This window comes from Tursiops truncatus, chromosome 8 (genome assembly GCF_011762595.2).
Source record: "Tursiops truncatus isolate mTurTru1 chromosome 8, mTurTru1.mat.Y, whole genome shotgun sequence".
Classification (NCBI taxonomy): Eukaryota; Metazoa; Chordata; class Mammalia; order Artiodactyla; family Delphinidae; genus Tursiops; species Tursiops truncatus.
Genome location: NC_047041.1, coordinates 32,727,086 through 33,880,518, shown reverse-complemented (window position 1 = coordinate 33,880,518; position 1,153,433 = coordinate 32,727,086). Strand labels below are relative to the sequence as shown.

The following is a 1,153,433-nucleotide window of genomic DNA, read 5'->3' as shown; positions in this document are numbered from 1 at the left end:
TGGACCAGGGCACGAACCTGTGTCCCCTGCATCGGCAGGCAGACTCTCAACCACTGTGTCACCAGGGAAGCCCATGAAATTATAACTCTTTTACACAGAATTTAGTTGACTTACCTGTCCATGTGGAACCTTGTACGTGAACTGCTTTCATGGTTTGTTTTCCAGGACAGCATCCAATAACTCTGGCCCCCTTTTCCATCATTCACACATTTTGCCCTTCACTGAGACCCTATCATTGTAAGAAACCAAGTTTCAAGTCACAAGTCATTCCACTCATTTTTTCAAGAAGAACCTCTCCTAAAATATATGAAAATGTATTCTGTTAAATTCTACAACAACTATGAATTTAAAATACATTTTCTCATCAGTAGAAAATGGAAAAGGCAACTTGCAGATAATATGTAGCTCTCTAGACCAGGAATCAGAAGACAGGAGTGCTAGTCCTGTTGTTGGCATTGAATTATGGAGAGGTTAGGCAAGTGCCATCACTTTTTCACACCTGTTGTCCAATCTGTAAAAACAGAGTGTCATGTGTTCCTGTGTACTCTGTATGGCAAAATTAGATATTATTGGAAAGTATCTGAGAACTTTAGAAATTGAATTATGTGATAGGAATAGTTTATATTTATCAAGATGATGTTTATAATAAAATTCAAACTCCTTTCTCAAACCTATGAATACTTTGAGATCTGGTCTTATGTAACTCACAGATTTGATTCCCTGTTTCTCCTTCCTGAGCATTAGTGTGCAGCCATTCTGGCCTTATCACTGCAGCCTGATACCCCAAATACACTCAAATTATGACTTTTGCATGCCCTTAATTAAGCAACTTAATAATTTATTTTATGCCTTCCTAGATATTTTCAAATAAGGAATTTTATGCTGAGGAATGTGTGGGTAAGTTTTCCTGGAAGATATACAACAGGAATTAGATTTGCAAAGGAAAAATTATTTCCATTAGCTGGGCTCCAAAATGTTTGAGGTGGAGTAGTAGAAGATATGACAAGATGTGTACTTTGAGTGAAACTGTGGAGAGCCTCTAATGTTAGACTAAACAATTAAGGTTTCTGTTTTATAGGGCATGCAGAAAGTTGTGTATGTGCTAAATTCTGTGTAAGAGTTTTAAATATAAAAGTTTTCTTCATTATTAAACAGTAGGAGATGGTAAATATTTATACTGAATATAAATAGATTCATTTTCTGACAAATTTCTATTTTGTTAGCAGTTAAATTAGAAAATTTAACGTTGACATTTTATAAAAAAATTAAATTAGTATCTTACTTTCCTTCTGAATATACATAAACTGTTGAACTATTTAACTTCAGTCACTTCTCTCCAGATTTTTTATGCTACTTCATGTATTTTAACTTTATTTGCCTTACATTTTAACCCTCAAGACATGATTATTGTTGCTTAATTAAAACAATCTTTGTTTTCCATTTATTTTTTTTCCTTCCAATTTTATTGAAATATAATTGACATATATCACTGTATAACTTTAAGGCATAACAATATGATGGTTTGATTTACATATATTGTAAAGTGACTACCACAAGTTCAGCTAATATCCACCATCTCATCTAGATACAATAAAAAGAAAAGAAAGAAGAAACAAAAGAAAATTCTCCCTGTGATGAATACTTTTAGGATTAACTCTCCTAACAACTTTCCTATATATCCTACAACAGGGTTAACCATAATCATCATGTTGTACATTACAGTCCTAGTAGTACTTATTTATCTTAAACCAGAAGCTTTTACCTTTTGACCATCTTCCTCTAATTCCCCCTATCTCCACCCTCTGCCTCTGGTAATCACACATCTGATCTCTTTTTCTGTGAGTTTGTTTTTGTTTTAGAGTTCACATATAAGTGAGATCATACAGTACTTGTTTTTTTCTGTCAGACTTATTTCACTTAGCATAATGCCCTCAAGGTCCATCTGTGTTGTCACAAATAACAGGATTTCATCATTCTTTATGGCTGAATAATATTCATATATATGAGACATAAGTTGTGATTATATGTATGTTGTGATACATATCCTATATATATCATATATAAATATATAACATATATATATCATATATAACATATATATATTTATATATATAGCAATATATATAAATATAAGATAATATGACAACTTCCTTATCCATTCACCTATCAGTGGACGTTTAGGTAGTTTCTATGTCTTGGCTATTGTAAATAAAGCTGCAGTGAACATAGGGGTGCAGATACCTTTTCGAGTTAGTGCTTTTGTTTCCTTTGGCTATATCTCAGAAGTGGAATTACTGAATCATGTGGTATCAGGATCCTCCATACTATTTTCCATAATGGCTGTGCCAATTTACAATTCTACCAGCAGTACACAAGGATTTCCTTTTCTCCGCACCCATGCCAGCATTTGTTATTTGTCTTTCATGATGGCCCTTCTTACATGTATAGGGTGATATCTCACTGTGGTTTTAATTTGCATTTCTCTAATGACTAGTAATGTTGAGCTGCTTCTTGTATACATGTTAGCCTTTCAAATATCCTCTCTGGAACAATATCTATTCAGACCCTTGGCCCATTTTTTAATTGTTTCTTTTTGTGCTATTGAGTTGCATGAGTTTTTAAATATATTTTAGATATTAAGCCCTCATCAAATATATGGTTTGTAAATATTTTTTCCCATTCTATAAGGAAGAATCAGAAAATATTTTCACTTTATTGAAAGTTTCTTTTGCTGTACAGAGCTCTTTAGTTTAATGTAGTCCCACTTGTTTATTTTTTATTTTGTTGCTTGTGTTTTAGGTGTCATATCCAAAAAATCATTACCAAGGCACATGTAAGCCAATCTTTTCTTAAATTTTCTCTCATACCATATTTTTTTCCTGACTATTTTTTCAGGCAGTATAGTGTGTTGTTTAAAGTCATAGGCTCTGTACCCAGACTATCTAGATATAAATCTCAAGTGTACTCTATAGCTGTGTAATTTTAGAAAATTTACTTAACCTCTTTTTACCTCACATATCTCATCTTTAAAATGAGAATATTAGATTTATCTCATAGAGCTCTATGTATTAAATGAATTCCCAAGGTAAGGTACTTAGAACAATACCTGGCATATTGCAAATATTATATTATATGAGTTAGCTTCTGTTATGTTCCTTTTATACATTTCAGAGATTCCCTCTGCAATTACTTTTTGTCCTTCTATTTGATAAATATCATTTATTATTTTTCTCAATAAAAGTTTATTTTTGACAAATTCAGGTGTTTCCCCAGTTTTATTAAGATATAATTGACCTCTTGGTTATTGATTGAGTAGAAAGAACTTTATTTAACTCATGTCCTTTAAGACATTTTCACTGTTCAGAATTATACATTGACAATTATTTCTTTTTTAGTGAAATACAGTCAACATACAATATTATGTTAGTTTCAGGTATACTGCAAATTGATCTGACATTTACATACATTACAAAATGATGCTACAATGACTTGCAACAATGTCCCCATACAAAGTTATGTAATATTGGCAGTATCTCTTGTGCTGTATATTGTTTCCCAATGGTTTATTTACTTTATAACTGGAAGTTTGTACCTCTCAATCCCCTTCACCTATTTCACTCACCAGCCCCACCTCTGGCAACCATCCTTTTGTTTTCTGTACCTATGAGTCTGTTTTGTTTTGTTTGTTTTGTTGGATTTTTTTAGATTCACATATAAGTGAGGTTATATGGTATTTTTTTCTCTGTCTGACTTGTTTCACTTAGCATGACACCCTCTAAATCCATCCATGTTGTTGCAAATGACAAGATTTCATTTTTAATGGCTGAGTTTATATATATATATATATATATATATATATATATATATATATATATATACCACGTCTTCTTTATCTATTCATCTACTTGTAGGCTCTTAGGTTGCTTTCATATCTTTACTGTTGTTAATAATGCTTCAATAAACATTGAGGTACATATATCTTTTCAAATTAGAGTTATTGTTTTCTTCAGATAAATACCCATAAGTGGAATTTCTGAGTATTATAGTAGTTCTGTTTTCAATTTTTTGAGGAATCTCCATAATGTTTTCCATAGTGATTACACCAATTTACAATCTCACAAACAGTGCACAATCATTCCCTTTTTTTCATATCCTCACCATTTGTTATTTGTTGTCTTTTTGATGATAACCATTCTGACAGGTGTGAAGTGATATCTCATTTTCGGGTTTTTTTTAATACATTTATTTATTTACTTTTGGCTGTGTTGGGTCTTCGTTTCTGTGTGAGGGCTTCCTCTAGTTGCGTTGAGTGGGGGCCACTCTTCATCGCGGTGTGTGGGCCTCTCACTGTCACGGCCTTCTCTTGTTGCGGAGCACAGGCTCCAGACGTGCAGGCTCAGTAGCTGTGGTGCACGGGCTTAGTTGCTCCGTGGCATGTGGGATTTTCCCAGACCAGGGCTTGAACCCATGTCCCCTGCATTGGCAGGCAGATTCTCAACCATTGCGCCACCAGGGAAGCCCTCATTTTGGTTTTGATTTAAAGTTTCCTGATGATTAGCAATGTTGAGTACCTTCTCAAGTGCCTGTTGGCCATCTGTATGTCTTCTTTGGAAAAATGTCTAACTCAAAATGGATTAAAGACTTAAATGTAGCACCTGAAAACATAAGCAGTATGATCTTTGACATTGATTTCAGCAATATTTTTTTGATCTGTCTCCTAAGACAAGGACAACAATGCAAAAATAAACAAATGGAACTGCATCAAACTAAAAAGATTTTGCACAGTGAGGGAAACTATCAACAAAATGAAAAAGTCACCTACTGAAAGGGGGAAAATATTTGCAAACAATATATCTAATAAAGAGTTAATATACAAAATATACAAATAACTCATCAACTCAACACCATGAAAATGAAAAAAAACAATTAAAAAAATGGGCAGATGACCTAAATATACATTTTTCCAAAGAAGACATCCAAATTGACTATTCCTTCTTACTGACACATTATTCCAATTTTTTTTGGATTCCATTACTACTATCATTAAATCAACTGAGAGTCTGATTTTCCACTTTTATAATTAATGCTTTTTTTTTTTATCTCTTGCTCTTTTTTTTTGTCTTTGGTGTTCACAGTTTTCACTATGATTTATCTAGGACTTCATTCTTCTTGTTTTTTTCTGGTGTTCATAAATCTTAAAGTTGATACATTTCATCAGTTCTGAAAATTTTTAGAAATATATATCTCTTCACATATTGCATTCTTTGCCTCTTTCTGGAAATTTGATTAGACATATAAGATATTCTTACTATATGCTTCATTCTCTTTACCTTCTTTTCATATTTTCCATCCATTTGCCTTTTTGAGCTGCATTCTAGGTAATTTCTTCATCTCTATTTCTTCTTTTGCATAATGTTAATTCCTTTATGTTTAAAATCAGATCGTATACATTTGTTTGATGATTTGTGTTGAAAATGTCAAATATCTGAATTCTTTGCAAGTCAGATTCTGACCTTTATTGCTTCATTTCCTTCTCATTTATACTGATTTGTTTGCCTGTATATTTTGTGAATATTGATTATGAAGTTTTCACTATGAGACTTTTTTTTTCTTTCCGTTCAGTCTCATTGTTTAAGACTTAATTTTTTCTTTTACTCTTCTCTGGGTAGAGTATCTCTCTGGAGACATATTTCTAATTCACCCTGACTATAATCTTGAAGTTTTTTGGAATCCTAGTTATAAGGAGTTTCCTATTTGAAGATCCATCTTATGTAGACCCTAAGCTTTGATTTTGGTCCCACTCTCTCAGAGAAGCCATGAATATCAATCTGAAGTTCACTGGGATTTGATGAATAGCCTCATGGTGAAAGTTAGCTTCATTGCTCAACTTGCTATTTTTATCTAGTTTTGATATTTAATAAGTTTTTCCTTCTAAACTAGTTCATTGAGGCATTTAGAAGTATTTTATATTATTTTAAAAAGGTCATGTATTATTTGTCATTGTGTCTAGTTCCCAATTACCAGAAAGGGAATCGTACCTAGAATCCTAACACAAGTCTTGTCAGAATTTACATGGAGGCTGGTGTCAGGCCGAATGAGCCACAGTTCTGTCTTCACCCTTTCCTCATGTCTATCACCAGGAACAGGAATCATGGAATATTTCTGACACCAGATTCCTAGAGTCACTGTCTTTTTTTTTTTTTTTTTTTTTTTTAGTCCCTGTCTTGATTAAGTACACTATGTACTATTAAATACTCTTGAGTCATATCTTTTCTCTACATTTGTGTTTTAAATAAAATTACAAAGTTGCCTTGAAGTGTCAGAAGACTAGTGCTGACCCTTTTTAAAACTTTACTGTACCCTTTTCCACAGGGAGGGTCTGTTGAGATCAAGAGTTCTTAGATTAAAAAAGATGAGAGAAATAGAACACACTGTAGAAAACTGTGTTAAGGAATATCTTCATGATACGTAAACACTATGAGCTCAGTCTTCCATCTACAACCCATACCACTTTGTCCAGGACACAAAGTATAATTTATTTTCTTGTGATTCACAATATCATGATTTACTCTGGTTATGTTTGAAAGCGAGAATTCTGTGTATCCTGCTCCTGACACTGCTGCTGTGTCCTCAAAAGATATATGATAGCAAACATAACAAGACCAACACACATTCTTTTTATTTGTTCTTGCTAGATCTTTGGCAGCATTTTATTATCTATTGTTTTGTTCAGGTGCATTGGGCTAGAAAACTTTAAGAGCATCTAGAATACAACGTCCCATAAAGTTTTTTGTTTTTTTTTTAATGATTCTTTTCTGTGAGTCCCATCCTGGCCTTGCTCAACCTTTAAAGGGTATCTTCCAAACAAAAGTGTCACTGGCTTCAGTCTTAGCAAGAGTCATTGTTGAGGTGGAGAATAAGGCACACAGAAAAAGAGATATTTGATTATCTTACTCCTTTCATTAAAATTTACATCCAAGTCCTTCATATTGCAGCTCTGTCACATGCTAACTGGAGCAGAACACTTTTACTCAACCTCTATTGTTCTAATTTGCCAAGTAACTAGCAACCTTTATTGTCTCCATAAATGAAAATAATGCAGAACTATTTAGATGTTGATGGTTAAGTAGGCTCACCTCTAGTTTACTCACTGTCACTGCATAAGTTGTATACTTACCAAGATTCAGGTGTGTAGTGTCATCCATCTGTGGAGGTTGTACATGTTGATGTAATTAGGTAATTCAAATAAACATTATGCAGATCAATACATATGAGTGTACCAAGAGTGAGAGCATTTGGTTCTAAGAAAAAAAAAGGATGAAACATAAAATAAAACAAAAGGTAATAGTCTTAGACAAACAATAAAATGAGTGACTTAGGATATGCTATAAAATTAAATGTGTGTGAAACTGTATAAAAATAATAAAAAATCTCAAGGATGTTGTCATTAGACAACTTCACATTCTTATACCACTCTAAAGAAATTAAAAATTGTATATTATGCATTAGACAAGACTTTCATTGAAAAAGACTCATGATGTTGAGATAAAATAATTTTTCACCAGAATATTGATGATAAAAAAAAATCTCATTCCTATATACTAAGATAGGCCAAAGAATATAGAGTTAGATCATATTAGTTAAATGACAACATTTCAGGTATATGTGTAAGATTTTTTTTAATGATTTTTTTTCTAACTCAGTACTAGTTCCAATTGTGTCAGATAAGAGGGTTTCTGGAGACTTTTGTAGAAATAGCTGTGGAGTTCTGTAAGAGATGATGTAATTTAAAAGTCAACCTTATGCTTACCCCAGTCCTTTTACTAGTTGTGTGTTTTTGGGAAAGTTATCTTCATCAATAAGAGATGTCAAGTTAGTTAATAGAGGTTGTGTAAGTAAAGTGCATGACACAATGCCTGGCACATAGAATTTCATAAATGATAGCTGTTGTTAGTATTATGGAAATTTAAGGGACAATAATTTTTCTATTATCTTGTGCCAAATAATCTACTTACTAGAGGCTCCAGTTTATTCAATAATTATTATTCAAAATAGTTATTGAATACCTGCTAAAAACAAGCAGATTCTCTTCTAGATGCTGGGTATACAAAGATGAACAAGACAAAAATTCTTGCTTTCATTGATATCACATTCTAATAGGAGAAAAAGATAATTATAAACAAATAGCATAACTTCAAGCACTGATAATTGCTAAGAAGAAAAATACAGTAGGTACTGAAGGGCTTCCCTGGTGGCACAGTGGTTGAAAGTCCGCCTGCCAATGCAGGGGACACGTGTTTGTGCCCCGGTCCGGGAAGATCCCACATGCCGCAGAGCGGCTAGGCCCGTGAGCCACGGCCGCTGAGCCTGCGCGTCCGGAGCCTGTTACTCCGCAACGGGAGAGGCCACAAGAGTGAGAGGCCTGCGTACCGCAAAAAAAAAAAAAAAAAAAAAAAAAAACCACTGAAACAGGGAAATGATGAAGCCTGATTTATGTTTTAAAACGTAATTCTGTTGTGTGAAAAGCCAGTAAGAGGCCAAACTGAAGGAAACCGTTGCTATAAAACAGGAGAGAGAGTTTGGTAGGCATTAATAGAAATCTCTCTCTCGACATTTCCCTCTCATTATGCACACTCACATACACATGTCATAAACAAGGCGGTTTCCTCTATGTATCTTTAAGAAGAAAAGCTAACTTGCATTCAGGTGGCAGCATACTATCACTTGATTTATTTTAACATATGTTTAGCAATCATATTTTAGACTCCAGTTAAGGAGTGATGTTTTTAAGTACTTGCCTATGCATTCAACTGCACAATGCATGTATTGTTTCTAATTTATGACTTAGTACTAATACGATGCTCTACTTATTTTACTTTACTTGCAAATATTTGCAATAATTCAGGAAAAAATGCAAAGTAATATATCATTTCATATATCTAATTTGATTATCACAGATGATGATAGGTATATATTTTAAACATTGAAATAAGCTCTTTCAAAAATTGTTTTTTTAAAAAATAATATATCCAATTAGTAGTATGCAACTTAGTAGTTCTGACTTTTCAATCCCTTGATAAATAACAGTTTAATGTCAGTTTCCATTAAGGTATTTCTAAAATATACATCTTAATATGCTTTAGTAACATTTATTAACTGATTATAATTTAACTTGGCATGCAGTAGGACCTTAATGTATGTCTGATTAATTACATTATTTTATCACTTTGATACAAGGATTTTATTAAAGTCATGGAATAATTGTCTTTTCAAGAGAAGCATATACAAATTTACATATTTCAGAACCTAAAGATTATTTTATTTACTTCTTTCTTTACTTGAGCGATTTCTTTACTTTCTTTACTTGAGAGAGCGATTGAGAGAGAGAGAGAGAGAGAATGAGGAGAAAGTAAGCCAGTAAAAAGAAAGAATCTCAGTTAGACATCTTAGAAAGAATGGCTTTTGAAGAACTATTATTTTTTGCATTTAGGCCCCAAGGACCAAGCACTGATGTTTGAAAATGAAAACACACACACACACACACACACACACACACACACACACACACACACACAATCACACACATGCAGGCTTTTTTCTCTTTGAAAAAGTTTTAATGTAAAGTGGATTATTTTAGTTATAAAATTCACTGTACTATTTTTATTTGAGAACTGAAAAAAATGTGCCTGGAATATAAGGCTTATTCTACAATGGTATGTTGAAAACATGAATACTGAGCCCAAATGTCATCTTATCAGAAATACCTTCCATGAACCCTTACGAAAATAGCCTTGTCTATCCTCTGGCAGCTGGCTGTCCCTTTACTCTGTGTTGATTTATTCGGTGTGGATCACTCTCTGATAACGACTTATTTATCCATGTGCTCACGGCCATTCCATACAAAAGTAAGATATCTGTCTAAGCTTAATATCTTATTGAATTTTTGCTAAAGATGCTTCTGTACTATTCCCAACTCTTGTCATCCTTACAAATATATTCCCCTTTTGACAGCTCTGTATCTATGTTACACTTACATTGTCCTGTTTATTTGGCTTGTAGCCTATGGTTAACTTCTGTGTATGTGTGTGTGTGTATGAGCATGTGCACACACGTGTGTATTTTCTCTTTGACATTCCCAGTGTATAACATTTAAGTGCTCTGAAAATATTTGCATTTGTTGATGAAGAATATTTAAGACAACAGAAGACATTGTAAATAGAGAGGGAAAGTACCAGTTTTCAGGACGTGGACTGAGCAGAAGCTCATCAAAAAAAGTTAAGCAAAACTGCACTAATGTCTTAGAACTCACAGTCTGTGAAAGGCCAATTTCATCAATGGATTAAGAATTCACTAATTTAAATATGCAGTTTTCATGAATCATAATTGTTTTTCTAGCAACTTTAAGTTTCTAATTGTTATGTGTGAAGTGCTGATTTTCTTCTTTTCCTTTCTGGTAAAAGGCAGTGTATAAATAATAATGTTTTAAACTGTAAAAAGTAGTGATAAGGTCTTTTTTGTGCTTCAAATTGTATTTATTTCTGATATTTACTTGGAAGAAAAACGATTATGAAAAATATCTTTTTTGAAGGGGGTGTCTGTGAACCAACCATTATTAACTCATTAACTTTCTTTTCCATTAGTAATCCATAACCTTGTAATTAAAGTAGGTTTTCAAGGCTTAGATTTTAAAATATAAATAAAATGGAACTAACATTCAGGTGGAAGACTCACTAAGAAAAGCTTTCCCTCTTTGGGTACGTCTGTATTGAATTATGACCTAACTAAGGGAAAAATGCTTGTCTATATTTTTAAGATATTTCCTAAAAGATAGAAATAACCTGAACCTCTAAGTCTATTGGGAGGAACAAGTTGCAAAGAAGCAATTGTTATTTTAAATCATCAACACACTGTACAATTATTTCTCAATTTAGTTGCTTTTGGCCAAGAAGGACACCAGTAACTGACACCTGAAAACTCAGAAGTTACTTGTCTATTATAGGAATTTCTAGTACACATTTGTCAAGTTTTTCCATATTAATTTTCATGCGAGAATTTTGTATTTTTATGCTTATTGTATCCTTCAGGATAGATAAAGGAATCAAAGGACATTAATGTGCTATAGTGGTTATTGTTATAAAAGTGGCATTAGACAAAAAATGTTAAATATTCATGAAAATCCTTATTTCCCTTAGGTTCTGGCTAGCAAAGGATGCTGAGAAAATAACTCACAGAAGGAGGGAACTATAACACAGTACAGATAATCACAGGAGTTATAAACAAAGGCAGTTGACATTAATAATTAAATGAGAAAAATTCCCTGTAGAGGTTTAGATGAGCTACAGACACAATGTGTAAAATCACTTGCTTAACTGATAATTAGTTATGTTCTAGACCAGAGGAGTATATATTGATGTAACTGGTCCTTCTACCCTATTTTTCTAGTCCAATAATTTGTTTAACGTAATAAATATAACTATTATACATTCCCTGTGAGGAAAAATCATCCCCATTAGAACCTGATGTTTTTATTATCTGTAAGGGAGTATTTATTATAAGTAAATGTGACAGAGAAAGTTTATCACTTTTCCGAAGTTTTTGTGTTGTGCATTAAATTAATTCCAATGGAAACTCTATTATGGTTGTCAATGTCCAAGTATATATTAATCTGACGTTTGCAATGAAAGTTATTTATCATTTTATTATGAGATTTTTGATTTGGTTTTTGTTTTTTTACCTTTTTGTTTGTTTATTTTCTTTTCTCTGTTTTTGAAAATTGTTATCTGTCTCAACAGGGCATTCTTTAATGAAGAAACGTCAGAGCTGCTAAATACACTGGGACTCAGGTGATCCTAGTCACCAAGGATGGCCTCCTCTTGGAAACTTATTCTGTTTCTGTCAGTCACTGGATGTCTTTCAGGTAAAAAACCCGCCTTACGTATCAAATAACAAAAATATATAAAGGTCTTCATTAACTATATCCTCCTGTGTTCATTTAAATTTATATCAGGATTCATCTTTTCAACAAGAAAAAGAGACAACAACCCTTAAACCTCTGTTAGCACCACAAAAAGTCACATATAATAAGGTGCTTATAAAAATACCATATAAATGTTAACAAAATAAGTGTCCATCCCATCTCATTGACTTTCATTTACAATCTAAATCATCATTTTATATATATATATACATCTCTATAAAATATGGGTAGAGACATTTGTGAAAACATGAAAAATAAGTGAATAGTTTCAGAGACAGTGAAAGTTAAATGAACATCCTGGTTTATCATGATTATGGTCACTTATAAAAGAAATAAAGAGTCTTTAAATATTTTATCCTATCTTACATTCTTTCTGTGCAGTATTACCATCTTCCATGATGATCTGGTCTCTCTTTTATCTTCTCAGTGCCATTCTCCTCTTGAACTCATAAACTAACTGAGGGGAATGGAGGTAGGTTTGCAAGATGAAATGAATGATGCTCAGTTAAGATTGAATTTCAAATAAACAACATATAATTACTTTATTTCTAGTATGTTCCATGCAATATGTTATTCTATTTTATCTAAAATTTAAATTTAACTGGTGTCCAGTGTTTTTATATATTAATCTGACAATGCTAGGTGGAGGAAGAGTGATAGATTGTAATATCGCTCCAAAGTTTTATTTTCATGTGCTGGCCCAACTTATCTCCCCGAAATAAACAGTCACTTCAAAGGAGGTATTATATAATGGTGTTGAAAGACAAAAATACTCAGCTTGAGTTGGTATCTGTGATGCCTAGATTTGTAGCTCATAAGGGAATCTAGGTGCTGCTCTTTCTGATGAAACAAGATGATGAGTCTGGAGGTAAGTTGTTTTTCAAATACTATAGACAAAGACAAAAAAAAGTCAAAAGCAAAGGACGTTTCTAATTTTTACATGGGATCTGATTTTTAATCATCTGCATTTAATATGAAGCATATATACACATATTAATGATATTTAAAACATGAATTTATTTGTTGTAGATAGCTGTTTAAATAAAATTGATTAGATATTGAAAGGACCACTTATCAAGGATAATTATTTTCAAAACCTTTCTCCAGGGGATTCCCTGGTGGCACAGTGGTTGAGAGTCCGCCTGCCGATGCAGGGGACACGGGTTCGTGCCCTGGTCCAGGAAGATCCCACATGCCGCGGAGCGGCTAGGCCCGTGAGCCATGGCCACTGAGCCTGCAAGTCCGGAGCCTGTGCTCCGCAACGGGAGAGGCCACAACAGTGAGAGGTCTGCGTATCGCAAAAAACCCAAACAAACAAAAACCTTTCTCCACCTCCTTATTTAGCGAATTATTCTAGAAGTACGGCTTTTATTATGCTCTTGTTACTTGGTGATACTTACATTCAATATTTACTATTTTATTTTATTATTAATGTTTTCCCTGGTTATTTGTCTATGAGTATTACCTAACAGGACCTATTTTGTACACTAACTTGATTACTATTACAGAAAATGTGGGTAATTAAGCCATAGGTCATAAGCACATTTTATATTGTTGATGCTATTTGAACCAACACCAATTGAAGAAATAAGAGAAGACCCAGACTGTATTTCTTCTCTGTTTTATTTATTCATTTTTTAATGGGTGGATTATCTTGGGTGTGTTTAACTAGAAAATATAGAACTCTTACACAACCTTAAGTTTAAAAACTGGCTATTCAGAGCAATGAAACTTTGACACCATTCACAGGAATATACAGCCTTATATTAAAAATGCACTCAAAATTAAAACAATGAGATACCATTATACATATCAGAAAGGCTAAGATCCAGAAAAAAAAAGAGGAAGTAAAAGCAATACTAGTTACTCTTGAGGATGCAGAAAACAAGGAAGTTCATTAATTGCTGGTAAGGAGGCAAAATGGTACAGCCACCTTGGAAAATAGTTTGGCAGTGTTTACAAAGCTAACTGGTTTTACCATCTAATCAAGCATTTGGTTCCTAGGTATTTACCTAACTGATTTTAAAATTTATGGCACACAAAATACCTACACAAAAAAGTTTATACGAGCTTTAATAATAATCACCAAAAACTAGAAATAACCAAGATACCCTTCAATAAGTTAATAAACCATAGAAATTCCATATAATGCAATACTACTCAGTGATAAAAATAAATGAACTATCAAGTTATTCAAACACAGGATGAATACTATATGCATATTGCTAAGTGAAAGAATCCAGTCTGAATAGGTTACATACTGTATGATTTTATATATATGACCTTTTGGAAAGGGAAAAACTATAGAGAGTGCACAGATCAGTGATTGCCAGGGGTTGGGGTCAGGGGATGACTAAATGAGTGAAGGAAGCTTAGGCATTTTTCAGCTTGGTGAAACTATTCTGTATGATACTGTAGTGGTGGAAGAATAACATTATGCATTTATCAAAACCAATAGAGCTTAACAGCACAGAGTAAACCTTAATGTACATAAATTAAAATAATAATAATCTAGGAGGTTAGAGGCTCCCTGGATGAAACGCAGAATGTGACAAAGAATCTAACAGTATTACAAATGTATGAAACAACCTCCACTTTAGGGGAGTGTGGGAAAAATGGTACCAACTTAAGTAACTTTGGAAATGAATCTGTAAAACTAAAGGCAAAAACAAACAAACAAAAAACTGTACTTTGACACTGTACTCTAGTTAAGAACTTTATTTCTCTGTGTTAGCAACTCTAAAACCCCTATGCATGGGATTGAACAATTAAGTCAATGCATGGTGGATGGTGGGAGCCAACTGTCTCACTGATGGAGTGGGAGGTTACAGATAAGCAAGAGAAGAAGGCTAGAATTATCCATGTGGTAATGGATTAGAGTTGGAGACTTCAATATGAAGTCATGTTTAGCTTAATGTAGATACATATAGTTACATATGAAAAGTATTCATAGATATGTATATATACATGGCTAGGTGTACACACATATATTTACTTTTCTCTGTCATCTGAGAAGGCCTAGAAGCAATGTACTGCAGTAGAAACCAGCACACAAAGTGCCACGATCTTGGTTTCTAATACCATTCTCCAATTAAAAGAATCAGGGTTATTTGGAGATATGGCTGATTCTAGGACTGGGGCAGGAAATATACTTGATTAGCCTAGAATATCTTGTGCCAGAAAGTGAGGAGCTGCTAAAGCAAACAAACCAGTAAACAAAAAACAAACATATGAGGAACCAATGTCAAAGGGACACAGGAACTAACTGAAAGAGAAAAATAATTACCGTATGCTAACAAGTATATATGGAATCTAAGAAAAATAAAAAAGTCATGAAGAACCTAGGGGCAAGATGGGAATAAAGACACAGACCTACTAGAGAATGGACTTGAGGATATGGGGAGGGGGGAGGGTAAGCTGTGACAAAGTGAGAGAGTGGCATGGACATATATACACTACCAAATGTAAAATAGATAGCTAGTGGGAAGCAGCTGCAGAGCACAGGGAGATCAGCTCGGTGCTTTGTGACCACCTAGAGGGGTGGGATAGGGTGGAAGGGAGGGAGACGCAAGAGGGAAGAGATATGGGGATATATGTATATGTATAACTGATTCACTTTGTTATAAAGCAGAAACTAACACACCATTGTAAAGCAATTATACTCCAATAAAGATGTTAAAAAAAAAAAAAAAAGAGTTCCCAATGGCCCAAACTGGAAAAATTTGAGCAAGAAAATAAAGAAGTATTGAGTTACAACCCAAAGAATAAAATTTAAAAGTCCATATTGATATAAATAAGTGATTGAGTAATGAAAAGAATAGACAAACTTCCCATGTAGATGAATTTCAAATAATTTATTTAGATGCTTTGTTTTCAAGGAGGTGGAGTGTAGTTCCCACTTCCTTAAGTGTGGACTGCACATAGTGACGTGTCTCCAAAAAGTACAGAATAGAAAAGCGGAATAAAGAAAGTAGCTTTACAGCGGAGGAGAGTGATAAGGACTACATCAACCTAGTGATGAACAAGGTCAACACCAACCGTAACAGCATTTACCCAAGATATAATGTGACAAGAATGGCACCTCACCTCTGTAGTTTTCCTTCCTAAAGCCTGTGTCTCTATATCAGAAAAATCCCAACTGAGGAGCATTCTATGAAACACCTGGCCAGTAATCCTCAACATTTTCAAGGTCATCAAAAACCAAGAATATTGGAGAAACTGTCACAGAAAGAGGAGACTAAGGAAACATAATAAATAAATGTAATGCATTACCCTGGATAGGATCTTGCAACAGAAAAAAAAATATTTAAAAATTAAGGAAATCTGAATAAAGTATGTACTTCAGTTAAAAATAAAATGTCAATATTTGTCCATTATTTGTGGCAAATGTTCCATATTAATATAAGATATTAATAAAAGTGGAAACTGGTTTGGGTTTATGGAAACAAAATGGATTAAGCATAACAGTAGTGAAGGGCATCAGGAGCTGACAGATTCAAACGTTTTTTGGCAATAAAATATATAGAAATTGGTAAATGATTAAATATTTTGTTTTAGAGGAAATAGCAAGGTCTCAGTTTGCTTATGGAGTAGATGATATTGTCATTTGCTTGGATACTGAATAAAGTAGGGGGTGCAATTCAGAGTGGGGAAATACTGAACTCAATAATGCACATGTTGAGCTTCAGATATCTGTGACACACTCAGATGGAGATGTTTAAAGAAAGATGACTGAGTTAAAAGTAAATTTGGGGTTCATTATGGGGTTCATTATTGTATAGATAGATTTGAAGCTCTGGGGAGGAAAATAATCACCCAAGGATTATGTAGGTAATGATGAGTCATAAGGCAAGGAAGAAATTCTGAGAAGCATGAATAAGGGGCAAGAGAAAGTATAGGTTGAAAAGCAGGGATGGTGAGTTGGGAGAAATTCTAGGAAAGAGTGATAACAGAACAGGTTCTGAGAAGGAGTGGTCAGCAGTGGCAATGCTGTAGGAATGTTACGTGAGATTAGTACTAAAAACATTTCCTCTTAATGCTAATGATAATTGCCTTTAACGAAGTAGTGGGAACGTCTGTCTTATGATAATGAGCTGTGAAATGATTAGCAGAGGAGGAAAATAATACAATTACTATAAATTTTGTTTTATGAGAAGTTGAGCTGAGGAGGAGAAAGAGAAAAAAATGACAAATAACTTGGAAAAGAGAAATTCAGGAAGGAATGAATTTCATCTGTACATTTCTGGGTGTGTGTTTCAAGGTTAGAGAAACTACTGTTTATAGAAATATAATCCACATAATAGATTAAATAGATGTCAATTGTATATTGTGCTAATTAGCTTTAACTCCATAAAAATCATCCTCAAGTTTTTTAGCTTAAACAAAAACTTCAAAAATATTATTTCTCACAATTCTGAAAGTCAGTTTGGTGGTTCTTCTGATTTGGGAAGGTTCAGCTGATCTCTAAAACTTCCCATGAGGGTTGAAAGAATAGGACTTGATGGTGTCATGCGGTCTCACCCATGCTGCTGGTTACTATCTCCTACTAGTAAAGGCAGTGGGAATGACCTTGTCATGTCTCTGATCATCCAGTAGTCTAGCCCAGGCTCTTGGCTGTGGTTGCGGGTTCCTAGGTACAACAATAGAAAGGGTAGGTGCCAATTTGCAAGCATGGTTCAAGCCTGTCTGTCATGTTTACTAATGTCTCATTGACAAAAGCAAATCACATAGGCCAAGACTGATTCAAGGATTGGAAAACTATATTTGACCTCGTAAAGAGAGTAGCTGGAGAAGCATATTGTAAAGAATATGCAGTACAGTATTACAAACTATAGGCACTATGCTCTATAGTAGATCTGTAGGAAGTATGCATCTTGCATAATTGAAACTGTGCACCTTTGACTAATACTCCTTCCGTCCCCCCTCTCTACAGCCCCTGCAACCACCATTCTACTCTGTTTCTATGAGTTTGATTATTTTTGCTTCCTCATATAAATGGTACCCCTTAGAAATTTGCTAAGAGGGTAAATCTTATTTATTTTATATACTCTTACCACTAAATAATAATAATACTAATAACAGTAATAATAATATATTGTCAAGAAGGCAGATGATAACTTTTGGAGTTGTTGGATATGTTTATGGCATAGATTGTGGTGATGGTTTCATGGGTATATACTTATTGCAAACTCATCAAGTTGTATATACTAAATATGTATAGCTTATTATAATAACACTTCAGTAAAGTGGTTTAAGGGTGTGCATAAAGCCATAAAAATAGCCATGCTCAGTTTTGAGTTCTACCACATGTTTATTGATATCTATAAATGTTTAACATGCAAATAATAACAATCCTGTTTTACTTAACAATAAAGAAAATGGAATTTCTTTGTATCTTTATTTCAGAAACAGTGACAGAGACAGCACTGTGATCTAATAACCTCATTAGCTGAGCTTAAAAAGCTTTAAAAATCAGTCAAACTATTTTTATCCATATGAAATTAATTAAGTTCAATAAAATTTAAGCTTTTCATGATAGAATGAGTGAAATCATTTGGGGAAGGAATCATAATTACTAAAGCCTAGTTATGAACGTATATGTGACAAGAAGCATCAACATTTCAACCTCTACTGTGCCAAAATCCATGTTATTATATTCTTTAAAAGTGATTCTTCAAGGATATATTATCCTTCAAATATGTGAAGAGATAATGATTGGGAAGAGACAATAAGGTTCAGGATTTATAAGCAACTTGACTGGCATTTCAAGGTTCTTTGTGAATTGCTTTTCATTCAGTCTCCATGTTGAAGTAAATAAATAATAACAACAACAAAAGCTAAAGGGTTTACATTTTTCTGCTCTGTTATACAGAATATCCTATTCAATGGATTTCTTACTCATTATATTCCTTTTGAAATATGGCTAGTTTCTTTTGAAATGTTTAACAATGGGTGAAATCTATTACAATGATATTTATTACAAATAGATTTCTTTCTGTGAAATGTAATAGAATAGCCTTATAGGACACTGTCATATACAAATATTAATTTTAATATGTATTATTAGAATATCTAGAAAGCAGCTATTATTAGACTCATTAACACACACCCTTTTCTTTGAAGATTTTTGAAAGTGTTCTTTTTGCACTCCCCAGTACCAGCCTATATTTGTCAACATCACAATTCTATTTATATATTTCTATCAAAGTTATAACTTAAAATAATATTTAATTAGATTTATTAAAGCTAGATGTATTTATATCTCTTCTAAAATGAAAAAAATGTATTTCTCTAACTGCATTTATAAATCTTAGAATTAAAAATAATTTGGAGATTGTGAAGTCCAGTTCCTTGTACTTGGGCAAGTAAAATACTGTTTGTTCTCAATAGGGATGAGAGGCTCAGGAAGATTCTGTCATATGCCCAACATCATATAGATGGTAACTAGTGGAAGAATAATGAGAAAGCTGCCTCCTACAACAATTCTTTCAGCATAGCAGGTGACATGAAGGGGAGGCAAAAGAGGAAATCCAGTTGCTCAGAGCTACACTGACCTCCTTCCTACATAAGTACATCTAGTTACCTTCCTTGGCTTACTTTCAGATGCTTTCAATATAAGCTGTATTGCTTCAAAAACAAGCCTGCAAATAAGGCATTTTTTCTTTACTTTGACCCCATTCTCCTCCACTGGGTTAAATCCATTTTATTGGAAAGGTGACAGCCTGCTTCTTCTGCCAAGAGGATGATATACTATTAAACAGAGAATGTCTGTCATTGATAAGCTTATACAAATACTATCCTTCTTCTTACTGGCAGTGTGGTAAATAGCACAGAACTTTGTCACTGTCAGCTAGTGCTGCCTAATAACTTTAAAAGGAAATGAAAACAAAAGTGTTACTGAAAACAGGTGCCTGATAATATTAAGTCTGACTGGGCTACTGCAGATGAGAAAGAGAAATGGATTATGGCTCCTCTGTGATCATTTTGAAATTATGTATGTGCACACTGTATTGGTCCCCCAGAAAGTCATGATGATAATGGAGCCTACCTCAGTGCAGAAAACCAAGTTGACTCTTATCAGCTGTGCACTGGTGGTATTAGACATGTAATTAATCAGAATATAATTTAATTTCTCCTGTGAGCAAGGTGGAGGGCAGCGGGGGGAGGGGAGTGCATCATCTGAATTTAGAGAGTTTTATTTGTTATTTTTATCTTAAAGGCAAAGGAAATGTTAAAAAGTATCTGAAATTGGCAGCACTTCCTGGAGTGATATAAAATGAAACCATCAACTAAAGAAAGCATCCTAGAGAATTGAGGATAAATATGTGTTCTCAGTGTTTTGAAGATTAAAGAGAGAATTAACTAATTTATTAAGTCATCTAAATGTTATTTATCTTACATAAAAAAAAATATTAAAAATATATTTCCCCTTGAGTTTGGTTAAGGAGTAAGCACTATACATCAAAGTATGTTGTAATCCAGAAAGTGCCATGAAAGTTATCCCATGCTTTTTACACTGGACTGGCATTATTATTTTTAATGATGACAAATATTTGTTGGTAAAAAATGAATCATATACTACATTGATTCTCTTTGTTATTTTAAAATAATGCTCAAAGAATTTGTATTGTATCAAGTGCCCACAAGAAAATGTAAATGAATATTCACAGTATCATTCTTTAAACAGAGATAAATTTCTACCACAGTAATACTACTGTGAAATATGTTTATTTATGGCAGAGATTACTAACTGCTTAGTATGAACTTCTGGGGAGCTGCCCCCATGCATTAGCTTGAGCCATTGTCAGCAAGAAAACAGCTACTTTTTTGTAACTCATTGGTTCAAATACAAGTCAATTCTGTCTGTAAAATGGAGAGACATACACTGAACCCCAAGGAAAGCTGAACACAGTTGAGACGCAGAACAAATGCAAGGAAAAATTTCTCCTCTCCTTGACTTTAAATAAATTGTATAGGTTTATCAGGACACAAATTCTGTAAATATACCATGTGTAAAATAAACCCTATATAATTAGTTGTGAGAATGGAAAAGGGTTAAGTGCTGTATAATTTTATGTTTATTTTAGCTCTTTGGGAACATCTTATTTTTCTAACCATTAATCAAGTTAACTACAGATTTCTTGAAATTTAGTCATCAACTTCTATATTTGATAATATTTATTCGATATAGATGTCAACACAATAAATTTTTCTTTCTAGCATTTGAAAAAAATGCTTTCCATTCTAATTCTCAGTGTTGGTTTAACACTGAAATTTGTTAGATAACTTAATTATTCCTAATGATCTGTTTATGATGCTGGCTATGATTGCAGCATGACCTTAACTACTGTGGATTTAGAGTATGGTGGAACCATCCAAATGGTGACAATCAGGGATAAATTTGGTTTTAAGTGATGATTTTTCCTTTTTAGTACTTGCATATTTTGCAATTATTATTTTTACATGTTTAAATAAAAAATTATAAGGCCATCTGCTCTATAAAAACAGAGGTGATACCTATTTTATTTGATGTTTCATACACAAGTTCTAGCATAATATTTTCTGTAAGTACAGGTACCTATTTTTAAGTGAATTAAAGGAAACAATTAATTGTTTGATTTGTTTCTTCTGTTAAGAGGGGCATAAGCTATGCTTCTGGTTATAGCACTTTCTGGCTAGAAAACATCCAAAAGGAATGAATGATTTTGTATTCTCTAACTTGATTGTTCTGATGTGTGTGTTTTTTAATTGAAGTATAGTTGATTTAAAACATTATATTAGTTTCAGTTGTACAATACAATGAATCCATATTTTTATAGATTATACTCTATTTATAGTTATTACCAAATAATTGCTATATTCTACTCTGCTGTACAATATATCCTTGTTGCTTATCAATTTTATACTAGTAGTTTGTGTCTCTTAATCTCATACCCCTATCTTGCCCATCCTCCTTTCCCTCTCCCTACTGGTAACTATTAGTTCATTCTCTATATGTGTGCATCTGTTTCTGTTTTTTTATACTCATTTGTTTTATTTTTTAGATTCCACATATAAGTGATAACATACAGTATTTGTCTTTCTCTGTCTGACCTATTTCACTAAGCATAGTACTCTCTAAGTCCTTCTCTGTCTGACTTATTTCACTAAGCATAATACTCTCTAGGTCCATCCATGTTACTGCAAATGGCAGAATGCCATTCAGTTTTTATGTCTGAGTAATATTCCATTTTATGTATATACCACATCTTCTTTATCCGTTCATCTATTGATGGGCACTTAGGTTGTTTCAATGTCTTGGTTACTATAAATAATGTTTCTATGAACATTGAGGTACATATATTTTTTTATTTTTTGCATATATCTTTTTGAATTAGTGTTTTTGTTTTCTTCAGATATATACTCAGGAGTGGAACTTCTGGATCATATGGTAGTTTTACTTTTAGTATTTTGAGGAACTTCCCATAGTGTTTTCCACAGTGGCTGCAGCAATTTACATTCCAACAAGCAGTGTCCATTTTTTCCACATCCTCTCCAACATTTGCTATTGATGTTTGCCATTCTGGTAAGTGTGAGGTGATGTCTCATTGTAGTTTTGATTTGTATTTCTCTAATGATTAGCATGGTTGAGCATCTTTTCATATGCCTGTTAGCCATCTGCATGTTTTCATTGGAAAAATATTCAAATTCTCTGCCCATTTTTAATCAGGTTGTTTATTTTTTCAATATTGAGTTGTATAAGCTGCTTATATATTTTGAATATTAACTCCTTATTTGTCTTATCATTTGCAAATATCTTCTCTCATTCAATAGGTTGTCTTTTTTTTTTTTTTTGATGGTTTCCTTTGCTGTGCAAAATCTTTTAGCTTAATTAGGTCCCACTTGTTTATTTTTGCTTTTATTTCTTTTGCCTTAGGAGACATATACAAAAGAATATCGCTATGATTTATGTCAAAGGATGTTCTGCCTATTTTCTCTCCTAAGAGTTCTATGGTTTCAGATGTTACAGTTAGGTATTTAACCCATTTTGAATTTATTTTTGTATATGATGTGAGGAAATGTTTTAATCTCATTATTTAACATGAAGTTGTGCAGTTTTCCCAGCATCAGTTATTTAAGAGTCTATCTTTTCTCCATTGCATATTCTTGCTTCCTTTGTCATCGATTATTTGACCATAAGTGTGTGGGTTTATTTCAGGGCTCTCTATACTATTCTATTGATCTATGTGTCTATATTTGATACAGTACCATGCTGTTTTGATTATTGTAGCTTTGTAGTACATGTGGGGACTAAGCAACATGTTATTAAAAAATCAATGGGTCAATGAAGAAATCAAAGAAGAAATCGGAAAATACCTGGAGACAATGAAAATGGAAACACAGCTTTCCAAAGTCTTTGGGATGCAACAAAAACATATGGGAACTTCTAATAAGGAAGTTTATAGCAGTATAGGCCTACATCAAGAAACAGGAAATATCTCAAATAAACAACCTAACACATCATCTAAAGGAATTAGGAAAAGAAGCTCAAAGCCCAAAGTCAGCAGAAGGAAGGAAATAATAAAGATAAGAAAGGAAATAAATAGAGACCAAAAAACAACAGAAAAGATTAATGAAACCAAGTACTGGTTTTTTGAAATGATAAACATAATTGATAAATGTTTAGTCAGGTTTGTCAAGAATAAAAGACAAAGGGCCCAAGTAAACAAAATAAGAAATGAAAGAGGAAAAATAACAACTGATACCGCAGAGATACAAAAAAATCAGAAGAGAACACTATGAACAGTTATACACCAACAAATTGGAAAACCTAGAAAAAATGGACAAAGTTCTAGAAACATGCAACCTGCCAAGACTGAATCAGGAAGAAATAGACGTTCTTAACAGAATCATTAGTAGTGAAATCGAATTTGTAATTAAAACAAAACAAAACAAAACAAAACAAAAAACCTCCCTGCAAACAAAAGTTCTGATATGTTTTCAATACCAAGAACTATGCTGAGCCTTGTTTGGACATTCTGAAGTCTTGAGTTAAAGAAGTAGCAATTATCTTAGGTTAGATTAGGGGACTGTGAAAATAGCCTGTAAAAATTTGAAAGAAATAAAGAGGAAAAAAAAAGAAATGAAAAAATAAAGCAAAGAAAAATAAATTAGGTCAAATTTTTAAATTATTAGTGCATTTGATCAGGCTTCTCTGGTCTCATGTCACCCATTTCTGCTCAGCATGTATTCTGGCAGATTTTGTTTCAAGAGATTCTAAAGTTCCCCAAGAGGACACTTGGCTTATATACTCTTTACTTGCTCTTTTATAGTGATTCAGAGAGATGTACTAGCTGATATCTTTGCTGACATAGAGCTGTCTTTGTTTAATGCCTAAATTGGTAAGAGCTATTTCAAATTGGGCCCTGGATCCATATTTTTTTCAGTATAACTCTGAAGATAGTAACTGTTTTTTTTTAATAGGATTCAGTAGAACTTTTGGTGCAGCATTGTTTTATTTATGGTTTGGTCTGTCTTATAAAAAATATCATAGCTGTGGATAAAAAGTTCCAAGTGGGCATGACATATATAATGTGTCAAAGATGTTGTTTATTGGGGGTAGAGATTACAGAGATAAAAGGAATTTAAAAAATAATAATCTCATTCTCAGTTCCAGTGGCCTAATAAATTCCAAATACCTTTCAGTCCAATTTATTTGTTTGTTAATTTAACAAATACTAATTCAGTATCTACTATATATTGCTCTGTTCATCAAGGATATAGCAGTGAACAAGACAGACAAAATTTGTGTCCTTAAGGAACTCACTTTCTAGGAAGAGAGACAACTTAGCAAGAAATGAAATAACACAAGACCTAAAAAGGATAATTTTTATAAAGAAACTAAGTGGAATAAAGGGATAGTAAGTGATGTGTATGGAGATGGGGTAGCAAGATGTTACGTTACACAGGGTGATCAAGAAAGGTCACTCTGAGTAGGTCTCCAAGGAAAGACCTAATAAAAGTGGAAAAGGAAACCAGGTGAATATCTGGGTGAAAGTGTTTCAGCCACAGTGTCAAGTCATCAGGGGGAAACAGGGGCTTCCCTGGTGGTGCAGTGGTTGAGAGTCCGCCTGCTGATGCAGGGGACACAGGTTCGTGCCCTGGTCTGGGAGGATCCCACATGCCATGGAACAGCTGGGCCCGTGAGCCATGGCCACTGGGCCTGCGCATCCGGAGCCTGTGCTCCGCAATGGGAGAGGCCACAAGTGAGAGGCCCGTGTACAGCGAAAAAAAAAAAAAAAAAAAAGAGGAAACAGACTTACTGTGTTTGAAAAAGAACCAATACAGAAGAAGAGAGAAAACCAATATAGATGAAGAGAGTATATGACAAGAAAAGTGATAAGGAAAAATAGAGAGGCAATGACCAGATCATATTTTAAGCAGAGGAGAGATGTAACTTGATAACATGTTAAAAGATTGTGCTAGGTTCTTTACAAAAAATAGATTTTAGAGCTTAGGAAAGAATGTAGGCGGGGAAAATAGGTAAGTTACTACTGCAAAAGTCTGGAAGAAAGAAGACAGCAATGAGGATTTAGAACTGCAAGTATTCAATGGATATTTATTGATTTCATTAGAAGTCAGCAGTGGTATGTGCTTACCAAAAAGGAGTTAGCATGATCTTCAGCTGTATTAACAATGTCTAGAATAAGGGAGAGGTTAGATCTACTTTGCATCTGTTTGCTAACAATGACTATAGTACTATGTTCAGTTCTAGGCTAGATCATATTATGGAAACATGGATAAATAAGAATGGGTTCAGTGGAGGGAAAACAAGTGATGAAGAAAAATTTGAAACCATATTATAATAGAAAAGATAAAAGAAATTAAAGGAATGAGAACTAAATTAAAGATTCAGCTAATGTTTAAGGTAATTTTTGACCAGATTCAGGGGAAACTTCCTTCTTTTTGCAAGGTCTTCCATGAATTAATTAATGGATACTTTTCTAAGCTAATGAGTAAAATATTCAGAACTCCAATATACAAATGTCTTAGGAGAGGCAGGCAAAAGTATTTTTATAGTTGAACTCTGGGTATAGAACCTGGTCTATATTACAGAATGATTTACAGAATCTGGTCATGATTTACAGAATGATTTGACCTGCCTGTATTATATCCAGATTAACAGTAATGACTTTCAATTGCAAATTATCTTCTGTATTTGGGATATTGAGAGTTGGCCTTTGTGTATTGTCTAGTAAACAAGTATAATTATTCATGGCATAAAACAAGCTGCAAAGACTGAAAAAAATAACCTTTTTTCCCCTTAATGTATCATATATAAATATCATTTTCAGTATCCTGATATCTTGGTGAGATGCATCAGCTTATTATTTCCCGTAGCAAGAACGAATTCTCACATGGCAAATAAGCCAGAATCTCAGCTCAAAAGACAGATTTTTTTAAAGGTCTAACAACTGTTATCTTTAAGTAGCTAAAAGTTTGTTATATATAAGCAGCTTACACTTATTCTAAAGAAATCCAAAGGGACAAACCAGTCAAAGTACAGTAAAATGAGAGGTACAATTAATTTGTCTAAAAAGAAGATCACTCTAAGCAACCAGTGTCTGCCTGTGGTAGAATCAACTGTATCTCAAGAGAGTCTGTCAGTTCTCAGGCATGAGCTAAATGATTATTATATAAAGATAATTTTAGCATCAAAGGGCTTGCTCAATCAGATGATATCAATTTTTCCTCTAATCCTTAAATCTATGATTCTGAAAGTTGGACTTTAAGGAATAGTTACAAGATTTTAATTTTATTTTATCATGTTTTTAATAACAGAGGATGTTTAATAATAGAGGAATACCAAATGAGAGAATGGTGAATAGTTATAGGTAGAAGAACTGGGAATGGAAAGAATAGGTTGGAGTTTAGAAACAATATATGGATACATCCAGTGGAGTTGACACTTACTGGACATAAGGGATAAAAGAGGAGAAAATAAAAAATCCTCCAGTCTGCTATTTTGAGCCAGTATGTGGGAGAAGAGTGGGGCCAACAATAGAAATAAAGACCAAAAAAGAGATTAGTTTGAAATTAAAGATAGCAAACTATGATGTAATATTGAATTTAAGGAACAAACAGTTGTTATTGTCAAATAAATGCAATGAATTGGGGAAAAATAATGCACTAGAATCTCATTATGTAGCATAAATTGGCAAGAACCTAATCTGTTCCAGATTCCATCCCAGGAGATTTATTTTTTTAGAGCAATAAAATAGGTCTGATTATAAAAATGGTCTTTTCATGAACTCAAATGATTCCATTCTATGAAGCTATTCTGTTTGGTCAGAACCTTGTTTTAAATAAAGTTTCCTATAAGTTTTCAGAATGATTCCCTCCAGAATGCAAAATAACGCATTCGACGAGAAATAGACTAGAATTAGGAGGGCCGTGTGCTAATTTAAACTTTGCCACAAATTGTGAATTTCCTCATTTCTTTCTTTGTGACACAGCGTCTTAGGCTATATTATTTTAAATCTCCTTCTATATTCTAATATTGTTTTCCAATCATCTCAGAACTTTTACTACAGCCTCAAAGGTGAGAATAGACACTGTGTCCCAATATTTGAAAGAAATATTGCTGGACACATGGGTGTGTTATTTACTAGAAGATGCCAAATACAGTTCTGCCTAAACAATCAGACAATAAGAAATTTAAGGAAAGTTAAAAGAAGTTAAAAAATCATCAGACTATATAAAGCTGACAGAAGTGGAGTGAGTTTTCTCTTCCCATCACTAAGGGGAAAGAAAGAAGATATTTTCCTCAAGCCAAGAGAGAAGGCTCCAGGGGAACTCTTTGTAGCAATGGGAATGTCTGCAATAGAAGAGACCTGTCTCTCACTCCACCACTAAATACTTGCTAAGCTACAGAAACTCAGATGTCCCTTACAAAGAGAGGGATGGAGCCAAACATGCTAGAAAAATCTTCAGAAAGCCTGAGGTGCTTTCCCTAGACTTTGAAGGTGGGTGATATGGTAGTCAGAGTATAGAAACTAACTCCTGTTGCTTAAAGTCATGAAGCTGGTAAGAGTTACCCTTGAAGGCTGAATGAGACGCAAAGGTCACAGAGGATGCACTAACTACTAGCATTTGGAAGGGCAAAAGTTCGTGAACTTCCTGGGGGACAGAGGTTGATCCTGATGGGCTTGACCCATCTCAATGGATTCTAGTCAATGCCATGTGATAGGAGATGAACTAAGAAAAAGAAAAAGAGGTAGCCTCCTAGAGGCTAGAACTGGGAGGGAGGCATCAACACAGGACATCAGTCAGAGGGTAGATTGTCATATCCAGGAACTGGGCAGCATGATGGGTTATAAGAAATCTTTAAAGAACCATCATGTGCAAGCCACTAGAGAATCAGCATTTTGTCATCTGACATGCAGAGAGCCTTCGTGACAGTATCACAACAGTGCCAGTCAACTAACATTTTTGGCCTTGATCTTTCCAACAACATCTGAAAGATTCATCAGGAGAAAGGATGACAGGAAAAAAACCTCCACTTTGGCCCTACCTCAGGTCTCCTTTTCACAGGGCAAACCTAATCTGGGGAGAAGAGGGATGACAGATTAAAATTTGGCTTTGGAAGGGCTGGGTATATTAGTATACTAAAAATTAGTCACAATTACCAAAGCATACCTTGTTTTAATACCTTAAAATATATGGAAAGCTGATGACTCATTGAGAATGTCATCTAGGGCAGAAGAAGGAAAATCTGTCAGTGATTGGAGAAAAATAAAACTTTTCAGTTTCAATCATGAGCTCATTCTGTATCACTGGATATTCTCTCCTTATTGACATATAAACCTGCTGGTAGCCTTTCACTGGTATTATTCTTCCAGTAAAAAAAACATTAAATGCTACTCTGAGTCAAACAATGTCCTGGATGCTGTGAATAAACCAGAGGAAAAAGCATCCTACACATTCTTTGTTCACTAAGGTTACAGACATTTGGACTGATGAACAAATCAGGAACTACAATGAGGGAGGAAACATGTCCAGGAGTCTCTATGGTATAAAGCATTCCTAATATTAATCATAGTTGCATTAGAGATCTTCTGGAGACCCTCTCCTGGCACACTTATTAATTCACACCAAAAAACTTCAGGAAAAGACAGGGCTTAAGTGGACGGTGAGGTGTTGAGTGTATTTGAATGAGTGGAAGGAAAAGTATATTAAAGCAGAGGAAAGGTACTAGCATTTCACACAGAGAGCCCTAGCTTTCCCTGCTTTTATCCTTCAGTACACAATTGCTTCCATTCCCCCCAAACACTCATATTCCACAGCCATATGCTCTAAATGGACTCTTCACAGAAAGGAAAATAAATTCAGAGTGTATGACTTGAGTATCTACAAGTGATTAATTTAAATGTTTAGAGAAAGCATGGAATTAAGAACAAATAGATGTTTTTACTAGATTACTGTGCAGAAGTTATGAACTGTTATTCAAGCTTGTATCCTTGGCAGATATTTTCTTTAAAATGAAGTAAGTAGGGAGACCTTCAAAATGGCAGAAGAATAAGATGTGGAGATCAAATTCCTCCCCACAAATGCATCAGAAATACATCTACATGTGGAACAACTCCTACAGAACACCCATTGAACACTGGCAGAAGACCTCAGACCTCCCAAAAGGCAAGAAACTCCCCACATACCTGGGTAGGGTAAAACAAAAATGAAAAAAGAGAGGCAAAAGAATAGGGATGGGACCTGCACCAATGGGAGGGAGCTGTGAAGGAGGAAATGTTTCCAAACATTAGGAAACCCCTTCGCGGGAGGAGACTTCGGGTGGCAGAGAGGGGAAGCTTCAGAGCCACGGAGGAGAGCACAGCAACAGGGGTGCGGAGGACAAAGCAGAGAGATTCCGGCACAGAGGATCAGAGCTGACCAGCACTCACCAGCCCCAGAGGCTTGTCTGCTCAACCGCTGGGACAGGTGGGGGCTGGGAGCTGAGGCTTCGGCTTCAGAGGTCAGATCCCAGGGAGAGGACTGGGGTTGCCTGCGTGAACGCAGCCTGAAGGGGGCTAGTATGCCACAGCGAGCCGGTAATATGTCCAGGAAAAGGTCTGGAACTGCCAAGCAGGCAAGATACTTTTTCTTGCCTCTTTGTTTTGTGGTGTGCAAGGAGAGGGGATTAAGAGCGCAGCCTAAACGAGTTCCAAAGACAGGTGCGAGCTGCGGCTATCATCGCAGACCTCAGAGACGGGCCTGAGACACTAAGGCTGCTGCTGCAGCCACCAAGAAGTCTGTGTGCGAGCACAGGTCACTATCCACACCTCCCCTCCCAGGAGCCTGTGCAGCCCACCACTGCCAGGGTCCTGTGATCCAGGGACAACTTCCCTGGGAGAACACACGGTGTGGCTCAGGCTTTTGCAACATCAGGCCGGCCACTGACACCACAGGATCACCCTGCATCTGTATCCCTTCCTCCCCCAATCCTGAGTGAGCCAGAGACCCCTAATCAGCTACTCCTTTAACCCCGTCCTGTCTGAACAAAGAACAGACACCCTCATGTGACCTACATGCACAGGCCGGGCCAAATCCAAAGCTGAACCCCGGGAGCTGTGCGAACAAAGAAGAGAAAGGGAAACCTCTCCCAGCAACCTCAGGAGCAGCAGATTAAATCTCCACAATCAATTTGATGTACCCTGCATCTTGGGACTAGCTGAAGAGACAACGAGTCATCCCAAATTGAGGCAGTTGACTTTGGGAGCAACAATATATATATATATTTTTTTCCTTTTCTCTTTTTGTGAGTATGTATATGTATGCTTCTGTGTGTGATTTTTTCTGTATAGCTTTGCTTTTACCATTTGTTCTAGGGTTCTGTCTCTCCGGGTTTTTTTTTTTTTGTATAGTTTTTAGCGCTTGTTATCTTTGGTGGATTTGTTTTTTGGTTTGGTTTCTCTCATCTTTCTTTCTTTTTTTTAGAATTACTTTTTTTTAAATTTTTAATAATTATTTTGTATTTTTTATTTTAATAAGCTTATTTTATTTTTCGTTCTTTCTTTCTTTCTTCTTTCTTTTTTCCTTTCTTTCCTTTTTTCTCCCTTTTATTCTTAGCTGTGTGGATGACAGGGTCATGGTGCTCTGGCTGGGCGTCAGGGCCTTTGAGGTGGGAGAGCCAAGTTCAGGACATTGGCCCACCAGAGACCTCCCAGCTCCATGTAATATCAAATGGTGAAAATCTCCCAAAGATCTCCATCTCAATGCCAAGACCCAGCTCCACTCAACGACCAGCAAGCTAAGTTTCAGGACACCCTATACGAAACAACTAGCAAGACAGGAACACAACCCCACCCACTAGGAGAAAGGCTGCCTAAAATCATAATAAGGTCACACCACCCCAAAAAACACCACTGGACACAGACCTGCCCACCAGAAAGACAAGATCTAGCCTCATACACCAGAAAACAGCCACTAGTCCCCTCCAGCAGGAAACCTACAAAACCCACTGAACAAACCTTCCTCACTGGGGGCAACACCAAAAACAATGGGAACTACGAACCTGCAGCCTGTGAAAAGGAGACCCTAAACACAGTAAGTTAAGCAAAATGAGAAGACAGAGAAACACACAGCAGATGAAAGAGCAAGGTAAAAACCCACCAGACCAAACAAATGAAGAGGATATAGGCAGTCTACCTAAAAAAGAATTCAGAATAATGATAGAAAAGATGATCCAGAATCTTGGAAATAGGATGGAGAATATAAAAGAAATGTTTAACAGGGACCTAGAAGAACTAAAGAGCAAACAAACAATGATGAACAACACAATAAATGAAATTAAAAATTCTGTAGAAGGAATCAATAGCAGAATAACTGAGGCAGAATGGATAAGTGACCTGGAAGATAAAATAGTGGAAATAACTACTGCAGAGCAAAATAAAGAAAAAAGAATGAAAAGAATAGAGGACAGTCTCAGAGACCTCTGGTACAACACTAAATGCACCAACATTCGAATTATAGGAGTCCCAGAAAAAGAAGAGAAAAAGAAAGGGACTGAGAAAATATTTGAAGAGATTAGTTGAAAACTTCCCTAATATAGGAAAGGAAACAGTTAATCAAGTCCAGAAAGCACAGACAGTCCCATACAGGACAAATCTAAGGAGAAACATGCCAAGAAAACTATCAAAAATTAAATATAAAGAAAAAATATTAAAAGCAGCAAGGGAAAATGAACAAGTAACATAAAAGGGAATCCCCATAAGGTTTACAGCTGATCTATCAGCAGAAACTCTGCAAGCCAGAAGGGAGTGGCAAGACGTGTTTAAAGTGATGAAAGGGAAAAAACATACAACCAAGATTACTCTCCCCAGCAAGGATCTCATTCAGATTCGATGGAGAAATTAAAACCTTTACAGACTAGCAAAAGCTAAGAGAATTCAGCACCACCAAATCAGCTTTACAACAAATGGTAAAGGAACTTCTCTAGGCAGGAAACACAAGAGGAGGAAAAGACCTACAATAACAAACCCAAAACAATTAAGGAAATGGTCATAGAAACATACATATCGATAATTACCTTAAATGTAAATGGATTAAATGCTCCAACCAAAAGACATAGACTGGCTGAATGAATACAAAAACAAGACAGATATATATGCTGTCTACAAGAGACCCACTTCAAACCTAGGGGCACATACAGACTGAAAGTGAGGGGATGGAAAAATATATTCCATGCAAATGGAAACCAAAAGAAAGCTGGAGTAGCAATTCTCATATTAGGCAAAATAGACTTTAAAATATAGACTATTACAAGAGACAAAGAAGGACACTACATAATAATCAAGGGATCAATCCAAGAGAATATATAACAATGGTAAATATTTATGCACCCTACATCGGAGCACCTCAATACATAAGGCAAATGCTTACAGCCATAAAAGGGGAAATTGACAGTAACACAATCATAGTAGGGGACGATTTCACTCCACTTTCACCAGTGGATTGATCATCCAAAATTTCCTATATTGCTATTCATTTTGGTCTCACGTTTATAGATTCCACAGAAGGTGATAAGTATCTTTCACCTCTTACTCCATTAGAAAATTAGGTTAATAATGGGTTTGTTGATCGAGAGCAACACAACTGACTAAAACGTACATGGAGAGAATAATCAATAAACAACATTTCTAGAAATAAATAAGGAAACACAAGCTTTAAATGATACATTAAACACGATGGACTTACTTGTTATATATAGGACATTCCATCCAAAAACAACAGAATACACTTTCTTCTCAAGTGCTCATGGAACATTCTCCAGGATAGATCATATCTTGGGTCATAAATCAAGCCTTGGGAAATTTAAGGGCACTGAAATCATATCAAATATCTTTTCTGACCACAACGTTATGAGACTAGATATCAATTACAGGAAAAAAATCTGTAAAAAATACAAACACATGGAGGCTAAACAATATACTACTTAATAACAAAGAGATCACTGAGGAAATCAAAAAATACCTAGAAACAAATGACAATGAAAACACAATGACCCAAAACTTATGGGATACAGCAAAAGCAGTTCTAAGAGGGAAATTTATAGCAATACAATACTATCATAAGAAACAAGAAACATCTCAAATAACAATCTAACCTTACATCTAAAGCAATTAGAAAGCAAAGAACAACAACAAAAAGCCCCCCACCAAAGTTAGCAAAAGGAAAGGAATCATAAAGATCAGATCAGAAATAAATGAAAAACAAAGGAAGGAAACAATAGCAAAGATCGATAAAACTAAAAGCTGATTCTTTGAGAAGATAAACAAAATTGATAGACCATTAGCCAGACTCTTCAAGAAAAAAAAGGAAGGAGACTCAAATCAATAGAATTAGAAAAGAAAAAGGAGAAGTCACAACTGACAGTGCAGAAATACAAAGGATCATGAGTGATTACTACCAGCAACTATGTGTGCCAATAAAATGGAAAACCTGGAAGAAATGGACAAATTCCTAGAAAACCACAACCTTCTGAGACTGAACCAGGAAGAAATAGAAAATATAAACCAACCGGTCACAAGCACTGAAATTGAAACTGTGATTAACAATCTGCCAACAAACAGAAGCCCAGTACCAGATGGCTTCACAGGAGAATTCTATCAAACATTTAAAGAGCTAACACCTATCGTTCTCTAACTCTTCCAAAATATAGCAGAGGGAAGAGCACTCCCAAACTCATTCTACTAGGCCACCATCACCCTGATACCAAAACCAGACAAAGATGTCACAAAGAAAGAAAATCACAAGCCAATACCACTGATAAACATAGATGCAAAAATTCTCAAGAATATACTAGCAAGCAGAATCCAACAGCACATTAAATGGATCATACACGATGACCAAGTGGGATTTATATCAGGAATGCAAGGATTCTTCAATATACACAAATCAATCCATGTGATACACCATATTAACAAATTGAAGAATAAAAACCCTATGATCATCTCAATAGATGCAGAAAAAGCTTTTGACAATATTCAACACCGATGTATGATAAAAACCTTCCAGAAAGTAGGCATAGAGGGAAATTACCTCAACATAATTAAGGCCATATATGACAAACACAGAGCCAACATTGTCCTCAATGGTGAAAAACTGAAACAATTTCCACTAAGATCAGGAACAATACAAGGTTGCCCACTCTCACCACTGTTATTCAACATTGTTTTGGAAGTTTTAGCCACAGCAATCAGAGAAGACAAAGAAATAAAAGGAATCCAAATCATAAAAGAAGAAGTAAAGCTGTCATTGTTTGCAGATGACATGTCCTATATGTAAAGAATACTAAAGATGCTACCAGAAAACTACTAGAGTTAATCAATGAATTTGGTAAAGTAGCAGGATACAAAATTAATGCACAGAAACTCTTGCATTCCTATACACTAATGATGAAAAATTTGACAGAGAAATTAAGGAAACACTCCCATTTACCATTGCAACCAAAAGAATAAAATACCTGGGAATAAACTTACCTAAGGAGACAGAAGACCTGTATTCAGAAAATTATAAGGCACGGATGGAAGAAATTAAAGATGATACAAACCAATGGAGAGAATTACCATGTTTTTAGATTGGAAGAATCAACATTGTGAAAATGACTATACTACCCAAAGCAATCTATAGATTCAATACAGTCCCTGTTGAACTACTATTGGCATTTTTCACAGAACTAGAAGTAAAAATTTCACAATTTGTTTGGAAACACAAAAAACCCCGAATAGCCAAAGCAATCTTGAGAAAGAAAAACGGAGCTGGAGGAATCAGGCTCCTGGCCTTCAGACTATACTACACAGCTACAGTAATCAAGACAGGATGGTACTGGCACAGAAACAGAAATATAGATCAATGGAACGGGATAGAAAGCCCAGAGATAAACCCATGCGCATATGGTCACATATATTTGATAAAGGAGGAAAGAATATACAATGAAGAAAAGACAGCTACTTCAGTAAGTGGTGCTGGGGAAAGCTGGACAGCTACATCTAAAGGAATGAAATTAGAACACTTCCTAAAACCATGCACCAAAATAAACTCAAAATGGATTAAAGGCCTAAATGTAAGTCCAGACACTATAGAACTCTTAGAGGAAAACATAGGCAGAACACTCAATGACATAAATCACAGAAAGATCCTTTTTGACCCACCTCCTAGAGAAATGGAAATGCAAACAAATGTAAACAAATGGAACCTAATGAAACTCAAACTCTTTTGCACAGCAAAGGAAGCCATAAACAAGATGAAAAGACAACGCTCAGAATGGGAGAAAATATTTGCAAATGAAGCAACTAAAAAAGGATTAATCTCCAAAATTTACAAGCGTCTCGTGCAGCTCAGTATCAAAAAAAAACAAACAACCCAATCCAAAAATGGGAAGAAGACCTACATAGACATTTCTCCAAAGAAGATATACAGATTGCCAACAAACACATGAAAGAATGCTCAACATCATTAATCATTAGAGAAATGCAAATTAAAACTACAATGAGGTATCACCTCACATCAGTCAAAATGGCCATCATTAAAAAATCTAAAAACAGTTAATGCAGGAGAGGGTGTGGAGAAAAGGAAACACTCTTGCACTGTTGGTGGGAATGTAAATTGATACAGCCACTATGGAGAACAGTCAGGAGGTTCCTTAAAAAACTAAAAATAGAACTACCATATGACCCAGAAATCCCACTACTGGGCATATATCCTGATAAAACCATAATTCAAAAAGAGTTATGCTCCACAATGTTCATTGTAGCTCTATTTACAATAGCCAGGACATGGAAGCAACCTAAGCATCCATTGACAGATGAATGGATAAAGAAGATGTGGCACACATATACAGTGGAATATTAGCCAGCCATATAAAGAAACGAAATTGAGCTATTTGTAGTGAGGATGATGGAACTAGAGTCTGTCATAGATAGTGAAGTAAGTCAGAAAGAGAAAAACAAATACAGTATGCTAACACGTATATATGGAATTTAAAAAAAAAGGTCATCAAAACCTAGGAGCAAGATGGGAATAATGACGCAGACCTACTAGAGAATGGACTTGAGGACACAGGGAGGGGGAAGAGTAAGCTGGGACAAAGTGAGAGAGTGGAATGGACATATATACACTACCAAATGTAAAACCAACAGCTAGTGAGAAGCAGCCGCATAGCACAGGGAGATCAGCTCAGTGCTTTGTGACCACCTATAGGGGTCAGATATGGAGGGTGGGAGGGAGGGAGATGCAAGAGGTATGGGGATATATGTATATGTATAGCTGATTCGCTTTGTTATAAAGCAGAAATTAACACACCATGGTAAAACAATTATACACCAATAAAGATGTTAAAAAAAAAATGAACCAAGTAAGTCTGCCACTTCAAGGGAGAATAACTGACAGTAATTACTGCCAACAGCAAAATTCATTATAGGTTTATTGTAGTTATTTTTAAATATATTAATACATATTATAAAATTTCTCAATTTTGATTTCTAATATAGTAAAAGTATAGAAGATATATCTCACCTAAAGGAACAGTCTTTGAGAACCTCAAAATTTTTTCAAATTGCAAGTAAACTTTAAAAGCAAAAGGTGTGAAAACAACTACCCTACTACAAAGTTGAAAGCATTGTAGACACTCAGACATATCTGTTCATTAAAATAGGAGTAATAAAATCTGGAGAAGTAATCATGTGCACGATCATGAAGACCATGTCTGAAGAACCTTGTAATCCATGATAAGGAATTTGCCCTGTATCCCATATGAACTACTGATATATTAAGTGAGTTATTGGAATTTAAGATTTCCAAGATGAAGCAGGTGAATGACAATGGAAACAGAAGATGTGATTGAAAAATTAGTTGTTCATCATTTCTTCCTTCTGAATTCAGTCAGTTATCAAGTTAGTTTATTTCTTCTGTTATAATATCTCACATCACTTATCTCATCCTTTCTATTTTCATTCATTTAATTAAGTCCAGGCCCAAATCATTTCAGGTCAAATCTGCTCATTTCTATCTGGTTTCTGTGCCATCAGTACTTTGTTCTTTCATCCCATCCTAAAATCTGCTGACAGAGTCTTGGCTACAACATCATCAACCTTTAAACTCAATCGATGTAAAATAAACATCAGTGAGATGATTAATCTTAAATTTCTCAACATAATGGCCAAGGACCCTAAGAACCTCTCAGTATATAATTTATTCTTTCTTTAAATAAAAAAAGAGAGAGAGAAAGGAGCAGAGAAAATATTTGAAGAGATTATAGTCAAAAACTTCCCTAACATGGGAAAGGAAATAGCCACCCAAGTACAGGAAGTGCAAAGAGTCCATACAGAATAAACCCAAGGAGAAACATGCCGAGACACAAAGTAACCAAATTGGCAAAAATTAAAGACAAAGAAAAATTATTGAAAGCAGCAAGGGAAAAATGACATATAACATACAAGGGAACTCCCATAAGGTTAACAGCTGATTTCTCAGAAGAAACTCTACAAGCCAAAAGAGAGTAGCATGAGATACTTAAAGTGATGAAAGGGAACAACCTACAACCAAGATTGCTCTACCCAGCAAGGATCTCATTTAGATTTGATGGAGAAATCAAAAGCTTTACAGACAAGCAAAACATAAGAGAATTCAGCACCACCAAACCATCTCTACAACAAATGCTAAAGGAACTTCCCTAGGTGGGAAACACAAGAGAAGAAAAGGACCTACAAAAGCAAACCCAAAACAATTAAGAAAATGGTCATAGGAACATACATCTCGATAATTACCATAAACGTGGATGGATTAAATACTCCAACCAAAAGACACAGGCTTGCTGAATGGATACAAAAACAAGAACCATATATACGCTGTCTAAAATAGACCCACTTCAGACCTAGGGACCCACACAGACTGAAAGTGAGGGGATGGAAAAAGATATTCCATGCAAATGGAAATCAAAAGAAAGCTGGTGTAGCTATACTCATATCAGATAAAATAGACTTTAAAATAAAGAATGTTACAAGAGACAAGGAAGGAAACTACATAATGATCATGGGATCAATCCAAGAAGAAGATATAACAATTATAAATAAATATGCACCCAACATAGGAACACCTCAATACATAAGGCAACTGCTAACAACTATAAAAGAGGAAATCGACAGTAACACAATAATAGTTGGAGACTTTAACACCTCACTTACAACAATGGACAGATCATCCAAAATGCAAATAAATAAAGAAAGAGAAGCTTTAAATGACACAATAGATCAGATAGATTTAATTGATATTTATCGGATACTCCATCCAAAAAAGAGCAGATTACACTTTCTTCTCAAGTGCGCACGGAACATTCTCCAGGATAGATCACATCTTGGGTCACAAATCAAGCCTCAGTAAATTTAAGAAAATTGAAATCGTATCAAGCATCTTTTCTGACCACAATGCTATGAGATTAGAAATGAATTACAGGGAAAAAAACCCATAAAAAACACAAACACATGGAGGCTAAACAATACATTACTAAAAAACCAAGAGATCACTGAAGAAATTAAGGAGGAAATCAAAAAATACCTAGAGACAAATGCCAATGAAAACACAATGATCCAAAACCTATGGGATGCAGCAAAAGCAGTTCTAAGAGAGTAGTTTATAGCTATACAAGCCTACCTCAATAAACAAGAAAAATCTCAAGTAAACAATCTAAACTTACACCTAAAGGAACTAGAGAAAGAAGAAAAAACAAAACCCAAAGTTAGCAGAAGGAAACAAGTCATAAAGATCAGAGCAGAAATAAATGAAGTAGAAACAAAGAAAACAACAGCAAAGATCAATAAAACTAAAAGCTGGTTCTTTGAGAAGATAAACAAAATTGATAAACCATTAGCCAGACTCATCAAGAAAAAGAGAGAGAGGACTCAAATCAATAAAAATTAGAAATGAAAAATGAGAAGTTACAACAGACACCGCAGAAATACAAAGCATCCTAGGAGACTACTACAAGCAACTCTATGCCAATAAAATGGACAACCTGGAAGAAATGGACAAATTCTTAGAAAGGTATAACCTTCCAAGACTGAACCAGGAAGAAAAAGAAAATATGAACAGACCAAGCACAAGAAATGAAATTGAAACTGTGATTAAAAATGTTCCAACAAACAAAAGTCCAGGACCAGATGGCTTCACAGGTGAATTCTATCAAACATTTAGAGAAGAGTTAACACCCATCCTTCTCAAACTCTTCCAAAAAATTATAGAGGAAGGAACACTCCCAAACTCATTTTATGAGGCCACCATCACCCTGATACCAAAACCAGACAACGATACTACAAAAAAAGAAAATTACAGACCAATATCACAGATGAATATAGATGCAAAAATCCTCAAGAAAATACTAGCAAACAGAATCCAACAACACATTAAAAGGATCATACACCAAGATCAAGTGGGATTTATCCCAGGGATGCAAGGATTCTTCAATATATGCAAATCAATCAATGTGATACACTATATTAACAAATTGAAGCAGAAAAACAATATGATCATCTCAATAGATGAAGAAAAAGCTTTTGACAAAATTCAACACCAGTTTATGATAAAAACTCTCCAGAAAGTGGGCATAGAGGGAACCTACCTCAACATAATAAAAGCCATATATGACAAACCCCCAGCAAACATCATTCTCAATGGTGAAAACCTGAAAGCATTTCCTCTAAGATCAGGAACGAGACAAGGATGTCCACTCTCACCACTATAATTCAACATAGTTTTGGAAGTCCTAGCCATGGTAATCAGAGAAGAAAAAGAAATAAAAGGAATACAAATTGGAAAAGAAGAAGTAAAACTGTCACTGTTTGCAGATGGCATAATACTACACAGAGAGAATCCTAAAAATGCCACGAGAAAACTCCTAGAGCTAATCAATGAATTTGGTAAAGTTGCAGGATACAAAATTAATGCACAGAAATCTCTTGCACTCCTATACACTAATGATGAAAAATCTGAAAGAGAAATTATGGAAACATTCCCATTTACCATTGCAACACAAAGAATAAAATACTTAGGAATAAGCTTACCTAGGGAGATAGAAGACCTGTATGCAGAAAACTATAAGACACTGATGAAATAAATTAAAGATGATACAAACAGATGGAGAGATATACCATGTTCTTGGATAGGAAGAATCAATATTGTGAAAATGACTATACTACCTAAAGCAATCTACAGATTCAATGCAATCCCTATCAAATTACCAATGGCATTTTTTACGGGACTAGAAAAAATTATCTTAAAATTTGTATGGAGACACAAAAGACCCCGAATAGCCAAAACAGTCTCGAGGGAAAAAAACGGAGCTGGACGAATCAGACTCCCTGACTTCAGGTTATACTAGAAAGCTACAGCAATCAAGACAATATGGTACTGGCACAAAAACAGAAAATAGATCAATGGAACAAGATAGAAAGCCTAGAGATAAACCCACACACATATGGTGATCTAATCTATGACAAAGGAGGCAAGGATATACAATGGAGAAAAGACAGTCTCTTCAGTAAGTGGTGCTGGGAAAATTGGACAGCTACATATAAAAGAATGAAATTAGAATACTCTCTAACACCATACACAAAAATAAACTCAAAATGGATTAAAGACCTAAATGTAAGACTGGACAGTATAAAACTCTTAGAGGAAAACTCTTTGACATAAATCACAGCAAGATCTTTTTTGATCCACCTCCTAGAGTAATGGAAATAAAAACAAAAATAAACAAATGGAACCTAATGAAACTTCAAAGCTTTTTCACAGCAAAGGAAACCATAAACAAGACAAAAAAACAACCCTCAGAATGGGAGATAATATTTGCAAACAAATCAAAGGACAAAAGATTAATCTCCACAATATATAAACAGCTCATGCAGCTCAATATTAAAGAAACAAACAGCCCAATCCAAAAATGGGCAGAAAACCTAAATAGACATTTCTCCAAAGAAGACATACAGATTGCTACGAAGCACATGAAAAGATGCTCAACATCACTAATTATTAGAGAAATGCAAATCAAAACTACAATGAGGTATCACCTCACACCAGTTAGAATGGACATCATCAGAAAATCTACAAACAACGAATGCTGAAGAGGTTGTGGAAAAAAGGGAACCATCTTGCACTGTTGGTGGGAATGTAAATTGATACAGCCACTATGGAGAACAATATGGAGGTTCCTTAAAAAACTAACAATAGAATTACCATATGATCCAGCAATCTCACTACTGGACATATACCCAGAGAAAACTGTAATTCAAAAAGATACATGCATCCCAATGTTCGTTGCAGCCCTATTTACAATACCCAGGTAAGGGAAGCAGCCTAAATGCCCATCAACAGATGAATGGGTAAAGAAGATGTGGTATATATATATACAATGGAATATTACTCAGCCATAAAAAGGAAAGAAATTGAGTCATTCATTGAGACGTGGATATATCCAGAGACTCTCATACAGAGTGAAGTAAGTCAGAAAGAAAAAAACAAAAATCGTATATTAACGCATGTATGTGGGACCTAGAAAAATGGTACAGATGAGCTGGTTTGCAGGGCAGAGTTTGAGACACAGATGTAGAGAACGGATGTATGGACATCGAGGGGGGAAAACTGCAGTGGGGTGAGGATGGTGGCATACTGATTTGGGCGATTGGGACTGACATGAATATACTGATGTGTATAAAATTGATGACTGATAAGAACCTGCAGTACAAACAAACAAAACAACTAATACTAAACTTTCTTTGGGTTATTTGTATGGAAATATGTTAATACAAATGTTTCAGATATTACATGAAATTTCTAAAAAAAAGAAAAATACCAATGGCCATTATTGTTGTTATGTTATATACTGTGTTTAAACATAGACCAAAAAGTAAACCTCCAGGATTGTTAAAAGAAAAAAAAGAAAGAACCTCTGAGTATATATTTTATTCTTTCTTTAAATAAAAACTACTCCAATGAAAGCAAATTATTCATTTTCTCTTTAAATATACTAAATCTATTTCAACCTTGTTACTTTCTTTACATCATGTTCTCCAGCCTGAAATATGCATAGTCCATGCCTTATCATCTTATACAGATTTAATGAGGTACTCTAAAGCAATTAGAACAATGCCTGAAAAGTCTTTTTTATTCTTACTATTAACATTACTAGTATAATGTAAGAACCTAGAGGGCAAAGACTATGCCTTGTCTCTTATTGGAGTCTCCATCATGTATTAGACATTTCTACATATAGTACCTGTTCACAAAAGGTACTGTATGTGGTTGATAGTAATTCTTACCCACATGTTGACTAAGTTTCTTTAAAGTTTGGGAGAAGAGCCACTCTTCTAAGAAATCTGCTTAACAAGGGATAAAACTTTTAAAAAGGCAACAAAATAAAGTACAATACTCAAATTCAGGGCATCATAAAGTGTTAGACATGTAACATGTTAGGAGTATCAAATATCTTCATCACCTAGACAGAAGAATCATCATAAACAGTCTAGTAATTTGCAGAAGTCTCATTAATCAATTTTTTCTAGGTAAGTGAAGTTCAATCAGAGTTCAGGTTAACAATGTATGAAATTTATATCATATATTAAAAACTTGGTAGTATCAAAAATAAGAAGGTTACATTGGCTATTAAGAAATAGTTGCTCAGAACTGGAGAGGTTTGATAATTCCTCTGACATTGTGCCTCTAACACTAGAGAGTGAAGCAACTGTAGAAGAAGCCTGCTCTATTGCACCCAGTGTATTCAGGTAGACTAGAAATCAAAAACACACCTCCATTTGTTAACATCACAGGGAGGATGAACATTTTTTGGAATAAAATGTACATACTGAGGACCTAAACAGAGTAATGTAGAAGGGGAATTGGCTGACAGAAAGAATGTCTCCCATAAAGTAGACAGAAATTCAATAGCAGATAAAATGGAATATGGGGAGCTATTGCCCTGAAAAGAAGAGCAACCAGATTCAGTTACAGGGTACCTGGGAGCAAAACCCACAACCTGATGCCATTTGACACCAATGAAGAGCCAATCTTTCTGTAATCAGTCTATGTAATAATATGTGTAGTTCTATTAGATGGTATGCTTCATCTCTATTCAAATGCCACTCAGAGAATTTAAAATCTGTGAGTGAGAGAGGGTGTATGGTCTCAAGTTAGAAGTCATTTTCAGGTAATATAAAGATTTTGTTAAAGGAAAACTATAGAGGGAATAAAACAAAATAACAATCAGTTTAAAAACTGGTAGCAAAATTCTCTCTTAACAAAAGAAATGCCATGTGTCCACAAAATGCATTGATGGACAATTTTGGTTTTCAAAAGAGTGTGTTTAAATCTTTGCTAAAATGGGCCAACCTAAAAGACAGAAAGAGCTGAATTATTCTCCTTTATAAAATGGGAGGCATTTAAAAATTTTTTCATGTAACCAACTTAGAGAAGAAAAAGCAGAGAGGAGCAACAGAGCAAGAGGACAAGAACTGGAAGAAAATATTTATCCAGTGAGAGTCCTAAGACTACTATCCCTTCTCCACTGTCAGCCCCAAATCTATGACTTAAGACTATATACCATACACAATCACTTTATGTAAATGGTATTTTGCAGAAGTCAAGGAAAAATCTCTCTGTTCTATGTTTGTGTCATTTTAGGATGAAGACAAGAAAAACAAATTATTCATGGACGAAATTAGGAATTGGGGGGGGAAATAGAACTTTGGGAACAAGATGTAATGAGAGACATTAAACTCCCAGTGAGCTCTCAGAGACATTGCAGAGAGCAGGTGGTGGAGGTAGAAGAATTTGAACTTTACACAATTTGTGCAGTACATCTACAAGCCAATTTATTTAACATACTAAAAAAAAAAAAAAAAGAAGAAGAAGAAAACTTTCTAAAGCTGGAGGACCTATAAGCAACCAGCAGTTGACATCTGGGATCATGGCTGTTTAGCTTCAAACATTAGGAAGATGTAGGATGGTAAAAACCACATGAATATGACACAATGAAACAGGTCTGAGTACAGACCAACATGGTAGAAGTATTCCTGCCTGTGTTAGCAGCTAAATAATTGGATCAAGTTTCTGTAACGTGATTAGACTTTCTTAGAATGAGTAATTGCCACAGTTGCTGTTGTAGAAAAGTAATTAATTATGTGAAGTAATTATAGTTTTCTCTCAAGTATACTTAGGTTTGACTTTTTTTCCTGGAAGTTAAAAAAGCAATATTGTTTATATCTTGATAGGTAGTATGCTATTTGGGGACAGAATTTCAGAGTACAACATGGCATTGACAAAATGTGGAAGCATGTCGGTGAAACTAAAGCAGTGATAGAGTGGAATGTTAACATAAACAGTATCTTAATCTTAGGGAATGACTTTGAAGAGGCAGCTTAAAATGAATATCATTTTTAGTAGAAGGAAATGCTTTACAAAACCCTGTATGCCTGAAGAAAATGATTGGAATAAACCAAACATAGTCATGCCACCTGTGATTTTGTAATTTCAGAAGAAATCACGGTGAATAAGGTGCAGAAGTGCAATAATTTGGAAGTGTGTTAAGTGTGCATATTTAATTATTTTGATTAATTTAAACCTAGAATTCAATAAGTTCCACCATGATCATTCAGTATTCATGTATTCAACATGCTAAACTACCAAAATGAGAAAAAAAATACTTCTTTGGAAAAAGGACCTGAAATTAAGCACATGTGTATTTAGAATATTGACTTGAAATGTTGTAATGGAAATTGAATCAGGGGTGATTATGGGAATATGTTGTCTACAGTGAATTTCTCACATATTAATTAATATGATTATATATGTCAAGAAAAGCATAATAAAGTCAGTTACATAAAGTATGATTTCAAAAGCTGTCATTAATAATAAAAACAAAAATAAAATAGAAAAGATTGTTGGATACAGAAATGAGAAAATCATGAATAATCTCAGAGATTAGTGAAAAGAAGATTTAGAATTAGAAACCCTGGGTTTAAACCTTGGCATTGCTACTTATTAACCCTATTATTTGCACAAGAAATTAAACCACCTTGAATTTCCTCAGCTCTAAAATGGAAATAATGTTAGTGAACACAAGTTTGTATGCCTGATGCACAGTGAGGCCAAATGAACCAAAACGTTTGAGTTTGGAGCAGGGCCTTGCAAAAACCCCGGACTCCCAAAGGGTGTCAGCAAAGCATTTTTAAAGGCCAGGTGAGGGAGGGGCATCCCAGGGTATGTGATCAGCTCGTGCACAATTCTCTGATTGGTTGATGTTGAGGTAACAGGGCGGTTGACATCATCAGTCCTTAGGTGCCAGTATGTCGGCGGACTATGGGCATGGTCATCAAGTAGTTAATTTCTTCCATTTGATGGTGGTTTTTAGCATCTGAAAAACTCAGGAAATATGCATGAGATACTATTATCTGGGTACTTCAGAGAGGAGCTACAGCAAAGGATACGGGGGAAGAGTCTGTCCGAGGCAGGTCCCTTAGGGTCCTGCTCAGGTACAACAATAATTAATTCACATGTGGAGATGTTAAGATAGAACAATATTTCTCAGATTATATAACATAGTGTCTGACATAATTGAAATACGTGTCAAATAAATGTTGAATGTGATTCTGGGAAGGAACTTTGGGACTGAGGTACAAGTTGTATGTTGTAGACATGTGTTAGAGTAGAAAAAGAAAGAAGTAATATTAAGGAGCTCATGTGGTAAAATATATTTGATGATTTGGTTTGTTTCCCAAACTAGCATAAGCAAGCATGTGTGAAATCAGCAAAGGGCCCCTTCAAGAAAGAGACAGAGTTAGAGCAAGAGCAAGGGATAAAAGAAAGGAAAGAGAGAGAGACACACATTATAATAAAGAGGAACAGTTCTTCAGAAATTGGAAAGTAATAAGAGTGAAGACACATGGGTAGGAAGGAATATAATTTCCTTTGACATGGGAAGGAAAAACATAAGGATATGGGATAAAATACAGATAATGTTAATTCAGGTTTTTGATTCAAATGCCTTCAATCTTAATGTCATTGAGTTACTTATTCAGAGTCAAAATAATGGAGGCAAAATGAGGGTATCCAAAATTGCTACTGACCAGTTTGCTTGCCATCATTAACAGGTGATTGACAGGACCATTGAGCAATGGCAAACATACTACTGAGATATGTGTCAAATTGTCACACAAAGTTTAGGTTGTTTAATTCCTGTTGTATAATCTAAAGGAGCAATATTGATATGGAACTGAGTATCACCTCATCTACAAGGCTTTTCTTGACCATCCTGTTGACTGAACAAAAAATGCACAGCCTAAAAGTTGAGAATTATGTTTCACTCAGTGGATGTTCTGAGGACTTTAGCCCAGAAGACAGCATCTTAGATCGCTCTGAGGGACTGCTTCCGAAGAGGTATGGGAGGAGCCATATATATAGGAGTTTTTGCAACAAAAACAAGGTAGTCGGAACATCAAAACATCACTGTTAATTAAAGAAAACTAGACATCTAAAGTTACCGAATTTAGCACTTTTCTATCTATGGGAAGATGAGAGAGTTTGGGCTCACTGCAATCATTACTTTGATATGCACCTTAACTATCTAGGGCCAGTATTCTGCTTTTCTCCATCCTGAATCCCTTCAGAGTGAACAGCTGGGGGTGGCTGCAGTGGCTGCTGGCTTGATGGCCAAAACATCCTTTGTTTGCTGATATGGTAGGTGACATTCTTGATCCATAATCCTGTCTAAGTAATACTGTGTCCACCATCACTCTCTATTGTTACTGCTTAACTGTCTCCATACCATATATTTCCAATGACACATTTACTTGCTCTGAATCTTATCTCCCCCACCCTCCTAACTTATAAAATCCACAGGATCTTAGATTTTATTCATATTGTTCACTGCTATGTGCCCCACATCAAGAAAATTGCTTGGAATGTGGAGGTCACAATGTAAAATGTTGAATGAAGGCTTATATGTTTTCATTATTTTATTTAAAAATATTTATTGTGATAATACTATGTGTCAGATATCACTCTACATTCAGGAGATATGATGGTGAATGGGAAAGACCAGATACCAATATTCATCAGATTATTATTCTAGTCCTAGAAGTGAGATCATGAATAAGTACAAAACAAACATAAGAAAACATATATCAAAATGCGATAGGGTGGTGGGTTGGTAGTGGAGTGGGGGTCTGGGGAGTACTGCTTAGTTAGGGAGATGACATTTAAATGAAACCTAAAGGGTGCAATGTAGCCACTATGCAAAGAGTCATGGCAAATACATTCCAGACAGAAGGAACAGGAAATATAAAGCCTGAGACAGGAAAGTGTTTAGAGTCAGAAACAAAATGGAGATGAACATGGAAAGAATATAGTGAGCTAAGAGGACAGTGGTTCTAGATGATTATAGAAGCAGGCTAGTGTCAATCATCTTATTGATCATTTATCCTTTAAAATACCATAGTATTAATTTTGTGAAATACCATAACACTAGGAATATCAATGTTATGGTATATGTAATGCATTGTGTCTATTAAGAAAAAAGTGTTCAAAATGTATTTTTCAAAGTGCCTATAAAATTAAAATTCACTATATTTCAAATAAAAATATAAGCACATTTCAAAACATCAAGTAAAACAGAAACTAATATAACTATAAATGCAAAGAATACATTATCATTCTAACGTAAATTATAAGCCGCTAATGGCTCTATGCTTCCTTTGACTTCCATCCACTAACCCTAAGGACCACTCCAAACTGCTGCCTCTAATGTAACTTCTCAAGGATGGCTCAGGCCTTCCTGCCCTGTTTGAGGCCCTTAAGAGGAAGTTAGTATATCTCCTCTACTAAGGAACTTCTCACTGGCCACCAAATTGATTTAACCTTCTAGCAGGAAGGGAGCCTTACTCAATCAATCCCTTTCCCTCCCCACCAGACATCTGCTAATTTCAAAATGTTCTTTCCACATTACTAAGCACAGTCTTATTATTTAGTAAGAGGAAGAAAGATAAGAAGATGAGCAATGATATGAAAATTATAAGAGTTATGGGGTAAAGAAAGTCTGAGAGGCTTGAGATGAAGATGTCACGGGTATGGGTAAAAGAAAGCAGCAGAAGGGAAGAATAAGGAAATTCTACAGAGTGCCAAAACTTGCTGATAAAGGCCTAAAATCAGCCATTACATAAAGAGAGATATCAGTATTTTAACGTTTAAAAATTATCGAATATAATGGAATAATAAAATCAATATTAAAATCACCTGTAGAGATGAAGAAAAGAGGGTAGATTTGGTTTAAATTTTGTAGATGGGTACGAGAATAAGGCAAAAAGGAGAAAATATGGATGACTCAAGTTTTTGCCTTGAGTATTTGAGCATACTATATATATATATTTTTTTCACTAAGTTCATTTACTGAAATTGTGAAGGCTTGGAGAGTATGAAACATAGGGAAAAATTGAGAACTCTGTTTGGAAGATCTTAAGTTTGTGATGTCTTTATACAGAGGCTGATTAGGTGGTTGAATATAAAAATCTGGACTCTCAGGGAAGTCAGGGCTAGAAGTATACAGTTCAAGTAAAACCTGAAGTGAGGTTTAAAAATGTGGGGGAAACAGGTAAAGATGGAAACTTAGGAAGAAGTAGTCAATGAATTAGAAAGAAAACCAGGAGAGCAAAAGTCAGAGACATGAAGAGAAGAAAATGACCCCTAAATTAGGAGGAGGTTCATGTATCAAACGCTGCTATGATGACAAACATGGCGGAGACAGAGATGTGCCAACTTGGGCTTGATATCATGGAAAGAAGACAGGTTGCCATTGTGAAGAAAGTGAAATAGAGGTAAAGAACTGGAGCTGATGGGCAGAGGCCATTCTCCTTAGAAATTTTGGGTTGAAGGGCATAAAAATTTAGAAAAAGAAAAAGTGCAAGGACATGAGGGTAATTAGAGAATGTGAAATGAAAGATTTTTGGTTTTGGTTTGGTTTTTAATTTTTTAAATGTTTGTTTATTGGGGTATAGTTGCTTTACAATGTTGTGTTAGTTTCTGCTGTACAACAAAGTGAATCAGCTATACGTATACATATATCCCCTCCCTCGTGGACCTCCCCCCCATCCCATCCATCTAGGTCACCACAGAGCACCGAGCTGAGCTCTCTGCGCTATACAGTAAGTTCCCACTAGCTATCTGTTTTACACTTGGTAGTGTATATATGTCAATCCCAATCTGCCAATTCATCCCATCCCCCGTGTCTACATGTTCGTTCTCGATGTCTGCATCTCTATTCCTGTTCTGCAAATAGGTTCATCTGTAACATTTTTCCACATATACGCATTAATATACCATATTTGTTTCTCTCTTTCTGACTTACTTCAGTCTGTATGACAGACTCTAGGTCCATCCATGTCTCTAAAAATGACCCAATTTCATTCCTTTTTTATGGCTGAGTAATTGCAGCACTATTTACAATAGCCAGGACATGGAAGCAACCTAAATGTTCATCGACAGATGAATGGATAAAGAAGATGTGGTACGTATATACAATGAATTTTTGTTTTGTTTTGTTTTGCTTATTTTTTTAAATGGAAGTAGAACAGGATCATATTTCTGTGTTAATGGCTATTCTCCAGTAGAAAGGGGGAAATTGATAAAATGCAGAAGACAGTGAAAAAGTACGGGAATAAAATCCTTGATAAAGACAGCAGGATAGGATTCAACACAAAAGTGGAAGAGTTGGCATAAAGTAAGGAAAAAGACTTCTCTTAAATTGTAAAAGGACTAAAAATAGATTACTAGTAGAATTGCATGAATGCAGATGTGGTGGTAGATATAATTGCTTCCAATTAACTGTGAGTAGGAGCTGTAAATAAAGTAGAAACTCACTGTGGAGAAAGAGCACATGGCAATTTGAGGAGACTGAAAAAACATTCACAATAGCCATTTTAAAGAGTGGGAAAACCATACTATGTAAATGTGTTTGAGTGTAAATTTGAAGTTTAAGTTCTGGAATTTAAAAGTAAATCAATCAGTCCAGTTGTGTAGTTTTCCCTAGGGTTTTCCGCCTAGTTGTTGCATCTGTATGCAACTATAACTATAGTAGTTATTGGAATTAACTGGGGCTGGAAATCTGATGGGCAAGTACAATAGGAGGAGACTGAGGGCGACAAAGGAATGGTGATTCCTGATACTATGGAATTTATGCCTGGAAAAGAGGACAGTAAGGGAGAATGAGGGCATGCATAGTGAAAAATAGGTGGGTTTGATAAAAGTAGAGGCCAAAAATTCTTGAGCCAAGGGTTTCAGAGCAAATCAGTTGGAAGGATTGGAGGTGCTGTTAAAAGGATGTTGCTGGAAATTGATGTTTTGGTGGGAATATAGTTACTAGTCATAACAAGTTCTGAGGTATGACTGTGAAATCATATTGCAGATTTAGTATGGAAGAATAGACAACACTTATTTCCTCAACATTTTTCCTGGTTGCAGCCATTCCTATTAGGTTTTTGTCCTCATCCCTGACTCTTTCCTGGTTTTTTGTCTGTACCAAATATGTCATCCACATTCCCACAGCTACCACTTGGAACTTTCCAGTGCTCTCCCCTCACATGCTCTTCTCTTATTTTATTCTACCTATTCAGTCCTTATTCATTCTTCAAGAACCTTGACTATCATTCAGGTGAATCTTCCCCTAATCCATCCAACCCTGAGCAATATTACCCTCTTTCAAGGACACTGAATGTGTAGCATACAGAATTTGTTTGGCACAAATAATATACTTTCTTTCAAAATAGCTTGTGTTACCTTTATATATCATGGTTCTTTACTCAGGGTAGGCTAAATACTGGAAAAATCCAGAAAATATCCCAATGGTTTAACCATATTATGTCTATTTTTCATTCAGTTTACTATCCCATCACTGCTGTTGCCAAGGGGAGGGGGGCATTCAGGGGCCTAGGTTCCTTTCACCTAGTGGCTCCTAGCTTTGTGGTCTCTTAGGGCCTGGGAATCCTCCAGAGAATCTTGGTCATCTGACCCACACAGCACAAGAAAGTAAGGAGGATTGTGTCCAAAGCTGATTGTGTAGGGCATTGGAGTTACTGTAAAGACTTCAGCTTTTACTCTGATTGAAAAATAGTGCCATTGCAAGGTGTTGCCAAAGAAAGTACACAATTAAACTTTTGTTTTTAAAGGAACTCTAGGAGTTAAGTGGGGAGCAGTAAATAGCCCAATAGTAGTTCCAGGTAAGCAATGATTGGACCAAAATGGTTAACAGCTGAGGTGGTGACAGTTTCTGGTTTTATTTGAAAGTTACAACCAACAAAATGTCCCAATGGTTTTCATGTACAGTGTGAGAGATAAAAAGGGAATCAAAAGTGATAGAGATGACAACATCTAGAATATGACAACATAGGCGTTCAACAAATCAGTTCAAAAAATGGAAGTAAATAATTTATTTTTTTCCTACCAAGACTGGTTTTTACAACTAACTTTGATATCTCTCTGACTTCTGGCCTTAGATTTTCTTATATTAGTGAGGAGTGCTTTTTCCTCCAGTACAATCCTGAAACCCAAATGCATATTTTCGGTATTTATGCATTAAGAGCAAAAAAGATTTTTGATCTTCTCTTGTAATATTCCCTTGATTGCTAGAATGCCTGAAGGATACATAATAATAATAAAAAAAAAAAACAGCTTTATGCTACAGGCCAACAAGACACATAAGACATAAAAATTGAAAGTAAACCCTTCTCACTTGTAAGAAAGGGACTGTCAGTTGTTTACTGATTTTTACGTGATCCTGTCACACACTGGGGACCCCCGCCAGTGCAATTTCAACCTTTAACTGCCTTTATTAAAAGTGCATGTTATCATGTGGCCACAAAAGCATGATATATCAGAATTCCATTTCTTTTATTTTCACTAACTGCAACATAGTAAAAGTTGTATTTCTATGGTTGCAGGAGCTAATTAATTCTATCTGAAGCAGATTTTAAAGTAGAGAAGACTTTTTAGATATGGACAAAACTAAGTTAATATTTCAACATATATTTAGGCTGCTTTTACCTTCCTATCAGCAATATCCCACCATATAAAACAGTTTCATGTATTATTGTTTTTAACCTAATGTGTTCTCCCTTATCTATGTTCACAAAGATCTGGACCAGAATATGCAGCTTCCTCCAGATCCCCATGATTTGGATTATGTCCATCCCTATTTTTGAATGTTTTCCAGAATCTCCCTCTTATTTCCAGCATAATGCCAAGGTGAAGTCAATCACTGGAGTGTGCAATTAATTTAATATATGCCTTTGCCAGGGGTCCATGGGATGAAGTAGATCCTCTCTTTTATGTACAAAGATTGTGGGGTGATTAAGAATATGTCTCTCTCCAATATTGGTACACTTTAACCAGAATTTTCTATAGAAGTATCAGATGATTATAATTGTTGATCTACCTAGCATAGTCTCATTTTTTTATGCACAGTGTATCCAGTTTACTTTTTATTGGTTTCAGCAGACAATTTTACTTTATCATGAAGAAGCATTTTGGTTTCAAACTTACATAACCCAGCCTTGTTCAGTTTTCTAGCACTGTAGAAGGTAGTATTTATTTTATTTGCTGTCAGCTTTTGACTGGGAACAGCTTTCCTGAGTGGAGTGCTTTGGTTGGTAGCTTTTTTCATTAAGTGCACTAGTATGAAAAGCTCCAGCTAATTCAGTCAAGTGAGGCTTTAACACTCTGCCTGTCTAGGGGATGTTGCTGATGTCTGAACAAAGCTTGAACTTAGAAGGTAGCCTTGGTCTGTTTCATTGTGTTCAGATCCTTATGTAAGGTCCATTCATATCATGCAGTTGTTCTTCACCTGTGTACTGTTAAGAAGGGCACTGCACTTTAAGAGCAGGTAAAGGTTAACTATTAGAATCCACTCACCATATAATAGGATTTAGTGGGTTATTATGTTTGCCTTGGCCTGTTCTATCAATCTGAGCTCTTGACTTGGAATGCAACTGTGAAAAGAAGTGCTTTAGTTACAAAGCAATAGGTAGTGTCAATTTTGCACAGCAAAATCTGTAGGTGGTTAACAATGGCTTGTCACACTGCTGTTAGTGGTACCACTTTAGATCCATACAACCCTGTAAGTGACAACATTTAAACTCTGCACAACAATGTAAAAGGTGGTGCTTTCATTTCATTCAAAAAGACTCTGGGGCTTCCCTGGTGTCGAAGTGGTTGAGAGTCCACCTGCTGATGCAGGGGACACGGGTTCATGCCCCAGTCCAGGAGGATCCCACAAGCCGTGGAGCGGCTGGGCCTGTGAACCATAGCCGCTGAGCCTGCACGAACGCAGTGTGTTCTCCGCAATGGGAAAGGCCACAGCAGTGAGAGGGTCCCGCGTACCACACACACAAAAAAAAGACTCTGGAGAGTTATCTTCACTTTCCAGTTGATTTTTTGATAAGACCCATAGGTGATAATGTAGACTATTTCCATTACCATTCTCATCAAGTCACAGGGCATTAATTTAATATTAAGTGAAAATATTTGTAGAAATTTCCTCAGTATCAATGATTTCCTCACATAAATAACTCATTCTTTGTTTTAAAATAAGTAAATTCAATGTGAAAATAATCTAAACTTCTCAAACATGTCTCTTTTAAACAAGTACTAACTTAAAATATTAGTAAAAATAGTAGAGTGCAATTTTGAAAAGCAGTCTACAGGAGAGCAAAACTGAATATACAACAGGACTCAGGACTTTATGATAAGCTATAGTGTAGATGGGAAATGTATGTATTACTCATCTTTTCTCCCAAATCTTCTTCTAAATACAGAATAACTAATAACACAGAGGTTGCGTGCATGATAGTCAATTTCTAAAGCGTCACTGAATTCCTCCCTTTTCTTCCAAATATACACTACACTCTATATATATTGTTAATTGCAAACGACATTGTAGTTTTTATCAGCAAAGTTAATAAATACTGAACTTTAATTTGGTATACTTCATCCCTGAAAAGTCTTAAGCCTATTAAAACCTTGCTGCTCAAAGTGTGGGTCCTGGCTCATGCCCATCAGTGTCACCTGGGAGCTTAGAAATGCAGAATCTTACCTCCACAATCTACTGACGCAGAATCTGCATTTTAACAGGATCCCACTGAGTCAGATACATTTAAAGTTTGAGAAGCACTGATCTAAATGACCTAGATAATTTTTAGAGTCCAGGCCCAAGCATTACAATCAAAATTAGAGCTTTTTCAAAATAGGTCAAGGAAGCTGTTAATTAATTACACCAGAGTTCTTAGTTTCACTTTATGGAGCCACTTCAGGACTTTTCTAAAATTTCCAGAAATCACTCACTTCCTGGCTGAAAAATGCTGCCTTGTACCAAAAGATAAGATTAGGATATCATTAGTTCAAGTGAGTAATCTGAAATCCTACTCAGAACTGAATTCAATCACAGACTGTCCTACAGTTAGACAATCAAGGAAGTTCTCCTGTAAACTCCTGGAGATTCTGTCCTCATAGATGAATTGTGAACAAAAGATCCTAAAGATGTTTGAAACAAATTAAAGCAAAGAAATATTTTCTTATATATCTTTGTTCAGAATTAAAATTAACATATCATGCTCATTAGTATACTTAGAAACCATGGAGATTGGCATTAAACAAGCATGCAGGTGGGAGAAAAGACTCATTCCAATTATATTTTTAGTGTTAGTGGATAGCAAATTTTTCTATTCAGAATTTCCTTGTCAGAATGCTAGAAGTTGACAGATTATTTCCATGAATTTACAAAATATGCATTGCTTTTCTACGTTGGGGAAGCACCATTTCAACAATATAAAAGGACTTCTCTTTGCCAAACTGAAAAATCAAAGATGTTCATCAGACAAAAAGATTCAAAATTTTATAAATGGACAGATCATAATAATCACAGCTAATTATATTGGATTGAAATAGTCATGTATAAAACTAATATAATTGAAAAATGATTACGTGCTCTGGTCTATTACTAAATCTGTTATACATGAGAAGTTTTCCTCAACCAATAATAAGCAGGAAAAATAAATAGCACTTTGTCCTGAGAGACATTTTCTTTGTATATCTCAATTTTCAGAAAATTACAAAGTTCTTGCAAACCTCAACTGCATGATGCATTAAAGTTAAGAAATGGTTTCTGATCTAGAAGACTATTCTGTTGTTATAAAAGGATATATTAAAAAGTACATAAAGTATGAATCATAACAAGTATGATTCATGTTCAAGTAACAAGTATAATTGAACATTTGCCATCAGATATAAACAAATATAAAACTTGAGTTTCATGAACTGTTCTTAGCCCCAAAGCCTTAGTCTTCCCATGTAGCAAGTGATTTATTCTAATCAAATCAGTTAAATTTAGTCTACTCCAGTAATATTTTCAATCCTTTGGATTTGAATAAATCTGAAATTTGAATATAGAATAGACATTGGAAAATTCAACTGTTTCTAATCTATCTTCTTCCAATAGGAAGAAGACTCTAAAACACTTCAAGCTCACAAAAGGAGGGCACTGATGGCAGCTTGTAGGATCTGTTTACGTTTAAGACTTTCTGAGGAAAACCAGAGATTGTTTGATTAGTTTGTCCTCAGTTACCTACAGGCAATCAATTACTAACTGCTAGGGGCCTCACCAGTCTGTTTTCTGGCACTAGCTGTATCCAGATGCTAATTTTCAGGTGCTTGGCTTCTCAGCTAAGGCAACATCTTATCCTGGCTCCTCAATGTGGCACATTTAAGTTTTCCTCAAGTGCCCAGCTGGCCACCCCCTCCATAGACTCCTGTACCAGGAATTTTCTGGAGTAATGACCACTTTTTCCCCAGATCCTCAGTGGGTGGTCTGCCCTGCAGATTTGTTGGGTATTTTTCATTTCTGGATGCCTTCTTGAGGTAAGGTTAAGGGAGAGGCCACCCAGAAAATATCCTAGCATATTTCCTTAGCTCTCTGGGTCTTGGCCCAGTGATTCCTTCCTAGGCCATCTAGTGTTTCAGGAATAGGAAACTCTCCTTGATGTCTTTCTCCTTGCTATTGCAACCTGCCTTCTCTTTCTGGTGTGCACCCATAGTTCTGAGTCATTGGGATGCATATGGAGAGTCTACTGGTTGAAAGAGTTTGTGTAGAGAATATGATGCCAGTCTCCCTTACTTCCAGATATTCTGGAATATTGTGGGAGGTATGTCAAGAATCAAAATATTAGACTCTCCAATAATTCCTCTCTAAAATTCTACCCATGGCATTCCTATTTTGCAGGGCTTTTTCATATAGTGTGTGTGTGTGTATATATGTGAAGTCTTTTTTACCTCTTTAATAACTTAGTGGCAGATTAAGGAAGTGTGCCCTTTGGAAAGGTGCTTTAAAAAATAAAGATTAGAGTCCAAAATACAGTTTATTTTTTCTCAGGTGTGAGTTAAAAGTCCAGCACTTCCCATTTAGCACTCAGATGGGAAGGGACAGTTGATAACTTAGGGGAGCAGGAAAGGACATGTCTAGGTGATGCTTCACATCATCACATTATATGAGATCATAAAATATTTCTAATATTACTGTAGAACCTTAGGATGTTCACAGAGAACAATTCATATTTTAATATACATGAAAAACATCATTTTTACTGACAAGCAATGATATATTTCATTTTCATCCATGATAAATGTTAAAGTCAATTTTTAAAATGCTATAAAACTTGAAATTATGTCTGTGATATATATGTCTTTAATAGTGTCCTTTATTAATCAAACAAGATGAGAAAAATTGGATACAATTAGGTTACAAGAGGTAACACTTAAGAAAGTTAAAATTATGAGTCATAGTTTTTCTTCTTTGAATCTATTTCTAAAATGCTCCAGGTAGATGGTTAGTGGTTTTCAAAGCAGCAGAACACTGTATCCTCATAATATAGACTGTGTCTAAAATAAGCATCTTTAAATATCATTGGCCATTTTGAGATTTTTAATGTATAAAAAGGTACCTACATTCTGGAGGTATTGAGAAAATTGGATTTTTTTTTTTCAGATAACCATAGTAACCCTCTTCCATCATTTTACTGAGTTGTTTTTTTTTTTAAATACATCCACCTTTCATAGACTGCATATTAACATGTAACTTTAGAACAGAACTGTTTACTGACAGATTTTTAACACTGATTCACCCATGTAAAAAAAGCATTTTAATCTGTTATTGATTTGCCTATTATTTTACATCTTATAACAAAACCAAATATGTCTATTAAGTAAATCTCAATTTGAGATCATTTATTTCCAAATATGGTGCTTTGTCCTAAAGAGCACAGATCTTATTTTAAGGAAAAGAAAGATGTTATACAGATTCAATGCAATATCTACCAAATTACCAATAGCATTTTTCACAGAATTAGAACAAAAAATTTTACAATTTGTATGGAAACACAAAGACCCTGAATAGCCAAAGCAATCTTGAGAAAGAAAAAGGGAGCTGGAGGAATCCCTGCCTATATTACCAAGCTACAGTAATCAAAGCAGTTTGGTACTGGCACACAAAAAACAGAAATATAGATCCATGGAACAGGATAGAAAGTCCAGAAATAAACCCACGTACCTGTGGTTAACTAATCTATGACAAAGGAGGTAAAAACATATAATGGAGAAACAACAGTACCTTCAATAAATGGTGCTGGGAAAACTGGACAGCTACATGTAAAAGAATGAAATTAGAACACTCCCTAATACCATACACAAAAATAAACTCAAAATGGATTAAAGATCTAAATATAAGGTTAGATACTATAAAACCTTTAGAGGAAAACATAGGCAGAACACTCTCTGACATAAATAGCAGCAATGTCTTTTATGATCCACATCCTAGAGTAATGAAAATAAAAACAAAAATAAACAAATAGAACCTAATTAAATTTAAAAGCTTTTGCAAATCAAAGGAAACCATAAACAAAACAAAAAGACAACCACAGAATGGGAGAAAATATTTGCAAACGATGTGACCAACAAGGGATTAATTTCCAAAATATACAAACAGCTCATGTAGCTCAATAACAAAAAAACAAACAACCCAATCAAAAAATGGGAGGAAGGTCTAAATAGACATTTCTCCAAAGAAGACATTCAGATAGCCAAAAAGCACATGAAAAGATGCTCAACATCATAATTATTAGAGAAATGCAAATCAAAACTACAGTGAGGTATCAGCCCACACCAGTCAGAATGGCCATCATCAAAAAATCTGCAAACAATCAAGTGTTGAGAGGTATGGAGAAAAGGTAACCCTCTTGCACTGTGGGTAGGAATGTAAATTGGTAAAACCATTATGAAGAACAGTATGGAAGTTCCTTAAAAACTAAAAATAGAGCTACCATATGATATAGCAATTTCACTACTGGGCATATATCTGGAGAAAACCATACTTCAAAAAGATACATGCACTACAATGTTCATTGCAGCACTATTTACAATAGCCAGGACATGGAAACAACCTAAATGTCCAATAGAGGAATGGATAAAGAAGATGTGGTATATATATATAGTGGAATATTACTCAGCCATAAAATAGAATGAAATAATGCCATTTACAGCAACATGGATGGACCCAGAGATTGTTATACTGAGTGAAGTAAATCAGGCAGAGAAAGACAAATATCATATGATATCCTTTATATGTGGAATCTAATTATATATAGAATATTTTAAATCTCGTATTGAATTTTTCCCTTCCTCCCCCACCAAATACCAAACAAAATATTCTTACATCCAGACCAAGTCCTATGCACAAATGTTTCTCATAATCCTTAGGTGGACATCTTCAATACCTCAGTCAGACAATAAGAATTTATTGCATGGTTACAATACATTAATGGTGTGTTACTTAATTTATTAAGCAAACATTGTGTCAAAAGCTTAAAATCCATATGGCAAATGGTAGACAGAAAATATTTAGAAATCAATAAAAATAAATAATAAGGAAACTCAGTAATGGTTTTACTCCTTTAAAATTAAGGAGAAAATAATATCTTCCTGATGATGGCAGGATTTAAGATTGACTTTTAAGAACTGATAAGTAAAAACTAATTTCTCTAAATTTTAAAGGTATTAACAAATTGCTTCTTATGTGGGCAAATTAAGACCAGCATAGAAGGTTCATGTCCCCTCCTGAAATAAAATGTTGTGAGCTACTGCAACTTACCACACAATTAATATAGCACATTTAATGGTTTGCATAATCATTATTATACTTCATGTTAATTAATTATGAATTGTAATGGATAACAGAAAAGCCAATGACTAACTCTGCCCCCTTCAAATTTTGCCTGAGCATAGGTGCACTAAGGATCCAGTCACTCTTGAGTCTACCCCAGCTTCCCAGGGCAAACTCTCCTTCCTCAACCCTAAGATGAATGGTTAACGCAGGAGGATTAGGGTACCTTACTCTGGAATCCTCAGCCAGCCTGCTGCAACTTTAAGACCAGCTCAAAAGGGAAATGAACAGAAGCCAAATTTTTCAAACAATCTCATAAACAGAGTTTTCCTAGATTTGAAACATCTAGATGATTTGAAGTAAGGTTCTCCATCTCATCAGAAAGATGGATGAAAATGGTATATCGTTTAAGTTGTAGAAAATCAAGAGGGAGTTTGTATGTTCTGTCTCATTCCATTTTTCTGCCTCGTAAAATGTGGGGCAAACAGAGACCATTAAAACGAGCTTAAAGAGAAAGACTTTGTTGCATTGGGGTATAAGTTATGCTCTCTAATGAGGAATTTTCCCATTTCCTCTCTTTGCCCACTTCTACCAGAAAACTTCTACTGTTTAGCACAGAAATGAAATACAGAACCAACCAAACAAACAAAAAAACAACTGAGGATGATACATTTTCAAGAAGATCAAAGGGTTTTTTTTAAATCTAGTTGATCATTGTTGATCACCAAGAAACTCTTCACTTAGTTTTCCTTGATGCTGAACTTGTACTATATCTTGACAGCATTTGTGTTTACTAACAGGATAATTGTCCCAGTGCCCTTCACTCTATATATTCTCTCAAATATTTATTTACATTTTTGGGTATTTGTCTCCCCAGTAAACTAAACAGCAGAAACCATATCTTATTTCCTATTTTATCTTCAATGTTTAGGCACTTGATAGGTATTTAATAAATATTTGTTTAAAAAACTTCTGATTTCATCCATCAACTGCCTATAATTTATTCTCAATTCTACATTCTAGTTTTTATCTTTATTCAATATGTTGAAAGTGGAACTTATCAATTCTTATATTTTCTGTTTTATAACCTCAAAATGTAGTCATTTCCTATGTTTCCTTCCTCCCTAAGTTGATTAATTCAACACAGTCAACCATCAAGTATTATGTTTTCTTTTTTTCTAACTTTCTTGTGTATACCTCCTTTTCTTTCTACCTGGCTCTTAAAACCTCCTGCCAATAGTTTCTTGCCCCTCAAGTACCTTCTACAGATCAATAACAGAAAAGCTTTTCAAAATGCCTTCTTCTAAGCTTTGCTCAGAAATGTTCCTTAGTAATAAGAAAAGAATCTAAATGCATATGATATTCAAGGTACTTCATAGGAATTTTTACCACAACCTTCCAAAATCTACTATACATATACTCTTCACCACAGCAAACTTTGCTAAACAGCTAATCTATATTTCTCCTTCTTTGCTCACACCACACACTAAGAATTACTTTCTTAAGTCTCATCCTACAGTGAAAGTAATCAGTCCCATCTTCTCCCTGGAATTCTTCTTGATGTCCCAGAACAGTTCTGGCTTCCTCATTACACTACTGTGCTACTTTCTCTCTCAGCCAGCCATTTGGCAAGGCTGCATATGACATTTATGCTTATAAACGTATAACATTTAACTTTTACCCTTAAAGTTAATTTGCTTAAGGATAGGGATCATGTCCTATACCTTTATAATCATACCACATTACAGACTAGCTTATATCTATGAAATGCAATGTTGTTTAATGTATATACTAATAAATGTTTTGAATATCACAAATATAGAGATATGTATATGATATATAATCATTATATTACAGAGATTTCAAATTTAACAGATGAAGTACAAGCTCTCAAGAATCTAGTAATAGTTACAAATCACATAGATAAATGAAGAGATGTAGACCAGAGAATTATCATGAGATAGAGACAAATTCTCATAGGAATATATATTATGTATAAAAAATTTGGAAGTCTGATTTTGTATATTCACCTCTAGTTTCTATTTGATTATTTACTTTATCTATTAATATTAATCAGAAGAGAAATATATTTTTGTTTGAAAATAGATTTAGTTGATAGAACTAAAATGTGTTAACTTACTGAATTCAAGGGAAATATTTAAGGGGAAAGCGAAGCATTTATACTTTTTGATCCCAAGGTAAGATGAGCCAAGAACACAGCTGAAGTTCCAACAAAAGGAGCAGAAGGGCCAGTGGAGATTATACTTATCAGGAATAATTTTTGGTTACCACAGTTGAAAGCCCTATCCATATGTTAATGATACTATAGTGAAGAAAAGCCATCTACAAACCAAGGAGAGAAACCAGGAACAGACACTTCTCTCACAGCCCTCAGAAAGAACAATATAGTCCACACTTGGATTTTGAACTTCTAGCTTCCAGAACAGTAAAAGACTATATTTCTGTTGTGTAAGCCGCCCAGTTTGTTCTTTGTCACAGTAGCCCTAGCAAACTATGCTTTCCATTTCCTTATGCATATATGTATGCAGATTATTATGACAGGAACATTGTGCTTCTGTGTGAGTTTTAAGTCTCAAGACAATAACTATGAATATTCATTAAGTGGAGATCATAGAACTGTAGGGATATTAAAATCTTGAAATGGGTATAAACATGTATTATGACCAGTTAAAATTAGTTTCAATGCTATTCTCCTCCCTCACTGATAAATATATGGCTCCATTTCTTAAGCCTGTCCTTCATCTTTCTATGACAGTTTCACATGATTATTCCCAAATGTCCACCTTTCTTCCCAGACTTGACATTGGTGTGACAGATGATGCAAATAGCTTAGAATGGATTCTTTTAGATCAATGAATGTATGAAAATCCAGATAGAATTTAAATTTTTGTCCTCTTGCCTTTTGTTTATTCATACTTATAGTTATGTAAACTAGCCTTGTGTTACAATACTAATATCTATCTTTAAGGCATTTATTCTTTCTGACTTTGAAGTCTTAGGCTTTTTCTTTCCCTAAAATGCTCAGCTGTCTCTAAATAAATGTGGAAGACTTGTTGAAAAACAAAGAGCATCGAAGCACAAAGCAACATTTAAGAGGAGTATGTAACAGCTATTTTTGCTTCTGTAGGAACATATATTGTTTTAGACTAGAAGTTTAAAAAAATGTTTCTACTTGGAAATGATAAGAATATGCTTTCCGTATGATAATCTAGTGCAGAAATTTTAGTCAATGCCATTAAAATGTTTTAGTAAGAATTTTGGAATACTTTTGTGAAAGGAAATGTCTTGGACGTACAACTCTGTATAGAAATGGGTATTAAAAGACATTACATGTTCCAGAAATACTAATTTCTGGTGGGCTGTCCATCACCTCTGTATATGTGTGCCTGTAATGTCTCTACAATCCCAGGATTTCCCATGCTTATTCCTTAGACATTTTGCACCTAGATGTGGGATTGTACTCAAAGAGTATTGATGATCTGTTTATTGTTAGCAACAAATTATATTCCAGAGTACGTAATCCAAGATTGGAGATCATCAAATCGCATTTCTGCACTGGCTCAGGTAGTGTTGTGTTAAGGCTAAGCCAGAGAAAGGAGAAATCAGGAATTAGCAGAAATCTTGTCTTGCAAGATTCTAAAACTTCAAGATTCGATTAAAGTAAAATACAAATATCACTATTAAAATATCCACACCAAATGCAGCACCCAAAAAAGAAGGGTATATGAAGTAAATATAATTGTTCATTGCTTAACTTCAATAATGTGAGGTATCATTAAAGATGTACTGTGTGATAGACATGTATTAGATAATTCAACTCTTACATATTGTAACCCTCACAATCTTAGGAACATCATTATGTGACTTATCTGGAGCTGTTTAAATCAAATTCTGCCTAACTTCAAAGCTGATGTTTTTCATGTACCAGGATAATAGAAGGGAATCAAGTAATCAGTAAACATCCAAATGGAGGTAATCAAGTCTAGGTAAGCATCTTGCTACAGATTTGCTCTGACAATGGGATATAAGGGCAGAAATCTTATAATGGGATTGGGTAAGGCAGACATTGGTTGTAGGTCCAGTGATTAGCTATGGAACATTCCAGGGAGATATTCTTGTCACTGGTTTACCTGAAATGATACAAGATGAAGAATCTTTTGTATTTGAGAAAAGAACAAAAACACAGTACAGATAAAGAGGAATACATAGACTCAAATAGATGAGTGGTAAGCAATTAGGCTGTACATCTGACTAAGAGCTTCTTATGAAACTAGCGATTATAGAAATATCTATACAGATCAGAAAGACCCTACCTATCCAGATTATTTTTTTTCTTTCGTAAGGTTATAGCTGGTGCTTAATATAATCATCATTGTATTCAGGGTACTGTGGAACATATGGAAGTTAAAGACAACCCAAGTAGAAAATTAGGAATTGATTGTTAAAGAAACAGGGAGGAAATTGAATTGTTGATACTTCTATCCTGGCTCATGCCTATGCAGCATGTAAAATTTAGGGACAGATTTTCAAGGCTGTCCACTTAAGAACTTTGGATTGTTGAGACAGGATATGTGTCATCATCTCTCAGAGCTTTTGTAGAAGTTGCGTCCATATTGGGTAGATGATTATAGTGGAAAGAACAAGGGCTTTGAAAACAGAAAAAAATAATATTAATATTCTGGCTTCACTGTTTACTAGTCATTCTTTCTTTAAGGTCTTTAATTTTATGGAGTGCCATTTTCCTTTTCTTGAGGTTATTGGAAAGAGTAAGTGAGATAATGGTTAACAATCACATATCATGTACTATGGGCCAGGCACCGTGTGCCCTGAGATGTATTATCTTATTTATCCTCATAACATTCTTATACCGCAAATTGTACTATTATTCTTTTAATACAAATAAGGTAATTTACATTTGGCGACTCATTCAATACTACAAAGATAGTAAGTGGAAGAGCTTAGGCAGTCTTATTCTAAAGTCTAAACACTTAACTCTGCATTCTAATGTGTGCAAAGCACTTAGCACGGTACTTGACACTCAGAAGCATTAAATAAATATTAAATCTCTTCTTTCCAAGTAATTCTAAAATATTAAGACTGTAGGACTCTTGTTAATGATTTCTATAATCTGTTAATAGGAAAATTTCATGGATATAAAGGTCTGATTTTGATTCTGAAACATACTATTATTTATGGCTGGTACTATTTCTCATCCAGGTATAGATGCTCAGTTCTATACCAAAATTTAAGAACAGTCTTGGGCATAGATACCATGATGAGGAATAATGAGATTTAAATGCTTAATTTATGGAGGAAGTTGAATATGATTCCTAAAATATATTTCACTTTACCAAATAGTGCTATAATCAGGTTCAAGGACTGGAGGCAAACTTAAAAACAGTAGGGGGTTTAGAAGAAAAACTGGTTTACAAGAGATAAGACCATTACTTTGGGAAGTGGGTCTCTGTGAGAAAGGTCAGTGACACTTGTTTTATAACCAGATGAAAGTAAAGTATATGGTTCTGGTGATGAGGTGAAAAGAACTACGAAGAAATGTGATAACACCTGGCAATAAATAAAGCAGGGGTTCCAGTGGCTACATGTTAGAAAATAAAGGAAGGCGGATGGAGAGTTATAATGAAAGACAGTGCACTTAGTTTAGATGGTTTTCATTGTATGTTCCAGGTAATGGAAGCAGATATAAGAGGTTTTCCCAATGTAAGTGTATAGCAGGGAGGGTGAAGAAATGGTTAAAGAAACAAAGTAGGAACAGTTGTTAAAAAGAGCAATAAAGAAGTAGAATCATATACCTACAGAAAAGCAGGAGGTGGGCACATAACTGTTAAGTGCACAAGTATGCATGCACACATAAGCTCAAGATTGAAACTACTTATTACTGTAGTTGAACCTCCTTGGTTCTTTTCTCCCCTCCCGTTTTACTGAGATATAATCAACATAAAGCACTGTATAAGTTTAAGGTATACAGAATAATGATTTGGCTTACATATATCATGAAATGATTATTACGATAAGTTTAGTGAACATCCATCATCTCATATAGGTACAAAATCAGAGAAAGAGAAAAAAATGTTTCCTTATGATGAGAACCCTTAGGATTTACTCTCTTAACAGCTTTAATATATACTGTTTAGCAGTGTTAATTATATTGGTCATGTTGTACATTACATCCCTAGTACTTATTTATCTTATTATACCTGGACGCTTGCACCTTTTGACCACCTTCATCCAATTCCCCCTCCCCACACCCCTTGCCCCTGGTAACAACAAATCTGGTCTCTTTTTCTATGAGTTTGTTTGTGTGTTTTTGAAGTATAATTGACCTACAACACTATGTTAGTCCCTGTTACACAACATAGAGATTCGATATTTCTACACATTTTAAAATGATCACCACAATAAATCTAGTTATGATATGTCACTATACAAAAAAAATTATGTAGTTAACTATATTCCCCACACATTTCATTCCCTTGATTCATTTGTTTTGTAACTGGAAATTTGTACTTCTTAATCTCCCTCACCTATTTCATTCCTTCCCCTCTGGCAACCATTTGTTTGTCCTCTGTATGTCTACCTCTGTTTCTGTTTTGTTAGGTTTGTTCACTTGTTTTGTGCTTTCGATTCCATATATACAGTATTTGTCTTTCTCTGTCTGACTTATTTTACTAGCATAATACCCTCTAGGTCCATTCATGTTCTTGCAAATGGCAAGATTTCATTTTTTTATGGCTGAGTAATATACTGTATATATATTTGTGTGTGTGTGTGTATATATATATGTGTGTGTGTGTGTGTGTGTGTGTGTGTGTGTGTATGTATATCACATTTTCTTTATCTGTTCATCTATTGATGTACACTTAGGTTGCTTTCATATCTTGGTTATTATCAATAATGCTGCAATTAATATAGGGATGCATATGTATTTTTTAATTAGTGTTTTTTTTGGATAAATATTAAGGTGTGGAATTGCTGCATATGGTAGTTCAATTTTTAATTTTTTGAAGACTCTTCATACTGTTTTCCATAGTGGCTGCACTAATTTGCATTCCCATCAACAGTACATTTGGATTTCCATTTCTCCAAATCCTCACCAACACTTGTTATTTGCTGGTCATTCTGAAGAGGTGTGAGGTTATATCTCATTGTGGTTTGCATTTCCCTGATGATTAGTTATGTTGAGTATTTTTTCATGTGCCTGTTGGCCATTTGTATGTCTTCTTTGGAAAATTGTCTATTCACATTGTCTGCCAACTTTTTAAGTTAGTCTTTTGGATTTTTTCTTTTCTTTTTCTTTTATGATACTGAGTTTATTAGTTATTTGTATATTTTGCATGTTAACACCTTGTCAGATATATCTTTGCAAATAATTTTTCCCATTCAGTAGGTGGCCTTTTAGTTTTGTTGAAAGTTCCCTTCACTGCACAAAAGCTTTTTATTTGATGTAGTCCCACTTGTTATTTTTTGCTTTTGTTTTCCTTGCCTTGCCAGAAGTTACATATCCAAAAATATATTACTAAGACAGGTGTCAAAGAGCTCACTGCCTATGTTTTCTTCTAGAAGATTTATGATTTTTGATCTTACACTTGTCTTTAATTCATTTTCAAATTATTTTTGTGAATGTGTGAGAGAGTAGTCCTGTTTAATTATTTTGCATGTAGCTATCCAGTATTCCCAACAGGATTTGTTGAAGAGGCTATAATTTACCCATGGTATATCCTTGTGTCTTTTGTCATGGATTAATTGCTATATAAGTGTAGATTCATGTCTGGGCTCTCTATTCTATTCCATTGATTATGGTGTCTGTTTTTGTGCCACTGTCATACTGTTTTGATGACTGTAGCTTTGTAGTATAGTTTGAAAACAGGGAGCTTAATACCTCCAGCTTTGTTCATCTTTCTCAAGACTATTTTGACTGTTCAGTGTCTTTTGTGTTTCCAGACAAATTTTAGAATTAGTTTTTCTAGCTTTACTCCTTTCTTTCCAATTTGGATTTTTAAAATTTCTTTTTCCTCTCTGATTGTTGTGGATAGGACTCCCAATACTATGTTGAATAAAAGTTGTGAGAGTGGGCATCTTTAATTTGTTCCATCTTAGTGGAAACATTTTCAACATTTCACCATTGAGTATCACATTAATTGTGGCCTTCTCATATATGGCCTTTATTATGTTGAGTCATGCTCCCTCTGTATTCACTTGGTTAAGAGTTTTTGTCATAAAAGGATGTTGGCATTTGGCAAAAGCTTTTCCAAATCTGAGATCATATGATTTTTATTCTTCAATTTGTTATTGTAATATACCACACTGATTGAATTGTAGATACTGAACCATCTTTGCATTTCTAGAATAAATCCAACTTATCATGCTGTATGATCCTTTTCATATATTGTTGGATTAAGTCTGATAGTATTTTGTTCAGGATTTTTGCATCTATGTGCATCTATGTCTTTTTTTTTTTTTTTTTTTTTTTTTTGCCTAATTTTGATATCAGCATGATGCTGGCCTCATAGAATGAGGTCAGAAGTGTTCCTTCCTCTGAAAATTTTGGAATATTTTGAGAATGATATGTGTTAACTTTTCTCTAAATGTTTGGTAGAATTTACCTGTGAAGCCATCTGATTCTGAACTTCTGTTTGTTGGGTGTTTTCTTTTATTTTATTACTACTAATTCAATTTCAATTCTGGTAGTTGGTTTGTTCATATTTTCTATTTCTTCCTGGTTCAGTCTTGGGAAACTGTCCATTTCTAAGAATTTGTCCATTTCTTCTAAGTTGTCCATTTTATTGGTGCATAATAATCTCTTATACTACTTTGTATTTATGTGGTTTCCTTTGTAACTTCTTTTTCTTTCTGATTTTATTGATTTGGGCCCTCTCTCTTTTTTCCTGATGAGTCTAGCTTAAAGGTTATCAATTTTGCTTATTTTTTCAAGAAACAACTGTTAGTTTCATTGATCTTTTGGGGTTTTTTTAGTCTCTATTTCATTTATTTATATTCTGATTTTTATGATTTATTTTCATCTACTAACTTTGGGTATTTTTCTTCTTTTTCTAATTCTTTAGGTGTAAGGTTAGGATGTTTATTTGAGATTTTTCTTCTGTCCTGAGGTAAGCTTGTATTGCTATAAAGTTTCTTCTTAGATCTGCTATGTCCCATAGATTTTGCATCATTGTGTATTTGCTTTCCTTTTTCTCCAAGTATTTTCTTGATTTATTCTTTGATTTCTTCAGTGAACCATTGGTTGTGTAGTAGCATATTGATAAGTCTCCACATTTTTGTGGTATTTGCAATTTTTTTCTGGTAATTGATTTCTAGATTCATAGCATTGTCAGAAAAGATGCTTGGTATGATTTCATTTAAAAAAAAATTACTGAGGCTTGTTCTGTAGCTTAGCAAATGATCTATCCTGGAGACTCTTTCATGTGCACTTGAAAAGAATATGTATTCTTCTGCTTTTGAATGGACTGTTATATATATATAAAGGCCTTTCGGTCTTATGTATCATTTAATGCCAGTGTTTCCTTATTGCTTTTTCTGTCTGGATGATTTATCCATTGATGTAAGTGGGGTGTTAAAGTTCCCTCTCATTATTGTGTTACTGCTGATTTTTCCCTTTATGTCTGTTAATATGTTCTTTATGTATTTAGGTGCTGCTCTGTAGGGTGCATATATATTTATAATTGCTTTATCACTTTCTTGGATTGATCCCTTAATAATTATGTAATGAACTTCAGTGTCCTAGTTACAAGCTTTGTTTTAAAGTCTATTTTGTCTGAAATAAGTATTGCTACCCTGGCTTTCTTTTTCATTTTCATGGAATACCTCTTTCCATTCTCTCTATTTCAGTCTGTGTGTGTCTTTAGATCTGAAGTGAGTCTCTTATAGGCAGCATATATATGAGTCTTTCTTTATTCATTCAGCCACTCTACGTCTTTTGATTGGAGCTTTTAGTCCATTTACATTTAAAGTAATATATTGATAGGTATATACTTATTACCATTTTGTTACTTGTTTTATGGTTGTTTTTGTAGTTCTTTTTTGTTCCTTTCTGCTTCTTTTGTTCTCTTTCCTTGTGATTTGGTGACTATCTTTAGTGTTATGTTTGGAGTTCTTTCTCATTTTTTCTGTGTTTATCTATTATAGATTTTTTAGTTTGTGGTTACCATGATATGTATATAATTATTTTAAGTTGCTGATATCTTAAGTTCAAAAGCATTTAAACAGCTCTGCATTTTTACTACCATTCTTGCCATTTTTACTGTTTTGACATCACATTTTATGTGTTTTTCCCTTGTCAGCCCTTAACTACTTATTGTAGATATAGATGATTTTACTACCTTTGTCTTTTAACCATCCTACTAGCTTTATAAGTGATTTACTGTTTTTACTATATATTTGCCTTTACCAACCTTTCCCAAGATTTTTCCTTTTGTAATTTTCATGTTTCTAGTTGTAGCCTTTCCCTTTTTGCTTAGAAAAGTCCCTTTAACATTTCTTGTGAAGCTGGCTTGATTGTGTTCAACTCTTCTAGATTTTGTTTTTCTGTAAAGCTTTTGATCTCTCCATCAAATCTGAATGAGAGCCTTGCTGGCTAGAGTATTCTTGGTTATAGGTTTTCCCCTTTCCTCACTTTAAATATATTGCTCCCCTCCCTTTTGGCCTGCAGAGCTTCTGCTGAAAAGTCAGCTGATAGCTTTATTGGAGTTCCCTTGTACATAATTTGTTGCTTTTGTCTTGCTGATTTTAATATTCTCTCTTTAGCTTTAATGTTTGCTATTTTAATTACTGTGTATCTTGGTTTTATCCTCTCTGGGTTGATCCTATTTGGGACTTTCTGTGCTTCCTAGACCTGAATGTCTATTTCTTTCCCAGGTTAAGAAAGACTTTAGCTATTACGTCTTCAAATATGTTCTCTGCCCCTTTCTATTTTCTCCTTCTGGGACCACTATAATGTTAAGGTTAATATGCTTCATGTTGTCATCTCTTAAACTGTCTTCATTTCTCTTTATTTTTTATTATTTTTGTTTGTATAGGTTCAGTGATTTCCACAACTCTGTCTTCCAGCTCACTGATCCATTCCTCTGTATCATCTAATCTGTTCTTGATTCCTTCTAATTTATTTTTCATTTCAACTATTGTATCCTTCATCTCTGTTTGGTTGTCCTTTATATTTTCCAGGTCTGTAATAAACTTCTCACTGTGTTCATCCAATATTCTCCTGAGTTTTTGAGTATATTTATGATCATTAGTTTAAATTATTTATCTAGTATATTACTTATCCCCACTTCACTTAATTCTTCTCCTGGAGTTTTATCCTGTTCATTCATTTGGAACATAGTCCTCTGTCACCTCATTTTGGATAATAAGCTGTTTTAATTTCTATGTATTTGGTAGGTTACTTACATTTCTCGATCCTGGAAAAGTGGCCTTTTATAGGAGCTGTTCTATGTTCCCAGTAGTGCACCCCCTTCTGATCATCAGAGCTATAGACACTAGGGTTGACCCCTGTTGGCTGCATCTGTCCTTCTACTGTGGCAGGCTAAAATCTGGACAGTCTGAAGGACGTGGTTGGCCCACCTTCTGGTAGGTTGCCAGGTATTTCCTTGTGCAGAGGCTGCTGGTTGTAGGTGTGCTGGGCCAGGTCATGAGTCAGCTGGCTGCAGAGCCCCAGGGAGTCCTGAATCTAGTGTTGGCCCACTGGAGAGTGAAGATGGGTTCTTGGGTGGATAGTTTTAGGGCCAGGGGTCCCAAACACAGCTGGTGGTTGGGGCTAGTTCCAGATTGACTGTAGGCCTGAAGTGTCTCAAAGATGATGTTGGCCTGCTGGTGAGGGGGCCTGGATCCCAGGGCAGCTGGTTTAGGGGTCCATGGTATCTTAGAGTTTGTGTTGGCCTGCTACTGGGCAGGGCCAAGACCTGGTGAGATCTCAGGTTTGTTGCCAATCTGCTGGTGTGTGGGATGGATCCTGACATGGCAGGCTACAGGGCTGCCCAGTATTCCTGGTCCTGTGTCCATCTGCTCACGTGTGAGGCCAGGGTCCAGGGGATCCCATGGCTGGTGCCTGCCTACTGGGGGTTGAGACTGGGTCCTGGGGCTAGTGCCAGCCCATGGGTTGGTGGAGCTGCATCCTGGGGTCACTGGCTGCAGGGCCTTGGGTTTCCCAGTGTGAGTGCTGGCCTGCTGGTCAGTGGGCCTGGGTCCCAATGTCTGGCTCTAGGACCCTGAGGGGTTCCCACAGCTTGTGCTGGTGCACTGGTGTGTGAGGCCAGATCCTGAGCCCTCTGGTGGACAGGACCAAGTTTCTGGGGTGGCTGTGGGCTGAAGGGGTCTTAAGGCAGCCCACCTGCTTGTGGGTGGGAATGTGTTTCTTCCCAGCTATCTGATTGCCTGAGGTGTCCTAGCTCTTGTGCTGACAGGCTGGTGGACAGAGCTGGGTTCCAGTGCTAATAAGCTAGAGGGAGGATTCCAAAATGGCCCTTGTCAGCACCACTGTCCACGTGGTAGACTAAGCTCCCAAGAATGCCTGCCACCAGTGTCTATGACCCCAGGGTGAGTTCTAGTTGCCTCCTGCCTCTCTGAGAGGCTCTCCAAGATCAGCAAGTGGGTCTGACCTAGAATCCTTTCAAATTACCACTTCTCCCCTGGGTCTCAGAGTGTGTGAGTTTTTGTGTGTCCCCTTAAGGAGTCGGGTCTCTATTTTCTACAGTTCTCTGGCTCTCCTGACAGTAAGCCCTGTTGGCCTTTAAAACAAATTCTTCTGTCTTCTCATTTTGCTTAACTTTCTCTGTCTCTATGAAATTAGATGAAACTATTACCTATCCCAGTCTTGAAGGCATGTCCCTGTGCAGTCTGCATGTGCCCAATGGCTTTGGTGGAAGAGCTGCAACTGAAGTGAGCATAGGTCAAATCTTCCCCAAGGGGTGCTGGCAACTATGACCTTGGTGGGAAGTGGGGCTGGAGCTGGAGTAGCTAGAGACAGAGCTAGGCGTGAGCCAGGCTTCTCCTATGCTCCATGGTTATCCCTGCCCTATGAGGGGCAGGGTGGGATCCCAAAGTGCTGAAGCAGAAGCCCTGAGGGTCGGGTCTGAGCTGATTTCATTTCCTTTAACTTTGTGCCCTCCCTACCCCAGAGGGGAGCAGTGCTGAAACAAGAGGGCCTGGAGCAGGCACCTGGTCTGGGCCGTGTCATTCACTGGCCTGGTCCCAGCATGCCAGTCAGAGCTCAAGACAGTTCCCAATCTGCCAACTCCATGAGCACCAACCAGCAAAAGCCACCCTCACCCCGTTCAAATGCAGTGCTGGGTCTGAGCTGGCTCTGCCCCATCTAAGTGTGTACTCTCCTTAGCAATAACAACAGTAGCCTTTGCTCTAGTGGGGAGCTACACTGGAGCTAAAAGGGATGGGGTAGGTTGGAGCAGTTGAGGTGACTAGCCAGAGCCCCAGGCAGTTTCAATCTGCTTCCTCCCTCTGGCCTTTAAAGCTAAATATTCTGGAGGCTTGTCTTTTCAGTGTAGGACCTATGGACCAGGGAGCATGATGTGGGGCTTGGACCCCTCACTCACTGGGGAGAATGTCTGCAGTTGTAATCATTCTCCCATTTGTAGATCTCCCACCTGGGTTATGGGTCTTGTCTGTACCATGTCTCTGCTCCTCCTACCTGTCTTGCTGTGGTTCCTTCTTTATATCTTTAGTTGTAGATGATCTTTTCTGCTGGTCTTCAGGTCTCTCTCATCAATAGTTGCTCTATAAATAGTGGTAATTTTGGTGTGGCTGTGGGAAGAGGTGAGCTTAGCATCTTCCTATTCCATCATCTTGGCCCAACAATCCAAACCTCCCTGGTTATTTGATGAATGATCAAAAATAAGTCTCTTTCATGCATTTTTTAGGATAATGTGAACTATTTTGTATCTTTATTTCTCAAGGTGCCAGCAAACACAATGTAGATGATCATTTTCCTATAGATGCTTCTGTACTTTTATACATCAGAAATTATATTTGAATATTTAAACCTCATGAACATTGTGAAATAAAACATCCATCTCTTCGTATACACAATATTTCTTATCACAGGAATTCTCTAACCCATAATAACTATACCAAATGAATACCGAACTATATACTGTATTGCGTTTCAGTAGTGTAATCGGTTCAGTAACAGGTACATTCTAAAAGCTGTTTAAACCCACCAGTATTTAGACATCCCAAATAGAGATATAATTATCGAAGTAAAATATATACAGCTGTAATTTATCAAGTTGACTCAAGGGAGACAAATCATATTAAAGACATGGAGATAATCACAGCACTTCTTATATTTATCTGGCAGTTTAGAAAAGTTAAATATAAAATAAAATTTGGTTCAGATTCTCTAAACATGCTGTTAATAGAGTCTGTGGTTGAGAGTAAATATATAGTGGAGAATGGACTTTCATTCAATTTATTTAAAGTAAAACTATATTTAAACAGTAGTCCTATTCAATAGCTATGAATCTGCCAATTTCAATTCTTTCATGATTAATGTATAGTATAATCAACTCAAGCAGGTGAAAACAATGTGGAAGGAAATATACATAGTCTTCACTCCAAGGAGATAAGCTGCTTCCTTTATCCAGGATTATTCTAACATCTTCATTTGACCAGGAAACAGCACTATAGACAAGAAAGTCATGTTTATAGGCAACGATCCAGCATGGCAGTTTTGTACCTTATGATGCTATAACTTTAAGTAAACATTGAGAAAAAAGACATCCAACTTTTTACAAGTATGGATATAGACTTCTATTACTCTACAATATAAGGGGTGCTTTGTGGAATTTATTCTGTGTGAGAGAGTAAGAGGCAGAAGTTAACAAGGGTTATCATCCATACCCACTATTGCATTCTGCATTTTTAAGGACTTACCAGAGTGACAACCTTCCAAGAAGATAATAACATCATTCAGCCACTAATATGTAACAGCCACTTGCATTAATATTTTCTCAGACATTATGAAGTAGATCATATTATTTAGGTTTCCCATATGAAGGAAACTGAAAGCTCATAATTGTCAAGTTGAGTGGTCAAAGTCATAATGCTACTAAATTGCTCAACTGAGATTCATACCTAGGTTTCCTAATCTCAAGACCAGTGTCCTCTCTACTTGAAGCAAGATGTAGTAGAAAGAGCATGGGTCTTGGGAGTTTGGGATCAGGTGAACTTGTGTTGGAAAGATTCTTCCACTTACCAGTTGTGGTCGCAAGGTCAGTAACTTAATCCCTCTGATATCATAGAGTGAAAATAGCAATATATCCCTTGCATAGCTGCTATGAGGTTTATAGATAATGAGTACAAGATGCCTAAAACAGCATCAACATTTAGGTGCTTTGGATGGACTAGGTAAAAAGTTAATATATTGTGAAATGTTAGCAATCACATTACATCATCTGTACAATGTAAATACTCTAGTGAATTTTCTTCTTAGTATATTGAACACCCTTTTTAGTGTATAGTTATTAAACTTACATTGTCTTCTTTAGTCTTTTTGAATACTTTTGATCTGGAGGATCTTTTCATAAATTGACAATGTTCTAGCCTGGGCTCTCGAATGCAGCCTTTACAAAATGAAAGATATGCTTTATTTTCTCAAAACATAGGTATTATAATTTTAATCATAATTTTGTCAATATTAATTCCATGCATTCAGTCAGCCTTTCCTTATTTTTTATTATTTAGCAACTATTTATTATCTATTACTTGAAAGGTACTCTGCCAACACTATAGTAATTCAAACTGCATAAACAAAATTCTTGCCTTGGAGACAACAGCCCTGTCAAGAGGTTGACACATAAGTAGATGCATGAGCGCTATAAAGAGGAGTTGATGAAGAATTGAGAGTGCTAGACCTATGGCTAAGACAAAGACTGAAGTTAGAAAGTCAATATAAAAATTTGGAATCCAAGGAAATGGCGGGTGTCAGAGCTGACTAGACTCTAGGAAGTTTGAAAGCTGAATAGCAAAGCATAGCCCGAGTTTTGGCTTAAGGTCATTAGTCCAGAGCAGTGATGTTCACAGGTACCATCAGTAAGAATAACAGAAGACCAAAGAAGGATATTGCAAAAAGTAAAGCAAGAATAAAGTCAGGCAAACAATAACCAAGAAATAAGGATAACTGACAAAAGAAGAGAAAGAAAAATAATATTGAGGAAAGGGAGCAAAAAAGATGAAAATTGTCCTTTGATTCCAGCATCAAAAAATTAAAAAAAAAAACATCCAGAACAACCAACACAATATTGAAGGAAAAAAAATCAAAGTTGGAGGGCTGACACTAAGTTAATTTTTACTTTATGTTTGCTTAATTATAAATCTGCAGGTTTCATTTAAATCTCCAGATTTTGCTACAAAATATTGAAATAGGAGCCAAAAGAACTGTTGCCTGAATTCTGTTTTCTACATTTTTACAACTGTGAAATGATTATAAAAATCTATTATAGCTACATAGCAAGTAATTTATATTTTCATAAAACCAGCATTAAAATTACATATGTGTTTGAAACATTACTCTTTGTTGGTTGAAACAAACTTCTTGCAAGTGAAGAATTTAGGTGAGGCAGTTTTCCTACAGTTTCCTTTTATCCAAATATATTAGCAATTCTGTATTTTCATATAAGCATTATGATCTTCATATCCTTGTTTTTTATATAAATTCTAAATACCTACATCAAGTGTTTTCATCCATTATTTATTTTTCTGTGTAATATGATCATCTCTCAATTTTTGGAATCCGTCCACAACAGTGAAACAGACAATATAAAGTATAATTCTAAGGACGATAATAATACATCTTCAATGAATATTTGGTACAGATGTTCTTTATATGATTTTAGACTTATAAAACATGCATACTTTATCCATTGTCTTCATGAAGACTCTCAAGAAGTTTCTATAAAGCTGAGCTCTATGAATAGATAGAAAATTGGGAGATAAATTTCAGTAAAGATTAATGTCAAATTATCCTTTGAAAAAGTATTCTAACTCTTATTTTCATCATTGAAAACCTAGGAAATGGACCTAGGATCCCTAAAGCTCTAGAAGACTGTTTCCTGATATGCTGAGCAATACTAATACCCACGTATCAGCACTCTAATCTTGTGCATTAACTCATGAAGGAAAACCAAAGAAAATATGAATAAATTAATTTGTAAAATGAAGTCACTGGGACTAGTCAGTCTGGTGAAATGAATGTTGAGACAAAAGAGAAAGCAGGGCATCCCTGGTGGCGCAGTGGTTGAGAGTCCGCCTGCCGATGCAGGGGACACGGGTTCGTGCCCTGGTCCGGGAAGATCCCACATGCCGCGGAGCAGCTGGGCCCGTGAGCCATGGCCGCTGAGCCTGCGCGTCCGGAACCTGTGCTCTGCAACGGGAGAGGCCACAACATTGAGAGGCCCGCGTACCGCAAAAAAAAAAAAAAAAAGAGAAAGCAGATCTAACAGTTCTTCCATAGCGCCCTATGCATAGTTTAATTACAGAAGTGTATCACTTGCTTTGTTCATTATTGGCTAACATTTCTGTGTTCTTTACTAGAGAACAAGTTACTCAACAACAGAGTCTGCATTATATTTATCTGTAATTATAGCACTTAATATAGTGTCTCACACAATAACCTAAACTTGGCAAAGGCCAATTTAGAATAACAAGAACAAGAGTCAATAATTGAATAGTCTCCATGAAATTGTTATATTGTAAACTAATTGAATGTAAGGGCATGATAGGTGGAATTGGTTTCCTTTCTTTGCACTTGGAGCAATGATTTCCTGTGCCAATCATTTTACAAATATATTGGCCTTTTTGATTCTTCACTCACTTTTTCATGTGTCTAATCTTCATCTGCTCTGTAATCTCCATGAAGGCAGATACTATTTTTAACAATTCTCTGACACCTATCAGAAAGGGAATTGGATAATATCTTTAAAAACTCTATCTTTAGCACACAATTTCACTCAAAACATGTTGCTCTTATTTTTTAATCAAAGTGATTTACTAAGGAAAACTAAAGTAACTAAGCATGTCACCAGTTCTAAAATATGTCCCATAAATAAGGTGAACATATAATCTGGTTTACCTGAGACCACTCCTGTTTGTGTCTCTTATACAGGGTAGTTATTAATAGCTTTTCCTTTCACTCTCAAAATATCTGGGTTTGGATAATAAGTTATTTGGTTAACCCTACCATAGTGCATGATGTCAGAATCTGAAATAATCAATGAGTCTAACTTTGCATTTCAGATGGGTATCTATGGTACCTAGATTATCCAATTAAAAAAAAAAGGTAGATGTTTTAGTTAAAGCTTATGAACTCATTTAATAGTCTGTATTAATATCATAAAATGGAAAGACAAAAATGTGAAGAACTGTAGATAGAATGCTTGCAGAGATATCACCTCATTTGTCCCATTTAAAGTGCTAAAACTGACCCTATCAAAATTCTTAAAAGCAAAGTCTTTTTCTTGACCGAAGCAAAAAAACATAAGACTATTTAGATTTTAACAATAGTTTTATAGACCCTAAAACAGTGCTAGTAAGAAATCAGTATAGTCTATATCAAATTCTAGGGCTTCCCTAGTGGCGCAGTGGTTAAGAATCCGCCTGCCAATGCAGGGGACGTGGGTTCAAGCCCCGGTCCGCGAAGATCCCGCATGCCACAGAGCAACTAAGCCCTGAGCCACAACTACTAAGCCTGTGCTCTAGAGCCTGTGAGCCACAACTACTGAAGCCGGCACACCTACAGCTCAAGCTCCACCACAAGAGAAGCCACTGAAATGAGAAGCCTGAGCACCGCAATGAAGAGTAACCCTCGCTCGCCGCAACTACAGAAAGCCGCATGCAGCAACAAAGACCCAATGCAGCAAAAAATAAATAACAAATAAATAAATTTTTAAAAAAACAAAATTCTAAATTTGTCACAGAAATATAAAATTTTGGTTTATTTGTAAAAAACTACTTTACATCTGAATAAGTAACAAATTAATTGTTATGATAAATAATGTAAATTTCTGTTTGTTGCTTTCTTAAATTTTTAAAAAATATTGTGGTTAAATAAACAACATGAAATTCCTCATTTCACCTTTTTTAAGTGTAAAATTCAGTGGCATCGAGCACACTCACAATGTCATGCAACCATCACAATCATCCATTTCCAGAACTATTTCATTTTCCCAAACTGAAGCTTTTACTTTTAATAATAAAATATTTTTCTTTATTACTACACTTCTTTGCATCAAAATGAAATTTAAAAAAATAACTCAAGAAATAAAATGTTTTAATTTCTAAACTCTGCGAAGTTGGCCTAAAATGCTCAAGAAATGATTTTGTTTTTCATTAGATTGAGTTTTATAGATTATTATATATATATATATATATATATATATATATATATTCTTTCAGGTTTTAAAAGCCTGTAATAAGTAAAAAACTAAGAAATGAAGCACACTTAGATTAGCTCAGGGACCTGAGAAATTTTAATCTATAATTATTTTGCATTTGCACTTAAATGTTCATAATCTCTTTGCAAATGCTGAAAGAGAATCTTCAGGATAACCTTGATTAAAGGCTGAGAAGAATTATTCAGCTTTAGAGAGACACCACCTTTAAACATTAGGTCTGTCCTCAAGGCTGAGCGTAATCTTCCCAACCCCTTGTGCTCATTGTTTATCTTATCCATAACGAGCTCTACAATCTCTTTTATAGTATTTCATAATTGTCTTTATCTCAAAATATGCATTTTAAAATAAATAGTTCATAATTAAATGAAGAGTAAACATATACATCATTTGCCAGTATACATTTTATTATAATACTGCCAAAATCTTATACCCTTCTTTTGAAATTTCAGAATTATTTTGCTGAGTGAAGAGTTATTGACTTAGCAGGATTTTAAAGCTCCCTTATTTCGTTTGAGCTTTTGCCACAGAAAACCATGAAGTGAATAAATAAAGCTATGCTTAAAATAGCTAACTACATGCCTAGTTTTAAAGACTGATGACCCAGCAGTTAGTACCAGCAGAAACCCCAGGAAAGCTATATGTAGCATATCAAATTGTGGGCATGGAAAAGCCAAACAATGGAAAGCTAGCCTCTCAGCAGCATACAATCTCACGGTGCCTTTCATTCTATAGACAGACATAGGGAACACTCAAGAATCAGAAAGCACATTCCTGAGCCTATGAGTTTATCAACTTATAAAATTGTGACTCCACTGAAGAAAATACTAAGTGTACACTGATCAGATAGAGAAATAATGAAAACTTGATTAAGATTAGAGAAATGTAAGCATCTAACTACACTTAGAAATATTTTTCCCTAATTCTTCCTTTAAATTTTCTTCTAGTAAATTCAATAAGCATCTGAATGCCTATTTGTTCAAGGCACTGTGCTAACAGAAAGAGATACAAATGCCAGACAAGGTATATTCTCTATTTTCAAGGAGCAGAGTCTGTAGGTAGAGATCAGATAATGTAAAAGACATTTACTGAAATATATAAATGTATCAAACCAACACATTGTATACTTTAAACTTACACAATGTTATATGTCAATTACAACTTAAGATCTTTATCATAGTGTAAGGACTATGATAAGAGTAGGTACAGCCTACTGTGATGTATAGACAGAACTGGAACCATTGTTCAATCATGACCAGTATTGAAGGATCTCAAAAATTGCATTTAAATTGAGGTCTTAAAGTTTAAGTTAACCAGACAGAGCAAAAAAAGAGCAGACCAGTCAGAGGCAGCATGATGTGCAGTAAGCCTGGAATCAAGAGATGTCTTAAATATTAGAGCCAAACAAACAAAAGAGCAAAACCCGTGTCCTTGACAGATTGAGAATTTGATTAAAAATTGTAAGTTATCTACGAAAAAAACGGCATAACAAAGGGGTGACTGTCTGTAAGTTTAGAAAAAAATGCCAAAATTATCAAAAAAGGCTCAAGTAATAAGGACATTTTTTTCATTTCAAGAATAATGAATAACATATATTGATAACATGAAAACAGGTATTGTATGGTCAATACATATTTACTGTTTAATTTTCTTTTATAATTTGGGGAATAATGCTTTTTATACTGCTGTATATTCTATTTAGAGGTCTTCATTCAGGCAGGTAAATACTAATCAATCCTTTCTTGTTTTTTGCATTGCTTATATAAAAGAACATCATAATATTTATGATTAAAATGTTTTATTTCTTCATTAGTTATCTTTCTCACAATAAGCAAGTTATCCTGAAAATTATAAACGATAATTAGACATGCAAAACCATTTGCCCAATATTCTTATCATTGCCCACATATGTCTAGAGGAAAATATTATAGAATATTTATCAGTAAATATGGAATTGAATGGTATGGTTCTATGGCATAATTTTCTTTAAGTAACTGGAAATATTGACAGCATTTTCTCTCTAGGCACTGCTATTCACTCAGCATTTGAACATTATTATCTTCTGCTATTTCTTAAATAGCTGACTGATTTCTCTAACATGATGGATAAAACCTGACTCATTTTATCTGGAGCGCTTCAGAAGTATACACAATTGGGTGGTTTACACCTAATTCGGTATAGGCACTCACACAATGAATCTTTTTAAGAGTGTTCTGTTGTACTTTTCTCCCCTATCAAGGCACTAATTGAACAAATCTTATTTCTGCTGCTTAGTTCCTGAAAAATGTGAAAATCCTGCTTCATTTACATAACTTTTCATTGGCCTGTGGGATTCAGTAAGTTAGGTTAATAACTGTGTATTTGCAACAGCAGGAGACTTTTTCCCCTTAATTTTGTTGGATCATATATTCCAACCAGTTAAAATAAAATTTACAACATCCTGTTATCTTAAATGTAAACGAGCTTGCAATCAATTTGGTTTAATGAAATTAAAGCCATATTCTATGCCTAGAGAGAAGAAAGCCTTTGGTCCTCTGCTGAATACATAATGGAAAAAACTTGTGGACTAAATAGATCATGAGAAACACGGTTGTTTCAAAACACTAAAAAAAGATTTATTCTGTATTAATCAACAAAGTAGAAAATTCTAATTATCTTATCTGGGGAAGACTTAGAGATTGCATTTTCAACTGATGCATTTTGAGGCACTTTGTATGCCTCCTGTACATTTAATTGAGCTGTGGAAAAATATCAATCACTCTTTCAATGAAAAGATGTTTCAAGAATAGATGCTGACCCAACTTCTCTAAGCTTTGTTTTTAGTAGAATGCTAATTACCAGAGATGGCAATCTAAATTTGATTGTGTTCTTAGATTTGGGAACAGGTGTTATAGTATTGATTATTCAATGAAAAGGCCAGTTCCCTGGAAAGGTTATACACATGACTTTTGCTAACTTGTTAATTGATTTTCCCCTCATGGTGTTCTGTTTCACCTTTTTATTGAAAGATTAAGAAAACCAAATACTAAATGAACACACATGTGTACACCCTAATGCTCTTTTTAAAAAATTTTAACAGTTTTCCAAATATAAACCTGCACTATGATTGAGGTCCAACCTAGTCCTCCAGTTTCAATTCCCATTATTCTTTAAATTATCTCTGCATTGTCCAATCAGAACTACTTACCATTCTGTTAAACACTCCCCCTACTTCCCTGACTCCTTCTTTCTGGTTGGAATTGCCCTTTGCCATATATATAGTATGTATATATATATATATATATATATATATATATATATATAATCTCAGTAAAATTTATTCATTCTTTAAGATCCAGTTCAAATGTTACCTCGACTCCACTTGATCAAGCCTTACCGAATAACCTTTCTTTACCAAAGTATTCAGTTTTCTGAGTTAGAAGTGTTCTTGGTACCTATTTGCTGATTAAAATTATGTTAGAGTTCTTTCAGCTGCAGGTGACAAAAATCCCAGTCAGAATAGTTTATACAACAAAGGAAGGGCAGATCGTTGGTCCCAGTAAGTTGGAAGTTCAAATAGTGGCAAAGATTTTAGGCTCAACTGGATCCAAGGCCTCAGATTATATAGCCAAGGCATGCTTTCTTTGATTTAGTTTTCGTTTTCTTTGAATGGGCTTGACTCTCAGTCTCTCTAACTCCAGTGGGAGGGAATTAATACCTACCAGTCCCTCCAAACTTAAATTATTTAGAAGATAGCACTCTTTTTTCTTTTTTAACTGTTTCAACAATGGTTCCAACAAAATTTATTTTCACATTGGCCTATTTTGAGGCAGATAAATCACTATGAATAAGAGAATGGAGAAATCCTGTCCTTACCCATAGGCTCAATGGCTGAGGGCAGCCTCACAACCACCATATGGATTGTAAAAAGGGAGAGATAGTTACTTAAAAAAAATCTGTACTACTTTTACCAAAAAAAAAAAAAAAAAAGAGAGTGGTGGAGATGGAGAGATGGGACGTTTAGCTGAGAAAGAAAAAAGATAAAAGCTGTGCACTATATCTATATTTGTGGTAATTTGTATATATGTAGTATCTGATTTATAAACTGAAGTTGTGACGCATATTTTACTAACCTGTATAGCCATCAAAATCTTAGTTTCTAATAAATATTCATTTAAATAACTGGAGTTCTCATTTTAAAAATAGCGTTAAATAAAGGTTAATAAAACAAAGGATGAATGACACCGTATTCACTCAAACTTATAAATTAAGGGTGAGAGGTTGATACTCGGTCTTCAACTGTTAAATCTAGTGATCAAAAGACAAAAATGTATCTCAATATATTACATTAAGAACTAAAGAAAAGTCAAAGGGGAAATTTCATGGTAATCTTCTGAACTCTCATTTCATAATAAATGAAAGACATTTATTAACAATGTCTTTCAATTGGCTTTTTCTCCTGACAATAGTGTAACGAGCATATTATGTCCTGTATACTTGACAAGACCAGGAGCTTCTTGATGACAGAACCTGTTTCCTTGGGCCCCTTTGTGTATTCATTATCTCAGTGCCTTACATATAACAGTTGCTTTAAAATGATTGTTTTGATTATTATAAAACTAAAAAATACTATCCCTTTTAAAATAATTTTCTACTTACTTTGACCTTAAATAGTCTCACTGCTAACACTTGAGCAATACTTTCTTTACAAGCTTTCCTCCTGATTGACTAAATAGTTATTTCATGTCTACTGACATTTGCAAGTTGAATTTGCTTTTTGAGCTCACTTTGAACAATCTATATGGGTTTCTAGGTGAACATTAATCCTCCTTGTCAGAGGATAAATTATTGTTTTTACCTGATAGTGTTCAATAAGAATTGATCTTTTACAAACAACCCAATCAAAAAATGGGCAGAATACCTAAATAGACATTTCTCCAAAGAAGATATACAGATGGCCAAGAAAAGAAGCTCATGAAAAGATGCTCAACATCACTAATTATTAGAGAAATGCAAATCAAAACTACAATGAGGTATCACCTCACACCAGTTAGAATGGGCATCATCAGAAAATCTACAAACAATAAATGCTGGAGAGGGTGTGGAGAAAAGGGAACCCTCTTGCACTGTTGGTAGAAATGTAAATTGATACAGCCACTATGGAGAACAGTACGGAGGTTCATCAGAAAACTAAATAATAAAACTACATTTGATCCAGCAATCCCACTACTGGACATATACACAGAGAAAACCATAATTCAAAAAGACTCATGCACTCCAATGTCCATTGCAGCACTATTTACAATAGCCAGGTCATGGAAGGAACCTAGGTGTCCATCGACAGACGAATGAATAAAGAAAATGTGGTACATGTATACATTAGAATGTTAGCCATAAAAAGGAACAAAATTGGATATTTGTAGAGATGTGGATGGACCTAGAGACTGTCATACAGAGTGAAGTAAGTCAGAAAGAGAAAAATAAATGTTGTATACTAACATATATGTGGACTCTAGAAAAATGACACAGATGAACTGGTTTGCAAGGCAGAAATAGGGACACAGATCTAGAGAACAAATGTATGGACACCAAGGGGGAAAAAGTGGGGTGGGATGAATTGGGAGATTGGGATTGACATATATACACTAATATGTATAAAATAAATAACTAATGGGAACCTGCTATATAGCACATGGAAATCTATTTCACTTTGCTGTACAGTAGAAACTAGCACAACATTGTAAAACAACTAAACCCCATTAAAAAAAAATTGGTGTTTTACATCTATTTCTATATTTCGGCCTTCATGTACCCTTTCTGAAACATCATTTTTTAAAATATAGTGTACCATCATTTACAAAATTCTCTCAAGGGAAGTTGGTAGATGAGATAGTAAGTTGTGAATGTGAGAACGAAGGGATTTAAAGAATAAAACCAAATAGCCTTGACCACACATTGCCAGGACAGACTTTTACTTTAGTCAGTGCAGTCTAAAAGACATTAAATGGGCTCCCCTGGTGGCGCAGTGGTTGAGAGTCCACCTGCCGATGCAGGGGACACGGGTTCGTGCCCCGGTCCGGGAAGATCCCACATGCCGCGGAGCGGCTGGGCCTGTGAGCCATGGCCGCTGAGCCTGTGTGTCCGGAGCCTGTGCTCTGCAACGGGAGAGGCCGCAACAGTGACAGGCCCGCGTACCGCAAAAAAAAAAAAAAAAAAAAAAAAAACATTAAATGGTTTTGTGGAGTTATAAGTCAAAAATAATTAGTTATCTTTTCTAATTTTCAACAAATTCCTCTAACGTTCTTTATATATGAGAAAGCATAACATGGTGAAATCCATTTCTGACAGCATCTTGCTATAGGCGGTAGTGACTAGACTACTGGGCTAATGTAATACTGACAGTGATACTTTGTTCCATGTACACAAACTTCATCCTTATGCAAATATAGACCATTATTTCTGCAAATACTGTCCATCAGTTACAGAGTGAGAACATGAAGATGGTTTAGAAATTCATCACCACTAAAGGAGAAGTGTTTAAAAATAGTTCAAACCCATGCCTGCTGGTACTGTTATTTTCATTTGACAAGATCACCATGCTGTTTCAGTTACCTGAAAGTTTTGTTTTGTCTCTGTAATAATTGCCATTTTATTCTCCCTTACATCTAGTCCAGGGTCTGATACATGGTAGGATACATGGCAGGAGAGGTAAATAATTGTTCCAGAATTAATGAATAGATACTTAATTATTAAACCATTATGAGGGAAGGGAAATGGACTCCTAAGTGTTTTTTGTTTGTTTTATGCTCATCTAGTATTAAATTTCCCAATGATCTGATGTTTACTCAAAATCTACTTCTTATTTGACTTCTTTACCAAATGATAGGAATTAAATTAACGGAAGAGAGCAGGTATATGCCATGAGTGAATTAAGTAGAACAGTACTTTTATTCCTCTTATATGCCATGAGTGAATTAAGTAGAACAGTAACTAAGGCTCAAAGCAATGGTGTTTCATGGAATGAACATTTGGAGAGTCATGAGACTAAATAGGACAGAAACATCACCAGTATCATAATTCCTCTTTCCCCAGGAGAGGCTGTAGAAATGCTACATCTTTCCTACCATGTTTGAATTACCCTTTAATTTATACTTATACTATGAGTTTCAAAATAGAGAAAGGAAATGTCAATTTACACTAATGTAAAGATTGCACTAAACTATTTTTTAATTCATGGCCCAAATACTTCAAAAGTATCCTCATATGTTATCTATATGCTGAGAATCACTTTCATATTCCCCAGATACTTAACAGCTATTATAATAATAAATTATCATAGAAATACATCATTAAATCTTATAAAGACCTCCCACCCTACCTACATCCCACTACTCTCCTTCATGGAGGTAATGAAATAATGACCCCCTTTATGATAACATATTTCAGTTCAAAAGATATTTTCTGAGAAGCTGTTCCATAAAAGACCCATTCTTAGATGTTGCATGGTGAGGTAGGGAAGCAAAGATGGATAATATATGATCTTTTCATCAAGTATCAAATGAGATCATGGCAGGAGTAAGATATAGTTACAAATAAACCTAATCAAATTTAGAATGAATAAGCATTCTCAAAACACAAAAGGGGAGTCCGAAGCAGAGAAAAATATAGAGCGGGGACAGGGAGAGGCAGACTTCATAGAAATTTGAAGTAGGCTGAGAAGGAAACACAAGGGTATGCTATGTGTAATGTAGAGTAGCAGGAAGAGGTGTAGCAGTTGCAGTCAGAGAGAGTCCCATAAGAAAGGCCAGGGTGTAGAGCAAGACTGAGGCTGATTCTGTATATTGGGATTGATTTGGCCTGGTAAAAACATAATTTTTGTGTAGGAGATTAATGAGAACTGGCAATGGAAAGGTTGGTTGGATCTGCATTGTGCAGTGCCTCAGACCTGGTGAGGAGTTTATAAGGAATTTTTTGGGACATGAGAAACTATTGAATGCTTTTAACATCACAGAATGATATGATTAGAATGACACCTTTGGGAGACTATTTTAGCAGCAGTATTAAGAATATTTATAGGACTTTGCCTTGTTCATTCAGTTAATGCAGCTGAAATGCCTCTTCTTTCCATCTCTGTCTGCAAATCCTGTCTATCTTTGAAGTTTGGTGCAAATGTCACCTCCTGCAAAAAATCTTTCCTCACACTTCCAGACTAAAGTAATCACTCCTAGCAATCACACTGCTGGTTTCCTGGGTTTAGTCTTTAAAATTTTCAGTATGTCATGGTATGTTCTAATACAAGAAACTATTTTTGTGTTAGAGTAAAACATATATAATCTAAATCCTGAAACATCTACCTCTTAAGAGACACCTAGGAAGCACCACACTGCCTTAAAATTTCAAGTTGAGAAAATGTGCATTTATTTAGAAAGCTACAATAATTCTGCAGCCTCAAGAGGATGAATAAAATGATGATCAATAAAGCACTGTTTCTGTCCTACATTATCTGTGGTCAACTCAGCATTGTTATACATTGTTTCACAGCCTCTTTAGCATTGCAAAGAATAACAATGGAAGGAGATTTATTAGAATCCCTTTTCCCCATGTAGATCCAGAGCAGAATCTGCCAAAGAAAAGCACTTGTGCAAAATTTTAAAGACAAAAGAGGTCAGTCAGTTGTAGGCAGATTTATTGATAGAAGACCATCTCCATAAAGCCTCCACCTCCATGTTGCAAGCAGCAAAAACTGGTGGTGCTCACTCTTCTTGAGATTGCTGAGATTCGGCACACCTCCCTTGAATCACCAGAATCTAGCAGCTATTTCCCTGGCCTTACTTGCCCAGCCCTTTCAACATTTAAGAATGCTTGCATTTCCCTATTTTGAACATTACCAATTTGCACTACCTAGAGTAGTTTTTGTTTTCCTGATGAAAACTTGATTGATGCAGTTTCCATTGCAAGAATAATTCTTAGTCTAGATAAAGATTGACTTAACAAGTAGAATACAACCTTGGTGGTACCAAACTTAATTAAGATTATAAAACAGAAAATATGTTTTTTTAAATTGAGAAAAACAACATTACATTAAAAAAAATAATCACAACAACATAAAATCACAGTTCCTACTAAAAATTAAAATTATTAAAAAAGAGCACCTCAAAGTTACCAACGAAGAGCTGTGATTGACTGAAAATAGATTCATAAAAAAATATGATCAGAAAGAGGGCTTAGACCAAATGGTAACTTTACTGCATGAAAATACACTCATAACTGGAAGATGACACCACTGATAGAGTTTTTAATTTAATTTTATTTAATTTTTAAAATTTTATTTGGAGTATAGTTGCTTTACAATGTTGTGTTAGTTTCTACTTGTAAAACAAAGTGAATAAGCTATATGTATACATATATTACCCTGATGTCCATACATTTCTACTCTATGTCTGTGTCTCCATTTCTGCTTTGCTGATAATATCATCTATACCATTTTTCTAGATTCCACACATATGCATTAATATACAATATTTGTTGCTCTCCTTCTGAATTACTCCACTCTGTATGACAGACTCTAGGTCCATCCACATCTCTACAAATGACCCAATTTCATTCCTTTTTATGGCTGAGTAATATTCCATTGCATATATGTACCACATCTTCTTTATCCATTCCTCTGTTGATGGACATTTAGATTGCTTCCATGTCCTGGCTATTGTAAACATAACTGCAGTAAGCATGCGGGTGTATGTGTCTTTCTGAATTATAGTTTTCTCTGGATATATACCTAGGAGTGGGATTGCTGAATCAAATGGTAGTTCTATTTTTAGTTTCTAAGGAACCTCCATACTGTTCTCCATAGTCATTTTATCAATTTACGTTTCCACCAACAGTGCAAGAGCGTTCCCTTTTCTCCACACCCTCTCCAGCATTTACTATTTGTACATGTTTTGACAATGGCCATTCTGACCAGTGTGAAGTGATTCCTCATTTAGTTTCGATTTGAATTTCTCTAATAATTAGTGATGTTGTGCATCTTTTCATGTGCATCCTGGCCACTTGTTTGTCTTCTTAGGAGAAATGTCTATTTAGATCTTCCGCCCATTTTTTGATTGCGCTGTTTGGTTTTTTGATATTGATCTGCATGAGCTGTTTGTATATTTTGGAGATTAATCCCCTGTCAGTTGGTTCATTTGCAAATATTTTATCCCATTCTGATGGTTGTCTCCTGGTCTTGTTTATGGTTTCCTCTGCTGTTCAAAAGCCTTTAAGTTTCATTAGGTTCCATTTGTTTATTTTATTTATTTATTTATTTATTTATTTATTTATCTATTTTTGCAATATGCGGGCCTCTCACTGTTGTGGCCTCTCCAATTGTGGAGCACAGGCTCTGGTCGCACAGGCTCAGAAGCCATGGCTCACGGGCCCAGCCGCTCCGCGGCATGTGGGGTCTTCCCAGACCGGGGCATGAACCTGTGTCCCCTGCATCGGCAGGCGGACTGTCAACCACTGTGCCACCAGGGAAGCCCCCATTTGTTTATTTTCATTACTCTAGGAGGTGGATCAAAAAAGATCTTGCTGTGATTTATGTCAAAGAGTGTTCTGCCTATGTTTTCCTCTGAGAGTTTTATAGTGTCTGGCCTTACATTTAGGTCTTTAATCCATTTTGGGTTTATTTTTGCATATGCTGTTAGGGAGGGTTCTAATTTCATTCTTTTACATGTAGCTGTTCAGTCTTTCCAGCACCACTTATTGAAGAGGCTGTCTTTTCTCCATTGTATCTTCTTGCCTCTTTTGTTATAGATTAGGTTAACATAGTGTATGGGTTTACCTCTGGGCTTTGTTCCATTGTTGTGTATTTCTTTTTGTGCCAGTACCATACTGCCTTGATTACTGTAGCTTTGTAGTATATTCTGAAGTCAGGATTCCCTGACTGTTTATCTCTGTTCCATTGATCTATATTTCTGTTTTTGTGCCAGTACCATACTGTCTTGATTACTGTAGCTTTGTAGTATATTCCGAAGTCAAGGAGCCTGATTTCTCCAGCTCTGTTTTTCTTTCTCAAGATTGCTTTGGCTATTTGGGGTTTTTTGTCTTTCCATACAAATTGTGAAATTTTTTGTTCTAGTTCTGTGAAAATTTCCAGTGGTAATTTGATAGGGATTGCATTGAATCTATAGATCGCTTTGGGTAGTATAGTCATTTTTCACAAAGTTGATTCTTCCAAACCAAGAACATGGTATATCTCTCCATCTGTTTGTATCACCTTTAATTTCTTATTATCATTTTCTTAATTGTTTTGGGTTTGTTTTTTTCAGTCTTTTTCTTCTCTTTTGTTTTGTGCCTAGAGAAATCCCTTTAGCATTTGTTGTATAGCTGGTTTGGTGGTGCTGAATTCTCTTAGCTTTTGCTTTTCTGTAAAGTTTTTGATTTCTACATCAAACCTGAATGAGATCCTTGCTGGGTAGAGTAATCTTGGTTGTAGGTTTTTTCCTTTCATAACTTTAAATATATCCTGCCAGTCCCTTCTGGCCTGCAGAGTTTCTGCTGAAAAATCAGGTGATAACCTTATGGGGATTCCCTTGTATGTTATTTGTTGCTTTTCCCTTGCTGCTTTTAATATATTTTCTTTGTGTTTAATTTTTGTTAGTTTGATTAATATGTGTCTTTTTGTGTTTCTCCTTGGGTTTATCCTGTATGGGACTCCCTGTGCTTCATGGACTTGATTGACTATTTCCTTTCTCATGTTAGGGAAATTTTCGACTATAATCTCTTCAAATTTTTTCTCAACCCTTTCTCCTTCTCTTCTTCTTCTGGGCCCCCTATAATTCAAATGTACATGCATTTAATGTTGTCCCAAAACAGTCTCAGAAGTCTCTGAGACTGTCCTCATTTCTTTTAATTCTTTTTTTCTTTATTCTGATCTGCAGCAGTTACTTCTACCATACTATCTTCCAGGTCACTTATCCTTTCTTCTGCCTCAGTTATTCTGCTATTGATTCCTTCTACTGTATTTTTAAATTCAGTTATTGTGTTGTTCATCACTATTTGTTTGTTCTTTACTTATTCTAGGTCCTTGTTAAACATTTCTTGTATTTTCTCAATCCATGCCTCTTTTCTATTTCCAAGATTTTGGATCATCTTTACTATCATTACTCTGAATTCTTTTTCAGGTAGATTGACTATTTCCTCTTCATTTATTTGGTCTTGTGGGTTTTTACCTTTCTCCTTCATCTGCTGCATATTTCTCTGTCTTTTCATTTTGTCTAATGTACTGTTTTCGAGGTCTCCTTTTCACAGGCTGCAGGGTCATAGTTCTTCTTGCTTCTGGTGTCTTCCCTCAGTGCTTGAGGTTGGTCCAGTGGCTTGTGTAGGCTTCCTGGTGAGAGACTGGTACCTGCATTCTTGTGAGTGGAGCTGGATCTTGTCCCTCTGATGGGCAGGGCCATGTCAGGTGGTGTGTTTTGGGGGTGTCTTTGAGCTTTTTCCAAATTTAGGCAGTCTGTCTGCTGATGGGTGGGTTTGTATTCTTGTTTTGTTTGTTGCTTGGCCTGAGGCATCCAGCACTGGAACCTGCTGTATGGAGCCAGGTCTTAGATTCAAGATGGAGACCTCCTGGAGAGCTCTGGCCAATTAATATTCCCTGGAGCCAGGAATTCTCTGGTCCATCGTCCTGGACTCAGCGCTCCCACCTGAGTCTCAGGTCTGACCCCCAGCTGGAGACCAAGGCCTTGCAAGCCACATGTCACGGCAATAAAGGGGGAGAAAAGGTGGGGGGAGAAGAAAACAAATGAAAATAAACAGAGAGGCAAAACTCAAGACAAATAGTAAACACAGAATCAAACAAACACCACCACCACCAACAACAACAACAAAAATACAAACAAAACTCCAGACAAATGGTAAAAGCAAAAGAAAACAAACAAAAACAGACACACACACACACACACACACACAAGAAACAAAAACAAAACCAAAGAAAACAAGAAACAAGAGAACAACTATGCAAACAAATGAACCCCAAAATGAAATCAAACAATTAAAAACAAAACTAAGAAAAACACAAAACAAAAAGCAAATCCAAAACAGAATGCAAACTGAAGAATAAAGGAAAGAAAGCAAAACAAACACACAAAAACTATTTTAAAAAGATAAACACAAAACAGCACAAAGAGAAAAAAGTAAAAACCAAATAAAACAAAGAAAAGGAAAAAACACAGAACAATGTAAAAGCAAAGTAAAAATAGGATATAAAAATTTTTAAATATTAAAAATTTTTAAAGGGAAAAAGAAAAAAAAACTCCCCAAAAACTAAATAAAAATAAAAAATAATTAAAAACAAACCAAACCAACAACAGAACGAATCAAAACACAGTCAAAATAATAGTAATAATAATATTTTCCTGGGGTCTCAGCTGTTGGTCTCTATACCCACTGTGGGCACTGAGGGGGAAGCTCAGACTTTGATCTGGCCCAAGTCCCATGTGTGCTTGCTCACAAAGTCCATAACTGCCAGACGTAGACAGGTTTCTTTTGTGGGAACACTCTTTGTTCGTTCATATATTCCACAGATGCAGAGTCTACCAAGCCAATTGCTGGGATTTAATCTGTGGCGTGTGCAGCTGCATGGAAAGATTTTTGTTCCTCTTGCTTAGTTGCCCTGCCCCTGGGACTCAGCTGTGGTTTTAGCCCCACCTCTGCATGTGGGCCACCCACAGGTGTCTGCTTCCAAGGCTGTCATGGAGCACTCAGGTCTGCCCCAGTGAGGACAGGGCGTGGAGGTGGCATGACTGCCTGGATTGCTTGAGCTCCGGTGGTGACAGGTGTGTGGTGAAGCCAATGGCCATGGGAATGAGAGATCCAGCCCTAGTGGTAGCCTTTTCTAGTCCCCAGTGGCAGGCCTGCTAGGGCCAGCCCTGGCAGGGGCTTTTTCTAGTGCCTAGGAGGCAGGGGCTGGTGCATGGAGAGAGAGAGGCTGCAGTGGTGGCTCCACCCTATGTGCATCACTCCACAGTAGTGCCTCGCTTCCATGGCAGTCTGGGTTTCCTCCACAGGCATTCCCATTTGTTGATTTCCTCCCTCCCGTCCTCTCAGGTTGTCTCCTCACAGCCAACAGCAGTCCTCCCCCTGGCTATGCTCTCCAATTCCCACATTCCAGCTCTCGGACCTATGTGCACCAGAGGACACATGTCCCAGTCTGGTTCATGAGGGATACTGCATGGACCTTCTGTGTAGTTCTCACTCTGTCCTGTGGGCCACGGACCGGCCGTTTCACTCTCCTCCAACAGCCTCAGATGCTTCCCCTCTATCCCAACTGATTTCCCCATCGGTGAGGAGGTTTCCCTGATGCGGGAAACTCTTCTAAGCTTCAGCTACACCCCAGGGGTGCAGGTCCCATCCCACTTCCTCTCCTCGTCTTTCTCACTGTTTTCTTTCATCCTACCCAGTTATGTGGGTATCTTTATTGTCCTTTCCAATGTCCAAGGTCTTCTGCTAGTGTTCAGCTGGTGTTCTGCGAGAACTATTCCATCTGTAGATGTATTCTTGATGCATCTGTGGAGAGAGATGAACTCCACGTCCTCCTATGCCTACGCCATCTTGAAAACTTGAGGTTATTTTCTTGAGAGTGCTTTTTTAAAATTGTTAAAATATTAACTATTATTATTTGATTTTTACTTTTAAGATTATTTTTTAATTTCACAGTTTAGCTTTTTTGAATAATTCTTTATTAATTTTACTAACATATTAGAATAATAATGTGTGTTTAACTTTTATGTTTTCATAAATGTATATTTTTCTTAATATTTTATGATGCCCTTATGTATTTTTGTATTTTAAATATATTAAATTATTGGTTTTACTGATTTCTAAAAAAAATTAGGGCTTATATTCCTGTTCTTATATGTTAACTCTTTAGTAACAATATCTTAGTTTGGCTTCTTCCAAAAGAAGACTTAGAGAAAATTTCAGTTCAAGTGGTTTATATAGTTTATTTGGGAGGTGATTACATGTTTCCAATAGGAGAAAGTAGATGTAGCACAGTAAGGGAAGGTGGTCAATAAATACGGGGGAAGAACGTGTTATTAAGTGAGTTACCACTGTGTGTACCTGAGCATAATCTTACTGGGGAATTTTGGAAAGAACACATTCCTTAGAATTAACTGGAGGGGCAAGAAGGAGGTGGGTACGTACCAACTCCTGCCAGTGATTAAGGTTATAGTTAATGAAAACATAATATCACTATTTCTGGTACTTGGAAAATTATGCCACTATTTTAAAGTAAAACAACTGTTATTCTTAAGATATTGGTGCATGATTCAATCAGCATCAATGGTTTGTGATATGATAAACTGGTCTCCATATTGTCCACAATGAACCATGTATCAAATATATTAATAAATGTTACTAATTTAACCAAAATAGAAATGGAAATCTGCATAAGAATTTGAATTATATCTACCTACACACATTGCCATGGACCCAGAAATGGAAGATCTAAATATTTCATATATATGTGTGTGTGTGTGTGTGTGTGTGTGTGTATGTGTGTGTGTATAAATACAAACATATATGTGGAAACAGAGAGAGCAAGAGAGAGAAAGAGAACACATCTACAACAATTAAGTAATTATTATAGGTAAGGAAATATTTAGAGAGCTAACAAAGGGCATAGAGAAAAGTTAAAATACATAGGTATCAATTACTTTTGTTTCTTTTTTCTGCTTTTTCAATGAAATGGAATTGCATCTGAATAATGAGTGACCCTTAAACTTTAGAATCAGAGCTGTTTACAAAAGTTCAAACAAGTAAAAGCTGTGACCGTTTAATTTGTAGACAGTTTACTGTTAAGATAATTGAGATAGTACCTCTTGCTTGTGACAACATAATTGGAAAAATCTGATAGACTCAGCACATATTCGCAAGTACAAATTGAACACTAAAACAAACAAAAAGTCAACTTCTTAAAACTATTAACTTCTCCTGAAATTTACCTTACTAAATACTATTAGATTAAATTACAAATGTAAATATATTAGGACTATGCAGGAAAAGTACATGCCTAGTAATGAACAGAACACAGTCTATTACTATTAGGAATGCAAATGGCCCAAGTGGTCATCACCTTTTATTTTTTGACCACAGAATCATAGAAAACAGTAGTTAAAGAACATAGCTCAAGAGATTGAAAGTATGAAGGCATTTGGATTGTTGTTTAGCTTTGGGAATTTAAGAAGTAAATAATTTAAAAACAATGATATTTTATTAGCATGTTGAATGAGATTTTTCCTATTGTCTCTATTTGGGCTAGAGTCCCAAGGTTGAAAATTTTAATGACATTCCTCTAAATTCTGAAAAAGTATCCATTGTTCAAGGAATTTGCTCTTTGAGGGCAGATATTTCCCTAGGATCTATTAAGAAGTGGCTTAAATGGCTCTATTACTGCTCTATCATCTTAACATCCTTCTCCCCAGTTTATATAGTAAAACATTAATATATCAATGGAATTAGCTGGGAGAGGAGTCATCAGAGGTGCAGGATTTATGGGAAAAGAATATTCAAATAAAGTAAGGATGGTCTCACTAAAAGAATAATTTATAATTTTTAGTCATGCCTGCAAGAAGGGAAAATAATATCTCATTCTCTTTGTTGAATCTCTAATTTTGCAACCAATTTACTTATTATATCTGTAAATTTATTTAATTAGAATTTTTAGAGGAATAGAAAGAAGTGACTGAGCAGAGAGAAGGGTCTATAATGAGGCAAGCCTATGCTTCCACCATTAGGCGACACGTAGAAGGGAGCTACATTTGTGCCACTGTGCAGGTCACTACCCAAAAAGACTGTATTTGGATGAGTAATCCACTAGCAAGACTCTATGTAATGAACTTCCAAGGGTTGGAGGTGAAAAGAGAAAAGTTAGAAGTAGTCAAAGAGCAAAGCTGACTTCCCACATCAGGGAACCAGTCATTGAAGAAGCCCCCATAATCCCATCTGAAGAAAGCTCATGTGTATCCCATAAGACATCCAGGAATCCTGTGCTTGCCTCTTGGAGGGCATCAACAGCTAGAGAGGGCTATATTAGCACCCATCAGTGGAAAAGCAGCTATCATTTTTTCTTCTACCTCTTTCCTACATCCTCCCAGAGAATCTGAACATTTAAGAGAATGGCAGAGAAGGGTAAGAGAGAAGACTCTCTCCCGGTCCTATGGTCTCAGGACAAGGCTTAGCTGGCCTTGGAGATTAGAAGATGACCATTACATTGGAAATGAAATTGAACTTTACAACTTGACCAGACTTTTTATACTTAAAAATATTCAGGAACCCCAATATGTCAAAAAACATGTCAGAGAGATAGCTTAGGTGAAGGCTGTAATTAGAATAAATAAATGAATGAACAAATGAAAATTTCCATTTTGTACCCCAATAAGTTCAGAATATCCAAGGAGCTGATTGTAGTCAATAATCAAACTTCAATATATTAGGCAACTACTTAAAAATATCTCACCTATAACAGTTTTCAGAACAATAAAATAAAATATCTAATAAAGCACTACATCCGTGGCTTAAGAAAAACAACCCAAACCTCTCCAGATCCCAACAGGGCCCCACTGAGGTATCACTCAAGCTCTCTTCAATGGCCATTAATACCTCTTCTTCTAAACTGCGGCATGTGCCTCCTCTACCAGTTCTGAAATCATCAAGCAGCTTTTGCTGTCTGTAATAATGGTCTCTTTCTATTTTGACCCCATGAGTCACTACCTTGAAGTGGTGAGAAACAGTTTCCTCTTCCTGTGTTTCACTTCATTACAGTCCCCAAGGCACAGCTCTGTCAATGATGAGATCCTCATGATGCCTCTAGTAATAAAGCATTTTTATTTGACTAATTTTTTCAATTCCTCTCTACAAGTCGATAATAGGTTCTTACCAATACTATGTCTTGTCCTGAGTGTATCACCTACACTAGCTTCACTTGTGAAATTTGTTTATTTCGTTCTCACAACAACCCTTAGTGACAGGTGTTTATTATTCCCTTTCTTTGAGAAAAAGGGAGACAGAGAGGATAAACAACTTCCTGTAGGTTACATAGCTACTAAACAGCAGAAGTAGAACTTAAACCCAGGCGGACCTCCAGTAAAGACCCAGTTATTGTCTCCTTGGGGCTAAGTCAAAACATATGTCAGTCTTACCATGCTGCACTTAAACCTGCTTTTTGCTCTGAACAGCAGATTGGTCTGCAGACCAAGCACGGTCACCATATATCTCTCTATTTTGCACAAGTTCTCTTTTCATAATTCAAGATAATTTGTGGACTTTACGGAGTCTCATCTTCAACTGTCACTTATATGTAAAATTCTTCGGTTCTTTAAGCAAATATTTCCCTGGACAGTTGAATTCCTTTGGGGTGAAGATTGGAAAGCCTCCTGGGCTAAGTTTTGCAAAAGCTTTTTAAGTCATTGGAGGAGGGGAGAGTTTGTGGAGGAGCTGTGGCAGGGTGTGTGAGAATCACTTACAGGGATGTTAAGGAGATGAAGAACAAATTTTTTAGGATCTTTAGACTGGGCAGTATGCACATACTCACCCTTAGATGGTTTCTTAGAGTGCTCTATCTAAGAGTCAAATGAATTCCAATTCCTTCTTTTCTACCTACATGACATTTCTTTGAATGTGATACTGTGATGAGACTAGACCATGTAGGGCTGGTTTTATGCAAATTACACTAATAGTTAATATGTGCTTTTTAGTTTTGATCCTTAAATTTCTTATCACATTGCTGTTGATTGACTAGACTGTAACAGCCTCTCTGCATAGTGGTTTTGGCTCTATCTTTATGTAACATATGAAGGGTAAGAGGTGGATATCAGACAATTATTATTGAAAAAGATTGGAAGAAGTAGACGTTTGCAGTGTTTCAAGCTAGTGTAGCCAGCTTATATTTATTTCTCCTTAAAATTGTGCTTGGCAGATTAAATATTGAGCATTTTGGATGTCTGAATCTTAACAGAACAAGGTTTTAAAATGCAGATTTTCATTTCTTGCCAGTACCTAGGTTCATATATTAAGTTAAAGGGAAAAAAAGCCTAAATTTATTTTAAATTTTATTTTGTTTGCACACACAAGTGTACAAAGGGAGTAGGTGTGCATCAAGTCATTAATCAGCTGTATAAGAACTAGGCAAGAAAATGAGAAATTAAAAATAGGTGATTTGGGGCTTCCCTGGTGGCATAGTGGTTGAGAGTCTGCCTGCCAGTGCAGGGAACACGGGTTCGAGCCCTGGACCAGGAAGATCCCACATGCCACGGAGCAACTAGGCCCATGAGCCACAACTACTGAGCCTGTGCATCTGGAGCTTGTGCTCCGCAACAAGAGAGGCCGCAACAGTGAGAGGCCTGCACACCGTGATGAAGAGTGGCCCCCGCTCGCCACAACTAGAGAAAGTCCTCGCACAGAAATGGAGACCCAACACAGCCAAAAATAAATAAATAAATAAATAACCTTTCATTTAAAAAAAAAATAGGTGATTTTTTTTGGCTAGGATGATATTTTTATTTTAAAAAAGATCCTTAACATTGTTGGAGACGTTAAAAAAATGCCTAAGAGAGAAAAATGATACAAGTTAGGAGTCTTTAACTCAGTAAGTTGATCAACAGTTGCAGATAAAATGAGGGTGAACTCAATTTAGCATCCTTATGCTCTGTAACACCTGCAGCATCCTGGCCCCTAAACAGTTTTAATTTTATTGATTGCTGAGTTAAGTCAATGAGAATATGAAGATTTGTGATTTCCCTGGACAACTTGTTTGATGACACATCCTGTTCAGAAATAGACATTTCTTATTGTTAATACATAAAATTACAAAAATTAAAAATTTAAGTTCATGAAAAGAGAAATAGAAATAATTGAAAAGTTTTTAGTCATTTAATAAATGTCTGAAATAATTTTAAAAGAGTTATCTGTACTCTGCCACTATCAGTGTTGGCTCTGACTTTTCTCCTTAACCACTGTCCACACATAAAATTATGTTAAAGTTGGCTAAAATTAAGACAGATATGATCATTTTAAAATAGAATTACCACATGATCCAGCAATCCCACTACTGGGCACATACCCAGAGAAAACCATAATTCAAAAAGACACATGCACCCCAATGTTCAATACAACACTATTTACAATAGCCAGTACATGGAAGCAACCTAAATGCCCATTGACAGATGAATGGATAAAGAAGATGTGGTACATATATACAATGGAATATTACTCAGCCATAAAAAGGAATGAAATTGAGTCATTTGTAGAGATGTGGATGGATCTAGAGACTGTCATACACAGTGAAGTAAATCATAAAGAGAAAAACAAATATCATATATTAACACATATATGTGAAACCTAGAAAAATGGTACAGATGAACTCGTTTGCAGGGCAGAAATTGAGACACAGATGTAGAGAACAAACGTATGGACACCAAGGGGGGAAAGTGGTGAGTGGGGTGGTGGTGTGATGAATTGGGAGATTGGGATTGACATATATACACTAATATGTATAAAATGGATAACTAATAAGAACCTGCTGTATAAAAATATAAATAAAATAAAATTCAAATAAAATTAATAAAATACAGATTTAAAAATATATAGGTATTTCTTTATATTAATAATTTATATTAATTACATATTATATTAATAATAGAAACTGTGATAAAATTTTTTAAAATGTTAAAGATGTATGAAGGATTTATAATACATTTATTTTCAAGATGACAGAACGTCAAATGAGCATGCCCAGATTACATTATAAACAAATAAATCTTCCAGAGTAGCTATAAATAAACATTAAATCTGATGAGTCAAACAATATTTTGTCCAGATTGTTGAGACAATCTTTCAAGTTATTCATGTATATTTTTATGACATATAAACACACATACACACATACATATATAAATATATATATTCCAAAAGTACATATTATGATTCTGATTATGGGGTACATAGTAGTTTACAGAAAAATACAAATATAATGTATAGATAAAATGTTTTTCTCATTTTATATTGATATAAATCCATAAGATGTGTACTCATTAAAAGTTAAAAACTAAAGCCAGATAAACCTCACAAAATAACAAAATAAAATGGTAAATTTATTATCAGAGGAAAAATAGAAAAAGATAAGTTGACTGTAGATTATATTGAGAAGGGTAGTCAAGAATTCAGAATATTTACTCTTTCCTTATTAACATATGTCTTTAGCCAAGCACTTTACCTGTCTGAACCTCAGGTTTTTGCCCACAAAATGAAGTCAAGAAGTAGAGAATTAAAAAACATTTTTAATGTTTACTTCTTAAAAAATTTGATATATACTTTATTTAATCTTTGCTTAAAGAATAAGCTTACTTTTGAATTAAATGTGACATCTATTTTACATAAAATTTTTAAAGTATGTAATTTTATGCAGTGAATTGTTATAGAGAGATTAACAAGTACCAGATAGGTCTTTCATCTTATTGGAGAACATGTATTTTCAAACACAGTATTTTATTCATCTGTATTACTTTTGCCAGACAACTCAATGGACTGAATCATCACCTGAGACTCAAGAAATCTTATTTCTAACATCAACTCTTTCATTACCCATGTTGTGTCTTGTACATATTCACGTTTAAAATGAGTTTTGAGGCTCTCTCATAATATCATCCACATCTTATACTGTGGACTCCCTGTGTCATTAAAAACTGAAAGTATTTAATTACTAAAAATTACTCTCTCAAATTATAAAAAAATCCATTAACAATCTTTTATTTACTTATAATTTTTAAGAAATAATCACAATAACATTAAGTTTATATAAATATTTTGTTGACACAATTATTCAATTAGGTACTATGAAAATATAGAATGAATTTCCCAATCCATTTCTTGACAATTTGTATATATTGTTCCAGACACATAAAGGTTAAAGGGGTGACTCATTTTGATTAAATTTGAATATGGTAATATTTGATATAAAATCTCTATCTTGAATATTTAGATTATTGTTATTAGATAATAAAATTTCAAGAGACATTTTCAAATGGGATTTAGTTGAAATGGTTGATGATATATACACCTCTACACTATGGGAGATTGGGAAAATGTGATTATAATTCATACTTTCTATTTAAAACTGAAAAAACAAGTAATTTAAATGTCCATCAATAGATTATTAAATTATATTACACTCAAATAATTAAAAATAAATTAGATGGTTTTATACTGGTAAAAATAATAATCACCAAAATATTTGGCTGTATTGAAGACAAGTTTCAAAACATTGTTTGTTTGTTTGTTTGTTTTTGGATGCATGTATATATGTCTAGAATATTGCTGGGGAGAAACTTAAGAAAACTGTTAACAGAGATTACTCCTGGGGAAGGAGTAACAGGACACCAAGGTGGCAGAAGTGTGGGAAAGACTTTGCACTGTATACCTTCCCTTTCTCTATCGTTTGATTTGTTTTAACCATGTGAACATGGTTTGGATTAATTTTCTTGTTATGGTTTCATCAGTGATTCAAATAATTCCTCTAGCTGTCTTTACATACACACGCACACACACAATCAACACCACCATGCCTCACTCGTCCTTTCACACAATTAACGTATATGGTCACACATGGTAGAGAACATGAGTTTTTCTCAAGATGAAATCTTCTTATTTCTTAGTTACAAGTTAGATCTGCTGTTAACACTTAGCTATTAATACTGTGTGTTAGAGTTGGCACGTTGCTTCAGTGATATAACACAGTAGCAAATTTCCATATCCAGAAGTATACTCCTGGGTCTTAGTAATTTATAGATTAGATGGTAGAAACTTTATATCAGGTCCTTGACCAATTTCTTAATTATTTACCATGTCAAAGATTCTTTAATGTTGTTGTTTTTTTTTGCACCCTTTCGGACAGTTTGCTAAAAAGCAATTTGCTATTTTGGAGATAAATTAGCTTTATTATTTCCTGTTCGTGTACATTGAGAAGCACTGTGGACTGTAAATTTCCCTACTCCATCTCCTACCCTCGGCATCAATGCACCTATTAAAATTAAAATACTTTATTTTTCATATCATAGAAAGGCAGAGTTAGGGTTTTTTCTCCTGATTATATGCACAAAATATTTTTGCTAACTTATCCTGCAGAATCGCTGATTTTTCTTTCAGTAAAATTAATCATACAAAACCAGCAGGGGAGGAAACACTGAGTGCTTTTCAGAAAGGTGAAAAAAAATTAGCTTTTTAAAATGTATATGGAAGATAAGAGCTTGAAATTTAATACTACACTAATAAATGTCCACAGAGAAAGAGGCACGTGGAATTCATTTCACTTGATTTCAATAAGAAAAGAAGACAGGAATCGAAAGAATATTCTTCTTGCCTTAAATAACTTTGATATGTTTTAGAACCACATAGGTGAGCAATTTACTTAAGTGTAGGGTAATATTAGCATATAGTGATAGCATTAGAAAAGTACAGAATGGATTTTATAACTTTTAAGGATACTTAAACTGCTTAAGTTAATAAAGAAAAACTAAATCAGTATAATAAATATTTTTCAATAAAAGCACTTTTAATAATTATATAATTATAATGCTATAAGGGGAGTCAAATCTATCTGTTTTTTACTACAGACTAGAAAAGGTATAATGTTCTATTCATATTTATTTTCTTTAATTCAGTTATACTTATATTTTTATAATTAGTAATGTGATATGGCTAAGCAGTATTAAGTAATTGGTCTATCTGTAATACAAACTAAAGTTTGTCTGACTGCATAAATCATCCTATTATGAACTTCATATGAGTATTTAATTTTACAATTTGGCACTGAATGTAATGGGATATAAAATATAAATATGTACGTATAATCTAATATAGCTAAATATATATTTAGATTAAATAATCGTAGTTATTGTAATCATTAAGTTTGCAATAAGGCAAGTAACATTTTACCTTTACTCCAACTGAACTGCAACTAGAGCTCTGTGATTGCTTTTAGGGTGAACATGTAATCTTTCCTATGTCACAGCTGAAGTCCAGGGGTTGGAACACTCTGCCCAGGTCGAGAGAGGATTTAGAATGATTCCAAAGGCCCTAAATTACACAAACATCTAGGAGTTCTTCTATTCTTGGCATCCCTCTCATTCTTGATTTCAAAACTGATTATTACTCTAGACCTGAGACATCTAGGCTTGTAGATGTCTGAAAGTATTTTTAAAAATTAAGTATTTTAAAAATTAAAGAATTTTTAAAAATTAATCTTATACAGATATTTAACAATATTATTATTAACAGCTAAGTTAGGAGGCTGTATGTGTTTAAACGACACAGAATTTAATAATTCTTAATGTTCCCAATAAATGCAGGGAGAGTCTCAGGGATCCTGCTCTGCCTTGCTCATCACTACATTTTCAGGTTCAAAACCTATTGGTTCTTCAGGGCTTCCCTGGTGGCGCAGTGGTTGAGAGTCCGCTTGCTTATGCAGGGGACACGGGGTCGTGCCCTGGTCCGGGGAGATCCCACACGCCGAGGAGCGGCTGGGCCTGTGAGCCATGGCCGCTGAGCCTGTGCTCCGCTAACAGGAGAGGCCACAACAGTGAGAGACCCACGTACCGCAAAAAATTATTGGCTCCTTAAGTTCTTAACTTTCTCTGCATTCAGAAGGATTTTGTTTAAATCATCACTAATGTGCATACTCCTTCAGGTATCTTCTAGGGACCACAAAAATTACCACCTTCTTTTAGTTCTGGGACAAAGAGTATATTGCAAAAGTAGTTATTATATTCTTTACCTGAATGTGAATGGAAATGTAACTGATTGCATACTAAGAAGATGTATCCCTCCTCAGGTAGTTCAGAGTTTGTACTTAGGACTATAAAAGAAGTATGGGTCAAATGTTGGTGGAATGGGCAACCAGCTCCAATTTGAAACCTCCAGAAATTACTCTCCCCAAGTAAATGGCTATAGATTCTTAAAGAAAAAAGAAGGGAAAAAGTTCTTCAGTTTCTCAGCAACCATTTTTCAGTGTATAATGAATCTGACAAGAATAGACTCCTATTCCTAGAATTGCCAATGTAACACATTTTATGAATACAAAGTGTTCTATTTAAAACCAGCACATATAGACTTTGCCCCTGCTTATGTCTGTGTTCTATAGTAATAGCATACCTAGAAATATTGTAAAGTAGAAATATTTCACTAATTTTCAGGTCTAAAAAAAGGCTATTTGGGAACTCCCTGGCGGTTCAGTGGTTAGGATTCCATGCTTCCACTGCAGTGAGCTCAGGTTTGATCCCTGGTTGGGGAACTAAGATCCCACATATGGTGCAGTGTGGCCAAAAAAAAAAGAAAAAAAAAAGTCTTTTCTTGATAGAAAATGAAGAACAGAATTTTACTGCATATTTAGTCAGAAATTGAAATTTACTCGTACAATACTTTGGTCTTGCAATACGTATTCATCAAGCAGCTTCTATAGGCCAGAGCATCTTCTAGGTACTTGCTCCTGAAACGCGAAGACAGACTCTCGCCCCTCAAGAATTTGAGTCTGGTGTAGAAGATAAGACAACGATAATAACAAAACCAGTATCATTCAGAAAAGTAAACCCTTTAATAGAGATATGCCCTCAGTGATGGAAACTGCAGAGGAAAAGCTCACTGCTTTCTCTTAAATGGGAGAGAGCAATGATAGGAGGATATTTTAGAAAATATTTCATTTAGAATAGGAAGTTTAGATCCTTTGGAATATTGTGAGGATGAATAGGCAAAGCAAGCTAGTCATAAAGCATCTAAAATGCATACAGGCAAGGGAGAGCATGACCCATTGGGAGACATGTATTTCAGTATGAGGCTGGGGAAGATACAGGTCAGGCAGAAGAGGAAGGTGAGACGCAGATCAAGGAAAAACTTTTGACGTTGCTCAAGATATTGGCATAAACGTTGTCTCAATCCAAATGACAAAGAGCTTCAAGCAAATATTTGTAATTTAGATAGTTCATCAGGTAATAATACACAAGATACATTGGAAATTGGACTATAGGGAGTTTAAAGGCAAGGAAATGCTCTTAGAAGGTCATATGCAATGTTTAAAGAAAGAGTTTTAAGGGCTAAAGGCAAAACCTGATTAACATCTGTACTTAAAGATGGAAGCTGAATGCCCCCAAATAAAAGCGAGAAGAAATGGCTCAGAGACAAGAAAGGAAAACAATGAAAGTCAAGAGATAAAATAATGTAAGAAGATATTGTATGCACCAGTGCAAATACCACTAAGAAGTCAAATTAAATAAAATTAGGATGGCATCATTAGATTTGATAATTCTGAGAGCATTAATTTTTTTAACATCTTTATTACAGTATAATTGCTTTACAATGGTGTGTCAGTTTGTGCTTTATAACAAAGTGAATCAGTTATACATATACATATGTCCCCATATCTCTTACCTCTTGCATCTCTCTCCCTCCCATCCTCCTTATACCACCCCTCTAGGTGATCACAAAGCACTGAGCTGATCTCCCTGTGCTATGCGGCTACTTCCCACTAGCTATCTATTCTACGTTTGGTAGTGTATATATGTACATGCCACTCTCTCACTTTGTCCTAGCTTACCCTTCCCCCTCTCCATATCCTCAAGTCCATTCTCTAGTAGGTCTGAATCATATTCTCATCTTGCCCTTAGGCTCTTCTGACCATTTTCTTTTCTTTTCTTTTCTTTTTTTTTTTTTTAGATTCCATATATATGTGTTAGCAGACGGTATTTGTTTTTCTCTTTCTGACTTACTTCACTCTGTATGACAGTCTCTAGGTCCATCCACTTCACTACAAATAACTCAGTTTTGTTCCTTTTTATGGCTGAGTAATATTCAGTTGTATATATGTGCCACATCTTCTTTATCCATTCATCTGTTGATGGACACTTCAGTTGCTTCCATGTCCTGGCTATTGTAAATAGAGCTGCAATGAACATTTTGGTACATGACTCTTTTTGAGTTATGGTTTTCTCAGAGTATATGCCCAGGAGTGGAATTGCTGGGTCGTATGGTAGTTCTATTTTTAGTTTTTTAATGAACCTCTATATTGTTCTCCATAGTGGCTGTATCAGTTTACATTCCCACCAACAGTGCAAGAGGGTTCCCTTTTCTCCACATCATCTCCAGTATTTACTGTTTTTAGATTTTTTGATGATGGCCTTTCTGACTGGTGTGAGATGATATCTCATTGTAGTTTTGATTTCCATTTCTGTAGTGATTAATGATGTTGAGCATTCTTTCATGTGTTTGTTGGCAATCTGTATATCTTCTTTGGAGAAAAGTCTATTTAGGTTTTCTGCCCATTTCGGATTGGGTTGTTTGTTTTCTTGATATTGAGCTGCATGATTTGCTTGTATGTTTTGGAGATTAATCCTTTGTCAGTTGCTTCATTTACAAATATTTTCTCCCATTCTGTGGGTTGTTTTTTCATCTTGTTTACAGTTTACTTTGCTGTGCAAAAGCTTTTAAGTTTCATTAGGTCCCATTTGTTTGTTTTTATTTCCATTTCTCTAGGAGGTGGGTCAAAAAGATCTTGCTGTGTTTTATGTCATAGAGTGTTCTGCCTATGTTTTCCTCTAAGAGTTTGATGGTGTCTAGCCTTACATTTAGGTCTTTTATCCATTTGAACTTATTTTTGTGTATGGTGTTAGGGAGTGTTATAATTTCATTCTTTTACATGTAGCTATCCTGTTTTCTCAGCACCAATTATTGAAGAGGCTGTCTTTTCTCCACTGTATGTTCTTGCTTCCTTTATCAAAGATAAGGTGACCATACGTGCATGGGTTTATCTCTGGGCTTTCTATTCTGTTCCATTAATGTATCTTTCTGTTTTTGTGCCAATACCATAGTGTCTTGATTACTGTAGCTTTTTAGTATAGTCTGAAGTCAGGGAGCCTGATTCCTCCAGCTCCTTTTTTTTTTTCCTCAAGATTGCTTTGGCTATTCAGAGTAATTTGTGTTTCCATACAGATTGTGAAATTTTTTGTTCTAGTTCTGTGAAAAATGCCAGTGGTAGTTTGATAGGGATTGCATTGAACCTGTAGATTGCTTTGGGTAGTAGAGTCATTTTCAAAATGTTGATTCTTCCAATCTAAGAACATGGTATATCTCTCCATCTATTTGTATCATCTTTAATTTCTTTCATCAGTGTCTTATAATTTTCTGCATACAGGTCTTTTGTCTCCTTAGGTAGGTTTATTCTGAGATATTTTATTTTTTTTGCTGCTATGGTAAATGGGAGTGTTTTCTGAATTTCACTTCCAGATATTTCATCATTAGTGTATAGGAATGCAGGAGACTTCTGTGCATTAATTTTGTATCCTTATACTTTACCAAATTCATTGATTAGCTCTAGTAGTTTTCTGGTAGCATCTTTAGAATTCTCTATGTATAGTATCATGTCATCTGCAAACAGTGACAGCTTTACTTCTTCTTTTCCGATGTGGATTCCTTTTATTTCTTTCTCTTCTCTGATTGCTGTAGCTAAAACTTCCAAAACAATTTTGAATAACAGTGGTGAGATTGGCAACCTTGTCTTGTTCCTGACCTTAGTGAAAATGTTTTCTGCTTTTCACCATTGAGGGCAATGTTGGCTGTGCGTTTGTCATTTATGGCCTTTATTATGCTGAGTACAGTTCCCTCTATGCCTACATTCTGGAGGGTTTTTATCATAAATTGGTGTGGAATTTTGTCAAAAGATTTCTCTGCATCTATTAAGATGATCATATGGTTTTTCTTCTTCAATTTGTTAATATGGTGTAGCACGTTGATTGATTGACGTATATTGAAGAATTCTTGATTTCCTGAGAAAAACCCCACTTGATCATAACTTACATTCCTTTTAATGTGCTGTTGGATTCTGTTAGCTAGTATTTTGTTGAGGATTTTTGCATCTATGTTCATCAGTGATATTAGCTTGTAGTTTTCTTTCTTTGTGACATCTTTGCCTCGTTTTGGTATCAGAGTGATGTTGGCCTCATAGAATGAGTTTGGGAGTGTTCCTTCCTCTGCTATATCTTGGAAGAGTTTGAGAAGGAAAGGTGGTAGCTCTTCTCTAAATGTTTGATAGAATTCGCCTGTGAAGCCATCTGGTCCTGGGCTTTTGTTTGTTGGAAGATTTTTAATCATAGTTTCAATTTCAGTATTTGTGATTGGTCTGTTCATATTTTCTATTTCTTCCTGGTTCAGTCTCAGAAGGTTGTGCATTTCTAAGGATTTGTCCATTTCTTCCCGGTTGTCCCTTTTATTGGCATATATTTGCTTGTAGTAATCTCTCATGATCCTTTGTATTTCTCCAGTGTCAGTTGTTACTTCTCCTTTTTCATTTCTAATTCTATTGATTTGAGTCTTCTTTCTTTTTTTCTTGATCAGTCTGGCTAATGGTTTATCAATTTTGTTTATCTTCTCAAAAGAATCAGCTTTTAATTTTATTGATCTTTGCTATCGTTTCCTTCATTTCTTTTTCATTTATTTCTGATCTGATCTCTATGATTACTTTCCTTCTGCTAACTTTGGGGTTCTTTTGTTCTTCTTTCTCTAATTGCTTTAGGTGTAAGGTTAGGTTGTTTATTTGAGAGTTTCTTGTTTCTTAAGGTAGACTTGTATAGCTATAAACTTCCGACATAGAACTGCTTTTGCTTCATCTCATAGGTTTTGGGTCGTTGTGTTTTCACTGTCATTTTTTTTCTAAGTATTTTTTGATTTCTTCAGTGATCTCTTGGTTATTAAGTAGTGTGTTGTTTAACCTTGATGTGTTTGTATTTTTTACAGAATTTTCCCTGTTATTGATATCTAGTCTCAGAGTGTTGTGGTCGGAAAATATACTTCATATGATTTCAATTTTCTTAAATTTACCAAGGCTTGATTTGTGAAACAAGATATCATCTATCCTGGAGAATGTTCCATGAGCACTTGAGAATAATGTGTATTCTGTTGTTTTTGGATGGAATGTCCTATAAATATGAATTAAGTTCATCTTGTTTAATGTATCATTTAAAGCTTGTGTTTCCTTATTTATTTTCATTTTTGATGACCTGTTCTTTTGTGAAAGTGAGGTGTTAAAGTCCCCTAGTATGATTGTGTTACTGTCGATTTCCCCTTTTATGGCTCCTAGTATTTGCCTTATGTATTGAGGTACTCCTATGTTGGGTGCATAAATATTTACAATTGTTAAATCTTCTTGGATCGATCCCTTGATCATTATGTAGTGTCCTTCTTTGTCCCTTGTAATAGTCTTTATTTTAAAGTCTTTTTATTTTCTCATATGAGAATTGCTACTCCAGCTTTCTTTTGATTTCCATTTGCATGGAATATCTTTTTCCATCCCCTCACTTTCAGTCTGTATGTGTCCCTCGGTCTGAAGTGGGTCTCTTGTAGACAGCATACATATATTAGTCTTGTTTTTGTATCCATTCAGTCAGTCTATGTCTTTTGGTTGAAGCATTTAATCCATTTACATTTAAGGTAATTATCAATACTTATGTTCCTATTACCATTTTCTTAATTTTTGGGGGTTTATTATTGTAGGTCTTTTCCTTCTCTTGCATTTCCTGCCTAGAGCAGCTCCTTTAACATTTGTTATAAAGCTGGTTTAGTGGTGCTGAATTCTCTTACCTTTTGCTTGTTTGTAAAGGCTTTAATTTCTCCGACAAATCTGAATGAGATCCTTGCTGGGGAGAGTAATCTTGGTTGTAGGTTTTTCTCTTTCATCACTTTAAATTTGTCCTGCTGCCTCTCTTCTGGCTTGCAGATTCTCTGCTGAAGGATCAGCTGTTAATCTTACAGGGATTTCCTTATGTGTTACTTGTTGTTTTTCCCTTTCTGCTTTTAATATTTGTTCTTTGTAGTTAATTTTTGATAGTTTGATTAATATGTGTCTTAACATGTTTCTCCTTGGATTTGTCCTGTATGGGACTCTCTGTACTTCCTGGACTTGATTAACTATTTCCTTTCCCATATTAGGGAAATTTTCAACTATAATCTCTTCAAATATTTTCTCAGTCCCTTTCTTTTTCTCTTCTTCTTCTGGGACCCCTATAATTCGAATGTTGGTGCATTTAGTGTTGTCCCAGAAATCTCTGAGACTGTTCTCTATTCTTTTCATTTTTTTTTTTCTTTATTCTGCTCTGCAGTAGTTATTTCCACTATTTTATCTTCCAGGTCACTTATCAGTTCTTCTGCCTCAGTTATTCTGCTATTGATCCCTTCTAGAGAATTTGTAATTTCATTCATTGTGTTGTTCATCACTGTTTGTTTGCTCTTTAGTTCTTCTAGGTCCTTGTTAAACATTTCTTGTATTTTCGCCATTCTATTTCCAAGATTTTGTATCATCTTTACTATCATTATTTTGAATTCTTTTTCAGGTAGACTGCCTATTTTCTCTTCATTTGTTAGTTCTGGTGGGTTTTTGCCTTACTCCTTCATCTGCTGTGTGTTTCTCTGTCTTCTTATTTTGCTTAACTTACTGTGTTTGGGGTCTCCTTTTCGCAGGCTGCAGGTGCATAGTGTCCATTGTTTTTGGTGTCTGTCCCCAGTGGCTATGGTTGGTTCAGTGGGCTGTGTAGGTTTCCTAGTGGAGGGGACTAGTGTCTGTGTTCTGGTGTATGAGTCTGGATCTTGTCTATCTGATGGGCGGGTTCTCATCTGGTGGTCTGTTTTAGGGTGTCTGTGGCCTTATTATGATTTTAGGCAGCCTCTGTGCTAATGAGTGGGGTAGTGTTCCTGTCTTACTAGTTGTTTGGCATAGGATGTCCAGCACTGTAGCTTGCTGGTCGTTGAGTGGAGCTGGGTCTTGGCATTGAGATGGAGATCTCTGGGAGATTTTTGCTGTTTGATATTACATGGTCTTTTGTGGACCAGTGTCCTATATCGTTGCTCCCAAAGTCCGCCTCCTCAATTTGGGATGATTCGTTGTCTATTCATGTATTCCACGGATGCAGGGTACATCAAGTTGATTGTGGAAATTTAATCCTCTGCTCCTGAGGCTGCTGGGATAAATTTCCCTTTCTCTTCTTTGTTCACACAGCTCCTGGGGTTCATCTTTGGATTTGGCCCCGTCTCTGCATGTAGGTCACCTGTGGGCATCTGTTCTTCACTCAGACAGGATAGGGTTAAAATAGCAGCTGCTTTGGGGGCTCTGGCTCACTCAGGCCAGGTGTTTGGGGAGGGAGGGGTATGGACGCGAGGCGAGCCTGCAGCGGCAGAGGCTGGCGTGACATTGCACCAGTCTGAGGCACGCCATGCATTCTCCCGGGGAAGTTGTCCCTGGATCTCGGGACCCTGGCAGTGGCGGGCTGCACAGTCTCCCGGGAAGGGAGGTGTGGATAGTGACCTGCGCTCACACACAGGCTTCTTGGTGGTGGCAGCAGCAGATTTAGCATCCCTTGCCCGTCTCTGGGGTCCACGCTGATAGCCGTGGCTCGAGCCCATCTCTGGAGGTCTTTTAAACAGCACTCTTAATCCCCTCTCCTGGTGCACCAGGAAACAAAGAGGCAAGAAAAACTCTCTTGCCTCTTCAGCAGGTCCAGGCTTTTCCCCGGACTCCCTCCCAGCCATGGTGCACTAACCCCCTGCAGGCTCTGTTCACACCGCCAACCCCAGTCCTCTCCCTGTGCTCCAAACGAAGCTCGAGCCTCATCTCCCAGCCCCCACCTGCCCCGGCGGGTGAGCATACAAGCCTCTCGGGCTGGTGAGTGCCGGTTGGCACCTATCCTCTGTGCGGGAATCTCTCTGCTTTGTCCTCTGCACCCCTGTTTCTGTGCTCTCCTCCGCAGCTCTGAAGCTCCCCCGCTCAGCCACCCGCAGTCTTCACCCACAAAGTGTGTAGAAACCTTTCCTCCTTCACAGCACCCTCCCACTGGTGCGGGTCCCGTCCCTATTCTTTTGTCTCTGTTTTTTTCTTTTTTTCTTTTGCCCTTCCCAGGTACGTAGAGAGTTTCTTGCCTTTTGGGAAGTCTGAGGTCTTCAGCCAGTGTTCAATAGGTGTCTGTAGGAGTTGTTCCACGTGTAGATGTATTTCTGATGTATCTGTGGGGAAGAAGGTGATCTCCACATCTTACTCTTCAGCCATCTTGAAGCTCCTCCATCACTAGTTTTAGTGAAATTTCAGTGGAAAGGTGTAGAACGATGACTACATGCAGTGGGCACGATGAGTGTTATAAATTTATTTTGCACACATGAAGAAGATACACTAAAATATTTTGCTTGCATTCTAATGTTGGTCTTATATTTAGTACTTGATTCTTTCTAATTGGAAGTGTGAACAGATTAGGGTTTCTTAACACTCTTGTTAGGCAGAAAGAGATATTATTAATATCTGGTATTGTGACAGCTGGAGAATTTACCCAAAAAGCAGTAAATAGGTAAGTATTTTCTATGTAACTATTACAGAAGTATTCTAGTATGCTTGAGAGTGTGGGATCAGGGGCCAGATTGCCTGGATTTATATTCAGTTTCTGACACAGTGATATTACTTTGGACAAGAAATGTAATCTCTCCTTGAGATTTCAGAAGTGATAAAGATATAACATTATTTAACTAAAGGATTGGTGTGAAGTTTAAAAACAAAAATTGGTGGTAATAGTGAGTATTATAGAATTCTCAATTAAAGCCCTTGCATTTACAAATGCTGTCTTTTCAGGTTATAGCATTTCCACTGGGGATTTCTTAGCAACAGTTTTTATCAACAGTCATAGAATTCTCAGATTAAACTCCTGTTCTGAATGCTTTCAAACATTAATTCCCAACCCTAACTATCTTCTGGGCAGTTTTGGCCAGATATACTAGTTTTTTAAGATTGCCATAACAGAGTATCACAAACTGGGACTGGGTGGCTTAAACAACAGAAATTTAATTTCTCATAATTCTGGAGGCTCGAAGTATGAGATCAAGGTGTCAACAGGGTTGGTTTCTTCTGAGGCCTCTCACTTTGATTTACATATGGCTGTCTTCTCTTGTGTCTTCAAATAGCCTTCCCTCTGTACTTGTCAGTGTCCCTCTCTCCTTACTTATAAGAACACCAGTCTTTTGGATTAAGGCCCATCCTAAGGACCACATTTCAACTTAATTATCTCTTGATACTTGGGAATACAGTCATGTTCTGAGGTACTAGGGGTTAGGACTTCAACATATGAATTTGGGGAGACACAACTGAGCCCATAACACTGGATATCCGTTTAGCAGATCAAATTTAATAGACCCTTCCCATATCTTCTCCTCACTTGATAACAGTGCTCATCAAAATCCATTTCCTAAATTTTGGAATACTTTGATGATCTTTGGTGTTTCTCTCTCTTGCACACTTATATCTGATTAATTGCAATGTCTTGATTCTGCTGCCATACTATTTCTCATTGTGTTCACTTCATCTTCAGAATGGTATCCACTCAGCTCATGGAAGCTGTTGATACTTCTCACTTGGATTATTACACATTTCCTATCATTTTTCTCTGTCTCTAGTTTTTCTTATGCAGTCTAATCTATACACTGCTTCTCAGAGAATTATCTTAAAGCACCCTCCCACTGTCAAATACCTTCCATTTTTTAATGTATTCCTAAGGATAAGGAACTCTGGCAAATCACTTCCCTGTCACTCAACCTTAAATTTCCCCACAGTCAGTAGTGGCCAAGAACAGTAATGGATTGGGAAGAGAATTAGGCAAGATAAAAGCTCTCCCAGGGGGAAGTCACCATTGTCATTACCACTCCCCTTAAACAACTGCTTGCCTCACCCTACTGCCAAGCAGGTGGAAGCTACACAACTTGAAATCTTCATCCCTTACCACTGTAATGAAGGATTTGTTCATCACAATGTAATTAGGAAATAGATGGATAGAAGACATTTCCCTTTATTTGGGGGAAAAATAAGAAGGTATATTTAACCATACTATTAATAATAATTCTCAGATGGAAATGGAGAGGGGGAATGAGTTGGCCATGAAGAGAAGGATACTTTTACTTCTCACTTGGTGTAATTTCAATGTAGTGTTTCAAGGAACTTTTTTGTCTTTTAAATTTTCAGTATGTTTCTAATGAGGGAATATTTAAAATATTGCTTATGTATGCCACTATATAATGTGAAAGTCATAGAGTTTTATGATACTCCAAAGCAATAAACTCAGCTATCACAGAGATCAGCACATCCTCATTAGATATTAGATTTAGCTGTTTTTGCCTTGTGTATATCAAATTCTTTGAGACCCAGTTTCTTCTTTAAGATGAGTATAATACTACCAAAATTTCACCATTATTTTAAGAGTAGAGATTAGGTATACAGATTGAGAAGCATAGAGTAGGATCTCAGTGCTAGTCGATGATAAAACTAGAAATCATCATGATAAAAGCCATGTAAAAATTTAGCCCAGTATTTGTTATTACTATACTCCCCGCCTCTCCACCAGCCAAGTTCTGAGTCTAGGAACATTTTTGTTTTCTGAGATGTAACCTCTGCTGGGAATTCCAGAGATGTGGTAGCATTTTTACTTTTACAAATTTATTTATCAGTTGTTTGTGTAGCTGTAAAAACAAAGAGGAGAGAGGAAACTGTCCTTTAAATGACAGCATACCTAGGGAAAATGACAAGCTCAAGGTTGGTAAATAAATTATGTTTATATATTTGTATACTCATGTCAGTTTTGTTACTATTTTCAAGCTGGCACTTGGAGGTTCACAGCTTTCATTTTATTATAGTCACTTTATATATAAAAGTATAAAACCCAGGGAAAAACAATGTCCCAAGTGGTATGCTGTTTCAAACACAAAACGGTGTTTTGAAACAAGAAAAAGCTTTTGTCTGCTTTCTTTGACTGCTTTTCAATAGAAAATAAACTTAACAAAATTTAGAAGCCCTTTAAAATGGATAAAATTCAATTAAAATTTATTTTTACTCTCTTAAATATATTTCTTCTTTAGAAAACTAAACTAGAAAGCTATATAAATAGGAAAGACTTTTTTATGTTCCATAAATTCCTGAGTTAGGAAAACAGAGGCACATGTGCTTATACCAATTAAACATTTTATAATTTACCTAAGAACAAAAAAGATGGGAATTCTATTTTTATTGTTAATTATTTTTATATTTTTAGTTCTGTAGCTATTTTGGGGAAAAGGATGGCCTAACTAAACTAACTTCCTTACACTCTACCAAAATATTTAGACCTATTGTGACACAAGCACACAAGAAGACTGTTAATTAGAGAAGTTTTTTTTTTTTCTGGTGTTTTGTTTGTTTGTTTGTTTGTTTTCTCTATTTGCTCTTTCAGATCACCTCCCCACTGTTGTCTGTCCTGTCCCAGCTCTGTGTTCTGGGAGGCTGAGTCCTTGGGTTGCACCAATGGCCTTTCTTTTTTTCCAGATTCTGTATGGGTTGAGACCATTAGAGACACATGTAGATGATAGGAGAGAAAAGGAAAAGTGACATTAGAGTAACAGTTCCCTGGTTTCTTCCCAGCTAGGTCTCTGGCAGTCACCTGTATTCTTGTACCAAAGGCCACAACTCTATCAGGCAGCTCTCATGCAGCTGCCTTTCCCAGTACAGTAACCTGGTAAGTTAAATGGTAAATGACTCCCCACTGCCGCTTTCTGCAGAATATTACACTATTGCTTTGATGGTTTCTGAAACTCTGGTAACTCTTTGGTAAACTGTCCAATTATTTAAAAATAATAACAATCCATCTAATTTAACTGTTAAGTGTCTTTTCTGATCCTATCCAAACTTTAAGTGATACAGTTTATAATAGCAAAATTTTGGAAATCACTTAAACCACTATCAATTAGATATGAATAGATAAAATATGGTACTCTCATGTGAATAATATATAGCCATAGAGAATACTCTATAGCATTAAAATGAATAAATAGGATCAATGTAAATCATTGTGGATGAATCACAATGTGAAGGAAAAGACAGGAAATTACAGAGTGTGGTACAGAGCATGATAATATTTATATAAATTGAATAAACACAAACTGATATCACATAGCATTTATCTACATGTATATGTAAAGGGTGAATTGGAAGAACACACATCAATTTGTGATAGCAGATATTTTGGAAGGGGAATAACAGATGGTTAGTAAAGGAGAATATGTGTCTTTTATATAAAAAAAAGTTATATACAGGGAAAACTGAAACATAATAAAAACAAATAGCAACATTTTTTTCTGTTGGTGAGAAAAGCACTGTTTCTTTATATTATTGTTTATACTTTTCTGTTTTAAAATTTCTCAAAACTAACCTGGTTCAGATATACTCACATCATAGTGGCAAGACTATAAAAGATGCTCAAAAATTTTGTAATTATTATTATATTGTTACTTTAAAATGAACTATTATATCAATCTTCTGTACACTTCTTAACTTCTTCATTATACTCATTATTACTTACATACTTGTATTATACACTTATATTACTCCTTATATGCTTATTATTCAAAGGACGTCATTTACCATTTATAGCTCTAGTTTTTATCCTCCTATGTCCCTGGACTAGCCTCTGTGCATTTCCTCTCCTTGGCCTCTTATGTAAGAGTTAAGAGTGTTCTTTTAGATTGTTTTTTTATTTTTAATTCATTTTTAATATTTGGTGTTGGATATGTCTGTAAGAAGAACTCTGTTCTCAAAGATTTGGTCTCTTTTATTTGTCTGCCTTGATGTTCCTGTAACTGTGTTTGCCTAATAATATCAGAATCACACTGATTCTTACAAGTGATTGAGTGAGAGGCACTCACGTATAAATTCAAGACTTGTTTTAGTCTTTTGTGCCTCTGTCTTACCTCTCTCATCTCATGAACTCTGACAGAAAGTTAATTGACAGTGCCGTTGATTTTTAAGCAAAAGGTCTAGAATGAGTCACATTTTTCTTTTACAGTTCGTAATCTCATTTGAATATAATATGATACTAAAAATTGTTTTTTTAAAGAAAAAGAGCACTGCAGTGTGTCCCAAGGATCTAGTACTGTGTTTAACATATGATGATGATTAAATAAATATTGAAAAATGTATTCATTATTTTCATGTTTAAATAAAGGAATATTTAAACATTTAAACACAATATATTTTAGTGACTTTAAGGAGTTTAATTTTAAATATTTCTATACATAAATGTTATCTTAGCCAACACACACACTGGACAGACTCAGTAAGATGGCAATTTGCTTGTTGGAGTTTGAGAAGTGCTCTTGAAAGCAATGCCTGAAAGGAGTGAGGGAGGCAGAACTGGGCAGAGAGGGGATTTTGAAATGCTGTCACAGTTGCAACAGAGACTTCAGCTGATCCTACAGAGAGCCTTTGAGCTGGGATGGCTACTTAGATTTGTCTTCAATTAGGGAAGGGCTGAATACTGGAACTCTTGCATACAGCAGTCATTGGAACTGGGCTAACCTACATCCATCTATTCAGCCGATCACAATTCCCAGACAAGAACACGCAGAGCCAGGAAAGGAGTGCCTCAGTCCTGAAAGCTGGGGAAAAAGTAAGGAGAACTAGAAAGTAAGTTCTTCATTAAGAATAGTGAAGAACTTGATTTCAGAAAACTTGAAATCTTTTGCCAGTGAGTGGAGTGTGCAAATTATCAGGATGTAGCCATTAAAGTTTTAATAATCCAGCTATTAAGATTTCTTAAGAGATGCGGAGAAAAAGACAATATACTGAGAACTTGGACCAAAGTACTGAGTAGAACATGAGAGCCAAGGACTGCTTTAACAGACAAGAGTCAAATCCATTAATAAAAATATAACTACAAAAACAAAGCAAGCTGTAGCAGTCCATAACAACTTAATTCTAATTATTAAATTGTGAATTGGTTCCAGTCTACCTGGGCCAGATTCTCAAAGAGAATAGGCTAAAGTTCTCACCTCTGTATGGGGAGTAGTGAAGGGGTTTTTAAAGGAGAGGATAGGGGATGGTGTGTCCTGGAGTTCATGGATAAGAAATTGCAAGCAACCTATCTTGGGAAGTAGAAATTCAGACAATGAACCTGTAACTCTTAAATCTATTACCTGTGATCTGGCCTATGAAAGAGATGCCTACTGACGGGGAGATTTCTGGAGTCAGTGTTACCATCTCCAAAATCCTAGCCAGTCATAGGGCCCATAATATTTCCATCAATATTTAAGCTGGGGAGGTAATTGCTCCTAAGGAGCACCAAACCTCAACTGAAACCAGGGCAGATTTGATCTGAAGGTCAGCTACTGGGACAGGATTTTCCTCAATCCCCTTATCCCTCAACTACCCTTCCCACTACTCAAACCTTTATTAAATGCACAATAACAACAACAACTAACATTTATTATTTTGTTTGTCATTATCTACTATCTTTGAGAGAATTACTCGTCCCTCACCCCAACTCTTTGGTTCAGTTGAAGGTTGCCAGTCACTGTACCAACTCTCCTAACCACAGGAATGAGCAGGTGACTTCATTTGTTTGGGCATAATTGTTGGGGCAATGATGGGCAAGAAACTCAAATTAGATTATTCAGAATCCTACCCTGGGATTTTTCTTTCTTTCTTTTTTTTTTTTTTTTGCGGTACACGGCCTCTCACTGCTATGGCCTCTCCCGCTGCGGAGCACAGGCTCCGGACGCGCAGGCCCAGCGGCCATGGCCCACGGGCCCAGCCGCTCCGCGGCACGTGGGAACCTCCCGGACCGGGGCACGAACCCGCGTCCCCCGCATCAGCAGGCGGACTCCCAACCACTGCACCACCAAGGAAGCCCCGGATTTTTCTTTTTTAAAGTGAAACTGATGGGAGATATTTCATTCTGTTCAAAAGAATGGAAGAACACCACTCTTGAGTAGCCTCTGGTCATATTTGTTCCTTGCTGTGCTGGAAAAATCTCATTTGATGTGCTTTATGTAATTGTAAAGGATGGTGCTGACACAGAGAGACAAGACTTAGAATGATAATGAGAGTCCAGAGAGTATCCAACTTTCTTGTCTCTATTGCCCCCAAGTGACAGATTCTACAATAGTATTCTGTACTTTTGTTACATGAGCCAATAAATACCCGATTTTTTTTTTTTTTTCTATTCTTAAGCTGGTCCAAGCTGGACTGCTGTCATTTGCAATAGAAATGTTCTTATATAAGCACTTCATATGCTCCAAATGATGGATTAAGCTTTTAAAATGCACTATATCTCATGTAAAACTCAAATAATCCTATGAGAACAAAAATTAATTTATTATTATCCTTAGCCATTCATTTTAGGAAACTGAAGAAAGGATGTGGGAAATATTAATAATAAGGAACTGGAATGAATATGTATATATGTATATATATGTATATACCTATGTGTATTGTGTGTTCATATGTCTGTATACAATGTATGTACATACAGATATTAGATAGGTAGATAGATACATAGATAGACAGATAAACAGATAAGAATATAGCTATGTAAAGAGGCAATACCTTATGGTGATTAACAGCATGGATTTGTAGTTGTATCACATGGGATAGAATTCTGTTTCCAGCACTTGTAATTCCAGCAGTGTATTCTTCTGGACTACTTTGGGTTTTAGTTTTCACACATAAATAAGGATAATAAGTGTACTCACTCCATAGAGTTACTGATGATTAAATACACTTATATCATTTAGAACAATGAGTGATACATAAATATTCAGTATAAACATTTTCTATATCTTACTTTAAAAGAATATATATCTCAATATATATGTAATTACAATGCATGAGACACAAGTGATAGATATAGATTGTACAGACTGTTAATAATAATTATAATCACAATGACAGCTACCACTGCCTGAGTTCTCACTATCTGCCAGTTGTATGTTAAGCACACCTGGTATAATTTGTGACTGTAAACCACACAGATCATATATAGATGCCAGCTCTATGGCCCTTTGAAAGGAACTGAGTTTCTCCAGTGACACAACATTATTTTTTAATAATATTTTAAGTATTTAAATTCAAATATTTATAGTTTAAAACAAATTTAATTAAAATAACTTCAAAAAGAACAATATTAACTTTTTGAAAGTTAATATATGTGATCTTAATACAATTCATTAATTTTAGAAACAAAGAATTTCTAAACATTTCAGAGATCTGGATCTCATTCAAAGCCTATATTCTATACATAAGTGATTTGTTCTTAAAAATGTTTTTGAATAAGAGGTATAAATGTTTCTTTACATAAAACATATATATATATCTTCACATATAAAACTATATATAAATTCATGTATTTTTGCCCCAAACGTGCCCATGTCTCTACTGAATCTCTGAACACCATTTCCAGAAAATTTCTCAGAAAAAAAAAAAAAAAAGACTAGAAGTTGATATGCAACAAGGACCTACTGTGTAGGACAGGGAACTCTACTCAATATTCTGTAATAACTTATGTGGTCAAAGAATCTGAAAAAGAATGGACATGTGTATATGTATAAGTGAATCACTTTGCTGTACACCTAATACTAATGCAACATTGTAAATCAACTATACTCCAATATAAAATAAAAATTAAAAAAAAAGAGTAGAAGTTGATATTATATATTGTTCTGAAACATAACTTACTGCTCATTATGCTATGAGCTCCAGCTGAGAACTTCTGAGCTCACTTGGGAGGAAGAAAACTGAACTCATTTTTCTTTCTCTTTATATCTTTCTCTTTCTCTTGTATAGATGCCTAACAATTGTCAAGGTATTTGTTTCTGTCTTGTATTGCATTTAGACTGCACTGTCATTGAGATCTGGGAAGAGCTGAAGAAGATAGGGTAGGAAAAGGATAGGGCCAGATTCTGCCCTGTACCACCGTATATCTCATAATTTAGAAAATAATCTAAAGTCTAATAATTAATGTGCTATAAATAATTTATTTTATCTATGGTATTTCAAATAGACAAAATGACATTATTAACACTAGAATTTGGACTTTTAAACATTTTTCAGTCACATTCCTATCAATATTGTGAAATTTTTTCAATAACATGTTACCAATATTAGGACAAGAAAGCAGTTAAAATTAGCCACTTATGGGCTTCCCTGGTGGTACAGTGGCTGGGAGTCCACCTGCTGATGCGGAGGACGCGGGTTCGTGCCCCGGTCCGAGAGGATCCCGTATGCTGCGGAGCAGCTGGGCCCGTGGGCCATGGCCACTGGGCCTGCGCGTCTGGAGCCTGTGCTCCGTGACTGGAGAGGCTGCAGCGGTGAGAGGCCCGCGTAATGCAGAAAAAAACAAAAACAAAAACAACAAAAAAATGGCCACTTATAACAGTTTTTTTGCTTGTTGATAAATTGAACTAAAGTTATTTCAGCAAATCTTTATTAAACATTCACTAATTTAACAACTGAGCAAAACACTATAAGTTATAGATATATTAGAACATTTCCCTACTTTAGTAAGATTATAACTCTTTTTTTTTCATTTTTTGTGATACTAGAAGATAGAAACTAAAGGGAATTACCAAAGAAGATTCCTTTTAAAACACTTATTTTCTTTCATCTAATAATAAATGGATAGTCATACATTCTCAGGTTCTTAGATGTAATATTCTGCTTTGCAGTTTAAATACATTCCAGAAAGTTTGTCCCAGATACTTTGACATTAAAAACAAACAAAATGACAAAAACAACAAGAACAATTTGGAGATAAAAGTGTATGGGTTTTTGAAATTTATACTACACTGAGGTTTTACGTGCTATGAAGTTTGCTAATGAAAGAATCAGTTAAATCTATAATCTATTCCTTGATTGGATTGCTCTCACAAGAAGGGTTAAATAAGGGTTAATAAGTGTTAAACAACATCAGAACAAAAGTTCACAGAACAAGTCCAAGTCACTAGCGCAGTTAATTTGTTTTTGCGGAGTCCATTTCTCAGTATTGATTTTTGATCTGGGCAATACATTGCCAGGAGCTGGAGCTATTTGCAGTTGAAAGGATTTGCTCCATTTTGTTTATTTCATTGGGCAGCTCATGTCTATGTACATTATTTCGTTGGGCAGCTCATGTCTATGTACAATCACTGCTTGAAAGAAAAATTGGAAAAGCATGTCAAAAGTATAGGTGCTTGATAGCAAGTGGATTAATACCTATTTTCTGGGCTTCCCTAGTAGCGCAGTGGTTGAGAGTCCGCCTGCCGATGCAGGGGACACGGGTTCGTGCCCCGGTCTGGAAGGATCCCACATGCTGTGGAGCGGCTGGGCCCATGAGCCATGGCTGCTGGGCCTGCATGTCCGGAGCTTGTGCTCCACAATGGGAGAGGCCACAACAGTGAGAGGCCCCCATACCGAAAAAAAAAAAAAAAAAAAACGATTTTCTATCTGGAGGGATTACATCTACCTTAATATGCATATACAATGAACTTGATATCCCATTTTTCCTATCAGTTGGATGTGGAAAACTCATTCTATTTGTATTGATACTTTTCATGTGTCTTCAGCAAGAGAGATAGATGTCTTTATAGGAATGGTCTTGCTATACCCTATAAGAAGCAAGGATCAACCAAAAGGTAGCATGCAAAAAATCAAGGCAATATTTTCCCCATCTGTGCAGAAAATGCAATGGATCTGCTCACAGACATGCCTAGTTGACTGTTCAATATGATTGTTATTTAAGACATAAAGTTGTCATGCACTTGTTTACTTATATATGTCTTCTCCAGTATACTGGGAGCTCTTTGAAGAAAAATATTGTATCTTATTTATCTCTGTAATTCTCCATCAGGTATATTTTCTAACACATAAAAGATAATCAAAACACATTTGTTGAATAAGTGAATGAACCAATGAAAAACATTAACACTTTTCATTGAATTGATAAATAATTGGGAATATTTGACAAAGAATAAAAGAATGTATTTTTTACAAAAGGCTTGAAGTCTTTTTGTTAATGTCAATTATCTTACCAAAAAAAAAAAAAAAAGAGAAAACTCTCTCATACAAATAGTTTCCCATCTTTTCATAAAATTATTTTCCAAATTACTTCTATTAATTTAAACCTATTAAAATATTCTGGATATATATTCATTCAATCATTTAATTTTTTCCTGGGCAAAATTAATAAGCATCCCTCTGGAATTCTGAAACAAAAGAAACATGAATATGGTAGAATTGTTCTTGGTAGAAAATTCAGAATATATGAATATATTAACTGGGCATTATATAAATATCAATATGGCAACTTTATTTTCCCTAGAATCAACTTCAAGTGTTTTACAAACAGAAATGGACACAGAATTATATGAATAATAAACAAATACTGAAAGACAAATATTTATTTCTGGACTGTAGAACTACCAAAATTGCAGTATGTGTTGTAGATTTACTTTGGTCTCATATGAATAGCTACAATGTTACAAGATATTTATTGCTTAAAATAGAAAAAATGAAAACAGCAAAGCTATGGGTCAAATATTTTACCTCCATTAGGAAAGGAATTTAGTATCTTTGAAAAGGGAGCTCATTCAGGCAATTTTTAATGGAAAATGAAGTTCTCTTTTTCTATAGTGAGAAGAAAGAGATTTTGCAGAATGGTCTGGAGATTTCATTCATTTGATTCTGTTTACTCCAAGTTATCTGAAGTACTGCCAATATTTTATGTTGATTATCACTACTTGATCACAAGATTGAATTTTCAGTAATTTTACAAATGAATATTCCTTATAGCAAACACATACTATTTTTCATTCCTATAGGTGTGATTTCTGGAACACATATGTGTAGATCAGAATCCTTTTCTGTATCAAGAACATTTGTAATCTACCTGAAATATATCTTTCCTTTCATTTGGAACATGCCAAGAATACAAAACATATTTTTTATTAACTGGTGAATAAATCTGAAAAATGAAATATATTTCTATAATAAAGTTTTTTGGTATGGAACATTTTTATTCAAGTTGAAACATTATTACAGAGTCAAAAGACAAGTATAAATACCATGATTTCAATGAATTAATTTACACTGCGAAATATAACTGTCAAATAAGCTACTCATGTTCAGGGTCAGTGTTTTCTTTCCCTTTCAGCAAATCTATTGGGAATTCAAATATTATCCAGAAGGATGTTTAGTAAGCTTGAACTCTGAGCAAGTAAATCTACTTCATTCATCTGAATAGTTGATTACATCAAGATAAGGTAACACAATGCATCCATCTCTATTATAATAACATCCGTGCTGCAAGAATAAGACCCAGGCTTTAGTGGGCCAGGTTACTCTCCCCAAAGAGCAGTATAAGAAGGCCACCAATGTTTTTGTCCTGATTATAGATTTACTGTAGACTACTCACTTTCCTTTAAGCCTCTCTTTCCTTAGATATAAAACAAGGCAACTTTCTGGAATATTTTTCTTAGTTTTAAGTATTTAGTTACTCTGAGTTTATACCATCTTTCCTTACATGGATTTTGGATGGCAATCTCCTAGGTGATCCTTCCACTACAAATGAGATAATACCTGGTAGTGTTTAAAAATCCTAGCTCTGAAATCAAATTATCTGAGTTTAAAGCTGGGGAATCTTAGACAAAATAGGGATAATTAAACAGTCTATTTAAGGAGACTATGAGCAGGACATAAAAAGTGCTCAAAAGTATTATGTACTTTTTTTCATAGTTGTGAATAGTGAGAGAACATGGATTTTGGAATCAAATAGATATTTAATGCATTTAGGCAGTATACACTTGGAAGCCTCCATGTGCCATTTAAGGAAGAGAGTGATAGGCAAAAACAATGAGATTTGAAAAATATTTCAGAGGGATTCCTACATTTCCTCATTGGCAGATAGTTTATCCCAAGACTATACAAATAGAAAAGAAGCAGATTTATTTTTACGTTTTTCCTCCCTCTATCTCTTTAAGCTAGAGCAGGGAAAATAGCAGTGGAGGAGGGAGACAGTTCTGCATCTTTAGCAGCTCTACGGACATCAGGGTTAATCTTCATAATACCACTTCACTGAGCAAAAGTCACTGTTCTTCACCTTAGAGTGACTGCTTGAAACATTAACATATTCAATTGGGAGTTCCTGTGCCCTGAGGAATTGACACCCGTGGGTCCCAGGTGATGGCATTTCAACCCAAAGTGGTATTCCAGTCCTTCTCATGCAGCTTCTCTCTTATCTGGAAACTCTGCCTTATTTTTTTTTTTTTTTTTTTTTTTTGCAATTCAGCTCAGGATATCTTCAATTACTTAGAAACTGTTATAATAATGATTTTTGGATCTGTCTTCTAAAGTAAAAGAAATAAAAGCAAAAATAAACAAATGGGACCTAATTAAACTTAAAAGCTTTTGCACAGCCAAGGAAACCATTAACAAAACAAAAAGACAACCTACTGAATGGGAGAAAATATTTGTAAATGATATAACCAATAAGGGGTTAATATCCTAAATATATAAACAGCTCATACAATTCAACAGCAAAAAACCAAACAACCCAATTAAAAATGAGCAGAAGACCTGAATAGATATTTCTCCAAAGACGACATGCACATGGCCAACAGGGACATGAAAAGATGCTAAATGTCACTATCATCAAGGAAATGAAAATCAAAATCACGATGAGCTATCACCTCACACCTGTCAGAATGGCTATCATCAAAAAGAACACAAATAACAAACATTGGTGAGGGTGTGGAGAAAAGGGAACCCTTGTATACTGTTGGTGGGAATGTAAATTGGTGCAGCCACTGTGGAAAATTTTATGAACATTTCTCAAAAAAGTAAAAATAGAATTACCATATGACCCAGCAATTCCTGGGTATATATCTGAAAGAAACAAAAACACTAATTCGAAAAGATACATGCACCCCAATGTTCATAGCAGCATTATTTACAATTGGCAAGATATGGAAGCAACTTAAGTGTCCACCAACAGAAATGGATAAAGAAGATGTGGTATATATATACAATGGAATACTACTCAGCCATAATAAAGAATGAAATTTTGCCACATGCAACAACATGAATGGACTTGGAGGGTATTATGCTAAGTGAAATAATTCAGACAGAGAAAGACAAATACTGTATATCACTTATATGTAGAATCAAAAAAATACAACAAGTTAGTGAAAATAACAAAGAAACAGACTCACGGATATAAACAACAAACTACTGGTTACCAGTAGGGAGAGGGAAGAGGGGAGGGGCAATATAGGGGTAGGAGATTAAGTGGAACAAACTATTATGTATAAAATAAGCTACAAGGATATATTATACAACACAGAGAAGATAGCCAATATTTTATAATAACTATAAATGGAGTATAACCTTTAAAAATTGTGAATAACTATACTATATACCTGTAACATATAATATTGTATCAACTTTACTTCAATAAAAATGATTCATCTTTAAATAACATTTTCATAATAGTCTCACTCTAAAGGTTGGTTCTCAAAAAAAATGTGAATAGGTAGAAGAATAAATATTTTTCTAAAAATGTATTTGGTACAAGGAGATAAAATAGTCATCAATTTGCTTACCTCACAGGCTCCTTGAAGCATGAGCTTATCTCATCCATTTCTTGGTACTCTTTGGAGAACTATTGCTAGAGTTTGTTTAGAGAGCTGGTTCTGACACTGCCTCGGTAGAAATTAGTGTGTCACATCCTGAGCCTGGGCCCTTAGAGCACAGCAAATGGGAAGACACTGTGCTCGGGAGAGTTGTCAGTCCTGCTTAGCATGTTGGGAAGGTTTGCCAATAACAAGCAAAGGACAAAAACACAGCTCGGCTAACATTCTTCTCTACTCCTCCTTACTTAAAGCTTTGAAGGAACCAAGTTTCTACCTTCAGAAAAGACACTAAATGGAGAGAATAAGAGGAATCTTCTTATCTTTCTTGATTTAATTTTCAAAATAAGCTTCAACTCTGGAAGTAAAGTTTAAAGAAGTTACTTATTATTTAGCATGTATAATCAAATTGGGATCAGCCTTCCTTAAAAAGGAAAAGTTGCTTCATATAAAATACTAAGATTGTATAGGTGAATAAATTGAGCTCATATATCTTAGCTGTTGAGGTTTGAAACTTGAATGTGAAACAGAGATGCCATAAACGATCACAAATTCAGTAATTTTTATAAGATATCTTCTTAGATCATTCTATGAAATACTGATTTCTGATAGTAATTGGATAGTTCAGAAAGAGGAAAGAAGTTGAGGAGTTAAAATATGGAGAGTGAAAAAGGTGAAGTGACTTTAAAAAGAACAATATCTCTGCTAAAACCAGTTCACCCTGGAAACTCTGATAGAAATTCAAACTTGTAGGCAATTTGATCCAAACACATTTAAATTTAATATCGTAGAACAAGATCTTTTCACACCCCTAGTAAGAATTGAAGTGACAAATATAAAGTGTTTTAGCTATTAGACTTTCATGAATGATATTCCAAATTGTAAAATATTGTGTGTTTTGTTTTGATCAGATCTGTGTTTCATCTTTGAGAACAGACTCATTCCCAAAACCCTTCTAGTTAAAATAAAACAATGTGTTATGTAAATTAACATATAACATATCTCATCTGAAGTGTTATGTAAATTAAAACTGAGTCACTTTTTTATTATGCTCTTATCAGAACATTTTTTTTAACCTCATCCACTCTCTGTATTATATATAAACTTTCTTTAAGATGACAAGCAACTCTAAAGTTAACGTAAAAATCCTCATTTCAAAGTATCTTTTTTTCTACTTCTTCATAGAACTGAGACAATGACTTAGTAAGAATTGTAGAAAATGGGTTAGATTGTGGTTAAGAATCTGAAAAAAGCTTTGAATTGGAAAGTAATACAATTCACTTATTGTATTACTTTTCTGATGCTGCATAACAAATTACTACAGTCATTGCAGCTTAAAACAACAAAAATGTATTTTCTCACAGTTTCTGTTGATACAAAGTCCAGCCACAGGTTAATTGTTTCCTCTGCTCAGAGTCTCATCAGCTAATATGTTGGCAGAGGCAGCACTCTCATTTCTCATCTGAAACTTGGGGTCCTCTTCTAAGATCATTTAAACTTTTGTCAGAATTCAGTTCCCTGAGGTCTCCATTTTCTTGTTGGCTGTCCAGCATGGTGGATTTCACCTCCTAGAGGCTGCCCTCAGGTGCTAACCACAAGGCCCTCTTACAACATGACAGCTTACTTCTTCAAAGCCAGCTGGACAGTTGCTCTTCTAGAGGCTATGACAGAGTCTTATACAATGTAGAATAATCACAGGGGTGACTAACTATCCCATCACTTTTTTCATTAAACATAATCTAATCAAGAAAGTGCCATCTCATCATATTAACAGGTCCTGCCCACATTCAAAAGGAGAGCCTATACACCAGGGAGTGGGATTTTCTGAGTCCATCTGAGAATTTTGCCCACCATAGTGATTTATTACAAGTCTACAGTCACTTATTCTCAATTATACAGTTTAAACGTTCTAAAAAGTGATATGTCCTAACTCATTTGCTGACAAAATCTGAGCAGAACTGACAAGTAACTTACAGAATGTATTTAATCAATTTAGTACAAATACACATGCATATTGCCAAAATATTAATATGCCTTGTATAAAGTGTATTATGTATACACTGTTATATAAATATGTGTCATTATGTGTATTATGGAACTCTCTGCTGGGGGTATTTATTAATAACCAACTATGTTCAGCATTACTTTTCTAAAATCCCCAAAATCCCAAATCCTGAAACACATCTGCCCTCAAGGGTTTCAGATAAGAAACATTTAGATTTGGACCAAATCTCTCTGACAAGGAGCTGTTGAGAAAGGGATTATTTCAAAGATATAAACCTTTGGGTAAGCTCAACATTTGTTGAATTAAATTGACCTTCATCAAGATAAGGGTGAGAAAAGGCAGAGAAGAAACCACTGTTTGTTTTTATTTCAACTCTAAATTCACTGGTTCATTTCACTGATGACACCTTCGAAAAACAGGGCAGTATCAACAGATAGGGATGTATATTACATAAAAACGTGAGGGAAAAGATTTCTTTTACTAATTTGTTCAAGTTATTCAACAAATGACCTCATAAGGGGAAAGATTAGATTTGTACTACTAAACTGTAGAACAGAGGAGAATTGTCTCTTTATTTTTTAAAAAATCTATACTATATTAAAAGTAAGACATTTTAAAAAATAGGTATGTTTATCTCATTCTTCACCCTTAGGCAGAATATCTGGCTCTCAGGGCAAAACTTGTTACACTAAGAGTCTAATTTATCCATCCAGATTTTGGGTCAACTAATAAAAATTTTATGTTTATAGCTTCCCCCTTTGCTACAGATTTTAATCTTAAATCAGTAATCAATTATATTTACTAAAATAATTACCATATTTTAAAGGAGCAAATGTATATCTTGTTGTTGACAATAGCTAGGAAAACAAAAACCCTCAAAATGTATCAATGTTAAATGTGTAATGTGAGAAGGAAAAAAAAATGCTTATAGCCAAGAAAGAAATGTAAATTGGACTGCCACCAAACTCTCTCTCCTCTAAAATATCTTACAATTTACACTTAATATATGTGAATTTACAAGCAACACCATAATGCATACTTAAAAGCAATGCTTGAGTTAATTAAATGAGCTCCTAGGAGAGCACAGATCTCATTAGTTCTTTGCTGTAGTCAGGTTGGACTTCGAGAATTTCATTCAGGATATTTGATTCCTCATAATGAGCTGAGTGATCTTACAGAAGTTTTTTTTTAATGTCATTTCTGCAATGGATTGTTATGCAGCTTCTAAACTGCTAGTTAAAATGATATATCCCTCTTTGTCTAAATAATGCCAAAGCAGTCAGTCAATCAACTCAGTTAAATCAAACTACTGTTATTTCCATTAAAAAAATTAATAAATCCACCAGATTAAGTACAAAACAAAACAAAAGGCTGTTAATGGATTTTTTTTTTCACTCTTCAATAGTCATATAAATGCTTCACTGTCATGTAAACAAATCAGGTGAAAGCTCTAAAGGAAAGTTATCAGAGCTGGGACTTTGCTTTCCAAACAACCACCCTAACTCATCTAAAGAGTGAATTCTAGGTCATTACTAGGTATTTTTTAGAAAGCACTCAGTCTGATGGAAAATATACCTTCTTCTTTTTTTTTTTTCATTTGAAAATAGCATGTATCCACAGATACTAATGTATTAGCATTGTTTAGTTTATGGAGGTAAAACATGTGGTAGACAAAATCTGAATAGTGATAGAATTTTGGGGTTGTTAGCCTCCCTTTCTTAAAAAAGCAGCTTGGTAAGGAATCCATAAGATTTTTACATAGGCTATTGACATTTTACAGAGGACTAACATGGGTGGAACTGTATAAAGGTGGAGTTCCATTTAGGAGTTCTGATAACGTAAGAGACAGTGGAAGAGGCAATTGGTATGTGAAATGGTGCTACAGGCATGGTATTAAAGTATTTTAGGTTTCAATTGGATCAAATTTTCTCGTAGAGAGTTACTGTGTTGGGTGGGTAAAAATGAAAACCTGAGTTTTATAATTAAATGGCTTGTTCTGTAAGGAAATTCCCTACCTAAAAATGACGCCTACAAATGATTGAAAAAGTGCCCATTAACTGCATTTTCTTCAATGCTTTTTTTGGATTAGAAGGAAATTAATTGTATCGAATAAATCTTGGAAGCTGGATTGCATTAAAAAAAATCTCAAGCCCTTATATGTAGACCTTAAATAGAGATTTTGTAGCTTAAAAACTAAATATGTAAACTTACAAGCAGGACCTTTCTCCCTGGGAAAAATCTCTTGCACGCTTCCTTCAAGGCTAATTGCCCACCCCCTCAAGGCTCCAGGTTCACATCTAGTTATAAAGGTCTGTGTCCTTTTGGAAGCTGGCAATTGCAATGTCAATCAGTGACCCCTTTAAAGTGATGTTGGTCACTGTAAGTTTAAATTGGCCTAAGAGTCTACTGAATTATCAGTCTTAGTTCATCCAGGTCTGGCTGCTCACTGCTTGAAAATCAATACTTGAGAGGCAAGTGCTGGTAGAAAAAAGAAAACATTGCTTTTTCAGAAATGCTTTAATCAGAAAGATGGCAATCTGGGGAGAAGGAGGACTCATGTCCCCAAAACCAACTCTGAAGAGCCTGCTTGGCCATGAAAGTTTTTAAAAGGAAAGGGGCAGTAATCTCAGTTAATTGTTGAGTTAGGGGATCAGACTCATCACCATCCACCACTGTGTGCAGGCTTATCGACTTCTTGTAATCTTTCTTTAGATGGTGTCTTGTTCACACAGTTTGTTCACACAGTTTGTTGATGAGTTTACCCAAGGAGAAGCTAGGGAAGAGATCTGGTCATCTGTTAATTACTTGTTCTTCATTTCTACTTCTTTGATCTACAGAAAGAACCAACATGTTAGGCAAGGTATTGTGTGATCAAAAGATTTGAAAGGTGTGCTTGGGCCAGAGATGAGTAGAGCATGGAGGCACCTGATTTAAAAGTTGATCAAATTATAGCTTTGCTAAAGTGACAAGACAAAAGGGGTTTCTTGCTGAAGACGGTTTCCTGAAAAGAGCTGCATACAACCGCATAGCCAAATGAAATATAAAAACACAAATTTATTTGGAATCATGAATAAACTTATCCCTTTCTTCCATCCTATGTTTCTATCCTGCTATGACCTCTTCATAATTTAAAAGTGAAATGTGCATCACAAAATAGATAGGTAAAACAAGTGTGTCTGGTTAAGCTTTGGGACGTTAGTTTGCATTTTTCCTACTATCTTCCCTCTTTCAATTCCAAACAGTTAACTAGACCTTTTATATTTCCTTCCTTCAGGAAATTTTACACAACACAAAATAGAACATTCTGAAAGACAAAAGTTCCACCTGTCTATAAATTTAAGGTCATTGAAAAGATGATGTAAAGTGTCAGATGTAGGCGGGAAACTGGATGGCTTCTTTTAAAGCAATGCTTAAGAAAAGAGGGATTCCTGGATGTTGGGAAGAGTGGAAATTTAGGAAGTTACTAAAACTGTGCCTTGGTATATGGGTGGCAAAAATGAGCTGGTAAAATCTCAGAGGGTGCAAGTTGTACAGGATGCCCAGATAAGTTAGAGCCTCTGCTTAGAGATTCTCAAACTCAGTTGAGATGCCTGAGCTCCATAAGAGACATGGAAAACTGGAATCCAAAAGAAACATGGCCTCAAAGGACCACAAAAACAGGAGCTCAGCAATGACCACAGTGCTTTGGAAAGCAAAGGCTCTTCCTTAGGTTTTCTGACCTCTCTGGTTCTATACTGGGTCTCTAAAATACCCAGTAGAACAATTTTCTGCCCTCTCAGGAGGATAGGGGTTCAGCATCTAATTTAGCTTAATTTTCTTTAAGAACAAGTTTTCAAAGACAATGTTTCTTGCACAATTACGTTTGTGGACTGCAAAATATACTCTCTCAGAAAAGTCAAAGATCAAATAAAGAAACACCCTCAAATAAGTATACAATAAATATAGAAAGCTTGATGAAAAAACACAAACCCCCAACAACAACAGAAAGCCCCATCAAATCTAAATTGCCAAAAAATATATATATATATGTATGTATATATATAAATACATATATATATCCTTAACACTCTCTATGAGAGTTACTGGGGGTAGGAGACAACGTAAATGGAGAATCTTTCCAGAAATGTTAAAAAAAATCACTAACATCACCACAATCACATAACTGATTTAATAAGTAGTACAACATACTTGTAAAAATATATGCCTTCATCTATTTGGGGCATCTGGAGGTTTAGGATTTTTTAAATATCTAATTCATAGATAACCTAGGAACTGGAAGTAAGCATCGGCCAGGGGCTGCATGGGATCCATTGAATCAGTCTTGGTGGTATTCATGATTGCTCTGTAGGGTGACAAAAATTCCTTCTATATCATTAGAACCTGAAAATGAGCTTCACTCCATTACTTACCCAGTAATGATGGTTTCTCTTAGAAAAATATTTTTAATTTTCCTGTATATTCCATAGGAATTTTTTTTTAAAACTGTGAAATCCCTAAAAAGAGACCTAGAATAGTTTCTAGGTACTTGAAAAGTTGCATGGATGTGCTGTCAATTATGACATATTATAATGAATAGTAATACAAATGAAACATATGTTTGATCACTCACTGATTACATCTGTTCTGTCACATTTGACACATTGATCAGGAGTACATGAAAAATTCAACGAAAATTTGTAAACGTGAGTGCTAGATCACTGATTTTGAAGGATGAGATGAGTTAAAATGACCAGACCCTTTCAGAATGTATTATAAAAGTGCCAGATCCTCAATTGGTCTTGTTTCAGCACTCAGACCCTTTTATTAATGGACCCTATCTTTGTAAATGCATTATATTCTTTAAACACAATGCCAAAACATATATGATCATAACATATATTTTATTACTGCATCAAAAATTTACACCAAACACATTTTTGGTGTTGATATAGCCCCAGCTCTTATGGAGTTTACATTCTTAAATATGAATGTGCAAACACAAAACAAACAAACAAAAAACACACAGAAAATAACAAATACTCCAAGTTGTGACAAGTAATCTGAAGAAAAACAAAGTCAGATAAGGAGAGGAGGAGGAAAGAATGTACCAATTTATATAGGGGAGTCAGAGCTCTACATTAGCTCCTGCAAAACTTTTAAAAGATTGATAATGCAAAATGAAATCAGGTCCACTCTTATACAGAACAACTGAATGGAGTTGGATCCAGAAGTCTGATTTGGAGGGAGGAACATTTTGTATAGACTCTCTGGATGATCAGATTGAACTTAAATTTTGTATTCTGATTTTCTCTTAATGTCTCAGGCAGACAGGGTTTCTACTAGAAACTAGAGAGTTTGCAATACATTATTTACTCTTACCTTACTTTAGAAATTTAGATTTGTTACTGCTTCTGAAAATAAATATATTGAATGTCATTTGCCTGTCAAGAATCCTCTTCTTTAGGGCCAGTTTCATCCTGCATATTATCTACATGGTTCCAGCATTAACATCCTTGTTACATTTTGCTCCCACTCATAGCCATAACCCAGGGATGGGCACCTTACCCAAGCTGGCCAATGAGACTCATTCATGGATTCTCAGAATTGGGAATGGAATACATTTGATTAGCCAGCAGCCGTTTCTTTGCAATTAGGGTATTTCTGAAAAGTGAGAGTCAGTCTCTCCGAGTGAGAGAAAAAATGAGAAAGAGAAAACTAATGAAAGGAAGAGAGTCATAAGAAGTGTAAAGAGTGCTCTGATGGTATTTGAAACCCCGACTCCAACTGTGCCTGATGCCAGCTGCATTTCCCATTTTTGGATACCATGAGATACTATTTTTTTGCTTAAGCTACTTTGATTAGATTTGGTATCTGCAAGCAGTATTCTAATTCACATAAAAAGATCGTATCACTATATTAATCAAGGTTCTTCAGAGAAACAGAGCCAATAGAATGTGTATATACATTTCTGTCTCTTTGTGATAAATATCAGTATATACCTCTCTCTATTCATTTATTTATTTATTTTAAGGAATTGACTTACATGATTATGTAGGCTGGCATTTCTAAAATCTTCAGGGTAGGCCTGTAGGATGGAGACCCAAACAGTTGTTACTATATCTGGAGTATCAAGGTAATCAAGAGGCAGAATTCCCTCTTCCTCTTGGAACCTTATTCTGTTTTCTCTTAATGCCTTTGACTGATTGGATGAAGCTCACAAACATTATGGAAAGTAATCAGTTTTAGTCAAAGTCTACTGATTTACAGTTAATTTCATCTAAAAACAGCCTCTCAACAGCACCCAGACATGTGTTTGATTAATTGTCTTGATACCATGTCTTAGCCAAGTCAACACATAAAATTAACCATCACAATCACCGAATCCAGTAATTATGAGATTTTACTGTAATTTGAATGAATAAGAAAATGGGCAACTGATTTTTTACAAAGGTGCAAAGGCAATTCAGTGGAGGAAGAACTATCTTTTCAAAAAATTGTGCTGAAAAAACTAGATATTCATATGTAAAAATATGAACTTGATCCATACTTGTATATGTACATGTATATCCATCCAATATACAAAGATTCACTCAAGATATATCTATAGATATTGACTTATATGTAAAACCTAAAACGGAAAACCTTTTGGAAGAAAAAATAAGAGAGACTATTTGTGAATTTGGGTTAGACAAAGAGTTCTTAGATACAATACCAAAGACATGATTTAAGAAGAAAACTAATAAATTGGAATTTTGAAATTGAATCTCAGCTATCAAAGATGCTGTTAAAGAGTAAAAATTCAAACAACACACAGAGAAAACATTTACAAAGCATGTATCTGATAAAAGACTTGTATCTAGAATGAATAAAGAACTCTCAAAAATCAAAGAGAATAAAGCAAACAAACCCATTTTTTTAAAAAAAAAAAAGGAGACAAAAGATTTGATACATATTTTATCAAAGAAAATATACAGATGACAAACACAAAACAAGATGTTTAATATCATTTGTCATTAGGAAAATGCAAAATTAAAACCATAATGAGGTCGCAATACAAACCTACTAGAAAGTTTAAAGCTTAGATGACTGACCATATCAAATGTTGGTGAGGAAGTAGAGGAAATTTAACTCTCATGCTGTGCTTATAGGAAAGTAAAATAGTACAACTATCGATACTTTGGAAAAGAGTTTGGAGGTTTCTTAAAATGTTAAACATAAACCTACCACAGGATCCAGGGGTTCTACTCCTAATATTTACCTAAGAGAAAGAAAGCATATATTCATGTTAAGACTTATATGTAAATGTTCATAACAACTTTATTTGTAATACTACCAACTTGGAAAGTACCCAATGTTCATCAGCAGGAGGCTGGATGAACAAATTGTGGTATCTTCATATAATGGAATACTACTCTACAAGGAAAAGGAAAGAACTATTCATACACACAACAACATTGAAGAATCTCAAAATAATCATACTAAGTAAAAGAATCCAAACTAAAAAATTATACACTATTTGATACTATTTATGTAAATTTGAGAAAGTGCAAACTAATCTATAGTGACAGGAAGTAGAACATGGATTACAGGAGGTATTGAGAGGTGAGACCAAGGAGGACTACAAATGAGATGAGGAAACTTTAGGGGGTGATGGATATGTTCGCTATCTTCATTATGGTGATGGTTTCACAGGTATATAAATATATCAAAACTTATCAAATTACACATTTTAAATATGTGCAGGTTTTTTTATGTCCATTATACCGTAATAAATTTGTTACAAAACATAGAAAGCCTATCATAGTCTAAATGGTAGACGAATTAGGGTGGTGACAGGGGTCATGGAAAGAAATTAGTGGGCTAAGGATTTACTTTTATGGTAGAGCCAGCATGAGTTGTTGGAAGTGAAGGAAACAGTGGGATAAAGGATGACTCCTAGGTTTAAGCCTTGAGAAGCTAAGAAAATAGTGTTTCCACTTCTAAAATATTTATTGTATTCTTTGGAATTCCAAATTCTATAGAGATGCCTCAATAGTAATTACAATGGAAATAAATAGAAGCTCAGTGAATAGAGCCCCACCTAGTTGTTGCTGTATTCTTGTCTGCCCTACAATGATTATATCTCATTTTTGGTCATGTTTTCTCTATTACTTTGCCACATAAGGTTTTATTTGGAAAATTAATTTCCCTGCTGAACAAGAAACCTGAAAATCATTTCACTAGCATCTGAGAAAATATATTGATTATTCTTCCATTCTTCCTTGGAAAACTGAGAATAAAAATATGAAAATATTGGTATAATATTTTAATAGTGGGCAGACTGATGTCCATTATTTGTCAGACTCTATTTTCAACCATTTAAATTCATTACAGTTTACTCTTATAATCCTGTAATATGGATAGTAGCAACCCCAATTTATAAAGGAACAGGATCAGATAGGTTAAATAACTCCCCCAAGACCCAAAGCACACAGATAGTTGAGATGATATTTAAGCTAAGTCTAATAATTAAGTTTATGTTTTTCCCTGTACTGCCAGCAGAAAAAATCCCCCAAGATTTTCTCCAATCATAGAAAAGTTTAAACTATATTTCCTAATATGTATTTTGCTGCAAATCTGTAATGGAATTAAACAAGAATTTAGTAAAGTGTCTTACAGAAGGATCATGTTAATTTCAAACTTCCTTGAAGTTATTAGTAATTAATGGAAAGTACATGCATAAAGTTTTACAATTCATTAGTAACTACTTGTCAAGAGTAAATGATAGTTTAATAACTGAGATTGTTTTTAATATTTTTAATACATGTATTATAGGTAAGATTAGAGTGTACTATTTCCTTTAGGGTTATTGTATATGTATATGAATGTGTGCATTTGTTTGGGGGCGTACAGGTTTCAAAGGTACCTAGAAAATTCTTCAGAAAACTAGTGTATGTACTCCAGGATCTAAGACTTTGAATTGGAAGGTCTAGTATGAGCACATATCTAGGTTTGAAATAAATACACTACCATGTGTAAAATAGGTAGTGGGAATCTGCAGTATAGCACAGGGAGCTCAGCTCGGTGCTCTGTAATGACCTAGATGGGTAGGATGGAGGGGTGAGAAGGAGGTCCTAAAGGAAGGGTTATATGTATACATATAGCTGATTCACTTCATTGTACAACAGAAACTAACACAACACTGGAAAGCAATTATACTCCAATAAAAAAAAAAAGAAGCAAGATATAAAGTTAAGTAATAAAATATCACAGATGTAGACAGACTATCTATCATGAGAATAATAGGACAAATTGATTATTAGTTCATTTTTTTCTTATTTTCAGAACACATAATACTTTTAAGCTTATGGGCATTATCTAAGTAGTTCAAATTTTAATGGAGGGAATTAGATTTATATATATGAATATTATCTTTCATAATTTTCTGTTAATGGGTTTTGCTATTCTGAACTGTATACTTATAAGCACTAAAATGTTTACTTCATTAGGTACTGAAAATATTTCAAAGATATAGCAGACAAAGGTGTTCATCACAACATTGTTGATAACGTAAAACTGGAAGAAATTCTAGTGTCTATTAAGTGAAATTAACTAAGAATATTTGGTATGTCCATATGATAGAATAATAAGCAGCCATTAAAGACTGTGTAGACAATATTAGGAAATTATGAAATATTTACAGCATAGGATGATAAAAGAAACTTTCAATACAGTGTTTATAATGTTATCAAATTTTATTAAAATAAACTAAATAGAAATACTACTAGACACAAATATGTAAAAATTCAATGATGGTTATTACTTGGTGGAGTGATGGTTGGTGATGCCCATTTTCTTGTTTGCTTTTTCTTATTTTCCTAAACTGTTATAGTAAACATTCATTTACATTCAGAAAATATTCTTAAAGAAATAAGTATTTGAAGCTAAATATAGTAATAATAGTAATAAAGTATTAGTTTATAAGTGCAAATACTTCAGCATATGTATTTAGCATTATTATTTTCTAATTTGGGGAACTCAGGTACATTGGAACACCTCTGTCATCTAGAAATCTGCAGCTCAATGTGTAGTCTCCAGAGCAGCAGCAGCAGCAGCATCTGGGCACTTGTTAGAAATGAAGAATCTCAGGCTCCATCCACAGTTACTGAGTCAGATTCTGAATTTTAAAAAACTACCTATATGTTTACATATTACAGTTTAAGAATCGCTATTCCAGAGGACAAAACCTTCCTTATCAAAAATATTGTTTCCTGATTTTGACTAAATGAGTATGAAGGAGACGATGCAGCATTTAACAAAATATTACATAAAACAAACTCTAACTAGATAGTATTATATAAGAAAAACTTGTTGATTCACATGTCTGTTTGCATATGAGGAATTGCATTTTGAGTTATCTTTTAGCAATGTAAAGTATGTTTATTATTCATATAGACCAGTGTTATCCAATAGAAAGACACAATGTGAACTATATAGGAAATATTTTTATTAATAAAAATAGAGGAATAAAAGGATCCTCAAAGACAAATTTTGGTTTGATTAACTTTTGGTTTGAGATACAAATTATCTTTTAATATAACACCATGTAAACAAAACACTAGCTAGATAGTGGATTATTTTATTGCTTTTTATACAATCCTTTTGCTTTCTAGTCATTCCATTTGGTACTTGGGAATGAAGGCTTCATCTTATAAGAGGGAGCAAAACCCTCAAATTCTTGACTTTTAACTTCAAAAGGTATTTTCCAGGTCCAAAATAGATGTTGTTTGGAGATACAAAGGGGCACAACCAGTGCATTTAGTCTGCTTTTGTTGACTTTTTTGCTTGAGAGTAAGGCAGAGACACTTAGAAATGAGCAAGAGACATACATTTCCTCACAAGTACGTTTGGATTCTGAGCTGAACCCTGCTTCCTTTGCTTTCCTATTGCTTCTGGAAAAAGGAAGCGTAGTGAATCCTTCTCATGTGTGGTGAAACAAGAGTAGATTAAAAAGCATCAAGCCTCGCCATAGGTTCATGCTGCCCAGTAGCACGGAAAGGTTTCTGACAGAGCCTTACAACGACTCCATGCACCTCCGGTGGGGGTTGGAGAGAAGCAATAGTGTCATGGATACACCGTCAGAGGACATCCAGGTCTTGGATTGTAGCATTAAACTAAAGAGACGGTGTAGAAAGGTACTGAAAAACTTAGTGGAAGCAAGGGTATGACTGAGAAGTGGACTTTCTCTCCCCATCTTAGCTTAGCATTGGCTCCAGGAAGAAGAGAGAGCTGCAAAAACAAAATTCCTAAATTTGACTGAGAATAAGTTTCTAGGGCTATTAAGACTCAAATTCACTATGATATTTATTACAGGCATTTTAATTGTTTAAAATTAGTTTTTTCTCTTTGAAAAGGTATGTTTTTAATTTGATTTTTATATTAATATCTCTTTGAAGGACTACCAACCTTTTCTAATAATAGAATTATTATTATTTAATAATAATTAGAAAAATAATACAACTATCATTCTAATAATTTTTTTTGGTGTTACTAGAATTTGAAACACTTGGAGAAGGGGCGGGGGGCGGGAAGGCCTAATTCTCCAAAAATTGTAAATTGTATTCTTCTGTTTGTTTAATATACTTTACTCTTATTTTTTAAAAACAAGTGGTCAGCTGGATAAATTTTTAATTGTGTGAGCTTGATTTTCAATATTTTATTATATGAACTATTTTCTTTGTAATTGCCTGCAACTTTTCTTGTTTTGTTGCTCTTTTTTATTTTAAAGTATAATTAATGAATTTTAGTAAGTAATCAGCTTTCCTGGCACTACTTTTCAAACTGTGTTTATAAAACACAGTCTTGTGAAAATTAATTTTTAATAAAAATTGCTCATTTGTTTTTACACATGTCAATAACTAATGTCAAGTTTAGGGCAGTTTTAAATACAAGTTAAGTCAAATTTTAGCTCTGTTTATTGTATCCTTGTTCTAGGCATGATGCCTGACCCACAGTGAGTACCCAAGAAATGTGACAAAATGAGTAAAACTGAAAGTTATTAAAATATTGGCTCTTGAGTTTTGCAATTATAAATTCTCTGTTATTTTTATAGTAGAATTGGCAAATGCCTGCCATGATACCCCTTGGCAGATCTTACTATATTATTACCCCGACCTGAGCATTGTTTCACCCAGAATCCACACTGCATTCCAGCCATTTCTAGTTAAATGGCATTGCCATTTTAGATAAGCCAGTTTACCATCCTTGATCTAAAGGAAAGGGGAAGTAAAGAGACGGCTAGTAGGACAAAACTAGAGACAGTGTCCAGATCCAGAGTAAAATGGTTACTGAAGAGGAAAGGGGAAACCATAGCTTGTATTCTTCTCTACTGTGTCTCACTGAGACAGCAAAATATGGTGAGGAGCGAAGTATGATAGTGCGGTATGACATCTGGGGCCAGGAGTTCCTGTATCCTTCATGTCAACCAGAAGGAAAGAGATTCTGACCAACACCTGTGGGGAAGAGTGGACAGCTTGTGGACTGTGGCAGGGCCCAATCTTAAGTCACTCAAGGATGATGCTAAAATCAGGAGATTCTGGAAGAAGCTGGTTTCTTGCCATGCTGCAGGTGGGGTATGAACTAGCAAAACACTATATACTGTATTAGTTTTCATTACCACATTTATTATACTCTCAGACGCCTACAATATAACTATGTACTATCTTACAGGGTGGCATTATTTAGGATAAAAACATGAGATCAAAGTAAATTTTCTCACCTAATTTCATGTTGCGTGACTCATTATCGATTTGAAGATGTTCCAACTGAGGGTAAAAGTTAACTTTCTATCACCATACAGATTACAATTTTAGAATGTACTTTCCTATTTTTGTGAAATTTGATGCATATATTAATATTTATATATTTATATATATTTAAAGAATATATATTTAAAATCATTTATACTCTAATTTTGTCTAGTTTTACAGGGAATCTTCAGTTCTGCCAACTTCTACATTTATAATTTTGTTTCTGTCATATGACATGGTTTGAAAATACTTTCTTTGTGAAAAGAGACATTAGGAAAATAAGACTAGAGTGAACCTTAGGTGAGAAAAGGTCAAAGAGATTGAGTCAGGGAATGAAGATTGGAAAATTAATTCTAGTCCTATTATGGCTACTTAAACGATCATAGTCAACTTCACTTTTCACAACCTTGTTATTTCTTATTTCTAAATGAAGAGTGGTTTGGCTAAGTTAGCAGTTCTTTTTTTTCCCTGGCTATAACTTATACGTGTCAGATGACATTCATAAGCATGATAAACTTCCATGAGACCAGGAAATTTTATGCATGTAGAAAGGTGAGTGAGAGAAAAGATAATGGAAGAATAACCCTATTTGATTTATATTTTTAAAGTGCAAATAATTGACAAACTTAATGATAACTTATTGTTGATAAAGACCTACAACTAATTCTACCACACTTTTATGATTTAGCTCCACTGGAATATCTGATCCCTACCTCCTTACAAAATGTTTGAGCCTACACCGTATCTTTAAAGTACTCCTAAGAATTGGTGGCATAGGAAATACCACATCCTTCCGCAGCACCCTGTTCCCCATGTATTTAATGAATATGTTATAAGCAATAATGAAATATTTAGTTGCTTATTTCCATGGAAGTTTTGGGAATACCACAAGTAAAATCTACATGCTGCTTTGAAAATTTAAGAAGATTTTAAACCTCATTCTTCTAAATTCTTTAAGTTCATCCTTGTGAAGATGTATGTATTGTTTTATGTTCCATGTTTGTGAAAATTAAACTTCTTAAATAGTATATAATAAATGTCTCCAACCCTTATTTTGGCATTATAGTTGCCAGTTTAAAAAAATCCTCTGAGGAGGTATCATTAGATATTTTCTTGATCCCACTGCCCGCTACTTATGTATTAAGTTAATGAGAATTATTCTAAGGTTGTGGAGTCTCCCTATTGCAAATTCAAGTGTAATCCATCACAGTAAGGTAGGTAGAGTCATGACAGAGTGCAAGTTTTTAATTTCTATTATGCTCTTTAAAAAAAGTATCTATAGAAAAATTATGACCCTTTACTCTCCCAGAAAAACTAGGAGCCATACATTTATCTCCATTCCTAGATCAGGCCACCAACATTTCTCACCTTGATAACTGCAAAGACCTCTTAACTGATGTCTCAACACCAGCTTGATCACTCACCTCATCTGACATCTGCACTGCAGCCAGGGGATTCGACTGCAAACATTGAGCTTACTCTGTACAAAAGGCTTGAATAGCTGTAGGATAAAGACCAACTCACTAGGATCTAACAGTCCTTCCTCATCTAGGTTCTGCCAATCCCTGTGCCCCAGTGACTCTCACCTCCTTTCCCTCTACCACAGCCAGACTGAGTCAGGAAGATTCCCACAAACACACCACATACTCTCAGATTTCTGAAGTCCTGGGGTGCAAGGTGATACTGCAGAGCGGCAAAGAGCACAGTCGCTGGATCTCTATTGTATTTGAATCCTGGCTGTGCCACTTTCTAATTATGCCACTTGGTCAAGTTTTGATCTCTCTATGTCTCTATTTCCTTTTCCAAAGAGTGGTAATTAGTATTTATCTGATAGTTCATGCATGTAAAGCACTTGGAATTCTGTCTGGCATACAGTGGCCACTATATAATTGTTGTTACTCTTATTTCCCTTATTCTGGAACACTCTTCCACTCCCCATTGACTAGCTTTAACCTTTTGATGCTTCCTTTAGCTGTCATTTTAAATGTCCTTTTGCTTTCTCTTTTTTGTGAGGAGGGGCAGCTCTCCATCTAGATTAAGAGTTTCTTTTTATTTTCTACCCATATTTACCTCTACTTATACTATATGTCAGGACATATTTTTACTTACTTGCCTAGCCCAACAAGCTGTAAACTTGTGAACACAGAGACTGTGTTTATCTTGCTCATATTGGTCATTCCAACACCCAGCACAGTGCCTGAAATGCATAATAGTTAATAAATATCTGTGGCTAAACAAATAAATAATTAATTATAACAAATAATAATTTGTTATAAATAGTAATTTGTTATAAATAACAAATAATAATTATTATTTTATTAATAGCTATTGAACTTTAAAAAACAGTGCGAGCATCCATAGAGGCACTCATGTATAATTGCACCATCAGTGAAGCATTGGTGAATCTGTGTGTGTGTGTGTGTGTGTGTGTGTGTGTGTGTGTGTGTGTGTATCTGCTAGTGGAACAGATGCATATGGTGTTAGTATAAAAAATATCCGAGGTCACCTCATATGTGCAAATAGGAATTAGGGAAGATTTTTTAAAGTCCAAACAGAAATGAAGAAGCGTACTGTGTGAAAGACTTATACACACTCCTGAATTCTCATTTTACTGAAAACATAAAAAATGCTGTCAGGAAAGTACCTTGCTGAAAATATTATTTTTCTATTACTTAGCTTTTGTCCCTTCTCTAAGGTGCTCCAAAGAAATCTATAGGATCAATCTATTAAATACTTCTGGAATAAAAATTAAAATTACTTCTGAGAATTTCAGATGCTTATTGGTAATAATAATATATTATTGTGGAAAAAGAAACTTTAAGTTTAGAAGCATAATATTGCCTCTCCAAGTTAAAGAAACATTATGTGTGTGTGTGTGTAATAATCTATACACTCACATATACACAACACCTGGTTTACTGAGAACTCTCAATCTTTGAAGGTGTACACGTGAAAAATATTGATTTCCTTGAAACCATTTTCCAAATATGCTGTCACAATTCCCTTTGATTCTGGACAGCAATAATCTAAATAACAATGTAATCAGATTCCGTAACTGTTGTCACTTGTTCTTATTCTAACATTCTTTTTCTGATTCTAATTATCAAGTGTTGTTTATTTTAAGAATTTAATGTCATACCTATTTCAAAGTTCTTCTCTGCCCACTCTCAAGCACCTGTTACACCTGGTTGTGGTCTGTTCTTCATTCAAACTTATTTCTCTCTGCCCCTTTTATTTGTGCTACTTCTTCTGGTCTTAGGGCAGAGAAGAGGGAAAAGAAAAACACAAGTGTCTCCATCCTTAGGGTCCATTCTTTCCTTGTCAGGCTTGACTTGTTCATCTAGTTCATTGCTTTGTCTGTGGGCTCATCATAAGTGAGGCTGCAATGTGATGACAGGGCCCTCCCAGACGTCTTGTGTGGGCTTTAAAATGTCCTGGGAAGTTTGTCCCCCAGAGGGAGGCTTTAAGATTCATTCCTATGATATGCACCTCAGGCATGAGCAGTCCAAACAAAGACCCACTCGCAATCTCACCTACACAGCACAAGCCAAAGAGTATACCCAAGATGCATCTAATGTTAAGAACTGAGAATTCTAGCAGAATATTCCTGGACCCTTGCAACCTGACTGACCCTGCCATGCCGTCGCTCCCCAATTCTTTCCTTCCTTTTCTGGTAGTATCACAAAGAAGAGTCATCAAGTCCTTTGACTATGACTAAGCAAAATTCATGAAACTGTAGCTTCTTCTTGGAGGTTTGTACATTTTTACTATTCTCTTTCAGCCCAGTCGCTTTGCTATGCAGAGGAGAAACAATCCTAAAAAAGAAAGGGAAGGAGTAACTTCTTTTTACAAATGCTACACTTTACAAAATTTTAGTTTCCCTCTTCTTATCCTTCTTTTATATCAGTCTACTAGATGGTGGTAAGAGCGGGCTCAGAGGGCTGGTGATTATGGTGGGGCTCATTCTCTGAAGTTGGGATGCTTGGGAAGCCCTTCAGAGGGGTGCTTGATCCCAGCTGGGAGTGGCTCCCTTAGCATAGAGTTTGAGACACTTAAGGACCTTTTTCCTTAGCTTAGAGCTTTAGCTGCAGTTCTAGGATAATAGGAAAGATCCCACCCAATAGCCTCCTATGCTTTCCAGGGACAGCCCTATCAAAAATTGAAAAATATTAGAGTCTTATCTCATGCACAGCATAGCATAGTGACTGGACACAGAGACACTAGAGCCAGATGGCCTCGGCATGTACCACCAATTCTATAATCCTTTGTAAAAGAAAGGTAATAATAATAATGATTGCCTTGAGTTGTGCTAACAATTTGTACAAAGCACTAAGAACAGTGTCTGATACTATATGAGTGTTTCTTCTGTTTGTTATTATTGTTCGATTGGTTACTTGTCAGTCATATGTTTTGCTCTGTTCCCAAGATACACAGCCCCTTCAAACCAACCTCTGGTAGCTATGGACGCCTCTGCAGCATCCTTGGCTCTGGGTGGATAGCTCCACTGTTTATTCTATCAAGTAATTGTTGGAACCAAAATTGCTTCATGCCCTGAAATACTCTGAGAGGTCACTAACAAGTGCTTATTTAATAGATGCAATCTTTTAGGATACTCATTTTAACAAAGAGCAAACTCTTAAACCCAAGTTAGAATTTTCACCCACAGTACCAGGTTACTCTCTTTGTAGATTTCTCAGGACTTTGAAATCCTAGACTAGAGAAATCATCTGTAAGAGGGGAAAAAACTAGCCCCATGTCATCCTAATATCATGAATGCATTTTGGTAGAAGAGTAAAAAAACAAGCAACTGCCAATAAAAATAGAAACACATTATTCCAAATGGAAGAATTCTTTAAAATTAAAGTTATATAAAACAATGGAAGGAAAACTAAAGAAGGAACATAACCCTTGAGTACTAAATTGTAACTGCCAAATACTAGTTGTGGAATTTTAAGGATATCATCTCAGCTCCTTGCAAAATGGAAATAACTGTATTTGATTTCTTACCACACAGGACTGCATAAGATTAAATGACATACGAGAAAATATTCTGAAAATATAAAGTTCTCTGTAGATATGGTTAATAATAATTTTCAGCACATCATCTCAGAGCTCTGACAGAGTTTGAAGATGTTACACTTGTCTCATTTCTGCCTCCCAGGGATGTTGTGGTTTTTGAATGAAAAAATAAATATCTTATTTGAATATATCTGAAAAAATATCTTAACAAAATGGCCAGCATATAATAAACAATAACTGATGACTTAGTATTCTGGTAATTTGTAATTACTATTTAATTGCCTGATTCCCATGCTAGACTATGAATTCCTACACAACAGCTACTCTATTTTAGTTAGTGTTGCACCACTAACGCCCAGAATATTGTAAAGACTTAATAGTCATTAAATTAATTTATTATTATTAATAATTATATTAATACAAAAATACAACATAAAAACAAAACCTCTAGTATCACAATGGAACAGTAGAGAAGGTAAAAATTCAAAAGCTACCTGGAGTTGAACAGCTAAAACTGATGGAGAAATAAATCTATTATACGCTTTTTGTCAAGTTACAGGATTTTTCCAAGAAATATATTTCTGTCTCATAGGCCCTTTCGCAGACTGCTGCAGTTGGTATATGTAATGCTGGCACGTGTAAAGAGCCTGCCACAATAAAATTACAAGGGCCTCTGCCTATAAAATTTTATATACTGCAGACTTTGAATCTGCATTACTTTGCAGAAGCAATAGATTTTTTTTTTTTAAACTTGGTGGTTGTTAAGAAAAAAGAACTTAAGAAAAAAATTAGTAAGTTCTTAAACTTGTCACTGTGAAAAATGAATCTATAGATCAAAGTCTTAAACACAAATCATTACAAAGGAAAAATGTATTACTTAAATAAAAGTGCTATAAATTAAGGAATTCTGCAGTATATAAAATCTTATGGCCATGGGATCTTGTTGTATGCTAATCACACTGCTTAAAGCTCTTCACTCACGTGCAAGAGTGGTGCTAGATCTTCAAAATATGCATATGACACGTTTGACTACACATTTAGAAACTCAAACTCATTATCAAGCTGAAAATTTGTTTAAATTTCTGTTTCCTGTCCAATGTTTTCCATTTTTTTAATAAATTAAAATATAATAACTTCAGCAGAACAAGTTTTTATGAAATAAAAGTATGTTTTATTATGTTGCACAGCAATAAATTGATACTAAACCTCCTAGATTGTTAGGCAAAAATGTGCTTGTTGAGTTCCAAAATCATTTATGTTTTATTGACCGTTGCTCAGAGAAAAAAAAAGGGTCTTCATCTCTTTAATTATCTCCTCTGTTCAAGCTTAGCTCAGAGAACTAAAGCCACAATGGTAAGTGTAGTGAAGCAAGTTTCTTTATGTTTATGGGAACAGTTTTTACAGCAAGCATCTGAGATCATAGTTGCTGCTGCAAACATCAGTCCAATGAATGTCCTTCTGATACAAAGGGCAAGTACATGACTAACAGTTGGACACCGTCTACCATGTGAGCAGTGATGACATTGACCTCCAAAACAATCAGTCAAGTTGATAGCATTTAATTTATTCCACAACTGTATATATATATTTTTTGGGGGTGGGATTTCCAACATGTAATGCCATACTGCTCTAGCTACTTATGCAGTAAGGATATCTTAATTCCATTTCTTTCTTGTTCTGAATCTATTATTCAAAAATTCACCAAAACCAAAAGAGACCTCAAAGACTACATTGAAATCTAGATTATATTTCTTAAAAGTAGGTTTCCTTACTTGTTAAAAACTATGTTGATTTGTTCCTTAGAAATGGGATGGGTACTTTGTTTTTATGTTTTTTGGTACTTATACTTTCTTAATTGTGTTATTGTTATGTGTATATATTCACCTACTTCCCACAGAAGAGGTACACAATACATAAATAATTATTGGATAAATTATATACTTGGACATACATGTTATAAAAATATTTGTCTGGTTGATTTTCTTATTATTCAATTGACTTTTGAATATATCTTTTCTAAGAAAGAACTTAACTACTATGGTTATCCAGCAAATGAGCTTTTCATAAATGGTGAAGTTAAAACATACACTAAAAAAACATTAGGTAAACATTGTGACAAAGAGGGATTATGGAATCTAGAGTGGATGATTCTTATATCTGGCCGAACAAAAGAATCATTGCAACACATATTCAAAAATACCTATTCCTTAATTGTAGCCATTTAAATCCACTCTCTCAACACATCTTTTCCCCCAAACCAAAAATTTAGCAATACATGTAAAGAAAACCACATAAGATCAACCATAACAGCATTTCTAAGAGAAGGAAAAAAACATGAACTTCAAATTATCCATAAACAGAGAAATAAACATGAAATCCCAGCAGTGCTTTGACCAGAGGTCTAGTGGCCACTCCAAGCCTGTGGGCATGGAGAGTGGGAAGGAGAGTTTAAGAGACTCCATGAAAAGGAGAATAAGGGAGTAAAGGACTTTGAGTATAGAGAAAATTATCCCTAGAAAGATAAAGTCCAATAGGAAGAGCTAAATTACTAAACAGATTTCTGAAGCATGGTTCAGAAATAATGGCTCATAGCATCAACTTCAAGAAAGAAATAAAAAAATAAATTACTAGGTGCCCAAAGGAGAAGAAAAATGAAAATTTATACATGGGGAATTGAAGAAAAGCATGTAAACAACCAAGAGAATGAAATTGAGATATATAACCTTTTTTTGTCTATATTCCTTATCATCCACTATCTCTCTGATCACTTTCTTTTTGTCTCACTTTCTCTCTCTCTCTCTCTCTCTCTCTCTCTCTCATTGTTATCCTTGGTGGAAATTACATGTATTCTCCCCAAAGGATGACAATGAAACAGAACTAATTATATTTACTTTATAATTTAGTAAAACTTGGCAGAACTAAGAAAAAATATACCTTAGATCTATATATTGTGTGCCTGAGCTAAAACAAGTAACTCCAAGACATATCTTACTAAAACTATTAATCTTTAAAGATAATAAAAATACTTAGTATCTATAGGAAAAAAGGTAAAATTACTTATAATTACTTACAATAGTAAATAATTATAGACTGCTGTAGACTTCTGAAGAACAATACACAAAGAAAGGAAGCAATGGAACAACAATTTCAAGAAACCTAAGGAAACAAAGTTTGAGTCAAAGACTTTATGCCCAGCAAAACTTTTCTTCCTCAAGGATCAAGAGTATAGAATAATAAACATGCAAGGACCCAGGGAACACTATACACACTGGCTATTTCTGCAGAATCTATTATATGGGTAGCTTCATCCACTAAAATATAATTCAAAAAATTTCAGCAAGAGAACTGCTGATGTGCATTTATATATTTAATTCTAGAATTAATTTTAAAATAAGGGCAAGGATATGAGTGGATGAACAGTATGAAAATTTTATATGCTCTGGCAAAGCAGAGAGTATTCAACTATAAAATGAAAGCAGAAGGGAGGGAGAAAAGTAAAAATAGAATGAGATAATTAAATGTTGTGTATCTAATAGATGTGAGTTAAAGAACACTACCTAAAAATGAAAATCAAATAGTAAAGTGCTAAATAAGGGGGGAAAAAAGCAGGGGTGGGAATTTAGGGATTATGAGGTATAAATACAAAGATAAAAAATGGAAGATAGATCCTAAATTTCCTAACCGCCAAAAGAAATTTTAAGAAACAAAGAAGGCACAATAAATTGAGAAACACAGTAAATAAAATACTGAACACACAGTAATTATACTAAAAATGGCAGTTAAACCCAAACAGATCAGTCATATCAATAAATGGGAATAGGTTTAACTCATCTTTTAAAATAAAAAGATTTTTAAATTGGCTTATAAAGAAAATCCAAATCTATACTGTATACAAGAAACACATTTAAAGCACAGTCATTACAAAAAATAAATGAATGGCAAAAATGTATCTGGCAAATGGAAACAATAGGAAAGATATCTTAATATGAACAAAGTAGAATGCAGGGCAAAATGCATTAAGGGAGACAAAAAATGCTATTTTATATTGCTAATAGCTACAGTTCATAAGTTATGTAAAAACATAGTGAGTATCTATGCACAAATAGAACAACCACACACATAGAATAGAAACTTCAGGTGACACAAGGAGATATAAATAGAAAAACAATAACAATAATGTTGTCTACTTTCCTGTTGAATTGTCTGTCTTTTCTTACTGATTTGAAAGTCTTTGTTTTATATATAAATAGTATATAACTCTTTTGTCAGTGTCATGCATTACAAATATCACTCATAGGACTAGTCATATGTATATTTGACTATATGACTTGTATTTTCACTGTGATAATTGTCTTTTGATGACAAAATTTCCTAATTTTATTGTAGCCCATTTTATTTTTTTTTTATTTTTAGTGTTTTTGTATCATGTTTTAGAAATCTTTCCTTACCATATTTCAAGAAGATATTTTTCTGTGATATATTTTGGAAATTTTGTTGTTTTAAAAACCTTTCACTTTTTGTTCTACTTTCCACCTTACATTATGTATGATGTGAAATAGGAGTCAAGTTATAATTTTTTCTCATATGGGTATGGAACTAATTTACTATTTCTTAAAAAGACTGTACCACCACTCTGTATTACATATTTTTAATATATATATCAGGGGCACATACATGTGAAAAATTCATGTATGGTTTCTTTATTTTATTCCATTGGTTTATTTGTGTATCGTTGTGTCAGTATCACACTGCCTTAGTTACTGTAACTTTATAGTAAGTTGTGGTACCAGGTAGCCCACTCTCAAGCTATGTTCTTTTCTAAGGTTATCTTGGCTAATATGAGCAATTTGCATTTCCATATAAATTTTTGAAGTTTGTCAATGCTTACCAAAGACATGAGATGAGATTTTGATTGGTAGAACATTGAGTCAATATATCAATTTGGAAAACAATTGACAGTTTTATATTTTTTAATTTTTTATTGAGATATAGTTGTCTTACAATGTTTTGTTAGTTTCTTTGCCGTACAATGGAGTTCCCTATGCTACACAGTGGATTCTCATTATTATTTATTTTATACATATTAGTGTATATATGTCAATCCCAATCTCCCAATTCATCCCACCACACTTTCTCCCTCTTAGTGTCCATATATTTGTTCTGTATGTCTGTGTCTCTATTTCTGCCTTGCAAACTGGTTCATCTGTACCATTTTTCTAGATTCCACATATATGCATTCATATACGATATTTGTTTTTCTCTTTCTGACTTACTTCACTCTATATGACAGTCTCTGGGTCCATCCACATCTCTAATAATGACCCAATTTCATTCCTTTTAATGGCTGAGTAGTATTCCATTGTATATATATATACCATATCTTCTTTATCCATTCTGTCTACAGGCACTTAGGTTGTTTCCATGTCCTGGCTATTGTAAATAGTTCATCAGCAAACATTGGGGTGCATATGTCTTTTTTTTTAAATTTTATCTACTTTTTTATACAGCAGGTTCTTATTAGTCATTCATTTTATAGGCATCAGTGTATACATGTCAATCCCAATCTCCCATTTCATCACAGCCCCACCCCCACCCCCCACCGCTTTCCCCCCTTGGTGTCCATACGTTTGTTCTCTACATCTGTATCTCACCTTCTGCTCTGCAAACCAGTTCATCTGTACCATTTTTCTAGATTCCACATATATGTATTAATATATGATATTTGTTTTTCTCTTTCTGACTTACTTCACTCTGTATAACAGTCTCTAGGTCCATCCACGTCTCTAATAATAACCCAATTTCATTCCTTTTTGTGGCTGAGTAATATTCCATTGTATATATGTACCATATCTTCTTCAGCCATTCTTCTGTCTATGGGCACTTAGGTTGTTTCCATGTCCTAGCTATTGTAAATAGTGCATCAGCGAACATTGGGGTGCATGTGTCTTTTTGAAGTATGATTTTCTCTGGGTATATCCCCAGTAGTGGTATTGCTGGGTCATATGGTAATTCTACTTTTAGTTTTTTAAGGAACCTCCATAGTGTTCTCCATAGTGGCTGCATCAATATACATTCCCACTAACACTGAAAGAGGGTTTCCTTTTCTCAACACACTCCCCAGCCTTTAACAATTGACAGTTTTAAAATTGTGTTATCTCCTTTCCTGTTTTTGCTTTATATATTGAGAATAAATTATCAAACACTAATTTAGAGTTATTTCATGTTTTAATTTAATGATCATTTCATGAAAGTTCCCTATTTATTTCTGAGAATGTCTACCATTTGAAGTCTACTTTCTGATTTTAGTCACTTTGTTTAGTGTTGATATGGTGTACATTTCATTTCATTCTTCGATCATTTAATTCTTTTATTTTCAAGCTATCTTTATTATTATAGTTAGGTGTCTCTCTTGTAAGCTGTATATAGTTGCATTTTGTTTTGTTTTTCCAAGATGACAATCTTTGTTTTATAATTTTTTATTCAATTTAAGTCCTAAAATATTTAGATATAAATCAACTATTTTACTGATTTACTATTTGTCCCTCCTGCTGTATATTTTGTTTCTTTCTGTTTGTTTAAATACTTTTGAAGTATTTTTTATTATTCCATAGTTTTTCCACTTCATAGTTTATTATGCATTGTTTTACTATTCTTTTTTTTTTTTTTTTTTTTTTTTGTGGTACACGGACCTCTCACTGTTGTGGCCTCTCCTGTTGTGGAGCACAGGCTCTCGACGCACAGGCTCAGTGGCCATGGCTCACGGGCCCAGCCGCTCCGTGACATGTGGGATCTTCCCAGACTGGAGCATGAACTCGTGTCCCCTGCATCGGCAGGTGGACTCTCAACCACTGCGCCACCAGGGAAGCCCTGTTTTACTATTCTTTTAGAGATAATCTAGAGCTTAAAACATGTCCTTGACTTGTTAAAGCTCAATAAATATTAGTACTGTTACCCCATCACAAGCAATGTGAAAACTTTAGAACATTTTCTCTTCATTTACTTCACTTTGTGTGTCTGTGTATAGCATTGTTTCCATATATTTCATTCTGTATATATCGTTTAATCTAATTATATTGTTGTTATTGTTTTATACAGTCATTATTTAAATAGATTTGCCCATCTATTTATACATAGCTTTTTATTTCTCCCTGCACCTCTGATTTCTTTTATGATATTTTTCATTCTGTCTGAGGAAATTTCTTTAGTATTTCTTTTATAGACCTGCTGGGATGAATTATCTTAGTTTCTGTTTGCCTAAAATATCTTTATCTTGATTGATTTTTGAAATGTATATATGTGTGTGAGTGTATATATATATATATATATATATATATATATATATATATATATATCAATACATATAATGTTTTCCTTGGGAGAGGATTTCTCTGAGTTTATTATTGTTTCCTTTGTTTTCTGTCTTGGTGCTTTGGTGTATGTCTTCACCTAGCTCTTCTAAGTCAATAACAAACTAACATAGTCTCCTTTTAAAACAACTACAGAATTTTTCAGTTAGAAAATCATGTTTTTCTAACCCCAAAATCCTTTGGAAATTCTGTTTTTAAAATATTAGTCAAGCTACCTTTTAGCTCTCATTGCACTCACTGGAATATATAACTAATTTCCTTCTTCCCAACTTAGAAGGGCTGTTACTGTTTTGTTGGCTTGATGGGGCTCTGATGTATGTTCTTGGGAACTCCAGGTGTCAGCAGACACACTGGTGAAGGGAACATGGAGCCTCTATTCCTATGGCCAGTAATGGAGAGCGTGAGGGCTGCTGCTTTTCTACCTAAAATTCTTATACCCTCCCAGAAAACTGGAGGGCTCAACTCATTGGTTCAGACCCTTCTTGGTAGCCTGGGACAAATATTAACCCTCATCTCAACCAGCAAACTCTTTCCAGTATCTTGACTCCACAGCTCGGATAGTGGCCTGCCTCACTCAACCCAGAGGTGAGTAATCCTCACACCAAGTATTTCTGCCCAGGTTCCCACAGAACTCAAGCAAGACCTCAGAAACCATTTTACTGAGGAGAAGTAAAGAGAGTGGTATTTTTTAGTCTATATGAAGAGCTCTGTTAAGGTCATCAACTTCCTAAACATCTCCACAGTTATTTACATAAGAAGAGCTTGAAGGTTAATGTACTTACATCTGCAATTCAAATTCTGCACTTTTTTTTTGCACATTGTTATAACTGACCTTCCCAGATGGGGAATTGCACCCAAGAACTCCTCAACTCATAGATACTAATTATTATAATAACAAGGTCAATAAGATACCATTCAGTGTATTGGAACTATAATTTACTAGATGACTGACAGTACACTATTCTTTGTAAAAACAATAAAAACAAAGTTTTGAAGTAATTTTCTAGCTAGTTAGGTTGTTACCTATCCAAATTGGTATTCATAGCTCTCAATTTATGGTACATCTTAAAGGTCAAGATCAGAATGCACACGTTGAATTTTCAAAATATTCCCTTAAACATACTTTACGGTGTGTAGTTCATTCTAATTGCTCAAGTTACATAGTAGTTACGTCACAGTATTCTTCCTTGGGCTTTATGAAAGTTAATACTACATTTAGGTAGCTCAGTGATAATTGATAACACCAGAGACACAGATTATAGGGAACATAAGATTCTGCTGCCTTTATGTACATGTACATTTCTCATAAAATAGATTTAGTTACATGCAAAAGTCTTCATAATATGTCTTGATGTAACATATTGTATTTCAACAAAAGCAAAAGAAAAATCAGGTGTTGGTCTGTCCTGTGACACAGTTATACTCCTATTTATACTCCTAGTATTATTTGTATAAATCCTTATGCCTGTGTTTAAAATTCAGAAGTATATCTTTGGTCAGCAGCATTCTGAAATATAGCTTTGAATAATCCTCTGGCTACTTGGGTTATTTTCAGGATTTCCAGGATCTATAAGATAAATTTAAAGTGATATCTTGATTGGTTATTAAACTGCTTATTTGTTTTATAAATCAGCAGTGGATTCAGGCTGTAATATATTCACCATGATTATTCTTTTCTTACTTGAAAAATCTCTAATTTATATGGATATGTAAAATGGAACAGAAAAGCTGTAATGTATAATAAATCAAAATAACAGAAAAATCTACTAGAAATTTATTTTGAAAAAAATTCTTAGAGCATTTGAAATCAAGTTAAGAATAAAAATGTATTTGAAAATGAATTATTTACAAAGTCTTGTAACAGGTGTGATAGGGATAAATAACATAATGTAATCTACTTTCAAGTAGTTTAATATGAAGTAAGGGGTCAGTCAGGAAAATTACTATATGTAATAGGTAGAAAGACATAAATTGTAAATAGATATGTAGTTAATAAATTGTCCTCAATTAGTTTGGGAAACATGAGTTTATTTTTTTTTTGGTAAACTCAAAAAACACATTAGTACACTAAAGGCTCTTATACTAAGGAAAAATCTGTTACTTATTTAACATTGAATTTCCTTGATCATTGAACCCTAATCACACCTTATTCTTTTCCAAAACACCTACTAATGTCCTTTGGAAAACCCTTTTGTGGAACAGTTAATTAGGTACTTATTATATCGAGCAGAAGTAATGAAATGTAATGAATCCTGATTGAGGGAACTATGAAAATATCACAGAGTCAGTGGTCTGGGGCATGAAAGAACTAGAAGGATATTTCAAAGGTGAACCTATAAATAGGAGCTGCACATAAAAATATGGAGAAAATAAATGTTTCAAGCTTTAATAATCACATAAGCAAGCACTTAAAGCAGCATTTCCGAAATAAGGGGTAAATATGTACTTCCAGCTATTTTTGAAAAGTAATATAGTTATCAGATGAAAAAATTATTGACGTGTGTATGTGTTTGTGTGTACACAGCACTGAAAACATACATAAGAATAAACTATTTTCACATGAAAGAGGAAATAACAGCCTCTAAATAATGTTGCTTCATGGAAAATAGCTCAATTATTTCAATTTTAATAAAATTATGATAAGCAAAACATTACAAGGATAAATCAGATCATTCATTTATGTATGCAACACATTTGTTTAGTTTAGATACATCAGGTAAATTCTGAGGGTTAGAGATACCTAAGTGAGCCAAAATAAAAAATTCCTCCCTGCATGGAGTTGAGACTATAGTTTATCTTTTAATCAGATAATTATAGAAATAAATTTAAAATTACAGTACATGGTTTAAATGTACAACCTCTGATAATTGTGTTTAAAAGGAAGAGATGTTTGAGTTGAGGTTGAAGATGAGCAGGAGTTGACAAGGTGAAGGTTATGATATGAAGCATGTCAGCAGAGGGCACAAAGACCTAGTGGAGGGGGAAACATGGTGCCTTCAAGGACAGAGCAAAGACCAGTGGGGCTGGGACAACGGAGTGGTGTGGCAAACATGGAATCTCTGTGCGCATAATGCCCAATTAGTAGTTGACAAGAAAATGATTTCATTTCTTAAATATAAATAACAATATGTTAACAGGATTTTGATAGACTAGATTGTTCCTTTGATTTACACAACTATGACACCAATGCTTTTTGGAATGAATAGTATCTGACCACATGAAAGTTCAGTTTAGCTGAACAAATATTTCTTGAGTCAGGTCCTAAAGGTAAGAAAATGAATATGATACAACCCCTGTTGTTGAAGGAGACAGGCACATAAATATCTGTTGGTACCTAAGATCCCTCAAAGGCTTTCTGAGTGAGGTGAAGCCTGAGCTGACACATGATGAATAAACAGACAGGACTTAAATCTGGAATAAGAAGGGTGATCAAGATAGAGCTGCATAAGCAGATATGTGAGGCTTGAGAAAATAATGTTGCTGAGAACCTTAAGTAATTTAATGTTAACTAGAATATAAAATGTGAGAAGGGAAGAAAAGGGAGAGGAAGTCAGGAAAAACAAAAAGCAAAAAGAAAGTGTTATATTACAGTAAATCTCTACAAAAACCATTCTGAGGGATGTGGATTTTTTAGATCAGGGATTGAAAACTATGACCAGAGGCCTAATTTTGGCTTACTGCCATTGTTTGATAATAAAGTTTTATTAGAACACAAACAAACCCATTTGATTAGGGTTGTCTATGGCTGTTTTCATATTCCCAATGGCGGAGTTTGTAGTTCGCTAGAGACTATATGGCCCGCAAAGGCAAAAATTATTATCTAGATTTTTACAAAAGTTGGCTGACTTTCTATAAATAATGAGTCATATACAGTATTCAAGCAAGAACATTTCACCTTAGATTTTATTTTAACTGAAATATATATGTATATATATATATATATATGTGTGTGTGTGTGTGTGTGTGTGTTATGTGTATATATTTATATACCACTTTTTGAGTCTCTACTATGTGTTAGACCCCAGACTATATGATTTACACGTATTCATCAAATCTCAAAACTAATTTCCTAGGTAGACAGTAAAATCTCCCATTTTATTGATGTGAATATTGAGATTTAGGAAGATTAAGTAACTTGCTAAGGCCCAATAATTTTGACATTTTGGAATTGGAATTAAACTCGTTCTGTCTTGCTCAAAAACATATTGTTCTACAGTCTGGCAGCAGATCGGAAAAATGAAGTCAAGAATTACATGAAGTCTGGTGTGAGGAATTTGTTGTACAAAATCTCACCAAGCCATTATCTGGGTAGGAATTAGGTGGAAGGATGACAAAGATAAATTCAATAGTTTAGTATGAAAAAAAAGCAGAACTTCTAGACTGAATTATTGATAGATTAGGTAGAGTGACTAAGGGAAAAGGAGGAGTAGGAAATAACTTCTGCTTTCTGGTTTGGGTACTTAGAAGGATGATGGATTCATTTATAGAGATGGGTAGTTCAGGACAGAAAGCAGATACATGGGTGAGGCAGGAATGATAAGTGATGTTTTGTACAGGGTATATATTTTCAAGTGCCTGAAATAGATCTAAGGGAAGGACATCAGGCTCTTGACTAAAAGGCTAAAACTGGGAAGAGACACAGGGCACATGCTAGACATGCATTTGATTTCAGCAATGAGTACATAAATAGCAGAAGTTTCCCTTTATATAATTTTATGAACTTTTATGAAATATATATTTTATATATTTTGTAAAAGTCCATTAGATTTAGAAAAGAGCACTGTAATATAATGCTTAAGAACACAGTAGAAGCAGATTACCTGAGCTCACATCTTGCTGCTACCAATTCCTGTAACCTTATACAATTTATTTGATTTCCCTATGCTTCTGTTTCATATTCCCTCAAATGGCAATTAGTAACAACACTTATAAGAATTCTGGGAGGATTAAATGAGTTGATACATGAAAAGATTTTTAAATAATGCTTGTAAATGGTAAGAACCATATAGATGTTAGCCTCCATTATATTGTTTATTTTTTAAAAATCCTTAACAGTTAGCATTCAAATAGGATTTTTCTACATAATTTTTGACTACTCTATACACTGATGTTTATTCTAAAATGCAAAAAGATGAATATGAGGCTAGAAAAAGAGGCTGACCTGAATCCAGCATTTTCTACAAACCTGTATATATACAAGTGTATAATTCATCTGTTTACACATCTCTTTTTTAAAAAAGCAATACATTCAAAAAAATGAGCCATGGCCCTAGAGCATTGTATAATGTTAGAGTGAAGAAAGTGCTCAAAATGAAAACAAAAACAAATCCATAATGATTGGGACATGTCAAAAGGATGCAGAAGTCAACAGAGAGAGATCCCAATGGCCAAAACTGGAATAATTTGAGCAATAAAATAAAGTAGTATTGAATTAATACCCAAAGTATAAAGTAAATATCCTTGAGTCTATATTAATATAAATAAATTATTGAATTAATAAGTAAATGGAGGAGAAGAGACAAATCTACACAGAAGATTTCCAAATAATTTGTGTAGTTATCTGCACTTAAAGTGGTGGAGCAAAACTCTCTAGTTTGACTGTGGGCTGTTCTAGTGACTTTCTTCCAAAGGGTATGGAAAGAGAGGGAAAAAAAGAGTAATTTGTGTTGGCGAACTTGAAAATACTACCTGGGTCAATTGATCAAGGTCAACAACAACAGTAAGTCATATTGGTACTATATACCCTTGATTTGGTGTGATCAGAAAGGTACCCTTTCTCCACAGCCTTCCTCCTGAGAAACATAAACCCAGGCTAATCATAAGAAAAATATTAGACAAATCCAAGTTATTCTACAAAATACCTGTTCAGTACTCTTGAAAACTGTCAAAATCATAAGCAATAAGGATTAGCTGAGAAACTATCACAGCCAAGAAGAACCTAATGAGATATGATGAATAATATTATATGTTATCCCATATAGGATCCTGGAACAGAAAAAGAACATTGGTAAAAACTAGGTAAATCTGAATAAAATGTGAACTTTAATTAATAATATATCAATATGGGGCTTCCCTGGTGGCGCAGTGGTTGAGAGTCCACCTGCCGATGCAGGGGACACGGATTCGGGAAGATCCAGGAAGAACCCACATGGCATGGAGCGGCTAGGCCCGTGAGCCATGGCTGCTGAGTCTGCATGTCCGGAGCCTGTGCTCTGCAATGGAAGAGGCCACAACAGTGAGAGGTCCGTGTACCACAAAAAAAAAAAAAAAAAATATATATATATATATATATATATATATATATATATATATATAGATTCATTAACTGTGACAAATGGGGTATATGGAAGTTCCTGTCCTATCTTTATAATTCTTCTGGAAATCTAAAACTATTCTGAAATAAACAGTTTATAAGAGAAAATAATCAGTTACATTATGTAAAATAGCAATCATGAGAACCTTCATTATAATCTAACATTCTCCTTCTTTTGGCCAAGTACTCTTATGGCAATCTGTTCAGCTATGCAATTCATTTGTTTTTCTTAAAAATAAAAAATGACAATTCAATATTAACTATCATCACCTTTGTTTCACTGAACTTTTTTCACTTTATGTGCAGGACATTATTTCATACCGTTAAAACTTCTGGGATAAATTACGGTATTGGGTTTTTACTACATAATTGTATATTCTTAAATTACTGTTGCAGTAGCCACTGAAATCCAGGAGCTTTCTAAAGTGTGTTACTTTTTCAGCAGTTAAACAGATAAAATAAAGGAGAAGAGAACTCAAGGGTAATTTTTGTAATTTGATTCTTTAAAATGATCAGGTAAGGGGAAATCTATAAAGGGCAAGTACTCACTAAATAGTTTTCTAAAAAAAAAATTCAGAAATTTAAATCTCTGGAATCACTTTCTAATAAATTATATTTACTTCGAGTATATAAATGTATTATCATGAATATTCACAATGTAGCCGCTTACTGATCTCCTTTGGGCAAATGAATTTACCGACTGTAGTTTTACATACATGAGGTGAAAGGACACTTTACACTTTAACATCACATGCATATTTACACACTATATGTCAGCACCTCTAAAATGCCTTTCCTATACCAGTTATTCCGTTTGAACACATTGTTTTAGTACTTGCATGATGATGTTTCCTGAGAAAACAACAGTTTTATTTTATTTATACAAAAGTGTCTTTACAATTAACTAGTTTATTACATTCTTCCATATGTTATAAAATTAGTGGAAAAATAGAAAAGTGAAATTACTGATTCTTGTGATACTACAATCAAGATAATGATGAAATTATTCTGTATGGCAAAGCAGTGAATCTTAATCTCAGTTGGATGTTCATTAAAATTAAGTTGTATAAACAATGTGCAAAGGATAAGAACACAAAAAATATATACAAAATACTTGAAACAGTGTTGAAGAGAAATTCTAAAGTGGGGACTAACGTTGTGAGCACAAAAAACAAGTGTAAACAACAGTTTTTCTTCTGAGTCAAATGCAAAGAGAAGTTAACAGAGACATAAAACTGTTGAAAAAGTTAGATCACTCTTTAATTTTCTTCTCACCAAGTTTTGGAAATACATAATAAAATAATTTTTATGTGCTTCCTGATAATTCCCCTATAAAATCTCTTACAAAATCACTCTAGAAAGACCTCTTATTTACTTATTTTTTATTGGAGTATAATTGCTTTATAAGGTTGTGTTAGTTTTGGCCATACAACGAAGTGAATCAGCTGTATGTATACATATATCACCTCCCTCTTGGACCTCCCTCCTATCCACACTGCAATCCCACCCATCTAGGTCATCACAGAGCACCAAGCTGAGTTTCCTGTGCTTTATAGCAGGTTCCCACTAGCTATCTATTTTACACATGGTAGTGTGTTTATGTAAATCCTAATGTTCCAATTCATCCCATGCTTCCCTTCCCCCACTGTGTTCACATGTCCATTCTCTACGTCTGTGTCTCTATTCCTTCCCGGGAAGTAGATTCATCTATACCATTTTTCTAGATTCTGTTAATATACATTAATATGTGTATAACTTAATATACAATATTTGTTTTTCTGACTTACTTCACTCTGTATGGCTGACACTAGGTCCATCCACATCTCTACAAATGACCCAATTTCACTCCTTTTATGGCTGAGTAATATTCCATTGTATATATGTACCACATCTTCTTTACCTATTAATCTGTTGTGGACATTTAGGTTGTTTTCATGTCCTGGCTATTATAAATAGTGTTGCAATGAACAATGGACTACATATATCCTTTTGAATTATGGTTCTCTCAGGGTATATGCCCAGTAGTGGGATTGCTGGGTCATATGGTAGTTCTGTTTTTAGTTTTATAAGGAACCTCCATATCATTCTCCACAATGGCTGTATCAATTTACATTCCCACCGAAGTGCAAGAGAGTACCCTTTTCTCCACACCCTCGCCAACATTTATTGTTTGTAGATTTTTTGATGATGACCATTCTGACCAATGTAAGGTGATACCTCATTGTGGTTTTGATTTTCATTTCTCTAATAATTAGTGATGTTGAGCAGCTTTTCATGTGCCTCTTGGCCATCTATATGTCTTCTTTGGAGAAATGTCTATTTAGATCTCCTGCCCATTTTTTGATTGGGTTGTTTGTTTTTTGATATTGACCTGCATTAGCTCTTTGTATATTTTAGAGATTAATCCTTTGTTAGCTGCTTCATTGGCAAATATTTTCTCCCATTCTGAGAGTTGTCTTTTCATCTTGTTTATGGTTTCCTTTGCAGTGCAAAAGCTTTTAAGTTTAATTAGGTCTCATTTTTTTACTTTTGTTTTTATTTTCATTATGCCAGGAGGTGGGTCAAAAAAGATCTTGCTGTGGTTTATGTCAGAGAGTGTTTTTCCTATGTTTCTCCTAAGAGTTTGATAGTGTCTGGGCTTACCGTTATGTCTTTATCCACTTTTTAAAATAAATTTATTTATTTTATTTATTTTTACTTTTGGCTGTGTTGGGTCTTTGTTGCTGTGCGAGCTTTCTCTAGTTGCAACAAGAGGGGGCTACTCTTTATAGCAGTGTCCGAGCTTATCATTGTGGTGGCTTCTCTTGTTGTGGAGCATGGTCTGTAGGCACACGGACTTCAGTAGTTGTAGCACACAGGCTCAGTAGTTGTGACTTGTGGGCTTTAGTGCACAGGCTCAGTAGTTGTGGTGCACAGGTTTAGTTGCTCCGTGACCTGTGGGATCTTCCCAGATCAGGGCTCGAACCTATGTCCCCTGCATTAGCAGGTGGATTCTTAACCAGTGCTCCACCAGGGAAGCCCGTCTTTAATCCATTTTGAGTTTATTTTTGTGTATGGTGCTAGGGAGTGATCTAATTTCATGCTTTTACATGTAGCTGTCCAGTTTTCCCAGGACCACTTATTGAAGAGGTTGCATTTTCTCCTATGTATATTCTTGCCCCCTTTTTCATAGAATAGGTGATCATAGGTGTTTAAGTTTATCTCTGGGCTTTCTATCCTGTACCATTGATCCATATTTCTGTTTTTGTACCAGTACCATGCTGTCCTGATTACTGTAGTTTTGTAGTATAGTTTGAAGTCTGGGAGCTTGATTCCTCCAGCTCCATTTTTCTTTCTCAAGATTGCTTTGGCTATTCAGGGTCTTTTGTATTTCCATATAAATTGTAAAAAATTTTGTTCTAATTCTGTGAAGAATGCCATTGGTAAATTGAAAGGGATTGCATTCAATCTGTAGATTGCTTTGTGTGGTACAGTTATTTTCACAATATTAATTCTTCCAATCCAAGAACATGGTATATTTCTCCATCTGTTTGTGTCATCTTTGATTTCTTTCATCAGTGTTTTATTGTTTTCTGAGTATAGGTATTTTGCCTCCTTAGGTAGGTTTTTTCCCTGGTATTTTATTCTTTTCGTTGCTATGGTAAATGGGATTGTTTTCTTAATTTCTCTTTCTGATCTTTCATTGTTAGTATATAGGAATGCAAGAGATTTTTGTGCATTAATTTTGTATCCTGCAACTTTACCAAATTCATCGATTAGCTCTAATAGTTTCCTGGTGGCATCTTTATGATTCTCTGTGTATAGTCTCTTGTCATCTGCTTTACAAGTTACAAGTGACAAGTGACAGTTTTATTTCATTTCTGATTTGAAGTCCTTTTATTTCTTTTTCTTCTCAGATTCCTGTGGCTAAAACTTCCAAAATGATGTTGAATAATAGTGGTGAGAGTGGACAACCTTGTTGCGTTCCTGATTTTAAAGGAAATGCTTTCAGTATTTCACCATTGAGAATGATGTTGGCTGTGGGTTTGTCATATATGGCTTTATTATGTTCATATAGGTTCCCTCTATGCCAATTTTCTGGAAAGTTTTTATCATAAATGGGTGTTGAATTTTGTCAAAAGCTTTTTCTGCATTTATTGAGATGATCATATGTTTTTTATTCTTTAGTTTGTTAATGTGGTGTATCACATTGATTGATTTGTATATATTGAAGAATACCTGAATTCCTGGGAAAAATCACACTTGGTCATGGTGTATGATCTTTTTAATGGGTTGTTGGATTCTGTTTGCTAGTATTTTGTTGAGGATTTTTACATCTATGTTCATCAGTGATATTGGCCTGTAATTTTCTTTTTTTGTCATATCCTTGTCTGGTTTTGGTATCAGAGTGATGGGGGTCTCGTAGAATGAGTTGGGAGTGTTCCTTCCTCTGCAATTTTTTGGAAGAGTTTGAGAAGGATAGGTGTTAGCTCTTCTCTAAATGTTTGGTAGAATTCACCTGTGAAGCCATCTGGCCCTGGGCTTTTGTTTGTTGGAAGATTTTTAATCACAGTTTCAATGTCATTGCTTGTGATTGGTCTGTTTATATTTTCTATTTCTTCCTGTTTCATCTTGGAAGGTTGTACCTTTCTAAGAATTTGTCCATTTCTTCCAGGTTGTCCATTTTATTGGCATGTAGTTGCTTGTAGTAGTGTCTTATGATCCTTTGTATTTCTGTGGTGTCAGTTGTAACTTCTCTTTTTTCATTTCAAATTTTATTGATGAATCCTTTCCCTCTTTTTCTTGATGAGTCTGGCTAATGATTTATCAATTTTGTTTATCTTCTCAAAGAACCAACTTCTAGTTTTATGGATCTTTGCTACTTTTTTCTTCTTTTCTATTTCATTTATTTCTACTCTGATCTTTATGATTTATTTCCTTCTGCTGACTGTGGTTTATCTTTGTTCTTCTTTCTCTAGTTGCTTTAGGTTTAAGGTCAGCTTGTTTATTTGAGATCTTTTTTATTTCTTGAGGTGAGGTTTTTTTTTTTTTTTTTTTTGGTACACAGGCCTCTCACTGTTGTGGCCTCTCCAGTTGTGGAGCACAGTCTCTGGACATGCAGGCTCAGAGGCCATGTCTCATGGGCCCAGCCGCTTTACGGCATGTGGGATCTTCCCAGACTGGGGCACGAACCCGTGTCCCCTACATCGGCAGGCAGACTCTCAACCACTGCACCACGAGGGAAGCCTGGAGTGAGATTTTATTTCTATAAACTTCCCTCTTAGAACTGCTTTGCTGCATCCCATAGGTTTTGTGTCATTGTGTTTCTGTTGTAATTTGCTCCTAGGTAGTTTTTGATTTCCACTTTGATTTCTTCAGTGATCTCTTGGTTATTTAGCAGCACAACCAAGGTTGTTTAGCCTCCCCATGTTTGTGTTTTTTTTAATATTTTTTTCCTGTAATTGATTTCTAATCTCATTGTGCTGTAGTTGGAAAAGATGTTTGATATGGTTTCAATTTTCTTAAATTTTCTGAGGCTTGATCTGTGACCCAAGATGTGATCTCTCCTGGAGAATATTCCATGTGCACATGAGAAGAAAGTGTATTCTGCCACTTGCAGGTGGAATATCCTATAAATATCAATTAAATCTATCTGGTCTGTTGTGTCATTTAAAGCTTGTCTTTCCTTATTTGTTTTCTGTCTGGATGATCCGTGCATTGGTGTAAGTGGAGTGTTAAATTCCCCCACTATTATTGTGTTACTGTTGATTTCCCCTTTTATGGCTATTAGAATTTGCTTTATGTATTGAGTTTTTCTTATGTTGGGTGCATATATATTTATAATTGTTATATCTTCTTCTTGGATTGATCCCTTGATCATTATGTAGTGTCCTCCCTTATCTCTTGTAGCAGTCTTTATTTTAAAGTCTATTTTATCTGATATGAGTGATGCTACTCCAGCATTCTTTTGATTTCCATTTGCATGGAATATCTTTTTCTATCCCCTCACTTTCAGTCCATATGCTTCCCTAGGTCTGAAGTGGGTCTCTTGTAGACAGCATATATATGGGTCTTGTTTTTGTATCCATTCAGCAAGTCTGTGTCTTTTGTTTGGAGCATTCAATCCATTCACATTTAAAGAAATTATATATATGTATGTTCTTATTACCATTTTCTTAATTGTTTTGTGTTTGTTCTTGTCGGTCTTTTTCTTTTCTTGAGTTACCTGCCTAGAGAAGTTCAATAACATTTGTTGTAAGGGTGGTTCAGTGGTGATGAATTCTCTTAGCTTTTGCTTGTCTTTAGAGCTTTTGGTTTCTCCACTGAATCTGAATGAGATCCTTGATGGGTAGAGTAATCTTGGTTGTAGTTTTTTTCCCTTTCATCACTTTAAATATATCTCACCATTCCCTTTTGGCCTTCAGACTTTCTGCTGAAAATTCAGTTGATAACCTTATGGGGATTCCCTTGTATGTTACTTGTTGCTTTTTCCTTGCTGCTTTTAATATATTTTCTTGGAATTTAATTTTTCTTAGTTTGATTAAAATGTGTCTTCATGTTTTTCTTCTTGGGTTTAGGCTGTATGGGATGCTCTGCACTTCCTGGTCTTGGGTAGCTACTCTTTTTCCCATGTTAGGAAAGTTTCCTACTATAATCTCTTTGAATATTTTCTCAGATCATTTCTCTTTCTCTTTTTCTTCTGGGACCACTATTATTTAAATGCTGATGTGCTTAATGTTGTCCTAGAGGTCTCTGAGACTGTTTTCAATTCTTTTCATTCTTTTTTCTTTATTCTGCTCTTCGGCAGTTATTCCCACCATTCTATCTTCCAGCTCACTTATTTATTCTTCTGCCTCAGTTATTCTGCTATTGATTCCTTCTAGTATATTTTTCATTTCAGTTATTGTGTTGTTCATCTCCGTTTGTTCTTTTGTTCATCTAGGTCCTTGTTAAACGTTTCTTGTATTTTCTCGATCCATGTTTCCATTCTATTTCCGAGATTTGGGGTCATCTTTACTATCATTACTCTGAATTCTTTATCAGGTAGGTTGACTATTTCCTCTTCATTTCTTTGGTCTTGTAGGTTTTTACCTTGCTTCTTCATCTGTAACTTATTTTTTGTCATGTCATTTTTTTGTTGGGTGGGACTGTGTTCCTTTCTTACTCGTTGTTTGGCCTGCTTCCAGCACTGGAGTTTGTAGGCAGTTGGTTAGAGCCTTGTGTTGGTGCTGAGGTGAGGACCTCTGGGAGACCTCACTCTGATTAATTTTCCCTGGGATCTGAAGTTCTCTGTTAATGCAGCGGTTCGGACTCAGTGCTCCTGCCACAGGCGCTCTGGCCCAACCCCCACCCCATGAACCAAGATTGTGCAAGGTGCATGGCATGGCAAAAAAAAGAAAAAAAGGAGAAGAACAATAACAAAGAATAAAAAATAAAGTAAAACTAGAAAACTAACAGATATATTAGAAAAAATAAAAAATATAAATCAAACAACAACTGGAAAATGAAACAGAACGGCAATACCAAAAAAAAAAAAAAAAGAGAAAGAGCCAGAAGGCCTTTGGCTGTGGGGTGGCAGTGGTTAGGCAAGGGAGGGGCCTATGTCAGGACCCCTGAGGCCAGAAAATATCCTGGGGGGGTGGGTGGTGAAGCTTAGGCTCAGCATGGTCGGAGGGAGCCCCAGAGTTCCTCCAGCCTTGGAGGGTGGAGGGCCAGGCCCAGGACTCCAGCAGGCTCCCTGAGACTGAGTAGGCAGGGGAAATGCTAACTGTGTTCCTCTCCAATCCTCCAAACCCCCGAGGGTCTCCCTATTTTCCATTGATTACCTTGCAGTGAGTGGACCTCTCCAGGTGTGGTAATCCCGCTCCTCCCCCAGCCACCCCTCAGGGGCACCAGTCTCATCTGGCCTCCACCTCTCCTCCCCCCTTTCCCCCCCACAACCTACCTGGTCTCTTGGGGGTTCCTCCTCTCCCCTTGGGTGTTGAGGTCTCCCACCAGCATCTGGTAGGTGCCCTAGTTGTGAGGTGACGTGAACTGTGCATCCTCCTACTCCATCATCTTGGCTCTGTCCCCCCAAAACCTTTTAAATTTAGTATGTTCTTTAAAAAAAAGTCATTTTCAAATTGATTAAGTGAACTAAAATTTGAGGTAAAATTTGTTATCTAAAAGTATCATTTATTAATTATATTTAATGTTTATCTGTGCTTCTGTTTTAAAGTTCAGGGAACTTTTTAAAAATCTAAAAGCATATATTAATAGTTAGAAAGATTCGATTATTATGTTTTATGTCTAGGGTGAAAAAATATATAAAAGCATGTATGTTTCAAATTTGTCCTGAAATTTTGCATATTGAGGTTTCTTGTAAGATTTCTGGATTTCTTTATGGATAAAAATGAGAGTGTGTAGTTGCAAAAGTCAGTGAATGATAATATTCTTATTTTTCCTATTGTAAAATAGAATTATTATAAAACCTGGAAATAATGCAGGTAATATATTCAGCACAATATCAGACACAAATAAATGGTCTACTATTAAAATCTCTCCTATTAAGACTGTGTCCACTTCATTTAAGTAGACAGTTTAAGTACATTTACCGTGGATAGATTTGTGGGATCCAGTTGAAGAACTTTAAACATTTTACTAACCACTCCCTGTAGAGTCACACCCCCACCCTGTAAAGAACCAATAATTGTCTTCTCTTCTTATCCCTGTGGCCTTTAGATCTCATTTCCACAAATCCACCTCCTCCATTTCTAGTTGTTCTACATAATATTTCCCTTTGGCTCATGTGTCACAGCATTCTACAGTTGCTTTATGACACTTAGGAATTACACTTCCTTCAAAGTGAACACATTCTCAATCCCTAACACCATAGGCTGCCACATATTGGGTAAGTGAATGAATGAATGAAGTATATAACTACCTGAGTAAATGATTATTCTACTTACTACCAACTTGATTATCTTATTGTTCTCCAGGCTTCCAGAGGTATAGCCATAAAAAATAATGCAGCACTACTAAATCCTACCACAACTGTGCACTCTCCTCAGCAGCGGCAGCCTTTTCTGTAGTGTGGGGCTGCACTATGGAGCAAGAGGGGCTGGAGCAGGCACTGGGGCTAGAGCAGAAAACCAGCCAGAGTCAGGGCAGTCTCAGTGTGCTTCCTCTACCTTGTTTCAGAAGCAAGCAAGCCTGAGTTTACTCTACACAAGTGGAGTCCAACTTTCTCACAAGCCTCCCCTGCCAGTCCCACTGGTCTTCAAACTAGACAAGGGGACTCATCTTCCTGGTGTCAGACCCTAGGGCTGGGTGCCCAATATGTGGTTTGAGCTGCTTACTCCCCAGGGATGATCTGAGCTCAAGTAACACCCCGTCTTTTGTGTCCCCTCCTAGAGGTTCAGGTCCTGACCTAATCACTTCTCTTTCCTTTCTACCCAACTCTGTGTGGATATTTTTTACAGCCTTGGTTGTATAAGAGTCTTTCTGCCAGTCTCTGTTTGTTTTCGGTGAGAACTGCTTCATATGTAGAAGTATTGTTTACCTGTTCATAGGGTAGGGGAGGTGTGAACTCAGCAGCCTCCCACTCCACCACCTTGCTCTCCTTCCTCTTCCCTCTAATCCTCCCCTTTGGCTACACCTAAAGAATTGAATATGTGGCATTTTTCAGCTTCCACACGAGGGTGACAGGAGGTAGGCACAGAAAGAGTGGTTACTGGGGAAGCAACTAATAGCAACTTTGATGACACCAAATTAAAAACTGAGTAAGCTGTGAAATGCCTATTAAAGGATTATTTTAATTTACCATTTTGAAACATATGTGTTCATTCACACATTTACTTTGTTTATTCTATAAACATTTATAAATGCCATACCTCTACACTGAGTTAGTGATGAACATATAGAAAGCAAAAGGAAAGTCCTGGTCTACTCCAGTAGGTAAACAGAACACACACATAAAAACCAATCAAACTTAGGCACAAATAATGCCAATGAACTTCAGAAGTGAATATAGTACAGTGAGTGTAACCTGAGAAGTCATCTCACAGAGCCGAGTTTTCAAAAAAAATTTATAGTTATTTTTGTATACTATAGTTAGAGTTCATTGATGTAACAACTTATTTTTCAGAAGATGTTAGAAAACAAGCAGCTCTGCTAGAATAAGCAAGCAGAATTAATTAATTTTGGACATTTACTCATTCTTAATATCCAACAATTTTCAATGTGATACACATACTAGAAATTTTTAAAGAAACAAAGCAAAAATAATTTTATTATGAAGAATAAAGCATTCCAAACTTGAATTCATATTATAAATCTGTATGTAATATATTCTGCTTTAAATATGCATTTAAAGATCTTCGACATATTTAAAATACAACATGGTTACCTACAAAGGAAAGAAATAAAATATGTCTAATTTTCACTTCTGTTTTTATTTTTTTTACAATAAATATATACTACTTTTAAATAATAAAAATCATTTTCTAAAAATTTACTTCATTATCTATAACTGTTCTCTGAATATTATAAACAGAGTTTACCAAACATATAGTAAGTATTAAGATAATTAATAGATTCTGTTGCCTTTGTCTCTTATCTTTGACTTGGCTTTTGAAATCACTTTGTTGATATAGCACTTTCACTCCTAATTTTTTCATACTGCTTTCTCTGATTCTACTGTTTAAGAGCATTCCAGAGTCGCTTGGTACAAAATAATTTACAATATGAACAAAATCACTTTGCTCACTATTTACTGTATTTTTTGTAAGTTTTGGTTTTTTGGTAGTAGAGGTACAGCTATAAATAATAAATAGTATGTTCCTATTAACTTCTCATTTTATGAAAGTTCACAAAATTGTGATATTTTCAAGGACAGGTGTTATGAGAATTCAGGTTGAAGAAGTCTAAATATCCATTTTTATCATGCAAAAGTTATTTGCAGCAGCAATTCATTATAAAATCTACTACAACTACCCAACCATGTGTTTTAAGGTATATATTTCAGATGGGCAGCAAAAACTAACAATAATGAAAAATTCAGGAATATGGAGTATCATTTTCTACTATTAGCCTTGCCACCAATGAAACACACAGTCTTGTGTCTCAATTTCCCATTTTCAACTTACCTGCAATGCAATATCAAATGTTAAATGAATAAGATGTTATAAAGTACTTCAGTGGAAAATATCCTATACATTTAAAAATGGCATGCTTATTAATATCACTATAAATTATGAAACTGTGATATAATTATCATTACAGTGATTTTTATTATATTATCTTATATTGTCTTTCTCTAATTGAAAACTACAGATATACAGATTAATTCTCCTGACATTTACTATTGTCAGCAATAAATGTTACAAAATTGCCTGGATTATATTCAAACAACCAGTATATAAGCACTATTTATCAATATTATTCAGGATACTTAAGTATTCAAAATCCATCCTTGTGTCTTCATATCCAAGTTGTTTGATCTGTTAACGTTTGAGTTAATTTATGGATTCACCAGAAGATCCAGATGTCTTTCCTATTCAAGTGTTGAAACATTGGTTTGAAAAGCTGTTTGCTAAGGTTAAAAGTAGGCACCATCTGTATAGGAAAGAAAAAATACCCTTGTTCACTTTTGTTTCTGTGATGACCTCTGAAAATTAGGTCGAATCTGTGAAGTATGTAAGTATGAAGTGTGCTGTAACTTTCTCTTCCTTTTAAAACAAAGAAACTTCAGTACAATATAGCAACTTGTAAATATAATTTAAAGAAACAGAGGATCCTTTAAAAGGATGCAAGAAGAGCTTTGCTTCTATACACTAAATGAAAATGTCTATGTCAAACAGCAGGCCTATAATTCATATTGTAAAACTCTTTAAAAATGTTCATTTTCTACATTTAATTTTTACAATAATCATATGAGATAGGCATGATTATTTCTACTTTGAAAATGAGGAAATCTGAGGCTCAGAGAGTTTAAGAAACATACAAAGATTGACACAACTACATAATGCTCAAGTCATAATTAAAATTCAGGTTTATTTGATTCCAAAAGCCACATCCACTTTTAAACACACATTTCATCATTCTGTGTAATGTTTACATTGACAGGACTTCAACATATAGAGGTATTGTTCATTAATTAATTTTACCATTTATTTAGCAAAGGTATCAATCATTTGAGTAACTCTACTGGAACCCTTTAACTGTAATTAGATTAAAGCAACTTTGAGATTTTATTACCAGAAATGATCATGTATGATATTATCCATATACAGGATTGTAAATACAGTGAGAATGGAAATAATTAATCCTGAACAAGTTGTCATGGACACAGAAGGAGCTGTGGTTAGCTGCTGAAACACCCTTATAAGTGAAACAAGATACAAAATTAGAATTTGGGAGGTGAAAATTAGATGACTTTTGTTCCTTCCTAGCATATTAAAAAGTGACTTTGATCAGTAGACCTAAGTCACATCCTGTACAACTCAGAATAGCATAGGTGGCAAATGGAACAAATTGAGTGTTATTGTTATCTATCAAGATAAAAATATATAATAAGAACAAGAAAATATTTTGTCATGTTTTTTTACTCTCAAATGTTGATCAATACAGATTTTCAATATACCTAAAATGGTGTAAAACAAAAAGAGAACGAGATTTTATCTCAAATTGTCATTAGTAAAGAAATGTTTGTGGTGTACTTATCATATTTAAAATATTATATATTACCACTATGCTTTATCTATGTACTTATCTGTATATTCCTGGAAGGATATGCTACTTCTGAATATGAAATAATTCTGGTTTCAAAAATACAACAAGGAGGAGTAAAAAATTAAAAATGCAAAAGTTATCCCTATGAGAAGACTCCTCTCTTTTTAAGTAGTAACTCAGTCTTTCTTGGAAGATAACCTAATTCTTTCTTTTAAAATGTATACATATTGCTCAGAAATTCTTGAACTTAGAGAGTTTCTAGTTATTCCAGTAATGACTTCCAAATATCATAGTTCATTTTAATAAGATTTAATTCAATTTAGGAGATGATTCTGCATTTGACAGTATTTGTGGCTTATTAGGTGAAAAGGCAATGAATCAATAACAAAAGTGAGCTGTAGTCTCAAACACTCTGGGTTCCATTAACTATCTACTTCAGAGCTATCATTTAGCAATGTGCACAAATCTGTCTTGAACACATTTATGTTATTTTTCTATCCTTCCTAGAATTTTATGCTTCATTATCAATTATATAAAGTAGTAGTCCCTTTATGTGTTCTTCAGAATTCTAGGGTTACCTTCCATTTCTGGTGTCCTAGAATGGGGTCTGTGATCCAGATGTGCTCTAAGAAGAGTTGTTGAAATTTTTTGAATTCTAGTCATATTCAGTCTTAGCTTTCACCATTACCAACTAAAGACTCCTAAAATTTTTTGTTCTTTCTTCCTTCAGAAGTAATTCCATGCTTCTGATCAATTTAATGATACAACTTCAGAGGTGGTTGCTCAATGTGTGTATTTAAATTCCTATCACCGTGAATGTATTCATTCTATACTTGGTAGGTTATAAGAATCTTAATTAACTTAAACAAGCACATGACTCCATTTTTTGACTTTAGGAAAGTTTGCTTGTTCTAGAGCTTTTCATTTTCCTTGATAAATAGACACCTAGACAAAAAGGAATGCAGTTATTCATGAGGTCATAAATTAGTATGCTTAGAGGTTGGAAAAAGGAGGACCTATATATAAGGCCTGGGAAACAGTGTAGTTTGGCTGCAAAACAGAATGAAGAAAGAGGAGCAGAAGGAGATGAGTTTGAAAAGCTAGCTTTTTAATTAGAATAATAGAATTGTCAAACTAAAGCAAAGTGCTTTGAAAGCTCAGCCAAATCATGCCATACCAAGGGTGGAGAGGGATGTAATAAAACTTCCAAAGAGAAGACTTTTGAGGGAAACATATTAATCATTCATGAAATAAGTAGTAATTGAGTTCCTTTGGTTGTAGGGATTAAAATAAAGAAAGTTCAAGAAAATGACAGTTTCTTTTAATACTGTGTGGTTAGAACTGCCACAAATTTAAAAAGGGAATAGATATAGAAGGAGGAAAAAATTTGGTAGGAGGCAATGGGTTGGGTTTCACAAATGCACATAGGTGGAAATTCATCCTGCAAATTGGGAAGTGCTAATAATGAAGCACTAGATCTGGAGAGTTAGATATGCTTGAAATTAAAGGGCATAAAAAGCATAAAAGCATATGCAATCATCTGGGACTATGTATAATGAAAAAAATGAGATCAAGAAAGAAAAGAACGATAGTAATATTTAGGATATAAGTTAAAATAATGTCAATAGTAATAATAATAATAACAATAGAGTTTACCTTTGTTTGTGTTATGTAGAACTTTATGAAAAGCGTGTTGCTGGAACTTGATCTCACATCTAAGCAATTACTTTTATTAAAATATTTTCCTTACTACAAGACACTTGCAGTAGTCTTCACTTGTGCACTTATCTTAATTCATTCAAAATAAATATTTAATTATTATCATTGAATAAGAATTAAAAACTAATGGGGTGATTAAGTAGCTTTCTTGCTCTTTTGTCAGTCATATCAGTGTTTGGGAATACCATGGAAATTATCCATTATTTAAAGGAGTAAACCACTGTCTCTATCAATTTTTGCAAAATAACAACAAAAAATCCTCTCATTATTAATTAAACCTCTTGATTTAAAATTCTTTTTTCCTAAATTTGTATGTGTTGATGTCGGAAACTTTTCTTTCCTGAGTAAAGTTCTATTCAGTAACATGCATAATGATGGAGTGAGTTTCAAAAATTTCAAAATGCGATTTATCTGTCGATTTCACTATCTACATTTTTTTAAAAAATTCTTCTCTCTGGAAGACTTTTAAATTCTATATAAGCAACCTGTTTAATGAACTAAGGAAAGAAGAGTTCTTGTCAAAATAGAGTATTGATTTATTTGTTTGTTCGTTTAAGGATACAGAATTAACTATGCAAACTGTGGCATAATCAAAGTTGCTTGTAATCCACTAGATGTAATCATGTGCTATATATCTCAATTAATCTTTCAGGCTCTGGCTAATCACATTCCCACCAGGCAGGATCACACAACTCACAGAGCCAGGATTATTAAAATCCATATTTCACATTAATAGCCACGTGGATAAGATTAGTTCCTAAGTAGTAATGCACCTGCCATAAATTCCTCCCTACTGTTATCTTCTGAAATACTGCTCTGTCAGAAGATGAAAACTACATCATGTGCATTCAGAGCCGGTTTACAGGGTTTTGTTCTTTTGTATTGGTCAAGTAAACTTTATCTTCATCCCTCACTATTTTAAATTCACTATAGAATACAAAGGTATTTAAGCCTCCTATGCAAAATGTGGTAAAGGTCAAAGTGATCAAGTTGTTTTTTTCTTTAAATAAAGCATAAGTATTTTCATTTTAACTTATTGTCCTAAATGAACTTAAAAATCATTAAGGATTATAACTTTAAAAATGTATGGCTCATTTGAGTACCTAAATTAATTTTCCTTCCAAGATTATTAAAAATTAAAGACTCCTGAATAACCTACATATTTATTTGTGCATGAATTTCAAATGAAATGAAATACACTAGAGTGAGATAATATTGAACTAAAAATCAAAATGCCCAAGTCTTAGCCTTGGTTCTGTTATTAAGTGAATAATTTAGAGCTAGTCACACAGTGTCTCTCTTTTTCATAGGACTGGTGTAAAATTTACTTTTGGATTTGTTTTCTTCAATCTGAAAGCTAATCACTTGGAAGAAAATGAAAAATCAAGTTCAGTCTTATATTTACTTTTTAAAAATTTTTTGGCTGCATTGTGCGGCTTGTGAAATCTTACTTCCCTGACCAGGGATCAAACCCAGGCCCTGGCAGAGAGGAGTCCTAACCACTGGATCACCCAGGAATTCCCATTCTTTATTAATCTGAGTTTGAAATATGATTATGTGAGAGATGTCAGGAAAAATTTATTCTCCTTAAAACTTATAGTAACCCCACGATCTCTCAGCAATCTTATCTAAAATATTTTGTATTATTTGGTGAACATAAAAGAAAGTTTTAGAAATATCCCCATTTGGGCCAAAATGCGAAACATTATTTTTGTCATTACTAATAAAATAATGGCATATATAAGTACTCTAAAAGATATAGAGCCCTTTTGCCAGCGCTTTGTAAGAGAATCTTTGAAATGTGTGTCCTACATAGGTCTGGAGCTATTATTAATATATTTGGTTTGGCACCAAATCTTTCTGTACCCTTTTTTTAAAGAGCTTTAAATATGGAAGTGAGTAACCTTCAGAGGGCAAATTTGAAAAGCTAGAGAATAAATTATGACCTAGACCACTATCCTTGATGAATAGCTACAGAGAGATATTCCCTGGATTGGTATAAAATTCACATTTTTTCCCTACTATGTGAAATACAGAGAAAATATTGCAGCTATGAAAAATGGATACTGCTGTATAACCTAAATTTTTAAACCTTTTAAGAAAATAGATGCTAATCGTTGTTATTGAGTTATTATAGTTTTAACATACACATACATAGAGACGCCTTAAACAAATTTACTCCTTTAATAATTTAAATGTTTTAAATGCATACATTTGATATTTGCATGACGCACACAAATATACTCATACCACTTTGTAATGCCACAGAGTCAATCAATCAACATTAAACTAGAAGATTAAAAGACCAAAGTCAATAGAAATATAAAAGTTGACAGATGCTTTAATGTTTCTTTCTGTACACATTGTTTATAACTCACATTGTTCAAAATTCTAATTAGGTATTAGAAAACAGCAACAACAACAAACCTCTGATTTGTTACAGCTTAAGCATTGCCAAGCAATCAAACATAACTAAACATTACATTATCCTTCATTTATCTTCTAAACTTGCTTTTCTTTTCTTTCTCACTCTGGTGAATGCATCTATAATTGAAGGTAAAGAAAGAGGTGTCAGCCTCCCTGCTACCAGTGTCACCATTCTTGCAGTCAGTGGGGCTGAAAAGCTCTGGGGTCATATTGACTAATCCCTCTCTTTTCTTTGATTCAAAGAGTCACAAGTGCTGTCAAATCTGGGTTATCTCCTAAATTTTCTATTTCCCCTTTTTCTTTATACTGTCCCTGTCCATTCCACACTGTTTAAAATGGAATCTCAAGTAAATTATGTAAAAGCCTCCTACTAATCTTTTTGTCTCCACTCCTCCCTTATTCAAATTCACACTCCTGGACACCTCTATTGGTAATGTTTTTCACACAAAAAACTATTTTTTCATCCCCTCCCACTTAAAAACTTTCAATGTTTTCTAAATGTTTCCAAAAATAACATGCAAATGACTTTTAAGCTAATCTTAATTATCACATCATCCTCTTCTTTTCTGACATAAATTGGGTGTCATTACTAGCATTTTGTGTACAAGGAATTCTTTTACGTATTTGTACTTTTTTTTTTTTCCTATCTACAATGCTCAATTTGCCTAGGCTCTTATACCTAAATTGGCTATTCATCAGACTTCCTTAAGATGCTTGTTAAACATACAGAATGTCAAGGTGTTGTCTGGGAATCTGGTTTTAACAACTGTCAGAAGAAATTCTGATGTAGTTGCTATGGCATTCAGGAATCACAGGTGTGGATCATCTTTTGCCTTTTCAAAAGCCATATCTATTCTTCCAAACAGAACAAGCACTCTTCTTCCAGGAATTCCTTTCTGATCCCATAGTATTTCCGGGTGGATCAGCAAAGTGCTTCTATAATTAAAGATTGGCATATTTAAGACTGAAACTCTTGTCAACCTGACTTCATAATCCATAGCCTTTTTGTGACTATACATAATCTACCTGTGCCCAGAAATTGGGTTTCAACCCCAAATTAGTGTTTGGACCAAGTGGTAATAGAAGAACAGCCCCCTAGATGTTCTAGAATTTCCATCTTCTCTCTGACCTCCCAACTTTTGCAACTTACTCTAAAAAGATTTACTTTTTAGAAATTTCTTATTGCTCCATAATACTCCTCAAGTCTGTTTCATTTTCCTTTGACTCCCCTCTATTTTCAAAATCTAATTCAGAAAATAGAATTACTGGTTTCTAAATTAGTTTTGTCAATATTTTTTTATAATCCTATACCTTTAAATTTTGGAAAAAACACAGAAATTCAGTACAAGTATTGATGCTTTTTAAACTTTTATGGGAGAAAATGTAGGAATGATTTGTCGTATCATAGAGAACTTGTCAACTAAGATTTTTGGTTAATAAATCAGGATCATTTACCTAGAGACATTTAAATAAAAGGTGGTAAGTTTTCCTGGAATGAGCTCCATGCACATGAGTTTGATTCCCATCTTACCAGACAATATATTATCAGGATATACTTGGGTAAATTACTTAATCTTAGCCAAATACGTTCTTCTGTGAATGTAAATGATATCTACTTTGAGATGTGGGATTTGACAATTTATATGAAGCATCTTGTACAATAGTAGGTCCTTTAAAATGATAGCTATTACAACTTAGGTGAAAGAAGAAATAGAACTCACGTTGTGTTCTTCATAGTTGCAATGATTTAAATATAATAACTTTTCATGAGCCTCTGGCAGAGTAAATCTAAGCCTTGCCTGTAATGCTACAGGGCACCTTGCATTACAGAAAGAGTACTGAAATTAAAGTCAGTGGGACTGGGTTTGAATTCAGGTTTACATTTTTTAGCTGTTGTTACCCCCCATAATTCTCTTTATTTCTCTAAGATTCAGTTATTTTTTCCATCTGAAAATTAATGATAATATATCCTCACAGAGTTATTGCCTAAGTTGGGCAATATTTCAATTAAAACAGGACTATTACAAATTAACAGGTTTTTAATAAGCAAATAAAGCTTTTTATGGTTGGGGTAAATCTTAATGGAAATTTGAAATAAAACTTATTAAAGTGTACAATACATCATTGAATTTGGATTAGTTGGATTTTTATTAAGGAAAGGATACTGAAGCGAATTCATGCCCTTTGAGAGTCTTTGCTGAGGAAAGGGATTAGAGGAGCATCCTTAGGTGTGGAGTTATATATTATAAAAATATCTAACAAAAGTTTATTGCTGAGAAGTTTTCTTGGTGTTTATTTTACATTTACATCAGTGATAGAAGTACAGCTGGGATTTCTGCATTTGCCAAATCTTTACACAAAGCACTCTTGTTTTCCTTTCTCTTCCAGAAGTGTTTCCTTTCATGTTTTACTTTTATTGCACTACTAGTATTTTGGTGGTGTTCTAAAAATAGAGAATGTACATTCTAGGCATTTGCTGATTTTTATGTCTGGCTCACTCATAAATGTCCCACATGCTTCCCTGGCTGACACTTTTCCATGTATAGTCAGGGGACCTTCTGTAGCTCCATCCTAGGGCCACCAATGTTGCTGTTTTTGTCACCATCACTGCCCAGCATCCCTACTCTGGCAAGAGTCCCATGGGTACCCCTTCACAAAACCACCTTCCAGTCATTCACTAACAGTCTGCACTCTAATAGTCAAGGGTGCAAGCAAACAAACCTTTCTACACACTTGTCTTTATTCACTCTCATAAAACCACCACAACCACACTTCTCTAACAGAGAGAAAGAGAGAGAAAGTTGTGTGTTACCGAATTTGATGTGTTCCTGATTCATAGAGAAGCCAAACCAACCTAAACATTGAAGTCTGCAGCAGAGAAAGGTTTACTGCAGGGCCATGCAAGGAGAACAGGTGTCTCATGCCCCCCAAAATGAGCTCCCCAAAAGGTTTCAGTGAAACATTTTTAAAGGTCAGGTGAGGGAGGGGAGTCACAGTGTATGTGATCAGCTCCTGTACAATTTTCTAATCAGTTGATTGTGAAGTAACAGGGCAGTTCACAACATTAATCCTCAGGTGCCAGTAGGTGTGCTCAAGATCATCAAACAGTTAATTTCTTCCATTTGGTGGTGTCTTTTAGCATCTGAAAACTCAGGAAATGTGCATCAGATACTATTAATCTAGGTACTTCAGAGAGGACCTAAAGCAGAGGATATGGGGGAGGGGTCTGTTCTGGGAAGGCCCCATAGTGTCCTGCTCGGTTACAGCTGTTGTTTGTGAATCTGTGTTGTAAAGGATGGGAGGATGCCGAGACTGAATAGTGAAAAAGTGCATCTATGTAAGGAGGCATACCTGCCCCAGATCCCCTGTTCTAGACGACGTGTGTGTATTAGGATGGATGACAATTGCCTACATCCCAAGTGTAACACTTTTTCCTAGAGAAGCAGTCTCACACTCTGGAGAATGAAATAATGCTAAAACAAGTTCACTATTAGAGAATTAAGAATATATTCCCAAATTAGCAAAGTACTCTGGATTTTTAAAGGAGGAATTGGTATGTTTAACAAAGGACAAGAGGGGAAAAACAGAGACTGATAATTTTGAATAAATAAAACATTCTTTAAAAATGCACTTTGTTTATAAATTGATTTGTTATAAGATATTTGGAACACAGCTAAAAGATAAATGAGAATTTAGATTTGTTATATAAAATACAGGATGCCCAGTTAAATTTGAATTTCAGATAAAGGAGATATATATATATATATATATTAGTTAATATATCCCATATAGTGTATGTGACATATTTAAATGAAGGAGTCCTTTATTTATGAAATCTGGCAATCCTACTTGGATATATCCCATATAACTTATAAAATTTCCAAATGGGTCTTAGAAAGCTATTTTTGAATTGTTTTTCCATTTTATAAATAAGCTTTGATTTTTTAAAAAAAAAAATCTTTAAATAGACTTTTGTGTAAAATAAAAGGTAATGTTGACCAAAGCAATTTTATGGAGATGGGTGATAATGATAAATCTTTTGTTCAACATTTTTAATTCCTATAGTATACTCTTAAAACAAAATTCATGAGGTGAATATGATTTTGGTAGCTGTATTGTTATTCCATGGTTCAATCCCAGGTATAACTCCTAACATATTTATTTTTTCTTGGAATTCAGTAGATGTATAATAAAATAATTTTAGTTTATACAAGATATTCCTCACAGAATAAATATTCTCTATTCTGTTAGTCATCTTTTCAAGAGATATGTTTTGAACCCATCCTCCATGTAAACACTAGGAGTGACCTACAGAAAAAATTTTTGGAGTGAACATTTCTTTCTATATCATAAATGTGTATATATGTCCACAGATAGAAATATGGAATCCAATGTACTGTTAACTATTAAGATTTCATCTTTTTCATTCAAGGGCATAAACTACAGCCGGGGCATTTTATTGTAAAAAATAAACAATCCATTTTTCTCCCTTCATTTAGAGAATGCATTACTGAAAAAAAAAAAAGGATTCTTGCTGTCTATATACATTACAAAGGAACAAAAGCTGAGAAATTGAATTATCTGCATAGCTGAGATAAAAATTGCTATTCTGTGCTTGATATGGTCAAATATTTTTAATAGAATACTTACATTTTGTGAGCAGAATTAGGGCCATGCATGACATTAAAATGTCCCCTGGACATGGAATAACTTGTATTACAGCTGACCCAGAACTCTTTGGGAAGACATTTTTTTTTTCAGTCTTAGAGTTTAAGAGTTAAGTATTATATCATCCATGTAAAAATTATATTTGTACTTCTGAATTCAAATATAATCATGGTACTATTATTAAGTAAATAAAAACTATTTTAATATAGTTATACAAAAATGACTACATAAATTATAGAGCCTTTGGTTGCAGTAGCTCTGTAGTATTTTACCAAAGGGAAATGTTACATATCTTCATTGTAGATTCTTTTTGTGCTCTACAGATCACCTGCATACTCACTCCAGAAGAAAAAAACAATCAGCATTTCAACTTTTCAACTAGCATAGCATAGATTTGAGTTTTAATTTTTACTGGTAGCTTATAGCAGAAAATTGTTTTACTATGTACAACATTTAGAATATTGAGCAGGACCATTTCACCACCTTGTGCTCTACTTTACAAAAGGAGTCTACCTAGTGAAGCAAGTTATATGACGATTTACATTTCTTATATTCTAGATAGGGAAAAAAGAAAGAAATTAATACTAAGTGGCTGCTTCCAAGTGCTCTGTGTATCATGCCTGCTGCTTACACACATTATCTCATTTATTCAAAACAGAATATTCCTAATTTAAAGATAGGCATTATCATCCTCTTTTACAGACAGACATGGGAGCTCAGGGAATTACAGTAAATAACCCAGAATCATACCAAAAAAAAAATGACATTGAAGTCAACAGCCAAGTACCATTTGATTCACAAATACCTTATGTTCACTATATTCTGCCTGATTGATAAGTGATTATCATTTGTTTGATGAAAATATACTTATACATATTATTAATGTATCTAACCATTTCATCTGGTTGAGCTACATCTCACGTAGGGAGCTGCCTTCAAGCTGCCTCACTCCTCAAGAATATTTTTTTTAATGAGAGGCACTCTTGACAATGATTAAGAGCAAGGGTTGTAGAATTTGAAAGACTGCATTTGAATCCAGGCTCTACCATTAGTTAATCTTTTTAAAGTCTTGGTTTTCTCACCTGCAAAATGGAGAGATAATCATACCTAACTTTGTTTAGGAATGAATGAGATAATACAAGGTTTTTAGAATGACTCCTAGCATATAGTAAATGTTCAGTAAATATTAGCTAATTGATTTGCATACAAAATTTTATTTTGTAAAAGCAGAAAAAAGGAAAGAACTTTGAAGAGAGAAGCCTGAATAGATTAGAATAGAATAGAATAGAATAGAATAGAACAGAATAGATTAGTCCCTGGGATCTAGTGATTACATGGTGAAGGCCAGCAGTTGGAAAATCTCTGTTTTTTGTTTTGTTTTGAGAGACTGTCCATAAAATCAGCAGGAGAATTTCTCTATATCCAGCTGACAAAGATAAGGATAAGGCCATCCTTCCCACCCCTACATAAATCTAGAACCTTCCAATGCTATACAGGTTGGCAGCTTGAGGGCACCAAGAACTAGAATAGTCAGTGGCTTTTTTAAATAATGGCACTGGTGAGGCTCCTTCAGAAGGCTATGAATGTTGTCCACTGGAGTCAGAGCAAGAACGGAAGTATAGGGTAGACCCCAAAATCTGTTTTATGTCTGTCTAGTTTCAAAAGCCTCATTGAATACTCCCCAAAATGCCTGAAGTGACCTTGACAGAAAGAGGACATGTACAGAAGGCAAGAACAGGTGTTTTAGATTATCAATTCTAACTTGGTATAACACTGTATGTTCAGGTTGGGAAGATTTTAAACTATTTGATAGATTTTAATATTTATATTATATGCATACATGAATTGGCCCCACCCCCAAAATAAAATTTATTTTTAATGTGTCAGGGAAGTGGAATTTTGTCAAGCAAAGATATATTTACATGACAGAATCATTGACTCACAAATGATTTTTGTTGTCAGAAATAAAGAGAAAAAAATCATTAGCACGAGTATAGAAATTCACTTCCCAAATAATCGTAACATTATTGGTTTCCACATGTGACTTTAGTCATTTAACTTCAAAGAAACTTATTGATTTGAAGACATTCATTAGCAAAGTGGCCCTGAGAAGTTATGTTAGTAGTTATACTCTGTATCTTAGAATTTAACATTATATTGCAATCACTCAAATTTTATATAGTTTTCTTTTGTCCTTCAACTATGAACTCTCTTGGATCAATAACTATTTTGTTTATTCCTTGTGAGCTTATAACAATCCCTAGTGGAGCAATATGCCCATGGAAAATAATTTTAAAGTATTTGTAACAAATTGAGATAGTATTCAATTTTCTGTCCTTCTTACTAGACTTTACAGGGGCATTTTAAACTAATGAATGTTCCTTCCACAAATTCCCTCCTCTCTGAATGCCTCCTGTGGCTTCCATGATATTTAGGGTTATCTTTGTTTTCTATTCCTCTGCCGATCCTCTTCAGTATCCAGAGTGAGCTCATCTTCTATCTCCAGCCAGACTTTTGTCTGGATGCTAGCATTTATCATCTGCCTTCCCAACTGCTCCTATGCAAGTCCTACAAACCACTTACCCTCAACACATCCAGCTGGACTCATCAGCTTCAACCACTTCCCAGTTCCTCTTTATATATACTCTATCTCAAATGACATGCAGCCCCTATAGCTTGTAATAAACCTCCCTCCCTCAGTGTTCACAGAATTAATACTGCAAACCAACTCTTATATGGTAAGGCTAGAACTCAAAATTTTTAGGGGCTATATTTAAATAGTTTATGTCTCCTAACTCTAAAGGAAGAATATATCCCAAGAACATGTTAGTAGAATGAATAAAATTGTGTTTCAGATATTCATTCATTCAATATTTTTTTTAATGAAAATGTTTCATTTTTATGTATTGTTCTAAATGCAGTGTGTTATTGGAGAAAATAAAAAACATGTTTAAGATGTAATTTCACACTCAAGAAGCATACCAGGGGAGTAGCTAAGTGAATCAACTATGCTTTCATTTCTGTACTATTTTTTTAAATTTAGTAGCATTGGCAATATTAAAATGGAGCATTCCTTCTACCAATTGTTTTTCCCTTTGCTTATTACCCTGTAGAATTGGAATCCACACGGTGTACATCTATATTTGCTGTTTTTGGATAGCTTGCCAATTATTTTTCTGTCCTTTTGTAATAACACGTGCAAGCCTGTACTATTTGTAGTTTTACTTTTTAACTTTGTTATGTGTGTTGAACTTTCTAAAGGGAGAGTAAATCCAAGGTTGTCACTATTCTTCTGAATATAGAAGACCAAGGAAAGGACTGGGATATAGTATAGTTTAATAATAATTGCCAATATATTGTTTATTTCTAACTATTTAAAATGTTATGATAAATTTTCAGAATTGCTGTACCTGCTTATAAATACAATATAGGGGAGTTATTGCTAGAGAGTATGCATGTGCATTACCAATACAATGCTCTTAGAAGTATAAAACATAATATAGGAAAAAGTTAAGAATATAGTTTTCTATTGTGTCTCTTGGATGAGGAAGAGAGGTATGTGGTTTTTTTTTATGTTTTTATTTTTTAATTAAAGTGTTCTGAACTAAACTTTTTATTTTATTTTATTTTATTTTTTATTTTTTTGTGGTACGCGGGCCTCTCACTGTTGTGGCCTCTCCCTGTTGTGGCCTCACCCGTTGCGGAGCACAGGCTCCAGACTGGGGCACGAACCCATGTCCCCTGCATCGGCAGGCAGACTCTCAACCACTGCGCCACCAGGGAAGCCCTGAATTAAACTTTTTAAATTAAACACTTTTAATCAGCATTTCTTTAGTTAAATGCAGATAAATCAGAGGTAAGATGTGGATATATCCAAAATCTGGTCCTAAAAGTGAATGATAGTAAGAAGATAGAAAAATGTGAAAACCCAGGTGTTCTTCAAATGCATATACAGAAAAATAATTGTCATAATTCACACCAGTCATAAGTACTTTAAATATTATACTGTATGAAATGATTCTGGGGAATATTCAAAATGATCCTGAAATTTGAACACCTTATTATTCAAAGAAAATTATAGTTGGAGAAAGTATTTTGAGTTGCATGGATCCAATACAGCCATGACAAGTCAACACTCAGAACTACCCTAGAACTTTTCCTACCTTGTTCTGCTATCCTTCATTGCTAATTCCCACCCCCATGGATTTTTTTCTTCATTTTATTGTTTTTCTCACTATGAAGTGCCAAACTTTTTCTGAAGAGTATTATTTAACTTTTAGTGGACTTCCATTTGATCATGCCAACAAATCATGTTCAGGAGTCATCAAGCATCTTCAGGAGTTATTTCATTTATTTGCTAATAACCTCATTCTTCATGATTATTCTTTTAAGCTTTTTCCATTGTCTTCTATATTGTATGAATTATTCATTTATTCAATCAATAAATATTTATTAATCACAACTGCACTGTTAGGAGCAATGGGGAAAAAACAGAAATGCACTTTTGACAAGCTAATTAGTTCAAAATATATATTATTAGTTTCTAAATCTGTCTTAATATCAGTATAAACAGATGCTGTTCTCAGAGATTCTGATCTGAGAGAGGATCCAGGATGTTTAGATTTCCTTAGTAATTCTGATATATAGCCAGTTTCAGAACCAAATATATAAATGAGTAAAATGTATTTTAACCTTGGAAGAGAAATTTGGGAATCTTCAGCTTGGGGATGCTTCTTGTAGCTGTATGAATGTGTAAAGCTGAGAGAAAGAGAAAGCACAAAGGGAAAAAAGACTAAGACTGAAGCTTGGCCTGCATCTCTGGACTGGTCAAGATCTTGAGACGAACAAAACATGAGAATGGTAATCTGTAGCATCAAATGCTCTAGAGAGCTAGCAAGGTGAAAAAAAGTAATCTTAATTGCCATTCACTGAGATCTTTCTATGTACCAAATACGTTGTCATAGACTTTGCCATGTTTAATTCTGCAATAGCTATATAGAAAAATACTCCTCATATGTATTAAGTGACTTGCCCAAGGTCCTACAGTAGTAAGGCCAGGATTCAACCCTCTTTCACCTACACTACCAATGTACTAGTTTTTGAACATCATCAACCTCAAGGATTGTCACCTATAATAGAAAAAAATAGCTCTTAAACTCAAAAGAAAGAAAAAACGATTGATAGAATGAAGTTCCAAAGAAGAGAGTACAAAGTAAGATTAAGATCACCATAGAGTGTCTTATTTAAGAAGGTCACTTAAATGTGTCACTTAAATAAGGTCACTTAAACTCAGAACTTTATGTGAAGATATATTGAAATGTTTGTAAAAAAATGTATTTGTAGTGGTAAAATGCATACAAATGTAAAATATGCTTCTTATGATGTAACAAAAGTAGAAGGGAGAGAAAGTATGAAGATGAAGCAAGATTTTGAGACAAGGGATTGGAAGTTTAAGGAAATTCAAGTCAGTCCTAGTCCTTTTAAAGTATGAGGAAGAGTAAACGTGCTGAGAGGTAAGAAACAGGTTTTGGCCAGAGAATTACAGGTATTCTTGGTAAGACCCTATCCTTCATTGTACCCACAACCCTCAGACCTCCAGTCCTACCCTCACACACGTATTATGTATTTGGAGTCTATCAGGATTCCCAATCATCTATCATCCTTGCATTCTGATCCCCATAGGGACATCGACACCATTTTATTTGATCCCATTTCCCACCTACCTACACTCCTGAAACCCTTTAACCTCTGGAACTCAGAGTCAGAAGCAAAACCCACAAATCCTGCACTTCTTTTCTCAATACTATTCACTCAAGCTTTGTGCTCTAGCAGAAAGCTGCTCCTCTCCTAAGACATTCTGTCATGGAGATGAAAGAATTGTCCTCCTTACTTCTCTTTGCTGCTTTCAGATTATTCTCTCTATCTCTCTCTAGGAAACACAAACTAACAAACAAAACAAACAGAAAAACATAAGCTTTGAATGTCATGACATCAGACAATATATTGATACTATCCATTACTTATTGCAGTCAACTTTCAACTCCTCATTTACTCCTTTTGATACCTTAAAGATTTAAGCTCCTTGCTCACTGTTGTTTTATTTCCAACAATACCCTTGAAACCAAGTGGGGCCCTGTGGGGCTCCTGGGCACAGAAGCTTTTTTGTCCCCTGTTTCTAGTAGATAAGACTCTAGCCTCCATGACCTTCCCTGAGTTCCAAAATGCAGATATGAACAGTTGCTAATCAAAGGAAGAGCAGCCAAGAAACCACCACCTGAGGCTAGATTAAAGGAACCAGAGAAGGTCATCAAGATTAGGAGACTGACCACCTGAGACCCTGCACACACCCTAATCTTGTCAGCAACCCCACCCTTCAACTATGGCTATAAAACTCCTCATCAAATCCTCCCAGGTTGGGACACACAGTTTTTCAGGGCAGGAGCTTGCTGTGTTCCCCTTTGCCTGGCAAAGCACTAAGACTGTCCTCTACTTCACCCAAAACTCTGTCTCCGAGATACGATTTAGCAATGGAGTACAGAGAAGCTGAGCTTTTGGCATCACTCTTGTCATAATCTTATATCCACATACTGACATCTAGCCCTATTAGTTCCTCATTCTCTCTTTTAATGGTCTCATCTTCTACATTTCCTCAGATACCCATTCCCTTTGTCATATCCTAGATGTTGTCCTTACCAATAACCTTAATCACTTTCTAAATACACACACTCTCCTATTGTTTCCCAAATAATACACTCTATCCTTTCCTTTCCAAGTCTTTTGACTTCACTGGAATCTACAATCCATTGTTTCTATCACCTTTTTGCTGTCCAGGGTAATCATTCCATATCTTCTTTTCTTTAATCCAATCTCCAACTCCTCTATCCCCATCATCACTCACAGCTGATGACTCAGCTTCCTATTTCCTGGATAAATTAAAAACAACAAAGAACGTGTCTCCAAGCTTCCACCATCATACCTGGGTTCTGCATTTGAGCCCTATTTTTTTTATTCCATAGCACTCACCACCATCTAATATGCTATATGTTTTCCTTATGTATTTTGTCTATTGTATATTCTTTGCCCCTCTGCTGTCATTACAAATTTCAAGTGGGCAAGGTTTTTTTCTTTTCTATTTATCACGGTGCCTATAATATCTACAATAATGTTTGGCAAGGGAAAGACACAATAAGTATTGTCTGTGTGTGTATATGTGTATGTATACATGGAAAAATAATTTTTCCTCTACCATTCTAGGTTCTTTGCTGAGACTTCTCCCTCCCCCATAAATAAAAAAAAGGAAAGATTAATAGGAGAACAGTAAATAGAATTTTAATAACATGTATAATTCCTATATACATGGTGACATCCAGGGAAGCTGAGTAACTCTCCAAAATATTCCAAGCCACCATCTTAAATACTATCTTCAGCTAGACCAAAGAGATGTTGTTGTTGAGGGGTAGGGAGAGACCAGTTATGGGAGATACCAGGAAAAACACAGTAAACAAGGGTATAGTTGTTCTGCAGATATAAGTCTGTGCCTCTCCATTGATAAGAATTTCTAGAGATTTGGTTACTCCTTTCTTCCTGGTACAAAGAGGAGGACACCTTTACAAATGGAGATTTTCTTTATCAATGTAAATTTCTCTTACGAAAATGTAACTTCTACTCAGCTTTCAGAGCTTCTCTTGTGTCTGCTATTTCTTAAAAATAATCACCCTAAAATGAAAGGGGCATATTTTGGGGTGACAAATTCTGCTCCCTTTCAGATTATATGCACACATATTTTATTTAAATAATTTTATGAGGTAGTTCTTAGATTTTATGAGGTAGATCATTTTAGAAATGATAACACTGAGGTTCAGACAGTTTTTGACTTTCTAAGGACCAGTGATCCATCAAGTGGTGGAGCCAGAGTTCCAGCCTGTGTCATTCTAAACCCAAAGCTAAGTATGTGCCAACTTAAACCCAAAATATTAGTTCTAATTGTCTGAATAATTGATGTCTGTGCCCCAGAATATCTTTCCAGGTTTATCTCCTCTACCTTCTTACACACACCTTAGACTCATTAATCAACCTGGAAAACTTCCTGTCCTTCAACATGCCCTAAGCTGGGCCAGCCCAGCAATTCATGTGATAGGTGTCCTGTCCCAGCATCTGCTCTGTCTTCTGCCTGTTGAAATTGTATTTATTCTTCAGAACAGATACAAAATACTTCCTCTCTTTCTCTCTCTCTGTCTTTCAAATTCCTCTCAACTGGATTTTCTCTTCCCTTCCCTTAACTCTCAACAATGTCACAATCTACCTTAAAGCACATATTTGAAGTACAAAGCAGAGAAAGATATCCATCTTATCTGTGTTTCAACTTTATCCAGGCACCCTAGCAGATAACCAGCTCCTTGCAGTGCTTATTCATTTTTATATTTTCCATACAGCAACACCACTTGATGTTTTTTACCTGATAATTATAAGGCTCTTCGAATACTTACTGCCAAACATTGTTCCCAGCCATTACATTTGTTAATTAATTCACTCCTCACAATTCTGTGACAATAGTTACTATCATTATCCAAAATTTTCAAATTGAAAATGAGGTACAGAGAACTTTGACAGGAAGTTACTTATCTGAGAGTATGAGGTCAAAATCTCATAGCTAGTGATTTTTTGAGCTGGAATTTGAACCGAGGCAATCTGGTTCCACAGGACTTGTACTTTTTAGCCATGAAAAGATACAATATTTCAGCTAGTGGTTGGTAAATTTACCATAAATATTGGTTGACTCCAATAGGCTGACTAACAGCATCTTAAAAATATTATAAAAACGCAGGGATACTAAAGGAATGAGTGTCATCTTGTGCTATCTTATCTGGCTTTAGATGACAAAAGCAGGTCATTGTAATTACAAGCTTTATATATGTTCTTATTAGGAGCAATCATAAAGGGCTCATTAAGGCTAATTGTATTGAATTAAGATGGAATTTGCATTGTACATCAAGTGATAACAGTTTGCATGCACCAGGCAAGCTAACTTTTTTAAAGCATGCTTCCAAGGTTAAGTAGAAGACTTGATCATGTAGAAATCAACTGAAGTCTATTGTAGAGTCTCAAAATGGTCCAGCAAAGAGAAGAAAACATCTGAAATTTTAGTTGCATAATTACCTGTGTAAATTGATATGAAATTTGCCTTTCACAATTTTTCCTCATTCTGGCTGGCCTCAGCAAACAGTGTTGCCATTGTTGGGGAGGGAATTTTCCTCTACATTTCTAGGTTCTACTGGGTGATCTAAGGGTTAAATTGATATGAGACAAATTGACAGGAGAAAATCAAACAGAAGTTTAATAACATGTGTACACGGGAGAGACCCAGGAAAACTAACTTGCCAAAATGACAGAAGACCTCATCTTAGATACTGTCTTTAGCTAAAGACAAAAAAGATGTTGGGAGTAGTGGTTTGGGACTTCAAAGGGAGGAAGGCAGCTCACATGGAGATGGAAAAGCAAGTGTTTGGTAAACAAAGGTTTGCTGTGCCCTGCAGAGACAAGGGGACACAGAGCAGACTCTGATCTTTAGGCTCTGCCTAGAGTTTCTCCACCACCCCTAGCTCATGTTCTTTGCAGATATCTCTGGTGTTAGCTTTATTCCAGGAATAGGCCCTCTATGTAAAGTCTTTTATTTTTTTTTATTTTTTTTTAGTTTTAAACTGATTTATTTCTATTTTTCTGAATTTTATTTTTTTTATACAGCAGGTTCTCATTAGTTAATCTTTTTATACATATTAGTATATATATGTCAATTCTAAACTCCCAATTCATCCCACCACCACCAGCACCTGCTGATTTTCTCCCTTGGTGTCCATACATTTATTCTCTACATCTGTGTCTCTATTTCTTATTTCTGGTAGAGATGGTTCATCTGTACCATTTCTCTAGATTCCACATATATGCATTAATATACGATATTTGTTTTTCTTTTTCTGACTTACTTCACTCTGTATAACAGTATCTAGGTCCTTCCACATCTCTACAAATGACCCAATTTCATTCCTTTTTATGGCTGAGTAATATTCCATTGTATATATGTACCACAACTTCTTTATCCATTCGTCTGTCCATGGGCATTTAGGTTGCTTCCATGACCTGGCTATTGTAAATAGTGCTGCAATGAACATTGGAGTGCATGTGTCTTTTTGAAGTATGGTTTCCTCAGGGTATATCCCCAGTAGTGGGATTTCTGGGTCATATGGTAATTCTACTTTTAGATTTTTTTTTTAACATCTTTATTGGGGTATAATTGCCTTACAATGGTGTGTTAGTTTCTGCTTTATACCAAAGTGAATCAGTTATACATATACATATGTTCCCATATGTGTTCCCTCTTGTGTCTCCCTCCCTCCCACCCTCCCTATCCCACCCCTCCAGGCTGTCACAAAGCACCGAGCCAATATCCCTGTGCCATGTGCCTGCTTCCCACTAGCTATCTACCTTACTACGTTTGTTAGTGTGTATATGTCCATGATTCTCTCTCGGCCTGTCACAGCTCACCCTTCCCCCTCCCCATAACCTCAAGTCTGTTCTCCAGTAGGTCTGTGTCTTTATTCCTGTCTTACGCCTAGGTTCTTCATGACATTTTTTTTTCTTAAATTCCATATATATGTGTTAGCATATGGTATTTGTCTTTCTCTTTCTGACTTACTTCACTCTGTATGACAGACTCTAGGTCTATCCACCTCATTACAAATAGCTCAATTTCATCTCTTTTTATGGCTGAGTAATATTCCATTGTATATATGTGCCACATCTTCTTTATCCATTCATCTGATGATGGACACTTAGGTTGTTTCCATCTCCGGGCTATTGTAAATAGAGCTGCAATGCACATTTTGGTACATGACTCTTTTTGAAGTTTGGTTTTCTCAGGGTATATGCCCAGTAGTGGGATTGCTGGGTCATATGGTAGTTCTATTTGTAGTTTTTTAAGGAACCTCCATACTGTTCTCGATAGTGGCTGAACCAATTCACATTCCCACCAGCAGTGCAAGAGTGTTCCCTTTTCTCCACACCCTCTTCAGTATTTATTGTTTCTAGATTTTTTGATGATGGCCATTCTAACTGGTGTGAGATGTTATCTCATTGTAGTTTTGATTTGCATTTCTCTAATGATTAATGATGTTGAGCATTCTTTCATGTGTTTGTTGGCAGTCTGTATATCTTCTTTGGAGAAATGTCTATTTAGGTCTTCTGCCCATTTTTGGATTGGGTTGTTTGTTTTTTTGTTATTGAGCTGCATGAGCTGCTTGTAAATTCTGGAGATTAATCCTTTGTCAGTTGCTTCATTTGCAAATATTTTCTCCCATTCTGAGGGTTGTCTTTTGGTCTTGTTTATGGTTTCCTTTGCTGTGCAAAAGCTTTTAAGTTTCATTAGGTCCCATTTGTTTACTTTTGTTTTTATTTCCATTACTCTAGGAGGTGGATCAAAAAGGATCTTGCTGTGCTTTATGGCATAGAGTGTTCTGCCTATGTTTTCCTCTAAGAGTTTGAGAGTGTCTGGCCTTACATTTAGGTCTTTAATCCATTTTGAGCTTATTTTTGTGTATGGTGTTAGGCAGTGATCTAATCTCATACTTTTACATGTACCTGTCCAGTTTTCCCAGCACCACTTATTGAAGAGGCTGTCCTTTCTCCACTGTACATTCCTGCCACCTTTATCAAAGATAAGGTGTCCATATGTGTGTGGGTTTGTCTCTGGGCTTTCTATCCTGTTCCATTGATCTATCTTTCTGTTTTTGTGCCAGTACCATACTGTCTTGATTACTGTAGCTTTGTAGTATAGTCTGAAGTCAGGGAGCCTGATTCCTCCAGCTCCTTTTTTCATTCTCAAGATTGCTTTGGCTATTCGGGGTCTTTTGTGTTTCCATAGAAATTGTGAGATTTTTTGTTCTAGTTCTGTGAAAAATGCCAGTGGTAGTTTCATAGGGATTGCATTGAATCTATAGATTGCTTTGGGTAGTAGAGTCATTTTCACAATGTTGATTCTTCCAATCCAAGAACATGGTATATCTCTCCATCTATTTGTATCATCTTTAATTTCTTTCATCAGTGTCTTATAATTTTCTGCATACAGGTCTTTTGTCTCCTTAGATAGGTTTATTCCTAGATATTTTATTCTTTTTGTTGCAATGGTAAATGGGAGTGTTTTCTGAATTTCACTTTCAGATTTTTCATCATTAGTATATAGGAATGCCAGAGATTTCTGTTCATTAATTTTGTATCCTGCTACTTTACCAAATTCATTGATTAGCTCTAGTAGTTTTCTGGTAGCATCTTTGGGATTCTCTATGTATAGTATCATGTCATCTGCAAACAGTGACAGCTGTACTTCTTCTTTTCTGATTTGGATTCCTTTTATTTCCTTTTCTTCTCTGATTGCTGTGGCTAAAACTTCCAAAACTATGTTGAATAAGAGTAGTGAGAGTGGGCAACCTTGTCTTGTTCCTGATCTTAGTGGAAATGCTTTCAGTTTTTCACCATTGAAGATGATGTTTGCTGTGGGCTTGTCATATATGGCCTTTATTATGTTGAGGAAAGTTCCCTCTATGCCACTTTCTGCAGGGTTTTTATCATAAATGGGTGTTGAATTTTGTCAAAAGCTTTCTCTGCATCTATTGAGATGATCATATGGTTAATTTGTTAATATGTTAATTTGTTAATATGGTTCAATTTGTTAATATGGTTTATCAATTTGTTAATTTGTTAATATGGTTAATATTAACCATATTAATATGGTTAATATGGTTAATTTGTTAATATGGTTTATCACATTGATAGATTTGCGTATATTGAAGAATCCTTGCATTCCTGGAATAAACCCCACTTGATCATGGTGTATGATCCTTTTAATGTGCTGTTGGATTCTGTTTGCTAGTATTTTGTTGAGGATTTTTGCATCTATGTTCATCAGTGATATTGCCCTGTAGTTTTCTTTCTTTGTGACATCCTTGTCTGGTTTTGGTATCAAGGTGATGGTGGCCTCATAGAAGGAATTTGGGAGTGTTCCTCCCTCTGCTATATTTTGGAAGAGTTTGAGAAGGATAGGTGTTAGCTCTTCTCTAAATGTTTGATAGAATTCACCTGTGAAGCCAACTGGTCCTGGGCTTTTGTTTGTTGGAAGATTTTTAATTACAGTTTCAATTTCAGTGCTTGTGATTGGTCTGTTCATATTTTCTATTTCTTCCTGATTCAGTCTTGGCAGGTTGTGCATTTCTAAGAATGTGTCCATTTCTTCCAGATTGTCCATTTTATTGACATAGAGTTGCTTGTAGTAATCTCTCATGATCTTTTTTATTTCTGCAGTGTCAGTTGTTACTTCTTTTTCATTTCTAATTCTATTGATTTGAGTCTTCTTCCTTTTTTTCTTGATGAGTCTGGCTAGTGGTTTATCTATTTTGTTTATCTTCTCAAAGAACAAGCTTTTAGTTTTATTGAACTTTGCTATTGTTTCCTTCATTTCTTTTTCATTTATTTCTGATCTGATTTTTATGATTTCTTTCCTTCTGCTAGCTTTGGGGTTTTTTTGTTCTTCTTTCTCTAATTGCTTGAGGTGCAAGGTTAGGTTGTTTATTTGAGATGTTTCCTGCTTCTTAAGGTGGGCTTGTACTGCTATAAACTTCCCCCTTAGAACTGCTTTTGCTGCATCCCATAGGTTTTGGGTCGTTGTGTCTCCATTGTCATTTGTTTCTAGGTATTTTTTGATTTCCTCTTTGATTTCTTCAGTGATCACTTCATTGTTAAGTAGTGCATTGTTTAGCCTCCATGTGTTTGTATTTTTTACAGATCTTGTCCTGTAATTGATATCTAGTCTCATGGCGTTGTGGTCAGAAAAGATACTTGATACAATTTCAATTTTCTTAAATTTACCAAGGCTTGATTTGTGACCCAATATATGATCTATCCTGGAGAATGTTCCATGAGCACTTGAGAAAAATGTGTATTCTGTTGTTTTTGGATGGAGTGTCCTATAAATATCAATTAAGTCCATCTTGTTTAATGTATCATTTAAAGCTTGTGTTTCCTTAATTATTTTCATTTTGGATGATCTGTCCATGGGTGAAAGTGGGGTGTTAAAGTCCCCTACTATGAATGTGTTACTGTCGATTTCCCCTTTTATGGCTGTTAGTATTTGCCTTATGTATTGAGGTGCTCCTATGTTGGGTGCATAAATATTTACAATTGTCATATCTTCTTGGATCGATCCCTTGATCATTATGTAGTGTCCTTCTTTGTCCCTTTTAATAGCCCTTATTTTAAAGTCTATTTTGTCTGATATGATAATTGCTACTCCAGCTCTCTTTTGGTTTCCATTTGCATGGAATATCTTTTTCCATCCCCTTACTTTCAGTCTGTATGTGTCTCTAGGTCTGAAGTGGGTCTCTTGTAGACAGCATATATAAGGGTCTTGTTTTTGTATCCATTCAGCCAATCTATGTCTTTTGGTGGGAGCATTTAGTCCATTTACATTTAAGGTAATTATCAATATGTATGTTGCTATTCCCATTTTCTAAATTGTTTTGGGTTCATTACTATAGGGCTTTTCCTTCTCTTGTGTTTCTTGTCTAGAGAAGTTCCTTTAGCATTTGTTGTAGAGCTGGTTTGGTGGTGCTGAATTCTCTCAGCTTTTGCTTGTCTGTAAAGGTTTTAATTTCTCCATCAAATCTGAATGAGATCCTTGCTGGATGGAGTAGTCTTGGTTGCAGGTTTTTCTCCTTCATCACTTTCAGTATGTCCTGCCACTCCCTTCTGGCTTGCAGAGTTTCTGCTGAAAGTTCAGCTGTTAACCTTATGGGGATTCCCTTGTGTGTTATTTGTTGTTTTTCCCTTGTTACTTTTAATATGCTTTCTTTGTATTTAATTTTTGACAGTTTGATTAATATGTGTCTTGGCATATTTCTCCTTGTATTTATCCTGTATGGGATTCTCTGTGCTTCCTGGACTTGATTAACTATTTCTTTTCCCATATTAGGGAAGTTTTCAACTATAATCTCTTCAAATATTTTCTCAGTCCCTTTCTTTTTCTCTTCTTCTTCTGGGACCCCTATAATTCGAATGTTGGTGCGTTTAATGTTGTCCCAGAGGTCTCTGAGACTGTCCTCAGTTCTTTTCATTCTTTTTTTTCCTTATTCTGCTCTGCAGTAGTTATTTCCACTATTTTATCTTCCAGGTCACTTATCCGTTCTTCTGCCTCAGTTATTCTGCTATTGATCCCATCTAGAGTAGATTTAATTTCATTTATTGTGTTGTTCATTGTTGCTTGTTTCATCTTTATTTCTTCTAGGTCCTTGTTAACTGTTTCTTGCATTTTGTCCATTCTATTTCCAAGATTTCGGATCATCCTTACTATCATTATTCTGAATTCTTTTTCAGGTAGACTGCCTATTTCCTCTTCATTTGTTAGGTCTGGTGCATTTTTATCTTGCTCCTTTATCTGCTGTGTGTTTTTCTGTCTTCTCATTTTGCTTATCTTACTGTGTTTGGGGTCTCCTTTTTGCAGGCTGCAGGTTCGTAGTTCCCGCTGTTTTTGATGTCTGTCTCCAGTGGCTAAGGTTGGTTCAGTGGGTTGTGTAGGCTTCCTGGTGGAGGGAAGTAGTGTCTGTGTTGTGGTGGATGAGGTTGGATCTTGTCTCTCTAGTGGGCAGGTTCACGTCTGGTGGTGTGTTTTGGGTTGTCTGTGGCCTTATTATGATTTTAGGCAGCCTCACTGCTAATGGGTGGGGTTGTGTTCCTGTTTTGCTAGTTGTTTGGTGTAGGTTGTCCAGCACTGTGGCTTGCTGGTCGTTGAGTGAAGTTGGGTGCTGGTGTTAAGATGGAGGTCTCTGGGAGATTTTCGCCTTTTGATATTATGTGGAGCTGGGAGGTCTCTTGTTGACCAGTGTCCTGAAGTTGGCTCTCCTACCTCAGAGGCAGAGCCCTGACTCCTGGCTGGAGCACCAAGAGCCTTTCATCCACACGGCTCAGAATAAAAGGGAGAAAAAGTAGAGAGAATTAGTAGAAGTATGAGGAAAGAATGAAGGAAAGGAGGAAAGGAAGGAAGGAAGAAAGAAGCAAAGAAGGAAAGAAGGAAAGAAAGGAGGGAGGGAGGGAGGAAGGAAGGAAGGAGGGAAAGAAGGAAAAAAAACAGAAAGAAGGAAGATACAGTAAAAATAAAATAAAGTATAATAAAGTTATTGAATTAAAAAATACTTATTTAAAAAATAAAGGGGGGGATGGATAGAACCTTAGGACAAATTTTGGAAGCAAAGCTATACAGACAAAATCTTACACAGAAGCATACACATACACCCTCACAAAAAGAGGTAAAGGGGGAAAAATCATAAATCTTGCTCTCAGAGACCACCTCCTCAATTTGGGATGATTCGTTGTCTAAAGGAGGGAAGGAAGGAAGGAAAGAAGGAAAGAGAGAAAGAACGAAGGTAAAGTATAATAAAGTTATTAAAATTAATTATTAAGAAAAAATTTTTTTAAAAAACCATGGACGAATAGAACCCTAGGACAAATGGTGGAAGCAAGACTATACAGACAAGATCTCACACAGAAGCATACACATACACATTCACAAAAAGAGGAAAAGGGAAAAAAATCATAGATCTTGCTCCTAAAGTCCACCTCCTTAATTTGGGTTGATTGGTTGTCTATTCAGGTATTCCACAGATGCAGGGTATATCAAGTTGATTGTGGAGCTTTAATCCGCTGCTTCTGAGGCTGCTGGGAGAGATTTCCCTTTCTCTTCTTTGTTCTCACAGCTCACAGGGGCTCAGCTTTGGATTTGGCCCTGCCTCTGCGTGTAGGTCGCTGGAGGGCGTCTCTTTTTTGCTCAGACAGGACGGGGTTAAAGGAGCCGCTGATTCGGGGGCTCTGGCGCACTCAGGCCGCGGGGGGGGGGGGGGGCACTGCGTGCAGGGCGGGCCTGTGGTGGCAGAGGCCGGCGTGACTTTGCACCAGCCTGAGGCCCGCCGTGCGTTCTCCCGGGGAAGTTGTCCCTGGATCCCGGGAACCTGGCAGTGGCGGGCTGCACAGGCTCCGCGGAAGAGGGGTACGGAGAGTGACCTGTGCTCGCACACAGGCCCCTTGGTGGCGGCAGCAGCAGCCTTAGCATCTCCCGCCCGTCTCTGGGGTCCGCGCTTTTAGCCGCGGCTCGCGCCCGTCTCTGGAGTTCCTTTAAGCAGCGCTCTTAAACCCCTCTCCTCGCGCACCAGGAAACAGAGGGAAGAAAAAGTCTCTTGCCTCTTCGGCAGGTGCAGACTTTTCCCCGGACTCCCTCCTGGCTAGCCGTGGTGCACTAACCCCTTCAGGCTATGTTCAAGCCGCCAACCCCACTCCTCTCCCTGCGCTCTGTCCGAAACCGAAACCCAAGCCTCAGCTCGCAGCCCTGCTCGCCCCGGCGGGTGAGCAGACAAGCCTCTTGGGCTGGTGAGTGCCGGTCGGCACCGATCCTCTGTGCGGGAATCTCCCCGCTTTGCCCTCCGCACCCGTTGCTGTGCACTCCTACGTGGCTCCAAAGCTCCCCTCTCCGCCTCCTGCAGTCTCCGCCCGCGAAGGGGCTTCCTAGTGTGTGGAAACTTTTCCTCCTTCACAGCTCCCTCCAGGTGCAGGTGCCGTCCCTATTCTTTTGTCTCTGTTTTTTCTTTTTTTCTTTTGCCCTACCCAGGTACGTGGGGAGTTTCTTGCCTTTTGGGAGGTCTGAGGTCTTCTGCCAGCCTTCAGTAGGTGTTCCGTAGGAGTTGTTCCACGTGTAGATGTATTTCTGGTGTATCTGTGGGGAGGAAGGTGATCTCCGCGTCTTACTCTTCGCCATCTTCAAGGTCCCCCCCTACTTTTAGATTTTAAGGAACCTTCATACTCTTCTCCGAAGTGACCGTATCAATTTACATTGCCACCAACAGTGCAAGAAGGTTCCCTTTTCTTCACACCCTCTCCAACGCTTGTTGTTTGTAGATTTTCTAATGATGCCCATTCTAACTAGTGTGAGGTGATGACTCATTGTAGTTTTGATTTGCATTTCTCTAATATTTAGTGATGTTGAACAGCTTTTCATGTGACTCTTGGCCATCTGTATGTCTTCTTTGGAGAAATGTCTATTTAGGTCTTCTGCCCATTTTTTAATTGGGTTGTTTGTTCTTTTAATATTGAGCTGTGTGAGCTTTTTATATATTTGTGGATTAACCCTTTGTCCATTGATTCATTTGCAAATATTTTCTCCCATTCTAAGGGTTGTCTTTTTGTCTTGTTTTTAGTTTCCTTTGCTGAGCAAAAGCTTTTAAGCTTCACTAGGTCCCATTTGTTTATTTTTGTTTTTATTTCCATTAATCTAGGAAGTGGGCCAAAAGAAGATCTTACTGTGATTTATGTCAAAGAGTGTTCTTCTTATGTTTTTTTTCTAAGAGATTTATAGTGTCCGGTCTTACATTTAGGTCTTTAATCCATTTTGAGTTTATTTTTTTATTTAGGGAGTGTTATAATTTCATTCTTTTACATGTAGCTGTCCAGTTTTCCCAACACCACTTATTGAGGAGACTGTCTTTTCTCCATTGTATATCCTTGCCTCCTTTGTCATAGATTAGTTGATATATAAATTATTTTAGGCAGTTAAGGAGAAGGTCAGGTATTGGGCCTGGGTCTATACTTTTGGTATTGAGTCTTTTGGGCCTTGATTGTTTTCAGCTTGAAATGATACACATGCCAAAGAGAAAAGTTGGGGTAGCAAGTTTTGCTCCCCTACATCATACTCCCTTCACACTTGGCACAGAAGCACTGATATTTGTATGAGAGGCACAGTTTGAACTTCAGAGAATGAAAAGAAAAAATTAGATGCAGTAAAATTGTGTGTAGAAACTGAATTTTTTAAAAGAAGAGAGAGATCATTTGAAAACTATGCTAGATAGCCATTTTCAAAGAATATATGCTAAAGAACCTTTTTCAAAATATTCCCATAAAGATATATTTTTAGTGTGTCACTGAGAAGGATTTTCCATTTTTAATTATATTAAAACTTGATTCTTAAAAAATAATTTGGGTGATATTTATGTGCTGTGGGTGGTCCTTTGATCCAAAACTAAAATGTTCTATTAAAATCACAATGAAATAAGTATTCACCATTTAATCTAATCCTTGATAAGTTTCTCTTCCCTTAATTTATTGGAAAAACAAATAGGAAAGGAATATATTTATCAAAGACTTACTATGGTCAATCTTAATTCATTAAGGTTTTAAAATGATACATATTTCATGTATTTCAGAAACATGCATTATGTAAAATGAGTTCCCCTAGTATATCTTCATGCCCCTCAGTCTCTAGTGTTTAGCAATTCCCTCTCAGGTCATTAGTTGTGCCTATTTTTTTGACCACTTTGAAGAGTCTAAGAGTAAATTTGTACAATCCTTATTAAACACAAACCACACAGACTGTAGATTTTGATGACCAGGACTTCTGTAATGATGTGGCCTTTCAAACCTGATGGTTGGGAAGCAATCTCCAAATATTTCCCATTAGTCTTTTTAAAGACACAAGACTATTCCAGAATAGTCACATATATAAATCTAGGGCATACCCTGAGTTCAAGTAAATGTGAAGCTCTTTTTGGCATTATTCCCTTTTGAACATGATGTCAGTGGCACTTCAAACCTCTCCCTTCATTTCTGGGACCAATGCTCTCACCACTTATTTAATCATTTATGAATATACTCTGGGGTAAACTGAAAATAATCCCTATTTCCTCATCTAAGAGTCCTGACACAGTAGAAGGAAATAGAAGCAAAACAGGAAGCTATATGTCTTGGCCCTCAGATTTATGGTCTATACTTTTGGTGTGTGCCAGTGTTAACAGACAACTAGAGCAAAATATTTTATATAAAGACATCCCTCAGTACCTGAGGAGATGGGTTTCAGACATGCCATGGATACCAAAATCCATGGATGCTTGCATCCCATAGTCAGTTTTATCTATGAGTTTTACATCCTCAGATTCAACTAACAAACACCATCTATGATTGGTTAAACCCACAGATACAGAGCTTGAGGAAGTGGAGCGCTGACTGTATTAAAACTTCTTATACAGTTGCCTCTTGAGCAACATGTGTTTGAACTGCATGGGTCCACTTACACGCAAATTTTTTTTCAATAGTAAATATCATAGTACTACACAATTCACTGTTGAATCCATGGTTGTAGAGGAACCACAGATACCAAAGAACAGTGTGTAAGGAGGGCCAAAATCTAAGCTATAAGTAAATTTTCACTGTGTGGAAGGTTTGGTCGGTGCCCCTATCCCCATGGTGTTCAAGGATCAACTGTAATCTATGGACAAAGTTATGTTTACCTCGGTGTTGTTTTATTGTTTATTTGTAGAGTCTGCATTTAGTGTCTGAAACAAGAGTTTGATAACACACAAAGTACCACAAATTTTCTTCAGCAAGAAATAGAGCTATTCCTTTGAGACTCATTCTGGAATATTTACTTGAAGTTAAATTTTTATGTGATATTATTCACTAACACTGCTTACTTTACTTCAGGCAGTATTCTAAGCATTTTAATATATTGTCTTATTTAATCCTCACAGTTTCTAAAACATAGGAAAAATTATTATCTCCATTTTACAGATGGCAATACTAAGACAGACAAAATTAGTTAATTGTTTAAGATCATACAATTAATGAGTGGAGAAGCCAAGATTTTCACACAGGTTATTATTTTAGACATTTTAGAAGGCTGTTAAACATTGTGGACAGCACATGTAACAATGATGCAATACCACACCTCTCCTCACTCTAACTATATAGTTTTCCTGTAAGCAGATAGGGTAGGGGTTCCCCAGAGAAAGAGAACCAGGAATGGGTTTCTTGATAGAAGGGACACCATTTTTGGCCTAAGCCATTTTGTGATCTAAGCCTGCCCAGAATGATTGCCCTTGAACAATAAGGATCTTAAGGGAACAAAAGAACAAACTGTCATCAAGCTAGAGAAGTAACAGCAAAAAAGACAACAAATCAGTTGAAAAAACTCCCATGTCTGTTTCAATGGTAAAGACTATCCTGAAGCACTTTCTTGAGCTGTTTTGTAGAATTCAAACTCACCAGGTGGTCAACCACCAGACCAACTGGAACCTAACAGATGATGATATTAACCTCTTCTGACCTTCATGACTTCAATCAACTAAAGCTTGGACTCTGTCAGCCTCTCAAGCCCCTGCATGAATATGCATGTACCCTTAGCTTAAAACTTCCCCAATTTTGCTGCTTGGGCAACACTACTTTGGGAAAGATCCCCAGTGTTCTCCTTACTTGGTGTAATTAATAAATCCTTCCTTCTCCTGATCTGATCTTTGGCTTGGTTCTGTCTTTTAGCTGGACACCCACCAAGAGGTGAACCCAGTTGTTTTGGTAACATTTCCACTTAATCAAAAAATGTATTTGTGACAAAATTTTGTGAATTATAATAATTAAAGCTGGCAAGAACAATAAAATTTTGTATTGGAAACAACTTTGAGAAGATTTTACATTAAAAAATAGGCACTATTGGGCTTCCCTGGTAGCACAGTGGTTGAGAGTCCACCTGCCGATGCAGGGGACACGGGTTCGTGCCCCGGTCCAGAAAAATCCCACAGGCCATGGAGCGGCTAGGCCTGTGAGCCATGGCTGCTGAGCCTGCACGTCCGGAGCCTGTGCTCCGCAACGGGAGAGGCCACAACAGTGAGAGGTCCATGTACCGCAAACAAACAAACAAACAAACAAAAAACAAAACAGGCATTATTTATACAGAAATCTTGGCCTCTGTGCATTGGTGCCAAATTGAATCTCAGAGACAGAGTTTTGGGTGACATAGAAAAAAATAACTTTATTGCTTTGCCAGGCAAAGGGGGACATTTCGGTCTCCTGCCCTGAAAACCTATGTGTCTCAACCTGGGAGGATTTGATGAGGAGTTTTATAGCAATAGTTCAAGCATGGGGTTCTTACAAAATTAGGGTATGTGCCAGGCCTACACTTCTCTAATCTGGTCTCAGGTAATCTTCTTGATGAGTTTCTCTGGTTCCTTTCATCTTGCCTCCGATGGTTCCTTGGCTGCTCCTCCCTTGATTAGCAACTGTTCAAATCTGCCCTTTGGAATCCAGGAAAGGTCATGGAGGCTGGAGTCTGTTCCCTATAAACAAGAAATGGGGAACAGAAAGGCTTCTGTGCCCAGGAACCCCATAGGGTCCTTCATGGTTTCAATATCTTGATCCGTTCTTTGTTTTACAAGCTCTATGTCAGGATAAAGCATGGCAAAAACCCAAACTATGTCATTGAATATAAGTGATATAGTTGGTTTCTTTTGAAAACTGTTTTAGTGCTGTGTGCATCAAATGTTGCCCCAAACTAAATTGTCTCATTTTCAGGTTGAACTTAAATTTATTCTGTCCTTGAAAGAAAGAAGTCAATTAAGACACATTACTCATTTTCCAAATCTCCCACCACAAAAAAAAAAAAAAAAAATTGGAAAATATTAAAATATGTTTGAGTTCACTGATCGTGACTAAGAATGTTTAGTGATGCCAGCCACATAAGTGAGTTAATATAAAATACAACCCTGTAGGGGATCAAAATTGCCCACTCCAAAATGTGTCTCTGGCAGGCATACAGATTACTTCAAACTGAAAACAAACAAGGCCCAAAAGACTCAAGAAGAAACTTTGACCTTTTCCCCACTGCCAAAAAACTGTAGACAGAGTACCTGTTCCAGGAAGGAAACTATTACCATATATATCTATAGTATGAACTAGTTGTGGTAAACAGGGAGGAACCCAGCAAATTCTGTTTGTTAAAATTCCTCTCTGTGTCTCATTGTGTCTGCATGGCCCTGAAAACATTTGTTACTACACATTTGCTTTTCCATCTCCATGTGAATTGCCTCTTTCATTTTGAAGTCCCAAAACACTTTGCCCAAAGTCTTCTTTTGTCTTTAGCTGAAGCCGGTATCTAAGGTGAGGTCTTTGGCCATTTGGTGAGTTACTCAGTTTTCCTGGGTCTCTTCTATACATATATATAAAATTACATTTTGGTTTGATTTTCTCCTGTTACTCTGGCTCATGTCAGCTTAATTCTTACACTAGCCAGTAGAACCTAGAAAGACAGAGGAAAAATTCTTCTTCCCTGACAACACCATAAAGTTATTTTAAAATGATACCAAATTTAGACCATTTGTGGTTTTGTACATTTAAAATAAAATATTAATTTGTCTTTTTCTGTCTGACTTATTTCACTAGCCGTAATATTCTCTAGGTCCATTCATGTTGCTGCAAATGGCAGAGTAATATTCCATTATATGTACGTATATATACATATATACCACATTTTGTTTATCATACAGTATGATATCACTTATATGTGAAATCTAAAAATAATGCTAACAAATATACATAGCAAAACAGAAACAGATTCACAGATATGTCAATTGAAAGAAAAATGCACAACCTAAAAGTCGAGAATTATGTTTCTTTGGCAGACTTTCTGAGGACTTCAAGCCCAGGAGGAAGCCTCTCAGATAGCTCTGAGATATTACTCCAAAGACGTAAGGGAGAAGCCAGGATATATAGGAGTTTCGCAACAAAAAACAGGTAGACAGAACATCGAAAGTTTACTGTTAATTAAAGAAAACCAGACATCTCAGGTTAATGAATTATCACGTTTCTCTTTATGGGAAGATGCAAGAGTCTGGTCTCATTGAAATCATTCCTTTGATATGCACCTTAACTATATAGGGCCAGAGTCCTGTACTTTCCCATCCTGATTCCCCTAAGGGTGCACCATTAGGGACAGCTGTAGTGGCTGATGGCTTGATGGCCACAACATCCTTCATTTACTGATATGGCAGGTGACATTTTAGTCCATAAATACAGAGAACAAACTAGTGGTTACCAGTGGGGAGAGTGTAGGGGGGAGGAGCATGTTAGGGGTATGGAATTAAGAGATACAAACTATTAGGTATAAAATAGGTAAACATGGCTTCCCTGGTGGTGCAGTGGTTGAGAGTCCACCTGTCGATGCAGGGGACATGGGTTCATGCCCCAGTCTGGGAAGATCCCACATGCCGCAGAGTGGCTGGGCCCGTGAGCCATGGCCCCTGAGCCTGCACAGCCGGAGCCTGTGCTCCGCAACAGGAAAAGCCACAACAGTGAGAGGTCCACGCACCGCAAAAAAAAATAATTATAATAGATAAGCAAAAAATATATATTGTATAGCACAAGGAATTCTAACTATTATCTAGTAATAATTTTTAATGAAGTAAAATCTCTAAAAATACTGAATCACTATGCTGTACACCTGAAACTAATACAATATTGTAAATCAACTATACTTCAAAAAAAAAAGGAAAGAAAGAAAAATAAGTTTTAAGATAACACTGGAAAAATAAAGATATGAGATAATTGATCCAAATAATAAGCAGTACCAATTTTCAGAAACAAAAGTTTAAAATAAAGCTGAATTTATGTTTATGTATTATGTTTAAATGGTAAAAAATATATATATTAGCTAATGCCTGTATAGTACTTACTACTTGTAAAGCACAGTTCTAAGTGTATATTATGTTTATTAACTTATTTAATTTCCACAATCATTTGTCATTATCTATATTTTATGTATGAACAAACTGAGTCTTTTGCCCAAGGTTTCAAAACTCACCCAGTTTGATTATTTAACTGCTATGGTAATCTACCTCTGACAATTAACTAAATCAATCATTTTATTCATTCAGGCTCAATAGAATTAAAAGTGAAGACATTTAAGAACTCTGCCTTCTTATAGATTAGAACCAGTGGGGAAAAGAGAGATTTTTTTTTAAAAGGAGTATATTTTCAAATACATGGATTAATATGTAGTTTTCAATACAGGTTAAGAAACACACAGCTCAGTCTGATCCTGTATGAGACAGAGACAAGATACAAAGACACACACACACACACACACACACACACACACACAGAGAGAGAGAGAGAGAGAGAGAGAGAGAGAGAGAGAGAGAGAGAAAGGGAAATTGGAAAAATTTTCCTATCATTAGCAAAGGAATTAGAGCCTTTGGCCAGATGGTGTTCATGGATCTCCAAAACTGAATAATAAATTAAAGACTATACAGAAACATTAATTAATTTTAAGAGAATCGTTAAAGTTATCTATACACAAAAATGATGGCTTTAAACAGGAAGAGTCAGCAAGTTGGTATTTTGAAACAGTTTTTCAATGGTTCCAAAGATAAAATCCTTAATGGATTTAATTTCTGAACACAAATATAATATTATATTTGTGAATACATTTTACTACCAAAGGCATTATGAACCATTAACAGATAAACTAAGGCATATTACAATTTTTAAGAGTTTATTTGAGCAAAAATAAATTTGAATTGGGCAGCATCCAATCTAGCAGATAGAAAGGAGCTCCAAGAAACTATACAAAATGGAAGACTTTTATAGGCAGAAAGGAGCAGGAACAAGAAATTTATACTAGGTAACAAAGTGGGTTTGTTATTCCAAGGTTACTTTCCTTTAGGGGATGGCAAGGGTCTGTCAGGCAGATTACCTCACTAATGCTGATTAGGCGATTCCTGATTGACTGGTTTCAGATTCTATTGATATTTCTGAGAAAGCAAAACTGTAATTAGGTTAAATCAAAATTTGGTGACATGAAGCCTAGCATATGCAACTCCATTTGGGACCTTTTGTTTTTTAACAATACAAATCATATATACGATATTTCTGAATGATTTGGGGGCTTTTGAAGCATAAATTCTAACTAAGATTTTTTAGATTAGAACCCAAATCCTGCAAATACTGCAACTCTTGTAAAACTCAGGTTAATTAACCAAATTACTATATTCTGAGAGTGTTACTGAACTCAGGTTTGGCTGCTTGCCACTCCAAAGCCAATACTTGAAAGACAAGTGCTGGTAGGAACAGAAAGCTTGCTTTATTCAGGAGGCTTGCATCCTGGGGAGAAGGCAGACGCATGTCCCAGAACCAACTCTGAAGATTCTGCTCGGCCTTAAAGATTTTTAAAGGGCAAAAGGGGAAGTAATCTCAGTTAATCATTGAGGTAGGGCGTCAAATTCTTCACTATCTCCCACTGCATGCAGGCTTGTTGACTCCTTGTGATCTTTCTTTAGATGGTATCTCATTCAGACAGTTTGCTGGAAAGATAACTGAAGGGGAAGCTGGGGAAAGGATCCAGTCGTCTGATAATTACTTTTTTAAAAAAAAATTTTACTTCTTTAATCTAAGAAAATAATCGACAGTTTAGGCAAGACATTGTGTGATTGAAAGATTTGAAAGGTGTGCTTGGGCTGGAGGTTAGTTAAGCATGGAGACACCTGGTATAAAGGTTAAGTTAAAATATAGCTTTGCTAGATTGACAAGACAAAAAGGCCTCCTGCAGAGAGCTGCTTTCTGCCAAGAGTGGTTTCCTGCAAAGAGCTGCCTACAAAGAGTTGCTTACAAATCCCCACTGTCAGACATCATTCCATCTATGGGATTATGAAAGAAGGTACATCTTCTGTAACTTCATGCTGACATAGGGCACCGTATTCTTAAAATGGAGGATATCGACATGGGTCTGTGCTTATCTCTTTGCTGACAATTTTAGTTACACACTTACATATATGGGCAGAACAAGCCACAATAACTTTGATGCCCACAAAGATATAAATTACTAAGCACAATAGTGTTATCCCATTCTCTTGAGGCCAGTTCTTGGAATTGTGCTTGTCATAGATTTAGTACTGTGCAAGATGTAGCATCTTATGTCATGGCTACAGCCTGGTCATCACACGGTTAGCTTTTTCCATCTGGTAGCAGTTATAGTATCTGCAAAACAACTCAAGAATGTACATCACACACTGAAAGATTCTGTGACTCTATTGTCCTAATTATTATTATTATTTATTTTTTATTTTTTTTGCGGTACGTGGGCCTCTCACTGTTGTGGCTTCACCCGCTGAGGAGCACAGGTTCCGGACGCGCAGGCCCAGCGGCCATGGCTCACGGGCCCAGCCGCTCCGCGGCATGTGGGATCCTCCCGGACTGGGGCACGAACCCCTGTCCCCTGCATTGGCAGGCGAACTCTCAACCACTGCGCCACCAGGGAAGCCCTGTCCTAATTATTAACTGTTTGAGCCTGCTCTTTTATGAATGAGGGGAAGCCTCAGAGACTTCAACTTTTCTACAAACAAGAGACAGGGGGACCTGGTGAGGAATTTGTACTTGGGAAGGTTCTGCTTGGTTTCAAGAGGGTCATTAAACCACTAGCAAAGACAAGAGCACCTTTTTTGTTTTAGTCATTATCGATTATAATATAGAAATCTAATTGATTTTCCTTAATTTGTGAGGGTCTATCTTACAGAAATCATCTTTTTTTGTTCTTTTTCTTTTTTTTTTTTTTAATAGATTATAATCGGCTCTCACAGGCCTTGTTTTTCCTTCAAGAGCAGCTTCATAGTGATGCACAGCAAATGTGTCAGAACAAGAAGTTGTATAAATGGCTTGAGCTCTTCAAATCATGACCCTAGGAGGGATAGAGGAGACAGTTAACACTGCAAGAGGGTGATTCGTGACCATGAGTCACTGAATCAGAGTGGATACAATTGGTCTTGGATATAAGCCTTGACTAAGGGAAGAAAAAATGTTTGATGTCTGAGGAGTCAGTAATCAAGGCCTACCTCAGGCAGGAAAGGACAGAAGGAAACATGGTCAGAATACATGGGAGGCAAAAGTAAACTTGTAACTGGAGGATACAGCTAAGTGGAATACAGGTGTCGTGCCTTAAAGAACAACATAAATTTTCGTCTAAAGAGCATGGGTTTTTGAGCCAAACCACCTAGATCAATGATCTGTTCCTGGCCTATAACTTCAGCTCACCACTCTCTGGTTTCCCCTTTTTGTTTAATAATACAAAACCGCTCCTGGAAGCTGATCACTGCTTCATGCCTCTTAGGACATGTCTGCTATTGAACTAGAGAGGCATTTACAAAAGCATTCACACAAGTATTTATAATATAGAACCAAATTTATGTTTATGTTAGGGTATCAAGCTCACCAATATATCTCCAATATATCACCTGCCTATTTTTTAATGATAAATAAATGGCCATATTAATTATTATTGGTTAACCATAATTTGTTCCTCATTATCAAATGAGTATTGAGTCATGTCTTTAAAACTTATAAACATCTAAGCAAAATGGAGAGGGAAAAACAACTATATAGAACTAAATCTGAGCTTCCTAAAATAGAAGTGGGATTTTATTTTCTGTTACAACTCTTACTTTATACTGGGGAAAAGTCATATTAGTTGACTCTCTTTTTTAGGCAGTTAGAAGTCAGGTTCCTATTTTTTTTATTTTTAGGATGGCTCAAATCAAAATGCAAATACTTCACCCTGGTCTTTAAGCCCTCATCTAGGAACTCAAAGTTCCATGGGGGCAGGAAGGTGGTAGTGTTATTTGTGAAAGAATTTTTTTTTAATGTAAAGAGTTGATTGAAGTTATTTCATTAAAAATGGACACATTCATTCCTACTAATACTACCATCCTCATTACCTAACCCTAATTTAATTCACAAGTTAATTTCGACCTTAGATGAGATCCTCCTTTCCAGGAAACCTTCCCTAATCCCACAGGCTAGGATGGATACTCCATACCCCACTGTATTTCTTTAGCATCCTTAGAGCCTTTTAGAGGCTGGACTACACATTGTCACCAAATCACTTCTACCACATTATTGGTTAAGTTTAGCATAAAACCATACATCCAGCATAAGGCCAGATTTAACAGGAGGAGAAATAAAATACCTCTCCAGGAAAAGACTAGATAGAGCAATAGGAGAAATGGTTGGTGTGCCCATTGTTAGGTACAGTCTATATGAATTCCCACTTGAAATTTGAGATCACAATTAAAGTTAGCATAGATTTTGTAATTTTATTTTCCAAAATTTTATTTATTTGAATATAGACATGGAGCAGGCAAATAGTTGACTTACCTATCATTTGAGTTTTATCAGGCAAGGAAAAAAAGATGTGGCAGGAAAGGATTTAAAGGTATATACAAAGAAGCTTTTATAGCAAATAAAGAGCCAAGAAAAGAAATGTGGGGGAGAGTGGATAATGAATAACTGCATATGAGGGCATTTTTAGGTAAATTACTGGGATGGAAGTAATAGCGTAAGTGAAGTGGATGGTTATTTAGGGTGATCATGTTACCACACTGAGGTCTGGCAGCTCACAACTCGAAAATCAATACCCAGGAAAGAGGCAAATGTTGGTGGAAAGGAAGGTTGCCTTTAATCAGAATGCCAACAATCTGGGGAGATGGTGGACTCAGTGTCCCCCAAAACCATCTCTGAAGGTTCTGCTTGGCCATGAAAGTTTTTAAAGGGAAAGAGGAAAGTAATCACAGTAAATCACTGAGATGGCGGGGGGGCGGTCAGAGTTGTCGCCGTCCCCCACCGTGTGCTGGCTTGTTTACTTCTTGTGATCTTTAGGTGCTGTCTTGTTCACAGTTTGTTCACACAGTTTGTTCATGAGATAACTGAAGGGGAAGCTAGGGAAGAAATCTGGTCATCTGTTAATTACTTATTCTTCATTTCTACTTCTTTGATCAATGGAAAGAGCCAACAGGTTAGGCAACGTATTGTGTGATCAAAAAATTTGAAAAGTGTGCTTGGGCTGGAGGTGAGCAGAGCATGGGGGTACCTGGTTTAAGGTTAGTTACAATATAGTTTTGACAAGAAAAGAGGTTTCCTGTGGAGGGCAGTTTCCTGCAAAGAGCTGCTCACAAATCCACTCTCCCCCCACCCTGTCAGGTATCATTCCATTTCTGTGAGATTAGGGACAAACGTTCATCTTCTTAACTTCTTCATGCTGAGAAAGGGTGCTAAGGTCTTAGAGTGCAAGATATGGGTTTGACATGGGTTTGAAGCATTTCTTTGCTGACAGTTTTAGTTGCCCACTTACATACACAGATAGAGCAAGCTGCAATGACATAGATTATTATGAGGAATAGTGTTAATCCCATTCTCTTAAGGCCAGTTCTTGGAATTGTGCTACCCATAGGTTTCAGTACTGTTCAGGATGGAGCAGCTTATGTCATGGCTGTAGTCTTGTCATCATGCAGTTAGTTTTTTACCTCTGGTGACAGTTATAGTATCTGCAAAACAACTCAGGAATGTGCATCAGACACTGAGTCTGTGACTCTATTGTCCTATTCATTAACTGCTTGAACTGCTCTTTTGTGACCCAGGGAGGCCTGGTAGATTTCAGCTTTTCTAAAACTAAGTGGCAGGAGACATGGAGGGACCTTTGTACTTGGGGGTGGGGGTGAGCAGGGTTCTACTCAGGTCCAATCAGAGGGCAGATATAAAGAAGTGTAGAGTTAATCGCTATGATAAGGAAACAGAACATAGAACCAAAAATAAATTAAACCAGAAACAAAAACAGCACAATGACCAAATACATAGTACAATTTTTGAAATAAGCCTTAATTTCAGAACAAAGAGAGCTGTCATGGGAAGCTGCACTGGAATAGAAAGGTTCCATGCAGGAGGTGAGAACTGAACTGAATCTAGGAGAGAGGCAAGAATCAGTTAAAGAGGGGTGCAAGACAAGACACTGCAAAGACTTGGTAGCACTATTCACATGAAGTGCTTAAAGAATTAAGGGTGTATGAAACTTTCACACTGTCAGGAAAGGAGTTTAGAATTTGATCTTTGGAAAGTGGGAGTCACTGAAAACATAATTTAGTAAGAAAAGGTTATGATGAAGATAATAATTTAGGAAGATTAATCTGACAAGAGGAATACTGTACAAGATTGACTTCAGTAGGACTGAGAGAAAAGGGACCAGTTAAGGGTCTAGTGTAATAAGCCATTGCAATGAAGCATTAGCAGGTGCTTATTAGTTTTGTAGAATTAAAAGCTTTGCCATATTATTAATATATCTGATTGGGCATAAAAAAGGAGAGGTGAGAACTCTCAAGAACTTATTAAATGTATAATAAAAAGCACATGGTCAGCAGATGGTCCTGTAACAGTGAAAGGCCTCAATAGGGCTATTTCCTGTGGACATTCCTAGCAGTTTGACTGTGTCCTTTAGATCCTGATATTTCCCCCACAAAGACCTAGAATGCTCTCTTCTACATGGTTTGAAAGCCAGTTGAGGAAAAATCAAAATACAAGTTCAAGAGTCTATAGAAACAGAGTAAAGAAGGTTGCTGTAGCAGTAAGTGGGCCCATTTCAACTGTGTTGTCTCAGGAATCTCTTTGCTAACTGGAGAAACAATGGAGTTGTCTCCAGAATGCCTATTTACAAAAATGCAAGTTGCTGCAGTAGTACTTATGTCACAATTCACATCACCAGATTCCTAATTTGCTTTAGAAAGAGACTTCTGAAAGGCATTGATTTTGTTTTCTGTACCTAGTGGCTTCCAATGGTTCCCAGCCCTGGAGGCAGGATATGTCCCTATTTACATTGTTTATTATTATGTGGATTTCTTGCCTGTTTCCTACTGGGAATCAATAATCTTTAATTCTACATCCAGTTAGAAAAACATTATCTATTCTATACTCTCTTTAAAAGTTTTCTAATCCTTTATGTTGTGATATAATGAGAATGAAGCTGTCAACATCGGGATTCATTCATTCATTCAACGTATATTCACTTTCACCCACTATGCATCAGACATTGTTCAAAGATCTTGAAGTTTTGGAGCTTACTTTATAAAAGAGCTTACAGTCCGAGATATATCAGGTTAACACATTGTCCCCTGAAAAAGCTATTCCAATAAAACGTTGTATCAGAATTCTCTTTCTTGTACAACATAAAGAGTAAACAGTGGCATGATTCCTTAGGCTGTCTTTGGTTGTTTTTCCTTTATTTAGATACCACCTTACATATTTTCTCAATAGTGAAAATTGAGAGACCAAGTAAATCCTTTTCACAAAGCAGAAACTATATGCTTATTCTGTACAGCTGCTCATAGACTACACTATTTCATAGTTTTGATTAAGAAGACTGAACAATGAAGACTGAATTCATTAACTCACAAAATTGTTTGATGTCTAGTTTGTGTTAGGACTTGTGGGCCAAGGTCATCATTGATACTCAGTAAACATAATTATTTGTAAAGTAAAATGCACCAAATTCTTGTATAAACGGAAAGCCTGTTTTAATTATTATTTTTTTTTTATTTTTCCTTTTCCTCGCTCTTCTTTCTTTAAATGTCCTTTTTTCTTTCCTTGTCCCTTCTCTTTCCTTCTTTCTTTTTTCTGTCTCTTTTATTTTCTTTCCTTTTTTCTTTCTTCTTTATCAATTATTTCTTTATTAATTTCTTTTTTAGCTACTGAAAATACTAGATGGGTTTATTTTATAAGATTTAAGGATTTTATTTGCTGTTGGGACACAACACATTGACACTGGGCAGATGAAAGGCAGACTCTTTATTACTTACAGATTTGAAAGAGAGAAGGCTGCTAGGCAGAAGCACACAGGTGTTATACCCAGAGGTCATGTAACAATAAGCTGGAACTGTAGGGGGCAACTTAATGTTTTTCAGGTGGGGTGGTGTAAGCTAGGTTTCTCAGACTTCCTGAGGATTGTCTAATTCCAATATTTTCAGCAGGAGTATAGAAGTTCTAGTTGTGTGATACCTGCCCCTGGGACAATTAGGGTTGGCACATTGCAGCCCAGAGCATAAAAGTCTGTTAAATGAAGGGATTGGGAAGTGAACTTAATCAGGTATTCAAGAAGGGGAACTGACTGGTGTCTAGGTAGGGACTAGAAACTGGGTCAAGATAACATTATACATATGTATATATGTGTATATATATGTGTGTGTATGTGTATATATATATATATGTATATATATATACACACACACGTATATTATATGACTGTATCTAATGTGTTTGATTTAGATAAGGTTTATGTAAGATACCATTTTCTTTCACTCAAGATCTAGCAGGGTGACTTTATTACTTGTTTCGAGTTCAGGGAACCACACCAGCTAACCATGCACATGAGATCATAATCATATTTCTTGGAATGTAAAAACAATACTACAAGGATAGATTGCCATTGATGTCTACCAAATATTTTAATTTTCTTATTATGTATACTGCACTAGTGTGGGTGTATGTGTGTGTGTGTGTGTATATATATATATAGTCTTATTTAATTCTTAAAGTAATCACTTTGTGAGATATTATTTCAACCTGGATGTAGAAGTCGTGCTGAGCAAAGGAAGAAGTGGTGAGTTAGAAATGAGATAAGAGGTAAACAAGGGCTAAAAGGCAAATGACCTAGAGCTTTGGACTCTACCTCATGGACCACAGAGAGTTTTAAGTAAGTGAAAGAAAATTAAGTAACAAGATATGTGTGGCTTTGTTCAAAACATATGTCAAAAGTGGCCTTCTTCCTTTGCTAGGAGGCAAATTATTAGAATCTTCTGTAGCCTACAACGTTTGGCACATGCATGAGAATAAATAATAAATTGTGTGTGTGTGTGTGTGTGTGTGTGTGTGCGTGTGTGTAAGGAACTGGCTGTTTTACAGGGTTCAGATATAATAAAAATAGATGATAGCTTAAGAGCTCAAACATTTTTAGTCTCCTAGAGACTAAAATTTCTCTTTTAGTTTTACCACCTTTTTCTGTGTTGCTCACTCTCATTTAGATTTTAAGGTCATTATAGTTATTCCCCATACATTTTTCTTACCACTCTTCCCACATTACCTAATTGTTATTCCTCCATTGACTTTAAAAGTTCATTTATAAGAATATAAATTTGGAAGTTCACATAATTGACCCCTTTTGGAAATCACTAGTAGGACCTTTATCAACATTTTTTATCACTAAGTAGTAAAAATGATGATGATGATGCAATCAATTATCAAACACCATGTACACAGACATACATATACATATGCATTTACATATATATATTAGATAAAATTTAGTTTTTACTTTGAAGAAATACATAATAGGGAAAGTGTGGATAGTAACATAAAGTTTTACTTCAAAGCAGATTGCATTTTGGGGGAACCTTTTACACCTCAGATTTACATTTATGTTGTCCTAAAGATCTGGCAAATATAGTTTGGAAGATATAAGTATTCATTCATGTTGAATGAATAAACAAACACAACTCTCTGAAAGATGCTGGGATTCCCATTTGATCTACGTGTACATCTTATTCCTAAGAAGAATGGAAAGGTGAGGGGCTGTTCAACAGTACCCCCTGACAAAGACAATGTCAACAGAAATCCAGCCTACATCTGTTTACCAAGTCAGGATTGCATGACTTTTTCTTCTTTGTTGCTTCTGTTCAAAGAGATTTTTGTAGGGATGCCTCAGTTTTATTGTAGAGTCTGGTACACAGTAATCACCCAAAATATATAGATAAATTGAATTGAAGTATTAAGTCTAGGCAGGAAGCTTTTTAAAACTTCAGCTGGCATAAGTGACGGTGTGTATTAAATGTGACCATAACCTTGGTGTGTTTTCTGTAGGTTAAAATATATTGATCTTTATATTTTAGGCATTTGGCAAATGCTATTTCCCTTAGCAATTTAACCTTACTTGGTGATAAATACACTCTCAATTTTCAAATATTATGAAATACTATAAGATTGTTTCAAAAGTTGGAGGATAATATAATTTGGTCATATTAAATGACCTTGAGAGAATAATTCCAATTGTAAAGCAAAAGTGTTTTTCAAGGAACAGGAAAGGAAAGAGTTTTGTTTAGTTTTCTGTTCTTCCATAGCCTTACAAATATGAAATACAAGAAATGAAGTTTTTCCTTCTTTAAAGGGGTATAGGAATAAGAGATAAAGGATACTAAAAAAGTAAGAAAAGTTAGTAATCTAAACCCCAGAGTAGTTACATGGAAAGAATTTGCCCATTGCTAAGGTCTGAATGTTGTGGCCCACCAAAATTCATATGTTAAAATCCTGATGTCCAGTGTGATGATGTTAAGAGGTGGGGCCTTGTGGAGGTGCCTTTATAAAAGAGACTCCAGGGAGCTAGCTCGTCCCTTCTACCATGTGAGGACACAAGGAGAAATTTGCAACCAAGAAGAGGGCCCTGATCTCTGACTTCCAGCCTCTAGAACTGTGAGAGATAAATGTCTGTTGTTTGTAAACCACCCAGTCTGTCGTATTTTGTTATAGCAGCCTGAACAGACTAAGACACTCATCTTATTAATTGCTATGTGTGCATGTTCAATAGAAGATGACCTTACTTGTTAAGGCTTAAACATTGTAACAGCATTGCCAATGTAGCTCATAAATAAGATTTATTTCATATTCTGAGAAAGTCAGATGAAGAGAATAGGAACAGATATATCCATTTTTGAAGTAAAAGAGAAGAAAGAAGCTGAAGAGCATATTTGTGTCAGGGCTGCCTCTGGCACCTCGGGAACTTGGGGGCAATTAGAAGGGGCTCCCTTCCATCCTAGGGCTTGCAGTCCCAGCTTGAAGAGCTGACACAGGCTGGATTTCAGCCCCTGGCTGTACCCTCAACAGACATCATGTGTAGTGCATAACCTGTATCACTGAAGTGGCAGCAAATGTCTGCTGGATATGTACCAAAGGCTGAGTGAATTTGAAGTGTTCTTAACTGAAGATACATGAATGTCTAGTATTAATAATACTTAATCTCCCCTGACTGCCCCTCCAAAGAAACCATCAACCCGTACGGAATGGCCTGCTCTTGCCTTTCTGAATATGAGAAGTAAGCTGGCAAACCCAGTTCTAGGTGGTTTTCTGCTCACCAGCAACACTCTATATTTCATATTATTTTATTTTTTATCTATTCGAACTCTATCCATTTTATTGTTTCCAACTTGAATTCCACATTTGCTAAAAGCATTTTAGCCCAGGGTATTATCTTTGTTTTTGGAATTCTGTGAGAGTATTATGCCTGGAATATTCATGTGTGTTACATTATTATTTATTTTGCTTATTAATGTATCACTCAGCCTCTTTCATAAGGATTTAGAGTGGTTTACAGTTTAACAGGTTAAAAATTCCTAGGTTCATAGGTTTGGGGGAATATGGGTAGAAGAGATATTAGTCAGGGCACTCCAGAAAGACAGAATAGGTTTTGTATATGTGTATGTGTTATAGTATATATATATATATATATATATATATATATATATATATATACATAGAGAGAGAGAGAGAGAGAGAGAGAGAGAGAGAGAGAGAGAGAGAGATTTATTTTAAGGAATTGTCTCATGGTGTCATGTGATTGTGAGGACTGGCGAATCCAAAATTTGTAGATCAGGTCAGCAGTCTGGAAAAACAAGCAAGAGTTGATGTTGCAGTCTGGAGTCCGAATTCCGCAGGGTAGCAGGATGGAAACTTTGGCAGAGTTACTATGTTGCAGCCTTGAGGAGAATTTCTCCTTCTGTGGGAAACATCAATCTTTTCTCTAAGGTCTTCCACTGATTGAATGAGGCCCACCTACATTGTGTAGGGTAATACTCACTGAGATAAAATAATCAAGAAATAATATCATGTGAAATAGTTTAACTTTGAAATTCTAATTAAGCCAACAACAATTATAATAGTTTTGTATCTATCAGAGAAACTTATGTAAATCACTAATTTCAGTATGTTGGAAGTTAGCATTAAATGGTCAGAATAACCTGTTTCTTTTTCAGTGTAACTATAGTATTATATTTTGTCCAAGTCAATTGCTGATTTTTTTTTCTTTTTATATTACTAAATTCTGGTATTCTCTATATTATGAAAATCTCTTCTGTTTCCTTATTCACCTAGTGTTACTTAAGGTGATACAGGCTACATAAGTATGCCTGAAACTTACAGGACATATTTCTGCTTTACCAGAGTTTATTTTAGAAAAACCAAGTTCACCTCTAGTTTCCTAGCTACCTCATTGACATGTGTAAACAAATATTCTTACACTTTTACCGTGTATCAGAATAGCCACTTACCTTACGCAGTGAACTTGGCCACTAAGAGATAAATTTGCCCTAAACCTAACCTATCAGGAGATTTCACCTCTTAGACCTAATTCATAGCTTAGAAATAAACTCTTAAAAACTTTTGACTTTTTGTCAGATTGGAAATTTGGAATTTGGAAAATTTTACTGAAAGAGAATTCCACAAATTTTTCTACCTTAAGGCAGGTTAAGTATTTTCTTTCTATTACACTTATAATATTGTATCCCGCTGCTATGTGAATGTCTGGTATTATAAACTGTTATATATTCCATTGAATTAATTTTGCAAAAATATGCCTAGTAAGACTGAGACATTTCCTCTGTTTATGAATCCTCCATGCTCTCCTCCACTAAGGGTACAGCTTTTTACTAAGTAGGAGAAAAATAGCTTAATTTCATGGTTTACAAGTGATGAAAATAATACTTTCAATAGCAAAAATTAGGATCTATGAATGTAAAAAAAAGGAAAATTTTACTCCTAAATGTTATGGGAAGCAATGCCAAGATTAGCTCATTTAATTAGAATATAACACAACCATGGTATTCAGCAAGTACTTCAACATCTATTCAAAGCTGAACAAAGTGTAAGACAGGATAGTGAGTCCAAGTCCTAGCTCAGCCCCTTGTGAGCTGTGTGACTTTGGCTAATTCATCCTAAATTTACTGAGCCAATGTTTTCTCCTGTAAAATGTCAGAATGAGGATGGGTAACCTATAGGGCGATTAGCAGTTATGCAATTGTTTTGTAAATTCTAGAGTATGTTTCAAATATATACCTCATATTTGGAACATACTCTAGAAGTTATATTAAATTCTAAATAATCTTACATTAAGTAAGATTGTACTTATTTAACATGTAATTTTTTTTCCTGGTAAGATAATACAGTAAATATAGAACTGGAATGAGAAGCAAGAAATCTTGGTTCGATAACTAATAATTTTCTCTATTTTGTCAGCTCAGTATTTTTGGATGGCAGCTTTAAATGGGGTTGTGGTAAGAAGGAAGAATTCTCTTGGTTCTTTTCTAACTGTAAAAGATTTTAATATTATTATTTATAACTTTATTTTAAATAGGTAGGCAGATATTTTTACATTTATTTGATAGATCAACAAGCTATAAATTCAAGAAAGTGTTAGTGACTTGTGCAAGGTCTCGTAGCAAGTCAGCAGCTGTGTTGAGATAAAAATTTAGCCTAGAATCTGTCACTCCTTTTTAGTGTTCCTTCTTCTGAAATTCTCTGCCTTGATAATACTTCTAGTTACTCTAATTTGATTGATTATGTTCATGTAAATTATTATGGGAAATATTGACATATTGGGCACACTCCTGTTCAATGTTTCAGACTGTGTTAATGGACTGTAACAACCAGAATGATAGCTTCTGCCTTCAGGAAACTCACAGTCTCACAGAGGACCTTACATACTGCCACTTTTATATGAGTCTGTGTGGCTAAAAGTACAAAGTGCCTTGGGTAGTAAGAATTAGACAGCTACCTTCAACATTCACTGTGAAGCACCTCAAAGGGAAGGATAGGAGAAGTTCATTGCTTTGCTCGTTAACAGTATGGTGAGGAAAGTGATACATCATTTTGAAAGAACGCTGAAGAATCCAATTACATCAGGAATTTATACATTAGATGTGACATTTAAAATCCTGTGCCTGATTATGTATGTGTATATAACAAATATAAATCATTCCCCTCATACACATTTTTTATTTAATCTTTATGACAAACCTGTGGGATAGATTTATCCTAGTATTACAAATGATGAATATAATGTTTAGATATTAAGAAGTATAACTGTATAATTTTGCTGTTTGTCTTCCTCCTTAAATTGTAAGTTCTTGGGAGAGAATAGTGGAAAAAACTTGTTTCTCTTGAATTTTTTGCCCCATGAAAGCCGTGGATACCTGAGCAAGTTACTTAACCTCTCTAATCTTGGTGTCCTTACATATAGTAGAGAATTATGTAAAGAGCCTATAAAGTCTTGATAGGGTCTGGTTCACATTAGTTATACAATGGTTGTTTCCTACATGTAGGACACCATTCTGTATGGTAGGTGGCCCATGAATAGGTTCTTTGTAATTGTAAGGGATTGATGCCATTCAGTAGTGTTCTGCATGGGAGCTGTGATACAACTGGCTATTTGGCAGCGCTAAAAGAATCAAACCCATTTATTAGTTATTTGTAAAATCATATATTAAGGTGTAGATAACTTGCAGATGATGGGGTAAGTTACTTTAATAATTCAATGAAAGCTTAGGATTAACAGATACACACTACTATGTATCAAATAGCTAAACAACAAGTACCTACTGTATAGCACACAGCACTATATTATATATCTTGTAATAATCTATAATAGAAAAGAATGTGAAAAAGAACATATATATATATATATATATATATATATGTGAATCACTTTGCTGTACACCTGAAACATTGTAAATCGACTGCACTTCAATTATAAAAAGCTTAAGAGATTCTTGCCTAAATCCAGGATAATATTAAAGCCTTCCACTTCAACAGATATTTTCTTTTTTTTTTTAACATCTTTATTGGAGTATAATTGCTTTACAATGGTGTGTTAGTTTCTGCTTTATAACAAAGTGAATCAGTTATACATACACATATGTTCCCATATCTCTTCCCTCTTGCATCTCCCTCCCTCCCACCCTCCCTATCCCACCCCTCTACTTGGTCAAAAACCACCGAGCTGATCTCCCTGTGCTATGCGGCTGCTTCCCACTAGCCATCTATTTTATGTTTGGTAGTGTATATAGGTCCATGTCACTCTCTCACTTTGTCACAGCTTACCCTTCTCCCTCCCCATATCCTCAAGTCCATGCTCTAGTAGGTCTCTGTCTTTATTCCCGTCTTACCGCTAGGTACTTCATGACCTTTTTTTTTTTTTTTTCTTAGAATTCATATATATGTGTTAGCATATGGTATTTGTTTTGCTCTTTCTGACTTACTTCACTCTGTATGACAGACTCTAGGTCCATCCACCTCACTACAAATAACTCAATTTTGTTTCTTTTTATGGCTAAGTAATATTCCATTGTATATATGTACCACATCTTCTTTATCCATTCATCTGTTGATGGACACTTAGGTTGCTTCCATGTCCTGGCTATTGTAAATAGAGCTGCAATGAACATTTTGGTACATGACTCTTTTTTTTTTTTTTTTTTTTTGGAGGGCAAATGACTAACATCTATTTAATTTCACATCCTTATCTGCAGAATACTGTATTCAGTCATTTTTCGTCCATGTCTTTGTTAGGAGGAACTGCCAACATACCGAAAACTTGAAAACATAGTACAAAATGCACCACATGCCATCCCTCCCCCGCAAAATCCTTAATAGAACGTTTTGCTACATTTGCTCTGTCTGTATGTTTTTCTCTGTTTCTGAAACTAAAACATTTATCTCTCATTTTGATTCAAAAGAGTACAGAACTTAAAAGCTTACAAAACGAAATCAAGTAATAAAGTAATTTGATATATTTTCAAATCATATATTCAATCCTGAACATTTTAAGTGGGTATTTCTTTTTTTTTCTTTCATTCTCCTTTTTCTGAACCCCTTGAAACTTTAAACTACACAGCTCATAACCTAAATATTACAACACACATCTCCTGAGGATGAAGACATCCTTTTACCTAACCAAAATGACATTATCATACATAAAAAATACACAGTAATTTCCTAATATTATCTACTATGCTGCCGTATTCAAATTTCCCCAATAGCTCCAGCATGTCTGTTACGGTTTTCTTTTCTCCCCCTGAAGCAGCATCTAATCAACATTCATGCGTTGCTGGTTTTGTCTTTCTGGAGTCTTCCAATCTGGCGTAACGCTCCACTTTTGTGATTTTCTTTAGAGACACCAGGGCAGTCATCGCAGACAGTTCACTTACCGCAGAAAGAGGTCCAAGTGCTGCCCATTGCTCTTCCAAAAAATCCGGCTGTTTCTGCGCTCCATTCTCACTTCCACCGGTCTGGGACCAGTGCCCACATCCACCACCCGGGCTGGCTCCATCCACACCACCCCCAGCGCTGTTTCTCTTCAACAACGGTGTGGGGATTGTACGTATGGAGGCTACAGGGAAGGTTGGAACTCTTCCGTGGGAGCTCAAGCTTCCATGTGTTCCTGACATGACCCCCTGTCTGACCTCCCCAACCCCCCGCATATCCCAGTACCTCAACCTCCATCCACACGTACTCTTTCCTCCACCATATGTTGGCCATGCTGGGACACTCTTCTTTCCTTTTCTCCTCGCAACACCCTCTGCCCTTTCTCACCCAGTTATCAGCTGTGCCCTGTCTCCCACAAGATTCGCGGTATCTCTCTGCTACAGCACATCATGCTGCACTTCATTCCTTCTGTACAAGTGCGCCCCACAGGGGAAGGGCTTCTCTGGAGGCTGGGCCCAGGCTTCCTATGAGCAGAGCTGCAGAGAGTAGTCTCGGATGCATCTCCTTGGGCTGCCGTGCAGGAGTGTGGCTCAAACACAGGAGCGGAACGTCCAGCACGATGCAGGCAGCTCCTGCCGGGGGTTCCACCGTACACTCCCGCTGTCTGAGGTTGCCCCTTTCTCCACTCTGTGATCAGCTTTTGGGACCGTCACGCCTTTTCATACTGGCCGAGCGGATGGATGTGAATTGCTGTCCCGCTGTCGTTTCTGTTCACTTTTCCTGATTTTCAGGGAGGCCGGGCAGCTTATACTTTCATGGCCACTCAGTCTCCCAGTTCTCAGAATCTCCTGTGGGTTTTTGTGCTGTTGTTGTTGTTATTGGAGTATTTGTCTTCTTCAGAGGAAGGCTCACATGCAGTTTATCTTTTCCTCCTGGTTCATGTATGTCGAGCACCTGCAGTATAGCTGCAGCTCAATAAACATTTGCTCAGCAAATGTGTTCACGTTGGAAATCCATGGAGTGCATGATAGCAGAGGTTCAGGAGTGTGTGATGGCAGAGGTCCAGCCCTCAGGTCCAGGAGCTACAAAACTGTTCTCTTAGTAGAAGGCTGTGATTTACATTGGCTTATCATACCTTCAACTTATGTGAGGGATTCTGTCGCACAGTTTGTAAATCAGTGCAGGTGAGAGGTCACTTGGTAGAGGTCAGAGAGTGGGCAGTCACAGGGAGAGGTCATTCTTACTGGCTGCGTGAGTGTCAGGGAACACCTGCTGTGGAGCTGCCTCTGGAGGCCTTGGAGGGTGGGCAGGTATGGAAAGAAGGCTCTCTTTGTCTCTCTGTCTCTCTCTGTTGCCACTTCATGCACATGAAACAGGAGAAGCAAAGGCAATGGGAAACTCCCATGGAAAACAGGAAATACTTCTATTTGGCTGGACCCGAGGGACAGGTCTGGAGAGGAATGGGAACAGCAGCGGACAGAGCAGCTGGGGTGGGCCTGCAGAGAGCCTGCGTGCGCCGACACATGCACGCTGAGCCGTCAGAGCCGGGGCCTTGTTGCAGTCTGCGGTGTGCCCCAGCAGGGACGCGATGGGTCCCTCCATTCTGGTCTTTGCCCCATGAGGGAATCCTGTGTCTGGGTAAAGCCAACTGCTTTTTTTTTTTTTTTTTTTTTTTGCGGTACGCGGGCCTCTCACTGCTGTGGCCTCTCCCATTGTGGAGCACAGGCTCCGGACGCGCCACTGCGCGGCATGTGGGATCTTCCCAGACTGGGGCACGAACCCGTGTCCCCTGGATCGGCAAGCGGACTCTCAACCACTGCGCCACCAGGGTAGCCCAAGCCAACTGCTTTTATACCTGCCAGGTATATCAGCTCCAGGGTGAGCTGGCACCCGTGCTTTTTTTTTTTTTTTTTTTAAACATCTTTATTGGAGTATAATTGCTTTACAATGGTATGTTAGTTTCAGCTTCACAACAAAATGAATCAGTTATATATACACATATGTTCCCATATCTCTTCCCGCTTGCGTCTCCCTCCCTCCCACCCTCCCTATCCCACCCCTCCAGGCGGTCACAAAGCACCGAGCTGATCTCCCTGTGCTATGCGGCTGCTTCCCACTAGCTATCTACCTTACGTTTAGTAGTGTATATATGTCCATGCCTCTTTATCGCTTTGTCACCGTTTACCCTTCCCCCTCCCCATAGCCTCAAGTCCATTCTCTAGTAAGTCTGGGTCTTTATTCCTGTTTCACCCCTAGGTTTTTCATGACATTTTTTTTTTCTTAAATTCCATATATATGTGTTAGCATACGGTATTTGTCTCTCTCTTTCTGACTTACTTCACTCTGTATGACAGACTCTAGGTCTATCCACCTCATTACAAATAGCTCAATTTCATCTCTTTTTATGGCTGAGTAATATTCCATTGTATATATGTGCCACATCTTCTTTATCCATTCATCCGATGATGGACACTTAGGTTGTTTCCATCTCTGGGCTATTGTAAATAGAGCTGCAATGAACATTTTGGTACATGACTCTTTTTGAATTATGGTTTTCTCAGGGTATATGCCCAGTAGTGGGATTGCTGGGTCATATGGTAATTCTATTTGTAGCTTTTTAAGGAACCTCCATACTGTTCTCCACAGTGGCTGTATCAATTTACATTCCCACCAACAGTGTAAGAGGGTTCCCTTTTCTCCACACCCTCTCCAGCATTTGTTGTTTCTAGATTTTTTGATGATGGCCATTCTGACTGGTGTGAGATGATATCTCATTGTCGTTTTGATTTGCATTTCTCTAATGATTAGTGATGTTGAGCATTCTTTCATGTGTTTGTTGGCACTCTGTATATCTTCTTTGGAGAAATGTCTATTTAGGTCTTCTGCCCATTTTTGGATTGGGTTGTTTGTTTTTTTGTTATTAAGCTGCATGAGCTGCTTGTAAATTTTGGAGATTAATCCTTTGTCAGTTGCTTCATTTGCAAATATTTTCTCCCATTCTGAGGGTTGTCTTTTTGTCTTCTTTATGGTTTCCTTTGCTGTGCAAAAGCTTTTAAGTTTCATTAGGTCCCATTTGTTTACTTTTGTTTTTATTTCCATTGCTCTAGGAGGTGGGTCAAAAAGGACCTTGCTGTGATTTATGTCATAGAGTGTTCTGCCTATGTTTTCCTCTAAGAGTTTGATAGTTTCTGGCCTTACATTTAGGTCTTTAATCCATTTTGAGCTTATTTTTGTGTATGGTGTTAGGGAGTGATCTAATCTCATACTTTTACATGTAGCTGTCCAGTTTTCCCAGCACCACTTATTGAATAGGCTGTCCTTTCTCCATTGTACATTTCTGCCTCCTTTGTCAAAGATAAGGTGACCATATGTGCGTGGGTTTGTCTCTGGGCTTTCTATCCTGTTCCATTGATCTATATTTCTGTTTTTGTGCCAGTACCATACTGTCTTGATTACTGTAGCTTTGTAGTATAGTCTGAAGTCAGGAAGCCTGATTCCTCCAGCTCCATTTTTCGTTCTCAAGATTGCTTTGGCTATTCGGGGTCTTTTGTGTTTCCATACAAATTGTGAGATTTTTTGTTCTAGTTCTGTGAAAAATGCCAGTGGTAGTTTCATAGGGATTGCATTGAATCTATAGATTGCTTTCGGTAGTAGAGTCATTTTCACAATGTTGATCCTTCCAATCCAAGAACATGGTATATCTCTCCATCTATTTGTATCATCTTTAATTTCTTTCATCAGTGTCTTATAATTTTCTGCATACAGGTCTTTTGTCTCCTTAGGTAGGTTTATTCCTAGGTATTTTATTCTTTTTGTTGCAATAGTAAATGGGAGTGTTTTCTTGATTTCACTTTCAGATTTTTCATCATTAGTATATAGGAATGCCAGAGATTTCTGTGCATTAATTTTGTATCCTGCAACTTTACCAAATTCATTGATTAGCTCTAGTAGTTTTCTGGTAGCATCTTTAGGGTTCTCTATGTATAGGATCATGTCATCTGCAAACAGTGACAGCTTTACTTCTTCTTTTCCGATTTGGATTCCTTTTATTTCCTTTTCTTCTCTGATTGCTGTGGCTAAAACTTCCAAAACTATGTTGAATAAGAGTGGTGAGAGTGGGCAACCTTGTCTTGTTCCTGATCTTAGTGGAAATGCTTTCAGTTTTTCACCATTGAGGATGATGTTTGCTGTGGGCTTGTCATATATGGCTTTTATTATGTTGAGGAAAGTTCCCTCTATGCCTACTTTCTGCAGGGTTTTTATCATAAATGGGTGTTGAATTTTGTCAAAAGCTTTCTCTGCATCTATTGAGATGATCATATGGTTTTTCTCCTTCAATTTGTTAATATGGTGTATCACGTTGATTGATTTGCGTATATTGAAGAATCCTTGCATTCCTGGAATAAACCCCACTTGATCATGGTGTATGATCCGTTTAATGTGCTATTGGATTCTGTTTGCTAGTATTTTGTTGAGGATCTTTGCATCTATGTTCATCAGTGATATTGGCCTGTAGTTTTCTTTCTTTGTGACATCCTTGTCTGGTTTTGGTACCAGGGTGATGGTGGCCTCGTAGAATGAGTTGGGGAGTGTTCCTCCCTCTGCTATATTTTGGAAGAGTCTGAGAAGGATAGGTGATAGCTCTTCTCTAAATGTTTGATAGAATTCGCCTGTGAAGCCATCTGGTCCTGGGCTTTTGCTTGTTGGAAGATTTTTAATCACAGTTTCAATTTCAGTGCTTGTGATTGGTCTGTTCATATTTTCTATTTCTTCCTGATTCAGTCTTGGCAGGTTGTGCCTTTCTAAGAATTTGTCCATTTCTTCCAGGTTGTCCATTTTATTGGCATAGAGTTGCTTGTAGTAATCTCTCATGATCTTTTGTATTTCTGCAGTGTCAGTTGTTACTTCTCCTTTTTCATTTCTAATTCTATTGATTTCAGTCTTCTCCCTTTTTTTCTTGATGAGTCTAGCTAATGGTTTATCAATTTTGTTTATCCTTTCAAAGAACCAGCTTTTAGTTTTATTGATCTTTGCTATCGTTTCCTTCATTTCTTTTTCATTTATTTCTGATCTGATTTTTATGATTTCTTTCCTCCTGCTAACTTTGGGGTTTTTTTGTTCTTCTTTCTCTAATTGCTTGAGGTGCAAGGTTAGGTTGTTTATTCGAGATGTTTCCTGCTTCTTAAGGTGGGCTTGTATTGCTATAAACTTCCCCCTTAGAACTGCTTTTGCTGCATCCCACAGGTTTTGGGTCGTTGTGTCTCCATTGTCATTTGTTTCTAGGTATTTTTTGATTTCCTCTTTGATTTCTTCAGTGATCACTTCATTATTAAGTAGTGTATTGTTTAGCCTCCATGTGTTTGTATTTTTTACAGATCTTTTCCTGTAATTGATATCTAGTCTCATGGCGTTGTGGTCAGAAAAGATACTTGATACAATTTCAATTTTCTTAAATTTACCAAGGCTTGATTTGTGACCTAAGATATGATCTATCCTGGAGAATGTTCCATGGGCACTTGAGAAAAATGTGTATTCTGTTGTTTTTGGATGGAGTGTCCTATAAATATCAATTAAGTCCATCTTGTTTAATGTATCATTTAAAGCTTGTGTTTCCTTATTTATTTTCATTTTGGATGATCTGTCCATGGGTGAAAGTGGGGTGTTAAAGTCCCCTACTATGAATGTGTTACTGTCGATTTCCCCTTTTATGGCTGTTAGTATTTGCCTTATGTATTGAGGTGCTCCTATGTTGGGTGCATAAATATTTACAATTGTTATATCTTCTTCTTGGATTGATCCCTTGATCATTATGTAGTGTCCTCCTTTGTCTCTTTTAATAGTCCTTATTTTAAAGTCTATTTTGTCTGATATGATAATTGCTACTCCAGCTTTCTTTTGGTTTCCATTTGCATGGAATATCTTTTTCCATCCCCTTACTTTCAGTCTGTATGTGTCTCTAGGTCTGAAGTGGGTCTCTTGTAGACAGCATATATAAGGGTCTTGTTTTTGTATCCATTCAGCTAATCTGTGTCTTTTGGTGGGAGCATTTAGTCCATTTACATTTAAGGTAATTATCGATATGTATGTTCCTATTCCCATTTTCTAAATTGTTTTGGGTTCGTTATTATAGGTCTTTTCCTTCTCTTGTGTTTCTTGCCTAGAGAAGATCCTTTAGCATTTGTTGTAAAGCTGGTTTGGTGGTGCTGAACTCTCTCAGCTTTTGCTTGTCTGTAAAGGTTTTAATTTCTCCATCAAATCTGAATGAGATCCTTGCTGGGTAGAGTAGTCTTGGCTGCAGGTTTTTCTCCTTCATCACTTTCAGTATGTCCTGCCACTCCCTTCTGGCTTGCAGAGTTTCTGCTGAAAGTTCAGCTGTTAACCTTATGGGGATTCCCTTGTGTGTTATTTGTTGTTTTTCCCTTGTTACTTTTAATATGTTTTCTTTGTATTTAATTTTTGACAGTTTGATTAATATGTGTCTTGGCGTATTTCTCCTTGGATTTATCCTGTATGGGACTCTCTGTGCTTCCTGGACTTGATTAACAATTTCTTTTCCCATATTAGGGAAGTTTTCAACTATAATCTCTTCAAATATTTTCTCAGTCCCTTTCTTTTTCTCTTCTTCTTCTGAACCCCTATAATTCGAATGTTGGTGCGTTTAATGTTGTCCCAGAGGTCTCTGAGACTGTCCTCAGTTCTTTTCATTCTTTTTTCTTTATTCTGCTCTGCATTGGTTATTTCCACTATTTTATCTTCCAGGTCACTTATCTGTTCTTCTGCCTCAGTTATTCTGCTATTGATCCCATCTAGAGTACTTTTAATTTCATTTATTGTGTTGTTCATAATTGCTTGTTTCATCTTTAGTTCTTCTAGGTCCTTGTTAACTGATTCTTGCATTTTGTCCATTCTATTGTCCATTCTATCTCCAAGATTTCGGATCAACCTTACTATCATTATTCTGAATTCTTTTTCAGGTAGACTGCCTATTTCCTCTTCATTTGTTAGGTCTGGTGCATTTTTATCTTGCTCCTTCATCTGCGGTGTGTTTTTCTGTCTTCTCATTTTGCTTATCTTACTGTGTTTGGGGTATCCTTTTTTGAAGGCTGAAGGTTCGTAGTTCCTGTTGTTTTTTGTGTCTGTCCCCAGTGGCTAAGGTTGGTTCAGTGGGTTGTGTAGGCTTCCTGGTGGAGGGGACTAGGGCCTGTGTTCTGGTGGATGAGGCTGGATCTTGTCTTTCTGGTGGGCAGGTCCACGTCTGTTCATGTGTTTTGGGGTGTCTGTAGACTTATTATGATTTTGGGCAGCCTCTCTGCTAATGGGTGGGGTTGTGTTCCTGTCTTGCTAGTTGTTTGGCATAGGATGTCCAGCCCTGTGGCTGCTGGTCGTTGAGTGAAGCTGGGTGCTGGCGTTGAGATGGAGATCTCTCGGAGATTTTTGCTGTTTGATATTATGTGCAGCTGGGAGGCCTCTTGTGGACCAGTGTCCTGAAGTTGGTTCTCCCACCTCAGAGGCACAGCACTGACTCCTGGCTGCAGCCCCAAGAGCCTTTCATCCACAGGGCTTCTTAATTTGGGATGATTCGTTGTCTATTCAGGTATTCCACAGATGCAGGGTATATCAAGTTGATTGTGGAGCTTTAATCTGCTGCTTCTGAGGCTGCTGGGAGAGATTTCCTTTTCTCTTCTTTGTTCTGACAGTTCCCAGGGGCTCAGCTTTGGATTTGGCCCCGCCTGTGCGTGTAGGTCGCTGGAGGGCGTCTGTTCTTTGCTCAGACAGGACGGGGTTAAAGGAGCCGCTGATTCGGAGGCTCTGGCTCACTCAGGCCGGGGGGTAGGGAGGGTCACGGAGTGTGGGGCGGGTCTGCGGCGGCAGAGGCCGGCGTGACGTTGCAGCCTGAGGCGCACCGTGCGTTCTCCCGGGGGAGTTGTCCCTGGATCCCGGGACCCCGGCAGTGGCGGGCTGCACAGGCTCCCCGGAAGGGCGTGTGGCTAGTGACCTGTGTTCGCACACAGGCCTCCTGGTGGCGGCAGCAGCGGCCCTAGCGTCTCATGTCTGTCTCTGGGCTCCGCACTTCTAGCCGCGGCTAGCGCCCGTCCCTGGAGCTCTCTCAAGCAGCGTTCTTAATCCCCTCTCCTCGTGCACCAGGAAACAAAGAGGGACGTAAAAGTCTCTTGCCTCTTCGGCAGGTCCAGACTTTTCCCCGGACTCTCTCGCGGTGCACTAACGCCCTGCAGGCTGTGTTCACGCCGCCAACCCCAGTCCTCTCCTGGCGCTCCGACAAAAGCCGGAGCCTCAGCTCCCAGTCCCGCCCGCCCCGGCGGGCGAGCAGACAAGCCCCTCGGCTGGCGAGTTCCGGTCGGCCCGATCCTCTGCACTGGAATCTGACCGCTTTGCCCTCCGCACCCCTGCTGCTGTGCTCTCCTCCGCGGCTCCCAAGCTCCCCCACTCCGCCTCCCGAAGTCTCCACCCGCAAAGGGGCTTCCTAGTGTGTGGACACTTTTCCTCCTTCACAGCTCTCTCCCGCTGGTGCAGGACCCGTCCCTATCCTTTTGTCTCTGTTTAGTTTTTTCTTTTGCCCTAACCAGGTACGTGGGGGGTTCCTTGCCTTTTGGGAGGTCTGAGGTCTTCTGCCAGCGTTCAGTAGGTGCTCCGTAGGAGTTGTTCCACGCGTAGATGTATTTCTGGTGTATCTGTGGGGAGGAAGGTGATCTCCGCGTCTTACTCTTCCGCCATCTTCCCGGAAGTCCATGACTCTTTTTGAATTATGGTTTTCTCAGGGTATATGCCCAGTAGTGGGATTGCTGGGTCATATGGTAGTTCTATTTTTAGCTTTTTAAGGAACCTCCATACTGTTCTCCATAGTGGCTGTATCAATTTACATTCCCACCAACAGTGCAAGAGTGTTCCCTTTTCTCCACACACTCTCCAGCATTTATTGTTTCTAGATTTTTTGTTGATGACCATTCTGACCAGTGTGAGATATCTCATTGTAGATTTGATTTGCATTTCTCTAATGATTAATGATGTTGAGCATTCTTTCATATGTTTTTTGGCAATCTGTATACCTTCTTTGGAGAAATGTCTATTTAGGTCTTCTGCCTATTTTTGGATTGGGTTTTTTTGTTGTTGTTGTTATTGAGCTGCATGAGCTGCTTGTAAATTTTGGAGATTAATCCTTTATCAGTTGCTTCATTTGCAAATATTTTTTCCCATTCTGAGGGTTGTCTTTTGGTCTTGTTTATGGTTTCCTTTGTTGTGCAAAAGAAACATTTAACAAGGACCTAGAAGAACTAAAGAGGAAACAAGCAACGATGAACAACACAATAAATGAAATTAAAAATACTCTAGAAGGGATCAATAGCAGAATAACTGAGGCAAAAGAATAGTGACCTGGAAGATAAAATAGTGGAAATAACTACTGCAGAGCAGAATAAAGAAAAAAGAATGAAAAGAACTGAGGACAGTCTCAGAGACCTCTGGGACAACATTAAATGCACCAACATTTGAATTATAATGGTCCCAGAAGAAGAAGAGAAAAAGAAAGGAACTGAGAAAATATTTGAAGAGATTATAGTTGGAAACTTCCCTAATATGGGAAAGGAAATAGTTAACCAAGTCCAGAAAGCACAGAGAGTCCCATACAGGATAAATCCAAGGAGAAACATGCCAAAACACATATTAATCAAACTATCAAAATTTAAATACAAAGGAAACATATTAAAAGCAGCAAGGGAAAAACAACAAATAACACACAAGGGAATCCCCGTAAGGTTAACAGCTGATCTTTCGGCAGATATTTTCTTAAAATACATGTAATTCTTCTCATTCTATTACTCAAACACATACAGCATAGTGATAAAGAAATGGTGAATGATGAATATAACTTAAACTGAAACAGACAAATGAAAACATTTTTTAATCCTGATTTTTATATCTTGGTCAAACCTAGCATGTAATATGAAAGCTTCCACCTCTAAAAGAGAAAAAAATTCACATGTTACAACACAGGGGTTAAAAAGCACAACATTTCCAAAGATTTCTGAGTTGACAAAAGCAAAACCTCATCACCAGGATAGTACCTAACAGACCAGAACATTAGAGCTCATTTAATTACCATTTGAAACCAAAGTGACCAACTGTCAGTTCTACTGCTTATTTCCAATTGACCTCTTTTTCACAGAGGCGAGATAAGCATTAATCACTCTTCAAAACAAAGTTGCTCTGATTTACAAAGATTATAATGCTATAACAAACTAAACCAACAGATTAAGAGAGCAACACATTTCTTATGGAGGTAGGACACAGAGTGGGTAGTGTTTCCTTTAAACAGCATTGGAGAGGTTCATAACAGCTATAATTTTGAAATGGAGATGTTAACCCTGCATTCAGAAAGCCTGAGACTTTTTAAGCACAAGATAAGTACGCCAAATACTGTCCCTCAATGTGGAGAAAGTGAAGAAAAGTTGACATACCTGCCAATGTAAAAGTTTGTTTTTAGACCTAAATTCCAAAAGTTTAAGGGAGGAATTATTTTTAGCCTTCTATGCCTTTATTTCCCTTACTATTCAATTTCACAATTACAGAGATCAATCTCTGCAAGTAGCTGATTGATTGCCATCATTGATCTTGTACACCGAAGGTAGGAGAAAACACACATAAGTCTTTCTCGGCATTTCAGCAAATTTTCTTCATTAAGTGTTTATATTGGCAAACCTGAAATGTATGTTCTTGGTTTGGAAATGGTTCCCTGATGAGCATAGATTGCTGGCCATCCCACTACTCACTCTTTTATAAATTTCTTAATTAGGACAGTGGTGAAACAGAATTGAAGAAAAGAAGGTATAACTTTCTAAATGCTAGAGGAAAAATAGAACTTCACTGGGATCGATGTAAAATGACTCTAAACTTTTATAATCCTCCCGGAAGTATCAGCAACTATTTTTTATCCCAAATTTCTAATCTTTTTCTTATTTTCTTCTAAAGGCTTAATATTCTGTTTTCTATGGACCTTCTTATACGGGTACATCAGTGGTCTTAGTGTGAATTGAGACGCTTTGGCTAAGGATCGGAAACCATATTGCTGTGCTCAACCAAGCAGTTTCTGCACTGCTGACCTACTGTGGCTGCCTTGTGAAATAGCTTTCATTTTTTGGTCAGGTTCTAATGATAGATAGCACCTATCTGTGTTAAAGAGGATTCTCGGTTTTGCTCAAAAAAATATGATGATTTTTCTGTTTTATGTCTACTGCTTCCTATATGCAATAAAGACATTTAATTCAATTCAATAAACATTTATTGAGAATGTTCAGTATTTTGTTAGGCGCAGGGAGCACAAATTAAAAAGACATGAGCAAGGCTTTTAAGGAACTTATAAACTATTAAGGAAGACAGTCATGTAAACACATATAGTCAAGTGTGATAAGTGAAAGGATGGGACCACACCGAAGTTGGAGGTAGGAGAGGGGAAGCGATGATGAAGTCTTCCATTGGTGGAGGTGAGAGACATTATCAAGGGCATTGTCAGAAAGGCAACCCAGGACGAATTTTGAAAGGTTAAGAGATCTTGCTTTTTTTAAAAATCAAAAGTGACCACTACTTGGTCAAGTTTTCCTAGAAATATTTAATTTTAATTTAAAAGAACAACTGTGGCTTCATCATGGAAACTTTTCTCTCTTCAAAAAGAGTAACTCTGACCCAGTCCTGCTCTTTGCCTTGTTACCTTTTTTCATATTTTATGAATCACATTTTTCTCTGCTCAGCTTGACAGCCAACTCTGCTATTTATTACATTCCATTGATGTTTTCCAAAAGGCTCCTATACTAAACTAGAATCTGTTATCTTATTGCCTCATTCTCACTTTTTTCTTGCTTTAATTCTGTCTCAGAATTAACAGATTTTATTCCTATATGCTTCATCAACTTCAGTTATTAAATATTTCATATGAAACTATTTCACCCCACTAAGTGTTAATCTCTTCATCCCTAATATGGCAGTAACCCTTCAAAGGGTCTTTGTGAGGATAAAGTTAGTTACTGTGTGGTAGGTACTTAGAACAGAGCAAGACACATTGTAGATATTCAATAAATGTCAGCTGGTATTAAAATATTCAAGAAGAGCACCTAAGACCCCAGTGGTCCAATATTTTCTTTTCAGATAAATTTTCTGTGTCTCTTCCTAGGATACTCCCAGATTGACACTAGATCTTTTAAAATTTAGTAAGCATTTTGAAAGAAGGTACAAGGCTGTGTGGACCAGATAGCACTCTTAAATCTAGAAGAACTTTCTCAAGGGTGGGTCAAATGGATATTAAGTTTATTTTTCCAGCTATCTTTTTATCTAACATGCATTTTTTTTAATCTAAAGCAAGTATATTTTAGTTATATATATATTATTTAATGTTGGTTCCCAGTGAGAGTCATCGGGGTCTAGCTTAGAGGCTGCCACCACACCCAGACTCCCTCATAGCTAAGTGTAGCCATATAACTATATTCTGGTCAATGAGATATGGATATGGTTCTTGACCTTAAAACTGTAGGATGTTGACTTCCCTGCTCCCTTTCTCCTTCCTACTAGCTGGGAGGTGGTAGAAACTGAACCACCTGCCACAGATACACAAGTGAAAGTCAAAAGTCAAGGATAGTACACCCAAGTAGCCTCAAAAAGCCTGCTCACCTTTGGATGGATACATTGGAAAAACAAAAAACAAAAAACAAAAAAACAAAAAAACTTTAATTCTCACATCTCAGTTACAGTGGTTTAGCCTGTACCCAGAGAAATGAAAATCTTTTTAAATTTGCATAGAAATAATTTAATTTCCCTAGTAAGTGTAAATCTATGTTGAAATTATTTACTTTGAGAAATTTTCCTCTCTACACTAATATTCTGAGTCTCTTCACTACAAAATATTTGGAGCTTTTAACATAATGTTAAATATTGATCCTACATGTAAATACGAAATGTTTCCTTGAAAGTGAGAGAAAAGAATTTCAGTCCTTATATTTTTTATACCTTAACTACGATTTCAGTTTAGCTGTAGAGCACAAACCTGTAAGCAGTCATTGTAGCAATATCATAACTCCATCAGATTGATATACGGGCTCCCGAAATTGTGTGACTGAAGTTTGACAGACTGGAGGGTGTTCTATTCTACCTGGTACCTAAGAGCCACTCTTACCTCTTCCATTAGTGAAAAAAAAAAAAAAAAAGATAATATATTAAATTATGCTTCCCTAAAAAGACTGCTTATTACCAAAATCTAACTAATTATGCCATATAAACTATTCCTTAGGAGACAGAAGAAATAGAAATATCACTTGCAATAAGTGAAACTGAGTGTGAGCATTTATGCTCATACAGGAACAATATCTTTCTAAAGATAATCTCTGAGAAAATTCACTCTTAAAGCATCAGAGATAAGGTGCAATTTATATTCATACATTTTCATCTCATTAAAATCTTTTGTGAGCAGTCTTTAGCCCGGAGCATCTGTTTCTGCTTCTAGAAATGTGGTTAGCAAGCTGAATTGAACTATTTGTGCTATCAAAGTTTGCATTGAAGCTGGCCTAGACAAAATTCACTTTGGCCTTTCAACTAATTAACCAGCTTATCTATTAACCTCACCTCTTACAGTGTAAGTGAGGTGTTTGTTTCTCACAATTATAACTTTAAGCTCCATATTTGCATGGAACAAGATCACAGTTTTCCATATCGACTTAATGCCTTTCCCCACAAAAGAAATGTGCATTTAAATTGGAAATATAGAATGTATCAAATGTAATATGGCCAAAGACCATATATAATATAGTAAATTCTCTTGGACTTTTCAAAAGAGTTAGGCCCTCCTTGGGGAGAAGCTCGGCCAATAAAGCAATGATTAGGTGCCCTTTTCATTTTTACCCTAAGGGGAATTTACCAATCTTTCCCTTTGTAAATTGGGTGGTAAAACCTTTCTTGTACAACATTATTTAGAGTTTCTGCACTCCCACATCCTTACAGCAGCATATTAAGATATTACTGTCTAAACACTTTCTGACCTGTATAATAATATAGGCTGCATTTCAATTACTGACATAAATATTTTTGTGTAGTTTTATTACACTAGCAATAAAAAAGCTAAATATACTGGCATAAATAGTTTTACATTTTTCCCACAAGTAAAGTGCAGTTGTCCTATATATATAATTGCTCTTTCCATGCCACAGAAATAAGTTAAGATTTTGTCTTTCATGTATTTGAAGGTGATCCTGATGACAAACTTTATTGAGGAATTGTTTTAAGTTGTTTGTCAGGAAGTTGTATGAGGCTGATCCATGTCAAATATCTTACTTACTCCTCTGTGCAGTTATTTAAGACCCACCCACGACCCCATTGAACTGAGCTTTTTTCTCTTCTTATCCTCTAGAGATATTTAAATTGCAAGTTAATCATTAGCAACCTTTCTGAATATCTGTATAAATAACTGAATGAATTAACAAATAAATTGATCAATAGATCAAAAGCTAACCAAGTATGGATTAAATTATACACAAAATGTCAGACATTCTCAGAGTATTAGGTTCTTGGAATATAACACTCCAAGATTGAACTTAAAGATCTAACAAATCATAAATGAAATCATAAACATCACAATTTGATTTTTAAATATTCTGCTCTTGACTCAACAGACTAAATATTTTCAATATTCTTAAAAATATTATTATTTAAAATCCAAGATTAAGTTTTGGGTTTGCTCTTTATATTCTCATAGAAGAATAAAAGACTTCATTAAACTTCTGAACTTGTAAGTAACTATCCTTATACACACAGGTCCCATGGTATTGTAAACCAATTGCCACTTCAGAATTTTAAAAAGCATCATTCTGTTAAAAAATGAAATATAATATTTGAACTAAATTAAGAGTCTTGGAATCAAGTATTAGCCATGGCATAGTCACGCAGTTCCAGCTTTCAAGAGAAGAAAATGTAAATAGTGAAGTATGGGGCAACACGAAGGACAGGAGAATATATAGAAGATGGCCATCTAGGAAATGATGGAGGTGGGTCGGTACTTGTCTGGCCTACAGAAAGTCATCTTTAAATTTACTTATTTTGACTCTAATATGGAGGAAACCCAGAACTATGCAAAATGTTCTATATATTCCCTTTTCTATTGTAGAGACCAAATAAAAGATATTAACCAATGGATGTACAGATTCTGAGATCCTCTGGTAGATTTAAAACATTCTAAGCAGTATTCCTCTTGGTGTTTTCTTTTTGTAATAATACTTTTTTCAAATATTGAGAAAGAAAGTGCTGAAGTATCTTGCATATGGGCATAGCATGTAATCCAGATGTCAGCTACTTCTTGTCTCTTGAGATGTCAGAAAGATAGACTGGAACCTCCAGTTTCCATGCCCTCTAGACTCCTGTGCCCTCTCCAAGATTCAGCAGATTCATAAGAACTCAACATTCTCAGAATTTCCTTTGGCTTCTTCTCGTACTACTTCAGTTAATTTATCAGTTCATGGTCCCACATGTGCTACCTCAGCATCACCAGGTTTCAAGCATATATGAATCTCAGCCCAATTTTTCACTTAAAAACAAACAAACAAACAAAGTCAAGGGAAAAAAACCCTCTTGATACAGACATTTTTGGAGGTAAGTTCAGGGCTTTTATTCTGGTGATATGCACTGGTAAGTTCAAACTGTTTTGATAGCTGTTGCCCAATCTGATTGATGAGTAGTGAGCCCATGCCATACCAAGTTGTTAAATATTTTAAATGTCATCCCTGGATGTGGTAGGTTGGGAAGAAAGATGAAGATCTTGAACACTTCAAGAATACAAATGACTTCAAAGAACATACAAGTCTAGTCTAAGAGCTCTTTAGGCACTTAACTATTTAACACACCCACCCCAATCCCTTCTTGCTCACAATTTTTTTTGACTCTCCTCTCCTTCATTCCTAAATTCTGTTCATTTATAATGTTGAGCAGCTTATCCATTTCTTTCTCTCATTTCCTGATTTTCTTTAACCCATGTCTCAAGGTCACAACTCCTACTCCCAAATAGTTTATTAATTTATTTTCTTAATTAGATACAGTTGTCTCCTTAAAAGTAATTGCTATGTCAGCTACAAGGATCATAATTTGTTTGTTTAAATAGATATTTTTAAAGAGCAGTCTAAGTTCGCAGTAAAATTGAGCTAAAGGTACAGAGAGTTTCCATCTACTTCCTGCACCTCCCCTTCTCCATACAGAGCCACTCCCACTATCAACATATAATCTGGATTTTGATATAAAAAATCATAATTAGGACTATGGTAACAAGAAAAACAGTATAATATAAAGTAACCATGGCTATTATTATTTAGTTACTTTAAGTGAGTCAGTATTCATATATATATGTCTGTGCATGTGTGTGTATATGTATATATATTTATTGTTATTCTGAAATCATTCTCTGAAGTCACCAAATAGGTAAACTGCTATTAGTCCATGGCCCCCAACTATTCTCACATGTACCTCAAAATAAGGACTTCAGAATTAGCATAATTGTGACATTTCTGCAACACAGGACACAGGGAGAAATCTGTTTATTTCAATTTTTTTTTTATTTTAACCACTCCTTGAGAAAAATAAATCAGGGACTTCCCTGGTGGCACAGTGGTTAAGAATCAGCCTGCCAGTGCAGGGGACATGGGTTTGAGCCCTGGTTGGGGAAGATCCCACATGTTGCAGAGCAACTAAGCCCGTGGGCCACAATTACGGAGCCTACATTCTAGAGCCTGTGAGCCACAACTACTGAAGGTGGTGTGCCACATCTACTGAAGCACTTGTGCCTAGAGCCCATGCTCTGCAACGAGAGAAGCCACGGCAGTGAGAAGCCCTCACACCACACCGAAGAGTATCCACCACTTGCTGCAACTAGAGAAAGCCTGGGCATAGCAATGAAGACCCAACACAGCTAAAAATAAATAAATAAATTTATAAAAAAAAAGAAAAGAAAAAGAAAAAGAAATCAGACTTCTCACACTCCAAACCACCCATTAATTTAGAACAGATCCTATGTGTTAGGATTTGCAACTCTTGGAAAAATATTCTGAGAAAAAAGGAGACACAATTACAAGTGTGTTATTTCTCTGACTACTGCACATTTGTATTAATGATGTATTTGATTCATATGCAATACCTAGAGCTACTGGATACGCCGTTTGGATATTTCACTGTTATCTCAAACTCAGTGTATCAAAAACTAAATGCATCATCTCACTGCACTCCCTGTAAACCTCACTAACTCAGATTCCTTTAGTAAAGTTCCTGTCTCTGTCACTTATATCCCTATTCTTAGTCTTACATGGCGTGAAATATTTTAATCTTTCTTCATGTTCTAATATCCAACCAATTTTAAAATTAGAAACTTTCCTTACTTTTAAGGTTTCTTTCTTTCCTTTTAAAAAAATGCTGTTTTAGTCCCAATGCCAAAAAACCTTCCTTCCTGTACCACTCCTAATCTGACGCCAGATTTGGGGTCATCACTTTGTACCATAACTGGTGTCATAGTTGCTTCCCTGCTAAAGTTTCCTGTTCAGTTATCTCAGGCAAATAGAACTGACCTAACATATATTTTTAATAATTTCACTATCTTCCTAGGAAATCTTCACCATTCTCAATTTTCATTCTCTTCAAATCTATCCTAGAGTTTACACTTATATGTCTACATAATCTTACTGCAGTCTATATATCCAGATTTATTTCGGTAGTTTGGCCAGTTATTTCACTGATCCTGTAACTATGTCATATGAATTCCATTCTACAAATCCCTTCTAAGCCTTTTTTCATAGTACTTAAGTTCAGCCCTGGCACACATCTACTCCTCATGATGTTGGCATTGCCATTTATTGGGTGGGCCATAAAGTCCCTTCGGATTTTAAGTAAAAATATGACACATTTTTCATCTTCACCAAGAACTTTATTGAACAACCTATTCATCATTTTGTTCCACTACCTTCTGCCATTTTTCAGGTAATTTCATAACTCCGTCTTCCCAAAACTTTTTATCTTTTTGAGCAAAGAACTGTTCCAGGTGCCTTTTACAGTCTTTGAGGGAACTGAATTTTTTTCCATTAAGAGTATTTGTAAAGACTGAAATAAATGGAAATCTGAAGTTGCAATGTCTGGTGAATATGGCAGATGAATCAGAACTTCCCATCCAAGCTGTAACAATTTTTGCTTAGTCATCAAGGAAACATGCAGTCTCACATGATCCTGACGGAAGATTATGCATCTTCTGTTAACTAATTCCAGACTCTGTTGTCAAGTGCTGCTTTCAGTTGGTATAATTGGGAACAGTACTTGTTGGAATTAATCATTTGGTTTTCTGGAAGGAGCTCATAATAGAGAACTCCCTTCCAACCCCACCATATACATAACATCACCTTCTTTGGATGAAGACTGGCCTTTGGTGTGGTTGATGGTGGTTCATTTCGCTTGCCCCATGATCTCTTCCATTCCACATTATTGTACAGTACCCACTTTTCATGGCCCATCACAATTTGTTTTAAAAACAGAATGTTTTCATTACGTTTCAGTAGAGAATCACATGCAGAAATACAGTCAAAGGTTTATTTCTCTTAACTTACGTGGAACCCAAACATCAAAGCGATGAACATAACCAAGCTGGTGCAAATGATTTTCAACACTTGATTTGGATATTTTGATTATGTCGGCTATTTCCCACATGGTATAACATTGATTGTTCTCAATTAACGTCTCTACTTGATCGCTGTCAACTTCAACTGGTCTACCCGACCGTGGAGCATCATCAAGTGAGAAATCTCTAGCACGAAACTTCGTAAACCACTTTTGACACGTTCGAACGGTGACGGCACCTTCTCCATACACTGCACAAATCTATTTTTTGCGTTTCAGTTGCGTTTTAACCTTTTTTGGAATAATAAAGCATAATATGCCGAAATGTTGCTTTTTTTCTTCCATCTTCAAGATTAAAGTGGCTACACAAAAATTCACTAATTTGATTTTTTTAATGCATGCTGATATGACAGCTGTCACAACACAACCTAACAAAATTCTTTCAAATGAAGTTAAAGGCAACTAATTGCTACTACAGCCAGCTTACAGAAAAAAAAACAAACTTGTTGGCTAACCCATACCTGTGGGAAAATGTCTTAATATCTTTGACCCAGTTTTCTTCTCTGCAGAATGGACTTAACATTCATCTTGCAGATTTGCTATATGGATTACATGAAATAATGTATATAAAATCACCTCTACATAAATGGATCCAATAAACGTTAATTTCCTCAGTTTTCCAGCCCTCCAGAAATTCTCTTGGAACTCTATTGCAATTCTGTTTGTCCACACAGATACTATGAAATCAAATCCAAATAAACTGAAAACTCTTTAAGATCTTGTCCTTTATTTTCTCAAGACTCATTGCATAGCCTCTCCCAACAGTGCCTTTTAATCCTACTGATCTGAGCTATGAATAACTTCAAAATGCTCACAAATCTTTTGCCTCACAAACACTGTTTCCTCTTTCTCAAAATTCTTGTCCTGTCTTCTGTAATTTCTCTAAGGGACTACCTACTGCTAGTCATTCAATAGTCAATTCAATGTTAAGGGACTACCTACTGCTAGCCATTCAATAATCAATTCAATGTCACCTTCTCCCAGAGCCTTGGCACACTCCTGATTTGATCTAGTATTCATCTCTGTGTACAGCACTCTCAAAAGTTTATCATTAAACTTACAATATTCTACAGAAATGATCTATTCACTCATTTGTGTCTCTCACTGGTCTGAGAGGATCTTGAAGAAGGAATCATTTTCATCACCTTTGTGTACCTAATACCCAATATGCTGCCTGACCCAATACAAGGATTTGAAAAATATTTGTTAAAGAAGTAGATTTCTTATTAAAATTACGATTAATTTGTCTAAGTAAGCTTGCTATTTTATATGTTAGTTTGCCCTTTTAAATAAACTATAAGCTCCTTGTGAGTATGATCATATAATATTTCTGTGTTATTTATATTACCTAGCATAATACTTAACATATAGTAGATGATAAATAACTATTGATTAGTTCATCACAAACATTAAAAAATGATTTTTTTTTTTTTTTTGCGGTACGTGGGCCTCTCACTGTTGTGGCCTCTCCCGTTGCGGAGCACAGGCTCCGGGCGCGCAGGCTCAGCAGCCATGACTCACAGGTCCAGCTGCTCCGCGGCATGTGAGATCTTCCCAGACCGGGGTATGAACCCGTGTCCCCTGCATCAGCAGGCAAGCTCTCAACCACTGCGCCACCAGGGAAGCCCTAAGAAAAGATATATTTTTAAATTAAAACAATGTCGTGTTAGTTTCTGGTGTGCAGAAAAGTAGTTCAGAAAAAAAATATATATATATATATATTCTTTCACATATTATTTTCCATTATGGTTGACTACAGGATATTGAATATAGTTCCCTGTGCTATACAGTGGGACCTTGTTGTTTATCTATTTTATATTTAGTAGTTTGTATCTGCTAATTCCAAATTCCTAATTTATCCCTCCCCCACCCCCTTTCCCCTTTAATAACCATAAGTTTGTTTTCTGTGTCTGTGAGTCTGTTTCTGTTTTGTAAATAAGTTTATTTGATTCATATTTTAGATTCTACAGTTAAGAGATATCATATATTTGCCTTTCTCTTTCTGATTTATTTGACTTAGTATGATGATCTCTAGGTCTATCCATGTTGTTGCAAATGGCATTATAACATTCTAAAAAAAAGATATTTATAAAGAGAAAAAGAGGAGGGTAGAAGAGTTCTTTTGAAGTGGTGTAAAGCACTATAAAGTGTATTGTCATCAAGATCAACCCTGAGCTCACTGTATTTCTATGTACCTCCCACAAAGTCACCTGAATCTGAGTACACTGTTAGCAGGCCAAAGGAAAAATGAGTATGTTTTAACATCAAGGCAATAGTGTGACAATTTTACAAAATTCTACATATGTTTTGGTAACGATTTGTATTTCTTTTCTAGAATTCTACTCAAACAATTAAGTATTCATGATAGAAAGCAGCTTCTGTGATCCTTTAAACAATAATTATAAAAATAATAACAGTTGATATTTTAGAGTCCTTTATGTGTCAGAGAGTTATTTGACAATTTACAATTATCATCTCTAAACTTTAAAACAACCTGGCAAATTATTTATTATAATCCTCATATATAAAGAGACTGACATATAATTAGAAAGATTAAATAACTTTTCTTAGATTATATAGCTAAGTAGAGTCAGAACTCAGATTTATATTGATCTGTATCCGAAGTTCATATTATGTTTTTTACTGAATTGAATAAGATAGACCCAAAATTCATGACCTTCTTGAGATCTCTTATTTGAAAATAAGATCTTTGCTCATGTTGTCAGGTGAGATAAGATCATACTTAATTAGAGTGGACCCTAATCCAATACAACTGGTGTTCTTATATGAAGAGAAAACAAAGTGAGATACAGCAAGAACTCCATGTAAAGGAGGTGGAGGAGATTTGAGTGATGTGTCTACAAACCACAGAATATCAACTGTTGTCTTTAACACCAGAAGCTAAGAGAAAGGCATGGAACAGATTCTGTCCTAGAGCTTTCAGAGAGAACATGGTCCCAATGACATCTTGATTTGGGACATTTTAAGCTGTACAGTTTGTAGTAATTTGTTACATAGCCCTACAAAACTAATATACAATGTGATAAGTAATATAAAAAAAGAGTTGCTCCCAGAAACTTTGGTATTAGCAGATGTTATTTCAGTCACATACATCACAGAAAAAATAAAAACTATTTCTTTCCATTTTACTTCTGGCTATATTAAATTTTAGAATTGCTAGAGTTGTTATTTCTTCTTTTTACATAATACATAGCTTAAATAATTTCAAACATCTCTTTAGTAAGGAAAAATTATAATTCTATAATAGGTGATTTGAGCATCGTTTCTTTCTTATGTAAAATAATATGCTTGAAAGAGTTAATGAAAGTACTTCTATAAGATCTGCAAAACTGTAAAGTTTAAATACCTTGAGAATGGGTGACAATGCTGAAATTTACCTAAGCTGCTGTGTAAATGTTCAAAAGTCTTAACCACACCAAATCTGGTGAACAGACCATTCTTTATGTGTTTATTTAATGGGACAACTCTGATCTCAGCAGAGAGAAATGTCTTCAGCTCACTCATTGTACTTCGATTTGTGACAAGATGCAATCTGTCTTTCCTTAAGTTTCTTCTTATGTTAATAGTCTTTGGTATTTATATTGACAGGAAAATAATAAAAAATGGGCTGTGAAAAGGCTAGGCTAATCTATGCAAATAATACAAAACTGATGTGCCTATCTGTGTGGCCTTCAATCATATGCTCAGAAGGGACCTATAAAAAAGTATAGGTAGAGATCTTACTTAGAAAAAAACCAACAATCAAATATAATTATTCTACTAACATTTATTTCACAAAATACTTTTATAAGTCCCATTCTATGTTCCTTAGGTAGAACCAACACTTCATCACTGAGAAGAACATTCAGAAAACTAAATAGGACATTCTGATTTTATTCATAGTATTCTTATTTTTCACAGTTTAATAATGACAACCTGAAAAGGTTACAATAATCTGTCAAACCATAGACTTTCTTTAGCCCAGACTGTTCTTGTTAGTCAAGTTGTGTACCTTATGGTTAATTGCATGCTAGGATCTAATAATGTACTAATACATGGGGGAAGGATTTTTGTTTTAATTTTGTTTTCTTAACATAAAACCAAATCTTGAAAAACTCAACAGGCTATTAAATGCTTTTACATGTCCATGAGTTGCTAGTTTATATTCGTATTGATACACTTTGTGATAAGTTGTTGATGTCAAAATTCCATTTGAAAAATACACTTCTTGACGTGTTAAGAGTTGGAAGACAGATATAATCTAGGAACATTCTCTCAGGATCTCTAATTCCTGTACAAGCTACTACAATGCAACTGCGATAGTGTGGAAAAAAAATTTTTTAAATGTTGGCAGTAGAATGATAAGACAAGCTACAGACTGGGAGAAAATATTTGCAAATGATAAATGATTGTTATGCACAGTATACAAAGAACTCTTAAAACCCCCAAATAAGAAAACAAACAATCCAACTGAAAACTGGGCAAATAGATATATCACCAAAGAAGATAAAAAAATGGTAAATAAGTATATGAAAACAAGGTCAATATTATATGTTACTAGTGAATTACAAATTAAAACAGCAATGAGATACTTTTTATACATCTAGTTGAATGGTAAAAATCCAAAACACTGACAATGCCAAATGCTGACTAGGATGTGGAGCAACAGGAACTCTCATTCACTGCTGGTGGGAATAAAAAATGGTACAGCCACTATGGAAAACAGTTTTGCAGTTTTGTACAAAACTAAACATACTCATGCCATATTATATAGCAATTGTAACCCTTGATATTTACCCAAACAATTTGAAAACTTTTATAGGGACAAAACACAAAAACCTGTTTAGGGATGTTTACAGAAGCTTTATTCATAAGCGATACATTTTGGAAGCAACCAAGATGCCCTTCAGTAAGTGAATGTAGAAATAAACTGTGTACGTTCAGACAATGGAATGTTATTCACTGATAAAAATAAATGAGCTATCAAGTCATGGAAAAACATAGAAGATACATACATACACATTACCGAGTGGAGGAAGTAATCTTAAAAGGCTACATACTATAGGATTCCAACAATTTAACTTTCTGGAAAAGGCATAAGTATGGAGATGGTAAAAGGATCAGTGGTTTCCAGGAGTCAGGGAGGAAGCAGGGATGAATAAGCAGAGCACAGGATTTTTAAGGCAGTGAAACTGTTCTGTATGATACCATTATAGTGCATATGTATCATTATACATTTGTCAAAACCCTTGGAATGTACAACACCAAGAATGAATCCTACTGTAAACTACAGACTTTGGGTAATAGTAATGTGTCAGTATAGGTACCTCAACTGTGATAAATGTATCACTCTGGCATAAGATGTTAAGGTAAGTAATAATATTATTTTTAGTGTATCATTTTAACCACAACTTGATAAAAGGAATCTAGTATATATCACTGCATATATGAGTCTTCTTTTATTTCAAATTTAGTTTCAAAAGAGAAAAAAAGTTAAAAGTTCCTAACAATCTGTTTTTGTTTTTTTGCAAAATGTTTACCCATTATCTCAATTAATTCATGAATTTATGAATAAGGCGGACTCTAAATAAAGATAGATGAGTTACAAATGGTTCAAACCCACAGCTAACTTTCTTGTAGTACAAGGATAATACATGTATGAAAACAATTATAATATGGGTAAAAAGTGATAAATACAATAAGAATTATAAAGACAAAGTATTAAGAGTATTCAGAGATGAACATACTTTTTTTTTTTTTTTTTTTTTGTGGTACACGGCCCTCTCACTGCTGTGGCCTCTCCCATTGCAGAGCACAGGCTCCGGACACGTAAGTTCAGCGGCCATGGCTCACAGGCCCAGCCGCTCCGCGGCATGTGGGATCTTCCCGGACCAGGGCACGAACCCGTGTCCCCTGCATTGGCAGGTGGACTCTCAACCACTGCGCCTCCAGGGAAGCCCTGAACATGCTTTTAAGTATATGAATGAAGTAAAGTTTATGGTAAAAAATTTCATATAGATTAGTCAATGAAGACAACAATGAATTTCTTTCCTCATTTCCTCATTCATTCATTTTTTTCAGTGATTTGGGAAGGAAACCATTTTAGAGATGAGGTTTCCAAACTGGAATGTCTGTACACAAACACTTTCCAAGTGGCAGGCCGATGAAAGTTTTAAAGCTAAAAATTTTCCAGATCTTTGTATTCCTTATGAACTTTTTCCTAAAATTGATCTTGGGATCACTTCTGATATGGAAGCCTCATGCATAGTCTCCCTGTCACAGTCTCCTATGTGGCCCTTCATTGAAGATAAAGAACCTCCTTAGATCATCCTTAACCTTACAAAAAAGGTACAAAGGCCAAGGGTAAAAAAAATACCTGAAACACTAAACAAAAGGACAAGACTCTAATGCACCTACATTTGTAACTGATGCCGAAAACTCGGCCTCTGTGCACCAGTGCTGAGACACAGTTATGGGTGAATAAGAAATAAAAAAGCTTTATTACTTTGCCAGGCAAAGGGGGATATAGTGGGGTCCTGCCTCAAAAACTGTGTATCCCCACCCGGGCGAGTTTGGTGAGTTTTATAACAATGGTTCAAGGGCAGGGTTGTTGATAAGGATCAGAGTGTGTGCAGGGCCTACACTCCTTTAATATGGCTTCAGGTGGTCTGATCAGTTTCTATGGTTCCTTTAATCTTCCCTCAGGTGGTCTCTTGAAGAGCTTCTCTGATTCCTTTAATCTGGAATGAAGAATGCTAACATCTTCATTTATTGTGGGTTTTAGTTCTATAAAGAGCTCAAAGATATTGTTATGCATATCCCTTGAGGTGGAACCAGCACCCTGCCCCAAGACTACACTACTGTTCCTTGGCTACTCCTCCTTTTTCTCTGTTCCTTGGTTTCATGTGGAGGGTCTGGTCAGTACCCCTACCCCCATGGTGTTCAAGGATCAACTGTAATCTATGGACTATATTATGTTTATCTCAGTGTTGTTTTAACTTTTATCTGTAGAGTCTGGATTTAGTGCCTAAAACAGGGTCCTGCTCCATTTCATAACTCACTGTTTTTTCAATACTTCTTTTAAAATAAACTTAAAGGACAATCAAATTGAGTCTTTTGCTGACAAATTAATAAACATTATTTTGATTATAGATAACTGTGCTTTTTCTAATGTAACTTAGAAAGGGTTCAAAGTATTAAGCATCATTGTCAAAACACTTCTCTTCCTATCTGCTTTATATGGGAACAAGTTTTTATGTATATTTAAAAAGTGGAAATGAAATAGTCACACCCATCTCATTAAGAGACATATTTCCAATAACATTTTTTTGTTTATTTAAACATATTTCTTATGTATTTATTTTATCAGCTGTGTACAAATAAGTACCGTGATAGTTCAATCCAGAAGAAAAAGATTTTTACACTCCAAGTCTTAAGATCTGGGAAATTCTAAGATTTTGTTTTATAACAGACATTTTTTACAGAGAAATATTATAGGATAGTCATAAAAGATTTTTAAGCATGACAGAACTAAATGAACAAAAGATTATGTAGTTCCTAGAATGCTGAGGAGTCATTGTCTAGGCTAGTGCTATCCAATAGAGGTACAACATGAATCACTTGTGTAATTTCACATTTTCTTGTAGCCAACGATAGTTTAAAAAAAATTGAAGAAGAAACAGATGAAATCAGTTTTAATAAAATATCCACTTCATATAAAATATTCAAAATATCTTATTATAACATGTAATCAATATAAAAATGTCTTTGAAATCAGTGTGTATTTTACACTTATAGACCATCTCAATTTATACAAGTCATATTTCAGATGCCCAATAGGCATATGTGGGTAGTGGCTACCTTATAAGACAGCTCAGGTTTAAGCCAGTGTTTCCTAAAGTTTACTCATACACATGCCACTGCTATGATTTTCCATATCTCTGTATTATAATACATTTTGTGGTTTTTGCCATTTTCACATATTACATTTACTATATTGACAGTATTTTTCCCTGAATTGATTTATCATTTTTAGTAAATTTACTTATATTAATTTTTTTAAGTGTATCTTTTTTCATTTGTTACATATAGATGATAACCATAAAGCAAATACAATTTAAAATAAAATTACCTTTCATTTTACTTATATGTGGAATCTAAAAAATAAAACAAACAAATGAATATGACGAAACAGAAACAGAAGCATAGATACAGAGTACAAGCTAGTGTTACCGGTGGGGAGAAGGGTAGGAGGAGGGGCATGATAGGTGAAGGGGATTAAGAGGTACAAATTACTAGGCGTAAAATAAATAAGATACAAGGATGTAATGTACAGCACAGGGAATATAACCAATATATTACAATAAATTTAAATGGATTATAATCTATAAAAATATTGAATCATTATGTTGTACATGAATGTTGTACATTATGTTGAAACTAATATAACATTGTAAATCAAATACACTTTAATTAAAAAAAAACATTTCAGATAGATATTTTTGCCTAACAAACTGAGACTGAGGCTAGCTTTTCTGGTGGAAAAATTGAGGAACAGTTGTTTAAAAAACATAAAATACATGAAAACTTTAAAATAATCAGGATAAAAGAGAAAAAGAACAAACGACTCACTCCAGTCTACTCCAATGTCCCCACACCACATGAAATCATCCTGATGCCATCAGCATCAGGTCCCACCCTGAGATTTAACCACTGAGAACATTTGCCAATTCTCCAGTAGGGACTATAGGATCAAACTATATTTTATAACTTATTTAGGCTACTCTATAGTTTAAGTACTCTAATTTGATTTTACAGAAAGGATTAAAATCTCAGAACACTTTTAATTCTGTGATTTTTTGCCATTTCTTTGTTATAACTGAGGAGGACCCTATGGGACCTTCCCCATATCCTCTGGTTTAGCTCCTCTCTGAAGTACCTAGATAATAGTATTTGATGCAAATTTCCTGAGTTGTTTTACAGATGTGAAAAACTCCCACCAAATGGAAGATGTTAACTACTTGATGACCTGAGCACATAGCCCCAGGCCTCCTGGAGCCCAAGGACTGATAAAGTTAACCCCTGTGACACCACCCTGTTCCCTCATCGTCAGCCAGTCAGAGAATTGTTCAAGATCTGATCACATACCCTGCGATGTCCTCCCTCACCTGGCTTTTAAAAATGCTTTGCTGAAACCGTTAGGGGAGCTCGAGGCTTTTTAAGTCATGAGCCACATCTCCTTGCATGGGGTTGCAATAAACCTTTCTCTGCTCCAGCTCCAAACTCGGATGTTTGTTTGGCCTCACTCTGTGTCTGGCACACAAACTTCCATTAACATTGTGTTAGTGAACTGTATCATATTTTATTGGGCTACCAAGCTTATGTGACTTTTTAGCCTCTCCAATCATCTGAGATATTGTGACAAAGAGAGGAGCTAAGGATTCTGAAATTTTTAATATAAATGGCACCTATAGAAGAGAATGTGCCCCTTCCTTTCTTTCTTTCTTTCTTTCTTTCTTTCTTTCTTTCTTTCTTTCTTTCTTTCTTTCTTTCTTTCTTTCTTTCTTTCTTTCTTTCTTTCTTTTTTTCTTTCTTTCTTTATCTTTCTTTCTTTCTTTCTTTCTTTCTTTCTTTCTTTCTTTCTTTCTTTCTTTCTTTCTTTCTTTCTTTCTTTCTTTCTTATTTCCTTCTGACATATAAGTCATAGAGAAGGCTCAAGAAGGATATGGAATAAGAGGCTTTGAAAATGTTTGAAAATTACTCATCTCTACTTACCTGTAGGTGATCAGATGTCGAGCGCAAAGACTTGTGCTTTTTCTGGTTACATTAAATGACAGTAGCCCAGAGCCAAATACCACATAATATTAAGATGAAATAGTTCAAGTACATTTATATCTGTCAAAAAACAACCTCTAGGCACCTAGGTTTTTATTACTCTGAATAATTTTACTAGCATCTTGAATGTCATCCGTGATTAGGGAACATGAATATTTCCCCTGGTAATCAAATACAGTTGCAAATAATATAGTACTTCTCACTGACAACATATTATTTTATTATGATTTACCTGTTAGATAAATATATTTGTAGAAATTTAAAACTTCATAGCTTTATGTCAGATGATAATTATTTTATTAAAATTAGAGACAGCTCCATAAGATCCTTCAGGAAATCGGCTTCAACAGAATGAAGATAATATTTATCTCTAGAATATGTCTCCAATGTACCTAGCACAGAGAAGACTTCCAAAAATACATTTTGGGGCTTCCCTGGTGGTGCAGTGGTTGAGAGTCCATCTGCCGATGCAGGGGACATGGGTTCGTGCCCCAGTCCGGGAAGATCCCACATGCTGCGGAGTGGCTGGGCCCGTGAGCCATGGCCGCTGATCCTGCACGTCCAGAGCCTGTGCTCCACAACGGGAGAGGCCACAACAGTGAGAGGCCCGTGTACCGCAAAAACAAAAAAAAACAAAAAAACATTTTGAATGAATGAAAAAGTCCATTCGCATTTGTAGGCCTTTAAAATAAAATACTTACAGTGTAATAGAAAAAAAAAAAAACAAGATATAAAATTTTATGTGCTGTATAATTTCTGAAGTAAAACAAATGCAGAGATGAATTGTATTAGATGATAACAATAGTCCTGTGCATCTGGGAGGATTATAGGTAACTATTTTCTATTCTCTTGAAATTAAATCATATTATTTTATATTTTAAAATAATATACAGTTTTAAAAGACTACCCTGTTTCCAAAGAGGATGCAGTTTGAGTTACTTCAAGAGTGTGAGACTACACTACCTGACAAACATTACTCCACATTGCCTTGTCTTTCGATAATATCCCCATCACTTTTGTCTAACTTCTTTCTTCATTGTTTCCCTGTCGGATGTACCTGTTGAATTGGGTTTACATGAAGCTTTTCTTGATGTAGAAGTTATGCCTGCAGTAACTGAGGTGTTTCTAAAACCCACATTAGTTAATTCTTTCTTTATATAAAGGACAACTCAACAGTACTTGAGAGCATTTCAGTTTCCTAAAAAAAAAAACCCACTATGAGCCCTACTGATTTATCTCAGATACCAAATTTTCTGTTTTAAAAAAAGAAATTGTGCTGTGAGCATCCTTCTCTTTCTTTAGATACTTGCGTATCTCTTAATGTCTTCATGTAGCCCTAGATATTTTCAATGCTTGTCATCCTCTGAAGCCTTCCCTACCTTCTCCTACTGTTTAGTCAAATGTAGCTATTCTCTGGGAAATTTATCAAGGATCTAGTGCTAGGTGACAAAGTATACCTTTACCTTTATCTCTACCTCTATCTCTCACCTGTCTATATCTGTATCTATCTGTCTAGTTACACATATACATGTGAGTAGATAATACATATTAAGTATATAAAATTCCATTTTAAAAAACTAGTAAGCAAAGAAAATGAAGTAAAAATTACTTGCAAAACTAAAACCAAGTGATAATCATTAAATTATAAAGAGAGAGAAAGAGAATAGAACAGTGATGGAGCAAGCATTTGCTTTTTTGTATATGAATCACATCTGCTGAGGCAGCTTAATTTTTAAAAAGTCTTCAAGGAAAAAGCTAATGTTCATAGAGTATGTATTGTGGTGTGTTATGTACCACAAGGTTTGTGAGTTCACATATAATCTAAGTAATCAAATTTATTTTCCTATAGCTAACATATTTTTTTCAGATTTATTGGTTAAAATGTCTAAGTTTGAGATTCTAATAGTTATATTTCTCTGGAAAGGTTTTTTTTCTATTACCATTCATTACTTGAAAATTTAAGTTTATGAGCAAAAAACCAGGATCAAGGAATGAGCAGTTTAATATTTAGAAATCTTTGTTCTCTCTAGCTAATGATCCTTTTTGTTTGTATCTAATGACCTGGATCTAAATCATCTCTAACTTTCTTCTCTTTATCTTGCTGAGAAGGGCAATGACATCACAGCAATTAAAGTCTAAATGACTTATTATTAAAGACTGTTCCCACTTTTATAATATATAACATCAAGTAAGTAATTTTTGTTCTAACAGAATCCTGCCTCCCTCCACTTTTTTGTGGGGTTTTGACTATTTTCAATCCTACAAGAAAGTAAAATAAACACCTTTATAAATACTCACTTAGATCAGGGGTCTGCAAACTACATACAGTTCCATGGAAAATTCCAGCTTGTTACCTGTTTTTGTAAGTGAAGTTTTAAGAACAAAGCTATGCCCATTCATTTGAGTATTTTTTTATTGGCTGTTTTTGCATTGTAATGGCAGTGTAGCAGTTGTAACAGAGATCACATGGACCACAGAGCCTAATTTGTTTACTATCTGGCCTTTTAGAGAAAAATTTTGTCAACTCTTGATTTAGATTCACTGGTTATTAACATTTTTGCTATATTTGCTTCATCTCTCTACATAGAAATAGATAGATAGATAGATACATACATACATGCATACACACACATATATACACACACACATATATATATATTTTTTCTGAGCCATTTGAATATAAGTGGCTTATGTTATGACACTTCAACATGTGGCTCCTATGAACAAGGACAATCTCCTACATGGTCACATTATAATACTCAAGATATTTGACAGTGGTGCAATAATGTATGTAATATTCAATCCATATTCAAATATCTCCAGCTGTCCCAGTTCAGCATTTAAACAAGGATCATGTAGTACATTTGATATCATAGTTCTTGAGATGCCTTTATTCTATAATGCCTTTTGATTTATCTTTCATGATGTTCACATTTTTACAGGTCGAAAACAATTGTCCTATGTCTCATGATTTTGTTTTGTATGATGGCTTCCTCTTGAATACCTTAAATATATTGGTAAAAACGTTACACAGGAAATGATGCACATTTCCCATTTCATCATACAAAAGGGCTTATGATGTCGATTTGTCCTATTATTGGTGAGTTTGATTTACTTGGGTAAGATGGGATTTGCCAGACATCAATTCTAAAGGCATATTTTTTCCTTTGTTATTGATAAGCAATGTGTAGAATGACATCTTGAAACTATGTGAATATACCCCTTCATCACAATTTTATGTCATAGTTTTAGCATACATGGATGATCTTTGCCTGAATGAATTATTACATTTGGAAACATAAAATGAAAATTTTCTAATTCAATAGTTCCTTCTACAATTATTGCCTTGCCTTCCTTTTTGTAAAAATAGAAGTGTTTATGTTTTAAAATACCATTATAGATTCATGGATTTTTATTTATTCAATGTGAAATTATACATTACTTGTTATATTTTTTTAATAGTTACAAAACATTTTCTTGTGATGAGGACTTTTAAGATATATTCTCCTAGCAACTTTCAAATATGCAATATAATATTATTAACTGTAGTCACCACACTGTACATTACAGCCTGTTGACTTTATTTTATAGCTGGAGGTTTGTACCTTTTGACGCACTTCACCCATTTCATCCACTCCTGCCTCTGGCAACAACCAATTTGTTCTCTATACCCATGAGCGTGTTTTTTGTTGTTGTTATACAAATACTGTACGATGCCACATATAAGTGGTATCGTACAGTATTTGCCTTTCTTCATCTGATTTATTTCACTTAGCATAATGCCCTCAAGGTCCACCCATGTTGTCGTAAATGGCATGATCTCATTCTTTCTAAGGCCGACTAGAATTCTGCTGTGGTGTGTGTGTGTATAAACATCTCCTCTATTCATTCATCCTTCCATGATGTTGTTTCCATATATTTGCAACTGTGTGCATGCATTTTTTCAAATTAGTATTTTAGTTTTCTTCAAATAAATACCCAGAAATGGAATTGCTGGATCATATGGTAGCTCTATTTTTAACTTTATCAGGAACCCCGTACTGTTTTACATAGAGCTGTACAAATTTACATCCCCACCAGTTGTGCACAATGGCTCCTTCATCACCATACTCTCACCATCTCTTGTTATTTCCTATCTTTTTGATAATAGCCATTCTGATAGGTGTGAGGTGATATCTCGTGGTTTTGATTTGCATTTCCTTGAAGATTAGTGATGTTGAGCATCTTTCATAGACCTGATGGCCATCTGTATATCTTCTTTGGAAAAAGTATCTATCCAGAACTTCTGTCCATTTTTTAGTCAAATTGTTTGTTTTTTGCTATTGAGTTGAATGAGTTCTTTATATATTTTGGGTATTAACCCCTTATGAGATATATGATTTGTAAATATTTTCCCCCATTCCATAGACTGCCTTTTCATTTTTGTCAATGGTTTCCTTTGCTCTGAAGAAGCATTTTAGTTTGATGTAGTTCTATTTTTTTATTTTTGCTTTTCTTGCATTTGTTTTTGGGGTCAAATCCAAAGAATCAACACCAAGACTGATGTCAAGGATCTTACTGTGCATGTTTTTTTCTAAGAGTTCAATGGTTTCAGGTTTTCTGTTCAAGTCTTTGACCCATCTTAGCTTGATTTTTGTGTATGGTATAAGATAGCCATCCACTTTCATTATTTTGCATATGGCTGTCCAGTTTTCCTATCACCATTTATTGAAGAGGCTGGTCTTTCCTCATTGAATATTCCCAGCTCCTTTGTCATAAATTTGTTGTGGGTTTATTTCTGGGCTCTCTATTCTGTTCCATTGATTTTTTTGTCTGTTTTTATTTCAATATCACACTTTTTTTTTCTTTTTATACTTAAATTTTGCCAGAGTGGTTATTGGAAACCTCTTCAAACCAGCAACTTTGTTGATTTGTCTTCTCTGTACATTCATTATTTCTTTGAATTCTGAGACAACAAAATATTCTAGGATCAATTTACATTTCCTTCTCCCAAACATGGTGTCTTCCATTCCTCCAAAGAGTCCTAGTTTTAGTGACAAAGATATTTAGACACCAAGATCTAGTGTTAGGTGTGTTCATTGCTACTGAGGATTTAAACAAAAACTAGAAAATTCATAATCCTAGTTACATTTTCTTAATTATAGGTTGTCACCTCTAATTCAAATCAATTGATAACTGGTTCTTCCTCACCTTTCTTCATTCTATAATTTGATCTCCCTTTTCTTATTTTGAGAATTTTGATTCTCAAAAATTCAGTATATTTACTTATTTAGTTTACCTTACAAGGTAGACAAAGTAGATTAAGAATCATGATATCAATACCATTACAAAAAGCAAATTTATTCAATAAAGTTTGAGATTTATTGTGCAGCTGCTTTTGTTCCTAGAACATGTTTCACTGAGTCTTTACAGACAGAGGACTCTTTTCAAAGGTTATTTGAATTCATTCTATACTTTCTGTGTGATTATGTTATAAATTTGATATTAATTTGTTTCTGTTAGTGCACAATATTAGAGTTTGCTTTATTGTTTTTTAAAATTTAATTTTACTTTTTTAAAAATGTAAAACATTTACACAGTTCAAAAGTCAAAACTATAAAGATATACATTCCAAGAATTCTCCTTCTCATATATATTCCTTCCATTTCATCCACACATTCTCATAAGTGAACATTTTTATTAGTTTATGCTTCACTAGTCTGTGTTTCTTTAAAAATAAACAAGAAAAGAAACATCCTGTTAAGTAATAGAAACATCTTGTTATTAAGTGATAGAAACAAGATTTGTTTTCCTTTATTCCTACTCTCTTGCATTATTTTTGATCAGCTGAGTTTTTATGTGATTATTCTAATTTATAGTCTAGTATCATATCATTTATATACTCTTTTGCATTTTTCTTTTTGAGGTTAATTTATAGATTACAATATGCATATTTGTTTCATTACAGCAACCTTAAATTGGTTCTTTTTTTTTTTTTTTTTTAAATTGGTTCTTTTATTACTTCCTAAATAATGAAAGAAATGTACAGTAGGTTAACTCCATTTATCCTCTTTATCCTCTGTGCTATGGTTGTCATACATATACTTAAATATGTGTCATAACTTCACAAAACATTGCATTATTATTACATTACTATTACTGTGACCAATATTATTTTATTTGTATACATATTTACTCTTTCTAGTGCTTTTATTCCTTTCTGCGATGCAACACTTTAATCTAGGATAATTTTTCTTCAGTGTAAGGAACTTCCTTTATTTTTTATAGTGTGAATCTGCTTGAGCTACAGCTTTAGTCTTTCTAAAAACAGTTTTATTTTGCCTTCATTATTAAAAGATTTTGGGGAGAATATAGAATTTTGTCTTAAGTGTTTATCTTTTAGCAGTTTATAGATGTTGTTTTTGTCTTTTGTTATGCCTTTTGAAAAGTCAGCCATAAGTTTTACCATTGCTTCCTTCAAGTAAGTTTCTTTTTGTACCTGGCTTCTGTTCCATTATTTTCTTTGTCTTTGGTTTATAATAATTGACTGTGATGAGCTTACGTATGCTTTTATTTGTATTTGTGCTGCTTTGGGTTTATTGAGCTTTTAAAATCTGTGAGATATCTTTAGTTTTGGAAATTTCTCAGGCATCAATTTTCAATATATCTTCTCTCCCATTCACTCTTTCTAGGACTCCAAATATAACTATCTAGATTCCTTGACTATGACTCATGTGTTTATTATGTTTTATTTCCTTTTCCTTCCATGCTTATCTTTGTTGTTCTGTCTTCAAGTTTAATAACATATCTTCCATTGTCCAATTTGCTTTTAGATTCTCCAAATTTTTTCTAATTTCCGATATTTTGGGTGCTTTAAAATTAGAATATCCATTTGATTATTGAGATTCAAATTTTCTGTAGAAGCTCTTCAATCTTTCACCCATTTTTACACTCTTTACCTCTGTTTTATATAAATATTTATTATGCTTATTTTAAAGTCCTTGTGTGCTAACTCCAATAACTAGATCTATGTTGGGTTTGCTTTTATAGTCTATTTTATCTCTTGGTCAAGGATCACATTTTCCTTTTTATTCATATGCCTCATAATTTTTATTGTATGCAACAGAAGATGCTGGAATTGATTTAATTTTCCCCAGGAATGGTTCTTTCTTTCCTCTGTTAGGCACATAGGGCAAAGGGGTAATTATCTGCATCTAATCCAGGATTTAGCAGTGATTGAAAAGAGATGTAGTTTTAGTAAAACTCAGTTTACCTTTGGTTCATGTCCATTCCTCAGGTATGAACCTGCCAATATTTTGCTTGAGAACTTGATGGGTCTCTGGCTTATTGAAAAAAATTGAGATATTCAGTTATGTCCTGTATCAGTTTTGAGCTTGCTTCTTTATTCTCTTACTCTAATGAAGATTTGGTTGATAATAAATATTACAAGAAGTAAACTTTGCTCAAGATGAGCTTAAAAGGGGCTTTCTTAGAAGGATATGGGGTAATTCATAGAAGTAAAGGAAAAATTATACAGCCAAGCCCTAGAAAAATATCCAGTCTTAGTCCTTACAGTGTTGGCCATAAGACAAAACACTCCAACAATTTTAATCTCTGTATTTCTTTGTTTAAGTTTCAAATTATCAAGGAAAAGAATCTGACTGGTCCAGCTTGGTATAGGTCACACACTTGGATCAATCTCTTTTATCCAGGCCATTGCAATTATTGTACACAGACATGGTAACTAGTGAGCATGTCCTGTATGTTAAAAAAGATCCCAAAGAAAGGGAAATACTTGAGCTTCAACTAGTATCTATTATATCCTCAAATTTTACACATTTATATGTTACCTGGGAATGTCTGGGTAAAACACCCTGAAGAGAGTCTCTACTAGAAATTTTAGGCACTCAGGGAACCTGTTAAATAAAGCAAAAATGATTTGTGATAACCGAGCCTTAGAAATTTCTCAAATATGATTTTTTCAACACCTAGGGTGATTTCTGTGAAGAATAACCCTTGGACACTTTGAAAAACATTGTTCTGATGCATTATTTACTTCATTTTTTCTTTTAACATAAACATTGGTTGAGTCATTGGGGATACAAAGATAGGTGATTCTAAGATTATTGATCTTAATCAGCTCAAGGTTAATAAAGTGTAGTCAATCAGCCATATCAACTAAACATTTTTTAAAATCATTTTACTATTATTATTTTCTCTTTTTGGCCGTGGCTTGTGGGATCTTAGTTCCCTGACCAGGGATCAAACCCAGGCCCCTGGTAGTGAAAGCCCAGAATCCTAACTACTGGACTACCAGGAAATTCCCTCACATCAACTATTGTAATGTAGTGTGATACAGGTAAGTCCAGGGTTTAAGTAAGTCTGTTTTTGTTTTCTTGTTTGTTTTGTGCTTTTTTGTTTTATTTACCAGAGGAAATGATAATTAACTGTCAGGAAAGTATTCTTTAAATATTTGTTACTTATGCTAAAACAAGCTCCTTGGCTTTGCTCCTGACGTATTCCTCTAAGAAACCCCATTGATATCCAGGGTTGACTCAGCTGATCAGGCTGATATGCAACATGTACCCTTCCTATTTCACTGATCCAGAAGCTACACTTTGTCAAAATAGACAAATTTGCTTAAAAAGGACAACTATCCTAACATATTCTAAAGATACTTTTGAAGGTCAACTTGTTTTGCTAAAGAAATGGCTTTTTTTTTTCCATTTTAACATGTCCTAATACATTTTAAATACTAGATTACTACTTAAGTTAAACAAGGAGTTCAATTCTCCAATCTCTAAACCTGTAAAAGTTTAACAACAGTTTAACAAAAGGAAGTAAGGAAGAAAAAGGCAATGATCTCCATCCCCAACTGTGATACAAATACAAGACCCAGAGAGGCAAGAAGCTAGATTGGAGTGCCAAGTCTATAGTTTGAAAATAACTCAGCCTTTGTTTAATTGATGTGTTGTCTTAGTTAGGATTTTAGAATTTGCTCCATATTTATAAATAAACAGTTACATAGAGATAAAGCATACATTAAAAATGTGTATATATTGGGAATTCGCCAGCCGTCCAGTGGTTAGGACTCAGCACTTTCACTGCCATGGCGCAGATTCAATCCCTGGTTAGGGAACTAAGATCCTATAAACGGTGCAGTGCAGCCAAAAAAAAAAAAAGTATATATATCGTGTACAGCTTGGTGAATTGTTACAAGTGATCGTAACTGTGGAACCAATGAGCAGACAGGAAATGGATCATTATCAGCATCCAAAAAGACCCTTTTGTGCCCCTTCCAAACATTGATCCCACTAACTAAGGGAAGCCACTCTAGTCAATATACAGTATCTGAATTATAATTTAAATTCAAGGAGAGCATAGTTATTTATCAAAGATGACATGAGGTTTGAAGTTTAAAAGACCCCAGTTGTAAAGGAAAATCCTAGGCATCCATAATTGAACACAAGTTCAAATCTCCAAAGAAATTATCTCTCTTTTGATAGAGGTCTTAAAATTATTGATTAGAACATTTCCACTTAGAGTTTAGTTGCAGAACTAGAATATTATAAGCTTTGAGATTTTGAAAATAAAATATTCTCTGAACAGTTTTTCATTTATGGACTTTTAAAAATTGTTAGAAATCCATTCCTGGGTATCATGAAATTCTTTGGTTTTTAAGTTCATTGTGCTGTATACCTCTGTGTATTTTATTACTACTCTAGGGTACTTTAGAATAGAAATTAATTTTTGAAGCCTTATTATTAAAATGATATCCAAGATCACTCAACCTTTCACATAAAAATATAAGTAGCCATTTTAATTTTCATTTTATTGACTTTATAGGATGAAAAAAACACACAACATTTTCTTAAAAGCTGATATTTATTGTTTTAGAAATTTTCTTACTACTACAAATTCTAAGTATAAACCAACATTTAAAGTTGATATCTGATTATGATTTTCCTTGTAAAGCCCCTCCATTCTGTAGTGTGAATCCATCAACAGGGTAGAATTCAGGCTCCTTAACATGATGTAAAATGTCCTTTATGACTTAGACCCTGTCTTCCTCTGGATCTTAAATCAACACACTTCCTTATATTACAAAAAATTGCAAACTACTGGTAGTTTTCTAGTAAATAGTGTAGCTTTTCATGACAATATAAGTGCTTATTCTGATGAATAGAATCACATTTCCACTCTTTGTATGATGTAAAGTTCCACTTATCTTTCAAACCCCAGCTCCAGTTGTTCCTTCACTAAGATGTGATGGCCTATGGCAACCAATTTTAATCTCTTTTTCAAGTTTGTTGCCTCTTACTTTTTTTTCAGAATTTTTTCCCTCCAAGTTTTAATGACTTGAATTTCTGAGTCACTCGTATAGTATTTGAGCTTCTAGGGAGCAGGGAGTATTTCTTAATTACCTCTACCTGGTATAATACATGCACTTATCAAATATTTGTTTATGTATAAGTAAATCTTGATGTACTCGGCACAGTGATGGAAAAATAGCAATACATTTAGGAATTTAAAATAGTTTTGAAGAACTCTAGGCTGTTTTCTGGTGTTAAAACTAAATTTAGTTTGTCCCAAAAATATAATGAATCTGATTTCCCCTCTTTTGTTTCTAAAGGTTACCATGTTTCATGAACTCATAGAGCTAAAAAAAAAAAAAAAAAAAAATCTTAGTGACCCAGGCCAAAATTTTCAGCAAATTGATAAGAGAAGTAAGGAAATTGGTTCTATGTTTTAGAAGCTATTTAAAAACAGAACACCATGTGTGCCTCCATGAGAGCTATGAAGCCTTTAAAAAAATTTTTTTTATACAAGTGCTTATTAGTTATCAATTATATATATATTAGTGTATATATGTAAGTCTCAATCTCCCAATTCATCCCAATACCACCACTGCCCCCTTGGTTTTCCCCCCTTGGTGTCCATACATTTTTTCTCTACATCTGTGACTCTATTTCTGCCTTTCAACCCTGTTCATCTGTACCATTTTTCTAGATTCCACATACATGCACTAGTATATGATATTTGTTTTTTCTCTTTCTGAGTTACTTCACTCTGTATGACACTCCGTGGGCTCATCCACGTCTCTACAAATGACCCAGTTTTTTTTTTTTTTTTTTGTGGTATGCGGGCCTCTCACTGTTGTGGCCTCTCCTGTTGAGGAGCACAGGCTCCGGACGCACAGGCTCAGTGGCCATGGCTCATGGGCCCAGCCGCTCCACGGCGTGTGGGATCTTCCTGGATGGGGGCATGAACCCATGTCCCCTGCATCGGCAGGCGGACTCTCAACCACTGCGCCACCAGGGAAGCCCCCAGTTTTTTTCCTTTTTATGTCTGAGTAATATTCCATTGTATATATGTACCACATCTTCTTTATCCATTCATCTGTTGATGGGCATTTAGGCTGCTTCCCTGACCTGGCTATTGTAAAGAGTGCTGCAATGAATATTGGGGTGCATGCGTCTTTTTGAATTATGGTTTTCTCTCTGGGTATATGTCCAGTAATGAGATTGCTGGATCATATGCTAATCCTATTTTTTGTTTTTTAAGGAACCTCCATACTGTTCTCCATAGTGGCTGTATCAATTTACATTGCCACCAACAGTGCAAGAAGGTTCCCTTTTCTCCACACCCTATCCAGCATTTGTTGTCTGTAGATTTTCTGATGATGCCCATTCTAACTGGTGTAAGGTGATATGTCATTGTAGTTTTGATTTGCATTTCCCTAATAATTAGTCATGTTGAGCAGCTTTTCATGTGCCTCTTGGCCATCTGCATGTCTTCTTTGGAGAAATGTCTATTTAGGTCTTCTGCCCATTTTTTGATTGTGTTGTTTCTTTTTCTAATATTGAGCTGAATGAGCTGCTTGTATATTTTGTAGTTTAATCCATTGTCCATTGATTTGCTAGCAAATATTTTCTCCCATTCTGAGGGTTGTCTTTTTGTCTTGTTTATAGTTTCTTTTGTTGTGCAAAAGCTTTTAAGTTTCATTGGATCCCATTTCTTAATTTTTGTTTTTATTTTTATTACTCTAGGAGGTGGGCCAATAAAGACCTTGCTGTGATTTATGTCAAAGAGTGTTCTTCCTTTGTTTTCCTCTAAGAGTTTTATAGTGTCTCATCTTACATTTAGCTCTTTAATCAATTTTGAGTTTATTTTTGTGTATGGTGTTAGGGAGTGCTCCAATTTCAATCTTTTACATGTAGCTGTCCAGTTTTCCTAGCGCCACTTATTGAAGAAACCATCTTTTCTCCATTGTATATCCTTGCCTCCTTTGTCGTAGATTAGTTGACCATAGGTGCATGGGTTTATCTCTGGGCTTTCTATTCTGTTCATTTACCTGTATTTCTGTTTTTGTGTCAGTACCATGTTGTCTTGACTACTGTAGCTTTGTAGTATGGTCTGAAGTCAGGGAGTCTGATTCTTCCAGCTCCATTTTTTCCCCTCAAGATTGCTTTGGCTGGGACTTCTCTGGTGGTACAGTGATTAAGAATCCACCTGCCAAAGCAGGGGAGATGGGTTCGAGTCCTGGTCCGAGAAAATCCCACATGCTGTGGAGCAACTAAGCCCATGCGCCACAACTACTGGGCCTGTGCTCTAGAGCCCATGAGCCACAACTACTGAGTGCTCGTGACACAATTACTGAAACCCAAATGCCTAAAGCCCATGCTCCACAACAAGAGAAGCCACTGCAATGAGAAACCCATACACTGCAACAAAGAGTAGCCCCTCCTCACTGCAAATACAGAAAGCCCGTGCCCCACAATGAAAACCCAACACAGCCAAAATATAAATAAATAAATATATTAAAACAGATTACTTTGGCTATTTGGGGTCTCTTGTGTTTCCATACAAATTTTATGATTTTTTGTTCTAGTTCTGTAAAAAATGCCATTGGTAATTTGATACGGATTGCATTGATTACATAGATTGTTTTTGGTAGTGTAGTCATTTTCACAATATAGATTCTTTCAGTCCAAGAACATGGTATTTCTCTCCATCTGTTTGTGTCATCTTTGATTTCTTTCATCAGTGTCTTATAGTTTTCTAAGTATAGGTCTTTTGTCTCAGGTAGGTTTATTCCTAGGTCTCCTATTCCATTTGTTGCAATGCTGAATGGGAGTGTTTCCTTAATTTCTTTCTGATCTTTCATTGTTAGTATATACAAATGCAAGTGATTTCTGTGCATTAATTTTGTATCCTGCAATTTACCAAATTCATTGATTAGCTCTAGTAGTTTTCTTGTGACATCTTTAGGATTCTCTATGTATACCATCATGTCATCTGCCAACAGTGACAGTTTTACTTCTTATTTTCCAATTTGTATTCCTTTTATTTCTTTTTCTTCTCTGATTGCCATGGCTAGGATTTCAAAAACTATGTTGAATAGTAGTGGAGAGAGTGGACATCCTTGTCTTGTTCCTAATCTTAGAGGAAATGCTTTCAGTTTTTCACCATTGAGAATGATGTTTTCTGTGTATTTGTTGTATATGGCTTTTATTATGTTGAGGTAGGTTCCCTCTTTGCCCACTTTCTGGAGAGTTTTTATCATAAATGGGTGTTGAATTTTGTCAAAAGCTTTTTCTTCATCTATTGAGATGATCATATTGTTTTTATTCTTCAATTTGTTAATATGGTGTGTTACATGGATTAATTTGTATATATTGAAGAGTCCTTGCATTCCTGGGATAAATCCCACTTGAACATCGTGTATGATCCTTTTAATGTGTTGGATTCTGTTTGCTGGTATTTTGTTGGGGATTTTTGCATCTATATTCACCAGTGATATTGGTCAGCAATTTTCTCTTTTTGCAATATCTTTGTCTGGTTTTAGTATCAGGGTGATGGTGGCCTCATAGAATGAGTTTGGGAGTGTTCCTTCCTCTGCAATTTTTTGGAAGAGTCTGAGAAGGATGGGTGTTAGCTCTTCTCTAAATGTTTGATAGAACTCACCTGTGAAGCCATCTGGCTCCTGACTTCCGTTTGCTGGAAGATTTTAAATCACAGTTTCAATTTCATTACTTGTGATTGGTCTGTTCATATTTTCTATTTCTTCCTGGTTTCTTGGAAGGTTATACCTTTCTAAGAATTTGTTCATTTCTTGCTGGTTGTCCATTTCATTGGCATAGAGTTGCTTGTACTAGTCTCTTATGATGCTTAGTATTTCTGTGTTGTCCCTTGTAACTTCTCCTTTTCCATTTCTAATTTTATTGATTTGAGTCTTCTCCCTCTTTTCCTCAATGAGTCTGGCTAAAGGTTTATCAGTTTTGTTTATCTTCTCAAAGAACCAGCTTTTAGTTTTATTGATCTTTGCTACTGTTTTCTTTGTTTTGTTGCCTATCTCCACTTCATTTAGTTGTTTTTCTAGGGTCTTATCTTGTTCCTTCATCTGATTTATAGTCTCCTTCCTTTTTGTTTAGTCTATGTTTCTGTGGATGTGGTTTTCTTTCCACAGGCTGCAGGAGTGTAGTCCCTTTTCCTTCTGCTGTCTTCCCTCTGGTGGATGAGGCTATCTAAGAGGCTTGTGGAAGCTTCCTGAAGGGAGGGACTGGAAGAGAGCTATGAAGCTTTAATTGTCTCCCTAACTGCCCCAAAGGGAGCCTGGGGTAGGCAATCTTTGGTGATCATCTTTTTTGTCCTTTTGTTCCCTGCATTTACTTCTTTGCTTTATGCTTCCCTGTAACTTCTTATGTTGTGTAGTGCCATTCCTCTCTGCAAATAAGTATGATTTCAGCTCCATAAGGAACATGAGACTGTTCTTGCTCTCCATAATAAATCTACTCTCTAGATACTTCATTTAAGCCATTATATTCAAATATAAAATAAGGGAAATAACTTTATTTTTAAAATATCAATAACCCAACTATCTATTTCCTGGTGATTTGGCTGCAGTTTTAAGACATTTATTTGGGGATGTATTTTTAAATTGCTTGAGTGTCACTTTGGCTTGGATCATGCCTATAGAGCTGAAATAAATTAACCATGCTTTAGCAGAGCCATCAGAAAGGAATTGTGGCCAATTCTCTAAGTCTCTTTAGATGCTCTATAGCTAAGTCTATCCAAACTGATTGTTGTGGCCACACTGAGTGGTTTTACTGTGCCATTTTTGTGGTGCTTGGCTGTAAAAAGATTTGCCCTTGAGTGATAACATTTTCATATTTTCTGCTAGCATAGTCTCCCATTTCCAATGACATTGGGAAGTAAAACGTCTTGCTTTTTTAATATGGCCATTTTCATTTATGATTTTTTATTGTCCTTTAAAAATAAAAAGCCAGGCAGAATGATATAAAACCTCTGAGATGCTGAAATCCTGGAAATAAATTGTTGGGTTGATTAAATATCTGTTGGTCAGACTATTCAGAATGACTCTTCATGTCATTTTGTAAATGAAAGTAGGTTAATATTTAATCTAGCTAAAGGAAAATGAATGCGTATAGTGATCTGTGTTTCATCTACCAAAGTGTTTTTATCTAAGAAAAACCCAACAATTTTAAAAACATAGCTAAATCATATAAGAGAAAGAAACAGGAAAATAAGTATTTAAAAAATAATTTTAAGAATTATTTTAAAAATTATCATACTGGTTGCAATCATAGATTTCAAAAGTAGTTTCCTTTGGACATATGCATAATAGATAGATTTAAATCTATATATGTATATATATCATATTCGTGTGTATTTTACAAGTAGAATCTTGAGTTGCTGTTTCGCATTATGGTAATTTATAGTGCTAAGTATTAAGCTATTTTAAATGAAGTTTTCGTAGGAGGGATTATTTCTTCATTATCTTTCTTCCCTGTTTGGCATTCCATTAAAAAAAAAGTCAAGAAAATGGAAAGAAAAAAACTTCCTTAAAATCCTAAATAAAAATACAATAAATAAAACATCAGAATATGTATTGATAATGAATCATTTGCATCTGTCTATATTCAGGGTTATTTGGAGAAAATTCAATAGTCTCCTTAGTTATACCTTTTCACAGAATTTATATTTTAATTGCTCATTTGGCATTCTAAGTAAAAACCTCTTGAAATGATTTTCAGTTTTGTTAATTAACCCCTTGGTCATTTTTTCAATTCATATTTGTTGAGCGAACACTCTGTTCCAAGCATTGGTAGAATAATAAGAGGAGTCTCACCTCATAAAAGCCACAATTTAGCAGAGCCCTAGAGCATGTATATAATTATGCAAACTAAAAGAGCCACATTGTCGGGCACAGATAAGAAACTAATATTCTCATGAGAGGTAGAAATGTCAGGGAAAATTTTTCGGTAGGTAGGGGTATTTAAGTGTTAACTATAATAATTCAATTTCAAAATTAATGCCAAATTTTTCCAAGTCACTTATAGAAAAAAATTCTCTCTAAAATCATTGTTTTCTTTATTGTTATCAAATGTGTTTTAATTCTCCCAGGTCCTCTTTGGGGAAAAGAAAGTGGCTAGTAATTTTTAAACAATTCATGCTGAGATTAAAATATATATTAATATTGTTATTTAAAGGTAAAATGTTATTCTTAATGTCCTTTCCCTTTCTCTCTCCTTACTTTCCTCTGTGATCCCAATTTCTTCATTATGATAATCCACAAAAAAGCATTTGTCCTGTAAAATTTTATTTTCAAGTTTTAATGGCCAAGCAGGGCTTGGATAAATATACAGCAGTGCCCTCTACTGGACAGAAACCCATCAATTCACATAGAAAATTTTTTTTTCTTCACAGGGGAAGAGTTGGGGTGTATATTTTATTACAGGAAACTCAATGACCAATTTTAAAAAAAATTCAGAGGAGCCTGCTAAAAGTAGTATCTTATAACTTTACTACTTTGACCTGCTTTCAGTGCCTATTTAAGCTCAAGTACTGAGCACAGCTTGGTATCCAATATGAAGATAAGGTATGAGCAAACTTCCTGCTTTCTCTAAGAAATTGTGTTCTTTCAGGAAAGTATCCATTTCTAACTAAAATACTGTGTTCAGTTTTTTAAAATTTTATTTGCTTTTAGAATGTTCTCCTTCAGTGGAACAACTACCATTCAACTTTCTAGGTAGCCAGATTTTGATGATATTAAATATAACTTTAAAGGTGTCAAATTGAGCAGCTATTTATCACAGTGAATATTACAATCACTGCAATATTTATACTTTTGACAATTTTATATTCAAGAAGTGTAAGGTTTACAGTAAGGCAAGAATGTATTTTGAAGTTCATCATGTCCTTTAAATAACACATTTACATATTGCCCATTGATATTTGCATTTTTGCACATAGATAGAAAAGTTTTGCATCTCTTTTTCACAGAAATGAAAGCCCTGTTCTCGCACTTTTTTTTACATTTAACCATAAAATTTAGTACTAAATGAACTTGTCTGACAAATAAATTATGAATGTACAAATGCAAAAGTGAAGAAATAAATGATGCCACAAGGTGGTCTCAATTTCAAAAAGGACGTGTTTGAAATTTATAGTTTGCCACTGAACTTTTCCATTACTAAAAAACTGCATCTTAGAGATATATGGCAATTTTTTTTGCAAGTTCAATCAAAAAGTGTTAATTCTCAAGAGAAAATTTAAAAAAAAATGTTCTTGACCATTTTGTTCTACTAGAGTAGTAAATGTGTGGTTACCGAAGATATGTTTCTAAATTGAGAACTTCAAATGTCCCTTCTTTGAATGCTAAGGAAACCTCAGGTGTAGCACAGTTGATTTTTACTGCCAAAACGTTTCAAACTGAGTAACAATAATAGTGCTAATTATATCGTCTTGCATTTATATGACATTTTATAGTTCACGGATCGCTTTCGCATATGTATATACATGTATACATAATCACTCCATACTCAGTTATACAGATTATATATAATAATATATGTGAAAGCAATTTGTTAACTGACAGCACCATCAGACACAGCGAAGAAATAGTAACTGGGTTTTCTGTGACATTGTTAAGCAACCCTAATAAAATACCCTCATACCAGCTGGATCCCTAGTATCTTAAATTGTATAATCATATATGGCTTTATTGGTTAATTCAGCTTGAGTTGAAAATTTTCTTCCTTGCAAACCAAAGCATCTTGCCAAAAGCAGTGTTCAAATCTTGGGCAATAGTTGGATCAACCTGGCCTTCTATTAGAATAATCTCCTTCACAAAACTATTGAAATCAAATATGAGACTCTTTATCAGTAATGGATTTCTGGGAACAGTTTTTGGATAGGTCCTGATGAATACACCATACAGGTTTTCAGATTTGTTTAGCTGAGTCTATTAAATACTGAGAAATATTATTATCTTGAGCAATGAGCAATGATTAGATATATGTCTATGACTGTTTTATTCTAAAACCAGAGTTAATTAAACTATTGTTTTTACTATTCTATATGCTTAAATAAATTCATATTTATGAGCATCTAACAGAATCTTTCTATCTATTGTATTCTTTAAAAAATACTGGACTTCCCTGGTGGCACAGTGGTTGAGAGTCCGCTTGCCGATGCAGGGAACACAGGTTTGTGCCCCAGTCTGCGAAGATCCCACGTGCCGCGGAGCAGCTGGGCCCGTGAGCCATGGCCACTGAGCCTGTGCGTGCACAACCTGTGCTCCGCAACGGGAGAGGCCACAACAGTGAGAGGCCTGCGTACCGCAAAAAAAAAAAAAAAAAAAAAAAAATACTAATATACATTGGAGTAGATGAATAAAAGCTTGTATGCCTCTGCTCTAGGAGTGGTGGCTTGATCTTATTAACCCACATTAAATTGTGGAGACAAATAACTACTCTCTTGAATGCTATAAAAATAAATTAATCTCCTCTTCTTATCCATAGTTATTGTGATTATGTGTCACAAAGAGGCAGCCAAACTAAAGTTCACTATAGGTTAAGGCCCTAATTGAGAAAATCTTTTGTTATGCTACCTGAGAACTTCTCCAAGGGCAGGTAATAAATGAAAAAATAATTAAATATATTATTATAATTAAAATTATTATTTTTGTATGGAGTTGAAGAATGGAGATTTCAAAAGCAACTAAATTAATGTTTCACTATTTTTTGAATTTTTTGAAATTAATCTCAATGGTTTTAAGTCTTTATTTGATAAATGTATAAAGAGATTTGGAAATTAATTTTATAAGTTTTTTTGGCTCAGTCTCAAATAATTCTGGATAGGTAGATATGTCATTACTCTCAATATCCAGGTGAAGAGGAGAGACTATAAAACAAAACAAAATAAAACTACCATTTTAAGTCTCATGAGAAAATAAAAATACCTATTACCTTCAAATCACTAAATCCAACTTCTTAAAGCATTTCTTTAATCTTAGTTTAATATTGCATTATGAATACTTTAAATCTATAAACATATACACATGCAGAAAAAAAGTTTGTTTTTGTACATTATTTCTCCATTTTTTTAATCTGCAGACTTTAAGCCAACAGATAAATAAAATAAAATAATTGAGCGCATCACTCTTGAGCAAGATATTCATTCATTTTCTCTATAATTCCAGCTGAATTTAGATGTGAGAAAAATAATTTTGGATCTATTTCATTTAGAGTAGTTGTAAACTAAACTGTCTTATGACTACAACACTAAGACTTCCAAATTCCCCTTCATATGGAGCCGAATAAACTGGCAATCATTCTTCGGTCACATTTACTTAGAATGTGTGATTCACAATCTGATTCAAAGTTAACTTTGCAGTATACTGGTAAATTCCCAGCTTGCTTTAGAATAATAATAGTGATAGCTGAGATTTTTTGCCTGCTTTCCGTACGCCAAGCATTATTTCTGGTTCAAGTGCTTTACATGTATTTTTTTTCCTTCAAATTCTCAAAGCAACCTTATAAAGAACAGGGTTATAATTCCTACCATACAAATGATGAAACCAAGGCATAAAGGATAAGTTACTTAATCAAAACATCTGACAGCTACATGTAAACAGTTTACTGCTCAAAGGAAGTTCTTACTACATCAATATGCGGCCAAGAACAAAATCCCTGCACATGGCAAAAAAAAAGCAAACTATGCAGAACTATAACCTTGCTGAGCCATGCAATGCACCACAACCCCTTTCTCTTTACCTGCATCCTCGTTGATGCAGCAGACAGCTCAGCTGACACCCATTTATGCAGGACCCTCACTATATTCTAGAACATATTTTCATGGTACATTGATCCTTCCCTCCCCACATTCAAATTCCCCAGTTCCTTGAAGTATATGTGTGGGGAGGGAGAAGTTCGTTGCTTAAGACAGAAGGAATCTGGACATAGATATTACAGGAATTTCCATGATCCTTAAAAATGTTTTGCCAACATTGCCTTTTCTATTATGTTGTGGATATACCACTGGTACTTTCCGTAACTATTGTCTTAAAGTTCTCCTTCTTATAATTTTGGTTTCTTTTGGGGAGATTAATTATGCCTTAAGTATGCAATCCTCTTTTCTCTTGACAGATATGTATTATTAGTACTTTACATATTACAAAACATGTGAACAAAGCTATGGTAACATATGTTATTTACCAATGCTGAGGATGTTCACGGTAAGAGAAGAATATGGCTAATAATAATAAAAGATTTCATCAAGTGAGGATAATTAGAACTGGACTTACATGAGATGTTGAATTTAGCTGGGTGGAAAGGAAAGGCATTTAAAAGACATTTTAAATTAGAAATGTGTGAATAAAGGATGGGATGAGCATGAGTTGGTGTGTTGGATCTTAAGACTGGAACTCTCAACTTATTTAGCAAAATATTCAAAAGAGCAATAAGATTGAATCCACTTCAGTGGAATATCATTGAGCTCACTATGAGGACTAGCTCTGAAATATGAGCAATCTTAAAATTTTAAGAAAAGTTTGCCTTTCTATTTCATTGTTCATCTGATTTTATTATAATAGAAAAATAATACTTTAACTTTGTGAACACTTGTGCTAAAATCTTTGAATAAAATTGATGCCCTCTGAATGTGGGTTTACTTCATTGTTTGTTTGTTTTTATGAAATAGAGGCACACACTGTGCTATGTTGTTAATAACTGTTTTTTTAAAATTATGACTTCAAGGAAAATATGCTAAGGGCATGGTAGGAAAACATGAGAGATAATCTTTGGTGGGTAAGATGAATTTAATATACAGAAGACCTTGAATGTTAGGATTAGGAAGGGGAGCCATTAGAAACACATGTAGCATCTTAGGAAATCTGAATATATAGTATTTCAGGTGTCCATCAAGTCTTATGACAAAAATATTAATAGATGCTAATCAACCACATTAAATATCTTTGCATTTACTCCTCCAATTTCAAAATTTTGTCTTAGTCTAGCATAAGTGTGTCATCTTGAGAGGACATTTTAGTTTAAATAATATTTTTTAACTCTCAAATAGTATTCAGGGGTAAAATAGATTGTGAACTGCCTGAGGACATGGGTCATGTCTTTTCATTGTCCCCCGCAAAAGTTTTACATACGTTTAGTACTGAATAAGTATATCTTTTTCATGAATATTTGCATTGAGATGTGTTTAGACAGTGGAGTAAAAGATTAATGGTGCTTGGTTTTTGTAAAATGCCTATTATTTCACACATATTTGACTCAATGGCATCATTTGTTTTAAGGTGCAATTGTAATATTTGTACCTTAATAAAAGCTTTTTAAGATTGATAAATGATAAACAATCCTTCCACGCCAAGTGACGTATTGAAGTTAACATCACTCGTTATTAGTATTTTGTTTAACCCCTTCTCATTTTGCAGGTCCTTTATTATATGAATTTTGCATGGCCTTGTATTATAGTGAACATACGTACGTGTTTATCCTCTCCTGTTCCCATCTGCCTGCTCTTTAATAACTGCATTGTGCTGGAGCACTTAACAGAGTTCCTGGCACCCAGGAAATACTCAAAAAAAATTTATGTTTCAATTGAATCAACATACTTTCAACATCCAAGAACATTACATATCTATAAGCAAGTGTTTGGAAATATTAAGTACTTAACTGTTTTCGTGCGGCCCAGGTTCTCATAAAATTCTGATAAAAGCTATGAATTCAGCCTCGTCTCTCCTCAAATGCTTGTATGCATAATATTTTACAGATGATTTCAGGGGTTTCAAAATGCCTGAAAGTTGATAAATGATCAAGTTTAAAAACTTTCATACAGGGCTTCCCTGGTGGCGCAGTGGTTGAGAGTCCGCCTGCTGATGCAGGGGACACGGGTTCGTGCCCCGGTCGGGGAGGTTCCCACATGCCGCGGAGCGGCTGGGCCCGTGAGCCATGGCCGCTGAGCCTGTGCGTCCGGAGCCTGTGCTCCGCAACGGGAGAGACCACAACAGTGAGAGGCCCGCGTATGGCAAAAAAAAGAAAAGAAAAGAAAAAAAATTTCATACAGTTTATTTCTGAATGCTGAAAAATTTAGAAACGATCTGTTTACTAATTGATAAATACTTATTTAAGTATCTTACTTATCAGAAAACATATAGATATAAGCATATGAAAAAGCTAATTTGGTGGTGATTGTCAAATATGTTTATATGTATTTAAATATTATGGAATGATAGTAGTTTTTCATTTGTTTCTAAGAAACAATATGAATATTGATTTTAAGATGATCATTGTAATCAGGGAAGAACTAAAGGCAAGAGGAGTGAGGCATAGAGTAAAATATGTGCATAAATGCATTTTTAAGAAGGGGAGAATGTGTTTCATTGAATAAAAACCAATCAGTTTGTTTATTCCTTTAAAGAGACAGTGACCATGAAATTAAGATCAGTTCAAGATTCCATAAATTATGTTATTGCATTTATTTTCCATGTTAAAAATCTCTTTATCATGTGAGATGATTTTTTCTAAAAATATCACTTAGAAGGTATAATGTTAAACTTGTACTCTTAGCAACGAGATTATATTTGAGGTTATGACCTCAGGCTTTAATTCCAAACAGAAAATAGTTTTTACCAGAAAAAAAAGATGACCAAAGAATGATTCAATATTGCATTGTATCACAGAGTTGACCTTTCTAATTAAGGAATTGTAATTGCTAGTAAGCTGAAGAAAAAAAAGATTAGACATGTTTTACAACAATTGCAATTCTGTTTTCTTTTTGAGAAGAAAAATACATTACCAGGTGTAAGAATCAAAATAATGCAGATATACATGATTTGTGTCCACTAACTTTGTCCAGAGCCAGTAGAAAAATAAATCACATATGCATTATACCTATAATTAAGACTTTAATACATAACTCAAATTTTCACTCATGATCTCATTCTATATGACTTATCCCTAAAGAACTTATCCCCAACCTTTGCAAAAATATGGAACTAACAGACCATAGGCAGATATGATTCCATTTTAATGTGTTTTTTTTTTTTTCATTATAATGTTGGAGCGACTAGGGATGATGTCTAAATTAAACAGCTTTACTGAAATCTTAACATAACTTGGCTATGTCTCCCTGATTTGGAAAGTTTGTATGGTTTCCCCTGATATAACTTATTTTCAGTTCTCCTAATCTCAATATTTTTCACTCTAAATTTCTCCTTTAATGAATACCATCCACTCATTAAGTTTCACTGCTTTTTATTATTGTAAATAAAGCTGTTTTTTTAACAATGGATAGCCATAAACTCATAAGTCTATGGAGGCCATTTCAAAATAGGAGTTCAAAAACTGTCTTTGGCAGTAAAAGCCAGTATCACTAATAGAAGCAAGTACTTTAAAAGATGAGACTTATTTGGTTATAAAAACTTTTATACAGCTATAGGACTGTCTCTTTAATTCATTATAGGGCTCATGAGCAAATTATCTTTCTTATATTCTTTTTTAATGAGAAATTATAGAAAAATCAATCATTCTTTTGGCTTTTATGTTTCTTTTCTACTCAACAATACTTATCCTCAACTGACCACATCCAAAGCACTGTGGTAGGCCCTGTGGGGAGGTTAATTCAACTTTTTATATTATTGCAGCAGACAAGAGCCTTACCGCTTATGCAGATTCTGCTAAGGACTCCTGTGAGAAAACACATAAAATCACTATTACTAGGAACTGTAGTTATTCAAATTTTTATTCAACCACCTCTTGGCCTGATTAAATTTCTCCTCAATAGAGGTAGAAAAGAATTCAATTATATCATGTATATATATATTTTTAATCTTTTACTTCTGAAAAACCTATTTTAGATGTAGGGAATACTTTTAATAAGGGAGCTCAATTTCAGATTTCATCAGCAGAGATCTTTGAATAGTATATTTTAGATCACTTTCTAACTAAAATTTTCAATTAAAGACCCCCCAAAATTTAGTGCTTTAATGTTTTCTTTTTTAAACCTTTTCTTTAATATTATGATATAAAATCTAACACCTCCCTCAAATAGTGCTAATTAACCTGAGAATCTCTACTTTCCTAAGAATGCAAAAATAATAATAATAAATAGTTCCACATTACTTTGAAGAATCAGTACACATATATCGTACTGATTTTAATTTCCAGTTTTTGTAGTACAATACTATTAGATTTAGTAACAATAATAAAAAGAATGACCATGATACAATTTGTAAACTTCCTATTTTGTATCAGACAAGGTACTTGACAATTCATACATTATTATCTCAATCTTCAGAACAGCCATTGTGAAGTAACTGATATTATCCTGATTTCACAGATAATTAGAGATTCAGTTATTTATCTAATATCAGGCAGGTAATGAACAACAGAGTTGGGATTTGAGCTTGAGAAAAATAGGTTTGAAGAGTCAGAAATTGTCTTCAGAAATATTGTTACAAGCAGTAATGTAAATTATAGAATACAGCACACTGAGTAAGGAAATTGTCAACAAAACCTTGTACACTTTGCTGTAGAATTAATGGGCAATTGAATAATCATCACTTACTTTGTTTCCAAAAAACTGTATAAGATTTCTTCTAGATTCGATGAAATTCTTATAATTTTATGTTGTATTTTGGAAAACATTTTTTCAGTGTTGAACTATTACATAGTTTAAAACATTTTATCTCTTAAATATATTGTCTTCCACCCATCAGGTCACACCATGGTAGTTCCTCAACCACAATGTAACATGTTTCCTCTCTTGAGATGAGAAGCTAGGCAAGCTGTTAGCTGGGGTTTTGAAATCTTTTTCCTTCATCTGTGCCATGAAAATATAATGGCAGCATCCATTAGAAAACATCTGAGTAAAAAAAGCCCTCAGACTTCTACTTTTACCTAAAGTTGGTAGTCTCTCCTCTATATAGTTACACTTTATTGAATCAGAAGAATAATTAACAAACTTAAATGTGGCTAAGAATTTAATATTGTTTACAATATGGTAAATACATCCTTTGGGGAAAATATTTTGATAAATTGACCAAAGAAAAATGAATTGACTAAATGTATGCCCTAGTTTGCAAAATATCTCTGCTTCTAGTGAAAATCTAAACTTGTCTCAGCTGTTTTACAAAGCAATACTGTGACATTTGGGAATAGTGCAACTTATTAAAAAAAGTTAGATTGTTGCTGCTCTTCAAAAATACATTTTAAACTCTAAAATTATACCTAACATATCTATTATCCCAATTCTATGTGTTCACCCAAACATTATTACATGGACATGTGTTTTGTAAGGTAAAAAAGTCTTAGTAAAGTATACACTTTGACGTTGTGATAGATTTAATTGTATATTTATAATCTCATAACTACATGCAAAGTATAGTTTCAAGAGAACAAAATTCTTTATATCAATCCTACAATATTTGCTTAATAAAGATAAAATCTTTTAATATGGGAGTATTAAAATATTTTTAAAGGCATATAATAAACAGTAAATGGATATATTAAATGTGTTTGATTCTATCTTTGAATTCGAATTATATTTTATCAACCAAGATAAAATGTTTCATTAACCTTTAGTTCTATGAATAACAGTGATGAGTTATGCATAACTGGAACATCCCCCAAATTATGTTTTTATAAACTATTCATTGCTTCATAATTAACAGCAGTAGGGAAAGAGCAAGTACAAAGGCTGAAAAGGAAATATGGTCTGATTCCTTTGAGAAACTGTAGATAATTCATTATTGATTGATTAAAATTTTAGAGAAGGAAGACAGGAAAGAGAATATATGAATTTGGACAAATAGATAAGAAGGGCCTTCTCTCTCAGAAGAAAAGTTTGCTTTGCCTTGCAGGTTTAAAGGTTTGCTTTGCCTTGGCAGGAGTGTACCACAATCATATTTCTGCATTAGAAACATGACTTTCATGAAGTTGTGGAGCATGCACTGGAAGGATCCAGGGAGAATTAAGGAGAAAAGAGTTAACTAGAGCAGTGCTAATGTGTATGGAGAAGGTAGGACTCGGAAAGTATGGAGATTGGGTAAAGTGGCAAATATCTGTGGAACATTCAGGAAGAGAATTCATCTGGCAATTAGATAGAAAGATCCGAAAAGTGAGAGGAGAGATCTGGGCTGTTTTTATGGAAAATCAAAACAATTGAGGCTATGCCGTGAATCCCTTATCTGTATAGAGAAAAACAAATCAGAGCTATTGTTTGGCATCATGAAGGCAAACCTACCTGTTAATTTAATGAATTTTCACTTTTCAGCCAATTATTTTGGCAGCCTGTAGACACAACCTTGCAATCACTGCTCATTACGGCATTGGAAATATAGCTCCCCACTCCCTAGGGAAGCAGTGTGATTTCATAAACCATGGTAACTGAAGAATGAACACTTTCAATATGATATAATTAAACATTATGGGAAAGAATGGATTAGGGTTCTTTGTGACATTTGGCTAAACATGCTAGCTAGCAAAAATACACAAATGAAGGTCACATTTGCAATTATTATAAAAGAGTCTACATTTTAATTAGGTAGCTGATAAATGTCACTGAGCCTTAGCTACTGACCAAGTATCATTAACAAAAAAGAAAGAAAAATGTCATCCAAAAAGTCAGAATTTTTTGCATTGTCATGAAATTAAAACTTGTAGCCACAACTAAGTGTGTTCAGAACTAAGGTGTTAAGTGAGCTTAGTGACAATCTCATATAAAATTTAAATAAGAAATATTTTGACAGCATGTAAGATGTCACTAATAATACAGTTTTGTTTTGTTTTGTTTTTTTCGGTACGCGGGCCTCTCACTGTTGTGGCCTCTCCCATTGTGGAGCACAGGCTCCAGACACGCAGGCTCAGCGACCATGGCTCACGGGCCCAGCCACTCTGCGGCATGTGGGATCTTCCCGGAGCGGGGCATGAACCCGTGTCCCCTGCCTCGGCAGGCGGACTCTCAACCACTGCGTCACCAGGGAAGCCCAATAATACATATTTTTAAGCATTGTTTTGTAAAGCAGGTTTGCCTTTACTGTAAAACCACGTGGGGCCACACTGGTCTCGAAAGGTTCTTCTTAGTGCAGTTTAAATGTATTTTTTGGCCTGTGGGTTTGGTTTAAATTCATTTTTTATTAATTTGGATTAAATATTCACTGAATTTCTCCATCCCATGGTGAATCAGTCCTCTTTATCCCAGGCAAATTTTTTTACCTGACATAAGAATAAAAGAAATTGATATCACCTGTTAGATATTCTAAAAATTTTTGAACTTTACAATAGTAGTTACAAATTTGTTGTCCCCTTCTTCTGAAAAAATAATAAATAAACTTTGCATCATCTTAGGCTAATATGAAATTTCTTTTAAATTAGCATTTGAAAAAACACAAAGAAAACTAAATATATGTGCTGTTTTTAGGGCCAATCTGACTAATATTTCTACATCTGGATTCTTAAAATTGTCACAAGTAAATTAAAAAGAGATTAAAAAGGAGAAAAAAGAAAGAAAGAAAGAAAGAAAGGGAAAAGAAAGAAAAAGTAAGGAAAGCAAACCATAAAGAAAATAATCAATAAACTTGCCTACATAAAAATATCAATTTTATTTCTATAGCATATTATCATCAAGTTAAAATGAACACTACAGCAAATGCAATAATTAATGATCATAATACACAAAATGCTTTTAAGAATCATGGAAAAGAAATCACAACTCAATAGGGAAAAAAAGGATAACTATTTTATAAAACATTCAATAAGGAAATATGTACATATGAAAAAATGAAGCATATAACTCATAACCAAAATGCATGTCTAAGCTATTGATGAAATAGGATTTTCCACTGTCATATTTAAAAGGATAATTAACATTGCAATCATCTTATAAAATGGAATAAAAATACTATAATGAAATGTTAAAAATTACTGCTGTCTTATGATGCTAGCAGGAATATAATTAAGTCAAATCTCTGAGAAAAAAATCCTAGCCAGAACTATTTTCATATTCAGAAATTCCACCTCTACAATATTCTTCTAAGGAAATTATTAGTCAGACAAAGATTTATGTACAAAGATATTCCTGCATTACTATACAGATATCCTCTGCTTTGAGAAAGTGGCTTTATGTCACTTTGCTTTTACAAAAGACTTACATTACTAGATGTTTTCACTAGAATAAAAGATATCTGAATATTTTCACTTTTGCGAAAAAAGTCAAAAAGCGAAAATGGCAGTCAGCATTTGTCTTGCATCGAGACTAGCAGTTATAGAGGCAGCGCACCCAGAGCGTTGAGAGTGGCACCCCCAAGCTCCTTGCCTGGGAACTACACTCAGCATCTTAGCATCAGGTCGCCACAGCTTTGAATTGTGTCTGTGAGTGTCTGTGCCTTATCTCGATTTGCTTTGTATATCCATTAACAAGTTGTGTCCTAAGGTAATTGCTTCTTCACTTTACGCCATTTTGGCTTATGAAAGGCCTTAGAGGAATGCTCTACTTTCCAATAGCAAAGAAAACCTGTATATGACAGATAAATTAATCTAATCACAAGAACATAGTTAAATAAATTAAAGTAAAACACATTATTGGGACCATTTTGTAGGCAATAAAATTATTTTGAAGAACATTTGTGACAGGATAAAAAATCATAGTATTAAAGAAAAATTAGAAGAACATCTATAAACTGATCTTAGTTTCCTTCAAGCAAAACAAAAAATAAGCATATGTTTTTGTTGGTATATCTGTCTGTACCTCAAATGAGAAAACATCAGTGTCTCTTGGTTTTTGCAAAAGGTATACTTATGGGTAGCAAGATAAGAGATAATTCTGATTCTACAGTGAGCACATATTTCTTTTATAATCAGAAGGCTTAAAATTAGATTTCATGGGAAACTTAAATACCACTATTCCTTTGAATCTGAACACTATAACTTATTCCGTAAGGAAAATGATTAATAAGAGAAGGACTCTTCTGATCCTGAAGGCAATACCAAAAGAATAAATTGTATTGCCATACCAAAAGGAATGAACACTCGAAGATTTAGAAAGGTACCAGATGGCTATTCCTTCGAAACTTCATTCATATGTAAGTAAAACTTTCGAGTTGGAAAGTAGTAGGGTTTGTGATCTGTAAGTACCTGAGAGATAGCAGTTCCACACTTGGGCATTGCTTTCTGGAAATAGAGTTTGCTAGATATTGAATAAGTGACACAGATGAAGCAAATGTGGAGGCACTGAAGGTGAGAGTGACATTCTGAATCAGGCTGTAAGATTTTAGCCTGTCCGATGTCTTTATCATTATTTAACTCAGTAAATAGAACAAATGAGCTGTCAGTTAAGGTTAGAGTACTACAACCACTGCAGATAAGTGAATTTAAGTGATTTGCAGGTATTTCTTCTCTTAAATGAGAATTCACATAACTTTGCTAAATTGTCATTGAGAAATTATCTTTTGAGCTCTTTGAAGAAATTGCTGTTTGTTGTACAGTTTCCACATATTCCAGTATGTGCCTCACTAGCTTATGGTTACTAGGGTCAAAGCTGTGGTACTGCCTTTGAAGAAAAATTGCCTTATATTGAGGTCATTTGGGGACTTAATAACAAATTCCCTTTGAAGGGATTCCCAGCAATTTTTTCCTGTGCTAAGTAGCAAAATAAAAATCATGAACAAATTTCCAAAATGCTGATTTTCCATTTGTAAGATATGAACAAAGCTCAATTCAAATTTCACATCTAGTGCCAAACCCTTTTTGATTGGTATCAACTGCATCTTTCCTAGGTGTTCCCAAACAAGCTAGATTGAACAGTAATTCTATCATGCACCTATTTCAGTCTCTTTTTTTTTAACATTGTGGTTTGTGGTTTGGACATCACAATGAGACTGTGATCGCTGGGAAGGCAATAACCAACAGCTAAAGAAGATAAACATGGGGATGTCTTTAACTGTAAAATATAAGGAAATTGACTTGCTCAGAGCAGCTGCACAAAGCAGGAGCTGGCACGACCACCCAAGTGGGAAGGTAAAGTTTCCTTGGACCCTACTGGCTTCCTTACAGAGAGACACATGTCTACCCAAAACAGTGCCCATGTGGAGTGAGGTTCCACCTGGCCTGAGAGAAACCTTTATTTTCTTAATGAGGGAGGGTGTCATTGTACCCTCTTACTACTACTATATGGCTTCTAGCCTATGCAAGTGTAAAAATCACTTCCCAGGCATCCTCTATTTAAAAAACAAAAAAACAATAAAACTAAACCTTGTGAAGACATATACTCAAAAACCGTGATTATGTTTTTATCTGAGTGTCTATCAGTGTCAGACTGAATTTTGTTCAAATTCCATGATTATAAACTGGTTTCCCTGAAATTTACATTACTCTGCTCTTAGATTGTAAGAACTCTTTGAAGGCAAAGATTACACATTTTATTGCTTTATGTATTTCCATAGTTACCTTTCAATTTGGGATACATAATTGTTGATCATTTTGTATATACTGAAAAAATGCTAAATCACACAAATGCATTATGTGTGCCTATGTAGCCCTCACAATTCAAGATTATTCTTAGCTATCTAAAATTCCACTGATATAATTGGCCACCTTGAATTCCATCACTAAATCCACAATGGACTGAGTGCATCTATATTTTATAGATTCTAGGGTCTATACTGCATCATAGAAACACTGGACATATATGTTTACTTTTTCATATCACTGCATATAATGAAAACATAAATTTCCCATAGACTATTTTCAGAAACAGAAGAGAAAGACATTTAGTGTTATAATTTTTTGTAATTGTAGTATTTATTGCTAACTAATTTCAGCTTTATTTGATTTATTATTAAGTACTATCTGATCTACCTTAAACACACAGAGAATAGGAAGGAAAAGCTAATATAATCATTACAAAGTTAGAACTTCACAGAAACTTTACCCCAAACAAGAAGGAATTTTTAATCATTAAATTAATTTGGTTATATTACATAACTAGCTCTTGCCTTTATTAATTTCCTGTGATTAGAAAACAGTATTCATATTATGAAAGAAATATCAATTTAATTCAATCACACATTATGCTTTTGGCAATTTAAAGAGACATCATCTAAACACTATAAACTTCTTTTTTTTAGAATTTAATTTTCTTAATTTTTTTATATAGCAGGTTCTTATTAGTCAACCATTTTATACACATCAGTGTATGCATGTCAATCCCAATCTCCCAGTTCAGCACAGCAACACTCCCACCCACCGCCACTTTCCCACCCTAGTGTCCATACGTTTGTTCTCCACATCAGTGTCTCAATTTCGGCTCTGCAAACTGGTTTATCTGTACCATTTTTCTAGGTTCCACATATATGCATTAATATGCGACATTTCTTTTTCTCTTTCTGACTTACTTCACTCTGTATGACAGTATCTAGATCCATCCACATCTCTACAAAGGAACCAATTTCATTCCTTTTTATGGCTGAGTAATATTCCATTGTATATATGTACCACATCTTCTTTATCTATTTGTCTGTTGATGGGCATTTAGGTTTCTTCCATGACCTAACTATTGTATATAGTGCTGCACTGAACATTGGGGTGCATGTGTCTTTTTGAATTATGGTTTTCTCTGGGTATATGCCCAGTAGTGGGATTGCTGGGTCATATGGTAATTCTAGTTTTAGGTTTCTAAGAAACCTCCATACTGTTCTCCATAGTGGCTGTATCAATTTACATTCCCACAAACAGTGCAAGAGGGTTCCCTTTTCTACACACCCTCTCCAGCATTTGTTGCTTGTAGATTATCTGATGATGCCCATTTTAACTGGTGTGAGGTGATACCTCACTGTAGTTTGGATTTGAATTTCTCAAATAATTAGTGATGTTGAGCAGCTTTTCATGTGCTTCTTGGCCATCTGTATGTCTTCTTTGGAGAAATGTCTGTTTAGGTCTTCTACCCATTTTTGGATTGGGTTTCTATTTTTTTTTAAATATTGAGCTGTATGAGCTGCTTATATATTTGGGGGATTAATCCTCTGTCCATTGATTCATTTGCAAATATTTTCTCCCATTTTTAGGGTTGTCCTTTTGTCTTGTTTATGGTTTCCTTTGCTGTGCAAAAGCTTTGAAGTTTCATTAAAACTAGGTCCCATTTGTTGATTTTTGTTTTTATTTCCATTACTCTAGGAGGTGGGTCAAAAAAGATCTTGCTGTGATTTATGTCAAAGAGTGTTCTTCCTATGTTTTCCACTAAGAGTTTTATAGTGTCTGGTCTTACATTTAGGTCTCTAATCCATTTTGAGTTTATTTTTGTGTATGGTGTTAGGGAATGTTCTAATTTCATTCTTTTATATGTAGCTGTCCAGTTTTCCCAGCACCACTTACTGACTAGACTGTCTTTTCTCCATTGTATATCCTTGCCTCCTTTGTCATAGATTAGATCACCATAGGTGTGTGGGTTTATCTCTAGGCTTTCTATCTTGTTCCATTGATCTATGTTTCTGTTTTTGTGTCAGTACCATATTGTCTTGGTTACTGTAGCTCTGTCGTATAGTCTGAAGTTAGGGAGTCTGATTTCTCCAGCTCCGTTTTTTTTTTTCCCTTAGGACTGTTTTGACTATTCGGGGTCTTTTGTTTCTCCATAAAAATTTTAAGATGTATTGTTATAGTTCCATAAAAAATGCCATTGGTAATTTGACAGGAATTGCATTGAATCTGTAGATTGCTTTGGGTAATATAGTCATTTTCACAATATTGTTTCTTCCAATCCAAGAACATGGTATCTCTCTCCATCTGTTGGTATCATCTTTAATTTCTTTCATCAGTGTCTTATAGTTTTCTACATAAGTCTTTTGTCTCCCTAGGTAGGTATATTGCTAGGTATTTTATTCTTTTTGTTGCAATGCTAAATGGGAGTGTTTCCTTAATTACTCTTTCAGAATTTTCATCATTAGTGTATAGGAATGCAAGAGATTTCTGTGCATTAGTTTTGTATCCTGCAAATTTACCAAATTCATTGATTAGCTCTAGTAGTTTTCTCGTGGCATCTTTAAGATTCTCTATGTATAGTATCATGTCATCTGCAAACAGTGACAGTTTCACTTCCTCTTTTCCAGTTTGGATTCCTTTTATTTCTTTTTCTTCTCTGATTGCCATGGCTAGGACTTCCAAATCTATGTTTAATAATTGTGGTGAGAGTGGACATCCTTGTCTTGTTCCTGATCTTAGAGGAAATGCTTCCAGTTTTTCACCATTGAGAATGATGTTTGTTGTGGGTTTGTCATATATGGCCTTTATTATGTTGAGGTAGGTTCCCTCTGTGTCCACTTTCTGGAGAGTTTTTATCATAAATGGGTGTTGAATTTTGTCAAAAGCTTTTTCTTCATCTATTGAGATGATCATATTGTTTTTTTTCTTCAATTTGTTAATATGGTGTGTCACATTGATTGATTTGCGTATATTGAAGAATTCTTGCATCCCTTGAATAAATCCCACTTGATCATGGTGTATGATCCTTTTAATCTGTTGTTGGATCCTGTTTGCTAGTATTTTGTTGAGGATTTTTATATCTATATTCATCAGTGATATTGGTCTGTAATTTTCTTTTTTTTTTAGTATCTTTGTCGACTTTTGGTATCAGGGTGATGGTGGCCTCATAGAATGAATTTGGGAGTGTTCCTTCCTCTACAGTATTTTGGAAGAGTTTGAGAAGGATGGGTGTTAGCTCTTCTCTAAATGTTTGATAGAATTCACCTGTGAAACCATCTGGTCCTGGACTTCTATTTGTTGGAAGATTTTTAATCACAGTTTCAATTTCATTACTTGTGATTGGTCTGTTCATATTTTCGATTTCTTCCTGGTTCAGTCTTGGAAGGTTATACCTTTCTAAGAATTTGTTCATTTCTTCCAGATTGTCCATTTTATTGGCATAGAGTTGCTTGTAGTAGTCTCTTATGATGCTTTGTATTTCTGCAGTGTCTGTTGTAACTTCTTTTTCATTTCTAATTTTATTGATTTGAGTGCTCTCCCTCTTTTTCTTGATGAGTCTGGCTAATGGTTTGTCAATTTTGTTTATCTTCTCAAAGAACCAGCTTTTAGTTTTATTAATCTTTGCTATTGTTTTCTTTGTTTCTATTTCATTTATTTCTGCTCTGACCTTTATGATTTGTTTCCTTCTGCTAACTTTGGGTTTTGTTTGTTCTTCTTTCTCTAATTCCTTTAGATGTAAAGTTAGATTGTTTACTTGAGATTTTTCTTGTTTCTTGAGCTAAGCTTGTATAGCTATAAACTTCTCTCTTAGAAGTGCTTTTGCTGCATCCCATAGGATTTGGATCATCGTGTTTTCTTTGTCATTTTTCTGTAGGTGTTTTTTGATTTCCTCTTTGATTTCTTCAATGATCACCTAGTTATTTAGTAATGTATTGTTTAGCCTCCATGTGCTTGTGTTTTTTTTTTTACTCTTTTTCCCTGTAATTGGTTTCTAATCTCATAGCGTTTTGGTCAGAAACGATGCTCAATATGATTTCAATTTTCTTAAATTTACTGAGGCTTGATTTGTGAACCAAGATGTGATCTATCCTGGAAAATGTTCCATGTGCACTTGAGTAGAAAGTGTAATCTGCTGTTTTTGGATGGAAAGTCCTATAAATATCAGTTAAATCTATTTGGTCTATTGTGTCATTTAAAGCTTGTGTTTCTTTATTAATTTTCTGTTTGGATGATCTGTCCATTGGTGTAAATGAGGTGTTAAAGTCCCCCACTATTATTGTGTCACTGTCGATTTCCTCTTTTATAGCTGCTAGCTGTTGCCTTATGTATTGAGGTGCTCCTATCTTGGATGCATACATATTTATAATTGTTATATCTTCTTCTTGGATTGATTCCTTGATCACTATGTAGTGTCCTTCCTTGTCTCTTATAACATTCTTTATTTTAAAGTCTATTTTATCTCATATGAGTATTGCTACTACAGCTTTCTTTTGATTTCCATTTGCATGGAATATTTTTTTTCCATCCCCTCACTTTCAGACTGTATGTGTCCCTAAGTCTGAAGTTGGTGTCTTGTAGACAGCATATATATGGGTCTTGTCTTTGTATCCATTCAGCAAGCCTGTGTCTTTTGGTTGGAGCATTTAGTCCATTCATGTTTAAGGTAATTATCAATATGTATGTTCCTATTGCCATTTTCTTAATCGTTTTGGGTTTGTTTTTGTAGGTCTTTTTCTTCTCTGTGTTTCCCACTTAGAGAAGTTCCTTTAGCATTTGTTGTAGAGCTGGTTTAGTGGTGCTGAATTCTCTTAGATTTTGCTTGTCTCTAAAGCTTTTGATTTCTCCATTTAATCTGAATGAGATCCTTGCTGGGTAGAGTAATCTTGGTTGTAGGTTCTTTTCTTTCATCACTTTAAGTATATCATGCCACTCCCTTCTAGCTTTTAGAGTTTCTGCTGAGAAATCTGCTCTTAATCTTATGGGACTTCCCTTGTATATTATTTGTCATTTTTCCCTTGCTACTTTCAATAATTTTTCTTTGTCTTTAATTTTTACCAATTTGATTACTAGGTGTCTTGGCATGGTTTTCCTTGGGTTTATCCTGTATGGGACTCTCTGTGCTTCCTGGACTTGGGTGGCTATTTCCTTTTCCATGTTAGGGAATTTTTCAACTATAATATCTTCAAATATTTTCTTGGGTCCTTTTTCTCTCTCTTCTCCTTCTGGGACCCCTATAATGAGAATGTTGTTGAGTTTAATGTTGTCCCAGAAGTCTCTAAGGCTGTCTTTATTTCTTTTCATACTTTTTTCTTTATTCTCTTCTGCAGCAGTGAATTCCACCAATCTGTTTTCCAGGTCACTAATGTGTTTTTCTTCCTCAGGTATTCTGCTATTGATTCCTTCTAGTGTATTTTTTCATTTCTATTATTGTATTTTTCATCTCTGTTCTTAAATTGTTCTAGGTCTTTGTTATACATTTCTTGTATCTTCTCGATCTTTGCCTCCATTCCTTTTCCGAGGTCCTGGATCATCTTCACTATCATTATTCTGAATTCTTTTTCTGGAAGGTTGTCTATCTCCACTTCATTTAGTTGTTTTTCTGGGGTTTTACATTTTTCCTTCATCTGGTACATAACCTTCTGCCTTTTCAACTTGTCTATCTTCCTATGAATATGTTTTTTGTTCCACAGGCTGCAAGATTGTCATTCTTCTTGCTTCTGCTATCTGCCCTCTAAATACTATGGATTTTGAAAAACTTTTGACAATAGTGAAAAAAATTTACACAAGAACTGTAAGAAGCTCTCTCTCTCTCTCTTTTTTTTTTTTTTTTTTTTTTTTTTTTTTGCAGTAAAAGCATATATACTTCCCAGATTTAGGTGTAACAGCTTTCATGATCTATCTGTGCATATAACTGAGAATTAATATTCAGAAAAGAAAATAAAGTTCTCCAAATTTGAAATCATTATGACCTCAAATCCAAACACAGTGTACCTAAAAAGGAGTGATAGAAATAATTTAGAGTTATGTTTCTTTTTTACCCTGTAAGTATGTCTATTTTTCCTTCATATGTAGAGAACACTAGAAATGCAATGCTGTTAAAATATTTTTCTTACGTCAGTAAGAAAAGTACTACAGTTTAGATGCTATACTTTGGTGCTTTAAAAATGGTGAATTCATCCTCTGCACTCCCTTCTTACTCTTGCAGCTAAAACACTGTAAAATTTACACATAATACACTTCTTGAAGAAAGTGCTGAGTTGAGACATAGAACCCATGTGACTCAGGCTCTATCAGACTGTCCTCTGCCATAGATGAAGACAACCAAATTGAAATGATGCACATTATTTATAAATTATTAACCAGTTCTAAATATGTTTCACATGACTGGCTTCACTGAGGTGTTGCATCCATCCTTGCAGGCTTCATAAAACAGTAGCAGGCTAAAGTTGCACAATTAACATTAATTCTTATTGAAGAGAGGACAGCCTTAGCAATTACCTTGAAAAAGATCAGATATGAAATTTCTTTATGCTGACTTTGATGCCAAATTGAGTCACACTGTGGGCATAGATATTGTATGACTTCTGCTCTTTCTGTACACAGTGTCATCAGTAGATGGTGGCACTCTTTGTTCCTCTGACTTATGAGCCAGTGACTAAGCATTAATATTCTTCAGAACATCACATATCACTTGCTGCTATAGTTTACTTATATTTATAAGAGTTTAAATAAATATTTAAAATCAAACTAGAACTATAGGAAATAAATGAATTTATATAAAGACCTGTCATTCCATAAATTTTTGCTGTTGCTTATCCTTGTTTGGCTATAAAAATTAACAGCACTCTATGGATAATGGACAGAAAACATTCAAATACAGAATCCAATAGTGATGGTCTAGTTTTTTCATTAAGATTTTAAGTGCTTTCAGTTCCTGGTACATATGTTTTTCACACTTAGTAATAGAGATAGAATTCTGAAGTATGGTTGGTACCAGAAAATTTCAAATATGGTAAGAGATTAAATATTTTAAAATGCATCCTTTATCATATTGGCATTTTCATTTTTATTTATTCACAAATATTGCCATAAAATTCTAGTGCTGCCAATTCTAATCCCTTATTTCTTGAATATTACTTACATTCAATAGCAATGTCACATCTATAAACTGACCTTTTAATTAGTGAAAAAACAGTGCTTCTAGTTCCAAGACTGAAGTGGTGGCAATGCCATTCTGACTTAATAGGCTACAATTTTATTAAATAATATAAGTGCAGTTGTCCTGGATCAGATAATATTCAGGGTCACTTTATTAGGAAATATTTAATAAAGGTATTAATATTTACTCATACCTAACCTCCAGCTGGAATTCCATGGTGTGAGAGCACCAGGTTAATTGAGTTTTATCACAAAATCTCTAGACCACTTAATAACTGTAATGCACATTCCCTAAGGTCTGATCTATAAGAATTGGGAAAATAGAAGACAAAATGATTAATGTATTCATTAATCATTATCCATTAATGTATAATAAAGATTCTGCTGACACTTTCAGCATAAATATTCATTAAAAGTTTGAGCAACTGATGAAGATTTCTCTCGAAAGAAATTATGAGTCACTTTTCCTTCCAAACCCTGGACAGGAATAGGGAAAAAAGATAGATAAGTATTGATATAGCCAATATAAACACAAGAATTTATCAGCTTTGAGTTTTCTGTAGATCTATGGTTTCCATCAGTGGCCACAATTTTTTCTTAGGAACTCACTCATGGGAATACATCTGTCAAGGTAATAGAAGTCTAACTATTCCCCTTTCATTTTTCACGCTTTTAATTCCTCAGAGTAAAGTGAGTATTAAAATTTGGTATTTATACTTTCTCTTTGTAACCCAATCAAATCTGGAAAGAGTAAGTCCAATATTCAATTAAGTCCACCAGATGGGAATGTAGATTGGTGCATCCACTATGAAACACTAAATTGAAAAGATATATGCAGCCTTCTGCTTACTGAAACATTATTTACAATAGCCAAGATATGGAAACAACTTAAGTGCCCATCAAGAGACAAATGAATAGAAAAGATATGATATTATATATATATATATATATATATATATATATATATATATATATATATATATATGAATATTACTCAGCCCTAAAAGAGAATGAAATTTTGCCATTTGTGACAACATGGATGGACCTAGAGAATATCATGCTAAGTGAAATATGGCAGAAAGAGAAAGACAAACACTGTGTGATTTCACTTGTATGCAGAATCTAAAAAAATAAATGAGAAACTGTTCAAGCATAACCAAAAAGAAACAGAGTCATAGGTACAGAGGAAAAACAGGTGGTTGCCAGAGGGGAAGGAGATAGGGGGAGGAGAGAAATAGGTAAGGAAGATTAAGCAGTATAAACTTTCAATTAAAAAATAAATGAGTCACAGGTATGAAATGAACTGTGTGGGGAATATAGCCAACAGTTATGTAATATCTTTGTATGGTGACAGATGACAGCTAGACTTATCATGGTGATCATTTTGAAATATATAGAAATATTGAATCACTATCTTGTCTAACAAGAACTAAGAGTATTGCAGGTCACTTATACTTCAAAACCAACCAACCAAACAAACAAACAAACCCATGAAAAAGGAGATCAGATTTATGGTTACCAGAGATGGTGGGTTGGGGGAGGGGAAATTGGATGAAGGTGATCAAAAAGTACAAACTTCTGGTTATAAGATAAATAAGTACTAGGGATAGAATGTACAACATTATAAAGATAATGAACACTGCTGTATGTTATAAATGAAAGTTGTTAAGAGAGTAAATCCTGAGTTCTCATCACAAGGAAAAAAGTTTTTTTTCTATTTATATGATGTTGTATCTATATGAGATGATGGGTGCTCACTAAACCCATTGTGGGGATCATCTCATGATGTATGTAAGTCAAAACATTATGTTGTACACCTTAAACTTATACAGTGCTGCATGTTAATTATATCTCAATAAAACTGGAAAAAAATTATGTCCACCAGAAAGTAGTACAGGTTGTTAACTAAAGTGCAGATAATATATAGATAGATAGATAGATAGATAGATAGATAGATAGATATAGATAGATAGATATAGATAGATATAAATAGATATAGATATATATCATATGTTAAAAAGTACAGATAATATATTTATTATATATTGAGTTCTTACTGTGAACCAGGTAAAACTCTAAAGTTCTAAGTGCTTTATGTGTATTGATTTATTTAATCTCTACAACAACCTGTGAAGGAAGTACTATTGTTATCCCCCATTCTAAAGACAAGGAAATTGGGGCACAGAGCCATTTATGTCTTGCCCAAAGCCACAGAGCTGCTGTGGGGTAGAGTCCAGATTAAATGAGGCCATCTAACTTCGGAGCCTATAATACAGACAGGTTTACTGAAAGATCCAAAATTCTCATTCAATAAAACGAGTGGCCAAGGTGTAGGAGGAAGATGTACACACCACAGCCAAGAGAAGAGATTTTGTTCCCAGTAACTCAGTCATGATGTCAGCAAAGAAAACTAAATGTTGTAGACAAGCTTCCTCCTGGGACACTCTGCTTTCTTTGTTTTCCTTTTTCTTCATTCTATGTATCATAGTTCTTGGTTTTATATATTTTTAAGAATAATTTTTTTTGTTTATTTAATATTCCTCTATTAATGCTTTACTCAAGTGTAATCTTCTACCAATACTCCCAGATTGTAAATTCCATGAAGTCAGGAACCACATGTGATTTACTTGCAACTGTATCCCCAGTTCCCAACACTTAGTAGAAATTCAATGAAGAGATGTTGAAAAAAATCAATGAATGTTGAGTGAGAAAATAGTGAATTTGGGAGAAAATGATGTTTGAGCTTGCTGAAAGCAAGCAAGGAGTTATGTGTGGAAGGAATTCAGTCCAGAGACCACTGGATTGTCACTTAGTATTTATATTTCACTAAGCTTCTTTGAAATCCTGGGCTCAGAATTTAGACCCAACCTACTCTCCTATTTCTTAAATAACAGTTCTTGAAGTGATGACCAAAAACAGATTCTGAACCCTGAGTAATATTTACCAAATGATCTATTTTGAGAGATGTCTTTTAGGACAGAGGTCAGGAAATTCTTAGGAGCTGAGGCAGAACCACTAAAGGAGAGTGAGCAAAGAGACATTACTTAGGAGAAGGAGTTAAGAGTAGGAAATATTGGAATATCAAAGACTTGGAGCGGGGACCAAGTAACTGAGACTATAGGAAACGTGGAATTCATTTGGGAAGGAGTTGATGTTCATGAACAAGAGCATTTAAGAGCTAGTGTAAGTGGAGAAGACTTTTTTTTTTTATAGTACACTAACATTTAGAAGTTGAGGAGACAAAGAAGAACTAGGCAAGGAAATAAGGAGTATCCAAGGAAATAGGAATAAAAACATGAGATTGCAGTATCCCAGAATCACATGAAGAAAATATTTAAAGAAAAAAGGAATCGTTATCCATGTTGCACATGGCTGATAGGCCTAGTAGAGTGATAATTGATCCTTACATTTAGCAGTGACCTGGTCACTATTAACTTGGAAGAGAGTCTTTATTGTGGAGTGGTATAGGCAAGGCTGCTTGGAATAGGCTCAAGGGAGAAGCGGGGGAGAGGAATTGAACACAATGACCATCCATAGCTCTTCTCAAGAAGTCTTGATGTAAAGGAAAATAAGTGGAAGAAATGGTAGGTCAAGGTGGCCCTTTTAAGGTTAGAGGAATTTCTGTACAGTTATGGGAACGATCTAACAGGGAGACAATGATTGATGCTGAAGGAGAGAGAGGGAAATTTCTAGAACAATGTCCTTCAGGAGTCAAGATAAGATGGAATGAGATTCAATGCACACAACTGGCCTTTAATAGGTGCACAGACTATTTATCCATAGCATATCAGTGAATGCAAGGCAGGGTATATGAGTGTACATACAGGTGGTGGGAGCATGTGAAGGACACTTTCTTCTGATTTCTTCTAATTTCTCAGTGAAATAGGAAGTAACATCATCAGGAGATCCAACAAGGTATGGAGCTTGAGGACAGAAGATAAGATGTAAATATAAAAGTCCTGTAATTGAAACACCATTTCCCATTTATTTATGCTAATATATCTATTTTCCAGAGCTGAGGATCCCCAGAACTGGGATTGCGGAGTGGGAAAATCAGAGATGTCAGAAAAAAAGCCTGGGCAGCTAGAATGACATCAGGTAGAAGAATTAAAGATGCCCTTGAGAGAGGGATACCTCACTGAATTAATAATCAGTTGCTCTCAGACCAGGAGACTAATGGAGGCTACCAGCTAAGTCTAGGGTCTTTACATCTAATGCAATGGAAATGGCAGTTTAGGGGTTTGAGACTCTCTCCAGGGCCTGGAAAGTCCTCTTTAGCTCCTGACTCTGACCCCACTTTCACATACAACTGTGCATTATATGTGGAGCAGTAGGGCAGCTTTGATACTGCTGGGCATCCCCTCTTTTCAGGGCAGCCTCTCTACACTGATCTTTAAACACTGTCTACTGCTCTCCCATTTGCTTTGAAAGACTCTCTTCCCTTCCCTTCCCTTCAATGACGTCCCACTTTTCTGCTTTTCCTCTTTCATTTCCAGGTTCTACTACCTCTGCTTTTATTTGAAATGCTGGTGCTCCTCAGGTTACCATTTTAAACACTTAAGTTTTCATTTTACCTATTTCATTGGCAAATTTATCAATTCTCATAGTTTTTATAACCACCTCTTTGTTTACCATTTAATAATCTCTCATGAGCCTTTATGTTTACAGAATTTTATAATCAACATAAATGCGTTAGAAGCACCTCTAACTCTCTACCTGCCCAAAACTGAATTATTGAGCTTTCATCTCAAGCATGTGCTTTTCCTGCATTTTTATCCATTTTTTGTAGCACAGACAATCCTTAGTTTCTTACTTTCCCTTCCTTGCCTTCAATTCAATCTGTCAGTAATTTTATTTATTTCCTTCCCATACAGATGATCACCTTCTCAGTTCTGACTAATCTTTGCTTTTTTACAGTTTTAGGCTCTTGGGTAGTCTTTTTTCCTTTTGTCTTAGTCCAAATGGCACTTTAGCCAGAGTGATCTTTCTAAAATGCATATTGTTTTCTTTCCATTTTCGCATGACATACATTTCATCACTGGTCCCTTGCTTAATTATCCAGCCTTACCTCTTCTCTCATCTGTATGCCTCTAACCCTGGGTTCCAGACTATTTTAATCTACCAAGTATGACATGCTGACTTTCCTTTCCAGTTCTTCATATACTTTCTCCCCTTTGTATAGAATATCTTTATTTTCCTACACAGAGTTTTGGTGAGCTAATCACTAACAGGCTTTCAGGGCTCAGTTTGGATAGTATTTCATCTGAAAATCATTTTCTGATGTCCCTAGGCTGAATGAGAGGATTCTGTGGCCGTGGATGAGAGTCCATAGGTTCCTGAATTTACCTTTCTCTCACACTAAAGTTGCACACATAGTTACCTTTCTTCTCCACTAGATCATAAGCTCCTTGAAGGCTGATGCAATACTATTTTCTCTCAGAATCCATGGGGCAATGGTTCCAAGATTCCTTTGGATACCAAGATCCGAGGATGCTCAAGGCCCTTGTATAAAATGGATTAGTATTTACATATAACTCACACACATCCTCCTGAATACTTTAAATCATCTCTAGATTATTTACAATACCTAGTTCAATGTAAGTACTATATGAATAGTTGTTGGTGTGCAGCAAATTCAAGTTTTGCTTTTTGGAACTTCCTGGAAATTATTTTCCGTGAATATTTTTGATTTGTGGTTGGTTGAATCTGTGGATGCAGAATCTGCAGATATGAGGGGACAACTATATTTGTTCATCCTTGTATCCCTCACACTTATCCCCTACTGAGTTCTCATTACACGCTTTTTGAATACATGAATGAATGAATAAACTGTTAAATTTCTAGTAGCAGATTTGGAGTCACTTTAATTGATGAAAAAGTAATTTCTACAGCAACAGATGCAACTGATTACATAACAAATGAAATCCTGTTGTGAAACACAACAACCAAATCCTAATTTGGTTCATCTCTAATTACATGGAGTGTCATAAGCCAATTATTGTACCACTTGGACAGTATGCATTTTGTGTATATATATATATATATATATATATATATATATATATATGTTTTACAAGCATTATCCTGGCTTTTTTGAACTTCACTGTGGCCTTTCTAGTTTTCCATTGATTATCCTTATCTAGTTTTAAGAACTATAAGCCACATTCTCATACTCCATTTTAATTTTAAACACTAGCATGGGACAGTTCTTTATTTCTTTTGTATATGAGCAAGGTAGGCAGCTAAAACAAAAGCAAAAGACTACACAGAGAAATGAGTAGTTTCAGAGACTACAACTACAAAATACTTTAAAGAAACTCATTCTCTTTTCATTACCTTACACCTCTAGGTGCCAAAACTTGCATTTAATTTCAGGTTTTAAAGGAGATTTTATGTCTACCCATAATCTGTTCTCATATAGTTTGCCCAGGAGAGCCTAGCTATTTTCAGTTAAAATTGATCCATCTTTACCAGACTTGTGGTTGAACACAAAGACTAAAGGACATGAATCTCTTAACAGCTCCTGATGGGATTGGACTACACATATCATGCTCATTTTAAAGGTGGAGTGCATCTAAAAATATACCTTTTTGAGTTTCAGAGAAATCATATTTACAATTTCACAGAACAGAAAATGTTAAATTTGATTTGATGCTTAACACCTAAAGGGTTATTTTCAAATCACAGAAATGCTTCATGCATTCCAAAATATCTCTATGAGACAGGATAATGATTCTAAATAATCTTAATTGTGAGAAAGCTTACTCACAAATATAAATTATTTTTTATCCAAAATTAAATTAACATCCATTAAGTTGAAATGTCAAATACCCTGACCAAAAATGTCTGTCTCCTAAGGGTACTTCCAAAATCAATGAATTGTCAAATACAGCCGATATTAGACATAGAAAAAATCCAATTCTTAATTGTTTTTCAGAATTCATCATAATTAGTTTGTGTTTTTAAACGTTTGATCTATACACCAAATTGACTTCCCTGTGGTCGTAAAGGAGAGTCAGTACAATCTACTTCAGGCAATATGCATATCTTTTCTAATGAAAAATCTTGGAGATTAAAGTAAAATATGGGCAATATGTTTCTCAATAATCATCAAAGGTAGGAATTTCATAATAGTATTCCTACTTAATAATATTGTTATATAGATTATATATAACAAACTCTACAAAACAAATTCCATCTATTTTTTTTTTACATTCCATAATGGATTTGACTGCTTTTCAAGAACATGAGGCATAACTTACAGTCTAGTGCAAATATATATGCTTCATTAGACACATTTCCTACTATATGATAAACTTTAGGTGATGAAGATCCGATCTATATTTGTAGAATGTAATTGATAATGCTGTTTTCCTCTTCTTCTCATTTTTAAATAATAAAGAACTGATTTAATGTGTGTGAATGGATATTTTAATATTAAGACCAAATATTCCTGACAAAGAAAATAAAAGAAATGAAATTTGGACAGATTGCGTCCTTCTTCCCTCCCTTCCTTTCTTCCTTTTTTCCTTCATTCCTCCTTTCCTTCCTTCCTTTTTCTCTTTTCCTTCCTCCTTTCCTTTTCTTTTTTTAAAAAATTAATTAATTTATTTATTTTTGGCTGAATTGGGTCTTCATTGCTGTGCATGGGCTTCCTCTACTTGCAGCGAGCAGGGGCTACTCTTCGTTGTGGTGCACGGTCTTCTCATTGCGGTGGCTTCTTTTGTTGTAAGCACAGGGTCTAGGTGTGCCGGCTCCCGTAGTTGTGGCACGTGGGCTCAGTAGTTGTGGCTCACAGGCTCTAGAGTGCAGGCTCAGCAGTTGTGGCACATGGGCTTAGTTACTCCACGGCATGCAGGATCTTCCCGGACCAGGGCTCAAACCCGTGTACCCTGCATTGGCAGGTGGATCCTAACCATTGTGCCACCAGGGAAGTCCCTCCTTTCCTTTCTTTTCTTTCCTCCTTCATGTCTTTTTTCTCTCTTTCTTTCTTTCTTGCAAAACACCAACTTTATAACTAGTAGAGTTTTCAGAAAATGTTTTAAAATATATTTTTAATATTTTATTTTTTCCGTTCCCACTGTAGTTTGCATTTCATTGCATCTCCAAGGGAGATTTTCAACAATGTCTTCAGAAGAAAAATTTTCATTAAAAAAAACCAGTTTCCTCAGAATTCACTTTTCATTATTATTATTTTACAGAATACTCTGGAACTCTTCCTAGTCTCTCTACTTCATATGCTACTTTGCTAAGAATTAAGAAGAGTTCATCTTCATCCCTCTATGGTTCAAAGACTAGACCACGATACAGCAGTCCTCCATTAGGAACACTGAGTGTTTCTTCACCGAACTGGCGAGGGGCAGCTCAACATTATTATTCCCCCATCAATCTTTATCATTCCTCAGATGCCTTCAAACAAGATGGTAAGTGTCAAAAGAAAATTGCACCTGTTGGAGTTAAGCAGGGAAAAAAGACTTTATTCAAGACTATTGCAGTAGGAGCTAAGCCTATTGCAATAGAGGAGAGAGGTTAAACTCACTTGTGAAACAGAAAGTGAGTTTTTAAGATCTGGAAAGGTGGAGGACATTAAGGAGGAGTTTGGCCAGTGTGATAAGACCATTGGTGCTTATTGAAGTTAGCCTCTTACCATCTTATAGAGTCTGGGAAATAGGAACCCTCTCTTTTTTGATGATTACATTTCAAAAAAAAAATGGCTCCCAGGTCCTTGAGAAAGACATTCTTGGGTTTTAAAACTGGTAAGAGACTGGGTAAAGATTTACATTTCACAGAAGCAAAGAAGGAATTTATAACTGCAGTTCTTATAAAGTAAATGCTCTAAGAAAATGGAGGTTAGGGGACCATAGTCAGGAGGAAACCTGTCAAATGTTAAGTGAAGCTGAGGAAAATGTTAAGGCTATCTTGGTCATAAGTTAGTCTTATGTTCCACACCTATTTCAAAATTTTTTTAATGTATTTAATTACAATTGCTTCCAATTCTGATTTAGGATTAAGACTAAATAAATTCATATACTGAAAGCAAAAATATTAAATTTCTGAAGGACAATTTGACAATGAAATTCAAGAACCTCAAAACAGTCATATCCTTCAATCTCATATTTTATTTCTAGAAATGTGTTTTGCATAAGGAAATAATACACAATGTGCACAGAGATATCAGCATATACTTAGCATTTATGAGTAGAAAATAAGAAATTATTCAAATGTCCAACACTAAGAAATCAGTTAAATTCAGGATGACTATGCAGCTATTAACATTATGGTTTGAACATTTTCTAAATGTTCTCTAACTTTGTCATTTTTGGATATATCAACAAAACAGTACAAGGCTAATTAACAGAGAGAAGCACTAGTGCTTGATTATTACCAGGTTCTGTGCCAGTCTCTTTTGCATAGCTTATATCAATAATACTGTCAACAAACATTTGAAGTGGATATTATTACTGTCTTCTTTGGAAACGGAAACTCAGGGGGCAGATAAGTATCTTTGACAAGGTCACACTTCTAATAAGTAAACAATTTCATTCATATATCTACTGATTGTAAGTACAATACACTTTGGGCTATATTTCAATTATGATTGATAAAAGACTAAATATTTAGAGAAACATTTTGTAAGAACTAAACTACTTGGAAAAATCCTAGAAATTTCAAATTAGGTTGTGGTACCAAACCCAGGCAAACTCATCCCTCATGATTATGCCAATTGTTGCCATGTGGAGCATCATCTCATAGTGCTGGCATTTAAATTTTATTTAAGTATGGTGTTCGTTCCTTAAAGTGTTTTATTTTTCAACGTACTTATAAATTTTTAAGTTTCCATAATATATTCTGTGAAAAAAAATCAAGAGAATTAGGAGACAAGCCACAGCCTCGATGAAAATATTTGCAAAAAGGCACATCTGATAAATGACAGTTATTTAAATATACAAAGTACTTTTAAAAATCAACATAAGAACTTCAACAACATGAGTTTAAAATGACCCCAAAACCTTAACAGACATGTCATCAAAGAAGATATGCAGACGGCAAATAATTATATGAAAAGGTACACCACATCTTACGTCATCACAGCAATGAAAATTAAAACAACAATGAGATACCACTACACACTTATTAGAAGGATCCAAATCCAGAACACTGAAAACACCAAATGCTGCTGAGGATGTGAAGCAGCAGGAACTCTCATATCTTGCTGTTGGGAATACAAAATAATACAGCCTCTTTGGAAGATAGTTTGGCAGTTTCTTATAAAACTAAACATACTCTTATCATATGGGAGAGATGGATAAACAGAGTACAAATGATTTTTAGGGCAGTGAAAATACTCTGAATGATATCATAATGATGGATATATGTCCTTATACATTTGTCCAAATCTATAGAATGTACAGCACCAAGAGTGAACCCTAACATAAACTATGACTATTGGTGATTATGATGTGTTAATGTAGGTTCATCTTTGGTAAAAATGTGAGTGATGTTCATTCTGTGAGTGATGAATCATTCTGGTGAGTGATGTTGATAATGGGAGAAGTATGCATGTGGGGGGAAGGGAGGTAGATGAGAAATCTCTGCCTTCTCATTTTGTTGTAAATTGCTCTAAAATATAAATTCTTTTTTAAAAATCCATTACATTAACTCTAATGTCATACTCATCAGGCAGAGATGTGTTGGAATTTGTCTTCTTTAGGCCTTATTCATTATTTTATAGGATGACACCAAGAAAGAATGTATTGACTGAGTGATCAGAACTATGGGATACTATTGTATTTGGTATAATTTGGTATCACCTCATGTTCTACTCCTTTGTTCTCTTGTTCCAAATATAAGTTAATGTGGTTTGCAATGATACATAGAATACAGCTAGAAAATGTGAATTAAAACATATGAAAATGATGAAAACAGCCAATATTGAGACATAAAATGGAGCCAAGTTTGAGACTAATTCAAAGTGTCTGTATGCCTGTCATAGGTTAGTCCCATTTGTGGTAATTAGTTAAAGAAAAAGAAACTCTGATCAGTTACACATTTCCCACTCTTTCAAGGATGAAAATGAATCAGTTACTCAGTAGAAATGCAGCTATTTCTGATGCTAGATTAGACAAATTTTTCTGGCAGGTCCTCATTTACAGTTTAATATTTGATGTAATGGTCAATGACCTGAACATTATTGTTATTGTATACATAAAAATGAGTTTCATCTGCTTCAATAAAGGCAGATGAAACCCAATCATCAACAACAAAATTAGAAGTAATTATCTAAGACTGTGTTCTTCCTTTAATCTTTAACATACATACAATCCCTTGAGAGTCTTGTCAAAATATGCCCCCTTTCAACAGATCAGGAGGGGAAGGCTATATAATCTGCATTTATAAAAAGCTTCCAGGTGATGCTGCTGGTCCGTGAACCATAATTTGAGTGGCGAGGCTCTAGGCTAGGGACCAGTTTGATATAATTTAAATCCTTTGCTGCTCTAGTTTAATCCATATTTAGAGTATCAGGCAGAATGGATAGTCTGAGTATTTTCCAAGTAATCTTCCATAAGTATTGTTTTCCCATCTGAGCATTTGATAGATCTTGGCTAGATGTGACTTTGAGTTTGTTCTCTCTGACAAGAGCCTGACATACAGCTTTTGTCAGGTAATTCCCTTTAGACTTAATAGAGAGTAAAGCTGGAGTTGACATGCTCTTGTGAAAAATGAGAAAACTAACAGAGCCTGAATAGAAAGTTATCCCACTTCTGCTCAGAGTGAAGCCCCAAAGTACCCCAGATAGAGTTAAGATTTTTCTGAGAAACATAAAAGTGGTGTTTGCAGATCAATTTGGGAAAGCAATTCTACTTCTGTATGCAAAACCTGGATAAACTCTCCCACACATGCACAAGGAAGTATAAAAGTACTTCACTGCAATGTAAGTTTAATAGCAAAAAGTTGGAAACAACTCACATGTCCATCAGAAGGGGAATAGATACATAAACTGTGTTTTTCGTTCATTGAAAAATTAAGACTGTTAAAGTGAATAGACCATATCTTTATGAAAAGAAATGGATATACCTCAAAATATAGTAGTGAGCAAGGAAATTTACAGAATATTACATATGATGTCATTTATGTAAAAAATAAAAATATAATATAATATTCATGGATAACTATATATAATGCAATTTTTAATATATGAACTTGAGAGAGCAAGTGACTATAGCATTTACCTCTGAGGACAAAGGGGAAAGGAGAGCAGGTAAATGGTACCAGGATAGGGAAGACAGATTACCTCAACAGTGTGATAATTTATTTCTTAAAATATAAAATATGAAAATAATATGGTGACACCTGTAGTAGGTAGACTATAAAACAGGTCACAGTGATTCCCACCTGCTGGTATTTACAGTGTAATCCCTTTTCTTCCACTGTGGGCTGAAGCTAGTAACCTGCTTCTAGAGAATAGATTATGACAAAAGTAATGGAATATAACTATATGACTTCCAACATTAGGTTACAAAAGACTCTGGTTTTCATATGACTTCTGTTCCAAATGAAAATGTTTAATTTGGGCCTGAGTAAACAAAGCTTGACTGATTATAGGGACTAGATGCCTAAAAAGAGTACCAACCTGTTAAAATAATTGCAAGATAAAACAGAAAAATAAAATAGATGAAACTTATAAAGAAAACCTTAAAATCATAATATTGTGAGAAGAATGCTCTGTAGCAAATATAGAAGTATGGTGAGGCTATCAACAAAATGAACAAAAGTTATATGTTTATTATCTCACAACCTTTGTGGGTCAGGAAAACAGATGTGGTTTAACTTGTCCTCTGGTTCTGTGTCTTTCACAAGATGAGACTCCTGTTTTATCTCAAGGCTCAAATAGGTACAGATCCACTTGTAAGCTCACTTACCTCACACAATTGTTCACAGGACTTGGTTGATGAGGGCGGTTGGACTGAGTGTCTCAATTATTCATTGGCTTTGGCCAGAGGTCATTCTCAGGGGGCCTCTCTATAGGGTAGCACAAAATATGGTAGCTGATTTCCAACAGCAGGAGCAAGTCAGAAGAGAAGGCAAACAAGGTGGCTACCAGAAAAGTACAACAGTGAGTCATTGAATTTTGGTTGAGGTGAGGAAGTAGAGCCAGGGAAATAAATAAAAAAATTTGAGCTGGACTCAAGAAAGGGAGAAGAGAAACGGAGAGTACCTGAAAGAGAGAATGCTGTTCATTGGAGCTGAGCAATCAGAGAAGTCATCTGATTGTCATTTTTCTTTCAACCTGATATTGTTATTTTGGATAATGACTATGATCACTTCAAATTATGCCAGTGAAATATTCCCTATACCAAGAGGTATTATGTAGTTTTAAAAAATTTAGTTGTTAATAGTTACTCTAAAGTCATTGTTTGAATGCAAGCAATGTCATTTAATTGATTTAAAAAATTGACTAAAGTTTAAATTGGAAATTCTCATGGTAATATAGGTTAATTGAAAGCCCTTATGAGTCAGCACCTCAAACACCTGCAAAACATGTCCTAGTTTTGGATTTTGCAATGTAGACAAGGGCTATTAACCACTGCTGACACTATACCTGTTCCTCCCATTATAAATGAACATCCAATAACTTGGTCTTTGACTTAATCTATTCTTGTTATTGTGGTTTTAGTGGGAGTAAACTAAGTGTAGGGTGCATTTTATTCTTCCATATGTGATGAGATGGTTAGGTAAGATATTTTATCTTCCTTGCAGAGAGACAGTCAGGATTAAGAGTGATTCTTACTAGAAAGTTTAGGCTTTTACTGGTGAAGCGCATTCTTGAGATTCAGAGACTACAAATGTTACCTCAGGTGGAAAAACAATGTGGTTCTTAAAAGTAGCTGAAGCAAGTTATTTTTCTCTAAGTTTAAGTACATAATTTTGGATATATTTAATTCCCTCAATGATAAGTACCACCTGCAATTTATGTAGCACTCTGAGTCTACCCAGCCTTTGGAGTTTCTACCACTGGCTTCTGACGTCTGGAACAGCCCTGCAACCTACCAGATTTGTTGCCTCATGTTCTCAATACCTTTGGCTGAATTTCATTGTTGATGTGGCTTATTTCCAGATTAGACTTGGAACGTGAGCAATGGCATCATGACTCAAAGTGGTCTCTGTGTTGACAATTTTCTGTTGTTTCCTCAAAGTACCCTTTGCTGATAAATTGTCTTGGAGGACTAAATAAAAAAAATTAAATGATCTTTTATGAGAATAGGAATTCCCTCTGAGCCGGGAAAGAGGCATTTTAGTTGGATGATATACTCCTATATAAATCAGATGACTCCAGTTTCTCTCAGTTTAAAAACCATCTTTTAATAAAAGACTTACCATTTCATGACTATTCATTGAAACTTTGATTTTATTGTTTTATGGTTTCTTAATTTTTAGAGCTATTTCTATTAGTTTCTGTTAGTATGCTTTTCTCTCCAATTTAACTATATTCCATTTGAGGAAAGATCATCTTGTATATTCCTCTTTTTTTCTCTTTCAGCACTTAGAGCAGTGCAAGCTTAGTTGGAGCTTAACAAATATTGTTTAATTAAAGAGGCATGCACTTAAGGAATTTGAAATCTGAATTTAGGCTAAATTTCTACACCATGACAGAATATTTGCCTGAAGATTTTTAAGCTAAACTGTGTTTATTTTTATTACAAATGAAGAGGGAAAAACAATGTCTTCCATCTGTTGACAAGGTGGCTTTGTGGTTTGACATCTTCTGAATGTTGTATGGGGTCAGTACATTTTGATTGTTCTCATAAGTGATAGCATCTCTGAATCAGCTGACCTTTCTTTTATAGCCACATTAAAAATGATGAAAACATCTATTAGACTCTCAATGTATAGTATGTGCACAACATAATACTACTACTCATGAAACATTCATCACAAAGCTTTTTAATAAATCATGCTCTTCAGATCTTAGGAATCCTTGAAAGTTTTATAATGACAGTTTATACTTGTTTATCTTTCATAAAGAAACAATTTCAGTGTTAAAAGGCAACTTAAAGAAAGGTTTGGATATTTTTGTTAAGAATTCATCTTATATTCTCACAAACTGTGAAAAGTTTTACTCACATTGTAACTGTGGATGTCATCATAAAATGCAATTTCTAATTAAACATTTCAAAATTTCTGGAAATTATCACATAAAATATATCAATGATCATTAAAAGTGAATTTGGTTTAATTGTATTGGACATGACAGGTTGTTATTTCCTCTAGACCATAATACCAATATGCTTAGTTCACATTACATGAATAAGCTAGATGAGGCCATTTATTAGAGGTAACCAGTAGGTGGAGAGCATTGGGTCTGGCACTAGGCCTAATCTTTGAGAAAAATGGACACAGAAATAATTGTTTAAAAGAGGATTTAAGTCAGAAAGGCAAGTTTAGAATCTAGGTAGACATGGTAATGGCTGGTCATGATTCAGGAAACAATTGAAAACATAGTGTTTCAATACCAAGAAGCAAGGCTTCCCTAGGGAACCTGGCTGTAGAAGTCTCAGATAAGGTGATACTTAAAACCCTCCTGCAGGAAGAAAATTAGTATCTGGGTAGCCTATCAATAAGTGACAGAAATTTCAAAAAGGGTTAGAAGAAATGAGATATCAGCTTGATCCTAAGACAGGACTCTACAAGGGAAACCAATGTCTCCATAAACAAAATGACATACCAGTGCTTCAAAAGCTCCACTGGAATTAGGGTAGATGGACTCCAGGGTCATCATTTCACAGTAGAACTTTGTCCTCCTATTTAGGCATCTCTGATGAAAGACTACTGTCAATACAGTGCTAACTTTAGGCTCTGGTTTATTGCTCTGGTCTGATTCTAAGAAGGGGTTGTACCTCCACTTTAGAGGTGTTTTTAAAATTTGTGGAGTAGTTTTGATTGTCTTAATTTTGATTCAAGGATGCTACTTTAATTTAGAAAGTGGAGAATAGGAGTGCTAAATGACCTATAATTACAGTACTCTTAAATGTCCTTCTAAACTTTCACATTGGTGAAAATTCTCTTTAAAACTTTCTGAGGCAAGAATCTAACTCTGTACTTTATTATATGCAAGGTATTTTTGGTACATAATGGAAATGTCAATGAAAAACACGTAAATTACAGCAAGATTATATTTAGTTTTGTTAAGAACTTTAACAGAATTTGTTGACCATTTAGAAAATCACAACACCTAACACCAATAACACTCATAAAATTTGATTAATCTGTACTACACTTAGATCAGTTTGCCTTTGTAGCTGCTATATTCATGAGGGTTTTATCAACAAAAACAAACTTTGATTACTTCTTTATGTGTCCTATTACAATTGTTCTTGAGAATTTACATATTGAATTCAATACTGTTTTATAATGTTACTTATTTTTTATTTTATCCCTTCATTAGATTAAAAAATGCATATAGGTAGGCTAGAATATCCATTAATTTAAGAATCATGAGGAAAATTATAAAATACTTGTTATTAAAAGAATTTGATAACCACAAACCTAAAGATGGATGTGCAGCACTTTTTCCTAAATTTTACATTGTTTTTCTGGACATGGTGAGACCAGAAAGGATGGAGTTGTTACTAAGGCTCAGGAATAACAGAAGGGAAAAGGAGAAAGAAAAAAACATATATATGATTTTATGATTTATAAGTATAATTTAAACATTTGCAATTTATGTTACTCTACATAAGTGTCTCCAAATCTAGCCCCTGGCTTCCCCCCATAGGTAATGCCATCTTGCCCAAATAATTTGGATGATCTCATAGCATATCTTGTTTTCCTGATATAAACCTAAGAGAAAGCTATCTAGAGAAACTCAGGAGTTACCTTTCTCACATGCCTACCTTACACATTTTAGTTAACTGTCTGAAGATATATTGCTTCTATGGATGCAAAACACTTGGAAAGAATATATGCTTCCCTTATAGAAGACTGTCACCTACCCAGGTAACTGAGCCTTAAATTGCCATGTGATTTTCCTACAGATCAATATCCCATAACAAAAAATTGGTTCAAATGTAGAGACTAATAATGCTATACATATACCAAAAAGTGTTTATTATTCACATCATGAAGCTTTCTGATGAGAGCAGGATAGGCTGGTAGGAAAATGGCTTGAGCAAGAAATGAGTTGCATTAGTTTTTGTTGTGGTTGGGGAGTGGGGCTGGGGTGAGAGTTCTTATGTGGGCTTGGGTTTTCGTGTTATGAACTTTCCTACCTGAGTCAAGGGAGGGATGCATATCATCTTTCCCTGAGGTGAAGCAAAAGGAAAAAAATGACTGGTGGGGCTTGAAAGCCATCTACAGTCAAAGATCAAAAATGAAGTCTGACTTGATTACATGACTGTACAGTGCAAGTCAACCATGTAAAAATGCAAAACAAGAAGCATAACATCCATATAATATAAATGTCTAAATAATAACACTGGACCTTCTAGAAAGGTTAACGATATAGGATTTAGAAATAGAGACACAGGATGAAAACCCATTTTCAGAATTTGGGCATGTGAAGAAGGACCGGGACTAAAGGATTAAGTAGAAAACTAGTTATAAAAACTGGAGTACCATAACCTGATATAGCTAGATATGGGGTGGAATGGTTGAATATCTCCTGTCATAGGCCCATGGCCTGAGACTGTACTTAACTAAGTAGTAATCCAAAGGCCTGAACTTGGAAAGGAGAATATAAGCAAGACTCTATAATCTAATGATATATACTTCAGTGACCATTGCTTCCTAATCAAATTATATCTTCATTAAAAGCTTTAAAATTATGTTGCTTTTAAATGTAATATTAATCAAGGCAAGGTAATTTTGTATGCTATAATCAACAATTTGACACAATAAATGTTTCTTTTCTATTCACATCCCATTCCACTTCATTCTTCAATGAATAGTTCTCCATGTGGACAGTTTGGGAACCATCTAATATTTTGATATCTATTAGGATCTCGCTGGCACCTACTGCTTTTTTACCTTCAGCTAATTTACAGGTGAAGAGAGAGGGTGAGGGCCATGCATGATTTTTGTGACGAGTTCTGAATTTCACACATATTATTTCAGTCCAGAAGCAAGTCACATTGGAGTCCCAGTCCAATCATAAGAAAGGTTACAAAAGTATTCCAGTGTTCTTAGGAAGAATAAGTGGGATTATTGAGCATCTAACCAGTTCCTGTCACACATGAATAGACAAAACCTATCAAATATAATTGTGTGCTAATGATGACATAAAAGTTCACTGTAGATGAACATTTTGACATTGAGTATAAGTATATGCTTAAAATACTCTTCTTCATTTATTAATTGATTATGATTCAAATCGTTTAAGGTCAGTCTATTGGTTATATTAAAACAAATTTGTTTTTCAATAAATTAAAGTTTAAAGTTAAAAATATCATTTTGGTTAATTTCTTATTCTACATAATATTCTATCAGAGGAACATAAGATATTCATGGTACAGCCTTCATATTCTAATCTTAATGGCAATTTCCATAAATTAAGCAAGGTATTATTGATGTGCTAATCAACTCAATTATGATAAAATCTTGAGTAAAGTGTATTTATTTTAGAACAGAATTGAATCAAAAGATGTCTTCATCTAGGACATAAACTTATGTTACTTATTTAAGACATACTTTATTTTTGAGAATCCTAACAATAAAACAGTAATTTGTTAAGACTTCATACATTACTAGAAGTGATGAAGCTAAAACTGGATAAATATCCTAGAGATTATTAGAATGGAAAGATTATACTTCTAATTCTAAATGTTTAAGGCTCAATAAAACTTAAATAAAGCATTTTCATTCTCCCAAGTATGATTATTTGTAAATGATATTTTTATTCTTTACTTTTCCTGGGAAGTTCATAGATTTCATAGTTATGTCTTGTCTTAAACACCTTTTCATATAAGTAATATAAGGAGATAAAAAATAGTTTGTTAATTATCTATTCCTGTGTAAAAATTACCTCAAAACTTAGCAAATTAAAACAATAATCTTTCATTTTCTCACAGAGACTGTGGGTCTGGAATCTGTGAGTGGTTTAGGTGGGTGGTTCTGGCTTAAGTTCTCTCATGAGATGAAATGTCAGTCAAGCTGTTGATTGTAGCTGCATTCACCTTTGAAGGACTAACTGAAGGAAGTTCCACTTGAAAACACACTCGTGGTTGTTAGTAAACCACAGCCTCTTGTTGATTGTTGGCCAGGCCAGAGATTTCAGTTTGTCTTGTGTGGATCCCTCCATAACCTGAAAAATTGTACTCAGGATATAACAACTGTCTTCCTCTGAGGAAGTGACTGACAATAACATTGGAAGAACAGTTTAAAGAACCCATACATGAAATCAAAGTACATATGACAAGATAACAGAAAATGATAAGAAGTAATCCTTAGAGCTCAGGAAACAAATGGAAGAGACAAAGAAAACCATTAAAGAGTTGAAACCCTAATTATTGGTAATATAAAGGCAACTAGAGCTCAGGAAACAAGTAGGAGAGACAAATAAAACCGTTAAAGAGTTGAAACAATCATTATTGGTAATATAGAAGCAACTGAAAAGATAGGAGCATAGCAAACAAATTAGAAGTCAAACAAATAGGAAAATAATAAAAATATAAAACTTGTTAGAGAGATGATAGAGCAGACAATTTTTTTAAAAAGCCAACATATGTTTAAGTAGTATGAGGAGAATAAAACAAATGAAGAAGAAATATTCCAAAAAAAGAAATTTTTGAGGAGGGAAATAAAGATAGTGGATTAAGAATATGTGGAGCTTACCTCCCCCAACAAATACACAAAAAAGTACATCTATGTGTGGAACTCACTGAAAATGAACTGGAAGCTAGCAAGACTCCGATACAACCAAGGATATAAGAAAGATGCAGATGCAGTTGGGTAGGAAGGGAAGACAAGCAATTGGGTCAAGACCTTTGCCCCTGGAAGGGACTCAGAGGACAAGGGAGATTACACGGGTATACACCCACCCTGGGGAGTGAGCAGCTCAAGCCACAGACTGGGTGTCCCCGTGCTGAAGTCCCACACAGAGGAGACAAGCCCCCTTGGCTGGTTGGAAGACCTTTGGATCAGATAGAATGTCTGGAAAAGCCTGCACTCCACTTGTGAAGAGTGTGCACATTCTAACTAGCCCCCAAGGCAGAGCAGAGAGGGTCCTGCTCTAGTGGCTGCAGGTTTCCCATGACTGACCACCTCGTGGTTCATACCACAGCCCAAGTCAAGTAAATGCTCTGGCCCCACTTAATCCATGGCACAGTGCAGTGCTGGATCTGGAGCAGCTTGACCGGGGAAAGGACTCTACCATGGGATGCAGAAGCTATCTGGTCCCAGGGCAGAGCCCAGGGAGGGTGGCAGCAGTCATAGTAGGCATTTCCTCAGGCAGTGTCCCCAAAGCTGCCTAGATCTCTGAAAGTGACTGCTCCACTACAGCTAATCTCCCAACATGTGCTGAGAGTCCATGTGGGTTCTCCCAGCACTGTGAAGTGACTCCACAACAGTGAGAGGGTGATGGGAGAAACAGAGGCAGGGGGCAATGATTGGCTGTGAGAGACAAAGGGAACTTGCACACAAGGTTGCATCTGAGCAGAGCCACATTCGCCTACACAGGCAGCACATGGACCTCTTTTTGCACATGGGCCCCACTTGCTTCAGCACTCCCCTCTTCTAGGGCAAAGGCCCTGGTGTGGGGAGAGAGAAAAATACACACTGAGGGAACAGAGCCACTTTGAACTCGATCCTCAGGGCTTCTGCTCCAGTAACTTGGAATCAGACCCTACCCCTGACAGTGTGGTGATAGCCACTGATCAGAGAGGAGGTCTTGCCTCATACCCAGTGCCACCTTTAGCTCCTCCATCTCCAGCTCCACTCCCTACCAAGGTGACAGCTATCAGCACACCTTGAGGAAAGATGTGACTGGAGTCCACTTCAGATCCAGTCATCCTACCAAAGGCATTAGGCATACACAGTCTGCATAGGGAGGTTCCCACATAAGAACAGCACTTCAAGACTGTAGTAGGTAATTATTTCACCTAAATTCATAGAGACAGAGAAAATTAAGTAAAATGAAAAGGTAGAGGAACTATTCTCAATTGAAAGAACAAGAAAATACCCCTGAAAAACAAATAAACAGAAATAATTTACCAGTTAAAGAATTCAAAGTATTAGTAATAAAAATGTTAACTGAATTAGGAAAAATAATTGATGTAACCACTGAACATTTTAACAAGGAACTAGAAAATATAAAAAAGACCCAATCAAAAATAAATAGTTCAGTATATGAAATATAAAACACCTTAGAAGGAATGAATAGCAGACTAAGTGATACAGAATAACAAATAAGTTATCTGGAAGGTAGAATAATGAAAATCACCCAAATAGAACAGGAAAAATAAAAACAAATTTTATAAAATGAAAGCAATTGAAGAGATCTCTGACCCAAATAAACAAAATAGAAATGAAAGATGAGAAATGACAAATGATATCACAGAGATACAAAAAACCACAAGAGAATGCTATGAACAGTTACATGCCCACAAATTGGACAACCTAGAAGAAATGAACAAAGTTTTAGAAAGATACAAACTGCCAAGATGGAATCAAGAAAATCAGACTATTTGAACAGACTGATCACTAATATTGAAATTGAATTTGTAATTTAAAAACTCCCAGCAAACAAAGACCATCAAGGACTGGATGGTTTCACAGGGGAATTCTACAAGACACATAAAGAGGAACTAATACCTATCCTTCTCAAACTATTCCCAAAGCTGAAGAGGATGGAACACTCCAAAATTCGTCATATGAGGTTACAACAACCCTGATACCAAGACCCAAGAATAACACTACAAAAAAAGAAAATTATAGGCCAATATGTTTGATGAATATACCTACAAAAATACACAACAAAATATTAGCAAACTGAATACGATAATATCTAACAGAGATCATACACCATGATCAAGTCACATTTATCCCAGGGACACAGGATGGTTCAACATTTTCAAATCAACTTTTTCTACTCTAATTGCTGTGTTTAAAACTTCCCAAACTATGTTAAATAATAGTGGTGAGAGTGAGCATCCTTGTCTTGTTCCTGATTTTAGAGGAAGTGCTTTCAGTTTTTCACCACTGAGAACAATGTTGGCTGTGTGTTTGTCATATATGGCCTTTATTATGTTGAGGTAAGCTACGTCTATCCCTACTTCTGGGAGTTTTTATCATAAATGGGTGTTGAATTTGTCAAAAGCTTTTTCTGCATCTACTGAGATGATCATACAGTTTTTATACTTCAGTTTGTTAATATGGTGTATTACATTAATTGATCTCAATATATTGAAGAATCCTTGAGTTCCTGGGATAAACCCCACTTGATCATGGTGTGTAATCCTTTTAATGTGCTGTTGGATTATGCTTGCTAGTATTTTGTTGAGGATTTTTGCATCTATGTTCATCAGTGATATTGCTCTGTAGTTTTCTTTTTTATATGACATCTTTGTCTGGTTTTGGTATCAGGGTAATGATGGTCTTGTAGAATGAGTTGGGAGTGTTCCTCCCTCTGCTATATTTTGGAAGAGTTTGAGAAGGATAGGTGCTTGCTCTTCTCTAAATGTTTGCTAGAATTCACCTGTGAAGCCATCTGGTCCTGGGCTTTTGTTTGTTGGATGATTTTTAATCACAGTTTCAATTTCAGTGCTTGTGATTTGCCTGTTTATATTTTCTCTTTTTTCCTTGTTCAGTCTCAGAAGATTGTGCTTTTCTAAGAATTTGTCAATTTCTTCCAGGTTGTCCATTTTATTGGCATATAGTTGCATGTAGTAGTCTCTCATGATTCTTTGCATTTCTGCAGTGTCATTTGTTACTTCTCCTTTTTTCATTTCTAATTCTGTTGATTTGAGTCTTCACCCATTTTCTCTTGATGAGTCTGGCTAGTGGTTTATCAATTTTGTTTATTTTCTTAAATAACCAGCTTTTAGTTTTATTGAAATTTGCTCTTGTTTCCTTCATTTCTTTTTTATTTATTTCTAATCTGATCTTTATGATTTCTTTCTTTCTGCTAACTCTGTTTTTTTTTTTGTTGTTGTTGTTGTTCTTCTTCTTCTTCTTTCTCTAATTGCTTTAGGTGTAAGGTTAGGTTGTTTATTTGACATGTTTCTTGTTTCTTGAGGTAGGATTGTATTGCTATAAACTTCCCTCTTAGAACTGCTTTTCCTGCATCCCATGGGTTATGGGTCATCATGTTTTCATTGTCATTTGTTTCTAGGTATATTTTTATTCCCTCTTTGGCTTCTTCGGTGATCTCTTGGTTATTTAGTAGTGTATTTTTTAGCCTCCATGTGTTTGTATTTTTTACAGTTTTTTCCTGTAATTGATATCTAGTCTCATAGCATTGTTGTTGGAAAAGATACTTGATACGATTTCAATTTTCTTAAATTTACCAAAGCTTGATTTGTGACCCAAGATATGATCTATCCTGGAGAATGTTCCATGATCACTTGAGAAGAAAATGTATTCTGTTGTTTTTGGATGGAATGTACTATAAATATCAATTAAGTCCATCTTGTTTAATGTGTCATTTAAAGCTTGTGTTTCCTTATTTATTTTCATTTTGGATGATTGGTCCATTGGTGAAAGCGGAGTAAGTCCCCTACTGTGATTGTGTTACTGTCGATTTCCCCTTTTATGGCTGTTAGCATTTGCCTTATGTATTGAGGTGCTCCTATGTTGGGTGCATAAATATTTATAATTGTTATATCTTCTTTTTGGATTGATCCCTTGATCATTATGTAGTGTCCTTCTTTGTCTCTTCTAACAGTCTTTGTTTTAAAGTCTATTTTCTTTGTTATGAGAATTGCTATTCCAGCTTTCTTTTGATTTCCATTTGCAGGGCATATCTTTTTCCACCCCCTCACTTTCAGTCTGTATGTGTCCCTAGGTCTGAAATGGGTCTCTTGTAGACAGCATATATATGGGTCTTGTTTATGTATTCATTCAGCCAGTCTGTGTCTTTTGGTTGGAACATTTAATCCATTTACATTTAAGGTAATTATCAATATTTATGTTCCTGTTACCCTTTTCTTAATTGTTTTGGTTTATTATTGTGGGTCTTTTCCTTCTCTTGTGTTTCCTGCCTAGATAAGTTCCTTTAGCATTTGTTGTAAAGTTCGTTTGGTGTTGCTGAATTCTCTTAACTTTTGCTTGTCTGTAAAGGTTTTAATTTCTGCATCAAATCCGAATGAGATCCTTGCTGGGTAGAGTAATCTTGGTTGTAGGTTTTTCCCCTTCATTACTTTAAATATGTCCTGCCACTCTTTTCTGGCTTGCAGAGTTTCTGCTGAAAGATCAGCTGTTAACCATATGAGGATTCCCTTGTTTGTTTGTTTTTCCCTTGCTGCTTTTAATATTTTTTCTTTGTATTTAATTTTTGATAGTTTGATTAATATGTGTCTTGGTGTGTTTCTCCTTGGATTTACCCTGTGTGGGACTCTGTGCTTCCTGGACTTGACTGACTATTTCCTTTCCCATGTTAGGGAAGTTTTTAACTATAATCTCTTCAAATATTTTTTCAGACCATTTCTTTTTCACTTCTTTTCTGGGACCCCTATAATTCAAATGTTGGTGCATGTAATGTTGTCCCAGAAGTCTTTGAGACTGCTTCAATTCTTTTCATTCTTTTTTCTTTATTCTGCTCTGTGGTAGTTATTTCCTTATCTTCCAGGTCACTTATCCATTCTTCTGCCTCAGTTATTCTGCTATTGATTCCTTCTAGAGAATTTTTAATTTCATTCATTGTGTTGTTCATCATTGTTTCTTTGCTCTTTAGCTCTTCTATGTCTTGTTAAATGTTTCTTGTATTTTCTCCATTCTATTTCCAAGATTTTGGATCATCTTTTCTATCATTACTCTGATTTATTTTTCTGGTAGACTCCCTATTTCCTCTTCAGTTGTTTGCTCTGGTGTGTTTTTACCTTGCTCCTTGATCTGCTATATATTTCTGTGTCTTCTCATTTTGTTTAACTTACTGTGTTTGTGGTATCCTTTTTGCAGGCTGCACGTTCTTAGTTCCCATTGTTTTTGGTGTCTGCCCCAGTGGGTAAGGTTGGTTCAGTGGTTTGTGTAGGCTTCCTCATGGAGGGGATTTGTGCCTGTGTTCTGGTAGGTGGAGCTGGATCTTGTCTTTCTGTGGGCAGGGCTGCATTTGGGGGTGTGTTTTGGGGTGTCTGTGAACTCAGTATGACTTTAGGCAGCCTTTATTCTAATGGATGGGGTTGTGTTCCTGTCTTGCTAGCTGTTTGGCATGGGGCATCCAGCACTGGAGCTTGCTGGCCTTTGGGTGGAGCTGGGTCTTAGTGTTGAGACAGAAATCTCTGGGAGAGCTCTCATCAATTTATATTATGTTGGGCTGGGAGGTCTCTGTTGGTCCAATGTTCTGAAGTCAGCTCTCCCACCTCAGAGGCTCAGGCTTGACACCATGCCAGAGCACCAAAACCCTATCAGATACACAGCTCAGAAGAAAAGTGAGAAAAAATGAAAGAAAAATAAAATTAAATAATTAAAATTTAAAAATAATTAAAATAAAAAAAATAGAAAATAAGAAAAAAAGAAGAGAGCAACCAAACCAAAGCACAAATCCACCAACGATAACAAGCACTAAAATCTATACTAAGATAAACATAAAAATCAGAAATAAGTCAGTCACAGACAGCAACCCCCAAGTCTACAGTTGCTCCCAAAGTCCACCGCTTCAATTCTGGGTTGATTTGTTGTCTATTCAGGTATTCCACAGATGCAGGGTATACCAAGTTGATTGTGGGGATTTAATCCGCTGCTCCTGAGGCACGGAGAAATTTCCCTTTCTCTTCCTTGTTCACACAGCCCCTCGGGTTCAGATTTGTTTTTTGCCCCACCTCTCGTGTAGCTTGCCCCCAGGCTTCAGTTCCTGTTAAAGCAGAGGCTGATTAGGGCATTGTTGCTAATTCAGGCCAAGGGGAAGGGAGGCGAACGGTAGTTAAAAATAGAATGTGGGGCGAGACTGCGGCAGCAGAAGCTGGCGTGACATTGCAACAGCCTGAGGCATGCCATGTGTTCTCCCAGGGAAGTTGTCCCTGGGTCACAAGACCCTGGCAATGGCGGGCTGCACAGGCCCCTGGGAGGTTGTAGCTAGTTACCTGTGCTTGCACCCAGGATTCTTGGTGGCTTCAGCAGCAGCATTAGCGTTTCATGCCCTTCTCTGTTGTCTGAGTTGATAGCCGTGGCTCACTCCTGTCTCTGGCGGTCATTTAGGTGGTCCCCTGCCTTCTGTGGGCAGACAGGGAAGGAATCCCCTCTCCTTGCTCACCCTGAAACAATGGTCTCTTGCCTCATAGGCAGGTCCAGAGATTTTCCCGGACTCCCTCCTGGTTAGCTGTGGAGCACTAGCCCCCTTCAGGCTGTGTTCACACAGCCAACCCTAGTCCTCTCCCTGGGGTCTGACCTCCAAAGCCCGAGCCTCAGCTCCCAGCCCCCACTCACCTTGGCGGGTGAGCAGACAAGCCTCTCAGGCTGGTGAGTGCTGGTCAGCACCATTCCTCTGTGCGGGAATCTCTCTGCTTTGCCCTCTGCACCCCTCTTGCTGCGCTATCCTCCGTGGCTCCAAAGCTTCCCCCACACCCACCCCCTGTCTCTGTCAGTGAAGGGGCTTCCTAGTATGTGGAAACTTTTCCTCCTTCACAACTCCCTCCTAGAGGTGCAGGTCCCATCCTTTTTATTTTGTCTCTGTTTTTTCTTTTACCCTACCCAGGTATGTGGAGATTTTCTTGCCTTTTGGGAAGTCTGCAGTCTTTTGCCAGCATTCAGTAGGTGTTCTGTAGTAGTTGTTCCACATGTAGATGTATTTTTGATGTATTTGTAGGGAAGAAGGTGATCTCCACGTCTTACTCCTCTGCCATCTTAAGGTCTCCTGCAATGCATCATTTTTATCAATAGATGGAGTCTACTACTACAGGTGTATGTATCAAATTGTCTGAGTTTGTCTATAATAATACCTTGTTGGTTTGGAATTTTAAAAACGAATCCCTTCAGAGATAGAATCATCTTTGATTACTCTTTGCTGGGGACTGGAAAGCTCTACAGAGACCCAGGCTCTTCCACCCCTTACAGTGAACTTTATTTCTAAGAGAAAACCAAGAGAAAGAGGAAGGAGAGAGAGAGACAGAGACAGAGAGAGAGAGAGAGAGAGACAGAGACAGAGAGAGAGAGAGAGAGAGAGAGAGGAAGAGGGCTCACTGAGTCACTAAGATGCTTTTGAAGTGACAATGAACAAAGATATCTAACAGAGCACAGGCAGTCAGAATACATGTTTTTCAGACTAGTCCCTTATTTTCCAGTCTGTGATTTACCAGTTCTTAACTCTTTGCTTTTCCCCAGTCTGGGAAGCCTTTATTTCTCTTGTCCTGTTTTGACAATTTTCAGAATATAAGATTTGGAACCATAGAAACCTAGTTAAAATCAACTATTTACTACGTGGCTAATTTTGTGGAAGTCTCCTCTCAGAACCTCAGCATTTTCAACTTTGAATTACAAATAATAATAAAACTCAACTCAGATAATTAAATAATAATATATGAAAGTGTTTGTAAATGTTGTTTAAATGTATAATAATTATTATTATAAATAATAGTAATAGTAGTAGTAGCAATAGTGGTAGTGGTAATCAGGTTCTATATTCCAAAGCCCTGGATTTGTGTCCCAAAGTTATCATTTATTTACTATACAAATTTACTTAATTGATTTCAGCCTCAGTTTGTCTCCTACAAAATGGAAAATTAAATAGATAACTAAGAGATACCTACCATATAGCACGGGGAATTCTACTCAATATTCTGTAATGGCTTATATGGGAAAAAAAAATCTAAAAAAGAGTGGATATATGTATATGTATAACTGATTCACTCTGCTGTACACCTGAAACTAACATAACATTGTAAATCAACAATACTGCAATAAAAATTAATTAAAAAATAAAGGGCACTACTGCTAAAAAGAAAAATTAAAAATCACTGCTCTATAAAAGAAATAAAAATAAAACGAGGAAATTAATTCTAGTCACATTGCTGTTATGAGTGTTACATGATATATTGCATATAAATTATTCAGTATAATGTCTGACATATAGTAATTATAACACAAGTAAACTTTAGTTATTATTCTTATTAATTATAATTTACTGAGTACTTGTGACATACTAAGTATTTACAAATGATCGATACTCATAATAATATTGTAAGGAGACATTGTTATCCACAATTAATAAATGAAGCAGCAAAGGGTAAAAGTAGTTGGCTCAAGGCTAGAAAATGATGGTACTAGAATTTAAACCCAAGTGTCTGACTCTAAAGCTCAAGAATTTTAAAATATATATATAAATATAAGATATATTTATTAAAAGTTAATCTTATGCATTATAGATATTTATAATATTAATTTAAATAATTGTATTTTAATGAGTAAAGACCAGAAGGAACTCTTTTTTCATGACTTGATTGTGCAGTTTAATTCTAACTGAGATTTTGACAAGGTTTCATGTGCTTTTCTGAATTTTAAAAAATTCATTATGATGCAACAACATGCAGTATAATATTTTGACAATAATTTACTCAAGTTATTTATTTATCAAATCACTTATTTTCCTCTTTTAAAATAAAACTTTAAGTAACAGCAATACAATTTGGTATACAATAATACATTTTAGTTATTTTCATGTAATTTTTTTTGGTTGTAGCTAAGGAAAAAGCTGCCTTCCTTTTTATGCCTCTTCTCTTCTGATTTCCTTATTCACTTTATCTACCAGCTGGTAAACATTTAATTGTATACAGTTTTGTCATCTTTATTCAATTATTTGACTTATTTTGAGGACATGTCTCATTTATTCCGTGAGAATGTGTGTACTTGCATTACATCATTTTCCCCTTACAATCCAGCATCATTAAGCACTAAAAGTCCTTGATTGAATGAGTGAAGAAAGGAATATGTGAAAAATGCATGAGGACGAACATTTTCATGTCTGTAGTACCCAAGTAGTAACACTATATTAGTTCATGATTTTCCTTTATCAAATATTATTTTTAACATTCTAAGACATTTACAAAATTTGGGTATTTTAAAATAATGTTTTTGTTTAATGTTATTCTCCTTATCTCCTCTTTTGGTGAATTCAAAGATATATATTTTAAAATGTACAACATCTATGTTTGAGATGTGTTTTTTCATTTCATATATCATATTTTTAAAAGCAGTCTTGGTCAATGACAGAAAAAATCCATTTAGGTCTCTGCAATTTTCTAAAACAATGTAATTTGCTAGCTATACCTGTCTTTGGTAATATGCCTGTTTATTATGAGGAAAGTGCAAGAATTTTGAGTAGGAACATAGTGGAGAAAAAATATTTCGAGAAATTTCGTTTCCTTTTGGTTCTTACAGAAAGTGTGGACTACGGGCCAGTGTTTGTGCAAGAACCAGATGATATAATTTTCCCAACGGATTCTGATGAAAAGAAACTAGCACTGAATTGTGAAGCTCGTGGCAGCCCAGTTCCCAATTACAGGTAGAAATTCAATGTTAATCATTTTTCTTAAGTCTTAAAAATTCCTTTCAATGAGTTTCTGACACTCCCTGGGAGTATTATAATGTCTCAAGTAATTTTTATGTACTTGTCTTCTGATTTTTCCTAAGATGGCTTCGAAATGGAACAGAAATAGATTTGGAAAGTGATTATCGCTACAGTTTGATAGATGGGGCCTTCATTATAAGCAATCCAAGTGAAGCAAAGGATTCTGGCCATTATCAGTGTTTGGCAGCCAACACGTTTGGAAGTATTCTTAGTAGAGAAGCTGTACTTCAGTTTGCCTGTGAGTAAAGTATTGCTCTTTCCACATATACATATATATAGTGTGTTTGTGTAAATATATATACATATACATATATATAAAACTTTAAAGTTTAGTGAGGCAATAGCTTATGACTTCAACTTTTAAAATCATGGTATAAACTGGTAACGATTAGAAGTATGAAAACAATGTGTTTCTTCCTGAGATATTTTCAAATTCCCTGAAATGTTTGCCCTCTTCACATAAATAGTAGTCTGGGGAGGTTAAAAATTCTGTTCATAAAAGCAGATAAAGTTTTAGAATTGAAATATCCTTTGAAATCTAGTAAGAAATAGATTTTTAAGTTTTTCTCTCTGCTTTAAAATATACACTTAACTGCTTTTATTCTTCCACTGTCTATTATAGTCACTATTTGCTATAGATTCTTCTGTACATAAGATAGCATACACTAAAAATTCTGCTTGTAGTCAGGTAACCAAAGAAATGCCTCTGAAATGCTAATCTCTCAGATTCTGATTATAACTTCCCTCCCAAGTGTCCCAGGTTTTTTTATTAGAAAAAAGACACCACATGTAATCATTCATGTATACTAGAATATATACATTTTAAAAAAATAGATCATATATCTAATTAACTAACTGTAGAGATTTCTTAAAACTCTTGAAATCATTTCATTTATGATGGGGTCTTACACCAAATTAAGGATAGGCTACTGGGTGAGATCATTTCTTAGTAGGTAATCCTACTTGAATTAAATTCTTGAGGATTATAATCTCTAAGAAATAGAAGGGCCAGTGAACTTTGTGCTAATAATTCATATGTAACTATAATGGCTATGTAATTTGTCACAAAAAGAATTTTTAAGTTAAAATTACACCCTGAAGAATGGAATAATTGATTTTTGTCTGTATAATCTTCATGTATTATGTCTAATTAACCCCAAACCCAGACACCCTATTAAAGGAGTGTGAAGGAGAAAAGGAAAGAATAAAGTAATGATAATGGATTCAGTTTCGAGAACATCGAGTTAGGTATTAGAAAAATCAAAATATTATCTTTTAAAGTATAATTGGCTAAGGAGTTTAGACTGGTACTTTACATACACCAAATATACCAAGATAGGGACCTAATTATACTCCTTTTGTTTTTGAAAATATTATGTGGTGTATCACAGAACCTAATACTTTTCAGTATGTACATTGAAAAAATCCTAATAAACCAAATAAACAACCCTCCTAATTGCTCCTCTCTTCAATAGAGCAGTCTTTTCAAGACAGATACAGCAAATCCAGAAAACACGATGTACTAGTATTAGTGGCTTATACCTTTCTCTTTGGTCTATACTCTCTAACACAAGTACGCTAATTCTCAATAGCCTGTAGATCAGTTGTTTTTCTCCCAAATCAACAGTGGTGGCAAAATATGCAAAGTTTTCTGTATTATTCAGAACAGAAATCTATTTACTGAAAGATCCTAGATGTCTATATGATTGTGCCTTTCTAGATTTTTGCAAAGACCTGTCACAGCTATCAAATAGTCAATTCCACCTACCGTGAGCAAGTTGGCACCAGAATTTACAGTTCAATGACTAGGCAAGGGAAGCTTTATCTCTCAATCAACCTACCTACCTACTTAATTATCTTATCTATTCCACATCAAGCTGTCCTGAACTTAATTTAGAGCAATATTTGCTTTATTTTTAACTTAAATGTATGGGTAGACAGACATATGCAATCATTGGTAGTGTCTTATTACTCTGCCTTACCCCAACCCCACCCCACCTGACTCACTGCTGTGTTCTGGAGGCCATACGTATGCATAAGAGCCTGTAAGATGCCTGGTTGAAGCAGTCAGTCACTTACATAGGGAAGGCCACTTCTGCCTCAAAATTGCTCCCCTAGATTCCATTATGTCTGTGTTGATGATATAAAAATTAAGTCTGTTAGGCTTAGTTTTATTTTTTGCCAGGTGATATTTGGGAAAAAAATGCAAATACAGGTGATAGAGAAGATAGGATGAAGACAATCAATTTGCTTTCTAGTATACCTGGGTGCGAGCATGGGTGCTAGGAGTCACCCATGCTCTAGGAATCAGGGTAGTTTTATGATTAGGGGGAGAAAATGAGGTAGGATGCTGGGGAGAAAGAAAAGAAGGGGCTTCTGAAAGGAAGTGAGAGCATACAAATGTAAAGCAAGACTACAAACTTGGTGGCAACTTTCCTTTACATCATGATTTTCTATGACCAGCCTCCGAGATAGAGAATGAACTCACTATTTGTTGTTCATAGAATGTCTAAAGGACTTTTGTGGCTACAGGAACTCTGATTACTTTTTATACATTTTGAAGCTGAAATCATTAACTATCTATATCCATCAGCCACTATTTATGCAAAAATTTAAATATGTATTACATAACTAATATTTCAAAACAAGTATATTTAGTAAGTTTAGATAATTATTAAAAGAGATTAAATTAAATAATTAAATCTAATACAAGTCTGTTCAATGTTTTAAATGTTATATAATTAGACAAAATTACAAATTACCAAAATGATTACAAACTTATGAACTCAGTTTACAGTTATTTTATTATATAAATATTTTTACCTTTATATCTTAATTTTATCATGTATTACACAATAATTTTATCAGCTATGGTTTTCTACATTGTGTAGTGCAATTGTGATCTAAAATCAAATAGAAAGGAGGATCATATTACCTAATCCAGAGTAGTTTCTGAGTTATCAACCAATTGAATTCAGGTTGCTCCTTTCAAAGTGAGACTGTTAACAGACTTGACCTCTTTTATAATTTGAACATTATTTTTGTTATATAAATAATACTTTAAATAATAATACTTTAAATAATAATAATACTTTAAATCTATAGCTTTTACATAGGTTTTCACCTTTTGAAATATGACATATTTGCCTAAAATAATGTGATTTTAAGACTTAATTGGACAATGTTAAATAGGCATTAAATGTGTCTTCCCTGATTATATTCATAGAAAAAAGTACTGATCTATATTTTATAAATAGGTACATATTTAAATGAAGAATCAAGATATTCATATATTAACAATTCCATACTTATTAAAAGTAATAAAATTTAAATATATCCTACTAGAATTATCTTCCTTTTGTATGAAATTATATATATTATATACACACATGGATCATATTAAACGTTCCAATTTTGAGTATCATTAAAGTTGCATGAGATTTTGCAGATTTACCTTATTCATATACATATATAAATTGTCACAATTTGACTATTGGGAATCCCTGAATGTTAGCTTCTTTGTCCTCTTATTAACCAGAAATATATTTTAAAATATTCTAGCTTTCCTCCAATAACATCTTGATCTTGTGTCCACCCCCCATGTAGATTCAGCTACATTTCATTGACCGTAATGCATAATGTTATTTATAGAGACTAAAATCTAGGTGTTAGAGGTGCATATAAGATTGATCCAAATAAGTTCTGGTGCTGAGGAGGATGACATTATTGCCAAACCAGTTTAGTAAAAAAAAGATTTTTAAAAACAAAAACTTTTAGGGTCTCAAGTTCATATAAGTAGTTTATATTTATTTAATGCTTACTTCTATGGCAGACAACGTTCTAAGTGTTTTAAAATATGTTAACTCATTTCATCCTCATAACCAACCTATGAAGTATTATGCTGTTAAATGTAAACACATTTTACAGATGACACCTTATTTAACTCTAATAGTACTCAGTCTTTTCCTTATATAAATATGTATTATATTCATTTTATGGCATACCCATTTTGTTTTAATTCCTTTCTCAAACAATAATTATATTGTAATCTTTCAAAAAAATCTTTTTATGTTTGCTTCATCAACCATCATTTTATAATCAATATATTAATACCTATGTGTAAAACAAAAATAAATACTGGGATAAAAAATAAGTATATAATCATTCTGCATTTATTCTCATTGTTTAAATTAGTTAATAAATCACTTGCTTAATTTTCCTTATGGAAATTTAAGAGCTTAAGACACATTAAGTCTCCTTCTAGATCTAGAATTTGGGGATTTATAGTACTTTTGGTATGTAATTTTTTTTTTTCTTACCATATTTTCTCTTTTATTTTTAATAAATGTATTTATTTTTTATTTTTGGCTGTGTTGGGTCTTCATTTCTGTGCGCGGGCTTTCTCTAGTTGCGGCGAGCGGGGGCCACTCTTCATCGCAGTGCGCGGGCCTCTCACTATCGCGGCCTCTCTTGTTGCGGAGCACAGGCTCCAGACGCGCAGGCTCAGTAGTGGTGACTCACGTTTCTAGTTGCTCCGCAGCATGTGGAATCTTCCAAGACCAGGGCTCGAACTCGTGTCCCCTGCACTGGCAGGCAGATTCTCAACCACTGCGCCACCAGGGAAGTCCATATTTTCTCTTTTATTATACCTTTTTCTCTTAATTTAAAAAATTTATTAGACAATCTATAGTTAGGACCTGGAAAACTACATTTTCTAAATAATCTTGAGACAGGACATGGATGACTGTGGCTGTTATCAAAAACTGAAACTATCATCGTAGATCCTGGCTTTTGAAGAGAATGGTGATTAGGAAATGAGTGTTGGCACTTTTACCTGCTGATGTAGCAATAATAAAGGACATATCTAATGTATACTAAGTGTAAAACAAATTTAGTTTCTTTAAAGTTTTGTTCCTATTCACTTGTCACTCAACATATCAAGTGTATATTTATATAATAATTATTGTAATTTACTAATATATTTGACGTTAACCTCATTCCAAAGATGATTTATTTGACTTGCCATATAAAATCATATACCATAAAGGATAAATATGTAAATTAGTAAATACAACACCAGGAAAAATGTACATTTCTTCATAAGAGGTCAAGATAGTATAAGCCATATGTCTCATAATTATTATGGTCAAGACACAAATATTTCCTTGGGACTCCCAGTAGTCAGAGAAAAAGGAGAAATACAAACATTTAAAGGATGTTTGTTTGAGAAAAAAATTTTTTCTTGACATTTAATTCTCATAGAAATTTCTCACCTTAGGCTTTATATAGAGATTTTAACATCTCTACATCAACTCAATAGCACGTTTAATTAGCCTGACTTAAAACCAAACCAAATTTTAAAATGTAACTAGAATTTAATCATGAAGCTATTCACTTTGTTCATTTAAAAATCTTTTTTTTTTTTAAATTTTGATTTGAACAGCTAATGGATTTGAGCAGCTGCTGCTCCTTTTAACCCACCTCTCACATGTATAAATGTCTACCCATGAGGATCTTTCAATTTAAGCTCTTCCTAAATGAATATTTATAAACATGGCTCAGCTTAGTTAATGTTAATAATATACATTAGCATTAATAAATATATATCTTATAAGGGTGTAGTAAAAATTAATGAGGTGGAGAAGTCATGTCTGTGAACTGATTTTTAAGTTCAGAAAGACATAAATAAACACAAAGTTGGAGTATTATTGCTAGTAATGATTGTTACTGATTATCAATAAGATTATTTTTGACAGAGTATATTTTACTCCTGTAGCTTATGTTCATCATGAGTATAATTTCCTCACCTAGTATAGTGATTTTTCTTCAGTGACAAGCAAGAATACACCATAAAAAACTTTGTCACTCTATTAGCTTATTACCATGCTGATGAGAATTTTGAATTGATAATGTGACACTACACACTTCTCAAACATCCTTCAGAAAGCTAAGGCTCATAACAGTTTCTCCAAAGTTTGGATTTTTAGAAATAATTCATACCAGCAATTCAAACATAAAATGAATCAAGAATAAAATCTCCTTATGCTGTCTCTTGCTTCAAAAAGATCTTTATATGCCATCCAGTAAATTGATAGTTCATATCTAAATTCAAACATATTGCTTTTCAGGGCATTTAAGATGATGTAGATCCAGAATATTCCATTAGTTTTCCTTGAAGCAGTTGATTAAAATAACCCCCTTAACTCTTTGAGAGATTATATGAGTTTTGTAGACTTTGTATTTAAGCAGTTTAAATCAACCTTTCATTTGCATATAAAACTCAAAAATTACTTCTCTAGTTTTTTCTTAACTTTTTCCCCTAAAGTAAAATTGATCCTAGACTTTAAAATCACATTTTACTAGCATTTAACATCTAATGAAATTATTTGAATAGTTACTAACTCTACAGTATATTCGAAGCTTTATCCCATTAGTCTATGAGGTTTAGTTCATAATAAATTTATTAAATTATTTGAATATTAACCTGAATGAGTCACTCTGGCATGGATGATTTTACTAATTATAAAATTATCTGATTTTATTACAGGAGAAGTTATTAGTTTGTAATTTTGTCTTCTATAAACAAAGTAACACTGTTTTACTTTTATAAAACCATTACTCAAAGAATACGGTTTAAGTTTTCCTTTAAAATGACAATTATTCTGATCATAATAGATATGGTGTCTGTACCATATACCCCTTGGGTATGGTACCATATGACCCCTTGACAAACTATAGTATGAATTCTTTGACTGAGATCACAGAAAAAAATTTTAATTAAAAATAGTTTCACATCCTGCCGACTACACCACCCTCTGCTTATGGTGATCCATAGGCACTTCCCTGGGGGACCAGTGGTTGAGCCTTTGTCTTCCAATGCAGGGGGTGCAGGTTCAATCCCTGGTCAGGGAGCTAAGATCCTACATGCTTTGTGGCCAAAAATCCAAAACATAAAACAGAAGCAATATTGTAACAAATTTGATAAAGACTTTAAAAATGGTCCACATCAAAAAAAATCTAAAAATATTTAATTTTATGCTTTAAAGGAAAGTTATGAGTGAATCAAAGTGGAAATCTGTGGCCGATTGTCCTCAAATAATTAATTCTTAATTTTATTTAAAAATTTGCAAGAGTTGTGTTTATTAAAGTTCATCCAAACACATATTTTCATTATTTATGGAAATCATGAATAACTCTGGCCACATGTGAGAGATACAGTGAAATGGCTTGACGTCGGGTACAAGAGCTCCTCTCAGTGATCTCAGTGCTCTGCTTCTAGTTTTTAGAAATTCAGAAAGGCAGTTATTCACTCACATTGTGTGAAGTAACCCAGAAAGACCAGGTTCAGGGAGCATATAAATCCTCTGACCCTTAATGCCCAAGCCCATTTACCTAATTCATTGTTCCCTAATCCTTAGCAGAGTGTCTTTAGAGATCTTTTCCCAGCACAAAAAATCCATGGCATGAAAGTACAATGGAATTTAAATCTCACTACTAGTGCCGCTTTTACTTGATAAAATAGCAGTTCCATCTCAGGACATTCTATAGTCCTGATGAATAGAAAGATACTAATATACAACAAGAAGCATAAACAAAGGGGCAGATATGAGTCTTTTCTAAATTTATTTCACTCCAAAAAATATTTTATTGAGGGACAAGTCCAAGTGAATATGTATTACACAGTCTAGCGTTCTCGTAACCTCATTGCCATTTCCACACATGGCTACTCTTCATGTATAACAATAGATGGATGGATAGATACATAGACAAATAGAGATGTGGATGTATAGATTTGTATATGTATGTATGTATATGTCTGTCTGTATGTATGTACATAAATTTAATAACACTAACACAGGAATAAGCAGCAATAGCTATTGAACGCTTAAAAGCCAGGCAAACTGTTAAATGCATTTAATACATTATCACCCTCTTTCACCTTCCTATCAACCTTATGAGGGAAGTTCTATTTTTGACCTAATTTATAAATGAAAAAAAGTGAAGCTCAGGAATGTCAAGTTATTCTCCCAAAGTCACACAGCTAGTAAAAAATAGAACAGCAGCTCCAATTCATATCTAACTTCAAATTTCATACTTATAATCTACCTTGTTCTACCCTACACTGTACTTAACCATACAGTTTTTCTTCAGCATATCTGTAGTTGTTTTACTCATAGAGCATTTACTCAATCTCTACTCTCTCGGGCATTGTTCTAGAAGTCAAGGAGCCCATAATGAGTATCTCCCCTTGACCTACAAGAAAAATTGCCTACTTGGAACTCCTGCCCATCCTTAACATCTCCCTTCTCCACCCTACCTGAGCCCCACTAAAATACCTCTGTATTGTTTTCTGAAATGATATAAAACACAATTATGACCATATTGCCCCTGCATAAATCCCTGATGTTTTACCATAATTAAACAGAAGTTTGTAACTTACCCTTTAAGTACATAAAGGGCAGAGAGAATCAGGGCGTTGCTCTGGAAATGTGTATGCAGACAACTCTGTAGGAAAAGCCAAATTAAGAGGTCATTTTGATAACCTAGGTAAAAAGGATTTGAAGGTCCTGATGTATTGGATATGATAGATATCTGTAGGATGCTCCAAAATGAATGAGAATTTGCAAATGGCTGAATAGAAAGGGGTGGAAATGTAAAAAATATGGAGGAGTTAAAATATCAAAATTCTGAGCTTTGATCAATTCAATTATGCAATAATAAAGTCACACAGAGAAGAGGAACCAGTTTCTGGCAGAATAAAGTGATTTCAGATGAGCTAGTTTTATTCTGATTTTCAGAAGAAAATACCCAACATTGAAAAATATTAGTTAACCCTCAGGAAAGGCAGGCAGGAACAGAACATATTGAATGAAACCATAGGGATGGTTCATCAAGAGAAATTATATTAGGAAGAAAACAGGACTAAGGATTAACCTTTAGGATTATACACATTTCTCTGATAGATAGTGAAAGATAGAAAGAAAGGAGTTAGTAAAGAAGATAAGAAAAGAATGATCTGAGAGGTGCAGCAGAAACCAATAAAATAGAGTAAAATAGAACTGATATTCAGAATTTTAAGGTAGGAACTGTCATTCATGTCAAATGTTGTAACACTCAGAAAAGACCTTAGGATTTTGAGTCTTTTAAAAATCAATTTTAGTAAAGATCGAGACAGAAATCAGAATTGAAGGCATTTAAGTATAAGATATTATAGTGGGTTATGATTTTGACCATAACAGTAATGAGGATGTTTAACAGAGTTTTGCTGACATGACGTGATAGTGAAACATAGTGTTATTTGGTAGTAGAAAGAAGGGAGTCAGTGTAGAGGAAGATGCTGAAAATACAAAATAGAGAGTGTCTAATTAGTGAAACGAATTTCTGCTTTCCAACTAAGGCATAGGTTTCCTTTAGATTTTAATTTTCTTCTAGGGAAATATTATGCCACACAGAAGATACTCAATGTTGTAAATGTATGTGGGACTAGAAAAAAACTTTTTTTTTTCAATAAAACACAACTATTATCTCAAGAGAAATAGAAACAACTTTACTACCATCATAACTTTGTAACACTCAGTGGAAGAACCACATGGTAGTTAGGTTTAACTGGTATTTTTCCCATTCCCAAAGAATGTAAAGAAGAGGAACTAAGCGTATAATCCCTAAGCAAGACCAAATAATTAGCTGTGTGCTGCTCAGAAGGGCTCTGCACCTGTGAGTTCATGGTCCTGGTTTCTATATGAGCTTTCTGCAGTGTTTTTATGTCTTTTTTCTTTTTTGTTTTTAGTCAAAATTTAGTAGTTTGGGAAAATTATGGAAGCCCACATGGGTTTCTCATTATAAATCCTAACAGGCCTACTTGTGTATCTGAAACAAGAGTTTTTTAAACTAAAAGCCTCTTCAACTTATTGCAATAAAGTCTTGTTCAACTGTAAATGATGCTGTATGATCTGTGTTGGATCTCATATTAAAGTATGATAAGCATCTTCCACAACTTTGTTTAGGATATCCTTACACATTGGACATTTAAGCTAGTCTGTAAGTTTGATAAGATTGTATCTCTGAGGTATGTTTATTGGGCTTACAGTCTAAGTTTACACTAAAGTGGGATGAGGATGATTTTTCTATGCCAAGGTTATGTTCTGTCCATTCTGTGGGACTTAAGGGCCAAGCACAGAGTTTTTTGGGTCATGGGAATCACTTCATAAACCATTAAGCCTATCTCTATGGACATATATGTATGTATGTATTTATTTGCCTTTCTTTTAAAAAAAATTTAAAATTTCATTTATTTTTGAATTTAAGGTACAATTGATGTATAATATTATATTAGTTTCAAGTGTACAACATGATTCAAAATTTGTATATGTTGTATACTTATTGGTCACCCCAATAAGTCTAGTTAACCTCTGTCACCTTACATACTTGCAAAAAGCCTTTTTTTGTGTGATGAGAATCTTTAAGTTCTACTCTCTTAGCAACTTTCAAATATTCAATAAGCTATTATTAACTATAGTCACCATGCTGTACATTACATGCCCATGACTTATTTATTTTATAACTGGAAGTTTGTACCTTTTGACCCCCTTTTCCCATTTCACCTATCCCTCACCTTCTGCCTTTGGCAACCACCAATCTGTTCTCTGTATCTGTGAGCTCAGTTTTTGTTTAAAATTCCATATATAAGTGGCATAATAAGCTATTTGTCTTTCCCTGTCTGACTTATTTCATTTAGCACAATGCCCTCAAAGTCCATCCATGTTGTCACAAATGGCAAGACTTCATTAATTTTTATGGCTGAATAATATTCCATTATATATGTACATCATATTTTCTTTATTCATTCTTCCATCAGTGGACAGTTAGGTTGCTTCCATGTCTTGGCTACTGTAAATAATCCTACAATGAACATAGAAGTGCAGATACCTTTTCGGGTTAGTGTTTTTATTTTCTTCAGGTAAATATTAGAAGTGGAATTGCTGGATTATATGATAATTCTATTTCAGTTTTATTGAGGGCACGTCACACTATTTTCCATAGTGACTACACCAATTTACATTCCCACCAGCAAGGCATTAGTGTTTCCTTTCCTCCACATCCTTGCCAATACTTGTTAGTTCTTATCCTTTTGATAATAACCATTCTAACAGTTGAGAGGTAATATCTTATTGTGCTTTGGATTTGCATTTCCCTGATGATTAGTGATGTTGAGCATCTTTTTATGTCTCTGTTGGCCATCTGTATGTCTTTGAGAAAATGTCTATTCAGATCTGTCCATTGTTCAATTGGATTGTTTGGGATTATTTTGCTATTGAGTTGTATGGGTTTGTGTATATTTTCAACATTAACCCCTTATCAGATATATGATTTGCAAATATTTTCCCTTATTCAGTAGGTTGCCTTTTCATTTTGTTGATTGTTTCCTTTGATGTGCAGAAGCTTTTTAGTTTGATGTAGTGTCACTCTTCATTTTTGCTTTTGTTGCATTTGCTTCTGGTATCAGATTCAAAAAATCATGACCAAAACTGATGTCAAGGAGCATAGTGTTTATGTTTTCTTCTAGGATTTTTCATGGTGTCAGGTCTTATATTCAAGTCTTTAATCCATTTGGAGTTAGTTGTTGTGAATGGTATATGATAGTGGTCCAGTTTCATTCTTTTGCAAGTAGCTGTCCAGTTTTCCCACCACCATTTATTGAAGATACTGTCCTTTCCCCATTGTACATTCTTGACTCCTTTGTCATAAATGAATTGACCATATATGTCTGGGTTCATTTCTGGGCTCTCTCTTGTGTTCCATTGATCTATGTGTCTCATTTTATGCTGACATTTTCATGTTTAGACAAAAAGTTACTATTCTTTATTTTCTTCACTTTTCCTCCTACCCTCCTAACACTAATATGATAAGCCTGCCCTTCTTCTTAAAACGCTTAAAGTCTTCCCATCCATTCTAGAATAAAGTGCAAACTCCTACAAATGACTACAAGGCCATTTATTATTTAGATTCTGCCTGCTTTTCCAGCTTTCTTTCTAATTCTCAGGCTATACTAAACTATATACAGTGTTCAAAACATTTTATTCTTGTTCATGATATCATATTTTTACTTGTGATATTCACCTTGACTTCTGGGCTATTGTTCAATCACCTCTCTCTCTCTCACTCTCTTTCTCTCTCTCTCTCTCTCACATATGTTCCTTCTTGTATTTGTTTCTTGATACATTGCATGGCAACTATTGCTGACAATCATCTTTGGTTCCCAAAAGCCATTCCAAACTTGAGCACACCATTGATTCTACAGGACTGTGAATTCATTGAGGGCAGATTTCATGCCTCATTCATTTTTTTAGATTAATACCCAACTGCTAACATGCAATTTCATAGTCAACACTCAGAGAATGTTTGTCAAATGAGTAAGGGAATTAATGAACACCCTCCAGCACCACAGTGGCTGTTACCCTCAAAAAGAATCCCCTCCTGGGCTTCCCTGGTGGCGCAGTGGTTAAGAATCAGCCTGCCAATGCAGGGTACACGGGTTTCAGCCCTGGTCTGGGAAGATCCCACATGCCGCGGAGCAACTAAGCCCGTGAGGCACAACTACTGAGCCTGCACGTGTAGAGCCTGTGCTCCACAACACGAGAAGCCACGACAATGAGCAGCCTGCACACCGCGAAGAAGAGTAGGCTCCGCTTGCCGCAACTAGAGAAAGCCCACGCACAGAAACAAAAACCCAACACAGACAAAAATAAATAAATAAATTTATTTTAAAAAATTAAAAAAAAAAGAATCCCCTTCTGAGACTATAAGAATAATTATTTCTTAGGAGATACATACACATTTTCCCTAACATTGCAATAGAGAATCAAAACAAATAAGACAGTTTATGCAGAAACATTTTATAAATTATAAAGGTCTACATAGATTGTAGTTAGTGAGATTATTACTAAATTTAAAATATATATTAATACCTATAAGGGTATTCAGAGATATAATTGATATTAATATCAAAACAGGTACTGATACTCATTTTAAAATTAATAATATCTTTATATACTATTTTGCTTACTATTGGTATTACATTTCATATTTTAATAGATATCTAAGACAAACTAAAGTAGCTCAGAGAAATATTGAAAAGTTGCCCTTTTAAATGTAACTTTACATATGTCCCTGACTGCAGACAGAAGAAAATTCTGACTTTCTTTTCTAAACATGATTCTAGAATTCTAGCAATATTTCTCTATTGATCCTGGTAGCAAAGAAAGTTTTCTAATTATTTCATAGCCTCATTGGGTTGCAAACATAGTCAAGAATATAGTGATAGAATTTGTCAACCTAAGCAACAAACCTTGCTCTTAAGTTCTTTGAGAATGTATGTGCAAATGTTACTCTATAGCATTCAGTGACAATGCTAATAATAATAATAATAGCTAAGATTTATTGATTATTCAATCGCAAACAAAAATCCCGTAAGTTAGGCATATCCACATTGTATTGAATGTTAGGAAACTGAAGGAGGTAATTCACTTGACATAGTTAATAAGAGATGAAACTGAAATTCAAGTCTTGTTTTATCTGACTATAGAACCAGATCCTTTAATAAAATAAAAGGAATAATAATCCCCTAATGTTTGTAGAGTTTTGCATGTGATATCACATTGAATCACCTGAACAATACTGAGGTTGTGCTGGGTGGTCTCATGACCTCTAATTTTGAGATCAGAAAATTGAAATGATAAAGGTCATATATCCTACTTGTGGCCATACAGCCCAGATTAAAAATGAACTTCATACATGTGATACAGCCATGTACTTAGGCACATTCATATCATCTTTGCTTTTAGTTTATACTGCAGTGTTTTCACACAAGACCACTCCTTGGTTTATTCTATCCTAGGAGCTTATTTATTCACACTGATTATTCCAAAACAATGCCACACAGAGAACATGAACACCAACTGCTTTTACTCTAATGTTATTGTTTCAATAAATCAAGTGATGTATAATTTCATATTATATTGAGGACTTCATGTTGGTTTTTATTAATGTCCAGGTGAAACTCAAAATAGCCCTAATTATAAGAGAGGTAAAAAAATTGTATTCACTCACTTCTACTATCAATATTATCAGGTCACATTTGATCAGAAGATACATGGAGACCATGGAGATTTCAGTAATGTGGTCTAGGGCTTACCTTCTAAAATAAGCCTAATTCAGCTTACTGCAATTGTATGCACCTTAGAAGGCCTAGCCTTAGAAATTTGGGATATACAGATATTCTACTTTAGTTCAAACTGTTTTCTAGCACCTGAAGTTTATAGCTACTGTTACTAGGCCTAAAGTAAAATCAGTTGAATAACTAGCAATAGCAATATGTATTTTTCTACTTTCAAAATTAGTTTTAGATGCAAGCTTTAACTGCAGTCAAAATTTTATGATTTGAGTTTTCATATTTTAGAAGTACTAGTAATATAAAATCTATAACATAATTTAGTTACATACAATGCATTTTCCCTAACATAATCTGGATGGCACTGTAAATATGGATAAGGCTAAATGAGCATTTAAATATACAGCATAAAAATTAACTGTCAACCTAATCTTGTTTACCTTTACAACCCTGACACTTCTTCATCATTTTGAATAATGAGATTTTCTTTGATGTTGCCAAATATATTTCAGCATAAATAGCTCAGGACAAATAAAATATTTCAATACATACATTTTTTTACATGGTCTTGTTGAACTAGAAATACTTGTCCTTGCCCAGGATCCATTGAAACTCCTCTGCCACAAAATGATATCCTTCATCTTTGCTTATAACAGATGTTATTTTTTACCCCTGGCCTCTGCCATGGAGACAAATTATCATCTCTCTATAAAACTACAAAACAGAATTGCTTTTCCTTATTCATAGATTATGCAGACTTTGTAGGCATATCTCATTCTCAACATTTACAACCTTGCACAAGGAGAAAAGAAAGAACAAAAAAACTCATGTTTTTAACACATTTTAACACAACCCTGTACTAAATTTTAACTTTCCTAATTATCTTTCTTTTAAAATGAAATTTAAAATATATTTCATTATTTAGTTTAGAAAATAATTATTGATTAATTGTTAATCATATATAACTAGTAAATGAGTCACTAGTAAATGGCAGTGATAGAAAAAACACAGGGACAGACAGATGATTCAAATCCTTTAAAACGATTTTAGAGAAAAGCAGCTCAATGGGCATTCTACTCTTACACAAATATAATAGCTTGTTAGAGAAATTTTCACCCTCTAAGACCTAATTTAGCAAATGAGCTGTTTTTTCTCAATAGCATAATAAAGGCATGTAACCTGGTGATTCAATTTACCTTAATGCTGATGAATGCTAAATGTTGATGTGCAGATATGTGTGTTTGGTTAAGAAGTGGTTTTGCTTACACTAAAAAGACTGAATACTCATCAAGGCCATAAAATTGTACTACTTTATTATAAAGTATTAATCATAATAAAAATTAGCAATCAACATTAGCATAAGAAAGACAATTGAGGGTTAGATTAGCCGGGGGCCCTTTGTTGTGTTTGAGATATATCTATCCTTTTACGACTGCTCTCCTAGAAAAGGATAAGGTAGAAAGTCTGTTAGTTGTTTTTTCTTTCATCAGAGTGGAGCCTTATACAATGAGAGAGATGGGATAAAGCAGCTTCTTTGCTCTGCTTAGAAGGACTAAGTCAGTGAGTGCAGTAACAGGGTTGGAAGTGGAGAAACTGAGTAAGTAGAGTTATGGAAAACATGGAGGAGAGATTTTCAACGGTTTGTTAACCACATCAAATTCCATTGAGTTATTTGCAGGTAAAATGGGCAAAGTAACTGCATCTGTCAATTAAGGGAACACTGTTGAATATAAGGACAGTACTTCCATTACAGGAGTGAGGTAGAAGTTAGTATATGGGATGTCAAGAAGTGAGCATATGGTAAGAAATTGGACACAAACATTTGCTTCTTTAAAAGTTAGGCAGTGGGGGCTTCCCTGGTAGCGCAGTGGTTGAGAGTCCTCCTGCCGATGCAGGGAACACGGGTTCGTGCCCCGGTTCGGGAAGATCCCACATGCCGCGGAGCGGCTGGGCCCGTCAGCCATTGCTGCTGAGCCTGCGCGTCCGGAGCCTGTGCTCCGCAACGGGAGAGGCCACAACAGTGAGAGGCCCACGTACCGCAAAAGAAAAAAAAAAGTTAGGCAGTGGATGGATAGTGGAATTTACAATGATAAGAGGGTCGGAAGGTACACATAGTAAATCCTATATTCTACTGAAAAAAAATAATTTGAAATGGCTTTTATTCCTCGACAGTAAAATGCACGGGTGTTCTTCTAGCTTCATCTTTCTCTTCCTTTTACATCCAATTAATTTTAACAACATCAGAGTCTCCTGACCATATCTAAATTGAGCATTTATTCCTGAAATAGGCTTTCAGTGTCAGTACTGTACAGAGGATAGGTCCTTCTTTGAATTATACTCATATGCCAATGCCAAAATTTACAAACATTTCATCTTCATCCCATTTGAGGCTTACTAAAATATCCCTGATAGCTCAAAATTTTATCTTTGCAGAGAGAGCCACAGTAGAAATGCTGGTTGTGATTTGATTTACCAACTGCCTGACAATGTCACTTACAGCCCTACCCTCACATTTCTTTTGATTTGATGCTCAGATAGCTTAACAGCACTTAATCCCTAGATGAGCATTTCACCTATATGTGCCTCATTAGTTGGAGAGAATTTACTTTTACATAACACATTCTTTAAAGTCATTGCTGCCTACCTCATTTCTTATTCAGTATCTGTTTTCTTTGTTCTGTCCTTATTTTGTCCCTATTCTGTCCCTGTCCTGTTTTTCACTATGTGTAGGTATTCCCAAGTTTTGGGCAACTTCATCTCTATCTCTTTCAATCTCTCTCTCTCTCTCTTTCTCCCCCATCTCCATAAACTACCTCAGACACTCTCTCTTTTTTAACTATTTTCCTTATGCAGGATAAATTCATATCTCCTAAATCCATGTCTTTATTTTTGACTTTATTTCTAATATCTAGTACTACATCATTTATTGAATATCTCATTCAGCATCATAATTCTAATTCACCCTCTTTTCTATAAAAATCTTCTAGGCTATGAATTTCCCTATTGTAAATTGTACCAATGATGACAAATTAGAAAACTTGAGACCATCTCTGATTGCCCCTCCTCATTATCCTTTATCCCCATAGCCAATCAATTTCCAAGTAACTGTCACACATTGATCATTTTCTTACCAAAGTGCAACCACCCTAGTTGAAGTCTTTAATGTACTTTTTACCTGGACTATTGTGGTAGCTTCCTGATTCATTTTGTCATCTCCATCCTCTCAAATCACCCCTTGTGTTCCTACCTCAATTCTTATCAAGACTCCCCTCTGCTGCTACCATCAATGTTCCACTGAGTCCTAAAATAAAAATTAAAAGCCACCACATCTGGACTCAGGCAATCTTTCTCAGGCACTTTTGTACATATTTGCTATTTTACTGCAGGGAATCTGTAATATCCCTTCTTCTCTTTGCTTCATACAGTTATGCTGACCTGGAGTGCCTTCTTCTTTCTTGATTATTGACTTTTCAACTCTCCTTCAAGTTATAAACTACATGTTATGTTTTCCAAAAAGTTTTTTCCTGATTCTTCCCAGAGTGCAGTGACCTCTCTACAATGACAGATTCTTTGTACTCTGTTTATGTGACTTGAAGTCCAAAAATCTGGGTTCAAATACAAACTCCTAGCAGAAAAACTTGGGGCAAGTTACAGATTGTTTTCTCATGTGTAAAATAGGAAAAAAATCACAGACTATGGTTTTGATGCCACAAAGCCTCATTAGGGTCTTGTTATCTTTTTTGCTTAGAATGCTCATTCTCTGGATCTTCCCAAATCTCCCTCTTTCTCAGCTCTGATGATATTTTCCTCAACGAAGCTTACTCTGAACTCTGTAACTGATTAATTTTAAAAATATACTTATTTTCCATTATGACATTAGTGTGTCATTTGCCTCGAAGTTTCTGGAATTGCGTATCACATCAATACATTAGCAAACTAATGAAAAAAGGCAAAAGAATCTCATCTGTGTTTATTATACAATGATTCACATGGGAAAGTGTACACTCTTCTCTTGAAGCAGTTTCATACACCACAATTTTTGTTTGTCTCCACTGAGACATAAATGCTTCAAATATTGTGAGAATATATGTGAATCTTTAAGAATAAACACAATCATTGGAATAAAATAAACATACATTAAGTTAATAGGAGAATACCAGTTACAACAAGTGGAATCAGCTTCCTCTACCTTGGTTTATACAACAAATCTTAGTAAAATCAATTTTGTGCCAGGTATTGCAGTAGGCGTCCTTCCATCTCTTTATTGGTCTTCAGATGTCCCTTTTACTTTTATACCCTCTCTGTACTCTTCTCACCTCTGTCCTTCAGTAGTATATTATACCTTGTTGTATTGTTGCAATTTTCATATGGACTATTATATATTTTCACTATAAGAATACGAATACCTAAAAGGTTGAGACAATATCTTTGAATCCTTAAGAATAAAAACTGTCACTAGGACATAATAAACATATACTGGATTAACAAAAAAATGCAAGGTACTGGAAGAAGAATTCAAATAACCTCTCTATATATTGAAGAAGTGAAAATTATAGTAATATAGTCTCTAAACAAATTATTTCCTTTTACCAGGAGAAAATTTTTGACTTAGAGGTTTATAATTATAACCATATTTATATATCAAAATGAATATAATCTGATATAAAATATTTGAGAAATGATGTGTAAATATAATTTAAGTAATTGAGAAAATATGTATTTTAAGTGATCTGAATAATAATTTACAATGAAGGGAAGTCTTTTATAGCCCATTAATTAACAGCAATGTGTGATTTGTTTAGTTTATTGCATTTTCCACAACTCATTAAATCTGGGCTTATATGTAGTTGTAGCTCGCTTTGGTTTCACTTGTTTTAATTATTTTTTGATCATTTAAGACAATAGCCATATGGATTCAAGGTTTGATGTTTTTTTCCCTGCACCATACCATAGTGGAACTATTATTGTTCTTATTTATATATTTATTAAAATGCAATAGTTTTTCTTGAGAATTTGCTACTGGTTTTCACATTACAGTGAACTATGAACTATGGTTCAGTAGTTTCACACATTAGCAGCATCTAAGAATATATGAGGGTGGATATTCTAGCTTTGGGAATGTTCTGACAATATAATTTTTATTAAAAAGCAACGTGATCTCACAGACTATTTGGGTGGTTTCCAAGTGGCTTGTTATTAGTGGTCTTGCTCTGAAGTGTACTTCTGAGGATAGAAAACCAATAAACTGTTCTTTTTTCAGGAACTCAAAAAATTTAGGGACTTGCACAGCTCAACAATTTCCTTTGCACATTTTGTAAGGGTAGTGGTTCCTTCTCCTGGGTTATTAGTATTTGCTCCATTTAAAGTAAAATCTTATCATTTATTAATTACCTACATTGTGCCTGGCACATTATTAGGTGTTTAACATATATAATTTTAATTCTCAGTATGACTCTGCAAGAAAGCTATTTTTATTATATAGATAATATGCTACTGAGAAAATTGAGGCTCAAAGAAGTCTAGGTTGTTTTCCATGGTGTTTAAAGTCTCCTTCAAACTCAGGGTACCTGTCATCCTGGTGGATTTAAGTTTCTTGGACACTTGGCCCTGATACATACGTCTTGTGCCTCATAACCCCTCAATACCACCATCAGAGCTGAAGTTCAGGAGCTAGTACTAAAATGAGTCAATTTTCTATTTTTCTGTGAATCAGAATCAGGACTTTTAATTTGCTGCCATGGTCATTTGTAGGGGGTCTTACCAGTTGGATTCAGCCCATGGGTACTAAGGCCAGGTTGTATTTCAGCCGCTTGGGCTCCCCTCCACTGTGGACATGTCTCTTCCCCCAGTGGCACATGGTAGTGCAGATTTTATCAGCCCCCACCACAGCTTCCTGTAGCATCTGTGTAAAGGAATGTGGTTGCCTGGTGGGACAGAAATTCACAGATCACTGGGAATTGTGCAGATATTTGGGGGCTTTTACAATTTTACATGGGTAGAAACCACATAAGGCAATGCAATTGCCACATAGAACATATTGAAGAGGGCTCCAATCCCAAAGGTCATACAGATATTTAGAAGTAAACCTGGGATTCCACCCCTGATCTTGGTGACTCCAAAGCTTATGTCCTTTCAACTAATTCCCTCTTCTAAAAACAATTCAATACACGTCTTCCATCTTGCAGTCAGGATCACCGTTTTCTAAATCCAAGAGCTATGAAAAGATACTGCCCTCTTGTCTTTCCCACCCTTAATACACTTTTGCTTTTAGCATGGTGAGGAAGCAGCATAAGGGTGGGGTTTTAAATAAACATGCTTTTATTGAGCACCGCCTATGTGCCAGCGTCATATTGGTTGCTGCTATGGAGAACTGGTGTATTGGTTTTCTTTTTCTGCTGTGACAAATGACCACAAATTTAGTGGCTTAAATAGCACACATTCATTATCTTTCAGTTCTGTAGGGTAGTCCAACATGGGTCTCAGTGAGCTAAAATCAAGCACTGGCAGGGCTGCATTCCTTTCTGGGAGACCTAAGGAACTATCAGTTACCTTGTTTGTTCCAGTTTCTAGAGGCTACCTAAATTTTTTATCTTGTGACCCCTTTCCTCCCCCTTCAAAGCCAGCTGCACAGCATCTCTCTGACTGCTTGGGGCATCACCTCTGAATCTCTGCTTCTGCCTTCTTTCTCTACTTATCAGATCACATTTGATTACATTGCGCCCACCTGGATAACCCAGGAGACTCTCCTTATTTTAGGGTCAGCTGATGAGCAACCTAATTACATGTACAACTTTAATTCCCTTTTCCATGTAACCTAACATATTCAAAAATTCCAGGGTTCACATAAAGATAAATTTGGGGGAATATTATTCTGCCTACCACATGGAGAAAGAGGAAAGCACCCAAGATACACCAGACATGGTATACAAGATAACATTCAAGAAGTGTACGTGAAACAGAGAACAAAGCATCGTGTAAGAAGTCATAGCTAAAGTCAACAGTTAGTGAAAATTTATTATATACCAGGCACTCTGCTCAGTGCTTTTCATACAGTGTTTAACTTTACAAAACAACTTTTAAAGGCAAGAAATACTGATCCTATTTTGATAAAGATAAACAGACTTAGCTTGCCCAGGTTCTCCCAGATAATAAGTATTGAAATGAGATTTAAATTTAGGTTTCTAATTTCAAAGTCTGTGCTCCAATTTATAGAATATTCATATCATGCAGCAGGATTTATAGCAAGATGATTCCAAGTCAATACACAGTGCTGAAAAATGCACTTAATATGTAGTTTGCAGAAAAACAGTGAAGGCCAGCTAAAAAGGATGAAGATAAAGTAGTCATCACAGGAAGTGATAAGTGGCACAATATGAGGTGGAGAAGGAGATCAATTGTCCTGGGGCATGTGATTGTTTGTGCTGGGGAACCAGGGAGATAAATATTCATAGGACAAACAATGGAGATTTGGGCTGTTCTGAAATCTCTTGAGCACACACTTGAACTGACAAACAAGAGGGGACACATTTAGCTCTTAAATAAGTGAGAAACATGATGAGATCATGTTTTAGGGACTTTAGTTTGAACAATACGAAGGATGATCAGGAAAGAAGAGCAGAGTAAAAATAGAGTTAAAAATGCCAACAAGCGGTTGTGGTGATTTCAACACTAAATGACAAGGGACTTTCAGAGCAAGGGTCCGGTGACCAATAATCACCCTACAACAGCCTCTTTATTGAGCATGACTTTATTTATCTACACAACATCTCAAACTTAATATTTTGGAAACTTATTTTGAAAACTCTTATTTTAACTGATAAAACATTGTTTCAAGGAAATTTAAGAGGTTAATTTTCTTCATAATTTTCTCTAGGTTTAGGCCTTTAAATGTTTACAAAGTATTTCCACATACATTTTCATATCTGGGCCTGTGAATTCAATGACGTGCAGTGTGTCATAGAGGTTATAGAGTGATAATTGAAACTGAGAAATTGATTAGTCAAAATCCAGTGATGATTTCAATCCTGACTTATTGCAAAGACCTTGCTCTTTCTTCTACAGATGTTGGATAGTAGATAAATACAAATTTTTAAAATTTAAATATTAGGATATCTTACATGAGAGAGATCCTGAATTTTATTTCTTTCTTATGAAACGGGCATAATCTTAAACTGTGATTCTTCACATAAGAACTTTAGCAAGTCTAAAAATTACCTCTTCAACCATCTACTCCTTAAATCTCTTTTCCATCTGCCAAAATTGCTATCTTATTCTCTTCCTCAGAACAGAAATATTTATTATAAATACACAGCTGAAATCTACTCATTTCTTCAAACTACACACCAGAAAACAAGATTAGCAGCTGCAACTTCCTGACAGGGCAAAACGTGAGGTATTAATAATACATAATCAATTGATCTGGATAGAGCAGAGCGGAGCTTAGACTATGTCTCCTTGATTTTCATAGAATTTATCTCTATTCAGTTTTCTTCTGCATTTAAGCTATTAAATTCAGATCTATGTGGCAAAGATGATTAGAAAAGTGTAACTACTCCCTTAGGGATCTATTTTTAAATGTCACAATTAAAATTTTCCAGAAAGTTTCAAGTAACTTTAGCCTCCGGGCTGATGCAAAATATTGAGCAGTGCTGTTAGCTTCAGGAGGCTATCTGGAAATGGAAATGCTGATTTACCCTCACCCCCTGCCATGCTACCTAATTGGAAGACAGCACTCTCAGTGGTAGATACGCTAATAAGTGATTTTGCCAGTGGAACTGGGAATGGCATAGTAAATGGCTTTGTAGCAGGAAGGGGAGAGGTGGAATTTTTTTGTTCCCAACAGAGAGTGAAAAGTATAATCATTCAACCTCCAAGTTCATAATTCATCTGTGAGAGGTAACCTTACTCTTCCAATCCTTACTGCTTACCCCCAGCCAAAGACCTTCAATATGTGTTTGACAACAATTATTAAATCTGTATAATAGAAAGGACACTTTTCTTTTAGAGGAAGCTACCTTGGGATATTATTAATGTAATTTGAATGTTTTAAATGTTAACTAGATATGATAAAATATGGCTAAACTGATAAAAGAACAGAATTTATTCATGGCAAAATCAGAGATATATTTATTGTTACTTTGTAACCAATCAGACTAATACTGTTAATCACCAGGTTTAGTCAGAAGTGAACATGCTACCATCAAGTGTTTAGGCATAGATCTCTGGGTCAGAAAATTGAATTTAAATTTCAAGTGGCAATTTTTCTCCCAGCCTTTTTTCGGTAATTAAACAAATGGGAAGCTCCTTTCAGGACAAAAAAAAAAAAAAAAAAAAAAAAAAAAAAAAAAAAGATGATTCTACCAAACCTTTCATACTTATTCCCTGTAAGTATAGAAACAGGAGTGACTTACCTGTTAACCTCCTATACTTTTAGAAGAGATTCAATGACTTTATTATATTCGACAAGGCTTACCTGGTTTCTCAAACTTGTCAGTGTCATAGCAATAACATAAATTTGAAGTGAATGTATTTGGAACGATTATTTAGGTTCTTAATGGCCAACTGCATTATTTCTTTAGGAACTGACCTAACTCTAGTTATAACTAGCCTAGATTGTCTTTAAAACATGGGAACACAGGTTATAAAGCCTAATTTCTTTGTACGTAGTAATTTACTAACAACAGGAACAAAGCAACCTTAAAACTACTGAGTATAAGAAGCTACCAAAGAATTTTTAAATTATATGCCATTAATATTAATTCCTTGAGAACAGAACAAAAGAGAATATACTCTCTAAACATTAAATAATAGGTTCAAATTCTTAAAGAAAATATAAGTAAAAAGGAGAATAGTTTTCAGTTTATAGAACACTGTTAACCTACTGAATTTGTAACTACTAGAGATTTTAAAAATCACACATCTTCAATTCCTTAATGAGCAGTGTAGATTGATTAAAATACAGACCCTGACTAATAAAATCATTATTCAGATGATCTTAACATTAGCCAGCCTGGATCTGGATTGATTAAATTACAAATAATTGCTGGACTTAATTGCTATTAACTTAGAAAAAGATTTTCTTCTTTCAAAATTGATCATCAGCCTGGTGTTAAGAGCTGGAATTTTGATCTTGGTGCAACAAATACAGAGGTGTTTCTATCATAGCCACAACTATCCATCATGAGCTTAATGTTAAGCACTGGAAAAGATGTTTCATACACATTTATGGTCTAGAAAAAAAAAGAAGACATATACACAAAGTTGAGGGGAGAGGAAATACAATAAAACTTTTGTGGATTTATTACCTTTTTTTTTTCTGTCTGGGACAGCTTTTGATATTTCCACCAATGGAAAAAAAACACCCGGAAAAAATTGCCATTGAAATTTAGCGTTGATTTTCTCATTAAGAGATCTATGTCTACATATCTGATGTTTACTTCTGAATAAACCTAGTGATTGAAATTATTAGTTTTGTTGGCTTACACATTAACATAATAGTTATATTTCTGATCTTGCCTTGATGTGTAAATACCATTCTTTATATATTTAATATAAAAATAATATTACTATGAAAAATGGCATAATATCATTAAATAAATTACTTAATGTGTGATTTAATTAACTAATGAAAGATACATAGTACTTAGAGACAAACTTGAAACAGTAGTTACACACAGTAAGATAGGACAACATTTTAAAGGACATACTTGTGAGTACTGTCTTTTTTTAATTCTCATTAGCCTGTCATCTGCATAGTCACAAAAGTCTCCACTCGTCTATATAGTAAGTGATTTTATTATTTACCAAAAAACCCCAAAAACTGATAGACAAATACACTGTGGAATGAAAAAATAACTTGAAACTTTGCTTTTATTTCTCTGCTTTAATGTAAATATGTTTGCTGACTGGTTTCATCTATCTGAGTTATTTTTCATTTGCAATAAAACTATTATAGTATGCGTTTGATTTATAAATTTCTATTCTGATTTCAAAGGCACAACATGTAATAAAAATATATAAAACAAATAGAGCCATGACCTGTAATATTAAAATATTAAACACCTATTTGAAAGGAAGTTTCTTGCCTCATGCTCTAAGGACAGCTGGGTTTGCTAAACAATTGTAAGTAAAATATATCACAACTGAAGATACCTTATAGAATTAAAAATAAGTCCTGCCCTTCAGCTCTCTGAAGATGAGATCTCTAAACTGTTATCAGTAGATCTCATTTTGTGAAAGAGCGGAGGTAATTCATAGGGTCGGTGGGCTTTCTGGTGGAATCATGATTTTTGGTTACATATAGTCTTCTACTAATAAACAAGTTGGGTCTTGAACAAGTATATACCCCAGGTAACATTCAGTATACAAGTAACATGTACCAGTTTCTCAAAACATTCAACTTAAAGTCTTATTTCTGCTTTTATGTCTGTCATATGACTCTTACAAACAATCTTAATACTGTGCCCTTTTTAAAATTATCACATATTTGAGATTAAAGATTTTCATAAAACACCTAAAAAAGGAGAGTAATCAAAAATAACAAACCATATACTAAGGAACAATATAGTCTGGCTTAATAGCATATTTTGGTAGTATGTTATGTAAATTTGATATTCTATTTTATTTTTAAACCTATAAAATAAAATACAGACACAAAAGACAACAAAGAACATTATAACTTAATGAGTTATTATAAAGTGAATTCCCTTGTAACTATCACCCAGAACAAGAACTAGAACTTTGTGATTCCAGAAGCTGTGCCTCATACCAGTTTCAAACCTCTCTCTCTGTACACATAAAAAAAAAATTATGAAATGTTTACTTCCTTGAGTTACTTTAGTTTTATCACCCATGTATTTATCCCTATAGCTTGGTTTTGCATATCTTTAAAGAAGATGTGTCTTTTTAGTTCTCTTTTCATCCTTTTCCTTTACTTACAACTCAGTTGCTGAAAAATCTAGGTCATTTGACCTGCAGAGTTTCCTAAAGTCTGGAATTTTCTGATTGCACACTCACAATGCAGTTCAACATGTTGCTGGACCTTTTGTGTTTCCCACAAATTGGCAGCTGGATCCAGAGGCTTGATCAGACTGAGGTTTGATCCCTTTGATGGTGGTGGTGCATTCTTTCCACAGAAAGTAAACGATGTTTGGTAGCCTTTTGTGCTGTTAGTAGTTCTTGATGAATGGTTTCTATATCCATTAATACACTGAATTTGCAAAATGATAATATTCTAAATCTATCATTTATATGTTATTTTTTAGTTGGAATGCTTTAATAAAGAGACACTTCCTTCTTCTTTGGTATTAGTTTACCTAATGGTAGAATTCATACTGACAAAGCAGGATAAATATTTGATTCTTTGCCTTTGTTTAATTGCCAAATTCCAAGTTAAGAAATTGGTTCTCTATCATTCTTTGAAGATAAACAATTAGTTTTTTGATAACAAAGGAATTAATGAATTTAAACATATTGATATAGTTCAACCAATTGCAATTATTATCATTTTTGAACCTCAAATTTCCCTGTTTTGGCTAGTGGAAGTCCCCTTAAGTTGGCTCCTGGCATCTTTCAATATGATCCTAATTGTGACCACCTGGTATGACAAGCCCCAGATCTGGAGCTGATCATTTCTCCTAGGTGCTCTGATTTCTTTTACTGGAAATGATATATCAGGAACACAAGGTGGGGGAGGGATAAATTAGGAGTTTGGGATTAACATATTCATACTACTATATATAAAATAGATAAACAACAAGGACCTACTGTATAGCACAGAGAACTATACTCACTATTTTGTAATAACTTATAAGAGAAAATAATCTGGAAAAGAATCTCTCTCTCTCTCTCTCTCTCTATAGTTGTAAATGTATAGTTGTAAATCAACTTATCAATTTATAGTTGTAATCAACAATCAACTTATAGTTGTAAATCAACTATACTTCAATTAAAATTTTTTTTTAGATCATACCACTGAAATGGGAAAACCTGATGACTTCATCCACATCAATGGGAATTAAAAGTACATGGGACTGAATGAACTGATAAATATGATTTATAACCTAAAAAAACAAAAACATAAGTTACTAGAATCACTCATTGCTTCAGTATTAGTAAGCATAAAATGTCTCATGAGTAGATCATACTGATACTTACAATCCAAATCCAGGATTGTAGTGCTTTTTACTTAGCCTTTTCTGAACAACATCTTATCTCTTCTTCCACGTTGAGAATCCCAGTTCTAACTGCTACTGGGGATGATAGAATTAGAATAACTCCTAATTATTCATTTACTTCATCCCATATCATACACAAGAGTCTCAGAATAACAATGCTATTGACCCTCAAAAATAATTACTGCGAATAATTTTTCTTTTCATATGTTGGTTCAATTTTGATTTAGTTCATAATTTAGTTTAGTTTGAATCTAGATTTATTCATATATTGAAAGTTGATTATTAGAGAACTTTCTGCATTTGAAGGGGAGCTAAGTAGCAAACTATTAATTTTCTTCTATTTGATTATTTTCATGTGCTTCTTTTATTACTACTGAACAACAAAAAGGTCATAAATTTTCCTATAGCAATAAGGGATTAAAAACTATGGCTGTGTAATCCAAGGGTTTTTTTTTTGTTTTTTTGTTTTTGTTTTTTTTTGCCATGCCACGTGGCTTGTCGACTTTTACTTCCCCAAACAGGGATTGAATCCCGACCATGGCAGTGAAAGGCTGAGTCCTAACCATGGGATTGTCAGGTGATTCCCCATGTGTATTCCTAGTTTTAACTGCACTATATTCTTATAATATTGCTCCTGCCAAGCTTCAGCTTTCTCATGTATATGTACTTCTCTAACCTCTTGCATTATTTTGTACATTCGAAAAATGTGCTGCATGTAGTACTCAACACATTTCTAATCATTCATTCCAAGTAGTCTCTCTAAAAGGCTGTAAACTCAGATTATCTTCCTTGAATACATACCCGGCACAGAGTAGATACTCACTGTATATCTACCGAATGAATGATTGAATGAATAAATGAAGCAGCTTCCTCATGTTTTAAATAAATGTTAAAATATTAGCTTAGTTCTGTATTTAACAAGCACTATTACACAAAGACATTCCTATATACAAATATATAATATTTGCTAAGTGATTTTTCACCTAAGAAAAATAAAAAAAAAAAGTTTAACATATTCTTATTTGATGTCCATTAACACTACTCCCTTTTACCCCTCCAGGCTGGACATTGATAAGGTATCAATAATACCATGACAAAACTATGAATAGTGAAAGACTCCATATGATCCCTCATTGAAAGAAAGCTAATAAGTTTTTGACACCCCTCTCTGGTTTTAATATGCATAGTTGCTTTTGTCTAGCCTATCCTGTACCTTTAACTGAGCGCAGGATCCCTGTACTATGCAGCCAACTTCCGTGGAAATCCTCCTGGCCTCTTATTCAGGACCTGCATCTGGAACCCTATTTCTTCACCGTATTTTGCACTCTTTCTCACTATTATTATTTAGTACCCTCAAGTCCTGACTTATTGCTCTATCTCCTAACTATGCCTTTATTCTCTCCCCTGATATCTCATGATTGATTTTATTCTAATCCTGACATTCCTTTCCCCTCAGTTATTGTGCTTAGAACACAGACTATGTGGTTCTCTTCTCTGCTCTAGGCAACACATGAGACCTATTCAGCTTTATCCTCCACACTATTCTTACGGCTGGGGTCTTAGTTGCATAAGGAATGTAATGGGGAGATGGTCTGAATACATATATATTTAAATTGTACTATACAAATAAGCATGAAACATTCAAACTTTTTGGTCCAGGTATCAGATAAATAATTTATCCTTCTTGACAGACTGCAGTAGAAGAGTTAAGAATACAACATTTTATAAATGTAGAGTTTGATAACTTAACAAACCTTCCAATATAAATTATTTCAATGCCCCTGAAACTTGTAGTAACCCCAAATAAGGAAAATTATTCAGTTTTACACTGAATTAATGAGACTCAGAGACATTAAGTTATTTTCCAAGATCACACAGAATATAAGTGGAAGAATATGATTGAACCTCATTACCTTATTCCTACATCAAACAATAAATTTCATTTCTTCATCACCAATTATATAATAGTGACCAAACTTCTTAACTTTTATGTGCCTCAGTTTCTTTTATCCTGTTAAATGATTTTTGCTGTTAAAGTGACTTAACTATGTAAACTGCTTTGAACTCCCAAGGGAAAAAAGAGCTGTAGGAGTGATAATTAGATGCCATGGTATTATAGATGTTTCTAAATGGAGTTGAAAGGTTCATGGAATAAATTTTTTTCCATATTTTCATTAATATGGATTTTTAATACCCTTTGGAAGTTAACCTGAAAAGTGTTTTCCTTCTTTTATAACTAAAAAAGGAACTTTATTCTCATTGACTCTGAAATTCTTTATAATAGCAAATGCTCAAGTTTCATGAAATCTAAAAAGGTAGGCAATAGTTTAAATAGATCATTTGGCCAGTGGACAATGGAACTACTCAGACAGACGTCATTGGAAATAAAAATCTAGTCTTTCAAAGCCATTGGAAATTTTGTTTCTGAATTCAGGTCCACTGGCTCAATAGTCATGTGACCAAGTGGAAACTAGTTCTGCTCATTTAGTCTGCCTTTTAAACTTACTGAAACCAACTTCTCTGCTCCTAAAGGACAGACAAATTCCTTTCTGTGGATTTGGCAGCATTAAAAAAGTCTAAAATCAAGGTAATTTTATATTTCCATTTCTAATCAACAGTTTAAAATGAGTTAATTTGTACATTTATCTTTTAATAGCCTTAATTATTTAAAAAATGTGGACAGTGCTATTTTACCATAGAGAGAAGGCAGTTTTTCACATGCTGAGTCTAGCTTAATTGCTTAAAATTGCATGCAGTAGTAGTGTAAACACCATTATACATGCAGCATTATACAGTACAGTATCTGCATTGGTATTTCAGACTTTTAGTCTACCTATTTATTAAACTCATCTCAGGACTATTGAATCTGTTCAAATTGCCTATTGACTTTATAAATAATGTGCACCTTTTCCATGTCTGTAAAATACGAATTTATTTCACCATTTGCCATCAAGAGTCTTGAGAATATGCACAAAATTCTCATCTTCCATTTTATTACTTTGAAGGGTAGGATTCTGTGACATTGCATGGTAATGAACTTCATATTGAGCAGTCTACTTCAATGCAGTCTACCTTAATAATTACTTATCAAGGAGTTCCACAAGTTCCACACCAGTTATTTTCTGTTAAGTAAGTAGCATACATTATACATTACACCAAAATATGATGGCATTTAGAATCATAGAACGGAAAGGAACTTTGAGATTTCTTCTTCCAACCCCTTATTTTAGAGGTAAACAAACTTATATCCAAGAAATGCTTTTCTAAGATGACAGAACTGACTGGTGAGAGTTTTGATATTAGAGTCAAATCTCCTGGCTCCTATTCTTGTCTGCTTTCTGCTTTTTCTTTTACACTGCCTCTCCTCTGTGTTTTGTTGTAAAAGATAAATGAGCTGATTTTACTCTGATTAAGAGAAAGCTATTAATGACCTGGTGGAAAAGAACCAAAAGCAGGGATGAATTATTGTTACACAACTTAGACTGTTTTCAAATTCTAAACAACAATGCAAGCTAGTGATGACTTACATACAATAAGTGACTATGCACTGTAAAAGAGCAAGGGAAACATGACCAAAAAAGAAAAATAAAAAAACCCAACAGACAAAGAAACACCTTTCTGCTCCAATCCAATATTTTGGTTGCGATTATTTGAAATAATACTTCCAGAAATGCTGGTGATGATGATAGCTGATTAAGCAGTGAGGAAAAGCAGGGACCTAGCTAAATGCAACAGTAAGAAGTCTTCCTAAAAGAAAGTTTAAAAAAAATTTGTAAAAGTTCTTCTGCCCTGTCATTATAAAATTCAATTTTTCTTGGTACTGATGAAATATGTCACCAGACCAGATAGTGCACATTGGTAGCTTTTAGGGGATGCTGGGAATTTTGAAATTGGACAGGACAGATAAACATAGATGAAATCTGACACCATCCAGAGATTTACAGATGCTGCAGGTTTAAGAGACTTCTGGATTATTTCCACACACCGACTTGGCAAGAATTGTTTTTTTACTTTTATTTAACTCATGGCTCTGTGTCCTAAATTTAAAAAATACAACTAGCTACCATTTTTTTTGAGTTTATTTATGTGCTAGCTGTACTTTAATACTATGAACACTTCATTCCATGTAATGCTCATGACAACTTTATGTGAGCTGGTAAAAATTATATATTACAGTGAATTACATAGATGAGAGAGTTTAAGAAACCAGCTCAAGATCTAGTAAGTGTGGGAGCTGGGATTTGATGCTCAGTGCATTTAGCAGAAGTTTATGCTCTTATTGACTCCACAGAGCTGCAGATGATGGCAGCAACCACTGGTAACTACACTTGCTTTCAGCAGATGCAATATTTATTTGCTTAACTTTCTGACCGTCTTAAGGGTAAAAAGTAAAAACTGAAACTAGGGCTTCACTGGTGGCGCAGTGGTTGAGAGTCCGCTTGCCGATGCAGGGGACACGGGTTCGTGACCCTGTCCGGGAAGATTCCACGTGCTGTGGAGCGGCTGCACCCGTGAGTCATGGCTGCTGAGCCTGCGTGTCCGGAGCCTGTTGCTCTGCAACAGGAGAGGCCATAACAGTGAGAGGCCCGCGTACCACAAAAAAAAAAAAAAAAAAAAACAAAAAAAAAAAACTAATTGCATACGTGAGAACTTATCTTAATATAATGTACGTTCCTTACTGGCCAGCCAGTTTTCCCCTTCTTCTTTTCACTGTTCTTAAATTCAGGTTCATTATATTTGGTTATATATTACATTTCCCCACATATGCATTGCATGTGTCTATTAATATCGCAAATAAAATCAATGAAGTAATTGAATATATTGTCAATCATGAAAAACTATTAACTCAAAATATAAATAGATGAGATAAAGCATTGATATTGTCACTGCTCTATTGGCTCTCTTTTTCTCCAAGAATAAGTTTAAAAAAATCATGGAAATGTACTCAGGCAACATTTTTTTCTGCAATAATACTCATGGAATGAGAAAATTCAATGTAAACACTAAGAAGAATCACTCTCTTTTACTGCATTCGTATTCTTTTCACTCACGACCAATAAAACAGAAACAAAAAGGCCCCAAAAGACTGGCACCATAAGTGATATAATATCAATTAAAATAAGCTTCAAAGTTTTTTCAGAGTTGATGACATCCTTACTTCATGCCAGAAGCATGTCTCAAGAGAATAATATTTGAGCTGTTTGCTCAACTTTACAAAAATACTTGAAATTGAGGCTTATAAAAAATGAGACTGCAGCATCTTGTATAATATTATGAATTGATTTTGACTTTTGCCAAATGTTCTCTGGTGTGACATGTAATCATTTGCTTAAATCACCTTCTCAGTCAAGAATTCCAAGGACATTATTATACAATATTAGTAATAATAGAATTGTCCTCTCTGTTTAAGTATGGAAAATGTTATTTCAGAGATAGAAAAAAATTATTTCAACCATCTATTTGTGAGAGAGCGGAAGGAAACTTTATGAATTTTTCTTAATGTTGAAAAAGTCTCACTCTTTGAAACAAAATTTGTAAAGTACACCTAAAAATTGTCATGCTTCATAAGAAGCTATTCAGTGAGAAATTAAGGCCATCTATGAAGGTATTAATTGGGTTTAAGAGTTGCAAGCTAGTTTTAATTACAACCGGCAGTAATTATTTAGCACACATCTGTGACTTATCAGACATTGTGACAGACTGTGCAGCAGCAGGAATATGGCCAAGTTCTTGGAATTGTAGGTGTGACTAGTGAGAGCCCTTTGCACCAAAAGCTGTCTAGAAACAAAAGATGCTGGAAGACATGGATTTGATCTTCAGGCTCCAGACACTGCAAAATAGGAAACACAATAAATGAAACCATTTTTAAAAAAAATTTCAACTGTTGAATTACAATGATTACTCAAAACAAAATTCCTGCCCCAAACTTTTAAAAATTAGAGCCAGAAAGGAGAATGTTTTTAGGTCCTTATGAAATGATTTATATAACTGCTATTTACGTTTTTTCATGGGAAAGCTCATGGTGCATTTCCCAGGGAAAGTCACTTTGATTCTACATTAGTTATGCTTTTTTAAAATTCATTGAAATCCATTATTATGAATTACAGCATCATTATTCTTTAATCAATAGTGTACATTATGTCAGAAAGGATTTAAGTGATGCTAAAAAAAATCTTGACTCCTCGGGTAGGGTATACTATGTCATTATTTTTAAAAGAAAATAAAGGAGAAACTTGCTTGGTAAGTGCTAGGTATAAACTAAATCTGCCCTGAGGCAGTGATTTTTTAGTGTTACAGAAGCTGCTGGTGCTAGGTTTTCGGTCATTACTGTGATTTGTAGCAAAGGCAGATCCCCCTCCAGCCATGTATTGCAGAGTTTGCAGTTTATTTCACAGACTCCTATCTGAGAGATGCACAGCATTGTCTCATAACGTTCTATAGCTTCCCACTTAAGTTCCTTCTATCTCATCTTGTTCATCACAGAGATCACAGTCCCAGTTATTACTGGTGATCAAACACAGCACTGAGTTTGTCACCATTCTGCTGAGCCTGAATGGGGACAACAGAACCCTGACATATAGGCTTAGATAGTACAGTTTAGCACTGAAATTGTAGATGGGCATACAACCTGACACAAAGCCATCAGAAATGACTTCGCTTATTTTAGCAAAGATGATTTAGGTACTGTGAAGTCCCTGAACAAAATGTTAACAATGTCCAGTGCTGAAGATAATTTTAACTGTAAAGTGACTTCATACATAGATCACACGCTTAATCGTCATAGTTTATAGTTTAGATAAGAGTTTTCGTCAATAAGTGCTCCGGACACTCCCAAGAACCTCTCACATTAAAAGATAAAGTACTCTTCCTAAAATATAGTTAATGCTGAACTTGCATAAAGTGGGATAAATCTCTAAGAATGCATTCCTTCTAAGCCACTCACCCCCCTATGAAAAAAAGGAGGAGGAAAGACTTTGCTAAAAACAAGAGCTAGGCTGTGAGCATTAAGCAACTAATAACAGAGATTTGGCTTGAAGGCAAATGCCGCAGTCAGTAATACATTCAAAACTATAATATGTTCATAACTACGGCCCAGCAACCAGACCTCCTGAAGAAATCTGGGAAGAAAAAAAAAAAACTTTGAGAAAGAACAACCTGCAACTTACTCATTCCTGTATAAAGGGATGCTAAAAGTAATGACCTACCTGGACGTAGCTTCCTTGTAAACATGCTTATGGTGTTTACTAACAGAAAGATGATGGAGAGTACCTGTCAAGAACAAAAACAAAAGCAAAAAGGTGTCTAATCAGTTAAGATATACCTGATCTTTCTAAGTTATTTATTATAAATGAACCTGGAATTTCTGTGTTTTTGAAGCACGGGTGGCTGGAGAATGAGAAAAGTCAATATTTTCCAACTGTGCCATTGAACGTAAGACTGGGGAACCCCCAAAATGAATCAGTTTCCTTTAAGAACAGTGTTTCCACACATTTTTCAGACTCACAGTCTGTTAATAAGAAATCATAGATGTCTTTTTGAAGAAAAAAAGAGATGATATTAATAGGAAACTGTGTCTGACATACTCATGCTTTTTCAGAAGGAAATGCTAATTCTTGGCAGGATATTACTTATATTGTTTGAATTGTTGGCAAAGGTTGGTATCAGGTAATATCTGCAATTCAAATGGTCCTGCTACATTTTAACCCCTCTTCCAAGTTGTTTTAACACTAAAATAACTTAGAAGCCGGATTGAATGACCCCAAAGCCGGTTTACCTCTTGGTTCAGAACAGAAGCAAATGGAAATCTCTCTGGAGGAAACCATCCTGAATATAGTCCTTCAGAGTCCCAAAATTTAACATGAACTATACATGAACTAACAATCAAACATCACCAACCACAGAGGAAAATGTTACAAGTAAAAGGCCAAATAGGAAAAATATCAGATTTTTACCCTTAGAACTTAAAATAATACAAATTACTTCAGATACAGAATATAAAATAACTATGAATTTAAATTTTTAAAGAAAATGATAATATAATAAAAAATAAATGAGAATCCGTACACTATCCAGATTGACCAAAGAGATTTAAAAAAGAAATAAATATGACTTTTTTAAATGAAATATATTCAGTGAATTGATTAAAGTATAGAATTGCCATTACTGAAGTATAGAAGGGAATAGAAATGGTAATGAAAGAAAAAATATTTGAAAATACAGTAGCTGAGAATTTTCCAAAATTCATGAAAATTATGATTTCACAGACACCAGAATACCAAAGGTGGGATATATACAGAACAGCATGAATAAGAGAGAACTCCACACCTGGACACAATGCAGTGAAACTACAGAGCATGTATTACAAAGATCTTAAGAACAGAAAGGAAAGGCAAAGCACTAACAGAAGAATGACAACTAAATTCTTCAACAGCAACAAAAGAAGCCGGAAGATAAAATCCTCAAAGTACTAAACAAAAAAATAGCTCTCAACCTAGAATTGTGTGCTCAGAAAAATTACCCGCCAAGAATAGGAGATTAGAAAAAAAAAAAAAAAGACTTTGTAACTTAACAAAAACCTAGAGAATTTACCACCAATAGTTTTACATTAAAGGAAGGATTAACAGCATATTTCAGGAAAAAAGAAAATATACTCAAAAGGAAGATCTAAGATGCAGGAAAAAATGGTGAGCAAGATGTTGGTAAACTGATAATCACTTAAATGTACATTACCGTACAAAATAACAATGGTAACATATAATTATTTGAATTATAAAATATATAAGCCCCTAGCAGGATTAATGAACAAAAGAAGAGATAAGGTAAAATATATGATCTTATTAATGAAAAACAGGACATATAAAGCAATAAGATACCACTACAAACTTAGTAGAAAGGACAAAATCTGGAATACTGACGATACCAATTGCTGGGATGGATATGCAGCAGCAAAGAACTCTCATACATTGCTAATAGGAATGCAAAATATTAGAGCCTCTTTGAAAGACAGTTTGGCAGTTTCTTACAAAGCTAAACATATTCTTACCAAATGATTCATCAATTATTCTTCTTAGTGGTTACCCAATAGAGTTGAAAACTCAAGTCTACATAAAAACCTGCACACAGACGTTTATAACACCTTTGTTTATAATTGCCAAATCTTGAAAGCAACCAAGATGTCCTTCAGTAAGTAAATGGATGAATAAACTGTGGTACATCCAGAAAATGGAATATCATTCACCACTAAAAAATAATGAACTCTAAAGCCATAAGACAACATGGAGGAACCTTAAATGCATATTACAAAGTGAAAGAAACCAATCTGAAAAGGCTACATATTGTATGAATGCAAAAATATGATGTTCTGGAAAAAGGCAAAACTTTGGAATGGTTCCTGGGAAAAGAGGACCATGAATAACAGAGCACAAAGAATTTATAGGGCAGCTGACTTTAAATCATTTCTATAAAATTCAAAATTAAATAATATATCTCATGATACGTATATGTGAGGAAGATTGTTAAAGGAAGGAATGATAAGCACAAAAATTTAAATATGTATTATGATGGGGGCAGTAATGGTACAAAGGCATAGGGAGGGAAAGGAATAGAAGAGCCCAATCACAAACTAAAGTTCTGCTTCTTTAAATTAGTGGTTGGTATATGGGTGTTCATTTGATACTTTTAAACTCATAGTTATGTTATATATATAATGTATTTATATATAATTTTGATTATGCCAAATATAACAAATTAATGTGTGATTAAAACATCAAATTTTTAATTTCTTTTGACATTCATATGAATTAGACATTCATCTCCACATTCTCACATCCATCCTGTTTTCACCAGGGCAGTCGATAACATAGCTCTTGAGGTTCTCACCATGGTTTTGACCAATGCTGTAGTCTACGATAGTGGGACCAGAGACGATGACTTTTGAAGACTGGCAGAGGAGGAAATTCTCAAAATGTGAATTGAGATTTATAAATGCTTTAAAACGGTTGTTCCGGCAGTGATAACGATACATAATGATTAAGTGAGTGATACATAATGATTAAGTGAGTGTTATATAATGAGTAAGAGAATGGAAAAGAATCAAATAAATTTGACGGGAATTCCAGCTCTGTAATTTACCAGCTGAGCATCCTGAGAAATATTATTTATTTTCTTAAGTCTGTTTTCTCCTCTTTATTTTTTTTTTACATCTTTATTGGAGTATAATTGCTTTACAATGGTGTGTTAGTTTCTGCTTTATAACAAAGTGAATCAATTGTACATATACATATGTTCCCATATCTCTTCCCTCTTGCACCTCCCTCCCTCTCACTCTCCCTATCCCACCCCTCCAGGCGGTCACAAAGCACTGAGCTGATCTCCCTGTGCTATGAGGCTGCTTCCCACTAGCTATCTACCTTATATTTGGTAGTGTATATATGTCCATGCCTCTCTCTCGCTTTGACACAGTATACCCTTCCCCCTCCACATATCCTCAAGTCCATGCTCTAGTAGGTTTCTGTCTTTATTCCTTTCTTACCCCTAGGTTCTTCATGACTTTTTTTTTCCCTTAAATTCCATATACATGTGTTAGCATATGGTATTTTTTTAAACATCTTTATTGGGGTACAATTGTTTTACAATGGTGTGTTAGTTTCTACTTTATAATAAAGTGAATCAGTTATACATATACATATGTAACCATATCTCTTCCCTCTTGCGTCTCCCTCACTCCCACCCTCCCTATCCCACCCCTCCAGGTGGTCACATAGCACCGAGCCGATATCCCTGTGCCATGCGGCTGCTTCCCACTAGCTATCTACCTTACGTTTCTTAGCGTGTATATGTCCATGACTCTCTCTCACCCTGTCACAGCTCACCCTTCCCCCTCCCCATATCCTCAAGTCCATTCTCCAGTAGGTCTGTGTCTTTATTCCTGGGTTCTTCATGACATTTTTTTTCTTCTTAAATTCCATATATATGTGTTAGCAGACAGTATTTGCTTTTCTCTTTCTGACTTACTTCACTCTGTATGACAGTCTCTAGGTCCACCCACTTCATTACAAATAACTCAGTTTTGTTCCTTTTTATGGCTGAGTAATATTCAGTTGTATATATGTGCCACATCTCCTTTATCCATCCTTCTGTTGATGGACACTTCAGTTGCTTCCATGTCCTGGCTATTGTAAATAGAGCTGCAATGAACATTTTGGTACGTGACTCTTTTTGAGTTATGGTTTTCTCAGGGTATATGCCCAGGAGTGGAATTGCTGGGTCGTATGGTAGTTCTATTTTTAGTTTTTTAATGAACCTCCATATTGTGCTCCATAGTGGCTGTATCAATTTACATTCCCACCAGCAGTGCAAGAGTCTTCCCTTTACTCCACACCATCTCCAGCATTGATTGTTTCTAGATTTTTTGATTATGGTCATTATGACTGGTGTGAGATGATGTCTCATTGCAGTTTTGATTTGCATTTCTCTAATGTTTAATGATGTTGAGCATTCTTTCATGTGTTTGTTGGAAGTCTGCATATCTTCTTTGGAGAAATGTCTATTTAGTTCTTCTGCCCATTTCTGGATTGGGTTGTTTGTTTTTTTGTTATTGAGCTGCATGAGCTGCTTATAAATTTTGGAGATTAATCCTTTGTCAGTTGCTTCATTTGCAAATATTTTCTCCCATTCTGAGGGTCGTCTTTTGGTCTTGTTTATGGTTTCCTTTGCTGTGCAAAAGATTTGAAGTTTCATTAGGTCCCATTTGTTTAGTTTTGTCTTTATTTCCATTTCTCTAGGATGTGGGTCAAAAAGGATCTTGCTGTGATTTATGTCGTAGAGTGTTCTGCCTATGTTTTCCTCTAAGAGTTTTATAGTATCTGGCCTTACATTTAGGTCTTTAATCCATTTCGAGCTTATTTTTGTGTATGGTGTTAGAGAGTGATCTAATCTCATACTTTTACATGTACCTGTCCAGTTTTCCCAGAACCACTTATTGAAGAGGCTGTCCTTTCTCCACTGTACATTCCTGCCTACTTTATCAAAGATAAGGTGACCATATGTGCATGGGTTTATCTCTGGGCTTTCTATCCTGTTCCATTGATCTATCTTTCTGTTTTTGTGCCAGTACCATACTGTCTTGATTACTGTAGCTTTGTAGTATAGTCTGAATTCAGGGAGCCTGATTCCTCCAGCTCCATTTTTCATTCTCAAGATTGCTTTGTCTATTCGGGTTCTTTTGTGTTCCCATACAAATTGTGAAATTTTTTGTTCTAGTTCTGTGAAAAAGGCCAGTGGTAGTTTGATAGGCATTGCATTGAATCTGTAGAATGCTTTGGGTAGTAGAGTCATTTTCACAATGTTGATTCTTCCAATCCAAGAACATGGTATATCTCTCCATGTATTTGTATCATCTTTAATTTCTTTCATCAGTGTCATAATTTTCTGCATATAGGTCTTTTGTCTCCTTAGGTAGGTTTATTCCTAGATATTTTATTCTTTTTGTTGCAATGGTAAATGGGAGTGTTTTCTTGATTTCACTTTCAGATTCTTCATTGTTAGTGTATAGGAATGCCAGATATTTCTGTGTGTTAATTTTGTATCCTGCAACTTTACGAAATTCATTGATTAGTTCTAGTAGTTTTCTGGTAGCATCTTTAGGATTCTCTATGTATAGTATCATGTCATCTGCAAACAGTGGCAGTTTTACTTCTTCTTTTCCGATTTGGATTCCTTTTATTTCCTTTTCTTCTCTGATTGCTGTGGCTAAAACTTCCAAAACTATGTTGAATAAGAGTGGTGAGAGTGGGCAACCTTGTGTTGTTCCTGATCTTAGTGGAAATGCTTTCAGTTTTTCACCATTGAGGATGATGTTGCCTGTGGGTTTGTCATATATGGCCTTTATTATGTTGAGGAAAGTTCCCTCTATGCCTACTGTCTGCAGGGTTTTTATCATAAATGGGTGTTGAATTTTGTCTAAAGCTTTCTCTGCATCTATTGAGGTGATCATATGGTTTTTCACCTTCAATTTGTTAATATGGTTTACCACATTGATTGATTTGCATATATTGAAGAATCCTTGCATTCCTGGAATAAACCCCACTTGATCATGATGTATGATCCTTTTAATGTGCTATTGGATTCTGTTTGCTAGTATTTTGTTGAGGATTTTTGCATCTATGTTCATCAGTGACATTGGCCTGTAGTTTTCTTTCTTTGTGACATCCTTGTCTGGTTTTGGTATCAAGGTGATGGTGGCCTCGTAGAATGAGTTTGGGAGTGTTCCTCCCTATGCTATATTTTCAAAGAGTTTGAGAAGGATAGGTGTTAGCTCTTCTCTAAATGTTTGATAGAATTCACCTGTGAAGCCATCTGGTCCTGAGCTTTTGTTTGTTGGAAAATTTTTAATCACAGTTTCAATTACAGCACTTGTGAATGGTCTGTTCATGTTTCCTATTTCTTCCTGATTCAGTCTTGGCAGGTTGTGCATTTCTAAGAATTTGTCCATTTCTTCTAGGTTGTCCATTTTATTGGCATAGAGTTGCTTGTAGTAATCTCTCATGATCTTTTGTATTTCTGCAGTGCCAGTTGTTACTTCTCCTTTTTCATTTCTAATTCTATTGATTTGAATCTTCTCCCTTTTTTTCCTTGATGAGTCTGGCTAATCATTTATCAATTTTGTTTATCTTCTCAAAGAACCAGCTTTTAGTTTTATTGATCTTTGTTATAATTTCCTTCATTCTTTTTCATTTATTTCTGATCTGATTTTTATGATTTCTTTCCTTCTGCTAACTTTGGGTTTTTTCATTCTTCTTTCTCTAGTTGCATTAGGTGTAAGGTTAGGTTGTTTATTCGAGATGTTTCTTGTTTCTTAAGGTGGGCTTCTATTGCTATAAACTTCCCTCTTAGAATTGCTTTTGCTGTATCCCATAGGTTTTGGGTCACGTGTCTCCATCATCATTTGTTTCGAGGTATTTTTTTATTTCCTCTTTGATTTCTTCAGTGATCACTTCGTTTTTAAATAGTGTATTGTTTAGCCTCCATGTGTTTGTATTTTTTTTTTTAACATCTTTATTGGGGTATAATTACTTTACAATGGTGTGTTAGTTTCTGCTTTATAACAAAGTGAATCAGTTATACATATACATATGTTCCCATATCTCTTCCCTCTTGCGTCTCCCTCCCTCCCACCCTCCCTATCCCACCCCTCCAGGCTGTCACAGAGCACCGAGCCAATATCCCTGTGCCATGCGGCTGCTTCCCCCTAGCTATCTACCTTACTACGTTTGTTAGTGTGTATATGTCCATGACTCTCTCTCGCCCCGTCACAGCTCACCCTTCCCCCTCCCCATAACCTCAAGTCCGTTCTCTAGGAGGTCTGCGTCTTTATTCCTGCCTTACCCCTAGGTTCTTCATGACATTTTTTTTTCTTAAATTCCATATATATGTGTTAGCATACTGTATTTGTCTTTTTCTTTCTGACTTACTTCACTGTGTATGACAGACTCTAGGTCTATCCACCTCATTACAAATAGCTCAATTTCGTTTCTTTTTATGGCTGAGTAATATTCCATTGTATATATGTGCCACATCTTCTTTATCCATTCATCCGATGATGGGCACTTAGGTTGTTTCCATCTCCGGGCTATTGTAAATAGAGCTGCGATGAACATTTTGGTACATGACTCTTTTTGAATTTTGGTTTTCTCAGGGTATATGCCCAGTAGTGGGATTGCTGGGTCATATGGTAGTTCTATTTGTAGTTTTTTAAGGAACCTCCATACTGTTCTCCATAGTGGCTGAACCAATTCACATTCCCACCAGCAGTGCAAGAGGGTTCCCTTTTCTCCACACCCTCTCCAGCATTTATTGTTTCTAGATTTATTGATGATGGCCATTCTGACTGGTGTGAGATGATATCTCATTGTAGTTTTGATTTGCATTTCTCTAATGATTAATGATGTTGAGCATTCTTTCATGTGTTTGTTGGCAGTCTGTATATCTTCTTTGGAGAAATGTCTATTCAGGTCTTCTGCCCATTTGTGGATTGGGTTGTTTGTTTTTTTGTTGTTGAGCTGCATGAGCTGCTTGTAAATTTTGGAGATTAATCCTTTGTCAGTTGCTTCATTTGCAAATATTTTCTCCCATTCTGAGGGTTGTCTTTTGGTCTTGTTTATGGTTTCCTTTGCTGTGCAAAAGCTTTGAAGTTTCATTAGGTCCCATTTGTTTATTTTTGTTTTTATTTCCATTACTCTAGGTGGTGGGTCAGAAAGAATCTTGCTGTGATTTATGTCATAGAGTGTTCTGCCTATGTTTTCCTCTAATAGTTTGATAGTTTCTGGCCTTATATTTAGGTCTTTAATCCATTTTGAGCTTATTTTTGTGTATGGTGTTAGGGAGTGTTCTAATTTCATTCTTTTACATGTACCTGTCCAGTTTTCCCAGCACCATTTATTGAAGAGGCTGTCCTTTTTCCACTGTACATTCCTGCCACCTTTATCAAAGATAAGGTGTCCATATGTGCATGGGTTTATCTCTGGGCTTTCTATCCTGTTCCATTGATCTATCTTTCTGTTTTTGTGCCAGTACCATACTGTCTTGATAACTGTAGCTTTGTAGTATAGTCTGAAGTCAGGGAGCCTGATTCCTCCAGTTCCTTTTTTTGTTCTCAAGATTGCTTTGGCTATTCGGGGTCTTTTGTGTTTCCATACAAATTGCGAAATTTTTTGTTCTAGTTCTGTGAAAAATGCCAATGGTAGTTTGATAGGGATTGCATTGAATCTATAGATTGCTTTGGGTAGTAGAGTCATTTTCACAATGTTGATTCTTCCAATCCAAGAACATGGTATATGTCTCCATCTATTTGTATCATCTTTAATTTCTTTCATCAGTGTCTTATAGTTTTCTGCATACAGGTCTTTTGTCTCCTTAGGTAGGTTTATTCCTAGATATTTTATTCTTTTTGTTGCAATGGTAAATGGGAGTGTTTTCTTGATTTCACTTTCAGATTTTTCATCATTAGTATATAGGAATGCCAGAGATTTCTGTGCATTAATTTTGTATCCTGCTACTTTACCAAATTCATTGATTAGCTCTAGTAGTTTTCTGGTAGCATCTTTAGAATTCTCTATGTATAGGATCATGTCATCTGCAAACAGTGACAGCTTTACTTCTTCTTTTCCGATTTGGATTCCTTTTATTTCCTTCTCTTCTCTGATTGCTGTGGCTAAAACTTCCAAAACTATGTTGAATAAGAGTGGTGAGAGTGGGCACCCTTGTCTTGTTCCTGATCTTAGTGGAAATGCTTTCAGTTTTTCACCATTGAGGATGATGTTGGCTGTGGGCTTGTCGTATATGGCCTTTATTATGTTGAGGAAAGTTCCCTCTATGCCTACTTTCTGCAGGGTTTTTATCGTAAATGGGTGTTGAATTTTGTCAAAAGCTTTCTCTGCATCTATTGAGATGATCATATGGTTTTTCTCCTTCAGTTTGTTAATATGGTTTATCACATTGATAGATTTGCGTATATTGAAGAATCCTTGCATTCCTGGAACAAACCCCACCTGATCATGGTGTATGATCCTTTTAATGTGCTGTTGGATTCTGTTTGCTAGTATTTTGTTGAGGATTTTTGCATCTATGTTCATCAGTGATATTGGTCTGTAGTTTTCTTTCTTTGTGACATCCTTGCCTGGTTTTGGTATCAAGGTGATGGTGGCCTCGTAGAATGAGTTTGGGAGTGTTCCTCCCTCTGCTATATTTTGGAAGAGTTTGAGAAGGATAGGTGTTAGCTCTTCTCTAAATGTTTGATAGAATTCGCCTGTGAAGCCATCTGGTCCTGGGCTTTTCTTTGTTGGAAGATTTTTAATCACAGTTTCAATTTCAGTGCTTGTGATTGGTCTGTTCATATTTTCTATTTCTTCCTGATTCAGTCTTGGCAGGTTGTGCATTTCTAAGAATTTGTCCATTTCTTCCAGATTGTCCATTTTATTGGCATAGAGTTGCTTGTAGTAATCTCTCATGATCTCTTTTATTTCTGCAGTGTCAGTTGTTACCTCTCCTTTTTCATTTCTAATTCTATTGATTTGAGTCTTCTCCCTTTTTTTCTTGATAAGTCTGGCTAGTGGTTTATCTATTTTGTTTATCTTCTCAAAGAACCAGCTTTTAGTTTCATTGATCTTTGCTATTGTTTCCTTCATTTCTTTTTCATTTATTTCTGATCTGATTTTTATGATTTCTTTCCTTCTGCTAGCTTTGGGGTTTTTTTGTTCTTCTTTCTCTAATTGCTTGAGGTGCAAGGTTAGGTTGTTTATTCGAGATGTTTCCTGCTTCTTAAGGTGGGCTTGTATTGCTATAAACTTCCCCCTTAGAACTGCTTTTGCTGCATCCCACAGGTTTTGGGTCGTTGTGTCTCCATTGTCATTTGTTTCTAGGTATTTTTTGATTTCCTCTTTGATTTCTTCAGTGATCACTTCATTATTAAGTAGTGTATTGTTTAGCCTCCATGTGTTTGTATTTTTTACAGATCTTTTCCTGTAATTGATATCTAGTCTCATGGCGTTGTGGTCAGAAAAGATACTTGATACAATTTCAATTTTCTTAAATTTGCCAAGGCTTGATTTGTGACCCAAGATATGATCTATCCTGGAGAATGTTCCGTGAGCACTTGAGAAAAATGTGTATTCTGTTGTTTTTGGATGGAGTGTCCTATAAATATCAATTAAGTCCATCTTGTTTAATGTATCATTTAAAGCTTGTGTTTCCTTATTTATTTTCATTTTGGATGATCTGTCCATGGGTGAAAGTGGGGTGTTTAAGTCCCCTACTATGAATGTGTTACTGTCTATTTCCCCTTTTATGGCTGTTAGTATTTGCCTTATGTATTGAGGTGCTCCTATGTTGGGTGCATAAATATTTACAATTGTTATATCTTCTTCTTGGATCGATCCCTTGATCATTATGTAGTGTCCTTCTTTGTCTCTTTTAATAGTCCTTATTTTAAAGTCTATTTTGTCTGATATGAGAATTGCTACTCCAGCTTTCTTTTGGTTTCCATTTGCATGGAATATCTTTTTCCATCCCCTTACTTTTAGTCTGTATGTGTCTCTAGGTCTGAAGTGGGTCTCTTGTAGACAGCATATGTAAGGGTCTTGTTTTTGTATCCATTCAGCTAATCTGTGTCTTTTGGTGGGAGCATTTAGTCCATTTACATTTAAGGTAATTATCGATATGTATGTTCCTATTCCCATTTTCTATATTGTTTTGGGTTCGTTATTATAGGTCTTTTCCTTCTCTTGTGTTTCTTGCCTAGAGAAGATCTTTTAGCATTTGTTGTAAAGCTGGTTTGGTGGTGCTGAACTCTCTCAGCTTTTGCTTGTCTGTAAAGGTTTTAATTTCTCCATCAAATCTGAATGAGATCCTTGCTGGGTAGAGTAGTCTTGGTTGCAGGTTTTTCTCCTTCATCACTTTCAGTATGTCCTGCCACTCCCTTCTGGCTTGTAGGGTTTCTGCTGAAAGATCAGCTGTTAACCTTATGGGGATTCCCTTATGTGTTATTTGTTGTCTTTCCCTTGCTGCTTTTAATATGCTTTCTTTGTATTTAATTTTTGACAGTTTGATTAATATGTGTCTTGGCGTATTTCTCCTTGTATTTATCCTGTATGGGACTCTCTGTGCTTCCTGGACTTGATTAACTATTTCCTTTCCCATATTAGGGAAGTTTTCAACTATAATCTCTTCAAATATTTTCTCAGTCCCTTTCTTTTTCTCTTCTTCTTCTGGAACCCCTATAATTCGAATGTTGGTGCGTTTAATGTTGTCCCAGAGGTCTCTGAGACTGTCCTCAGTTCTTTTCATTCTTTTTTCTTTATTCTGCTCTGCAGTAGTTATTTCCACTATTTTATCTTCCAGGTCACTTATCCGTTCTTCTGCCTCAGTTATTCTGCTATTGATCCCATCTAGAGTATTTTTAATTTCATTTATTGTGTTGTTCATCGTTGCTTGTTTCATCTTTAGTTCTTCTAGGTCCTTGTTAACTGATTCTTGCATTTTGTCCATTCTATTGTCCATTCTATCTCCAAGATTTCGGATCAACCTTACTATCATTATTCTGAATTCTTTTTCAGGTAGACTGCCTATTTCCTCTTCATTTGTTAGGTCCGGTGGGTTTTTGTCTTGCTCCTTCATCTGCTGTGTGTTTTTCTGTTTTCTCATTTTGCTTATCTTACTGTGTTTGGGGTCTCCTTTTTGCAGGCTGCAGGTTCGTAGTTCCTCCTGTTTTTGATGTCTGTCTCCAGTGGCTAAGGTTGGTTCAGTGGGTTGTGTAGGCTTCCTGGTGGAGGGGACTAGTGCCTGTGTTGTGGTGGAAGAGGCTGGATCTTGTCTCTCTAGTGGGCAGGTCCACGTCTGGTGGTGTGTTTTGGGGTGTCTGTGGCCTTATTATGATTTTAGGCAGCCTCTCTGCTAATGGGTGGGGTTGTGTTCCTGTTTTGCTAGTTGTTTGGCACAGGTTGTCCAGCACTGTGGCTTGCTGGTCGTTGAGTGAAGCTGGGTGCTGGTGTTAAGATGGAGGTCTCTGGGAGATTTTCGCCGTTTGATATTATCTGGAGCTGGGAGGTCTCTTGTGAACCAGTGTCTTGAAGTTGGCTCTCCTACCTCAGAGGCAGAGCCCTGCCTCCTGGCTGGAGCACCAAGAGCCTTTCATCCACACGGCTCAGAATAAAAGGGAGAAAAAGTAGAGGGAATTAGTAGACGTATGAGGAAAGAAAGAAGGAAAGGAGGGAAGGAAGGAGGGAAGGAAGGAAGGAAGGAAGGAAGAAAGAAAGAAAGAAGCAAAGAAGGAAAGAAGGCAAGAAGGAACGAAAGGAGGGAGGGAGGGAGGGAGGAAGGAAGGAGGGAAAGAAGGAAAAACAAAAAGAAAGAAGATACAGTAAAAATAAAATAAAGTATAATAAAGTTATTGAATTAAAAAATTCTTAATTAGAAAAAAAAAAAGGACGGATAGAACCTTAGGACAAATGTTGGAAGCAAAGCTGTACAGACAAAGTCTTACACAGAAGCGTACACATACACCCTCACAAAAAGAGGTAAAGGGGGAAAATCATAAATCTTGCTGTCAGAGACCACCTCCTCAATTTGGGATGATTCGTTGTCTAAAGGAGGGAAGGAAGGAGGGAAGGAAGGAAGGAAGGAAGGAAGAAAGAAAGAAGCAAGGAAGGAAAGAAGGCAAGAAGGAACGAAAGGAGGGAGGGAGGAAGGAAGGAAGGAGGGAAAGAAGGGAAAACAGAAAGAAGATACAGTAAAAATAAAATAGAGTATAATAAAGTTATTGAATTAAAAAATTCTTAATTAGAAAAAAAAAAAAAAAGGGACGGATAGAACCTTAGGACAAATGTTGGAAGCAAAGCTATACAGACAAAGTCTTACACAGAAGCGTACACATACACCCTCACAAAAAGAGGTAAAGGGGGAAAAATCATAAATCTTGCTGTCAGAGACCACCTCCTCAATTTGGGATGATTCGTTGTCTAAAGGAGGGAAGGAAGGAAGGAAAGAAAGAAAGAAAGAAAGGACGAAGGTAAAGTATAATAACGTTCTTAAAATTAAAATTGATTATTAAGAAAAAAAATTTTAAGAAAAAACCATGGACGGATAGAACCTAGGACAAATGGTGGAAGCAAGACTATACAGACAAGATCTCACACAGAAGCATACACATACACATTCACAAAAAGAGGAATAGGGAGAAAAATCATAGATCTTGCTCCCAAAGTCCACCTCCTTAATTTGGGATGATTGGCTGTCTATTCATGTATTCCACAGATGCAGGGTACATCAAGTTGATTGTGGAGCTTTAATCCGCTGCTTCTGAGGCTGCTGGGAGAGATTTCCCTTTCTCTTCTTTGTTCTCACAGCTCACAGGGGCTCAGCTTTGGATTTGGCCCTGCCTCTGCGTGTAGGTCGCTGGAGGGCGTCTGTTTTTTGCTCAGACAGGACGGGGTTAAAGGAACCGCTGATTCGGGGGTTCTGGCGAACGGAGGCCGGCGGCGGGGAGGGAGGGGCACGGAATGCGGGGCGGGCCTGCGGCGGCAAAGTCCGGCGTGACTCTGCACCAGCCCGAGGCCCGCCGTGCGCTCTCCCGGGGAAGTCGTCCCCAGATCCCGGGAACCCGGCAGTGGCGGGCTGCACAGGCTCCGCGGAAGAGGGGAGTGGAGAGCGACCTGCGCTCGCACACAGGCCCCTTGGTGGCGGCAGCAGCAGCCCCAACGTCTCCCGCCCGCCTTGGGGTCCGCGCCTCCAGCCGCGGCTTGCGCCCGTCTCTGGAGTCAGCGCCCTCAGCCGCGGCTCGCGCCCGTCTCTGGGGTCCGCGCCCTCAGCCGCGGCTCGCGCCCGTCTCTGGGGTCCGCGCTTTCAGCCGCGGCTCGCGCCCGTCTCTGGGGTCCGCGCTTTCAGCCGCGGCTCGCGCCCGTCTCTGGGGTTCGCGCTTTTAGCCGCGGCTCGCGCCCGTCTCTGGAGTTCCTTTAAGCAGCGTTCTTAAACCCCTCTCCTCACGCACCAGGAAACAAAGAGGGAAGAAAAAGTCTCTTGCCTCTTCGGCAGGTGCAGGCTTTTCCCCGGACTCCCTCCCGGCTAGCTGTGGTGCATTAACCCCTTCAGGCTATGTTCAAGCCGCCAACCCCAGTCCTCTCCCTGCGCTCTGTCCGAAACCGAAACCCTAGCCTCAGAGCCTCAGCTCGCAGCCCCGCCCGTCCCGGCGGGTGAGCAGACAAGCCTCTCGGGCTGGTGAGTGCCGGTCGGCACCGATCCTCTGTGCGGGAATCTCCCCGCTTTGCCCTCCGCACCCGTTGCTGTGCACTCCTCCGCGGCTTCGAAGCTCCCCCCTCCGCCTCCCGCAGTCTCCGCCCGCGAAGGGGCTTCCTAGTGTGTGGAAACTTTTCCTCCTTCACAGCTCCCTCCCACTGGTGCAGATGCCGTCCCTATTCTTTTGTCTCTGTTTATTCTTTTTTCTTTTTGCCCTACCCAGGTACGTGGGGAGTTTCTTGCCTTTTGGGAGGTCTGAGGTCTTCTGCCAGCCTTCAGTAGGTGTTCTGCAGGAGTTGTTCCACGTGTAGATGTATTTCTGGTGTATCTGTGGAGAGGAAGGTGATCTCCGCGTCTTACTCTTCCGCCATCTTCCCTTCAATCCTGTTTGTATTTTTTACAGATCTTTTCCTGTAATTGTTATCTAGTCTTATAGTGCTGTGGTCGGAAAAGATACTTGATACAATTTCAATTTTGTTAAATTTACCAAGGCTTGGTTTGTGACCCATGATATGAGAATGTTCCATGAGCACTTGAGAAAAATGTGTATTCTGTTGTTTGTGGATGGAATGTCCTATAAATATCAATTAAGTCCATCTTGTTTAATGTATCATTTAAAGCTTGTGTTTCCTTATTTATTTTCATTTTGGATGATCTGTCCATTGGTGAAAGCGGGGTGTTAAAGTACCCTACTATGTTTGTGTTACTGTTGATTTCCCCTTTTAATGCTGTTAGTATTTGCCTTATGTATTGAGGTGCTCCCATGTTGGGTGCATAAATATTTACAATTGTTATATCTTCTTCTTGGATCGATCCCTTGATCATTATGTAGTGTCCTTCTTTGTCTCTTCTAATAGTCTTTATTTTAAAGTCTATTTTGTCTGATATGAGAATTGCTACTCCAGCTTTCTTTTGGTTTCCATTTGCATGGAATATCTTTTTCCATCCCCTCACTTTCAGTCTGTATGTGTCTCTAGGTCTGAAGTGGGTCTCTTGTAGAGAGCATATATATAGGTCTTGTTTTTGTATCCATTCAGCCAATCTGTGTCTTTTAGTGGGAGCATTTAGTCCATTTACATTTAGGTAATTATCTATATGTATGTTCCTATTCCCATTTTCTTAATTGTTTTGGGTTCTTTATTGTAGGTCTTTTACTTCTCTTGTGTTTCCTGCCTAGATAAGTTCCTTTAGCATTTGTTTCAGAGCTGGTTTGGTGGTGCTGAACTCTCTCAGCTTTTGCTTGTTTGTAAAGGTTTTAATTTCTGCATCAAATCTGAATGAGATCCTTGCTGAGTAGAGTAATCTTGTTTGCAGGTTTTTCTCCTTCATCACTTTAAATATGTCCTGCCAGTCCCTTCTGGCTTGCAGAGTTTCTGCTGAAAGATCAGCTGTTAACCTTATGGGGATTCCCTTGTGTGTTACTTGTTGTTTTTCCCCTGCTGCTTTTAATATGTTTTCTTTGTATTTAATTTTTGACAATTTGATTAATATGTGTCTTGGAGTGTTTCTCCTTGGATTTATCCTGTATGGGACTCTCTGTGCTTCCTGGACTTGATTAACTATTCCCTTTCCCATATTAGGGAAGTTTTCAACTATAATGCTTCAAATATTTTCTCAGTCCGTTTGTTTTTCTCTTCTTCTTCTGGAACCCCTATAATTCGAATGTTGGTGCATTTAGTGTTGTCCCAGAGGTCTCTGAGACTGTCTTCAGTTCTTTTCATTCTTTTTTCTTTATTCTGCTCTGCAGTAGTTAATTCCACTATTTTGTCTTCCAGGTCACTTATCCATTCGTCTGCCTCAGTTATTCTGCTATTGATCCCATCCAGAGTACTTTTAATTTCATTTATTGTGCTGTTCATCGTTATTTTTTTCATCTTTAGTTCTTCTAGGTCCTTGTTAAATGTTTCTTGCATTTTGTCTATTGCATTTCCAACATTTTGTATCATGTTTACTATCATTATTCTGAATTCTTTTTCAGGTAGACTGCCCATTTCCTCTTCATTTGTTAGGTCTGGTGGGTTTTTGTCTTGCTCCTTCATCTGCTGTGTGTTTTTCTGTCTTCTCATTTTGCTTATCTTACTGTGTTTTGGGTCTTCTTTTTGCAGACTGCAGGTTCTTAGTTTCCATTGTTTTTGGTGTCTGTCTCCCGTGCCTAAGGTTGGTTCAGTGGGTTGTGTAGGCTTCCTGGTGGAGGGGACTAGTGCCTGTGTTCTGGTGGATGAGGCTGGATCTTATCTTTCTGATGGACAGGTCCACGTCTGGTGGTGTGTTTTGGGGTGTCTGTGGACTTATTATGATTTTAGGCAGCCTCTCTGCTAATAGGTGGGTTGTGTTCCTGTCTTACTAGTTGTTTGGCATAGGGTGTCCAGCACTGTAGCTTGCTGGTCGTTGAGTGAAGCTGGGTGTTGGTGTTGAGTTGGAGATCTCTGGGAGATTTTCACCATTTGATATTATGTGGAGCTGGGAGGTCTCTTGTGGACCAGTGTCCTGAAGTTGGCTCTCCCACCTCAGAGACACAGCACTGACTCCTGGCTGCAGCACCAAGAGCCTTTCATCCACACAGCTCAGAATAAAAGGGAGAAAAAGTAGAAAGAAAGAATTAGTAGAAGTAGAAAGAAAGAAAGAAAGAAAGAAGGAAAGAAAGAAAGGAGGGAGGGAGGGAGGAAGGAAGGAGGGAAGGAAAAAGAAAGGAAAGAAAGAAAGAAGATAAAGTAAAATAAAATAAGATAAAATATAATAAAGTTCTTAAAATAAAAAATAATTATTAAGAAAAAAAATCTTTTTAAATAAATATATAAAATAAAATGGACGGATAGAACCCTAGGACAAATGGTGGAAGCAAAGCTATACAGACAAAATGTCACACAGAAGCATACACATACAAACTCACAAAAAGAGGAAAAGGGGATAAAATCATAAATCTTGCTCTCAAAGTCCACCTCCTCAATTTGGGGTGATTCGTTGTCTATTCATGTATTCCACAGATGCAGGGTACATCAAGTTGATTATGGAGCTTTAATCCACTGCTTCTGAGGCTGCTGGGAGAGATTTCCCTTTCTCTTCTTTGTTCTTACAGCTCCCAGGGGCTCAGCTTTGGATTTGGCCCTGCCTCTGCGTGTAGGTCGCCGGAAGGCGTCTTTTCTTCGTTCAAACAGGACGGGGTTAAAGGAGCAGCTGCTTCGGGGGCTCTGGCTCACTCAGGACGGGGTGGGGTGGGGCAGGGGGAAGGGGCACGGAGTGCAGGCGGGCCTGCAGCGGCAGTGGCCAGCGTGACGTTGCACCAGCCTGAGGCGCGCCGTGCGTTCTCCCGGGGAAGTTGTCCCTGGATCCCGGGACCCTGACAGTGGCGGGCTGCACAGGCTCCCCGGTAAGGGCGTTGGATAGTGACCTGTGCTCTTACACAGGCTTCTTGGTGGTGGCAGCAGCAGCCTTAGCGTCTCATGCACGTCTCTGGGGTCCGCACTCCTAGCCGCGGCTTGCGCCCATCTCTGGAGCTCCTTTAAGCAGCGCTCTTAATCCCTCTCCCAGGTACGTGGGGAGTTTCTTGCCTTTTGGGAGGTCTGAGGTCTTCTGCCAGTGTTCAGTAGGTGTTCTGTAGGAGTTGTTCCACGTGTAGATGTATTTCTGGTGTATCTGTGGAGAAGAAGGTGATCTCCGCGTCTTACTCTTCTGCCATCTTCCCCCTATTCTCTGTTTTCTCCTCTTTAAAATGCGGTTCACAATAGCTCCTACCTCACAGGGCTGTCCTTAGGACTAAAGGAAATAATGCATATAAAGCATCAAGCACAGTGCCTGGCACATAATCATACTTAGTAGATGTCAGGTATCATTATCATCATTTCATGCATTAATCTATCGTATGATAAAAGAGAGATGCTTACTCTTCTCTTTTCCTCAATTGCTAAGGGGAAGGAATGTGCAGCTGCAAAGTTTTCATTTTTCTTTTCAACTAACACTACTTGACAAGATTGAAATTTTGATATTTCTGTAATAATATGTTAACTTAGATGCCTCAAAAGAGCCCAGAGACTCAGATGTTAAAAAAGATTGACAGTCAACTGACAACAGCAGGCTGCCTAATCAGCCCTTGGCACTGGTGACAACATGGCTGGGCACAGTGAAGGAAACATCTGGGGCACCAGGAAAGAGAGCTAGAATAGGCTTATTTTTATTTCTAAGTTCAAAGACCCTGAAGCTGAATCTTATTTGTTAGGCTTTGATTCATTCGTAGTTGTGAGCTTTCAGCAACAGACACCACGTAGGAAAGAAAACCTGCGGAGAGAACAGAGATAAAGGAAAAAATACCTAAAAGGACATTATCTCTAAATGTGCAGAGATGAGGAGTTATGGTGTGAGTATGTGTGATCTGAAATCAGAGGGGCCTGGGTTTGAATTCTGCCTGCATCACACATTTAGCTGTGTGACCCAAAGCAAGATTTTTAATGTCTCTACGTTTCCACTGTATCATTTATTTAATTGGGGAAGGTGCTTACATTTTGGGATTGTTGAGAGGATAATTCATGTAAAAAGCTTAACACTATCACTGGCAAAAACAAGCATTGAATATATTTAGATATCATTATAGTCATCCTTGTTATTATCATCATCTTCAGTCAGTATTTTTAACGGATTTATGTAGAATTTTACAAGAATATAAAACAGAAAAAAATAAAGCGTTTTGTCCAGCAAAATCTTTTCTTATGTAGCAACTTGAGAGAATAAGTGGATATTATTTGAAATGTCATCTGAATATAAACCTATGGGCATTGATATAACCTGCATACATTATATTCTCTAAAAGAAGAAAGCTTGGATGATGTCAGCATGGGTTCCCGTCGTAATCTGATTCTTTTCCCAAAGATAGAGATAGATATTTGAAAAACCGTAAGAAAAAAATATACAGTAAGCAGTAAAATATTGACACAAAATTTGAAACTCTGAACTTGGAAACATGTTTGATTTTCCTTTCTACCATAAAAGAAGTCCATCAAGCTCAAAACAATGTTTGATATATTGGCAAATTTCACTAGACATTTTATACTTCCAACATAATACTGAGGTTGGTCTTTTGAAGCAATAACAACAACAAAATACCTCATTTAAAAATTTTTTTTTCGGGCTTCCCTGGTGGTGCAGTGGTTGAGAGTACGCCTGCCGATGCAGGGGACGCGGGTTCGTGACCTGGTCCGGGAAGATCCCACATGCCTCAGAGCGTGAGCCATGGCCACTGGGCCTGCGCGTCTGGAGCCTGTGCTCCGCAACGGGAGAGGCCACAGCAGTGAGAGGCCCGCGTAACACAAAAAAATAAATAAATAAAAAAATATATTTTTTCAAGTCACATTCTATATACTAATTCATTGATCTTCACCTTTATAACTCTTTTCCATTGCCAAATACAATGACTACAATTAAAGACCACAATTAAATGGTCACATTTAAGCTTTTTTTCATAAACAACCTTTCACTTAGCATAGATCATCATAATAGAACAAATAATTAATGCTCACCTATTATGTGCAGGGAATCAGAAAAATATAGTCTCATTCTTATCTCAGTGTACAATATATTTCACATGAAAAATTGAATATAGAAATAAAAAGGCAATGTAAGTGCAAGAAAGTGGTTAAAAATAAAAGAAAAAATCCACAGTAATGGAGTTTCTCAGCAAGGTACAAAATTCAACTGAAAGAGCTATAATTGCAAAAATTAGAATATGTTGAGCAACAAAATAAGATAGTACTGGGTTATAAAGCATAAAATAAATATACATTCATATTATATATAATACATATTCATAATTTATGAATAAATATATATTCATTCATTTCATAAATTAATAAATGGTAGAGAAAAGACACATCTCCCATGCAGAATTCCAAGTATTTTATGATGATATCCACCCTCACAGAGGTGGAGCATAACTACTCACTGCCTAATTGTGGGCTGTCCTTAGTGACTTACTTCCAAAGAATACAGTATGGAAAGGGAAGCTAAAAGGAGTAACTTCTCAGAGGAGAAGCCTGGCAAACACCACCTCAGTCAGGAGATTAAAGTCAACATCAGCAGCGATAAATCATGGTAATATGTATAATTAATATGCAGTGTGCAAAATGACACTTTAGCTCTGCTGTCTTCCTCCTCAGAATCCATAACTCCAGTCCAATAATGAGAAAAATGACAGGCAAATCTCAGTTGAGGGACTTTCTAAAAATACCCGACCAGTGCCCCTCAAAACTCAGGGTCATCAAAAACAAGGAAAAATTTGAGAAAATCTCACAGTCAAAAGGAATATACAGAGGTGTGACAGCTATGAAACATGGTGTCCTAGATGGAATCTTGGAACAGAAGAAGTACATTAGGTAAAAACTAAGGAAATCTGAAAAAAATTATGGCCTTTTATATAATAATATGTAAATATTGGTTTATTCATGGTAAGAAGCACACCATACCTATGTAAGATATTAACAGTAGAGGAAACTGGGTGTGGAATATACAGGAATTTTCTTTAATAGCTTCTCAACTTTTCTATATATATCAAACTGTTTTCTATATATCTCAAACTTGTATTGCTTTTGTAAATATACTTTATTTACAAAAGCAATATAAGTACTAAATACATGATATGAGCATTAAGTGCTGTATTCAGAGGAAGAATGAAACCTTTTCAGCTCCCAGTCTTGGCAAAAGTTACTGGAGCTATTGAAGATTGGGCCACTTCACTGGGATTTGCATTTTAGCAGGTGAAATCTTGAACATCAGAAGACCTTTAAATCCCATTTTTTCATGGTGACGTCTCCAATCTGAGCAAGAAATACGAAGGTGCCACTTTCTGCCCTAACTACATATCAAGGCACCCTTATGAAAACAGCAATCACACTTATTTGGCATTACTATAAAATTACTGTTAATATTGCAAACTAAAGCTTAAGTGAATGTGCAAATAAAAGCTGGACAATTTGGACTACATCAAGAAAGATGGTGAAATTTGATACTTCTCAGTGAATCTTAATAAAAATTATCAATAATAATACTTTCCTTGCTTTTTGATAACATCACACTAATATATTCCTTTATTCAACAAGCATTTATTAAGCACATACTATACTGCAGAAAAGTTCATAGGCACAGAGACTACAGTGATAAATAAGGAATGGGAATCTCCCACAAGCTAGTGCAACAGTTTTGTAGGCAAATTGTTGTAGTAAGGACACAGGGAGACATGAACAAGTACATCAAATTCTTTATGGTTCATAATTGATAATGAAATTAGGAACATTCTTGCCATTCCTTCACATCAAGCTAGCCAACATCACATTGTTTTTATATATCTCAATATATATGTTGGTGTATATAAACATATGTATATATAAAGAATTTTAAAATTTACTTTGCTAAATCATATAATCCATTAAAAATATGTATGGTTTTACACAGTTTAAACATTTGGGGCTGGAGATCAAGAGAGAGAACACTTCTCTTTGTTTTCTGGTATTTGTGCAGCTGTTGCCATTGCCTTGCCAGGGATTTTTTTAGGAGGGAACTGCTGGGAACTTTGATGCCAGCCAGTGGCATTCTATTATTAAGTGAGATGAAAGCAAAATTACCTCTTCCTACTGCTGTTGCTATAGTGACTGCTGTACTTACCATTTCCACCCAACACCTAATGGGTAGTAGGAAGGTTTTCCTGGAGTCCAGATAGACCAGATATACTCTTCATGGTGGCATATTTCACATTTAAAATAGATGCTTCATTCACCAGTTAACTTTTCAATATTTACAAGCAAGGTGATCTTTTTTATCCTTACTTTCAAAGAAACAAGGTTTTAGGCTCAGCAACATCGATCACCGAAGTATCAGAGTTTAATTTCAATGTTGTTAATCCCCATTTAATCTAGAGACCTGTAAAGGTGCCAGAGTCATGAATGTGACATGAATAGCTTTGGCTATCCAAAACCTAATGAAACAAGTAGGGAGTTTCAAATTTTACAGGTTGTTTTTTTCCCAGCCTTTCTTTGTGTTCACCACCTGCAAAAATGTAACTAAAACCGAAAAAGAAGAGAATTCCAGTGTATTATGACAGGCACTGGCAGCAAGAAAAAGCTTGTATTCATAGCAGTTGGATCAATAACTTGAAAACTGAACATTTATAAACAGACACAAATGTTGAAAACAACTGTTTACTAGCTATTTCTTGAAAAGTCTTTCTCACATTACTAGTAAAAAACTCATTATTATGTAGAAAAACACAAATGCCAGCTATAACTCTAATGCCATAATAATCTGAAAACCTAATGTCAAAATGTAGAGAAATTTATAAGAAATATAAGCAACATGGTGTTGGATTTAGGAAAACCTAAGTTTTATTTCATAAAGTAAAGTGGTCCTTCTCACTGAGAATAAGAGAGGAAGACATGCTGCCCCTTTCCCATGGCATAATGTTACTATGTTGGTACTGCTGTCCAAAATTATCAGGATATTTTTCTACCCCAAGAGTTTACAATAATTCGTAGACAGCATCTTCTGTAAATGTCTAGGGTAGAAGTAGACCTAGAGGAGGTACATTGTATCTGAATTATACAGTCTTAAGGATAAAGTGATTATGATGGGACATAAGAATATTATGAACCTTGATAACATTGGATATTAAGAATTGTCAGTTTTCTGCTCCCAATCATTTCAGAGTCAGAACTAGCCAGCCAATATAAAAGATGTCACCTTAGTCCAACAGAGGTACCCCAAATGAATGTCTCCTAGGCCTGGGAATTGGAAAAAGTCCTGTAAACATTGACTTTCCCTATGGTAACTAACATAAGAAAGAGACATAATCTTCACATGAGCAATGTTCCAGTTTTCAAGAAAATTGTAACCAAAGAAATATAAACCAGAAGAGTTAATATTCATATCTGGATGTGACAAAAAGATACCTCAATAGTGAAAAGTTCTGAGATTTATCACATACATGGACTTGAAGTTCAAGAGAAGAATCACATAAGTGTTGAAGTTTTGCTGTGAAGAGTTAAATATTTATTTTTAAAGCTAGTTAGTCATAAAAATTACTTGAGAAGAAGAGTGTCAAAAATGTTGAAAGTAGAGATATCTAATACTATAAAGCATAACAACTTAATAAAAACAGTTTGGGCTCTAAACCAGATTATATTAATAATGTTCCAAAAAGGAAATGAGTGGTAATGATTAAAACACCTACTAAGTTTCTCATTTTGAATAGAGAGGAGATTAAAAAGTTCTCACACCACTCTTTATTAATAAGAATGCAATTATGTTTTCTCTTGAAAAACATAAGTAGGTTTTTAAAAGAATATAGATGATAAGAAAGCTAGCCAGATAGATATAACTATATAGAATACAAATATATTGTATTATAACAAAGTTAAGACAAATAAAATTTTGCTATATTAAAGGGAACAGAAAAAAAATCACTATGAAAGCTTAAAAACAGAAATCACACATAAAATGACAAATAAGATCAGACATATCAGCTATGACAAATGTAAATGCATTAAATTACTATATTAAAATTCAAAGAATATCAGATTATTAAATTTTTTCTATGTATATGAAATTTTTATGTCCAGTTACACATACACATATAAATACAAACAGATTATATGTGAAAGAATAGACAAAATATGTTCCAACAACAACAAAAATACAGCAGAGTTGATTAATAGTAATGTTAGATAAAGTACAAACAAAAAGACGAACATTCCTTCACTGGGTTCTCATTATGTGCAAAGTGTTTTGTTTTGTTTTGTTTTGTTTTGGCGGTACGCGGGCCTCTCACTGTTGTGGCCTCTCCCGCTGCGGAGCACAGGCTCCGATCGCGCGAACTCAGCGGCCATGGCTCATGGGCCCAGCCACTCCGTGGCATGTGGGATCCTCCCAGATTGGGGCACAAACCCGTGTCCCCTGCATCGGCAGGCGGACTCTCAACCACTGTGCCACCAGGGAAGCCCCAAGGTGTTCTTTTAGATAACGGGCCACAACACTAAGTAACACAAACTTGGTACTTGCCCTTGCGAAGCTTATTGAAGGGAGCCAAGTATTTAAAAAGTAATTGCACAAAGTTATTTACACTTAAGATAAAGGCAAAGAGAGAAATAGTCAGTGTGTGAACCTATAATTTTGGGAGATTGGATTTGTGTGGAGGCATGGCTGAAGAAGTGATATTTAAGCTAATAGCTAAAAGATTAAAAATTCCATATACATATACTAGTCTATGTGTGTTGTGCTTGATCATTTGTGCACACATATGTGACTATTGGGGGATAGGTTGGTGAGAAATAACATCACTGCAGGCAAAGGAAATAAGAGTGAAGGCTCCAAGCAAGAAAGGAGCTAGTGATTATATATTTATAAAAGGTATAGTCAATAATGGAAACATAAAAATTGTAAACATTTATTCATTAATATTAAATTTAAAAAGCAAGCACTATTGGGATCTCAAGGAGAAACTGGTAAAAGAGCAGAAGTAAACAACTTTATCATATATCTTCTAGTCTTTTGTATTTCTCGGAATCAAAAAATAAATTAGCATTAGGAAATCTATTTAACATAATGTAGCATGGAAATAGATACATTTAAATTTGATTTTCTTATCAAATACTGAAAAGTCTATATTTAATTTTAAAAATAGTTGAGTGAAATATAAATTTTTAGTGAAACTCTCTTAGTTTCATTTATTCTATCAAATTTGAAGCAAATATTACCATATTATTTAATAGAGAAACTTCTGAGACATTTCCATTAAAGAAGCAAAAATGATAAGGTTTCTTACTTTGCCATCACGTAACATAATAGTGATCTTAAAATTCTAATTGAGTCACTAAAACAAATGAAATAAGAAAAATTTAAGATATAATATTGTTAAAAAGTGACAAAAGTTAACAGTATTTTGAAATGTTATGTTTTTATGTCTAGAAAATTCAGAACAATCAGAATAAAGAAAAAAACATATAAGATTTAATATGGTAGCTAGGAAAGAATTGTAAAAGAAAAGGAAATGATTGTCACTACACAAGGAAAATATACAATTCTTCAGAATATTCTCTAAAAACAAAATAAAACAAAATAAAAACAATGACTATTATTTGAAAGACAAATTCAATACTCATTGCTATAACCTCAGTGCCTTTAAGTGCCTGGAAGATAGTAGACATTTAATTTACACTTGAAAGAAAGAGTGAGTGAGTGAATGAATAAATGAGCTTCTTGAAGCAAGGACTGTGTTATTGATCCTACATTCTAGGTATTCAATTAAAGTTTATCAAATTAATTAAAAGTTCATAATATTAATATACAAATTAATCTCCAGGGATTTTCTTTTGCTTACTAGCTGTGTGATGTTGGGCAACTGTATATAATTTCTGTGAGCCTCAAGTCCTCATTACAAAATAAATAAGCAAAATTTCGAGTAATAAATGTATTTAAATAAAAGGATATTTTTGAGAGAATTAATTGAGATTAGATTAGAGACCTAAATGTAAGACCAGACACTATAAAACTCTTAGAGGAAAACATAGGAAGAACACACTTTGACATAAATCACAGAAAGATATTTTTTGATCCACCTCCTAGAGTAATGGAAATAAAAACAAAATTAAACAAATGGGACCTAATGAAACTTCAAAGCTTTTGCACAGCAAAGGGAACCATAAACAAGACGAAAAGACAACTCTCAGAATGGGAGAAAATATTTGCAAATGAATCAACGGACAAAGGATTAATCTTCAAAATATATAAACAGCTCATGCAGCTCAATATTAAAAAAAAAAAAAAGTCCAAAAATGGGCAGAAGACCTAAAGAGACCTTTCTCCAAAGAAGACATACAGATGGCCAAGAAGCACATGAAAAGCTGCTCGACATCACTAATTATTAGAGAAATGCAAATCAAAACTACAATGAGGTATCACCTCACACCAGTTAGAATGGGCATCATCAGAAAATCTACAAACAACAAATGCTGGAGGGGGTGTGGAGAAAAGGGAACCCTCTTGCACTGTTTGTGGGAATGTAAATTGATACAGCCACTATGGAGAACAGTATGGAGTTTCCTTAAAAAACTAAAAATAGAATTACCATGTGACCCAGCAATCCCACTACTGGGCCTATACCCAGAGAAAACCATATCAAAAAGACACATGCACCCCAATGTTCATTGCAGCACTATTTACAATAGCCAGGTCATGGAAGCAACCTAAATGCCCATCGACAGATGAATGGATAAAGAAGATGTGGTACATATATACAATGGAATGTTACTCAGCCATAAAAAGGAATGAAATTGCGTCATTTGTAGAGATGTGGATGGATCTAGAGACTGTCATACAGAGTGAAGTAAGTCAGAGAGAGAAAAACAAATATTGTATATTAATGCGTATATGTGGAACCTAGAAAAATGATACAGATGAACCGGTTTGCAGGGCAGAAATTAAGACACAGATATAGAGAACAAATGTATGGACACCAAGGGGGGAAAGCAGAGGTGGGGGGTGGTGGTGGTGGTGTGATGAATTGGGCTATTGGGATTGACATGTATACATTGATGTGTATAAAATTGATGACTAATAAGAACCTGCTGTATAAAAATAAAATAAAATAAAATTCATGAAAAAACCAACCAAACAAACAAAACACAAAAAGACACTCTATGGAATGGGAGAAAATATTTGCAAATGATGCAACAGACAAGGGCTTAATCTCCAAAATATACAAACAGCTCATACAACTCAACAACAGAAAACCAAACAACCCAATCGAAAAATGGGCAGAAGACCTTAATAGACATTTCTCTAAAGATGACATACAGATGGACATCAGGCACATGAAATGATGCTCAACATCACCAATTATTAGAGAAATGCAAATCAAAACTACAATGAGGTATCAACTCACACCAGTCAGAATGGCCATTTTTAAAAAGTCTACAAATAACAAATTCTGGAGAGGGTAGGGTGAAAAGGGAATGCTCATACACAGTTGGTGGGAATGTAAGTTGGTACAGTCACTATGGAAAACAGTATGGAGGTTCCTGAGAAAACTAAAAGCAGAATTACCATATAATCCAGCAATCCCACTCTTGGGAATATACCCAGAGAAAACTATAATTCAAAAAGATATATGCACCCTTATGTTCATAACAGCACTGTTCACAATAGCCAAAACATGGAAACAACTTAAATGTCCATCAACAGATGAATGGGTAATGGATACATATATATACAATGCAATACTACTCAGCCATAAAAAAGAACAAAATAATGCCATTTGCAGCAACATGGATGCAACTAGAGATCATCATACAAAGTGAAGTAAGTCAGAAAGAAAAAGACAACTACCATATGATATCACTTATATATGAAATGTAAAATATGGCACAAATGAACCTATCTGCAAAACAGTACAGACTCACAGACATAGAGAAAAGACATGTGGTTGCCAAGGGGGAACGTGGGAGAGAGAGGGATGGACTGGGAGTTTGGGATTAGTAGATGCAAACTATTACATTTAGAATGGATAAACAATAAGGTCCTAATGTATAGCACAAGGAACTATATTCAATATCCTGGGATAAACCATAATGGAAACAAATATAAAATAAAGAATGTATGTGTAAAACTGAGTCACTTTGCTGTACAGCAGAGATTGGCAATACATTGTAAATCAACTATACTTCAAAAAAGAAAAGACATAAGAAAATAAAATATAACGTGGAAAAAAAAAAGAAAACATATATAGAGCCCTTAGTACAGTGATTAACAGGTAGTGCATATTCAGTAAATGTTAGCTGTCATCATCATCATCGCCATCATCATTATCATACTTCCATTTTACATATTTTTTAAAGATTCAGTTTGAGATGCCATTTGAACTATAAGCTGCTAAGATAATCACAATATTTCTGAGAACTATTATTGGTATGTCTTCTCTGTTCAAGAACATAGAATGACTTACTTTTTCCTATACCTATAATCAGCTCACCAGTCAAGGTTTATTCATTCAACAATAATTATTAAGTACATAACATGGTGCCTGACACATAGTAGACATGCAATGAATATTTGTTTAATGAAGGAAAATGAATGAATAAAAAACTGAACTGCTATTTAGTAAACATAGTGCTAGATGCTGGATATAGGATGAATGTGCTAACTCTTCATATAAAATAGTAATAGCTAACATTTACTGAGGATTAACTATAAGTTAAGGCCTGCTGCTGGATGAATTGCAAGCATTGTCCCCCTGATACTAATTTTGTAGTATTATTATTCCTATTGCACAGATAGGGAAACTGAAGCTTAAAGGAGCTTGTCCAGCATTACATGGGCAATAAGTGGAAGAGAAGTCAAATCCATTCCTTTCTGATTCTAGAGGCCAAGCTCTTCTACCATGCAAATATCTTACTTCTGTAAAATGATTTGAACAGGCTATGTAGAAAAGTCATTGACTCTCTAGCAGTAGAAATTTATTAAGTCTTCCTATTCCTACTAATTTCATCAGACTAGACCAGGGGTCAATAAACTACAGCCACAGGCTAAATCTTTGTTTTTACAGAGCCCACAAGCTAAGGATTTATTTCTACATTTTTAAATTGTTGAAAAATTTAAAACAATAATACTTTGTGACATGAAAATTATATGACAGTATCATATAATATGCTCAGTTTTGCCTTTTGGCCTATGAAGCCTCAAATATTTACTAACACTTTACAGAAAATGTCTGTGAGCCTTGGACTAGATTATGTGGGATGCCTTTCAGCAATGTAAGCAATGCATATGCCATAGCAGATTTAAAGAAAAATGTACAATGAGTAAATAGTCATCTTAGCCCTACAAAATTTCTGGGAAGTATTTTCTTGTACTTTAATTCAAAAGAACTAGAGCAACTACAAAACAGAAAAAAAATCACGAGAATACTAGTATATTGAACTGATGCTTAATGTGAAAAGTGATTTCATTCTGTCAAGAATTTCTTCATATAATTGATGAAAATTTCTACACAAAAGTAGTGTTTTCAATAAATTATTTAAATGTGTATTCTGCCTTAAGAAAAAAAAATAACTCTTCTCTTGTTTCATGGAAATAAATCAAATAGGAAGAGAGTAGTGTTTGACATTTACAGAGATCAATTTGTAGCAACTGCCCTTTTAAGTGTGCATCATTTATTCATTCATTCATTCAACCAGTAATTTTTGAATGCCAGGCACTGGACTTACTAAGCATAGGTGATATACTGCAAATGACCTGAGATTTGACCTGAAATAACTTGTTATTTATTTTTTTCTCACCATTGAATTGCTGTATAATATGAGTTGCTGCACATAGTAAAATCAACCCTCCCTAAAATTTGAGCATTACCCAAAATCACTTGCCATATTAGTTCAGCCTAAGTGAAGATCACAGATTAAAACTTCCTAAGATAACTGAATGCTGAAAAAGGAAAAAAAAACAAAACAAAAGAACTGCTACAAGGTCAGAGGAGATTTAGTCTAAGGCAAGGCATGAGGTTTTTCACAAAGATCTAAGATAAGTTGAAAATTGAACACTAGTCAGCTGAGTTATGAAATAAAGTAGCTCCCTAAGATTTTTTAATTAAATAGGGTGTAAGTTATTTAAATAGAACTAGTGAGGTTATAGCTTGTAAAAAAATGCAAATCCATGATACTTGATTTAACTCTACAACAGCAAATGAGCTAAGAGAATCAAGAAAAGCCAGCAATTTACATCTTGAAGAATTTGCTCAGGGGGCCAGGACCTGTTCTAAGTGCTCTGCAATACGCACAGCAGTTGAAAACAAATTTGGCAGAGCAAAACACTCGAACACACACATTAGTCAATTATGGAAAGAACTGGTATAACCAAAGCAAAATTCAAAAGAGACCAATACAAATTTTCTCATGCAGTTTGGGACTGGGTTGGATTTAGGAGGGGAAAATCTATTGCCTTGCTGAAATGTTTAATGCTCAAATTCAAAAGTATAATTTATACTTAGAGTGAAAAAATTGTTTAAAAAATATACTCACCAGTTAATTATATATTTTCAGTAGATATATGGAAAAGAAATAATTGTGTTGTCCATTGAAGCTATTCTAAGTAAGAGCTAGTAGAACTAAAAATTGCCTTGTAGGAGTGGAGAGATATACAACAGAGAGGAGTTTTTCTATAAAAATATGGTAAGGTCTCAGAAATTCTTGATATTAATAGAAATAAATTAGATCTTTAAAATAAGAGTCATCCTGAGTTTGCACAAAGTAGAAGAGCAGACATTTCTGTAAAACTTAACTTCTGCTACAGTTCTTCAAACTGCATAAAGACATCTGTTGGCTTGGGGGTATTATTACAATCTAGTTTTCATATTCTACAAATGAGGAAGGAAATCATGATGTCTACTGGCCTATCATTTACCAAAAATATAACTTTGGAATAATTCCTCTAAGTATTATCTTCTACACTACAATGACTGGAGCTTCATATGTACACACTAAAATACATTTTACTTTATTTTTTTAAATTTATTTATTTATTATTTATTTATGGCTGCGTTGGGTCTTTCTTGCTGCATGCAGGCTTTTTTTAGCTGCAGTGAGTGGGGGCTACTCTTTGTTGCGGTGTGCGGGCTTCTCATTGCGGTGGCTTCTCTTGTTGTGGAACATGTGCTTTAGGCATGTGGGCTTCAGTAGTTGTGGCTTGCAGACCCTAGAGTGCAGGCTCAGTAGTTGTGGCTCATGGACTTAGTTGCTCTGTGGAATGTGGGATCTTCCTGGACCAGGGATTGAACCCATGTCTCCTTCATTGACAGGTGAATTCTTAACCACTGTGCCACCAGGGAAGTCCTTTACTATTTTAAAACACATATCGTCTTTTATGTGTCAGACACTGTATAAAAGGCTTTAAAATATAATTCATTGTGACTTGAATATAAAGTCTCCTAATGTATAATTTAGAAGATAAGCATGACACATTATAGCAATTATAATGGCAGAATGTTCATTTCAGCAACTTTTTTCTATGTTTATTTTTCTTAGATCAATCATGATAAAACTACAGAAAACTGTAGCCTTGTAAGTAAATGGTGTACAATTTTACGCTGATAACAATATTTTCTTATTTCAGTTGATTATCAAGTCAATCATCAAAATATAAATACAAAATATAAAAAGTGTTTCATTTGATATTCAATGTAGTAATGGAGACTAGTTAGGAGTATTCATTCATATATATTTTATTTTTTATATATGTATTTATTTCATAAATATGTTTGCAGATTGAAATAAGTTCTGAATGATACGTAATATATAACTACACATAAAAATTAGGGTCTGAAAAAAAAAATTGGTTCTGAATGATAGCTTGAAGTTAGAATCATAGGTGGTAAGTTAAATTCATGGTGTGTTTAGCATCTTAGAGATCATCAAAACCAAGCTTGAAAAGCTGTTCTCCAGGAAAAATCTTACACACAAATGTTTCCTTTAGTTTACACAGTGTTTATTAAACACATGTAAATGACTTTGTGTGCATACTCTCTCCATTTTACCTAGGTCCCACCATGATTATCATTTTTTACACAGTTTTATTGATATAAATGACATACGACGCTGTATAAGTTTAAGGTATACAGCATAATGATTTGACTTACATACATCATGAAATTATTATCACAACAAGTATAGTGAACAACTATCATCTCATATAGATACAAAATTAAAGAAATAGAAAAAAAAAATTACCTTGTGATAAGAACCCATGATTTACCATCTTAAAAACTTTGGTGTATAGAACAGAGACAGCAGTGTTAATTATATTTATCATGTTGTACATTACATCCCTAATACTTATTTATCTTAAAACTGGGAGTTCGTACCTTTTGACTGCCTTCATCCAATTCCCCCTGCCCCACACTCCTGCCTTTGGTAAACACAAACCTGATATCTTTTTTTTATGAGTTTGTTCATTTGTTTTTGAAGTATAATTGAAGTACAGCATTATGTTAGCCTCATGGTACACAACATAGTAATCTGATATTTCTATACATTTAAAAGTGATCATGATGATTAGTCTACTTGTCATCTGTCACCATACAGTTATCACATAGTTATCAACTTTTACCCACACTGTACATTTCCTAACTGTGACTCACTTATTTTGTAACTGAAAGTTTGTACCTGTAAATTTCCCTTACCTATTCCTTCCCTCTCCTGAGGCCCTCCTCACTGACAATCACCTTTTTGTTCACTGCTTTTATGACTCTTTCTGTTCAGTTATGCTTATCAATTTGTTTTGTTTTGTTTTAGATTCACATATAAGTGGGAATCATACAGTATTTGTTTTCTATGTCTGACATTGCACTTAGCATAATACCCTCTAGGTCCATCCATGTTGTCACAAATGGAAAGATTCCATTCTTTTTTATGGCTGAGTAATATTCCATTGTGTGTGTGTGTATATATATATATATATATATATATATATATATATATATATATATATATGCCATTTTCATTACCAATTCATCTATTGCTGGGCACTTAGATTGCTTCCATACTTTAGCTATTGCAAATAATGCTGCAGGGAACTATGGTGCACATATTTTTCCTAATTAGTGTTTTTATTTTCTTTGGGTAAATACCCAGGAGTGGAATTGCTGGTAGTTCTATTTTTATTTTTTTTCAGGAGTCTCCATACCGTTTTCCACAGTGGCTGCACCAATTTACATTTCCACCAACAGTGCCTTCTCTAAATCCTCTCCAACACTTTTTAATTTGTTATTGATAATAGCCATTCAGACAGGTGAGAGTTGATATCTCACTGTGGCTTTAATTAGCATTTCTCATAGGATTAGTTATGTTGAGCATCTTTTAATGTGCCATTTGACCATCTGTATGTGTTCTTTGGAAAAACGTCTATTCAAACCCTCTGCCCGTTTTTTAACCTGGTTGCTTGTTTTTTGGTGTTTTTTGATGTTGAGTTTTATAAGTTCTTTGTATATTTTGCATATTAACACACTATCAATTTTCAAATTGTTTGAAAATATCTTATCACATTAAGTAGGTGGTATTTTCATTTGGTTGATAGTTTCCTTCACTGTGCAAAATCTTTTTAGTTTGACATAGTTCCATTTGTTTATTTTTACTTTTGGTTTCCTTACCTGAGAAGACGTATCCCAAAAAATTACTAAGACCAATGTTAAGCAAGTACTGCCTTTGTTTCTTCTAGAAATTTTATGATCACTGGTCTTACATTAAGTCTTAAACCATTTTGAATTTATTTTTCTGCATTGTGTGGGAGAGTAATCCGATTTGATTCTTTTGCATGTAGCTGTCCAGTTTACTCAACATCATTTATTGCAGAGGCTGTCGACAAGACTGTTTTTTCCCCATTGTATATTCTTGCCTCCTTTATCATAGATTAATTGTCCATGTAAGTGTGGGCTTGTTTCTCAGCTCTCTATTCTGTTCCATTGATACATGTATCTGAATTTGTACCATACTGTTTTGGTTATGGTAGCTTGGTGGTATGGTTCAAAATTAGGGAGTGTGATACCTCCAGTGTTGTTCTTCTTCCTGAAGATTGTTATGGATTTTGGAGTCTTTTGCGTTTCCATACAAATTATAGAATTATTTGTTGTGGCTCTGTGAAAAATGCCATTGGTAATTTGACAGGGGGATTGCACTGAATCTATAGATTTCTTTGGGTAGTATGGTCATTTTAACAATATTAATTCTTCTAATTGATGATCACAGTATATCTTTCCATCTGTTTGTGTCATCTTCAATATCTTTCAACAGTGTCTTACAGTTGTCTGAGTACAGGTCTTTTACCTCCTTAGTTAGATTTATTCCTAGGTACCTTATTCTTTTTGATGTGATTGTAGATGGGTTTTTTTCCTTAATTTTTCCTTATGACAGTTCATTGATAGTATCAAGAAACACAACAGAGTTCTGTATATTAATTTTGTATCATGAAACTTTACCAAATTCATTGATGAGTTCCAGTAATTTTTGGTGGTGTCTTTAGGATTTTCTATGTATAGTATCATGTCATCTGCAAAGGGTGACAGGTTTACTTCTTTCCAAGTTCAATTCCTTTTGTTTCTTTTTCTTATCTGATTCCTATAGTTAGGAACTCCAATACTATGTTGAATAAAAGTGGTAAGGGTGGGCATCCTTCTCTTGTTCTTGATTGTAGCTTTTCATAACTATGATGTTAGCTATGAGTTTGTCATATATGACCTTTATTATGTTGAGGTATGTTCCTTCTATACTCAATTTGTGAAGAGTTTTTATCATAAATCAATGTTGAATTTTGTCAAAAGATTTTTCTCCATCTATTGAGATGATCAGATGACTTTTATTCTTCAATTTATTAATATAGAGTATAACATTGATTGATTTGTGGATATTGAACCATCCTTGTAGCCCTGAGATAAAACTCACTTGAACATGGTGTATGATCCTTTTTATATATTGTTGAATTTGGTGTGTAAGTATTTTGTTGAGGATTTTTGCACCTATGTTCATCAGGGATATTGGCCTGCAATTTTATATTCTTGTGATATCCTTGTCTGTTTTTCATATCAGGGTGATCCTGGTCTCACAAAATGAGTTAGGAAACATTCCTTTCTCTGAAATTCTTAGAAATTGTTTGTGAAGAAAAAGCATTTAGTCTTCTTTAAATGTTCTGTAGAATTCAACTGTGAAGCAATCTGGTTCTGGACTTTTGTTTGTTGTGGGACTTTTTTTATTACTTATTCAATTTCAGTACTAGTAATTTGCCTCTTCATATTTCTTTCTTGTTCTTTTCTAGGAATTTGTCCATTTCTTCTAGGTTTTCCAGCTTATTGGTGTAGAATTATCCTCTTATAATCCCTTTTTATTTGTGTGGTTTTAGTTGCAACTTCTTTATTATTTCTGATTTTATTGATTTTGGTGTGCTCTCTTTTTTCTTTCTTGATGAGTCTGGTAAATATTTATCAATTTTATTTATCTTTGCAAAGGACCAGCTCTCAGTTTCATTTATCTTTTTCATTGTTTTTTTAGTCTCTATTTTATTTAATTTTACCCTGATCTTTATGATTTCTTTACTTCCACTTTGGATTTTCTTTGTTCTTCTTTCTCTGGTTCCTTTTGTTGTAAAGTTAAGTTGTTTACTTAACATTTTTCTTATTTCCTGAAGTAGGCTTGTATTGCCATAAACTTCTCTTTAAGAACTGCTTTTGGATTGTTTTGTTGTAGTGCATTTATCTACAGATAGTTTTTAATTTCTTCTTTGATTTCTTCAGAGAACCTTTGGTTGTTTAGTAGCATATTGTTTAGCATTCACATGCTTGGGTTTTTTGTAGCGCCCAGGAAACACAGAAATTTAAGATATCTATATCTATATCTTGATATAGATATATAAAGACCATCTGGTCTAATGTGTCCTTTAAGGCCAGTGTTTCCTTATGGATTTTCAGTCTGGATTTTCTGTCCAGTGATGTAAGTGGTGTGTTAAAATCCCCTTTTATTGTTGTGTTACTATAGAAGATATAACAATTGTAAATATATATGAGCCCAATATAGGAGAACCTAAATACATAAAACAAATATTAACAGACATAAAGGGAGAAATTGATAGTAACACACTCCCATATTGCCTGCAGAGTTTCTGCTGCAAAGTCAGCTGATAGCCTCATGGGTGTTCCCTTGTTCATAACTTGTTGCTCTTTAGAATATTTTCTCTTTATCTTTAATTTTTGCCATTTTAATCACAATGTGTCTTGGTCTGGTCCTCTTTGGTTTAATCTTGTTTGGAACTCTGTTTCCTGGACCTGGATATTTGTTTCCTTTCCCAGATTAAGGAAGTTTCAGCTACGAAGTCTTCAAATATGTTCTCTGACCATTTCTTTCCCTCTTCTCCTCCTGGGACCCCTATAATGTGGATATTAGCATGCTTGATGTTGTTGCAGTGTCTCTTAAACTGTCTTTATTTCATTTTATTCTTTTGTCTTTCTCTGTTCACTGCAGTGATTTCCACTGCTCTGTCTTCTAGCCCACTGATCTGTTTCTCTTTATCATCTAATCTACTGTTGATACCTTCCAGTGTATTTTTGCTTTCAGTTATTGTATTATTTACCTACATTTGGTAAATAATACCAAGCAAAGGTAAAACCAAACTATGTTTGATTCTTTTTTATGTTTTCTTACACTTTGTTAAAAATTTCTAACTTCTCACTCTGTTCATCCAAACTTCTCCTGAGTTCTTTGAACATCTTTACGATCATTACCTTGAACTCTTTATCAGATAGATTGCTTATCTCTGTTTCACTTATTCCTTCTTCTGGGGTTTATCGTCTTTATTAGGAACATATTCTTCTGTCACCTCATTTTGCCTAATTTGCTGTTTTTATTTCTTTGTATTTGGTGGGTTGTCTATATTACCAGACTTGGAAAATTAGCCTTTTATAGGAGATGTCTTATGCTTCCTGACAGTGCACTCATTCTGGTCACCAGAATTATATGCTCTAGGGTTGCCCTGCTGTTGCTGCAGGCTGACTATGTGGGTAGCCTGGTAGGCATGGCTGGTCCTTGGTCTCATTGGTTACCAAGCCCTGATTTGTGCAGAGGCTGCCAGCTGCTGGTGGGTAGTGCTGGGGTAGGTTGTGGTATAAATCTTGACTACACTGTGTCTCACCTCTCCTACCTGTCTTGTTGTTTTCTTCTTTAAATTTTTTATTTGTAGAAGATATTTTCTGCAAGTCTTATGTTCTTTCTCATCAATAGTTGTTCTTTAAATATCTTATACTTTCAACTGCACAGGCATTTAAGCTTATTTCTCTTGAGTGACCAAAATCCCTGATTTATAGATGAAGAAGAAAACACAGGAAGGTTAAACTATTGCTGAAAATTGCATAGCTAAATAATAGAAGAGTTAAGTTTAGCATTAATCTCATGATTCTCACAACAGTGATTTTTTATAACAAGAATAATAACAGTTATAATTGCTTTAATTTATTGTGTTGTGCCATGTGTTGTACTAATTGCTGTGTATACATTATTATATTTAAGTCTTAAAAATTTTTATGAGATAATTTTTTTAGCCTTCATTTCACAGATAAAGAAGCTGAGACATGAACAGAGAAGTAGCTTGTTTAAATTTGGCTCCACTCAGCTGCCTCTTTTACTTAATGAGTGTTATTTCCTCTTTTAATTTGTATAACTTTGTAGATTGTCCTCAAATATTAGAATTTGAGAACCTCTTATACTATAGCTCAAAGTATTTAGAAAAAAAAATATTTAGGTTTATAATTAGAAGTTGATAAGATATATCTTTCTGAAATTAAAGAGGGAAATACTCGTGATTAAGTGCTTTTTAATTGGTCAGTTATGTAACATAATTTTATATGTCAGGGAATTTTTCACAGTAATCTTATAACATATATATAATTAATTATCTCATCTTGCCTGGGAAGTAAAGCATAGTGAAGTAAAATAATTTGCCCAAGGAGGCCATTAATAAATAGGGATACTAGAATTTGAACCTTGGTCTTTTGCTTTCAAAAATCTCATTTTTTATAGCAATATTTTAAAATATATTTTTAGGATTCTACTCTAGATGGAGAGTAGTTCAGGCAGAGAGAACAGCTAGGGCAAGTGCCTAAGAATATTACAATGAACATAGCAAACAAAAATCCCTTCTCTCATAGACCATAAATTCTCTGTGTGGGGGACACAATAGACAAAACAAGTAAATAGTTTGTTAGCAAATAAGTGCTAAATAAAAAAAAATAGGGAAATGGAATAAAGGATGTGTAGAGGGTCATGGAGGTCATACTTTTTGATAAGTTATCCAGGAAAGATCTCTCCATGAAGGTGACATTAAAATAAAGACCTAAAGAGGGAAAGATGACAGTCATTATTATATCTGGGGGGAAGGTGTTCTAGATGGAGGAAGCAACAAGTACAAAGGCTCTGAGGCAGGATAATACTTGATATATTTGATAAAAGGCAAGGAAACTAGTGTGCTAGAATGGAGGGAGGGAAGATGTATGTAGTTGTAAGAGATGACATCAAAGAGGAAATAAAGTCTAGATAGTCTAGGGCCTGTAGGGCATCGTAAGTCTCAAAAGTTTGACTTTTCCTCTTAGTGAGATAAAAAGCCATTTAAAGCATTTGGTATATATAACTTTATTTTAAAATAACCAGCTCTGACTACAGTGCTAATAAATAGAAAGAAAGCAAAGGAAGGAGCAGTGACACCAGTAGGGTGATATCACAACAATCAAGGTGAGAGAGGCTTAGATGAAAGCTGTAGAAGAAGTTAGATGTTGTTGGATTCTGGATATATTATGAAATAATATCAGTAGGACTTGCTCATGAATGTATGTAGGGTGTGAGAGACATACTGAATTACAGATTATTTTTGTATTTTGTTTTAATAGCTGGAAGAATGGAATGATTATTTACTCTGATGGGAAATATTATGGCAATGATAGGTTGGCAGGTGAAAATGGGAGTCCGAATAGGATGTGTTATGTTTGCAATGCTTATTAAACATTTAGATGGAAATGTCAAATTGTGTGTGTGTGTGTGTGTGTGTGTGTGTGTGTGTGTGTGCTGCCATTCAAGGGAGGTGTCCAGGCAGGAATAAGTTTGGTAATTTTTTGGTTTATACATGATTTTTAAATACAAGGGCTAGGTAAGATAAACTTGGGAATGGTACGGACTGAGAAATGAAAAGATCCAAGGAGGGGCCATGAAATGTCTAGATATTGGGAAGATGAGGAAGAACAAGCTAATGAAAGTGAAGGGGAGGGCACAGTGAAGGAGGAGAAATACAAGTGAAGAAAAATGTGATCAACTCTATCAATACTACTGAATATAGGTCAAATAGATGAGAACTGAGCAATTGATCATTAAATGAAACAATGTTGAGGTCATTACTTTCACAGTAACATTTGGACAGCGGTAGAGAGACAGCTTGATTTGAGAAGCTTAAAAAAATGGGAGTTTTTCTTTGTGTGTGTTTTTTTTCTTTTGCGGAAGGGGTGAACAAAATGTGTTTGTACCTAGAGGGAAAAATGGGGTCAAAGAGATACAATTTTGCCTTCCACATTTTTTTTGTCAACTTTGGAGCAATACCCATATGAGTGCTACTGATGATGTCTGAAGTGGAGATGGGTCTTTGATTAGATCACAGATAGTTACAATAAGAAGATGGGACACAATATAGATACAGATAAATCAATAGCTATTGTGGTAGTGTTACAGATTGGCTTCCCTGGGAATCAGACTTGGTGAGATGGAGTTTAGTGTAGATAATAATTTTAAGAAGTGCCTTTGGAATCACCCACCAGAAGGGAAGAGGAAGGAGCAGATGTGAAGAGAATAATTTGAGCTGTGATACAGGCCCAGCAACAGCCCCAGCTAACACTAAGTATGATGTCAAAAGCTAGAATGGCTTGCCAGTATTGTCTGGAGTTGGGCTGAGGTGGTCAGTGCTCTTATCGAGCAACTGTTGGATGTTGGCTGTTGTGCTACCCAAGGAAGGGATATAACCTCAGATGAGCTGATTCTCTGTAGCAAAGGCAGTCCCTGAGGGAGCTGAAAGTTGGAAGCTGTCTGTCAATGTAACTCCCAACAGTTCAGACAAGTCCTTCACGGAAGGGAAATATGTGGCACACACTGCAGTGCCCCCATAGATGGAATACATGCATGCAGTTTTTAGAATACTTCTATTTTCTTCAGGAATTATAAGGAGAGAAGTGGGGGAAGGGGCAGGAGGTTGTTTTGAAAGAGAGTAATTGTAAACTTATTGTCTAGAGGATTAAGAGAAAATGGACTCCATAAATGTACTGGAATTACCAGGCAAAACAAAGGGCTTGTCTGAGATTAATGGTCATAAATTTAGAGCAAGACTAGTCATCATTGTTGATGTTTTATCCACTCACATTCCCTTACCCAGAACAGAATAGGAAGACAGTTCAATTTAACCAAAGTTGAAGTTGTACTTGAATAAAATGGAAGGAGAAAGGGGTAAGGAGTCATGGTTGTAGATCAGGAAGTGATTATCTATTTAAATATTATAAAATGCAAAATAGCTGAAGAGGATAGTTGGGCTGAAAATTTTGAGAGACAATAAAAAGATCTAATAGTTTTAGGAATTAATGTGTGTACTAAATGACTTGCTGGTTTTACTAAGTGACACACAGGCCCCATCTCTATTGGTCTATAATACTCAAACTCCCTATACATGCTCTATTACTTCCGTTGTATATATAAGTTTCTAATACTTAGCCTTATAATTTCCTGAGAATGAATTAAGACTAATTTGAGTTTGGAAAAATTGTAAACTTAGAAGCAAGCAAATAAGGATTATTTATGTAATTGTTTACCCAGAGTGGAGAAAATTAAGTCAAATGTACAAAACCCTCTGCCAGGGTTCATAGACTATCATCACATTAGTTAAACAAATTTATATACAACTTTAACATTTGAGATTATTTCACCATATATATTATTCACAGTTGAAGTAGCTTTTTATAACATACATCAAGATACCAAAGAAAGGACCTAAAATCAAAAACATTTTTATCACATTCTTTGGATAATTTATCTCTTACAAAAGCATTTGCAATTTACTATTTCACTTATAATGTAGTTAAAATCATCTTTTTCAAAGCACACATACACAGGTGTGCTTTGGTTTCCTCTTAATCAGTGAACACTTTGGCTGGATGATTTGGGTTTGATAATATGTAAAGTGAAAATTGTAATCCATAGCAAGAGATTACTGACCTGTTAGATATAACCAAAGAAAGAATGGGAATGAGGAAAATTTCATTATTATAAAATCTACAGGTCTCTTGTAGATTTACCTCACCATGTCTCCAACTGTATCTTAATTCAATTCTTATCTCCGTGTAATAGATGGGACTGTATTTTTTGAGATACCTCTAATTAGCTCCATTGATATTCTCAAAAGACTAATTTTATTAAATAATATACATTTTCAAAAGGTGATATGCTGTCCCATTTACAGATGACTTATAACAAATATATTAAAGAATTACTTCATGTGATATAATAGGAAAATGTTTTTAAAAATCACATTGATCAACATATTCTAAATTAAGAGTATCAGAACAACTCTAGATTAAAAACATGCTAGTTCCCAAAATGAATTTGTCATCTTGGATGCCCAAATCCTTATTGGCTGTGAGTTTTTATTCTTATTACTTAACCTTAGTGAATGACAGTGTCCTCATCAATAACTGGGGATAATAAGCCCTGCCCAATCTGCTTACAAATTGATCACAAGCTCATGAACTCACACTTGCCAATAAAAACCCACAAAGCTTCATGTTTCTATGGCTTTTGGTCAAGGTACCATTCAATAATCAAATTTTTATTTTAAATTTTATTTTAGTTTAATTTTAAACTATTATTAAGAATCTTGCTTGTTGTAGAGTATCTTATGAAAGACTTCGTGCAAACAAATAGCTATGTATTAAAATGCTAATTTAATTATCTCTCAAAATAAATGTATGAATTATTTTATCAATTTTTCACTAATTTTCTCATCTCTATATCTGTCAGAAAATGATTTTTAATAATAGGTGCTTATGAAGATTATTTTTAAATTCCTAAAACCAACTATTGGTTGGTTTTAACTTCCAAATATTGAATTGCTTATTTCCTAATACATTTTTTAAAAACAACCACATTGAGTTTGATTTGCCAACTCACTACTTATTAACTGTATGACCAAAGTCAAGTGTTTATTTGCTTTTCACATACATTTAGGAATCTTTAAAACAGAGAAATTACTATTTCATTTCCAGGAAACTTGGCATATAGTAGTATGCTAGTAGCTAGTGTAATTATTATCCATCCATTCTTTTATTTGCCCTTATATTTTTAACATTTTACAATGTCAAAGATAGTTTCTGAATGAGGTCTGACCAATTTTTATTACAGGATATTTACATTGGATACACAAAAAATCTGACAATAATCTGAATTATCTTGATGATAATAACAGGAACAAGAACAAAACTGACGAAAGACTTCAATATGCAATCTATCAGTCATTTTTGTAGAAATCGTAGAAGTTAAATCCATGAGTCCCCTCAGATATATCACTCATCTTAGTTCCTCAATCTTAACAATCTTACATATGAATCTGATACCCCAAAGTTAGTAATATTTAATAAAGCTTGTGTCTGACACCTGGTCTAAAGTGTTTTGCCTTTTTCAATGGTTTCACTTTTTGTAAAAATTCAAACTCAACTTTAAGAATTTTTGAATTCATAATGAATTATCTCTATAGTCATAGCACTTTTAACATTAGAGAATCAATTGAGCATGCCTGGAGCATTGACAGTCTAAAACTTACGGCCCCACCTATAGGGTGAATGTATAACTGAGTGCAATTCAAAATGATCACCCCATTTCCATTCCTTCTTCCAAATGCATGACTCCCATAAGCCAAGGATTGCCATTTATTTGGAACAGATCTAAGACTAGGAAATTAAAAACCAGAAGAAAGGTGAACCTCAGCACTTCATTCCTAATTATATAAGATTTATCTTCTTGCCTTGACCATTTTCCCTCACTTCTCCCCAATAATTAACCAATCTCTTATATTTAGCATACATAATCGTAAAATTAGTATCCAAAACCCCTGTCACTCTCCAACACTTTAAAATAATTCACCATTCTAGGGAATAATTTCTGAAATATTTTTACGTGTGTGTGTGTGTGTGTGTGTGTGTGTGTGTGTGTGTAGCTCACACTACACCTACTTAAAGTGTTTCAGTGGGTGAAGAACCTTTCTAATTGACTTGAAAAGTTGCTCAGCCTACTATACCACCCACTGTGATCTTTATGAAGTCTTGCAGAAGAAATCCCTCTTGAACCTTAATATCCAGCGACACTGTACTTCTCCTGAGTTACTAGAAAGTTTTGATCTTAAAATAATCATGAATTATAAAACTGGGGACATATGCATGTTTGTTTTGACCGTCTTAAGTTTATGAGTCAAATTTTATGGCCAACTTCCAATAATTTACAAAAGAAGTCTATGACATATTTTCTTAAGTCCTCATGTTATGCTACAGGATTTTTGCCATACCTATTTTGCCTTCACCTGGAATTTGTCAACTACCAATTTTATATTTTGTATTATATACATATATATCTAAGCTACCCCAAACCCTTTGTGGAATAATGAAGGAAAGAAAAGAAAAGATGGAAAACAGAAAAGCAGGCAGGTAGGCAAGAAAGTTTGAGGAAGGAAGGAAGGAAGGAAGGAACCCAAAGTGTATGTGCAGTGTATGTATGTGTATGTGTTGGTGTGCATATGTTTGCAACATACATTTAGGGGAATGGCATGTAGTGCTATATGGTACATGCACATGGTATGTACTAGTTACCCATAAGTATGGCTGTGACAAGCTGAAGCAGTGATGGTTTGGGCTCATGCATCTATTTGGTGGCATAGACTCATCTGAGCTGGGTCTATGGACAGTTGGCCCAAGTAAGTATGATTAGTTCATTTATATACATCCTTCCTTTACAGCTATTCTGTATCATCAGTACCTAACATAGTATTTGGTGTATAGTTTGCATTGAAAAAAATATTTGTTAAATGAATAAAGGAAATGATTTGTCTTATGTATGGTCAATATGCTTCCAATCACACATTCTAACTATATTCTGTCATGTGAGTCTCTCAGTCACATCATTAATTGTATACCTCTTTTTCTTTGTATGGTTTACCTAGGATGAATAGGTGTAATAATTCTGTAAGCCACAGTTCTAGTTAAAGCTCCACTCTCAAACTCTGCATGAGTTTCTGAACTTGGAAAAAGTGTCAGAGAAAAGACAAGGCCTGAGGCCCTGTGATTCTTGATCATAAACTTTCTCCTCCAGATTATTACTTGTCCGTTTGTCCATGTGTTTTATACTAAGTCCAGAAAGAAGTTTACTTCAGTTTATACTTTGAAACTGAATTTTAGAGTCCTTGTATTAAGATTTTTATTTTTACTCATTTTTTTCCCTTAAAGATCAAAAATAGAACATAGGAACAGGTATTTTTTCCCTTCTGTAGGTGACAAAAAATAATCAAAGTCACATCCATAAAATCTCTTGTTCTCTTTACTTTCATTTCTCTCCTAGATATAATAGAATGTTTACTAAAATAATGTGATAAGCACTCAAACTAAGTTCTATGATGAGTACCTCCAAAGAAACCAACTGCTTTCTGTTCACACTGAGATCAAAATAACTGGCTGTATTTTTACTCAGACTATTCTCTCTAGTTGCCATCCCCACTCCAACCAAGAATTTTTTCACATCAGTCTGGTCTCAGATCAACCAGAATCTTGCCTGACACGAGGACCACTTTTACATTATAAATAATAGTGTTTTACCCTTTTTCTTTTTCCTAAGAGGAAGGATTTAAATGAGGAAAACACACTCTCCTTCAAAGTGCAGGTTTCTTTTTAGTATTTCTCTATATGTCTTTATGAAAAAAAAAATCTCTTCACAGTTGAAAAAAATCCATTTACCTTTGTACTGCTGGTGCTATAGCTCCTAGGAAATAATGACACAGAGAAAATTCCATGAGAAAATGTTAATTGTACCTGTATTAACTGATGATACAAAATAAAGCAATTAGAGCTGAGTGTTATCTTTTGGGGCATTGTGATCTCAAAACACAATTCAGGTCATAATTATTGTATAATCTTCTTTTCTTTTTTTGTGTCTAATTTCTAGGCCATGCTTGTACTTCAATTTATCAGAAATAGGCCTTCATTTAGGACTGTTTGCTATTAAAATATTTTTTAGCTACCATAGGTTGATTTGAAATATAATAAGCACAATATAAACTTGTAGTAAATGTATTGGAAGCTATATATATACTTTTCAGAAAACATTTAAGAAACTCAGTTAAAATAAATTGATATCCAAATTGCTTTTCAGAATTTATAAATTCAATGAAGATGAAAAGAGGACAATAAAACCATATAATCTCTAAAGAGATATAACAGCCCCACTGCAACCACTGCCTCACTGTGCTGTGTTTCTAAGAGTAGTCAAAGGAAGTCAAATGGGAAACCTTGTCATGCTTTGTTATCAGACTGAGGTCATTTGTTGGAAAAAAAGGCAGCCTCTATCTCTAAAGGTCAATGCACATTAGTTTAAAGCCATGAATCATATAAATTTGAAAACGAATGAACTTGACTTTTATTAGAAGTTAGTGTGTATGTTTTTCAAGCCACCAAAAAAAGTAAAAATAGAATTATTCTTTCTCTTTTGTATTGTCACTTTATCTATTATTTATATTAACTATTAGACACTTAACTACAGTGAAATGCAGAATTGTGTGTAAATTCCTAAACACTTTCTTCAATAATGAATTCCTCTCTTTTTATTCATTATGCCCTTACTGTTTATTAGTCCTTAATGACTTTGAATGTATTTTAAAAGGTTTGATTGTAAATTCAGCAAATAAGTAAATTGTAACCCATATCTCAAAAAAAATAAGTTATACGATCCCTCTTATAATATTAAAGTTAATGATTTATCTCTTTCATATCCATTCAGTATATTTTCTTAACTGCTTACTTTCATCATTCGTCAGTTTAACAGACATTAAATTTTAAGATCTACATTGTATTATTATGAAATATACTATTTTAGCATGAAATGATGAAAAGTTTGAAAAAAATCTCTTTTATGATTGGTAAATAATGACAGGAAAGGCAGAACATTTTCAAGAAGCATTTCTCACCAGGAGAATATGGTTTTACAAACTGGGAATTCTGGGACAATGTTTATTTATAAAAATATTGAACTCCTACCATTTCCAAGAAACTAAGAATCATTTCTTTGACCAGCCTAGCCCAATAAAAAAGGAAAGGTACATATGTATTGAGTTATGAATAGATTAATAAATGATAAAAGAAATATAAATAATGCCTATCATTCTTTTTTTAAGGCCACTTTATTTTTAGGAAAATATTTTAAATTGTGCAAATGCAACATAATTTAAGGGAAGACAATTGAACCCCAATCCTTCATACATACAAGTGAGTGTTTTGATAACTATAATACTTCTAGAATAATCAAAATGGATGAGTATAATTAATTTATACACACTATTCCAGGCTTCCATAAAATAAAAGTAACATGATTTTTTAAACTTACATTTATAGAAAAGAACACCTTATATCTTCATTATGTTTTGCTTGAGTGCACAAGTCTTTCTAATTTGGCAAATTCATGCTTGGCTTTACACACCGTTCCTAGCACGACAGATAATGAAGCAGCAGGTTGGACGCCAGGCACTCCAACCACTTCTATTTCTGTTCTTACTGTGTATCAGTGGGTTCAATTGGTGGTAGAAAAATTAATATGCAGAAAGTATTATAAAGATGTAAAATAACTACTTAATGAGTTATAAAGGTATTGTTTAATTTATTCCTACACTGGCAACTTGTATGCACTATACACAGAAATTAGGAGTGTACATATAATCTGAAAATTGTGGTATTTAAAATTGGATGGTAGAGATTTATTGTCAAAGCCTTCCTATCACTGCTTGACAAACAAAAAGAAACCTTCACTGAATAATGATAGAAAAGTATGTACAAGTTACAAAATAGTAATTCTTTAAGCTCCTTTTTGCCTTGCATCTAAATGCTGTGTTATGTTGACAGATCTGGGAAATTTTAGTGGCCGGACAAGAAGTGCAGTCTCTGTGAGGGAAGGCCAGGGGGTTGTTCTGATGTGCTCTCCTCCGCCTCATTCACCAGGTACAGTCGGATCCCATTCTATATTGCTGCTGCTCTCTTTTACTATATGCTCATTCTTTTAGACAGGGTATTGACTGGGGAACATTCAGGTGAAATGTGCATGGTTTTTGTGACATGTATCAGAGTACCAGATGAGTAATTAAAGACCATAGAGTCTAAATGCCATTGGGCAGGAGACTTAGCTCCTGTGATAAGATTGTTTCATTGTCTTTCTAAGTGTTGACTGTCCTGGTTATGTCTCTGCCTGCCACCAGTGAGGAATATACTGCTTGGAGTACAAGGAAAGTGATAAGCTGAAAGAGTAAAAACTATTCAAAATTATTTGTAATGTCAGAGTTGAGTTAACTAAATACCACTGTGCATCTTGTTTCAGAAGATAAGCTGGAAACTGGGTTGTTTATGGTGTAGTTTTTCACACTGGAACAAAAACTGCTAAGAAATTTTTTTGTTCATACAAAACTATAATTTACTTGTTCTTTTCTTGCTACTTGAGTTTTTTTTGTAAAAGTCATGGTAATAGGTAAGTACTTCTTGGGGTTTGGAGTAACAGAATAGTAAACAGTGCTCAGGTTAATTATCTTACCTTTTGCTAACTCACAGAAAAATATACCCATTATGTTTGAGTCCTATAATTTGAGATGAGTGCCTCTTTGTACCTCAGTATAGTTTTCCTATAATACAATTTAAGAAAGGACAGCATCAATTAGAGAGAGAGAGAGAGAGAGAATCAAACATCTATTTCTACCTGAGAAATTATGAAGATTTTAGAGTTAACAACTGTAAACAGAATTCAGGATCCTGGTAACTCAACCAATTTTTCTTCTTTGTTTAGCGTGAAAGCAAGCCATATTTGTTTCTAGGTTGTATTATTAGTGTAGTGTTTGGGCTCAGTTTTGTTCTACCATAGATAATCCTTATCATAAATTATGATTAGACCTCAATCAGTTTTCTTAAAATTTCTCATCTTTATCTTACCCTCCTAACTTTCTTTTTAATTGAAAGAAAAGTAAACTATGTTTCAACAGGAAAATATTTTTGAAAACATTCTGCTTTGAAACTCAGAGGAATCACTATGAGGAATAATTTCTGAGTTGTACCAACCTAATTCTTATATGACAATTCAGTCACTCCAATCCTTTTGTGAGCAGTTTCAGAAAACATATCTAGTCTTACCTATATGTTTTACCTTTTTTTTTTTTTTTTTTTTTTTTTTTTTTTTGCGGTACGCGGGCCTCTCACTGTTGTGGCCTCTCCCGTTGCGGAGCACAGGCTCCGGACGTGCAGGCTCAGTGGCCATGGTTCACGGGCCCAGCCGCTCCGCGGCATGTGGGATCTTCCCGGACCAGGGCACAAACCCGTGTCCCCCGCATCGGCAGGCGGACTCTCAACCACTGCGCCACCAGGGAAGCCCTGTTTCACCTTTTTAAAAAGGATTTTAGTAGGTTTAGGAGACTCCTATAGAATTAATACATGTTATGTCTAATGTTGGGTCATTAGATTTGAAGAGAAGTATTAGATAAATAAGTGTTAGAGATAAAAAAAAAAAGAGGGGAAGATGGAGGAGGGGGAGGAGAGAAAGGAGGAGGAGAAGAAGGAGGATGAGAAAGCAACAGGCTCTACAGAGGATGAAGCTGTTCATCACCAGGCTTACAGGGGTTAACAATATGCAGTGACCCCTGTGGAGAAAAAGTAAGATTTTTCTGAGGTACAATCTATATTGCAAGGCTGTTGGAACATGTGTTAAAAAATGAAATGAGAGAGGATAATATAAGAAACAAAGCTGCAAGATTACACATAGACAAATTATCCAATTGGCAGAGAAAACTATATACAGAAGCTTTCTAATGGGAAAAAATAGTATAGTGAATTGCATACATGATAAGCATAAGATAAGAATATGTATTAATAATTGATTAAATAAATAAAAATGCAATATCTGATTGAGATCAACAAGAATAAAGTCGGCAAGAGCAAAGCCAGCTGATTGCTATTGTATACGTCATAAGAAATATTAGACTGATTATATAATTTAAAATTGTAGGAGAGGTTATATTCTACCAGATACTCACGTTGAAGGGTTATGCCGAATGACCTACTCAAACATCAGTGTTAGCACAGCAAAGTTTTGGGGGACACATGAATGACACAGAATAACAGGAGTAGCTCAGCATCTAGACCAATGTTTAACACTTACCAGATGGGTAATTATCCTCTGATCAGCCAAATGCTATAGCATATCTTTAGCTTTTTTGTTGAACATGGCATTTACATTCTGGCTCCAATTGAAATCCCTGAAGACATGGTTCCCACTGCAGCTCTTTAAAGTTATGACTGTTTATTCTACCAAATTGTATGTGCCATTCAGTGTGAGATTGGAACATATATCCTCCCTTCTCCTCATTGCCCATTCTCCTTTCTTCCTCCTTACAAAAAAAGACCCCTCAATTTTTAAAATTTCAAGTCATCAAACTCTACACTTTCTTGTTGCTGTCATTCTTCTTCATTTCCTGAAGATTTTACCTTCTTTTCTTCATTCCCATGGTCTTGTTTTACAACCAATCTCAGCCACTTATCTGTTATTACCAACAGTTACAATCTCATAATTACCTCATTTGCAAGCATGTATTCTCTGAGTAGCATGAACTATCTTCTGCACACTGCTTATAGTACCCTGATTCCAGGAATCCTTTAACCTCATTGAAATCTACAAATCATTGATCCTACCTCCTTTTCACCCTTCTTCCCCTCCTTTGATCCTTACTTTTCTCCTTCAATCATTATCATTTTCTTGCATACAGGCTTGCTTTCTTCATCTCTCTTTGCTTCATCACACTGACTCGACAGTCAGCAAAGCCCTGATCCCGATGTAAATCCACTTTTCAGCCTACTGCATGCCTGAAACTACTCAGCTTAATATGACTGTAGAAAAAATAAAGAGTTATGCAGACTAGTCTAAATCTAAAATACAAACTATGAATTTCAAGTGCGCTTATGATGACCAGGAATTAAGGGGGAAAAAAAACCAAACGTAGTCCTTTCACTGTAATTTTGTCAAACTTTCAATGTCTCCCATCATTCAATTTTTCTCCCATCCTCATTTTCAGCTGATAACCATTTCATTGTAAAAGGAAAGCGATTAGAAGATAACTTCCACAAGCCTTCATCACCAAGTCACACACTCATTAACATGTGTATTCACACTCTAACTTCTCTTTTTTAGTATAGATGCATTGCTGTGCTTCTAAGGCCAATCCCTCAACTTGTGCACTGTAGTTCATCCTTTTTTATCTACTTAAAGAATCGCTTCAGTAATTCTCTTTCCTCTCTTCTACATTTTTACCAGAGATTGTTTACTTTCTTCTGCGTCATTCCCAACAGGGTGCAACCATACTGTTCCCTACTTCATCTAAAGACAAAACAAAGCAAAGCAAATGTCTCCTGACTCCTGTCCTCTTTCAGCTACTACCTCATTTTCCTGCTCCTCTCCATAGCGAACTCTTCAAAAGCTCTGTCTGTACATGCACTATCCAATTTAACTCCAGTGCGGTCTCTCTGTCTCTTTCTGTCTCTCTGCCCTCTTTCTCTGTCTTTTTCTTTATATTTTTAACAGATTTATTGAGATCCAATTTATATCCCAGGGAATTCACCTAGTTTAAGTGTACAGGTCAATGAGTTTTCATATATTTAATACAGTTGTGTCACTATCACCACAATCCAGTCTTAGAACTTCCATTATTTCACAAAGGCATGTCTGCCCATGTCCCCAATAACTGATCTATTTTCTGTCTCTATAGTTTTACGTTTTCTAAAAATTTTATTTTGCTGGAACCATACAATGTGCAGCCACGTGTGTGTGTGTGAGTTTGGCTTCTTTTATTTGGCTTAATGTTTCTTTACGTTTCATCCGTATTGTGGCATTTATCAGTAGTTTGTTACTTTATATTGCTGAACAGTATTCCATTGTGCAGATATGCCCCATTCTGTTTATCCATTCCTCAGTTGATGGCATTTGGCTTATTTTCAGTTTTCATGTTGGTCACTCTTTCCTTTATAAAATACTTTCTTGCAAGATTCCACACACTCTTGCTTTCCCCTTACCTTACTTCGTAATCCCTATGCTGACTTTGCCCCATTTTCTCAAACTCTTAATCTTGCAGTCCCCCAAGTAAGTGCTTGTCTTTGAACTTCTTTCCTTAATATACCCTCACTCCCTTAGGTTTCACCTCACAATGATCTTTAAGTACTGACATCTCCCAAACATATGTTTCCAACCAGGAATCTGGGTTGTATATTTAACTGTCTATTCAAAATTTCCATTTGGATGGCTAACAGGCACCTCAAGCTTAACCATGACTAAAACTAAACTCCTGGTTATATCTTCCCCAAATCTGAGGTCTTTTCCACCTCAATTAATGGCAATTTCATTTCTTACAATTCATCAGCCTTAGAGTCATTCTTAACTTCTCACTTTCTCTCACACCTCACATAGAAACCATCAGTTTTATTGGCCCTACTTGAAATTTTATCCAAAACCTGACCATTTTTTATACCCTCCACTGATAGTTCTCTAGTATAAACTACCATCATTTCTTACCTGGGTTTTTGCAGTAGCCTCTTAACTAAGCTCCCTCATTTTGCCTTTACCTTTTTTCAATCTATTCTCAACATACTAGCTAAGAGTGATTCCTTAAAACTAATTTGTATCATGTCACCCCTCTGCCTAAAACTCTCCAAAAACTTCTGCTAAAGACTGAAGTGAGTTACCCCAAAATTCATATGAAGCCCCAACTCGCAGTGTGATGGTATTTGGGAAGTAACTAGGTGTATAGAAGGCCCTGAGGGTGGGATCCTCATAATGGGATTAGTGCCCTTATAAGAAGAGATATTAGAGAGCTCACTCTTTCTCTCCTCATTATGACAACATAGTGAGACAATGGCCATGTGCAAGTCAGGAAGCAAGCTCTCACCAGAAACCAACTATGCTGACACCCTGATCTCAGACTTCTAGCCTCCAGCATCGTGAGAAAACAAATTTCTGTTGTTTAAGACACCCAGTCTGTGGTATTTTGTTATGGCACCCCAAGCTGTCTAATACACCATTTTATTCAGAGTCAAAGCCAAAGTCTTTACAGTGGGTTAGAGAGTCCTTACCATTTGACTCCATGTAATCTCTCTGACCTTATCTACTATTCTCCCTCCTATTTTTTCACATGTAGTCGTGGTCTCCCTGATGCTCCACAAGTAACTACACATGGTCCTGCCTCAAAGCCTTTTCAGTTGCTATTCCCTGTGCCTGATCCCTCTTATGCTTGGCATATGAATGTCTCCCTCACATTCATATCTTCCTTCAAATTTTACATTCTTGGTAAAACAGTTTCCTGATTTTCCTCTTTTGATATTGCACCTCCACAATTCCTTTCCTCTTCCTCCACTTTCTTTCTCTCCATAATGCTCATCACTTTCAATATACTGCACAATTTTACTTACTCATTTATTCACTGTCTCCTTGATTTAGAATGTAAATTCCATGAGGACAGAATTTTTGTAGTTTTTGTTCAGAGTTGAACTCCATACCTAGAACAGTGCCTCACACAGAGTAGGAGCTCAAAAATTATTTGTTGAGTAAATATATGCATAACATTCATAAATAAGTTAGCCAAGGATTTTAACCCATACATAACTCTCAGAAACCTTGAGAAAGAAATCATAAACAAGAAGAAGTAAATATAGATCAGCCATGTATTCAATAGTAAGAAAACTTTTCTTACCATTCATCTTTTTCTTGATTGATGCTGTGAATTGTAGAACAGATAAATGAAACATGATTCACATCATCAGTATGGAAGAATAAAATGGAACATTTTATATTTTTGTCAAAAGAACAAACTGTAACCTGAATGATTGGATTTATTAGTTGAGATCACAATCACACTGTAAAATAGTGAATTAATCTTAATGCTTTGCTTAATCAATTAAAAGGAGAACTTTGAAAATGTCTTGGGGAAGTCAAGTCAAAAATTCTTGCTGAAGAGGCAGGGTGAGTGTAGAAAGAATAAGCCAGGTCTACTCAGTGAGAGAGGCCTTGTGATTGCATCCCTGGTCTGGCGCCAGTTAGCAACAGCCTCTACAACTGCCTTTGTTTTGGTGGGATGCAACTGTGCACTGTGAAATGAGTAAATACCCTGAGATGTACTAGAATCTGAGACCCAAATTTCTGTCAAGTCCAAATAGCCATGTAGATCAGCACAGCATACCTGGTTAACTGATGCTTGATTCTGCTTTGTTCCCCACTCTTATTTTACTTCCTTCTTTCAAATCATAATTAGTTTATTATTTTATTTTATCAGAGCTTTATTAAGTGAAGTAAAGTGTTGGAAGTAAAAGTTTCCTAATATTTTTATCTCCTCTAGTAGATTATATGTTCCTTAAGAGTATGAAACTTTCCACCTCATATTTGTATCTCTAATATTGAGTGCACTACCTGACATTTAGTAAGTATTCAGTAAATGCATGTTCAATAACTGAATAAATGTGCTGATTCTAACAAGAGTTTTATAAGGCTTTAGACAGTTTCTATTAGCCTCCTGTGATTAGTTTATCATAACCAACTCACATTTATGACAGATATTTGGGTCACATAATATCATATTCAAATATTATTACAAAGTATAACAGTTACTAAGATTTAGTAGCAACTATATGAAATTGTAAATAGTTTATACATCAAAAAAGATTAAATAATATTCAGAAATAGCCCCAAAATCCATTTACTCATTATCTCAAATGGACATACATGCACATTTTTTTTTCTGTGAATAAAAGCAAGAGCTAGGATTGACTCATTTGCTAAATTCCCCTGTTTACTTCCCAAGAGAGCAATATTAATTCCTGTCAGTAACATCTGTGAATAAAAACATCTTGATTGGATACTGAAGTAGTTATTCATTTACCAGGAAATAGATATATATTTCTAGACTGTTAAGCACATCTGCTGAAAATGATTCTGGTTGCCAAAAAATCACCTCTGTCAGTTTAGAAATTTTGAAATTCAGGGTTATACTATAAAAAAAAAAGCTCTGTGAAAATGTAAAAATAAGCCTCATAAAACCTGTAACCAAATACAGAAATACTTTAAGGTTTAGAGGTTATCACCATAGATACTTTTAAATAAAAAATCAGTAATTACTATTTTACTTTAAATATTTTTTATTCTATTTTGTCCATAAGCATTATCTCAGAAGTTTACACCAAAGTGGAACTTAAAATTCTTGTACAAAGTGTTAGGTTGTAGTTAAAAATATATATGAATATAGCATTTTGCAATATAACAATCACATTTTCACATTTACTATACCATGTAATCTTTGCAAAATATCTGAGAGTTAGCAATTATTTATCATCCCTGTTGTATTGATGAGGAATCTACCCTTTAGAAAGATTAAGTGAAACCCTTAAGCTCTCATCTTTAATAAATCATGGAACCAGGATTTCAGTCTTTGTTATATTTTATACCATATAATATATATTTTGGATAAAGCTATACTAAAACTTTTATACCATGAACACAAACAAGAGGTTTTTTTTAAACAATGGATTTATCAGCCTTTCAAAAAATGCTTATTTTATTATATCAAATATTCTACTTAGTTTTTCATTCAGTGAATGCTTACTGAGTGCCTACTATGTTTTTTTTTTAAATTGGGGTATAGTTGCTTTACAATGTTATGTTAGTTTCTGCTGTACAATTAAGTGAATCAGCTATAGGTATACATATATCCTCTCCCTCTTGGACCTCCCTCCCCCCACTTCCCCCATCCCACCACAGGGCACTGAGCTGAGCTCCTTGTGCTATACAGCAGGTTCCCACTAGCTATCTGTTTTACACATGGTAATGTATATATGTCAATCCCAATCTCCCAATTCATCCCACCCCCCTACCCTACCATGTCCACACATCCGTTCTCTACGTTTGTGTCTCAATTCCTGCCCTGAAAATAGGTTCCTTTGTACCATTTTTCTAGATTTCACATATGTGCATTAATATACGATACTTGTTTTTCTCTTTCTGACTTACTTCACTCTGTATGTCAGACTCTAGGTCCATCCATATCTCTACAAATGACCCAATTTCGTTCTTTTTTATGGCTGAGCAATATTCCACTGTGTATATGTACTACATCTTCTTTATCCATTCATCTGTTGATGGACATTTAGGTTGTTTCCAAGACCTGGCTATTGTAAATAGTGCTACAATGAACATTGGGGTACATGTGTCTTTTTGAATTATGGTTTTCTCCAGATATATGCCCAGGAATAGGATTGCTGAATCAAATCAAATGATAGCTCTATTTTTAATTTTTTTAAGGAAACTCCATACTGTTCTCCATAGTGTCTACCAATTTACATTCCCACCAACAGTGTAGGAGGGTTCCCTTTTCTCCACACCCTCTCTAGCATTTATTGTTTGTAGATTTTTTGATGATGGCCATTCTAACTGGTGTGAGGTAATACTTCACTGTAGTTTTTATTTGCATTTCTCTAATAATTAGTGATGTTGAGCATCTTTTCATGTGCTTCTTGGCCATTTGTATGTCTTCTTTGGAGAAATGTCTATTTAGGTCTTCCAACCCTTTTTAGATTGGGTTGTTTATTTGATTTTTTTTTTATATTGAGCTGCATGAGCTATCCTTATGTTTTGGAGGTTAATCCCTTGTCAGTTGCTTCATTTGCAAATATTTTCTCCCATTCTGAGGGTTGTCTTTTTGTCTTGTTTATGGTTTTCTTTGCTGTGCAAAAGCTTTTAAGTTTAATTCAGTCCCATTTGTTTATTTTTGTTTTTATTTTCTTTACTCTAGGAGATGCATCACTGTCTTTTAACTAATGAATTTAGCCTATTTATATTTATTTCTACTATCTTATTTTATACTAGTTACCCTGCTTTTTCTATGATTTATTTGCCCTCATTTCACTTTCATGGGCTTTTTTTTTTTAATTAATGGAAGGTTTTTAAATGCATATTTCCTTCTACTCATTTCAAAATTACAATTTTATTTCTGTTATTTCAGAAATTATTTGTAAAATGTTAATATGCCTATTTAAAATTATTTTGATCACTTTATATATGATTGTTTTGCTGATTAATTGATTCACTCATTCATTCACTAGTCAAACAGAATCTGAATGCAAGTGTATGGCTAATATATAAAATTGTTTTATAATAGAATACGTTTAACTGAGTCGTGGATATATGAAGTGTTAGGTACGTATAGATATTACAGAAAACTTCATATATAAGTCTGAAATCTAGGAAAGGGGTCTGGGCAGGAGACTATAATTTTAGGCATAATCAGCATAGTTGTCTCAGGATTGATTATGAGATTGGTTGGGATCTCTCAGGGAGATTGTTTACAGCGTGAACAGCATGATTTCTCTTGCTATAGTAAATAATATGGGGAAAAAACTAATAAAACAAACAAAAAAATAGTTGTTCTGTTTCTATGATACCAACCAGTTTAAATAGCTGTGAATTACTGACAGAATTTGTGATTTTACTGGCACAATTTCAACAGATTAACTTGAAATTAAAAATATCTACAGTTCACACTTTTTACCTCCAAATGTTTGTTAGGATTAAGTTAACTGCTTAGATGCAGAAGATTCATTGACTATTTAAAGACTGCATTGCTGTAGTTTTCAAACATATAAGATCTAGAATACTCAATGTTTAATGCACCTTCTATATGCCCAGGAACACCAGAGACTCAATTGTTGAAAAAGAGAAGAACTTACATCCTCAAGAGAAGAGAACCAGAATCATTATTTGGCATCTCTATTACTTGCAAAAATCTCTACTAAGTCCTGAGACAGGTGTAAGAAGAGCTTAAAAGATGCAAGCCAAGTCCCAACAAACTTGACTTAAAATAAGAGAAACACCACAGTATATAAAGTCACCTGCATCTAGATAAAAAGCATAATAATTAAGAAATTTATTTGCCAAAAACATTTTATCATTTTCCTTATTCTACTGCCTAGACCCTTAGCTTATTCTCAATTCTACTAGCCTAGTATCATTTTGCCTTGGTAATCTTGTAAAATTATGTGTGATTGAGTCCCAGGCAAAATAAATGCCTGATCTGATATATCTGGCTCCCTACAAATTCAAAACCATAGACACAGGTCCAGTTCCCCCAAACATGTTCTCCAAACCTACCCATCCCTCTACTGTCCCTCCTTCAATCGCAGAATTGTGGTGACTCCGTGACACTCATGGGGAAATGGGGAATACTAGTGCTGAATGTATCCTGAGTCTTAAAGTGAAGGAGAATAAAATATAATAATTGGTTATATAGGAAGTGCCAAGGAAACTGGATTAGAGGCATTACATGAAGATTTACAGACTAATATTTTATGTCTGCATGTGTGTTTTGAATCATCATAGAATATAGGTGAATTTATAATTAATGAACTATAACAAAGCTAATGACCTGCACACAGCAAACACAAGAGAGTAATATACTTCATTGTCCCTTAAACACTCTCTTTGTACACTCTCTAGTAAATAAGTTACTCATTTCAGAAAAATACTCAAACAGCAATGGACGCTGAATGACTAAGGGCCCTGGTCCTATTCCAGATGCTAAGTCAACTTAGCAACTAGGTTGCTAAAGCAACCCTGCATTTCCTCTAGCTCTGTGACTCCTCTGTGAAGTTTTAATTAGGATAGAGCAAAGGAGGCCTTTAGTACTTAAGTCTGAGCTGTAAAACTCCAGCAGAGACACTTAGTATTAAAGAAAAAAAATTTTGTTTTTATTTTCTTTAGATAGAAAATATTTTGATCTCAACTTAATTTAAGATGAGTAGACAAGGTCACCAGCCTCAAATCCACTGTGGAACTGGATGATGTATAAGTTAACAAATCCAGAGAATGCAACTAGGTGGCCATCTAGTATGATAAAGGAATTACTAGGTAGTCTCTACTTCCAAATAACTATACTATAGCAGAATATTTCACCTAGGATTTAAACTCAGACAGCCAGGGATTCCCAGCCTGGCTCTGACACTTACTGTTGACTTTGTTAAAGTAAGTCTTATCTTACCTGTAAAGAGAGGTAATAAAAACTACGTCACAGGATCATTGTGAGAATTAAGAGATAGTTTATGTAAAGCAATTAGCCCAATGCTTGGATGATAGTAAGCGTTAAATTCAGTTTTGTCCTGTGGATCTGTCCTCAAGAATCCTTTTCAGAATGAAAATGCCTGTGAGAGAGATAACACCTCAAATCATTATGTACTAACATTAAGTACCAGTTTGCAGGGATTTATTGACATCAAACTGACAACAAGGTAACTGGAAGATGAGTGGCACTTGGAAATGTGAATCTGAGGGTTTGAAATGGGAGAGGAATCAATGAATGGAAAAATGAACTCTGTCAATGAAGCAAAAGGTCACCAGGACCTCTATCTTTAAAGGACCTCTGTCTCTTCTTTTTAATTGAGTTATAATTGACAAATAACACTATATTAGCTTCAAGTGTACAATATAATGATTTGATATTTGTATATATTGCAAAATGATCATCACAATAGTCCAATTAACATCTGTCACCATATATAATTACAAATTTTTTTCTTGTGATGAGAACTTTCAAGATCCACTCTCCTAGCTACTTTCAAATATGCAACACAGTGTTAATAACTATAGTTATCAGGGTGTTCATTACATCCCCATGACTTCATTTTATTACTAGAAATTTTTTACCTTTAGACCACCATCACCCATTTCATCACCCACCCCCCACCTCAGCCTACCACTAATCTGTTCTCTATATCCATGAGCTTGCTTTTGTTTGTTTTTAGATTCCAGGTGTGAGATCATATGGTATTTATTTTCTTTCTGTCTGACTTATTTCACTTAGCATAATGCCCTCAAGGTCCTACCATGTTGTTGCAAATGGCAAGATTCATTCTTTTTATGGCTGAGTAATATTCCTTTGCGTATATGTACCATACTTTCTTTATCCATTTATCCATCAATGGACACTTAGGCTGTTTCTATGTCTTACCTATTGTAAATAATGCTGCAATGAACATGGAGGTGCATATATCTTTTTGAATTAGTGTTTTCATTTTGTTCAGATAAATACCCAGGAGTGGAATTGCTAGATCATGTGGTAGATCTATTTTTAAATTTTTTGAGGCACCTCCATACTGTTTTTTTTATAGTGGCTACACCAATTTACATTCCTATCAAAAATGCACAAGGGTTTCCTTCCTCTACCTCTTTTTTTTTTGTTGTTTTGTTTTGTTTTTTTTGTGTTTTTTTTGTGGTTCATGGGCCTCTCACTGTTGTGGCCTCTCCCATTGCGGAGCACAGGCTCTGGAAGCGCAGGCTCAGCGGCCATGGCTCACAGGCCCAGCTGCTCCGTGTCATGTGGGATCTTCCTGGACTGGGGCACAAACCCATGTCCCCTGCATCGGCAAGCAGACTCTCAACCACTGCACCACCAGGGAAGCCCCCATTTTCTCTACATCTTGCCAACGTTCTTTCTTGTCTTTTTATAATAGCCATTCTCATAGGTGTGAAGAGACATCTCACTGCAGTTTTGATTTATATTTCCCTGATGATTAGTGATTTTGAACAGATTTTCATGTACCTTTTGTCCATCTGTATGGCTTCTTGGAAATAAAATATTCAGATCCTCTGCCCATTTTTTAATCAGATTTTTTTTTTTTTGCTATTGAGTTTTATGAGCTCTTTATATATTTTAGGTATTAACCCCTTATCAGATATATGATTTGCAAATATTTTCCCCCATTCAGTAGGTTGCATTTAATTTTGTTGATGGTTTCTTTTGCTATGCAGAAGTTTTTTAGTTTGATGTCATCCCATGTGTTTATTTTTGCTTTTGTTCCCTTTGCTTTTGGAGTCAGATCCAAAAAAATAATCATCTCCAAGACCTATGTCAGGGGGCTTACCCCCCTATGTTTTCTTCTAGGAGTTTTACAGTTTCAGGTCTTATACTCAAGTCTTTAATCCATTTTTGGTTACCTTTTGTGTGAGGTTTAAGATAGTGTTTCGGTTTCATTCTTTTGCATATAGTTGTCCAATTTTCCCAACATCACTTATTGAAAAGGCTGCCTTTCCCCATTGTATATTTTTGGCTCCTGTGTCATAAATGAATTGATTATATATACCTGGGTTTATTTCTGGGCTCTCTTTTCTATTCCATTGTTCTATGAGTTGGCTTTTATGCTTTTATCATTTTGTTTTGATTACTATAGTTTTGTTTTTTAGTTTGAAATCAGGGACTGTGATGCCTCCAGCTTTGTTCTTCTTTCTCAAAATTGCTTTGGCTATTCAGGGTGTTTTGTGGTTTCATACAAATTTTAGGATTGTTTGTTCCATTTCTTTGAAAAGTGCCATAGGAGTTTTGACAGGGATTTCTTTGAATCTGTAGGTTTTTTGGATAATATGGACATTTTAACAATATTAGTTTTCCAATCTATGAACACAGAATATCTTTTCCTCCTTTGTTTTTTCTTTTTTTTTTCATCAGTATCTTACAGTTTTCATTGTATAGATCTTTCACCTTCTTGGTTAAATTTTTACTAGGTATTTTATTTTAATGAAATTATAAATGAGATAGTTTGATTAATTTATTTTTCTTATAGTTCGTTATTAGTATATAGAAATGTAACATCATTTTGTATATTGATTTTGAACCCCATTCAGGGGGACTCTTCATCTTTAGTTGGTACCAGAAATCACTCACTTAAAGCAACTCTATATAAAACAGGAACACAATTTCACAGAGTTGAAAACAAAATATTTTGGTTGATATTTATTCTTTAAAAAATGAAATTTTACATTTTAAAATCTGAATCTCATAACTTAAAAATTCTGCAATAACTACAACTCTGAGAAAAAAAAATTACTCAAAAAGGTATTTTTTAGCATCTTTTTCCTACAAAATTGTAAGATAGCATGACACCCCATGCTCCATATTTAACTTTTGTACCTACAAAGATCACAAAAAATAATTGTTCCCCAAATACTTGAGGAATTCAGCAATCTTCCCAAGGCCTCTATCAATATTCAATTTCAAATCACTATATGTTCAATCATGTAACGTCCACATTCTTGCAGAGTTTCTGGGCACTTCATCACATCTTCATTTGTTAGTAACTATGCTCTAATGATCGAAGCCATTTTTCAAATTTGCCTTGAAATCTACAACTTTTTCAAGATTTGCAGTTTAACTTTGCAATATATGAACGCTGTATCCTCATTTGTTATAAACAACTGACAAAAAAAAGAGATTGGCAAGATGGAGAAAGGTAGATTTTAGTACTAAGAAGGAAAGAGTATTGTTGGGACTAATTTTTAAAGTGATGAATTAATTTGTCATTATTGTTATGTGATTATGATTTTTCTTCCCTAAAATCTCTTGTTATCAAGGGGGCATGACTTACATTATTTGGACACAGACACAGAGAACTACATTGTCAAGTTCTCATGAGGGTCATCCACTTCTTTAGAATAAAGAGAAGGAAAGGAAACCAATATTTTACACTTTCTATATAGTATCTTATTTCTTCTTTATCACTGCTTTGTATGTTTATTATTGTTACCTCCTCTTTATAAATGAGGATGTTGAAACTCAGATAGAAATTTCTCTAAAGTCCATGTCTAACAAACAACATGACAGAGATTCACCCATGTGTAATCCCAAGCCCAGTGTCCTTTTGTTTACATAATATGGGCTTTCCACAGCTTCATTCTGAAATTTCATTGAAAAATTCTATTTTGTGTATACATTGGTCACTGTTCAACCTGTTTGTTACACCAATTTAAATGAATAAGTAGTTTCATCAATTATTTTTACCGACTTGACCAAATTGTTAACTGAATTGAACATTCAGCACTGCCAAAATCAACTGTATAAACAATATATGAAAGTAAATAGTATGAATATAGAAATTTTAATATTTTTACCAAATAGAATAATACAATGCTCAAGTTTGTATCTCAACAATTATTTAGAAGCCAGACCGGATACGTGATAATAGAATCATATTGAATGAAACGATAGAGAAATAAAGGAATCATGTATTTTTTACTATGCATGCTTTCCTATGTGAGTCAAATAAATAACAATACATATTTTATACCCTTAAATTTATACAGAAAAAGTCTGTTTCCACCCAAACACTGATAGCCAGTAAAACATTTATAATAAGAGCTTTACCTGGTTGCTTAATAGTTTCTGAACTTGGTTCTTATCAACAGATAAACTTTGATATTCTTTTAAAATCTTTACAAATCAGTTTTAAAATATATGTTCTTATCATGCACTCTGTTGTACTGTGTTCTCTAGATGTCACTGGAAAGCTAAGCTCAACGTGTTTTGGAATATTTTTTTTTTTAAACTCCATCTGACAAAATTTATACATAGAAAGCTAAATATCACAAAGCAAACACCTCAACCTGGAGTTTGTTTTAGAATATTTAGACACAGTAGAAGAGAAAAAAATGTAGAACATTGCAATGACCCTCTTTTTCTCTTATTATATTGATTTTGGTTTCTACATATAGCAGCTCAAGTTTATTTGTTTTTGGTTGTTAATCATATTTCACCATGTATTTCCAGCTCCTTTAAAATAGTCTATTTTTCCCCCTTTTTATAAGTTACTCTACACGGAAGAGTGTGGGAAATCGTGGGCCAGGAAATCAAGCTGCTCACTCCTTTGGTTATTACTTTACTGGAAATAACTCGTGTTTTCATGTTGTGCTGATATAAATTCCCACTTTGATTTGGGCAAGGCAGTTGAACGAGTCAAATTAATGTGGTAAAATGCAGCCAAGGTAGACTGAATTGATGAGCTTACAAATTAAAAGTCCTCATATTTTTTGAAAAATTTAATACTTCTTTCCTCTCGTGTGCTTTGATATACCAAAGAAACAATATTTTCTCATTGACTCTGATCCAATAAAGAAGATGATAAAAAGAAAAACACACATAATGGAGTCATGTAGTTGAGTGTGGATCCTAACTATACCATAACTAGAATGTTGATTTACAGGGCAAGAAATACAACTTATCTTAGCCTCAGTTTCAACCCTTAAAAATAGGAATACAAAGAGCTCTGATCTAATATAATACTTTAAAGTAATATTTTGGTACTACTTTTCCCAAACTTCTTCTCAAGTAATTAAATAGTACCATAGATCTTTGAGAGAAACAGACAGCAATCACAGTAATTCAAAACAGAAAAGCCAAGGAAAGTAAATAGCAGGTGCTGGCTTTAAAATGAAAATTGATCATCACAGAAAATAATAGGGTCAACAATGCCATAGTCCAGTTCTTTGCTTCCTACTCTGAGAAATCTTCCTACTTGCATTGAATTTAGCTTACTTACCTAAGCATTATCCCACCAAACTTAAATTCCTCTCAATCTAAGTTCAGCAAACTTTTTCTGTAAATAGCCAAATAGTAAATATTTTTGTCTTTGTGGGTCGTATAGCCTATGTCACAGCCACTAAATTCTGCCCCGTAGCATAAAAGTACCCATTGACCATGCAAAAAACGAATGAGGGTAGCTCTGTTGTAATATAGCTTTATTTATGGACACTAGCATTTGATTTCTATATGCTTTTCATTGATCTTTTCAATTTTTTTCAGCTATTTAAATACATAAAATCTATTTCTAGCTCACAGTCCATAAAGAATCAGGTGACAGGGCTTCCCTGGTGGCACAGTGGTTGAGAGTCCGCCTGCCGATGCAGGGGACATGGGTTCGTGCCCCGGTCCGGGAAGATCCCACGTGCCACGGAGCAGCTGGCCCCGTGAGCCATGGCCGCTGAGCCTGCGCATCCGGAGCCTGTGCTCCACAATGGGAGAGTCCACAACATCGAGAGGCCCGCGTACCGCAAAAAAAAAAAAAAAGAAAAGAAAAAAAGAAAAAAAAGAAAAGAATCAGGTGACAAATCAGATATGGCCTGTGGGCTGGAGTATGCCAATCCCTGATCTAACCCAAAATTCCCTTCCTGCACCTTTTTTTTTTTTTTTTAACTTTTGCACTCTGGGGTCAGAAAGGCTCAACTCTGTCATTTACCAACGGTGTGACTTTGGCAAAGTAATACAACTTGCTCTTATTCTAATTCCTATTTTCAAAATTCTACATGTATATGGTAGGTGAAAAGATGCAATGAGATAATGCAAGTAAAGTGCTTAACCTGGTAACTGATAAATAGTAAATATTCCATAATAGTGATTCTGATGATGATACCTCCCTCACTTTATCTTCTTCGGATCAGCTAAGAAACGATTCATCCTTCTCTACTCCCACTCTCTTATCAGATTTCCTAAGTGCCTACAAACAAGTTTCCTTCTCTAGTCTAATTCTTATCACATATTCCACTGTGTGACAGTCATTTCTGACATTTTAACTTTTCTACTTGATGGAGGTAGTCCTTGCATCTTTGTATCTTTTATAATCTGCTAACACAGTCCTGAATGTATCAGCTGCTCAATAAATACTACTAATTAATCTTATTAAAACAACTTATAAGGTTGTCCAACAAACCCATCTTAAATAGCTCATTTCTGTATTTTTCAGAAGATAAAAGATCATTCTTTATAATTTTATTTTCAAGGAACTAAATGTAGTGATATAGTTATTTAATCACACAATATAAATCTTACTGTAGAGGAATAGAAATAAATAGAAAATGTTATCTTCACCTAGGAATTTAAATATGCTCTAAATTAGAAAATTAACATTTTAATCATTAATACTTTTTATTTTATATCACTTATTAAATATGGATGATTTTAAATTAGCTTCACATATAATGAACATTAGCATTTTTAAGTGTACAATTCAATGAGCTTTGTGACAAAAGAATAGAGTCATATAAACACAGTCATAATCATGCCATAGAACATTTCCATTATCACAGGAAGTTCCCTAATACCTCTTTCCAATCACTTTCCTCCCCCAATGCCCATCCCTAGCATCCACTAATGTCTACCTTATATACCTAAGTGTCGTCTTCTCCAGAAATTCTTTTAAAGGAAATCATGCAGTGTGTTGTCTATAAGCTTGGCTCTGTTCACTTAGCATAATGTTTCTGAGGTCCATACATGTTACTGAGTTAGTAGCTAGTTCCTTTTGATTGCTGAATAGTATTGCATAGTTTCAATGTATCACAGTTTGTTTATCCATTCGCTAGTTGATGATGGTGGCTGTTCTCAAATTTAGGCTATTATGACTGAATCTGCTGTGAGCATTGGAGTATAAATCTTTGAGTGAAGAATATATGTCCTCGTGTGATTTTTAAAATTTTCATATTACAAGTACATACATAATCTTCATTTTCTCCAGGAATGTAGCTTGCTTTTAGCATGTATATATATATATATATATATATATATATATATATATATATATATATATATATATATGTATATATGTAGCTGTATGAAAATCTTGTTCCTACTCTTGTTATATTGCTATCATTCTATGAAAATTTGTACATAATTTTAATGCTAGTATCTATTGTTTCTTTCCTTTTGGAATGATAAATACATTTGTCTTTTCTGTAAATATGGAGTCTTTATAACACACATATTTGCTTCCTTTCAGAGTTAAGATTCCTTTCCATGTCTGTAAAAAAAATAGATCACTAATGCTGATGTCACTGAAATGATTATAAAAATAACAGTGGTTGTATTTCTTTTTCTTTCTTTTATTTGAAGAATCTTTTGAAGAATCTGAAGAACACAGAGTGTTTTAGCTATATCTATGCAGTCTCCAGACAGAATCATTTGAAATTTTAACCAGCTGCACATATTTCAGATATATGTATATCTTTCAGTTTGAATACCAACTGATAATTAGTAAAAATCCCAATTTATCTTAGAGCACCATGCATACATGACATAAAACATCAGAATTTATATTCGTCCCATGTAAACATTATCTAAATTATTATTAGCACTTTCCTCCCTACCTCCATTCCTTTCAAAGAAGTAGACGAAATAATGGTTCAAACAAAACTGACATAATCTATGATGAAATTGAAAAATAAACTAAGGATAAATAATGTAAAGTTTGTAAATCCTGAAAACATACAAATGTTTATGTTGCAAAAGTCATAATATCAAGAAGGATAAACTACATCTCCAACCCATATTTATCTTCATATATATCTATATTTATATCTATATCAGTATCTTTATAATTTATTTAAGATATAAGGAGATTAACAGATCAGCAACTTCCTGATATTCTTTAGAGTTTATAAAAAAATGTGACCTGGAAGTAGTGTATTAAAGCTAGCCTTTTTCAATCAGAGTTCCACAAGGAAATTAAATGCTGCAGAAGATGATTTGAATGGCTGTTTTCTCAGTTCTTTCAAGGATAGTACATAGCTAGTATAATTCTAATGAATAGGATAGAAGTTAATTCTTTATATACAGTACATGATTTAGGGCATTAGAGATTAGATTTTTTAATAAGCAATATATTGGAAACATTATGGCATGTCTAATCTCCATTTTTATTTTAATAGCTGCACAGTATTTCAAAAAATAATTTGTTTAACCTCTACCCTGATGTTTGACATTTGAGCTTTATAAAAATATTTATTTTGCTGTAAATAGCCTTGCCATTAACAGTTATAGATATCTGCAGATATTCTAAATTATTTCTTTATACTAAATTCCAAGAGATGGAATTTCCTTGTGAGAGAATCAGCAGTAAGGTGGTTGACAAGTATCGTCAAAATGCTCTCCAAAAATACTGCAACAATGTAAATTAGCTTCATCTAGTCACCCCTGCACTAGTTGTAAAGCTCTCTCCTTAGTCCACTTGAGTTCTATTTAGTATTACTCTTTGCAAAACCTCTGAACTTCAAATTGTTGGTCTTTGTTAGACCTCTGTAGAGTAGGTCCTGTGTGGAGCAGAAGGTACAGCTATATTCCCTGGCCCCTCTTTCATCCTGGCTGGCTGGAACTCAGTTCTCTCCTAGTTTTGTAAAGGGCATTCATTGCCTTTCCCTCACATGTGCTCTGACTGCCTTTCTCTAGTTTCATTTTGTCCTTCTAACAGGAATAAAGATTCCTATTCCTCCATCAAACCCATTTCAAGAAAGATACTTTACAAAGTAGAAGGGCTCCAACTTCACAGCTCCAGTCTCTTCACTGTTCAGAGGCACCGTCATTATTTTTACCTCCTGCTGAACACATTTGCAGAGGTTAAAAAAAAATCTTTACCAAGGATGAGAAATAGCAGGGGGGGAGGAAATAAACATTCTCCTGCCCATTGGCTGATTCACTTAAAATACAGTTAGCACTTTGCCTAAGCAAACATATTGTCAGTTTCCATTTAGTAAAGTTCTAAGACTATATCTAGTTTCCTTTTTTTTTTTCTTCAGAGAGTAATAGGAGCTAGGCAAGCATTATCTAATTAGTCCTTTGAATGCCTTCAACTTTTCTTTTTCCTTTCTTCAAAAGGACACTGCCTGCTGCTAGGTGCTTAGCTGCAGATAACATTTTTGGACTAGATGAGAAGAAATCCAGACTCTCCTGTAACAGTGAAAGGGTTATATGTGAACCTTGTTAAAAAGTCCGAACAATATCAGATCTCACAGCCTTATTTCTCTCTAGCCCACTGTTAGGCTGGCATCCCAGCCAGGGTCAGGGAATATGGAGGATGATAGTCTCTATGGATCAGCAGCCAGATGTGACTAAGGAAATGAAGAAAGTAAAATCTCAAGCACTGCTGTCATTGTTGTCTCACCGTGTAAATAACCAAAACAGCCTAGGCTGGGATAGAAGTCCATTGTCTTAAGTGTGGGCTTCTCCTTAAACATTAAGCACATGTTAGGCGGGGAAATGTAGAAAACTATTCCTTCATTAAAAACAAGCAAAAGAAAACAATATTTATAGAATTCTTACTGAATAAGAGGCACGAGTCTAAGCTCATGCATGGATTAATCAAATTAAAACAATACCTATAAAATAGGTCTTTATATTATTATTTTATTTTGTAGATGAGGAGAAAAGGGTAAAATAATTCTTTAGCTAGTTCTATGATTTTTCTAAATTTGTGTATTTAAGATAAACTATTCAATTTTTTTTTTAGTATCTTATTAAGGAGAATTCCCTTAGACCCATAAAAATATAATAAGCAGTGTGACTGATTAGAATATGCCCATGTATGTTGGGGAGAGGACAAGTCAGCTGCTAAGAGCTGCCGTCCCAAAATTGTTCTGTAAAGCTGGTCTGGAGGTTACTGATATAAATGGTTTCTCTTACGCTGTTCTTACATATTGCAAAGAGGCATTAAGCTAACAAGCCTCGAAAATGCGTGCCCTTAGACATGGCAGATCATTCATTGGAACCGTTCTTCCCCTTGGGGAGAATGAAAGTCTGGAGAGAGAGAGAACTGGCTGACCTCGCCCAATTAACACAGTACCGATACAGGCAGAACAGGCTGGCAGTGACAGGGCTGTGCTTCAGGGATGTATGTTCCTGGTCTGTGATCCAGGTTATGTCAACATCATTCTGGGTGCCATTTCAGCGGCTCTCTATTGGACACAAGAGAAAGAAGGGGAAAAGACAAAGGAAAACTATGGACTTTTTAAAATTTTTAATGTACTTGAGAACTTTGCTTTTCCCTTAGGAAATGAGCTCTTTCTAAGCCTGTGTGCAGCTGCAGTCTGAAGCTTGACAAACAGGTCAGGAAGATAGGAAAATGCTATAATAGCAGCACACCTTTTTCAATGGAAACTGATACTCCTAAATGTTACAGTGCTTCAGTCTGAAGTTTAACTAATCGAATGTCTTTAATCTAGAAATTGAACCAGGCAGCAGTAAACTGCAGAAGGTTTATCCTGCACTGAAAATACATACCATTCATTTTATATCTTTCCTTGTGTTTAATAAATGAAAATTTCCAAAAACCTATTGTTAAAGATATAGAATTTTGCTTTCTGTTTTGGGTAAGCTGGTATCATGCAATTGGTCTCTAAAGCTTTTAAAATAAATATTGTCACCTTTTTCTAAGAACAGTATTGAAAAGAAATCAACAAAGAACTCAGATTTTGAATGATTTTATGGAGGAGGATGGTACTGAAAAGAAATCAACAAAGAACTCAGATTTTGAATGATTTTATGGAGGAGGGGGTGTGATTTGTGCTAATATAGTTTCTGTGCTAATAATTAAAGCTTGCAAAACTGCTCTCACGTAGGCCGAGGGACTCCCTAAATTAGAGAAGTCTTCACAGTTTCAGTTACTTCCTAAGATTCTAGTTGGAACTATATCCCTTTCTGTCTGTCTTGTACAAAACAAACAAACAAGCAAACAAACTAATTTTATCAATTCTCAGTTTCAATTCTATAAAACTGAGATAACCAATAATATTATTACAAACAATAGAGAATGGTTAGCAAAATGCCTGGCACATAGTAAGTGCTTAATATATTTATAGGTACTAAAACACTTACTACGTGACATTTAAGAGAAAATTTCATTCTTTGCAACAATAGGATCTTGTGTCTCCTTGGGGAATAATCCCTGAATTATTTTAAGCCAAGCCAAATGGGAAAAAAATAGGTTATTAATTCAATACCAATTGAGTTAGGATAACCTTGTAATTTTTGTCCTTGTATATAGATTTGTCCTGTCTTAAAAATCTTCTTTAGCTAAAAGACATTCTGAATTAATAACATAATTTCATTTACTAAATGTTTTCTAGGCACCAAGCATGAAGCTATGTACTTTGCTTAAGTTACTTCTATTTAATCTTTACAAAATAATATGAAGCAACGTATACCTCCATTTTCAAAAGAGGACAATAAAGGCTGAGGAATATTTGGTAACTTGCCCAAGGTTACACAGAGAATAAATGGTGAAGGCAAGGCTTAAACAATCAAAAACTAGAAATCTAGGTGAAAGAAAAGATCTGTCTTGTCTCTGAGTTAGTGTGTACTTGATTTGACTCACTCTGGATTGTGAGTTCTTAGGATTTATTACCTCTGGTAAACACAGACATTTGTGTAGCTTTGCCTTGAGTAGACTGCTTTCAACTGAACTGATTTACCAGCCATCCAGAATTTCTACAGTAATTTCTGTATTCAAAAAAATGTAAAAAATATGGAATCTTATGAGTCATGCCAATAATATGCCTTAAAACAGTGATTTAATGATCTGGAAATTTCTCTAACAATATAAGAAACCTATTTCTTTCTTCTCTGATTAGTTCAGACCCCATGTACCTTAAATATTCATGCAAACTCTTTCCTCCTTTTTTATTATTTCTACTATAAATTTGCATTTTGTTTCCATTATCTTGAATTAATTTATATGGGCTTCATTTTTAATACAATCAAATAAGTTCTGGAAATACATATTTCACTATTTTTTGAATGTGGGGAAAAAGTAATCTCAAATGACTGAGTAAAAAGAAGTAAATTAAATGCATTGTTTCAGATTTCACACACAACTTACAAGTCTGTATGCTTGCAAGGTGAATTATTTATGCAGAATCAAACAACTGGACTGCTTATGAAACTGAACTTCCTTCTAGACCCTTCTACCTTTTATATAAGGAATAGAAAAATGACAATCTGATAGTGTCTATATTGTGTCATTGAGTCAATATATAGTCAACCCAGTCTTTGACATTTTTTTCAATAATTTTGACAGTTAATAGGGAAAAAATAGCCTGGAACAGTATAAAACTTTTTGATGTATTTTGATATATTCAATCAAAAGTAAACAATAGCTTCTCATCGTTCTGTGCTATGGATATGATTGTTTCCTAATTCTAATTCAATTCAGCAAACTGTGCTGATTACCTAGTCTACATATATATATTATAGAACTAAAATCATGAAGGAGGCATAGTACTCTGCCCTTAAAAATAAAACTGAAATTAAAGGAGCTAGCTTTAATCTTTCTATCTCTCTATCTATCTCTCTATCTATCTAATAATTTATAAAATGAAATAGAACTAAATACAATAATTACCAAATAACTCAAATGGTTGGTTAATCAGAATATATCACTTCTAGATTAATCTAGAGCAGTGATTCACAAACAGGAATACTTTCCCACACAAGGGACATTTGGCAATGTCTAGAAACATTTTTCATCATCATAACTGGAGTGGGGACAGGCAATGGAGAGGGACAAGATGCTATTGGCAACTAGTGGGTACAAGGTAGAGGCTAGGGATGCTAATGAGCATCCTACAATGCACAAGACTGTCTCTCACAAAAATTATCTGGCCTCAAATACCAATGGTACTGAGATGCAGAAGCCTAGATCCAGATAACAGGAAACTTACTGCATCAAGATAATATTTTACATTGGTAATATGTTTATACAGTTTATACTCTTTAGTTTTTAAGATCCTCAAAATATCAGTATTACTGAAGAGGACTCACTCTCAGAAATAAAGATATTGAATAAACTAATGAACTACTCTTTGACAAAAGTACAATTGGAAAAGAAAGCCAAAAGGGATAAGTAAAAAAAAGAGTATGGTATTTCAAAGTTATTAAAATTGGAATGGCCCCATATAGGCCAGCACCCTAGTGTTCTCATAAAGATACTATGACACTATCTAATCATAAATATTTATTAGGTATAGTATTTCAACAATGTCAATATTATTAGGATTTCCTTGGTCACCTTCCACATATGCATTTTCATTTTTTCCCCTGCTGCAATCATTGATGGAAATATTGGTATAGGATAGTGCTTGGCCACTTGTAAAGCATAACTATCAGGCTGAGCTTTAAAATTTTGACAATTCTATCTGAGGACTTCATTAGAGAGTTAATAAAATCAGTGCTGTGTTGCTGTCATTCTATAGCAAAGACCCATCACTGGAAAGCCTGTGCTTTTTCCCTAGATAGATTAAAACATTCATTCTGGTGACATTTCTTTGTCATTAAAGTAAAAGCTCAGGCTGAGTTAAAAGTAATAATGCAAAAACTGTACAAAGTGGCAAAAATCGCAAAATGTTGGTCTGATAGCAAAAGAACTAATTTTAAAAAAAAGGATGACATGGTTTTTATTAACAAGTCTTCACCACAAATTTTGAATCAGTAGCCTCAAATGAAATAAACAACACAAAAGAAATATAACAGAGTTGTGCTTACAGGTTCTCCTAATTCATCATTTAAAATTTTAGTTTCATTTTCTCTTCCACTTCTAACATTTGTGAAAACAACTAATAATTATATTGTTACTTCTATAGATTTTATTTACTTTGTATCAACCTAATTGCTCCTATAAAATCTAGCCAACACAGCATTGTAAAGCAACTATACTTTAATATAAATAAATAAATACATAATAAAATAAAGGAAAAAAAATCCAGCCAAATGGTTAGAATGTTGGTATTTATTCAAGTCTCATGTCCTTATCATAACATGTCTACGTGTATAATAAAATACATACATTCCCAGGGGTTCTTAAAAAATTTCCTCATAAATCGTTTTAATATTTTCCTTATTATCTTATAAAAGGGAAAATTGTACCCAATAGCTTAATTTCCAAGAGATTTATGTTATGACACTTAGTAGAAAGCATTTTCACTATTGTATTCATTCTCTATTCATTCAGTCATTACTTATTGTGTACCTCACACTTTTTACAATACTGAGGAGTATGGTGGTGAACAAAATAGGTAAGGTTCCCACTGTAAGAAAACTCATAGTTTGGTGCAGAAGACAACCAATAAGAAATATATATATATGAGGATGGAGAGAGAGAGAGGATTGTTAGGGCTCATTTAGGTGAGTTGGTTAGCGAGGACTGCCCAGAGGAAGCTATTTGAGCAGAGACCTGAAAGAAGTTTAATAGTGAGGCACACAAGCATCTGGAGGAAGAATGTTTCAGGCTAAGGTAAAAATTAATGTGCATGTCTTTGGTTAAAAATTAACAGCAAGAAGGCCAGTGTGGCTTGGGTCAAGTGAAGAAAGGAAAGACAGTGTTAAGGCTAAAGCGATATCCAGGGGCAAAATCATGTAGGGCCTTATAGGATTTATTAAAAAACTCTATTATCAAGGGTTAAATAAATAATATAAGAAAGCATCTTATTTTACTAATGATGAAATGACATAACACTACATTCATCATCAGAAAAGGATTTATAAACTACTCACTGGACACTATAGTGAGTTGGACACTATTTTAGACAACTGGAAAATGACATGCAAGAATACTCTGGTGCCACTCAAGATATCCCCAAGTATCTTTAGTGGCAACATGACATTCTTTTAAAGTCTCTAAATATAAATTAATTTAAATAATTTTATTTTTAATTTAATTTTTTAAATTAATTTAATTGATGCCACATTTGTTCAGTAAGCATATGACACAGCCCCTGCTCTATGATGAATATATAATCCACATAGAACAGAGAACAATGAGAGAGCATAGTCAGTACCAATACAAGAGGAGTTTCTTTTGTGGATGATGTGTGGGGAGGTGGGAGACCATATAATATATTTAATATATAAACTGGAGCATTTTTTAAAGTTAAAGGGGAGACTATTAATAATCCTGCTGGGAAAAAAATAGTGTAATTTGTCACAGTTTCAAGCAAATCGGGACACAAGTTAATGATATGTCCATAGAATTTCAGAAAAGAAGAGTTAAAAGTGACTCCTGACACCTTCTTCAAGAAAATAGCACCTGCACTTGACTTGTATGTAGGCATGTGACTGGGCAGAAGGAAGGTGGGAATGCATTCTAGTCCAGGGAAACGACATTATGAGGCATACTGATATGAGAATCATTTTATCTAAGATGAAGCATTAATGATTATAAAGAGTGGGAGATAATATTGGATGGTTTAAGAAAGAGATGTGTTGAGGTGTAAAAGCAGAGCAGACTATAATATATTTTAAGTTCCATGAAAAGGAGTCTCATACAAGAGAATCACTTAAGGTCTATTGGTAAGCATGTGGCATGCATAGAGTAAAAATACTCCTAAACTCCAATTTGATGTCAGATGAGAATATTATGGAGCCACATATATTATAAAATGTACAGATATTTTAATTCTGCATAATCTATATATTGTTGTATGATAAATTGGAACAAGAATAGCATATGGGTATGTTACTGACATGTAAAGTCAAGCCACTCTTTTATGCATGTGTGTAAAGAGACACATTATGAGGATTTTAGTGACTGCTAGATTGATTTGACAAAGATGGTAAACATAGAAAAATTTATATACATGTGTGTATATATATGTGTGTGTGTGTATATATATATATATATATACACATATGTTAGTATTTTAGATGATAATGATAATTTGTGAACACTCAATATAGTCCTGAAATTATGTTAACATTTTTGTAAATGTTTCCCCCAAATCCTAAGAGCTTGGTGTTATTTTGATTATTTTACAGATGAATAAACAGAACTGAAGAAGTCAGGTAATTAGCTGAAGACTGCATAGCTGCTAGATGCAAAAGTTCAAACGCAGTTTTGCATTGGTATGAATTCCATGATTTTGATTTTGGTGCCACCTTACCTGCATGCACTCACTGAGTTCAACCCCATGTGGCTCAGTTCTTGCACAGAGGTCCCAACTGGAATAGGAAGCTGGGTACTTAGTACACATCTCATGTCACTCTACTATATTTGGATTCATGCTAGTATCACTGGTGTCTTAAGCACTTCCTTCAACTAAGAATAAGTACTTAATATTTATTTTTTTAAAAAATCAAATTTCCTGCTCTACCCAGTCTCTGATGTGGTATATCCTGATATTTCCTGATTTTCATTTAAGCAATTTGTGTGCATCCAGTTTCTTTAGGTGATCCCTATAAATCAGAATCTCTCATTTTTCACCTTTAACAATCAGCTCCTTAATCAGTGGTTTCTGAGTAAATTTATCTATCTAACAACTGGTTTACATTCTTGAGATTTACAGTAATCCCTACAAACATACAGTTTTCCTATTTCTAAAACTATAATATTGATTAATCCTCCCGGGTTCCAAGAAAATTATTATAGTGTTTTTATTTTAGCTATTATAGTTCCTAGTATTCTTGTGATTTTAGAAAATATCTTGAATCAATCATCAGAAACCTTAATTGACCAACAAACTAGGAATAGAGGCTTATCAGGAAAGATACATCACAGAACCCACACTTGTGGAGAATACTCAGAATACATCTAAGTACTTGATACTCAATAAAGAAGTCTGAATAAGTTTGGTTTTTAAGAAGTAAAATCCTCTGTATCCAGAAATTATAAAAAGTGTTAAAGATTCAGGCAATATAGGAACTGACCAAAGAATAGTCAGTTTAAGAAACTGAAGTCTGGAAAACTTCTGGGCAAATTAAAAAAAAGAACAAGGCAAACATGAAAAAATAATTGACTCAGGGAGAACCAACATATTTTTTTCCACTGAAATCTTTTATTTTCATAGTTGATACGTACTACATATCTCTGAACACCTAACATTCATATTTAACATGAATATTAGGCTCAAAATAATGGCCACTCTTAATTACTGTAAATATATCAATTTTAAAGGCATAGTTCTTCTTTCTTAATGTGTACTTTCACTGTTCAAAAACCTCTATTAATCATTACTGGACTTTATCATAATTTCCAGTTCATTAAGTTTATTTTGATAATAATTATAAGATAGGAAAGATATAAACACAATTATAAAAATCAAAAACAATCTGATTTTTGCAGAAAAATCTCTTGTAGAATTAGAAAAAGAATAAATTCTAAATAGTTTTTTTATACCATTTGTATTATTAGTATAGCTCATACCAACTTTTCTATTTTTTTCAAAGAAATCAACTAAAAAAGTTCTAGCCAGAGTTCTATGCTATGTGGATTCATATGAGTAGGAATTTGAAGATTTATTACAGTGATTACATATCAACAGGTATAAATATGTATTTTTTGATTAGGATTTTTTTTTTTCTGAAGCAGGTGAACCATAGGGACAAACCCCCAGAGCAGAAAATATACCATTTCAGTGCCTCTTGATAAATAGATAATATCGACTATTTCTATATGATGCATAGCAATGTGACAAATAAATTACCTTCATTAAAGATTTGCATGAAGGACTAATGAGCATTAGTTAAGCAGTTAAAGCACAAAAATGTTTATGAAAAATTACATTGAATGTAAGAAGAAGTTGAGCATCAGAGAATCTCATTATAATAATTTATCTTATCTAAATATTCTCTCCTGCACCTATATGATAAATGTAACCAAAAGCAACCAAAGTTCCACATTTAACATGTGAAGCTTAGGCTAATCACAACTCTAGAGGATTTTGTCTTCTGTGAACTCATCTACCTAAAGGAGGGATAATTTATTAAACTCATATTTGTTTCCTGTTATTATTTATCCTGCAATAAATCTTCAAATTTAACTATAAAATTTGCATAGCATGAAATTAAAAGAAGTAAAGATATCTCTTAAAAAATTCACTGTCAATGAAAACTGTTGAGTGTTTTGAATATGTACTTTATGAATTTTCTTTTGCTTTCAATGCCTACAGCTAAATTAAATTTTATTTATTTTATTTTATGTACAAATGACAAATACCTTTTGGATAAAAGACATTTTACTAAATAAAACACAGAAAAATGAGAAAACATTTTTTTTACTAATCAAGATTTCCATTTTCCTCCCTTTGGAATATTGCCCAAGATTAATGCTTTCTACTCATCAAGCACTGCCATCTTGTGGACTCTTGTTAATTCCAGAAAATATTGGATTATTTATGTATGGGATTTTTTTTTTTTTTGGTTAAATATTTGGAAAACTCTAAGTCTTAATGTAAGAGGAGAGCAGGAATAAATATCCTTGTTGGCAGTTGTACAATAATATTGCTTTTATCCCTAGGAACATCTGCATGTAAGGCAAACTGTTCTTCCATTTTACAGTAGGTTTCTGTGCTAGCAGGACACATTCTTACCTTTTTACATACTTAAGGCTCTGACCACAGTTTAATTAAATTGTGACTCAGTAGTTAATAGGAATATCTAGAAACCTGCTTTTGTCTGGTGAGTGGGATTTAGACACTGCTCTGATTAGTTGCTATTTGAAACATCAAAGTTTTAATTGGCAAAATTAGACCCCATAATATACATAACTCAATTTAATAAATACTTGAAATAACTATTAATCAGATTTTTCTTTTTTCAAATAGAGATCTGTGCTCAACAAGGCTTCTTGGTCAAGTTTTTGATCTTTGTATCTTAGTTCCCTCATTCATAAAATGGGGTTACTTATCCCTGTAGAGATTAAATAAGTTAATATACATAGAACACACTGTCTGGAGCCCATTAAAGTGCTATAGAGGTTTACTAGATCCTATTGGTGTTACACCCAGTTCTCTCTCATCTGGTTAATGCACCCATCTGGCAGCTGCACCTTCTCCAGAGTTTTCCTTACCTAGGAAATTATGCTCCCTGCCCTAATTGCACCTCACTTCCCCACCTGGTAGACAATAACCAACTGATGCAGGGGAGGTGAGTATAAAAGACTGGTTCTCTTAACCTTCTGTTGACTTACCAAATCTACAGTGAAATTTGTATTCCAGAGCCGTAAGAAGGATTAGTCTTAAACCAATCTCTGGAAGGGACCACATCTTTGCTTAGGTTTTTTTTTTTTTTCCTTACCCAATCCTGCTTCCCTTATTCCTTCTCCTGGGAACACTGTCAATAAATCACATTCAAAAGAATCCCCTTCTCAGACTCTGTTTCTAGGAAACTGACCTAAGACCATAAAATGTTCACTGTTACTGTTGATGTTGTTATCATTAAGCTGTCTAATGTTTTGATTTAATGAGGATAAACTTTTAGATTACCTTGGTCATATCTAATTGATTAACTACACAGTCTTCCAGTAATTCTCCATGCATCTTTTCTTTCAGCTAAGCTCTTCATAATTTTGATAGGCACAGAATGCCAGGTCATATTTCTTGGCAAGATTCTAGGAAACAGATATTCTGTTGTTCATTAAGCGCTGAGATCTGTGTATTTTAACAAGGAATTGTCAGAAGTGTAACATGAATGCTTTTTAATGCAAAGTTTGAAGCCTAAGGTGAACTTGTGCCATGGACCATCACACCCTGCTGAGAAAATGCTGGTCTCTGACTTGATGAAGTTTGCAGTTCAATAAAAATAATTTTAAAACCAATTAGCAGAGCAAGAAATTTAGGTTGCATTTTGAGAAGAGTTAGCAATGACCTTTACATCTAGACACAGGGCTCCTGGGTTTAAAAAAAAGTCCTCTGTAGTGTGAAACATTCCCAAAGGAAAATAAAAATAGATACTGTCACTCAGTTGGTATAATCACTTGAACTCTAGAGCTTGGAATTCACTTACTTGGAGTCATTTGAGTTGTGGATCATGAGAGAATACCAGTTTACTACTGTTTCTATTATAAATATTATTTTCTTTATCTTTTGTTTTACTAAAGGTGTTTTGAATTATAGGCACATAAAATTTTATTTTGTCTCAGTGACGTTATAATTTTTAAGCAGAACTCTGTTGTTTCTGACTCTAGGTAATAAACATATGAAAATACATGTCTCAAAACCTTATAAAAAGAAGAATTAGTACTTTGTTTTGTTCAACCAAGATAACTGAAATTTAATGTAATAATACAGCCTGCCTTTGTATTAAGGTAATTTGATTTTTAAAACATACAAATGTCCTCTCTTGCATTCTTCACATCTTTTAAAATATCTTGATTCTCCCGGTGCTAACCAAGTGTCAGTTAGACAGCTTTACTCTTTTGTTACTCTCAGGATCCTTGCTTCTGGCTATGTTTTAGAGGTGAAATTTTTGACACATGTAGAAATTAAACCAAACTGTACAAGGTTCAAGATGAATCTGAATTGTACCAAATACTACTGCAATATATTAGGTAATTTATCTTAAGCCAATAGCTATCCTTACTGAGCAGTTTCTGCATGTTGAACACTCTCATTTAAGTGGCATATATAATCCCCAGCACAATCACATCATATAGATATTATTATTCCATTTTAAGGATATTAAAATTGAGGTTCAGCAAGATTAGAATATAATAATCAAAGCAGAATAATACAATGATAAAATATAGGCTTAGAGTGAGTCAGACAAGTTGGAATTTTTCCTCTGAAAGTTATTAGCTATAATTTTCCACTGGTTCACCTGTTTGTGCCTCAGACCTTTAATGTTGAAGATGATTGTAATAATGGTAATAACTACATCAAGTTCTGTAATACTAACCTTACATGTAATATCTCATTTAACCTACAATTTCCTCCATTAAATTGCATTTTACAGATGAGTAGACTAATTTAAATAGTTTGCCCAAAGATACCTAGGTCAGTGGATCATGCAGCCATCTCTGTAACTCTGGTCTTTGTGATTCTGAAGTCCATGGTCTTATTCACTCACAATGTTGCCTTCTAATCTCTGTGTATGTGTGTGGCTGGGAGAAGTGGGAAAATGTGCAAAGTGTGTGACTCATAGTAAGCTCTCAAGTTAGTTCCTTTCCCAGCCCCACCTTACATCTCCATAATATCTTAAACAGTGCTTTGAATATAAAAATGTATCACTACCTACTTGCTGATACTCCCAGTTGTCTTGATCTTAGTCCCCATCCTAAAACCGGCAGCCAAAATAATCTTTATATATGATCTGTTTAGTAACCTGAGCTGCCAAATCAGCTTCCTCAACAGTGTCAGTGACATGTTCAAGCAGAGGCTAAATGACTGACCACCATGGAAGCTGTTAACCTGAGAGGGAGTTTGGATCACATTTAATTTAATGCTCCCCTCAATCTCTGTCCAATTTACCTAGTAGAATAAATCACAAAACTACTTCATAGTAACTTTGTAAGCAAGACTTTCTCTCTTGTCCATTGACAGTACATTCCAGATTCTTAAAACTGCCTGCATTACTTCTCAATGCCTGTTTTTAGATCAACTACAAACATAATCTTAGATTCATATTCTAAAGGCCAAAATAAGTTCATGTAGAGCTGAGAAAATTTTCAATGAGAACATTAAAGTGAAAAATATCTACTCTTATTCTTAAATTTAGAAAGATTTATAAAAATACATATATAGATATTTTATTCTATTTATTTTTTCATCAAATATGTATTAAGCAACCACACACCAGGCATCCAGCTGGGATCTAAGGATATGGTGGTGAAGACAGTACATTTAGTCTCTACCCTGCCAAGAGTACTTAATGTGGCTAATAGTGACATTTTCTATCACAATGCAGATATAAATCAGCAATGTAAAAAAAAATTGCCTTCTAATTTCAGGTGTATCCCCTTATGCTCAGTAGTAATGGATAATTAATAGTACAATTCTCTAAAATTTCCTTCATGATGTCCTTAATTCCAAAACTCAAAATGGTAGCTAGCCATCAGCTAAAAGTTTTATATAAACAAAATAATCATAGTACCAATTTTTAAAGCAGTACTGTTTCGGCCAGTAACTTACTAATTTCCACTATTTAATTATCTTCATATCAATTAATTCATCAAAACAGGAGGCAAAGGAGTCATAACGGTTAATGGAATTGTAAAAACAAAAATGATTACAAAGCAATTAGTAAATATTAAAATGCTTATGACATACACTCTATAAAGCAGCATCCAGTAAAAATTAACAAAAAAAATATCAAACTACATACAAAACTTAAATTATTTAAAAAACAAACTAAAAAGTTACACTTGTATAATAAATCATAATTATAGCTATTTGACAGATATAACATTAAATCTCACATTACAGGAATAACCAAAAATGGAAAAGACCAGGGATTTTGGTAAATACAGCCCATTAGGTGAAAATTTTACTATAAACCATGAAATTGAGCATATGTTAAAAATAGGGAAGGTTCTGATTTTTAGGTTTTCCTTTTTATAGCTGACAAGGGTAAAGAAACTAGGTTCCCTGGGAGAGTTGCATTATTAATTGGGTGGTGAACAAATCAATTGCTACATCCATCGTGTTCTCTCCAAATCTTTTGACCCAAAGCTTCTTCTGTAACAGAAGCAGAATAATGTGTGTTCCTAATAACACACATTATTAGGAAGAAAAATGTTTATTTTCTAACTTGTAGTTATACTAAAGAATGTTGAAATGAATTGCATATGATTACTCATTGAAATTGTTTACAAAGACTTCAGAGACTGCAGTATCCAGTTTCATTCCCCTTTCTCACCCTTTTTCTTTTTTTAAATTAATGGCACTACAGTTATGAGAAATGAACATCATTGCCCATACAGTTAATACTGTTTTTATACCCTATAGATGTAGAAATATGTCATTTAAGTAATCATCTTATGTGTCAAGGGAGCAAAGGCAGGGTAATCTGCTTTGTGACACCAAATCAATTACAGCAATTGTGATGAAAGTCTGCACTGCATAAAGTCATGAAACCTAGACATTCAATTAGTACAATAGACAGAGTCAACCCAGAGACTTTCCCAAAATTTAGAAATAATAAATAAATTAAGTTCAGTATACAGCCAAGCTCACAGGAAAGAAAAAATATCCCAGGTATCAGAAACAAAAAAGAACTAAAATCCTAACTGAAATCTAGGAAAACTGTTAATCCCGAGGAAATCTTGGAAGCAAGGTAGATTTGTTTACATGTCATGGTAACAGACCCTAGAGTCTAGGAGCTTAAGGATGACTATTTATGCTGGTATAAAGGACAAGTCTTTGGGTCTGCTTGAGAGGGGAAGTTAGAATAGCATGTCTGCAACAGCCAGGACCTTAATGGCCTATTCTTTCAGTGAACTTGAATGGCTCTCACTGACTCAGGGAGAAAGATAAAATAATCTCCCATAAGAAACCAAAACCTTGGGGACTTTCCTGGCGGTTCAGTGGTTAAGACTCCCATGCTTCCAATGCAGGGAAAGCAGGTTTGGTCCCTGGTCGGGGAACTAGGATCCCACATGCCATGCATGCAGCTAAAAAACTTAAAAAAAAAAAAAAAAAGAAAGAAACCAAAACCTCAAGTCAATACAGCACATGCGTTTGTAGGCCAAATGTATGTTACAACACAATATAAAAATGTACTAGAGAAATTTAACATAGAAACTTTGGGGAGTACTCACTGAAGAATCGTATCAAGAACTTCTAAAACACTTTTAATTGTCTTAGCTAAACATGCTATTAAAAAAGAACCTTAGAAGAATGGGAAAATCACAGTTGACTAAACAGTCTCAGTATGCTTCTGATAATGAATAATAATATTAAGATTTTAGTACTTAATATATCAGCTTACCTTAAAATATTTTTAGGCCAAGCACAATTGGTATGAAACAATGTGTTATATGAGACTAAAGACTAGACTCCAAAGCCAATTGTGTTTTACTACTTTCCTGAATCATTTTATAATCCTCACACTCTGACATACTAAAAATATAATGAATGCTTGTTTTTTATGAGAGTAAAATTTGAAAAGAATTTTAAATAAATGATGATAGAGAATGAAAAACCATATAGGAGAAAGTAAACAGTGATTTTAAAAGGGATTTAGCCCTGTTCAATAGATGCATTTTTGGCAGAGGTAGAAAATCCAATTCAAGTTCAGACTGTCAGCTTTTCTATTTTGTACTATTTCTACTTTTTCATTCTTCTTAGAATTATGAAATGCTTTGCTATGTAAACTTATTTTAAAAGCTAAATAAGCATTTTTGAACCCCAAATACATACTTACCTGTAAAATTTGAGAAAATGCCAATTTTGTGTAAATACTTTCTTCTTATTCTAAAATATTTTACAAAACATTGACTCAACAAACACTATCAGTATAACAAAACTGGTATTTCAATTAATGATAGTCTTTAATGTGATTGTTTGTTGCTTTCTTTTACTCCAAATTTCTAATAATACAAAACAAAAATTGAGGTAACTCCAGTAAAACCTAACCTAAAGTAAATTGCAAAAATATAAAAATGCCTGAGTGATGTTTGAGCAACAAATGAAACTCTCATTATAACAATTAGAATAACTCATATACTTAAGGGAAGAAAAGAAGGAAGGGAGGGAGGGAGGGTGAGAAGGAGGAGGAGAGAGAGAGAAAGAAAGAGAGACAGGAAGAAAAGAAAGGCATAAAACAAGGCTTCCCAAGCCTCACTGTAGATTAGAATCACATTTGAGCTTTATAAAAATTCAGGTAATAAGTGTTACTAAACAAATGACTCTGTGGAAAGGGGACCTTAGAATCTGCTCTTTTAGCCATAACGTAGGTAATTCTAATGCCTATTGAGATTTTAATGCTATTGGCCTACACATAATTCCTTCAATTTCTCATATTCTATTAACTCAATTGCAAGCTGGTTTTGATTTTCACTCATCTACTGAATCTTCTATTCAGTGATTACCACATGTCAATCCTAAGTAACATTTTCCTTTATTATATTTATAAACATTCCCATTAAGTCCTTTTTGCCTTATTTGGCATTATTTAACCCTCTTGAAATTGTTAAGGCATTGGTCTCTGTGACACTGCATTTTCTTTATTCCCCTTGAATATTTCCAATGGTTCCTTCTCTCTTATCTTTTGAACATTTTCCTTCCTTTATTTAGATGTTTGTGCTTTCCAGAAAACTATCTTCTCACTGTATTTATTCTCATCTACTTACATGATTCAGTTACACCAACATACCAACAACTCTCAACCACAGATTTCCTCTCATGGACTTCAAACACATATTTACCAATTGCTGGAACTACTTATGTAGATTTGCCTCAAACTCAAAATGTCCTGAAAGTGAACCAATGATCTTTCTTCTTAAACCAGTGTGACTTCATTTATTTTCATCCTGAACTTCATGTGTCATCCTCTTCCCAGTCATTCAAGGGAGATAATGAAAGTGTTCCTGGACTATTTGTCTCTTCATTTGTCTTACTCCCTATATATTTCTTGGGCCAATATCCTTCTCATTGCTATGATTAGGTTCTGATTCAGATTTCTCCAGCTCTTACCTTCAGTATGCAATATCGTCCTATTTTTCCCTCTTTCAACTTGCACTTGCTTAAATCCAACCTTTGCAGAATCACCAGAATACCCTACTAATGTACATCTTTATGTCAACCCTTTGCTAGAAAACATCCAGGATAGAGCATAAGCTCCTTAATACAACATACAGACCATGTTAATTTGTGTTTAGTAATTTGGGTTAATTTCCACTTTCTCTAACCTCTTCTCCTACTACTCCCTTTCTTGGATTTTTCACTCTAATAACACAAAACTGTGGTGGCCCAAAACCTTACTCCTTGACTCATTTTTTTTTCCTTTTCACATTTCATAATCAATCCATCAGCAATTCTGATCAACTCCACTATCACATTTTTACTAGAACCAGTCACCTCTCATCACTTCACCACTACTGTCACTGCCACTACCATTATAGTGCAAATCATTTATATATTTCATGGCTATTTTGAAAATAGCCGCTTAGACGAGGGGACATTATTCTTCCTGCTTCTCCTTCTCCTGGTCCCTGCTTTGTCCTCACGCTGTCTCATCTGTAACCAGTAGACAGAGAGAGTTTTTAAAATATAAATTCATGCATCTTTCTCACCCCTGCCACTCTCTAGCTGTCTTACATGCTTTAGTTTTCTTCATAGCACTTATTACCACTTGACAAATACTTGTTTGTGTATTCTTGTACTTTCCACTATAATGGAAGCTCTATGAGAACACAGACTTTTTTTTCCACTTAGAGCATTCCTGGCCCATCAAGACCCACAACTAGTATTTGTTGAACAAATGAATAAATGAATGTAGCTCAGGCATCTCTTAACTTAAGAAGTTTTTGCTGATCAACATGATGGCTTAAGTGCCCTTTTCCATTGTCTTCTTTACAGTAGAGTATACATCTCCATTTCTTTATTCCACATTGTTTCATAGGTTTGGGTAAATCTTTACCATCAGACCAGTCTTTGAGAATGCAAAACTGTCTCTCTCATCTTTTTAATTTCAGTGCTATCATAGTGTCAGGCATCTAAAATACATTAAACACACATTAGAACTGAATGAATAAGTACATGGATGAATAGATAAAGGCTGAGCATCCTTAAAAAATATTTCATATCTTCATGTAGTCATTAAGAGCAACAGTTCATTGAACATAAAATACAAAATGATATAGACATCTGGATCAAATACGGATGATCTTGCAACCTATCTAATACTTAGTAAAAGCTTTGTTGTTTGAGTTTTTTAGTAAAATAATCTGTCTTTCAACAATTGAATTTTGTGTATTTTCAGAGATCGTCTATAGCTGGGTATTTAACGAGTTCCCTTCCTTTGTGGCGGAAGACAGCCGGCGGTTCATTTCCCAGGAGACAGGCAACCTTTATATTTCTAAAGTCCAAACATCAGATGTTGGCAGCTATATTTGTCTGGTGAAAAACACAGTGACGAACGCTCGAGTACTTAGTCCTCCAACACCACTCACTCTCCGTAATGATGGTAAGTTCCATGGACTGGATTGAAATGGTCAGCCAACTCAAATGTGAAAAATTGAGTATAATCTGGAAAAATACTGAATCACTATGCTGTGCATCTGAAACTCATACTATATTGTAAATCAACTGTACTTCAATACAAAAAGACCTAAAAAAAAGATGTATTAGTGTTCTTCTAAGCACTTAAACCTAGCACAAATAAAATAAAAAGGCATTTGGCATATTTAGAAACTCTACACTTTTAGTCTAAGATCATGCATACCTTAGAATAAAATTTTTCACATAGGAAAGTGATGATCTATAGCTAAGAAATATTAACCTTAACACTACCCTAATGCCAAAAAGGGAGAGGGATTCCAAAAAGATGAACTGTAATAAAGACTCCACAGTTCTTTTTTTGCTCTTTAGGGCCTCTATATAGCATATGTGTATGAATTGCAAGTATTTTACAGGTTCATTTTTCATCACTTTTTAATTTTAGATACCTTCAAATTGAATATTCAGCTTTTAATACTTCATGGCATAGTTATAATTGTTATTATTACTTTCCAATAATAGGAGCAGTTGGAACTTTAACTTTTAAGTGCAATTTAGGTAGAAATGATGATTCTATAAGTATAGGTATTGCCATCTATCCAAAGTGTCTTCAAATTTAAAAACTCGATTTGTAGTTATAGACATTTACAGTTAAGCATTGCATTAAAGAAGTCAAGTACTATATTAGAGTTTATATATGATATATGGCTTGCTCTGTCATGCAATAAAAAAGCTATGAAGGTATTATTGAGAAGTGAGCTCGAGAATCCTGATGGATTGTGAAGCTTAAAAAATAATCTATTTCAACACTAGTCTTTTATATGCTTAGTTTTAGAATATATACTGCAGTAATGTATAGCCAGAGTTATATATATATATATATATATATATATATATATATATATATATATATATATATATAACATTAGTAATAATCCTATAATCCTATCAGGTAGAGAGTACAAATGCAATATCTATTTCAGAGATGAGGAAGCCAATTTGAAAGAGATGAAGGGACCTCCAAATGTCACACTGCTAGGTAATGGCATGGAGGAATAGATGGGAAACAGGGATGAAAAATGGGAAACCAATTTAGAGGCTACTGAAACTAACCAGTCAAGAGGTGAGGAGGTGAGGAGAGACAGAATGAAAGCAGTGGTAATAGCACTGAAGGGTCGAAAACATGCCTGGGATATTAAGAAGGTAGAATTATCAGAATGTGATGATTAAACATGAGGCTCTGGAGTAGGAGAAAGCTTTCACATAGTTCAACGAATGGATGATGATTCTTTTCATGAAAAGTGATAAGACAGATGAAAAAATAGATTGAGAAATTGATGAATGTGACAAATTCAGTTTTGGCTATGTTGAGATAAGATATCCATGGGAAATCTATGTGGAAATATGCAGTAGGCTACTGATACATATTCCTAATATGCACAAGAGAGGACTGGGCTAGAGAAAGAGATTTAAGTGTTATCATTGTGTATTCCATCAATACAGTTAAAGCTATGATTGTGTGTATATTATGCCAACTTCAAGATTATATAAGAATGTCTATAGGGTGAAAAGAATAAAGGAAAATAGATATGCATTTAGAAAACTTACCTAGTTAATAGTTTAGAATTGAGGTGATTTTCTATAAGCCATTTTCATAAAGTTTCTGAGTATTTTCTCATTAATTACGCAATAATTTGAAGCATCTTTGTTGGAAAATTGTAACATTTTGCTGACTAGTTCCATTTACACCATCCATTTATGTAATAATACCATACATTCAGATAGTGCCTGAGGTTGAGTAGGCTATTCTGCCTTCTTTTCATGCACCAAAACTAAACATTACATTGAGCTTCACAAGGGAGAGGAACACATGTAAAGTAAGAATACAAAAATTGACACCACCTTCACCAGTGATTTAAAAGCTCAGGACCCATGTTCAACAGTCTCTTGCACTTCTTTGATTTCATGGCCCAAATGTATCACTTAACTTTACCTTATACCTTCCATAGTCAAACATTTCAAGAATAATTAGAGTAATTTGTTTGCTGCTATTTAAACTCCTTTGCCCTTCTGATTCTATTGCTTTTCCTGGGCAAAACCCCACTCCCAATGAACTCACTATACCCTTAATTTGTGACTGCCTTGGAATCTGAAAGCTGCTAGAGAGTTACACCTGCCAGGGATTCATGATCAACAACTTCAATACTGCCACTCAATCCTAGTAAGTTTCTGTGGATGGTTAATTTGTAACTGTCCCAAAGATTTTTGGAATCTTCTCTGCATTTCTCAAACTGGACAGCCTCCCTCCTTCCCCACTGCTTTACAAAACCTATTTAAGTATCAAATTTACTTTCCTACTAATGGAATTTCAAATCTAACTATTGATACATCTTCATCCATACTGTTCTTCCCTTATGTAATTTCAGTAGAGATACCCTCAGTAGAGTCCCTCCTACTATTAAAACCAATTCCTCCATCCTTGACTGCTGATTTTCATTCCCACTGGCCTTTTCAGAACATCACACTGTTAGCCATTGTTTCTTATGTAACCAATACTGTGTCAGTAAACTAATAAATATTTTTAGTCATGTTAATTGAATTTACTGAAGCAGTTGAAACCGTTGACTTATTTTTATTTTACAAACATCTATATTTCCAAAAAATCATTATTTGTGCAGTACTATATGAAAGGTTCAATAAAGCAATGCACACAAGTAAAATAAAACTGTTATTTTAAAGTTAACATTTAAGTTAAAAAGAAACAGGTGGAAAACACCTGCTAAATTTCAATTACATCATTCAATGACAGTCTTATTTAAGATTTTGTGAGAGAAGTTAGAAAATTCATATTTCTTCTTTCTGTAAATTATCTGAGATTATTTTTTCTTGGTGATTGTCTACTAATTTTTACTTTTTATCATAGTACTACACACTTATCAAAGGAATATAGTGGTTTATAAGTGCTGATAAGAAGGGGAAAGAAAAAGCAAACCCACACACCTCCCTTCCATCCAATCCTACTCCCTAAAGCTAACTTTTTAATTTCTCCTATTTTTCTTCATGAGTTTCTCATATAATGCTAGGAAATATCTGTACTTCTTGTTTAATCAAGTTTAGACAATAACTCATATGATGTACATCTGCTTCTTCTATCCTCCCCTCTTTTATAGTTAAACAATATTTTTCTGTTGTTTCCTTTTTAACCTTGACAATGTGCTTAAATCTCTTATTATCCTTTTAACTCTTGAAAATAATTCTTGACTTTCTATTATATAAAGTGATAGTTTTAGTCCTACTTTTTTCTTTACCTTTCCTATACTACTTTTATGTCCTTTTGTCTTCCACATTTACTCTGACATTCTCTCCTGCAAATGCAACCAAGTGTTCTAAACTTTCCCATAGACTAACTGTAAAAGCTTAAAACAAATAGATGTTAACAAGTTATTACTATATAATTATCTTTCAATACATATTGTTACAGATTTTTAAGCTATTTGTAGATATGTGTGCTCTACTAGACATGCTTTTCATAAGTGAAACTTTGAATATAACAAGAAAATAATATTGTGATACAGTTTGGATGTAATTTCTCTTAAAATTTTGCTCTATAAATACAATTCATCGTTTCAATAATAGTGTTGAAATATGAACATGAGTCATCACAATGCAAATGATAAATTAAACCATTATTGTAGTTAAGAAAGCCCACAAAATGCATATGAAAGAGAAGTGAGCTTAGGAACAAGCCTTGAGTAGTCCAAATCGCTTTGGAAAGGTTAAAAATGAAAACCCTACAAAGGATAATGAGAAGGAAAAGTCAGAGAGATAATAGGAAAAACAATAGTGTAGTATCAAGGAAGCCAAGAAAAATGAGTGTTTCAACAAGGAGAAGTGGGCATGCAGCTCAAGATGGTGGACTGGGTGCCTGTATTTGTCTCCTGTCTCCCTTCTGAGACCCTGTAAGAAGAAATTCATGTCATCAATGAGTAGAGGAAGCATTTCATTAACAAATGAGACACTTTGATATATTTCTGGAAGAATAAGGAAGGACGTGAGTTTAAGGATTAAACAGGCAGAGTAACTAAAACCTAGAATAAAGTTTAAGGGATCTAAGGAAAGGGCTAAAAACCATGTGCCCAGTGGAAGCCTGAAAAAGCTCTGAAATCACAGTTAGCTAAGGGTGAGCATAAGAAATGGGGCCAAAGGGGGACTGAAAGTATATATGCTGAACATCTGTTTCAGTGAAATATTGGAATCCGTTCTCTTCCCTGTCCTTACGTGCAAAAAGACCAAAGGCTCTTAACAACTCTTTTAACAACATGAGTGAACTTTCCCTGGAAAGCTAAAGTTCTTAATGTGAATAGTGGCACAGAATGCAAAACCTTCTCATTCTGGCACATGAGTGTCCACAGCCTGACAGCCAGTTCCTTGCCCTCACATCAAAGCAGAGCTGACTGTCGACCCACCTCTCCCAGCCACCCGCACCCTCACCTCAAAAGGAAACCAATTCTACAGAACTGGGAAACACACAGCAATGTCCAAGCTTCTCAGACTTAACGTTTATATGCAATGCTAAATTAGCAGTTTCTATTAAAAATTACTGAGCTTACTGAATGGTTATAGAATTCATATCAGGATAATATGCAAAAAGCAGAAAAATTTAAATTATTCTAGGAAGGCATCAATTAGACTAGAATTGTTCTTAATTCAAAAAACGTCTATTATTACTATTTGATCTCTCTTCAAAAAAAAAAAATTGAAGACTATGTTTATAGGAAGGACATATTCTTGAATGCTTTCCCAAGTAGGTGGCTTATGTTAAACACTTAGTCTGAAAATAAAAATAGAATATGATTGTGGATGATTCCAGTATTTGCATCACAGTCAGCTACAATTCCTGCTGGGTTTTACAAACCTCTCATTGCAGAGACAGGCATTATAATGGTTATTCCTTCAAACTTGACAAACACCTCTACAGGGGTTTAAATATAAAAGTTACATTTAATCTGCTGTGACCATAGAGTTAGCTATAAAAATCATTTCAGAATATTGTGTTTTTACACTTCTTTGAAAAAAAGTAGGCCTTTCTAAAAATAACAGAGGTTATATATATAGGCAAATTATTTCCCTTCAAGGACAAATAAAATTTTACTATATAAACTATTGGAAAAATGTCTTGGCTTGGATCCTCTTAAAGCAAAGCTTGAAACTAAATTCGCTTGTAGGTAGTTTATTTGAAATTTATCACAGAGAGCAGGAGTGTGGAATGGGGTGGGTTTGAGGAATGAACTAGTGAAAAGGGAGGTTGCATTATGGAGATGACCACTTCTACAGGCAGCTGGAGCTTGGTCGCACAGGACCAGAGCCTCATGAAATAAGGCTCAGAATAATCTCCTTGGCAGACATATCAATGGTCTTCCATCCCTGAAGGTGACTCCACAGACAGTTAACTCCCGTGCATTTACAGGATGCCCTCAAGTTGCAGCTGAGTGAAACTGGTTGCACCTACACAGACCTGGTTGCAGCGGTCATTGCAGGAGTAAAAATTTTGGCCAAGATCATTCAAACACACAAAAGTTGTCCAAAATACAGAGCAGGGAGCTTTAGAAGATTGGAAGTACATGAGTGACATGATCGGCTTTTCCTCTGCTGGCACTATGAAAAACTATCTTCACACATTTACAAATGTATATTGCATACCTTTATGTGTCAGATAATTCATTAAGTAGTGAGGATATAATGGAGGGCAAAACAAATGCAATAATTGTCCTTAGGTAGCTTACAATATAATACGAGGGAAGATATTACCCTAAAAACTGAGTGTAACCAAGCATCCTAGGATCTGTCTGCTTGTCCAGTGCCCCATGGAGCCAATCTCACAGGTCATTGCATTGTAAACAAAACAAACAAATCTAGCTCCAAAACTATTATAGGTAATACAGAATTTTACTAATGGTTTGGAGGGTAATGAACGTGGAGGCAGCATTCTGCAAAACAGAAGAATTTATTAAACACCCGCCTTTAACAACTTCTCTCTTTTGCCAAGTTTTTATTCCTACAACTCTATATCTCTCCCTCGACACACCTCTGCCTCTCCTTCAACACTACTGTATTGGTCTCCCTTCAAGGTCTCACTATCTCGGTCTGATGCATAGCAAGTTCATACTTTCATTTCTGCTCTCATTAGAATTCTCAGCCCAATTCTGAAGACTTTTTTATTTTATTTTATTTTTAGTCAATAAACATTTATAATGAATTAGTACATGTGAGACATTGTTCTAAAAACTTTACAAGTATTAAAGTGAAAAGAATGAAAACATATAGAAACAAATATGAACTAAAAACCAAAAGAAGTTTAAATTGGTCTATGAATATCATACAAGATATTAAATGCATCTCTAGGGACAGAAAAGAACATTACATTCTGATAATAGGTTCACTTTTTCAGGGAGATAGAGCAAAGCATTTTCCCACAATTCACTGTGTACAGCACCAGGTTCCCCACTCCTCTTCTGGTCCAGATGGAATCTTCTCCTGTAAAATCTCACTCCTTCCTAAGGCAGCATTTTTTCAGACCCTTCTCTAGGGCTATAGTGACTCCAAAGTGACACAGAGGGTATAATAAAAAAAAATGAAAGAAAAAGAAAAGAAGGAAAAATAAAAACAGTCCTTGGGGCCCTTTGCCACCCCTGGAGTTGGATAGGGCAGGAGCGAGAAAAAGAATTGAGGAAGTAACTTGGATAATGAATGGGAATAGATTCAGAATGTATGCAGAAAGATTGACCTTTGTTAGAGAATTCATCAGTTGTCACAGTGGGGAGAAAAGTAAAAAAGACTATAGATGCAGATAACCTAATATTTGGTGGTGGGAAGTCTGATGGCATTTATTTTAAATGAACTACAGACAAAGTCATCAACTAAGAATGTATATGTAGACAACAGGTTTATTTTTAAACTAAGAATTGTGTCGGGGGAATTATGCACAGAATCGCATACTTACATAATTTATGAATCAACCCCATTAATTCACTACTGAATAAGACAGGTCCTAAGAGCAATGGAAGAATATAAAAAATGGTATACCCTTGAAGATGGTGGTGGGTTGAATAATGACCCCAAGTTGTCCATATCCTAATTCCAGGACATTTTGAATGTTACCTTATATAGTAAAAGGATTTTTGCAGATGAGATTAAGGATCTTAATACAAGGGCACAGAAAACTAATACAAACATCAAAGAGAAATCTGAAGCAATTCAGTTTTCTTACTTATCTTTTGGAATATTCATGGCTATTCTAGCAGTGTATTGGAACTGGCTTGTTCCTGCTTACAGGAGTTGGTTGTGTATCTCTTCACATCTTGGTAGCTTGAGATCAACCATGATGGGAGTATCTACAACATAAAAAGTAGCAAAGGCTACATATCAGAGTTCTCACTGTCCTCCAACCCCAGAGAACTGGCTGTTAAACAGCATTCAGCTGGTAATTCAGCACCCAAGATCACAGTCACTGAATCAGAAATAACAACGTTTGATGGAATAAACATCAATTAAAACATATACCTGCTTCACTCCAATCCTCTCTGTTTTCTTTGCTCCAGATAAAGTACAGACTGAATGGATCCTGTGCTATTCTCTCTATTTCTCGTACCTGAATTGATTTTGCCAAGCAAACAGTGAGATGCAGCAAAGTCATTCTTATTTCCTGATCAGTTTATCACAGGAGATATGGCAATTGGAATGGCCTTGAATATTCTTAGATTTCCCTTTTCTCCTCTAAATTTTTTAGTGGGTATTAAATGTTATACCCTAAACCCAGGAGACTTTTTCTTCTTTTAATCTTTGTTCAGAATTTTCAATTTATGGATTGTTCCAAAGGAACTGGGAAAGCTTGTGAAAGAAAACTCCTACTAGAATATATTTATCTATGTGAAAGAAGCTGAATAGCATTAAGGTTTTTTGTCAAGTTCTGCAGGAATATAAGAAACTTACTTGGCTTTTATTAATCTTTTATTTATTTTGCTATGCATCTCTCTGGAAATCTTGTAATCTTGATATGCTACAAATTAAATAAAAACTTCAAAAAATCATTGGAAGATTTCTGAATAAAATGAATAATTTTCTCAGATGTCCTTGACAATCAGTCATTTCACACAATTCAATTTCTCCTCAAGCAGACTTATGAAAACAATTTGAACTTCTATCTATGGAAATAAGAATTTTTATCAAGAAAAACGATGTGCATCATTTTATTAACTCCCTTAATATGTCTTAGAAACTTTGAAGAATTAGTTAATAAGTGCTTACAAATAATAAGATAAATTTCTTAAATATGAATCTAATTTATGCTTTTTCTGGTTTCCCACATGAAAACTTGTTATTGTCATTCAGGAAATAAAATCCCAAAGGATGTAAAGTTTTGATAACTGACATTGTAATGGTGAATATATCATTCTTAACATAAGAAAGGTACCATGAACTTTGAATTACTTTTTAAGAGTGGAAAATGTATGTTCAGTAATTTAATCTGACTTCCTTTCCTATTGTCAGACTAGTCTACACACACTGTCTCCATTGCTATACTTCCTTTCTTCATCTCATGGTCTGCAATCTGGCATTTAACCTCACCACACCGCTCAAGGTGTTTTCTCAAAATTCATCAAGTATCTGTTCATCAAACTCACCAGCTTTTTCTCAGTATTCTTCATTCTTGACATCTTATGAAAATCTGTTTAAACCTGAAAATATTTTATTTTATTGATTTACCTGGGTGAAGACTTCCCTGAATAGGTTCCTCTGTACCTTTCACTGTCTCTTCTCAATCTACTATACTACAAAGCTACAGTAATCAAGACAGTATGGCACTGGCACAAAAACAGAAATATAGATCAATGGAAGATGGTAGAAAGCCCAGAGGTAAACCTATCCACATATGATCAACTTATCTTTGATAAAGGAAGCAAGAGTGATGCTGGGAAAACTGGACAGCTACATCTAAAAGAATGAAATCAGAACACTTCCTGATACCATACAAAAGAATAAACTCAAAATGGATTAAAGACCTATATGTAAGGCCAGACACTATAAAACTCTTAAAGGAAAACATAGACAGAACACTCTATAACATAAATCACAGCACATCCTAGAGAAATGGAAATAAAAACAAAAATAAACAAATGGGACCTAATGAAACTTAAAAGCTTTTGCACAGCAAAGGAAACCATAAACAAGATGAAAAGACAACCCTCAGAATGGAAGAAAATATTTACAAATGAAGCAAATGACAAAGGATTAATCTCCAAAATATACAAGAAGCTTATGCAGCTCAATATCATAAAAACAAACAACCCAATCCAAAAATGGGCAGAAAATCTAAATAGACATTTCTCCAAAGAAGATCTACAGATTGCCAACAAATACATGAAAAGATGCTCAACATCACTACTCATTAGAGAAATGCAAATCAAAACTACAATGATGTATCATCTCACACCAGTCAGAATGGCCATCATCAAAAAATCTACAAACAATAAATACTGGAGAGAGTGTGGAGAAAAGGGAACCCTCTTGCACTGTTGGTGGGAATGTAAATTGATACAGCCACTATGGAGAACAGTATGGAGGTTCCTTAAAGAACTGAAAATAGAACTACCATATGACCCAGCAATACTACTACTGGGCATATATCCTGCGAAAAGCATAATTCAAAAAGACACATGTACTCCAACGTTCATTGCAGCACTCTTTACAATAGCCAGTACATGGAAGAAACCTAAGTGTCTATCGACACATATCGATGAATGGATAAAGAAGATGTTGCACGTTGATACAATCGATATTACTCAGCCATAAAAAGAAACAAAACTGAGTTGTTTGTAGTGAGGTGGATGGACCTAGAGTGGGTCATACAGAGTGAAATAAGTCAGACAGAGAAAAACAAATACCGTATGCCAACACATATATATGGAATCTAAAAAAAAATGGTTCTGGTGAACCTAGGGACAGGACAGGGATAAAGACACAGACGTAGAGAATGGACTTGAGGACATGGGGAGGGAGAAGGGCAAGCTGGGGCAAACTGAGGGAGTAACATTGACTTATATACACTACCAAATGTAAATTAGATAGCTAATGGGAAGCAGCCACATAGCACAGGGAGATCAGCTCGGTACTTTGCGACCACCTAGAGGGGTGGGATAAGAGGGGTGGGATAAGGAGGGTGGGAGGGAGATGCAAGAGGAAGGGGATATGGGGATATATGTATACGTATAACTGATTCACTTTGTTATACAGCAGAAACTAACACAACATTGTAAAGTAATTATACTCCAATAAATATGTTAAAGGAAAAAAAAAACCACAAAAAACTGTCCCCTATATCAATCATTCTACTTAGCTATTGGTTTGGATGTGTCCATTCACCCATTTGTCTGGTTTGTTTACACTTAACATTTTTCCCTAAAGGACTTAAGAAAGCTTATCCTTCCAAATGTAGGTATTCCTCCAGAATTCTACTCCTGTGCCCTATCTATATTTCTAAATATTTGTCTTTAGTGGACACTTCTATTTCTGTTTCCAATTTAGAATTTCCCACAAACTAACTTCTTCAGCAGATATCTGTTGTTAGTGAGATCACTTTTCTTCTAAACATCTAATACAAATATTTCTGGATCAATTAGAATCCTCCTAATCTTGTGACTGCATACATAACCCATAGGCTTGGCAAGCCCTATGAATTCTACACCTGCAATTTCATTCTCATTTATCCCCTTCTTTATACTTCTAATTACAACACTTTTTGCCTCTTGCTTAGATCAGTGGCTTTCAAATGACTTTTCCTACAATTCACAGAAGGTGAATAGTGTTACTATCCAAAATTCACTTTCAAGAGCTTTTCTACATTCTAGGCTATAGAGCACAAGAGAGGCTTTAGGTGCAATGCCAGTGAACTAGCTGGAACACCATTTCCTTTACCATCAATCAAGGAAGCTTTCAGAAAGCAAGTTCATGAGAGTGGCATCATTACAGAGATTTAAATTAGAATGTACTTTTATTAATTTTGTTTAAAGTAAATCAGTCACAAAGTTGGGTTTGATTTACCACCTACTTTATCCCTGGACAAGAGACTTAACCTGCCTGTGCTTCAGTTTATTCATCTGAACAGAGGATAGCCTGGATACTTTTCTCATAGGGTTATTGTGAGGATTAAATGCATTAATAAATGCAAAGCGATTAGAACAATGCCTAATACATAGTAAGTTTTAGTAAAAATTAGTGATTCACACAGTATTTATGACACAAGGGCCACTGCATTTCACTAGTGTGTGGGTAGTTGCAGTAAGGAATTACTTTCCTAGACTGTTTCGATTACTGTATTGTTTGTGGTTGCTGCTGTTGTTTACTGTGTAAATTCAAACTCAATTCTAGAACTGAGGTTTTAATAGAGGTTGGGGTGAGGGGTAGTAGCACTGGGAGAAGTTTTATATTCTATCACTTGTCTTCAGTCATATCTCCAATCAAAAACTGCTCCAGAATTTTCTGACTCAATTCCTTTTCTTTTTGTTCTCTTTTTTTGAGATACGCTTTTAATTCCTAGCTCTGACTGCATATGTTTGAATGACTTGCCTAAAATCACACAACTTTTTAGTTACAATAAACAGGAATAAAATGTACCTGATAATAAGTATGGTTTAGATTTTATTCTAAAAGAATTTTCTTATGTTTGTCCATATTGAAATCCATCTGCCACTTTCATAATACCCACCCACAACTTTATGATATCGTCATGCAAATGATATTTGCCAGCTTGATATTTCAATACCCAGTAGAGCTCAGTGCCATCTAAAACTTTGGAATTTTATTATTCTAATATTAATTTACAAAATAGTCAGCAAATTCCAGCTCTAACTCAACCCCAGAGGACTATTCCATTTTGCCAACATGTTGCTTCCCATACCTAAGGTATTTCACCAGCCATGACAAAACATATTCCTTCATATTATTTCTATTCACTGTCTGTTTAATTTTAAATAATATTTATTAATAAAATTATCAAAAGCTTTTGGAAATCTATAAAATTACATCTACTAGGCCAGCATTTAATACTGTGATTCTCAAACACTTGAATGAGAATAATCTAGGGTTCTTGTAAAAAATGGAAATATTGGGCCATACTCAAGATCTATACAATCAGAATTTCTGGAGTGGTCCTAAAAACCAGCATTTTTAATGTTATACTAAATGTTGTAAGGTGTGGACTGTGCAGTGTCTTTAAGAATTAAGGCTGCATCCTTGAGAGGTCTCAGGAGAACCTGGGTCTTCAAATGTACCACCTGGACTCCATTAGTGGGGTTGTTCTATTCCTGCTATTCCTTCAGAGACAGGATTAGGTGAAAGATGTAATTTAAGATCTACATGCAAGTTGTCCTCAGCCTATAAATCCTAGGAATCTGCATTTTCATGACATATCCCAGATATTTCATATATTAAGAACAATTGAGAACTGTTGCACTAATCATTACTTGCTAAGTATAATTTTTTAATGTTACATACCTCTTCATATATTTTAAGCTCTTCTTTGTACCTGACAGGATTTCCAGACAAAAGGTGGATGAAAGACTATACAGAATTATGTTAGGAAGAATCTTGGTAAAAATTCAGGTTCCTGGGTCTTTCCCTTAGATACTCTGATTTAGTAGGCCTGCAGTGGAGATTGGAGGTATTTATTTTTGACTGCATCACTAGGAAATTTTATGTCCAGGCAGGTGAGGGAACATCTGGCATTTTCTTTTATCTCCATAAGCAGCTGTGACTTTATAGTGATTGTCAGTCACAGTATTTTTGCAGTTGGTCGATTGTTTCTGGAATAATTTGAAATGTATTTCATTCATAGTTTTAGATCACCTTTAAGGTAATTATTGAAATTTAGATTAATATGCTGTTTTTGTAGGAGTGTTCTCATAATTGAGCTGTCATAGGTGACATAGGTCTTTTCACTTTATTTAGACAATCTTCCTATTATTAATAAGATGCCTATTATCCTACAGTTACCATTTCTCCTTATCTTACTTTGCACTGCTATTCTTAATATGATCTACCTGATTTTTCTCTGAGCATCAAATAAGGTATTTAAAAATAACCTTAAGTCTCTTTATGAATCATTTTAAATGATTTCCTTCCATTTTTTTTCTCCTGAACTAATTCTCACATTTTGTCTCAGTTAATTTGTCTAAAACTGAATAACTCTACAGTGGATATTTTAAGATTCCCCTTATCCTTCAAGGTTATTGAATTTATATCCTTATTTATATCTTTCTTTATTGAATTATATTCTTATTTTGTGATCACTTTTATCATCCAGTGCTAAAAATCACATCCAGGATATTGTGGGCTCTAAAACTACTGCTTCTGGAAAGTCATTTGTAATATTTAGAAGTGTTTCTTCCACAGTTCACTCCAATGAGATATTTTGCAAATTTATCATAAAATAACAAGACTTTTTTTTTTTAAACAAATGTACTGGAACTCATATATTCAATTGAGTGTTATGTTCTTCAGAGTAGACATACTGGGAGGCAATTTACTTACACCAATATAATCTTGCCATTATTTAAAATATTTTGAAACTGAATGATTCATCTTACTATTTTATAACCCTTGTATCACAGTGCTGTGTCAGGGAGATAGCTGTTGCATAAGTGGAAGGCTTGAAAATGATTAACATTCTTTCTATGCAACAGGCGCAGTGGTGAAAGCATTTCATACATCCTCTCATTTAATCTTCACAACAATACAGCATTTGAGTTTATCTTTCTATTACAGTTAAACAATCTGTCATACAAACAGGTAGCAAGTCCTCTTAACCTATGTGTCTATGACTCTAAAGAGTAACCTGCTAAATATTATACTTTATTGCTCAGTTACCAACTGGTTAAGGGACCCTCCCAAGGTCGTAGTGTTGTTTCCACTGTATCATTATGCCTTCCTTATGATTTCAATGCCAAATTGGGGTCTTGGATTACTTTATCAATATTACCTAAAATAAAATTTAAAGGGTATGGTTAGAGATGATCCTCTGTATGAATAGCCCACCTATCATAGAAGCAATCTTTGCTTCTTTCCAATTTCATCCCTAGATGATGTGAGGATTTTTTTCTCAATTTATCAAGAAAGAGAGTATCCATCAAATATATGAAATTAGATAGCAAGAAAGGAGTAACCCGTTTCAGTAAAATTGGGGTTATGCTCATCTTTGGGAATGACAGAATTCATCTATAGAGAATGTAAGGTTGCCTGCTATATTGTATGTTAATTATCTATCAAAATAGCTGTCAAGAGAATACATAGCCTAATTTTCTTAATAATTAGTTGGTTCTACTTAATATTATAGCACACTTTTTTCATTAAAGGTAGGTTTTTTTTTTTTTTAATGTCAGAATGTTAAAAATTTAACTATAAAGGAAAAGAAAATGAAGACTTCACCAAATCCAGGATCCTAAAGAATATTTGTGTTACTCACTGGCTTAATAAATAAATTAAAGCCAACATAGAGAAATATTTTGCTGTCACCCTGACAACTTGATGATCAAATACATGTAGTACAAACCTTACAGATGACCAACTTGAAAATGATTCATATGTATAAATAGCTGTCCTACCATAAGTTGGTCACTGCCATAGGCCCTTCTGATTTTTGCCTTTGTTTAAGCAAAAGACATGTCCTCAAGAAGTTTTTAGAGAATTTGAAATTCAGAAGTGAGTGAAAGCAGAAAACAATTTAAAAAGAAAAAAGCAGTGGGAACAATTTTGAGGCTCTAACCTCAGAAATGGATTCTCAGACAGATTTGGCCAAACACAGCAGACCCATTGTCTACAATGTCTTCCTCCCCTGTGGCATAAAACGTATACCACGTGAGATAAATTCCACTAATTAAACAGTCATTTAAGTGAATAAGCATCATGCTTTAAAAAATAAGATGCCACAGAGAAAATCAGAGATCAGTACTTTTTACTTTAGTATATATCAGTTAAATCGTATCATTTTGCTTTTGAACATCTACCTGTGATAATTTCCCAGGAAGAAAGGAATAAGTGTTATTTGGGGAAAGAGTTGGATAGGATGTGAAGGATAATAGGAAGGAATTTGGCATCACTTAAAAGAATGGGGTCAGACAGAGAGCTATTCTGGCAGATTTAATTATTTTGTAATCCCAATTCTGCCTCATTTTTAACTATGCCACCTACCCTTTCTAAACCTTAGTTTCTTTATTCATACAACAGCCTTGAGATTGTTGTAAAGATTAAAATAATCATGAACCTAAAGTCTCTGGCACAGTTCACAGTATTTTTGGTGCTGAGGATTCAAGAATAACACACCCTCTGATCCTCAAAGAACACTTGGTCTAATAGGGAAAATAGACAAGGTGATGGTTCTGACATCACAATGTGCAAAAAGTAAAATCAAGAAGCATCATATGTCAAAGGCACCAAGAGGACAGGCACTAACTCCACAGGGCCATCCAGAGAATTTTCAGTGTGGAGTTGACATTCGAGTGCAGTGCTGAAAGAGAATAGGAGTTTGTCAATTGCCTCAATTCTGGGCTGGCATTATGGACAGAGGGAAAAGCATACCCAAAGGAACAAGAGAAGAAAGGTAAATAAAAAGAAGTAGAATATAAAAACAGTACATCTTTCAATTTTTTGTCTGAGGCTGGCTCTGAAACTATGAAAAAGCATGTGTAGGGAGGAGAAGTAATTTATCTTCTTGTGTTATGTCAATCATGATCTAAATTTATTTAGATCACATTTTATGAACTAGGTAATATTTTGTGAGTTAAACTAAACCATTACTTAACAATTTTCTATGGAAAAATATCTTTGCCTCCAAAGTGCTGATTTATGGCAAAACACATGGAATACAATTCACAAATTACTTAGCATTATGGAGAACAGCATAAACTCTGCAGCCAGATGTCATGAATTCAAATCCTGGATGTAACATTTAATAGCCATGACTTTGGACAATTTTTTAACCTTTCTAATTCAGTCTTCTCAGAGGTAAAAAGAAGGTAATTATTAGACCAGTTCAGGGGGTTGTAGGGATCAGAGTTGATACATCTAAAGGACTTAGAAAGGTACCTCGTATGTAATAAATCCCATATATGGATTAGGTATTATTTTCATTGCTATATTATCATTATACTTTCAACAGTGATTAATGCATGACCTGAGTGCCATACTAAGTCTCTCATTGTAGTTTTAGGTTTTAATTTATCTCTACAACTTTGGAAATCTTCTAAAAATGTGACAAAAAAATCTTTCACAAATTCAGTTATTGGCAATATGAAAAAATAATACAACTAGAATTAAAAAAAAAACAAAGACTTTACAAATCATAATTGTATCTATCAATAATTGATTACTTCCCCAAACCTTGACTTACCAAACATATTTAAGCCTGTGGAACAAGCAGATTTGTTGAACTGGGATAAGGTGATATGTAACTTTAAAAAAAAGCAGATTTCCAAAGACTTTTCAGTGTTAGAAATGCAACATTTGTGTAACCAGCGTGTTTGCAGTGAACACTTAGCTATAGGTACAGTCCTACTTCAGGTTCGCTTCTAAAAGCATTCACTCACACCCGGACAGAACTAGGACAATTTGCAAAAGAGGGTCCCATTTGTATTATGAATCCTCTTCTGACTCACTCCCTTCTTTTTCAAAGGGAGGAAAAGTGTATCTTTTACAGTCTATTGAATACCAGTTTCTGTTGCTTTTTAATGTGAACAGTTATATTCAATAATTATTGTTACCTTGTGGTCAAAATATTTTTGTCCTCTATTTTGGCTTAATACTGGCTAATATGTTCAACCATAAAGGATAATAAGGAAATGTATTAATATTTTTCTACTGTTGTATGTTGTCTAGTCAAATAGGTTATTTTGTGAAAAGAAAGGCATGAAAACTCAAATACATTGTGATTTATTCATCACCATTAACAGTTCATCATTAAGACAGGGTCTCTTTTCATCAGTGTTAAAGATCTAAGATAAATCTCTTTAGTGAACAAGGAATAAACAGTGCTATAATATATTAATGGGTTAATCCATTTAAAAATATTATATCTTTTTTTGTCATATACACATGTATACATCTATATAAAATCAAAAACTGAAAAATTAAATTTTTCTTCCCAAATGACATTGAAATCTGAAACTACCTATGAGGATTTGGAGGAAATTCTGGAAGCTTTATGATATTTTTCCAGTCCTGATAAATGATAAATTCTGGAAAGAATTTGAAGATTAGTTGTCATTCTATGCCTGCATATATAGTTCGTGCTCAAACACTAGCCCCTATCACTTGGCTAGTGGTAGACTAAGACTATTAATGTTCATGAACCTCCCATGATCCAAACCTGTATGACCCAAAACTAAGTGCAGGGCATGGCTCTAGCCACCAATAAATTATCTATCTCATTATAGAGAAATAAGACATGCAAACACAAAACTTTAAATAAAACATGACTAAGTAGAGATGGGAAGTGTAAATAGTATATTTATATAATTTTGAATGCTTTAAGAATTTATAGGATGAATCCATCATTGTGGTCTACTGTGAGAATAGAAGATATTCTTGAGGAAAAGAAATTCAATCCAGCCTTGTTAATGGAGAGTCTTTGAGTGTACATATGGGTTGATAACTTCAATATAACAAATGAGTTAATGTCCCATTTCAGAAACAGTTTAATCAAAGCAGTGGACTTATAATGGTCAAGAGGCAACTAAGATTGAAAAGTTAGCTTTGGAGCAGATTTTTAGCGCTTTACATGCCAAAATGTAAAGGAGTTTGAATTTTACCCATAAGGTAATAGGAGATTTTTTAAAGAAAGGAAAATATGATGATAACGGTGTTTTACAAAGATCAAGCTGGAGTCATTGTACAGAATAGATTAGATGGAAAAGACTGCAGAATCAGGGGCCAAGAATACCAATGATCAAGATCAAGGTAGTGAAGCTTTGAATTAAAATTAAGATTATGTCTGTGGAAAAAAACAGGAAGAGATACTAGAAAGATACAAGAGATACTAGAAAGAATATTACAAAATTCCTTACTTTGCTCCTGAAGCACTCTCATATTCAAATAAGAAGTAAAGAAACTGTTTCTTAGAACCAATCCAAGATAGTAGTAGATCAAAATTTTCATAGGAAAATGAAACCTAGTATTCAATAGGAGAAACTTATGGGCCATGAAATCCAGGCTGACCCAAAGAGTGAAACGTAGCCATAACTCTAGTAGTAGTAGAAAAGACAGACTAACACATTCAAATGTTGATCAGGGTCTTGAATAGCTTTTTGGAGAAAGGAAAGTATTGACAGTATACCCCAACTCTATTCTTCCATTGACTAATGAAAGTCAAATGAATACAGTAGGGGGAAAATGCAGGTTTCTTTTTGACAAAGAGATAGAGTGAGGAGTTAAAACAGCTGTACAAAAATATGTTTGCTTATAATTACCTGGTATTTCAAAGGACAAGTTACAAAGACATCAGAAAGAAAGACAGACTAAAGGAGAATTAGGGGTAGGACTGGGTTAGATAGTAAAGTTTATTCAGATTTAATGATGATGGTTTTGACCAATAAGATAATTGGAATAATACAAGGTAGAACATAATTAGTATCATAAGAAATAAAATACTATGGTAATCCAGAAGTAGGGGACAAAATTTCTTGCTGGAGGAATTACAGAAGTTTTCTACACTAAAATAAAATTTTCTGCACTCCCCCTCTCCCTTCCCTCTCTCCCATTCCCTCTTCCACTTCTCCTTCTTCTCCTTCTCCTTCTTCTCCTTCTCCTTCTCCTTCTCCCTCTTCTTCTTTTTCTTCTTCTTCTTCTTTTGATGAGATAGAATTTGAAGTGAACTTTATCGATAAACTAAGATTTAGATAAGGACCAACAACATGTGTGAAGGTTCAACATCAGTTAAGGATGAATTATGTTTTGAAAATACAAAGCATTTCTGTTATATAAAATATTGGATGCATGAAGGGCAAGCGTGAGAGTAAATTTGAAAAGATAACTTAGGACTAGAACATTGAAGTCTGTGAGTGGAAAACTACAAAATATTGACAATAAATAAAGAGAAAGGATCCAAAGCATGCTTTTCAGGAGTTGCAATCAACTCTAATGCAATAATCTCTCATCTTTTTAGTTCAGTCTTTCTCGTTTACAGAAGATCTTATATTCTGTCTTGGTGTCATCTGTATTCACATCAATGATCCTTTCAGCGTCCTGACCTCTCAGTGTCTTAATCTCCTTGCTTCCCATGAACTTGTACTCCTTCCCACCTTAGCCACCCATTATGAAGGTAATAGCCAGAATTTTTCCATTACCAATCATTCTGCATTCATCAAAATTTCAATTTTAAGTAAACAGCTCTTTGCTCATAGCCTCCTTTCTGTCCAAATAATTCTGTTTATCACTTTCCATGCAAACAATTTTTCAACCCCTCAGGCTCCCCAGTCCTTTGATTAATCCACTATTTCACTGTCTGCCACAGCTTCGTGGCCTCAGGTGCCTTCCCTCTCTAGCTTAGATTACAGAGTCACCCATTATAAACATTTTCCCTGTACGCTCTTAAATCTGTTTCTCCCCAATCTATCTATCATATTTTACTCACTTGCTAGTAAGTAAGTAACACACGCTTCACAAAGTCAAAGAAAACTTGAGAAAAAAAAAAACAACCATGAGTTTTAAATAATGGACTTATTATAAAGCTATATATATATATATATATATATATATATATATATATATTTGTTATGTAGATATATTTACAGAGAAGTTTCTGCAATTTTATTTGTGAATACAAATTTATAAAAATAACCAAAATTTTTTTTTAAGGAAGGACAACTTTTCAACATACTTCTGATTCAAAGTGAATATTCAACCTTTAGTTATCAAAATTTTAAGTTTGCTCTTTCTATCCTATTATTTTAATGCTAGGGAGCTCATATGTTTTTTCATATATATATGGTTGTTTCTTTAGACTTTACTTTCATAAGTTATTTTTCCAAGTTATTGATGCACAGGGAATGAGCCCTCAGATGGTGATGGTGAGAGATGGGTATATTTCCCTAAGTCACTGTGGCATAACCTGCAGAAGAAAATATGCCTTAAAATTCAGTAATCAGAGGAAAGCGATTACAATAGGAGGCAACACCTTGATTGATATATTCTTGATGGTTGGGTAGGGGAAAAAAAATCTATTCCAGATTTTTTTCACTGATTCTGTTCTCTGATTTTCAGAATATACATAATTGTGATGAAAAACATCTTCTAATAATAAACCTCTCTGAGTCTTCTTAATGTCCCCAGGTAAATAATGCCATAATTGTGCATGTATTTGAAGACAGCGTAAGTTATTTATTTCCTTTTGCCAAGAGATCCTTCAATCTCTTTATTTACCTAACAATGACTCACCTCGAGAAAGTATGATTCAGGGTAATATAAAATTTTTGAAGTGAGAGAGCAATATGTTGTCTATCTATCTAGGCTTGTGAAATTGTTACTTAGGGGCTCATCAGGGAATTGAAAAGGCTTCTGGACACGTGTTTAAATGATTAAAATTTCCACAGATTATAATTTTTAACTTATTTGAGTACAGTAAGTAAAAAGGGATCTGTTAATGTGTAACATATATTCCCTGACACACCACTACTAGATTTCTAAACCCACAATACCAGGTAGGATTCTCATTATACGTGAGAAAATGGACCCACAGAGGCTCTGTCATTGCCTCCGTGTTTCAATAGAGTCAGGAATGGAGTTGGGATTTTCATCATTTATCTACAATCACAGGTTGATATTTAATATTTCCTGAAAAGATGAGTACAGTATTGTGACACAATATCTGTAGGCATAATGAGAACTATTTAGTCATTTCCTTTCTCCCCCTCTCATCACATATATTTCTGATGAAATAAAGGGAAATCCCCAAGACATTTCATTAAGTCATTTCAATGCATTTAAATGTTCAAACCATATAATGTGAAAACTATATTTTAGTTCATAAGGCCTTCTTTTTGATACTTATCCTAGGTACACCTTCATTACACTTATTGTGTTCAATTTACCAACATGTAATCACTGATAACAATGAGTATGGAAAATAATAACTCCAGGTGCTATCTCTAAATAAAATCCAATGCCTATCAATTGTTGCAACTATTTTTCCAAACAAGTGCTTGTGCAAATTTATCAAGACTCTGCTGAGTCATTCTAATACACAAATGATGAAATACAACATTCCTTGATATTATTTATCATCTAGCTCCTACTTATGTTTGAAATTTCTCTCTCACTCTTACTCCTTCTCACATCTTACTCTTTTACTCCTTCGTACTCAATCCAATAAAATTAAATTTCTGATAAAATTCCAGACAGAATCTCACTTCCATGTCTTTGCTAATAGTCCCTTCCACTTGAAAGTCACTAAACCTCCACAGCCACATTTTCAACTCCAATCCCACTGTCACAATACACTTAAAGCAGTTCCCCATTTTTCTCAATAATCTCTCCTTCCTCTCAACTTCCATAATACTTTATCTTGTGCTTTTCTAATTTCATTTATCCTCTTTTACTAGGAGATAGGTAGATATATAGATATAGAATATTTGTATCCTCTATTAGAATTTACATTCATGATTAAATGGTACAATGTTTTAAAATAGGACACATTGTATATATTGATTTGTCTTGGCCCCTATCCCTCCACCACTCCATCTTGCCTTTGCCTAATCTAGAGTATGATAGACTCAGAATCAAGATAAATTATGAGATAGAACCTGACAAAGGGTCACCACTGGTTGTGCTGAGCTCAATGAGGTATCAGCCAGAACTCTTTTTGGCTGTAACTGAGAAACCCAACTTGAAATAACTTAAACAAAATAGGGAATTCATTTTATTTAACTGAGAAAAGGGAAAGAAGCTAAATCCCAAGTAGAACTGACATGCTACTAGTACTCTTTTTTTCATCTCTCCTCTATCTGCCTTGGCTTAATCCTATCTAAATTGGCTTAATTCTCTTCAATGACAGATTACCTCCTTCCACTTGTGGAGGTTCCAGTGGCTCTCAGACATGCAGGCTCTTTTTTGCCATGAAGGAGAAAGTGAGACTTGGGCTCCTGGTCCTTGGCTTAAAAATGCCAACCTCAGCCGCCCGTCCATGAATCAAATATTGTGTCCAGGACAAACAGGTAGTCTAACTGGTCAGATGCCCATAACAAGTTAATAACAACAGCAGAACTTATAGGAAGATAGTGGCTCCCATTTAACTTTCATGGTTAGAGAAGATGGAAGAAGCACTTCCCCAAAAAAACGTTGAAAAAATAGTTGCTATTCTTGGAAGACAAGAAACAGTTGTTGAGTACAATTGGCATAGGCAATGAAGACAAAAATGTAAATACTCATTATTTGAACATAAGAAGATTACCAGCCAAACCTTTTTAGATAATTAGCTAAGTCAAATTTTTAAGACCTACTGAGCATGAATTCTTGACCCTAGACATGACATTACTGTGAGTGTCAGATGGAAATGTCATTTGAAATATTTATTTAACAAGTGCTATCTCCTGGACACTGACCAGTCAGAACTGATGTCTAGACAATCAGGGAGAAAAACAGCTCTAGTGTGAGTGCCAGTACAAGTTAAATATAATTTGTATTACTGTTAGGGCAAGCCATTAATGAATACAATATGATTGTAGACCCTCCGTATGCCATTTTTTTAGCCATTTTAGTCTGCTACACTCTAATCCCCGCATGACAAGTAACATGATAAAAATCAGAATCAAGGTAGGTCCAACTTTGAATTTCTTTAATGTACATAAAATCATCAAGAGAAATATCTTTGTGTATACACAAAGATTATGTATCACTAGGCTTGGAATTGAAACCGATAGCCTGAAATTTTAGTAAATTTTCCAGATTATTCTGAAGTCATTGGCTCTTTATTCTACCAATGCACTTGGAGAAACACTGCTCTAAATTGCATTCTACTTAGGGAAAAGCACCCTAGCTCTTTGTAAGTAATTGGAATAAATAAGAAAAGCAACAACCATGAAGACATGGGAGAGTAATGTGCTCTCAGATGGAAGGCTTCTCTTTATTAGGAATTAGAGTAATTTGAGGTCATCTTCTACTGGCATGTAATTCCAAAGTAGTGCAGCCAATTAAGCCAGAAGAAACAGGTGTGGGGAAGGAGATGAAGACACAGTATAGTGTCTGTTGAGCATATTTAGCTTAATACTGGAGTGATCAAAAAATAAAAGAGCTATCTTGATTGAAGAGATAAGCCTAATATTTTGATCTTTACCTATGTGTCTTATAAGACTATTTCCCTTTCCTTTCACCATCAAATAATACCAGAGAAAAAGAAATTATGAGCTAAGCTGTATATGACTTGAGATATTAAAAATTACAGCTGAAATAAACCAAATATCCATGGCAGGCTGTTAATGATTGAAATAGTACATGTGATATGCCTGTACTCTTACACTCTGTGATTGAAATTCCTCAACAGAGTGATGTCAAGAAAATAACTGGAAACTTAAGGTGAGAAAACACCTATTTTGCCCTATTTCCACTAACAGCTTTCAATAGGACTTTGAACCAGTTACTTGACCTTTTTGACTCAGCCCTTTCATCTTTGAAAGAAAGAGGTAAATTATATAAACTAAAGTAAACATTATTTTTTTCTACATACCACATTTTATTAAATTTTCTTTTATCTTATCACAGATCCAAATGATAGGTTTTATTTATTTATTCATTTTTGCTAATAAACAGAAATTTATTTTTCATAGTTGTGGGAGATGGAGTCCAGGATCAAGGTATCAGCATGTCTGGGGAAGGCCCTCTTCTGCATTGCAGACATGGCACAAGGGGCAAACGGACTCTGTTGGGCCTCTTTTTTTTTTTTTTTTACTTATCTATTTTATACATATTAAGTATAAATGTCGATGCCAATTTCCCAATTCATCCCACCACCACCACCCCCACCTCCACTTTCCCCGCTTGGTGTCCATACATTTGTTCTCTACATCTGTGTCTATATTTAGGCCTTGCAAATCTGTTCATCTGTACCATTTTTCTAGATTCCAATGTATGCATTAATATACGATATTTCTTTTTCTTTCTGACTTACTTCACTCTGTATGACAGTCTCTAGGTCCATCCATATCTCTACAAATGACCCAATTTCATTCCTTTTTATGGCTGAGTAATATGCCATTGTATATATGTACCACAACTTCTTTATTAATTCATCTGTTGATGGGCATCTAGGTTACTTCCATGACCTGGCTATTGTAAATAGTGCTGCAGTGACTATTGGGATGCATATGGTTTTCTCTGGGGATATGCCCAGTAGTGGGATTGCTGGGTCATATGGTAATTCTACTTTTAGTTTTTCTAAGGAACCTCCATACTGCTCTCCATAGTAGCTGTATCAATTTACATTCCCACCAACAGTGCAAGAGGGTTCCCTTTTCTCCACACCCTCTCCAGCATTTGTTATTTGTAGATTTTCTGATAATGCCCATTCTAACAGGTGTGAGGTGATACCTCAGTGTAGTTTTGATTTGCATTACTATAATAATAAGTGATTTTGAGCAGCTTTTTCTGTGCCTCTTGGCCATCTATATATCTTCTTTAGAGAAATGTCTATTTAGGTCTTCTGCCAGTTTTTGGATTGGGTTGTTTGTTTCTTTAATATTGAGCTGCTTGAGCTGTTTATATATTTTGGAGATTAATCCTTTGTCCGTTGCTTCATTTGCAAATATTTTCTCCCATTCTGAGGGATGTCATTTCATATTGTTTATAGTTTCCTTTGCTGTGCAAAACCTTTGAAGTTTCATTAGGTCCCATTTGTTTATTTTTGTTTTTATTTCCATTACTCTAGGAGGTGGGTCAAAACAGATCTTCCTGTGCTTTATGTCAAAGAGTGTTCTTCCTATGTTTTCCTCAAAGAGTTTTAGAGTGTCTGGACCTCAGTTTAGGTCTTTAATCAATTTGAGTTTATTTTTATGCATGATGTTAGGGAGTATTCTAATTTCATTCTTTTACATGTAGCTGTCCAGTTTTCCCAGCACCACTTACTGAAGAGACTGTCTTTTCTCCATTGTATATTCTTGCCTCCTCTGTCATAGATTAGGTGACCATAGGTGCATGGGTTTATCTCTGAGCTTTCTACCCTGTTCCACTGATCAATATTTCTGTTTTTGTGCCAGTACCATATTGTCTTGATTGCTGTAGCTTTGTAGTATAGTCTGAAGTCAGGGAATCTGATTCCTCCAGCTCCATTTTTCCCCCTCAAGATTGCTTTGGCTATTCAGGGTCTTTCATGTCTCCATACAAATTTTAAGAGTTTTTGTTCTTGTTCTGTAAAAAATGCCATTGGTAATTTGATAGGGATTGCATTAAATCTGTAGATTGCTTTGGGTAGTACAGTTATTTTCACAATATTGATTCTTCCAATCCAAGAACATGCTATATCTCTCCATCTGTTTATGTCTTCTTTGATTTCTTTCATCAATGTGTTATAGTTTTCTGAGTACAGGTCTTTTACCTCCATAGGTAGGTTTAATCCTTGGTATTTTATTCTTTTTTCTGCAGTGGTGAGTGGGACTGTTTCATTAATTTCTCTTTCTGATCATTTGTTGTTAGTGTATAGGAATGCAAGTGATTTCTGTGCATTAATTTTGTATCCTGCTAATTTACCAAATTCATTGATTAGCTCTAGTATTTTTCTGGTGGCATATTTAGGATTCTCTATGTAGAGTACCATGTCATCTGCAAACAGTAACAGTTTTACTTCTTTTCCAATTTGGATTCCTTTTATTTCTTTTTCTTCTCTGATTGCCATGGCTATGACTTCCAAGACTATGTCAAATTATAGTGGCAAGAGTGAACATCCTTGTCTTCTTCCTGATCTTAGAGGAAATGCTTTCAATTTTTCATCATTGAGAATGATGCTGAATGTGGGTTTGTCATATATGGCCTTTATTATTTTGAGGTAGGTTTCTCTATGCCTATTTTCTGGAGAGTTTTTATCATAAATGGGTGTTGAATTTTATCAAAGCTTTTCCTGCTTCTATTGAGATGATCATATGGTTTTCATTCTTCAATTTGTTAATATGGTGTATGACGTTGATTGATTTGCATATATTGAAGTATCCTTGCTTTTCTGAGATAAATCCCTCTTGATCATGGTGTATGATCCTTTTAATATGTTGTTGGATTCTGTTTGCTAGTATTTTGTTCAGAATGTTTGCATCTATGTTCATCAGTGATAGTGGTTGGTAATTTTCTTTTTTTGTAGTATCTTTGTCTGGTTTTGGTATCAGGATAATGGTGGCCTTGTAGAATGAGTTTGGGAGTGTTCCTTACTCTGCAATTTTTTGGAAGAATTTGAGAAGGATAGGTTTTAGCTCTTCTCTAAATGTTTGATAGAATTCACCTGTAAAGCCATCTGGTCCTAGACTTTTGTTTGTTGGAACATTTTTAATCACAGTTTCAATTTCATTAATTGTGATCGGTCTGTTCACATTTTCTATTTCTTCCTCTTTCAGTCTTGGAAGGTTATACTTATCTAAGAATTTGTCCATTTCTTCCAGGTTGCCAATTTTATTGGCATAGAGTTGCTTGTATTAGTCTCTTATGATGCTTTGTAGTTCTGCAGTTTCCACTGCAACTTCTCCATTTTTGTTTCTAATTTTATTGATTTGAGTCCTATCTCTCTTTTTCTTGATGAGTCTGGCTAAAGGTTTATCAATTTTGTTTATCTTTTCAAAGAAGGAGATATTAGTTTTATTGATCTTTGCTACTGTTTTCTTTGTTTCTGTTTCATTTATTTCTGCTGTGATCTTTATGATTTCTTTCCTTCTGCTAAATCTGGGTTTGTTTGTTTTTTTCTTCTTTCTCTAGTTCCTTTAGATGTAAGGTTAGATTGTTTATTTGAGATTTTTCTTGTTTCTTGAGGTAGGATTTTATTGCTATAAACTTCCCTCTTAGAACTGCTTTTGTTGCATTCCATATGTTTTGGATCTTCATGTTTTCATTGTTATTTGTCTCTAGGTATTTTTTTTATTTCCTCTTTGATTTCTTCAGTTATCTTTTTGTTATTTAGTAATGTATAGTTTAGCCTCCATGTATTTGTGTTTTTTACTTATTTTCCTTGTAATTAATTTCTAACCCCATAGCATTGTTGTTGGAAAAGATGTTAGATATGATTTTAATTTTCTTAAATTTACTGAGGCTTGATTTGTGACCCAAGGTGTGATCTATCCTGGAGAATATTCCATGTGCACTTGAGAAGTCACTGTAATCTGCTGTTTTTGGATGGAATGTCCTACAAATAACAATTAAATCTATCTGGTTTATTGTGTCACTTAAAGCTTGTGTTACCTTATTAATATCCTGTCTGGATGATCTGCCCATTCATATAAGTGATGGGCTAAATTCCCCCACTATTATTGTGTTACTGTGTATTTCCTCTTTTATAGCTGTTAGCATTTGCCTTATGTATTGAGGTGCTCCTATGTTGGGTGCATATATGTTTATAATTGTTATATCTTCTTCTTGGCTTGATCCCTTGATCATTATGTAGTGTTCTTCTTTGTCTCTTGTAACATTCTTTAAAGTCTATTTTATCTGATATGAGTATTGCTACTCCGGCTTTCTTTTGATTTCCATTTACATGGAATATCTTTTTCCATCCCCTTACTTTCAGTCTGTATGTTTCCCTAGGTCTGAAGTGGGTCTCTTGTAGACAACATATACATGGGTCTTGTTTTTGTATCCATTCAGCAAGCCTGTGTCTTTTGGTTGGAGTATTTAATCCATTCATGTTTAAGGTAATTATTGATATGTATGTTCCTATGACCATTTTCTGAATTGTTTTGGGTTTGTTTTTGTAGGTCCTTTTCTTCCCTTGTGTTTCCCACTTAGAGAAGTTCCTTTAGCATTTGTTTTAGAGCTGGCTTGGTGGTGCTGAATTCCCTAGCTTTTGCTTGTCTGTAAAGCTTTTGATTTCTCCATCAAATCTGAATGAGATCCTTGCTGGGTAGAGTAATCTTGGTTGTAGGTTATTCTCTTTCATCACTTTAAATATATTGTGCCACTCCCTTCTGGCTTGTAGAGTTTCTGCTGAGAAATCAGCTGTTAACCTTATGAGATTTCCCTTGTATATTATTTGTTGGTTTTCCCTTGATGCTTTTAATAATTTTTCTTTGCCTTTAATTTTTGTCAATTTGATTACTATGTGTCTCAGCATGTTTCTCTTTGGGTTTATCCTGTCTTGGACTCTCTGAGTTTCCTGGACTTGGGTGGCTATTTCCCCTCACATGTTAGGGAAGTTTTCATCTATAATCTCTTCAAATATTACCTCAGGTCCTTTCTCTTCTCTTCTCCTTCTGGGACCCCTATAATATGAATGTTGGTGCATTTAATGTTGTCCCAGAGGTCTCTTAGGCTGTCTTCATTTCTTTTCCTTCTTTATTCTGTTCTACAACATTGAATTCCACCATTCTGTCTTCCAGGTCACTTATCCATTTTTCTGCCTCAATTATTCTGCTAAAGATTCCTTCTAGTGTATTTTTCATTTCAGTTATTGTATTGTTCTTCTCTGTTTGTTTCTTCTTTAATTCTTCTAGGTGTTTGTTCTTTAATTCTTCTAGGTCTTTGTTAAACATTTATTGCATCTTCCCAATCTTTGCCTCCATTCTTTTTCTGAGGTCCTGGATCATATTGACTGTCATTATTCTGAACTATTTTTCTGGATGGTTGCCTCTTTCCACTTCATTTAGTTGTTTTTCTGTGGTTTTATCTTGTTCCTTCATCTGATACACAGTCCTCTTCCTTTTCATGTTGTCTATCTTTCTGTGAATGTGGTTTTTGTTCCACAGGCTGAAGGATTGTAGTTCTTCTGCTTGCTGTCTGCCCTCTCTAAGCTAAACTGAACTTTAGCTGTAACATAATTATCCCATGAAAGACAAAGCAAAACTTAATCCCTGAATGCAATCATGTGTTTAAAGAACAAGACATACCTAAGGAGCTTTCTAATCTGTCCTTATATCACCACTATGAGAGTAAAATTTAAAAGAACTAGTTATTACTTACAGTGTAGTTCAAATTAGGTAATATAATTTGAAGCCTTGTACTTAAACCTTTTAATTTTATTTTTAGTATCCAGTTCAGATATTAGCAAACCTCTTTGGCCCTGGAGTGAGGCTTAACAGTGTCTTTGGATATAAAGGAATCATTTAAGTAGCACCAGAAGCCACTACATGGGCAAAAATTACTTCCCAAAACCCTACCAGGAATGCCTTTCCTTTGAATCATCCTTAAGAATTAAAGCTATAAAAGAATGTCTTCTTTGCAATTCACAAATGTTATCTGGAAGGGAATTTGAGAGAAGACATGGGTCTGACTCCTATTGGCCCCTAATATCAGTAATATCTTGGTATTCTTTTGAGGCAGATCCAGGTTTTGAAGGGCTTAAAATTTTGTACAATTATTGGACTTTCTTTAATATAAAGAATACAAAAGTATTAATATAAAAGTGGATTCTAAAGGGAATTTTTAGTTAGGTTAGGAAAAAAATAATCAAAAAAAAATTACTGGAGTTTGAAGATTCTGGTTCTTTTCTTCTGAGATGTCTTTAAACAATTTACTAGAAATAATTATATAGAAATATTTTCTAAATTCAGCCTGACTTTCACTGCCTTTCTACAACATTCTACAGAACTCAACAACTGCCAGCACTCACAGGGACCTATGCAAGTAAGGCATTGAGTTTAATAAGCTTAAGCTTAATAAGCATCACAATAAATCATGTATTATTAAATCATCAGGTTAACAGGCAGACAGGAACACGAATACTACAGAATCAATGTTAAGAGTGGATGAGGCGATCAGAAGCTGACTTCAGGGACTGCTTCAGGTGGGCAGTCAAGGTAGCCACTGAACAGGATGCCTAGAAGTCCTTATATGAGAGCTTCCAAGTAAGACAGCATTAAAGATAAACTCGTCATCATTGGATACACTCAGCCAGGCAACACTAGCAGGACAAATACTGTCATTCAGGAGATATACAGGAAAAATATATATATAAAAAAGAGAAAGGAAGTTGGAAAATATATGGGTGGGGCAGAAAGATATAGGAAAAAAGAAGTAGAAGAGAAAAACAATATTGAGAAAGAGATAGAGAAGTGCTTAAACATCTGTTTTGAGTATTACTGTAGTACTAACCTCTCAATTCACTTGCTGTGTATCAGGAACTTGGTGCTCAGCGAACATTAGGCTTGGAAGGAATCAAGGGAGTTAGCCTGACAGAGCAGGGTATTACATTAATGGTAGTTTTCTTCTATTTCCTCAGTTTTCAGATTAGAAAATGAGACACAGAGGTCACTGACCTGTCAGAGGTGCTGTAGGCTAGTCATGAGCAGAGCCAGTGTACACAAGCCCAATCTCTGATGAAAACATCAGTAATATTTTCTTTATGATTGCTTTGCAAAAAAACTAGGGAAAGAAAACAACAACAACAAAGCAAAGATAATATTCTTGTCCTCAGTGAACTTAAACATTTTCCATCTAAAGTTGTCTACATTCTTTATTCCTTCAAAGACCATCTCAAATCAAAATTTAAAATAAAAATAATAATAATAAATGAACACATAAGGGTTTTCTTTGCCAAAGGTAACCATTTCTCCCTTTGCATGCCCAGTGCATCTTGCCTTCATATCTTATGACATTTACTTCTTCCTCTGTCTGGGTTTCTTCCTCCTTTCTCCCTCCTGATAACATACACACACACCAAGGAATTACACATAGAGCTATACACATATGCAGATCTCTATGTGCACATATACCCCTATACAGAGACATCCCCCAAAACACACACACAAGGTCCTCAGAGAAGCATCTGTGCTCAATCACAATTGTGTCCTCTGTGGTACTTTACACATAGGGATCTGCTAAAAATTATTTTCTGGGGGAAATTAGCTCCAGGGCTGCCTGAGGACACAAGCACTGGAATTCACCAGGCATCACTAGTGTATGATTTTTTTAAGTTGAAGTATAGTTGATTTACAATGTTCTGCTAATTTCTGCCATACAGCCAAATGACTCAGTTATAGTGTATTGTTTTTTTGATAGGTGAAAGCCCTCTGCAATCTCATGGCTTTAACTGCCACCTGTAAGTGATGATATTAAGCATATATCACCTGTTCAGAACTCATCTCCAGGTTCATCCTCTCACTGCATTCTAAATATCTTATAGGTATCAAAGACAATACTCCCAAAATAGAAATTATCAAGTTTCCCACCATAGCTGCACACTTTTCTTTCACTTACATCACCCACCCCTCTCCCAAGCTGGAAATCTTACTGTTGTTATTGATGAGGCCCACAACCTTATCTCCAGTACCCCTATTATGTGCAAAGTTCAAGTCTTTCTTGTTTTTTTTCTCATTCTAATGCCTCTTCTCTTTTTTTGATGTATAATTCAAGTCTACGTTTTCATTATTTCTAACTTGCATTATTGAAATAATATAATTGATTTACTGGTCTCTGCTCCAATTCCAGTATATACATCTCAACAAAATGTCAGTTTCCTATTCGAAATTCCAAATGCTCCAAATTACTTACAGATTAAAATTTGAATGTCTTGCTCTGATAATCAAGGTCCTTTTTTTTTTTTTTTTTGGCTGTACGCAGGCCTCTCACTGTTGTGGCCTCTCCCGTTGCGGAGCACAGGCTCCGGATGCGCAGGCTCAGCGGCCATGGCTCAAGAGCCTAGCCGCTCCATGGCATGTGGGATCTTCCCAGACCGGGGCCCGAACCCGTGTCCCCTGAATTGGCAAGCGGACTCTCAACCACTGCGCCACCAGGGAAGCCCAAGGTCCTCTATTTTTTGGAGTCCATTTGTATTTCCAAATTTTCCTAGTATGATTTCCCTTCACATACCAAGGAGCCAGAAAAACTAATATTCCTATTTCTGGTGGTTTCCTATCTCTTTGTCTTTGTTCCTGCAGTTCCATTTACTTTCTCCTTTCTCTCACTTATACAAATTCTAACTATTCTTATAATTCCCTCAAATGTACATAATACTTTAGGGATACCTCATTCAGGGCAGAGCACTCATCCCTTCCTATCTTACATTACAGTGATTTTGATATATAGCTCTTCTCCCATCCTTGAGTATATGCTGTTTTTTTAAGAATACACTTGTTGAGTGCTTGAGGGCACAATCCATGGCTGATTTATCTTTATAACTCCCACAATGCCTAGCAAACTGCATGCATATTATAGATATTCAATAAATATATGTTGACTTAACAAATAAGCATTGATTTATCTGAAAATGATGAAGAAAGTTCTGAGACATTTACTTATTAAAAAAAAAAATCAACACCATTATTTACCATAGGATTTGTTCATAGTTATTTATTTCCTCTGAAATATAATCAGTAGCTAAACTACCAATGTTGATTAGTAGTTTCAATAATTATTACTTTAAATGGTATTGAATATACATGCAATCCAATCCTTAAGGGAAGATTAAGATTTCATCATAATGATTCAGTCTATGAGTACTTCTTATTTCAGTACATCGAAAGTTTAGCAGTCTTCAAACAGATATGGACAGCACAGTGCTTTCCAATCTACAGGACTGGAGAGAAATTGTGACATTCATTTAATGTTTAAAGACTATTCTTTATTTCCCAGGTGTGATGGGAGAATATGAGCCGAAAATTGAGGTCCATTTCCCTTTCACAGTTACAGCTGCTAAGGGAACAACTGTTAAGATGGAATGCTTTGCACTTGGCAAGTAAGTACATATCCTTCTAAAATTAGACACAATTGTTTATTAAGATGTGACATATCTTATTTTTGGATCACTTATTTTGCTAGGTTTTATTTTCCTTGAATGAAACCTTGAAGCTCCTTGGTGGTTATTCATTTTTTAAAAGAAGGGCAAATGGGAATTGATGAAGTAACAAATTATCATCTTTCTGGTTATTTCTATGAACAATAATGTGTATAGTTTTGCTATTTTAACATAAAGGAAAAGTCTTTAAATAAAAGAAGAGCTTTACATCTCTTTGCTTACTTGTCTTAAAATTTCAGTATCATTCTTAAATTTCCTTCAGCAATGATGAAATAAAATGAAATGAAATAAAAAGGGGATAAGGTGCTATCCCTGACAAGATATAATAAGACAAGAGTATAAAAATCTTAAATAATTACACTGATGCAATTGATTACTTCAGTCTCTCCTGAAATAATGATAACATGATAGCACCAGCTGTCAATATGTATAACATGCAATCATTCCCCAAATCAGAAAGATGATTTACATCAAACTCTAATGCCTGCTGTGATTAATGATTCTACTTCTGAGGTTTTAAATCTCACAATATATAATCACTTGTCAATGATGTTTACAGTATAAATATTGGGCATAGGAACAGGAGTGAGATTTTGATTATATTTGATTAGAGTATTATGATTTATTTTAAATAGAGTGTTGTAGTTTTGGGGTTTTTTTAGGGTGATAAGACCTCAGAGTCCTTTCTAGACTCTGTAATTATAATTTGCATAAATGCATCTCTATCAGAGTTACTAATCATTCAACCTCAGTCGTGGTGAGCTAACTCCCACAGCATAACTATAAAGTACTTGGAGATAAAACATGCTCTATAAATGTGTTTGAAGTAGGTGTAGTCTATGGGTGAGAAAAATATTAATAAATATGAAAAATTCAGCTAGTAAGAGGAGGTTTAGGGCATGACAATAGTAATCACCATGTTTTCTAATATTAGGACTGATTGAAATAATATATGTGCAATTCTGTTTAAATCTGAGTAGGAGCAAGATCATAATAAACTAAAAACAAAATAAATTGTTGTCTGGTCTATTAAAAGTGTTGAGTGGTCCAACAAAAGATGTCTATAAGTAGAAACATATTTCAATAATTTAAAATTCATCCAGGAGTTATTTGGCAGATATCTGAGGAAGATTTCCAGACTCATATATATTAGATAAATGCACGAGATTAAATAATATCTTAAAAGAAATGTTTTCACCATTTGCCCATGTTGTGGTACCAAGTATGCCTGAAAAGTCCCAAGTGAACTGATCAATTCTGAAAAATGCAAAAATAATTATTTGGCTTGATGTCAAAGGTTTTAGTATATCCTACAGTTAAATAATTCTTAAATGCTGGAATTTGCACTAAAGTCGCAAACAAAAGGAGGGCATACTATAAAACAAATTAGAGAACTAGATTCATGGAGAAAAAACAATATGTAAAATTTCCCCAGGCGGGCTTATTTAATAAGTTTGATGTGTTTGCTTTTGTAAGTCTTGAAATATGCTTACTAAATTGATCCTTAAAGTCCCTTTCATTCTAGGTAGGATCCAACTGTCAAATTAAGTTCTTTTAATACTTTATTTTTTTCAACTTCTCCACTCCTTCTTTGCTACTCCCTCTCCCCTCATGAAAATAAATAAATAAATAGGAAGATGAACAAAACACACAGCCTCTCAAGAAGGTCTCTGCTGCCCATTTGATATTCTTTATGTGAAGTGTCACAATTATGAAAAAAAAATCATGTTACGAAGAGATTTATCTGTACCTAAAGGCTAACTTACCACTCTGATGAAAGTAAATAAGATCAAAGAAATAACATCTTTATATGTGTTAATTTCTTTACAGCACTTTATCATGTGGAGTAGATCATCATTGCATCCCAACATGATCACAATTTCAAATAAATACCTGAGCATCTGCTTCATTCCCACAGCTCACCTGAGCTGCTTTCCACTTTAACAAGTACATGGTTCTCTGGCAGACATTTGTCTGTCCATAATCTTCAGTATCTGTCACTAGATATTGATCCACACCTTGCCACTCAAGCTGATTTGTCCCCTCAGTCTGTCCACATGGAATGGTTTAACCGAATGTTCCTCATAGAATATCATAACCAAATTCTGGCACAGAGCACGTCAAGCTCTTTTCTATCTTATGGGCCTTGCACTTGCTGTTTCCTCCATCAGGACCATCTTTCCCATTCTTTCTATGCTGGCTCCCACTTATTCTCTGGCCTCAACTTAAATATCACCCTCTAAGAGTTCATCTGTAATACTTTGTTTAATTCACACCCATTACACTGTATCTCAATACTTGTATTTGTTTCTTCATAGCCCTTAAGACAGTTCTAAAATATTTACATATGTGTTTCTCTACATAAAATTAAAAATATATATATTTTATATATTCACTGTATCAGTCAGGAATCCAGTTGGAAAGACTCCGATGGCTCAAAAGAGTTTAGTAAAGGCATAAATTGAAATTCATATCCTGACTTTTTCCCCATGCCTTCTGATGGCCTCTGGTGGTTCTCATGGCTAAAGGCAACCAGAAGCCAGCTTGCAAGCCCAGAGAATGCAGTTGGCAGTACAGAAAAGAAGACAGAGAGTCTGGGGGAAGAGGAGCGTGACAGGAAAGGGAGGCAAACAGAATAACCAGCAAGTCACCATTGTTAAGTTTTAAGCTCCATGAGGGCAGGAGTCATGACTGCATTCTTTACTTGTATGTTCCTATTGCCTACCACAGTGCTTGGCACAGAGCACTCAGGAAATATTTGTTGAAGGAATAAATGAACTCAGAGAATACTGTGTCTACTTAATCCAATCAACACTTTATTAACAGATAATAAATAATAGCCTTTATTTTCACATGTCAAAATATACTTCCATTGCTCACAAAATGTTTGTTTGTTTTTTTTACTCCTTTTGAAAAGTACATTTACCTCTGTATATAGTCTGTCCCTAAAGGCATTCAGTTCTTGTAACTTAAAGGATGTAAATTAATGCAGTCATAGTTGCACAGATAATTTAAAAATATATGAATGGATATTTTTTTCTGTATTCTTAAAGGAAAATAACAGAAGGCAAGTGATTTTAGGTTATTAAATTTTACTATGTCTTAATATCACACAAGTTCAGCAACCTGCCAAATTTGAAGTTAAATAAAAAGTCAACAGGAAAGTTGTAAGCTGAAAGTTTTCTTCTAAATAAATCTCTCTAAATTAAATCTGAATTTAGAAAAAATCAAATGGTTTCTCTTTAAGCTACTGCAGAAGAATACAACAGGAGTGTGCTGGTTACACCCTGAGAAATCTCTCAGGAAATAGAATTACACAACACTGAGTACAGAAAGAATGCATAAAGTGACTGTCACATGCTATGTTTAGTATCGGTCAATTCTGCAAAGGTATAGGTTGGCCAAAAAATGTCTTCGGTTTTTAAGTAAAAATAAAAGACACATTTTTCATTTATACCAAGAACTTTGTTGAACACAATATTCACCCTTTTGTTCTACTACCTTCTGCCATTTTTCAGGCAATTTCATAATACCACCTTCCCAAAACTTTTTACCTTTTTGAGCAAAGAACTCTTCCAGGTGCCTTTTACAGTCTTCCAGGGAATTGAAATTTCCCTGGAAGAGAATTTTTTAAAGACCGAAATAAATGGAAATCCGAAGCTGCAATGTCTGGTGAATACGGTGGATGAATCAGAACTTCCTAGCCAAGCTGTAACAGTTTTTGCCTGGTCATCAAATAAACATATGGTCTCGCGTTATCCTGATGGAAGATTATGGGTTTTCTGTTGACTAATTCCGGACACTTTTCATCAAGGGCTGCTTTCAGTTGGTCTAATTGGGAGCAGTATTTGTTGGAATTAAATTAATTATTTGGTTTTCCAGACAGAGCTCATAACAGAGGATTTCCTTCCAATTCCACCATATACACAACATCACCTTCTTTGGAATGAAGACCAGCTTTTGGTGTGGTTGGTGGTGGTGCATTTCACCTGCACTGCAATCTCTTCCATTCTGCATTATTGTACAGTATCCACTTTTCATCGCCCATCACAATTTGTTTTAAAAACGAAGCGTTTTCATTACATTTAAGTAGAAAATCACATGTGGAGATACCATCAAGAAAGTTTTTTTTGCTTGACTTATATGGAACACAAGCATCAAAGCAATTAAAGTAACCAGGATGGTGCAAATGATTTTCAATGTTTGATTGGTATAATGTTGATTGTTCTCAATTAATGTCTCAATTTGATCACTATCAACTTCAACTTGTCTACCCGACCGTGGAGCATCCTCCAGCGAGAAATCTCCAGCACAAAACTTTGCAAAGCACTTTTGACACGTTCGATCAGTCACATCACCTTCTGCATACACTGCACATTTTTTATTTTTGCTTTTCAGTTGTGTTTTTACCTTTCTTTAAACAATGAAGCATAATATGCCTAAAATGTTGCTTTTTTCTTCGATCTTCAATATTAAAATTCACCAATTTTGATGTTTTTTTTTTAAATGCATGCTGATATAATAGCTGTCAATACAATCTAACAAAATTGTTTCAAATGAAGTTAAAGACAACTAAGTGCTACTAGTGCCATCTTACAGAAAAAACTGAATGAACTCTTTGGCCAACCTAGTATAATTTCCCCAGAAAAATGGGAAATGCTTAACGAGGATCCATCAGGAAACAAAGGTGTGTAAAGGCAAGGGACATACAGCAAAGTGTAAAAAAGGGGAGGTGGATTAATTACTTTGGAAGAAAAGGCTGTTTTAGACATATAAAATATTATTATCAAGAGATCACCCACAAGCTGTTCTCCAGTTTCAACAAAGTGGGAAGAGGGTGAAATTCCAATGTTATGGGATTAAACTAGCAGAATTAGATTGGGTGTAATGTAGAAGTTCTCGAAAAAAGTTGTTAGAGGGAAAATGGGTTATCCACAGAGGCAGTAGAAGCTTTTCTCCCCACACTGCTGTAATAATATAGTAAGATCCATTTGTCTTCTAATAATTTAGATTTAATGTTTTCTGAAAGGAGAGAAATGATCTGGGTCAGGTTGGAAATGAACATTTTAAACATTCTCTTTTGCTGGCCACTCATCCACCCACTGGGGCTGAATATTAAGAGTAGAAGGCTAGAGTCAGGCAGACTTAATTAGCTGTCTTTTTGCAACTACATTATTATGCAACGTTTTAAAGTGGTTGGTGGTATGTGCAGGAAACAGAAAGGAAGAGTGTTGCCTTTTTTTACTTAACATTCAGCTCAGTGACTTTAGTTTGGGAAGAAAGTGTGTCTTTGATATTTCCCAGGTTGGCTTTTAAACACTGGACACAAAATTCTTGAAAGGAAATGAGAGGTAAGAGGTCAAAGGACAATGCAAGTAAGGAATCTCTTAGGACCCTAATAAATATTTCATTTCAGTGGCTCTCTCTGAATGTGGTATGCCTAGAGATTATCATACTAACTGAAGTAAGTCAGACAGAGAAAGACAAATACCCTATGATATTACTTATATGTGGAATCTAAAAAAGTGATACAAATGAACTTATTTACAAAACAGAAACAGATCCACAGACTTAGAAAATAAACTTAGAGTTACTAAAGGGGAAAGTTGGGGGGAGGGATAAATTAGGAGTTTGGGATTAACATATACACACTACTATATATAAAATAGATAATCAATAAGGACCTACTGTATAGCACAGGGAACTCTACTCAATATTCTGTAATAACCTATATGAGAAAATAATCTGATAAAGAATAGATATATGTATATGTATAACTGAATCACTTTGCTGTACACCTGAAACTAACACAACATTGTAAATCAACTAAACTCCAATATAAAATAAAACATTTTTTTAAAAAAGAAATGCAGTAAATAAGAAAAACCAGAAAGTTGGTGATGTTTTCAACTGGTGGTACTCGGTGTTTAAGAATAGTCTATATAAGTTGTTAGCAAGGTCACACAGAGCAAAACAAGAACTTTAAAATATGGAGAGTTAAAAAGTGCAAGAAGTAGCTACCATCTCTTAGGCAGAAGGAAAAAAAGGAAGACTTGGAATCATTAAAATTTAGAAGTTTGGAGGCACTCCTCTGGGACTCAGACCTCTGAGGAGTGAGCACCAGCCAGCTGGCTGGTGCTAAGTTTTCCAAGGTGGCGGTGTGATGCAGCTCGAACTACAAGTGTTGGAAAAACTCAAATTGGTTCCTTTGCTGCTTTGGGAAGAATGCCCCACTGAGATGCCATTCACAGGACTCTCAAGCAGACAGTGAGCAACAATGAGTACGTCCCTTCTCCCTCCTCTATCCTTGCAGCCTCTCTCCAGTGCCCCCCTCTTGGCAGGGCAGAAATGTGGTTTCCAGAATCCTAGCCCTTGTATCACAAAGCAGAGTAAGAAGAGTGAAGCTGAGAGATGGTAATTTAATAACCAGCACAAGTTCCACTTTACATTTTCAAACTCATCTTTATTTTATTTTTTATTTTTTTTTTTTTTTGCGGTACGCGGGCCTCTCACTGTTGTGGCCTCTCCCTCTCCCGTTGCGGAGCACAGGCTCAGGATGCGCAGGCTCAGTGACCATGGCTCACAGGCCTAGCTACTCCATGGCATGTTGGATCTTCCCAGACCAGGGCACGAACCCGTGTCCCCTGCATTGGCAGGCGGACTCTCAACCACTGCGCCACCAGGGAAGCCCCTCAAACTCATCTTTTAATCAACCACAGACACCCCTTCCTGTATCTTATGCCCACATGCTTTCCTGCGTCTTATGCCCACATGCTTTCCTGCCTATGTGGGCCTGCAACTCGGATACTTCAGTCTAAAATACCCTGCCCTCACAATCCTTGTTCAGTCTTCAGGGTTTAGGTTTAGGTCAAATGCCACTTCTCTATTAATTCCCACCTGTTACTCGAGATTCAATATCTTTTCTTTGGAACCATATGAGCACACATATTTCACTAGTTAGCCTGCCCCACTGGACCAGCTGTGTGTATCTGTCTACTGTGCTAAATTTTTGGATCCCTAGAGTATTCTTATATGCAGCAAGTATTGAATATGTTTACTGAATTGAATTCAGATATGAGAAATATGGTCAATTATTTGTAACAGGATGTATATTATTGCCTTGGTTTGGTCAGACAGAAGTCTCCAGATGCCTTTCACATGTCTTGGCCCTGAAAATTCAGACCATTTTATATTAGCTACAGTTTTCTGGCAGGTTTCATTTCACCATATGACCTTTTGCAGACCCCAAAAAGATCACTAGATACGTCACATGGCCACCAACAACAAAGAAGTAAACTTTTGTCACTGATGCTTAAATGACCCCTTACACAAGGGCAAACTTCGGGTTGTTCTGTAATAAAAAAGCCATATGCTATAAAACAACATCAGTTTATCTACTATGACAATCTTACAGGCAGATTTTTTTCCTTTACTTTACCTGTTCCTTATCTTGCTTTTGCAGCCATTAACACAAAATCAGATCAGCTGTGCTCAAAAGGCCTTGAACAAGTTACTGTAATAATTATGTGAATGACCTTTCCAGACTCATCTGAAACCTGGTGGTGAGGTGGGAGGGAAGAACACATTCAATTTCCTGCCCTTTTTAGTTCCTGCTTATCTCTCTTTCAGATAACATTAACAAATCATCTTTTGTTACACTCCATCAAACGCCTATTAGGGAACCAGGACATTAAGTAATTTTTTTCTCTTTTTATATGTTTATTGCAAATAAAAAAGCACCAGTTATCAATTCATAAAGTCATTTTTGATGTAGTTTATGTTTCATTTTCCTTGGTCCTTAGCCAAGCTGTCTCATATGGCTGCTCTTATGGCCCATTGTAACTGTGAGAATGACAAATATTCCCCTGAGACTTCCCACAGTCTGCAATTGGCAAAGGTTCCTCAAAGAACCGGCTCTTTAGTTACAGACTGATGATTTATTAATACTGTTTATTTGGAACTGCCAGTCACTAAGGGCTGTAGGAATTAAAAATAAATTGGAGTTGTGGGGTATTTTTCTATCAAACCAAAATCAAATTACTTAATCGTTAGATTGACGGAAGATCTGGGGAGAGGAATTAGTCACTGGGTCTAGGAATCAATAAATGTTTAGATATCATAGGAAAGTGGTACGTTATGGATTCAAGAAAATTACCCTTGTGAGCTACTGGTTGCTTCAGTATTGTTGAAACCAAGGATGCATCCTCATTTCAGATGGTACCCAAAGGAAATGGGTGCTGAAAGAACCTTAAAGATCACATAGACTGTTATCAATTTGTAGGTGGGAAAATGAGACTCTGCAGGGAAAGGTTAGACCAAGACATGTAGGCATGCTGGCCAGACTAATTATCTGCTGCTTCATCATTTGATGCTCTTTATATTTTCAACATTCTTCCATAGTGCCAAGTATGGAAGGGAGTGTTTTATTTACTTATTTACTTTTGCACTCAGAAGTGTTATCTATTTCTAGGGACACCAGACCAATTTATTATTCACATTTGGAGTCACAGGTAACAGGCATCATATTTCTAACTTTTCCAGAGCTGTCTTAGGACCACTTAATCTGTCTTACCAAAAAACCGCATACCTGTACCAGGCCTCATAGCTAACATGCTATAGAGGAAGAACTAGGTATTCTGATTCTAAAACTAATGCTCCTCTCAACTTACCATACCACTTTTCAGTTGCTGGGAGTAATTTCCATTTTTATCATAGCAACTCTTTTTCTAGATGCATTCAGGTATCTCAGTGATTAGGAATATTAGTATAGAGTATAAGTCATGAAGAGCATAAAGCAAGAGATCATTCCAAAATGACTGAGCTTTTTACTTGGATTATTTTAGACTCATCGAACAGCTTTATTTTGGATGAATTTCCCTGGAGTTTCATAGGATAACCTCTTCCACTGGAAGTTGATTGAGGGATTAGAAATTGGTTGGCCATTAACATTCATAAAGAGGATATAAGGAATCAGTATCTCCCTCAGGAAGATAAAATATAGAAAAAGAATTGTAGAGGCTTCCCTGGTGGTGCAGTGGTTAAGAATCTGCCTGCCAATGCAGGGGACACCAGTTCGATCCCTGATCTGGGAAGATCCCACATGCCGGGGAGCAGCTATGTGCGTGTGCCACAACTACTGGGCCTGCACTCTAGAGTCCATGAGCCACAACTACTGAGTCTGCATGCTGCAACTACTGAAGCCCATGCGCCTAGAGCCCATGCTCCACAACAAGAGAAGCCACCGCAATGAGAAGCCCATGTGCTGCAACTAGAGAAAGACTGTGTGCAGCAAAGAAGACCCAACGCAGCCAAAAATAAATAAATTTAAAAAAAATAAAATAAATAAAAAAAGAATTGTACTTGAGAGATTTTTAGGTTTGAGGGAGGTCAATGATGATGTCCAGGGTTTGAGGTAGGTTACTTGGCTATTAAAGTTAGGGAGAGGAAAGTGTAAAGGAAGGTGTATTGTATTAGTAAGTCATACTTGATCATGACACATTCAAATTTTCAGAGTTGCTGAAATGAAAAATATAAAATTTTAAAATGTATAAAATACTAATCACATGCATTTTACCAATGTTTAGTACCTAAATTACCAATTTAGTATCAAATCATTCTAAAAATTATATATGAAAACATCCTAACATTCTAAATTCCTTTATCTAGTGGACAAGTTTTGATACTCCCCTAGCTCAAACAATATCGATATGACAAAAATAAACATATGACAAGTAGGCTTTATTCATAGTACAATGAATCAATAAGAAACATACCACTTTTAAGAGTCTCGTTCCACAAACGAGACCCTGGTGGGTCCAGGCTGGATTCCTAGAACTCCAACTCAAATACATCTCCCACACCCTACCCCCTCATTTACCTACAAGAGGAGTTTTTACTGCCACTGGAGGTGAGACAGCCACTCAGAGTATAAAGTCATATCTTTCACTCTTCCTTCCGTTTCATCTTCACCTGTTTAATCACCATAAATGTCTCTTAAATTCATTCCCACTTAGTTGGTGCAAAGTGAACCTTCATGGATTGAATTAAATCATTCATTAATACAACAGGTATTTATATATTATCAAGAGAAATCAAGAATAAACTAATATATCAGAAAATTCTAAGCCTGAGACCACATATGCATAGGTATTCAGACTGTAAAATTAAAAGTGGCTCTATTAGTCTGCACCTCATAAGATGGCTTCACCATGGTAGGGCCTCATACAGTAGTGTCTCTTCCTGTATGTATAAATATCAGAAACATATTTTTTACAAGTGATATATGGGTTCTAGCATGATAGAGTTGTCCTACCAAAGTCACTCTGATAAATCAGAAAAATCTGTGATAATTTGCTAGTAACCAGAACTGGTTGTCTATAGAAATAAATAATGCCCTCAGTAGAAAACATGAGTAATTAGAAAGTAGGTGGCTTCTGAGCACAGAGCTAGAACAAAGAGAGTGGACTTCCCTATGGGCTGTAACTATCAAGTCATTGCAAGTTGTTGTATTGCCCTTCTCTTCTCAAAATATTTCTGTATATATACCGCCTGTCAAGATTAAAAACATCTCTTCTCTGGGTGGTGTTAAAGAAAAACTAATTTTATTTAATTATTACTATAATGATCATCATTATTGTTATTTTCTACTTTCCCAATACGATTTATCAATTTACAAAAATAATTAATACTAAGTTTTTACAATACAAAGGTTTTTAGTATTATGTAACCTCATGACTATGTATAACAATTCTCAAAAACAGTTTTCCTTTTATTCATTACATATTTAAGTTGGTGGTTTGCTTTGAGTTTGTAGGGAGACATTTTTGCCTTAGTAATCACATGCTTAGAAATCATATTCCAGGGTCTGGACAGAAATATTTCAATGAATGCCTAATCTCACCAATTCTAATGTATGTCTTCTTCTTCTCAATTCAGAATTTATCCTGAGATTCAGATGATGAATCATATCTGTATGTCTTTAATCTTTTTGCCAGATATTTGATAGAGTAGAAAACGTTCTCTCATATTTCTGATGTCAGTGAAACCCAGGACACATAAGACCACATATAAAGTTCATTTGTTCACTCTCATATTCTTACCAAATGAGTAACCAGGGACATAATTCCATCTCTGTCTTTGGAATATCTGTTTCAGTGCATCATAAAACTTGGAAACAGGTGCCACTGAGATGAGGTGGGGAGGGTGAATCACGGGGAAAAGGCTGTTACTTGAACTGTATTTTTCAAAGCCATCTCCTATGCCTTTACTGTATAGGTAACATTAGCTAAGCTTTTATTTATCCTTGCAATAATATTTACTGGAAAAAAAATTACTGTGAAGTTAAAACATTACAACTTCATATTCTTTACTTCTATGCTGCGAATATAATAGTATTCTTAAAAATATGCAATTAAATGAAATATATCTACATGCATAATGTATAATCAAAGTGGTTCTGAATTGTCTTATAGCTCATGCTTTGTTGCCTTAGATAATTTTTGATTCTCCATTATATCTAAGCATTTTCTATTTCAGATGACAGTAGAGGGCCTCATTCTCTTTTGGTTTGGTACTTTTTGCATTCATTGTCCCTGGCTGTGTACTTGATCTTCAATGGTAGAGTCACATGCACATGGTAGCATTTGCTGCAATTAAGCAATTTACGTTGGCTGTACAAGTGAAATATGTAAGTGTGGGTATGTATGTATCTGTATGTGAATAAATGGTTAAATCCACAGAAAGAATATATCAAGATAGAAAATGTTAAGAAAACTAAACATCTGTCATCATGATTTTTCTTTATTCATTTTTTTTGTAATGTAATATAGCAGCACCTACCTTCTGTTCCTGTCACTGTTTTTGTTAGTAGCTATGTGGTACAGAATAGTTTTCATGTCAAATCTTTATAATAATATTTTGTAGACTGAAGAATAATTTTAACTGATAGCCAATAGACACAAAAATGATACTCAAAGGGGACCTGTGTCAGCTGCTGTTTCATAGTAGAAAAGCAAATGAAAAGTACTTTTGACCACTTCTATTCCCTACTTTTCTTTTGGGGATCTGGTTACAACTTTTAGAATGTCTTATTTATGGCCATTTTTTTCAAAGGAAGGTACATTATGAAATCAGTTCACTTGCTTTACACATCCCTGCAGAGAAATGTAGCTTTCTCAACATTTCTGAAAGAACACACGACAGGGTTTCCTACACAGAAACAAAGGGGAAGAACATCTTCCTGTCTCCACCTTCATATAATCCCATTACATTTAGCCACATTGCATTGAAAGAAAGCATAGATATATACGCTCCAAAGTACACATTTAAAAATAATTTTACATCTATGAAATCCAGATATATATTACAATTGATGGTGTGTTGTGTTTAATTGGCAATGTTTTCTTAGTTATTCTTAAAATAATGATGTGTCTTACAATCAGAGGTATCTTGGATGTGATGAATTAGAGCAGCAGTCCCCAACCTTTTTGGCACCAGGGACCAGTTTCGTTGAAGACAATTTTTTCATGGATGGGGCGGGGGATGGTTTCAGGATGATTCAAACACATTACATTTATTGTGCACTTTATTTCTATCATTATTACATTGTAATATATAATGAAATAATTATACAATTCACCATAATGCTGAGAGGAGGTGGAGCTCAGGCAGTAATGTGAGTGATGGGAGGTGGCTGTAAATACAGATGAAGCTTTGTTCGCTCACTAGCAGCTCACCTCCTACTGTGTGGCCGGGTTCCTAACAGGCCACAGACTGGTACTTGTCCATGGCCTGGGGGTTGGGGACCCCCAAATTAGGGTAACTAAGGCTAAAGTGGTATATGTTAAGTCTTAACTTAGTGATCAAGTCAATCAGAACCTGAATGATAGCATATTCTCCCTTCACTTATATGAAATTTAATTTTAAAAATCTGAGTTAATAAACAGAATATCTCCCCTGTAACATTGCAAAGCTATTAGAAAAATGGTTGTTGACTGCATATTTTTATCTTATTAAGTAAACAAGAGTTATGCTAGCATCAACAATATCAGTTACTTCCAATCATGTCATCTATGAGATTCCACATACAAACAGATTTTTAAAGAGGGGATTGAATAAAAAGGAAGCTAGTCCATGAGAAACCCTCTTCCCATTGCTTCATCATTTCTTAACTCTCTGGTTGTTACTGAGTCTGTGTCACAATAACAGAAAATAGAAGAAACATAAAGAATGATATCTAAAGACATTATACATAAGATGATTACCCCATGAAGTTCTTGTTTTGTTTTCATTTGCGGATTAAAAGAGTAAAATGGAAAGGATAAATATTCATATATTTTCTTTCTTTTTTTTTTTTTACATCTTTATTAGAGTATAATTGCTTTACAATGGTGTGTTATTTTCTGCTTTATAACAAAGGGAATCAATTATACATATACATATGTTCCCATATCTCTTCCCTCTTGCATCTCCCTCCCTCCCACCCTCCCTATCCCCCCCATCCAGGTGGTCACAAAACACCGAGCTGATCTCCTTGTGCTATGCAGTTGCTTCCCACTAGCTATCTACCTTACATTTGGTAGTGTATATATATATCCATGCCTCTCTCTCGCTTTGTCACAGCTTACCCTTCCCCCTCCCCATATCCTCAAGTCCATTCTCTAGTAGGTCTGTGTCTTTATTCCTGTCTTACCCCTAGGTTCTTCATGACATTTTTTTTCTTAAATTCCATATATATGTGTTAGCATATGGTATTTGTCTTTCTCTTTCTGACTTACTTCACTCTGTATGACAGACTCTAGGTCTATCCACCTCATTACAAATAGCTCAATTTCATTTCTTTTTATGGCTGAGTAATATTCCATTGTATATATGTGCCACATCTTCTTTATCCATTCATCCGATGATGGACACTTAGGTTGTTTCCATCTCTGGGCTACCGTAAATAGAGCTGCAATGAACATTTTGGTACATGACTCTTTTAGAATTGTGGTTTTCTCAAGGTATATGCCCAGTAGTGGGATTGCTGGGTCATATGGTAGCTCTATTTGTAGTTTTTTAAGGAACATCCATACTGTTCTCCATAGTGGCTGTAACAATTCACATTCCCACCAGCAGTGCAAGAGTGTTCCCTTTTCTCCACACCCTCTCCAGCATTGATTGTTTCTAGATTTTTTGATGATGGCCATTCTGACTGGTGTGAGATGATATCTCATTGTAGTTTTGATTTGCATTTCTCTAACGTTTAATGATGTTGAGCATTCTTTCATGTGTTTGTTGGCAGTCTGTATATCTTCTTTGGAGAAATGTCTATTTAGGTCTTCTGCTCATTTTTGGTTTGGATTCTTTGTTTTTTTGTTATTGAGCTGCATGAGCTGCTTATGAATTTTGGAGATTAATCCTTTGTCAGTTGCTTCACTTGCAAATATTTTCTCCCATTCTGAGGGTTGTCTTTTCGTCTTGTTTATGGTTTCCTTTGCTGTGCAAAAGCTTTGAAGTTTCATTAGGTCCCATTTCTTTATTTTTGTTTTTATTTCCATTTCTCTAGGAGGTGGGTCAAAAAGGATCTTACTGTGATTTATGTCATAGAGTGTTCTGCCTAGGTTTTCCTCTAAGAGTTTTATAGTATCTGGCCTTACATTTAGGTCTTTAATCCATTTTGAGCTTATTTTTGTGTATGGTGTTAGGGAGTGATCTAATCTCATACTTTTACATGTACCTGTCGAGTTTTCCCAGAACCACTTATTGAAGAGGCTGTCCTTTATCCACTGTACATTCCTGCCTCCTTTATCAAAGATAAGGTGACCATATGTGCGTGGGTTTATCTCTGGGCTTTCTATCCTGTTCCATTGATCTCTCTTTCTGTTTTTGTTTCAGTACCATACTGTCTTGATTACTGTAGCTTTGTAGTATAGTCTGAAGTCAGGGAGCCTGATTCCTCCAGCTCCGTTTTTTCTTCTCAAGATTGCTTTGGCTATTCGGAGCCTTTTGTGTTTCCATACAAATTGTGAAATTTTTTGTTCTAGTTCTGTGAAAAATGCCAGTGTAAGTTTGATAGGGATTGCATTGAATCTGTAGATTGTTTTGGGTAGTAGAGTCATTTTCACAATGTTGATTCTTCCAGTCCAAGAACATGGTATATCTCTCCACCTATTTGTAGCATCTTTAATTTCTTTCATCAGTGTCTTATAATTTTCTGCATACAGGTCTTTTGTAACCTTAGGTAGGTTTATTCCTAGATATTTTATTCTTTTTGTTGCAATGGTAAATGGGAGTGTTTTCTTGATTTCACTTTCAGATTTTTCATCATTAGTGTATAGGAATGCCAGAGATTTCTGTGCATTAATTTTGTATCCTGCTACTTTACCAAGTTCATTGATTAGCTCTAGTAGTTTTCTGGTAGCATCTTTAGGATTCTCTATGTATACTATCATGTCATCTGCAAACAGTGACTTTACTTCTTCTTTTCCGATTTGCATTCCTCTTATTTCCTTTTCTTCTCTGATTGCTGTGGCTAAAACTTCCAAAACTATTTGGATTAGAGTGGTGAGAGTGGGCAACCTTGTCTTGTTCCTGATCTAAGTGGAAATGCTTTCAGTTTTTCACCATTGAGGATGATGTTGGCTGTGGGCTTGTCATATATGGCCTTTATTATGTTGAGGAAAGTTCCCTCTATGCCTACTGTCTGCAGGGTTTTTATCATAAATCGGTGTTGAATTTTGTCTAAAGCTTTCTCTGTATCTATTGAGATGATCATATGTTTTTTCTCCTTCAGTTTGTTAATATGGTGTATCACACTGATTGATTTGTGTATATTGAAGAATCCTTGCATTCCTGGAATAAACCCCACTTGGTCATGGTGTGTGATCCTTTTAATGTGCTGTTGGATTCTGTTTGCTAGTATTTTGTTGAGGATTTTTGCATCTATGTTCATCAGTGACATTGGCCTGTAGTTTTCTTTCTTTGTGACATCCTTGTCTGGTTTTGGTATCAAGGTGATGGTGGCCTCGTAGAAGGAGTTTGGGAGTGTTCCTCCCTCTGCTATATTTTGGAAGAGTTTCTGAAGGATAGGTGTTAGCTCTTCTCTAAATGTTTGATAGAATTCGCCCGTGAAGCCATCTGGTCCTGGGCTTTTGTTTGTTGGAAGATTTTTAATCACAGTTTCAATTTCAGTGCTTGTGATTGGTCTGTTCATAGTTTCTATTTCTTCCTGTTTCAGTCTTGGCAGGTTGTGCATTTCTAAGAATTTGTCCATTTCTTCCAGGTTGTCCATTTTATTGGCATAGAGTTGCTTGTAGTAATCTCTCATGATCTTTTGTATTTCTGCAGTATCAGTTGTTACTTCTGCTTTTTCACTTCTAATTCTATTGATTTGAGTCTTCTCTCTTTTTTTCTTGATGAGTGTGGCTACTGGTTTATCCATTTTGTTTATCTTCTCAAAGAACCACCTTTTAGTTTTATTGATCTTTGCTATCATTTCCTTCATTTCTTTTTCATTTATTTCTGATCTGATTTTTATGATTTCTTTCCTTCTGCTTACTTTGGGGTTTTGTGTTCTTCTTTCTCTAATTACCTTAGGTGCAAGGTTAGGTTGTTTATTTGAGATGTTTTCTGTTTCTTAAGGTAGGATTGTATTGCTATAAACTTCCCTCTTAGAACTGCTTTTGCTGCATCCCATAGGTTTTGTGTCGTTTTGTCTCCATTGTCATTTGTTTCTAGGTATTTTTTGATTTCCTTTTTGATTTCTTCAGTGATCACTTCGTCATTATGTAGTGTATTGTTTAGCCTCCATGTGTTTGTATTTTTTACAGAGTTTTTCCTGTAATTGATATCTAGTCTCATAGTGTTGTGGTCAGAAAAGATATTTGATATGATTTCAATTTTCTTATATTTACCAAGGCTTGATTTGTGACCCAAGATATGATCTATCCTGGAGAATGTTCCATGAGCACTTGAGAAAAATGTGTATTCTGTTGTTTTTGGATGGAATGTCCTATAAATATCAATTAGGTCCATCTTGTTTAATGTATCATTTAAATCTTGTGTTTCCTATTTATTTTCATTTTGGATGATCTGTCCATTGGTTAAGCAAGGTGTTAAAGTCCCCCACTATTATTGTTTTACTGTCAATTTCCTCTTTTATTGCTGTTAGCAGTTGCCTTGTGTATTGAGGTGCTCCTATGTTGGGTACATATATATTTGTAATTGTTATATCTTCTTCTTGGATTGATCCCTTGATCATTATGTAGTGTCCTTCCTTGTCTCTTGTAACATTCTTTATTTTAAAGTCTATTTATTCTGATATAAATATTGCTACTCCAGCTTTCTTTTGCTTTCCATTTGCATGGAATATCTTTTTCCATATCCTCACTTTCAGTCTGAATGTGTCCCTAGGTCTGAAGTGGGTCTCCTGTAGACAGCATATATATGAGTCTTGATTTTGTATCCATTGAGCAAGCCTGTGTCTTTTGGTTGGAGTATTTAATCCATTCACATTTAAGGTAATTATCCTTATGTATGTTCCTATTTCCATTTTCTTAATTGTTTTGGGTTTGGTTTTGTAAGTCCTTTCCTTCTCTTGTGTTTCCCACTCAGAGAAGTTCCTTTAGCATTTGTTGTAGAGCCAGTTTGGTGGTGCTGTATTCTCTTAGCTTTTGCTTGTCCGTAATGCTTTTGATTTCTCCATCTAATCTGAATGTGATCCTTGCTGGGTAGAGTAATCTTGGTTGTAGCTTCTTCTCTTTCATCACTTTATGTATATCATGCCACTCCCTTCTGGCTTGTAGAGTTTCTGCTGAGAAATCAGTTGTTAAACTTATGGGATTTCCCTTGTATGTTATTTGTTGTTTTTCCCTTGCTGCTTTTAATAATTTTTCTTTGTCTTTAATATTTCCAATTTGATTACTGTGTGCCTCAGCGTGGTTCTCCTTGGGTTTTTCCTGTATGGGACTCTCTGTGCTTCCTAGACTTGGGTGGCTATTTCCTTTCCCATGTTAGGGAAGTTTTCAATTATAATCTCTTCAAATATTTTCTCTGGTTCTTTCCTTCTCTCTTCTCCTTCTAGGACCCCTATAATGTGAATGTTGTTGCGTTTAATGTTGTCCCAGAGGTCTCTTAGGCTGTCTTCATTTCTTTTCATTCTTTTTTCTGTATTCTGTTCCACAGTAGTCAATTCCACCATTCTGTCTTCCAGGTCTATTATCTTTTCTTCTGCCTCAGTTATTCTGCTATTGATTCCTTCTAGTGTTGTTTTCATTTGTTATTGTATTGTTCATCTCTGTTTGTTTATTCTTTAATTTTTCTAGGTCTTTGTTAAACATTTCTTGCATCTTCTCGATCTTTGCCTCCATTCTTTTTTCAAGGTCTGGATCATCTTCACTATCATTATTCTGAAATCATTTTCTGGAAGGTTGCCTATCTCCACTTCGTTTAGTTTTTTTTTCTGGGGTTTTATCTTGTTCCTTCATCTGTTACATAGCCCTCTGCCTTTTCATCTTGTCTATCTTTCTGTGAATGTGGTTTTTGTTCCACAGGCTGCAGGATTGTAGTTCTTCTTGCTACTTCTCACCAATAAAGTTTTTTTTAAAATTAAAGTATGTACATTGTTTTTTGGATACAATGTTCTTGCACACTTAATAAACTACAGTATATTGCAAACATAACTTTTATATGCACTGGGGAACCAAAAAAATGTCATGACTGGCTTTATTGTAATATTTGTTTTACTGTGGTAGTCTGGAATTGACCCCACAATATCTCTGAGGTATGGGTGTAATTATCTTGAGATTCATATAAGTTGTTAGATGTGTAAATAATTCATTCATTTATATTGCTAAGTAGTATTCCATTTAATGACAATACCATAATGTGTTCATATATTCACCCGTTGATGGACATTTGGGTTGCTTCCAAGTTTTAACTGTTGCCAATAAAATTTCTATAAACATTTGTTTACAAGTCTTTGTATGTACATAAGACTTTATTTTTCTGTAAGTAACACGTTAAATATTTCCTCTATTTTTTTGAACATATGTAATATAGTTGCAATAGCTGTTTTAATGTTCTTGTCTATTAGTTCTATCATATGTGTCTTTTTTGTGTGTCAGTTTCAGTTGATTGATTTATTTTTCCTCCTCATTATGAGTTATATTTTCCTGATTCTTTGCGCACCTGGCACTTTTTCATTTGATGTCAGATATTTGAACTTTACATTGTTGGATGTTGGGTATTTTTGTATTCTTAACCTTTGTTCTGAGATGTGGTTAAGTTAGTTGGAAAAAAAAAACTGATCAAGTTTTTCTTTTACACTTTTTTAGACCAGACCTGAGTGCCATTTAGTTGAGGTTTAATTTTTCCCTACCCCTGAGGCAAAACTTTTCTTAGTACTCTAAACAATGACTCTTGAATTTTGAGATTTTCCACTTAGGCTATTAGGGTAGGAACTATTTCTGGCCTGGGCAAATTCTGAGTACTGTTTCTTCCAGTCCATTCAGGTTGTCCTTTGCCATCTTTAAGTATTTTTCTCAAATGCATATGTTGATTCATTGTAAACTGAATAATCAAAGGGAATCATCTGTAGATCTCTAATGTTCTCTCTCTTTGCAACTCTCTTCCTTTGAGTACTGTGAACTCTAGCTGCCTTAGTTCCCTAGATTCCCAAATATGTCTCTTCAACTCAGGAAGACAGCTGGTCTTTGCCTGAGTCTCTGCTACCTGGAAACTTTGTTCAGGGAGCAAACTGAATCAGTTGTGTGGCTCAACATGCATATTTAAATTATTTCAGGGATCATTGTCCTTCACAGCCTGAGGTCCAAAATTTTGAGATCGGTGTTCTCCTATATTTTTTCTAGTTTTCAGCTGTTTTCTTTTCAGTCATTTTTAGTTTTTTGGCAAGAGTAACTGGAAGGTCAAAAGTAAAGGCACCCTAACCATATTTATCTAACCAAGAAGGCAGAAATAAAGCATGTGGGATATAGCATATTTTACCTGACTTTATTAGCAAAAAGTATTGTATAAATTCTGGCAGTAGAAAGATAATAAAATGGTTCTTTCACTAAACCCTCCTCAGAAACAATTTGAAATAGGAGAAGCACAAAGCAAAGGTAATTTTATAATGTAACCCTATAATCCTCAAAAAGAAATATGCCAGATTAAATTCATGGGAACCTGTAACTTTTCTATAGTTTAATAAGTTGTATTTTTAGTGCCAAGTGATAAGACAAGAATGAAGGCTTGGTAGTTTGAGATACCTAATTTCAAATATCGATTGACCCAATCATTTACCAGCAATATGACATCAGATGAGTTATCTTCTATATCAAATCTCATATTCAAAATCTGTATAGTAGGAATAAAAATATCAGCCTCATAAAACTGCTATTAGATTTCACTGAGAGACTCAAGAGTAAAGGCTTGTAAATTACATGTTAATTCCCTCTTTCACCCTAGTTCTCTGGAATATTTGTGAAATATTGTTTATTTCATGAAACATTTGCCTGTAGTTTAATGTTTTGCTTCTTTCTGAAATACCATCCAACACACAGTCCATTTCTCAAGTTTTTCTTAAACTAGGAATGCCAATGTTCTATAAACCTCACACTCTCTACTACCATTCAGGTTTTCATGGTTTCAGATGAAAATAGAACATAGAAAATCCACTCTCTGGCTTTCTGCTTATAATATACATTGACATGTGCCTTAGTAATCTAAAGATATTCTGAATCTACAAAAACATTTCTATACGTACAAAATACTGGGAATTTTTTGTCAGTTTTGTCTTTCCCAAATATTCTTTCAGGTTAAAACCCTTCTATTTTCCCCATAAGTTTAAAGACTATTTCTTTAGAGATGATTTTGCATGTTAAGTCAAGGGTGAAATTTTACTGGCTGCTGTTAATATTTTAAATATTTTATATGATTATTTGAGCATCAAATTTGACATACAGATCTTAAAGAATTCCAAGAGGCCACAAAATTTGCAAAATATAAATATCAAGTGTCAAGTATTTAGGAATATATATATATATATATATATATATATATATATATATATATATATATATACGATAAATACTGCTCCACCATTAATTTTAATGGCTTAATAACTATTGCTATAAAATCCATATGATATGGATACAGAAAAAAATGTTTAAGCAAAATAGCTTGAGTTATATTCTAGTTTTTTTTTAAATTTATTTTTGTGGTACACGGGCCTCTCCCTGTTGTGACCTCTCCTATTGCAGAGCACAGGCTCCGGACGTGCAGGCTCAGATGCCATGGCTCATGGGCCCAGCCACTCCATGGCATGTGGGATCTTCCCGGACCGGGGCACGAACCCATGTCCCCTGCATCGGCAGGTGGACTCTCAACCACTGTGCCACCAGGGAAGCCCTATATTCTAGTTTTAATTACAATATGGGCTAGAATCTTCTCTGCTTAAAAAGGTCCTCAGTGACTCTAAAATCTGTAGGGTAATTCAATTATAAAAAGTGCAAGTGCAATGCAGATAGAAATATAACACAAGAAAAATGACACTGAAGGGCAAATTTGAACCTCTGTTCCTCCATCGCAAGATACAGACTATGGTGTAATCTACTCCTTATATGAAATGTTTTATAGGCTTTTTGTGCCCCCTTGGCTTTTGTGGGCTTTATTCAGTTTAAAAAATGTCTTTAATAAAGAATATAAATTTTAAACATGTAAAAATTGAGAATAAATCTTCACAGCACTTTCATTCTATCTTTATCGCAAAATAATATTGTCTGTTAATAAATTGCTCAATATCTGCTTATGTCCTATATTTGAAAAGTTAGAATCTTAAGGCTTGTTCTGTACTTTATTTGAATGGAAATTCATTCAGAACATTGTGCTCCATAAATAAACTGAATACTAGTTAACATGTAAACTAAATACATGTTAACCTTCATAAGCTGCTCTGGGTTGTACTTGGAACTATAGTGTGCTACGTTTTGGATTCATGGTATACATGAGGATAGGGAGAAATAGATAGAATTAATTTTTACCAGTACAGTCAAATTGTCATGCTTGATATAATTTTGCAGTAACCACCTAATGGTAAAAAAATTCAACTGTAGTAGAGAACAGAATTTACTATATTAAATGTAGATGAAAGTCATAGCTTTCTCATTAGCATGGAATATCACTAGCGTAGCATCTTAACCACCTGAGAGATTAAGCTATGCCATAGATTTGTATAATCTACTGTGTACAAATACTCAGGTATGCCACATATTCTATCCATTTCTCTCCACCTCTTCTCACTATGTACCCTAAAGAGCCAAAGGAGTCATGTTCATGAATATGTTTATTGAACATGAATGAGAATAATGGCTTCAGAGTTAACTTTCTTTTTTTTTTCCTAGCTAGAGGATTATTTAATGTCTTTTTCAGTTTACTTACCTGTAAAACAGAGAAAATAAAGCATACTTCTTAGGCTTCTGTGAAATTAAATTACATACCAAATAAAAATCTGAGAACAAAGTAAAAGGTCATTTAGTAATAGCTATATAGTTTTATAGTCCAAGAATCATAGATGAATCAAGAGTCAGGAAAACCACGCTTCCCAAACACAATCTTTTCACAAATTAAGGCTTAGATAGAAATTAAATACCTGCAAGAGTTTCCCTTGAAATCACAAAGCTGGGTCTAGAATCCCTATCCCAGTACAAATTAGCTACAGTACTTTCCATTGCATAGTGTATAGACACTAGCTTTATAAAACTCTTGTGGCCCCTAGCAGCAACTTTAATTTGTCTCTAACTTATTGATATAAAGATATACAAGAGAGCAGAGATTTTATTTTCCTCCTTTACTGACAGAATTTATAGCGTCAACCATGAACATATGAACTATACACTTCAACATATGAACTATACACTTCAGAACTTCATAAGTTCTGGTGCACCTAACTATATACTCAGTTCAACTTGAAAAATATTTTGGGAACCTGGGTGATGGAGGAGAGTAAGGATAAACCTTTATTTTGGTATATTTGTCCCATGAAGATTCTGAGAGGGCAGTCATTCTGAAAATGTTACTGTAGTGATATCATCAGATACAGCAAATCAGGTTATCTATTTGAATGTTCTAAATGCTACTTTTCAGCTATGGAGTTTAGTTGTATTAATGTGGATTTAGTTTTAATATATTAAGGAATTATATTTTATTTTACTATGGATTATTTTCAGTATTATTATCAACTTCAATTTTAACCTTAACACTAGAGAAAACTGGAAGTAACTCAAAATGGCAGGGTTTTAAATAAAAACAACCTGAAATGTTCTAGAGAAAAAAGGCATTAATGTTTCTTATAGCATTGTAAAGTTAATTAGCAAGAAAAATATATTAAGTAGCTTCAGGCTTCCTCTTTGTAAGCAGTGTACTACTTGGAATAACCATTAGTGGGAATCTTTCACAAAGATAAGTCTAATCCTATGGATTTATTATGATTATATGTTTATCAAAAACGAAAGTTTAAAGAGTATTAAGAAAGGACTATCTGCCAATGTATACCAGCACTATTGAACCAAAGTAGAATTCTTGCATAAATTTGTCATGAAAACTTAGGGTGATATTAATCTGTCTCTGAATGTTTGTTTTTAAGTACTGAATGTTTTCTTATTCCTGCCCACATTTAAGAGGAAGAAGTTTACACATACCTTTACTAAAGGAGAAATATTTTTTCATATGATCCCTACATAGTCCTTGAGTATAGGAATAGGTAAAATCAATATGAAAGAATGATGTTTATTTCTCACATTAATCTACAAATATGAATTTTTAATGAATGAAATTTTTGGTCGACTTCCAGCTGCAGTTTCATTATTTTGATAACAGAACACAGTTCTTAAAATTTTATCCAACCTTTTGTTTTAATAAAATGCATATTGCTTTGCAATATTTTTAAAAGCTATATACTTTCATAAAATTCTGTACAGATGAAAATAGGATAAAGATTTTAGGTAGGAAATTAATATGTAGAGCAGATGATCACAAACTGTGGTCTTTCTGTACAGCAGACCCTTTTCCCATGTAAATTTTAATCCAACATATCCACTTTCTACAAAGCACATACAAAGTTTTTAAGGCAGTACATTGCAATATAAATCCAGAGAAGCAGGCTTTGCAATATATAAACATAAACCTCAAATTTGGGAGGGGTTCTAGGAAACAAATCAGGTTTTCTGGCAGAAACTAGAAAATTGCAGTAGAAGGTGAGAGTTCAGGACTTCCCTGGTGGTCCAGTGGTTAAGACTCCATACTTCCACTGCAGGGGGCACAAGTTCGATCCTGGATGAGGAACTAAGATCCCACATGGCATGGCCAAAAAACTTTAAAAAGTAATAAATAAGTAAATGAAGGTGAGAGCAAGGTAGAGTATAAAATAGGAGACAAAGTTTATTGTTTATATATGTACATACATATATATATATATATAAAATATATCCATATGTGGAATTATGTTGCACTTGAAATAGTAAAATCAATTATAACACTTTTTGACTGTGACTTCCCATCTTTACAAATATCTTACTACATTATTTGCAAGCCCATTCAGTCTTCAACCACATCAAAACTACCTTATCCATGATCTCTAATTTATTCCTTTTTATTAAGACCTCTGTCTTCATCTCTTACGTTTTATGAACTAGAGTATATGGTCCCCTGCTTTAGTCACTCTGTCTCATATCTTTAAGTTTCTTGCCACAGTGTTCTTTCATTATACCAACTCTTCAAATCCTTACTGAATTTAATGCTCCAATGTCTGTGTGCCTCTCCTCAAGCTGCTTAGCACTACTGAGGAAAGAAGAGAATTCTATAAAATGGTCCCACTATAAAGGTATCATCCTTAATCTTACTTAGGCTCTTGATGCTGTCACTAGCCTGCTTATGTCTTCATAATGGCTAATTCTAACACTCACTACTCTCTTCAAACCTTCATCTCCTGCTTCAGCAGGCTGTGTCAGATGCTACTTTACAGAAATAATCGAAACTATTGGACAAATAAAATTACTTCATTCCTGGCTACCAACCTACAAACCTCCAACACCCTACATGTCCTTTTTCCTAACATCATTTTAGAACACGAAAAGGCATCTTTATCACTAATGCAAATCTACCTTCATTCTGCATTTTATCCCCTTTTGTTTCCTTAGCGTATTCCCTCTTCTTTTTTTAATTAAAGTAGGGTATATTTGCAATATCGTATTAGTTTCAGGTATATAGCAGAGTAATTTAATATTTTTATAGATTATAAGCTAAAATTATTATAAAATAATGGCTGTATTTCCCTGTCCTGTACAATGTATCATTGCTGCTTATTTATTTGAAACAATACTTTGTATCTCTTAATCTCTTACCCCTATCTTGCTCCTCCCCACTTCTTTCTCCTCACTGGTAACCACTAGTTTGTTCTCTATATCTGTGAATTTTTTTCTGTTTTTTGTTGCATTCATTTATTTGTTTTGTTTTTTTGGATCCCACCTATAAGCGATAACATACAGTATTTGTCTTTGCCTGAGTTATTTCACTTAGCATAATATAATCTAGGTCCATTCATATTGTTGCAAATGGCAGAATTTCATTCATTTTTATGACTAATATTCCACTGTGTGTGTGAACATATATATATATTCATATATATATATATATATATATATATATATACCACATCTTCTTTAACTGTTGATGGACACTTAACCTTGTTTCCATATCTTGGGTATTGTAAATAATGCTGCTATGAACATTGGGTTGCATGTGTCTTTTCAAATTAACATTTTCATTTTCTCAGATATATACTCAGGAGCAAAAATTCTGGATCATATGGTAGTTCTATTTTTAGTTTTTTGAGGAACCTTTATACTGTTTTCTATAGTGGCTGCACCAATTTACATTTTTACCAACAGTGTACTAGGGTTCCCTTATCTCCACATTCTTGCCAACATTTGGTTTTTGTAGGTATTTTGATGATAGTCATTCTGACAGGTGTGAGATGGTATCTCATTGTGGTTTTGATTTGCATTTCTCTGATGATTAGCGATTTTGAGCATCTTTCCATGTGCCTGTTGTCCATTTATATATATATATATATATATATATATATATATATATATATATATATATATATATATATATATATATTCTTTGGAAAAATCTGTATTCACGACTTCTGCCCACTTTTTAATAGAGTTGTTAGATTTTTTAATATTGAGTAGTTTGAGCTGTTTATATATTTTGGATATTAACCCCTCATCAGTCATATTATTTGCTAATGTTTTCTCCCATTTTGTAGACTGTCATTTCATTTTGTCAATGGTTTCCTTTGCTGTGCAAAAGCTCTTACATTTAATTAGGTCCCATTTATTTATTTCGGCTTTTATTTCCTTTGCCTTAGGAGACATATCCAAAGAAAAATATTGCTACAGTTTATGTCAGAGAGTGTCCTGCCTATGTTCTCTTCTAGGGGTTTTACAGTTCCAGGTCTTACATTTAGGTCTGTAATCCATTTTGAGTTTATTTTTTTATATGGTGTGAGAAAATGTTCTAATATCATTCCTTTGCATGTAGCTGTACAGTTTTCTCAGCACCACTTATTGAAGAAACTATCTTTTCTCTGTTGTATATTCTTGCCTCTTTTATCATAGATTAGTTGACCATAACTGTGTGGGTTTATTTTTTTCTATTGCTGCCTTTAGAATTCTCTCTTTATCTTTAACTTTTGCCATTTTTATTATGATATGCCTCGGTGTGGGTCTCTTTGGATTCATCTTGCTTGAGACTTTCTGTGTTTCTTGTACCTAGATATCTGTTTCCTTCTTTACGTTTGGGAAGTTTTCATCCAGAGTCTCATCAAATATATTTTTGACAGTTTTCTCTCTCTCTTCTCCTTCTGAAATTTCATAATGAAAACACTGGTATGCTTGATACTGTCCAAGACATCCCTTAATCTGCTGTCACTTTCTAAATTTGTTTTTCTTTTTGCTGTTCTGATTGGGTGATTTCCATCATTCTGTCTTCCAGATCACTTATGCATTAATCTGTATCACCTAGTTTTCTGTTGATTCCTTCTAGCATGTTTTTCATTTCAGTTACTGCATTGTTTGGCCCTGACCAGTTCTTTTTTATTTTTTCTAGGTCCTTGTTAAAACTTTCACTGTGTTCAAAGAATAAAATCTATTATTTTCTCTAATTCAGTTAACATTCTCATTACAACTGCTTTGAACACTTCATGTAGTAAAGTATTTATTTCTGTATTATTAGTTGTTTTTCCAGGGGTTTTCTCTTGTTCTTTCAGTTGAAACAAATTCCTCTGTCTTCTCATTTTGCTTAACTTTCTCTGTCTCTGGGAAATTAGGTGAAACAGTTATCAGTTCTTGTCTTGAAGTGGTGTCCTTGTATGGGAGCATCCCTGTACTGTCTGTGTGTGCCCAATGGAAAGCTAGATCTGATGTGAGCATGAATCATGTCATTCTGGGGTGTGCTGGCAGCTATCACCTTGGTAGGACATGGGTCTGGGGATAGATGGGCTAGAGTCAGAACAAGGTGTGAGCAAGGGCTTCTCCTCTGTTCAATGGCCAACATCAACTTATTGAAGACAGAGACAGGCCCCAACTTGCTGGGGCAGAACTCCTGAGGGTTAGATTACTCCATTTGCTCTAAGTGTCTGTTCTTCCCACTCCCAGAACTGGCACCTTCAGTGGAGAGGGAAGTGGTGCTAAAGCAAGAGGGGCTGGAGCCAGTGCTTGGCATTGGTCTGCATATGAGCTGTAGTGGTCCTGACCCCAGTCAGAGTCCTGGACCACTTCTGAGGCACTGCCTCTGTAAGTGGCTGTAATGGCTGTCCCTGCCCCTTTCAGATGCTATTCTGGGTTCAGTCATGTTCCGTCCTTCACAACTGAGCAGTCCCCTCAACTGCTGCAGCCTTCGCCCTAGTGTGGAGCTGCTTCACAAAGCAAATGTGTCCAGAGTCAGTGCTCCACTCAGGCTGTGGAGTGTGCCAGAGCAGTCACAGGAAACAGACCAGCGTCCCTTGCAGTTTAAATATGCTTTCTCCATCTTGTTCCAGGAGTAAGCAAGTGTGTGCATGACCTTCATTATCAGAGTCTACGTTTCTTAGAGCCCTCTTTTTAACCCACTGGTTTTCTAACCAGCTGTGGGGTCTCATCTTCCCAATGTCAGACACTAGTGCTGAGGTACCCAATATGTGGCTCAAACCCCAAGGAGGATTTCTGCCCATGTAATCCCCCTCCACTTCTGTGTCCCTTCTTAGGGGCACAGGTCCAGACCGGATCACTTCTCTTCCCTTTCTACATGATTCCATGGGGATCATTCTTAGAGCCTTGGTTGTACAAAAGTCTTTCTGCCAGTCCTCAGTTAGATTTCAGTGAGAATTGCACCACATGTAGATCTATTTTTGACGTGTTTGTGTGGGGAAGTGAGATCCGTGTCCTCCTACTCCACTGTATTTATCTGTCTCCTCTCTTAGTATATTCTCATGATTGTTAACCTTTCCAGTATTTTCAATATCTTTCCTTATACTGGCTTTTTTTTCAAGTGCATTTACATATGATCTTATTTCCCCCCTCTTAAAATAATTCATTCTGTTCTCAAGTTCCTTAATTTCTCGGTACCTCAGACGTAAACTAGACAGAATGATAATTTTTACTTCATATAGTTGTTATAAAAATAAATTCAGGATAGTGATGGCAGGTATATGGCAGAATAAAAAACACTGGACCTTCATCCATCTCCCCCAGACATTGATTCAACAACAGTACATAGAATGATTCAATTTGTGAAGAATCCAAAAACTAATTGAGACCGTTGAATCCCATGCAAGAACAAAATGAGCCACATTGAAACAATAGGGATATTTATGATATTCTCTTTCCATAAACCCTACTCCTGATGTAGCACCATGCAATTGGGAGGAAAATCCTATTTCTCAGCTTCTCCCATGGGAAGGAAGGGAAGGATTGCAACATGCATGCAAGATTCTAATTTTTCTGTGGGCTTCCAAGATACTTCTGTATCACCTGTCTCAGAGCATTGACAAGACCCAGAAAACTCTAGATACATGTGGGTTACTGAAAACAAAGACAGAATTTTGAACTATCACTAAGGTTTGAGGGGTCCCTAAAATCTCTGGCTGGGTTGATTCATGAGATTTGCCACCTGTACAAGTCTAGGCTTTGAAGACTATGAGAGGTGACCAATTTGTCTACTGTGCAGACACTAATAAAAAGAGTCAAGAAAAATGAAGGAACAAGAAAATATGTTTCAAACAAAGAAATACGGTAAATCTCTAGAACTCTAATGAAAATAAGATATACTATATACTGACCAAGAACTGAAAATAACAATCATAAAGATGCTTAGTGAGGTTAGGAGAACAATGCATGAACTAAGTGAGAATTTCAACGAAGAGAGTAACAACAATCATGGAGCTGAAGAATATAATAATTGAACTGAAAAATTTACTAAAGGCTTTCAACATCAGAATAGATAAAACAGAAAAAATGTATCAGTGAACTCTAAGACAAGTAATTGGAAATTATCCAAAGAAGCAAATAAGAAAAGGAATAAAAAAGAGTGAATAAAGCTTAGGTGACATATAGGAAATACAAAGCCAACCAATACACATATTATGGGAGAAGGAGGAGAGAGAAAAGGGGTCAGAAAATTTATTCAAATGAATAATGACTAAAAACTTGCTATATCTGAGAAAGAAATGGACATCCAGATATAGGAAACCCAGTGGACTGCAAATTAGATGGGCTCCCAAAATTCCAAGCCAAGAGATATCATAATGAAATTGTCATAAGTCAATGACAGAGAGAAAACAGCAAGAGAAAAGTGATTTGTCATATACAAGGGAACCCCCATAGATTATAAGCAGATTTCTCAGCAGAAATATCACAGGCCAAAATGCAATGGGATGAAATTCAAAGTGCTGGAAGAAAAAAACACCCAAGCAAGAATACTTTATCCAGCAAAACTGCTAAACGCTGAAGAGGTGTTAAAGAAAGTTCTACAAATTCAAATTAAAGGATTCTAAACAGCAATACAAAAGGATATAAAAGTATAAAACTTGTTGGTAAAGGGAAATATATTGACATGTACAGCATACTTTAATACTGTAAAGGTGGTGGAGGATAAATCTCTTTAACCATAGTATAAAAGTTAAAAGACAAAAGATTTAAACAATTATGACTAAAAAATATAAACACAATATAAACAGATGTAAATAAACAAGGAAACAGCAGACTTGAACAATGCTATTCCAAATGGAACTAACAGACATATATGGAACATTCTACCCAACAGCAGCAGAATACATTCTTTTACCACCACTGAGACAAATAAAAAATATATTTTTTTATTTTTTATTGAGGTAACATTGGTTTTTAACCATATATAAGTTTCATGTATACAACCTTCTACTTCTATATACACTACAGTGTGCTCACCACCAAAAATTTAGTTTTTATTCATCACCATACACTAGATTGTCTTTATCAACTTCATCCTCTCCACTCCCCCTTCTCCTCTGGTAACCACTACTTTACTCTCTGTATCTATGTGTTTTTTTTTTGTTTGGTTTGGTTTGTTCATTTATTTGGTTTTTGTTTTTTTTTGTTTTTTATATTCCATGTGTAAGTGAAATAATATGGTGTGTGTCTTTCTCTGTCTTATTTCACTTAGCATAATCCCCTCAAGGCCGTCCATGTTGTTGTAAATGGCAAAATTTTATCTTTTCTCTGCCTTAGAAATATTCCATTGTGTGTGTGTATGTATGTATGCCACATCTTTATCCATTCATCCATTGATGGGCAATTTTTTTTCCATTTTGTGGCTATTGTAAATAATGCTGCAATGAACATAGGGGTGCATATATTTTTTGAATTAGTGTTTTTGTATTTTGGATAAATAACCAGAAGTAAGACAGCTGGATCATATGATAGTTCTAGTCTTAATTATTTTGAGGAGTCTCCATACTGTTTTCCACAGTGGCTACACCAATTTACATTCCCATCAATAGTGTATGAGGATTCCCTTTTCTCCACATTCTTGCCAATGCTTATTATTTCTTGCATTTTTGCTAATGGCCATTCAAACAGGCGTGAGGTGATATCTCCTGTGGTTTCCATTTGCATTTTCCTAATAATTAGTGATGGTGAACATCTTTTTATGTGCCTGATAGCCCTCTGTATGGCCTCTTTAGAAAAATGTCTTTTCAGCTCCTCTGCTCATTTATGAATTGGATTGTTTGCTTTGCTGTTGTTGAGTTGTATGAGTTTTTACATATTTTGGATATTAACTCCTTATTAGATACATGATGTGCAAAATTTCTCCCATTTAATAGGTTTTCTTTTCATTCTGTTGACAGTTTTCTTTGCTGTGCAGAAGCTTTTAGTTTCATGTAGTCCAATTTCCTAGGAGACCTATATAGAAAGATGCTACGACAAAAGACAAAGAATATATTGCCTATGTTTTCTTCTAGGAGATTATACTTTCAGGTCACATTCAAGTCCTTAATCCATTTTTAATTCTTTTTGTGTATGATGTGAGATACTGGTCTAGAATTTTTTTTTACATGTGGCTGTCCAGTTTTCCCAACATCATTTTTTTGAGAGAATTTTATTGTTGAAGAAATTACAAGCATGTTTTTTGTCAAAAAGCCTATAATTCTTCAAACCCCAAAACATCTCTGGAGCTCCATGTATACTAGGAGGAAATGACCTTTGAAATCTGCACCCTCCCTCTTCAAGTTTCAATCCCTTATGCCCACTTAATATGTATTTTTGGAGAACGATGGACAAGGAAGACCCCCCTAGAGGCAAAGCCAGGACTCATGGAGAACAGTGGATAAGAAAATTTCTCTAAAAAATGAATTGAGAAAGTGAAACATTCAGCCTACCATCAGCTTCTCCCTTCATGGCTAAACATACACATCACATACCACTGGCAGGAAAACACCTTGCATCCTGAGAAAACCACCCATGAATTGCACCTTGTCTTTTCTTTCTTTCTTTTTTTGGGGGGGAATTTTATTTTATTTTTTTAATACAGCAGGTTCTTATTAGTTATGTATTTTATACATATTAGTGAATATATGTCAATCCCAATTTCCCAATTCATCCCACCACCACCACACCTCCTCTGCTTTCCCGCCTTTGTGTCCATATGTTTGTTCTCTACATCTGTGTCTCTATTTCTGCCTTGAAAATGCTTCTTCTGTAGCATTTCTAGATTCCACATATATGTGTTAATATATGATATTTGTTTTTCTCTTTCTGACTTACTTCACTCTGTATGACAGTCTCTATGTCCATCCACATCTCTACAAATGACCCAATTTCATTCTTTTTTATGGCTGAGTAATATTCCATTGTATATATGTACCATATCTTCTTTATCCATTCATCTGTTGATGGACATTTAGGTTGCTTCCATGACCTGGCTATTGTAAATAGTGCTGCTATGAACATTGTGGTTTATGTGTCTTTTTGAATTATGGTTTTATCTGGGTATATGCCCAGTAGTGGGATTGCTGTGTCATGTGGTAATTCTATTTTTAGATTTTTAAGGAATATCCATACTATTCTCCGTAGTGGCTGTATCAATTTACATTCCCACTAACAGTGCAAGAGGGTTCCCTTTTCTCCACACCCTCTCCAGCATTTGTTATTTGTACATTTTCTGATGATGCCCATTCTAGCTGGTGTGAGGTGATACCTCATTGTAGTTTGGATTTGCATTTCTCTAATAATTAGTGATGTTTAGCAGCTTTTCATGTGCTTCTTGGCCATCTGTCTGTCTTCTTTGGAGAAATGTCTATTTAGGTCTTCTGCCCATTTTTGAATTGGGTTGTTTGTTTTTTTAATATTGAGCTGCTTGAGATGTTTGTATATTTTGAAGATTAATCCTTTGTCAGTTGCTTCATTTGCAGATATTTTCTCCCATTCTGGGGAGTTGTCATTTTATCTTGTTTATAGTTTCCTTTGTTGTGCAAAAGTTTTAAATTTCATTAGGTCCAATTTGTTTATTTTTGTGTTTATTTCCATTACTCTAGGAGGTGGGTCAATAAAGATCTCGCTTTGATTTATGTCAAAGAGTGTTCTTCCTTTTTCTCTAAGAGTTTTATAGTGTCCGGTCTTACATTTAGGTCTTTAATCCATTTTGAGTTTATTTTTGTGTATGGTGGTAAGGAGTGTTCTAATTTCATTCTTTTAGATGTAGCTGTCCAGTTTTCCCAGCACCACTTATTGAAGAGACTGTCTTTTCTCCATTGTATATCCTTGCCTCCTTTGTCATAGATTAGGTGACCATAGGTGTATGGGTTTATCTCTGAGCTTTCTATCCTGTTCCATTGATCTATATTTCTCTTTTTGTGCAAGTACCATATTGTCTTGATTACTGTAGCTTTGTAGTATAGTCTGAAGTCAGGGACTCTAATTTCTACAGCTCCGTTTTTTCCCTCAAGTCTGCTTTGGCTATTCGGGGTCTTTGGTGTCTCCATACAACTTTTAAGATATTTTGTTCTTGTTCTGTAAAAAAATGCCATTGGTAATTTGTTAGGGATTGCATTGAATCTGTAGATTGCTTTGGGTAGTATAGTCATTTTCACAATATTGATTATTCCAATCCAAGAATATGATATATCTCTCCATCTCTGTGTCTTCTTTGATTTCTTTCGTCAGTGTGTTATAGTTTTCTGAGAACAGGTCTTTTACCTTCTTAGGTAGGTTTATTCCTAAGTATTTTATTCTTTTTGTTGCAGTGGTGAGTGGGATTGTTTCCTTAATTTCTCTTTCTGATCTTTCATTGTTAGTGTATAAGAATGCAAGAGATTTCTGTGCATTAATTTTGTATTCTGTAACTTTACCAAATTCATTGATTAGCTCTAGAAGTTTTCTGGGGGCATCTTTAAGATTCTCTATGTATAGTATCATGTCATCTGCAAACAATGACAGTTTTACTTCTTGTTTTCCAGTTTGTATTCATTTTATTTCTTTTTCTTCTCTGATTGCCATGTCTAGGACTTCCAAGACTATGTCAAATAATAGTGGCAAGAGTGGACAACCTTGTCTTGCTCCTGATCTTTGAGGAAATGCTTTCAGTTTTTCACCATTGAGAATGATGTTGACTGTGGGTTTATCATATATGGCCTTTATTATGTTGAGATAGGTTTCTCTATGCCCACATTCTTGAGAGTTTTTATCATAAATTGGTGTTAAATTTTGTCAAAATCTTTTTCTGCATCTATTGAGATGATCATATGGTTTTCATTCTTCAATTTGTTAATATGGTGTATGACATTGACTGATTTGCATATATTGAAGAATCCTGGGATAAATCCCACTTAAGCATCGTGTATGATCCTTTTATTGTGTTGTTGGATTCTGTTTGCTAGTATTTTGTTGAGAATTTCTGCATCTGTGTTCATCAGTGATATTGGTCTGTAATTTTCTTTTTACATAGTATCTTTGTCAGGTTTTGGTATTGGTGATGGTGGCCTCTTAGAATGAGTTTGGGAATGTTCCTTCCTCTGCAATTTTTTGCAGAGTTTGAGAAGGATGGGTGTTAGCTCTTCTCTAAATGTTTGATAGAATTCACCTGTGAAGCTGTCTGGTCCTGAACTTTTGCTTTTTGGGAGATTTTTAATCACAGTTTCAATTTCATTACTTGTAATTCATCTGTTCATATTTTTGATTCCTTCCCGGTTCAGTCTTGGAAGCTTGTACCTTTCTAATAATTTGTCCATTACTTCCAGGTTGTCCCTTTTATTGGCATGTAGTTGCTTATAGTAGTCTTCTATGATGCTTTGTATTTCTGTGGTGCCCATTATAACTTCTCCTTTTTCATTTCTAATTTTATTGATTTGAGTCCTCTCCTTGTTTTTCTTGATGAGTCTGGCTAAAGTTTATCAATTTTGTTTATCTTCTTTACACCTTGTCTTTTCTTAAATTGCTCAAAAGTTTTGCTCAGCACCAAACCCAAAATAGACTATGTATTGGGACCTGTGTTAGGCAGCTTCTGACATTGTTTCCAATGGTCCCTATCTCCTGGTATGCACTCCCATGTGTTACCTGCTCACCTGAGCCCAACACCATTTATTGAAAAGACTATCCTCTCTCCATTTATGTTCTTTACTTCTTTGTTATAAGTCAATTGTCCATATATGTATCAGTTTATTCATGGACTCTTTAATTCTGTTTCATTGATCTAAGTATCTGTTTTTAAGTCAGTACCATGCTGTTTCAATTACTATACCTTTGTTATGTAGTTTGCAATCAGGGAGTGGGATACCTCCGGCTTCATACTTTTTTCTCAGGATTGCTTTTGCTATTCAGTGTCTTTTGTGTTTCCATATGAATTCCATTCTATTTCTGTGAAAAATGTCCATGGGATTTTGATAGGGATTAAATTGAAACTGCAAATTATTTTAGGTAATATGGACATTTTAATTCTTCCAATTCATGAACATGGAATTTCTTTCCATTTATTTTTGTCTTCTTCAATATCCTTTAACAGTGTTTTATAGTTCAGTCTACACGTCTTTTGCCTCCTTGGTTAAAATTATTCCTAAGTATTTTATTCTTTATGTTGTGAATGTAAATGGGATTGTTGTCTTAATTTCTGTTTCTGCCAGCTCATTGTTAGTGTATAGAAACACAGCAGATTTTTGTAAGTTGATTTGTACCCTGCAGCTTTACTCTATTAAGTTATTATTTATAATATTTTTTGTTATCACTATGTAGTGTCCATCTTTTTAGCTTTTTTGGCTTGACGTCTATTTTGTGTAATATGAGTATGACTACACCTGCTTTCTTTTTGCTGCCATTTGCTTGGAATATCATCTTCCATCCCCTCACTTTGAGCCTCTGTCTTTAGAGCTGAGGTGAGTCTCCTCTAGGCAGCATATAATTGGGTCTTGCTTTTAATCCGGCCAGCCACCCTGTTTTTTGATTGGTGAATTCAAACATTTACATTTAGGATGATTATTGATAAATGAGGATTTAGTACTACCATTTGTTTTCTGGTTGCTGTATATCTCCACTCTTTTTTCTTGTATGTCTGTCTGCCATTTTAGTTTGGTGGCTTTCTATGACATTTTTTGTAGTTGTGTCTTTTTTCTGTTTTGTGTTTCTGCTCTAGATTTATGTTTTATGGTTACCATTAGGTTTTTATAAAACCTCTCATTGATAAAATAGTCCTTTTTCCTGATGATAGCTTCTAATCTTCATTCACATATATGGGTTCCAACCTTTTCCTCTTCCCCTTTTATATGTTTTCTTCTTTCTTTCTTTTTTTTTTTTTTTTTTGTATCAAACTCTCCCTTGTATGTTGTGAACTTGTTACCAACTCTTAGTAGATATAGCTGTTTTTTTTTAACTTTCTCCCCTTTAACCTTTATGCTATAATAAAGTGTTTAAAACCTATTCTGATAAAGAGTGACAATTATCTGATTCTGTCTATTTATCACCTTACTCTTTTACACTTTTACCTAAGGCAACTTTGTTGATTTGGGGATGTTTTATTGGTTGTAGATAGAGAGAGACAAAGGGAGTGTTTCACTCCTCCATGCTTCTGACTTTACCCCTCCTGAATATACATTCTTATCAAGCACACATGGAACATTCTGCAGGAGGGATAACATGTAATACCACAAAACAAGTGTTAACAAATTTAAGAAGATTAAAATCATACCAAGTATTATTTCTTACCATAATGGAATGAAAATAGAAATCAATAATAGAAGAAAAGCTGGAAAATTCACAAAGATATGGGAATTAACCAACACACTCCAAACAGTCAAGAAAAAAATCAGAAGAAAAAAATGAAAAATATATTGAGACAAATGAAAACAAAAATACAACATATGGAAATGTATAAGATACAGCAAGTGTAGTACTAAAAGGAAAATTTACAGTGATAAACATCTAAATAAACAACCTAATTTTGTACCTCAAAGAACTAGAAAAAGAGAGCAAACTAAGAGAAAAGATTAACAGAAGGAAGGAAATAAACTTAGAGCAGATATAAATGAAATAGTGAATAGAAAAAAATAGAAAAAATAAACAAGACTAAAGGTTTTTTTTGTTTGTTTGTTTTTAAGGATAAGCAAAATTGACAAAACAATAGCTAGGCTCACTAAGAAGAGAAGAGAATAGATTCACATAAATAACAGAAAATGAATGAGGAGACATTATAACTGATGCCACTAAAATTAAAACAATCATTAGAGACTAATATGAACAATTATATGCTAAAAATTAGATAGCATAGAATAAATGGATAAATGTCTAGAAACATACAAGCTACCAAGACCTAATCATGAAGGCATAGAATATCTAAACATATCTACAGTTAGTAAGGAGTTTGAATCAGTAATCAATAGCTTCCAAACAAAGAAGAGTCCATGTCCAGATGGCTTCAGTGGTGAATTTTACACTTAATGAATAATTAATGCCAATCCTTCTCAAACTTTTCCAAAAATTAAACAGGAGGAAACTCTTCCAAATTCACTTTATGAGGCCAGGACTACCTTAATACCAAAGTAAGGCAAAGACACTGCAAGAAAAGAAAACTTACAGGCTAATATCCCTGCTGAAGATAGATGCAAAAGTCATCAATAAACTATTAGCAAACAAAATTGAACAGTATATTAAAAGGACTACACACCTCAACCATGTGAGATTTATTCTTGTGATTCAACAATGGTCCAATATGTGAAAATCAAGTACTATGACACATTACGTCAACAGAGAGAAGGACAACAGCCACATGATCATCTCATTAGATGCAGAAAAAAATATTTGGCAAAACTCTACATCATTTCATAATAAATACTCTCAACAAACTGAAAATAGGAGAAAATTAGCTTAACATAATAAAGGTCATATAATAAAAATCCCACAGGTAACATTATACTCAGTGCTGAAAACCTGAGAGATTTTTCCTCTAAAATCAGGAACAAAGCAAGGATACCCACTCTTGACATGTCTATTCAACATAGTACTGGGAGTTCCAAATCAGTTAGGCAAGAAAAAGTAATAAAAGGCATCAAAGTAAGATGGGAAGAAGTAAAATTATCTGTTTGCAGATAACATGATCTTAACATAGAAAATTTTTAAAACTACACACATTCATACACACACACACACACACACACACACAAACTGTTAGAACTAATAAATTAACTTAGTAAAATTGCAAGATACAAGACAACATACAAAAATCAGTTGCATTTCTGTACACTAACATCAATCTGAAGGAGAAATTAAGAAAACAATCCCATTTGCAACAGCATAAAACAGAATAAAATGCTTGGGAATAAACTTAATTGAGGAAGTGAAAGACATACACTGAAAATTACAAAACACTGATGAGGCAATAAAGAAGACACAAATAATCAGAAAAACATCTTATGTTATAGACTGAATGATATAATATTGTTAAAATGTCCATACTTCTCAAAGCATTCTACAGATTCAATGCAATCTGTGACAAAATTCTAATGGCATTTGGAAATTAAAAAAAATAAAAAATCTTAAAATTCTTATGGAACCACAAATGACCTCAAAGAGACAACATTTTTTGGGAAAGAAGAACAAAGCTGGAGCCATCACACATCCTGATATCAAACTATATAACAAAGCTACAGTAATTCAAACAGTATGGTATTGACATAAAGACAGACATGTAGACTAATGTAACTGAATGGGAAGCCCAGAAATACACCCACACAAATATCAATTGCTCTCAGACAAGAGTGCCAAGACCATACAATGAAGAAAGGAGAGTCTCTTCAACAAATGTTGGGTAAACTGGATATCTACATACAAAAGAATAAAATTCAACCCCTATCTTACACCATACAAAAAAATCAACTCAAAATGGATCAACAACTTAAACATACAACTTGAAACTATGAGACTCCTAGAATACATTGGAGAAGAATTTATAACATTGATCTGGCAATGATTTCTTGGATATGACACCAAAAACACAAATAATAACAGCAAAAAATCAACAAATGAGACTATATCAATCTGAACATCTTCTCCACAGCAAAGGAAACAATTAACAGAATGAAATGCAATCTACAGGGTGGGAGAAAATGTTTGCAAACCATATATCTGATTAGAGGTTAATATCAAAATATATAAGGGACTCCAACTCAATAGCAAAAATAAAAAAAATAATAATGATAATCTGATTAAAATATGGACAAAGAACTTGAATAGACATTTCTCCAAGGAAGACTTACAAATGGCTAAAAGTTATATGAAAAGTTGTTCAATATCACTAATCATCAGGAAATACAAATCAAAGCTACTATGAGATATCACCTTATACCTGTTAGGATTGCTATTATCAAAACAATCAAAAGACAGCAAGTATTGGTAAAAATGTGGAAAAATTGGAACCTTTAGACATTGATGGTGGGAGTGTAAAATGATGCTGCCACTATGGCAAATATTATGGAGGTTCCTCAAAGAATTAAAAATGTGACTACCATATAATCCAGCAATCCCACTTCTCAGCATTTACTCAAAAGAAATGAAATTAGTGTCTTGAGATTTTTGCACTTCATATTCATTGCTGCATTATTTACAAAAGCCAAGATTTGTAAACAATCTAAATGTACATTGATAAATTAATGCATAAAGAAAACGTTATATATCAATAAAATGGAATTTTATTCAGCCTTAAAAAAGCAAGGAAATCCTGTTATATGGATGAACTTAGAGAACATTATGCTAAATTAAAAATCCAGTCACAAAATGAGAAGTACTGCATGATAACCACTTAGATGAGGTATATAAAATAATCAAACACATAGAAGTAGAGAGTAGAATGATGGTTGGCAGGGGATAATGGAGAGGGAAAATAGGGAGTTGTTATTCACTATGATAAAGTTTCACCTATGGAGAACAATTAAGTTCTAGATCTGCTGTACACAACATTGCACTGATAATCCAATATGATACCTTATTGAACACTTAAAAATTTGTTAGGGAAATTGATCTCATCTTAATGTGAGGGGAGGGAGGAAGGAATTCAGTGAGTTGATATGTACAAAGACAAAGTACTTGGAACAGTGTCTGGCCCATATCAAGAGCCCAATTAATATTGTCTCTTGTTCTCCAGTTATATAAGCCAAAAACCCAGTGACTAACATTGCAACCTTTTTTCTCATTGTACTCAAGTTCTGTTATTTCTACCTCTTAAATATTTTAAATATCCATTTCTTATTTCTACTCCATTACCTTTGTCTAGACCAGAGTCATCTTTCATATAGATATCTTCATCAGCCTCCTAATTTTTCTCCCTACCTCTAATTTTACTTATTCTCAATGCATTCTATTTGCTGCAAATATAATATCCTAAATAGAGAGTTGGTAAACTATGAACTATGACTGATAGCCTTTCTTCATAAACAAAGTTTCATTGGAGCACAGCCATACCCATTCATTTATATATTGCCATGTCTGCTTTCTCACTACAATGGCAGACTTGAGTACTTAAAACAGAGACCATCTAGTCTGCAAGCTTAAAATGTTTACTATATCTTGCTGTAAAAAATGTTTGTAGAGCCCTGTCCTAAACTCACATATGAACATCACACATCTGCTTAAAATGCTTCAAAGCTTTTCAGTAGCCATTAAGAAAAGTCCAAGCTCTTTAAAATTACTTTTATTGCACTTCATGCTCACTCCTGCCTACCTCTTCAGGCCTGTCACCACCAAACATACTGAATTTTTCATTTCCTTAAATACATGATTTTCTCTTACAAGGCAGCACATGCTACTAACTCTTCCTTGAAAATTTTTGCCTCTAACTGGACAACTCCTGCTCACCTTCAAGAATGAACTTAATGTTACTTGCTTAAGGAAACATTCTCCATCTCCCACCACACTGCCTTGGGTGTTCCTATCTCTGTACTTCATCAAAATCATGCCTATTATTCTTTAAAGTCATTACCTAACTAATTGTATGAAAGTTCCATGTCTATCAGGTTTATCATTAAAGCCCCCATATCTATTATAAAATCTATTACAACATATCACATAGTACATACATCATATATAATTTTTTAATGAATGAATGAATGAATAAATATATCATTATTCCAGACACTTCCTTCAGCTATCTACAAACCTAGTCTTGTTGTTTCTTGGCAAAAACAGTTTAGCATGTGATTCTTCCAAGTCCTCATTTGGCTGAATTTAAGAGCCTCCTCTGATTTGGGGGCTAAGAAGCACCTGGGAAGAACTACATGTGGAAAAGAACTCCATGTCTCATATACTGGCATCCAATTGCCAATATATGAGACATGGACTGACCTCAGAATTCACTGTTACATTACTTTCTTTAAAGGAAAGAAAAGTAGTAAGTTTTATAAAACAATGATAAAAATGTTGGGCTGGCCAAATAGTTCGTTCGGGTTTTTCCATTACATCTGTGGAAAAACCCAAAAGAAGTTTTTGGCCAACCCAATATAAAGACCATGCCGGACCATAACCTCACAGAGACTACCAAGATTCTTTACCCAAACTTGATTACTTGCCTAAGATAGACATATTCTGAACTGTGACTCTCAGTTCCTAAGCGGAAAAAGGCTATGAGTCAATACATTAGTCAAGAATCAGAAAGCAGACAGATCTAAAGTTTATACGTAAGTTAGATGCAATTAATTTATCCTCCTTAAATGCTAACTAGTCCAATTGTTGGTGACTGTGACACTTGTTTCTTGCCTCAAAGGTGAAACCCTCTCAAGAAAGATCTGGGCATCATGCTCACTGTTGCTGAAAGTTTCTAAACTTTTACATAGAAAACTTCTGCCTTCAAAGATTTTGCATATTATGTAGCTAGTAGTGATCACCTACACTAGCAGTTGAGCTTTATTCTTTTTTTTTTTTTTGAGTTACAGGATCATAAAAGAAAAAAGTACTTTAGCTCAATACCTTTTTTTTTTTATGATGGCTTTTTATGTGCTTTCTTAGAGAAAAGTTACAAAACTTAGTTTTTTCAGTTTCTATCAAAGCTATACAATGTTTCCTTCTTTTCTGTGCAAGTCACAAAGGAGCCATAACTGTGTATATTTTCAAATCAGATGTAAAATTCATATCTCACTTGTGACTTATGTAAGGAAAATAGGAAGCTCCATTAGATATACCTACAGTTTGTCTATGTATGGTGATTTGCAGTTGGGGAGTACTTTCCTTTGAAATCATTAAATCTTTACAGCTAAGTATTCCTTCTGCCTTGACAGATTCCACACACTACCTTATCATATGTATAAAAATGATCTTTAAAAAAATATCTTTAATGAATTCAACAATGGCTAAAGTTCATCCAACACTTTCCTTACTTTCTAGATCTACATTTGGAGGCACTTTTTATCTTGTCACTTTGACAGCGCATAACAAAAAGCATGTGTCAGAATTTCAACGTAGCTTCACAATCTTTTACTGTTGTTAGCAGGGGTATTTTTGAGCCAAATGAATAGTGCCATTCTCAGTACAATATTAGTAAGAAAAAGCTCCTTTACCTTCTTTAAGTTGCGTTGCTTATTCTACATGAAAATAAAATGTATAGTTGAACAGATATAAGTTCAACAGTCTAAAACAAGGAAAAATATAACTGTCTCTGCTTTACCATCAAAGCTGACATTTCTACTCATTTTCTTAGTGTAGCTAAAATAAGTCCTCTTTTTAAGCAAAAACCCCACTTCAGGTTATTATTGAAAAGAAATTTTCTTTGAATAATATTATAATATTAAGTAGATTCAAATTTTACCATATTCTCAGATATTTAAAAAATCCTATGTACCTACAAAGAAAAATGAATGAAACATACTTAATTATAAAGAAGTCATTTGAAAACAGCAAAAATTATTTTCCCTAAGGTGTCATGAACAACATAAATAAATATGAGCTGTCCAAAATGCCTGTAAAAAGTTAGAACTGCTACTAGGCTCAGGATCACTATTTCATTTAATAATAGCTTGTGCATATCATTGCATACAGAAATCTTTCCAATTAAGTCTTCAGCCACTCCACGCATACTTTTTGAAATTTTTACTTTCCAAAGCTTCTAACAACTTGCAGGCAAAAATTTTAGAATATTAATCTTGAGAATATAAGAAAGTAAAAAAGGAAGTAAAGAGCATTGAAAATTTATTGAATATATCTTTGTTTCTGAAGGGAAAACATGCACTTTTCATAAACTTACCAGCACTTTCCTGCACACATCATGCAGTGTAACATACATTACATTATGTGATGTTCCATCAATCTGACATGCTATCTCCTGCTTTTCTGTGTTTATGCACATGGATTTCACTGCCAGGAACATACTTTTGCTGCCTAGATAAATTTTCCTAACCCTCAAAGCTCACCTCATGTTTCATCTCTTCTGGACTACATTCCCTCACTTTCCAGTCTAATATAAACAGTCTTCTTGACTATGTTCTCTTAACACCATCTCCTTTTGTATTTCAATCATTTAGTTCATTTTTTGGCCTTTATAATTGTTAGAAATTCCCTAATGCATTCTATCAGTTATTTCATTAATCTTCACTTCTAATATAGTTCTGGTATGCAGTAAGAACTAGGAAAAAATTTATTGAAGGAGTTAATGAACACACTTGAAACTCTTGAAACTTTGACCATAATCACTCTTAATACTGAAGTTCTCTTTATTTTTTCCTTCCTAGATCTTCCTTCTTATGCCATCAAAGTGCATTTTTTTCTTCCTACTTTCAGAAGTGTTTTCTCACGTCCCCTTCAATCTCATAACCTGAAACTACTCATCACTATCCCACAGCCTTGCCTTACATCTCACATTTTTTGTCTATTAATGCTGAGTTCTTTCCCTGGGAGATTGAAAGAGATGCTGCATAGGAATTAAGATTTTGTTACAAAATAAAGTAGCTAGAATGATTCAAACAAGAGTCAGAAAGTCTATGAATATACTACTGAAAATTAAGGCATTAAAAACTTAAGAAAGTAGAGAATGGCAATTTTAACTTTGGCCATTACTATTTGAGGTAATATGTTCTTAGATAAATAATTAAGGGTCAGCTATAAATAATTAAGGGTCACCTATAAATAATTAAGGGTCAGCTATAATTCTATTTATTAAGGCCCAAACACAAACTAAGCTAGAAATGATGTAAAGATTAGAGACAGAAAAAATATGTCATGCAAGATAAGTGTTTAGTTCAGTAATTTTGTATTTTACTGAGGAGGAAATATAGAAATCTTGATGTAAGAAAATAATATCAAGAAGGGAATATTCTCATATGAAAGAACCAAGCTTTCTTTTCAGTGGTACTTCTCTACTGCATTAAATTATTTATGTGTAGATTATATAACTGGTAGTAAATGTAGAGATGAAGAAACTTAAAGTGTCAGAAATGAATTGACCTCCAAGATCGATTTGAAATTCTATATTACCATATAGATTGGTAGAAAAATATGAATGACTTCATGTAAATTCTTTTAGATATACATCTATTATTAAAAAAAAAGAGCTGTACTAGAAATGCCATCACATAAGCAAATAGTGATTATAGAACCTGATGATAATAAAATGAATAGAAAAAGAAAATTAGATGTTAAAGTAGGTTTATTTATCCAACACATTTTTATTTGGAAAAGGATGACAATTATGTCTGAGAATACATGAGTGAGAAATAAAATTATCAGTCACTTTTGATCTATACATTTTAATATAACATATCTTTAATATAAAAGAATTCTTAAGAACCCTGCAACGAACATAAGAATCAAAACAGTGCCAAGAGTAACAATAATCTTAAAGTCATTGTGTGGTCTTCATCAATCTCACCTGCCTTTCCCTATGAGGAACCAACAGCCTGAAGTATTTGTTTATCATCTTTGTGATTAGCTTTAACAAAATTATCTTATAACATGTGGATATATATCAAAATATTCTTAATTTTTCTTAATTTTAAAATATTGCTAAATTCATATTATAATATATGTAATCATTCATGTCTTCCTTTTGTTTCCACAACCTTTGTTGAGGGTATGTGTAGTTTATTTACTTTGTTTAATAAATAGAAAACTAATGTGTATCATTCCAGCTTTCTGCCAGGAAGCATTTACCACAAACTGACCTAGGGAGGAAGAACCCAAGAAGAGCACAACAGTCTCAGTGAGCTGAAAAGACAGAGAAAGGGTAGCAGAGAGGCTGAGGTGACTGAAATTTATAAGGCAGAATAACAGAAAGGGAAAGCAACACAGAGGATGATTTGTTCAAATCTACATTGGGATATCATTGAGTACTTGACCAAATAATAAGCAGTGTATGTATAAAGTGAAACTTCACACCCTAAGAAAAATTACTGGAGAAGAAAAACCACCAGGAAGCTGAAAAAATACTGGACATTGCACAGAGTCAAAAGAAATGAAAACCCCAACCAATCAAAGTGATAAAATTTTATGAACAAATGGTTAATTCACCAGAGAACCTAAAAAAGACCAGACCTTAGGACAAGGGTTAACCTAGTCCTAAAGTAAAGACTACTCTGAACACATCCTCACAAAGATTACAAACAATCCTCATAAGGATTAAGCTGAGCTACAAGTAAGTTTGCATGTCAGAACAAAATCTACCAATTGTTAAGGAACAAATTTAAAAAATCAGGTACCTGACAATGGATAGGATGTAACAAATATTGCTAGAAATATGAAGAAGCAAAAAAATGAACTATAAACAGGAGAAAATCAGTCAAAAAACACAGAGAAATATCAGGTATTATACATTTACAAAGAACATTTTAAAACAGCTCTTACAAATATATTAATGACTAAATTAAAAAATTTACTTGTTTGGCTTAATATCAGGTTAGACACTGCAGAAGAATAAATGAGTGAACTTGAAGATAGAGCAATAGAAACTATATAAAATATATAGAGAAAAAATATTGAATTATGCCTAAGAGATCTATGGAGCAATCATTAAGTTATCTAATATATATGGAAGTTTAGTCCCAGAAGATAGGGATAGGCATAAAAATATTTGAAGATTATAGTCAAAAGTTATCACATTATTGAAAAACATAACTCCACAAATATCCAAAGCTCAATGAAATGCAAGCAGTATAAGGCACACCATAATCTAATTGCTAAAAAATTATTAAAAGAAAAAATTTAAAGATAGTCTATCCAGAATTATTTTTCCAGTGAAAATATTCTTCCAACATGAAAGCAAAATAAAACCATGGTCAAGAAAAAACAAAACAAAACAAACAAAAAGACAAATCCTGAATAACTTGTTGTAGTAGACAGCATTATAAGAAATGCTAAAGAACATTTTTTTAAGCTGAAGGAAAACTAATATTATTTGGAAACTCCAATCCCCACAAATGAATGAAAAGCTAGAAATCACTTTTTTTCTTTTTTAATGTGTGTAAATAGAAAATATATTTCCTCTTTTTAATTTCTAAAATTTCTAATTTCTACTTTTTTCTCTAAAGTAATAATAGCAACGTGGTGGATGGTTTATAAAGTATGTAGAAATAACGTATATGATAAAAATAGCACAAAATATGGGAAGGGAAACAAGTTAGCATAATATTGTCAGATACATATTCCAAGCTTTAGAACAACAATACATACATAAAAAGAACAAAGTGCTATAGCTAATGAATCAATAGAGAGGCTTAATGAAATAATAAATAATAATAAGTAATTAAAGGAAAATAAGGAAAAGAAAGAGGTCAAAAAAGGAACAAAGAACTGATGAAGTAAAAAGAAAACTAGACTTCAAACCCAACCATAGATAACTGTTTTAAATGTAAATTCACTAACACACACCAAAGGTGGACATTGTCAAACTGGATGAAAAAGCAAGACCCTATAATACTATAATATACTATCTGCAAGAATCCCATTTTAAATGTGTGTTTATGTCTATCATCTATCTATCTATCTATCTATCTATCTATCTATCTATCTATCTATCTATCTGTCTATCTATCATCAATCAAGAGTATATATGTTGAAAGCAAGAGGATAAAAAAGATATAAACATTACTCATAAGAAAGTTAAAGTTACTATCTTAATATCAGGTAGTATACTTTAGCACAAGGAATGTTACCTAATATGAAGATAGGCTCTTCATAATAATAAAAGATTAATTTCTCAAGACGATATTAGAAATCTAAAATGTATATGCACCTAATAACAAAGCTTTAAAATATAAGAAGGAAAATTTGATATTAAAGAAGAAATTGACAAATCCTCAATTATAATTGGAAATTTTAACACTCTTCTCTAGTAACTTATAAATTACAAGAATAGCAGGATGGAAAATCAATAAAGTAACATTCTTCTCCAGTAATTTATCAATTACAAGAACAAAAAGACAGAAAATCAGTAAAGTACGGAAGACTTGAATACAATTATTAACCAACTTGACATAACTTATATTTAAAGAACACTACAGCCACTAACTACAGAACACACTTAAAAAATCTACTCATGGAACATTCACAAAGATTAACTATATGGTAGGCCATAAAAGAAGTATCACTCCTTATTACAGGACTGAAAATTTAGAGAGTATATTCTTTTTTAAAAAAAAATTATTGGAATATAATTGATTTACAATTTTGTGTTAGTTTCAGGTGTACCGCAAAGTGAATCAGTTATATGTTTACATATATACACTCTTTATTTAGATTCTTTTCCCCATAGGCTATTACAGAGTATTGAGTAGAGTTCCCTGTGCTATACAGTAGGTTCTTATCAGTTATCTACTTTGTATATAGTAGTATGTTTATGTCAGCCCCAGTCTCCCAATTTATCCTTCCCCAGTTTATCCTGTGGTAACCATAAGTTTGTTTTCTACATCTGTGACAATACTTCTGTTTTGTAAATAAGTTCATTTGCACCCTTTTTTTTTTAGATTCCACATATGATATCATGTCACACTGAATGAAGTAAATCAGACACAGAAAGACAAATATCATATGATATCGTGTATATGTGGAATCTTTAACTGAAACAAAATTAAACTGTACATCTATAACAAAAGTATACTTGAAAAGTCACTAAAATATTTGGAAATTCAAGAAAACACAACTAAATAACCAAATTGTCAAAGAAGAAATCATAGGGGAAATTAGAAATATTTTGAACTGAATAATAATGAAAACACAATGTGTGATATAGTTAAGGTAATGCTTAAGTGTAAATTTATATGTTTAAAAAAGGGAAAATTTGAAAATCAATGGTCTAAACTTCCACCTTAAACAATTAGAAATGTCAATCACTTTAAAATCAAAGTTAATACAAGGAAAGAAAGATTAAATAGCAGATATCAATGAAATTGAATATGGACAGACAATGGGAAAAAATGAAATATCAATATATTGAAATATCAATATAATTGATAAACATAAAAAAGAAGAGATAAAATTCAAATTATCAATATCAAGTAGGAAAGAGGAAACTTCACTATATCTCTACTCTAAAGCATTAAATGACAGGAAGGGAATGTTTAACATTTAATTTTACAATTAAACTAAATAAACTCCTTAAAGGACATAATTTGCATAATTGGCAAAAGAAGAAATAGAAAAAACTGAATTATCCCATATCTATTAATGAAATTGAATTTGTAATTAAAAACCTCCCCACTGCAAAAACTTTAGAATAGGATAGCTTCACTGATGTATTTTGTCAGGCACATAAGGAAGAAATGATACCACATGGCCAAGTGAGGTTTACCTCAGGAATACAGAAATGGTTTAACTTTTAAGAATCAATTAATGTGAGCTTCTTTGGTGGTGCAGTGGTAAAGAATCCGCCTGCCAATGTAGGGGACATGGGCTCGAGCCCTGGTCTGGGAAGATCCCACATGCCGTGGAGCAACTAAGCCTGTGTGTCACAGCTAGCAGCCTGTGCTCTAGAGCCCGTGAGCCACAACTACTGAAGCCCGTGTGCCTAGAGCCCGTGCTCCGCAACAAGAGGAGCCACCGCAATGAGAAGCCCATGCATCACAATGACGAGTAGCCCCTGCTCGCCACAACTAGAAAAAACCTGCACGCAGCAATGAAGACCCAATGCAGCCATAAATAAATAAATAAATTTAAAAATCAATTAATGCAACTTGTCACATGAATAAAACAGAAGAGAATAATCTTACATTCATGTTTGTTAGTGCAGAAAAAGCATATGACAAAATTCAACATACTTAATGAAATGCTTAACAATGTAGAATTAAAGGGAAGATTCCTCAGCCAGAAAAAGGGTATCTATATCTATATATATCTATATATCTATATCTATATCTATATCTATATATCTATATCTATATCTATCTATCTATCTATATATATATATATATATATATATGTATTCAACATCATACTAAGTGGTAAAAACTAAAATATCCCCCTTTCTTTTTTTCTCTTACTACTTATGTCCAACATTTAATGGGAATGGATCCTAGATAGTAAAATAAACCATAAAAAGAAATAAAATGTCTTAGAGACAGGAAAGGAAGAAGTAAAACAGTCTCTGCAGATGCTGTAGATATGTATGTGTACTTTGTTGAGAATCTACCAAAAAGTACTAAAGTTAATATTTAGGGATAAACTATACAAAATATACACATGACTTGTACACTGAGAAATCACATAATATTGCTGAGAGAAATGAAAGAATATCTAAATAACTGAAGAGATATACCATGTTTATGGATTACAACACTCAGTAGTGTTCAGATGTCAGTCTTCCCAAACTGACATATGAATTCAACATAATTCAGTCAAAATCCCAGGAAACTTAAATTAGCAAGCTACTTTTAAAATTTACATTAAAATTCAAAGAATATAGAATAGCCATAATAATTTGGTAAAAAAAAGAATGAACATAAAAGTCTTAACACACTTGATTTCAAGATTTTCTCTAAAAGCAATAGTAATCAGGAAAGTGAGGAACTGGCATAAGACAGGTTTACAGATTAAGGGAACAGAAGAGAGTCCATAAATAGACCCACACATATAAGATTAGTTTGTCACAAAAATGCCAAGTAATTCAATGGGGAAAGAGTACTATTTTGAGCAAATAGTACTGCAACATGTGGATATTCATATTGAATAAAATTTAAAAGATTGACAATACCTAGTATTTTTCAAGGATGTAAAACAGCTGGAAATTTTATACATTTCTGGTAGAAGTATAAAATTATATAGTTATTATGGCAAATAGTCTGGCAGTTTTTTATACAGTTAAACATTTACCTTATCATATAACATAGAAATTGTACTCCTAGTTACTTACCCAAGAGACATAAAAATGTATCCACCAAAAACTTGTACAAAGCGTTTTTATTCATAATCACTTAAAACTGAAAACAACCCAAATGTCCAATAGTCAAGACTGGGTAAACAAATTGTGGCTTATCCATGTATTAAAATACTACTCAACCATTAAAAGAAATGACCTATTGATTCGCACAACAACATAGATTAATCTCACAAATCTTATGTTGAGAGAAAAAGCCAGACTAAAAAGGGTACAGACTGTATAATTCAATTTACGTTACAGACTAAAAAAGACAAAGTAATCTTAAATTATGGAAGTCAGATAATTGATCACCTGGGACAAGGGTGAGGGTGATAGGGAAGGGGCATAAGGAAACTTCTGGGGGTGAAAGAAATATTCTACATCCTATTAACCTAATTAAGGTGATGGTTGAATAGGCATGTACGTTTGTCAAGACTCTTCAAACTGTACATTTAAATAGATTTATTTTATTTTTGGTAAATTATATCTTATAAAAAGGTTTATTTTTAAATGCCACTATAAAAAATAGTGTACATTATTCTTTGTGGACGTGTGCAAGAGTTTCTCTGGGGATTGTAATTAGTAATTCCATTCCATCTCATTAGTGATCTTCCAGATCATAGAATATGTAATTATTCTCACTTGTAAGATGATTCCAATAGTTTTCCAAAGTTGTTGTACAAATATAAAACCCTACCATGTGTATAAGACTTCTTATTGATTGACATCCATGTCTACAATTACCAGGTTTTTCAAAGTACTACATTTTGCAAATCTGTTAGGCATGAAATAAAATTTCATTGTAATCTAAATTTGCATTTCCCTGATTATTAATGAGATTCAATGTGCTGTCATATGTTTCTTGATAATTTATGTTTTTTTCTTTTGTCTTTTTCTCATTTTTATGAGTTGTTTTCTTATACATTTGTAAGAGTTCTTTATTTAATCTGTAGGCTTTGTCAGTTATTTGTGTGGCAAGTAACTCCTCCACAGTTGTGTTCTTTTAATAAAAAGAAATTGTTAATATTAACGCAGTCAAATGTATAAATATTTTTATGGGTAGCAATGTTTTATATATTGCTTTAAAAGTTAATTCCTCCCTACAACAAAGACATAAAAGCATTTTATATATACCTATTTCTGCAAGAGTTATCATTGACATTAACATCTATCCAGCAGACCCAGGAAAACTGAAAATGGAGGATCATGTGGAAATTTCGTTCCTGGATCACGTTTGGTACATTGTTCTTTCCGTATTCTATTGACCAGAACTCAATCCCATGCCCCTACCTAAGGGATGCTGGAAAAATGAGGCGTAATTATGTGTCCAGAGAAAAAGGAAAATGTGGTTGTTGAACACTTAGTTAATCTATTCTTCTGAAGAATATTTTGGTTCTTCCAACACATTGAATGCACTCGTTCCTTTTCCCAAGGGAGACAAACCAAATCTCATCTGGCCTCTGCATCCAGTCAAGTCCAAGATTTCCAGATTTCCATCAGGTCTAGATATGGATCATCTTGATTCTGTAACATATGTACTTAAAAGATAAGTTCATTATCCACAGAAAAAAAATATTCCACTCAGAAAAGAGATGAACAGGAGCCCCAAACTACTCACTGCTCTATCACAAATATGAAATTCTCCTGTAAGATCATTCATTGTAAAGCTTTTCTCTCTTGTGTGTGTGGGAGGAATGAGAGAGTTCTTAATTAGACACTGATATTACTCTTTGTAAGAAATTACCTTGTCTATCCTCCAGGGTATCTTGACTTCCCTCTCTGACAACTTTTTTGTTTTATTTCATGGCCACAGTTGAAATGTGTATTGAGGAATATACCCTCCTTGGGGGCTGTACAGATTTTGTAACTCAAATTCCTGTTGATCTACATTTGGAAGCTTAAATTTTGTTTTAAGGCTCAAATGCTCAAAGATTTGTTGCTGCTTTAAACTGAGACACTTGGTCTCTTTGGCAATGAAGTCATCTCAAAATCTAATTGGTTTCTGACTTGTTTGCTTCCACTCAATTCCATGTACTAATAACTTCATTGAAAATTGTTCAATAAATAATATTTGAATTAAACAATTAACAAAAGCTATCTAAAAGCTAATTTTAAAACATTTATCAAAAATAAAATATACCTTCTTTTTCCAAAGGACATATAACTTTCACAATAATTCATTCTGTATTTAGCTACAAAGCTTAATTTAACAAGTTCCAAAAAGCAGAAACTACGTCACAATCTCTACATGTCAAAATATATGGCATGTGGTTACCTCTGGTATCAGAGGTAAAAGCAGTCATACTTTTATTATTAACCATAAAAAATAACTATATCACACCTCCAGCTAAAAAAATTAGAGTACAATAATAAATGTGCTAATCAAGAGACAAGAATAAGGAAATAAAAAATAGAAACTCTAAAACACACACCAAAAACTTAAAAATTCAAAATGTTTTTTTAAAGACCAGTAAAAGAGACAAACATTTGACAAAACTGATCATTGTCAGTAACATTTATTGGGTACTCACTACTTACAATGTATTTTGCTAAGCAGTTTATAAGAACTTAGCTCACTTAATGCTCAAAGTCATGTTATGAAACTTATTCATTCATTTACTTCATAAACATTTATTAAGTACCAACTATGTGCCCAGCACTCTATGAGACACTGTGGACATAGTGCTGAACAAGAGAAATGATGTCTCTGCCCTCAAGATATTTGCATTCTGAAAGAACAAATAAATACCCTCATTTTACAGTTGGGGAAACCAGATCATAGAACTTAGATAACTTTCTTAAGGTTACATAACATTCTTTGTGTTTGAATTTTATTGTATTCCCTGGTATATCGTGACCCTAACCAACACAGAATGCTAAAAAGGGGAGGGGGAGATTGAGAAAGCACATACTCAAACCATTAAAATTGTAAATACAAATTTAAAAACAAGATACAAATATTATCACCATATTATTGTAAACATTTTTTTTTCACCTACTTGCTCTGTGCCAGGTAGTACTTTAAATCATTAAATGTTTATAATTACCCTCTGAACTACGTATTATTATTTCTACCATATTTTACATTTTGGGTAACTGAAGAAATGAAATTAGATATTAAAAAACTTGTAGTTGCATGCAAATCAAACTACAATGAGGTATCACCTCACACTGGTCAGAATGGCCATTATCAAAAAAGCTAGAAATAATAAATGCTGGAAAGGGAATGGTGAAAAGGGAACCCTCCTACACTGTTGGTGGGAATGTAAATTGATACAACCATGATGGAAAACAGTATGGAGGTTCCTTAAAAAACTAAAACTAGAACTACCATATGACCCAGAAATCCCACTACTTGGCATATACCCTGAGAAAACCATAATTCTAAAAGAGGTATGCACCACAATGTTCATTGCAACACTATTTACAATAACCAGGACATGGAGCCAACCTAAATGTCCATTGACAGATGAATGGATAAAGAAGATGTGGCACATATATACAATGGAATATTACTCAGCTGTAAAAAGAAATGAAATTGAGTAATTTGTAGTGAGGTGGATGGACCTAGAGTCTGTCATACAGAGTAAAGTAAGTCAGAAAGAGAAAAACAAATACTGTATGCTAACACACATATATGGAATCAAAAAAAAATGGTACTGATGAACCTAGTTGCAGGCCAGGAATAAAGAGGTAGACATAGAGAATGGGCTTGATGACATGGGGTGGGAGGGTGAAGCTGGGATGAAGTGAGAGTAGCATCAACATATAAACACTACCGAATGTAAAATAGTTAGCTACTGGGAAGCAGCAGCATAGCACAGGGAGATCAGCTCGGTGCTTTGCCATGACGTAGGGGTTGGGATAGGGAGGATGGGAGGGAGGCTCAAGAGGGAAGGGATATGGGGACATGAGTATGCATATGGCTGATTCACTTTGTTGTGCAACAGAAACTAACACAGTATTGTGAAGCAATTATACTCCAGTAAAGATCTATTTAAAAAAAAAAAAAACTTGTAGTTGCAGAGCTGTATTTATCCTGGGAAGTCTGGATGTAGAATATAGGCTTAACTACTACTAAAACATGTGACCACTTATGATGAAAGAATTTTTTTAAACCTTTAAACAATTGACATTTATATAACTCACTGCTAAAACATTGTAATTATGGATGAAATACTTGATTTTCTAGGGAAACATGAATCACCAAAGTTGACACAAGCAAAAATTTATATACAAATAATTAAAGAAAACATGGAAGAAATTGAAAACACTTTCAAAAACCTAACTCTGCTGATGGTTGGCAGGTTCAGGTGAATTTTTGTGAGTCCTATCAGTGTTCTAAGGAACATATAATTTCTCTACTATTTAAGCTATCAGAATAGGAGATAGGAATGTTCTGACATGTTTACCAAGCTATCACCCATCACTATGATACCAAATCTGTCAATGCTAACTTGTAAACAAAGCAACCACCAACTCACTAACAAATATGCACACATGCAAACCAAGAAACCTAATGAGTACAGACAATCTCACCTTTGAATATAGATGCAAAAATCTTAAATTTAAAAATATATCAAATCCATTCTTGTACACATTAAAAGAGTGATATATCAGGCCAATGTAAGTGTTATTTGAAAATGCAAGGTTCAGTTTTCCTGGATATTGAAGCAAAAATTGTCAACTCTAGTACAGCAATTTCAAGTCTATATTTTATTCCTAAGAAACAATTAAGAAAAGTGTTAAAAAATAAACAGGGTGTTTATCATAACATTGTTTATAATAGTGAATATTGCTATTGCTCCAGTCAGGAAAATTATTGGAAAATATCCTACATTTAGCGATTATAATCCATCGTAAAATGTTACAAAACATCCAAGTAGTATACACAAAGCACTTTGATGTTTAAAAGAAAAAAAATCCCAGCCGACTGCACAAATAAGGGAAGACTTTACTGAAGAGGAAGCATTTAGAATGGGTCTCAAAGAATTAGTAGCATTTTAACAGATATGACTGGGAACACACAAAGTTGTGTTTCTGGGTCAGGAGATATGGAAGGAAGTAGTGAGAAATCGAACTGAAAAAGCAGACTGTGTCCAGAGCATAAAGTACATTAAATGTAGATAGTAATAAATAAAACAGTGGAACAGAACTGTGAAGCCCAAAAAGATTTAAGCATGTGAGAACCAATTATATAACAAAGGCAACATTCCAAAAATTGTCGGAAAAGGAGTTTTAAGGGTGCTAAAATAATTAGTTGCACTTCCTATTTCACATCAAAAACATGAATATAGTCCAGATGGATTAAAGATCCAACTGCTAAAAAATAATTTTTACAAAATGCTACCAGAAACGCTGAAGGAAATATGGACATAAACTTGGGTTTACAGATAATTTTACAAGAAAACAAAAATTCAGAAGTTATGAAGGAAACTACAAATATGTTTGTTTCTCCCAAAAATATTTATAAACTTGTATCACAGATACCATAATAAACTATCAATACACTGAGAAAGAATTTTTCTGAGAAACAAAGTCATAATAGCCCTAATACACAAAGAACTCTAAGAAATTAAACAATGCAAACAGGCAAATAGAAAAGTGAAAGAAATAATTGCAAAATAATATAAGCAAACAATTCACAGAAAAGCAGATTCAAACAGTCAATATAATTATGAAAAGATGTTCAACTTTCTTAGAGTCCAGAGAAATTTTAACAGAATGCCACTTTTAACCTTTCAATGCTGACAAAAATTAAACAGATTGATCACATAATGCGGTGGCAAAGATATGGGAAAACAGTCTCATATATTACTTATACGTGTGGAAACTGCTACTCTATTATTGGGAAACAATCTGGCAGTACTTATTAAAATTAAAAATGTGCACACCCTTTGATCTATCAATTCCACTTTTGTGAATGTTGTAGAAACTGAAAAGCAATGGTATATGATATATGTACAAGGTTGTTTATAGAAATATTATTTCTTAGTAGCAAAAAAAAAAAAAAGGAAAAAGGTTGGGACTATGCTGAATGTCTAAGTATAGGGGATGGTTGATTAAATTCTGATACATCTATACAAGGGAATAATATGCAGCTATTAGCCAGAATAAGTCAGGAGTTGCTCTTGGATTTGATATTTTATTAATAAAATAACTCATCATATGTGTTTATATATGCATTACTGCGACAAGGTGGGAAATTACTTGCTAACTGTATTTCTTTTTGCAGAAAGGAGATACTTGAAGGGGTGGGAACCAAAAAAATTCTTAATTCACTTTTCCTGACTCTTTTGTTCAACATTTGTAATAAGCATGTATTATTTTGTAATTTATCCAAGTTATTTTTGCCATTTAAACAAATTTACAAAGTTACAAAAATAAAGTATAATATATATATGAATATATATATGTATGTAATATATATATATGTAAAATAGAGTCTCTGAATTGCTTTCCTGAAATAATACGAAAGAAAAGGAAACTATCCTCCGTGTAATCTAACTACTTACCAGACGATCCACATGGAAAGTGAAGTACATCAACCAGCACACCGTCCTTAATTGTGATGACACTTTATCGCACTCAGCCTATTAAGTGCTTAAATTACCAGATAACAGAATCTATGTTCTTAATAGTGGAAAGTGTATTAATGGTATTTTCCTTCCTTATTGTAGCCCAGTTCCAACAATCACATGGATGAAGGTTAATGGTTATATTCCTGGTAAAGCACGTCTGCGTAAATCTCAGGCAATACTGGAAATACCCAATGTGCAGCTGGACGATGCAGGCATATATGAATGCCGAGCTGAAAACTCACGTGGAAAAACTTCCTTTCGTGGACAATTACAAGTATACAGTAAGTGTTTTCAGCAAAAATGGATGCTCTAGTCCCAAGAGTCAAACTGAAAATACAAACTAATTTGAACTAAATATTGCTTGTTAGCTACATTAGAACATGAGTAATAATTTATAATCATGTTTCTTTTACATGGCAAAGCATCAGGTAAAATTACCCTATACACAGAACTGCTTTAAATTAAAAATGAATGGGAATTATAAGGTTCTTTGTACAACATAAAGAATTGATAACCTTAAAAATGAGATACGTTCCCAGCACCAAAGCTATCGTCTAAGTTACAAATCTTGTAACCTTTATTAACTTATTCTGCCCTTGGTCTGAATCAGAAGTCACAATTAATGCCCATGAACCAAATCCTACTTGTCTTTTTTCCTTGTAAATTTATTGGAACACAGCCTCACCCCTTTGTTTACATATTGCCTAGGTCAGCTTTTGCACTGATAAGGCAGAATTAAGTAATTGAGACTGAGATCAGCTGACTTGCAAAGCCTCAAATATTTGCTATCTCATCCTTTACAGGCAAAATTTGCTGCCCCTACTCTAAATTAATGCATCTGTATAATAAATGAACTTCACAGCCTACAAGTGTTTATATTGTCCAAAAATTTCAGAGATAACAAGTCATGTGTAAAATTGGGAAAATCTACTTCAAAAATATGTACAATATCATCTTTACTTCTATGAATCACAAATTGTACTTTTCATATTTACTACTTTTCATATTTGCTTTTATAATGTACATTGTACATAAAGGGTAAGCGATAATACTCGTATTTCTCAGATGAGGGCACTAAAAAACAGAGGAAAACTATAATGCAGAGCACTGATACAAGCAAATACAGATGTTTCCAATATGAAATTAAACAAATTTCATATTCAACTGAATCAGCCAGCAGCTATAACTGTCACTGTATCTCAAGGTCAGTTCTTCTAAAAAACTGAATGTTCTTCACAGGGACTTTAAAAAGTATTTTGAAATATTAATATCTGAATTCAACCAGTTTTCCTTTTCTTATTTGTAACAACTCCTTTAGAAATTGAGCACCCCAACCAACTTGACTATGCCATGCACATTTTGTTCATTCACTCATTAATTCAACTAATGTTTATTTAGTGGCTATTACTGCACTACATGCTAGTAATAGAGATCTGAAGGAGCTCTTGGTCCACTAGATCAGATGAAAAGCAAGCCCCACATAAGGCAGAGCATGCTATCTGCTGTGATGAAAGCATGTGCAAAGGACTATGGGAGCACAGGGTCCACTGCATTCTACTGAGATGATTCAGGAAAGCATTCCAGAGAATTTGTACTTTAAGGGATATCCCACCCACCAGTGGTCTGGCAGCCAGCTGGGTCAGGACCCAGCCTCTACCATCAGCAGGCTGGCCCCAGTCCGAGGACCCCCCAGGGCCACATAACCAGCTACCAACCAGTGGTCAGTGCCAGCCTTGTGTCACCAGGCCATGAAGCCAGCCATGCTGGGACCCAGGCACTCACTCCAGCAGGCCAGCAGCCACTGTATTAGGTAGGGCCAGACAGCAAATGAGGCAGAAATAAATTAAATAGAGGCTAGAAAACAATTTTTAAAAATCAATGAAACTAAGAGCTGGTATTTTGAAAAGATAAACAAAGTTGATAAACCTTTAGCTAGACTCATCAAGAAAAAAGGGATCCCATATAAATTAAATCAGAAATGAAAGAGAAGTTACAGCCAACACCACAGTAATACAAAGGATCATAAGAGATTACTACAAACAGTTATATTCCAATAAAATGGACAATGTAGAAGAAACAGATAAATTTCTGGAAATGTCCAATCTCCTAAGAATGAATCAGGAAGAAATAGAAAATATGAACAGACAAATTTCCAGTAATGAAATTGAATCAACAATTTAAAAAATAAAAAAGAAAAGAAAGCTTCCAGAAAACAAAAGTCCAGTACCAGATGGCCTCACATGTGAAATCTATCAAAAATTTAAAGAAGAGTTAACATCTATCTTTCTCAAACTATTCCAAAAATTTGCAGAGAAAGAAATTCTTCTGAATTCATTCTTCAAGGCCAATATCACCCTGATACCAAAACCAGACAAAGATATCACACACATACACAAAATTTTAAGCTAATATCATTGATGAACATAGGTGTACATATCATCAACAAAAAATTAGCAAATTGAATTCAACAATACATTAAAAGGATCATACACTCTGATCCACTGGGACTTACCCCAGGGATGCAAGGATGGTTCAACATCCACAAATCAATCAATATGATATACCACCTTAACAAATTAAACAATAAAACTCAAATGATCATCTCAATAGAAAAAGCTTTTGACAAAATTCAACATTCATTTATGATGAAAACTCAACAGAGTGGGTATAGAGGGAACATACCTCAACATGATAAAGGCTGTATATGACAATCCCACAGCTAACACCATACTCAATGTGGAAAGCTAAAAGTATTTTCTATCAGATCGGGAACAGGACAATGATGCCTACTCTTGCCATTTTTATTCAAAATAGTGTTGGAAGTCCTAGCCACAGCAATCAGACAAGAAAAAGAAATCCAAATTGGAAAAGAAGTAAAACTTTGCAAAAGACAGGATACTTTATAGATAAAATCCTAAAGACACCACTCCAAAACTATTACAGCTCATCAATGAATTCAATAAAATTGCAAGATACAAAATTAACATATAGAAATCTGTTGCATTTCTAAGTAAAAACTAACTGCAAACTCTCAGAAAGAAAAATTATGAAAACAATCCCATTTACCATCACATCAAAAAGAGTCAAATACCTAGGAATAAATCTAACTAAGGATTTAAAAGACCTATACGTGGAACATTATAAGACACTGATGAAAGAAATTGAACATAACACAAACAAATGGAAAAGTATAACATGCTCAAAGTTTGAAAGAATTAATATTGTTAAAATGACCATACTACTCAAGGCAATCTACAGATTCAATGCAACCCCTATCAAAATATCAAAGGCATTTTTTACAGAACTAGAACAAATAATTCTAAAATTTGTATAAAAACACAAAAGACCCCAAACAGCAAAAGCAATCTTGAGAAAGAAGAACCAAGCTGGCAGTATCACAATCCTTGATTTCAAACTATACTACAAAGCTCCAGTAATCAAAACACTACAGTACTGGTACAAAAACACACACCTAGATCAATGGAACAGAATAGAGAGCCCAGAAGTGAACCCACATGTATATGGTCAAGGCCGCTGAGCATGTGTGTCCGGAGCCTGTGCTCTGCAACAGGAGAGGCCACAACAGTGAGAGGCCCGTGTACCGCAAAAAAAAAAAAAAAAAAAGAACTAAATCAAACTAAAAAGCCTTTGCACAGTAAAGGAAACTATCAAAAAGGTTGCCAACTGAGTAGGATATTTGCAAATGATACATCTGATAAGGAGTTATAAACCAAAATGTACAAAGAACTCATACAATTCAACATCAAAAAAACAAACAACCCAGTTAAAAAATGGGCAGAGGACCTGAATAGACACTTTTTCAAAGATATGCATATAGCCAACAGGCACATGAAAAGATGTTCAACATCTCTAGTCATCGGGGAAATGCAAATCAAACCAACAATGAGCATCACCTCACACCTGTCAGAGTGGCTATTATCAAAAAACAACAAATAATTGTTGGTAAAGATGTGAAGAAAAGGGAACCCTCATGCACTGTTGGTGGGAATATAAATTGGTGTAGCCACTGCGGAAAACGGTATGGAGATTCCTCAAAAAATTAAAAAATAAAACTACCATATGATTCAACAATTCCACTCCTGGATATTTATTCAAAGAAATGTAAACAATAATTTGAAAATAAATATGCACCCCTATGTTTATTGCAGCATTATTTATAATAGCCAAGGTATGGAAGCAATCTAAATACTCATTTATAGATTAATGGATAAAAATGATGTGAGATTTTATATATATATATATATATATATATATATATATATAGAAAAGATGGACTAATAGCCTAAAAAAAAAGAATGAAATCTTGCCAACTGCAACAACAAGGGTAGACCTAGAGGGTATTATGCTAAGGGAAATACAACATAGAAAGACAAGTAGCATATGATTTCACTTATATGTGGAATCCAAAAAACAAAATAAATGAACAGACATAAAACAGAAACAGAGTCATAGGTACAGAGAACAAACAGGTGGTTGCCAGAGGGAAGAGGGGTGGAGGAATGAAAGAAATAGATGAGGGAGATTAAGAGGTACAAACTTAAAAAAAATATTTGACAATAGAGGAAAGACACTTTAACCATATCTTACAGATTTCATACAATTGCATTGTCATCTTTCTGATAAAGAAATTTTTCTCTGTTGTAATTTTGAAAGCTTATATATTTACATACATATTTATAATGCACTAGAATGCTAGTAAATATAGAACAATTTTATAGCAAATGAAATTTGAATTTACAAATTATTTTCCCAAAGCTATTCAGGTTCTATCAGAAAAGAAAAAGCAGAGCAGTTATTCAATAAACTGACATGTTTTAGTACTTCAATCCATGCTAAAGCTGCTTTAGTATTTGGAAGAAGTGATACCTCTAAGCCTTCTTTACTAAACAAGTTCCAGTGCTCTCCATGGGGAGAGTCTAGCCACTTACTGCAAAGTGGGTAAAACAACAAGATTTGCTTCACTTAGATTATCAGAACATTATCATTGCTATATTTTTTTACACAGGAAATAGAGTGCTGTGTGTAATGTAATGCTGTGTTTCTTCCAAACACCAATAGTTAATGCATAAGAATTTGTGAATATTCCATATGAATTTTGAGCTTGGTGAAGTATTTGAGAAATGAAATCACCCTTATTTAATGCCTAAACTCTTACAGCATACCCACACTGGGTAGCAAAACTGAATGATACTCAGTTAGACAGCGGGAGCCCTCTCCGATGGGAATGTAAGGCTACTGGAAAACCCAGACCCACATACCGTTGGCTGAAGAATGGAGTACCCCTCTTGCTTCAGGTACTGTTGGTAACCTTAGCCTGTTCCAGTGTAATTTTAGATGGATTTCACAAAGGATAAGCTATCTTCCTTTAGTCTTATTGAAAGCCATTTCTTACGTATCCCTTATGTTTGGAATGAGAAAAATAACATATATAAACAAGATTTTCTTTTAATTTTAATTGCCTTATTACTTTTTTGAGTAATATATCACTTCTTTAAACATTATTCTATCCTATAAATTCTTTCAAAAATATCAATGATTATCATAGATGTATTGCCATTTCCAGCAGACTTTTAGACATCATCTAGTTTATTGCTGTCACTTTGCAGATGATGGAGTTATCTCCAAGAAGTAAAGTGACTTGCCCAAGATCATATATCTAGTAAGAGGTGAGACTGAAAGAGAATCCTAGTCTTCTGTGTCCTGGGCACGTTCTTCACAACATCCTGCTACATATTGAAAAGTTTATTTTTAGTAAATCTATTGCATTCTTTTATTTTACTTTTTATTTTTTAACATCTTTATTGGAGTATAATTGCTTTACAATGGTGTGTTAGTTTCTGCTGTATAACAAAGTGAATCAGCTATACATTTACATATATCCCCATATCTCCTCCTTCTTGTGTCTCCCTCCCACCCTCCCTATCCCACCCCTCTAGGTGGTCACAAAGCACCGAGTTGATCTCCCTGTGCTATGCAGCTGCTTCCCACTAGCTATCTATTTTACATTTGGTAGTGTATATATGTCCATGCCACTCTCTCACTTCATCCCAGCTTACCCTTCCCCCTTCCCGTGTCCTCAAAACAACTTAATACCTACTGAATTTGAGAATAAATCGGTTACTATTTAAAATAAGAATAATTGTTATAATTTCAGCTCTTTCCCTTGTCGTGGCCTTTCCAGGAAGGAGGACAAAAAGGGAATAGTTCACTATTTATGGACAAAAGAGAGAGAAAGTTTGAAATTCCAAACACAGCTTCTGCCCAGGTCCTGTCATTACCAAAGGATCTCGTCTGACATTTGCCTCTTTGGGCTTTGGTTTGCTCTTTTGTAAAATGAAGAGATTGGATCAGATCACCCCCACAGTCCCATTGAGCTCCGATATTCCCTTATTCTAAAACCAGTTAGTCCAAAACAGAACACAGTTACACAAAAAAACAGACACAAATAAAAAGAACAATAGAGCTGTTAAGGAAAACTGAGGGGGAGAGAGTGGGAATCCTGAGATACTGGTTCATTGCCTGTCTCTCTCTAATTCTCTGGGATATCAGGTAAACCTTGAGATGGGATCTGTGCTAGTTATATTTTCAACTGTCACATCCAAGTAAAGTGAATTCCACTGGCAGATAATAGTCTGTTAAGTGAATGGGTTAATTTTTAAAATGATGTCAAATTTCTTGGCATCTTCGTTGATAGGTAATCAAAGCACTGCTCACTAAAATTAAAAGAATGATTTGTTTGACATTAAGTAGATAAGACACCTGGTTGTTTAACAGCATTTTAAATTTAAAATTTGCTTGTCAAATGTGTTCTTGGCCTCAGTTTACCTCAGTTTGCTCATGCTCAATCCTCTGTTTCCTGTATTGTTTCATCTGACCAGTTTACATTTTCTGACCAATAGTTCTATACAGAATCCAGTTGCAAGGCAGTTTTTTGATTTGTGTTACTGTGTTGGGAAGTGAGAGAAAAGGCAAATTTCTGACCGGATTAATGTAGTAAAGAGATTCTTGTGATGACCTGGTCTGTATTTAACCTTGATCCCATGTATATACAGTCTCGATCCTTCTACCATTTGAACTCCTGCTTCTCCTTTGTAAAATGAATTCAAATAAAAGCAGTATCAGCTGATTGTATTTCATAAGCTTAACTAGTATACCAAACAAAAGCAGCTTATTTTAAAAACATAACTAAAAGTAAAACTCATAACTACAGGAAAATATAGTAATAATTAGGTTTCTGACTGAGAAATAGTTGTATTTTACATAAGATGTTATATTAGAATAATGAACAGAAGATTTGTGTTCCTAAGTTGTCAAATAATGTTCAATTGCATTAATCAGAGGCTTTTCTGTCTTGATCTAGGAGAGAGTAACTGTAAAATCTCTATGATTTGTTCACTTGCTATATCTATTTTTTTTTTTATTCCATTACAGAGTAGGGTTGAGATGGTTAATGGAGTATTGATGATCCACAATGTGAATCAATCAGATGCTGGAATGTATCAGTGTTTGGCTGAAAATAAATATGGAGCCATTTATGGGAGTGCTGAGCTGAAGATCCTAGGTATGCAATTTCTAAGTAAATAAAGAGGAAAAAAATGTTGCTTCTTTTCATGCTCTAATTCTTACTATACTGAAGGTTTATGATGTGATCATAAAAACCTATTTTATGGTTTGAAAAGAAATACTATGTCTTGCTGATATGTATTTTTTAAGCTTGAGGAGACAAGTATACATGGTGTACAGTTTATCCCGTAACTTTCTATAAGATTTTCTCTAATTTTAGTTTTAACCCTAACAGGTTTATACAATATGTCTTTTCTATGGCATTAAAAAAAATCATATAAGAAAAGTATGCTAACTTTCAAGGAAGAATGCTTTAAGGGTAGGAAATCAGAATGTAGGTTTTCAACACAGCAGGGCTTAATATTCTCCCAAGCAGCTCCTACCTACCAGTAGGGGTGTGGCTCCTGCAAGGTGGGACTCCTAAGTAAATCACCCTCTCTTGAAGTGTCATCAACCATTGCCACCCTTCCAGGTTGATGAAAGCCTTTCTGAGGCCAGGCCAGCAAGCTCCTAGTGTTACACTCTTGAGAATATAACCACAACACAAGCACTACTTCACTCTTTACTACAAGAAAAATTCAGTCCAGGGGAATAAGCTACCCAGATTGAGCATGGTTCAGTTTCTGGAATGGATTTTACTTTTTCCCACTCGCATGATTTTCTAAGCTTTTGTTCTGGGATGATTATAATACAAAGAGGGAGACTTAGATGGTCTTAATGCACCATCTCCCAAATGTGGCAGGAGCCTAAGTGTGCTTTGTACTTTCCACTGACTCAAAGTACAACATTAACAGAAACACCCAAGATCTCTGGAATCTGAAAATGCACCATTCACATATCAGCTGTGTGATAAATCAAAAACCATAAATCAAATTGAATAATGAATGTTTACATTTGAAATTTCTTCACATTATCACAAATCCATCCAAAATAGATATAGGAGTCCACATTTCAATGTCGTACATACTAACCAATCAAATATTAATGTACTTTCCTGTCAGCTCATACTCCAACATTTCTGAATTAAAAAGCTGATTCAGCTTTCACCTAGTTAGTGTTTTATCCAGAAACACTCTCAAATGTGTCCCTTTCTCATTCACCAGACATATTTTCAAAATTATGTTTAATAAGGTACATTCCCAGCAGGCAACCAAAAATATCACCTGCAATCTTCCTTTAAATTCCTTAACTTTTCTTTCAATTTTTTAATCCATCTCAATTGGTACCTTTTTTGTGTGTGTTGTGTCTTTTAATGTTGTGTGCCATGCATTATACCAATATGTGATGGACATAAAAAACTTATGAAATATTCATAAAATTGTCATATTGGTATAAATAAATGTCTCAGATACAGTAAACCTGTATACATATTTCCAGTTTCTCTTTAAGATTCAAAGGTGACTTTTTTTTTAATTTGTTTTTGTCTCTCTGTCACGTGTTGTTTTAGTCCAGCATTCTCAACCACAGCTACCTACTGGAATTTCCTGGGAAGTTTAATCAAAACTGTCTTAAAATGATCAGGCCTAGATGAATAATTGCAAACAATGAAATAAAATTTTAATTGAAATTTAAATAATTCAATTCCTTAAAAATATATTTCTTTTAAAACTACATTTAATTTTGTATACTATTAAAATAAAATATGCATTGAGACTCACAGATAGGAAATGGGCTACACAGGATTGCCTTCTATACAGATAACCTCCATTTTTCCAAAGGAAGCCCAAAATAGACTTCTGTGTCCAGCCCCTTCACCTTTTGTCCAAAATGCTCATTAGTCTTTCACAATTAAAGTTGATAATCGTAATTAAAGCATCTCATTCTTTGAAACAGCCTTTGTCTCTGGGCCTCACAATTGTACGGAACTATCACCTGCTGATGGAAAGAAAAGCCAATAAGATAGCTACTAAATAATAATAAATTAAATTTCAAGTTAGTGCCTTTTACATGTGTAGATATCCTATGATTTTATTAGAAATGCATTCCAAAGATAAAGTTGCCAAATCTTGGTGAATCATCGATTAGAGGTTATTGTCATTGCTTGTGGTAGAACTAACCTTTTACTTTTCCACAGCTTCAGCTCCCACTTTTACACTGAATCAACTGAAGAAAACAATAATTATTACTAAAGACCAAGAAATCATCATAGAGTGCAAACCCCAAGGCTCTCCAAAACCAACCATCACTTGGAAGAAGGGAGACAAAGCAGTTAGAGAGAATAAAAGGTTAGAAGTCTATTTCATAATTCAAACTCTTAATATCAGACTTTTTCAATGCAGATGATACAAACAAAGTATATGTCTTGCCATAATTGTGAGATATATGTCATGAACTGACTGAACTATGGTTTTGTCTACATAGTGATTAAAAAAATATCAAATGATTTATAAAGAAAAAAGTTATACCTCAATATAGCCAGACTTCTTTGCTTCAGTGGTATTTCAGCACCAGTTGGGAATTTCACCAGGTTATGAAGAAAGCAAGCACTTTCATTAAGTTAGTAATTTTTGGTTTTCATTTGGGTCTGCCGATTTGAAGACCCACAAGTTATCTATGATAATTTTTAGAGATTGGATTCTCATTTCAATCTTAATATTAATAATAATATAAATATACCCTGGATCTTCTGGATAATCACTTTATGACAGAATACTTCCAAGTGAAATTTGTGCTGAAGTTTGCATTTTTGTTTTCAATCACACTGATGCAAAATACTATAGAATTATTTCAATTGCCACAGGCAAATGAGAAATGTTCAGAAAACTATTTAACGTGTAAAGGTTTGTCTTTGGTATGTAAAGCCAAAGGATACCACAGGAATACAAATGGGGAAAAGTGATGAGAGAATCAAATAGTTGCATGACAGTCTATATATGGCAAATTTGAAAGTCCCATTCTTTACCAATCATTATCATGTGGTGTTTTAGCTTTGGCAAAATATTATCCTCCATTCTGTTAAAATAATGTTGTGTATGTTGTTTTACAGTTTTGTTTTTCATTTGATCTATAAAGATAAGGAGTTTATGTTTTGTTTTATGTTTGGGTCTCTGTAAACATATAGCTAAAATAATTTAAGTCATCATTAGGGGTCCATTTAAGCAATTCTTTAAGTAATTTTGGAATATTTTGAAATACTTGAAAAATTTCTTTAGAATATATATATATATATATTTTTTCCCATTCAATTCTGAGAAACACTGTTTTAAATTGCTTGTCTCTGATGAAATAATTTATGAATGATTGGATTCCGTCCAGGCCCAAGGACCTATGCTGCCTGGAAAAGGTGATAACCTAGAATTGACATGGGTCATAATGGACATTTTGTTTTGAAAAAAATTTCTCTTTCTTAGTGGGGGTAGGGTTGGGCAGCAAATCACACACTGTGAGATCAGTGTTGCATTTCGTTGAATTGCCTTTGGTTGAATTACATATGGTCAAATTGAAGATTTTTGGATTATTGCTCAGAAATATGAAAAAAAAAACTGACACAAATCTTTCATTAAAGCAGAAGAAAATTAATTCATCATATACCAGTAAGAAAATATTTACATTGTTTGGTTACCATTTTTTCTGAACGTATTAAATTTTTTCATAATATCATCAAAATATATATGCCATATTAGTACAAGCCATTCCATTTGAAATGCATTACTTTGTTTTATGTTTGTGGATGGCATATCAGCTTTGTCTTATTTATTTCAGTTCACCATAGAATGTTCCTCATCAACTATTCATAGACATCACATTGAGTTTAAAAATGTGGCATCTCTTTTGTCAAAGCAAAAGTACTGAGAGAGGAACAGGATTATGTGTTTTCTATTACAACAAATATGAGCATAATAAATTTTTATTTTCCAGAAGTTAAAAAGTATAGTTTGTGAATTTTCCATTTTTCTTGCTCACTTTTCTATTCACTGCTAACCCCTTGGGTTAATGAGACAAATACAATGGCTTCAAACTCAGATCACTCAATTTTTCCAGATCTAAATATTTCTGGTCAAAGTGCTATTTAGGAAAAAGGCTGAAAGGTGTTTTTATTTAAGTAAAAGGAAGATTTGGACACAATTACTTAGCATTGTGTTACCCTGATATGTTTATATCATAATAGGTCTGTAAACTGGTTTAATTTAATAACAAAGATCAAAGATAATAGTGCATTTTTATTTTTTTGGCCGCATCTGCACGACATGCAAGATCTTAGTTCCCTGACTAAGGATTAAACCCGTGCCCCCTGCAGTGGAAGCAGAGTCTTAACCACTGGGCCACCAGGGAAGTCCCAAAAGGGCATTTTTATTCTTAAAACTTGACAGGACCACTTGCAAAATATAATTTTTAGTTGTGCACAATTTACTACCACACTGAGACTTCAGGTTTCACAAAGAATACAATCTAGTTGGGTATAAAAAATATAAATGTTCAAATATTAAAATAAGAGGCTAAAATTTAATTAACAATAGAAAGAATTCCACAAAGTAGTATAAGAAGACACACATAGATATTTGGACAACTACATTCTAAAAATATTAATGGAAACTTGAAACTTAAAATTTTAATTATATGTATTATACATTCTTTAAAATAGCATCTCAGTTACACATGACAACTTATTTCCTTACATATATTTATTTTAGATCGTTTGTCTCTGTTACAAAGAACCTCAACCATTTGTAAGAATTGTAAATATAAGCTTAAGTGGAAAGGGAGATGTTAGAAAACTGTTAAGGCTTTGAAAAGTTTGGGTCATATGTATTTCACATGGGGCTACAGATTCAAATCATGGTTTATTTTGTTGTAATATAAGTATATTCACCATTCATGTGATCTTCATCAAGTATGTCCCCCACTCATGCAACCTACAACTGGAAAAAAAATGTGAAACGAATAGTTTTGCCCTTCATTCATAATCCTCACAGTTATTTGGTGTCTTTCCAAATTAAAGATTGAAACAGCAAATGGCAGTTTCCTACATGGGCAAATAAAGACTAGTATTACATTGGGGAAAAGGTTTTAAAGTAATAATATATCATAAGAGGAACATTTAAGTGTGAGAAACATATCCCAAAGCATAAAATTGTGTCCAGAGCAATAGCATAAAAATGTAATAAAAGCTTTTAATTGCAGAAAAATATGTTACCTAATCATCTGAAAACATGTCAGAAACTCAAAATGGTGAATTTGCATCTAGCATTAATTTCAATTTAACTCTAAACTGTAAATGCAATGTTATAACAACTGGAGGTTAATAGTCAGTCATTTGTTTTATCAATAGAGTGTCAAACAATTTATTAGCTTACCTTTTCTGCCACATTTTCATGGAATGTTCCCAAATCCAGTTTCATTTTGTTTGTTTTGGGAGGGATACTTCAAAACACAGACTTCTTTGAATTTATCTGTTTCACTAAAGAAATACATAAACCATTATTCTAAAGTTTAAAATTTAGTAAGGAATAACTAGAACACAACATGAATCTTAGAAGAAATATGATTAACAAATAAGTTGTCTGATTATATATTACAAAATATTTCATTCATTTGGCCCTAAATGATACATCTAAAGTATGTAAGAAAATGGATTATATTAGAGTTTGTGAGTTGCTTGTAGTCATTTGTTGTTTATATTACAGAATGAGTTGTTTATATCAGAAAATGATCAGTATCAACTGCTGTTCAAACATTAAATCATATTATTACTAATAATGATGATAATTACTCATAAGTCTGTAGCATTTATAATTTACAGAGCACTTTAACATTGTGGGTAACAGAACCCAGTGTGTATAACAGGAAGACTATGAGTTTTCAACAAGTTACTTAATTTTCTTACTTATAAAATTGGAATCTAAAAGAGTAACTTTGTTAGGTTCTGAAAAATAAATGAAACTTTGTGTGTAAAATACATTGGCTGGTGTATGGCATTCAGTAAGTGCTCAATGAATGTTACCATGGTGACGAAGTTGTTGCTGCTGAAGTTGGCAGTGGTGGTGTCGGTGATGATGATGGTATCATCTGAGGCTTTGAATCTTTGCATACTGGTCTCAATTTTTGTTATCAATAGTTCTGAAAAACTTTAACACTTTCCTATCCTTTCTCTACCAATTAAGGGAAAGATACCTGAACTAAGTTATTATCTGGCATTAAAGGAGTCTTTGGGGCCTTCCATGTGACAAATTTGTTAATCTGTGTCCCTAAATTGACATTCTTTGTCCATCACACCCCAAACCTCCACTTCTTGGCATCTATTCCTGGTGTGGCCATTCTCACCAATCTTACCTACTCCTAGTTCAGTATCATTGAGATAATTTCTGAACTAGCAGGTTGAATAGTTGCTTGTTCCATGATCAGTATTTTAGGCCATGTGAATATACATATAGATAAATACACATGGGGAGTTAATGGAAATAGAGAAGAAGATTTTAAAACTATATTTATTTTTTTTCTTTTAAGGAATCTCTTGGTTTTGCCCCATTGTTTTTAAAGATCACCAGCACATATCCACTTAAGTTCCTTTATCAATCATGTCCATTTTCATACTAAAAGGAATTTGCTCCAGGAGTACTAAGACATGAAACAGTCCATGGGGATTTTCTCCTCTAGTATACTTTCATTCAGAATGTTCTGCTTATCAAACTCATATTAGATTTTCACTTCAGCTCATTATTTCCATTACTTGGCCATTAACTTTTGTTAAAATATAATCACCCAGAGGCACTCCAGCTGTGCACAGATATTAAGCTTGCATTATTCCTTGTTCATTTCCTGTACTTTTTGTGGACAAAGACAATTTTGGCTGAAATGAAGAATACATAGTTTTTGGTAAAGGCATGATTTGTTTCCTTTCCATCTGCATGTATATAAACTGTTATTGCAATGCATAGAATATGCCATAACTGTTTTAAAAAATATTCACTATTATTGAAATAAGTACCAATTTTCATTTCTAGATGGGGGCGGTGGGTACCAGTTACAGAGATAATAGACTATAATTCAGATGGGTGCTAAAGAAACCCTGCATCCCAAAATATAAAAAGTATCCTATGGAGGGACAGTATTATAGCATAATTTTTCTTTTATGGGTCTATAATCTAAGGAAAGACTTGTCCAAAATCCCTTGTAATAATCCCCTCCTCACCAAAGGAGCTTCAGAACGGCAAAGTTTCCAACTTACTCATTTAACACGCACAGAAAAATCGCACTTGGAGTGCCCATTAGTTGACTTCTAGTGGGAATTCATGTTGTGTTTATTAGGCAACAATGATCAGGCTCACATACTGACTCACAGACATATGGAAAAATATATTCTTAGCACAAGCCCTGAAGGACACTGTTACTGAGGGGAAAGCAGGGTCTTCTTTCATTTTCTAAGGAAAAAGAGGAATTCATGGGTATAATTAAGGTCTTGTTTCTGTCCCTTTGTTTCCTTCTACATGCTGTGTCTGCTAATGAACAAGCTGTTTCGTTGTTTCTTCTGCGACAATGTCTTTTACATATTAAGAACATAAAACAATATAGACCTTAGGTGTCTTGCTTTTTTCAGGGTCTAAGAAATTGTATAATGAGGGAACATGAGCATTCATATATCAAGAATATATCAGTTGACTTCCTTTATTAATTAAAATCTATGTTTTCAAAGGAAATAAAATAAAATAGCATTTATCTAAGGGAAGAGAAGGTTAATAGCTGATTTCATAAGTTTTAATATGTGTGAACTGCTTGCAATCTACAATGTTTTATCTACAATGTTTATCAGGGACTGTGACATCCCCACCAAGCTTAAGGGGATGAGGAGGAAATGGCCTTACATTCATTATGGTGGTGTTAGGATGCTGACTTCCTGGTTTCAAAAGCTAACTGCAGAAGGTCCTGCCTAATTAACCTTCTCTTTAAAATGTTAGCAAAACACTAAAGAGGAAAAAATGCAAAGCCATAGGAGCATTGGAAATTAACCAATGTAGATGAACAAATTTTTGGCCTCTAGGAGGAATCATGCCTTCAAGTAAAAATGGGCTCAATTACGAAATGCTCAAGGGCTATTAAAACCTAGGTCCCTGAAACTACAACTAAATCAATATAAGAAATCAAAAGGGAGTCTTCCACTAACTGCCTTCCACCCTCCAAAATATTTTATCTTTAATTACACTGGACTCTCATAATTCCCCAAAGCAGGTTATTCATTTTCTCACCTTGTAAACTTTACACAAACTTCTCCCTTCTCTCTCCTCCCCTTCCTTGTAGCATGCTGGTCAACCTCAATAACACTTGAAATCCTAACTCAAAAGACAGAACTCTCTTCTTATGCTTTCTCACCATTGGAAATGCTCAAGCAGATACAATAATCAAGAAGTTGTAGTTAGTAGGAAGTTAGATAAATGATGTCACTCAACTTCTAACTTTTAATTTAGTTCCCAACATGTTGCAATTCACAACCCTCTGATTTAGATACTCTCATCTCTAATATACCAATTTTGAAACTTAAAGAGATTAAATGACTTGTTCAAGGTCATCCATCATAAAGCTGAGCTTTAAAAATCAGTCTGATGCTAGTCAATGATTCTGTGATAATCTTTAATAGTCAGTGACAATCTACATGGAGAATTGTGATTGAATTCCTTCTTAGTGTCCATGATGTTTCTGATAATTCTGATTCACCTTCCCTGTCTATACTCAAAAGCTGCATGAACAACTTCATAGGCAGTTTTCACACACACACACACACATACACACACACACACACTCTGACAAATATTCAGAAAATCCTCCAAATAAAGAACTAAATTTGAATCTAACAAAAGCCTTCCAACAAAAGCCATGGAGCCAAACTAAAAACCAAGAGACACAGTGGTCAAAATTTCACCTTGCTTTTATTTTTTTCTTTCTCCATCTTACCTTATGATAAACTAGACCACATAGGTATTGATTGACAGTCCAGTTATAAGAAATATTATGTGTTCTTTAGTTTCAGTGACACATTGATCAATTGATCAAGTGTTATAGAAAAAATAATTCTAAAGGTGCCATTATTGTGATGTTTCTGGGCTGTGCTCAAATATTTTTCCCATTGTAGATCTCCCTTATTTTGAGGGATACCCAATATTTCTAAACTTGGTCTTCCTCAGACAATGAATAACCCCAAATTATTCAAATTTATTGAGTAACAACGTGCTCACACTACGACAAATAGTTGAATGGGAATGGAAGATCAAAAGAATTCTCACATTTTCAGATGATTCCATTTTCAAAAGTATGTTTAGATAACATAATAATGATCATGAATATTCAAATTAATGACATTCATTTAAAGACAAAACATGCATGTAAGAAAGCTTCAAATTATTTGTTCCTAACATTTCCCAAATTTAAGGTTGCAGAAAATCTAAATGTTTCTCTTCAAAGGTCTTCACACTTTTTTTCATGATCTCACCATCAGTTTGTTTCATTTCCACTTTTTAAAAAAATTGTTAAATATAACAAAACATGCCTCAGTTCCCAAGGGGAGGCAACACTGAGGAAGTCAATTAATTTAACCTGCAATGACAACAAAATAATTCTGGCTCTGTTGTGCTATGAAAACCTCCAGTTTGTGGCTTTACATCTCTAGCTAATTACTAGTTTAGCCAATACTTCATAAATTCTACTTCTAATTATGGTTCATTTACCCCAGTTAGTATAAATTGCTGCACAAGTTCCTTAGTTATGCTCTCCACACAGGCACAACTTGAACAAATCATTAATTGCTAAAAGGTTTTTCTTTTCCAAAAGCCCCCCAGACTACAACGTTCAGCTTAATTTGTCCTTAATACAAACAACATCTAAAATACTTGGGAATTCAAGCATCTAAGTACATACTACTGACTGATCCTACTATCTCACCAAATGACTCTTCAGTGAATATAAAATAGTGAAAAGAGACGATTCCGGGGATGTTTAGAAAAAAAGTATTTTATGACAGACATTTTTAGCTTCCTCTGAGAGTTACAGAGTCACTTCTGTTCAGTTTTTGCATAAATCAGCATCTAATTTAACTATGGTTGACTCATAATGGGAATTAGTGGGCTGGTTACAAATTAGGGCATAGATACAATAACCTTGACAACAATGAAAAACAACCCGCAGATCATTTCTGTAAAAGATAGCATACACACATGTAATCATTAGCGTGCTTTCTTCTCTTTGCTCAAATAACAGAGTTATTTATCAGTTAAGGTTAGATAGATAGATGGATAGATTGATAGATAGATAAATAGATGATAGATAGAAAAATATAAGATGATCACTATGTTCTTAGGTGTATTTAGAGGTTTCAGGGTACCAATTTATTTTTGTTTGTCTCTCTTTTCAGTTGTAAATAGGAGCTCATGCCAAATTGCCGAGACACTGTTCTGTTTAATTCAATTTATTTTAGGGAAAACAAAACTTTATTCAACATATACTGAATGTAAAACACTATGCCGGTTCATACCAAAACAAGTAAGACAGAATCTCAACCCTCAAGGTGGCACCTGTTTAAAGGACAATAAAATTAACTCATAGATAATTATAAAACAGGATATTTAAGGTAATAATAACATAGGATTATTAACACAGGAACCTTAATAGATACTATTTAGGTAATATTAACAGGATAATTAAGACAACAATAAAAATAAATACCTTTTATTGAGAATTGGTTCTTTTATCTAGGCAGTACTTAATATCAATCCTCAAAATAAGGTACCGTTTTAAGGGACATATAATCAACCTCATTTTAAATAGAGTTATTGACTCACAGAGAGATTGCCTAAAGCCACACACATAGTAAGTTACAGAGTCAGAAAGAAAGTCCAATTCTCATTGGAGCCAAACCACTTCTTGGTGTATTCCATTCTGTAAAAAAAACTTTTGCGATTTAAGAAAAGGAGAAAATGAAATCTGTATGGAAGATGAGGGAAAACTTGGATGAACCGCCATTTGAAATAGTCCTTAAATAGGATTTGACACATAGAGGTAGAATGTATTTTAGAAAGAGTTTAGAATTTGCAAAAACATAATCATGAATCCAGCACACTTTTGTGAAAAGTAAATACTATTATTTGGCCAAGGAATAGATTCTGTGTAAAAATGTAAATAAGCAGGAAAGATTGAATAGCTAAGGACAAATTGAGGAGAACTTACAAAGACAAATTGAGTCTATGCTTAATTTAGTAGCCAAAGGGTAGTTTTTAAAAGCTCACATCTATTTTGGAATATTTACTTTTATTTTACAGTTTTTTAAATTAAATTTAAGTTTTCTGTAACAGGAAAAAAAATATGCCCGAAATATTACACTAATCTTCCCAAAAGAAAAAAGATAAAATGATGACAAATATAAAATATGTAAATAAATATTATTTAAATATCTTGATTTTATCACTGAGTTGACAAGAAAGTTAGGAGGAAATGCTAAGGCCAGGATCTGAGCTTACCCTGGAGTCATGTGCCAAAACTGGCTTTTATCTCAAGGGCATTTACTGACCTTAATTTTTATGTGTTGCTGGGCCAAGGGGGAAGACAAAGCCCAGAGCATGCCCCCTATAAGACTGTCTCACAAGTGGCTACCCATGCAGAGTAAAAGTGACTTTAATACTAATCAACCTGCTCGGAAAAATCACAAGGAAAATCATGTCTTGTGTCTGAGTTCTGAATGGAGGGAGGAGTTCTTTCACTGAGGTTTTGTAATTAAGAGTCAGAAACCCTAAGGTATAGTACCTGGGCAGCCTGAAGAATTCAGTGTAAGAATGTAGTTAAGGTCGATCCCAACATGAAGTGAACCCAGACACTTAAGGTACAACAAAGAATTAAAGGTTATGAAAGTACCCATATGTAGGCAATTTTTGTTTTATATTGCCGTAAAAAACAATAATATTTTTTAATGTTACAAAATAAGAAAAAAATCAAAACCTCAAAAAGCATAACATGAGAGGGTATTTGGAGTTAAAGTGTTCCAAGATGCTTGAATTATTTGGAAACAGGTAAATATATTTATTAATTTTAGAATTTGCTAAGTTTAAGCATGTCTAAATTTCTAGTACAATGAATGAGAGGATTGAAATTAAGTGTGCTGTTTCCAAACTAGTTGAGGAAATAAATATAATGAAAATATTAACTAATTGATGAACAGAGGAGAATGAATATATATATACACGGACACATATGGCAAATGAGGGACAAATAGGAAGTATGAAATAAATTAGTAAAATAAACCCAAACATCAGGAATGACTAGAAATATTGAACTAAAATAAAAATCTGATAATCATATGTTTACAAGAGATATGCTTAAAGCATAAGGAAATAGGAAAGCTGGAAGTTAAAGAGTAGGAAAAGATTTATCAATTAAATAATAACCCCTCCCAAAACTTAACTCCATCCATATCATAAAAATAGACTATGAAAGAAGAAATATAAAGATGGTCATTATATAAAAAAAGCTTGAATTGATCAAGCAAACAATTTAAAGCCTGTACATCTCTTATAACTGCTTCAAAATATGCAAAATAAAAATTAACCATTTTATAAGAAAAAATAGGTGAATCATAGTAGGTGAATTTAACATATATTCCTTGTATTTCAGAACTTAGAGGAAAATTTATATCTTTAAGGCTTATATTAGAAAAGGAGAAAGCTGAAAATGAAAGAGTTAAGTGTCTATCTTAAGAATTTAGGAAAAGAACATGAAACTAAACTTACAGAAAGTAACAAGAAATTAATAAAAGCAAAAAATTAATTAAACTGCAAACAAATATCAAACATAATTTAAGGGTTGACCAAATATTGGTCCTTTCAACAGTCTAAGACAATTGGCACATCCCTAGTGATCAAGAACAAGAGAGAAGACATAAAAAAATTTAAGAGAAAAAATGAAAACATGAGCACAAATTTTGCAGACAAATTGAAAGCATAGTAAGAATATGAGGAAAAATTGAATGTCAACAAAGTTGTACGCTTAAATGAAAAGGAGAAATAAAACATAATTTCCCAACTAACTCAAGAAAAATTGGAAAATCCAAATAGTCAACTAATTATTATATTAATCGTTAAAAACCTTCACCTCTCCCACCACACTCAAACTCCAGGCTCAGATACTTTTACCTAAAAGTTCTACCAAACAAAGGATAAATGATTCCAATCTTACACAGTTGTTTTATAGTAGAGAAAAGAAGGAAAACAACCTAACTGAAGCTGACAAAGAGAGTATGAGAAGTAGAAATACAAACCAAGCCCTCTCATGATCATAGATGTAAAAATTCTAAACAAAATATTTGCAAATATAAAACAATAGAATCTAAAAAAGATACTACATGACCAATTTGGGTTTCACATAGGAAACCAAGTTGATTTAGCACGAGAAAATCAATTTATACAACTTACCGCATTAAGGATTAAACAAGAAAAATCTTATTGTCATCTCAATAGAGCAGAGAAAGCATTTGATGAAACATACCTGTTTATGATTTTTAAAAGTCTCTAGCATCTGGGAGGAGGTGCGGGGACATTCTAAACCTCTGAAGGTATCAACCATTCAATCAATAAACTAAGAATAGCAAAATATTAGAAGCATCCCTTTGAGACTGGGAAATAGACAAAAGTTTCTGCTATAGCCAAATTCAGCATTTTATTAGAGGTCCCAGTCAGCAAAACAGCATGCTTCTGGGATTAGTAATGTTCTAATTTTAAAATTTATATTTAGTTAAAATATACAATTTAATTTATCTATGGATGATAACTTTTCCAAAAATATAGTACAACCAGGACCCAGTATTCTAGAAGCTTCTTGTTTATTCCCTCTTTTCTGATGCCAGAGGAGCATTTTAAGTGTCATATTCTCAAAGGCTTTTTTGAAAGAAACTCCTTTTTAAGATTCCATGCAAAGCAGTTACAGAGACAAGTGGCTTGAGTTTGGGATTTTCCCATAGCAATTTAGATATTTTTGTACTCTTCATCACTGTGTGCACCAGCAGTGTCATTGGACTGAGATTACTAATAACAGTGATTTACTAAACACCCATTGTGTACCAAGCTATGTTGCTTAATACTTTATAGATGCTGTTTCTTTCAAAGATGTTTTCTATGTGTTGTGTGAACAAGTAAGTAGAAATGGAATAAGAGCAGACAATGTGAGAATGCCTGAGTATAGATCTGACTATATTGTTTGTGCTTTTTGAGAAAAATATATAAAATATTTATGGTTTACCTATAATTTTGTTTTTGGTACAACTGGTTTCTCTGCTGGAATGGATCATTTTGTACACAGTTTTCCCAGGGTATCGGAAGGTCATTGCTTTCAGAACCCTCTGCATGGATGCTCAAGACCCTTATATAAAATGGCTTGTACAGTTTGCCCTGCATATCTCTGTGTTCCGCATCTGTGGATTCAACCTTCTGTTGATCAGTCTTCTAGGTATGTGCCAGAAGATAGAGAGGGCTGGCTGTATATGCATATTCTTAAGCTTTTCTTGTAACATCTATTATGACATACTGGTTGACCTGTACATTATAAAATTCAATTTTAAAAAGAATTAAAGTACTGAAATAGTATTTAGGAAATCCTCGGTCTCACATTTCATGATAGTTCTTGGTAAGTAAATTAAAAATGAAAAACATTACTTATTTACTTGTTAGATGTTTGGTTGTACCCCAATTTTTTCATATACTCATTTTTTGATGATTTAATCATTATTGGAAAAAAAGAGAGAAGTGAACATCACCACTTGCTAGCTGTGTGAATTGATCAATAATAATAATTGGTAACATTTATTATGGGCTTACAGCAGGACAGGAATATGTGAAAGCATTACATATATTAGCTCATTCACTCTCACAGGTTGGTTTTTGAATCCTTCCCATTTTACAGACAAAGAAATTGAACTCTACAAGCATGAAATAATTTGACAAGTCACACAGTTAGTATGGGGTCGATGGTGACAGGCTTCACATCTAGAAACCCCAGCCCCACTTATGCTCTTAAGCACTTAATAAAGAAATACCATCTCACATATACTGAGCTTGCCTAACTATCTTTCTAAGTCTCAGTTTTGTCATTTGTAAAGTGAAGCCAATGATAATTAACTAAGATTTTTGTGAGACTTTAAGATTTTGCATATTGACTTTTTTATTATTAAAGTATAGTTAATTTACAATGTTGTGTTAGTTTCAGGTGTACAACAAATTGATTCAATTTTCCATATATATATGTTTTTTTCTGATTCTTTTTCATTATAGGTTATTACAAGATATTGAATATAGTTCTCTATGCTATATAGTAGGTCCTTGTTTTTTGTATATTTTATATATAGTAGTATATATCTGGTAATCTCAAACTCCCAGTTTATCCCTCCCTTCTTTCCCCCTTGGTAACCATAAGTTTGTTTTCTATGTCTGTGATTCTATTTCTGTTTTGTAAAGTTCATTTGTATCACTTTTTAAGGTTCCACATATAAGTGATATCATATAATATTTGTCTTTTTTTGTCTGACTGACTTCACTTAGTATGATAATATATAGGTCCATCCAGGTTGCTGCAAATGGAATTTCATTCTTTTTTATGGCTGGGCAATATTCCATTCTGTGTATGTGTGTGTGTGTGTGTGTGTGTGTGTGTGTGTGTGTGTGTGTGTGTGTGTATACATACATACATATCACATCTCTTCTTTATCCATTCATCTGTCAATGAGCATTTAAGTTACTTCCATGTCTTGACTATTGTAAATAGTGCTGCTATGAATATTGGAGTGCATGTATATTTTCAATTTAGACTTTTCGTCTTTTCCAGATATATGCCCAGGAGTGGGATTGCTGGATCATATAGCAATTTTATTTTTAGTTTTTTAAGGAAACTCCATACTGTTTTCCATAATGGCTGCACCAATTTACATTCCCACCAACTGTGTAGGAGGGCTCCCTTTTCTCCACACCCTCTCCAGCATTAATGATTTGTAGATTTTTTAATGATGGCCATTCTGGCTGGTGTGAGGTGATACCTCATTGCAGTTTTGACTTTCATCTCTCTAGTAATTAGCAATGATGAGCATTTTTTCATGTGCCTGTTGGCCATCTATACATCTTCTTTGGAGAATTATCTGTTTAGGTCTTCTGCCCATTTTTTGATTGGGTTGTTTGTTTTTTTGATATTGAGCTGTATGAGCTGTTTGAATATTTTGGAAATTAATCCCTTGTCAGTTGCATTGTTTGTAAATATTTTCACCCATTCTGAGGGTTGTCTGTCTTGTTTATGTTTTCCTTTGCTGTGCAAAAGCTTTTAAGTTTAATTAGGTCCCATTTGTTTATTTTTGGTTTTGTTTTCATTATTCTAGGAGCCAGATCCAAAAAAATACTGCTGCAGTTTATGTCAAAGAGTGTTCTGTCTATGTTTTCCTCTAGGAGTTTTATAGTATTCACTCTTACATTTGGGTCTTTAATTCTTTTTTGAGTTTATTTTTTTATATGGTATTAGAGAATGTTCTAATTTCTTCTTTTACATGAACCTGTTCAGTTTTCCCAGCACCACTTATTGAAGAGACTGTCTTTTCTCCATTGTATATTCTTATCTCCTTTGTTATAGATTAATTAACCATAGGTGCATGGGTTTACTTCTGGGTTTTCTATCCTGTTCCATTGATATGTATATATATATACATATATATATATATATATATATATATTTTGGTGCTAGTGCCATACTGTTTTGTTACTGTAGCTTTGTAGTATAGTCCAAAGTCAGGGAGCATGATTCCTTCAAGTCCATTCTTCTTTCTCAGGATTGTTTTGGCTATTCAGGGTCTTTTGTGTTGCCTTACTAATTTTAAAATTTTTGGTTCTAGTTCTGTGAAAAATACTATTGGTAATTTGATAGGGATAGTATTGAATCTGTAGATTGCATTGGGTAGTATGGTCATTTTAACAATATTGATTCTTTCAGTGCAAGAACACGGTGTATCTTTCCATCTGTTTTGTCTTCAATTTCTTTCATCAGTATCTTATAGTTTTCAGAGTACAGGTCTTTTGTCTCCTTAGGTAGATTTATTCCTAGGTATTTTATTCTTTTTGAGGCAGTGGTAAATGGGATTGTTTCCTTAATTTCTCTTTCTGAGAGTTCATTGTTAGTATATAGAAATGCAACAAATTTCTGTATATCAATTTTGTATCCTGCAATATTACTGAATTCATTGATAAGCTCTAGTAATTTTCTGGTAGCATTTTTAGGATTTTCTATGTATAGTACCATGTCATCTGCAAACAGTGACAGTCCTACTTCTTTTCCAATTTGGATTCCTTTTATTTGTTTTTCTTCTTAAGCTGTGTCTAACACTGGAAGATTCTCAGTAAATAGCAACCATTTGCCTTACTATCAATATCGTTAACGACAGCAATAGTGGTCATGTCAGGGAGGGCAGGCATTATCATTAGCTTCTGGGAAGGAGTGAATCTTCACATTTTATCTTTGAATATTATCTTTAAAAATATGAATGAAAATTGATTCATTTATTTTGTCTTTAATATATCACCTATTTTTTTATTTACATCTGTGCTCAATCATTAATCATTTCATGCTACAGAAATAAAATCTTCTGAACTGCTCAAAGTAGTTTTATCTCCCCAGCAATGCACAAAATCCACACTACATTGTCTAGCCTACCCTCTCAATAGCCTCTGAACTGGCTTCTCTTTATCTGCATTTGTACTAGCATTCTCTACCCAGCAACTAGAGTTTTCATTTAAAATATAACTTGAATCACGTCAGTTTACTTTTTAAAACTTTCCAATGCTCTCTCCTCTATTTAGAATAAAATTAAAACTTCATACCATGTCATGTGAGACCCTATATGAGCTGACTGCTGCCTTCTTCTTTCTCCACATCTCATTACTCCCCTTCCTCTTACTCAAAAAAGTCCAGCTCCACAGTCCTTCTTCCTGGTCTGTGCACGTACTACTTATTCCTGCCTCAGGGTAAGACACCTCCTATTTCCTCAGTTTGAAACACTATTGCCCCAGGGTGTTAGCACTATTGTGTCCTTATGTACATCTAAGTCTTGGGTTGAATGTTACCTTCTCAGAAGCATTCTTCACCCTCTATTTGTAATAGAACCTCCATCTCAATTATCCCTCTCATTTCACCTCATCTTGTGCTCTTCAAATCACTTACCACAATCTGAAATAATCTTGTTTGTTTATTTTATGTACTCTATAGTTATCTGTCTCCCTCCCTGGAATAGAATCTCTGGGAGGCAGCGACTGTGGTGGTTTTTTATTCAGTAACCTCAGGGTCTAGAATGGTGCTCTGCACAGTATAGAAACTAATCAATACCTTTAAATAAATCTGTTGGAACAACACAGGAGCCCAAGTCCTCTGCAGTCTTACCTTTTGTCTCCATGACCCAGCCTCTCAAATGTGAGTGAAGATGGTAATATTTCAAGCTAAATTATTAAGGATATTATGAGGATTAGAGGAGACAGCATCATATAATACTCTAAATTTCTCTGAAGAAAGACATTATAATAGAGGAAGTGATAGTATATTATTATTCTATTCACATAAAGATCTGACACTTCTCTCTTAAATGGTAAAATTAAAATAGTGTGGGATTATATTAGGAATTTGTAAGAAGAACGGTCAGTTCAATTTGTTTTTTTAATTTAAGAAAATTAACTAAATGGAGTTGCATTTCCAAGGTAGCTTCTTTTATGCTAGTTTAAAATCTGATTCTCTAGTCAACCCAGTTTACATGACTATCACTGGATTAAAAGTGGCAGCCATAAGGTGTGAGCTTTCCCATCTCTACCTCATTTACGCAGTGAAGCATCTGCAAAGCCTTTGTGGGTGGTTTAAATGCTAATATTCAGAAAAGCAGTCTTGGAAGCAAACACCAGCTGTATTTAAGGCCTGCATTTTCCTGGTGAATGTGTCTCTAGGGATGTAACTTTCCGGTGCCCAGACTTTTAAGCACCATCCATATTAAGCACAAATCAGAACACGTTTCACAAACCACTTAATACTGTTTAAACCTCACAGGTAAATCATTTTAACTAAATACTTTGATATAGCTTTGCTCTCCAAACTGTCCCTATCTGGTTTTAAACACTATTATGAAATTGTTTTAAAAATTTAGAGGGTGGCATACGATATTAGAGCTGTTATATCTATATGAATCATGTGTGTGGAATAAGACTGTGTTTTTCTCCCATACTGAGATCAACGCTTAAAATTTTATGTCATTGTCCTCTCTGTATGTGTGTGCTGGGGGTGCACCCACCTGTGCATCAATTTTTAGTGCAGTGATTTCCAACTTCCATTCTCTGGAAGTTGGTTAGGAGCCCTGATGCTTAATATGGAACTGAAACAAGATGTGTTCCTTAACTGTATAGGATGTAAATGGCATTTTGATCCTTAGTCATTAAGCTTCTTCCATCAAGCAGAGTTCTTGGGGTACACAGTTATGTTTGAAGGAAGAGACTCAGTCCCATCCTTCTGCCTCATTTTATGTGTCATTTACATGTATATGAGCCTCTTCAGCAGTGACATACAGTACCTGCCTCCTCACCCAGGGACCATCTCTGAGTTGAGTCCACATGTTTTGCAGCACTGAAGGGTTTGTTTACCTAAAGCCCATGGTGATTCATAGGAAAAGAGGAATGTCTCTTTCCTTCCCCTGGTTCAGGCCTCACAGAACCATCTTAGGTGCTGGCAGCCCTGTGTTCCCTCAGGTTTTTTCCAAATTATAGCATGTGTTTGTTGACGACTTCTGGAAGCTGCAGGCTTCTAAGTGCACACCTCCCTTTAAATTGTGCCTTTCATGAAAGTAGAGATAATAAAAGAAGTCTGATTTTTCTACTTCTTTCTGCAGTTTGTACAACCATAACTTGAGTTTGGGGGCACAATGAAGAACTCATGATCATTGCTCAATAATTTTTTTTCATAGTGGTTTAGTCATAAGGATTATACATAAATCTTATCAGGAATACAGAAGAATAGACCACTTCCCCTTGTAATTCTGATGCAGCGGAAATGGGGTGGGTCTACATGATCTAGAGTTTTTATTAGGGCATGGGTGATTTTCATGAGCAGGCAGGTTTAGAAACCACAACAGTTCAGGATTATCATTTTTCCTCAAACAGGGTGAACTGGACAGAGTTCTACTCTCCTGGTTTGTATCAAATAGTTCCAATTATGCAATTTATTCATAACTTATGTCAGGTTCTTTTGTTTACATGATATCAGATGCAATTAAGCTTTCTCAAATAATGGGGATTATTTGTATGGTAACATCTGGCAATGAGAGAGAAGCAGACACCATTCAGATAAAAAGGAACAAAAACAAGTAGGGAAGCCAGACCTCCAAGAGACTGAACTGAACAGTTATCCTGGATCAGGCAGAATCAGAAACATTATCAGCCCTGGTCCATGGACTTAACTCTAGTGTGCTCCTATTTGGACTAGAATCTTTCTCCTTTCTCCACCTCTGTATCTCATTATGTGTCTTCTTGCTTCTCCTCCTGACCAGACTAGACCACTACTCACTCTCCCCTCTGAATCATATACTGAGAACATGACAACTCCAACCTATCTGCCTCTCCCACACCTGCTGCATAAATAACCATTTAGACTAAAGTGGTATTTTCAAATCTCTGTTATATTTCTCATGATCCTTGATTTCTAAAGAGTCAATCTATTTTTAAGCACTTTAAAACTTAGATTTAGTTTTATGAAATGTTTAAAGCATAGTTATTCTCCTAATCACTGGAATAAAGACTCCATGGTGTGCTGGGAGGAAGGCGAGGTGATACGATGTTGTAGGTTCTGATGCATCTCTCTGCTAAGGGGTGTCCCTCACCTCCAGCATCCCCACCATCCTCATCAAAGAGAGAGAGAGAGAGAGAGGTGGATAGGGGAGAGAGACAAAAAAAAAAAAAAACTCTTCATCATTTGGCTTCATGTTTGTTTGACAACATATTTTTTATGGAAATTTATTGCTTACCTTGCATAAGTAGAAACACTAGTGTACGTCAAGACTTATGTTTGGAAACCAATTTTTGTTTAAATCCCTCTTGGCAAATATATTTAAAAATTAGTGGAGTAAAGCAAATATAAAACACTTTCATTTCAGTGACCCAAATATCAATTATTTTAGAAAAGCATCCATATCGTAGCAAGATTTCTCTAATCTGCTTATTAGATGAAAATATTCCATAAAAAACTAATAAACTTAAAGGATATAAAGTAAAAAGCAAGATTCCAACTTGGAGAATAGATATATACTATCAAAGTTTTCTTTCTGAAATTACAAAGTGTCTGAATTTACACTGAGCTTCCAACAGAACCCAGAATGTGTTTTGGGGTAGAAGCATCTAGAAATGTTTCTACAATTGTTCTTTGTTTATTAAATATTCATAATGTGTTTGAAACCATCTAGTGAACACCCTTATTTACTTTCCTGGTGTCTAGAAGCGTTTGAATAAAGACAATATCATACACATCACAGTTGATGTTCATACTACATATGCAAATACATCTGCATAGGTAATTTCAAATTTGTCTCTCTTTTTTAAAAACTCATCTTAAGTAAGAGGTTTTGCTTGAACTTTACAGGGTAAGATGATGTTTGTAGTGGTTTGACAAATGTGGTATTACTTTTTCAGCACACATTCTCCCCAGTCAATACTTTAGTCTCAAATTTAGGATCAGACCAGGTTTATATGTAAGCCTTTGTGTTTTAAACTACCAAGCTGTATTTCTGATGGCTTCTCAAGCTTGTAAGATAAAAAAATTACAGAAAATACTTCAGTTGGTTTTTGTCCACATGTGTACCTTTGATGATATATTTAAACATTTCATCAGATAATATGTCTCAATAATCTTCTGGCAAAGAGCTATTGTCAATATCTTTATGTCCAGTTATAATAGCTCTCCTAAACTTTCATCAGAATGGTTCTGCCCCCCATTCAACAAGAACCAGGATATGAGGTAGAGGTCACAAATATCAACTATGATAGGACTGGGATTAACTATTGGTAGACAGGGCTGGCTTCATGTGTGCAGTTGCACAGAGCACCATACTTAGAAGGGTTCCATTCTTGGTTTGGTGTTTTGCTGTCACGAGATTGAAATTCTTAATGATTTTTTCAACAATGGGTCCTGTGTTTTTATTTTGCACTAGGTAACCAGTCCAGTCACTAGACTGTTTACTTGCTGTGTGGTCCCAAGCAAGTTATTTAATGTTTGTAAGCCTCATTTTCTGCATTTATAAGAAGGAGAGGCTAATCATATCTATTTCACAGATGCTCTCAGAATGTTTACTGCAGCACATGGTTCACGTTCAATACCCATTATGCATGCATTGACTGATGTACACTTCCATTCTGGGGTGGTTCTTTCACTTGGAGCTCTTGACATTGCCTAATGTGTAGACATCACCTACACATCATCCCTTGAAACCTGGTCTCTCTCCTACCTGGAGCTCTGTCACTATTCCCATCATTCTTCTACCAACCATAAGCTTTAAATAATAGTCCTCTGATCGATTGCTCTCCTAAGCCATATTAATCACCAAAATCTCTAAATCCCAACTACCATATCACTCTTGGACTACCTCAGCCTACTGACTTAAATCCAGTTTCCGATTTCACCTATACTAAAATGTAGGCTACGTATCCTACCATGAAAAATTAATATACCTAGAAAGTCATTTTCTGTCAGTATATTAGTCTGCTCTAAAACTTTTACTGGTCTCCCAGAGCAATAATTCCCTATCATTTATCATGTAACTCTTTCTTGCTATGCAACTACATGGAGAGAGAAGGGAGAATGTAAATATAATTTACAAAAAAAATATGCTTATTTGAAAGCAAATTAAAAATCTTCACAGTAGATGGGAACAGCTTCTTCAAGCTGCTAAAGTAAATGCAGTAGCCAGGGAAAAGCAGAGTGTCCAGGATGCTGTTTCCCCAGCCCAGAAATCCAGCTTTCCCCAAGGCTCAGCTCTTCACTTTATTCATTTTCAACACCAGGCTAATTCTCTAAGGAAATTAGAATTAACAAATTTTAACTGAAAGAAAAAAAAAAGTAGATTATTTTCCTTTCACTGTTAGATATTATAGAAAGTCACTTTTTCTTAAGTCACTCTGTGGTGGGAAATACCTGTATAAATCGACTATATCATTATAACCTCAGTGCCTTCCATAATACTGAGGAAGCAGATGTACTTACAGATGGAAGGAATCTTGGATATCATTCAGTCCAACTTCCTCATTTTATAGATAATAAAAATAAGGATAAGAGAAGTAAAATAATTTGCCCAAATTCACTAACCTGCCTCTCCTAAATTTCAGCCAAGGGTCCTTCCCAAAATGCCATATTGCCCTTATATTATGAGAATCAAGTTTATTTTCCATGAGAACAAAGGAGGGTAGTGTTAAAAGGAAGAGGTTGACTGGATGCAGTGTCATTATGCCTATATGGAGGAATGTTAGTGAAAATGAAAAAAAACCCACACAGAATAAAAGAAGTTATTCTTGGCAATTGACTGAAAGGAGAAGAAATCAAAGAAGCTTAAATGACAGCCAGATGAATAATGTGATGAGATAAATAAAATTTTGGTACTATGGTGATCAAAAGGAGGAATAAAGTATAGGGAATGAAAAATGATGTCTAGATTTAACATTCACCTGAAAATCATTTAGAAATCTTGAGATGAAAAGTTCTCTAGAAATAATAAATGTAGTGTTACTTAAATTTTTATGGACTGAGAGATTTATGCATTGTCAAAAGATGTCATTAAAAACAGCTATTCTTTTTTCATGTAATGAGACAGAATATACATTCTATATTGGGGGCAAAATTACACTTTCAGTCATTCCCATGTATTTTTCTTCAAGAGCAGGTCAATTGAAATTGTGAGTGAATATCAAAGGACAGAGTTGAACACTGTAAAAGAAATTTAATTGGGAAGCATGTAAAAAAATTCTTCCATTTGTCCCATTGTTAGAATTACCAACATTGTGTAAGAACTCGCTGAGCTAAAAGTCATCTTCTATTAAATGGACTGCGTATGCTCTTTCTGGCCCATTTGCATTAGTGTTTATTTAAGTATAGAGAAACTACTGCAGCATTTTAAAGCTTGAGTCCAATTACCCAGGGACATCACAGCATGAATTATAGCTATTATAAGCAAAGAGATTATGTGTAATCAGACTATAAAATGAGTACAATAGTATTTATCTTTAATTATATTCAAAGATGACAACAGGAGAAGTGATTACTTATATTATGTAGTTACAAATATCTATCATTACCCCTAACTTGCAGTATACTGCAAAATGTGAATAATATAAGGATCCCAGGGATATGATCTTTTCAGATAAGGGAGTCCTCCTCTGACTAAGATTCCCATATTCCCAACAGCTTTTTTTGTTGTGTTGTGTTGTTTTGGTCTGTTTCTTTGTATTTTAGAGTTACTCTTTTAAGTAAGAAACATTATTCCCAACCCTGGTCCTTACAATTCTCTGTGCTGGAATATAATCCATTTCCAATCAGATTAGTGTCCCTTGGCACCTCCTTTAGCTTGAATTTATAAGTAATCTTTTAGACCTATCTGTTGCTGTATAATAAACACACTTAAATACAGTGGCTTCAAATGATAGCCATTTATTATTGTTCAGCAGTTTTTTTGGGTCAAGTTGGGTGGTTATTCTGCTGGGTTTCCTCATTTGTCTGCACTTAGTTGCAGCTTGGGTCAGGGATTTTGCTGGTCTTAGTTGGCTTCTTACACATTTCTTGTAATATCTATCACATCTGTCTGGCGCAACTGGGCTGACTTAACTCTGACCTACGTATTCTGCCATTTTCTATCAGATTAGCTAGGCTTATTTGCCCAGTGGTGGGCAGGGTTCCAAGAGACTGAATGGAAATCTTGCAAGGTTTCTTAAAGCCAGCCTCAGAATGGATTTAGCATCACCTCGCTGCATTCTATTGGTCAAAGCAAGTCATAGAACCAGCCAGACTCAGAGTGGGAAATAGATAAGTGGAATGGACTCAAAGTCTCATTGCAAAACAGAATGGATAGAGAGAGGGGAATGTTTGCAGTCAGTTTTGTAAATAATGTATCACAGACCTAGAAGAGTTTCCACGGAGAATTTATTTTAATTAGTTTGATTAGGGTTAAAAAAACAAACAAACAAGAAACCAGTGAAGCCTTTCCAAGGTCAAATGACTGTGGCAAACTGATGGCAGAGTTAAAGTGACTAACCACCCTAGCTTGCCCAGAACTATGTCAGTTATAGAACTGAAAATCCCACATCCCAGACAAACTGTGATGAGTGGACACCCTAGACAAGGACTAGCATTTTCTGATTCCTAGTCCAGTCTTTTCTTCAACACACTGAAACTGGCCTAGACACTTGACCTACGTGACCAAGTAGCTACTAGCATAAAAGCACCTACCCTATCACCTGCATCCTCCACTCACATACTTGCTTATGTTTAATTAGTTGGTTTGTTGGTTATACCCTGCTTTGTTCCAAGAGCATTTAAGCCATCTTACAAAGCACGTTATATCACAAGGTGATAATTATACAAACCTCTATCGCCATTCTTCAAATATGCCATGTACTTTAATGTTTCTGAATGTTTGTTCTTTCTGGTTTGTGCTTACTCTGTCCCTCTCTCTGTCTAGAATGGCCTTCACTTTTTGTTCTTTGCTAAAATCTTTCAATTTACAGTTCCCCATTACTTTCTCTGTGATGTCTCCCTCCACCTGAAGAATTAATCACTACCTCCTCTGTGCTCCCAGGATATTTGGCCCATATTTTGTTCACAGCACTTATCACATTATTCCTACCAAGTTATCTGATTACCTCACTTTATTGGGTTTTTCACCTTTTATCTCCTTTATTTAAAATAATCCACCATATCCAGTAGGCACTCAGTAATTTCTTTTGTTGTTATGTTTTTTGAGTAAATAAATGAACAAACTATTTTCTTGGGGCTTACTGCAATATGAGGATTTTCTCTTTTGTCACTAAAATGCCCTTGATTGCTTTTGGCTTGTTTTTAGCTCCAGTTATGTATTTTATACATTTTTATCTTTTATCTCAGTGTAAATCCTGCCCTAAGCAACACGGCTTTCCCTTTCTGATTTGTTGATTTTTAATTGGCTGTAGGTTCCAAAGCTAGGAAACTAGCTAGGAAACTAGCTCCAGTGATATTGTTTCTAACTCGTCACCAAATAAGGATTCAAAATAAAATCTCTGGTTAAAGGCTGAGAGACTTGAAAGTAATTGACCCAGATACACTGAGATGCAAATAGATTACAAAGCATAGAGCAGAGTTGGAAGAAATGGCTGCATTTTTGGAAGGAATGGAAAATGAAGAATTAAAGGCTGTGGAAAAAGAGAGGTGGGGAAATGTAGTTTCCCAGAGGTCAAAATAAAAGAATTTCAAGAAGAAAAGGGCTAAAGTTGTGCCAAATGTAGTAAAGAGGTCAAAACCTGAAGAAAATATTAAGTTAGGATTCATCAAAAATCTGATCATTGATAGGAGATATTTAAGGAACAGTTTTAGGAAAAACTATTGTTAAAATGTATGCTTTTATTATATATTTTATTTACCTGAGGTGATAAAATGTTTACTTAGGAAAGGAGAAATTTTTAACTACTGTCAGTGATCTTTGGTCATAGTATATAACTTTCCTCCCTTCTATATTACCAGCAATCTTAACATTAGCACCAGACATGGGATTAATTAAGAGACATGAATTCTATCTCTAACTAGTTGTGTGATTTTGGACAAAACATAGAGCAATCAAATCTTTAAGTTCTAAGGTCATTTTATTCTCATCCAAGAGAAGAATTCCCCTACAGCCTCCTTGGCAATTAATTTGTTTCACCTTTCTAGATGACAGCCCCATTGTCTCTAAAATAATACACTTGAAAGTATGGTTCTTAATTCTGATTAAATGAACTAGAAAATAAAGTCATTGAGTCAGATGCCTTCAACTCATATTCACCATAAATACTGTACAATATTTTAATCCATATTTTATGTTTAAAGTGAACATATTTTTTAATGTTAGTAAATGTTTAAAATCAATAAGTAAAGAGTAATCAGGACGGATACCTTCTTATTGTCCTCTAAACTTTACTTAAACTTAAGAGAAAGTTCTGTTAAAAAGTATTAATATTTGTATTGACACTTCAAATGAGTTGCAAATAAGTCCTTGCCAGCTTTCCTCCTGATTCTAGCATTTTGCCTAATTCTGATTTCACACATCAGTAAATTCTGAACAATCCGTGTCTTGGAGCGCATCATGCACTAATTTTCCTCTGACAACCTTGTAATGGGAATTTAAACACTTATTACATTTTTCTTATTAAACTAGAAAAAAAAAAAGTATTCCAAGTGTTTACAGCTCTCAAACCTTGCCTTACTGAGGTGAAGTTTGATGTAGCTATTTCCTTTTTCTTTGAAATCTCTTTTTTTTTTTTTTTTTTTTTTGCAGTACGCGGGCCTCTCACTGTTGTGGTCTTTCCCGTTGCGGAGCACAGGCTCCGGACATGCAGGCTCAGTGGCCATGGCTCACGGGCCCAGCCGTTCCGTGGCATGTGGGATCTTCCCAGACCGGGGCACGAACCCATGTCCCCTGCATCGGCAGGTGGACTCTCTACCACTACACCACCAGGGAAGCCCTGAAATCTCATTTTTAATAACACTATCCACACTTGGTACTGCATGTTTCATCTGTGAACTCATTCACCTTTGGAAGGAGTAGCCATAATCCTATAACAATCCTATTTTGCTCCAGTCAGTGAGGGGTTGAAAAGTAGAGTCTATTTTAATTATTATATTCTACCTATCAGTGCCTGGATATGCTAGAAGGGACCTGGAAGTAATTATTATACTCTTAAGTTTTGGGGAAATTTCTACTAAAAAGTAAAAAGGTGTTTGTCCCTTGAGGAGCCCTTAATCACACTTAGCAACTTCCATAGGCTAATTATGATATTCTCTAACATATCTGCAAGGGGTTACAGAGATCTTTGACTTATACCAGATAAATAAAAAAGTATGAAATCATGAAGTAAATAGAACTTGTGTAACTCTTTTTAAGTCCCAGAATTTATTTTATATTTTATTCTTTTTGTCAAACAACTCGAAATCATGAAATTATCCACTTCTCACACATAACTTTAAAACAAAACAAACACAAAACTCTCAGACACAAGGTACAAAATGTCATGTTTAAAAGGAGTAGTTTTCAAGCATTAGAGTATAGTCAGATATAGGAGCAGGAAGTTCCAGAACAAATAGTCACATATAATAGCTTTTGTTAAGTACTTGCTGGAAACCAAGTGTTGTACTAAACATTTTGCATATATCATATAAATTAATCCTGACCTCATTGAGGAAAGTTAGGAATGGTTACATCAATTTTACAGATATGGAAATGGAGATGAAGTTGCATAACTGGAAATTAAGTGGTAAAACTTGTTAATGGCAAAACTCAAATTCAGTGCTAGGTTGCCTGAAAAGCCTGTACACTTTTTAGAACATCATATAGCTTTGTCTGAGTAGGAATTCACCAGACAGACAAGGGAGAGAATACACTTAATTCAAAAACTGAAGCATAAATTGCCAAAGCACAGAAGCTTGAGGGAAGCTGGAGAACAGGATATGAAGGAGCAAGTTTGGGGTGAGGAGATCTGAGGATTGAAAGATTGGCAAGAACCTAATCTGAGGGTACTTAGATATCATGCTAAGGAGTTTGGGCATTATCTTGATGGCTAAGGTAAAACCATGGAAAATATTTACCCTAAATATATAGGAAGTTTATACAAATTGAAAATTAAAACACTAATACTTTGGAAGAAAAGCAAATAAAGCATATGAATAGCCAACTTAAAAGAGAAGAAATTAAAACAATCATGAATATACCTAAAAACAAGTCTCATGTCCATTATTATTCAGGAAAAATTAGATACCATTTACATTTACCAAATTAGAAAAAAAAATTAAACCTTAGTGCTTAGTTGCTGGTGAGAATGGCATTGAGATAGGCCCTTTTATCTTCTTAGTGAGAAATTACATTGTTAACACATTGCTGCAAATGCAGCAAGATGACGGAGTAGAAGGATGTGCTCTTGCGAGAGCACGGGAATCACAAATAACTGCTGAACAATCATCGACAGAAAGACACCGGAACTCACCAAAAAAGATACCCCACATCCAAAGACAAAGGAGCAGCCACAATGAGATGGTAGGAGGGGTGCAATCACAATAAAATTAAATCCCATAACTGCTGGGTGGGTGAAACTGGAGAACACTTGTACAACAGAAGTTTACTGATTGGAGTGAAGGTTCTGGGCCCCATGTCAGGCTTCCCAACCTATGGATCTGGCAATGGGAGGAGGAATTCCTAGAGAATCAGACTTTGAAGGATAGCAGGATTTGATTGCAGGACTTTGACAGGAGTGGGGGAAACAGAGACTCCACTCTTGCAGGGCACACACAAAGTAATGTGTGCATGGGGACCCAGGGGAAGGAGCCAGGACCCCATAGGAGACTGAACCAGACCTACCTGCTAGTGTTGGAAGGTCTCCTGCAGAGGCAGGGTGTGATGGCTCTGTCACACCATGAGGACAAAGACACCGGCAGCAAAGTTCTGGGAAGTACTCCTTGGCATGAGTCCTCCCAGAGTCTGCCATTAGTCCCATCAAAGAGCCCCCATAGGCTCCAGTGTTGGGTCGCCTCAGGCCAATCAACCAACAGAGAGGGAACACAGCCCTACTTATCAGCAAAGTGGATTAAAGTTTTACTGAGCTCTGCCTACCAGAGCAACAGCAAGCTATACACACCACCAGTCCCTCCCATCAGGAAATTTGAACAAGCCTCTTAGATAGCCTCATCCACCAGAGGGCAGACAGCAGAAGCTAGATAAACAACAATCCTGTAGCCTATGGAACAAAAACCACATTCACAGAAAGACAGACAACATGAAAAGGCAGAGGGCTATGTACCAGATGAAGGAACAAGATACAACCCCAGAAAAACTACTAAATGAAGTGAAGATAGGCAACCTTCCAGAAAAAGATTTCAGAATAATGATAGTGAAGATGATCCAGGATTTCAGAAAAACAATGGAGGCAAAGATCGAGAAGATCCAAGAAATGTTTAACAAAGACCTAGAATAATTAAAGAACAAACAAACAGAGATGAACAAGACAATAACTGAAATGAAAAATACACTAGAAGGAATCAATAGCAAAATGACTGAGGCAGAAGAACAGATAAGTGACCTGGAAGACAGAAAGGTGGAATTCACTGCTGCAGAACAGAATAAAAAAAAAATGAAAAGAAATGAGGACAGCCTAAGAGGCCTCTGGGACAACATTAAACACAACAACATTCAAATTGTAAGAGTTCCAGAAGGAGAAGAGAGAGAGAAAGGACCAGAGAAAATATTTGAAGAGATTATAGTTGTAAACTTCCCTAACATGAGAAAGGAAATAGACCCACAAGTCCAGGAACCACAGAGAGTCCCACACAGGATAAACACAAGGAGAAACACGCCAAGACACATAGTAATCAAATTGGCAAAATTAGAGACAAAGAAAAATTATTGAAAACATCAAGGGAAAAATGACAACATACAAAGGAACTCCCATAAGGTTAGCAGCTGATTTCTCAGCAGACAATCCACAAGCCAGAAGTGAGTGGCATGACATATTTAAAGTGATGAAAGGGAAGAACCTACAACCAAGATTACTCTACCCAGCAAGGATCTAATTGAGATTCGATGGAGAAATCAAAAGCTTTACAGACAAACAAAAGCTAAAAGAATTCAGCCCTCAAACCAGCTCTACAACAAATGCTAAAGGAACTTCTTTAAGTGGGAAACAAGAGAAGAAAAGAACCTACAAAAACAAACCCAAAATAATTAAGAAAATGGTAATAGGAACATACATAGAGATAATTACCCTAAATGTGAATGGATTAAATGCTCCAACCAAAAGACACAGGCTTGCTGAATGGATACAAAAACAGGACCCATATATGTGCTGTCTACAAGAGACCCACTTCAGACCTAGGGACACATACAGACTGAAAGTGAGGGGATGGAGAGATATTCCATGCAAATGGAAATCAAAAGAAAGCTGGAGTAGCAATACTCATATCAGATAAAATAGAATTTATAATAAAGAATGTTACAAGAGACAAGGAAGGACACTACATAATGATCAAGAGATCAATCCAAGAAAAAGATATAACAATTATAAATATATATGCACCCAAGATAGGAGCACCTCAATACATAAGGCAACTGCTAACAGCTATAAAAGAGGAAATCGCCCGTAACACAATAATAGTGGGAGAATTTAACATCTCACTTACACGAATGGACAGATCATCCAAACAGAAAATTAATAAGTGAAACAGAAGCTTTAAATGACACAATGGGCCAGATAGATTTAATTGATATTTATAGGACATTCTATCCAAAAACAGCAGATTACACTTCCTTCTCAAGTGTGCATGGAACATTCTCCAGAACAGATCACTTCTTGGGTCACAAATGAAGCCTCAGTAAACTGAAATCATATCAAGCATTTTTTCTGACCACAACACTATGAGATTAGAACTGAATTACAGGGAAAAAAAAGGTAAAAAAAAAAAAAAAAACAGACACATGGAGGCTAAAAAATACATTACTAAATAAACAAGAGATCACTGAAGAAATCAAAGAGGAAATCAAAAAATACATAGAGATGAATGACAATGAAAACACGACCATCCAAAACCTATGGGATTCAGCAAAAGCAGTTCTAAGAGGGAAGTTTATAACAATACAAGCTTACTTCAAGAAAGAAAAAACGTCTCAAATAAACAATCTAAAGGAACACCTACTAGAGAAAGAAGAACAAACAAAACCCAAAATTAGCAGAAGGAAAGAAATCATAAAGATCAGAGCAGAAATAAATGAAATAGAAACAAAGAAAATAAAAGCAAAGATCAATAAAATTGAGAGCTTGTTCTTTTGAGAAGATAAACAAAATTATTAAACCATTAGCCAGACTCATCAAGAAAATGAGGGAGAGGACTCAAATCAATAAAATTAGAAATGAAAAAGGAGAAGTTACAACAGACACTGCAGAAGTACAAAGCATCCAAAAGACTACTACAAGCAACTCTATGCCCATAAAATGGACACCTGGAAGAAATGGATAAATCCTTATAAAGGTGTAACCTTCCAAGACTGAATCAGGAAGAAATAGAAAATATGAACAGACCAATCACAAGTAATGAAATTGAAACTGTGATTCAAAATCTTCCAACAAACAAAAGTCCAGGACCAGATGGCTTCACAGGTGAATTCTATCAAACATTTAGAGAAGAGCTAACACCCGTCCTTCTCAAACTCTTCCAAAAAATTGCAGAGGAGGAACACTCCCAAAGTCATTCTATGATGCCACCATCACCCTGATACCAAAACCAGACAAAGGTACTACAAAAAAAGAAAATTACAGACCAATATAACTAATGAATATAGATGCAAAAATCCTCAACAAAATACTAGCAAACGGAATCCAACAACACATTAACAGGATCATACACCATGATCAAGTGAGATTTATTCCAGGGATGCAAGGATTCTTCAATATATGCAAACCAATCAATGTGATATGCCATATTAACAAATTGAAGAAGAAAAAGCCATATGATCATCTCAATAGATGCAGAAAAAGCTTTAGACAAAATTCAACACCCATTTATGATAAAATCTATCCAGAAAGTGGGCATAGAGGGAACCTACCTCAACATAACAAAAGGCCATATATGACAAACCCATAGCAAACATCATTCACAATGGTAAAAAACTGAAAGAATTTCCTCTAAAGTCAGGAACAAAGCAAGCATGTCCACTCTCACCACTATTATTCACATAGTTTTGGAAGTCCCAGCCATGGCAATCAGAGAAGAAAAATAAATAAAAGGAATACAAATTGGAAAAGAAGAAGTAAAACTCTCACTGTTTGCAGATGTCATGATACTATACATAAAGAATCCTAAAGATGCTACCAGAAAACTACTAGAGCTAATCAATGAATTTGGTAAAGTTGCAGGATACAAAATTAATGCATTGAAATATCTTTCATTCCTATACATTAATGATGAAACGTCTGAAAGAGAAATTAAGGAAACACTCCCATTTACCATTGCAACAAAAAGAATAAAATACCAAAGAATAAACCTACCTAGGGAGAAAAAAGAGCTGTATGCAGAAAATTATAAGACACTCATGAAAGAAATTAAAGATTACACAAACAGATGGAGAGATATATTATGTTCTTGGATTGGAAGAATCAATATTGTGAAAATGACTATACTACCCAAAGCAATCTACAAATTCAATGCAATCCCTATCAAATTACCAAAAGCATGTTTTACAGAACAAGAAAAAAAAATCTTAAAATTTGTATGGAGACACAAAACACCCCAAGTAGCAAAAGCAGTCTTGAGGGAAATAAATGGAGCTGAAGGAATTAGACTCCCTGACTTCAGACTATACTACAAAGCTACAGTAATCAAGACAATATGGTACTGACACAAAAGCAGAAATATAGATCAATAGAACAGTATAGAAAGCCCAGAGATAAACCCACACACCTATGATCAACTAATCTATGACAAAGGAGGCAAGAATATACAATGGAGAAAAGACAGTCTCTTCAATAAGTGGTGCTGGGAAAACTGGGCAGCTACATGTAAAAGAATGAAATTAGAACACTCCCTAACACCATACACAAAAATAAACTCAAAATTGATTAGAGACCTAAATGTAAGACTGGACACTATAAAACTCTTGGAGGAAAACATAGAAATAACACTCTTTGACATAAATCACAGCAAGATCTTTTTTGATCCACCTCCTAGAATAATGGAAATAAAAACAAAAATAAACAAATGGGACCTAATGAAACTTCAAAGCTTTTGCACAGTAAAGGAAACTGCAAACAAGATGAAAAGACATCCCTTAGAATGGGAGAAAATATTTGCAAACAAATCAACAGACAAAGGGTTAATCTCCAAAATATATAAACAGCTCATGCAGCTCAACATTAAAAAACAAACAACCCAATCCAAAAATGGGCAGAAGACCTAAATAGCCATTTCTCCAAAGAAGACAGATAGATGGCCAAGAAGCACATGAAAAGCTGCTCAACATCACTAATTATTAGAGAAATGCAAATCCAAACTACAATGAGGTATCACCTCACACCAGTTAGAATGAGCATCATCAGAAAATGTACAAATAAGAAATGCTGGAGAGGGTGTGGAGAAAAGGGAACCCTCTTGCATGTTGGTGGGAATGTAAATTGATACAGCCACTATGGAGAACAGAACACTATGGAGAACAGTATTTTAAAATCTAAAAATAGAATTACCATATGACTCTGCAAACCCACTACTGGGTGTATACCCAGAAAAAACCATAATTCAAAAAGACACATGCACCCCAATATTCATTGCAGCACTATTTACAATATCCAGGTCATGGAAGCAACCTAAATATGCCCATCATCTGACGAATCGATAAAGAAGATATGGTACATATGTACAATGGAATATTACTCAGCCATAGAAAGGAACAAAATTGGGTCATTTGTAGAGACATGGATGAATCTAGAGACTGTCATACAGAGTGAAGTAAGTCAGAAAGAGAAAAACAAATATCGTATATTAATGTATATATGTGGAACCTAGAAAAATGGTACAGATGAACTGGTTTGCAGAGCCGAAATTGAGACACAGATGTAGAGAACAAACGTATGGACAGTAAGGGGGGAAAATGGGGTGGCAGGAGTGGGATGAATTGGGAGACTGGGATTGACATATATACACTAATATGTATAAAATGGGTAACTAATAAGAATCTGCTATATAAAAAAAATAAATAAAATTTAAAAATTAAAAAAAAGAATAAATGCACATATGGGTATCAAAATAAATCTGGTATATTCAAAAACCAAAAGAAAAAATAATTGCTTGAATTAGCAATATGTATCTATTTGTATCCCAACAATTTTCCTTCTAGGAATTCATCCCTGAGAGCACAAACCAGGTTTTATTTCAGTGTTTATTGAAGTATTATTCATTATAGGAAAAAGTGGAACAACTAGATGCCCAAGAATAGGGAGATGATTGAATAAAATTATGTGACTGTTCGGCCATTACACTGACGTTTTTTGAAATACATTTAAAACAGAGACAGTTAACTGGAATTATAAAGCTCTAATTGGTTCTTGCACATATTTTGTTTAGTTTTCACATTGTTTTTAGAAAAAAAAATAAGTAACATTTAAAAATCAGGAAATTTTTCATAAAATTTAGATTCCCCCCCTTATTTATTTATTTATTTTGAACAGTTTAAAGACCCAACATGGCCACAATCGGCAGATCTGTGTAGTGGCAGTGGCTTTTTTCTTTCAATAGGTCATGATCTCCCAGTTCACCAAAAAACTTTTTGACTCCCTGTTGTTTCAAACACAATTATGCCTGGTAGTTTTACATTTTTTTTAAACTTTATTCACGTGGCCTCATAGGAATTTCTTCATAATATAAGTTTATATGAAAGAAACAGAATTTAAAAACTGTATTTGAAATGTGTATAATTTCAGATATATATGAGGGAAACAATAGCAAAATATTAACAGGAATAATCCTTAGATGAAGATACAGTTGACTTTAGACAGATTAGGTGGATGGATAGATAGATGATAGATAGATAGATAGATAACCGACCTTAGGTGTTTTCCTTTGAGAAGAATGGGTAGGTGATAGTATCTATCAGGATAGTTTGATCCCTCCATTATTACATCTTACCTCTACTAGTTTCATATCTGAATCTGGTAGTATTACTCTCTTTCTAATTAAGAGATCTATGGTATCGTTCTACAAACATATATTTTCCTCCAGCCTTTTTGTCATATGCAATTCTTCTTCACTATACTTGCATCCTATAATCTTCATGCTATATCTTATATAAACTAGAAGTAGAGCCGCTATTTAACATAGGCAATAATAAGAAGAGAAGGATGCATGCTGCTGTACCCCAGTGATAAAAGCAGGGCAGTGAAGAGTTAGTTTTGATATAACACATTCTTTGTATCTTGCACTAATTTAGGCAGATATCGATCCCATCACAACTAGAAAGGCACATTTTATAATATCTGTTTTGCATTAAGGAAACTAACACTCTGGGGTTAACTTATCCAAAGGGGTTACTTGAGCCAAAAGGGTTTCATAAGTTTGCCCAGGGTATTCACAAGCTTGCTGCTAAAGGGTTGAGATAGGATTGGAACTCAGGGGTTATTTGACTTCAAACTCCTGCTACTTCCATCACATCCCTGTCATGAAGAAGATTCCAAGCAGCAGAATACCTAGCTTTAGCTGGTGCTTCTAGAAGAGATGCATGAACTGAGGCCGCGAGCAGAGAATATGTTGCATGTGTGTGGCCAGAGACATAGTGCTTCATTTACAAGCAAGAGGCAAATGCTGACCTCTCTGAGATTATCAGCAAATCAAAGAATCCTTTGGATGGCTGTCTTCTGGAACACCTTGTATACCTCATAGAAACGGACCTCAAAGTGTCATCTTGGCGTATGCATCTCCTCAAGTATGCCCGCAAAGTCAGAAGCGTTTACAGGTACAAACCTCTACCAGAAAGAAAAGAAACGTACCATAAAATGACCACAAACAGAAGACTTTACCTACTGGATCATCTGTTGTTCTGAGTCTGCATTCCATGAATATCCAGGAGTTTATTCTTTACCTGGCCTCCTTCCTTCTTCGTCTTTTTTTAAAATTTTTTTTCTTTTATTTAAATTAGGTACGTTATATTAGCTTCAAGTGCACAACATAATGGTTACATATTCGTATACATTGCAAACTGATCACCACGATAAATCTAGTTAACATCCATCACCATATATAGTTACAGTTTTTTTTCTTATGATGAGGACTTAAGATCCACTCCCTTAGCAGCGTTCAAATATGCACTACAATATTATTCACTATAGTTACCATGCTATACATTACATTCCAAGACTTATTTATTTTGTAACTGGAAGCTTGTACCTTTGGCCCCCTTCACCCATTTCACCCACCCCCCACTTCCTACGTCTGGCAACCACAAATCTGTTCTCTGTATTTATAAGCTTGTTTTTCTTTTGTTTTTGTTTAGATTCCAATTATAAGTGACATCATACTGTATTTGTCTTTCGCTGTCTGACTTATTTCACTTAGCATAACGTAATGCTAAGGGCCCATTCATGTTGTTACTAATGGTAAGATTTAATTATTTTTATGGCTGAATAGTATTCTATTGTGTGTGTGTGTGTGTGTGTGTGTGCGCGCGTGTGTGTGTGTATCACATCTTCTTTATCCATTCATCCATTTAGGATACTTAGGTTATTTCCGTATCTTGGCTATTATAAACAATGCTGCAATGAACGAGAGTGCATATATCTTTTTCAATTAGTGTTTTAATTTTCTTCAGATTAATACCCAGAAGTGGACCTGCTAGATCATATGGTAGTTCTAATTTTAATTTTTTTGAGGAAATGCCATACTGTTTTCCATAGTGGCTGCACCAGTTTACATTCCCACCAATAGTGTATGAGGGCTCCTTTTTCTCCACATTCTCACCAATTTTTGTGGTTTCTTGTCTTTTTGATAGTAGCCATTATAACAATTGTGGGTGATAGTTCATCGTGATTTTAATTTGTATTTCCCTGAAAAGAAGGAAGGAATATAGCATTCTTTCATGTTCCTGTAGGCCATCTGTATGTCTTCTTTGGAAAAATGTCTATTTTGTCCTTTGCTCATTTTTTTTTTATTGGATTGCTTGGTGTTTTGCTATGAGTTGTATGAGTTTTTAAATACACTTTAGATATTAACCTCTTATCAGATATACGATCTGCAAATATATTATCCTATTCAGTAGGCTGCCTTTTCATCTTGTTAATGATTTCCTTTACTGTACAGAAGCTTTTTAGTTTCATGTAGTCCCACTTGTTTATTTTTGCTTTGTTGCCTTCACTTTTCAAGATTTCTTCTTCTTTTTCCTCCTCCCGATTGTACTCATCCACCAGGTCCCCTCCCTTCAGACCTCTCAGCCCCTTAGCTGGTTCCAATTCAAGACAAAAATCCCCACAGCCAGGACTTTATGTTTCCAAGCAGTGCCCAAGGATCCACACAATAACCAATTATTGTTCTTAAAGGCAAATCTGTGAGACATTCAGATTCTTCAAAGGGAAACATCTCTATGTCAAACAATCCTTTCCCTCACAATATTGCCCACCTTTTATAGATTTTGATGTTAAGTGTGCTAACAAAGTGTATTATTTAATGGAACACTAGCTACATAAAAGTTTAGCCCTCAAGTCACAAGGCTTACATCAATGAATATGATTTCAGCTCATATAAAGTTCAAACCAGTGTTGCTGATCAGAAGGCAGCTCTTCCACAAATGGTAATTCACAGGCTCAGGCCCCTTGCAAGTTGTGCCACAGCCATCCTTACATCCAGCTACAAAAAAGAAAGTGGCATGGGAAGTTTGAATAAGCCACACCTGGAATGGGAGCTTTCACATCTACTCACTGGCACTGGCCACACCTAACTGCCAGGAAATCAGACAATAAGGGCCACCAAGTGGCACGACATTGTATAAAATATATTCTTAGTCAGAATATACCATCTAACTGGGTGCCCAGGAAAAGAAGGAGAGACGTTTGCTAGAGATAGGTTGACTTTGCAACACAAAATTTTGTTTGTTTCAAAAGCCTTATCAAGACTCTCTTTCCTCAGGTTTGGGGCATTTTACAAGGGTGGGGAAGGGAGTGTCTGGAGGGGAATAGGGAGGAGAGGGGGAAAAGAAGAGATGGAGAACACTCATCAATATTGAAACAGTGGCATATACACTAGAATCCCTTTATAAAGTAAATTTGTAGTTTAGATTGGACATTATATTGGTAAAACCATCATATAACATGGTAAAGATGGAGTCCATCACTGCCTTGAAAATGTAAAAATAAAATGTATTTGTTTGGATGATGATAAGACTATCCAGAATCGACAACAGGCATTTGTATATTTGCCTGTGAAATCACCTTAAATTGTCTGTTTCTTGGGACAAGATGAGGAAATGATAATGGCTTCCATCTCTCTAACAGAGAACATCATAAGGTGATACAGTATTTATATAAAATGGTGTCCCCACCTGGACAACAGGAAATCAACTGTAGTCAGAGGCACATGAAATATTCTGCATCACATCTTACTTTCATGGGAGTTCTCTGAGCACCATTGAAAGTCAGTCAACTCTGAAAGCAATTTAATATTTAGGCAGTTGAAAGACATACTAACTACCATCATATCTATTTATGCTTAAGGCTAAAAGTTCAAAAAATAAATAAATTCACCCAGATTTAGTAGATTTGGAAAGTGGATTTAGTGGATTTGGATTTACTATTTTCGGAACATAGCTTAAACATTAATAAAGTAGACTAATAATAAGCTTAGACTAATAAAAGTATCCCCAAGACCACTTTTCCCTCACTCCTTGCTGACACACTTGTCAGTAAATTATGTTTTATTTCCTTCATGCCAGGTATCCTGTAGATTTTGAGGAAAATAAAGATCCCTAGTGTAAAATACAAGTTTCTGATAGTAGATAAATTCTTATTTATTAAAAATAATTTCTTTCTTAGCATGAGGTCAATAGACAATGAAAAAAATTTATGCTATAAACAATATTAAAGTATGCTAATTATGACACTTCCAGCAAACCCCATAGTGCAATGGATTATAGAATAAAAGGCTTATTTCCAGATGCTGCAACTATAGTTTTATCCTTTTTTACCTAAACATTTTGGTGATTCTTAAAATCAGGGCAAAGTACAATAGAATTAAATGTCTGAGAACCACATTGACAACCGATTTTGAGAACTGAACTGTAGGCTAATTAAAACAAACAAGCAAGAAAGTCACTTTATTATATAGGCAGATTGAAATGGGACTCTATAGTAATTGGATAGCTGATAATTGCACTTCTTTTCCTCTCCATTACCATGTATTCATCATTTAACAAATTCTTAAGGAAAACTTTTGTATAAAACAATAGAGTTTATAGAAGTGAAGTCTTCATTTTCAAAGACCTAAGTATCTATCTACCTATCCATCTATCTACATATATATATATATATATATATATATATATATTTCAACATGTAAGCTAAGTACATATATATATATATATATGTGTGTATGTGCTTTTAATGTCAAATTATTCCAAAATGGTAATATTATTAATACATACTTTATAGGAAGCAAAGTTTGTTTTGAGTGAAACCTGGAAAGCTGAGTAAGATTGCCTAAACAGAGAATAGTGGGGAGACCTCTACTTGTTAAGAAAAAGCCTAAGTAAAGTTATTAAAGGACATTCTGAGCAGATGGGCTTGACTGTGGTGGAAGATTTGTGTAGGAATAAAGGAGTGAAAAGATTAGAAAAATAGGTCGAGGTCACACTAGGGGGAATGCTGTAGGCCAGACTGAGGACTGCATTTCATGTAAGATGAGAGATACAGGGAACAGGGAGATACTATAGGATTTTCAGCAATGTCTAACAAATGTTATTGAGCTTGAATAGAAGTCAATGGGGTTAGTGCTGTATAGCAAAAGGAATACATAAAATGCAATAGACAACTGGTTTTATGAAGACATCACCAAACAGCTACATGTGGGATAGACAGAGTGGAGAGAGATTGGAGGTAGAAAGCTGATGCAATAATTCAGATGTGTGGTGGGCAATGTAGTTGGCAGGAAGTATCAGAAGAAAAAGTCAAATGAGAGAGACACATATTTATATCACAAAGCTCCAATGAATTAATAAATCCATATATTATTTCAACTCTTTACATATGCAGTGTTTCTTAGTTATATCAAGACCTGTAAAAAAACAAACAGCCTGAGTATGAAAGTTAAACTTTGAGACAGTTCTCCTGAGTCCCTATCATATGGTCTCATATGTGCTCTCCTTGACTCCACTGTTACATATTTTCATAACACTTTATATTTTTCTTTTGTAGCACTTATTACCATTTTGATTAATTAATGTTTACATTACCTTGAATGAAAAGTGGTTGACCCCACAACTAGTCTACAAACTCTGTAAAAGTGCAGACAACGTACATATTCTCACCATTGTATCTAACACTTTAAAGTTTAATAATTTTTGATTGGTGATCTATTGTGATTTAGAGGACCAGAGTCACTTGGCAGCATATCAGCTCTACGTTTCTTGCATAAATTTATCATAGGCAGAACTGGCTCTAGGGAAAAAAATGCAAAATCATTGTGAAGACTTCTTCCCCTTTTGTAATGATATTCCAACACCCTTGACCAAATTCTTATCCCCAGCTTCCAGCACTTTCATGCCACTAAGGTCTTCTCTCCTCACTAAAGAAAAGCCTATAGAATTAAATCACACATAATACTAGGATTGTTTGCCTTTTAAAGATCCCCAAATAATGCAATAGATGACTAGATGATGGTAGCAGGGACATGCCTCAGGCATCCACTCCTGCCACCCATCCATGCAGCTATTGTTCCACTTATGTAGCAGAACTATATTCCTGGCTATTTTCTCTCCTACTGTTTTTTCTTCCTTATAATAAAATAAAAATTACTAACTAACCTTACCTCAGTAATTCCTTGTAAATATGAAAGCGTAAAAGATGGTCTGTATTTCAACTTATATTTCAGATAGATTTTACTCCTTGAATGAGCATTCAGAACGAAAGGCAAAATGTAGCAAGAGCACAGTTTACCGATGCAGCGTATAAGAAAAAATATGGTAAAGATCTGCTTTCTTTATCTTTATGATGGGACCTAAGGAATTCATCTTATGTTTGTTTTCAGCTTTGGAGTCAGCTCATTCATTTCCATTTTCTAGCTGTCTATCTATATAGAAAGATAGAGCATAAGCTGAACAGAATTTTCTCTGTAAATCCTAGACATTTAAGAAATAATGCTGAAATTTTATCATTTAAGTAAATTATATTAAGGTGATCAGTTTATAAAGGATCATTACTTGAATGTAAACATCCCTGAAGATACATGTAGCATTATAAGTGCAGTTATAAGGAGTTCTACCCAAATTGATATTTTTCAATAATATAGGATGCCTATTTTTCATGATACAGGCTTAAACTATTTTCTGAATGTTTAAAAAGCAAAATGTATCCTGGTTCATCATGAGAACGTGAGCTTAGATATGGGTTTTCCCACTAGATATTATAAAGTACATTACAGACAGAAAAACACAGAACAATCTATTTATAAACCATATAATGTACACAAAAGTGCTCTTAATCTAATTTGTGATCCATGCCAGAGGCTATAATTTTCTACAGTAGGATAAAAATGACTCATATTTGTTCATAAAGAGTATGTTGAAGGGCTCCGTATTTAAGTAAGTGTCCAATGACAAATCTGATTGCCCTGCTTGCATCTTCAGAATCAGAGATCGCTAGAAGGCACAGGGTCAGGGGAACCATTTACCACGGTGATAGTGAAATGTGGGATTGATGTCGCTTCAATCTGGAATGTTTTATTTGAAGATGCTTAGTCTCTGGGAGCATCAACAATGACATTTTATTATCTTTCAGCATGTGTGCAAATGCTCTTGAAGGTTCAGCAGCCCACTGAGTATTGAATTAAAGAGGGGATTTCAAGCCATATCCTTGACTAGAATATAGCTCTTCCCAAAGTGTCAATGTGAAAAATGTAAAGTCAAAGTAAGTTTGTAACCCTAAATTTCTGCATAACAGAACGTGGTTACATAGATGTACCAAGGGAGAGAGAAAGAAAAATACATTATATTTATATGTAAGACCTGTCAATAGCAACACTGGTTATAAATGACACCTGAGGTTAGTTATTTTGAGGGTGCAAAGGGGGAAGTTTAGACCAGTCTTTTTCCACTTAAGTGATTTTTGTTGGACCAAGTGGTTACTGTTTAAAAACTGGTACCATTTTCAGTTAAATTATTCAATTAATAATTCACTTTAGAAAGTGGTAAAATTACAAGGACAGAGAGACTGAATAAAACAGACTGATGAGGCAACATCTCAAAAAGACGGAAAGGATGAAAGGCATATGTCAGCCAACCAAGTTATCTTTGTGATCCAGAGGCATGGCAAAGAGATAGATTTGTCCCTGAAGCAGTCTTCAGAATGAAAAGATACGTTCATAAAGAGAGTTTAACATCCCCAACCTTCTTCTAGTATTCATTATCTCCTTAAAAGAAGAGACAATAATAGTTTTTCTGTTTACCTCCTGCAATGTCATTTTATCTTTTTCTTTCTTGACTTGCCTTTTATTTATGAATTAAGTAGTTTCCTACCTTATCTCTTTCTCTTATTTTTATACAAAGTTGTATAGAGAAATATTGCCTAAAATGCTGCATTTCCCCCCGTGATAGTCATTCTGGATGTTCATAAATATTCAGACTCTGTCTTCAGCCCATGATGGGACTGTACCTCCCTGCTGACTTGGAATTAGGTTCAGCCATGTGACTTGCTTTGACCAATGAAATGCGGGTAGAAGCTGCTGTGTCACTTTTGGAGAGGAGCTTTAATAGACTTAATAGCTTTAAAAAGACTGTTTTGCCATGTTCTCATCCTCTCTGCTACCAAAATAGACAGGAGCCAATCCAACAGCCAAGGTCATGAGGTTAAAACAATGAAAAATAGGGCCACCAGCTGACCTTCAATGTACATGCTCAGGAGTGACAGGGGAAAGGCCTGGTGTGCTTTATATATAATGAGATTTAGAGTTTGTTACTGCAGCCTAGTGCATATCATTGGTGGTAAACACACTGATGTAATGAAGAGTAGAAGAATATATGCATGAACAGTAGAGAAATTCTATTTTAAGACATGAATTTGTGATACATATTACTAGACACCACAAATGCAATAAGCATCTCTGAATTGTCTTAGTTCCTTCTAAATTATTCCAGTTTTAGAAATGAAATATTTTGATACCTGTTCAGAGAAGTGTTAGGCTACTTGTTACAATTAACTTCTTTGTATGGCATTATGTAACTCTGGCAATCACATTTTCATTCCTCATAACTAGGGTAATAGAAACATGAGAGGATAGAATATAGACAGAGTGCATCTTTCTTTACTTGAAATCATTTGACTCATTTTGAGATTGATCAAATGGCACAATTAAGTCTAAAGATGAAGCACAAGTGAAAGTTTCAAACCTATGGTTATGACATAATTTCAAGCTGAATGTAAAAGAATATAATTAAGGAAGAAAAGAGTTCCTTTATGACACAGATCATTCACTAACACCTTCCCTTAACGATACTCTGACTGCAAAATTAAGAGCACCATGATGCTCAAGTGATATATCTACCTGAAAAAGACAGCAAAATCAAAACAGCCGTGTAACAGAACTTTTTGATCACCTCCATGTTAGTCATTAGAGAAAAACATGGAGGACCAAATTCTTCATTTAACCTGATTTAAATCATTTATTATTGAAGTCAAATCTCATCCTCTCTCCAGTGCTATCCAATCAATCTTTGTGATCAGAGCAAATGTTCTATATTTGCTCTGCTCAATACAGTAGCACTTGGAGTGTGGCTAAGTGCCACCGAGAACCTGAATTTGTAGTTTTATTTAAATTGAAATAGCCTGTGTAGCTAATGGCTACCATATCAACAGTGCAGCCTGTACCTCCATGTAACCTGAAAGTAAGGTTGAGTCTTCAAGGTCACAAATAAATTTTGGAAGGGACCAACACCAAACTCTTAACATTCAGAACCTCAGCACCTTCCATTAAGATTACTAAAGGGGATGAGGCAGCACAATGAAAGGAGGCTTTGCTACTAGAGAAGTGTTATATTGCAAATAACAATACTAATTATCTCTTGCTTCCTGAAATTGCTTTGGGTCTAGAATTTAAACTGTGAACATAAATTTTCCCCACTTCTTTTTAATCCAAACAGGCCATGTCCCTGTCAGAAAACAAATTCCAATAGTCGTATTACAATTTTTTGCACACCTAACATCACTATAAATGTTTCAAATTATTTTTACTTCAAATAAAAATTATATCAGTTCCCCAGGTTTTGCTTCTATGCAAGTTCAAAGGTTTCCATTTATGTACAGTTGGGGGGTTTAATTTTTTTAATTTTTAGCATTTGTGTAGCATTGTGTCATCACCAAATGAACATCATATATTTCTGAAACTTACCATTTCCATACCTCCCAAATTTTCAAGTAGAGCCAGTTGAGGTACATCTACCCATCTACCCTCTAGTTGATCTTGGATACATACATATATATATATATATATATATATATATATATATATATATACATACATACATAGATCTATATATATGTATGTATGTAGTTTATTTACAATATTGTGTTAGTTTCAGATGTACAGCAAAGTGATTCAGTTATGTACATATTTTTCTGATTATTTTCCATTAGAGGTATTATAAGATATTGAATATAATTCCCTATATTATACAGTAAATCCTTGTTGCTTATCTATTTTATGTATAGTAGTTTATGTATGTTAAGCCTATACTCCTAATTTATCCCTCTCCACCCTTCCCTTTCCCCTTTGGTAACCATAAATTTGTTTGCTGTTCCTGATCTGTTTGGGATCACCATCAAGGTGAGTATCTACCCTATTCTTCCATTAAAATGTTGAAGGATAGGTAAAAGTGTTTGATCTTTGGGTATACATCCAAGGTTTTATGTTCTAGAATTTAAAGCAAATTTCTAGTTTGTGATGCATGGTATCACATCAAAATTAGACATCGTTATACTTGTGAGGCAATACCAAAATTTTATTGAAAACACAACATTCAGATAAAACTTTTTTTCTTGATTAATTATTGTTGTGGGTAAGCACAAAGAAAGATTTTGGCAATTCGTAATCATTAATTCTAGACCTGCAGGCTGTAATTGATCTGGCACTAATACACATTTGCCAATATCAGTCCAATCTTACTTATGCGTATTTGGATCCTATTCCAAAGTGTCAGTTTTATGAGATAGTCAAAGCAGTTTGTGGCAGGGAGAGTTTTTAAATATTTTTTTCTTAATCTCCACCTGAAATAACTTGATGCTTTAAAAATCCTATCACGTGTTAAATTTTTATTTTGTCTCTTTTTTATAGAATTTTGATTTGACAGAATGTCACATTAACTAGAAACTGTCAGTGGCTCCCTCAATGCCCATTGTTTAAACTACTTAATATAATGTGTAGAAAGTTCTTTAAACTTGGGGCCAACCTTACTTTTCAACCCCCTCTTACAGCAGTTCCATCCTTTTGCCCAGAATTTACTTGTCAGTTCTGAAAATTTTTCTGTTCCAACTGTTGAAAGAAATATATCTATTTCCCCAAATATCAAATTTCCTCTCATCTTTTAAGACTAAGTTTATAAATCATTCACTCATTTATTCAACAATTAGATAATAATTATTTGCTATGGGCCAGGCAGTATGCTTAGTGCTGTATAAATTAATTCACTTAATCCTCACAATTGCTGTATAAAACATATTAATGATTTTGTGATTTCACAAAGACAGATGAGGACTCCTCATCCTTTGGTTCCACCTTCCAAAGAGCCAACCCACTCCACCCACCATTCTGACCAGCTGGGCAAGCTCTCCAGATATCGTGTCTCCATTATTGGACAGCACTCACATCATCAGCTTCCATTACCAGTCAGTTCCTCTAGGACCTCTCTTCTTCAGTGGTCAAGTCTCAAAGTAGAAACAAGTGAACCTCATAGACTGAAATAGATTTAGAGTAGGAAAGAAAGCTCTGATTAACAATGGCACAAATCTGTTTTCATCCTGAAAATCCCAGTTGAAATTTAGGTCATTTTATTAGCAAAATGACTTTGGTTACTGCTGTGCCTTTTGTATACAATAATTACAAGCTGGTCTTTTCATTCCAATCAACTATTAAGGCTACTTGAAGAATAGATATTATAATTTGTATTTTGCTCACATCACAGTTAGTGGCAGAAAACATTTATTAAGTGACTACTATAAGTACAAGGGCATCAGCAATTTATATATATATATATATATATATATATATATATATACACACATATAAAACTTGATTAACAAAAAAGAAATCAGAAGTCTTGAAAGAGTACTGTTTTGAGAGGATTAACAAAAAAGAAATCAGAAGTCTTGAAATAGTGCTGTTTTGAGAGGAGAAATTGAGAAGTATGTTTTGAGACATGTTATTTCTGGACTGATACAGCAGATCTAACAAATGGTGATGCCCAGCAGATATAAGCGTAACAGAAGGATGGGAGCCAGAGACATAGCATGCTCTATCTCGTTTTTGTTTTTTGTTTTTTTCTCAAAAATGCCAGGAAACTGTAAAAATTTACTGTTATAACCAGTAATGTTTTGGTAGAAGATTAATGCTTTTAAAATATAACATAATTTTTAAATCATATAATTTTAGTAGAACTTGAGAACTTGTTCTTTCTTTATACATGATTTAAAACTATTATTTAAATGGAAAACTGGACATTGTATTAAGATAATATTATAAAGTATTTTTTGTTTTTGAAACTCAGAAGCCAAGAAATCTATCCATAGATAGGTCAGTCAGTGAGGTTTTCATGGAGAAGAACCTGGTTCTACATTCACATTTTACCTCAAGCCATTCATATGAAAAATTCAGGCCAATGGCTACCAGAGAGATGAGAGAATGTGTTGGAAGGATCTGTTGCAACTGATTACCACTTTTGAAAGGGAACGACCTCTCCTTATCTTCCATTCTTCTAGTGCCCTAAGATAGTCCCTCAGACAGTATAACAATAAACACTCCTGGCATCAGACCCAAACTTGGACTCCAGGAATGGACAGTTTTTTTTTTTCCATGGATAATTCTTATATCAAAAAGTCACATATGGGATCCATCAGAACCAGCAAGCAGAGGAAACAATGTAAGAGCATTGGTCCCCCTAATTGTTGGGTCAGTAGAAGTCATCCATAATTCATTCAACATACAATAGTTTTATGTAAAAGAGAAAGCACATTGTACATTTTACATTGCTGGGAGAGAAACTAAGGTTATTAATGAACCATTTAAATAAAAAGAAGTCACCTCTGTATTTATGATATAATTGCAACTTGTAAATATCCCATGAAGCATGAGAGATTTCTTATCAAATAAAAAATTAAGTTTGATGGTTATAACTTGGATTTGGAAGAGTGCAAACATACATAATATATTCAGATATCACTGGCTTGTATACCAGAGTGAATTAGAAAAAAAAAGAATTTGTTATGAACTTGGTTACCTGAGAGGAGGAAAAAGAGAGTAAACCCACTTTTTTTCCTGGGAATGAATAAAAACAGCTTCTGAGAGCCAAGTAGAAAGTATAATTGCCTATTACAAGTTTACTTTTCTCTATATAATGGTAAAATTATATCTATATTTTATTATTCTTATTCTATTATTCTTGACAAATCTCATCTTTGGAAGGCAAGTCTTATTTTATATGTGGATTTTGCACATTTCTTCTCGCAAGTTTGAATTGCTGATAGAAAGTAAAATATAAGATTTAAGGTAACTTTAAAGAGAGTGTTGGCCTACAGCAGAGAGAATGAAATACTGAATAACAGCTTTCAAGAAGCTCTTTTGGGATAATAATGCAAATGGATTTGGCTGCCTTGAAAGTACTTTACAGGCGGCAGGTGAGGAAATCCTCAGCTTCCTTGAATTTTTTCCAGTAAATGTGTCCATCAAAGACACATGATCAGCACCACTTGCTTGTCTTGGATTGTATTCAGGAAAAAATAAAAAGTAAGAGGATTCTGTGATAAGCACATGCTTGTTTTCTCCTGGCCGAGGAACTGCTGTCTTCTGAAGAGATTTTAGGCAAGAACATAGTGTGCCTGTTAGAATCACTACACACCATTGCCTTAAGCATTTTGGGAGTGAGCTTCCAGGACCTGGGTTCTAGTAGGTCTTGATCTGGCATAAGCACCAACTTGCTTTGTGACCTTGAGTAAGTCACTTCCCCGAACTTCCATTACTTGTCCTGCAAAACGAACAAGATAAATAACGCTCTTCCCAAATGACATGTGTTATGATAATACTGTCTTATTTATATCATAGAATTCTGCTATGAAAAGAAAAATATCAACCCACAAAACCTATGAAGTGTCCTGACCTGATACTATCTATTATAAAACAGTGTTCCTGAGAGTATAACATGAAATAGTATGTCTAAACTGTCTGACCCCTAGCATGTGTTCCACGAACATTAATCTCTTTGCCCCAGGGTCAGTCCCAGTATCTCACTCCAGTAAAATCTTCTCTACCATCTGAAAATCTCTTTGTGCCAGGTATAACAGCTGCCACTATGATTACTAGGGTTGAAATAAAAGGATTTATGAGTACCAGAGTTTAAAATGATTATTGGAAAAATAAGTTCACTAACTTTTGCAGGACATTTTTTTAAAAGAAAGGCATTCTATTTCAACACTCTGTTATGTTGCATTTATACTTAACACAACATCTATTAGTTATTCAGTAAGTGAATATTATTCACTTGGATAAATGAATGAATGAATCATTTGAATAGAGTGTGTCTCCACTCTAGCATTAATATATAATATATTTCAGGCTGTGTGTTTCATTAGACTACATATGAGAACCAGACTCTCTGTGATATTGATTTGGACTGTGTAAGAGAATCCTGTTGTGGAGTCAATATGAACTGGGGGAATTAGTCTAACTTGTTGAAACTCAGAGGCTTTTTTCCCCATCCACGTAATGGGCATAATAATACCTAAGTTACAGAGGTTTGTCAAAACTGAAGATAATATCTCACATGGCAAAGCTATGATATGAACTAATGTGGTAATTACCTTTAACATTTGTATTACTTTGAGAATATAGTGTGGCTTTCAAAAAAACTACTTCAATTTATTTATGTAACTATATCTCTGATTGTAGGCTTTTGAGGGATTGCAGGAGATTCTCTCACTATGGTTAGGCTGAACTGTTACTCACTATAGCAGAATGAAATCTGCTGACCTCCACTCTGATTCTGAATTTCTTGCGATCAACAGAAAACAAGATGAGAAGGGCCATAAAAGCTGGTGTAAAGGCATTACTGCTTATTACACTCTAGTATCTTTTAACCATGCCTATCTGTTATAATTTTGTGACAGACAAAAGGAAATGCTATTGATATAAAATGCAAATGACTATATGAGTCAATAATAATTTGCTGGGTACAAACTATTCAATAATAGGGAATTGATTTGAAACCAGGAAGCATTTTCAACTTTTCTATTGTCTTCAGCTATGCTAAGTTAATGAGGATTTGTAATTGTTTTGAATTTTAACTAATACATCTTTTTCATTTGGAAGCTGATTTTATTTCAGTGTCATATTTTATGGTTTGCAAAATTACCTAACCACATAAAAGTTGACAGAATTGACAGTAATCAAAGGCTTTGGAATACAATAAGCCATTTTAATAGGTAGAATGTGTTTTGCCTTTCCAAGAATATCTGTCTTGTCTTTAAATGTTTCTTATGTATAATCATTAAGAACTTCTATTTCAAAATTGTAAAATGGACATGGAAATAGCTTTTAGTAACTAAAAAGCATTATTCATATATGACTATTTTTATTTTTCAAATTACATCGTTTACCTAGAAAAAAATTCAAAAAGCTGTGGCTAGCATTTTAAATCTCTATTTCACAGAAATTTTCTACACTAACCATATCAGAGTGTGATAGACTTTCTCTGAATTTCACTCACCAAGTAACACATATACCACAGAATGATCTATTGTGGAAAAAAAAAAAAAAGAAAGTGGCACAAGAACACTCTCTAAAGAGATTAAACTGTTATTTGGCTCGGTTCGGAACTGGCCAATAGCATGAACACAGTATTGCTCGATTCTCAGGGACAAACAGGTTAAGTTAGAAACACATATTACTACAAAAGAGAAAAAAGTTTGATTTGTCCATGGTTATTCATTTACATTTCTCCTTGGGGGTCCCTAAGAAGCAAATGATATGCAAACAGCTGCAAGATTGTTGTTATGCTCTTGTTGCTATTTGTTGATTGCTATTTACATGTAAATTACTACTTAGAAAAGTACAACTTCTTCTCTTCACCAGTAACCAGACAACAGAACAGTTCTTACTAAGCTGTCCGAGATTGATTTCTCAAGAATACTTCCTAAAGGAATCATTCTTTACTTTTCACTTCTGCATTTTCTAAGAAAATAAATTTTGGAATGAATGAAATAAAAGGGAACAGCCTCACCCTGGTTCTGAGGCAGTGTCTATATAATAAACAATTTTAGAAGAATATGTGGAAGAATACGTAAGAGTAAATTTCTTGCTGTGAAGATTGATTTTTTTCAGAATGGAAAGGAAAAGAAAACCATGAAGCTAGAAAAGATGCTTAAAGACAGATGAGAATATATCAAAGATAAAGTTGATTTATCTCCAGATTTTATCTCTGGATCAAGCTAGATGAAATTCCTCTACACCTTTAATGTGTTCATGCCTGAAGATTGTCCTGAAAGTAAACTGCCATGAATTAAGCAAATAAATATTTTTAAAAGTTCTGCATGTTATGTCAATTAACACTTTGATGCTTTTTTGACAAAATGAGAGTTCTTTAATTTGAAAATATGAATACTGATATATTCACAAGTGGAGCATACTCTATATTCAGTTATGCAAGTTTTTCACCTAATATAATATCAAGGCTCATTTTCCATATTAATTTATATAACCACTGCAAAGTTCTAATGTCTGTATAATATCTCCTTTTATGCCTGTACTATTACTTACTTAACCAGTCCTCTATTTTAAAATGTACATTATTTTCATTTTTCACTATTTAGGCCATTTTGAGATGGAAATACTTAAGCATTTACTTTTGCCTTACTTGTCCAGTTACTCTCTTAGAATTGGAACTTCTGCATTAAACAATATGTAAGTGATTGAGGGTTTTTATACATATTGACAAGTTGCTCTCCAGGGAAGTTGATCAAATTTATACCACCATGATGAGTGTAAGAGAGTATCAGTTAGTCCAATTGGTTCCATTGAAACTGATCAAAGTGTCAGTAGTCTAGCTAAAGAATGACTTTTTCTTCCTCCAATTCCATGTTTCAGAACATTTTAATCAACACAAAGGAGTTCAAGCTGGATTAGTACAGTCAAGAAAAAGAGAAAAATGGAGAATACATGATTCCACAGAAAAATCATAACCCATTTAATTCAGGGATCAGTCTGGCTTTTCAATACTGGTATATCAATGACTATAAACCATAGATCTAGGGGGAGAGAAAATCAAAATTTAAGAATACTCAAAATAATGTGAAAACAAGGCTTATTCTCAAGTACTCTTTATAGAGTTTGTAGATTTGACTGATTTGTTATTGGTTTGGATGTAGAGTGGCAGAGAAATAAAGTGCATTATTCAAAAATATAAACTTGATTCCAAGGTAATAGTTTAAGGACCAAAATATTATATAAATAGCTTTATAGAGATATATTCCTACATTATTTTTATTCTTACACTCACAGTTTTTTTGCATTTTAACATTTGTAAAATGAAATATCTCCTCCTACCCATCCCACCCTCCACCCCCTGTTAGAAAATATATTTGCTTAAAACTGATCACTATTGCTTCAATAAGCTCTTTTCCCAGCACACCCAGGCCCAGTGTTAGATGAGGAATAAGTTAGGCAGAGATACAGTCACAACTTGGGGTTTTTTGCTTTACCTTCTCTTCTTCACCCATTTGTCTGTCTTCCTAGATCTGTGTTGAAGGATTGTTGCATATTTCACTGAGTGAATCTGATAGTCCAAAGATGGGAGATACCCCACTGTGCAGTACATACAATGTGGAATCTATGGATTTTTATGTAGATACCATCAAGAGACACTTCTTAAAAAGTACATATTTTTCTCTCAGTCACTTTTTAAAGTTAATGTGCTTTTATTTGTTACTTTACTTAATCCACAATCCAGTGAATACACTACAGGATAGCCAAGAATTCAGTTCACCGTGGCCTTCCTGAATAAATTTTATGAGGCCCATTCCTTAATTTAGCTTCTAGCATAGTTGGAGACTAAAAGTAGAATCTCCAGCTCTTGCCCTGGGTTGTTTTCTCCTGAGAAATATATTCACCTTTGTCTCATATTTCAGAAGTTTGACAGAACTAACTATCCAACTTTAAAGTTTGTGAAATAGTATTAAGTAAATCAGTCTATCACAATTTCTACCCTTTAAACATGAAATGTTTTTGCCACAAGATTTTTCTATTACTATTAGATGAAAATCAGCACTTCTCTTTACATCTCTATATATCAAGCCTTAATATTTCATGCAGAGAGAGGAATCAAATTTATAAATAATACATCTCAACCTCTTAGGTGGAATAATATGAATATAGTGACTTGTCATGCTAATCACAAATGTAATGTAATGCACTTTCATGTCAGATGCTCTTTGATGCTATTTAACTGAATAAAGTGCCAATAATCCTTTTAACTATTGAAATTAATCATCATCACTAATTTAAAATTTTTTCCCTAAATTTTTAATTTTACAATTAGTCAGCCAAATTCCTAAGGCACATGGAAATCATTTTTGTACTCTAATATAGAATGGGTAATTGAAGAAAATTTGGGGACTGGAGATGCTTTGAGGGACAGAAAAGATATTAGGCACAGAAAGGTGTCCATCTCTAAGAGTATTAATATTCAAAGTTAATAACAATGAGTGATTGAAATGTAATTAAAATGGTTCATTGGATTGTAAACTGATTAGAAAAGTGTCTCTAAATAAAAGTGAGTTAATCAATATTTATTAGTACCCACTAGGGTAAAAGTAGTTTTAAAATTATTTGCTATAAGAAAAAAATTAAAGTCTGGAAATTACTATGTCATCACCAGCTTAATTTGAATCAACAGTGAAGAGCTATTAAGTAATAAAGGAGAATTTCTCCAGGACATATCAAAGTGGGCTTATAAACTGCTATCATCTGAATGTTTGTGTCCCCCCTCAAAATTTGTATGTTGAAAGCCTAATGCTCAAGGTGATGTTATAAGGAGGTGGGGGCTTCTGAGAGATGATTAGATCATGAAGGCGGAGTCTTCCTGAAGGGAATTAGCGCCCTTATAAAAGAGGCCTCAGAGAGCTCTTGAGCCCTCTTTCTGTTATGTGAGGACACAGTGAGAATTCTGTAACCCAGGGCCTTCACCCGACCATGCTGGCACTCTCACCTTGGACTCAACCTCCAGAACTGTAAGAAATATATTTCTGTTGTTTATAAGCCACCTGAGTATTTTGTTATAGCAGCCCAAATGGACTAAGATATAATTCAAAAACCCATTGCCCTTTTTATAATAAAGCCAATATTTATTGAATATTTATCATGCACCAGGTACTATGCTAAGTACTTTATGTGCAATGTCTTGTTTAATTCCCTCAGGAACCTTCTGAGATCAATGCTATTATTGTCCTCATATTGAAGATAGAAAAACTGATCCTCAGAATTGTAAAATAGCTTAAGGTCACACATGAAGCAAGCGATAGATGTAGGATTATGAGTCAAAATTTTCTGACTCTAAAGCCCATACTCTTGAAAATCGGACCTTGAAACATTGGTAAATGTAGAATTCACATCCCCTTTCCTGTTGTATTCAAAATATACATTTTTTTTCTATAGATAAGAGCCATTTTACATAAATTAAATAAAAGGACAAAGGCTTGTAAATATGTGTCAAGAAAATTATTATAGACCCTGGCAGAGAAGTCAGAGAACAGAGAAAGTTAAATAGCATGAAATGAAAAGGTAAAAAAGAAATAAAGATGAGAGAGAAGAGGAAGCCACTGGGGAAATCTTTAGAGATATCTGATAAGATCCAAGTCAGAGAGACTCCTGGCTCTGAACCCTGGGAAGAAAAGCAGCTAATTTGGGTACATCACTCATCTGTACAATATATTATATTGTGATTTAGACTGAATGCAACAATAGTACTTGTAATATTAACTAAAGAGGAACTGTAATCCTCACTTTTCAAGGGTCCTGAAAAAAATAGTAATAAATCTGAGAATGTGATTAAACAGGGTGAGATCATGGAAAGAAACCCATGACCATAGGACACAGACTAGAGATGCATCAGGGTTAAGAAATGACACTGTGTACCAATAAGTTGCTCACTTGGGTTCATAACCCAAGGTTCTTCGTGTGCTAATAAAGTAACTCTTACACTGTAAACCAGTGGTTCTCACACTTTAGCATGCAGAGAAGTCACTTGGACAACTTGTTAAAATACAAGACTTCTGGGCCCCATTCCCAGCATTTCTGATTCTGTAGGTCCGGGCCCCAAGAATTTGCATGTCTAACAGGTTCCTAGATGATTACAAATGCTGCTGGCCTGGGAAACCACTGCTCTAAACAGCTGGTTAAGTGTTGCTATTGCTGAGGATGCAAGATAAGAAATGCTAGAGAATACAGTGGGAAATGTTGTTCCCCACTCCCTCATTTATGCAGACCTCCCTTCCAGATGTTAGAAGTGGTAATAACAGTCCTTCCTTGAAAGCAGTCATAATTTTCTGCTTGACAATCCTCTGGTTATCATCATAGTTTGCTATGTTATTTTGCTTGGAACATAAAGTAACCTACCTTACATGAAGGGTTAGTCATGTAATTGAACAGCCAGAAAGATTTGTGTTAGTTGTGGCAGAAGTTTCACTCCCTGGAAGTTATTGAGATCAAGATAAATAACCATTTTTCTAAAATATATTACCTGAAATTCTATCTGAGTCATGGAAGGAGAAAGCTAGATGAATCTTAATGGTCCTTAAATAGACTTTAGTATGGTAGAAATGATGGCCACTCTCAGACCTAGGCACTCTTCTCTTATATTCTCTCTGCAAGTGATCTCTGTTACATCAATTATCATCTATGCATCAGCCACTCAAAATATGTATCTCCAATCTAAACATCCACTCTGAGTTCCAGACCCAATTGTCTGTCTCCACTTGGCTGGCTATCTCACTTTAACAAACCTAAACCTGAACTCATAATCTCAACTTCATTCCTAAACTGACTCTTCTGTTCTTACTATATTCGTAAAGAAAGCACCATATTTTCATATGCTTAAAACAGAAATTTAAAAGACATCCTTTATACTTCCATTCTTATTTTCCACCACATCTAATCAATCAGTAACTCCAGTTTATTCTCCTTCCTATAGCTCTTTCATGACTGTAGCAAGCAGGAAAATAGATCCCCCAAAATAAACAGGTTCTAATCCCTTGAATCCGTAGGTACATTACATTACATGGCAAAGGGCTGCAGATAGGAATGAGATTATGAGTCAGTGGATCTTAAATTAGGGAACATATCCTTGGATTATCCCTGTGGGCACAATACAATCACAAGTGTCCTTAAAAATAGAAGACATATTAACAGTAACCAAGACATGGGAGCAACCTAAGTGTCCATCAACAGGTGAATGAAAAAAGATGTGGCATATATATACACAGTGGAATATTACTCAACCATAAAAAGAATGAAATATTGCCATTTTCAGCAACAATTGATGGACCTAGAGAATATTATACTTAGTGAGGTCAAAGACAAATATTATATATAACTTATATGTGAAATCTAAAAAAAAAAAATACAAATGAATCTATGTACAAAACAAACAAACAAACAAAACTCACAGACATAGAAAACAAATTTATGGTCCAAATGGGGAAAGGGAGATGAGGAAAGATAAATTAAGAGTATGGGGTTAAGAGATATACACCACAATATATAAAATAAATAAAACATTTAGAGAAGACCTAACACCTACTGTTCTCAAATTCTTCCAAAATATATCATAGGGAGGAACACTCCCATACTCATTCTATGAGGCCATCATCACCCTGATACCAAAACCAGACAAAGATGTCACAAAGAAAGAAAATTACAGGCCAATATCACTGATGAACATAGATGCAAAAATCCTCAAAAAAATACTAGTAAACAGAATCCAACAGCACATTAAAAGGATCATACACCATGATCAAGTGGGGTTTATCCCAGGAATGAAAGGATTCTTCAATATACGTAAATCAACCAATGTGATACACCATATTAACAAACTGAAGGAGAAAAAACATATGATCATCTTAATCAATGCAGAAAAAGCTATTGAAAAAATTCAATACGCATTTATGATAAAAACCCTGCAGAAAGTAGGCATAGAGGGAATTTTCCTCAACATAATAAAGGCCATATATGACAAACCCACAGCCAACATCATACTCAATGGTGAAAAACTGAAACCATTTCCACTAAGATCAGGAACATGACAAGGTTGCCCACTCTCACCACTATTAGTCAACATAGTTTTGGAAGTTTTATCCACAGCAATCAGAGAAGAAAAAAAATAAATAAAAGGAATCTAAATCAGAAAACAAGAAGTAAAGCTGGCACTGTTTGCAGATGACATGATACTATACATAGAGAATCCTAAAGATGCTACCAGAAAACTACTAGAGCTAATGAATGAATTTGGTAAAGTAGAAGGATACAAAACTAATGCACAGAAATCTCTAGCATTCCTATGGACTAATGATGAAAAATCTGAAAATGAAATTAAGAAAACACTCCCATTTACCATTGCAACAAAAAGAATAAAATATCCAGGAATAAACCTACCTAAAGAGACAAAAGACCTGTATGGAGAAAATTATAAGACACTGATGAAATAAATTAAAGATGATACAAATAGATAGAGAGATATACCATGTTCTGGGATTGGAAGAATCAACATTGCAAAAATGACTATACTACCCGAAGCAATCTACAGATTCAATGCAATCCTTATCAAACTACCACTGGCATTTTTCACAGAACTAGAACAAAAAATTTCACAATTTTTATGGAAACACAAAAGACCCCAAATAGCCAAAGCAATCTTGAGGACGAAAAACGGAGCTGGAGGAATCAGGCTCCCTGACTTTAGACTATACTACAAAACTACAGTAATCAAGACAGTATGGTACTGGCAGAAAAACAGAAATATAGATCAATGGAACAAGATAGAAAGCCCATAGATAAACCTACACACATATGGTCACCTTATCTTTGATAAAGGAGGTAAGAATATACAGTGGAGAAAAGACAGTCTCTTCAGTAAGTGGTGCTGGGAAAACTAGACAGCTATATGTAAATGTATGAAATTAGAACACTCCCTAGCACCATACACAAAAATAAACTCAAAATGGATTAAAGACCATTTTCATCAAAATGTCATGCCATACACTATCAAACTCTTAGAGGAAAACATAGGCAGAACACTCTATGACATAAATCACAGCAAGATCTTTTTTGACCCATCTCCTAGAGAAATGGAAATAAAAACAAAAATAAAGAAATGGGACCTAATGAAACTTAAGAGCTTTTGCACAGCAAAGGAAACCATAAACAAGACCAAAAGACAACCCTCAGAATGAGAGAAAATATTTGCAAATGAAACAAATGACAAAGGATTAATCTCTAAAATTTACAAGCAGCTCATGCAGCTCAATATCAAAGAAACAAACAACCCAATCCAAAAATGGCAGAAGACCTAAATAGACATTTCTCCAAAGAAAATATACAGATTGCCAACAAACACATGAAAGAATGCTCAACGTCATTAATCATTAGAGAAATGCAAATCAAAACTACAATGAGGTATCACCTCACACTGGTCAGAATGGCCATCATCAAAAAATCTAGAAACAATCAATGCTGGAGAGGGTGTGGAGAAAAGGAAACACTCTTGCACTGTTGGCGGGAATGTAAATTGATACAGCCACTATGGAGAACAGTATGGAGGTGCCTTAGAAAACTACAAATAGAACTACCATATGACCCAGCAATCCCAGCACTGGGCATATACCCTGAGAAAACCATAATTCAAAAAGAGTCATGTACGAAAATATTCATTACAGTTCTATTTACGATAGCCAGGACATGGAAGTAACCTAAGTGTCCATCATCGGATGAATGGATAAAAAAGATGTGGCACATATATACAACATATTACATATATAGTAGAATGGCACAGAGAGATATAACTTTGCTCACTTTAAAAATAGAGGAAGGGAGCCTAGAGCCTCTAGAAGCTTGAACGGGCAAGGAAACTGTAATGGCATCAGGTTCCTTCCTGCCTAGGATGCTTAATAAACTATCCTCTCTTTTTAGAATACTCCTCCTCCCACTTAGATAATTCCTATTTGGCTACCAGCTCTCATATAAAATATTACTTGCCCAGAGAAGAAATTCTCTAAATTTGAATCAGGCTAGGTTGGAGCCCCCCTCCCCATGGGCACTCTAGTACTATTCTCTAGTTATCCATTATAGCACTTGCTACAATTTGAATTAATATTTATGTAACAATTTGTTCAAGACATATGTGTTCCCAAATAGACTATAAGCACTAGGAAATCTGAGGCCAGTGAATATATCTTTCTTGTTTGTTATTATATCTTAGTAACTTGCAGAGTACCTGGGATCAAGTCGGTTCTCAGAAAATATCTGTGAATCAGCAAAAAACTAAATACATGTATCTATGTAGGAGTTTGGGGTGTATGGGTGGAATTGCAAAATATGCTGATGGTGAGTCATGCTATTATAATGTCGCTGTACCCCTGTTGGTTGGCCTTTTTTTCTATTCTCAGCTGGAAATTTGCTAGAAACTTACAAGATGTATTTTCTTTTCTTTTCTTTTCTTTTTGTGGTACACGGTCCACTCACTGCCGTGGCCTCTCCCGTTGTGGAGCACAGGCTCCGGACACACAGGCTCAGCGGCCATGGCTCACGGGCCCAGCCGCTCCGCGGCATGTGGGATCCTCCCGGACCGAGGCACGAACCTGCGTCCCCTGCATCGGCAGGCGGACTCTCAACCACTGCGCCACCAGGGAAGCCCCAAGATGTATTTTCAATGTGGATTTTTCTTAATCCTGACCAATTGACCAGTAAAAGTCCCAATCCATGAGAGTCATTTTCCATTCTACAACCATTTTTCTTGATTCCATTTTTGTACTTATGCACAGACACTCATCAGATCAAAATTCCCTTGAAGACAGAAAAGCGATTGCAATCACAAATAAAACTGCAGTTGCTTAGAAGTATTACCAAAGCTCATTTTCATCAGGCCTTCCAAAGAGTGACATAAATATATAGCTCTCCAAGCATGAATATTTTCTGAATTTCTTGGGAGCTACAGAAGTTCTTTTGCCCCTATATAGGCATTTAAATTTACCAGTGGAAAAAACTACCCCCCCCCACAAAAAACCCAAACAGTTGAAGACCGTGAAGTTGCAAATCACGGTATATTACCATATTGCTGAAGAAAATACCACAGTTCAGATCCTCATCCTTTTCTCATAATCACATACCACACCTACAATTAGGATGTATCAAAAAAAGAATCCTATATTCCACCTCTGAAATTTATATATTTATTTTTATATGTGTATTTTATATATATATATATATTTATATTTATTTATATGTGATTGATACAATTTTCCAAAACAAAAATCCTAAAAGTAACTCATGAATTGAAAATATAATTTTCACAGATGTTGTCCCATTGGTTCAGAACAGGGCCAAGGATAAAGAATTTCTTCTTGGGCAGGGGTGCGGGGAGGGTGGAAGAGGAAGTACCACACATACAATACATAACACACATCCAAACCCACACTTTCTTATTGACATTTGCATTTTCCTTAAAGAAAACAATGAACAATAAAGCTTATGTGCAATATATATATACTCATGATGGAATACTTCTCAGCCAAATCTTGCCATTTGCAACAACATGGATGGGCTTTGAGGGCATTACTCAAAGTGAAATAAATCAGATCTAGAATGACAAATACTGTATGATTTTACTCATATGTGGAATATTAAAAAAAAAGACAAAAAAGAAAGGAACAAAGAAAACAAAATAGATACAGAGAACAGATTAGTGGTTTCCAGAGGGGAGGAAGGGTAGGGGGAGTGAATGGGTAAAGGAGTCAACTGTATTATGAGGGACTGAAGTTAAACTTTTGCTGGTGAGCATGCTTTAGTGTATACAGAAGTGCAAATATAATGTACGCATGAAAATTATATAATGTTTAAAACTGTTAACTCAATTAAAAATTTAAAAATAAAGCTTAAAATACAAACATCCAAGGTCTTATCATGCAGGGCTTTGCAGGGCAGGTGTGGCTGGGTGAACTAAGGTTCTTCCAGAACTGTGCTGGATGACACATAGAGAGTGCTTTGAGAGTTAAGATCAATGCTTACTCAGCTTTCTAATAACTCTGTAATCATGAGTTATTTACCTCCCTCCTGGACCTGTTTCCTAATCTTTAAAAACAGTACCCATTACTATGGTCTGAATGTTTGTGTCCCCCCAAAATTCACATTTTGAAAATCTAATGCCCAAGGTGATGGTATTAGGAAGTGGACCATTTGATAGTGATTAAGTCATGATGATGGAGGTGTCATGAATGGGATTAGTACCCTTGTAAAAGGCTAGCTCACCCCTTCTGCCATGTGAGGATACAAGAAGTCAGAGGTCTGCAATCTGGAAGATGGCCTTCACTAGAACCTGACCATGCTGGCATCCTGATCTTGGAATTCTAACCCTCAGAACTGTGAGCAATCAATCTCTGCTGTTTATAAGCCCTCAGTCTATAGTATTTTATTTAGCAGCCCAAATGGTCCAAGGCACCCACTTAATAAAATTATTGTGAGAATTAAATAAAAAGTGATAATTGATGTAGCACATCTCTATGGAGCCTGCCTGGCACATATTAAAAGCACAATATGTGGTAGGTGCTGGTAGTGATAGGGGAGTGCTAATAGTGGGGCAGTAGAGTGGTAAATGTACTACAAGTTGAAGAAATAGAATCAGCTGCTTTTGCCTATTTAATGTTTTCTCTGAATTTTGGAGTTTTTAAAATATAGTTTTTTGACATTCATACTTTATTTTTACATAAAGATTTCATGGATTGATCCATTATGCACATTCTTATAATAAACTTGCAAGTGAAGACATTTTTAGCAATTTGCATGAATCATATATCCTTTGAGAAAACCATGTAACATTATGCTTAAATTTTGTGTAACTAAGCAATAAAATCCCCAAATGTTTCATATTTACTTTTTATAACTGAAACCAAGTGATGTTCTGTTATTAATGCACCAAAGAGTCTAATACTGAAGAAAGAGGACCATTTTTCAAAGACGGCATTTTGCTTGAAAACAACCTACTTGCCTTGATAAACCTAATATTTATGAATACCCCAATTTTTACTTTAAATATGGAGCAGAACCAGTGTTTTTGATTTATCCTTCCTTTGCAAATACAGAAGTAACCCATATATTTTTATTTTTACTATTAATTTTCTATAGGCTTATTATAGACTTTATGTACTATAAATTAATCACCTTTATAAAATAATAGAAGTGTATTTTATTATTAATTTTAATTGTATTATAAAATGGACAACATAAATGAAAGATGTTTGGAAACTCTTCAGTAATTTCTCAATTATGGCCACATAGATTAAAAGAAATTATATACACTGAGGTTTATGTGCCGTTATTGGCAATAATCTTAATGATGAATAGCAACCTACATATGAAGTTAATGGCCAGTTCAACCCCTGTCACCCTTCACACAGACTGTCTGCTCTTAGATATTCCCTACACAAAATGTACTGTCACCAACAGATATGGAAAGAATTGCCAACGTCAGAGGATTAACTGTTTCATTTAGGAGGTCCAGCTGGCTAATGGGATTCACTTTGGTTTGTTGTCAAATTCAGCCTAACATATTTAATTTTTCTTCCCTTGAAAATATTGTTTTTCATAGAGATTCTGCACACATAATGCCAATGAAAATGGTACAGTAAAAAGCTGAAAAATCCACACTCCCTGTTTATCTCTAACAACGCAGACAGCTACAAAGAAAATATCATCATACTTTTGCATAGAGAATATATTTATAAGAGCTTATGGGACCCAGGATGGATAATTTGACCATGATACAGTTCACCAAGAATCATTTAAAATTATAAATGTGGTCACAAAGCCCCTCCTTCCTTCATTTCTTTCGTACATACTTATTCAGCTACTCTTTGTTCTCAGCAGCAATGAGCTTGTTCCCTTTACCTTGTAATCTGGGAGGAGAGAAATAATTTGGCCCTCTGTTAGTGATATTAGTTCCATTGGGAAGTTATCAAGGGCATGTAATCAGCTATTTGCTGGTAACTGGAGTTAAAAATTGAACAATTCAATTTTGTACCTAATTTCAAAGGTGGTTCTCCCTCAAATTCAATTTATAATTTCATTTGATTTTGATTATTTTTTAATGACACCAAAGATGGATTCATAGATAAGAGTACCACCAAAGCAAAAGTTGGTCTAGAGGGTGAAATGTCAGAAAATAACAAAGGATTGCCAGGATAGAAATCAGAAAGCTAAATAGAAAAGTGAGATAAAAACTGCTAAAGACACAAATGATATTTTTAACTCCCTAAATGTATCAACAAAAAAGATAAAGGAAATATGTCTTTTCAGAGATGATAGAAAAGAAGAGCTCATAGCTGCTTCCAATAATTCACTTACATACAAAACTGAACTTATTGAGCATGACTTTTCTTTTTAAACTCAGTTTTTACCAAAATAAATGAAATATGAACTTGGAAGGGCAAGCTATCAACCCTCCATAATCTGTTTAGAGAATCCCTTTTTCTTCTATGTTCCCCTTAAAGGGTGGTATTCCCTCATAAAAATTCAGCCTCTGCATCTTATTGGCTATTTGTCCTTGAGCAAATTAACTTTTCCAAGCCTCTGTTTCACAGTACTATGAAGTGGGTGGTGGAGATTTCATGAGGTAATGAATATAAAGTGCCTATGCCAGTCCCTGGCATATGGCTAAATGTTTAATAAATGATAAATTGTAATTTTATTTTATTAAAAAGTACCTGTTTATCAGTCAATTGACTTCATTGGAATAGAAATTCCTGTAAGTCAAGGGCCATCTGTTATTCATATTTGTATCCTTAACCTGTACTGGTACATTGAAGCTACTCATAAAATGTTTGTGCAACAAAACTGCACATTCTGATCATCCATCAGCCTGAAATGCCCTTACCAACACCTGCTGATTTGCCTAACTTTGACTTAATTTTCAAGATCCAGTTTAAATGACTTTTCCCCAGAAAAGCTTTCCCATGGCCTCATGTCCACCTACCCAACACAAGCAAAGTGAGTTGCCTCTCCTACTGTATTTCAATAGTATTTTATTTTCTACACTTTTCCAAATATGAGGATATTGCAATTATTTGTTTATGTTGCCCCCCCAACCTACTCATCTCTTTGTAGTTAGTACTTAATACAGTGTCTGACACAGAGAGAATTCTCAATACATACTGGTTTAATTAATTGTTCATTGGTTCATTGATTCATTTTTTACTTTTATTGTAAAAATTAATTACTGTATTTTCTCTAGGGGTACTAAAGACATAAAGAGACAACATGGTTCAAGTTTTAATGAGGAATATGTATGTTTCCATGTTGAATACAAGTTCTTATGTTATGTTGGATAGACGAGAGAAAAAATTATTTAAATCGCCCAGATAAAACATGTGCTTCTTACCAAAATGTTGTGAGGACTAAGCTTGATCATTTTTCTAATTCCCTTCCATTGCTAATCTTCTCTATTAAACAAGCAACATATTTATTAAGCACCTACTACTTACTCAGCACAGGCAAATGTGGCTCGTTATCTTAAAAAAAGAGTAAACTTGCGCATGAATATTACCCTTACTACTGCTTTTTAACATTGGTTACAGTTTCACTGGGCTCTTTTCTGACTAATATGGTTAATATCACACTTGCAGTTGCTGGTGTTGTTTCATAATTTTTTTTCTCTCATTTAAGTTCATAAACTCAAATAATACCAGCAATCTCTTGTTCCAGTTGGTTCCAATCATAACTTACAGGCTGGTTCTAAATAATGGTCCCTCATCCACTTTGTTAGATATATCTCTGCTGTTCCCTGAGTTAGCTCTAGCCTCATCTCTGCTTGTAATTTATTGAATACTGGTATGTGACATTATTTGGCACCTTTATCTGGAATTTCAGTATATGTTCAGGGCATATAAAAATGATACTCTTCACCTATAGATTATTCAAAAGAATAGTCTTTTGCTGAATTAGGAAAATAGATGTGGCTAAATCATCCATAGCTCAATAAAGATCAGATTAAACCCAGGATTGTCAAAGTAAAGATACAAAATAACAACCATCATTATAATACTGGCCTTAGGAATTTGAGATACCTTACTCTTGAATATGGTATTCAAGATCTGCATTTCAATTCGTCTATTCAATATGAATGGAAATAAAATTTCTTCATATATCACTCCTTATGACAGTGGCATTTCCCCATCTTCTTTAAAGATCACATATTCATCTGTATTTGTACTTAGAGCCTGCCAAAAGTCTGGTTTATGCCAGTTCTTTTGCTTTTCTCTCAATTTACTTTGAAAAAGTAAAATGAACTTTGTTCTACTTCTATCGAGGTTTATATAATTCTGAAGAAAACTAATTTACATGTGCAGTCTTCTTTTATTCTTTTCTGTTATTTTTATGATTCTCATTAATCAATCTAATGATAAATTATATCAAAAAATAACATATAAGTTAATACTTTTTACTGCCTGGACAGTCACAGGTATGTTTTCAGCTCTTTTAAAACTCCTTCCAAAGAAAGATAAGAGGATGATCACTTGTTCAATCAAACAAAATGTATATCTTTTAAACCAGGAGAGATTTATGTTGACTGACACTTTTCAGTTATCAAAGGCATGAAATTAACATGTTCCTGGTTTGCTAAACTTAAAAAAATATTGAGCAATACACAGAAACAAACAATTGGGAGAACAAGAGAAATGTTTTTTTCATCTTTCCATCCTTATTTAGGTTGTATACCAAGAAGGGCCTATGGCGATGTGACTCCATGTCTAAACCTGAAAGAAAAAGTGAAGAAATTAAAAATGAATACAGATATTCTGATCAAGTTAACACTTTTACTAATATATATATTTCCTTACACATATAAATATATATAATATATAATTAAAATATATATTCCAGTAAAAATGACATAAAATATATATGACACATAAAAGATTTTGAGTGGAGAAACTTTATGTTTTACTAAAGATTTCCCTATTTTCCATTTTGCTTTTATATATAGGCATACCTCATCTTATTGCTCTTTGCTATATTTATGCTTTGCAGAGATTGTATTTTTTACAAATTGAAGTTTTGTGGCAACCTTGCATTGAGCAAGTCTATCAGTGTTATTCTTTCAACAGCATTTTCTCACTTTCTCACTTCTGACTCTGTGTCATATTTTAGGTATTCTCTCAATATATCAAACATTTTCATTATTATCATATTTGTTATGGTGCTCTGAGGTAAGTGATCTTTGCTGTTACTATTGTAATTGTTTTGGAGCACCATGAACCTCATCCAAATAAGACTGCAAACTTAATTGATAAATGTTATGTATGTTCTGACTGCTCCACCGACCTGCCATTCCCCTGTCTCTCTCCTTTTCCTTGAGCCTCTCTATGCCCTGAGACACAACAATAATGAAATGGCTTCTAAGTGTTCAAGTGAAAGGAAGAATTGCACGTTTCTCACTTTAAATCAAAAGCTAGAAATGATTAAGCTTAGTGAGGAAGGCATGTCAAAAGGCAAGGTAGTCTGAAATCTAGGCATATTGTGTCAAACAGTTAACCAAGTTGTAAATGCAAAGGGAAAGTTCTTCAAGGAAACTGAAAGTGAACACATGAATAATAAGAAAGTGAAACAGCCTTATTACTGATATGGAGAACAGAAGATCAAACCAACCAGAACATTTCCTTAAGCCAAAGTCTAATCCAGAGCATTCTATGAAAGCTTCCATTCTATGAAAGCTGAGACAGATGAAGAAGCTGCAGAAGAAAAGTCTGAAGCCAACAGAGATTAGTTCATGAAGTTTGAGGAAGGAAGCCTTGTCCACAACATAAATGTGAAAGGTGAAGCAGTAAGTACTGATATAGAAGCTGCAGCAACTTTTCCTGGACATCTAGCTAAGATAATTAATAAAAATGGCTCCACTAGCTGACTGATTTTCAGTGTAGATGAAACAGCCTTCTATTGAAAGAAAATGCCATCTAGGACCTTCATAGCTAGAGAGAAGTCAATGCCTGGCTACAAAGCTTCAAAGGACAGGCTGACTCTCTTGTTAGGGTCTATTAAAACTAGTGATTCAGTTGAAGCCAGTGCTCATTTACCATTCTGAAAATCCTGGGACTCTTAAGAATTAGGCTAAATCTGCTCTTCCTGTGCTCTATAAGTGGAATAACAAAGACTGGATAACAGCATATCTGTTTACAACATATTTTACTGAATAGTGTAAAGCCCACTGTTGAGACCAGCTGCTCAGAAAAGATTCCTTTCATAATATCACTGCTCATTGACAAGGCACTTGGTCACCCAAGAGCTCTGATGAAGATGTATAATGAAATGCTTGCTATTTTCATGCCTGCTAATACAACATTTATTCTGCAGCACATGGACCAAAGGATAATTTCAACTTCAAGCCTTATTCTTTAAAAAATGCATTTCATAAAACTATGCCATAGAAGGATCTGAGCAAGTAATGTAAATTGAAAACCTTCTGGAAAGATTTACCATTCTAGATTCCATTAAGAACATTTGTGATTAGTGGGATGAGCTCAAAATATCAGCATTAACATGAGTTTGGAAGCAGTGGATTTCAGCCCTCATGGATGACTTTGAGGGGTTCAAGAATTTAGTGACAGAAGTAACTGCAGAGGTCGTAGAAATGGCAAGAGAGCTAATTTAGAAGTGGAGCCCTAAGATGTGTCTGAATTGCTGCAATTTCGTGATAAAAATTTAATGGATGAGGAACTGATTCTTATGGATAAGCAAATAAATTGTTTTCTTGAGATGGAATGTACTCCGAATTAAGATGCTGTGAAGATTGTTGAAACGATAGCAAAGGATTTAGAATATCACATAAACTTAGTTAATAAAGCAACAACTGGGTTTGAGAGGTTTGACTCCAATTTTTAAAGATCTTCTACTGTGGGTAATCAAAGAGCACTGCATGCTACCAAGAAATCATTCATGAAAGAAAAAGTAAATTAATATGGCAAACTTCATTGCTGTCTTATTTTAAGAAATTGCAAAAAAAAAAGTGTTATTATGGAATTATATAAAATCACGTATGTGAAACTTTTGAGAATTGTAAAGCACTCTAGAATTTAAAGAATTTTTCATTCAATAAAAAAAATTTAAAGAAAAGAAACTGCCACAGCCAACCTTCAGCAACCACCACCATGATCAGTCAGCAGCCATCAACTTCAAGGCAAGATACTCCACCAGCCAAAAAATACTCCATTTGCTAAAGACTCAGATGATGGTTAACATTTTTTAGCAATAAAGTATTGTTAAATTAAGGTATGTACATTGTTTTTTTTTTAGATATAGTGCTATTACACACTTAATAGTCTACAATATAGTGTAAACATAACTTTTATATGCACTGGGAAATAAAAAAAAACATTCATGTGACTCACTTAATTGGGATATTCTCCTTATTGTGGTGGTCTGGAATAGAACCCACAATAGCTCCTAGGCTTGCCTGTATAAAGCACTATCTCAACACATATGTATACCAGGGAAGTTATATAAAATAAAAATTAAATTTCCATTTAAATATTCAGGCTGCCATACCTTTATGGGAAGCTTAGATTGTGAAATTCCTCATGTGAACTAATAAACTCACAGAGTTTCAAGTATAAATTTCATTTCAAACCAGAAACATTAGAAACTTTTCACTCACTTATTCATTTGTTTAAAAAGTATATCTTTTGAACACCCAAGTACTATTCTAAATACTGAAACTCTCCTGGGGAATAAAGCAAATAATTACATAATAAATACATTCTCATCTGAAATATTCAGATGATTAAATCAAAAGACGAGAATCTTTTTCTGGTTCAATAACTATCTCAGTTTATCCATCTAGTGTTTCTTAAATAAAATCTTCCTCATTCAAACAATATATTTATATGAATGAAGTGTCCTGGAGTAGAAATTGCAAACCTGGAATCTAGTCACTTACTGGGAACTTGGGCAAATCACTTTATCTCTATGAGCTTCAGTTCCACTGATAAATGGAAACAATTAATTGAAATACACTGTGAAAACCATTTTAACAAAAGTATGCAAAAAAAAAATGGTATGAGTGTAAAGAGAGCAAAGCAGTGCCTGTATTTGTAGTAATTATTTTGCAAATAGTATGAAGGATGGATTTAAGAGTTGGGAAGAGAGCCAAATACCAGTTAAAAGGGTATTATAAATATCTAGGTGACAAATAATGAGTCCCTAAACATTGACACTAGCAGTGAACTTGAAGAATAAAAGACTGACTTGAGGAATATTGAAGAGGTAGAATTGGGACTTCCCTGGTGGTGCAGTGGTTAAGAATCCACCTGCCAATGCAGGGGACATGGGTTTGATCCCTGGTTCAGGAAGATGCCACAGAGCGACTAAGCCTGTGCACCACAACTACTGAGCCTGCACTCTAGAGCCCACGAACCACAACTACTGAAGCTAGTGAGACTAGCGCCTGTGCTCTGCAACAAGAGAAACCACCGCAATGAGAAGCCTGCACGCCGCAGCGAAGAGTAGCCCCTGCTGTCTGCAACTAGAGAAAGCCTGCGCACAGCAATGAAGACCCAACACAGCCAAAAAATAATTAATTAATTATTTTTTAAAAAAGAGTGAGTACTTGATTTGTAAAAAAAAAAAAAAGTAGAATTAACAGAACTTGGTTGATAAACTGTATTATGGAAAGTGAGATTAGGGAGAGATAGTTATGCAGGTTCAGATTGGATTGGGGTGCCATTACCTAAGGAAGAAATAGGAAAGAAAATAAAATATGAGAGATATGAAGGAGAGCAGGCTAGGGAGGGATTTGATTTATGGGTGAATTTGAAATACCCATCTGTAAAAATCTTGTAGTCAATTGGTTATACATAGGTCTGGCTCTAAGGGAAAAAGATGGTGCTGATGATAAACATTTCTGAGTTGTTATTCATTCATTCAATAAATATTTATGGAGTGTTCACTATCAGACAGGTATTTTTCTCAATGGTGGGAACTCAGCAGTGAATAAAGTCTCAAACAATTTATATTTTATTGGAAGAACCCATACCAAAATGTTTAAAAGTGTGCAATTTGTCAGATGGTGTTAAATATAATGAAGAGAAAATAAAGCAGGGTAAATGGAATAAAGAGTGCCAGAAAATAGGGGTAAACATTTCTAATTCATATAATATAATTAAAAACGCCCTGCTCATCTGATAAACAGCAAAGAGATTAGTGTGACGAATGTTGAGTGAGTGAAAGGAAGTGTGATGGAAGATGTGGCTACGGTGATAGTAAGAGGCCAGAATACATAGATTCTTACCACTCACTGAAGTACTTTGGTTGTCACTATGAGTGAGACTAGAAACCTTTGGAGAGGTTGAGGAAAGAAGCATGATTTGACTTATTTTCTAAAGGATTGTTATGACTTCTGTGTAAAAAATGAGCAGCTGTAGTGTGTAATGGTAGAAGGAGGGAGACAGATTAGGATGCTACTGTATACATTTAGGCAAACAAAAGTCTGGCTTGGACCAGAGTGTTTGGTAGTAGAGTTAGTGAGAAGTGGTATGTTTTGAAGATAGAAAGGACAGGATTTTCTAACTGATCGAAATTGAAGCATCAGAGAAAGAATGTGGCTCTAAGATGTTAACTTGAAAAAACTGGAAGAACTAGGAGAATGGATTGGTCCTTACTCCTTACTGAACCAGAAAGATTGCAGAATAAGTAAGTTTGGGAGCCTGGGGAATTTAAATGAGAACCCTATGCAAATAAAAATATCTAAATACAGTTGGATATCTGAGATGGTAACAGGAATGAACTAGGGCCAGAGATTTGGAGTCTTCAACATATAAATTGTAATTAAATCCATGAGACTTGATTAGCTCATCATGGAGTAAGTGTTGGTGCAACAGAGTTTTTAGAAGTAGAGCACTTCAAAATTTGGAGGTCTTCAAATAAAGAAAGAATCAGAAAAAGAAAGTAGGCACAGCCATTTAAGTTGGAGAAAGAGATAGCAGAGGTCAAGAAAAGAAAGTGATACCTCGTGTAAATGATGCTGGTACATTAAAGTGAAATGAGGACAGAGACTTGACTCTAAAACTTTAGTAACATGTAATTCAATGGTAACTTGACAGGAGCAGTTATAGTGTTGGAGACAAAAGTATGATTGGAGCAGTTTCAAACAAGAATGAGGGCTTCCCTGGTGGCCCAGTGGTTGAGAGTCCGCCTGCCGATGCAGGGGACACGGGTCCGTGTCCCAGTCCGGGAAGATCCCACATGCCGCGGAGAGGCTGGGCCCGTGAGCCATGGCCGCTGAGCCTGCGTGTCCGGAGCCTGTGCTCCGCAACGGGAGAGGCCACAACAGTGAGAGGCCTGCGTACCGGAAAAAAAAAAAAGAAAAATAAAAAAAAAAAGAATGAGAGGAGAATTATTAGGGAAAGCAAGTACAGATCTTTCTTGATTTATGATGGAGTTACATCCTGATAAACCCATAGTAAGTTGAAAATATCCCAAGTCGAAAATGCATGTAGTACACCTAACCTACCAAACATCATAGTTTAGCCTGGCCTGCCTTAAATGTGCTCAGAACACTTGCATTAGTCTACACGTGGGCAAAATCATCTAACACAAAGCCTATTTTATAATAAAGTGTTGAAAATTTCATGTAATTTATTGCTTGCTGTACTAGGGGTACAGAATGCTTTTAAGTGTATAGGTTGTTTACCCGCGTAATGATGTGGTTGAGCAGTGGCTGCTGTTGCCCAGAGTCAGAGAGTGCTGTACTGCATACCACTAGCCTGGAGAAGATCAAAATGCAAGATCTGAAGTACGGTTTCTACTGAATGCATATCATTTTTACACCATTGTAAAGTTGAAAAAGCATAAGTTGAAAAAATCATGGGTATAATACCCAATAATTTGTAATAACCTATAAGGGAAAATAATTTGAAAAAAATAGATATATATGGATGTATAACTGAATCACTTTGCTGTACACCTGAAACTAACACAACATTGTAAATCAACTCTATTTCAACAAAAATAATAATTAAATAAAGAAAAATTGTTAAGTTGGGGAACATCTGTAACAGAGTTTTCTGAAGGAGTTTTAAACAGGAAGGGAAAGAAACTGATGGTTACACAGGAGTAGGAAAGAATTATTGAAGCAATGCTCTTGAGTATGTGGTGGCCCACTAATCATGTTGAAGTAGGTAATAGTACCTACTTCATAGAGTTCCTGTGAAGAATAAATGCAATTATGCATGTAAAGGGCATAGCAATAAAACTGACACTTAATACCAAATAAATATTAGCTATTGTCAATGTTATCATTCAGGACAAGACAATTTGTGTTCCAATCACCAATCACACGTGTCCTTATTGAATCACACATGTGCTTATTGAAAAGAGCATGCACTGGGATGGCATTTTCAGACCTCTGGCCCATTTGCTGATGATGGGTTTAAACTTCTGAAGAGTAACTCTTACCCTAGGAAGTATCTGTGTGATGCATGGGAGGCATGTGTTTGTATTTAGATGGAAAGTGTGACTTGACAGGAGCCTCCTGGGAGTCATCACTGCCTAATAGGCTTTCTTAATGACCAGTCAATTAAGAACTTGTATTTGCAAAGTGCTTTGCCATCATTGCTTTTCTTTCAATTCTCTGAGCCATTACTATCATCTTACTGATGAAACAGATAGAGGAAGCCTTATTGACTTGCTTTTGGCTATACGGTGGGTCTGTAATTTCAGGCTCTCTTGGGATTTGGATCTCAAGAAGCCTGCCATTCTAAGAAAACAGGGTTAGGCTCTCTCAGTAGATAAGTACTCAAGAGACAAGGAAACTGCAGGTAGTCTGATCACAAACCACGAGAGGCCATAAGGGCTTTTGGTCTGTAAAACAGTTCTGTGATTGTCCCCAGATCACTCTATTCATAACCTTTCTCTAACAATCATGATTTGCTCATTAAATTATTGGCCAGTATCAGAATCAGACACCCTGGAGTAGAAGGGTTTTAATACATGAGTTATTCCAGCACAAGCATCATAAGACCTAATCTTTAAGTAAAAAGGAAGAAATGTCCTTTACCTCCTCTGCAAACATAGTAAATACAGTGGTGCAGATAGAAACATAGTCATTTTGTAGCCCATAAAGGGGGTTTTCGGTTCCTTATAAGAGAAAGAGCTAATAGTAATGTTTAAAGGTTCAGAATTTGGAACTTGCTTAAGAGTGACTCTATTACAATTTTTTTCTCACATAAATGCCTTTCATTAAATACTGGAATAAAATAGCCCCAAGTGTAGACAGTGATTATATCTAGATGGAGAATTGTTTAAGACCTCTATTTTCTTCTATGCACATTTTAATTTCCATATATATTATACTGAATATACAGCACTTCTAAATTTTGTAAGCAGGAATACATACATGCAACCTTTAAATATTCTTTATGTTTTATTATTTTTATTATCAGAAGGGCAGAAACTGTAATTATGGATATACAGATTCTCCTGGGAAACATTCCCTCGTTATTTGAAGTTTTGGTCTCTACTCTTGTATCTCAGCTTTGTAATGACAAAATAAGGTTTATGTCAGTGTGTTACAAATTTTGCTGTTCAAAATAAACATGTCACAGAATATGGAATAGTAATTCCTTAGTAGATCCTTTAGTAGATCATATTCAATGTGGAAAATACCATGATATACTTAGAAAGACTGTTTGATCATTTTATGTACAAGATAAATTCATTTTTCCTAATATATTTTTACCTTTAGGCTAATATGAAGGAATATAAAGGTAGCTCTATACTACATTCTACACTATACAATGTGCAAAATAAGATGTAAGATATGGTCTCTATCCTCACCATTGCCTATAATCTAGGTCTTCCTCATGTTTTGCTGGGCTATTTCAGTAACTCTTTAAATAATCTCCCTAGTAGAATATTGCTATAGTATTTGAAACCTAAACATGAGTATGTCTTTAAAAGTCTTATAATCTCTCCCTCCCTACAGAGTAAAGTCTAATCTCTTTAGCATGATAAACAAGATCTTCTCCGATCAGTCCCATTTTTTCATCTGCATCTTTTGCCAGCCCATCTCAAAATTAGCTCTGGAGCAAGGCAGGACTTCTGGAACTCCTAGTCCATATTTCCTAATTGTTTAAAACCTGGAGGGAAGGAGGTATGTGTTTGGTACCCTCAAAACATCCCCTGGCATTTTAAGCTCAAAGTACATTCTGCTAAATGGAAGAGGCTGGTACACCAAGAGACAAAAGCAAGATTAATGGTTGATTGAATTCACCCCCAAATGGGATTTGTATATGAGGTATAATTAAATGAGAGACAGACAAGGGTGTGTTTACAAAAAAGTGATTGTAATGGATGACCATAAAATTAAAGTTGAGAGAGGAGGAATGTGAGGAAATAAAGGTGGCAGGGAATGTGAGAAGGTGGTGGAATCAGTGTATTGTAGATATCTACGCATTTCAAAAAAGTGTAGGAATTTTAGAGTGATTGAGCTGGAAGGATAAGAAATGGTGCTCAGAGGGTTGTTTGCCTGAAATTGAAATTATGGGGACCAATAGCCCCTAGAGGATTACGGTAATGAAGATTACTGTAATAAGCCCAGAGTGCAAGCCATCTAATGAGCACCACTTTTAAGAACGTTGCTTAAACTGGATTTATTCCTCACTGGGCAAGCTACTTCGTAAAAATAATTGCACAATTCTAAATGGTTTCCCCATATTAATTTAAGCAGATGTTACCAACTTAGTTTTGGATGCCTAAAGTATTTTGAAATACCTTCAAACTCATTATAATAGGTTTAGGTATCTCTTAGCTTCCTGGGTATAATATGTCTTTATTCCTATATGAAAAGTGCTTGGCAGGTGGTTAAATCCAGCCCTCTGGCCTGGCTCTGTTTAATAATATCTTTAAGTCACCATTCTCTCCTGAGCCTGTGTGCTGTTTTTTTCTGAAACTCATAACCCTTCACAATATGACTTTAACCACATATCCTTTAGCCACAATTTTATTCCTGGAGGAAATGAGCAATCTTTGGCCTTGACCCTCTAAGTGGAATCACCAATCAAGCTTCTACTGCTCTCTGCCCTGGCTGTGACAGGGCCGCCAGCCTGAATCGTTGCGACTTCTACAGCTACTCATTTATATTTTTCTCCTCCTTAACCCCGAAGGTTTCTTTTCACTTGGTGCTGTTTTTCAGGTGAAGTTCATGCAACAGGGCTCAGTGTACTGTGTGAAGTTACAAGGTAGCATTATCAGAAGTAGAGATACAGATGCCTTAATGTGAGCTACTTAAAGCTGGAAGGTTAATTACTGGCAGAGCCGGACCTGGATTTTGGGTCTCTGACTCCCTGTTCCAAGCAGTTTTGAATGTATTTACTGCCAAAAAACAAAACAAACAACAACAACAACAACACACACACACACACACACACACACACACACAAACCAGCTAAACAAAAAGTACTTACCCATGGGCACAGAGAAGTGATCCTAACGTCAGTGTGTTCCTGAAGAAGACTGACAGAGCTCTAATGAAAGTGCCCAGTGTATGATCGATATATATCTATTGATTGAAAAGAATTGATTTATCATTCCCTGAGACGTTCACACAGTGAAAACTGCATTTTTAGTCCCTTTGCCTAAATGCATCTGAATGTCTTCAATACTTATAAATACCTGTCAGAAGTTTTTGCACTGCTTTAACTAATGTTCATCCATTATTATTATTGTTATTTTTATTAATGACTATTTTAAAATGACTGCTCTGTATGCATAATGCCATCTATAATCCAAAACCCTTCAAAGTAAGTTACAACATTCCTGTTTTACCGATGAGGAAACTGAGGTTCAGAAAGTTAAGTAATCTGCCAAAGGTCAGACAGAAACTAAGGATTTATTACATCCTCCTGCATGTGCATGCTTTTCCCAAAGAATGAGATTGCTGTCATGAAGAAGATATTGTGGATTGTTTTTATACATAAAGTATTAATTTTTAATGTCTTACCACAAAAAATATTCTCATAAAAATGAGCACCAAAAAAAGTCATAAAAATGTAATTTTCCATTCCATCTGATTTATGAGAAACAATAAGGGGCCAGGGCAACTGAGCAAACATTCTAAAATTAGAATCCAACTAGAATTTCCAGTAATCAAACTCTAATCAGCAAAATTGTTTACATATCTGTTTTATTTTATACAGGATTTCAGCCTTAGCATTATTAGATAGTAAATCTGCACAATCAGTTAAAAACAATCATTTTCTCAGAATTGCAGACTAAATTAAATGTTACTTGTGACTTCCTGGATAATAAAAATAATGTTATTTTCCTGGATTATAAGTACTTTTAAAATATTCATTTTTAAACAAAAAGTTATGTAACATCTTTGGTAATATTCATTTAAAATTTTCAAAATTCCATTTATTTAATCAAATATAAGGCAATGCTGCTATTTATCATCTTACCCCCAAATTGGTCAAAATATGTAAATCAGATTTAATTGCTTTGATCCACCTTATATTCATTGTTTAAAAGAAATGATAAAGATTTCCAAACTCTATAGACAATTATAAAAGCAAAGTGGCTTTACTATCAATCAAATCATATAAATACTAACCTTTCTTCCTTGACCGATAGATACATCGGTTTTACACATGAAAAATGGGCACATAATTTTAATGGTGTAAAAAGTGTTTGTTGAAGAAAACCTATGCCAACATATTTTATCTGGTATCAACAGTCACTGTATTTTCTAGTATCAAACTATTTTAAAGATCCTAACCAATAATTTGATAATGATATATAAATTAGATTAGTTTATGCTAACTTTTGGTCAAATATGGAAGAACGGTAGCAAGTAATAAGTATTACTTCTAGTGCATGTAGATTTAAAACCTGTCAGGTACATGTCTAGTTAACATTGAAATGTTTATCTGCCACTGAACTAAGCACTATTTAGCAATCTGATTATATTTTAAAATAGCAATTTTACTATATTTGTTAAATGAACCTTACCATGAGTTTCTTAATTTGCATATTAGTTGAAGCAGGATTAAAAAAATAATTGTCTTCATAATGACATATTGCTAGTATATAATATAGTATAAAGAATGCATGAGTGAAAGAACAAAACTCTCATTATTTTTGTGTTATATATTTGCCTATACTGAAAACCAAAAGAATATATAGATACATTTTTAGAAATAAGAGAGTTTAGCATGATAGTACTTCTATATAATAGTAAAAACAAATAGTTGCAAAATAAAAATGTTTTAAATGGATTCCATTTAATACAAAAAATAAAATATATAAAATATATTTATATATTTTATATATTCAATATATAAAAAATCTTGAACTCACTATTAAATCTAATTAAAATTGGCAAGACTTTATTGTAGGAAAATAATATTTTTTCCAAAGGCAATAAAGATGTTCCAAATAAATGTGATATACCGTGTTCATGAATCAAAAAACTCAATTTGTTAAAGATAACAATTCCAGTAAATATCTTAATCATATTTTAATATTGGTCGTGGATTTTTGCTTTTGTGGAACTTGACAAGCAAATTCTAAAAATTATATGAAAGTACAAAAAGTCAAGAACTGTAAAGATTCACATGAACAAAAAGAAAAAGGAGAAGAACATGCCTCGTAAAATATAATGACCACTATAATACAGTCTTATTCTTACAAGGTTATAGAATTTAGATAATCAAATCCTGACACAAATTAGCTTATAGACAAAAGAAACAGAATAGAGAGAGATTAAAACAGAGCTGTATATTTATGGGTACTTAAGGCAGAGGAGACATTGCACATCAGTTGAAAATTGAAAACCATGTAGAAAAACAAGAAATTTTATCCCTACCTCACATCATATTAAAAAATATATTCAGGTGAATTAAAGCCCTAAATACATAACATTTTATAAGATAATATAGGAGAATATCTTCATGACCTTAAAGTAGATAGGAATTTCTTAAAAAAAAAAAAAAAAAGATTGAAAGGGAGGGGGAAGCAACCATTGAGGAAGATTGATTTTTAAAAAATATGTTTTAAAATTATGCAATTTGTTCTTCAAAATATACCATAAAGAGCGTCAAGGCAAACCTTAGAGTGGAACAAGATATTTAGATATTTCAAACACACAGCTAAAAAAAATCTTTTATCCAGACTTAAGATCAAACAAATAAACAAAAAACAAAACAATAAAAAAAAAAAACAAAGTAGAAAAACTGGAAAAGTCCTGAACAGGCTTTTGACAAAAGAGGAACTCCAAGGGGAAAAAGTGCTCAATATGATTAGTATCAGGAAAATGCAGATCTAAAAATAACATAGTATGATATCCTTATATATCCTCCAAGTTAGGAAAAATTTTAATAATCCGACATTACCAAGTTACAATGGAGCAAAGGGAAATCTTAAACCTGCTGAAGAGATTGTATATCTTCAGTACTCTTGAAATAATATCATTATGTAGCAAGGATGCCTATACCCAAGAATTTTGCCATTCTGTTTCTGTGTAGATAACTAATCTCTTACACATGTGCATCAGGAGATAAATACATTATTCATAGAAACACTGTTTGTAATAGAGAAAACGAAAAATGACCTAAATGTCCATCAACAATGAAATAATAAATAAACTACAGTATATCCAGATAGTGAAATGCCTCTCAACAATGCAAATTAGTGGACTACAGTTATATCCTACAATATAGATGAATCACTTAAACATAATATTAAGTGAAAAGAGCAAGAAACAAAAAAGTATATATACTGTGATTTTATAAAATTAAAAAATGGGCAAAACTAAACCATATTGTTAAAAAATGCATATATAGATGTTAAAACTAAAAGAAAAGCCAGAGAATGATCATTGCCAAAGTCAGAATGCTGGGTATGGCTGTGATCATGGTGGGCCATGCAGTGTAGTTTTGGAAGTATTGGCAATACTTTAGTTCCTGACCTGAATAATCGTTAACATAAGCGTTCACTTCATAATTTTTCTTTAAGGTGTACAAAATGGTTTATGCACCGTTCTCTTTGATATAGTATAACTAATTTTTTTATTATTATTTAAAATGTCTACCTTTCACCAAAAGCACTCTACTACTGATAAATCACCTAGGTTGTAGAGTGCCCATGTGAGTATGGCTTTTTACACTTTTACTGCCATTTAGCTTTTTTTTTCTTGAACTTTTTTTCTTATTGCAGAAGAAACCTTGTGACAAAGGTCATTAGGTTTCCTTTCTAAAGATAATGGGTTGACAGTATAGTACACACAAGTTAATGCTTATTCCAGTGAACTTGCTGAATATTTGTAGTATTTCTTGGGTTCAAAAGACCTCTTGGATAAACATAATTTGGAGTGATGGGCAGATCTATGGGGCACTATTACTTCAGGCAGGATTTTTTAAGTACTCTGAATGCACTCACTTTATCACAACATGCATATTTCTAAGAGATAAAGAAAGATGATTATTTAAGGCCTCCAGTAGAAATGAAGTTTCATTGAGCATGGGGGAGGGGAGAAGAGGGTGGGGAAAGAAATTTAGGCTTATCATCACCCTTTAAGAAAGACAATCACTATCACAAATATGAACATCAGAAATGTGACAGAAACAAATGAGACAAGTAAAGTGGTCAAACATGCTATTCCATTTATTGTTTTCTAAAGGAACAAATTTGTTTTTATCCTTAATATCAATAGTAATAAGATCTTTGAATATAATGTATGTTTCTTGATAACGGCCTTTTTGTCTCCAGTGGCTAAGTAAGAATTCACCTTTCATCAGAAAAGATAAATGGTACTTAACCTGCTTTGCAATCAGAGTACCCAATAACTCAGTTCCTTCACAGAATGCTAAATGAGTTTTTATTCTCACTCAAAACAACCAAGGGAGTGTAAATAAGACACAAGTTCATTATTGTCTTCATGCCTCCTACCACTTTAATAAAGTGCTAATGTATTAAATTTAAAAGCAATATTATTTGTAGAGCATTTGACAGAAATTGCCTTCTAAAAGTTCTGTACTAAGCTTTGTTATTTTGACAAGTTGAAAACAAAACACAAAACAGATATCTAGCTTAGAATTTAACTAGACACATCCTTTGTTAAAATTAATTTGAAGAATTTTGAATTAAGGTTGAGACACAATAGCTAATAAAAATAAGGAATTGAGATATAAGCCATCTCATAAAGATTATCTATTTATTACATTTATAATTGTTTATATTATTTACATTAAAATTGTTTATTTTTTAATATTGTGTCACTCAATACAGAGCACTCTCATTGAAATGTTAGTGGTTTAAATGAATGTTTTATACAGTAAAGCAATATGTTTGATGATACAGATATTCTGGATAGATAAAGACATAGATAAGTATGAAAATATTTCTTGGAGAAAGAATTCCCCTGGACATTATTACTACTAATACTTATCAGGCAACTATCATCCTAACATCAACAAATACAAAATGCAACTTCCTGCATTATTGCCTTAAAATTTACTTTCAATACCACAGGTCCTGAAATCAATCTCCTGGCCTGTTGCCTACCCCATATTTCTTATTTCTCCAGGCCTTGTTTCCTTATCTGAGTTAATTTACTTACCCTCCAACCAAAGAACCTCTTCTCCAGCTCATTGATCATTTCACTTTCTCTCATTTAGTTTTCTCTGGTTGAAATAGTTTGCCTCCCTAGGACCTTCTATTATTCTGAAGAATATTTTCAAGTGAAAATAGTCATGATAATTAAAATTTATTTTTATGAACCAGACACCGCAAGAAGCATTTCATATACTTTATGTCATTTATTCTTCAAAATAAAGTGAGGGTTGTTATTATCATTCTTTTTCACTGATGAAACAACTGAGGCTTAGAGAAGTTGCATAAATTATCCAAGATCAAAATGCTATCTAACTCAAATCCACACTCCTAACCAAAAGACTAAGTTTAGAAGATCCTCTAGGGCTAGAACTAGCCTACTTCTGTTATCCTAATCTAACAGATTGCTGTGCTCATTGCTGTGACTCTCTGTAGATCCTTATTTCAATTTTATATATATTGATATACTTTTTTCAGTTATTTTCTATTATAGGTTATTAAAAGACATTGAATATAGTTCCCGGTGCTATGCAGTAAATCCTTGTTGCTCACCTATTTTATGTGTAGTAGTTTGTATCTGTTAATCCCATACAGTACTCCTAAATTATCCCCTCCCCTCTTCTTTTCTCCATTGGTAACTGTAAATTTGTTTTCTATGTCTGTTAGTCTATTTCTATTTTGTAAATAACTTCACTTGTACTACTTTTTAGATTTCACATATAAGTGATATCATGTAATATTTGTCTTTCTCTGATTTACCTCACTAAGTGTAATATTCTCTAGGCCCATCGACATTGCTTCAAATGGCAATATTTCATTCATTTTTATGGCTGAGTAATATTCCCTATTCAATTTTAAATCATGAGCTTGAGAGATTAAGTTTGTGTGGTTCTCTATGTCCAACACTTGGCACTGATGACAAACACAATCAAAGCTAAAAATCCACTTCTGAATATAATGAATATAAGGATAGGGCAAAGTATCAATTAATAATTTTAATGTTATTCTGTATTTTTCAATTTTTTGACTCTTACTCTGTCTTTAGATTATTATTTGCTGTATCTTTGCTCTAAATTAAAATACAATCTTATTTAAAGTGGTAACTATATCTTCTTTATTCTATATACCATTCCTCATATCACACTGGACCAATGAATAAATGGGAAAAATAATCCATATTTTAGTTATACCTAGATAAATTTGAAAAACATGGAGAGCATAGTATAAATGAGAAATCCAAGTGAGGTCCCCAAATAAATGTCAAGAATATCCATTTCCCTATTCTTATTTTCTATAATTTATGATACTATAAATTATAAATTATGGAAAAAATGATAATACTTTTGATAAAAATAAAATTAACTGGATAATATGATTTTTGTAGAAATGTATCAGAAAACCAATAGGTAGCAGTGGCAAGAGCATAGTATTTAGCCAGAAGATTCTGGGGTGTTTTGTATTATCTAGTTACTTGCCTGCACAAGTCACTTAATTTTTCCAACTAATTTGTAAAGGAATCTGGTAATCTCTAATATACCACAAGTTTAAGAATCAAGTGAGATATTGTACATGAAATTAAGTCATAAAACCACAAAATGTATAAATGTGCATTTTTATTTTATAATTGTTTAAGCAATCTACATTCAATCTCAGCTTCTAGCTGGGTTTCAGCCAAAGAGTAGCCTAATAAAGCAAATCTGTAGGAAGAGGAATGGGGTAAATGATGAAGTGATGAGGGTCAGTAAGGTTGGTGGCAGCAGGATTGGAAGAAATTTAAAGAGGCAATATGAGGCAAATGAAAATTCTACATACTATAGGATTCCAACCGCCTGATGAAAAGGCAAAATGATGGAGATGGTAAAAATATTAGTGGCTGCTAGAGGTTAGGGGAGTAGTAGGGATGAATAGGCAGAATACGGAGCATTTTCAGGGCAATAAAACTACTCTGTACAATTTTACAGTCTTGGGTACATTACACATTTCTCAAAATCAATAGAATGTACAATACCCAGAGTGAACCCTAATGTTAACTATGGGTGATAATGATGTGTCAATGTAGGTTCATTAACTGTAACAAATTTACCACTGTGGTGTGGGATGTTGATAGTAGGGGAGGTGCTATGTGTGGGGACAGGGGGTATAGGTGACTTTTTGTACTTTCCACTCACTTTTGCTGTGAACCTAAAACTGCTCTAAAAATAAAGCTTATTAATTTTTTTTAAAAAAAGCAATGTGAGAGACATTGTGAAAGAATCTGAGACTCAGATTCTCATCTCACAGAAACAAATAATTAGTGTTACAAACAATCTGGTAAAAAATAGTACACCAAAATAAGAGCCTAAAGATCTCAGCCCTTTGATCTGTTATGAAGCTGTAACTCCCCAGAACCTAGATCAGTATCTGGCACATAGAATATACTTAATACATATTTTTGAATGAATAAATAAATGAGTAAACGAATGCAACATACTTCCCTCATTGAGTTGTTGTATCAAATGAGATAATGTATCAAAAGTACTTTGTGAACCATAAAGAAATAAGATATATGAAAATGCTATTAACAAACAGGAAGTCCATTTTTAGGCTTATTATTAAAGAGTGTCAACAAAGCTTTCCAACAATTAAGTGGGTTATTTTCAAACTACTGAGTTCCTTATCCCTCAAAACATTTAAACAGTGACATTGAATGACCCTTTATCATATAAACACTAAAAGTAACTCTTACTGTGAGTACAAGGGTGAATGCATGAAGTCCCACATAATTTTAAGATTCTACAATTCCTTCATGAATAATAGCCGACATTTATTTATTGAATGTTTATTGGGTGTTAGACCCAATGCTAATCAATTTTCATTCCCTCTCAATCCTTAAGGTAATCCTTAGAGATAGATAATGCTATATCCACAAAACAAAGGCTCAAAAGAACGTGTCTACATTACGGATTAGGAAGTAATTAGGGAAGGATTTGAACCCAGATTTATCTAACTCCTGAGCCTTCACTTGAAAGTCTTTATCATTACATTGCACTGTCTCATAAAATTATCCATGTCTCCTTGACGCATTGCTGACATCTTTGCTCCAATTTTCTTTCTAAGTGACTGTCAGTAGCTGTTTGGTGATTCAAGTCTATTTCATCAGTCCTACCAAATCAAAAGTAGCATTTCTGATTTCATTAATTTCTCTAGCTAAAAAATGGTATATGATGCAGAAAAAGAAGCAAAAAATTATAGTATGATTTTTGGAGTTAAAAAATGAATACTGGGCTTCCCTGGTGGCGCAGTAGTTGAGAGTCCGCCTGCCAATGCAGGGGACACGGGTTCGTGCCCCAGTCCGGTAAGATCCCACATGCCGCGGAGCGGCTGGGTCCGTAAGCCATGGCTGCTGAGCCTGCATGTCCGGAACCTATGCTCCACAACGGGAGAGGCCACAACAGTGAGAGGCCCGTGTACTGCAAAAAAAAAAAAAAAACTTTTTTCTTTAAAAGGTGTCACTAACACTTGATATTCTAGCAGTACTGTTGAAGACTATGAAATCAATTAGAGAATCAGGCCTCATCTGACCAGACATTATTATAAACCTTACAATAATAATATTTATGTAGATGATTGCTACCTAGGCATATGGACGTTTCATGTAAAAAAAAAAGAAGAGGAAAATCTTTCAGACAAACATTTAATTACCAATCCTAAATTTTAAAGAAGCATATTCCACAAATATGTGCTTCAGGATAATATGGAAATAATTCTGCTGTTCATTTCATATTGCTCAAGGTAAGGTAAGTTCTGTCCATCCTAACTGTATTTGGCCTCCATATAATGAAGTTCATTCTAACTTAGGCTATTTCTCCCTGACCCTTGGTAATTATGCCAAGAACACTTTTTTAAATTAACCCATGCTCACCCAAAGACTCATTTAAGCAAAAAAATATAAGAATATTTTAGAATTTAGTGAAAAACAGTTTTGTCCTCCTTCGAGTTGAGTCTATCATCTAACCCAGAACAGGCAATAAAGAAGAGTAGTTACTAGCTTTGTGCCAATGACCTACATTTGTGTACACTTGTCTAATGTTATCTTGAAAAAACAGCTTGCCTGATGGATTCCATATTTGGTCAGATATCTAAATTATAAACAATGATCTTCCTCCTTGGGTTTTCTGAATGGGTTCTCTTAGTTATAGAATCATATAATGTTCAGAACTGAAAGAGTCATTAGAAACCACCTAGACTAACTCCCTCATTTTACAGGTGAAATGACTTATTTAACGGCAAACAATCAATGGAGCAGAAGAGTTAGGCCCCAAGTGTCTCAATTCCAACTTTTCTTCCTATTCATGTTTCATAGAGGAGTTCCTAATTATGCTGCAATGTAAATTCATGACATTTTCATCTTTATAAAGTGGCATTGCCTGCCCCAACTTCCAACCCTTGCCTCTAAACTGCAATTAAAATAGTACACCAAGGTAGATATTCATCAAAATGAATCAAGAGAAAATAATATTAAATTAATATGTATGTAATCTTCTTTTATTGTGCTCTTAGAGTATGATTAAGACATATCTCATGTGTAAGAGATAGTAGACTTTGTTTAAAAACAAGCCTTTAAGTTTTCAGTATTTCTTAAGCCTCATTTTAAGAGTAGCAGAAAAAAAGATGAAGTGACCAATACAATGCATTTAAAGCAAGGCAAAATAGGAGATATTTTCTTAAGAATATTCATTCATGCAATTATTTATTCACTCAGCAAATACTCTTTTGCAACTTAATCTGAGCCAATCTCCATGTCAGACATGAGGGATACAAAGAATAACACAAATAAACTTGGAACTATGTTCATGGAACTTATAGTAGGGTAGCAGGCTTCAAATAAATATTACATTAATTAATAAATAATAACAAATTGGGTTAAGGAATTTACTTTTCTTTCTGAATAGAAATCTGATCCAATGCATGTGTATAACAAAATAAACAGACAAGGCCAGGGGTAGTCAGAGAGGGCTTCTCAAAGGAAGTGACACTTAAACAAAGAACGAAGGATAGGTATCAGTTAACTAGCCAAAAGGAAGATAGTGATAGTGGAGTTATAGAGCATTCTAGACCCCAAGGTTTGTTGCTGGCACTAGTGTGCTACATTTTTCCATTCAAGGAACAGAAAGATATCTATTGAGAACTTTATCCAAAGAAATTATTTCTCCTCATCTGTGTAGCATGAAACAATGCCTGACACGTGCTAGATGCTCAACAAATATTTAAGTGAAGAAAGAATGAAGAGCACTTGTTAGTATAAGACTATGAAATTCAATTGGTAGCTGAGCTTTCTCTGAGTCCAGAGGTACCAAGATTGCTCTAAAAATAGCAAGAAAAACTGAACTGCCTTGTTTAAAGATGCCAAAAGTAAAGATGTGCTTTTGAATGGCCGTTCTCCAACCGAAACATCTGACCAGAACTATGAAATGTTAAAAAATTATTCATATTATTTCAGTCAATTTTATGATATTATATAAACAGTATTTATTTTAAGTACATGAATGACCCCTATTTTGTCTTCCAGCTAAAGTGAATACCATTTAAGTAATTAGATCTGTATTCACATCTCCGATTATTCTCACTGAAAGCAAAATATACTTTTTCTTTTTCTTCCATGGTAGGTTAGATCTAAAATTTCTAGCTAATCTACTTAAATGTTTCCATCAATACAAACATTTACCTCTCTTATCTTTACTTGGTGCACTTCATTCATCCTGGCCTTCTCACTGTCCCTAGGCCCAAACTCACTGTAGTCTCAGGGTCTTTGTACCTGTTATTCCCTCTAACAAAAATATTCTCCCAGATTCTGAATGCCATGGCTGCCTCCTTCTTATCATTTAGAGCTCAGCTTAATGTTACTATATTAAAAGATCTGCCCAAGAGAATATGACTCAGGTATGCGAATATGGCACAGTGCCTGGCCCATAGCAAGCACTCCACAAATAATAGCTATTATTATTTTTAATGTTAAATAGCAAATGCCAGCTGAATGCCTTCTATTACTCTTGGCATGGTGATGGCCACTTTATTCATTTCTAATGCTTACTACTACCACATCAATATTAGCATCCCTGATTTTACAAATGACTTATTCAGAGAGATTAAATTGCTTGCCCAATGTCACTCAGCCCATAAGTGGCAGAGTCTGTCTGTCTAAAATTTAAAAAAAAACTGTGTGTGATTTTTTGTACCACATAAATTTTGATTAAAAGAAATTGAAATATAAATGATGCAGTTAATAGACTCACATCAAAATAATTAAGATGGTCGAACTAATATGATTTCTTTTTTTTTTTTTTAAACATCTTTATTGGAGCATAATTGCTTTACAATGGTATGTTAGTTTCAGCTTCACAACAAAATGAATCAGTTATATATATACATATGTTCCCATATCTCTTCCCGCTTGCATGACCCTCCCTCCCACCCTCCCTATCCCACCCCTCCAGGCGGTCACACAGCACCGAGCTGATCTCCCTGTGCTATGCGGCTGCTTCCCACCAGCTATCTACCTTACGATTGGTAGTGTATACATGTCCATGCCTCTTTATTGCTTTGTCACCGTTTACCCTTCCCCCTCCCCATAGCCTCATGTCATGAAAAACCTAGGGGTGAAACAGGAATAAAGACACAGACTTACTAGAGAATGGACTTGAGGCTATGGGGAGGGGGAAGGGTAAACGGTAATATGATTTCTGATTGGACAACAGCTTCTAATTTCTCCAAACCTTTCTATTTATGAAACTGACTAAGCCCTAAACTCAACTGAAATTTTAACTGACACTTAATTTCCTTATGTTTCAGTTAATACTGTCTTAAAATTTCTCAAATACTGATAGTTATTCCCTACCACCCAAATGAGTCTTGTTAGTAGCCAGGTAGTTTCACATAAGTGAAAAAGGGATCAGTGAGTATCTCAGGGCACTGATCAAGGTTTTATATTCTTCTCTGTCTTCCCCAAAAGAGGACAGTGCCCTGCATGTCTATGCAAATTGGAAGTCAGGGAACTGGGAACCTGTCTTGTTCTGTGAAAGATCTTGATTCAAAAAAAAAAAAAAGAGAGAAAGAAAGAAAAGCAAAAAAAGCAGCAGACATATACTCTGGGGCTTGGAGCTTACTATAAGATAGAAAAGAAATCATGGAATGTAGCCTGAGACAGAAAAAGATTTGAAGTTATGGATCAATAAGTGAAAAATAGCTTAGAAATTTAGTCCACACTCTTCATTTTATAGATGAAAGAGATGAGGCATAAAATTAAAATAAAGGTCAGATAACAAGTGAGAGCAGAAGTGGGGTTTTGTACTGACTGTCTAATATACTTTAATTTACCCTATACTGCCTTACATCAAAATCAATTAACTGATAAAAAATAAAAATTACAAACAAATCGATTAGCTGATGTTGATGTATTTTGTTCAGAAAGTAACTTAAGCTGCTCTCCAAGAGAGAACTAATAAAAAAAATAATAAAGTGCATTCTTTTAGTATTAAAGAGCTTAGCCACAGTCAAGCTTTCTAATTAGGTCAGTATAATTTAACATGGACTAAAAACCATCCCAAGGTGGGGATATCAAAAATTCATAATTTGCCCTGGATGCTATCTCTGTGACCTTAGAGGTTTCAAAAGAGCAATAATTTATTTCTGCTTCCTAAGAGATTTAGATATTTATACAGGCAGCAGACTAAAAAGAAAATGCAAAAACTCACACAAACTCCAGGAGTAATAAAGATTTCAAGTCTTTATAAATACCTGTCCTTTTCCTTTTTAGTCTGCATTAAGATATATTGACAAGTTTCATGTCCAAGTTAACATGAAATGACAGAGTATTCAGAACACTACGAAAAGCTACAGGGTAAATGATTCAATGCCATTTCAACTATGTTTTTTACTAAAAGAGTTCTCAGTTTGAGGCTATATACAATTCCAAAGCATCTTTCAGCTTTAGAAACATCTCAGTGGAAAAGTTTAGAATCCAGTGCCATCACTCTACATTTACCTAGCTCTATTGTGTTTGGTTTTAATTTCTCTTTCTTTGTAAGATCAATTTCTCATTAGTGTTAAGCCAAATGCTTCCAGGGGAAAATGAAAAAAATGCACTTAGTTGAAACAGGTTTTTACCAGCCTATAAGGAACAAATAAATTTAATATAGAATAGAAGAACATATTATAAATACACAGGTTTATATCTAGCTAATAAATAACATTTTTCAAAGTATGGTTCAAAGAAAGAATATCCATTAAGATTTGAGTAGCTTTGCATTGTCGATAAGGAAAAACTGGCATATTCATGCTAACAGACATACCATAGTACTATGAAATGTACCTAAACCTGTGAAAATAATGAAAAAATATTTTTTAACATCTTTATTGGAGTATAATTGCTTTACAATGGTGTGTTAGTTTCTGCTTTATAGCAAAGTGAATCAGCTATACATATACATATATCCTCATATTTCTTCCCTCTTGTGTCTCCCTCCCACCCTCCCTATCCCACCCTTCTAGGAGGTCACAAAGCACCAAGTGGATCTCCCTGTGCTATGCAACTTCTTCCCACTAGCTATCTATTTTACATTTGGTAGTGTATATATGTCCATGCCACTCTCTCACTTAGTATACCACGTTCTTGGATTGGAAGAATCAATATTGTGAAAATGACTATACTACCCAAAGCAATCTACAGATTCAATGCAATCCCTATCAAACTACCAATGGCATTTTTCACAGAACTAGAACAAAAAAATTCACAATTTGTATGAAAACATATTTTAACAGTGAAGAAAAATATAGGAATTTCAACCCTATCAAATTAAGTTAACTCAAAATATCTTCTATTGTCTCCTTCTACAATTTTACTCTTTGCCTCCTTACCATAGTTAGATAGCCAGAGCTCTCAGTGTGGACCCTTATGGAAAAAACAGGGTCTGATAAATTAATTTATACTAAATGTGGTAATTAATCAGATACTAAGGTAAGGGATTTGAGCACTAATTTGTTGACTACTTACTGTGTCATTATGATGCTCATTTCCTTCCTCAAATAGTTTTCAGTCTAGAAAATATATTTATAACAGTATTCTGAGATCTGGGATACTGAGGAATGTATTCGAAGTATAAGAGTACAGAAGAATAATGATGTATGGGTAAGGAGATAATAACTGAGGATCACAGAACATCACCCAGGTGTGATCTGAGCAACAACAACAAGTAGTTTGAGAATGATAAGGAATCTACCAGAGAGATCTGAAGCTGGGAAGCAGGAAAAGCTAGATAGAGGAAAACTACTTGCCAAGACTTGAGGTCATGGAAAGACATAGACTCTTCACAGGATGACAAGTGGTTCATTATGAAGAGAAAGAATGATGGGTGTAGATGTGAGGAAGCAGCTAGGAGTTTGAGATGTGATTGGAAAGGCAGAGATAGATTAAGATTATGAAAGAATCATACATCATACTGAAGAGTTTCGGATTTTATCCTGAATGCCGCATGGAGACTTGGATAGGCATTAAGTCAGTGGTAAGAGCATCATACACCACACGGTGGCCAACGTGTTGAAATAGGGAGTGGCCTGGTACTGAAAGCAACGGACTTGAGGATATGGGGAGGAGGAAGGGTGAGGTGTGACAGGGCGAGAGAGAGGCATGGACATATATACACTAACAAACGTAAGGTAGATAGCTAGTGGGAAGCAGCCGCATGGCACAGGGATATCGGCTGGGTGCTTTGTGACCGCCTGGAGGGGTGGGAGGGAGGGAGACGCAAGAGGGAAGAGATATGGGAACATATGTATATGTATAACTGATTCACTTTGTTATAAAGCAGAAACTAACACACCATTGTAAAGCAATTATACCCCAATAAAGATGTAAAAAAAATAAAAAAATAAAGATGAATGTTGATGAGAGCTTCAAATAACATTGTGGTAGTAAGAGAAAGTGGTAATTATATGTTAAACCTGAAACTCAAAAGTGAGAACAAAGCTGCACTAAGCACCCAATATCCTGCAGAGACACCTAAAAATTTAGGAACCAGGTAGCTCATTCGGGACACAGGTAGCTACACCAGTTCTGCTTGTCTAAATGTCATCTCAGCATAGCGTTATCTTCCACCTCCACGTCCTTCTTCCCTCCTCACTTCTGTGTGTATAAGACAATATTAGAGAGATGGGGAGACATTCTTTGTAGACTCTGGCTTAATGTGGATTGTGAGATTTTTTCCTTACCGCTCCCAACTTGAAATTCAAGTAAGGGAGAAAATTCCAAGGACAGTCACAGACATTATAAAACTGGTATCTTATTCCTTATGGAACATTTGCTTAGATAACAGAATTGCCAATCGTCTTCTGGCCCTGTTTGAATAGGGGGAGAAGATAACTGGAGAGAGACGACACAGCAGCAAGGGGGGGGTGGCAGGAAGGAGACCTATACTCCTACCATTTAGAAGAGCAAGAGTATGTGGGGTTCCCATGGGTTGGATGGAATTTAGAGAAGGGAGGCAAGCATGAGTGTTCTAGGCTCCATGAGCAAATTGACAGAAGTGAGAGCTGACAGAGAGGGGAAGAGGCAGTGCCTGAAAAGGAGGCTACATCAGGGAACACTCAGGAAGAAGGGCCCACAGAATAACTGACATGCTCACAATTACCAGTCTTTGGAGGCCTCCATCAGCAATGGGTCAGTGGATAGCACTTCACCCAGAGTGGCAGCTGCATCCCAGTAAGGACCAAAAAGAAGTCAGGGAAGGAAGAGACACTGCTCCCTTACCAGTTCTCTCCTCCCTACTATGACACACAGAGGAGAAAGAGAATTGGGGAGAAGAAAGAGAAAAGGTGTACAGAGAGACCATTCTCCATTCTCCTTGTAGTTGCAGCTTCCTGGGTTCGAGTCACTTGCTAAGGGCTGAGCAAGTGGAGGGGAAGAGCAGAACATCAGAGATAACTGTGCCCTTTGTGACAACTAAAAGTTATCTGAAAGCTGAGGGACCTTCTGGACGTTCAAAGGAAGTAGAAAAAGGGATTAGACAGAACATGTTTAAAGGCAATAATTAGAAAAGGTCAAACCACTTCATGTTTGTTACCCACTGTGTTTAGGCTCTCCAGTAAGCCAAAATTAAGGGGTTAGATGTAAGAGATATTTAAAATGTGCAATAGATCTGGCTTGACCAATTTGTTATGATAGAAAAAAGACAAGCAAATGATGACTTCTGAGTTAATAGTCTGAATTTTACCCTGAACTTTAAAAAGGTAATACTCTAGGTTTCCCATCTTTGAGTACAGTTATGTCATCTACAAAATAAAAGATTTTATGATGGTTCTTAATCTTGTTTTCATCACAGATTCCCTTGAGAATCTGAGGAAAGTTACATAGTGTCTCCACAAAAATAGATACATGCACACTCAGAATTTTTCATACAAATTTATGTAAAATAAGAAACATTGGTGTAAGAAGCCAATCTGAGGGAAAAAAAAATGAGTGTAGTTCAGTCTATGTTGTTTGCTGTGTCTGTGACAAATCCTTGTAGCTATATCCTCAGAAAGAGGACAATAAAAGTATGTGTTTGTGGTTTTTATTTTATTTCATTTTGTTTTGTTAATGGCAAATACCTTCCAATATCTAGCTCTGACAAAGAAGCTGCCTCTGTTCCGTCTCACCCTTTCTGCAGAGCATAGAGGTTCTGAAATGATTCGGTGGCTCAGCACAAAAGGCCCTGCAATTTCTTCAAGTTCCTTGCAGTGATGCTCAGAGCCAGGGATAAGATCCATTAATTAAAGTAACTTCTGCACTTAAACTTTCCCTCTTGCTTTCTAAAGGCCATCATACATGTCTTTCTGGGTCATCTCCCTTCTTCCTTCCAGCTAAACTGCATCTAAAGGGAAGAGAAGGTGACGGCACAGCCCTCCTTGAGTGCATATTGCCCTTAGCTTTGTAAAATCTTACTGATCAAGTTAAGGAGTGTGAATTTCTCTATTTCATCGTCTATAGGAAACATGTGTCTCCTGTTGTTACCCTTGAGTTTCCACTTCTGTCAGCTTCTATCACAGGTCAGAGCTGCCACTAAGCTTGTGATTTAATGCAAAGCTTTCTTCTGATGCTTACTTTGGGTCAACGTATAGTAGCTGAAAGTGCAGTATGAATTTTGGAATCCAGCAGGCATGCTCTAAAATCTTGATAGTTATTTCTGTCCTCTGTGCCTCATTTTCTTCCTTTTCCTTTATCAAATGAGTGTAAAATTACACCTGGGGTCTTTGTAAGTATTAAAATGTATTAAAAGAGGTTTTTTTTTTACAGGGCTTGGCAGACAGTAGGAGCATAATAAATATTATCAAACAAACTATATGCCATTTTATTTTTTAAAAGTGATTTGAAGTGCTCTGGACATCAATTTCTTCATCTATAAGATAAATCACTTAAGGTATATCCAGTTTATTTCCATCCCCATTTATTAAGTACCAGCTATTGTGGAGTTTACGAAGACAACAAGTGCAGGAGGTTACAAGTGAGTCAGGTAGATACTGACAGGCAAACAAATAACAAATCAAAGACCCTGGCTGAAATCAAGGCACTGTCACTTGCTGAATAGCCTTGAATAAAGCAATAAATTATGAGGAACCATAGTTTTCTCATTAGTAAATGAGGCTAGCAATACTCAACTCACATAGTTAGAAGCCTTATGTGAAATAAGGTGTAGAAGTTTAGTATGATGCCTGACACATATAAAGTGATTAGTAAATGCTTAGCATTAGCAGAACCATATTAAGACATTTATAGGTCCTAAGCTCTCTTATTTTTTAAAGGTTTCATCTCAGATTTTATCAAAAATCATAAATGTACCTATATCTCATATAAAATGTACTTTAGTTATAGAATATTTTGAAATATTTCTTATAACTCTGTCATTGAAAGTACTAATATAATAGTAAAATTTTATTATATTTTTATGGTGGTAACTCTTTCTTATACATCAATGGAAGAGATAAATTTGGGTTGACTAATTGTTACAACATTCCACTGTATTATTTTCAACACTGAAGTAGTTTTTAATTATTTGAACCAATCATTTTTTTCTGTTATCAAGTCTTAATGTAGCCACTTGAAAATGCTGAAACTGTAGTTCTTAGTGGATAAGACACACAAGCTATCATGTACGAAGAAAAAAATGTGACAGTGCTATTTTGCTTCTGAGGAAGTAGAAAACGAAGGCAGTAATAATCCTAACTAAAGAGCATTAAGGAGGAGTTCAGGCAGATAGCACATTTGAGCTGTGATAAATAGGTAGGAATCTAACCACTGAAAGGTACATGGACTTATGACTAGAGAAATGGTCTCCAAATGAACAGTTCAATTGTGCAAGATATTCATTAGGGGATGGGAGGGGGGAAAGGAGAAAATGGAATAACATGTTTGTTTTACTTATAATATTTAATTATTATATGTTTACAGTGTACTTAGCATTATTAGTATAGCACTCTATGTGTGTATGTGTGTGAGATGTGTAGGTAATTTACAAATGAAATAAAACACACAGAGAAAATGCATTACAAAGGGTTTGGAGACCTGCAGAGCACAGGAGATCAGGGATGATAGAAGTTATGACCATTTGGTGGAGACTTTTAACTGTTCTACAAAGGAGAAGTATGTTATTTTGCCGGCTAGACTGAGAGCCATGAAAATTTCAGGCAAAAGAGTAAGCTCTAATTTAGGAAGTTAAATCCAGAGGAAATGTACAATTTGAATGCAAGGAGTGAAAGACTAGAGTTCAGAAAAGCAATTAGAAAACAGGCTTATCAATAAATAATTTTACCTATCCCTCCCACAAAGCCTGGATAAGAATAAGACTTACCTAATGTTCAGCCCTCAAATGAGTTGTCACCTCCCCTGAGATTTCTCCTCTAACCACACTCACATCCCCCAGGCTGGTGAGCTGTCGCTCTATGTAATCCAAAGAGTTACCTGTGCTTATTCCTTTCCAGAATTTAATATACTGAATGTTAATTTCTTGCTTGCTTGTCTGATGATTCCTCTTTAATTGTAATTCCTGAGGGTAGGAACTGGAATTTTTTCTTCATTGTATACCAGATACCTTCTGTAGTGTCTGGACTACAGAAGTTATTCAATAAGAAGTTGACGAATCTAACTGAGATGCTTCACTCTATCTCCTGCTTCCAGCCATTCAATGGCCTAATTCCTACTTCTTGTAGGTATCATCTTAGATATCACTTTCTCCGGAAACGTGCATCTCCATTAGCACAATCTCATTTAATTATAATTATACATATAATTGTTTTTCCTATTAAGAAGATGACAGGAGGGACGCCTTCAAGATGGCGGAGGAGTAAGACGTGGAGATCACCTTCCTCCCCACAAATACATCAAAACTACATCTACATGTGGAACAACTCCTACAGAGCACCTACTGAACGCTGGCAGAAACCTCAGACTTCACAAAAGACGCCCTCAGGTGACCTACACACAGAGGCGGGGCCTAATCCAAAGCTGAACCCCAGGAGCTGTGTGAACAAAGAAGAGAAAGGGAAATTTCTCCCAGCAGCCTCAGGAGCAGTGGATTAAATCTCCACAATCAACTTGATGTGCCCTGCATTTGTGGAATACATGAATAGACAATGAAACATCCCAAATTGAGGAAGTGGACTTTGGGAGAAAGGGTAGACATGGGGTTTGCTTTCTGCATCTAATTTATTTATGGTTTTATGTTAATCTTAGTTTAGTATTTACAGCTTATTATCTTTGGTAGATTTGTTTACTGATTTGGTTGCTCTCTTCCTTTTCTTTATTTTGAGAAGAAAGTGTATTCTGTTGTTCTTGGATGGAATGTCCTATAAATATCAATTATGTCCATGTTGTTTAATGTATCATTTAAGCTGTGTTTCCTTATTTATTTTCATTTTGGAAGATCTGTCCATTGGTGAAAGTGGGATGTTAACGTCCCCTACTATGATTGTGTTACTGTCGATTTCCCCTTTAATGGCTGTTAGCATTTGCCTTATGAATTGAGGTGCTCCTATTTTGGGTGCATAAATATTTACAATTGTTGTATCTTCTTCTTGCATTGATCCCTTGATCATTATGTAGTGTCCTTCTTTGTCTCTTGTAATAGTCTGTTTTAAAGTCTATTCTGTCTGATATGAGAATTGCAACTCCAGCTTTCTTTTGATTTCCATTTGCATGGAATATCTTTTTCCATCTCTTCGCTTTCAGTCTTTATGTGTCCCTAGGTCTGAAGTGGGTCTCTTGTAGACAGCATATATACAGGTCTTGTTTTTGTATCCATTCAGGCAATCTATGTCTTTTGGTTGGAGCATTTAATCCATATACATTTAAGGTAGTTATCGATATGTATGTTCCTATGACCATTTTCTTAATTGTTTTGGGTTTGTTTTTCTCGGTCTTTTTCTCCTCTTGTGTTTCCCACTTAGATAAGTTCCTTTAGCATTTGTTGTAGAGCTGGTTTGGTGGTGCTGAATTCTCTTAGCTTTTGCTTGTCTGTTAAAGTTTTAATTTCTTCATTGAATTTGAATGAGATCCTTGCTGGGTAGAGTAATCTGGGTTGTAGGTTTTTCCCTTTCATCACTTTAAATATGTCCTGTCACTCCCTTCTGGCTTGCAGAGTTTCTGTTGAAAGATCAGCTATTAAACCTATGGGGATTCCCTTGAATGTTATTTGTTGCTTTTCCCTTTCTGTTTTTAATATTTTTTCTTTGTATTTAATTTTTGATAGTTTGATTAATATGTGTCTTGCATGTTTCTCCTTGGATTTATCCTGTATGGGACTCTCTGTGCTTCCTAGACTTGACTGATTATTTCCTTTCCCATATTATGGAAATTTTCAACTATAATCTCTTCAGATATTTTCCCAGTCCCTTTCTTTATCTCTTCTTCTTCTGGGATCCCTATAATTTGAGTGTTGGTGCTTTTAATGTTGTCCCAGAAGTCTCTGAGACTGTCCTCAATATTTTTCATTCTTTTTTCTTTATTCTACTCTGCAGTAGTTATTTCCACTATTTTATCTTCCAGGTCACTTATCCATTCTTCTGCCTCAGTTATTCTTCTATTGATTCCTTCTAGAGCATTTTTAATTTCATTTATTGTGTTGTTTTTCATTATTTATTTGCTCTTTAGTTCTTCTAGTTCCTTGTTAAATGTTTCTTGTATTTTTTCCGTTCTATTTCCAAGATTTTGGATCATCTTTACTATCATTACTCTGAATTATTTTTTAAGTAGACTGCCTATTTCCTCTTCATTTGTTTGTTCTGGAGGGTTTTTATCTTCCTCCTTCATCTGCTGTTTATTTCTCTGTCTTCTCATTTTGTTTAACTTACTGTGTTTGGGGTCTCCTTTTTGCAGGCTGCAGGTTTGCAGTTCCCATTGTTTTTGGTGTCTTCCTGCAGTGGCTAAAGTTGGTTCACTGGGTTGTGTAGGCTTCCTGTTGAAGGGGTCTGGAGCCTGTGTTCTGGTGGATGAGGCTGTATCTTCTCCTTCTGGTGGGCAGGACCACGTCCGGTGGTGTGTTTTGTGGTGTCTGTGAACTTCTTATGATTTTAGGCAGCCTCTCTGCTAAGGGTGGGTTTGTGTTCCTGTCTTGCTAGTTCTTTGGCATAAGGTGTCCAGCACTGGAGCTTGCTGGTCGCTGAGTGGAGCTGGGCCTTAGAATTGATACGGGGATCTCTGGGAAAACTTTCACCATCTGATATTACGTGGGGCTGGGAGGTGTCTTGTGGACCAATATCCTGAACTCGGCTCTCTCACCTCAGAGACTCAGGTCTGACACTTTATTAGAGCATCAAGATCCTGTCAGCCACATGGCCAGGTACATGGGTAGTTTCTTGATTTTTCGGAAGTCTGAGGTCTTCTGCCGGCGTTCAGTAGGTATTCTGTAGGAGGTGTTCCACATGTAGATGTATTTTTGATGTATTTGTGGGGAGGAAGATGATATCCATGTCTTATTCTTCTGCCATCTTGAAGGTCTCTGGTGTGCTGAAGAGCTTGCTGAAATGCAGATTCCTGAAATCCACTCCCAGACTTGAGTCAATATGCTGAGGTTGGGCCCCAAGATGTGAGCCCCAAGATTTTTAACCATGTCCTCTATTCCTCTGTGTATTACTTCTTAAAACTACATGTTTTTCTATAATTACCTCAAAATATTTCGTATAAATAAATGCATTAATTAATTAATTTTTTAAAAGTACTTTACTATAGCATCAAAAAAAGGATAAACCTGACAAAAGATATCTAAGACCTGTAGACTGATAACTACAAAATATTTCTTAGAGAAATTTTAAATGACCTAAATAAATGGAGATATGTCATGTTCATGTACTGTAAAGCCATATCGTTAATGTGTTAATTTTTTTGTGAAAATTGAGCTAAAGCACTGAAATTCCAATCAAAATCTCAGTAGGCTTTTTCAAAATTGGCAAGCTAATTGAAAAATTCATATGGAAATGCAAAGAATATAGCCAAAACAGCTCTGAAAAAGAAGAGCAAAGTAGAAAGAATTAACTTACATGACTTCAAGACAAATCATATTGATACAGTAATCAAGACAGATCAATGAGATAGCAGAGACAGTTAAGTAGTTGTTGACCTACACATATAATGTTAATTGATGTATCTTTTGGGCAGGGATTTTGAAAGCAACTTTTTATTAAGGAAATGCCAAACATTTACAAAAATAGAGAAAACAGTTTAATGAGCAGCTATTTGCAGCTTCACCAATTTTCGACTCATCAATGTGTTTCCTCTATGCCCCAACCTAATTCCCTGTGCCTCCGTGAATTATTTTTAAGCAACCCCCAGACCGCTCCATCACTTCATGCAGTAAATACAGTCAATTCTCATTTTTCTGTGTATCTATGTTCTATAAATTCATCACAAACACTGAATTAGCAAATACTGAACCATTGTTCATGGGGGAAAAACAGGGTTACGTTCCTGCAAGCCTCTGATCACCTTGTGGACAACTGGTCAGTACATAGCCTTGTCTTATGCATGTCTGTTTAAAGACATCTGATATAATATATAATGGTGATTTATTAACATTGAACTCACGGTCAACAACACCATAACTCATAATGGAAAGAGGTTTACCTAATGCATGGTTTTTCTCTGTAATGTACAGCTAATGGATTTTTTTTTATTGGAGTATAGTTGCTTCACACTGTTTTGTCAGTTTCTGCTGTACAGCAAAGTGAATCATCCATACATATACATATATCCCCTCTTTTTTGGATTTTCTTCCCATTTAGGTCACAACAGAGCATCCAGTAGAGTTCCCTGTACTATACAATAGGTTCTCATTTGTTATCTATTTTATGCATAGTAGTGTATACATGTCAATCCCAGTCTCCAAGTTCATCTCACTCCCATTCCCCCTTGGTATCCATACGTTTGTTCTTTATGTCTGTGTCTCTGTTTCTGCTTTGCAAACAAAATCGTCTATACCATTTTTCTAGATTGCACATATATGTGTTAATATACGGTATTTGTTTTTCTCTTTCTGACTTACTTCACTCTGTATGACAGCCTCTAGGTCCATCTATGTCTACAAATGACCCAATTTCATTCCTTTTTATTGCTGAATAAATATTGTATATATGTACCACATCTTCTTTATCAATTCCTCTGTTGATGGACGTTTAGATGCTCAACATCACTAATTATTAGAGAAATGCAAATCAAAACTACAATAAGGTATCACCTCACACTGGTCAGAATGGCCATCATTGAAAACTCTACAAACAATAAATGCTGGACAGGGTGTGGAGAAAAGGGAACCGTCTTAACACTGTTAGTGGGAATGTAAATTGATACAGCCACTATGGAAAACAGTATGGAGGTTCCTTAAAAAACTAAAAATAGAACTACCATATGACCCAGCAATCCCACTACTGGGCATATACCCAGAGAAAACCATAATTCAAAAAGATACATGCACCCCAATATTCATTGCAGCACTATTTACAATAGCCAGGACATGAATGCCAATTAATTTTTGACAATGGAGAGAAGATAGTCTTTTCCAAATGGTGGCACAGAACAACTGGATAACCATATACTAAATAAATAAATAGTTAGATTCCTACCTCATAGCATGAACAAAATGTAACTCAAAATGAATCATAGACATAAACATAAAAATTAAAACTATAGAACATCAAAAAGAAAACATAGAAAAACTTTGTGACCTTAGGTTAGATAACAAACCTAACCTATTGCTTAGTACAACAACAAAAGCATAAAGCATGAAATAGATTGGACTTCATCAACCAAGAACTTCTGCTGTTGGAAAAATGCTAAGACATGCCAGAAACTGGCAAAAAATATTTGCCAGTCTGATACCTGCAAAAGGAATTCTATATAGAATATAAAAAGAACTGTCAAACCTCAATAACAACTCCATAAAAATGGTAAAATATTCTCACACTCTCTTCACCCAAGAAGATATACAGATGGAAAATAAGCAAATATAAAGATGCTCAACATCAGCAGTCATTAGAGAAATGGAACTTATAACAACAAGATTCTAGAGTACCTGCTTATCGTAATCACTAAAATTAAAAAGACTGACCATATCAAGTGTTGCAAGAACTCTCACACTGGGATGCTAGAAATGTAAAGTGGCACAACCATGTGGAAACAGTATGGCAGCTTCTTAAAAAGTTAAACATAAAACTAACCAGATGATCTAGTCATTACAGTTCTAAGTATTTATCCAAAAGAAATAAAGCAAATATTCATAAAATACATATATACAAATCTTCATAGCAGCATAGCAGCCACAAGCTGAAAACAACACAAGCATCCACCAAAAGGTGAGGGATATGCAAGTTGTGCCATCTACACACAGTAGAATACTGCTCAGCAATGAAGAGGAATTGATTCTTGATCATTGTAACAAGGATGACACTCAATTTAATGTCAACTTAATTATGCTGAGTGAAATTAACTAAACAAAAGGAGTACATAGTGTTAAGAGTCTATTTATATAAAATTTTGTAAAAGTGAAAACTTACTCTAGTGATAGAAAGCAGATCAGTAGTAGTCCAGTGATAAGGGTGGTATGAGAAGGGGCTGGGGGGAGAGAATACAGAGGAACACAGGGAAGATTTGAGGGGGACATATATGTTGATGATCTCGACGATGCTAATTAATGGTTTCATGACTGTATATCTATACGTGAGAACTTTTCAAAGTTATACGCTTTAAACATGCGAGCTTATTATATGCCTATTATACATCAGTAAAGCTGTTAAAAAAAAATTGGCAGCTCTCATTGACCTAAAATAAAGACAGATATTTTTCATAGTATGAGAGGTCCTGCATAATCTTACTCCCTGTCTACCTCTCCAGTCTTACCTTGAGCCACTCTCTGCTCCTGTTTTTTATATGCCAACATAATTGGCCATTTCATTCTTCAAGGTCTTGTGGTCTTTCCCATCTGGGGGCCTTACAAATGTCATTCCCTCTGCTTTCCCACACTTTGCCTAGTTAGCTCTCTTTCATCCTTCAGTTCTCACTGCAATACTTCACTCAGAAAAGATTCATCACCCTAAATAGTTGAGGCTTTCATAGTAAGAACTTTCCCTGGCACTCTCTACTTTTTCTTTTTAAAAATTTGTCACAAATTTTATTTAAAATTTTGAGTAAATTTTCAATTAGTGTCTACACACACCACAAAAATAGAATAATTTACATATATTATCAAGTTAATACTGTTAAAGAACTAGTTAGATATAATTATGATAGTTTTACATATAAGGAAAGAGACTGAGTAATTTTAAGATCATACAAGTACTCGTCAATGGCAGCGATTTGAACGCAACCCTCTCTGACTTTAAAGCAGACAGTCTCAATTAGTGATTAATGATTCCGTGATATAATATCCATTATGATAGGGTACTAGAAAAATCTAATCTGGAAGTCAAAGCATGATCTCTAAATAATATGGCAGCAGGTGCATAGATGGTACTCCCAGACAAGCACTTGGAAGGGTCTAAAATAGGTTGTACTATCTGACAGGTAAGCCAAACATGGAAATGGAGAGTCCAGAAAATGATCCTGAAATTTGGAGATCAAGATAGGCATCAGGAAGTTAGCAATGAATCCTTGCAAGATAGGGTAAGCACAATGGTATACTAGGTAGATTGCGGTATTGGGCAAGTTACCAAGGCAAAGATCCAGTAACTAAGTGCAAGATGAGAACCAAGACACCTCCAGGTCGAGGCAGAAACTTGTGGAGAAATTTAGAGACCAGAAGAGAGTAAATGTGCCTTGATACTAAGTGCTAGAATGCTGGTTTGCATTTCTAAAATTTCTCCCTGTCCACAACGGACCGTCACCTTACCACTCCCTTATTACCCCATTCCAAGTTCAAGGATGTCTCAGAAGAATTAGTCTACAAATCTGAAGATTCCAAATGTAGGAGTCACATGGTAATAACATAGGGCAGAAGACAAAGAAGCTGGAAATTGCAAAGAAATATTAATTCAGTATTCAATTATCTCAGTATTTGTTTGCAATAGCCAGATGTTATAATATAAATTGCATTCATTGTCTATTCTATTTTTTTCTTTTCTAAATTAAAAAAAGAGCTTATCTGATAAGGATTTGAAACTTGAATCAGTAGACAGGCTTTTGGTTAAATGACATTGTCACTTGACAGGTAAAAAACACCATGGTATTCAAAATTCTTCATCCTCCAAGTGGATCAGTGGCCTAAAGTACAGGAGTGTTCATAAACTATCTTTGTAATATATTGCCTCCTGTCAGTGAGAAAGGACTTATCTTAAATTAAGAGCTAAAATACTACCAATATCTAAGATACATTTATTTCTTTAAAGGGGGTGACATTTTTCTAAGATACATTTATTTCTTTAAAGGGGGTGACATTTTAAGCCAAACTTCTCACCTGCTAGATTAGAATTTACACCAGTCAGTAAAATGTAGACATTTTCACAATATTAATAATCTGCACAAACTGTAGTAATTTAACTATATTTCAATAAAGTGTGTCATTCTCACAAGAGAAAGCTTATTTGTTTATAAAAAGTATAATCTTTGTTTTCAAATAAATCTTTTTGTAGCATGTGTATCTTTGTGATTGAAATGGAATGAGTACATATATTCCATTTTTATAGAAATAGTGCTATCTAAATAACAAACAGAATTTTTCATTGACCATCTTAAATGGATTATATAACTTCAGAGACCACTGTGTTTTCCAAATGTCTCATTAATATCCCTGCTAGACATAAATTACAGTCAAATCCTCTATTCCTAGTTTGGCTTGCTTCTAAATTTGGCTCCCTTCTCATACATTGTAAATCAAATTTGATCCATATTGAAAATCCATATTGAGAACAGTAAACTGGTCTCTTTATGGATAATAATATGTAAGTATAAATTAATAAGCAATATTCAGCAGCCTAGAATCTAATCCAATTGTTAAAAGTTCAATGCTGCCCATAACCATGAGTTCTGGACTGATTGGCAAAACTGAATACATATTTTAAAATAACATAAAGGATGTTGATAAACTGATTTAGCCATTATTCTTGTATCTTAAATAGTTTAATATTATCATGTTGCCCTGCAATAAACTATTCTTTTCAGAACTAGGAGGATCCAATTTTAGGATTTTAAGTTCAGTGAGACCTTTAGTTTTCTACCTAAAGTAGAACATACTGTTACTTCCTCTTTCCTAAGTCAGTCTAAATTCTAGTGGCATATCAAATAAAATCACAACAGCCATTTCTGTTATGTCTCGGGTTGCTTCAGTAGGTCGATGCACTGGTGAAATAATAGGTTATACTTCAGGAGCATAAGAAGGAGAAAAGGACAAAAATTCTAATTAAGTTTGATATCCTTATATTTCTGGAATGATGAATACACAGGAGAATATGGTAATACTGAATGTCAACCTCATTTTCACAGAACTTCTAAAAATTTTTAATAATGCTTTAATTTCTCACCTTCATATAAGACTCAAGATCCAGTTTTGATAAAGGTCTTGAAAGAGCCCAAATGCAAACTCAGATGTCATGCTTTTATGTTTGAAAAGCGCAGTACGAGCAGCCCAGGTTTCAGGTATCAGGTCTGTCATGCCCTTGCTACACGGGTTGCACTGCAGAGAAACCACCATAAATCATCTCGAGGCTGTATACAATTAATTTTATGTTTGTACTTGTCCTCCTCTATGTTTTTATGATGTTTCTTTTTATATTTGATTTTTGAGGTCATTCTTGGTTTGAGGTGAAATACCTCAAGCTTAATATTAAAATAACACTGGTGATAGTATAAGTTTTAATAATCAAATTCAGGGTCACCTTTTTTTCCACAAGTTTTAAAAGGAACTGTCATAAAGTTGTCAAAAGAAAAATAACCTGTAACTCCCTAACCTTTTTAAATATAAGAAGGTGTTATGTGGGTTTATTGCATAATTTCTTGAAGGGCAAAACATTTCTACTATCACTGCATATTTTCACAGTGATCCTTTACCTTATTTATTATTACTTGGAAGTGGTTTCAGATTTCATGAGAGTTTCTTACCACTTACTTGATTTGCAGTAAAACAGGAAAAAAAAAAAAACCTTTTTAATAATTTTCAGAATAGCTATTCTTCCAGACGGGAGTCTACGGATCTTAAATGCTTCTAAATCAGATGAGGGAGAGTACGTTTGCCAAGGGGAAAATGTCTTTGGTTCTGCTGAAATCATAGCTTCCGTTTCTGTGAAAGGTAAGAAAATGTGGCTAAATGTTTTATAAGCATAGTTTCATGGCCTTATCAGAAAGTGAATAAATATAACATGCATGTATGTGTATTTGCATATATGTGTGTGCATGTTCCTGTTCAAGAAATATATTGTACACAAAGAACTAACACAGTCAAATTGTCCCTTTCCATTATTTAGGGGACTATGAAGAAAGGAACACCTTGTTGGTAGAAATTTAAATATTATGCTCTGAACACACTATGTGGGAGGGTAAAGAAAGCTTTCTGAAGTTTTAGTCGATGTCTCAAAATTTAAAAGTATACCAACAGTATAAAAATATTTTCCTGAATCAAGATTAATTTTAGCATCAATCAGTAATATTCCTTTGTTACCACTTCAACTGGGGATTTGGGGCAAAAAAAAAGAGTAGCAAAAGGAGGACATGAACATGTGGTGTTGAAATATACATCAATGAACTGACATCAGAGCTACTCTTTGATTTCTGCATCAATGGAATTTTTATACACTGTAACTTTTTAGTATGCTTAAATGTTTCTGTTAGTTTTCTAACAGTTAGTTAGTTTTCTAGTTCTAAAGTGAACTAGATTCCAAGTCTAGAACATGCTTTTGAGACTACCTGTCATTGTTTAGTACTAAGAAAATCTCCTATCTTAGACATTCTCTTCATTTGGTAAAGGAATAGTTTTCACGATGAAGTATATCACTAATTTTTTCCATTTGTGCATGTAGTATATAATGAATCATACTTTGGCCACAAAAAATATAGTAATGTTCATTTTCCCCTTTCTTTAGAAAGATAAATGTAATTAAAATAGCCAGCACTCTGATATTTTAGAAAAGAGGCAAACATCCAGGGAAGGAAGTAACATAATTTTAAAAATGTCTTCACTTATAGCATACATTACTGGAATCCAAGTCAGTCTTCCAGTCCAGGTCTCATTCCTTGTGTGTGCTAAACAACGTTTTTCATAGTGAGGCAATGCTGGATCCACAGACTTTTTAAATTTAATAATAACAAAAATGTTCTCTGTTAATCACGAGTTAAGTGGAATATTTAGTTACTCAGAACATTCCAATTCTCACAGTTTAAACTGCAGTATGCTGTGATGATCTGTCTTCTCTGATGAAGACAGAATTTAGAATGCCACACAGAATATTTGACTTCCAGAATGTTAATATTTACTGTGGCATTCCTTTCCTGGTATCGCTCTTTCTGAGACTGCTTTGAAGGAGGCTACATATTAAAGGATCTTATCAGTGGTTAACCATGGTCTTTCATCAGACTATGCTATTGCAAACAGTAGAGCTGAAATAGGAAAATTAGGATAATTTTTCATCTGTGTCAGGCTTCTTGAGGTATCTACAATCAGGAACCTAATTAGGAAAAAAGAAAGTATCAATATCCTGTCTCCATCACCTCCCTACTTTATTAAAATAAATATCATATTGCAGTTGTTTGATCATTAGCTTAACTAACCCTTAGATGTACAGCTGGTATTAGCCTTTATTGATTTAAAGTTGCTCTAAACCCAGTAAAAATGTATCTATTTTTTAAAAATTTAACTGAATCATTAAATAGTTAATGTAAACATTTTTTCTCAAAAAACATTTCTAGTCAATATTTTGCCTTTGTTTTTAGATCTCAATTAAAGCATCCACTGTCTATCAAAGGGGATATTTTATAATCGGCCAGAGGTGCCTCTTCTACTCCTCTACTTACAAGGTTTTGTAAACTATAAAGTGAATACAAGCTGTTATAGTAGTAGTAGTAGTATAGTTTTTATCTCCTTTAAGATAGTAATTTGAAGGGAGGTGCTCTGTATAACCTTTAAAGTGAACTCACTTGAATTATTCCTCCTTAGATGTGAAGTATTTTTTATTGTAAAAATTATTTTATTTATACTTGATGATCCTTGAAGGTAGACAAGGAGGCTACAGCTTCTTTTTTCTAATGTTCCTCCTTCCAGAGCACCAATTGCTCTTTCTAGTTATGTAGTCTTTCCTCTTTTTCATCCAAGCTGACTTCTTAACAGGAATAGGGACTTTTAAATCATCTGTTCCCTACAAATGCTAATATTTCAATTAATATGGTAATATTTGGTAATATTACCAAATGGTAATATTTCAATTAATAATAGTTTATTAAAAGATATGTATCTGGAGCAACTATATTACATAGATTCCTTGTTTAATTTTTCTCTATTATTTAAAATGCAGAATGAAGGTGAAAACTATACGTTATGCTAATTAACATATTTTTATTTCTATAGAACCTACAAGAATAGAACTTACTCCTAAAAGAACAGAGTTAACAGTGGGAGAAAGCGTTGTCCTTAACTGCAAAGCAATTCACGATGCTAGTTTGGATGTCACTTTCTACTGGACACTGAAAGGACAGCCTATCGATTTCGAGAAAGAAGGTGGACATTTTGAAAGCATCAGGGCCGTAAGTTAATAAAATTTTATTCTTTGAGTAATAATACTTTTAGAAATTTAGACTCAAATGTAAAAACCTTCTTCTCTGTGAAATGTTAAGGAAAAATTAGGACAAAATTCAAATTGATTCAAACAATTATTTTATTTCATTATTTTATGTTATGTCAAACCAAAAATAATACTTATTTAAAACTCTCCCAGTAAGAAATTGGGAATACTTGATTATGCAGATCTGGTTTCTTTGCCATTTTTTTCTATTTGATTAGTATTGTCAATATTTACACCTTACTTCTCAAAAGTTATGTGGCTACATAAACATAAAAGTGTTATTTAAAGCATTCTTAGCAATTACGATACAATAAATAAATGAAATAAGCCTGCCTGTCCTACTCCTGAAGAAATAGTAATTCTTGGAGATTCTTTAATCTGTCACAGGCTATAGAGCTTAAACATGCAACCCAAAGTCAGAAATGCAGATTAGCCTTAGACAAACATTCACAGACATGCTCATTTCTCATTTGCCAAATCTTTCCTTGTATTATCTTTTATATATCTATGTGACAATCAACTAAATGGAGTAAGAAATCTTTTGAACCAAATTCTACAGTATGATCATAGTGTCTTAACAGAGAAGCAGAAAAATGATCTTTTCCCCCACTGGCTTTTTTGAAACATAAAAGAGTAACATAATGATGGAGAGAGACAAGGGCAATGGAACTCGGGTGGCAGAGAGAGATTTTGGCTGAAATATCTCTTCTATGTTGGTTAAAGAGGTGGATCCAAATACAAACTATGCCTACAAATACAATTTAAAATGCTGCCACATACTTATTAACATCAGTTTATTCTTCTGTAAACATTATGGGAAGCACTGGTAGACCACAGCTGTAATGATCCCAAACATATAAAACTTGGCTTGGATTGAATTTTATTTTAAAGGTAATGTGATACAGTGGGAAAAGTCCTAGACCCAAAGTAAGGAATTTTCTGGGTCAAGACCCAGCTCAGTCTTTAATCAGCTGTGTAACAAAAAGCCAGTCACCTGATTTGCCTTGGCATTAATCACATAGAGCACTAAAGTGAGGGAGTTGGACCAGATAATTTCTAAGACCCCTTCTTACTCTAGAATTTGATAAATTTGTATTAGCAGAATAGTAAGAATGAATTTTCTTTGTTGCATTTGCCAATGTAACTTAAACATTTTCTTCTAAATTATTCCTTTCATCCTGATTTACTTTGCAGTTAATGAGAGACTGTATAAATAAGAAAAAATTACCCAACTGCATTATTCACATCTCATTAAATAAATCAATTTTGTCAATGGTTATGTCATATACAAAATATTTAGATCATGTTAAACTCATTTTCCTCGAATTTGCGACTTTTCTTTTTTATTTACCTTGGGTCGATAATAGCTTCAAATTTTGAACAACTTTTATGCTATGAATGTCATAAAACAAAACCAGAAAAATATGACACAAAAATATTACATTTGAAAACAAAAAAATATACCATCAAAAATATTTCTTCTTAGGATTACCTGTAAACATTCATTTTGATTGATCAGAGATATAAAGAAAAAATATGTCTAAACTAAATTTTGGTTTTTCTTCATAGAAGCAGGCTTCCTCTTTATTTTAAAATATCAGTAGAGAAATTAATGGTCTGATAAATTATATGAATTCTTGTTTTTGTCTCTTATATGTTACCACTTTAGTTTCAGGTCCATTCATTTGTATAAATAAATACCTTTAATCCTTTTCATAAGGTTGGCAGTCAACTCTTTACACATATGCTGTTCCTGCCCTTGAGAATTACAAAATTGACTCCTTACTCCATGCAAACCTATATTGCTACAAGCCATAATAAATTGAGCTCAGTTTGTAGACAGTGATAATAAACTCCAGAATAGAAAAATAAAGCAAATTAATATATTGAGAAGTGAGAAAAATATTTAGCTTAAGGTTATGTAGAATATATCACTTTAGCTTATTTTAAAAAATTAATAGAAATATGTTTGTACTTAAAATATTTGGAAGCTTCAGAACTGCAAAGTTAGAAGAAATTGTCTATTCCCTCTACCCCAATTACCTCAAACACTGATTGGGTCCTCGTTGGCTTCAAGGACATACATGGGAGAGAATCCCATTCTGTGACTTGAAAAAGTCAGAGAAAAAAAAGAAAAACATTCTATCCCCATCCTGCCTTTCACCTTGTGAAATATAATATGTCTGAGAAATAACATGTTTTAGAAGGAGGGATGAAAGTGTTATAAGGAAGTGAGATTTGGGAAGGCCTCTGGTCATGTGGATACTTTCTGTTTGAGAGGCCAATTGAAGACTCTGGGAATAAGAGGGCAGGCCAGGGCTCAGAAGAGAGCCTAGTGGGGTGATCTATGGTTTGCTCTGAGTTTCAAAGGAGAGCCATTGATGAGACCTTAGGGGTATAGGCTGGTCCAACAGAGTAAGAAAGCCCAGCAGGATTCGGGACTTAAGCAGGAATAGAGTGTGCCTTTGACTGAAGTACTCTTTAGGTTAACTGACCTGGCCCTAACCCACCAGTGTGTGATTGAATGGGGGTGAATCAGAGGAGAAAGGGGGGTATATATTTCAAGTATATTAACACTGCATAGTGTCAAATGAATCAACCAAATCTCTGAAAAAAAACCCAAAAAGATACCAATTGTGTTGATACTTTCCATCTTGTAGTGCCAAAATATAGCTTAATGAAGTTCTCTACCTTTCAACTTGTTATAGTGATATCTTTTATACACAGCCATTGGTTTACAGATGAAGCTCTAGGAAAAATTTTATGTGTAACTTTTATAACACCTATAGACAAGGTATATTTATGTTTTAAATAAAAGAGTGCTTTTGGACTGCAAGAGAGTGAATAAATAAACATATAATCACATCAGGTTAAAAGAATAATAGCTATTGCTTTGAAATCTATAATGAAAATGCTTCTATTTCCCTTGCCTCTTGACTTAGGCCATGTTTTACAAACCCAGAAATTTGACTGATTTTTGGAGTGAATCCATTATTGAAGCCACTGTTCAAAGGGTCCAAACAATCAATTAGTCTGTAAACATTTGATCCAATTCACCCAAATCCCTTTTTTGGCAATGATATGAGTTAACTGAAGGTGGCAAATTAGTGAGGCTATTCTCAAGATTTAATTTAGATTCAATTGTACAAGCAAAGTGCTGTGCAGGATCCAAGTTAAAATACATGGCCTTTCACCCCTAAGAGAGCACAGATTAAGGAGACAGACAGCAGGGTGGGCTGGTAATCTGCTATTACAGTGCTATCACTAGAGAACTCTACATACAGCTGGCAGAAGAATTTGGTATTTGAACTGGACCTGGACTGGTAGAATTTTGCCAGGTGTTAGGAGGAGAAGCTGCATTTCAGACAGAGACAGCAGGTGAAGCAAAGACGAGGCAGAGAGTTTAGAGCACGTCTCGGGAACAGTGAGGAACATGTAGCCCTGATGGCATAGTGACGACACAGAGTAGAGAATAAGTCACTATTTGTTGAATACATTTAAAGGAGAGCAGCAGAGGCCTCATTGTTAAAGGCACTGATTTCGGAGTCATGGAATTTGGGTTTTATTTGGAATGCAACAGGGAGCCATGTGACTCAGATTTGTTCTTTAAGAAGATAATTCTGACAGCTGTGTGGAGCAGGGGTTGAACATGAGGCAGACTTTACATTCATTCCAGGCAGGTTAAGCAGAGGTTACAATGAGGAATCGACCATTATAAGCTTCAGCCTTAAATAACCACCCTGTTATCAAATAATTATTTGCAATCGTGCTTTGACACAATTGTGTTTTGACACAGTTTTTTATGTTGGTCAGAGGTCTTTGAGAACCTCTTAATACTCTCAGGATGTCTGAACAGCACCTGAACATGGCCGTGTGACTCCAAAGCCACAGTCTTAATGGAGGACTGTGGTGATCCATTGTTCTCCAGAGACTTGAAATCCCTAATTATTCATTGAAGATGTAAGCTAGTTTTAATCCGTACAACGCATAAAGATCAGTTACACTGAATATCATGGAAGCCTGTAATTTGTTCCTTTTGGAGCAGAGAAAAAAGCCAAATATTTGTAATCAGGAAGGTTGGCAAAAGAAGAACTGCCCTTTCCATTGTGAGCTCTCCAAATGTGATAAATTGCAACTAAATGGGCAACCAAATCAAAGTGCACTATTTCATGGTCCTTCATATTCACTCAATCCTCTGGTTATAACAATACACTCAGGAAAGCAGAGTAAGGATGTTTGAGTCCATTTTTAAATGAGGAAACAGAAGCATAAGACTTTTCCAGGCCACATGAATTCTAAATTGGGGTAAAAATATTAAATACACTGTGATTTTTAAACTACGTTATGTTGATTCTCCTTTGTAAAGCTCACCCTCTCCACATTCATTGACCATTATGTGTTCAGCCCTTGCCTATAAACTGTGGGAAATAAAAATAAAAGGGAGATTTGGTTCTGATCTTCAGTAAATGTAAAGATGACATAGAACATAAAGTAATTCAAGAAAAATATGACCATAAAAATTACTATTTTTTGTTAGAGCCAAATACTGTTGGAGACCAGAAAAGAGATTAATGTGAATTTTTTTTATCATTGTGGAGAAAAGTGAGGAAAGGAATTAATTTAGCACCTGCTATATGCCAAGCACTCAGCTTATATATATATATATATATATATATATATATATTTATTTATTTATTTTTATATATATATATATATATATATATATATACACACACAAACAATAGCTCATCAATTCCTCATAACAATCATATAAAGTAATATTATTTGGGAAGAAGGTGCCACCTGACGTAGACCTCAGAGGATGAGTAGCATTAGGATAGGAAAAGAAAAAAGAGAAAGTCAACCTTAGATCAGAAAAGATATTGTATCTCAGGGTTACAAGGGATCCTGGAGATTATTGAGCTAGTCCTGGATTGGTACATGGATTCTCCATCAGTATCATCAGTGTCCACTGTAATCCTTTTAGTGATGAGGAACTCACTCCTCTGACGTAGTCCATTCCACTACCAACCAGATCTGAATGCCAGAAAATTAGAAAGTTGGAGTAATTATGATAATCTGTATACTAAGCATAGGAATCATAAGGGAACATGCCTGATTCATAGCCCTGATTTGTGTGGAGTATTAGGTGAGTGAAGGGGCCAGAATATAAACTCCTTAATACCATGAGATTTTTTATTAGCTGAAAGTAGTAGCCTATGTCAGTCTTCTTATCATGGTTACTTCTGTTCCTAGTTTGTCTTCTTAGGAATTAACCACTATTTCTTAAGGAGTAAAAGTGTCAGAGTAGGGCTTCCCTGGTAGCGCGGTGGTTGAGAGTCTGCCTGCCAATGCAGAGGACACGGGTTCGAGCCCTGGTCCGGGAGGATGCCACATGCTGCGGAGCACCTGGGCCCATGAGCCACAACTGCTGAGCCTGTGCGTCTGGAGCCTGTGCTCCGCAACAAGAGAGGCCGCAATAGTGAGGGGCCTGCGCACCGCAATGAAGAGTGGCCCCCGCTTGCCACAACTGGAGGGGGCCCTCGCACAGAAATGAGGACCCAGTGCAGCAATAAATAAATAAATAAATAATTTAAAAGAAAAAGAAGTGTCAGAGTAGAAGACAGCAAGTGCTCAACTGGTACCATTCTCTTTCCCAATGGATAAAAGTTAATGTTGTAAAAATAAATGAAATCACTGGACATACTGCCAGGGTTTACTGAGGCACAAAGCTCTTAGGACTTTGAGACCATCTGCTGCACCATCTTCATTATATTAACAGGTGTAAGTCTTGGAGGCACTTCATAACTAATCAGAAAATGTGTGAAAGGCCGAAAATCAACAGTTCTACTAAAGTCACAAGTTCTCTTTGGCTCATTCTGCTCACTAGTAATAGTCATACTTCCAAGTAGTATGGCCTCCTGGACTCTGAACCCTACCCCTCCCTGTCTGGCAAAGGGCTTGTCCATCCTCATCACTCAATTTCTTGCCTCCTGGATCTTTGTCTTGCTCTGAATCCTGGTAATTCACCAAGTTTCTGTACAGAACTCTGCTGTAATCTTTTGATTGCATATATTAGATTTATAACAGTTTTCTCCCAGTCTTTCACCTAGTTTAACAAAAGAAATTACATTGTCACTTTAATAGGACAGAATAGAGTAATAACCAATCAAAGCTTGGGAGCTAAAGAGAGGTTACACTCAAAGGTCCAAGAATTTTCAGATCATTCCAGAAAGTGTACCACATCCATGCTTCCTGCTTGTCTGTGTTAGAGAATGTGCCTCCATCTACTCTCTTCTCAAAGTAGTAACAGTTCCCATGGCAGAAAAGAATACACATCTTCTTAGTGTGTGTATGTTTCATGCAGTCACATGAACATGACTAAAATATGTCATTAACACTTGTGATTCTGTGACATTTTATGTATTAATGACATAAGCTAAACTATGGGGACCCCCAAAGCAAAGGCTAATATTCTGTTTTATTTTTGATCACTTTGTATGTCGATACAACAGTCACTCTGTCTATATTTGTTGAAGAAAAAAATAAACAATAAAAATAAAAACTGTAAAAGCATTTTCTCAGCTTAGCCCACTACTGCATTATTTCATGTTCTAACATAATTAATTAACTACTGCATAAAATTCTGCTAAATTATATTGCAGAATAGTTTATTTCATTGCTTTTTTATGCAAAATTAGACATTCACTTTAGCCCAGTTTGGAACTGAATAGAAGATGACTGCCTTAGATGACATTGAAGGCAGCCTATTATTGAGAGACTCTTCCTTAACTCTTGGGCTTTTCACCTGAGTAATCTGTTAACCACAATACCCCATCACGATCACAGCTGATGGTAACACCATATTGATTATCCACCTCCATTTTTATTTGAACTGGCATCTGGCCCCACAAAGCAAAATTTGAAGTGCGCCTCATGACTTTTTGTAATTTGTCAGATGTAGTCCAATCAGGTAATGCTTCCAAAGGCACACATATTAAAAGACAGTTTTAGCCATCTAAGTCACAAGCTTCACTTTGTTCATTTAAAGGTAGTCCACCAAAACAAACCTTCTGGGTATGGTATTATGGTGACCATATAGAGCTTTTTTGTTCATTTAGAGGCTCCACTTTTGATAGCTGTTTTTATCTTTATGATACATTTACATAGCATTATGAGTAATATAAAAGTTACTAGTTTCTCTGCAATGTGCTTTAGTGCAGAACTGCAGGTTTACTTTTTGTTTTTGGTTTGTTTTTCTTTTGAAAGAGAGACAGGGAAAATAGAGCTTCTTGAAGAGAAAGGCAATTTTAGTATTGGCCATGCTGAGAAAAATCAGATTAATAGCCTGTGTTCTGTGACCTCTGAGAGGATAAAAGTACCATACTTCCCAGAGATTGTCATCAGAGTCAGGTGAGATGTTTCAGGTTATTGGATGGGGAAAAGTGGGCAGTAAGAAATAGAAAACACTCTTTTATCTCTTAACAGAATTTGCTTTCCTAGATTGTAAACTCCAGATATTAAATATGCTTTTAGCTCACTAACTCCAGAAATGAAGTGGTTACATGTCTAGGACTCCATATTTATTTTCTCTTTTGGAAGTTTTGTTTTTCTCCAAAATTATTTTCCCATTTCATGCATATATTAACTCAGATCCAATCAAATAAATATTTAATCCTGAATGAAGTGCTTCTGTCTTTGGTAATGTGACCACTTGTAGGCCCCAGTAAGTTTTTGCAACCATTGTTATTGTTTTTAACCTTGACCATGAAGCCTATCTGATTTTTTCCAGTGATGTTTATTAAACCAAGTTCTTACCTAATTCTAAGTCATTTTCAACAGTGAATTACTTGCTTAAACTTATTAGTCTTTCTAATATGTGTAACAAACTTCTAATATAAATTTTCATGCAAAATAACCCTCCAAATATTTTGAGTTTCAGTTCAGAATTTCCATTGTATTTATTCATTATTACTCTAAATTTCTATTAATTTTCCTGGAATTGTACCTTGAAGAATAATCAATGGAGTTTGACTCCATACCTCCTTCCCCATCCCAATCTGACAGAGACTTATTTTTATGAGACAGCAAAATCTTTATAAATTATATATGTACTAAACAGTTTAGAATGAATAAATGAATTAGTAAATAAAGTATCAAATGTTCAAGTTACTGAAATGAGTTCCTAAATTATCTTCAGAGCCTAATACTCATCTTTTCTCAATATTCTAATTTTGTACATAATCCTTGTTTGCTTTTATTTCTTTCTTAAGAGGCCACTATTCAAATCTTGGTAATTTTTAAAAATGCCTCTCTCCTTCTTGTTTTCTTGTACTCCTCTCCCATTCATCATTCACATTGATTCATGGGCCTGTTAAAATGAGTCGTCTTAGGAAGGATAACTAATCGTGTCAATTTACCTGAGGATACCAGAGGCCATTGTAGTAGATGTTATGGAGTGTTGCCCAGATTCCCCTTTCAAGACTGAGGCACTCTTTCCCTAAGCCATAGAAAGTATTGGCAGCTGATGGCTCTAACCTGAGTCACTGTCTGGGAATGACTCTTAGCCAAAGAGTGTTATCTGGCCCAAGTTATGCCCCACCCTCCAGCCCATAACCAAGGGTAAGGGTGATGAATGCATAGGGATGGTTAAAAAGGTCGAGTCTCTTGCCTTAAAGCAGGACAGCTCTGAAGGGTCTCTCAGCTACAGAGCTCCCTGTGGGATAAACTGAGGCTTTTTGTCATGACTGCATCACAGTTAAACTCCCCCTCTGCTCAATTCTGCTTTCTTCATGTTCCGCATAAACGCTGATGCCAATGGCATGCCCCAGTGAAGTCTCCATCTCAGAGTCGGTTTCTCTGAAACCCTGACCTAAGACAGCCATGATGGCAAATGTCAACACCGAGAAAGCACTTGAAGCAGGTATGAGTAATAATAAAAAGCAATGATAATAGTTCTCATCCACTGAATGCCTACTAAGTAGCTGGAAACATGCTAAAGTTTTCAAGCATCATTTCTTTTACTTCCCACAAATATCCTATGATATAGGGATTGGTTTTGTTTTCGTTTGGGGTTTTGTTTTTGACAAAAAAAGACACAAATTCAGAAAGAATTTGTGAATAAATAAACAACTTTTTCAAATTTAAACAATTGTTGTATGGAAGAGTTATTATTCAAATGAATTCTGAACTCCAATACCACACTATCTCCCAACATATAGTAACAAACCTAGAGCATATCTACAACTATTTGGGGAGATAACATTGTAAATTCCCTTCTTTCTCAATCAGTTTAATGTTAAATTATATCATCTTGTGAATAACACAGATAAATATCCTTCATCTGTTTTAGAATTTTTGGGTCAATTATTCTCATTGCTAAGGTTTTCGTATATTCATCTAAAGTTACTCCTATAAAGTTTATGATTATATGGTTACATTTACACTATACAAGTTCTTTTTTCTAACATTTGTAAACTTTACTATTATGAGCAATATTCTGTCCCTTTGCCAAAAATATGTTTCTCTTATATATATATTTAAAGGCAACCCTACCAATCAGGCTCTTCAATGTTTAGTTAATCATTTCAGAATAAACTTGAAACAGTTTTATTAGCTGATTAAGACCTAGGCTAAAATATATAAATAGAATTTTACATAATGAAGAGAACTTTTGCCCTTCCTCTCTCATATGTTTTATTTCTTTTGATTCCCACAACATTGTGAGTTAGGCAAATTATATATAAATGAAGAAACTGAGACCCAGGAAGGGAGAGGGGTGAAAGGCCTCAGGGTGAAGGTTCTGAGCACCACAGGCACATTTATAGCACAGCCACTATTACCATTTAAGCTTCTTTGAGCTGAAAACTTCATTGCCATGAATGATATTCCAAATCTGATTTGATGAGTAAAGATATGAAGAACTAAAACTAGGTGTAATTCTTCACAGTGGCATTTTGAAAATTGAAGACAGAAAGAGATTGTGTTTCTTCTCTGCAATCTCACCTCTTTAGTTGGACAACTCAGCTTATTTTTACCTTAGTTACTTGATCACTATTAAAACAATAAAATTGTATGTTCTGTAAGATCAAATCACACATTGTTTTAAAAAATTCTGCCATAAAATTTACTAAGAACGAATTGAAAAACATCTTAAAATATCCTATTACACTTGCCTCTTCAGATGTTCTGTGGGTGTGTTTTCTGATTAATTAACGCTCACTCTTCTGGCTGCTGTAATTGTTTCATTTTATAGTGTGTGAACCCCTTTTTTTTATCACCTTCCTTTTTTAGTCTTTTGAAAATTCTCTCAAAATGAAAATGAGATGCAATATGTTACATTTCTTTTACTGCTGATCAGGCAAAGAGAGTAGAGCATAAATTCCACATTTGAGACACTTTAAATCATATCTGTTCTTACTAAGTATGTTACTTACAGAATGGCTGGTTTCATGTGAGTTTTTGGCCACCAAAATCCAGTTTTCAAGTCAGATATCCAGTAGGGGTTCAGATTCTTCCCTCTTCCTCACCCCCAGTGCTCTCAGTCCTTCCATTATAACTATTCAATCCCTCCACCAGAGCAAGTATCAAAATCTACTGTAAATGTCACTTGATTCTTTCATTCTAGCCTTTACATTTCTGGAAGTTAGGAACATATTTACTTTTTGAACTTACACAGTAACTGTGCACATTTAAGACTAAATCAACATTTGTGAATTTGCTAAAGGAATCAGTGAATGTAAGAATATATGAACTAAAAATGAGCCATTTAGAGTAGGCTGCTTAGAAACAAATTGTTGACTATAATATCTAAATAGCATTTTTTACTTTTTTGTTAACCAAGAAAAGTTTCTAGCTTCCATTATAATTATAGAAAATGACAGTAATCAATAGTTTTATTCATTTTGCTTCACATGGACATTTCAATATTTTTGATATTGTGCTAAAAGTAATTGTTTTCTCTGGAAATAATAATCCCAGGAGTTCTCAATAAAAGAGAAATATACAGTGGTTCTAGTTATCTTGTTGAAGTAATGCTGATATGTTTTATAGATTTTTTTGTTATTTTAAAAAGAATGTCCTATGTAGATCTATGTATCCAGGGGATAAAATTTAACCTGCAGAGTGATGAAATGCATAGTATAATAAGGTCCTCAATACTAGAATTTTTACCTTGATGGAATAATATATAATAAAAGATTATTCTTTTTAGTTTCTGAAAGGCTTGGTAAATAAAAGGCTGTCCTTATTCCCTAATACCACATAAGGTTTAGGATTTTTATAAGCAAACATAGTTCAGTGTTACATTTTGAAATACTATTGATATGTAAGTATTGTGTTTTAGACTGACTTCTGTTATTATTTCTCAAAGTAATTTTCAAAGAGCTGGGTTTTTGAGAGACCATTATTTTCAAGACATCTTTGAAATTCTACCTTTATTTAACAATTTCTCTTTCTGCGTCTGTTTTGTATTAAGTTCTAAAGGGTGCCTAAGTGTTATGATATGTTTAGCTTGTAGCTTTTCAAAATCCTGCAGTTTCTCTCATGGACTATTTTTATCATATTACAACATAAAAGTGAAATTTAGGAGTCTAGAGTTAATAATCAATAGGTTGCCTCTCAAAGATGTTTCCTGTCTTAAAAAAGGAGAATGAGGAAATTTTAGAAATAACTATTGGGCTATTATCATTCACTCCTTTCTTCATTTGATATCCCTTATATAAGGGAAGTAGAAAAGATCAACTTAGAGAATTTGGAAAGCATGACATCATTATCTTTAAGGAATAATTGATGGCTTTATAGAGTATTTATCAGTGTACAATAGATGAAATCTGAGTTTATCTCAGTTCCATCAAGATTTACTGAATGGCTATATGCTAGGCACCTGTCCAGGAACTGAGGATTCTGTAGCAATCAGTAGCAAACATTCTATGGGAGGTATATGACTACAACTGAGATAGAGCACCATCTTTGGGGAGCTTGGAGTCTTACAGAGGAACAGGCATATAAACCAATATGTGGCAAGAGCACTGAAAGAAATATGTTCAGGGAACTTGGTCCAAGTTACACACCATCCAAACTGTGGAAGAAGAGCAGACTTCCTAAACCAAATAACACCTAAGCCTATTCTTTAAGGAGAAAAAGAGTATTGCAGGCAAAGCAGGGAGAGAACGTAGAAGGGGGAAAGACACTCCAGGTAGAGACTAAGGATGAGGAAAATATGAAAGTCAAAAGTCTACCAAATTCCAATAACAGTGGTGATCTTACAGTTATAGCAAACCTCATCTAATATAGTAATGTAGTGATTCTATTTTAAAGAAAGCTTCCCATGTCACCTATGAAAGTGACATAAATGGTCATGATTATTCTTGGTTCCTATTATATCATGTTACATATTCTTGCAAAAGTAAAGCTGCTATATGTCTTCAAATTAAATCCAGGGTTAAATTGTTGCTTAGCATAAGTATATGTGTTTTACATAAATTTACATGTTGCTTGAAGCTTTCTGTGTGGTATATAAAAAAGAAATTAACTATTATAGTGTTAAGGTTCAATATTCAGCATCATTTACATAAATCCCCGAGAAACACTATGTGATTTTTTTCAGGAGACTGCTTGTTATGCTAGGAACAGCTGTAAGAATAAAGTATAGTTTAAAAAGTCAGGGGCTAAAATCAGAATTTCTGCTTTCTTCTATATTTTTTCCTTAAATACATTATATATTTTTGAAAAAAATAATCATTCCTATTTTGCTAACCATTGCCAGTGCCTGACATCATGTCAGGTAGATTAGTTGCTAAATAAAGTATTTGCTAAATTAATTATTATATAAACAAATACAATTTTGTACTCTTACACAGAGTTACTTTCTCATTTCTTTGCTCACCTGCTAAATTACCACATAAAAAAAGAAATATACCAGTATCAGAAAAAGTTTTAATACATTTATTCACTTTACAAAAGCTTAATGGTTACTTGTCGTATATACAGCACAATATCAGGGCAGGGAATGTATGGCTGAGTAAAGCATGATCTCTCCCTTCTAGAAATCTTAATCTAGACAGTGGCAAAAAACTCTTGAATGTGATAAATGTTATAGTACTGAGACATTATGCTGTTGAGAGAGAAAAACTCTGGAGGAGAAATGTGAATTGTTAACCAAGTATGTCATTGGCAGAAAAACTAGTTCTTGAGAATTAATGTTCAATTGAATTCAACTAAGTTTACTACTGAAGGATATTCAATCAACTAGTACAAGGTAAGGTAATAATTTTTCTGATTATTTTTAAATCACCCTAAAATCAAACCATTTTTCATTATACACCTTACCCATATATAAAACCAAAAGAATTAACCATTTTGAAGCAAAATTAGCTAAAATAATTTAGAACACATTAATTGTGAAGAAACAACACTGTACTAAACAGTTCAAGGATTTCATATCAAGAAGCCTAACCCAAACTATAAAATACTACATTTTATCCTTTTTAATTGCTGAGAGTCCCACAAACAAATATAGCATATTGACAAAGTTTATTTTAAAGTACTTATTAAATATAGTGGTAGTATTTCCTAAAAGCATTTCTGAAACCTGCAGTCTAATTGCCATTATCCATCACTTAAGTAGTAAGGAATACTAGAAGTGACATGCTTTGTTCACTGTTCCTATCACATCAGTAATGACTCTGAACAGGCTACTGCAATATCTCTGGTGTTTAAAATAACTAGCTAGTGTGAGAGATGCAAGCATTTCAATAAGAACGTTTCCATGTGTCTTTAAGAATAATAAGGCAGGGCTTCGCTGGTGGTGCAGTGGTTGAGAGTCCGCCTGTCGATGCAGGGGACATGGGTTCGTGCCCTGGTCTGGGAAGATACCACATGTCGCGGAGCGGCTGGGCCCGTGAGCCATGGCCGCTGAGCCTGTGCGTCCGGAACCTGTGCTCCGCAACGGGAGAGGCCACAACAGTGAGAGGCCCGCGTACCGCAGAAAAAAAAAAAAAAAGGAATAAGAAGGCAGAGTAAATTAAGGATCATTTTTCTTAGCTAAGTATTTTTTGGTTTTTCCCACATTGCTGTTTCTAACCATGTTTAATCTTATATCAAAATTCTGACTGGAATAATCCATTGGTCTGTTGATATATATATATATATATATATATATTTTAGATGTTGAGATATAAATATCTTAGAAGAAAATTTCACAGTTTAAATATCAATGAATACTTTTTGCACATCTCCTTTTGTTCCTGTGAATAACTATAGGTAAAGAATTAAGTAGTAGTTTACACAACATTGTAAAGCGACTATATTCCAACAAAAATTAATAAAAGAAAAAATAATTAAGGAGTAGTTATTCTGAATGTATAGAGTTGACCACTAAACAAACAATCTGTATAAGTTAGTTTTTGCTGCAAAACAAACCACCCCAAAACTTAGTAGTTTCAAAGCATCATTTATTTAGCTCATGACTCTATGGGTTGGCAACTCAGGCTGGACTAAGCTGGAGTTCATGCATCTGTAGTCAGCTGCCAGCCAACTTCAAGGCACTAATGTGGGGGATCAGCTGGCTGTTGTCTGGGGCTACAGGGTCAACTGTGCCATGTGTTTCTCATCATCCACCAGGCTAGCCCAGGCTTGTTCATATGGAAACCTCAGGGTTACAAGATCCGATAGCAGAAGCATCATGATCACTTAGGCTTAGTCTCAGACCTTGCTCAGTATAACTTCTGTCACATTCTATTGGTGAAAACAAGTCATAAGGCCATACCAGATTAAAAGCGGGCGGTAATTCCCTGTGGCGGGGGTGGGGGGGGGATCCGCAAAGTACTGAGGCCATTTTTGCAATTTACCTCCATCTGTCCTCTGGCCACAATTTTTTTATATTTCGCTAACTTGCAGCCCTCATCCCAGGACCCAAAAAATCTCATTCAATTATGATTCTAATTTTGTTTTAGTTAGCTTTTGCTGCAAAACCAATTCTACAACATGTATGATCCAATTCTATGGATCAGTAATTTGAGTGGACGTGTTTTTTTCTGCTGGTCTCAGCTGGGCTCCTTAATGAGTTTGCAGTCAGCTGTCAGGTCAACTAGAAGCTGTTTGGGGAGGTGGCAGCTAGGATGGTTGTCTCTGCTCTAAGAGGTCTCTCATCCTTCAGCAGGCTCGCCTAGGCCATGCTGTGTGGTTGTAACAGGGCTCCAAATTAGCAATCTCCAATGTACACACACATAGCAGTCACCTGTTTGTTCCATGTTTGCTAAGGTCTCATTGACCAATGCAATTCACTTCGTGAGTCACAATGAATATGGGAGGGGGCTCCCCAAGGGTATGAATCCAGAAAGGCATGAAAAACTTTGGGACCATTACTGCAACAATCTACCACACAGTCTAAACAGTGCAAAATGATCCTTAACTTCAGTTATGATATTTTTAAGACTAAACCAGAAGCTAGATTATACATATGGAGTTAAGTAGGGGAAAAAAAGAGCATTTGGAAAAATAGTAATTTGCACAACACTAAAACTCAATATGTGCTGTCACTAGCAACACAAACTAGGTCAACTGCTGACTAAATTAACCAGTCACTATTTGAATTGACCCCTTTTTTAAAAAGTTAAGTCAGTTAATGCACTTGATCTGGTTATTTTTCCATTTTATATGGTTAGTGTCCTCTTTTTTTAAGTGTTAGGAATTATTAATCACTTCACTTGTTAGTAGAAAATTGGCAGCAGTTATAAAGAAAAAAATTAACAGAGAAACATTAATTTTTAATTAAAGAATAAATGAATTAAATAGTATTTCAGAAAAAAAGTAGCATATTCTGAGGACAATTATAATATTTTCTACTTCATCTATCCTAACATAATCCATGTTAAATGTCTCGTCCAAATATTGCTTCTACTGATTTCTGTGCTTTAGTTATATTTGATAGGAACAAAAGCAGATATATTTATTTATGAACTGCTGAAAAGGGATTGTGGATATATCTAAAGCTAACATGAAATACACTGAATATGCCATACCCAAATGAATTCATAGGTTCTTTTAGCCAGAATATGCCAGCTGTTTTTCATTAATGAATGGTGGCATCATTATTTGCATTACCATTGATTTTGCTGCAGGTTAAACTGTTGGAGAGAATGGACATACTTATGAAGCTGTTCACAATCTAAAATTAAATTTAGAGTTTATCATACAAATCTGTGATAATAATAGACTAACCTAAGGACAATAGTAGAAGTGAAAAATTAGTCCAAATTCATATTTGCAACTTCTACATTCAGTAATTCTACTTCCTGTGAAACATATTTATATTTATTACTGTGCTTATAACTGTGGCTTTAAGGTATAATAAAGGAATACAGATTGTAGGATGTGAGTGTTTTCTTCAAGTAAATATTAGACTTGAGAATTCAAAAGATTTTAGGAGTTTCCAAAAGACATTTGAAGATAAAAATAAAGATGACTAAACTATATTGATTGAGACATACAAACGATATAGTTTTTTAATGAGTATTAGGCATATTTGTTGAAGTCCTTGAATTCAAAGGTGAAGCCTCCACCTGTGAACACAATGGTAGAAAATTAATTTTCCATGAGGTCGATTTTTAGCTGGTAACATCAAAGGATACTGTCAAAGTCCTTCAGGAAATCCTCCAAGAAATTCTTATCTGTCATGATTATAAAGTGAATGTATGAAATCAAAAAGACCTAAAAAATCAACTCAACTGTGTGGCTTAATATACCGAAAGATAATTCAAATATAGATTTTATATGGGTCTGTATAGAAATCCCATGTGCAGCCAAGATAAACTTAAAGAAATATAATGAAATATTTCTATATAATTGATACATAATAAAATGTGCTTGACTAAGCCGAAAATAAAGACTATCAGCTTGTAACATCCTAATGACATCAAGCTCTAGTTAAATCTGAAGACCTTAGTAAGCTGTTATAAAATGTCATCTTCTACCCATCTAGAAGTTCTTAATCAGTCATCGAGGTCTCATCTAGCATCATAAGCTTTACATTTACTGTGTCATCAACGTAACCCACCAATAATTCTTAATATTAAAACAAGTAATATGTTTTTGAGCTTTGGAATGCTGTTGTGTGCCTTTACTCAGTTATGCTGGATTGAGCAGGCATGGAGAACAGATAATAGCAAGAAAACACTGAAGTAACTTGCCCCAAGATTAACTAAAATATGACCTTTGCAAAGAGACTTTAAAAGAATATATGGAGAGACATTCAAGATGGCAGAGGAGTAAGACGTGGAGATCACCTTCCTCCTCTCCACAAATACATCAGAAATAAAATCTACATGTGGAACAACTCCTACAGAACACCTACTGAATGCTGGCAGAAGACCTCATACTTCCCAAAAGGCAAGAAACCACCCACGTACCTGGGTAAGGCAAAAGAAAAAACAGAGACGAAAGAATAGGGAAAGGACCCACACCTCTGGGAGGGAGCTGTGAAGGGGGGAAAGTTTCCACACACTAGGAAGCCCCTTCACTGGTGGAGACAGGGGGTAGGCAGCGGGGGAGGCTTCAGAGCCATGGAGGAGAGTGCAGCAATAAAGGTGCAGAGGGAAAAGCGGAGAGATTTCTGAACAGAGGATCGGTGCTGACAAGAACTCACCAGCCCGAGAGGCTTGTCTGCTCCTCACCCGCCAGGGCAGGTGGGGGCTGAGAGCTGAGCCTTAGGCTTCAGAGTTCAGATCCCAGGGAGAGGACTGGAGGTGGCTGCATGAACACAGCCTGAAGGGGGCTAGTGCGCCACAGCTGGCCCAGTGGGAATCCGGGAAAAAATGTGGAACTGCCTAAGAGGCAAGAGACCATTGTTCCGTGTGTGAGGAGAGGGAATTCAGACCACCGCCTAAATGTGCTTCAGAGAGAGGAGCAAGCTGTGGCTATCAGCGTGGACACCAGAGATGGGCAAGAAATGCTAAGGCTGCTGCTGAAACCACCAAGAAGCCTGTGTGCAAGCACAGGTCACTATCCACACCTCCCCTCCTGGGAGCCAGTGAAGCCCACCACTGCCAGGGTCCCGTGATCCAGGGACAATTTCCCTGGGAGAACGCACAACGCGGCTCTGGCTGTTGCAATGTCACACTGGACTCTGCTGCTGCAGACTCGCCCCTCATTCGGTACTCTCCCCCCAGCCTGAGTGAGCCAGAGTTCCCTAATCAACAGCTACTTTAACCCCGTCCTGTCTGAGCGAAGAACAGATACCCTGAAGCGACCTACACATAAAGGAGGGAACAAATCCAAAGCTGAACCCCAGGAGATGTGCTAACAAAGAAGAGAAAGTGAAATTTCTCCCAGCAGCCTCAGGAGCAGCAGATTAAATCTCCACAATCAACTTGATGTACCCTGCATCTCTGGAATACCTGAATACACAACGAATCATCCCAAAATTGAGGCACTAGAATTTGGGAGCAACTGTAGACTTGGGGTTTGCTTTCTGCATCTAACTCATTTCTGGTTTTATATTTACCTTAGTTTAGTATTTAGAGTTTATTATCATTGGTAGACTTATTTATTGAGTTGGTTGCTCTCTTCCTTTTTTTAAAAAAAAGATATATATATATATATATATATATATATATGTTTTCCTTGTTCTCTTTTTCTGAATGTGCATGCTTCTTTGTGTGATTTTGTCTGTATAGCTTTGCTTTTACGATGTGTCCTAGGGTTCTGTCTGTCCTTTTTTTGTTTTTCAGTATAGTTGTTAGAGCTTGTTATCATATTTGGATTTTTTTGGTTTGGTTGCTCCCATCCTTCTTTCTTTCTTATTATTTTTTTTTATTTTTTATATTAATAACTTTTTTATTTTATTTATTTTTTTCTCCCTTTTCTTCTGAGCCGTGTGGCTGACAGGGTCTTGGTGCTCCGGCTGGGTGTCAGGCCTGTGCCTCTCAGGTGGGAGAGCCGAGGGCAGGACAGTGCTCCACCAGAGACCTCCTGGCTCCACATAATATAAAACGGTGAAAGCTCTCCCAGAGATCTCCATCTCAATGCTAAAAGACCCAGCTCCACTCAATGACTAGCAAGTTACAGTGCTGGACACCCTATGCCAAACAACTAGCAAGACAGGAACACAACACTACCCATTAGCAGAGAGGCTGCCTAAAATCATAATAAGGTCATACACCCCAAAACATAGCACTGGACACAGTCCTGCTCAACAGAAAAACAAGATCCAGCCCCAAACACCAGAACACAGGGACAAGTCTTCTCCACCAGGAGGCCTACACAACCCACTGAACCAACTTTAGCCACTGCGGGCAGACACCAAAAACTATGGGAAATATGAACCTGCAGTCTGAAAAAAGCACAGTAAGTTAAGCAAAATGTGAAGACAGAGAAACACACTGCAGATAAAGGAGCAAGGTAAAAACCCACCAGACCAAACAAATGAGAAGGAAATAGGTAGTCTACCTGAAAAATAATTCGAAGGAAAGATGATCCAAAATCTTGGAAACAGAATGGAGAAAATAAAAGAAACGTTTAACAAGAACCTAGAAGAACTAAAGAGCAAACAAACAATAATGAAAAACACAGTAAATGAAATTAAAAATTCTCTAGAAGGAATCAATAGCATAATAACTGAGGCAGAAGAATGGATAAGTGACCTGGAAGATAAGGAAATAACTACTACAGAGCAGAATAAAGAAAAAAGAATTGAGGACAGTTTCAAAGACTTCTGGGAAAACACTACATGCACCAACATTCGAATTATAGGGGTCCCAGAAAAGAAGAGAAAAAGAAACCATCTGATAAAATATTTGAAGAGATTAGAGTTTAAAAATTCCCTAACATGGGAAAGGAAATAGTCAATCAAGTCCAGTAAGCACAGAGAGTCCCATACAGGATAAATCCAAGGAGAAACATGCCAAGACACATATTAATCAAACTACCAAAAATTAAATACAAAGAAAAAAATATTAAAAGCAGCAAGGGAAAAACAAACAGAAAAAGGAACCCCCATAAGGTTAACACCTGAACTTTCAGCAGAAATTTTGCAAGCCAGAAGGGAGTGGCAGGACATATTTAAAGTATTGATAGGGAAAAACTTACAACCAACTATACTCTACCCAGCAAGGATCTCATTCAGATTCGACGGAGAAATGAAAACCTTTACAGAAAAGCAAAAGCTAAGAGCATCCAGCATCACCAAACCAGTTTACAACAAATGCTAAAGGAACTTCTCTAGACAGGAAACACAAGAGAAGGAAAAGATCTACAATAACAAACCCAAAACAATTAAGAAAATGAAAATAGGAACATACATATCGATAACTACCTTTAAAGTAAATGGATTGAATGCTCCAACCAAAAGACGTAGACTGTCTGAATGGTTACAGAAACAAGACCTGTATATATGCTGTCTACAAAAGACACACTTCAGACCTAAGGACATATACAGACTGAAAGTGAGGGGACGGAAAAGGATATTCCATGCAAATGGAAATCAAAAGAAAGCTGCAGTAGCAATTCTCATATCAGGCAAAAAAGACGTTAAAATAAAGACTATTACAAGACACAAAGAAGGATACTACATAATGATCAAGGGATCAATCCAAGAAGAAGATATAATAATTGTAAATATTTTTGCACCCAACATAGGAGCACCTCGATACATAAGGCTAATGTTAACACGTAAAAGGGGAAATCAACACTAACATAAACATAGTAGGGGACATTAACACCCTACCCTCACCAATGGACAGAGCATCTAAAATGAAAATAAGTAAGGAAACACAAGCTTTAAATGACACATTAAACAAGATGGACTTAATTGATATTTATAGGACATTCCATCCCAAATCAACAGATAACACTTTCTTTTCAAGTGCTCATGGAATATTCTCCAAGATAGATCATATCTTGGGTCACAAATTAAGCCTTGGTAAATATAAGAAAATTGAAATCATATCAAGTATCTATTCTGGCCACAACACTATGAGACTATATATCAGTTACAGGAAAAAATCTGTAAAAAATACAAACACATGGAGGCTACACAATACACTACTAAATAACCAAGAGATCACTGAAGAAATCAAAGAGGAAATCAAAAAATATTTAGAAACAAATGACAAAGAAAACACCATGACCCAAAGCCTATGGGATGCAGCAAAAGCTGTACTAAGAGAGAAGTTTATAGCAATATAATCCTATCTCAAGAAACAAGAAACATCTCAAGTAACCAAGCTAACCTTAAACCTAAAGCAATTAAAGAAAGAAAAACAAAAAAAAAAAACCCCTAAAGTTAGCAGAAGGAAAGAAATCATGAAGCTCAGGTCAGAAATAAATGAAAAAAAATTAAGGAAACAATAGCCAACATCAATAAAACTAAAAGCTGGTCCTTTGAGTAGATAAAAAAAATTGATAAAACATTAGCCAGACTCATCAAAAAAAAAAAAAAAAAAGGGGAGAAGACTCAAATCAACCGGATTAGAAATGAAAAAAGAAGAAACAACTGACACTGCAGAAATACAAAGGATCATGAGAGATTACTGCAAGCAATTATGTGCAAATAAAATAGAAGTTATGGACCAATTTTTAGAAAAGCACAACATTCCGAGACTGAACCAGGAAGAAATAGAAGACATAAACAGAGCAATCAGAAGCACTGAAATTGAGAGTATGATTAAAAATCTTCCAACAAACAAAAGCCCAGGACCAGATGGCTTCATTGGCAAATTCTGTCAAACATTTAGAAAAGAGCTAACACCTAGACTTCTCAAACTCTTCCAAAATACAGCAGAAGGAGGAACACCCTCAAACACATTCTATGAAGCTACAATCAGCCTGATACCAAAACCAGACAATGGTGCCACAAAGAAAGAAAACTACAGGCCAATATCACTGATGAACATAGATGCAAAAATCCTCAACAGAATACTAGCAAACAGAATCCAACAGCACATTAAAAGGATCATATACCATGATCAAGTGGGGTTTATCCCAGGAATGGAAAGATTCTTCAATATATGCAACTCAATCAATGTGATACACCATATTAACAAATTGAAGGAGAAAAACCATATGATCATCTCAATAGATGCAGAGAAAGCTTTCAACAAAATTCAACACCCATTTATGATAAAAATCCTCCAGAAAGTAGGCATAGAGGGAACTTTCCTCAACATGATAAAGGCCATATATGACAAACCCAGAGCCAACATCATTCGCAATGGTGGAAAACTGAAACCATTTTCTCCAAAATCAGGAACAACGCAAGGTTGTCCACTCTCACCAGTATTATTCAACATAGTTTTGGAAGTTTTAGCCAGAGTAATCAGAAAAAAAAAAAAGAAATAAAAGGAATCCAAATTGGCAAAGAAGAAATAAAGCTGTCAGTGTTTGCAGATGACATGATACTATATATAGAGAATCCTAAAACTGCCAACAGAAAACTACTACAACTAATCAATGAATTTGGTAAAGTAGCAGAATACAAAATCAATGCACAGAAATCTCTTGCATTCTTATAAACTCATGATGAATAATCTGAAAGTGAAATGAAGAAAACACTCCCATTTACCATTGCAACTAAAAGAATAAAATACCTCGGAATAAAGCTACCTAGGGAGACAAAAGACCTGTATGCCAAAAACTATAAGACATTGATGAAATTAATTAAAGATGATACAAATAGATGTACAGATATGCCATGTTCTTGCATTGGAAGAATCAACATTGTGAAAATGACTAAACTACCCGAAGCAATCTACAGATCCAATCCCAAACCTATCAAACTACCAATGGCATTTTTCACAGAACTAGAACAAAAAATTTCACAATTTTTATGGAAACACAAAAGACCCCAAATAGCCAAAACATTCTTGAGAAAGAAAAACGGACCTGGAGGAATCAGGTTTCTTGACTTCAGACTATACTACAAAGCTAGTGTAATCAAGACAGTATAGTACTGACACAAAAACAGAAATATAGATCAATAGAACAGAATAGAAAGACCAGAGATAAACCCATGCACATATGGTCACCTTATGTTTGATAAAGGAGGCAAGAATATACAATGGAGAAAAGACACCCCCTTCAATAAGTGGTGCTGGGAAAACTGGACAGCTACATGTAAAAGAATGAAATTAGAACACTCCCTAACACCATACACAAAAATAAGCTCAAAATGTCTTAAAGACCTAAATGTAAGGAAAGATACTATAAAACTCTTAGAGGAAAACATAAGCAGAACACTCTATGACATAAATCACAGCAAGATCTTTTTTGACCCACCTCCTAGAGTAATGGAAATAAAAACAAAAATAAACAAATGGGACCTAATGAAACTTAAAAGCTTTTCCACAGCAAATGAAACCATAAACAAGACAAAAAGACCACCCTCAGAATGGGAGAAAATATTTGCAAATAAAGCAACTGACAAAGGATTAATCTCCAAAATTTACAAGCAGCTCATGAAGCTCAATATCAAAAACAAAAAAACCGCAATCCAAAAATGGGCAGAAGACCTAAATAGACATTTCTCCAAAGAATATATACAGATTGCCAACAAACACATGAAAGGATGCTCAACATCACTAAGCATTAGAGAAATACAAATCAAAAGTACAGTGAGGTATCACCTCACTCTGGTCAGAATGGCCATCGTCAAAAAATCTACAAACAATAAATGCTGAAGAGGGTGTGGAGAAAAGGGAACCCTCTTGCACTGTCGGTGGGAATGTAAATTGATACAGCCACTATGAAGAGCAGTATGGAGTTTCCTTAAAAAAACTAAAAATAGAACTACCATACGACCCAGCAATCCCACTACCTGAGAAAACCATAATTCAAAAAGAGTCATGTACCACAATGTTCATTGCAGCCCTATTTACAATAGCCAGGACATGGAACCAACCTAAATGTTCATCGAGAGATGAATGGATAAAGAATATGTGGCACATATATACAATAGAATATTACTCAGCCATATAAAGAAACAAAATTGAGTTATTTGTAGTGAGGTGGATGGACCTGGCGTCTGTCATACAGGGTGAAGTAAGTCAGAAAGAGAAAAACAAATACCGTATGCTAATGCATATATATAGAATCTAAAAAACAAAGAAAAATATGTTTGGAAGAACCTAGATGCAGGACAGGAGTAAAGATGCAGACGTAGAGAATGTACTTGAGGACAAGGGGATGTGGAAGGGTAAGCTGGGACGAAGTGAGAGAGTGGCATGGACGTGTATAAACTACCAAATGTAAAATAGATACCTAGTGGGAAGCAGCCACATAGCACAGGGAGATCAGGTCGGTGCTATTCCCTAGAGGGGTGGGATAGGGAGGGTGGGAAGGAGATGCAAGAGCGAGGAGATATGGGGATATATGTATATGTATAGCTGATTCACTTTGTTATAAGGCAGAAACTAACACACCATTGTAAAGAAATTATACTGCAATAAAGATGTTAAAAAAAAAGAATATATGAAGAACAACATATCACGTGATGACAAACAGAATGCAGCTATTGATTGCTAACATACAACTGCAGTGCTAAATCAGTCTGACATTCAGCATAAGAAAATATTAAGACTCTTTGTTAACAGATGCCTCGAGAGCACCATAAGTCAGTGATGCATAATCATAAAGAGACTGAGTTCTAAATGACTATCTGTAGTTAGAAATAGAAATGCAATCTTCACTTGTGTGGGAAGATCTGCTTATCTGGCATGGATTGTTTAAGCCACACAAGCTGATTTGTTTATAATATCTGCAATTGATGACAAACACTTGGCTTGGTGCTTCTCCATGGTAAAAATATCTTTCAGCTCTAAATCAAAGTCAGTTTTTCATTTTTTCACCACAATGAAGGTAGAGTTTTTTTCTACTTATATAAATAATAGAAGCTTATTATAGATCATTTAAACATACTAAAACTAGAAAGGAGAGAATAAAAATCCCTTGGAATCATACTACCTTAAGGTAATCACCATTAATTTTTGTAATCATTTTTCCATGCATCTCTTCAAGCATACACAGTTACACATGTTACACAAGTGAGATTATATCATGCATGCTGCTTTTATTAGGATGACCTTCCCCTGCTTTTATCCTCCCATGAAAGCATTTATCACACTTAGTTAATCTTTTTAATGTTCTATATATGTCCTTCTATATTATCCTCAGTCCTACTATAATCCTAGTTAGATTTACATATGTGGAGGGATATTTTTGTGATTTTTTTTTAAATATTGAAACATACTTTACATGTTTTTCTGCATCTCATTATTATCTTAATTCTTCCATGTCACATGATATATCTCTAATTCATTCTTTTCAATGGGTACATAATAAGTATATGACTATTCCTCAATTTAGCCATTACCCTGTTAGTAAATACTAACTCTGTTTCCTGTTTTGAGAGATTAATGAACAATACTACAGAAAACAACTCTGAATATCTGCATTCTTGGGTGTTAATAATTTCCTTTCTTTGGGATACATTCTCAGGAATAGATTGCAGGGTAAAAGAACAAAACTATTTTTAATTTAAATAGATGCTGCCAGATGTTTTTCTCATAAATGATATAATGTCAAAGTACACTATTGAGTGACATCATTATATGGTAAAAGATTACTAGATCTGATGTGGAGGTGGTGTCAAGAGTTTTTGGTGTGGGCCCAGCTTTGTCCCTACTTAGCTGTAATACCTTGGATGATTCATGTCACATTTCTGAGCCCTTATCATCAAAGTGAAGAGGTTAGAGTAGACGACTCCTAACGTTCCTATCTAATTCTAAAGTTCTATTATTTTTTTAAAGGTTATATTCAAAGATTAAAACCCAAAAAACTCTTCAGGTATGCTAGCTGATAACAGTGAAATCATCTTTAAAAGTTTTAGTGAACACTAAACATTTTTTTGGGAGGGGGCTTTGATAGCCCCCAAATCACATTTTATTCTGTTAAATATTGCATACTTGCTTGATTTATGGAAGATATTTCAGTCTCATGATGTCCTTAGAATTTGAAAATTCTTAATTCAGAAGGGGTTCCAAACTGGAAAAATAATCTCAAATCAGAATTCTTCCTATGGCTAAGAATATATTTGTATATATAATATCTCGATAAATGATAAAATGGTTTCTCTAAAGCTAAATAAAGATTTTCTCTAAAAGCAATAATAATCTTATAGAATGGAACAATGTCCTTTTTCTGGGTAAGACACAGCATCCCTTAATTTGTATAAACAGCACACACAAAATATTTCACATATAATGAACCATTCAAGCCCTAGCAATATGAAATCTTAGAACAAAATATATGTACATATATAATCATTGGTGTTGCAGTCAATTCAAAGATGTGCAGTTTTGAAAGAGTCTTGTAACTCTTCCTTAAAATATCAGAAGCAGTATTATATATTTACAGAAAAGTGAGGGGAAGTAATAGACTATGGCCTCTGACAATTTTTCAATATCTGAGTAAACTGATTTTTATACATTAAATAATTGGTGAATTCTCTTTCATAAAATTACAAAGACTTATTAAAAATGAGTTTTCTGTATCAAAATGACTCAATCACTTTCAAAATGTCAGTTGAATTTGACTATGAAAGTCCTTGACCTTGAACTTTTCATAGCTGGCTTCTGATTGACACATTTATTCAGTTTGACCTTTCCTTTTAACTGAACTATTCTTCTTCTGATTGAATCTTCATTGGAAGATTGCTGTTGTAGCTCACAATCTAAGCAGTAGTTTGAGTAGTCTTTTCTGACATTGATGTGTTTGAATTCCCTAAATTCTAGGTATTTTTGATGTTGATGAGAATCTTCATGACTGTGAATGACAGTGCTTAAATGGATGCTGTGACCCAAATTTCCTTCTCTTGCAGTGGGATATTTTTTGACTCAGAAACTTGTTCCTAAGCATTAACAACTACCAAGTTAGGCTTGGCAAAAGAATACTTAGTATTTGGTCATAAAGCCCATAGTTGAAATAATAATCTACTTCTTGAAGATTGTACTTGTTAAAGTATATTGGTTGAACCAGATGATTTGTTATTTTTCTTTGCACACTAAAATCAATTTTTTCTGCAATGATATTTTTGTCCTATTATTTATTTTAACACATCACATTGCATTAGAGCTGTCTACCTCCCACATTGCATTGTGAGTTTCTCAAAGGCACAATTTATCTCTTATCTTGTAACATGTGCAGATCAGATATGACAGATTTCATGTCTTGTACCAACTCCAGTCAACTGAAACACTGCGTTGAGAAAATCCATAGGTTGGGTCAAAGCTCATCCATATTTTCTATGAGCAAATGACAAGGGCATAACTTCAAAGGTGCCAAGTGTTTTCAGTTTCCTGTTTAGACAAATTAGACACTCTAACAAATGATTGTTACATGAATGAATGGACAACTTTAACTGTGCATATGCTATGAGCTCTCAAAATAAATGTATAGCTATTGTAAAATGTTATTATTCTAGTGCTTTCCTGGTGGTCAGGCCATTACTAGCTGTTTAGAAAGCACAAGCTAATGCATGGAGGAACAAAATTTTTTTCTAACTAGTGATATCATCTTTATGTAACATCAATGGAGGTAATTTAAAAAGCATAAACAGTGAAAGACAGTAAGATAATTCTATTCCTAGACAATGGTGTAATTCACTCTTAGGGAAAAACATTGATTACTGCCATGATTATTAACACCTTTTTACCTCTACCAGTGTTGCCTCATTGAGCCAACCTATGAACCAGGTGTTATTCAGATTATAAAATATTATTACTGAAGAGATTCCATGAAAAAGTTGATCTGTCATACAAACACTACCATATGCTAACATATATGTATATGGAATTTAAGAAAAAAAAATGTCATGAAGAACCTAGGGGTAAGACAGGGATAAAGACACAGACCTACTAGAGAATGGACTTGAGGATATGGGGAGGGGGAAGGGTAAGTTGTGACAAAGCGAGAGAGTGGAATGGACATATATACACTACCAAACATAAAATAGATAGCTAGTGGGAAGCAGCCACATAGCACAGGGAGATCAGCTCAGTGCTTTGTGACCACCTAGAGGGGTGGGATGGGGAGGGTGGGAGGGAGGGAGACACAAGAGGGAAGAGATATGGGAACATATGTATATGTATAACTGATACACTTTGTTATAAAGCAGAAACAAACACACCATTGTAAAGCAATTATACTCCAATAAAGATGTAAAAAAAAAAAAAGAATGATTTTCTCATAATATTAATGATGTGAGTTTAAGTACCACTCTTGCCTAGAATTCTCTTAAAGAAAACTGGTCTGCCATGGCACTTAAAACACTGCTAACTTCAAAGTGAGGATGAAAGTCCCTCCATGGTCCCTTCCAGCTCTAGGACTGTAAAGTTTAGACAGAGTCCCCATCTCCATTCTTCGAAGCATAAGATGCTGTCTCTTTGTTTGCCACAAACATACCAAATAGATTGAAGCAGACAGAGGTATATCAGTGAGCTTTGTGCTTGTACTGGAGATGTAAGAAAAAAGTAAAAAGAATATTTGGATGGAATAATGCATAAATATGCTAATGTCTGGATAGGCTCACAACAAATATTCAGTATAAAACATAAAGTTAATCACTGTTTTTTAACACAAGCCTTAAGAAGATATAATCTAATTATTCTTATTCTTTCATGCTAAAATGCATTGAGAAAAAAGATCGCAAGTCAATGAAGAATAAAAGAGAAGGTAAAGACATTAAGATAGGAAAGGATAGGTGTTTTATAATTTATAAAGAGATGCATTTTTCCTTTGATATTTATTCCAAAGAGCACCATTGCCTAGAACGTGCATACATGTTCATTCGTGGACTGGAGGGTTCAGTGGGACCAACTTCATGGGTCTGCTGTGTGGTCACCCAGCGCCCAACACTGAGACGCATCTTGTACTTGGTGTAAAGCTTGGCTGTCAGTCTTTTGAAATTCCGAATAATTTTTGGACACGGGGATTCATATTTTTAATTTGCACTGAGACCCAAAAATGATGTAGCCAGTCCTCATGGTCAGTTAAGCCTTTCTGAAAGACATAAGACTTGAACAAGGCTTTAACGTGTGACACAGAATTCAGAGACTTTGGCAGTTCATTGGGGGAACAACTTGAAGAAAATTGCAGAGAGTATGTTTTCCACTAGAAGTGAGAGACAAGATTGGTTGTGTCCAGCCTCAAATGCTGAGTAAGAAGTTAGACTATCCTGTAGGTAATAGGTGAAGATAGCCAATGAAGATGTTTGAGATTGTAAATAAAACCAGTTTTAAAAAAGTATTAACCTAGCAATGCCATGTCATATGGGTAAATGTGAGACAAAAAGAGGGCATAACATAGAGGATATAAAGGGCTGGTTTGAAAGCTACTATTAAAAACCAAATTTAAGAGTCAATTCTCACAGAATGATTGCTAAAACTATATGAAGCACATGGAGGAGAAAACATTTCTCTCTGGACCTGGTCTGAGTATTGTGCCATCAGATAACACATCCATCTGTCTCCTTTACATCTCTTCCAAACCTAGATACAGATGAAAGGGAAGCTACTCCACATTCTCATCCTGTATTTTTCCCATCAAACCTGGATTAGACTAAGCACTCCTTAAGTGCAGAATCTATATCTGTATATCCAAAGCTTAGCATAGCACATAAAAATAAATATCTACTGAATGATTAGTGACAATTGCATAAACAATAAAAGAACTATGAGTCAAATATTCTCAGTAATCATTTAAGACAAATTTGGCAACAGGTAGGATGCAGTTAAGAATAAATTCAAGAAGCATAAGACTGATAACTTGTGTGACCTTATCTATTTCATGCCTCTTTTAGTTTAGAAGCACTACATTAATATAAAAATGACAGTATACATACTTAGGGCCTATATTATTCCATTGAGGCTACAGTAAAATAACACCATAGTCTGAGTGGCTTATACACAACAGAAATTTATTTCTCATAGTTTTGGAGGCTGAGAAGTCCAAGTTCAAGGCACTGGCAGGTTTGGTGTTTGGTGAGAGCAAGCCTCCTGATTGACAGATGGTCATCTTTTCACTGTGTCCTCACACAGCAGAAAGGGTGAGAGAGCTCTCTGAGGTCTCTTTTATAAAGGCACTAATACCATTCATGAGGGCTTCACCCATGTTCATACTCTAATTATTTCCCAAACATCCACCTTCGTATACCATCACATTAGGGTTTAGGTTTCAATAGAGTAAGTCCCCTACATACGAACCTTCAAGTTGCGAACTTTTAAAGACGCGGACATGTGTTCACATGTACAATCACATAAGCTAGTTCTTGTGTCTGGAGTACATTGTCATGTGTGTGCATCCTCTACAAGTGGCTGTGCTTTTGTGTACTTTACTGTACAGTACGGTATAGAGTGCAGTAGTACAGTATCTTTATTTCTTGCCTGTTCACTCTATATCAGCCACTATATGCTCACTGTTGCACTGCACTACTGTGCTTTTCAAGGTACTACAGTACTGTAATATTAAAAATGTTTTCTTTAGGGCTTCCCTCATGGCACAGTGGTTGAGAGTCCGCCTGCCAATGCAGGGGACATGGGTTTGTGCCCCGGTCCAGGAAGATTCCACATGCCACGGAGCGACTAGGCCCGTGAGCCATGGCTGCTGAGCCTGCATGTCCGGAGCCTGTGCTCCACAATGGGAGAGGCCACAACAGTGAGAGGCCCACGTACCATGAAAAAATATATACTTTTTGTGTGTGTGTGTGTGTTTGTTTTTTATGTATTATTTTTGTGAAAAGTATTATAAACCTATTACAGTACAGTACTACATAGCCAGTTGTGTTAGTTGGGTACTTAGGCTAACTTTGTTGAACTTACGAGGAAATCGGACTAAGGAATGTACTCTCAAAATGGAACTCATTTGTACGTAGGGGACTTACTGTATATGAATCTGAGGGAACACAAATATTCCATCTATAATAGAGTCCTTTTGTCTTGGCCTTTTATGTTAATCTTAGATAAAGGAATACCCATTTACCTTGCCACTAGGGAAAGGAGAGTCAATGTACATATGACCAGTTAAGAGACATCTCTTAAGAATCAGGGTACAAACATGCCACCTAAGCCTGGCATCCACTGACAAGTTAAATATCACACCCTCTAATCCTGTATGCCAACTTGGGAAAAGAGGAACACTAGTGTGATATACACAGCATTTTTTCATCCACTCAATATTCTTCATATATTCAATATCATCATCTATAAAATGTAATTCATTGTACTAAAATTTAATTGTGATTTCTTGCTTTGAGTTGCGTCATAGTTCCTAATCTTCATTTTAACCAAGGTAGCGGACTGATCCCATAAATTTGTGACTTTGTGTTTATAATACTAAACGATCCAGTTTGGATACCTAGCCATCCTGAGTTCACCAATGAGTCATCAACTAGTTTTTCCTCTTTAATCTATGTCCCTAAGAAAAACTCTTTCTGCATTTGTCTTAGTACTTAATAATACATGTTTAGAATATGTGCTTGAAGTAAATAACAAGGTCCCAGTAATGGCATGGTAGAGCCATTTTTACCTACTTTTAATCTTCAGTGCATTGTTGGATGCATTTAATATTTCATCATAATAGACATAAATGTCTGTCAAATAGCATTTTGTCTAGTATTTTTGTCACTGGAAGAAACTAAAATTTCTATTTCAGATAATATATCCAATTATTTAAGCATGTGAGTTAATAACAGCAACTTTCTTAAAAAATATATTAAAACCCAGGTCATCATGAATGTAAATCCCATTATATAAAGGTCTAAGAAAAATACAAGTGTAAAAGGAAGAATAATGTATATGTGTATTATTTTCTTATCATGTTAGGCTATTTTAAGCAAATTATTTTCTGGGAAAAAGAAATATTGTTAGCAGGAAAGTATTTTAACTATCCAAGATTTTATGTCAATAACATTAATCATATCTAATAATCCATGTCTCATAGCTAATACCCAGTTTTTTTATGTTAGATGGTATTTTTTTAATTGCATCTCATAGAATTTACATGTTGTACTACTTTGTTTTATAGAGAGGAATGGTTTATGTATCTCTTTGGTGGGGACTGGGGATGGTGGAAGTGCCCTATGTGAGCCCATTGAGAAAGTTATGTAAACCCTAAATAAGGACACAAAAACTGCTATACCTAGAAGGTTTCTGAGTAAGCCATTCAGCATGAATTCACTTTTTATGATAACAGTCAAGTTATCTTGTTGTTTAGACAATTCATTCCCCAAACCTTCTCAGAGTGCTTACTATGTGTACAGCATTCTGCTAATCCTGCTGAAAAAATGCTTTACAAGTACTTTACCTTTCTGAAGCATTTCCTAAGAGTTCATTTATGAACATTGTTTCATTCAGTTTCCCTCAATACTCAAGAGAGAGACAGAGTAGCTATTATTATTCCAGTAAAGTGCCTTTCCCAGAGTCTCAGGGCTAGGAAGGTACTGAACTAAGCCTAGAATTCAGGTCTTCTTATTCTGAGTGCAGTAGTATTCCATGAGAGTGGGGATAACACACATCTAAAATAAAGCTAGGCACTTACCAGAAAACTTACTATAACTATGGAAAACATTGATATCCAGTTTGTTGAAGGAGTGAATACCAATTAAGGAAATATTCCTCTTGGCTAAGAATGCAATTATAGTGCCCTTTAACAGATAACATTTACTATGTGCCAGACACACTGCCATGGGCTTTACTTGCATTATCACATTGAAGCTGTGAGAGAATCTCTGAGCAATAGAGTAATTTTCCCAAGTTCAAAATTTAATAAGTGGCAGAGCAGGGGTTCACACAATTCTGTGTCATACCAAAACCTGTATATACTCTTTCAGCACTCTTTTCTGCTGTCTTCCTCCATAGTCTTTCCTATTTCCCTTCCTTATTTCTTTAAGAGAAAAAAGAGGGAGGGGAGGAGGTACTGTCAGGCATGAAGAAGGAAGGAAGCAAGCCATCCATGCATTCATTAGCTCACCCAAATACAATCAGCTGCCCTAGTGCCCAGCTCAGCTCTGGGAATGCCCTTAGGCGTGACTTCCAAGAATGTCAAGTGATAGTTCAGAGACATGAGCAGAGTGCTAATGAAGCAAAACTAAACAGTGGCAGAACTAATGAAGAAAGGCTTAACCAAGGAGAAGGCATTTGAACTGTGTCTAAAAGTATCTTTCCAGGCAAAGAAGAATGAGCATCTGTAACAGAACAGGCAGAATTATGGGAAGTGTTCCGGTGTAGGAAGAAATGTGAGGTTAATGTCATAGAAGCACAGAATTCAGCATAGGAGGTGGAATCATGCTCTGAGTAGACCTCTGCTGAAACAAGGAAATTGGACTTTATCCTCAAGGCAGCAAAAGTTAACAGGCACTTTGAACAGCAAAGTTAAATATGCTTCCATTTTTAGGAAGTCTTAACTGGCAGTCTTATGTTGGATGAGCAGGACCCTTAGTCCAAGTGAAAGCCAATAAAGAACTGGACTTGAGTGGAAGGATGATATTTCCTCTATTATTTCCGAGTCATAAATAAAAGTTACAGTAATCTAGCAACTGCTCTAATGAGCGTATGTGACCAAGAAATGTAAATGACTTAGCAGTGTTGCCACTCCCACAGAGAGTGAACAGAGAGCCTCTTTATTAAAGAGCCCTCATTTATTCATCCATTCAACAGATAGTTATTGAGCTCCCACTATGTGGCATGCAGTATGCTAGATGCACAACACTTGGAGTGTTGTGTTAAGCACTGGTTGTGGGAAAGTTGTTTTGAAGTAACACATAACACAATTTATTCATAAAGCCAAAGAAAGCAGCAAAGAAAAGGCAGTGTCAAACAAGTGTCAAAGAAAACAAGAAAAGAGAGAGTAACTCCCAAGAGAGAAAAAGTGAAAATGAGTTTTAAGCTTATGAAAGCAAACATCTGCTGTAAGTAACCATTTCATTAAAACTGCACTAAATTGTGGGAGTTCTCTCTCAGGAACTGCACACTGTGGGCTGAGATTAAGTGTAATGGACTCCCACATGAATTCTTCTCATTACTTCTCTAGAAAGATCAGTAAATCTCCTGAAAGGGTAATTTAGGTTTAGTGTTCACAATTCATTCATTTTACTTTTAATCTTCCCTGTTTAGAATTGTAAAAATATAATGCAGATATAATCCAAAAGAGGAGGAATGGGCCCCAAATGAGACAATTTCAACTCCTCCAATAGTCTTGTCATTAGTAGATATACAATAGACTGTAGGCTTTTATTCCTGATGATGGTGATGGAGCTTCAGCCAGTTTCTAGAGCATTGCATGCTGTTAATTGCAGGAACCAAGGAAAGGACAACATGGAAAAGATAATCTATGTTTTACCCTTCTGAATCCCTTGGACCTTTATGTGATTTTCAATGAAGCCTCTTCTTAATCCCATTAAGTTTTCTTTCACTACAATTCAATGAAAAGGACAAAAGTTTTAAGACTTTTGTCCAGGAAAAATAGAAGTCAATTATTTGGGAAGAAAAAGATCTGGAAAAAAAGGCAATCAATTATTTAATCACGAGAATGTGATTTTATGAGATAATTTTGTCAAAAACGTGAGCCTGAAAAATGACTTACAATCATTACTTTTTCTGTTGTTAAACTACCACCAATCAGTTTGTAAAACTGGAAAACAATCAAGTAAAAGAATAACAAAACAAACAAAAAACTCCAGTAACTAAGACTACAGTCTTTCAGACGTGTTACTTCTGGAAATAGTAAAGTCCTCTCTGATTTTCTAGGCATCTCCTTGGCTTTTTCATTAAACATAGGCCCTATTCTAGGCCCATGGTGTGCACATTGATTCTTAATTTAACAGAGTACCCTACTAGGAGAGCATCTTAGAAATCCATGGGTAAAAGGAGATCTTCACATCTAAGATGGATCCATACTATATAAATTGGTAAATATATTTAAGCTCATTTAGACAGTATTATATTATGTAGATTTGAAACTGAGCCATGGCTTATGATGTTTACAGTTTGCTTTTGTTTCCCAAAGTGAAATCAAAGGTTTTTTTTTAAGGTTAATTTCCTTTTCAGGTTTGAAAGAAGTGATCACTTAGTCTAGTACAGATGAGAAAATGAAATTTGAGTAACAATTTTATCTAAGGAAATTAGCAGTGGAGGATATTCATTGGACAAATATCACATTCCTTGAAATTATTGTTATAACATTGTAATGCATTCTCACCAAGAAGCATTCCCTTGTAAATGACTGAACTAGACCATGTCTTAACAATTATTTCATGAGAGGAAACGTCAACACCCTTAGAAGTTCCTATCATAAGACTAATGGGAAGGAAAAATAACAAACAAACCAGAAATGAAATACCAGAAAGAAATGGCTAAAACATAGTATACAGTTAATTGATTCATTAAAAGAAACACACATCATTTGAGAGGTAAAAGTTTCCAATGACTTCTCACCCTTTTACGAATGCTAAGAAAATGCTAAGAAAAAAAAAAAAGAATCCAACAGATTTCCAGAAATTCCTCTCATTTTCATGATTTTTATATAATCCATTAGTTTATTTCAAAATAAAGGTGAACAACTAAAGTCTTAAATACTCATCAGGCCACTGCCCTATAAGGACAAATACACCATTTTTTAAGATAATTCACCCATTCCATCAACAAATTAAAGATCTCTAATCTGGGGTACTTCTCCAATCTGGGGTGTTTCTCCATAGCTTGCATTAAACATTCTTTCACGTGCCCAACTACCGTTGGAGAGGAGTGTTGAGTTCTTTGAAGATGTCATTTCATGCTGCATGCGTATACTCATTCCAGTGAATTGTTTTTGATTGCAACATGGAAACTGAAGAGCATATTGGAGTTTCACTATGTCATTCTCTGAAAAGAATACCTCATGTGTTGTTGTAAATATCAGCTCTTTACACATTCATGAAAATTGAAATCTATCTTTCCTGTTAAAGTAAATGAAAGACAAGATTAAGTAATGAAAGGTTGTACCAGTCATACTAAAGTGTAGGATCAGCACTGATCCCATGAACTGATACATCTAAAAGATAATCTCCCTGATACTTATTGATCTCCTTAACTGCAGTTGTTCTTCAACTGTGTTCTAATCATCGTGCTTCCAACAAGGATCAAATGTTTTGAGGTGCCTTTGTCCTCTGTAATTGCATTGATTAAGAGAGATTCAGGCTGACCCTACTCCTGATGGTGGTGGTTATGGAAGGAATAAATCTCTGTGAAGTGAAAACACATGGTTTTGGGACCAGCACTCTTGCATCTAAGCACTACTTCATTCTGTTGCCCACAGTGTACTTATGAAAGCAGCCATTCCATAAAGCCACACAAGATAATATTTTGACTACTGTTGCCTCATAATTAATTTCCATGTGTTGTTATTCCTTTCAATACTGCTTTCTTGCCACAAAAATAATCCTGTCTCTGAATAGCAAAGCAACAATTTTTGCTCACTGATTATTTTTCCTGTACTTTTAAAGATATGAATTTGTTTGTGCATATTTAAATATTTTTAAATATTGTAGCTGCTAACTTATTATATTCAATATTAAATGTTCAAACCCGTTATTAGCAATTGTTGAAAGCATAGCTTCCATGTGTTCCTTAAATTAGGGTATGTTTGATTTCTGAATTGTTGTAATATAAATTGTAAGACCAAAAATGGGCCCTTTGACTGAATATGCAAAGTTCCCCTTAAACCACCTTGAACTAGGCAGATTTGCAACATTTTAAACTGGCACTTCATCCCTCTTTCAGCAAGCATCCTCTGCAGATTTAATGATCAGGAACATCCTTCTGATGCATGCTGGGAGATATGGCTGCAGGGTACAGACCACAGCAGACAGTGTGTCAGATGAGGCAGAACTTCTTGTTAGGGGTGAGTATGCTAATAGTGCAGTCTGAAGACATGATCACCATAAATTATCATACAAAGGAATTTAAATGCATGGACTTTGAGCACATCAGTACTGTGCCTTTTACTTTCGATTTTACAATATATGTCATTTTTGCTTAACCTTTTGCCTTTGAAAAGATTACATGGAAACTTGCTCCTTAGAAACAGACAAAACCTACAGAGCCAACTTCAGGTCCAAGACACCTTTAGTACTAAGTTGCTACTAGATGTTTACCCAACTTAATGCCAAACAGAAATTTTCAACAGTTGAGTCACAAAGAAACTTTGACACTACAGAGACAACACTTTTTTTTCTATGTATGTGTTTTTCAAATGCAAAACTAGTGGAACCCCCAGGCACTTTTTTTCCTCCACGAACTTCTAAATTCTACTTCGTGAAACAGGAAAACTGTGTGCCTAATATGGTGGCATTTGCGACTGTTAACAGGGATTTTTTAAAAGTCTGGAAATGTCAACACAATCTTTCTGTGCAGAAATGACAGTTAAGTGGTTTCCAACCATGAACCAGGCTGCCAGATTCTGTGACCCTATAAAGCTACATCTTATTTGAATTAAGTAAATGACTACAGCACTAATTTCTTTTAGCACATTATTCCCCAGTATGGGAAATGCAGCTCTTAGCATGTAATATTTTCCCTTTTTTTCTTTTTCTTTTCCTTTCTTTCCTTCCTTCTTTCTTTCTTTCTTTCTTTCTTTCTTTCTTTCTTTCTTTCTCTCTTTCTTTCTTTCTTTCTTTCTTTCTTTCTTTCTTTCTTACTTTCTTCTTTCCTTCTCCCTTTCTTCCTTCCTTCCTTCCTTCCTTTCTCTATTTCTCTTCTTCCTTTCTTTCTGCTCTCTTTCCCTTTTCATTTTTCCTTCTTTCTTTCTTTCCTTTTAGCATTTTTATGGAGCAAAAATATACCTGCAGAAAAATTTTAAAATCATAGGTGTACAGGTATACAACTCAAAGAAAAAAACATCACAAAGTGATGAAATTACTTTACACCATTACACCATGAAATTACCATTTAAGAGAACTAGAACATTACCAGAATCTCATCTCTCCCTTTTCAATTTTAAACAATCACATTTTGACTGGTGTGAATACTGCATGCTAAGACCCCTTGCATGATCTCTGCAAAGAAAAATTTCACAATCTATAGCAAAAACTTATATCTTAGATTAACTTGTCTTATCCACTTGGAGTGTTTTCCAATCATAATTTTTTTTAAGAATTCATTAATATTATAAAAATCTTGAGCAGGAAATATAAGGTCTATGTAAGCTTCATCATCTCTTTGTTTTAGTTGTATGTGTCATCCAAGGTTTATTGATTTTGGGTAGTACATCCACCACTGGTTCAAGTAAAATGTTGTTTTGAAACAAGTGTATATCTGAGTGAGTGACAGCTTGTTCATTTCTTTGTACATGATGGTTCTGTTCAGAAGGTTATTTGAACTCTTCTCCAAATTTATAACAAGAATGTGTATCTGTATCACTCTATTATAAAACATCAAGATTTTAAAGTGCTCAGCCTCTCATGATATTTCATTTAGCTAAAAATTTTCCTTTATGCCTTTAAAAGTTATAAGGCTTATGGAACAGCAAACCCGACGCTGCAGTCAAATTTATAGAAAATTGCTTTCTTCTCTCACTACAGTTTGTTTTAGATTATGTGTATTTATTGTGTAGCACTTGCCTAGTAATTTAGAATGATGCTCCTAAAACTGGAGCTTTCTAAATAAATAACACAATTTAGAGGTTGATAACAAGAAACCAGGTATTTTTACAGGGCCATGAGGGGCATATTTAAGTGGCAAAGTAACATTCTGCTTTGTAAGTAAAATTAAATTCAACAGGGTTTAGAACATAATTCAGGCTTGGCTTTTTTGTGTTCTGCTCTTTTAGCCTTTGGATTTATGCCTAGGAGATGATAAAATGCAGAAATTTGGAATTATACTCAATGGCAATTTCAAACAGGTTGCTATTGTCTGAATATTCATGTAACATGCAGCTCAAGCTTTCCTTTGAAGTGAGTTGCTTCATCACCAATTTTCTATTATATATTTGTATTATTTTTCTAAAATTAATAAAAATAGCTTGCCTCTTCTGTCTGGTTGGTTTTAGGCAGATTTAAAAACTGAACTAAAGGTTCTGGTTCTTATTTTATTTTTACAATTATTTTTTGTAAGTTAATTGTTCCTGATAATTTAAGGAACCTGGATGCTTGAATATTGCTGTTTCTAAGTTTGGCTTGTGAAATGAAACTCAAAATAGTTTTACCCTGCATTCTTCTTTCTCCCACTCCTCCATTCGTTGGTTTGTAAATTTGGGGCATTCTAATAGTACAGGCCACAGGACCAAAGCTGAGAGTTCTAGATGAAGTTTTTCTAATGATGGCTACAATTCCAGCAGCAGAATCCTTAAAGCACACTTATTCAAGTGTGTCATAAAAATGGGAGCAGTAAAGACAATTTCACCATACTTCTTATAGGGTACCTTCATTGGATTGCCTCAGCAGTTCACTTTGCTCAGTCTTGAGAATGAGGAACATTCTTAGGTGGCAAGGAATATGTTTTTGTAACTCTGTAATTCTATTTCAGTGGAGATTTAGGGGACTAAAAATCTATATTCTCCTAGATCAGTCTAGGAGATCATCTCCTTTCCCATTAGAGATAGTCTATGAAATTCTTTTGGGCATCTCACAAAATCCTACAATTCTTCACCTGGCCCCATAAGCACACTAAATTGGAGATCAGGTGTGTTGTCCTAAGACCTCATCATTGCCTGTTTAGAATCTGAGAGTCCCTAACTAGTGATGTTCCCTGCTTTTCTTCCCACTCACTGCTTTAAAGCTATCTTTACCCCAAATGCTTGTTTCCACTTTTGCTTTATTTTGCTTGTTTCCACTTTTGCTTTATTTTGCTTGTGAATGTCAGTGCTATTACTCACATCTATCCCACCATTATTATCATCCTCCAAAAATTGAATTTTCCCATAAATAATCATCTGAAGCATAAAATTGCTTGCTCCAACATATTTAGTATTCAGTGAATCAGCCTCATAACATCACCATGCATAATTTGTAGAACCATAATAGAAGTAATGAATATGTTAAAATAAGTTATTTTGCTGGAAAATAAAAAGAAATTAAAGCCACACCTGGACATCTGTGCACAATTTAAGTCACTTATTCAAGTGTGATATAGCAAAAAGAAAGAAAGTAAGTCTAGGCAATGTTATAGGGAACTCTTTAAAGATGAATAAATCTGTATTATATTATCCAAGGTAAAGGAGATAGACCATTAAGAGATAACCTCACTGGGGGGGATACATAATTTGTAAAGAACCGATACTCCCAAGCAATAAGAGAGGTAGGTGATCAAACACAACATAAAACACTCCAGAGAAAGGAGTGTTAGTTTTTTGTTATTTTATTTTATTTTACAAAACTGAATGTAAGAAATATGTTTCCCAAAGAGGATATAAAGGTAATAAACTATCATCATTTAAAGAATAAAATGTGTTTAGCTAATCTAATTGGGAACCAGAGCCTGAGCTCTGTCTCTTCTGCCTAGAGGCAAAGGAAACAATAAAAACTCCACTTCTTCATGCAAATTTTTATTCATACTACTCTGTTTATTAATGCAAAACTGTAGATCAAGAAACTCTTGGAATAGTCAAAGAAGAATCAATAATCTCTTGGTTCCTTCTGAACACACAACCTATATACCCTCCTTTCCCCAAACTTGGACAACAAATTTTATTTCTTTAATTACAGTTTACAAGATGAATCTGATGTGTATTAAACTGAATTTGAGAAGAAAGAATCCACATCAGGACACACCTTGTTGAGAAAAATCTAACTGCTTTTAATTATTCATACCTCCTTCCACCCATCACTTCTGATTTAACCTGGAGTTCAAACTGTATTTCAGTCTTACTTGCTTTAAACTTTTCATCAGTTCAATTCTATTTATTCTTTCCAATAAATTTTTTTCTTTGAATAATTTACCTTTAGTCTCTCCTGATCCATCTAGTCACTTTTTATTGCAAACCTGAAATTATTTTTTTATAAATTTATTTACTTTTTATTTATTTTATTTTTGGCTGCACTAGTTCTTTGTTGCTGCTCACGGGCTTTGTCTAGTTGCGGAGAGCAGGGGCTACTCTTCTTTGCTGTGCGCTGGCTTCTCATCATGGTGGCTTCTTTTGTTGCGGAGCATGGGCTCTAGAGAGCAGGCTCAGTAGTTGTGACACAAGGGCTTACTTGCTCCTCGGCATGTGGGATATTCCTGGACCTGGGCTCGAACCCGTGTCCCCTGCATTGGCAGGCGGATTCTTAACCACTGCACCACCAGGGAAGCCCCACAAACCTGAAACTATTAAAAGTTTGACTGTTCTGTCAATTAAATAAGTCAACAGGTATTTGTTGATACTTTGCTATTCATTTATTCACTCACCCATTCATCCAGCACCTGCTCTGTATCAAGCCTTGAGCCAGGCAGTTGGAATAGAAAGATGAAGATGCCAAGGTCTCAGCCCTCTGTGTGGCTCTATGTCCACTTGTCCACTAGTATGAGAGGCATCTTTGGGAATGGGGTGAGAAACACCAAGGAAGAAAGCTCCCTGGATAACCTACATCCTTTAGGGGAAATAATGAAATAAAGACATAGGCATAGCTATAGCACTGGCTTCATAAATTGTTGGGCCCAGTGCCAAATGAAAATGCAGAGTCCCCTGTTCAAAGCTTGATAAGAATTTCAAGGCAGTGACAGCAGAACATTAATCCAAGTATAGGGACCTTCTAAGGAAAGGACCTTATGTGACTGCACAAGTAACACACCCATGAAGTCAGCCTGGCAGAGCTATTAAATTATGTATAAATCTACAGGAAAAAAAGGACTTTAGCAAAGAGGAAGATCAGTTATAACAAAGTTGTCTCACTCTGCTTTCTCATCTATAAGATTAACATATTAAAGACTCCTCAGAGGTTTCACCAGCTTTTTACACAAAAGATCATTTTTTATTATTCTGCCTCAAGAGTCACGTTTTGAAAGATTTTGTTTATCATGTTGAAGTAATCATTAATTCATATTTCTATTTTAATTTTCACCAAAATCTTTTATCATGAGGTAGCCACTGTTAAAAAAGTAGGTGGTTTAACTCCAGCCAAGAGCAAAAGAGACTTTATATTCTAGCTAGTTGTGAACTGTTATCTGTTTTGTTTTGTTTTATTTTTCAAATAGTTGAAAAAAAAAAAAAGATACCAGTTACCATCGAATGGAAACCAATTTGGAACCTTTGATTAAATACTCTTCAAATTTTCTCCAAGCTATAATTTTCAGTGATTCTCACCAGTGAAAGAGGAAAATTTGAGAATTTTCTGCCTTTTGCCCTTGGAAAGATGCAAGTACATACTATCACTTTTCCACATACAAAGGGAAACTCAAGTTCAGTGAAAATCTTGAACATATTCCTAATACATTTAGATTTGAGAATTGAGCAGTATTAATGTGCTCTATCTTTATATCTCTCAAAGCACTACCCTTATGAACCATTGATATAAATGTCTATCTTTAGCATCTGATCACTTCTGAAAATTTCAAGCTTTAAAATGCACGTGTTTAGCACAATTATCTTTTAGAAGATAGAGTTTGCACAGTTTTTCTTTTCCACCATTTATCTAATAAGAAATGACAGGCTTGGAGATTGCAGAAACTTTTGGTAGAGTAATGTCTTGGACTCAAAAGAGTCTCCAGTGAAAAAGAAAAAGAGCCATAAATCACAAAAAGCAAAGCTGGGTTTGACGATATGCTGGTATTTGAGACTCAAAAGGACAATAACAAATGTCTTCAGTGTAATTTTAATGTAATTAATATTAATAGTAAACAAATCTGCAAATCATTTATGTTTTAGAGCAGAATTGAAATTATTCAGTTAATATATTTGCTTTTCCAATATTTAAAAAATCTTTAAAATGGAGTTATAAAATGTCCTTGCCTAGAAGAAAATCTAATCTCCTTCATGCAATGTCTTATTGGAATATCCTGCATCACTGTGGAAATTTTAGTTCACTACTATCACTAGTATTGGGTAAGACTTTTTAAATAACTTATATCAATCTCTTGCTTTTCTAGCTTAGACATTTTCTACATTAACTAGTTTGATTGACACGTGTAACATTTTTTTTAGACACTGAATAGCAGTTTAGTTTCTTTTCTCTTGTATTTTTCATATGGTTGTTTTCTAATCTGAGGAACTCTTTACTAACTGACTAAAAAGTAACATTTTTCATCAGTCATTTGGATTTTCTGCAGCACATTTAGTTTGGTTCACTGAAGTGGTAGTTGACTTAAGTGACTTGACTCAAATGACTAAATGATTGAAACAGTTATATATAAAATGCACAAGTGAATTGTCATTGCATACAGACAACCAATTGATGGAGACTAAATTTCTTGTATTTAACCACTCAATGAATATTGAGTGCCTACTGGAAGCCAAGTTCTCTTTTAGACACTGATATTTCCATCAATTGACTTAGACTTTCTGGAGAGCATTTTGCTATTTTGAAACAAGTACACTGATTTCACTTTTCCATTTTAAGAAAAATCTAATCAACTGGATTTTACATCATATATATTTTTGCATCACAAATCGTACATACATTTCACTATGTATTTTGTTCCACAGACATAACCTGTTTTTCTTACATATCTATCCTAATATAATAATGGCATTTAGTATTACTTCACATTTATGTAAACATGTTGAAATAAGTTCTTGGTGTGTGGAGTTATGTCTTAAATGCTGATTTCATTCATTGTTTAGTTAGTACCTACTATATGTCAGGACAGTTCTAGTGTGCAAGAGGGAGAACTGGTGAGATGGGATTGGGTATAAGTGCTTTCTGATGCCCTGGGAAAGAACATAACTTTTATGCCACAGGTTATGGATATCCATCAAAGGGCCAAAGCAGGAAAGGCACATGATTTGATATGCACTTTAAGAGGATCATTCTGACAAATGTAGAAGATGTTTTAGATGAGCGTGAGATGAAATGGGAGACCACAGCAAAAATCCTGACAAGAAACAAGAAGCGTATGAAAAAAGGCAATGGTAATTGAGATGGAAAGGAAAGCAAATGTTCAAAAGATAGGAGGGAGACAGAAGCTACAGGTCTTTGTGGCTCACTGGCTATGGAAAATGAGAAACAGGAGGCAAGAATGAATGCCAGTGGTTATGTTTAACTGAGTGGTCAGTGGGAGGGAAGTCACATTCTGGTTAGACCAAAACAGTTCCAAGTTATACCTGGAGTGCCAGCATAATTATTAATGAAGTCCCTTCTCTCAAAACTGTCCTGGTTTAGTTGATATATTATGTGGCCATCCTAATGAAGAATGATCATGCTTTTTATGTAATCTAGAAGATAAGTAAATAAGTGAATTGAAGGTAAAGCAAGAGCATTTAAAATAAGGCTTTCCAGAGAGAAATACCCAGTAAGCAAATAGATTTGTGGCTATGGATCTCAGGAGAGAAAATGCATGAGTTGAGATGTAGATTTGAGCATGATCAGATGAAAATGAAATTGCAGAGACAGCATGTGAAGAATGGGAAGAGGAAGAAGCTCAGGATAGAAGCTTCAGAAACACTTCTGTTGAAGGCAGGGAGGAAGCTACAAAGAAGATTGGGAAGTAGCTGACAAACGCAGAGCAACTAAGAGGAAAGTCAAAGAAACCAAGTCTTAGGGACAAGAAAAGGGAGTTTCAGGAAGGAGAAAATAGGCAAGAGTGTCAAATGCAAGTAAATAGAGAACAAATAGATACCATTGGTTTGAGCAATTTAAAATACACTGATGACTTTGGCAAGGGTAAATTCAATGGAATGATGGGTGTAATAACCAAATCACAGTAGGTGGAGAGAGGCAAGTGATAATACATGAGAGGTGGTGTAGTATCTTAAGGAAAGCATGGGCTTTGAAGTCAGACAGATTGTCTCACATCCCCACAAGGTCTTACTAGTTGTGTGACTTTGGGCAGGTTGCTTAACTTTAACCCTTGCTCACCCTTCACTCATTCATTCAATACTTATTCATCAAACATTTATAGGGCACATATTATGTGGCAGACACTGTGTTAAGAACCAGCTAACCATGAGCAACTGATGTCTCCAACATGAAGGAACACCTTACAACATAATACAAGGAATACTATTACAGATATATAAACAGCACATTTTGTTTTCTGATCATAAGCTCCATTAATAATAATAAAAACAGCTAACATTTATTAACTTTTTCTTATATACCAGGCACTGTGCTAAAGGCTCTCTATGAATTATTTCACTCAGTACATTCAGAATGTCCTATAAAAACAATATGAGAGGGATACTATTTTTAATTCCAATATGCAGATAAGAAAACTAAGGATCAGAGAGGTTTTGGACTTGTCAAATTTCACCTTAATAAGTGGAAGAATAGTGAGCAGAGTCGAGGGAGACTGACTTCAAAACAAGCATTTTAAATTACTACACTGCCTTCCACTAACAATTGCCAAATTGTTTCAGTGTTATTAATCACTGTATTCCCTGGTCATACTTAGTTCCTGACACATTATAGGTCTTGAAAAGTATTAATAAATATTTGTGGAAGGAAGTTGGGAAGAGATGAAGAGGAAGGGAAGGGCAGGGAAGAGAGGAAAGAAGGGAAGGGCAGGGAAGAGAGGAAAGAAGGGAGGAAAAGAAGAAAGAAGGTTGGAAAGGAGGGAAGGAAGAAAGGAAGGAAGGAAGGAAAATGAAGGAAGGAAGGAGAAAGAAATAAGGAAAGAAAGAAAGAGAGAAAGACAAAAAGAAAAGAGTCCTGTGAGAAATAAGGGAATGGAGTAAGAAGCTCTGCCTAGAAGTCACAGAATTTTTATCAAGGATGTGATATATGGGCAGGATTAAAGGACATGTAATTATTTGCTAAGCCAAAAAGAGAACAGAAGTTACTCTATATCAGCTTGGGAACACAACACATTTTCACTCTCATCTGCCTCTAAGGATAGGCCTCACATTCTCTAATCCTCTAAAGTACCTAATCTTGGACCACATGACCAGAAGACTCAGCATCATTGATCACCCCTATCTTATACCTTGGCCTAAATGACCTCTAACCCTACTGACAAGTCTGAATTTCTTCTGACCCTTACATCTTGCCAATCATATATAATATCAAAACTCTAATAACTATTATCTCAGAACATCTTGTGGGGCTTCTTATTCAAACACTCTAGGTTTTGATAGAAAAAAAATCACTTCTGGAAAAAAATACCTTCAGAAATATTAAGCATCAATAAATAATAGACCTCTTTCTGCATGATCTGTCCTCATTCTCTTATTTTAAACTTTCTTCCAATTGCTCCAACTATGAGGGAAGGAAAAAACTACCAGTTGCTTTAAAAAGTGCCTCGTCTTCCATACAATCGCTGCTGCTATTCTTTCAAAGCTTTGATATTCATTGTTTCTCATCTACTTTTGGGTGAATTGTGCCAAGAGTCATGAAAAAAAAACAACACAAAATTTAAAAAATGGTCTTTGATGTTCAAAAAAGTGTCCTTAAAGTCACCAATATTATTTAGGTAAAATATTGGAAGTACATTTTATCTGTCTGTTCATTTGTTTGTTTGGAAATATCATCTTACTTACTTTTTATATACTTCATATAGACACAGCCTAAACCCACCACCAGTCCTTTCTAAAACCTGACCTTTTTATTTTCCTGAATATATTGTTTTCTGTGACTGTTACCTATATTGTTTTAGCGTGTCTTTAGAGTATTGGGTAGTAATTTGCTTTCATGTGAAGCCCTGAATACATAGTTCTGTAGGGTATATACATACTACTTGGCCCTTTTTTTTTTAACATCTTTATTTAAGTATAATTGCTTTACAATGCTGTGTTAGTTTTTGCTTTATAACAAAGTAAATCAGCTATACATATACATATATCCCCATATCTCCTCCCTCTTGCATCTCCCTCCCACTCTCCCTATCCCACCCCTCTAGGTGGTCACAAAGCACCAAGCTGATCTCCCTGTGCTATGCAGTTGCTTCCCACTAGCTATCTATTTTACATTTGGTAGTGTATATATGTCCATGTCACTCTCTCACTTCATCCCAGATTACCCTTCCCCCTTCCCGTGTCCTCAAGTCAGTTCTCTACGTCTGCATCTTTATTCCTGTCCTGCATGGCCCTTTTTTGATAACCCAAATGTGGAACCCAAGTTCCAAGCAAAAGTTCTGCCAAATATCAACCCAATGACTGGTCACATCTCCAAGGAAGACAATAGAAAATTGGTGAGTTCACTTTAGTTTCTATCCCAAAATCTTGTTTTATTTCCACCTATATCAATACTCAATTCTTAATTATTTTCTTGATTTTATGTAACACAATACAACATGTAGCCTGGACTCTGAATGATTCTTCATTAATCAACACAAAATCCATGCAGATTGAACAGAGGGCTAATATCGATTGGAAGAAACTTTTACTGCATATTGGATTTTGTCCTCCCAAACACCTGGCAAGGTAATGTCTCCATTTCACTACTCCTTAATTTGGAATTACAAAGGCAATTAGCTCTGTAATGAGTTAGAGCAAGTGAAGTGAAAGAGTAGGGAAAAAACTGAACACCAGATGATGTCTGTTAATGCTAAGAAAAAAAAAAGTCACTCGTTCTTGGTAAACATCTTTCAAATGCATGTCTCTCTTTTGTATTTTTTAAAACTAAGGTGTGTAAAACATGTTGCTTAATATGTATGGAGAAAATCTGATTTGATACACTATGTGTAAAGATTGGCAGTCATGAGCACATGGGTCTCTAAGTTATTGACTGAGTATATCAGTAAATTTTGCCTTCGGAAATTTGTGCATCATTGGTACCTAAAAACTGAGAAGGAAAGGAAAAAAAAAAACAGTTCCTACTTTTATTAAGAAACAGTTAAAATAGAGAATTAAAACGTTAAAATAGAGAATTACTTCTGCAAGAGTCAACATGGGCAAGTATTGAAAAGCTGAGATATAAAAGTGACAGCTGCAAGGTTAATTATTGCTGTGAGAAAATAAAACTGCATACATTCAAAATGTGCAAAAAGTAGTGGAGAAAGATCTGCTCTACTTGGGGAAAGATCTGCTCTACTTGTGCTGCATTTGGAAAAGCAAGATCTTGGGGCAACTGGTACACTCAGCACTGGACTAGTTTGTAGCTGGTGCTCAGTAGATGTTAGCTGAATCTCAATAGTCCAATTTAAAAATGACTCAAGTTGTTTACAGTGGCTGTGATAGAAGCCAGGTTACCCAGCCCATACAACGTAGCATCATAAAAATGACCCAGGCCAGGACCTGAATCTCACTCTGACACTAGCTGGATGACCATAGCAAGTCATTTTACCTCTTTTGGACTCTTCAGTTGTGAAATGGGGATATAATACCTAATTTGCAGATTTAATAGGAAAATGAAATGAGATTTCAAATGGTAGAATGCTTCTCAGTAAAAGCTAGTTATTGTTGTTGATATTCTTAACTAGAAGAATTTCTGTTTCCCTAAGCATTAAGATTAAGAAAATGAATCATTGTTCTTCATGGTTCCTATAAGCAAGAGAATGGCCCACATTTATCCAACAGGCAATCCTATCTGATTATCCATTATTATGGATAATGAATTATTATTCATTATCCACTGAAATGTTCATCTTGTTCAATTATAATTTGATAATACATTCTAAAGGGGAGTGGGAGCATTTTGGCTGCCTCTCCTTCCTCAGGGTCAAATCAGCATGTTGATAAGCTTGGCATAATTGTTTTCCCTGCAGGTTTACTGTCATTAGTATAAACTGTGAAATACCACTAGGACCATCTCAGTATATTCAGTTAACTGAGTCAATGAAACCTTGCCTCACTTTCCAGAAGTGTGTTGCTTACATTAATGTGTACTTATTTACATTGAAGATTCTGTTTTGAGGGCCTCCATCCTTGAACAACCTACAATAGCTACCTTAGTGTACAAGAGAATTTCCCATATGTGAAATAAATACTGAAGGGCTTGAAGTATGGTTACACAAAGTCACCAAGAGGATAAGATTGAGTAAAAAAAAAAATCAAATACACAAATTATATTTCATTCTAGAAAAGATGTGTAGATGAGGCTACAATAGAGACGTCATAATCCTAAGAGTACTGCTTTCCTATCAGTGACAGTCATCACTATCTGCCTATCTAAATGTCACCAGCTTGATAACACATGAAATGAGCCCCAAATATATGTTATAAAATTGATTTAAATCACTGTGTTCAATATTTTTAAAACATAAATATGCATTCTATGAATGCTTACATGAGACTTTGCCATGCCTTTAGTTTAGTTGACAATGAAGTAATGCAAAACTTAAAATAAAGAGTAGAAAGCCTTTATAAACACCACAAAGGACACTAAAAGACTGGAAGTATTTGTGAAATAAATACATAGATTTTTTTAAAAAATTGAATACAAATGGTATGAGTGGTTTTCAAGTTCCTCTGGAATTACGTCTTAGATCTTAAAACATTCTAGGTCAAAAGTACAAAATTTCAGACAAAGGGATTTTTTCCTAAATCACATAAGTTAATCATCTATACCAAACTGTCAGCTTTCTCATTTGTCAGCATTCTGATTTGGTTAAAGTTAGTGTGTATTAATCACAGAAAAGTATGGCATAAAACAAGTTCAGGTGGTTATTGGTTCATATAATTATTTCTTTTGTGTCAACTCAAGAAGTAGAACTGTTATTAGTAAACTTTATTTGAAATACTTAATCACTCTTTCAAAGACATTTTATCACCTGATCTGTATGTATCAGTAAATCAAACCTCACATATTTGTCTCACAACCTCAGCTCACAGAATGTTAAGTCAAGCTAATAAGAAGCATCAATCATACCCTGAATGAGATAGTCTGCATTACAAACACTCTCCCTGTAAACCATCCATTATATGAAACAGCTGTTACAAATTATCCAGCCTCCAGGACTACTCTATTTAAGTGTTTCTGCAAAAGCCCACTGTCTCCATTTCTCCAAATGAGTTAGTTGGTGGCACAGGGATTGTACCAAGTTCACTGTCACCATATGACAGCAGTCTTTTTCAATTTGTGCTTAGTTCTAATGGTACATTGCATAGTAATAAATGTCTTCTTACAGTTGTAGAGCAAAAATCCTCAGAGTATAAGCAAGTAGCCATCAAGAAACCACTAAGACAGTTTTTTCTCCATTATATCTCAGCCATTGCCCAATAAGTTAAGCACTTAGGAAGTAATACTTACTCTTTTCTAAGTCCTAAGGGGACTATTGATTTGCTCAGTTAGTTAAAATGTGAAATTAATGACCCCAGATACATGTTTGTCAACTTTTGCTCACTTCCATGACTGTGAAACATGTCCCTAGTCTCAAATAGATATCTTGCAGAACATGTTGGTATCAAGGAAAATCATGAAAGAAAATCTAAATACAGTCAACTCTCCATATCTGTGGAGTCTGCATCTGCAGATTCAACCAAATGTGGATCAAAAATATTCAGGGGAAAAAAAAATCTAGAAAGTTCCAAAAAAGCAAAACTTGAATTTATTGTGGAGGCAATTATTTATATAGCATTTATATTATATTTACAATTATTTGCATAGCATTTACATTTATTAGGTGTTATAATTAATCCAGAGATGATTTAAACTATACAGGAGGATTGTGTAGATTATATGAAAATACTATGCCTTTTTATACAAGGGACTTGAGCATTCCAAAATTTTAGTATCTGAAGGGATACTGGAACCAATCCCTGGTGAATTAGAACAAGTGAAAACTTATACTTCAGAAAAAAACATATTAAAGGAAGTCTACTACTTCCAGTTTAGTTCACAGTTTTGCCAAGGGTGCTCCTGTCTTAAAAAGAATGGCTTTATAAATGTATGGCCTAATGTGTCTTTGGAAATAATAATTCCAAGTTTACTTCATGGTATATTTGAGAAAATATGTCACAGGGATATCTATAAATTATTCATAAAAGAATAGCGAGACTGAACGAATTTAAAAGTCTATATAGGCATACATCATTTTCTTGGTCTTAATTTGCATTGCAGAGTTGTAATGAGTCATACACAATAAACCAATATTGGATTTATAGAAAGCTTTGCAGAAGCATGGTACCTTGCATATTTTAGCACTCCATATGCTATTTTCCTACAGGGTTTCTTCAACTCATCTGTTTTTAGAATTTATGTAATACTAGCTTACTAAATTAATTTCAAGATAGCGTCTGGGTTGCTTGAGGTTTTAAATAAACAAGTTGATTATTTTTAATTATTCTTGCCAGTTTGCACAATAGATCCTCAAATGTCTATTTTCCATTTCAGAAAGATCACCTTCAATGGATGGAGAGTAATACTTATATATTGGAATACACACAGTGTGTACAACTTCAACGCATGTAAAACTACATTAAATATGTATGCCTTCCTAACTACCTGAAATTGTTGGTTAATTTACCTTTCACTTGAAGTTTGTAATAACTGACCAAGAAGTGTTTGTGTTTTTCTAAAAATGAACACAAGAATTCTTTAAATAAACATTTTAAATGTAGTGATGTGTAGAGTCTCACATTAGTAATTAAGTTCTTCAACCAAAAATGGCATGAGTCATTTTAGCTTAAAACTCACAAGGTGTCAAAATTCCAATGACAACCACATGTTCACAAATTATACTAAACAGGATAAATGTCATGAAATTCTAATTTTATTAGACTAATATGGGGAAGAGGTGGTATAACTTTTGTTTTTGCTTACAATGGAAGTAGAAAAATCATTATACTCTCAGTAAGACTGTGAAAGGCATATATGCAAAGCATCCTCAGATCATCCAATGACCACTATCGTTGAAACTACATTGACAACTTCTATTAAGCAGAAACAGTAAAATAAAACAACATTGGAAAAGTGATTTACTGAGTCATCACAATTTACATTTGTTATCAAAACTTTATTGCAAAGAAAAATATGCATACATTTTAAATAATTTAAATAGATTTTCCCTCCAAATCTTTCTACATCCTCTGAAGTCTCCTCCAGATTTCGCCTTTTTAGCAACATGGAGTACAGGCATACCTTGGAGATACTGTGGTTTTGGTTCCAAACCACCAAAATAAAGCAGATATCACAATAAAAAGAATCACACAAATTTTTTGCTTTCCCAGTCTATATAAAAGTTATGCTTACACAGAAAAAGCTTTTTATAAAATATAACATTGTTTATGATTAAGAAAACTCTTCAGAAAGTGGGCATAGAGAGAACCTACCTCAACATAAGAAAGGGCATATACAACAAAGCTACAGCTAATGTTATACTCAACCATGAAAAGCTGAAAGCATTTCCTCTAAGATCAGGAAAAAGACAAGGATGTTCACTCTCACCACTTTTATTTAACATAGTTTTGGAAGTACTAGCCATGGCAATCAGAGAAGAAAAAACAAAATACAAAGAATCCAAATTGGAAAAGAAGAAGTTAAACTGTCACTATTTGCAGATGACATGATACTATACATAGAAAATCCTAAAGACGTTACCAGAAAACTACTAGAGCTCATCAATGAATTTGGTGAACTTGCAGGATACAAAATTAATACACAGAAATTTGTTGCATTTCTATACACTAACAACAAAAGATCAGAAAGAGAAATTAAGGAAACAATGACATTTACCACTGCATCAAAAAGAATAAAATACCTAGGAATAAACCGACTTAAGGAGGCAAAAGACCTATACTGAGAAAACTTTAAGACACTGATGAAAGAAATCAAAAATGACACAAACAGAAAGAATATGACGTTCTTGGATTGGAAGAATTAATATTATCAAAATGACTATAAAACCCAAGGCAATCTACAGGGCCAATGCAATCCCCATCAAATTACCAATGATGGGCTTCCCTGGTGGCGCAGTGGTTGAGAGTCCGCCTGCCGATGCAGGAGACGTGGGTTCGTGCCCCGGTCCGGGAAGATCCCACATGCCGTGGAGCTGCTGGGCCTGTGAGCCATGGCCGCTGAGCCTGCATGTCCAGAGCCTGTGCTCCACAGCGGGAGAGGCCACAGCGGTGAGAGGCCCGCGTACCACAAAAAAAAAAAAATTACCAATGATATTTTTCACAGAACTAAAAAAACAACTTTTAAATTTGTATGAAAACACAAAAGACCCTGAATAGCCAAAAAATCTTGAGAAAGAAAAACAGAGCTAGAGGAATCAGACTCCTTGACTTCAGAGTATACTACAAAGTGACAGTAATCAAAACAGTTTGGCATTGGTGCAAGAAAAGGCATATAGATCAATGGAACAGGATAGAAAGTCCACAGACAAACCCATGCACCCACGGTCATCTAATCTATGACAAAGGAGGCAAGAATATACATTGGAGAAAAAACAGTCTCTTCAATAAGATGTGGTGGGAAAACTGGACGGCTACATGTAAAAGAATGAAATTAGAACATTCTCTAACACCATACACAAAAATAAACTCAAAATGGATTAAAGACCTAAATATAAGACAAAATACTATAAAACTTGTAGAGGAAAACATAGGCAGAACACCCTTTGACATAAACTGCAGTAATATTTTTTTGGATCCATCTCCTAAAGTAATGGAAATAAAAACAAAAGTAAACAAATGGGATCTAATGAAACTTAGAAGCTTTTGCACAGCAAAGTAAACCATAAACAAAATGAAAAAGCCCTCAGAATGGGAGAAATATTTGCAAATGATGCAAATGACAAGGGATTCATTTCCAAAATATAAAATCAGCTCATACAGCTCAATACAAAAAATAAATAAATAAATAAAATCAAAAAATAGGCATAAGATCTAAATAGACATTTCTCCAAAGAAGACACACAGATGGCCAAAAAGTACATGAAAAGATGTTCAGCGTCACTAATTATTAGAGAAATGCAAATCAAAACTACAATGAGGTATCACCTCACACCAATGAGAATGATCATCATCAAAAAGTCTACAAATAATAAATGCTGGAGAGTGGGTGCAGAAAAGGGAACTCTTCTACACTGTTAGTGGGAATGTAAATTGGAATAGCCACTTTGAAGAACAGTATGGAAGTGCCTTAAAAAACTAAAACTAGAGCTACCATATGATCTAGCAATTGCACTCCTGGGCATATATCTAGATAAAATCATAATTTGAAAAGATATATGCACCCTAATATTCATAACAGCACTATTTACAAGAGCCAAAACATGGAAGCAACATAAGTGGTCATAAACAAATGTATCAGTAAAGATGTGGTATATATACACAATGGAGTATTGCTCAGCCATAACAAAGAATGAGATAATGTCATTTGAAGAAACATGGATGGACCTAGGAATTATCACACTAAATGAAGTAAGCCAGACACAGAAAGACAACTATCATATGTTACAGTTATATATGGAATCTAAAATTGATAGAAATGAATTTATTTACAAAACAGAGGTAAACTCACAGACATAGAAAACAAACTTATGGTTATCAAAGGGGAAAGGGAGGGGGAGGGACAAATTTGGAGTTTTAGATTAAAATATACACACTACTATATATAAAATAGATAACCAACAAGGACCTACTGTATAGCATAGGGAACTATACTCAATATGTTATAATAACCTATAATGGAAAAGAATCTAAAAATGAATATATATATGTATAACTGAATTACTTTGCTGTATACCTGAAACTAACTAACATTGTAAATCAAGTACATTTTAATTTTAAAAAGATTTGTGCTTACAACATATTGTAGTCTCTTAAGTGTGTATTAAGCCTCAAAAACAATGTACATACCTTAATTAAAAAATACTTTATTGCTAAAAAATGCTAACCATCATCTGAACCTTCAGTGAGTCGCAATAGCAAAATCAAAAATCATAGATCACCATAACAAACATAATAATAGGGAAAAAGTTTGAAATAGTGCAAAAACTACCAAAATGTGACCCAGAAACGTGAAGTGAGCAAATACTGTTGGAAAAATGGTGCTGATAGACTTGTTAGATTCAGGATTGCCATGAACCTTCAATTTATAAAAAAACTGTATCTGTGAAGTGCAATAAAGGGAGGTTTAACTGTAAATGGACAGGAAATTCAATGAGAGCATTAAAGAAAAGGCTTATGTGTCATTGCCTTCCTCTGAGTTTCAGATGGACTCCACTTTACTTGTAAGGTCACCAGCTTTACCTAATTCAATTCCTACCTGAAATCCATGACTTTCCTGATGCCTATCATGCCGGCTTTTAAACTTGATCACATTTTTTCTGGTTATGAACAAATGTAGGGCATAAAGAATCTAATGGAACAATGTTGACTCAACCCCTATAAAATCATGTTTTTCATTTCATATAAGCTCTCAATGTTTTTTGGCAATGTTGCTGTTCAACTCTTATTTATTCCCCATCACATAGCTCCCAGTGACTATTACTGACCTTTTCAACTCTCTTCAGGCTCCAAACTAGCATCTTCCTGTGTCTGCAGTTCAGTGTTATCATTATAATTATTTCAATTAAAATTTATTGCATTAAGTTGAAAAGAAAACTTTTGAGATCCTCCTCCAGATTTCGCCTTTATTGTACCATTATTCTTCCAATTTATTTAGCATGAAATTCTGGAATAATGTTTCATTCCCACTCTTGACTCTTCCTTTTTAATATCTAATGTGTTAGTCCACCTCCCATTTTAAAGCATTTACTGGCCTCCACTATCTACATAAAAATGCTCAAACTCATTGTCCTGCTGTTCAAGGTCTTCCCTCAACCTCCTTTTCTCCACATAAAATCCTGCTACTCTGATCAAACTTAAACCATCTGTCTTCCTGCTTTTCAGAAATGCCTTGAATTTTCCAGTCTTTGGGCCTATTTTTTTATTTATCCCTTTTTGCCACCAAAAGAAAAAAGTCACCTGTTCTATCTTTAAGTACTAGCCCAGAGGAACTGTTTTCTTGGAATATTCACTGCAAAACCCATCCTTCCAGCATCACTGTCTAAAGAATTTTCTGTGTCCTAGAGATACAAAAGTGAATTTCTAACTCACCTGGCTGGAAAATGGCAAGGCCTGCATGAGTTCCCATGTGTCAAGGTATCTAGTCAGCCTCCATCAGTCAAAGCTGTCAAGTTTAGCTTTTCATTTTTTGTCCTCACATGGCAATTTCTCCAGCCCTTTCAGGCCTTTTTTTTTTTTTTTTAATGAATGTAGTAATGAGAATGACACAGATTATTTGATTGTGGGCTTGTGAAATAGGATTTTTCAATCTTGTTCTAAAATTCCTTCTTTAATTTTCAATACTTTGTTGAACTTTATTGTCATAGGTATTCATTGGTTATAATACTACATGTTTAATAAGCTCCAAGTCTCTATCCAAAAGTGATTAATATATCCTATAGGTAAATTTTTAAGTCATTTTAGTAATTTCATTGTATTCTGTGTTTACCTCTCTGGCTGTTTGTTGCTAGTTGGCTGGCTGTTCTTTCAGTTTTCCTGATTGACTTTTAGTCATTTTTCATTTCCAAAAGATTTATCTGGAGTAATTAGATATTGTTGGAGATCCCCTTTTCAGATTATTTATGCTAATATAACCAGTCTTAGCACAGATAATGACTTATTCCAGTTTTAATCTTTGTAAACCAAGGTACTTCTGTTATCCTTTGTATCTTAGGATGCTTCCAGTTGCAAGTAATATAAAGCCTAACTCAAATTGGCTTAAACAATAAGAAATTTATTAGTTATGTTGACAGGAAGCTAAAGCAGATTTTTTTCATTGGTTGATCCAATGTCTCAAGTTTTTTTCAAGGACACAGGTTGGTTCCATCTCCATTCTGTCATCTTCAGTGCTGGCCTTACTCTAAAGCTCATTGTAATCATAGGCTGACTGCCAAGAATAATAGGGCCTAAATTCTTTCATGTTCACATACAACAGGAGAAAAAACTAGCGTATCTACAAATGTCTATACCTTCATCTGGCTTTGCCAATTTAGACCATGTGCTTACTCCTGAACCAGTACCTATCATAATACGATTGTCATGATCTGATTGGCTTAGACCTAACTTCCTGAACCAGTCACTAGCGGGGCAGGTGAGATTGCCAAGATGGGCATAGACTAATCAGGGCTACTGCATATAATGGGGGTTTAATTCCCTATACCACATTGGGACAGGTGGAGTGAATATTAGGGAGCCAACCACAAGGCTCACTTCATCTCTATCATATATTTTCTATTTCTAAATCCATTTTTAATCAATAAAAAAATTATTCTTAAACTTCTGAAATCTACATTTTCTGTCTATGTTGAATTATGTGAAGAAGTGTTGCATATTAATGAGTAGCACAGAGTTAAAACTCAGATATATATGCAATTAAGAATCAAAACTGAATCCCAGGTCCAGTATTGGAATATTGTGTTGTCTTGAGTGAGTCACTCGTACTTTCTGAGACTCAGTCTTCACGGGTCAATACGAGATTTTCTGTAAAAATTAAAGAGAAAGTACATAACATTTAGTTCATTACATTATACCTGATAGGTGCTCATTAAATCATTATCATTTCAGCACCACTTTTTCCTCTTTCCATTATAAACTCCCCTGAAGATAGAATTTGTTTATTGAATCCGCCAATAATAGTACTTTTTTTTCCAAAGCATTTTCACATCTATCCTTATTTGTTTTGATAAATCAATGTGGTATATAGGTTCTCATTTTTATTGGTAAAAAATGAAGTATTGTGAGATCATATGACATTTTCAAAGTTCTTGAGTTAGTTAAAGGCCTAACCAATGCTAGTATAGCTATTTACAAAGTACTGTTACATACATTACCCTACACAGCCCTCACAATAATGACATAAGATTGATATTATCATCCCCTTTATAAAATGTAAGGAAACTGAGAATTAAAGAGGTTCAGAAACTTGAATAAAGCTCTTACATAAAAGAGTCAGAACTGGAATAATATTCCTATGACTCTTTATCAAAATCTCTTTTCTTTAGATCAGTTTTTCTTAAAATATAGGGTGCACAAAAATTTCTAGACAACCTGTATGAAATACAATGCTGAAGCTCTAGTCACAGAAATTGAAATTCAGTAGCTATTGAGTACAGCTCAGGAATCTAGATAATTTTTTACAAACATGCCAGAGATTTTGTTGCTCATCAAAGTTTGAAAGATACTAATAGCTTGTTTGTTGTTGCTGTTGATTAGAAACACCATGATCTGATGGGTATCTAATTAAGAGAGTTTACCAAAGATGAGAACATAGCATAATTAGAATCTATTTTTAATATATATATTAAGAGTATTTTTTTCAGAATAAATGATTTTGTAAAGATATATTACTTTTTTTCATATTTTATTGGGTCAAAAGGAAAGATGTGTAAAAAGGTAACCCAACAGCTATGCTAGCCTATTAGGTTAATAAAAATTATTCATTCATTCATTTATTACAAATCTATAGTGATAACACACTAGGTGCCAAGAACTGTACTAGGAAGTGGGAATACAATTACAAGCACAACTTCAACCCTCCTGTACCTAAAATTCAGATAGGAAATCTACCCTTAATAGGAGATTCACACAAATAAGTAGAAGCCTTCACAGATTTCAACTATGATTGAGAGGTGCATGATACTATATGAATGTATATAATCTTGTGATTTTACCTAGACAGGGCAGCAAGAGAAGTTTCCTTCAAAGCAGTGATACTTGAGCAGAGATTTGAAATTTGAAGCCTAAACAGGTGTTAAATAGGCAAAGTAAGGAGAGACAAGAATTTCATGCTGAGGGACCAGGTTACATAGATAATGATGATGATGATGATAATGATTATAGACAGATAAATAGATAGATAGACAGATACAAAATAACAATAATAAATATAATGGAAATGATAGGTAGATATAAAATAATAATAATATATATAATGATGATAATAATGATACATGGATAGATATAATAAATGGTGAACTTTACCAAATTAATTAGAAACAAAATTGCTTTTGAAAAAAAATAATTAGAACTGTTTAGCTCTCATTTCCATCCTTAACTACCCCTGGTTTTAAAAAAATATATTCTCATGGGATCAAGAACAGTATGAAAGGGTCACATAAATTAAGTATGTAAAAAGTAAAGAAATTTATGAACACCCTCTCAACTTCATTAGGAACATAATGATGGTAAGGAAGTATCTGAGGAAAAGGCAAAGAAAGATGCAATGCTATGTGAAGTTGAACTTTACAATATGTCAAAGTATGCCAGGAGACATTTTCTTGTGTAAAAATAAATACGCTATCAATAACATCTTAAATAAGGGCATATCATAAGTCTTCATAATTCTATTGTAAAGATGAAAACCTCAACAACCAGTTACTACTAGGTATTAATATGTAATGTGATACAGGAAATCTACTCACGTTGTTGACTATTACTTTCTAATGAAAGTTTTTTTTGTTATTTATATATGGCCTTTTAAACTTGATCTACACAAAATGGTCCTTTGTACTGGATAGTTCATTGCATGTATTTAAACTATACATCATAAAAAAATACTCTTCAGGGCTTCCCTGGTGGCACAGTGGTTGAGAATCTGCCTGCCAATGCAAGGGACACGGGTTCGAGCCCTGGTCTGGGAAGATCCCACATGCCGCGGAGCAACTAGCCCCGTGAGCCACAACTACTGAGCCTGCGCGTCTGGAGCCTGTGCTCCGCAGCAAGAGAGGCCTCGATAGTGAGAGGCCCGCGTACTGTGATGAAGAGTGACCCCCGCTCGCCGCAAATAGAGAAAGCCCTCACACAGAAACAAAGACCCAACATAGCCAAAAATAAAAATTAATTAATTAATTAATTTTAAAAAATACTCTTCATGGTCTGAGTTATCGAGTTTATTTTTCTGCATTAATATAATCTTTCAGACAGTAGCTAAATCTCTTCCCTTAGTATTAGAAGGGCATGTTCATGACTTTACTTCTGTGATTGCTTTCCTTTCTTCTGACCCATATACCTACATGTGTCTAGAAGTAAGAAGTGTCTGTCCCCAAGCAATATTTATGGGCTTAAAGACAGAATCAGTTTAAGATACCATGGCATATTTGGTGTTGAATTTTTCATTTTAGCTTAATCAATTTAAAGCACAGAATTTGTAACGTTTTGAATCCCAACAAGTTTAATTTTTCACTTAAAACTTCTATATAAGAAACATAGAAAGTCCCCCAAATCAAATAAAAATGAAAATAAAAACTGAGTAGATTTATTTTGACAAAATAAATTTGTTTAAAAAATAACATGTACCAGTAGAAATATTTGTTGAATAAGCAGGTGTCAGAATCAGACAGGGAATGTGATGCTAGGTGAGAAAAAGAAGTTGCTTGCCACAGGGAGTCATTCTTAGCATTAAGAAGATGTTTTAAATAATTATCCCTCAAAAAGGATTGGACAGTCACACCACAAATTTCTAATGTCCAGCACCACCAATTGATGTCTAAAAGGAGAACGAACAATAATTTCACAGGAGGTCAGTATGCAGTTTCCTGTTTGTTAACATTAATTTGTCATAATTTGCTTTAAACAGGAAACACCCCTCCACTGGCTGTCCAGACTAAAGCCAACACCTGCTTCCACTCATTTTCCTTCTAAAGGATAAGGACCCTTTTGATCTCGTTTTTCTGAGGAGGAGTTTCCCTCTCTTCTTCCTCATCTGAAAAATAATAGGGTTTAACTAGATGGCTCTGGTTAATTTAAACATTCCAAGACTCTGTAACATGTTTAACTATTACATGAAGTCTTTAAGTCCTTGTTTCATGTCACCAGGATAAAGATAACAACATTAAGTGTTACAAAGAGATATATAGTTTATTTGTTTTTCAACTATAAAAGTCAATGGCTTCTCAAGAGAAGACAAATTTCTAACTGAACATTAGGTCAGCAGAGTGAGTTGATCTGATAGCAATCTAACAGCAATCCTGGGGGGCCCTTGATTGAGACAGATTGAATTCATGAGAACATGGCTTCTGCCAAGGGCCTTTGTGCTTTATCATTTGCTCAGAGTCCTTACCATGAAGAAATAAACATAAAATGTGTCCATTTTTCTAAATGGTCTAATTTTTGTCTCCCTAGGTAGGTTTATTCCTAGGTATTTTATTCTTTTTGTTGCACTGGTAAATGGGAGTGTTTCCATAATTCTCTTTCAGATTTTTCATATAGGATTCGTATAGTAATTCGTATAGGAATGCAAGAGATTTCTGTGCATTAATTCTGTATCCTGCAAATTTACCAAATTCATTGATTAGCTCTAGTAGTTTTCTGGTGACAATTTTAGGATTCTCTATGTATAGTATCATGTCATCTGCAAACAGTGACAGTTTTACTTCTTCTTTTCCAATTTGTACTCATTTTATTTCTTTTTCTTCTCTGATTGCCGGGACTAGGACTTCCAAAACTATGTTGAATAACAGTGGTGAGAGTGGACATCCTTGCCTCATTCCTGATCTTAGAGGAAATGCTTTCAGTTTTTCACCATTGAGAATGATGTTTGCTGTGGGTTTGTCATATATGGCCTTTATTATATTGAGGTATGTTCCCTCTATGCCTACTTTCTGGAGAGTTTTTATCATAAATCGGTGTTGAATTTTGTCAAAAGCTTTTTCTGCATCTATTGAGATGATCATATGGTTTTTCTCCTTCAATTTGTTAATATGGTGTATCTCATTGATTGATTTGCATATATTGAAGAATCCTTGCATCGCTGGGTTAAATCCCACTTGATCGTGGTGTATGATCCTTTTGATGTGTTGTTGGGTTCTGTTTGCTAGTATTTTGTTGAGGATTTTTACATCTATATTCATCAGTGATATTGGTCTGTAATTTTCTTTTTTTGTAGTATCTTTGTCTGTTTTTTTTTATCAGTGTGATGGTGGCCTCATAGAATGAGTTTGGGAGTGTTCCTTCCTCTGAAATTTTTGGGAAGGCTTTGAGAAGGATGGGTGTTATCTCTTCTCTAAATGTTTGATAAAATTCACCTGTGAAGTCATCTGGTCCTGGACTGTCGTTTGTTGGAAGATTTTTAATCACAGTTTCAATTTCATTACATGTGATTGGTCTGTTCATATTTTCTGTTTCTTCCTGGTTCAGTCTTGGAAGGTTATACCTTTCTAAGAATGTGTCCATTTCTTCCAGTTTGTCCATTTTATTGGCATAGACTTGCTTGTAGTAGTCTCTTAGGATGCTTTGTATTTCTGAGATGTCTGTTGTAATTTATCCTTTTTCATTTCTAATTTTATTGATTTGAGTCCTCTCCCTCTTTTTCTTCTGAGTCTGGCTAGATTTATCAATTTTGTTTATCTTCTCAAAGAACCAGCTTTTAGTTTATTGATCTTTGCTATTGTTTCCTTTGTTTCTATTTCATTTATTTCTGCTCTGATCTTTATGATTCCTTTCCTTCTGCTAAATTTTGGGTTTGTTTGTTCTTCTTTCTCTATTTCCTTTAGGTGTAAGGTTAGGTTGTTTACTTGAGATTTTTCTTGCTTCTTGAGGTAAGCTTATATAGCTATAAACTTCCCTCTTAGCACTGCTTTTGCTGTATCCCATATGTTTTGGATTGTCATGTTTTCATTGTCATTTGTCTCTAGGTATTTTTTTTTATTTCTTCTTTGATTTCTTGAGTGATCTCTTGGTTTTTTTGTAATGTATTGTTTAGCCTCCATGTGTTTTTGTTTTTTACATTTTTTTCCCTGTAATTCATTTCTAATGTCATAGCGTTGTGGTCAGAAAAGATGCTTGATATGATTTCAATTTTCTAATGCTTACTGAGGCTTGATTTGTGACCCAAGATATGATCTATCCTGGAGAATGTTCCTTGCACACTTGAGAAGAAAGTGTAATCTGCTGTTTTTGGATGGAATGTCCTAGAAATATCAGTTAAATCTACCTGGTCTGTGGTGTCATTTAAAGCTTCTGTTTCCTTATTTATTTTCATTTTGGATGATGTGTCCATTGGTGTAAGTGAGGTGTTAAAGTCCCCCACTATTATTGTGTTACTGTCCATTTCCTCTTTTAGAGCTGTTAGCAGTTGCCTTATGTATTGAGGTGCTCCTATCTTGGGTGCATATATATTTATAATTGTTATATCTTCTTCTTGGATTGATCACTTGATCATTATGTAGTGTCCTTCCTTGTGTCTTGTAACATTCTTTATTTTAAAGTCTATTTTATCTGATATGAGTATAGCTACTCCAGGTTTTTTTTGATTTCCATTTGCATGGAATATCTTTTTCCATCCCCTAACTTTCAGTCTGTATGTGTCCCTAGGTCTGAAGTGGGTCTATTGTAGACAGCATATATATGGGTCTTGTTTTTGTATCCATTCAGCAAGCCTGTGTTTTTTTTGTTGGAGCATTTAATCCATTGATGTTTAAGGTAGTTATAGATATGTATGTTCCTATGACCATTTTCTTAATTGTTTTGGGTTTGTTTTTGTAGGTCTTTTTCTTTCTTATGTTTCCCACTTAGAGAAGTTCCTTTAGCATTTGTTTTAGAGCTGGTTTGGTGGTGCTCAATTCTTTTAGCTTTTGCTTGTCTGTAAAGCTTTTGATTTCTCCCTCGAATCTGAATGAGATCCTTGCCACGTAGAGTAATCTTGGCTGTAGGTTCTTCTCTTTCATCACTTTAAGTATATCATGCCCCTCCCTTCTGGCTTGTGGATTGTCTGCTGAGAAATCAGCTGTTAACCTTATGGGAGTTCCCTTGTATGTTATTTGTCATTTTTCCCTTGCTCTTTTCAATAATTTTTCTTTGTCTTTAATTTTTGCCAATTTGTTTACTCTCTGTCTCGGCATGTTTTTCCTTGGGTTTATCCTGTATGAGACTCGCTGTGCTTCCTGGACTTGGGTGCCTATTTCCTTTCCCATGTTAGGAAAGTTTTCAACTATAATCTCTTCAAATATTTTCTCTGGTTCTTCCACTCTGTCTTCTCCTTCTGGGACCCCTATAATGTGAATGTTGTTGTGTTTAATATTGCCCCAGAGGTCCCTTAGGCTGTCTTCATTTCTTTTCATTCTTTTTTCTTTATTCTGTTCGACAGCTGTGAATTCCACCATTCTGTGTTCCAGGTCATTTATCCATTCTTCTGCCTCAGTTATTGTGCTATTTATTCATTCTAGTGTAGTTTTCATTTCAGTTATTGTATTGTTCATCTCTGTTTGTTTGTTCTTTAATTCTTCTAGGCCTTTTTTAAACATTTCTTGCATCTTCTCAATCTTTGCCTCCATTCTTTTTCCGAGATCCTGGATCATCTTCACTGTCATTATTCTGAATTATTTTTCTGGAAGGTTGCCTATCTCCACTTCATTTAGTTGTTTTTCTGGGGTTTTATCTTGTTCCTTCATCTGGTATATAGCCCTCTGCCTTTTCATATTGTCTATCTTTCTGTGAATGTGGTTTTTGTTCCATAGGCGGCAGGATTGTAGTTCTTCTTGCTTCTGCTTTTGGCCCTCTGGTGGATGAGGCTATCTAAGAGGCTTGATGGGAGGGACTGGTGGTGGGTACAGCTGACTGTTGCTCTCATGGGCAGAGCTCAGTAAAACTCTAATCCACTTGACTGTTGATATGTGAGGCTTGGTTCCCTCCCTGTTGGTTGTTTTGCCTGATGCAACCCAACACTGGAGCCTACCTGGGCTCTTTGGTGGGGCTAATGAGAGACTCTGGGAGGGCTCACACCACAGAGTACTTCCCAGAACTTCTGCTGCCAGTGTCCTTTTCCTCACGGTGAAACCAAGCCACCCCCCGCCTCTGCAAGAGACCCTCCAACATTAGCAGGTAGGTCTGGTTCAGTGTCCCCTGGGGTCACTGCTCCTTCCCCTGGTCCTGATGCACACACTACTTTGTGTGTGCCCTCCAAGAGTGGAGTCTCTGTTTCCCCCAGTCCTGTCAAAGTCCTGCAATCACTTCCCACTAGGCTTCAAAGTCTGATTCTCTAGGAATTCCTCTTCCCATTGCCAGACCCCCAGGTTGGGAAGCCTGTTGTGGGGCTCAGAACCTTCACTCCAGTGGGTGGACTTCTGTGGTATGTGTTCACCAGTCGGTGAGTCACCCACCCACCAGTTATGGGATTTGGTTTTACCGTGACTGCACCCCTCCGACCGTCTCATTGTGGCTTCTCCTTTGTCTTTGGATGTGGGGTGTCATTTTTGGTGAGTTCCAGTGTCTTCCTGTCGATGATTGTCCAGTAGTTAGTTGTGATTCTGGTGTTCTCATGAGAGGGGGTGAGAGCACATCCCTCTACTCCGCCATCTTGGTTCATCACTAATTTTTAGAATATTTTTATAATACTGTATTCATAACAATCTTTCAGATTTACAAAGATGTAAAAAAGTTGTCTGTCCATAGACCTTAATACTCTAAGTTTCTAATAATGATGAGCCTTAGTATTAAATCATATGAAAAGGTTTTCTTCGTTCGCGGACCTAGTCTTTCATTTTTATTACCAACCTACTCTACTCTTAACTGAAAAACAAAACAAAACAAAACAAAAAAACTGTTAACTCAAATATTTTGATTTAACAAAAAAAGAGGCTGTCATATTGGATCTTTGTCTTACATGATAATTACTTTATTTTAAAACTTGTTAGTTTTTACACAGCATTTCAAATTCAAAACAAATCTCCTTTCGTCTTTCCAAATCTCTTCTTCCTTCTTCTCCCTTCTCCCTTTCATCTCTTCTTCTACAGATATTTACTGAGGGACTAATATATACCAATTACCATGCTGAATATTCAGACAGATGGAACTTACATAAAAATAATTATAGCCAATGTAACAAGTGCTATAATGAGATGTCATATGTACTAATGTGCAACGTTATTATTGCCTGGCATTAGTTTTTTGTAAAAGATCTCTCTCTGCCCTGGATTTTAAACACACCTGGGGTTGGAACCCTATTTTATCCTCCTATAAACCATTTCCCCCACCTTTCTCCCACCACTCAGCACAGGGCTTTCCACACACATACTAGGAATAAGCAAATGCTTAAATAGAATTTACTTAGAATAGTACATACATATCACAATATGGAAGCATTGTTTAAAATAATGACTTTTAAAATAATTTTAGAAGTAATACATACTTATTGTACAGAATTGGAAAATCCAAACAAGTATAAAGAATAAAATTTAAATCATTATAGCTTCAGCTCCAAGCAATAACCACCATGTACACTTTAATGCATTTCTTTCCAGTCTTTTCCTATACACATTAGGCAAATTACTATTTATACATTTATATTAACATATAATTTTGCATTCTGTTTTTTTTTGTGAACATTTCCCATATCATTAAAGTGTCCTAAATATTAGGCAGTTTAATGGCTGCCTACTATTTTATTTTAAGGTTTTATGATTTAAACATTACATGATTATTGGACAATTAATTATTTACAGTGGCTTGTAATTATACATAATTGCACAGCCACAATCAGCATCCTGGGTACATAAATCTTGTTCACTGTCACTGATTATTTTGCTAAGGACTATATTTGGGAAAATAGCCAAATATAAAGAAAAATACTTGGGGATTTATTAATTATGTTGTAAGTTCCATTTTTTTGTTCCAGCTGAAGTTTTTAAAAGTATTTAGAGTAATTATTGCCTATTATTAAGAGAAATATATGTTTTTTAAGAGAAATAATTTAAATATTTTAGTAGAGATTTAATACTCAGAAAGGCAAATTATTTTATTTAAGTTAACTAATAGTTACTTTCCACAATATCTCCTATCATGCCTCACATGTAGGTGATCGTTAATTCTTTCTGAAGACATAAATGAATAGAATGGGTGAAATGGAACAATATGGAAGAACTTAATAAATGAATTATGTTGGTAGTTATTCCTATTTGAATGCAATAGCTAAATTTCAAGTCTTTTTTCAAAGCATGTTAAAGATTCTCCTGACAAATTCCCTACCTATGAACAAACTCTCAAATCAGACTATTTTGAAGTCTGTTCCAATTATCCATTGTTTCCCCAAAATTTGTGGCTTAAAATATCCATACATTATTTGCTCTCACGGTTTTGTCAGCTGACAGGCATAGCTACGTTCTTAGCAGGGATTTCTCATGCACATGTGTCTAAAGGTGGCTGAAGCTGGAATCACTTGAAGGCTTCTTCACATGTCTGGTGCCTGGGCTGAGATGACTGGAATAGCTGAGGGCAAGTTGGATATCCCTCTCTCCATGGGATTCTCTAAATGGCTAGCTTGGACTTCCTGACAGAATGGTAGCTCAGTTTAATAGGACTTCTAACTAGGCAGCTGGATTTTCCCATAAGCATTCCAGGAGACATGGGATGAAGCTGCAAAACTTCTTATGATTTCTCCTCAAAAGTTATGCTGTGTCACTTCTACCATTGTCATCTGGGTCAAATATAGGCATACTTCATTTTATTGTACTTTATTGCACTTTGCAGATATTGCATTTTTTATAAATTGAAGATTTGTGGCAACCCTGCATCAAAGAAGTCTATCAGCACAATTTTTCCAAAAGCATTTTCTCATTTTGTGTCTCTGTGTCACATTTTGGTAATTTTTGCAATGTTTAAAACTTTTTTATTATTGTTGTATTTGTTATGGTACTCTGCAATCAGTGATATTTGATACTACAATTGCAATTGTTTGGGGGCACCATGAACTACACCCATATAAGAAAGCAAATTTAACTGATAAATGTTGTATGTGTTCTTATCACTCCGCTGACCATCTGTCCCCCTATATCTCTCCCTCTCCTTGGGCCTTCCTATTCCCTGAGACACAACAATATTGATATTGGACTAGTTAATAACACTACAATGGCCTCTAAGTGTTCAAGTTAAAGAAAGTGTCTCAGGTCTCTCACTTTAAATCAAAAGCTAGAAATGATTAAGCTTAGAGAGGAAAGCATGTCTAAAGTTGAGATTAGCTGAAATCTATGTCTCTTGAATGCAAAGGAAAGTTTTTGAAGGAAATTAAAAGTGCTACTCCAGTGAATACACAGATGATAAGAAAGCAAAAGAGGCTTATTGCTGATATGAAGAAAGTTTTAGTTCTGAACAGAAGATCAAACCAGCCACAACATTCTCTTAAGCCAATGCCTAATCCAGAGCAAAGCCCTAACTCTCTTCAATTTTATGAAGACTGAGGTGAGAGAGCTGCAAAAGAAAAGTTTGAAAGTAGCAGAGGTTGGTTCCTGAGGTTTAAGGAAAGAAACCATCTCCATAACATAAAAGTACAAGGTGAAGCAGCAAGTGCTGATGTAGAAGCTGCAGCCAGTTATCCAGAAGATCTAGCTAGGATAATTAATAAAAGTGGCTCCACTGGATAACTTATTTTCAATGTACATGAAACATCCTTCTATTGGAAGAAGATGCCATCTAGGACTTTCACAGCTAGAGAGGAGATGTCAATGCATGACTTCAAAGCTTCAACAGGCAGGTTGACTCTCTTGTTAGGGGCTAATGCAGCTGGTGACTCTCAGTTGAAACCAATGCTCATTTACCATTCTGAAAATCCTAGGGCCTAAATATACTCTGCCTGTGCTCTATAAGTGGAACAACAAAGCATGGGTGACAGTATATCTGTTTACAACATGGTTTACTCAATATTTGAAGCCCACTGTTGAGACTTACTGCTCAGAGAAAAAAGATTTCTTTCAAAATATTAAAGCTCAATGATAATGCACCTGGTGACCCAAGAGCTCTGATGGAGATGTACAACAAGATTTATGTTGTTTTCATACCTGCTAACACAATATCCATTCTGCAGCCCATGGATCAAGGAGTAATTTTGACTTTCAAGTCTTTTTATTTCAGAAATACATTTCATAAGGCTACAACTGCCATAGACAGTGATTCCTCTGATGGATCTGAGTAAAATAAACTGAAAACCTTCAGGAAAGGATTCACCATCATAATTCCATTATGCACATTTGTGATTCATGGGAAGAAGTCAAAATATCAACATTAGCAGGAATTCGGAAGGAGGTGATTCCAACTTTTATGGATGACTGAGGGATTCAAGACTTCAGTAGAGGAAGATGTAGTGGAAATAGCAAGAGTACTAAAGTTTGAAGTGTAGGTTGTAGCTGTGACTGAATTCCTGCATTCTCATGATACAACTTTAACAAATGAAGAGTTACTTCTTACAGATGTGTTAAGAAAATGGTTTCTTGGGATGGAAACTACCTTGGCAAAGGTGCTATGAAAATTGTTGAAACAATTATGAAAATTGTTTGGGAGGACTGACTCCAATTTTGAAAGAAATTCTACTTTGGGTAAAATGTTATCTAGCATCATAGTATGTTACAGAGAACTCATTCATGAAAGGAACAGTCAATCTATGTGGCAAACTTCATTGTTGACTTAATTTAAGAAACTGCCACATGCACCCCACCCTTCAGCAACCACCACCTCAATCAGTCAGCAGCTGTCAATTTTGAGACAAGACCCTCCACCAGCTAAAAGATTATGACCTACTGAAGGCTCAAATAATGGTTAGCAGTTTTTAGCAATAAAGTATTTTTAATTAAGGTATGTACATTGCTTTTATAGAAATAATGTTATTGCACACTTGATAGACTATAGTATGATGTAAACATAATTTTATATGCACTTAGAAATCAAAAAAAAATTGTGTGACTTGCTTTATTGCAATATTAGCTTTATTATGGTCATCTAGAAAAAAATCCACAGTATCACTGAAGTATGCCTGTAGTCACAGGCCAACCCAAATTCAACGGGATTGAAAGAATAGGATTCACCTTTCAAAAAGGGAATGACCTGCACGTACAAGGAGGAAAGAAAGTGTTGGTGGCTATCTCATACACAGACTGCCACAAAGTCCTAAACAGTTTCTTCAATGTTATGTTTATCTCTACTACATAATTTAAATGTGTCATTCCCCAACACACACTTTTTCTCTTTCTTTCATTCCTTCAACTGAAAGTACTCCATAATTAACAGGAAAAGGAAGAAGGATCTCTGTAATCCTTGCTTTCTTGAACAAATCAGGCTTTACAATCAGATCTGAATTCAGATCTCTGCTGTGCCATTCACTAGCAGAGCTACTTGGGTGAATAATTTCTCCTCACTAGAAGGGATTCTCTGATACCTACTGCCTAGTGTAACACCTAACGTATAGTAAGGTTATTGACTATGTAACTTATTTATTATTAATCGACCAAACTAGCTCTTTGAGATTCCCTTATGTCCTCTATGAAATAGGGATTATAATGCCCACCTCACAGAGACATAGAAATAGGTGAACAAGTTAATGTTTGCAAAATACTTAATGACTTAATACAGTACAGTGAGGATATGGTAGCTATTGGTATTATTATTACAGTTAATATTCTTATCTTTATTATCATTAGACTCACTCGTCCATATCCATGTCACTGCAGTCTAACAACTTGTTAGACATCTTCAGTACCTGGATCTCATTTATCTTCCACACCTCCTTCTTAGCTACCATTTTAATACTCTGAACTTTAATTTATATTGGTGACACATCAAACATATTCTTCCATAAGTCCTTGACCTAATAATTATATTTCCCACTTCATTCCAGATAAACACAAATTCTCATCAAAAGTTCCCTACACTTAAATCACAAATCCTACTATTTTCTTCTCACAATTTCTTATTCTTACATCTTCCCCTCATAAAAACCTGGTTTCCTGGACTCTGCTCTTTTATTCTAGTCTGCCAACACCATTCTGGCTTCACTTGACTCTCTAGTCCTCCTTGAGACTATGGTCATTTATACCATTGGCAACTTTGATGATGTCATATCAAATTTGTAAACTAAATCTAAATTGACCCAATTAACCACTTTTTCTGGCCCTGGTCCTGGCTTTCTAACCTATTTGTTGACTTGGTCAGTTCCACTTCAAAATTATGTTATTGAACCAAACTTGAACTCCAGGACTATTCCAAAATACTTATATTTCCCTCTTCTTCATGTCTTTCCTCTTTTATCATGGGCTTATTCAGACATTTTCCATTCTCCTCTAGCTCCCAATCCCATCCTCACCCAACAACCTTCACTTTCTGTGGATAATTTTTTCTTCTTTAGTGAAAAAAGGAGAACCTTCCCAAATGAGCTCTCCCAGCTTCCCTTCTTAACATTTCAAAAGCTTTATCTCTCTATTCATTGTTTCTTCCTTAATTGCTCTCAGAGGAAAAAGATATGCCACTGCTCATGGTTATCCTCTACACATTTGCTCACAATCCCAGTCTTTTGTCACCTTTCTGATGGAATAGTCCTTGTCTTCTAAGTCTTGAGTCTCTGCTAGCCACTGCTGGTTCTTCTTACTCTTGATAAAACACTCATTTCTCATTTCCTAAAAATGTCATTCACTTGGTGATGTTCAAAAAACACTTTGTCCATCTCATCGTCCCTTCCTTATTTTGTACTCAGAGGTCTTTACTGTCTCCATCTCTTTAGCATTCCACCATTTCTTAGCTCCTTACAGTCTAGGTCAGCCCTTACTGCTCAGACTTCATAATCCCCAAATCCAGAGAGTAACTTGCTACATAAGGACTAATTTGGAAAATAAAATATTTAAAGATGGATTATATTTTTCATTGAAAATAAAAGCATTCTTGCAGCTTGCATTGTCCATATTTGGGAATACAAAAATGTTAATAAGGAAACTGGCATTGTTCTTAGCCACTAAAATATCAACACTCTACATATTTTTGAATGTTATTAGAAATCCCTGTTTTAGAAGTAGTAATACAGAGGTATATTTCTCCTCATATCAGATCTTGGTTGTTTTTTGAAGCTGGAGTCTACGTGCACATCACTTGATAATCACTATTCTATACCAACTTTTTATGATCAAAAAGGGCAATAATCTTCTCTAATTCATCATCTTCTCACCCTCACCAAAGTCATCATCATTATCATCATCTAATCATTTTTCCATGTCTCACTTCTAGTATATACTCTTTCTTGGTCTGAAATCTCATTATTTCAGAGCCTTTCATTGTTCCCTGTTTGAATTTTTTTGTTTTGGCTATGTTGGGTCTTCGTTTCTGTGCGTGGGCTTTCTCTAGTTGCGGCGAGCGGGGGTCACTCTTCATCACAGTACGCGGGTCTCTCACTGTCGCGGCCTCTCTTGCTGCGGAGCACAAGCTCCAGACGCACAGTCTCAGTAGTTGTGGCTCACGGGCCTAGTTGCTCCGCGGCATGTGGGATCTTCCCAGACCAGGGCTCGAAACCATGTCCCTTGCATTGGCAGGCAGATTCTCAACCACGACATCACCAGGGAAGCACTCCCTGTTTGAATTTAAGCTACTTGATAGGTACATCACACTATTTGCACACTGTACTCTTCGTGAACATGAAAATTAGGGCCATACACCTGTAGGTTTGTGGTAATGATGGGATTGTTTCTGTTCCTGATAGCATTGCCTATCACTCTGTTGTTGCTTCTGTAAGCTGTGATTGATTTCAAGAGTCATAGTTGCTCCTGACATTCAAATCCTTGTATTTGTTTTTAATTATATTTTCCTCTTCTATAAAATGCAATGCTAACTGCCTCCAAGCACAAAGTATTAGAAAAAAAAAATCTGAACTATAATTAAGTTATCCCCAGAAATCATGGAAACCAACATGCATCTCATTTACTTTTTACTGTCAACGTTCATTACTAAATATGTATTTCATTAAGATACTTACTAGTTTTGTTGGGTCCTTACTGGAAATACAATTTCTCATGGCTTGACCTTAACTTTATCCATTCCCTTTTGCTTATAGGTCCCCCAGGCCCACCAGGGATAGTGATCGTTGAGGAAATCACTGAGAGCACAGCCACACTTTCCTGGAGTCCAGCTACTGACAACCACAGCCCAATCTCCTCATACAACTTGCAGGCTCGCAGCCCCTTCTCCCTGGGCTGGCAAACAGTAAAAACAGGTAAGAGGCTCTAAAGCAATGTCAGACACCACCAGAGCAGCTTCCTATGTCATGAGCTATATTTGCTAACAATCTTAGTAGGATTATTTTGGATTCTGGAAATTTTATTATTTATGACAATATTAATCATTGTTGCCTTCTTTTTATAAAGTCATTTTTCTTTCTTCTTTTCTCATTTCCCAAGGAAGGACCACATCATTTATCTTTGTTTATTGAAATAACCTTAGACTCACATAAAAGTTGCAAAAATAATACAAAGATTCCCTGTGGGCCCATCCCTCACCTTGCCCCAATGAAAATATTCTACATAACAATGGCACAATGATCAAATCAGGAAACTGACATTGATACAATGCTATAAACCACAGATCATATTCAAATTTCACCTTTTTTTACATGCAATATTTTTAGGGTATAGTTCCATAAAATTCTATGAAATTTTATTATATCTATTCAAATCGCTACCAAGACAGATACAGAACTGCTCCATTACTCCAGTTCCTTGGGCTACCCCTTTAGAGTCACACATCTGTTTTATTTATAAAAAGAAAATCTAACATAAAATCACATTATTTAAAACAATACAGCATTTTAATGCTTACTTCTAAGATGTTTGCCTTCCACTTGCATTATTTTAAAAATAATTTTCTTCCCTGAAGGTTTTCTCAACACGTTATAACTAAACTTCCCTTCCCTCTTCAAATGTGGCTGTCTGCAAGGATATGTGAAATTACACTCAGTTGATAGTTATCACCAATTTAGCATATTGGTGAAAAAGTGTACAGTATCTATAAAATGTAATCTTCAGAAGCAGTTGTCCATACTGAGCAGGGATTTGTGATTTTATTTTCTATCTAAATATAAAATGGATTTACCTGCATAGAAGTGAAATATAAAATCAGTAAAATATCTGAGTGCAGTAACCATAAAACTCAATCTGAATGTTATAGGAGTAAAGTGGTCCATCTCATTGCTTAAATAAATTAAATTTGAGCAGAAAATTGTTTTTGGGTAAAAATTTGAAATTTAGGGGAAAGAAAGTGTATTCATCCACATGCGAAATACAATTTAGGTTTTTCTTTTTTTTCTTAATTTTATTTATATATTTATTTCACTTTGGTTGGGTTCGGTCTTTGTTGTTGCACAGGCTTTCACTAGTTGTGGGGAGATGGGGCTTTTCTTTGTTCGGGTGCATGGGCTTCTCATTACGGTGGCTTCTCATTTTGGAGAGCATGGACTCTAGGCACATGGGCTCAGTAGTTGTGGCACACGGAATTAGTTGCTCCACGGCATGTGGGACCTTCCTGGTCCAGGGCTTGAACTTGTGTCCCCTGCACTGGCAGATGGATTCATTTTTCCTTTCTTTTTTTAAACATCTTTATTGGAGTATAATTGCCTTACAATAGTGTCTTAGTTTCTGCTTTATAACAAAGTGAATCAGCTATAAACATACATATATCCCCATATTTCCTCCCTCTTGCATCTCCTTCCCACCTTCCCTACCGCACCCATCTAGGTGGTCACAAAGCACCAAGCTGATCTCCCTGTGCTAGGCAGTGGCTTCCCACTAGCTATCCATTTTATATTTGGTAATGTATACATGTCCATGCCACTCTCTCAATTCATCCCAGCTTACCCTTCCCACTCCCTGTGTCCTCGAGTCCATTCTCCATGTCTGCATCTTTATTCCTGTCCTGCCCCTAGGCTCTTCAGAAACATTTTTTTTGATTGCATATATATGTGTTAGCATACAGTATTTGTTTTTCTCTTTCTGAATTACTTCACTCTGTATGACAGTCTCTGAGTCCATCCACCTCACCACAAATAATTAAATTTTGTTTCTTTTTATGGCTGAGTAATATTCCATTTTATATATGTGCCACATCTTCTTTATCCGTTAATCTGTCGATGGACATTTAGATTGCTTCTATGTCCTGGCTATTGTAAATAGAGCTGCAATGAACATTGTGCTACATGACTCTATTTGAATTATGGCTTTCTCAGGATATATACACTGTAGTGGGATTACTGGGTCATATGGTAGTTCTATTTTTAGTTTTTTAAGGAATCTCCATACTGTTCTCCATAGTGGCTGTATCAATTTACATTCCCACCAACAGTGCAAGAGGGTTCACTTTTCTCAATACCCTCTCCAGTGTTTATTGTTTGTAGATTTTTTGAGGATGGCCATTCTGACTGGTGTGAGGTGATACCTCATTTTAGTTTTGATTTGCATTTCTCTAATGAATAGTGATATTGAGCATCCTTTCATCTGTTTCTTAGCAATCTGTGTATCTTCTTTGGAGAAATGTCTATTTAGGTCTTCTGCCCATTTTTGGATTGGGTTGTTTGATTTTTGATATTGAGCTGCTTGTAAATTTTAGAGATTAATCCTTTGTCAATTGCTTCATTTGCAAATATTTTCTCCCATTCTGAGGGTTGTCTTTTCATCTGGTTTATGGTTTCCTTTGCTGTGGAAAAGCTTTTAAGTTTCATTAGATCCCATTAGTTTATTTTTGTTTTTATTTCCATTTCTCTAGGTGGTAGGTCAAAAAAGATCTTGCTGTGATTTATGTCATAGAGTGTTCTGCCTATATTTTCCTCTAAGAGTTTTATAGTGTCTGACCTTACATTTAGGATTTAATCCATTTTGAGCTTATTTTTGTGTATGGTGTTAGGGAGTGTTCTAATTTCTTTCCTTTACATGTAGCTGTCCAGTTTTCCAAGCACCACTTAATGAAGAGGCTGTCTTTTCTCCATTATATATTTTTGCCTCCTTTATCAAAGATAACATGACCATATGTGCATGGGTTTATCTCTGGGCTTTCTGTCCTGTTCCGTTGATCTATATTGGTGTCTTATAGTTTTCTGCACACAGATCTTTTGTCTCCTTAGGTAGGTTTATTCCTAGGTATTTTATTCTTTTCATTGCAATGGTAAATGGGAGCATTTCCTTAAATTCACTTTCAGATTTTTCATCATTAATGTAAAGGAATGTGAGAGATTTCTGTGCATTAATTTTGTATCCTGCTACTTTATCCAATTAATTGATTAGCTCTAGTAGTTTTCTGGTAGCATCTTTAGGATTCTCTATGTATAGTATCACGTCATCTGCAAAGAGTGACAGCTTTACTTCTTTTATCCAATTTGGATTCCTTAACGTTCTTTTTCTTCTCTGATTGCTGTGGCTAAATCTTCCAAAACTATGTTGCATAACAGTGGTGAGAGTGGACAACCTTGTCTTGTTCCTGATCTTAGAGAAAATGGTTTCAGTTTTTCACCATTGAGAATGATGTTTGCTGTGGGTTTGTTATACATGGCCCTTATTATGTTGAGGTAAGTTCCCTCTATGCCTACTTTCTGGAGGGTTTATATCATAAATCGGTGTTGAATTTTGTCTAAAGCTTTTTCTGCATCTATTGAGATGATCATATGTTTTTTTCCCTTCAATTTGTTAGTATGGTTTATCACATTGATCTATTTGCATATATTGAAGAATTCTTGCATTCCTGGGATAAACCCCACTTCAGCATGCTGTATGTTCCTTTTAATGTTCTGTTGGGTTCTGTTTCCAATATTTTGTTGAGGATTTTCTCATCTATGTTCATCAGTGATATTGTCTTGTAGTTTTCTTTCTTTGTGACATCTTTGTCAGGTTTTGGTATCAGGGTGATGGTGACCTTGTAGAAAGAGTTTGAGAGTGTTCCTCCCTCTTCTATATTTTGAAAGAGTTTGAGAAGTATAGGTGTTAGTTATTCTCTAAATGTTTGATAGAATTTGCCTGTGAAGCCATCTGGTCCTGGGCTTTTGTGTTTGGAAGGTTTTTAATCACAGTCTCAATTTCAGTGCTTGTGATTGGTCTGTTTAGATTTTCTATTTCTTCCTGGTTCAGTCTTGGAAGGTTGTCCTTTTCTAAGAATTTGTCCATTTATTCCAGGTTGCCCATTTTCTTGGCATATACTTGCTTGTAATTATCTCTTATGATCCTTTGTATTTCTGCAGTGTCAGTTGTTACTTATTTTTCGTTTCTAATACTGTTGATTTGAGTCTTCTCCCTTTTTTTCTTAATGAGTCAGTCTAATGGTTTATAAATTTTGTTTATCTTCTCAAAGAACCAGCTTTTACTCTTATAGATGTTTGCTATTGTTTTCTTCATTTCTTTCTCATTTATTTCTGATCTGTTCTTTATGATTTCTTTCCTACTGCTAACTTCGGGGATTTTTGTTCTTCTTTCTCTAGTTGCTTTAGGTGTAAAGTTAGGTTGTTTATTTGAGTTGTTTCTTGTGGTAGGATAGTATTGCTCTAAACTTCCCTCTTAGAACTGCTTTTGTTCTATCCCATAGGTTTTGGGTCATTGTGTTTTCTTTGTCCTTTTTTTCTAGGTATTTTTTTGATTTCCTCTTTGATTTCTTCAGTGATCTCTTGGTTATTTAGTAGTGTATTGTTTACCCTCCAAGTGTTTGTATTTTTTACAGATTTTTTCCTCTATTTGATATCTAGTCTCAAAGCGTTGTGGTCAGAAAAGTTAATTTATTTGATTTCAATATTCTTAAATTTACCAAAGCTTGATTTGTGACCCAAGATATGATCTATCCTGGAGAATGTTCCATTAGCACTTGAGACAAAAGTATAATCTGCTCATTTTGCATGGAATATGCTATAAATATCAATTAAGTCCATCTTGCTTAATGTATCATTTAAAACTTGTGTTTCCTTATATATTTTCATTTTGGATGATCTGTCCATTGGTGAAAGTGGGGTATTAAAGTCCCCTAGTATTATTGTGTTACTGTCGATTTCCCCATTGAAGGCTGTTAGCATTAGCCTTATGTATTGAGGTGCTCCTATGTTGGGTGCATAAATATTTACAGTTCTCATATCTTCTTCTTGGATTGATCCTGTCATCATTATGTAGTGTCCTTCTTTGTCCCTTGTAATAGTCTTTACTTTAAAGTATATTTTTTTCTGAGATGAGAATTGCTCCTCCAGCTTTCTTTTGATTTCCATTTGCATGGAATGTCTTTTGCCATCCCCTCACCTTCAGTCTGTACATCTCCCTACGTCTGAAGTGGGTCTCTTGTAGACAGCATATATACAGGTCTTGTGTTTGTAATCATTCAGGCAGTGTATATCTTTTAGTTGGATCATTTAATCCATTTACCTTTAAGGTAGTTATTGATATGTAGTTCCTATTACCATTTTCTTAATTGATTTGGGTTTGTTATTGTAGGTCTTTTCTTTCTTTTGTGTTTCCTGCCTAGAGAAATTCCTTTAGCATTTGTTGTAAAGCTGGCTTGGTGGTCCTGAATGCTCTTAGCTTTTGCTTGTCTGTAAAAGTTTTAATTTCTCTGTCAAATCTGATTGAGATCCTTTCTGGTCCAGTAATCTTGGTTGTAGGTTTTTCCCTTTCACCACTGTAAATATGTCCTGCCATTCCCTTCTGCTTTGCAGAGTTTCTGCTGAAAGATCAGCTGTTACCCTTATGGGGATTTCCTTGTATGTTATTTGTTGATTTTCCCTTACTGCTTTTAATATTTTTTGTTTGTATTTAATTTTTGATAGTTTGATTAGTATGTGTCTTGGTGTGTTTCTCCTTGGATTTATCCTCTATGGGACTCTCTGCACTTCCTGAAATTGATTGACTGTTTCCTTTCCCATATTAGGGATGTTTTCAACTATAATCTCTTCAAATATTTTCTCAGTCCCTTTCTTTATCTCTTCTTCTTCTTGGACCCCTATACTTTTAATGTTGGTGTGTTTAATGTGGTCCCAGAGGTCTCTGAGACTGTCATCAATTCTTTTCATTCTTTTTTCTTTATTCTGCTCTGTGGTAGTTATTTCCAGTATTTTATCTTCCAGGTCACTTATCAGTTCTTCTGTCTCATTTATTCTGCTATTGATTCCTTCTAGAGAATATTTAATTTTATCTACTGTGTTGTTCATCATTGTTTCTTTGCTCTTTAGTTTTTCTAGATCTTTGTTAAATGTTTCTTGTGTTTCATCCATTCTGTTTCCAAGATTTTGAATCATCTTTACTATCATTACACTGAATTCTTTTACAGGTAGTTTGCTTATTTCTGATACATTTGTTTGGTCTGGTGAGTTTTTACCTTGCTCCTTCATCTGCCGTGTATTTCTCTTTCTTTTCATTTTGTTTAACTTACTGTGTTTGGGGGTCTTCTTTTTGCAGGCTCCATGTTCGTAGTTCCCATTGTTTTGGGGGTCTGCCCCTAGTGACTAAGGGTGGTTCATTGTGTTGGGTAGGCTTCCTGGTGGAGGGGACTAGTGCCTGTGTTCTGGTGGATGAGGCTGGTTCTTGTCTTTCTGGTGGGCAGAACTGTGTTTGGTAGTATGTTTTGGGGTGTCAGTGATCTTATTATTATTTTAGGCAGTCTCTCTGCTACTGGATGTTGTTGTGTTCCTGTCTTCCTAGTTTTCTGGCATAGGGTGTTCAGCACTGTAGCTTGCTGGTCATTGAGTGGAGCTGGGTCTTAGCATTGAGATGGGATCTGTGGGAGAGCTTTTGCCTTTTGATATTACATTGACCCCTGAGGTCTCTGGTGGACCAATGTCCTGAACTCAGCTCTCCCACCTCAGAGGCATAGGCTGGACACCCAGCCAGAGCACCAAGACCCCATCAGCCACATGGCTCAGAAGAAAAGGGAGAATAAAAAAGGAAAAAAGATAATAAAATAAAACAAATTTATTAAAATTAAAAAATATGTCATTAAATGTAAAAAAATAAAAAGTCATTAAAAAAGAAAGTAAGAAAGAAAGAAGAGAGCAATCAAACCAATAAACAAATTTATCAATGAAAACAAGTGATAAAAACTATACCAAAAAGGTACAAAAACAAAAAATAAACAGACAGAAAGAACCCTAGGACAAATGGTAAAAGCAATGATATACAGATAAACTCACACAAAGAAGCATACACATACACACTCACAGAAAGAGAAAAAGGAAAAAAACAATTATATCTATATTGTAAAAAAAAAGGAAGAGAGCAACCTAATCAATAAAAAAATCTACCAATGATAATAAACTCTAAATATGAAATGAAGATAAACATAAAACCAGAAACAAATTGGATTCAGAAAGCAAACCCCAAGTCTACAGTTGCTGTCAAAGTCCACTGCCTCAATTTTAGGATGATTCATTGTTTATTCAGGTATTCCAGAGATTCAGGATACATCAAGTTGATTGTGGAGATTTAATCTGCTGCTCCTGAGGTTGCTTGGAGAAATTTCCCTTTCTCTCCTTTGTTCGCACAGCTCTTGGGCTTCAGCTTTGGATTTGGGCCTGCTTCTGCATGTAGGTCACCTGAGCGCATCTCTTCTTCACTCTGACAGGATGGTGTTAAAGTAGCAGCTGATTAAGGGGCTCTAGCTCACTCAGGCCAGGGGGAGGGAGGGGTACGGGATGGAGGGTGAGCCTGTGGCAGCAGAGGCCAGCGTGATGTTGCAACAGCCTGAGGCATGCCATATGTTCTCCTGGGGAAGTTGTCCCTGGATCACGGCACCCTGGCAGTGGTGGACTGCACAGGCTCCTGGGAGGAGAGGTTGGATAGTGACCTGTGCTTGCACACAGGCTTCTTGGTGGCTGCAGCAGAAGCTTTATCATTTCATGCCCATCTCTGGTGTCCTCACTGACAGCTGTGCCTCATGTCCATCTCTGGAGCTCGTTTATGCAGTGCTCCATACCCCCTCTCCTTGCGCACTCTTTTGGGAAGTCTGAGGTCTTCTGGCAGGTGTATTCTTAACCACTGTGCCACCAGGGAAGTCCCACAATTCAGGTTTTTCTTGTTATTAGGTTCCTATATTAATTCATAGAATTCAGTATGATTATCTTTATAGTGTACTATACATGCGTATATATTTATCTTGTAATATATGTAATTGTGAGTATTAGACTCATTCCTGGCTCCATTTTAACCCTATAATAATATGCAGAGTCAAGAAATTGGGGGAATGTCTATGTTCAGTAGATAATTCTGGAAAGGACACAAATTCAGACCACATGAACAGGTTTATACAAGAATTCTTATAACCTCCATTTATAAGATGCTCCCACATCATCCTTAGTGTGAGAGCCCAAACCCTTTCCTATGCTGAGAGGAAATGGATTCACCTTCAGATCTCATGTTGTGCACTCAGGAAACTCATTCTCCTGCTTGTGGCTATGTTCCCTGCCCAGTCTTGCCACATTGCCTACAATACTTACTTCTTGGGAAGTTTCACTTGTGGGTACATTGCAATACATATATATGTTTCCTTGCTCATCCATACCCATGTTCTTGTGTTTCTTACCTTAACACATGGTACGGCAATCCAGGACATCTAATCTTCCATATTTTCCTAGTTACTCTTATTTCTTGATTTCTTACATACCTTGACTCACCTGTTTCTACGTTTTGTTGTTTGATAGATTAATAGATAATGATAGATAGATAGATATGTGTATATATATCTATATATCTTGTACATATATATGCATATATACATATATAAACTAAAATATTTTGGCATAAGCTAGGGAAAGACAAAAGCGAGGTGTGTGTGTGTGTGTTGGTGTTTGTGTGTGTGTGTGTTGTATGTATAGAGGGCTTAATTGTTTGGATTACATGCTATTTTAGGTATTTGTTTATTTATTTAGAAGTCCATGATATAAGGTTGCATTCTTATTTTTCTAATTTAATTTGAATGTTGTAAATATTTTTGAGTAGAGAGTTCTTTTTAAATTCAGTTTAGCAAGTACTTATAAAAAAATCTATGGTTGTACTGTATTTATAAGTAAATATATTTTTTTCAGAAATATATTTCTATAAATGATCAATTTTATTTGCCCTTGAGAGTAATAGTTCTCTAGCAAGGAGTTCCTCACCTAAGTTAGTCACACCTTTCTCTAAAACTCAGCATCTCTTGAAGCTACTCGTAGAGGCATTGCCATCCTCCAGGCCAGCCAAAGAGCAGTCCTCACCTTTTGCATGTTCTAAAGGAGATGTTTCAAATGTTTCCTGGGTTTTGCCCCTAGCTCACACTGACCATAATTTTTTTCATGCCTGTGATAGGGAAAGAAGTCCTTCTGGATGCAAATCATCTCCACTGGGCAGCAGGTCTTTTGTTTTCATAGTTACTATCTCACCTAAATCAATTTCAGTAGAGATATGCTCTAATGTAGAAACATATGATAGAAAAAAAAATTTAGTTCTGCAGTTTGAACTCTCTGATGAAGTTAATGCAACACATAAGCTAGTATTTAAAAAGCTATTAAAATTCGTTATATGCCAACATGAATACAAAGAATAATGAGTTCCTCATTTTTGACAAATGAAGTAATGAATCGCACATGGGCCATCTAGCCGAGGACATCTGGAATTAACTTATCAATGCCACCCACCCAAAAATAAGACTTAAAACAGGTGACTGTGAATGGGGCTGTTTGTTCATTATGAAAGTATGAAAACAATCATAAGAAATAGATGATTTCACTTGCAAACCCCCTTTTCTGTTCAAACTACTTGTTTTTGATTTGAACACTTGCTTTCCTATTTGTATTACTGAGCAGTATTAGCTGACTTAGTTTTTTTGACTATGTCTGATTAAGAATACCAAATCACCTATAATCAAAGAATCGATTGGCCTTTATTTACTTAATTCAAATATGTTTCTTAACTATTCTTCAATCAGTAGATATGTCTCCTCTTTGTGGATAGTTTCCACGGACTGATTGGTGGTTAAATTTATCAACTAAATAGGTTTATTGTTTTAATATAATTTAATTTAATTTAATTTTTGGATACAATTTTTTAACAGGAAAAGCATTTTAACAAGTTTTTCTCCTGGAATCAATATGCAGTCCTCCACTAAAGTTGCTGTGTGTTCTCTCTGAAGCAGAATAATTTCTTTGAAACCAACTTGTCTCCAGAGTTCTAGAAAGATTAATTTTATAGAAAGATACATGCAAGTCTTTAAAAATGCATCCTTTGATATACATTCTCCATTATCTTTAATCTCCACAATATTGCATTTGAAATAAAAATCCTAATTTTATAAAAATATTTCTATTCTAGTTCATATTATATGTTATTTCATCTCAAATATTAATACCTTCAACTCTTTTTTTTTGCAATTTTTTAATAGTCCTTACAAGTAGCAATGAATTCAGAATTCTAAACTTTCTTTTATCATTTTCAAAGAGAAATTAGAATTAAGGATGATGGAGAGGATATGGAATAGGGGTGGGAGTCTTTAGTTTTTGTTAACATCTTTATTGGAGTATAATTGCTTTACAGTGGTGTGTAAGATTCTGCTTCATAACAAATTGAATCAGCTATACATATACATATATCACCATATCTCCTCCATCTTGAGTCTCCCTCCCGCCCTCCCTATCCCACCCCTCTAAGTGGTCACAAAGCACCGAGCTGATCTCCCTGTGATATGCAGATGCTCCCCACTACCTATCTATTTTATATTTGGTAGTGTATATATGTCAATGCCACATTCTCACTTTGTCCCAGCTTATACTTCCCATACCCTGTGTCTTCAAGTCCATTCTCAATGTCTGCATTTTCATTCCTGTCCTGCCCTTACATTCTTCAGAACTTTTTCTTTTTTTAGATTCCATATATATGTGTTACCATACAGTATTTGTTTTTCACTTTCTGAATTATTTCACTCTGTGTGACAGTCTCTAGGACCATCCACCTACTACAGAAACTCAGTTTGTTACTTTTTATGGCTGAGTAATATTCCATTTATATATATGCCATGTCTTCTTTATCCATTCATCAGTTGATTGACACTTAGGTTGTTTCCATGCCCTGGCTATTGTAAATAGAGCTGCAATGAACATTGTGGTACATGACTCTTTTTGAATTATGGTTTTCTCAGGGTATATGCCCATTAGTGAGATTGCTGGGCCATATGGTAGTTCTATTTTTACTTTTTTAAGGAATCTCCATACTGTTCTCCATAGTGGCTGTATCAATTTACATTCCCACTAAGAGTGCAAGAGGGTCCCGTTTTCTCCACACCCTCTCCAGCATTTATTTTTTGTAGATTTTTTTGATGATGACCATTCTGAATGGTGTGAGGTGACACCTCATGGTAGTTTTGATTTGCATTTCTGTAATGAATAGTGATATTGAGCATCTTTTCATGTGTTTGTTGGCAATCTGTATATCTTCTTTGGAGAAATGTCTATTTAGGTCTTCAGCCCATTTGTGGATTGGTTTGCTTGAATTTTTGTATTGAGCTGCTTGAGCTGCTTGTAAATTTTGGAGATTAATCCTTTGTCAGTTGCTTCATTTGCAAATATTTTCTCCCATTCTGAGGGCTGTCTTTTCGTCTTGTTTATGGATTCCTTTGCTGCAGAAAAGCTTTCAAGTTTCATTAGGTCCGATTTGTTTATTTTTGGTTTTATTTCCATTTCTCTTGGAGGTGGGTCAAAGAAGTTCTTGCTGTGATTTATGTCATAGAGTCTTCTACCTATGTTTTCCTCTAAGAGTTTTATAGTGTCTGGCCTTACATTTACGTCTTTAATCCATTTTGAGTTTATTTTTGTGTATGGGGTTAGGGAATGTTCTAATTTCATTCTTTTACACGTAGCTGTCCAGTTATCCCAGCACCAATTATTGAAGAGGCTGTCCTTTCTCCATTGTATATCCTTGCCTCCTTTGTCATAGATTAGTTGACCATATGTGCGTGGGTTTATCTCTGGACTTTCTATCCTGCTCCATTGATCTATGTTTCTGTTTTTGTGCAAGTACCATACTGCCTTTATTACTGTAGTTTTATAGTATAGTCTGAAGTCAGGGAGCCTGATTCCTCCAGCTCCATTTTTCTTTCTCAAGATGAATTTGGTTATTCGGGGTCTTTTCTGTTTCCATACACATTGTGTAATTTTTTGTTCTAGTTCTGTGAAAAATGCCATTGGTAGTTGTACAGGGATTGCATTGAATCTGTATATTGCTTTGGGTAGTATAGTCTTTTTCACATTGTTGATTCTACCAATCCCAGGACATGGTATATCTCTCCATCTGTATGTATCCTCTTCAATTTCTTCCAACAGTGTCTTATAGTTTTCTGCATACAGGTCTTTTGCCTTCTTAGGTGGGTTTATTCCTAGGTATTTTATTCTTTTTTGCTGCAATGGTAAATGGGAATGTTTGCTTAATTTCTCTTTCAGATTTTTCATCATTAGTGTATAGGAATGCAAGAGATTTCAGTGCATTAATTTTGTATCCTGCTACTTTACCAAATTCATTGACTAGCTCTAGTAGTTTCCTGGTAGCATCTTCAGGAATCTCTATGTATAGTACGATGTTTTCTGCAAACAGTGACAGCTTTACTTCTTCTTTTCCAATTTGGATTCCTTTAATTTCTTTTTCTTCTCTGATTGCTGTAGCTAAAACTGCAAAATCTATGTTGAATAATAGTGGAAAGAGTGGGCAACCTTGTCTTGTTCCTGATCTTAGAGGAAATGGTTTCAGTTTTTCACCATTGAGAATGATGTTGGCTGTGGGTTTGTCATATATGGCCCTTATTATGTTGAGGTAAGTTCCTCTATGCCTACTTTCTGGAGGGTTTATATCATAAATCAGTGTTGAATTTTGCCCAAAGCTTTTTCTGCTTCTATTGAGATGATCATATGGTTTTTCTCCTTCAAATTGTTAATATGGTGTATCACATTGATTGATTTGCGTATATTGAAGAATCCTTGCATGCCTGGGATAAACCCCATTTGATCATGGTGTATAACCCTTTTAATGTGCTCTTGGATTCTGTTTGCTAGTATTTTGTTGAGAATTTTTGGATCTATGTTCATCAGTGATATTGGCCTGTAGTTTTCTTTCTTTGTGACATCTTTGTCTGCTTTTGGTATCAGGGTGATGGTTGCCACATAGAATGAGTTTGGGAGTCTTCCTCCCTCTGATGTATTTTGGAAGAGTTTGAGAATGATAGGTGTTAGCTCTTCTCTAAATGTTTGATAGAATTCTCCTGTGAAGCCGTCTGGTCCTGGGCTTTTGTTTGTTGGAAGATTTTTAATCACAGTCCCAATTTCAGTGCTTTTGATTGGTCTGTTTATATTTTCTATTTCTTCCTGGTTCAGACTTGGAAGGTTGTACTTTTCTAAAAATTTGTCCATTTCTTCTATGTGGTCCATTTTATTGAAATATTGTTGCTTGTAGTAATCTCTCATGCTCCTTTGTATTTCTGCAATGTCAGTTGTTACTTCTTTTTCATTTCTAATTCTATTGATTTGTCTTCTCCCTTTTTTTTTTTTTTTTTGATGATTCTGGACAATGGTTATCAATTTCTTTTTATCTTCTCTAAGAAACAGCTTTTAGTTTTACTGGTCTTTGCTATTGTTTCCTTCATTTCTTTTTCATTTACTTCTGATCTGATCTTTATGATTTCTTTCCTTTTGCTAACTTTGAGGTTTTTTTTTGTTCCTTTCTCTATTTGCTTTAGGTGTAAAGTTAGGTTGTTTATTTGAGATGTTTCTTGGTTCTTGAGGTAGGATTGTATTGCTCTACACTTTCCTCTTAGAACTGCTTTTGTTGCATCCCATATTTTTTGAGTCATTGTGTTTTCCTTGTCATTTGTTTCTAGGTATTTTTTGATTTCCTCCTTGATTTCTTCAGTGATCTCTTGGTTATTTAGTAGTGTATTGTTTAGCCTCCTTGTGTTTGTATTTTTTACAGATATTTTCCTGTAAATGACATCTAGTCTCATAGAGTGTGGTCAGAAATGATACTTGATATGATTTCAATTTTCTTATACTTGCCAAGGCTTGACTTGTGACCCAAGATATGATGTATCCTGGAGAATGTTTCATGAGCACTTGGGAAGAATGTGTATTCTGTTGTTTTTGGATGGAATGTCCTATAAATATCAATTAAGTCCATCTTGTTTAATGTATCATTTAAAGCTTGTGTTTCCTTAATTATTTTCATTCTGGATGATCTTTCCACTGGTGAAAGTGGGATGTTAAAGTCTACTTTGTGTCCTGTACTATGATTTCCCCTTTTATGGCTGTTAGCATTTGCCTTATGTATTGAGGTGCTGCTATGTTGGGTGCATAAATATTTACAATTGTTATGTCTTCTTGGATTGATCCCTTGATCCTTATGTAGTGTCCTTCTTTGTCTTTTGTAATAGTCTTTATTTTTAAGTTTATTTTCTCTCATATGAAAATTGCTACTCTAGCTTTTTTTGATTTCCCTTTACATGGAATGTCTTTTGCCATCCCCTCACTTTCAGTCAGTATGTGCCCCTAGGTCTGAAGTGGTTCTCTTGTATACAGAATATATACTGGTCTTGTGTTTTTATCTGTTCAGGCAGTCTGTATCTTTTGTTGGAGCATTTAATTCATTTACATTTAAGGTAGTTATCGATATGTATGTTACTATTACCATTTACTTAATTGATTTGTGTTTGTTATTGTAGGTCTTTTCCTTCTCTTGTGTTTCCTGTCTAGAGAACTTCCTTTAGCATTTGTTGTAAAACTGGTTTGGTGGTGCTGAATTCTCTTAGCTTTTGTTTGTCTGCAAAGATTTTAATTTCTCCCTCAAATCTAAATGAGATCCTTGCTGGGTAGAGTAATCTTGGCTGTAGGTTTATTCCCTTTCACCACTGTAAATATGTCCTGCCATTCCCTTCTGCTTTGCATAGTTTCTGCTGAAAGACCAGCTGTTAAACTTATGGGCATTCTGTTGTATATTATTTGTTGTTTTTCCCTTGCTGCTTTTAATATTTTTTCTTTGAATTTAATTTTTGATAGTTTGTTTAATATGTGTCTTGACATTTTTCTCTTTGCATTTATCCTGTATGGGACTCTCTGCACTCCCTGGACTTGACTGACTATTTCCTTTCTCATACTAAGGAAGTTTTCAACTATAATCTCTTCAAATATGTTCTCAGCCTCTTTTTTTTTCCTCTTCTTCTTCTGGGACCCCTATAATTCGAATGTTGTTGCTTTTAATGTGTCCCAGAGGTCTCTGAGAATGTCCTCAATTGTTTTCATTATTTTTTTCTTTATTATACTCTGTAGTAGTAATTTCCTGTATTTTATCTTCCAGGTCACTTATCCGTTTCTTCTGCCTCAGTTATTCTGCTACTGATACCTTCTAGAAAAATTTTAATTTCATTTTTTTGTTGTTGTTCATCATTGTTTGTTTGCTCTTTCATTCTTCTAGGTCCTTGTTAAACATTTTTGTGTTTTCTCCATTCTATTTCCATTTTGGATCATCTTTACTATCATTACTCTGAATTCTTTTTCAGGTAGATTGCCCATTTCCTCTTCATTTGTTTGGTCTGGTGGGTTTTTACCTTGCTCCTTCATCTGCTGTGTGTTTCTCTGTCTTCTCATTTTTCTTAACTTACTGTGTTTGGGGTCTACTTTTCACAGGCAGTAGCTTCGTATTTTCTGTTGTTTTAGGTGTCTGTCCCTAGTGACTAAGGTTGCTTCAGTGGGTTGTGTAGACCTCCTGGTGTAGGGAACTGGTGCCTGTTTTCTGGTGGGTGGCACTGCATCTTGTCTTTCTGGTGTGCAGGACCATTTCCAGTGGTGTGTTTTGGGGTGTCTGTGACCTTATGATTTTTGGCAGCCTCTCTGCTAATGGGTGGGGTTGTGTTCCTGTCTTGCTAATTGTTTGGCATAGGCTGTCCAACACTGTAGCTTGCTGGTCGTTGAGTGGAGCTGAGTCTTAGCTCTGTGACGGAGATCTCTGGGAGAGCTTTCACCATTTGATATCACATGGAGCCAGGAGGTCTCTGGTGGGCCAACATTCTGAACTCAGCTGTCCCTCATCAGAGGCCTGACACCCAGCTGGAGCACCAAGACTGTCAGCCACATGGTTTCAAAGGAAAGGGAGATTAAAATAAAAAATAAATAAATAAATAAAATAAAGTTATTAAAATAATTTTTTTAAATTATTAAAAATTAAAAAGTAATTTAAAAAGAATGAAAGAAGAGAGCAACCAAACCAAAAAACTAGTCCACCAGTGATAACAAGTGCTAAAAACCATACTTAAAAAAAAATAAAAAGGACAGAGAGAACCCTATGAAAAATTTTAAAACATAGCTATACATACACAATCACACAAAGAAGCATACACATACACACTCGCAAAAATAGAAAAAAATATATATCTCAAGTCTGCAGTTGCTCCCAAATTTCACTGCCTCAATTTTGGGATGATTTGTTGTCTATTCAGGTATTCCAGAGATACAGGGTACATCACGTTGATTGTGGAGACTTAATCCGCTGCTCCTGAGGCTTTTGGGAAGTCTGAGATTTTCTGCCAGCATTCAGTAGGTGTTCTGTAGGAGTTGTTCCACATGTAGATGTATTTCTGTTGTATTTGTGGGAAGAAAGGTGATCTCCACATCTTACTCTTCTGCCATCTTGAATGTCTCCCCCTAGGTAAGAGTCTTTAAAACCTATAGTTATGGCTAGGAGAATATAAATATATGTAGCTTTGGGAGGAAGGATAGTTATAAATTTTATACTAATTTTGTTTTTTAGCATTGCATCAGAAATAATTACATCAAGATTAAAACAGAAATTAACTGTTGGTCACACCTGGCAATTTGAACTCCCCTTTCATTCATTCAACAATAATGTGACAAGAAACCTTCAGACAGTGATCTAGGCACTTAGGATGTATGAGGGAACAAAACAAAACAAAATATTCATGCTCTTGTGTAGACGGTATTCACATGGGTGAGGACAAACAATAAACAGAGAACATAATAAACATGTAAGTTAAATAGTATCTTGGAAGTTAATGAATGAAACAAATAAAGAAATATTATATTGTAAGGAAGATCAGAAGTACTGTGGAAGAGGTAGTATATTAGTCTGCTTGGGCTGTCATAACCAAATGCCATCACCTAGGTGGCTAAAACAACAAAATATTATTTTCTAACAGTTCTGGTGACTGAGCATGTAGGTGTCATCCAGTTCCTTTTGATTTCTGCTGAGAATGCTCCCCCTGACTTGCAGATAGTAGCCCTCTCACTGCGTACTCACATAGCAGACAGACAGGAAGCAAGTTTTCCAGCGTCTCTTCTTATAAAGACACTATTCTTATCAAATCATTGCCCCACCCTTATGACTTCATTTAACCTTAATTACTTCCTATTTTCAACATAGCTTAATATATTAAAGATAACACAGTAGCAATTCCCCAATGTCTCTTCATTTCTCTCAGGATGAAAGCCCGAATCCTTTATGACTTTGTTCCTCCAATCCTTCTACAAACTCATTTTCTACCATTCTCACTCTGTTTCTGACTCACTGGTCTTCTAATGTCCTGCCTATAATGCATCTAATACCTTTGTACTAGTTACTCCTTTTACATGGGATGCTTTCCTCCAAATATTGGCATAGCTAAATCCAAACTTCATTCAAAAGTTCACTCAAATGCACCTTCCTAATGAGGCTCATACTGACCACACTGTTTAAAATTTCAAGAGATGTGTGGTGAAGATAGCTGAGTAGAAAGATCCTTAACTCACCACTTCCCATGGGCACACCAAAACTACAGCTATTTACAGAATGACTACCTATGAGAATGACCCTAAGACTAGGAGAAAACATTATTCTGCAACTGAAGATATAAAGAAGAAACCATAAAAGAGATGGGGAGGAGGGACAGAGACACTGTGTAGTTGAGACCCACACCACCAGGTATGTGACCCACAAATGGGAGGATAATCACAGTCTCAGAGGTTCTCCCCAAGGAGCAAGGATTCCAAGCCCTACATTGGGCTCCCCACCCTGGGCATCCTGCACCAGGAAGAAGAGTCTCCAGAACTTCTGTCTTTGAAGGCTAGTGGGGCTTGCATTCAGGAGAATTGGAGGGCTGTAGGAAATAGGGACTCCACTAGTAAAAGGCATACACAAAATCTCACACATTTCAAGTTCCAGTGTAGGGACCATAATTTTAAAGGAATCTGGGTCAGCCCACTTGCTGATCTTGGAGAGCCTCCTAGAAAAGCAGGAGGCAATGGAGCTCCCCTTGGGGATAGAGACACTGGTGACAGCCATTTTGGGGAGCTCATTCTACCACAAGCACACTGATGTTGTCAAGTGCCATTTTGGAGTCCTCTGTCTAACCTATTATTGCTGAGGGCCTACCTGCCCACCAGCAGGCTGACACCAGCACAGGGCCCACCCAGGCTGAGCAGCCAACCATTTCAAAACTTGGCCCTGTCCTTAGCAGGCCAGCAGCCATGAGGCAGCACCTGAGAGTCAAACAGAATGGAGGCCAGTCTAGCCCACCAGAGCACCCACAGTAGTCAGCCTCACTACAATAGATGGGTCCATGCAACCCAAATAGGGGAGACCCCTAGAGTATATAGCTCCAGTGACTAGAAGGGAGTGTGCTGTTGGACGTCTATTAGATGTCTCCTACATGAGAATACTTCTCAATGATGGGGAAGTATAACTGACTTATCCAACACATAGAAATAAGCAAAGAATTAGGCAAGATGAGGAGACAGAGGAATATGATAAAAAAGAAAAAAATCTCATAATACCTCAGAAAAAGAACTAAACAAAGTGGAGATAAGCAATCTACCTGGTAAGAAATTCAAGATAATGTTCATAAAGATGCTCACTACACTCAGGAGAACATAGATGAATGTGGTGATAATTTTAACAAAGAGTTAGAAAATATAAAGAGGATCCAAACAGAGCTGAAAAATACAATATCTGAAATAAATACACTAGAAGAAATCAATACTATATTATGTAATACAGAGGAACAGATCAAACTGAAGACACAGTAGTGAAAATCACCCAAGTTGAAAAAAGAAAAAAAAAATTTTTAAAAAAATAGGACATGGGCTTCCCTGGTGGCGCAGTGGTTGAGAGTCCATGTGCCGATGAAGGGGACACGGGTTTGTGCCCTGGTCCAGGAAGATCCCACATGCCATGGAGTGACTGGGCCCATGAGCCATGGTCACTGAGCCTGCACGTCTGGAGCCTGTGCTCCACAATGGAAGAGGCCACAGCAGTGAGAAGCCCGCATACTGCAAAAAAAAAAAAAAAAAAAAAAAGGACAGTTTAAGAGACCACTGGGACAACATCTAATGTAATAGCATTCATGTTATAGAGGTCCCAGAAGAAGGGTCAGAGAAATCATTTGAAGAAATAATAGCTGAAAACTTCCCTAACCTCATAATGGAAACAAACATCAGGTTCCTGGAAGCACTCAGTGTCCCAAACAAGATCAACCCATAGAAGCCCACACCAAGACATACCACAATTAAATGTCAACATCAAAGATAAAAGGATATTTTTTTAAATCAGCAAGAGAAAAACAAGTTACAAGAGAACTTCCATAGAAAAATCAGCTGAATTTTTAGCATAAACATTGCAGGCCAGAAGGAAGTGGCATGATATATTCAAAGTGATGAAAGGAAAAAACCTACAAACAAGAATACTCTACCCAGAAAAGCTATCACTCAGATGTGAAGAGATTTACAGACAAGCAAAGGCAAACAAACATACAATAAAGTGAAACATACAATAAAAGTGATAGATCAACCATTTATAAAGCTAGTAGGAAGGTTAAAGACAAAAGTAGTAAAAGCATCTATATCCACAACAAGTTGTTAAGGGATACACAAAGCAAAAGGTGTAAAATGATGTGAAAAATATTAAACTTTGGGGGGAGTAAAAATGCAGGCTTATTAGAATGCATTCAAATTTAAGAGATCATCAACTTAAATAATTATATATATATATATATATATATATAGTTATATAGTTATATAGTTATATATGAACCTCATGGTAACCACAAACCAAAAATTTACAAGAGATATGAGATACACACAAAAGGGGGACAGGAATTCAAACATAAAACTAAAGATAGTCATCAAACCACAAGGGAAGAGAGCAAAAGGAGAAGTGAACAAAAATGAACTGTGGAAACTACCACAAAACAGTTAACAAAATAGCAATAAGTACATACTTATCAATAATTACTTTAAATTTAAATAGACTAAATGCTCCAATCAAAAGAAATACAGTGGCTGAATGGATGAAAAAAAAGAGCCATATATGCAATGACAAGAGACTCACATCAACTCTAAGGAAACAAATTGGAAGTGAGGGGCTGGAAAAAGATATTCCATGCAAATTGAAACAAAGAGAAAGCTGTAGTAGCAATATTTATATTAGACAATATAGACTTTAAAACAAAAACTGTAACAAGAGACAAAGAAAGATATTACATAAAGCTAAAGAGATCAATCCAAAAAGAAAATATAACAATTGTAAATATATATGCACCCAACCTAGGAACACATATACATAAAGCATATATTAACAAACATAAAGAAAAAATTGGCAGTAACACAATAATAGTGGAGAATTTAAGATCTTGCTTACCTCAATGAACAGATCATCCAGGCAGAAAAACCAATAAGGAAACACTGCTCTTAAATGACACATTAGACCAGATAGATTAACAGATATCTACAGAATATTCCATCCAAAAACAGCAGAATACACATTCTTCTCAAGTGCACATGAAATATTCTCCAGGATAGACCACATGCTAGACCACAAAACAAGTCTCAGTAAATTCATGAAGAATGAAACCATACTGAGCACTTATCCAAATGCAATGATTAAAGACTAGAAATCAACTACAAGGAAAAAAAACTACAAAAAAACACAAACACATGGAGGCTAAACAATATACTACTAAACAAACAATGGTGGGGGATTTCTCTGGTGGTCCAGTGGTTAAAACTCTGTGCTTCCACAGCAGGGGGTATGGGTTCAATCCCTGGTTGGGGAACTAAGATCCTGCAGGCTGCACAGCCTAAATAAATAAATAAATTAAATAAATTTAAAAAAATAAAGAAAGCATTGTTCTGCTAAGGTATATTATTTGGAAAAAAGAATAATAACTAACATTAAGAAATGAAAGACTCCTTATAAAAAAAATCAATGGGTCACTGAAGAAATCAAAGAGGAAATCAAAAAAATTCCTGGTGACATATGAAAATTAAAACAACATCTTAACATCTATGGGATGCTGCAAAAGCAGTTCTAAAGTTTTAGAAATACAAGTCTACCTCAGGAAACCAGAAAAATCTCAAGGAAACAACCTACCCCTACCCCTAAAGGAACTAGTAAAGGAACAAATAAAACCCAAAGTTAGTGGAAGATATGAAATAATAAATTTCAGAGCAGAAATAAGTGAAATAGAGACTAAATAAAACAATAGGAAACAAAAACCAATAAAACTAGGAGCTGTTTCTTTGAAAGTATAAACAAAATTGATAAACCTTTAGTCAGACTCATCAAGAAAAAGAGAGCCCATATCAATAAAATCAAGAATGAAAGAGAAGTTACAACACTTACATAAATAATAATAATAATAATCTCTTATAAAGGATCATAAGAGATTACTATGAAAAATTATTTGCCAATAAATTGACAATCTAGAAGCAATAGATAAATTTCTAGAAACTTATAATCTCCCAAGACTGAATCAGAAAGAAATGGAAAATAAAACAGATCAGTTACTAGTATTGAAAATGAATCAGTAATAAAAAAAATAAAAGCCAACAAAAAGAAGTACAGGACCAGATGACTTCAAAGGGTATTTCTACTAAACATTTAAAGAAGAGTTAGTACCTATTCTTCTCAAACTATCCAAAAAAATTGAAGAGGAAGGAACATTTCTAAACTCTTTCTATGAGGCCAACATCACCCTGATAACAAAACTAGATAAAGACAACACAAAAAATAAAAATATATGCCAATATCACTGATGAACATGGATTCAAAAATCCTCAACAAAATGTTAACAAACTGAATTCAACAATGCATAAAAAAGATCATACAGCAAGGTTAAGTGGGATTTATACCAGGAATGCAAAGATGATTCAATATTCCTAAATCAATCAGTGTGATATACCACATTAAATAATTGAAGAATAAAAATCATATACATATCAAAGTAGATACAGAAAAGCTTTTGAAAAAAATCAACATCCATTTATGATAAAAATTCTCAACAAAGTGAGTATAGAGGAAATATGCTTCAACATAGTAAAGGTCATAAATGACAAGCCCATAACTAACATCATATTGAATGGTGAAAAGCTGAAAGCATTTCTTCTAAGATCAGGAAAAAAACAAGTATGCCCACTTTTACTACCTTTATGGAAGTCCTAGCCATAACAATCACACAAGAAAACATAAATAGAAGGAATTCAAATTGGAAAGGAGAAGTAAAACTCACTGTTTTCAGATGAAATAATACTATACATAGAAAATGATATAATGAAAGAATTAATATTGTTAAAATGACCAAACCATCTAAGGCAATCTAAAGATTCAATGCAATTTCTATCAAAATACCAATGGCAATTTTCACAGAACTAGAACAAATAATTCTAAAATTTGTATGGAAACACAAAACACCCCAAATAGCCAAAAAAATCAAGAAAGAAAGAAAAAGCTGGAGGTATTATTCTCCCTCATTTCAAACTGTACTACAAAGCTACAGTAATCAAAATAGTATGGGAAATGAGAGCCCAGAAATAAACCCACACACATATGGTTAATTAATCTATGGCAAAGGATGCAAGAATATAAAATGAGGAGAAGAAAGACTTTTCAGTAAATAATGCTGGGAAAACTGGATAGCTACATGCAAAAGAATCAGATTGGACTACCTTCTCACACCATATACAAAAATAACTCAAAATGGATTAAAGACTTAAATGTAAGACCTGAAACCATAAAATTCCTAGAAGAAAACATAGTACACTGTTCGACATCAGTCTTAATATTTATTTTGGATCTGTCTCCTCAGACGAGGGCACTAAAAGCAAAAATCAACAAATGGGACTACATCAAACTAAAAATTTTTAGCATAACAAAGGAAACTATCAACAAAACAAAAAGGTAGACTACTGAAATATTTGAAGATATTTGCAAATCATACATCTAATAAGGGGTTAATATCCAAAATATACAAAGAACTCATACAACTCAACATCAAATAAAAAAATCAAACAACCTGATTAAAAAATTGGCAGATGACCTAAATAGACATTTTTCCAAAGAAAACATAGAGATGGCCAACAGACACATGAAAAGGCACTCAACATCACTAAGCATCAGACAAATGCAAGTCAAAACTACAATGAGATATTACCTCACACCTGTGAAAATGGTTCTTAGCGAAAAAGCAACAAATAGCAAATGTTGGTGAGCATATGGAGAAAAGGAAACTCCTGTGCATTCTTAGTAGGAATGTAAGTTGGTATATCCACTATGGAAAACAGTAATAGCTTCCTCAAAAAAATTAAAAATAGGATTACTAAAATCTGGTGCTTGCTGTTGTATTGCCAGATGCAGAAATGCAGCAGAACACTGATGCTCCCTCCACAAGCTCTTGTCATCGACCAAGCTCTTGATTTTTAAAATCTGGACTTAGCCAAGTATATTTGGTCACGTTAAAAATAGTATCTTTGTTATTAAAATTTTGATTGCATAATTTTAAAAAATAGAATTACTATAAAATCCAGCAATCCCACTTCAGGGTATTTATCTAAACAAAACAAAAACACTAGTTCAGAAAGATGTATGCACTCCAATGTTCATTACAGCATTATTTATAATAGCCAGGATATGGAAGCCATCTAAGTGTTCATTGATAGATGGATAAAGAATATGTGGTAAATATATAAACAGTGGAATATTACTCAGCTATAATAATAATGAAATCTTGCCTTTTGACATAATGTGTATGGATTTAGAGGGTCTTATGCTAATGAAGTATCAGAGAAAAACAAATACCACATGATCTCATATATGGAATTCAAAAAACAAAAAAAGAAAGAAAACAAAATGAAAACAGACTCTTAGATACAGAGAACAGACAGACATCGCCAGAAAGTTGGCATTGGGGGATGTGAAATAGGTGAAGGAGATTAAGAGGTACAAATCTCTAGTTATAAATAAATAAGTTACAGGCATGTAATATACAGCCTAAGAATATGGTCAGTAATATTGTAATATATTTGTTTAGGGACAGATGGTTACTAGACATAATGTGGCAATCATTTCATAATGTATGCAATGTCAAATCATTCTGTAGTGCACGTGAAACTAACATAGATTGTGCATCAAGTGAATTTCCAAAAATTAACATAAATTTTAAAAAATTTTTAAAATCACAACCTGCCTGCTATGGACTGACTTGTGTCTCCCCAAAATTAATATGTTGAAATCTTAACCACTGTATGACTGTATTTGGGGGAGACGCCTTTAAAGAGATCAGACAGCAATTAGATATACAAGGCTGGAGTTTAAGAGTGAGGTTTAGAATAAAGATATAAATTAGGAAATTATTGGCATATAAATTTCATTTAATACCATAAAACTGCATGCCATCTCCAAGGATATAAGCATAAAATAAAGAAGAAAGGAGTATGAAAACTAAGCCCTCAAGTATCGAATAGAAAGAAGTTGTGGAAAAGGAGCCATCCAAAGGATACAGAGGGGAAGCAACCATTTGTTAAAAAAAAAAAAAAAAAAAAGAATGTGATAGCCTGACAGAAAAAAAGAGTAAAATCTATCAAGAAAGAGAAAGTAGTCAGCTGGGTCAAATGCTGCTGACTTGGAAAGTATGATGAGGAATGAGAATTGATCATTGATTTAAGCAACATAGAAGTAATTCGTGATCTTGACACTAGAAGTTCTAGTAAAATAGTAAGGACTAAAGTCTCACAAGAATTGGTTTAAGAGAAAATGGAGAAAAGTTAATGCAGACAACTCTTTTAAGAAGTTTTGCTGCAAAGGGAAGTGGAGAAATCAAAACACTTTGAAGTCAGAGATGTCATAATTTGCTTATGAGTTGGAGTGGTGCAGGGGAAAAAGAAAGAAATCCAGGATGACCCCCAAATTTTGGATACAGAAATTGTCATTCACTGAGTAAGGAATACTGCAGAAGTAGGTGGGGGAAATTAAGGTTAAGAATCCCATCTAAATAGAAATGTTTAATAGGTCATAGGACATGTGAATTTGGAGTCTAGGGAGGAAGTTCATGGCTGAAAATATTGGCGTCATCAGCATACAGAAGGTATTTAAAATCATGAGACTAGATAAGATCACCATGGAGTTAAAAAAAAAAAGGGAGTTAGTAGATCTGTGGTGCACCTGGAAGAAGAAAAGAAACTAGCAACGGAGACTGATAAGGCATAATCAGAAGGGAGAAAAACAGAAGTTTTGAAAAGTATTTCAAAGAGAAGAGCATGATCAACTGTGTAATAGCATGATGTTAGAACAAACAGTCTAAGGAACAGAGACCCAACCATACGGTTTTAGCAATAGAGACCATTGGTGATCTTTACAGGAGCAGTTATAGTGGAATGCTGGAGGTTAAGAGCTTGATTGGAGTGGGTTCAAGAGTGAATAGAAAGAGAATAATTGGAGATAGCAAATAAGGCACAAATAACTCTCGAGAAGTTTTGCTATAAAAGAAACATAGAGACTGAGTGAAGGCTGGAAGGAGAGAAAATTTTGAGACAATTTTGTTTTGATTTGTTTTTAAGTGGGAAAAATACCTGCATGCTTGCTTTAGAGACATTTGTGGGGGAGGTGGGGAGGAGAGAGACACAACTGAGATGGACTGACCTCTTCTTTACAATATCTTAAGAGGGCCACCCCTTGAGAGGCATAAAGTTGCCTTAGAGTGGATTCATGTTTCTACTGTAGTTAAAAGTTGTAAGAATGTTCAGAAAGAAGAATGAGTATATGGCAATTTTGCTAATGACGGATTATGAATTCCAAAGGCCCTAATAAAAGGATTTTAAACAGTAGGGAAGGATGACAACTGAGACAGAAAGAGGAAATGTGCAGAGTTCTATGGGGATTAGAATAAAACGGATGAGGCACGACCTATCTGTCTGGAGTTGCTTGAAATGACTGACATAAACAGAAGTCAATGAAACAGTAAGTCCTGAGGGACCCAAGGCAAGTATTGGTGAAACAGTGTATGTTGGGGTCTAGGGAGAGCTGAGTGTCTTGGTATCTCTTCTTCCCACCTTTATGTTTGGCATACACAGCTCAGTATTCTACCAACAGTGGCCTTTATCCCCTACCTCTTAGACTCCAAACATGTCGCTCATTTGCCAGTGCAGCAAAAGGGAACAGACTTTTTTCATATCTTCATTTCATTGCTTTAAAAAGTCAGCTCTGTAGGGCTGTGAGATTTGTCAGTCAGCCCACACTGCCTATGCGCTGATCATTCACCTTTCATGGAGCTAATTATCTGGTAATATTCTACTGTTACATTTCAAAAGAGATTTTTATGGGAAATCCAAGATGCATTTAATTAATTACACCTTGTCACAGTAAAAGTCCATCAAGTCATCAGATCAAGAGTTCCCCCCTGCCACTGCCCTGCCATGTTTAAACAGAAATCCAGGGCTGATATAAACCCAGAAAATGATTGAACTTCATAAGGGAGGTTTTCTACTTTCCCCCTTTTCACTTCTATAACAAATGTTCTTCCAGAAATATTTCCTACACAGCAGAGATGAGTGAACAAGAAAAGCAGTCAAATAGAGCATAAATGCTATGTAAAAAATACTTTACTATGTGGTAATTATATTGACACACAATTTTATGTTTTAATAAAATCTAAATATAGTGCAAAAATCACTCCAAGGAGAGTTCAGAGCTTCCACTTTGAAACCACAAACTGGAGTTTTTAAATTAGAGAAATATATTCTTACTCTGCTGCTTGGAACTGCCAAGTGGCTAAGCATGTTTGCCAGAACTGTGAGGAGAAAACTGCTCAAGAAATTTCTCTAGAAATATGAGAACTATTTGCTTAAATTAGAGCACTAGTTGGTGTCTTATCTGGGGCTGAGGGGTTGACAAAATGATCATGGCAAGTTATGTTATGTCAATCTATGTGTAAATATGAGATGAAAGAATTCTAACTACAACAAACTGACATGTGCAAGTGCTTACTTCTGAAGATTGATTTTCATTTTACTAATGAGATGGGAGGTGACACATGACCATGTGTTATAAGGATGTACGCAGCAGCCTGCCAATTATGTCAGTGCCTGTGATATCTTTGATCACGATCTATAAGCATTTCCAGTTCACTTAATGGCATGAAATCTACTTCCTCTCCACAGTCCCAGAAATCATAACAGGGGACATGGAATCAGCCATGGCAGTGGACCTGAACCCCTGGGTGGAATATGAATTCAGAGTGGTGGCCACCAATCCAATTGGGACTGGAGATCCAAGCACCCCATCTCGAATGATCCGCACAAATGAAGCAGGTAAGAATATTGGGGAGTCAGCATTCTATTTGGTATGTCCCTAATCACTTTTAAAGCAAGTTGAATTAACCATTAATGCTTGCTTTAGTATATTTTTTCCTGATTCATTTACCTAGACATCATAAAATATTTTCCTTCAAAATAATTCTTTCATTTTATCTGTTTTCAGAACATTCTTTCCTTGTTTCTACAAGTACAGGTCTAGGTGCTTCAATTTCCTCCCAAACCTTGCCTGCATCAAGTTACCATGAAACTGAAGCAGTTAGTTTCTTCTTCTAATTATATACTCATTCAATACAGCAGACCTATAAAATTCAGAATAGATTAGCTCACCCTCTTTTTCACCAGTGATAACAGTTACCTCTAATTATAGGGTACTTCCTTAAACTCTTTATGTTGCCCTTCACCGTCTGAGCTGGTATAAATTACACTTGGTAAAGACAAACATAGTCTTATCTTGACCTACTGCCATCTTGATGTCTATGTGTAAAATAACTGCTTCCTAACTCAGAAAAAAAAAACAGTATTCTTCTGGCCTTTTAGAATGAAGTATCTCTGATAGAATCTTTCTAAAGACCACACAAGGAAAATTAACAGCTTTATTTAAAAACAAATGTTAAGATAACTTGTCCATCATCTGGAAGAAGCAGAATAAAGAAAAATTGTTAGTAGAGGTTTGATTACTTTGGACAAAGTCTTATTGAGATTTATCTGTATGTCCCTATAAAATTGTATATAAAAAGTATTTAGTAAGGCACTAGCTTAGGCAAACACAAATATCAATAATGTTGATAAGAAAGATTAAAACAACAGAGAAATGAAGAGGGGGGTCGATTACAGATATGAGAAGGAGAAATACAAATTAATGTCTTTACACTCAATGGTAACATGAATCTCAATAATCATTACAACGTAAGTACACTAAGGATGAAAATTTTGTCTTATTTGTTCCCTGTTTTATCTTCAATACCTAGAACAATGTCTGGCACTGGTACTCCATATGTCTTTGTTGAAAGATTAAAAAGGAATATTCCTTTTCTTTCCTTTATATGCTGCTATCCACATCAGGACCCAGGTCAGAGACACATGTACATAGAAGTTTAAGAATGAACTGTGTATTGTACAGTTTGTATCATAGTTATAGAATTGGACCAAAAATGTGATTTGTGACTTCTTAGAAATCGAACAAAGCTTATAATAATTAAAATAAATTATCAAAAGAGTTGGTTCTTTCTCTAAAACACACTCAGTCTGGTTCTTAAAAAGAGAAAGAAGGAAAAGAAAAGAATCCCAAATGATCAACTTATTGCATAAAATGTGAATAATCATTAAAAATATGTTCAAATTCTTTTCATATAAAAATTAAGCAACCAAGAAAAGAACAACTAGTCTAAATATGTTGGAAAAGATTCATTCACAGAAAAATCCAACTTTTCTGCTTTTGTGATTTGCCTATCACAAGTTGTTTTTTTTCTGCTACTTTTTCAATAGTGTGAATTTTTAATTGAACATTAATTGCTAGGTTGGATTTCCATGCATTCGTGAAATCAGCCATGCTTTCATTGTGTACAGGTGTTCATTAATTAAGGGCATAACAGGTTAGTTGTTCCTCATTTTATGTACTCACTGTGCAGATATTGAAATGACTGCCAATATTAATACTTAGGCTCACATATTTTCTAAAAAACACTGCCTTAATTTGCATATTGTTAATTGTGTTTAAACAAAGGCAAAGATTACTGCCTAATTCAGATGTTCTCTATAAATATTCATTTCAAAATAAATAATCCGTTTGGGGTGAATAATCATTTTAGACTTTCTGTAGTACAAATCTCTTTGTGCTATTAAAAATAACAACAACACTTTCACTTTTCAAGTTAAATCGTATTCAGATAATGCATTTTAAAAGATTTGTCCCTTGTCTATTTCTGAAGCTACTTCAATCATATAGCGCCTGTCTCTCCATTTTATCATGAGTTCTATACACATGACATACTTTAGTCCATTAAAATCTTATGGAAGAGAAGAGAAATAGCATGAAAAATACATGAAATACTCTTTTTTGAAAGTGAGTTGAGGAAGGCTGTACTGCATACTTTATGCTTCTTGTGCTTTGGTACCACACAGGGCTAAAGCTGCTAATGGTGTTGAACCAAGGGTTGAGTTTTGTGCCTGTTTTGTCAGGCAGCACAGATTAAAAGGGACACTAACATCCTGAGACATCCTCTCAAGTGATGCACTCTGCCTCTATTAAGTACATGTCCTGCATTTTAAAAGATGATGCTGTTCTAATGGGCCAAGTAATCTTTGAAAACCAATGGAGCTGCCTGGAAGAGAAAAGGTCTCACACTCGGGATATTGAATCAAAAGTTTTATGTCCCTTTAAAATTCTCCTCTTTACTAGAATATTCTAAATCCCAAAGCAGTTTTAGTAAAGCATTTTTACCTTAGATTGTTTCTTGCCCACACACCAAAAACGGTTAATTTTTCTTTGCAATATACTGTAGGGTATATTTTGAATTTTATGGTCATCAAAATATTCTTCATAAGCAATAAATATAAGATAAATTGGTTTAGTCAACTTATTATTTTTAGGATGTCAAAATCGTGGTACAAATACAGATTTCCCCAGCTATCTAAAAGGAAAGCATTCCTAAGAAAACTTGTAAGCCAAAATGGCATAAAATGAAGAACCAATTTTCATTTTTCACCTTTTTCATAAAAGTGAAAATCTATTCAGATTTTTTTCAGTTTGTGAAAATAGGTACTAATGTAGGTCTTTTGTAAAAAAACAAAGTGGTATAAAGCAAACTTTTGAAAAGCAAGGGATACCTGTATATGTTTGCACTTTAATGTATGTTTATATTTATTTATTTATAGTTCAATTTTCTTACAAGTTTTAGTGAGTTTGTTAGCTACAGAGAGAGAGAGAAAGAAATTTGCAAATGTGGAAATGTGTTACTATCTTCAAACCAGTATATAAGTTTGTGTTGAATACTGGGAATGCTTTCTCTACCATTTAAAAAGATGACACTCAAGAGAGAAAAATCACATTTTAGGAAATGAATTTTGAAATAAACACTCTGGTAGAAATAATAAAATATGTAAATATGAATTTAGCAAGAAAAATTCTCTCATTTAATTAATTCTCTCATTTAACTGAACTTTAATATTCTGTGTTACATATTTATAACACTAACTGATGAAAGATAAATGAAAAGGAGAGAAGATACCATTAACTATGTAATCTATAGTTTAGAAAGGTTTGGTCTTCTCTGTTCTATAAAATTTCTATTATTATTAAAGCTCTTGGTTTAAATCTCAATACCTGCAGTTTTTTATTCCAAATTATGATGAACTGATAGAGAGAGATAAAAGAAGGTGCTACCTAATACCTGTAATTAAGAGTTTGAGGTTCAGAGTTATGCAGGTCTGGATTAATGTTCCTCTCTGCCACTTACTAGCAATAAACATAGGTAAGCGATATGCATTGTTCAAGGCTCAATTTTTTCACTTGTAAAATGGAGATCATATAGCAACCTACTCCTTTGGATTATTGTGTTAAATAAGATAATGAAGGTAAAGAGTTTGGCACATGGTAAGTGCTTAACATTAGCCATTTATTATTATTATTATCATGAATTTAAATGAGTTATTACTTTATTAAATATAAATTTAAACGAAAGTAATTATGCATGTTGCTATTTTCGTATAGAGGAAACATTTTCAGGTTAAATGTATGTTTGTCAACATAGTAAGAGCCATTCAGTCTCTTGGCTTGCAGTTGCCTCCAAGACACTGTCCTGTTGAGAAGTCTCCACAGCAGACTGTGTGTCATCCATCCTGGCCCCTCAACCCACCTGAATGGTTGGGGAGTCAAGAGAGCCCTTCAGAGTGTGGTGCACAGTACAGAGCACCATGTTCCCCTCTACATCCCCCTTCTCCACCTCCATGTCTGGGCTCTCCATGCTGCTTTTCTTGTCTAGCCACCCTCATCCATAAGTGGATCATATTGTCACAACACGTAGCCATTTTCTTTGGTTCTTATAACATAGATAACACAAAAGGAGCAGAGAAGAAGAAGTGTCAAATGAAAGACTTTGCTTAAACACATTGTTGCATATTAAATAACTTTCTAGTTTCTTAGTGCATTGTAGTCTGTCCTGTCATTCCCTTTGGACTTTGAAATGGAAAATGTCACATATTTTTTGCGACACAAGGAAAAACTTTTCTACATTTAAGAGATTAATGGTCAACCAGATAAACATGACTATCAGGTAAACAATCAGATGAAAATCTTTCCTAGCCTTAGCACTTTCTGTACTATATTATGTTACAGTTAGGTAACTGGTTTACTGAGCAGACTGAAATACATAGAGTTTAAACATAAGAGTTTAATTCTTCTCCCACCATTGTTCTCCAATATGTTCCATCTCATCTCTGGCTTCAGCCTCAACTATATCCAAGGCTCTTTTAGGTACTAGGACAGTCTCATTTTCAACTATTAAAAAATTCTATACTGGGGAGGAGCTTCAAGATGACGGAAGAGTAAGACGTGGAGATCACCTTCCTCTACACAAATACATCAGAAATACACCTACATGTGGAACAGCTCCTACAGAACACCTACTGAACGCTGGCAGAAGACCTCAGACTTCCCAAAAGGCAAGAAATTCCCCATGTACCTGAGTAGGGCAAAAGAAAAAAGAAAACACAGGGACAAAAGAATAGGGACAGGACCTGCACCAGTGGGAGGGAGCTGTGAAGGAGGAAAGGTTTCCACACACTAGGAAGCCCCCCCGGGCGGAGACTGCGGGTGGCTGAGGGGGGAAGCTTCGGAGCCACGGAGGAGAGCGCAGCAACAAGGGGGGTGGAGGGCGGAGCGGAGACATTCCCGCACAGAGGATCGGTGCCGACCGGCAATCACCAGCCCGAGAAGCTTGTCTGCTCATCCGCCGGGGCGGGCAGGGCTGGGAACTGAGGCTCAGGCTTCAGTCGGATCGCAGGGAGAGAACTGGGGTTGGCTGCATGAACACAGCCTGAAGGGGTTAGTGCGCCATAGCCAGCCGGGAGGGAGTCCGGGAAAAAGTCTGGACCTGCCAAAGAGACAAGAGACTTTTTCTTCCCTCTTTGTTTCCTGGTGCCCGAGGAGAGGGGATTAAGAGCGCCGCTTAAAGGAGCTCCAGAGACGGGCGCTGAGACTGCTGCTGCAGCCACCAAGAAGCCTGTGTGCGAGCACAGGTCACTATCCCCACCTCCCCTCCTGGGAACCTGTGCAGCCCGCCACTGCCAGGATCCCATGATGAAGGCACAACTTCCCTGGGAGAACACACACCGCACCTCAGGCTGTAGCAATGTCATACTGGCCTCTGCCGCCGCAGGCTTACCCCGCACCCGTGCCCCTCCCTCCCTCCGGCCTGAGTGAGCCAGAGTCCCCGAATGAGCTGCTACTTTAATCCCGTCCTGTCTGAGCGAAGGACAGAGGCGCCCTCAAGCGACCTACACGCAGAGGCGGGGCCAAATCCAAAGCTGAGCCCCAGAAGCTGTGCGAACAAAGAAGAGAAAGGGAAATCTCTCCCAGCAGCCTCAGGAGCAGCGGATTAAATCTTCACAATCAACTTGATGTACCTGCATCTGTGGAATATCTGAATAGACAACGAATCATCCCAAATTGAGGAGGTGGACTTTGGTGGCAAGATATATACTTTTTTTCCCTTTTTCTCTTTTTGTGAGTGTGTATGTATATGCTTCTGTGTGTGATTTTCTCTGTATAGGTTTGATTTTACCATTTGTCTTAGGGCTCTGTCTGTCCGTTTTTGGATTGTTTTTTTCTTTTCTTTTCTTTTTTTTTTACTTTTCAAACTTTTTTCTTAATAATTATTTTTTTTATTTTAATAACTTTATTTTATTTTACTTTATTTTATTTTATTTAATCATCTTTCTTTCTTTCTATTTTTTCTCCCTTTTATTCTGAGCCATGTGGAATGTGGAATGAAAGGCTCTTGGTGCTCCAGCCAGGTGTCAGGGCTGTGCCTCTGAGGTGGGTGAGCCAACTTCAGGACACTGGTCCACAACAGACCTCCCAGCTCCATGTAATATCAAACGGCAAAAATCTCCCAGAGATCTCCATCTCAATGCCAAGACCCAGCTTCACTCAACGACCAGCAAGCTACAGTACAGGACACCCTATGCCAAACAACTAGCAAAACAGGAACACAACCCCATCCATTAGCAGAGAGGCTGCCTAAAATCATAATAAGGCCACAGACACCCCAAAAAACACCACCAGATACAGTCCTGCCAACCAGAAAGACAAGATCCAGCCTCATCCACCAGAACACAGGCACTAGTCCCCTCCACCAGGAGGCCTACACAACACACTAAACCAATCTTAGCCACTGGGGACAGATACCAGAAACAACAGGAGCTACGGACCTGCAGCCTGCGAAAAGGAGACTCCAAACACAGTAAGTTAAGCAAAATGAGAAGACAGAAAAACACACAGCAGATGAAGGAGCAAAGTAAAAACCCACCAGACCTAACAAATGAAAAGGAAATAGGCAGTCTACCTAAAATAGAATTCAGAGTAAAGATAGTAAAGATGATCCAAAATCCTGGAAATAGAATAGAGAAAATACAAGAAACATGTAACAAGGACCTAGAAGAACTAAAGAGCAAACAAACACTGATGAACAACACAATAAATGAAATTAAAAATTCCCTAGAAGGGATCAATAGCAGAATAACTGAGGCAGAAGAATGGATAAGTGCCATGGCAGATAAAATACTGAAATAGCTACTGCAGAGCAGAATAAACAAAAAAGAATGAAAAGAACTGAGGACAGTCTCAGAGACTTCTGGGACAGCATTAAACACACCAACATTCGAATTATAGGGGTCCCAGAAGAAGAAGAGATAAAGAAAGGGACTGAGAAACTATTTGAAGAGATTATAGTTGAAAACTTCCCTAATATGGGAAAGGAACTAGTTAATCAAGCCTAGGAAGCAAAGAGAGTCCCATAGAGGATAAATCCAAGGAGCAGTACTCCAAGACACATATTAATCAAACTATCAAAAATTAAATACAAAGAAAAAATATTAAAAGCAGCAAGGGAAAAACAGCAAATAACACACAAGGTAATCCCCATAAGGTTAACAGATGATCCTTCAGCAGAAACTCTGCAAGCCAGAAGGAAGTGGCAGGACATATTTAAAGTGTTGAAGGAGAAAAACCTACAACCAGGATTACTTTATCCAGCAAGGATCTCATTCAGATTTGATGCAGAAATTAAAACCTTTACAGAAAAGCAAAAGCTAAGAGAATACAGCACCACCAAACCAGCTTTACAACAAATGCTAAAGGAACTTCTTTAGGCAGGAAACACAAGACAAGAAAAAGACCTATGATAACTAATCCAAAAGAATTATGAAAACGGGAATAGGAACATACATATCGATAATTACCTTAAATGTAAATGGATTAAATGCTCCAACCAAAAGACATAAACTGGCTGAATGGATACAAAAACAAGACCCATATATATGCTGCCTACAAGAGACCCGCTTCAGACCTAGGGACACATACAGACTGAAAGTGAGGGGATGGAAAAAGATATTCCATGCAAATGGAAATCAAAAGGAAGCTGGAATAGCAATTCTCATATCAGACGCAATAAACTTTAAAATAAAGAGTATTACAAGGGACAAAGAAGGACACTACATAATGGTCAAGGGATTGATCCAAGAAGATATAACAATTGTAAATATTTATGCACACAACATAGGAGCACCTCAATACATAAGGCAAATACTAACAGCCATAAAAGGGGAAATCGACAGTAACACATTCATAGTAGGGGACTTTAACACCCCACAGTCACCAATGGACAGATCATCCAAAATGAAAATAACTAAGGAAACACAAGCTTTAAATTATACATTAAACAAGATGGAATTAATTGATATTTATAGGACATTCCATCCAAAAAAAAACAGAATACACTTTCTTCTGAAGTGCTCATGACACATTCTCCATGTCAGATCATATCCTGGGTCACAAATCAGCCTCGGTAAATATAAGAAAATTAAAATTGTATCAAGTATCTTTTCTGACCACAATGCTATGAGACTAGATGTCATAAAAGGAAAAAATCTGTAAAAAATACAAACACACAGAGGCTAATCAATACAATACTAAATAACCAAGGGATCACTGAAGAACTCAAAGAGGAAATCAAAAAATACCTAGAAACAAATGACAATGAAAACACTAAAACCCAAAACCTATGGGATGCAACAAAAGCAGTTCTAAGCGGGAAGTTTATAGCAATACAATCCTACCTTAAGAAACAAGAAACATCTCAAATAAACAACCTAACCATACACTTAAAGCAATTAGAGAAAGAAGAACAAAAAAAACCCAAAGTTAGCAGAAGGAAAGAAATCATAAAGATCAGATCAGAAATAAATGTAAAAGAAATGAAGGAAGTGATAGCAAAGATCAATAAAGCTAAAAGCTGGTTATTTGAGAAGATAAACAAAACTGATACACCATTAGCCAGATCCATCAAGAAAAGAAGGGGGAAGACTCAAATCAATAGAATTAGAAATGAAAAAGGAGAAGAAACAACTGACACTGCAGAAATACAAAAGAGCATGCGAGATTACTACAAGCAACTCTATGCCAATAAAATGGACAACCTGGAAAAAATGGGCAAATTCTTAGAAATGTACAACCTTCTGACACTGAACCAGGAAGAAATAGAAAATATGAACAGACCAATCAAAAGCACTGAAATTGAAACTGTGATTACAATCTTCCAACAAACAAGAGCTCAAGACCAGATGGCTTCACAGGCGAATTCTATCGAACATTTAGAGAAGAGCTAACATCTATCCTTCTAAAACTCTTCCAAAATATAGCAGAGGGAGGAACACTTCCAAACTCATTCTACGAGGCCACAATCACCCTGATACCAAAACCAGACAAAGATATCACAAAGAAAGAAAACTACAGGCCAATATCACTGATGAACACAGATTCAAAAATCCTCAACAAAATACTAGCAAACAGAATCCAACAGCACAATAAAGGATCATACGCCATGATCAAGTGGGGTTTATCCCAGGAATGCAAGAATTCTTCAATATATGTAAATCAATCAATATGATATACCGTATTAAAAAATTGAAGGAGAAAATCCATATGATCATCTCCATCAATGCAGAGAAAGATTTCGACAAAATTCAACACCATTTATGATAAAAATCCTGCAGAAAGTAGGCATAGAGGGAACTTTTCTCAACATAATAAAGGCCATATATCATGACAAACCCATAGCCAACATCATTCTCAATGGTGAAAAACTGAAACCATTTTCTCTAAGATCAGGAATAAGACAAGGTTACTCACTCTCACCACTGTCATTCAACATAGTTTTGGAAGTTTTAACAACAGCAATCAGAGAAGAAAAAGAAATAAAAGGAATCCAAATTGGAAAAGAAGAAGTAAAGCTGTCACTGTTTGCAGATGACATGATACTATACATAGAGAATCCTAAAGATGCTACCAGGAAACTACTAGAGCTAATCAATGAATTTGGTAAAGTTGCAGCATAAAAAATTAGTGCACAGAAATCTCTGGCATTCCTATATACTAATGATGAAAAATCTGAAAGTGAAATTAAGAAAACACTCCCATTTACCATTGCAACAAAAATAATAAAATATCTAGGAATAAACCTACGTAAGGAGAAAAAAGAGCTGTATGCAGAAAATTATAAGACAATGATGAAAGAAATTAAAGATGATACAAATAGATGGAGAGATATACCATGTTCTTGGATTGGAAGAATCAACATTGTGAAAATGACTCTACTACCCAAAGCAATCTACAGATTCAATGCAATGCTTATCAAACTACCACTGGCATTTTTCACAGAACTAGGACAAAAAATTTCACAATTTGTATGGAAATGCACAAGATCCCAAATAGCCAAAACAATCTTGAGAAAGAAAAATGGAACAGGAGAAATCAGGCTCCCTGACTACAGACTATACTACAAAACTGCAGTAATCAAGACAGTTTGGTACTGGCATAAAAACAGAAGTATAGATCAATGGAACTGGATAGAAAGCCCACAGATAAACCCATGCACCTATGGTCACCTTATATTTGATAAAGGTGGCAAGAATATACACTTGAGAAAAGACAGCCACTTTAATAAGTGGTGCGGGAAAAACTGGACAGGTATATGTAAAAGTATGAAATTAAGACACTCCCTAACACCATACACAAAAATAAACTCAAAATGGATTAAAGACGTAAATGTAATGCCAGACACTACCAAACTCTTAGAGGAAAACATAGGCAGAAGACCCTATGATATAAATCACAGCAAGATCCTCTTTGACCCACCTCCTAGAGAAATGGAAATAAAACCAAAAATAAACAAATAGGACCTAATGAAACTTAAAAGCTTTTGCACAGCAAAGGAAACCATAAACAAGACCAAAAGACAACCCTCAGAATGGGAGAAAATATTTACAAATAAAGCAGCTGACAAAGGATTATTCTCCAAAATTTATAAGCAGCTCATGCAGCTCAATATCAAAAAAACAAACAGCCCAATCCAAAAATGGGCAGAAGACCTAATTAGACGCTTCTCCAAAGAATATATACATCTTGCCAACAAACACATGAAAGGATGCTCTACATCATTAATCATTAGAGAAATGCAAGTCAAAAGTACAATGAGATATCATCTCACACCGGTCAGAATGGCCATCCTCAAAAAATCTACAAACCATAAATGCTGGAGAGGGTGTGGGGAAAAGGGAACACTCTTGCACTGCTGGTGGGAATGTGAATTGGTACAGCCACTATGGAGAACAGTATGGAAGTTCCTTAAAAAAATACAAATAGAACTACCATATGACCCAGCAATTCCACTACTAGGCATATACCCTGAGAAAACCATAATTCAAAAAGAGTCATGTACCACAATGTTCATTGCAGCTCTATTTACAATAGCCAGGACATGGAAGCAACCTAAGTGTCCATCAACAGATGAATGGATAAAGAAGGTGTGGCAATATATACAATGGAATGTTACTCAGCCATAAAAAGAAAGGAAATTGTGTTATTTGTAGTGAGGTTGATGAACCTAGAGTCTGTCACACAGAGTGAAGTAAGTCAGAAAGAGAAAAACAAACACCGTATGCTATCACATATTATGGAATCTAAGAGGAAAAATAAAGAGTCATGAAGAACCTAGGGGCAAGACGGGAATAAAGGCACAGGCCTACTAAAGAATGGACTTGAGGATATGGGGAGGGGGAAGGGTAAGCTGTGACAAAGTAAGAGAGTGGCATGGACATATATACACTACCAAACGTAAGGTAGATAGCTAGTGGGAAGCAGCCGCATAGCACAGGGAGATCAGCTCGGTGCTTTGTGACCGCCTAGAGGGGTGGGAATGGGAGGGTGGGGGGGAGGGAGGTGCAAGATGGAAGAGATATGGGAACATATGTATATGTATAACTGCTTCACTTTGTTATAAAGCAGAAACTAACACACCATTGTGAAGCAAACATACTCCAATAAAGATGTTTAAAAAATTAAATAAATAAATAAATAAAATAGAGAAGAGGTTATTCTCAATATTTTCAAACTACCCTATGTATTAGCCATTCAAGTATAACTAGTGGCTTGTGTGTGCTTCTTTTATTTCTTTTTTTCTTTTTAAATACTTAGTGGTCTATTTGGAACTAGGGAGTTATGAAACTGAATATCTATATCTCATGTGTATAGCTCCAAGTAGAGCTGAAATAGTAAGTTCTAATAGGTACATTTTTTTTTTCCTGCGAAGAGTTGTCTTGGAATACAATAGATATGTGTAATATTTTGATTGTTTATTGACCTCGGTGACAAAAGAGTCTGAAATAAACATCTAGTACCCAAAAAGTAACAACAACAACAAAATTCTATATTAACTTAATAAACACTTTCATCTCATATCCAGTTCCATGTTTCTGTCCCTCCATCCCAGCACAGCCTTGACTCAAGGGTTATGATTTGTCTTTTCTTTCTTCTTTCTACTTCCTCCCTGACCTTCCAACTGCTATTCTGGTCACTTCCCAGGTCAGAAAAGAAGAAAATGAAAAATGACTTCACGTGTTGTAATTTGTTGTTCTCACGTAAATGTTGAGTGCTCCAGGAGATGGCATTTGTCCACATTCTGCTTCTTTCATTCTCGGAGTACATTGGTTTCTTAAGAGACTATCCTATCTCCTAGTAGGCAGCTTCATTGGCTGTGATACCAACAGGCTTATTCAAACCTACCTTCCACAGTGTCTGCTTTGCCCATGATAATCATTTTGCATTTCTGACCTGCCAAACTCTAGAAATGCCATATGTTCTCAAGAACTATTTTGGTCTCTGCTCTAGTAGCATAGTGCAGGGCTGAGCCATCTTACATAATTCTGAAGCTCAACAGCATCCAGCCAGGATGTGAGAGGTAAGCATCTGTAATCTCATCAGCTGTTTTGCTTCTCTTGTCACTTAGCTTGAGGGGGAAATGATACTCCCACTTTGCTCCTAGAGAGAGCTGGGGATGGAGGGATATGCCACAGCACATCCATCTGCTAAGCTGACAACCTTCTTCCAAAACACTGCTTGAGCTAAAATTTTATATATATGGCTGGAGGGGGGTAATGGGAAAGGGTCATGAAATTGGTTTTCTCTATTTCCTAGTAGTTCTGTGGTTTTGTCTAGCCAACCTCATTTTAGCATCTGAGGTTACATGTGTCTCATCCCAAGTCCAGAAAAGACTCATTAAACTTCCTACTACAGTTTCTTTCCCTGTACATTACCTTCCTACTTCTGAAAGGATCTTGCTTTGTTCATATTTGTATATTCACAGTTCTTGTCCATGATAATTACTTAGGAAACTTCACTGAGTTCAAAGGTTATGGAAAGAACACAATAAAATACTATTATAAGATGGGGCTGAATTAATTTTCCCAGGGGCATGTGGGTTGGCCTTGTAAATGGCATTTAATGGAGCTTTGAAGGCCAGCCCAAATGAGACTCAGGCAGAATTATTTATAGGGGGCAATTAAAAAATCTACATACTATTGTCAGGCACTGGTGTGTACAGAGAAAAGGCATAAAACTGTGGGGTTTTTAAAGGTCTTTCTAGTCTACGCTTCTAAAAAATATATATGATATAAAAAATGTAAAGCAGTCAACTGAAATAATTGGGAAACTCTAAAAGAAAATACTATTAAATGAACATTATAACTTTCTTCAACTCAATGAGTAATTTAATTATATTAAATAAAAGAAATTGTTCTTAGTAACATTAAGAGCAGACAAAAATCATAGCAAGAAACAGACCTCTAAGACCAAATCTCAATAATTAGGAAAAAAGAAGATAATAGTATGGCTCATACAGCAGACAGTATTTTAAATCATGAAACCACTTTGGTCCAGGAAAGCCTTTTCTGCAAAATATATTCAAGAAATATATCTTCAGTTTCAGAGACACTTTGCAAACAGAGATGGTAACTTTAACAAATGCCCTTCTAAATGAAACATGGTTAATTGTTAGGCATGCCCCTTTCTGATTAATAGCAAGATGAGGGAAGAGCAGTAGAAGACTTGAGCATGAAAGACAAAAGGGTAATGAGAGGTTATCAACCCAGGAGTAAATGTGAGACACTCAAGTTAGACTTTTCCCATCTTCCTAGTCCCTATAATGCCATATACCAGTCATAAATCATGAACCATGTTTCAAGCCCTATACTAAGCCCTTGCCTTCCATTATAGCATTTAATTCTCACATCAACCCTCTAAAGCAAGCAGGCTTAGCCCCATCTTACAGATGAGAAACAGAATAAGAGAGTTAAAAACTTGTACAAGGTTATCTAATAAGTAAGTGGCAGAGTTGGAATTCTAATCCTAAACCAAAGGTGATGACTCCCAAGTTATCTTCCTCCCACCCCTCCCTTCTTCCTCTTGCCTTTTTCTTTCTCTTCATTTTACCACACGTTCCAACAAATTTTGCTCAAAGATTATTATGCCTATCCTCTGCTTCTACTTCTTTGTGGAATAAAGTTCAGAGAAAATGAGTGAATGGAAACACCTTTTATTGTCTATACGTACCTCCTGTGGTCCTGACTATTGCTATTTATGAGAAGGTTCATATATCAGAGAAATCTTACATTCTCTGAAATATCCTAGCAACGAAAGTTGTAAATCAAAAATGATATATTGCCTAGGTTTTCAAATTAAAACAAGCTGAGCCAAAACTGAAAGCACAATTCCCATGGTACTGTCGAAACTGTATTATCCAGATTTCCAAAATAACAGTCTATTTCAAGATCACATGTTTATAGATTCCTACTGAACTTAGTGTTTATCATAGAAGACAACTGTATTTTCTTTTTGAAGTAGATAATAACATTAGGTAATAGTTATAAATTACAGTTCCAGGCACTGTGATACATAATTATGAAAACCTTAAAAAGTAGGTATTATTATTATCTCCGTGAGACAACTAAAGGACAAAGTGGTTAAGAAATATTTTCAACCCATCAGCTAGAATGGTGGAACTGAGATTCAAGCCCAGATCTTTCTCAGTCCCAGAAGAATACTTTTACCACTTACACATATGACCTTAGCTACCCTATTGATAGGAATAACAGCATTATCTGAACTCTTTAGGAAACACCACTGGTATTATCTTTTTTAATTTTGGAAGCTCTTTAACTCTTTTTATAAAGTGAGCTTAGATGATAATCAGTTAACTGAAATATTTGTATGTTACATACTTCAATTCAGGTAGGAATTTTTTTTTTTTAAATTTCTCTCCTGACTCCCACCTTCACTATATTATCAACCTCCATTCCCTCCTTCCATTCTTTTGCACTTCTCTGCCCAAACCCGTTGCTGGATTTGCTCCTAAATTATGTGACCGCTCCCAGGTCTCTAGTAAAGCTGTATTATTTAATGAGCTATGTAAACATTTACTGTAATAGATTTGGAAATTTTTCAGGGAAAAAAAGAGAGATTGGTAAACGATTTCATCCTGTATTCGTTTGTTTAGTTGAATGCTAATTAAAGTATGTTTTTAGTGTGATTGACTTTGTTCAGACTATTACACTTAGGAAGAGTTCTTTGAGACTCAAGCTTAAATTCATGCACACTTAAACTAAGGTAGTACACTATATTTTAGTCACTCTGAGCATTTACAACCAAATGTATAAGATAAAAAGGGACAAGAGTCTACATTTCAACATGCCAGTTAAGACACTAAAACAGCAAGACATTTATAGATTGTTGGAAAAGTATTAATCACGTTATTCCTTCATGGAAGACTAATGTTCAAAAGAAATTCTGAAGAATAAGAGTTTAACTCATTAACCATGCATGTAAACTTGATTCTCTAAGCTAATAAGCTCATGGCATTGATCAGTAGCCAACAGAGGGAGAAAAGCATCTAGCTGCTTAATTCTAAATCAGATTTTCAATAATTATATTGAAAATAAATTTGGGTTTAGGTAAATATGTATTTCTCTGAACTCAATGAAAGCATTTATTACATGTTTGATTATATTAATTTTATGCTTCTAACAAGAATTATAGAACTTTTACAATAGAAGTGCTCTGAACAATTAAGTGAAACCTCTACATATCATGAATATGTTGTTTTAAAAATAAAATGATATAATTAAAATCAGTGTTGACTGCAGAGATAATAACTGTGAACCACCAACTTGAAAAGGAAACCAATGAGCATGGGTTCCACTGATCATCTGCATGTAATTAGGAAATTTAAGCCAATTAGAATTAGAGTACCCAATTCAAACATTGTGATCCTGACAGCAAAGCACAATGCCTGAGTTGCATCTATTAAAGACTTAGGTTTTCTTTTTGTTTGTTTGTTTGTTTTTCCAGTTTTATTGAGATATAATTGACATATAATACTGTATTAGTTTAAGGTGAACAACATAATGAATATACTGCAAAATGATTACCACAAGTTTAGTTAACATCCATCACCTCACACAAGTACATTTTCTTCTTTGTGATGAGAACTTTTAACATCTTCTCTCTTAGCAACGTTCAAATATACGATAACAGTATTGTTATCTATAGTCACCATGTTGTATATTATATCCCTAGAACTTATTTATCTTATATCTGGAAGTTCATACCTTTTGACCACATTTCCCCATTTCCCCCACCCTTCATTCCCACCTCTGGCAATCATCAATCTGTTCTCTGTTCCTACCAGTTCCATATTTTTTAGATTCCACATATAAGTCAGATAATAAAGTATTTGTCTTTCCCTGTCCAGCTTATTTCACTTAGTATAAGGACGCTGATGTCCATCCATGTTGTCTCAAATGGCAGGGTTCCCTTCTTTGTATGGCTGAATAGTATTCCATTGTATAATACACCACATTTTCTTTATTCATTGATCCATGGACATTTAGGTTATTTCCACGTCTTTAAAGCCTTAAGTTTTCTGTTAGTATTTCCTATTATATCTAGTAAGCCTTTCTTAAAAAAGAACAGTTGGTGCTTATACACATATACTATTAAAACTCAGTGAACTATAGTGCCTCTTTTGTGTCATTTATTATACATTAAAATTGGATGATCTTTATTTACATTATTTTATTTTCTTTATTTACATTTATTTATTTTATCTTCTTAAAAGGAATTAGTAGCAGTAGGAAGACTTCAAAGACTAATTTCAAATGATAAAATAAATTTTACAGAATCTAGGTCATTTATGGATAATTTGATATGGAAGTAACTCACACAGAAACAAATTAAATTTTGCTTTCTTGGTTCCTCAAAGTGGAAATTTTCACCACATTTTTCATTAGTTTCTTTTCAATTTTTTTACTCACAAAGTTAAAACTTTTGAAAACTCTAAATATTCTTTTTAAAAAATAAAAACATTATTAGACTATGGAACAATACTACCAAAGCTCCAGAAGAAAGATTTGACCTCAAATCATCACTTGAATTTCATTCTACTCATACTTCTTTAATGAGCTTCAAGAGAGAGATGTTCACAAGATAGCCTATAGCCTACTCTCCAACCCTAAGCTAGAGGTTCCAAGCATCCTCTTTTTAGATGATGTTTGAGGGCTGAATAAAATAGAAAAGGATGCTCAGTGCCTAGTCTTTCCACAAAATCCATGATCATAGGGAGGGTATTTTCAAAGAAAAATATTCAAATTCCTACATTTAGGGTATAAACTAGCAATTCCAATGTAACAGATGAAGTAGGTGGTTGTGGTAGATATTACTTGTAATATTATTTACCTGTTAATTATTGTCAGTGATGAATGTGAAGCATATGTGTGTGCATAACTTTTTATATTTTACAAACAAATGGTACTAAGAGAAACCATAGTGACACCATATCAACAAATTAACTTGCTTCTACTATTTATCTGACCATGCACTCATGGTCACAATATTCAGAACTCTGAGATTAGCCACTGAGGGTATATTTGGAAATGTGTAGCCCTACCCTTTTACACATACAGTTAAACCAGTTTTCCTCCTGTGTGCTTTACTCATACCATACACCAGAAAATGAATTTAAAACTACTACTCTATAACAGTGGTTTTGAGACATGGTGTCAAGGCAGACTGATGTGTCATAGATTGTTACATGCAGTGATAACTTATGACTACTAGTAAAAAACTCAAGTTAAGTCATCTGCCTGCTCTTCATATAAATTAAGGCATATTCACTGTTATTGCTCTAATACCATCATTCTTCTTAGTTGAATTCCTTTTGATTTCCTGATTGAGAGACAAAGGGGTATCCAATTCCATGTAATTCTGAGGGAATTCATGAGAGTGAACTCCACATATGAATAATCCTTAATGTGTATGTAACTGTGAAAAAAGAAATATTGGTAACGGCTTCTGTATATATCCTTCTACGTGTGCATGAGAAAGACAAGAACTCATGTTCACGGAGAAAAGTGTCAAGGAAATGAAATTTGGACCTGGTGAATAAATATCATCTAGTTCAATGGAGGCAATGATAGTGTTCTCTTCCACCTCCGTGGTCCAAGAAGAATTGTTTTTTTCCTTTCTAGTAGCATATAAATTCTGCATCAGTTTTTCCAGTATATAAAATGCTGTGTTAATATCTACCAGTAATTAACAGCCTTCCACTCCAAGTAGGTAATAAATGGGAGTGAATTTATTGTTTATGAGTATATCAATATTTTTTTAAAAACTATATGCTGGGATATAAAGGCAATGCTGAAGTGTAAAATTGCTAATGCAGGCTCATAGCCTAGAAAAAGATTTCTTTTAATAGTTTTCTTCATTTAACAGTTCTTCATTTGAATATATTCCCTTTCAACTACATGTTTTGTGGTTTGGTGCCGTGAAGGGGAAATTTATTCCTTTGACACATTTATTCTTTTAATAGTTTTGCATTTGAAAAAGCTTCACCAGGTATCTATATATTTTGCAGTTTGCAGAGAGGTTCATTCTTGACAGTTTTTTAAAATGTTTATTCATTTAAATAGGTTCTCACTCCATGGAACTGTTGCTAAGATTTCTTTAAACTGGAGCCACCTGGGAGTTCTAGTAAAGCAGTAAGGCTAATGTCAACCTGTGGACTTTCCAGGGACTCTGCAAGCCCTGAAATCACAGAAGATTCACATCCTCAGGAAGAAGAAAACATGTAGGATGAAATTTAACCATTAGCAGATGTCCTTGACTATAGTGTTAATTATGATTTGGACCTTAGCAACCACAGAGCATTTATACAATTGAATTAGTTTGGGGATGCAGTATGTGGCCATGAAAAATATATATCAAACTCCCCCACATATATTTGAAAGCAAGGTATTTGTCACAAACATTTTGTTTAATATTGAATAAGACCACTTTGACTTCCAAACACATTTTGATTTGTTTATTTGGGGATGTTACCTAACCAGAGTAGGGTTATGATGCATTCTTGGTGTAGGGACACTTAAATTGTACATCTATGTATTGTCCTCACTCTTGGCCCATTTTTAACGACAGTTCCAAAGACAACACCAACCAATGTAAGAGGAAGAAGTGGAAGAAGGCACGAGTTAGTCATCGCCTGGGAGGTAAGAAAGCCTACTCAGATGTCAGAACTTGTTGATTCCTTAAAAAAGAAAGTTACACATAGAGTATCAGTATTTGGTATAGAGTAACTGAGTAACTTCTGTTTAAAGGAGGTTAAGAAACACTTTGAGCATGCGTTACTCACATGAATATTTCCAAAATGAACTTTTCTCATTTTCATACCAAGTCTAAAGTGTGCCGTCCTGTCATATAGGCTGTCTCAGAATACAGTTTGAATGATTAAAACACATTGTCTCACAAATTACTTCAGATGTTTATTTGGCTTAGTTTGATATTTATTTACTTCACAATTGAATAGCACTCTTGACATATATGTAGGCTAAAACCATTGAGGTTTTCCTGGAGTTGTGACTGGGTTATCTCATTTATCTCATACAACCATCCTATTAGTGGGGATAATTTTCCTTGTTTTACAAAATTATGAAACTGATGCACAGTTTGAGTACTTTCCTGAGAAGCAGTAGAATTGGAGCTTTGAATCCAAAACCCTTATTCTTTTGTGACCCTCACTGTATGACCTCCAAAATTCCTTCTGTCAAAGGAAAGGAACAGGGGAGAAAGAGTGTGAGAGGTACATTTATTTTCCATAAAGCCACTTTCCTTCTTTAATGTTAACTTTATTATCAAATATAGCTAGGTAGCTAACAGAACAATGCGTTAGAATATGGAGATGGAAATAACTATTGGAGAAAACAACCAATCCCTGACCATCTCTAAGAACAATGATAGAATGTACAGAAACATATAGAAAAACTCCTTTCCCCAGTAAGAAATCTTCCATGAGCACATCCTCTGACCTGTTCTTCTCTTCATATGCCTCTTCTTCAATAAAACTTTATGCCTTGTTTTTGATTTCTGCAGAGGTATTAACTTCCCAATACCTGACCTTCACTGAGATCAAACCTCTCTAAACGGAATTGCCTTCCCTGTCAGTTTTATGTCTTAGTCAGCTGGGGCTGCTATAACAAAAATACTGTAGACTGGGTGGCTTATAAACAACAGAAATTTAATTCTCACAGTTCTGGATGCTGGAAGTCTAGTTCTGGAAGGCATTGGTGGATTCAGATCTGGCAAGGGCCTGCTTCCTGGTTCATAAAACACAATTTCTCACTATGTCCTCACGTGACAGAGGGGCAAGACAGATCTCTAGATTCTGTATTACAAGGTCAATAATCTGATTCATGAGTACTCCACCCTCATAGCCAAGTCACCTACCAAAAGCCCATCTCCTAGTACCATCACATTGTGTTAGGAATTCATCACATGAATTGTGGGGGAGGAAGGGGTATAAACATTTAGTCTATAGTACTTTGATATAATAGGCTTTGTCTCTTTTCCTCCACTCAATACATAGTTTTTTCTCAAATCAAAATTCAAAATAAGAAAATGTAGCAAAGATTTATTGTGTGTCTATTTGTCAAACATTGTGCTAGGCAATGTCTGGTAACTGCTCCACTGACTAACTAGTTAATGACAATTACTGTTTTCTTTGGTGTGTAATTGATGCTCATTTAAGAAATTTAAATGTAAGCCATGGAGTACAAGTCTCTTGAAAAAATTCTGTATTCTAATTTTTTCATATGTTAGTAAAGCACAACAGTAATTGAGAAAAAACTAGAAGAAAGGTCTTACATTAATTTCACCGAGATTTTCTGTGCAAAGCCCTCTGCAGAGCATTACCAGTGACAAGATTTTCCTGACCACCAGACCATATGACAGTTTTCCCCAGCATATTACATTCTAGTGTGGAATCCAAGGACCTTTGTTTCATATACATGACTAGTTCAAGCAAATTTGTTTCACTTCAAGAGTTTTCAATACTCCTGATGCTTTTCTTAAATACCAACTGATACCATTTAATTTTTTAATCTTATACCTTTAAAGCCTTTTAAATTTCCAGTGACTGTCAAGCTATTTTTCTATGTTGGCTTCCAATGTAATATAAAGATTGGAGAGTCTCTATTGCTCTAGTTATCCATAATCTTTAAAAATTTAAAAATTGGAAAGAGTGGGGGTTTTGATGAATTATTTTCCTGATATTTAATTGCATTTTTCTTCTTTAGCCAGTATCGGAAGAGTTTCAGAATGGGGAAGGCTTTGGCTATATTGTGGCTTTCCGACCCAATGGAACACGTGGCTGGAAGGAAAAAATGGTGACATCTTCTGAAGCTTCAAAATTCATTTATCGAGATGAAAGTGTCCCTCCTCTTACTCCCTTTGAAGTGAAGGTTGGCGTTTATAACAATAAAGGAGATGGACCTTTCAGTCAAATTGTGGTCATATGTTCAGCTGAAGGAGGTCAGTTTTTTTCATGCTTATTATTTTCATTTAACATTTTAATATTTTATTTTGATACATGAATGTGACACTATTGTAATATATTAGATAATACCGTTACACCAAAAGCAAAAATAAAACTTACCCATAGTCCTACTACACTTTTTAGATATATTTTTCCAAAATTTTTTCCAAATAATTTTTATTGAAAAAAATTGATCATTCCATATACTTTGCTTTATGTTCTTCACTCCCTGATGATGTATGGCAAATATCTTTCCATGACAATACAATATTAGTAACGCCTGTAGAATATTCTCTGGATGGATGGACATTTAACCATTCTTCTCTGTTTCACAATTTAGATCATTTTCTATTCTAACCTTATTCTAATTTAAATTTAGAAATTTAGATAACTTCTATTTTAATTGAAAATTTTAACTTATGTGAAATAAATTTAAATAAAGACTCCAATAACTATTTATTACTAACCTCATACACAAAACAGCCGACTGATAAGTATCAGACAGGATTTTTTGTTTGAAGTTTTTCACACATGGTATTATTAAATCCTCACAACAATCTTGTCTAATAAGCTTTATTATCCCCATTGTAGAGAAAGAGAAATTGAAGTCAAGAAAAGTTAAGGAACTTGTTAAAAAAAAGTTAAATAGTTTCTTCAATTCAAGTGCACAATTTCAATTGACTCTGCAAGTAAGTAAAATGCCTTACAGTCCCTAAACCTGACAGAAGACTGAGCTAATGTTACACCAAAGGCAGCACACATTTGACCTTCCAAATAATTATTGTTTTCTCATAAACTGACCCTTTTACTTCCTTTGTGCCCACATGTGTGACTTGAATAGCTTAAGAGAATTACCAATCTTTTTGGTATGGGGAATTCATGGTGGGGGAAATAAGTAAGGTTGTTTGAATACTGAAGCACAAAGGTAGTGTCTAATTTATGTAAGATGTAGTTTTTCAGCACTAGCTGCCTTGTATTTTATGACATAGAGCCAAATTTTAAAGCAGAAGTAGAAAATTTTTCCTAGTATAAGAATGAACAGGAAAGTGAAGAATCAAGTAATAATAAGGAACCATAGGTATTCTGATGAGATATTCATGCCCTTAGCATCTCAAGTTTCTGATGTTTTTTCAGATAGTATAGCCAGTCTCCACATTACTTATATTAACTCTTACAATCAAATATGAGGTAGGAATCTCAAGCTGCAATCTATTTTGCAGGAAACTGAGACTCAGAGAGGCTAAGTAACATTCTCAAATCAACCCAGTAAATAACAAAAGTTATAAGTAACTGTAGTAAGTGACAGGGCTGGAATTTGAACACAGGTCTGTATGACTCCAAAGCTAATGCTTTTAATCACTACCCTATACTTTCTCATCAGGAGTGTCTTTAACAATAATGTTTCATTATTGTATTATGTTAGTGTATATAATAATAATATTTTACATCATTTGTTACTCTGATATCTGTTTTGAACTACGTCTTATTCAGGAAGTGCATATTCTTGTGGTTTTAATTTATTTAACCTAACTATAAAGTGCATGGTCCCAAATGTCACATGAGATGAATTGGACAGGTGTGTACATGCTTCGTATGGTAACACCAGTGTTGCCTTTAAGAAATCCAGATTTGTACGTTCCTTGTCAACCTTTGCTTTAAAATTAAATCATAGCAGCCACCATGGGTTATTTATACTGTGTTTTCTTAAATTTGAAATGGCTTGCTTTTAGAGATTTCTCTTTCCAGCTAGATAGGAAATATGCATATTTTCTTTCAAAGACACCGAGGTTGTTGCTGTAACATATTTCACAGTAACACTTCATTTACTTTGGTGGACTGAAATATGAAAGATACCAGGCAAATTAAATCCAAATAGAGGGAGAAGCTTCAAGATGGAGGAGAAGTGAGACGTGGAGATCGCCTTCCTCCCCACAAATGCATCAGAAATACATCTACATGTGGAACAGCTCCTACAGAACACCTACTGAATCCTGGCAGAAGACCTCAGACCTCCCAAAGGCAAGAAACTCCCACGTAACTGGGTAGGGCAAAAGAAAAAAGAAAAAAACAAAGACAAAAGAATAGGGATTGGACCTTCACCTCTGGGAGGGAGCTGTGAAAGAGGAAAAGTTTCCACACAATAGGAAGCCTCTTCACTGGCAGAGATGGTGGGGGTGGTGGGGGGAATCTGCAGAGCCACACAGGAGAGCACAGCAATAGCGATGCAGAGGGCAAAGCAGATAGATTCCCACATAGAGGATCAGTGTCGACTGGCACTCACCAGCCCAAGAGACTTCTCTGCTCACCAGCTGGCCGGGTCAGGTGAGGGCAGGGCGCTGAGGCTTGGGCTTCAGAGATCAGATCCCAGGCAGAGGACTGGGGTTGGCTGCATGAACACAGCCTGAAGGGGACTAATGTGCCACAGCTAGCCAGGAAGGAGTCCGGAAAAAAGTCTGGACCTGCCTAAGAGGCAACAAGACCATTGTTTCGGGGTGCACAAGCAGAGGGGATTCAGAGCACCACCTGCCTAAACGAGCTCCAGAGACGGGCACAAGACGCGACTATCAGCACGGACGCCAGAGACGGGCATGAAACACTAAGGCTGCTGCTGCAGCCACCAAGAAGCCTGTGTGCAAGCACAGGTCACTATACACACCTCTCCTCCTGGGAGCCAGTGCAGCCTGCTACTGCCAGGGTCCCATGATCCAGGGACAACTTCCCCTGGAGAACACACGGTGGACCTCACGCTGTTGCAACGTCACGCCACCCTCTGCCGCCACAGACTCTCCCCGCATTCCATACCCCTCCCTCCCCCAGCCCGAGTGAGCCAGAGCCCCCTAATCATCTGCAACTTTAACCCTGTCCTGTCTGAGCGAAGAAGAGATGCCTTCAGGTGACCTACATGCAGAGGCGGGACCAAATCCAAAGCTGAACCCCAGGAGTTATGAGAACAAAGAAGAGAAAGGGAAATCTCTCCCAGAAGCCTCAGGAGCAGTGGATTAAATCTCCACAATCAACTTGATGTACCCTGCATCTCTGGAATACCTGAATAAACAATTATCTCAAAATTGAAGCAGTGGACTTTGGGAACAACTATATATATATTTTTTTTTTTCCTTTTTCTCTTTTTGTGAGTGTGTATGTGTATGTTTCTTGGTGTGAATCTGTCTGTATAGCTTTGCTTTTACCATCTGTCCTAGAGTTCTCTTTCTTCATTTTGTTTTGTTTTGGTATGTTTTCCATTTAGTATAGTTTTTAGCACTTGTTATCATTGGTGGATTTGTTTTCTTGAATTGGTAGCTCTCTTCTTTCTTCCTTTCTTTTTTTAAATTACTTTTTAATTTCTTTTTATTTTTAATATTTTTTTTTATTTTAATAACTTTTATTCTATTATTTTTTCATTCTTTCTTTCTTTTTCCGAGCCATGTGGCTGACAAGGTCTTGGTGCTCTGGCCAGGTATCAGGCCTGTGCCTCTGAAGTGGGAAAGATGAGTGAAAAACAATGGTCCACCAGTGAGCTCCAGGCTCCACGTAATATCAAACACCCAAAGATCTCCCAGAGATCTCTATCTCAACACTAAGACCCAGCTCCACTCACCAACTAGCAAGTTACAGTCCTGGACACCCTATGCCAAACAACAAGCAAGACAGGAACACAACCCCACCCATTAGCAGAGAGGCAGCCTAAAATCATAATAAGGTCCCAGACAACCCAAAACATACCAGCAGATGCAGTCCTGCCCACCAGAAAGAGAAGATCCAGCCTCATCCTCCAGAACACAGGCACTAGGCCCCTCCCCCATGGAAGCCTACACTACCCACTGAACCAAACTTAGCCACTGGGGACAGACATCAAAAACAACAGAAACTATGAACCTGCAGCCTGCAAAAAGGAGACCACAAACACAGTAAGTTAAGCAAAATGAGAAGACAGAGAAACACACAGCAAATGAAGGAGCAAGGTAAAAACCGAACAGACCAACCAAATGAAGAGGACATAGACAGTCTACCTGAAAAAGAATTCAGACTAATGATAGTAAAGATGATCCAAATTCTTGGAAATAGGGAGGAGAAAATACAAGAAATGATTAACAAGGAGCAAGAAGAACTAAAGAGCAAACAAACAATGATGAGCAACACAATAAATGAAATTAAAAATTTTCTAGAAGGTATCAATAGCAGAATAACTGAGGCAGCTGAACTGATAAGTGACCTGGAAGATAAAATAGTGGAAATCACTACTGCAGAGCAAAATAAACAAAAAAGAATGAAAATAATTGAGGACAGTCTCAGAGACCTCTGGAACAGGATTAAATACAACAACATTCGAATTATAGGGGTCCCAGAAGAAAAAGAGAAAAAGAAAGGGACTGAGAAAATATTTGAAGAGATTATAGTTGAAAATTTCCCTAATATGGGAAAGGAAAGATTCAATCAAGTCCAGGAAGCGCAGAGAGTCCCATAGAGTATAAATCCAAGGAGAAACATGCCATGACACATACTAATCAAACTATCAAAAATTAAATACAAAAAAAAAAATTTTAAGCAACAAGGGAAAAAAAAATAACATACAAGGGAATCCGCATAAGGTTAAAAGCTGATCTTTCAGCAGAAACTCTGCAAACCAGAAGGGAGTGGCAGGACATATTTAAAGTAATGAAAGGGAAAAACCTACAACCCAGATTACTCTACCTACCAAGGATCTCATTCAGATTCAATGGAGAAATTAAAAACTTTACAGACAAGAAAAAGCTAAGAGAATTCAGCATCACCAAAGCAGCTTAACAACAAATGCTAAAGGAACTTCTCTAGGCAGGAAACAAAAGAGAAGGAAAACATCTACAATAACAAACCCAAATCAATTAAGAAAATGGTAATAGAAACATACATATCGATAACTATCTTAAAAGTAAATAGATTGAATACTGCAACCAAAAAAATACACTGTCTGAATGGTTACAGAAACAAGACCCATATTATATTCTGTCTACTAGAGACACACTTCAGACCAAGGACACATACATACTGAAAGTGAGGGGATGAAAAAAGGTATTCCATGCAAATGGAAATCAAAAGAAAGCTGGAGGAGCAATTCTCATATCAGACAAAATAGATTTTAAAATAAAGGCTATTAAAAGAGACAAAGAAGGACACTACATAATGATCAAGGGATCAATCCAAGGAGATATAACAATTGTAAATATTTATTCACCCAACATAGGAGCACCTCAATACATCAGGAAAATGCCATAAAAGGGGAAATCAACAGTAACACAATCATAGTAGGGGACTATAACACCCCACGTTCACCAATGGACAGATCATCCAAAATGAAAATAAATAAGGAAACACAAGCTTTAAATTATACATTAAACAAGATGGAATTAATTGATATTTATAGGACATTCCATCCAAAAAAACAGAATACATTTCTTCTCAAGGACTCATGGCACAGTCTCCAGGTCAGATCATATCCTGGGTCACAAATCAAGCTTCAGTAAATATAAGAAAATTGAAATTGTACCAAGTATCTTTTCTGACCACAATGCTATGAAACTAGATGTCAATTACAGGAAAAAATCTGTAAAAAATACAAACACACAGAGGCTAATCAATACATAAACAAATAATCAAGAGATCACTGAAGAAATCAAAGAGGAAATCAAAAAATACGCAGAAACATAGGAAAATGAAAACACAATAACCCAAAACCTATGGGAGGTGGCAAAAGTTGTTCTAAGATGGAACTTTAGAGCAATAGAATCCTACCCCAAGAAACAAGAAATATCTCAAATAAACAACCTAACTTTATACCTAAAGCAATTAGAGAAAGAAGAACAAAAAAACCCCAAAGTTAGCAAAAGGAAAGAAATCATAAAGATCAGATCAGAAATAAATGAAAAAGAAATAAAGGAAACAATAGCAAAGATCAATAAAAGTAAAAGCTGGTTCTTTGAGAAGATAAACAAAATTGATAAACCATTAGCCAGACTCATCAAGAAAAAAAGGGAGAAGACAAATCAATAGAATTAGAAATGGAAAAAGGGGAAGTAACAACTGACACTGCAGAAATGCAAAGAATCATGAGAGAATACTACATGCAACTATATCCCAATAAAATGGACAACCTGGAAGAAATGGACAAATTCTTAGAAAAGCACAATCTTCTGAGACTGAACAAGGAAAAAAGAGAAAATATAAACACCAATCAAAAGCACGGAAATTGAGACTGTGTTTAAAAATCTTCCAAAAACCAAAAACCCAGGACCAGATGGCTTCACAGGCGAATTCTATTAAACATTTAAAGGAGAACTAACACCTATCCTTCTCAAACTCTTCTACGATATAGCAGACAGAAGAACACTCCCAAACTCTTTCTACGAAGCCACCATCACTCTGATACCAAAACCAGACAAAGATGTCACAAAAAGAAAAACTACAGACCAATATCACTGATGAATATGGAGGCAAAAATCCTCAACAAAATACTAGCAAACAGAGTCCAAAATCACATTAAATATCACACACCATGATCAAGTTGGGTTTGTCCCAGGAATGCAAGGATTCTTCAATATAAACAAATCAACCAATGTGATACACCATATTAACAAATTGAAGGATAAAATCCCTATGATCCTCTCAATAGATACAGAAAAACTTTTGACAAAATTCAACACCCACTTATGATAAAACTCTCCAGAAAATAGGCATAGAGGGAACTTACCTCAACATAATAAAGGCCATATATCACAAACTCACAGCCAGCATCATTCTCAATGGTGTAAAACTGAAAACATTTCAACTAAGATCAGGAACAAGACAAGGTTGTCCACTCTCACCACTATTATTCAACATAGTTTAGGATATTTTAGCCACAGCAATCTGAGAAGAAAAAGAAATCAAAGGAATACAAATTGGAAAAGAAGAAGTACAGCTGTCACTGTTTGCAGATGACATGAAACTATACATAGAGAATCCTAAAGATGCTACCAGAAAACTTCTAGAGCTAATCAATGAATTTGGTAAGGTAGCAGGATACAGAATTAATGCACAGAAATCTCTTGCATTCCTAAACAAATGACAAAAAATCTGAAAGAGACATTAAGGAAACACTCCCATTTACCATTGCAACAAAAAGAATAAAATACCTAGGAAAAAAACCTATCTAGGGAGACAAAAGACCGGTATGCAGAAAACTATAAGACACTGATGAAAGAAATTAAAGATGATACAATCAGATGAAGAAATATACCATGTTCTTGGATTGGAAGACTCAACATTATAAAAATGACTATATTACCTAAAGCAATCTACAAATTCAATGCAATCCCTATCAAACTACCAATGGCATTTTTCACAGAACTAGAACAAAAATTTCACTATTTATATAGAAACTAAAAAGACCCTGAATAGCTAAAGCAATCTTGAGAAAGAAATACGAAGCTGGAAAAATTAGACTCCCTGACTTCAGACTATACTACAAAGCTACAGAAATCAAGACAGTATGGTACTCACACAAAAACAGAAATGTAGATCAATGGAACAGGATAGAAAGCCCAGAGGTAAACCCACGCATATATGGTTACCTTATTTCTGACAAAGGAGGCAGGAATATATAGTGGAGAAAAGACAGCCTCTTCAATAAGTAATGCTGGGAAAACTGGACAGCTACATGTAAAAGAAAGAAATTAGAACACTCCCTAACACCATACACAAAAATAAACTCAAAATGGATTAAAGACCTAAAGGTAAGGCCAGACACTATAAAATTCTTAGAGGAAAACATAGACAGAACACTCTATAGCATATATCCCAGCAAGATCATTTTTGACCAACCTCCTAGAGAAATGGAACTAAAAACATAAATAAATAAATGGGACCTAATGAAACTTAAAAGCTTTTACACAGCAAAGGAAACGATAAACAAGATGAAAAGACAACCCTGAGAATGGGAGAAAATATTTGTAAATGAAGCAAATGACAAAGGATTAATCTCCAAAATATACAAGCAGCTCATGCAGCTCAATATCAAAAAAACAAACAACCCAATCCAAAAATGGGCAGAAGACCTAAATGGACATTTCTCCAAAGAAGATACACAGATAGCCAACAAACATATGAAAGAATGCTCAACATAACTAATCAGCAGAGAAATGCAAATCAAAACTACAATGAGGTATCACCTCATACCAGTTCAGAATGGTCATCATTAAAAAATTGACAAAGTATAAATGCTGGAGAGGGTGTGGAGAAAAGGGAACCATCTTGCACTATTGGTGGGAATGTAAATTGATACAGCCACTATGGAGAACAGTATGGAGGTTCCTTAAAAAAACTACAAATAGAACTACCATATGACCCAGCACTCCCACTACTGCCCATATACCCTGAGAAAACCATAATTCAAAAAGAGTCATGTACCACAATGTTCATTGCAGCTCTATTTACAATAGCCAGGACATGGAAGCAATCTAAGTGTCCATCAACAGACAAATGGATAAAGACGATGTGGCACATATATGCAATGGAATATTACTCAGCCATGAAAAGAAAGGAAATTGTGTTATTTGTAGTGAGGTTGATGAACCTAGAGTCTGTCATACAGAGTGAAGTAAGTCAGAAAGAGAAAACAAGTACTGTGTGCTAACACATATATATGGAATCTAAAATAAAAAAGTCTTTCTAAAGAACCTAGGGCCAGTACAGGAATACATATGTAGACATAGAGAATGGACTTGAGAACACTGGGAGGGGGAAGGGTAAGCTGGGACGAAGTGATTGAGTGGCATGGACAAATATACACTACCAAATGTAAAATAGATAGCTAGTGGGAAGCAGCCGCCCAGGACAGGGAGATCAGCTTGGTGCTTTGTGACCACCTAGAGGGGTGGAATAGGGAGGGTGCAAGGGAGATGCAAGAGGGAGGAGTTATGGGGATATATGTATATGGATAGCTGATTCACTTTGTTATAAAGCAGCAACTAACACACCATTGTAAGGCAATTATACTCCAATAAATATGTCAAAATAAAAAAAATCTGAATAGAGTCTGCCTTTGTTCTGACAACAAAATTCAAACATATATTAACATTTGCTCACTAAGTATATTTACTAATTTGGAACTTTATGTGTAAATATTAATAAAGTTTTAGCACTATTAAATTGTGTTAAACGTGAAAAGCAGGACAATGGAAGGAAGAGTGTATTTGCCTAGGGTAAGCGGAGCTTCAGTTTCAAGCTCAGACTAACTGTAAGGTCTTGGGCATTTTTTTCACCTTTCTGAGCCTTACCTTCCTCCACTCTAAAAATGAAAATCTAAAAGTAGAACATCCCTGGACGCCATTAAAAATCTAAGACTAAAATTTTGTCAATTTATTCTACATTCTGAAATATTCTTTTAAATTTTAATTGTCCCAGTATAGGCAACAATAACAGATCGACTTTTGCTCTATAATAAAAAGAGGGAAACCAACATCCTTTTTAGTCACTTGACAAACTGCTTTACTTGTAAAGGAGTGAACATTTTCAAGATTGAACCATTTTTAAAAAGAGTCAAGGCCTGTAATAAACTGACGAAATAATATATTGTGCTTATGCCAGAGCAGGGGCCTCTCTTCCATGTCTGTGGATGTTCACAGAGATTCACAGTGAGTCTTTGTCATCATACTCTTGCCCAAAGCCCAACTGATCTGATTGAGACTGTATTTCTCCATAGACCACTTCTGTTTCTTTTTTCTTCCATTAACCTAGTCCACATGTCCTCTGTATTCTTAGATAAAGCAAAGAACAAGAGCAGAGGGACTGGCTTTCTATCTCTGTTTATGGCCATAGTTCCTTCCCTTCATATCATGATACAGCTACACACCTAGAGTACCATGGAGAAGGTACCACCCTTTCACAGCTGACATCAAGACATGAAGAGAAATGTACCAGATGCCATATCAAACACAGCCATGTTTTTGGAGGGAAGCACAGAACACAAGGACTTCAAGTCACACCTGACAGTACTAGTTCTCAACCCATTTCTCACTGACACATTGACAATGGATGACATTCGCATCCAGAACACACTTCCATAAGTGCTTGTGTGCATTCCCCATACCTCTATGTTTTCCTTTTCCTCTCAAGAAACCTATTGGGATTCAAGTGAATAGTACATTATTGAAGGGAAAACCTTGAATGTAATCAGTTATAGAAGGATTCATCATTTATACATATAGATACTTAGTAAATCACTTGGGAAATAACCTTGACTCTTGCCACTCGGAGGTTGACTATTGCCCTAAAGTACTGTCAGAAAAGCTCCAAATGGTTTTTCTGCTAACACCTTTGAGACTTTGAAACCTTTCAAGGTTTCCACAACAGAAATAATCCTGAATGGCTCTGTCAGTGACAAGCAACATTCGACATAAACCTGGGAGGAAAGAGATATGCCTTCTGGGACTTCCATGCATCATGCATATTTATCTATACCCTTTGAACCAGGCAAAAATTATGTGCATTCTAACCCTGATTTGACTTCAGGTCTCAGGGTATGCTATAATCCCATGCAATACTCTCATCTTGGAAACAATTCTATTTTTTTAAAGAAAAACAAAATTCCAACATAATTGATTTTAAAGTGCATGGTATAAGTGATAAAAAGCAATATTTCCAACATGAGAAATCAAATTGGCCTTCATTTCCATATTTCTAGAAATACTTATTCATTAAACTTACATCCATTTTCCACTTGAGATTTGGAAAGGGAAAGAAACTGAGCATTCAAATACATCTAATAGAAAAATAGAGGGAAATTCAATATAGATTAATTGTAGGTTGAAATATTTGTTTATGTGTGATGTGATTTAACCTTCTCTAGCTTTTTTGGCTTTTTCCTTATATGTAAAAATATGCGGCTATTATGTTTTATTAAAGTCAAAAAGCTTCTTGTTTGCAGAAAATGATATGCAATTATCCTCTTGTAAATTGAGCTACCACAGCTCAAATTAAAACCTGACTTTCATGAGGTGTTATTCTGCAAATCAGTCCTTAGCTGAAACTGAGCTCAGTGGGATTTATGTGAACTTGAAAATTAATAAATTGGCATATTAGTTGTAAAATACGAGGAATAATTTCCTGTCTTTGCCAGATGATCCATTTGGATTAGTGCCTGTAAAAGTTCAGCTACAGCTGTCTTAACTGAATTTTTAAATAATGAAACCATAACCCTTCTCCCAAGGAGTTTATTAAACTGTCCTTTGATTAATGCTCTTACCCACCCCTCCTGGGAAGTTAAACGTATAATCAATATTATAAGCACATCCGCCCATATTACTTGGAGAACTCCAGCTGCTAGGTCACTTAATACAAATGTATCATCTAAATTCATGAACACGGTAATGCTGTACAAAATTTTTAATCTAACAGGAACTGAATTCTATCAGTCAGCCTGTCCACTTCATTTCCCAAGATTGGAGTGAAGGAGTCAGCCATGGCCTAATTAATATCATCATAAGTGAAAAAAAGAAATCTTCAAAAATCTTTGAATCTATTAGACAAAATGCTAGTGTAATCTCAAATAAATCCCTGAATTTTCGTCAAATTACCCAAGCATAACAGATAGAAGTGAGCGTGGCAAGAAGCATCCTGTGATTTACAGATCAGGAGAGTTTTAGAGATGCCTGAATATGACAAGATCTATGAGGAGCAGTGTAGCTGTGGTTCAAAATTACCAAAAGTTCCATAAAATGGGAATAAAAGGAGTTGATAGTATGCCTGTGGCAGGGTTAAACAGGAGATGACGGGGGTTTAGGTGGTTTCTGGCATGACTTAGAGAGGCCAGCTGGGGATTCCAACATAAATATTCTTGAGAGAAGTTAGGCGTGGTGGGGCAAGGAGAAGAGAAAGCAGTAGGAAGAAGCACCGGGGGGGTAAACACAGATGTGTGCACAGAAGCAGAACAGTGTGGTGGTCAGGGCCTGACTGCTCTGTTCATATCTTCTCTCCACCCTCTAGCAGCTGTGCAACTTTGGGCAAGTTGCTTAACCTCTCTGCCCCTAGATTTCCTCATCTGAAAAATGGTGACAATGATAGTAGGGTTGTTGGAAGGATTAATTGATACATTATAAAGAATTTTAAATAAGGCTTGGCATATATCAAATCTTCAGGAAATGGCAGTTACTATTATTATCTTTGGTTATTCCTCCCTCATCTATTTCCTTTGTTATTTTTGTTCATTTGTTTTTAATCTTATTCCATTCATTCATCTGTCAGTTATTTGGAAACAATTGTGCAGCAAGAGAATTGACTATATATTCTTCTTGTAAAATCTCTTCTGCACCCCAAAACTGACCCTAAGAGGTAAAGAATGAGCAAGCTGCTTCCTTGGTGCCATTTAAAAACAACAGAAGAGAGAGCACTTGAGACCTGAGTTCTACTTGGGGCTCTTTCAGAGACAGAAGCAGAGTTCAGATAAACCTGTTTCTATGTCACTTTTTTCATCTTCAAAATGAGGGCATGTTTAAGTTTTCAAACAGTACCTATTATATACAATGATATTCGTAAGTCCTTTTTCCTTTATGCAGGTAATGTAGCCTGTGCAAACTTATCACAGAGACACAAATCTTCATTGAGTCTACAATCACTAAGATGAGGGAGCAATGAGAACTGTGTGTGTGTGGCATCTAAACAATTTCACGATAGGGAGCATTCATCAAATTAACAATAAATTTCATATTTTTAAGCTTTAGAAGTAAGAGAATAATAAATATTTACAGTGAAAGAGCACTGGATTTATTATTTTGCTCCTGATGACACTTTGCCTTCTGAATCATATTATGTGATTTTACAGTATTTTAGATTAAAAAAAAAATTAAAAAGCAAAAAAAAAAAAAATGAGAGCATGGATTTAAAACATAGGTTCGTAACTCAAAAGCCTATAGACGTCAGGTAAGAAATATAAATAAGTAAAGTAGTCCCAGAAGTGAGACAATAAAGACTGGTAGAGAATCTGGCAAACTAAAAAGAATATACCCTGACTAATGGGAACAACTGCTAATTCTCATCTACCAGCACCCAAGGATTCAGATTTGGTATCCCCCTTTTTTCCCCCAAATAAGCCATAAATTCTTATTTTTAGATGGAATGTTGGAATTAATTAATTTAATAGATTATTTGGGCAAACAAAATATGGCTGAAGACCCACTGGCCATCCATGTGTGACCTTTGATCCAAGTGACTTTCTAAAATTCTTTCTAGTTGTGACTTTCCATCATTCAACTGCAATGGGATGCCCAAACAGGACAGCTAGTTCCAATTCAAAGCAGACATTCTATGATCTAGTCAGTTACTCTTGCCTGCAGACAAACTTTTTGATACACATGAAAATATTCACTGGCTAATAAACCGTACAAATTGAAACTTTTGGAAGTAAACTGAATGAGGTCACTTTTTTACATGTTTAAATTTCCAATGCAGGTCAGCATGGGTCTACTTCTTATACTATTTACATCCAGAAGGTGAAAAAAATAAGAAATGACTCTTCAATTCTTGTTTCATCTACCCTCATTCATTTGATGCAACTATAATATTTATCCCCCAAGTGTGCAACTATGAAATGTCTTCTTGTGTCTGACCTGGATTTAAAAAGTTTAGAGGTTTTAAATAGAAATTAGGGTGCTGGTTTGGGAAATAATTTCTGAATATTTTTCTTTATTTTTTACTTTTTTAAAACTTTTGTCATTCTATTTAAAAAGTACTTAAACATGTGTAGTGCTACAGAAAGCTGAGAGAGAAATTTCTTTCTCTAATGGTAAAGAGAGATCGAAAGGCTGCCATCCAACCACATGTTTTGTGCTTCTGAAATTGTTTATCCCCCTGCAATCTCCTTTGACAAAGATGTAATTGCCTCAATAATAAAAAAAGTTGAAAGAAGGCATTTGTCACACAAATCTCTGCAATGCATTCACTTAAAAGATAAGCAAAACTTCTTCCAAATAACAAATGATATTCAAAGGGTGGCTTTCTTTGAAATAAATCATATCCTAAATCCTGGAGATCAGATTATACACACTTAAGAACATGAGCATTTCTTTTCATTTACTTGCAAAATAAAGAATTTTAACTCCTGTTAAATAGCAATGAAAAAAAATTTTGTTGCAGGTCTGCTGAACAGAATTCTAGAATGAAATAAAAGTAGAAGCTTTTCACAGTTTTTTTTTTTTAATCTGGTAGGTGCACAAATAATAGGCAGTTGGAAAGTGGGATGAAGGAAACCATTGAGCAAAAGCAAATAAAAGATATTCAAAGGGCAGAATGAGAAATGACAATTTATACCATGGCAGAAACTAATGTCAGCTTCTGTGTAAAGATTAATGTGAATTTACCAAAGCACTTTGAAGTAACACAAATATAGTATATAATTTTAATGAAAGCTTTACCAAAAGAAAAATCATTGCTCAGTGCAAACATGCACTTTTGAAAAAGTCTTCTGTGTGCTTTTTTACAGTAACAAGGGTAGATGTTTTTGACTTATATTTTTCAATTAATAATATATAAAGGCTCTCCAGGTAGATATGTGGCCACTTTCCTTCCATTAGAAAAGGAAAAATCTCAGCAAATGGTTACATTGGGTTGTCCAAAAAGTTCATTTGGGTTTTTCCATAACATCTTACAGGAAACCCAAACAAAATTTTTGACCAACTCAATAATTCCCTTTATATGACTAAGACTTAAAAATTTTTTTGCGGTACGCAGGCCTCTCACTGCTGTGGCCTCTCCCGTTGCGGAGCACAGGCTCCGGACGCGCAGGCTCAGCGGCCATGGCTCACAGGCCCAGCCGCTCCGTGGCATGTGGGATCTTCCCAGACGGGGGCACGAACCCGTGTCCCCTGCATCGGCAGGTGGACTCTCAACCACTGCGCCACTAGGGAAGCCCAAGACTTAAAAATTTTATTTAGAACTCTGCCTTTGCAGTAAGGTTCCCTGAATCTAAAAACAAAAAGAAAAAATGTGTGTGTGTATGTGTGTGTATATATATATATACATATATATATATATTTGTGTGTGTGTGTGTGTGTGTGTGTGTGTGTGTGTGTGTCAACAGTTTCATCTGAAGTCTTACCAGTGATATGGCATTAGAATCAAAAAGCCTCTACAATTTTTATGGGGTAGGAGTTTTTGAAATCGACTTTGTATAGACTAGTTGAACTAACTTATGGCATTTATTCCGCCATTTCATTTAACCTGTGTTTGTGACACAGTATTTATGATTCAGCAATGTTAAAGCTGAAAATATTTTGTTCCTCACATAGATTACAACCTCAAATAAAGTGCACCTCTTGATGGATACCAGTCAGACATGGTGTATTTGAAAAAAAAAAAAAAAGTAATAAGAAAGGTCACTGAGCATAGGAATGAATGAAAAGGTGGTTTTGAGCAACAGCACTGAGACCTTCGGGGACTTTCCTTTTTGGTCTATATCTGTCTTAAAAGTCAATGCATGCCTTTCAAATATCATGATTCATAACACATTCCTTACACAATCATGGAAATGTAGCTTTGTGGTTGGAACAACAAAAGAAATCTAATGAAATTTAGATTCTGTTTGTGCCTTCACAGGGTAAAAAAATAAAATAAAAAGTGATATTTTGTGAATGAATGTTTTAAGTGCCAAGCACTGTGCTAAATAATTTATATGTATTATTTCAATTAAAATTAACCTTAAAAGTTTATGAGCTAAGTACTCTCAATATGCCCAAATGACAGAAGATGGAACTGGAGCTCAGGAAGAGGTAAAGCAACTTGTCTGAAGGTAAGTAATTTTTTGGAAGACAAAAATCAACAACAACAGCAAAAAAAAAAATCCAAGCCTGACTCCTAGTCCATTCTTTTGATCATTATGTTAGACTGGCAGACAATTTTAAGTCAGACAATTTAACTTCTCCAGAAATGTCCTTGTTAATCCAAGGATAAAGATCTTCTTTACTTTTCTTGCTAGATTTGTTATTTGTCATTGGTAAGGTACTGATGAGACTTGGACACAGTGTAGAAATCCAAAAAGAACATCTTTCTTTTTCTTGCTGTGCTTTTCATAATCATCACAGCACTTCATTTCAAAAATCAGATAGAAGGAAGTAACACCTGAATTATTCAGGTGCAATGCTTTGGTATGCATAACTTGTTACCATCGTGGTTTATTATTTCCATTTTCCTTCATACAGAACCCACTGCTGCTCCCACAGATGTCAAGGCTACAAGTGTGTCTGTGTCAGAGATTCTTGTTGCATGGAAACATATTAAAGAGAGTCTAGGAAGACCACAGGGATTTGAGGTATGAACAGAATTACTGAAAATAAGCCTTGTTATTTCTGCCGGCATTGTACTCTCTTGAAGAAATTGTTTGGTGACACTTCAACAGAATTACATTCCTTTGAAATTCGCTCTATGGAAAAGAAATGAGAAATATACTATTCTACTGACATGTATTATGTTGCTCATTAGCTAGCTTATTTTTCAATGTAGTAGTTTCCATAGCACTGGGCAGATATTAAAAAAAAAAAAAAAGAAAAGAAAATAGACCTTTAGATAAAAAACCAGGAGCTACAGGTTGATATTTACTGGCATCCACCAGTAAACCACTTATTGGTGTATTTCTCTCTAATAATTTAATGTATAAAACAAGTTTTCCTATTATATTGTTTGTGGCAGATCTTACCTCCTATACTAACTTGTCAGATTTGCTTGGAACTTAGTGATCTCTACCTATTCACCCAAATGACTTTTTGTCCTTCAAATTTTACTGTTTTTAAACATAGTTATGCCAGCCTTATAGTGGTGAATATTTTATAACAATTCATTGACTGCAATAAAATTTTATCCTCCACATGGACTAAAGGTTTGTGGGCAGTCTGTGAACTTGAGTATTCCACAAAAACAAGAGCTCTCATACAGCTCTTGTTCTTGCCTTTGCCAGTGAGGGATAGGATTAGGGGAGTAATTTATAAAATACAAAAAAGAATTAGCATCCAACTGAGGATCTTAGTTGTCTTTAAACTTTTTAATGTTTACTTTTCCTCTGTTTCAACTGCCACTAAGAGAAAATCATCTTGATTTTTAAATAATGACCGAATATAGGACTTGTATACCAACATGGTTTCCAGGCTAAAAACACATTTCTTTATTATATTTGAGTTTTCAAATAATGGCTGAGAACTATTTGATTAATATACAGCCAGCATTAAAGATCACAGTGATTAACAGTTTATACAATATTTCTAAGAGTTACAGCAAATATCATTTATATGAAACCATTACCTATACAATATCATGGATTTATTTCTACAATCTTGCTTCAGTTCATTATTTGGTGATAATTCAATATGTATCATATCAGGATTGCATGCTTGTTTTATTAAAATCTCTTTTTCTCCCTAGCCATGCTGCAGGGACCATGTCTGTTCACCAGTCAATCCCAAGGCTGGTAGTACTTGGCTCAGGACAGCTACAATAAATATTTGTTGAACAAATGAATATCTGTGCTTCACAAACAGCCCCTTTTGCTCCCACTGTAGAAGACATTGGGGTGGCCTGCCCTGCTCCCCTGCACTGGGCCAGGGCACCATCCTCTAGCTGCTGTGAGTGTTGGCTATGAATGGTTTTCAGCTTCCCTTCTGGAGAACTGCCCTCCACTTAGGGGTGATGCCTTACCTGAAAAGGTACCAACCCCACAGTCAAGCAACCCAAGGTCAATGACTGGCTGATACTGACTGATACTGGTCCCTTGCTTCAAGGAGGAAACAACTTTATGGTGCAGTTTATGATCCAGAGCCTTAGTCGTGTACATCAGGCCAAGGCTAGATCACCTGGGACCACACTCTTGCTCAGTTCCTTCTACTTCCCATCCTCTTTTCCTCCCTTCCTTATAGATTCACCTGCAAGCACTCTCACAGTAAATCACATCATTCAAATCCCTGTCTCATGCTTTGCTTCTATGGAACTCAACCTAAAACAATTACATAAGTATAGGTCCACTTAAACCTCTGAATCAGAACATCTGGTGTGCATACTTGTAGTAAGCCATAAAGTGTATTCTGCTGTTCAGAAGAGTGAGGATCCAGGCTTCTACATCTCAAAGTGGTGCTCCTGTCACACAGCCAGTCACCCTCAACAATTTTTCTGCCTGTCCTAATAGCATGACATTCATATTCCCACTATGATTTACCTGTAATAACAGCTTTCTATGAGGTCCTACAGAGATCACATAAGATTTAAGCTTGTGAACAATGGTTCTCTTTTGCTATATAAATCATCATTCATTCATTCTTTCAACAAATATTTATTGGAGGCCTACTAATTAGCAGACACTGAGCTAGATGCTAGGGATAAAACAATGAGCAAATTAAAGTCCCTGTCCTCATGAAGCTTATGTTGTAATAGGGAAGGCAAACAATAAACAAGCTCACAAATAAATGTGTGATATAATTTCAGTTGATGATGAATGTTGTGCAGAAAAATAGTACTGCACAAGAAGGTAGAGTGAGAGTCTGCTGTTTATAGAGGTTTGAGGAATTAACCTTTCTGAGGTTCTGACATTTGACATGATCAAATGAGAGAAAGAAAGAGAAAGAGAGAGAGAGAGAGAGAGAGAGAGAAGCAGAGAGAACAGCAAACTCAAAGGCCCTGTCTTAAGAGCATGCTGGCCTTGTTCAAAGAACAGGAGCGATTTTGGCTAGATAACAGTTAACAACAGGAAGAGTGGTAGCAGGAAAAATCGCTGGGACAAGAACCAGGTTATACGCAGTCTTGTGAACCAGGAAAAGGAGTTTAGATTTTATCTTCAGTATAAGGAAAAGCCGTTAACGATTACAAACAGAGAGTCCAATCAGGCTCTGACTCATATTTTAAAAGCATCTCTTGGTCTAGAGGGTGAAGAACAGGCTCTAAGAGGACCTCAGGTAGAGCAGTGGAGAAGCGGTCCTTCCAACCTAGCAGACAATGAAGTTGCTTTCGACTAGAACAGTAGAGGTGGAATTGATGAGAAGTGGACATTTTAAGATATATTTTGAGTGGAAGTGTGGCAGGATTTGATTATGAATTGGATGTGGACTATGTCAAAGTTAATTCCAGAGCTTTTTGACCCAAGAAGCTGGGAGAATGACAAATCATTCACATACATAAGGAACTAATGGAGAAGAGCATATTTTAGAGAAAAAGATCAAAGATTCTGGTTTAATGTGTTAAATTTTATAAGCCTTTTATTTTATTTTATTTTTTTACAAAAAGAGCTATCAAGTAAGTCTTATTTTAAGAGAAAGGTTAGAGACAGAGCTATAACTCTGAGGAATCTTCAGTATATAAATGGTTTTTATACATGTGCTGGCTGAGATCACCAAATGTTGATAAAGATGTCTGAGAATTGAGCCCTATGGCGCCTCATCATTTGGAACTCAAGAAAGAAGATATGGCCAAAGAAACTATAGAAGACATTGAAGAAGTTCAGAAGCCAAGAGAAGAATTTTAAAATGGAGTGTCAAATGCTGAGTCAAATGTTGCTAAGAAATTCAGAAAGATGAGGCCTGAGGCTTCAGAAAGATGAGGCCTGAGATTGCCCAATGGGTGTGCCATGCAGAGACCTTACTGACCATGGTGAGAAGGGTTTTATAAAATGCTGATGATCAAGGTTTGACTAGAGATCAAGACCAAGATCACTCAAGCATGGCATTCCAGAGTGTCAGAGCACAAAGTTTTCTCTAAATCTATTTTATTCAAAGCAACAACTTATCACAAGCAAAAATGGAATATCTTTGAGGATATGTTAATAGCATTTAATCAAATTCTGGAGCAATCATTACATTGACTGAATTTTATTTAAAGTAAATCAACACAAATTCTGACAACTATTTTTACACAAAGAAACAACACAGCTTCCATGGGCACAGTAACATTTATAGTATTTTATAGTGCATTATAAATTGTATTTTTAAAAAGACGGCATCTTGTTACTGAAAAAAAAACAATATCTTGTTAATGGGAAAATCAAATGTATGCTTTTCATTATCAGAAAATAATTAAAACTTTATATAATTCAATGACCAAATATGACATAACAGTTATTTTAAGTAAAATATAGTCAGCAAAGACTCTTTATAAGATATACTGTCTCATAAGTGTATAGTTGCATGTAGATTTTAAAAATAAATGTGAAATTTGGTCATTTGTAGAGATGTGAATGGACCTAGAGACTGTCATACAGAGTGAAGTAAGTCAGAAAGAGAAAAACAAATATCGTATATTAATGCATATATGTGGAACCTAGGAAAATGGTACAGGTGAACCGGTTTGCAAGACAGAAATAGAGACACAGATATAGAGAACAAATGTATGGACACCAAGAGACAAAAGCGGGGTGGGTGATTTGATGGTGGTGGTGGGATGAACTGGGAGATTGGGATTGACATGTATACTCTGATGTGTATAAAATAGATAACTAATAAGAACATGCTGTATATAAAATAAAATAAAATTCAAAAATAAATAAATGTGATATAAGTAAAACTTACCAGCATCACTCCCACCCCCTCTTTTTTTCTACTCTCTATCCCTTTAAGAAAAGATCTACCTCTGCTCTTCACCTTACGCATCCCAGAATTTACTGTTCTCATTGTCTCCTCATCTTTCTTTTCAGTAAAAAGATCTCCCAAACTAAATATTTCTAAAATGTAGTAACCCCTAAAGCTTAATATTTTATCTCATCACTATCTCCCTCCTCTATTCTATCCCGGCCACAATCCTAGTTGTATTTACTAATAGTAGAATTCTGAGCATGATGACGATGAAACAAGTATTGTTTTTGTCACAAAAGCCAATGAGACTGGTTTCAAGTTTTATGTACTTATCATATCAATCCTGTGAGTCGTTTTTCTAGCCATAATTGCAGCTTTACCTGCAATGTCTAAAGTAGTTAGTTACTATAACCGCTACCAGTCCTGTGCCATTCTGAAAATAGTGGAGACAGTGTTTTTGGTCAAGTCTCTTGTTTTTCCTGAATTGAATGGGTGAATAAGATAGAAAAGGTCCTGCTCTTATGAATACTGCATCGTAATGGGAGAAAATAAATAAATAAATATGAGAAAAATAAACTTAGATAACAATACATGTATAAGTGCAAAGGTAGAACACACCTGATTCATTTAAGGAACAGAAGAAAGTGGAGCAACTACACCTTGGTGAACAGTGATGTGAGTGAAATTTGAGGTAGTCAGAGTGTTAGGTGGGCAGACACAATATTATTTAGGGATATATAGATTATGAGAAGAGTTTGTATTTTATTCCAAATACAATGAAAAGCCATTGGGGCAATTTTAGGAGGAGAGTGACAATGTCTGATTTACATTTTTTTAAAATATTATTCTGGCAGCTATTCCATGCAGAATGAAAGGGTGAGGAGAGAAAGGTCAAGAGTAGAAGTTAGGAGGTCATTGCAATAATTCATGCAAGAAATGATGATAACTTAGACTAAGGTCATAACAGTGGAGTAGGAGAAAGGTAGACATACTTTAGAGGCAGGTCTGGCAGGATTTTCTGAATGATCAGATGTGGAGGGAAGGAAAATGATGATTCCTACATCATGGCCTTGGTCAAATGGATGAATAGTGGTATGATTTACCAAATAATAATAATAATATTTTTAAAATTTAAAGGGAAAACCTGGACAAAGAAGAGATTTGAAAACGGGAAATAAAGAAGTCTGTTTTGGCTAAATTAAATTTGAGATGCCTATTGGAAATTTAAGAGGATAAGTCAGATAAGCAATAGGATATGTGAGTTTGGAGTCTAATTAAGAGACCAGTGCTGAAGACATAAAGGGGACAATCATAAAGGTGGTATTTAAAGCCATTCTATTACATTAAATCACCTAAGGACAAATTCCCAGAAGGGAGTAAAGGAGAGGATAAGAGGAGGAATGAAGGGGGAGATAAGTTGTGTCCTGGTGCAATCAGCATGTAGAAATTTAGCTGAAGGAAAGGAATCAGCATGGAGAGTGGCAAGGAGAGATCATCTTGATGGAGAGAAAATCAAGTGTGTAAGGTGTCAAAGAAACTAAAAGAGCTAATCAAAAAGAAGGAAATGGTCAACTGTGTTTACACCTGCTAAGAGATCGAGATGAAAGCAGAAAAGTTTCTATTGGATTTAACAGTTACTGGTGATCTTCAGGAAATTTTCACAATTAAGTAAGTGATCCATATCCCTTGTGTTACCAGTTTAGTTACTTCAGGTTGTAGACATCAAATACCCTTAAGAATATTACTTCTATCTAAATAATGGCTAGTGGCAGCAATTTAGAGAGAACCTCAATTCAGAACTCCAGACCAGCAACACATTTGTTTGTTGTGGAATCATTTAAGTCTCTTGTCAGGATATCAAGGTGTCTTGATATACATTAGAATCATAACTCTTCAGTGTTATCAGAAATGGGTAAGAGTCAGACTCAACCTCTCAATATGTTTTCACACCAGTCAATGACTATAAGAGAATTGAATTAACCACTGCAGACAACTATCTTAGCCTCAGATAAAAGCAGTTAAAAGAAGTCAAGGGCTTCCCTGGTGGCGCAGTGGTTGGGTGCAGGTGGACACGGGTTCGTGCCCCGGTCCGGGAAGATCCCACATGCCGCGGAGCGGCTGGGCCCGTGAGCCATGGCCGCTGAGCCTGCGCATCCGGAGCCTGTGCTCCGCAACAGGAGAGGCCACACCAGTGAGAAGCCCGCATACAGCAAAAAAAAAAAAAAAAAAAGAAGAAGTAAAGATGAGACTTTTATATGGGAAACTTCCCTTGATACACCAGGCATAATAATGGAGGTAAATGAGAAAAAAGAAATCATATCTGAAGTCATGACCACACCTTTAATTCCTTCTAGGATATGGCTCCTGTCAAACACATACTCAACTGCCAGTTTGATATGGACAAACTTTATCTCTAGAATACATAGTACAGTATTAACTAATGATAACCCCTCAATGAACTCTTCTTAATAAATAATCAAACTTGAACCTATGTCGTTCACTTGACTCTGAAATCTTTGTGTTTTCTCTTCCACTAATCTTGGGAGGCTACCCTCAAGCAAGGGTCATTTAGAGGGAAGATGGACATCATCAAGAGCAATAAAGTCCTTAAGGCTCTTATAACATCACCTGATCCCCCATCTAAGCTCCCATCACTGTGCTCTCCTTCCCCTGTACGCTCTTCAAGTGACTCTGAGCCTGATTCTAATTGTGATCTGGATTGTCAGATTTGGACCTCGTTTGTGCCTGATCTGACTTTCTGTGCGTTTCGTCTGAATCTCAGTTATCATTTATTATTCATTCACTTACTTATCCACGTGCTATTTATTGAATGCCTGCTAAGTCTTGGTGTAGTGCGTGGGGTAAAACAATAAGTAAAATAGACAGATTCCCTGCCCTTATGAAGATCACAGTCTAGCAAGGGAGACTTTATTTCAGTTTCTTTCATTTTTGTTTTTCTGTTTTTTGGTAAGGCCTTGTAGCTCCTTTTGTTTGATGTCTTGGTTTTGATATTCTTTTCCCTGATGTAGCCAGACCTATAGGGCAGCTGTAAGGATCTCAGTAGGAGGCTTTCCCTGATACCATCTGTCAATTACCTACCTACATTTAGCATTTTTGTCCTTTACAAGGAAGCCTCCATTACACTCTCATTTGTTTACCAAATAATGAATCAAGCATTTTGACTTAAACTATGTTCATCTGCAACTAACTTACACTTTCAAATACATTAACCAATTAATTCAAATCAAACTGTTTTTGTTATTAAAATGACTAATTGCTCTATCTAATAGAATGGTCAAAGCAATTGATATGGTAGAAATAGCTATGCATAAAGATAGCGTCAGAATGATGACAGCCCCTAGCCTACCAGAAAATAAAATGACTTTATGGTAAGAGGCTTCAGGAAATTTTAGTAATATTATCCCCTTTAATTTCAAAGTGGGTCCACCCATGGACATTTCTAAATGTCACAATTAGGCTAGATTCAAATTCTGCTATGAAAAGAAAAAGAGTGGTCTTTTCAACAAGTTTGCAAGGCTGCCTTTTATTATACAAGTCTTATACTACCTCACAAAAATGACCATCTGAGGAAATAAGAAAGAATATGAAATCACAAATATAGACACCACTCCATCTAATTGTATTTTACAAATACAATTGAACAATTTTGTTGACATTCTCTTAAAACAACCCATTTGAGAATTTTGTTTACTCACATGGAAGTAGCTTGAGATTTCATGGCTACAGAGACTAAATGTAGAAAGCGTTGACATTGAGATATGTGAAATTTCTAGCTTATGACATGCAGCATGATTGAAAATCAGAAGTGAGCTATATGCATTGAATGACTGATTTTTGAATTATCATGACTGCCCCATCTCGATTGCCATCCCTGTCATTGGCCCATGCAAATAAATTATTAGTTTCAGTTTTGAATTTATGAACCCACCAGCATTAAGTGTCCTGTGAATGGTAATTCCTGAATCTTCGAGCAGAGCCTCTAAAGCTTTTCCTAGAACACCGGGATTTTTATGTGCATACAAAATCAGAGCAGATGCCAGTCTAACAAGAAAAAAGACTAAAGAAAAATAGGGCCAAATTTCATCAATCTTTTCTCTGATTTTCCCAAATTGGGAGGAATGACAAAGGAAATTGGGTTATAATGCAATGTTGGATGATTAATATTTGTTATTCCTTCACTTATCAAGCATTTATTATCAGGCACTGTTCTAGTCAGTGGAAATGCAAAACTATTAAGATCTAGTCCCTGCTCTTAAAAGAAATCACAGTTTAATACTGAGAGATGTTTGTGGGAAATTTAAATAAGCAAAAAGCAGAGAGGAAGACATTGGAACAATACAATTCTTATGTCCATAATTACCCTAGGATTCCTTAGCATCCTGATCCTCTGAAGAAACACTAGTAGCATAAACCCATGCCAATGCCCTCCATGGGCATAGGTTTCTGTTTGCTTGAGCATATGCTTCTGTCCCTAAATGTCCTCAATTTTCCTAAATAAAACAATAAATCAATCGATAGAAATTTTATTGAATAAAATAAAAAGGAAATTTTTAGACATATTTTTAAATATTATATTGTATATTCTGCCTGTGAAACAAAATTCCTCATGATTATCAAGTTAATGGTGCTTGTATTCATTGTGACCTTTTTGGAAGAGTATTATTAAGTATATTTTTTAATGGCTGGGTTCATTTCAATAATAAGCGACAATGTATTTTTATAGCAGAGTGAAAAGTGCACAGTGTCTGAGTCCTAATTCTTAACTTTTTCATGCTTATTATGAAGAAGAACAAAAGGCAAAACAACTTGTTCCATTTTACAATTCTCACTAAAAGACACACACACCCCTAGAGACTCCTTTTCCCAGGCTATATTCAAGACTTGCATGTATTTATTTTAGAACTTCCAGAGGGTATGTAACTCAGAAGTTCATTTTAGACATGTCACTAAAGCCATTTCCACTTATTGATTGCACTGAAAAGACACTAATTGTGTTTTGCTCTATAAAGTAAGTTGTAGTGGGGATTTCTTAAGGGGAAAAGGGATGAGATTGTTGTTTTTATTTTATGAGCTGACTCTAATCGTCAAAGCAGGAGACAAAAAAAAAAAAAATGGTCCTCACTGCTGTTTGACAATAACTCATACTAGGCAGATTGCATTTAATTGGTATAGCAGAGGGTGCAAGGGTGAGTGTGTGTGTGTGTGTGTATGTGTGTGTGTGTGTGTGTGTGTGTGTGTAAAATGGAATTTCAGACATAAATTAAAGGGGGAAAAGAAGCTGAAATGAAACCAGTTACCAAAAGGCTAAAACAAAGGCTGTTTTATTTTCCATATGGTGGGCAGCCGCCATTGTACGGATTCTCCTTTGGCTTTTTGTTATGACTATATAAAACTAAGAATATAAAAAACTAAACAGTGAGAAGAAAATACTTCTACACCCCCTTTTCTGAAATTCTGCGGACTCTGGAAAAATCAAATAGCTTTCATGTCTCTATCATTAGATTTCCTTCTTAGGTTATTTTCAGAGACTGGGAGGCTAACTAAAACTATTTATGATTTTAAAAAATCAGCAGATCAAAAGGAAATTATAGAAGTAACTTGAAGATGTAACAGTTGTTTAACTTGTTCCTTCCCCTGTCCTATTGAAAGGCAACCTGTAGAATTCTTTTAGAAGGTAATGAATAACTCAGTGTATACTGTGTTTCTGTTTCATTTACTTCTAAATACATTGCTTCATGGAGAAAATTCCCTAACCCAAACCACATTTCATATTTTCTTCTACTAAAACTTTTATAAACCATTTTATTTTCAAGAATATTAAAATATTTGCCTGAATATATTGTTTTACCCACATGAAGAACCAAAAGGGTATGTATGGATGATATCTTTTATCATATTCAGAAGTACTTCCTATTTTTTTCACTCTTTGACACAAATGGTAATTTACTGTGTGACCTCTAAACAGGGTTTTTTTTCTTTACTCCTAAACGCAGCCATCCTGAGCTCATCATGTCCATCCACAATCTCACTCTCTGTTACATAATACACATTTGTACACAGAAAGCATCCACGCAAAAAATAAAATAACAAATGTAGACACCAACCCATTTAATTTTACAAATACCTGGAATATTTTTGTTGACATTCTCTTAGAATGATCCATATGAGAAATACTAAATTGCAACAAAATCTTCCTTTTGAGGGTTGGGTTTTTATCTTAAGTACCTGACAACATACTTGTGGCATAGAGGTCCTAATTCAATGAGTGTTGAAGAGTTAGATACAGACATGGTCTTGCTTACTATACTAAGAAATATAGAAATATTATAAGGTGTTTGAACACGCACAAAAAGGAAGTTTTGCAAAAGACATGCTTAGCATTATAAAAATGCCAATTACTAATTGACTATTTGCTAATTACAAAATGGCTGAGACTTTATTTTCAAAAGGCAAGACTTTTTTTAATCTACATATAGAAAAGTGCACAAATCATAAATGTACAGCTCAGTGAATTATCACGAAGTGAACATACCTGAGTAACCACAATCCAGGTCAGGAAACAAAACATTTCTAAGAACTAGAGAATCACCTTTTGTCTCTTATAGTCATTATCCTTATTCTGAACCCCACACCCCCACCAAAAACAAAAACGAAAACCAAGTATCCTGACTTCTGATTGGTTTTACTAGTTTTGGGAATCATATGGCGCTTTTTATGTCTTGTATTTTTCACTCAACATTATATCGGTAATATTCATCCATATTTTTATGTGTTTTCTCCTAAATTTCATTTGTGAGTATCCCACAATTTATTTATCATTCTTCCATTGATGGACATTAGGCCTGTTTGCAGTTTGGGTCTGTTTTGAATAGAGCTGAGTACAGAGGAAAATTTTGGTAGAATTATCCACTTGCAATATTAAATCTAATCCATGATTATTATATCCCTCTTTTTTTTAAGCCTTCTTTGATCTTTGTCTATACTGACCTTGCAAATCTTTCCTTAGATTTATCCCTATTTAATATTTTTATTCTAATGTAACTGTAACCTTTGTGGGGTTTTTTACATTTTTTTAAAATTGTTTTTATTTAAATTTTTTTTAAATCTTTATTGGAGTACAATTGCTTTACAATGTTGTGTTAGTTTCTGTTGTACAACAAACTGAATCAGCTATATGTATATTTATATACCCATATCCCCTCCCTCTGGAGCCTTCCTCCCACCCCTCTAGGTTGTCAAAAAGCATCAAGCTGATCTCCCTGTGCTATGCAGCAGCTTCCCATTAGCCATCCATTTTACATTTGGTAATGTATATATGTCAATGCTACTCTCTCACTTCGTCCCAGCTTCCCCTTGCCCTCTTGTGTCCTCAAGTCCATTCTCTATGTCTGCATCTTTATTCCTGTCCTGCCCCTAGGTTCATCAGAACGATTTTTTTTTTTTAGATTCCATATATATGTTTTAGCATATGGTATTTGTTTTTCTCTTTCTGACTTACTTCACCCTGTATGACAGGCTCTAGGTTCATCAACCTCACTACAAACAACTCAATTTCATTTTTTTTATGGCCGAGTAATATTCCATTGTATATATGTGCCACATCTTCTTTATCCATTCATCTGGCAATAGACACTTAGGTTACTTCCATGTCCTGGCTATTGTAAATAGTGCTTCAGTGAATATTGGGGTACATATCTCTTTTTGAATTATGGTTTCTGCAGGGTATATGCCCAGTAGTGGGATTGTTGGGTCATATGGTAGTTCTATTTTTAGTTTTTTAAGGAACCTCCATACTGCTCACCATAGTGGCTGTATCAATTTACATTCCCACTAACAGTACAGGAGGGTTCCCTTTTCTCCACACCCTCTCCAGCATTTATTGTTTCTATATTTTTTGATGATGGTCATTCTGACTGGTGTGAAGTGATGCCTTATTGTGGTTTTGATTTGCATTTCTCTAATAATTAGTGATGTTCAGCAACTTTTCATGTGTTTGTTGACAATCTGTATATCTTCTTTGGAGAAATGTCTGTTTAGGTCTTCCACCCATTTATAGATTGGGTATTTTGTTATTTTTATATTGAGCTGCATGAGTGCTTGTATATTTTGAAGATTAATCTTCTGTCAGTTGCTTCATTTGCAAATATTTTCTCACACTCTGAAGGTTGTCTTTTTGTCTTGTTTATGGTTTCCTTTACTGTGCAAAAGCTTTTAAGTTTCATTAGGTCCCATTTGTTTAGTTTTGTTTTTATTTCCATTATTCTAGGAGGTGGGTCAAAAATGATCTTGCTGTGATTTATATCATAGAATGTTCTACCTATGTTTCCCACTAAGAGTTTTATAGTGTCTAGCCTTACATTTAGGTTTTTAATCCATTTTGATTTTATTTTTGTGTATGGTGTCAGGAAATGTTTAATTTCTTTCTTTTACATGTAGCTATCCAATTTTCCCAGCACCACTTAATGAAGAGGCTGTCTTTTCTCCATTATATATTCTTGCCTCCTTTATCAAAGATAAGGTGACCATATGTGTTTGAGTTTATCTCTGGACTTTCTATCTTGTTCCATTGATAAATATTTCTGTTTTTGTGCCAGTACCATACTCACTTGATTACTGTAGCTTTGTAGTATATTCTGAAGTCAAGGAGCCTGATTCCTCAAGCTCCATTTCTCTTTCTCAAGATTGCTCTGGCTATTCAGGGTTTTTTTTTGATTCCACACAAATTTTACAATTTCTTTTTCTAGTTCTGTGAAAAATGTCATTGGTAGTTTGATAGGGATTGCACTGAATCTGCAGATTGCTTTGGGTAGTATAGTCATTTTCACAATGTTGATTCTTCCAATCCAAGAACATGGTATATCTCTCCATCTGTTTGTATCATCTTTAATTTCTTTCATCAGTGTCTTATAGTTTTCTGCATACAGATCTTTTGCTTCCTTAGGTAGGTTTATTCCTAGGTATTTTACTCTTTTTGTTGTAAAGGAAAATGGGAGTGTTTCTTTAATTTCTCTTTCTGATTTTTCATTATTGATGTATAGGAATGCAAGAGTTTTCTGTGCATTAATTTTGTATCCTGCTACTTTACCAAATTCATTGATTAGCTTTAGTAGTTTTCTGGTGGCATCTTTAGGATTTTCTATGTAGAGTATCATGTCATCTGCAAAGAGTGACAGTTTTACTTCTTCTTTTCCAATTTGTATTCTTTTTTTTTTCTTTCTCTTCTCTGATTGCCATGGCTAAAACTTCCAAAATTAGGTTGAATAATAGTGATGAGAGTGGGCACCCTTGTCTTGTTCCTGATCTTAGAGGAAATGCTTTCATCTTTTGAGATGATTGATTGAGAATGATATTAGCTGTGTGTTTGTCATATATGGCTTTTATTATGTTGAGGTGTGTTCCTTCTATACTCACTTTCTGGAGAGTTTTTATCATAAGTGGGTCTTGAATTTTGTCAAAAGCTTTCTCTGCTTCTATTGAGATTATCATGTGGTTTTTATCCTTCAATTTGTTAATATGGTGCATCACATTGATTGATTTGCTTATATTGAAGAATCCTTGCATTTCTGGGATAAACCTCACTTGATCATGGTGTATGATCTTTTGAATGTGTTGTTGGATTCTGTTTGCTAGTATTTTGTTGAGGATTTTTGCATCTATGTGACATTGTCCTGTAATTTTCTTTTTTTTGTTACATCTTTGTCTGGTTTTGGTATCAGGCTGATTGTGGCCTTGTAGAATGAATTTGGGAGTGTTCCTCCCTCTGCTATATTTTGGAAGAGTTTGAGAACGAAAGGTGTTAGCTCTTCTCTAAATGATTTTTAGAATTCACCCGTGAAGCCATCTGCCCCTACACTTTTGTTTGTTGGAAGGTTTTTAATCACAGTTTCAATTTCAGTGCTTGTGATTGTCCTGTTCATATTTTCTACTTCTTCCTGCTTCAGTCTTGGAAGTTTGTACTTTTTTAAGAATTTGTCCATTTCTTCCAGGTTGTCCATTTTATTGGCATATAGTTGCTTGTAGTAGTCTCTCATGATCCTTTGTATTTCTGCAGTGACAGTTGTTACTTCTCCTTTTTCATTTCTAATTCTATTGATTTGAGTCTTCTCCCTTTTTTTCCTGATGAGTCTTATGCAGTGTCTTTTTGGGCTCACCATTACCCCAGTTGCCTACAGGCACAGTGCATGGTAAATAATATATATTCAAAACAATTTTTTGAAAAAGTAATTAAATTAATAGTTTTGAAGTTCTCAAAGTATGGTAAAATACTTACATTTCAATATGCATTTTGATTATTTTTTAAAACTCTAACCTTTGGCTTCCCTGGTTGCATAGTGGTTAGGAATCCACCTGCCAATGCAGGGGACATAGGCTCGAGCCCTGGTCCAGAGAGATCCCACATGCCACAGAGCAACTAAGCCTGTGCACCACAACTACAGAGCCTGCACTCTAGAGCCCAAGAGCCACAACCACTGAGCCTGCACACCACACTACTGAAGCCCACACACCTAGACCCCGTGCTCTACAACAAAGAGAAGCCACCACAATGAGAAACCCATGCATCGCAACGAAGAATAGCCCCTGTTCACCACAACTAGAGAAAGCCCACACATAGCAACAAATACCCAACACAGCCAAAATAAATAAATTTAAAAAAGAAAAACTTAAAAAAATAAAAACTCTAGCCTTACTAGTCTAGAGAATAAATTACTTTCAATGGTGCAAAAATCACATTTTTGTTTTGCAACATTAAATAACAGCAGAAAGTAGAGCTGTCTTTATTAAATTCAGGGAGTACACTATTGAATGAGCAGTGATCATTGAGTGCAATTTAAATTATAAAAACAAGTGAATACAGGAGCTAAGAATTGTGTTTTTAAAATCTAACAGGTAACAAAAATCAGACAGGAGAATATAAAATACTTGTAAGAATTCTTCAGTGATTATATATATGACTGAATGAAGACTGGGAAGTAGGGGAAAGTTCATAGCTCATCCAGCAACCACTGACTCCATATAGCAGCATTCATGGATTTTAGATCTTGTAATTTCATGTAAGGGAACCAGACTGTGTATGACATGGATATCTTAGAATCATCACATCAGATAATTGAATATGTTATCTGCTTAGTTAAAATCATCATTATGGAGAATCAACTTTGGAAAAAAATAGGTTATCTACTAAGAAAAACCATCTAGATTTAGGTTCAAATCTACAAACTTAAAGTTATCAGCTGACTCAGAATTCATGCTTCCTGCCTGCCACTATTAATATTACATAATTTGGAGGAACAAAGTCAAAAAACAAAACAATATGAAGGATAGCAAAAAAGTAAACACAAATTACAAAAATCAGAAATGTTAAGCCATCAAGAAACAAAATAGTTCAAGTAGTTGGGTGACAATAAGGGAGCTGTCTAAAACTATTCATAAAACTGAGGTTTTTATAAACAAGGTTATAGAGATTCAGTGGTTAAGTAACTTGTCCCATTATATGAAGCTTATAGATATCAAAAATAAGATTAAAATTTAGGCCTTCTGACTCCAAAACCATGATGTGCCTAGAGCTTGCAACATTTTGGCGTATCTTTCAGATTCATACACTTTTGTTGGAAGTGAAAATTAGTGCAAATTATTTGAAAACCAGTGTGGCATTTTTGTGTCAAAATCATAAAAATTTCAATAATCTTAGACCCCATAATCACCTGTCTGGAATTCTATTCCGGGGAATTATTCCAATATGTGGAAAAAAATGTACATGAACATATTCATGGCAACATTTTAATTAAGAGAGCAAAAGTTGGAAGCTACCCAAATGTTCCACAATAGAAAAGTGGTTAAATGATATTTGGTACACAAGGCATATGATAGACTTTTAGTATTGATATAAAAAATGGGAAAATATTTATATGTGACTATTATATTAGAGAAGAAAAGTAGTTACATAATTATATTAACTATATGTAATAAAAATACAGGAAGGGATAAACACAAAAAAATCCCCAATTGTGTGAGGGCGATAAAATAGCAGGTTATCTATTCTTCCAGTTTCAGATATTTATATCTGTTTAAATGTTTTTAACCTCATTTCAAGTGATCTCATACAGAGTTCAAAGTTTATAGGTTGATAAAATCTATCATCAGGATAGAATTGAATCATGAAGAAATAAATTGAATGAAGAGGAACTTTCAACTTTCAGAGGTGCAGTGTGACTTATGAATACTATATTATCTCAATTCCAAGTTAAGAATCACTAAATAAGCACGATGTTAAACTCCAAATATTTTTCTGTTTTTCTGATTTACCCTATCCTCCATCAAAAAAAAATGTAGTAAATAAAATTATTATTTCACTGTGAAGGTCATAACTTCTCCAGCTCTTTTTTTCAATATGCCAGAAAGAGAAATAATGTGTGGATTTTTTAGATTTATCACAGGTTTTACCTGATGCAGCTAGTATTTGTGTTTTCTCACAATCAGTGACTTCCAAACATTTTATCTTTTACTTGGGATGTTTAATTTTGTGGTGATTCATCAGAAAATTAAACATTCAATATTTAACCTAATTGTCCATCGACAGATGAATGGATAAAGAAGATGTGGCACATATATACAATGGAATATTAGTCATAAAAAGAAACAAAAATGAGTTATTTGTAGTGAGGTGGATGGACATAGAGACTGTCATACAGAGTGAAGTAAGTCAGAAAGAGAAAAACACAACCCGTATACTAACACATGTATATGGAATCTAAAAAAAAAAAAAATGGTTCTGAAGAACCTAGGGGCAGGACAGGAATAAAGACGTAGACATAGAGACTGGATTTGAGGACACGGGGAGGGGGAAGGGTAAGTGGGGACGAAGTGAGAGAGTAGCATGGACATATATACAGTACCAAATGTAAAATAGATAGCTAGTGGGAAGCAGCTGCATAGCACAGGGAGATCAGCTTGGTGCTTTGTGACCACCTAGAGGAGTGGGATAGGGAGGGTGGGAGGGAGATACAAAAGGGAGAGGATATGGGGATATATGTATACATATAGCTGATCATTTTGTTATACAGCAGAAACTAACACACCATTGTAAAGCAATTATTCTCCAATAAAGATGTTAAAAAAAATTCAATATTTAGAAGTCCAGAATTTGTATTGAAATCTGTGTTTGTATCAAAATCTGTAATTTGCTGAATTTAATCACACTCAACTCCCTCAAATATATATATTTAACTAACTTAAAATAATCTAGCCAATTAAAGAAAATTGGCTAGATTATTGCCTAAATTGAAGCAGAGACCTAGAAATCAGATATATCACTGGGAAGGAGAAAGATACACATTTGTTCATCCAACAACATCTCATCAAATTTTGTAGTTTGAAAATAACTTAGATTTCTTCAGTTAAAAGTATGCTCAAGACCAAGCAAGATAAGTTAGTTCTTGGAATTGGGACTAATGGGGCAAACATAGTACAGAAGGTAGTGTTAGAGCATTTCAGCTTAATCAAACAAATTTCTGAAGTTCAGTCACTCAGCTGTATGCCAGGTCAAATCTATGAAGAGACAGGGATGAGAAATAGAAATTTGATTATGATTATCTTATTAACCATATATATATATATATATATATATATATATATATTCATATTCAAGATCTGTGTAGGTGTGTCAGGCAGTGTTTAATTGCAAAGAACTAAATTACTCTAACTAGTTTAAGTAAGAAGTGTTTTATTATAAGTATTAAATGGTTTACAGAATTATTGAGTTAAATTACCACACTCCAGGGTGATCTTTCAAAAGTAACTGTTAAAGCTAGTCAATAAGACTAAGACACCAGGAAGACACTGATGTCTTCTAAAAGCAGGAAGTCTCCAGCCCTAGTCCCACACTCCACTGCCATGGTTTGGAAGCCACCATGAACAAAATGGCACCACATTCAGGAAGCCTCTGTGATCTGAAAGCCTCTGCTATTACTGCCTGTTCCAGAATCCTGCCATGTTTGCTATAATTTGCACCAATAAGATGGATGTCTTGTGCCTGGCTCTTTGACTCCCATAAAGCTAATGGTTAGACAATAAGCCATTCATTTTTGCTGCCACAGTCAGGGGGTGGAGGGGAAAGGAAAAATAATGTCTCCATTTCTAAACTCATAGGCAAAAGAAACAGAATTTGTAGAAATTCACTCTCCATCTCATTTTTACTTTCAAATACCAGGCATGGCATCTGACTGGTTAAACCTAAAACATGTTCAGAGCCCTAACTGCAAAGGAGTCTTGAAAGTATGATTTTTATCTTTGCATCTCTTAAGTCCAGGAAGACACTAGAATGAGGGTGAAATGGATGCTGAAAGCTAAAGTACCATATCCCTTTGGTTACTCAACATCCATACACATCCTTCTCCCCATTCAACAACTCCCCAGAAGCAACAACTGGCAATGACAATGCTCCATTGTGCAAATATCTCTTAAACAAATGAAAATGTACCCACAATCTCCCTAAAAGGGAAAGCCAAGGAAATTTCCATTAGTCAGTCTGTCCATCTCCTGTAATGAACTACATTAGAAATTTATCTACCCACAACACTCTATCACAAGAAAGGAAGGGACCCAGGTTATTTAATATTTAGATATAAAACAGTATAAGGAAGAAAATATGGCTCTTACAGTCTTCATTTCATAAGGCTGCAGTTATAATTTGTAACTTTCTTCCCCCTCTACCCATTTCTTACACCCTTTGTCTTTAGCCATCATCTAGGCTGGTAGATGCATTTTAATATGGTACAGTGACTCAAATGTTTTTTTCTTGAGAGGTAGGAGCCTACAGTGACTTCCTACGGCCCCAAGGTACTGGTACTAGTATGCTAGTACCATGCAAGTACTGGTACTAGGCATGCTCCAGAATATCTCAAGTTCCAAACAAACTCCTCACTGCCCAAATTTTGTAGCATCAACCTTAGGTAAGCCAGAATCTGGAAAATGTGATGTTTGGTTTTCTAGCCTGCAGAGTAGAAAAAGTCCTTGAAGGATGATGAAATGTTTGCAGCAATCCACTTCTTTCACCACAGTAATTAATTGGAGAAAGAAGAATCAGAATCACTCTTCCATTATTTTTACCGCAGTAAATAGGTAGGGGGAAAAAAAACTACTCTCTTGTGCCTTTATGCATGGTTAAATTCCAGGGTCCGAATAAGGTTAAGCTTTAGGTACACAGAGATAATTATTGAATCTCATAAAGGGATCAAGATCTGTATGAGACCAGTCACCAAGAGCTCATAACCAGGGAAGATCACCTCAATGTACAAATTGTGCTTTGACAAAGAGCTGTTCCCTTCTGCCGCCCTCCCATATCCTAGCAAAGCCATTTCTCTGCATTTAAACCATTCCAAATTATCATGAGTATTCTGTCGCCTCTCCTCTGTTAAATCCATCCAGCTGTGTGATTCACCTTTGTGTGGGGCCCAGGAGGAAATATTTCTCATGCCTCTTTCTCAAATAATTCATTAAAAGCCCCATGGCTTTGAATGGGAACTGGTTCTGATGACCTATGAGAAAAGAACTTCTTCAATTTCTTTGAATGATTCTTCATACTACCAGGTTACAAGGTAGCACCTTTCATTGCTTTGCTAAGTTGCTGCAGTTTACACAGCTACAAATCATGCAGTGGCCAAGATAGTGATTTTAGCGTCATTAGTAGAACCTGTTAATTGGATGATACAGGAGTGATTTCCCAGGGATGGGTTTTAGAAACATCCAAAGGGAAAAAAAAAATCAACAATCATAAGCACAGGAGAAACTTTAAAATTAATCTTTCATGTTGACAGATTGGCTATAGGAAAGACATGGAACAAGAAGATGCAGCAGAAACCATCAAAACTAGGGGGAATGAGTCATCTGTCATCCTGACAGGATTAGAAGGAAATACATTATATCACTTCACAGTGAGAGCTTATAATGGAGCTGGATATGGGCCACCTAGCAGTGAAGTGAGTGCAACCACAAAGAAATCCCGTAAGTGACCTGGGCTTTTTGTTTGTTTCAGACAAAAGGGAAACATCTTTTAACATTTCTGAAAGCCATGTGAGGTACATAAAAAGCAGAGTTGAAGAGGAGTTTTGATTTATAGTCTTGCTTCATGCTTAGATCTGAATTCCAAAACTAGCTCAGAAAATTTTGTATTCATAGTAGATAAGGGTTATCTTCCTGTGAAACAAGGCTAAGCGATTTTGACACAGAAGGGAGATAAAAGGATTCAGGTTCAAAAACTCAGCAGAGTAGCTATTAAAATGACACTCCTGGAGCAAAACCTTCCTTATCTGACTCTAGCTGGAAAGAAGCCTATGGTGCCAGTCAACTAGAAAAGACTGATGTACTCACAAGAAAAGACTGAATACAAGAAAAGACTGAAATACAAGGATTTAAGTGAATAAATGTATTTAAGACTCTTCGTCCACTCACTTTTGCTTTTTATTTTGTAGCTCCCAGTCAAGCACCTAACAACCTCAGGTGGGAGCAGCAAGGCTCTCAGCTTTCTCTGGACTGGGAACCTGTCAGACCATTAGCCAACGAGTCTGAAGTCATGGGCTACAAGGTCAGTGTTTTTTCACTCTTTGGATAGACTCTCATCTAAAAAATTGCTAATGTGAGGATGTGTAATTTAAAAGGTGTATAAAGACCTATTGACATACCTATTTTTTTCTCAATCATTTTTCTACCTGTATCTTAGAAAGAGCCTTCCTGCAGTGGGGAATCCAAGGCAATCAAAATCAGTTTCAGCTACACAAGGCACAAGAAGGGAATGGGTAGGAAAGACAACAACAATTTGAATACAGGGTAAAAATGACTCATGAAACAGTGTCAGGACAAGCAGAACTTAGAGAGTCTTGGCATTCTCTTCCCAAAGACAAACTGTCCTGGCAGATGGAAAAAAACTGGACCACATAGTTTGAGTATAAAGACTTTCCATTAGCAAAGAAACACAAGAAGAAAAAATGCTAGCGTCAGCACAGGGGATAGGAAAGAGACCATGGAGAGAGACAGCAAGCTCCAAAAGAGATACAACATTTCACATATGGTCATCCTGCTATGTGCCAGCAAGAGATCTGCAAATATAAAAATGTTTAGGCAGTTTGTTTTTGAAAAACAGCTTTGTCTCTGATTTTAAAATATGTGGTCAATATATTGAATTGGCTGAATTTCAAATTCTTTTTTCCATAACATCAGATTCTATTTATTGTCTTAAACTCATACTGATTCATTAGTGGAATATTATTTATAGCAGATTTTTTAAAAAATTTCAATGATCATATTTGACTGAAAAGCATCATTTAGGTGGCTGTTCAACTATCAGAGATGGTAACACAGCACTTTGTATATAAAGTGCTAAAATTCTGAAGCTAAAAACTGAAAAAGTTATAAATGGAATATATTTTTAAGTTAGATAATTCCCATTAAGAATATCTTAAGGCACAAACTGTAGCAATTCTTACAGACTATGATTGGTATGGATCATAGACATCCTCACAATTAAACACTCACACTCAAATCTGTCCTAATCCGCGTGGGTATTGAATTTGATCTTTGGGGGGAGGGCAGATGTGCCATCTTCTGTATCCTTCTCTTAGTCCTCTTCTTTCCACATCCTTCCTCTCATCCTCACAACTTGTATTCTAAGGCAAAGATACCCTTCAATGATTAAGGGTAGCAGTCTGGCCAGAAATGGTGATGGACCACCCGAGAACCAATCTAATGTCATTAGAACTCTAGCAAGCAATCTCCCAAACTGGAGAGGCAAATAGACGCAAGAAAGAGCTAGATAAAAGCATATGACTTCCTAGAAGAGCCATTTGGCTTCAGGCACCTTTCAGGTGAGAAAAGAAATACCATACCACATGGAAAATACATGAGCCTTGGCATAGGGCTCCCAGGTGGGATGACCCTCCTTGTTGCTCGCATTTGCCACTTCTACTTCTGTCATTGCTCACCTCTTTACATGTGACTGTCTCCCCACGCTGTTTATATATGATTGAAAGCAAGGCCTCTGTCTTACTCATCTCTTTATCCCTAACATTTCTAGAGTGGATGAATAAATTAATTTTTGACCCAACTTGAGGTATTTTATGCAATTACTCACAAGTGTGTATTATCAGCTGTGTGTTTTTCCTATCATGGCCTTCCCATGTGTTGTGGTGGAATGGGAAAAGAGAACTGGCTTCTGAGTCAGACAGACTTGAGTTCAAATCCCAGTTTTGTAACTTTGAGCTAGTTGCTTAACTTGAGTTTCATTTTAACTTCAAAAAAATGCAAAAATAATGATAACATATTATACAGATTATTTTAAGGATTAAGTAAGATAATTTGTGTAAAATGCTTAGCATATAAGAAGTGCTCATTGAAAAAATAGCTACTGTCTTTCTTATTGTTATTGGAAGAATTCCACCTAGTAAGGTGGAATTTTCAAATATTTTAACAGAAGAAACTGATCTTTAAAAGTTGCCTGCCAGTTCTGTCTCAATGAAGACAGCGCAAGTCACCTGGAATACATTGTTGTGGAGGAGGTAATCACTAACATGGTCCATCTTAGTTGTATAAATAATGACAAGTAGGTACATGTTGACAGAGGATTTTTTTCTTTTATTTCCTTGAAATGGTCTCACCTCCTTATGTCCCTGAGAAGGAAAATCTAGTTCCTAAGAAAGGACTATGCTGATAACAAATGGAGTGAGACCTCAAAGCCTGTTCTTTTGTAACTAAACCTTATTAGAACTTCTGATGTATGGGCTAATCCCCAGTTAGAGACCTACTGGCAGGAATGACACAAAGTGCCCTGTGAGGGAAAGGGGACTTCAGATTGATGATTGAGGCTTAACATAGAGCCTGGATTCTCCTGGGAAGGTCTGGTTTTCACAGGGCAGGTGACTAAGCATGAAAGCTCCTATTGACACAGGCATAATGGAACAGGAATATGATTAGGAACAGTAGCTGTGAATATTTACTAAAGAGATGGAACCCAGAGGACACAAGCTTGGAGCCCCCTTTTCTGAGCATGAGTTGGAGGAGAACTACTACAGCCTTAGGCAAGGATCTGCATGCAGTGAAAGAGCTGTACCATCTGGAGGGAGGTTCACACAAATATGGAGTGGCTAGTATGGTACTCAGAGGGAGAAGACTTTGATTCCTACTACATCCCCAAAAAACTACTGCCAGACCAAGAGTGGCACCACTCTTAAGAGCCCCATCTTCTTAAACATAATTGTGTGTGGCTGTCACAAAAAAATTAACAAAATTAGGGACATGTCAACACACTAATCTTTTCTCTTTCCATGAGGTAATTTGAGGTAAGCTTGCTGTATTAAGACTAAGTTTGCCTCTTGAGATTCTTGGAGAATTTGCAGTAGAGGATTTCCTGCTAATCAGAGCAAGAGAGAACTTCCACAATTAATTGCAATATCAAAAGGAAAGTAAATTTATTTTTACTTTTTGTCCTGGCCAAGTTACTTTGCTTGTAAAATCAAAAGAGATTACTAGAAATATACATGGTATGTAAATTTGAAGCTGGAAACTAGGAGTTAATGCCTGAGGTTTAAAGTGCAGGGATTGTATATTCCATGTTTTATATCAAGTCCAGTTTAAGATGGATGAATTAAGAAAAAGTCCTCATCTAGAAATTATCCAGATTGTGAAAATGATTGAAATGTGATAAATATGGAGAAAAATGGATTTGTTCCATAGGCTTGATCCATAAATAATCCATTAAACTATTCTTTTTTATAGTTAAGATATTATATACTGGATGCAATTTATTCTCAAAAAAATAAACCACAAAAAAAACATAAGATAATAAGATAAAACAGCAGAGCTTGGAATTAGACCAACCCATTTTCTAAGGAAACATGAATCTTACTCCTTTACTTGATTCCACAGATTGAGGTGTCAGCAACATACATAAGGACAAGATATTACCAGAGAAAGATACAATAACAAAGGAAATTTGGTTCAAAGGTGTTAAGAGAAAAAGAAGGTCTCCCTACCACAACATCTTATCAGGGACTTCAAAAGTGACCAAGATTATAGTGAAAGAACAATGGAATTGAACCATATATGACAGTGTCACAGGAAACACATTAAAATTGAATCTATTCAGATAAATAGAATTAGCTAGTACTGAAATTTCTCACTGCTCTTTGAGACTGTCCAAGAGAACTTGGACTTCTTGGGATTTTGTTTAAGAAGTCCAGATTTAAAAGTAATACTTTTAAGATATCACAGCTTCTATTAACAAGCAAGAGGAATAGAAGCATGAAGAACAAGAAAAATGCTGGAAAATAATTGTCATTTGTAGATATGGCTACAAATTATTTCCACTCAAACAAAATAGCTTCCCACCTAAAAATATGAGTCAAATTTGGGAGTTTATTTAGAATATTCATCACTTCTTCAGGTCATTTTAATATTTGACTTTATTTTACATTTCCCAATTCAGATTAGCTGCATATATATATATATATATATATATATATATATATATATATATATAAAAAATCAGGAAAGTGGAACAAAAACTTTAAAGAAATTTCCTAATTTAACTTATTTTTCTCAAATAAGTATTTTTAAATGAAGAAAACTTTGTTTTTATGACTCCACTAGCTTGGGATCTGAATCTAGAATCCTTACTAATTTTGGCATATGTTATGTCTGTTACTACCACTTCCAAAGAAATGCCAATAACAAAACTAAAGTATATTTAGCCATAATTCTCCTTAATGATCTTGAGAATGGAGAATTTTTTTTCTTTGTACTGTGAAAGAAACTTACCAAGATTATAAAGTAAAACAGCCATCTTATCCCCACCTTATTCTCCTTATACAGACTTAAACTTAAGTGAAAGAGAAAATAAATGCTAAATATCCAGGGGCTATGCTTTCCCTTGTGCAAATATCCCCTTCCCCACCAAGACAGACTTCTGTCCATTCAGAAGACAAAAGCACTCAGAGGGAATTCAGGATAAGGGCTTCAGGCTACATATCAAGAAAACAGGGTCTCATTTTTTCTGTCTATATCTAGAAATATCCTTTCCTGGATACACAACCTCTTCACCATACATCTTCTCCCTCACCTCTACTTTCTGATATTTATAGAGCTAGGGAGAATAGGGGGAAAATCAGGCTCAAAGCTTACTAGTTATTATATGATCCATCAATATAGACAGAAATTTTTGTTTGTTTATTCCATTTAGATATCAATTAGGACCTGCCAGACTCCTGAGATATAGGTACACTTGAACTGAAATTGTATTCCACAGCCTGTGGAACTTTGAAGTCCATCCCTATATTTCTTCAGCTTCTCAGGGAGCCTAAGGTCTGTGGCCATTCTGGTCTCCTTGATTTCTTGTATCTTACAGCTGTTACTTTATCTTATATTTACTCCAAATATGGGACTCTGCCTCTTTCCTGTGATCTCTACAAGTTAAAAAGACTCATATATAATGGTTTATACCATAATTTCTATATTTGATTATGCTTATATGTTTTCATCATAAAATATTTTTTAAAGATTAAAACAGAAATGGCTTGTATAATGTCAAGTATATACAAGGAAGACTTTATGGAAATGTCAGTAGGAGATAGAGTGAAAGGCACAGCATACAAACAAACATCTGAAAATTGCCATAGGAACTCCTGTTCTTAAAAGTCCTTGGAGTCACCCTACAGCTTGTGGCTTCTCACTGGTACTTGAGCCTCCCACCTTATTTTCACCTAGATTCTACTATCTTGCTGATTCCTCCTCACCCACCCATTGCCACTGGGGTTTTGGATCCCTCACCCACTTTTGTGAAGAACAATTGTACCCAAGATGCTAAGCAAGTGAATAGCCCTTCCATTGAATAGGATCCATCCTTCCAATGACACTTGTGGGTGAAACTAGCAAAAATTTATTCTGCTATATTTTTAGGCACACTCACACCATTATTGTTACTATCAGACATGTAAACTAGCCATTTCTAGATCATGCCTTTGAGAATAACAGGACTGCACTAAATTTTTGTTTAGGATCATCTCTTTGGCTAAGTTTTTTAAGTAGAATTTGAGAATAGTCTTGACAATAGACAATTTTCTTTATGCCTAGAGATAGCCATCATTGCAACTTCCAATCTATAAATGTCCAAATTCTCAAAGTACTCCCTGGTCTTCTTACTGTCAATAACTATTTCTGGCATGTCTTGATAACTCCTTAACCTTCTCATATTTCTCATTCGAGTCATGTCTTCTAAATCAGTACTTTAAAATGAGCAAAGATTCTCTAAATCACGCAAGACTAACCATTAATTTAATGTATCTTTTCACTTAGTATACCTACTTATTGACTCATAGCACTACATCTCTCTGGATGTATTGTTTAAAGCCACATTTAATCTCAAACTTCTTTTGCTACCATTAACTGATATTTTCCTGCCTTTACCTTTGTTCCTAAATCTCAACTGATCCACACATTTTTCTTCAACTCTGGATTTTACAGCCACATTAGATATGCATTATTGCCTGCATTTTTCTTTGTCATAAGAATTGTAATTTATTGAACCATAATAACAACGTCCTCTAAAATAGTCACTCCCCTGCCAATCCTCACCAATTTACATACTTTTTTGTTGCCATAAATTTGCTTTCTAATTACCTCATGTGGATGAACAGAATTCTAATTCAGTATGCTGCTACAGTCAAAATGAGAGGCATAAATTCTGATACAATTTTCATTTTTTAAAGCCAAAAGAACGTGCTATAGGCATCCTCCTAGAAATGTTTCTGATTCCCAAATCTGTACCACTCTGTACGTGGCTATAGCATCAAATATGTTTCCTACTGCAGAACACAGCACACTCAATTGCACTGTTTATCTGTCTCCACTGTTAGACTGTAAGTGCCATGAGGGGACCATATAGTCTTATTCTCTGATGAATCTCCAGTATATAGCACTGTGCCTAACTCACATGAGATACCCAGTAAAATATTTGATGTTGCTCTTGCCACTTCCCAACTATGTTAAACCTATGGCATCCTTCCCTATAAGAATTTCAGTAGATAGAATTATTGCACATATTTTATACTTTTACAGAGAATTTACTTCTCTCCCAAGACTCCGAAGTAAATTTGAATTCATGAAAGATAGAGAAAGTAAATGGAGGCAGCATACTTTACCAGAATGCAGAAAGGAGGATCGAGTACAGGCACGCTTCAATATATGAAAATATTACTTTTCTAAAGTATTTTTTTCTTGTATGTAGGTTAGTTCAAGTTCAAAACACTTTTTTTTTTATTTTTTTTGCGGTACGGGCCTCTCACCGCCGCAGCCTCTCCCATTGCGGAGCACAGGCTCCGGACGCGCAGGCCCAGCGGCCATGGCTCACGGGCCCAGCCGCTCCGCTGCACGTGGGATCCTCCCAGACCGGGGCACGAACCCGTGTCCCCTGCGTGGGCAGGCAGACTCTCAACCACTGCGCCACCAGGGAAGCCCAAAACACATTTTTAATAAACAAAAAGTATTATAAATTTTTGTCTAGTCTCCCAAGGAAGTTCATCTTTTATGATGCAAATGAAATACTGACCATTGACAATGAACAATAATAGCAACAGAAAAAGTCGCTTTCTCTTATTAAGCTTACCAGGTCCTGTGCTAGGCATTTTACATGCATTTTCCTAACAAAACCATGAAATAGGTGTTATTATCTCTACTATACTGTACAGGCACTTCAGATTTAGAAAGGTTAGTAACTTGCTCAAATTTGCTCAGACAGGAATGTGTAGGAGATTGTTTTTTGTTTTGTTCTGTAGGAGATTGTTTTGAATCCAGATCTGTGAGACTGCAAAGCCACTGTTCTCTCCATTATGCAAAGCAATCATAATACTCACAATTATGATAAAAGCACTAAAACAATGAAACAATGCAAATGCATTTAAAATCTTAACTGCTGCTACTTGACCATTATACACACACACACACACACACACACACACACACACACACAAAGTTTATTGGGGGCAAATGAGTAGAAACAGTATAATACAGTGAAACACCTCTGAACTGATCATCTGAATACTAATCTTCCAATGCAATTCCTTCTACAGCTAGCCATATGATCTTGTATAAATCATATAATCTCTATGACATTAGTTTTCTGACCTGTAAACACAGGACAATTCTGTGTCCTAATCTGTAGTTATAAAACTCTGTTTGCCATGAATACATGTTCAATTCTAGTACCATGGACAGATGTCAAAAAACAACTTGGCTACCCAATATATCCAAATGCCAATTTACCAAAAGGCAAACACAAAAGTAAAAATAAAAATACTCAATATAATTTTAAGCTTTCAGCTATCTTCTACATTGTTAAGGATTTATTATTGATGTAGTTAACAAATTTTCTGATTACTCCTTTCAAATGATTTGAAGATGACAGATTTGAGTACTCCCTCAGAATGCTATTCATTTCAAGAACCAGGAATAACAGACTTTCAATGATCTGCCCCCTCACTACCTACTTCTCTAGCCTCAATTTCTCACTATTTCCAAATGTCTTCTAATGCTATTGCTTTCTTATTGCTTAGATGTATTTTTAATCTTCTCTTATCTCTTTGTAGACTTTTTTTCCTGCCTTTTCCAACTGGTGAACTCTACTTATCTTTAAATACTTAACTCAGCATCACCTTCTCCTAAAAACCTTCCTTAAACCACCAGACAGAATTAAACTCTCTCTTTTGTATTCCCATAGTCCCTTATGTATATTCCATAGCTGCATATAACACATACATTGCATTTACTTACATATCTGTCTAAGCTGTAAGCTCCCTGTATCTAGCTCAGAATGTGACATACAGAAGGCAGTCAATAAACATTTGAAATCCTTGATTGAATATCAAACGTTTAAACATCTGATATTGTTCCCAGGTATTTTATAGGCAAGAGGGTCACAGCAACAGTCAAATTATTGAAACACAGAAACCTCAAGCAGTAGTTCCACTCCCTGATGCTGGAGTCTATATTATTGAAGTTCGAGCATGCAGTGAAGGAGGGGATGGAACCGCTAGCTCCCAAATCAGGGTCTCATCATATTCAGGTAAGTTTTGACACAATAGGCTTAATTTGTTAACCACTAACAATATTAAGATGGTGTAAAACTCATCAAAATTAACACGATGGACTGCATGATTCAGAGACTTTGAATTTTCTCTTATTTTACTCTGATTTGCTATATGATCCTCCAATTAATACAAACCATGGCATCCCACTCACAACTGTGGAATTTCTACAAATCTAGAAAAGAGTTAACATTTTCATTAAAATATTTTTATTTGTGAAATTCCCCTTTCTATCCTGATCTCAAGTAGTGTCTTGCTGGTCATTTGTGCTTTTCAATATTGCTTTTAACCAGTATTGCACTAATTTAATATATTATACCCATTTCTCTATTGTCATGATTGCCTTTATTATTAGATAATGGAAAGTGAGGGACAGGAAAGTTTAAAGGGAATGCTTTTTAAATTAAAATTTGATTATGTTTATTGATTTCAAAATAAATTATAAATTTCATTGAATATCTTTGTTTGGGTTTTTTTTTTAATTTTTCCAGCTTTATTGAAATATAATTGAGATATAGCATTGTATAAGTTTAAGGTGTACAACAGTTGATTTGATACACCTGTATATTGCAAATATGTACACAGATTTATTGCAAAAATATAGCTAATACCTCCATCACATCATATAACTGCTATTTCTTTTTTGTAGTGAGAACATTTAAAATCTACATTCTTAACAACTTTCAAGTATATATTACAGTTTTATTAATTACAATCACTATGCTATATATTAGATCTCTAGAACTTATTTGAGCATCATTGTTATTATTAGCAATATTAATAATTTCTAGCTTTGACTGAACCCTTGCTATATATAAGGCACGGTCATAAGTGCTTTACTTTCATCATCTTATTTAATCCTCTTAACAATCTATGAGATAGGTTGCATTATTCTTGTTTTACAGAGAAAATTTAAGTAACTTGCCTAAGATCACACTATTACTAAGTAGAAGAACCAGGATTCAACCCCACTGCCATCATTATTACACCAGCAGGAGAAAACTGATTAAAGGAAGGGAGATTTTTGCAAATTCAGAAGAAAGTAGTCATTTCATTGAGATAGTCAAAAAGAAAGGAAACGATTTCATTAAACAAATGTCTCATTGAGAAAATATTGGGCAATTTTTATTAAGGCCTTGTATAAAAATGTTTAATGTACATTTAATTATAGGTAATGATGAATATTATTTATTGAGCAGTCATTCTCAAGCAGAAGCATCAACCTAAAGGGAAGTATCCAATGATATTCTGTAGAATTCTGAATGTGGCTTTATTATATTCAATGTATTGCTCAACTTAGGTTAAGACCAGAGATATTTCTTATGATTGTTTTTTGATGCCACAAAGTGAGATAGAAGGAAAACATAGTGGAGAAAATAATATGATAGACTGAAACTTTGAGGAAAAGCTGTTGCCATAATACTTGGTAAGTAAATTCTTGCATAAAAATATAAGATGAGATAAAAGACATTATTGGGACAATTGATAAGTTTGAATAATGTCTGTAAATTAGATAATATTATATCAACATTAATTTCCTGTTTTTAAAAATTGTACTGTGGTATACAAGAAAATGTCTTATTTTTAAGATCTGCACATTAAAGTATTTAGGGGTAAAGGTACATCATGTCTTCAACTTACTTTCAAATGGTTCAGGAAATAAACGTATGTATTTATAGAGAGAATAATAGAGCAAGAAGATAAAACATAAACATTTAAGGAATCTGGGTGAATTCTTTATTTTATTCTCACTACTTTTTGATCATCTAAAATTATTTCAAAATGAACATTTAAAAATAAAAATCACACGATACAGAAAATCTGACTTTTTCAGAAATTCAGGTGAAAAGACCTGAGAACTTAAATACATTGTGGTCACACAATATTTAATACACTTTATGATTTATTTATAAAATTATAGTTTCAAGAGCAAGAAAGGTAATAATGTCTCTACACTGATTCATTCACAATTGAAATGTTCAGATTTTCAAGAGCACATTGAAGAACTAAAGATTATTTCTGAAAAGTGAAAAAGATGACAACTCTCTGCCTGCTTGATAAGTCTTAAGTTTCTAATAACAACAATACAAAGAGCATTTACTGCACTCTGGTCATGTTCTTTGCATTGTGCTAGCTGTTTTCTATATGTCATTTTATTTTATTCTCCTAGCAAACTTATGAGTTAAGTATTTTATTATTCTCTGGCTCTCCAAGGTTCCTTTCAACTGTAACACAATCAGATTCTAAAGTATCATCCAAATAATATCACCCCCAAGATTGAAAGTACTTACAAACACCTTGATTCTCCCATTTACATTCTAATTAACTTGTAACTTCTATTCCATAAAAAAAAAATTATCAACTTTTATGTTTTAGTTAATAAAACACTTTGGCCAGTACAACCCATTTCCTGAGTTTTAATGAAGTGAAATCTCATGGTATTTTCTTAGACCGATAAAACATGAGCAACGATTGATTTCCTTCTTATCTTTTTCCAAAAACCAAAAGCCTAAGAAGTTGAATGACCTGCTCAAGTGAAATAGTTAGTTAGTTTTATATCTGGGACTAGAACTTAGTCTAATGTTTGTTGTTGTTTTTGTTTTGTTTTGTTTTGCTATGCTGAAATAGCATATTTTTGCTTTGTGGATTCTATGTGGAATTTGAGATATAGATCCTACTTAGCATTATGAAAGTGAGGGTTTTTTTGTAAAAATGTCATGTAAGTTGACTTAACAATGATGCAGCCACTCTCAAATAAACAGAAAGAATGTTTTCACAGTCATTTATTAAGCATGCACATACCACTCCAGTGAGGCTTTGTCATCATGCCTTTCTTATAGCTCATGTGTGGCCATGCACTTCACAATGACCCCATTTTGTACAAGTTGAAATATATGTAACACTCCCCAATATGTTGAATAATAGCTTTTATTAGTGCCTTAGCTGTAACAGTTTTCAAAGGAAAGAAGATTTGCTGCTTTTAGAGTGTGTATATGTTTAGTTTATCAAACAAAAGTTTCTTCAGCTCTTAAAGAAGCATCTGAAAAATAAATTTAGACTCTATCCTGTAACAAAAATCACACCCAGAATCCTGTTACACTCAGTCTGGTCAGAGAGGATAACGTGACAGAAGAATAATTCCAAAAATCAATTCATACATTTTATTATTAGTCTATCGTGGTTCTAATCAAGGCCAATCATTGTTTTAATAGAGACAACATATAAGAGCATCTCTTTCCACTAATTCCTAGCTCAATGACTTTAAACAAGTTTCTATAATCTTTTTAAGCCCTGGTACCATCTGCAACACCAGGATAAATAATAACACTTACTACATAGGAATGTTGTGAAGATCAAATTAAATAACATGTATGAAGGGCTTTGTACAGTAGTTGGCATATAATAAGCATTCATTAAATATCAATCATGATGATGATACTTCCAAAGACCTCTGGCTTGAACAACCATTCCTGAAGTTAGGTCTAAGGGTCGTACTTAGTTTGTAAATGTATGGAGCTATCAAAACTTCTTCAGACTAATACTTTCAAATCAGTGAGTTTAATCAAGCAACCACCCTAATACATTAACTGTATACAATGCTTTTGTCTCAAGAAGGAAGAACTTCTCCTGGGTAGAGGTAAGATTAATGAAAGATGCCTTTTCTTTACCAAGTTTGGCATAAGAACCGATAATTTAAGCCTGCTCAATTGAAACAGTCAAATCAATCAAGGACCCATAAGTAAATTAAATAAATTAATATTTTATTATTAAATTCAAAAATATACTTAAAAAAATAAAAATAAATTATGAATTCTTGTTGCCACAAATTTTGCTAATTATTTTTACTCCATTTCCTGAACTGTGCACTATAGAAATTATTTTATTTTCATACCTGGAATTTGGGATATTTTCCATCAGTGCATCATGTTGAAAATTATACTGAATCTCCTGATGAGGTGTATTTGTTTGACACGACACAGCCTTTTTAACACAATATTCCATATACACTTCTGCCCTCCATATACCTTTTGAGAACCCCAGGCAACATCTTGTTTCATAAGCACAAGGAACGCTGTCATCAGAAAGAGGATTGATGTTGCATTCATTTATCTTAACATACATAAAACAACTCTTTTCTAGCTCAGGCAAAACCAAAATAATTTTGTCCATATAATGCTTCTCTTTTCCACAGGTGGGAAAATCACTAGTGCTCAGTCAACCCTCCACACTCTTTCCACGTCCTCGTCATCAGTAACGTTGTTTTTGGCATTGATGATTCCTTCAGCCTCTTGGTGAAAACTACAGACTTAATTTGCTTTTCTTTACTTTAGCTTGATAACAGCAGTGAATAGAGTGTAATGTAAGTGGAGACCCAGGACCTTGAGATAAGCGTTAAAAACTTGGAACTACACATGTTGCACTTACAGGAGGTTGGGGGGAATATTACTTATCCGTCAGGTTTCTCTTTGGTTTTTGTAAATGAAGAGGACAGTTACTGGTCCAATAAAAATATGCAGATTGTACGTAATAAATTTTGTAAGCAAAGGTAATTTCTGTCAAATGTATTCTTTACTTTTTTAGTATGTTGGAATTTGATTTTATATCTGATGACCCTGAGTGTGTGCCGTCCATTAGCAAGTGGTCTCTAGCAGATCTGTTTCAAACACAAATACAAAACTGAGAATGAAAAATTTGCTTAAGACTCCAAGTCTACTGTTTTTCATTTTTCCTTTGGCTGACTATTCCAATTGACAAAGCAGCAGGAGATATAAAAAAATACTTCAACTGTGTGGTCCATTGTAGGATAAGTACACAAAAATTTTCTCAAAAAATATTGTATGATTGCATCGTGAAATAGCAAAATTTGTCAATATGCTATTCTATATGCATCCCTAGAACAAGTTATTAGGATAGGGAATAAGCCATTTACATTAGTGCAAGGTAAATAGAAAGTGAGTCCAAATGAACTGAAGTGCTATTGTTTTTCATCAAGTACTATGTTATCTAGCTGCAAATACAGTAAATGTTTATTTTTAATAACAAAATATAAAGTCACAAAAAAATATATATGATCACTAAAAGCTGAAGATACTGACATGCTGCCAAGGGTGCTAACTTGAAAATGAAATGAATATGGGACAGAGCTTCCCCATTTCCCCACCTACTGCCAAAAAAGGTATTGAATTAGGCCCAAGGTTTTCTTCTAACTGCAAATAATTTTAAGGACAATGAAAATCTGTTCTGCAAGTAATTTTGCATAGAGATAGTCTATGGATTAAAATGGTTCAAGCATAAAAAATGTTGATTTTTTTAAAGAGTTCCATGCATCACATGCCATTAATGAAATCTTACCAACTATTAAAATAAAGAGGACCTCTTGGATAAATTGATTTTTTTTAAATTAAGCAGTGTGTGGAAACATGGCCTCAATACAGGGGCTCAGCTAGTCCATCTAGCCATACACTGCTTAGGAGGTAATACCCATTTGCTCTTTGAGGACTCAACTTGAACCTAAGTGATCCTAGATAGTTGTCGGAAAGTGAGGTGAAAGTTTTCTATGTGATATTTTACAGATATTCTAACCAGTATGAGAACGTGCCAGAGTTCACATTAGACCCAAGAAGATTCCTGAAGGGATAGTTATTGCAAAGCCATATGCCAAAAAATAGCCTGGAGAAACTACCATTTTACAGGTGTTGTTAATATGAGAACAAAATGTAGATTCTTTTCTTTTCCTTTATAAAATCTAAACCTGCTAATTCTATTCACATCTTTAACAGCAAGCAAAATGAAGCAATATTGAGCTCAAACTGCCAGCTCTAGAGGCTAATCCTTGTAGAACCAGAAGAGAGATTGGAGTTTCTGTTCTGAACATCCTCAGAAATTGGGTTCAGAGACACAGAACCACTCTTTGTGTTGGTTACTCATCTTCTTTGGGGGAGATTATGCTCAAGACAACCCTAAACAAACAAGAAGTGATTTAGAAGACTATTTTGGTTAATAGATTATTGTAGTAAATTACCACGGATGGTGAATATCAAAGCCTGTGAATAATGACAACCAAGTGGCCTTCCTTGAGTACCTCCTTTGGAGTGGGAGAGGCTGGACTTTGCATATAGAGGGATGGTAACTGTTTTGCAGGCAAAATATGAGTTCCCCCCAAGTATGGTATAGCTTGCAGGAGCAGATTGTGCATCTGAAAAAACTGCAGCAAGAATATTAAAGAATGGGCAATAATTTTTACTTCATATTTGATGAATAAAATCATTTTCTTCATTTTCCATGGTGTTTCATACTAGACTTAGCAGACTTTAAGAATTGAATTATTACTAAAACTCGTAAAACAAAGCCCAATGAAATATAATGTCAATACACGGCAAATTCAAATTAACCAATATTTCTGACTAGCTGATGGATGGTGTATATCTGACAGAATATTTAAATACAGAATGTCTGATATATTCTTAAAGGAATCAGCGATACAGGATGTTTTAATGCAACATGCACAGAATATGTATTCTGCATCATAAACCTATTAAAAACAGGTTTTAAAATGTTTATGTACTTATGTATTACATACTTGTTACTTTGTAGAAAGCAGAGCAGCATTCCTTATCAAGGTACATTATACTGAGTCAGCTTTTTCTTGGATGGAATAGTAACCACACAGTCTTAAATCACTAAACAGGCTGTAGTTTTATATAACGTCAGTTGAACTCTGAAGAAAAAGACTCCTCCTATTTAAAAATTTCATGAAATTGAATGCCTTGCATACCCAAATAAAGGTACTGTGGACCCCATGTCAAACCGTTAAATATATTGTATGCAGTCTGTATATATACTATATATAATGATATATACCATGTGGAAGGCACAGTCAGATAATAGTTCTGTGTACTGTTCTTGTAACATTAGATCTTTTTAATAAATAATTCTCTTTTTATTGTCTTTTATCTTCTCTCCTGTCAACTACATGAGTAACATTATTTTATGCAGACCACAATATGCTCATAATTATGGTAGTGTTTTCACACTGAAAATATCACTATGTTAGGACTCTGCATGTTGTTATCACCTTAGGTTCAAAAATCTTTATAGAGGTCCATGGTAGTTTCAACTTGAAAACTGAAAGCTATGTCAAAGAATAAACCAGCAAAGAAGCAAATACAAATGAGATAAATTCAGAGTTAAACTCATGTTTATTTATTCTCAAGAAGAATCCATTAAATTAGTTTTATAAACAGTTTATTAAATACATACTTCTGCTTTTTCTAAGAGCAGTATATCCCAATCTATACCAGGTACAATTCTCATAGACAGAGTTTTTGTGCCAGCACTTTTGTGTTTCCTTAGTACCAAACATACATCTCTATTATACCAGCAATCACATGATGTTACAATGATTTCTATATAAATGTTTCTTCTCCACTATCTAGGTTATGAGATCCTCCAAGGGAGACTATATTATGTTCATCTTAGAATTTCTCTCACTAGTGCCAAGCATAATACATAGCACATATCAAGTGAGCAACTGATTGGATTTAATTTCATGTTAGACTTTAAAATTTCCTTCAGAACAAGATTCCAAAAGCCAGGGCCACCATCCAAATCACCTGGGAACCTAAAGCTCAGAGTCTGATTCAGTAGGTCAGAGACAAGGGAACTCTTATTTTCAAAATCTTCTCAAACACAAAATGATACAACTCTATTGAAGGGAACTTAGCAATAACCAATAAAATTTTATATGGATTTACACTTTGACGTAGCAATCCTATGTCAAGGGATATATTCCTAAGGTAGACTACAAAAATATGCAATTTTAGGTGAATAAATAAGGTGCAGAACAGTGAGTATATGCTCCCTTTTGTGTAAGAAGTGGGAAAAATACAAACACATATTTGCTAATATTCTCTAAAATAAATAATGGAAGAATAAACTAAAAACTAATAAAAATTGTTAGTTACTAAGGAAGTGGAGAATTGGATGTGGGAACAAATATGCAAGCAAGCTCTTTCTCAATGTACTTGTTTCATAGTTTTGAGTTTGGAACTATATACATGTTTTACATTAATTTAAAAATCAAACAAAAAGGAAAAATGGAAAATTAACTATATATCAGATGACTGAGAAGTTAATTTTTTTCTTTATAAAAGAATTATAACCACAAAGATAAGTTTTTTACGTGGGCCTCTCACTGTTGTGGCTTCTCCCATTGTGAAGCACAGGTTCCGGACGCACAGGCTCAGCAGCCATGGCTCACAGGCCCAGCTGCTCCACGGCATGTGGGATCTTCCCGGACCGGGGCACGAACCCATGTCCCCTGCATCGGCAGGCGGACTCTCAACCACTGCACCACCAGGGAAGCCCCAAGATAAGTATTTTAATTCAGTATTTTGACAGTATGGAACTGTCATGTCCCATGTCATGCCTCTAATGAGACGTACATACCAAGGACAAACCACACACACACACACACACACACACACACACACACACACACACACACACGTAAATCTACATTCATTGGTCTTCTTGTGAGTAATATAATTAGTATAATTGTTTTTGAAATAGCCAGTATGTACATTTAAATGTTAAAATTATTAAAAGAGTATACTTTCAGAATAAACGAATAGAGATACATACATATATAAAATAAAACCTGTAATCTTTTACTTAGAAATATCAGTATGAATTCATGGTTTATTTAACATTTTTCTTAAAAATGCCTGTTTATTAGCTTTGTTCACTGTAAAGGTTTATAAGAACAATGAACACCTGTAATGGACAAATAATACAAATAATGAATAAACAGTGCACAACTTGTGGTTTCCAAATTCCATTCACCACTAAAAGAAACCTTCTTGGGGAAATAGCTGATGTAAGGTCTCAGTAGGAATGTACAGGATGAGATCGGGACTCATTGTGGTTATAAAGGCTATCATTTAAGTGGAGACTTAATCACATCCCATTAGAAAAGACAGGATAACTTGAGCTCATAAAGAACAATGACAGCAATGAATTGAAACATGTATAATATATAAAAATTTATTATTTCACACTAATAAATACAAAATCAATAATTTTCTTTGCTGGATACAAGATTCATCATTCTGGGAATTGCTATAATATAAAAAAGTGAAAGAATTTAAGTATTTTGCCTTTCCTATAGGGACTGTGTTTCAGGACAATCAAATAATTCATGAAGGATAGCTCTACTTTACAAAATAATCACAGTTAATAAATGCAAAAGGAGTCATAGAATTAAAAATATAATGAATACTTTACTCAGGCAATGATTATTAGTAGATGTTAAAACCATTAGGTAAAGTGCTGATGAAGAACATTTCAGTAGAAATATCAGTCTGCCATCATCTGAACCCACTGATTTTTACATCATTGAAAGGAAGACACATAGACACTTAGTACATCCTGATATGATAGAATGAGATGTACACAGCACTACATCTTATTTGTTTCAATAAAAGAAACTTTTGTTCTTAGAAAAATATATATCATGCCACACTGTTGTGTTCTACTTTGTTTTCCAATATTTATGTAACAGCAATAATACTGTCATATCTTTTTTTTTACATGAAGTATTTTAATCTTTATTTGTATCATTTTAAAACATTATATTAAGATGAATCCCATTTATTGCACACAGCATCTCTTCTCAAGTCCCCCAAACGCTACCCAAATCCTTGGCTTAAATGATTGGGTTTTTTTTACATGTTTATTGCAGTATAATTGATTTACAATGGTGTGTTAGTTTCTGCTTTACATCAAAGAGAATCAGTTATACATACACATATGTTCCCACAACTCTTCCCTCTTGCATCTCCCTCCCTCCCACCCTCTCCATCCCACCCCTCCAGGTGGTCACAAAGCACTGAGCTGATCTCCCTGTGCTATGCGGCTGCTTCCCACTAGCTACCTATTTTACATTTGGTAGTGTATATATGTCCATGCCACTTTGTTACAGCCTACCTTTCCCCCTCCTCATATCCTCAAGTCCATTCTCCAGTAGGTCTGTATCTTTATTCCTGCCCTACCCCTAGGTTCTTCATAACTTTTTTTTTTCTTAAATTCCATATGTATGTGTTAGCATATGGTATTTGTCTTTCTCTTTCTGACTTACTTCACTCTGTATGACAGACTCTAGGTCCATCCACCTCATTACAAATAGCTCAATTACGTTTCTTTTTATGGCTGAGTAATATTCCATTGTATATATGTGCCACATCTTCTTTTTTTTTTTAACATCTTTATTGGGGTATAATTGCTTTACAATGGTGTGTTAGTTTCTGCTTTATAACAAAGTGAATCAGTTATACATATACATATGTTCCCATATGTCTTCCCTCTTGCATCTCCCTCCCTCCCACCCTCCCTACCCCACCCCTCCACGCTGTCACAAAGCACCGAGCCAATATCCTTGTGCCATGCGGCTGCTTCCCACTAGCTATCTACCTTAAGTTTGTTAGTGTGTATATGTCCATGACTCTCTCTCGCCCTGTCACAGCTCACCCTTCCCCCTCCCCATATCCTCAAGTCCGTTCTCCAGTAGGTCTGCGTCTTTATTCCTGTCTTACCTCTAGGTTCTTCATGACATTTTTTTTTTCTTAAATTCTATATATATGTGTTAGCATACGGTATTTGTCTTTTTCTTTCTGACTTACTTCACTCTGTATGACAGACTCTAGGTCTATCCACCTCATTACAAATAGCTCAATTTTGTTTCTTTTTATGGCTGAGTAATATTCCATTGTATATATGTGCCATATCTTCTTTATCCATTCATCCAATGATGGGCACTTAGGTTGTTTCCATCTCCGGGCTATTGTAAATAGAGATGCAATGAACATTTTGGTACATGACTCTTTTTGAATTTTGGTTTTCTCAGGGTATATGCCCAGTAGTGGGATTGCTGGGTCATATGGTAGTTCTATTTGTAGTTTTTTAAGGAACCTCCATACTGTTTTCCATAGTAGCTGTACCAATTCACATTCCCACCAGCAGTGCAAGACTGTTCCCTTTTCTCCACACCCTCTCCAACATTGATTGTTTGTAGATTTTTTGATGATGGCCATTCTGACTGGTGTGAGGTGATATCTCATTGCAGTTTTGATTTGCATTTCTCTAATGATTAATGATGTTGAGCATTCTTTCCTGTGTTTGTTGGCATTCTGTGTATCTTCTTTGGAGAAATGTCTATTTAGGTCTTCTGCCCATTTTTGGATTGGATTGTTTGTTTTTTTGTTATTGAGCTGCATGAGCTGCTTGTAAATTTTGGAGCTTAATCTTTTGTCAGTTGCTTCATTTGCAAATATTTTCTCCCATTCTGAGCGTTGTCTTTTGGTCTTGTTTATGGTTTCCTTTGCTGTGCAAAAGCTTTGAAGTTTCATTAGGTCCCATTTGTTTATTTTTGGTTTTATTTCCATTACTCTAGGAGGTGGGTCAGAAGGGATTTTGCTGTGATTTATGTCATAGAGTGTTCTGCCTATGTTTTCCTCTAAGAGTTTGATAGTTTCTGGCCTTACATTTAGGTCTTTAATCTATTTTGAGCTTATTTTTGTGTATGGTGTTAGAGAGTGATCTAATCTCATACTTTTACATGTACCTGTCCAGTTTTCCCAGCACCACTTATTGAAGAGGCTGTCCTTTATCCACCGTACATTCCTGACTCCTTTGTCAAAGATAAGGTGACCATATGTGCGTGCGTTTATCTCTGGGCTGTCTATCCTGTTCCATTGATCTATCTTTCTGTTTTTGTGCCAGTACCATACTGTCTTGATTACTGTAGCTTTGTAGTATAGTCTGAAGTCAAGGACCCTGCTTCCTCCAGCTCCGTTTTTCGTATTCAAGATTGCTTTGGCTATTTGGGGTCTTTTGTGTTTCCATACAAATGGTAAAGTTTTTTGTGCTAGTCCTGTGAAAAATGCCAGTGGTAGTTTCATATGGATTGCACTCAATCTGTAGATTGCTTTGGGTAGTAGAGTCATTTTCACAATGTTGATTCTTCCATTCCAAGAACATGGTACATCTCTCCATGTATTTGTATCATCTTTAATTTCTTTTATCAGTGTCTTATAATTTTATGCATACAGGTTTTCTGTCTCCTTAGGTAAGTTTATTCCTAGATATTTTATTCTTATTGTTGCAATGGTAAATGGGAGTGTTTTCTTGATTTCACTTTCAGAATTTTCATCATTAGTGTATATGAATGCCAGAGATTTCTGTGCATTAATTTTGTATCCTGCTACTTTACCAAATTCATTGATTAGCTCTAGTAGTTTTCTGGTAGCATCTTTAGGATTCTCTATGTATACTATCATGTCATTTGCAAGCAGTGTAGCTTTACTTCTTTTTTTTCCGATTTGGATTCCTTTTATTTCCTTTTCTTCTCTGATTGCTATGGCTTAAACTTCCAAAACTATGTTGAATAAGAGTGGTGAGAGTGGGCAACCTTCTCTTGTTCCTGATCTTAGTGGAAATGATTTCAGTTTTTCACCATTGAGGATGATGTTGGCTGTCGGTTTGTCATATATGGCCTTTATTATGTTGAGGAAAGTTCCCTCTATGCCTACTTTCTGCAGGGTTTTTATCATAAATCGGTGTTGAATTTTGTCAAAAGATTTCTCTGCATCTATTGTGATGATCACATGTTTTTTCTCCTTCAACTTATTAATATGATGTACCACGTTGATTGATTTGCATATATCGAAGTATAAATAAACCCCTTGATCATGGTGTATGATCCTGGAATAAACCCCACTTGATCATGGTGTATGATCCTTTTAATGTGCTGTTGGATTCTGTTTGCTAGTATTTTGTTGAGGATTTTTGCATCTATGTTCATCAGTGATATTGCCCTGTAGTTTTCTTTCTTTGTGACATCCTTGTCTGGTTTTGGTATCAAGGTGATGGTGGCCTCGTATAATGAGTTTGGGAGTGTTCCTCCCTCTTCTATATTTTGGAAGAATTTCTGAAGGATAGGTGTTAGCTCTTCTCTAAATGTTTGATAGAATTCACCTGTGAAGGCATTTGGTCCTGGGCTTTAATTTGTTGGAAGATTTTTAATTACAGTTTCAATTTCAGTGCTTGTGATTGGTCTGAGCATATTTTCTATTTCTTCCTGATTCAGTCTTGGCAGGTTGTGCATTTCTAAGAATTTGTCCATTTCTTTCAGGTTGTCCATTTTATTGGCATAGAGTTGCTTGTAGTAATCTTTCATGATCTCTTCTATTTCTGCAGTGTCAGTTGTTACTTCTCCTTTTTCATTTCTAATTCTATTGATTTGAGTCATCTCCCTTTTTTTCTTGATGAGTGTGGCTAATGGTTTATCAATTTTGTTTATCTTCTCAAAGAACCAGCTTTTAGTTTTATTGATCTTTTCTATTGTTTCCTTCATTTGTTTTTCATTTATTTCTGATCTGATTTTTATGATTTCTTTCCTTCAGTTAACTTTGGGTTTTTTTTCTTCTTCTTTCTCTAATTGCTTTAGGTGCAAGTTTAGGTTGTTTATTTGAGATGTTTCCTGTTATTTAAGGTAGGCTTGTATTGCTATAAACTTCCCTCTTAGAACTTCTTTTGCTGCATCCCATAGGTTTTGGGTCGTCATGTCTCCATTGTCATTTGTTTCTAGGTATTTTTCATTTCCTCTTTGATTTCTTCAGTGATCACTTCGTTATTAAGTAGTGTATTGTTTAGCCTCCATGTGACTTATTTTTTACAGTTTTTTTCCTGTAATTGATATCTAGTCACATAGCATTCTGGTCGGAAAAGATACTTGATACAATTTCAGTTTTCTTAAATTTACCAGGGCTTGATTTATGACCCAAGATATGATCTATCCTGGAGAATATTCCATAGGCACTTGAGAAAAATGTGTATTGTGTTGTTTTTGGATGGAATGTCCTCTGAATATCAATTAAGTCCATCTTGTTTAATGTATCATTTAAAGCTTGTGTTTCCTTATTTATTTTCATTTTGGATGATCTGTCCATTGGTGAAAGTGGGGTGTTAAAGTCCCCTACTATGAATGTGTTACTGTCGATTTCCCCTTTTGTGGCTGTTAGTATTTGCCTTATGTATTGAGGTGATCCTATGTTGGGTGCAGACATATTTACAATTGTTCTATCTTCTTCTTGGATCGATCCCTTGATCATTATGTAGTGTCCTTCTTTGTCTCTTCTAATGGTCTTTATTTTAAAGTCTATTTTGTCTGATATAAGAATTTCTACTCCAGCTTTCTTTTGGCTTCCATTTGCATGGAATATCTTTTTCCATCCCTTTACTTTATGTCTGTATGTGTCTCTAAGTCTGAAGTGGGTCTCTTGTAGACAACATATATATGGGTCTTCTTTTTGTATCCTTTCAGCCAATCTGTGTCTTTTGGTGGGAGCATTTAGTCCATTTACATTTAAGGTAATTATTGATATGTATGTTCCTATTCCCATTTTCTTAATTCTTTTGGGTTCATTATTGTAGGTCTTTTCCTTCTCTTGTGTTTCTTACCTAGAGAAGTTCCTTTAGCAATTGTTGTAAAGCTGGTTTGGTGGTGCTGAACTCTCTCAGCTCTTTCTTGTCTGTAATGTTTTAATTTCTCCATCAAATCTGAATGAGATCCTTGCTGGGTAGAGTAATCTTGGTTACAGGTTTTTCTCCTTCATCACTTTAAATATGTCCTGCCACTCCCTTCTGGCTTGCAGAGTTTCTGCTAAAAGATCAGCTGTTAACCTTATGGGGATTCCCTTGTGTGTTATTTGTTGTTTTTCCCTTGCTGTTTTTAATATGTTTTCTTTTTATTTAATTTTTGACAATTTGATTAATATGTGTCTTGGCGAATTTCTCCTTGGATTTATTCTGTATGGGACTCTCTGTGCTTCGTGGACTTGATTAACTGTTTCCTTTCCCATATTAGGGAAGTTTTCAACTATAATCTCTTCAAATATTTTCTCAGTCCCTTTCTTTTTTTCTTCTTCTGGAACCCCTATAATTTGAATGTTGGTGTGTGTCATGTTGTCCCAGAGGTCTCTGAGACTGTCCTCAGTTCTTTTCATTCTTTTTTTCTTTTTACTGCTCTGCAGTAGTTATTTCCACTATTTTATCTTCCAGGTCACTTATCCGTTCTTCTGCCTCAGTTATTGTTATTGATCACATATAGAGTATTTTTAATTTCATTTATTGTGTTGTTCATCATTGTTTGTTTCATCTTTAGTTCTCCTAGGTCCTTGTTAAATGTTTCTTGCATTTTGTCTATTCTATTTCCAAAATTTTGGATCATCTTTACTATCATTATTCTGAATTATTTTTCAGGTAGACTGCCTATTTCCTCTTCATTTGTTAGGTTTGGTGGGTTTTTATCTTGCTCCTTCATCTGCTGTATGTTTTTCTGTCTTCTCATTTTGCTTATCCTACTGTGTTTGGGGTCTCCATTTGGCAGGCTGCAGGTTCGTAGTTCCCGTTGTTTTTGGTGTCTCTCCCCAGTGCCTAAGGTTGGTTCAGTGGGTTTTGTAGGCTTCCTGATGGAGAGGACTACTGCCTGTTTTCTGGTGGATGAGGCTGGATCTTGTCTTTCTGGTGGGCAGGTCCATGTCTGGAGGTGTGTTTTGGGGTGTCTGTGGCCTTATTCTGATTTGAGTCAGCCTCTCTGCTAATGGGTGGGTTTGTGTTCCACTCTTGCTAGTTGTTGGGCATATGGTGTCCAACACTGTAGCTTGCTGCTCATTGAGTGTAGCTGGGTGCTGGTGTTGAGATGGAGATCTCTGTGAGATTTTCACCATTTGATATTATGTGGAGCTGGGAGTTATCTTGCGGACCAGTGTCCTGAAGTTGGCTCTCCTACTTCAGAGACACAGCACTGACTCCTGGCTGAAGCACCAAGAGCCTTTCATCTCAATTTGGGATGATTTGTTTTCTATCATGTATTCTACAGATGCAGGGTACATCAAGTTGACTGTGGAGTTTTAATCCACTGCTTCTGAGGCTGCTGGGAGACATTTCCCTTTCTCTTCTTTGTCTCAGCATTCCCGGGTCTCACCTTTGGATTTAGCCCTGTCTCTGCATGTAAGTCTCTGGAGGGCGTCTCTTCTTCGCTCAGACAGGATGCGTTAAAGGAGCAGCTGCTTCAGCGACTCTGGCTCACTCAGGTCGGAGGGAGGGAGGGGTTCAGAGTGCGGAGTGAGCCTGCGGCAGCAGAGGCCAGTGTGAAGTTGCACCGGCCTGAGGCGCACCGTGCGTTCTCCTGGGTAGGTTGTCCCTGGATCCCGGGACCCTGGCAGTGGTATGCTGCACAGGCTCCCCAGAAGGGGAGTGTGGATAGTGACCTGTGCTCGCATACAAGCTTCTTGGTGGCGGCAGCAGCAGCCTTAGCGTCTCATGCACGTCTCTGGGGTCCACGTTTTTAGCCGCGGCTCGCGCCCGTCTCTGGCGCTCCTTTAAGCAGCACTCTTAATCCCCTCTCCTTGCGCACCAGGAAACAAAGAGGGGAGAAAATGTCTCTTGTCTCTTCAGCAGATCCAGACGTTTCCCCGGATTCCCTCCTGGCTAGCTGTGGTGCACTAATCCCCTTCAGGCTGTGTTCATGCAGCCAACCCCAGTCCTCTCCCTGCAGTCCGACCGAAGCCCGAGCCTCAGCTCCCAGCCCCACCCGCCCTGGCGGGTGAGCAGACAAGCCTCTCAGGCTGGTGAGTGCCGGTCGGCATGGATCCTCTATGCGGGAATCTCTCTGCTTTGCCCTCTGCACCCCGGTTGCTGTGCTCCCCTCCGCGGCTCCAAAGCTTTCCCCCTCCGCCACCCACAGTCTCCGCCCACAAAGGGGCTTCCTATTGTGTGGAAACCTTTCCTCCTTCACAGGTCCATCCCACTGGTCTGGACCGGGACACGAACCTGCGCCCCCTGCATCGGCAGGTGGACTCCCAACCACTGCACCACCAGTGAAGCCCCCATCCCTATCCTTTTGTCTCTGTTTATTCTTTTTTCTTTTGCCCTACCCAGGTACGTGGGGAGTTTCTTGCCTTTTGCGAAGTCTGAGGTCTTCTGCCAGCGTTCAGTAGGTGTTCTGTAGGAGTTGTTCCATGTGTAGATGTATTTCTGATGTATCTGTTGGGAGGAAGGTGATCTCTGCTTCTTACTCTTCTGCCATCTTCCCCTTGTCCCCCACTCTCTGTTTTTTGATTGGAGAATTTAGTCCATTTACATTTAAAGTAATTATTCACAGGTATGTATTTATTGCCATTTTGTTATGTGTTTTCAGTCTTTTTGTGTTCTTTTCTTCTTCTTTTACTCTCTTTCCTTGTGATTTGATAACTGTCTTTAGTGTTATGTTTGGATTCCTTTCTCTTCTTTGTGCATATATCTATCATATGGTGTGTTTTTTTATAAATTTATTTATTTATTTATATTTAGTTACGTTGGATCTTCATTGCTGCACCCAGCTTTTCTCTATTTGTGGCGAGCGGGGGCTACTCTTCACTTTGGTGCATGAGTTTCTCATTGCAGTGGATTCTCTTGTTGTGCAGCATGGGCTCTAGGCATGCCAACTTCGGTAGTTGTGGCACTCTGGCTCAGTAGTTTTGGCTCACAGGCTCTAGAGAGCAAACTCAGTTGTTGTGTTGCACAGGCTTAGTTGCTCCACGGCATGTGGGATCTTCCCAGGCCAGGGCTCAAACCTGTGTCCCCTGCATTGGCAAGCAGTTGCTTAACAACTGTGCCACCAAGGAAGTCCCATAATTTTTTGTTATGTGGTTACTATGAGGTTCACATATAACAACTTATATCTATATGTGGTTATATTAAGAGGACAATCACTTGACTTCAAATAACCCTGTAGGGCTTCCCTGGTGGCGCAGTGTTTGAGAGTCCACCTGCCAATGCAGGGGACGTGAGTTTGTGCCCCGGTCCAGGAAGATCCCACATGCCACGGAGCAGCTGGGCCCGTGAGCCATGGCTGCTGATCCTGTGCATCCGGAGCCTGTACTCTGCAATGGGAGAGGTCACAACAGTGAGAGGCCCGCATACCACAAAAACAAACAAACAATAAAAATCCCTGTATTCTTAACAACTCCTCAACATTTAATGTTTTTGATATCATATTATACCTCTTTTTGTTTTTCATATCCTTTAGCTACTTTTGTGTCTTAACCTTCTTACTAGCATTATAAGTGGTTGATCTACTTATAATCTATAAGTAGATCTAAACCTTTGATATATACCTTACTGTATATTTGCCTTAATGAATGAGATTTTTCCTTTCATAATTTTGATATTTCTAGCTGTGGTCTGTTCTTTCTCACTTAGAGAAGTCCTTTTAACATCTCTTATAAAACTGGTTTAGTGGTTCTGAGCTCTTTCTTTTGCTTCTCTGTAAATCTCATTATCTCTCCTTCAAATACAAATGAAAGTCTTGCTGGTTAGAGTATTCTTTGTTGTAGGTATTTTTCTTTCATTATTTTAAATATATTATGCCACTCCCTTTTGGTTTGCAAATATTAGTGCTGAAAAGTCAGCTGATATAGGAATTTCTTTGCACATAACTAGTTTCTTTTCTCCTGCTGATTTTAAGATTCCCTCTTTATCTTTAATTTTTGATATTTTAATTATAATGTGTCTTGATGTGAACTTCTTTGGGTTCATCTCATTTAGGACTTTCTGTCTTTCCTGGACCTGGATGGCTGTTTTCTTTCCCATATTAGAGAAGTTTTCAGCTACTATCTCTTCAAGTAAATTATCTAGTCCTTTCCCTCTCTTTTCTCCTTCTGTAAACTTTAGAATGTAAATGTTGGTATGTTTGACATTGCCTCAGAGATCTCTCAAACTATCCTCATTTATTTATTTTTTTTCTTTTTTCTATTCAGCTAAGGTGATTCCCACTACTCTTTCTTCCAGTTTGCTGATCCATTTTTCAGTATCATCTAATCTGCTATTGATTTCTTCTAGCATATATTAAAATAATAATAAAGGAATGCTATGAACAACTCTATGCCCACAAATTTGGTAACCTAGATGAAATGGATAAACTCCTTGAAAAACACAATTTTTCAAAACTTATACAGGAAGAAATAGACTACCTAAATAGACCAATATCTATTAAAGATATTGAATCAATAATTAATAACCTTCCCAAACAAAAAGCACTGAGCCCAGATGGGTTCACTTGTGAATTCTACCAAACGTTTAAGGAATACATTTTACCAATGCTCTACCATTTCTTTTCAGTGAATAGAAGCCAAGGGAATACTCCTGAATTTATTCTATGAAGCCAGCAATACCCTGATACCAAAACCAGACAAAGATATTACAAGAAAAAAAAAAAAACCTGGAAACCAATATCTCTCATGAACATAGATACAAAATCTTCAACAAAATATCAGCAAATAGACTCCAACAATGTATAAAAAGAATTTACTCCATCATCAAGTATGATTTATCCTTGGTATACAAGGCTGAGTCAACCTTCAAAAATCAATTAATATAATTCATCACATCAACAAGCTAAAAAATAAAAATCACATGATCATATTAATAGATGCAGAAATAGCATTTGACAAAAATCCAACACCCATTCATTATAAAAACTCAGTAAAGTAGGATTAGAGAGTAACTTCTTAAACTTGATACATAATATCTACAAAAAAAATTTACAGTTGACATCATCATTAATGATGGGAAACTAGATTTCCCTTATGATTTGGAGCCAGGCAAAGAAGACCCCTCCCACTACCCCTTTTCAATATCATACTGGAAGTCCTAGCTAATGTAATAAGACAAGAAAAGGAAATAAAATGTATACATATTGGGAAAGAAGAAATGAAATTTTCTTTGTTCGAGCATGACATGATCATTTATGTAGAAAATCTAAAATAATCAACCAAAAAACTTTTGGAACTAATAAGCAATTATAGCAATGTTTCACAACACAGGTCAATATATAAAGTCAATTGTTTTCCTATATACCAGAAATAAGCAAGTGAGATTTGAAATTAAAAACACAATGCCATTTAAATTAACATCCCTGAAAATGAAATATTTAGGCATAAATCTAACAGAATATGTACAAGATCTATATGATGAAAACTACAAAACTCTAATGAATAAAATAAAAAAGAACTAAATAAATAGAGACTTATTCCATGTTCATGAACAGAAAGGCTCAATATTTTCAAGATGTCAGTTCATCCCAACTTGATCTGTAGATTCAACGCAATCTCAATCAAAATCCCAGCAAATTATTTTATTGATATTGACAAAATGATTATAAAGTTTATATGGAGAGGCAAAAGACCAAGAATAGCCAATACAATATTGATGAGAAAGTACCAAATTGGAGGACTGACACTACCTGACTTCAAGACTTACTGTAAAGCTACAATAATCAAGACAGTGTGGTATTTGTGTAAAAATAGATCAATGAAACAGATCTGAGAACCCAGAAATAAACTCACATAAATGTAGTCTACTGACATTGGACAAAGAAACAAAGGCAATATAATGGAGCAAAGATTGTCTTTTCAACAAATGCTGCTGATACAATTGGATATCCATCCATATACAAAATAAATTAAAAAACAAATCTAGACATAGACCTTACACTCTTCACAAAATGAATTATAGACCTAAATGTAAAAATGCAAACATATAAAACTCATAGGAGATAGCATAGGAGAAAACATAGATGACCTTGGATATGATGATGACTTTGATATAACACCAAAGACATGATACATAAAAGAAATAATTGATAAGCTGCAGCTCCTCTCCCTCAACAATCAAAAATACATCTATATGTGGAAAAATTCTCACTGAAAACTAACTAAAAATTAGAAGAAGTACTCCTGTGCAACCAAGGCTGTAACAAAGATATGCATATAATTGGGTAGGAAGGAAAGAACAGTGATTGGTTCAAGACTTGTGTTCATGGGAAGGAACTCAGAGTAAAAGTTAGAATTCACAGACAGACACCCATCTTGGGGAGTGAGTGGTGAGAGCCACAGACTGGATGCCCTAGTCCTAGGGGCCTACATGAAGGAGACAAACTGCTTTGGCTGGCTGGAAGAGTTCTGGGACTAACAGGTGGGCTGTGGAAAGCCAAACTCTACTTGTGAGGAGTGTGCATATAGCCTTGCCTGTGAGGCAGGGTGGAGAGTTCTGAAAAGTGGCTGCAGGGTTTCTTACAACTGCTTTGATGCACACCTCAGCCCAAGCCAAGTAAATTCTCCAGCCCTGCTCACTCCACAACACAGCTTGGCACTGGATCTGGGGCAGCCACAACCAGGGAGAAGACTTGACCATGGGAATCAGAGCTGGCCCAGTCCTGGGGCAGAGCCTGGGTGAGGTGGCAGTGGCCATTTTTTGTGCTTACCCAAGCAGTGCATCAGAAGCTGCCCAGATGTCTGAGGGTGGCCTCTACACCATAGCTCACTCCCCAGTACATGTTGAGGGTCCATGCAGGCCCCAACTTCCCTGTAGTGTGGCTCCACAATAGAGCAGGGACAGAAGAAGCTGGGGACACTGACTGCAAGGGAGAAAGGAGACTTGCACATGGGGTTGTGTCTGGACAGATTGAGGGGAAAAATTGTGGGCACCTGTACTGGCAACACTTTGGAGACAGCTCAGACTTCTGTCTGAGGCCTGCATGAGCCAAGAGCCCACATAGGCTCCACTTGTTTCAGCACTCCTGCCCTCTGAAACAAGTATCCCAGTGCAAGAAGAGGGGAAAACACACACTTAAAGGGAACAGAGCCAGCTTTCAAAGAACCCTAAGGGCTTCTGCTCCAGCAACTTAGGATCAGAACCCCCTCCAGATAGGGCAGTGATGGTCACTGAGCAGAAGGGAAATCCCACTTCACACCTGGCTCCAGTTCTAACCCCTCCATCTCCAGCCCCACCCCTACCAAGGTGATAGTTGCCCACTCACACTGAAGAAAGATGTGATTTGCCCCCACATCAAATCCAACTCTTTCATCAAAGGCACTGGGTACACACAGTCTGTGTAGGGATGTTCCCACATAAGAACAACCCTTCAAGACAGCAGTAAGTAAATGTTTCATCTAAATTTAAAGAGACAGAGAAAGTTAAGCAAAGTGAAAAGGCAGAGGAATTTCTCTTCATTGAAAGGGCAAGAGAATACTCCCAAAAAAATAACGAAAGGGAAATAAACAATTTACTATATAAAAAATTCAAAGCATTGGTAATAAAAATTAACTGATTTTGGGAAAAGAATATATTTACACTGTGTAAATTTTAATAAGGAACTTGAAAATATAAAAAATCTAATCATAAATTAGAATTAAATAGCTGAAATTAAAAACACACTAGAAGGAATGACTAGTAAACTAAGTAATACAGAAGAACACATAAGTGATTAGCAAGATAGAATAACAGAAGTCATCCAATCAGAACTGAAAAAAGAACAGATTTAAAAATATGAAAACATTGGAATTGGTACATATACACTATTGATACTATGTATAAAATAGACAACTGATGGGAACGTACTATATAGCACAGGGAACTCTACTTAATGCACTGTTGTGTCCTAAGTGGGAGGGAAATCCAAAAGGGAGGGGATATATGTATATGTATGGTTGATTCATTTTGCTGTGCAGTAGAAGCTACTTTGTAAAGCAACTATACTCCAATAAAAATTAATTAACTTAAAAATATGATAAAACAGTTGAGTTCTCTGGGATAACATTATGCATACCAAAATTCACAATTTATGTGCCCCAGAAGGAGAAGAGAGAGAGAAAGGGATTGAAAATGTATTTGATGGAATTATGGCTGAAACATTCCCAAACATGAATAAGGAATCAGATATCTAGGTACAGGAAGAACAGAGGATCACAAACAAGATGAACACAAACAGACCCACACCAAGACATATTATAATTAAAATGGCAAAAGGTATCGATAAAGAGAGAATTCTTAATGCAGCAAGGGAGAAGCATGGAGTCAAACACAAAGGAATTACCATAAGGCTTTAGCTGGTTTCTCTGCAGAAACTTTGCAGGCCAAAGGGAGTGGCATAATATATTCAAAGTGCTGAAAGAGAAAAACCTGCAACCTAGAATACTCTACCCACCAATATTATCGTTTAGAACAGAAGGAGAGATAAAGAACTTCTCAGAGAAGCAAAAACTAAAAGAATTCATCAATACCAAACCTACCCTAAATGAAATGTTAAAAAGTCTTATCTAAGTGGAAAAGAAGTAAGAATCTATATTAAATGGAAAAATCCCACAGGTAAGGGCAAATATCAATTATAGTAAAGGCAGTGACTCAATCACTTAAAGAAGCTAGTACAAAGGTTAAAAGACAAAAATTATTAAATTGACTATAATTATAATAAATAGTTAAAGGAGAGGCATGAGATGTAAAATGTAACGTCAAAAACACAAAATGTAGGGGGAGGTGTAAAAAATGTAGATCTTTTAGAGTATGTTTTTTTGTTTGTTTTTTGCAGTATGAGGGACTCTCACTGTTGCGGCATCTCCCATTGCGGAGCATAGGCTCCAGACGTGCAGGCTCAGCAGCCATGGCTCATGGGTCCAGCCGCTCCGCGGCATGTGGGATCTTCCCGGACCGGGGCACGAACCCGTGTCCCCTGCATCAGCAGGTGGACTCTCAACCACTGTGCCACCAGGGAAGCCCCTAGAGTATGTTTGAACTTAAATGACTATCAGTTTAAAACAAGTAGATATACTTATAGGTCAATATATATGATCTCCATAGTAACCACATATCAAAAACATACAATAGACATGCAAAAACTAGAAAGAAAGGAACACAATCATACCACTAAAGAAGTTATCAAACCACAAAGGAAGAAACTAAAAGAAGAGTAAAAGAACATAGAAGAACTCCAAAAACAACCAGAAGACAAGTAATAAAATGGTAATAAGTACATACGCTCTAATAATCACTTTAAATGTCAATACATTATATGCTCCAATCAAAAGACATAGGATGGTTGATTAGACTAAATAAAACAGGATCTTTCTATATGCTGCATATAAGAGAGTCACTTCAGAGATAAAGTTACACTGAAAGACTGAAAAGAAGACAATGGAAAAATATATCATGCAAACGAAAATGAAAAGAAAGCAGGAGTAGCAATACTCTTATCAGAAAAAATAGACTTTAAAACCTAGGCTATAACAAAAGATAAAGAAGATCACTATAGGGCTTCCCTGGTGGCGCAGTGGTTGAGAGTCTGCCTGCCGATGCAGGGGACACGGGTTCGTGCCCCGGTCCGGGAGGATCCCACATGCCGCGGAGTGGCTGGGCCCGTGAGCCATGGCCGCTGAGCCTGCGCGTCCGGAGCCTGTGCTCCACAACGGGAGAGGCCACAACAGTGAGAGGCCCGCGTACCGCAAAAAAAAAAAAATAATAAAATAAAAAGATCACTATATAATGATAAAGGGTTCAATACATGAGAGGATACTATACTTGCTAACATATGTGCACCCAACACGGGTACACTTAAATGTGTAAAGCAAAGAGTAAAAGACATAAAGGGAGAAACTAACAATAATACAATAATAGTAAGGGACTTTAACACTCCACTGACATCAGAAACAGATCATCCAGACAGATAATCAGTAAGGCAATAGTAGTCTTTAATGACAAAACAGACCAGTTCAACTTAACAGATATCTATAGGACATTACATTGAAAAACAGAATAATACACATTATTTCCAAGTGCACATGAAAAATTCTCCAGGCTAAATCACATGCTAGGCCACAAAACATGTCTCAACAAAGTTAGAGGACAGAAATTGTATCAAGCATTTTTCTCTGACAATGATATGAAACTATAAATTAAATTGAAAGAAAAATGAGAAAAGAACAAACTTGTGGAGACTAAACAATGTGTTAATTTAAAAAAGACAGTGAGTCAGTGAAGAAATCAAAGAGGAATCAGAAAATACCTCAAGACAGATGAAAATGGAAACCCAATACTGTAAAATCTATGAAGTGAAACAAAAACACTTCTAAGAGAGAAGATTATAGCAATACATGCTATACAAGGAATATCTCAAATATTCCTGAGATACAAGGAATATCTCAAATAAGCAACTTAACCTACCACCTAAGAGAATTAGAAAAAGAAGAACAAAGTCCAAAGTCAGCAGAGGGAAGAAAATAATAATGATTAAAGAGGAAATAAATAAAATAGACATTAAAAAACTATAGAAAGAGCAATGAAACCAAGAGTTATTTTTTCTAACAGATAAACAAAAATGACAAACCTTTAATCAGGATCACCAAGAAGAAAAGAGAGAGGACCCAAATAAACAAAATAAGAAATTAAAGAGGAGAAATAACACCCAATACCACAGACGCAAAAATCATTAGAGGATACTATGAACAGTTATATGCCAACAAACTAGACAGTCTAAATGAAATGGACAAATGTCTAGAAACATACAACTTTTCAAGACTGAATCAAGAAGAAAAACATATTTGAACAGACTGATCACTAGTATGAAAATTGAGTTTGTAGTAAGAGAGAAAAATATTCCCAACAAAAGTCCAGAGCTGAACAGCTTCACAGGGGTATTCTACCAAATATATAAAGAAAAGATAACACCTATCCTTCTCAAACTATTCCAAAATGTTGAAGAGGAGGGAACCTCCCAACTTCATTCTACAAGGCAATTATAACCCTGATATCAAAACCAGACAAAGACACTGCCCAAAAGAAAGAAAATTACAGGCCAAGGTCTTTAATGAATATAGGTGCAAAAATCCTCAACAAAATAGTAAACAAAATCCATCAATATATGAGAAAGATCATACACCATTTTCAAGTTGAATTTACTCCAGGGACACAAGGATAGTTCAACATTCACAAATCAATCAATGTGATACACCACATTAACAACAACAAAAAAAGAGATAAAAATTACTTGATCATTTCAGTAGACATAAGAACAAGCATTTGACACAATTCAACATCCATTCATGATAAAAAAACTCTCATCAAAGTGGATATAGAGGGAACATATATCAAAATCATAAAGGCTTTTTATGACAAACCCACAGCAAACATCATTCTCAGTGTCTCAAGACAAGGATGACCACTCTTGCCACTTCTATTCAACATAGTATTGGAAGTCCTATCCACAGCAATCAGAGAAGAAAAAGAAATAAAATGAATCCAAATTGGATGGTAAGAATTTAAATTGTCACTTTTTGAAGATGATATGGTACTGTATATAGAGAACCCTAAAGTCTCCACCCAAAAACTTTTAGAACTAATAAATGAATTCAGCAGAGTTGCAGGATAAAAGATTATTATATAGAAATCTGTTGCTTTTCTATACACTAATAATGAACTATCAAAAAGAGAAAGTAAAAAAAAAAAACTATCATGGCTAAAAACATATAAAAAATAAGATACTTAAGAATAAACTTAATCGAGGAGGATAAAAGCTTATAGCCTGAAAACCATAAAATGTTGTTAAAGGAAATGGAAGATGATACAAAGAAATGGGAAGATATCCTGTGTTCTTGGATTGGAAGAATTAACATTGTTAAAATGGTCATACTATCCAAATCAATCTACAGATTTAATGCAATCCCTGTCAAAGTACCAATGACATTTTTCACAGATCTAGAACAAAAAAAAATAAAATGCATATATAACCACAAAGACATAGAATTGCCAAACTAAACCCATCTTGAGAAAAAAGAACAAAGCTGGAATTATCAACCTCTCAGACTTCAAACTAAACTACAAAGCTAGTGTAATCAAAAGAGTATTGTACTGGCACAAAAACAGACACATAAATCAATGGAACAGAAGAGAGAATCTGTAAATATACCCACACAGCTATAGTCAATTAATATACAACAAAGGAGCCAAAACTATACAATGGAGGAAAGACAGCCTCTTCAACAGCAGTGCTGGGAAAACAGGACGTCTACATGTAAAATAATGAGATTAGAACATCTTCTCACACCATATACAAAAATAAACCAAAATGGATTAAAGGCCTAAATGTAAGACCTGAAACCATAAAACTCCTAGAACAGAACATGGCAGAACACACTTTGACATAAATCGTAGCAATAATTTTTTAAGTCTGTCTCCTAAGGCAAAAGTAATAAAAGCAAAAATTTAAAAATGCAACCTGACTAATCTTAAAAGCTTTTGAAGAGCAAAGGAAACCATTGACAAAATGGAAAGAAAACCTACTGAATGGGAGAAAATATTTGCAAAATGATATCACCAACCATAGATTAATATACAAAATATATAAACATCTCATACAATGCAATATCAAAAGAAACAAACAACCCAATCAAAAATGGGCAGAAGTTCTGAACAGACATTTTTCCAGAGAAGACATAAAGATGTCCAATGGGCACATGAAAAGATGTACATTATTAATTATTAGAGAAACATAAATCAAACCACAATGAGATATCACCTCACACCTGTCAGAATGGTTATCATCAAAAATACTACAAATAACAAACATTGACAAGGATGTAAACAAAAGGGAACACTTGTACAATGTTGACAGGAATGTAACTTGGTACGACCACTATGAAAAACAGTATAGAGGTTCCTCAAAAAGTTAAAAATAGAACTACCATATGATCCAGCAATTCTACTCCTGGGTATACATCAGGAAAAAATGAAAGCAGTAATTAAAAAAGATGCATGCCTCCCAATGTTCATAGCAGCACTATTAACAATAGCTAAGATATGAAAGCAACCCAAGTCTACATCAACTGACTACTGGATAAAGAAGATGTGAGATTATATATATATATATGATGTGGTACATATATATATATATATCTTATTTATAAAATAAGATATTACTCAGCCATAAAAATAAATGAAATTTTGCCATTTTCATCAATGTGGATAGACCTAGAGAATATTATGCTTAGTGAAATAAGATAGAGAAATACAAATACTTTATGACAACACTTTATGTGGCATCTAAAAGATAAAATGCACAAATGTATATAATAAGACAGAAACAGACTCACAGATATAGAAAAGAAACTAGTGATTACCAGTGAGGAAAGGGAAGATCAGAGGGGCAAGATAGATGTATGGGATTAAGAGATACAAACTATTATGTGTAAAATAGAAAAGCAATAAGCATATATTGTATAGAACAGGGAATTATAGTCATTATTGTGTCATAAATTTTAATGGATTATAATCTAAAAATACTGAATCACTATTCTGTATACAAGAAACTAATATAGCATAGTAAATCAAAAGTACTTCAATAAAAAATTAAAATAAATAAAAAATAGAGACCAGAAAAATAAGAGAAAAGGTCAATGAAACTAAGAGCTAGTTTTTTAAAAAAACGATAAAATTGATGAATATTTACATATACTAAGAAAAAAAGATAGAGGACCAAAATAAATAAAATCAGAAATGAAAGAAGAGACATTATAACTGATACAACTGAAATATAAAGAATTATGTGGGAGAACACTATGAATAATTACATACCAATAAATTGTATAACTGAGAAAAAATGGATAAATTCTCAGAAACATTCAAACAATCAAGACTGAATCATGAAGAAATAAAAAATCTGAATAGATCAATGATGAATAAGGTGACTGAATAGTAATCAGAAAACTTACAACAAAGAAAAGCCCAAGACTAGATAGCTTCACTGGTAAATTTTAGCAAACATTTAAAAAAGAATTAACACCAAACCTTCCTAAAAAATAAAGGGAAAGAAACACTCCCAAACTCATTTTATTAAGGCAGCATTATTCTGATACCAAAGCCAGAGAAGGACACTATAAAAAAAAAGAAAACTACAGGCTAATATCCCTGATGAAAGATATACTGTGTTCTTGGATTGGAAGAATCAGTATTGTTAAAATGATAATACTACCCACCTACTGATTCAATGCAATTCCTATCAAATTACCAATGGCATTTTCAGAGAACTAGAACAAATAATTTTAAAATTTATGTGGAAACACAAAGGACCCTGAATAGCCAAAGCAATCTTGAGAAAGAAAAATGGAGCTGGAGGAATCATGCTCCCTGACTTCAGACTATACTACAAAGCTACAGTCATCAAAAAACTATCATACTGGCACAAAAACAGACACACACAAATTGAAAGATATATCATGTTCATGAATTGGAAGAATTAATATCACTAAAATGACCATATTACCTAAGGCAATCTACAGATTCAATGTAATCTCTATCAATATACCAATGGCATTTTTCACAGAACTAGAACAAATAATTCTAAAATTTGTATGGAAACACAAAACACCCCAAATAGCCAAAACAATTGAGAAAGAAACAAAAAGATGAAGGTACCATGCTCCTTGAGTTCAAACTGTACTACAAAGCTGCAGTAATCAAAATAGTATGGGAAATGAGAGCCCAGAAATAAACCCACACACTTATGGTCAATTAATGTACTACAAAGAAGGCAAGAATATACAATGGAGAAAAGACAGTCTCTTCAATAAGTGGTGCTGGGAAAACTGGACAACTACATGTAAAAGAATGAGATTAGAACATTTTCTCACACCATATGCAAAAATAAACTCAAAATGGATTAAAGACCTAAATGTAAGACCAGATACTATAAAACTCCTAGAGAAAAACATAGGCTGAACAACTTTGACATAAATTTCAGCAATAGTTTTTTTTTGTATCCATCTCCTAAAGAAAATAAAAACCAAAATTTTAAAAATGGAACCTAATTAAAATTAAAAGCTTTTGCACAGCATAGGGAAACATCGACAAAATGAAAAGACAACCTACTGAATTGAAGAAAATATTTGCAAATTATATGATTGATGAGGCATTAATATCCAATGCAAATAAATAGCTGATACAATTCAACATCAAAAAAACAAACAATCTGATTAAAAAATGGGCAGAAGAACTAAATAGACATTTTTCCAAAGGCAAAATGTAGATGGCAAACCAAATTCAACAGAACATTAAAGACATCATAATGATCAAGTGGGATTTATCTCTGGGATGCAAGAATGTTTCAACATATGCAAATCAGTAAATATGATGTACCACATTAATATAATAAATGTTAAAAACCATATAATCATCTCAATAGATTCATAAAAATAATTTGACAAAATACAATCTCCTTTCAGGATAAAAACTCTCAACAAATTAGGTATAGAAGGACCATACCTCAGTATATAAAAGGCCATGTATGAAAATCATAAGGGGAGAAATAACACAGGGTGCTCATTCTTATCACTCTTATTTAACATAGTACTGGAAGTCTTAGCAAGAGTAATCAGGGAAGAAAAAAAGAAAGAAAGAAAGAAATAGCACCCAAATTGGAAAGTAAGAAGTAAAATTGACTTTGTTGACAGACAATATAATCTCATATATAGAAAGTCCTAAAGATTACACACACACACACACACACACACACACTCACGCAAAACAGTTAGAACTAATCAATGAATTCAATAAAGTTGTAAGATAAAAATCAATATATTAAATAAAATCATATATGAAACAAAATCAATATATGAAATGCTTCATTTACAATAGCATCAAAACAAAACAAAAAACTTAATAATAAATTTAACCAAGGAGGTTTAAAATCTGTACACTGGAAACTATGACTGATGAAAGATATTGAAGAAGACAAAAATAAATGAAAAGATATCTTGTGTTCATAGGTTGGAATAATGAATATTTTTAAAATAAGCATACTATCCAAAGCCATCTACAGATTCAATGTAATCCCTATCAAAATTACAATGACAGTTTTCACAGAAATAGAAAAATTAATCCTAAAATTTGTACGGAACCACAAAACACCCTGAAGAGCTAAGCAATTTTCAGAAAGAAGAACAAAGGCTGAGACATCACACTTCCTGATTTCAGACTATACTTCAAAGTTATATTATATTTAAAACAGTAGGGTACTGGGATAAAAATAGACACATAGACGACAAATGGAACAGAATCAAGAGCCCAGAAATAAACCCTTGCATATACAGTAAACTAATATTTGACAAGGGAGATAAGAATACTGGATGGGATATAAATAGTTCATTCAAAAAATTGTGCTCAAGAAACCAGATAATCACATGCAGAAGAATAAAATTGGACCCCTATTTTATACCACTTACAAAAATTAACCTGAAAAGGATTAAAGACTTAAACATAAGATATGAAACCTTAAAATTCTAGAAGAAATCCTAGAAAAAAGAAGGTCCTTGACATTGGTCTTTACAACAATATTTTGGATATGACAAAAGCACAAGCAACAGAAGCAAAAGTAAACAAGCAAGACTATATCAAACTGAAAAGCTTCTTCACAACAAAAGAAGTGACTGACAAAATAAAAAGGTAATCTACAGAACAAGAAAAAACATTTGCAAACCAACTATCTTCTAAGGAGTTAATACTAAAATATATAAAGAATTCATACAATTCAACAGCAAAACAACAAATAATCCAATTAAAAATGTCAGAGGACCTGAATAAACATTTTCCACAAAGGATATACAAATGGTCAAAAGGTACATGAGAAAATGCTCAACATCAATGATCATGAGGGAAATGTAAATCAAAATCACAATGAGAAATATTCCTCAAATGTGTTGAATGGCTATATTTAAAAAGACAAGTGATAACAAGGTTGGTGAGGATGTGGAGAAAAGAGAATCCTTGTACATTGTTGGTAGAAATGTAAATTGATACAGCCACTATGAAAAAAGTATGGAGGGTACTCAAAAAAGTAAAAATAGAATTACTGTATGATCCAGCAACCCCCCTTCTGGGTATATATCAAAAAGAAATGAAATCAGTATCTCAAAGAGATATCTACACTCTTACGTTCATTGAAGTATTATTCACAGTAGCCAAGATACAAAGTGCCCACTGGTGGATGAATGGATAAAAAAGATATGCGATATATATATATATATATATCTCACACAACACAGAATATGAATCATGAGAAAGAAGGAAATCCTGGTTTTTGTGACAACATGGATGAAACTTAAGGGCATTATACTAAGTGAAATAATTCAGACAGAGAAAGACAAATGTTGAATGATATCACTTTTATGTGAAATCTACAAAAATCTGAACTCAGGAACAGAGAGTAGAATGGTGGTTGTCAGGAGAGATATTGATCAAAAGGAACAAACTTTCTGTTATAAGATAAATAAGTTTGGGGGATCTAATGTACAGAATGATGATTATATTTAATAATGTGTACTGTATACTTGAAAGTTGCTGAGAGAATATATCTTAAATGTTCTCACCACACAAAAGGGTAATTATGTGAGTTGATGAAGTTGTTAACTAACCCTATTGTGGTAATCATTTTTTAATATATGCTTGTACAGAATCATCACTTAGTACACCTTAAACTTACACAATGTTATGTGTCAATTAATCTCAATAAAGCTAGAATAATAATAATAAATAATACATTTAAAATTCTTCTTCATCCTCAGTTGGGGCCTACTGTAAATGAGAAATCTATAGTCCAAGAAGGTTATCACATTCCTTCTTCTCCCTTAGTCTGACCTAAGGTTTCACTCCCCTCACTTCCCATTTATTGTAATCTAAGCTTGTAACCCTAACAGGTTCAAAGAGGTGGGATCAGGAAGGAAAAATTAGGAAATCAAGAAAACTTCTTATTTAAGTAGAACTAATGTAATATGACTTCCTGCTCTCTGAGCTAAGCAGGTGTTTAAAGCTAATTCTTTATCTCACTATTGAATGGTTCCATGGGTTCTTGCCTCGAATGTCAAGATAAGGGCTTTGAGAAGGCAAATTTCCACGAGGACTCTACCTAGGAGGTCCTAGGTAAGAACACTTTTCTTAGTCCTACCTAAGAAACACTTAGTTCCTCGTGCTTAAGAAGAACTCAAGGGAGAATATCAGGCGCGTCGCATTCGGCTGTGATTCTGTTTCTTGTCCTGACTCTCTCAGAACAGAAGTTATCTGATAAAGGTCTGCTTCCAACCTACAAGTCTGGCTTCCAAGCCAGACTTGAGGACTTAATATAACTGTGACTTTCCAATGCTTTCAGAAAGGGTGCCTCTCTGTAAAGAGCTTCCTAATTCATTAAGTGGGATAGTCATTGAGATGTTAAAGTAGATCTGAATCTGAGAGACCTGTAGCTGGAGGTTGGAGGGAGACTTGCTTTTCCTTGGATACCCTTAGATACTGGTCCTCTTCCTCCTCACACCACCCCCGCCCCTCCCCCGCTTTCCTCCTTTCCTCCCTCCCTTCCCTTTCTTCTTTTCTTTCTCCTCCTCCTCCCCCTCTCTTTCCTCCTCCTCCTTCTCCTTCTTCTCCTTCTTCTCCTTCTTCTCCTTCTTCTCCTTCTTCTTCTTCTTCTCCTCTCTCTCTCTTCCCATTCAGAAATTATTTTTTATATATACACACACTCAGAACCAGGGTCAATAAACACCAGTGACATTTTAACATCATATTCTCAAACAACTAAACCGGATTTGAAAATTGAAAGAAAAAACAAACACTAAGTATATTTGACTTCTCTTTCTGTGTTGTGGGAGATGTATTTTCCTCTGGCTAGTCATTTCCCCCTGAGTCTCTTTATTACTCAGCAGTGCTTTTGGGCAGGATTTAAAACAGACTAGGGACTACTCTCTCACACATGATCTATATCTAGTCCTTGTGAAACACACAAATCCTTTGTCCTATTGAACTCTGCATGCATAGACCCAACCCAATGCAATGAACTTAACCCTAGGATTAGCAGCTAGGCTGCCTAACTCCAACCCTTTAAATTTCTCAGGAGGAAGTTTAAAAAAAAAAAACAAAAAACACTTTACCATTTCACTCATTCTGCATGCATCATATATTAAGATCTCTGAATAGTCTCCTTGTAATACCCTCATTAGATAATTGGAGGTGGTACATTCATAGCCAAATTCTCTTCAGAAATCTTCATGAGTCTTCCTGTTGTGTCAGTCAACTTTTTACACTCTTGATGTGGATAACGTATTTTAGAACCATGTAACTACTTTTGGCTATCCATTTTGAAACACCTAAAAGTGTTCTATCTTCCACCTCCCTTTGCTATCTGATGGCTATTGCCTTAAAGTCTCAGCCAAAACATGGCTTTTAATATCCTGTTATTAAGGGTTTGAGAAAAGGAGGGAAATAATCAGAATTATGTTGACAAGGAATTACTCTGGTTGTTCTGCTTTAAAATAGATTGTAGTGGTGGAAGAAAATGTGGAAGCACAAAAAGCTTTTAGAGTAGTCCAAGTGAGAAGACTAGAGCTGTAAAAAGAAGTTACATGCCATATATATTTTCAAGGTAGAATCAGCCATCTCATAAATGATACGAAAAGTGTGAGGAAAAGAAAGGAGTCAAGGGTAACTTCTAGATTTTTATCCTGAGCAATTAGATGAGGGGAATGTCATTAACTAAATACTGGGGAGACAAAGTGTTTAGAGAGGTAAAGTATTAAGAGTTCATTTTAGACATGTTAAGTTTGAAATGACTATTAAATATCCAGGTAGGAATGTCAAAGGGCTAATTGGATGTAAAAGTCTAGTCCTCAAGAGAAGTCTAGACATCAGGGCTAAAAATATGTATTTGTACATAATCAACATTTAGGAGATATTGAAAACTGTGGGATCAAGTAGTGTTACCTTGGAACTGAGTGCAGCTAGAGGAGAAAAGAGAGCAAAGAATTTAGTAGCCTTCAGGCACTTCAAAATTCACATGTTATGAAAATGAGGAGGAACTAGCAAATAAGAATTAGAAGGAATGACCACTTAGGTAGATCCCAAGGTCTCTAAAAGGGGAAGCAATTAGGGGAGGGTCATTAGGTGAAATGGTGAAATGCATAATATCCCATTTCCAGATATTTAAAACTTAAGCATTGAGTTATACTGAGTTAATTTTTATATAAATATGAGTTTACCTGATGTTTATTTTTTGGCCTATAGTTGTTAAAATCTACAGAATCATTTGTTAAAAATGCTGCCCTTCCATCATTAATTTATTTTGCACCTGGGTAAAATTTTAGTAGGGCATACCTCTGTAAATCTATTTTGGGGTTTTTCACAGTGTTCTATTGATATATGTGTCTATCCCTATGTCAACACCACAGTCTTGACTGTTGTAGTTCTATAATCAGTCTTATGATCAGATTAATTCTTCCTACTTTAGTCTTCTTTTCAAAATTATTTTAGCTATTTTAATACTTTTACCTTTCCATGTAAATTTTAGAATAATCTTGTCTACATTTGTAGACAAGATGGCTGGGGGTTGATAGAAATTTGACTTAGGAATTGAGCTATAGGTTTTCCTATATATCTTTTTGAAGAGAATACAAATATTTATAATGTTTAGTATCCCAATCCATGAGCACAAAATGTCTTTTTATTTCTTTAGATCTTCTTTGATTTATTTAATCAGTGTTTTGCAGTTTGTAGTATACAAGTCACATACATGTTGGATTAACCCTTAAGTTTTTATTTATTTGAGTAGTAATGTATTTTTTATTTCAACGTACACATGTTCCACTGCAGTATCTAAAACTACAATTGATTTTTGTACTACATGTATCTTGTATCTTGAAATCTTTCTCAATTCACTTATTACTCCTAAGAACTGTTATATAGATGCATTGGGTTTTATCAGTATAGACAATCAAGTCATTTGTAAATAGGGATAGTATTATGTATTTAATTATTACATAAATAAATTTTAAATCTTTTTTTTAATTTAATTTATTTATCTTTGGCTGCGTTGGGTCTTCATTGCTGCACACAGGTTATCTCTAGTTGTGGCAAGCAGGGGCTACTCTTCGTTGTGGTGCATGGGCGTCTCATTGTGGTGGCTTCTCTTGTTGCAGAGCACGGGCTCTAGGCATGCAGTCTTCAGTAGTTGTGGTGCATGGGCTTATTAATTGCTCCGTGACATGTGGAATCTTCCTGGACCAGGGCTCAAACCCGTGTTCCCTGCATTGGCAGGCAGATTCTTAACCACTGCGCCACCAGGGAAGTCCCTAAATCTTATTTTATATAAATTTAAAAATAAAAGAATTTCAACTTGAAGGAGGCAGCCCATATAGTTGTTGGTTTAACGCACAATATTTCAAAAAAAAAAAAGTAGAAAAGATAAATGAAACTAAAAGTTGGTTCTTTGAAAACATAAACAAAATATCAAAACTTTTAGCCAAACTCATCAAGAAAAAGGAGAGAGGTCAAATCAATAAAATCAGAAATGAAAAAGGAGAAGTTACAATGAACACCACAGAAATACAAAGGACCATAAGAGATTACTACAAGCAACTATATGCCAATAAAATGAACAGCTTAGAAGAAATTAACAAATTCTTAGAAAGGTACAATCTCCCAAGACTGAACCAAGAAGAAATAGAAAATATAAACAGATCAATTACTAGTACTGAAATTGAATCACTAATTTTAAAACTCCCAACAAACAAAAATCCAGGACCAGATGGATTCAAATATGAATTCTACCATTTAGAGAAGAGATAACACCTATCCTTCTCAAATTATTCCAAAAAACTTGCAGAGGAAGGAACATTTCTGACCTTGTTCTATTTGGCCTCTATTACCCTGATACCATAACCAGGAAAAAGGGTCACAAAAAAGAATAATTACAGGCCAATATCACTGATGAACATAGACATAACAGTCCTCAACAAAATACTAGCAAACAAACTCCAACAATACATTAAAAGGATATACACCATGGTCAAGTGGGATTTATCCCAGGGATGCAAGATTTTTTCAATATCCACAAATCAATCAATGTGATATACCACATTAACAAATCGAAGAGTAAAAACCATATTATCATCTCAATAGATGCAGAAAATGATTTTGATAAAATTCAACAACGATTTATGATAAAAACTCTCCAGAAAGTGGGCATAGAGGGAGCATATCTCAACATAATAAAGGCCATATATGACAAACCCAGTTATCATCATACTCAACAGTGAAAAGCTGAAAGTATTTCCTCTAAGATCAGGAAAAAGACAAGGATGCCCACTCTCACTACTTTTATTCAACATAGTTTTGGAAGTCCTAGCCACAGTGTTCAGAAAAGTAAAAGAAATAAAAATAATCCAACTTGGAAAAGAAGTAAAACTGTCACTGTTTGTAGATGACATGATGCTATACATAGAAAATCCTAAAGTTGCTACCAGATAATTACTGAAGCTCATCAATGAATTCAGTAAAATTGTGGATACAAAATTAACAGATAGAATTAACATATAGAAATCTGTTGCATTTCTATATACTAACAACAAAATATCAGAAAGAGAAATTAAGGAAACAATCCTATTTACCATCACATCAAAAAGAATAAAACACCTAGGAATAAACCTACCTAAGGAGGCCAAAGACCTGTAGTCTGAAAACTATAAGACACTGATGAAAGAAATTGAAGATAACACAAACAGATGGAAAGACATACCCTGTTCTTGGATTAGAAGAATAAATATTGTTAAAATGATCATACTACCCAAGGCAATCTATAGATTCAATGTAATCCCTATCAAAATACCAATGGCATTTTTCACAGAACCAGAACAAAAAGATTGTAAATTTGTATGGAAATACAAAAGACCCTGAATATCCAAAATAATCTTCAGAAAGAAAAATGGAGCTGGAGGAATCATTCTCCTCACTTCAGACTACACTGCAAAGCTACAGTAATCAAAACAGTATGGTACTGACACAAAAACAGACATATAAATCAATAGAACAGGATAGAAAACCCAGAAACAAACCCATGGACTTATGGTCAATCAGTCTCTGACCAATAAGGCAAGAATATACAATGGAGTAAAGACAGTCTCTTCAATAAGTAGTGCTGGGAAAACTGGACAGAGAGGAGAATGAAAACTGGATATATAAGAGAATGAAATTAGAACATTCTCTAATAGCACATACAAAAATAAACTCAAAATGGATTAAAGACCAAAGTATAAGATCATATACTGTAAAACTTCTAGAGGAAAACACAGGCAGAGCACTCTTTGACATAAATTGCAGCAATATTGTTTTGAATTCACCTCCTAGAGTAATGGAAACAAAAGCAAAAATAAACAGATGGAACCTAATTAAACCTAAAAGTTTTTACACAGTAAAGGAAATCATAAACAAAATGAAAAGAAAACCTATGGTCTGGGAGAACATATTTGCAAACAATGCTGCCAGCAAGAAATTAATTTCCAAAATAAACAAACAGGTCATACAGCTTAACATCAGAAAAACAGCTCCATCAAAAAATGAGCAGAAGACCTAAATAGATATTTCTCCAAAGAATACATACAGATGGGAAACAGGCACAGGAAAAATGTTCAATATTGCTAATTATTAGAGAAATGCAAATCAAAATTACAATAAGATATCATCTCACACCGGTCAGAATGGCCATCACTAAAAAGTCTGGAGAGGGTGTGGGGAAAAAAAGTACATTCCTACACTGTTGGTGGGAGTGTAAATTGGTAAAGCCACTATGGGAAACAGTATGGAGGTTCCTTAAAAAACTAAAAATAATTACCATATGATCCTGCAATCCCAATCCTGGGTATATATCTGGAGAAAACACTAATTCAAAAAGATACAAGTGCCCCTATATTAAGTGAAGCACTATTTATACAGACAAGACATGGAAGTAACGTAAATGTCCATCAACAGAGGAATGGATAAAGAGGATGTGGTATATATAAACAATGGAATATTACTCAACCATAGAAAAGAATGAAATAATGCTATTTGCAGCAACATGGATGGACCTAGAGATTACCATACTAAGTGAAGTTAAGTCAGACAGAGAAAGGCAAATATCACATGATATCACTTATATATGAAATCTAAAAAAAAAAAAAAAAAGATACCAATGAACTTATTTACAAAACAGAAATAGACTCACAGAAATAGAAAACAAACTTACAGTTACCAAAGGGAATAGAAGGGGGTGGGGAAAAAATAAATTTGGAGTTTGGGATTAATATATACACACTAGTATATATAAAATAGATTAAAAAACAAGGACTTACTGTATAGCACAGGGAACTGTATTCAATATCTTGTAATAACCTACAATGGAAAAGAATCTGAAAAAGAATATATATATATTCAGTTACATGTATATATCGATACATAAAACTGAATCACTTTGCTGTACACTGGAAACTAACACAACTTTGTAACTTAAGTATACTTCAAAAAGAAAATGGTTAAAAATAAATAAATAAGAATATAGCACAATATTTCATGGCCTGCAAGATAGCATCTGGTACTCCCAATGTGTTTTCTTATCAGTGATGCTTTAGCTAAGACTATAAAGGATCAATATAGCATTTTATAAAGCTAGAATAAAATTCCTTACTACTTTGTCAGTTAGTATATATCCATGTTATCCTATTATTGAAAGAATAACAATGTGTCCCTGAGTCAGTACTAGGAGAGAATTCTCATTTAAAAAATAAATTAAAAGAAAAAGATGTAAAGAGTTTCAGTTACTTCAGAAACAGAAAGAAGAAAATATATAATTTTGCTTCACCATCTGCATTCATCTATTTGCTCTACAAAGGACACAATCTGATGGAAAAAGTTGTTCAGATCCAGCCCTGACATACTCCCCAATTAACTCTACCAGTGCTTTCAAAAATGGACTTTGATTTTGCCCATTTAATGAACAAATCCAATCAGACACCCTGTATAGAAAATGGAAAACAGGTGTCCTTGAGAATGATAACTAATTGTGGAGGGGGCTTGTAAAGCATACCACTATAGAAGTTGTTTTATATTCAATCTCACCACTGGATTTTTTTAGTGGATTAATACCAGGTTTTCTTTGTCCTATGACAAACTTCTGGTTCAGACTGTCAGGAGACAATCCATCACACTGGAATACTATTACCTTTCAACTGAGTCTATGGAATCAGATTCATGAGAAAATAAGTGGCTGTTGTTCAAATTACCTCCATTTGATGGAAAGCTGAGGAATCACCCACTTATATAAGCATGAATTTCTTGTGTGAAATGGTTTGTTTGAGGTGCCTTTGAATACTAATGCTGAGCGAATAGAAGCTGAATAATTTTCTCTATGTTCAAGTCAACAAGGTAATACACTGCATTGTAGAATCAGAGGGTCAAACACAGATCACTGGAATGGGACATTGGATCATACAGTATAGCCTTTGTAAAATCTTAATCCCAGCATTCCCCTAAATCCTACTAGAATCAAAAACCAATTGTTTATATATAGGTATTGAGGTACATGATTGCTATATAACTAGGGAAATTCGCCTGACAAACTGCTCATCACCTCTCAATCCCTAGTTCATATTTCAACTTCTCCATGAACTTTTTTAATTCTCCACTACTTATCTCTCCCTTCTCTGCTTGCACAGATTCACATCACTTTGATGGCACCTATTCACATTTTCCTACAATCATCCACTTACAAGTCTATTGCTCACAATCTATAAATTTAATCACTACTCTATTCCCAGAGCACAGGTTAGTCCTACAACATAATGGGTCTCTCTAATCATCTCTAGAATGAATAACTGAATAAATATAGCCATGTGACAAGGTGTAAAGAATCATGCTGTGAAGGCAGCATTTAGCTCACAGCCCCTAGTTAAGTCTTCAACTTATTTTGCTGATAACCACCAAGGAGGTATATAACCTTGTGCTGTCCTACTGTAGTGGATACTATTGGTATCTTTCCCTGAACACTTTTACTATTTACTATGTCTTGTACACACACACACACCCTAACCCCAACCTCAGTTGCTGTGAATGTTGGCTGAGAATAACTCACAGCTGGTATCTTCACCAAAGAAGGAACACATCCCCCTGAAACACTGCAGACCTGACTTATAGCCAGAGACAAAGGGAAAGCAAGGGAATTCAAAGGGCTAGACCTCTGAACTCAAGGTGGGATAGGCTCTGTGGTACCATATGTGTTCCAGAGCTTCCCTAAGAGATAAGACTGAAGCCAATCTCCAGATGAGACTTAATTTTTGCTTCATTTCTTCCTCTCCAATCCTGTTTTGCTCACTTCCCTCCTGCTTTAGTGAATCACTTGAAGAAGAATCTCCATCTCAGGTTCTACAGTACTTCAGGGTAATTTGACCCAACATAGCTGGTACTGGAAGTTGTTCTTAGAAGCAGACTTTGTGGCCGGAATTCTGAAGTGGTTCACTTGCTGGCTGGATGGCAAGGAGGGCCTATCAGTGGTGGTGGGTGTTCTATTTATAGGTCATGGCATGCTCTAAGGTGCAACTGCTAAAAACTTCATCTTTTGTAGACCCAGAAGGGACACAGGCAAACGGGAAGCAAGCACTAGCTTGTACAATGTCTTGAGTTTGCAAGATCAGGGAGAAACAGCAACTCTAAGGACTATGAAATTTGGTGGCTGTGCTAAAACGCCACTGATTCATTGAAGAGAGAAAGTGACAAGCTCAAACCTATTAATCAACAATTTAAAGCAAAGTGTGAGAGTCAGAGGGCAGCATTTAAAGTGATGCTCACTTCCTGCAGCCAGAAGATAGACATAGAAAATCAGTCACGGGACATAAGTGGAAGAGAAGCAGAGCTTCAGAGAAAGCTGAGTTCTCAGCCCTGGCGAGTCTTGCATGCTGTAGCAAGAGCTTTTATAGGGAAGAAATAGGATCCTGAAACCTGAGATGGGGATGTCTGGATAGATGAAAATCATGCTACCTAACTAACAGAACCAGAATAGGGTTTCTTTAATAATTCAATGTCAGAATCCATGGAAATTATGTAACTATATTTGGGACATGGGATGCACTTGAAAACATGGCTGGTAGTATTTTTCACTTAGACAAATAAGGTCTGGTCTTCTTTTAAATTTTTCTTTTGGGCAGAACTAATTTGGAAAGATGACACGGGATGTGTTGGCAATTATTTTAATCTAAAACTTTTAAATGAGATAGCTCTAGATTACACTGACCAATACAGTAGACTGGAACCACATCTGGTTATAAATTAATTATAGTTAATTAAAATTCAATAAAATTTTAAAATTAGTTGCTCAACTGCACTAGGTACATTTCAATTGCTTTGCTCAATAGCCACACGAAGCTACATGCAGCTTCTCTGATGGAAAGTGCAGATAGAGGATGTTTCCATCATCACGGAGCACTGCTCCAAATCATACAAATTTCACAAAGTAAAAGAAGGTTCTTCTCTGAGAGTGATTTATATGTATAGTAGCTAACAGCACTTATGCCTACATCGGGGTGTGTGGACCTTAATTGTATTGCCTTTTTGTTCTTCACAGACTGAAATTTAAATGAAACAATCCTTGCAGAACTTTGATCTTGTTGAGTGTGACAAGAAGTGTTAGCCTACACAGTGTCATTAATGAGAATATCACTTATAAGATCTCTATAGTCATTAAAAAACATTTACATTATACTGTCTGCTAATTTTCATTGGGATTTTCCCTAATTATAATAATGCAGTTCTTCAGCTATAATTTGAATATAGTGACAATGCAGAGGCCAACTTGATCGTTTTTCATTTGTTTTGTAATACCATATTAATCCTTTTCCCATTTAATACTTTCTACCATCAATTTTAAATTCTGCCAGCAATTTCCTATATATAGTTTGCAGTCCTTATGCCATTTACAAATGATCACATTCTTTCAACGTAAGTGATCATATCTTAAATTTAATTTCATCAAGAATAATGTCTGCCTTTCCTACTTCTTTGGCATTTATTCACATTATCTTGAACTGTTGACGTGCAACTGCTGTTACTAGTTGAAGGATAAACTTATTTAACAACAGATAGGCTCTGTGGTTGGCAATATTATAAACTACAGAAGTAATACAAGATTTTGCTTCTTTTTCTGTTTGAAAATGATAAGACTAATCCTGTCTCTATTATTTTCTCTAATCCAGTCTGGTTTTAAGAGCTGTTCTGAATAATCATTATTCATTAATTGTACAAACTTATATTAAACAGCTGTACTGTACTATTAGTAGGACAATTATATTCAAAATTCCAAAATCAGAACTTTTTTCTAAAAATTACTGGATGCTAAATTGGTCATTTGACTATATTTTTCATTTCCGCAGTTATTTTGTTGTAACTTATGCAGGGCCACAGCACATAGTAGATGTGATCCTTGCCTTTGGTCAGTGATAGGTCACAGGTAGATACTAATCTATAGGATAAATATCCCAAATTTATATGTTGCATATTAAGGTCAAAAATTCAAATACAGAAAAGTATAAAAAATATATTGCAAAAAATTAGATGAAATAGAAACAGATTAAATGTTCATTCTCATCATGGTTTCTTGTTTTGATGGGTGGGGTGTAAACATGAGAAATCGCTGATGTGCAAAATCTCAAAAAAAAAAACCCAAACAGGAATTGAACAACTTTATATCGAGCTCCCTCCAAACCCACAAAATGTAGTCAAGTATAGATTTAACAAAGAAACTTGACCTGTTGGTTTAAATAATAATTGTCTGCATGGTGTGATTTAACAACTACTGATCCATCAGGCCAAACTAGGTTTTGCTGCAGTAATAAATAACCCAATAATCTTAGTGGCTTGTAACACAGTTTTATTTCTGGTCAGGATTCATGTCTATCAGGCATCAGCAACTGCTTTGCTCTACAACATCCTCACTCCAGGACCCAAGCTTGTGGAGCAGCCTTTGTCTGGAATATGCTTGTCCTGGTGGCAGAGGGAAGAAAACATGGAAAACCACACACAGGCTCTTAAAGTTTCCCCAGCAAGTAACACATGCCACTTCCACCACACCTCATTGTCAACACCAGTCTTGTGCTCACTCCTAAGTTTAGTAGAACAGAGATGTATAAAACTCGCTCAAGGAGGGGCACAACAGGCAGAGGAAGCAAAATATTTGCTTAGAGTACTACAAACTACCCTAACTCCCAAGGTCAATTCATTCCAAAATGCCAAACACATGTTTTGCTGCACTGCCTGATTGTTTCCATGTCATCATATTACCTTAGCTGATTTCCATTAAAATTTAAATATGCTTTCTGAAAAGTCTTCAGCCTGAGCTCTGAATCTGAAGAGAAATTTGCAGTTTTCCTGCTGTTCTGCAACAGTGTTCCAATTCAGTTTACCACTAATAAAGCTGATATTTTAATTTGTTCCTAACTTCCATGTCTATTTCCTATTTCTCATATGGACCAGAAAATAGGAGGAAGAGGAGGTTGACTGATAGCCTGGGGCCCGACCTCTGTGTGACAGTCTCATTCACAGTGAGCCTGGGGCCCGACCTCTGTGTGACAGTCTCATTCACAGTGCCTTCTGATCATAGAATGCTTTTCTCTGCAAAGGAAAGGCATCTGCAAGAGGATTTCACACACTTTATCCCATTTAATCCTCATAGGATCCCTGTCTAGTATTATTATTGTCATTTAACAGGTGATGATACTGAGACTCAGATAACCTAAGTCAATTGCTCAGAACAGGGATTTAAATCTTTGCCCTGTCAGCAACTTCACCTTGCCCATTTTCTTTTGAGCCAAAAGTGTAAGAATCCATTAAGACCCAGGTCTGATGTCATATTCTCATGGAAGCCTGCCTTGTTGTCTATCTCCCAAGCTAAGTTAGCACCATCCCTCCCAGCACTGTGTGATTATCTCCCCCACCAGACTATACGTTTCTTTAGGGCAAGTAAGTTCTTATTTACCTTGTATCCTCAAGGCTTAGGACAGTGCCTGTCATAGGCCTCACCATTATTAAGATTAATAAAATGAATGAGTAAACTGTGCATGTAGTTTCAAGTTTGGTCAAAAAATGCTCAAATCAATGTACTAAATCAGATAAGGTACAAATACATTGAACCTAGATAGTACTGAATAATTGAAGGTAACTAATTGGAAATCAATTGACCTGGATCTTAATTGTGGCTCAGTCACTATCTACTATTGTCATCGTAGCACTTTAGCTTTCACAGCTATTAAGTAAAGGGGTAGGAGTTGTCAGGAGCACAAAAAAGATTTTTCCCAAAGAGGGGACAGCACAGGAAATAATATAAAAAATGAGAGGCCATATGTTTTGGTGGAAAAACACGTATTTTTTAAGGTCCTAGGAGATTGAAATGAGATGGACATTAAGAAAGTGATATGGAAGAAGAAGCCAGATGGTGAAAGATTTCCTTTCCCAAGTTATCTGTTAACAATGAGAAAATCATGAGGCAGTTTAACCCCCAGACCCAGGCAATTGCAGTCCCTACTCTAGACTCCAGGCTTCAGAAAGCCCTCTCTCTGGCTTTTGTCCAGCGGACCCCCTCCCCATGGGACAAGGGGTTTGCTGGGACAAGTGAATGCCCCCCTGGAGCCCAACTCCCAGCCTTTTCCCTGCCCCCTCACACTCCCAATCTCTACAGCCCCCTTCCATCCTTCCACTCTAAACTATACTCTAGGTATTCCTAACCCTGATCTTACTTGCCCAGATGCCCTCAAATCCACTTCCAGGGACTGCAAATTTCTTCCCCAGCTCCATACTCCCAAGCACAGACCATAGTACTAGTGTATGCATCTCTGGGCATGGGGAGAACCCAGGGGCTGCTGCTGGCTGACAGTAGGGTTGTGGGTAAAGATTAGATATCCAAATGTGAAGCAGAGCTGGGGTTCAAAGAGAAAGCAGGAAGAAAGTAAGGGAGTCACAGGTCACAGGCATGGCTTCTATCTGTACATTTACCTATGCAAATGTTAGGGGCAGGCTTGTAAGGAGGGCCCAAATTTTAACCATTTCTCATAATTTTTTTTTTTTTTTTTTTTTTTTTTTTTTTGCTATACGCGGGCTTCTCACTGCTATGGCCTCTCCCGTTGCGGAGCACAGGCTCCGGACGCGCAGGCTCAGCGGCTATGGCTCACGGGACTAGCCGCTCCACAGCATGTGGGATCTTCCCGGACCGGGGCACAAACCCGTGTCCCCTGCATCGGCAGGCGGACTCTCAACCACTGCACCACCAGGGAAGCCCCATTTCTCATAATTTTTTGAACTATAAAGATTACTTGATTCCTATAAATGATTAACATAGATATTTGCGCTTAAATTAAATTTTAGTGAACTAGTGAATGAAAAAATATTTTAGGGCCTCCCTGGTGGCACAGTGGTTGAGAGTCTGCCTGCCAATGCAGGGGACACGGGTTCGTGCCCTGGTCCGGGAGGATCCCACATGCCGCGGAGCGGCTGGGCCCATGAGCCATGGCCGCTGGGCCTGCGTGTCCGGAGCCTGTGCTCCGCAATGGGAGAGGTCACAACAGTGAGAGGCCCGCGTACCGAAAAAAAAAAAAAAAAAAAAAATTAGTGAACTACAAAATTTTTTTTACTAGTTCCCGTGCTGAATTAGATTAATTGCTTCACCTGCACTTTCAAGAAAGTGGTCCTTCTGTCTTTTAAAATTTTGTAAGTAAGAACACTAGCTATCCAATATGACAGGAAATCCACTCATCTTGCAAAGGCAGAACCTTAAGTCCTCAGGAGATGCCTCATCATTACAGTGGATGAATTTATAGTGAACAAGTATTTTCCTACTCCCTGACAGATTTCAATCTTGACTTTCTTCCAGAACTCAAATTCTTTTTTGTTTGTTTGTTTTTTATATTGTTTTTTCCTTCTTAAAAACAGCTTTATTGAAATGTAATTCATATACCACACAATTTGCCCATTTAATATGTGTAATTCAATGGTTTTTAGTATATCCTTAGAGTTGTACAGCCATTACCACAAACAATTTTAGAACATTTTCATCACCCAAAAAAGAAACCCCATACACATTAGCAGTCACTCTATTTTCCCCCAAGACCCCCAGACCTAGGCAACCACTATTCTACTTTCTGTCTCTATAGATGTGACTACTCTGGGCATTTTATATAAATGGAATCATATAATATTTTTCCTTTTGTGACTTTTTTTTCACTTAGCATAATGTTTTCAGGGTTCATACATGTGGTATTGGGTATCAGTACTTCATTCCTTTTTAAGGCCAAGTAATACACTATTGTATGGATATACTACATTTTATCTATTCATCAGTTGATGGGCATTTGGGTTGTTTCCAATTTTGGCTGTTATGACTAATTCTGCTATGAACATTTGCCTACTCTGGGCACTTTGAGAGATGTCAATGCTGTGGAAGAAAGGTAGGGTTCTGGGGCTAGTGTTCTTTCCCTTGCTGCCTTTTCACTCCTCTGCTCCAATAGATGAGAAACTCCCAACCACAGTTCTTGAAGCTTCTACAGAAGTGCTTCTTTTAGAGGCTTGCTTCTGGTTCTCTCTGTCAAGCTCTGTTCCTTGGTATTGGGCACAGGAACGCAAAAATGGGAAGGTCACCTCTTTCCCCAGCATCAAATTAGGAATGTTGAGTCCCCCAATGTGATTTCCACAGCAACTCCTTTATGGAACTCAAATTCTTGACCTTGGCTCTGCTGTGCTGAATCGATACTTTGCACAGCTACCTCCAGACTCAGCTCTAACTACAGATATTAGATTTTGGCATGCTGCAGAGGCTTCTTTTTATTTCCTTTCCATCCATGCCCAGCATCCAACACCAACTCCATCCCCTTCTTCAGCTTTATTATTTCCCTGTTGTCAGTGGCAGCTGGAGGTGCCTCACCTCCCTAAGCCTCCTAATATGACAGATCAAACATTGCAAATAGCAAACATCTAGTCATAAGAGAAATTAAGTTTTTTGCAAAATTCATCAACTTCTTCATGATGAACTATATCCTTTACACCTTGTTTTAAAAGAGGGTCTTAATTTTCTCCTTAATTCTTAGAGGACTAAGTCACACATTTGGAAGATGGAACAGGGCATCCCTTAACCAGGCAGCAACTGTACAGCTTACAGTAATTTTGGAGAAAAGAAGTAGCTGGAGAGTCACTGGGAAGTCACAGACGGGCTCTGTGAGAGCTTGATTTGCTTTAACATACTCTTGTGTAGCTGTCTTAACTGGCTTCAAAAAGACAGTTGTTGGAAATGTAGTTTATGATTCATCTAAAAGTATTCACTGAAGCATATGTTTCTTGGCTGTTAATAGTTATTTTGGAGAAAAAATAGGTTGTGTTTATTCATTCTTAAAATACTTTACATTCGATTGTGGTTGTAATTTTTGACTGCACAATCCATTCGATGAAAGAACAAGATAAGAAAGATGTCTGTGATTTTTATGGCTTCCTGTTTATTCACCAGGCTCCTAATTCCTTTTCGCCTACACAGTTACCAAGGGGAATTAAGCCTTCTGCTCAATCTGGCATGCAGAAATAACTTCTTCAAATATGTTTTGCTTTGTGATACTGAAAATGCATCACTGGTGTAACTTTTTAATCAAAACTTATTTCCAAAGTCATTTTAAAGCACAAATTAAACCAGTCTAGATAATGGGCCAATTTTAACATTAGACTGTCTTTCAGATACCCAGTGAAATGAAATGGAAGGCTGAATCTGAGCCCTTAAAACATCATTGGTTAAATGAAACAGGATCAGCCAATGGGGAGGTGATCATAGTACTTCACAGCAGGGTGAGTTAGAGAATTCTGTCCTTAGTGATTCCAACCCAATTTTAAAAAATCAGTTTGAAGTAAATTCCATGTCAGAGACTTGGGAAACCTACTGATACTCATTAAAATTACTTCCTAAGAAGAATAGGGTGTTCTTTAAGTAAAGAACATAAATCTTTGAAGGGAAAGCCAAAAATTGACTTTTAGTTTTCAAAATCAGCTTTATTGAGATCCATTGATTTGATTTTTACTTGCTCATGAGGTGTCAGGCTTTAAAAGCTCCTAAGTGGACAAGATGGGTGCCTACATTTATCTCCATTCCAGGCACGTGCTCGACTTCCCATTCTCTGTATTAAAGAGAAAAAAATCTTCCTGAGCTTAAAGCCTGCAATGACAACAGCCCTGGCTTTACTACAAAGCTGAACTGCAGAGCAGAATATTAAGTGCTAAGGGCTAAACCCACCCTAAGGTGATGACTCTTAGTTCATACTGAATTCAATTAGACCAGCTTCATTTTCATCATTAAATTATTTTGATGGGAGTCCTGTAGCCACTAAGGAAAGAGCCAGCCTTCAATATAATTCACAGAGGAAATGCCCTTGTTTAGTAAATCAAAAAGTAAGTGGAATTAGAAGGAACCTCTAGCTCATCTATCGCTCACCATCCCCACCACATCTTGGGCAAATGGATTTTATCATTCCTAAATCATGCTTGACAAACTGATATCACACCGCTCTCCTAAAGCAAGTCACAAGACAATTAGCCATTGCAAGGGTATTAAGTAAGCTTGCACAAAATAAAGATGAAGGAATACCCGGTGGCCATTGTTGTCATAGCTGACTGACCTCCAAGAAGCTGAAGCATATTAATATTTAGCCCATATGAGTTATTTAGAAACCACTAGAATTTCCCAGTATGCTGGACACCTTACTGTATCCAAGAATGCCTGCCATTGAGAATTTGTGTATTCACAGAATACATGCAAACATGGCTTTCTCTGTAACATAAGTCATAAATGACAAAGTAAACTTAAGTCCCACAGGTAGCCAACATTAAGGAAAATGTGTTAAAAAGTTTGTGACATATCAAAGGAAATGATTCTCTCAAATCCTCTGTGGAGTCAGGTAAAGTAATGTGAACAAAAAAGTGTATTAATACATACATACAGGCAGCCTGGCTATACCTACATGTGTAATATATAGCTACCCACACTGAAAATATGACTAACATTTACTATGTCCCAGAAATTTAGTAAGAGTTCTTGGATATAACATCTCTGGTAATCTGCATGATATTTATTCACATTATTTCACAAATGAAGAGGTTAAATGAGGGCTTCCCTGGTAGCGCAGTGGTTAAGAATCCGCCTGCGAATGCAGGGGACACTGGTTTGAGCCCTCGTCTGGGAAGATCCCACATGCCGCGGAGCAACTAAGCCCGTGTGCCACAACTACTGAGCCTGCACTCTAAAACCCGCGAGCCACAACTACTGAGCCCACGTGCCACAGCTACTGAAGCCCACACGCCTGGAACCCGTGTTCCATAACAAGAGAAGCCACCGTAGTGAGAAGCCCGTGCACCACAGCGAAGAGTTAGCCCCTGCTCGCCGCAACTAGAGAAAGCCCAAGCGCAGCAACGAAGACCCACTGCAGCCAAAAAAAGAAAAGAAAGACATGAGAGCATGCATTAAAAAAAAAAAAAGATAGGTTAAATGATTTACCCAAAGCCACACAGCTAGAAAGTGATAAAACAAGGATCGGCCCTTTATCTTCTGATTTCAGATCTTGTACTCTTTCCCCTTTACCTTATATATTAAGTTAGGATATTCTACTTAATTAAAATGAGCCATTTATGGGTCACCAATTTTCCAAGGATTTAGAAAAATACACGTAATAATGAACCTATGATAATGGAAAACATACCCTCTGTGATGATCTGGCTCTTTTGAAGTTTAGTGTTATGTTTGGATTATACGTGGTTTTTACTGCTGCAATCCTGTTGATGTAGACAGTGCAGAATACTTAACCAAATGTGTACAGGCCCAGGATATTCCCTAATAATTTAATTACATTTTTTAATTTCAAACAAAATCCAAATGCCCACATTTATTTATCATTGGCAGTAAAATTCAGGGAGTTTAGTGAGTTAAATTATTGAAATGCTTTCATTACTCAAATGCTAGACAAATAGAAATGTGAGCACCTGAAGCTGAGGACCTTGTCTTATTTCTTTTTCCCCTTGTGTCTAGCACAGTCTTAGAATGTAAAAGAGGCTAAATAAGTATTTTTTGAATGAATGAACATGGAATCAGTAGTGTAAAGTCCTAGTTGTAGCCTCATAAGATTCTGTGAATGGACAAACACCATTTATATGCAAAGGAAACTCTATGGTCCCCTAGCACTTGAACATAATTGAAGCTCATTGTAAAATTAAAAGCAAACATTTATATAGTGTGTTCTATTTGCCGGGCACTGTTTTAAGCCCTTTAAATACATCGATTCATTTACTCCTCAAAATAATCTTATAAAGTATATATATATATATATATATATATATATATATATTTTTTTTTTTTTTTTTTTTTTTTTCGGTACGCGGGCCTCTCACTGCTATGGCCTCTCCCGTTGCGGAGCACAGGCTCCAGACGCGCAGGCTCAGCGGCCATGGCTCATGGGCCCAGCCGCTCCGCGGCATGTAGGATCTTCCCGGACCGGGGCATGAACCCGCGTCCCCTGCATCGGCAAGAGGACTCTCAACCACTGTGCCACCAGGGAAGCCCTAAAGTATATATTTTAATTATGTATATAATTTACTATACATATCTCTTCTTTCTTCTCCTAGATGTTAGCCTGCTTAAAATAAGGGATTAGATCTTATTTATCTTGTAACTCAAGCCTCTACCATACTGTTTGGCACAGTCTATGTTGGGTAAGGAAATAAATTTATGAGTAAATGGTTTTTCTCTGTGGTGCAGGCACATTGTAAAGATCAGGTCACAGCCATCATCAGTGCCTTCTACAGTACACCTAGGAGAAGACTGTTCAAGCTACCACTACAACACTCATACTTATTTTTTCAGCTCTTCAATTCATCAAGGACCGAGCCATACAAAATTACTCCTCAACCTACCAGAATGGCAAGCCCTTCGAGTGTATGCTCTATGCTCTACAGGATCAAAAAGCATAGCTACCTGCATGCAGCTTGTACTTTCATAGGATAAGGTTAAAGCTGATATGTACTTAATACTAAGCCGATAAAGCAGGTGCCAAGCTGAAATCCTTAGGCATGCCAGAAATTCAGGAAGTTGGGAGATTAGGCTGATGTTGGGCACATGGCCTGAGTTTGGTTGCTGGGAATATAGGTAACACATGCCAATATTTGAGTTGACAAATATTAAAGAGAAAAAATCTCTGGGACTGTTTGAAGTCAAAACTGAAGGAATACAACCCAGTGATGAGATCATGAGATTAAACATGAGTCAACTTGAATAATTTCTTTAGGCAGGAGGATTTGTGCCAGCACTCATTGGTAGGAGGAGGCCAAGTGGATGCAGAGACATGCAACTAAAAGGCTACTACAGAGATAACTGTAGATGTGATGAGATTCATAAGGAATAGACAAGTGAAAGAAGAAAAAAGTCAGGATTTAGTGACTGAAAGGAAATGAACAGAGAAAGGCAAATAGAGAATAAAGGATGATCCCAGTGGAATGCCAGGAATTTCAAATCTTTGTGATAGGAAGACTTGGCAAAAGTAAGGAACTCTAGAAATAAATGCTAGTTTAGGGGAATGATGATAAGCCCCTATATAATTATACTGAGTATGAGATGATCCATCCAAAATCATACAGAGCAAGAGATCAGAAGGCCCAGCATTTTCCCTTAAGAGTCCACAAGAGAATGGGAGTATTATAATGTCATCTAAGACAAGGGAAGAGAAACTACAAAGAATTTCTCAATTGTCAGATGAATACTTTCAGGTCAATACATTTTTGAGGTGCCCAGTTGATGGCATTAGTATTTTTGCTTTAAAGGAAATTGGTGGACTCTGTCAAACTTGACCACCCTAATCCTCCACCTTACTTCTAACTGTATATAAACATCCTGCAGCCAGTGACTTTGTTTTCTTCTCCATTAGATCCCTAACACATAGAATAACACCTGCTATATAGCAGAACCTCAACAAACATTTGTTAAGTATAAAGAAAAGGCAAAATGGGGAGGGATGGAAGGCAGGGAGGGAGGGTGGGAGACAAGAAGGGAGAGAAAAATCTGCAAAATGCTACAGATTTGCAGCAGAACATGAGACAGGAAAAACAGAAAATGCTTCTCCAAAGTTCTGGTTTAAAGATCTCTTTATAAGATAAAAGTATCTCTGACAACATCACACAAATCATAAAATAACACTGATTGATTCAGAATCAGAAACTCATTTGTTTTCCATGCTTTTTTTCCAGACGCACATCACCCCCAGAGGCCTGTTGCTGAGAACTGACAAGGTGAGAAATAACGTCAGGTATGTAAACCATTTAGAAGCACCTCACTTATTTCCTCTTTCCTCATACACACACACCAACATTAATTCTGAACACATTTCACCCCTCAGTTATTTCATCGTACAATGGGAACACCTTTAGGGGACTTAAAGGTGAAAAATGAATTTTATACTATCATAAAAATTTAAAGTCAGCCCATCCATGGCTAAGGTGATACAACTGTAGGTAGTAAATATTCTTTTTATTAATCTGCTTAAATGATCTGGAGAGGAAATTGTCCCACAATAATCTTTCCTTTGTTCATTGGCTTTTATGATTGCTTCTTTTAGCCACTAGTCATTAAGGTAAATACAGAACCTCCCTCACCTTCTACCATGAGGAAAGTTATGCAATGTGAGGACAAAGGCTTATAGAAAACAGAAATTCTACTTTCATCTAAAAACTCTGAAAAATTCAAGTTCCAAATGCCATTTTTTAATGAAATGTTTAAAACTCAGTTTCAGCTAATATCCTTTTGTTAAATGGAGGTATGTTCACAACTTTTTAAAAATACTAAAAATATGAAAATTTGCAGTAAAATCGTTTTTTTTTACCAGAATTTAGCAACCCAGGATCCTCAGCGTTACAGGAAATTGTGTTCATCTCCAACCTTCATGCTAAAAAGCATAGAGAAACAAAAAATTACTCCAAATCTTGGTGACCAGGGCTCAACCTAGGAGAATAGCAAAGGGAATTTCAAGAATGCAACAAAGAGAGTTTATTTCTATATATGGTGTTAGAGAATGTTCAGTTTCATTATTTTATATGTAGTTTTCCAGTTTTGCCAGCACTGCTTATTGAAGAGACTGTCTTTTCTCCATTGTATATTCTTGCCTCCTTTGTCATAGATTAATTGACCATAGGTGCATGGGTTTATTTCTGGGCTCTCTACTCTGTTCCATTGATCTATATGTCTGTGACCATTTGCAGCCATGTGCATGGACCTAGAGATTATCACACTAAGTGAAGTAAGCCAGACAGAGAAAGACAAATGTTATATGATATCATTTATACATGGAATCTGAAAAAGAAAAAACGGCACAATTGAACTTATTTACCAAACAGAAATAGACCCACAGACACAAAAAACAAATCTATGGTTACCAAAGGGGAAGGAAGGGGGAATAAATTAGAAGAATGGTATTAACATATACGTATTGCTATATATAAAATAGGTAACCAGAAAGGACCTACTGTATAGCATAAGGAACTATACTCAAAATTTTGTAATAACCTATAAGGAAAAAGAATCTGAAAGAGAATATATATACATATAAAAATATATACTTATATATGTATCTGAATCACTGTGCTGTACACCTGAAACAAACACAACATTGTAAATCAACTATACTTCAATTTAAAATAAAAAAAGAAAATGACTTAAAATGGTCAATATTTATTGGTCAAAACTAGAGATTTGGGGACCCATCCACCAATTACTGTAAAATTAAGGGAAATACATTTAGAAATTACTTGTAGTCAATAAGCCTCATATAAAAAGTTAAACAAACAAAAAAAAAAGAATTCAACAAAGAGAGGTCCTAAGATGAAAACTATTCAGCAGGCACAGGGAAACAATGCACCTAGACTAGAAAACTGAGGGCTTGTTTCAGAGGGAAAAAGAAACTGGAACCAATCAAGGATTGAAAGTGATTGACTTTGAGGAAAACTATAGCAAGAAGTTCTTGAAAGGTGTGAGAAGAATTAGTGATGGGTATAAAGAAAACTATTCAAATGAATAAGGAAGAAAATTATTATTACCTTCAGGGAAAGGAAACATAACCATAGTGCACCGTAACACTCAGCTGAGAGTTGCATTTGTATAAGCATAGTATAAAGACTTAAAAACTGATTACTAATTTAACCAATAATTATAACAAAACTATATTGGAAAATACATTTTCACCCTCCTTAACAGAAAATCAGTAGGTAATGTGGAAAACAGATGAATCAAAATACCCACAGACACCAAATCCGTATGCTAACATGAGGGAAAGAATTATTAAGTGAAAAAAATGAAAGGAGGAATGCATATTGCAAGATAAATGTGAGCAAAGTAATGGTGGTGGGAAGTGCAAGTCATGAGAGGGAATTGTGGGAAATGAGGCAATCATTCTGTGGATGGTCTTGCATGCCAGAATAAGGAGTTGGAATATTTCCCTTTAGGACCTAGAGAACCACTGAAGGGTTGAGTAGAGGAGTAACTTGATGAAACTGATGTTTTTCAGAATCTGAATCTGACCTCAGTATGTTAACTGGTTTGGAAAGGAGAGAAACTAAAAGCTGAAAAATCAGTTTGAAGCTATGGAACTAGTACAACTAGTTGATTGACAATACAGGCCTGTCCCCTCATGAACATACAGTTATAGAAAATTGAGATTTGAAATACTACAACTTTATAAAAAATACAAATTAATCAAGAGTGGAGAATTTCTTAGTGGAGTATTTGATATACTGCAACAGAGTACCAGTTAGTAAGTGATATGGTGTTAACTGAACAGTTTAGCTTGCTCATCCCCCTGACCATCAGGTAATATCACCTTGTTCAAAGAATTCTATTTGTTAGATCTCACATCTTATATAAGAAAAGGTTGTAATAATTGTTGTTGTTATTGTTCTCAGTTTTTTACATAAAGAGATTAACCCTTTAATAACACTATGTAGGTAGTACTATTATTCTCATGTTTCAGGAAGGTAAGATATACAAAAGTTAACTAACTTGCCCAAAGTACAATAGCCAGTAAGTGTTAAAGGTGAGATTTGGATTCAAGTAGGCTATTGCCGAAAACTCACACTCCTGGCCACTCTACTAGATTGCCTCTTATTCAAATAAGGGAAAATTAAAGGTAAAAAGATTTCTTTTGGTTTCTTATTTCAGTTAATCAATGTTTTCCTATAAGAAAAAACATAAATATGTGAGGACTCACATCCAGTTGAGCCTTTTTTTCCCTCATCTGTAAAATGACAAAAATAATAACCATGCCCCTCTGGGGATTTTGTTAGCATTATGGTAGATAGAGGGAAATCATAGCCCCAGTTTTTTATATATCTTATTATACCATGACTTCCCTTGCTGATTCTGGTCTGGTTCATGTGTTATGGGTGGAATTGTGTCCTTCCTGAAGACATTCATATTTTAAACAAAACTCCAGTATCTCAGAATGTGACTGTATCTGGAGATAGGGCCCTCTTAAAGGTAATTAAGTTAAATGAGGTTGTTAGAGTGGGCCTTATCCAATCTGACTGGTATCCTTGTGTGAAGAGGAAATTTGGACACACAGAGAGACACTTAGAGATGCAAATGCAGAGAGACAAGACCATGTGAGGACACGGCGAGAAGGCAGCTATCTTCAAGTTAATGAGAGAGACCTCAGGAGAAGCTAAACCTGCCGACACCTTGACCTTGGACTTTTGGTCTCCAGCATTGTGAGAAAATTAGTTTCTGTTTTTTAAGGTACCCAGTAATGGTATTTCATGATGGAAGCCCTAGCAAGTGACGAGTACCCCAGGTTACTTGCTTTGACAAAAAGGATATTAGTACATGTAACACAAACAGAAACTGGAAAAAACACGCATCTTTCTACTTACTCTCATTCCCATTCTTTGCCATCATCCTAAGAACATGCTCAGTAGCTTCTAGAAGAATGAAAAACAAATGGGACAGAGCTGAGTGACCATAGATAAATCTATCCTAAGTCATCCAATGATTAGTCAACTCCCAGATGGATGAACAAGATCAGTCAATACCACACCATGCTGAATCCAGCCAAAAACACCTATAGACCTATGACCTAAATATTTGATTATTGTTTTAAACTACTGCTTTGGGGAGAGCATGTTACAGCAATTGTTACAGCAATGGGTAACTGATACAAGCATCAAATATGGTAGACAGTCACATGGTACGCAGTAGCAACTCATTTAATTTAAATTAGGCTTTTACATGACTATTTTTTTAACATCTTTGTTGGAGTATAATTGCTTTACAATGGTGTGTTAGTTTCTGCTTTATAACAAAGTGAATCAGTTATATATATACATATGTCCCCATATCTCTTCCCTCTTGCATCTCCCTCCCTCCCAGCCTCCCTATCCCACCCCTCTAGGTGGTCACAAAGCACTGAGCTGATCTCCCTGTGCTATGCAGCTGCTTCCCACTAGCTATCTATCTTACGTTTGGTAGTGTATATATGTCCATGCCACTCTCTCACTTTGAACATGACTATGTTTTAAAGGAGGCTGAAGTGAACAAATAAATTCTATGCCAATGTACTCACATCACATGTGTAGATAAAGCTCTAGTAATTAGAAGAAAATGATCAACTAAACCATTCATTTCAAATGTATGGGAATTGATGAGAATATAAGATTTTATTCTTTTAAAGGATGTACATGTCCATTACAAATTATTTTAAATGTTAACAGGCCTCATTTCCCTTATGTCATTAGTAAAGAAATTCACAATTACCTGTAGGTTCATTAAATAAATCAATCCTCTAATTCTTTCAAATTAATTATCATTAGTACAGATGATTGCTGTGGTCACAGTAAATAAAGCTATTATCAACTGCCAGCAGTGCATCTCTCAAAGCAAGATTTTGTTTCCATTGTTTAAAAAGGAAGGCTCAGAAAAACAAATAGGCTTGGTTTGAGAAGAAATTAGAAATGACTATTCAAATCAACTCTTTCCCCAAAGAATGTAATGCTTGAATCCTCCACAGCATGCTCAAATTTTTGTTTTTCAACTGTTTCAATCTGAGTACAAACAGGAGATAGAAACCATAACATGATATAGAGAATTTTATTGTAAAAATCATTAATCAATGATAAGACAGATACTCTAAGATGCAAAGAAACTCCATAGGATACCCTAGGACTGATAGAAAATACCCTAGAAAGGACAAACCTGAATGGAGTTACCTCCCCAAGGAGAGGATTCAGACTTTGTTACAGAAGGTGTGGTTGTCCACTGGATGGCAGAAAAGTTTGTTGTGGTACTTAAACCAGATCTGGTCCACAGTAACTGGTCAAATAGGAAGTAACTTTCCAGGACACAGAGAGTCAAGGTGTCACTCTGAGCAGGTGGTCCGGAGCCCATGGTAACATGGGAAAGCCACAGAAAGGTGATTGATTGCCAGGCAGCATCAGGTCTACGATGTCAGAGAAACCACGTCTTCCTGCTTCATGGCTGGGGCAGGGTACCACCAGATATCTTCACACTCACATGGCTGACCATCCATGCCATGCAGCCTCTGGATCCAGTGAGAGATGCCCCATCTTCCTGCAATATCCCTTTAGCACCCTCTATTGAGGAAGCTAACATCATATTCACTGTAAAGAAGAGCTGGTTTAAGAAATTCCATTCATTATCTCAGAGCAAGTTTCAGAGCAAGAAAGGTGAATGTGGAGATGAGAGAAAAAAATTGATAACTGGTGTACCAACCAAATCTTAAACACTCACTGTGAAGGAGGATTCAACACTTCCCAAATAAAAAAAATATTTCAATAATAACTGTAGTTTTTAATCTCATTTCAGATTTTTTTTTTAACCTGCAAAGGAAATTTACAAATCTAACAAACATGGTAATTTATTTCTGGATATTTTATGGTATTTCCAAATACAAACACAATCTAAATTAAATTAACAATTTCTTGTGGAATGATTCTCATCTAGTAGATAAAATTTCCAATCAATAAAGTACAGCATAGAATTATAACAGAGACGAAGAAATGAAAAATATGTAACGACCTTTTGTGTGTTGAAATTTAATAAATATATCTAAATATTCAAAGAATTAATTAAAATGTCTATTTCTAATGTATGGTTGTAATAAACCTTCCTTAGAACTATAAATGTAATGTTCTCCAGAACTGGTTCAAGTTCACTTAGTATTCAGCATACCTGAACTCTATATTCTCAGAGGAGATAAATGCTAGTATCTTCATGGCAGTGAGAAAATAGGATTTCTCCCTAAAATTTTTCTGTATTAGTTTGCTAAGACTGCTGTAACAAAGTACCACAAACTGGGTGGCTTATACAACAAAATTTGTTGTCTCGCAGTCCTGAAAGCTACAAATTCAAGATCAAGGTATCAGTAGAGTTGGTTCCTTTTGAGGACTGTGAGGAGCAATCTGTTCCATGCCTCTCTCCTAGCTTCTGGTGTTTTACTGACAACTTTTGACGTTTCTTGACTGGTACACGCAGAATGAGCACCATTCTGCCCTCATCTTCACATGGCATTGCCCCTTTCCACAAGAATACAGTCACCACTGGATTAGAATCCACCCTAATGACCTCACCTTAACTTGATCATCTGCAAAGGCTCTATTTCCAAATACGGTCACATTCTCGGGTACTGGGGGTTAGGATTTCAACATCTTTGGGGGGTTATACAATTCAATCCACAACATTCTCCTTATACCTTAAAGCCAGCAATTTCCATAGATCCTAGCTTCCCTTGTGCCAGGGGCTCCCATAGTATTTTTAAACCTCTCAAGTTATGTTCTCTCATGGGATTCATATTTGATTGACCCACCAGTAACAATTAATAGTTAGTGAATAGACTCATGTTTAAGACAAACAACAGAGACTCGTCCACAAACCATAGTGAAAACCCACTTATTAGAAATTCTCCAGAGGAATGCACTTGACTATCCAACCAGCAAAATTTTCTACTTGAGGAGAAAGCCCTTAGAGCAACCAAACTTAGAGATGAGAAAAACACAAAGGATTATGGGAAGAAAATTAGGCAGAACTCTTCTGATTTCAAGCAACAGAAACCAAATTTACACTGACTTATGTGGGGAAATGGGAGGGGAGTGATGACATTAAATGGTTTGTGTAATTAAATCATCCAGAATTGAGAACAGTTAGATAGGGGAGATGAGCAGCTACTGTTAGGACTCTCCTCCATCTCTTTTCCCTACAATTTTCTGTGATGGCTTTATCCCAAGGTTTCTCAACCTCAGCACTACTGACAGTTTGGTGTGGAAAATTCTTTATTGTGGGAGTTGTCTTGTGCAGGATGTTTAGCAGCATCCCTGACCTCTACCCACTAGATACCAGTGACACCTGCTCCCAAACTGTGACAACAAAAATGTCTCCAGACACTGCCAAATGTCCCCTGCAGGGAAAAATCACCTCTTTTTTCAAGTGGTGACCTCAGGAACCACTTAAGCTATAGTACATCTACTGATTTAGCAATTCCTATGTAAAGAGAAAGGCTGCCTTTCAAATAGTCTAATAATAGTGCTAGGCCTGATGCTTATAATCTGGTGTTTATCTCAAATTTTTTTATTATTATTTTAAATATTTTATATTTATAATATTTGTAGACATGAGCATAGGACAGGGACTCAGGATTCTATAATAGTTCAAAGATTATAAACATATTGTCTATCCTTAATTATACTTTATCCTAATTTCCATAGCAACTTCTATCAATTAATGTGAAAGAGTTTCTCTTCTACTAGTTGTACTTAACTTTCTTCTTAGAAGTTTGACTTTTACCTCAACTTCCAGTGTCTATAGTATTTGGGGCCTGGGATGGTCATCTGCTTAACATGCTTTTAACCTATGACACCAGCAATTTCATATGGTTAATACTAATGCAAATTAGGATATTGGTTTGACTGCTTTAGCAAAGAACAAAATATGTTGATTAATTAAGAACAAAATATATCTATCTTTTCCTCACACAAAACTCTAAGCTGATAGACAGTCCAAGGGATAGAGAGGCCCTGCTTCATGCAGTCACCCAGAAACCCAGGTTCCGACTATCTTGTTTCTATGCCATTCCCATCTCCACAGGTCAAAGCTGACTCACTGTCACCACACCTGCATTCTAGCCTGTGGGAAGGGGAAAGAGGAAGTGGAGGTTTATTTTGAGAAGTTTTTCACATCAGTTCCACTCTCATACCGCTGACTACAAGAAGTCACATGAAACACCTGGTTGTAAGCAATGTTGGAAACAGGGGTGCTACTAGTAAAAGGAAGAAGGGAAAATGGATAGTGGAGGACAATTAATAGCTTCTATTGTGCCCTGGTACTAGCAAAATTGCAACTAGGGGTACCGGTGGAGTCAACTTAAAACTCAGAAGAAATAAAAGGGAAACAAAATATATTAAAAGCATACAGGCACACTTCAGAGATATTGTGGGTTTAGTTCCAGACCACCACAATAAGCAAATATCACAAGAAGCAAGTCACAGGTAATTTTTAGTTTCCCGGTGCATATACAATGTTTAGGTTTACACTGTACTGTAGTCTATTAAGTGTGCAATAACATTCTGTCTAAACAATGTACATACCTTAGTTAAAATATGCTTTACTGCTAAAAAATGCTAGCAATCTTCTGTGCCTTCAGCGAGTCATAATCTTTTTTCTGGTGGAGGGTCTTACCTCAATGTTGATGTCTGCCTACTGATCGAGGTGGTGGTTGCTGAAGCCTGGAGTGGCTATGGCAATTACTTAAAATAAGACAATGAAGTTTGTCACATTGATTGACTCTTCCTTTCATGAATGATTTCTCTATAGCATGCACTGCTGTTTGACAGCAAATTACCCATAGAACTTCTTTCAAAATTGGACTCAATCTTTTCAAAACCTGTTGCTGCTTTATCAATGAAAGTTATGTAATATTCTCAATCTTTTGTTATCAGTTCAACAATCTTCACAGTATCTTCAACTGAAGTAGATTCCATCTCAAGAAACCACATTCTTTGCTCATCCATAAGAAGCAACTTCCCATTAGCTAAAGTTTTATCATGAGATTGCAGGAATTCAGTCACACCTACAACCTACACTTCTAATAAGTTAGTAAGTTCTTGAATCCCTCAAAGTCAGCCATGAGGGTTGGAATCAAATTCTTCCAAACACCTATTAATATTGATATTTTGACTTTTTCCCATGAATCACAAATGTGCTAAATGGCATCTAGAATGGTGCATCCTTTCCAGAAGGTTTTCACTTTACTTTACCCAGTGATTTAGAGGAATCACTATCTCTGGCAACTATAGTCAATCGCAAACAAGGGATTGACATATACACACTGCTATATTTAAAATAGATAACCAGGGAATTCCTTGGTGGTGCAGTGGTTAAGACTTTGCCTGCTGAATCTCCCAGGCTGCCGGGCCAGAGCGGTTCGTAGACTTACAGTTGCCTAGCCCTAGAATTCTGAGGCTTCCTCCAGATGAGAATTGAGCTGTCCATACAGCCAGGACACTCGGGGTTACAGAACCAAGGGGGTCCATGGCTCGAGATATAAGTCCTGATCTTCGAACTAAATAGAAGGTTCCAAGAAGGAGTGAAGGATGAAGCTCTACCTATAGTAGCTGCTTGATAAACCTTTACCAAATATTAAAAGGAATTCCATGAAGACACCAGTAGCTGAAATAATGGTGTTTGATTTCACGGAGTAAATTCTCATTGAGAAGAAGTACTATATGCTAATCATAAGACATCAAACAATATAAAAGCACACAAATTGAAAAGTGAAAATCCTTCTTGACTCTCTGGGAGGCAATGCCAAGTGTGGTGCTCAAGAAAGGCTGTTACAACTACAGCGACTGTATATAAAAGCCTGGAGTAAAGGTGTGTGTGAGGAATCAGTGCTGTGCCTCTGAGGTGGGACAGTCAACTTCAGGACACTGGTCAACAAGAGACCTCCCAGCTCCACATAATATCAAACGGTGAAAATCTCCCAGAGATCTCCATCTCAACACCAGCACCCAGCTTCACTCAACAATCAGCAAGCTACAGTGCTGGACAACCTATGCCAAGCAACTAGCAAAACAGGAACACAACCCCACCCATTAGCAGAGAGGCTGCCTAAAATCATAATAAGTCCACAGACACCCCAAAACACACCAACAGATGTGGACCTTCAAACTAGAGAGACAAGATCCAGCCTCATCCACCAGAACACAGGCACTAGTCCCCTCCACCAGGAAGCCTACACAACCCACTGAACCAACCTTAGCCACTGGAGACAGACATCAAAAACAACGGTAACTACGAACATGTAGCCTGCAAAAAGGAGACCCCAAACACAGTAAGATAAGCAAAATGAGAAGACAGAAAAACACACAGCAGATGAAGGGGCAAGATAAAAATGCACCAGACCTAACAAATGAAGAGGAAATAGGCAGTCTACCTGAAAAAGAAATCAGAATAATGATAGTAAAGATGATCCAAAATCTTGGAAATAGAATGGACAAAATGCAAGAAATATTTAACAAGAAACTAGAAGAACTAAAGATGAAACAAACAGTGATGAACAACACAATAAATGAAATGAAAAAGACTCTAGATGTGATCAATACCAGAATAAATGAGGCAGAAGAACGGATAAGTGACCTGGAAGATAAAATAGTGGAAATAGCTACTGCAGAGCAGTAAAAAGAAAAAAAGAATGAAAAGAACTGAGAACAGTCTCAGAGATCTCTGGGACAACATTAAATGCACCAACATTCAAATTATAGGGTTTCCAGCAGAAGAAGAGAAAAAGAAAGGGACTGAGAAAATATTTGAAGAGATTATAGTTGAAAACTTCCCTAATATGGGAAAGGAAATAGTTAATCAAGTCCAGGAAGCACAGAGAGTCCCATACAGGATAAATCCAAGGAGAAATATGCCAAAACACATATTAATCAAACTGTCAAAAATTAAATACAAAGAAAGCCTATTAAAAGCAGCAAGGGAAAAACAACAAATAACACACAAGGGAATCCCCATAAGGTTAACAGATGATCTCTCAGCAAAATCTCTGCAAGCCAGAAGGGAGTGACAGGACATACTGAAAGTGATGAAGGAGAAAAACCTACAACCAAGATTACTCTACCCAGCAAGGATCTCATTCAGATTTGATGGAGAAATTAAAACATTTACAGACAAGCAAAAGCTGAGAGACTTCAGCACCACAAAACCAGCTTTACAACAAATGCTAAAGGAACTTCTGTAGGCAAGAAACACAAGAGAAGGAAAAGACCTATAAAAACGAAACCAAAACAATTTAGGAAATGGGAATAGGAACATACATATCAATAATTACCTTAAATGTAAATGGACTAAATGCTCCCACCAAAAGACACAGATTGGATGAATGGAAACAAAAACAAGACCCATATATATGCTGTCTACAAGAGACCCACTTCAGAACTAGAGACACATACGGACTGAAAGTAATGGGATGGAAAAAGATATTCCATGCAAATGGAAACCAAAAGAAAGCTGGAGTAGCAATTCTCATATCAGACAAAATAGACTTTAAAATAAAGACTGTTACAAGAGACAAAGAAGGACACTGCATAATGATCAAGGGATCGATCCAAGAAGAAGATATAACAATTGTAAATATTTATGCACCCAACATAGGAGCACCTCAATACATAAGGCAAATACTAACAGCCATAAAAGGGGAAATCGACAGTAACACATTCATAGTAGGGGACTTTAACACCCCACTTTCACCAATGGACAGATCATCCAAAATGAAAATAAATAAGGAAACACAAGCTTTAAATGATACATTAAACAAGATGGACTTAATTGATATTTAGAGGACATTCCATCCAAAAACAACAGAATACACATTTTTTCTCAAGTGCTCATGGAATATTCTCCAGGATAGATCATATCTTGGGTCACAAATCAAGCCTTGGTAAATTTAAGAAATTTGAAATTGTATCAAGAATCTTTTCTGACCACAACGCCATGAGACTAGATATCAATTACAGGAAAAGATCTGTAAAAAATACAAATACATGGAGGCTAAACAATACACTACTTAATAACGAAGTGATCACTGAAGAAATCAAACAGGAAATCAAAAAATACCTAGAAACAAATGACAATGGAAACACAATGACCCAAAACCTATGGGATGCAGCAAAAGCAGTTCTAAGAGGGAAGTTTATAGCAATAAAAGCCCACCTTAAGAAACAGGAAACATCTCGAATAAACAACCTAACCTTACACCTAAAGCAATTAGAGGAAGAAGAACAAAAAATCCCCAAACTTAGCAGAAGGAAAGAAATCATAAAAATCAGATCAGAAATAAATGAAAAAGAGATGAAGGAAATGACAGCAAAGATGAATAAAACTAAAAGCTGGTTCTTTGAGAAGATAAACAAAATAGATAGACCATTAGCCAGACTCATCAAGAAAAAAAAGGAGAAGACTCAAATCAATAGAATTAGAAATGAAAAAGGAGAAGTAAAAACTGACACTGCAGAAATACAAAAGATCTTGAGAGACTACTACAAGCAACTCTATGCCAATAAAATGGACAATCTGGAAGAAATGGACAAATACTTAGAAATGCACAACATACCAAGACTGAATCAGGAAGAAATAGAAAATATGAACAGACCAATCACAAATACTGAAATTGAAACTGTGATTACAAATCTTCCAACAAACAAAAGCCCAGGACCAGATGGCCTCACAGGCGAATTCTATCAAATATTTAGAGAAGAGCTAACACCTACACTTCTCAAACTCTTCCAAAATATAGCAGAGGGAAGAACACTCCCAAATTCCTTCCACGAGGCCACCATCACCTTGATACGAAAACCAGACAAGGATGTCACAAAGAAAGAAAACTACAGGGCAATATCACTGATGGACATGGATGCAAAAATCCTCAACAAAATACTAGCAAACAGAATCCAACAACACATTAAAAGGATCATACAACATGATCAAGTGGGGTTTATTCCAGGAATGCAAGGATTCTTCAAAATACGCAAATCTATCAATGTGATAAACCATATTAACAAATTGAAGGGGAAAAACCATATGATCATCTCAACAGATGCAGAGAAAGCTTTTGACAAAATTAAACACCCATTTACGATAAAAAAAACCCTGCAGAAAGTAGGCATAGAGGGAACTTTCCTCAACATAATAAAGGCCATATATGACAAGCCCACAGCCAAAATCATCCTTAATAGTGAAAAACTGAAAGCATTTCCACTAAGATCAAGAACAAGACAAGGTTGCCCACTCTCACCACTCTTATTCAACATAGTTTGGAAGCTTTAGCCACAGCAATCAGAGAAGAAAAGGAAATAAAAGAAATCCAAATGGGGAAAGAAGAAGTAAAGCTGTCACTGTTTGCAGATGACATGATACTATATATAGAGAATCCTAAAGATGTTACCAGAAAACTACTAGAGCTAATCAATGAATTTGGTAAAGTAGCAGGATACAAAATTAATGCACAGGAATCTCTGGCATTCCTATACACTAATGATGAAAAATCTGAAAGTGAAATCAAGAAAACACTCTCATTTACCATTGCAACAAAAAGAATAAAGCATCTAGGGATAAACCTACCTAAGGAGACAAAAGAGCTGTATGCAAAAAATTATAAGACACTGATGAAAGAAATTAAAGGTGATACAAATAGATAGAGAGATATACCATGTACTTGGATTTGAATAATCAACATTGTGAAAATGACTCTACTACCCAAAGCAATCTATAGAGTCAATGCAATCCCTATCAAACTACCACTGGCATTTTTCACAGAACTAGAACAAAAAATTTCACAATTTGTATGGAAACACAAAAGACCCCGAATAGCAAAAGCAATCTTGAGAATGAAAAACGGAGCTGGAGGAATCAGGCTCCCTGACTTCAGACTATACTACAAAGCTACAGTAATCAAGACAGTATGGTACTGGCTCAAAACCAGAAAGATAGATCAATGGAACAGGATAGAAAGCCCAGAGATAAACCCACACAGATATGGTCACCTTATCATTGATAAAGGAGGCAGGAATGTACAGTGGAGAAAGGACAGCCTCTTCAATAAGTGGTGCTGGGAAAACTGGACAGGTACATGTAAAAGTATGAGATTAGATCACTCCCTAACACCATACACAAAAATAAGCTCAAAATGGATTAAAGACCTAAATGTAAGGCCAGAAACTATCAAACTCTTAGAGGAAAACATAGGTAGAACACTCTATGACATAAAGCATGCAAGATCCTTTTTGACCCCCCTCCTAGAGAAATGGAAATAAAAACAAAAATAAACAAATGGGACCTAATGAAACTTTAAAGCTTTTGCACAGCAAAGGAAACCATAAACAAGACCAAAAGACAACCCTCAGAATGGGAGAAAATATTTGCAAATGAAGCAACTGACAAAGGATTAATTTCCAAAATTTACAAACAGCTCATGCAGCTCAATAACAAAAAACCAAACAACCCAATCCAAAAATGTGCAGAAGACCTAAATAGACATTTCTCCAAAGAAGATATACAGAATGCCAACAAACACATGAAAGAATGCTCAACATCATTAATCATTAGAGAAATGCAAGTCAAAAGTACAATGAGATATCATCTCACACCAGTCAGAATGGCCATCATCAAAACATCTAGAAACAATAAATGCTGGAGAAGGTGTGGAGAAAAGGGAACACTCTTGCACTGCTGGTGGGAATGTGAATTGGTTCAGCCACTATGGAGAACAGTATGGATGTTCCTTAAAAAACTACAAATAGACCTACCATATGACCCAGCAATCCCACTACTGGGCATGTACTCTGAGAAAACCACAATTCAAAAAGAATCATGTACCAAAATGTTCATTGCAGCTCTATTTACAATAGCCCGGAGATGGAAACAACCTAAGTGTCCATAATCAGATGAATGGATAAAGAAGATGTGGCACAAATATACAATGGAATATTACTCAGCCATAAAAAGAAACGAAATTGAGCTATTTGTAATGAGGTGGATAGACCTAGAGTCTGTCATACAGAGTGAAGTAAGTCAGAAAGAGAAAGACAAATACCGTATGCTAACACATATATATGGAATTTAAGAAAAAAAAAATGTCATGAAGAACGTAGGGGTAAGACAAGAATAAAGACACAGACCTACTGGAGAACAGACTTGAGGATATGGGGAGGGGGAAGGATGAGCTGTGACAAAGCGAGAGAGAGGCATGGACATATATACACTACCAAACGTAAGGTAGATAGCTAGTGGGAAGCAGCCGCATAGCACAGGGAGATCAGCTCGGTGCTTTGTGACCGCCTAGAGGGGTGGGATAGGGAGGGTGGGGGGGAGGGCGATGCAAGATGGAAGAGATATGGGAACATATGTATATGTATAACTGATTCACTTTGTTATAAAGCAGAAATTAAAACACCATTGTAAAGCAATTATACCCCAATAAAGATGTTTAAAAAAAAAAAGAAAGAAAAAAGAATCCGCCTGACAATGCAGGGGACACAGGTTCGAGCCTGGTCCGGGAAGATCCCACATGCCGCAGAGCAACAAGGCCCATGCGCCACAACTAGTGAGCCTGTGCTCTAGAGCCCCCCAAGCCACAACTACTGAAGCCTGTGCACCTAGAGTCTGTGGTCTGTAACAAAGAAGCCACCGCAATGAGAAGCCTGCGCACTGCAATGATGAGTAGCTCCGCTCTCCACAACTAGAGAAAGCCCATGGGCAACAACAAAGACCCAATGCAGCCAAAAATAAATTTATTTATTTAAGAAATAATAAAATAGATAACGAACAACAAGGACCCACGATATAGCACAGGAAACTCTGCTCAGCATTCTGTAATAACCTAAATGAGAAAATAATTTGAAAAAGAATTGATACATGTATATGGGTAACTGAATCACTTTGCTGCACACCTGAAACTAACACAACATTGTTAATCAAATCAACTCCTGAAATAATGACTTGAAAGTCAAAATTACTACTTGATCCATGGGCTGCAGAATGGATGTGTTAGCTGGCATGAAAGCAACATGAATCTCATTGTATGTCTCCATGAGAGCTCTTGGTTGACCATGTACATTGTCAATGAGCAGTAATCTTTTGAAAGGAACCTTTTTCTCTGAGCAGTAGATTTCAACAGTGGGTTATAAATATTCAGTGAACCATCAGTTGTAAACAGATGTGCTGTCATCCAGGCTTTGTTATTCCATTTATGGAGCACAAGAAGTATAGATTTAGCATGATTCCTAAGGGTCCTAGGATTTTCAGAATGGTAAATGAGCATTGGCTTCAACTGAAAGTCACCAGCTGCCTTAACCCCTAACAAGAGAGTCAGTCAGTCTGCCTGTTGAAGATTTGAAGCCAGGTGTTGACTTCTCCTCTCTAGCTATGAAAGTCCTAGATGGCATCTTCTTTCACTATAAGACTGTTTTGTCTACATTGAAAATCTGCTGTTTAATAAAACCACCTTCACTAATTATCTCAGCTAGATCTTCTGGATAACTTGCTGCAGCTTCTACATCAGCACTTGCTGCTTCACCTTGCATTTTGATGTTATGGAGATGACTTCTTTCCTTAAACCTCATAAGCCAACATCTGCTAGCTTCAAACTTTTCTTCTACAGCTTCCTCACCTCTCTCAACCTTCATAAAATTGAAGGGAGTTAGGGACTTGCTCTGGAATAGGCTTTGGCTTAAGGGAATGTTCTGGCTGGTTTGATCTATCCAGACTGCTAAAACTTCCTCCATGTCAGCAAATAAGACTTTCACTTTCTTATCATTCATGTGTTCACTGAAGTATAACACTTTTAATTTCCTTCAAGAACTTTTCCTTTGCTTTCACAATGTGGCTGTTTGGTACAAGAGATATAGCTTTCAGCCCATCTCAGCTTTCACCATGCCTTCCTCACTAAGCTTAGTAATTTCCAGCTTCTAATTCAAAGTGAGAGTCATATGACTCTCCCTTTCACTTGAACACTTAGAGGTCATTGTAGGGTTATTAATTGGCAGGTCATGGTGTCCAAAACAATTATAATAGTAACATCAAAGAGCAAAGATCACCATAAAAGATATAATAATAATGAATAGTTTTGAAGTATTGTGAGAATTACCAAAAAGTGACACAGAAACACGAAGTGGCAAATACTTTTGGAAAAATGGCACCAATAGACTTACTTGATGAAGGGCGCCACACACCTTCAATTTGCAAAAAACGCAATATCTGAGAAGCACAATAAAGCGAAGCACAATAAAGTGAGATACGACAATGTTTACATGCTGGGCGCTTATATGTAACTACCATAACAATTATTATTATCGCCACTTTATAGATAAGGAAACTAAGGGTTAAAGACATTAAATGTCTTGCCCAGAGACATAAAGCTGTAAAAGTAAAGCCTGGTTTTAAATCCAAATTTATGAATCTGACTTTCTTCTTTAACCCACAGTACATAGCAGCAGTCCTTCCACATTGCATGTCTCAATGGTGGGCTCACATGTCAAATGTAAAATGAGGGAAAGTAATGACAGTCAAGTTAAATATCACAAAAATTCAACTCCCAAATTTTTAAAATCTATATTTTCTTACCCAGCAGAATTATATAAAAATATTAAGTTGAAAGAACTCTGAGACTAATCTAAAAATCTAATCTTATTTTCTCCCTTTACAATAGAGATATCTCGAGCAGGCATCATGGTCAAAAGCCCATCTATCACTTTTTGTTATCTTTTCTATATCTGAAATGTCAGGGATGTATCTAGTCTTGAAGTCCCTACTCTCATGGAGCTCACAGTCTAAAAGTGAAATAAAGCTGTAGAAACTCACTACAACACTATCTGAAGAGTCTTCTAGGCCAGCAGCAAAGGGCTACGTATAACCACTGCCCAGAGGATGGAGTCAGATGCAGTTACTGGGTGAGCAGAGACTGGAACCCAGGTCTCCCCTACTGCAATACCTGAAACCTGGTTTGTAAGGATATTCAGAAGAAATTTAAGAGATTTAAACTTAAGATTAAATTTGCTGCACCATAATATAAGGATGGGTCTAATTTTTGACTAGTTAGCTACCTAGGAAGCAACTTTTATTGTTCTTCAAAAAAAGTCATATTCATTTTAGAGCTTAGGAGCCAAAGACTCAGACAATAAACTGATGCAAAAATGATTTTCTAAAAGGTATAATTCAAGGGCATTAGATCTTTGTAAGCCTAGTAGTCCAATTTCTGCCTTAGGCTTTCTCAATAAATTTAATGCAGAATACTCTAGTGTTATGAATTAAAGCTGTAGATTATAACCCAACTGAGTTGAATTCCTAGTTCTACCTCAATTAGAAACGGGTAGCATTTGGCAAATTACTGAACCTCCTAAACTAGTTTTGCATTCTTAAAGTCCTTATCTTAACCTCATGGTGTGAGGTTGAAAAGAGATAATACACTGTAAGTGAAGCACTTGGTACAGACCCAGGTATGTGGTGAGCACTCAGAGGTTGCCTGTAAGTTGTATCGGTTTTTCCTTTGGTTGTATAAGTTTTCATTTAGTTCCTTGATCAACTCTTGTGATCCCACTGTGCATGGATGAAGAGAGAGGGTTGTGTTTCTAAGTTTCCTGTCATTGTAAGAGTTCTTCCAAACACTGTCTAGCTAGCTCCATACTCCTAATCACAAGACAGGCTCAGGGTCTACCTAGATTTTTTTCAGGTAAGCCAGCATCCCCAGGATTCATTCATTCATTTGTCCATTTAATAAATTTACAAATATTAATTAAGCATTAACCAGGCAAAGATCATTGTGCTTAGACAACGCAAAAGTAAACAAGTGCATAATTCAATAAATAATTTTTTTGGAGAGTGACAAGTGTAATAAACTAGAGCACTGTGTGAGAGCAAGATAAGGAAGATATGGTTTAGAATACAAGGTGAAAGAAATCTGCTGTGAGGAGGTGACATTTGATCTGAGACTAACGATCTAGGCCATGGTAAAGAGTCAAGGGAAAGCGTTCCAAACAAGGGGAACTTCAAGTACAAAGGCTCTAAGTCGGGAACAAGCTTGGTATATTCAAGGGGAAAAAATAGCATTGTGACTTATTATAACCTTGGCAGGAAATGAAATCAAAAATTTAAGTAGGATTTAGATCATGTAGGGTCACATAGACTGTAGTGAGAAATTTTGAATTTGATTCTACGTGTAATTGGAAGCCTTTAGTAAGATTTATTTCTAAGATACTTGAACGTTCTAGTGTTCTGTAGTGCTATAATTTCTGTGATTTTTTTAAGGAGTCCAGGTCCAATGGAAGTTAAACTGTTTCACTACATTTTTAAATCACTTTTATAGTGATTTAGCAATTTTAGTTAGCTACAGCATTTACAGTTAAACTAAAAAGTGTCCTACAATTATCTGTCATTGGAATAAAACTCTGAGATGGGTAAATTCTAAGCATAAATTGGAAGCTATTTTTCAATTACACAGAACCTCCCTTAGCCAAAGGTATGAAATGCCATGCCTAAGAAAGAAAAATCTATGATCTGTCTCAACAGTTCTCTCTCTCTCTCCACAAATCTAATGAAATTGAAATGAAAAAATAAAATAAAATAGTAACTTTTTCAGAATACTTATATATTAGAAAAGCATTCCATGTAAGATGATTATATTCCAATTTTGAATAACAATAAAGCACTAAAATATGTTGAAGTTTCAAAAGTCTGTTTCTTCAATTGAAAACTCTTGAGTTCCAGACTCATATTCCTCTCGCCAAACATGTAGATCTGGCACTCAACTACTTCAAATTCTATGCATCAAAAATTATTTTTCCCACCAAACTTACCCTTTCCCTTGCCTTCCTTATCCCATTTGATGACTTTGATATCTAGCCAGTTACTCTAAGGATCAGAACTCTGAGTCTTTCCAAACTAACTCAGCATTACCAACAACTTCCAGTACTTAAAAATATTCAAATTTCTTCACATTGATGTCTGCTAGTTCTCCTTCATGAAATGGGATTCCCTTCCTTGTCTTGCCAGTGAGCTCCTACCTATGCTTCCAGGTCTACCTCAAATTTTCCTCCTCTCTAACATAGGAATCCCATGAATAGCATAAGCAATCAATTGCTCAAAATATACCTGCTGATTTTCCCCCTTCTTCCCTTTTTTCTAATTATCTTTAAAACCAATATGCAAAAAAATAATATTATATTTTCTTCACCTTTTTAGAAGTTCATGCCCAGTTTTAGCAATTTTCACAATATTCTATAAATGCTTTAATTGTCTGTCTTCCATACCAGATGATGAAAACTTCCTAAGGCTCTGCCCAGTTCATCTTTAGAGAACCCAATATATTAAGTAGTAATGGGTAAGTATATTAAAGTAAACAGCTGACCAGTTTCCTGTTAACCATTTCCTACCATCCCTTTGCCTTTCTGAAAGAAATATCTGAAATATTTTTTTCTTAGAATTTTCAATTGACATTTGTTTAGAAGAATATTCAGATAGGAAATACAGCTTAGGGAAGGTGGCAAGAGATGTGGCCAGAGAGGCAGACAGGGAGGGAAGATCCTGTCCACCCTCATAAGGGATTTGGGCATTAGCCTAAGAAACCAGTGAAGATTTTAACTCAAGAGGGTTACATGATCTGATTTATATTTTTAAAAAAGAACTCTGCTATATGGAAATTTGGATTTTTAAAAGCCTTTGCCAGTTAGAAGGCTATTGCAATAGTCCAGGCAATAAGTGATAGTGGTCACAGTGGAAAGAAGGAGATATAGACAAACTGTATATTTTGTTGCTGTAATAGATATGTAGATGATGAAAAAGGAGACATCAAAGATCATTACTAACAGGTTTTGTCTTGCTTAATTAAGTGAAGTCTGATACCATTTACTAAAGAGGGAAAGAGAGGGTGAGGAATAATTTCAGAATAAAATAAAAAACTTCATTTATACACATTAAGTTGAAAATGACTGGTAAAAATACAGGTCTAGAGCTCGGGATGAGGTTATGGCTAAAGAGATACACTTGGGATTCATTAGCATTTGGACTGGATTAAATTTATAGTTCTAGATAGAATTGCCTAGAGAGGAAGTCAGATGAAGAGGAGAATGGATGGAAGACTCAGCAATGAACTCTAGAGTCCTCCCATATTTAGACATAGGATAAAGGCAACAATGACAAAAAAAAGAGAGAGAGAGAAAGAGAGAAGAAAGGGACAGTGAAAGAGGCAGAAAACCAAGAGGAAGCAGTGTAATCATAGCACACTGGTTAGCACTACAGAAAGCAACTTTTCACAGTCCTGATCATGTAAATCTTGCTGTTGTCCACATTTAGAATCAGCTTCTAGAATATTTTGGCTATGGTTACAAAATAAAATGTATAGCTTATTAATCTTGAAAGTATTATAAATGTAGAATTATAGCAAGCAGAAAATGGTCAGGAAAAGAAGAGAGAGAAAAGTGTGAGAGTGCTAAAATCTTCACTTACAAAGTGGAAAGAAATGAAATAGTGGTGAAACAGAACAGGCAAACTATTTGGAAATGTTGATGTAACTAGCAGAACTGTAACTAAAAAAATTTAAAACCCTTCAAGTGGACATAGAAGGGATAGGTATAGGAAACTGTTCCTTCTCATTTTTAATCCTTCCATACTATTCGATTTTTTAATCATGTGCAGGTTTTACTTTGATGTAAGTAAAATTTTTAATTTAAATAGTGATTCCAGAGACTCAGTGGAAGATGTGTGATTGGGGGCAAAAAAAAATTAAATTAAATTTATAAGGCTAAGATGTTCTGACCCAGAAATTCTACTTCTAGTAATATTCTCTAAAGGAACATTCGGAAATGAGGACAAAGATTTATGTTCAAGAACGTTTGCTGCAGTATTAATTATAATAGTTTTAAAAGGTTGAAACTACCTACATAATAAATATTTGGAGATTATTTAAATAAATTATAGTTTGCCCATACAATAAAATATTAAACAGCCACTAAATCATATTTGAGATTATTTGGGAGCTTATGTAATATTCATATCACATTATTATTTTAAGGGAAAATACAGGATTAAAACACTCTGTGTGTGCACATATGTGTGCACATGTGTGCGCATGTACATATGCCCAGAATTGGACACCTAGAAAATATATGGTTCAAGAACAAGAACCAATATTTCTGTACAAAACTGAGAATTTACTACCAACAGACCCTCTCTAAGAAACTTTTTAAACGTGTACTTCTAAAAGAGAGTAAAACTTCAAAACTTTTTTAAGAGTTTAAAAACTTTAGGACTTCCCTGGTGGCGCAGTGGTTGAGAGTCCGCCTGCCGATGCAGGGGACACGGGTTCGTGCCCCGGTCCGGAAGGATCCCACATGCCACAGAGCGGCTGGGCCCGTGAGCCACGGCCACTGGGCCTGCGCGTCCGGAGCCTGTGCTCTGCAACGGGAGAGGCCGCAACAGTGAGAGGCCCGTGTACTGCAAAAAAAAAAAAAAAAGAAAGAAAGAAAGAAAAGCAATGGTAAAGAAAGAAAAACTTTAAATATGTGGATATATCCACATGAACATTGATAGTGGGCCTGAAAACAATAGAATTAAAATCCTTGTGGGAAATATGTACAATTTGGAAGAAAAAGATGAGTTACAATGTTCTAAGTCCTTTGGGGAAGAAGATAAAATTATTAGAGATTTTAATACATGCATACTAAAATGTCTAAGCTAATCGATGGAACAATATACAAAATTTATAGCTTCCAAAATAGTTTAGGAAAAAAATGGGATAAGGAAGGAACAACTACTTGATTTTAAAAAAAGTAGAGAAAAAGAAGAAAAAAGTAGAAAACCAGAAGAAAAAAAGCAGAACTAAAGTACAAAACAAAATGGTAGAAATTAATATAAATATATTGAATCATAATAAATATAAATGTACTAGACTCAAGAGTTAAAACACAAAATTATGAGATATGTTTAAAGTCCAGCTAAAATCCATCTATGAGAAACAAAACACAGTGCCTCTATTCTAACAAGAATGTCATGGGACTGATTTGAATCCTTGGGTCTTTTCATATCAACTAAGACCCTAAATCCAACAGCTCTCAAAACAATTTCCCTTTCCCCACTGTAGAGTTACCTAAGAAGATAACTAGATCCCTTTAGTAGAGACTGGGAGAACCACACCATATACACTTGCCATGATGTTGTACAGTCTTTCTTCATGGGATGTGATCACTCACTCTATGGTTCTGAGAGTGAAAACTGGCTCATGTCTGGAAAGTGTTCAAGAAGTCATGATTATATACATGATTATGTACATTAAGCAGTACCTTTGCTGACTGTGCATCTACCTTACCTCTGAGTCATCATATATCCCTCATGTCAGGACCCCCTAACTCTCATTCTAAACTTGCTTCCCATTTTGGTAATTAGGTCCACCTTGGTTATGAAAATAAATTGTTGCCACCTGTCCTCTACTATTCTAAGGTCCTATCAACCCCCTTTTTACTAAGGAGCCCACTACTGTAATAGCATCTCCTATGAAATGATCCATTCCTGAGCCTTTCAACAATGTGCTTGCCCTCTCACTAGCACATTCCTTATCACCTTGGAAAATGGAGTTGACTTTGGTCCCTCTCAAGGAAAACTGTCAGCTAATAAGCCCAATTGAGCAGGCCCATTGCTCTGAGCCTTTTGATTGCTTCCTCCTCAGTTATCCATGGCAGTTATGGCATCTCTATTTCATTTATGAGAATTATTACTGTGTTTAAGCATTCAACAGCCATCTCAGAAACATGCTAAAGAAATCACCCAAGGCCCAAGCCAGGATGTTAAATCTTATTTTACAGCAGAGTGCCTCTATATTGACATTCTCCCCTTAGCCAGCTTTACATTCTGCCCCAATGATCCAGCATCCTCAGGCATCCTATTCACACCAGTTTATATTAACCAGGTACTGTAGTTCTTTTGGTGTATAATCTCTCTCCCTTAGCAGTTCCAGCACTTACCTAATTAGTTTGTGCTAAAGTTTGGCATTACTGGTGGTCTGGTGGTCACGAGAAGTGGTCAGTTCCTGAGGAGAAGCAGGACTGTCATACAAGGTATTGGCCTCCTTTGAGGCACTTGCATAGTCTTCAAGCAAGGAAGGGGGCTGTTTCTTCCACAGGGATGGGTGGGCCACTTTTTCAGGTCAAAGGATTCAGGAGAATTTAGGGACTCAATATCTTCAAATGCACCTACTCCAATATTCTAATTGTCAAGTCCCACTTTTTCCCTATCAGGTTTTATCAAGTTTACCTGGTTTTGGTATAAAGAGCCTTCTCTGAAGTTCTGCCATTTTACAAATCTACAACTTTTAGAAGAAAATATAGATTTTATCTATGATTAGGTATAGATTTCATAAAATGACACAAATAACCATGAAATAACTAATTTAAGTTCTTTTGTTCTTGAAAACACAATATGATAATTTAAAATCAAATTACAAACTGGCTTAAGGTATTTGCAATATATATACCCTAAAAGAATTAATATTTAGAATACATGTACCAATCAATAAGACAATAGAAAAATGAGTGAAACTATGAACAAGCATTTAACATAACTGGAAACATGAATGGCCAGTAAACATTTAAAAGACGCTCAATGTCAGTAATAATTAAGGAAATGCAAAAATAAAATCATAATGTAATAGCATTTCACACTCATCAAATTAGCAAAATTATAATATCTGACAATATCAAGTGTTGGAAAGGATATGGATCAATGAAAATTCCTATACTGCACTGATGGGAGAGTTTATTGGTACAACAACTTTGAAAATTAACTGTACCTAGTGTCAAGTTGTATCTAGACTATGACCCAGCAATTTCACTTTAAAATATGTATGCTTGAAGATTGTGGGTTACTTAATAAATTGTGAAATCAGTCTCATTCAGTGTTTCCTTCTCTGTGGTCTCCAGATCAGCAGCATTAGCATTACCTGGATCCTTGTTAGAAATGCAAATTCTTGAGCTGCTGGAATAGAAACTTTGGAGAAACTCCCAGCAATTTGTGTTTTAATAAGCCCTTCAGGTGATTCTGATAAGTGCTAAAGTATTGAAAAAAAAACACAGATCTAGTGAGTTAAAACCAGCTTTTTAAAAAAATAAAATATACTAGATTTCACTAGAACAGGACAAATTAGAAAAGAAAATATTAGATTTTGTGTTGCAAGGAAGAAGGGTAATAACTGTTTCATTAAAGTATTGTTTTACGTGTACATGTATTTAGGTATGGGTGTGCATGTTTGTGTGTGTGTGTGTGTGTGTGTGTGTGTGTGTACATGTACCTTTGTACTGAGTCAATCTGCAGTATGTATTTCCTACTATGGATCATAGCCAACAGTGTTTGAGAAATACTGATAGACTTTTAAACATGTGAAGCAGGAAACATGTACCAAGATGTTTCTAGCAGTATTGTTTATAATAGCAAAATAGTAGGAATACTTGAATGACCATGGACCGGAGATTGAATAAATAAATAAGGAAATGGAATACTCTATAGCAGCAAACAGAAATAAACTACAGCTATACCTATGAACATTAATGATTTTTTTAAAGTGTACTGGTGAATTTCAAAATAAAAAATGAAAAATTATTCTAATGACTGAGAAAAACAGGTTACAGAAAATTACATATAATATATTCCATGACAGAAAGTTCAAAGACAAGCAAAATAACATTTTCCTTGAGTAATCACACAAATATGGTGAGACTAAAGAAAATAAGGGAATATATATATGTATCAGATGTGTGTATCAAATCATCACATTGTACACCTTAAACTTACATGTTATATGTCAATAATATCTCAATTAAACTAAAAACAAAACCAAAAAAAAGGGAGTATTTGTCATGGAATTCAGGATAATGATTATTTCTGAGGGATGGAGAAGGAGTACATTTGGGTAAAAGTGAATAGGAAACTTCAAAGATATTGCAAGCATTCTATTTTTTTAAGCAAGGATGCAGGTAGTCTTTAAATTATTATTCTTTAATTGTGCATATATGTTATACTGTTCTGCATGTAGTAAATTTCACAATAAAATATTTAAAGTATATATAAATATGCACAAATAGAAAAAAATGGAAAGTACGTGATTAAATTGTTAGTAGTAGCTATCACTAAAAGGTGGAGCTGTGGCAATTTTATTTTTTTCTTTGCATTTGTTACATTTTCCAAGTTTTCTAATCTGAGCTTGATATCCGTTTTAAACTGGAAACTAACTGTATTGGATATATCCTGTCTTTGGTCACTTTCTCAGGAAAGCTAAGCCTACCCAAATTGTCTGCTGTGTCCAGCTGACCACATGACACATGATGCTGCCTTCTCCCTATATCCCCAGCCATTGCTTATGATGCCATAACTGAACATCTAATCTGAAGGGTGCCCATATAAAAGCTGGGCAACATCCTTTGTTTGTATAATTTTGTGTGTGTGTGTGTGTGTGTGTGTGTGTGTGTGTGTGTGCGTATGCAGGTCTCTCACTGCTGTGGCCTCTCCCGTTGCGGAGCACAGGCTCCGGACACGCAGGCTCAGCGGCCATGGCTCACGGGCCCAGCCGCTCCGCGGCATGTGGGATCCTCCCGGGCCGGCACAAACCCGTGTCCCCTGCAGCAGCAGGCGGACTCAACCACTGCGCCACCAGGGAAGCCCTAATTTTGAAAAATTCATAGGGACAATCATGTTTCCCTTAAAGAATATTGAGACACAGAAGAAACTATTGTAACTAATGGGGGTAAGAAGAACTAGAAGGTCCTGGACAATTTGGAGGAGTTTTTAAATTACTGATTCAATTTCAATACTGGTAATTGATCTATTCATATTTTCTATTTCTTTCTGGTTCAGCCTTGGAACATAGTACACTTCTAGGAATTTGTCCATCTCTTCTAGGTTGTCCATTTTATTGACATATAGTTGTTCATAGTAGTCTCTTCTGATCCTATGTATTTCTGTGGTGTCCATTGTAACTTCTTTCTCATCTCTAATTTTATTGTTTGGGCCCTCTCTTTTTTTTCCTGATGAGTTGGGTAAAGGTTTATTAATTTTGTTTACTTTTTCTAATACAATTTTTAAAGGTTACACTCCATTTACAGTTATTACAAAATATTGGCTATATTCCCTGTGTTATGCAATACATCCTTGTAGCTTATCTCACACCCAGTAGTTTGTACCTCCCACTTCCTGACTTCTATATTACCTCTCCCCCGGACACCCCCGTCTCCCCACTGGAAACCACTAGTTTGTTCTCTGTATCTGTAAGTCTGTTTCTTTTTCGTTACGTTCACTAATTTGCAGTATTTGTTTAGATTCCACATATAAGTGATATCATACAGTATTTGTCTTTGTCTGACTTGTTTCACTGAGCATATTGCCCTCCATGTCCATTCATGTTGCTGCAAATGCAAAATTTCACTCTTCTTTATGACTGAGTAATATTCCATTCTGTATATATACCACATCTTCCTTATCTATTCATCTGTCAATGGACACTTAGGTTTCTTCCATATCTTGACAATTGTAAATATTGCTGCTGTGAACACTGAGGTACATATATCTTTTCTAATTTGTGTTTTTCTTTTCTTTGGATAAATACACAAGACTGGAATTGCTGGGTCATATGGTAGTTCTATTTTCAGTTTTTGAGAAACCTCCATACCATTTTTCACACTGACTGCACCAATTACACTTCTACCAATAGCATATGAGGGTTTCCTTTTCTCAACAGCCTTGCCAACATTTGCTATTTGTGTCCTTTTTGATGACAGCCATTCTGACAGGTGTGAGGTGATATCTCATTGTAGTTTTGATTTGCTTTTCCCTGATGATTAGTGATGTTGAATAACTTTTCATTAACATGTTGGCCATCTTCATTTCCCCTTTGAAAAAATGTCTCTTCAGTTCTTTTGCCGGTTTTTAATTGAATTGTTTGTTTTTCTGATGTTGAGTTATATGAGTTGTTGGTATATGTTGGATATTAATCCCTTATCAGTCAAATCATTTGCAAATATTTTCTCCCATTCCGTAGGTTGTCTTTTCATTCTGTCAGTGGTTTCCTATGCTGTGCAAAATCTTTTAACTTTAATCAGGTCCCTTTTTTTTTTAATTTTCACTTTTATTTCTTTTACTTTAGGAAAAGCATCCCCAAAAAATGCTACAATTTACATCAAAGATTATTCCATCTATGTTTTCCTCTAGGAGTTTTATACTATCCATCTTTACATAATGGGATTAGTGTCATTTTAAGATGGAAAAGAGAGTAGAGACCTCCCATCTCCATGTAAGAGGATACAGTGAGAAAGTGGTCATCTGCAAGCCAGAAAGAAAGTCCTCTCCCTGAAGAATTGAATCTTCCAGTACCTTGATCTTGGACTTTCTAAAGTTCAGAACTGTGAGAAATAGATGTATGTTGTTTAAGCCACCAAGTGTGTGATATTTCGGTATGGCAGCCTGAGCCAACTAAGACACACATGAGAAAAGCAGATAGAAACTGTATAAGAGTGAGTGACCATTCATCCCCAGAGACAAGGAAGGCAGCACCTCAGTTGCTTACTTTCTATTTCTAGTACCTTTGAGGCTAGTGGTTCTTTCCTATCCTTAGATGTCCGTCAAATAGCCTCTCATTTCACTACAATAAATTTTTTTCATTTAAGCCAACTTGCTTGGGTTTTACTTCCTTATAATAAAAATCCTTGTCTAGATCAGTATTAAGAAATATTATTTGAGAGTGTATCCTGTGCACCATTTATTCACCCCTACTTAGAACATCAGAAAAGAAAAAGTGAAGAAAGTTATGACTGACAGTGTAGTGAGTTGAATACTGGCCCCTCAAAAAGATATTAAGCCCTGGAAAATGTGAAGGTGCCTTATTTGGTAAAAGGGTCTTTGCCACTATAATTAAGGATCCTGAGATGAGGTCATCCAGGATTTAGGGTGGGCCCTAAACACAATGACTGGTGTCCTTATAAGAGGAAGAAGAGGGAGATTTGAGACACAGAGACATACAGACGAGAAGGCCACGTAAGGACACAGCCAACTGGAGTTGTGTTGTATGAGCCAAGGAACATCAGAGGCTACCAGAAGCTAGAAGAGAGGCATGGAATGGATTCTCTCCTAGAGCTTCCAGAAGGAACCAACCTTGCCACCATTCAATTTCAACTTCTGGCCTCATGAGCTGTGGGACAATGAATAAAGCCCCCCAGTTTGTGACGATTTGTTACCATAGCCCTAGGAAATTAATACAGACAGTATTTTAGATAAGCCACTGGTGACTAGATATCTGTCCCTTATTCATGTTTAATGAGATTATTACTTATGTCAGCATTAGTATAAACAGCATTTTATCATTAATATGAATATGTAGACAAGTATAAAGATGATATTATTAATATGAATTTGTACAAGGAACGAGGTATAGACCACTTTTTTAGACTAGACTTACTGAACTTTGGATGCACAATACCAATAACAGTTCGGGCTTTGTTTAGTTTCAACCTAGAACATCTTAAGACTCAAGTAATTCAAAGAAAATTGACTTTACAAAGAAAAGACCTTTTATAAAAAAAGAAAACAAATCTGGGGGAGGCATAAGAAGTTAAGACTCCTGTAGGTAGAAAGAAGTTCATTTGTTTTGTCTTTTATTTCATTTCTCTCCCTGCTCCAGCCCCCAACACATGAAGGCATTAGAGTGCGAGCAAATGCAGAGCACAGAAGGAGTAGGATATAAGACTTCCTTCTATAGCTATCAGTTGACACAGCTATGTTCTACCCTGGGTATCCTTCTCTGAAGCCCAAAGAGCACACCCCTAGAATATATACTCCATTCTCCTACTCAACATATGGCTTCACATTTTAGCATACGTCTACAGCCCACAGTACGTGAGAGTTTTGCTGCTGGCCAGGTGAGAAAGAAGTTTGCACTTAAAGATACTAAACTAACAGTGTTCACAGACATTTGAGTTCACGGTAAAAGAACCACTTCAAGTGAAGTCATTAGTGAATGAACATCAGCAGGTTTAGGACTTCATTCTGATAACTTGCAGAAAGGTGAGATGTCTGGATTTAACAGGAAGATGCACCGGACAGAGGAAAGTGGAGGTGAGAGAAAGTGCAGGAGGGTTTGGGATGGGGTCCCCACAGCTGGCAAGAAAGCTGCCAGCCTTCCCAGTAATGGGTCCGTCTTTTGGCCACCTTTGTGACCATGTTTCCTGCTGCCAATATGAAAGCAAACAAAACAAAAGGAGGATGATGATAGATAAGGAGAAACACTATTTTTAAAAATATTAGTAGTAGTAGATTAAAAAGTCAGGAAAGAGTAAAACTGAAATTGAGAGAGTGGGCTAGGAGAAAAATAGAAGGTAAAAATTAAGAATGAGCACATGATTGCAAATAAAGATGAGATTAAGAATTTTTAAATAATAAAATAAAATAGGTGAAATTAAAGGTCAACAGAATTAGTAGATCAAAAGCCATAAAAGTAAAGGACATAAAAGGTTATTGTTAAAAGCTAAAATCCATAAAATGAAAAGTAAAGTGTAACAGAGGGAATTAAAGATTAGAAACATAAATTATGATAATAAAACTATAAGATTAAGGAAGATTGGGAAAATGTTTGAGATAAAGTATGTACAAAAGGCTTGAAGATATATAAACAGATTAGAAAATAATATAAAGGAGAGGGGAGGGAGATAAACCACAGGCAAGCATGCAATGAGACAGAGGGCCCCTCCCCATTTATTGTGCCATATCACACCTCTTTGTGTGTCATGAGAAATACTTTTTTATCTTCTGTACTTGGCTATGACTTTATAACCTTTCAAACTCATCTCAGGAATCACTTTCTTCAGGAGGCAAAACACACACACACATACATACACACACACACACACACACACCCCTTTCCACCCAAGTTGGGTTAAATATTTCTCTATGACCCAACAGAATCCTGTGTATACCTCAAATCAATATTTCTGTCTCTTGCCTTGCTCTCCTCTGACCCTGACTTTGAATTCTTTGCTATACATAGAAGTAATATTACAATCACTTTTTTTTTTTTTTTTTTTTGCGGTACGCGTGCCTCTCACTGTTGTGGCCTCTCCCATTGCAGAGCACAGGCTCTGGACACGCAGGCTCAGCGGCCATGGCTCACAGGCCTAGCCGCTCCATGGCATGGGGGATCTTCCTGGACTGGGGCACGAACCCGTGTCCCCTGCATCGGCAGGTGGATTCTCAACCACTGCGCCACCAGGGAAGCCCCTACAATCACTTTTAATAATAAAATAAAAAGAATAAAAAGAAGAAGGTTTATCAACTCCTGTAGTTTTTTTTTTTTTTTTTAGCTATATGTATTCAACAAGTGTTTCCTAAGTATTCACTCTGTTCCAGGCTCTGTGAATACAGAGATCAATGAGACTCACTACCTGTCCTCAAAGAATTAATAATTGAATTGGGGAGCTAGCTTAGTAAGAAAAAACTGCAGCAGTGTGACATCAAAAAGCATGTGAGTTTTATACATTTCAATTAGTTCATTTTGAGGTTATATATACAACATCAAGTCTCCCTACATTGGGTAAAACCTTCATTCCCTGTTTCCAAAGTTCCATCCTAAATGGAATTTTGAGTGTCCTTCAGTAAAGATTTTATAACATGGTAACAGGAAAAGTAGTTTATTTGAGCCATTCTCAGGAAAACACTAGCTGGGTGTAAAGCGAAATGCTCCATTGGCCAGCTACCTTATTTCACCAGATGACGCACTGTTGGGCTGGACCACTAGATGGCGTTGCCCAGGGCAGGAGTTCTGTAAATTCTTGTTAACAATCTTAAGATAGCTTTGCCTCTGAGCACTCCATAGTATATCTACATATATAAATTCTGTTATATGATATGTTTCTTAGACTTGTTTTGTGACTAGAAGAAAAGTCAATAGTATAACTTCCAAAAATTATTCTTTAAGAAAAATAAAATTCTTCTTCCCCTCAGATTAAAAAAAAAAGTTTTCCAAAGAACACCAACTGAGGTTGATGAATAGAGCTATCAGATATGTGTTTTATCAGCTTGCTTTATGTTGTCTTGAAGGTTTCATTTTTCAAAACCAAAAAAATTCCTGCCTCCCATGATGGCTTTAATGGGGTGGGAATTATTATAACTTTCTAATATAGGTACTTGCTTAAGATGATTATTAGGAAAGTATTTAGAAATCTATTCCAAGGTACATAGTACACCACAACCTCCTTATGCTTTAAGTAATCGACATTTATCAACACTCATCCTTTATTAGAAAGAGTAAATTGAGAAAGAGATGCACGACACTGGACTTGGAGTCGTAAGGCTGGGAGGCTCCAGATTCTATGTATTAGCAGTTTAGTTTAAACAAATTACTCAGTTTGTCCACTCCTCAGTTCCTTCATCCAAAAAGTAGAGATGATGACAACATCCACTTTACCGTGTCATAAGGATCACATGTGATTACATATATGCAACCCTGTAGAAAGAACATTAGTATACAAATATCAGGAGCAGTCATCTGAGTTAAATGGTCAAAAACCCAGTAATTGCCTAGTCAGAGATTAACTTACCCATTGGCAAAATAAGATATAACTTCAGGGACCTCAAAAAGTCCTTTTACTGAAAAAATATTATTGACAAATTGCTGCTTACTAATGATATAAAGCCCCTTATATTTTTAACATCTTTATTGGAGTAAAATTGCTTTGCAATGTTGTGTTAGTTTCTGCTGTAAAACAAAGTGAATCAGCTATATGTATACATATATCCCCATATCCCCTCCCTCTTGTGTCTCCCTCCCACCCTCCCTATCCCACTCCTCTAGGTGGTCACAAAGCACTGAGCTGATCTCCCTGTGCTATGCAGCTGCTTCCCACTAGCTATCTATTTTACATTTGGTAATGTATATATGTCAATGCTACTCTCTCACTTCATCCCAGCTTACCCTTCCTCCTCCCCTTGTCCTCAAGTCCATTCTCTATGTCTGCGTCTTTATTCCTGTCCTACCGCTAGGTCATCAGAACCATTTTTTTTTTAATATTCTATATATATATGTGTTAGCATATGGTATTTGTTTTTCTCTTTCTGACTAACTTCACTCTGCATGACAGATTCTAAGTCCATCCACCTCACTACAAATAATTCAATATCGTTCCTTTTTATGAAAGCCCTTTATTTTAAAAAAGTAAGAATAAAAAGCCTTTATTCTACCATGAGAGCTAAGAATCAAAATGGAATATTTTTTGGTAATAAAGTTGAATCCAGAACACTCTGGAAAAGACAAGATAAGTGTATTTAAACATAAGAAGCACAGAACTAAAGCAAGAAAAAATTAACAAGATAAAATTCAGTTGGACAAAGGGAAGGAGTTATTTATTGTAACCATAATAGCAATGATGGAGAGTCATTCCATGGTGTAAGGAGAAAGTAGAAGGAAATTCAGGCTAAGGACAAATCTAACAAGTTTGGAAGGTGTAAGAAAGGAGATTCATCATCATTTACATGTGCAAGACATTATTCCAAGTATCTTACATATATTAATTCATTTAATCTTTGCAGTAACTTGAAGGAGGATTATAATTATATTTGAACCATTGTATAGATGGGAAAACTGATGTTCAGAAAATGAAATAACTTTTTAAAATTTCTGTCATCATCTCTTCGTCAGTATCTCTTTGAAATACTAGGCATTAAGCTGATAATGTTTCCTATCCATGATTCTGAGTCATTAAACTAGAAACTGCCCAGATATTATTTCAGATGTAATGTTTCAAGAATTGAATTAATCATTCAGCCAATTAGCAGTGATATTACATTTCTAATGCCTGGGCCACATGAGTACATGAAAGTGAGGAATTTTCCTTGAATTATAATGAATTAACTTGGGGGATGATCAACTAGCAAGTAGCATATTCCTGCTTCTGGAAGTAGGAAGAGAAGAAAAATACTACATAAAAACAGTCTGGGACAGACTCCAGGCATGCAGTGTTTTGTTCCAATGACAAAATTTGCTTCTAGATGATGTCCTAAACTTAACCTCACTCCCCCCAGACCCCCCAGATGTTAAGCACAGCTTCAGTTCAGAAGAAGCCAATATCAACACCATATGTTCTAAAAATCTTATTATTATTATGAGCAATCCGTATGTCCACATTTGGAGCATAGGAGTGATAAATTGGAGTGGGAGAGCAAATAAGCATTTTCTATTCCTGAAAGTTGGATCCTTCTATCTTCTTATGATTCTAGTTCTCAGTCTTGCATTGTCATCTGAGAGATGATATCCCAAGGAAGCCAATAGAGGTCCACAATCCAGTGTCCAAGAACTTATGAGTAGATGTTTTTCAGAATTTACATATTTTCTCAGATATTAGGAATATAATGTGATGCTTTTCTGTAATTGTGTAACATCCCAACAGGTTTTGGGGAGTTTCATAATCAAGCACATTAATATTTTTGCAGTAAAGTATATAAATATTCAAGCAAAGTAGAATAATAAATACTATAAATAGTTCCATATCAGGATGGAACAGTTTTAATATAAAACAAATTTTCCACACACTTAAAACTTTTGGTTTTGTATTTGAATTGTGAACTCTTTCCATTATTCCTTGAGCCTAAACCAAAGCAAGTGATCTAGTGGAAATTTATGACCTCCAGTAGACCAATATTAAAATATAAGAATTCCTAAATGGGGTTAGCTACCAGAAGGAGTGGCCTCTGGTGAGTTGGTTAGACGTAGTCTCTCAGGAGGTGACCTATACCACCTAACACTTCTAACCAGATCACTTGTCACTTCTCTTTAGTCAGAGCATTTAATTACTACCATGGCACCAAGAGCTCACTCGAACAATAATGTAAGGTTAAAAGAAAATAACATGTTGGTAAACAGTATGGAAAGCATGATCACATTAAGCTACTTCCAAGCTCACTCACATAGTTATTGGCAGGCTTTTAGCCCTCACCACCTGGACCTCTCACACAGTTGCCTCACAACATAGCAGCTGGCTTCCCTCAGAGCTAGGGACCCAAGAGTGTGAGAGAGAATGCACCGAAGATGAAAGCCACAAATAGATTTGCTTCTACTGTCTTTCAAAATTTTATCATTCATTTCTAGTCAAATGTTATTATTAATTCTTCCATCCCAAAGCCTATGACTTTTATCATGAAATGCTCAGAGAAGTAACTCATGATCTCTCCTCCTACACCTCAACACCTAGATTTATTCTGGGATTCCTTCATATAATTTGTATCTATTATGCATTTTTTTCTTACATGGAGGACTAGAGAATCGTATAAAGATGTAAAAGATATGGCCCCTGTCCTTGAGAGGTTCATGATCAGTTTGGTTGACAAGATCATAAACCAGAGTTAAAATACAATGTGCTAAGTATTTTGTTTTGTTTTGTTTTTAATAAATTTATTTTATTTTTTTATTTTTGGCTGCGTTGGGTCTTCATTGCTGTGCGCAGGCTTTCTCTAATTGCAGTGAGCAGATGTTACTCTTCATTGCAGCATGTGGGCTTCTCATTGCGGTGGCTTCTCTTGTTGTAGAGCATGGGCTCTAAGTGCACGGGCTTCAGTAGTTGTGGCATGAGGGCTCGGTAGTTGTGACTCATGGACTCTAGAGCGCAGGCTCAGTAGTTGAGGCACACAGGCTTAGTTGCTCCGCCGCACGTGGGATCTTCCTGGACCAGGGATCAAACCCGCGTCCCCTAAATTGGCAGGTGGATTCTTAACCACTGCACCACCAGGGAAGTCCCTGTGCTAAGTGTTTTAATTGCAGTGTACACAAAGTGATTTGTGAGCACAGAGAACTGAGACACTAAATCTGTCTGAGATACATGACGGTTTCACACAGGATATGATATATTCCTCTAATACTCTTTATACTTCAAGTATAAGTTTCCATTGCCTTGAATGCAGATAACAGAATAGCCTGTGCAAAGATATGAAAATAAGAGAGAGCATGGTATGCAGAGGAAACAAGTCATTTTTTTTTTGTGATTTGAGCATACCAGATGTGTGTTTGAAGGAATATGAAGGTTAAAAATGGAGGGAAATAGGATAAAATCTTTGCAAAACACATAAATTTCAACTAAAGAATTGGTATTTAAAATATACAAAGAATGTTCAAAATTCAACATTAAGAAAACAAGCAACCCAATTTAAAAATGGGCAAAATATCTGAAAAGACACCTCACCAAAGAAGATATACAGAGAGCAAATAAACATATGAAAAAGATACTCAACATCATTAGAGAATTCAAATTGAAACAACAATGAGGTACCACTACACACCTATTAGAATAGCCAAAATCCAGAACACTGACAACACCAAATGTTCGTGAGGATGAAAAGCAACAGGAACTCTCATTAATTGCTGGTGGAAAGGCAAAATGATACAGCCATTTTGGGAGACAGTAGAGCAGTTTCTTACAAAACTAAACATAATCTTACAATATGATCCAGCAATCATTCTCCTTGGTATTTATCCAAATGAGTTGAAAACTTACATTCACACAAAAACCTATGTGTGAATGTTTATAGCAACTTTATTCATAATTGCCAAAACTTAGAACCAATCGAGACGTCCTTCTATAAGGAAATGGGTAAACAAATGGTGGTATAACCATACACTGGAATATTATATGGATGATAAAAAGGAATGAGTAAGCCACCAAAAGACATGGAAAAACTTTAAATACATATTTCTAAGTGAAAGAAGCCAATCTAAAAAAGTTACATACTGTATTATTCCAACTGTATGACATTCTAGAAAAGGCAAAACTATAGAGACAATAAAAATATCAGTGATTGACAGGGGTTCTAGGAAGCATGATCACAGGGGTTTTTAGAGCAATGAAACTATTATTTGGTATAACAAAGTAATGGTGGATACATGCCATTATACATTAGTCAAAACCCATAGACTGTACAACACAAAGAGTGAACCCTAATGTAAACTACGAAATTTACTTAATAATAATGTAACAATATTGGCTCATCAGTTGTAACAAATATACCACATAAATGCAACATATTAAAAATGGGGAAATTGGTAGGGGGTAAAGGGTGTATGGGAGCTTCCTGTATTTTTAGCTCAATTTTTTTTTGTTAACCAAAAACTGCTCAAAAGATTAATAAAGCCTATTAATTTTTTTTTAAAGTAGAGGAAAATGTGATGAAGAAAGAGACTGGTGTTAATTTATAAGAAACTTGATAAGCTATTATTATGGCCATCTATTTCTGTGTAACCAGCCACTCCAAACTTGATGGCTTAAAAACAAAGTCATTTCATAATGTTCACAATCTGTAAGTTACAAAATGGGCCAGCCTCAGCTGGTTGATTCTCCTGTTCCATGTGGTGTTGAATGAGGTCACTTGGTAACACATTCAGCTGGTAGCTGGGCTGGAATAGAGAATCCAAGGCAGCTTCTTTTATATATCTGTTGCCTTGGTGGGGAAGGATGGAAATCAAGGCTCTGTTGGGCCACTTTCCCTCTCTTGCTTGTTTTATAGTTTTTCCACATACTGTCTACAACAGGATAGTTTAAACTCCTGCAGCTCAGGTGCCAAGAGTGGGTGCTCCAAAAGACAAGAAGCAGAAACTGACAATCTCGTAGGGCCTCAGCCTATAAACTGGCAAAGCATCACTTCTGCCATCTCTATTTGTCAAAGCAGTTATGAATCCCGTCCAGATTCAAGGGGAAGAGACATAGACTCCCACCTCTCTAAAAGAGAGATGCCAAAGCTTTTGTGACCATCATTGATCTATCACAGCCATGCTATGGAATTTGAATTGTGTCCTGTAGTGCCTGGCAGCTATTGAAAGACTGTAATCTAGGGAAAGACATATTAGAATCACTTGCGGCAGTATGAAATAGGAAATGAGGGGGAAGAAAATTGAAGGAAGGAATCCCAGACACTCATTACCACAGAATATTTACTTTGTATTTTTAAGTGATTTATTGGGGGAAGGGGGCTGGGGGGATTAAAACCCACTCCTTTGTTTTGATTGTAAAGATGATTATTTGTGGCTTCTAAGATACTGATATAATTTCAAATAATAAACTTTCATGTGTGCTAGGTTTTTGTCTCTCCAATTAGACTAGAAGCTCCTTGAAACAGAAATTGTGTAAATCTATAGCAGCAAGTATTTTGTAAATGTCCAGGAAATATTTACTGATTGGCAGATTAAAGAAGGCAAATCACATGGGACTCCTCTTCAGTCAACAAATATTTGAGTTTTGATATGTACCAGGCCTATTCTTTTTATTATTATTGTTGAGATATAATGAGATATAACATTGTATAGGTTTAAGGTATACAATACCTTGATTTGATATATATTGCAAAATGATTATGACCATACTATTAGCTAACACCTCCATCCCTTCACATAATTATCATTTCTTTTTTGATGAGAACATCAACTCTTTTAGCAACTTTCAAGGATATAATATGGTATTTTTTACTATAATCACCATGCTATACATAGAGTCCCCAAAACTTACTAATCTTATAATTGGAGGTTTGTACCCTTTGACCAACATCTTCCTATGTGGATATCAAATTTTCCCAGCATGATTTATTAAAAATACTATCCATTCCCCATTGAGTATTCTTGACCCTTGTCAAAAATTAATTGACCATATATGCCAGGATTTATTTCTGTGCTGTCGATTTTATTCTATTCATGTGTATCTATTTTCATGCCAGTACCATACTGTTTTGAACACTACTGCCTTGTAGTTCAGTTTGAAAGCAGGAAGTGTGATGCATCTCACTTTGTTCTTCTTTCCAAAAATTGCTCTGGCTATTTGGGGTTTTTGCAGTGTCATGCAAATTTAGGATTGTTTTTTCTATTTCTGTGAAAAATGCCATTGTGATTTTGATAGGGGTTGCATTACATTTACAGATGACTGAGTAATATGGATATTTTAACAATATACATTCTTCCAATTCATGAACACAGATATCTTTCCATTTATTTGTGTCTTCTTCCATTTCTTTCAACAATGCTCTATAGTTGTCAGTGTAGTTCTTTCACTTTCTTGGTTAAATTTATTTCTTTTTGTGCTATTGGGAATAGGATATTTTTCTTTATTTCTTTTTCAGATATTTCATTGCTAGTGTATAGAAATGATACTGATTTATATATGTTGATTTTGTACCTTGCAACTTTCATGAATTTGTTGATTAGTTCTAACAGTTTTTGGTGGACTCTTTAGTGTTTTCTATTTATAAAATTGTAGCATCTGCCAACACAGGTAATTTTACTTCTTCTTTTCCAATTTGGATGTCTTTTTTTGTGTGTGTGGTACGCGGGCCTCTCACTGTTGTGGCCTCTCCCGTTGCGGAGCACAGGCTCCGGACGCGCAGGCTCAGCGGCCATGGCTCACGGGCCCAGCCGCTCCGCAGCATGTGGGATCTTCCCGGACCGGGGTACGAACCCGTGTTCCCTGCATCGGCAGGCGGACTCTCAACCACTGCGCCACCAAGGAAGCCCTGGATGTCTTTTTTGCCAAATTGCTCTGGCTAGAACTTCCAATACTATGTTGAATAGGGGTGGTGAGTGTGGGCATCTTTGTCTTGTCCCTGATCTTAGAGGAAAAGCATTCAACATTTTACTGTTGAATATGATGTTAGCTGTGGCCTTGTTTTATATAGGCTTTATTATGTTTAGGTACATTCCTTCTTTACCCAATTTATTGAGAATTTTTCATCCTGAAAGAAGGTTGTATTTTGTCAAATCCTTTTTATGCATCTATTGAGATGATCGTATGATTTTTATCTTTTATTCTATTAATGATTTGCATATATTGAACCATCCTTGCATCCCAAGGATAAATCCTATTTGATCATGGTATATGATCCTTTTAATGTGTTATTGAATTCAGTTTGTTAGTATTAAGAATTTTTGCATCTATATTCATCAGGGGTATTGACCTGCAATTTTCTTTTCTTATAATGTCCTTTTTTGGCTTTGGCATCAGAGTGATGCTGACCTCATAAAATGAGTTTCCAAGTCTTCCCTTCTCTTCAGCTTTTGGGAAGAGTTTGAGAAGAATTGACTTTAATTCTTCTTAAATGTTGGTTATAATTTACCGGTGAAACCATCTGGTCCTGAACCTTTCTTTGTTCGGCAGTGTTTGATTATTGTTTATTGGGTATTTAGATTTTCTCTGTCTTGATTCAGACTTGGTAGGTTGGATGTTTCTAAGAATTTATCCACTTCCTCTAGGTTAACCAGTTTGTTGGCATATAACTGTTTATAGTAGTCTCTTATGATCCTTTGTATTTCTGTGGTTTCAGCTCTAATGGTTCCTCACTTATTTATGATTATATTTAGAGTCTTCTCTCTTTTTTCTTAGTCTACCTATATATTTATCAATTTGGTTTATAATTTTTTAAAAAAGTGCTCTGAGTTCCATTAATTTTTTTTTGTTCTCTATTTCATTTATTTCAGCTCTGATCTCTGTTATTTCCTTCCTTCTCCTAACTTTGGGCTAGTATGTTCATTTTATCTAGTTCCTCAAGGTGTAAAGTTAGGTTGTTTCAGATCTTTCTTTTTCCTTAATGTAAGCTTTTATAGCTATAAACTTCCCTTTTAAAACTGCTTCTACAGCATACCATAGATTTGGTATGTTGTGTTGCCATTGCTGTTTGTTTAAAGATTTTTTTTATTTCTCTTTTGATTTCTTATTTGACCCATTGGTTTTTCAGGAGTGTGTTGTTTAATTTCAACATTTTTGTGAATTTTTCAGCGGTTTTTTTTTTTGATTGATTCTAATTTTATACCATTGTGACCAGAAGAGACCAGGTATTGTTTTTTATGCTTGCAATACATCAGTGAATAAAACAATAATGCCTTCCTTAGCAAACATTTTAAGTCTACAAAACTCATAATGGAGGTGGAGGGCCACCTGAAAGTACTCTGTCTAGAGAATCTGTAATTCTTTCCCATGGCTCTCATCTGAGTGCTGTTTCTATAAAATTTCAAAAATTTTCTTCTAAACTGAAAGTGACCTTGGAGTCAGAAATTACTTTGTCTGTGTAAATAGACAATTATTTTACTCAACACTACAGGGTCTATAAGTCAACTAAGACAATCAAGTAGCAGTAGGGTATCAATCTAAAGAGAGAATCTTGCCCTTGCAGGCATTTCTTCAATTGAATGCACAGCTGCAACTACTATTATGAAAGCAAAATCCTGATTGCACTCAATCAACAACAAGAGTATTTCCATTATTGCTTGTCCAAGTTCATTTATTTTTGCTGCTATCCAACCTGTGTAAGTATCCAAAAAATGCAAATGTTTTAAAGTCTTTGGATATACACACACTCCAAATTAAAGATGTATATCCCTGATCCAATGAACAATAATTGGATTTTAAACAGAGAGACAGAAAGAGAAAGAGAGGTTATCAACAGCATAAAGTTCATAGAAACAAAAGGTTTTCTCTAAATATCAAAATCAGAGATTCAAAACTATATTATACTCTCATCATTTTGTTTTTCTCCTACATTTTAAGCCATACTTAGAAAAAAGGGCTCTAGTAAGCATAACTTTGGAAAAGCAGATCTCATAAAATTAATCAGATCATATTTTGTAACAAATTAACCACTCTGAAAAATTGAGGAAAATATATAAAGTACATATCTAGGTATTGTCAATATTGTCTATTTCTCTTGTTTTTTAATTCAACCTGTATTTATTGAATATCTACTATATGCTAGGCACTGTGCTAGGAAATGAGAATAAGCAACGAAGAAGACAATGTTCCTGTTCCATTAATATTCACAATATTGGGAAAGATATATACATAAATAGAAAATTTCATTTAAATCTTTGTGCTTTCCTAAGAAATTAAATTTTTATTGGCAAGTGTACACAGAAATTGAAACTTTCATGTATTGCTGATGGGAATACAAATTGATAGAGATAACTTCTTTTCGAGAGTATTTTTGTGATTCTTATCAAAAGCCTTCAACGCTTACTCAAGTAATTCCATTCCTGGGAATTCATCCTAAAAAAAATAACTGTGAAGCTACACAAAAATTTATCTAAAAGGAATTACATTACACAATTTTTTATAATATTAAGACTGGCAACTACTTAAAAGGCAACAATGAAGAATTTGGTCAAATTCTTTGCAATTTATGATAAAACAGTGCATGGCCATTTAAAATAATGTTATTAATAATATGGGAACATGTCAGTTATGCTGTCAAAAATTTTTTTTTCCTTAAACAGACTACAAAGCAACATGCTCAAAATAAGGCTATTTTGTTAAAAACAATTTTATATATGTGGTGGGATGAATTGGCAAAAACCACCCTTTATTGTCCCCATCATTTGGGAGGCCTAGAATCAAAATAATGTAATCATAGTTGGCACCATTCTTCCTGGCACCAAAAAGAATAGTCATTGACAACCAGTGTGGTTGTTCTTGTGATTCAGCCAAGATTCAGGTCTGGCGAGGAAGAGCAAAATGCTTCTCAGCATAATAATGGGGCAGTCTGTTTTTCACAAGGGACAAAACACAAAAACCCAAGCTGATAGGAAAAATGTCCTTTCCTCACACCCAGACCAGCCTGCATTTTCTCAGAAGAAAATTAATCCTTCTCTTTGTGAGATGGATGTACCCTACAGGTGATTTAATTAAGAGAACCTGCTCTCAAAGGTGAAGAGGCTGAACTGGTATTAAGAGACTAGCACTCACCCTTGTTCACAGGAGAGAGGTAGATGCCCTCTGTCCCCTGCTAGGTCTAGTGCAGGAGTCAGCAAACTATGGTCTGCAGGCCAAATCCAGCCCACCACCTATTTTTGTGTGGCTCACAAGCTAAAAATATTTTTTACATTTTTAAATAGTTGAAAAACATTTAAGGAAAATGTTATGTGACATGAAAATTACATGAAATTCAGATGTCAGTGTCCATAAATAGAGTTTTGTTGGAATGCAGCAATAGTCTTTTACTTAGGTATTATCTATGGCTGCTTCCTGCTACATTGGCAGAGTTGAGTAGAGTTTCAGTGAAGACTGGATAGCTCGCAATGCCTAAAATATTTACTATTTGGCCCTTTTCTAAAAAGGTTTGCAAACTCTGATCTAGTGGAGAGATCTTCAGTATGCTTCTCAGCACAGCCCAGGTGGCACTCAAGTTTGAAATCTCTCCTGTGAAGACATGTGAAATTTTCCAAGGAAAGGATTTGCATGTGAAATTTTCCAAGGAAAGGTTGCAGTGACTTGAAGTACACCCTCCTTTCTTTGATGGGTACAAAGAAGACTCTGAATGTTTATCCCAGTAAAAATTACCCTATATGTGGTAGCAAAGATTCTTTCCTTCAGGAATAAAAATACAAGGCAACCCTGTCATACCTAGGTGACATATAAATGTAACACAAACGTTGATGTCCATCTCTACCCTCACTTCCCACTTCAAGGGTCAACCTCCTCTAAAATACTCTGAAAAGTGAAGCTTCTCTAAAGTGTCTCCCAAAGTGTCCACTCATAAGCTCCTCTGGGGCAGAATTTCTCTTGACTTGGCCATGGACCACCACTCATATACTGCTGCTCTTTATTTGGAACTCTTGGACCCTGACTCTTATTTGGACACAACTTCCTCTGCAAGTGCTGGCTAGAGGTCAGTGTGTAGCACTCTGCCCTTTTATTCTCCACAAAACCACTAGGCAAGCCTATAAAGATATAAAGTATTTCCTACTCCTAGCTTTTTGCTTCACTCCCAAGTTTTTCCTTCATTTAAACCCTCCCATGCAGAGATCCCTCCACCTTCTAGGAAACTTCATTCCTTGCAAACAAGGATTGATCTTGCTCCAGGATGCATTCCCTGTCCCCTTCCTTTACACCTGTACAGAACACTTCTCTAAGCCTTTTTAATGCAGTCTGTACTAATGTGGGGGTGTGGAGGGCATTGCAACAGGATCATTGATGATAGCCATGACATCTCAGGTCATGTAGCATGATGGGTAGCTTTGGAACTCCAAGTCTCAAAGCAAATCATAAGACCTCTGTTATGGACTGAACATTTGTGTCTGCCCCAAACTCATTATGTTAAAGCCCTAATCCCCACTGTGATGGTATTTGGAGGCTAGGCCTTTGGGAGGTGATTGGGTTTGGATGAGGTCAAGCAGAGGGGCCACCAGAATGGGATTAGTGTCCTTGTAAGAAGAGAAAGAGAGAGCAGAGCTCCCTCTCTCCACCATGTGAAGACACAGTAAGAAGGTGGCTGTCTACAAGCCAGGAAAAGAGCTCTTGCCAACAATTGAATCAGCTTGCACCTTGATCTTAGACTTCCCAGCTTTCAGAACTGTAAGAAATGTCTGTTGTTTAAGCCACCCAGTTTGTGGTATTTTGTATGACAGCCCAAGCTAAGACACCTTCCAAATCAGGTCACATTCTCAAGCTCTCTATTAGTGAACAGCATATGAACTTGTTTAATCTGCCAGATTTTTTCTAGTGGGTAACTACTAGACCAAGCATTACATATTTACATATGCTCACACACAAACACATACACACTCACACACTCACATGCACTCAAACCATATACCTGCACTTATTTACCATACATCTCCCAAGAACAAATACTACTTGTCAAAAACTGTAAAATATGTATTAAACTTGTTTCCATTGCTGGAATGTAACCTCCTTCTCCATCCCTGTTATTAAAGCTTTATTAAAATCTATATTGTTCATGAATACTTGGGATAAAAGAATTCTTTTGGGGAAAGCTCAAAGAGACATAACTTTCCACATGTGGGTCAATATGGTGTGATAAACATTATGCATTTACTTAACCAGAAGTCTTTTTTAGCCAAAAAAGGCAACAATATTAGGCCTCTGGATATTTGAAGAAATCTAGAGGGAATGCTTTGAGCTACAATAAACTGCAGAATAAGAATCTAAACCAACTATAAATGTATCTCTGTTGGCCAGGGGAATATTAACTACAACTTTCACAAATAAGTTTTATTATGTAACAGGATGTTTTAGCTGTGTTATAGCCTGAATGTTTCTGTCCTTCCAAAATTCATATGTTGGAAGCCCTACACCCCAACGTGATGATATTGGGAGATAGGGCCTTTGGGAGGTAATTAGGTTTAGATGAGGTCATGAGGATGGAGCTTTCCTGATAAGATTAGTATCCTTATAAAAAGATTGCTCTCTCTCTCTCTCTTTCTCTCCCCTCCCCATGTGAACACACAGAGGAAAGGCCATGTGAGCACACAGGATGAAGGTGGTATCTGAAAGATAAAAAGAAAGTCTTCATCAGAACCCAACCTTGCTGGCACCCTGATCTCAGGCTTCCAGTCTCCAGAATTGTGAGAAAAAAAATGCCTGTTGGTTAAGGTCCCCAGTCTATAGTATTTTGTTCTTGCAGCCCAAGCAGAATAATCTAGAAACTGGAACTAAGAAGTAGGGTGGTGCTGTAACAAATATCTATAAATGTAGAAGTGGCTTTAGAACTTGTGGTGGGTAGAGGCTGAAAGAGTTTTGAGAGACATACTAGAAAATGTAGAGATTGCTGTCAAGGGACTGCTAAAGGTGATTCTGGAGAGAGCTAAGAAAAGAGCAGAGCTGTAGAGAAAACTTCCATCTTCTTAGGGCATACATAAATAATCATGAATAAAATGTTGGGAGAAATATGGTAAAAAGCCATTCTGGTAAAGTCTCAGAAGGAAATGAGGAACATGTTATTTGACAATGAAGGGAAGGCAATCCTTGTTACAAAGTGGCAAACAACTTGGCTGAATTGTATTCATGTTCCAGTGTTTCACTGAAGGCAGAACTTTTTAAAATTAATTTTTATTGGAGTATAGTTGCTTTACAATGTTGTGTTAGTTTCTGCTGTACAACAAAGTGAATCAGTTACACAAATATACATATCCACTCTTTTTTAGATTCTTCTCCCATATAGGTCATAACAGAGTACTGGGCAGAGTTATCTGTTCTATACAGTAGGTTCTTATTAGTTATCTATTTTATTTATAGTAGTGTGTATATGTCAATCCCAATCTCCCAATTTTTCCCTCCCATCCCCCACCCTGGAATTATAAGTTTGTTTTTTATATCTGTGACTCTATTTCTATTTTGTAAATAAGTTCATTTGTACCATTTTTTTAGATTCCACCTATAAGCAAAAAGAATATGTGGTACATATATACAATGGAATATTACTCAGCCATAAAAAAGAATAAAATAATGCCATTTGCAACAACATGGATGGACCTAGAGATTGTCACACTGAATGAAGTAAGTCAGATAGAAGAGGCAGAACTTTTGAGTGATGAAAAATATAATTTATCTGAGGAGATTTCAAGCAAAGTCTTAAAGGAGTAGTTTATTTCCTCCTGACTGCTCACAGTAAAATGTGAGAATGAAGAAATGAATTTAATAAGGAATTGTTAAGCGAAAAGGATCAGTACATAGAGATTTGGAAAATTCTCAGACTATCCATATTACAGAGAATATCAAGAATGTGGCTGAACAACCATTAGATATAAAGTTTAGTATGGGTATGAACCACAGACCTAATCAGCCACTCCAGTGGAAACCCTGCCAATTTGAACTGCAGGGAATGTAAATAGGACAAAATAAAGTGTCCTAATCTGTTTGGGCTGCTAGAACAGAATACCATAGACTGGATGTCTTATAAACAACACAAATTTATTTCTCATGGTTCTAGAGGCTAAGAAGTTTAAGATCAAGTCACTGGCACATTCAGTGTCTGGTGAAGGCCCACTTCCTGATTCACAGATGCTGTCTTTTCACTGTAACCTCATATGGCAGAAGGGGTGAGGGAGCCCTCTGTGGGGTCTCTTTTATAAGGACACTAATCTCATCATGAGGGCTCCACCATCATGACCTAATTACCACCCAAAGGCTTCACCTCCAAATATACGATCACATTGGGGATTAAGTTTCAATATATGAATTTTGGGGAGATACAAATATTCAGTGTAGAGCATAAAGGAAAGCTGTCAGACTTCTTAGATCCTACAGGACAAGATCAGAGAGCAGTTCAACTTCAAACATGCACTATTCTTCAAAACACTGGAAGAAACCCCAAAAGCAACCCAAAGCTTATCAGGACTCTCTCCTGGGTTTCTAAGGGTAGAGACATCACCACAATTTCAACAGGTCAGAAGGCAGCCACCCTGGAGCTGTGGAGGTTGGGCTGCCTGAAGCTTTGTAGGCTTGACCCCAGCCCAGCAGAGTCCTGGAGGCATGACCCCCACCAGGCCACCTCAGCAGGTCCCTAAGGCAGAGCATTGAATCCAAGATGATTGTTCTCCAGGCTTAAGATCTAATGGTTCCATATATATTTGTTAGAAGAACCCAGGGACAGGACAGGAATAAAGACACAGATGTAGAGAATGGACTTGAGGACACGGGGAGGGGGAAGGGTAAGCTGGGATGAAATGAGAGAGTGGCATGGACATATATACGCTACCAAATGTAAAATAGATAGCTAGTGGGAAGCAGCCTCATAGCACAGGGAGATCAGCTCGGTGCTTTGTGGCCACCTAGAGGGGTGGGATAGGGAGGGTGGGAGGGAGATGCAAGAGGGAGGAGATATGGGGATATATGTATATGTATAGCTGATTCACTTTGTTATACAGCAGAAACTAACACACCATTGTAAAGCAATTATACTCCAATAAAGATGTTTTTAAAAAGTTATTATAAAAAAATTAAAAAATAAAAAAAGATCTAATAGTATTTGCATTACTAGGTTTTAGCCTGTCTTGGGATCTGTCACCCCTTTCCTCCTTCTGATTTCTCCTTTTTGCAATAATGAAGTCTATTCTATACCTGTCCCATCATTGTATTTTGGATACATTGTATTTTTGAAGTGCATAATTTACCCAGTTTCATAGGCTGGAGAAGAATTTTCCCCCGATGAATTAACCCTGGAGTCTCACTTGTATCTGATTTAGATATACAATCAGCCCTCTGCATCTATGGGTTCTGTGTCCACAGATTTAACCAACTGAAGATCAAAAATATTCAAAGAACACTTTGCAGAAATCTTCAAAATGCAAAACTTCAATTTACTGTGTGCCAGCAATTATTTACATACCATTTACACAGTATTTACAACTTTTTACATAGCATTTACATTGTATTAGGTATTATAAGTAATCTAGAGATGATTTAAAGTATATATGTGTAGGTTATATACCAATACTACATCATTTTATATAAGGGACTTGGATTTTGTTATTTGAGGGGGGTCTTGGAACCAATACACTTGGATATGTAGGGATGACTCTGTTTGTGTGACACTTTGAACTTTGGACTTTAGAGTTGATGACGGAACAAATTTAGACTTTTAGAGCTGTTGAGATGGAATGAATATACTTTGTATGTGAGAAGGACATGAATTTTGGGGGGCTAGGACAGAATGTGACAGACTGAATGCGTGCCTCCAAAATTCATATGTTAAAACCTTAACCCACAATGTGACGCTGTTAGTAGTTGGCCTCTGGGAGGTAATTAGGTTTAGATAAAATAATGAAGAATGGATCCCTTATGATGGGATGAGAAAGAGACAGCCAAGCTTCCTCTTCCACCATGTGAGGATTCAGTAAGAAGACAGCCGTCCACAAGCCAGAAAGAGGGTCCTACTCCTAAAGAACCAAATCTGCCAGCATCTTGATCTTGGATTCCCCAGCCTCCAGAACTGTGAGAATAAATACTTGTTGTTTAAACCTCCCAGTCTGTGGTGTTCTGTTATAGTAGCCCAAGCTAAGACAAGTTGCATATAGCATGAAGTATAACCTCAAACTGGTTGAAACAATTAAGATATTGATTATCTACCATCAATGGAAACCCAGAGGTATGGGTAATATTTGTTCAGTTCAGTCAGCTCAATTCTGTTATCAAGAATCCAGGTTCTTTCTATGCCTCTACTCAACCATCCTCAATGTCAGCTTCATCCTAAAAGTTGTCTCTCATGAGTTCAAGTTGGCCATCTTTGGCCATTAGAACTTCATGCTTTCTTTGTTCATATTGAACAAGAAAGGGAAAGGCCTCTCCTACACTTGCAGAATAAATGTTCTTTCCTACAATTTGATTGGTCAAAATAAGTCATGTATCAACCCTTGAGTCACTGGTAGTCTTCAAAGGAAGTCTATATGTTAAGTAGCTCAGAGTAATGAGAACTCACCTTCCCTAGAATGGAGTCGGCTTTCCCTGAACTAGAAGACTGAGGTGGATACCAAACTAAGGTTCTATTAGAAGGGAGAAACAGGTGAATAAATGCCTGGTGGGCAATAACATTATCTACTGCACAGTAGTATATGCAACTCTTATTAGAGCTTAGTTTTATCTATGAATTCATGTTCTGGAGTTCACTACGGCTTCCATTTTGCAGGCAATATTGAATAATTTGCCAAAAGAAAATAACTGCCTAAAAAGTTTACAGATATTATTATATCAATAAAAAGAGCCATCAAAATATCATGTTATGCCACAGAGTATAATTACATGTTCACATAAGTGACTTCAAGTTCCAAAATAATTTCTGGAAACTAAAACATTGTCACACATATAAGTGTTAAGTTGAATATCAAAGAAGTCTATGGTGTTTATAGTAAATTATTTGCTGTTTTCAGCACCTCTGATCATAGTTTTTCAGTTAAATTTCTCCAGGTTATCCCAAAGTCAGTGCATGTACTTTTTTTTTTTTCTGTCTTCCTCAGGACAGTCTAACCTTGCTTTTATCTAGCTATAGTGAATATAAAATATAACCATTATTAATGGACTCTCAAAATCCTAATCTCAACCCAGAATATGGGGAATATTATTTATGAGTCCACCTGTAATCACTGATGACCTCAATCGGAATTTGAACTCAATAAAAGATTTGGTCTCAAGTAGATAATACACCTTCACAGGATAAGTCAAAAGATTAAAAATAAGCCAAGTGACAAAGTGAGAGAGTGGCATGGACATATATACACTACCAAACGTAAAATAGATAGCTAGTGGGAAGCAGCCGCATAGCACAAGGAGATCAGCTCTGTGCTTTGTGGCCACCTAGAGGGGTAGGATACGGAGGGTGGGAGGGAGATGCAAGAGGGAGGAGATATGGGGATATATGTATAAGTATAACTGATTCACTTTGATATGAAGCCGAAACTAACACACCATTGTAAAGCAATTATACTCCAATAAAGATGTTTAAATAAATAAATAACCCAAGCAAACTAGGTTAAAATATAATGGCCATCATTTACACTGACCCTTTACATTGACCTCTTGAGGCTCCGGCTCACTGAAATTATATGTACTTTGATAATCTTCATGTCTTTTTCTCATTTTTGTGTTTATACAAGTTCCTATAATTATGAGCTGGTGCACCTTTCTCTTCATTCATTATCATACTTAAATTTAATTGAAAAAGTAATATCCTTACAATTTATAAATGGTCTTTTGACAGTAATTCACTATAGTAAAGCAATTTCCTGGCTTTCATTAATGACCAGACTAAAATCTTTTAAAAATTGAACAAGGGATCTATTAAAATTGCTATTCACCATCTGGGTCTCCTTGAAAGTTGTTTGAGGCCAAGCTATTATTTCTATAGAAGAAAAGAAAATGGACTAAGCTGGAAGCACCCAAAGGCCTATAACACACAATTATAAAATTTTTTTCTCATATAGAGTATGCACTTGATTAGCCTCTAGCAGTCAAAAATGTAAGGAATAGCGATAAATACTTAACAATCCAAGAGATAAGTCTTAGAAACAGAGGAAATAGGAGGGGTGATAAAGATTATCTGAAAAGTGAAAAGGACTGACTGCATCTATTTAAAAGTAATTTTAAGCCATCAAGCCACTAATATTTTGAACACAACCATTCACTGATTGATTGTGTGACTCCAAGTGATTATTTACCCAGGGCATTTTCAAAGCAGAGGCTGGAGAAGGCTCCCTGCTCTTGAGCCCCAGTATCAAAGCTTAATAGCTGTGTGACCTTGAACAGGTCACTTTACCTCTCTATTCATTATGTTCCTCACCTGCAAAATAGAGATAATAATAATTACAATAATTTCTTCATGATCATTTATAAGTACTAAACAAGGTAGTATATATAAAGCACAATGCTTAGCACATTGTAAGCCCTTTCTACATGCCACCTATTATGATCAATTTGAAGAAAGAAATACATTGGTTATACATCGATGGAATTATTTTTGAATTGTCTTTATTTTACAAAGACTATCTCAGTTTCTACAATCAACCAATAATAGAAATAAAGAGTAAAGTATATAGTATAGGAAGTGATACATGCTATATATATAAATCAAATGGGGAAGGAGATAAGGCAAGTCAGGGAGAAGGTAGAGGTTTTAGTTTTAAGTAGGGTGGTCAGGGGAGGTTTCACTTTTGAGCAAAGACTTGAAGAAGGTTATGGAGAAAGCCATAAAAATACCTGGAGAAAGAGTGCTCCAGATAGATGGAATAGTCAGTGCAGTCATATTAGTTCCAGAAACAGCAAAGAAGCCAGTTTAGATGGAGGGGTGTACAGATGGGGTGATAAGGTTAGAGGTGAAACAGGGACCATGTCATACAGCCTGGGAGATCATGGTGAGAACTTGGCTTTTTCCCAAAGTGAGATGGGAAGCCACTAAATGGTTTCAAGCAGAGGAATAATATAATCAGACTCACATTTTAAAAGGATTCTGGTGGCTTTGTAAAGAATAGACTGTAGGGAAGCAAAGGTGGAAGCAGGAAAATTAGTCAGGTTTTTGCAGTATCTCAGGCAAAAGATCATGGTAGCTCACGTCACAATGATAACAGTGGAGGTAGTGAGAAATGGAAGAGCCATAAGTATTTTCTGATGGATTGAATTTGGAGTATGAGATAAAGAGAGGCATCAAGAAAGACAGGTTTTCTGTCCTTAGCAGTTTGAAAGGTAAATTTGTCATCAGCTGAAATTAAGAAGATGATGAAAGAAATTTTCACATATTGAGGTATGGAGAGGTCATTCTGGCTTATACATGATTTAACTTAAACTTTGTGCTAACTAGAACAGCCTGTTTAGTGGCATATTAAACATACATTGTACATCTGCTTTAACCTTTGAAGAAAAAATGCATTTGAAAAAAATCAAAATGGAATAACTATGGTTCAGGCATTCAAAATGGAGCCAGGCGGCCACTGAGGATATGGTTTCAGACATGTTCCTGCATCACTGAAAACCTGAATTTTCTGAACTCTATCAAACTTAAGGACGCCACCACTCATTCTGCTGGCAACTGCCAGCTGCAACCTTATGGTCTCAAGTTCTCCCATTATAACTATGCAACCATTTCAGACCCCAACTAATCCTTTCTTAGCAAGCATCCTTACTTCTTGCCAGTCCCAATCCTAATTCATGACAAACCAACTTGTGTAATTTTGCAGTTTCTGCCTTTATAAGCCTGCCCATTTTGCAGTCTTGTGGAACACAACTCAAGTACTTCTTGAATCTCTGTGTCCCAGGCTATCATCCTCAGTTTGGCTCAAATAAAACTCTCTTCTATTGTTATTATAGATTGGATATTGATTATTTTCATTGACAGAGGTCATAGGTGGACCAAGTTTGGGGGAATGGAGGAGAAATCAGCTATTCAGTTTTAGTCATGCATGCTAAATTCAAAATGGCTAGTAGATATCAAAGTGGAGATTCGACAGTCTGATATAATTCTGGTATGTTTAACAGATACAAATTTGGTAGTCATCAGATGTGGTATCTACTGCCACAGAGTGAATATAGACAAAGAAGATGACCAAGGACTGAGCCCTAAAGCCCTCCAACACTGATAGATCAGGAACAAGAGAAGGACAGATCAAAGCAAAAAGCATCCCTTCACTAAGAAGGAACAAAAAGTGAAGTACTAGAAAAGCCATGAAAATGTGATTCTTAGAACATATGTGAAGAAATTCTATTGAAGAGGAAGGCACAAGCAATTGTATAAATTCTGTTAGTAGGTCAAGTAAGATGAAGACTGTGATCTGACCATTGGATTCAGCAATGTGGAGGTCATGTGTGACCCCAACAAGAGCAGTTTTGATGGTGTGGTGGGGACAGAGTCTGATATGGGTGAGTTAAGAGAGAATGAGAGGTAAGGAGTTGAAGGCAGCAAGTGTAGACAAATATTTCCAGGAGTTTATTAATCATAAACCCTCCAAACAACCCTGGAAGGTAATAGTGTGTATTCATCTTACAGATATGGAAACCAAAGTTGAGAGAATATAAAGATTCAGCCCCAAATGAAAAAACTAGAAAGGAAAAACTGAGATCTAAACACAGATGTCTAGTTCCAAGGATATAGTTCTTATGTGGTCCATGTATTCAGCAGACATACATGAGTGCCTACTATGTATATGATACATAGTACAGATAAATGTTTATCTGCACAGTTATCTAGATGGTGTTTCTCAGAATAGTCCTAGGACAACCTGAATCAGAATTAACCAGCAGGCATCTTAAAATTTCAGATTCCTGAACTTTATCCTAGACTCACTGAATCACTCTGTGGGGGTTTTAGCATTCCAAGGGATTCTTATGTCCACCAAAGCCTGAGTTGCTCATCTAGTGAAATATGTTTTTTCCTCCAAAAATGCAATTAAAATACATATAATTGTTAAAACTTCTCCACCTTTTGTCCTTCATATATCTCATTGCAATGGATGAAAATCCACTTAACAACTCATTCCAACAAATTCTTAATATTCTCTTTTGTAACACTTTTCATAACTAAATAAATTTCACTTGAATAATAAACCCTACTTTTTTTCTATTTAAACCTCTCAATGAGATTTTCCAGAATTTGGGATAATCTCACATGCATTTTTTCCCCTTAAGGTAGGGTTTTTTTTTTTTCATGGCAACTTAATCTGGAAAGAACCTACTCTTTATATCAAATTGCTGTGTTTAACAAAGGATATGAACTTGAGTTTTGAACTTCAGTATTTTTCTGTGAAGGGAGAATGCACTATGCATTGTATGTTTCACATCACTCACCACTTACGCTGTTGATTGAGGCAGTAGTTCCACTGCAGCTTCTGAAAAATCACCCCATTGTAGACACTTGATCTCCCTTTTCTAATAATTCAGGAACATTGGTTTGCTGCACCTATTCAGATAATGCTTTATTTTGTACCAGTTCTTTGCTTTCTATACAGAAACAGCTGCTCTATCTCCTGTGACACAGGATGTAATAAAATGGAGTAAATGGAGTAGAGTATTTTGATAGATTAATCACTGTGGGGTGTGCAGCGTTCACAGCATTCATGGTGAAAGGGAAGAGATTATACCAGAATGACATCTGTTTTCTTCCATGTAAATTGCTAGACTTTGAATCTGCTGTTATTTAGCAGAGTGTAGATTTAATTATTAGGATTGCATAACCGCTGGGGAAAGCACAGGATTTTATTGATAGCTTTCCACCTACGATAACTGCAAAATAAGTAAACTGCCATTGTCTCCTTCACGGAATAAAGCTTAAAAAGTTAAACCTAGAGGGATGTGTCATTTCTTATTCTTACAGTGCATCTGAACTGGTTGTGTTGATACCTATGTATCAATAAAATTCCAACAAATGTTTGTAAGAGTCTGACAATTATTTTCTCCACAGGCTGCAACTAAAGACCCATTTTCACTAAAATATTTCAGAGATGCTTATTGGTCCACCATCTGTAACAGTGAAGATCTTTTCTGGACTCACAAGATTTTTATAGGTTTATCTACAGTTTGGGTTAAAAGAATCCTTGGAGATTATCTGCTACTATCCATTCATTTGACACTCGAGGAAACTGAGGAAAGAAATATAATCTCTACTAAGCAAATGCCAATTTATTCCTCAATTTGCTGACTCTTATTTCAGTGCTCAGAGCACAGTTTGGTTAGGAGGCAAGGGACTCAGATCTGTTTACAGGCTCTTCATAGAGTGGCCGAGGCTTGCCCTTCTCAACCCCTGTGGTTGCACCCTTGTGTGGTAACAGAAATAGCTTAAAGCAATGCTGTAGGAGATCTTTAAGAGGATGTGACCGCAGGTTGACCCTCAAGCTGGGCCCAGACAATCCCTCACTCCCTCCCCTGTCTTTGAAATATACATTCTTCCCTCTGTTCCCACAGTGGGAGCCTTTTTTCATAAATGAAGCCTTGAGAGACCAATGAGTTTTTGAGACCATCTGGACTGAGTATGTGTCTGAACTCCATTAAGGCCTCTATATAAACTTTTAAGATTCTGGTAGGTGGGTGCAGAGATCTACTCATCTTGCAGCCACCCAACACAAGCCTATAATGTAAGTTCCCTTGCTTATTAAACCTGCTACTCACCAATCTGAGTGATTTGCCTCTTTCTTCAGTCTCTCCTTGCCTTCTGTGTAGGGGGCCAGTTTCAGATTTCATAAGGCAAATTCTTGAGGTTTTGAACCAACAGGCAAATGGAAGATACCAGGCTCTGAAGAGATTACCAGGCTCTGAAGAGATTACCAGGCTCCGAAGAGATTACTGCTCCAAATGTCAGGGAAACACAAAATTCAATTGTCCAAGACTCCAGTATCTGGACCCACACCTGCTGTTAGTGTGACTTGTGGCCTTAGCCACACATTTCCTCATCTGTGACATGATTGGTTAGCCTGAGAAGCCATCACCCTGCACCACTGGGGTTAAAATCCAATCCAGTGACTCTTCTATTATTTGATGCTCTTTCTTGTTTTGCCCAAATTCTCTTGAACCTGATGTATAAAGCAAAGGTGCTAAATGATCGACTTCACTTGTCCAGAAAGGGTCGTTCCTGACAATAAACTCTTAGAATTTCTATGTTGATCAATTTGAAAACAATTTAAATACACTGAAGAGTTTTAATCATATCCAGGAATTAAGTTCATATAGGGTCTGCCTCCTCTCCTTTGTAAAGTAGTAATCTAACATCTACAGAATAGCAGGCGCATGTAATTTTAGCCAAAACAGGCAAAGGCATGTCTTTAAAATATCAGGCATATAATATCAAAATTTAACTTTTCAGATAGCCATAAAAAAGTTTTGTCCAACATAATGAAACCAACTGAATATTTCAAAACCATTTGGATAATTAGTTGTTTCCCATTTTGACTCAGATGTTTTGATAGTATACATATGGTTGAAGCAGAGCTATGGTACTTACCTGATTAATTGCTTATGAAGTGCCCAATTATGGCATTAGATACTGCTCACAGAAAGTGCCCATAGAGTCACACAGCCTATAAATGCCACAGCGTGTCCACTGCCTTCACTTCACCATTACCACGACTGAACCAGGAAGCCAGGGGCTTATGCTTGGCCCAGAAAGATACCACTTTCCATCTTCCCACACCCACCGTGATGAGCCTTCAGGAAACATCACTTCTTGCCTGACATCACTGACCACTCCTTAGTTGGTCTCCCAACACCTGAGCTCTTCTTCCCATCTTAGTCTGTATATTCCTTTAATCTGAAAGAAGGTTTCACCACTTGCTGACCTCTCTGACCTTCTACTATATCCTCTAAGGCTCTTCACCTGTCATTGACAAAACATACTTTATCCTTAACTACTTCTCTGAATATTCCCTCCTCCACACACCCATCTAAATACCTTTTTTAATACCTTTTGATCCTTTTTTAATACTATCATGGACAAGGAGAATTTTCAAAATATTTAACTAGTATGGAAAGGGACCAATCAGCAGTAAAAGACTGGTACCCCTGTTGTATGGTCAGGCCCCCCACAAGATGGCTGTTCTCTTGCTCTTGGTACATCTCCTGTCTGACCAGTTCCTGCTTCACCCACACCCTACTCACCTGACTGATCTTCCCTCTTAATCATAGAGCTTAATTAGTAAACCTACTTACTTGCCTCCGGCCCCAGCTAATGATTGTTCTAAACTTTAGATCAGAACATCTCCACCATGAGAATTTGTCAAAGGGAGTGGTGAGGAGTGTGCTCATCTTCCGCATGCTCCTCTGCTGGTTTCCCTGGTAACCAACAGTCAACCTGACATCAATTGTCAATTCTCTCTATAACTGGTAACACCCCACCCCGCCCCAATGCTGGAGCAAAGACTGCTGCCATGTACTGCCCACCATCTGCCACACGCTGAGGGGTGTTGCTCCAGGACATTGCTTCAGATGTATAAGATCCCCCTGTCCATTAAACCAACGATGTCTCTGTCGCTGAATCCAGGCTGTTTCTTCAGTCTTGAGGCTGGGCAAGGACAGGGCTTGCAGGCCTGTGGGGTGCAGCCCAACACCTGTGTATACCAGCTGACTATCAGTTCTGCACATAGACAGTTCTTGCAGTCACCTGGCCTCTCAGTTGCCAAATCCACTTCTTGTCACTCTTCTTATATATCCCTTTATCAGACAGGCCTTCTCTGACTAGTCCATATAAATTAACAACACCTCCCATAATGGCCACTCTCTAATTGTTTACCTTTTTCCAAAGCACACCTGACAGGTAATACATTTATAAGTTTACTGGTATATTGTCTTTCTCTTCTTACTAGAATAAAATCTACATGAGAACATGGGGTTTGTTTTTTCCCCTGCTATCCAGTGCCTAGATCAGTGGCTGATACATAATTGGTGCTCAGAAAATCTTTGTTGAAAAATAATGTTGGATCGAAAGTAGGAGTTTTAGAAATGAAATTACCAGATTTCCACTTTGTACTATTTAGCTTCTGAATGTGACTTAGTCCTTCAATATTTGAAATAATTGTAAATGAATCAGTGAATAACATAGTTCCTCTTACTTTGGAAAGGAATGAATTTAATTCGGGTATTCTAGTATACACAAAATTCTCAGCATCCACCAATACCCATGACTGTGCTTGCTAAAAATGAGGCACTTTAAATCTTATGGAATAAAGTAGTTCATGAAACATCACAGGTGATATCTTGGTCATCATATAGACAAACTTGTAGAAATAACATCATTTCAACCTAGGATGGTAGGAATATATAAATGAAAAATAGGATTCAGTCAGTGAAAGCAACACTAAATTTCTGCTTCTGTCATGCATAAGTTTCCTGTCTTCTAGAAAATAGCATTAGGAGAAGAAAATTCATTTATTCATTTGGGAATTTGCCACATAAAATAGAATATATGGCATGAATTGCAGCAAGGGACACATTATTCTAAAATTTTCTAACAAGCAAGCCAAGTTTGCCAGATACTAAATTAACATTTAGTCATTTGTCCTATGAGGAAAATGCAAAATTATTTATTTATGTCTCTTACAACTTTTTCTTGGTTAAAGTTATATCTGTATAATTGGCAGTGTGCTAGAAGAGGAAGGAAATAATGCTATGGCATCTGCCATAAAAAGAAGCTATTAAAATGACAATGTTACTGATTTCTTGAATGTTGAGAATAAGTACTCCATGAAAAAATCATTGTGCAATAACAGGCTAAACTGGAGAGTTTTATTAACAGAGCCCTCACAGTTATGATTCCCTGGACCAGAAGACAGTTTACATCTGACAAAAGGCTTGTCATCTCTAACTATGAGCCCAAGCAACAGCCACACTTGACCTAAAAGTGGAGAACACAGTACAGATGAGATGAGGGGTGAGCACTTACCTTAACCTTTCAACAAATTCCCATTAAAAGGAGAAAAATAGAGAACAAATTCCAAACTGATAGCAAAGATTGGAATTATTTTCTGTAATAGATTCATGTTCAACATGTCAATTGTATTTTAATTTACAAATGATAACTTGTGGTGATTTTTATCTAATAAAAAATTGTGATCCACTACAAGCACCCTGTAAAATTTTCATACATTGCCATTTATAATTTTTGCTCTAAACCCTATTTCTTCATAATGATTTTTTTTCTTTTTATTTACATATTTTTAAAAATTTATTTTCTTGTTCTTGGGCAGCCAAATCTCTCCTCATGTCTCAGACTGAATGGAGTCACATCCCCTGACTCCTGAACCACTCACCAGCATTCACTGTTTCTCTTTATAGACCAACCAGGCCAACTCTGGAGTTGGGGCAGAGTCAGCTTTCCTCAAAGCATATGGTTTTGTGGAACCAGGATAGACACATGGACAAAATTGAGTATCCATGAGGAGCAGATGTGGACAAAAAAAACTATTCTCACTACAGTAATTGAATCTAAAGAACCAAAGTCAAAATGTGAAGGCTGGTTTTCAAACACACTCTTTGTGACTTAGACTATCAAAATAACCTGGAATTTTTTAAAGTATTCACATCACCATTTAGTCAAACTTAAGGAGAAACTTAAGTTTCTCTCACTGATCTCCTACAGTGACAACAGAAAAGTTAACTTCATATAGTGGGACTTGATATCAGACAAACTGTATCAAATCCCAGCTCTGCCAGTTATCAACTGCATAACCTTGGGCAAGCCATTTAACTTCTCTAAGTGTTATGATTATCAGGTGTAAGATGCCCATGATAATGCCAACTACAGGGGGTAGTTTGAAGTTTCAATCAGATAAAGTAAATATAACATTCTAGAATACTCCTCAGTATATTATCTATTTATAATATAGAATAAGTGCTCAACAAATATTATTGAATAGGTTATTTAAAAAAAAATACCTTTAATCTGAGAAAAGAGAAAAGGTGGTGGGGAAATCCAAAGCCAAATACTGGTATAATGGGCTTGGAGATTTTAACGGGATGGGGGCCCCAGACTATTAATAAGTACTATATTAAAACAGCTCCACAGTCGATAACAACTAATATTTACTAAGCCTTTGCTATAAGCCAGACAGAGTGCTAAGCACCTTACATACACTATCATATTTAATCCTCCCAACAACTTTATTTACAAAGAAGGGAACAGAGACAGTAAATGCTTTACTGAGGCCTCAAGCCGGTTCAGCTGCAGAGTGGAGTCTGACTTTAATTCTATCAGGGAAGCTCCGCTCTTCACCACTACTAATTACTACTTTATTCTGCTTCTGTAAATGTAGGTTGTTGCATCCCCATTGGGATTTCAAGTCTGATTCTCCTTGTACAAACAGGTACCCAGTCACTTTATTGACAAGGAAGTATACAAGTGTGCAAGTGGGTGCAGGAAGCCTATCCTCATCTCTCTTTTAAGCTGCAACTGGTAAACAGGAGGGAAGCTAGGGCAAATGTTAAATATAAAGGCTTACAACAATGTGCTGCTCAAAGTGTTCTGTCTAAATAATAGGAAGGATTCTCCAAATAGCTGGGTTCCAAGGGAGTACACATTTCCTCTTTGGCCCTGACAACCTACTTCCGAGAAGGATGCACAAAGAGAAATTTTCAACTTTGGATTTTCTAAAATATCTTTCTAATCACATAAGATTGAAATCTAGGAAGCTCTCTGCCTCAGCCCACATGTCTTAACAGTCATCTGTTCTTCCTTCATAATTTATCTCTAATCTATCCTGGACTTTTTAGTTCTCTCACAACATCTCTAGGTGGCCCTTCCTTACCTCATGTTTACTTCACACTGTGGTGATCGGGGTGTCACTGAACTATGTCCCAGCTCAGGTGTCTCCAACTTATCTACAGCAGCTGCCCCCCACCTTTGCCTAATATAAGTTCAGGAATGTATCCCCATCACATGCGCTCCAGATAAGCAGGTACCTCCTTTGGGTTTACAGGTTTCTTGGGACATGAATTGTGGGCATTGTTGTATGAAGTTGGGCAAAATTTCCCCCACCTGGGCAGGCTGCAGTGCTGCTGCAACTTATGAGGATGGTCTTTCCTCTGCAAGGAAACTGAGAAGCAGCAGTCACAGGCTCTGGGGTGATACTGCTGGTGATGAGTCAGCAACCTGAGACTCCAAGGCACCGGAACAATGGCCCTGGCAGGATCCTCTAGGGTCATTCAAACTGGTTTCCTGGATCCATCTGCCCATCACCTTTCTACTTCCTCCTTCTCTTGCCTACATTCTCTTCTATTCTCATCCCAAAGAAAAGCCTTAGTCCCTTCTTTTTCTTCAACTAGTAACCCATGAAAATCAAAGCAAAAATTACTGGAAACCAAAAACTCCCTTACCTTTTCATTGAGGGCCTGGATGACTTAATCTTCAAAAATTCCTTGGAAGAGAGAAAATATTTTCATTCTTTTTTTTTGAAAGGAGTGATGTCCTCTTCCTTTTAGTGGTTTGGAAGCCTTCTTTCATTCTAATGTAGAAGAAAAAGGAAAAAAAAATCCAATAGTTAAGTTTCCACAGTAAAATAGTCTGACTACTGACTTCTCATTACACTGCATTTTCCATGCCCTCCTGACTTTTCTTGCTTCACGTTTTCCCATTCCAATCCTCTCCACTTACCACTGTTTCCAAAATTCCACTGACTAATGACTCTTATAAACCTGCTTTGGTCTTTATGTCATTAAATTTCCTCCTCCTTAAACCTTGTGGTTTCTTGACTTCAGTAACAACACACTCTCCTGGAAATCTACTGGCATCTCTGGTGGCTATTTTTCAGTTTCCTTTACAGGCAATTCTTTCTCTATCCATCTTTTAGGTATTAGAGTCTCAAGAATTTCAGTCTGTTTCCACTTGTCTTTTAACTCTACACACTTCCCCTGGGTAATCTTATCTATTCCCATATTTTGATAAAACCCTAGTACATATCTGCAGCCCAATCTTTTCCTGAGCTACAGACTCACCTAACTACCTGTAAGCATCTCCACTTGGCTGCACCATGGATGCCTAAAATTCAATCTTGTCCAAAACTGAAGTCAATATTGCTTCACCAAACTCCTACCTCTAGAGACAGCACTGCCAATTCAGTTGCTCGAGGCTCTATCCTGGACATAATAGCCCTTCACCTCCCCCGGTCCTCCAAATTTCAAGCAAACACCAGTCACTTTTCTCCATACCACACCGCCCCAGTTTAGGCCCCCTCAGGATTATTACTATAGTCTCCCTACTCATCTCCCTGCCTCCTATTGAAATCGCCTTCCATGTTCTAAGTAGCCATTTTTCTAAAATCCATATCTGATTTGTCACTTTCCTGCTTGCAATAGTGGATCTGTCTCCCCTTCCCTGCTCTCAGGACTCAGGTCCAAAATTTACAAAGTCCTTCATAATCTGACCCCAACCTAGCACTTCACAGGTTCATAGGTAACCCAAGGAAAGACACATTAGTACAAATTAGAAAAGACATTCCTTTATCAGAGTAGAGGAAGCCTCTTGCCAGGGTGCAAGGCTTGGTGAGTGGAGTGTAGGTTGGATTTCTACATTCATGTCTGCCCGGTGTTTTTGTACAGAGACAGCCTCCATAGCATGTGATGGCCTAGTTGCCTAATCTCCTAGACTCATTCTCCAGATGTGCCACTTTTTCCTCTTCATTTTTGTGCATAGTGTCCCTCTTTAATATCCCACCTCCTCCAGGTAAATCCTCTTCACTTCAATTCATAATCCACTTTCTCTAGGCAGTCATCCCTTCCCTTTAGTATGTTCTCATGGAACCCTGAACTTTCACCACTACCAGCCGAATCAGAGTTGTGTCACACTGTCACCTAAAAACTGGGTTCACCTCTTGGTGGATGTTGTTGAGCCAGAAGACACAAGTAAGTCAAAGATCAGGAGAAGGAAAGATTTACTACTTGCAGCAAGTAAGGAGAACACTGGATCATCCCCAAAGCAGTGTTTCCCTGAACAGCAAAATTGGGGAATTTTTAAGCTAAGGGTACATGCATATTCATGAGGGGGCCTGAGCAGGAGAATTCAGCATAGAATTGGGGCAAAGGGTGACAGATTCATTCCAAGCTTTAGTTGATTGAAGTCACAAGGGTCAGAAAAGGTCAAGATCATCATTCCTTAGGTTCCAGTTGATCTGGTGGTTGAGTGCTCAGAGGGGGATTTAAATTCTGCAAAACAGCTCAAGAAAGTGCTTCAGTCTAATATTTACCATTGAAAGAGAACTGGGAGTCTTTACAACTGATTTATTATCTTTACTATTGTTACTTCTCTTGCCTGATAACAGTTCTTTTTCTTTTGTTCCCTTAAGGTCATTATTATTGAGACCTATTCAAGAGAAACTATTATGGCCATGCTTAGATCCCAAAACGGCTTAGGCCAAAAATGGCTTCTCTTATGTCAAGAAAACCATGCCTGGTTCTCATTCTCTGGGGACACTACTTTATCTGCTTACAGTTATGAGTTTGTAAAATTCATTACAAATTATAATGCTTAATTATAAATTCTGGGAGGGAAAGGATCATGTCTGTCTTATTTACCTTTTTATTCCTGGTTCTAAGCAGATGGCTGGCACCTAGTAAAAACTCAATAAATGTTAGATGGATCTAAGTCTCGCGTTCTGAAATTACTCCAAAAACAAATCCCAGATTTAATTTTAATTCATCCTGACTTTAAATTATAGGTCATAAAGACTTTAACAGAGACTGTGGCCAAATCAAAAAATAATAATGGAGAACCAGACTCCCGAAAAGATTGAACTCCAGGTAAAAAGATAGAAATATTTAAAGGGTAGTAAAGTTGACACAGATAAATGTTTTTATTTAAATATCCAAAGGGCTCTGACTGCCAAGGCCTGTAGCTCTATTTGCTTCTCATTTCTTCCTCAAAAGTTAACATTTAGTACCTTCTTAAAGTTTTTCCTTGAAACAAAATGTTAACTTTCTATATAATTTCAAACGTGATTATTGATTTGGTCAAACTAGGATATATTCTGCTCTTTCTAAGGCATGTTGTGAAAATGACTCAATGTCTATATGTCTTGTCTGCTTAGAAAACAGACATGACAGCTAAACTTTAAAAAAAATTCCTGTGGGTTCTTCCTGGGCTTTTCTGGTCCCTTTGGCCAGACCTGGATAATCTGTAATGGAGATTTTGCACAGATTTCACAAACTTTACTAATCTCTTCCACAAAAGGATAACCTTGGGGCATTCAGGTTGACAAGTGGAATGTCAATGTTTCTTAGAATTTATTTAAGAAACCATGAATAGTAGCCATGAATTTAAAGTGTTAGAATTATTTTTCTAGGAAAACTTTCTGGAGAAGAGCAAGCTCTCAGAGGATAGGGTGTGGATGTTTTAAATGAAATACAAGGAGACACAAAAGGCAGCAGAGAGTGTTGCCAAGAGAAAGTGGTAGACACATGAAGATTAACTCAAAATGGATTAGAGACTTAAATGTAAGATCTGAAACCATGAAACTACTAGAAGAAAACATAGGAAAAATGCTCTCTGACATGGGTCTTGGCAAGGATTTTCTGGATATGACACCTAAAGCACAAGTGCCAAAACCAAAAATAAACAAGAGGGATTATATCAAGCTAAAAAGCTCCTACACAGCAAAAGAAATAATCAGCAAAATGAAAAAACAATCTATGAAATGAGAGAAAACATTTACAAACTATATCTGAAGTTAGCAGAAGAAAAGAAATCATAAAAATCAGATCAGAAATAAATGAAAAAGAAATGAAGGAAACAATAACAAAGATCAATAAAACTAAAAGCTGGTTCTTTGAGAAGACAAACAAAATAGATAAACCAATAGCCAGACTTATCAAGAAAAAAGGGAGAAGACTCAAATCAATAGAATTAGAAATGAAAAAGGAGAAGTAACAACCGACACTGCAGAAATACAAAAGATCATGAGAGATTACTACAAGCAACTCTATGCCAATAAAAAGGACAACCTGGAAGTAATGGACAAATTCTTAGAAATGCACAACCTGCCAAGACTGAATCAGGAAGAAATAGAAAATATGAACAGACCAATCACAAATACTGAAATTGAAACTGTGATTAAAAATCTTCCAACAAACAAAAGCCCAGGACCAGATGGCTTCACAGGCAAATTCTATCAAACATTTAGAGAAGAGCTAACACATATCCTTCTCAAACTCTTCCAAAATATAGCAGAGGGAGGAACACTCCCAATTCATTCTACGAGGCCACCATCACCTTGATACCGAAACCAGACAAGGATGTCACAAAGAAAGAAAACTACAGGCCAATATCACCTATGGACATAGATACAAAACTCTTCAACAAAATACTAGCAAACAGAATCCAACAACACATTAAAAGGATCATACACCATGATCAAGTGGTGTTTATTCCAGGAATGTAAGGATTCTTCAATATACGCAAATCAATCAATGTGATGAACCATATTAACAAATTGAAGGAGAAAAACCATATGAGCATCTCAATAGATGCAGAGAAAGCTTTTGACAAAATTCAACACCCATTTATGATAAAAACCCTGCAGAAAGTAGGTATAGAGGGAACTTTCCTCAACATAATAAAGGCCATATATGACAAACCGACAGCCAACATCATCCTCAACGGTGAAAAACTGAAAGCATTTCCACTAAGATCAGGAAGAAGACAAGGTTGCCCACTCTTACCACTCTTATTCAACATAGTTTTGGAAGTTCTAGCCACAGCAATCAGAGAAGAAAAGGAAATAAAAGGAATCCAAATCAGAAAAGAAGAAGTAAAGTTGTCACTGTTTGCAGATGACATGATACTATACATAGAGAATCCTAAAGATGCTACCAGAAAACTACTAGAGCTAATCAATGAATTTGGTAAAGTAGCAGGATACAAAATTAATGCACAGAAATCTCTGGCATTCCTATACACTAATGATGAAAAATCGGAAAGTGAAATCAAGAAAACACTCCCATTTACCATTGCAACAAAAGGGATAAAATATCTAGGAATAAACCTATCTAAGGAGACAAAAGAACTGTATGCAGAAAATTATAAGACACTGATGAAAGAAATTAAAGATGACGCAAATAGATGGAGAGATATACCATGTTCTTGGAATGGAAGAATCAACATTGTGAAAATGACTCTACTACCCAAAACAATCTACAGATTCAATGCAATCCCTATCTAACTACCACTGGCATTTTTCACAGAACTAGAACAAAAAATTTCACAATTTGTATGGAAACACCAAAGACCCCGAATAGCCAAAGTAATCTTGAGAACGAAAAATGGAGCTGGAGGAATCAGGCTCCCTGACTTCAAACTATACTACAAAGCTACAGTAATCAAGACAGTATGGTACTGGCACAAAAACAGAAAGATAGACCAATGGAACGGGATAGAGAGCCCACAGATAAGCCCACACACATATGGTCACCTTATCTTTGATAAAGGAGGCAGGAATGTACAGTGGAGAAAGGACAGCCTCTTCAATAAGTGGTGCTGGGAAAACTGGACAGGTACATGTAAAAGTATGAGATTAGATCACTCCCTAACACCATACACAAAAATAAGCTCAAAATGGATTAAAGACCTAAATGTAAGGCCAGAAACTATCAAACTTTTAGATGAAAACATAGGCAGAACACTCTATGACATAAATCTCAGCAAGATCCTTTTTGACCCACCTCCTAGAGAAATGGAAATAAAAACAAAAATAAACAAATGGGACCTAATGAAACTTCAAAGCTTTTGCACAGCAAAGGAAACCATAAACAAGACGAAAAGACAACCCTCAGAATGGGAGAAAAATTTGCAAATGAAGCAACTGACAAAGGATTAATTTCCAAAATTTACAAGCAGCTCATGCAGCTCAATAACAAAAAAACAAACAAACCAATCCAAAAATGGGCAGAAGATCTAAATAGACATTTCTCCAAAGAAGATATACAGTCTGCCAACAAACACATGAAAGAATGTTCAACATCATTAATCATTAGGGAAATGCAAATCAAAACTACAATGAGATATCATCTCACACCAGTCAGAATGGCCATCATCAAAAAAATCTACAAACAATAAATGCTGGAGAGGGTGTGGAGAAAAGGGAACACTCTTGCACTGCTGGTGGGAATGTGAATTGGTACAGCCACTATGGAGAACGGTATGAAGGTTCCTTAAAAAACTACAAGTAGAACTACCATATGACCCAGCAATCCCACTACTGGGCATATACCCTGAGAAAACCATAATTCAAAAAGAGTCATGTACCAAAATGTTCATTGCAGCTCTATTTCCAATAGCCCGGAGATGGAAACAACCTAAGTGCCCATCATTGGATGAATGGGTAAAGAAGAAGTGGTACATATATAAAATGGAATATTATTCAGACATAAAAAGAAACAAAATTGAGTTATTTGTAATGAGGTGGATAGACCTAGAGACTGTCATACAGAGTGAAGTAAGTCAGAAAGAGAAAGACAAATACCATATGCTAACACATATATATTTAATTTAAGAAAAAAAATTGTCATGAAGAACCTAGGGGTAAGACAGGAATAAAGACACAGACATACTGGAGAACGGACTTGAGGATATGGGGAGGGGGAAGTGTGAGCTGTGACAAAGTGAGAGAGAGGTATGGACATATATACACTACCAAACGTAAGGTAGATAGCTAGTGGGAAGCAGCCGCATAGCACAGGGAGATCAGCTCAGTGTTTTGTGACCACCTGGAGGGGTGGAATAGGGAGGGTGGGATGGAGGGAGATTCAAGAGGGAAGAGATATGGGAACATATGTATATGTATAACTGATTCACTTTGTTATAAAGCAGAAACTAACACACCATTGTAAAGCAATTATGCCCCAATAAAGATGTTAAAAATAAAACTATATCTGATAAGGGGTTAATATCCAAAATATATAAAGAACTCATACAACTCAATAATATAAAAGTAAACAATCCAATTTAAAAATAGTCAAAAGGCCTGAATAGGAATTTTCCAAAGAATATATACAAATGGCCAACAGGTATATGAAAATGTGTTCAACATCACTAGTCATTAGGGAAATGCAAATCAAAACTACAGTGAGATAATACCTCATGCCTGTTAGAATGGCCATTATCAAAAATTATCAATAACAAATACAGACAAGGATGTGGAGAAAGGGGAACACTTGTGCACTGTTTGTGGGATTGTAAACCAGTACAGCCACTATGGAAAATAATATGGAGGATGCTCAAAAAATTAAAACTACCATATGATTCGGCAATTCCACATCTGGGAATATATCCAAAGGGAATGAAAACACTAACTCAAAAAGATATCTGCATCCCCATGTTTATAACCAAGACATAGAAATAACCTAAATGTCCACTGATGGATAAATAGATAAAGAAGTTTTGAGATACTCTCTCTCTCTCACACACACACACACACACACACACACACACACAATGGAATATTATTCAGTCACATAAAATGAGAAAATCCTGCCATTTACAACAACATGGATGGACCTTGAGAGCATTATGCTAAGTGAAGTAAGTCAGACAGAGAAGGATAAATACTGTATGATCTCACTTATATGTGAAATCTTAAAAAGAAAACATAGAAAAAGAGATCAGATTTGTGGTTACCAGAGGTGGAGATGGGAAGTGGGGGAATTGGAGGAAGGCAGTCAAAAAGTACAAACTACCAGTTATAAGATAAATAAGTACTAGGGATGTAATGAGCGACATGACAATTATAGTTAACACTGCCATATGATAGTAAATTCTGAGATTTCTCATCACGAGAAAAATTTCTTTTAATTTTTCTTTTTATTTTATCTATATGGGAGGATGGAGGCCAACTAAACTTAATACTATAGTAATTGCACAGTATATATAAGTCAAACCATTCTTCTTTATACCTTAAATTTATACAGTGATGTATGTCAATTATATCTCTATAAAACTGGGGGGGGAAAGGGAAAGTAGTGACTCTTTGTTTATTTACTCACCAACTTTTATTGATTGTCTACTATGTGCGAGACATTACATTTGATGCTTGGAGGATATAGTGGTAACCATATAGACAGGTTCCTGACCTAATGGAAGTTACATTCCATTGGGACAGACAGGAAAGAAAGTAATTCTACTGCTGGTGGGACATTTCTTGTGATCAGATTGCTCACATCCCAGTGGATATGAATATTAGAAGATGGTGTCTCTGAGCTCCTTTTTCACTGTTGTGTTCTGATTATTGACTCTAATTCTGCCCTGTCCAGTTGGGATGCCACTCAGATGAGTAGGCATTATTCCCATTAGGACTCAGGTCTTAGAATCTTATAGGTGGTGAGACTTGGCAAAGTAGCTTTTCATCTAGTGAGCTAAGAGTGTAAAGAGGCCAACTGCCTCTTGTGGTCAGGAGACCCAGCATATTCATCCTCTGCTTTCCCAGCCCTCATCCTTAAGTTCCATCATTGCTTTCCACCTGGTCTTCGGCCCACAGAAGATTAGAGTTTGGGAAGCCTACCCAATTCTCTTTGCACAGACTTCAACATAACCTGAAGCTTTAACCACATAAGGTCACTGCAAATATGAGTGCTGCCTGCCTCAGTAGAGACATGTAGCCAGTCACAGAAATTATGATTACAGTCGGGGTGAAGGGGAATAAACATCTCCATTTCCCAGAATCTCCGTAGATTCTAAATTATAAATCTTTAACAAAGTGGACTTTGAACATGCATTGTGGAAAAGTCATGTGATTGAAAATCATAGTTACTATGAATTAAACAATAGTTATGTTTCAGCAATTAGAATTGCTTCCTATTTTGCCACTAATCAATTGGCCATATTATCAAAACAATATCATGCATCTCCCCATAAGCTTTCCTCTATATATAAGGAGACTGAAGTAGAAGACCTCTAGAATCTGCTTTTAAGATTCCATAGAGTTATCCTCTAGCACTCTTTGGAAAAGTCAAACACTTTAGCTGGTTATAATTCTAGAAAATCTGATCCCAAATTTCTTATCTGGCTGTGTCTTTCTAACTCTAGTGAATAACTCTCTACTGCAGCTAAACTGTCAGATGCTGACTTTACTTCACAGGATTTGCACACCTATTTCCCTTCTTGGAATTCTTTCCTGCCTTCCATTCCTCTGGAGTATGCATTATTGGGAAAGACAGTCCCCCACAGGCCCTGAGAGTCCATGTACACTATTTATGAGTGTGTCAAACTTCAAGGACAATGCAACCTACCACATGCATAGCATCTATCTGGGCTCATTGCTTCTCCGTCTGGGACTTGGAGACAGGGGAACAAGATAATTCTTTCCCATGCTGTGAGATTTAAGCTGTTTTGCTCTCATCCATTTTCTAATAATTTATGGAGTGGTGGCAGGTTAATTCCTTACCATCCCCTGTGAGGTTGAAGTTCTTCCCTGATGTGTACATTCATGAAGACCAAAGTAAAATTCTATCTCACAAACACCCCAAAATCTAAAGACTTCACCATCATCCTCTGAGTATCTATGTGTTAAAGCTAAAAAAAAAAAAAAAAAAAAATTGACTACAAGGAAACCAAGGAAACAGAGAAGTTACCATGGCTCCAGTTCTAATCCTCAGCTTTCAAAGTGCAGTACATTTATTACAACCTTGTCGCAGGGTTGATTAGGTGCAGGGAAAATGACTCCAGCAAACCACACTCTCAAATGACTGAAGTAGAAACAGGGACCCAAGTTGTTCATTTTCAGTGAGAAAGATAACTCTTATGTTCATCTGAAATGTGTTTGTCAGTATGACAAAACATCCTTTTGCCACAAGCAGATCTATTTGAGAAACAAAATAACAGACCCAAGATTTCTTGGTGAGCATGGAATTGGAGCTAAGGGAGTTGGTTAAGCAAGGCCAATATTTATGGGTGGAATCAGAGTAGGAGAGCTTATGTATCCTTCTCACTTTACGAATTTACCCACTACAGGAGACAAATCAAATTCTTGGTGTAGGGCAACCTTCCCCAGAGAATACTTCTGTTTGCTTATGCTCTATTGTTGCCCATCTATCTACTTTCTCATGGGACCTTCCTCCTCACTGCACTTCAGATATTAGACCTTGAATTTAAATTCAGTAGAGGGACAGACTTCATATTTGTTGGTCCAAAACCTCAGAAATTCCTGGCTGAGATGTGAAATTGGCCCCCATACACAAGGGCAAGGAGAAACCAAAGAAAGAGGCAGACCACTCAAGATTAGTAGGTGGTAGGTTTAATAAGCAAAGGAATTCACATACCAAGTGTGTCTCGAGCAACCACAAGATGAGTAGAACTCTGCACCAGCCTGCGGTAACCTTAAAAGTTTATACAGAGGTCTTAACGGGGTTCAGTCACACATTCAGTCCCGATGGTCTCAACAAAACATTGCTCTCTCAAGGCTGCATCCTTGAAAATGACTCTGGCTGTGGGCACTGTGAACACAACATACATGTAAGGACTGGAGAGGGGGTGAGGAGGCTCTGTCTGGGTCCAGCCTGCAAATCACCTTGTGTCACATCCTCATGACCTCTTCCAACAATGTTTTAGACTTAAAGTTTCTTTTGCATCTATCTAATTTTTCCTCTATCTAATGTTTAATTCTCATCAGAGCCATAAAAGGAGAGAGAGAGTACGGAAGATTTGCAAAGGCTCCCCTTCAATACACTGCAATTTAAGAAATTACAATTATATTTTTTCTTCCACTTTTATTGAGACATAATTGACATACAGCACTGTATAATTTAGGATGTACAGCATGATGATTTTGACTTATATACAGCATGAAGTGATTATCACAAGAACTTTAGTGAACATCCATCATCCAAATAGGTACAAAATTGAAGAAATAGAAAAAAAGTTTTCCTTTTGATGAGAACTCTTAAGATTTACTCTCTTAACAACTTTCATATACAAAACACACACTATAATTCGATTGGTCATGTACATTACATCCTTAATACCTATTTATAACTGTACATTTTCACTGCCTCCATCCAATTCCCCTTCTCCCCACCCCCACCCTTCTGCCTCTGGTATCCACAAATCTGATCTCTTTTTCTATGAGATTGTTTGTTTATGAAATATACTTGCCCTACAACACTATGTTAGTGCCTGTTACAAATCATAGTGATTCAACATTTCTATACATTTCAAAATCATCACAATAATCTATTTATGTTATGTCACCATACAAAGATATTGTGTAGTTATTGATTATGTACCCCACACTATACATTTCATACTCATGACTCACTTTTTTTGCAACTGAAAGTTTATATCTCTCTCTTTTTTTTTAAGTTTATATCTCTTAATCTCCCTCACCTATTTCTTTCCTCCTCCTACCCCTCCACTCTGGCAACTACGTTTATTCTCTGTATCTATAACTCTGTTTCTGTTTTGTTATATTTGTTCATTTGCTTTGTTTTTTAGAATCCACATATAACTGAAATCATACAGGATCAGTCTTTCTCTGTCTGACTTATTTAATGTAGCATAATACTCCCTAGGTCCATTCACATTGTCACAAATAGCAAGATTTCACTCTATTTTATGGCTGAGTAATATTCAAGTATGTATGTATACACCCCACATCTTCTTTCATTCATCTATTTATGGGCATTTAGGTTGTTTCCATACCTTGGCTATTATAAACAATGCTGCAATGAACATAGGGAAGCATATATCTTTTCTATTTAGTGTGTTTCTTTTCTTTGGATAAATACACAAGACTGGAATTGCTGGGTTATATGGCAGTTGTATTTTTAGACTTTTGAGGAACTCCATTCTGTTTTCCACAGTGGCTGCACCAATTCACACTCCCACCAACAGTGCACAAGGCTTCCTTTTTCTCCACATCCTCACCAACACTTATTATATGTGTCTTTTTGTTAATAGCCATTCTCACAGGTATGAAGTGATATCTCATTGTAGTTTTGATTTGCATTTCCCTGATGATTATGGACGTTGAGCATCTTTTCATGTGCCTGTTGGCCATTTTTATGTCTTCATTGGAAATATATCTATTTGGGCCCTCTACCCATTTTTTAATTAGGTTGCTTGTTTCTTTGATATTGAGTTGTATGGGTTCTTTGTATATTTTAGGTATTAACCCCTTATTTGATATATTGTTTACAAATATCTTCTCCCATTAAGGAGGTTGCTTTTTTGCTTTGTTGATAACTTCCCTCACTGTGGAAAATCTTTTGGGTGACATAGTCACATTTGTTTATCTTTTGCTCGTTTGCCTTGCCTGAAGAGACACATCCAAACAAATATTACTAACACTGATGTCAAAGAGTGTACTGCCTATGTTTTATGAATTTTTATGGTTTGGGGTATTATATTTAAGTTTTTTGTCCATTTTTAATGTTTTTGTGCATGGCATGAGAGAATGGTTCACTTTGATTCTTTTACATAAAGCTGTCAAGTTTTCTCAACACCGTTTATTGAAGAAGCTGTCTTTTCCCCATTGTATATTCTTGTCTCCTTTGTCATAGACTATGTTGCGCATATAAGTGTGGGTTTGGTTCTGGGCTCTCTATCCTCTTTTGGTGATCTATGTGTCTGCTTTTGTAGCAGTACTGTACTGTTGTGATTACTGTAGATTTGTGGTATAGTTTGAAAACAGGGAGCTAGATAATTCCAACTTGTTCTTCTCAAAATTGTTTTGGCTAGTTGGGAGTCTTTTGTGTTTTATACATCGTTTAGAATTATTTGTTCTAGTTCTGTGAAGAATATGATTGGTATTTTGATAGAGATTGCATTGAATCTATTGATTGCCTTGGGTAGTATGATCATTTTAACAGTATTAATTATAAAAATCCATGAACATGATATATTATTCCATCTGTTTGTGTAATCTTCAATTTCTTTCATCAGTGTCTTATATTTTTTCATGTACAGATTTTTACCTCCTTAGACTTAATGTTAGGCATTTTATTCTCTTTGATGGGATAGTAAATGAGATTGATTTCTTAATTTATCTTTATGATAGCTCATTATTAGTATGTAGAAATGCAACAGATTTATTTTGTATATTAATTTTATATCCTGCACTTTTCCAAATTCACTGATAGCTCTAGAGTTTTTCGGTGGCATCTTTAGATTTTTCAATGTATAGTACCTTGTCATCTGCAAAGAATGAGTTATACTTCTTCTTTTCCAATTTGGATCCCTTTTATTTATTTACTTATTTATTTAATTTTCTGATTGTTGTGGCTAAACCATCCAATACTGTGTTGAATAAAAGTGTTAAGAGTGAACATCCTTCTTTTTTTGCTGATCTCGGAGAAAATGAGTTTAGATTTAGATTTTGGCATACATAGATGTATGCTCATCATATATGTCCTTTATTATGTTGAGCTATTATTCTTTTATACACACCTTTTAAGAGTTTTTATCCCAAACAGATCTTGAATTTTGCCACATGTTTTCTCTGCACATATTAAGATGATCATGTGATTTTTTATCCTTCATTTTGTTAATGTAGCATATTACATTGATTGATTTGCAGATATTGAACTATCCTTGCATCCTTGAGATAAATACCACTTGATCATGATGTATGATGATTTTAATGTATTGTTAAATTCAGTTTCCTAGTATTTTCTTGAGGATTTTTGCACTGATGTTCATCACTGATATAGGCCTGTAATTTTCTTTTTTGTGGTATCTTTGTCTGATTTTGGTATCAGGCCTCATAAATGAGTTCAGAAGTGTTCTTTCCTTGGAAATTTTTTGGAATAGTTTGAGAAGGAGAAATTTTAACTCTTCTCTAAATGTTTCATAGAATTCACCTATGAAGCCATCTGGTCCTGTACTTTTGTTTGTTTGGAGTTTTTAATTACTGATTCAATTTTATGACTGGAAATATTTCTATTCTTATTTTCCACTTCTTCCTGGTTCAGTCTTGGGAGATTTTAAATTTCTAGAAATATGTCCATTTCTTTCAGGTTTTCCATTTTATTGGCATATAATTGTTCATATAAATTTATTATGATCCTTTCTATTTCTATGGTGTTGGTTTTAACTTCTCCTTTTTCATTTCTGATCTGGTTGATTTGAGCCTATCTCCTTTTGCATGATGATTCTGGCTAAAGGTTTACCAGTTTTGTTTATCTTTTCAAAGAACTAATTTCATTGATTTTTTTCTATTTATTTTAGTCTCTATTTCATTTATTTCTGCTCTTTATGATTTGCTTCCTTCTACTATGGATTTTCTTTATTCTTCTTTTTCTACTTCCTTTAGGAGTAAGTTTGGATTATTTATTTGATATTTTTCTTATTTCCTGAGGTAGGTTTTATCACTATAAACATCTGTCTTAGAACTGCTTTTGCTGTGTCCCATAGATTTTTGAATGTTGTCTTTTCTTTTTCATTTGTCTGCAGGTTTAAAAAAAAAAATTTCTTCCTTGATTTTTCCAGTGATCCACTGGCTACTAAAGAGTAGCATATTGTTTAGCCTCCACGTGTTTGCCTTTTTTGCAGCTTTTTCTTGTAGATGTTTTCTAATCTTGTAGTGTTGTGGTTCAAAAAGATGCTAGATATGATTTCAATTTTCTTTACTGAGACTTCTTTTGTATACTAGGATGTGATCTATCCTGGAGAATGCTCCATGTGGAAAAGAATATTCAGCAGTTTTTTGATGGAATGTTTTATACATATTGATTAAGTTCATTTGGTCTAATGTGTCATTTAAAGCAAGCATTTCTATTGCTTTTCTGTCTGGATGATCTGTCCATTAATCTAAGTGGTCTGATAAAGTCTCATACTATTATTGTGTTACTGTCAATTTTTTCTTTTATGTCTGTTAATATTTGGTTTATGTATTTAGGTGCTCCTATGATGGATGCATCTGTATTTACAAAAGTTATAGCTTCTTCTTGGCTTGATACCTTGATCATTATGTAATTTTCTTCTCTGTCTCTTGTTACAGTCTTTGTTTTAAAGTCTATTTTGTCTCATATAAGTATTGTTATCCTGGTTTTCCTTTAATTTCCTGTTGCATGGAATACCTTTTGCCAACCATTCAGTTTCAATCTGTGTGTGTCTTTAGATCTAAAGTGAGTCTCTTGATAAAAATATATCAAGCTAGAGATTAGCTCAAGATGGCGGAGTAGAAGGATGTGTGCTCAGCCCTTCTTATGAAACACCAAAATCAAAATTAACTGCTTAACAACTGTCAACAACAAAAATGCTTGAACTTACTGAAAAAGATACTCTACATCCAAAGACAAAGAAGAAGCCACAATGAGATAGCAAGAGGGGCTCAATCACGATAAAATCAAATCCCATACTTGCCAGGTGGGTGAACCACAAACTGGAAAACAATTATACCACAGAAGTTTTCCCACTGGAGTGAAAGTTCTGAGCCCCATGTCAGGCTTCCTAGCCTGGGGGTCCAGCAATGGGAGGAGGACCCCCCAGAGAATCTAGTTTTGAAGGTCAGCACAGGAATTACACAGGACTGGGGAAAACAGAAACTCCATGTTTGGAGGGCACGCACAAAGTCTTGTGCACACCAGGACACAGAGGAAAAATGTAGTAATCCCATAAAAGACTGGGCCAGACCTACCCACTAATATTGGAGGATCTTCTGCAGAGGCAGGGAGGTTTGTGGCTCACTATGGGGACAAAGTTACTGGAAGAAACAGTTCTGGTGTGTACTCATTAGTGTGAGCTCTCCTAGAGGGTGCCATTAGCCCCAGCCAACAGCCTGTAGGCTCCAGTGCTGGGAAGCCTCAGGCCAAACAACCGATAGGGCAGGAACACAACCCCACCAAGCAGCAGACAAGTGACTTAAAGTCTTACTGAGCACAGCCCTGCCCACCAGTGGGATAAGTCACAGATCCACCCACCACCAGTCTCTCAAATCAGGAACCCTGCACAAGCCTCTTTGATAGCCTTATCTGTCAGAGGGCAGCCACCAGAAGCAAGAAGAGCTACAGTCCTGAAGCCTGCAGAACAGGAACCACAATCACAGAAAGTTAGACAAAATGAAACAGCACAGGAATATGTCCCAGATGAAGGAACACAAATAAAACCTCAGAAAAACAACTAAGTGAAGTGCAGATAGGCAAACTTCTGGAAAAAGAATTGAGTAATGATAGTGAAGATGATCCAGGATCTCAGAAAAAGAATGGAGGCAAGGATTGAGAAGATGCAAGAAATGTTTAAAAAAGACCTAGAAGAACTAAAGAACAAACAAACAGAGATGAACAATAAAATATCTGAAATAAAAAATACACTAGAAGGAATCAATAGCAGAATAACTGAGGCAGAAGAACAGGTAAGTGACCTGTATGGAAGATAGAATGGTGGAAATCACTGCCACAGAACAGAATAAAGGAAAAAGAATGAAAAGAAATGAAGACAGTCTAACAGACATCTGTTACAACATTAAATGCACAAACATTTGCATTATAAGGGTCCCAGAAGGATAAGAGAGAGAAAGGACCTAAGAAAATATTTGAAGAGATAATAGCGAAAATTTCCCTAACATGGGAAAGGAAACAGTCACCCAAGTCCAGGAAGCACAAAGAGTCTCAGGTAAGATAAACCCAAGGAGGAACATGCCTAGACACATAGTAATCAAAATGACAAAAATTAAAGACAAAGAAAAATATTAAAAACAACAAGTGAAAAGCAACAAGTAACATAAAATGAAACTCCCATGAAGTTATCAGCTGATTTCTCAGCAGAAACTCTGCAGGCCAGAAGGGAGCAGCAAGATATATTTAAAGTGATGAAAGGGAAGAACCTACAACAAAGAATACTCTACTCAGCAAGGTTCTCATTCAGATTTGACGGAGAAATCAAAAGCTTTACAGGCAAGCAAAAACTAAGAGAATTCAGCACCACAAAACCAGATTTGAAACAAATCCTAAAAGAACTTCTCTAAGTGGAAAAGAAAAGGCCACAACTAGAAACAAGAAAATTATGAATGGAAAAGCTCACTGGTAAAGGCAAACACACAGTAATGATAGGAAATCATCCACACACAAATATGATATCAAAACCATCAACTGTGAGAAGGGGAGAACACAATGCTGGATATCAGAAATGCATTTGAAATTAAAATATCAGCAATTTAAAACAATCTTGCTTATATATAGACTGCTATAACAAAACCTCATGGTAGGGGTTTCCCTGGTGGTGCAGTGGTTGAGAGTCTGCCTGCGAATGCAGGGGATGCAGGTTTGAGCCCTTGTCTGGGAGGATCCCACATGCTGTGGAGCGGCTGGGCCCATGAGCCACAGCTGCAGAGCCTGCATGTTTGGAGCCTGTGCTCTGCAATGGGAGAGACCACACAGTGAGAGGCCCATGTACCACAAAAAACAAACAAACAAACAAACAAAAAAAAAACCTCATGGTAACAACAAATGGAAATTCTACAATAGATACACACACACACAAAGCAAAGGAATCCAAACATAACACTAAAATTTGTCATCAAATCACAAGATAAGAGAAAAAAAGAGGAAGGAAAGAAAAAAGACCTACAAAAACAAATCCAAAACAATTAACAAAATGGCAATAGGAACATACATATTGATAATTACCTTAAACATAAATGAATTAAATGCTCTAACCAAAAGACAAAGATTGGCTGAATGGGTACAAAAACAAGACCCATATATATGCTGTCTACAAGAGACCCATTTCAGATGTAAGGACACATACAGACTGAAAGTGAGGGGATAGAGAAAGGTATTGCATGCAAATGGAAATCAAAAGAAAACTGTAGTAGCAAATACTCATATCAGACAAAATAGACTTTAAAATAAAGACTGTTACAAGAGACAAAGAAGGACACTGCATAATGATCAAGGAATCAATCCAGGAAGAAGATATAACAATTATAAATATATATGCACCCAACATAGGAGCATCTCAATATATAAGGCAAATACTAACAGCCGTAAAGAGAGAAAATGACAGTAACACAATAATAGTGGAGACTTTAACATCCTACTTTTGTCAATGAACAGATCATCCAGACAGAAAATCAATAAGGAAACACAGGCCTTAAATGGCACATTAGATCAGATGGACTTAACTGATATTTATAGAACATTCCATCCAAAAGCAGCAGAAAACACATTCTTCTCATATGCCCCTGGAACATTCTCCAGGATTGACCACATGCTGGGCCACACAGCAAGCTTAGTAAATTTAAGAAAATTGAAATCATACCAAGCATCTTTTCCGACCACAACACTATGAGAGTAGAAATCAACTACAAGAAAAAAATCCTAAAAAACACAAACTCGTGGAGGCTATGCAATATGCTACTAAAGAACCAATGGGTAATGAAGAAATCAAAGAAGAAACAAAAAAAAATAGCTAGAGACAAATAAAAATGAGAGCACAATGATCCAAAACCTATTGGATTCAGCAAAAGCAGTCCTAAGAGGCAAGTTTATTCCAATAAAATATTACCTCAAGAAACAAGAAACATCAAAAAGAAACAAACTAACCTTATACCTAACACAACTAGAGAAAGAAGAACAACAAACCCAAAGTTAGCAGAAGAAAAGAAATCATAAAGATGAGAGCAGAAATAAATGAAATAGAAACAAGGAAAACAATAGAAAAGATTAATGAAACTTAAGGTTGTTTTTTTTTTAAAGATAAACAAAATCGATAAAGCTTTATCCAGACTCATCAACAAGAAAAGGGAGATGGCACAAATCAAATATGAACAGACCAAGCACTGACATGGAATCAGTAATTTTAAAACTCCTAACAAAAAAATAATACAGGACCACATGTCTTCATAGGTGAATTCTATCAAACATTTAGAAAAGAGTTAACACCTATCCTTCTGAAAATATTCCAAAAAATTGCAGAGGAAGGAATAGACCTGAAGTCATTCTATGGGGCCACAATCACCCTGATACCAAAACCAGACAAAGATACCAGAGAAAAAGAAAATTACAAGCCAATATCACTGATGAACATAGATGCAAAAAAAAAAAAAATCCTCAACAGAATACTAGCAATCCAAATCCAACAATACATTAAAAGTATTACACACCATGATCAAGTGAGAATTATCCCAGGGATGCAAGGATTTTTCAATACACACAAATCAATCAGTGTGAAACACCAGATCAACAAATTGAAGAATAAAAACAATATGATGATCTCAACAGATGTAGAAAAAAGCTTTTGACAAAATTCAACACTCATTTATGATAAAAACTCTCCAGAAAGTGGTCATAGAAGAAACATACCTCAAAATAATAAAGGCTATATATGACAAACATACAGCAAAGATCATACTCAATGGTGAAAACCTGAAAGTATTTGCTCTAAGATGAGGAACAGGCAAGGATGTCTGCTCTCACCACTTTTATTCAACATAATTTTAGAAGTCCTAGCCACAGTAACCAGAGAAGAAAAAGAAATAAGAGGAATCCAAATTAGAAAAGAAGGAGTAAAACTCACTGTTTGTAAATTACATGATACTATACATAGAAAATCCTAAAGATGCTGCCAGAAAACTACTAAATCTCATCAATGAATTTGGTAAAGTGGCAGGATACAAAATTAATACACAGAAAACTGTTGCATTTCTCTACACTAACAACAAAAGATATTTCAGAAAGAAAAATCAAAGAAACAATTCCATTTATCATTGCATCAAAAAAATAACAAAATACCTAGGAATAAACATACCTAAGTAGACAAAATATCTGTACTCCAAAAACTATAAGATGCTGGTGAAAAAAATCAAAGATGACACAAAGAGATAGAAAGATATACCATGTTCTTAGATTGGTAGAATTAATATTGTCAAAATGATTATACTACCCAAGGATATCTACAGATTAAATGCAATCCCTACTAAATTACTAATGGCATTTTTCACAGAACTAGAACAAAATGTCTTAAAATTTGTATGGAGACAAAAAAGACCCTGAATAGCCAAAGCAACATTGAGAAAGAGAAACAGAGCTGGAGGAATCAGGCTCCCTGACTTCAAACTATACTACAAAGCTACAGTCACCAAAACAGTATGGCAGTGACACAAAAACAGAAATATAGATCAATGGAACAGGATAGAAAGCCCAGAAATGAACCCATGCACCTATGGTCAATTAATCTACAACAAAGAAGGAAAGACTATACAATGGAGGAAAGACAGTCTCGTCAATAAATGGTGCTGGGAAAACTGGACATCTACATGTAAAAAACTGAAATTGGAACCATCTTTAACACCACATTCAAAAATAAACTCAAAATCTGTTAAAGACCTTAATGTAAGAAGAGATATTATAAAAGTCTTAGAGGAAATCATAAGAAGAACACTCTCTGACATAAATCACAGCAATATGTTTTTCAATCCATCTCTCAGAGTAATGGAAATAAAAAAATAATAAACTAATGAGACCTAATTAAATTTAAAAGCTTTTGCACAGCAAAAGAAACCATAAAAAAATGAAAAGACAACACAAAGATTAAGAGAAAATATTTGCAAATGATGCAACTGACAAAGGATTAGTCTCCAAAATGTATAAACAGCTCATGCAGCTCAATACCATAAAAACAAACAACCGAGTCAAAAAGTGGGTAGAGGTGGGGGGCGGGCAATTCACCATTGGCCAAAAAGGAAGCCAAAGCTTAGAATGATACGAAACATGCCAGGTCTCAGAGTTTGTTATGGTGGACAGTGGTGGAAACTCAGGATTCCAGAGCTCAGGCTTCCATAGGTCCTAGCACAGCATATTTGTGAATGAAAAAGAATTAGATACTCCTTATAAATCAACAGAAGCCATGTGGCTGACAGGGTCTTGGTGCTCTGGCCAGGTGTCAGGCCTGAGCCTCAGATGTGGGGGAGCCGAGTTCAGGACATTGGTCCACCAGACATATCATGGCCGCTCATAATATCAATTGGTGAGACCTCTCTAAGAGTTCTCCATCGCAACGCTAAGACCCAGCTCCACTCAGTGACGAACAAGCACCAGTGCTGGACACCCCATGCCAAACAACTAGCAAGACAGGAACACAACCACACCCATTAACAGAGAGGCTGCCTAAAATCATAATAAGTTCACAGGCACCTCAAAACACACCACTGGACATGGTCCTGCCCACCAGAAACGCAAGGTCCAGCCTCATTGATCAGAACACAGGCACCAGTCCCTTCCACCAGGAAACCTACACAAACGACTGAACCAACCTTCCCCACTGAAGGCAGACACCAAAAACAAAGGAAACTATGGACCTGCAGCCTGTGAAGAGCGGACACCAAACACAGTAACTTAAGTAAAATGAGAAGACAGAGAAATACACAGAAGATGAAGGAGCAAAGTAAAAACCCCCCAGATGAAACAAATGAAGAGGAAATAGGCAGTTTACCTGAAAAAAAAAATTCAGAGTAATGATAGTAAAGATGATCAAAAATCTTGAAAATAAAATATAGAAAATTCAAAAAACATTTAACAAGGACCTAGAAGAACTAAACAGCAAACAAAAAATTATGAACAACATAATAAATGAAATTAAAAATTCTCTAGGAGGAATCAATAGCAGAATAGCTGAGGCAGAAAAATGGATAAGTGATAAGATGAAGATAAAATAGTGGAAATAACTACCACAGAGAAGACTAAAGAAAAAAGAATGGAAAGAATTTAGGACAGTCTCAGAGACCTCTGGGACAATATTAAATGCACCAACATTAGAATTATAGGGGTCCTAGAAGAAGAAGAGAAAAGCAAAAGGTCTCAGAAAATATTTGAAGAGATTATAGATGAAAACTTCCCTAATATGGGAAAGGAAATAGTCAGTCAAATCCAGGAGAGCAGAGAGTCCCATACAGGATAAATCCAAGGAGAAACATGTCAAGACACACATTAATCAAACTAACAAAAATTAAATACAAAGAACAAATATGGAAAGCAGCAACGGAAAATCAACAAAAGACATACAAGGGAATCCCCATAAGGTTAACAGCTGATCTTTCAGCAGAAACTCTGCAAGCCAGAAGGGTGTGGCAGGACATGTTTAAAGGGATGAAAGGGAAACAGCTACAACAAAGATTACTCTACCTATCAAGGATCTCATTCAAATTCAACAGAGAAATTAAAACCTTTACAGACAAGCAAAAGCTAAGAGAATTCAGCACTACCAAACCACCTTTAAAACAAATGCTTAAGGAACTTCTTTAGGCAGGAAACACAAGAGAAGGAAATGACTTACAAGAGCAAGCCAAAAACAACTAAGAAAATGGTAATAGGAACATACATATCGATAATTACCTTAAATTTAATGATTTAAATGCTCTAACCAAAAGACATAGACTGGTTGAATGGATACAAAAACAAGCCCCATATATATGCTGTCTACAACAGACCCACTTCAGACCTAGGGACACATACAGACTGAAAGTGAGGGGATGGAAAAAGATATTCCATGCAAATGGAAATCAAAAGAAAGCTGGAGTAGCAATTCTCAGATCAGACAAAATAGAATTTAAAATAAAGACTATTACAAGAGGCAAAGAAGGACACTACATAATGATCAAGGGATAATTCAAGAATAACATATAACAATTGTAAATATTTATGCATCTAACATAGGAGCACCTCCATATATAACGCAAATGCTAACAGCCATAAAAGGGGAAATTGACAGTAACACAATAATAGTAGGAGACTTTAACACGCCACTTTCACCAATGGACAGATCAACAAAAAAGAAAATAAATAAGGAAACACAAGCTTTAAACAACACATTAAACAATGTGGACTTAATTGATATTTATAGGACATTCCATCCAAACACAACAGAATTCACTTTCTTCCCAAGTGCTCATGCAATATTCTCCAGGATAGATCATATCTTGGGTCACAAATAAAGCTGTGGTAAATTTAAGAAAATTGAAATTTTATCAAGTATCTTTTCTGACCATGGTGCTATAAGACTAGATATCAATTACAGGAAAAAAAAAACTGTAAAAAATACAAACACATGGAAGTTAAACAATACACTACTAAATAACCAAGAGATCACTGAAGAAATCAAAGAGGAAATTAAAAAATACTGGAAACACATGACAATGAAAACACAACAGCTCAAAACCTATAGGATGCAGCAAAAGCAGTTCTAAATGGGAAATTTATCACAATACAATCCTTCCTCAAGAAACAAGAAAAATATTAAATGAAAAACCTAACCTAACACCTAAAGCAATTAGAGAAAGAAGAAGAACAACAAAAAAAAAAAAACCCCAAAGTTAGCACAGGGAAAAAAATCATAAAGATCAGATCAGAAATAAATGAAAAAGAAATGAAGGAAAAATAACAAAGATCAATAAAACTAAAAGCTGGTTCTTTGAGAAGATAAACAAAACTGATAAACTGTTAGCCAGACTCATCAAGAAAAAGAAGGAGAAGACTCAAATCAACAGAATTAGAAATGAAAAAGAAGTGCCTACTGACACTGCACAAATACGAAGGATCATGAGAGATTACTACAAGAAATTATATGCCAATACAACTGACAACCTGGAAGAAATGGACAAATTCTTAGAAAAGCACAACCTTCTGAGACTGAACCAGGAAGAAAGAGAAAATATAAAGAGACCAATCACAAGCACTGAAATTGAAACTGTGATTAAAAATCTTCCAACAAACAAAAGCCCAGAACCAGTTGGATTCACAGGAGAATTCTATCAAACATTTAGAGAAGAGCTAGTACCTATCCTTTTCAAACTCTGCCAAAATACAGCAGAGGGAGGAACACTCTCAAACTTATTCTGCAAGGCCACCATCACCCTGATACCAAAACCATACATAGACGTTACAAAAAAAGACAAATACAGGCCAATATCACTGATGAACATCGATACAAAAATCCTTAATGAAATACTAGTAAACAGAATCCAGCAGTACATTAAGAGGATCATACACCATGATCAAGTGGGGTTTATTGCAGGAATGCAATATATAATATAATTTTTCAATATATGCAAATCAATCAATGTGATACACCATATTAACAAATTAAAAGATAAAAACCATATGATAATCTCAATAGATTCAGTAAAATCCTCGACAAAATTCAACATCCATTTATGATAAAAAACCCTCCAGAAAGTAGGCATAGAGGGAACTTTTCTCAACATAATAAAGGCCATATATGACAAACCCACAGCCAACATCATTCTTAATGGTGAAAAACTGAAACCATTTCCACTAAGATCAGGAAAAAGACAAGTTGCCCACTCTCACCACTATTTTTCCACAAAGTTTTGGAATTTTTAGCCCCAGTAAGCAGAGAAGAAAAAGAAATAAAAGGAATCCAAATTAGAAAAGAAGTAAAACTGTCACTGCTTGCAGATGACATTATACTACACACAGAGAATCCTTAAGATGCTATCAGAAAACTACTAGAGCTAATCAATGAATTTGGTGAAGTAGCAGGATACAAAATTAATGCACAGAAATGTCTTGCTTTCCTATGCACTAATGATGAAAAATCTGAAAGAGAAATTAAGGAAACACTCCCATTTACCATTGCAAAAAAAAGAATAAAATACCTAGGAATAAACCTACCTAAGGAAACAAAAGACCGGTATGCAGAAAACTATACTGGTGAAAGATATTAAAAACTATACTGATGAAAGACACTGGTGAAAGAAATTAAAGATGATACAAACAGATAGAGAGATATACCATGTTCTTGGATTGGAAGAATCAACATTGTGAAAATGACTATACTACTGAAAAGCAGTCTACAGATTCAATGCAATCCCTATCAAAATACCAATGGCATTTTTCACAGAACTAGAACAAAAAAATTCACAATTTGTATGGAAACACCAAAGACCCCGAATAGCCAAAGCAATATGGAGAAAGAAAAACGGAGTTGCAGAAATCAGGCTCCCTGACTTTGGACTATAGTCCAAAGCTACAGCAATCAAGACAGTATGGTACTGGTATAAAAACAGAAATATAGATTAATGGAACAGGATAGAAAGCCCAGAGGTAAACTCACGCACATGTGGTCAACTTATCTTTGACAAAGGAGGCAAGAATATACAGTGAAGCAAAGACAGCCTCTTCAATAAGTGGTGCTGGGAAAACTGGACAGCTCCAAGTAAAAGAATGAAATTAGAACACTCCCTAACACCATACACAAAAATAAACTCAAAATGGATTAAAGACCTAAATGTAAGACTGGACACTATAAAACTCTTAGCAGAAATTATAGGCAGAACATTCTATGACATAAATCACAGAAAGATCCTTTTCGACCCATCTCCTAGAGAAATGGAAATAAAAACAAAAATAAACAAATGGGACCTAATGAAACCTAAAAGATTTTGCACAGCAAAGGAAACCACAAACAAGACAAAAAGATAACCCTCAGAATGGGAGAAAATATTTGCAAATGAATCAACGGACAAAGGATTAATCTTCAAAATTTACAAGCAGCTCATGCAGCTCAATATCAAAAAAACAAAAAACCCAATCCAAAAATGGGCAGAAGGCCTAAATAGACATTTCTCCAAAGAAGATATACAGACTGCCAACAAACACATGAAAGGAAGCTCAACATCATTAATCATTAGAGATATGCAAATGAAACTACAATGAGGTATCTACCTCACAGTCAGAATGGCCATCATCAAAAAGTCTATAAATAAATGCTGGAAAGGGTGTGGATAAAAGGGAACCCTCCTGCACTGTTGGTCAGAATATAAATTGATACAGCCACTATTGAGATCAGTATGGAGGTTCCTTAAAAAACTAAAAATAGAGCTACCATATGACCCAGCAATCCCACTACTGGGTATATACCCTGAGAAAACCATAATTCAAAAAGAGTCATGTACCACAATGTTCATTGCAGCTCGGTTTACAATAGCCAGGACATGGAAGCAACGTAAGTGTCCACCGACAGATGAATGGATAAAGAAGTTGTGGCCCTACAATTATTTTTAAAGATTCTACCTGTACCAACTTTTTAACCTCCATGAGGTCAATGTTGGGTGACCCATTCCCCTCAGAGCCCTTTACCAGACCTGTATTTCCATCCCTAGCTGATATAAGTATTGAGTAATCACCCCCAGCTGATGGAGCTGCCACCCTAAGCATTTAACATTCCTAACCCACGGTATACGGGGTTAACCCGCAACCAATTATTGACATGTTGGGAGTACAAAAGCCAGCTCCATGTCTCAAAGAGGTCAGTACTTCAGTGATGTTTATGTACCACAGTCCCCATCCCCAACCCCTGGTTCAAGTCTAGACTTGACCTGAGACCTCATCCTTACTCCACTCTTTACCCTCACCTTTTCTCCTCTGCTCTCCCACAACAGGTCCTTCTTGAAGAGCTCCCCAACAATAAATCCCACACCTGAACCTCTGCTTCTATGACATGCAACCAAAGATAGTTCATAACCATGTCCCCACTCTTCTTCCTGCCACCCATCAGCATCACCGATAGGCTTGTTGTTTACCCTAAATAAGTTCACTGCTAGCCTGTGGAATCAAATCAGAGGCCCAAGATCTAGCATAAGGGACTTATCAGGTAGGATCCCTCATTCAATATGCGGATGGTAGGAGTGCATTGGAGAGAATGCTTCTTGATGCTTTTGCCCCCAGCTGCAAGAATTGTACATTATAGCCTTGATTCCATTACTGGAGGTGCTTTTTGTGTCCTCTGCCATAATTTTTCATTAATAACCAAGTTGGCACTTTCTATCTAATGATAATTGACTCTTTTTTTTTCCTAACAGGGAAAAATAAGTCCAACAGTGCCCTGGCATGGGAAAGAGACTAACAGGATGTGAGAGCACAGGGAATAAGACCATGCCTGGCACACCTAAGAAAAATCCACAGGAATTTTTTTTCTTTTTTTTTTTTTTTTATCTCTGGAGCCCAGGACAGGGTGAGAAGAAGCCAGAAGACTACTGACACTAAAAAGGGAAGATGAGAAGGTGCCAAAGCACTTAGAGAATCTGAAAAATTGGTCACAGGGACTCCACTCAGGATGGGGGCTACCCCAAGAAGCATGGTCATTCTACGACAAGAGAAACTAAGTACCAACCCTCTCCTGACTCTGGTGGCTTCAAGTCATCTCCTCATTGAAATAGGAGGACTGATAATTGTAAAAAAAAAAAAAAATGCAGGAGCCAACAAGCTGGGAAATGCTCCAACTCTAGCAGCAGGTGCCACAAAAGCAGCCTCCACACATGCAGACACTCCAACCTCAGCATCCCTGCCACCGCATCCTAGTTGTCTTTTCAACACCAGAAAATAATCTTCCTGAGGCCTGGGACCAGGTCTCACTCATAGTTGCATTCTTCACTTTATAAAGAAGGTCTTACTTCTAAATAGGACCAGCTTCTCCAGCATGATCCCACCCTTTGTTCAACATCTCTCCTAACCTCCTGTTCATTTTCTTCATAGCACACACCACTACTACTTGAAAATATATATTCCCTTGTTTCTCTTTTTACTGTCTGTCTTCCTCATGAGCTTAAAATCTCTGTATGGACAATAACAGTATTTATTTACCATGTTTACCCAGTATCAAGTTCTGTAGACTTCATAAAGACTTGTGGAATGAATGAATGAATATTTTAGCTAATGGCATGCTGGAAAGGGTTGGAGCTGACCATTGTTTTGGCTTGGCCCTTTGATTCAGGATAGGAGCTTATCTTCAAAAGCTAAGTTTGAGTTTGGCACTGGGAACAGATAAAGGTTGGAACACTTCCTGTATCCTGATGCCTAAAGGATAATTGTGTTATGTGTGTAGTTAAAAGGACTGAGTAGGATTTGGTGATTACAAATGGAATAGAAGAAACTTGACCGGAAAAGAGCTTTTACAGTAATCCTCTTTCATTCAGTTTTTATCTTAGAATGCTGATGAGTTTTCCATATGTATCATATTTTCAGTTCTGAGTTTTCAAGAGTTTCACTTATACAGTTCCAAAAGAATAATTGGCATCATATGAATATGCATGTGCATATTTATGATATTGCATCCATCAGCACAATATTACCTGTCCTCCTGGATTTAGAATATATAACTCTGTACTTTAGAATAATGTGTCTGCATGGGTTGGTGTCAAACAAATGACTCTACCATTCTTTACTAGTTTTCCTTTTGTAGTCCTTTATGCCAAAAACAAAGACCACTTTCTTCAAAGGTTGTTTTTATAGAATGTTTTCTCAGATGATACTAAAAAAGCAGAAAGGTTTTGTTTTCATATAGGACAGCATATACTAGGTGAAATCTTCTGGAACAATACTATCAACAGTAAAACAATACCTTTAGTGTAATCCATTCAGTTCCTCAATTCTGTGAGTTTCTCCGATTGACCTGTCAACTAGTCTCAGATTTTTGGCCCTAGAAATGAAAGCTAGTCTCCTTTATCACCATGCCAGTCCTCTGTGTCTCCCTTCTACTAAATTCATTTGCTAATGTTTTTTTCTGACTCTGTCCTTTCCACTTTCAGTATACCTAGGTCGCTCCTCCCAGAATTAATGTTGATTGAGCCTGTACACACTTAATGTACACAGTCTTATTTAATCCTTACAATTACCCTGTGAAGTACTGTATCAGAGTTCTCAGGTTGCAAGCAATGGAAACCAACTCCCGCCAAATTAAATAAAAGGAAATTTAGTGGAAGTATCTTGGAGTTCTCAGCATCATCGGGAAAGGCAGAAAACCAAGCTCAGAAATGAGCAGGATCTAAGCTATCTCCACAGAGCTAAGAATCAGAAACTACATGGATAATGTGTGATCAGAACATTGCTACTAAAATAAATGAGTAAATGCTCACACTTACATGTTACTGACTCTGTGCTAGGTGTTATTTTAAGCATTTTACTTAGTATATATATGCATATCAAAATTTGTAATAAATATTTATTTTCTCGGTTTGGTACCTATCTCTCTCAAAGTTTGAAAGCCTCGTGTAAGCAGAAACCGTATGTGTTTTATTCACTGATACATACCTAATGCCAAGGACAGTAGCTGGCACTGGATGAAATAAGTACTATTATTCTCATTTTATACATGAGGAAACTGAGCCACAGGGAAGCTAAATATACCCCAAAGTCATACAGTTGGTGAGTGATGGGGTTAGTATTCAAATACATACGGCCTGTCTCTAGAAACTGTGCCCTTAACCAACATACTACAGATTTCGTCCATTTTTAGTCCTTTCATTCTAGTGGTCAAGATTAGACCTCCAAATAATCCATCGAGTTGGTATTTGTTGGATCATATATATATATGCCCATCAGCTAGGGAAAAGTGAACCCATGATTACCAGGCCACTAAACTCAATTCACAGAGGAAGCAACAATTTCTCCAAAGGAAATCAGGGTATTGCAAGGAAGATAAAATGGGAAGTCAAAGAACAACAAACATCTCACAACAAACTTCAGAGTAGATAATATTAACTTCCCCATTTTACAGATGAGGAAACTGAGGCAAGATATAATCCTTTACTTTTATAGTAAAGAAGATGACTGTACTGGGCTGAATCTTGTCCCCCCAAAAAACTCATATGTACCCAGAATATGTGAATGTGACCTTATTTGGAAATAAGGTCTTCACGGATATAATCAGGTTAAGATGACGTCTTACTGGATTAAAGGGAGATATAACCCAATGATTGGTGTGCTTACAAGAAGAAGGAAATTTGAATTCAGACACACTGAGAGGGAGAATGCCATGTGACGATGAGGGTCAAAATTGGAGTAATGTGTCTACAAGCCAAGGAAAGCCAAGGATTGCCAGCAACCACCAGAAGCTAGATAGAGGCAAGAAGAAATCCTCCCTAGAGTCTTTATGGAGAGCATGGCCCTGGTAACACCTTGATTTTGGACTTCTGGCCTCCAGAATTGTGAGAGAATAAATTTCTGTTGTTTTAAGCCACCTAGTGTGTGTTAATTTGCTACAGCAGCCCTATAGAACCTAATACACCGAGGCTCAGAGATATTAAGTTATCTTAGATAACAGAACTCGTAAGAAGCATATATTATATTACAATGTTTTCTCTCCTTTCGTTTTCTTCCAACCTTCATGACCTCACTCTACCTCCAATCCCTAATCTTCTAGTTTTTTCCCCATGTTGCCTAACACTTCCCCTATTCCTACCAACTGCAACATCATTTGGGACTTGTTCCTCCCATAATCTTGACTGCTAATCTCCCTCTTGGTTGCTTCCATGACTTAAAATGTTCATTTTGACAAGAGGGAGGTTAGCAGTCAAGATTAGAGGAGGAACAAGTCCCAAATGATGTTGCAGTGGCTAAAGAAGTTGTGGCACATATATACAATGGAATATCACTCAGCCATAAAAAGAAATGAAATTGGGTCATTCGTAGAGATGTGGATGGACTTAGAAACTGTCATACAGAGTGAAGTAAGTCAGAAAGAGAAAAACAAATATCATATATTAACACATATTTGTGGAATCTAGAAAAATGGTACACATAAACTGGTTTGCAAGGCAGAAATGTAGACACAGATGCAGAGGACAAAAGTATGGACAACAAGGGGGTTAAGGGGGTGGGATAAATTGGAAGATTGGGATTGGCATATATATACTAATATGTATAAAACAGATAACTAGTGAGAACCTGTTGTGTAGCACAGGGAACTCCACTTCGCTGTACAGTAGAAACTAACACAGCATTGTAAAACAACTATATCCCAATAAAAAATAAATGAATAAAATATTTTTTAAAAATGAACATTTTATTTCCCAAGGTGTGCTCAACTTTCTGTCAATAAGACAAACTTCTCTGATAATTCAAAAAGAGTTAAAGCACATTAATGTAACATTTTCATTTTAAAACAGCTTTATGAAGATAAATGCCTTGATCAACGGCACCGTGATCAGAGCGGATGAAGGAAGGCATCTAAAGCATTCCATCCTTTGGCTCACATCTATGTGTCTAACAGACTAACAATTTTGCTCACTTTTTCTAAAAATATTGACATTTGGCTTCTTATACCATTTGAATCATTATTCTTTCTTTTAAAACTCTTAACATCCTGGGGAAAAAATAAAAACTTTAACCTTCTGAAACTAGCCACTTTGATTTGCTCTATCTTCTTTCTTTTTTCTTTTTTTTTTTCTGATTTGATTTTTTTTTTTACAACTTTATTGGAGTATAATTGCTTTACAATGGTGTGTTAGTTTCTGGTTTATAACAAAGTGAATCAGTTATACATATACATATGTTCCCATATCTCTTCCCTCTTGTGTTTCCCTCACTCACACCCTCCCTATCCCACCCATCTAGGTGGTCACAAAGCACCGAGCTGATCTCCCTGTGCTATGCGGCTGCTTCCCACTAGCTATCTATTTCACGTTTGGTAGTGTATATACGTCCATGCCACTCTCTTGCTTTGTCACAGCTTACCCTTCCCCCTCCCCATATCCTCAAGTCCATTTCTAGTACGTCTGTGTCTTTATTCCTGTCTTACCCCTAGGTTCTTCATGACTTTTTTTTTTTTTAAATTCCATATATATGTGTTAGCATACGGTATTTGTCTTTCTCTTTCTTACTTCACTCTGTATGATAGACACTGGGTCTATCCATCTCATTACTAATAGTTCAATTTCGTTTCTTTTTAAGGCTGAGTAATATTCCATTGTATCCATGTGCCACAACTTCTTTATCCATTCATCCAATGATGGACACTTAGGTTGTTTCCATCTCTGGGCTATTGTAAATAGAGCTGCAATGAACATTTTGGTACATGACTTTTTTGAAGTATGGTTTTCTCAGGGTATATGCCCAGTAGTGGGATTGCTGGTCATATGGTAGTTCTATTTGTAGTTTTATAAGGAACCTCTATACTGTTTTCCATAATGCTGTACCAATTCACTTTCCCACCAGCAGTGCAAGAGTGCTCCCTTTTCTCCACACCCTCTCCAGCATTGATTGTTTCTAGATTTTCTGATGATGGCCATTCTGACTGGTGTGAGATGATATCTCATTGTAGTTTAGATTTGCATTTCTCTAATGATTAATGATATTGAGGATTGTTTCATGTGTTTGTTGGCAGTCTGTATATCTTCTTTGGAGAAATGTCTATTTAGGTCTTCTGCCATTTTTGGATTGGGTTGTTTTTTTTTTTTTTTTTTTGTTATTGAGCTGCGTGAGCTGCTTATAAATTTTGAAGATTAATCTTTTGTCAGTTGATTCATTTGCAAATATTTTCTCCCATTCTGAGGGTTGTCTTTTGGTCTTATTTATGGTTTCCTTTGCTATGCAAAAGCTTTGAAGTTTCATTAGGTCCCATTTGTTTATTTTTGTTTTTATTTCCATTTCTCTAGGAGATGGGTCGAAAAGGATCTTGCTGTGATTTATGTCATAGAGTGTTCTGCCTATGTTTTGCTCAAAGAGTTTGATAGTTTCTGGCCTTACATTTAGGTCTTTAATCCATTTTGAGCCTATTTTTTGTGTATGGTGTTAAGGAGTGATCTAATCTCATACTTTTACATGTACCTGTCCAGTTTTCGCAGCACCACTTATTGAAGAGGCTGTCCTTTCTCCACTGTACATTCCTGCCTCCTTTATCAAAGATAAGGTGACCATATATGCATGGGTTTATCTCTGGGCTGTTTATCCTGTTCCATTGATCTATCTTTCTGTTTTTGTGCCAGTACAATACTGTCTTGATTACTGTAGCTTTGTAGTATAGTCTGAAGTCAGGGAGCCTGATTCCTCCAGCTCCATTTATCATTCTCAAGATTGATTTGGCTATTCGGGATCTTTTGTGTTTCCATACAAATTGTGAAATTTTTTGTTCTAGTTCTGTGAAAAATGCCAGTGGTAGTTTGATAGGGATTGCATTGAATCTGTAGATTGCTTTGGGTAGTAGAGTCATTTTCACAATGTTGATTCTTCCAATCCAAGAACATGGTATATCTCCCCATCAGTTTGTATCATCTTTAATTTCTTTCATCAGTGTCTTATAATTTTCTGCATACAGGTCTTTTGTCTCCTTAGGTAAGTTTATTCCTAGATATCTTATTCTTTTTGTTGCAGTGGTAAATGGGAGTGTTTTCTTGATTTCACTTTCCGATTTTTCATCATTAGTGTATAGGAATGTCAGAGATTTCTGTGCATTATTTTTGTATCCTGCTACTTTACCAAATTCATTGATTAGCTCTAGTAGTTTTCTGGTAGCATCTTTAGGATTCTCTATGTATAGTGTCATGTCATCTGCAAGCAGTGACAGTTTTACTTCTTCTTTTCTGATTTGGGTTCATTTTATTTCCTTTTCTTCTCTGATTGCTGTGGCTAAAACTTCCAAAACTATGTTGAATAAGAGTGGTGAGAGTGGGCAACCTTGTCTTGCTTCTGATCTTACTGGAAATGATTTCAGTTTTTCACCATTGAGGACGGTGTTGGCTGTCGGTTTGTCATATATGGCCTTTATTATGTTGAGGAAAGCTCCCTCTATGCCTACTTTCTGCAGGGTTTTTATCATAAATGGATGTTGAATTTTGTGGAAGCTTTCTCTGCATCTATTGAGATGATCGTATGGTTTTTCTCCTTCAATTTGTTCATATGGTGTATCACGTTGATTGATTTGCATATATTGAAGAATCTTTTCATTCCTGGAATAAACCCCACTCTATCATGATGTATGATCCTTTTAATGTGCTGTTGGATTCTGTTTGCTAGTATTTTGTTGAGGATTTTTGCATCTATGTCCATCAGTGATATTGCCCTGTAGTTTTCTTTCTTTGTGACATCCTTGTCTGGTTTTCGTATCAAGGTGATGGTGGCCTCGTGGAAGGAATTTGGGAGTGTTCTTCCCTCTGCTATATTTTGGAAGAGTTTGAGAAGTGTAGGTGTTAGCTCTTCTCTAAATATTTGATAGAATTCGCCTGTGAGGCCATCTGGTCCTGGGCTTTTGTTTGTTGGAAGATTTGTAATCACAGTTTCAATTTCAGTATTTGTGATTGGTCTGTTCATATTTTCTATTTCTTCCTGATTCAGTCTTGGTATGTTGTGCATTTCTAAGTATTTGTCCATTTCTTCCAGGTTGTTCACTTTAGTGGCATAGTGTTACTTGCAGTAGTCTCTCAAGATCTTTTGTATTTCTGCATTGTCAGTTGTTACTCCTCCTTTTTGATTTCTAATTCTATTGATTTGAGTCTTCTCCCTTTTTTTCTTAATGAGTCTGGCTAATGGTTTATCAGTTTTGTTTATCTTCTCAAAGAACCATCTTTTAGTTTTATTCATCTTTGCTGTCATTTCCTTCATCTCTTTTTCATTTATTTCTGTCCTGATTTTTATGATTTCTTTCCTTCTGCTAACTTTGGGGTTTTTTGTTCTTCTTTCTCTAATTGCTTTAGGTGCAAGGTTAGGTTGTTTATTCGAGATGCTTCCTGTTTCTTAATTTAGGATTGTATTGCTATAAACTTCCCTTTTAGAACTGCTTTTGCTGCATCCCATAGGTTTTGGGTCATCGTGTCTCCATTGTCATTTGTTTCTAGGTATTTTTAAATTTCCTCTTTGATTTCTTCAGTGATCACTTCATTATTAAGTAGTGTATTGTTTACCTCCATGTGTTTGTATTTTTTACAGATCTTTTCCTGTAATTGATATCTAGTCTCAGAGTGTTGTAATCAGAAAAGATACTTGATACAATTCCAATTTTCTTAAATTTACCAAGGCTTGATTTGTGACCCAAGATATGATCTATCCTGGAGAATGTTCCACGAGCACTTGAGAAAAATGTGTATTCTGTTGTTTTTGGATGGAATGTCCTATAAATATCAGTTAAGTCCATCTTGTTTAAAGTATTATTTAACGCTTCTGTTTCCTTATTTATTTTCCTTTTGGATGATCTGTCCATTGGTGAAAGTGGGGTGTTAAAGTCCGCTATATGAATGTGTTACTGTTGATTTCCCCTTTTATGGCTGTTAGTATTTGCCTTATATATTGAGGTGCTCCTATGTTGGGTGCATAAATACTTACAATTGTTTTACGTTATTCTTGGATCGATCCCTTGATCATTATGTAGTGTCCTTCTTTGTCTCTTGTAATAGTATTTATTTTAAAGTCTATTTTGTCTGATATGATAATTGCTACTACAGCTTTCTTTTGGTTTCCATTTGCATGGAATATCTTTTTCCATCCCCTTACTTTCAGTCTGTATGTGTCTCTAGGTCTGTAGTGGGTCTCTTGTAGACAGCATATATATGGGTCTTGTTTTTGTATCCATTCAGCAAGCCTGTGTCTTTTGGTGGGAGCATTTATTTCATTTATATTTAAAGTAATTATCGATATTTATGTTTCTATTACCATTTTCTTAATTGTTTTGGTTTCGTTATTGTAGGTATTTTCCTTCTCTTGTGTTTCTTGCCTACAGAAGTTCCTTTAGCATTTGTTGTAAAGCTGGTTTGGTGGTGCTGAACTCTCCGAGCTTTTGCTTGTCTGTAAAGGTTTTAATTTCTCCAACAAATCTGAATGAGATCCTTGCTGGGTAGAGTAATCTTGGTTGCAGGTTTTTCTCCTTCATCACTTTAAATATGTCCTGCCAGACCCTTCTGGCTTGCAGAGTTTCTGCTGAAAGATCAGCTGTTAACCTTATGGTGATTCCCTTGTGTGTTATTTGTTGTTTTTCCCTTGCTGCTTTTAATATATTTTCTTTGTATTTATTTTTTGACAGTTTGATTAATATGTGTCTTGGCATATTTCTCTTTGGATTTATCCTCTATGGACTCTCTGTGCTTCCTGGACTTGATTAAATATTTCCTTTCCCATATTAGGGAATTTTTCAACTATAATCCTTCAAATATTTTCTCAGTCCCTTTCTTTTTCTCTTCTTCTTCTGGAACCCTTACAATTCGAATGTTGATGTGTTTAATGTTGTCCCAGAGGTCTCTGAGACTGTCCTCAGTTCTTTTCATTCTTTTTTCTTTATTCTGCTCTGCAGTAGTTATTTCCACTATTTTATCTTCCAGGTCACTTATCCGTTCTTCTGCCTCAGTTATTCTGCTATTGATCCCATCTAGAGTAGATTTAATTTCATTTATTGTGTTGTTCATTGTTGCTTGTTTCATCTTTAGTTCTTCTAGGTCTTTGTTAAATGTTTCTTGCAATTTGTCTATTCTATTTCCAAGATTTTGGATCATCTTTACTATCATTATTCTGAATTCTTTTTCAGGTAGACTGCCTATTTCCTCTTCATTTGTTAGGTCTGGTGGGTTTTTATCTTGCTCCTTCATCTGCTGTGTGTTTTTCTGTCTTCTCATTTTGCTTATCTTACTGTGTTTGGGGTCTCCTTTTTGCAGGCTGCAGATTTGTAGTTCCCGTTGTTTGGTGTGTGTCCCCAGTGGCTAAAGTTGGTTCAGTGGGTTGTGTAGGCTTCCTGGTGGAGGGGACTAGTGCCTGTGTTCTGGTGGATGAGGCTGGATCTTGTCTTTCTGGTGGGCAGGTCCACGTCTGCTGGTGTATTTTGGGGTGTCTGTGGATTTATTATGATTTTAGGCAGCCTCTCTGCTAATGGGTGGGGTTGTGTTCCTGTCTTGCTAGTTGTTTGGCATAGGTGTCCAGCACTGTAGCTTGCTGGTCGCTGAATGAACCTGGGTGCTGGTTTTGCAATGGAGATATCTGGGAGATTTTCGCCGTTTGATATTACGTGGAGCTGGGAGGTCTCTTGTGAGCCAGTGTCCTGAAGTTGGCTCTCCCGCCTCAGAGGCACAGCACTGACTCTTGGCTGCAGCACCAAGAGCCTTTCAACCACATGGCTCAGAATAAAAGGTAGAAAAAGTAGAAAGAAGGAAAGAAAGAAAGAAAGGAGGGATGGAGGGGGGGAGGGAGGGAGGGAGGGAGGAAGGAAGGAGGGAAGGAAGGAAGGAAAGAAAGAAGGAAAGAAGATTAGGTAAAATAAAATAAAGTTATTAAAATAAAAAATAATTATTAAGGAAAAAAAATTTTTTTAAGAAAAAAAAAAAAAAACAGACGAATAGCACCCTAGGACAAACGGTGGAAGCAAAGCTATACAGACAAAATCTCACACAGAAGCATACACATACACACTCACAAAAAGAGGAAAAGGGGAAAAAATCATAAATCTTGCTCTCAAAGTCCACCTCCTCAATTTGGGATGAGTCATTGTCCATTCAGGTATTCCACAGATGCAGGGAACATCAAGTTGATTGTGGAGCTTTAATCCGCTGCTTCTGAGGCTGCTGGGAGAGATTTCCCCCTCTCTTCTTTGTTCTCACAGCTCCCGGGGCTCAGCTTTGGATTTGGTCCCGCCTCTGCGTGTAGGTCGCCGGAGGGCGTCTGTTCTTCGCTCAGACAGGGCGGGGTTAAAGGAGCAGCTGCTTCGGGGGCTCTGCCTCACTCAGGCCGGAGGGAGGGAGGGGTCCAGAGTGCGGGGCGAGCCTGCGGCGGCAGAGGCCCGCGCGAAGTTGCACCAGCCTGAGGCACGCCATGCGTTCTCCCGGGGAAGTTGTCCCTGGATCCTGGAACCCTGGCAGTGGCGGGCTGCACAGGCTCCCCGGAAGAGGGGTGTGGATAGTGACCTGTGCTCGCATACAGGCTTCTTGGTGGCAGCAGCAGCAGCCTTAGCGTCTCATGCCCGTCTCTGGGGTCCGCGATTTTAGCCGCGGCTCGCGCCCGTCTCTGGATCTCCTTTAAGTAGCGCTCTTAATCCCCTCTCCTCGCGCACCAGGAAACAAAGAGGGAAGAAAAAGTCTCTTGCCTCTTCGGCAGGTCCAGACTTTTCCCCGGACTCCCTCCTGGCTAGCCGTGGTGCACTAACCCCCTACAGGCTGTGTTCACGCAGCCAACCCCAGTCCTCTCCCTGTGCTCTGACCAAAGCCCGAGCGTCAGCTCCCAGCCCCGCCCGCCCCAACGGGTGAGCAGACAAGCCTCTCGGGCTGGTGACTGCCGGTCGGCACCGATCCTCTGTGAGGGAATCTCTCCGCTTTGCCCTCCACACCCCTGTGGCTGCGCTCTCCTCCGCAGCTCCGAAGTTTTCTCCCTGCGCCTCCCGCAGTCCCTGCCCACGAAGGGGCTTCCTAGTGTGTGGAAACCTTTCCTCCTTCTCGGCTCCTTCCCACTGGTGCAGGTCCCGTCCCTATCATTTTGTCTCTGTTTATTCTTTTTTATTTTGCCCTACAGGTACGTGGGGCTTTCTTGCCTTTTGGGAGGTCTGAGGTTCTTCTGCCAGCGTTCAGTAGGTGTTCTGTAGGAGTTGTTCCACGTGTAGATGTATTTCTGGTGTATCTGTGGGGAGGAAGGTGATCTCCGCGTCTTACTCTTCCGCCATCTTCCCCTCGTCCTCTATCTTCTTTCTTATAACCTGTGACCTACACCATGCTAAACAAAACAAAACGAAACAAAACAAAAATCTGTTTTCTGTTCCCTTGTATCAGTAGAGGATTATTGATCTTCAAGTAAGTAGAAAATCCCTCTTACAAATAGGATGCTATTTAGCATTTAGCAAAAGAGAAGGAAACAAGAATGGTTGTCAATTCAACAAGCAATGTCGGCCCTGTGCCTCTATGTGGCAGACACAATTCTAAGTACTTTATATTCATTAACTCACTTAATCTTCACAAAACCCTAGAAGGTAAATATTATTATCACTATCACTTTGTATATGAGAAAACTGTGGCACAGAGAGATGAATAAATGTCTTGTGTATTATGGGTTTTTTTAGGGCTGCCATAACAAAGTACCACAACTGAGTGGCTTAACAGAAATTTAGTGTCTCACAGTTCTGGAGGCTAAAAGTTTGAGATCAAGGTGTCAGCAGCACTGGCCCTTTCTGAGGGCTACAAGGGAGGATCTGTTCCACCCCTCTCTCCTAGCTTCTGATCATTTGCTGGCAATCTTTGGCATTCCTTGGCTTGTAGATGCATTACCCCAATCTCTGCATTCACTGTCCCTTGAGGTTTCTTTTTTCCCCCACCTATAAGTATTGTACTTATCTTGACTTTGTGAGCTATGAACGCTATGTGGTTGGTATAATCAGAAACAGTCTAATAAATAATGTAGAAAAGGTACAGGAATGTAATTAACCTGTATGGAAAGTAGCAAAAGAAAAAGAACAGATTATAAACTGTGTTTGCCTCAGTCCCTTAGAAGTACTTTGAGCATAGATAAAGGAATATTTTAAATAACATTTTCAGTCTCATTTTGACAGCATACAATTCAACATATGATTCATGTTTACTATTTCATGTTTTAATTATACAGTAAGGAAAAAACTCATGTCCTTTTGAACCACAGCATTATCTCTGCCTTCTCACATATCATATTTGCAATAAACTACATCTTTCTCTTTCAATGAAGAACATAAAAGGATAGATAGAAAAGTCTCACTTAGAAAGAAATATTTAAATGTGATGGCCATTTGGTGAAATTACTGAAATGAAAATAATAGGCTTCCATTTCCAAAGTAATAAAATCAATTTTCTTAGAAAACACACTCATCCCGTTGTAGATGTTAGAAATGATAAATGGTTGTCAATCCCTAGAAATAAAGAGTGATAATTCACTTTTAACAAATAGATTTGCCACACTTTCTTTACATTTGATGGTCTTGACTGCATCAAGGATCTGTAAAGTAATAATTATCTATAAAACAATGGACAAACTAGTAAGTTAAGTAAAAGCATGAAAACTTTTAGCAAAAGGAGGAGTATTTCAGAACAAAGTTGACTATTAGATTTTCTTCCAATATTATTAAATTGGTCTGATGACTAAAGTCACTTTAAATACTACTACAATTAGAATTAACCTAGAAACCTAACTTATGAGATTTGAAGAAAAATCACCATAGATTTTTTTTTTTACTGAGGTATATCTCAGAAAAAGAACTTTTGGATTGCACGGCATGTGGCAAGATAAGGGGATTGGGGGGGTAGATGGAATATGTAGAATGTTCGTAATTTTATATTTTAATACTCCTCTTATGTTATTCAAATAATTGAGGTAAACTATTTTCAGGAGGGTGCATGGGAAAACTGAGACAAGAGACAAATGTGAGAGGCAGACATTGTGATGGTTGCAGAATCTCTTTTTTCTGAGGATAAATATGCATTTCTTATAGAAGATGCCTGGCAGGTCTGCACCCATCAGATTTGTCTGAATCCCAGTTTAGATTTAAATAGAGAGGGATCTCTGTACCACAGGTAGCCTCCACGGCACCTTGCTTGGAATAGAAGACACATAGAGAGATTAAGAGACAAACGTCTCAGGCTGAAAAACAATTCTAGGGCTTCCCTGGTGGCGCAGTGGTTGAGAGTCCGCCTGCCGATGCAGGGGACACGGGTTCGTGCCCCGGTCCGGGAAGATCCCACATGCCGCGGAGCAGCTAGGCCCGCATGGCCGCTGAGCCTGCGCATCTGGAGCCTGTGCTCCACAACGGGAGAGGCCACAACAGTGAGAGGCCCACGTACCTAAAAAAAAAAAAAAAAAAAGAGAGAGAGAGAGAAGAGAAAAAAAAAAACATTGCCAGCCCCAATCCAGATGCAGTGATCTATTGAAAGAAGCTCATTGGAGGTGAGGTCCTGGAGCTTTCTTTTTTTTCTAAATATTTTTGGATTATTCTGATGCTCAGCATGATTTGGGAACAATTAACAATGCCAGTTCTCTACTGTGAATGACCTTAATGTTTGTTTTCCCCACTCCTTGGTTGTCATACATTGCTAGATAACATCGCAATGCCACACTGGTTGTTTGCTTTAAATTTCAAATGACTTAATATCATTTGAGCCCCCCAAGTGCTCAGAACATTTTTAGTATAGCTCATTGACTTTTCATTGAGTTTCCCCAGTCGTTATTATTATCTCTTGTCTAAACTTTGTCTTATTCTCACTCCAATTTGCTCACAGGAGGAAGCATTGTCGCCATGTTACTAAGAAGATATAGGCCAGCAGCTTTCAACTGTGGCTGCACAATAGACTCACCTAGGGAGTGTTTAAAAATCCTGGGGTCTGGGCTCCACCCCTAGAGACTATGATTTAATTGGACTGGCATGAAATCTACACAACAATATTATTATTTTTTAAGAACTCCCCAAGTGATTCTAATCTGCAGCCAATGGTAAAAACCACTGATCTGGTCATTTGACACCAATTATCTCAACTTCCAACAGCACCACCCCATCCTCTACACACACACAAACACGCACACATATGCTAACATTTTTTTGTAACCAATTTAAACTTTCTTCTTTCACAGAAGAAATATGCCTATTCATTTTCAAGACTAACCTTGACTCTACTGCATCCTACCTCCTCTAAGAACTTGATACCTTTTTCCACACTCTTTCATATCTTCAATCACACTGTTATGCATGTTTAAACAATTTCCCCACTGCTTTCAAATATATATGTCTCTTCTATTTTACAAAATTTCTGCTACCATCAACAAGTCAACAACAGCAACATTACATTTTTGTCATCCATTATTCAGAATTAATAAGTTCTCTAATAAAACAATATGTGCCCATTTTCTCCACTCTCTCTCTTTGTGTCTTCTCTAACCTAAACTTCAGACTCTTCCTACCTCACTCCAACCTAAATACAACCCACAGATTAACTTTCCAAGTATACATCTGATCATGTCACCCCTTTGTTTAAAAATTTCCAATGGATTCCTACTACTTTCGTTCAGCAAATATTTATTAGGCAGAGTGCAGGGCACTGGAGATACAAAGGGAATAGGATACAGACTATATCCTCAAAGAATTCATATTGGTAAGGAAACTAGTGCTTTGATGACCAAATTAATTCTACTTGCAAACTAAAGTTTTTAGTCTTCGTTTGGGCATTTGAGACCATTGATATTAGCTCTGTCTCTCTAACTTGATCTCTTAATAAAGCACTTGCTATAAGAATCAGTAGAAGGATCAGAAGTGGCATTTGAGTCCAGAACTGATTCCAAAGTCTTGTCTCTCAGTACAAAGGAAAGAAAGGGATCAGCAACAGTTCTGAGTTTTCTTTCCAGGTTGACTTGGAGGACAGTGATACTGCAAATTAAAATATGGAATGAATGCATGATGAAATGATCAAAACAAGTACAAAAAGAAAATTTGTAGAAAAACATGAAAAGTCAGAAAAGATAAGCTGAAGGAGGCCAAGATGAAGATAGTACCATTGCATGTAAGAAGGGAAGGAGGTGAGAACAGAAAGTGAGGATGATGAAGAAGGTAAGGAGGAAAGAGAAAGTAGAAAGGAGCACCATATTAAAAGCAAGAGAGAAATCATTGTTCAGCAAACATCCACAACAATAAATTTATGAATTCCATTTGAAGGAATGTCTCAAGAAAAACTTTAAGAATGTCTGCACCAAAAGGAGAATACCTGCAGGGTGTCTAGCATAATAACACTGAGGTGGGATATTTGGCCAGGCCAGGCTTGGAGAAGCAATATCCATTTCAGACTATGACTAAGAATAACCAGGTCATGGGGATTTTCCCTAAAACAACCAGATAATATTTTATTGTGATTCTGTTACTTTCTAGCTTTGTAATTATGAATGATTACCAAACCAAAAATGTAGATTAACACTTATTTTGGTATAATTCTTATAATTCTACTTTCACATTCTAAAATTTTTTTATTTAAAACAGTTTTGATAATAGGTATCACCAAAGATAAGAAGATAAACACAGTAGAGCAGAAATCACTTCATACTTAAATAGTAGTACTTATTTTATAGTGATATTATGAGATTACATGAGTTAATACATGAAAAGCAATCATAAGTACTCAAAAACAGGTATGTATTATTATTCTGAAATAGTTCTCTATGTCCAAAAGTTGGACACTAGCTCAAAGCCTTATTACAGCTAGTAGGTGTCATATTCTTATTCTTACTTAAGACTCCATTCTTTAGCAAAATTTACCAAACCCCAAATTGTGTAACCTCAGCCAATACTGTGGGCACTCTAGAGTTGGGATGATCCTTCATGGTTGTCATGAATGGAGATGGGAGAACAGGACTGTATACCCTGCGTTGACCAGTCTTTGGATGCAGATTGTCCCCTGGGAGGGTTGTGATCTTGAGTGAGACAGCTCTATTCCACTGACGGCAAGACCCAGTTTGGAGTCAGCTGAGACACATCAGCCACTTACAATCTCAAAAGCTGGGAGGATGAGTGGCTCGGTCCTGAAGTACTCTGCATGGCTCACCATAGGATCCACTACAAACACACAGTGCCTGTTTTCAGGGTTCCTTAGAAATGGTAAGGTAAAGAAACTATGCTTTACCATTAGCCCTCCCCCAGCCACTCCAGCTCTATAGTATAGACACCAAGGCCCAGGTAACATCTATCGTAGGCCAGTCAACACAATCTTAGATTGCGATCACTTTAATTTACCTGAGGACATTCACATCACTGTAGGAACCAACCTCTTCCACAGCCATAAGGTGGGACTAGTCTTATCAAGTTGCAGTATTCCTGTTTATTCCTATCAAAATTGACTTCCACAATTCACAGATATTTTCTATATCATTCCTGAAATCCTAATATCAACATAATCCAATAAGAAAATTTTACATAGCATTTTCTTTATATTCTTGCTCCATTAGCCCCCAACATGTACAGACAAGGTTGAGGGTGAATATCCTAGGAGTGTAGGTGCAGGCCACACATATAAAATCTAAGTCATCTCAGAACACTCACTCCTGGCTGCATCCAGCCCTTCTACAGTAGACTGTCAGCTGTTATCTGCTATCTTGGTCTTATCCAGGAATAACATGATATAATCATTCCTTATCATATGAGCCACCAAATTCAAGAACATTTAAATACCACAAATCTAATATATCCTAATTTTATACAATAGCAAGAGTCTTCTAGCCCAGGTATATAATCTCATGTGCATTTTCACATACTTCCAGCCTATCTTGAAGCAAAAGATATCACTCCACAAAATCAAGGCAGTTATAGAAGAAAGAACAAGAGACTGAATTCCTAGAACATGTGGAAAAGTAGGGATGCACCAAGAATCTTCCAAAAATGCAGAGGTTCAGGACCTAGGTTAGTGGAAGCCTAGGTATAGTTCCTTAAAAATTAGAAAGTACATTTATACACATGAGGAATGTTTCTGATTACTCAGAAACAAGCCATGCAGTTTCTTTCCTAATGCTAAATAATTGAAGATTGATGAGAAGTTTCATTCTAGTTTTCTTCTGTGTGTGCCCATTTTGGATGGAATTATAGGTAATACACATAAAATCTTTTTTCTCATCATTTACATTTTTAGAAAAATAAGTCGTATGTTGCTAAGACCATGAAACAAAAGAGAGAAAAACAACTTCATAGGCCAGAAGTTACTTTCAATACCTATCTAATGACTCTGTATTTCAATTTTGTTCTGTCTTCTCAAATACATTTTATGGGACTGTGCTGTATGTGTGAATGATGCTATAACTTCAGACATGGACATACCTATCTTGTTATGTTTTATCTTACATAATTGAACCATCCACAATAGCATTGTTTCAGAAATAAAGACAAATGATTTAACTTTTTAATTAAGCTTTAAAACCCCTAATTAAATGCCTAAATTGCAAAGAACAATTTCAGTCTTTAGATTGCTGTGTGTGGATTTTCCTACTACATGGTAACTGCCAGAGAAAGTAACAAAGAGCTATAAATCAAATTTTGTAATCGGGACCATTAATGCATCTTTCATTATCTAGCAGGGCAAGAACAGAGAACACACAATGCTTCAGGTAAAACATAAATGCACTCATATTGGCTACAAGTGCCTTCTTTTAAGCTTGAAATTTTGGAAGTCTATTAGGCAACATGTACCTGTGTAACTAGTGGCCTGGAAAACTTATCAGGACATGATTACATGGCTGGTTGGGTCTACCTGGGTCCAAGTGTATTTTTCAATATCTGAAGGCGTTTTTTTTAAGCATGGAATTTTGAGAACAATGAAACAAGTTAAGAAGACTCGTGAGTATTCACATTTATTGAACATCTATTATAAACCTTACAGTGTATTTTCCTTTACATACATTCTCACATTTAACTGCATTTCAGTCCTATGAGATAAGAGCATTTTTGCCTATCTGAGGAAGCTGAAGCTTAGAGAGTTTGTGTAACATATGGGTGGTGACTCAACCAGAAAAGTGGCAGAACAGGGTTTCTGAGTCAGATTCTCAAACATTATTAGCTGTTAGAAAAAATGCAAATGAAAACCAAAGTGAGACACCTCTACACACCTATTGGAATGAAAAAAATGTAAAATAAAAGACTTACCAAATGATGGCAAGGACACAAAACAGCTATAATTCTCATACACTGCTGGAGCCAGGGACAGAGTGCAAAATGATATAGTCACTTTGGAAAATAGTTGGGCAGTCTTTTTATAAAGTTAAGTCTTCACTTACCACATGATCCTACAATCCTATCCCTTAGTATACACCTAAGTAAATAAAAAGTTATGTTCACACAAAATGCCATACACAAATGTTTATAGCAACTTTACTCATAATCACCCAAAACTGGTATGTGTGTGTATGTGTGTATGTGGTGTGTAAGTGTGGCCTGTGTGTGTTTTAAGGGTGAGAATCACTATATCTCTTCTGAAAATAGGAAATACCAATTTGTCTATTTCAATTGTACTCACTTTTAATGCCTGGATAATTTTAGTGAATTTTATGACTGAAGTTTGAAAAATAAAAAATAGTTCTAAAGTGACAATTTAATACTTTTCAAAAAACACAGAGACATAAACTAATGGCTAAAATAAACTGAAAGGGGAATATAAACCAAAATTGGGCATTTTCCAATGGTCCAAAGGAAACATTTAAAATTCATAGCTGAGGAATATAGGGTGCTTTCCCTGAAGAGTGTACTCAAATGTCAATGTGTATAAGATTCACTAAAAGAGCCTGTTTTGCGTGTTGTGGTGTGCTGCCCAGACCCCACCTTCTGGACTGATGCACTCTCTTTTCCAGCTGCTAGGGTTATTGGCTACTGATGACTCACAGCCGAGTCCCTCTCCAGGCATTTCCCTAAACCAAAGGGAGTTGTCTGACCCAAGGTTACATCCTTCAATGCTAGCAAATGGCAGTAAACTTATATAAACTCAAAAACTTTAGTCTCAATTGCAGCTGCTTTGCCAACAGTGGTGTTTCTGCTTCAGAAGATCAGCATAGCCCCTGTGACATTGTATGTTGCCCTTAGTTTGGCCAATGCCATTTTTTCCATTCTCAAGAAGAAGGATCAGAAGCACTTCATATTCTTATGAGATGAACAACAAAATACCTTTATGGTGGTGCCTAAGCTATGTTAACTCTCCCACCTTCTGTCATAGTACAGTTCAAAGGGATCTGGATCATTTGAACATTCCACAGAATATTTAAATAGTGCATTCTGTTGATGATATCATGATAATCAGACCAGATGAACAAGAAGCAGCAAATATGATAGAGGCCTTGGTAAGATTCATAAAGTAAGGTACGGAAAATAAACTCTGTGAAGATCTATGGGCCCACATCTGTGAAATTTTCAGAGATCCAGTAGTCTGGGGAATGCTGAGACATTGCCTCAAGAATAAAGGAAAAATCATTATACCTCAGAAGTCCCATCACCAGGAGGGAAACACAACCATCTGGCAGGTCTCTGCATGTTCCAGAAACAACATATTTCACACTTGGGAATACTGTCTGACCTATTTTCCAAGTGACAGCTCTGTGTCAGGTTCAGGATGTGGTGCACAATTCATGGTAGATCCTATGGCACTAAAAGTATCTATAGTGGGAGAAGATGCTTTGTAAAGCTTATGGCAAGCTCCAATAGAAGAAGAATAATATACATCCTCTAGAGATCTGGTGCAAGGCCATACCATTTTCAGCAAGGAACTATACAGCTTTCAAAAACTCTGGCATGTTACTAAACTTTAGTGGAAATGTAGCATTTGACCTTGAAAGTTCAAGAGAACATGTAGCTAGAGCTACCTACCCATCACTAATTGTAAATAGTCAGATATACCAAGTCATAGGTGGAAGCAACAGTAATATAAGAGGGAACAATACATTTAGGGACCATACTGATCATAAGTAAGGCCACAGTGAGAAAGTAAATGGCATAGGCAGGTGGTCCAGACTTCCGTGTCATTTACCAGTATTTTATTTGTACCTCTCCATCAGCTCACACCCATGGCTGCAGAGGGAAGGTGGAAGAGGTGCCTTTATGACCAGCTGATGGAGAAGGAAAGACTGAGTTTGTTTTACAAATGGGTCTGTCAGTATGTGTGTACAAGATGAAGATGGATGCTTCATTACAGCCCCACTCAGGGGTGGTCTGAAAGATAGCAGTAAGGGGAATCCTCTCAATGGGTAGAGCTTTGAGGATCTGAGGATGTACCTAGTCAACCACTTTGTTGGAATAAAAATGACCAAGTTAAGGATATACATGAACTTGCCATAGAAATGAGTGGCATAGAAATGAGTCACCATATCTGCAGGTATACTTGACCCTGATCCTCAGGAAAAAGTAGGACTGCTCATACACAGTGCTGGCAGGGAAGAATTATTTGATACCCAGATGATCCATCAGTGCATCTTGTGGCACTTTCCTTCTTAATTTTGATGGTAAATGGACAAGTGTGGCAATCACAGCCTGAGAAGAGCACAGTGATCAGAAGCTCAGACTTCTCTGAGATGAGAGTCTAACTCACTCCACCAAGTTACCCTCCTGGACCAACAGAGATGTTAGTCAAGGTGAGAGGAATCTAGAATGCATGTTGAGAATGGAGGCAATCAGTGCTCATTGCAGTCTCAAGATTAGTTTCAGTAGCTGAAGCTATAATTCACCTCACTGACTTTCTTCTTATGTTTCCCCAGAAAACAGACCAACTGGAATCCTGGGGCAAGTTTTACCAAATGGCATGAACTTACTAAATGCTACAAATATACCCAAGTGGTGGAAAGAATGGACGATAGTGGCTTCTGTAGACGGAGGCACTCATTCCTCCAGAAACCCAGAGTGTTGGCTACTGATGTGGATGATTACAATTGTGCTTAGCTAAGGGAAACTGCCTCACCCAAAGTTACACTCCCTCCATGCCTATAATAAATAATTGTTCAATGCAAAAACACAAAGGCCTGGTCCATTTGCCTCAGTTCATGGCAAATCTGAAGGCCCTAGCTCCAAAATCCCCTGTAGGATTGGCTGAGGTTTCTGTTACAATAGCCAATTATGCTTCCCTCACTCCCTTACAAGTGCTGTACCTGAGAGCAATCTCTCAGTAAACGTTCTAATACAAAACTCTGCTTCAGAGTCTGTTTGCTGAGGAATCTGACCTCAGACACTCCTGCAACTGCCAATTTCTGGCCAAACCTCCAAAGGTGAGACCAAGAAATCTATAATTTTAATAAACACCAAAGGAGATTCTGATACAGTAGAGTCAAGGACCATACTTTGAGAAACAGTGCATTCAGTAAGCCCAAGACATGGATGAGCTATAACCTAGTATTGCAAAAAGAAAGTATCTGGAATTCTGTCACCAGAATCCATGGAGCTGCCTCCATACCTTTGCATTCAACCTCCAGGAGAAAAATGCAGTGAAGTCCTAGCTGTGGTGCTGAGATTCAGCCCATCATTTTCCCAGAAGAATGTGGCCTGCTTAAGCATCAGACTAATCCCATATTTCCTCTGCCTTCATGTTTCTTCTGGTCCAGTTACAGAGCTACCTTCTCAAATGGAAGAATTCCAGCATCAAAATTTGCACATTATTACTTATTGTTGGTCTCCTCTATATCCATTCATAAGCTAGTGTGTTCAGAGCTTCAGATAAGCCAACTAAACCCAAGGTATAGAAACAAAGTGATGATTATATATTCCCGCATTTCATCTTTCTAATTTACTTTTACCAAAACACCTCAGTTTTTCCAGTTTCATCCTGAGCAGTTATTATTTCCATTTACCTTTCCCATTATTACAACTAAGGTGCTGAAAAATCAGGGTCTCCTGATCTTAATTTGAGTCTATTAATGTCACTATCTTTTCTTAGGATTCATTATCAGAGTAACTGTTTCTTCCATCTCTCCTCCTTAAGACTCTCATCCTATATCTTTCGTCAAATTGAAATAATCTCCATTCATTCTCAAGAAATCTTAGTAATTCAAGTTACTCATACATTCCTGAGCAAAGAGGTGGAGAAAAATGAGGTTCATCATTAATTTCCAGATCCATGTTTTTTTCAGGGCTGTATCTTCCTAACATTTTATCCAGCATGACAGATTTGGCTATTTAAAAATAGAAAGTAACTATGGGTGCATTATTAGTGATTTCTTAAATACTCTTTCCAATCCAAGATGAGGAGAAAGAAAAAGGTTATTACAAGAGTTCAGACCACAGAACACTTGTCCAGGTCATTTTTCAAAGAGAATTTCACCCTGGACATCCATTTCTTATAATTTTATTTATTCATTAGTCACCATTCCAATCTCTTAATTAGGCAATAACCGGGGTGATACATCTCCAGTTGATCTATTCTGCTTTTGCTTTTCTCTGGCTGTAGTCTTTGTAGGAACAGACTAATGGTTAAAAATGCAGAATTTACAAACAGACAAATCAAATTCAAATCCCAATTGTGCCATCTTGGACAAGTTAATTACCTTCCTTTTCCTACTTAAAATGGAAATACTAATATTAATACTAATGGTAAAACGGAAATACTAATATCCATTTCATGAGGTCATGATGAGAACTCAATGAAATAATGAATATAATGTATACAGTATTGGTGATTATTATATGGTGTTTTAATATAGCAGCTATTATTATTGATACCCTTACAGCATTGTCATCAAAAGAACTTTTTGACAAAATTTCAATAAGGAATAAGTGAGAATCACCTGTAAAGAAGTTACAGGGACAGGATCCCTATAATCATTTTTTAAGTTCCGTCAAGAAGCACTTGCTGGGCTTCCCTGGTGGCGCAGTGGTTGAGAGTCCGCCTGTCGATGCAGGGGACACGAGTTCGTGCCCCGGTCCGGGAAGATCCCACATGCCGCGGAGCGGCTGCGCCCGTGAGCCATGGCCGCTGAGCCTGCGCGTCCGGAGCCTGTGCTCCGCAACGGGAGAGGCCACAACAGGGAGAGGCCCGCGTACCGCAAAAAAAAAAAAAAAAAAGAAGCACTTGCTATTGTCTGTAGGGAAGTGTCCATCTTGACAAAAAAGGTCCCAAGGTCCCAGATCCAGTTCCTGTTGATTTTTAACAGGTCTATCCTGGCAGTGCTGCTCTGCCTTTATTTTACTCTCATATAAAAAGTTTTATATGGGCTGTCATCAAAAATATGCCCTCATCTTTTCATATATTTTAGTTTTTAGTTTCATTGGAAAGTACAAAATATCTTAATTATTCATTTAAGTATGTATTTAAGATAAGATGTATTGCATGAGAAAACATTTGAATTAGTGTCCACACACTAGAACGTTTTTAGTAAGGTTTTATCAGTTTTGCCAGTTAGTTTTGGAAATTAACACAAATTCAACCACGAAAATCTAAGGAATGATTTATCTATACATGAAGAACACATTTGATTCAGTACCACCCCGAAGAGAATCTGCAAGGCCAGCAACTCTATTTGACCATAAACCACTTCAGTGAATAACACACTCTAATGAAGGATGAAGATGAATCGTCCTGGTTAGTGCTAATGCTTCAGTGCAGCGAGAGAGAATAAGTACCCCTACAAATGACTATTAGGTTTACTTTTTTTCCCACTTTAAGGCACTAGAATAAATAAATATTTAATGAAAGAAAAAATGGGACTCTATAAAACCAAACTGGGAGGCTTAGCAGAGCTTTATTGAGAAAAAGTATAGGGTCCTAAAATCAAATCCAAGCCAAAGCAATTCACACACTGGAGAAGAGGGCCCCTGACTTTTCAACATCTTAGCAGCTTTTATTATCATGAGGACAAAATTTATGTAGTTGTTCATTCATCACATCATGGACACTTGAGGTGGAAGAATCATCTGGTCTGGTATTTCTAAACTTCAGTTATTATACAGCTACTTCTGTCACATCTGTATATAATCTATATTCAGATTTACTTATTATTCTTTAAATTAACTCTAATTTTTGTTTTAAAACATTTATGCTCAAGAGAAAACTTACACTGTTGTTTTGAATATGTTATAGTATATAACAGTATTATGTTAAAGTACTAGTTATTTTATCCTGATACACATTAAAACAGACACATATTTAAAATTTATTTACTCACAGTCCACCTAAAATCATCTTGTATATCACAAGTGGTACTTGTAATAGACATTGGGAACAGTGGTCTGGTTCAACTTTCTATATATGAATACTATCTTGGAAACAAATTTTATATACTTCTCAGGTTTCCTTAGAGGCAGCTGTTCCCTGGACCCTCAGCTGCTCTGTCCACCTCAGCCAACAACACTTTGCTCACAGTGTTCCTCCCCCTGAGACCAATGAGCTACCTGCCCTAGGTCCAGCTCCTTCTCACCTTTGGCCACCTCAAAGCAATGTGGCTGACAAATCCCACACATGGAGTTTCTGGCTCTTCCCGTCACTTCCAGATTAGACAAAACACTACACATTCAAGGCATGGGATGTGACAGAGAGCAGCTTTTGAAGGTGTCAGATGATAAAACTCAGAAGTGCAGAGGAGTTAATCCGCAAAGCAAATGTTGAGTATAATTCCCCTATTTTTTGCTTCCATAAATGAATCTAGGCAAAATTTCTCTTTAAAGCCCATCCTGAAAATGTCCTTATACAAAAAAGAGTCACTTACTGAGCGCCCTCCTATGTCTTTTCGTAATCTGTTGTGAAATAGTACCTGATTTCTCATTGCTTCACAGCCTGCCTTCCTCACTTGCCTTTTTACTCACTGTCTGCCCTAGGTTTGGCATCTCTCAAATAAATCATTAGCACTTTAAATCTTGCCTCAGGATCTTTTTCTAGAAAATTCAGATTAGAAAAAATGCCCTTTATAACCCTCCCAGACAAGTCTTTCAGCCTCTGCTTGATTACCTCAAATGACATACAACTTATTGACACAAAAATAATCCTTTCCAGTTTCACATAGCTCTCATTAGTAGAATATTCTTACAGTGAGCTAATCTATTACAATCTCACTGAGACTTTATTCTGTGTCCAGTGCAGGTGGGTGCTCTCAGGGAGAATGAGAAGGGTTTGCTCTAGTATTGGCCCTCATGAAGCATGCTAGGAAGACACAACAGGTTCATATAAAATCACTAAAAAATAATAGTTGAATAGTATCAGTCTGTGACAGCTTGTCCTACTGTGCTTTAGAAAATGAGAAAATTAAAGACAGTGTATAGATTTTTTTATTAAATTAATTTTATTCATTTGTAGAACTATTCTTTATTCTGAGATTATGCCCTTTTTATCTTTTTGGTATTTAAAATACCCTTTCTTTTATTAAGTGATAATAGATAAAAGTATTTTAAAATGTTCCTTCTTGACTATATAAAAAATAGCAAACTTACAATGATCACCACACTTGTTTTTATTTTTTTTTCCCCATTCTTCACATGGCATTTTATTTTATTTTATTTACATCTTTATTGGAGTATAATTGCTTTACAATGTTGTGTTAGTTTCTGCTGTACAACAAAGTGAATCAGTTATACATATACATATATCCCCATATCCCCTCCCTCTGGAACCTCTCTCCCACCCTCCCTATCCCACCCCTCTAGGTCATCATAAAGCATGGAGATGATCTCCCTGTGCTATGCAACAAGTTCTCAATAGCCATCTATTTTACATTTGGTAGTGTATATATGTCATTGCTACTCTTTCATTTCAACCCAGCTTCCCCTACCTCTTCTCCATGTCCTCAAGTCTATTCTGTACGTCTGTGTCTTTATTCCTGCCCTACCACTAGGTTCAACAGTACCATTTTTTTAGATGCCATATATATGCGTTAGCATACGGTATTTGTTTTTCTCTTTCTGACTTACTTCAATCTCTATGACAGACTCTAGGTCCATCCACCTCACTACAAATAACTCAATTTCGTTTCTTTTTATGGCTGAGTAATATTCCATTGTATATATGTGCCACATCTTCTTTATCCATTCATCTGTTGATGGACATTTAGGTTGCTTCCTTGTCCTGGCTATTGTAAATAGTGCTTCAATGAACATTGTGGTACATATCTCTTTTTGAATTATGGTTTTCTCAGGGTATATGCCCAGTAGTGGGATTGCTGGGTCATATGGTAGTTCTATTTGTAGTTTTTTAAGGAATCTCCATACTGTTCTCCATAGTGGCTGTATCAATTTACATTCCCACCAACAGTGCAGGAGGGTTCCCTTTTCTCCACACCCTCTCCAGCATCTATTGTTTCTAGATTTTTTGGTGATGGCCATTCTGACTGGTGTAAGGTGATACCTCATTGTGGTTTTGATGTGCATTTCTCTAATGATTAGTGATGTTGAGCATCTTTTCATGTGTTTGTTGGCAATTTGTATGTCTTCTTTGGAGAAATGTCTATTTAGGTCTTCCACTCATTTTTGTATTGGGTTTTTTATTTTTTTGATATTGAGCTGCATGAGCTTCTTGTATATTTTGGACATTAATCATTTGTCAGTTGCTTCATTTGCAAGTATTTTCTCCCATTCTGAGGGTTGTCTTTTCATCTTATTTATGGTTTCCTTTGCTGTGCAAAAGCTTTTAAGTTTCATTAGGTCCCATTTGTTTATTTATGTTTTTATTTCCATTACTCTAGGAGGTGGGTCAAAAAGATCTTGCTGTGATTTATGTCATAGAGTATTCTGCCTATGTTTTCCTCTAAGAGTTTTATAGTATCTGGTTTACATTTAGGTTTTTAATCCATTTTGAGTTTATTTTTGTATATGGTGTTAGGAAGTCCACATTTGTTTTTAAATTTAAAGATCTTATTCATTGAACAAACAACTAAATCAAATTAAATACAAAATAGAGATGAAAGTTGAGATATCAGATAAAGTCTACAAGTTATCTTACCTTAATGTGAATATCCATGACTAGAGATTAAGCTATGGGTTCTAGTCTGTGTTCTAGAAATTCTTAGTCGATAATTTCCCATCTAGATCCTTAACCATGGTGAGAAATGTTTAATCATAAGTTATAGTTTTCCGAGTAAACTCTATCCCATCTTTGTTACTTCTACTGGTATCTCGGTTTTCTTTTCTGGTTTGTTTGACACTTTCTACCATGTGAGACAACTGTTATATCAGATTTTCAATAGTAAATCCCCTACCAACCTGGTAATTATTTTCATTACTCACAAAAACTGCTATTGAATTCCTCCAAGAAATGATCGATATGCTGCATCTTGTTTTGACATATCACACTAATGATGGAGGGAAAGAGTGAAGGAAAAAGTTTTAATCATGCATTCTAGAAGTTGGAAATGTGGCTTCAGGGTAATGGGAAGCAGTTACTGGCTATATCTCCTTCAATTTAGACTCAAGGCACACAAGCAGGCCAGCATTTCCTTCAAAACAGATTCTCTCCTAATGCCAGACACCAAGATAGTTTCTGAGGTTGATGAACTTAGTGACCTTAGTGCAACAACTATCGGAAGCCCAACCCCAGACAGTGAAGCTTAAAGAGTTAGTCTAACAGCACCCATCAGATGATAACAGAAGTAATAATAAATAGTAATAATGTTTATTGAGTAGTACTTAACTACACACTAGGCTCTGTGGTAAGTGCTTTATGTGTATTATATCACTTAATCCCACTGCACATTATCTAACTCCCTCACAAGTTCCAAGTGAGGAGTTCTCAGGGGGAGGGTCTGTTCAGCACCAGCACGTGTCCTAGGTTCCTACCACAGCACCTGGCCCACGAAAGGTGCTCAATAAATATTCATTCTCAGAATGAATGAATGAATGAATGACCATCTCCTTCTTCTTTGAACTTGGTACTTGGGGTCTCCAGAAGGAACTCCAGGATTCTGGAGAGAAATCTGTATAACCATTGAAGATGCTGAAAACACAAATAGGTTTTAAACTATATATTTTTTTGAAGTCTGTAAAGCTGTAAGAGTTTTTCATCAACTGTAAGATCTGAATCAATAGTGAATTTATACTTCAAACTAACGGAAAAATGTTTTAGTGTTGTTTATCATATGCTCCTATGTGGATAAAAGGAGAGTTCTTAAACAAAGATAATCAAGTATGTAATGAGAAACCAGGTTCATGTAACAACAGTGGACAGAAGAACTGCATTTCAGTATGAAAAGCTTTCCGGAAGTTGATTGAAGAAGCACCCCCTATGCCCCCACTTCTTGCAAATAAGATGCTTAGTATATATGGATGTCAACCAACCTGGCTGTCTCCCAGACCTTCTCTATAAAGAATACAACCAAAGCTACAAGTATATAGGCATTCCAGAACTGCGATAGTGCCTTCCACAGTGCCTTTGGGAGTATCACAGACAAAATGAAATCCTCATGAGTGATTTTGATGGTAAAGAACTTACCTTTAAAGAAAAACTGGGGAGAAAGAGACGACAGAAGCAGACAAGAGTTCTGTTTTAAAGGGTTTGTGCCAAACTGGGGTTATCATTTGCAGCAAAGTCAGACTGTGAGAAGGCAATGATAACACCAAAAAACATGTAATAGGATCCCCCAAAGCACGCTTGTGACCCCACAGTTTCAGCAATCCTAGGAAGCTCTAGTCACTGCTAGGTAATGGAAGTGCTACCTCCTTCCCTGTGCCCACTTAGTGATAGATGGCCCCACCCAGAGCAGAGAGCATCTTTAAGAAAGAAGACAGATAGACAATAAGCTTTTCATTTTATCATAAAGTGTTCACTTACAAAGAAAAAGTTTCAGACAGAGACTGATACACACACAAAAAGTGCTATTATTTCAAAAACCTCTGGAGCAGATAAAACACAAAGCATTTTACAGATCTGGTGGATTCTTTAGAGAAAGACCAAAAAAATTGCCAGATGAGAAAAACTTTCTTATAATAACCTTGGTCCTTGCTAAAGAATCTTTTTAATACTCTTATTTCCTTCTCATTGTTCTTATATTTTACTAATATTGTCTACTCTTTTCTCCATTTGCTCAAGTTTCTTGATACATTCTTTTCCAGAGAAATTCAGAAAAGAACGTGAGGAGTATAATTTTTCAAAGCCCCAAAATACGTGTAGTAAATATAAAGCCCAGTTTACAAACTCAGATGTGGAAGAAACAAAACTTCCCTTTATTTTCTAGAAAGCAATCCAGTCTGTAATTGGAGTTTCCATTCCTGTTTCTCAGAGCAAGTGTTAAACTTAACCTTATTCGTTTTGGAGGTTTCCCTCAAGATTCTCTCAAGGTTCCTAAGGGCTTAAGCATTGTCAAACAACATGGTGGTGGATACTCTCTAATTATTGGGGCACTTGTTTTAACTGTTTCTGCCAGAGCATTTGCTGTTCCTGTCACGTGATCCCCTCAGAGCCTATGGATCTCTGCTGCTTCTGGGCCACCCTTGAGGCACAAACATCTTGCCTCAAAACTGTTCTCAGTTCCACATGCCAGAATGCGTCCTGTAACAACTTCTGTCTCTGGTCTCGCCACTGCCATGAGAAGCCGATCCGCCACTGCAGTCAAGCCATCATATGACTGATGCCACATCACAGAGGATCCAGAGCCAGAGCCACTCAGCTAAATTCTTCTGATCTCTTCCTTCTGGTGACAAGGGAATCTCTTTTTAATCCAGAGGATTTCTTTATATTTTTTAAATAACAAATCATTGCTCCCATGCATTCTACTTCTTTCTATAGACTCTGCAAACGCCCCTTCAGTCTCCTAAACCTTAGGCTTTTGAAAAACAATAACCAAAAATATGTTGGCTACTTCTACTCTCTTTGCCCCATACCTTCCTGAGGCAACTAGGACATAACAAAATCTGATTGGTAAGAAACAAGGGAAAAGGAGAAAGAGAAACAGGGAGAAAACATCTCACATATTGACCCAAACTGACTTTGGTCAAATTTCCTATTAATATGTGTACATATAACCAAGTTCTGTTGAGTCTTCCTGTCTCCCATCTCTTCCTTCCTTTTCATTCCCTTGTCACTATTTTGGCCCAGGACATTATCATTTCTCATTTGAAATACTGTAAAAACCACCTAGCCCGGCCTCCCTGGTCTAACTTCCTCACTGTTATCAGCGTGGGTTTGGTAATAAAAAAATCAAATCTTACCATGTCACTAAGTTTTTTGGAAATGGTTCAGAGTCTCTGGGTTGCTTTCAAGAATTAATCCAACCTCCTGAGCATGTCATGGGAGACTTCATGGTGTGGTCCTTGCTTCTCCAGCCTCATCTCTTGCTGTTCCTCAGCACATACTGAACCCTAGAGCCATAACCAGGCTAGAATATTACTGTTCTATTCAAGTCTTCCTGCTGTTGTCCATGCTGTTCTCTTTTTCTGGACTCCATTCCCTCCAGTCTTCTCATGTGGAACTAACTTTCCTTTCAGACTGTCCTCTGGGATCACTCTCCCAGGGAGTTTCTTGACCTCCCTCTCTGTGATTAGGAGCCTCTTCCCTGAGTACCTATAACACTCCATACAAACCACATTATTATAAACGTTGGTTTGCTAATCTCTCTTTCCCAAGAGTGTGTGAGCTCCATGAAATCAGGAATTCTTTCACCTCTGTATCCCCAGGATCTAGCACAGTGATGCACAGATAGTTAACGTTCACAAAACAATTCTTGAACTACTGTGTAATCATACAATTTATGCTAATAAGATAAGGCTAATTTCAACATTAAATATCTAGCACACTGGATATCTGTGTCAAGTAAATTAAAATAATAATAATAAGCTTTACTGACCAATTCTAAACTCACTGACTAGGTTAACATTTAATTTTTTTTTTCCCCTAAGAAAAATGCTCTCATATCAGCCTAAATACCTGGAGTTCTTGATTCATCTCTGATATAAGTAACAAGGTTCTATTTTTTGGTGTTCCTAGAAAAACAAAACAGAGTAAGAAATGCATATAGGTATAACTTATATGTTACTCTGTACCTTAATATAATCTTACCCTTTGGGGGGCAACTGATTGAAAGTTAAATGAGAATAGACTTTAAAAGTTATAACGAAAGGAAGTCAATAGATTGAAGACTTATTCTATCAGACTATCCTCAATTGCACAAGACTTTGTTAATGGTCACTGTATAACACTTTTCAAAGGGCATTGCATGCTGCATGTTTTTCTAGATGCAGTACCATGTGATTATAGAATTATGGAGTGATTATTTGGTTACTTATTTCACGTAACATATTAAGTAAGCTAAACAAAGAAATTCAAAAAATGTTCTCAAAACGCTATCGAAATGAATATTTAATTTTGTAAAAATTAATTTGACCTACTTTTACACTATTTTATCCTTTTGTTCATTTAAGCCCTCAAAGTCATTATCCTTGGATTAGCTGTCAGATATTCCTAACTAAAGTTATCCCTAAGTATAATGCGGGTAAAATTCTCAACTCATGGTATAATGAAAGGAGAATGGTTTGTATTATACACATCTCAGTTCCCTTTAAAGTGTACACAGCAAATATTCAGCATTATATTGGTGGTCAGAAAGCATCTGCCGTTAGATAGATAGAGGCTGACACCTCTATCACACAATTAACTAGTGTGATTAATGAAGAAGGAGATCAATGTTTCATGCAATTTTAATTTTATGCTCTGGGCTTGATATGGAAAGAATTTGTACTGGGTAATAAAGGAATATAGGTTCATTCTAATAAGCATGAAAAATGATTTTTAAAAAATGGGTCCAACTCATTAGCTAGACATCTACAAGCCTATATGACCCTCAGTGCCCTGGCAGAATTTGGGGATAATCTTAATGCCTAATTACCAGTTATGTGACTATACTTCAACAAATTGGTTCCTTTATGAAAGTCAAACAAACATAGAAGTATTCATGCTGAGGTATGACAAAAACCAAAATGCTTATATAGAAAAACATCTTGACCTCAAAAGCTAAATCATATTAACAGCATTTTCTACAAGGCTACATTTTTAACATCTATTGTGGGCCTCTGTAGGCACTTTGACAAGAATGACATTTTGTCAGAATTAACAAACCAGGGAAAGAATGTATGCTCTAACCCTGACGTGAGTGCTACTGAAATAAAAACACAGACAACACTGGATGCTGTGTTCAGCTACAACATGCATTTCTGAGATGTTGCTGATTCAACTTGATCTCAATGTCCATATTGTAACGAGCTGGCCTCTTGCCTCCAGAGAATACTATGAGATTTCAGTAGCTTAAATTAAGATGAAGTACATGTTGTCTTTTAAATAAGATCCAAAGCATAACACAGTGTAAAGAAGACAATTTTTGAAAAAACAAATACAATATGTAGTTCTGAATAATTGAATTCAGAGTTAGGAGTAAATAAAAAACAACTTCTCCTGGAATTTTTTCTGAGAATGACTACTTGTCACTTTTTAAAAATAAGTTCTTATTTTTTTTTTTTTTTTAGGAAATTCATCTTAAAAAATTTTTGGAGGGAAATCATGATGGAACCAGGGACTCAGCAATCAATAAGATTCTCAACATGTTTCAAATCACCTTTGACCAAAGTCATTGTTGTTTAGTTTCGTTTTGAAGCAAGCATGCCTTGGGCACTTACACTATGATAAGTGCTGAAGGAATTCGCATGAACACAGGGCCTCATCTTGAAAAAGTTCAAAACTTAGGGAAACGTAAGTACAAACTGTATAATGCAGGGAGGTCATGCACAAGTGGTATAGGAAAGGAACCAGCTAAGTGCTGTGAGAATCCAGGGGCACAAAGGAATTAGCAATTAATTCCAAGCTTGGCAGAGAGATGTTGGAGAGGCTAATATGCACTCATTCATTTATTCATTCGTTCATCAAACATTTATTGACTATCAATGTATTAGGCCAGTATTAGACACTGACTATATACAGGTGAATAAAATATAATCCCTGCCCTTCAAGATCACACAGCTTCACTTCCATCATCAATGAATATTTTTGCTTGGCCTTAGAGAATATAATGATGAGACCAACAGTAGTACAGATTTCATGGAGTTTATAATCTGGAAGGATATATTGACAAGTAAGTGGACGATCGTGATAATATGAGTTAATAATAATGGCTAACTAACTTTTACTATGTGCTTAAATGAATTAGCCCATTTAATCCTCATTCTGAACTCCTGAGATAGGCACTCTTTAAGCCTCATCTTAGAAAGGGGAGAACAAGTACAGAGAAGGTGTGTAGCCTATTCAAAATCAAATTTAAGGAAAAGGCAGAGCCAGAATTTGAACCCAGGTGATCTGGCAGCAGAACTAGTGCTCTAAGGTGTCACATTACCTCTCCAAGTTCTGGGATGGGAAAATGCAGGGTGCTGTGGTGCAAAGGTGAGATTTAACCTAGGGGTGGAAGGCGTGCCAAAAGCTACCTGGAAAAAGCAACATCTATCTATTTTGAAACTTGTAAATAACAGTGATAAATGCTTTTCAAGAAGAAAGCACGGGAAGCTAGTGCACGGTTCCTGCTACATTTGAGGCAAGACTACGAAGGATTAGTAGAATTTGGACAGGAGGAAAAGAGAACAGCATTCCAAGCTGAGGGAACACCACAGACAAAGGCAGGGAAGCTGACTTAACTATTTTCTCCTTTTTGGTAAAGCTCTTACACTTGCTATTCATTTGGAAAATAACTGAAATTGATTGTCTGATGTCAAAAATCCTGGGAGGGCAGGTCTTTCTGAAGGATACTGAATATGCAAATGGAGTGTTGGACTTTTAAATACTTCAATTTGCTCATCAGGATTCCAATATTACTTAGAGTCCAAGGAACATTGACTGTAACATTTTTCCACTGCAGAAGGATCTAACCACGAAAAGCATCCTCAAAAAATTTTGTCAGATGTAACCATAAAAATAATAGCTAATATTTATTAAGCATTCACTCTGTGTCTGGCTCGATGCTGTACACTTTACATGAATTACTTCATCATATAATTGTGTGGATTAAGTGATTATGTACTGTCATTTTCCACTTTTTAGGAAGGAGGAAACTAAAACTTAGAAAGATTAACTAATTTCCCCAAAGTCCCAGAGATGAAAGAGCCACAATGGAGATAAGTCAGATATCAACCCACCTTCTTAAATATTGTTATATATAGCTGAGTTCCAACCAAAAGGTTTTTAACCCAACCTTTATGTTGTCATTGATGAGAAGAAACTGTCCTATTTTTTCTTTTTCTTTTAACAGCGTAGAGGAAAGAGAAGGAGTAAAGCTTGAGTTGAGTCCCAGCTCTACAACTTTCTGCTCTGTGACCTTGGGCAATCATTTCACCACTCTGAGCCTCAGTATCTCATCTTTAAGTTGAAAGGATTTAACTACAGGGTGTCTTAATGATTCTTCTGGCTATAAAGATCTATGATTTTGTTTTTATTTTAAAAAGAAAAAGCATAGTAATCACTAACTATTCCCACATTTTTAAAAAGAAAAAGCAGGCAGGATAATCTAAAAACTTTTAAAGAGTTCAAATTTACTAGATTTTTGGTAAATGTTGGCTAAAATCATCTGAGGAATAGACATGACATCTTCAGTGTGCTGAATTATTCTCTGCCCCTGTGAAAGGCTGAACATCTACCATATTTTTCACTCATAACTCTGAGGGCTAGTGACACAGTTCATTTCCTTATTTCAAAAAGATTGATTTCATCCCCGAGAAAAGGTGCACATGAGCTGGAAAAAAATGAATGTTTATGGGAACTGGGAGCATCCATTCTCATTCTATTAAAGCATCAGCTTATGTTCCGCTTCGGCCTTGCCTACCAAATTCAGAGTTGCTCAGTCTTCAGTCTAGGAAACCATGTGTTTGTGAAAAGGAACAAGCTGTCTCTTTTAATCCAAGAGCCAAATGTTAAGATTCCTCAAGTGTCAGTTTGAATTGTAGTGTTCATAACTTTAAATTGCATGGATTGTGTCTGCTCAGGGCTAGGCCTCCAGGAACTCCCAGTACAAGTCTATGGTCATGAGAAAGGCCAGATAACCAGAAAAATGGCCCCAACAAGGGTGGCTTCTTCTGATAACTCCAGGGCCCACTTCCCACTGACCTCCTCAAACCTGCTTTACTTTTTTTTAATTGAAGTATAGCTGATTTACAATGTTGTGTTAATTTCTGCTGTACAGCAAAGTGATTCAGTTATACATATATATACATTCTTTTTATATTCTTTCCCATTATGATTCATCATAGGATATTGAATATTGTTCCCTGTGCTATGCAGTAGGACCTTGTTGTTTACCCTTTCTATATACAATAGTTTGCATCTGCTAACCCCAAACTCCCAATCCATCCCTCCTCCATGCCCCTTCCCCCTTGGTAACCACAAGTCTGTTCTCTATGTCTGTGAGTCTGTTTCTGTTTCGTAGATAAAACCTGCTTTCACATTGGGCTTCTCTGTTCTATTTGTTTGGAGGCCTCACCTACCCCAAACGCCCTCTCAGCGGGGGTTTCCAATAGACTGAAAATCTGATCAAGCCCTTCCTAAGATGCAGCTTTTTATTAACAGCCTCTTTAACACCGTGAACAGCAAGCAAGAGCTGTTACCTGCCCAACTTGTGCTCCATGTAGGAGTTCAAGAAAGAAGTGGAAGGAGGGCAGAGGCAAAGCAGGTCATGATAAGAAAAAGAAATGGGAAAAATTTCTGCCAAGACATGTGGAACAAAATATAATACTTTTACGTTTATGCATCACTTTCCCAAACAAGATCTTTTTTGATTTTCAGAATTAGGCAGGCGGGATAAGTGCTCTTAGCCCAATTTTAAAATAAGAAAGCTAATCCTTAGAAGTGGCATAGGTTTCAATGTTTTGTGGGAGCCATTTAATTCCTGTGACTGCAGACCAAGTGCTCAGGCATAGCTTTGAGCAAGACAACCAATAAGATTTAAGGTCTTCTATCCTAAAATTCATACTAAAATTGATGCAACTTGGATCTTACATTAAGGCTCAGTTAATCTTAACCACTCAACAAACATTTCTTGGCCACCTACGTTCCCCGTTCTCAAGGAGCATACATGCCAAGTCTAACTTTCCAGCTGCTGCACTATATTTGGAAACTAATAAAACTCAATGATGAATAATAAATTGTAACTCCATTAGCCCAAATGTTGACTTTGTACAAATTGGCATAAACAGCTTTCCTCAAGACACTTTGTGATATTTGCTAGAATACTGTCATCATAATTCTCCAAACATGATGAACACAATGTAAAGGGAGCCACCTAGAATTGTGCAAAGTGCAACCTACAGAACCATAAGAGGGGAGCTTTGGCTCAGGGAAGGTTTCAGGACTCAGGAAAGAATCTTGAAACGAAGACACTGTTTCAAAGACAAGAGAGGAAGATGGAAGGTGTGGAGGCATAAGCACAATCTACATGAGGTCAGTGCAGAGGTGAACTTGAACGGAGCAAGCAATAGTACAAATAATGAAGATAATAATGAACATTATTTATTATTTAGTGTGTGCCAGAGCCTAAACTTTCCATGTACTGATTTATTTAACCCTTAAAGCAGCTCAGTGAGAAAAACATCAGTTATTATGAAAGAGAAAACCAAGGCCCACAGAGAGCTTAAGTACCTGGGACCCTATGGAAAGTATCACTGACTTCAACTGCTGTGTAACCTGTATATGCAATTACTAATAAAAAAGACTACTTATCAAGGTCTGCTCAGTCAATCTGTTTGTAAGAAATGAGTAATGGAGACAGCATAAATTATTTGTAATTTTTATATATTATGTTTTTAATCAGTATTCATCATATTGGGAAAATAAGATAAAAATATCTATTTCAACAAGCTTATATAAGCAGACTATAAATTAATTTCCATTAATGACAATTTTAGGAGGCACATTTCAAATTAATCCATTTTCACCAAAAATAATTTCCTTGATATATTATATGAATTCATTTGAACACTGTGAAACAGGTGATTTTTTTTTAAATCTCAATATTGAATAAGTTGCAGACTACCCCAATTATAAACTTCTTGTAATAGTCCTACACCAAAAACTGGATGATTCCATTAATGTAGATGACTCAGTACAAAGTTAAGTCTTATTTTGTTTAGTGGACTAAGAAAGATTTCGATAAATTTTAAGCCCTTTTTAATCTATTTTTAAATTTAGAAAGCAAAGCAAGGCAATGCAATCTTTGAAGTATTTCTGCACTGAAAGGGCAGTGCTCTCTTAAAGCCACTGCAGTGGTACTAGTTATTTTATAAGATTACAATGTTGATTCCTACAGACACTCCTCAAATTCAAGCCCTCCTCTTCCCTATACCTCTGTTTACTTAGAAAACTTCTCACTTTGGAAGTCTTTCTCTCACAAAACCCAGCTTTAGAGACAGCACACATATACCTAAGAATGGAGCTTAAGGTGCTCGTACTATATTATTGCTTCTAGAAAATTATAATAAGTTAGACAAACTTGCTGTATGTATCTACTTAAAAGTATACAGAAATACGTTGCAATGCTAATTCAAGGATCAAATGATCAAAATAGTAGGGTAGACTTGGTCTGCAACATCTGGCCCAGAATTTTTGCCTCCAAGTGGCTAAAACACCCTTCAATTTCATGAAAATAGAGGTTTTAATGCACTTTAAAAATGGATTCAATTGACTACCTCGACATCTAATAGATATTGAAAATCAAGATTTTAATTATTTAGGGCTTCCCTGGTGGCGCAGTGGTTGAGAGTCCGCCTGCCGATGCAGGGGACACGGGTTCCTGCCCTGGTCTGGGAAGATCCCACATGCGGCAGAGCGGCTGGGCCCATGAGCCGTGGATGCTGAGCCTGCGCGTCCGGAGCCTGTGCTCCACAACGGGAGAGACCGCAACAGTGAGAGGTCCGCGTACCGAAAAAAAAAAAAAAAAAAAAAAGATTTTAATTATTTAAAGATAAGTGAACCTCACTTTTATTGACTTTATTGCTCTAAGAGGGCTATAAAATTTAAGATAAAATGTTTTCTGTGATTTATGAATCTATAAGAGCTTCTGGATAGACACAAATATTTGGCAGTGGGTTCACTAATCACCTGGAATCATAAGTTCCCTACCTGAGGAAAGAACTTCACAGTAGGCTCCGAGCTGTATTGAAGCCTCAGTGGCAAATACTCATACTTCCAAATGTCATATGTCTCCTTGGGAGTTTTCAAGTTACAGAAATTATAGTTTACCTCAGAGACAATATTCCTTATAAGCTGTTGACCCCTCCTTACTGTCTACCACCCCATGGGCTTCTAGCTCAAAAAAGGGTTACATTTATTTCATCATTCCTGATTGCATAGTCTGTTCTTCAAATTCTGCTTTAAATGAGTTATAGCATTTTAATGGTTTGCTTATTAATTAATAAGTTAAATAAAACCTTGGAATGTTTATTTTATATTTGTATAAGAGGCATGATTTTATATATTTTGAAGCTATAGTTTAACAAAAATATGACTACAAAGTCACAATACTGTATGGAGAAGGGGAGGAGTTGAGTTAAAGAAGAGAATTGTGAGGTGGGGAAAAGGGACCCCTCAAGCTCTGTTTTTGGGAATGTAAATTGGTGCAGCCATTATGGAAAACAGTATGGAGATTCCTCAAAAAATTAAATATAGAACTACCGTATGAACCAGCAATTTCACTCCTGGGTATTTATCTAAGAAACCAAAAATGCTCATCAGAGAAGATATATGCACCCTTATGTTCATTGCAGCATTATTTACAATAGTCAGGGTATGGAAGCAACCTAAGTGACTATCAACAGATAAATGGATAAAGAAGATGTGCCATATGTATATATATATATATATATATACACGCACACACACACATATATATATGGACTACTACTCAGCCAAAGAAAGAATGAAATTTTGCCATTTGTGACATATCATAACTAGACTTATCATGGTGATCACTTTGAAATGCACAGAAATATCGAATCACTATGTCGTATACCAGGAACCAACATAGTGTTGTAGGTCAACTATACTTCAAAAACAAACAAACAAACAAACTCGTAGGAAAAGAGATCAGATTTGTGGTTACTAGAAATAGGATGTAGGGGAAGAGGGGGAAGGGGGAATTGGATGAAGGCAATCAAAAAGTACACACTTCCAGTTTAATTTTGTATCTGTATGGGATGATGGATGTTCACGAAACTTATTGTGCTGATCCCTTCATGATGTATGTGAATCAAATCATTTTGCTGTGCACCCTAAACTTATACAGTGCTGTATGTCAATTATATATCAATAAAACTGGAAGGAAAAGAAGAAGAGAATTGTGAGTTCTCTTGGACTTTTATTACATAAAACATCAGAGAATTGAGCATCTATTCAGATCAAAAATCCAATAGGCAGCAGTCTATTTTAGCAGTGTCCCACTATCTCCCTAATCAACTACTAACACAATTTCTTTCTTAATATCTTGTGAAGAATGTTCATTTGAAAAATACTAGACATTCTCTTCCAGGTTAATCTGGGAAGAGAGTGGCCAGCTGTTTTTCAACTAAATTTTATCAATATAACTAATGCTTCTTTGCACATGCTTGTTCCTAAGCAAAAAGAAGCTAATACAAACTAAATTCTTGTTGAAACCATTATTCTGGTGACAGGTAACCAGGAAAGATAAAAATCAATAAAGGAAAACTGAATAAGACAGATGAGTTATAGCCCATATAATGGCAATTGCCAGAGCATAGTGAGAAGGGTTGGAAAATATCACCTTGCCACATAAAAGGAGACACTGAATAGGGTCACACTGGGTATAGTTGAATTATCGTTGCACTGCTTGCCCTTAATGGAAATATCTTCATTTGACTAAGTAAGCTATCAAGTTCAATCATGGAGGATATTGAAGTATATTATATGTTAATGATTAAATAATATTCAGCAAACTATAGTCAATCATTTTATTAAGTATTGTATTTAATAATGTATACAAAATTATTAAAAAAGAAAACAACAAAGGAATCAGAATGGTAAACAACTTAACACAGTTTCTAATATACACACTCTATCAGTGGACATTTAGTGGGCTACTGTGCACTTTGTTTAATTGACTCAACAGAGAAACATGGACCACAAGTGATTACAACCCATCTTATTGCTTGTTTCAAACTTTTAATGGGAGACAATTCATCATTGAAAAGTAAGCATACTGTTTTTCAGAACTCCCATTTCAATGAAAAGCATGGGCTTAATTTGTTCTGAGTTATATTTCTCTAAAATTAAAAGGCATAAATCAGATTTCTATATTCCACAACAAATCTGCCAAACACGTCCACCTGGGCAAGAAGAAAGAAAGAATGGCATGTTTCAAAATAACTGGAATAAACAAAAATCTGTTAAAAGTCTTACCATAAAATAAATAATATTCTCAAATTAGCTTCTCTCTACGATCATTTTGAGTGCTTTTAAAGTGTCTTTTATTGATTTATATTTCACCAAGATGTGGCTAATGAAACTACTAGACTTCTCTGAACATTTTAGCACCAAGAAATACAAACCTATGTATCTCATAAGGTGTGAGCGTTTTAAAAGGCTGACACTTTTTGGCTCCGGACGCACAGGCTCAGCGGCCATGGTTCACAGGCCTAGCCGCTCCGCGGCCTATAGGATCTTCCCGGACCGCGGCACGAACCCGTGTCCCCTGCATCGGCAGGCGGACCCCCAACCACTGCGCCACCAGGGAAGCCCTGATTAGCACTTTTAAAATTGAAATGTGTTTTTGCTTTTATTATCTTGTTTTGTGCCTCACAAGTAAGTAAAGCAGGCATATTATTCCTCCCATTATAAAGAGACAACTTTAGGGAGATTCAATGACATGCTGATTAGTAGAGAAGTCAGGATTAAATTTCGATTGTCTGAGTCCAGTATCTTTTTCTACCACACCCTTAAGCTCCCCCCATCCCCTGTATCCCCTTTTAGAACAAATTGCCATTTGGTAAATGGTAAAATCTTGGTAGCAACTTGAACTACACTTGGCACTCTGATAAATGTCCCAGGACTTAATTGGGCTGCTTGCCAAGAAACAGAGTTAGTGCCTTGCATTTCCAATATCTCTAAACAGTGGATGAATTTCACATCAATGTATTTAAATAGCAAGACTGTGAGCCTTTTCATGACCATTATCAGGTGCAGATTGATGCCTGCTAACATAGATTTCCCACTGTGAAGCCCTTTAGTCACTCCATGTGGTTTCCCTACTCCATTATGCCTGTTAAATGAATCAATCTTACCTTAATATCATTCTTAAATATTTAATGCCAAGTTACAATGCCACCTTTTAAAATCAGTTGGTAAAATAAAAGCAGAGATTGTTCAACAGGAGGCACCCCACCTCTGCAGCCTCCACTCTTCCACATGATTACTTACTGGGGTGAGCTGTTTGCCCCAGGGATGGGCCAATTAAAAGGATTTATATGCTTGTGTAACAATCTAGGCAGCAACAAAGGGAACTCTTTTTTTACAAAAAAGAGTAAGCAATTTAAGGCTTACTTTTCTGGCTGAATACATATTTGTTATAATGCAGAGCTTGACCCAGAAAATCAATTTCAACACTATCAGTGTATGCTCCTTTGTAGGAGTTATACTGGGGCCTTTGGAAAAAGGGGAGACTTTTCCTGCTGAAAAGAACATCCAGCCCTGCTTCAGGGAGATGCTCACTATGCACATGTTATATAGTTGGATTTGTAGACGACCAGTGCACTCAAGCCAAATAGTTCAAATCAACTTTGTTGTTTCTGAGAGCTGTTGTGCACTCCACACCAGGGTATGGAGCTCTAATTTATCTTTCCCTGCTTCTGAGACAGGAGGGAAGGGGGCAGGGCACAACCTTTAAAAGAATGACATAGCTGTTGAGGATACGACATAAACTGGTTAGAACCGATTAGGCCGAAGATGACAGAAGACTCAACTTCCAGTAAACCTTGAGCCTCATTATACACGTATTGTAATACATTAGCATGCTGACTGACTCACCCACAGGCACCATGACTATTCCCAGGCTAACCATAAAAGGTCAAAAAGTGGGCGGTGGCCCAAATCCTGGAAATCCCTGCCCCTTCTCCAAAATAGGTGGAATAATCCTTCCACTTATTAATCTAAGAAATTACTGAGCCCATAAAAACTAACCACACCAGGACTTCCCTTGTGGCACAGTGGTTAAGAATCCACCTGCCAGTGCAGGGGACCTGGGTTCAAGCCCTGGTCTGGAAAGGTCCCACATGCTGTGGAGCAGCTGAGCCCATGTGCCGCAACTACTGAGCCTGAGCTCTAGAGCCTGCAAGCCACAACTACTGAAGTCTGCTCTCTACAGCCCGTGCTCCACAACAAGAGAAGCCACCTCAAGGAGAAGCCCGCACACCGCAATGAAGAGCAGCCCCCACTTGCAGCAACTAGAGAAAACCCGTGCGCAGTAACGAAGACCCAACACAGGCAAAAATAAATTAATTAATTAAAAAAAACTAACCACACCATATTTCGGGGCCACTCTTGCCTTTTGGGATGGAATGCATTCTGTCTATGGAATGTATATCTCCCAGGGCCTCTTGCCTTCTGAGATGGCCCACACTTTATCTGTGGAGTGCGCATCTCTCTCAATAAGTCTACTTCTTACCTATCCCTTTGCCTCTTGCTGAATTCCTTCTGGGCTGAGACGTAAAGAACCTGAGCTTTATTAAGTCCTGAGACCAGGTGCACGATTTCAATTAAAAGACATTTGGTTCAAGTCCTAATCTTAGTCTTGGCTGGGTTCAAGTCCCAGCCCATGGGTTTGAGTTCCAATCTGTGTTGTGTGGTTTTACTTCTGCTTTAGATCTGGCATTTGAATATACACTTTTCAAAGCTTTTCACCTCTGTGTGTTCTTTTGCTCCTGAGATGGACAGAGGAGTATCCTAGTTACAACCTTGCCTGTGTATTTCCAGTCCTCTCTTTCTCATTGCTCTCATTCACTGTCCTTTCTCTTGCTTATGTACTAATGGTCATATAGGAGAAGAAAGCCTAGATATAAAATATATGGGTTTTCAGCTTTGTGGTTTACTGAAGATCTGTTTCATGAAAGTGGTATATAGTTTATTTTCTTAAACTTTTTTCCTATGCTTCATATTAACTAAGCGACTCCAAAAGAATCAAGAACATTTTGGTTAAGGAAAATACAAAAACCCAGTTCTACCTTCCAAGAGAAAAAGAAAAAGAGATATGACTGAAATCAAATTCTACAAAGATAAAAGTTCACACCCTCTAGCTTTGGTTAGTAAATTGGATACCTTTGAAATCTATATATATTAAAATTTAATGATGCTAATATTGGGAATGTTATGAGGGAAGAGAGAATGTTATAAATATTTGACAAAGTGTGTCTAACTGAAAATCAGTAAATCTAGCTTATAGTCCTGGTGTTACCAAACCAAGCTGTGTGCCCTATGCACAGTGAGGCCAAATAAACTGAAATGTTGGAGTTTGGAGCAGAGAAAGATTTATTGCAGGGCCAAGCAAGGGGAACAGGTGACTAATGCTCAAAAACCCTGAATTCCCCCATGGTTTTGGGGAAAAAGTTTTTATAGGCAAAATTTGGGGTAAGGGATGAAGGGTGTGTGACTTTCTTCTGATTGGTTGGTGGTGAGGTGACAGGGTGGTGTTCTAGGAATCTTGTGCTCAGCCTGAAGTTACCATCCTCCACCTGTGTGGGGGTCTTGGTTCTGCAAAAGAGCTCTACAATATTGTTATGTATATTCCTTGAGGAGCAATCAGGACCCTGCCCTAAAGCTGCACTATTACTTCTTCTTTGCTCCTCCCTTGTTTCTGCACCCCCTCCTTTCCCTGGTTAGCAACTGTTTGAACCTGCCCTTTGGAACTCAGGGAAGGTCAAGGAGACTGAATGAAGCCTATTTCCTACAAACAAGGAACAGAAGACACAGAAAGGATTTGTGCCTGGAAGCCCCACAGGGTCCTGCTCAGTTTCACTGGCTCTGTTGTTATCAGACTGACTCTCAGAAACTTGCTTAGTGACTTGGAAAATGAAGGAGTAAGACAGACCATTGCTATCCAAGTACGGTCAGCCTGGATCCTGCCAGAAATGTCAAACCTCAAACTTCAGGCCTCACCCAGGACCACTGTATCTGAATCTGCATATTATCAAGATCCATGGGTGATTCACATGCATACAAAGTCTGAACTACAAAGCTCTGTTCTAAGTCTAAAAATCTGGTGTTTGTCTCAGTTTAAATCAAGACCTTAACCATCTTTGTTGACCTTTCCAAAACCAATAGCTTGTACATTTGATAGCATACCCATGACATGCTGAAATCTGACTTTAATGAGCCTGTGTGTACCTAGGCAGGTTAAAAGCCACCTGCTCTTTGAGAGATGCTTGTTTGGGGCTGTTCAGATTTGTGCAACTTCTCATGGGAACACTACTTCCTTACAGCTTCCCATCCAACAGAGATGCTTTAGATTTGGAGACATGAAGACAGCGTAAGAGTCACTGTCTGCACCAGCTGCTGACTTAAGGGATGTGCTGGCCTGTCCAGGTACAGTCCAGGCAGGACTCTGAGACCAGGCACAGGAAGATCCCTTCTGCTTTCCTTACCCCTTATGCAGTCCCACAAGGAGAACAGGCTTCTCCTGATACCCTGAGAAGACTCAGGTAGAATGATTCTTCAACTGCAAAAGTTCAAGATGTCATTTCAAATACCTTTCAATAAATCAGGATGACAGAACTCAAGAGAAAAAAGATAAAGGAAGTTCAGAAACTCACACAGAAAGAGATTGCAGATTTATTATCCAGGGGTATGATTAAGGAAACATAACAGGGACAATGCAATCAAATCTCAAATTCAAGATGGAATTACTTTGATTGATATGATGAGAAGGTCAACAAAACTTTCCGGAAAGTGACAGGTAGAAAAACAGGTAATTTGTAAAAGAATAATGATTTGGAAGTGGAATTTGTTTCCTAGAAATTATTTTTATACTTTCTTTCTCATCAGCTCCAAGTTTAAGAATTCATCCAAAAAGAATGTGTTGAAATGCCCTAGTAGGATAATTTCAACTTGTTTTTGCTCCCTTTTTAGTCAGACTTTGTTCCACTTGCTTATTCAGATGTTGTGTGAGCAGTTTCTTCTGTTGTTTTGATATAATCCAGTGTTCCTCGCTCTTCAGGACTTGCCAATGCAAAGCATGCTTTTTTCTTTGCTGTCTTTCTAATTCAAATATTGTGGCTTTATACTGGTTTCTAGTGAATCTCCTGATTATGATTCTACTAATGTATAACCCTTTAAATTTCACTGGGGCTCATTTTGTGTACCCTTAGTTTGAAAGTATCTGGGTACCTATATCCAGAGAGTGGTTCTGCTTTGTGGGTAAAACAGATAGAAAACAATTACCTAATTTTTTCTCTCCATTCTCAGATGACAGAGAACTCTCAAACAGTGTTCATGGGCTCAGGCCAACAGCCGGCATTAAGATGGCTTTCCATTGCCTGGAGATCTGTATTTGTGTTTTACAAAGAGCAGGAGGCACTTTTTGAAACAGGACCTTAAATCAGTATCCTACATATCATGAACAAACAAACAAACAAAAATATTGTTAGCCACATCATGAATATTTTAATGGCTTTCGTGAATAAGACTATCTCAAAGCTTATGAGTTCCTTCTGTTTGCAGATTCTCTGACTTTGAATTCTCCCTGAAAGATAATAATAACAAATAAAATGTTATGGATATGAAAACTGAGGCTCAGTAGTTAAGTAATTTTGCAACCATAGAGGTTTAGGACCTTATCTGTCTTCTAGTCATTTTTACAGATATGAAAATAAGTCCAGAGAGGTAAAGCAATTTGGGCTGTCACGCAAATAGTTTTTCATCTGTTTTGATACAGTGCTTTCTCTGGTTTCTGAACAACTATTGTTTTGTTACACTTTTTGTTTGTGAATTGTGGTGAGCAGACTCTAAAATGCCTCCCCACCTCATGACCCCCATCTTTTGGTATTCACACCTCGGTGTAATCCCCTCTTATTGAGTGAGAGCATGACCTGTGACTTGTTTCTAGCCAACGGAATGCAGCAAAGATAAAGGAATATCATTCTGTGATTTTGTTACATAAGTGTCTTACTGGCAGACATTCTTTATTGATTCTGTCATGCCAGCTTTGATGAAACAAGTGTAAAGGAGGAAAAAAAATGTTTTCCCTCTACCATCCTAGGTTTTCCAGCTGGGGCTCTATAAATTAGACTGATAGATGACAGATTAACAACAGACAGACAAACAGAATTTTATTAACATGTGCATGCCTCATGCATATACATGGGAGCACTGTGATGAGTAACTCAAAGGAGTGGTTAGAACTGGGTCTTATATAGCATCTTAACAAAAGAATAATGAATTTTTAGAGAAGTGACAAGACAAAGAAGAAAGAATTTGAGTTCCTAGGGAAGAAAAGTGTGGGAAAGTAAATATATGGAGGAAGTAATGGAAGATAAGGGTTAGTTAGTGCAGTTCATCATGTAGTGATGAACTTTGGTGCAGTCTCTGGACTGATAAGGGTCTGTGCTGTCTCCCATGATTAACTTCTGTCCTTCCTGGTAAAAAAGGGAGGGGAGACACCGTTACAAATTGATGTCCTGTTTTTAGGCAGATAGGGAGAGGGCAGTGAGCATATGGGCAGTGGGTATATGCTTCTTCTCAATTGCCTTCAACCCAAAAGAATCCTTATGTCAAAGTGACATTTCTGGGGGGACAATTCTGCTGCCTTCATCAGCCACCATATGGAGGAGTCTACATGGCAAGGACTAGAGGGAAACCTTTGACCAACATCCAAAAAGGAGATAAGTCCTTCAGTATGACAGTTCACAAGGAACTGGGTCCTGCTAACAAACACATGAGTTTAGTACCAGATCCTTCCTCATCTGAGCCTCGGATGAGACCCCTGGTTGAGATCTTGATTGTGGCCTCATGAGAGACCCTAAACTTTAGGAGACAGGTAAGCTATGTACAGATTCCTGACCCACAGGCTGTGAATAATAAATGTGCTGTTATTTTAAGCTGCTGAATCTGTGGTAATTTGATAGATAACAATAAATAACTAATTTATGATTATTATTTTTTATCCACTTAAATAATTTGTTCAGAAAAACAGCACTGTATAGTAATTCTAAATCAAAACATAAGATTAGAATAATTAAGCTCAAGACCTTTGACACGTCACTCTTTAAAGCAATCTATTACAAGATCCTTAAGAGTAAACCTCTATATTATACTACTTTGATTCCTAAGTACTTAGCACTGTGCTTTCTCAGTACATGGCAGCTACTAAAGAAATATTTTTTTGACAAATTCATTTTATTTTCAACTAGAGTAATGTGAAGTTACCCACTGAATATGCTTGGATTACTTATTGTAAAGCAAATTACATTAAATAAAAGGAACTCACATTAATATAGTAGAGAAAACCTGAAGACATCTTGAATCTCTGTCAATGAATTGGAAAAAAAGTTAGTTAAATTATTGCACGTCCAGAGGAGGGATCGAGATGACATAATAGGAAAACCCCGAGCTCACTTCCTCCAAAGGACACATCAAAACTACAACTACATATAGAGAAACTCTCACTGAGAACTACATGAAGACTAGCAGAATGGCTCTTCCTAAACCAAGGCTGTAAAGAAAGAACCAACAGACTCTGGTAGGAAGGGAGGAGAAGCAATCTAATTGAGACCTGTACCCCTAGTGGGTGACCCAGAAGAGAAAAGAGATACACAGTCTCAGGGATCCTCCTTAAGGAGCTTGGGGTTTGAGTCCTGGTGTCTGACACTAGGAAGATAAGCCCCCTCTTAGCAGATTTGAAAAACAATGGGGCTTACCAGAGGGTTGTAAGAAACCAAGGTCTTAAAGAGCATGAGCATAGACTTGCTTGCTCCTAGTCCCAATGCAGGGGCAGAAGATTGAAAACTACCTATAGCTCTGACTGGCCTTCCAGGACCACCCCACTGCATACTCCAGCCTCCACCAGGCTCCTACTCTATCACCTCCTGCTCCAGCACTTCCCCCACTAATGTGGAGACCACCATTGCCAATGCGTGTGCATGCACCAAGGAAGGAACAGAGCCACCTTGGGCCTGACTCTGCCTCTAGCCAGTGCAGAAACAATATTGCCATTGTGAGCCTCAAGTACCAGGGATATTGCTGAGCCAACTCAGGACCCAACTCTACCTGTAGCCAAAGATGAGACCCAGAGCATCTCAGAGGTGCAGCTCCAATCCCATGGGCCACAGCTATGCTACCAACCAAGGCAAAGACTGCCATCATACCTGGAAGAAACCCTACTTCCTATGGGCTCCTGCTCCAGCCCCTCAGGCCCTGTCCCCTCCAATAAGGCATTGACTGCCATTGAGCCTAGGAGAAGCTCTGGCTCACACCAGCCTATGTCTCTAGGCCCTCAGACTTCAGACCTACCTCCCACCAAGGCAGTGGCCATTAGCACACCCCAGGAAAACATGAAGCCCATGTTCAATTCAGATCCAGCTCTCGCACCAAAGCCACCAGGCACACATACACTGCATAGAGATACACCTACACAAGCACATGCCTTCAAGATCACAACAAATTTCATAGAACGAACAGAGAAAGTCAAAAAATAAACAAATAAATAAGAAGACAGAAGAATATGTTTCAAACAAAAGAACAAATTTAAAAAAAAAACTATTGAACAGAGATAATTTACCTCATAAAGAGTTCAAAGTCACAGTAATAAAAATGTTAACTGAACTTGGGAGAAGAATAGAGGAACACAGTGAGAATTGCAACAAAGATCTAGAAAGTGCTTTTCAAAAGAACCAATCACAGATAAAGATTACAATAACAAAAAGAAAAATACACTAGAAAGAATTAACAGCAGATTAGGTAATACAGAAGAATGTATAAAAGATGTGGAAGATAGAATAGTGGAAATCACCCAGTCAGAACAGCAAAAAGGAAAACAAATTTTAAAAAATGAACATAGTCTAAGGGAACTCTGGGATAACATCAAGAAATACCAACATTTGCATTATATGGGTCCCAGAAGGAGAAGAGAGAGAGAAAGGGGCATAAAATGTATTTGATAAAATTATGGCTGCTTTAACCTGAGGAAGGAAACAGATATCCAGGTCCAGGAATTACAGAGAGTCCCAAACAAGATGGACCCAAAGAGACTCACACCAATACATATTATAATTAAAATGACAAATTTTAAAATAAAAATATAATTTTAATGGCAGTAAGAGAAAAACAAAGAGTCATATGCAAGGGAATTCCCATAAGGTTATCAGCCTACCTTTCAGCAGAAATATTGCAGGCCAGAAGGGAATGGCATAAGACATTTAAAGTGATGAAAGAAAAAAGCCTACCACCTAGGATGCTCTACCCAGCAAGCTTATCATTCAAAATTGAAGAGGAGATAAAGAGTTTCCCATATAGGCAAAAACTAAAAGAGTTCATCGTCACTAAACTGACATTACAAGAAATGTTAAAGGGTCTTCTTTAAGCGAAAAATAAAAGGCTATATCAAGAAACAAGAAAATATAGGAAGCAAAAATTCTCACTGTTAAAGGTAAATATACAGTAAGTTAGCAGTGGATCAACAATTTAAATAAGATTAATACTAAGGTTAAAGACAAAAATTATAAAATCATCTATAACCAAAATAAACAGTTAAGGGATAGGCATGAAGATGTAAACTATAACATAAAGAACACAAAACATGGAAGAGAAGGGGTAAAAAAATGCAGAGTTTTAGAATGTGTTTAAACTTAAGCAACTATCAGCTTAACACAAGTAGATATAGTTATATGTTGACATATATGAAATTTATAATAACCAAAAATCAAAAGCCTGCAATAGATACACAAAAATTAAAGAGAAAGGAACACAAACATAACATTAAAATCATCAAATCACAATAGAAGAGACTAAAAGAAGAAGAAAAGAACAGAGAAGAGCTACAAAATCCACCAGAAAACAAATAACAAAAAGGCAATAAGTACATACCTATGAAAAATCACTTTAAATCTCAATAGACTAAATATTCCAATCAAAAGACATAGGGTGGCTGATTAGATTAAATAAACAACCAAAAAAAAAAAAAAAAAACAAGGCCCATCTACATGCTGCCTACAAAAGATTCACCTCAGAGCTAAAGACATACAGAGAATAAAAGTGAGGGAAAGAAAAAGATCTTTCATACAAATAAAAACAAAAAGAAAGCTGAGGTAGGAATACTCATATCAGACAAAGTGGACTTTAAAACCAAGTCTATAATAAAATACAAAGAGGGGTATGAAATAATGATATAATCCAAGAAGAGGATATAACATTTTTAAACATATATGCACATAATATGGGAGCACCTAAATATATAAAGCAAATATTAACAGACATAAAGAGAGAAATTGACAGTAATACAATAATATTGGGTTGACCAAAAAGTTCATTTGGGTTTTTCCATAACATCCGAATGGACTTTTTGGCCAACCCAATAGTACAGGATTTTAATATCCAACTAACATCAGTGGACAGATAATCCAGACAAAATCAATAAGGAAACAGTGGTGTTAAATGACACATTACACCAGATAGACTTAATAAATATCTACAGGAAATTCCATCCAAAAGCAGCAGAATATGCATTCTTCTCAAATTCACATGGAACTTTCTCCAGGATACATCGCATGCTAGGCTACAAAACAAATACTAATAAATTTTAAAAGATTGAAATTATATCAAGCATCTTTTCTGACAGCACTATGAGACTAGAAATTAACTACAAGGGGAAAAAAGACTGCGAAAATAAACATGCAGAAGCTAAACAACATGCTACCAAATAACCAATGAATCACTGAAGAAATCAAAGAAGAAATTAAAATATACTTAAGAACAAATGAAAATACAACAATCCAAAATCTATGGGATACAGCAAAAGCAGTTCTAAGAGGGAAGTATATAATGATAAAAGCCTATCTCATGGGAAAAGAAAATATCAAATAAACACCCTAACCTTACATCAAAAGGAACTAGAAAAAGAAGAACAAACAAAACCCAAAGTTAGTAGAAGGAAAGAAATTATAAAGATCAGAGCATAAATAAATAAAATAGAGACTAAAAAACAATCTGAAAGATCAATGAAACTAAGAGCTGCTTCTTTAAAAAGATAAAGATTTTTTAAAACGAGAGAGGATCCAAATAAACAAAATCAGAAATGAAAGAGAAGTTGCAATGGATATAATAGAAATAAAATCATAAGAGAATACTACTAATAGATATACTCCAACAAATTGGACAACCCAAAAGAAATGGATAAATTCCTAGAAACATACAGTTTTCCATTGCTGAATCAGGAAGAAATACATAATCTGAACATATTGATTACAAGTGTTGAAATTGAATCAGTATTCAAAATACTGCCCCCCTAAAAAAGGTTCAAGACCAGACAACTTCACAGGGGAATTCCACCAAACATTTAAAGAAGAATTATTACCTATCCTTCTTAAACTATTCCAAAAAATTGAAGAGGAGAGAACACTCCCAAACTCATTCTAAGAGTTACTACCATTACACTGATACTAAAACCAGACAAAGACACTACAAAAAAAAGAAAATTACAGGCCAATGTACCTGAAGAACATAGATGTAAAAATCCTCGGCAAAATATTAGCAAACATAACAATACATAAATAGTATCGTACACAATGGTTAAGAGGGATTTATCCCAGGGATGCAAGAATGGTTCCATATCTGCAAATCAATCAGTGTGACACACCACATTAACTAAGCAAAGGATAAAAATCACATGATCATCTCAATAGATGCAAAAAATAAGTTGACAAAATGGAATATTCATTCATGATAAAAACTCTCAACAAAGTATAGAAGGAATATATCTCAATATAATAAAGGCCATTTATGACAAACCCACAGCAAATATCATACTCAATGATGAAAAGCTCATGTTCTTGGGTTGGAGGAATTAACAGTATTAAAAAGTGTATATTATCCAAAGCAATCTATGGGCTTAATGCAATTCCTATCAAAATACTCACAACATTTTCCACAGAACTAGAACAAATAATCCTAAAATTTGTTTGGATAAAGACCCAGAATAACCAATGCAATCATAGAAACAAAAAGAACAAATCTGGATGTACCACATCACTGAGTTCAGGCTATACTACAAAGCTACACTAATCAAAACAGCATGGTACTGGCACAAAAAAACAGAAACATAGACAAATGGGACAAAAGAGATAGCCCAGAAATGAACCCACACACATGGTCAATTAATCTATGACAAAGGAGGCAAGAATATACAATGAGAAGACAGTCTCCTCCATAAGTGGTGTTGGGAAAACTGGTCAGCTACATGAAAAAAAAAAAGTAATTAGAACATTTTCTCACACCACATACAATAATAACTCAAAATAGATTAAAGACCTAAATGGAAGACCTGAAACCATAAAACTCCTAGAAAAAAAACATAGGCAGTACATGCTTTGCCATCCGTCTTAGCAATATTTTTTGGATATGTCTCCTCAGGCAAGGGAAACAAAAGCAGAAATAAAGAAGTGGGACTTAATCAAACTTAGAAGCTTTTGCACAGTGAAAGAAATCATCAACAAAATGAAAAGGCAACCTACTGAATAAAAGAGGATATTTGCAAATGATAATGGGCTAATATCCAAAATATATAAAGATCTCCTTACAACTCAATATCAAAAAAAAAAAAAAACCAAGCAACCCACTTAATAAATGGGCAGAAAATTGAATAGGCAAAGAAAACATACAAATGGCCAACAGGCACATGAAAATATGCTCTACATCACTAATCACCAGGAAAATGCAAATCAAAACCACAACAAGATATCACTTCAAAGCTGTCAGAATGGCTGTCACAAAAAGACAAGAAATAACAAGTGTTGGTAAGAATATAGTGAAAATGGAACGTTAGTACACTGTTGGTGAAAATGAAAATTGGTACAGCCACTATGGAAAATATTATGGAGTTTCCTCAAAAAATTAAAACTAGAACTACCATACGATCCAGCAATTCAATTCCTGGTACATAACTGATGAAACCAGAAACATGAATTTTACTAGCATTTACAATAGCCAAGATATGGAAGCAATGTAAGTGTTCATCAACAGATGTATTGATAAAGAAGATGTGGTGTATATATATATATATATATACAATTGAATACTACTCGGCCATAAAAAAGAATGAAATTTTGCCATTTGCAACAACATGAATGGACCTGGAGCGTGTTTGTATATTTTGGAAATTAATTCTTTGTTGGTTGCATCATTTGCAAATAGTTTCTCCCATTCTGTAGGTTTTTTTCATTTTGTTTATGGTTTCCTTTGCCGTGCAAAAGCTTTTAAGTTTAATTAGGTTCCATTTGTTTATTTTTGTTTTTATTTCCATTACTCTGGAAGATGGATCAAAAAAAATGTGCTCCAATTTATGTCAAAGAGTGTTCTGTCTATATTTTCCTTTAGGAGTATTATATTATCCAGTCTTACATTTAGGTGTTTAATCCATTTTGAGTTTATTTTATATATGGTGTTAGATAATGTTCTAATATCATTCTTTTACATGTAGCTGTCCAGTTTTTCCAGCACCACTTACTGAAGAGAACGTCTTTTCTCCATTGTATATTCTTGCCTCCTTTGTCAAAGATTAATTGACCATAGGTGTGTGGGTTTATTTTTGGGCTCTTCTTCATGGTACTGGCACCATGCTGTTTTGATTCCTGTAGCTTTGTAGTATTGCCTGAAGTCTGGGAGGGTTATGCCTCCAGCTTTGTTCTTTTTCCTCAGGATTGCTTTGGCAATTCTGCATCTTTTGTGGTTCTATATGTGTTTTAGAATTATTCTATTTCTGTGGAAAATGTCATGGGTAATTTGATAGGGATCACATTAAATCTATAGATTGCTTGTGTAGTATGGCCATTTAACTATAATAATTCTTTTAATCCAAGAGCATGGGATATCTTTCCATTTCTTTGAATCATCTTTAATTTCCTTTATCTATGTTTTATAGTTCTCAGCATATAAGTCTTTTGCCTCCTTGGTGCAGTTTATTCCTAGGTTTTTTTTTTTAAGAGATTTTAAAAGAGATTTTTTTTTTTTTTTTTTGCTTTCTCTTTCTGATATTTCATTGTTAGTGTAAAGAAATACAACAGTTTTCTGTATGTAAATCTTGTATCCTGCTACCTTGCTGATGTAATTTTTAAAAATCAGTAAAAAATAAATTTTAAAAACACAATGCTTTGTCTTCTTCTGGGTTGCTTCCTTTCAGTTCCTTCCAAATGATACAATCTGGAATAATAGCCTGTTTTCCCCCTACTTTGGATGGAACTCTTGGAAAGAAGTGCGAAGGAACTATATACTGTGGGGTAGGGGATGTAAACATGAAAAAATGTTACAAGCTTTTTTTATATTTGTGTACCATATTAAACTAAAATAAATTTTTTAAGAAAATGTTTGGAAATTGAGAAATAATTGAAATATATGGCTTGTAATAGCTGTTTTAAATAAGGTGTGATTATATGCTTTCTGGTTAAGTATAACACATAAAGCTCTTATTTAAAAGTTACATGCTGTTGGCTTGAACCAGTGTAAGTCATCTAGCAACAAAGCAAGATCTGACTGCAAAGTGGCTGAAATCTTACCATTCCTCAGGGAATACACACTTCTCTTGATTGGAGATTAGCCAATTTGACTTCTTCACTATTACATCAAACGAATTTCAGTGGATCTTCTGCAGTGAGCTATGAGACATCAAATTGTTCACATAAAACTTTGAATAATAAACCCAGGGTTGGGCTAGAAGACCTAAAATTTCCAGCTGTGACATTTTGTGCTTTCTTGATTCCACAATTTTGTCTTTACTGTGATGTTTTCATGATGTAGATCATGATTCCCCATTGGTGATCCTGTACTTTTGGCATGCACAACTCCCAGCTCCCAAGTTACCATGGCTACAAGTCCCCAGTCCATAGTATATCCTACTAATATCCTAAAACACTTAGATGTGTTATGTGCTTAAATAGAGGGATAAAGTTTGGAGATTATCCTATTGTAAGAATATTCCAGACTTCTCTCCATGGAAATCATTTTCTTGATAACAGTAGTTATAAAACAAGCATGCTTCATGCAACAGTCAATTCAAATACCATCATAAATGAGCCAACTCAATGATATGCATGAGAACTTCATGAAATGTAAAATCCCCAAAACCGTTCTAAAAAGTAAAAACAGAAAAATAGAATTTCATTTATCTTTGGGAGGGTAGAAATGTATGGCAGAACAAATCTGAGAGGAGTATTTCATTAGCACAAACTGGGGACATATGAGTTGAGTCTAATAAATGAGTTAATATAGCTATTTATAACTACTGCCACTTGAAAAGGGGAGCTAATTTTTAAGTCTCCAGCTAGAATTTTGGAATATAAAATTTATTATTTCCCCAAGGTATTTATAGCTAAACAAATAATTAAGTGTGGCAAAGAGAATAGAGTCTAAGTTAATACAGTTGCTGAGTTGCACGTTCAGTTAGGTCAAAATACCAGAGAGGATACTCTTAAATTTTAGACACAGAATGATTTCATTGGAAAATATTACATCTATGTAAGTAAATCATAGGTAAAGCTTTGTGACTCTTTTTGTTTGTGAATTGTGGTGAGCCGACTCTAAAATGGCTCCCCGTAATCCCTGCCTCTGGGATTCATGCCCTTGTGTAATCCTCTCCCCTTAACCATGAATGGGGCCAGGGACTTGTTTCACAAACATCCCTTTGTTACATAAGATTCAAACTTCAGACTAGTTAAAGCAAACTAGAAGATGTGAAAATTCATTTATGCTTCACACGCAGGAAATTATCAGCTCTGTGGTAAAATAATTGTCTTTGGAAATATTCAGGTTATTATTATAATTATTATTCTGACTTGCAAAATAATTTTTCAATAACTGTAGAAAGTGAAAACAGGTTAACTGAGGTCAAAAATGTTATCAGGATAACACCATGCCAACATCTATAAAAGAACATTTTTAAAATGTATTTTGGTGTTAATGTAAAAAATTAAAATAGGAACAGACTGTTAAGCTCACAAACATGGTGAAGTATCCCCTGTTTTTAAGATTTTATATAAGTAAATATTAAAATTAGTTTTATGAGTCCAAAGAAACATCATTTTTTGTTAAAGTCTCATTTTTGTATAATTCCCTGAAAGAACACCATCTGCCAAGGTCTGTCCTCGAAGATAGTATCATAGCCTCGCGATAAACTAGCTTCATCTGGTATTTTTTTCCCAGTGGACTTTGGCCCAAGTTGCAATAATTTTTTTCACCTATAAGCTATCTTTATTTTAAAGTTAGATGTCAGATCCCTGAATTGTTAGATACTTATATTTACACAATAATGAAGAAACTGATACTTTTATTAGTGGAACTGGAAGTGACCTGGAGATTACATGGCGACCTGGTATCCTGGGAATTTATGAGCCTCCTTTGTGGAGGATATTTGAGTTTTCCCTGCTCAACCTACCATTGCTGTTCTATAACCGAGTATTAAACTGGGAGATGAACTTTGCACGTTTAAACCGCTGACTCTTAAAAGTTAAATGGGAATAAGAAGCTCTTAAATGTTGGAGTCAGAGAATAACGGAACTGAAGAGGACTTTGGAAATCAACCAGTTTGACTTCCTCACTTTACGAATGAATAAACTGAGAAATTTAATGATTGCAACACATGTGGTTCATTCTAAGTGAAAAATATGGCCAGAGAAGTTATGTGCTCTGTTCAAGGTTGCAAAGCTTGTCAACCTAAATGTCCATCAACAGAGGAATGGATAGAGAAGATGTGGTACATATATGCAATGGAATAGTACTCAGCCATAAAAAGGAATGAAATTGTGCCATTTGCAGAGATGTGGATGGACCTAGAGACTGTCGTACAGAGTGAAGTAAGTCAGAAAGAGAAAAACAAATATTTTAAAATATTGCTTATATGTAGAATCTAGAAAAATGATACAGATGAACTTATTTGCAAAGCAGAAATAGAGACACAGATGTAGAGAACAAACGGGGGGGGAGGGGGATAGGATGAATTTGGGGATTGGGATTGACATGTATACACTACTATGTATAAAATAGATACCTAATGAGAACCTACTATGTAGCACAGGGAACTCTACTCAATGCTCTGAGGTGACCTAAATAGGAAGGAAATCCAAATATGAGGAGATATATGTATACTATAGCTGATTCTCTTTGCTCTACAGCAGAAACTAACACAACATTGTAAAGCAACTATACTCCAATAAAAATTAATTTAAAAAAAAAGGTTTCAAAGCTTGTATGTCAGGAAACTACAATTCCTACTCAAATCTAGCTGACTCTAAAACTAATAGTCTGCTCATGATGCTATTCTGCCTTTCATAACAATCATCAAAAGTAAGAATCTGACTCACAGGGATGCAAGAACAGAGAGCTCTTTAGAAGAGATAAAAGAAACCCTAAAATAGTATAAGATGGGCCTTCACAGAGCAGATAGGGAAAGGCTTTGTCAAAGTGCAATTTTCAAAATGTTAAAAATATAATTTCATTCAAATATATGGTGACCACGTGTCGAAGATTTGTTTATCTCATTAATGATGGAACCAGCAGGATGGTAAAACTGGCTCAAAGAGCATTTGCAGAACAGGGGTTAAACAGTCAGTCAGGAAAGTAGTGATGAAACAAATTAGATAAAATTAGATTTTTAAATACTGGTCGATGTTTGTAACACAATAAAACCATAATCTCTAGGTTTAATTTTTTTACTAAAGAATGGAATTGGTTTCTACTGGTAAAAATAATTTATAACTTATTAGTCATCTAACTATATAGAGTTCAGGCCCTAGTCAATAGTAAATAGTAAATCAAAGTTTTTTTTTTCTCTCAAGAATTAGGTAATCCTTTGGTAAACCTATTAGAGGACACTCCAAAATGACATTGAAATGACATGCAGTCATCCTTTTGCCTTATTTCCAAGTTTTGATACCTTTTCACAGCAGCCTTCTTTGCCCAGAGATGAGAGATTGCTAAAGAGAGGAATACAAAATATCTATGGACCAGAAAGAACAGTCTATTCTGCAAACCCAGAGAAAAGTGTAACTGCTTGGAGAACGCACAACGGCTCATCAGAGTTTTAAAGTATGGCAACTCAGTGTTCTTCGGTAAGAAATAGCTTGGTTCAGTTTTCCTTTCCGCACGTGGCAAAGAGATTGAGGCCAAAAGCCTGAACAAATCAAGCTAACCAGTTGCTAGCTTTTATTCAGAAATAGCCCATCTGATCCAATTACGTCAACCTACACACTACCCAGCCAGCCCCCTCAGGAAGGCATAATTCAGTAAAAGCAGTTCTACAGAAAACCGACAATAGTTCTGGGAATTTTTTTTTTTTTTTTTTTTTTTCGGTACGCGGGCCTCTCATTGTTGCGGCTTCTCCAGTTGCGGAGCACAGGCTCCAGACGCGCAGGCTCAGCGGCCATGGCTCATGGGCCCAGCCTCTCTGCGGCATGTGGGATCCTCCCGGACCGGGGCACGAACCCGTGTCCCCTGCATCGGCAGGCGGACTCTCAACCACTGCGCCACCAGGGAAGCCCTGGGGATCTATTTTTTTGATGGAAAGATAATCCATGGGAAAATGTTAGGTTTCTACATATATGCATGTATAGCATACCCTTCCAGTACTCCTCAGAGTATAGCTACCTGACGACTATGGGTTTAAGATTGTACTGCTTGATCAGCACTTGAGAGAGAGTTCCTTTTTGGCGCCAGTTAGGTATATAGCAAAGTATACTAATAATGAACCATCTCGGGGATGGAGTTGACCTCCTCATAAAAGCTGGGAGCTAAACAAGAACGTGGACATAAATTTAGAGAAGACTATGCTGCCTCTTCCCAGAGATGATCCCCAGAAGCAACCTCATACACATCCATAAATCTACTCTAAAAGTAATTTTGTGAACAGTGGAATGGTCATTGGAACTAGCACCTGGTAAAAAGGAGGTCTGGGCATCTCAATCCTGTTCTGAGGGCAAATGGCTCTTTTTTACTCAGTTTCCATCTCGCTTCTTGCCTCAAAATCTGTTCTTATACTTAACAGTCTCTGAGCTTTTGACTTTGACTCTGATTCCTAAATGGGACCTTTGAATTTGCTGGCAGATTTGACTTGCAAGGTTTAAAACCATAAAGCTTGAAGGAATGAAAAGCAATATTTTTCCCTTACTTCAGCTGAGACAAGGTTGGAACTTTTCGAATGCAACATAAACTGTAAAGTAAAACCAAAGCAAAGAGTATTTATAAGTTTAGTCAATTTCTGATATAGCTTTAAATAAGCTACAAATAATATTGTTCATGGGAATTAAAATTCTTTGTCCTTTTTCTTATGTTTATCTGGGAAACCCTGTCTGGAAAAATAAAACAAATTACCTTTTCTCCATACTTATAGTATTTCTCCCTTCACCACTTCCTTTTCTACCTCCTCCTCCTCCCTTAGCATGGGGTTTCAAAGAGGTCTCAGGGACCATTTACCTTTCTTCCCTCCATTTCAAAGTTAATGTGTTCAAAGGAAGTCATCAGATTTATTACTCTCATTACTGTCCATACTGCATCTTAGAGGAAAAACAAAAGTAAGTGCCAACTCCACAGACATGTAACTGTCTATTCAACTGCTTTCCAAAACTAATGTAACTCTCTATACTACCAGTGGAATTGAGCCCAATAATAGTAATTGCTTCTGAAATGTAGACTGACAGTCAGAAATCTATTTTAGCTTCTCAATGACTGCTTATTGTCTATGAGTGTGCCATTCTCTCTGCCAACTAGGAAAGATGAATAACTATTTCTAAAAGTATACAAAATAATGGCTAAGGATTTTGAAGAACTGAGATCAGTCACTGATCAAGGTCCATTAGTGCCCTAGTAAACTCTGAACATTGATTGGCAGTAAATACAGTAGCAAGCTTGAAACTTGATAGAATAGGACACAGACCAACCACAGGTAGTCATACAAGACCTGAATTTGAGAGCAGTATAATGCAGAATAATTTAAGGGACAAAGTTATGTTCCCAGCTCATACACTCAATTTTTTAAAAATCCACATGTAGTCTCTTTTCCTCCTGGAATTTTTTGTTTTTTCCCTTAGGAGAAGATGGACTTACCCTAGAGATTTAATGTATCCAATTTGTTCTGCATATATTAGTTTAATTCAAACTGGTCTCCTTATTTCTTTAACAAAATTAAGTGAGGAAAAAATTAACAGAGAAATATGATAAATTATTTAAGAGCTGATATGTTTACATGATCTTTCTTCTGAATGGGACAATTGTAAACTAATTAAAAATTTTAATTAAAAAAGGTGCACTTTATCTTAAAGGAAACAGAACCTGCCCTTTTCATGCTTAATTTAGAATATTTGCAATATATAGAAACATTTAAAAATTTTTTGAGGAAACAATGAATTCTTGTTCTCGTCTTCTTTCTTGCTATACTGGCCGATGCCCCGCTTCTTCCCTGGCATTTCATCCAGTCACTGTTGTCACACAATGGAGGATCTGCCACCTGGAGAATTCTTGGAGAGCCTCTAAGCTAGGATTACTACTGTTTGGTTCTTCTCACACCAACATCCTTAGAGAGTCCTAGACCACATACTCCTCCCTAAAATCTTGCCTTTTTTATTTCTTGAAATTTTTTTAAAGCTCTGGGTATCATTTATTAAGTTTATGAAATTTCAGACTCCTCAATTTCTAATATATTTTCTTGCTACAGCAAGATCTAATTCTGTTTTTAATAATGTTCCATTTCTCTGTAAGTTTCTCTCTCTTTTTCATGCAGTCTCAGATGATGTTTTCTTTTTCATTTTGTTTTATTTTTAACTTCAATTTGCCCCATAGAGAGCAACACCTTTACTAGATCTGAGTGTCTTCCTCCATTTTTCTTTATCTTTCCCGTAATTCTTGTGTAATCACTTTTTGGTGATTCCTCAGCTCAAGTAGAAGGAATATTTTATTGAAAGGACCCTGGAGTATCTCACAGAATTGAAGGAAGAATTTAACAGTCAAGACTCAGTAAGTTAAGGAACCAGGGCAGCTGAAGGTATCACAGCAGCTGGAGTTTATGAACTTTCTTTCAATTATCATGTTTCAGGTCAAATAGAAAAATGAGTCACTGTGTAACTGAAAAGTATATTGGGAGAAAACAGGCTAAAACATGGAATTTACAACATGATCCCAGTTTTGAAAAGGAAATAAGGTATAGTGTTATCATAAGTGGATGGCATATAGAATAATGATTTCCTTCATTACATTTATCTATTCTTAAATGAATATGTATTACTTTTATAATGTTAGAAGTTTGAAAGTAAAACATCTCTCTGTCATAGGATTATGAAAAGAATGACCTCTTTGAACTCCTTGTTCATCATAACCATCCATTGTGTTTCTTAACAGTGGCTGGTGATGACCCAATGTTCTCCTTGGACAGAGAGGAAAGCTTCTTCCACTCGCACCTCTGCAGGGTGTTGACTCAGCAGCTTTTGCATTGCCTGAAATTGGAATAAACTTCACTGCTCAGTAAAGGCCCAGTCTCTTTTATCTGCTCTGTTCTCCTGCTGCAGAAAGAAGTGACTCCTTTAATGTTCTGTTTCCCTCTATTATTCTGCTACCTTTTCCATGCAGTTCCCACAGGAACTCAATTCTAGAAGACGTCATTATTTCTCTAACAGTGTTTTGTTGGATCATGAGGACAGGGGGTGTTATTGCCCTTTGTGGGACAGGAAAGGGAATGATGACTGTCTCAACAGGAAAATAAAATTTTAAGGTAGGTAATATTGGTTAGAGAATAACATAAAGAAAAAACAGCATGCTGTTTTGAATGCAATTCAAATATGATGCTAGGGATAAGACATTCTCAGTCTGTACTAAGAGAAAAAGCAGGATGTAGACAGTATATACAAGATGATTCCATTTGTGAAAATATATTTATATTACTATTTTTGATTTGGGTAACCATAAATTTTTTTTTTGAAGTTCAGTGTTTCCTGGTTTGTTGGGTTTTGGGTTTTTTTTTTTTTTTTTTTTTACTTTTCCTTAAATAAACTTGTGGTATTTGAAACATTAGAAATGTAAAAAGATAACTGCAGGTGGGTTACATATTGACAGGAAGAGATCACGTACACACAAATACCCTGCTGTATTTTCCCAATTTAGCAGCCAAGATTTCAGAAATCATGGAAGTGAAGTAACTGCATAGAGCAAGAACAAATGCAACTGACCTTGGTCTAGCTTTTCCCTCACCCCTGAGTTCCCTACAGGGTATGCAGCTGGCCTGAGGCATTTGTTGGCCAGATAGAATCCTGACAGAGCTGGGAAAAAATTAAAAGAGTTAAATTTTTGCTGGGTCACCACCACACTTGATGTGACTCTGATCATTAGTTTGATCCTAGGACATGGTTCAGAAATCCATTTCCCCCAGTAACACTGAAACTGAGTATAGCAGCTCCCTTAAGTTCATTGTGGTCATTTATAAATATATATAATATCTTTAAACCTGTCATTATCCCAGTCAATCTAAGTGTTCCATTAACCTCAGAGTAAGTGCACAGTACTGTCCTAGATAAAAGAGGGTGGGTGCCAGTGACTTTGCCATGCACCCCTCCATAAAACCTGCTCTTGCCTCAGCTTTTAGGGGTTTTAAACTCTGGGTAATCTTCACTACCCACAGTGAAAGCCCAGGTTTCCCTTTACCTAGCATGTTTCCTGACCTAACTTTTTTCCAGCATTTCATTCCCTCTGTGTTCTTCTAAACTTTGAAGAGGCTTCAGCTGGATTTTTAAAACTTCGGCATGTTCCTGGAAGATAGAGCAGTCGTTACCTTACTGCACAGTCAGCTGACAATGAGGATAAGTGGATGGTAGTGATTGGCTAGGGATAGGAGATGAAAATATGGCTGCCTGTCCAATACAGAATAAATAAAAGTCCTGAAATAATCCATAGTGGTTAAAGAAACACCATGAAAGTTGTTGTGGGCCACAGAAATGATGCCACCTAAAGTGTGTTACAACTTCTTATTTTGGAAAAATTTTTGAAGTGAACAATATGATTCCCCTAATGTAAAATAGTGAATAATTATTACCATTTTGTCCATCTGTGCTTTCTATTTTTCCTTAAATAAACCCCTATTTCCTCCACCATTTTGAAAATCTAAAAGGTAAAATCATACCTTCAAAAATGAACTTGATATTAACCTCATCATTAACTAACATTGGTTATTTCTAAATAATCTTATTAAATATATGGATATCTTCACAGTATTTGGAGGGTACACCCTCTATCAGGAAATGCACAACACCATCCATACTAGACTCTGTGGAGACTGCAGCAAAGAATGAAGCCACGACTCTGGTGTGTGCTCATATAAAATGTCTTGCTTTTCCTCATTTTAAAAAATCCCCATGGCTTCAGTAAACTTTACTACTAAACAGAAAGCCCCTCCTCCTTTTTTATTTCTCTTTCGTAAAGCAGCAAGATCTACACCCTACCCCTTTTTCAAGTATTCAATTCTTTCTGATATTCTTCAGTAGTTCCCTGCAGTTACAGCTGTTTTTCTGTATTTTTTTTCTTTTGGCTTTTCTTTCTTATAATTTTTTTAACACATTATTGGAGTATAATTGCTTTACACTGTTGTGTTAGTTGCTGCTGTATAACAAAGTGAATCAGCTATATGTATACATATATCCCCATAACCCTCCCTCTTGCATCTCCCTCCCACTCTCCCTATCCTACCACTCTAGGTGGTCACAAAGCACCAAGCTAATCTCCCTGTGCTATGCAACTGTTGCCCACTAGCTATCTATTTTACATTTGGTAGTGTATATATGTCCATGCCACTCTCTCACTTCGTCCCAGCTTACCTTCCCCCTTCCCATGTCCTCAAGTCCATTCTCTATGTCTGCATGTTTATTCCTGACCTACCCCAGATTCTTCAGGACCACTTTTTTTTTTTTAGATTCCATATATATGAGTTAGCATTTGTTTTGCTCTTCCTGACTTACTTCACTCTGTATGACAGACTCTAGGTCCATCCACCTCACTACAAATAACTCAATTTCATTTATTTTCATGGCTGAGTAATATTCCATTGCATATATGTGCCACATATTCTTTATCCATTCGTCTGTCGATGGACACTTAGATTGCGTGCATGTCCTGGCTATTGTAAATAGTGCTGCAGTGAACACTGTGGTACATGACTCTTTATGAATTATGGCTTTCTCAGAGTGTATGTCCAGCAGTAAGATTGCTGGGTCCTATGGTAGTTCTATTTTTAGTTTTTTAAGGAACCTCCATACAGTTCGCCATAGTGACTGTATCAGTTTACATTCCCGCCAAGAGTACAAGAAGGTTCCCTTTTCTCCACACCCTCTCCAGCATTTATTGTTTGTAGATTTTTTGATGATGACCATTCTGACCGATGTGAGGTGATACCTCATTGTAGTTTTGATTTGCATTTCTCTAATGATTAGTGATGTTGAGCATCCTTTCATATGTTTGTTGGCAATCTGTAGATCTTCTTTGGAGAAATGTCTATTTAGGTCTTCTGCCCATTTTTGGATTGGATTGTTTATTTTTTTAATATTAAGCTGCATGAGCTGCTTGTATATTTTGAAGATTAATCCTTTGTCAATTGCTCCGTTTGCAAATATTTTCTCCCATTCTGAGGGTTGTCTTTTTGCCTTGTGTATGGTTTCCTTTGCTGTGCAAAAGCTTTTAAGTTTCATTAGGTCCCATTTGTTTATTTTTGTTTTTATTTCCATTTCTCTGGGAGGTGAGTCAAAAAGGATCTCGCTGTGATTTATGTCTGGAGTGTTCTGCCTATATTTTCCTCTAAGAGTTTTATAGTGTCTGGTATTACATTTAGGTCTTTAATCCATTTTGAGTTTATTTTTGTGTATGGTGTTAGGAAGTGTGCTAATTTCATTCTTTTACATGTAGCTGTCCCGTTTTCCCAGCACCACTTATTGAAGAGGCTGTCTTTGCTCCATTGTATATCCTTGCCTCCTTTATCAAAAATAAGGTGATCATATGTGTATGGGTTTATCTCTGGGCTTTCTATCCTGTTCCATTGATCTATCTTTCTGTTTTTGTGCCAGTACAATACTGTCTTGATTACTGTAGCTTTGTAGTATAGTCTGAAGTCAGGGAGCCTGATTCCTCCTGCTCCATTTTTCTTTCTCAGGATTGTTTTGGCTCTTCTGGGTCTTTTGTGTTTCCATACAAATTTATGGAATTGTAAAAATATTGTTCTACTTCTGTGAAAAATGCCATTGGTAGTTTGATAGGGATTGCATTGATTCTGTAGATTGCTTTGGGTAGTATAGTCATTTTCACCATGTTGATTCTTCCAATCCAAGCACATGGTATATCTCTCCATCAGTTTGTATCATCTTTAATTTTCTTCATCTCTGTCTTATAGTTTTCTGCATACAGGTCTTTTGTTTCCTTAGGTAGGTTTATTCCTAGGTATTTTATTCTTTTCATTACAATGGTAAATTGAAGTGTTTCCTTAATTTCTCTTTCAGATTTTTCATCATTACTGTATAGGAATACAAGAGATTTCTGTGGATTAATTTTGTATCCTGCTACTTTACCAAATTCATTAATTAGCTCTAGTAGTTTTCTGGTAGCATCTTTAGGATTCTCTATGTATGGTATCATGTCATCTGCAAACAGTGACAGTTTTACTTCTTCTTTTCTGATTTGGATTCCTTTTATTTCTTTTTCTTCTCTGATTGCTGTGGTTAAAACATCCCAAACTGTTGAATAATAGTGGTGAGAGTGGGCAACCTTGTCTTGCTCCTGATCTTAGTGGAGATGGTTTCATTTTTTACCAATGACAACAATGTTGGCTGTGGGTTTGTCATATATGACCTTTACTACGTTGAGGTAACTTCCCTCTATGCCTACTTTCTGCCGGGTTTTTATCATAAATGGTTGTTGAATTTTGTCAAAAGCTTTCTCTGCATCTATTGAGATGATCGTATGATTTTTATCCTTCAGTTTGTTAATATGGTGTATCACATTGATTCGCGTATATTGAAAAATTCTTGCATTCCTGGGATAAACCCCACTTGATCATGTTGTATGATCCTTTTAATGTACTGTTCCATTCCATTTGCTAGTATTTTGTTAAGGATTTTTGCATCTATGTTCATCAGTGTTACTTGCCTGTAGTTTTCTTTTTTTTTTGGCATCATTTTCTAGTTTTGATATCAGGGTGATGGTGGCCTCATAGAATGAGTTTGGGAGTATTCCTCCTTCTGCTATATTTTGGAAGAGTTTGAGAAGGATAGGTGTTAGCTCTTCTCCAAATGCTTGATAGAATTCACCTGTGAAGCCATCTGGTCCTGGACTTTTGTTTGTTGGGAGATTTTTAATCACAGTTTCAATTTCAGTGCTTATAATTGGTCTGTTCATATTTTCTATTTCTTCCTGGTTCAGTATTGGAAGTTTGTACTTTTCTAAGAATTTGTCCATTTCTTCCAGGTTGTCCATTTTGTTGGCATATAGTTGCTTGTAGTAATCTCTCATGATCCTTTGTATTTCTTCAGTGTCAGTTGTTACTTCTCCTTTTTCATTTCTAATTCTATTGATTTGAGTCTTCTCCCTTTTTTTCTTGATGATTCTGGCTAATGGTTTATCTATTTTGTTTATTTTCTCAGAGAACTAGCTTTTAGTTTCATTTTCTTTGCTATTGTTTCCTTCATTTCTTTTTCACTTATTTCTGATCTGACATTTATGATTTCTTTCCTTCTGCTATCTTTGGTGTTCTTTTTGTTCTACTTTCTCTAATTGTTTTAGGTGTAAGGTTAGGTTGTTTATTTGTGATTTTTCCTGTTTCTTGAGGTAGGATTGTATTGCTCCAAATTTGCCTTTTAGAACTGCTTTTGCTGCATCCCATAGGTTTTGGGCTTTTGTGTTTTCATTGTCATTTGTTTCTAGGTATTTTTTTTATTTCCTCTTTGATTTCTTCAGTGATCTCCTGGTTATTTAGTAGTGTTATGTTTAGTCTCCATGTGTTTGTGTATTTTGCAGTTTTTTTCCTGTAATTGATATCTAGTCTCATAGCATTGTGGTCAGAAAAGATAATTGATACAATTTCAATTTTCTTAAATTTACCAAGGCTTGATTTGTGACCCAAGATATGATCTATCTTGGAGAATGTTCCATGAGCACTTGAGAAGAAAGTGTATTCTGTTGTTTTTCAATGGAATGTCCTATAAATATCAATTATAAGTCCATTTTGTTTAACGTGTCATTTAAAACTTGTGTTTCCTTATTTATTTTTATTTTGGTTGGTCTCTCCATTGGTGAAAGTGGGGTGTTAAAGTCCCCTACTATGATTGTGTTACTGTCGTTTTCCCCTTTTATGGCTGTTAGCATTTGCCTTATGTATGGAGGTGCTCCTATGTTGGGTGCATAAATATTTACAATTGTTATCTCTTCTCCTTGGGTTGATCCCTTGATCATTATGTAATGTTCTTCTCTGTCTCTTGTAATAGTCTTTATTTTAAAGCCTCTTTTGTCTGATATGAGAAATGCTACTCCAGCTTTCTTTTGATTTCCATTTGCATGGAATATCTTTTTCCATCCCCTCACTTTCAACCTGTATGTGTCCCTAGGTCTAAAGTGGGTCTCTTGCAGACAGCGTATATACAGTTATCATTTTTTTATCCTTTCAGCCAGTCTATGTCTTCTGGTTGGAGCACTTAATCCATTTACATTTAAGGTAATTATCCATATGTCTGTTCCTATTACCATTTTCTTAATTGTTTGGGGTTTGTTATTGTAGGTCTTTTCTTTCTCTTGTATTTCCTGCCTAGAGAATTCCTTTAGCATTTGTTGTAAAGCTGGTTTGGTGGTGCTGAAATCTCTTGAGTTTTGCTTGTCTGTAAAGGTTTTAAGTTCTCCGTCAAATCTGAATAAGATCCATGCTAGGTAGAGTAATCTTGGTTCTGGGTTCTTCCCTTTCATCCCTTTAAATATGTCCTGCCACTCCATTCTGGATTGCAGAGTTTCAGCTGAAAGGTCAGCTGTTAACCTTATGGGGATTCCCTTGTGTGTCATTTGTTGCTTTTCTCTTGCTGCTTTTAATATTTTTTCTTTGTATTTAATTTTTGATGGTTTGAGTAATATGTGTCTTGGCGTGTTTCTCCTTGGATTTATCCTGTTTTGGACTCTCTGCACTTCCTGGACTTGACTATTTCCTCTCCCATATTAGGGACGTTTTCAGCTATAATCTCTTCAAATACCTTCTCATTCCCTTTCTTTTTCTCTTCTTCTTCTGGAATGCTTATAATTTGAATTTTTGTGCATTTAATGTCCCAGAGGTCTCTGAGACTGTCCTCAATTCTTTTCATTCTTTTTTCTTTATTCTGCTCTGTGGTAGTTATTTCCACTATTTTATCTTCCAGGTCACTTATCTGTTCTTCTGCCTTGGTTATTCTTCTATTGATTCCTTCTATAGAATTTTAAATTTCATTTATTGTGTTGTTCATCATTGTTGGTTTGCTCTTTAGTTCTTCTAGGCCCTTGTTAGACGTTTCTTGTATTTTCTCCATTCTATTTCCAAGATTTTGGATCATCTTTACTATCATTACTCTGAATTCTTTTTCAGGTAGACTGCCTATTTCCTCTTCATTTGTTTGGTTCTGGGGGGGGTTTACCTTGTTCCTTCATCTGCTGTATATTTCTCTGTCTTCTCAGTTTGTTCAACTTACTGTGTTTTGGGGTCTCCTTTTCACAGGCTGCAGGTTCACAGTTCTTGTTGTTTTTGGTGTCTGCCTTCAGTGGCTAAAGTTGGTTCAATGTGTTGTGTAGGCTTCCTGGTGGAGGAGACTGGTGCCTGTGTTCTGATGGATGAGGCTGGATCTTGTCTTTCTGTTGGGCAAGACCACGTCCAGTGGTATGTTTTGGGGTGTCTGTGACAATTTGGGGTATCAGTCTCTCTACCAAGAGGTGGGATTGTGTTCCTGTCTTGCTAGTTGTTTGACCTGGGGTGTCCAGCACTGGAGCTTGCTGGTCATTGAGTGGAGCTGGGTCTTAGCATTGAGACAGAGCTCTCTTGGAGAGCTCTCGCCGATTAATATTATGCAGAGCCAGGAGGTTTCTGGTTGTCCAATGTCCTGAACTCGGCTCTCCTACCTCAGAGGCTTAGGCCTGACACCCGGCCGGAGCACCAAGACCCTATCAGCCACACGGCTTGGGCTTCTCTGTCTGAGTTTTTAAATCCACTCTTTCTCTAATTTGATGCCTTCTCACGGTCCCAGTTCAGGGTTCTCTTATCCTCCAAGGCATGTAGGGTAATCTTTAGGACACAAACACCAGCTCTGAAACATTCAATCTGGGTGACCTTGGAAGAGTATTTCTAAGCCTCAGTTATCTTATCTGTTAATGGAGAATCATAGCTTCCTTGTAGATTTGCTGCTAGTGTTGAAGGGTCTCCTGCAGAGGCAGTGGGTGGCTGTGGTTCACCACAGGGACAAGGACACTAGCAGCAGAAGTTCTCTGTTTTTCTTTCTCCCTTTCTTTCTTTCTTTCTTTCTTTCTTTCTTTCTTTCTTCTTCCTTTCTTTCTTTCTTTTTCTAGCTTCCACATGCCCCTTTACATGGTCCCATTCTTTCTCTAACTATGTGGAACCAATATTCCTTATTGGATTCTGAAGGCACATCGTATGGCAGTGACTGACCAGAAGTGTGAAGGGGAAGCATGCCTGCTTGCTCTATACAGAAAATGTCTTACTTTCATTATCTGATGTTAGAATTGAAGGTAAGAAGAGAAATCACCAAATCAACAATACATTTCCCAAAAGCTATGCTACTGAAAATATTTTTATAGATGATTCATATGGGAAAAGCCAGGACACCAATAGCAAGAATGTATCACGCCAAATGTATGGACACCAAGGGGTGAAAACGGGGAGGGGTTGTGGTGGTGGGGTGAATTGGGACATTGGGATTGACGTATATACACTAATATGTATGAAATAGATAACTAATAAGAATCTGCTGTATTAAAAAAATAAAGATGTTTTTCAAAAAAAATGTATCATGCCATTTAGAAAAAGAGATACTTTCATACTTCTTTAAGTGAAGAGACATAATGAATAAATTTATTTCATTTTTATTACCTATATTTTCTAGTTATCCTCAAATAAACATATATTACAAATGATTTTAACACTTTAATGGTGAAATATTACCTCTGAAACAGAACACATCACATCTGCTTTTGATAAAAATCACAAATAAATTGTCTGTTGAATAGATCATCACCAGCAAGCATTTGTTAACCTCAGATTGCTGGCACAACCTGGGTGTCCGGCAGTGGGGTCTGGGAATTCCAAGTCCTAAGCTCTTCTAGACTTCCCTTTCCTTGGCTTTCAAAATTTCCAGGTCAAGTAACCCCTGCCACCACAGTGAAACTCCAGACTTCCTTTTTCTATATCGTCTCATCCTGTAACATAACCAAACTCTCTCTTCCTGGTTTTCTGTTTTCTCCTGAGTTTCTTCTACCATTTCCAGACAGATCCACTATAATTTTTAAATGTCTGTGTGTCCCTTTAGCTGAGACCCAGTGCCGTCTGCCTCATGTAAAGTCAGCATTGTTTGATCCTAGGATAAAATAAATGGAAGTGCCTGCTTTGTACTAGAAAGAGAATTGCTCACCCTATGTTTTCTTCAAGTAAAAAAGACTTAATATGATTAAATTTGTTTACAGCAGAACATAAAGGAAAAACAGTACCACATTAGTAGATAATGCTAACCAGATGCTTTGAAATTCATTCATAGTTCATTGATTAGAGGAAAAAGCAGAACACAAACTACAGTCATCAAAAAAGTGATTTCATGTTTTGTAAAAGGAAATATTAACAATACTATCTAATTTATGTGGAAATGAATTAAGTTCTTCTTTATGCTCATCTCTGTTTCCTAACTTCTTCAAACCAAATTGAACTCTTTCATAATTTTTAATATATTAAAGGAAAGAATATTACCTGCAGCATTCCAGATTACCATATGGGGAGGAGACCACATATTCTCCTATTCTTACTGTGTGCTCCATTTTATTTAGGCAACAAATGAATTTAACGGAAAACAGGCAGCTGCACAGAGCTGGCAAAAATGCAGTAATTCCTACCCTGGCTTTTTCCTCAGGCCTGGCTTCTCTGTGGGACTGTTGGTCACTCTGATCAGCATTGAGAAATAGCCAAGTTTTTATTATGAAGAAGAGAAGAGATAACAAATGTTGGCAAAGATGTGAAGAAAAGGAAACCCTTGTACACTGTTGATAGGAGTTTAAATTGATATAGGTACTATGGAAAACAATATGGATGTTCCTCAAAAGACTAAAAATAGAACTTACCATATGGTCCAGAAATCTCACTTCTGGGTACATATTCAAAGAAATCAAAAGCACTCCCATGTTCATTGCAGTATTATTCACAATAGCCAAGATATGAAAGAAAACCTAAGTGTCTGTCGATGCATGAATGGTTAAAGATATAAACAGATAAAGATTTCAGCCATTAAAAAAGAAAGAAATTCTGCCATTTGTGACAACAAATTTGGGATAAAGTTGAAGAGCATTATGTTAAGCGAAATAAGTCAGGCGTAAAAACATATACTGTATAGTACCACTTACAAGTGGAATCTGGAAGAAAAAAAAAATTGTGGAACCCATGAAAACAGAGAGTAGAATGGTGATTGCCAAGGTCTGGAGAGGTGGTTGGAATGGGGAGACGTTGATTGAAGGGTATAAACTTTCAGTTATATGATGAATAAGTTTTGAGGATTTAACGTACCACATGTGGTTATAGTTAATAATATTGTATACTTGAAATTTGCTAGGAGACCAGATTGTAAGCATTCTCACCAGAAAAAAAAAAGTGGGGGTAGGGGGGTAACTATTGAGGCAATGGATATCTTAACTAGCTTGATTGACATGATCATTTCACAATGCATACATATATCAGATCATCACTTTGCACACTTTAAATATACAATTGTTCCTCAGTATCCCCAGGGGAACTGGTTTCAAGACCTGCCAGTGATACCAAAACCTGGGTATGCTCGAGTCCCACAGTGGGCCTCCATATTCAAGGATGCAGAACTGTGTGCCAGACTATGTATTTATTGAAAAAAATCCACGTATAAATGGACCTGTGTTCAGTTCAAACCCTTGTTGTTCAAGAGTCAACCATATACACTTTTATTTGTCAACCATACCTCCATAAAGCTGGGCGCAGGGGGGAGAAAACAGCCAAATTCTTGGTGTGCCACTGCCTTTCACACACAGGCATAAATCACTATTCACACTAAAAAGTAATGATCCATGCATTTTTAAAATTAATTAGCAGACTTTGTTTATAAAACAGTCTTAGGTTTACAGAAAAATTGAAAACAAATTCTTCCCCAATCCTTGCATTTTTGTTTAAAGAAATATTCAAGCACATCGGCTTCTGCAAGAGAATTGAAACTATATGTTCACACAAAAAGGTGCATAGCAGCATGATTCATTAAAGCCAAAAAGTGGAAACAACCCAAACATCTGTCGATTGATGAATGGAAGAACAAAAGATGGTATATCCATAAAATGGAACATTATTCAGCCATAAAAGGATAAAGTTTTGATACATGCTACCACACGTATAAGTGTTGGAAACATCATGCTAACTGAAAGAAACCAGACACAGAAGACAACATTTTACATGATTCCATTTATATGAAAGGTCCAGAAGAGGCAAATCCATAGAGATGGAAAGGAGATTAGGTTGCCAGGGTTGGGGGAGAGGGGAATGGACTGTGACTGCTATTAGGTACAGTGCTCCTTTCTGAAGTGATGAAAATGGTCTGAAATTAGATCGTGGAGGTGGTTGCACAACCTTGTGAACACACTAAAACCCACTGAAATGTACACATTAAAAAAATTAGGTTCTCTATTTATTGAACTAGAGTCCAACCAGTGAGGTCACATCCTCACTGGGGTTGAAGGGAGAAAGCAAAGTCCACAGCTTGGAGTCTCTGTGGCGTGTCCCCATCTCCAGGTCTACAGCACCGGACAGGGTCCAGCTCTCTCCCAGGCACCATGCTCTGATCTCATAGATTTTACACCAGGGTGGTTCTGAATTTGAGTTTAGGATTAGGACCACTGTCACAAATTTATTGAAACCCAAATAATCTCTATGAATGAGTGTCTCTGTTCCAAGGAGCTTGCTTCTGGTATCTCCCTGCACCTGAACCAGTGCTTGAAAGGGAGGGGAGGTTTGTGGCTGTGCCACGTTCTCCACGATGCCTCACTCTCTTGTCACTGAAGCTCAGCTTTTCCTTGAGGTTTTGCCACACTTTTGTGTACTGTTAGCTGGATTTTTAAACTTAACTTCCCTCTTTAGATGAGCCCATTTCTTTACTGTATCACATGCAGAACTGACACAGTTTGCTGGATCTTCTAATGAATGATAGCGATTCGTTAGAAGCAGGGAGGAAGCTACCAAGTTTAGTTTAAAAAAATCTGTAGCTGATTAATCTTGGTTAGAGTAGAGCATAAGAGATAGGCATTACATTAATAGAGAACTTCTAAAACCACACCACAAAAAAAGATGTTCATAGTTTGTCACCTAGGGAAAAAAACAGGACACAAACAATATGTACAGTGTGATCCCATTTTTGTACAGTTATCTATCTTGCTATTGCTAATTAGTGCCATAGTGAATTATTTTCTTCTTTTTAACTTATCTATTTTCCACTCTTTATAAATTGCACATATATGTCTCATGTAATTCTTAATATTCAAAAGTAAAATGGTACCAGCCATATTTCTCAGACATTTATAATGACTCTAATCTGATCATCCCAGACAATCATTTACTAGGCTGGGAGTGGATATACAATCCTTCCTCAGTACTTTCAGGTAGGAGGGAGGCAGGGAGGGGAGGGAGAGGCTAAAAGCCACACAGGTGAGCTCTGCCCTCCAAGAGCTCATGTTCTGAGAAATTGATGCTCTACATCAGAGTTGGGGCTGACATCTTAGCAGACTCTCTGCTGCCTGTCCTTTGATTCAGTCCTTCTTTTATTAAGCAACATTTATTGAATGGCCACTCTTGAGGATATTGTCCCCATCTTCAAGAAGTCCACGTGAACATTTACTTTTTTGCCCACTTTTCATGCTAGAACAAGACATGGCTTGTTCTTCTGGGGCTCCCTGTGCCAGACTCATCTTTCTATTTATTTATGTGCTGCCATTAGATCCTGACCAAGCTGCCAAATCTGGACCTGTTTTTAAAGGTAACTGATCCTGTTCGAGAAACAAGGCCCAGAGGAAAAGAAACTCCTTAAGACACATGTCCTAAATCTCCCCAGTTCCTCCTCCACACTCACCCTTTGTCTGTGAGAACAATTGAGAGGATATTAACATTAATAAGCAAATATTTTTGACTCACATCCCCTACCTGTCCACACAGGATCCCTAACATCTCCCCAGCTACTTCCACAGCCCTCAAAGGCAGGGCTGGCCTCAGGTGTATTCAGGAATATGTCTGCATCCATTCTCCCTGTCTAGTGTCTTCCACTGTCCATCAGATGCTGGGGGTACCTCTATACTGTGTATACCCTTAGTGTCCTCTGGGGAAACTCCAGGCTACTAAAAATATGTTGTTTAGACCAACTGGTATAAATTTAATTTTTAAAACTACACTGAAGAAGATTTAATATTAGAAAAAATTTATAATGACATTTTTGTAAACTGAAAAGTTGTTTAGTATTAAAAAAATAATATTGCAACCACAATTTAAAAATTTGCTCGAGCTGAATTGTATAGGAGGTTTGCTCAAAGCGAGGTTCACTCAGGGTTAAAACAGCAAAAGAGCAATTACAGAGAGCTGTGTAAAACTGTACCTGATAATACTGTAGACCTGCCCTGAGACATGCTTAGGGGCTGCAGAATAAATAAGAGACTTGGGTGATGTTCTTTAAATGTGTCCCTTTAGAATATAATCCATATCTGCCAAGGAGCAGTTTTATGTGTGCATTTAGTATTTATGCATTTTCTCTACTTGCAGGAGAAACCAGTGGAAACTAAAATGGCAAGGGTCAATTATTCATCTCTCTCCTTCCCACAACACAAAAATATAATCCCAAAATGACATTTTCCCACACAGATTTGTTTCATAGACATCCAGCAGCTTACACATACATACATAATCCCCAACCTAAATTGTTTCCTCACTTGTGGCATTTCATTTCCTTATTCCTCTAGAAAATAGTATTGAACTTTCCCAGGAAAATAAAATACACTTCCAACCTGAAAGTTTAAATCTTCAAGACTATGCAATCCCTTTGACATAAAAATGAAATTCAAGAAAATTCAACACCCTTCCAAGCTGTGTTGTTCATAGAATAACATATCACACAACTTTCTCAGAATCTTCAATATTACAAAGCAACTCTAAAACTGATGTGAATTTGAACATGAACTAGTTACACATGTGTGTGCCTATCAATTATGAAAAATGACTAAAAGTTAACTATTTTAATCACACCATATATAAAACTGTTGGTGCAAGACCACCAAACTATGAATTACAAAACAAGTGGTCAGTTTTATAGCCCTTAGCTAACTACACACCTTCAGCCTATCAGGCGTTGGAGTAGGAGGTAAGAAAAGATTTTGTGACAACTCTCCCTACCCATTGAAGGAATGGAGTTCTCCTTTCCCAGGAGCCCAGTGAAGAATGGCTTCTGGAATTAAATATGTCTGCTATGAGTTTGGTAACATGGTATTGGTATCCTACTCATGACTGAGGAATCCAAAGAGTGAGATGCTAGTTGGTTGACCTATAGCAGTGGAGTCTCTGGAAACATTTTAAGAGTAAGTGAACTCCCATTTACGAAGCATCAAAGTTGCAGATTTCCTATGGACCATGTAAGAGAATGAGAGAGCACAGTGATAGCTTAAAAAGAAAAAAAAAAGGTTCTGGAGAACCTAAAGGCAGGACAGGAATAAAGACACAGATGTAGAGAATGGACTTGAGGACACGGGGAGGGGGAAGGGTAAACTGGGATGAAGTGAGAGAGTGGCATGGACATATATACACTACCAAATGTAAAACAGATAGCTAGTGGGAAGCAGCTGCATAGCACAGGGAGATCAGCTCGGTGCTTTGTGACCACCTAGAGGGGTGGGATAGGGAGGGTGGGAGGGAGGGGACGCAAGAGGGAGGGGATATGGGGATATAAGTATATGTATAGCTGATTCACTTTGTTATACAGCAGAGAATAACACAACATTGTAAAGCACTTATACTTCAATAAAGATGTTTAAAAAAAAAAGATTGCATCCCTCCAGTCCTCAGGTCTTTTCTAAGACCTCTTTCCTTTTGGAATCCATCACAAATAATTGAGGCTTCAACCTTCCTCTAACCCCTGGTTGACTGACTCTCTGAGGCTGAAATTAATATTGGATAGGATTGGATTGGATTGGATTGGATGGAATTGGGTTGGATTGGAAGATAGTAACTCCACCCCTCACCCCCCCACCACCCCAGACAGAATTAACTGGCTTTTGCTATCCTCACCTACCCCACCATAAGAATGGACATTCCCCAACAGTCCCAGAATCGTGTTTTTCTCTATGTATTTCCCAATCCTTTCTTGTCTCTTTACACTGCAGTGGTTGGCTGCCTCCTGCTCTAGAATTTGCCTGTAGATAAACTACAGCACTAGGAGTTTGCTCTGGTTAGTGAATCAGTCTCAAAAAATTTCTGACAAGAACTTTCTTCTGTTTGATACTTTCCTAGCCTGTTGCTTCAGAGATGGAAGGTAGACCACGCACTCCTCCCTGACAACCTGTGTTTCCTCAGCTGTTTGAGTTCCCCTGACTTTCAAGAAAACTTTTCAATGAAAGACTTCTCTTTTTTCAATCTTTTTCCCTCCTGTAGCAAGAACTAACTCCTCTATGATGTTCATTTCCCATGATGTTCCTTTGTCATTTCCTCAGTGTTAGGTGAGTTTGGGTTCCTTTTTGTCTGTTTTTCATTTCTACTTGCCTCATTAGGTAATCCCATTCCTTTACTATCAAATATGAGATTAACACTTTGACAGATGGAAGAGTCATCTTCTCTCTCTTTCCCATTGTTTTATGTATTAGTTAAGCTTTATTTGTTGCAAGCTATAAATGCCTCTTTATATATTAAGAGAAAGGAGAGATTATATTAGTAGGCTACAGAGTAATTCCTAAAATTGAAAAGGAATTGAACTACAAGACTGAGGAAGGGAAAGAATATGGGCTGCTCTGGGCTCTCAGCAGCAGTCGTTGGGTGTATCTACCCAAGCTCCCCCAATACTCATTGGGTGGTAGTAACTATGCACAGAGATTTTTATCATAAAGTTATCTTCAATAGAAGAGGGGGGAGAGGAAAGGACCAAACTGCGCAACAGTAACCCCTACTGTTTAATTAAATTATTTCAAATACACAAGAGCGAACTTCTGTGTGTCCATTTTCAGTGATATTTATGAAAACTCTGTAAAAACTTGGGAAATGCTGATTGTAAACTATAAAGTGAAATGCAATTTACAAAATGTATAAACATATGCATAAGGTGCAGAACTGTGTAATAAAGCTATCATTTGTGATAAAATAGAGAATGTATACACATAATATTTTTGTGACTATATTTAAAAATATCTGTTGAAGGAAACACAAAAAATTAATGAGTAGTTATCTATTGGGGTTAGGGGTGGAACTGAGCAAATATAGTAAAGGGTTGGCCAAAAGCTTCGTTCAGTTTTCCCATAAGATGGCTCTAGTGACGCTTAGTTGTCTTTAACTTCATTTGAAACAACTTTGTGACAGCTGTCATAACAGCATGCATTTTAAAAAAAACTTATCAAAATTGGTGAATTTTTGTGTAGCCATTTTAATATTTAAGATGGAAGAAAAAAAGCAACATTTTCCGTATATTATGCTTTATTATTTCAAGAAAGGTAAAAATGCAACAGAAATGCAAAATAAAAGATTTGTGCAGTGTATAGAGAAGGTGCTGTGACTGATCGAATGTGTCAAAAGTGGTTTGCGAAGTTTCATGCTGGAGATTTCTCGCTGGACGATGCTCCACAGTCGGGTAGAGCAGTTGAAGTTGATAGCAATGAAATCGAGACATTGAGAACAATCAGCATTATACCATGCGAGAGAGAGCCATAGCCGACATACTCAAAATATCCAAATCAAGCACTGAAAATCATTTGCACCAGCTTGGTTATGTTCATCGCTTTGATGCTTGGGTTCCACATAAGTTAAGCGAAAAAAATCCTTCTTGACCGTATATCCCCATGTGATTCTCTACTTAAATGTAACAAAAACATTCTGTTATATATATATATATATATATATATATATATATATATATATATATTTTTTTTTTTTTTTTTTTTTGTGGTACACGGGCCTCTCACTGTTGTGGCCTCTCCCGTTGTGGATCACAGACTCCAGGCGCGCAGGCTCAGCGGCCATGGCTCACGGGCCCAGCTGCTCCGCGGCATGTGGGATCTTCCCGGACCAGGGCACGAACCCGCGTCCCCTGCATTGGCAGGTGGACTCTCAACCACTGTGCCACCAGGGAAGTCCAACATTCTGTTTTTTAAACAAACTGTGACGGGCAATGAAAAGTGGATACTGTACCATAATGTGAAATGGAAGAGATTGTGGTGCAAGCAAAATGAACCACCACCAACCACACCAAAGGCCGGTCTTCATCCAGAGAAGGTGATGTTGTATATGTGGTGGGATTGGAAGGGAGTCCTCTATTACGAGCTTCTTCCGGAAAACCAAACAATTAATTCCAACAAGTGCTGCTCCCAATTAGACCAACTGAAAGCAGCACTCGATGAAAAGCATCCGGAATTAGTCAACAGAAAATGCATAATCTTCCATCAGGATAACGCAAGACTGCATGTTTCTTTGATGACCAAGCAAAAAAATTTACAGCTTGGCTGGGAAGTTCTGATTCATCCGTCATATTCACCAGACATTACACCTTCAGATTTCCATTTATTTAGGTCTTTACAAAATTCTCTTAATGGAAAAAAATTTCAATTCCTTGGAAGATTGTAAAAGGCACCTGGAACAGTTCTTTGTTCAAAATGATAAAAAGTTTTGGGAAGGTGGAATTATGAAGTTGCCTGAAAAATGGCAGAAGGTAGTGGAACAAAACGATGGATATGCTTTTCAATAAAGTTCTTGGTGAAAATGAAAAATGTGTCTTTTATTTTTACTTAAAAACTGAAGGAATTTTTTGGCCAACCCAATACCTAAATGGGCAAAAGATTTTATTATATATCTTTTCATACTTTTTGAACCGTATGACTGCATTACTTATTCAAAATATTAAATACATATATGTGTGTATATACATATGGAAGACAATATACCGAGATGGTTGAGTCGATGGTTTATTTTCTTCTTTCAAAATGTGTCATCCAAATTACCTCTAAAGAAAAAAATGTCTCTTTTACAATTAAAAGAGGAAGCCAAACAATCTGTCCATTTTTTAAAAACTAACTTCTTGTCAGACAAACTAGAGTCAATAAAATTCTAAGAAAGGAGAAGGAAAGTATCATTTGTGGAATTTCAAAGAAGTATCAATAACTATGCCAAGGACTTCACCAGTTTTTCCCTTGGGCAACCAAGCCAGATCATCAGGAAAGACTCTAAAGAGAATAGTTTCCATGAGGAATACCGGTTCATATATTGCTAAAGATGGTGCTCCTCAAACTTGGATGTATACACCAGTCGTTTGGCAACCTGGTTAAAAGGCAGATTTCAATTCAAAAGATCTGGATGGGCCTGGGATTCTGCATCTCCAACAAGCTTTCAGGTGATATGGGTGCTGCTGACCAGCAGACCATGCTTTTGAGTAGCAAAGGTCTACTGTCACTACTGCTATAACTGCTATAAATACTTCTAATGAAGCCCAGAGTCCCCACTTGGCAGGGTAAGACTGGACCTCAGAGTGGCCCACAGGCCAGTTAGCCTGGCAGAAATGATTAGCAATATACTATTATTTATTTTACCTAGTTAAATTTTAAATTTTAGAGAAAAATAAATTTAGAAATAAATAAGAGATACCAAACAAAAAGATGTCTTTCTTATGGCCCTTGAAACACCTTCTCACCATTTGGTAAAAGTTGACTGCTTTGGAAAAGCAAGTACCCTGCTGTTCTCCACCGTCCCAGCCTGCCCTAGGTCTTTAACAGCACTTAGCTGAAGAAGATAATCCTTGCTCTTCTGGGACTAGGAGTCCTCCTCAGCCAGAGATGGGGCCAATGAGACATTTGGTTTCTAGTCTTAGCTCATCCACTTAGGAGCAGTATTCCTTTGGGAAAGTCATTTCAGCCTCCAGCATCCAGACTCCTCATTTATAAAGTATGGCTGATGAGCTGCTTATGAGAATATCTAGCCAAGGACATCTGAGGCTGATTCAACCAACTGGGCAAGCTGTAGATGACTGCCTGTTTGTACTTTGTCCTCAGAGCCTTGGGGAGCTAGGGAAGGCTTAAAAATAGGAGAATAATACAATGCTACACAGGGGGACTAACACAAGAGGATAAGAAACCCCACAGGTTGCCTAACAATTGGCCAAATGATGTTTAACTATGTGCAGCTGCCAAAGTTAAGGCAAATTTCAATTACTGTCACCAGCAGAAGGGAGTCATTCCAAAAAGCAAGGCCAGACCTCTATTTACTCTTCAAACAAATAGTTGGGTTTAGCAAACAAAACTGTTATTAGAGACCATTATGGAATATCAGTTATTACAAGTGTTTAAATTTTTATAGATGTGCTTGAATTTTATTACATAAGCATTTCACATCTGTGACTAAAACTCAGGCCTTTCATATGCTACGACCTGTGATCAAAGAATAAAATGTGATTCTGATTAACATTTCCCTCTTGAAATTAATAATCACTGTTATTATTTATTAAGTAATCCCTTCTGTGCTAGGTGTATTACATGCATTGTCTCAATTTACTGTCATAGCAAACTTAATGAGATAGATATAACTATACCCATTTTATAAATAAGAAAGCAGACTCAGGAGGTGAATTAACTGGGCAGAGGATATACGGTTGACTGAGCTAGATTTTGAACTCTGCTCTATCTGACTTCTTGGCTCTTAAACTCTAGCTCACTTAAAGCAGAAACAAAGGACAGGTGTAAATTTGCCAGTTGTTCATCTTCAGAAATCACTCAGTATTATTTTTTTTTAACATCTTTATTGGACTATAATTGCTTTACAATGGTGTGTTAGTTTCTGCTTTATAACAAAGTGAATCAGCTATACATATACATATATCCCCAAATCTCCTCCCCCTTGCGTCTTCCTCCCACCCTCCCTCATCTTTTAACCATCACACATGCACATAAAGATGTAAACTCAGTCTGTAAGCAGCCATGAGTGTATCACATACTTGGTGAGAAGAGTCATGGTATGAGTGACACGCTAGGTACTTTTAGAGTATTTGTCAGAGAATGAATAATCTTGAATACGGCCCTTGTTTTGTATTATCAGTTTTATACTACTCTTTGGATGCATACAGTTAATGTTTCAGTATGTATCCAAACAAATATGTTTGCTTTCACATACACATATATATACATATGTATATATATATATATGTATATGTGTATATATATATATTAGATATTGGATATCTATGAATTCACTTATTTCCTGTGTGTGCTCAATTTGAGTATCATATGTTTATGGACAGATCTTTTCTAACTGTTTGTTTATTAAAAACAAAGTAACAGACAGATACATTTATGATTATATTTCACTGGTACCATAGTGACATCTTGTGGGAAAAGCATGCTGATTTGCATCTGTATGTTTCTGAATGTTTCAAAACTACTTTTTCTCTTTATGAAGTAGACATTGTCATCAGACTCCATTTGAGATGTTGACCATTGAAATATAGTTTAGTGCTATACAAACTTAAGATAACAGAGTTTCATATGCATTTCCAATATGTTGAAAAATAATAAATTATTTCTGAATCATAAGTAGTCTAAATTGATAGAGTCATGGGATGTGATCCTGATAGTAATACTGCATGAGTTTTATACCAGTAGACATTTAAAACAGTTATCTTGTTTCTGTTTTTAGAATGTAAATGAAACAGTTTCCTCTGGGAATGACTTAAAATAATTTAAAAGCAGATAGATAGTATTAAATTTTCTCCATGATAAAATCCTTGTCCCCCCCGGATATCTTTTAAAAGATTCCAAAAATCAAGGCTTATTAGCAGACGATGGATTACTAAGTACAAAACAAATAGATAATTATTCATTGAGTGCTAACTATGCACAAGGCATTATGAATGCTTGCTTTCTTTTTCCTCCTAAAATCTACTGCTTTGATCAGCTGGCTACAGCATGTTTGTTAATGTGGCTGAGGGTTGATATTATTCACATGGGCATGAGTTTTCTTGTTTTGCTTCTTGGGAAATATAGTCGATCCTTGGTGAGAAGGATTGATTCCAGGGTGCGCACACACACACACACCCTTCCCCCACGGATACCAAAATCAAGTCCCTTATATAAAATGACATAGGACAGTTGACCCTCCATATCTGCAAGTTCAACCAACCGCAGCTCAAAATACATGGATGGGGAACTTGCAGATAGGGAGGGCTGAGTGTAGTATGACATCATGGAATGACAATGGCCTTTTAAATCAAACAAATACTGAGTGTTCTTCTTTTCTATTTCTTAAGCCAGGTCCTAGGTACACACACATTTGTTTCATTATTCTCTATACCTATTTATTCATTGTGTGTGTATTCTTTTACTAGTATTTTTTAATACTATGAGATATTTTTAAAAGCTGTTACTTTAACCTGGTAAAACAAAGCAAATATTCTATCTTTTTTTTTATATTTGATCTATATAATATGTCAAAACAGATGTGGTTACTGATTGTAAAGTAGTCATTACCATATAAATTCATTTTATTTTCAACTACTTTATTATTTACTTACTATTTATCACCACTAGAGGGCATCTGAGAACCAAGCTAAGTACAATACAATGCTGTGAGTAAAACAAGCCTCTATTAAAATAAGACTACATCTTCCACCAAAAAAAGCTAAATGTTTTTTCTTGGCCTAGATATTCAAAAATTGCTTGATGATAGTTTTATAATAAAGTTAGTAAATATGCATACACTTCCTACTAAAATGTTAAATTAAAACACTTTCTTTTCTTTTCAATACAATGCAACAGATAATTCTGTAATTAGAATTAAATTTGCAAATACCAAGTATAATAATGGCAATAATGCATCAAATTGTATTTTCAACTACACCTGCCTACATTTTAAAAGTTGGTACCCAGTTATAAACAAACTATTGAATATCTGGAAAAGAATGCAGAATTAGCTATGCAAGACTGGTCTCAATTATTATTATAAATCCCCAACATGTAATCATTGTTAGCATATTTCACCCAATGTTTTAAGTACCTACTGTGGATCAGGCATTGTCAGTGTTCCGGATTCACTGTCAAGGAGCTTGTCTAGTAGAAGAGATAGACAAGTAGACAGGTGAGGAGATGAACTGTAATAATCAGTGTGCTGATAGGGCATGTACAGCACAAACAGACCAAAGAGAGACAGCTCCAGCCCTTCCAGGTAGTTTTCTTTTCCTGGTTGGTGCCTAGCTCACACTACAGAGATCTAGGCTAAAGGATAAGGGCTGACATGCAAGTGTGGTTTCAAATTCTGTTCCACACTCTTACTAACTCTATGACCCAAGCTATCCAAGCTCTGATTTTTTCCCCAATAACGCAGTAATAATACTGACACAGCCTACCATAGAGGACTACTGGGAGGACCAAAGATAATGCCTATAATGTACTTGATACATTACTTGATACCACAGTTGGCACACAATTTTTCTGAACTATCATTATTACTATTATTACTTTCACGTTATGATCAATAGACTTAGAACAGACTCCATAGTCCCAAGTTGGGGGTGACCAATATGACACAGAGAGCACTTGCTTTCACTGTGTCAGATGAAATCTGGTGGAGGAGAATATTAGGATCCTCTGGATCAAGAGGAGCGTTGATGGTTACACACAAGAACTAGGCTCCAAGCTCTTGGCCACTCTAACCAATATATTTTTGTTCTTTTCCCCTCATGGCTGAGTTTCTTGCTTGCTTCCTTCCTTCCTCCTTTCCTTCCTTCCTCTCTCCCTTCCTTCCTTCCTTCTTTCCTTCCTTCCTCCCTCCCTCCCTCTCTCTCTCCCTTCTTTCTTTCTATCTTTCTTTCTCTTTTCTTTCTTTTTTTCCTTCTTTTTTTCTGTTATTGTCATTGTTACAGAGTATCAGGGTGGGGTGGAATAATCACTTTTTTCTGTTGAACATGGCATTCAAGAATGAAATATGGGGCTTCCCTGGTGGCACAGTGGTTGAGAATCTGCCTGCCAAGGCAGGGGACACGGGTTCGAGCCCTGGTCTGAGAAGATCCCACATGCCGCCGAGCAACTAGGCCCGTGAGCCACAACTACTGAGCCTGTGCGTCTGTAGCTTGTGCTCTGCAACAAGAGAGGCCACGACAGTGAAAGGCCCGCGCACCGCGATGAAGAGTGGCCCCCGCTCGCCGCAGCTAGAGAAAGCCCTCGCACAGAAACGAAGACCCAACACATCCAAAAATAAATAAATAAATAAAATTTATTTTATTTTTTAAAGGATTTTTTTTTTTTAAAAAAAGAATGAAATATGTTCATTTTGTCTGCATACTGGTTTGGGTATTTAATACATGAGTCTCAAGCATAATATCATACTCAGTTTTGATTTCCTAAAAAATCTATTTATTTAGAGGGTTGAACTGGATGAGATTCACAAATCATATTGTGTTTTTATTTTCTTAATCTTTTTTTATTACATTTACTCAGAACTGGAAAGGCAACCACAAAACCAAAACCAGATGGGAAAAGCTAAGCCAAAGGAAAACCAAATCCTGATTATTAACAACGATTTAGATCATATTTTATCAATCTGTGATTTAACAATAATGAATACATATTTTGATAAGGGTATAATATCTCGGACCAAGCTTCTCTCTCTAACATCATCGATATTTGTATCATGACAGAGGATGAAATAACCCAGCAAACTGAGGTGGAGAGTTTATAGCTATTTTCCTCTCAGCTGTAAAATGGTCTGCTTTAGTAGATCAGTATCATGTGTACCCTGACTACCAGGAAAGTCACAAAACAGATTCCTCCCTCAGAATCTCCTAGAGGGAAAGAACCTACAGGAAGGTCTCACCTTCTTTTGTCCTAAACTGACACATCAGGGCTGTATTTGGGAAGCAGCAAAACAAAAAAATCTGGAGTGATTTTTGACCTTCAACTGCTGTGTGGATGAGAAGCTGACCTTGTTTTAAGTAGAATCCAAGTGAAAAGTGATAGAAGACACCGAAATTATGATGTCTTTCCTCTGTCCCCATGGTAACTATCATCTCAGCAGCCATTTTTTCAGATTAAAGACAAAGCGTTCTTGACACTCTTCTCCAGATCAAATAGATTTGTTTTCAGCTGATATATTCCAAGTTGACCAAACAGCTTCTTTGATAAAACAAACTACCCACAAAGAGATCCTGGTTGAGCACAAAAGAGAACGAAAGCTGGGTTGGGAAGAAAGAAGGAGAGAGTGTTATTTGATGATCTATTCTGTTGTTTATTTTTTTTCCCTGTAAATACAATTGCAGCTAGAGCTATGTCTCTGTCTCAATGCATAAACTAGCTTTTCACAGGCAGTTTTATTTTAGTCCTTTACATCAGGAATTCATTTCTGGCAAGAGTTGAGCACACCAGCTCCAGCTGAAACAGGCTGCAGAGAAAGCAGTCCAGAGCTTTCTCTGACTGTGACAGTGATTCAACCTCTCTGGGTGGAAATGCCACACAAATGCAGCATGATTTCTGGTCCTCCAGGAGATATAGGAGAGTACCGTGGAATAAGTGACCTCGTGCCACTGTCTAGGAGGGAACAATATAGGCAGCGGCTGTGTCCTAAACCCACTGCTTTGGGAGCCTTGCTTTGCTCTATAAAAGCAAGGGGGCAAAGTTTCACCTATAAAATGTTGACAGTAGTAGTCATCATGCTGGCACCTCTGTGGTTTACTCTGTCTCAACATTCCTTTAAATATTTCTTTTACCCACATCTTTCTTTAGAAGTTAGTCTGGTTTCTGAGATTATCCAACTTTTTCCTACGATCAACACAGTGCAGCTTCAGAAATTTAGGATTCCTTTCTTTAACCAAAGAATGCTTCTTTACCAGTCTAACTAATTGGCTGGCTGAGATTCAAGAGAAAACAAGTGCTAAACTTCAATAAACAGTCATCCTACCTTTGTTCCGAGAGCCCTCCCTGTACCCCAGTGCTCACCTAACAACCCAAGGCTCAAGACTCCTGCCTTCTTCCCTACACACTCTTAGTTGAAATAGCATGACTTTCTTGTAGTGTAGCTCATCAAACATGACTGAATGCCTTCTCCATGCCAGGGAAGGCATTAAGCACCTCAGGGATACAGAGATAATAGAGGCAGCCCCTGGCATTGACTGGCGTTCTGTACTGAATGTCCCTTTATAGAGTAGGGGGACTTAATCTGGGAGCCTAAGGATGGGATTTGAGGGGGTAGAGTGGATGCAGAATGCCTGCGTCTCCTGAAATTGTGTGTGTGTGTGTGTGTGCGCCCATGAGTGCCTATACGCATTTTTCTGGGCAGAAGGCCTATATCTTTCATAGTGTGTAGGAAAAGGTTACCACAAAATACCAGATATGTTCCTTGCCCTCTGGAGTACAAGGAAGGGAACCAGAATAGTGATGAGCAGGATACTGGGCAGGGTCAAGAGACGGAAGGAAATGTACGGCAGAGTCATTATTTAAATACATAATATCAAACTACGAACAGGCAATCTACTTCTTTCCCCTTCTTCTCCCCATCATTTTCTCAGTGCTGTCAACTGTTTTAAAGAAAATTAAGTAAAGCATCTGATGAAAACAAAATTCCATTTTTATATAAAAAATATTTTAAAGGCCTATAATTAAAAACATGTGTTATACTTATGTCTCACAGCCTTTAAAAATAAGGTTCGTAATGCCATTATGGGTTATCCTATTTCTGAAAAAGATATTCCAAATAGCATTTCCCCCAAAATGAGCACTTCCTCTTCATCAGATCAACTCACACAATTATGGCAAAATGAATGCTACATACAGCATCAAACCTGTAAATAATCAAAAATCATATAATTCCATTATTGGATCAGATTTAGGACAGAAATAATATAGTAATTAAAACCTTAACTCCTTCAGGAAAAAAAGGGTGAATCAAGACTTACCTCTATTCTGAGGATGTTTTTCTAGTTTCATTTCAAGTGGCAAAGTTGGATGGTAACATGCCTTTTTCTTTTGAGCCAAAGCAGTGTTTTAGTTGGACTGGCCTACAGGCGAGAGGCTAGACTCTGGGAGTTTCACTGGGTTTGCACGTGGCAGTGTTCCCAGTGTCATGGGGTGCTCTAGCTAGACCTGCTGACTGTGATTCAGGATCCTTTTGTCCAGAACACTTCCTGGAAGGTGAAACTGAGACACCACCAAGGTAGAGCTGCTTCCTGCTCCAGCACATTGCTGCATCCTATTTCTTTGCCCAGTGTCCTTCCTGGCCACATGTTTGCTCGCTACCTGAGCAGGAGAGAGAGCGCCGTGGAGGAGTCAAGCTTTGAGATAAGGCTTAAAGGATGAGTGACCCCCTGAGCAGGTGGCCCCTCAGGCTGAATTCTCATCACTGTCGCCCTCTCCAGTTCCACCTCTTGAGGGACCAAATATTTCCTTACCATATTCTGTTTAGGACCCGAGGGAAGGCCACAGCAGCCTCCTGGGGCCCTTTGGTCTGCAGTTCATCCTTCTTTCCCCCTGGACATCTAGACTGATCCCTCCCATGCCTGCGATCCTAGACCTCCTACAACTCCACCTAAAACACAAACCTCCTGCATCCTCTCTTCTTCCCTCTTACTGCCTGCCTTGTGCTTCCTCACTCTTGTTTTTCTTTCCATTGCTCTTTAGCCCTCCCCAAGGCTTTCCCCTGTGTCTGCAGAATCTTCATTTCATTGGAAATAAAAGTCTCTAAGCCCCCTCAAACAATGCACAAGGCATCTTCTCCCCCTTCATTCTTTGAATACTGTGAAGCCTGGTTTATGCCTAGTCCCACTACTACCCTGGAGATTTCAAGTTGCTTCACTTCCTCCCTTTGTTGCCCAAACGCTGTGGTTTGTCTTTTCAACCATCCTTCCAGCACATTCATCGTTCCAGCCACCTAGCTTATCCACTGTGGCCACTCTGCAAACTCTCAGTCTTGGACCAGCCCTACCATCTGTCTTCTCTACTATTACATCTGCTGAATATGGCTGGAGAAAATCACCCAACTGTTCAGGTTAGCACCATTATGCAAACAAGTCTCCAGCCATAGTTTCTTCAAACTTAACCACTCTTCTCAAGTTTTCTTCTCCTAGGTTAAATTAACCTCCTATTACACTAAGAAAAATCAAAACTATGTGTTTTGTATGCCCTCAACTATTTGTAGCCACATCGTGAGAACATCTCATTAATCTCTACTCCTACAAGTTCCAAGAAAGGCGTGCCCCTTGTGCTGGAGGCTAACTCTCTTCCCTGTACTCTGATCTCTTACTCCTCAGAGACTGTTCCAATACTTATCCCCACCACCCACCCCCTTGCCTATAGCTATAACCACTCTCTTTCAATTGGCTTTTATGTCAACTCATGACTGTATTCTCTTTTCCAGTTCTGTGAGGGAAAACCTCACAATTCTTACTGGTTCTATGGTTCTTATTGGTTCTTATGGTTCTCCCTCTAGCTGCCATCGTTTCCATGTTTTCCAAATAGAGCTTCCTGAAAGAGTGATGAATATTTTATCACCTCTACATCCTAACTTCCCTTCACTCCTTAACCTGTTACAAACCACATCAGGCCCGGGAACCACACTGACACTGTTCTCATTGAGATCATCAATTATCTCCTCATTGCTAAGTAGAGAGGGGTTTTCTCATCTCATCTAACTTCTCTATGCATTATGACACTGTGAACCACACTCACTTCCTTGGCTTCCTTGATATCACTCTCTCTTTATTCGATACCCATTCTTTGGCCAGTCTTTCTCGACTTCCTTCATGGACTATTTTTTTACTCATGCCTTAAATGTTGGCATTCCCAAGTCAGTACCTTCTAACCTTTGCTACCTCATAATGTACATGGATAATGAAACTATTTCTACAATATTCTGGGATAAATTGGACACTATATGGAAGTATCTAAATGATATTGATGAAAAAAGTAATTGTTTTCTCTTTATATTGTATAATTTTTAATAAGAAAAAAAGAATTAGAAAAGATATTAAATACTGAATTTGTTTGAAATTCCAATTTTTTTTTAATTTTTTATTCTTGAAATGGCTACTCACAATTTCTTGTCAAGGCTTTAAAGTGGTAATTTCTTCATACTCTTGGTAAGTTACCATCAACAAGAAACTTTGTTCACTCAAGTAGGTGATAAAAATATTTTCTTAATTTTGATAACTATTCAAATGTTTACAACAGTTGACATCATATTTCCAGAATCTAATAGTTCTTCCATTTATTTCCTTGACAAATGTAATGTTAAAATTTCTTGTGAAAATATGAGCAAATTTCGGGCGGTAAGGGAAGATGGCGGAAGAGTAAGACGCGGAGATCACCTTCCTCTCCACAGATACACCAGAAATACATCTACACGTGGAACAACTCCTGCAGAACACCTACTGAAGGCTGGCAGAAGACCTCAGACCTCCCAAAAGGCAAGAAACTCCCCACGTACCTGGGTAGGGCAAAAGGAAAAAAGAATAAACAGAGACAAAAGAATAGGGACGGCACCTGCACCAGTGAGAGGGAGCTGTGAAGGAGGAAAAGTTTCCACACACTAGGAAGCCCCTTCGCGGGCGGAGACTGCGGGAGGCGGAGGGGGGAGCTTCGAAGCCGCGGAGGAGTGCACAGCAACGGGTGCAGAGGGCAAAGCGGGGAGATTCCCGCACAGAGGATCGGTGCCGACCGGCACTCACCAGCCCGAGAGGCTTGTCTGCTCACCCGCCGGGACGGGCGGGGCTGCGAGCTGAGGCTCTGAGGCTAGGGTTTCGGTTTCGGACGGAGCGCAGGGAGAGGACTGGGGTTGGCGGCTTGAACATAGCCTGAAGGGGTTAGTGCACCACAGCTAGCCGGGAGGGAGTCCGGGGAAAAGCCTGCACCTGCCGAAGAGGCAAGAGACTTTTTCTTCCCTCTTTGTTTCCTGGTGCGTGAGGAGAGGGGTTTAAGAACGCTGCTTAAAGGAACTCCAGAGACGGGCGCGAGCCGCGGCTAAAAGCGCGAACCCCAGAGACGGGCGCGAGCCGCGGCTGAAAGCGCGGACCCCAGAGACGGGCGCGAGCCGCGGCTGAAAGCGCGGACCCCAGAGACGGGCGCGAGCCGCGGCTGAAAGCGCGGACCCCAGAGACGGGCGCGAGCCGCGGCTGAAAGCGCGGACCCCAGAGACGGGCGCGAGCCGCGGCTGAGGGCGCGGACCCCAGAGACGGGCGCGAGCCGCGGCTGAGGGCGCGGACTCCAGAGACAGGCGCAAGCCGCGGCTGGAGGCGCGGACCCCAAGGCGGGCGGGAGACGTTGGGGCTGCTGCTGCCGCCACCAAGGGGCCTGTGTGCGAGCGCAGGTCGCTCTCCACTCCCCTCTTCCGCGGAGCCTGTGCAGCCCGCCACGGCCGGGTTCCCGGGATCCGGGGACGACTTCCCCGGGAGAGCGCACGGCGGGCCTCGGGCTGGTGCAGAGTCACGCCGGACTTTGCCGCCGCAGGCCCGCCCCGCATTCCGTGCCCCTCCCTCCCCGCCGCCGGCCTCCGCACGCCAGAACCCCCGAATCAGCGGCTCCTTTAACCCCGTCCTGTCTGAGCAAAAAACAAACGCCCTCCAGCGACCTACACGCAGAGGCAGGGCCAAATCCAAAGCTGAGCCCCTGTGAGCTGTGAGAACAAAGAAGAGAAAGGGAAATCTCTCCCAGCAGCCTCAGAAGCAGCGGATTAAAGCTCCACAATCAACTTGATGTACCCTGCATCTGTGGAATACATGAATAGACAGCCAATCATCCCAAATTAAGGAGGTGGACTTTGGGAGCAAGATCTATGATTTTTCTCCCTATTCCTCTTTTTGTGAATGTGTATGTGTATGCTTCTGTGTGAGATCTTGTCTGTATAGTCTTGCTTCCACCATTTGTCCTAGGTTCTATCCGTCCATGGTTTTTTCTTAAAATTTTTTTTCTTAATAATCAATTTTAATTTTAAGAACGTTATTATACTTTACCTTCGTCCTTTCTTTCTTTCTTTCCTTCCTTCCTTCCCTCCTTTAGACAACGAATCATCCCAAATTGAGGAGGTGGTCTCTGACAGCAAGATTTATGATTTTTCCCCCTTTACCTCTCTTTGTGAGGGTGTATGTGTACGCTTCTGTGTAAGACTTTGTCTGTATAGCTTTGCTTCCAACATTTGTCCTAAGGTTCTATCCGTCCCTTTTTTTTTTTTTTCTAATTAAGAATTTTTTAATTCAATAACTTTATTATACTCTATTTTATTTTTACTGTATCTTCTTTCTGTTTTCCCTTCTTTCCCTCCTTCCTTCCTTCCTCCCTCCCTCCTTTCGTTCCTTCTTGCCTTCTTTCCTTCCTTGCTTCTTTCTTTCTTCCTTCCTTCCTTCCTTCCTTCCCTCCTTCCTTCCCTCCTTTAGACAACGAATCATCCCAAATTGAGGAGGTGGTCTCTGACAGCAAGATTTATGATTTTTCCCCCTTTACCTCTTTTTGTGAGGGTGTATGTGTACGCTTCTGTGTAAGACTTTGTCTGTATAGCTTTGCTTCCAACATTTGTCCTAAGGTTCTATCCGTCCCTTTTTTTTTTTTTTTTTTTTTTTTAAAATTAAGAATTTTTTAATTCAATAACTTTATTATACTCTATTTTATTTTTACTGTATCTTCTTTCTGTTTTCCCTTCTTTCCCTCCTTCCTTCCTTCCTCCCTCCCTCCTTTCGTTCCTTCTTGCCTTCTTTCCTTCCTTGCTTCTTTCTTTCTTCCTTCCTTCCTTCCTTCCCTCCTTCCTTCCCTCCTTTAGACAACGAATCATCCCAAATTGAGGAGGTGGTCTCTGACAACAAGATTTATGATTTTTCCCCCTTTACCTCTTTTTGTGAGGGTGTATGTGTACGCTTCTGTGTAAGACTTTGTCTGTACAGCTTTGCTTCCAACATTTGTCCTAAGGTTCTATCCGTCCTTTTTTTTTTTTTTTTTTTTCTAATTAAGAATTTTTTAATTCAATAACTTTATTATACTTTATTTTATTTTTACTGTATCTTCTTTCTTTTTGTTTTTCCTTCTTTCCCTCCTTCCTTCCTCCCTCCCTCCCTCCCTCCTTTCGTTCCTTCTTGCCTTCTTTCCTTCTTTGCTTCTTTCTTTCTTTCTTCCTTCCTTCCTTCCTTCCTTCCCTCCTTCCTTCCCTCCTTTCCTTCTTTCTTTCCTCATACGTCTACTAATTCCCTCTACTTTTTCTCCCTTTTATTCTGAGCCGTGTGGATGAAAGGCTCTTGGTGCTCCAGCCAGGAGGCAGGGCTCTCCCTCTGAGGTAGGAGAGCCAACTTCAAGACACTGGTTCACAAGAGACCTCCCAGCTCCAGATAATATCAAACGGTGAAAATCTCCCAGAGACCTCCATCTTAACACCAGCACCCAGCTTCACTCAACGACCAGCAAGCCACAGTGCTGGACAACCTGTGCCAAACAACTAGCAAAACAGGAACACAACCCCACCCATTAGCAGAGAGGCTGCCTAAAATCATAATAAGGCCACAGACACCCCAAAACACACCACCAGACGTGAACCTGCCCACTAGAGAGACAAGATCCAGCCTCTTCCACCACAACACAGGCACTAGTCCCCTCCACCAGGAAGCCTACACAACCCACTGAACCAACCTTAGCCACTGGAGACAGACATCAAAAACAGGAGGAACTACGAACCTGCAGCCTGCAAAAAGGAGACCCCAAACACAGTAAGATAAGCAAAATGAGAAAACAGAAAAACACACAGCAGATAAAGGAGCAAGATAAAAATGCACCAGACCTAACAAATGAAGAGGAAATAGGCAGTCTACCTGAAAAAGAATTCAGAATAATGATAGTAAGGTTGATCCGAAATCTTGGAGATAGAATGGACAATAGAATGGACAAAATGCAAGAATCAGTTAACAAGGACCTAGAAGAACTAAAGATGAAACAAGCAATGATGAACAACACAATAAATGAAATTAAAAATACTCTAGATGGGATCAATAGCAGAATAACTGAGGCAGAAGAACGGATAAGTGACCTGGAAGATAAAATAGTGGAAATAACTACTGCAGAGCAGAATAAAGAAAAAAGAATGAAAAGAACTGAGGACAGTCTCAGAGACCTCTGGGACAACATTAAACGCACCAACATTCGAATTATAGGGGTTCCAGAAGAAGAAGAGAAAAAGAAAGGGACTGAGAAAATATTTGAAGAGATTATAGTTGAAAACTTCCCTAATATGGGAAAGGAAATAGTTAATCAAGTCCAGGAAGCACAGAGAGTCCCATACAGGATAAATACAAGGAGAAATACGCCAAGACACATATTAATCAAACTGTCAAAAATTAAATACAAAGAAAGCATATTAAAAGCAGCAAGGGAAAAACAACAAATAACACATAAGGGAATCCCCATAAGGTTAACAGCTGATCTTTCAGCAGAAACCCTACAAGCCAGAAGGGAGTGGCAGGACATACTGAAAGTGATGAAGGAGAAAAACCTGCAACCAAGACTACTCTACCCAGCAAGGATCTCATTCAGATTTGATGGAGAAATTAAAACCTTTACAGACAAGCAAAAGCTGAGAGAGTTCAGCACCACCAAACCAGCTTTACAACAAATGCTAAAGGATCTTCTCTAGGCAAGAAACACAAGAGAAGGAAAAGACCTATAATAACGAACCCAAAACAATATAGAAAATGGGAATAGGAACATACATATCGATAATTACCTTAAATGTAAATGGACTAAATGCTCCCACCAAAAGACACAGATTAGCTGAATGGATACAAAAACAAGACCCTTACATATGCTGTCTACAAGAGACCCACTTCAGACCTAGAGACACATACAGACTAAAAGTAAGGGGATGGAAAAAGATATTCCATGCAAATGGAAACCAAAAGAAAGCTGGAGTAGCAATTCTCATATCAGACAAAATAGACTTTAAAATAAGGACTATTAAAAGAGACAAAGAAGGACACTACATAATGATCAAGGGATCGATCCAAGAAGAAGATATAACAATTGTAAATATTTATGCACCCAACATAGGAGCACCTCAATACATAAGGCAAATACTAACAGCCATAAAAGGGGAAATCGACAGTAACACATTCATAGTAGGGGACTTAAACACCCCACTTTCACCCATGGACAGATCATCCAAAATGAAAATAAATAAGGAAACACAAGCGTTAAATGATACATTAAACAAGATGGACCTAATTGATATTTATAGGACACTCCATCCAAAAACAACAGAATACACATTTTTCTCAAGTGCTCACGGAACATTCTCCAGGATAGATCATATCTTGGGTCACAAATCAAGCCTTGGCAAATTTAAGAAAATTGAAATTGTATCAAGTATCTTTTCTGACCACAACGCCATGAGACTAGATATCAATTACAGGAAAAGATCTGTAAAAAATACAAACACATGGAGGCTAAACAATACACTACTTAATAATGAAGTGATCACTGAAGAAATCAAAGAGGAAATCAAAAAATACCTAGAAACAAATGACAATGGAGACACAACGACCCAAAACCTGTGGGATGCAGCAAAAGCAGTTCTAAGGGGGAAGTTTATAGCAATACAAGCCCACCTTAAGAAGCAGGAAACATCTAGAATAAACAACCTAACCTTGCACCTCAAGCAATTAGAGAAAGAAGAACAAAAAAACCCCAAAGCTAGCAGAAGGAAAGAAATCATAAAAATCAGATCAGAAATAAATGAAAAAGAAATGAAGGAAACAATAGCAAAGATCAATGAAACTAAAAGCTGGTTCTTTGAGAAAATAAACAAAATAGATAAACCACTAGCCAGACTTATCAAGAAAAAAAGGGAGAAGACTCAAATCAATAGAATTAGAAATGAAAAAGGAGAGGTAACAACTGACACTGCAGAAATAAAAGAGATCATGAGAGATTACTACAAGCAACTCTATGCCAATAAAATGGACAATCTGGAAGAAATGGACAAATTCTTAGAAATGCACAACCTGCCAAGACTGAATCAGGAAGAAATAGAAAATATGAACAGACCAATCACAAGCACTGAAGTTGAAACTGTGATTAAAAATCTTCCAACAAAGAAAAGCCCAGGACCAGATGGCTTCACAGGCGAATTCTATCAAACATTTAGAGAAGAGCTAACACCTATCCTTCTCAAACTCTTCCAAAATATAGCAGAGGAAGGAACACTCCCAAACTCATTCTACGAGGCCACCATCACCTTGATACCAAAACCAGGCAAGGATGTCACAAAGAAAGAAAACTACAGACCAATATCACTGATGAACATAGATGCAAAAATCCTCAACAAAATACTAGCAAACAGAATCCAACAGCACATTAAAAGGATCATACACCATGATCAGGTGGGGTTTGTTCCAGGAATGCAAGGATTCTTCAATATACGCAAATCTATCAATGTGATAAACCATATTAACAAACTGAAGGAGAAAAACCATATGATCATCTCAATAGATGCAGAGAAAGCTTTTGACAAAATTCAACACCCATTTATGATAAAAACCCTGCAGAAAGTAGGCATAGAGGGAACTTTCCTCAACATAATAAAGGCCATATACGACAAGCCCACAGCAAACATCATCCTCAATGGTGAAAAACTGAAAGCATTTCCACTAAGATCAGGAACAAGACAAGGGTGCCCACTCTCACCACTCTTATTCAACATAGTTTTGGAAGTTTTAGCCACAGCAATCAGAGAAGAGAAGGAAATAAAAGGAATCCAAATCGGAAAAGAAGAAGTAAAGCTGTCACTGTTTGCAGATGACATGATCCTATACATAGAGAATCCTAAAGATGCTACCAGAAAACTACTAGAGCTAATCAATGAATTTGGTAAAGTAGCAGGATACAAAATTAATGCACAGAAATCTCTGGCATTCCTATATACTAATGATGAAAAATCTGAAAGTGAAATCAAGAAAACACTCCCATTTACCATTGCAACAAAAAGAATAAAATATCTAGGAATAAACCTACCTAAGGAGACAAAAGACCTGTATGCAGAAAACTATAAGACACTGATGAAAGAAATTAAAGATGATACAAATAGATGGAGACATATACCATGTTCTTGGATTGGAAGAATCAACATTGTGAAAATGACTCTACTACCCAAAGCAATCTATAGATTCAATGCAATCCCTATCAAACTACCATTGGCATTTTTCACAGAACTAGAACAAAAAATTTTGCAATTTGTATGGAAACACAAAAGACCCCGAATAGCCAAAGCAATCTTGAGAACAAAAAAAGGAACTGGAGGAATCAGGCTCCCTGACTTCAGACTATACTACAAAGCTACAGTTATCAAGACAGTATGGTACTGGCACAAAAACAGAAAGATAGATCAATGGAACAGGATAGAAAGCCCAGAGATAAACCCATGCACATATGGACACCTTATCTTTGATAAAGGTGGCAGGAATGTACAGTGGAAAAAGGACAGCCTCTTCAATAAATGGTGCTGGGAAAACTGGACAGGTACATGTAAAAGAATGAAATTAGAACACTCCCTAACACCATACACAAAAATAAGCTCAAAATGGATTAAAGACCTAAATATAAGGCCAGAAACTATCAAACTATTAGAGGAAAACATAGGCAGAACACTCTATGACATAAATCAGAGCAAGATTCTTTCTGACCCACCCCCTAGAGTAATGGAAATAAAAACAAAAATAAACAAATGGGACCTAATGAAACTTCAAAGCTTTTGCACAGCAAAGGAAACCATAAACAAGACCAAAAGACAACCCTCAGAATGGGAGAAAATATTTGCAAATGAAGCAACTGACAAAGGATTAATCTCCAAAATTTACAAGCAGCTCATGCAGCTCAACAACAAAAAAACAAACAACCCAATCCAAAAATGGGCAGAAGACCTAAATAGACATTTCTCCAAAGAAGATATACAGACTGCCAACAAACACATGAAAGAATGCTCAACATCATTAATCATTAGAGAAATGCAAATCAAAACTACAATGAGATATCATCTCACACCAGTCAGAATGGCCATCATCAATAAATCTAGAAACAATAAATGCTGGAGAGGGTGTGGAGAAAAGGGAACCCTCTTGCACTGCTGGTGGGAATGTGAATTGGTTCAGCCACTATGGAGAACAGTATGGAGGTTCCTTAAAAAACTACAAATAGAACTACCATATGACCCAGCAATCCCACTACTGGGCATATACCCTGAGAAAACCGAAATTCAAAAAGAGTCATGTACCAAAATGTTCATCGCAGCTCTATTTACAATAGCCCAGAGATGGAAACAACCTAAGTGCCCATCATCGGATGAATGGATAAAGAAGATGTGGCACATATATACAATGGAATATTACTCAGCCATAAAAAGAAACGAAATTGAGCTATTTGTAATGAGGTGGATAGACCTAGAGTCTGTCATACACAGTGAAGTAAGTCAGAAAGAAAAAGACAAATACAGTATGCTAACACATATATATGGAATTTAAGAAAAAAAAATGTCATGAAGAACCTAGGGGTAAGGCAGGAATAAAGACGCAGACCTCCTAGAGAACGGACTTGAGGTTATGGGGAGGGGGAAGGGTGAGCTGTGACGGGGCGAGAGAGAGTCATGGACATATACACACTAACAAACGTAGTAAGGTAGATAGCTAGTGGGAAGCAGCCGCATGGCACAGGGATATTGGCTCGGTGCTCTGTGACAGCCTGGAGGGGTGGGATAGGGAGGGTGGGAGGGAGGGAGACGCAAGAGGGAAGAGATATGGGAACATATGTATATGTATAACTGATTCACTTTGTTATAAAGCAGAAACTAACACACCATTGTAAAGTAATTATACCCCAATAAAGATGTTAAAAAAAAAAAATAAAAAAAATAAAAAAAAAAAAAAATAAAATAAAATAAAATAAAATAAAAGAGAATGTCAATAGGTGATCTTTAAACAACACACTTGTGAAAGATTTGCATAATAAATACAACCCGTTAATTGTTAAAAAAAAAAAAAAAAAAACAAAAAAAAAAAAAAAAAAAAAAAAAGAAAATATGAGCAAATTTCTAATCTGATTGACTGAACTTTTTCATATCAAGGATTTCAAAATGGTGACATCCTTATCTGAAATACTTGCAGTATTACAGATACTTTGGGTACCACTCTGGCCACAAACTAACAGACCTATCCATTGTACGTAAAGTCAGAGATTTGGGGCCACCACCTGGAGCTGCACCTACCACCCTGTCTAGCCTTCCTACCACCAACACCCTCCTACCTTCCATCTTCCTCAGTTGTCCACATTTGGGGCTTCTTGGGTACCTAGACCATCAATTCCTCCAGAAATGCCATAGTTGGCTACCTCCACTCTAAAATAGATATTGAGGTGGTAGATTATATCCTTGACAATATTCTGATTTTTGCAGCAATGAAAGTTACAGAAAACCCTCATCATGCTAGAAAACTTCAAGACTGCAACATAAGTTACAAGAATGCTATGTTCAAGCATCCCACTGAGGATCCCCAAAATGGCTGCCACATCTAGAGGCAACCTGCCCAGGGACTCTGAATACTGTTAATCCCACTCAGCTTCCCTAATGTGGGGGGATCAGTATCTCATGGAAAATCAGTGCCATATTACACCAGGCAGAAAACTCTGCCACTGGACTGTCTTTAGCTCTCTTTCCACCATATATATTCTTCCAGAAAGAGGACATTTTCTTCTCTGAGTGCAAAAGCCACCCATATGGTAAAAATTCCTGACCTGCATGTCTGTCTTCTGAACTATACCTGTGCCAGGAATATCCTTCTATGTGTCCCCCTTCATTTTCTTACTGGGATTACTCCTAGCTGTCTTTCCAGACTCAAACCATCTGCCACCTCCTCTGGTAAACCTTTCCTCATCATTCTAATCACAGATGCCTCTGCTAGAAGCACCCATTATACTCTGTCCTGTCACATACTTATTATTATATCATTTGCTTTCTTGAATGTTCTAAAGAAAATTATAAAGATATGCATACCTGGCACATACTTCTTAGCATCAAGAACTCATAGCATAGTGTTTGGCCAGACATCTGTGTACTACAGGGAATGATAGGACTCTCTTGACTACAAGCATGAGGAAAGGTTTATTTGAGAACTACATGCTGTGTGCTCATTGCAAGACCCCTCACAGCCAGGAGATGAACCAGCCTCATGGCCTTGTCCTCTTAACCCAGGTAGTCCATTCATCCCCACCTTGTGCCATTCCTTAAATTAGGCCATTGTCCCCATCCAAGTCAATCCTCCTACAATTTTTTGTTCTCCTACACAAAAGTCACTTTCCAATGAGTAAGGTAATACTCCTATAGCCCAAGGAATTTATGCTATTCATGACGAGACAGTTACTGTGGGTGTCATCAAGTCAGTGGACAAGAAGGCAGCTGGAGCAGGCAAGGTCACCAAGTCTGCCCAGAAAGCTCAGAAAGCTAAATGAATATTATCCCCAATACCTGCCACCCCAGTCTTGATCAGTGGTGGAAGAACAGTCTCAGTTTGTCTGATTGGACATTTAAGTTTAATAGTGAAAACTGGTTAGTGATAACAATGCATGTAAAACCTTTAGAAGGAAAGGAGAATGTTTTGTGAGTCATTTGTTTTGTGTGTGACAGTTTTAAGTTATTAGTTTTTAAAATCAGTACTTTTTAATGGCAACAACATGACCAAAAATCTGTCACAGAATTGAGGCCCACTGAAAAAAATGTTTAATGAAAAAAACCTCTGGATGCCTCTGGGTCAATTGAGGACATGCCGTCATCATAATCTCGATACTGATCTTATCAAATGATTTAGAACTATGGCCGTCCCCTGCTTGGCTAGACATTACCAGAAAGCACTTCTACCTCAAAGTTCTGACCAGTCTCACTTTGCCATTTAAACTCAGAACAGAACAGAACTTGGCGTATGTATTCAATATCCATTTGACCTTTCTCTTTTTGGCTTCAGCCCTTTTCATTTGCTAACCAAAGTAGCACTCAATAAATGCTTGTCGATTGAGTCCCCTTGCTAGACAAGGTGAAGGGTAGGCTTTGCCTGAAGAAGGCTCAGAGGAGAGAGTCTGGAACCATTCTCTGAGCCAGAAAAAATAGGAATAAAAAGTAGGTTTGGATATAGAAATTAGATCAGTTCACAACATTTGGGATTTTCAGTGTCTTTAGAATAACCACACAAGCAAAGAGTCTAGCCAAAGCCTCGAGAAATGATGCCAAGGACAGCTGACATTTCCCAGGTCACCATGGCATAATCTCTCTGGATAATAACCACTTCACCTACTGTGAACTTTAGTCATGAATTAAGAAAAAAAAAAAACCTGCATTTAGAGTTATCCAGTGCTAGAAGGGACCATTTCCTGCTGTGGGTTGCTACAGAGGGTGGGTGATTGTTGGCTCAGGATGCAAAAAGTAATCTTGCAGAGATAACGATTGACCTCAAAAGTTGTATAATTCTGTAATCATATTATCCAGTAACAATAAGCTGTATTTTTGGCTTATCTTAGAACCACGTGTAAAAAATAAACAGAAGCCTCAATTAAAAACAGTTGGGAGACTAGAAGGGGGAGCTCTCCCAGAGCCCAACAGGAAGAAGAAAGATTCCTCTTTGCTGACAAGGACTCAACCAATGAAAAGCCATGGACTCTCTGCTTACTACAGCCCTCCCCAGCTTCCTTTTCCCCTCTATAAAAGCATTCTCCTTCCCTTGCCATATGGGGGCTTGCACATGGCTTGCCATGTTTGCAGACCCCAAATTGCAATTCTTTGCTGATCCCAAAGAAACCCATTTTTGCCTGGAGAAATAACTGGTAATCTTTTAATTTTAGGTCAACACACCTCATACTCGCAGGGTTCTAACTAGGAAACAAATGTAAAGTTTCCAAAATTGTGGCTTGATTTAATGCTGACATCACATGCACTGACATTCAGGGCAAAGTAATTGGAATGGAGTGCAGGGAGATTTACAACAATTTCATGAAATTGTTCAAAAGACTTTCTTGAGCATTAATCCATTGTTTCAAGACAATAATTTGATGACTTAAGAATAAGTAAATCAGAAGCATATGGATTAAATTTTCCTTGAAGTACACTTGAGTTCCAAAGTAAGGAAAAAGGCATTTGGCAAAATCCGATCTGCCTTTGCCAAACCTAAAGTGTTTGAAAAATAATTTCAGAGGTTTTGCCAAACCCCAAATGCCACTGTGTTCTTCCATCCCACCCAGATCTCCAAAAGTGCAAAGCTAATACATCTACTCAGCATTCTAAATGAGCACGGGCATTTTGGTAAGAAACCAAACTGCTTCATTTAGAGCCTCTGATGAGATTCCTTAACATTTTTAGAAAGAAATCATTTGATTGAACGATCTTTTTCTTCCCATCCATGCTCTGACCTCTAAAATCTCCACCTAAGATTTTTTCAAAATTGTCCAATAAGTGTACTGTGAAATTATTTTTAGTCTTTAGCAAAGGGCATTTTTGAGCAGAAGAATTATTTTTAACTAAATTTTACCAGAAGTGTAGCAATATCTTCCTATTGGAATTGTGTGTGTGTGTGTGTGTGTGTGTGTGTGTGTGTGTGTGCTTCTCTTTCTATATGTTCATAGTGTTGACAACCTGAACAATCAGTTTTTATTTAAATCATCTCTGAACTAAAATTAAATTTTGCAATTGAAGCTGCCAATGAGGAATTCTCAGGGGCCTGAATCAGGTCATGATTGAACCAGTAAACAAAACCTTTGAGAAATCACTAGCTTGTATTTGGAATGTGGGTGGTACAGGCAAGTCTTTTCACCCTGCAAATGCCTCTGTTTTTAAACAGCAACCTTAGCTATGTTGAAGTTCCACCCATAAGGGGTATTTTTTTCTGGAAGATTGCCAGTAAATGTCTGTCTAATGCACCCTGCCTTTGCAAAATGACATTTGCTCACCTAACAATGAAGAATAAATGTGGCACAGCTCAGAGGGCTTTCAGTTCCTGGGAAAACTATTCACAGGCTTTTTATTCTGGGGCTAAAACAGTTGATATTCTTTTTTGTTTTCTTGAATCTTATTTATTTTTAATTGTAATAAGTTCCTGAAATTGTTATAGGTACTTCATATTATCATGTCTCAAATATTTGTTGAAATTTAGATGAGAAAATCTAGAGACATTTTGATTATTTAGAAATATCTTATATGGTTTTTAAATCATTTTTGGTTGAAATAATTCATGTTCACCAGAATTTAAGATTGCTTAGAACACATTTGACTCAAGAAAGGAGCATATTTCTATTGTCTTTAAACTCAGCTATGAAATGACTGTTCTTTACCTTGGACTTATACCCTGAAACCCTCCAAGAACGGCTTACTTGTTAGGTGTTAGCTTGCTATAAAAATAGTTCTTTCTATAAGAATAGCTCCATATATGTTGTCCAATCTTGTGTTATAAGAACTAGCCTTGAGGAAAATATGACCCCAAGGGCAATTGCTTCTGTTCTCCAGATGCTGTTATAGAGTAAAAACAAGGGATCAGCAACAAGGCCCTGGAATGCTCTCTTACAGAGATCATTTGGTTGCAAGGAAGATGAAACTATTCAAACTAGCTCAAATATTTATAAATAGAGCAATTGAAAGAATAGAGTAGAATCTCATAGAACTCAAATGTAGAAAATATAGTGGGTCCCCCTGAAAACTAAGGTCCTCATGTAGATACTTCTCCCCTCTCTGAGGAGGCAAATAATCTCAGCTCCATTTTTTCTTCTTGTCTTCACAGACCAGCTTTTTTATATTGGCTTGTCATAACTGAATATAGTCATAGGTCCTGAAACAACATGATGATTCCAGAGTTTACCACCTTCAGAATACCAGTCTCCAGAGACCAGACTCCCATCAACCAGGGAGCAGGGCAGAAGAGGAAATGCTTAGAAAGGCCCTGGTAGCCTACACAGCCCACAAGCTGGGGTGTATATTACCATTTCCCATTATGTTTAAAATCCCTGTTGTACTGGGTCCACATGATATTCTACTCAGAGGGTATTCTGAGTATTCTACACTGAGTCATATTCCTTTATTGCACCAAACTTTATTAAAACAAGCCTAAGATTCAATCTCTAGATTGGCAGATACACTAGTTACCTATTGCCGCATAACAAATTCCTCTAAAATTTAGTGATTTTTAAGAATTATGAACATGTATTGTTCCACAGCTTCTCTGGACCAGGAATCTGAGAGTTGCTTAGCTGCATGATTCTGCCTCAGGGCCTCTTATGAGGTTGCAATCGAGATGCTGGTCAGAGCTGCGGTCATCTGACGGCTTGACTGGAGCTAGAGGATCTGCTTCAAGGTGGCTCATTCACATGGCTGTTAGCAGGATGCTCAGTCTAGTTCCTTGCTGATTGTTGGCAGGTAGGCTCAATTCCTCACCATATGGACTTCTCTGTAAGGTTGCTTGAGTGTCCTTATGACTCAAAGAACTAGTGATCCAAGAGAGAGCAAGGAGAAGGTCACAATGCCTATTACAATATAGTCTCAAAAGTCGTGCACCTTCAGTTCCACCAGTCTATTCATGAGAAGCAATCCTCTTGGTATTGGGTTCCACCTTTTGCATGGAGTGGACCTTTCTGGAGGAGAAATATTGGATGAGGGACAAAGAGGATGAGGAAACTTATGAGAGGCCCATAAGCTTGGAGAATTTATTAACATATTTTAAAACGACCGTATCAGAAGATCCATTTTTATCCTCTTGTGCTTGCCCTTGTCCTCTGTACCACATAGTACCCCAAAAGGACACAATATAAACATGAAACTCAGGAAAGGTCTAGTGCAAATTGACAAGAATTCTGGCATCTCCTTGGCTACTATGATGGTTATATCTGCTGTCCAAGGCTTTGCAGAACCTCTGTTGAATGTTAGACTGGAACTACTCAGCCATGAACAGCACCATCTCATTGCCCCAGGTCTCCACACAGCTGTCTTCAGAGAAAGTGATGGCTACCTCCCCACTCTCTGTGTTAATTATGACCCGGTGGGCCTCTCTTAAGCTTCCTCATCCTCTTTGTCCCTCATCCAGTATTTCTCCTCCAGGAAGGCCCACTGTGCCCGTGCTCAGATTCCTCAGATTGTACAAGTGCCCTCTGCTTCCCCATGGAACCCTCAGCCACTATCTATTTTTGAAGTTCCTGGGATTTCTAGGGGAAAATAAGATTCCTTTTCAACATTAAAATGTGTAAGGAGTCTCTCTCTCTCTCTCTCTCTCTCTCTCTCTCTCTCTCTCTCTCTCTCTCTCTCTCTCTCTCACACACACACACACACACACACACACATACATACAAAAGGACAGTTTCACACAAAACTTCTGCTGGGCTAGGTAATAATTTGTTCTTTGGATAAAAGTAATAAATCTTCTTTTGTTTAAGTGACAGGTGATTGGGACTGTTAATTTGTGTTTTTGGAAAATCCCACATAGACTACAGAGAAAAAAAGGGACTTAAATCTTTTTCAGTCAGGCAAGAGTTAGATTAAAAATCCCATGGTTTCAGGAACTCTTCTGTGGGCCATGAATTGATGCAAGACATTCCCTTTATTTCAGTGATGAAGCTTTAGTATTAAAATTTACTGATTACCCTCAGCTTACCAGTTTTTAGAATCATTTTTACAGCCACCACTCAAAAACTTAAGTCACAGGATTAATTTTGGGCTGGGAAGGGATTTAGGATACATCTGCTTTACTTATTTCATTTTAAAGATGATATTAACTACACTGGTGATTAAGCTATTGCTATCTGTCATGCACATTAACTCATGACTCTGTGTCATGATGAATTATTACAGTGTGAAAGTACTTTATATTGTGGCTAACGTGTAAAATGATCAACTGTCTTGATTTGCCCAGGACTGAGAGATTTCCCAAGACACGGGACTTTCAGTGCTAAAGTCAGGAACATTAAAGGCAAAGCAGGAGATTTAGTCACCCTATTAACATGTTGTATTTGTTACCAATTGTTGCATAACAAATTACCCAAAACTTAGTGGCTTGAAACAATGGATATTTATTTATCTCTCAGTTTCTGAGGGTTAGGAATTTAGGAGCAGCTTACCTAGGTGGTTCTGGCTCCGAGTTTCTCATGATATTATTGTCAAGTTGAGGACCAGCACTGCAGCCATCTGAAGGCTCAACTGGAGTAGAAGGCTTTACTCTGAAGATGGCTCACTACTATGACTGTTGGCTGGAGACCACAGTTCCTCACTATGTGGGCCTCTCCCCAGAGCAAATGATCCAAAAGAGAGAGGCAGAAGCCAAGAAATTGTTTTTTAATGATCTAGCGTTGGAGGTGACATACCATCACTTGTCACATATTCTACTGGTTATACTGACCAATCCTGCTACAACATGGGAGGAGATAGGAAACAGTAGTGACCTAAGGGACGTCAGAGCTCAAGAAGGATAAAGAAGGTGTTGTACAGGAGGAATGTGGCGTCAGAGATGGGAGGCTGGTTACATACAGGGGATAAGGATCAATTAAATAAGCATGTTTAGGATAATGGGAGCCAGGATTCTCAGTGTTGTAAAAGTGAGTTACAAATATGGAAAAGAAGAGAATGAGACAGAATGCTATGGTGTTAGATTGAAATTGGAGATATCACTGTGAACTCATTGTTTTCAATATTATAGATATGTAAATAAATGTAGACGTAATATAAATGGAATTTTTATAGATTCCTTAGATCTGTCCACTGAGAGATTATAGGAGCAGCAGGACCCAATGGCAATGAGCACACCTAGCATAAATAATACCCCTAGAATAAAGGCTATCATATCATAAACACCATAAACCTTTAAAATGAAACAGGGCTCCATGGAGAAATGACTGATTCCAGGACTGCAGGAAGGAAAGTATAAGATGAGCCTGGATATCTTCTTATGCCAGAAAGTAAAGAAATGCTCCAAGAGTGATGTGGATATGTCAAAAGTATACAAAAGTCAGCTTTAAAGTGCTCCCATTGGCCAAATATGGGTCTCTTTTTGCATCCAAATAAATGATAGCAACGAATTTTAGTCTACAAAAGAAGATAGAAAACTATACTAACAGGCAGACATAGAAAGTTTGTTGAGAAACAAGATATTACATTGTTTCAAAGTAACTCTCCAAGAAGTTCTTATTAATTTCAAGGAGGGGGGTGGTGAGAGGGCATGCTGGGGGACAGGGCAGGGGGGAGTAAATTTACAGTAGAGAAGCCTAGCAGACATCACCTTGCTCAAGTAATGAACATCACCAATAATGGAACAAGTCAAAATCATGTGCCATCTGATAAAATGCAAAGATAATAATTCAATGTCATTTCTGTGATATTCCTGCCAATCTAATCTTAACTTAATCATGAAAAATGTCTGCCATATCCAGAATGGAAGATATTATTTTTTAAATAAATTTAATTTGATTTAAAAAAGTGACCTGTAAATCTTTGGAAATGTCAAGGTCATGGAAGTCAAGAAAAGACTGAAGGGCTGCTCCAGACTGAAGGAGACTAAGGAGACGTAATGACTAAATGTAACCTGTGATTCTGGACTAGACTGGACTTTTGGATAATTTGTGGCACTAGAAGGGGACCTGAGGATTAGACGGTAATCCAACTTAGCTTTCTATTTTATTTTTTTTATTGAAGTACAGTTAGTTTTCAGTATTGTATTAGCTTCAGGTGTGCAATATAGTGATTCAAAGTTTTTATAGATTATACCCCATTTAAAGTTATTATAAAATACTGACTACATTCCCTGTGCTGGGCAATATATCCTGGTAGCTTACTTATCAAGTTAATTTTTTGATTATCTGTATTGTGTTTTAAGTTGGAAAATGCCCCTTTTTTAAAAAAAATACACAATACAGTATTTGGAGATGATGAGGCATCCAATCAACAATTTACTCTCAAATGGGTCAGTACATAAAAGTTCTTTGTATTGTTCTTGAATTATTTCTGTAAATTAAGCTTCTTTTAAAGTGAACTATTTTTTAAAAGTAAAACATTTCCACCAAATTTTTTGTTTCACCTCCTTCATGGCTGATTTCTTTAGCATTGTGCCAACACATCATTTCAACTTTTGGTATTCTTAGGCTGTTGGGGAGTACAATTATTTATTTATTCATTCATTTGTTAAACAAACAATTACTGATCACCCATCATGTCCCAAGTAACTTGCTGGGCGCTGAGAATTTAACTATGAACGAGATCCAGCATCTGCCTCTAACGAGTTTTAGACTGATGGGGAGATAGACAAATAAGCAGATAACCATCATATGTAATGAGACTTGTGCTATGTTTGGGGAAACACCAGGTGGTAGAGGAGAACAGAGGACAGGTATCTTAGGATGTATTCTGGGAAAACTTTCTAAAGGGAGGGATTTGACATCCCATCACAGTGCATTTCTAAGACCTGAAGGAAAAGTAAGAATGACCCAGGAGGAAAAATACAGCAGGTATGTCCAGGCACAGGAAACAGCATACAGAGAGGAGCTGGAGGCGAAAGTAGGAGCATAGCCTACTGTAGATACTGCAAGGAGCTGAGAATAACTGAAGCAGAGAATATGCAAAAGAGTGTCAGGACATGAGCCTGGGAAGGAGGGAGCCCAGAGGATGACCTTTTGGAAACGCCTAAAGCACCATCAGAACCTGCCACCCAGATTATTACTACTAGCTCCAGTAATCTAGTCACAGAGCTTGCTGCACCCACAGCACTACCCATACACCTTCCCAGAATGTGACTCTGAGAAGAGCATGGTTTAGCCAGCTCAGGACTGTTTGATATTAGCAAAGAGAAGCACACCATTTGCAACAAATTCCTTGGCAATGTTAAGTTTCTTAGCCAAGTTTAGAGAAGCGTTTGTTGAAGAGTTATTGGCGTACTTGTTTGCATATAATCTTTCATCCCAGGATGGAAAGATATTTACAAAAGATGTCTGGCAAAATAGAATTGGATACTTTTTACTTTTCCTGAAATACTTGCTCTATTCTAAATAGCCCCTCACAGTGCATTTCTCCTTGGCAACCTTGTGGTTCCCTGAATGCACGCATCCATTTACCCCAGCAGTTGCTCTTGCACTGTGGCCTGTTTTCACTTTGGGTGGCAGACTTCAGTTCCGTGCTGCTCATCCAACAACACATGTACTAATTCCAGAGCTCCTGAGCAAAGAATTCCTCCAGAGTAACCATGAGATTTATTGTTAGTGTAAAAGATGTTTGCTGAATAGAAAGATTACTTCATCTTGTTATAGTTGTTAGAGACGAGAAAGAGACAATACTTGGTGAATTGATCCCTCCATCTGGTTAGGGTAGGATTATTCCCTGTGACAGATTGGCTGTGGTCAACTATATAAACTAAATGAAGTGAAGCCCAGACCATCTGTGCATGAAGCCATTTTTGAGTTGTTAGTATGGACCCCTGGATAAGCACTTGCACCAAGCAGTGAGGTTGGGAGCACCTGGCGTTCTTATAGTGCATCCATCCAGCAGCTGTGGTCAGTTGCTAACTAGATCCAAGACCAGAGTACAAACAGAATGTCCTGGGTTTCTTCCAGTTCAGTTTAAAGCATGTCAATAGTTTGTTTCTGGCTTCCTCTTGTTACTATTTAAGCTATAGAGTGTATATGTGGGTCTTTGCAACTCTGTTACGTAAGTTTTAAGAATAAAAGAGCAGGGCTTCCCTGGTGACGCAGTGGTTGGGAGTCCGCCTGCTAGTGGCGGGGCGCAGGTTTGTGCCCCGGTGCGGGAGGATCCCTCATGCCGCGGAGCGGTTGGGCCCACGCCCGCGGGGCCGTGGCTGCTGAGCCTGCGCATCCGGAGCCCGTGCTCCGCAACGGGAAATGCCGCGGCTGTGGGGGGGCCGCATGCCGCAAAAAATAAATAAATAAATAAAATAAAAATAAAAGGTTAAAGCAAATAATAGCAATATTAGCTACCTCTTTACTGAGCATTTACTACCTACCAAGTTTTTGCCAGATGATTACATCATTTCTAATTTTCCTAACAAGTCGGTAAAAACAGCTATTATCCCCACTTTATAGTTAAATTCAGAGAGGTTAAGTAGCTAGCCTGAGATCACAGAGCTACTAATCTGATTACAAACAGTGTTTAAATTTAAGGCTGCCTAACTTTAAACTTATGGTCTTTTCACTATACCATTGCAACTCAAAGAAATCATTTGGTAGTTCTCCTTTGTTTATTTTGTATTTTTTTTAAATAAATATTATTGAGCAACTATTCTGTGATAGTCTCTGGTCTAAGATACAAAAAATTTTAAAACATGGCTGCTCTGCCTGAGGATCACACAAACTAAATGAGGATGGTACACATGCAAACAATAAATGAAATAATATAAAACCTGATGAAGTCCATGAAAGTTGTGCCTAATACGTTCAGAAATGAGAGATCTATTCTCGCTGAAGTGACCAGAGAAGACGTCTAAAGGGAGCATTTGAGGTAGATCTTAACTATGTTCAGATGGTAAAAAGAAGGAAATTCTGGGAGAGAGGCAGAGCAAAGGTGTAGAGGCAGGAAAAAGCAAATGTTTTCCATCCAGGAAAGAGTAAGCCCATTGATGTGGCTGCGATGTAGAAGATTCCTTGTCCAGCACTATCTGGCTTACCTACCACCCTGTGCTTCTCCATGCCCATCACAAATGCATTCTACTGGTAAGCACTGTGACTAACTGTCGAGACAAAGCTGCTGATAAACTTGGAAAACATGAATGAGTTAAGAAACACATTATGTAGAGTGGATGCAGGACATGAGAAATGAAAAGGAAGGAGGCTACTGTCAAATTGCCCTCTTGGTCTTCCCCTTGTATTTCTTTCCCTAACAGCCAGCTGAACCCTGAAAAGGGTTTTTGAAAACATACTAAGAGGTTTTCTATGAATTCATGCTAACTAATACCAAATGAGTGCTTGCTCATGCTTGCATTGCTGTCAGTCATCACTCACTGACCCCGAGTCTTATCCCCTCAACTGCTATACCAAACCATTTCCATGAGCATGAAGTGCATCCCCAGGAGTTAGCCACTGTTCACATGAGCTGCTGGGACTTCTTGTCACTCTCCCTCTAAATTCTTCCGTACTTACACTCTCCTTTCCATATAATGTAGGGCGCGGTCAGCTAACTGCTACGCAGCAGGAAGCTGAAATAAGCTGAGTCATCCTTCCTGTGGCCACTGCGCTTGCGCTAAGTATACTAATGAGGTTTTAAAGTAGCGACCTATCCGATGCTGACTCACAAATCGCACCATCGGCGAAAGCCAATCACAGAGCGACACATGTTCTTAATCCCTATATAAGCAGACTGCTCTAGGATTGCGGGGTCTTCCTTCCATCTTTCTTCAACCAAGCTGTGCTCCAATAAAGTGTGATACGAGAAGAATCTTGCGTGTGGCGGCTCGTTATTCTGCCGGTCAGAAACGGCTCGCCGCAAGTGGTGCCGAAACCCGGGAACTTCGCGCCCTGCATGGAGGACCGATTCAGAACTCGACACACGGAGTGGTAACCGTCGGTGAGTAGTCCAGTCAGGTATGTTTTTCGGGGGTTTGGAGCCTGAAGTTTTTACTTTCGCTTTTGTCCTTTTAGTGTTTCTCATGTTTTTCGTTTGCTTGTGGCTACGGTACCACCAGCCCGATCGAGTGTGTCTTCCCTGGCCGATAGATAAGTCAAGCATTTTTGGGAATAGTTCGTCCACGGAGCCTACAACTGATTTTCATGAGCCTATTCAAGCCCTTTTAAGGGACCGAGGGCTAAAGCTCTCTCATAAAAACATAAGTAGGCTGCTACAAGATATCGAAAGTGCCGCGCCGTGGTTTGGGGTATCAGGCAGCTTGACTGTTCCGTCATGGGAAAAACTCGGAAAAGACCTAAAGGAGTGTAACACAAGGGGAGAACTTTCTCGAGGCGCTCTCCCCTTGTGGAGCATGATACTTTCTTGCCTAAAGGAAGGAAAATGTGAAGAAATTATTCAACGAGGACGCAAGGCTCTTAGCATGTGTCAAGATAGCGCATCAGAGAATGAACAAACAGGGACTACGGTAGACAGGCCTGAAATTATGAAAAGAGAAAAAAGAAAACAAAAGGAAAAGCAAGAAACGGTGCCAGGATTATATCCAATCCTAGATGAGTTTAAGGAATTATATTTGTTTCAAGATGAATTAAATCCTAGAGAGAAGGAAGATTTAGAAGGAGCGGCCGCGACATATGAACAAGAGCGGTATGAGCATTGGTACATGCCGCCGCTCGCTAGCCCACCATATTTTAAACCTGCGGAGGCTACAGCTTCCGCCCCTGCTCAGGCCTCCACCTCAGTTGCGGCAGCTAATGCTCCCCCTCCTATGCCAAAGTGCACTTTTATTCCTCGGGAAACATGGTCCCAGTTGGCCACTGCTTTCCCCGTGTTTGAAGATCCAGCTACACGCCAACGATATTGTGAGATGATAGATCATAAGCTCATTAGGGATCTTGCAGAAGCGGCTAAAAGAGATGGCGTGTCCGCCAATTACACTATCATGTTGTTGCAGCGCCTCACGCGAAATGCGTTAACACCTACAGACTGGCAGGATATTGCCCGCGCTTGCTTAACGATGGGGCAATACCTAGATTGGAAATCAATCGTGTCTGACCTAGCACATAGTCAGGCGCGGGAGAATGCTGCCAATGGGCAGCCGGCCTGGAATGTTGACATGCTGTTGGGACAGGGACAATGGATAAATAATCAGACCATGTTCCCTGTGCAAGTTTACAGCCAAATAAACGAAATTAACATGCGGGCCTGGCGAGCCCTCCCCAACAAAGGAGAAGTTTCAGGGAATTTAACCAAGATTATACAGGGCGGCACAGAACCATTTTCCGATTTTGTAGCTAGAATGATGGAGGCTGCCGGACGGATTTTTGGTAATGTAGATGAGGCTATGCCATTAGTAAAACAATTAGTTTATGAACAATGCACAAAAGAGTGTCGCAGAGCGATAACACCTTATAAAGGGAAGGGCATTGAAACCTGGATGAAAGCATGTAGAGAGATCGGAGGGCCTTTGTCTAATACCGGGCTTGCTGCGGCTGTGCTGGCTGCCGCCCACAGTGTTCAGAACCCTGCCAAGTCAGGGGTTTGTTTCCAATGTGGAAAGCCTGGGCACATTAAGAAACAGTGCAAAAATGCAGGTGCGAGACCTAAAATGCTACAAGCTCAAAGAGTTCCAGGAACTTGTCCTAGATGCAAAAAAGGAAAACATTGGGCTAATGAATGTAGATCTGTTAAAGATATAAATGGGCAGCCCATTCAGCCCGCTGCACAGGTAGCTAATTCAAGAAATATCCATACAGCCAATTCAAAAAACGGGATAACGGGCCCCCGGTCCCAGGGCCCGAAGATTTTTGGGGCCCACGAGAGTGTGAACCTTCAGCCACTCCGACCCCAAGGCGAGCCACGTCAGGCTCCGCAGGGTTGGACCTCCGCGCCAGCTCCAGAATGGTATTAACAACAACCATGGGCATACAGCCCCTAGATACAGACATGAAAGGGCCACTACCTAGAGGGACGGTTGGGCTGGTGTTAGGTCGTTCTTCCTCCGTTTTAAAAGGACTTATTGTCCTACCCGGAGTGATTGATCCTGATTATACCGGAGTCATTAAGGTAATGTGTCAATCCCCTAGAGGGATCGTTACTATAGCCCCTGGTGATCGGATAGCTCAATTGTTGATTTTGCCTTCTTTTCATGAAAATTATCCCGCATGTTCTGCAGCCTTTTTGTCATTATCCCTTGATGATCGTCCTATGATGAGTCTAACCGTAGAAGGGAAAACATTTTTAGGTTTGGTAGATACCGGAGCAGATCGGAGCATTATAACTACTAGAGATTGGCCAGGCTCTTGGCCCCTACAAGAGTCTTCTCAAACCTTGCAAGGTCTAGGATATGCACAGACACCCAAAGTTAGCTCCAAGGAATTAACTTGGATCTCTAAAGATCAGAAGGGAAGATTTCAACCCTTTGTGGTTGAGGGATTACCATTTAATTTATGGGGAAGGGATGTACAAAGTCAAATGAAACTTAGACTTACTAATGATTATTCTGAAGTCGCACAAAATATTATGCTTAAATCGGGATTTATACCTAATAGAGGGATAGGACGTAAGTTACAGGGCATGACCGCCCCTATAGAAGCCCGCGGAAATTTAAACCGCCGAGACTTGGGTTTTTCTCAAGGGTCACTGAATTTATGATTCCTATTACATGGAGGACCACAACACCTGTGTGGGTACCTCAGTGGCCTTTGTCAAAGGAAAAACTGGAGGCGGCATCCAAACTAGTGGATGAGCAGCTACAATTAGGGCATTTAGAACCCTCCCAGTCACCCTGGAATACTCCGATTTTTGTTATTAAGAAAAAATTAGGGAAATGGCGTTTGCTTCATGATCTGCGAGCTATAAATCAGCAAATGCAAATTATGGGGCCTATACAGCGCGGTTTGCCAGTATTGACAGCACTTCCGCGAAACTGGCCTGTTATAGCAGTAGATATTAAAGATTGTTTCTTTTCTATTCCTTTGAATAGTCGAGATAAAGAAAGATTTGCCTTTACTCTGCCCTCTGTTAATCATGAACAGCCCGATAAGAGATATCATTGGGTTGTGCTCCCTCAAGGTATGGCCAATAGTCCTACTATGTGCCAACTTTATGTTGATATGGCCTTGCAACCAGTAAGAAATGAATTTCCTAAAGTTAGGATTATTCACTATATGGATGATGTTTTATTGTCAGCCCCTTGTATGGAGTTGCTTGAACAAGCCTTAGGCGTTTTGATCAAATATTTAGGGAATAGGGGATTATTTCTTGCTCCCGAAAAAATACAGAAGGGAGATGTTGTAAATTTTTTAGGAGCTACTGTACATAGGAATAAGATAGTACCTCAAAAAATTGAGATTAGGACTAATTGCTTAAAAACATTAAATGATTTTCAAAGGTTGCTTGGAGATGTGAATTGGATTCGGCCATATTTAAGTTTAACCCGCTTGGATCTAAAACCTTTGTTTAGTGTATTAGAGGGAAATCCTGATCTTAATTCCCCACGCCAATTGACCCCAGAAGCCCATCAGGCACTTCAAAAGGTAGAACAAGCTATTACAAATGCACAATTAGAACGCTGTGATGATTCTCAACCTGTTTGGATGTGTATTCTTCCTACCTTGGGGTTTCCAACGGGTGTTCTTTGGCAAAGTGGACCTTTATTGTGGATTCACACCAAATCTATGGGAATGAGAACTTTGTCACATTACCCATCTATGGTTGCCAAGGTCGCCTTATTGGGTATTAAGCAATGTGTTTCCTCTTTTGCAAGAACGCCCGAAAGGCTTGTAGTCCCATATACGAAAGATCAAGTAGAAGTGCTAGCAGCAGCTACTTCCGAGTGGTCTATACTTATATGTATATTTTCTGGTATTATTGATAATCATTTGCCAAAGAGTGAACTTTTGAAGTTTGTGACTCAACAACCTGTTGTATTCCCAAGAATTACTGTAGATCAGCCACTGTTTAATGCTTTGACCATTTATACAGACGGGTCTAAAACGGGAAAAGGAGCTTATATGGTCCAAGGAAAACAACCAGTGATCATTGAATGTCGACCTGATGCTCCTCAAGTGGTTGAATGTCAAGTAGTCTTGGAAGTTTTTAAACGCTTTCAAGAGCCTTTTAATTTAATTTCTGATTCCTTATATGTGGTGAATGCTGTTAAGCACTTAGAAGTTATTTCTTTTGTTAAAACATCTAGCACTGTAGCTTCCTTGTTGACAGGAATAAGATGTCAAATATTACATCGTCAACATCCCTTTTATATTACCCATATTCGGGCTCATTCTTTGTTACCCGGCCCCATGGCTAAAGCTAATGAACAAGTTGATCTGGCCACACGCGCTCTAACAGCGCTAGACTCTACGACACAGGCTCAAGAGTTTCATAAGCTATATCATGTGTCATCTACAGTCTTAAGAAAAAAATTTAACATTACCAGAGCTTTGGCTAGGAATATTGTGAAGAGTTGTTCTGCTTGCGCCCAATTTTTGCCTACCCAAAAGACTGGGGTTAACCCCAGAGGCATTCTTCCAAATGAATTATGGCAAATGGATGTTACCCATGTTTCCTCCTTTGGAACGCTCCAATATGTACATGTTTCAGTGGATACCTGTTCTGGAGTGGTACATGCCACGTCTCTTTTTGGAGAAAAGGTTCAAAATGTTATTACCCACTGCCTTGAAGCTTGGGCAGCGTGGGGCAAACCCGCTAAGATTAAGACTGATAATGGCCCAGCCTATACTTCCAAAAGCTTTGCTCTTTTTTGTCAAAAAATGCAGGTGATTCATATTACAGGCTTGTCCTATAATCCACAAGGACAAGGAATTATAGAACGCACAAATCGCACACTTAAAGAACTCTTAATAAAACAAAAAGGGGGAATCGCAGAGAACTGTACCCCTAGACAGAGACTTTCACTTGCCTTATTTACCATAAATTTTTTACATTTAAATGATGATAAAGAAACCTCTGCTGAACGCCATGTGGCAACAAACCATAAAAATTATGGCAAAGTGATGTGGAAAGATGTGTTGTCCAATCAATGGAAGGGCCCGGATCGTGTTATTACTCGATCCAGGGGATCTCTTTGTGTCTCCCCACAGGATCAAGATCCGATCTGGGTGCCATCAAGACTGACGAGAATTGTTGAAGAAAACTTCAGAGAAGATGCTGAGTTGGATGTTCCTGATGATTCTTAATCGAAGTCTTTGTATTAGTTGGAATTCCACAAAGGATTATTCAAATTGTGCAACTGAGTGCTGCCGGGCTGGAGCCCGTTGCCTTTGGAGATTTTGCCTCTTGGCTCTCTTCTGCCTTTTCTTCCTTTGGGGAGTGGGTGGGGGTAGGAATCTTTGGAGTCTGCTGTGTATTTGGGATTATGCTGTGTCTCTGGTTGGTCTGTCGTGTGCGCATCAGGGCACATCGAGATAGGGTCCTGCTCACTCAGGCACTTCTGGCTGTTAATGGGGGAGATTCTCCCGCAGCCTGGCTCTCCGCCCTGAATGATTCGAGATGATTGCCCTTGCACAGAGAGGCCTTGTTGCCATTGCACCTCTATAGGGAGTCATTCATTCATTGTCCTGATTGCCCTTGCACAGAGAGGCCTTGTTGCCATTGCACCTCTATAGGGAGTCATTCATTCATTGTCCTGATTGCCCTTGCACAGAGAGGCCTTGTTGCCATTGCACCTCTATAGGGAGTCATTCATTCATTGTCCTGATTGCCCTTGCACAGAGAGGCCTTGTTGCCATTGCACCTCTATAGGGAGTCATTCATTCATTGTCCTGATTGCCCTTGCACAGAGAGGCCTTGTTGCCATTGCACCTCTATAGGGAGTCATTCATTGTCCTGATTGCCCTTGCACAGAGAGGCCTTGTCGCCATCGCACCTCTATAGGGAATCAGCCATTATTCTGAGTCTCAAACATGCCAACAGAAAACTGCCCTCGAACAGTGAGCACATCATGAGGTGAACACTTGTACGGGCTACATTCTGTTTGGTGTTCTAATAAATAAAAAAGGGGGAGATGTAGGGCGCGGTCAGCTAACTGCTACGCAGCAGGAAGCTGAAATAAGCTGAGTCATCCTTCCTGTGGCCACTGCGCTTGCGCTAAGTATACTAATGAGGTTTTAAAGTAGCGACCTATCCGATGCTGACTCACAAATCGCACCATCGGCGAAAGCCAATCACAGAGCGACACATGTTCTTAATCCCTATATAAGCAGACTGCTCTAGGATTGCGGGGTCTTCCTTCCATCTTTCTTCAACCAAGCTGTGCTCCAATAAAGTGTGATACGAGAAGAATCTTGCGTGTGGCGGCTCGTTATTCTGCCGGTCAGAAACGGCTCGCCGCAATATAAAACTCCTTTTATCTTTCTCACATCAACTTTTCCTTCTCTCCTGTCTTAGAGAAAAGGATTCATTCACAGTCATTGTTCCCAAAACCAAACCCACCATTTTTATTATTGTCTCCATTTTTTTTCTAGCTCTTCTGGACCCTTCTTTCTTTAATTGTTCTAATTCTTCTTTGGTCTCCAATCTCTCCCTACTTCCTCTCAGTCTAAAAATATGCTTAGATCTCATTTATAATTTTTTAAATTAATTACAAAACTTCCCTTTACCCTGTTATTCCTTCTATCAGCCATCATGTTTCACTGTCCTCTCTCTGCCAAAAGTCTAAAAATAAAACTAGTCTAAACCAGATTTTCCACTTCCTCACTCCTACTCACTCCTTGAAGCTCTTATAATTTGGCTTACATTCCCCCCTTACTTCACTTAGGTCGCTCTCTTGAAATTCTCTAGTAGCAATCAAATCCAGGGGCCTTACCTCTTCAATTTCCTTAACTGCCCCTCTGAAAATCTAGTCATCCTAAATTGGGCAGGGCCCTTCCATCAGCTATTTATACCCTAAGTTACAGCATTGTTTTCTCATTGCCTAAGACAGAAACTGAAATCTCTCATTTCCTGTGCTCCTTGAACCACCATCCTCTTGAATCCTCCATTTTCAATGACACTGCAGTTATTTAATACTTATTACTTCTTGCTTGGTTTGTTGCAGCTGCCTCCTAATTGCACTCTTGCACTCTCTGTTTCTTGTCTTGGCCTCTAACAATCCATTATTTTAAAGTCTACTGCAAATATAGATATAGATAGATATCTATAAGGTTGATATAGATATAATGATGTCACATCCATTCATTAAATCATTTCCAGATTACCTATGGCCTTCATGAACTCTTAAACATGGCATATCATGCTCTGGCCTGTGACACTCAGTTCAGTCCAGCCTCATTTATACTCCCCTCCCCCACTTTGTATACCATACTCCATATCTTAATTTACAGTTCTCTGAAAGTGTCATGCTCGCTCATATCTTCAAGCTTTTACACGTTCTACACTCTGCCTAAATTGCTCTTTCTAATCTCTTTCAACTGAGTGGGATTCACACTTGTTTCATAAGAGTCAATTCAGATGTTATCTCCTCTACAACATCTAACTTGATCCCCACTCTGCTCTGTCCCAGCCTCAAGCAGAAGGTGCCAGTCCTATGTAATCCCATGAATCTCACCAGTTGTCTCTGTCCTGGTAATCATCACCCTGAATTCTGATCACCTGTAAAGGCTGTAGTTAATGGCATAAGTATTGTAATTGGTAAGAATACCACAAATTCATTTGAAAAGAGATTTGGTGAGTGATAGTTTTGAAATAATGGTCCATAACAGATACTGGATACAAAAATTAAGGCACTCCATGTACCCAATGTGAGCTTTCTTGGGGAAGAGGCATGGCTGGGGGAGTGGTAATATTCGTATCCATACTCTCAACTGTCTTCTCAGGTGGAGCAAAGAAGTTTCCTAATCTAACATCTAGACTCTATGAAATGAGTACATACTTCGTGTAATAATGGATGATCCTATGTGGGTTATTTTGAGCTGTGATTTCTTGTTACACTTTGAGCCCATTTTCAAAGTGCTGAGATTCTTGCAACAAATTCCTCTGACAAATTAGGCATCTAATTCCTAAGCACCACTGAATAGAAATGGTGTCACGTCTATGCACATGATGACTACTGGCTGGACAAGTTAAAACTGGTGCTTCTTATTCCAGCAGATAAGGAAATTGGTGAGACCACCCGGGTGTGATCTTCTGTTGCTTTTGTTGCAACAAATTTAATGTTTCTTTTGTGTTCCCCAATATAGCTAGCATGGTAATGAATATAAGGAGGGGCTTAATAAATGCTTGGTGTTTGATTGACTTAAAATACCACCTGAAGCAGAAAATACATTTTGGAAGCAGATTATCACTGGAGGCAAAGGGAAAACAAAAATGCCTCAGGTTTTAAATCTGGATCACCATGAAAAGAATGTTGAAGAGATAGAAATATCAGGTAGGGTAGTGGTTTTCAGGAACGCAAATGATGAGCTTTGGCTGTAGGAATATTATATTTGTGGTTCCAATAGGATATCCAGGTAAAGGTTAAAAATATGTATATTTTTATTTTATATATGTATAATATATATGTATATATAGCTGTTTTTCTACTCACAGCACTGCTGATGCCAAATGTGGGTTTTCCACACCAAGCGATTCTCCAGTTCTCTAAGGACACCAACTAGATGGCCTACAATTTAATTCATTCTGAAACTCCCCAGACTTAGTGCAGACAGGTTAAGGGCTCAGTCTCACAAGACTGCCCCACTTCAAACACCAACGGCACGTACTGGGTTCCCCAGGTTAACCACACTTCTATCTGGCTTGGCTACTAATTGGGGGTCCCCATGACCCCCTCCTCAGGTTCAATAATTTACTATAATAGCTCAAAAAACTCAGGGAAACACTTTACTTATTACCAGTTTATTTACTATTTATTTACTATTACTGGTTTATAATAAAGGATTCAAATGAACAGTCATATGAAAAGGTATATAGGGTAAGGTCCAGAAGGGTCCTGAGTACAGGAGTTTCTGTCCCCATGGACTTTGGGGTGCACCACTCTCCTGGCACGTGGGAGCTCTCCAAACTCCTCTGTTTAGGGTTTTTATGGAGTTTCTATTACGTAGGCATGATTGATTAAATCACTGGCTGTTGGTGACTAACTCAGGGGATGGGACTGAAAGTTCTAATCTTCCAGTCACATGGCTGGTTCCTCTGGCAACCAGCTCCATCTTTTATCACCTCATTAGCATAAATTCAGGTATGGTTAAAAGGGGCTTATTATTAAATAACAAACATGCTCCTCTCATCTCTATCATTCAGGAAATGTCAAGTGTTTTAGGAGTTCTGTGCCAGGAGCTAGGGACAGAAACCAAATATGTATTTATTATATCACAATATCTCAGGTGGCATTTGCCACCTGATTATATGCAATGATTTGCCACCTGATTATATGCAAAGTCCAATTTTTCCAAAAGTGGAACATATGTATACATACATTCTCCATGAAAATTTTTATTTTTTAAAGCTATTCAAAGAAATGGATTTTTTAGCAGTAATGAGAACTGTACCCCCTAAAAAGTAAATATACAGCAGACATTTCCAAATTAGAAAAGTTAGATTCCTGAAAACCTCAAGGTTGAAGAAGACAAAAGATGATGGAAAACAGGGTTAAAGAAACAAAATCACAACTGTTTTTGTTAAAATGATTTATAGACATACAAAAATGATAACATTTATTCAAATAAATTAATATAGGCTACACATTGAATAAAAAAATCAATTATACTATTTTATATAACAAATTACTAACAATGGAAACATCAAAATAATTATTATCTATCATTTCACTGTTACAAGGAAATATTTTTTGAATTCTAAATTTAATTTTATTTATTTTTTTTATACAGCAGGTTCTTATTAGTCATCAATTTTATATACATCAGTGTATACATGTCAATCCCAATCACCCAATTCATCACACCACTGCCCCTGGCCGCTTTCCTAGCTTGGTGTCCATACATTTGTTCTCTACATCTGTGTCTCAGTTTCTGCCCTGCAAACTGGTTCATCTTTACCATTTTTCTAGGTTCCACATATATGCATTAATATATGATATTTGTTTTTCTCTTTCTGATTTACTTCACTGTGTATGACAGTCTCTAGATCCATCCACATCTCTACAAATGACCAAATTTTGTTCCTTTTTAGGGCTGAAAAATATTCCATTGTATATACCACATCTTCTTTATGCATTCATCTGTTGATGGGCATTTAGTTTGCTTCCATGACCTGCCTATTGTAAATAGTGCTGCAATGAACATTGGGGTGCATGTGTCTATTTGAATTATGGTTTTCTCTGGGTATATGCCCAGTAGTGGCATTGCTGAGTCATATGGTAATTCTATTTTTAGTTTTTAAAGGAACCTCCATACTGTTCTCCATAGTGGCTATATCAATTTACATTCCCACCAACAGTGCAAGAGGGTTTCCTTTTCTCCACACCCTCTCCAGCATTTGTTGTTTTTAGATTTTCTGATGATGCCCATTCTAACTAGTGTGAGGTGATACCTCATTGTAGTTTTGATCTGCATTTCTCTAATAATTAGTGATGTTGAGCAACATTTCATGTGCTTCTTGGCCATCTGTACGTCTTCTTTGGAGAAATGTCGATTTAAGTCTTCTGCTCATTTTTTTGATTGTGTTTTTTTACTATTAAGCTGCATGAGCAGTTCATATAATTTGGAGATTAATCCTTTGTCCGTTGATTCATTTGAAAATATTTTCTCACATTCTGAGGGGTGTCTTTTCATCTTGTTTATGGTTTCCTTTGTTGTGCAAAAGTTTTTAAGTTTCATTAGGTCCCATTTGTTTATCTTTGTTTTTATTTCCATTACTCTAGGAGGTGAATCAAGAAAGATCTTCCTGTGATTTATGTCGAAGAGTGTTCTTCTTATGTATTCCTCTGAGAATGTTATAGTGTCTGGTCTTACATTTTGGTCTCTAATCCATTTTGAGTTTATTTTTGTGTATGGTGTTAGAGAGTGTTCTAATTTCATTCTTTTACAGGTAGCTGTCCAGTTTTCCCAGCACCACTTATTGAAGAGACTGTCTTTTCTCCATTGTGTATCCTTGACTCCTTTGTCATAGATTAGTTGACCATAGGTGTGTGGGTTTATCTCTGGGCTTTCTATCTTGTTCCATTGATCTATGTTTCTGTTTTTGTGCCAGTACCCTATTATCTTGATTACTGTAGCTTTGTAGTATAGTCTGAAGTCAGGGAGTCTGATTCCTCCAGCTCCGTCTTTTTCCCTCAAGACTGCTTTGGCTATTCTGGGTCTTTTGTGTCTCCATACAAATTTTAAGATTATTTGTTCTAGTTCTGTAAAAAATGCCATTGGTAATTTGATAGGGATTGCATTGAATCTGTAGATTGCTTTGGGTAGTATAGTCATTTTCACAATATTGATTCTTCCAATCTAAGAATATGGTATATCTCTCCATCTGTTGGTATCATCTTTAATTTCTTTCATCAGTGTCTTACAGTTTTCTGCATACAGGTCTTTTGTCTGCCTAGGTAGGTTTATTCCTAGGTATTTTATTCTTTTTGTTGCAGTAAATGGGAGTGTTACCTTAATTTCTCTTTCAGATTTTTCATCATTAGTGTATAGGAATGCAAGAGATTTCTGTGCACTAATTTTGTTTCCTGCAACTGTACCGAATTCAGTGATTAGCTCTAGTAGTTTTCTGGTGGCATCTTTAGGATTCTTTATGTATAGTATCATGTCATCTGCAAACAGTGACAGTTTTACTTCTTCTTCTCCAATTTGTATTCCTTTTATTTCTTTTTCTTCGCTGATTGCCATGGCTAGGACTTCCAAAACTATGTTGAGTAATAGTGGTGAGAGTGAACATCCTTGTCTTCTTCCTGATCTTAGAGGAAAAGCTTTCAGTTTTTCACCATTGAGAATGATGTTTGCTGTGGGTTTCTCATATATGGCCTTTATTATGTTGAGGTAGGTTCCCTCTATGCCCACTTTCTGGAGAGTTTTTATCATAAAGGGTGTTGAATTTTGTCAAAAGCTCTTTCTGCATCTATTGAGATGATCATATGGTTTTTATTCTTCAACTTGTTAATGTGGTGTATCACACTGATTGATTTTTATATATTGAAGAATACTTGCAATAAATCCCACTTGATCTTGGTGTATGATCCTTTTAATGTGTTGTTGGATTCTGTTTGCTAGTATTCTGGTGAGAATGTTTGCATCTATATTCATCAGTGATGTTGGTCTGTAATTTTCCCTTTTTTGTAGTATCTTTGTCTGGTTTTGGTATTAGGGTGATGGTGGCCTCATAGAATGAGGTTGGGAGTGTTCCTTCCTCTGCAATTTTTTGGAAGAGTTTGAGAAGGATGGGTGTTAGCTCTTCTCTAAATGTTTGATGGAATTCACCTGTGAAGCCATCTGGTACTGGACTTCTGTTTGTTGGAAGATTTTTTATCATGTTTTAATTTCATTACTTGTGATTGGTCTGTTCATACTTTCTATTTTTCCTGGTTCAGTCTTGGAAGGTTATATCTTTCTAAGAATTTGTCCATTTCTTCCAGGTTGTCCATTTTTTTGGCATAGAGTTTCTTGTAGTAGTCTCTTAGGATGCTTTGTACTTCTGCAGTGTCTGTTGTAACTTCTCCTTTTTCATTTCTAATTTTATTGATTTGAGTCCTCTCCCTCATTTTCTTGATGAGTCTGGCTAATGGTTTATCAATTTTGTTTACCTTCTCAAAGAACCAGCTTTTAGTTTTATTGATCTTTGCTATTGTTTTTTTGTTTCTATTTCATTTATTTCTGTTCTGATCTTTATGATTTCTTTCCTCCTGCTAACTTTGGGTTTTGTTTGTTCTTCTTTCTCTATTTCTTTTAGGTGTAAGGTTAGATTATTTATTTGAGATGTTTGCTGTTTCCTGAGGTAGGCCTGTATAGCTATAAACTTCCCTCTTAGAAGTGCTTTTGCTGAATCCCATAGGTTTTGGATCAGCGAGTTTTCATTATCATTTGTCTCTAGGTATTTTTTGATTTCCTCTTTGATTTCTTCAGTGATCTCTTGGTTAATTAGTACCATATTGTTTAACCTCCATATTGTTTAGCCACCATATGTTTGTGTTTTTTACATTTTTTTCCCTGTAGTTGATTTCTAATCTCATAGCACTGTGGTCAGAAAAGATGCTTGATATGATTTCAATTTTCTTAAATTTACTGAGGTTTGATTTGTGACCCAAGATGTGATCTATCCTGGAGAATGTTCCGTGCACACTTGAGAAGAAAGTGTAATCTGCTGTTTTTGGATGGAATGTCTTATAAATATCAAGTGAATCTGTCTGGTCTATTGTGTCATTAAAAGCTTGTGTTTCCTTATTAATTTTCTGTTTGGATGATCTGTCCATTGGTGTAAGTGAGGTGTTAAAGTTCCCCACTATTATTGTGTTACTGTCAATTTCCTCTTTTATAGCTGTTAGCAGTTGCCTTATGTATTGAGATGCTCCTATGTTGGGTGAATATATATTTATAATTGTATATATAATTTATATATACAATATAATTGTATATATATTTATAATTGTATATATAATATATATATATACAATATAACTGTATATATATTTATAATTTATAATCTTCCTGGATCGATCCCTTGAACATTATGTACTGTCTTTCCTTGTCTCTCATAACATTCTTTATTTTAAAGTCTATTTTATCTGATATGAGTATTGCTACTCCAGCTTTCTTTTGATTTCCATTTGCATGGAATATTTTTTTCCATCCCCTCACTTTCAGTCTGTATGTGTCCCTAGATCTGAAGTGGGTCTCTTGTAGACAGCATATATACGGGTCTTGTATTTGTATCCATTCAGCAAGCCTGTGTCTTTTGGTTGGAATATTTAATCCATTCACGTTTAAGGTAATTATCAATATGTATGTTTCTATTACCATTTTATTAATTGTTTGGGTTTGTTTTTGTAGATCTTTTTCTTCTCTTGTGTTTCCCACTTAGAGAAGTTCCTTTAGCTTTTGTTGTAGAGCTGGTTTGGTGGTGCTGAATTCTCTTAGCTTTTGCTTGTCTGTAAAGCTTTTGATTTCTCTATCAAATCTGAATGAGATCCTTGCTGGGTAGAGTAATCTTGGTTGTAGGTTCTTCCCTTTCATCACTTTAAATATGTCATGCCACTCCCTTTTGGCTTGTAGAGTTTCTGCTGAGAAATCAGCTGTTAACCTTATGAGAGTTCCCTTTTATGTTACTTGTCATTTTTCTCTTGCTGCTTTCAATAATTTTTCTTTGTCTTTAATTTTTGCCAATTTGATTACTATGTGTCTCAGTGTGACTCTTCTTGGGTTTATCCTGTATGAGACTCTCTGCACTTCTGGACTTAGGTGCCTATTTCCTTTCCCATTTTAGGGAAGTTTTCGACTACAATCTCTTCAAACATTTTCACAGGTCCTTTCTCTCTCTCTTCTCCTTCTGGGACCCCATAATGAGAATGTTGTTGCATTTAATGTTGTCCCAGAGGTCTCTTAGGCTGTCTTCATTTCTTTTCATTCTTTTTTCTTTATTCTGTTCCACAGCAGTGAGTTCCACCATTCTGTCTTCCAGGTCACTTATCCGTTCTTCTGCCTCAGTTATTCTGCTATTGATTCCTTCTAGTGTAGTTTTCATTTCAGTTATTGTATTGTTCATCTCTGTTTGTTTGTTTTTTAATTCATCTAGATCTTTGTTAAACATTTCTTGCATCTTCTCGATCTTTGCCTCCATTCTTTTTCCAAGATCCTGGATCATCTTCACTATCATTGTTTTGAATTCTTTTTCTGGAAGGTTGCCTATCTCCACTTCATTTAATTGTTTTTCTGGGGTTTTATCTTGTTCCTTCATCTGGTACATAGCTCTATGCCTTTTCATCTTGTCTATCTTTTTGTGAATGTGGTTTTTGTTCCACAGGCTGCAGGATTGTAGTACTTCTTGTTTCTGCTGTCTGCCCTCTGGTGGATGAGGCTAAGAGGCTTGTGCAAGTTTCCTGATGGGAGGGACTGGTGGTGGGTAGAGCTGGCTGTTGCTCTGGTGGGCAGAGTTCAGTAAAACTTTATTCCACTTGTCTGCTGATGGGTGTGGCTGGGTTCGTCCCTGTTGGTTGTTTGGCCTGAGGCAACCCAACACTGGAGCCTACCTGAGGTTCTTTGGTGGGGTTAATGGAGGACTCTGGGAGGGTTCATGTCAAGGAGTACTTCCCAGAATCTCTACCCCCAGTGTCCTTGTTCACACGGTGAGACACAGCCATCCCCCGCCTCTGCAGAAAACCCTCCAACACTAGCAGGTAGGTCTGGTTCAATCTCCTATGGGGTCACTGCTCCCTCCCCTGGGTTCCAATGCTCACACTAGTTTGTGTGTGTCCTCCAAGAAATGGAATCTCTGTTTCCTCCAGTCCTGTCAAAGTCCTGCAATCAAATCCCACTTCCCACTAGCGAAGTCTGATTCTCTAGGAATTCCTCCTCCTGTTGCCAGACCCTCAGGTGGGAAAGTCTGACATGGGGCACAGAACCTTCACTGCAGTGGGTGGACTTCTGTGGTATAAGTGTTCTCCAGTTTGTGATTCACCCACCCAGCAGTTATGGGATTTGATTTTATTGCGATTGCACCCCTTCTACCATCTCATTGTGGTTTCTCCTTTGTATTTGGATGTGGGGTATCTTTTTTGGTGAGTTCCAGTGTCTTCCTGTCAATGATGGTTCAGCAGTTAGTTGTGATTCCGGTGTTCTCACAAAAGGGAGTGAGAGCACGTCCTACTCTGCCATCTTGACACTCCTCCTCACCAGGAAATTTTATAAACTTCTCTACAATGTCAATAAGATGCTTGTCATTTCTTTGCTTTTTGTAATGAATAATATGACTAAAAGCATTTTTCCTATCTCTTGCTCTCTATGCAAATGTTTATTGTCTATCTAATAACATGGTCACCTTGATTGCTGCTTCCTCAATTTCAGCTTTTCAGTATAATCTCCTATAGAATTAAATCATACCTTGATTTAATGGCTGTGAAATTTCCAAGGCTGCTGAAAAGGTATACTGACTTAAAAGTAATATGCTGTAATTTCAACAAGGAAGACTTCTTAGAAAAGACTGTTGCCACCCTCAAAAGTCATTGATCAACCATGGTTAATCATTAAGAATGGTGATATTTAACAGACTGAACTGAACTCTTCTGGGGAACTACAGAAATGTTCATGGGTCAGAACTCAATTCTGGTTTCAGATTTACATCAATAGCATTCAATTTTGAGTTCTGTAAATTCATAAGAAAATATACTTTCAAAGAGCAAATTGGTTCAAACATATCTCAGGGTTTTATCACATAGTCAGAAACTCCAGTGTAACCCAAGGATTCATAAACTTGGTCTGAAAAGCTTATGAAAACTATGTTTTCTTGATGAACAGAGATCTCCTTCAACTCTTTCAGATTTTCTTGAAAGTAAGTTATACTGTTTGGTAATTCAGAAATATCCAGAGGATTGCAAAATAATGTAATAGTATGTCTTTCATTCTTCAAAATCTGTAAGTAACTTCTGAACTTGTAACATTATATTTATCAAATAATTGTACATTAGTTGAAAATCCATGTTTCTTCAGGGGAGAAATGGAATTATCAAATGGAAACTTAGTCAACTGTCATTTGTGCAAATCTGCATGACCAATGTGTGTTTGAATACATGCACTTTCACAAATGTATTATCACTGCTCTTTTGTTCAAATGTAGCACATTAAGATATTTTATCAGTTAGTATGCTTTTGTTTGTAAATAAAAGAAAACGCAAATTACAATAATTTTAAAAATATAGAGAATTCATTATGTCACATAAATGGAATATAACAAGGCTCCAGATTTGGTAAATTCTAGGCTTGATAACATTATCAAGGTCTTGAATTCTTTCCATTTGCCACTAGGCCATCCTCGGAGAACTGGCTTTGTCTTCAGTCAAGATCAGACAAAATAGCTGACACATTTCCAGGAATAGGAAACCCTGTTTCTTCCTAAGGATTTCTTTTTATGTAAGGAAACCTTTTGCAAAAAATGAACTACAACAACAAAATAAAACCAATAACACTCCCTTTTATATTTCACTGGTCAAAATTATATCACATGCCTATTGCTAGGACAAACACTGGCAAGTGACTGGCTTGGGCTAATTAGGATTTATCACTGAGTTGGGGCTAGGATCACCTTCCCTCAGCAAAAGTCTTGATTTCATTAATAAAAACAAAAAGTGAAAAAAGACTGTATGTCAGCTACAAGTGTCTTGAGCCAATTAAGATCTAAGTTGATACTTTCAAAGCAGCTTGCTTAATTTCCTTGACATTATTTATTTAGTAATGCTTATTGATGGCTACCTTGTACCATACTCTCTACTAACCATTTGACTTACCAATATGACTGCATTAAAATAAACCAAATACTTATACTCTGATTCAGCTACCTCCAGTTATACCATTAACTCCTTATGGTAATTGTAGAAATAGGAGGAAAAGTTACAATCTTGATTCTTTCCTTTCTCCCATCGGGGGTGGGGGTAAGTCTCACAGGCAGCAATCACAGTAAAACCTATGAGAATGATGCCAAGAAACCTAAAAAGAGAACTCTCCTCTGAAGAAAAACTCTCGAAACCTCTTTTAGTTTCCTTCTTTGCAGTTTCCCTATCTGTGGCAAGTGAACTGCTTTTTCTATGTTTCATTCAGAAGCTTCTAGTTTCTTACCAGGTGGTTAGGTTGGACTAATTCATGCGAGCTGGCAAATCTTGTAAAACAGTTTTCGCCAAAGACCTCATACAAATCACAACATTGGTTTAGATGGACAGTACTTGACTGTAGGCTCCATGAGACATGCCTTTGGAACAGGGAAGAGAGCCTAGGGAAAGCCTACATCTACTGGCATTCTTCGGAAAGTAGAAAGAAAACATCCAAATCTTGCATAGCATTTTCTTGCAATTAGAAACACTAAACAGTTCTGTAACTCCCATAATTAGACTTGGCGTTTTACTTTTTCTCCTAAGATGTCAGAATCATGGAATCCCTGAGATCATCTGGAAAACACAGTATACAAAAAAATGTATGTATGACAAATGTTTTAATCTTCAAAATAAACATATTACATGTAAGCAATTCTAGAAGGAAAAACACACAAGCTGGCTCCAACTTTCCCAAACATCTGACAGTTTAACAAAGAATAAACACTGGTAGATTATGCATTATAAAAAGATATTAATACTTCTGAGGAAATTCACAATTTACTAACATAATTTAGAAAATACCATTAAAACACTGTCTTCTACTAATACAGTAGAAACCTCTGGAAATATAAAAAAGAACAAGAGGACTTCCCTGATGGCACAGTGGTTAAGAATCTGCTTCCCGGATAGGTTTGAGCAGCCCTGGTCTGGGAAGATCCCACATGCTGCGGAGCAACTAAGCCTGTGCACCACAACTACTGAGCCTGTGCTCTAGAGCCCGTGAGCCACCAGTACTGAGCCCGCACATTGCAATTACTGAAGATCGTGCACCTAGAGCCCATGCTCCGCAACAAGAGAAGCCACTGCAATGAGAAGCCTACGCACCACAGCAAAGAGTAGCCCCTGCTCACCACAACTAGAGAAAGCCCGCATGCAGCAATGAAGACCCAACACAGACAAAAATACATAAATTAATTAATTATTTAAAAAAAAAAAAAGAAAGCTCTTTATGTCCTTGATATAAAATGGTCTCTGAAATATATAGCTAAATGGAGAGGGAAGGAAAAGGATCAGTACAGTGTATATATTAGACCACCTTTTATGTAAAAAAGGTGGGATAAAAATAATATGTATTTATCATTTCCTCATATAAGCATAAAGAACTCTGAGGGGATAAAAAGGAAACTATGGACGGAGATAAGAGTAGAAGTATGACAGAAGAAGAATAAGAAAAAAGAGACATTTTACGATATAATTTGTTATACTTTGTTGGAGTTTGTGTCATGTTAATAAACTACCTATTCAAAAAAAGTGGATTAGAAAATTCTTAGACTTCACCTTCCACAAAAATGGAGCAAATGTACATTTTGCTATCCCTTTCATTAAGTACAGCTAAAAACTCTGGATATTATATGCAAAATACAGGCATACCTTGGAGATATTATGGGTTCAGTTTCCAGACCACAGCAACAAAGTAAATATTTCAATAAAGTGAGTCACACAATTTTTTTGCCCAGTGAATATAAAAGTTATATTTATACTATACTTAGTCTATTAAGTGTGCAATAACATTGTCTAAGCAGTGTACGTAACTTAATTTAACAGCGAACTTTATTGCTAAAAAATGCTAGCAGCTGAGCCTTCAGCAAGTTGTAATCTTTCTGCTGGTGGTGGGTCTTTCCTTGATGCTGAGGGCTGCTGACTGATCACGGTGGTGTTTGCTGAAGGCTAGAGTGGCTGTGGCAGTTTCTAAAACTAAGACAGCAATGAAGTTTGCTGCATTGATTGACTCTTCCTTTCATGATCAATGTCTCTGGAGCATACAGTGCTGCTTGATAGCATTTTTCCCACAGTAGTACTTCTTTCAAAAATGGACTAAATGTTCTCAACCACTGCTTTATAAACTTAAGTTTATGTTATATTCTACATGCTTTGTTGTTATTTCAGCCATCCTCAGCATCTCACCAGGAGTAGATTCTGTGTCAAGAAACCAATTTCTTTGCTCATCTATAACAAGCAACTCCACATTCGTTAAAGTTGTAACATGAGAATGCAGGAATACATACAGTCACACCTTTAGATTCCAATTCTAATTCTAGTTCTCTTCTTATTTCTACAACATTTTCAGATACTTCCTTAACTGAATTCTTAAACCGCTCAAAGTCATGCATGACTACTGATTTATTTCTGGGCTCTCTGTTGTTCTACTGATCTGTCTGTTTTTATCCCAGTACTATACTGTTTTGATAACTATAGCTTTGTAATATCGTATGAAATCAAGAAATGTGATGCTACCAGCTTGTTCATCTTTCTCAAGATTGCTTTGGCTATTGGGGTCTCTTCTAATTATCTGTCTTTTCTAGAATTCCCCCTTCACTATCCAGTTGCTGTAGTCTCTTAAATTCTTTCTTCTAGTTCTTCAGTCTACAAGGACTATCTATGGGTTTTAATAAATACTTTTAGTAACAACACTAGACACTGACTGCACCCTCAGGTTACAAGTCATAAAATCAGGAAACTCACCATGGTAGTTTCCTTTGCCTTTGTCCAAGTGCTGATTTCCCTCTTCCTTTTGGTCACTCTCCAATAATTTCAGGTACATTTTTGTCTGTTTATTTGTTTTATTTTGTTTTGTTTTTGCACTGAGTTTATAGTTGGTATCCTCAGGAGACTCAGTATGATAGAGGTGTATTTAGCTATCCTGGCGGTGGAGTTTCAAGGAATATTCTTTACTTAAAATTTAAAATAAAGTTTACTTAAAATTTTAGTATTTTTGATATCAAAGTACTAAAATATATTTAAATGAGAGATAATAGTTAATGTCTATTATTATCCAAAATCAAAGTCTTTTTTTTTCCCTTCAAGACTTTTCTTGGACTTTTAGAATGAAAGATTATAGAACAGTTTCATAGTTTATCCTTTTCTGTAACTTATTAAATGCAATTTTCATTACTTGGTTTTATTCAGTGACTGTTTTGCATGGGCATAGTTTTTGGCCATGGATATACATTGAAGGGTAAATTAGAATATCTACCCTTAAGAAGCTCTATTTAATAGAGGAGACCAAATACATCAACAAGTATTGTAACAGAGGTATTAACTGCTATATCATAGATAGTTCCAAAGTGCTTTGGGAACACATGGAAAGGTAAAATTAGCTTTGTAGAGTAGGTGTGGAGGGACCAAGGAAAATACTGTAGGAAAAGATAAGATTTATAAACTGAGCTTTGAAAATTTATAAGAGCTCACAGGTAGTTCAAACAGCGTGATATATATATATATATATATATATATATATATATATATATATATGTATGTATATATGCACATGCATACATACTGAGGGTCAAAAGCCATGAATAGTTACCTTTTAATGATGCTGTGCACACTATGTAGCTATAAATTTAATTAATTTGATACCATAATTGACATTTCAGGAGAGAATGTGATTTCATTAGGGAAGGCAATGATTTCTTTAATTCACTTTGAAAAAACTTTTAATTTTGAAATATTATAGATTTATAGGAAGTTGCAAAGATAGTACAAAGAGTTTCTGTGTATTCTTCACCCATCTTCTCCCAGTGGTCACATCACACATAATTATAGTACAATATAAAAACCAGGAATTTAATATTGGTATAATGTATGTGTATAGCTCTATGCCATTTTAACACAAGTATAGATTTGTGTAGCCACCACAGCATCAAGATAACAGAACCATTACATCACCACAAAGACTTCCCTCATGCAACCCCTTTATTATCACATGCACTTGCCCCCTCCAACTATCCCTAACCTCTGAAATCCACTAATCTCTTTTCCATCTTTATAATTTTTTCATCTTGAGAATGTTATATAAGTAGAATCACCTTATGTGACCTTATGAGACTGGCTTTTTTCACTCAGCACAATGCCCTTGAGATCCAACCAAGTTGTTGCGAGTACCTATATTTATTGCTGTATGTTTTTCTCTCAACATTACTCTAGCTGCATTCCTAAAAGTTGATAAGTTGGGTTCTCATTTTCATTAAATTCAATATATATTTTTGTGTCCCTTTAGACTTCTTTCTGAACCCATGGATTATTTTGATTCCAAGTGTTTGTAGGTTTTCCTGTAACCTTTTTGTTACTGATATTGATTTAATTCCATTGTATTCAGAGAACATACTCTGTATGATTCCAATTCTTTTAAAATTTGTTGAGGTATCTTCTATGACTCAGGATAGGGTCTGTTTTGGTAGATGGTCCATGGGTGCTTGAAAAGAATATTTGTTCTTCTGTTGTTGGGTACAGTGTTCAATAAAGGTCTCTTAGCTCATGTTAGCTGATATCTTTGTTGAGTTCTTCTCTAGTCTTATTGATTTCTGTCTAATTGTTCCATCAATTACTGAGGGAGGGGGTTTAAAGTCTATAACTATAACTGTGACTTGTCTATATCTCCTTTCGTATCTATCAGTTTTTTAAAAAATATTTGAAGTGTAGGTGATTTACAGTGTTGTGTTAGTTTCAGGTGTACAGCAAAGTGATTCAGATATATGTATATATGTATATATATACATATATCTATGTATATATATTCTTTTTCAGATTCTTTTCCATTATAAGTGGGGAGGGGCATGCTGGGCAGGAACAGAATGGAGAGGAGGAGAGGACAGGAATAGATCTACAGATTTTCATACTAAGATGAAGGAAGTCAGACAGAGAAAATCAAACATCATATGACATTACTTATATGTGGAGTCTAAAAAAATGATACAAATGAACTTATTTACAAAACAGAAACAGACTCACAGACATAGAAAACAAACTTATGGTTACCAAAGGGAAAAGTGGGGGTGGTGGGGGGGAATAAATTAGGTGTTTGGGGTTAACAGATACATACGACTATATATAAAATAGATAAATAACAAAGGCCTACTGCATAGCACAGGGAACTATAGTCAATATATTGTAATAACCTGTAATGGAAAATAATCTGAAAAATAATAGATATAGATATAGTTAGATAGATATACAGAGAGAACTGAATCACTTTGCTGCACACCTGAACTAACACAACACTGTAAATCAATTATACTTTAGTTAAAAAAATACATATTAAAGAGAGGGTGGGTGAGAGGGACAGACATGGTAGTGTTGGACTAACCTATTGACACTATGCCATTGTAATATTGTTTTACATTTGAGGGAAACGGGAGAAGGATGGGATAGAGCCCTGCGTAGGAAAATACTTCAAAGCCTATGGGCCTTAAAATAGAACTTTAGTTTCGTAGCATGTTGGGAACTTTAGTTAGCAGTATGTGGGATCTAGTTCCTTGACCAGGTATCCAACCAGACCCCCTACATTGGAAGCCTGAGCCTTAGCCACTGGACCACCAGGGAAGTCCCTCAGGACTAATTCCTAACAAGCACTTCCACCACCGAAGAGTGCCAAGGCCCTTGACTTCCCCAGGCGTTTAGCTGCACCACAAAGCCTGTGGGCCTCCATCTGGGGGGTCGTTCTTGCTGTCTCTGGCCACATTGCCACGTTCTTCAGGGACACATTCTTCACGTTGAAGCCCACGTTGTCAGCGGGCAGGGCCTCAGGCAGGGTCTCGTGGTGCATCTCCACAGACTTGACCTCAGTGGTGACATTGCTGAAGGAAAGATGACCACCATGCGGGTTTCAGGAAGCCGATCTCCACACGGCCCACAAGCACAGTGCCGATACCTGTGCAATAGGAGAAGGGCAGGCAGTCACAACAATTCTAGACCCACCAAGTGAGAAATGGCTTCCTGGGAGCTCCCTTGGTTATTGGCTTCAAGGACCAAGGTCACCTGCAGCACTGGTAGGAAGCGCTGAATCCGATGACTGGCTATTTATGCTGTGTATCAGATAAACTGGAAGTGCTAGGGCCTTTGGCACTTTATCCCAGCTCACAAGTCAGGATCTGAACCCTGGCAAATCACACACCGGAGCTCATTCAACTCCATCATTCCTATAGAAGCCCTGTCACCTCACCTCCAATCTTGTACAAGTCTTGCAGAGGCAGCCTCAGGGGCTTGTTGACCGGGCAAGTGGGAGGGAGGATGGAGTCCAGAGCTTCCAGCAGAGTCACCCTCGTGGCGCTGCCCTCCTTTTGCTCAACCTTCCAGCCCTTGAATCAAGGCATATGTGGGGATGGGGATGCAGAGCAAAGAGAGGTGAGTCTGGGGCGTGGCTACCTGGGCTCCCACCCCAGGACCAGGACCAGGACCCGCGCCAGCTGCCCACCCGCCCGGCCGCCCGCAGACCCAGCCTGCACTCACGTTGGTGCTGGGCTGCAGCATGTCGCTGTGCCAGCCCTAGATGGTCACAAAGACCGCTGAGGCCGATCTTCTTGGTGTAGGCACTCACTTCCTTCGTGATCTCCTGGAAGTGCGCGGAGCTGTAGGCGGGCTCGGTGGAGTCCATCTTGTCGGGCACGATCAGCTGCTTCACGCCCAAGGTGAAGGCCAGCAGCCCATGCTTGAGGGTCTGCCCTTGCTTGGAGATGCCCGCCTAGAACTCGCCCAAGCAGCTGGCCACTATGAACACTGCGCAGTCAGCCTGCAGGACACAGACATCACGGGGTCAAGGGGTTAGTTAGAGGAGGGAGCGCCGGACCGGCTGGGAAGACGCTAGAGCTTCGGGCAGCCCCAGGCCCCTTGGTAAAGCTCCGGGAACGTATACAATGACATGAGACCCTCTCCAGAAGTGGACAAATTCGTGGGTCCCTTGGTTGCTGCTGTGCACAGAGGTCCCACCTTCCAGTTAAACTCTCACCCAGTACCACACGTGAGGTTTTAGCTCCTTCCTCCCGGACCCCAAGTGACCTACTTGTCTGGGTGTCAGAAAACCTGGTCCCTGCCCCAGCCTGAAAGGGGGACGGTGTCTGAGCCTCCTCATTAGAGTCTGTCCTCCTCCAGTTCTTTCAGAATTGATGATTGGTATGGGGTGAGGAAAACCTTCTAAGGCTTATGATACTGACCTTCCCCAAGTCCCAGAAATAAAGCCTAAGTTTCCTCCCCTTCCGAACCTCTCCCCCCTCCCTCCACCGCCCCTCCCCCCCATAGGGAGGCCCCTGGGAACATGGGCTACTTTACCTGGGTGGTGCCCGTGATCATGTTCTTAATGAAGTCCCTGTGGTCTGGGGCATCAATGATGGTGATGTAGTACTTGCTGGTCTCAGAATTCCACAGGGAGATGTCGATGGCGTTGCCACTGCTCTCTCTCTGCCTTCTCTGCCTTCAGTTTGTCCCGCACCCAGGTGTATTTGAAGGAGCACTTGCCCGTCTACAGAGGGATGGCAGTGAGTAGAGCATCATCGACGGTGAGCAGAGGGGTCTAGCCTGGCGACTTCAGCGGTGCCTTAGACCCAACAGCGCACCTTGCTGTCCATGCTCTGCCACCAGACCCACCCAGGAGCTGGACATCCTTCCTCCAGCTCCCCGCCAGTCCTAGACACAGACACCACGGGTGCATTACCTCCACTGCCTCCTGCTCAAACTTCTCGATGGTCCTCTTGTCGATCCCTCCACACTTGTAGATGAGATGCCCGGCGGTGGTGGTGGAGTTGCCAGAGTCCACATGGTTGATGATAGTGATATGGGTCTTCTCTTCGCCCATGGTGGCGGGTTCCTTCCTTCAGTCACTGTTAGACTGGAGCACAGGGTGGGTGAGGCCAAAGCATTCCAGGCAGACCCCTGTGTCTCCTCTCCTCCCCTCCACCTTGTTCCTGCCAAGCACCCCCCTCCCCACTTCATGGCCTAGCCCAGAGCCTAGGACATGTCAACTAGGGTAGTGTCAACACTACTAGGGTAGTGTCAACTGAAAAGTAAAACCAACTTGCCAGGCTCACACCCCGGTAAGAGTCAGGGTCCCAGGGGCATAGCTGGTACTTCCAAGTACATAGTCCTGGCCCATCCATCTTTCTCCTGTGTGGGCCTTCCCCAGAACATGTGGGGGCTTAGCCATCCCCCATTCCTCCCATCCCCCCACCCCACCCCCACTCCTGACCCACTTTCTGCACAAGAAGCCCTGACATTCCATACTTTCAGCTTTTCCCCTGCCCCCTGCAAGTCCCTACCTCCAGGGAAGAACGAATGAAGTCGACCCAGCAAGAACTGAAGCAGTTGTGATGATAGTTAACATCAAGATGTCTTGCTTCCTGCTTTTATAAACCTAGCACTGGACCCTCCTTCTGGCTCCACCCACATCTAACGCCCAGAGCCAAAACTGATTTAGGAAATACCATTCTCTACCCTCAAGCCCAATTTCACAGACTTCTTCCTTGACAGATTGGATATTTGGATGAAGAGAGGGTGGGTGACCAATGTTGACAGCAGCACTATTTACAATAGCCAAGTATATGGAAGCAACCTAAACAGATGAATGGATAAAGAAGATATGAGATGTATATAGTGATATATATATATAGAGAGAGAGAGAGAGAGAGAAAGAGAGAGAGAGAGAGAGAGAGAGATTGAGATCTACACAATGGACTATTACTCAACCATAAAAAAGAATGATATAATCTCATTGGCAGCAACATGGATGGACCTAGAGATTATCATACTAATTAAAGTAAGGAAGACAGAGTAGGACAAAAATCATATGATATCACTTGTACACGGAATCTAAAAAGGTGATACAAATGAGCATATTCACAAAACAGAAACAGACTCACAGACATAGAAAACAAACTTATGGCTTCCAAAAGGGAAAGGGGATGGGGAGGAAGGGATAAATTAGGAGTTTGTGATTAAGAGATACACCCTATTGTATATAAAATAGATAAACAACAAGTATTTACTGCATAGCACAGAGAATTAAAGTCAATATTTTGTAATAACTTACAATTGAAAAGAATCTGAAAAAGAATCACTTTGCTGCACACCTAAAACTAACACAACACTGTAAATCACCTATACTTCAATTTTTTAAAAAAACACCTGATAGATATGAAAGGAGATATAGACAAGTCACAGTTATAGTTAGAGACTTTAAATCCCCTCCCTCAGTAATTGATGGAACAATTAGACAGAAATCAATAAGACTAGAGAAGAACTCAACAAAGATATCAGCTAACATGAGCTAAGAGACCTTTATTGAACACTGTACCCAACAACAGAAGAACAAATATTCTTTTCAAGCACCCATGGACCATCTACCAAAACAGACCCTATCCTGAGTCATAGAAGATACCTCAACAAATTTTAAAAGAATTGGAATCATACAGAGTATGTTCTCTGAATACAATGGAATTAAATCAATATCAGTAACAAAAAGGTTACAGGAAAACCTACAAACACTTGGAATCAAAATAATCCATGGGTTCAGAAAGAAGTCTAAAGGGACACAAAAATATATATTGAATTTAATGAAAATGAGAACCCAACTTATCAACTTTTAGGAATGCAGCTAGAGTAATGTTGAGAGAAAAACATACAGCAATAAATATAGGTACTCGCAACAACTTGGTTGGATCTCAAGGGCATTGTGCTGAGTGAAAAAAGCCAGTCTCATAAGGTCACATAAGGTGATTCTACTTATATAACATTCTCAAGATGAAAAAATTATAAAGATGGAAAAGAGATTAGTGGATTTCAGAGGTTAGGGATAGTTGGAGGGGGCAAGTGCATGTGATAATAAAGGGGTTGCATGAGGGAAGTCTTTGTGGTGATGTAATGGTTCTGTTATCTTGATGCTGTGGTGGCTACACAAATCTATACTTGTGTTAAAATGGCATAGAGCTATACACATACATTATACCAATATTAAATTCCTGGTTTTTATATTGTACTATAATTATGTGTGATGTGACCACTGGGAGAAGATGGGTGAAGAATACACAGAAACTCTTTGTACTATCTTTGCAACTTCCTATAAATCTATAATATTTCAAAATTAAAAGTTTTTTCAAAGTGAATTAAAGAAATCATTGCCTTCCCTAATGAAATCACATTCTCTCCTGAAATGTCAATTATGGTATCAAATTAATTAAATTTATAGCTACATAGTGTGCACAGCATCATTAAAAGGTAACTATTCATGGCTTTTGACCCTCAGTATGTATGCATGTGCATATATACATACACATATATATATATATATATATATATATATATATATATATATATATATATATATCACGCTGTTTGAACTACCTGTGAGCTCTTATAAATTTTCAAGGCTCAGTTTATAAATCTTATCTTTTCCTACAGTATTTTCCTTGGTCCCTCCACACCTACTCTACAAAGCTAATTTTACCTTTCCATGTGTTCCCAAAGCACTTTGGAACTATCTATGATATAGCAGTTAATACCTCTGTTACAATACTTGTTGATGTATTTGGTCTCATCTATTAAATAGAGCTTCTTAAGGGTAGATATTCTAATTTACCCTTCAATGTATATTCATGGCCAAAAACTATGCCCATGCAAAACAGTCACTGAATAAAACCAAGTAATGAAAATTGCATTTAATAAGTTACAGAAAAGGATAAACTATGAAACTGTTCTATAATCTTTCATTCTAAAAGTCCAAGAAAAGTCTTGAAGGGAAAAAAAAAAGACTTTGATTTTGGATAATAATAGACATTAACTATTATCTCTCATTTAAATATATTTTAGTACTTTGATATCAAAAATACTAAAATTTTAAGTAAACTTTATTTTAAATTTTAAGTAAAGAATGTTCCTTCAAACTCCACTGCCAGGATAGCTAAATACACCTCTATCATACTGAGTCTCCTGTGGATACCAACTATAAACTCAGTGCAAAAACAAAACAAAATAAAACAAGTAAACAGACAAAAATGTACCTGAAATTATTGGAGAGTGACCAAAAGGAAGAGGGAAATCAGCACTTGGACAAAGGCAAAGGAAACTACCATGGTGAGTTTCCTGTTTTTATGACTTTTAACCTGAGAGTGCAGGTAGTCAGTGCCTAGTGTTGTTACTAAAAGTATTTATTAAAACCCATAGATAGTCCTTGTAGACTGAAGAACTAGAAGAAAGAATTTAAGAGACTACAGCAACTGGATAGTGAAGGGGGAATTCTGGAAAAGAGAGATAAATAGAGAGGACCCTCAGCTTCTCTATATAACTGTGCCCAAATCTCTGGTAGCCCCTGAACCATGCAACCAGAAGCCACCTAGCTAAGGATAAGGGAGTGTAATTTAAATTGGAGCTTCCACCCGAGAGAATGAGCTTTCAGTTTGAGTCCAAACAAGTTTATTGTCTGTCTAGACAAACAAACAAACATCCAAGAAACAAAAAATAAACATTCCTCATAAGAAAGTAACAGAATTTGGAGCCACCACACATAATATTCAGAATGCCTAGAATATAATGCCAAATCACTTTGCAAACAAAGAACCAAGAAAATATCAACAATTCTCAATAGAAAAGACAATCAACAGAAATTAATCCCAAGATAACCTCTGTGTTAGAATTAGTAGACAAAGATTTTATGCTTGCTGTTATAACTCTGCTCAGTGAAGTAAGGGAAAACATGCTTGTGATAAATAAGAAGATAGGAAATATCAGCAAAGAAATAGAAACTATAAAATAAAATCAAGTTTTTCATTCTAAAATGAAAAAACATGAAATGTGAAAAATAAATCAGTAGATGGGCTGAAAGCAGAATGAATACATAGCAGAAAGGATCAGTGAACTTAAAGATAGATCAATGAAATCATCCAATCTGAGTAACAGAGGGAAAAAAGAATGAAACCAAATGATCAGGATTTATAGGAATATAACAAAGGATTTAACATATGTGTAATTGACGTCCCGGAAGGAGAGGAGAGAATATGGCAGAAAAAAATATTTGAAGAAATAATAGATTTAAAATTCTCAAATTTTGTAAATGATACATTTATGGATTCAAAAAGCTCAGTGAACCCCAAGTAGAATAAGTGCAATGAAAACCATATGCTTAGGCACATCATAGTCACACTGTTAAAAAAAAAATTAATCAAAAGTAAAAATACCATGAAAGCATCTAGAGAAAAATTATACATTACATTTAGGGGACAACAATTTGAATGTCTACTAATTTCTCATCAGAAATAATGGAGGCCAAAAGACAGTAGAACAAGACTGTTAAGTGCTGTAAAATTCCCTGAAAACATTGTTTCTTATAGTTAGCCAAGGAAAACCATATAACACATATATGAAAATAGTGTTTTTTTCATTTCTTTTCACAAATTTTCAAGTCTCACATCACAGAACTCCAAGTGAAAATTTGGTACAATCTTAGGGGCAAAGGCATTTCAGTAGCATGTCTCCATATCAATTAAAACTGCCTAAGCTATAGATCTAAATATCGTGTGTCCTTGTTATTGTTAACAATCTAAAGTTTAATATTCACATAAGACTCCAACAAAGATGCCAGGTTACTTCTACATGTTCTTCATTGAATTTTCCAGTACTTGAACTACCATAACTATACTAAGCATTTCCTACCTTCAAGTTCTTGTATCTTTCCTCTCCCTTTACTCCTGGTACTTGATCTCATTCTGACATCAAAATTGAAGATTTTTGAAGGAGAACAAAATTGAAGAAAGAAATATTGATTTATTTAGCTTTATCCACTTATTCATTCTATTATTTAATAAACATTTGCAATAAATTCCAGATGGATGAAGGAAACTGCTAAGAGAGCTATTAGAAATAAGAGATGTGATAGGGGAGTACATTCCCAGGAGAGTTATTGGAAAGAGTGAAGATTCAGTGAGAAGAATGAACCTGGTGTGTCTAAGGAATAGACACAGCCATTTGGCTGGCAAAGTGTGAATAAGGGGAGAGATCAGGGCTGAGAAGTAAACAGAGGCCTGGAAGGCCATGATAAAGGGTTGGGTTTTATTCTAAATGTGATGGTAAGCCTTGGGTTTTAGGCTGAGATTAGTAACATGTCTAAGCATTTTTTTAAATTCTGCCAGCTGCTCTGCTGAGAGTAGACTGAAGAGGGTCCAAGAGTCAAGGCAGAATACCCATTAGGAGGTGCTGAACACTTCTGGAGGTTAGGGTGTTGTGGTCCACTCTGGTAGTGGTTAATATTGACAGGACTCAGTAATGGGCTGCAAGTGATAAATGAGAAAAAGAGGGGGACTCCACAAGGGCCCCTAGATTTTGGCTTGAAAATCTGCATGGGTGGTAGTGGAGTGACATTAACAGATATGGAGGGGAAACAGGGTGGTGTAAGGTGTAAGGGAGGGATTTTTAAAAAGAAAAAAGAATGAAGAAATGTGATGAGGAATAGAGAGTTTATAAGAGATGCCCTTGCTGGTAGCTTAGATTGAAAAATATTGTCATAAGGGTGTAGTTTTTGTAGATTAGAGGAATGGATATGATCACCTGGAGAGTGTGTGTATGTTGAGATTGTGTGGGAAATCAATACTTATAAAGACTGAGAAGAATCATCCAGTTAAGTTAAAGAAAAATTAGAAACAAAAGGAGAGTGCTTCAAAAAGAGAATAGAAAACACCCTGTAATTCTGAACACACTGCAATTTCCAGCTGGTAAGATTTTTAAAAATTAAAATAAGTAAAGCCTTCTTGAACAAATGGCTGAATCCCAGTCTCAGACAAGGTATATACAATATGGATCTGGAAAGTTTGTCATACTGGAAAGCAAAAGAGCTATCGGTGATTACTGAGGTTGTACCAGCAGGATAAGGGTCCAGTTTGAAGTATTTCCTACTGGCCAAAATTGAGAAAATTTGAGTATCAAAAAGAATGATAATTTAATGGATAAAAACATAATAAAATATTTCTAAATCCCTGAGTTCAGGATCACACTAAAAACAACCTCAGTGCTCACTTTTGGAGGATGATAGAGAACCAACTAATTATTCCGTACACTGGCAAATAAAAGGAAAGGATCAAGGCTCAAGACATTGAAAGAGGTCACCAGATTATCTGCTGAGAGTATTGAGGAGATATGGTGGAAATGTTAGGTAATTTAAAAAATGGGTTTTGGGAATATGAGAAATGTGAAAGAGAGCTTAGCTGGGAAAAATAAGACAATACATGGGGTTGAATACCTTTATTCAGAAAAGGTTTTAGTTACTTTGAGGCACTCAATAGCCATATATGGGAGCTGACCAAACATGTAATGGTATTTTGCAGGACAAGTGCACCAGAGAAAGGAAAGAAAGCAAGGACTTTTCAATGGAATAGGAAGTTGAAGATTTCTCCCCTCTCTTTATTTTCCTGATCTTGACATCCTTTTTTGACATCCAGTTAGGTAGCTATGACCTTCATTTTTCTGCACAGTCTATATTCCATCTTTATTCACATACTTGTTGATTTTCTATTAATGTGCAGTAAATAGTTGTTTATTTTTGTGGTGTATACATCTAAAGGATTGACAAGTGTATAGAGTCATGTATTTACCACCACAGTTCCATATGGAAGAGTTCTAAACCCCAACCCCAAATTCCCCTGTGCTACTCCTTTAAAGACAACTCTTCTGCCCACCCCATGGCTCCAGGCATCATTTACTTGTTTTCCTCCCTATAGTTTTTCTTTTGCAGAATGTCATATAATTGGAATCATACACCATGTAGCCTTTCAGGTCTGAGTTCTTTCATTTGGCAAAGTGCATCTCAGATTCATCCATGTTTACGCACGAATCTAAAGTCCATTCTTCTTATTGCTGCACAGTATTCCATCGTGTGGATGTACCTTAGTTTGTTTTTCTAAGCACTTGTGGAATGATAGCTACTGTTTTCCATTTTTTAACTATTATAAGCAAAGCTGCTGTAAATATTCATGTATAGGTTTTTGTGTGGGTCATACAGTACGTACATGTTTAACTTTATAAGGAGCTGAAGTACAGCTTTCCAAAATGGTTATGCTGTCTTACATTGTCACCAGCAATGTATGAGAGCTCCAAATGATCCACCTCCATGTGAATGCTTGATGTTTTTAACTTTTTAAATTTAAGATCTACTTTAGGTAAGTTCCACTATCTTATTTTTAGTTTGATTAGCATTTTCCTAATAATTAGTTTTGTTGAGCATATTTTTCAAATTTTTTAATTGAAGTATAGTTGATTTACAATTTTATGTTAATTTCAGGTGTATAACATAATGGATCAATATTTTATAGGTTATACTCCATTTAAAATTATTATAAAATACTGGCTATATTCTCTGTGCTGTACATTACATCCTTGTATCTTATTGATTTTATATCTAGTAGTTTGTACCTCTTAATCACCTTCCTCAATCCTGGGCTTCCCCCAACCCCTCTTCCCACTGGTAAACACTAGTTTGTTCTCTGTATCCAGGAGTCTGTTTCTGTTTTGTTGTATTTGTCCATTTGCTTTATTTTTTAGGTTTCACATATAAGTAGAAACATGAAGTATTTGTCTTTCTCTGTCCAACTTACTTCACTAAGCATAATACCCTCCAGGTCCATCTATGTTGTTGCAAACAGCAAAAATTCATTCTTTTTATGGCTGAATAATTTTCCATTGTACATATATATATATATATATATATATATATATATATATATCCCATTTGTTTTCATTTGCATGAAATATCTTTTTCCATTACCTCACTTTCAGTATGCGTGAGTCTTTAGCTCTGAAGTGAGTCTCTTATAAGCGGCATATAGATGGGTCTTGGGTCTTGTTTTTTCTATCCAATCAGCCACCCTATGTCTTTTGATTGGAGCATGTAGTCCATTGACATTTAAAGTCATTATTGATAGGAATGTACTTAGTGCCATTTTGTTATTTGTTTTATGGTTGTTTTTATAGTTCTCTGTCTTTTTCTTCTTTTGTTCATTTCTTTCCTTGTGGTTTGGTGATTTTCTTTAGTGGTATGCTTGTGCTCCTTTCTCTCTAGTTTCTGTGTGTCTTTTGTAGGTTTTTGATTTGTGTTTACCATGGGTTCATATATGTTGACCTATAACTATATCTACTTGTTTTAAACTGGAGGTCATTTAAGTTCAAACACACTCTAAAAGATCTACATTTTTACTCCTCTCCCCACATTTTGTGTTTTTGATGTCATATTTTACATCTTCAAACCTATCCCTTAACAGTTCATTGTAGTTATAGTTGATTTTATTATTTTTGTCTTTTAACCTTTGTACTAGCTTATTTAAGTGGTTGAACCACTTCCTTTACCATATACTTGCCCTTACTTGTGGGATTTTTCCCTTCCTATAATTTCTTATTTCTTGTTGTAGCCTTTTCTTTTCCACTCAGAGAAGACTCAAGATGGGTTTAGTATTGATGAACTCTTGTAGTTTTTACTTGTCTGAGAAGCTCATTATGTCTCCTTCAATTCTGAATGATGATCTTGCTGGGTAGAGTATCCTAGGTTGCAGGTTCTTCCTTTCAGCTCTTTGAATATATCATGCCACTCCCTTCTAGCTTACAAAGTTTTCGTTGAAAAATCAGTTGATAGCCTTATGGGGGTTCCCTTGCATGTGACTCTTTGTTTTTATCTTGCTGCCTTTAAAAGTCTTTATCTTTATCATTATCTTTATCTTTATCTTGCTGTGGGTTTCTTTGGGTTCATCTTGTTTGGGATTCTCTTTGCTTCCTGTACCTTGATATCTGTTTCCTTCTTCAGGTTTAGGAAGTTTTCAACCATAATTTCATCAAATACATTTCCTGCCCCTTTCTTTCTCTCTTCTTCTGGAACCCTTATAATACAAATGTTAGTATGTTTGATGTTGTCCCAGAGGTCCCTTAAATGATCCTCTTTTTTTGTTTGTTTGTTTTTTTGTTTTTCTTTTGCTATTCTGATTGGGTGATTTTCACTATTCTGTCTTCCAGATTGCTTAAGTGTTCTGTATCACCTAATCTGTTAATTCCTTCTACTGTATTTTTCCGTTCCATTATTACATCCTTCAGCTCTATTTTGTTCTTTTTTATATTTTCTAGTTCTCTTTTGAAATTATCATTTGTTCATCTACTGTTTTCCCAAAGTCATTTCTCATTTCACATTCTTATTATTATTGCTTTCAACTCTTTATCAGGTAAACTATTTATCTCTTTTTCATTAGGGTTTTTTTTTCTTGTTCTTTCATTTGAAACATATACTTCTGTCTTCTCATTTTGTTTAACTTTCTCTGTCTCTACAAAATTGGGTGAAACAGTTATCTGTCCCAGTCTCTGAAGGCAAATCCTTGTGTGGGAGCATCCCTTTGCAGTCTATGTGTGCCCAGTGGCTTTGGTGGGAGATCTGGATCTGAAATGAGCACAGGCTGTGCCTTCCCCTTGGGTGATCTGGCACCCACCACCTTGCTGGGAGGTAGGGCTGGATTCAGAGGGGCTGAAGCCAAAGCCAGGTGTGAGCCTGGGCTTCTTCTAGGCTCAATGGCAGTCACTGGCCTATTGGGGGTGGGGTCAGGGCCCAAGGGGCTAGAGCAGGAGCCCTGAGGAAGTTGGGCTTCTCCCAGATGTAATAGCCATCTCTATGATGATTGAGGGTATGGCTGGGGCCTGAGGTCTTGGGGCTGCACTTTTGCACTGGTTTTACTTTTTCCCAGGTATGCCACCTTGATTAGAGACTGGGTCAGGACTGAAGGGGTTGGAGTCATATTACTCAGCTGTTTCCACATGTTCCCAAGTGCACACAGATGCACACACCTGCGGTGGCAACCTCTACCCTGGAGCTGGTTCCACTCCCTCCCAAGTCTGTACACAGACTCCTGCTCTGGCAATATCTGCCTCTGCCCTGGTCAGAGGCAGGGTCAGGGCCCAGACCAGTTCTGTTCCCTCCAAGTGTGCACACTCTCCTTGGCAGTGGCTGCCTCCACCTTAGTGGGGATCAGTGCCGGAGAGGAGAGGCAGGAGCAGGAACCCAGTGTGGGCTGGAGGGCATACTGGGTGATCCTGGCAAGCAGGCCATAACACCAGGCAGTTTTCAATCTGTAGTCTCCACAGTGTTCCCAGGAGTAAGCAAGACTGTGTGCACACTCTCCAAGAACAGATTCTGGGTTCCTTACAGCTCTCTCGTAAGCCCCTCTGGTTCTCAAACCAACAAAGGGGCTTGTCTTCCTGGTGTCAGACTCCAGGGCTGGCATGCCTAATGTGTGGCTTGAACCCCACGCTCCCCAGGGAGGATCCATGAGCCTGTGATATCACCCGCCTCTTCTGGGTCACCCACTAGGGATGCAGGTCCCATCTAGATCACTTTTCCTGTCCTCCTACCAAACCCAATGTGATTCTTTCTTTACAGCCTTGGTTGTAGAGGAGCCAGTCTGCTAGTCTTCAGGTCAATTTCAGCAAGAGTTTCTCTATGTGTAGTTATAGTTTTGATGTGTTCATGAGGGAGGTAAGCTCAAAGTCCTCCTACTTCACTCAAGCTCACTCTTCCTATGACTTAGCCACATCCTTTTAGACTGTTCCAGACCCTTGCTCCCTTCTTTAGTCCCTCACTCACTTGCATCTTCAAGCCAGCTTACTCCTATGGTGCTTATCTCTGGGTTTATAACTGTGCACCAGTTCTTCTTCTTTCTGCTCCCCCTGAAAGTGATTATTTTCCAGAAGTCTGTTCTTGAATCTCTTTTAATATCTACATGTCAGTGAAATCATTCTAAGGTAGGCATTCTCAAAATGTGGTCCCCAGACCAGCAGCATAAGCATTTGCCTTGTTAGAATGGTAATTTGCCTGGCCCCATGGTCTACTGCATCAGAATCCTTAGGGGTGAGGCCCAGCAATCTGTGGTTTAACAAGCCCTCCAGGTAATTCTGATGCATGTTAAAGTTTGAGACCCACTGCTCTAAAGTATAGGGCACAGACCATCTGCATCAAAATCCTTGGGGTGCTAGTGGAATATATGGATTTCTTTGTCCCATCCTAAGCCCACTGAATCAGAATCTCTGTGGTCGGAATCACCAACTCCAAGATATTCTTATTCCCACTAAAGTCTGAAAATCTGTACTCTATACTCTCTCTCTCAGAGATCTACTAATAAGGCTTCAATTATAATTTCTGCACAAATAGTACCTCAACATATACCGCTAGGCTTTATTTTCAATTTCCTATCAGACATGTCCACAAATAACTTTTGCTACCACCTCAAAGTTATATATTCTAATACTATAATCATTGATCCTCTTTTCCTTCCCTCAAATGGCTTCTGACTTTATTTCTGCTCCCAATCATTCTGGCCTGAATTTCATTAACCAGGAGTTATATTTGTCACATATAACTCCCTTGATCACAAATCCAACTGTGATTTCTGCTTAATAACAGAAACAGGTATTTTATTTTCTAAAATACCTTTTGCTTTTCATGAATACTGCTATTACTCTATTTCCTGGCTAGAAATTACATCACATTGTCTTTCAAGAATATTTTCTGTGACGAGAGTAAATATAATGCTAAAATTTTGAGTCACTTGGACCCAATTGGATTTGGGTACAAACTAAGAACTGTTGAGTCCAGGACTGAAACTCAGGTCTTGGCTTTCAAAACTCAGTTCCTTTGTAGTAATTGATGCTCTGAAAAATGTTTAATTTCTGGATAACTGTTCTTCATTCATTATTTGATGTAGAACAGAGTCTGTTATAACCAATCATTTATCCACGAGATTTAGTAAGTGCAATAGCAACTAGATCTCAGAATATTCTTCCACAAGAAATGTTAGCATATATTATTAGTGGCCAGAGCATCCTTAAATTTGAATATAGTACTGCATGGTGATTAAAGGAAAAAACAGAGTAAATTTATCCATTGACAAATAGTTTTTGGGTTGGGAGAGAAAAAACCTCATAAAAATATAAGAAAATTAATTCACATGAAGTGTTTTGCAGCATTCATGATGTCTCTTTAGTATTACCACAAAAGCACTTCATATTTTTGAGCAGCTGTTCTTTAGTTATATCTCTTACTACTGTTATAATAATTACATCCTGGGTTTGTTAGAGTCACAAATGTCAGAGTTGAAGAGTACCTGGGAGGTCATCTATTTCCTACTCCACTTTGTATTGATGAAGGAAATTTAGGATAAGAAAGGTAATAGGGTTTGCCCAAAGTTATGCCACTAACTAAGTGGCAGAGCTGAGATTATAAAAACCCAAGTCTCTTGATGGTCAGCTTTCTTTGATCTTCCTTTTTGAGCAGTCAGGAAGTATGACAAACAGAAGATAGAGCGGAAGAGGTCAGCAGGAAAAGCTGTGAGGCAGAACGAAGGACTGGATAATCAGAGCAAGGAAAAAAGGAAATGGTGTCGCTGACATCATCAACTATAAGCATAGAGATTGAGGAGGGCAATACCTAAGTCTTTAACAGCTCTACATTCAATTCCACAAAGTAAATAGGTAAGACAACAAACCCAAGTCACACGGCTTTTTTAAATTGAGAAGCTTTATGTACAATATCTGAACTTCACCCTAAAAAACCCCGTTTCCTCACAGCATGTGATTGTGCGTATTTGACAGCCAGTGATGACTGCCACCAAGCCTCACCTCTGTGCCGTAACCAACATACCAAAATTAGAACAATAATTTGGCCTTCCACAGACAGCCTCAAAGGAGCTATTACAGGTAGTCCAGGAAATAATGTATTTCATGGAATGATTATAATTATAGTGTTCCTTATAAATAATATGTACTTTTTAAAGTCCACAGTTATGCCTAGAGTAACAGAGTATAATTGCTAGATATTTTACTTTCCCTGTGTGTACACAGATTTTGTTTTGCAATGTTCTTCAGATTTCCAAATTAGATCCCAAAAGTAACTGTCTTTATCTTTCCTCTCTCTGCTTTTTATCAGCCCCTTCAGTACAGAGACATACAGGAGACCCATTATTCTCTGCCCCTCTCCAGACTGTAAATAGCAAATAGGGTTCAGGTCTTCAGCATTTGTGTATTTAATGCCACACACACACACACACACACACCCAACAAATCTATTGCCAAAACTCCAGAAAACCAAAATCTTTTAAGACATTGTATGGGTTCTACACTAACAGAACTGGACATCCTTCTGAAGACAAGTGTCTGCTGGGATACTGTTACTAGTCCTCTGCTATATGTGCTGCATGATGGTAGACCTAGGGACCAACATTAAACTCACCATTTGTCTTTCCACACTTCATGACTGACTGCCTAGGAAGTAATACTTTTTATTCCATTACTGTGAGGGAACGTTGTGAGGAAAAATTCAGAGGCAGGAAATTTGAAGGACTATTCAGTTTCTCTACTGATCTATACCTACAATTCACCTTCAATTTCGCTACTGAAGTTGGTGGCCTAAAATACAGATCTAATCAACTATGTCACTTCCATGCTCACAAATTTAGTAATTCGCCACTACCTATAGGATAAAGTTCCACCTCCTTACATCATTTTAGGTCCTCCTAACCTATCATAGGTCTTTGTCTTACAAAATCCCTACCAGCTTCCTCACCACACTTTCTCATTCATACCAGCATTCACTCACTCCTTTGCTTCTGCCTACACCTCACACATACTTCCTCTCTTCTTTCCCATTTTCACCTGTGGGAGTCCATAGCTTAAATGCCCTTCTTTCATGAAACTATTCCACCAGTTGGAAATAATCTCATCCTTATGCGTACTCCCAAGCCTTTTCTAAGAGTTTCCTTTCTAATATATGCACCCAAGCCTGTGTGTGCATCCAAGTCTGGGGGCTCCAAAGGGGGAAAATGCAGACTTCAGACTTGTGGGCAAGATGTCCACACACATACAGACCAGGTACCTCATAGTATGGGATGGTGCCAAGAGTAGAAAAAAAAAAACAAATACATAACTTTTTTTTTTAGCTTGAAGGATTTACTTTAAATATTTAGGCACATAATATATGAGCTTTTTGCCTTGGGCTCCCAAAATGTTAAAGACAGGCAAGAACTGAATTGGGAGTTGTGGAAAAATAGTAAGCTCCTTGCTTCTGCAAGTGTTCAAGCACAGATTAGGCAACCACTAGGCTGAGATTGTTTTCTTTCTTCTTCTGCTTTCTTGAAACTTTTAAAACTATTACATCATGGGGACCTAAAAGGCCAGGTTTGAATCTAGAACTTTCACCCTCCTTTGTGGTCCATGAGAATACAGCAGCAGCAAGCCTGGCCCCTGGCGATGGCTTCCCCTCATTCTCTTGCCCCCTTTGGTGCCAATCCACACTATATATATGTGTTCAATATTGAGAATTTCACATAAACATAAAAAATACTTGTAATTCCATCATCCATAAAGATGTATGTTCACAAATATTTACTGAAATTTCTTTCTCATAGTGCAAAAAGGGAAATAATGAAATATCTATCAATGGAGAGAGATAAATGAAGTATGTTACAGCCATTCAGTGGAATATTGTTAAAAATTTAAATATATGTTTGATATAAAAATTTAAATTACATAATTTAAATTTTGGTTAGATGTAATATGCATACTATGATTCCATGTTTATAAAATGCATATTTAGCATTAAAAATAGTCACATTTATTGTGTGTACAATGTGTTCTCATGGTTGTGTTATATTATAGTGATAAGGGCACAGGTTTGGGGATTTATCCGACTTCTTTTTTTTTTTTTTTTTTCTTTTTATGAGACGCGGGCCTCTCACTGTTGTGGCCTCTCCCGTTGTGGAGCACATGCTCCAGACACGCAGGCTCAGCGGCCATGGCTCACGGGCCTAGCTGCTCCACGGCATGTGGGATCTTCCCAGACCGGGGCACGAACCCGTATCCCCTGTATTGGCAGGCGGACTCTCAACCACTGCGCCACCAGGGAAGCCCCCCTTATCCGACTTCTTTTGTTCCTCCACTTAACCAGCTCCATAACTTTGCAGGACTCTCCAAGCCCCAGTTTATTCATCTGTAAGGTGAGAATAATCATATTTATCTCATGGAATTTTCTGAATAATTAAGGATATTCTATATATAAAGTGCCTAGCACAGTACCTCTCTCTCACTCCCCCACCCACACACACACACATGTTCACAGTACTTGGGAAAAGACTGACCAAAAGGTCTCACAAATAGTGTTGGTTAAATGGGATTAAACAAATCCTATTTAACAAATAGAGCAGTGGAATTTGGGGCTTATTTTTAGCTTGTTTGTTTATTTTTGTTTAACTATATTTTATGATAAACTATTTTAAATATTTACAGAAGATATGTCTTCAAAATAAAACAAAAATCATTATACAAAGAGACTATTCTGATTATTTAGATGTGAAGCCTTGAATGTTTGAACTAGGGCTGTGGCAATGAGAGTGGAACATAAGAGTAAAAAGTGAAAGACACATTACTTAGAAGTGAGTGTAAACAGAAGGAAAAAGGATGATTCCAAGAATACTGGAAAATTAAGTAGGGAAAGTGGAGATTGACTTGAAAGCAGTGAAAATGCTAGCTTTGGTTATGAATATATTGCTAGATGGGATGACAGAGAACCAAGGGGAAGCGAATAAGACATGATTTAGCTGAGCATTAGAGATGGTGTCACACTGCAGATAGAGACTCACAAATTTACATATGTATACAGTTTTATATATTTATATGTTATATATATTTTAATATATTACATACAGTATATATATAAAGAATTATAGTAGAGAACCAAGAGGAAAGCAAATCTGAGTCATGAAACCAACTTTTGAACCTGAGCCCAAAATATTTTATTTAATTTATGTTTTTCCTGTGCAATGTATCTTTGTCCTTATTTATTTTATACAAAGTAGTTTGTATCTCTTAATCCCCTACCCAATCTTGCCCATCTCTCTTTCCTCTCCCCACTGGTAACCACTAGTTTGTTCTCTATGTCATTTGAGTCTGTTTCAGTTTTATTATATTCGTTCATTTGTCTTATTTTATAGATTCCACATATAAATGATAATATAGAGTGTCTTTCTCTGTCTGAATTATTTCACTAAGCATAATAACCTCTATACACATTCACATTGTTGCAAGTAGCAGAATTTCATTTTTATGGCTGAGTAATATTCCATTGTGTTGGTGTGTGTATGTGTGTACACCACATCTTATTTTTGATTACTGTAATTTGTTGTACAGTCTAAAGACAGGGAGTGTGATATTAATACATCCAGCTTTGTTCCTTTTTCTCAAGAATGCTTTGGCTGTTTAGGGTCTTTTGTGGTTACCTATAAATTTTAAGAATATTTGTTCTAAACCTGTGAAAAATGTCATTGGTATTTTGATAACGATAGCATTAAATCTGTAGATTGCTTTTGGTAAGATGCACATTTTAGCAATATTAATTCTTCCAATCCATGAACACAAATCTCTTTTCATTTATTTGTATCACCTTCAATTTTCTTCATCAATGTTTCACAGTTTTTAGAGTATAGGTCTTTCACCTCCTTGGTTAAGTTTATTCCTAAGTATTTTATTATTTTTGATATAATTTTAAATGGGATTGTTTTCTTGCTTTCTCTTTCTGATAGTTTGTTATTAGTAAATAGAAATACAACAGATTTCTGTATATTAATCTGTATACTACAACTTCATTGAATTCATTTATTAGTTTTAATAGTTTTTTTGGTGGAGACTTTAGGGATTTCCATACGTAATATCATGTCATCTGCAAATAGTGACAGTTTTACTTCTTCCTTCCCCATTGGATGCCTTTTATATATTTTTTCTTGTCTGATTGCTGTGACTAGTACTTTCAATACTATGCTAAATAAAAGTGGTGAGAGTGAGCATTCTTTTCTTGTTCCTGATTTTAGAGAAAGGCTTTCAGCTTTCCACCATTGAGTATGATGTTAGCTGTGGGTTTGTCACAAATGGCCTTTCCTATATTGAAATATATCCCTTATACCAACTTTGATGAGATTTTTCACCATGAATCAATGTTGAATTTTGTCAAATGCTTTTTCTACATCTATTGAGATGATCATGTGATTTTCATCCTTCCTTTTGTTAGTGTGGTGATTGATTTCTGAATGTTGAACCATCCTTGCATCCTGGAATAAATCCCACTTGATCATGGTGTATGATCCTTTTTATATATTGTTGAATTTGGTTTGCTAATATCTTATTGAGAATTTGTGCATTTATATTCATCAGAGATATTGGCCTATAATTTCCTTTTATGGAGTGTCTGTGTCTGGTTTTTGTATCAGGGCAATGGTGGTCTCATAGAATGAATTTGGGTGTTCCCTCCTCTATAATTTTTTGGTATATTTTGAAAAGGATAGGTACTAACTTTCCTCAGATTTTTGGTAGAATTCCCCTTGGAAGATGTCCAGTCCTGAACTTTTATTTGCTGATAGTTTTTTTTTTTAATTGCAAATTCAATTTCACTACTAGTAATTGGTCTGTTCAGATTGCCTATTTCTTGCTGATTCAGTCTTGGAAAGTTGTATGCTCCTAGAAATTTGTCAATTTCTTATAGGTTGTCCAATTTGTTGGCATATAACTGTTCATAATATTCTCGTGATTTTTTGTATCTCTGTAATATCTGTTGTTATTTCTCCTCTTTCTTTTCTTATTTTGCTCATTTGCAACCTCTTTTTTCTTGATGAACCTGGCAAAAGCTTTATCAATTTTGTTTATCTTTTCAAAAAACCTGCTCTTGGTTTCATTGATGTTTTCTATCTTGTTTTTTTGTCTTTATTTATTTCCACTCTATTATTTCCTTCCTTCTGCTGACTTTGGGCTTTTTTTGTTCTTTTTCTAATTCCTTTAGACAGAAGGTTAGGTTGTTTATTTGAGACTTTTCTTGTTTCTTGAGGTACGCCTGTATCATGATAAAATTCTCTCTTGGAACTACTTTTGCAGCATCCCATAGCTTTTAGAAGGTTCTGTTTTTATTTTCATTTCTTGCTAGGTATTTTCTGATTCCCTCTTTGATTTTTTTTTAATCCATTGATTTTTTAGTAACCTGTTTTTAGTCTCCAATGTGTTGGTGTTTTTTCCACTTTTGTTTCTGTAATTGATTTTTAGTTTCATACCATTTGGTTGGAAAAGATGCTTGATATAATTTCTATTGTCTTAAATTTGTTGAGACTTGGTTTTTGGTCCAGGCTGTGATATACTCTGGAGAATGTTCCATGTGCACTTGAAAAAAATGTGTATTCTGCTGTTTTGGGATGGAAAGTCCTGTAGATATCTATTAAGTCCAACTGCTCTAATGTGTCACTTAAGACCACTGTTTCCTTATTGATTTTTCTGCCTTGGGGATTTGTCCATTGATTTAAGTGAGGAATTAAAGTCCCCTACTATTATTGTACTACTGTCAATTTATCCCTTTATGTCTGTTAATATTTGCCTTATATATTTAGGTGCTGCTGTATTAGGCACATATATGTTAATGAGTGTTTTATCCCTTTCTTGTACTGATCCCTTTATTATTATATACTGTCCTTCTTTGTCTTTTGTTATAGACTTTGTTTTACAGTCTATTTTGTCTGTGAATATTGCTAGCCCCACTTTCTTGTCATTTCCATTTGCATGAAATCTCTCCTCACTTTCAGCGTGTGCGTGTGTTTTTAGCTCTGAAGTGAGTCTCTTGTATGCAGTATATAGATGGGTCTTTTTTTTTTAATTCAACCACTCTATGTCTTTTGATGGAGCATTTAGTCCATTGACATTTAAAGTGATTATTGATAGGTATTGCTATTTTGTTACATATTTTCTGGTTGTTTTTGTAGTTCTTCTCTGTTCTTTTCTTCTTCTTTTAGTTTCTTCCCTTGCACATTGATGATTTTCTTTGGTAGTACACTTGGGTTCCTTTCTCTCTGGTTTTTGAGTATCTATTGCAGGTTTTTAATTTGTAGTTACCATGAGGTTCATATATGTTGACCTATATCTACATTTTTTAAACTGGTAGTCATTTAAGTTTAAACATCTAAAAGATTTACATTTTTTACTCCTCTCTCCCACATTTTGTGCTTTTGATGGCATATTTTGCATCTTCATATTTATCCCTTTACTGATTATTGTTGTTATAGTTATTTTGCAATTTATTGCCTTTTAATCTTCATACCAGCCTGTTCAAGTGGTTGATCCTCAGCCTTTACTATATATTTTCTTTTACTAGTGGAATCTTTTCTTTCCTATAGATATTTAGTTCTTGTTATGATCTTTTTTTTTCCACTTAGAAAAAGACCCTTTAACATGTCTTTTAGGGTAGGCTTAGTATTGATGAACTCCTTTAGTTTTTTGCTTCTTTGAGAGGTTTCTTTATCTATCTTTAAATTCTAAATAATAATCTTGTTGGGTAGAGTATCCTGGTTGCAGGTTTTTCCTTTAAGCACTTTGAATATATCATGTCACTCCCTTTTGGCCTACAAAGACTCTGCTGAAAAATCAGCTGATAACTTTATGGGGGTTCCCTTGTATATGAGTATTTATTTTTCTCTTGCTGCTTTTAGAATTCTCTATTTTTAACTTTTGTCATTTTAATTATGATACATCTGGTTGTGGGTTCATTTGGGCTCATCTTTTGGGGGACCCTCTCCACTACCTATGGCTGGATATCTGTTTCCTTTTCCAGGTTTGAGATGTTTTTAGCCATAATTTCATCAAATACATTTTCAACACTTTTCTCTCTCTTTTCTCCTTCTGGGACCCCTATAATGCAAATATTAGTATACTTGATGCTGTCTCAGAGGTCTCTTAAATGGTTATTTTGTTTGTTTGTTTTTCTTTTTGCTGTTCTGATTTGGTGTTTCCCATTAATCTATTTTCCAGACCACTTATGCATTCTTCTGTATTACTTAGTCTGTCATTAATTCCTTTTATTGTGTTTTTATTTCAATTTTGTATTCTTCAGTTCTGTTTATTTTTTATATTTTCTAGTTCCTAGTTAAAATTCTAACTGTGTTCACATATTCTTTTCCCTAATTCACGTAGCATTTTTATCATTAATGCTTTGAACTCTTTGTCTGGTAAATTTTTATTTCTGTTTCACTAGTTGCTTTTTCAGGGATTTTCTCTTCTTCTTTTAATTGAAACAAATTTCTCTGTCTTCTCATTTTGCTTAACTTTCTCTTTCTCTATAAAATTTGGTGAAACAATTATATATTGTGGTCTTAAAGAGATGTCCTTGTGTAGGAGTGTCCCTATACAGTCTATGTGTGCCGAGTGGCTTTGGTGGGAGAGGTGGATCTGACATGAGCATTAGTCACATCTTTCCCCCACAGGTTTCTGGCAGCTGTCACCTTGGCAGGAGTTGGGGCTGGAAACGGAGTGGCTAGATCAGATTCAGGTATGAGCCAGGGCTTCTCTTCTCCTCAGTAACCAGCACCATCCTACTGGGGGCAGAGGCAGGTCCAAGTTACTGGAACAGAAGCCCTGAGGGTCAGGTCTGAGCTGGTTCCATTCCCTTTAAGTCTGTGCTCTCCCCCTTTCAGCACTAGCCCCCTTGCTCCACAGGAGAGCAGTGCTAGAGCAAGCGGGGCTGGCACAGGAGCGTGGCATGGGACTGGGCATGGGCTCTGGTGGCCCCAGCTGCAGTCAGATTCCTGGACTGCTTCTGATGCATTGCCTCCATAAGTATCAGTAATGGCTCCCCCTTCTCTGAGACTGAGCCCAAATTTATGGGAAGAAGAGAAATCAGTGATTGATGAAGACAGAATAGTTAAGAGTAGTGATTCACAAATTGGTAACCCAGAGGTAGAAAATCATTCTGTGCTCAAATAATGGAGCGTGTTAAAAAATTTAACACTTTGATGTGCAAAATATGTAGAGTTTTTTCCAATATTATTATTTTTTATAATCTTCCACTCAACTAAGTAGCTTGGGAGGAGCAGGGATGGAAAGAACATTAACTGGCCATTAACAGTATATATCTGAGTCTCTTTAGATAAATGTTCTTTCAGGCTCTTATTTCCTCCCCCATCCCTTCTCAACTTGGCATCCAGGTATAATTTATGCATAAAAGTGGGGTTTACATGAAGTCTGAGGCAATTATACACATCTCTTCCCAACTCTGCATTTGGTGATATCATGTTGGTAGCTTAAAATCAAGTCTGGTATATTTATACCACAGAAGCTGTCACATGCTGTAAGTCCACATCACTTTTTACCTACCTAGTGGCAGTGAAAAACAGGAGGTTCTCTTATTGTCTTCTGGTTTCTCTAATCTTCCTCAAAGATGTCTCTTGTATTCTCAGTCACTGGTCAGCCTCCTAGTAGCCATTGAAGATATCTACAGCTGGTCAACACAAGACCTGGCCTGTTGGCTTAGTCAGGACCCAGGGGTCTTCACTTACTGACTCAACCTCACCTTACTCTAATTAGTAAAGATAACTCTGAAAAACCCCACTGTGTCCTTGATCAGACCTCTTGCTGGCAAGTCTCCTTCCTTGACCTCTGAGATGGTCCATCTTGTACAGTGGTTTGCCTCACTCATCTTCAGCAGTAGGCTTACTGGCTCTCTACTCAGCTATTTTCCTCTTCTCCCATAGGTCTTGTAAAAATTCCTGGGACATTTCTATGCCATTTGGGAACTAAAAGAGGTTCAAAGTTGTTAACCTGGACTCAACGGCTACAGGAATGTACCACACTGCTATTTTTACTCTAATACCAACCCTCCAGTTAGTACAGTTGGTTAGTGATGTTCTCCCAGAGTTCTTACCCAGAAATGATGTACAAGACCCTCTGCTTTGACTTTTCCTCATGGCAGATTTACCTAGCAATCTTCTGCCACAAGATCTTAGTCTAAAAGTGAAACCATTGTACACATGTGTTCCTCTTCCCTTTGACTCTCTTCTTCCCACACTCCTACATTCAGAAGACTCAGGTTTTCTTCCCTGAAACAAGGACTACCTTATATCATCTCTTTAGAGTTCTCTACCTGTGGCATATAGGAATCTCAACTTTCAACAAAGCCTGCTGCGCATGACTACTGCCTTCCTAGGTGCCCAAAGCATATTTTATTTGACAGTCAGAATTGAATAATGCCTTTATCATTCTAGTTCAACCCACCTTTCCTCTGAAACCCCAAAACTCATTGCTTCAAAATGTGGGGACCTTGGAGCAGCAATATTTACAGGTATGGATGAACATCTGTAAGTATTTTTTAATATTGTTCCATTATATAAGTTTTGGAAATGAGCTACTAAACAAAGTTAAATAGAGTTCTTTAACATACAAAAATTTTAAGATGGTTAATATGCTAGTGTGCATTGTTAATTTCCAAGACAGTGACATAGTATGCAGCATCTCCCAAATCTATTTGATTAAGGAAACTTTTTTAAAGATCACCTTATGGAATTAATTTTCTATGGAACAAATTTTTAGAGACACTGAGCTACTCAGGAGAACTAAAATAACATAGTATCCAGAGAGAGAAGACAGGAGAATTTTCTAGAGGCAAAGAATCACTTATTCGTGGTGGTCTCCTTTTGTCTCCTCCTTTTTCTCAGAAACCAAAATTATTTTTCTTAGAGAAGGTAAACTGATATCAATTAAGCAGATCCTCCAAACATACATATGTGCTACTTATTACAATCTTAATGACTTGTAGTAGCTTCATTATTGTTTTTTTCTGCCATGAAGACTTAACAATTTAGTAAGTTATCCCTTAGATCATTAACAGTAACTTCACAGATTGAATATGTTAATGGAGCTTTGAAAGTGCTTAGTTTAATCCTGTTGAGCAATTTATGTAACGAGACAGTCTGAAAGAAGGCAGCTCTATAAAGGATTAGACTAAACTCTCAATTATCTGCTTTATGGATTACTTTCCTGGAGCCAGGATCACTGTTTTGCATTCATCTTCTCTGACTTTCTCACTTGCTTATTCTTACTGGTATCTACAACCTCTAGGCACTACAACGGGAGGTGTTAGGTGCTATTATGGCAGACTTTTGTTTTAGTAACTGGAACTATTCTATTCTCCTGCTGGCATTCAAATTAGTGTACACATCCCCACAAAGTGGTCAAACACAGCAAGCCCAGGGCAGCATAGATTTACTGGTTGGGTAGTGTGGTCGTCATATTTCCAAAGCCAAATTTAGAGCTGAGCTTTTACTGAAATCCCAACTTTGCTATTGCACTGGGTCCCCCCTTCACTCCAAGGAGAAGCATCCAGATCATAGCATCTATTTTCCTCTAACCTCAGCTCTGCTGTGTGTCTCAGATTGACCTGACACATGGTATAGCTGCCTCTCACCCACCCTGTCCCCAGAGGGTTACCATGGAGAGATTATGCTGGCTATAGGCCCAAGTTCACAAAAAAGGAACATTTTGGACAGGATTACACCATTTTCCGGGGACAAAGGGAAACCATTTTAGCATGCAAGGCATTCCTTGCACAAAAATACTAATTTTTTTAAAAACGGTCTTCTGCTATTCTATTGCTAGGCATTCAAAAACATCAAGAGCATCAACAATTATGTAATTCTGGTGCGTCCACCTGGAAATCACTGACCTTCACTGGTAGTTCAGCCACGTGATTTTTACATAGGTTACACAAGTGTGACATAATATACATTATATATAACATTTAAAATGTGTAAATATATGCATGACTATGCAAATGTTACAGAGATGTACGTGTTTAAATGCTTGCCTAGTTCTTTAGAGTTTACAAATCTCTAACTCAATGACATAATATTGCATAAAAAGAAGGAAGCTTGTCAATCCAGAATTCACAGAGGACCCTGAAAATAGGTGTTACCAAGCTCAAAATGCAACCTAGGCAACCTATTCTGTCATATATGTACTACTATTGTTCTAAAAATAGAGGTAATATCGTTATGAAAAGAAATTATTAATTTATTTAAAAGCACTGCTGATATCATAGGAGTTTTGTGTTCATTATGTATTTGTTCAATCAAGATACTAAAAGTGCAACTATTTTGTGGAGAATCCATAAAATATTTTTACATGAGAAGAAGCAGTTTTACAAAATGATGAAATTAAAGTTGATCTCAATTTTCTTCTTTTCATTTATCTTCATTTTCTCATTTTTCTAAAATAAATATGTCTCTTGTTATAGGGAAACAGCTTTACTCAAAAAATATGAAAGCCAATATGATAACTGTCAGGACTTAGGTAATGAAGCACATTAGGTACAAAGATTATTTGGTTTGGAGGTGTTCTGAGCCTAGAAAACAGATCACCAAGATGTGGAGTGTAGCTGAAGCTTGAGAGGAATTTTTAAGGGAGGGGAAAACTTAGCAACTGGAGAAATGAAAAGAGAGTAGTCTTCAGTAGGTGAAACAGTGGGAGAGAGGTGGGGTTCTGCCTGGAGACCAAAGGATTTTGGAAATTGCAGCACACATATGCTCCTGTAGGAAGATAAAGACACACGGGTTGGGAATGGCCAGTCACAGCTGAGCTGTGAATGCATAGCCTTTAGGGAAAGAAGGGCTACTAGAAACGCTTTTATCCAGACAGTGACATATATATAAATTAGAAGGTCAATGAGATAATAAAGAACAAGAAAAAGAGAGAGCAGCTCCAACCAGGCTGCTCATTCTCATATGTGAGAATTGAGGCTGACAATAACCCACGTGACTTAATTGCTTTCAGGAATTACTCAGGAAATTCCCAGTCACCTTTGGGTTAAATTATAGAGCCTCTCCTGCTTTAAGACCTTCGCTGACTTGCCCCCCCCACAGTCTCCAATACCCTCAGATCTCCAGGTGCCTCTCTCTATTCACCTCAGGTACTAAATTAATCACTCCTGGCCATCCTCCAGGACCCTCCCCTTTCTGGAAGGTCACCTCCTGCATTCTTACCCATCTGGAGCTGCACAATTCCAAGAGCTCTCTGAAGAATGGGACAAGCAGTCTGGAGAGAGCAGAAGCCAGGAAGGTGTTGCAAGCAGGTGGTCCAGCCTGGAAAACAGATCAGAAGAGGGCCAGGAGATTACTGTGTCTCAGACAATCAACTTTGAGCAGATACTCGAAAGAGAGCCAACTTTTCATTAGTGGTGGAGGTGGCAGTGGGGCGTGGGGAGGTGAGGCAATTGCCACTAAGCTGCCAGAGAACAAATTTAACTGTGATTTCATATCATCTTCTTTTTTATCTTTATTCATTGATTCATTCATGCATTCAGAGTACATTTATTGAATATTGTAAGTTACACACAGAATATTGTATGTCACTCACAGAACTAGCTAGGCATGTGAATAACTAATTAGAGCAATGCCTAGAAATAGTACTCCTGAATGACATTATTTTTTTTTTGAATGACATTATTTTTAATGCATGTTCCTTTCTCTATAATGGCAGCCTTCATAAATCACAATTGTATTTGTGAAATTCTCATATATACCAAAAGAGTGCATCTCTGTTGGAATGCATAAAGGGTAAAATGAACATCAAAAAATAAAATGTGTTTCACACAGATGCACTGCGTAAGTTTGCTGTCCTATTCACATCGCATTCTATGTGGTAGAGTTAGAAAGTCACAGCCTGCAAGATAAGCCATGGGATGTTTTCTGCAAAAGAAAGTCAGATATCTTCATGAACCACAAAGGATTCAAGGTAAAGTTTTAAAAAGGAGCAAAGTACTGGACTTCATATTTCTTTGTGAAAACGAACAAATCTTTTTTTTATTTTAAGTGTCTTGCCTGTGGTATGTCTTCAGATAATTGATTTAATAATCCAAAATGAATCTCAAGGAGCTCAGTTGCAAGCAAAGGCAAGGAAGTGGAAGAACCACAAACTGACCAAAATGGAGTTTCTGCTATTAGAGGGAATGGAGCTTGCAATGAAAAAATAATGTTAAATTTCTTGCCCCTTGACATTTGGGACTGCGAGTCACACCTGCTACAACACATTCACATGTATCATTTAACTCGCTGTTTATAGTAACCTTGTGAGGAAAGTATGACAGATATTATTACTACAGAAGAAAAAGCTGAGGTTCAAGTACTCAAATCCAGAACTTCTATTTTTTCTTCTAGTTATTGCTTCTTTTTGTCCTATTCTAGTCATCTACTTCCTCCAGGAGCCCCATCTTCATGGCACAGTGTTCTCCTGTGATTGTATGATTTTTTCTCTCCAAGCCTAGCCCAAGTTCCCAGTTTCATCCCCTGGATCTCTGGGAAACGAAGATGTTCCATTTTGCTTTGCTTTGGGTTGGCTCCAAAGGCTGCCTGTCATGACGTCGGAAGGCTTAACTATGAGCCATCTTGGAACATCGTCCAAAGGGAAGGCAGAAAGTACCAGGAAGCTGAGGGCTGGGGACATGCAATAAACTTAATTACAGGGTACAAAGAGGCATGGTGAACTTTTCTTTGATTTTATCTACTAGCTAATCCATGGGAATTCATTCTGGAGAGCAGACCACAGCAGCAGACATCTCTAGGCAGTGAGACCAATTGAAGTCACACAGGCTACAGCATTAGAATTTAAGAGATTGGTCTTTTGGAAGAAGGACCCAACCAGAACCAGCAGGTGGAAATATACATATTAGGGTTCAGCCATGAAAATAAGAGAACTGCTCTGAGCTTGGCTACCAGGTCACCAGACAAGTGAGTAGATATTCAGGACAGCATTGCAGTCCAAGCAGGGACAAGCATACTCTGTAGGGAGTAGCCTGGCCTCCATCCCCACACACTGCACTGGGGCTAAGTCTTGTGTGTCAAGAACACATGATACTAGTCTTTTAACAGCAGTATTCAAGTTCCAACATGGAAAAGAGTGGACAAAACACACAGAAAAAAGAAACATAGGCAAGCACTACCGAGAAGATGGGACTCAAAAGTGGGAAATTATGAGAGCCAAATCCTCATTTGCAATAATAGGAAATAATTAGATATAATTTATTAGTCAAATTAGTCAAAAAGTGATAAACCAAGGATTGGAAGTACAAATATTTAGAAATATAGAAGAAAACAGAGTAACAAATGGTTAACTCTAGGGACTGGAATTGGAAGATGGGAAGGTACATGGAGGGAAGCAGCTAGTTCTTATTACATGCCTTATAGTAGTATCTTTTAATTGTGGTAAAATATACATAACATAAAATTTCCCATTTTAAAATGTACAATTCAGTGGCATTAGTATATTCACAAGGCTGTGCAATCATTACTACTTTTCATTTCCAGAATTTTTTCATCATCCCAAACAGAAGCTCTATACCCATTAAATAATAACTTTCCATACCCACCTCCCCCCAGCCCCTGGTAACCTCTATTTCACTTTCTGTCTCTTTGAATTTACCTATTCTAGGTAGCTTGTATCAATGGAATCATAAAATTTATGTCTGACTTATTTCACTTAACATAAGTTTTTTAAATTTATAACTGTTGTAGCATACATCAGAAATTCATTCTTTTTATGGCTAAATAATATTCTATTGTAGTACACACTCTATTTATTTGTTGATGGACATTTGGGATGTTTCTACCTTCTGGCTAATATGCTGGTGTACAAGTATCTGTTTGAATTCCTGCTTTCACTATATTTTTAACCATATATCTAAGCATTATTTCATTTAAAATATTTTTCAAAGAATATTTAAGGAAGGGAGGAGGAACTAAGGAACAAAGCAATGAAAGAACTAAGGAAGAAACGAATGGGTTGCACCTATAAGTGAAGGACACAGGTAATCAGGTTGGATGCCACAGTGTGTTGGAGAAAGGAGGGAATGGTGACCTATGCTCCTTACAGCCACAGTCTATTAACCTACCCAAAGAAGTTGCTGACTCAGCTGTGAGATAGGCTATCTTGGTTTCGTATTGACATAGGACCTATGGGAATACAAGAAAATTACTTAACCCCTGTCATACACACCTTAGTAAATGTTTGAATATCTTTTTTTTTTTTTTTTTTTTTGGCCAAGCCTGCATTCAGTCTTCTCTGATATTTTTAGTGTCAGTAAACATTAGGAATCACTGTGTGCCTTTACTACGACTAGGTTCTGGAAATAAAGAAATGGATAATACGGTCCATGCTATCATGAGACTTACAGTCTGGGGGAAAGATGGCCTTAAGTATAAATAAACGTAAGAATATGTGTGCTTTGTTCAGGGGACAGAGCACATGCATTATATTGAACATCACGTTGTTTCCATTCAGGGTCTGTTTTGATTCGTTTGTGCCCATGTGTACCAGCTGTTAAGTTCAGTACTTTAAATATTACCAATTTCACCAGTATTAAAAAAGAGAAGGAACTTGAGTTAGAGTTTAAGAGAACTCTAAGAGAGTTCTTTAGAACTTTAAGAGAAGGAACTTGAGTTAGAGTTTTGAAATACAAGTGTCATTAACCATAAGGGGGAAAGACTAGGAGGGTACTTTCTAAGCAGAGATGTTGACAGTGTTCTGTGCAGTTGTAAACAGGGTCAAGGTATAAAGCTCACGAAGCGAGGAGGCTGGAGAGGTAAATAAAGCACAAGGGTTCATCAGGAACCACCTTGTACTCCAAGTTAATACTCAATATTTTCCAAGAAAGTGTAGAGGAGCCTCAGAAGAAGTCTTTGACTGCAAGTTATGGAAGGTCTGATGAAAAAGTAGGCCAACTGGACATGGCAGAGGGAGTTCACCTGAGAGATGGAAGGTTTCCTGCTACCGCCACAGCAACAGCAATAAGGGTGACAATCAGTCGACCCCTGAAAAGAGCTTGTTGGGTCTGGTAATCGCAGACTCATTTTTTTTTAACATCTTTATTAGAGTATAATTGCTTTACAATGTTGTGTTAGTTTCTGCTGTATAACAAAGTGAATCAGTTATATGTATACATATATACCCATATCCCCTCCTTCTTGTATCTCCCTCCCACCCTCCCTATCCCACCCCTTTAGGTGGTCACAAAGCACCAAGGTGATCTCCCTGTGCTATGCAGCTGCTTCCCAATAGCTATCTATTGTACATTCGGTAGTGTATATATGTCAATGCTACTCTTTCATTTCGTCCCAGCTTACCCTTCCCCATCCCCGTGTCCTCAAGTCCATTCTCTACATCTGCATCTTTATTCCGGTCCTGCCATGAAATTCCTCAGAACCATATTTATTTTTTAGATTCCATATATATGAGTTAGCACATAGTATTTGTTTTTCTCTTTCTGACTTACTTCACTCTGCATGACAGACACTAGATCATTCCACTTCACTGCAAATAACTCAATTTCATTTCCTTTTATGGCCGAGTAATATTCCATTGTATATATGTGCCACATCTTCTTTATCCATTCATATGTTAATGGACATTTAGGTTGCTTCCATGTCATAGCTATTGTAAATAGTGTTGCAATGAACATTGTGGCACATGACTCTTTTTGAATTATGGTTTTTTCAGGGTATATGCCCAGTAGTGGGATTGCTGGGTCATATGGTAGTTCTATTTTTAGTTTTTTAAGAAACCTCCATACTGTTTTCCATAGTGGCTGTATCAATTTACATTCTCACCAACCATGCAAGAGGGTTCCCAATTCTCCATACCCCTTCCAGCATTTATTGTTTGTGGGTTTTTTGATGATGGCCATTCTGACTGCTGTGAGGAGATACCTCATTGTGGTTTTGATTTGCATTTCTCTAACGATTAGTGATGTTCAGCATTCTTTCATGTGTTTGTTGGCAATCTGTATATCTTCCTTGGAGAAATGTCTATTTAGGTCTTCTGCCCATTTTTCGATTGGGTTGTTTGTTTTTTTTGATATTAAGCTGCATGAGATGCTTGTATATTTTGGAGACTAATCCTTTGTCAGTTGCTTCATTTGCAAATATTTTCTCCCATTCTGAAGGTGGTCTTTTCATCTTGTTTATGGTTTCCTTTGCTGTGCAAAAGTTTTTAAGTTTCATTAGGTCCCATTTGTTTATTTTTGTTTTTATTTCCATTTCTCTAGGAGGTGGGTCAAAAAGGATCTTGCTGTGATTTATGTCATAGCATGTTCTGCCTATGTTTTCCTCTAAGAGTTTGATAGTGTCTGGTCTTACATTTAGGTCTTTAATCCATTAAGAGTTTATTTTTGTGTATGGTGTTAGGAAGTGTTCTAATTTCATTCTTTTACATGTAGCTGTCCAGTTTTCCCAGCAACATTTCTTGAAGAGGCTGTCTTTAATCCACTGTATATTCCTGCCTCCTTTGCAAAGATAAGGTGACCATATGTGCATGGGTTTTTCTCTGGGTTTTCTATCCTGTTCCACTGATCTATAGTTCTGTTTCTGTGCCAGTATCATACTGTCTTGATTACTGTAGCTTTGTAGTATAGTCTGAAGTCAGGGAGCCTGACTCCTCCAGCTCCGTTTTTCTTTCTCAAGATTGCTTTTGCTATTTGGGGTCTTTTGTGTTTCCATACAAATTGTGAAATTTTTTGTTCTAGTTCTGTGAAAAATGCTATTGGTAGTTTAATAGGGATTGCATTGAATCCATAGATTGCTTTGGGTAGTATCATCATTTTCACAATGTTGAGTCTTCCAATCTAAGAACATGGTATATCTCTCCATCTGTTTGTATCATCTTTAATTTCTTTCATCAGTGTCTTATAGTTTTCTGCATACAGGTCTTTTGTCTCCTTAGGTAGGTTTATTCCTAGGTATTTTATTCTTTTTGTTGCAATGGTCAATGGGAGTGTTCCCTTAATTTCTCTTTCAGGGCTCTCATCATTAGTGTATAGGAATGCAAGAGATTTCTGTGCATTAATTTTGTATCCTGCTACTTTACCAAATTCAGTGATTAGCTCTAGTAGCTTTCTAGTGGCATATTTAGGATTCCCTGTGTATAGTATCATGTCATCTGCAAACAGTGACAATTTTACTTCTTCTTCTCTGATTCGGATTCCTTTTTTTTTTTTTTTTCTTCTCCAATTGCTGTGGCTGAAACTTCCAAAACTGTGTGGAATAGTAGTGGTGAGAGTGGGCAACCTTGTCTTGCTCCTGATCTTAGAGAAATGGTTTCAGTTTTTCACCATTGAGAATGATGTTGGCTATGGGTTTGTCATATAGCATTTATTTTGTTGAGGTAGGTTCCCTCTATGCCTACTTTCTGGAGAGTTTTTATCATAAATGGGTGTTGAATTTTTTTGAAAGCTTTTTCTGTTGCATTTGAGATTGTCATATGTTTTTTTTTTCCTTCAGTTTGTTAATATGGTGTATTACATTGATTGATTTGCATATATTGAAGAACTCTTGCATTCCTGGGTTAAGCCCCACTTGATCATGGTGTATGATCTTTTTAATGTGCTGCTGGATTCTGTTTGCTAGTATTTTCTTGAGGATTTTTGAATCTATGTTCATCAGTGATATTGGTCTGTAGTTATCTTTTTTTGTGTGTGACATCTTTGTCTGGTTTTGGTATGAGGCTGATGGTGGCCTCATAGAATGTGTTTGGGAGCGTTCTTCCCTCTGCTGTATTTTGGAAGAGTTTGAGAAGAATAGGTGTTAGCTCTTCTCTAAATGTTTGATAGAATTCATCTGTGAAGCTATCTGGTCCTGGGCTTTTGTTTGTTGGAAGATTTTTTTTTTTTTTTATACAGCAGGTTCTTATTAGTCATCCATTTTATACACATCAGTGTATACATGTCAATCCCAATCTGTTGGAAGATTTTTAATCACAGTTTCAATTTCAGTGCTTTTAATTCATCTGTTCATATTTTCTATTTCTTCCTGGTTCAGTCTTGGAAGTTTGTACTTTTCTAAGAATTTGTCCATTTCTTCCAGGCCGTCCATCTTATTGGCATATCATTGCTTGTAGTAATCCCTCATGATCCTTTGTATTTCTGCAGTGTCAGTTGTTACTTCTCCTTTTTCATTTCTAATTCTATTGATTTGAGTCTTCTCCCTTTTTTTCTTGATGAGTCTGGCTAATGGTTTATCAATTTTGTTTATCTTCTCAAAGAACCAGCTTTTTGTTCTATTGATCATTGTTATTCTTTCCTTCATTTCTTTTTCATTTATTTCTAATTTGTATTTTATGAATTCTTTCCTTCTGTTAGCTTTGGCGTTTTGTTTGTTCTTCTTTCTCTAATTCCTTTAGGTGTAAGGTTAGATTGTTTATTTGAAGTTTTTCTTGTTTCTTGAGGTAGGATTGTATTGCTATAAACTTCCCTCTTAGAACTGCTTTTGCTACATCCCATAGGTTTTGGGTCATCATGTTTTCATTGTCATTTATTTCTAGGTATATTTTGATTTTCTCTTTGATTTTTTCAGTGATCTCTTTGTTATTTAGTAGTGTTATGTTTAGCCTCCATGTGTTTGTATTTTTTACAGTTTTTTCCTGTAATTGTTATCAAGTTTCATAGCACTGTGGTCAGAAAAGATACTTGACATGATTTCAATTTCCTTAAATTTACCAAAGCTTGATTTGTGACCCAAGATATGATCTATCATGGAGAATGAGAAGAAAGTGTATTCTGTTGTTTTTGGTTGGATTGTCCTATAAATATTAATTAATTCTATCTGTTCTAATGTGCCTTTTAAAGCTAGTGTTTCCTTATTTATTTTCATTTGGGATGATCTGTCCTTTGGTGAAAGTGGGGTGTTAAAATCCCCTACTATTATTGTGTTACTGTCAATTTCCCCTTTTATGGCTGTTAGCATTTACCTTATGTATAGAGGTGCTCCTATGTTGGGTGCATAAATATTTACAACTGTTATATATCTTCTTGGATTGATCCCTTGATCATTATTTAGTGTCCTTCTTTGCCTCTTGTAATAGTCTACATTTTAAAGTCTATTTTGTCTGATATGTGAATTGCTACTCCAGCTTTCTTTTGTTTTTCATTTTTATGGAATATATTTTTCCATCCCTTCACTTTCAGTCTGTATGTGTCCCTAGGTCTGAAGTGGGTCTGTTGTAGACAGCATATATATGGGGCTTGTTTTTGTATCTATTCAGCCATTCTGTGTCTTTTGTTGGAACATTTAATCCATTTACATTTAAGGTAATTATCAATATGTATGTTCCTATTACCATTTTCTTCATCGTTTTAGGTTTGTTATTGTAAGTCTTTTCCTTCTCTTGTGTTTCCTGCCTAGAGAAATTCCTTTAGCATTTGTTGTAAAGCTGGTTTGGTGGTGCTGAACTCTCTTTTGCTGTCTGTAAAGGTTTTAATTTCTCCTTAGAATCTGAATGAGATCCTTGCTGGTTAGAGTAGCCTTGGTTGTAGGTTTTTCCCTTTCATCACTTTAAATATGTCCTGCTACACCCTTCTGGCTTGCAGAGTTTCTGCTGAAAGATCAGCTGTTAACCTTATGGGGATTCCCTTGTATGTTATTTGTTGCTTTTCTCTTGCTGCTTTTAATATTTTTTCTTTGTATTTATAGTTTGATTAATATGTGTCTTGGAATATTTCCCCTTGGATTGATCCTGTATGGGCCTCTCTGTGCTTCCTGGACTTGATTGACTATTTCCTTTCCCATGTTAGGGATGTTTTCATCTATAATCTCTTCAAATATTTTCTCAGACCCTTTCTTTTTCTCTTCTTCTTCTGTGACCCCTATAATTTGAATGTTGGTGTGTTTAATGTTTTCCCAGAAGTCTCTGAGACTTTCCTCAATTCTTTTCATTCTTTTTTCTTTATTATGCTCTGTGGCAGCTTTTTCCACTATTTTATCTTCCAGGTCACTTATCTGTTCTTCTGCCTCAGTTATTCTGCTATTGGTTCCTTCTGTAGTATTTTTAATTTCATTTATTGTGTTGTTCATCATTGTTTGTTTACTCTTTAGTTCTTGTAGGTCCTTGTTAAATGTTTCTTGTATTTTCTCCATTCTATTTCCGAGATTTTGGATCATCTTTACTATCATTACTCTGAACTCTTCTTCAGGTAGACTGCTTATTTCCTCCTCATTTGTTTGGTCTGGTGTGTTTTTACCTTGTTCCTTCACCTGCTGCATATTTCTTGGTTTTCTCAGTTTATTTAACTTACTGTGTTTGGGCTTTTTCACAGGCTGCAGGTTCATAGTTCCCATTATTTATGGTGTCTCCCCCCAGTGGGTGAGGTTAGTTTAGTGGCTTGTGTAGGCTTCCTGGTGAATGGGTCTGGTGCCTGTGTTCTTGTGGGTGGGGCTGTATCTTATCCTTCTATTGGGCAGAGCCATGTCTGGTGGTGTTTTAGGAATGTCTGTGAACTTCGTATAACTTTAGACAGCCTCTCTGCTAATGCATAGGGTTGTGTTCCTCTCATGCTAGTTGTTTGGCATGGGGCATCCAGCACTGGAGCTTGCTGGTCGTTGGGTGGAGCTGGGTCTTAGTGTTGAGATGAAGCTCTCTGGGAGATCTATCACCAAATGATATTACGTGGAGCCAGGAGATTTCTTGTGGTCCAATGTCCTGGACTCAGCCTTCCCACCTCAGAGGCTCGGGCCAAACACATTGCCAGAGTACCAAGACCCTGCCAGCCATATGGCTCAGAAGAAAAGGAAGAGAGAAAAACAAAACAAAACAAACAAACAAAAAAAATGAACAGAGAGAACCCTAGGAGATATTGTAAAAGCAAACCTATACAGACAAAATCACACAAAGAAGCATACACATACCCACTGATAAAAAGAGGAAAAGGTTTTATATATATATATATATATATATATATATATATGGTATATATATATATATATATAAGTTTTTATATATATATATATATATATATATATATATATATATATATATATAAAGAAGAGAGCAACCAAACCAATAAACAAATCCACCAATGATAATAAGCTCTAAATACTATACTAAGATAAACATAAAACCAGAAACAAATTAGACGAAGAAAGCAAACCTGAAGTCTACAGTTGCTCCCATAGTCCACGGCCTCAATTTTGGGAGCATTCATTGTCTATTCAGGGATTCTTCAGATGCAGGGTTTATCAAGTTGACTGTGGGGATTTAATCCGCTGCTCCTGAGGCTGCACAGAGAAATTTCCCTTTCTCTTCTTTGTTCACACAGCTCCTGGGGTTCAGCTTTTGTTTTGGCCCCACCTCTGCATGTAGGCTGCCCTCAGGCATCTGTCCCCTGCCCAGACAAGAAGGGGTTAAAGCAGCGGCTGATTAGGGCTCTCTTGCTCACTCAGGCCAGGGGGAGGGAGGGGTACAGTAGTCATAATTGGAACACAGGGTGAGCCTGAGGCAGCAGAGGCCGGCATAATGTTGAAACAACCTGTGGTGTGCCTGTGTTCTCCTGGGGACGTTATCCCTGGATCATGGGACCCTGGCAGTGGAGTGCTGCACAGGCTCCCAGGACAGTGTGAATAGTGACCTGTGCTTGCACATAGGATTCTTGGTGGCAGTGGCAGCAGCATTCCTGGTTCATGCCTGTCTCTGGGGTCTGAGCTAATAGCCACGTCTCATGCCCATTTCTGGAGCTTACTTAGGTGGTGCTCTGCCTTCTGTGGGCACACTGGGAAGGAATCCCCTCTCCTCATGAACCCTGAAACAAAGGTCTCTTTCCTCTCCAGCAAGTCCAGACTTCTTCACGGACTCCATCCCGGCTAGCTGTGGCACACTAGCCTCCTCAGGCTGTCTTCACGCAGCCAACCCCGGTCCTCTCCCTGCAATCTGACCTCTGAAACCCGAGCTTCAGCTCCCAGCCCCCACCCACCCCAGCGTGTGAGCAGACAAGACTTTCAGGCTGGTGAGTGCTGGTTGGCACTGATCCTTTGTGTGGAAATCTCTCCACTTTGCCCTCTACACTCCTGTTGGTGTGCTCTCCTTTGTGGCTCCAAAGCTTCCCCTCCATCCACCCCCTGTGCCTGACAGTGAAGGGGCTCCCTAATGTGCGGAAACTTTTTCTCCTTCACAGCTCCCTCCAAGAGGTATGGGTCCCGTCCCTATTCTTTTGTCTGTTTTTTCTTTTTTCTTTTGCCCTACCCAGCTACATGGGGATTTTCTTGCCTTTTGGGAAGTCTGAGGTCTTCTGCCAGCATTCAGTAGGTGTTCTGTAGGAATTGTTCCACATGTAGATGTATTTTTGATATATTTATGGGGAGGAAGGTGATCTCCACTTCTAACTCCTCTGCCATCTTGAAGGTCTTCAGAGTCATTGTTGACCTTGGCCAGTGGTGAAGTGGAAGACATACTGCTGAAGGCCAAAGATTAAGTGACCCAAAACCTATTCCATATTTTCAACCCTGTGTCTCTTCTAGTCTTTTGAGAATTCTGGGAGTAGTTTCCTCTTTTCCTAGTAACTTTTAGCTCCAAGCACCTTCTTGAGTTGAATTCCATCTTTTCACTGTCCTGTGCACACTTTCACACTAAATCAAACTTCCAGTTCCCCATAACTTCTGACCTTGCTTTACCCACTCCAAGGCAGTGCCAAAGCTCTGTCAAGGTGGGGTGCTTCCTCACTGTGGTAAGCAATAAACTCAGCTTTGTCTTGTCAACAGATCATGTTAGTGATATTTGGGGACCCAGAACCTGACCAGACTAACCCCGCCATAGAACTGAGACCCTTTCCTTCATTCACATGTACACACTACTAATTCGCAGCATTTGTGTAAATAGCTGACATCACTAGGTTGTGTTTTATATTGTAATGCTGCTCAGACCCCATAGACCTCAAAAGCCTCTGATATCCCGCTTATTCTGAACTTTTACAGACAAGCTTCTCCCTTTGTACTCAATTTGACTACCAAAAACAAGGCAATGTAAGTCTCTGACTCCTCCCTACCAGCACAACCACTAACACCTGTCTCAGAATCTACCTTTGCAAACCCAGGGACCATTTTTAATTAAGAGCCCTGCCAAATAACAGTTCTCCATCCTTTGAGCAGCCCTGATAATCTCTCAGGGATCTTGAAATTTCTGCCCTGAGATTCCTTACAAGGGAAAAGAATAGCATGGATATTTATTTTCCCATTCAGATCTACCAAATTCAGTGGAGGCCCTTAAGCAAAAGTGGCTACAAATCATTTTAGGTTTAAATTATGAGTTTGATATATTGTTTTCTGTTATACCACTCAGTATAATTGCTCTAATGGATGTGTGCACAAGCTCAAAGGAGCATAAAAGAGAAGTTATCCAAGGCAGCCTGTGAAAGTCTGGTAAAGCTTCTAGAGGAACTGAGATGTGAAAGGTGAATTGGGCATTTGTAGCAGAGGCAAGAACACTCAAAGGAATAGAGATTGAAATAATAATAATCACTAAAATTGCTGAGCACTTCAAGTGTCAGCCCTGTTCTAAGCATTTCATTTTCACTCTTTTAAACAAGCCATTGAATTCTCTCAACCACCATGGGAGGTCAGTATAATTTTATCATCCTCATTTTACAGATGGGAAAACTGAGGCACAAAGATATTTCATAAATAGCTCAAGGTCACACACACATTTCTAGAGTCTAGGATTCAAACCCAGGAGATAAGAGCACACTGAATCACATGCAAATTTTCCTCCTACTGAAAGAACAAGATGAGATTAAAAGAAATGAGAGATCTCGCTAAGGGGTTGGAGCATTAATCACAAGAGAAATAAAGGAGGGAGATGATGTTGTATAGCGTTATCTTCAATCTTTGGGATTTTGTCATTTACAGACTTCTTCAATTTTTCCTTGTGACTCTTTTCAATTATTTTAGAAAAAGAAAAGTGCACAGTTAAGGATTGTTAATTCATGCTTGCATGGGGAAAGGATTCCTGTCACAAGTTGAGACCAGGCAGAGACCCACATAGTATAGGAAAATGCTTGAGAGCTCAGTGTTGAGACAGAGTAGGCTCTGGGACTACTGACAAACTGCAACTTTCTGGCCTGCAGTTTCTTCACGAAAAATAAAGGATGGAACTCAACGGTCTCTAAAATCCTATCAAGTCCCATATCCCTATTGCCTCCTACCAACTTGCACTTGGACCTCTGTGCTTGCCTGCTGTCAGCTGAGTTTCCCATGTTTGTATGTTCTTATTCCTCCTCTCCTTCCTCTTTCTCCCATCTTCTATATCTCACTGTTCTGGTACCATCTGTTGTTTTCATACATCCTGATAGCTCAAGAATGAGTTTTTACATGGGAAGTTTCTCCTATATGAGATTAGGCTCTTCATAGGAAAGATACACTTTAACAAAAAAATTATGAATGCAGTCTTCCACCATGATCATTTTTTGTCCTTCAATCTCAATTTTTCTTCTTTGTAGTGGTTATGGTATTAGGAATAAATATACATATTTATTATGGCAAAGTTAGAAATTATACATAAGCAAAACATTTTTGCATATATCTTTCTAGACTCATATACATTATTTATCTTTTATTTTCAAATCCCAATTCCTGAGAAATTTGTTAAAACTCCTATGTTAATTGTAAGCAGAGTTTCTTCTGAGAAGTTATAAGAAGAGTTGAAAAAGCAAACAAACTGGTAGAAGAAATACATCAAATCTTGGATAAAATTGTTTCCAAAGAAAATGGATCAAATTCTGGTCTTAGAAACTCATGCCTCACTTTATTCCATATTCATTACAGTCTTGTAAAAAACTAAAACTGTGCAGTACTTATGCATGAATACCCTGTACCACTTCTAAGAAATGCAAAGCACAGATTCGATCTCATTGCCTTTCATCAAAACCTCACAGAGTCCTGTATGAAAGTGTTGTTCTCCCCACGTCAGAGGTGTGTTACAAAGCTAAAAGTTACCAAACCTGTTCATGGCCTGCCATTTTATGCAATTTGGAATTAGAAAGAATCTAAAATTCTATTCTCTCTACTGTTATCTTGCTATTGTTAACATAACCCTAAGTCTATAGTATCTCTCTTTTGAAGGAAATAAATTCCAAGAAACTGCAGGAGAAGAAACAGATCTCAAAATCACTCTAATTTTATTCGTGTCTTGGGGAATACAAACGAGCTATCAATGTAAATATCAGTAAAACATTCCTAGGTCCTTAGATGAGAGGTGTTAAATAAACACATTTTTAACTGAGTCTGAAAAATGTGTTTACTTACAAACTTCCTACACTATTCTGACTGCTTTCCCAGAAGCAGGCTCCCTTCATCACCACAGGGCTTCCTCGGGAGCCTGCGTGCTCTTGTTCTTCAGCATTCTCGACATGTGACCCACTCTCAGAGACCCACAACTCTGAGAAGGTTGTTCGTTTGTGCTGTGATGCATCGTCAATTTTCCCACTGCAAAGGCTGCCTCTGCCCTCATGTGACTCAGAGCCTGTCAAACTACCCCTGAACTAGAAGTCCTCATGTGGCCCTCTCCCCAACATCTTAATAGAAGATTTGCTCTTATGTTTTCTTTGACTTTCTGTCTTGCCTTCTCCCCCTGTGCTCTTTCCTTAGGCCCAAACTTCTCTATCACTTGTCTCTGTTTTATCCTACTTTAATCATATCAAGAAACTACCCCTCTTCTCACTTGTTAAAAGGAGCAAATTAAAGTCTCTTGTACTTGTTTTATCTCCCCAGTTTCTCCCAACCTCCCAAACAAACAGAAAAAAAAAAACAATTGTATAAAGCTCACTGAGGGCAGAAACAGTGAATAAGGTTTTATTCAGCTTTACATCCCCAGAAGCTCTTAGTACAGTGACTTGCAAGCAGTAACTTATGTTTAATTAGCTCTTGGATCGCATTTTGAAGGCCTCGGTTTGGCCAGATAACAAAGTTCACAATAAACATCACAGTATAGATTATAATCTGGTCTCTATAATTCTACTCTTTTCTTAGTTATAATCGTCATTTGCATGTAATGCACCATTTTCTGGGCTCCATTGTTGAAAATGAACTTTTGACACTAAGAGATAAAATGATTTATTGTTCATTTAGGGAGCCAAAATCTCCTGCCAGTTGGATGCTCACAACCTCTTTAACAACAAAAAGCACAGAATCACCACATATCCACAATACTAAGTCATACCTTTCATAATTTAGCATTTCTAAAATTGTGATGAATTTTATAATTGATGCATACATTTACTGTGGTAGTGCTGATTTTTCCCTTCAACCATTAGTGATGTTTCTTACAAATACAAGGTAAAATTTGGATTTCAGTGCTTCAAAATAGCACTTTTGAAAGAATGTTACCTTTTTTTTCATTTTTTACTCTACCCAATGAATATTTTTCTCAACAGGAAGCTCATGAATTTTTAGTCCTTGATTAATTGACCCTGAAGTATGGAATTAAGTGTCACCGCATCATAAAGTAACCAATGACACAGCTTCCAGTTAGTGCCATCAATTGTTTTCTGCATTTTCTACTCTTCCAAAGTGTGTTATGAACTGATGTATGTTGTTAGGGCACTTGCCAGGTTGCGCTCCTTCTACAGCGACATTTGACATTTAATTTAGGGGTTGAGCAAATGGCAGCTGCTGCAGGCTGTGACTACCTGTAGCACTGAAACTAACTTAGATAGAATCAGTAGCTTTTGCTTTTTACTTCTCAAAAAATTATCAAAGTTACAGGGATTCTAGAATTAAATTAAGTTATGAAAACCCTGTTTCAGCCTCTCGCTGATATGAAATACGTATCATGGTGCCCAGAATATTAAATTTAAAAATAGTATATTAAAGATTTTTTCTTTCGTATTTAGATAGTTACATATTAAAAGACAGATATTATCCTCCTTCATAAGGAAATACACAAATCATTAAGAAAAGTTTGAATACTTTTTAAAAGAAAAGAATGAGAAACACAACAAATAACTCATCAAAGAAATATAAAGAACCAATACGTATGGAAAAAGAAAAGTACAACATCACTATTAATTGAAAGCCATTTACCATAGCTACTATTTTTTCTTTCTTTGGTCAAGTTTTCTAATAACTTTAAAAAAATAGCTTTATTGAGATAAATGTCACCATTTTAAAGTTCACAATACAGTGGTTTCAATATATTCACAGAGTTGTGCAATTATCACCACTGTCTAATTTTAGTGCATGTTCATTGTTCCCGAAAGAAACCACACGTCCATTAGAAGTCACTCTCCATTCCTTATTCCCCCAAGCTCCTGGTAATCACTAATCTACTTTCTGTCTCTATGGATTTGCCTATTTTGGATATTTCACATAAATGGAATTACACAACATGAGGTCTTTTGTGAATGCTTTCACTAAGCATAGTGTTTTCAAGGTTCATACATGTTCTATCATGTAGCAATACTTCATTCTTTTTATCATTCCAGTGATGTTTTGACAATGTTTTGGTGAAATTAAACTCTCTAACATTATTGTTGGGACAATATATTGATTTTTTTGAAAAGTCCTTCCTGGGGAACAATTTGGCAATCTATATTTAAAAAACTTTTTTAAAATATAAAACTTTTCACCCTGGAATTCCACTTTCAAGAAATCACTCCAAAGAAACAATCATAGATGTGCACGTAAATCGTCCACAGTGGTATTGTTTGCAGCTCTGTAGTTGATTAAGAAATACTGGGAGCAACATGATGCTCAGCAGTAGTGAATATGTTTGATAAATCATGATGTGGCAATATTGTGGGATACTCTGCAGCATTTGAAATGATGATGAGGACTGTGCTGTAGGAACTTGCCCTGGAGCTATGGGGTTGCCATCTTGTGGATTACGACCCCTTTTCTAATTAAATCAGATCAGTTATGCTTTTTTCAAAATGTAATGTAAAACCTGACTATATAATAGATAACAGGGTTATGCTGCTTTAAAAATTAATTTTAAAACAAGCCTTATAGATGAATATTTACAATTGCAGAAAGAGATTAGTGATATAAAGTTGAGTGGCAAAAGCAACTTAATACACACTATGTACAGTTGGATTCCACTTTTTATAAAAAAAAGTATATGTAAGTGTGTGTATTAAAGATATATGATATATATGTATGTTTTTACTTTTTGCCTCTGTGTTTTCTGTAACATTTATGACTACTTATATGATAAGAAAAAAAAGTCAACTTTTTCTTTACTCTGTAATTCAGACATACAGCACACAATGCTTCTTCTTCATCATCCTTTTTTCTTTTAACATTTCTTTTGTGTACCATAGAGAAGCTTCTTAGTTTATTTGCTCCCAGCAATTGAGCTACAACATCACTTCTATTTTGAATCAACTGGCTGCACTTCAATTTCTCCTTCGTGTTCTGGCTAATCATAAAATATTATTCAGTCAGGTTCATAGATAAAAGAATTCCCCCCTAATTCCATTAAATAGTTTGTACACACACCCTAAAGTGAACCTTGGTCCCCACAACCCAGGCTTGTGCCCTGACATTGCCAAGGTTTTTTCAGTCTCTTTAAAAGGACAAGGAGGTTAAACCAGATTCCAAAACAAGGCAAATTCAGGCAGATCTTAGTTTATGTAGATAACCAGACTACTCTCTGTATCTATAAGAACATGGAACACCTAACTTTTTCCAGTAATGAAAAATTCACTCAATAAGCTGATCTTAGCAAATACTTTGATGTTTGACTATTTGAACTCTAGACATACATCTTTTTTTCTTTTATAAATTATAGGTATATGAGCAAACTTTCACTATTCATCCTTAGTACAACATGTGCTAAAAAAAAATTAACTCTTTACGGCTTCAACCCAAGCAACACATACCATTAATTAACTTGCACGTTAATGACAACTACTGCAAACAAATTCTAAAGCAGCAAGACAACTACCTCCTCTTCCGGGGGCCCTGTAGATGCTCTTGTAGATCTCAAAATTGCATGCATACGATTTGTAATTAAAAGGCAGATAAAGTAAATCTAGTCTGTTCATCCTTTCAAAGGCTGTCCAAAGCAAATGTTCTCCAGTTGACCTTTAGTAGACAAAACCACAGGCACAACAGTTAAAACCAGAGAATGCCACTGGTGATAGAAGTCAAAGACTTCAAAGGAAGATTTGGCCAATAAACACTGGTAGGTGTTTATTTAAACCATAGTGTGATTATTTGGGGAATGACTTCTTTCTTTTTCCAATTTCATTCATTTAAAAATATGGAGCCTGGTTTACTTTCCACTGTGAATTCATAATATCCTCACTGTACACTCTGCTGCTAATGGCACCAGATCATTGTTTAAAAAGAATTCTTCATACAGTTTGAGTTTTATAAGTTTACAAATGCAGGAAAATAGTATGTGTTTCAACACAAAGATTATTTTAAAGAGGTACTGGCTACTATTTATACAGTTTTCTCTGTGAAATTACAGTTTTTTGGTAGATCTCTTACTGTAGTTAATAATATGTTTTACCTATTTAATAAGTTACCAAAAGCAGATACACAATTATATAATTTATACAAGATTATGTAAATGGAAAATTCAATAACATTCAAAGAAGTTGTTTTCATGAACTATATTTTATTCACATTTGCTTTTCTGAGATAATACAGAGATGGTGAAAACTTAGTGGAGTTACTGGCAAATTATAAATACCCAACATTGATGCTATCATTATTATGACTATTACTAGACTATTATTTATGAATGCTATGAGCCAAACATTTTGTGTGGGCACAAAGGCAAGCAACAACTTCTGCTGACATTGAATTTGCCATTTATCAAGGAGATAGATGTTTATTCAGAATTATACAAACAAATCTAAATTTACTACGTTCCTGTGAGGTAGAGGCATACAGTGCTATGAGAGTGTAAAATAAAAGACCTGAGCCGTTCTGGAGGGTCAGGGGAGGCCTCCCAGAAGTAGTCGTGCTTAAGGTGAGATAAGAACAAAGACCAAACAAACAGAAAGAACAAAGGACCAAGATGGTGAGAAAAGGGGCTCCCAACAAAAAGAAAAGCATATTTGAGACAGTGAAGGTCAGTGAGATTGGATCAAAAACGCAGAAGAAAAATACATGGATTCAATACATATTTAGATAGTAAAATCCACATGAAGATGTCATGCACTGGACATAGAGAAAGAAAGAAAACAATTTGTCAAGTGATGACTCCTATAACCTGGCAGACATCACCTTGACCAAACGATTAAAGTTATCATCAGAAATTAATGAATTGAATGAGAAGAGCCCATTATCACTTCTGTGAAATTCCTATATAACAGTGTTGGGAAAAATGGATATTCACATACAAAAGAAAGAATTTGGATACTTAACCATGTATCATATACAAAAAAAGACTCAAAATGGATTAAAGACCTAAACATTAGACCTAAAACTATAAAACTCCTAGAAGAAAACAGAGAAAAACCTTCAAGACATTAGATTTGACGTTAGATTTTGGATATGACACCAAAAGCACAAACAGCAAAAGAAAAAAATCAACAAACGCGACTTCATCAAACTTAAAAACTTCTGCACACCAAAGGAAAGAATCAATAGAGTGAAATGCCAACCTATAGAATGGGAGAAAATACTTGCAAATCATATACCTGATAAGGGTTATTATCCAGAATATATAAGGAACCCTTACAACTCAACAACATAAAACCAAATAATCCAAATGACTTGAATAATATAACTTCTCCAAAGAAGTTATACAAATGGCCAACAAGTATATCAAAAGATGCTCAACGTCACTAATCATAAGAGAAATGCAAATCAATAACACATGAGATATCACCTCACATCTATTAGAATGATCACTATCAAAAGTATAGGAAATAAGTAGTATTGAAGAGGATGTGAGAAATTGGAACTTTGGGGCACTGTTTTGGGGAATGCAAAATAGTGCAGCCATTATAAAAATTAGTAAGAATGTTCCCCTCAAAATTAAAAATAGAATAATGATATAATCCAGTAGTCCCACTTCTGGGAGTATACTGAAAATAATTCAAAGCAGGATCTTGAAGAGACATTTGCACACCCATGTTCATTACAGCATTATTCACAATAGCCAAGAGGTAGAAGCGACCAAATGTCTATCAATGGATAACTGGAATATTATGTAGCCTCAAAAAAGAAGGAAATTCTGTCACATGCCACAATATGAATGAATCTTAAGGACATTATGCTAAGTGAAATAAACCAGTCACAAAAGGACAAACATATGGAATGATTCCACGAATATGAAGTATCTAAAGTAGTCAAAATAATAGAAACAGAAAGTAGAAAGGTGGTTGACAAGGGCTGTGGGGGGGGAGGGGAATTAGTGTTTAACAAGTATAGCGTTTCAGTTTTACAAGATGAAAAAATTCTAGAGGTCTGTTGCACAGCCATATGAATATACTTAACACTACTGAACCACTTAAAAATGATTAAGATGGTAAAATTTGCTATATTATTTTACCACAATAAGAAAAATAACTAATGTTTTCAAAAAATCAATGTTATGAAATATGAAGAAAGACTCAGAAAAATAGTTCAGATTAAAGGAGACTAAAGAGAAATGACAACTGAATACAATATTGATATATGATCTTGGATTATTTTTTATAAAGGACATTATTAAGGCCTTAGAGAAAATCTGAATAAAGTCTATGGATTAGGTAATATTGTATCAATGGTAATTTCCTGATTTTGATAATATTCTGCTTTAATGTGGAAGAATTCCTGTGATTTTAGCAAATAATGACTGAGGTATTTAGGGGTGAATTGTCATCTTGTATACAACTTACTCTTAAAGGGCACAGAAAAAAAAGTGTCTCTGTGTGTATGTGTGTACAAAGAAAGAGAGCAAATGTAGTAAACTGCTAACATTTGAAGAATGTGAGTGATAGTTATCCAAGAATGTTTTTGTAGTATTCCTAATTTTTTAGCTTGTCCAACCAGATTTCATTCACCAAAGTGGGGAATATTGTATAAAGGGTTTCCACTCTGCCCCTGCCCAGTATTGGTGCTGGGAATTTCCATTCCTACTTTCACTGATGATTTGGTGTGTTTGAGGACCCTGGACTTTTGTAAAGGGGGAAGAAGAATCAAACAACCAATGCAATTCTTCTTGGCAAAACACAGTGCTTGCTCAAGGGGAGACACTGTTCTGTAGGCTTTGTCTCGGTTCCATGCTTTGATTTGGCTTTCAGGCACCTCACTGGTACTGTTCATCAGTGAGTTAGGCAACATCCTGAGCTTGAGTTCTCCATCTGATGCCCCACCATGCACCCAATTATAAGTGGATTAAATGAAATCTATCTGCCTGGACCCCATCTGAGGTCATTATCCTGTTCTCCTCCTCCATTCCACCCACAAATTAGGTATCCTTTTCTACCTCTGCAGGTGCTGGATATATAGTGATATCCTTCTGCCTCTAATCTTGATCCAATTTTATTATATATACAATCTATATCCTGTTTCCTCCAATGAAAATCTTTATTCTTGATTTTTCTAAAAACATATATGGAGATCAGATAATTTCTAGGCTACAGATAAAATTTTGAACGGTGCCAGCTTTATAGTTGATAACTGAAGCTTTTGTTTTGGATGAGTTTTCCAAGGAAAAGAGCAGAGTGAGAAGGCTTGAAAGCCTTGAGGATTCCCTAATGTTTATCATATTAAATATTTAACTGCTTATTAAATTATAGACATTATATATATTTTAATATTAAAATTGAAGTCTTCGTTAGGACATTTTACAGTCCTTTCCAACCTAGAGATGCTATGATTTCCTGAGTTACTTTCAGATTACCTGAAAATTACTTTGATCCTTGAGGAGAAAGAATTAATCAAACAAATTAACCATAGTGATTAGTTCAGCTGACTTAATGACTTATTTTGATTATTATACAGTTGACAGTTGCTGTAAACCTCACTAAATCACAGCAGAGTAAAACTCATGCTGTGATAGTGGCAAAATTAATGGCATTGATTGGGGAACAGGGGGTAACTTCATTTTTCTCATCATTAAACAATTCTTATTGGAAAGGAAACCAGACATGCAGAATATTATAAAGGAGAAAATAAAAATCGTCCATAATTCCCCAGCCAGAAATAACCTATCAACATTATTAGCCATTGCTCTTTAATGATTTATTCTAAAGAAATACTTATACTATCAAGTACACTAATGAAAAAAGATAAATATATGACACATATTGATATAACATATATATGCTTATTATGGTATCATCATAATGAAAAATTGAAAACTACCCCGCGTATGGGGGTAAATAAATCATGTGCTATCTATGTAAATGACTATTATGTTAGAAAGTGTGGGACACTTGCTTGAGTTAGCACTTCATCACAATCAACTACAGGTAAAAACTTAATTGTGATGGCACTTGGCAATGCATGCCACAGATTACTAGCACAGTATATCCTTTCTTATTGACAGGTAATTGAGCCCTGCATTCAAGACCAAGGACATGACTGAGCCAATCCCCAAATTCCATCTTTGTGAGATTTTGAGGAACCATTTTTGGTACCAAGTACAGAATCAGCCTGAGTCAAAGCAAGAAAAAAAACACAGTAGGTATTTAAACAGACATTATATACATATATAAAAGTGTATATATATATATATATATATATATATATATATAAAGTATAGTTGCTTTACAATGTTGTGTTACCTGTTGTGTTTCAGGTGTACAGCACAGTGATTCTGTTATATATATATATATATATGTGTATATATATATATATATATACGTATATATATACACACATATATGTATATATATATTCTTTTTCAGATTCTTTTCCTTTATAGGTTATTACAAAATATTGAGTAGAGTTCCCTGTGCTATATAGTAGGTCCTTGTTGTTTATCTATTTTATATATAGTAGTGTGTATACATTAATCCCAAAGTCCTAATTTATCCCTCCCCCACCCCTTTCCCCTTTGGTAACCATAAGTTTGTTTTCTATGTCTGTGGGTCTATTTCTGTTTTATAAATAAGTCCATTTGTATCTTCTTTTTTTAAGATTCCACATATAAGTGATATCATATGATATTTGTCTTTGTCTGGCTTACTTCACTTCGTATGACCCTCTGTAGGTCCATCCATGTTGCTGCAAATGGCATTACGTCATTCTTTTTTATGGCTGAGTAATATTCCATTGTATATATGTACCACATCTTCTTTATCCATTCATTCTTTATCCATCCATTTAACAGAAACATTTTATTCAGAGGAATTGATTAAATTGTTATTGGATAATTGAAAATGTGAAAGGAGGACACTAAGGTAACATATAGCTAGCAATTTCAGGAAGCTCTGTCACCTCAGTGGAAAGGGATACAAACAGAAAAGGTTGATGTAATTGGCACCTGAGGCTTGGAGGAAATGCCCTGCAGAGCTGCCACTCAGGTCCCTTAGAAGAGAATTCTACCCAGCTGTGATGGTAACTGCAGCTTGGAGGGGCCTGTAAAGCAGGAACATTATTTTTATTGTTTTATAAAGTTCTTGTGTGAATTAAATGAGGTTACACATGTGAAGCTCTTAGCTATTATTATTGGTGGAGGTAATGTAGGCGAATAGTTAAGCACAGAAACCTTAAGTCAAACCATCTGGGTTCAAATAGCATGTCTAAGAAATACTAGCTGTTTGCATAGAAAGTCTCTTTGCTTTCTTGTTATCATAATGACTGTAAAATGTATTGGAATTTATTAAATCTTACTAGAATATCAAACTGGACAATTTTTGATAAGATGGGTATAAATTCTCAACGCTATAATGTAAGTAGTATTCTTTTCTCCATTTCACAGATTTGAAAACTGAGGTATAGTGAGGTCAACTAATTTTCCCAAGGCTACATAGCTCATCAGTGGTAGAACTTGTATTGAATCAGGATTCTCCATAATATTTACCACCATATAATACATTATATATTTTTACTTATCTCCCCCTGCCCACTAGAATATATGCGCCATGAGAACAGCAATTATTTGTTTATTTTTTAGTTTGTTTGTTCACTACTTTGTTCAGCCCTTTGAACATGGCATGGTACATAATAGGCACTGAATAAATATTTGTTGTGTGAATATAAACCACGCAGGGAATCCAAAAAAGAACAACTATATATATACATATATATTATCTCACTTTGTAATGGCCACAATGTTGAGGAATAGTAGGATAGGTATTATTTTGCCTGCATTTCTCAGAGACAAAAATTTTAAACAGGTGAAATTAATTCTTCAAGTTACATACTTAGAGGACCCTCGGCCTTTGGATAAGCAGCTCATAGTCGTATTCTATACCTTAAGTTTGAGACAGAGGTCAAAAGAGAGAAGCAGGGAAAGTGTTAAAAGGAGGAGACAGGCTCATGATAAAATATTTGTGAGATCAGGGTACTCTGTGGGCCAGAGTTTGAAGCCTCAAAGGCTGACTGCTGTGGAGCAGGCTATAGTAGGAATAATGAGGTATGTCACTACTACAGTTGTAGCAGACTGAAGATGGCAACATAGCTTTCTCACTGATCTGAAAATTCTTAAAGATATAGTTTCAACGCTAAGTCAAAATTACTTAGTCAAATTTTCTCTGGCTCATTCCAGAAATCATGAATAAAAACTTAATTTGAAAACCATGGGAACAAGATAAAAATGAGTCTACTTCAAGTTTCCCAGAGAGCAACATGAATTATAATCACTAGTTAAACATTCAAAGACTTCAAAGGAGCATTTAGAGAAATAACTGGTTAAACCAAACCTGGCCATTGTACTTGGAACTTCACAGGGTTTTGTAAATCTCAATTAATTAGTGTTTATAAGCTACCATGAGATCATTGGATAAATAGTAGATAATAATTAAGCGTTATTATATGAAATGTGTTATTACATTTAAGCTCTCATGAAAATGGTTAAAATGAAAAAATGCCAAATGGTAAAGCCCATAAAAATAATGTTTAAATGTGTATAGCTTCTTTAGTCTGAGCCCTAAAAGATGTTTGAAATTGGTTACCCTCCATGAAATGTTGAAATGTTTTTATGGATGGTGAAATAGAAGCACAGAGATACAGAGGACAGCTAGAAATAAAGCGTCATTTTCCTTGATACCAGTCTTTACGTGAATCTGGAGCAAAGACTACAGAATCATAATTGAGGCAAGACCTACTCACCAAACAAGACAATAAGGAAACAAGTTTGTAGCTGTTGTAGGATCTAGCAATAAGCATATATTTTCTTTGCAAAAATTAGTAGGCTCTTGTTCTTAAAATAGCTGCTTCCACTGCTAAAGTCTGAGTCACTGTGAGTTTTCACCTAAGTTGGAAACAAATGTCAGTGTCAGCATGTTTGTTTATGAGCTGAGGCTTGAAAGATTTTCCAGTTTTGCCAAATTGAATGCAATCTTCTCAGTGTAGCTCTAAGATGGTTTATAGAGTGCATAGGGAGGGTACAGCTGCCACACTATTGTCCAGTTCCTCAAAAAATCCTTGTTACACATAAGCTCTTCTCCCTGCATCACTTAGGAAATAGATAAACTCCTGTATTTTCAAAAAGGTGAAATACCAAGAAGCGTATGAGAGTTTAGCTTTTGTTAGTCCATGGTGATTTACACAAATGACGGCCAACACTGTGTTCCAGGAGGGATCAGGAATCTTTTGCTCCTACCTGAAAGTCGGTGAGTTGAAAGTTTATCAATAAAGGAAGCACGGAGCAACAGGTGAGCATATTTATCCGGATCCTCTGTCAATGCTTTTCCCTTGGGCCCTTCCAGGTGAGTTGCTTGATGTGCTCATCGGTCAGCCACTACCCAGGTGCCAGAATGAGCAGCCTTGCTTTAGGAACCAAAGAACTCTCTGGCTGTACCAGAATGAAAATAAGAATCCAAGGATGAGAATGAGATGATCAACTTTTTAAAAAACTTCTGGCACTGTTTTTCCCTCCTGCTGGTCTGAAAACAAAAACTGATCTGATTTACACAAGAATTGGCATAGACTACCATTAGCTACTAAAAAGTAAGATATTTCAGAAATATTTTGGAAAGACTGATAAATAAAAGATGAAATAACCAAGATTAGTACAAAATGTCCACTCCTTTTTTAAAGTTATATTCATAGATACTTTGAAAATATTTAAAAACATTGAAACCAACACATCTGTTATTTATCGTTGAATATAAATTTATGGATATTGTCCAATCTCTACAGACAACAAGGGGTCAGTGTATTTCTTCCCCAACTGATTTTGAAAATAGTGTTTATTTTAAACATGTGTAGCGTTTTTTAATTCTCCAGTGCCCGTTTTTCTTAACACCAAAAACATTGTCCCATCTTCACAGTAAAAAGCCACAAGTCTATTTTAAGTACTAGGTTATTTTTGAGAAGCCTCTTAATTATGTGGTTTAAAAACCTTTATGGTGTACAGAATATTTCTAAGTTATGGTCATTTTTTTTCTTGGTCAGACCTCAAGATATATGATCCAGGGATTTGCTTCCCTAAAACTATATACCTACAATTTATCTCGGTTATCTTATTTAATAAGGTTCTCCATAAAATCGAACTCATTTTTCTTACAATCTAACATTGTAAGCCCTCTGCAGGGACTGGAGTTTGTTTTCTCTTCAGTCCAATCTAATACTGGTGTTCTTCTTAATTATTTTCTTCACAAAACTTCATCAATGATTTTTGCAGTTTTTATTTTTAACTTCCAAATTTTTTGAGGGGTTATCTTGATGCTTCTTATGCTTGCTAGAGAACTTTATAAAGCAAGAAAACTTAATGATGAAATTATACAATAATTAATCGCTAAATTTGAATAAATGTTTCTTCATAATTAGGCTTTGGAAATTCTAGGATTTGGGGAAGATCAATCCAATGGGTTCCTTCTTTGTCTCCAGGAGCAGACAAAATACAAGTCAGGTGTACACACTAAGCTTTTTGACCAGACTGTTTGACCTCTATTATTGCCTTTGTTCTCCTGATCCTGGGCTTCCTCTGTCACCAGACTTGCATGAAGCTACCCTTTAAAAAAAAGCTGCTTTCTTTACCTGGTTCTGCCCTTTCCCCTGTGTCATTTTGACCCAACTCTTTGCCACCTCACCTAGATATCCCAGAAGAATATTTATGGGAAAGTGAGATCAATGCAATAGTATTTTTTTTTTAACAACCTTATTCGAGTAAAATTGCTTTACAGTGTTGTGTTAGTTTCTGCTGTATAACAAAGTGAATCAGTTATATGTGTACATATATCACCATATCCCCTCCCTCTTGCATCTCCCTCCCACCCTCCCTATCCCACCCCTTTAGGTGGTCACAAAGCACCAAGCTGATCTCCCTGTGCTGTGTGGCTGCCTCCCACTAGCTATCAATTTTACATTTGACGGTGTATGTCAAATATGTCAGTGCTACGCTCTCACTTCGTGCCAGCTTACCCTTCTCCCTCCCCGTGTCCTCAAGTCAATTCTCTACGTCTGTGTCTTTATTCCTATCCTGCCCCAAGGTTCCTCAGACCGTTTTTTTTTAGATTCCATATATCTGTATTAGCATACGGTATTTGTTTTTCTCTTTCTGACTTACTTCACTCTGTAGGACAGACTCTAGGTCCATCCACCTCACTACAAATAATTCAATTTTGTTTCTTTTTATGGCTGAGTAACATTCCATTGTATATATGTGCCACATCTTCTTTATCCATTCATCTGTCGATGGACACTTAGGTTGCTTCCATGTCCTGGCTATTGTAAATAGTGCTGCAATGAGCATTGTGGTACATGACTCTTTTTGAATTATGGTTTTCTCAGAGTAAATGCCCAGTAGTGGGATTGCTGGGTCATATGGTAGTTCTATTTTTAGTTTTTTAAGGAACCTCCATACTGTTCTCCATAGTGGATGTATCAATTTACATTCCTACCAACAGTGCAAGAGGGTTCCCTTTTCTCCACACCCTCTCCAGCATTTATTGTTTGTAGATTTTTTGCAATAGTATTTTTAAAAGCACATTGTACTATTTTTTAAAATGGGCTTTTTTTTTTTCTGGTGGTGGTTTTTCCAAGTTTATTTTGAAATGATACCAACAGTAAAACTTATAATTTTTTTTACAGACTGTTATTTCCAATAAGTAAAATAAGTTACAGCAAAATTTTTGTACATTTTTGTATTTTGTTTTTACAATGCTGTACTATAGTTAAAATGCCCTTTTGTTGTTGTTTGAAACCACTTGAAAAATATACCAGATTTCTTCATAGCTCATAAAGTGCAGCAAATTTCTTTTACTTTGAAATGGTAATTTTATGTGCCTATTTACTTCCCTTCCATAGAGAAGAATTTTTTAAGTAGTTAATGTGTTCTCTAATCTGAAGATCAGCAAAAGGAACAAAATAGATTAGAAGATTTAGTTTAGCTACTTACCAGCTGCATGAATTTTAGCAAATCAATCTCTCTGAGCCTCTAAAATAGGAAAAACAATATCTCTCATAGTACTCATGATAAGGGAGTGGACATCTATCATCAAATTTCCAGCAACCCTTTTGCCCTCAGGGAACTGAACCTTTCTACCCCATGTAGTTCTGATAAATGATTAATTCCCAGAGCCCCACCAGTCTCCAGACCACAAGTTTATTAAGTGACAACAACCTGGCCAATCAGAATACCTCAACCTTCTCTCCACTGTGACTGATCCCAGAGAGGGGCACATGACCTACAAAGGGCCCACTGGAGTCCTTCTTTGAGCTTTGCTCTATGAAGACACAAAGAGAATCTCTCCTCTAGGATAACAAATGCAAAGAAACATGTGAAGCTAAAGTTAGGTGACTTTGAGTTAGCAGAGAGAAAAGCTGACCTGAGAGTTATACAGTTAGACACTTTAGTCCTGCCATGTTTAAAGTCAGATCTACCCCTGAGGTTTTCAAGTAAGCCCTTACCCTCCAAAAGAGATCCCCTTTTAAATGCTTTACTAGTTCAAAATGGTTTTTATCACTTGCAACTGAAAAAGTTGAGACTAATATAAAGGATTAAGTGAGACAAAGTATGCAAATATAAAGATGTGTACCAACGTTAAGGTATAACTACTGTTCAAAGATGACAGCCCCCCAAATTATCATGAAGAGAAATTCATGTCAGAGAAATATAGTCAGGACTGTACCATGTGGGGGTCACTTGGTAAATATGAACATCCTCATTACATGGTCTGCAATCATATCCCACAACCAAAAATAAGGGGGGAACTTCCCTCCTAGAGATCATTCTGAATTTCTGGCGATAGCATATGGATAAAGAAAATTCAGACTGAGCTCTGATGAACCATACCACTTGATGAAAGTTTCAAAATCTGCCCAAAAAAGCAATCATTTAGAAAAAACCAAAAAGACTGTCTACCATAGAATTTCTCCTATTCCCTTATATAATGTTGTATAAATATTGTTTTAGCCTTCAATGTGAATATTCGAAGAACACAGATTGCTATGGTATTTTGTAACTTTGTTTCTTCTATGACTATGATGGCTTTCTTCCTCCTCCCAAGTATTAAATTGGGTTGTTAACTTAAAAGGCAAAAATTAGTGACTATATTTGTCCCTGTTGTAATAGTGGATAAACAAACAGTTGTGGTTAGTGCGTAGGCATTTAAGATGTTCAGAATGCAGATTGTGGTTTAGAGATCTATCTCAAAAATGGGATTTCCAGAATAGGAGTCTATATGGAAATGAACACAGTGCACAGGTAGAGCAAAGACATCAAGGAAAATAAAGTCTGGAAGACTCACTCAATTCCGGTACAAGTACAATGCTAGATAGTAAAATACACAGTGATGTTAAATAACCCTTCTTCTCTGACATGTGGGTTGAACAATTTTCTGACACATCAGAAAATAAATAGGACAAATCTGTTTTCGTTCTGTGTGTTTTCCTCTTTACCTAATGGAAAAGGGCCTGCAATTTTGCACCAAGGTCCTGTATATGAAACACAGATGACAGTGTTGGTGAAATAACAAGAATGCCATGTATAATTTAGCTCAAGTTAATGAATATTTGAACACACACTCACTGTGTGACAAGAATGGGGTGAGAGAGTAGGCATACAAACTGATTAATATTCTACTCCCAAAGAGAAAATGAACTGTGGAAGCCCAATGTATAAGATGTACAAAAGAGAAATTTCGCTACTTGGTTATATGGAGGAAGAGGGTTTGATACCACTTCTTCTGACTCCTAATCAAGTGGTCTTTCCACTGTAGCATGGGTTTAATATTCCACATGTCTACATTTATCTATTCCTTCCCTGTTTAGATCAGGTCAACAAACAGAATGTTGTATATTAAGTACCCCCATGAAGCCCATATAAGACGTAAAACTAACCCAGAGGAGAAATTGAGTAATTCTCCCTGGGGATAGCTGGGAAGTTTTCTGAGGAAGTAATATCTAGGCAGGGTTTTGAAAAAATTATTTTTCCTTGGTTGGTGTATCAGGTTTCTCCAGGGAAAGAGAACCAGTAGGACATACATGGAAACTTATTATAGGAATTGGCTCACTTGATTAGGAGACTGAGAAGTCCCACAATCTGCCATCTGCAAGCTGGAAAACCAGGAGAGCCTGTGGTGTAATTCAGTCTGAGGTTAAAGACCTGAGAAGGGGAAGGAGGAGGGAAAGAGAGGGAGCAATGGTATAAGTTTCAACAGAGCCCAAAGACTCAAGAACCAGGAGCACCAAAGTCCAAGGGATAGGAGAAGACGAATGCCCCAGCTCAATTGGAGAGAGCAAGTTTACCCTTCCCCCAATGTTTTGTTCTATTAGGGCCCTCAGTGGATTGAATGATGTCTACCCACATTGACAAGGGCCATCTGCTTTTCTTAGTTCACCAATTCAAATGCTCATCTCTTCTGGAAATACCCTCATAAACAAACCCATAAATAATGTCTTACCAGCTATCTGGGCATCCTTTAGCCAAGTCAAGTTGACATAAAATTAGCCACCACAGATGGAGAGGGACATTCCAGGAAGAGGAGTCCAGGAAGAGGTAAGAAAATCATGATGAGCTTAGTGTACACTTTGATAATACTAGAGAGTAAAATACTAATTCCAAAGGAGTTGGAAGAGAAATCCCCTTAGATTAATTATTCTAAGTAGAGAAATGTCCAATTGAAGCTGTAAATGAATTAATTATACTCCAAAACCACTGAGCTGTACAAGTTTCTATGGCTCTGGGATCAAAAGGATATTGTTCTGATAATGACACGGCAGCAGCTATTACACATAAAATAAAAATCTAGTTCTGTGCTGTGCCAGCCCAACTTTTTTTTTTTTTTTTTGCCAGCCCAACTTTATTCCATCAGAGCCATCCTCTCCAACAGTATTTGGATAGTGCTATAGTCATATTTGTACATTAGGGACAGAAATGGGTGGAACCCATTTTGTGTGTTTTTTAAAAAAATTAATTAGTTAACTGATTTATTTATTTATGGCTGTGTCGGGTCTTTGTTGCTTCGCGTGGGCTTTCTCTAGTTGTAGCGAGCAGGGGCTACTGTTTGTTGCAGTGCGCGGGCTTCTCATTGTGGTGGCTTCTCTTGTTGCAGAGCACGGGCTCTAGGCGCGCGGGCTTCAGTAGTTGTGGCACACAGGCTCAGTTGTTGTGGCACACAGGCTTAGTTGCTCTGCGGCATGTGGGATCTTCCCGGACCAGGGATTGAACCCATGTCCTGGGCATTGGCAGGAGGATTCTTAACCACTGCACCACCAGGGAAGTCTCCTATTTTGTGTTTTTTAGTTCCTCATCCCAACCTCAACCCCACACTATCATCCTGTTTAATTTAGAGAGGATCTTATTAGGAAGTAGTCCTCTTGCTATGTATAGGCCAGAAAATCAGTTTCTCTATCAAATAAAGGCGAACGTATGTCAGGCATTGTCCTGTCCTTAAAGGCAAACTGAGCTTCACTCCCACTTCCAGCTCCAGTGAAGGTGCTAACCAAAACTGAATGAGAAAATCAAGACACAAGGAAGTTGGGGCCAGGAGTCTCTATGGGCTGCAGAATTTATCCTGCATAACTGGAAGCTGAAAGCTAGCCGCAGTTCCAGCTCACCCATAATGTTTAGCCATACTTTGGCTAGAAGTTTAAGTAAAGGTTTTTCAGTCTTTCCATTCTATTTTTAGATCTGGTGTTGTGTCACCAAAATGTAATCACAATGTTCTTTTTGCATTATTTTAAAACTCTCTAGGCTTTAACCTCCACAAGCAGATCTCTGAAAAATTAGTGAAAATACAGACTTTCAGAAGATACTCTAGGAAACAAGGCTTTTGAATTGCCATGTTGAAAGCAAATTACATGTAGAAGAATATTGCAATTATTTTATACCTTTAATTTTTCACCTACAAATGTGAACACATGGTATGTTGACATACTCTTGTATATTCTTTCTTTCTCTCTAGGAAGAAGCAAGACAAGTTTAGTATCCATTCATGCATTCAAAAAACATTTATTGAGCAAGTGTTATGTGCCAAGCATTGGACAAATACAAAGAAGACAAAGACAAGATTTTTTTCTTGGGATAGAAGAGACAGTCAACAAAATAAGCAAACACTTCCAGCCAAGTGTGCAGCAGTATGTTACAGACGTTGTGAAAGAAATTAGAATAAGGCACAGTTGTAATAAGACATTGACCACGGGTCTCTGAAAAGGAGCCATAAGGAAAAGTAGCTGTTTGCTAAGTGGACATGGAAGGGTGGCAAAGTTGGCAAGGGATTAGGGAAGGGACTCCAGGCAGAAGTGACAGCAGGAGCAAAGGCAAAGAGGCATGACTTGGCTTAGTTCACTGTTTCTCAAACTTGCATAGTATTTAGAACTCATAAAATTTCTATTGTACCCTAAAGTCAAATTAAGTTGTTTTCTTAAGTGGAGACATAACACTAAGTATAAACCTTAATGTTTATAGATACTATATAATTATAAAACCGAAACAGATGGACAAATTAATTATAAAGAAAAATACAAAAGTAATACCATTCCAAATAACAGTATCAATTGAATGGTATAAGTGATATTTTTTACTGGGACAATATTGTCTTGATTGCGGTGAATCTTTCGAGGCTGACATGACTGTATACTACTTTGTGCAAAATGATGATTCAGTTCTTTCAACACTTTTTTTTTCAACACTTTTTTTTTCTAGAACCATTGCCAGATCTTTATTCATACAGCAAGCTGTGACATCAATTGGTCTTTATTTGTAATGAATGTGTCATTAAAAATATTAAGTCTAGGGCTTCCTTGGTGGCGCAGTGGTTGAGAGTCGGCCTGCTGATGCAGGAGACGCGGGTTTGTGCCCCGGTCCGGGAAGATCCCACGTGTCGCGGAGCGGCTGGGCCCGTGAGCCATGGCCGCTGGGCCTGCGCGTCCGGAGCCTGTGCTCCGTAGTGGAAGAGGCCACAACAGTGAGAGGCCCGCGTACCGCAAAAAAAAAAAAAAAAAATTAAGTCTACCTCTCTTCTTTATTCATTAATTCATGACAATGAGAGAATTTTGTGGTCGTATTCACTTAGAAAGTGATCACTCTAGACCCTTATTGCTCAAAATGTGGTCCAAAGTGTAGCAACACCGGCCTGGAGCTTGTTAGAACTGCCTTGGGCCACACAGGACTTACTGAATCAGAGACAGCCCTTTACAGGATCTCCAGGTGATTCCTGGACACACTAATGTTCGAAAAGCACTACGCTAGATGATTCAAAATATGCTTATATTGTTTTTGAAGATAATTGTCAGAATCAAAACATGAAAGAGAAAACTTCTCATAGAGACCTCTTGACCTCCTGATGGTCTCTCTCGCTAGCTCATTAGTGGAATTTAAAGAAATTCAGCTTGACTGAAGCGTAATTCCAGGGGCAAAAGATATGGCAATCAATAAGGCTGGAGAGATAACAGACACTGGTGTGGCAAACTAAGGAGTTTGGACTCTATCTGGTAATCAATGAGGAGCCACTGAAGGATTTTAAGCCCTGGAGAGAATGATGAGATTTGCACTTTTAGAAAGATTACTCTGGCTGAAATCATGGATTAGAGAATGGCTGACTGGAGCCGTGGAGACAAGCTAAGGGCTTATTTTAATTGCCCAGGCAACGAGGGCTGACCTAGGGTTGAAACTGGGGCTCGAGAGGAGGGGGTGGGTACCACAGATAGCAAGGAAGTAGCTTGGTGACTGATTGCATGTCAAGTTTCTTTCTCAGCCAACTAAGGCAGGAAAAGCAATTCCAAGGGCAGGTTTAGGAAAAAGGATTAAGCATAACAAAGTGTACATATTGGGCTTGTGGTAACTTTGGAATATCCACTGTGGAGTTGTCCAGTGGGCAGCTGCGACAAAGGTCTGCCTGGGCATGTAGATTTGGGAGGAGTGCAGGCAACTGCAAACAGAATCATCAGGGAATAACTTATGGAGAAGATGTGGAATTTTAAATTATTGCCTTGCTTTGCCATATAATCTATATATTAAAATAGATTCTTGGTGTTTATGAAATACCTACTTTAGTTTTATCCTCGACCAAAATTATGATTCTTTCCATATTGTCACAGTTAAGGGTCTTGCCTCATACATTAACAGGAATAGATGTCTTTTTAAAGAAATGATTTAGCTACTAATTGTTTTACTCATTTTTGAAGGTGCCCTGAAACGGCTTAGAAGAGAACTGTGATTTTTGTTTCTTACTTGAGAAAAAAAATGTAATGTTAGGTAACACTTTTTTCTGCTTTAGAGAAGGCTAATCAGTAGCTGTCTTCATTGTACAAAGTAGCAGTCTCCTTTGTACAATACATAAATCAGCCACTACTTACTCTCTGGAAGGGCAGAAAGAAACAATTATCAGAAATAAAATCTCATCAACAGATGCACATGTTTCTAAGAATGGTGCACAACTGTCCTACACTTTTTCTGTTGTCACCCTCAGTCACCAAAAAGTCCCCCTGAGCCGCAAGGATACCCTGGAAGTCCCTCCTCTCTGTTCTCCCATCCTTGTCAAATGCACTCTTTCAATATGTTTATTCCCTCTTCCACTGTCCTCATCCCCAGCATGAAAGGAAAAGTCATATCATTCAGGTCCTGAGTCATCCGTCTACCTTCTGAGTGAAGCATCTACAAGGAAAGATACCAACATACCTGTTTCATGCTGATACTGACCTTAAACCTAATTCAGGGAGTCACTGTGGAAACAAAGGTCCTCCCTTCCCTGTCTTACCTAAGTTTTCCTCCCAAGAGAAGGGACTGGGTCAGGAAAAGAAACTCATCCTGTCATCCAGCTACATCTGTCTTTCCTGCCCAGTCCCATTTTTTCTGTGGTTCTTGGCCTCTCCTCCAGAACAAATGGAACCCAGCTGGATGGTATGGCAGATGCATCAGTGGTAAATGTTCATACAGAGTCTTCTGCTTCCCCACAGAGTAAGCTGTGAGCACCTGAAGGGTGGCCCTGTTTGTGTTTAAGGAATAACTTAAGACACCTAAAGTGTTACCTTGGATCACTATGCTGAGTCTACTCCTGACCCAGAGCATTTTCTCATGTTGCCTCCATCTTTCTCCTCAGTTAGAGAACTGCTCTGTATTCAAGAAATTGGATGAACCACATGACTCCTGCCTGTTCCATTTCCCAGGATTTCACCCGATTCCTGTCAACCCCAGACTCATCTACACTGATGTTTTGGATGAGCTGATTTCCCTCCCAGGGTGGGAAATATACACATTCCCCAAAACTGACACTTCTCTATGGTTTTAAAAATAGGCACAATGCAGCCTAAGAGTTTAGACACAGATGAACACTTTAAAATAGCCTCATGAATTATGATGCAAGTCAGATTAGTTTAAATGAAGTACCCACAATTCAATCAGATATCTTTTTAAGATTTGTAAGCCCCCAAAATATAAGAAAATGCATTCCATTAAGAATCCTATTAAGTTAATTTTTGCACTTACATGTTTTTAATAGAGTCTCTCCTAGACTGCTCAGGCTGCCATAAAAAAATACCATAGATTAGGTGACTTAAAAAAGAGAAGCTTATTTTCTCACAGCTCATGGAAGCTGGAAAGCCCAAGATCAAAGTTCCCACAGGGTTTGGTTTCTTGTGAGACTTCTGTTTTTGGTTCAGATGGCTGCCTTCTTCCTGTGTCTTCACATGGTGAAAAGAAATGTGTCTCTTCCTCTTTTTTAAGGACACCAGTTCTATAGAGTTGACCTATTTAACCTTTTTAAAGACTATCTCTGATACACTCACATTGGAAGCTAGGGCTTTAATGTATGAATTTGGGGGTGACAAAATTCAGTCCCTAACAGACTCCTAAAATGCAAATCCAATTTAAGTGATCACTCTGGATAGGCAGTGAAGACGTCTTTGAATGGATACAAAAAATGAAGTAGCGTGGAACTTTTCGTAAATGGGAAATGCTTCTTACTAATGTATCATGGAATCTATTTTGTGGGTTGGAATGAGCAATTGTTTAAAAAAAATAAAATATATACTTATATATATAATATACCTGTATCATATGAAATGTATTCATTTCTTTTTATATGAGTTGAGTCAAAAATATGGAAAGCCACTGATATAGTGTGAATAATTTCAATTCAGGTTCATGGCTTATGACCACCTACTTGAGTTATGGAAGAATGACACAGTAGCTATGAAAAAGATTATCCACAGTCCCATTCTAGTTCTGAACAAGAATCTAGTCAGCATCATAGCTGAACTATCTGATCTAAATAACCTCAGTCAACTGAGACAATAACAGTGTTCCTAAGTGGTAAATGCATCTTTTAACCCCAAGGAAATTTAAAATTTAGTACATTGAGAAAGATTTAAAAGAATCAAAACTATAGTATTATATTTTCAGGTAAAAAGTAGTTTGATATTTTATATACTTGTAATATTTATGAAATTTGATTTTTAAAAATAACTTCAATTTAGAAACTTCAATTGACTTGCAGAATTAAATTGAAATTTTACAAAAATTTATGAAAATACTACAATACTTAAGAGAAATTATGATTGGCCATTTTATAACTTTAGGGTACTAAATTTATTCAACTGTTCAGATTCAGAAAGATTTTGTCTAGGTAGAAGATTGAAGATCTAAACAGGGAAATTGTTTAAATGTTGGTCCATTAAATTGATGTTAATGATGACATTCTCCAACATAATTAAAACTTAAAGAAAATACATGATAAAAAATATCATCAAATATCCCATTGTTCCAAAAAGGTAAGCATCTGCTTGTCATTTCACTTACCTTTTCTCCCAAGGCTAAGCTATGTCCTCCACTCCATTTTCTGAGACTCCTCTTCCATCTTGATACCTACTAGGAATCGTTCTAGATCAGCTGTTCTCAAACTTTAGCCAGCATCAATATTACCTGGAGAGTTTGTTAAAATACAGATGCCAGGTCCCACCTGGAGTTTTGGATTTCAGAGAAGGAGGGTGGAGTCCCCAAATTTGCACTTCTAACCAGTTCCCAGGTAATGTTGATGTTGTTTGCCTTAGGTCCCCAGTATTTCATTCATTAATTTAGTCAAAAAATATTTACTGATCACACACTCTGTCAGACAGTGCATTTTGTGTAGCATTCTTTTTCCCTGTGGCAGTCCTCTCCTAGAAGCCCCCAGTGGCAAATTTAGGGGCTTAGGGATTTTGGAATGGTTCTCTTCTACAGTCGTATTCCACTAATTTGATTAGCAAACAGTTTCTTCTGTACAGTGTGAAGGGAAACCTCATATACTCTAGGCTCAGCTATTTCAAATTCTGAATTAGTGAAGTGATGATTGATGAGCTTGTGTTCTGCCCTCCAAAATGGTACTTTGCGGTTACATGGGCCACTTAAGACTGAGTTTGGAGCGTTGGTTAGATCCTGTTTTGCTTTTTTCTTAAGCTACAGAGAGCATTTTTGGAACAATGGGATATTTGATGATATTTTTTATCATGTATTTTCTTTAAGTTTTATTTACATGGGAGAATGTCATTTTTCTTTGGTGATATATGTGTCAAGATGTCTAATATTTACTTTAAATGTTTCAGAAAAAATATATACATATATTACATATGTACATATTATATTGCTATATCTATATCTAGACATCTATTATATACAGTAGATAAAACATGTTTTATATTTAGATATTATAGATAGATAAATAGATTATATATATTATAACTCTGTGTATAATAGATACCTACATGCTCTCTACCTATATTCAAAAAATGTCCACATTTTGCCATATTTCTTTCTCTCTCCTAATTTTACATATATACAGATGGTTTGAGCATCTCAACCAACTATATATATACATAGTGTTACTTTTTTCAACTTTTTGTACGTTTGAAAATTTTTATAATACAAAGTTTGGGTGGAAAAGCAAGTTTAGAAAAGTGACAATAATTCATCAGATATTTGTCTCTCATACCAACGAGATTTTCACTATATGGTAAATGTTGTTCTACTCGACACCATAATGTAACACAGTTCAGAGAGCTTCACAAATCTTTGAAGCATTCTTCAAAAGATCACAGAGGAAAGGATTAGAAAGGCTAAATGTGCTGCAGCATTATGTGAAATTGAGACCAGTTAGACTACTTTTATTTATCGAGTAAACTAAAGCTAATCTCTGTAAGTCATGTCTGTCTCAATAAAAGTTTAATAAACTGGCAGCAGGAGGGGAAAAAAAAGAGTTCTCTAATAAATGTAAAAATAAGAACTCACCCCTTCTGAAAAAATAACTTTTTGTCATTATTATATATTATTTTGTAAAATTTTCTAATTCCATTATCAGATACAATTCAGACTGACAGAATGTAAGTGAATGTACATTTTCAGGGATAATAACTTGCATTTTATTTCTCATAAAGGAAGCTGCCACTGTGACTACGGGTTGCAGATTTGGTCTTTTTCCATCTGAAATGCTCAAACTATGGAGACTGTGGGTCTGTTCTTTTTCAATTATCCTTCTTATCACACTCATTAGTGTGCTTCACTCTGATTGAGTTATGACTTTTCCTTGCTGGGTGTGGACTCATTTATTTGAGTTAGTTTCCTTAAGTTTCTTCTGGGTTTGTTATTTTCTTCTTCACTTTTTTCACTGCCTTAGTTAGGGCCTGTTACAGTGGGCTGGGGGGCAGCAGTGGGAGCACAGACATGCTGGTGGCCAGGAAGCACGGATAATGAGCTCCATGCTGCCTTTCATGATCAGAGAGCCCTCCAAGCCAAATGGGAGGACCCTTCCTCTGTGTCTCTACAGATCCGTTCAGGCACCTCTACCAGAAAACCCAAGAAACTAGTTTTAGAAGATGATCAGGGGTTCAAAACATTAGTTAGGTGGCCTCTGTGGGCTGCTAGCGTGTGAAGTGCAAGAGATACCAAGAATAAGACATGGTCTAAAAGTTTAGAGTCTAAAAACAGAGGATGTAAGTGTGGAGGAAGAGCTATACAAAAATGATCACAAATGCATATGTGGTGTCTTAACAGAGATGTTCATCGTCCTGTGGTCTTGGAGTCAGAAACGGCTCTGTTTATCCTGGAGGGTTGATTTGTTGTTTGTGGGTTTTCTACCTCAATGTCCTCATCTTCATTATAAAATTCTTACCTCCCAAGTTAGGGTGAGGAGTGATAGGCCAAGTGGGCTCAGGGGCACTGTAGCTGCTCAGTCAAAGCTTCCTTCCTTCCCGCATGCCCGGTGGTCGCTGTGGAATCCACAGTGTGAGAGCTAAGGAGGTTCAAAACATCCTCTTCCGAACAGCGGTAAGTTTCTGACTACACATGGGCAAAATGTCAAAAACACTCTACCCATCGTTAATTCTTATTGAAAGTGTGGAGGAGATTCCCCATCCTAACTCTGACGCACAGCAATATCTCAGGTATAGAGCTAAAAGGGACCTGAGTGAAACAGCAAATGTAAAGAGGTTAGGACAGTGACTGGCACAT

General features: G+C 35.8%; 1 protein-coding gene and 1 pseudogene across 1 annotated transcript; one reads left to right on the top strand and one right to left on the bottom strand.

Annotated features, from left to right (window-relative positions):
• Window positions 1–296,284: 296,284 nt before the first annotated feature.
• On the top strand, window positions 296,285–815,902 carry CNTN5 (contactin 5). The gene is made up of 23 exons (XM_073807952.1): window positions 296,285–296,306; window positions 297,240–297,461; window positions 318,556–318,679; window positions 318,808–318,983; window positions 400,590–400,685; window positions 439,010–439,213; window positions 472,030–472,132; window positions 529,231–529,412; window positions 534,310–534,446; window positions 536,584–536,713; window positions 538,790–538,940; window positions 641,410–641,537; window positions 643,806–643,981; window positions 680,820–680,940; window positions 716,825–716,983; window positions 744,191–744,340; window positions 763,425–763,495; window positions 765,578–765,812; window positions 782,019–782,128; window positions 802,193–802,379; window positions 802,847–802,959; window positions 811,311–811,479; window positions 815,694–815,902. Exons 1-23 carry the CDS (start codon window positions 296,285–296,287, stop codon window positions 815,795–815,797), a joined length of 3,270 nt encoding a protein of 1,089 aa, XP_073664053.1. The 3' UTR covers window positions 815,798–815,902.
• Window positions 815,903–1,086,493: 270,591 nt separating this feature from the next.
• LOC101316271 (elongation factor 1-alpha-like) lies at window positions 1,086,494–1,088,664 on the bottom strand (annotated as a pseudogene).
• Window positions 1,088,665–1,153,433: the final 64,769 nt, after the last annotated feature.

What these genes read in the sequence shown, in the direction of transcription:
- CNTN5 (XM_073807952.1), top strand. Translation starts at nt 296,285, where the DNA reads ATGAGGCATAACTTACAGTCTA. An exon ending in TCCTCCGCCTCATTCACCAG is followed by an intron (nt 400,686 to 439,009) that starts GTACAGTCGGAT and finishes GTGTATTTTCAG; the next exon opens with AGATCGTCTATAGCTGGGTA. An exon ending in TGGACAATTACAAGTATACA is followed by an intron (nt 529,413 to 534,309) that starts GTAAGTGTTTTC and finishes AAACTCTTACAG; the next exon opens with CATACCCACACTGGGTAGCA.